This window comes from Haematobia irritans, chromosome 3 (assembly GCF_050003625.1).
Source record: "Haematobia irritans isolate KBUSLIRL chromosome 3, ASM5000362v1, whole genome shotgun sequence".
Taxonomy (NCBI): Eukaryota; Metazoa; Arthropoda; class Insecta; order Diptera; family Muscidae; genus Haematobia; species Haematobia irritans.
This window is the reverse complement of record NC_134399.1, coordinates 108206830-109360262: the sequence shown is the minus strand read 5'-3', so window position 1 is coordinate 109360262 and position 1153433 is coordinate 108206830. Positions and strand designations below refer to the sequence as shown.

Sequence of the window (1153433 nt, the reverse complement as noted above, 5' to 3'; positions counted from 1 at the left end):
GAAATATGCCTTGCATTCACAAGGTCGTGGGTTCGATTCCTGCTTCGACCGAACACCAAAAAGTTTTTCAGCGGTGGATTATCCCACCTCAGTAATGCTGGTGACATTTCTGAGGGTTTCAAAGCTTCTCTAAGTGGTTTCACTGCAATGTGGAACGCCGTTCGGACTCGGCTATAAAAAGGAGGTCCCTTATCATTGAGCTTAACATGGAATCGGGCAGCACTCAGTGATAAGAGAGAAGTTCACCAATGTGGTATCACATTGGACTGAATAGTCTAAGTGAGCCTGATACATCGGGCTGCCACCTAACCTAACTTAAAGAAACTTTTGCCAAAATTTTATATGTTTCGAAAAATGTTATTTCTACACAAAAAATTTTGTCAACATTTTATTTATATAGAAAATTTTTGAAAAATGTTATTTCTAAAGAAACTTTTATCAAAATTTTATATGTTTCGAAAAATTTTATTTCTACACAATATTTTCAAAGAAAATTCTTGCAAAATCGTATATGTATAGAAAATTTTGCCAAACTTTTATTTCTATAGAAAACTTTGCCTAAGTTTTATTTCTATAGAAAATTTTGCCTAAATGTTATTTCTATAGAAAATTTTGTCAAAATTTTATTTCTATAGAAAACGTTGCCTAAATTTTATTTCTATAGAAAATTTTGTCAAAATTTTATTTCTATAGAATATTTTAACAAAATTTTATTTCTATAGAAAATTTTGTCAAAATTTTATTTCTATAGAAAATTTTGTCAAAATTTTATTTCTATAGAAAATTTTGTCAAAATTTTATTTCTATAGAAAATTTTGTCAACATTTTTTTTCTATAGAAAACTTTGCCTAAATTTTATTTCTATAGAAAATTTTGCCTAAATGTTATTTCTATAGAAAATTTTATCAAAATTGTATTTCTAAAGAAAATTTTGTCAAAATTTTGTATATATCGAAAAATTTTATTTCTATACCAAATATTTGAAAAATTTTATTATTAAAGAAAATTCTTGCAAATTCTTTTTTTTTTATAGAACATTTTTCCAAAATTCTATTTTTATTTTAAATTCTTGCAAAATGTTATTTCTATAGAAAATTTTGTCAAAATTTTATTTCTATAGAACAGTTTTGTAAAATTCTATTTTTATTTTAAATTCTTGGAAAATTTTATTTCTTTAGAAAATTTTGTCAAAATTTTATTTCTAAGACAATTTTGTCAAAATTTTATTTCTATAGAAATTTTTGTCAAAATTTTATTTTAATGGGAAATTTTTTTCTAAATTTTATTTCTATAGAAAATTTTGTCAAAATTTTATTTCTATAGAAAATTTTATTTCTATTGAAAATTTTGTCAAAATTTTATTTCTATAGAAAATTTTACCAAAATTTTATTTCTATAGAAAATTTTGTGAAAATGTTATTTCTATAGAAAATTTTGCGAATTTTTTTTTACAGAAAATGTTGTCAAAATTTTATTTCTATAGATAATTTTGACAAAATATTATTTTTAAAATTTTGTCAAAATTGATTTCTATAGAAAATTTTGTCAAAATTTTATTTCTTTTGAAAAATGTGTCAAAATTTTTTTTTTTCTATAGAACATTTTTGCAAAATTTTATTTCTCTACTAAATTCTTGCAAAATTTTATTTCTATAGAACATTTTTGCAAAATTTTTTTTCTCTACTATATTCTTGCAAAATTTTATTTCTATAGAAAATTTTTGCAATTTTTTTTTCAATAAAATATTTTTTGTTAAAAAGTTATTAGAACATTTTGCATCTCAATTGAAGAGGGACATGTTGCAAAATCCATCAAAACATCAAGAATCTATCAAACAGTAAAAATCTTCAATGTTTGGTAAAATTCTACCAACTGTGGCAACAGTGATTTTGAAACAAATTTTTATGTACACTTTATTATGACACTCACTGTATATATATTTTTTATTATTGTGAAATTCTAAGCCCAGAAAGCAATATTTGTGAACATATTAAATGTTTCCCGTTAAAAAGTAACATTATGCTCTTGAAACATATATTCTTTCTATTTTTGGAATAAACGGTGCTTTTACAGGATGTAACAATAATTATATTACGACTTGAAAAACGCAGAGCAGTCAATTCTGAGTGATACACAACCATTTGTTTGCCACTTGTCTTCCGAGAAATCAGTAAAATCCAGCGCCGGAGACGCCGGATCACTCTTTACCACATTAATTCGAACTCTCACATATCGTCTCAAGAAACTGCAGTTTTGAGCACTCAGAACATCGATTTGATGGGTCAACCGTCGTATAGTCCTGACTTGGCACCGAATTCGTTTTATTCCCGTACGTAAAAAATAAAATGGGAAGTCACCGACACTTGAAGAAGCGGTTGATGCATTCAGAATGCATTTTTTGGGGATAAATCAATCAGAGTGGCAAAACTGCTTCGACAATTAATTCAAACGCATGCAAAAGTGTATAGATGTTAATGGGGAATATTTTTAAAAACATTATAGCGATTTTCGATAGTTAATATTTGTTTTTGTTCTCTAATCACGAAATGTAAAAGGCAACCCCCGTACATTTCTTCCAAATCAATTGATTTTTTAACTCAAAAATTAAAATTTCAAATGATGTTTATTGGTCTAAAATTTCGTTTGGGACGAAATAATTATTTTTTTACGTGTAAAGATTTGAAAACATTGGGATATAAATCAGAGATGCTCGTATTTAATATGAAATCTCTTATAGCTGCATAACAATAAATGAGACCCATTAAAAAAACATTGAAAGACTGCACATGGAGTTTTTTTGAGACCCTCCCAGCGTATAGAGAGTTTTAAAATTTTTGCATTCACGAGAGTTTTATCCAATTTTAATATCAAGCATATATCTTATTAACATTGATATTCTGCCTCCCCTTGTTTGTTATCTCATTCCCACTTTGTACATGAACTTACTCGTAGGCATATTGACACTTTTTTATTTGTTTTTATTTTTTCAGTATTCCGTTAATAATTAGCCGGCTTCTAGACGAAACGATAAAGTTGTACTGGTTGAAATTCTACGTGCAGAGTAAACTTTGAAACAAAAATGAATCAGTCACAACCATGATAAAACCATTTTTGTTTGAACTGAGAGCTTTGTTTTAATAATATTTGCATCTTGTTTGAGTGTATGAGTCGGTTCTTTTGTTTCTCTGTTGATATCAGTGATGCCAATGTAGCTATTTTATAGCTGCATCCTCAAAAAAAAAAATCGCCTCTCGAGTTTTTTACAAGTCGAATTTTCCACCTTTTAACTTTTTTTCCAAATTTGGAATAGTAGAGTTCAAAAGTCGATTGGTAGACTTTGTTCAGCATCAAAAGTATATCAGTCGATTTGATTCGATTTTCAAAAAAGATGGGTTGCATTTAAAGGAATACCATGGTGGCCAGCGGTGTGTCGTCGAATTATGGTACAATAATTTTGACAAAATATTTTAATATTTTGAGAAAGTCTTTAACAAACTTATTTGCTAATAGTCTTTTACAAATTTGACAAAATAGATAAGTTCATGCGGAGAGAAAATCTCCATTTTCTAAACATCATAGTCAAGAACACGATTTTCTTGAAATTTAAGAATGTTTTAGTAGCAAAAAGCATATGATTCTATATTACGCTTCCACACGAACACTTTCTAGATAAGAGGTTATCGATCGTGTGAACCATTACAGTCACGGTCGAAACTTGAGACAAAAATAATCTACCAACATTTGGAGAAAATCTTACCAAAAACTACAAAAAAAATATTAATTTGCAAAAATTTATTTCTTCAGAAAGTTTTGTCAAAATTTTATTTCTACAGAACATTTTGTCAAAATGTTTTCTTTTGGAAAATTTTGTCAAAATTGTATTTTATTTTTTGATGACAGCTCATACAATAGTCATTATACTTTGCGCCAATAGTTTCTGCAAAATCGCCTATCAGGCAGCGACCCGTTATAGCAGATATCAGGAGTGATATCTGACGTCTCGAGAACACTAGCATATCTAGTGTGCGATTTAAGTTCAAATAGGGGCATATTTGCTTGATGTCGTTACAACCCTTGCAGTTCTCCCATCGAACATTTGCCATCATAACAGCCTGCTCACGCAGTATGAGCTTGCAGGTAGCCAGGGGCATACCAACAGATTCTAGTTCCCCTGGAATATGTAGGGTAGTCCTTAGCCTCGCCATCTCATCCGCTTCGCAGTTTCCCGGTATATTCCTATGGCCAGGCACCGATATCAGGTGAATATTGTGCTGCTCAGCCATCTCATTGAGAGATTTGCGGCAGTCGATGGCCGTTTTCGAGTTAAGGAACACAGAGTCCAAGGATTTTATTGCAGGTTGACTGTCTGAGTATATATTAATGCCAGCATTTTTTGGAACATTACTTCTCAGCCAATTCGCCAACTCTCTTATTGCTAATATTTCAGCTTGAAAAACACTACAGTGATTAGGTAATCCTTTCGCTATTCGAAGTTCCAGATCTTTAGAATATATTTCTGTAGAAAATTTGGATAGAAAATTTTATATCTATGGGAAATTTTATAAAAAGTTTATTTCTATAGAAAAATTTGTCAAAATTTTATTTCTATAGAAAATTTTGTCAATATTTTATTTCTATTAAAAAATTTGTCAAAATTTTATTTATATGGGAAATTTTGACAAAATTTTATTTCTATAGAAGATTTTGTCAAAATTTTATTTCTATAGAAAATTTTGTCAAGTTTTTATTTCTATAGAAAATATTGTCAAAATTTTATTTCTAACATATAGAAAGTTTTGTCAAAATTCTATTTCTTAGAAAATTTTTTCAAAATTTAATTTTTATTTTTTCAAAAACGTATTTCTATAGAAGATTTTTTCAAATTTTATTTCTATAGGATACTTTGTCAAACTTTTATTTCTATAGAAAATTTTGTCAAAATCGCATTTTCCATAAAGCTCGAAAAATAATTGTATAATTAGATATAATGCATTTGGACGTCAATTGCCTGTTTCGGTATCAGGCTAACATGCACGCTCATAAAAAATCGCTTCTGTAACATATACTCCCAAACATATTTTGCTTCAAGCATATACATTTTTGGGTATTGCCCAAACATTTATATGTTTGATCTCTTCCAATATATAATATGTTTGAAAGCATATTAGTCTAAACAATATATGTTTGGGTAATCTAAGTTCCAAACATTTTGTATTTTTGCATCCAAATTCAATAATGTTGTCTTCCAAAAAACAATATTTTATTATGTGAACATATAATATGTTTGGAAGCGTTTTGCACCCAAAAATATTATATGCTTAAAAAAATTCTCCCAAACAATACTGTGCTCAAAGTTTTATTTATTTATTTATATATTTACAATCATAATGAATTATGAAAATAAACAGGTAACATATGTGCTAACAATATAGGTTTTCGACCTGAATGCTCAAAATTTAGTTTCTGCCTAATTGTATATTCCCTCACATCTTTCTCACTTCCACGATATTTTTTAGTTCTTAGCACCTTTTTCTGTAATACAAACATTGTAGAAGAAATTATTCAATTATATGATTTTTTTATTTTAATTTTACCTTTTGCCGGACGGGGATTCGAACAGCGGACCACACAGTTTGTAAGGATCAAAGAAGTAGCTGATCAATTGCCCAAGGAAAAATAAAATGTTAATTTTGTAATTACAAGCAACAACCACCAACTTAATTCAATATCGCTCCATTTTAAATAGCGCTCCAAGCTAGTAAACACATATATGTTTATAGGCTATTTCTAAATTAATGTATGTTTGCATCCAAGCATATTATAGTTACAAACATTTTATGTCCCAAACATAATATGTTCTAACATATTAACATATATGTCCCAAACATGTTATGCTAGTTTATGAACATTATATGCTTGCACTCAAAAATATTGTGTTTAAAAATTTGTGTTCCAAACATATAATGTTTATAGCCAAACATATGAAAAACAGTCTTTTTCATCCGTGTGAAATATAATAAGCAACGATGAGCCCGTCGTAAAGCTAGGAAAAACACGACTAATGTACGCGTTAGAATTGTTGTTGTATCCTGGAAACCAGTTTCTGTAAATTGTCACATGTTGTAGTTGACTGTAGAAACAATAAGCATTGTTCACCACTTAGGTGAATTCTAACAAATTAGCTTTCTAAAAATAAATTTCGTGTTGTTGCATTACTATGTAACAAAACGCAATAAAAATAAGATTAAGGGACTTGTAAGTTATATGAAAAGATGATGTACAGTGGGAAAAAAGATGATTCAATTTGTAAGAGGAAATTTCCCAAATGTTTTCTCCATAAAGGTGTTAACATAAAGGGCCCAAAATTGAGTTATCTCTCCCAGCCAGATCTATACTAAAGGCTGTGGAAAGGTTCATTCGCCCGAACCGAAACATGTACAGTCCAGGCGTGTATAGATTTGTAAATAATCGAAAAATAATTGTATAATTAGATATAATGCATTTGGACGTCAACTGTTTCGGTATCAGGCTAACATGAAATAAAATCGCATTTCTACAGAAAATTTTGTCAAAATTTTATTTTTATACCCACCACCATAGAATGGTGATGGGGCTATAATAAGTATGTCATTCCGTTTGTAACACATCGAAATATCGATTTCCGACTATATAAAGTAATATATTCTTGATCAGGGAGAAATTCTAAGACGATATAACGATGTCCGTCTGTCTGTCTGTTGTAATCACGCTACAATCTTCAATAATGAAGCAATCGTGCTGAACTTTTGCACAAACTCGTCTTTTGTCTGCAGGCAGGTCAAGTTCGAAGATGGGCTATATCGCTCCAGGTTTTGATATAGTCCCCATATAAACCGACCTCCCGATTTGGGGTCTTGGGCTTATAGAAATCGTAGTTTTTATCCAATTTGCCTGAAATTTGAAATCTAGAAGTATTTTATGACCATAAAGAGGTGTGCCAAAAATGGTGAGTATCGGTCCATGTTTTGGTATAGCCCCCATATAGACCGATCTCCCGATTTTACTTCTTGGGCTTATAGAAACCGCAGTTTTTATTCAATTTACTTGAAATTGGAAATCTAAAAGGTATTGTAGGACCACAAATACGTGTGCCAAAAATTGTGAGTATCGGTCCATGTTTTGGTATGGTCCCCATATAAAACGACCTAACGATTTGGGGTCTTGGGCTTATAGAAATCGTAGTTTTTATCCAATTTGCCTGAAATTTGAAATCTAGAGGTATTTTATGACCATAAAGAGGTGTGCCAAAAATTGTGAGTATAGGTCCATATTTTGGTATAGCCCCCATATAGACCTATATCCCGATTTTACTTCTTTGTCTTATAGAAACCGCAGTTTTTATTCAATTTACCTGAAACTGGAAATCTAGAGGTATTGTAGGACCACAAATACGTGTGCCAAAAATTGTGAGTATCGGTCCATGTTTTGGTATAGCCCCCATATAAAACGACCTCCCGATTTTGGGTCTTGGGCTTATTGAAACCGTAGTTTCTATCCAATTTGTCTGAAATTGGATATCTAGAGGTATTTTAGGACCATAAGAGGTGTGCCGAAAATGGTGAGTATCGGTCCATATTTTGGTATAGCCCCCATATAGACCGATTTTACTTCTTGGGCTTCTAGAATCCGAAGTTTTTATCCTATTTGCCTGAAATTGGAAATCTAGAGGTATTTTCGGGTCATAAAGAGGTGTGCCGAAAACGGTGAGTATCGGTCCATATTTTAGTATAGCCCCCATAAGAACGATCTCCCGATTTAACTCCTTGGGTTTCTAGAAACCGTAGTTTTTATCTGATTTGCCTGAATTTGTAAATATTCTGATATTTTAGGCTCACAAAAACGTGTATCGGATTAAGCTTTTATCGGTCCATTTGATAATGCCTCCATATAGACCGACTTCACTTCTTGACGGTGTAGAAGGCGCACTGATCATGAAAATTGCTTGAAACTCAATGTAAAATTTCCAGATTTTACTTCCACAGATTTAAGATTTCAAATTAAGAGCTTGTTTTATAATTTTCTTGCACACTTACAAGAGATGTTAATGATTCCTCTAAAACTCAAACAAAAATGGTTCTTATAAATCCAGAATCTGATATAGTCCTCATAGATGAAATCTTTAAATTTATCTTCGGGAAGTGTCCTCAAGTCCTCAAGCCCTCCTGAAATTTCAAAGGAAACCCTAATATTTGGTTCATGGTGGTGGGTATTTAAGATTCGGCCCGGCCGAACTTAGTGCTGTATATACTTGTTTCAAAATTTTATTTCTATAGAATACTTTGTCAAACTTTTATTCCTATAGAAAATTTTGTCAAAATTTTATTTCTGTAGACAATTTTGTCATACTTGTATTTCTACAGAAAATCTTGTCAAAATTGTATTTCTACAGAAAATTTTGTCAAAATTGTATTTCTACAGACAATTTTGTCAAAATTTTATTTTTTCAAAAATTTATTTCTATAGAAGATTTTTTCAAATTTTATTTCTATAGAATACATTGTCAAACTTTTATTTCTATAGAAAATTTTGTCAAACTTTTATTTCTATAGAAAATATTGTCTAAATTTTATTTCAAATAAAAGTCTTCACTCCTCAATAACCTTCCTCATAAAATGCAGAAATAATGGAATAATCCCAGATTTCATAAAAAATGCAATGAAAAATATTTACACTATCTTGGAAAATAATCAAAAAACCAAAAATAATTTGCAAACAACATTATTCACATATATAGAACATTTCCAACAAAAAGTCTTAAACATCTTAATAAAACACAAACATAACTTACTTAAGACCCACAACGATGAAGAAAAAAAGCTAAAAACGTTATTAAATCAACGTTTAACTAACGACGAAAGAAACGAACTATGGACAAAAGAGGAGGAAAAAATACAAAAACTAAAAGAAAAATCGAAAGAAATACATAAGGCGAAATTCAAGAAACTGAGTGAAAAACAAAAAACTGATCTCAACATAAAAACAAACGAAAAATGGTTCGTTAACAAAACAAATACAGTTTTCCCTGATGACATAAAATGGATTCTCTCCCTTGGACCAAAATTCGGTCTACCAACAGATAAAGGGGATTTCCCGCTCTTTAAATACATAGCCGATGGGGAAAGTTTGATACAAACTCACACCAACAAGGAACAACAAGAAAGAGCCAGGACAAAATTTGCGACATCATTAGAAAATCATCTCAACAAAATGAACCTGAACGGAAGAGAAAGATTTATTTCAAACACTGTGGAACGAACAAAAAAATTCTTGAAGGCTCATAAGAACATTTTAATCCTAAACGCAGATAAAGGCAACGTAACTGTAGCTATGGAGAAAAAGGATTACAAGGACAGAATGCTGAACATAGTAGGGGATATGATGTCCTACCAAAGATTAAATAAGGACCCAACACAAGTTTTACAAAAGAAAAATAACGAAATAGTTGACGAACTATTCAAAAACAACATCATTTCAGAAGCTGAAAAACGAAGAATGAAGACGGAAGTTGCAATGGCCCCTAGAATTTACGGTGTACCAAAAATACATAAAGAAAATTTCCCATTAAGACCTATATGCTCATCAACCAATGCCCCCTCAGCAGAAATGAGTAAATTTCTGGTAAATATATTAAGAAAACTTACCACAGGGTCTAAATACAATATAAGTGACTCGACACAATTTAGAAATAAAATCAAAGACTTAACTATAAATCCGGATGAAAAACTTATATCTTTTGACGTGGTGTCACTATTCCCAAGCGTACCCGTGGACGTAGCCCTCAGGATTATAGAAGAACGATGGGACGAAATAGAAACACACACAAACATGACAAAGCCCTTATTCATAAAGATATTAAAATTTTGTATAATAGACAACAGGTACTTTAAATTTGACGACAAGATATATAAACAGAAAAAAGGTTTGCCAATGGGATCACCAGCTTCACCAATTATCGCGGATATATTAATGGAGAGACTACTGGACAGCTGTATGCAAAAACTGGAAAAAAGACCAAAGTTCATAACGAAGTATGTAGATGACCGCTTTGCAATTATCAGGGAAACGGAAATAGAAAAAACGCTGGCAACACTCAACAGTTTCCACAATAATATCCGCTTCACTATGGAACTTGAACAAAACCAAAAATTACCATATTTAGATTTACTAATAACCAAGGACGAAGGAAAACTTAAAATGGACTGGTACCAAAAAAACACAGCTTCTGGACGAATTATGAACTACTTCTCAAACCATCCGAAACGTATAATAATAAATACAGCTAAAAATTTGATCCATAGAGTATTATCCATTAGTGACCATCAATTTCAACAAAAAAACAAGAAAAAACTTCAAGATATCTTGGAAAATAATAATTTTCCCTCAAATCTTATAAAAAGTTTAATAGCCGAGTATAAACCATCATCAAAAAAGAGGGACGATGAAAAAGACAAAAAAACATTTAGATCCTTGACATATGTACCAACTATATCAGAAAGGATATCAAAATCCGATATTTTTGATAAAAATCAATACAGCTTGGCACATAAATCCAACAATACGGCGAAAAAATTGTTTAGTAATACAAAAGACCGTATCCCCTTACCCGAAACACCAAATGTAATTTATGAGATTCCGTGTGATGGAAACTCAGAAGAAAATTGCCAAAAAATATACATTGGGACCACCAAAAACAAATTAAAAACAAGGTTATCCGGACACAAAGCTGACATCAAAACACGTAATAACAACAAAATACAAAAAACTGCGTTAGCGACCCACTGTGCAGCAACTAACCACCATCCAAACTTTGATAGAGTTCGTGTGTTACAACGAGAGAGCAACATAAACAAGAGATACACCTTAGAAATGTTACACATAAACAACGTACCAGTGCTGCCGCTAGTGAAAAATTGAGTGAAGTAGATTTTGGAAAAAAGTGGAGTATATTGAATAAAATTGAAGTAGCATACATTTTTGAAAACAAAACAATAGAATTCATTTTATTATACCCTCCACCATAGGATGGGGGTATATTAACTTTGTCATTCCGTCTGTAACACATCGAAATATTGCTCTAAGACCCCATAAAGTATATATATTCTGGGTCGTGGTGAAATTCTGAGTCGATCTGATGTCAGTCCGTCCGTCCGTCCGTCTGTTGAAATCACGCTAACTTCCGAACGAAACAAGCTATCGACTTGAAACTTGGCACAAGTAGTTGTTAATGATGTAGGTCGGATGGTATTACAAATGGGCCATATCGGTCCACTTTTACGTATAGCCCCCATATAAACGGACCACCAAATTTGGCTTGCGGGGACTCTAAGAGAAGCAAATTTCATCAGATCCACCTGAAATTTCAGCATATGATCTCTAACAACCATGCAAAAATTGGTCCGATCCGGCTGAAATTTGGTACATGGTGTAAGTATATGGTCTCTAACAACTATGCAAAAATTGGTACACATCGGTTAATAATTCAATGATTAAAACCGCTATGTTCATCGTAATTAAAGGAATAGGAAAAATAATATGGGGAAAATTTTAAAAATTTGAAGCAGAACAAAAAGTGAAGCAGATTTTTGTAAGAAGGAGTGACGAAGTAAATTTTATGAAAATGAAGCAAAATACTTCGATTGAAGTAGTAGCGGCAGCACTGCAACGTACCAACGACGAGGAGAATAAATTACAAAACAGACACGGACAACATCGCTCACATATACAGACAAATGGTATGCAGAAACAAAACTAGAATATACGACGAGCAATTTGCAGAGCAACATTCAGTGCAATAATGAAACCTGACGAGAGCAGTGATGTTTCGCTGACTCCAATAAGAATAAATGTTGAGTTATTGTAGACGATGTAAGTGAAAAGAATGTTGTATCCACCTACTTTTTATGTTAGCCTAGTACAATGTGTTATGTTGAGATGTTAATTATTTATGTTGTTAATGTATTTAATATAAAAAAAGTTTGTTATCAATAGTTTATACTATTAATTTAATTTATTATAATATACTTATTATAGATACATATTTCCTGAAGAAGCAATTCAAAGAAATTGCGAAATATTGAAAGAAAATAATACATAAATATATACCGATCTCAAGCTCGAAAAAACAGAAGACTTTTATTTGAAAATAAAGATCGAAAAACAACAAAAACATAAAATTTTATTTCTATAGAAAACTTTGTCAAAATTTCATTTCAACAGAAAATTTTGTAAAAATTATATTTCTATAGGAAATTTTGGCAAAATTTTATTTCTATAGAAAATTTTGTCTAAATTTCATTTCAACAGAAAATTTTGTCAAAATTATATTTCTATAGGAAATTTTGTCAAAATTTTATTTCTATAAAAAATTTTTCAAAATTTTATTTCGAGAGAAATTTTGTCAAAATTTAATTTCTACAAAAAATTTTGTCAAAATTTTATTTCTAGAGAAATTTTGTCAAAATTTCATTTCTACAAAAAATTTTGTCAAAATTTCATTTCTACCGAAAATTTTGTCAAAATTGTATTTCTACAGAAAATTTGGTCAAAATTGTATTTCTACAGAAAATTTTGTCAACATTTTATTTCTACAGAAATTTCTGTCAAAATTTTATTACTTAGAAAAATTTTTTAAAATTTTATTTTTATTTTTTAATTTTTATTTCTATAGAACAATTTTTCAAAATTTTGTTTCAATAGAAATGTTTGTCAAACTTTTATTTCTATAGATATTTTTGTCAAAATTTTATTTCTATAGAAAATTTTGTCAAAATTTTATTTCTATTGAAAACGTTGTCAGAATTTTATTTCTACAGAAAATTTTGTCAAAATTTCATTTCTACAGAAAATTTTGTCACAATTTTATTTCTACAGAAAATTTTGTCAACATTTTATTTTTATAGAAAATTTGGTCAACATTTTATTTCTTAGAAAATTTTTTCAAAATTTTATTACTTAGAAAAAATCTTCAAAATTTTATTTTTATTTTTTTAAATTGTTATTTCTATAGAAATCGTCAAATACCCGATGTCGTTGAAATTTTAGACAAACAAAGTTCGTTTCTCATTTGCTTTTCGTTGAAAGGAAGTGTATTTGGAAGAAAATTATATTTTTTTGTGGTAAACGTTTATTCTTTTCCAGGATGTAAAAACAATTTCATAAATACTAACTCAAAAATTTTTTTTCTGGCTAATTGCATTTTCCCTCACATCTTTCCCACTTCCACGAAGTTTTTTAGTTCTTAGCACCTTTTTTTGTAACACAAACAATGTAGAAATTTTTAAAATTTTTTTTTTACCTTTCGCCTGGACGGAGAATCGAACCGCGGACCATGCAATTTGTAAGCCAACACACTATCCACTGAGCCATGTAGCCGTTATTGTCATCAATAGACAATTACCCATATAACTAAGTTATATTTATATAGCATAGTTTGCGGCGCCCACGAGCCGATTAAACAAAGTTTATTTAACAGAAAAATACATTTAGTTGGGCACCGTGGAGCAGTGGTTGCATGCCAAGGGTCGTGGGTTCGATCTCTGCTTCGACCACAGTGTTTTTTTTACATATATTCCAGATATGGTCGGAAGATTCCGAAAAAATGTTCAACATTACATTCTACTATATTAAATTTTTACTATGAACTGTAAAATGTGTCTTATTAAAAACCTAAAGTCAGAAAAGAACAGTGTTTGATATAAACGAAATGGACTGTGTTGTTGTCTCGAAAATAACTTTTTTTTATCGAAAAAATAAAAATTTTGTAACAAACGAATTTTTTTGGTGATAAAAGTGTATACTTTTCGAAGCAATTCAAAAAACTTTAACAAAAGAAAAACGTTCTCGGCACCCGTTTTCCAAACGTTTTTTTTTCTTTGCGTGTGGGTTTAAAGAGTCATCAAATTTTTATTTTACCATATATATGGCGTTGTTGGTCAGATATGAACTCTATTCTATATGTATGAGATATAATTTCCAAATCTGTACGCAGATGAGGGCAAGCAGAGTAAATTGTAAATTAGTTCTTGGGCCTCAAATAAATAGATTTCGAAAATTCCTCACAAAAATCTTCAAATTTTTGGAAACGCTCCATTAAAGCGATTTCTTATCATTAATATTTGTTTTCGATCTCTAATTCCGAAATATAAAAAGCAACCCTCGTACATTTCTTCCCAACCAAGTGCTTTTTTTTACTTCAAAACTGAAAATTCCAAAAATGTTTATTGGTTAAAAATCTCCTTTGAGAGAAAAGAATTATTTGTTTACGTGTAAAAATTTGAACACAATAGGAGACAAATCAGAGATATGCGTGTTTTATACGAAATCTCCTAGAGCTGCACAACCATAAATGAGGCTCATTAAACTAACATTGAAAGGCTGTAGGTGAAGTTTTTTGAGACCCTACCAACGTATACACTGAAAGAAGAGATTTCTTTTCTGAGGAACAAAGTTTTAGACAACAAAATTCTCTTTTGGCGCAAAAGAATTTAATTTACAGGTAAATTAGAGACAATCGTTGAAACGCATATCATAAATTTGAGTTTGTTTTGTCTAAAAGAAACTATTTTATAAGAAAGGGTAATTTCAGATTGAGTAAAATTTCGTTCCTGAGGAAAATATTTTTCTTTGTCTGCAGAGAGTTTTAAAATTTTTGTATTCACGACAGTTTTATCCAATGTTAATATCACGCATATATCTCTTTAACACTAATATAGTTTTGCCTCCCCTTGTTTGTTATCTTACCACCACTTTGTACATGATCTTACTCGTAGGCATATTGACCCTTTTTTATTTATTTTTATTTCAGTATTTGTTGTTATTCAGTTAGTCAACTTCTTGACGATACGATATAGTTGTACTGGTTGAAATTCTTCATGCAGTTACTCTGCTTTGAAACGAAAATGAATCAGTCACATCCATGATAAACTCATTTTTCTTTGAACTGAGAGCTTTATTTAAAAATCTACATTTTGTCTAAAATTAGAACACAGAAAAAATGCAGTCGTTAAACTTACTATAAATTTAACTTATTTATATTGTAAAAAAGTTATTTGTTTGTAGTTAAATTTTATTATTTTTTCGAAAATTTCCCCAGCCAAATGAAATTTTCCTTTTGTTAAGTATGTCTCAAATTTTTTATGTACTAAAAAGTTCAATGACCGTACACATAAGTTCAACATGAACTAAACCAAAAGAAAATTTTCGTACGATTCCACAAATAGTGAAAATGCTATTTTGCGAAACAATGATCTCCAACTAAGAGGCACTTCAATTCTTAAAAGAAATAAAATTTTGACAAAACTTTCTATAGAAATAAAATTTTGACAAAATTTTCTATAGAACTAAAATTTTGACAAAATTTTCTATAGAACTAAAATTTGGACAAAATTTTCTATAGAAATAAAATTTTGACAAAAGTTTCCAGAGAAATAAAATTTTGACAACATTTTCTACAGAAATAAAATCTTGGCAAAATTTTCTATAGAAATAACATTTTGGCAAAATTTTCTATAGAAATAAACTTTTGAAAAAATTATCTATAGAAATAAACTTTTGAAAAAATTATCTATAGAAATAAAATTTTGGCAAAATAAAATTTTGGTAATAGAAATAAAATTTTGGTAATAGATACTATTAATTTTTCTATAGAAATAAAAATTTTCTAAATTTTCTATAGAAATAAAATTTTGACAAAATTTTTTATAGAATACAATTTTGACAAAAATTTCTATAAAAATAAAATTTTGACAAAATTTTCGATAGAAATAAAATTTTTGCAAATTTTTCTATAGATATAGCATTTTGACAAAACTTGCTATAGAAATAAAATTTTGACACAATTTTTTATAGAAATAAAATTTGACAAAATTTTCTATAGAAATAAAATTTTGACAAATTTTTCTATAGAAATAAAATTTGACAAAATTTTCTATAGAAATAAAATTTTGACAAAATTTTCTATAGAAATAAAATTTGACAAAATTTTCTGTAGAAATAAAATTTTGGCAAATTTTTCTATAGATATAACATTTTGACAATGACAAAACTTTCTGTAGAAATAAAATTTGACAAAATTTTCTATAGAAATAAAATTTAGACATATTTTTCTATAGAAATACAATTTGACAAAATTTTCTATAGAAATAAAATTTTGACAAAATTTTCTATAGAAATACAATTTTGACAAAATTTTCTACAGAAATAAAATTTTGGCAAAATTTTCTATAGAAATACAATTTTGAGAACATTTTCAATAGAAATACAATTTTGAGAAAATTTTCTATAGAAATAAAATTTTGACAAAATTTTCTATAGAAATAAAATTTTGACAAACATTTTAATAGAAATAAAATGTTGACAAAATTTTCTACAGAAATAAAATTTTGACAAAATTTTCTATAGAAATAAAATTTTGTCAACATTTTTTATAGAAATAAAATTTTGGCAAAATTTTCTATAGAAAAAAAATTTTGACAAAATTTTCTAAGAAATAAAATTTTGACAAAATTTTCTATAGAAATAAAATTTTGACAAAATTTTCTATAGAAATAAAATATTGGCAAAATTTTTTATAGAAATAAAATTTTGGCAAAATTTTCTGTAGAAATAAAATTTTGGCAAAATTTTCTGTAGAAATAAAATTTTGACAAAACTTGGTATAGAAATAAAATGTTGACAAAACTTTCTATAGAAATAGAATTTGACAAAATTTTCTATAGAAATAAAATTTAGACATATTTTTCTATAGAAATACAATTTGACAAAATTTTCTATAGAAATAAAATTTTGACAAAATTTTCTATAGAAATAAAATTTTGACAAAATTTTCTACAGAAATAAAATTTTGACAAAATTTTCTATAGAAATACAATTTTGAGAACATTTTCAATAGAAATACAATTTTGAGAAAATTTTCTATAAAAATAAAATTTTGAAAAAAAATTCTGTAGAAATAAAATTTTGACAAAATTTCTGTAAAAATAAAATTTTCGATAGAAATAAAATTTTGACAAAATTTTCTATTTTTTCGGAAGGTTCTAGTGTGGTTCACTTTGGGTTTAGTGAACTGTCTGAATTTATTCTGATAATTGGTTGATCGTTTTGCTGCAAGTGGAGGATGCTGATGAGGAATGTGGTAATTCCGAAACGTGCGTCCATCCAACCACCTTGCAGTCTATAGGCTTTGCCCAAATAAATTTGACAAAATTCAAACATGACAAAATATTTTAAAGAAATAAAATTTTGACTAAATTTTCTATAGAAATTTATGTAGAAATAAAATTTTGACAAAATTTTCTATAGAAATAAAATTTTGATAATGGATACTATTAATTTTTGTGATTGGTTTTTGTTTCAATAAAAAAAAATTGTTGAATCAATTAAATGTTTAATTGAATATTTTTTAAAATTCAATTAAGACTTTAATTGGATAAATTTTCGTGAAATTTTTTTCTGTGTATTTTTTATGAATTTTCCGACTATAATTACACGCAGAGAAGAAACATGATTGTCGCAATCATATTCGAAGAGCAATATAATATGATGGGAGCTATTTTTGCGGCAACCATGTAACATTTTCACCTGCAACCATGTTGGCTAAGTGAACATTGTTCTAAGAAAAATAAAATTGTTCTCATCTAAAATGTTATTATATTGATAAAAAGAAGTTTGTTTCCATTAAAAGACAATGGTCACGATCTAACATGTTATGTTATTCGTCAAAAATGTTTTTCTTTCAGTTAAAAGGACATGGTCACAACCTAAAATGTTTTGATCTTTGTGAAAAAATTTTTTTCGTCGTCGAAAAAAGGACGCCACTTGAGAAAAGAAAACACAAAATTGACTTTATTTATTTATAAACTAATTCATTGTTTATTTGTATTTATAATGTCGTGCAAGCAAACGTCACATATTTCTACACACTCTATTTTGGTTCAATTTCAACAATAAGTAATCATTCCATATTTACTTCGTGCCCATCAAATGTACCAACGCATACATCATGTAACTGCAAATAAAAATAAATTATATCATATATCAAAATGTAGAACAAAAAACAGGTACATTTTTTTTCAATTACACTTTCCTTTGTTGTGTTCACATAAAACCACGTGCCACTTCAGAATAAATAAATTAACACAAAACACAGTAATTCCGTATTCTCCGTCCATTCCAAGAAACAATCAACACACGACTGACGCGCAAAATGAAAATCGTGTGTACCTGCTCAATGTTTTTATAAAATTCTTTTCGCTGCAAAAAATTAAAAAATTAAATGGTCACGAAAACAATGTACATGGTCTTCATGTCCATGTAATGGTTCTAGACATGCCGTATACGTAACCTATAAAAATACTTTTTTCTCTGGAAAAATGTAAAAAAACAAGTATATACGGCCGTAAGTTCGGCCAGGCCGAATCTTATGTACCCTCCACCATGGATTGCGTAGAAACTTCTACGAAAGACTGTCATCCACAAATTTCAACTCACATGGTTGTTAAATATCATATGCTACCACCACGTACCAAATTTCAACCAGATCGGATGAATTTTGCTTCTCCAAAAGGCACCGGAAGTCAAATCTGGGGATCGGTTTATATGGGAGCTATATATTATTATGGACTGATAGGAACTAATTCCTGCATGGTTGTCGGATACCCTATACTAACATCATGTACCAAATTTCAACCGAATGGGAAGAATTTTGCTCTTCCAAGGTGCTCCGGAGGTCAAATCTGGGGATCGGTTTATATGGGGCCTATATATAATTATGGACCGATATCGACCAATTTTTGCATGGGTGTTTGAGGCCATATATTAACAACACGTACCAAATTTCAACCGAATCAGACGAATTTTGGTCTTCTAAGAGGCTCCGGAGGTCAAATCTGGTGATCGGTTTATATGGGGGCTATATATAATTATGGACCGATGTGAACCAACTTTTGCATGGTTGTTAGAGACGATATACTAACACCATGTACCAAATTTCAGCTGGATGGGATGGAATTTGCTTCTTTTAGAGGCTCCGCAAGCCAAATCGGGGGATCGGTTTATATAAAGGCTATATATAATTATGGACCGATATGGACCAATTTTTGCATGGTTGTTAGAGACCATATACTAACACCATGTACCAAATTTCAGCCGGATCGGATGAAAATTGTTTCTCTTAGAGGCTCTGCAAGCCAAATCGGGGGATCGGTTTATATGGGGGCTATATATAATTATGAACCGATGTGGACTAATTTTTGCATGGTTGTTAGAGACCATATACTAACACCATGTACCAAATTTCAGCCGGATCGGATGAAATTTGCTTCTCTTAGAGGCCTCGCAAGCCAAATTTGGGGGTCCGTTTATATGGGGGCTATACGAAAAAGTGGACCGATATGGTCCATTTGCAATACCATCCGACCTACATCAATAACAACTACTTGTGCCAAGTTTCAAGTCGATAGCTTGTTTCGTTCGGAAGTTAGCGTGATTTCAACAGACGGACGGACGGACATGCTCAGATCGACTCAGAATTTCACCACGACCCAGAATATATATACTTTATGGGGTCTTAGAGCAATATTTCGATGTGTTACAAACGGAATGACAAAGTTAATATACCCCCCATCCTATGGTGGAGGGTATAAAAATTGAATGGTCATGTACATGATTTTCCCGACCATGTAATAGTCTCAAATTCTATCATTTAAATAATAGAACATGTTTGCGGCATTTGAGAACCATTTAAATGCTTATTGCCAACATATTTTTCTCCGCTCGAAAATTATTTTTACAAAGACAAAACACATGGTTTTCGCGACAATTACCTACTCCAGATAAGCATTAAATGGATGCGGCAACCATGTTCAAACATGTTTTTTCTGTGCGTGTATTTATAGGTGGATTTTTCTTTGGATTTGATTTAAAGATCCCGTGAATATTATGTGTACAGAAACTAATTGTTTCGAAAAAATATTCAATTATATCTATAATTGGAAATATTTTTTGTACATAAAATGTTAATTGGTATAATTAATATTTTTATTAAATATGTACAAACTTTCATCGTTTGCGTAGATGTGTTTATTTATTAATTTAATTAAGCAACTTTATGAGCCCACTTCTGAGAGGTTTCACTATAATAATCTTTTATTAAAATCTTCAAAACCTAACAAAAATAGATTGCTGTTCAATAAATTTTGTATAAACTACGTATGAAATAGAAAGATTTTCCTGGTCCTAAGGACTGCTATCCTTGGTGGAGGGCAGTTTTCATGAGTGAAGTCATTGTGTCATGGTGAAAGTTGAACAACTTGAAAGCCGCCATTTTGATATTTTTGGATTACACAATGAACATAAAAATGCTTTTAATGCTATTCGCAAAAGTGTCATGCACAACACATTCCAATACAACAAGATATAAAATAATTAATTTCAACATGTTACCAAAGAATCTCATTAAAAGGATAACTCCATAAAATTTCAGTTTAAAATGTAAACTCGTTCGCTAACAACATATGTTGAATAACGCTTTCGCTAAATGAGATTTTGAAGAGTTTAAAAAAATGTGGAAAAAGAATGAGAAAATTCAAAAAGTATTGAAAACTTCGATTCTATTTCGACGCAGTTTAATTTTTCAAACAAAGGAATTCTTTGATAATTCGACGCTTCATGGTGTTCGATATATAGCAGAAACGGGAAGACCTATCGGTGAAAAGTATGTAATAATTGAAAGCGATTAAAAATCTTTTTAAGTTAAACGTTACAAAATCGTTAAATTGGGTAGGAGACATTGTAAATAAAATATTGACCCAATATGAAAGATAATGCAAACTAGAAGACCAAAATAAATTTTATTAAAAACAAGTATATATGGCAGTAAGTTCGGCCAGGCTGAATCTTAGTATGTTACCCTCCACCATGGATTGAGTAGAAACTTCTACTAAAGACGGTCAACCACAATTGAATTACTTGGGTTGCGGCCGATGGCAAGGCATCTTAAAACTTCTTAACATCATCTTCTAAATTAGTCCAAAGTTAGTCCATGCGGTATATATATTAGACAAAACAAAGGTCGACTACATGCGTATATATGTTATTCAGTTCTTGACCGGTATATATAGGAAAGTAATAATTACGAATCGATATGAACTTTTGTACGCTAATTATAGAGCCAGAATTGAAATATGGGGGTCGTTGTATACACACAAAAAAATTTTTTTGTGATTCAATCACGAAATTAATTGATCCAATTAATTTTTTAATTGAAATGTCTTCAATCACAGAAATGATAGTATCAATTAAAAAATTAATTGACAGCCAATTAAAAAATTAATTGATCCAATTAAAAAATTAATTGATAATATTAATTTGTGTGATTGATTTTTATTGTGCATACACAGAAAAAAATTTCAGGAAAATTTTTCCAATTAAAATTTTAATGAGTTTTAAAAAATATTCAATCAAAAATTTAATTGATTCAACAAATTTTTTAATTGAAACAAAAATCAATCACAAAAATTAATAGTATCAATTAATTTTTTAATTGGATCAATTAATTTTTTAATTGACCTTCAATTAATTTTTTAATTGATACTATCATTTCTGTGATTGAAGACATTTCAATTAAAAAATTAATTGGATCAATTAATTTCGTGATTGAACCAGAAAAATTTTTTTTTGTGTATGGGGACTATATACAATTATGAACACGAGTCTACAAAAAGCAGATTTTTTACAGTTTGGTAGATTGGTATTATTCTTGATGTTTTGGAAGATTTTGCAAAATATTCCTCTCCAATTAAGAGGTGCTTCATAAATTTTCTATAGAAATACCATTTTGACAAAATTTCCTAAAGAAATAAAATGTTGACAAAATTTTCTATAGAACTAAAATTTTGACAAAATTTTCTATAGAAATTATATTTTGACAAAATTTCCTAAAGAAATAAAATGTTGAGAAAATTTTCTATAGAACTGAAATTTTGACAAAATTTTCTTTAGAAATGAAATTTTGACAAAATTTTCTATAGAAATTATATTTTGACAAAATTTCCTAAAGAAATAAAATGTTGACAAAATTTTCTATAGAAATATAAAATTTTGACAAAATTTTGTACAGAAATATAAAATTTTGACAAAATTTTCTATAGAAATATAAAATGTTGACAAAATTTTCTATAAAAATATATTTTTGACAAATTTGTTTATAGAAATATAACATTTTTACAAATTTTTCTATGGCAATAATATTTTGTTAGATTATATTTGGCTCGAGCCGCATCGTGATTTTTCTGTGATTGGGGATCGGATTATTTGGGGGCTATATATAATATAGATCGATGCGGACCAATTTTGGCATGGTTGTTATCGGCCATACACTAGCGAAATGTACCAAATTTCAACCGGATCGGATGAATTTTGCTCCTTCAAGGGGCTCCGGGCGTCAAATCTGGTGTTCGGTTTATATGAGGGCTATATATAATTATGGACCGATGTGGACCAATTTTTGCTTAGTTGTTCGAGACCACCATGTACCAAATTTCAACCGGATCGGATGAAATTTGCATCTCTTTGAGGCTCCGCAAGCTAAATCTGGGCATCGGTTTATATGGGTGCTATATATAATTATGGACCGATATTGACCAAGTTTGTCGTGGTTGTTAGAGACCATATACTAACACTATTTACCAAATTTCAGCCGGATCGGATTACGGGCCGATGTGGTCCAATTTTTGCTTAGTTGTTCGAGACCATATAATAGTACCATGTACCAAATTTCAACCGGATCGGATGAAATTTGTTTCTCTTTGAGACTCCGCAAGCTAAATGTGGGGATCGGCTTATATGGGGGCTATATATAATTATGGACCGATGTGGACGAATTTTTGAGTGGTTGTTAGAGACCATATACTAGTACCATGTACTAAATTTCAGCCGGATCGAATGAAATGTGCTTCTCTTTGAGGCTCCGCAAGCTAAATTTGGGGATCGGTTTATACACAGAAAAAAAGTGTCTCGTAAAATTAAGAAGATTTTTACAATAATTTATTACAAGAATTTTCCAGAATTTTAGTTCATTTTTCGTATCTTGAACGAAAATTAACTACTCGAAAGGAAATTATACAAATTCTAAGTAGCAATCGTTTAGTTCATGGCCTACAAAATACGATGGAAATTTCCTTAAAAAATTTCTTAACTGGTAGTTAAAAATTCGTTTGTCATGCTATAAAACTACTTGTGAAATGTAAAGTATTTTCTAAATAATAAGTGCAATTTACTATAAGATTTTTTTGTATGAGAAAATATTTTTTTACGAAAAATGAACTTGAAAGTGGATAGCAATTTCTTACTGACTATTCCTATAGTTAATAATTGTTGGTAAAAAATTACACAATGAAATATTTTTAGTTCACATGTAATTAAATTTATAGACATTTTCGTCAAAAATGGTAGATAACATTTCATGAAAATTTTGCAAATTTTAAGTTAAACGTTTCATCGTTCATAAACTGGTGTGCCTTTACGAATATTATTCTTGGAGTAAATTGTCAGCAGATGCGATGAACTAGTGCATAGTACAGAGATCTTTATCGACATAGTGGAATGTGATTAATGTAAAGATGATGTTACTTGAGTTTTCTTGTGTATACATGAGCGTGGGGTTGTTTTTATTTTTGTTCATTTAGTGGCTTGTGTGTGTGTGTTTATTATTCGTTGATGGTTTTTGGCCGGATGAGGTGTTGTTTTCAATAAAGGCACATGTGTTTTTGTTGTTGTAGGAATGTTTTGGCTTTGCTTGGTTTTGTTTGGCATGCTTCAGTTGTATAGTTGGCGTTGGCGTGGGCTGTTGCATCTTTTCAGTAGGTATGCAACAAGGGAATATAAAGGCATGGAATATTTTGGATTTTTGAGTCATATATTGGTGTTTGTTTATTAAACCTTTTAAATGAAAGTTATTAATATTTTATCGGTAGTTTAGAAAAAAGTTATTAAGAATATTTAGTAAAATATGTTGAAATTGAAAGTGTATTGAAATTTTTATTATTCAATGTAAAAAATTAATATTCAATTCCAGATGAATTTGGAAAATTTTTGTAATATCTCAGCGTATAGTTTATTCATAAATTGGTAAGTATTTTTATACCCTTCACCACTACTGTGGTACAGGGTATAATAAGTTTGTGCATTTGTATGTAACGCCAAGAAGGAGTAATCATAGACCAACCTTTTAGTATACGGATCGGCTTAGAATTAAATTCTGAGTCGATTTAGCGATGTCCGTCTGTCTGTCTGTCCGTCTGTCTGTCTGTCTGTTGATGTATTTTTGTGTGCAAAGTACAGCTCGCAGTTTTAGTCCGATTGTCCTAAAATTTGGTATAGGGTCCTTTTTCGGCTCAAAGACGATCCCTATTGATTTTGGAAAAAATCGGTTCAGATTTAGATATAGCTGCCATTTATATTTTTCGCCGATCTGGTCATAATTGGCGTGTATATCAACCGATCTTCCTCAAATTCCGTACATCCGAATATTTTATGGGTCTCGAAAAACTTGCAAAATACCAGCCAAATCGGTTCAGATTTAGATATAGCTCTCATATATAGCTTTCGCCCGATTTACACTCATTTGCCCAAAGAGGCCAATTTTTAACTCCGATTTGGTTGAAATTTTGCACAGGGAGTAGAATTAGCATTGTAACTATGCGTGCCAAATTTGGTTGACATCGGTTCAGATTTGGATATATCTCCCATATATAGCTTTCGCCCGATTTACACTCATATGACCACAGAGGCCAATTTTTAACTCCGATTTAGTTGAAATTTTGCACAGGGAGTAGAATTAGCATTGAAACTATTCGTGCCAAATTTGGTTGAAATCGGTTCAGATTTGGATATATCTCCCATATATAGCTTTCGCCCGATTTACACTCATATGACCACAGAGGCAAATTTTTTGCTCCGATTTAGTTGAAATTTTGCACAGGGAGTAGAATTAGCATTGTAGCTATGCGTGCCAAATTTGGTTGAAATCGGTTCAGATTTAGATATATCTCCCATATATAGCTTTCGCCCGATTTACACTCATATGACCACAGAGGCCAATTTTTAACTCCGATTTAGTTGAAATTTTGCACAGAGAGTATAATTAGCATTGTTGCTATGCGTGCCAAATTTGGTTGAAATCGGTTCAGATTTAGATATAGCTCCCATATATATGTTTTTCTGATTTCGACAAAAATGGTCCAAATACCAACAATTTCCTTGTAAAATCGCCACTGCTTAGTCGCAAAGTTGTAAAAATGACTCTAATTTCCTAAACTTCTAATACATATATATCGAGCGATAAATCATAAATAAACTTTTGCAAAGTTTCCTTAAAATTGCTTCAGATTTAAATGTTTCCCATATTTTTTTACTAACATTGTGTTCCACCCTAGTGCATTAGCCGACTTAAATTTTGAGTCTATAGATTTTGTAGAAGTCTATCAAATTCTTCCAGATCGAGTGATATTTAAATGTATGTATTTGGGACAAACCTTTATATATAGCCCCAAACACATTTGACGGATGTGATATGGTATCGAAAATTTAGGTCTACAAAGTGGTGCAGGGTATAATATAGTCGGCCCCGCCCGAATTTAGACTTTCCTTACTGGTTTTATTATCGGGTTTCCCACAAAATAAGCAAGTAAACCAAAATAATACTGACTTTTTAACTTGGTAGGTGTATATAAATCTTATGGTGTTGTAAAAATAAACTAAACTACAATGTTATAGATGAACTAAAATTTAAGAAAATTATAAACTAGACAAGTTGAAAAAAATCTTAAGGGCTAAATCATGGTCATTATTACTACAGTTTAGTTCATTTTGCAATGGAAAAGGGTTCACTGTTTTTTCAGTGTATGGGGGCTATATATAATTATGGGCCGATGTGGACCAATTTTTGTATGGTTGTTAGCGACCATATACCAACACCATGTACCAAATTTCAACCAGATCGGATGAATTTTGCTCGTCCAAAAGGGGGCTATATGTAATTATGGGCTGATGTGGACCAATTTTTGCTTAGGGTTTCGAGACCATATACTAGTACCATGTACCAAATTTCAACCGGATCGGATGAATTTTGCTCCTCCAAGAGGCTCCGCAGGCTAAATCTGGGGATCGGTTTATATGGGGGCTATATATAATTATGAACCGATGTGGACCAATTTTTGCTTAGTTGTTCGAGACCATATACTAGTACCATGTACCAAATTTCAGCCAGATCGGATGAAATATGGCTCCGCAAGAAAAATCTGGGGATCGGTTTATATGGGGGCTATATGTAATTATGAACCGATGTGAACCAATTTTTGCGTTGTTGTTTACTAACACTATGTACCAAATTTCAGCCAGATCGGATGAAATATGCTTCTCTTAGTGGCTCCGCAAGCAAAATCTGGGCGTCCGTTTATATGGGGGCTATACGTATACAGTGCGCATTTAAGGGTTAATATTTATTACGATACGATTTGGCCTGAAAAACTTTGTCCAATATTTGGTTTGCAAAAAAAGAAAAATAATTGTGTGTATTCTTAAAACTTCTTTCGCAAAGAAATTCTGCGTCTATCTAGTCGTGACCGTCCGTCCGGCCGCCTTTTAAAATCATGCTAACAATCGAACGGAATAAGATCGGCTTACAACTTTACACAAGTAATTGTTATTGATGTACATTGAAAAAATATTACCCTGAAGCCAAAATTTACTCGTCCTCAAAATTCGAGAGCGAATTCTGGCGCCAACTGGGACCGCAATTTCCCTCTGATCCGGCAAAAATTCGCTATGTAATGTAGATATCCGTCCACTTACTGCACACAAAAAAATAATTCTTTCCTCCTAAACGAAATTGTAGACAAACATGTAAGGAAGGAAGTTTGTTTGGAAGAAAAGTGTATACTTTTGTGATAAACGTTGACCATTTTACAGGATACAAAAAACAATTTAATTTTCTGACCAAATCGCATCTAACCTCACCTATTTCTCACTTCAATGAGGTTTATTTAGTTCTTAACACCTTTTTCTGTGATACAAACAAAGTAGAAAAAAATTATTTGATTTTACAAAATTTTACCTTTCACCTAGGCGTAGAATCGAACCGCGGACCATACAATTTGTAAGCCAATACACTGTCCACTGGGCTACGTAGCTGTTATTGTCATCAACAGACGATAATCGCTGCTAGAGCCAACAACACACAAGCAAAGCATATTTATAGAGCATAGTTTTGGGCACCCACGAGCCGATGCAGAGAAACTTTATTTAACAGAAAAGTAACTTTAGTTGGCCACTTTCTTAAAAATAATACTTTTGGAAACGAAAATAAGGTAATTTTACATATGTATATTTCAAAAATATTCGCAAGATTTCGAAAAGTTGTATCGGTATAAAAAGAATGGCGCTTGATATAAACGAAATGAACTGTGATTTTGGAACAAAAAATATTTTTTTATTCCAAAAATAAACATTTGAAACAAAAAAAATTTTTTTTTTGTGATAAAAGCTTCGAAGGAATTCAAAAAACTTTAACAACCAACAACCCAGCAAAAAAAAGATTCCAAAAAAGTAGTTTGGATCCCCAATTTGTGATCCGGAAGTACTACAAACTTGGATCATCTCCAATGAATTTTACATGGGTTTTTCATTGCGGCAAATATTTTATCAGTTGACTCAACTATTTAATATCCATCAAGTAGCAAATTACAATATTTATCTCTGACACCATTTCATTGGTTTCAGGTTTTTGTGGTTTTGCTTAACTGCTATAGGCGCAGTTACAGCTTTGGTGATTATTTCGAGTCTATGGGAGAAATTCCAGACAAATCCGACTATCACAGGTTAGTATATATCGTAATAAATTGCACTTAGCTCACAATTTTTACTCATACCTATAATTTGTATTAATATCACTAATTACCCATATATTACGATACGTATTAAAATCACATGGCAACCATATCTCTGAACACAGAAAAAAAATTTTTTGCCTTTAATCACGAAATTAATAGATCAATCACAGAAATGATAGTATCAATAAACAAACCCAATTAAAATTTTAACTGTTCCAATTAAAAAATTAATTAATTGAAATTAATTGATTAATTTTTGTGATATATTTTTGTTTCGATTTGTTGAACCAATTAAATTTTGGTAATATTTTTTATACCCTCCCCCATAGGATGGGGGGTATATTAATTTTGTCATTCCGTTTGTAACACATCGAAATACTGCTCTAAGACCCCATAAAGTATATATACTCTGGGTCGTGGTGAAATTCTGAGTCGATCTAAGCATGTCCGTCCGTCCGTCTGTTGAAATCACGCTAACTTCCGAACGAAACAAGCTATCGACTTGAAACTTGGCACAAGTAGTTTTTATTGATGTAGGTCGGATGGTATTGCAAATGGACCATATCGGTCCACTTTTACGTATAGCCCCTATATAAAGGGACCCTCAGATTTGGCTTGCGGAACCTCTAAAAAAAGCATATTTCATCCGATCCAGCTGAAATTTGGTACATGGTGTTGGTATATGGTCCCTAAAAACTATGCTAAAATTGGTCCACATCGGTTCATAATTATATATAGCCCCCATATAAACCGATCCCCCGATTTGGCTTGCGGATCCTCAAAGAGAAGCAAATATCATCCGATCCGCCTGAAATTTTGTACATGATGTTGGTATATGGTCTCTAACAACCATGCAAAAATTGGTCCACATCGGTCCATAATTATATATAGCCCCCATATAAACCGATCCCCAGATTTGGCTTGCGGAGCCTCTAAGAGAAGCATATTTCATCCGATCCGGTTGAAAATGGGAAAATGGTGTTAGTATATGGCCTCTAACAACCGTGCCAGAATTGGTCCATATCGGTTCATAATTATATATAGCCCCCCCCATATAAACCGTTCTCCAGATTTGACCTCCAGAGCCTCTTGGAGGAGCAAAATTCATCCGATCCGGTTCAAATTTGGAACGTGGTGTTAGTATATGGCCGCTAATAAAGAATATTTTGTTTGCACCAATCGTGAAAATATATATGCTTGAAGCAAAATATGTTTTGGGTATATGTTACAGAAGCGATTTTTTTGAGGGTACAGTGTACAATAACATCAAGATTTCGAAACACACTTTGGACTCCAAAACAAAATCCTCTAACCGTTTCTAGCCCAAATGCTGCATTTCCTATTCTATGCAAAAGTTTGCTTTTCGATTTCGGAAAAAATTCCCACAAAAATCTCAATTTTCATGGAAATTTCCCACCAAATCCCAAACTCCAAAATTCGGTCCGCATGCACGAAAAATATCCCAAATTTCGGGGAAAGTCCCCAATACTGACAACACTGATTCTACCTTAACCTCAATCACTCCCTATACAGGATTGTTGTTATGTATTGCAAAAAACTTCGGGTTGCCATAATTTATCAACCAATCAATCTGTCTGACAGCTGACAAAATTATTCGAGTGACAGTTCATTTTATTGTTTATATGCTTATAAAAGCATTTTGATCTATTGCATTTAGAAATAAAGTTATTTGGCAATGGAATTCAAGGGTTATAGTGTGATTGCTTATATTTGGCTGGAAAACCTCAAGGGGCTATAGTTAGAGCACTCCATCATTTAAATGTGAATAATTTATTTGTTTATCGTGATGATGGTAGTGTTGCATCGTCGTGATGATGGCAGTGTTGAAACACATATTGAAAAATGAGCTTGAACTAAAGCCAATGAAGTTCCAAAAAGTGCAAGAGCTCAACGATGCACAAACTAGACTAGACTAGACTAGACTAGAAAGAGCCTCAGTTATCGAATTTAGTTTTCTTCGACGAGAAGCCATTCCAAATTGAGCAGTTTGTGATCAAACTAAATGACCGGGACTATGTGCAAAAGAGGTCAGATGAAAATTTACATCTTCGATTGGCAACTGAAACTCAAGCACCGCCGATTTTAATAGTGCGGGCCGCCCTAACATTTCGACCGCAGCCATGGATATTCCAACAAGACTCAGCTGTAAAAGGAGGTACCAGCTGTACAAGGAGGTTAATTTCTACCGCATAATGGCCACCAAAATCTCCGGTTCTCAATCACGGTTGCTACTTGTGCTAAAAATAATCTACCAAGATTTGAAGAAAATTTTACCAAAAATCTACCAAATTTACGCAATTTGATTTTAAAGTTTTTGATCAAAATTTTGTCATTTTTTTAGGGACTTTTGTCAAAATTGTATATCTATAGAAAATTTTGTCAAAACTTTATTTCTATAGAAAATTTTATCAAAATTTTATTTCTATAGAAAATTTTTTCATCATTTTATTTCTGTAGAAAACTTTGTCAAAATTTTATTTCTATGGAAATTTTGTCAACATTATATTATACCCACCAGACATCGAAATGTCGATTTCCGACTATATAAAGTATGTATATTCTTGATCAGGCAGAAATTCTAAGACGATATAAGCATGTCCGTCTGTCTGTCTGTTGTAATCACGCTACAGTCTTCAATAATGGCGTCATAAAATTGTGCACAGATTCGATTTTTTGTTTGCAGGCAGGTCAAGTTCGAAGATGGGCTATATCGGTCCAAGTTTTGATATAGTCCCCATATAAACCGACCTCCCGAATTGGGATATCGGGCTTATAAAAACCCTAGGTTTTCTCCAATTTGCCTGAAATTGGAAATCTAGAGGTATTTTAGGGCCATAAAGAGGTGTGCTGAAAATGGTGCCTATCGCCCCATGTTTTGTTATAGTCCCCATATAGACCGATCTCTCGATTTTACTTCTTTGGCGTCTAAAAACTGTATTTACAATCCGATTTGCCTGAAATTGGAAATCTAAAAGTATTTTGGGACCATAAAGAGGTGTGTCGAAAATGGTCCGTATCGGTCCATGTTTGGGAATAGCCACCATATAGACGATTTCCCGAAACTCTATTTACAATCCGATTTGCCTGAAATTGGAAATTTAAAGTTATTTTGGGACCATAAAGAGGTGTGTCAAAAATGGCCCTTATCGGTCCATGTTGTGGTATAGCCCTCATATAGACCGATCTCCCGATTTTATTTTTTGGGCATCTAGAAACTGCATGTACTAACCGATTTGCCTGAAATTTTAAATCTAGAGGTATTTTATGACCACAAATAGGTGTGTCGAAAATGGGATGAATCGGTCCATGTTTTAGTGTAGCCCCCATATAGACCGATCTCCCAAATTTACTTCTTGGGCTCCTAGAATCCGCAGTTTTTACTCAATTTGTCTGAAATTGGAATTCTAGAGGTATTTGAGGACCATTAAGAGGTGTGTCGAAAGTGGTTAGTATTGGTCCGTGTTTTGGTATAGCCCCCATATAGACCTACCTCCCGAATTTATTCCTTGGGCTGCTAGAAACTGTAGTTTTTATTCACTTTGCATGAAATTGGAAACCTAGATGTATTTTAGGACCACAAATATGTCAGCCGAATATGGTGTGTATCGAGCCATGTTTTGGTATAGCTCCCATATAGGTTAGGTTAGATTAGGTGGCAGCCCGATGTATCAGGCTCACTTGGACTATTCAGTGCTGAGTGCTGCCCGATTCCATGTTAAGCTCAATGACAAGGGACCTCCTTTTTATAACCGAGTCCGAACGGCGTTCAACATTGCAGTGAAACCACTTAGAGAAGCTTTGAAACCCTCAAAAATGTCACCAGCATTACTGAGGTGGGATAATCCACCGCTGAAAAACTTTTTGGTGTTCGGTCGAAGCAGGAATCGAACCCACGACCTTGTGTATGCAAGGCGGGCATGCTAACCATTGCACCACGGTGGCTCCCAGCTCCCATATAGACCGATCTCCCGAATTAAATCCTTGGGCTTTTAGAAACCGTAGTTTTTATCCGATTTGCCCGAAAATCTGTATCGCATTTATTTTGATCGGTCCATTTGGTATGGCGTCGATTTCACTTCTTGAGGGCATAGCAGGCGCACTGATCATACAAATTGCCAGATTTTACTCCTCTTAATCATCTAAATAATGGCAGTAAAAATCTACATATTTAAGATTTCAAATCAAGGCTTTATTTCATCATTTACACAATATGTTTATGGTTTCTCTAAAACTCAAACATAATTGGTTTTTATAAATCCAGAATCTGATCTAGTCTTCATATACAGAATCTTTAAATTTATTTTCGGGAAGCGTACTGGTTGAAGTCATCTGCTTGGGAGAATATCTGTCATCAAACCCCCGGAAATTCTCTATATTATCAAGTAACCTGCTACGACGAAGAATTTTTGGTAGAATTCTACCAACTGTGGCAACCGTGATCTCAATCAATTAGACATTTGCGTCTGCAACATTTTGAAGAATAAGATTGACACTGAAAAATACCAAAGTGCCGATTATCTTAAGACAGCGCTTAGCGAGGATTGGTTCTACTTTCATGCAGCCAGTTGTAGCTTTGTTATGGGTTCTTAAATGTGATGTTATTTCCGATATTTTTGCTTAAAACAAGCGAAAAGTATATACCGCTTTAATTTGCATTACATATCTGGCATCCTGCATTTCTCTTACAAATTTCATAAAATATGTACAATCAATAAAATAGGGTAGGTTTATTTATCCATCCAAATATCAGAGCATATTAACTTTCTTCTTCCATCAACAGGGTGATTTTTTAAGAGCTACAGGGAAATTTTCAAAAACAAAAACACATCAAATTCAGTAAAAGGCATGAGATCTTTACTTAAATCGATAGTATTTATAATTTAATGTTTGCAGATTATTTCATTCAAATGTTGACCCCAACTCCCTTAAATCGTCCATCTACTTAGTCCAATTTTCCAATTTTGTTTATATGTCAGACGATTCCTGGTTAAATTATAGACCAAACTGATGATGTTTGAAAATGAAACAAAATAAGATATGCGCCCCAAAAAATAATAGCTAAAAAGTCACCCTTTTCATATTAGAATAGGTTATAATAATATTACAATCTTTTCACACATTTCCTTAAAACAATATCACTTTGCATTCTTTTGTAATCTAGGCTTGGACACGGATTTCCATAATCAAAATGTGGTTTTCCCAACAACTGTGGTATGTCCCAAAATAGCATACGACGGAAATAAAACGAACGATATAACACTTAATAAATTAGCGTAAGTTTTGTTTGTTTTCGAATCAAATCAAAAGTAAAATCAAAATTAATTAAATTTCTATTCCCATAATGTAGTAACTATGATCCTTCAGCAGCTGATCAAATTAAGCCATTTTTACAATTTTTAACATCTTTATCTATGGAGACATCTGGCCAGTTATACCGCTTTGCAAGCAGCATACAAATGAACGGAGTAAAAGAAAAATCTTTAAGACAATGGGCTTTTTCGGTATAGAATATAACGTACAGCAATGAACAATACCCAGCTCCGAAACGAAAGTTTAGATGATCAGAAAATTTCTTGGATTAGTATTCGATTTAAGACTTCTTTAAGTCCTTTAAGAGTTTTAAGATGAAGAGAATTCCCCATTTCGCATAAAGCTGTTTAAAATATCCAGAGAATTCTCACATATTATTTAACTCGGTAGGTGACAATGGCCTTGAAGTTTTGCCTTGAGCCTTGAGCAGTTTTTGTCTCCTCAGAAAATACCGTAAATCGGGCCCCAAAGTTTGTGAAAGCATTGGTTGACGTTTAATTTGTTTCAGGGTAACTACCTATTACCACATAAATAGGGCAATGAGACCCATCAACTAGAGCTTTGGAAACGATATTTAACTTCAGACCTATAGAGATACAGATCAAAAGCGCCAACGCGATTACATTGAAGATGTTGAGAGAATGGACGGAACTCTGAAACATGATGAACCCTTAAACGATAATAGGCACGGTTGTCACATTTGGTACAATTCTACCAAAAATAGTTGATATTTAACTAATTGATAGATTCGAAGAATTATTGATGCTTTGGTAGATTTTGCAAAAGATTCCTCGCCTTGAAAATTTTTTCTATAGAAATAGAATTTCGAAAAAAGTTCTATAGAAAAAAATTTAAAAATTTTGTATAAAAATAAAATTTTTAAAACATTTTCTATAGAACTAAAATTTTGACAAACTAGAAATAACTTTTGACAAAATTCGCTATTTTAATAAAATTTTGACAAAATTTTTTGTAGAAATAAAATTCTAAAATAATTTTAAAATTTTAATAATTTTTTTAATAATAAAACATTAAAGAAAATTGAAAACATTTTGTATAGAAATAACATTTGGACAAAATATCCTATAGAAATTAAGTTTTGACAAAATTTTCTATAGAAATAAAATTTTGATAAAATTTTCTATAGAAATAATTTTTTACAAAATTTTCAATGGAAATAAAATTTTGACAAAATATCCTATAGAAATAAAATTTGAACAAAATTTTCTATAAAAATAAAATTTTGACAAAATTTTCTATGGGAATCAAATTTTGACAAAATTTTCTATAGAAATCAAATTTTGACAAAATTTTCTATATAAGTAAAATTTCTCTATATAAATAAAATTTTGACAAAATTTTCAATGGAAATAAAATTTTGACAAAATATCCTATATAAATAAAATTTTGACTAAATTTTCTATAGAAATAAAATTTTGATACAATTTTCTATAGAAATAAAATATGGACAAAATTTTATTTCTATAGGATATCCAATGGAAATAAAATTTTGACAAAATATCCTATATAAATAAAATTTTGACTAAATTTTCTATAGAAATAACATTTTGATTAAATTTTCTATAGAAATAAAATGTGGATAAAATTTTATTTTTATTATATTTCATGTTAGCCTGATACCGAAACAGGCAATTGACGTCCAAATGCATTATATCTAATTATACAATTATTTTTCGAGCTTTATGGACAGATATAGATTAAGGAACATGGTTAATAGAGCCATTGAAAAGAAAACGCCAGATACAAATCTATACATGCCTGGACTGTACATGTTTCGGTTCGGGCGAATTAACCTTTCCACAGCCTTTAGTATAGATCTGGCTGGGAGAGATAACTCAATTTTGGGCTCTTTATGCTAACTCCTTATGGAGAAAGCATTTGGGAAATTTCCTCTTACAAATTGAATCATCTTTTCTCCCACTGTACATCATCTATCTTTTCATATAACTTACAAGTCCCTTAATCTTATTTTTATTTCGTTTTGTTACATAGTAATGCAACAACACGAAATTTATTTTTAGAAAGCTAATTTGTTAGAATTCACCTAAGTGGTGAACAGTCGAACAATGCTAATTGTTTCTACAGTCAACTACAACATATGACAATTAACAGAAACTGGTTTCCAGGATACAACAACAATTCTAATTTTTACAAAATCAAATTTTGACAAAATTTTCTATATAAGTAAAATATTGACAAAATTTTCTATATAAATAAAATTTTGACTAAATTCTCTACAGAAATAATATTTTGCCTAAATTTTCTATAGAAATAAAATTTTGACAAAATTTTCTATAGAAATAAAATTTTGACAAAATTTTCTATAGAAATAAAATTTTGACAAAATTTTCTATAGATATTAAATTTTGACAAAATTTTCTATAGAAATAAAATATTGATAAAATTTTCTATAGAAATAAAATTTGGACAAAATTTTCTATAGACATAAAATTTTGACTAAATTTTCTATAGAAATAAAATTTTGATAAAATTTTCTATAGAAATAAAATTTTAACAAAATTTTCTATAGAAATAAAATTTTAACAAAAATTTCTATAGAAAAAACTTTTGACAAAATTTTCTATAGAAATAAAATTTTGACAAAATTTTCTATAGAAATAAAATTTGGACAAAACTTTCTATAGAAATAAAATTTTGACAAAATTTTCTATAGAAATAAAAGTTTGATAACATTTTATATAGACATAAAATTTTGATAAAATTTTCTATAGAAATAAAATTTTGACAAAAATTTTCTATAGAAATAAAATTTTGACAAAATTTTCTATAGAAATAAAATTTAGACAAAATTTACTATGGAAATCAAATTTTGACTAAATTTTCTATAGAAATAAAATTTTGACAAAATTTTCTATAAAATAAAATTTTGATAACATTTTCTATAGAAATAAAATTTTGACAAAATTTACTATGGAAATCAAATTTTGATAACATTTTCTATAGAAATAAAATTTTGACAAAATTTTCTATAGAAATAAAATTTTGACAAAATTTTCTATAGAAATAAAATTTTTATAAAATTTTCTATAGAAATAATATTTTGACAAAATTTACTATGGAAATCAAATTTTGATAACATTTTCTGTAGAAATAAAATTTTGACAAAATTTTCTATAGAAATAAAATTTTGACAAAATTTTCTATAGAAATAAAATTTTTATAAAATTTTCTATAGAAATAATATTTTGACAAAATTTGCTATGGAAATCAAATTTTGACAAAATTTTCTATAGAAATAATATTTTTATAAAATTTTCTATAGAAATAAAATTTTGACAAAATTTTCTATAAAATAAAATTTTGATAACATTTTCTATAGAAATAAAATTTTCCATTTGTTTTGTTTTGTTATTGTTGGTTTTGTTCTTTAAGCATTGTTGTCGTTTTTTTATTTCAGCTTAAAACCATACATTGACTAAACTACAAGAGTAGCTTAACCAACAGAGGAAAAGAATGTTTGTCAAATTTATTTGGGCAAAGCCCTATAGACTGCAAGATGGTTGGATGGACGCACGTTTCGGAATTACCACATTCCTCATCAGCATCCTCTACTTGCAGCAAAACTATCAACCAATTATCAGAATAAATTCAGGCAGTTTATTAAACCCAACAAAAACCACACTTGAACCCTCCGAAAAAAGGTTTTACATTGATAGCCGGCTTATGCCAAATAAATTCGAAACAAACATATCTCTTTTCCTATGCCACTGTGTTTCGAATTTATTTGGCATAAGCCGGCTATCAATGTAAAACCTTTTTTCGGAGGGTTCAAGTGTGGTTTTTGTTGGGTTTAATAAACTGCCTGAATTTATTCTGATAATTGGTTGATAGTTTTGCTGCAAGTAGAGGATGCTGATGAGGAATGTGGTAATTCCGAAACGTGCGTCCATCCAACCATCTTGCAGTCTATAGGGCTTTGCCCAAATAAATTTGACAAACATTCTTTTCCTCTGTTGGTTAAGCTACTCTTGTAGTTTAGTCAATGTATGGTTTTAAGCTGAAATAAAAAAACGACAACAATGCTTAAAGAACAAAACCAACAATAACAAAACAAAACAAATGGAAAAAGAAGAGGAGGCACGCTCAAAATAAACCCAGCCATGTGAATTCAAATCGATGATTTGACAGTGGCATAGGAAAAGAGATATGTTTGTTTCGAATTTATTTGGCATAAGCCGGCTATCAATGTAAAACCTTTTTTCGGAGGGTTCAAGTGTGGTTTTTGTTGGGTTTAATAAACTGCCTGAATTTATTCTGATAATTGGTTGATAGTTTTGCTGCAAGTAGAGGATGCTGATGAGGAATGTGGTAATTCCGAAACGTGCGTCCATCCAACCATCTTGCAGTCTATAGGGCTTTGCCCAAATAAATTTGACAAACATTCTTTTCCTCTGTTGGTTAAGCTACTCTTGTAGTTTAGTCAATGTATGGTTTTAAGCTGAAATAAAAAAACGACAGAAATAAAATTTTGACAAAATTTACTATGCAAATCAATTTTTGATAACATTTTCTATAGAAATAAAAGTTTGACAAAATTTTCTATAGAAATAAAATTTTGACAAAATTTTCTATAGAAATAAAATTTTTTACATTTTCTATAGAAATAAAATTTTGACAAAATTCTCTATAGAAATAAAATTTTTACATTTTCTATAGAAATAAAATTTTGACAAAATGTTCTAATTCATAAATTTTAAAATTACTTACAAAAATATCTTCTCAAAGAAGTTTGATACTTTAACTACCCACGAGGTCCTTTTAATTAAATTTTGTATAACTCGCCTTTTTTCATATTTTTAAGTAAAATAATATTTACTGTTTTTATTTCAATTATTTTAAGAAGAGGATAAGAATTAAAAAAAAAGGCACAAATTATTAATATTTTGTCGAAAAAAATACTAAATCCGTTCTTAAGAAATTGGGAATTTTTGAAAGTATTTGAGGTCAAGGTTTATTTCATGCTATGAATCTGCTTAATCGGTGTCAATTTTGACATGAGGCAGGGAAATCTAGATTTTCTTTTCAATCTAACCTAACCCAATTATATGCATAATGAAAAAAATGTGCATAACTGGTCATTTAATCTAAATTTTCGTTTCGCAATGAAATTGCTTGTACAGATTTTGGGAATTTTTAATCAGAGCCTATTATAATTTCGCAATGCTATAGGTCGTTAGTAAATGTGAAGATATTTTAAATAAATGTAAATATCGTGATGAAGTCATCAATTGTTGTGAAGCCTTTCATCCTATCTATACGGAACATGGTTATTGTTATGCCTTCAATAGTCGATTCAAATCAACCGAGGATGCAGAGTAAGTGATATTAAATTCCAAACAAACGAAGTATTAATAAATAATAAATTCTGTGTTTTTTATTTACTAAATTCTAGTATAAAATCAGGTCCACCCTATGATTTATATGAAACTGATAAGAAATGGGCTTTATTTTTTGTACCCCGTAGAAGTGTGAAGGTAAGTTCCCAACAATCAGCCTCAAGACTTGATTTAAATCCTTTGTCTACATTCAGATCTTTATATTTTCCAATGAGGAATATTTTGGTCAGGATTTTAATCCTCAAATTGAATGGTCCGATAATGAGATTATCGAGATTCGTATCTCTAAGAAGAATACCTATACTACAGATGATGCTCGGCAACTTTCAATAGGGTAAGCGATTTTTAGCGAGATTTTTATGAATTGAAAATTATGTTTTGCTGATTCAATCACGAAATTAATTATTCCAGTTAATTTTTTTTAATTGAAATATCTTTAATCACGAAAATTATAGTAACAATTACAGTTTTAATTGGGCGGGACGGGCGGGTATAACCCTGTACCACATTGTAGATCTACATTTTCGATATCATCTCAAATCCCTCAAATTTTGAGAGTTATATAAAGGCTTAAGTTCCCATATTTTATTTAAATCTGAACCAATTTGTAAGGTAAAATTTTAGTCATTTTTACAAGCTTTCTTTGGCAGTGGCAGTTTTACAAGGAAAACGTGGATATTTTGCCATATTTTCTTAAATTGGAGAAGCAGGTACATACAGATAAGGACTTAGCCTAATTTTGAGCTGATTTTTTTGATCTGAACCGATTTCAATCAAATTTGGCATGTATACTAACATTTTAATTCTACTCCTTGAGCAAGATTTGAAACAAACCAGGGAAAAACTCTAGTTTATGAGGCCAAATATATATATGGGAGCTATATCTAAATCTGAACCAGTTTTTCCTCCAAAATCAATATGGTTCTATTCCGAACAAAAAACATACTTGTGTCAAATTTGTTGATTAGACTAAAACTGCGACCTAGACTTTGATCACCAAAAAATATGTTCACAGACAGACGGACGGACAAGGCTAGATCGACTCACACTGAAAAAAATATTGTCGTGAGGTCAAAGATTTCATGTCTTTAAAATACGAATACAAATTTTGCTTAGCATAGAAGACACATTTCTCTAAAATAAAGTAATTTTCCTTGTCCAAAAGTCGATAAACTTTTCAATGAAGTCGTATTGTCCTTATAATTAAGTGATTTGACTTAAAAATGGGTATCTTAACATGAAAGAAAAAATTTATAGGCTAAGGTCAACTTGACTTTAATAATTCAGAAAAATTCTTTAAATTTAATGAAATTGTCTTTAAATTTGTTGTCTTTTTGCATCTTGACTACAAAGCAAAAAATCGTTCAAATATAGGACATGTTTTTCAAAACTTTATTTTAAAGAAGTTTTTACTTCAAACATAGCATAATTTCTACTGCAAGTCGAGTCTTAATTTGGAAAATAAAGTTGTCGTTAACTCGTTTTTAAAGGACTTTGATAGCATATGAAGAAAAACAGTTGAGAAAGCGAAAAATTAAAATTTGCTTCCTAGAAGCAAGTACACAAAACCTAAATTTGAAAGAGAATTGTGTCTTAAAAGTATCCTTACTTGTATTCTCCGCTTCTTTGGCTCGGAATCAATACCAAATTTTTTAAAGTAAAGACAAAATCTTTGGAACCGAGTATGCTTTTTTTTCAGTGCAGAGACAAATCCTTAGCATTATTTCAAATACACCATGTGTCTATCTCGCAGTTTTGCCAGAAGTACGCGAAATTCCTTACATGTTGGTATTTTTTCTAATATTTTGCGTCTTGTAGGGACGTAGGGGCACAATTTAGGGACTTTTTCCTCAACACAATTTTTAATAATTTTTTACATTTTGGTGGCTCTAGAGGAGAAAATTAGAAGCCGTCAAGCCTTGTGTGGTAACCACGGTTTCCACTCGTGCACAAATTAATCTACCAAAATTTGAAGAACATTTACCACAAAGTTCACCAATGTGGTATCACAATGGACTGAATAGTCTAAGTGAGTGACATCGGGCTGCCACCTAACCTAACCTAACCTACCACAAATCTATCAAACAACTATTTCTATAGAAAATTTAGTTAAAATTTTATTTTTATAGAAAATTTTGTCAAAAATTTTTTTCTATAGAAAATTTCGTCAAAATTTTATTTCTATAGAAATTTTTGACAAAATTTTATTTCCATAGAAAATTTTGTCAACATTTTATTTTTATAGAAATTTAGTCAAAATTTTATTTTTATAGAAAATTTTGACAAAATTTTATTTCTATAGAAAATTTTGTCAAAATTTTATTTCTATAAACAATTTTATCAAAATTTTATTTCTATAAAAAATTTTGTCAAACTTTTATTTCTATAAAAATTTTATTTCTATAGAAAATTGTGTCAAAATTTTATTTCTGTAGAAAATTTTCTCAAAAGTTTATTTGTATAGAAAATTTTGTCAAAATTTTATTTCTATAAACAATTTTCTAAAAATTTTGTTTCTATGGGAAGTTTTCTCAAAATTTTATTTCTATGGGAAGTTTTCTCAAAATTTTATTTTAAAGAAAATTTATTCAAAATTTTATTTCAATAGAATATAAGCTACACTTGTAATTTAGTCAATGTATGGTTTTAAGCTGAAATCAAAAACAACAACAATGATTAAAGAACAAAAACCAACAATAACAAAACAAAACGAATGAAATTTATTCAAAATTTTATTTCAAAGAAAATTTATTCAAAATTTTATTTCAATAGAAAATTTATTCAAAATTTTATTTCTATAGAAAATTTTCTCAAAATTTTATTTCTATAGAATATTTTCTCAAAATTTTCGCAAAACTTTATTTCTATAATTAAAAAAATATTTGGTTACAATAGCAAATTTCAATTAATTATTTAATTAATTCTATTAAAAATTTTAATGTCTTTAATTGAAACCACAATTGATTTCTTTAAAAATTTAAAAAAATCAAATCGTTTTTTAACTGTCCTCAGGGTTTGATTAAAAATTTAATTATATCAATTGATTTTTTAATTTAAAAATGTTTAATCGTTTTTTAATGTTTTCTAGTTTGATTAAAAATTTAATTGTATCGATTATTATACCCTTCACCACTACTGTGGTACAGGGTATAATAAGTTCGTGCATTTGTATGTAACGCCAAGAAATAGTGGTCATAGACCCATCCATTAGTATACCGATCGGCTTAGAATTAAATTCTGAGTCGATTTAGCGATGTCCGTCTGTCTGTCCGTCCGTCCGTCTGTATATGTAATTTTGTGCACAAAGTACAGCTCGCAATTTAAGTCCAATCGTCCTCAAATTTGGCATAGGGCCGTTTCTTGGGACAGAGAGAATCGCTATTGGTTTTGGAAAAAATCGGTTCAGATTTAGATATAGCTGCCATATATATTTATCCCCGATGTGGTCATAGTTAGCGTGTTTATCAACCGATTTTCTTGAAATATCGTACATCCAAATATTTTATGAATCTCGAAAATCTCTCATATATATCTTTCGTCCGATTTAGACTCATATGACCACAGAGGCCAAAGTTTACTACCGATCTTCGTGAAATTTTGCACAGAGGGTAGAATTGATATTCTACCAATGCTTGGTAAATTTGATTGAAATCGGTTCAAATTTCGATACAGCTCCCATATATATCTTTCGTCCAATTTGAACTTATATGGCCACAAAAGCCAGAGTTTTGCCATGATTAGCTTCAAATTTTGCACAAGGAGTACGTTTAATAGTATCGTTAAGTGTTTCAAATCAATATGGTCTCAAAAGCCAGAGTTTTGTCCTGACTTACTTCAAATTTTGCACAAGCAGTACTTTTAACGATACTATTGTATGTGCCAAATATGGTCAAAATCGATTAAGATTTAGATATAGCTCCCATATATATATATTACGTCCGATTTGAACTTATATGACCTCAAAATCCAGGGTTTTGCCGTGATTTGCTTCAAATTTCGGTTCAGATTTAGATATGGCTCCCATATATATCTCCCGTCCGATTTGCACTCATATGACCAGGGGGGCCAAAGTTATACTCCCATTTACGTGAAATTTCCCATAGATAGCAGAATTATTATTCTAACTATGCATGTCAAATTTAGTCAAAATTGGTTCAGATTGTATATACGTACACCATATATACGTACACCAGATTTGGGGAAATAGGGTAGACTGTTTCATATTTTAGACCCATTTTCAATGGGATTTTCTTCCAAATGTCTCGATAGTTTCCTCAGAGAATACAAATACTCTTATTGTCCTATATCTCGAACACATATATGTATCGCCTGAAAAATCATAAAGCTCTTTTGTACAATTGCATTAAAATTTCTCTCGCTTCATATTTCCCATATTTTTTACTAACATTGTGTTTCATCCCAGGGCGTTAGCCGATTTAAATTTTAGAGTTTTTGTAGAAGTACACAAAAATTGTTTCCATTAAAAGTATTTGTATCTGGAAATGCAAATTTTAAGTAGTTGAGATGGTAACACAAATGTTTGTCTACATAGTGGTGTAAGGTATAATATAGTCGGCTCCGCCCGACTTTTGACTTTACTTACTTGTTTTTTTTTAATTGAAACAGTTTATAGCTTCTATCAACCATTACTTGGAAATATTTTGGTGATATTTTTTCTGTGTATGTAGGGATAAAAGTCGAAAAAATTATGAAAAAATTAAAACTTTTTTATTGGAAGTCTATAGGGCTTTGTCCAAATAAATGTTGCCCAAATAAATTCTCTGTTGGTTAAACTACACTTGTAGTTTAGTCAATGCATGGTTTTAAGCTGAAATCAAAAACAACAATAATGATTGAAGAGAAGCCAAAAAATAACAATCAAAACGAATGAAGATAGAAGAAGCACGCTCAAAAACAAACCCAACCAACTACATTCAAATCGATGATTTGAGTTTGGCAAAGGAAAAGAGATATGCTTGCAAATTTGTTTAGGCAGTAGCCGACTATCAAACCTTTCTTTCGGAAGGTTCAAGTGTAGTTCACTTTGGGTTGAGAGAATTACCCGAATTTATTCTGATAATTGATTGATAGTTTTGCTGCAAATAGATGATGCTGATGAGGAATGTGGTAATTCCGAAACAGCTGTACATCCAACCATCTTGCAGTCTATAGGGCTTTGTCCAAATAAATTTGACAAGCATATTTTTATACCCTCCATCATAGGATGGGGGTATATTAACTTTGTCATTCCGTTTGTAACACATCGAAATATTGCTCTAAGACCCCATAAAGTATATATATTCTGGGTCGTGGTGAAATTCTGAGTCGATCTAAGCATGTCCGTCCGTCCGTCTGTTGAAACCACGCTAACTTCCGAACGAAACAAGCTATCGACTTGAAACTTGGCACAAGTCGTTGTTATCGATGTAGGTCGGATGGTATTGAAAATGGGCCATATTGGTCCACTTTTACGTATAGCCCCCATATAAAGGGACCCTCAGATTTGGCTTGTGGAGCCTCTAACAGAAGCATATTTCATCCGATGCGGCTGAAATTTGGTACATGGTGTTGGTATATGGTCTCTAACAACCGTGCAAAAATTGGTCCACACCGATCCCCAGATTTGGCTTGTGGAGCCTCAAAGAGAAGAAAGTTTCATCCGATCCGGCTGAAATTTGGTACATGATGTTGGTATGTGGTCTCTAACAACCATGCAAAACTTGGTCCACATCGGTCAATAATTATATATAGCCCCCATATAAACCGATCCCCAGATTTGGCTTGCGGAGCCTCAAAGAGAAGCAAATTGCATCCGATCCGGCTGAAATTTGGTACATGGTGTTGGTATATGGTCTCTAACAACCGTGCAAAAATTGGTCCACATCGGTCCATAATTATATATAGCGCCCATATAAACCGATCCCCAGGTTTGGGTTCCGGAGCCTCAAAGAGAAGCAAATTTCATCCGATCCGACTGAAATTTGGTGCATGATATTGGTATATGGTCTCTAACAATCATGGAAAAAGTGGTCCACATCGGTTCATAATTATATGTAGCCCCCATATAAACCGATCCACAGATTTGACCTCCGGAGCCTCTTAGAGAAGCAAATTTCATCCAATCCGGTTGTAATTTGGAACATGGTGTTAGTCTATGATCTTTAACAACCGTGCCAGAATTGGTCCATATCGGTCCATAATTATATATAGCCCCCATATAAAACGTTCTCCAGATTTGACCTCCGGAACCTCTTGGAGGAGCAAAATTCATCCGATCCGGTTCAAATTAGGAACGTGGTGTTAGTATATGGTCGCTAACAACCATACCAAAATGGGTCCAATCACACAAAAATTGGTCCATATCGGTTCATAATCATGGTTGCCACTAGAGCCAAAAATAGTCTACCAAAATTTTATTTCTATAGAAAATTTTGTCAAAATTTTATTTCTATAGAAAATTTTGACAAAATTTTATTTCTAGGGACAATTTTGTTAAAATTTTATTCGGTTCATAATAACATTTTCATCATTGTCAAAATTTTATTTCTATAGAAAATTTTGTTCAAATTTTATTCGGTTCATAATCATGGTTGCCACTCAAGCCAAAAATAATCTACCAAGATTTTATTTCTATAGAAAATTTTGTCAAAATTTTATTTCTATAGAAAATTTTGTGAAAATTTTATTTCTATAGAAAATTTTGTTAAAATTTTATTTCTGTAGAAAATTTTGTCAAAATTTTATGTCTACTTTGTCAAACTGAATTATATACGTATTGGAGCGATCTTTTTTGATTTAATATATACCACGTATGGACTTACATACAATTTAGAAGATGGTGTTAGGAGTTTTAAGATACCTTGCCATCGGCAAGCGTTACCGCAACTTAAGTAATTCGATTGTGGATGGCAGTGTTTAGAAGAAGTTTCTACGCAATCCATGATGGAGGGTACATAAGCTTCGGCCTGGCCGAACTTACGGCCGTATATACTTGTTTTTATTATTTTTTAATAAACAAAAATGTCATCCACGTTCTTAATTCAGTAATACTTCTTTTATCATTTTTATTCTCAACCCTATAACAGGCAACGAAAATGCATATTCCATGATGAAGTAAAATTGCAATATTTTCCTGAGGAATACACATTTTCATCATGCATGAAAGAGTGTCGCATGAATAGAGCCATCAAATTATGTAAATGTATGCCTTCAGTTTACAAACCAGTGGGTAAGTTGGGAATTGACCTTTGCAATTTGATTAAATTGATATTTTAATATATTTTTGCAATTATTTTACAGCAAATATACCCATGTGTACCCTAGATCAAATGGAATGTTTGGGTAAATATCAAACGAATATAACCAACATCAGAGAATGCATGCATTGTGAACTCAGCTGTTCCAAAACAGTCTATAACATAGAGAAGCTATCGAAAATGTATTTATCAAATCGATATTTTGACATAAAAATAATTGTAACATTTTCTTATTTATCATTACAGTGTAGAACGTTCCGATGCTATGAGTGGTGATCGTTCTGAAAATTTGGGTGTCCTAGTGGAATTTCTTACATGGCCTATTATTCGTTACAAACGTGAAGTGTTATTCGGTTGGGTTGATCTATTGGTATCATTTGGAGGTATTGCTAGTTTGTTTCTGGGATTTTCCCTTTTGTCAGGAGTGGAAATTATTTACTATTTCACTTTGAGGGCCTGTTGCATGGTCTATAAAAATAGAGTAAGTCTTGTTTTGGATAAAAGTTCAATGGATGGTGTAATCTGGACTATTTTCAATATTAGCAAGAACTTTACGAAATTGAAGAACGTATTAGAAATAAACCCCCACCACCCATTAATATGAATTTGAGTATGAATTCATATAAGGCCCCAATTATGGTTACCGAATCGAAACAATTGCCGGAGGAAACCAAACCACCTAGTTATAATGAAATAGCAGGACCACGACGTAAGGCAGATAAGGTAAATTTTTATAAAGATTCACAGAAAAACGATTACACCAAACAATCTTTAATTAAAATTGTAATTGAATGTGAAAAAAATATATGTAAAAAATTAAAAAAAAAAAAACAAGTAAGGAAAGTGTAAAGTCGGGCGAAGTCGACTTTATTATACCCTACACCACTTTGTAGATCCACTTTTTCGATTCCATATCAAAGCCGTCAATTGTGTTGGATGAAATATACACTCAAAAAAGGTTTACTTGTATGGAAATTTTTTGAAACTTATCTGGCTTTAAATCTAGGATCTATAAACTTAAAATTAGGGTATAGATCTCATTTATCGAATTTTCTATTCTATTTTTCCAATACATTAATAAAGCTATTCACGTACAAACAAATGCCAGTTAAAAAATCCAAATTATTACGGATACTTTGAAGTAAAAAATATTTTCTTCATTCCAAAAAAAAAAAACTTAAACCAAAGATGCTAAATCCTCCATATAAGTCTTAGCCTATATTTGAAGCGTTTTCTTGTTAAAACTAAAGATTCAATATTTCAGTTGATTTAAGGACGGTTTCTTTAAATCAAAAATGCGTTTCTTGACTTTACGGAAAATGTGCCTTAGTTTAAAGATATGTAATTTTAACGAAGGGACGCAAATTTTCAAAATGTGTGTCCTAAATTTAATGAAAAAATTTTTTGAAGCAAAGATTATAATTTTACTTTTAATTAAACTATCATTGTTGTAAAGAAATATGTCCTTATTAGTGTGTAAATTGCTCATCCAAAAATTGAGGTTGCGTAATCTTTACATTTATATCTGAATTGATCTGAACAAAATTTGTTCGACTTCTAAAAAAACCGTAGACTTAAAATTTCAGTCGGCTAATCCCCTGGGGTGGAACACAATGTTACCAAAAACAAGTAAGGAAAGTCTAAAGTCGGGCGGGGCCGACTATATTATACCCTGCACCACTTTGTAGATCTAAATTTTCGATACCATATCACATACGTCAAATGTGTTGGGGCTATATATAAAGGTTTGTCCCAAATACATACATTTAAATATCACTCGATCTGGACAGAATTTGATATACTTCTCAAAATCTATAGACTCAAAATTTAAGTCGACTAATGCACTAGGGTGGAACACAATGTTAGTAAAAAAATTATGGGAAACATTTAAATCTGAAGCAATTCTAAGGAAACTTCGCCAAAGTTTATTTATGATTTATCGCTCGATATATATGTATTAGAAGTTTAGGAAAATTAGAGTCATTTTTACAACTTTTCGACTAAGCAGTGGCGATTTTACAAGGAAAATGTTGGTATTTTGAGCATTTTTGTCGAAATCAGAAAAACATACATATGGGAGCTATATCTAAATCTGAACCGATTTAAACCAAATTTGGCACGCATAGCTACAATGCTAATTCTACTCCCTGTGCAAAATTTCAACTAAATCGGAGTTAAAAATTGGCCTCTGTGGTCATATGAGTGTAAATCGGGCGAAAGCTATATATGGGAAATATATCTAAATCTGAACCGACTTCAACCAAATTTGGCACGCATAGCTACAATGCTAATTCTACTCCCTGTGCAAAATTTCAACTAAATCGGAGTTAAAAATTGGCCTCTGTGGTCATATGAGTGTAAATCGGGCGAAAGCTATATTTGGGAAATATATCTAAATCTGAACCGACTTCAACCAAATTTGGCACGCATAGCTACAATGCTAATTCTACTCCCTGTGCAAAATTTCAACTAAATCGGAGTAAATTGGCCTCTGTGGTCATATGAGTGTAAATCTGGCGAAAGATATATATGGGAGATATATCTAAATCTGAACCGATTTCAATCAAATTTGGCACGCATAGCTCGAATGGTAATTCTACTCCCTGTGCAAAATTTCAACTAAATCGGAGTTAAAAATTGGCCTCTGTGGTCATATGAGTGTAAATCGGGCGAAAGCTATATATGGGAGCTATATCTAAATCTGAACCGATTTCAACCAAATTTGGTACGCATAGCTACAATGCTAATTCTACTCCCTGTGCAAAATTTCAACAAAATCGGAGCAAAAAATTGGCCTCTGTATATATATATATATATATATATATATATATATATATATATATATATATATATATATATATATATATATATATATATATATATATATATATATATATATATATATATATATATATATATATATATATATATATATATATATATATATATATATATATATATATATATATATATATATATATATATATATATATATATATATATATATATATATATATATATATATATATATATATATATATATATATATATATATATATATATATATATATATATATATATATATATATATATATATATATATATATATATATATATATATATATATATATATATATATATATATATATATATATATATATATATATATATATATATATATATATATATAATCTGAACCGATTTCTTCCACAATCAATAGGGTTCTATTCTGAGCCAAAACATATACTTGTGCCAAAGTTCAATTGGATTGGACTAAAACTGCGACCTAGACTTTGATTACAAAAAAGTGTTCACGGACAGACGGACACGGCTATATCGACTCAAGAGCCCACCCTGACACCATGTCACTATCTCGTCACCTTCTGGGTGTTGCAAACATATGCACTAACTTGTAATATCCTGTTCCACAGTGTGGCGCAGGGTATAACAACTGTTATTAATAAATTTTCCTGATTTAAATCAATATTTTTGATTAATTGGCGGCTAAATTTAGCAAAAAATGGTCGGCGGCGCGACTCATTCTATGCTCAGGGACCCACCCTGAGCAATATTGTCAAAGACACCATATTTCTATCTCGTCTCATTCTGGGTGATGCAAACATACGCACTAACTTATAATACCCTGTTCCACAGTGTGGCGCAGGGTATAATTAAAATAAATCTTTGCTTCAAAAATGTTTTTTATGGAAATTAGGGCACAAATTTTAGTAATTTTGCCTCCTTCCGTTGTATGTCTTTGAACTAAGGCTATTTTTCCTTAAAGTAAAGAAATACATGTTTCATTTAAAGAAATCGTCCGTAAATTAACTGAAATATCGAATCTTTAAATTTAAGATAAAAACGCTTCACATATAGGCTAAGACTTATTTTGAGGATTTAGCATCATTGGTTTAAATATTTTTTGGAATTAAGAAGACAGTTTTTACTTAGATGTATTTGTTATAATTAGGATTCTTAAATTGACATTTGTTTGTTCCTGAATATCCCTATCAATATACCGCGAAAAGAGAATGAAAATTGAATAAATGAGATCTGTATCCTAATTCCAATATTATTGATCCTACACGCAAAAAAATAATTCTTTCCTCCCAAACGAAATTTTAGACAAACAAAGTTCGTTTCTCATTTGCTTTTCGTTGAAAGGAAGTGTATTTGGAAGAAAAGTATATACTTTTTGTGATAAACGTTTATTCTTTTCCAGGATGTAAAAACAATTTCATAAAGACTAACTCAAAAAAATTTTGGCTAATTTCATTTTCCCTCACATCTTTCTCACTTCCACGAAGTTTTTTAGTTCTTAGCACCTTTTTCTGTAACACAAACAATGTAGAAGAAATTATGCAATTTTATAATTTTTTTGTAACTTTCGCTTGGACGGAGAATCGAACCGCGGACCATGCAATTTGTAAGCCAACACACTATCCACTGAGCCATGTAGCCGTTATTGTCATCAATAGACAATTATCTATATAAGTTATATGTATAAAGCATAGCTTGCGGCGCCCACGAGCCGATTAAACAAAGTTTATTTAACCGAAAAATACATTTAGTTAGGCACCGTGGAGCAGTGGTTGCTACGTCCAACTTGCATGCCAAGGGTCGTGGGTTCGATCCCTGCTTCCACCAAAGTTTTTTTCTTTACATATATTTCAGATATGGTCGGAAGATTCTGAAAAAATGTTCAACATTACATTCTACTATATTAAAATTTTTACTATGAACTGTAAAATGTGTCTTATTAAAAACCTAAATTTAGAAAAGAACAGTGGTTGATATAAACAAAATGGACTGTGGTGTTGGTTCAAAAATAACTTTTTTTATTGAAAAAATAAAAATTATGTAACAAACGAATTTTTTTTGGTGATAAAAGTGTATACTTTTCGAAGCAATTCAAAAAACTAACAAAAGAAAAACGTTTTCGGTACACGTTTTCCAAACGTTTTTATACCCTCCACCATAGGATGGGGGTATATTAACTTTGTCATTCCGTTTGTAACACATCGAAATATTGCTCTAAGACCCCATAAAGTATATATATTCTGGGTCGTGGTGAAATTCTGAGTCGATCCGAACGAAACAAGCTATCGACTTGAAACTTGGCACAAGTAGTTGTTATTGATGTAGGTCGGATTGTATTGCAAACGGGCCATATAGGTCCACTTTTACGTATAGCCCCCATATAAACGGACCCCCAAATTTGGCTTGCCGATCCTCTAAGAGAAACAAATTTCATCCGATCCGGCTGAAATTTGGTACATGGTGTTGGTATATGGTCCCTAACAACCATGCAAAAATTCGTCCACATCGGTCAATAATTATATATAGCCCCCATATAAATCGATCCCCCGATTTGGCTTGCGGAGCCTCTAAGAGAAGCAAATTTCATCCGATCCAGCTGAAATTTGGTAAATGGTGTTGGTATATGATCTCTAACAACCATGCAAAAATTGGTCCACATTGGTCCATAATTATATATAGCCCCCATATAAACCGATCCCAGATTTGACCTCCGGAGCCTCGTGGAAGAGCAAAATTCAACCGATTCGGTTGAAATTTGGTATGTGGTGTTAATATATGGCCTCAAACACCCATGCAAAAATTGGTCGAAATCGGTCCATAAGTATATATAGCCCCCATATAAACCGATCCACAGATTTGACCTCCGGAGCCCCTTGGAAGAGCAAAATTCGTCAGAAATGTATGCTTACATTTACAAACCGTACATTTCTGGTATTAATTGTATACAATATATGATTTTTAATCACATAATATATATAAACTAAACTAACCCCATTTTCATGAAGCTCTGTTAGTGCTACGTTAGCTAACGAACTTTTAAACCGTGATATCTACATATCTGTCATCTTGCGTATATATGCCATATGCCAGTTAGAAACTTAACTGCTGAAAATTTTCAGTTAAAGTTAACCGGAGAAAAGATACTTCTATTTTTCTTTCTGTTAACTGGCAGTTAAAGCCTAACGGAGCTACATGAAAATGGCCGTAAAAATGAAAATTATTATTTTGTTTATCATTCTCTTTTACAGGATTACTCAACATTTGCTAAATCAATGTATAAAACTCCAAATGTTTTACCAAGTTATGCAGATGCTAGTAATACATCCTGGCAATATGGCTATTATCTACCTTAAATGAATGGTGTACTTTAGAGAAATTATATGGAATATTTTCAACGTAATTAAAATAATATATATTTTTCGATTAATAAAGAATTTGAGAAATAATATGAAAAAATAATATATTAACGTAGAGAAGGAATATGATCACCTCAAAAATATATGTCAGCAGCATAATTATATTTTTTTGGGTTAACATGGAACATTCTTGTCGCAAAATTCTCTTGTTGTTTGCTGGACCAAAATATCCTGGGCAGAACTGCACAGTGGGTCAATGTTTGCTAGTTTGTCTTTGGCGACCAATTCAATTTTGATTTCTGTCAAATATTTGACCGTACCGTTTGTAACCGTAGTGGTAGATAATTACAATTCACAATTTATCTTTACGGACATCGAAAGGTCAACTATACAACAACTATAAGGAAATAGAAAACATGGTGTGTGATATGAAAATTTTGTTCGTGAACAAGCGAAAGTACATTTTCTTCAAAATCACGCTCTCAAAAATAAAATTCGCATTCACTCTAAAATTTAGGCACATGAAAAAAATCACCCTTATGAAAATATTCACGTTAACGATCATATGCATTCTCACCGATTTCAATCATGCTCACGATGTCAATAACCTTGATGGTTTTAATGACGTTCAAGTTTCAATAGCGTGAATCTTGCTTGTGAATCATAGTTTAATTTGCTTGTTTTACTTTGACTCACTAATGGGTCCGTAAATAGTTATGAAAATATTTTACGCTCATGAGTAATTGTAACGAGAACATTTTTTGAATCACAACAAATTTTATATCACGAAAATGATCGTGAATCACACGCAAAAAAATATTTCCTCCCAAACGAAATTTTAGACAAACAAATATCATTTCCAATTTGCTTTTCCCTGTAAGGAAATTATTTTGAAGAAAAGTATATACTTTTTGTGATAAACGTTGATTATTTATTATACCCTCCACCATAGGATGGGGGTATATTAACTTTGTCATTCCGTTTGTAATACATCGAAATATTGCTCTAAGACCCCATAAAGTATATATATTCTGGGTCGTGGTGAAATTCTGAGTCGATCTGAGCATGTCCGTCCGTCTGTTGAAATAACGCTAACTTCCAAACGAAACACGTTAGACTTGAAACTTGGCACAAGTAGTTGTTATTGATGTAGGTCGGATGGTATTGCAAATGGGCCATATCGGTCCACTTTTATGTATAGACCCCATATAAACGGACCCCCAAATTTGGCTTGCATACTCTCTAAGAGAAGCAAATTTCATACGGTCCGGCTGAAATTTGGTACATGGTGTTAGTATATGGTCTCTAACAACCATGCAAAAATTGGTCCACATCGATCCATAATTATATATAGCCCCCATATAAACCGATACCACGATTTGGCTTTCGGAGCCTCTAACAGAAGCAAATTTCATCCGATCCGGCTGAAATTTGGTACATGGTGTAAGTATATGGTCTCTAAGTAATATGCAAAAATTGATCCACATCGGTCCATAATTATATATAGCCCCCTATAAACCGATCCCCCGATTTGGCTTTCGGAGCCTTTAAGAGAAGCAAATTTCATCCGATCCGGCTGAAATTTGGTATATGGTGTTAGTATATGGTCTCTAACAACGATGCAAAAATTTGTCGAAATCGGTCCATAATTATATATAGCCCCCATATAAACCGATCCCCCGATTTGGCTTTCGGAGCCTCTAAGAGAAGCAAATTTCATCCGATCTGGCTGAAATTTGGTACATGGTGTTAGTATATGGTATCTAATGACCATGCAAAAATTGATCCACATCGGTACGTAATTATATATAGCCCCCATATAAACAGATCCCCCGATTTGGCTTGCGGAGACTCTAAGAGAAGCAAATTTCATCCGATCCGGCTGAAATTTGGTACATGGTGTTAGTATATGGTCTCTAATGACCATGCAAAAATTGGTCTACATCGGTCCATAATTATATATAGCCCCCATATAAACCGATCCCCAGATTTGGCTTGCGGAGCCTCTAAGAGAAGAAAATTTCATCCGATCCGGCTGAAATTTGGTACATGGTGTTAGTATATGGTATCTAATGACCATGCAAAAATTGATCCACATCGGTACATAATTATATATAGCTCCATATAAACCGATCGCCAGATTTGACCTCCGGAGCCTCTTGGAAGACCAAAATTCATCTGATTCATTTGAAATTTGGTACGTGGTGTTAATATATGGGCGCAAACACCCATGCAAAAATTGGTCGAAATCGGTCAATAATTATATATAGCCCCCATATAAACCCATCCCCAGATTTGACCTCCGGAGCCCCTTGGAAGAGCAAAATTCATCCGATTCGGCTGAAATTAGGTACGTGATGTTAGTATATGGTATCCAACAACCATGCAGGAATTGGTTCATATCAATCTATAATTATATATAACCCGCATATAAAACGATCCCCAGATTTGACCTCCGGTGCCTTTTGGAGAAGTAAAATTCATCTGATCTGGTTGAAATTTGGTACGTGGTGGTAGTATATGATGTATATCAACCATGTCAAAAGTGGTCCACATCAGTCCATAATCATATATAGCCCCCCATATAGACCGATTCATAGATTTGGTTTTGGAGCCTCTTGGAGGAACAAATTTCACCCGAGTCAGTTGAAATTTGCTACATTGTGCTAGTATATGGCCGTTAACAGCCATGCCTAACTAGGTCCATATCGGTCTATAGTTATATATAGCCCTCAGATAAATCAATCCCCAATCACACAAAAATTGGTCCATATCAAGTTCATAATTGTATATAACCCCCATATAAGAGACCCCCATATTTCAATTCTGACTCCCTACGTGCCGTGCAAAAGTCCATAACGATTCGTAATTATTTGTAGACTTACCTACACATACCTTTTTTGTCTAATATATACCACGTATGGACTAACTCACAATTTAGAAAACGATTTAAGATACCTCAACCTAAGTAAATCGATTGTGGATGACAGTCTTTCGTAGAAGTTTCACCGCTATCCATGGTGGAGGGTACATAAGATTCGGCTTGGCCGAACTTATGGTCATATATACATGTTTTTATGTTAGCGTGGTACCAATGCGGGCTGGTTCAATGTCCAAGTCATTTAAACTACATATTATTACAATATTTATTCGAGCTTATTGGACAGGAAGACTAAGGGAATTGATACTATTAAGTTAATGAAAAGAAAATGTCAGATACCATGCATGGAGATGGACCTTCCCTTTGTCCGACTTTTTTAAAGTACAGTGAATAAACTAAAATTCTCTGTTTCACTTGAGATTAACAAAGAGCATGCGGTGAGGTTATTAAATTAATATGGAGTAACTTATGTGTTCATATTTGGATGGGGAGGGGGTACCACGCCCTTGCCCTACTTTTTGAAAATTGAAACAAAATTATCCTATTTGCTTGAAATTTTCAGGGAAGATTGAAAGGGGTCTTCTAAATAAAGAACGGCTACTTTATTTATCGATATTTGGGCGGGGAGGAGGACCTCCCCTTTGCCAGACTATTTTTAAAGTATAGTGAAAAAACAACTAAAATTCTCCGACTGAAATTTTACGGAGAAACTGCGTGAGGTTATGAAATTTATATTAGGTTCCTGATTTTTTTAATATTTGGTCGGGTAAAAATAAAACGGCATAGGGAGACATCCGATTCTCCTTAAGTACATATAGAGAAACAATTAAACTTTTCCAATTTATTATAAATTTACAGAGGACGTGGGGAGAGGCCATGAAATTAATATTGGATACCTGATTTTGTGATATTCGGACAGGAAGAAAGACCTCCCTTGCCCTGCTTTTTGAAAATAGGGCTTATAATTTGTTTGACATTTTCTGGGACGTCTACACAAGTTACGCTACATCACTTTTTAATATATGGGGAGGGGGAACCTCCTTTAAAACTGAAAAAAAAACTAAAATTCTCAAGTTTTCTTGAAATTTGCAAAGGCCGAGAAATTTACAAAGGCCGTGGGCGAAGGTTATGAAATATGGTGTACATTTTGCTTAGTTATTTGGACAGCGAGGGAATCTTCTCCTTGCTCCACACTTGAAGGAAAGTTTCTAGATTTTCTGGGAAGGTTATGGGTGCTATCCACTTTATTTTATCGGGGAAAGTGGTATCCTTTAAAAAAAAAAGAGCAAAATTAAACCTTCTTCGATCTACTCTACGTGGGAGGAGGTGATTAAATTAATACAAGGTACATGATTTTTCGATATCTGGTTGGGGAAGGGGAATAGTGAAAGAAACATTGTTGATTTACTTGGAATTTATAGGGACCGTTGGGTAGTTTGTGAAATTAATATAGGGTACGTGATTTCCAATATCTGGTCGGGGTGGAATGAAGGTAGGTAGAGGGTTGTCCGTAAATGGGAACTCGGAACATAATTTTATGATTTTTGCACAGGCTTCTGCAAGACTTTTTTAAGTTAAGTAACGTAGAGGGTGCATCACTTTCCTGCATATGTTCGGGAAAGCAGGCTCTAACGTTTAATTAAACAGTTGATGTTGAGGAGAAGGATACATTTTTTTTAGCAAACCACACTTAAAATTCACAAGAAATGTAGAACATTGTCCAACTACTTGAATACGGAACATAATTTAAAAAAAAAATTGGTTGAAAGGGAGGGAACATCCTCTCGTCGACCTTTGTTAAGACGGGCCGTTTTACAACAGCATACATTTTTATACCCACCACCATAAAATGGTGACGGGGGTATAATAAGTTTGTCATTCCGTTTGTAACACATCGAAATATCGATTTCCGACTATATAAAGTATATATATTCTTGATCAGGGAGAAATTCTAAGACGATATAAGCATGTCAGTCTGTCCGTCTGTCTGTCTGTTGTAATCACGCTACAGCCTTCAATAATGGCGCTATCGTCCCGAAATTTGGCACAGATTCGTTTTTTGTTTGCAGGCGGGTCAAGTTCGAAGATGGGCTATATCGGTCCAAGTTTTGATATAGTCCCCATGGAAACCGACCTCCCTATTTGGGGTCTTGGGCCTATAAAAACTTTAGTTTTTATCAGATTTGCCTGAAATTGGAAATCTAAAGGTATTTTGGAACCATAAAGAGGTGTGTCGAAAATGGTCCGTATCGGTCCATGTTTTGGTATAGCCCCCATATAGACCAGTCTCCCGATTTTGCTTCTTGGGCGTCTAGAAACTACATTTACCATCCGATTTGCCTGAAATTGGAAATCTAGAGGTATTTTGGAACCATAAAGAGGTGTGCCAAAAATGGTCCGTATCAGTCCATGTTTTGGTATAGCCCCCATATAGACCGATCTCCCGATTTTGCTTTTTACGCGTCTAGAAACAGTATTTTCTATCCGATTTGTCTGAAATTGAAAATCTTGAGGTATTTTGCGACCACAAAGAGGTGTGTCGAAAATGGTCCGTGTGTAGCCCCCATATAAACCAACCTCCCGCTTTGGAGTCTTGGGCCTATAAAAACCGTAGTTTTTATCCAATTTCCCTGAAATTGGAAATCTAGAGGTATTTTGGAACCATAAAGAAGTGTGTCGAAAATGGTCCGTATCAGTCCATGTTTTGGTATAGCCCCCATATAGACCGATCTCTCGATTTTGCTTCTTGGGCGTCTAGAAACTATATTTACCATCCGATTTGCCTGAAATTGGAAATCTAGAGGTATTTTGAACCATAAAGAGGTTTGTCGAAAATGGTCCGTATCGGTCCATGTTTTGGTATAGCCCCCATATAGACCGATCTCCCAATTTTGCTTCTAGGTCTTCTAGAAACTATATTTACCATCCGATTTGCCTGAAATTGAAAATCTAGAGTTATTTGAGGACCATAAAAAGGTGTGCCGAAAATGGTGAGTATCGGTCCATGTTTTGGTATAGCCCCCATATAGACCGGTCTCCCGATTTTGCTTCTTGGGCTTCTAGAAACTATATGTACCATCCGATTTGCCTGCAATTCTTGAGCTTCTATAAACTTTATTTCTTACCCGATTTGCCAGAAATTCGAAATCGAGATGTCTTTTTAGACCACTAATAAGTGTGCCGAAATTGAGGTATATCGAGGTCCATTTTTTGGTATAACCCCCATATAGACGGATCTTTCGATTTTTACTTCTTGGGCGTATAGAGACTATATTTTTTAACCGATTTGTTTGAAATTGAAAGCCTGGAGGTATTTTAAGATTACAAATATGTGAGTAGCAAATGATACCTATCGGTCCATGTTTTGGTATAGCCCCAATATAAATCAATCTGCCGGCTTTATTTCTTGGGCTTCTAGAATCCGTAGTTTTTATACGATTTGCTGGAAATTAATAATCTATAATGAAATTTTAGACAAACGGAATTTCCTTTTCTTATAAAGTATTTTCGTTTATTCAACGGTTGTCTCTAAAATTTGTGTCAAAAAAACTTTGCTTGTCCTAAATTACTTCTTTCATGGTCATGAAAATTGCTTGAAACAGAAAGTAGAATTTCCAGATTTAACTCATCGGATTTGTTTAAATAATGGCGGAAAAAATCTACAGATTTAAGATTTCAAATCAAGGCGTAATTTCATCATATACACGATATGTTTATAATTCTCTAAAACTCAAAACAATTGGTTCTCATAAATCCAGAATCTGATCTGGTCTTCATAGGTAAAATCTTTAAAGTTTGTCTTCGGGAACTGACTTGCTTGGGAGAAGATTTGTCATCAAACCCCCTACAATTTCTATATATTATCAAGTAACCCACTACGACGAAGACAAAGTAAACTATTATATTTGATTCATGGTGGTGGGTGTTTAAGATTCGGCCAGGCCGAATTTACTGCTTTATATACTTGTTTTATTTCCATTTATTTACAGGGCCAATTTAACGAATTACAATGTACTACTCTAAAAATATTCGCCGTATTTCTGTATATAAACAAAGACCAAGTTGTCCGATTTGTTTGAAAGAGTTCAAATCTTTTAGAATTTGTTTTTAGCTCGAAGGATATGGGTGACTAAGTTAACGCAAAATGTTCCTAAAAGTATGCTTCGGAAAGCGCAGCGAAGCGGGCCGGGTTATGCTAGTACTATTATATTAACTTTTTACTATGAATCTTCAAAAATATGTTCTCCAATGTGACGAAAGTGTCACAAGAATTTTCTGGAATCAAAAGCATTGTAATACATGCAATGAAAATTATCTGTTATATGATTTTATGATAAGAAATTTCCATAATTACTAACAAAAATGTTGTCAGTGTATTATTTTTCATGTAAAGTAAGGATAGAATTATTGGCACAAAATCTCCCTTAAACAAAAATCGTAGTGTACACCAAAAATGAAGCATTACAATCAAGATAAATGTATCTTTTGTCTGTGGCAATTCATGTCGTTTATGTCACACATACCCAGAATTTATTACCAAATTTTTGTTACCTCCTACCACCCCCCAATCAGTTCAACCAATTATTTTGTTAATGTCGAAATATTAAGCAACGATACAAAATGGACACATGGAATTGATTCCATTATAACAGTTACAAAATATCTACCCTGGGAAATACACGTATAATCGGTTAATAATTTTGTGGGTTATCTACCACTATTCGCTCTTGTGTGATACCTTCGCTCAACTCAAAGGATATCAAATGTGGAAAAAGAAAATTCGATTACAACCAATACTCGATATATTGGTAATTTTTCGTCGTAGTTTAATTTATCAAACAAAAGAATTTTTTCAAAATTCAACACTTCACGGTGTGAGATATATTGCGGAATCTGGTCGTCCTGTAGGAGAAAAGTAAGTAGACTTGTAGAAAATGTTAGTCGAGAATAGTGTTTTCAATAACCCTTTTCATAGGCTTCTTTAAGAGGGTTATTGAGATTTTAACATTTTCGATTAAAGCATGAGAAATTAGTAATCACATAAATGTCATGGGGCATATACTTTTGTACGTGGATGGTATGATAAGTACTTAGCCTACAAAAAAAGAACACTCACTGAACTCTCCTTATTTCACACAGGGTAAAATTGCTAATACAAAAAGTACGATTTGAAAAACTACAAATGTACACATATTATATTTTTCCATATATATACATATTTTTATACCCTCCACCATAGGATGGGGGTATATTAACTTTGTCATTCCGTTTGTAACACATCGAAATATTGCTCTAAGACCCCATATATTCTGGGTCGTGGTGAAATTTTGAGTCGATCTGAGCATGTCCGTCCGTCCGTCCGTCCGTCTGTTGAAATCACGCTAACTTCCGAACGAAACAAGCTATGAAACTTGGCACAAGTAGTTGTTATTGATGTAGGTCGGATGGTATTGCAAATGGGCCATATCGGTCCATTTTTACGTATAGCCCCCATATAAACGGACCCCCAAATTTGGCTTGCGATTGCTCTAAGACAAGCAAATTTCATCCGATCCGGCTGAAATTTGGTACATGGTGTTAGTATATAGTCTCTAACAACCATGCAAAAATTGGTCCATATAGGTCCACGTTTACGTATAGCCCCCATATAAACGGACCCCCAAATTTGGCTTGCGATTGCTCTAAGAGAAGCAAATTTCATCCGACCCGGCTGAAATTTGGTATATGGTGTTAGTATATGTTCTCTAATGACCATGCAAAAATTGGTCCATATCGGTCCACTTTTACGTATTGCCCCCATATAAACGGACACCCCAAATTTGGCTTGCGATTGCTCTAAGAGAAGCAAATTTCATCCGACCCGGCTGAAATTTGGTATATGGTATTAGTATATGGGCTCTAACAACCATGCAAAAATTGGTCCACATCGGTCCATAATTATATATAGCCTCCATATAAACCGATCCCCCGATTTGGCTTGCGGAGCCTCTAAGAGAAGCAAATTTCATCCGATCCGGCTGAAATTTGGTACATGGTGTTGGTATATGTTCTCTAATGACCATGCAAAAATTGGTCCACATCGACCCATAATTATATATAGCCCCCATATAAGCCGATCCCCAGATTTGACCTCCGGAGCCTCTTAGACGAGCAAAATGCATCCGATCCGGTTGAAATTTGGTACGTGGTGTTAGTATATGGTGTCCAACAACCATGCAGGAATTGGTCCATATCGGTCCATAATTATATATAGCCCCCATATAAATCGATCCCCAGATTTGGCTTGCGGAGCCTCTAAGAGAAGCAAATTTCATCCGATCCGGTTGAAATTTGGTACGTGGTGTCAGCATATGATATCGGTTCATAATCATGGTTGCCACTCGGGCCAAAAATAATTTACCAAAATTTTATTTCTATAGAAAATTTTGTTAAAATTTTATTTCTATAGAAAATTTTTGTTAAAATTTTATTTCTATAGAAAATCTTGTCAAAATTTTATTTCTATAGAAAATTTAGTCAAAATTTTATTTCTATAGAAAATTTTGTCAAAATTTTATTTCAAACGAAATTTTGTCAAAATTTTATTTCTATAGAACATTTTTCCCAAATTTTACTTCTATAGAAAATGTTTTCAAAATTTTATTTCTATAGAAAATTTTTGTTAAAATTTTATTTCTATAGAAAATCTTGCCAAAATTTTATTTCTATAGAAAATTTAGTCAACATTTTATTTCTATAGAAAATTTTGTTAAAATTTTATTTCTGTAGAAAAGTTTGTTAAAATTTTATTTCTGTAGAAAATTTTATCAAAATTTTCTTTCTATAGAAAATTTTGTGAAAATTTTCTTTCTATAGAAAATTTTGTGAAAATTTTCTTTCTATAGAAAATTTTGTTAAAATTTTATTTCTATAGAAAATTTTGTTAAAATTTTTTTATGTCTATAGAAAGTTTTGGCAAACTGAATTATATACGTATATGATCGATTTTTTTTGATTTAATATAACCACGTATGGGCTTACATACAATTTAGAAGACGGTGTTAGGAGGTTTTAAGATACCTTGCCATGGGCAAGCGTTACCGCAACTTAAGTAATTCGATTGTGGATGGCAGTGTTTAGAAGAAGTTTCTACGCAATCCATGGTGGAGGGTATATAAGCTTCGGCCTGGCCGAACTTACGGCCGTACATATTTGTTATATTTAATTACTAATAATATGTTCCCCTTTTAGGTTTATGTGGTTTTGCTTCACATCAATTGGTGCAGTCACTGCCCTTGTGATTATTATGAGCTTGTGGGAGAAATTCCAGACAAATCCAACAATAACAGGTCAGTGATATATTTGTGGTTTAAATCAATCAATTAACCCTAGCTATAGTGCCATAGCACAATTTAAATATTTTTTGATTTTTTAAACTGATCACAAATTTTATTCCGAGTATAGCTAAGGTTTTAATACTACTCCCTGTAAAAGATTCCACGTAAATCGCAGTAAAAAGTTGATCTCATTGTTTATATGAATCTAAATCGGGCGAAAGATATATATGTGAGAGCTATATTTAAATGTGTACCGATTTCAACGAAATTTAGCACGCTTGATGGTACTATTAATTGTACTCCTTGTACAAAATTTGAAACAGTATCAGTATAAATATTTGGTTTCTGGGGCCATATATAGTGCATATACATATATGGGAGCTACATATAAATCTGAAACGATTTCTCCCAAAATAAATAGGATTATATTATGTGGCAAATTTGAAATCGATTGGTCTAAAACTGTAAATTGGACTTTGATCATAAAAATGTATTCACAGACACACGGAAGAAAATGGTTACCAGGTATGTTAGGTTAGGTTAGGTGGCAGCCCGATGTATCAGGCTCACTTAGACTATTCAGTCCATTGTGATACCACATTGGTGAACTTCTCTCTTATCACTGAGTGCTGCCCGATTCCATGTTAAGCTCAATGACAAGGGACCTCCTTTTTATAGCCGAGTCCGAACGGCATTCCACATTGTGGTGAAACCACTTAGAGAAGTTTTGAAACCCTCAGAAATGTCACCAGCATTACTGAGGTGGGATAATCCACCGCTGAAAAACTTTTTGGTGTTTGGTCGAAGCGGGCATCGAACCCACGACCTTGTGTATGCAAGGCGGGCATGCTAACCATTGCACCACGGTGGCTCCCTACCAGGTATGTTATACCCGTATGAAATGAGCGTATTTTTCCACACTTTTGTATATTTCCCATAGATTTTAAACGGCCAGAAATTGTTTGTGGTGAAACATTTAACATTTCTGCGATATGGACAAAATTTTGCATTTCAACCGGATTGGATGAAATTTGCTTAAACAAGAGATTCCGTAAGCCAAAATATTATGGACCGATAAGGACCAATTTTTGCACTGTTCTTAGATAGTGTATACTAACGTCACGTAACAAATTTCAAATGTATGAAGTGAACTCCTACCAGAAACTCCAGAAGTCACATGTGGGGATCTGTGTATATGAGTCTATGTATAACTATGGATCGATATGGAGCAATTTTTGTATTGTTGTAACATCCAAGAAGATCTGGAAGTCAAATCTGGTGTTCGGTTTAAATTGGGGCTATACCTAAATGTGGTCCCATATGGCTTGTGCTAATTGTTCAATTTGATAGGTTGTTTTGTTCGGTAGTTAGGGTGATTTCAACAGAGCACGGGTATCGCCAGATCGACTTAGTATAGACATACAGTGGCGTGCAGAAATGAGTACATAATTATTTTTTTTTCTTTTCTAAATGAATAAAATAAGCAGTAATAAAGAAACTCAAAATAATTTTATTATACCCTCCACCACAGGAAGGGGGGTATATTAACTTTGTCATTCCGTTTGTAACACATCGAAATATTGCTCTAAGACCCAATAAAGTAAATATATTCTGGATCGTGGTGAAATTCGGAGCCGATCTAAGCATGTTCGTCCGTCTGTTGAAATCACGCTAACTTTCGAACCAAACAAGCTAACGACTTGAAACTTGGCACAAGTAGTTGTCATTGATGTAGGTCGAATGGTATTGCAAATGGGCCATATCGGTTCACTTTTACGTATAGCCCCCATATAAACGGACCCCCAAATTTGGCTTGCAGGGCCTATAAGAGAAGCATATTTCATCCGATCCGACTGAAATTTGGTACATGGTGTTGGTATATGGTCTCTAACAACTATACAAAAATTGGTCCACATCGGTCCATAATTATATATAGCCCCCATATAAACCGATCACCAGATTTGGCTTGCGGAGTCTCCAATAGAAGCAAATTTCATCCAATCCGGTTGAAATTTGGAACATGCTGGTAATATATGATATCTAACAACCGTGCCAGAATTGGTCCATATCGGTCCATAATTATATATAGCCCCCGTTCCCTAGATTTGACCTCCGGAGCCTGTTGGAGGAGCAAAATTCATCCGATCCGGTTCAAATTTGGAACGTGGTGTTAGTATATGGTCTCTAACATCCATGCAAAAATTGGTCCACATCGGTTCACAATTATATATAGCTCCCATATAAACCGATCCCCAGATTTGGCTTGCGGAGCCTCTAAGAGAAGCATATTTGATCCGATGGTCTCTAACAACCGTGCCAGAATTGGTCCATATCGGTCCATAATTATATATAGCCCCATATAAACCGTTCTCCAGATTTGACCTGCGGACCCTGTTGGAGGGGCAAAATTCATCCGATTCGGTACAAATTTGGAACGTGGTGTTAGTATATGGCCGCTAACAACCATACCAAAATTGGTCCATATCGGTCAATAGTTGTATATAGCCGATCTCCAATCACATAAAAATTGTTCCATATTGGTTCATAATCATGGTTGCCACTCGAGCCAAAAATAAACTACCAAAATTTTATTTCTATAGAAAATTTTGCCAAAATTTTATTTCTATATAAAATTTTGTTAAAATTTCATTTCTATAGAAAAGTTTGTGAAAATTTTATTTCTATAGAAAATTTTGTCAAACTGAATTATATACGTATTTAATCGATCTATATCCGATGTAGACCACGTATGGACTTACATACAATTTAGAAGACGGTGTTAGGAGGTTTTAAGATACCTTGCCACCGGAAAGCGTTACCGCAACTTAATTCGATTGTGGATGGTAGTGGTTAGAAGAAGGTTCTACGCAATCCATGGTGGAGGGTACATAAGCTTCGGCCTGGCCGAACTTACGGCCATATATACTTGTTTTCCTTTATTCCTTCTTCAATTCGTCCATAACCCTTTATTTTTTAATACGATATTTATACGTTTTGGCATACTTTCAACCAACTCTTGTATAGTTTCATCTGGTAATGGGTGATACGTTCAAATTTTAGTCTATATAAACTTGACGTATTTCTTTCAATTTTGCATTTAAAAAACCTGAACACCCCTCATTTTGAAGGTGTGTGTGTGTAGAATGTTGCTCCTATTTTGATTTTGGAATTCACTCTTCAGTTGTCAAAATGCCGTCCAAGCAAGAAGAGCAGCGTATCAAAATTTTGCTCGCGTATCGCGAAAATCCGAGCTACTCGCACGCAAAGCTGGCAAAATCGCTAAAAGTTGCTAAATCAACCGTTACAAATGTATGTAAAGTGTTTGGGGAACGTTTGTCGACAGCCAGGAAGTCTGGATCGGGGGAAAATCGAAAACCGGAAGCCGCTGAGACGACAAAGAGAGTTGCCGGTAGTTTCAAGCGAAACCCTAACCTCTCTCTCCGAGATGCCGCAAATAAGCTAGGTGTATCGTCTACAACCGTGCATCGAGCCAAAAAACGAGCCGGACTATCGACTTACAAGAAGGTAGTGACTCCAAATCGCGATGATAAACAAAATACGACGGCCAAAGCGCGATCCCGGAGGCTGTATATGACAATGCTGACGAATTTTGACTGCGTGGTAATGGACGACGGAACCTACGTCAAAGCCGACTACAAGCCGCTTCCGGGACAGGCAAAAGGAAGGGGAAAAGTAGCAGATATTTTCAAGCACATAAAACTGTCAAAGTTCGCAAAGAAATATCTGGTTTGGCAAGCCATCTGTACCTGTGGCTTGAAAAGCAGCATTTTCATAGCTCCCGGGACTGTCAACCAAGAAATTTACGTGAAAGAGTGTTTGAATAAACGTCTGCTGCCTTTCCTGAAGATACACGGTTGTTCCGTACTGTTTTGGCCGGATTTGGCATTTTGCCATTACGGTAAAAAGGTCATGGAGTGGTACGGCGCCAGCAACGTGCAGGTGGTTCCCAAGGACAAGAACCCTCCCAAAACGCCAGAGCTCCGCCCAATTGAGAAATACTGGGCTATTGTCAAGCGGAACCTAAAGAAGACCAAAAAAACTGCTAAGGACGAGCAGCAGTTCAAGGCAAACTGGCTTTCTGCGGCGAAGAAGGTGGACAAGGTGGCTGTACAAAATCTCATGGCAGGTGTCAAGCGTGAAGCCCGGCAATTCGGATTTGGAAACGCGAAAGCCTAACTGAATATTTTCCCTGAATTTTATACTAATTGAACTTGAAAAAAAAAATTAATTTGATTTGTTAAATAAACGATTTCACCGATTTACACGCGTTTTCCCTTGACCAAATTTTGACCGTATCACCCTTCATATTCTGCCACTCAAGCTGTACTCGTTCCCACGAGTCTTCTAATTTTGATGGAGCTGATTTGTACAATCCCAGCCGTCTTCCCACGATCGACCATTAATTCTCAATCGGGTTGAGATCGGGGCTTTGCGCTGGCCAACTCATCACTTGAAATGTTTGCTCACTAAGCCATTTTTTCACCATTTTTGCACTATGCTTCGGATCACCATCCTGTTGAAATACGACTTCATCTTCAGGATAGGCACTCTAGTCAACAAACTGGGGAAGATGAGTCTGCAAAATGGCGAGGTAGTCTTCCTTCTTCATTATACCATCAATTTTCTGCAATGGCCCAATGTGCCACCAAGTGAAGCCATTTATTAAATTATAGTTAATCAAAGTGGAAAATTTACACTGAAAAAAATTACACATTATTAAGGACAATTTTCTTTGAATTAATTTTAAATTGATTTTTTTTCATTCTCCGTTTTTTTTCATTCTCTTTAAAGTAAGACATTTTTAATTTAAACAAGTATATACAGCCGTAAGTTCGGCCAGGCCGAATCTTCTGTACCCTCCACCATGGATTGCGTAGAAACTTCTACGAAAGACTGTCATACACAAATTTCAAGTCACATGGTTGTTAAATATCATATACTACCACCACGTACCAAATTTCAACCAGATCGGATGAATTTTGCTTCTCCAAAAGGCACCGGAGGTCAAATCTGGGGATCGGTTTCTATGGGAGCTATATATTATTATGGACTGAGAGGAACCAATTCCTGCATGGTTGTTGGATACCCTATACTAACATTACGTACCAAATTTCAACCGAATGGGAAGAATTTTGCTCTTCCAAGGTGCTCCTGAGGTCAAATCTGGGGATCGGTTTATATGGGGCCTATATATAATTATGGACCGATATCGACCAATTTTTGCATGGGTGTTTGAGGCCATATATTAACATCACGTACCAAATTTCAACTGAATCAGATGAATTTTGGTCTTCCAAGAGGCTCCGGAGGTCAAATCTGGTGATCGGTTAAATGGGGGCTATATATAATTATGGACCGATATGGACCAATTTTTGCATGTTTGTTAGAGACCATATACTAACACCATGTACCAAATTTCAGCCGGATCGGATGAAATTTGCTTCTCTTAGAGGCTCCGCAAGCCAAATCGGGTGATCGGTTTATATGGGGGCTATATATAATTATGGACCGATGTGAACCAATTTTTGCATGGTTGTTAGAGACCATATACTAACACCATGTACCAAATTTCAGCCGGATCGGGTGAAAATTGTTGCTCTTAGAGGGTCTGCAAGCCAAATCGAGGGATCGGTTTATATGGGGGCTATATATAATTATGGACCGATATGGACCAATTTTTGCATGGTTGTTAGAGACCATATACTAACACCATGTACCAAATTTCAGCCGGATCGGATGAAATTTGCTTCTCTTAGAGGCCTCGCAAGACAAATTTGGGGGTCCGTTTATATGGGGGCTATACGTAAAAGTGGACCGATATGGCCCATTTTCAATACCATCCGACCTACATCAATAACAACTACTTGTGCCAAGTTTCAAGTCGATAGCTTGTTTCGTTCGGAAGTTAGCGTGATTTCAACAGACGGACGGACGGACGGACGGACGGACATGCTCAGATCGACTCAGAATTTCACCACGACCCAGAATATATATACTTTTTGGGGTCTTAGATCAATATTTCGATGTGTTAGCCTCCACCATCCTATGGTGGAGGGTATAAAAATCGTCTTTAAATGAACAGATGTATTGAATCTTTAGATTTCAATTAAAAACGCTTCATATAAACTAAGACTTCCCAGCAATATAAGAGCTTCCAAAAAAGTAGTTTCGATCCCCAATTTGTGATCCGAAAGTAATGCAAACTTGAATCATCTCCAATGAATTTTACATGGGCTTGTCATGGGACGGAAGTACTCCATTTTTGGATCCTTTGCAATGCTTTAGAAGTTGTGCCTTGGAAGTTCATTTGGATGAAGAAATTTAGAAACCTAAAACAATTTTTTCCAATTCCACTTTAGGTTTGGATACCGATTTCCATAATCAAAATGTGGTATTTCCAACAACAGTAGTGTGTCCTGAGATTGCATTCGATCATGACAAATCATTTGATGTGGCTCTCAATAAACTGGCGTAAGATTGTTCGAAACCTTGTGTATGAGTATGGATACCCTAATAAATTCTCATTTTCATTATAGCAATTTTGACTATTCGTTGGCTGGTTATATTGTGCCATTTTTGGAGTTATTACCTTCGTTGTCCTTTGAGACTTTCAATGAGGCTGAAGTCATAGCAAGCTCTGTTGAAATGGATGGTGTTCATGATTTAACCTTACGTGATTGGGCCTTTGCGGTATAGAAAATGTGAACATATTTTATTTAACTATCAAGTAAATTTATATTTTTTTTATTTATTTTGTGTATATAGTCTGTCATCAATTGTGAAGATGTTTTAACTGAATGTAAATACCGCGATGAACCCATCAAATGCTGTGATGCCTTTCAGCCAATCTATACGGAACATGGTTATTGTTTTGGTTTCAATAGTCGTTTCAAATCGACAGAGCAAGCTGAGTAAGTGGTAGTTATTACTCGTACAATACTCAAATTATATGGTTCTAAAATTTTTTTTCAGTGTAAAATCTGGTCCTCCTCATGATTTATATGAAACCGATAAGAAATGGGCTTTGTTTTTTGTACCAAATAGCACAGTGAAGGTTAGTTCGATTTATTCCTCCCAAATTACCAAATTAATGTAAATTTCTTGTTTTGCTTTTGTTTTAGATTTTCATATTATCGAATGAAGAATATTTTGGCCAAGATTTTAATCCTCAAATTGAATGGTCTGAAAATGAGGTAGTCGAAGTTCGTATATCAAAAAAGAACACATATACCACAGATGATGCCCGACAACTTTCTATAGGGTAAGAGATTTTATTTGATGCTAGTATTACAAATTATAGATAAATAAGTGAGAATAAATTGTGTCTTAGAACGGAAGCTAGCGAGATTTCAACAGACGGACGGACATCGCTAATTCGACTCAGAATTTTACCACGACTGAGAATATATATAGGTAAAATTTTGGCTTCTGGGACATTATTGCCACAGTTGGTAGAATTATCCAAAAACTGGTGGATATTGTACGGTTTGGTATATTGGTAAAGTTTTCTAAAGAAATAGAATTTTGACAAAATTTCCTAAAGAACTAGAATTTTGACAACATTTTCTAAAGAAATAAAATTTTGACAAAATTTTCTAAAGAACTAAAATTTTTACAAAATTTTCTAAAGAAATAAAATTTTGACAAATTTTTCTAAAGAAATAAAATTTTGACAAAATTTTGTAAAGAAATGAAATTTTGAAAAAATTTTCTAAAGAAATAAAATATAAAAAAAAAAAATTCTAAAAAAATAAAATTTTGACAAAATTTTCTATAGAAATCAAATTTTGACAAAATTATCTATAGAAAAAATAAAATAGACAAAATTTACTGTAGATATAGAATTTTGACAACATTTTCTAAAGAAATACAATTTTAAGAAAATGTTTTAAGGAAACAAAATTTTCTATATAAATAAAATTTTTCAAAATTTCTATCGAAATACAATTTTTATTGTTGTTTTTGATCTCAGCTTAAAACCATACATTGACTAAACTACAAGTGTAGCTTAACCAACAGAGAAAAAGAATGCTTGTCAAATTTATTTGGGCAAATCCCTATAGACTGCAAGATGGTTGGATGTACAGCTGTTTCGGAATTACCACATTCCTCATCAGCATCCTCTACTTGCAGCAAAACTATCAACCAATTATCAGAATAAATTCAGGCAGTTCATTTAACCCAACAATGAACCACACTTGAACCTCCCGAAAAAGGTTTTACATTGATAGCCGGCTTATGCCGAAATAAATTCGTACAAACATATCTCTTTTCATTTGCCACCGTCAAATCATCGGTGGCAAATAAATTTGACAAACATTCTTTTCAACTGTTGGTTAAGCTACACTTGTAGTTTAGTCAATGTATGGTTTTAAGCTGAAATCAAAAAAAAAACAACAACAATGATTAAAGAACAAAACCAACAATAACAAAACAAAACGAATGAAAGAAATCAAAAGTTGACAAAATTTTCTATAGAAATCAAAAGTTGACAAAATTTTCTATACAAAAAATTTTTCAAAATTTTCTATAGATATAGAATTTTGACAAAATAAAATATTTAAAACAAAATTTAAGGAAATAAAATTATGAAAAATTTCTATACAAAAAAAAAATTACAAAATTTTCTATAGATATAGAATTTTGACGAAATAAAATATTAAAAAAAATTCTAGAGAAATAAAATTTTTACAAAATTTTCTATAGAAAAAAAATTGACAAAATTTTCTATAGATATAAATTTTTGACAAAATTTTCTAAGGAAATAAAATTTTAAGAAAATGTTTTCAGGAAATAAACTTTTTAACAAAATTTTCTATAGAAATAAAATTTTAACAAAATTTTCTATAGAAATAAAGTTTTAACAAAAATTTTTAAAGAAATAAAATTTTGACAACATTTTCTAAAGAAATAAAACTTTGACAAATTTTTCAATAGAAATAAAATTTTCTATAAAAATATAATTTAGAGAAAATTTTCTATAGAAACAAAATTTTGATAAAATTTTCTATAGAAATAGAATTTTGACAAAATTTTCTATGGAAATACAAGTTTGTCAAAAATTTCTATAGAAATTAAATTTTGAGAAAATTTTCTACAGAAATAAAATTTTGATAAAATTTTCTGTAGAAATAAAATTTTGACAAAATTTTCTATAGAAATAAAATGTTGACAAAATTTTCTATAGAAATACAATTTGAGAAAATTTTCGATAAAAGTAATAGTTTGAGAAAATTTTCTATAGAAATAATATTTTGACAATATTTTCTATAGAAATAAATAAAAATAAAATTGTGACAATATTTTCTATAGAAATACAATTTTGAAAAAAACTTTCTATAGAAATAAAATTTTTACAAAATTTTCTATGTACGAATTTATTTCGGCATAAGCCCACTATCAATGTAAAACCTTTTTTCGGAGGGTTCAAGTGTGGTTCATGATCTGGTTTAATGAACTGCCTGAATTTATTCTGATAATTGGTTGATAGTTTTGCTGCAAATAGAGGATGCTGAAGAGGAATGTGGTAATTCCGAAACGTGCGTACATCCAACCATCTTGCAGTCTATAGGGATTTGCCCAAATAAATTTGACAAACATTCTTTTCCTCTGTTGGTTAAGCTAATCTTGTAGTTTAGTCGACGCAATGGTTTTTAAGCTGAGATCAAAACAACAAATATGATTAAAGTCCAAACCAACAATAAAAAAAACAAAAGCAAATAAAATTTTGAAAAAATTTGGTATAGAAACAAAATTTTTTTTTAATTTTGTATAGAAACAAAATTTTAAGAAAAGTTTCTATAAAAAAAAAATTTTGACAAAATTTTCTATAGAAATAAAATTTTGACAAAATTCTAACTAAAGTTTTACAAAATTTTCTATAGAAATAAATTTTTGACACAATTTTCTATAGCAATAAAATTTTGAAGAGAAAAATTTCTAAAGAAATAAATAAATAGCAATCCTTCGATAAAGCCAACTGGTTCAGCCCAGGTCCATGTTTGCCACAGTTTTTAGAATTCTACCAAAAAGGGTAGATTATTTTACTATTTGGTAGATTTTCCAAAATATTTCTCTTCAACCAAGAGGTACTTCATAAAGTTTCTATAGAAATAAAATGTTGCTAAAATTTTCTATGGAAATACAATTTTGACAAAAATTTCTATAGAAATTAAATTTTGACAAAAATTTCTATAGAAATTAAATTTTAAGAAAATTTTCTATAGAAATGAAATTTTAAGAAAATTTTCTACAGAAATAAAATTTTGACAAAATTTTATGTAGAAATACAAGTTTGACAAAATTTTGTATAGAAATAATATTTTCACAAAATTTTCTATAGAAACAAAATTTTGACAAAATTTTCTATAGAAATAAAATTTTGACAAAAATTTCTATAAAATTAAAATTTTGACAAATTTTTTACAAACATTTCTATAGAAATTTTGACAAGAAATACAGAAATAAAATTTTCACAAAATTTTGTAAAGAAATAAAATGTTTACAAAATTTTCTAGATAATTAAAATTTTGTCAACATTTTCTATTGAAATAAAATTTGGACAAAATTTTCTATAAAAATAAAATTTTGACAAAATTTTCTATAGAAATAATATTTTGACAAACTTTTCTATAGAAATAAAATTTTGATAGAAAAAAATTTTTCGATAGAAATAAAATTTTGACAAAAGTTTATATAGAGGTAACATTTTGACAAATTTTTTTATAGAAATAAAATTTTTACAAAATTTTCTATAGAAATAAAATTTTGACAAAATTCTCTATGGAAATAAAATTTTCACAAAATTTTCTATAGAAGAAAAATTTTGACAAAATTTTGCCAAAAACTTTTAAAGATATATAATTTTGAAAAAATTTTCTGTAGAAATAAAATTTTAAAAAATTTCTATAGAAATAAAATTTTGAAAAAAAAATTCTATAGAAAAAAATTGGTAGAATTTTTTATAGAAAAACAAATAAGGAAAGTCTAAAGTCGGGCGGGCCGACTATATTATACCCTGCACCACTTTGTAGATCTAAATTTTCGATAGCATATGATATCCGTCAATTTCAATCAAATTTGGCACACATGACTATATTACTAATTGTACTCCTAGTGCAAAATTTCAGCCAAATTGGGCCAAAACTCTGGCTTCTGGGGCCATATAAGTCCATATCGGGCGAAAGATATATGTGGGAGCTATATCTAAATCTGAACCGATTTCAATCAAATTTTGCACACTTGACTATACTACTAATTGTACTTCTAGTGCAAAATTTCAACAAAATTCGGTCAAAACTCTGGCTTCTGGGGCCATATAAGTCCATATCGGGCGAAAGATATATATGGGAGCTATATCTAAATCTGAACCGATTTCAATCAAATTTTGCATACTTGACTATACGACTAAGTGTTATGTTTGGGCTCCATGAAATAAGCCCCCAAGAAAAAAGGCCCCAAACTGGAAATGAAATAATGCCCCAAATTTTGGGGATTTAGTTCATAAGGAAATAAAGCCTCATTTCGAATATGCAATAAAACCCCACAAGAATGAAATAATGCCCAAAATTTTATGAAATTGGGCCCCATAGGGACTTATTTCATTTTATAAAGTAATATTTATTGCTGTTATAGAGAAAAAAATAAATTTATTCATGAATTTAATAAATATTTCAATATAATATTATATTTTGTAGAAATAAAAAAATTCTCTTTGAAAAATCCAATTTAATAATTGTATGAGAGTAATAAGTTTCAAGTAAAAACTTCCATGGTATCTTCAACGGGTTGGCGGCAGCAAGGACACTTGTAATTGTTTAAAGCTTTTGATAATGCATCCGCCATTAACTTTAAATTGCACTCCGAACAAATTTTCATATGTCTACAAGGTAGCATAACAATGTTTGAAGGTTTCGCGCGAATTTTTTTCAACCTTTCCACTCGAGCACAATCTATTTTTTTCGTAATTCTTTTAAAACCTCTACCAAATTGTTATTTTACTTCGCAATTTTTTTATGTGCTGTAGTTTCGATTATATTAAATTCAAATTAAACAAAAATTAAGATTGTGCTCGAATGTAAAGACTTCAAAAAATCCACACGAGTTTCGTTTTTACATTTGAGAACAATCTAAATCTTTTTTTAATTCTTCTCACATTTAGAATATAAAAACAAAATATTTCATACGTACCAGCAACCAACATTTTGTGTTTTTGGAAAAACTATTTGTATTGCTTGCCTCATAGATTCTTTGTAATCAGTCACCATAATAGAAGGATCCATGTCGAAAATATTGTCCTTGATGTAGCGAAAGAGATCTTCGTATATTTGTTTTGTTTTTCTATCCATAAGAACAAAAAATATTGGAAAAATCTAAAATAATTGGTTAATAATTTGAATGAATATTTAAGTGTATATTAACTTACTTCTTCGAAATATTCAATATATATAACAAGCAATTGTTTGAAACATCCTTTTGGAAAAATTTTAAATGTTGCATCAATTAGAAAGGTCCTTTGCTTCGGTGGAATATTCTCCTTAATTAATTCTATGGTTTTCAGCGATGAAAACAAACAAAACGAATATTTTTCTTCCATAATACATGCTGTGTAAAAAGGCCTTGGCATTGCCTCATCTTTTGTTATTCCAAATGATGTCCACACATTTTCTAAATTAAAAGCCTCAATAACTTGTAGAGCTGTCTTCGGAGAGGTTACAAAGTGCTTACTGACTATATATTGCAACCCTCTTTTGATTTTGGAGAATGCAATATTTTTGGTATCATCTTGAAAACTATTTAATATATTAATAAAAAAAACATATTGCTTTAATATAATTATTTTACATTTCTTACCTATCGCAAGTTTTTTTAAAACAAGATCTTATGCTACTCATTGCTGTCATTTCTTTTCCCAGTGTCTGAGCACTATCTAGGCAATCTGCTTTTATTTTATTTAGTGCCTTCAATTCTTTATAATACTTTTCTTCGTCATCTTGGTTATGTTCCACAAATTTTTGTGCACGGGCACAGTTTCGGACGTTACATTAATTCTAGATTTACACTCTTTTTGTCTACACTCATATTTAGTTACACCTTTGTAAAATGATTTCTTGCGATAAATCATTTTTTCCTCAAATACGTAAAGGAGTTCACTTCCACTTCTTTTTCCCGATAATATTTCGTAATTCATATTGAGTATTTGTTTACTACGCGACGTTTAGAATGAAACTGAATAGTCAATCAATGTTTACAATGAATTGCAAGCATTCATTTAAATACACGGTAGTTGTAACGGTACCAGTCTACGCATTTAGTAAAGTTGTTAGTTTTAACAAAATGAAATAATGCCCCACAAAGAAATCGTTTGGGTTTTCCTTCATCAATGAATTACGGTGTTTTTTCATAATGAAACAACACCCCAAACATAATAATGAAACAACACCCCAAAAAAACCAAACAATACCCCAAATTACGTTGTTTTTGTTTTCAATATAAAGGTTTGGGGCTTTGTTTCATTTCCGTTTTGGGGCCTTATTTCTTGGGGGCTTATTTCATGGAGCCGATATATATGGGAGCTATATCTAAATCTGAAACGATTTCTTCCAAAATCAATAGGGTTCTATTCTGACCCAAATTGGGAACATGTGCCAAATTTGAAGGCGATAGGACTTAAATTGCGACCTAGACTTTGATAACAAAAATGTGTTCAAAGACAGACGGACGGACAGACAGACGGACATGGTTATATCGACTCAGGGACCCACCCTGAGCATTATTGTCAAAGACACCATGTGTCTATCTCGTCTCCTTCTGAGTGTTACAAACATATGCACTAACTTATAATACCCTGTTCCACAGTGTGGCGCAGGGTATAATAAGATTAAGGGACTTGTAAGTTATATGAAAAGATGATGTACAGTGGGAGAAAACATGATTCAATTTGTAAGAGGTAAATTCCCAAATGTTTTCTCCATAAGGAGTTAGCATAAAGGGCCCAAAATTGAGTTATCTCTCCCAGCCAGATCTATACTAAAGGCTGTGGAAAGGTTCATTCGCCGAACCGAAATGGCTCTATTAACATCAATGTCTCTATTAACCATGTTCCTTAATCTATATCTGTCCATAAAGCTAAATTTTCTATACAAGTAAAATTTTGACAAAATTTTGCCAAAAACTTTTAAAGATATATAATTTTGAAAAAATTTTCTATAGAAATAAAATTTTGAATAAAATTTTTATAGAAAAAAATTGGTAAAATTTTCTATAGAAAGAAAAATTGTGGCAAAATTTTCTATAGAAAACAATTTTGAAAAAATTTTCTATAGAAATAAAATTATGACAAAATTTTCTATAGAAATAAAATGTTGACAAAATTTTCTACAGAAATAAAATTTTCACAAAAGTTCTAAAGAAATAAAATTTTGATAAAATTTTCTAAAAATATAAAATTTTCCTAAAATTTGCTATAGAAATAAAAGTTTGCCAAATTTTTCTATAGAAATAAAATTTTGACAAAATTGTCTATAGAAATATAATTTGCCAAAATAAGTTTTTGTTGTTTGGTAAAATTTTCTCCAAATTTTGGCAGATTATTTTTGGCCCGAGTGGCAACCGTGTTCTGGGACCATATAAGTGTATATCGGGCAACAGATATATACGTTAGCACGAAAACATGGCTGATATCGGTCCATCGTTAGATCTACCCAGCAAAAAATGTTCTTTTTGGATCCGGAAGTGGTGCAAAATTGATGCAGAAGCGATGAATTTAACATGGGCTTGTCATAGGACGGAAGCCCTCTATTTCAACAGCCGTTGCACTGAATTTGCATCACTTCTTTAGGTGTTATCCGAATTCAATGTTTTGGATGTAATTTAAAAAAATCTGTGATATTTTGTCAAATAAATAATTTTTATAATTTTGTATAATTTTTAATATATCAAATATTTTCGAAAAATCACAATTTTTTCAGATTGGATTTAGCATTTTTTTCGACAAAATTTAAATGATTTGTACCATTTTATGAACTCTTGCTCTGTTTGAAACAAAAAAGTTAAAATTACCCATTAAAAGTATGAAAAAACCAAGTTAGAAAAAATTTAATTAAAAGAACTTCCTGGGGAGTTAAAATAAAGAACATCATTGGGAGTGCATCTTCCCAAAGTGCTTTTAAAGTTGTGCCTTTGGAAGAACTTCCAAATTTTTTTGTTGGGGTGGTTAATACACGTAATAATAACCTTTTAAAAGTTGCATTTTGTAAATCTGAAACAACCAGGCAGCGTATTGATCATCTTGGTTGTAAATATTTTAATGATCTACCGCTTAATTTAAAAGAGATTGAAAATCTTTCTGCTTTTAAAACTAGTCTGAAAAAATACTTACTAAAACGCATTGATGAGCTCCTGATATAATGTTTGTATTATAAAATATATCAGTTTTATATAATGAATTTTTGTTAAATGATTTGTATTCTTTGATAATATTTATTAGTTAATGAACACATAAACATATGTATATATTACCAAGTCAGTCTCTATAACGTCTAATGGCGCAGAGACGAAGTAGAGCTATGTTTTGTAATTATTTTTCTCAAAAATACTAATAAATACAAAAACAAGTATATACGGCCGTAAGTTCGGCCAGGCCGAAGCTTATGTACCCTCCATCATGGATTGCGTAGAAACGTCTTCTAAACACTGCCATCCACAATCGAATTACTTAAGTTGCGGTAACGATTGCCGATGGCAAGGTATCTTAAAACCTCCAAACACCATCTTCTAAATTGTATGTAAGTCCATACGTGGTATATATTAAATCAAAAAAGATCGATCCAATACGTATATAATTCAGTTTGACAAAGTAGACATAAAATTTTCACAACATTTTCTACAGAAATAAAATTGTAACAAAATTTTCTATAGAAATAAAATTTTCACAAAATTTTCTATAGAAATAAAAATTTTGACAAAATTTTCTATAGAAAGAAAATATTGACAAAAATTTCTACAGAAATAAAATTTTAACAAAATTTTCTATAGAAATAAACTTTTGACAAAATTTTCTATAGAAATAAAATCATGGTAGATTATTTTTGGCTCGAGTGGCAACCATGATTATGAACCGAATAAAATTTGAACAAAATTTTCTATAGAAATAAAATTGTAACAATGATGACAATTTTATTATGAACCATACGTGGTATATATTAAATCAAAAAAGATCGATCCAATACGTATATAATTCAGTTTGACAAAGTAGACATAAAATTTTCACAACATTTTCTACAGAAATAAAATTATAACAAAATTTTCTATAGAAATAAAATTTTCACAAAATTTTCTATAGAAATAAAAATTTTGACAAAATTTTCTATAGAAAGAAAATATTGACAAAAATTTCTACAGAAATAAAATTTTAACAAAATTTTCTATAGAAATAAACTTTTGACAAAATTTTCTATAGAAATAAAATCATGGTAGATTATTTTTGGCTCGAGTGGCAACCATGATTATGAACCGAATAAAATTTGAACAAAATTTTCTATAGAAATAAAATTGTAACAATGATGAAAATTTTATTATGAACCGAATAAAATTTTAACAAAATTTTCTCTAGAAATAAAATTTTGACAAAATTTTCTATAGAAATAAAATTTTGGTAGATTATTTTTGGCTCTAGTAGCAACCATGATTATGAACCGATATGGACCAATTCTGGCACGGTTGTTAAAGATCATATACTAACACCATGTTCCAAATTACAACCGTATTGGATGAAATTTGCTTCTCTTGGAGACTTCGCAAGCCAAATCTGGGGATCGGTTTATATGGGGGCTATATATAATTATGGACCGATGTGGACCAATTTTTGCACGGTTGTTAGAGACCCTATACCAATACCATGTACCAAATTTCAGCCGGATCGGATTCAATTTGCTTCTCTTTGAGGCTTCGCAAGCCAAATCTGGAGATCGGTTTATATGGGGGCTATATATAATTATGAACCGATGTGGACCAATTTTTGCATGATTGTTAGAGACCATATACCAACACCATATACCAAATTTCAGCCGGATCGGATGAAATATGCTTCTCTTAGAGGCTCCACGAGCCAAATCTGGGGATCGGTTTATATGGGGGCTATATAATTATGGACCGATATGGACCAATTTTTGCATGGTTGTAAGAGACCATATACCAATATCATGTACCAAATTTCAGCCGGATCGGATGAAATTTGCTTCTCTTTGAGGCTCCGCAAGCCAAATCTGGGGATCGGTTTATATGGGGACTATATATAATTATGGACCGATGTGGACCCATTTTTGCATGATTGTTAGAGACCATATACCAACACCATGTACCAAATTTCAGCCGGATCGGATGACATTTGCTTCTCTTAGAGGCTCCACAAGCCAAATCTGGGGATCGGTTTATATGGGGGCTATATATAATTAACGACCGATATGGACCAATTTTTGCATGGTTGTTAGAGACCATATACCGACACCATGTACCAATTTTCAGCCGGATCGGATGAAATATGCTTCGGTTAGAGGCTCCTCAAGCCAAATCTGAGGGTCCCTTTATATGGGGGCTATACGTAAAAGTGGACCGATATGGTCCATTTTCAATACCATCCGACCTACATCGATAACAACTACTTGTGCCAAGTTTCAAGTCGGTAGCTTGTTTCGTTCGGAAGTTAGCGTGATTTCAACAGACGGACGGACGGACGGACGGACATGCTTAGATCGACTCAGAATTTCACCACGACCCAGAATATATGGGGTCTTAGAGCAATATTTCGATGTGTTACAAACGGAATGACAAAGTTAATATACCCCCATCCTATGATGGAGGGTATAAAAAATGTGATTGTGAACGACCGTTGTTAGTAGAATTTTGTACGCAATCGATTGTGGTATAGAAAGTACACACGATTCAGATCGGTTGAACTACAGGCTCTATATATTGGCTTTTCATTATTGTCATTAGTTTTAAATGTAATGCAATTTTAAGCAAACCCATATCTTTCGATTTTACAGACAACGCAAATGTATATTTCACGATGAAGTGAAATTGAAATATTTCCCCGAAGAATATACCTTCTCATCATGCATGAAAGAGTGCCGCATGAAAAAGGCAATAAAATTGTGCAAATGTTTGCCACCTTTTTATAAACCAGTGCGTAAGTAGACCATATCCATAAAATTAAAGTCAAACATTAAAAAAAGAATAATAAAAAATCTTTATCGTAGCAAATGTACCCATGTGTGGCCTATCGGAATTGGAATGTCTGAGTAACTATAGAAATAATATAACCAATATCAAGGATTGTATGCAATGTGAACTTAGTTGTTCCAAGACAGTCTATAACATTGAGAAACTTATTAAAAAGTATTGGAAATTATATTTTTCAGAAAGAGAAATCAGAGAGAGAATTTTTATCTTAATCTTACAGTATTGAACGTCCCGATGCTCCGGGTGTATTAGTGGAATTTCTCACTTGGCCTATTATTCGTTACAAACGTGAAGTCTTATTCGGTTGGGTGGATCTATTGGTGTCGTTTGGAGGTATTGCCAGTTTATTTCTGGGTTTCTCCCTATTATCGGGTGTAGAGATTATTTACTATTTTACCTTGAGAGCTTGTTGTATGGTCTATAAAAATCGTGTAAGTTTTTTGAACATTTGAGTTGGAAAATTTGTTTGATGATTTTATTTTTCCTATTTCCAGGAAGAACTTGAAGAAATTGAAAAACGTATTCAAAATGAACCTCCACCACCAATTAATATGACTTTGGGATTGAAATCTTATACTACTCCCATTGTGGTTACCGAGACTGAGCCATTGATCGTTGAGGGAAATTCTTTGGATAACAGTCTAAATGATACAGCTCCAGACTACAGTGACATTGGGGGTAGAAGAAGAAAGCCCGATAAGGTTAGAATTTAAATATTGAATCATTATATATTTCTTAAATTTTTGTATTTTACAGGAATACTCAACATTTACTAAGGCTACAAATAAAAATCCTAAAAAATTACCAAATTATACCGATGCAACAAACACTTCATGGGAATTTGGGCCATATTTACCCTGAATGGCGATGATGGAATTATTAGCAGTATTGGCTTTAAAAAATATCAAAATATAAAGTTTAATATTGGATATATGTGTTAAGATGTGTAGAAATTTTGCGATAAGAACATTCTCAGTATAAAAACTATTTCCAAAGAATTGAATGCGATCTCCTACATACAACAAAAAACAGTGAACCTATCAAAAAACAAGTATATACAGCAGTAAGTTCGGCCGGGCCGAATCTTAAATACCCACCACAATGAAACAAATATTAGGGGTTTCTTTGAAATTTCAGGAGGGCTTGAGGACACTTCGGAAGAAAAAATTAAAGATTTCACCTATGAGGACTATATCAGCTTCTACACCCTCAAGAAGTGAAGTCGGTCTTTATGGAGGCATTACCAAATGGACCGATAAAAACTTAATCCGATACACATTTTTCTGAGCCTCAAATACCAGAATATTTAGAATTTCAAGCAAATCAGATAAAAACTACGGTTTCTATAAACCCAAGGAGTTAAATCTGGAAATCGTTCTTATGGGGGCTATACTTAAATATGGACCGATACTCACCGTTTTCGGCACACCTCTTTATGGCCCGAAAATACCTCTAGATTTCCAATTTCAGGCAAAATGGATAAAAACTTTGGATTCTAGAAGCCCAAGAAGTAAAATCGGGAAATCGGTCTATATGTGGGCCATACCAAAATATGGATCGATACTCATCATTTTCGGCACACCTATTTATGGTCCTAAAATACATCTAGATTTCCAATTTCAGGCAAATTGGATAAAAACTACGGTGTCTATAAGCCCAAGACCCCAAATCGGGAGGTCGGTTTATATGGGCACCGTACCAAAACATGGACCGATGCCCACCATTTTTGGCACACCTCTTTACGGTTCTAAAGTACCTTTTGATTTCCAAATTCAGATAAATTGGATAAAAACTGCGGTTTCTATAAGCCCAAGAAGTAAAATCGGGAGATCGGTCTATATGGGGGCTATACCAAAATATGGACCGATACTCACCATTTTTGGCACACCTCTTTATGGTCATAAAATACCTCTAGATTTCAAATTTCAGGCAAATTGGATAAAAACTACGATTTCTATAAGCCCAAGAAGTAAAATCGGGAGATCGGTCTATATGGGGGCTATACCAAAATATGGATCGATACTCACCATTTTTGGCACACCTCTTTATGGTCATAAACTACCTCTAGATTTCAAATTTCAGGCAAATTGGATAATAACTACGATTTCTATAAGCCCAAGAAGTAAAATCGGGAGATCGGTCTATATGGGGGCTATACCAAAATATGGATCGATACTCACAATTTTTGGCACACGTATTTGTGGTCCTACAATACCTCTAGATTTCCAATTTCAGGCAAATTGGATAAAAACTACGATTTCTATAAGCCCAAGAAGTAAAATCGGGAGATCGGTCTATATGGGGGCTATACCAAAATATGGATCGATATTCACAATTGTGCCAAACACGTATTTGTGGTCCTACAATACCTCTAGATTTCCAATTTCAGGCAAATTGGATAAAAACTACGATTTCTATAAGCCCAAGACCCCAAATCGGGAGGTCGGTTTATATGGGGACTATATCAAAACCTGGACCGATATAGCCAATCTTCGAACTTAACCTGCCTGCAGACAAAAGACGAGTTTGTGCAAAATTTCAGCACGATTGCTTCATTATTGAAGACTGTAGCGTGATTACAACAGACAGACAGACAGACGGACAGACGGACATCGTTATATCGTCTTAGAATTTCTCCCTGATCAAGAATATATATACTTTATATAGTCGGAAATCGATATTTCGATGTGTTACAAACGAAATGACAAACTTATTATACCCCCGTCACCATTCTTGGTGGTGGGTATAATAAAGTTTTGGTTTATTTTAGAAATTTTTAACGAAAATATTTTTCACGAAACAAATAAGTAAATGCCTTTTGTCGAATCAAAGAAAATGCAATGAAATGTACTAGTATAGACAATTTCATATGTTGAAGGGAATATTGCAGTTAAACATTTTTACATTGCCTTTAGTGCTATATGAGCGGTTGTCACAGTTGGTAGAATTATTTATAGAAATAACATTTTGACAAAATTTTCTATAGAAATAAAATTTTAACAAAATTTTCCATAGATATAACATTTTGTCAAAATTCTCTACAGAAATAAAATTTTAAGAAAATTTTTTATAGAAAAAAACATGTTTGACAAAGATTCCTTTAGAAGTAACATTTTGACAAAATTTTCTATAAAAATAAAATTTTGACAAAATTTTCTATAAAAATAAAATTTTGACAAAATTTTCTATAGAAATAAAATTTTCCAATTGATAATTGTTGATAAAAACGAGCTCGAGGTCTGGATGATTAATTTTTATTTATTCAATATTTCGTCTTTTCATTGAAAGACTTCATCGGGAAAATTTTTCTGCGTATACAAATAGAAAAGAAAATATATACACAATACATTTAAATACGTACAAATTACATGTTACATTAAAAACACTCACGAAAAGAACAAAAATAATAAACCAACTGTAGAGTAAATAGCTAACGACGGTGTCTGTTGCATTACTAACGCTTACTCTGCTGCGCTTTGCTTTTTCTAATGAGATTTCTGTAGCTTTGCGCCAAATTGTCAGTGTCTGTCTTATAGTTTATTCGCTTCTGTGTTGGTGTGTTGAGAATGTGCAACATCTCCAGTAATGCCAATTTCATTGACAGAGTAACTTCGCAATAGCACCGAAAACTAATAATACACTACAAAAACTATTTACTAATCTAAAACCAAAAATTGACGACATGGATAAATCCAATTTAATATACGAAATAAAGTGGAGCAATTCTCAACAAAATTTGGAACAATTCTGGCATGAATTTTGAGAAAAAAATAAGGGAAGTCAACCCATGTTCCTAAATACAAGCAAGTATGCAATGACATTCTTTTTTAAACGCATCTGTTGAAGGGGCATTTTTAATATTTGATACAATTAAAAATAAGGTTAGGTTAGGTGGCAGCCCGATGTATCAGGCTCACTTAGACTATTCAGTCCGTTGTGATACCACATTGGTGAACTTCTCTCGTATCACTGCCCGATTCCATGTTAAGCTCAATGTAAAGGGACCTCCTTTTTATAGCCGAGTCCAAACGGCGTTCCACATTGCAGTGCAACCACTTCGAGAAGCTTTGAAACCCTCAGAAATGTCATCAGCATTACTGAGGTGGGATAATCCACCGCTGAAAAACTTTTTGGTGTTCGGTCGAAGCAGGAATCGAACCCGAATTTGTGACAAGTGGTGTAATGATTTTTATTTACTTCAAAAGAAAATTTTTTGCATTAAAAAAAAAAACAATTTTGTCTAAAATTTTGTTCCTCAGAAAAAATCCTCTTGCAGTTTATATATTTGTGTTAAATTTAATTTTTAAAGTGTATCACTACAGGATTTTTAACGAAATTTTACATTCTTAAAATTTTTAGGGGTTTTTAAAAAAGTCTAGACCAAGATTTAGGGGGAAGAATCAAGAATTACCTGGCAACACTGGTGTGTGACAAGGTTTACATAGGAACTACAAAAAAACAAATTAAAAACTCGTTTATCAGGCCACAAATCAGATCTGAAACACCGTTTGCAGAGACCTATGCAAAAAACAGCATTATCAACCAGGGATGGAAAATACAATTTTTAAGAAAGTACAAAAAAGGTATTTTTGAGCGGAAAGGTACTTTTTACAAAAATTTCACTGGAAAATTATTGTCAAGAGACTAAATTTTAAAGAAAATAAAATTTTGACAAAATATTCTATATAAATAAAATTTTGACAAAATTTTCTATAGAAATAAAATTTTGCAAAAATTTTCTATAGAAATAAAATTTTGCAAAAAAATTCTGTAGAAAAAAAAATGTTGCAAAATTTTTTCTATAGAAATAAAATTTTGCAAAAATTTCTAAAGAAATAAAATTTTTACAAAATTTTCAATTGAAAAAAAATTTTGACAACATTTTCTACCGAAATAAAACATCGATAATATAGAATCGCATACTTTTTTCGACTAAAACATTCTTGAAGATAAATAAAATCGTGTTTTTGACTATGTCTTTTACAAAATCGAGATTTTCTTCCCACATGAACATGTCTGTTTTGCCATATTTGTAAAAGACTATTAGCAAATAAGGTTGAGAAAGACTTTCTCAAAATATTAAAATATTTTGTCAAAGATATTCTACACAAAAGGTACTAAATCATTCGCGGGGGTACTACGGTACTGACCGGGGTGAAAAAGTATTGAAAAAACTACTATAGTACTGCATTTTCCATCCCTGTTATCAACCCACTGTGCAGGAGAACACCATCACCCAGATTTGGAGAGAGCGCGTGTGTTACAGTGTGAGAGTAATTACAACAAGAGACTAACACTGGAGATGTTGCACATTCTCAACCAGTGCTGCCGCTACTACTTCAATCGAAGTATTTTGCTTCATTTTCACAAAATTTACTTCGTCACTCCTTCTTCCAAAAATCTGCTTCACTTTTTGTTCTGCTTCAAATTTTTATTTTTTATATGCTTACACCATGTACCAAATTTCAGCCGGATCGAAATAAATTTGGTTCTCTTAGAGGCTTCGCAAGCCAAATCTGGGGATCAGTTTATATGGGGGCTATATATAATTATAGACCGATGTGGACCAATTTTTGCATGGTTGTTAGAGATCACATGCTGAAACCATGTACCAAATTTCAGCCGGATCGGATGAAATTTGCTTCTCTTAGAGGGTCTGCAAGCCAAATTTGGGGGTTCGTTTATATGGGGGCTATACGTAAAAGTGGACCGATATGGCCCATTTGCAATACCATCCGACCTACATCAATAACAACTACTTGTGCCAAGTTTCAAGTCGATAGCTTCTTTCGTTCGGAAGATAGCGTGATTTCAACAGACGGACGGACGGACATGCTCAGATCGACTCAGAATTTCACCACGACCCAGAATATATATACTTTATGGGGTCTTGGAGCAATATTTCGATGTGTTACAAACGGAATGACAAAGTTAATATACCCCCATCCTATGGTGGAGGGTATAATAAAATGAATTCTTATGTTTTGTTTTCAAAAATGTATGCTACTTCAATTTTATGCAATCTACTCCACTTTTTTCCAAAATCTACTTCACTCAATTTTTCACTAGCGGCAGCACTGTTCTCAACACACCAACACAGAAGCGAATAAACTATAAGACAGACACTGATAATTTGGCGCAAAGCTACAGAAATCTCATTAGAAAGAGCAAAGCGCAGCAGAGTAAGCGTTAGTAATGCAACAGACACCGTCGTTAGCTATTTACTCTACAGTTGGTGTATTATTATACTCACCACCATAGAATGGTGACGGGGGTATAATAAGTTTGTCATTCCGTTTGTAACACATCGAAATATCGATTTCCGACTATATAAAGTATATATATTCTCGATCAGAGAGAAATTCTAAGACGATATAACGATGTCCGTCTGTCCGTCTGTCTGTCTGTATGTCTGTTGTAATCACGCTACAGTCTTCAATAATGAAGCAATCGTGCTGAAATTTTGCACAAACTCGTCTTTTGTTTGCAGGAAGGTCAAGTTCGAAGATGGGCTATATCGGTCCATGTTTTGATATAGTCCCCATATAAACCGACCTCCCGATTTGGGGTCTTGGGCTTATAGAAATCGTAGTTTTTATCCAATTTGCCTGAAATTTGAAATCTAGAGGTATTTTATGACCATAAAGAGGTGTGCCAAAAATGGTGAGTATCGGTCCATGTTTTGGTATAGCCCCCATATAGACCGATCTCCCGATTTTACTTCTTGGGCTTATAGAAACCGCAGTTTTTATTCAATTTACCTGAAATTAGAAATCTAGAGGTATTGTAGGACCACAAATACGTGTGCCAAAAATTGTGAGTATCGGCCCATATTTTGGTATAGCCCCCATATAGACCGATCTCCCGATTTTACTTCTTGGGCTTATAGAAACCGCAGTTTTTATTCAATTTACCTGAAATTGGAAATCTAGAGGTATTGTAGGACCACAAATACGTGTGCCGAAAATTGTGAGTATCGGTCGATGTTTTGGTATGGTCCCCACATAAAACGACCTCCCGATTTGGGTTCTTGGGCTTATAGAAACCGTAGTTTTTATTCAATTTGTCTGAAATTGGAAATCTAGAGGTATTTTAGGACCATAAAGAAGTGTGCCGAAAATGGTGAGTATAGGTCCATATTTTGGTATAGCCCCCATATAGACCGATTTCCCGATTTTACTTCTTGGGCTTCTAGAAACCGTAGTTTTTATTTGATTTGCCTGAAATTGTAAATATTCTGGTATTTTAGGCTCACAAAAACGTGTATCGGATTAAGTTTTTATCGGTCCATTTGGTAATGCCTCCATATAGACCGACTTCACTTCTTGAGGGTATAGAAGGTACACTGATCATGAAAATTGCTTGAAACTCAATGTAAAATTTCCAGATTTTACTTCTCTGGTGAAAATCTACAGATTTAAGATTTCAAATCAAGACGTTATTTTATAATTTTCTTGCACACTTACAAGAGAAGTTAATGATTCCTCTAAAACTCAAAAAAAAAAATGGTTCTTATAAATCCAGAATCTGATATAGTCCTCATAGGTGAAATTTTTAAATTTATATTCGGGAAGTGTCCTCAAGTCCTCAAGCCCTCCTGAAATTTCAAAGGAAATCCTAATATTTGGTTCACGGTGGTGGGTATTTAAGATTCGGCCCGGCCGAACTTACTGCTGTATATACTTGTTTTTGTTCTTTTCGTGAGTGTGTTTAATGTAACATGTAATTTGTACGTATTTAAATGTATTGTGTATATATTTTCTTTTCTATTTGTATACGCAGAAAAATTTTCCCGATGAAGTCTTTCAATGAAAAGACGAAATATTGAATAAATAAAAATTAATCATCCAGACCTCGAGCTCGTTTTTATCAACAATTATCAATTGGAAAATCTATATACAGGTCGAATATAATAAAAACATCCATAATATAATAAAATTTTGACAAAATTTTCTATAGAAATAAAATTTTGACAAAATTTTCTATAGAAATAAAATTTTGACAAAATTTTCTATAGAAATAAAATTTTGACAATATAGAAATAAACTTTTGACAAAATTTCTATAGAAATAAAATTTTGACAAAATTTTCTATAGAAATAAAATTTTGACAATATTTTCTATAGAAATAAAATGTTGACAAAATTTTCTACAGAAATAAAATTTTGACAATATTTTCTATAGAAATAAAATTTTGACAAAATTTTCTATAGAAATAAAATTTTGGCAAAATTTTCTATAGAAATAAAATTCGTTTTGTTTTGTTATTGTTGGTTTTGTTCTTTAAGCATTATTGTTGTTTTTTGATTTCGCCTTAAAACCATGCATTGACTAAACTACAAGTGTAGCTTCACCAACAGAGGAAAAGAATGTTTGTCAAATTTATTTGGGCAAAGCCCTATAGACTGCAAGATGGTTGGATGGACGCACGTTTCGGAATTATCAAATTCCTCATCAGCATCCTCCACTTGCAGCAAAACTATCAACCAATTATCAGAATAAATTCAGGCAGTTCATTAAATCCAACAATGAACCACACTTGAACCTTCCGAAAAAAGGTTTTGCGTGATAGCCGGCTTTTTCCAAAATAAATTCGTACAAACATATCTCTTTTCCTACGCCACTGTCAAATCATCATCTAGACGCTCAAGAAATCAAATCGGTAGATAGGGCTATATGGAGGCTAAACTAAACCTTGGACCAATACACACCATTTTCGACACACCTATTTATGGTAATAAAATACCTCAGAAATTGTGCACATTTAAGGTGTGGCTAATTAGATTACTTTGTACCAAATTTGACGATCGTTTCGTAAACAAACGCAATGTGACCCAATTTATGTAAGTCGGGTGATACCTATATATGGGAGCTGTATCTAAATTTGATCAATAGCGTTCGTCCTTGTGCCAAATTTCATCAAAATCGGGTAATAATTGTGATCGGAATCCAAAAAGCACCAAATTGCCATTTTAGTGCTTTTTCAAAAAAAAAGCACCAACTTGGTGCTTTTTGGCGTTTTCATTTAGTGCTTTAGGTGTTTTTATACCCTAAACCACATAGTGGTCAGGGTATAATAAGTTTGATCTGCCAAAAATGTGCCTACCAGAAATATTGATTTTAGACCCCATAAAATATATACCGATCGACTCAGAATCACCTCCTGAGTCGATCTAGCGCTTGGTGTCCGTCCGTCTGTCCATGTATTTGTTGTTCACAGGATTCCGGTCGGAATTATTAACCGATTTTGATGAAATTTGTTACAGGGAGGTTTTTGGGCACAAGGACGAACGCTATTGAATTTGGAAGAAATCGGATCAAATTTAGATATAGCTCCCATATATATGTATCGCCCGATTTTAACAAATGGGGTCACGTTGCACTTTTTTACTAACCGATCGTCGTCAAATTTAGCACAAAATAATCTTCTGAATTACCCTTTAAGTCTGTAAAATTTCATCGAAATCGGTTCAGATTTAGATATAGCTCCCATATATATGTATCGCCCGATTTTGCCAAATTAGGTCATAAAACCCTTATTTATCAACCGATCTTACTCAAAGTTGGCTAAATGTAATATTCTATAGCACTAATTATATGTGCCAAAAATCATCGAAATCGGTTCAGATTTAGCTATAGCTCCCATATATATGTACCGCCCGATTTTTCTAAATTTGGCTATAAAACCCTTATTTATCAACCGATCTTACTCAAGTTTGGCTAAATGTAATTTTCTATAGCACTAACTATATGTGCACAAAAATCATCGAAATCTGTTCAGATTGAGATATAGCTCCCATATATATGTATAGCCCGATTTTCCCAAATTTGGCCATACAACCCTTATTTTGTTATCCGATCTTACTCAAAGTTGGCTAGAGCCAGTCCTCTATAGTACTAACGGTATGTGGAAAATTTCACCGAAATCGCTTCAGATGTAGATATAGCTCCCATATATGTATCGTCCGATTTTGAAAAATTTGCCCCTTATAACCTTATGTTTGACCATAGAGGCCTCATTTCTTAACTGATCTTACTCAAGTTTTGCACAAGGTAACCTTTTGTGGTATTTAATCAAACGCGCAAAATATTATGCAAATTTAGATATAGCTTCCATATATATGCATCGCTCGATTTTCCCAAATTTGGCCATAATACTCTTATTTATTAACCAATGTTACTTAAATTTAAAATTTTGATGTACTAGCCGATCGTATTTATACGTACTTGTAGCTGTTACATAAGAATATTGCTCGATTTTAACAAATTTGGATTTGTTACTCACACTAATTGAGCGATTTTCTCTTTTTTAGTAATGGGCTCAATATTAGTGGCATACTAACTCCGTAGGTGCAATATCAACTACACCCAGTGTTGCTAGAAGTAGGGGAAATTCCCTATATGTAGGTTTTTTTCTAATATTTAACGTCTTGTAGGGACGTAGGGCCACAATGTAGGGACATTTTCACTCAACACGATTTGTAATAATTTTTACATTTTGCTGGCTTTAGAGGAGGAAATTAAAAGCGGCAAGGTTTAATCTTTAACAATGTGTAGTAACAACTGTTACAACTTGTGCCAAAAAAATCTAACAAAATTTGAAGATTATCACAAATCTACCAAACAAAGGTTAGGTTAGGTGGCAGCCCGATGTATCAGGCTCACTTAGACTATTCAGTCCATTGTGATACCACATTGGTGAACTTCTCTCTTATCACTGAGTGCTGCCCTATTCCATGTTTAGCTCAATGACCGGGGACCTCCTTTTTATAACCGAGTCAGAACGGCGTTCAACATTGCAGTGAAACCACTTAGAGAAGCTTTGAAACCCTCAGAAATGTCACCAGCATTACTGAGGTGGGATAATCCACCGCTGAAAAACTTTTTGGTATTTGGTCGAAGCAGGAATCGAACCCACTACCTTGTGTATGCAAGGCGGGCATGCTAACCATTGCACCACGGTGGCTCCAAACAAATATTTCTATAGAAATTTTTGTCAAAACTTTATTCCTGTAGAAAATTTTGTCAACATTTTATTTCTATAGAAAATTTTATCAAAATTGTATTTCAATAGAATTTTTTTTTTCAAAATATATCTATAAAAATTTTTCTCAAAATGTTATTTCTATGGAATTTTTTCTCAAAATTTTATTTCTATAGAATTTATATCAAAATTTTATTTCTATAGAAAAATTTCTCAAAAAAATTTGTTTACAGAAACTTTTTCCAAAATGTTATTCCTATAGAGATTTAACAAAAAAAAAAAAAAATACTATTTTTGGTAGAATTCTACTGTGGCAACAGTGGTCATATACGTTGCATTTTCATGTTTTAAATTTAACGAAAAATATTGTAGGGAAAATTGTTTGGGAATGTATGGGAAAGTAGGGAACTTGTGGGGTAAACCGAACATTTTCCCTGGCAACAATGACTATGACCTATAGTCAGATTGAGACGAAGCACCCATAAACATGTATCCCTTAATTTTCTTAAATATGCAACTGCGGTTGATCTCCCATACCTATATCAATGTAACCCCACAAATGCTTATGATTACTAATTCAGTAAGGGTGGTTTAGGGTATAATATAGTCGGCCCCGCCCGACTTTCTACTTGACTTATTTAATTTTTTAAATTTAATTTGAACAGTATTGAGTTTAATTGACGACAACTTTTCATAAAAAAAGTTCAGATTAGACTGTAAAAAGCTTGAGAAACATAGCTATAATGCCAAATATCGAATTTGATTGTTATGAAGGGTGTATATTATCTTTTTTTTTTAATCAATATTGTTATTTAGGGTATTCTTTTAAAAAGTCCAGCAACAAATTTATGTTGGTATTTTAAAATCTATGAACTGAAAAAAAACCTACATTTAAAGTTCCAACTGCATTTAATTAAATACTTACTTAGAAAACACTAATTATTTGGCGAGTATGTTTGTCATGTGCGTAAATAGTTTTCTATCACAGTTATACAGTCCACAGAAGAAATAAAGTAAAACACAAAACTACAAAAAATATTGTCCATGAAAAATTATCGCAACACACAAAACCAACTAAACGATACAAGAATAAAAAACTAACTGATAGTTACAATTTTGGATGTCAATAAAATAACCTGTTGGGTAAGGAGAGGAAGCGTGTATTAAACGCATGCAACTTATGTTGACGGCAACGGAAACTCTCAGTGTTTGAGAGTGTGTTTTTTTTTTGTTTATCGAAAGAGAACATAAAATTAAACTCTTGTTTTCTCACTCGAAGTTTTGGTTCTTTTTTTGTTCCCCTTTATAACAACCACACACACCATTGTAGATTTATTTTGCCGCTCTTCCATTGTCAACGATGTTGATGCTCTGTTAATATTTCTCTGTTCTTTTGTGTGGTGAACACTGTTAAGCAATGATGAATTGAGTTGAATGGTAGAACACAAGCAATGTATGCTCAAGCTTGTGTGTGTGAAGATATACAAATCTTATTTTATTTTCCTACTACAAGAACAGCTTATGGTTGATGTTGTATTTCTAGTAAATAACGCAAAATTTCGTACTCACCAAAACTACTTCCAAAAAAGTACAGCACTTAAGTGATCTAACAGCTATGTATTGGATAAAATGTATGTAAGCATTTTAAAAACTTTCAACAGTAAACAAACTTACATGTAAATCACCAATTGGGTTTATTCAAATCATTTGGCGAGTATGTTTGTCATGGGAATATTTTTTAACACTGTTATATAGTCCACAGAAGAAATAAAAAACACACACACACAGCACTACAAAAATAGCAAATTTTCACAACACGAACTACACGATACGAGCATAAAAAACGAACTGTTAGTTTAGTTTTTAGATGACAATAAAATAACCTGTTGAGTAGGGAGAGCAGGCGGATACTAAACGCCAGGGATGGAAAATACAATTTTTAAGAAAGTACAAAAAAGTTATTTTTTGAGGGAAAAAGTACTTTTCACCAAAATCAACAAAAATTCCATTGGAAGATTATTGACAAGAGCTCTCTTAGACTGAATTTTAAAGAAAATATAAGTTGAGTTGACCCCAATTTTAAATATTTTTATACCCTCCACCATAGGATGGGGGTATATTAACTTTGTCATTCCGTTTGTAACACATCGAAATGTTGCTCTAAGACCCCATAAAGTATATATTCTGGGTCGTGGTGAAATTCTGAGTCGATCTGAGCATGTCCGTCCGTCCGTCTGTTGAAATCACGCTAACTTCCGAACGAAACAAGCTATCGACGTGAAACTTGGCACAAGTAGTTGTTATTGATGTAGGTCGGATGGTATTGAAAATGGGCCATATCGGTCTACTTTTACGTATAGCCCTCATATAAACGGACCCCCAAATTTGGCTTGCGATTGCTCTAAGAGAAGCAAATTTCATCCGATCCGGCTGAAATTTGGTACATGGTGTTAGTATATGGTCTCTAACATTTATGCAAAAATTGGTCCACATCGGTTTATAATTATATATAGCACCCATATAAACCGATCCCCCGATTTGACCACCGTAGCCTCTAAAAGAAGCAAATTTCATCCGATCCGGCTGAAATTTGGAACATGGTGTTAGTACATGGTCTCTAATGACCATGCAAAAATTGGTCCATATCGGTCCATAATTATATATAGCCCCCATATAAACCGATCACCCGATTGGACTTCCGGAGCCTCTTGGAAGACCAAAATTCATCTGATTCATTTGAAATTTGGTACGCGGTGTTAATATATGGCCTCAAACATCCATGCAAAAATTGGTCGAAATCGGTCTATAATTATATATAGGCCACATATAAACCGATCCCCAGATTTGACCTCCGGAGCCCCTTGGAAGAGCAAAATTCATCCGATTCGGTTGAAATTTGGTACGTGATGTTAGTATATGGTATCCAACAACCATGCAGGAATTGGTTCATATCAACCCCCATATAAACCGATCCCCAGATTTGACCTCCGGTGCCTCTTGAAGAAGCAAAATTCATCCGATCTGGTTGAAATTTGGTACGTGGTGGTAGTATATGATATTTAACAACCATGTCAAAAGTGGTCCATAATCATATATAGCCCCCATATAAACCGATCCCGAGATTTGGTTTTGGAGCCTCTTGGAGGAGCAAATTTCATCCGAGTCAGTTAACTCGGATGAAATTTGCCCTCAGATAAATCGATCCCCAACCACACAAAAATTGGTCCATATCAAGTTCATAATTGTATATAGCCCCCATATAAGCGACCCCCATATTTCAATTCTGGCTCTCTACGTATCGTGCAAAAATCCATATCGATTCGTAACATAATTATTTGTAGACTTAAACCTTATGCTAGTGTTCTCAAGGCGTCAGATAACACTCCTGATATCTGCTATAACGGGTCGCTGTCTGATAGGCGAATTTGCAAAAACTATAGGTGCGAAGTATAATGACTATTGTATGAGGTGTCATGATGCGAAGGAAAAGGAATCAAATTAACACTCTTGTGTGAGTGTCCTGCATTTTGTGTGAGGCTTAAGCGAATTTTAGGAGCATATAGCTTTAGATTACTGGCGGACCTGGAAAACGTTAATTTAAGCAGTCTGCTAATGTTTTTGGAACAATATGGTTGGTTCAACAGAAGAAAATAATCGAGAAGGTTCAGCGGTTAAAACTAGAAGTGCCCATATGTAATAGGTACTTTTAGTTAAATGTGGTATCACAATGAACTGAATAGTCTAAGTGAGCCTGAAATTTAATCGGGCTGCCACTTTAACCTAACCTAACCTAACCTAACCATACCTATAGAAACTTTTTTGGCAAATTTTATTACTATAGTAAATTCTTGCAAAATTTTATTTTTATGCATTTGTTGCAAAATTTTATTTCTATGAAATTTTTTGCAAAATTTTATTTCTATGCAATTTTTTGCAAAATTTTATTTCTATGAAATTATTTGCAAAATTTTATTTCTAAGAAATTTTTTGCAAAATGTAATTTCTATAGAAAATTTTGCTAAAATTTAATTTTTATAGAAAATTTTTATAAAAATTCGGATTTGGAAAGATAATTTAAAAATCAGGTTTTATTTTTCAAAAGTACTTTTGTTTGTTCATGCTATTAATTTACATCTTATTTCTCCCGTGACTTGCTTGGAGTGTCTGATATCTCTAATTTCTGTTGTTATATTTCACTTACAAAAAAAAAATTAATAGATATGAATTCTAGAGTAGTTGTTGAAAAAGAACAATAATATGTTTCCGTCTCATAACCAAATTTTCTTATAGGAGTTTTCTAAATTGCGTAATCAGTTTTTTCATAAAAGTTTTTCTTATATGAAACATGTTTCGTACCAAAATACCACAAAAAGTCATGATGTTACGATAAAAATGTTTTATACACTCAAAAAAAAGTTTACTTGTATCTAAAGATGTTGTCCTTCCTTTAAGTATTTTGGTATTGATTCCTAGCCAAAGATGCGACTTCTTTAAAATAAAGAAATTTTCTACGGACCTCCTTGGCTTTAAATCTAGGATCGATAAAATTAAGATTGGATACAGATCTCATTCATCGAATTTTTATTCTCCGTTTGCGATATATTAATAAAGGTATTCATGTACAAACAAATTCTAGTTTCAAAATCCATATTATGCCAAGTACTTCAAAGTAAAAACTGTTTTCTTAATGCTAAAAAAACTTTAAACCAAAGATGCAAATCCTTAAAATAAGTCTTAGCCTATATTTGAAGCGTTTTTATCTTAAATTTAAAAATTTAATATGTCAGTTGAGTTAAAGTCGATTACTTTAAATTAAAAATGTTTTTCTTTATTTTAAGAAACATTTGCCTTACTTCAAAGATCTGCAACTTCAACAGAGGGACGCAAAATTTCAAGATTTGTGTCCTAAATTTAATGAAAAAAATTTTGAAGCAAGGATTATAAACTTTCTTTTAATTAAAATGTCATTGTTTTAAAGAAATTTTTCCTTAGCATTGCGTAAATTTCGAGTCCGAAAATTTAAGTTGCATAATCTTCCACATTAGGTCAGTGTAGGCGTTGTTTTTTCTTATGTGAAATGTGCATATATCCGTTACCTACAGTATTTCATCAACACATTGTGGAAATCTCAAAAAATGGAATACAATTTAGTTCATTTTTTGGACGAGGTGCTTCATGTTTCTCATAAAACACTTTTTCTGTGTACTTGCTAACTGCACTGAGACAGAAAATTCAATGATGAGTAGTCTACTAAATATAAAATAGTTGAAACATTGATTATATTAAAGAAATGTAACCTAAAATTCAAATTGAATATTCTTTCTTATTGGTCAACTTCATTATTTTCTGTGTTATGCGCTTTACAGACTATCAGTTATTCCGGACGGAATGTCGGTGTTTGTAAAGAATTTACAGTGTGTCGAATCGATACGACTTGTCGGCGATGACTAAATAATCGGTAAATGTGTTATCGATCCCATAAAAATGCAGCAGTATCGATTATGCCTTCGGACTTAACTTATAATGTGCACAATATATGGGATATGTTCGACACGAGCACTGTCGTCCGGAATAACTGATAGTCTGTAAAGCGCAATAGGATATTACATGGGAATCGCACATATTTAAATGAAACTAAAAAGTACTAAAGTTCTTGTTTTGCCATCTCTGACGCAGCAAACACTTAAACTCGAAAAAAACAACAACAACAAAATATGCACATATAACGAGTGAGAAAGAGAAGAGAGAGTGTTTTTGTTATAGTTGCAAACCAAAGACAATTGAGTTTCCGTTTCTATCTACTTGAGTTTAAAATGAGAAGTATCCGTTTCCACTCTTTGCTCAACAGGTTTTGTTTTAGGTATCCATCAACGAAAGCATCAGTTCGGTTGTTGAACTTGCTTCGTCCGGTCGGTTACTTCGTAGTGCGTTTCTTTTCGGGGGAATATAATTATTGTGTCAATTGTATGTTCCATTTATTTATTTGCACAAGTGATCTATAGACAAAACGGTGGTGTAAAGTGATCAGAGAAAGAAAATTGATTTATTCTTTCACACTTTTTTATATGATATGAGGATGTTGAAGATTTATGTATGCGCTTGATAATTGTTCGAGTTTAGCATAGCGAACAATAACTGAAACACAGGTAAGTTTGTATTTTTATATGTGTGTGAATGTTAAGCCTTTTGTATACATGTTTGTTGGTGCCACAGAACGCAAAACTGTATGCATTTGAGTATTGCTCATATAAAGCATAGACCATTATGAGTAATACTCTCTCGTGAGTACTCTTTTTTTATTCTCTGACTCAGTACATGGCCACTTAATTGTACATTGTAGTATTAGTTATAACTTAGTTATATTTGTATAGGATACTCAAGTAAAACATTTTGTATTCATATATCCCCTACGGTTAGTTTTCATGTGCGTATTTCTTTCGAAATACATTTGGTTAAGTGCATTTTTTTTAATGTTGTTGTTATTGTTCTTGTGTTAGTACAAATACAAAGTTCCCGCCAAAAGTGTTGCCTCTCATTCACAATACTAGTAACTCCACTTTATGTTTTCCTTAAAGCTCCAAGTGGAAATAAGTAAGTATTAGTGAGTGTAAAAAAAAGATATCAAGAGCAGAACAATAACAACTTTTAAAGGAGTTTTTTTTTTACTTTGATAATAAAAGAGATAAAGAGTGCAACCCGACAAAGAGAGTACCCAATAGACTCAAATGTGTGAAAAATCTTAAAACTCAAGACTTTTTCAAACATTTTTCAAAGGATTAGTATGAGGATAATATTCAAGTTGAGAAATTGTTGTTGTCATTCTTCCTATAAAACAGTTGACTTTTGTTTTCGGTGTGTCTCAAAAATTGTATGCACTAAACGTGGATATAAATTTCAATGACCACACACAAAAAAATTTTTTTCTGATTCAATCACGAAATTAATTGATCCAATTAATTTTTAATTGAAATGTCTTCAATCACAGAAATGATAGTATCAATTAAAAAATTAATTGAAGGTCAATTAAAAAGTTAATTGATCCAATTAAAAAATTAATTGATACTATTATTTTTGTGATTGATGTTTGCTTCAATTAAAAAATTTTTTGAATCAATTAAATTTTTAATTGAATATTTTTTAAAACTCAATTAAAATTTTAATTGGAAAAATGTTCGTGAAATTTTTTTGTGTGCATACACTTCTCGAAAATAGTACGGCGTAGTTAATAGACAGAAAAAAGTATCACCAACCCAGCAAAAAATTTGGAAGTCCTTCTCAAGGCACAACTTTAAAAGAACATCCAAAAATGCCCTCCCAAAGGTGTTCTTTATTTTAACTGTACTGGAAGTTCATTTGAGTCAATTTTTTTACAACTCACTGTTTTCATATTTTTAATGGGAAAATTATTTTTATACCCTCCACCATAGGATGGTGGTATATTAACTTTGTCATTCCGTTTGTAATACATCGAAATATTGCTCTAAGACCCCATAAAGTATATATATTCTGGGTCGTGGTGAAATTCTGAGTCGATCTGAGCCTGTCCGTCCGTCCGTCTGTTGAAATCACGCCAAATTCCGAACGAAACAAGCTATCGACTTGAAACTTGGCACAAGTAGTTCTTATTGAAGTAGGTCGGATGGTATTGCAAATGGGTCATATCGGTCCACTTTTACGTATAGCCCCCATATAAACCGATCCCCAGATTTGGCTTGCGGAGCCTCTAAGAGAAGAAAAGTTCGTCCGATCCAGTTGAAATTTGGTACATGGTGTTAGTATATGGTCTCTAACAACTACGCAAAAATTGGTCCACATCGGTCAATAACTATATATAGCCCCCATATAAACCGATCCCCAGATTTGGCTTGCGGAGCCTCTAAGACAAGAAAATTTCGTCCGATCCCGTTGAAATTTGGTACATGGTGTTAGTATATGGTCTCTAACAACTATGCAAAAATTGGTCCACATCGGTCAATAATTATATATAGCCCCCATATCAACCGATCCCCCGATTTGGCTTTGGAAATTTGGTACATGATGTTAGTATATGGTCTCTAATGACCATGCAACAATTGGTCGAAATCGGTCAATAATTATATATAGCCCCTAGACTTGACGTAGCCCCACAAAAAATAGTCAAAAGGCGTCAAATCGCATGATCTTGGTGGCCAACTTACCGGTCCATTTCTTGAGATGAATTGTTCTCCGAAGTTTTCCCTCAAAATGGCCATAGAATCGCGAGCTGTGTGGCATGTAGCGCCATCTTCTTGAAACCACATGTCAACCAAGTTCAGTTCTTCCATTTTTGGCAACAAAAAGTTTGTTAGCATCGAACGATAGCGATCGCCATTCACCGTAACGTTGCGTCCAACAGCATCTTTGAAAAAATACGGTCCAATGATCCCACCAGCGTACAAACCACACCAAACAGTGCATTTTTCGGGATGCATGGGCAGTTCTTGAACGGCTTCTGGTTGCTCTTCACTCCAAATGCGGCAATTTTGCTTATTTACGTAGCCATTCAACCAGAAATGAGCCTCATCGTAAAGCGCGAAACACATTTCGAACCGAACACTGATTTTGGTAATAAAATTCAATGATTTGCAAGCGTTGCTCGTTAGTAAGTCTATTCATGATGAAATGTCAAAGCATACTGAGCATCTTTCTCTTTGACACCATGTCTGAAATCCCACGTGATCTGTCAAATACTAATGCATGAAAATCCTAACCTCAAAAGAATCACCCTTTATATAGCCCCCATAATTATATACCGATCCCCAGATTTGACCTCCGGTGCCTTTTGGAGAAGCAAAATTCATCCGATCTGTTTGAAATTTGGTACGTGGTGGTAGTATGTGATATTTAACAACCATACCAAAAGTGGTCCATATCAGTCCATAATCATATATAGCCCCCATATAAACCGATCACGAGATTTGGTTTTGGAGCCTCTTGTAGGAGCAAATATTATCCGAGTCAGTTGAAATTTGGTATATTGTGCTAGTTAACAACCATGCCTAAATAGGTCCATATCTATAGTTATATATAGCCCTCAGATAAATCAATCCCCAAGCACACGAAAATTGGTCCATATCAAGTTCATAATTGTATATAGCCCCCATATAAGCGACCCCCATATTTCAATTCTGGCTCCCTACGTACCGTGCAGAAGTCCATATCGATTCGTAATTATGTGTAGACTTACCTACACATACCTTTTTTGTCTAATATATACCACGTATGGACTAACTCACAATTTAGAAAACGATTTAAGATACCACAACGCAAGTAATTCGATTGTGGATGACAGTCTTTCGTAGAAGTTTCTACGCACACGCAGAGAAGGAATATGATCACGTCAAACATGTTTCAAGAGCAAAATGTTATTTTTGTATGGTGACCATGTAACATGTTTGTCACTAAAATGTTATTTTCTCGTCAAATATAACCTGCTTGCCGAAATCAGATACATGATTTCCGAGAAAATAATATGGTTGCGAAAACCATGTTACATGGTCACCACCCAAAAATAACATTTTGCTCTTAAAACATGTTTGAGGTGATCATATTGCTTCTCTGGGTGCAATCCATGGTGGAGGGTACATAAGATTCGGCCTGGCCGAATTTACTTGTTTTTTGTTTCAAATAGTTTTCTGTTTACAATATGGTTGCCAGATTTCAATAAAAAATTCATCCCAGAAGAAGTTGGAAATCACCAACGAAACGTCGGATGTAAATATGAAATAAAGTCTTGTTATTTGCATATTGAGAGACCTTGAAAGCCCATTTTAGAACAGATCTAAAAATAACCAAAAATAAAGAATAAGAAGGTCGTACCAAAAAAATTAACAACTAGATAAAGAATTAATAAAATGGTACAAATTATTTAAATTTAGCCGAAAAAATGATAAATCCTTTCAGGAAAAATTACGAATTTTTTTAAATATTTGATGACAAACGTTCCAGACAAGCGTTATAATGCATTAAATATCATAAAAAAATTAAAAATTATTTATTTGTCAAAATATCACAAAATTTCTTAATTCACATCAAAAATACTTAACTCATCTCACACCTTAAGAAGTGATGCAAATTCACTGCAGCGGCCGTTGAAATGGTGGACATCCGTCCTATGACAAGCCCATGTTAAATTAATCGCTTCTGTGTCAATTTGGCACCACTTCCGAATCCAAAAAGAACATTTTCACCACTTTTTTGGCGACGTTTTTTTTTACTGGGATCATATTTCCAATTAAAAAAAAATTTTTTTTGACCAAATTGTACAAAATTTTTTATATAAATAATATTAAAAAAAAATCTATAGAAATAAAATTTTGACAAAATTTTCTATAGAAATAAAATTTTGACAATATTTTCTATAGAAATAAAATTTTGACAATATTTTCTATAGAAATAAAATTTTTTAAAAATATTTGTGGAATTCTGCATCACTTATCCTTAAGATTCGATCTATAAAATTGATTGCTGTCATATGGATTATACTTTTATTGTGTTTTGAATTATAATTTATTAGTCGCCCAGTTGCTGTTGGTTTTTGATACCAATTCAGCCTCAAACAATTACACCCAGAGAAGCAATATGATCACCTCAAACATGTTTTAAGAGCAAAATGTTATTTTTGGGTGGTGACCATGTAACATGGTTTTCGCAACCATATTATTTTCTCGGAAATCATGTATCTGATTTCGGCAAGCAGGTTATATTTGACGAGAAAATAACATTTTAGTGACAAACATGTTACATGGTCACCATACAAAAATAACATTTTGCTCTTGAAACATGTTTGACGTGATCATATTTCTTCTCTGCGTGTATCATCTCTCAGTATGTTACAGTCTAAATATGGTAGCTTGTTATCCTTCTCTAACTCCATTGTAAATTGTATTTGACTGTGGAATGAGTTTAATGCTTCAAGAGTACTTTCCACGTTGGTTTTCTTTACTATCGCAAATATGTCGTCCACATATATTGTTATAATGCGAGGTTTCGGTATCTTGCTTAAGGTCACGTCTAATAGCTCTTCCATGATGATGTCAGCAATTATTGGAGATGCTGGAAATCCCATTGGCATTCCTTTCAATTGTTCATATGTCTTATCTTTATATTTGAAGTACCTACTGTATTTGATGCAAAATAGTGCTAGTTCCTTAAAAATATCACGTGGTATTTTTGAATGATTTTTGATTAATTCCCATTTCTTCTCAATCATTGCAATGGTATCAGGATTTCATCATCTGTTAGCCTTACATTCTTAATCTTCGTTTTAAAGTCAATCGCGTCTTTTACTTTGTATTTTGAATCTTTGGTGACGTTCTTTAAGACACTAGATATATATCTGCACATCTTATACGATGGGGCATTGATCGATGAGAAAATTGGTCTCAATGGTGTTCCTTCCTTGTGTACCTTCGGAAGGCCGTAAATCCTTGGGGCTGGATGCTGATTAGGTTTTCTTTATATAATTTTTCCACTAATTTATTATTCTTGGTTTGAAATTTCGATGTTGGATCAATTTTTAACCGCTTGTAACTACACATGTTGTGTATTATCGCATGCATTTTGGATTTGTATTCTTTGCTGTCCATAGCAACGGTTTTTCCACCTTTATCCGCACTTAATATTAAAACATCCTTGTTGTCTTTCAAATATTTCTTCGTCTGAGCCACTGTACCTAGTATAAATTTATCTCGTTTGTTTACGTTTGTCTTGTGTAAATGGTTATCTATCAGTGTTGTGAACTTTGTTCTTGCTATTTCTTGCTCTTCTTTGTCATCTGTAGTTCTCACCAAGTCTTCTCCTTCTGCGATGACTTTCAGTAGAGGAAATTGAGCTCTCGTCAAAGGGAGCGAATATTTCGTGCCTAGTGAGAGAAGCCACTGCCACTAGTGAGAGAAGCCACTGCACATTTGTTGGTATGTGTTTGTTCGTTGTATTTACAAACCATTGCTCGTTGAACTTTATGTTGATCTCTTTGTTGTGCTGTTGTAGTAGATTCTCAAATTTCTTTCTGTGTGTGGTTTTGTTTTTGTTGATTTGACTGTTGAAAAGAGAAAGATCGCTGTCGATAAATAGTTTTAGATCCTCATTGATCAAGAGGTCTCTCAATTGAGTATGTATTGATTTAATTTTCTCACTATTGAGCAAAGACCATTAATAAAGAAGACGTGAGATAAGCTTGCTCTTCCTCTTTTTCTTGAAAAAACAGAGATTAATATCATACATGTTCCATGAGACGTTGCAACTTTTTTTCGGTTTCTCTTTTCATTTTGCATTCGTAACAAAACTTAATTCGCTTATTTTAGCAATTTGTTTAACTCTTAAACGAACAAAAACACTTTGTGAAACATTTTATTAATAATTTAGTGCAACCGACATAGAAATTTGCGTGAAATGTTGGAGAAAATAGCTAAATAAAAATTGTCTGCATCAAACCAGTAAGTTCGGAGCGCTTTTCCAACAAGTATGATATTAATCTCCGTTTTCTATTACTAACACTATCAAAGCCCAATTCACGTCTTCTTTATTAATGGTCTTTGCTATTGAGCTTGATTTGTTTGTGTTTTTCTTGTATTAGAAGCTTCAAAATTTTTAAGTGAAAATTGTAGTTATGATTTGCTAATGTTTTCTCTACATTTGGCGCGATTTCGTTGTTGCTGTCTGTAAATATATCATATATGTGTTTGGTAGTATTGACAATGAAGTTAGGGATAATGTCGCTTTCTCAGCATTTTATCAGAAAAGTTACAGACGATTTTAAGTTAGCTTTCTCTTTGTTATGTCTGGAATACTGTTTGGTGATTTTGTAAGAGTGGGCATTATAATTTCTTTCAATTCTTGTGTAGAAGTCATTCTTGGCGAATATTTGCGGCGTGTCTTCCGCTTGTTTTTTTTTTTTTTAATATTTTTGAGTGTTGTTGAGTTGACCTATTTTATGTTTATTCTCATTATTAATTTTGTTCGGCTTGAGGTCATAGAAACAATCGATTATTGATTTGTTTTCATATTTATTTCCAATATTTCGGTTAGTGCCACTAACCGAAAAATTTTCTATAGAAATAAAATTTTGACAATATTTTCTAAAGGAATACATTTTTGGTAGATTATGTTTGGGGATCGGCTATATATAACTATAGACCGATATGGACCAATTTTGGCATGGTTGTTAGCGGCCATATCTCTGGGATTCCTTCAGAAAACCAACGTACTTTATTTGACATCTTGGACGAATACTATGTTGGAAGTGTTCATAAATGAGTTGGAAATGCGCAAAAAATACATTTGGGTTTCAGTTTACATTGAAAATAAAAAACCGAAAACCGGTTTTTATGATATTGAAAACACCGGTTCTAGCGGTCAACCGAAAATGGGAGTTTATACAAAACAGACAATCGGTGCAAAACGAAAAACCGGTTCACCGGTTTTCACCGACCACTTTTGATCTCTCTATGTCACACTTCTCTTTGATCTGATTCACGTGTAAAGAATGGAGCAATAATTTCTGATATGGAAATATTGTAGCCAAGATGTACAGAAGTAGCTCTAGCGGGTAGAATTAGTATATACAAAATACCGATCTGTGACCATTTTACAAGATTTGTTAAAAGACTGCGGCATTTGTCTTAATGAGACCACAAATGCTGTATGCAGAAAATAAATAAAAAAATTCTCCCTTAAAATCATATTAAATTCTTCATTTATTTTCTTTAAAAGTTTCACAAAACATTGATTGATCTTAAATATTAAGTAAAAAAATTCTTTAAAAAGTTGCCATTAAAACCAAGAACCGCTTAGTGTGACATACTAACTGGTATTGAAGTAATTACAAACCTAAATTAAGTAACCATGGTTTGTTGAAAAAACAAAACAGCAGCTCATGGCCTTATAATGGTCAACTGTGGCAAATATTTGGAATATTTTTTGTGATTTATATATATGTATATTTGATGGTATATTAAGAATAAATATCATTGTGAATAGTTGTAAATATAAATAAAAAGAAAAAAATACAGAGATAGTAGTAACAGATACAGAGGAATTGGAAATTAGAGAGCAAGGCTCCTTCGGATAAAACTTAACAAATGATAATCTTAAGATATAACTACGATTTGATACTTGTAGAAGATATTCAGCTATTCCCACCCCAAAAAAAACCTTGGAGTTGTTTTTGGATTCTTCTTCTTCCATTTAAACTTCATTGGATTGCTCTAGATTTCGTAATTTTTGATACATACTGATGTAATGGCTTTGCAATTGTTTTTGATATTGCAGAACTTTTTCCTTCTCCGTAGACCATTGACGTTTTTCCAATTCAAAATTGACACGCACATCATCCAATTGTTTTCGTAATTTAGCTATTTCTTCAGCATAACCAGCTGATTCCTCGATAAGAGTATCCAATGTTGACTCTTCCAAAGGACAATTTGGTAATTTCGCCAGAGATTTGATATTGATGGCCACATCGGGTAGATTTTGTGAACCATAGACAAAATTTTGTATATCAGCTGACATTTTGGCCAAACGTAATTCACAATTGAGTTTATTTAACTCAAGCTCGCGCGAGTCACTCTCGTCCAGCGGTGGAGAGATTTTCAAACAATTCATTATCACTTCCAAATTGGTATCGTCGAGAACTTTCTCCGCCGCATCTTGTTTCTCCTCAGTGCTCTTGTGATTATCGATACGTTGTTGGGTGTGTTTACGGGTTTTATTGCATATATCCGTAAGATTATCCAATTGCTGTTTCAGTCGTGTATATTTTCCCGATGGTTCCTCACCATATTCATGGAATATGGCCAAATCGGAAAGTTCTTTACGCAATTTGGCCAATTCATTGGTCAAGGCCAATATCACCTGATCTTTGAGTATTATGATCTTATTGAGTTGTTTCAATTCCGTTTGAGTTTCCTTTTGAGACTGGGCTTTTTGTTGCTCCTCCTGTAGCTGTTGTTGGGTCATCTTCTGATTCTCCTGTAGACTTTGGTAGATTTGTGTTTCGGCATTGGTATTTTCATGTTTCAAGTGGACTATAGCATGTTCCTTAAGGGTTAATTCATTCTGGCAATGGGAAATGGGGGAAAAAATTCTCAGTATTGCTTCCAAAAAATATTTTGTGGCCTACTTACAGTTGCCTCTTTAAGCTGTGTCTTGAGTAAAGCTAATTCTCCATTTTTCTCGCACACCTTCCATTCACTCTCCTCCAGTTGGGCTTTGAGTCTTGCTATGGTATTTTGACTCTCTTCAAATTGTTCTTCAATATAAGCTGAACGATCTTTAAGATTTCTTTCGGAATTTTTAATGCTTATGTTATTCGATCTGAAATATGATGATATACAAGAAAGATATACAATATTAGAAAAAAAATTTCTTCAGTCAGGACGATTTTTTTAAATTCTACATCATCAATTAGCTCATTAGAAATTTTCCCGAACAACCTAGCTCGCAGAATCGGATTGTGGTTAATTGTGAAGCTGATTATTATGGTTCCATATGAATTTTAAAATGGTTGAAAAATTAAATGTTATTTTGCTAAAGTTGTTTGTTATCAAAGACACAAACCATCTGGAAAATGTTTCATTTTTCATGTTTAATGCAAATTTTTGCAACAAATTAAACAAATTTCTGCTTTATTTGTTGGCATTTGACTAAAAACACTTTTTGAGAAAAATGTATAAAATTTGTAATATTTACTCCCATTTTTATGTTAGAGCAACTTTTGGTTAAGCTACATCGAAATGACCTTTAGACTTATGGGAGCTAAGAACCTAAACTAAACATTAAAAGTTAAAAGTTCCATGGACGTAGCTCGTCTGTGAGAGACAAAATCAGGGATTGGGTTTATTGAACTCTTGTGTCATTTTTTGAACACATTACGAATGGTATTTCTTTCAAATTTAGGAATGGGTGGTAAGACCCAATTGCGAAGAAAGGTCCAGTTAAATTTTCATGAACATGTGTAGTACCAGCCCCAGTTAAAATTCTATGGGCGTAGCTTATGTCGTAAACAGAGAGACTACAGGAGAAGTTATAGAAAGGGTTTAATGAGTTTTTGCCTTAGTTTTTTTTAACACTTTATGGATATTGATACTTCCACGTGTTTAAACAGATGGTAAGCACGGTTGCAACTAGCGTCAAAAATAATTTACCAAAATTTGAAAAAAATTGTACCAAAAATCTACCAAATTTAAAAACTCTTATTTAGAAGAAAAATATTAATTTCTATAAGAAATTTTGTCAAAATTTTATTTCTTCGCTAGATTTTATCAAAATTTTATTTTGTCAAAATTTTATTTCTTTACAAAATTTTGTCAAAATTTTATTTCTGTAGAAAATTTTGCCAAAATTTTATTTCTATAGAAAATTTTGTCAAAATTTTATTTCTTCAATATCGTAGCTCATTAACATTTCAAAGGGGAGACAAAGTAATTTTTGTTAGAATTTCAATACTGATATTCGCCTACTTATACTGGAAAATTATGTAAAAAATTTTATTTCTGTTGAAAATTATGTCAACATTTTATTTCTTTTGCAAATTTTATCACATTTTTATGTCTATATAAAATTTTGTCAAAATTTTATTTCCATAAAAAATTTTTCAAACTTTTTTTTTCTTCAATATCGTAGCTTACTAATATTTCAAAGGGGGGACAAAGTAATTTTTGTTAGTATTTCAATACTGATATTCGCCTATTTAAACTCGAAAATTATTACAACACTTTATTTCTGTAGAAAATTTTGCCAAAATTTTATTTCTATTGAAAATTTTGCCAAAATTTTATTCCTATAGAAAATTTTGTCAAAATTTTATTTCTATAAAAAATTTTGCAAATTTTAATTCTATAGGTAATTTTGTCTAAATTTTATTTCTATAGAAAATTTTGTCTAAATTTTATTTCTATAGAAAATTTTCTCAAAATTTCATTTCTATAGAAAATTTCTATGTGAAAATTTCATTTCTATAGAAAATTTTGTAAAAATTTTATTTCTATAAAAAATTTTGTCAAAATTTTATTTCTATAGAAAATTTTGTCAAAATTTTATTTCTATAAAAAAACCGCAAAATTTTATTTCTCTAGAAAATTTTGTCAAAATTTAATTTCTATAGAAAAGTTAGACAAAATTTTATTTCTATAGAAAATTTTGTCACAATTTTATTTCTATGTGAAATTTTCATTTCTATAGAAAATTTTGAAAAAATTTTATTTCTATAAAAAATTTTGTCAAAATTTTATTCCTATAGAAAATTTTGTCAAAATTTTATTTCTATAAAACAAAACCGCAAAATTTTATTTCTATAGAAAATTATGTTAAAATTGTATTTCTCTAGAAAATTTTGTCAACATTTTATTTCCATAGAAAATTTTGTCAAAATTTCGTTTCTATAGAAAATTTTGTCAAAATTTTATTTCTAAAGAAAATTTCGCCAAAATTTTATTTCTATAAAAAATTTTGTCAAAATTTTATTTCTATGTCAAAATTTCATTTCTATAGAAAATTTTGTAAAAATTTTATTTCTATAAAAAATTTTGTCAAAATTTTATTCCTATAGAAAATGTTGTCAAAATTTTAAAACGCAAAATTTTATTTCTATAGAAAATTGTGTTAAAATTGTATTTCTCTAGAAAATTTTGTCAACATTTTATTTCCATTGAAAATTTTGTCAAAATTTCATTTCTATAGAAAATTTTGTCAAAATTTTATTTCTAAAGAAAATTTCGCCAAAATTTTATTTCTATAGAAAATTTTGTCAAAATTTTATTTCTATGTCAAAATTTCATTTCTATAGAAAATTTTGTAAAAATTTTATTTCTATAAAAAATTTTGTCAAAATTTTATTCCTATAGAAAATGTTGTCAAAATTTTAAAACGCAAAATTTTATTTCTATAGAAAATTGTGTTAAAATTGTATTTCTCTAGAAAATTTTGTTAACATTTTATTTCTATAGAAAATTTTTTAAAGACTTTATTTCTATAGAAAATTTTGCAAAAATCTTATTTCTATAGAAAATGTTGTCAAAATGTAATTTCTATGTAAAATTTTGTCAAAATTTCATTTCCATGTACAATTTTGTCAAAATTTCATTTCTATGTAAAATTTTGTCAAAATTTCATTTCTATAGAAAATTTTGTAAAATTTTGTCAAAATTTCATTTCCATGTAAAATTTTGTCAAAATTTCATTTCTATAGAAAATTATGTCAAAATTTTATTTCTATAGAAAATTTTGTCAAAATTTTATTTCTATAGAAAATTTTGTCAAAATTTTATTTCTATAGAACATTTGGTCACAATTTTATTTATATAAAAAATGTTGTCAAAATTTTATTCTTAGAGAAAATTTTGTCAAAATTTTATTTCTAAAGAAAATTTCGTCAAAATTTTATTTCTATAGAAAATTTTGTCACAATTTTATTTCTATGTGAAAATTTCATTTCTATAGAAAATTTTGTAAAAATTTTATTTCTATAAAAAATTTTGTCAAAATTTTATTTCTATAGAAAATTTTGTCAAAATTTTATTTCTATAAAAAAACCGCAAAATTTTATTTCTCTAGAAAATTTTGTCAAAATTTAATTTCTATAGAAAATTTAGACAAAATTTTATTTCTATAGAAAATTTTGTCACAATTTTATTTCTATGTGAAATTTTCATTTCTATAGAAAAATTTGAAAAAATTTTATTTCTATAAAAAATTTTGTCAAAATTTTACTCCTATAGAAAATTTTCTCAAAATTTTATTTCTATAAAACAAAACCGCAAAATTTTATTTCTATAGAAAATTATGTTAAAATTATATTTCTCTAGAAAATTTTGTCAACATTTTATTTCCATAGAAAATTTTGTCAAAATTTCATTTCTATAGAAAATTTTGTCAAAATTTTATTTCTAAAGAAAATTTCGCCAAAATTTCATTTCTATAGAAAATTTTGTCAAAATTTTATTTCTAAAGAAAATTTCGTCAAAATTTTATTCCTATAGAAAATGTTGTCAAAATTTTAAAACGCAAAATTTTATTTCTATAGAAAATTGTGTTAAAATTGTATTTCTCTAGAAAATTTTGTTAACATTTTATTTCTATAGAAAATTTTGCAAAAATCTTATTTCTATAGAAAATGTTGTCAAAATGTAATTTCTATGTAAAATTTTGTCAAAATTTCATTTCCATGTACAATTTTGTCAAAATTTCATTTCTATGTAAAATTTTGTCAAAATTTCATTTCTATAGAAAATTTTGTAAAATGTTGTCAAAATTTCATTTCCATGTAAAATTTTGTCAAAATTTCATTTCTATAGAAAATTATGTCAAAATTTTATTTCTATAGAAAATTTTGTCAAAATTTTATTTCTATAGAACATTTTGTCACAATTTTATTTATATAAAAAATGTTGTCAAAATTTTATTCTTAGAGAAAATTTTGTCAAAATTTTATTTCTATAGAAAATTTTGTCAAAATTTTATTTCTATAGAAAATTTTGTCAAAATTTCATTTCTATAGAAAATTTTGTCAAAATTTTATTTCTGTAGAAAATTTCGTCAAAATTTTATTTCTATGTCAAAATTTCATTTCTATAGAAAATTTTGTAAAAATTGTATTTCTATAAAAAATTTTGTCAAAATTTTATTTCTATAAAAAAAAACGCTAAATTTTATTTCTATAGAAAATTGTATTAAAATTGTATTTCTCTAGAAAATTTTGTCAACATTTTATTTCTATGGAAAATTTTATTTCTGTAACAAATTTTGTTTCTTAACAAATTTTGTTAAAATCTTATTTCTATAGAAAATGTTGTCAAAATGTAATTTCTATGTAAAATTTTGTCAAAATTTCATTTCCATGTAAAATTTTGTCAAAATTTCATTTCTATGTAAAATTTTGTCAAAATTTCATTTCTATAGAAAATTTTGTCAAAATTTCATTTCTATGTAAAATTTTGTCAAAATTTAATTTCTATAGAAAATTTTGTCAAAATTTTATTTCTGTAGAAAATTTTGTCAAAATTTTATTTCTATAGAAAATGTTGTCAAAATTTTATTTCAATAGAACATTTTGTCACAATTTTATTTATATAAATAATTTTGTCAAAATTTTATTTCTATAGAAAATTTTGTAAAAATTTCATTTCTATAGAAAATTTTGTCAAAATTTTATTTTTATAGAAAATTTTGTCAAAATTTTATTTCTATAGAAAATGTTGTCAACATTTTATTTCTATAGAACATTTTGTCACAATTTTATTTATATAAAAAATGTTGTCAAAATTTTATTTCTATAGAAAATTTTGTAAAAATTTTATTTCTATAGAAAATTTTGTCAACATTTTTTTTCTATAGAAAATTTTGTCAAAAATTCATTTTTATAGAAAATTTTGTCAAACTTGTATTCTCTACAAAGTTTTATTTCTATAGAATAACAACATTTTGTCAAAATTGTAGTCTTAAAGAAAATTTTGTCAAAACTAACTAACTAACTTGAATACAAATACATTTAAATGGAATGGAATTGTATCTATCTAATTTTGAATTTTCTAAAACTTAACAAGCCTCTAATATCCATTAAGATGTAATAGATTAAAAGAAAATAATGTAATAGGATAAACGAAAAAATAATCTAAAGGTGAGTACTAAGTTCGAGTTTAGACACTAAAGTGAAAACTAAAGCAGTAAAAAAGGCATACAATTATGCATATTTGTTGCAAATTTTATTATATCTTGATGGGGAATAGCCCAAAGCAAATTTTCACAAAGTTTGTATTCCATAAAATGGATTATTAAAGAAAAGTAATCGTGAAAAAATTACGATTTAAGCGGCTAAACTAGAACTTAATACCCACCTTAAACGACAACTCCACTTCCTTTTGTCCCTTCTGTTTTTGGATTATGTGGAATGCAAGCTATCTTTCCACTGACTCTTTCACTATGTTTACCATATAAATACATCTCGTGTTTAATCTATCCCCTGGTGTTATGTTTTGGTTACCCATCATTGGATCATATACTCGCTCGATCATCAAAGTCACTGTGAGAGCCTGAACTCTAAATCATTGTGATTTGCTTCCCTAGTATTCTCATATCGGATCCAAAGTTTCCCGTTTCACCTTAAAATTGTATTATCTCATATCAGATCCAAAGTTTCCCGTTTCACCTTAACGGGCCCTTAGCCCGTTTTTGAACCTAAGTTCACTCATATACTCTTTCGGTAGAGTCTTCACCTATAGACTATGGAACCTATCAATTCTTCATTTTTACCCACATTACTTGAAATTCTCCATAAGTCCTAAAAACGTATCTCATATACTCACTTTAATAATTCATATTCACTTTTCAGCTCGGCCAATTGTTCCCTCAATTTCTGAGTCTGCTCATTGTGCCTTAATTTGTGTTGCTTGAATTGGAATTGTTGCATGGCAACCATTTGCTCCATCTTCTTGATCTTCAGCATATATTCTCGTTGTTGGGCTTCATAGTAGAGTTTCAGACGTTTAGTTTCATTTTCCCAATAGGATTCTTTATCCTATATACCATGGAAAAGGAAAAGAAATATAGAACAAATATTAATTTCGAATTCTCTTCAAGCAATGAAAAATAAAACCTTTTGTACTTTGAAAATTACTTTCTCATTGTGTTCCATGGTCTGACGTAGATACGAAAGCTCCGAATCACGATCCTTTAACGCAGCCTCCAAATCTGAAATACCCGAATCCGAAGGAGATGGTGTCATATCGCATTGATCGCCCGAGGATAGACAATATTTGTTTGTGCCATTGCTACTGGTACTGCTGCAACTGCTACTGGCCATTGGGATACTGTTACTGCTCATGGCCATAGTAAGGCCACTACTACTGTCCGTGGATTTTCTGCAACAAAAACAAAATACCATTTATTATGGGCGAAAGTGTAAGTGCTTCCAGTCCAGAGTGCATCCGAATTGCAACTGAATGGAGGCCATTAGTGTGGAATACTTACATGGTGCCCGTTTGGCTGTTGATATCCGAGTCCGGTGTATGTCGAATAGATTCCATGCTATCGTTGATTTTCAACGATCTGGAACCACGCCGACGTGCCATCAGGCTATTGCAATAATTATTGCTTGAATAACCAACACCACTGCCGCCACCTCCAGCTCCATTCGATCCAGTACTAACCATGCTAGCACCCACTCCGTTTACACCACCAGAGCCAATTAGGCCCATTACGCCGCCGCCACCACCACCATGCCTCAAATCGGTTGTGCCTGAGGAGAAGAATAAAAAATTATATATGACTTGAATAAATGCATACTGGAAAAATTAAAACAAAGTCTAAAACGAAGAAAACAAAAAAGCTATAAGCCCAACAAAATATTAACAATTGAATGGACAAATGTATGATTGCAATTAATTCAGTTAATGTGGTAATGCATTCAGTGTTGTAGAAATGACGAATAGTGATTTCCACATTTTTTTTATTCTTCAAGGAGTTTTCATTAAAACATACACTGATCTACAACAATTGTGACGATTATTGAATGGTTATATAAAACATTGCTGCATAAGAAGCGGATTCGAGCTCGTGAAAAGAAGAACGTACATATGGCGACCATTAGAGCTGCAAAGTTATCGATAGTTTTATTTGTAAAGTACTATCGATATTTATTTTCCGATAATCGTCCGGAGGGCTCTTTGTATAATATCCCTAATTGTGGAAGGGAATTTTCCCCTGACTGCTAGAGCCACATCATCTGCATATGCCACCACTTTTATTCTTCCTTTTTCTAGAGAAAGCAGAAGGTTGTTTATAGCAACATTCCAAAGAAGAGGTGATGGGGAGTGCCTCTGTTCACATACCTTTGTATGTTTGCTTATCCTAGTGGGACTGAAATACGCCGCTTCGTTAGAACTTGGTCTAACGGCCTATGTATTCCTTGGTCAATATTCAATTGATTTAATATCGAGCTCAGATGGATGTTGTTGAATGCCCCTTCGATGTCTAGAAAAGCCGCAATTGTGTATCCATTGACATATAGTGAACTTTTAATAAAGCTGACTAGTTCATGCAAGACCTACCCTTCGAGTAGGCATTTTGTCGTTTCGAGAGAAATCTTCAAACGATGCTAGTTCTAAGATAAATATCTATCATCCTCTCCAGAGTCTTAAGAAGGAATGAGGTATGAAAACGACTTTTGTTTCCCTCCACTTTTCTGGAATATATGCTAAGTTTATAACAGGTTGGCTGATAAGTCCCCGGTCTAACAAAGAAAAACACATTTTTCTTTGTCAAAATTCATAGTTCCCTTCAAGAGCGATAAAGGGTGATACGGTCAAAATTTGGTCAAGGGAAAAAATCAAATTAAATTTCTTTTTCAAGTTCAATTAGTATAAAATTCAGGAAAAATATTCAGTTAGGCTTTCGCTTTTCCAAATCCGAATTGCCGGGCCTCACGCTTGACACCTGCCATCAGATTTTGTACAGCCACCTTGTCCACCTTCTTCGCCGCAGAAAGCCAGTTTGCCTTGAACTGCTGCTCGCCCTTAGCAGTTTTTTGGTCTTCTTTAGGTTCCGCTTGACAATAGCCCAGTATTTCTCAATTGGGCAGAGCTCTGGCGTGTTGGGAGGGTTCTTGTCCTTGGGAACCACCTGCACGTAGTTGGCGGCGTACCACTCCATGGCCTTTTTACCGTAATGGTAAGATGCCAAATCCGGCCAAAACAGTACGGAACAACCGTGTTTCTTCAGGAAAGGCAGCAGACGTTTATTCAAACACTCTTTCAGGTAAATTTCTTGGTTGAAAGTCTCTATGAAAATGCTGCTTTTCAAGCCACAGGTACAGATGGCTTGCCAAACCAGATATTTCTTTGCGAACTTTGACACTTTTATGTGCTTGAAAATATCTGCTACCTTTCCCCTTCCATTTGCCGTATAAATTACCACACAATCAAACTTCGTCAGCATCGTCGTGTACCGCCTCCGGGATCGCGCTTTGGCCGTCGTATTTTGTTTATCATCGCGATTTGGAGTCACTATCTTCTTGTAAGTCGATAGTCCGGCTCGTTTTTTGGCTCGATGCAGGGTTGTAGACGATACACCCAGCTTATTTGCGGCATCTCGGAGAGAGAGGTTAGGATGTCGCTTGAAACTACCGGCAACTCTCTTTGTCGTCTCAGCGGCTTCCGGTTTTCGATTTCCCCCCGATCCAGACTTCCTGGCTGTCGACAAACGTTCCCCAAACACTTTAATTACATTTGTAACCGTTGATTTGGCAAATTTTAGCGATTTTGCCAGCTTTGCGTGCGAGTAGCTCGGATTTTCGCGATACGCGAGCAAAATTTTGATACAGGGTTGTAGACGATACACCCAGCTTATTTGCGGCATCTCGGAGAGAGAGGTTAGGGTTTCGCTTAAAACTACCGGCAACTCTCTTTGTCGTCTCAGCGGCTTCCGGTTTTCGATTTCCCCCCGATCCAGACTTCCTGGCTGTCGACAAACGTCCCCCAAACACTTTAATTACATTTGTTACGGTTGATTTGGCAACTTTTAGCGATTTTTCCAGCTTTGCGTGCGAGTAGCTCGGATTTTCGCGATGCGCGAGCAAAATTTTGATACGCTGCTCTTCTTGCTTGGACGGCATTTTGACAACTGAAGAGTGAATTCCAAAATCAAAATAGGAGCAACATTCTACACACACACCTTCAAAATGAGGGGTGTTCAAGTTTTTTAAATGCAAAATTGAAAGAAATACGTCAAGTTTATATTGGCCAAATTTTGACCGTATCACCCTTTACAACGATTATAACGACCTTCCAATTTTTTGATACCATTTTGGTAGTACTCCTTCGGTTTTGCCTCAAAATAGGCCTCAGTTTCGGCGATCACCTCTTCATTGCAGCCAAATTTATTCCCTGCGAGCATCCTTTTGAGGTCTGAGAACAAGAAAAAGTAGCTGGGGGCCAGATCTGGAGAATACGGTGGGTGGGGAAGCAATTCGAAGCCCGATTCATGTTCATCGTTCTCAATGACTTTTGGCACGGTGCGTTGTCTTGGTGGAACAACACTTTTTGCTTCTTCATATGGGGCCGTTTTGCCGCGATTTCGACCTTCAAACGCTCCAATAACGCCATATAATAGTCACTGTTGATGGTTTTTCCCTTCTCAAGATAATCGATAAAAATTATTCCATGCGCATCCCAAAAAAAAAGAGGCCATTACTTTGCCAGCGGACTGTTGAGTCTTTCCACGCTTCGGAGACGGTTCACCGGTCGCTATCCACTCAGCCGACTGTCGATTGGACTCAGGAGTGTAGTGATGGGGCCATGTTTCATCCATTGTCACATATCGACGGAAAAACTCGGGTGTATTACGAGTTAACAGTTGCAAACACCGCTCAGAATCATCAACACGTTGTTGTTTTTGGTCAAATGTGAGATCGCGCGGCACCCATTTTGCACAGAGCTTCCGCATATCCAAATATTGATGAATGATATGACCAACACGTTCCTTTGATATCTTTAAGGCCTCTGCTATCTCGATCAACTTCATTTTACGGTCATTCAAAATCATTTTGGGGATTTTTTTGATGTTTTCGTCGGTAACCACTTCTTTCGGGCGTCCGCTGGATTGTATTGTTTCAGTCTTTTGAAAAAAGATTCAGGATCAGGAGGTTTACAGGTATCCATGCATGTGCTCTAGGAGACTTAAAACAATCAAAGCAGCCTGCCTACGGGAAATGGATCAACCTCAGAACCGGTACTGGACTAGTCTCTGGTGTGTATGGACCAGTCCCAGTTCTGGTCAAAACGTATGGAAGGGACAGGTCACTTCAACATGGGTTTGTCATTGACGGGGTAAATTTACATTTTAGGACGCGTCTTGGACTCATCCCAAAGGACACGTCCTGGGACAATTTAGCAGGAGTACCCCATAGACAGGTCCTCAAGAACCAGCCTCGGACAAACTCTTAGAAATCTATTTCAATTTGGGCATTCCAATCGAACCCGAAATGAAAAAAAAACTTTTAAAACATGTCGAACATTAGGTTATTCTGATAATTTTATTTCACTAAATGTGAAAATGCTTGGTATTAAAGTCTTAATGGATCTAAGAGTTTAGTATCAAGCGAGTACGGAAATAAATAAATTACGACTATTTAAAACTTGCAACTAACAGGAGCACAGGTACCAATTCTGTGATGGGTCCGTCAATGGCAATTTGCACCAATTTCCCATAGGGCTTAAACCAATCAATAGACCTTTGGTCCTCAAATGCGATTAGTTTAAATTGTGCTTGATATCAAATAGCCTGTTTTGTGTCGAGGATCTGGGTCGGGAAACTTTTCCAACACCTGTGAGTAGACGCCAGACAAAGCATTCTCAATTTCGCCCCACTTGTGCTTTGGGACCATACCGTTCACTGCTCCCCTGTGAACAATAGCCATCACATGACTGTTCTTTGCAACTGAGACAAACGTTCTTTGATTCCTTTTGGAAGATGTCAGTTCATCCGGTGATCGTTCACTTTTCCCAGCTTCAAGAATTCCTTGCGCCCACTTTAAGGAATTGCTTTGCTTGGTCGACAAGGGCTTGGGTTAACTGATCCTAATTTCTCTAGGATAAACAAAGCATTTCTGCGTTCTTTGAATCCCTTTCTTGAGGGATTGTTGTTGTTGTAACAGTTTATTGTGATTTCATCCATTTTTTTGTTATACGCTCTGGTACTTCAGCTTGTGGCCAGATCGAGGAACTCTGCGACTAAGGTGGGGTGCGTCCTGAGTGATCTGGTGGTAAAACGGGTTGTTTTAGCAGGGCAAGAGAAAATATGACGCGTGTGTTGTGGCCCTTGGTTGCAAATTGGACATACGTCTGCTACGCTGCTATCAATCACTGATAAGTAGGAATTGAGGCGGCTACACTTGCATAATCTTAATTGGTCTAAAACTACCCTAGTCTGCCGTGGGAGGTCTCTTTCCTCCGGTGCTATGGGCGGTGGACGGCCTCCGAGAACAGGATTAACCTTGTAGCTTCTCACCGCTTCAGCTCCAGTATCCTCATGAATCCTGTTCAAACCTGCCTGCTGCTTGATCTAGAGGCTCTCTTTTGTAACGCTGGATGTCGCGCTCTAGATGATGTATATCAACCCTTACGTTCCTGGGTGGTAGTTTGGATGATTACTGCGATAACAACCCAAGAGAACTTTGACAACATGTAATTGTGTCTTCGCACAGGGATGATCTTTGTCTCCACATAAAGGTGATCCAGGGGTGTGCTGCGGAGACACCCAGTCGCAGTTCTAAGGCAGCGTTCTGGCAGGTCTGTATGTTATGCCACTGCGTGTCACTGGTCTGCGGCGTCCACACCGTAGCTGCATAGCTTACCACTGACCGGCCAATTACCTTATAAGTAGTTAACAAGGTTTCTTTGTCCGCACCCCAAGTACTGTCGGCAAGTGTCTTGAGGACCTTGTTTCTACCGCGGATCTTATTATATATTGCAGTGGCATGGGCAGATGACCTGAAAAGGCTGTCGAATGTTACCCCGAGTATTTTGGGGCAGTTCACTGTCGGAATTATTTCGCAGATATCCTCGAGATTTCTAGCAGTGAAATAACTGGTAAGATCAGACGTTTAAATGATCGCATATGTCATGAACAATGGGCCCGGATCCCATGATTGTACAGTCGTCCGCATATGATACAATATCGATGCCATCGGGAGGGGGTAGAATCGAGGACAGGTAGAAGTTAAATAGTGCCGGAGATATCACCCCACCCTGGGGAACTCCCTGTTTAACTCTACGGGGTTTTGACTTTTTGTCCCTGAATTCCACGTACGACTGGCGTCCACACATGTAATTAAGAACCCAACGTTCCTGCCGGTAGGGACGTATTCTCGATGTCCTCGAATAATGGGGCATGGTTGACCGTATCGAATGCTTTCGATAGGTCAAGCGTTACGAGGACCGTCCTATGACACGGCTTGGGCTGATTAAGTCCCCTATTGATATGTGTCGAAATGGCATGTAAGGCTGTCGTCGTACTGTGTACCTTACAGAATCCATGTTGATGGTGGGCAGCTGGAAAATTCTCCACAAGGCTGGGGAGGAGTAGTGCCTCAAGTGTCTTGGCTACTGGCGAGAGAAGGGATATCGGTCTGTAAGATTCACCTTTACTCGAATCTTTGCCTGGCTTCAGTAGTGGAATCAACCTTCCCATCTTCCAGACATCGGGTATAATGTGTGATTCCAAGGACAAATTGATGAGTCTGGTCAGATACTCAACTCCCAGTATTCCCAGGTGCTTCAGCATTAGCATTGAAATTTCGTCGCGGCCCAGCGCCTTGGATGGTTTCTTGAGGGATTACCTGCTTTTAATGTCGTTACCTTGGGAAAGGTTAGACTTACCATAGTACCGCAACCAGTCAACCCGTCTACAGTTCGACTAATTGGCCTAACTCTTGGTCATTGCCAAAATTTATAACTTCAGTCGAAACCCGTTCACTGGGTCCTGAAGTTAACAGCCCAGTGGATGACTTTGAATTTCGCTGCATGGTGGGTGGCTTAGTGTACCACCACACTTGAAATTCGTAATAAGTACTTATTACGAGAAAATGAAATTACTCCGATATTTAGAAAAACGTCCGTTCTGTTCGACGGTTGAATATTGAAATTTTGATCTTCCTATAGGGATTTTGGTATTGGTTCCGAGCCAGAGATGGGGCTTCATTGAACCTGTTTCTTAATTCTCTGGGACCTACTACAGTTCATAAACTATTTCAGTGATTACTGGAATCATCTCGCTGATCTTTGGATTTATGTTTATTTGCATTTTTAATTAAGTCTATTATCTAAGTGATATATTAATTGCTCGTTGTCGCTTTAAGTACTCGTAGTTAACCTAACCCATATACATCATTTTCCTCTAACCACCAGTCAAAATGAATTCAACGAATCGATTACTTCATACATGGATAATCCATATGATTTCATTTCATACACATTTACACATGTAATTCTCCATTACCTCTAAAAACCAATAAATGCACAAACAAAATGTGTCATTTCCGGGAAAAGTATAGCAAATATCTATCGAGTACTTACTGCCAAATCTCATATTAGAACCCTGTACCGCAGCCAATGATGGAGTCGAGCCATAACGATCGCCCACTATCATATTGTGGGAATATGTGTTGCTGATGACATGATTATTGGTATTACTGCTATTGCCATTGGTGGTGGAACCACCGCCAATATTGTTGCTATTCACAGATGCCGTTGCTGACTGGGCAGACGTAACAACATCACAATAACGGCTGGGAATTGTATAGTCCGGTTCGAAGGGGATCGGCTTAAAAGCAATAGGGCGTAAAAGATTTGTGGTCTGGAAGAAAAATTCAACAAGAGGGGAATAAATATTGAAATTAAACGGAAGAAAAATAAATACACAAATAACAAAATACCTATAATTGAAATATTTGGCTAATTTATATGGTACGAAGGTGGTTCCAAAATTAGGCTACTACTAACTAAGTTAGAAAAATTTGTCCACATTTTATTTCTATAGATTTTTTTTTCAAAATTTTATTTCTTTAGCACATTCTGTCAAAATTTTATTTCTATAGAAAATTCTGTCAAAATTTTATTTCTATAGAAAATGTTGTCAAAATTTTATTTATATAGAAAATTTTATCAAAATTGTTTTTCTATAGAAAATTTTGTCCAAATTTTATTTCTATAGAAAATTTTGTCAAAATTTTATTTCTATAGAAAATTTTGTCAAATTTTTATTTCTCTAGATAATTTTGTCAAATATTAATTCTATAGAAAATTTTGTCAAAATTTTATTTCTATTCAAAATTTTGTCAATTTTTTTCTATAGAAATGTCAAAATTTTATTTCTATAGAAATGTCAAAATTTTATTTCTCTAGAAAATTTTGTCAAAATTTTATTTCTATAGAAAATTTAGTCAAAATTTTATTTCTATAGAAAATTTTGTCAACATTTTATTTCTATAGAAAAATCGACCAAAAAATTTTTTTCAATAGAAAATTTTGTCAAAATTTTATTTCTATAAACAAATTTTGTCAAAATTTTATTTCTATAGAAAATTTTGTCAACATTTTATTTCTATAGAAAAATCGATCAAAAATTTTATTTCTATAGAAAATTTTGCCCAAGCTTCATTTCTATGGAAAATTTTGTCAAAATTTTATTTTTATGGGAAATTTTTCAAAATTCTATTTCTATAGGAAATTTTGTCAAATTTCTATTTCTATAAAAAATTTTGTCAAAATTTTATTTCTCTAGAAAATTTTGTTAAAATTTTATTTCTATAGAAAATTTAGTCAAAATTTTATTTCTATAGAAAATTTAGTCAAAATTTTATTTCTACAGAAAATTTTGTCAAAATGTTATTTCTATAGAAAATTTTGTCAAACTTTTATTCCTATAGAAAATTTTGTAAAAATTTTATTTCTATAGAAATGTCAAAATTTTATTTCTATAGGAAATTTTGTCCAAACTGTGTTTCTATAGAAAATTTAGTCAAAATTTTAATTCTCTAGAAAATTTCGTCAAATTTTTCTTTCTCTAGAAAATTTTGTCAAATTTTTATTTTTCTAGAAAATTTTGTCAAAATTTTCTTTCTCTAGAAAATTTTGTCAAATTTTTATTGTTCTAGAAAATTTTGTCAAAATTTTATTTCAATAGAAAATTTTGTTAAACTTTATTTCTATAGAAAATTTTGTCAAAAATTTATTTCTATATAAAATTTTGTCAAAATTTTATTTCTATAGAAAATTTTGTAAAAATTTTATTTCTATAGACAATTTTGTCAAAATTTTATTTCTATAGAAAATTTTGTCAAAATGTTATTTCTATAGAAAATTTTGTCAAAACCATATTTCTATAGAAGATTTTATCAAACTTTTAATTCTATAGAAAATTTGATCAAATTTTATTTCTATAAAAAATTTGATCAAAATTTTATTTCTATAGAAGATTTTGTCAAATCCCTAGTTCTATAGAAGCTTTTATCAAACTTGTATTCCTATAGAAAATTTGATTAAAATTTTATTTCAATAGAAAATTTTGTAAAAGTTTTATTCTTATAGAAAATTTTGTCAAAATTTATTTCTATAAAAAATTTTGCAAAATTTTATTTCTATAGAAACTTTTGTAAAAATTTTATTTCTATAGAAAATTTTGTCAAAATTTTATTTCTATAGAAAATTTGGCAAAATTTTATTTCTATAGAAAATTTTGTCAAAATTTTATTTCTATAGAAAATTTTGTCAAAATTTTATTTCTATAGAAAATTTTGTCAACATTTTATTTCTATAGAAAGTCATGTCGAAATTTTATTTCTATAGAAAGTCATGTCGAAATTTTATTTCTATAGAAAATTTTGTCAAAATTATATTACTATAGAAAATTTTGTCAAAATTTTATTTCTATAGAAAATTTTGTCAATATTTTATTTTTATAGAAAATTTTGTCAAAATTTTATTTCTCTAGAAAATTTTGTCCAAAATTTATTTCTATAAAAAATTTTGTCAAAATTTTATTTCTATAGAAAATTTTGTCAAAATGTTATTTCTATAGAAAATTTTGTGAAAATGTTATTTCTATAGAAAATTTTGTAAAAAATTTATTTCTATAGAAAATTTTGCTCAAAATTGTATTTCTATCGAAAACTTTATCAAAATTTTATTTCTATAGAAAATTTTGTAAAAATTTTTATTTTTATAGAAAATTTTGTCTTAATTTTATTTCTATAGAAAATTTTGTCAAACTTTTATTCCTATAGAAAGTTTTGTCAAAATTTTATTTCTATAGAAAATTTTGTCCAAACTTTGTTTCTATAGCAAATTTTGTCAAAATTTTTATTCCCTAGAAAATTTTGTCAAATTTTTCTTTCTCTAGAAAATTTTGTCTAATTTTTATTTCTCCAGAAAATTTTGTCAAAATTTTATTTCTATAGAGAATTTTGTTAAAACTTTATTTCTATAGAAAATTTTGTCCAAATTTTATTTCTCTAGAAAATTTTGTCGAAATTTTATTTCTATAAAAAATTTTGTCTAAATTTTATTTCTATAGAAAATTTTGTCAAAATTATAATACTATACAAAATTTTGTCAAAATTTTATTTCTATAGAAAATTTTGTCAAAATTTTATTTCAATAGAAAATTTTGTCAAAATTTTATTTCTATAGAAAATTTTGTCAAAATTTTCTATTTATAGAAAATGTTGTCAAAATTTTAGTTCTATAGAAAATGTTGTCAAAATTTTATTTCTATAGAAAATTTTGTCGAAATTTTATTTCCATAGAAAAATTTGTTAAGCTGAAATAAAAAAAACAACAAGATTTTATTTCCATAGAAAATTTTGTGAAAATTTTATTTCTCTAAAAATTTTGTCGAAATTTTATTTCTATAGAAAATTTTGTCAAAATTATAATACTATAGAAAATTTGTCAAAATGTTATTTTTATGGAAAATTTTGTCAAAATTTTATTTCTGTAGAAAATTTTGTCAAAATTTTATTTCTATCGAAAACTTTATCAAGATTTCCTTTCTATAGAAAATTCTATCAAAATTTTATTTCTTTAGAAAATATTGTCAAAACTTTATTTCTATAGAAATTTTTGTGAAACTTTTATTTCTATAGAAAATTTTGTCAAAATTTTATTTCTATAGAAAATTTTGTCAAAATTTAATTTCTATAGAAATATCAAAATTTTATTTCTATTCAAAATTTTCAAAATTTTTTCTATAGAAGTGTCAAAATTTTATTTCAATAGAAAATTTTGTCAAAATTTTATTTCTATAGAAAATTTTGTCAAAATGCTATTTTTATAGAAAATTTTGTCAAAATGTTATTTCTATAGAAAATTTTGTCAAAATTTTATTTCTATAGAAAATTTTGTCAAAATTTTATTTCTATAGAAAATTTTGTCAAAATGTTATTTCTATACAAAATTTTGTAAATATTTTATTTTGTCAAAATTGTATTTCTATAGAAATGACACAATTTTATTTCTATAGAAAATTTTGTCCAAAATGTTATTTCTATAGAAAATTTTGTCAACGTTTTATTTCTATAGAAAATTTTGTTAAAATTTTATTTCTATAGAAAATTTTGTGAAAATATTATTTCTATAGAAAATTCTGTCAAAATTTTATTTCTATAGAAAATTTTGTCGACATTTTATTTGTATAGAAAAATTTGTCAAAATTTTGTTTCTATAGAAAATTTTGTCAACATTTTATTTCTATAGAAAATTTTGTCAAAATTTTATATCTATAGAAAATTTTGTTAAAATTTAATTTCTCTAGAAAATTTTGTTAAAATTTTATTTATTTTTGGATAAAACATAATTTATTTGCACAATACAAACAATTTTTGGTTTGGACAAAATCTGAATATATATATATATATATATATATATATATATATATATATATATATATATATATATATATATATATATATATATATATATATATATATATTTGAATCAGAATATGTTTGGGAGTGAGTATATGGGCGTTTTGTTTTGAGATATTTTATTAGCTGACAGTTAAAGCCTAACGTGAAAATGGCCGTAAGTCGATTATTTTTGGGACCACCTTCGTATGTTTTACAAATTGCATATGGAGGAAATTGAAATGTATTGAAATGTTGTAGAGTTTATTAAAATTTATTTTTATCAGTTGAGTTGACTGACAAGAATATGGGCGATGTGATACAGTGAATGGAATACAATAACGCGTGAGTGAAGTGTTGTGACACACCCTGAAAAAATTCGGGACAGACAGGCGGATTCAATCAGACAAGTGTCTACATGGAGATAAAACATGAAATTGTTTTTGGCGTTGCTGTTGTTGTTTTTTTGTTTTTTTTTGTTTTTTCTATGGATATGGTGAATGGATGTGAGAATAAAACTTATTCTAAAGAGCTTTGCTGTTTACCCTTCTATTGAGGAGTTAAAAGAAAAAGAAATCAAATAAAAAGTCACAGATATTGAATATGTGATAAATGGATTTGGTAGCGCCAGAACATCAATCATTCCATGATTTGATGAATATTCACTCATCTTTATGAATAATATTAAAGATTGTCTGAATTTTTTCTTTTCTCTCTGTGATATGTTTATGGGATTTTTACACTAATAATTTTGGTAATGATTCCGAGAAAAAAAGCGGAGAATTCATTCTTTTTTGTCAATTTTTTTTAACGACAACTTAAATTTTCAAATTCAGACTCGAATTCCAGATAAAAATTATGTGTCAAGTAAAAAACGTCTAAAGTGTTGAAATTCATCTCCTAGTTTTGAACGTTTTTTTTGCTTTCTAGTCAAGACTCGTTGACCTCAGTCAAACAAAATGTTCTTTCATATGAAGATACTTTTGGACAAGGAAAAAAAACTTCATATCAGAGAATTGAGTCTTATGTCTTAAGCAAAATTCGCATTCGTAGTTTAAAGACATGAAATTTTTGACCTCACTGCAATTTTTTCAGTGTATAATGATGGGCCGATATGTCCCCTTTTTTCCATGTTACTTTTATTTTCAATCAAATTTTTAATTGTAAATATTTTGGAGATTTTTTATTTTTTAAATAGGTATTTTTCATTAAGATAATAAAAAAATAATTTATTAGTTGGCAACAACAATTAAAATTATCATTATGGTTTCGATAATGTTTCATTATCTCAATTTCAATGTCCTTAATTTCTTTAATCCTTTTACAATCTGTGTACCAACCTGTTGCTCATGATTTTCATCGATGGATTGAATATGTGATAAATCACTGGCACTACGCTGTGGTTGTTGCTGCGATTGAAGTTGTTGTTGATGATGCTTCTGATGAATTTGATGTTGTTGCTATTTAAAAATATAGACCAGAAATTAAAATAATATATTAATAAGAAATAAAAACACACTTATCTGTGAGAAAAGGACACTTAAATATACATTGTCAGTAGAGTGATCTATAAATCATAGATTTTTTTTAATCGAATTTAATTTAGACATGAAGATTTGAATTGAACGTCAATGAAATGAAGCGAATTGAAATGCTCTGATTTGGACTAAATTGAAAAGAATTGAAATTAGTAGATACAATGTGGTTTTTGATTTGATAAAAAATTGAAAGTTGTTCCACAAATATTTCTTTTTCAGAGTATCCCGAGATCTTTTATTAAAGTTTTGCACCTTCGATGAAGCTACGATGAAAATTTTCTATAGAATTAAAATTTTGAATTTCAGAGTATTTCAGAGATTTGAATTGGACGTCAATGAAATGAAGTGAATTGAAATACTTTGATTTGGACTAAATTGAAAAGAATTGAAATGAGTAGATACAATTTGATTTTTGATTTGATAAAAAAATTGAAAGTTGTTCCACAAATATTTCTTTTTCAGAGTATCCCGAGATCTTCTATCTAAGTTTTGCACTTTCGATGAAGCTTTTTCGAAACAAGTCTTAGAAAATAAGCTGTTTGGCCATTTTAAGTCAAAAACTGAATTTTGGATTGTAAATTTTTTTCATTTAATTAGAGCGTCAGTTGAAATTTACTCCTCCAAGAGGCTCCGGAGGTCAAATCTGGGAATCGGTTTATACAGGGGCTCTACCTAAATGTAGTCCGATATGGCCCATTTTACATACTATTCAACTTTCTATATATAAAAATACAATATTATCCAAATTCTCTATAGAAATAAAGTGTTGACAAATGTTTCTATAGAAATAAAATTTAAAAAAAAAATTCTCTATAGACAAAAAATTGAAAAAAATTCTATCGAAATAAAATTTTTAAAAAATTTTTATAAGAAATAAAATTTTGTATAGAAATAAAATTTTGAGAAAATTTGCTATATTTGCTATTTTCTATAGAAATAAAATTTTGACAAAATTTTCTATAGACATAAGATTTTGAGAAAATTTTCTATAGAAATAAAACACAATTTCTATAGAAATAAAATTTTGACAAAATTTTCTATAGAAATAAAATATTGGCAAAATTTTCTATAGGAATAAAATTTTGACAAAATTTTCTATAGAAATAAAATTTTGAGAAAATTTTCTATAGAAATAAAATTTTGAGAAAATTTTCTATAGAAATACAATTTTGACAAAATTTTCTATAGAAATAAAATTTTGAGAAAATTTTCTATAGAAATAAAATTTTGAGAAAATTTTCTATAGAAATAAAATTTTGAGAAAATTTTCTATAGAAATAAAATTTTGAGAAAATTTTCTATAGAAATAAAATTTTGAGAAAATTTTCTATATAAATAAAATTTCCATTCCATTCCATTTGTTTTGTTATTGTTGATTTTGTTCTTCAAGCATTGTTGTTGTTTTTTATTGCAGCTTAAAACCATACATTGACTAAACTACAAGTGTAGCTTAACTAACAGAGGAAAAGAATGTTTGTCAAATTTATTTGGCCAAAGCCCTATAGACTGCAAGATGGACGCACGTTTCGGATTACCACATTCCTCATCAGCATCCTCTACTTGTAGCAAAACTATCAACCAATTATCAGAATAAATTCAGGCAGTTCACTAAACCCATGGTGAACCCCACTTGAACCTTCCGAAAACAGATTTACACGATAGCCGGCTTATGCCGAAATAAATTCGTACAAACATATCTCTTTTCCTTTGCCACCATCAAATCATCGATTTGAGTGCAGTTGGCTGGGTTTATTTTGAGCGTGCTTCCTCTTACTTCATTCGTGTTTTGTTTTTTATTGTTGGTTTGTACTGTAATCATGTTTGTTGCAACCAACTACATTCAAATCGATGATTTGAGTTTGGCAAAGGAAAAGAGATGTGCTTGCAAATTTGTTTAGGCAGTAGCCGACTATCAAACCTTTTTTCGGAAGGTTCAAGTGTGGTTCACTTTGAGTTGAGTGAATTACCCGAATTTATTCTGAGAATCGGTTAATAGTTTTGCTGCAAGTAGAGGATGCTGATAAGGAATGTGGTAATTTGGAAACTGCTGTACATCCAACCATATTGCAGTCTATAGGGCTTTGTCCAAATAAATTTGACAAGCATACTTTTCCTCTGTTGGTTAAGCTACACTTGTAGTTTAGTCAATGCATGGTTTTAAGCTGAGATCAAAAACAACAATAGAAATAAAATGTTGACAAAAAAATGGAAAAAAAATTTAAGAAAATATTCTATAGGAATAAAATTTTAAGAAAATTTTCTATAGAAATAATATCTCGACAAAATTTTCTATAGAAATACAATTTTGGCAAAATTTTCTATAGAAAAAAAATTTTGACAAAATTTTCTATAGAAATAAAAGTTTGACAAAATTATCTATAGAAATAAATTTTGTGAAAATTTTCTATAGAAATAAAATTGTGAGAAAATTGTCTACAAAAATAAAATTTTGAGAAACTTTAGAAATAAAATTGTGACAAAATTTTCTATAGAAATACAATTTTGACAAAATTTTCTATAGAAATACAAGTTTGACAAAATTATCTATGGAAATAAAAGTTTGACACAATTTTCTATAGAAATAAAATTGTAACAAAATTTGCTAAAGAAATAAAATTTGAAAAAATTTTCTATAGAAATGAAATTTTGACAAAATATTCTAAAGAAATAAAATATTTACAAAATTTTCTATAGAAATACAATTTTGACAAAATTTTCTATAGAAATACAATTTTGACAAAATTTTGTATAGAAATAAAATTTTGACAAAATTATCTATGGAAATAAAAGTTTGACACAATTTTCTATAGAAATAAAATTGTGACAAAATGTTCTATAGAAATAAAATTTTGACACAATTTTCTATAGAAATACAATTTTGAGAAAATTTTCTATAGAAATAAAATTTTGGGGAAATTTTCTATAGAAATAAAATTTTGAGAAAATGTTCTATCGGAATAAAAGTTTAAGAATATTTTCTATAGAAATAAAAGTTTGACAAAACTATCAACCAATTATCAGAATAAATTCAGGCAGTTCACTAAACCCAAAAGTAAACCACACTTGAACCTTCCGAAAACAGGTTTCCACAATAGAAGGCTTATGCCGAAATATTTTCGTACAAACATAACTCTTTGCCATTGCCACCGTAAAATCATCGATTTGAGTGCAGTTGGCTGGGTTTATTTTGAGCGTGCTTCCTCTTTTTTCATTCGTTTTGTTTTGTTATTGTTGGTTTTGTTCTTTAATCATTGTTGTTGTTTTTTGATTTCAGCTTAAAACCATGCATTGACTAAACTACAAGTGTAGCTTAACCAACAGAGGAAAAGAATGTTTGTCAAATTTATTTTGGCAAAGCCCTATAGACTGCAACATGGTTGGATGGACGCACTTTTCGGAATTACCACATTCCTCTTCAGCATCCTCTACTTGGAGAAAAACTATCTACCGTGGAAACCTTTTTTTCGGAAGGTTCAAGTGTGGGTTACTTTTGGGTTTGGTGAACTGCCTGAATTTATTCTAATAATTGATTGATAGTTTTGCTGCAAGTAGAGGATGGTGATGAGGAATGTGGTAATTCCGGAACATGCGTCCATCCAACCATCTTGCAGTCTATAGTGCTTTGCCCAAATAAATTTGGCAAACATTCTATTCCTCTGTTGGTTAAGCTACACTTGTAGTTTAGTCAATGCATGGTTTTAAGCTGAAATCAAAAACAACAACAATGATTAAAGAAAAAAACAACAATAACAAAACGAAATAAAATTTTGACAAAATTTTCTATAGAAATACAATTTTGACAATATTTTCTACAGAAATAAAATTTTGACTAAATTTTCTATAGAAATCAAATGTTGACAAAATTTTCTATAGAAATAAAATTTTTACAAAAACGTCTATAGAAATAAAATTTTGAGAAAATTTTCTATAGAATTAAAATTTTAACAAAATTTTCTATAGATATAAACTTTTGACAAAATTTCCTATAGAAATTAAATTTTGACAACATTTTCTACAGAAATAAAATTTTGACAAAATTTTCTATAGAAATAAAATTTTTACAAAAATGTCTAGAAAAATAGAATTTTGACAAAATTTTCTATAGAAATAAAACGTTGACAAAATTTTGAGAAAATGTTCTATAGAAATACAATTTTGACACAATTTTCTATAGAAATAAAATGTTGAAAAAATTCTCTACAGAAATAACATTTTGACAAAATTTTCTACAGAAATAAAATTTTGACAAACTTTTCTATAGAAATAAAATTTTGACAAAATTTTCTATAGAAATAAATTTTGACAAAATTTTCTATAGAAATAAAATTTCGAGAAAAAAATGTCTACAGAAATAAAATTTTGACAAAAATTTGTATAGAAATAAATTTTAACAAAATTTTCTATAGAAATGAAATTTTAACAAAATTTTCTATAGAAATAAAATGTTGAGAAAATTTCCTATAGAAATAAAATTTTGACAAATTTTTCTATAGAAATAAAATTTTGAGAAATTTTTCTATAGAAATAAAATGTTCACAAAATTTTCTATAGAAATAAAATTTTGACAAAATCATCTATAGAAATAAATTTTGACAAAATTTTTTACAGAAATAAAATGTTGACAAAATTTTCTATAGAAATAAAATTTTAACAAAATTTTCTATAGAAATGAAATTTTGAGAAAAAATTCTATAGAAATAAATTTTCGACAAAATTTTCTATAGAAATACAATTTTGACAAAATTTTCTTTAGAAATAAAAGTTTGAAAAAATTTTCTACAGAAATAAGATTTTGACAAAATTTTCTATAGAAATAAAAGTTTTACAAAAATTTCTATAGAAATAAATTTTGAGAAAATTTTCGTTAGAAATAAAATTTTGACAAAATTTTCTATAGAAATAAAATGTTGACAAAATTTTCTATAGAAATAAAATTTTGAGAAAATTTTCTATAGAAATAAAATTTCTATAAAATTTTCTATAGAAATAAAATTTTCTATAAAAATAAAATTTTGAAAAAATTTTCTATAGAAATAAATTTTTGACAAAATTTTCTATAAAAATAAAATTTTGAAAAAATTTTCTATAGAAATAAAATTTTGACAAAATTTTCTATAGAAGTAAAATGTTGAAAAAATTTCTATGGAAATAAAATTTTGACAAACTTCAAAATACGGTTTTTTTCTAAATTGATAATATTTTGGTAAACTTTTTTTGACACGAGTGGTAACCGAGTTTGCTACACAAATACCAAATTGTGTTGTTCTGCTGTTCAGAACAACAAAAGTGTACATAGTTGTTACCATAGTCAAATCCTACAATGTTAAAATAGGCCCCACTTGAAGACGAAGCATAATCCCAAAAAGGAAATTGGTGTTTATTTTTATTTGAATTGTTGGGGTTTATTTTCATAACGTAAACTGACGCCAAAAATAAAATGAAATTACTTCCCAAAAAATATAAAAATTTGGTGTTTTTGTTTTCCATATAGTTTTTTGGGAACTATTTCATTTGGGTTTGGGGCTAATTTTCATAGAGCTGATATTCATAGCACCCAAATTTGCACAACTTTCAAATCGGGAATCCAAACCACTTGTTTGATAGCTCTTGTTTTCATTGGATTGTTACTGGCCCTCTTACCTTTTCTTGTTGTCTCTGGGCTTCCGAGGCAACATGACTTTGCATACGCTGCTGTTGCAGTTGAAAGTTTTGCCTCTGCTGCTGCTGATGTTGCTGGTAATGTGGAGAATGTTGCTGCGATTGTTGTTGTTGCGGTGATTTGATTGGTTTATTATTGCTCGACATAGCTTCCAATTGTTCATTTATATTTAAACGTTCATTACCATCCGTAATACTGTTACGATTTCCACTTCCACATCCATTTAGTGGAGGCGTTCCCATTGTCATATTTGGAGAGGCCAAAGGTGGTTTTCTTCCACCCGATTGTTGTTGATATGTAGGCGTTGTACGCTTTGACAATGGCACCAATGGTGAATATTTTTGACCCATTGCCACAGCAGAAGAGGTATTTGATAGATTGTTGGATGAAGACGAATAGGCAGAAGGAGATGAGGAAGAACAAGTTAATGAAGTTGTCATCATTGGTGGCAATGATTGTAATTGATGGTCATTACCATCATCCATGGATGCATTATGAGAATGTTTATTGGTTTTGCTATTTCCCTTGGTAATCTCAAATATTTGTCTTATGTTATTGAATTTGTTACGTCCCTGCTGGACGAAATCATCTAAATTGCTGTGACTTCCAAATTTATTACGCATACGTTTTTGTTCATTGCGTGATTTTAGAGTTCCTGTGTGTCCTGGTTGTACTGTCGGTAGACCCAGAGTATTTTTCGATATTAATGCATTGGCATTTTCCAAAGAGGCTGATCTAATGTGTCCACGTTTATTGGTCAATTGTGGTGAATTTTGTGTGAAATGTGTTCGATTTGGTGGTGTGGATGATGATGATGATGATGGTGGTGGTATTGCAGGTTGGGGTTTTCTTGTGGGACCTATAGTGGTCGCCATAATTATGAAATTATTTCAAATGTCTTCGGCAATTATCTGGAAGAAAAAAAAAACGGGGATTTCAATTTAAAATGCAATGAAATGTTTAACTGGAATAGATTTGCTTGAATAGTACACAGAATGAAAAATCACTAAAATATTTCTAATTTTTCGAAAAAAAAATCGAAAACAATTCTAAAAAAATTGCGAATTTTTGAAAATAGTTGATGTCAAATTTTTCAGACAAGCAATAGAATTAAAAATCATATGAAATTAAAAATCATATAAAATTATAAAAATTGTTTATTTCGCAAAATATCACAATATTTTTAAACTACATCTAAAACACTGAATTCGGATTACACCTTAAGAAGTGAACCAAATTCTGTGCAACGTCTGTTGAAATTGTGGACATCCGTCCTATAGTATTATGTTAGAAAATGCGGATCAGACAATTAAAAACATTTATAAACAATTAAAATAACATTAAAAAAATCTGTGTCGTTTAACTTTTTCACACCCATGGAAGTTTTTTGTGTTTTTTTTATTATTTGTTGAAATTAAATAGGAAAAATATTTTAAAAATTCTCTCTAAAAATTGTAAGTTAGTCCGTATGGAGTCTATAATACATAAAGAGGTAGATCAAATTTCTATATAAGACTCTTTAGTTATTTATCGATATAAATAAAAGAAGGCTATAAATTATTACGAGACGATATGAGCCAATTTTCACATGGTAATTACAGAGGCTTCGTAATCAAATCTATGGATCGGTTTATATGGGAGCTATATATAAAATTTTCTTAATTTTTGAGAACATTTTCTTTAGAAATACAATTTTGAGAAAATTTTCTATAGAAATACAATTTGGCACAATTTTCTATAGAAATAAAATGTTGACAAAATTCTCTACAGAAATAACATTTTAATAAAATTTTCTACAGAAATAAAATTTTGACAAAATTTTCTATAGAAATAAATTTTGAGAACATTTTCTATAGAAATAAAATTTTGAGAAAATTGTCTACAGAAATAAAATTTTGACAAAATTTTCTATAGAAATAAAATTTTGACAAAATTTTCTATAGAAAAAAAATTTTGACAAAATTTTCTAGAGAAATAAAATATTTACAAAATTTTCTATAGAAATAAAATTTTGACAAAATTTTCGATAGAAATAAAATTTTGACAAAATTTTCTATAGGAATACAATTTTGAGAAAATTTTCTATAGAAATAAAATTTCGACAAAATTTTCTACAGAAATAAAAGTTTGACAAAAATTTTCTATAGAAATAAAATTGTTTATTTCGCAAAATATCACAATATTTTTAAACCACATCTAAAACACTGAATTCGGATTACACCTTAAGAAGTGAACCAAATTCTGTGCAACGTCTGTTGAAATTGTGGACATCCGTCCTATAGTATTATGTTAGAAAATGCGGATCAGACAATTAAAAAAAATGTATAAACAATTAAAATAACATTAAAAAAATCTGTGTCGTTGAACTTTTCCACATCCATGGAAGTTTTTTTTTTTTTATTGTTTGTTGAAATTAAATAGGAAAATATTTTAAAAATTCTTCTCTAAATAGTAAGTTAGTCCGTATGGAGTCTATAATACATAAAGAGGTAGATTAAATTTCTATATAAGCCTCTATAGTTCTTTATCGATATAAATAAAAGAAGACTATAAATTATTACGAGACGATATGAGCCAATTTTCACATGGTAATTACAGAGGCTTCGTAAATCAAATCTATGGATCAGTTTATATGGGAGCTATATATAATTATGAACCGATATAGATCAATTTTTGCATGGGTTCAAAGAGGATATACAAACATCAAATACTAAATTTAAACCGGATCAGAAAAATTTGGCACTTCCAAGAGGCTTCGGTGTTGGTTTATAGGGGGTTTTATACCTACAGCGTTGCCACAACGATATTTTATTTTGGACCCACTTTTTTTGTCACAGAAGGACCAAAACTCCCTCCAGCGGATCAACTTTCCAATTTCAGAGTAAAAATTTTAAAATACTATTAAAAAGGATAAATTTGATCAAATTTATGGAAACGTTGAACTAAATTTGATTTGATCCGGTTTCATTCGGAATTTAGCGTGAATACAACAGACGGGCGGACGGATCGGATTAGATTGACGCAGAATTTCACCACGACCTAGAATATAAATATTTTCGATGTGTTACAACCTGAATGACAAATTTGGAATACCCCCATCCTCTGGTGCTATATAAATAATAAAATTAAAAAGTGAAATCGGTCAATAGTTTTTTTTTTTTTTTTTTTTTTTTTTTTTTTTTTTTTTTTAACTAAAAAACATTAACTTCCAATGAAAATAATCCGATACAAATTAGAAATATAATTGACAACTTGGTCGGAAATAATATGTTTTTATATATACATACTATTCGAAGGTTAAATATTTGTACTCAAATTTAACTATAAAATTTAACTAATTATATAATTATTCTTCGATAAATTTCGTGTTGTTGCATTACTATGTAACAAAACGAAATAAAAATAAGATTAAGGGACTTGTAAGTTATATGAAAAGATGATGTACAGTGGGAGAAAAGATGATTCAATTTGTAAGAGGAAATTTCCCAAATTTTTTCTCCATAAGGAGTTAGCATAAAGGGCCCAAAATTGAGTTATCTCTCCCAGCCAGATCTATACTAAAGGCTGTGGAAAGGTTCATTCGCCCGAACCGAAACATGTACAGTCCAGGCGTGTATAGATTGGCATCTGGCGTTTTCTTTTCAATGGCTCTATTAACCATGTTCCTTAATCTATATCTGTCCATAAAGCTCGAAAAATAATTGTATAATTAGATATAATGCATTTGGACGTCAATTGCCTGTTTCGGTATCAGGCTAACATGAAATATTATAAAATTTAACTATAAAATTTAACTATATATTGGAAAATACAAAAAAAAAACGTGTGTAATAAATTGTATTATTTTCCTATTATTTCTGTGACTTCTAATATCATTTCCATGATTCGGCCAGGCCGAAGCTTATGTACCCTCCACCATGGATTGCGTAGAAACTTTTTCTACACACTGCCATCCACAATCGAATTACTTGAGTTGCGGTAACGCTTGCCGATGGCAAGCTATCTAACACCGTCTTCTAAATTGTAAGTAAGTCTATACGTGGTATATATTATATCAAAAAAGACCGATTAAATACGTATATAATTCAGTTTGACAAAATTTTCTATAGAAATAAAATTTTCACAAAAATTTCTATAGAAATAAAGTTTTGACAAATTTTTCTATAGAAATGAAATTTTAACAAAATTTTCTATAGAAATAAAATTTTTACAAATTTTTCTATAGAAATAAACTTTTGACAAAATTTTCTATAGAAATAAAATTTTGGTAGATTATTTTTGGCTCGAGTGGCAACCATGATTATGAATCGATATGGACCAATTTTGGTATGGTTGTTAGCGGCCATATACACAGAAAAAAATATCACCAAAATATTTCCAATTAAAAAGTTAATTGAACTTGAAAATTTTTTCAATTAATAACTTAATTGATACAATTAACTTTTTAATCATGATAGAAACATTAAGTTAATTAAGTCAATGATTGAAATTTTTAAAATGTTTAATTAAAAAATTAATTGATACAATTACCTTTTTAATCAAATTCGGAAGACTAATTCAGTTAAAAAAAGTGCTGATTTGTTTTTACTTTTTTAATTAAAAATGTATTTCAAACAATCATTTGTTAATCCAAATAAAAACTCTAAGCCAATCTAACTAAGTAATTAAAAATAGTTACCCTTTTTAATTAATAAATTAATTGCGTTTTGCAATCAACATCAATTAAATTTTTAATTGAATCAATTAAAAAATTAATTGAATTCTGCTGGAAAAATCAATTAATTTTTTAATCAAGAATTTTTTCTATGCCCAATTAAAACTGTGATTGATACTATCATTTTCGTGATTGAAGACATTTCAATTAAAAAATTAATTGGATCAATTAATTTGGTGATTGAATCAGAGAAAAAATTTTTTGTGTGTACTAACACCACGTTCCAAATTTGAACTGGATCGGATGAATTTTGCTCCTCCAAGAAGCTCCGGAGGTCAAATCTGGAGAACGGTTTATATGGGGGCTATATATAATTATCGACCGAAATGGGCCAATTCTGGCACGAGATCATATACTTACACCATGTACCACATTTCATCAAGATCGGATGAAATTTTCTTCTCTTAGAGGCTCCGCAAGCCAAATCTGGGGATCGGTTTATATGGGGGCTATATATAATTATTAACCGATGTGGACCAATTTTTGCATGGTTGGTAGAGACCATACACCAACATCATGTACCAAATTTCATCAAGATCGGATGAAATTTGCTTGTCTTTGAGGCTCCGCAAGCCAAATCTGGGGATCGGTTTATATGGGGGCTATATATAATTATGGACCGATGTTCACCAATTTCTGCATGGTTGTTAGAGACCATATATTAACACCATGTACCAAATTTCATCAAGATCGGATGAAATTTGCTTCTCTTTGAGGCTCCGCAAGCCAAATCTGGGGATCGGTTTATATGTATCTATATATAATTATGAACCGATATGGACCAATTTTGGCATGGTTGTTAGAGACCATACACCAAAATCATGTACCAAATTTCAACCGGATCGGATGAAATATGCTTCGGCTAGAGTCTCCGCAAGCCAAATCTGAGGGTCCGTTTATATGGGGGATATACGTAAAAATGGACCGATATGCCCCATTTGCAATCCCATACGACATACATCAACAACTACTTGTGCCAAATTTCAAGTCGATAGCTTGTTTCGTTCGGAAGTTAGCGTGATTTCAACAGACGGACGGACGGATGGACGGACATGCTTAGATCGACTCACCACGACCCAGAATATATATACTTTATGGGGTCTTAGAGCAATATTTCGATGTGTTACAAACGGAATGACAAAGTTAATATACCCCCATCCTATGGTGGAGGGTATAAAAAATATTGGGATAATTACATTCGTGATTAGATCAAATAAACAAATTTTCTGTGTAGCCAGTGTCGCTTGAGACAGACGTTTTAGGTCTGACGAAATTCTTTGCTTATCCTCGAGAAATCAAAATTTGATGGCAGATTTACATGAAATTTATTATTGTTCTTAACCCTTTCACTACCGATGTCCACTGAGAAGGACATTCGAAAAAGACACCAAATTATATTTTCCCAATTAGTTTCGATTTATTTCTCGATGTTATTTTGAATCTAAATAAGCTATAAATATTGTCCATATTGGTGAGGTCTAAAATACATTTTTATAAACTTCTTTAACAATAAACGAAAAATACGAAAATTTGAGACAATTTTTGTACTGTATGTTTCTAGTAAATGCACGGATGAAAAAGACTGTTTTTCATATGTTTGGCTATAAACATTATATGTTTGGAACACAAATTTTTAAACACAATATTTTTGAGTGCAAGCATATAATGTTCATAAACTAGCATAACATGTTTGGGACATATATGTTAATATGTTAGAACATATTATGTTTGGGACATAAAATGTTTGTAAATATAATATGCTTGGATGCAAACATATATTAATTTAGAAATAGCCTATAAACATATATGTGTTTAGTAGCATGGAGCGCTATTTAACAGGGAGCGATATTGAATTAAGTTGGTGGTTGTTGCTTGTTATTACAAAATTAACATTTTATTTTCCCTTGGGCAATTGATCAGCTACTTCTTTGATCCTTACAAACTGTGTGGTCCGCTGTTCGAATCCCCGTCCGGCAAAAGGTAAAATTAAAATAAAAAAAAAATCATAAAATTGAATAATTTCTTCTACAATGTTTGTATTACAGAAAAAGGTGCTAAGAACTAAAAAATCTCGTGGAAGTGAGAAAGATGTGGGGGAATATACAATTAGGCAGAAACAAAATTTTGAGCATTCAGGTCGAAAACCTATGTTGTTAGCACCTATATTACCTGTTTATTTTCATAATTTATTATGATTGTAAATATATAAATAAATACAATTTTGAGCACAATATTGTTTGGGAGAATTTTTTTAAGCTTATAATATTTTTGGGTGCAAAATGCTTCCAAACATATTATATGTTCACATAATAACATATTGTTTTTTGGAAGACAACATTATTGAATTTGGATGCAAAAATACAAAATGTTTGGAACTTAGACTACCCAAACATATATTGTTTAGACCAATATGCTTTCAAACATATTATATATTGGAAGAGATCAAACATATAAATGTTTGGGCAATACCCAAAAATATATATGCTTGAAGCAAAATATGTTTGGGAGTATATGTTACAGAAGCGATTTTTTGTGAGCGTGTGGACATTTATACAAAAACTATAGCTGATACTTTTACGGGTTCTTTTTTAATATTTTTGCTCATACTTTGAAAGATATTATAGGCCAAATAGCGTTTATTTTCGTAAGGCCATTTGGTCACAATTCAAGAATTAAATTTTCAGAACAAGCTCATATAACTCTTGACGTTATTGAGGTAGGTTTCCAAAATGACAATTTGTATTCTACATGCTGTTAGTACAAGTAAAAACAGAAGAAAAATAAAAGTTTTTATCATTAGGTTTATTTCGGTAGTGAAAGGGTTAAGGCGACAGAGTAGTGACACAAAATATTCCAATTCCTGTCTATCTGCATATATACCATAATTTGATTGCAGTTCCTATGACAGCAATGAATAATTCGGTTATGCCATAGATTGTACTTGAACTCAATCATCATGGGATTGAAAGTCACAAATTAAGCGAAAAACATAAAGAAATTTGCTAAACACATCGTTCAATTGTTTGACCCAAATATAAATCTCAAATCATCATCATCATCGTGTCATGTTTTTCTGTTTTCATCCAATATTGGATTTTTATATACATCAATTATAATTACAGTCTCAGAAATAAATTCACCTATTGATGTTGTAGGGATTTTATTTAGTTTGCGGTTTTTAATGTGGTAGAGGATGGCATTAACCAACGAGCACATGGGTTATTTATTGCAATTCAACATTGAATTAAATTTTCTTTAATGAACTGTACAATGTCAAGAGATTTAGCACATTTGTCAGAAGATTTGCAAAAACCAAATCGAAATACACTATATATTACATACATATATGTACGGAGGGAATTTCGACTGGGCCGAATCCTAATTCGCTTCTCAATAACTTCATTGTTATGTGTACTGTGTGGCATATGGCACCGTCTTATTGAAACCACATGCCATGCAAGTCAAGCTCTTGCATTTTGTTCAAAAAAAGTTGGGTATCACATCAAGAAGTCAAATCTAGGAATTTATCTATGGGAACGGAATTTTCGATAAAAAAATTCCCCCTTGTTACAAAGTATTTACGTTAAAAGCAAATAAATCAGATTTTTTGACAAGCGATGCAACGATTTTTATACCCTCCACCATAGGATGGGGGTATATTAACTTTGTCATTCCGTTTGTAACACATCGAAATATTGTTCTAAGACCCCATAAAGTATATATATATTTTGGGTCGTGGTGAAATTCTGAGTCGATCTGAGCATGTCCATCTGTTGAAATCACGCTAACTTCCGAACGAAACAAGCTATCAACTTGAAACTTGGCACAAGTAGTTGTTATTGATGTAGGTCGGATGGTGTTGCAAATGGGCTATATCGGTCCACTTTTACGTATAGCCCCTATATAAAAGGACTCCCAAATTTGACTTGGGATTGCTCTAAGAGAAACAAATTTCATCCGATCCGGCTGAAGTTTGGTACATGGTGTTAGTATATGGTCTCTAACAACCATGCAGAAATTGGTCCATATAGGTTCACTTTTACGTATAGCCCCCATATAAACGGACGCCGCAATTTGGCTTGGGATTGCTCTAAGAGAAGCAAATTTCATCCGATCCGGCTGAAATTTGGTACATGGTGTTAGTATATGGTCTCTAACATCTATGCAAAAATTGGTCCACATCGCTCAATAATTATATATAGCCCCCATATAAAACGATCCCCCGATTTGGCTTGCGGAGCCTGTAAGAGAAGCAAATGTCATCCGATCCGGCTGAAATTTGGTACATGGTGTTAGTATATGGTCTCTAACATCTATGCAAAAATTGGTCCACATCGCTCAATAATTATATATAGCCCCCATATAAAACGATCCCCCGATTTGGCTTGCGGAGCCTGTAAGAGAAGCAAATGTCATCCGATCCGGCTGAAATTTGGTACATGGTGTTAGTATATGGTCTCTAACAACCATGCAAAAATTGGTCCATATCCGTCCATAATTACATATAGCCCCCATATAAACCGATCCCCCGATTTGGCTTGCGGAACCTCTAAGAGAAGCAAATTTCATCCGATCCGGCTGAAATTTGGTTCATGGTGTTAGTATACGGTCTCTAACAACCATGCAAAAATTAGTCCACATCGGTCCATAATTATATATAGCCCCCATATAAACCGATCCCCAGATTTGGCTTGTGGAGCCTCTAAGAGTAGAAAATTTCATCCGATCCGGCTGAAATTTGGTAGATGGTGTTAGTATAGGGTCTCTAACAACCATGCAAAAATTGGTCCACATCGGTCCATAATTATATATAGCCCCCATATAAACCGATCCCCCGATTTGGCTTGCGGATCCTCAAAGAGAAGCAAATTTCATCCGATCCGATTGAAATTTGGTACGTGGTGTTAGTATATTGTCTCTAACAACCATGCCAAAATTGGTGCATATCGGTCCATAATTATATATAGCCCCCATATAAGCCGATCCCCAGATTTGACCACCGGAACCTCTTAGAGGAGCAACATTCATCCGATCCGGATGATATTTGGTACGTGGTGTTAGTTTATGGTCTCTAACAACCATGCAAGAATTGGTCCATATCGGTCCATAATTATATATAGCCCCCATATAAATCGATCCCCAGATTTGTCCTCCGGAGCCTCTTGGAGGAGCAAAATTCATCCGATCCGGTTGAAATTTGCAACGTGGTGTTAGTATATGGCCGCTAATAACCATGCCAAAATTGGTCCATATCGGTCTATAGTTATATATAGCCGATCCCCAATCACACAAAAATTGGTCCATATCGGTTCATAATCATGGTTGCAACTCGAGCCAAAAATAATCTACTAAAATTTTATTTCTATAGAAAATTTTTTTCAAATTTTTATTTCTATAGAAAATTTTGTCAAAATTTTATTTCTATAGAAAATTTTGTCAAAATTTTAGTTCTATAGAAAATTTTGTCAAAATTTTATTTCTATAGAAAATTTTGTTGAAATTTTATTTCTATAGAAAATTTTGTTGAAATTTTATTCGGTTCATAATCATGGTTGCCACTCGAGCCAAATATAATCTACCAAAATTGTATTTCTATAGAAAATTTTGTCAAAATTTTGTTTCTATAGAAAATTTTGTAAAAATTTTATTTCTATAAAAAATTTTGTCAAAATTTTATTTCTATAGAAAATTTTGTCAAAATTTTATTTCTATAGAAATTTTTGTCAAAATTTTATTTCTATAGAAAATTTTGTCAAAATTTTATTTATATAGAAAATTTTGTCAAAATTTTATTTCTATAGAAAATTTTGTCAAAATTTTATTTCTATAGAAAATTTTGTCAAAATTTTATTTCTATAGAAAATTTTGTCAAAATTTTATTTCTATAGAAAATTTTGTCAAAATTTTATTTCTATAGAAAATTTTGTCAAAATTTTATTTCTATAGAAAATTTTGTCAAAATTTTATTTCTATAGAAAATTGTGTCAAAATTTTATTTCTATAGAAAATTTTTTCAAAATTTTATTTCTATAGAAAATTTTGTCAAAATTTTATTTTTATAGAAAATTTTGTCAAAATTTATTTCTATAGAAAATTTTGTCTATATTTATTTCTATAGAAAGTTTTGTCAAAATTTTATTTCTATAGAAATTTTTTTTCCAATTTTACTTCTATAGAAAATGTTGTCAAAATTTTATTTCTATAGAAACTTTAAACTTAATTATATACGTATTTAATCTGCCTTTTTATACCCTCCATCATAGGATGGGGGTATATTAACTTTGTCATTCCGTTTGTAACACATCGAAATATTGCTCTAAGACCCCATAAAGTATATATATTCTGGGTCGTGGTGAAATTCTGAGTCGATCTAAGCATGTCCGTCCGTCCGTCTGTTGAAATCACGCTAACTTCCGAACGAAACAAGCTATCGACATGAAACTTGGCACAAGTAGTTGTTATCGATTTAGGTCGGATGGTATTGAAAATGGGCCATATCGGTCCACTTTTACGTATAGCCCCCATATAAAGGGACCCTCAGATTTGGCTTGTGGAGCCTCTAAGAGAAGCATATTTAATCCGATCCGGCTGAAATTTGGTACATGGTGTTAGTATATGGTCTCTAACAATCAGGCAAAAATTGGTCGACATCGGTCCATAATTATATATAGCCCCCATATAAACCGTTCCCCCAGATTTGGCTTGCGGAGCCTCAAAGAGAACCAAATTTCATCCGATCCGGCTGAAATTTGGTACATGATGTTGGTATATGGTCTCTAACAACCATGCAAAAATTGGTCCACATCGGTCCATAATTATATATAGCCCCCATATAAACCGATCCCCAGATTTGGTTTGTGGAGCCTCTAAGAGAAGCATATTTCATCAGATCCGGCTGAAATTTGGTACAAGGAGTTGGTATATGGTCTCTAACAACCATGCAAAAATTGGTCCATATCGGTCCTTTATTATATATAGCCCCCATATAAACCGATCCCCAGATTTGGATTGTGGAGCCTCTAAGAGAAGCATATTTCGTCCGATCCGGCTGAAATTTGGTACATGGTGTTGGTATATGGTCTCTAACAATCATGCAAAAATTGGTCCACATCGGTCCTTAATTATATATAGCCCCCATATAAACCGATCCCCAGATTTGGCTTGCGAAGCCTCAAAGAGAAGCAAATTGCATCCGATCCGGCTGAAATTTGGTACATGGTATTGTTATATGGTCTCTAACAACCATGCAAAAATTGGTCCATATCGGTCCTTAATTATATATAGCGCCCATATAAACCGATCTCCAGATTTGGCTTGCGAAGCCTCAAAGAGAAGCAAATTGCATCCGATCCGATTGAAATTTGGTACGTGATGTTAGTTTATGGTCTCTAACAACCATGCAAGAATTGGTCCATATCGGTCCATAATTATATATAGCCCCCATATAAATCGATCCCCAGATTTGTCCTCCGGAGCCTCTTGGAGGAGCAAAATTCATCCGATCCGGTTGATATTTGGTACGTGTTTTATGTTTATGGTCTCTAACAACCATGCAAGAATTGGTCCATATCGGTCCATAATTATATATAGCTCCCATATAAATCGATCCCAAGATTTGTCCTCCGGAGCCTCTTGGAGGAGCAAAATTCATCCGATCCGATTTGCAACGTGGTGTTAGTATATGGCCACTAATAACAATGCTCATATCGGTCTATAAAAATTGGTCCATAATCATTCATAATCATGGTTGCCATTCGAGCCAAAAATAATCTACTAAAATTTTATTTCTATAGAAAATTTTTTCAAATTTTTATTTCTATAGAAAATTTTGTCAAAATTTTATTTCTATAGAAAATTTTGTCAAAATGTTATTTCTATAGAAAATTTTGTTAAAATTTTATTCGGTTCATAATCATGGTTGCCACTCGAGCCAAAAATAATCTACCAAAATTTTATTTCTATAAAAAATTTTGTCAAAATTTTATTTCTATAAACAATTTTGTCATAATTTTACTTCTATAGAAAATTTTGTAAAAATTTTGTTTCTATAGAAAATTTTGTCAAAATTTTATTTCTATAGAAAATTTTGTAAAAATTTTATTTCAATAGAAAATTTTGTCAAAATTTTATTTCTATAGACAATTTTGTCAAAATTTTATTTTTGTAGAAAATTTTGTCAACATTTTATTTCTATAGAAAATTTTGTCAAAATTTTATTTCTGTAGAAAATTTTGTCAAAATTTTATTTCTATAGAAAATTTTGTTTCTATAGAAAATTTTGTCAAAATTTTATTTCTATAGAAAATTTTGTAAAAATTTTATTTCTATAGAAAAATTTGTCAAAATTTTATTTCTATAGAAAATTTTGTCAAAATTTTATTTCTATAGAAAATTTTGTCAAAATTTTATTTCTATAGAAAATTTTGTCAAAATTTTATTTCTATAGAAAATTTTGTCAAAATTTTATTTCTATAGAAATTTTTGTCAAAATTTTATTTCTATAGAAATTTTTTTCCCAATTTTACTTCTATAGAAAATGTTGTCAAAATTTTATTTTGTCAAAATTTTATTTCTATAGAAACTTTAAACTTAATTATATACGTATTTAATCTGCCTTTTTTAGCTTAATATATACCACGTATGGACTATGTGCTATATATTACGGTGTTAGGAAGTTTTAAGATACCGTGTCATCGGCAAGTCTTACCGCAACCCAAGTAATTCGATTGTGGATGACAGTCTTTCGTAGAAGTTTCTACGCAATCCATGGTGGAGGGTACATAAGCTTCAGCCTGGCCGAACTTACGGCCGTATATACTTGTTTAATTTAATTTTTGCGAACACTTAAAAGATCAAATCTAAGAATCAGTCTATATTGGTTCTGTATTTGAATATGGATCCATCAGATGGAACATAATTTCGGTACTTTACTCCCAAGCCTATATTCCCAGAATAATTGTTATCATTTTAAAGTATTTTCGGGAGTCATCCATATACAATTAAAAGGACAATCCCCCACATATACAATTATTATGCCATTTTGGAAAATAATATCGTTTCAAATACACTATTTTGCCATATATAATTGTTGAAGTATGGCGGCATTTTGCGAATTTCAGTACTCTGTAATGGTCCTATGATGAGCTATAAGATCACAAACATGATTACAATTATGAATTTACCTCAAACATAAAGAGTTTATGTAGCTTTTAAAACTCCATCATCACCACCAACAACAACACCGTCACCGTCATCATCATCATCATCATCTTCCTTATCACAAACATTACACCAAAGATCAACATTGCATGACAATGAATGGGTACATGGGGATAGATGGATGGTAGAATAATAGCTGCTTATGTCTTGAATGAATTTCTTGCTTTCATCAGATTGTAGATATCTGGGCTTTGTAGTTTTTGCTTTTGTTAGAGATATTCATGGCATCACGTCTTAAATTTGATTCGTTTCACTTCAAATGGAGCGGCTGATGACACTCTGGGTCTAGGTTCGTCCAGTTGGATGACTGAATATATAGTCGTCGTGATGGATAAACAGCGTGTGCCAGAGGCACATTAACCCAATTTTCATAGTGGGTTTATATTTCGATGTAGTTTGAGTTCTATAATTCGGTTTATCTAAGAGTGAGCGTCTTTTTAGTTTGTTTTGGCGTTTTTGTTCATATTTCATGATTTTTGCGGTTTACATATTAGATTTTTATTTCAAGTGTGCAAACTTATGGCAAGAAATTATGGCAAAAAAATTACTTTTGTGGAGGAAATAAATCGTGTCTTTTATGTTTTGTCATGATTTGTCCATGGTTTGATTGCTATTTTATGGTTCGCTTAAGGTTTCGTAGAGTTTTGGTGATATGAAAATACATCATCAAAACAGAAGTTACTCGCGTCTACCTGTTGATTCAGCAGAAGAGCCTAAACTTCCCAGTACAAGCAGATGATGTTAGTGTTTGCAATACAAGTCTATGATTCTGGAATCATGGAACTGAAACTTGAGACGATATTGTTTGGTAGCTTGGTAGAATTCCTGATGTTTTGGCAGATATTCCACTCCAACTAAGAGTTACTTCATTTTTTTATAGAAATAAAATTTTGACATAATTTTCTATAGAAATAAAATTTTGACAAAATTTTCGATAGAAATAAAATTTTTACAAAATTTTTTATAGAAATAAAATTTTGACAAAATTTTCTTTAGAAATAAAATGTTGACAAAATTTTCTAGAGAAATAAAATTTTGACAAACTTTTCTATAGATATAAAAGTTTGACAAAAATTTCGATAGAAATAAATTTTTTACAAAACTTTCGCTAGATATAAAATTTTGACAAAATTTCTATAGAAATCAAACATTTTCCATAGTAATAAAATTTTGACAAAATTTTCTATAGAAATAACACTTTGACGAAATTTTCCATAGAAACAACATTTTGACAAAATTTTCTATAGAAATAAAATTTTGACAAAATTTTTTATAGAAATAAAGTTTTGACAAAATTTTATTCTTAGAAATAAAATTTTGACAAAATTTTATTCTTAGAAATGAAATTTTGACAAAATTTTCTACAGAAACAAAATGTTGACAAAATTTTCTATAGAAATAAAATTTTGACAAAATTTTCTATACAAATAAACTTTTGAGAAAATTTTCTATAGAAATAAAATTTTGACAAAATTTTCTATAGAAATAAAAGTGTGACAAAAATTTCGATAGAAACAAAATTTTGACAAAATGTTCGCTAGATATAAAATTTGGAAAAAATTTCTATAGAAATAAAATTTTGACAAAATTTTCTATAGAAATAAAATTGTGACAGATATTTCTATAGAAATAAAATTTTGACAAAATTTCTATAGAAACAAAATTTTGACAGAATTTTCTATAGAAACAAAATTTTGAGAAAATTTTCTATAGAAATAAAACTTTGACAAAATTTTCTATAGAAATCAAGTTTTGACAAAATTCTATTCGGTATAAATAAAATTTTGACAAAATGTTCTACAGAAATATAATTTTGACAAAATTGTTTTATTGACAAAATTTTCTGTAGAAATAAACTTTTGAGAAAGTTTTCTATAGAAATAAAATTCTGACAAAATTTTCTATAGAAATAAAATTTTGACAAAATTTTCTATATTTGTTGTTTTGATCTTAGCTTTAAAACCATTGTGTTGATTGACTAAACTACAAGAGTAGCTTAACCAACAGAGGAAAAGAATGTTTGTCAAATTAATTTGGGCAAAGCCCGATAGACTGCAAGATGGTTGGATGGACGCACGTTACGGAATTACCACATTCCTCATCAGCATCCTCTATTTGCAGCAAAATTTTCTATAGATATAAAAGTTTGACAAAAAATATATAAAATATGTAAAATTTAGATATAAAATTTGGACAAGATTTCTATAGAAATCAAATTTTGACAAAATTTTCTATAGAAATAAAATTTTGACAAAATTTTCTATAGAAATAAAATTTTGACAAAATGCTCTAAAGAAATATAATTATGACAAAATTTTTTTATTGACAAAATTTTCTATAGAAATAAACTTTTGAGAAAATTTTCTATAGAAATAAAATTTTGGGAAAATGTTCTATAAAAATAAAATTTTGTGAAAATTTCCTATAGAAATAAATTTTTGACAAAAATTTCTATAGAAATAAAATTTTCACAAAATTTTCTATAGAAATAAAGTTTTGGTCGATTTTTCTATAGAAATAAAATTTTGACAAAATTTTCTATAGAAATAAAATTTTCACAAAATTTTCGATAGAAATAAAATTTTGAAAAAAATGTTCTACAGAAATATAGTTGTGACAAGATTTTTTTTTATTGACAAAATTTTCATAGAAATAAAATGTTGACAAAAATTTTTTATAGAAATAAAATTTTGATAAAATTTTCTATAGAAATGACCTTTTGAGCAAATTTTCTATAGAAATACAATTTTTGAGAAAATTTTCTATAAAAATAAAATTTTGACAAAAATTTCTATAGAAATACAATTTTGTATAAAAAAATTTTTGCCAAAATTTTTAATAGAAATAAAATTTTGACAAAATTTTCCACAGAAATAATGTTTTGATCGATTTTTCTATAGAAATAAAATTTTGACAAAATTTTCTATAGAAATTATACAAATTTCGATAGAAATAAAATTTTGACAAAATTTTCGCTAGATATAAAAATTTGGACAAGATTTCTATAGAAATAAAATTTTGACAAAATTTTCTATAGAAATAAAATTTTGACAAAATGTTCTAAAGAAATATAATTTTGACAAAATTTTTTTTGACAAAATTTTCTATAGAAATAAAATTTTGACAAAAATTTTTTATAGAAATAAAATTTTGAGAAAATTTTCTATAGAAATAAAATTTTGGGAAAATTTTCTATAAAAATAAAATATTGAGAAAATTTTCTATAGAAATACAATTTTGACAAAATGTTGTATAAAAAAATTGTTGACAAAGTTTTCAATAGAAATAAAATTTTGACAAAATTTTCCATAGAAATAAAGTTTTGATCGATTTTTCTATAGAAAAAAATTTTTGACAAAATTGTCTATAGAAATAAAATTTTCACAAAATTTTTGATAGAAATAAAATTTTGACAAAATGTTCTACAGGAATATAATTTTGACAAAAATTTTTTTTATTGAAAAAAATTTCATAGGAATTAAATTTTGACAAAAAATTTTTATAGAAATAAAATCTTGACAAAATTTTCTATAGAAATAAACTTTTGACAAAAATTTCTATAGAAATACAATTTTGTATAAAAAATTTTGACAAAATTTTCAATAGAAATAAAATTTGAGAAAATTTTCTATAGAAATAAAGTTTTGATCAATTTTTCTATAGAAATAAAATTTTTATAAAATTTTCTATAGATATAAAATTTTGACAAAATTTTCTATAGAAATAAAAGTGTGACAAAAATTTCGATAGAAATAAAATTTTGACAAAATTTTCGCTAGATATAAAATTTGGACAACATTTCTTTAGAAATCAAATTTTGACAAAATTTTCTATAGAAATAAAGTTTTGACAAAATTCTATTCGATAGAAATAAAATTTTGACAAAATTTTCTATAGAAATAAAATATTGACAAAATTTTCTATAGAAATAAAATTTTGAAAAATTTTCTATAGAAATAAAATTTTGAAAAATTTTCTATAGAAATAAAATGTTGACAAAATTTTCTATAGAAATAAAATTTTGACAAAATTTTCTATAGAAATAAAATTTTGACAAAATTTTTTATAGAAATAAAATTTTGACAAAATTTTCTATAGAAACAAAATTTTGAAAAAAAAAAATTTGTTTAGAAATAAAATTTTCACAAAATTTTCTATAGAAATTAAATTTTGACAAAATGTTCTACAGAAATGTAATTTTGACAAAATTTTTTTATTGACAAAATTTTCTACAGAAATAAAATTTTGACAAAAAATTTTTATAGAAATAAAATTTTGACAACATTTTCTATAGAAATAAACTCTTGAGAAAATTTTCTATAGAAATAAAATTTTGACAAAATTTTGTATAAAAAAAAATGTAACAAAATTTTCCATAGAAATAAAGTTTTGATCGATTTTTCTATAGAAATAAAATTTTAACAAAATTTTCTATAGAAAAAAAATCTTGACAAAATCTTCTATAGAAATTAAATTTTGACAAAATTTTGTATAGAAATAAAATTTTGGTAGATTACTTTTGGCAATATGGATCAATTTTTGTGTGATTGGGGATCGGCAGTATATAACTATAGACCGATATGGACCAATTTGGGTATGGTTGTTAGCGGCCATATACTAGCACAATGTACCAAATTGCAACCGGATCGTATGAATTTTGCTCCTCCAAGAGGCTCCGGAGGATCGGTTTATATGGGTGCTATATATAATTATGGACCGATATCGACCAACTTTTGCATGCTTGTTAGAGCCCACATGCCAAATTTCAACCGGATCGGACGAAATTTGCTTTTTTGAGGCTCCGCAAGCCAAATCTGGGGATCGGTTTATATGGGGGCTATACGTAAAAGTGATCCGATATGGCCCATTTGCATTACCGTCCGACCTAGTTACATCAATAACAACTACTGGTGCCAAGTTTCAAATCGATAGCTTGTTTCGTTCGGAAGTTAGCATGATTTCAACAGACGGACGGACGAACGGACATGCTTAGATCGACTCAGAATTTCACCACGACCCAGAATATATATACTTTATGGGACAATATTTCGATGTGTTACAAACGGAATGACAATGCTAATATACCCCCATACTAAGGTGGAGGGTACAAAAAAGTAAATAATTGACTTTAACCTAATTATAATCCCAAATATAATGAGATCCCTAATTCTCTAGTGAAAAAATAATGCAAAATATTTAACGCTTGTTCCCAGCAAAAAATGGAGCGCTATTTCGGAAGGATTGTAAGGGAGAGAGGCAGTACCAACTGCTAACAAAACAACCGAATCAGCGCTGATTTATGTGGGCGATATCCCGATTTAGAGCAGCTTCTACATAGCGCTGATATAATTGCTCATTTTAATTGTATATTGCTCAGAAGTGATAGATAATCTTGAGTATAGCATTGTTGGCGTGAAGGAAAACAGCACTACTTTTCATGCATCTATACTGCATGAATTGGTTGCAATAACGTAAATGAATGATCATATATTAATTTGATTACTCGTTTACATTTTTGCCACCGATTCATGCAGTGTGGATGCACTGCCTACTTTATTGTATACCAAAAAGCGCAACTAAACTCTTACTGTTGAAGTATTTTTTGCTGGGTTATACCTTGATGAACACACAGTCTTAGTTAAACCTAGATTTGCACAAATTGTTAAGCACTGTCATATCTGCCTTTATGGGGTATGGAGACGGTCGGTGGTCGAAGAAAGATGTCGTCGTAGTAGCTATGAATTTCCTTTTTCCACCAGTCAGCAGCTAATAACCGAAGTGTATGTGAAACATTGTAAGTATTTATTCTTGTATGTGTCGAAATTTAAAGAGTTTATTGTAAATTATAGACTCAACAATGTTGCAAAAATGCGTTTTCGAGTCTAGAGGCCTATCACCAGAAGCAGTCATGCATTTTGGTAGGCCTATATTGTGACCAAGAATGTCTTAGCTAATGTGAATAGTGTTCCTCGTTTCAAACAAAGTACTTAGACTAACCCGTTTTAATGTGGTACCCCTGAGGCAAGAGATGGGATGAGGGGAACTTTCGCAGCTACTGTTATACATTTAAACTATTTTCCATGGAAAATGATATATAATGGTAATATACCAACTTTTGTGTTGTAGTGACTGAGGATGAAGATTTTTCTTTCACCGCCAGTATAAAGATTATTATGATCGACGTTATTCTCTTTGTAAATATCAGTAATATCATACAGGCAGACTGCTTGGCGTGATATCAAGCGTTAAATTTGTGTGAAATTTGCATAGTTTTAACAATGTTGTAGCTGGAAACATAGTTTCTTCTCATCAACTAAATCTATGAATAGTTATATGTCAATTGTAATATACCTTTGGGATATATTATTTAGTTTTTAAATTTGAATTTAATATTAACACTAATTTTAAATTTCATATATATTTTTATACCCTCCATCATAGGATGGGGGTATATTAACTTTGTCATTCCGTTTGTAACACATCGAAATATTGCTCTAAGACCCCATAAAGTATATATATTCTGGGTCGTGGTGAAATTCTGAGTCGATCTAAGCATGTCCGTCCGTCCGTCCGTCCGTCCGTCCGTCCGTCCGTCCGTCCGTCCGTCCGTCCGTCCGTCCGTCCGTCTGTTGAAATCACGCTAACTTCCGAACGAAACAAGCTATCGACTTGAAACTTGGCACAAGTAGTTGTTATCGATGTAGGTCGGATGGTATTGAAAATGGGCCATATCGGTCCACTTTTACGTATAGCCCCCATATAAAGGGACCCTCAGAATTGGCTTGTAGAGCCTCTAACAGAAGCATATTTCGTCCGATCCGGCTGAAATTTGGTATATGGTGTTGGTATATGGTCTCTAACAACCATGCAAAAATTGGTCCATATCGGTCCACTTTTACGTATAGCCCCCATATTAACGGACCCCCAAATTTGGCTTGCGATTGCTCTAAAAGAAGCAAATTTCATCCGATCAGGCTGAAATTTGGTACATGGTGTTGGTATATGGTCTCTAACAACCATGCGAAAACTGGTCCATATCGGTCCACTTTTACGTATAGCCCCCATATAAACGGACCCCCAAATTTGGCTTGCGATTGCTCTAAGAGAAGCAAATTTCATCCGATCCGGCTGAAATTTGGTACATGCTGTTAGTATATGGTCTCTACCAACCATGCAAAAATTGGTCCACATCGGTCCATAATTATATTTAGCCCCCATATAAACCGATCTCCAGATTTGGGTTGCGGAGCCTCAAAGAGAAGCAAATTTCATCCGATCCGCCTGAAATATGGTACATGATATTGGTATATGGTCTCTAACAACCATGCAAAAATTGGTCCACATCGGTTCATAATTATTATAGCCCCCATATAAAACGATCCCCAGATTTGGCTTGCGAAGTCTCCAAGAGAAGCAAATTTCATCCAATCCGGTTGTAATTTGGAACATGGTGTTAGTATATGATCTTTAACAACCGTGCCAGAATTGGTCCATATCGGTCCATAATTATATATAGCCCCCATATAAAGCGTTCTCCAGATTTGACCTCCGGAGCCTCTTGGAGGAGCAAAGTTCATCCGATCCGGTTCAAATTAGGAACATGGTGTTAGTATATGGTCGCTAACAACCATACCAAAATTGGTCCAATCACACAAAAATTGGTCCATATCGGTCCATAATCATGGTTGCCACTAGAGCCAAAAATAATCTACCAAAATTTTTTTCTATAGAAAATTTTGTCAAAATTTTATTTCTATAGAAAATTTTGTCAAAATTTTATTTCTAGAGAAAATTTTGTTAAAGTATTATTCGGTTCATAATAAAATGTTCATCATTGTCAAAATTTTATTTCTATAGAAAATTTTGTCAAAATTTTATTTCTATAGAAAATTTTGTTCAAATTTTATTCGGTTCATAATCATGGTTGCCACTCGAGCCAAAAATAATCTACCAAGATTTTATTTCTACAGAAAATTTTGTCAAAAGTTTATTTCTATAGAAAATTTTGTTAAAATTTTATTTCTGTAGAAATTTTTGTCAAAATTTTCTTTCTACAGAAAATTTTGTTACACAATTTAGAAGATGGTGTTAGGAGGTTTTAAGATGCCTTGCCATCGGCAAGCGTTACCGCAACTTAAGTAATTCGATTGTGGATGGCAGTGTTTAGAAGAAGTTTCTACGCAATCCATGATGGAGGGTACATAAGCTTCGGCCTGGCCGAACTTACGGCCGTATATACTTGTTTAGTTTAATATATACCACGTATGGACTATGTGGTATATATCACGGTGTTAGGAAGTTTTAAGATACCTTGTTTTTCTTACTGATGCTCATTGCTATAAAAAATGTATTCAAAATTTTATTACTATAGAAATATGTTTTTCTATATAAAATTTAGTCAAAATTTTATTTCTATAGAAAATTTAGTCAAAATTTTGTTTCTATAGAATATTTTGCAAAATTTTATTTCTATAGAAAATTTTGCAAAATTTTGTTTGCTACACAATTTTTTTTTTAAATTGTATTTCTATTGATAATTTTTTCAAACTTTTATTTCTATAAAAAATTTAGTCAAAATTTTAGTTACTAGACAACAATTTTTCCAAAATTGTATGCTCACAGATACTCACTGCTAAATCGAAAACTTGTAGAAATGACTCAAATTTTCAAAATTTTCAATGAATGAATCATAAACAATTATAAATATTTCCCAAATATTGCCCGAGATTTGGTAGAAGTCTGATTTGAGATTTTATCAAAATGTAGACCTAAACACAAAGTTGTGCATTGTATATTATAATCGGCCCATCCGACTTTAGACTTTCCTTGCAATTTTATTATACCCACCACCATAGAATGGTGACGGGGGTATAATAAGTTTGTCATTCCGTTTGTAACGCATCGAAATATCGATTTCCGACTATATAAAGTATATATATTCTTGATCAGGGAGAAATTCTAAGACGATATAACGATGTCCGTCTGTCCGTCTGTCTGTCTGTCTGTCTGTCTGTCTGTCTGTCTGTCTGTCTGTTGTAATCACGCTACAGTCTTCAATAATGAAGAAATCGTGCTGAAATTTTGCACAAGCTCGTCTTTTGTCTGCAGGCAGGTCAAGTTCGAAGATGGGCTATATCGGTCCAGGTTTTGATATAGTCCCCATATAAACCGACGTCCCGATTTGGGGTCTTGGGCTTATAGAAATCGTAGTTTTTATCCAATTTGCCTGAAATTTGAAATCTGGAAGTATTTTATGACCATAAAGAGATGTGCCAAAAATGGTGAGTATCGGTCCACGTTTTGGTATAGCCCCCATATAGACCGATCTCCCGATTTTACTTCTAGGGCTTATAGAAACCGAAGTTTTTATTCAATTTACCTGAAATTTGAAATCTAGAGGTATTGTAGGACCACAAATACATGTGCCAAAAATTGTGAGTATAGGTCCATATTTTGGTATAGCCCCCATATAGACCGATCTCCCGATTTTATTTCTTGGGCTTATAGAAAACGCAGTTTTTATTCAATTTACCTGAAATTGGAAATCTAGAGGTATTGTAGGACCACAAATACGTGTGCCAAAAATTGTGAGTATCGGTCCATATTTTGGTATAGCCCCCATATAGACCGATCTCCCGATTTTACTTCTTGGGCTTATAGAAACCGCAGTTTTTATTCAATTTACCTGAAATTGGAAATCTAGAGGTATTGTAGGACCACAAATACGTGTGCCAAAAATTGTGAGTATCGGTCCATATTTTGGTATAGCCCCCATATAGACCGATCTCCCGATTTTACTTCTTGGGCTTATAGAAACCGCAGTTTTTATTCAATTTATCTGAAATTGGAAATCTAGAGGTATTGTAGGACCACAAATACGTGTGCCAAAAATTGTGAGTATCGGTCCATATTTTGGGATAGCCCCCATATAGACCGATCTCCCGATTTGGGGTCTTGGGCTTATAGAAACCGTATTTTTTATCCAATTTTTCTGAAATTGGAAATCTAGAGGTATTTTAGGACCATAAAGAGGTGTGCCGAAAATGGTGAGTATCGATCCATATTTTGGTATAGCCCCCATATAGACCGATTTCCCAATTTTACTTCTTGGGCTTCTAGAATCCGAAGTTTTTATCCTATTTGCCTGAAATTGGAAATCTAGAGGTATTTTCGGGTCACAAAGAGGTGTGCCGAAAATGGTGGGTATCGGTCCATATTTTAGTATAGCCCCCATAAGAACGATCTCCCGATTTAACTTCTTGGGTTTCTAGAAACCGTAGTTTTTATCTGATATGCCTGAAATTGTAAATATTCTGGTATTTTAGGCTTACAAAAACGTGTATCGGATTAAGTTTTTATCGGTCCATTTGGTAATGCCTCCATATAGACCGACTTCACTTCTTGAGGGTGTAGAAGGCGCATAGATCATGAAAATTGCTTGAAACTCAATGTAAAATTTTCAGATTTTACTTCTACAGATTTAAGATTTCAAATCAAGACGTTATTTTATAATTTTCTTGCACACTTACAAGAGATGTTAATGATTCCTCTAAAACTCAAACAAAAATGGTTCTTATAAATCCAGAATCTGATATAGTCCTCATAGGTGAAATCTTTAAATTTATCTGCGGGAAGTGTCCTCAAGTCCTCACGCCCTCCTGAAATTTCAAAGGAAACCCTAATATATGGTTCATGGTGGTGGGTATTTAAGATTCGGCCCGGCCGAACTTACTGCTGTATATACTTGTTTTTTGTTAAGATTGTGTTACGTCCCATAACGTTAGATTTAAATTTTAAGTACATAGATTTTGTAGAAATATATACAATTTTGTCTAAATCGATTCAGATTCAAACTCATGCATATGGGTATATAAACCTTTATATAGCTCGCAACAAATTTAAACGATTTGAGATAGTATCAATAATTTTGGTCCACAAATACATAGACTGTTGGTATCTTCTCATATTATGATGGGTATTTATTTTATTATTTTATTTATTGAACATTGCCCTAAATTTGAAATATAGAGTTCAATTGGCATCTAATGTGAAATTAAGACCTTTTTTTTGCACACATAAATAAATACGATACTTTATATCGATCCACTTACGGTACCCCACAATAGAACTACAAATTAGTGGTATTAAAATGAGATTTAGTTATATTACCCGGAGTCGACTCCGGAGTCGGAGTCGAGGTGATGAAAAATGCTGGAGTCGGCGCCGGAGTCGAGCAAAATTGGCTCGACTCCACAGCCCTGGTGGAGGGTACATAAGATTCGGTCTGGCCGAACTTACGGCCGTATATACTTGTTTTTTCAGTGGAATTTGATTTTATACGATGACCAAAGATGAAAATATTGCGTAAATTTAAATTTATTTCTCAGTGTCAAATACCTAAAATTAAATGTGAAATGGGTTTAATTATATCGTTAGGGTAATTTATCGCCACTTTGGATCGGAATAAATATCAAAATTATTATATTATATAAATTATATTATTAGAGCAATATCCTCGGAACTGAGTATGTTCTTTTTTTTAGTCAAAACTTTATTTGCTTTTCTTGCCACTTACTACGCCAAATTCTAAATATTTCTAATTATACCAATTGATCATCGTCGATGACATGGCCTCATTACCATTATCAAACTTCAGAAGAACATAAATTTCCATTTATATGATTGCTATTCTTCTTCACAAAGAAATGTGTGTTAATCTAAGCGGATTGCATGCACTGGCTGTGGCAAGACATTTTACTACTGGGCGGTCGATATTTTCCAAATACCAGTAAATTTACGCGTTTACGACGGCTTTAAGCTAAATGCAACATCAGACATTCCCAGAGACATTAGCATCTTGTCATTGACAACACATCTCCACATAGTTGTTAGCCTACCTTCATTGTCATATAGAGGCAACAGCTTGTGGTGCAGCATCAACAACCGGCATTTAGTCGGATGAGCTAGTCAGTCACTCAGTTAACCACTGAAAGCCCGTTTCACGACACACATTATGAAAATAAATGGGCGAAATAGGTTGGGGGGAAGGAAAGGTAAACAAACAACCACAACAAAAATTCTTCCTCCTTCTTAGTCTCATCGGGAAATGCCAGCCAGCATCCAATACGGGATAAGACGGTGTAACACTGCATGAAATCAAATGCCATCCCAGAAATGGTTAAATAGCCCACAACAACAAAATAATGATGTCGACAATGGCAGCAGTAATGTTGCTGTTGATGGAGATGATGATTGCCATGATCACACCATCATAGCAGATATAGATGATGGTCTTGTTGTTCTTGCTTAAGAGGTAAAAGCCCATAGCAAAAAAGAAACGACATTCATTCATATGGAAAAGGCAAAGTAAACTGGTCGTTGGTAATTTTTTTTTTTAAATAACACACAACAATATTCCAGACTTTACCAACAACTTGTTGCTGTTGTTGGTGTTGTTGCATACCTCTAACGGATACTAATCAAAGTCATCAAAAGTGTGCCACTGTGTAAATTGTGGCAACATATTTTCAGGTTATTTTGATTCGGCAACAACATATCCTTGGAAGGGAATTTGTAGAGGATAGTTGGAATCTGAGAGATGTTTGGTTTCAACACGTATGTAAGACCGTAAATATATATACCACCATTATTGACTTGCCTCAATAAGTATGCGGAAACATATTCGTTCTTGAGTTGATATTTCCATCATGTTGATAAATTGTAAATTGATTCAATTTTAATTAAATTTAACACGGAAATTAAAATGAAAACGGAAGAAAAACTACACCTTCATAGTGGAAGTACGAAACAATTTTGCAGGAAGTAATTTGATAAGGTAAAGTCGACTAAAGCTTCCAGATGGCTATCCGAAACATTTGAAAGAAGTCAGAAAGCTAAAACATCTATTGTCAATAACATAGAGGTCGTCTACATTAAGTAGTATTGAATACATTTCTATAGAAAATTTTGTTTCTATAGAAATTTTTGTCACAATTTTATTTCTATAGAAAATTTTTGTCACAATTTTATTTCTATCACAAATTTTGTCACAATTTTATTTCCATCAAATATCAAAATTTTATTTCTATAGAAAATTTTGTAAAAATGTGATTTTTATAGAAAATTTTGTCAAAATTTTATTTTTATAGAAAATGTTGTCAACATTTAATTTTTATAGAAAATTTTTTCAAAATTTTATATTTATAAAAAATTTTCTCAAAATTTTATTTCTATCAAAAAATATGTCAAAATTTTTTTCTATAGAAATTTTTGACAAAATTTTTTCTATAGAAATTTGTTTCAAAATTTTGCTTTTATAGAAAATTTTGTCAATATTTTATTTCTATAGAAAATTTTGTAAAAATTTTACTTCTATCACAAATTTTGTCAAAATTATTTCTATAGAAAATATTGTCAAAATTTTGATTCTATAAAAATTTTTCTCAAAATTTTCTTTCTATAGCTAATTTTGTAAATTTTTTTTTTCTATAGGAAATTTTGTCAAACTTTAATTTCTATAGCAAATGTTTTCATTATTTCCATAGAAAATCTTGCTAAAAATTTGCCAAAATTTTATTTCTATAGAAAATTTTGTCAAAATTTTATTTCTGTCGCAAATTTTGCCAAAATTTTATTTCTATCGAAAATTTTGTCAAAATTTTATTTCTATCGACGATTTTGTCAAATTTTTATTTCTATCGAAAATTTTGTCAAAATTTTATTTCTATAGAAATTTTATCAAAATTTTGTTTCTATAGAAAATTTTGTCAAAATTTTATTTCTATAGAAAATTTTGCCAAAATTTTATTTCTGTAGAAAATTTTGTAAAATTTTATTTCTATCACAAATTTTGTCAAAATTATTTCTATAGAAAATGTTGTCAAAATTATTTCTATAGAAAATTTTGTTAAAAATTTATTTCTATAGAAAATTTTGTCAAAATTTTATTTTTATAGCAAATTTTATCAAAATTTTATTTCTATAGTAAAATTTGTCAATTTTGTTTTTTCTATAGCAAATTTTGTCAAACTTTAATTTCTATAGAAAATGTTGTCAACATTTTATTTCTATAAAAAATTTTGTCAAAATTTTATTTCTATAGAAAATTTTGTCAAAACTTTATATCTATAGCAAATTTTGTAAATTTTTTTCAATAGAAAATGTTGTCAAAATTTTATTTCTATAAAAATTTTGTCAAAATTTTATTTCTATAGAAACATTTTCAAAATTTTATTTCTATAGAAAATTTTGTCAAAATTTTATTTCTGTCGCAAATTTTGCCAAAATTTTATTTCTATCGAAAATTTTGTCAAAATTTTATTTCTATCGAAAATTTTGTCAAAATTTTATTTCTATCGAAAATTTTGTCAAAATTTTATTTCTATAGAAAATTTTGCCAAAATTTTATTTCTATAAAAAATTTTGCCAAAATTTTATTTCTATAAAAAATTTTGTCAAAATTTTATTTCTATAGAAAATTTTGTCAAAACTTTATATCTATAGCAAATTTTGTAAATTTTTTTCAATAGAAAATGTTTTCAAAATTTTATTTCTATAAAAATTTTGTCAAAATTTTATTTCTATAGAAACATTTTCAAAATTTTATTTCTATAGAAAATTTTCTCAAAATTTCATTTCTATCGAAAAATATGTCAAAATTTTATATCTATAGAAAGTTTTTCTATAAAAAATTTTGTCAAAATTTTATTTCTATAGAAAATTTTGTCAAAACTTTATATCTATAGAAAATTTTGTCAAAATTTTATTTCTATCGAAAATTTTGTCAAAATTTTATTTCTATAGAAAATTTTGTCAAAATTTTACTTCTATAGAAAATTTTATTTCTATAGAAAATTTTGTCAAAATTTTATTTCTATAGAAAAATTTTCAAAATTTTATTTCTGTAGAAATTTTTTTTCAAAAATTTCATTTCTATCGAAAAATATGTCAAAATTGTATGTCTATAGAAAATTTTGCCAAAATTTTATTTCTATCGAAAATTTTGTAACCATTTCATTCCTATCGAATATTACGTCAAAATTTTATTTCTATAGAAAATTTTGTCAAAATTTTATTTCTATAGAAAATTTTGTCAAAATTTTATTTCTATCGAAAATTTTGTCAAAATTTTATTTCTATCGAAAATTTTGCCAAAATTTTATTTCTATAAAAAATTTTGCCAAAATTTTATTTCTATAAAAAATTTTGTCAAAATTTTATTTCTATAGAAAATTTTGTCAAAACTTTATATCTATAGCAAATTTTGTAAATTTTTTTCAATAGAAAATGTTGTCAAAATTTTATTTCTATAAAAATTTTGTCAAAATTTTATTTCTATAGAAACATTTTCAAAATTTTATTTCTATAGAAAATTTTTTCAAAATTTCATTTCTATCGAAAAATATGTCAAAATTTTATATCTATAGAAAGTTTTTCTATAAAAAATTTTGTCAAAATTTTATTTCTATAGAAAATTTTGTCAAAACTTTATATCTATAGCAAATTTTGTAAATTTTTTTCAATAGAAAATGTTGTCAAAATTTTATTTCTATAAAAATTTTGTCAAAATTTTATTTCTATAGAAACATTTTCAAAATTTTATTTCTATAGAAAATTTTCTCAAAATTTCATTTCTATCGAAAAATATGTCAAAATTTTATATCTATAGAAAGTTTTGCCAAAATTTTAATTCTGTCGAAAATTTTGTAAACATTTCATTTCTATCGAATATTACGTCAAAATTTTATTTCTATAGAAAATTATATAAAAATTTCATTTCTATAGAAAATTATATCAAAATTTTATTTCTATAGAAAATTTTTGTCAAAATTTTATTTCCATAGAAAATTTTGTCATCATTTTATTTGTATAGAAAATGTTGTCAAAATTTTATAGCTATAGAAAATTTTTTCAAAATCATATTGATATAGAACCTTTTAGTTGGAGAAAAATAAATATTATAAAAAATATGATTGAAAGAATTCTACCAAATATGTTACCATGTGCACGCAGAGAAGGAATATGATTACCTCAAACATGTTTCAAGAGCAAAATGTTTTTTTTTTTTGTATGGTGACCATGTAACATGTTTGTCAATAAAATGTTATTTTCTCGTCAAATATAACCTGTTTGCCGAAATCAGATACATGATTTTCGAGAAAATAACATGGTTGCGAAAACCATGTTACATGGTCACCACCCAAAATATAACATTTTGCTCTTAAAACATGTTTGAGGTGATCATAATCCTTCTCTGGGTGTGAATACAAGCCGTTACAGAAAGACATTTCCAAAGATTATTTTTTTCTTTTAAAAAAATTCTTTATTAAAAATATTAGGAAGATTTTAAATCGGAAAATAAAAATTGACTTTTTCAAATAAAAGTGAGAAAAGTTGGTCCTGATTATAAGTTATCTTTTGTCAGTTTTACATACGATCTGTTAATATATAAAATTCAGATGAAGGAAAATAGGAGTTTGCTTTGTCGAGGACTGTATCTTGCTTCTTTCTAGTTTTTGCAATTATAGACATATTCGAAATATTTATACAATGATACTCCTCTCATATTCTACTGTAATACTATTCTCATATTCTACGTATATCTTGTTAGAATTGTATTTCTATAGAAAATTTTTTCAAAATTATATTTCTAATGAAAATTTGGCAAAATTTTATTTCTATAGAAAATTTTGTCAAAATTTTATTTCTATCAAAAATTTTGTTAATATTTTATTCCTATAAAATAATTTTGTCAAAATGTTATTTCTATAGAATTTTTTTTTTGTTATTTCTATTGAAAATTTTGCCAAATAAATTTGACAAACATTCTTTTCCTCTGTTGGTTAAACTACTCTTTTAGTTTAGTCAACGCAATAGTTTTAAAGCTGAGATCAAAACAACAAATAGGATTGAAGCACAAACCAACAATAAAAAACAAAGACGAAAAAAATTATTTCTATAAAAAATTTTGCCAAAATTTTGTTTCTGTAGAAAATTTTGTCAAAATTTTATTTCTATAGAAAATTTTGTCAAAATTTTATTTTTATAGAAAATTTTGTCAAAATTTTATTTCAATAGAAAATTTTATCAAAATTTTATTTCTATAGAAAATTTTATCAAAATTTTATTTCTATAGAATATGTTGTCAAAAATCTTTTTGCTATAAAAATTGAAGTTTGTGAGGAATATTTTGCAAAATCTACCAAAACATCAAGAATTCTACCAATCTACCAAACAGTAAAAAATTTACCATTTTTGGTAGAATTCTACCAACGGTGGTAACAGTGAATGCAAGCCATTATAGAAAGATTAAGTTGATCCTGATTACAAGTTGTATTTTGCTAGCTTTGCATAGGATCTTTTAATATATATGTGAATATTGCTTTGTCGAGGACACTATGACTGTATCTCGCTTCTTTCTAGTGGTTGCAATCATAGTCATAATCGAAACATTCATACACTGATACCTATATTCTACGGTTATCCTAATTCGAAACGGTATTATGTGATTCAGTTTAAGTTGATATTACCATCGGAATGACATCAACAGTAATGACCTTTAATACTGCTCTTACCCCCATCTCCTTATTCGCAATCAAGCAACAATTCAGCAAAGAAAAAAACGCTCCTTTAATATTTCCTGTTTTGCCACACCAAAAAAAGTTTCATTGCCTTCATGCAAAAAATCTAGTTTTTTTTTCAACTGGCATTGTTTCTAATTCACGCTTCATACATAAACTTGCAAATAATTAAATTAAAAAAAAAAAAAAAAAAAAAAACGATTCCATACCATTATGTGGTCAAGTGGTGATTGAATTGCAAAAACTCTTATCTTAAGATGTAATAGTGACCTTATAAAAATATTGAAGTGTAGCAAAAAAAAAAAAAAAAAAAACTAACTGATGTATTTAACTATTTAAGCGTATATTGCTACTTCTTTTTCAAAATATTGATAATGGTTTACAAATTATCAAAATTTTGCATAAATTTACTACTTGTATTCACTGTCGAATGGTAATTTGTTTTGTTATTTGGCAAATTAGTTCGTTTTTGTTTACTACAATTCTGGCACTGTCAACTCTTAAAACTACACCCACTGAAATAATTCAAGATAAAAAATGATTTCAGTTCATAGTCAATGAAATAAAACATTTGAATTCATTAACATTGACACGGTGATCATTAAGCAAAAAAGGAAATAAATGACAGCAATGACAAGAAGAAAATAAAAAAAGCAATTTTTTTTTATAAATTTGTATGTGAAATTGCAAGGTAGAAATCACGCTTTTTATTAAAAACCTAAAATAACTGTTTAATTATATTAATGACAGAGGAATTCCTGCTCCATAAAAACTGCTGAATGATTTATTAATTAATGTGGCTATTTAAATACAAAACCAATTTAATAAAATTGAAGATTTTGGTAATAAGATATTCCATTAATAAAAATGGGAAATATAAAAGTTCTTATACAACCAGAGAAGGAATATGATCACCTCAAACCTATTTCAAGAGCACCATGTTAGTTTTTCACGGCGATCATGAAGCATTTTTGTCACAAAAATATTATTTTCTCGTCAAACATAACGCTGAAATCAGATACATAATTTTAGAGAAAATAATATGGTGTCGACAAATATGGTACATGTTTTCCGTGAAAAGGTAACAATTTGCTCTTGAAAGATGGTTGGGGTGATCATATTCCTTCTCTGCTTGTAAATAGATTTATTATTGTAGTACTAAATTAATCTAAGACAACGGCTTTAAATTAATATATTTTATTGAAATGGTTAGGTTAGGTTAGGTATAGTGGCAACCCGAGATTTCAGGCTCACTTAGACTATTCAGTCCATTGTGATACCCTAGTGGTGAACTTCTCTCTTATCACTGAGAGCTGCCCGATTCTAGGTTAAGCTCAATGATAAAGGACCTCCTTTTTATAGCCGAGTACGAACGGCGTTCCACATTGCAGTGAAACCACTTAGAGAAGCTATGAAACACTCAGAAATGTCACCAGCATACTGAGGTGGAATAATCCACCGCTGAAAAACTTTTTGGTGTTGGTCGAAGCAGGAATCGAACCCACGACCTTGTGTATGCAAGGCGGGCATGCTAACCATTGCCACCAATTATTAGGCTCTCAAATTGTTCTAGCAAAAACACATGCACTTTGCATAACGCAGAAAATGCCGTAGTGCAAACAACGAGTATGTATACAAAGGTACCGTTAGAAATTTACAGATAAACAGGTTTTGTGTTCTAAATGCCTTATAAATCAATTTCGTAGATATGAGTAACGATGTGCATGTGGTTTCGATCGGACATCATGACAACACAGCAAAAACTATTTAGTGTTGTGTAGGGTGACCTATTGACTTTTTAAAATCTCTGTAACTTTTTTGTTTATGAATATAAGTAAATACTTAAAAAGCAAAAGTTTCATATTTTGTTAAGATCTTTATAATGGTTATTAGAAATGGGCGTCATAGGGGTATACGAAGCGAAATAAAATAATTAAAAATCAAATTTGACGTTGGAGTCAAAAATGACCAATGCACGAAATATAGCCCCTGATCAACCACGAACAACGATATGCGTTTCTCTTCGATCGGACTTCAAATGACGGCACAGCACAATAAACTGTATTTCGGGGGGTCGTAGGGTGCACTGAAAAAAAAGTTTTGGTGTTCTGAAATTGTATTCGAATATGTTTCAAAACTGGGGGGTGACCGCATCAACTTTTTTTCCTTTAGGCCGTGACCCTATCTAATATACATTCATTGGAAACAAACTATTACACCAACAAAATGAACTTTTGTTTACAGAAAAAATTTTCTGATTCAATAACGGATTTAATTAATTAACCATAGGATGGGGGGTATATTCACTTTGTCATTCCGTTTGTAATACATCGAAATATTGCTTAAGACCCCATAAAGTATATATTCTGGGTCGTGGCGAAATTCTGAGTCGATCTAAGCATGTCCGTCCGTCTGTTGAAATCACGCTAACTTCCGAACGAAATAAGCTATCGACTTGAAACTTGGCACATGTAGTTGTTATTGATGTAGGTCGAATGGTATTGCAAATGGACCATATCGGTCCACTTTTACGTATAGCCCCCATATAAACCGATCCCCAGATTTGGCTTGTGGAGCCTCTATGAGAAGCAAATTTCAATCCGATCCGCCTGAAATTTGGTACATGGTGTTAGTATATGGTCTCTAACAACCATGCCAGAATTGGTCCATATCGGTCCATAAATATATATAGCCCCCATATAAACCGTTTTCCAGATTTGACCTCCGGAGCCTCTTGGAGGAGCAAAATTCATCCGATCCAAATTTGGAACGTGGAACGTGGTGTTAGTATATGGCCGCTAACAACCATACCCATATTGGTCCATATCGGTCTATAGTTATATATAGCCGATCTCCAATCACACAAAAATTGGTCCATATCGGTTCATAATCATGGTTGCCAGTCGAGCCAAAAATAAGCTACCAAAATTTCTATAGAAAATTTTATCAATATTTTATTTCTTTAGAAAATTTTGTGAAAATTTTATTTCTATAGAAAATTTTATCGACATTTTATTTCTATAGAAAATTTTGTCAAAATTTTATTTCTATAGAAAATTTTTTTAAAATTTTAATTTTATAGAAAATTTTGTCAAAATTTTATTTCTATAGAAAATTTTGTCAAAATTTTATTTTTATAGAAAATATTTCCCATATTGATGTGTTCACCAATGAATTTTTATAAACTTCTTTTATAATAAACTAAAAAATACGAAAACTATTTTTCTATTTTTCTCTGGTAAATGGACATTCATACAAGAATTGTAGCCGATATTTTTCTGGATTCTTTTGGTATTTTTTGAACTAATTGAGATAAGTACTCAAAATTACAATTATTTCTACATGCTGCTAGTACCAGCACAAAGAAAAAATGTAGTTTTTAACATTAGGTTTATTTCGGTAGTAAAAGGGTTAAACGCTAGTTCTGTAACGACTTATGTGCATTATACATAAAAGAGTCCATGGGAAAAAATTGCAAACTTTTTTCTCATTAATTGTAAATTATTATCTACAAAAATAATTAAAACGCTAGAAATAAGAAATTTTTATAAAATTGAAAATGGAACATAAGTTACAAACAGACTCTGTTTTAATTGAAATATGAATTCCACATTTTCAGATGCAGTCAACACGTTTATCAAGGATGTAATTAAGATTCGTGTGGTTCGGAATCAACACCAAACCAAATTTAGGTAAAGACAAAATATTTGAAACTGGGTAAGTTCCCAATTTTTCTTAACTTTTCTGCTTTGTATTGACCATATATATATTTTTGTTGTCACGCACCCGTAAGTATTCATGAGGAGAATTTTCAAATACTTAGACATCTCGTTGAGAGATTGTCTGAATTTATATTTATGCCAACATTGGAACATTACACCATGTTTGCAGTGCGCACACTGAAAAAAAAAATGATGTCGTGAGGCCAAAGATTTCATGTCCTTAAAATACGAATGCAAATTTTGCTTAGCATAGAAAGCGCATTTCTCTAATATAAAGTTTTTTTCCTAGTCCAAAAGTCGATAAACTTTTCAATGAAGTCGTGTTGTCGTTATAATTAAGTGATTTGACTTAAAAATGGGTATCATAACATGAAAGCAAAAAACTTTTGGGCTGAAGTCAACTTGACCTTAATAATTCATAAAAATTAATGAAATTTATATACAGAATTGAATAGTTTTTTTATACCCTGCGCCACACTGTGGAACAGGGTATTATAAGTTAGTGCATATGTTTGCAACACCTAGAAGGAGACGAGATAGAAAAGCTCAGGTTGGGTCTCTGAGTCGATTTAGCCATGTCCGTCCGTCCGTCTCTCTGTGAACACATTTTTGTGATCAAAGTATAGGACGCAGTTTTATCCCAATCGACTTCATATTTGGCACAAGCTTCTGTTTTGGGTCAGAATAGAACCCTATTGATTTTGTAAGAAATCGGTTGAGATTTAGATAAAGCTCCCATATATATCGTTCGCCCGTTTTACACTCATATGACCACAGAGGCCAATTTTTTACTCCGATTTAGTTGAAATTTTGCACAGGCAGTAGAATTAGCATTGTAGCTATGCGTGCCAAATTTGGTTGAAATCGGTTCAGATTTAGATATAGCTCCCATATATATGTTTTTCTGATTTCGACAAAAATGGTCAAAATACCAACATTTTCTTTTTGTGAAATCGCCACTACTTAGTCGAAAAGTTGTAAAAATAACTCTAATTTTCCTAAGCTTCTAATACATATATATCGAGCGATAAATCATAAATAAACTTTTACCTTAAAATTGCTTCAGATTTAAATGTTTCCAATATTTATACCCTGCGCCACACTGTGGAACAGGGTATTATTTGTTACTAACATTGTGGTGGAACCCTAGTGTATTAGCCGGCTTAAATTTTGAATCTATAGATTTTGTAGAAGTCTATCAAATTCTGTCCAGATCGAGTGATATTTAAATGTATGTATTTGGGACAAACCTTTATATATAGCACCCATCACATTTGACGGATGTGCTATGGTATTGAAAATTTAGATCTACAAAGTGGTGCTGGGTATAATATAGTCGGCCCCGTCCGACTTAAGATTTCCTTACTTGTTTTTCTATGATAACGGCTGCCAGAGTTGGTAGAATTCTATAAAAAATGTTTTGTTAGTTCAATTCTTTATTTTTAGTAGATTTTGCAAAATATTCCTTTCCAGCAAGTGGCACTTCACAAATTTCCTCTAGAAATAAAATTTTTACAAAATTTTCTATAGAGATAACATTTTGGCAAAATTGTCTATAGAGGGAAAATTTTGGCAAAATTTTCTATAGAAATAAAATTTTGACATAATTTTCTATAGAGATAAAATTTTGACAAAGTTTTTTATAAAAATAAAATGTTGACAAAAGTTTTTATAGAAATAAAATTTTGACAAAAGTTTTTATAGAAATAAAATTTTGACAAAATGTTCTACAAACATAAAATTTTGGCAAAATTTTCTGTAGAGATAAAATGTTGACAAAATTTGCTATAGAGACAAAATTTTGACAAAATTTTCTATATAGATAAAATTTTCAATATACATAAAATCTTGACAAAATTTCGATAGAGATAAAATTTTGACAACATTTTCCATAGAGATACAATTTAGACAAAATTTTCTATAAATATAAATTTAAAAAAAAATCTCCATAGATAATATTTTGACAAAACTTTCTATAGAAATAAAATTTTGACAAAATTTTCTATAGAGATAAATTTTAACAAATTTCTCCATAGATAAAATTTTGACAAAACTTTGTATAGAGAAAAAATGTTGACAAAATTTTCTATAGAGATAAAATTTTGACAAAATTTTCTATAGAGATACATTTTTGACAAAATTTTCTATAGAAAAAAAATTTAACAAAATGTTCTATAGAAATACAATTTTGACACAATTTTTTTGTAGAAATTAAATTGTGATTTTTTTAGAAATACGCGTATAATTTTGATAAGAAAATTGTGAAAATTTTTCTGTATTAGAAAAGGAAATTTAAAATTAAAGTCACTATTAAAATAAAATAATAAAACATAAGATACAGTTTTTTCGTAATAACCACAAAAACCACAATTAGATAAAATTTTGACAAAATTTTCCATAGAGATACAATTTAGACAAAATTTTCTATAGATATAAATTTTAACAAATTTCTCCATAGATAAAATTTTGACAAAACTTCCTATAGAGATAAAATTTTGACAAAATTTTCTATAGAGATAAATTTTAACAAATTTCTCCATAGATAAAATTTTGACAAAACTTTCTTTAGAGATAAAATTTTGACAAAATTTTCCATAGAGAAATAAAATTTTGACATAATTTTCTAAAGAGATAATATTTTGACAAAATCTTCTATGGAGATAAAATTTTGATAAAATTTGTTATAAAAATAAAATTTTGACAAAAGTTTTTATAGAAATAAAATTTTGACAAAATTTTCTAGATAGCTAAAATTTTGGCAAAATTTTCTATAGGGATAAAATTTTGACAAAATTTTCTCAATAGATAAAATTTTCAATATAGATAAAATTTTGACAAAATTTCGATAGAGAATTTTCCATAGAGATACAATTTAGACAAAATTTTCTATAGATATAAATTTTAACAAAATTCTCCATAGACAACATTTTAACAAAACTTTCTATAGAGATAACATTTCGACAAATCTTTCTATAGAGATAACATTTCGACAAATCTTTCTATAGAGATAAAATTTTGACAAAATTTTCTATAGAGATAAAATTTTGACAAAATTTTCTATAGAGATAAAATTTTGACAAAATTTTCTATAGAGATAAAATTTTGACAAAATTTTCTATAGAGATAAAATTTTGACAAAATTTTCTATAGAGATAAAATTTTGACAAAATTTTCTATAGAGATAAAATTTTGACAAAATTTTCTATAGAAATAAAATTTTAACAAAATTTTCTATAGAAATAAAATTTTAACAAAATTTTTTGTAGAAATAAAATTTTAACAAAATTTTCGATAGAAATAAAATTTTAACAAAATTTTTTGTAGAAATAAAATTTTAACAAAATTTTCTATAGAAATATAATTTTAACAAAATTTTCTATAGAAATATAATTTTAACAAAATGTTCTATAGAAATAATATTTTGACAGAATTTTTTTTTTTGAAATAAAATTTTGACAAAATTTTCTATAGAATAAAAGTTTAATAAAATGTCCTATAGAAATAAAATTTTGACACAATTTTTTTGTAGATATTAAATTGTGATTTTTTTTGTAGAAAAATAAGTAAAAAAGGAAATTTAAAATTAAAGTCAATATTAAAATAAAATAATAAAACATAAGAAACAATTTTTTTCGTAATAACCACAAAAATTTAATTTTTAAATAAAAATTAGAGTTGAATAAGATTTTTTATTCAGTAGTTTGTTGGTAAAATTTTCTTAAAATTTTAGTGGATAATTTTTGGATCGACCGGCAACAAAATTCTCCATAGATAACATTTTGACAAAACTTTCTATAGAGATAAAATTTTGACAAAATTTTCAATAGAGATAAAATTTTGACAAAATTTTCTATAGAGATAAAATTTTGACAAAATTTTCTATAGAGATAAAATTTTGACAAAATTTTGTATAGAGATAAAATTTTGAGAAAATTTTGTATAGAGATAAAATTTTGACAAAATTTTCTATAGAGATAAAATTTTGACAAAATTTTCTATAGAAATAAAATTTTAACAAAATTTTCTATAGAAGTAAAATTTTGACAAAATTTTCTATAGAAATAAAATTTTAACAAAATTTTCTATAGAAATAATATTTTGACAGAAATTTTTTGTAGAAATAAAATTTTAGCAAAATTTTCTAGAAATAATATTTTGACAGAAATTTTTTGTAGAAATAAAATTTTGACAAAATTTTCCATAGAAATAAAATTTTGACACAATTTTTTTGTAGATATTAAATTGTAATTTTTTTTTTGTAGAAATATAATTTTGATAGGAAAATTTTGAAAATTTTTCTGTAGAAAAGGAAATTTAAAATTAAAGTCAATATTAAAGTAAAATAATAAAACATAAGAAACAATTTTTTTCATAATAACCACAAAAATTTGATTTTTAAATAAGAATTAGAGTTGAATAAGGTTTTTTATTCAGTAGTTTGTTGGTAAAATTTTCTTAAAATTTTAGTATGTTATTTTTGTATCGACCGGCAACCGTGATCAATGTGGCACCTTACCCAATGTGGCACCTCTCTTATTTATAATAATCGTTTAGATCTGAAAAAAAGCTTGCTTGGAGATGCGGAAGTGGCTCAGAAGCAATGAATTTTACATGCGCTTGTAATAGGGTGAAAATCGTTTCTTTAAACATCTGTTGCATTGATTTCGAATTAGTTCTTCAGATATAATTCTACTTCAGTATTTCGAAAAAACAAAGATAAAAAACTTTAAAAATTAAAATTTTTAATCGCAATAATCTCAACTTCCGCGTCTGTCGAAAAGTAGATCGGTACACTTTTCAAACATTTTCCATTACTTTATTTGTCGTTGCTATAATTTGTACACAGTCAAATTCAGAAAATTTGTAATATATTGCAAAAATTGGGCAAAACAACGGATTTTTATATATCACGCGAAGTAAAAATTATGGTAAGTTCATCCCTAGAAAAACATTTTTGAATGTACAATAAAAGTAATAAGTTACACGCAAAGAAAAAAAACGTTTGGAGAACGTGTACCGAAAACGTTTTTCTTTTGTTAGAGTTTTTTGAATTGCTTCGAAAATTTTAAACTTTTATCACCAAAAAAAATCGTTTGTTACAAAATTTTTATTTTTTCAATAAAAAAAGTTATTTTTGAAACAACAACACAATCCATTTCGTTTATATCAAACACTGTCCTTTGCTGACTTTAGGTCTTTAATAAGACACATTTTACAGTTCAAAATTTAATATACTACAATGTAATGTTGAACATTTTTTCGGAATCTTCCAAACATATCTGGAATATATGTTAAAAAAAAAAACTTTGGTCGAACCAGGGATCGAACCCACGACCCTTGGCATGCAAGTCGGACGTAGCAACCACTGCTCCACGGTGCCAAACTAAATGTTTGTTTCTGTTAAATAAACTTTGTTTATTCGGTTCGTGGGCGCCGCAAGCTATGCTATATAAATGTAACTTATATGGATATTTATCTATTGATGACCATAACAGGTACATAGCTCAGTGGTTAGTGTGTTGGCTTACACAGTACATGGTCCGCGGTTCGATTCTCCGTCCAGGCGAAAGGTAAAAAAAATTAAAAATTAAATTAATATCTTCTACATTGTTGGTATTACAGGAAAAGGTGTTAAGAACTAAAAAACCTCGTGAATGTGAGAAAGATGTGAGGGAAAATGCAATTAGCAAAAAACAATATTTTTTTTAGTTTGTCCTTATGAAATTGTTTTTACATACTGGAAAAGAACAAACGTTTATCACAAAAAGTATATACTTTTCTTCCAAATACACTTCCTTACAGCGAAAAGCAAATGAGAAACGAACTTTATTTGTCTAAAATTTCGTTTGGGAGGAAAGAATTATTTTTTTGCGTGTAAAAAGAACTGTTTGCTGGGTAGATCGAGCTCCTATATAACGCGATCTCAGTATCATTCTAAAGGCTTATGTTTCATCCTATTCGCTGGAAATTTGTTATGTGACATTGGTATACGATTTCCCAAAAAAAAAGGCACAAGAAAAAATTCTGTACTTTTATAAGATGTCGCTTGTAGTGGCAACCCTGATTGTGTTCGCCAGTCTAAACTCAGTTCATAGAATTAATGAAACTACAATAACGTCGATTGCATGACAGCAGCATAAGATCAGCCAACATTCTTGGCCTTGATCTTCCAAAAAAGTCAATCGTGTTCTATTGCTAGATGTTGTGCTCGTTCATACATTGCATGTTCAATGTAAATTTAGCACTTGGTCTAGCATAATAAGTGGACGGAAACTGTTGATTTGGTTCCCTATCTTAACTTCTTGGTAGTTTTCCTCAATCTTTAGGTTAACTAAAGATTTGTATTCTCACTCTCGGTGGCTTTTGCAAAAAGTCAGAGATATTGTTTTGGAATGGATGCAACTGACAAATGAACTTTTCTAACCATCTGTGTAATTATGTATTTACTTACAATGAGGAAGCATATTTTCTGTTTTGGCCTCTCACGTTATTAGCCATTCATTAAACGCCCGTTTTTTTCCGCCCTCCGAGTTTGTTTCTTCCTCACATAGGTTTTGGTTTGGCTGTTTCTTTCGTTCAATGCAATTTTGTGTTAATAAAGATTTTGTTGTTGAAGTTCATTGTCATGTGATTATAGCATTAAGCATTTTCGTTGTTTATAGTAATCGTAATAGAAAATTGGAACGAATATAACCACAAACAAGAGATTTGAATTTATTACACAATGCAAGTATCTTGGTAAACATATTGGTATTTTCCAAGAACTGTGTTAGAAAAATTTCCAATGCTATCCGTTGCTGTTGCACAACAATAAGTGCTAATTATGCAATTTTCTTATGGACTTTTATGAGAAATAATTTTCTTTTGGTTTGGTTCTTTTGCCCAATTAATTTGACCATAAAATGCCATTGAACTTTTCAATCTGACACAAATATATAGCACAGCTGTTATTCAGCCTAAACCCAGCTATCACGTATACAACAAAGCTTATTTAAATCTGGGTATTGCACTTACCCTTTACAACGTGACAAAGTAAGAACAAATTAAAGCTTAAGATTTAATTATAGGCGTGGAGGAAACTAATTTTATAAAAGTAGCTCTGAAGCGATCTGAAAATGGGTCGGATTATTACCAGGGATTCAACAGTTGGTAGATTTCTACGAAAAATGGTAGATTTTTTTCTGTTTGGATTTTTCTCAATATTCCTCTCCAAATAAGAGGTACATCACAAATTTTCTATAGAAAAAGATTTTGCTAAAAATTTCTATAGAAATAAAATTTTGCTAAAATTTTCTATAGAAATAAAATTTTTAAAAAATTTTCCTATAGAAATAACATTTTGACAAAATTTTCTATAGAAATAAAATTTTTAAAAAATTTTCTATAAAAATAAAATTTTGACAAAATTTTCTATAGAAATAAAATTTGGACAAAATTTCCTGTAAAAAAAATTTTTGAGTAAATTTCCTGAAAAATAAAATTTTGAGAAAATTTTCTATAGAAATAAAATTTTGACAAAATTTTGTATAAAAAAAATATTTTGACAAAATGTTCTATAGAAATAAAATTTTGATAAAACTTTCTATAGAAATCAAATTTGGACAAAATTTTCTATGGAAATAAAATTTTGACAAAATTTTCTATAGAAATAAAATTTGGACAAAATTTTCTATGGAAGTAAAATTTAGACAAAATTTTCTATAGAAATAAAATGTTGAGAAAATTGTCTATAGAAATAAAATTTTGAGAAAATTTTCTATACACTGAAAAAAATATTGTCGTGAGGTCAAAGATTTCATGTCTTTAAAATACGAATACAAATTTTGCTTAGCATAGAAGACGCATTTCTCTAAAATAAAGTTATTTTCCTTGTCCAAAAGTCGATAAACTTTTTAATGAAGTCGTATTGTCCTTATAATTAAGTGATTTGACTTAAAATCGGATATCTTAACATGAAAGAAAAAATTTATAGGCTAAGGTCAACTTGACTTTAATAATTCAGAAAAATTCTTTAAATTTAATGAAATTGTCTTTAAATTTGTTGTCTTTTTGCATCTTGACTACAAAGCAAAAAATCGTTCAAATATAGGACATGTTTTTCAAAACTTTATTTTAAAGAAGTTTTTTACTTCAAACATAGCATAATTTCTACTGGAAGTCGAGTCCTAATTTGGAAAATAAAGTTGCCGTTAACTCGTTTTTAAAGGACTTCGATAGCATATGAAGAAAAAAAGCTGAGAAAGCGAAAAATTAAAATGTGCTTCCTAGAAGCAAGTACACAAAACCTAAATTTAAAAGAGAATTGTGTCTTAAAAGTTTCCTTACTTGTATTCTCCGCTTCTTTGGCTCGGAATCAATACCAAATTTTTTAAAGTAAAGACAAAATCTTTGGAACCGAGTATGCTTTTTTTCAGTGCAGAAATAAAATTTTGATAAAATTTTATATTGAAATGAAATTTTGACAAAATTTTCTATAGAAATAAAGTTTTGGCAAAATTTTGTATAAAAATAAAATTTTGACAAAATTTTCTATAGAAATAAAATTTTGACAAAATTTTCTATATAGCTAAAATTTTGATAAAATTTTCTATAGAAATAAAATTTGGACAAAATTTTCTATGGAAATAAAATTTTGACAAAATTTTCGATAGAAATAAAATGTTAAGAATATTTTCTATAGAAATAAAATTTTGACAACATTTTCGTTAGAAATAAAATGTTGACAACATTTTCTATAAAAAATATTTTTGACAAAATTTTCTATAGTAATAAAATTCGGACAAAATTTTCTATAGGAAAGGAAATTTAAAATTAAAGTCAATATTAAAATAAAATAACAAAACATAAGAAACAGTTTTTTCGTAATAACCACAAAAATGTGATTTTTAAATAAGAGTTAGAGTTGAATAAGATTTTTTAGTTAGTAGTTTGTTGGTAAAAGTTTCTTAAAATTTTAGTAGATTATTTTTGGATCGACCGGCAACCGTGATCAATGTGGCACCTTACCCAATGTGGCATCTCTCTTATTTATAATAATCATTTAGATCTGAAAAAAGCTTGCCTGGAGATGCGGAAGTGGCTCATTTGTCAGTTGCATCCATTCCAAAACAATATCTATAGTAATAAAATTCTGACAAAATTTTCTATAGTAATAAAATTTTGACAAAATTTTCTATAGAAATAAAATTTTGAGAAAGTTTCCAATAGAAATAAAATTTTGAAAACATTTTCTTTAGAAATAAAATTTTGACAACATTTTCTATAAAAAATATTTTTGACAAAATTTTCTATAAAAATAAAATTTTGACAAAAACTTCTTTAGAAATAAAATTTTGCTAAAATTTTCTTTAGAAATAAAATTTGGATTAAATTTTCTATAGAAATAAAATTTGGACTAAATTTTCTATAGAAATAAAATTTTAAAAAATTTTCTATAGAAATACAATTTTGACAAAATTTTGTATAAAAATAAAATTTTGACAAAATTTTCTATGGAAATAAAATTTTGACAAAATTTTCTATAGAAATAAAATTTTCTATAGAAATAAAATTTGGACAAAATTTTCTATGAAAATAAAATTTTGACAAAATTTTCGATACAAATAAAATTTTGAGAAAATTTTCTATAGAAATAAAATTTTGACAACATTTTCTTTAGAAATAAAATTTTGACAAAATTTTCTATAAATAATATTTTTGACAAAATTTTCTATAGAAATAAAATTTTGACAAAATTTTGTATAGTAATAAAATTTTGACAACATTTTCTTTAGAAATAAAATTTTGACAAAATTTTCTATAAAAAATATTTTTGACAAAATTTTCTATAGGGATAACATTTTTAAAAAATTTTCTATAGAGATAAAATTTTGACAAAGTTTTCTATAGAAATAAAATTTTTACAAAATTTTCTATAGAAATAAAATTTTGACAAAATTTTCTATAGAAATAAAATTTTGACAACATTTTCTATAGAAATAAAATTTTGACAAAATTTTCTATAGAAATAACATTTTGACAAAATTTTCTACAGAATTAAAATTTTGACAAAATTTTCGATAGAGATAAAATTTTGACAAAATTTTCGATAGATATAACATTTTGCCAAAATTTCGTATGGAGATAATATTTTGACTAAATTTTCTGTAGAAATAAACTTTTGACAAATTTTCTATTGAAATAAAATTTTGACAAAATTTGTATAGAATTAAAATTTTGATAACATTTTCTACAGAATTGAAATTGTGAGAAAATTTTCTATAGAAATAAAACTTTGACAAAATTTTCCATAGAAATAAAATTTTGACAAAATTTTCTATAGAAATAACATTTTTACAACATTTTCTATAGAATTAAAATTTTGATAAAATTTTCTATAGAAATAAAATTTTGACAAAATTTTCTATGGAAACAATATTTTGACAAAATTTCTTATGGAAATGAACTTTTGAGAAAATTTCCTATGGAAATAAACTTTTGAGAAAATCTCCTATAGAAATGACATTTTGAGAAAATTGCCTATACAAATAAAATTTTGATAAAACTTTCTATAGAAATAAAATTTTGACAAAATTTTCTATAGAAAAACAATTTTGACAAAATTTTCTACACAATTAAAATATTGTCAAAATTTTCTATAAAAATAAAATTTGGACAAAATTTTTTATAGGAATACAATTTTTAGAAATTTTCCTATAGAAATATAATTTTGACAAAACTTTCTATGGAAATAAATTTTTGACCACATTTTCTATAGAAATAAAGTTTTGACACAATTTTCTATAGAAATAAAATTTTACAAAATAATTTTGTTTGTTTTGGTAGATTATTTTTGACTCGATTGATAACCGTGATAATTACACGCATTCAGTTTGTAACACATTGAAATATCAATTGTTGACTATATGAAGTATATTCTTGATCAGGGCAAAATTCTAAGACAACCTAATGACGACCGTTTGTCTGCCTCTTGTAATCACTCTACAGCCTTCAATAACGAAGCTATAGTGCTATAATTTTGTTCAAAGTCATTTGTTTTTTGCAGAGAGGTTAAGTTCAATGAGGAGTCAAATACGTGGGTCCATGTTTTCGATATAGCCCCCATAAAAATTTATCCTCCGAGTTGACATCCAAAAACTGCAAAAGCTCACCGCTGCACAAAAAAGATAGACTGGAAAGAGCCAAGGAGTTGCTTCGAGTGCACGAGAGTGAACAGTGGTTTTCTACACTGAAAAAATATTATCGTGAGGTCAAAGATTTCATGTCTTTAAAATACGAATGTAAATTTTGCTTATCGTAGAAGACGCATTTATCTAATATAAAGCTTTTATACCCACCACCATAGAATGGTGACGGGGGTATAATAAGTTTGTCATTCCGTTTGTAACACATCGAAATATCGATTTCCGACTATATAAAGTATATATATTCTTGATCAGGGAGAAATTCTAAGACGATATAACGATGTCCGTCTGTCCGTCTGTCTGTTGTAATCACGCTACAGTCTTCAATAATGAAGCAATCGTGCTGAAATTTTGCACAAACTCGTCTTTTGTCTGCCGGCAGGTCAAGTTCGAAGATGGGCTATATCGGTCCAGGTTTTGATATAGTCCCCATATAAACCGACCTCCCGATTTGGGCTCTTGGGCTTATAGAAATTGTAGTTTTTATTCAATTTGCCTGAAATTTGAAATCTAGAGGTATTTATGACCATAAAAAGGTGTGCCAAAAATAGTGAGTATCGGTCCATGTTTTGGTATAGCCCCCATATAGACCGATCTCCCGATTTTACTTCTTGGGCTTATAGAAACCGCAGTTTTTATTCAATTTACCTGAAATTGGAAATCTAGAGGTATTGTAGGACCACAAATACGTGTGCCAAAAAAATGTGAGTATCGGTCCATGTTTTGATATGGTCCCCATATAAAACGACCTCCCGATTTGGGGTCTTGGGCTTATAGAAACCGTAGTTTTTATCCAATTTGTCTGAAATTGGAAATCTAGAGGTATTTTAGGACCATAAAAAGTGTGCCGAAAATGGTGAGTATCGGTCCATATTTTGGTATAGCCCCCATATAGACTGATTTCCCGAGTTTACTTCTTGGGCTTCTAGAATCCGAAGTTTTTATCCTATTTGCCTGAAATTGGATATCTAGAGGTATTTTCGGTCATAAAGAGGTGTGCCGAAAACGGTGAGTATAGGTCCATATTTTAGTATAGCCCCATAAGGATGGTATTTTAGGCTCACAAAAACGTGTATCGAATTAAGTTTTTATCGGTCCATTTGGTAATGCCTCCATATAGACCGACTTCACTTCTTGAGGGTGTAGAAGGCGCACTGATCATGAAAATTGCTTGAAACTCAATGTAAAATTTCCAGATTTTACTTATACAGATTTAAGATTTCAAATAATTTTTTTATTTTTTTTATAATTTTCTTGCACACTTACAAGAGATGTTAATGATTCCTCTAAAACTCAAACAAACATGGTTCTTATAAATCCAGAATCTGATATAGTCCTCATAGAAATCTTTAAATTTATCTTCGGAAAGTGTCCTCAATTCCTCAAGCCCTCCTGAAATTTCAAAGGAAACCCTAATATTTGGTTCATGGTGGTGGGTATTTAAGATTCGGCCCGGCCGAACTTAGTGCTGTATATACTTGTTTCCTTGTCCAAAAGTCGATAAACTTTTCAATGAGGTCGTATTGTCCTTATAATTAAGTGATTTAATTTAAAAATGGATATCATAACATGAAAGAAAACATGTTTGGGCTAAGGTCAACTTGACTTTAATAATTTAAAAAAAAATCTTTAAATTTAATGAAATTGTCTTTAAATTTGTTGTCTTTTTGCATCTTGACTACAAAGCAAAAAATCGTTCAAATATAGGACATGTTTTTCAACACTTTATTTTAAAGACGTTGTGTACTTGAAACACAGCATAATTTCTACTAGAAGTCGAGTCGTAATTTGGAAAATAAAGTCGTCGTTAACTTGTTTTTAAAGGACTTTGATAGCATATGAAGAAAAAAAGCAGAAAAAGCGAAAAATTAAAATTTGCTTCCTAGAAGCAAATACACAAAACCCGATTTTAAAAGAGAATTGTGTCTTAAAAGTATCCTTACTTGTATTATCCGCTTCTTTGGCTCGGAATCAATACCAAATTTTTTAAAGTAAAGACAAAATCTTTGGAACCGGGTATGCTTTTTTTTCAGTGTAGGGAGCAAACCATTCCAAGTTGTGCAGTTTAAAAAGATGGGGTTAAAGAGCTCATCTGAAATTTTACAACTTCCATTTGTCACCAGAACTACTGCGTCGCTGAAGGTAATGGTATGGGTCGTCGTAACAACTCGTGTTCATCGACCTTGAGGTCGAAATATATGTAGAGTATTATTGTGAACTTGTCCTAAAGCCGCAGATAGACAAACATTTCTTCCGCAGACCATTATCATTCCAACAGGACGCGTCAGCCAAGAATAGCTTAAAAAAAAGGAGGTTCCTCGTTTCAATTCTATCGGAGATTTTAGATTTCAAATCAAGGCGTTACTTCATCATTTTCTTGCACATTTACACGAGATGTTTATGATTGCTCTAAAACTCAACCAAAATGGTTGTTATAAATCCAGCATCTGATCTAGTCTTCATAGGTAGAATCTTTAAATTTATCTTTGGGAGATCTGTATCCAAATTTTAATTTAATGATCCTAAATTTAAAGTCAGATAGGCCGCTAAAAAATGTCTTTATTTTAAAGAAGCAGCATCTTTGTCTCGGAATCAATACCAAAATCCTTAAGGGAAGATTAAAATCTTTGGATCGAAGTAAACATGTTTTTTGAGTGTATCTTTTGAAGTAGACCAATCTCCCGATTTGACTTCGTGAGAGCATGGAACCGAAATAACTTTTACATAAAATTATTATAAAAAAGTTGTACTTACAAATTAATAAACTACAGCAGAAGTCCACTTTAGATGTAACATGAAGCGGATGCAATAATCTTAACCCCACATTGAAGAGGGAAAACTTCTGACATTAATGTTTCCACTGTAATGCAAGAAATTTCAACCAAAAATAAGTTCAAGTTTAAACTTAAACTAGACTTCCATTAATTGGAAGGAGGTTGTTGGCTAGCTGCTTTTTTATATCTAAAAGAAATGAAAGGAAACAAAAATAAAATAAAAACAAAAAAACATTCATTAATACTTATTTACGAGTACAAAAAATGGGCTATTTTCAAATGACTAAAACAATGTTGCAACTTCTTTTTGTGGGATTGTTTGTTTGATGTTTTTTGTTTTATGTGACTAAATCGAAAATAAAAACCTAACCCTATAATTACTGCCGCTCCTTTTGTTTACGTCTCAGACATAAAGCTTAATATAACAAAACCAAAAAAGGAAGGTGAAGCAATGCCAGCTAATGGCAAAATTTGTATTGTTGGTCTTAGTCTTATGTGGCCTAGTAGGAGGCAGCTGATGTTGTATAAAGGAAGTAATGTGGGAATCACAAACATTATGGGTCATCGAAGTTGTCCTATTGTGTGAGTTGACTTACGAATATACGACATGATGTGTTCATTTGGCAAGCATACATGGAGATTGCAAAATCTATACAAAATTAATCTCAATTTAACAAGAAACTTTTGTAAACTGTAAGTCGATTAAAGGCTTTATACAAACGGTAATTTATAAGGTATATATATTTATAAGGTATATATATTCTTGATCAGGGAAAAATACTAAGATATAAGATATAATGATGTCCGCCTGGCTGCACGGTTTCCATAGCTGGTATAATTCTACCAATATGGTAGATTTTTTACTGTAGATTGATACAACTCTATATTTTTTGGTACACAGAAAAAAAAGTGTATTGTAAATTTAAGGACCATTTTGACTTCCACATAGTTCAACAAATTTACTGTAATATAGTTCATTTTTCGTAACCACAACGAAAATTAACTTAGCTAAAGCAAAACTTATAAAAATTCAGTAAATGTTTTTTAGTTCACTAACTACGAAATGGGAAGGATTTTTCCTTAAATAAATTTACAACACAGTAGTTAATGCATCGTTGATTCTATTATAAAAATACATGGGCAATATAAAAATCTTACTACGAAATGTGGACAATTTACTAAGAAAAAATTTTGTATGGAAAAACATTTTTGTAGTAAAAATTAACTTAACGACATTACCGATTCGTACGATGACTACCTACAGATTATTTCCCTTTTTATTATATGTTGGAGTGTTTTTACTCACATTGAACATTTTAGTTAAAATAGAATAAAAATTAGTTAATATAATCCTTGACAGGTGTATATAATTTTTATAGATTCCTCATAGATTTGGTATATATTTTACCTTAACTTATAGATAGAATTCCAACTAATCAATAAACGTGCTACTGGAAAATGTGAGTGCATCATGCGAGGGAGTTTTTAGAGACATTTTGTGTATATCTCGTATGATTGTGTTTGTTATTGCGTCATTTATGCTGTTGTTGGTTGTTTTGATTCTAGAGACAATGGAATGTTCCTTGTGTGTTGTTGGTATCTTTTGTGGTGAGAGTTGTTTTTTTGCAATAGCAAGATCAGAAAGGGATCGTGTGTGTGTGTGGAGTTGTTTTTCTTTACGGCAGGTATGTATCCCTTACGACTATTTGTGGCTTTGAGTTTTATTGTTGCATTCAGTTATGTAGATGCATTTATGAAGTGCACACGTGGATTTAATTTTGCAAAATTGTACGTGCGGTATTGGTGTTTACTAATGAAAATACATTTATTTCGAAACATTTTAGAAACTGAGAAGTGAATGATGTGTTGTTAGAGGAATCAAAACCGCTTTTTATTGATAAAAAACAAATAACAGATTAAGGAACTGTATATTTCTGTTAATATGTTAGTTTAAAATTAGTGCGGATTTTAAATTGATTTACATAAAATATATACAACATGAGTGGTAATAGGATGATTTATATTTATTCTACATCTGGATCACAGGTTGAGAATCATCAATTTTTTGGAATCTATATTTTTTATGTTACAGCAATTCCTACAGGTGAGTACTAAGTTCGAGTTTAGCCGCTAAATTTTATTAAAAATAAATCACTAAGCAAAGTATAAAATTATACGTCTTCGATACAAATTTAAATATAACTTGATGGAGAATAGCCCAAATCTTATTTATTATTTTTTATAATGGATTATTAAAGAAAACTTATCATGGAAATTGCAATTTTAGCCGCTAAACTCGAACTTAATATCCACCTTAAATAGTAAATGCTATACTGACAAGTGGAAATTATGTCTAATTTTATAATATTTTTTATTTCAAATATATTTTGAGAATAATTTCAATAACGTCCCATTTGTCCATGGATATTATTCCAATAATGTACCTACTGGATGGATTTTTCAATGTGGTAAGTTTTTCTATAAACGGTATTTTGTCCGTTTTTAATAAAACCCAAATTTCAATTTATTAAAAATTATTTTTTTCACTTGCAGGTAGACAGGTCTAGTAATGGTAATTTTTTGAATATTCTTACTGTTTAATACTAATTAAGCTGATATCCTTATTGGCTCTAGGAAATACTCTTGAAAACCGTAAGTTAAAGATCAATATGAACGATAGAATTAATTAATTAATAATATTTTTCTTATATTTCGTATAACTTTGCAATTTCAGATGCTTATAAGCCAAATCCGCCCAACAAAAGTTAGCCAAAATCGATGAAATTGGACAATTCAATTGAATATAGCAACTTATGCCACATATATCTTTCATATGGATAGAAAACATGGAAATTTAAATTAATTAGTTTAGTCCTAATAACATAGAATATTACTCTTTTGAAGAAGCAATTACTAACTACCGACAAGTAAATGCGTCCAACGTACTAATAAAAATATCTCCTTTATTGTATATCATAAGCCATAGTTTTGTGTAATATAATAATAATTTTTTGAAATAAAATACTGGTGGTTATAGAAAATTGACTTGTTTTGTACGAAAAATTTCTTAGTTGTATACAGGCTTGTTGTACCTTTGATTCCTCAATTTCTCTACTTTTTTGAAAATTATACCGACAAACAGTTTATTTCAAACCAATTTCTTAATACAGGTTTCCCAAAAAATTGTTAATTTTTCCGGATAGCAGGAATATTTTGAATAAGTTTAACTACATTCTTCCCACAGCATAGTAATAGTGAACTAAAATACGATGTAATACATGAACTAATTTATAAGAAAATCATGAACTTATCTAGATGAAAAAAATCTTTGGCGCCAAATCATGGTCATTCTTACTATGGGTTAGTTCATTTTTCATAAAAAATAGTAATCTTTTTTTTCGGTGTAGATTTTGATATATTCCTCTCCAATATTCAATAGAAAAAAAATTCTGTAGAAGTTAAATTTAGATAAAAGTTTCTATGGAAATAAAATTTTGACAAAATTTTTTATAGAAATAAAATTTCGACAAAATTTTTTATACAAATAAAATTTTGAAAAAAAATTTTCTATAGAAATAAAATTTTGACAAAATTTTCTATAGAAATACAATTTTGACAAAATTTTCTAAGAAATAAAATTTTGACAAAAATTTTTATAGAAGTAAAATTTTGACAAAAATTTCGATAGAAATATAGTTTTCTATCGAAATAAAATTTTGACAACATTTTCTATGGAAATAAAATTTTGACTAAATTTTCTACAGAAATTAAATTTTTACAAAATTTTCTATAGAAATGAAATTTTGACAAACTTTTCTATAGAAATAAAATTTTGATAAAATATTCTATGGAAATAAATTTTGACAAAATTTTCTATAGAAATAAAATTTTGACAAAATTTTCTATGGAAATAAAATGATGACCAAATTTTCTATAGAAATAAGATTTCGACAAAATTTTCTATGGAAATAAAATTTTGACCAAATTTTCTATAGAAATAAGATTTTGACAAAATTTTCTATAGAAATAAATTTTTAACAAAGAAATATAGTTTTCTGTAGAAATAAAATTTTGACTAAATTTTCTACAGAAATTAAATATTGATAACATTTTCTATAGAAATAAAATTTTGACAAAATTTGCTTTAGAAATAACATTTTGACTACATTTTCTATAGAAATAAAATTTTGACAAAATGTTTACAATATTTTCTATAGAAATAAAATATTGAGAAAATTTTCTCTAGAAATTAAATTTTGACTAAATTTTCTATAGAAATAAAATTTTGACAAAATTTTGTATAAAAATAATGTTTTGACAAAATTTTCTATAAAATTAAAATTGTGACAAAATTTTCTATAGAAATAAAATTTTGACAAAATTTTCTATAGAATAAAATTTCGACAAAAATTTCTATAGGAAAAAAATTTTGGTAAAATTTTTACAATATTTTCTATAGAAATTATTGTCGGTTTTTTCCTTTAATCATTGTTGTTGTTTTTGATTTCAGCTTAAAACCAGGCATTGACTGAACTACAAGTGTAGCTTAACCAAAGAAAAATAAATTATTTCGGCATAAGCCGGCTATCATGTAAAACCTTTTTTTGGAAGGTTCAGGTGTGGCGCACTTTTGGGTTTAGAGAACTGCCTGAATTTATTCTGATAATTGGTTGATAGTTTTGCTGCAAGTAGAGAATGCTGATGAGGAATGTGGTAATTCCGCAACGTGCGTCCATCCAACCATCTTGCAGTCTATAGGGCTTTGCCCAAATAAATTTGACAAACATTCTTTTCCTCTGTTGGTGAAGCTACACTTGTAGTTTAGTCAATGCGTGGTTTTAAGCTGAAATCAAAAACAACAACAATGATTAAAGGAAAAAAACCAAGAATAACAGACCAAAACGAATGAAATAAAATTTTGACAAATTTTTCTATAGAAATAAAATTTTAACAAAATTTTCTATATGTAAAATTCTATATAATAAAATTTTCTATTGAATCAAATTTTGAGAAAATTTTCTATAGAGATAAGATTTTCACAAAATAAAATTTTGACAAAATATTCTACAGAATTAAAATTTTGATAAAATTTTCTATAGAAGTACAATTTTGAAAAAATTTTCTATAGAACTAACATTTTCTATAGACATAAAATGTTGACAAAATTTTCTATAGAAATACAATTTGGACAAAATTTTCTGTAGAACTAAAAAATCTTTAACTTTATTTCCAGTTATTTTATTGTTGATTTAATATAAACTAAAAATTAATTTGAAAATTTTGATTCTATTGTGTTTATTTAATTAATATTCATTGGGATAAGTAATATTTGGCAAAAGAAACAAAAGAAAACCAAATTCAAAAAAGAGAAACTAAAACCATTTTAACTTAAGTTATTTGGAAATTATTACACTGAAAAAAATATTGTCGTGAGGTCAAAGATTTCATGTCTTTAAAATACGAATACAAATTTTGCTTAGCATAGAAGACGCATTTCTCTAAAATAAAGTTATTTTCCTTGTCCAAAAGTCGATAAACTTTTCAATGAAGTCGTATTGTCCTTATAATTAAGTGATTTGATTTAAAAATGGGCATCTTAACATGAAAGAAAAAATTTATAGACTAAGGTCAACTTGACTTTCAGAAAAATTCTTTAAATTTAATGAAATTGTCTTTAAATTTGTTGTCTTTTTGCATCTTGACTACAAAGCAACAAATCGTTCAAATATAGGACATGTTTTTCAAAACTTTATTTTAAAGAATTTTTTACTTCAAACATAGCATAATTTCTACTGGAAGTCGAGTCCTAATTTGGAAAATAAGGTTGCCGTTAACTCGTTTTTAAAGGTCTTTGAGCTGAGAAAGCGAAAAATTAAAATTTGCTTCCTAGAAGCAAGTACACAAAACCCGATTTTAAAAGAGAATTGTGTCTTAAAAGTATCCTTACTTGTATTCTCCGCTTCTTTGGCTCGGAATCAATACCAAATTTTTTAAAGTAAGGACAAAATCTTTGGAACCGAGTATGCTTTTTTTTCAGTGTAGTTAAGAAAAAGTTTTCTTCACATTCATAATTTTTGGTTTACTTATACACAGAAAATTTTACTAAATTTGAATTTTTCACAATTTAGAGATCAGATTGTCCTAACAAATGCGGTTATACCACAAATGAGTCCATTTTGACATTCGTATGGAGCTAAAAACATTTTTGCAATTTCTAACTACAAGTTTTTCTTTAACAACCAAGCAAAAAAATTGGAAGTTGTTGTACAAGGATGTCTTTTTAAGCCCATCCCTGGATATTCCTTCAATTTTTTCTACTTCCGATGAAGTTTTTCTGGACATGTTCAATATTTACTTATTATTTATCACAGTTTAGTTAAAAATTTCTAAAAGTAACCTAAATTTTCGTTATTGGTGGATTCACGGTTTTTTGTTGAGTTTTATAGTTATTTTAATGTTTTCAAGATTGACCTAAATCCCTGTAATAGTAAATTGATATTTGTAAACAATGCAACACTTATTTATTAAACAGCCCAAGTCCTCATTTGTTTATTTGGTGAAGGAAAAGTTTCCGATTAATTCCCCTACATATACAAATGAAACGCACATCTCTTGCCAAATATGCTTAATATAATTAATCACTTTTATCTCGATTTAACAAAAGAAAATCGCAAAACAAAAAAATAAAAACGATTTTTATTCATTAATTATGACCAAATGTGAACTGTGATGCGGGTACCAATTCTGGCCATTGTCACACCGCCCGGTGTGATTCAATCCATTTTTAACACTTTTTGTTTACGGTAGTAAAGTGAAGCTGCTATTCCGGACATCACATTACTACGATTTGGTTTTAAAATTTATTCCTTCACTGGTGGCGATATCATTTCTTTCCAGAGAAATTGTAAGATTTCTTACTTTCTATTGGCAATGGTAACTGGTGGTGTTGTTTGATGCTTGTGGTTTTGGCCCAAAAATAACAAGAAAAGAAATATGCTGGCATTTAAAGTTTACTACTATTAAAAAATATGCTTAATTAATTACACCATGCCTAGTTTTAATAGAAAAAAAAATTGTTAATTTACCACACAATCTTTTGCATTAGATTACAAAATGTAATGCTTAGGCTTTGCTTAAGGCGCTTAACAGGTAATCCCCCAATGCTTATGCGTGTGAATTAAACACTAAATCAGCATTAAGATCAGTCCCCTTCGCAGTTTTCACAGCCTGCTCTTATCAATTTATGAGTGGGTTAGTGAGTAGTTTCCTCTTAACATTCCATGGACAAGAAAAATTGGCAATAATAAATATGCTATGTTGCCTAGAGTTGTCCACTAACAGGAAAAGTGAAGTGAAAGTTTCTTTTTTGAGGAAAATTTTACATATTTCGATATAAGATGGAAAACATTGATTAAACGGGTATTTACCGGTGTAAACGCGATGATGCCATTGGATATTTTTATTTAAATCGTGTTTTCTTTACAAAACCAAGTAGCCATGACAAGTGCACCAATATCACTTGCAACTTAGCTTAGCCAAGAAAAAAATCACAATTTTTTGGATCCGGATGTGTTGCAAGATCATATAACAGGTTGGCTGATAAGTCCCCGGTCTAACAAAGAAAAACACATTTTTTGTAAAAATTCGTTTTTATACCCTCCACCATAGGATGGGGGTATATTAACTTTGTCATTCCGTTTGTAACACATCGAAATATTGCTCTAAGACCCCATAAAGTATATATATTCTGGATCGTGGTGAAATTCTGAGTCGATCTGAGCATGTCCGTCCGTCTGTTGAAATCACGCTAACTTCCGAACGAAACAAGCTATCGACTTGAAACTTGGCACAAGTAGTTGTTATTGATGTAGGTCGGATGGTATTGCAAATGGGCCATATCGGTCCACTTTTACGTATAGCCCCCATATAAACGGACACCCAAATTTGGCTTGCGAGGCCTTTAAGAGAAGCAAATTTCATCCGATCCGGCTGAAATTTGGTACGTGGTGTTAGTGTATGGTCTCTAATAACCATGCATAAATTGGTTTACATCGGTCCATAATTATATATAGCCCCCATATAAACCGATCCCACGATTTGGCTTGCGGAGCCTCTAAGAGAAGCAAATTTCATCCGATCCGGCTGAAATTTGGTACAGGGTGTTAATATATGGTCTCTAACAATCATGCAAAAATTGGTCCACATCGGTCCATAATTATATATAGCCCCCATATAAACCGATCCCCCGATTTGGCTTGCAGAGCCTCTAAGAGAAACAAATTTCATCCGATCCGGCTGAAATTTGGTACATGATGTTCGTATATGGTCTCTAATGACCATGCAAATTGGTGCATATCGGTCCATAATTACATATAGCCCCCATATAAACCGATCACCAGATTTGACCTCTGGAGCCTCTTGGAAGACCAAAATTCATCTGATTCAGTTGAAATTTGGTACGTGATGTTAATATATGTCCTCAAACACCCATGCAAAAATTGGTCGATATTATATATAGGCCCCATAATAATTATATATAGGCCCCATATAAACCGATCCCCAGATTTGACCTCCGGAGCACCTTGGAAGAGCAAAATTCTTCCCATTCGGATGAAATTTGGTACGTGATGTATATGGTATCCAACAACCAGCAGGAATTGGTTCCTATCAGTCCATAATTATATATAGCTCCCATATAAACCGATCGCCAGACTTGACCTACGGTGCCTTTTGGAGAAGCAAAATTCATCCGATCTGGTTGAAATTTGGTACGTGGTTGTAGAATATGATATTTAACAACCATACCAAAAGTGGTCCATAGCAGTCCATAATCATTTATAGCCCCCATATAAACCGATCCCGAGATTTGGTTTTGGAGCCTCTTGGAGGAGCAAATTTCATCCGAGTGAGTTGAAATTTGTGGATGACAGTCTTTCGTAACATAGAAGTTTCTACGCAATCCATGGTGGAGGGTACATAAGATTCGGCCTGGCCGAACTTACGGCCGTATATACTTGTTATTATTCAACAAAGTTCCCTTCAAGAGCGATACAACGATTATAACGACCTTCCAACTTTTTGATACCATTTTGGTAGTACTCCTTCGGTTTTGCCTCAAAATAGGCCTCAGTTTCGGCGATCACCTCTTCATTGCAGCCAAATTTTTTCCCTGCGAGCATCCTTTTGAGTTCTGAGAACAAGAAAAAGTCGCTGGGGGCCAGATCTGGAGAATACGGTGGGTGAGGAAGCAATTCGAAGCCCAATTCATGAATTTTTGCCATCGTTCTCAATGACTTGTGGCACGGTGCGTTGTCTTGGTGGAACAACACTTTTTTCTTCTTCATATGGGGCCGTTTTGCCGCGATTTCGACCTTCAAACGCTCCAATAACGCCATATAATAGTCACTGTTGATGGTTTTTCCCTTCTCAATATAATCGATAAAAATTATTCCATGCGCATCCCAAAAAACAGAGGCCGTTACTTTGCCAGCGGACTTTTGAGTCTTTCCACGCTTCGGAGGTGTTTCACCGGTCGCTGTCCACTCAGCCGACTGTCGATTGGACTCAGGAGTGTAATGATGGAGCCATGTTTCATCCATTGTCACATATCGACGGAAAAACTCGGGTGTATTACGAGTTAACAGCTGCAAACACCTCTCAGAATAATCAACACGTTGTTGTTTTTGGTCAAATGTGAGTTCGCGCGGCACCCATTTTGCACAGAGCTTCCGCATATCCAAATATTGATGCATGATATGACCAACACCTTCCTTTGATATCTTTAAGGCCTCTGCTATCTCGATCAACTTCATTTTATGGTCATTCAAAATCATTTTGTGGACTTTTTTGATGTTTTCGTCGGTAACCACCTCTTTCGGGCGTCCACTGCGTTCGCCGTCCTCCGTGCTCATTTCACCACGCTTGAATTTTGCATACCAATCAATTTTGTTGATTTCTCTGGGGCAGAGTCCGGAAACACATTATCAAGCCAAGTTTTTGCTTCCACCGTATTTTTCCCCTTCAGAAAACAGTATTTTATCAAAACACGAAATTCCTTTTTTCCATTTTTTTTTCACAATAACAAAAGTTGCTTCACAAAAGTAAGTTCGGCCAGGCCGAATTTTATGTACCGTCCACCATGGATTGCGTAGAAAGGTCATCCACAATTAAATTACTTGGGTTGCGGCCGATGGCAAAGCATCTTAAAACTTTTTAACATAATCTTCTAAATTGTAAGTTACTCCATGCGGTATATATACTCGTAGTAGACAAAAGTAAGGTCGATTAAATACGTATATATTTAGTTCTTGACCGGTATACATAGGGAAGAAATAATTACGAACCGATATGAACTTTTGTGCTGTAATTATAGAGCCAGAATTGAAGTATGGGAGTCGCTTTATATGGGGGCTATATAAAATTATGAACACGAGCCTACCAAAAATGGACTATTTTTTTACTGTTTGATAGATTGGTAGAATTCTTGAACTTTTGGGAAGATTTTGCAAAATATTCCTCGCCAACTATGAAATGCTTCATAAATTTTCTATAGAAATAACATTTTGGCAAATTTTTCTACGGAAATAAAATTCTGACAAAATTTTCTATAGAAATAAAATTTTGACAGAATTTTCTATAGAAATAAATTTTTGACAAAATTTTCTATAGAAATTATATTTTGACAAAATTTCCTAAAGACATAAAATGTTGATAAGATGTTCTATAGAAATAAAATTTTGACAAAATTTTCTATAGAAATATAAAATTTTGACAAAATTTTCTATAGAAATAAAAAATTTTGACAAAATTGTCTATGACAATAAAATTTTGTTAGATTATTTTTGGCTCGAGTGGCAATCGTGATTTTTCTGTGATTGGCGATCGGTTTGTTTGGGGCACATAATAAAGATCGATACAGACGAATTATGGCGTAGTTGTTATCGGCCATACACTAGCGAAATGTACCAAATTTCAACCGGATCGGATGAATTTTGCTCCTTTAAGAGGCTGCGGAAGTCAAATTTGGGTATCAATTTATATGGGGGCTATATATAATTATGGACCGATATGAACCATTTTTGCATGATTGTTAGAGACCATATACTAACACCACATACTAAATTTCAATCAGATTGGATGAATTGTGCTTCTCCAAACGGCACCGGAGGTCAAAACTGGGGATCGGTTTATATGGGGGCTATATATAATAAAGATCGATACGAACTAATTTTGGCATGGTTGTTATCGGCCATACACTAGCGAAATGTATTAAATTACAAACGGATCGGATGAATTTTGCTCCTTCAAGAGACTCTGGAGGTCAAATCTGGGTATCAATTTATATGGGGGCTATATATAATTATGAACCGATATGGACCAATTTTTGCATGGTTGCTAGAGACCATATACTAACACCACGTGCTAAGTTTCAACCGCATCGGATGAATATTGCTTCTCTTAGAGGCTCCGCAAGCCAAATCTGGGGATCGGTTTATATAAGCTCTATATATAATTATGGACCGATATGGACCAATACCTGCATGGTTGTTAGAGACCATATGCTAACATCACGTACTAAATTTTAATGAATTTTGCTGCTCCAAAAGGCACCGGAGGTCATCTCTGGGAATCGGTTTATATGGGGGGCTATATATAATTATAGACCGATATAGACCAATTCCTGCATGGTGGTTAGAGACCATATACTAACATCACGTACCAAATTTCAACCGAATCGGATGAATTTTGCTCTTCCAAAGGGCTCCGGAGGTCAAATCTGGGGATCGGTTTATATGGGACCTATATATAATTATTGACCGATGTGGACCAATTTTTGCATGGGTGTTTGAGGCCATATATTAACACCACATACCAATTTTCAACTGAATCATATGAATTTTGGTCTTTCAACAGGCTCCGGAGGTCAAATCTGGGGATCGGTTTATATGGGTGCTATATATAATTATGGAGCAATGTGGACCAATTTTTGCATAGTTGTTAGAGATCATGTGCTTACACCATGTACCAAATTTCAGCTGGATCGGATGAAATTTGCTTCTCTTAGAGGCTCCGCAAACCAAATCTGAGGAGCGGTTTGTATGAGGGCTATATATAATTATGGGCCGATATGGACCATTTTTTGCATAGTTGTTAGAGACCATGTACTTACACCATGTACCAAATTTCAGCCGGATCGGATGAAATTTGCTTCTCTTAGAGGCTCTGCAAGCCTAATATGGGGAACCGTTTATATGGGGGCTATACGTAAAAATGGACCGATATGCCCATTTGCAATACCATCCGCTCAACATCTATAACAACTACTTGTGCCAAGTATCAGGTCGATAGCTTGTTTCGTTCGAAGTTAGCGTGATTTCAACAGACGGACGAGCGGGCATGCTTAGATCGACTCAGAATTTCACCGCGACCCAGAGTAAAGGGTGATATGGTCAAAATTTGGTCAAGGGAAAACGCGTGTAAATCGGTGAAATCGTTTTTTTTTTTTTAAATCAAATTAAATTTCTTTTTCAAGTTCAATTAGTATAAAATTCAGGGAAAATATTCAGTTAGGCTTTCGCTTTTCCAAATCCGAATTGCCGGGCCTCACGCTTGACACCTGCCATCAGATTTTGTACAGCCACCTTGTCCACCTTCTTCGCCGCAGAAAGCCAGTTTGCCTTGAAGTGCTGCTCGTCCTTAGCAGTTTTTTTGGTCTTCTTTAGGTTCCGCTTGACAATAGCCCAGTATTTCTCAATTGGGCGGAGCTCCGGCGTGTTGGGAGGGTTCTTGTCCTTGGGAACCACCTGCACGTTATTGGCGGCGTACCACTCCATGGCCTTTTTACCGTAATGGCAAGATGCCAAATCCGGCCCAAACAGTACGGAACAACCGTGTTTCTTCAGGAAAGGCTGCAGACGTTTATTCAAACACTCTTTCACGTAAATTTCTTGGTTGACAGTCCCGGAAGCTATGAAAATGCTGCTTTTCAAGCACAGGTACATATGGCTTGCCAAACCAGATATTTCTTTGCGAACTTTGACAGTTTTATGTGCTTGAAAATATCTGCTACCTTTCCCCTTCCTTTTGCCGTATAAAACTCCTGTCCCGGAAGCTGCTTGTAGTCGGCTTTGACGTAGGTTTCGTCGTCCATTACCACGCAGTCAAACTTCGTCAGCATCGTCGTGTACAGCCTCCGGGATCGCGCTTTGGCCGTCGTATTTTGTTTATCATCGCGATTTGTAGTCACTACCTTCTTGTAAGTCGATAGTCCGGCTCGATTTTTGGCTCGATGCATGGTTGTAGACGATACACCCAGCTTATTTGCGGCATCTCGGAGAGAGAGTTTAGAGTTTCGCTTGAAACTACCGGCAACTCTCTTTGTCGTCTCAGCGGCTTCCGGTTTTCGATTTCCCCCCGATCCAGACTTCCTGGCTGTCGACAAACGTTCCCCAAACACTTTAATTACATTTGTAACGGTTGATTTGACAACTTTTAGCGATTTTGCCAGCTTTGCGTGCGAGTAGCTCGATACGTTTGATACGTTGCTCTTCTTGCTTGGACGGCATTTTGACAACTGAAGAGTGAATTCCAAAATCAAAATAGGAGCAACATTCTACACACACACACCTTCAAAATGAGGGGTGTTCAGGTTTTTTAAATGCAAAATTGAAAGAAATACGCCAAGTTTATATTGACCAAGTTTTGACCGTATATACTTTATGGGGTCATAGAATAATATTTCGATGTGTTACAAACGGAATGACAAAGTTAATCCTATGGTGGAGGGTATAAAAAATCAAATTATGGCAGACAATTCAAAAAGAAAAATGTTTATAAAAAAAAATTTAAATGATGGGATAAAATTCTTATAATTGAATCTTAGCTTGAACATGACGATTTTTGTCTTTAAATCAAAGATTTTTGAAAGCTAACGTAGACTACTAAGTTCATTATGATACCACAGTTGGATCTCCTTTGTATAGCCGAGTCCGAACGACGTTCCACTTAGGAAGCTTTGAAACATCCAGAAATTTCGCAAGCATTATGGAGAGAAAACTTTTTTGTGGTTGGTCGAAAATTGGTTTGAACTCACGATCCTGTGTATGCAAGGCGGGCATGCTGTCCATTGCACTGCGGTGGCTGCCTAATGGAAATTAGCTTTTCGTCAATGACGGATGTCTTCAGCATAGGAACGCAAATTTCAAAGATCACTATCCTTAATTTAATTAAATAAATTTTTGAAACAAAATGTATAAACTTGGACTATTGTGATAGCTTAGGTTATTTAGGCCTAAATAGCAGAATCATTGACCTCATAATGTCAATCATATGTGATTGAATTTTCTTTTCATTTAATTTTTTAACATTTGTAAAATTTAATTAAATATTTAATTTAATTTCTGTGTAAGACCAAAAGAATTTTAATTGTAGTTTTTATTTTTAATTCTAAATATTGAATTATTGATTTCGTTTATTGTAGTTTCTCTTAATGTAATTTTCAGTTTTTATCGACGAACTCTACTAATTATACTTTATATATACTTTATGGGGTCTTAGAACAATATTTCGATGTATTACAAACGGAATGACAAAGTTAATACTATGGTGGAGGGTATAAAAAAATCCAATTATGGCAGACACTTCAAAAGGAAAAATGTTTATAAAAAAATTTTAAATGATGGGATAAAATTCTTATAATTGAATCTTAGCTTGAACATGACGATTTTTGTCTTTAAATCAAAGATTTTTGAAAGCTAACGTAGACTACTAAGTTCATTATGATACCACAGTTGGATCTCCTTTGTATAGCCGAGTCCGAACGACGTTCCACTTAGGAAGCTTTGAAACATCCAGAAATTTCGCAAGCATTATGGAGAGAAAACTTTTTTGTGGTTGGTCGAAAATTGGTTTGAACTCACGATCCTGTGTATGCAAGGCGGGCATGCTGTCCATTGCACTGCGGTGGCTGCCTAATGGAAATTAGCTTTTCGTCAATGACGGATGTCTTCAGCATAGGAACGCAAATTTCAAAGATCACTATCCTTAATTTAATTAAATAAATTTTTGAAACAAAATGTATAAACTTGGACTATTGTGATAGCTTAGGTTATTTAGGCCTAAATAGCAGAATCATTGACCTCATAATGTCAATCATATGTGATTGAATTTTCTTTTCATTTAATTTTTTAACATTTGTAAAATTTAATTAAATATTTAATTTAATTTCTGTGTAAGACCAAAAGAATTTTAATTGTAGTTTTTATTTTTAATTCTAAATATTGAATTATTGATTTCGTTTATTGTAGTTTCTCTTAATGTAATTTTCAGTTTTTATCGACGAACTCTACTAATTATACTTTCCTGTTGAACCAACTTGATAGTATAAAAACCACTGTTTTTTATTTCTGGTCATCTAAAATATTATTATTAGAACCAATCTTTTATATTTAACCAAGGTCGCTTACTTGATTGCCATATAGATATTTTATTTGCCAAACAAATTTATAACCTTAGCATTTTTATTGCTATAATAATCTAAATTAACTGTGACCTATGTATGTATTTCCATTTTCATCTTAATGATATTTCCGTGCATGTCCAAAAGTGAATAAAATGCTATAATGAATAAATCCATATTTCATGTATGAAAAAAAAGACTTAAGAAACAAACATGTCAAAGGAATATTGTGGGTTAATCGAAAATAAAAAAGACTTAAGAAATAAACTTGTTTACCATTTATACTACACGCGCGCTCACAAACACACACACACATAGATGTGGCATGTTTACAAATTCAACATGGAACATTGTGACATATTAATATGGCAATTGTTATATGCAACTAAGTAAACATATTCCCTGAAATGCAATTAGTTAGTGTCATTATAACAAAATGTTATTTAACTAAAACGGCTCTTTGTTAAAAAAAATAATGTTGCAAAAACTCATAAAAATGTTATGCATCAAAAGTAAATTAAAAATGACAAAATTAAGGGAGCGAAACTTGAGATTAGTTAAACCATATATGTATATGTACAGTTTATGAAGTTACCTTAGTCATGTTTAGTGATTGTAATGATAATCAAAAATTCTACTTTTTAACGTTTTTAAAATCTAAAAATGGACTTTTTAACTTTGGCGATTATGAAAAAGTCGACTTTTGACCTTTTTATGAGATGTTCATTCTTCTAAAGTCATTTAGATTTTGGTCAACATAAAATCTCGACTAATAAATTTGCCAAATTGTTAGTGGCCCTACTTGGGCAAAGTGTGCACTTTCAACATGACAACGAAATAGGTCAAACTACTGATCAGTCAACCGTATTTGTCAAATTTTGGCAGCGTTAAAAAATTGGTCCGTATCGAGTCATTAATATATATAGCCACGACTTTTCTCCAGTCTCCAGGAGGAGCAAATTTCATCATATACAATTTAATTTGGTACCTCTTATGTTTTACTATGTCACAAACCGCAAAATTTTGCAAATTCGTAAACCAGAACTTTGGGTATAGCTACAATATATATTGGTTCATATTTATATACAGGATGGCTGATATGTAATGGAGCAAAGTAAAGAGCTATTTTTTTTTAATTTTATTAATAACTCATCTGTTGCATGAAAGTGGCTATACTGCATTACGACGAAGCGCCGTCTTGAGATAACCGTACCTCTCTAAAATGCCGAAGTAAAAATGAAGCGAGTAACTTCCTTTTAAGCCTTTTTAAAGTTCTGAGTCCTGTTGGTATGGTCGGCGGTGTAAATGTTTATCTGCAGAGAGCAGGTATTTGTTCGGACTCCACGATTGATGAATACGAGTGAGAAGAGACAATCTGCCGTCACGGCGGCCTACACCATTACCATCAGCGGCGCTCGGGTTCCGGAAGCTAATCGAATTTTCAGCTGAACTCTTTGTCAAGTAAACTCGGTCATTTTTAACTTTGTCATTCCGTTTGTAACACATCGAAATATTGCTCTAAGACCCCATAAAGTATATATATTCTGGGTCGTGGTGAAATTCTGAGTCGATCTACGCATGCCCGTCCGTCCGTCTGTTGAAATCGCGCTAACTTTCGAACGAAACAAGCTATCGACTTTAAACTTGGCACAAGTAGTTGTTATTGATGTAGGTCGGATGGTATTGTAAATGGGCCATATCGGTCCACTTTTACGTATAGCCCCATATAAACGGACCCTCAGATTTGGCTTGCGGAGTCTCTAACAGAAGCATATTTCATCTGATCCCGCTTAAATTTGGTACATGGTGTTAGTATATGGTCTCTAACAACCAAGCAAAAATTGGTCCACATAGGTTTATAATTATATATAGCCGCCATATAAACCGATCCCCAGATTTGGTTTACGGAGCCTCAAAGCGAAACACATTTCATCCGATCCGGCTGAAATTTGGTACATGTAGTTGGTATATAGTCTCTAACAACCATGCAAGAATTGGTCCACATAGGTTCATAATTATATATATCCGCCATATAAACCGATCACCAGATTTGGCTTGCGGAGCCTCAAAGCGAAACAAATTTCATCCGATCTGCCTGAAATTTGGTACATGGTGTTGGTATATGGTCTCTAACAACCATGCAAAAATTGGTCCACATCGGTTCATAATTATATATAGCCTCCATATAAACCGATCCCAGATTTGGCTTGCGGAGCCTATAACAGAAGCATATTTCATCCGCTCTGGCTGAAATTTGGTACATGGTGTTAGTATATGGTCTCTAACAACCATGCAAAAATTGGTCCACATAGGTTCATAATTATATATAGCCGCCATATAAACCGATCCCCAGATTTGGTTTACGGAGCCTCAAAGCGAAACACATTTCATCCGATCCGGCTGAAATTTGGTACATGTAGTTGGTATATAGTCTCTAACAACCATGCAAGAATTGGTCCACATAGGTTCATAATTATATATAGCCGCCATATAAACCGATCCCCAGATTTGGCTTGCGGAGCCTCAAAGCGAAACAAATTTCATCCGATCTGCCTGAAATTTGGTACATGGTGTTGGTATATGGTCTCTAACAACCATGCAAAAATTGGTCCACATCGGTTCATAATTATATATAGCCTCCATATAAACCGATCCCAGATTTGGCTTGCGGAGCCTATAACAGAAGCATATTTCATCCGATCTGGCTGAAATTTGGTACATGGTGTTGGTATATAGTCTCTAACAACCATGAAAGAATTGGTCCACATCGGTTCATAATTATATGTAGCCGCCATATAAACCGATCCCCCGATTTGGCTTGCGGAGCCCCTTGGTACGTGAAATTTGGTACGTGGTAAATTTGGTAAAGCGATCCCCAGATTTGACCTCCGGTGCCTTTTGGAGAAGCAAAATTCAACCGATCCGATTGAAACTTAGTACGTGGTGTTAGTATATGGTCTCTTACAACCATGACAGAATTGGTCCATATCGGTCCATAATTATATGTTATAAAGCCCCCATATAAACCGATCCCCAGATTTGACCTCCGGAGCCTGTTGGAGGAGCAAAATTCATCCGATCAGGTTGAAATACATTGGTACATTGCGCTATTATATGGCCGATAACAACCATCCCAAACTTGGTCCAGATCGATCTATAGTTATATATAACCCCGAGATAAACCGATCTCCAATCACAGAAAATTTCGGTTCATACCAAAATTTTATTGGCATAGAAAATTTTGTCAAAATTTTATTTCTATAGAAAATTTTGGCAAAATTTTATTTCTATAGAAAATTTTGGCAAAATTTTATTTCTATAGAAGATTTTGTCAAAATTTTATTTCTATAGAAAATTTTGTCAAAACATAATCTCTATATAAAATTTTGTTAAAAATTTATTTATATATAAAATTTTGTCAAAATTTTATTTCTATACAAATTTTTTCAGAATTTTATTTCTGTAGAAAATTTTGTCAAAATTTTATTTCTATAGAAAATTTATGAAGCACCTCTTAGTTGGAGAGGAATATTTTGCAAATTATTGTAAAACATCAAGAATTCTATCAATCTACCAAATAGCAAAAAATCTGCCATTTTTGGTAGAATCGTGTTCACAATTGTATATAGCCCCCATATATAGCGACCCCCATATTTCATTTCTGGCTTTATAATTACCGTACAAATCTTCAGATCGGTTCGTAATTATTTCTTCCCTATATATACCGGTCAAGGACTGAACATATACGTATTTATCCGGCCTTTGTTTTGCCTAATATATATCCCGCATGGACTAACTGTCAATTTATAAGTTGATGTTAAGAAGTTTTAAGATGCCTTGCCATCGGCCGCAACCCAAATAATTTAATTGTGGATGACCGTCATTAGTAGAAGTTTCTACGCAATCCATGGTACATAAGATTCGGCCTGACCGAACTTACGGCCGTATATACTTGTTTTTATTTGTTTATAAAAAAAAAAACTAAATTCTTACGATTTGCGATTTCGAACATCAGAACATATACTTTATGGGGTCTTAGACCAATATTTCGATGCGCTACAAACGAAATGGAAATGTTAGTATACTTCCTCATATTATGGAGGAGGGTGTAAAGAGAATTTTTTCCAATTTATTAAATTATTAAATTAAAATTAAAATTAAATTTATAAAAGCACTTCTCTCCCTCTCTCTCTTCAAGCCATATTTAAATGAACTAGAGTGTATCATCGTTTTGAATTAACATCTAGTCAAGTTTATGAAGGCTCGTACTTCGTACAAGTTATACTGTTAAACATTTAGTCATTTTAGTGGTATCTCATCTGAACGACCATACCAACAGTCAACGATGATGATGACGACGTAGTCAACGACAAGATTTGTTTGTTGCGTCTATCTAAATAAAGCTCAAAGTACGGATATGCAAGCGTGGGAAAATAAGTGAATGCGAATTAAACGTTTTTGTTTCGCTTGCTGTTTTCTGCTTTTTTTGTATTTGCAATATTTTTGTTCTTCAAAATATTAACAACAAAACCTCCATAAACTTGGCTGGCTGGAAATCTAAATGCAATAGCGCAACTAACAATCAAACCAAAAATTCAAGCACAAAAACAATCTAAACCTTTAAGATACTGGTGGATGCTGTGTGTGTGTGTGTCTGAGGAGAGATGAGACACCGCCAGCAGCATTGAATGTAAGGGAATTATGGCATTGACAACAATATAGTTGATGGTGGCGTATGTTGTATGTATCTACTCTCGTATGGACAGAATTAAAGTTTGTTATGGCCGGCTGTCTGGAGGGTTGACTAACCGAATGCATGGACAATGAAATTCTCGCAACTTCAATGAACATAAAGTCATCTGACGAATACCTTCTTTTTTGTTGGCCGCTGGCAATGAATATGAAACTACATTGAAAACTGCATCAACAGCCACAGAATATTATTACAATTATTATGTTATTGCAGTAAAGATAGAGGGCGAGTAGCAAAAAATGTACTAAAAAGTTGGAAAAAGAAAAAACAAGTATATACGGCCATAAGTTCGGCCAGGCCGAAGCTTCTTCTAAACACTGCCATCCACAATCGAATTACTTAAGTTGCGGTAACGTTTGCCGACGGCAAGGTATCTTAAAACCTCCTAACACCGTCTTCTAAATTGTATGCAAGTCCATATATATTAAATCAAAAAAGATCGATCAAATACGTATGTAATTCAATTTGACACAATTTTCTATAGAAATAAAATTTTCAAAAAAATTTTTATAGAAATACAATTTTGACAAAATTTTCTACAGAAATAAAATTTAAACAAAATTAAAGAGGCTCCGGAGGTCAAATCTGGAGAACGGTTTATATGGGGGCTATATATAATTGTGAACCGATGTGGACCAATTTTTGCAAGGATGTTAGAGACCATATGCTAACACCACGTTCCACATTTGAACCGGATCGGATGAATTTTGCTCCTCCAAGAGGCTCCGGAGGCCAAATCTGGGGTCTTTTATATGGGGGCTATATATAATTATGAACCGATGTGAACCAATTTTTGCATGGTTGTTAGGAACCATATACCAACACCATGTACCAAATTTCAGCAAGATCGGATGAAATTTGCTTCTTTTGAGGCTTCGCAAGCCAAATCTGGGGATCGGTTTATATGGGGGCTATATATAATTATGGACCGATGTGAATCAATTTTTGCATGGTTGTTAGAGACCATGTACCAAATTTCAGCCGGATCGGATGAAATTTGCTTCTATTTGAGGCTCCGCAAGCCAAATCTGGGGATCGGTTTATATGGGGGCTATATATAATTATGGACCGATGTGGACCAATTTTTGCATGGCTGTTAGAGACCATATACCAACACCATGTACCAAATTTCAGCAAGATCGGATGAAATTTGCTTCTCTTTGAGGCTTCGCAAGCCAAATCTAGGGATCGGTTTATATGGGTTCTATATATAATTATGGACGGATGTGAACCAATTTTTGCATGGTTGTTAGAGGCCATATACCAACACCATGTACAAATTTCAGCCGGATCGGATGAAATATGCCTCTGTTAGGGGCTCCACAAGCCAAATCTGAGGGTCCCTTTATATGGGGGCTATACGTAAAAGTGGACCCATATGGCCCATTTGCAATACCATCCGACCTACATCGACTTGAAATTTGTGCCAAGTTTCAAGTCGATAGCTTGGTTTGTTCGGAAGTTAGCGTGATTTCAACAGACGGACGGACGGACGGACATGCTCAGATCGACTCAGAATTTCACCACGACCCAGAATATATATACTTTATGGGGTCTTCGAGCAATATTTCGATGTGTTACAAACGGAATGACAAAGTTAATATACCCCCATCCTATGGTGGAGGGTATAATAAAAAATGTACAACAATTACCTCTAAGAATTTTTTTATACCCTCCACCATAGGATGGTGGATGGTGGTGTCATTCCGTTTGTAACACATCGAAATATTGCTCTAAACCCCATAAAGTATATATATATATATTCTGGGTCGTGGTGAAATTCTGAGTCCATCTAAGCATGTCCGTCTGTTGAAATCGCGCTAACTTCCGAACGAAACAAGCTATCGTCTTGAAACTTGTAGTTGTTATTGATATAGGTCGGATGGTATTGCAAATGGGCCATATCCGTTCACTTTTACGTATAGCCGCCATATAAACGGACCCCCCAGATTTGGCTTGCGGAGCCTCTAAGAGAAGCATATTTTTTAGTACAAATCTTAACCTCCAAAATGCCCCAGGCGCAAAAGTACAACAAATTGAGAAACGAGATATTAGTGGCATTGATGGAACGAGGAATCTCTTTTTATACCCTCCACCATAGGATGAGGGTATATTAACTTTGTCAGTTCGAAATATTGCTCTAAGACCCCATAAAGTATATGTATTCTGGGTCGTGGTGAAATTCTGAGTCGATCTGAGCATGTCCGTCCGTCCGTCCGTCCGTCTGTTGCAATCACGCTAACTTCCGAACGAAACAAGCTATCGACTTGGCACAAGTAGTTGTTATTGATGTAGGTCAGATGGTATTGCAAATGGGCCATATCGGTTCACTTTTACGTATAGCCCCCATATAAACCGATCACCCGATTTGGCTTGCGGAGCCTCAAAAAGAAGCAAATTTCATCCGATCCGGCTGAAATTTGTACATGGTGTTAGTATATGGTCTCTAACAACCATGCCAGAATTGGTCCATATCGGTCCATAGTTATATATAGCCCCCATATAAATCGTACTCCAGATTTGATCTCCGGAGCCCCCTGGAGGAGCAAAGTTCATCCGATCCGGTTCAAATTTGGAACGTGGTGTTAGTATATTGCCGCTAACAACCATACCAAAATTGGTCCATATCGGTCTATAGTTATATATAGCTGATCCCAAATCACACAAAAATTGGTCCACATCGGTTCAGAATCATGGTTGCCACTCGAGCCAAAAATAATCCACCAAAATTTTATTGCCATAGAAAATGTTGTCAAAATTTTATTTCTATAGAAAATGTTGTCAACATTTTATTTCTTTAGAAAATTTTGTCAAAATTTTATTTCTATAGAAAATTTTATCAAGATTTTATTTCTAGAGAAAATTATGTCAAAATATTATTCCTATAGAAATTTTTGTATAAATTTCATTTCTATAGCAAATTTTGTCAAAATTTTATTTCTATAGAAAATTTTGTTAACATTTTTATTTCTATAGAAAATTTTGTCAAAATTTTTTATTTCTATAGAAATTTTTGTTAAAATTTTATATCTATTGAAAATTTTGTCAAAATTTTATTTCTATAGAAAAGTTTTTAAAATATTATTTCTATAGAATTTTTTGTCAAAATTTTATTTCTATAGAAAACTTTGTCTAAATTGTTATTTCTATAGAAAATTTTGTCAAACTTTATTTTTATAGAAAATAGTGTCAAAATGTTATTTCTATAGAAAATTTTGTCTAAATTTTATTTCTATAGAAAATTTTGCCAAAATTTAATTTCTAGAGAAAATTTTGTTAAAATTTTATTTCTATAGAAAATTATGAATTATATATGTATTTAATCGGTTTTTTTAAATTTAATATATATCACGTATGGACTTACTAACAATGTAGAAGACGGTGTTAGGAGGTTGTAAGAAACCTTGCCATCGGCAAGCGTTACTGCAACCCAAGTAATTCGATTGTGGATGACAGTCTTTATAAGAAGTTTCTACGCAATCCATGGTAGAGGGTACAATAGCTTCTGCATGGCCGAACTTACGGCCGTATATACTTGTTTGTTTTTTTCTAAGAAAATGTTTTCTATAAGTTAAATATCGTCTGAATTATCTAAAATTTCTTTACACACAGGAAAAAATATTGACCTAATATGATAGAATATGCATTCTAAACTGTAGGACACAAACTTTACACACAATATGAAGAAAAAGTTCTTTAAAATAAATTTTAATTAAAAGAAAATTCACAAGTTATGATAAATTTTTTTTAATTAAATTTAGGAGGCACGTAAAAGACCCAAACATAACTAAATAAAAACAGTGAACCCACCAGGAAGAAAAGTTTTGCAAAAAATTAATAGAGTAAAATAATAATCCCATAAAATAAATTTAAATTGGCTTTAGTAAAATAAAGGGTTCACTTTTTTGAATGAGATATCACTTGCTGTCAATTTCCGGCGAGGGGCGGGCTTTGGTATTGTTATAGTACAAATCTTACTCTCCAAAATGCCCCCAGCGCAAAAGTACAACACATTGAGAACCGAGATATTGGTGGCATTGATGAAACGAGGAATCTCTTTTTTAAGTCATATTTTTATACCCACCACCAGAGAATGAAGCCGACCCATTTTTGTCAGCGGCGGCTGACACTAATTTTTTGCATCCGGCGGCGGCGGCTTGACGGCTAAGCCGATATAAATTGGTGGATTCGGCGGCGGACAATTATCCATTATAAAATCAATTTGAAATTATCCGAATGCTAATGAGATTATTTGTACAACCAATCTTACAATCACATCTACGTTTCATTCAAATTTTCTGAACTAAATTTGTGGAAAATTGTTATAGCAGCTTGATACTGACGGATTTTGGATGGAAAGTCAAATATGACAAAATGACAAATGACAAAAAATATAACATTTATTAATATTTTTTTCCGATTTAAATTAATATTTTTGATTAATTGGCGGCTAAGTTTGAGTCGGGATGAGTCGACATATTCGGCGGCGGCTTCGGCTGGCAAAAATTGGTCGGCGGCGGCTAAAAACGGCGGCGCGACTCGGCGGCTTCATTCTCTGCCCACCACCATAGAATGGTGATGGGGGTATAATAAGTTTGTCATTCCGTTTGTAACACATCGAAATATCGATTTCCGACCATATAAAGTATATATATTCTTGATCAGGAAGAAATTGTAAGACGATATAAGCATATCCGTCTAGCCGTCTGTCTGTTGTAATCATGTTACAGTCTTCAAAAAATGGCGCTTTCGTCTGAAATTTGGCACAGATTTGTCTTTTGTCTGCACGCAGGCCAAGTTCGAAGATGGGCTATATAGGTCCAAGTTTTGATATAGCCCCCATATAAACGGATCCCCCGATTTGGGGTCTTGAGCTTCTAGAAACCGTAGTTTTTATTCGATTTGCCTAAAATTGGAAATCTAGAGGTTGTTTAGAAGGATAAAATAGAAGATGGACTAAAGCGATTTTCGTGTCCACCACCAAAAACTTTCGAAATATTAAAATCGATATTTCGATGCGATGGTGTTGAGTCCGGCAGAAATGTTTGTCTGTCCAGGGCTTCAATACTGTCTTTAAGACATTTTCTCAATGATATTCGGCATTTATTTTGACCCCATGATCGATGACACTGAGGTAGGCACCATTAACATTTATTTCTTAACAATAGATCAAAATTCTTTTATAAGCTTGTAAACAATAACATGAACTTCACTAGAATAAATCAGCTGTCAGACGAGCTATTTGGAAATGATAACAACTTGTATATGATTGCAATAGACTGCATCCGGCGAATGTGCTCCAAAATTATGGAGACAGTTCCATTGGTATTAGCATAACCACCATCATGTGCTGGCATCACAAGTTTGAGCCCCTCTTTTTCTAAGGTGAGCCAATGACAGTTCATAGCAACATAATCAAGCGATGTAACAAAGATCTAGACTCTTTTATTGCTCGTTTGGATTCTTTTAAATAAAAGAAAAGTCCGTTTAAATTTCGCTCATGAAAAATAAAATTATTCTTTTAGTGTAGATGGAAAAATCACCGTTCCTGCCTCATGGCGGTACATGTTTCCTTAAACATGAACAATAAACCAGACATTTCAAAAGATTATATTCTTACTGGCAGTTATGGTAATGGTGGGGGCTGTGCCATAGAAACTCCAAAGTTCATTTCATGCCACATGATCGTTGAATGCCAGCTATGATTCATACCTAAGTCTGGCTAATGTAAAATCCATTGATGGAGGAATAAAGTTGCAATTCAAGTGTTCTTATATATGGCAGCTGATCTCATCTGGAATATTCGTTGAAAATATTTACTTAAAAAAACATAACAAAAGGATTTCCTTTAGGAAGACAAATATTTACGAATAATATTCCACTCACAAAAAAAGAGAAGAAACCCACAAGAATATAAAAAAAATCTCACATTATTTCACGTCCAATAATTTTGATATTTTGAAGACACAAAATGTTCGTTAACATGGTTTTTTATTTGTTCCCTTTTTTTGTGTTAACTCTTTTGCTGGTATTTTCTTATTGACCATTGGTCATAGTCCATTGGTTTTTGCTAGGGGTCCATTTGGTAGTGATGGTCGTAGTGGGGGTTGACGAAGGTGTTCAGATTGCCGACTGGAGCTGGTGTTCTTGAAAATCATTCATTCATATAACATTCTGACAAAAAACAAAAAAATCTACAACGGGCGGCTACAGCACCCAGCAATCTGAAACAATATGACTTGCAGCGCTATGTAAAAATTGAAATACGAGAGACAATGGCTTTTCTTCAACTTGTTTTTGATTCATGCCATGGAACTGGTTTCCAGCTCACGTTTAGTTCTATTTTTGTTTTTGTTTTGCTAAATTTGCAATTGTTGATCAGCGATGAAGTGATTCCTTCAATATAACTTCAATTGCTTAGGAACAATTGCTTTTTAGAAATTTATTTTTAAAGTACTTCGAAGTAATATGAATTGGTATTCCATGCTCCAGTGGTTATTTGTATCTATAATTAGGTCACTATTTTCATGTGAATAGCTGATATGTGCTCTAAAGGCATTGAAAAAGTGATAGAATTTCTGGGAAATTGTGGGAAATTTGGATAACAAATTAAACACAAAGATTTGCCCCAGCACATCTTGGAAACTGGGTCTTTGATCCTTTTTATGTACAGCGGCCAAGCTAATCATTTAAAATTTAAAGTTTCTGCTCATATATAAATCAAATTTGACTAATTCGGTTTCTTTATGGACCTCTAGATTTCAAATTGCAAGTACAACCGATAAAAATTTAATTAATTTTTTTGAAAAGCCACCACAAAATGATTTATATCCTATAATATAATTGTAACATGATTTCCTATAGAAAATTTCCTCAAAATTTTATTCCTCCCGAAAAATCTCGTCAAAATTTTATTTCTATAGAAAATTTCATCAACATTTTCTTTCTATAGAAAATTTTCTCAAAATTTTATTTCTATAGAAAATTTTCTCAAAACTTTATTTCTATAGAAAATTTTCTAAACATTTTATTTATATAGGAAATTTTATCAAAATGTTATTTCAGTAGAAAATTTTGTCAAAATATTATTTCAATAGAAAATTTTCTCAAAATTATATTTCTATAGAAAATTTTTAAAAATTTTATTTTTTATAAAATTTTGTCAAAATTTTATTTCTACAGAAAATTTTTTCAAAATTTTATTTTTACAGAAAATGTTGTCAAATTTTTATTTCTATAGAAAATGTTGTCAATATTTTAATTCTATAGAAATTTTTATCAAAATTGTATTTTTATAGAAAATTTTTTCAAAATGTTATTTCTATAGAAAATTTTCTCAAAATATTATTTCTATAGAAAATTTTCTCAATCCTTTATTTTATAGAAAATTTTGTCAAAATTTTATTTCTATAGAAAGTTTTTTCAAAATTTTATTACTATAGAAAATTTTGTCACAATTTTATTTCTATAGAAAATTTTGTCAAATTTTTATTTCTATAGAAAATTTTGTCAACATTTTATTTCTATAGAAAATTTTGTCAAAATTTTATTTCTATAGAAAATTTTCTCAAAATATTATTTCTATAGAAAATTTTGTCAAAATTTTATTTCTATAGAAAATTTTCTCAAAATATTATTTCTATAGAAAATTTTGTCAAAATTTTATTTCTATAAAAAATTTTCTCAAAATTTTATTTCTATAGAAAATTTTCTCAAAATTTTATTTCTATAGAAAATTTTCTCAAAATTTTATTTCTATAGAAAATTTTGTCAAAATTTTGTTTCTATAAAAAATTTTCTCAAGATTTTGTTTCTATCGAAATTTTTTTCAAAATTGTATTACTATCGAAAATTTTCTAAAAATTTTATTTTTATAGAAAATTTTGTCAAAATTTCGTTTCTATAGGAAATTTTCTCAAATTTTATTTCTATAGAAAATTTTCTCAAATCTTTTGTGAAAATTGTATTTCTATAGAAAATTTTCTCAAAATTTTGTTTCTATCGAAATTTTTTTCAAAATTTTATTACTATCGAAAATTTTCTCAAAATTTTATTTGTATAGAAAATTTTGTCACAATTTAATTTCTATAGAAAATTTTGTCAAAATTCAATTTCCACACAAAATTTTATTTCCACAGAAAATTTTGTCCAAATATTATTCCTAGTGAAAATTTTCTCTAAATTTTATTTCCACAGAAAATTTTGTCAACATTTTATTTCAATAGAAATTTTTTTCAAAATTTTGTTCCATAAACAAGTTTGCAAAAATTTTATTTCTATAGAACATTTTGTCAAAATTTTATTTCTATAGAAAATTTTGTCAACATTTTATTTCTATAGAAAATTTTCTCAAAATTTTATTTCTATAGAAAATTTTGTCAAAATTTTATTTCTATAAAAAATTTTCTCAAAATTTTATTTCTATAGAAAATTTTCTCAAAATTTTATTTCTATAGAAAATTTTCTCAAAACTTTTGTGAAAATTTTATTTCTATAGAAAATTTTCTCAAAAGTTTATTTCTATCGAAATTTTTTTCAAAATTTTATTACTATCGAAAGTTGTCTCAAAATTTTATTTTTATAGAAAATTTTGTCAAAATTTCGTTTCTATAGGAAATTTTCTCAAATTTTATTTCTATAGGAAATTTTCTCAAAATTTTATTTTTATCGCAAATTTTCTCAAAATTTTATTTCTACGAAAATTTTTTCAACATTTTATTTCTATAGAAATTTTTTCAAAATTTTATTTCTGTAGAAAATTTTGTCAAAATTTTATTTCTGTAGAAAATGTTCTCAAAATTTTATTTCTATAGAAAATTTTGTCAAAGTTTTAGTTCTATAGAAAATTTTGTCAACATTTTATTTCTATAGAAAATTTTTTTCAAAATGTTACTTCTATCGATTTTTTTTCACAATTTTATTTCTATGCAAAATTTTGTCAATATTTTATTACTATCGAAAATTTTCTCAAAATTTTATTTCTATATTTTTTTGTCAAATTTTTATTTCTATAAAGACTTTTCTAAAAATTTTATTTTAATCGAAAATTTACTCAAAATTTTATTTCTATGAAATTTTTTTCAACATTTTATTACTTTCGAAAATATTGTCACCGTTTTATTTCTATAGAAAATTTTGTCGCAGTTTTATTTTTTTAGGAAATTATCTCAAAATTCTATTTCTATAGATCGTTTTGTCAAAATTCTATTTCTACCGCAAATTTTCTCATAATTTTATTTCTATCGAAAATTTTCTCAAAATTTTATTTCTGTAGAAAATTTTCTCAAAAATTTATTTCTATCGAATATTTTTTCAAAATTTTATTTTTATAGAAATTTTTCTCAATTTGTATAGAATGTTTTATTCAAAATTTTGTTCTTCTATATAAAATTTTCTCAAAATTATAGTCACATAGAAAATTATTTCAAAATTGTATTCCTCTATATATTTTTTTCAAAATTTGATTCTTCAAGAAATTTTTTTCAAAATTTTATCTCTACAGAAATATTCTTAAAATATTATTTCTATGAAAAGTGTTCTCTAAATTTTATTTCTATAAAAAATCTAACTTTTTTCTATAAAAAACTGGTCAAAATTTAATGAATAATATTTTAAATAATGTTTTGCAACATCTACCAGAACATCAAGAATTCTACCAATCAACCAAATATTTTTGGTTGATTGGTTGACCAACCGTGGTCGAAATCCGTAAAAACTTATTTGGATACACTCAACTGATATGTCCTGCCCTAACCCAGGCAGAGGCCAGACAATGCTCCTTATGGTTACCACTTGTTCCGATCGATGACGCATGCCATCGTTGATCAATACTTTCACTCTTAAGATGAAGCTAAAAATTGGTTCTTGAACTGTGTCAAAAACGAGTTGTTTTTTCGTTGTGGTATCCGTATGTTACCATATTGGAAAAAGTAGTGCCTGGCAATTTTTATTATTTCGGTTACATTTTTTCGGATTAAATTCTGAAACATTTGGAAAACTTTAGCATTTTTAATTTTCTCTCTTATGCCAATAGCCTTAGTCCTTGTAACAAGGAACTTCCCTATATCAATATTCATGAAGATGAGGTAAAAATCTCTATCAATTAGAAAAAAGCACACTCTGCAAAAATTAACAGGACCTTTCTAGTCGATCTCTTTTTGAAAGGTAGATTCTAGGATAAATTTTTGGTCTTCATACAAATGAGGCATAGTAGTTGCCTTTATAACTAAATTTTCTAGAAAGGTTTCTAAATTTTGTCAACTTGATATTTTGGTTACTCATTTTATTCTTTGCCCCACACACACACATCATTTGTAGTCATTATGACTTTTATTGCTTGCGCTAATGAATTAGCAGAAAACCAGTTGTGTTAACGTTTTGGTGTCAGCTGTTTTAGTTTTAAGGTTAAAAGTGGTGGCAAATCCCTGCCACATTGCAGAAGAATATATATGATCACAAATCACTGGAGCTCTCTAACAAAAAGCTCCCACAGACAAAAAAAGTGATTGCAACTCTTTATTTGGTGGTTGAATAGTTGGATTCCTACATTAGCTGCCTATGCCAATTTGGTGCCAGTTCATTCATTGAGAAAATCTCTGACAAGGAACGTAAACCTTGCATAAGGTGGTAGGTAAAATAACAGCTGCCTGTTAGCCTAGTTAGCTTAAAACCAGTTATAGTGGACTTTAGATGGAGTTTTAGGGATGTCATTAAGGAACTCTAAAGTTGGAGTATGGAATATAATGATTGGGGAACATTAGAGGGCAGGTGACATATTTATAAAGTTCAATCTTAAATATTCGGGGTAAAATATCCGTTGTTTTTATTGGGCCTGGGTGCTAATATTAAGAAAAACAGCCTTTCTAGTTCGAAAGTGATCAGTTCCTTACATACGTTTTGACTAGATTTGGAAAAGGTCCGAAAAAATGATGGGGCTATCATGTATCGGTCCTGGGATTTACCTATTTCCCGTAGGGAATATTAAGGAAATATTTCGTCACAATAAAGAAACGTTAATAAAAAGAAGTATAAATCCATTGTTTTAAATTTTTTTTCTTAAATTTTGGGATTCTTTTCCTTGAGTTGCTTTTGGGGTTAATGGTAAGCCCATATCAAATGGGAAAGGTCAATCCTTAATTTCGAGATTAATCAAATTCATAAATCAAAAATGTCGAAAAATATTAAAATCCTATCTGTTAATGGCATCACTATATATTATGTCTTTCAAATGTTGCAATCGACTTGGCTTAGCGATTCATTTCAATCAACGAAATGTTTAATTTTGATTTTCTCAATCCTAGAAAATATTGACTTCGTGTGTTTTTCTATTTAATTCAGTTTTAAGTTTTGTTTTTCACAAATCCACCAAACCAGACAAATGAATGAGTCCTCAACTGTCATCAACTGTATCTTTGATTTTGTGGTTGTTAGTACAACATAATAAAATGGTAATCGCTGGCCACTCACACATTTCTTGAACATATATTTTTATGATGGCTATGATGGAGCGAGAAAATGTGAAAATCCACTGCATTGAAACTTCAATCGATTTCACATCAAAACAAATTTACCTACACTTTCTGAAGTGACCATGTACGGCTGTCATACAACGACATTTGAAATTACCATTAAATGTTATTTTAATACACATTGACGCCACATTAGTCAATGTCCAAGTGGGGTTTTTGCGAATATAGAACCCAGTTATGAATGGCCACACAAAATAACTGTCTCATGACAAGTGTCACTGCCACTGGAATCTATGCAAAATTTCATTTTGAAATTACTAATGAGTTATGAGGAGAAATGTGATGGAGTACTGCCACCGGTTGTTTAAAATGTGAAAACATGTAAATCCAATTTTCTTCTAAATAAATGACATTAATTAAGTGAAACTGTAGAAGAAGATATAATTATTGGCGGGGCTAGGATTAGAAATCGAAATTCTTAAATTATGAAAGCGTATTTAGCTTAGCATAGAAGACGAATTTCTCCGTTACAAAATTTTCAAAAATTTGATATACTCTTCGATGCAGATGTTTTGTCTTTAGAGCTCTAATTCTATCTAGTCACATGATTTGCAAATATTCCGACTTAGGTGTCAATTTAATATTTTCGACACCAACTTTCAACTTATTAGGTAGTGTTGAATAGGGTCCTTCATAATTTTAGGTCAATTTTCAAAAATAATTCCATGATATTTCGACTTTTTACCCTACGCCACACTGTAGAACAGGGTTTTAATGCTCAGGGTGGGTCCTTCAACACAGTTGCCACTCGAGTCACAAACAATCTACCAAAATTTGGAGAAAATACTACCAAAAAACTACCACACAATAGTTTGCAACATGTTATTTCTATAGAAATTTTTTTCAAAATTTTATTTCTATAGAAAATTTTTTCAAAATTTTATTTCTATAGAAAATTTTTTCAAAATTTTATTTCTACAGAAAATTTTGTCAAAATTTTATTTCTGTAGACAATTTTGTCAAAATTTTATTTCTATAGAAAATTTTGTTAAAATTTTATTTCAATAGCAAATTTTGTTAACATTTTATTTCTTTAGAAAATTTTGTGAATATTTTATTTCTATAGAAAATTTTGTCAAAATTTTATTTCTATAGAAATTTTTTCAAAATTTTATTTCTATAGAAAATTTTGTAAACATTTTATTTCTATAGAAAATTTTCTCAAAATTTTATTTCTATAGACAATTTTCGCAAAATTTTATTTCTCTAGAAAATTTTGTCAAAATTTTATTTCTATAGAAATTTTTGTCACAAATTTTATTCTAATAGAAAATTTTGTAAAAATTTTATTTCTCTAAAAAATTTTGTAAAAATTTTATTTTTATAGAAAATTCTGTCAACATTTTGTTTCATCGAAAATTTTTCCAAAATTTTATTTCTATAGAAAATTTTGTCAAAATTTTATTTCATAGAAAATTTTTTCAAAATTTTATTTCTATAGCAAATTTTGTCAACATTTTATTTCTATAGAAAATTTGTTCAAAATTGTATTTCTATAGCAAATTTTGTCAAAATTTTATTTCATAGAAAATTTTTTCAAAAGTTTGTAAAAATTTTATTTTTATAGAAAATTTTGTCAAAATTTTATTTCTGTAGAAAATTTTGTGAACATTTTATTTTTATAGAAAATTCTGCCACAATAGAAAATTTTGTCAAAATTTTGTTTCTACAGAAAATTTTATTTTTATAGAAAATTTTGTAAAAATTTTATTTTTATAAAAATTTTTGTCAAAATTTTATTTCTATAGAAAATTTTGTCAAAATTTTATTTCCATAGAAAATTTTGTCAAAATTTTATTTCTATAGAAAATGTTGTCAAAATTTTATTTCTATGGAAAATTTTGCTAAAATTTTATTTCTGTAGAAAATTTTATTTTTATAGAAAATTTTGTCAACATTTTATTTCTATAGAACATTTTGTCAAAATTGTATTTCTATTGAAAATTTCTATATTTTCTATACAAAATTTTGTCTATAGAAAATTTTGTCAACATTTTATTTTTATAGAAAATTTTGTCAAAATTTTATTTTTATAGAAAATTTTGTCAAAATGTTGTTTCTACTGAAAATTATGTCAAAATTTTAGTTTTATAGAAAACTTTGTCAAAATTTTAATTCTATAGAAAATTTTGTCGAACTTTTATTACTATGGAAAATTTTGTCCAAATTCCTATAGAAAATTTATTACTATAGAAAATTTAGTCAAAATTTCATTTTCATAGAAACATTTGTCAAAATTTTATTTCTATAGAGAATTTTGTCAAAATTTTATTTCTATAGAATATTTTGTAAAAATTTTATTTCTATAGAAAATTTTGTCAAAATTTTATTTGTATAGAAAAGTTTGTCAAAATTTTATTTGTATAGAAAATTTTGTGAAAATTGTGTTTCTACAGAAAATTTTCTCAAAATTTTATTTTTATAGAGGATTTTGTCCACATTTTATTTCCACCGAAAATTTTGCTGGAATTTTTTCTATACAAAATTTTGTCAAAATTTTATTTCTATAGAAAATTTTCTCAACATTTTATTTTTATAGAAAAATTTATCAACATTTTATTGCTATAGAAAATTTGATCAAATTTTTATTTTGATAGAAAATTCTGCTACAATTTTATTTCTATTGTAAATTTTGTGAGAATTTTATTTCTATAGAAATTTTTGTCAACATTTTATTCCTATAGAAAATTTTGTCAAAATTTTATTTCTATAGAAAATTTTGTCAAACTTTTATTACTATAGAAAATTTTTTCAAAATTTTATTATTTTTAAATTTTCTCAAAATTTAATTTTCATGAAAAATTTTGTCAAAATTGTATTTCTATAGAAAATTTTCTCAACGTTTTATTTCTATAGAAAATTTTGTCAAAATTTTATTTTTATAGAAAATTCTGCCACAATTTTATTTCTATACAATAGAAAATTTTTCAAAATTTTGCTTCTACAGAAAATTTTATTTTTATAGAAAATTTTGTAAAAATTTTATTTTTATAAAAATTTTTGTCAAAATTTTATTTCTATAGAAAATTTTGTCAAAATTTTATTTCCATAGAAAATTTTGTCAAAATTTTATTTCTATAGAAAATGTTGTCAAAATGTTATTTCTATAGAAAATTTTGCTAAAATTTTATTTCTGTAGACAATTTTATTTTTATAGAAAATTTTGTCAACATTTTATTTCTATAGAACATTTTGTCAAAATTGTATTTCTATTGAAAATTTCTATATTTTCTATACAAAATTTTGTCAATGTGTTATTTCTATAGAAAATTTTGTCAACATTTTATTTTTATAGAAAATTTTGTCAAAATTTTAGTTTTATAGAAAATTTTGTCAAAATTTTATTTTTATAGAAAATTTTGTCAAAATGTTGTTTCTACTGAAAATTATGTCAAAATTTTAGTTTTATAGAAAACTTTGTCAAAATTTTAATTCTATAGAAAATTTTGTCGAACTTTTATTACTATGGAAAATTTTGTCCAAATTCCTATAGAAAATTTATTACTATAGAAAATTTAGTCAAAATTTCATTTTCATAGAAACATTTGTCAAAATTTTATTTCTATAGAGAATTTTGTCAAAATTTTATTTCTATAGAATATTTTGTAAAAATTTTATTTCTATAGAAAATTTTGTCAAAATTTTATTTGTATAGAAAAGTTTGTCAAAATTTTATTTGTATAGAAAATTTTGTGAAAATTGTGTTTCTACAGAAAATTTTCTCAAAATTTTATTTTTATAGAGGATTTTGTCAAAATTTTATTTTTATAGAAAATTTTGTCAAAATGTTGTTTCTACTGAAAATTATGTCAAAATTTTAGTTTTATAGAAAACTTTGTCAAAATTTTAATTCTATAGAAAATTTTGTCGAACTTTTATTACTATGGAAAATTTTGTCCAAATTCCTATAGAAAATTTATTACTATAGAAAATTTAGTCAAAATTTCATTTTCATAGAAACATTTGTCAAAATTTTATTTCTATAGAGAATTTTGTCAAAATTTTATTTCTATAGAATATTTTGTAAAAATTTTATTTCTATAGAAAATTTTGTCAAAATTTTATTTGTATAGAAAAGTTTGTCAAAATTTTATTTGTATAGAAAATTTTGTGAAAATTGTGTTTCTACAGAAAATTTTCTCAAAATTTTATTTTTATAGAGGATTTTGTCCACATTTTAGTTCCACCGAAAATTTTGCTGGAATTTTTTCTATACAAAATTTCGTCAAAATTTTATTTCTATAGAAAATTTTCTCAACATTTTATTTTTATAGAAAAATTTATCAACATTTTATTGCTATAGAAAATTTGATCAAATTTTTATTTTGATAGAAAATTCTGCCACAATTTTATTTCTATTGTAAATTTTGTGAGAATTTTATTTCTATAGAAATTTTTGTCAACATTTTATTCCTATAGAAAATTTTGTCAAAATTTTATTTCTATAGAAAATTTTGTCAAACTTTTATTACTATAGAATATTTTGTCAAAATTTTATTATATAGAAAATTTTCTAAAAATTTAATTTTCATGAAAAATTTTGTCAAAATTGTATTTCTATAGAAAATTTTCTCAACGTTATATTTCTATAGAAAATTTTGTCAAAATTTTATTTTTATAGAAAATTCTGCCACAATTTTATTTCTATACAATAGAAAATTTTTCAAAATTTTGCTTCTACAGAAAATTTGATTTTTATAGAAAATTTTGTAAAAATTTTATTTTTATAAAAATTTTTGTCAAAATTTTATTTCTATAGAAAATTTTGTCAAAATTTTATTTCTGTAGAAAACTTTGTGAACATTTTATTTTTATAGAAAATTCTGCCACAATAGAAAATTTTGTCAAAATTTTGTTTCTACAGAAAATTTTATTTTTATCGAAAATTTTGTAAAAATTTTATTTTTATAAAAATTTTTGTCAAAATTTTTATTCTATAGAAAATTTTGTCAAAATTTTATTTCTATAGAAAATTTTGTCAAAATTTTATTTCTATAGAAAATTTTGTCAAAATTTTATTTCTATAGAAAATTTTGTCAAAATTTTATTTCTATAGAAAATTTTGTCAAAATTTTATTTCTATAGAAAATTTTGTCAACATTTTATTTCTATAGAAAATTTTGTCAAAGTTTTATTTCCATAGAAAATTTTGTCAAAATTTTATTTCTATCGAAAATTTTTTCAAATTTTGTTTTTTTTTGTTTTTTTTTTTATAGAAAATTCTGCCACAATTTGATTTGTATAGAATTCTGTCAAAATTTTATTTCTTTTTGTCAAAATGTTATTTCTATAGAAAATTTTCTCAACATTTTGTTTCTATAGAAAATTTTAACAAATTTTTATTTTTATAGAAAATTCTGCCTCAATTTTATTTCTACTGTAAATTTTGTAAAAATTTTATTTCTATAGAAATTTTGGTCAAAATTTTATTTCTATTGTAAATTTTGTAAAAATTTTATTTCTATAGAAATTTTTGTCAAAATTTTATTCCTGTAGAAAATTTTATTTCTTTAGAAAATTTTGTCAAAATTTTACTTCTATAGAAAATTTTGTGAATATTTGATATCTATAGAAAATTTTGTGAATATTTGATATCTATGGAAAATTTTATTTTTATAGAAAATGTGTACAAATTTTATTTTTATGGAAAATTTTGTCCACATTTTTATTTCTAAATTTTTTTGTCAGACATTTATTTCTATATTTTCGTTTTTAATTTTGTCAAAATTTTATGTTTATAGAAAAATTTCTCAAAATTTTATTTCTATAGAAAATTTTCTCAAAATTTTATTTCTATAGAAACTTTTGTCAAAATTTTATTTCTATAGAAAATTTTGTGAATATTTTATATCTATAGAAAATTTTGTGAATATTTTATATCTATGGAAAATTTTGTCAAAATTTTATTTCTATAGAAAATTTTGCCAAAATTTTTTTCTATAGAAAATTTTATTTTTATAGAAAATTTGTACAAATTTTATTTTTATGGAAAGTTTTGTCCACATTTTTATTTCTAATTTTTTTTTTGTCAGACATTTATTTCTATATTTTCTTTTTTAATTTTGTCAAAATTTTATGTTTATAGAAAAATTTCTCAAAATTTTATTTCTATAGAAAATTTTCTCAAAATTTTATTTCTATAGAAACTTTTGTCAAAATTTTATTTCTATAGAAACTTTTTACAAAATGGCATTTCTATAGAAATATTTGTCAAAATTTTATTTCTATTTTTTGGAGGGGAGTACATTGCAATATCTACCAAAACATCAAGAATTCTACCAATCTACCAAGCAGTAAAAAATCTACCATTTTTGGAAGAATTCTATCAACTGTGACAACTGTGACCTTGACTCGATCTATCCATGTCCGTCTGTCTGGGAACACATTGTTGTGACCAAAGTAGGTTTCAGTTCCAGTCCAATCGACTTCAAATGTGGCACAAGTATGTCTTTAGGGTCAGAATAGAACCCTATTGACTTTGGAAGAAATCGGTTCAGATTTATATATAGCTACCATGTATGTAGGTTTCGCCTGATAGGCCTGATTTACGTGAAATTTTGCCTAGGGAGTAGAATAAAAATTCTAAGAGGGTATGCCAAATTTTATTGAAATCGGTTCAGATTTAGATATATAAAAAATGCAGACCTACAAAGTGGTGCTGGGTATATTATAGTCGGCCCCGCCTTGTTAATCACTGTGAAGCATTTGAGGATATATTTTAATCATGTTAAATTGATCATAAGTGAACAACTTATATTCAATACACCGAAAAAGAGTAAACTGTTTTATAGGAGGAATGAACTATCTCTCACTAAAATTGAACTAAATTTTACTCCACATTTTGAGATTTCCACAAAGCGTTGTTAAAACCAGGAAAATTTAATTCCCCGTTGTACTTTTTAACTGCAGTTCTCGAAATTACACCCTCTCATAGAAGAAGAAATTAACTAAAATTAAAGAAGAAAATCGTTGGCGCCAAATCATGACCATTTTAACCATACAGTAGTTCATTCTCATACTCACGTTTATTTCTTAAAATGTTTGAGACATACTTAAAAAAAAACGAAATTTTCATTGGGCTGTGGAAAATTTTGCAAAACATAATAAAATTTTACAATTAATTTTTTTGCAATAAAAATAAGTTTAATTTAGCGTTAGTTGAACTACGGAAAATTTTTTCTGTGTTGTATGACACTTTAGTTTCTTAAATGGTAAAAGCTAATATAAAAATCTCTAATTTTCCCAGATGATTAACTCTTAAGTCGACATTACACATAAACAATCAATTACCTTAATTTATATAATGATTCATAATATCCAAATAATGATGAATGGTTTGCATTAGCCAGGAAATACTGATCTGGAAAATAGAAAAAAGAAACTCAGTTAATTTAAATTTATTTATAATAGAAAATAAATGGGAAGAAAACTAAATGATTTCCTATTGCCTCTCACAAAAATAGACCAGCACTGCAAAGGAAATTGAGTTACAAAATGAAAAACACGTTTTCCTTACTCGATATCCAATCGAATGTAGAAAATTATAGCAATTAAATGAAAACAAAAAAGTAGATTGTCGTGAATAAAAACATTTCAATTAGCCAAAAGAGAAATTTCCACTTTACAACAAATTTAAATGAATTACAAACTAAGAAACGAGAGAAATTAAAGAAATGTTGTTGGCCATCGTTTTCCGTCTTGTCGTTTTGCAGTCACCCAATGGAAATTCAAGTGACCAACTTCGTGGCTCAGATCCGGAACGGTAACATGCAAATTTATTGCAAATTGTCATATAATGTCAGCTGGCTAGCTGTATCCTGAATTTGAGGAAAATCTTGTATTTAAATAAATAAAAAAACACAGATGGAAATATTTAACTGACAAATAAAAACTTCCAAATTGCTACAATTTTCACATTGATTGCAATCTAGCTATGCTACCTACCCACTTAACCACGACCACCACCACCATCCTCATTTCTTGCAAGTGAACAATCATTGGGAAAAAAACTCCCAACATAACCAATTCGGATTGTTTATATGGCACAACATAAGTTTTGAGATATGCAATTAAAGTCTCTCGCATGATAAACGCCACATGGACCATCTACAATTTTTTTATAATTGCCAATAAACTGTCTGACATCTGTGGAGAAGGAAATGATGATGTTGATGATGATGCCACAATCATCCAAGGACGTTTTTTTCTATTTGATGGAAAATAATAAAAGTTTTGTTTAACAACACGATATAATATATTTGTTGGGGGACCATAGTGGGGAAAGGATTACCATGCTGGATTTGTACATAGATGATGATAAGGAGAATCTGATAAATATCAAAGCGTACTTTCAACTATGGTTCATGCTGCACTCAAAAAACTGTGAACCCACCAGATAAAAAAATTTGGTTAATTTTAGAAAAATTTAACTGAACTGTTTGTAAAAAGACATAACAAAACTAAGAAAATTTTGTTCTACAAGTTCAAGTAAATTTATTAGACATAATTATTTTTTTCGCTCGATAAAGAAACATTTCTTGTAATTTGAAGAAAAAATTGGATAAAATCGCAAGAATACACCATGCTATCACGGTTGCCACCGTTGGTAGAATTCTTGATATTTTCGTGGATTTTGCAAAATATTCCGCTCCAACTAAGAGGTTTGGAAAATTTGGACAAAAATTTCTATAGAAATAAATTTTGACAACATTTTCTTTTTTACTTCTATAAAATTTTGATAAATTTTTTATAAAAAAAAACTTTGACATAATTTTCTATACAAATAATATTTTGACAAACTGTTCAATAGAAATAAATTTTGACAAAATTTACAAAAATACAATTTTGACAAAATACAAAATTTTCTACAGAAATAAAATTTTGACCAAATTTTCTATAGAGATAAAATTTAGCAAAATAAGATTTGATTGGTAGTTTTTTTGGAGAAACCAAATTTTGGTAGAGATTTTTTTTTTTTTTGGCTCGTAAGGCAATCGTGCATACTATACGTTTTTGAACTTGAAACTTGTTGCGAAGATATGTCTAAACACACTTTTCATTTGTCAAAAATTTAATTCTATAAAATTTTTTTTTCAAAATTTTATTTCTATAGAAAATTTTTTCAAAATTTATTTCTATGGAAAATTTTTTCAAAATGTTATTTCTATAGAAAATTTGGTCAAAATTCTATTTCTATAGAAAATTTTGTCACAATTTTATTTCTATATAAATTTTTGTCAGACTTTTATTTCTATAGAAAATTTTGTCCAAATTTTATTTCTATAGAAAATATTGTCAAAATTTTATTTCTATAGAAAATTTTGTCACAATTTTATTTCTATATAAATTTTTGCCAGACTTCTATTTCTATAGACATTTTTGTAAACATTTTATTTCTATTGAAATATTCTGAAAATTTGATTGCTATAGAAAATGTTGTCAAAATTTTATTTCTATAGAAAATTTTGTCAAAATTTTATTTCTATAGAAAATTTTGTCACAATTTTATTTCTTTACAAATTTTTGTATATATTTTATTTCTATAGAAAATTTTGTAAAAATTTTAGTTCTATATAAATATTCTGAAAATTTGATTGCTATAGAAAATTTTGTCAAAATTTTATTTCTATAGAAATATTCTGAAAATTTGATTGCTATAGAAAATTTTGTCAAAATTTTATTTCTATAGAAAATTTTGTAAAAATTTTATTTCTATAGAAAATTTTGTCAAAATTTTATTTCTATAGAAAATTCTGTCAAAATTTTATTTCTATAGAAAATTTTGTCAAAATTTTATTTCTATAGAAAATTTTATCACAATTTTATTTCTATAAAAATTTTTGTATATATTTTATTTCTATAGAAAATTTTGTAAAAATTTCATTTCTATAGAAATATTCTGAAAATTTGATTGCTATAGAAAATTTTGTCAAAATTTTATTTCCAAAGAAAATTTGGTCAAAATTTTATTTCTATAGAAAATTTTGTCACAATTTTATTTCTATACAAATTTTTGTCAGACTTTTATTTCTATAGAAAATTTTGTAAAAATTTTATTTCTATAGAAATATTCTGAAAATTTGATTGCTATAGAAAATTTTCTCAAAATTTTATTTCTATGGAAAGTTTTGTCAAAATTTTATTTCTATTGTAGTTAATTTTTGGCTTGTATAGCAACCGTGCATACCACACATTTTTGAACTTGAAACTTGTTGTTAAGATATGTCCAAACACAATATTTTTCTGCTTTCCAATAGGATTAAAGCAATTGTTTTTCTTCATTTGTCAAAATTTTTTTTCTATAGAAATTTTTGTCACAATTTTATTTCTGTAAAAAATTTTGTCTAAAATTTATTTCTATAGAAAATTAAGTCACAATTTTATTTCTGTAGAGAATTTTGTCTATTTTTTCTATAGAAAATTTTGTCAAGAAAGTCTTCAGAAAGTTTTGTCACAATTTTATTTCTCTGGTAGATTATTTTTGGCTCGTGACGCAACCGTGCATACTATAAATTTTTGAGCTTGAAACTTGTTGTGAAGAAATGTCCAAACACAATATTTTTCTGCTTTCCAACAGGATTATATCAACCTTTTTTCTTCATAGAAATTTCTCTCAAAAATTTATTTCTATAGATAAATTTTGTGAAAAATTTATTTCTATAGACAATTTTGTCAAAAATTTATTTCTATAGATAAATTTTGTGAAAAATTTATTTCTATAGAAAATTAAGTCGCAATTTTATTTCTATAGACAATTTTGTCAAAATATTATTTTAATAGAAAATTTTTATTTTAAATAAATAAAAAAAAATTTGTCAAAATTTTATATCCATAGAAAATTTTGTCAATATTTTATTTCTATGGAAATTGTTGTAAACATATTATTTCTATTGAAAATTTTGTCAAAATTTTATTTCCATTGAAATTTTTCTCAAAATTTTATTTCCATAAGAAATTTTTTGAAAATTTTATTTCTATAGAAAATTTTGTCAAAATTTTATTTCTATAGAAAATTTTCTCAAAATTTGATTTTTATAAAAAATTTACTCACAATTTTATTTCTATAGCAAATTTTGTCAAAATTTTATTTCTATAGAAAATTTTGTCAATTTTTTTTTTCTATAGACAATTTTGTTAAAATTTTATTTCTATAGAAAGGTTTGTAAAAATTGTATTATCTGAAGATTTGATTTCTATAGAAAATGTTGTCACAATTTTATTTCTATAGAAACGTTTTGTCAAAAATTTATCTCTATAGAAAATTTGGTCACAATTTTATTTCCATAGAAAATTTTGTCAACATTTTATTTTATATAGAAAATTTTTATTTTAAATAAACAAAATAAATTTTGTCAAAATTTTATTTCCATATAAAATTTTGAATATATTCTATTTCTAGAGAAATTGTTGTCAACATTTTATTTCTATTGAAAATTTTGTCAATATTTTATTTCCATAGAAATTTTTCTCAAAATTTTATTTCTGTGGAAAATTTTCAGAAAATTTGATTTCTATAGAAAATTTTCTGAAAATTTGATTTCGATAGAAAATTTTGACAACATTGTATTTCTATTGATAAATTTTGTCAAAAATTTATTTCTTTAGAAACGTTTTGTCAAAAATTTATTTCTATAGAAAATTTAGTCACAATTTTATTTCTATAGAGAATTTTGTCAATTTTTTTTTTGTAGAAAATTTTGTCAAAATTTTATTTCTATAGAAAGTGATGTCAAAAATTTATTTATATAGAAAATTTAGTCACAATTTTATTTCTATAGAAATTTTTGTCAAAATTTTATTTCGATAGAAATTGTTGTCAAAAATTTATTTCTATAGAAAATTTTGTCAAAATTTTATTTCTATAAACAATTTTGTCAAAATTTTATTTCTATAGAAAATTCTTATTTTAAATAAATAAAATAAATTTTGGTAACATTTTATTTCTATTGAAAATTTTTTCAAAATTTTATTTCCATAGAAATTTTTCTCAAAATTTTATTTCGAAAGAAAATTTTCTGAAAATGTGATTACTATAGAAAATTATAGAAAATTTAGTCACAATTTTATTTCTATAGAAAATTTTGTCAAAATTTAATTTCTATAAAAAATTTTTTCAAAATTGTATTTCTACAGAAAATTTTTATTTTAAATAAATAAAATAAATTTTGTCAAAAGTTTATTTCCATAGAAAATTTTATCAATATTTTATTTCTATAGAAATTGTTGTCAATATTTAATTTCTATTGAAAACGTTTGTCAAAATTTTATTTCCATAGAAATTTTTCTCAAAATTTTATTTCTATAGAAAACTTATATAGAAATTTTTCTCAGCATTTCATTTCTATAGAAAATTTTCTGAAAATTTGACTTCTATAGAAAATTTTCTGAAAATTTTATTTCTATAGCAAATTTTGTCAACATTTTTTTCTATAGAAAATTTTGTCAAAATATTATTTCTATAGAAAATGTTGTCAACATCTTATTTTTATAGAAAATTTGGTCACATTTTTTTTATAGAAAATTTTGTTAAAATTTTATTTCTATGGAAAATTTTGTCAAAATTTTATTTCTATAGAAAATTTTGTCAACATTTTCTTTCTATAGAAAATTTTGTCAAAATTTTATTTCTATACAAAATATTGTCAACATTTTATTTCTATAGAAAATTTTGTCAAAAATTTTTTGTTTTATAGAAAATTTTGTCAAAATTTTATTTCCATAGAAATTTTTTTCAAAATTTTATTTCTATAGAAAACTTCTATAGAAAATTTTCATGAAAATTTGATTTCTATCGAAAATTTTCTGAAAATTTTATAGAAAATTTTGTCAAAATTTTTGTTCTATAGCAAATTTTGTCAAAATTTTATTCCTATAGGAAATTTTGTAAATTTTTTTGTCTATAGAAAATTTTGTCCAAATTTTATTTCTATAGAACGTTTTGTCAAAATTTTATTTCTACGTAAGGTTATTATTGGCTATTGTAGCAACCGTGCATATTATACATTTTTGAACTTGAAACTTGTTGCGAAGATATGCCCAAATAAAATATTTTTCTGCTTTCCAATAGGATTAAAGCAATAATTTTTCTTCATTTGCGTATACTCCACAAACACAGTTTTTCAATCAAATTCCAACATGAATTTATTGTAAACTCATAAATAACAAAAAATGAAATGAAATCAATTTAATTTTCATGAAGAGTTTCAGTTAAGCCAAAAATAGCACCTTCACCAATAAAAAGTGAAAAAAAATACAAAAGTAAGCAAACCATAAATTAAAACTGGGTATGCAAAAAACAACCAAAAATGCATCATATAAGAATCTACCAAGTGAAAGAAACTAACTAAGCTACTCTGCAATGATTCGTTTTTTTCGTTTGTTTTGATGGAAAATTATCCATACACATGCCACAATCTTTTGAAACCAACGAAAAAAAAAAACGCTTTCACTTTTTGTTTCTGTAATCAAAGCCAAGCCAAAGTCCATCTCCTGGTAAATGCTTTAGACAAGGTTCCTTGCCAACAGCCATGATATAGTGCTACATAAAATGCCGCCAATGATGTTACCGAAAGTCAGGCGTAAACCGAACAGACAGACGAACATCTAAATGGACACATGTTAAAAGTTCATGCTGAAAGGAAAGTAAGAATTTCGTCGCTTAAGAAGCTGAGCAGCAAAAAATTTACTTCATTTACTATGCTCTTACTGCTTCAGTGAATTTTGGTGCACAGTGGGAAGAGAAAAACAATCAAAAACTGAACTTTTCCGAAATTTTGCAACTTTTCTATATTGTTTTTTGATGTAGACTTTTAAATATTTGGAAGGGTTATAGCAAGATCTCAGAACAATCGAAATCAAGATCTCAGAACAATTGAAAATTGCCGCAAATTCCCACATCAATAAAATGACTAAACAAAGGAACTTCCAACAATATGTGTTATTTTGAATCACCCTGTATTTTAGTAACTGCCACATTTGAGGCTTTTATTCTTTCACAGCTGATCAATACTAAAAATGGAAAGCATTGCAATTACGACCAACATATAGGGAAATTATAAAGTCGGGAGGGCTGACGAAACCAAACCTTGAAGCAAGGATAGCTTTAAGAAAATCTTTCAAATTGGAGTTTTGGTCAAATTTTTTTCTATAGAAAATTTTGTCAAAATGTTTTTTTCTACAAAATTTTATTCAATTTTTTTTTCCTAGAAATTTTTCTAAAAATTTTATTTCTATAGAAAATTTTGTCAAAATTTATTTCTATAGAAAATTTTGTCAAAATTTATTTCTATAGAAAATTTTGTCAAAATTTTTCTAAAAATTTTACTTGTTTATTTATTTTATTTATTTGTAAAAATTTTCTTTCTATAGAACATTTTGTCAAAATTTTATTTCTATAGAAAATTTTGTCAACATTTTTTTCCTAGAAATTTTTCTCAAAATTTTATTTCTATAGAAAATTTTGTCAAAATTTATTACTACAGAAAATTTTGTAAAAATTTTATTTTTATATAAACTTTTTTTTTAAATATTATTTCTATACAACATTTTGTCAAAATTTTATTTCTATAGAATATGTTGTCAAAATGTTTCTAAAAATTTTACTTGTTTATTTATTTGTAAACATTGTCTTTCTATAGAAAATTTTGTCAAAATTTTATTTCTATAGAAAATTTTGTCAACATCTTTTTTCCTAGAAATTTTTCTAAAAATTTTATTTCTATAGAAAATTTTGTCAAAATTTATTTCTACAGAAAATTTTGTAAAAATTTTATTTCTATATAAACCTTTTTTAAAATATTATTTCCATACAACATTTTCTCAAAATTTTATTTCTATAGAAAATTTTGTCAATTTTTTTTCCATAGAAATTTTTTCTCAAAATTTTATTTCTAAAAAAAATTTTGTCAAAAATTTATTTCTAAAGAAAATTTTGTCAAAATTTTATTTCTAGAGAAAATTTTATCAAAATTATATCTTTATAGACAACTTTGTCAAAATTTTATTTCTATAGAAAGTTTTGTCAAAATTTTATTTCTATAGAAAATGTTCTCAAATTTTTATTTCTATAGATGTTGAAAACATTTGATTTTATTACAATAGATGTCGAAAACATTTGATTGCTATAGAAAATTTTGTCAAAATTTATTTCTACAGAAAATTTTGTAAAAATTTTATTTCTATATAAACTTTTTTTATTTCTACAGAAAATTTCTACAGAAAATTGTGTAAAAATGTTATTTCTATATAAACGTTTTTTTAATATTATTTCTATACAACATTTTGACAAAATTTTATTTCTATAGAAATTTTTGTCAAATTTTTTTTCCATAGAAATTTGTCTCAAAATTTTATTTCTAACGAAAATTTTGTCAAAATTTTTCTAAAAATTTTACTTGTTTATTTATTTTATTTTTTGTAAAAATTTTCTTTCTACAGAAAATTTTGTCAAAACTTTTCTAAAAATTTTACTTGTTTATTTATTTTATTTTTTGTAAAAAATTTCTTTCTATAGAACATTTTGTCAAAATTTTATTTCTACAGAAAATATTGTCAAAATTGTTTTTTCCTATAAATTTATCTAAAAATTTTATTTCTATATAAATTTTTGTCAAAATTTATTTCTATAGAAAATTTTGTCAAAAATTTATTTCTATATTTTTATACCCACCACCATAGAATGGTGACGGGGGTATAATAAGCTTGTCATTCCGTTTGTAACGCATCGAAATATCGATTTCCGACTATATAAAGTATATATATTCTTGATCAGGGAGAAATTGTAAGACGATATAACGATGTCCGTCTGTCCGTCTGTCTGTCTGTCTGTCTGTCTGTCTGTCTGTTGTAATCACGCTACAGTCTTCAATAATGAAGCAATCGCGCTGAAATTTTGCACAAACTCGTCTTTTGTCTGCAGGCAGGTCAAGTTCGAAGATGGGCTATATCGGTCCAGGTTTTGATATAGTCCCCATATAAACCGACATCCCGATTTGGGGTCTTGGGCTTATAGAAATCGTAGTTTTTATCCAATTTGCTTGAAATTAGAAATGTAGAGGTATTTTATGACCATAAAGGGGTGTGCCAAAAATGGTGAGTATCGGTCCATGTTTTGGTATAGCCCCCATATAGACCGATCTCCCGATTTTACTTCTTGGGCTTATAGAAACCGCAGTTTTTATTCAATTTACCTGAAATTGGAAATCTAGAGGTATTGTAAGACCACAAATACGTGTGCCAAAAATTGTGAGTATCGGACAATATTTTGGTATAGCCCCCATATAGACCGATCTCCCCATTTTACTTCTTGGGCTTATAGAAACCGCAGTTTTTATTCAATTTACCTGAAATTGGAAATCTAGAAGTATTGTAGGACCACAAATACGTATGCCAAAAATTGTGAGTATCGGTCCAGGTTTTGGTATGGTCCCCATATAAAAGGACCTCCCGATTTGGGGTCTTTGGCTTATAGAAACCGTAGTTTTTATCCAATTTGTCTGAAATTGGAAATCTAGTGGTATTTTAGGATCATAAAGAGGTGTGCCGAAAATGGTAAGTATCGGTCCATATTTGGTATAGCCCCTATATAGACCGATTTCCCGATTTTAATTCTTGGGCTTCTAGAATCCGAAGTTTTTATCCTATTTGCCTGAAATTGGAAATCTAGTGGTATTTTAGGACCATAAAGAGGTGTGCCGAAAATGGTGAGTATCGGTCCATATTTTGGTATAGCCCCCATATAGACCGATCTCCCGATTTTACTTCTTGGGCTTATAGAAACCGCAGTTTTTATTCAATTTACCTGAAATTGGAAATCTAGAGTTATTGAAGGACCACAAATACGTGTGCCAAAAATTGTGAGTATCGGTCCATGTTTTGGTGAGGTCCCCATATAAAACGACCTCCCGATTTGGGGTCTTGGGCTTATAGAATCCGTAGTTTAAATATAATTTGTCTGAAATTGGAAATTTATAGGTATTTGAAGACCATAAAGGGGTGTGCCAAAAATGGTGAGTATCGGTCCATGTTTTGGTATAGCCCCCATATAGACCGATTTCCCGATTTTACTTCTTGGGCATCTAGAATCCGAAGTTTTTATCCTATTTGCCTGAAATTGGAAATCTAGAGGTATTTTCGGGTCATAAAGAGGTGTGCCGAAAACGGTGAGTATCGGTCCGTATTTTAGTATAGCCCCCATAAGAACGATCTCCCGATTTAAATCCTTGGGTTTCTAAAAACCGTAGTTTTTATCTGATTTGTCTAAAATTGTAAATATTCTCGTATTTAGACCGACTGCACTTCTTGAGGGTGTAGAAGGCGCACTGATCATGAAAATTGCTTGAAATTCAATGTAAAATTTCCAGATTCCTCTAAAACTCAAACAAAAATGGTTATATAAAATCCAGAATCTGATATAGACCTCATAGGTGAAATCTTTAAATTTATCTTCGGAAAGTGTCCTCAAGTCCTCAAGCCCTCCTGAAATTTCAAAGGAAACCCTAATATTTGGTTCATGATGGTGGGTATTTAAGATTCGGCCCGGCCGAACTTAGTGCTGTATATACTTGTTTTTAAATATTATTTCTATACAACATTTTGTCAAAATTTTATTTCTATAGAACATTTTGTCAAAATTTTATTTCTATAGAAAATGTTGTCAAATTTTTTTCCATAGAAATTTGTCTCAAAATTTTATTTCTAACGAAAATTTTGTAAAAATTTTTCTAAAAATGTTACTTGTTTATTTATTTTTTTTTTGTAAAATTTTTCTTTCTATAGAATATTTTGTCAAAATTTTATTTCTACAGAAAATTTTGTCAAAATTTTATTTCTATACAAAATTTTGTCAAAGATTTTCTAAAAATATTACCTGTTTATTTATTTTATTTTTTTTAAAAATGTTCTTTCTATAGAACATTTTGTCAAAATTTTATTTCTACAGAAAATTATTTTTTTTTTTTTTGTAAAAATTTTCTTTCTATAGAACATTTTGTCAACATTTTATTCCTACAGAAAATTTTGTCAAAATTTTATTTCTATAGAAAATTTTGTCAAAATTTGTCTAAAAATTTTACTTGTTTATTTATTTTATTTTTTGTAAAATTTTTCTTTCTATAGAACATTATGTCACAATTTTATTTCTACAGAAAATATTGTCAAAATTGTTTTTGCCTAGAAATTTGTCTAAAAATTTTATTTCTAAGAAAATTTTGTAAAAATTTTACTTGTTTATTTATTTTTTTTTTGTAAAAATTTTCTTTCTACAGAACATTTTGTCAAAATTTTATTTCTACAGAAAATTTTGTCAAAATTTTATTTCTATACAAAATTTTGTCAACATTTTTCTAAAAATTTTACTTGTTTATTTATTTTATTTTTTGTAAAAATTTTCTTTGTATAGAACATTTCGCCAAAATTTTATTTCTACAGAAAATTTTGTCAAAATTTTTTTTTCCTAGAAATTTTTCTAAAAATTTTATTTCTATAGAAAATTTTGTAAAAATTTATTTCTATAGAAAATTTTGTCAAAATTTTATTTCTATTTAAACTTTTGTTAAAATATTATTTCTATACAACATTGTGTCAAAATTTTATTTTTATAGAAAATGTTCTCAAAATTTTTCTAAAAAATTTACTTGTTTATTTATTCGTAAAAATGTTCTTTCTATAGAACATTTTGTCATAATTTTATTTCTATAGAAAATTTTGTCAAAATTTATTTCTACAGAAAATTTTGTAATTTTTTTTTAATATTATTTATATACAACATTTTGTAATTTTTTTTTTAAATATTATTTCTATATAACATTTTGTCAAAATTTTATTTCTATAGAAAATTTTATCAAAATTTTATTTCTATATAAAATTTTATTCGATCTTTCTTTTCTATTAAACAATTATTTTCTATTTAATAATATTTTATTTCTATAGAAAATTTTGTAAAAATTTTATTTCTAGAGAAAATTTTATCAAAATTATATCTTTGTAGACAACTTTGTCAAAATTTTATTTCCATAGAAAATTTTGTTAAAATTTAATGTGTATAGGAAATTAAAAAAAATGTAATTCTATAGAAAATTTGTGAAGCATATCTTATTTGGAAGAAAAAATGTGCAAAATCTACCAAAACATCAAAAATTCTACCAATCTACTAAATTGTATCAAATCTACCATTTGTGGTAGAATTGTACCAATTGTGGCTCATGGGTGACCTTGCCAAAACCAATAATTTTATGGGTGTGGCAAACATATGCACAATCTTATAATACCCGGGTTCAAAAGGTGGTGCAGTGTATATAAAACTTGTGAAATTCTTCATGTTATTTGCAAATTTGCCGCATCTAAGGCTAGGAAAACCCAAAAGAAAACTAAATTAAGACCACTTTTCACCCAGCTTAACACCTATCATCAGTTACAAACTTTTCACAAACCTTTTGTTTCCACAGTGCGAAGAACTTTCTTGTATTTTGTTTTATTAATAAAAAATAACGCCAAAGATAAGGTGCGGAACCTCCAACACAATTTCAAACAACAAAGTATACATCACTGACCGACACAATAACTGAAGTAACTACTAAGCACTCGAATCTATCCATAAAACAGATACACCATTTTATATATCCTAATAAAAATAAAAAATAAAATACTGAAAAGAATGGAAGTAAAGAAGTGAAGTGTTTTTTCAAAGATTTTCAATACTGGTTGTGACTGCTGATTAATGTGTTACCACCAACAACATCAGCATCACCAGTTGCAAACAACTACAGCTCGAGCCTTTCCCAAAAGTTCCAGTAGTGACTGAGTCGTTTACAAACGGCAGCAGCAGCAGCAGCTACATCGACATCATCTACCAAAAGCCATAAAGCCACCGGCTAAGGCAACGCACACACACACACACATATCATTGAATGTAATAAACACGCACGCCACAAATTGTCCCGACATATGACCATACGTCTGTCCGGCCATATCCATTCATATATCGTTTGAACAATTTCTCAAGTGTTGGGCTCTCGATGGATGGATATTTGCCTTAGTATGTCGTGTTTAATAGCCAGCCAGCTGATTGTGACCCACTTTGCATACCACAATCCAAACGCCACAAAACACTTGGAGATTGGTGTGCGTATGCGTGTGGGGACACACTTTCTGTTACATGTTTATAGGTTACCGTCATCATATGTTGCCTTTATGGCTTATCACAACAGTTATATATCATTTGACCAAGTTCTATTCTCTGTGCTTCATGTGCTTCAAAACTTATTCCATTTTATCGTGCTCCTGGCCCGAGGCAAGTCAACTTTAATAGTAAAGGGAATCAGCTGGTAATGAACACACGGATAATCTTCTGACACTTCAAAAACCAAATGTCTATGGCAGACAACAAGATTAGAGGTTTTTGATTTGTATGTGAAAAGGTATTAGAAAATTATCTCACCTCCGAAACAAAAGATTTAAGAAACAAACGTTGTTCTTTATTTTTTGTGACATCTTAAATGATAATCATAGGATGACGAAAAGTAAATATAATTCATATGAAATTTATTATGAAAGAGGGCAATTATATCGATGATCTTAGAACACAAATAATCATTAAAGCAAATAATCACTGAAAATCACCGAAAATTTTCCAATTCAAATTTTAGTTGAATTTTGAAAACACTATCAATTAAAAATTTAATTGGTTGGACTACAACAAAAGTCAATCACAACAATTAATTATATTAATTAATATTCATTGGATCTATTAATTTTTTAATTGTATAAACTAATTTTTTAATGACGTTGGTGATTATTACCATCATTTCTGTGATTGTTGAAAGTTCAATTAAAAATTAATTGGATCAAAAAATATTTTTTCTGTGTAGAAATATTTCTGAAACGCGACTAGGGAATATAATTCGAAAATCTATTTTTCGACCCATTGACTGTTTATCAAAAAAAGTCAAAGAGTGGAAGTAATTTTATAAATCGTCCAATCGACATGTTTTTTTAATAGATCCAAACCGACCAACAACTTTTGCTGTTGGTCCCAATTGACTAATCGAACTTAAAGAAAAATTTCGAGAATCGTGAAAACGCCGTTTAATCGAAAGTCGAAATTCAAAAAAGAAAAGTAATCGCGAATACAAGCATAATATTTGTCGTAGATTTTTTTTAGAATTATGAGTGAAAAGAGCAAATACATTTGAATGAATATCTTCACGGAAAAAATATCACCTCGATTTCCAATTAAAAAGCGGATTGAAGCAAAAATTTTTTTCAATTATTAAATTAATTGATTCAATAAAATTTTCAACCAAGACAGAAACATTACGTTAATTAAGTCAATGATTGAAAATTTTGAAATTTTTAATTAAAAAACAAGTAAGGAAAGTCTAAACTCGGGCGGGGCCGACTATATTATACCCTGCACCACTTTGTAGATCTAAATATTCAATACGTCAAATGTGTTGGGTGCTATATATAAAGGTTTGTCCCAAATACATACATTTAAATATCATTCGATCTGGACAGAATTTGATAGACTTCTCTAAAATCTATAGACTCTAAATTTAAGTCGGCTAATGCACTAGGGTGGAACACAATGTTAGTAGAAAACCAGTAAGGAAAGTCTAAAGTCGGGCGGGGCCGACTATATTATACCCTGCACCACTTTGTAGATCTAAATTTTCGATACCATACAACATCCGTCAAATGTGTTGGGGGCTATATATAAAGGTTTGTCCCAAATACATACATTTAAATATCACTCGATCTGGAAGAATTTGATGGACTTCTACAAAATCTATAGACTCAAAATTTAAGTCGGCTAATGCACTAGGGTGGAACACAATGTTAGTAAAAAAATATGGGAAACGTTTAAATCTGAAGCAATTTTAAGGAAACTTCGAAAAAGTTTCTTTATAATTTATCGCTCGATATATATGTATTAGAAGTTTAGGAAAATTAGAGTCATTTTTACAACTTTTCGACTAAGCAGTGGGGATTTAGCAAGGAAAATGTTGGTATTTTGACCATTTTTGTCGAAATCAGAAAAACATATTAATGGGAGCTATATCTAAATCTGAACCGATTTCAACCAAATTTGACACGCATAGCTATAATGCTAATTCTACTCCCTGTGCAAAATTGCAACTAAATTGGAGCAAAAAATTGGCCTCTGTGGGCAAATGAGTGTAAATCGGGCGAAAACTATATATGGGAGCTATATCTAAATCTGAACCGATTTGGCTGATATTTTGCAAATTTTTCGAGACTCATAAAATATTCGGATGTACGGAATTTGAGGAAGATCGGTTGATATACACGTCAATTATGACCAGACCGGTGAAAAATATATATGGCGGCTATATCTAAATCTGAACCGATTTTTTCCAAAATCAATAGGAATCGTCTTTGAGCCGAAACAGGACCCTATACCAAATTTTAGGACAATCGGACTAAAACTGCGAGCTGTACTTTGCACACAAAAATACACCAACAGACAGACAGACAGACAGACGGACATCGCTAAATCGATTCAGAATTCAATTCTAAGACGATCGGTATACTAAACGATGGGTCTCAGACTTTTCCGTCTTGGCGTTACATACAAATGCACAAACTTATTATACCCTGTACCACAGTAGTGGTGAAGGGTATAATAAATTGATAAAGTTAACTTTTTAATCGAACTTGGAAGACTCAATTTGAAACAAGTATATACGGCCGTAAGTTCGGCCAGGCCGAATCTTATGTACCCTCCACCATGGATTGCGTAGAAACTTCTACGGAACACTGTCATCCACAATCGAATTACTTGGGTTGCGGTAACACTTGTCGATGGCAAGGTATTTTAAAACTTCTTAACGCCGTCTTCTCAATATACAAATAAAATTTTGACAAAATTGTCTATGGAAATAATATTTTGACAAAATTTTCTATAGAAATAAAATCTTGACAAAATTTTGTATAGTAATAAAGTTTTGACAAATTTTTCTATAGCAATAAAATTTTGACAAAATTTTCTATATAAATAAAATTTTGACAAAATTTTCTATAGAAAGAAAATCTTGACAAATGGACCAATATGGACCAATTTTGGCATGGTTGTTAGCGGCCATATACTAGCGCAATGTACCAAATTTCAACCGGATCGGATGAATGTTGTTTCTCCAAGAGCTCTGGTGATCGGTTTATATGGTGGCTACATATAATTATGGACCGATATGGACCAATTCCTGCATAGTAGTTAGAGACAATATACTAACACCATGTACCAAATTTCAACCGAATCGGATGAATTTTGTTCTTCCACGAGGCTCCGGAGGTCAAATCTGCGGATCGGTTTATATGGGGGCTATATATAATTATGGACCGATGTGGACCAATTCCTGCATGGTTGTTAGAGACCACATCCTAACACCATGAATCAAATTTCAGCCGGATAGGATGAAATTTGCTTCTCTTAGAGGCTCCGCAAGCCAAATCTGCGGATCGGTTTATATGGGGGCTATATATAATTATGAACCGATGTGGACCAATTTTTGCACAGTTGTTAGAGACCATGTACCAAATTTCAGCCGGATCGGATGAAATTTGATTCTCGTAGAGGCTCCGCAAGCCAAATCTGGGGATTGGTTTATATGGTGGCTATACGTAAAAGTGGACCGATATGGCCCATTTGCAATACCATCTGACCTACATCAATAACAACTAATTGTGCCAAGTTTCAAGTCGATAGCTTGTTTCGTTCGAAAGTTAGCGTAATGTCAACAGACGGACGGACGGACGGACATGCTTAGATCGACTCAGAATTTCACCACGACCCAGAATATATATACTTTATGGGGTCTTAGAGCAATATTTCGATGTCTTACAAACGGAATGACAAAGTTAATATACCCCCCATCCTATGGTGGAGGGAATAAAAAGTTAAAATATAAAACATAAATAATTGGGTCAAAGAAAGTACAGCAGTCATGGAGTTTTATATTAAACCATGTAACTCAGTGCTAATAGCGAATAGCTAGGTTGAATAAATTTAAATTAATGCTTGCAAATCACTGGTAAAGACTGAACTTAAATACCACGCCATATTTAGGCGTTCCACAGCTTTAGGCCATTATTGCATTGCAAGCAACCATGCTTCCCAGGTCTTCAGAGAGAGAGAAAAAAATGCATTTGAATATCTGTTGATTAATCTTTGGACTTCAATTGATGTTTGGGCCATGCTTTCTTATTTCTATTGCGGTACTTCATTTATTTGCAGCAGTTTCTCTAATGAAGGTCTTGGCCACTTAAAGAAAGTATTGTAACATTTTGCCGCTAGTACCAAATAGCCACAAAAAGGCTTTTTGGATTTTTTACATTGACCTGCCAAAAATATAAAGGAAAGGTAAACCAATTTCAAGGGAAAGCAAAAAAATACTTATGGACTATGTGTTAAAAATATCGAAAAACAAGACAATTTAATGGTATAAAATAAAGGTGAAAATTATGTTTTTATCTCAATTGAAAGAGTAATTTTTCAATACATTAAAATACAGAAAGGACTGTTATCATTGATAAACCAATACAATTTTGAGGATTTGCACAATTCATTCGATTTTTAATATTTTAATAGAATTTTGGATTTGTGGATGGTGATCACAATGCTTTTAATATTAAAAATTTCGATTTTTTAAGATTTTCATGATTTTGAAAACAAAAATTATTTAAATTTTGATCGGTAATTGACACATTTACACATTTTTTCTAATTTGAAAAAGTCGACTTTTTAATCGGTAATTGACACATTTACCTACAGTAGATAACGGATATAATAAAGTCAGAAAAATTAAATCTTATATGCCAGGCCGAAGCTTATTTACCCTCCACCATGGATTGCGTAGAAACTTCTACTAAAGAATATCATGCACAATTAAATTACCTGGGTTGCGGCCGATGGCAAGGCATCTTAATACTTCTTCTAAATTGTAAGTTAGTCCATACGTGGTATATATTTAATTAAAAACAGGCCGGTTAAATACGTATATAATTCAGTTTGACAAATGTTGTTTAGAAATAAAATTTGGACAAAATTTTCTATAGAAATAATATTTTGACAAAATTTTCTATAGAAATAAAATTTTGACATAGTTTTCTATACAAATAAAATTTTGACAAAATTTTCTATAGAAATAAAATTTTGAAAATTTTTTCTACAGGAATAAAATTTAGATAAAATTTTCTATAGAAATAATATTTTGACATAGTTTTCTATACAAATAAAATTTTGACAAAATTTTCTATAGAAATAAAGTTTTGACAAAATGTTTTATAGAAATAAAGTTTTGACAAAATGTTTTATAGAAATAAAATTTTGACAAAATCTTCCATAGAAATAATATTTTGACAAAATTTTCTATAGAAATAAAATTTTGACAAAATTTTCTATAGAAATAAAATTTTGAGAAAATTTTCTATAAAACAAAATTTTGAGAATATTTTCTATAGAAATAAAATTTTGAAAAACTTTTCTACAGAAATAAAATTTTGAAAAACTTTTCTATAGAAATAATATTTTGTCAAAATTTTCTATAGAAATAAAATTTTGACATATTTTTCCATGGAAATAAAATTTTGACAACATTTTCTATTGAAATAATATCTTGACAAAATTTTCTATAGAAATATAATTCTGACATATTTTTCTATAGAAATTAAATTTTGACAAAATTTTCTATAGAAATTAAATTTTGACAAAATTTTCTATAGAAATAAAATTTTGAAAAAATTTTCTATAGAAATAAAATTTTAAGAAAATTTTCTATAAAATAAAATTTTGACAAAATTTTCTATAGAAATAAAATTTTGAGAAAATTTTCTATAGAAATAAAATTTTGACAAAATTTTCTATAGAAATAAAATTTTGACAACATTTTCTATAGAAATAAAATTTTGACAAAACTTTATATAGAAATAATATTTTGACAAAATTTTCTATAGAAATAAAATGTTGACAACATTTCTATAGCAATAAAATGTTGACAAAATTTTCTATAGAAATAAAATTTTAACAAAATTTTCTATAGAAATAACATTTTGACAACATTTTCTAAAGAAATAAAATTTTGACATAGTTTTCTATAGAAATAAAATTTTGACATAGTTTTCTATAGAAATAAAATTTTGACATAGTTTTCTATAGAAATAAGATTTTGGACAAAATTTTCTATAGAAATAAACATTTTGGTAGATTATTTTTGGCTCGAGTGGCAACCATGATTAAGAACCGATATGGACCAATTTTTATGTGATTGGGGAACGGCTATATATAACTATAGGCCGATATGTACCAATTTTGGCATGTTTGTTAGCGGCGATATATTAACGCCACGTTCCAAATTTCAACCGGATCGGATGAATTTTGCTCCTCCAAGAGGGACCTGAGGTCAAATCTGGGGAACGGTTTATATGGGGGCTACATATAATTATGGACCGATATGGACCAATTTATCCATGGTTGTTAGAGTCAACATACTAACACTTCGTACCAAATGTTAACCGATTCCGATGAATTTTGCTCTTCCAAGAGGCTCCGGTGTTCAAATCTGGGGATCGGTTTTTATGGGGATATATATGTAATTATGGACCGATATGAACCAATTTTTTGGCTTGCGGAGTCTCTTAGAGGAGCGAAATTCATCCGATCCGGTTGAAATTTGGTACATGGTGTTGGTACATGGTCTCTAACAACCATGCCAGAATTGGTCCATATCGGGCGATAATTATATATAGGCCTTATATAAACCGATCCCTATATTCGACAACCGGAGTATATATATATATTCTGGGTCATGGTCAGAATTTTATTTCTGTGGAAAATTTTGTCAAAATGTTATTTCTATAGAAAATTTATGAAGCATTTCGTAGTTAGAAAGGAATATTTTGCAAAATCTTCTAAAACATCAAGAATTCTACCAATCTACCAAACAGAAAAAATCTGCCATTTTTTTAGACTCGTGTTCATAATTGTATATATCCCCCATATAAAGCGACCCCCATATTTCAATTGTGGCTCTATACTGCACAAAAGTTCATATCGGTTCGTAATTATTTCTTCGCTATATATACCGGTCAAGAACTGAATATATACGTATTTAATTGAGCTTTCTATTGTCTACTATATGTCCCGCATGGACTAACTTAGAATTTCGAAGATGATGTTAAGAAGTTAAGTGAAGAAGATGGCTTGCCATAGGCCGCAACCCAAGTAATTTAATTGTGGATGACCGTCTTTAGTAGAAGTTTCTACGCAATCCATGGTGGAGGGTACATAAGATTCTACCTGGCCGAACTTACGGCCGTTTAATATAGAGGAACGTTTCATATGAAAAATTTCCCAATATAATATTCTCACAAAATGTCATAACCCCCAAATTTGATAGTTTTTTTTTTTTTTTGAATTGAAAAATATTCCAATTTTGTATGATTTTTGTTTTTGGGCAATTTTTCATATTTATTTTTGGGGCATTCTTCTGTTAGGATTTTTGTAGGTATCCAATTTACTACAAATAAGATGAAAAATTCGGCTACCATGCCCTCAAAAGTCAATTCGGGAGATTGGTCTATAGGGCGGCTCTATCGAAACACGGGCCGATATAGCCCATCTTTGAACTTTACCCGCCTGCAGAAAAAAGTTTTGTTTTTGCAAAATAGCAGCAATTGTATTTTTTTTAATTTGTCTTAAAAATGGCAAAATGTATTAACTTAGCATCATCATCAGTAAAATATTTTTGTTAAAAATTTCTAAAAATGCATTGTCATGGATGCATTGTTTTTTTTTAGAAAGTAAGATTTCTAGAATTTTAATGGAATTTTAATCACGGATTAACATCCTTTTCGCCTGAAGTAAGGGTCGACCTTTAGTTTCTTCACCATTAACAAATTATGAAAAATCGAATTTGGATTTTTAAAAGTATTAAAAAGCCAAATTTCGAAGTCTGTGCCGATTTTTTCAACATCGGAAAAATCGTATCTCAGAAAGTCTACAAATTAAAAAAAACTTAGTTTTTTGATTCTCATTATAAGCACTCGCCTTATGTCATTACTCATTCCGAAATTTGAATGTCAAGTTCAAGATGCTTGTGCCAACGTAATGCCACAAATAAATATTCATCTTCAAATTGAATATTAAAAAAAAATAAAATAAAAGATTTTCATATGATTGTTTTTTTATAATGCTTAAATTATATCGATTTCATTAACGTTTTTTTTTTTTGGATTTACCAAAAATGTCAATTTCCTAAAGAAAAGTCATTCATTTCGTTATCACCCATACGTTTATATAACATTCATGGTTGGGTTACTGTTTTAAGACTCTACTGCAGCTGTGTTGACAAAAGGTTATGCATTAAATTGCATTCTGGTTTGTTTCCAAATAAAATCATTTTTCAAGTTTTTGTTTGAAGATATGGGCTTGCTCCTCTTTCAGAGAGCACTGTGTGACGTCGTAAATCTACCTCAAATGATGATAGTCTACATAATGCACATCTGTTACGCTTTCATAGGAAATAAGTCGTTTTTCGGGCGATCATATGAAGTGTGCAGTGGTACCAAGGCCTGAGTGTTTCTTTGTTATTCCTAAACTTTTGTTATGGAAAGTTATGTTATTATGTCATAGGCTGACTGGTTGGTTAAAAACATTTTGGTTAATGTATTGTGGCTATGTATTATACGAAATTAATCAACTTTTATTGAAATGTTTGATTTGAAGAAGCCATGATTAATATGTCTTGAATTGTGGCAAACAATAAAATGCTGATTATTGTAACTGCAAAAAATATATTTCTATATATTTTCATGAAAAGTGTAGAAATGAAACATTGCAGACATTGATTATTGATTATTTTGCTTATTTATATCACATACTACTATGTAGTACAAGTTATATGTTTAGCGTTACGGCAGTATTGCATCAAAAATTAACCAATGTTGGCAGTTTTCGATGTCGAATGTGGCTGATAGACATTGCAACCAAGTTCAGGTAGCTAACACAGAAAAAAATTTCCGTAGTTAAACTAACTCTAAATTTAATTTACTTTTATTATACCCTCCACCATAGGATGGGGGGTATATTAACTTTGTCATTCCGTTTGTAACACATCGAAATATTGCTCTAAGACCCCATAAGGTATATATATTATGGGTTGTGGCAATACCATTCTAGGTCGAATGGTATTGCAAATGAGTCATATCGGTCCACTTTTACGTATAGCCCCCATATAAACGGACCCCCAAATAAACCGATCCCCAGATTTGACCTCAGGAGCCTCTTAGAGGAGCAAAATTTATCCGATCTGGTTGAAATTTGGTACGTGATGTTAGTATATGGGCTCTAAAAACCATGCAAAAATTGGTCCATATCGGTCCATCTATATATATAAAATTCAAATTATGTTTGTTTATTTGTTTGTTTGTTTGTTTATTTGTATGTTCCGGGTTGGCGCGAAAACGGCTGAACCAATTTACTTGAAACTTTCAGAGATCGTGGGGGGCACTCATGTGCTGAAAATAGGGTACCTCATTTTTTGACATATGGTCGCGGAGAGGAACCTCCCCTTTGTCCGACTTTTTGAAAATTAGACCAAAGTTGACCGATTTGCTTGAAATTTTCATTGAAGGTTGGGGTTGGCATCTAGACAAAGATCCGCTACTTTATATTTCGATATTTGGTGGCGGAGGGGGACCTCCCCTTTGTTCGACTTTTTTTAAAGTACAGTGAAAAAACTAAAATTCTCTAAATTATCTGAGATTTACAGAGAACATGCGGTGAGGTTATGGAATTAATATGGTGTACCTGATGATTTCATATGTGGACGGGGAGGGGGACCTCCCCCTTTCCCTACTTTTTGAAACTTGGAATAAAATTATGCGATTTGCTTGAAATTTTCATTGAATGTTGGGGTTGGCATGTAGACAAAAATCCGCTACATTATTTTTCGATATTTGGTCGGGGAGAGGGACCACCCCTTTGTCCGATTTTTTTTTTCTTTTGAAAGTTCAAACAAAACTAAACTCCCTCGACTGAAATTTTACGGAAAAAATGGGTTATGAAATTTATATCAGGTTCCTGATTTTTTAATAAAAATAAAAGGGCATATGGAGACATCCGCTTCTCTTAAGTACATACAGAGAAACAATTAAACTTTACCGAGTTACTTGAAATTTACAGAGGACTGGGGAGAGATCGTAACCTCCGTCAACCGTAATAGTTGATACCTGATTTTGTGATATTTGGACGGAAGAGAGGCCGCCCCTTTAGGCTTATAATTTGCTTGACATTTTCTGGAACGTTTACAAAAGATACGATACATCACTTTTCGATATTTCCTCTTTCCTCTAAAACTGCAAAAAAAATTTAAGTTTTCTTGAAATTTACAAAAGCAGTGGGGGAAGGTTATGAACGAAGAGGAAACCTTCCTTGCCCCACACTTGAAGGAAAGTTTCAAGAATTTTCAGGGAAGGTTAGGGGTGCTATTCACTACGGTGTTTGTCGATATTGTATCGGGGAAAGTGACGTCCCTTTAAAACAATAGAGCAAAATTTAAACATCGCCGATCTACTTGAAATTTACAGGGAACGTGGGAGGAGGTGATTAAATTTATACATGATTTTTAAATTAGTATATGATTTTTCGATATCTGGTTGGGGAAGGGGAAAATTGAAATAAACTTTGTCGATTTACTTCGATAGAATTTATAGGGACCATTGAGTAGTTACGAAATTAATATAGGGTACGTGATAGTCCGATATCAGGTCGGAGTGGAGCGAAGGTGGGGGAGGGTTCCCTTTTGTCCGTTTTTTTTTCTTAAATTGAAAGTAGAGGGTTGTCCGTAAATGGGAACTAGGTACATAATTTTATGATTTCTGCACAGGCTTCTGCCAGACTTCTTTTTAGTAAAGAACTTAAATTTACATGAAATTGGCAGCCAACGTAGAGGGTGCATCATTTTCCAAGATTTTAGCAAATGTTAATGTGGTCAAATTTATTACTATTTTTGCTTTTTCCGATTTATTGGATGGGAAACAGTAATTCTTTGTATGTTATTATAATATAGTGCTTAATTTTTTAGATATGTTGAGGAGAAGTATACCTTTCCTTGACAAACCACACTTAAAATTCACAAGAAATATAGAAGATTGTCCAACTACTTGAATACAGAACATTATTTAAAAAATTTGGAGGAAAGGGTACACTCTCTCCTTAAGACGAACCGTTTTACATATGCATTCCCGCCGTATTTGTACCTATAAACGAAAAATCAAGTGGTCCGATTTGTTTAAAAGAATTCAAATCTTTTCGAATTTGTTTTCAGCACGAAGGATATAGTTGACTAAGTTAATGCAAAATGTTTCTCCAAATACGCTTCGGAAGGCGCAGCGAAGCGGGCGGGTTACGCTAGTAATTATATATAACCCCCATATAAACCGATCCCCAGATTTGGTTTGCGGATCCTCTAAAAGAAGCAAATTTCATCCGATCCGGCTGAAATTTGGTACATGCTGTTATATGGTATCTAACAATCATGCAAAAATTGGTCCATAATTATATATAGCCCCCATATAAACCGTTCCCCAGATTTTATCTCCGGAGCCTCTTGGAGGAGCAAAATTCATCCGATCCGGTTGAAATTTGCAACGTGGTGTTTTATTTTGTCAAAATTTTATTTCTATAGAAAATGTTGTCAAACGTAATTATATACGTATTTAATCGGCATTTTTATACCCTCCACCATAGGATAGGGGAATATTAACTTTGTCATTCCGTTTGTAACACATAGAAATATTGCTCTAAGACCCCATAAAGTATATATATTCTGGGTAGTGGTGAAATTCTGAGTCTATCTGAGCATGTTCGTCCGTCCGTCTGTTGAAATCACGCTAACGTCGGAACGAAACAAGGTATCGACTTGAAACTTGGCACAAGTAGTTGTTATTGACGTAGGTCGGATGGTATTGAAAATGGGTCATATCGGTCCACTTTTACGTTTAGCCCCCATATAAACGGACGCCCAAATTTGGCTAGCAGGCCTTCTAAGAGAAGCAAATTTCATCCGATCCGGCTGCAATTTGGTACATGATGTTAGTATATGATCTCTAACAACCATGCAAAAATTGATCCACATCGGTCCATAATTATATATAGCCCCCATATAAACCGACCCCACAATTTGGCATTCGGAACCTCTAAGAGAAGGAAATTTCATCCGATCCGGCTAAAATTTGGTACATGGTGTTAGTATATGGTCTTTATCAACCATGCAAAAATTGCTCCACATCGGTCCATAATTATATATAGCCCCCATATAAACCGATCCCCAGATTTGGCTTGCGGAGCCTATGAGAGTAGCATATTTCATCCGATCCGGTTGAAATTTGGTACGTGGTGTAAGTATATGGTCTCTAATATCCATGCAAAAATTGGTCCATATCGGTCCATAATTATATATAGCCCCCATATAAACCGATCCCCAGATTTGGTTTGCGGATATTCTAAAAGAAGCAAATTTCATCGGATCCGGCTGAAATTTGGTACATGGTATTAGTATCTGGTCTCTAACAACCATGCAAAAATTGGTCCATATCGGTCCATAATTATATATAGCCCCCATATAAACCGATTCCCAGATTTGACCTCCGGAGCCTCTTGCAGGAGCAAAATTCATCCGATCCGGCTGAAATTTTGTACGTGGTGTTAGTATATGGTCTCTAATAACCATGCCAAAAATTGGTCCATATCGGTCCATAATTATATATAGCCCCCATATAAACCGATTCCTAGATTTGACATCCGGAGCCTCTTGCAGGAGCAAAATTCATCCGATCCGGTTGAAATTTGGTACGTGGTGTTTGTAAATTGGTCCATATCGGTCCATAATTAGTTGTTCCCAAATCTAAAAAAATTCCTTGCTGGCAAGCGTTTTACCTCAAATGAAGGTGCAATTACAGTTGTAAACCACTATTTTGAAGACCTTGAGGAAAACTATTTTAATCAAGGGATAGAATTGCTAGAAAAGCGTTGGACTAAGTGTATTGAAGTTTCAGGAGATTATATTGAAAAATAAAAAAAATAACTGAAAAACTAACTATTCTCTTTCATTGATAGGCTAAGAAGTTTCCGAACCGCCCTCGTAACTCTAAAATACATGAGTCGTTCGACCAGATAAATCTGAGTTTGTAATATACCATAGAGTCCACACAATCCAGATTTTATTTCCATCTCTCCTACCGATTACTAGCTTTTAGCATTAACTAACTGACTAGGCGCTAGTGATTATCGTATACTAATTAGTTGATTATCATTTCAGTAAACGATTTGAAGTTGAAAATTTTCTGTCACTCAATTATGAACATTAAAAATCACATTGTCGACAAGAGCTAAAATGCGGACTTAAATATTTAAAGTTTTTGTTTGTTATTTCCCATAGTATTTGCATTGCAAACAACTTACTTAATTATCTTATGATTTCGAGCATAAAAGCTCACTTCATGTTACTGCCTATGAAGCGTTACTAAATGAGGCTTTATTTGTAAAATCATCTTTCAATGAATTTTTATGCATGAATGGAATGATTATAGTTTTCACTTCATTTTCTTCAAAAAAAAAAAAAAAAACCATCGCCTCTTTGCCATCTTCGGTCTATCAATGTGGGCAAACATTTCCCCATGCCATATAATGTTACAAATTGTAAAGTCTTTTCCTCAAACAACAAGAAAGAAAACAAAAAACGAAATTACTTCATACATAGCAATTCCCTCTCTTAACAAAAGATACAAATCATCTTTATCATTTGGTAACATAATCTACCATGTGAGGAACTGGCGAATAAGTTAACCATGTCTCGATGTATTTTTCAATCGATCATCAAAATGATTTGCGTAATTTAATTTACAATGTAAGCAAATTCGAATTTAATAATACACTATACAATGAGCTCCGAAATAAAGTGTATGAAGTGGTTTAAAAAATTTATTTCGATTTTTAGGTTTAAGCAGCGATTTATATTCACTTGTGGTGAATTGTTTAATATTTATTTAGTTGAAAACTAACACTGTAAGTTTTATATTTTATAAGAAACGTTAGCGTTGAAAATTTCAACAAAAAAAGTGGCACAAAAAGTGTCATTCATCACAAAAAATTGCAACAAGTAAGTAAAGCAGAAAGTCGGGCGGGGCCGACTATATCATACCCTAAACCATCCTTACTGAATTAGTAATCATAAGCATGTCTGGGGTAACATTGATATAGGTATGGGAGTTGCATATTTAAGAAAATTAAGGGGTACATGTTTATGGGTGCTTTGTCTCAATCTGACTATAGCTCATAGTCAGTGTTGCCAGGGAAAATGTTCGGTTTGCCTACAAGGACAAAAAAGTTCCCTACTTTCCCAAACAATTTTCCCTACAATATTTTTCGTTAAATTTAAACAAATTTTACAAAACAAAAATGATTCTAAGTACTTTATTATCTTACAACATGAAAATGCAACGTATATAACGTAGAAAATAAATTTGGATTACCACCACGGTCGCCACTGTTTTTAGAATTCTACCAAAAATAGTAATTTTCTTTTTTGCTAAATCTCTATAGAAATAAAATTTTGGAAAAAGTTTCTATAAACAATTTTTTTTTTGAGACTTTTTCTATAGAAATAAAATTTTGATAATAAATTCTATAGAAATAAAATTTTGAGGAAAAATTCTATAGAAATAAAATGTTGAGAAAATTTTTTATAAAAATAATATTTTGAAAAAAAAATCTATAGAAATACAATTTTGACAAAATTTTCTATAGAAATAAAATGTTGACAAAATTTTCTACAGGAATAAAGTTTTGACAAAAATTTCTATAGAAATATTTATTTGGTACATTTGTGGTAATCTTCAAATTTTGTTAGATTTCTTGTTTTTAACAAACATTGTTAAAGATCAAGCCTTGCCGGCTTTTAATTTCCTCCTCTAGAGCCATCAAAATGTAAAAATTGTTACAAATTGTGTTGGGTGAAAATGTCCCTACATTGGGGCCCTACGTCCCTACAAGACGCTAAATATTAGAAAAAAACCTACATATAGGGAATTTCCCCTACTTCTTGCAACACTCACAAAACAAACAAAAAATTCTGAATCAATCACGAAATTAATTGATCCAATTAATTTTTTAAATTTACTATTAATTTGTGTGATTGATTTTTATTTCAATTAAAAAATTCGTTGATTCAATTAACTTTTTTAATTGAATATTTTTTAAAACACAATTAAGATTTTAATTGAAACAAGTATATACGGCCGTAAGTTCAGCCAGGCCGAAGCTTATGTACCCTCCATCATGGATTGCGTAGAAACTTCTTCTAAACACTGCCATCCACAATCGAATTACTTAAGTTGCGGTAACGCTTGCCGATGGCAAGGTATCTTAAAACCTCCTAACACCATCTTCTAAATTGTATGTAAGTCCATACGTGGTATATATTAAATCAAAAAAGATCGATCCAATACGTATATAATTCAGTTAGACAAAGTAGACATAAAATTTTGGACAAAATTTTCTACAGAAATAAAATTTTAACAAAATTTTCTATATAAATAAAATTTTCACAAAATTTTCTATAGAAATAAAAACTTTGACAAAATTTTCTATAGAAAGAAAATTTTGACAAAAATTTCTACAGAAATAAAATTTTAACAAAATTTTCTATAGAAATAAACTTTTGACAAAATTTTCTATAGAAATAAAATCTTGGTAGATTATTTTTGGCTCGAGTGGCAACCATGATTATGAACCGAATAAAATTTGAACAAAATTTTCTATAGAAATAAAATTTTGACAAAATTTTCTATAGAAATAAAATTTTGACAATGATGAAAATTTTATTATGAACCGAATAAAATTTTAACAAAATTTTCTCTATAAATAAAATTTTGACAAAATTTCTATAGAAATAAAATTTTGGTAGATTATTTTTGGCTCTAGTGGTAACCATGATTATGAACCGATATGGACCAATTTTTGTGTGATTGGACCAATTTTGGTATGGTTGTTAGCGACCATATACTAACACCACGTTCCTAATTTAAACCGGATCGGATGAATTTTGCTCCTCCAAGAGGCTCCGGAGGTCAAATCTGGAGAACGTTTTATATGAGGGCTATATATAATTATGGACCAATTCTGGCACGGTTGTTAAAGATCATATACTAACACCATGTTCCAAATTACAACCGGATTGGATGAAATTTGCTTCTCTTGGAGATTTCGCAAGCCAAATCTGGGGATCGGTTTATATGGCGGCTATATATAATTATGAACCGATGTGAACCAATTTTTGCATGATTATTAGAGACCATAAAACAATATTATGTACCAAAATTCAGGCGGATAGAATGAAATTTGCTTCTCTTTTAGGCTCCGCAAGCCAAATCTGGGGATCGGTTTATATGGGGGCTATATATATTTATGGACCGATGTGGACCAATTTTTGCATGGTTGTTAGAGACTATATACCAACACCATGTACCAAATTTCAGCGGGATGGGATGAAATATGCTTCTGTTAGAGGCTCCACAAGCCAAATCTGAGGGTCCCTTTATATGGGGGCTATACGTAAAAGTGGACCGATATGGCCCATTTTCAATACCATCCGACCTACATCGATAACAACTACTTGTGCCACGTTTCAAGTCGATAGCTTGTTTCGTTCGGAAGTTAGCGTGATTTCAACAGACGGACGGACGGACGGACATGCTTAGATCGACTCAGAATTTCACCACGAACCAGAATATATATACTTTATGGGGTCTTAGAGCAATATTTCGATGTGTTACAAACGGAATGACAAAGTTAATATACCCCCATCCTATGATGGAGGGTATAAAAATTTTCGTGAAATGTTTTTCTGTGCTGGCTGTAGTTGATATTGCACCTTCGGAGTTAGTATGCCACTAATATTGAGCCCATTATTAAAAAAGAGAAAATCTCTTAATTAGTGTGGGTAATAAATACAAATTTGTAAAAATCGAGCACTATTCTTATGTAAGAGCTACAAGTACGTATAAGTACGATCGGCTAGTATATCAAAATTTGAAATTTGAGTAACATTAGTTAATAAATAAGAGTATTATGGCCAAATTTGGGAAAATCGAGCGATGCATATATATGGAAGCTATATGTAAATCTGAACCAATTTACATAATATTTTGCAGGTTTGATTAATACCACAAAAGGTTACCTTGTGCAAAGTGCAAAGTAAGATCTGTTAAGAAATGAGGCTTCTATAGTCAAACAAAAAGTTCTAAGGGACAATTTTTTCAAAATCGGGCAATACATATATGGGAGCTATATCTAAAGGGTGATTTGTTAAGAGCTTGATAACTTTTTTTAAAAAAAAAAACGCATAAAATTTGCAAAATCTCATCGGTTCTTTATTTGAAACGTTAGATTGGTCCATGACATTTACTTTTTGAAGATAATTTCATTTAAATGTTGACCGCGGCTGCGTCTTAGGTGGTCCATTCGGAAAGTCCAATTTTGGGCAACTTTTTCGAGCATTTCGGCCGGAATAGCCCGAATTTCTTCGGAAATGTTGTCTTCCAAAGCTGGAATAGTTGCTGACTTATTTCTGTAGACTTTAGACTTGACGTAGCCCCACAAAAAATAGTCTAAAGGCGTCAAATCGCATGATCTTGGTGGCCAACTTACCGGTCCATTTCTTGAGATGAATTGTTCTCCGAAGTTTTCCCTCAAAATGGCCATAGAATCGCGAGCTGTGTGGCATGTAGCGCCATCTTGTTGAAACCACATGTCAACCAAGTTCAGTTCTTCCATTTTTGGCAACAAAAAGTTTGTTAGCATCGAACGATAGCGATCGCCATTCACCGTAACGTTGCGTCCAACAGCATCTTTGAAAAAATACGGTCCAATGATTCCACCAGCGTACAAACCACACCAAACAGTGCATTTTTCGGGATGCATGGGCAGTTCTTGAACGGCTTCTGGTTGCTCTTCACTCCAAATGCGGCAATTTTGCTTATTTACGTAGCCATTCAACCAGAAATGAGCCTCATCGCTGAACAAAATTTGTCGATAAAAAAGCGGATTTTCTGCCACTGATTTTGGTAATAAAATTCAATGATTTGCAAGCGTTGCTCGTTAGTAAGTCTATTCATGATGAAATGTCAAAGCATACTGAGCATCTTTCTCTTTGACACCATGTCTGAAATCCCACGTGATCTGTCAAATACTAATGCATGAAAATCCTAACCTCAAAAGAATCACCCTTTACATCTGAACCGATTTCGATGAAATTTTGCACATACCGTTAGTACTATAGAGGACTGGATCTAGCCAACTGTGAGTAAGATCGGATAATAAATAAGGGGTCTATGGCCAAATTTGGGAAAATCGGGCTATACATATATATGGGAGCTATATCTATATCTGAACCGATTTCGATAATTGTTTGCACATATAGTTAGTGCTATAGAAGATTACATTTGGCCAACTTTGAGTACTATCGGTTGATAAATAAAAGTTTTATAGCCAAATTTAGAAAAATCGGGCGGTACACATATATGGGAGCTATAGCTAAATCTGAACCGATTTCGATGATTTTTTGCACATATAGTAAGAACTATAGAAGATTCCATTTAGCCAACTTTGAGTAAGATCAGTTGATAAATAAAGGTTTTGTGGCCAAATTTAGAAAAATCGGGCGGTACATATATATGGGAGCTATAGCTAAATCTGAACCGATTTCGATGATTTTTTGCACATATAGTTAGTACTACAGAATATTACATTTAGCCAACTTTGAGTAAGATCAGTTGATAAATAAAGGTTTTGTGGCCAAATTTGGGAAAATCGGGCGGTACATATATATGGGAGCTATAGCTAAATCTGAACCGATTTCGGTGATTTTTTGCACATATAGTTAGTGCTATAGAAGATTACATTAAGCCAACTTTGATTATGATCAGTTGATAAATAAGGGTTTTATGACCTAATTTGGCAAAATCGGGCGATACATATATATGGGAGCTATATCTAAATCTGAACCGATTTCGATGAAATTTTGAGGTGATTCTGAGTCGATCGGTATATATTTTATGGGGTCTAAAATCAATATTTCTGGTAGGCACATTTTTTGGCAGATCAAACTTATTATACCCTGACCACTATGTGGTTTAGGGTATAAAAACGAAACTGAATTGCGACCTAGACTTTGATCACAAAAATGTGTTCACAGACAGACGGACGGACGGACATGGCTAGATCGACTCAGGGGCGGGCACTAAGCAATATTGCCATAGACACCATATGTCTATCTCGTCTACTTGTGGGTGTTGCAAATATATACACTAACTTATAATACCCTGTTCCACAGTAGTGGTGAAGGGTATAATCAGAGGTCACCATATAAAAAACGGGCTCCAAGATTTGGCTTGCAGAGCCTCTAAGAGAAGCATATTTCATCCGATCTAGCTGAAACTTGGTACATGGTGTTCGTATATGGTCTCAAATTTCATCCGATCTAGCTGAAATTTGGTACATGGTGTTCCTATATGGTCTCTAACAACCATACAAAAATTGATCCACATCGATCCATAATTATATATAGCCCCCATATAAACCGATCCCCAGATTTGGCTTGCGGAGCCTCTAAGAGAAGCAAATTTCATCCGATCCGGTTGAAATTTGGTACGTGGTATTGGTATGTGGTTTCTAACAAACATGCAAAAATTGGTCCACATCGGTCCATAATTATATATAGCCCCCATATAAACTTATCCCCAGATTTGGCTTGCTGAGCCTCTAAGAGAAGCAAATTTTATCCGATCCGGCTGAAATTTGGTACATGGTATTGGTATATGGTCTCTAACAACCATGCAAAAATTGGACCACATCGGTCCATAATTATGTATAGACCCCTTATAAACCAATCCCCAAATTTGGCTTGCGAAGCCTCTAAAAGAAGCAAATTTCATCCGATCCGGCTGAAATTTGGAACATGGTGTTGGTATATAGTCTCTAACAACCATGCAAAAATTTTTCCATATCGGTCCATAATTATATAAAGCCCTTATACACACCGATCCCCATATTTGATCTCCGGAGCCCCATGGAGGAGCGAAATTCATTCGATCCGGTTGAAACTTAGTACGTGGTGGTATATGGTCTCTAACAACCATGCAAAAATTGGTCCATATCGGTTCATAATTATATATAGCCCCCATATAAACCGATCCCCAGGTATGGCTTGCGGAGCCTCTTGAAGGCCACACACTAGCGAAATGTACCGGTTGAAATTTGGTACATTTCGCTAGTGTGTGGCCGATAACAACCATGCCAAAATTGGTCCGTATCGTTCTATATTATATATAGCCCTCTAATAAATCGATCCCCAATCACAGAAAAATCACGATTGCCACTCGAGCTAAAAATTATCTACCAAAATTTGTCAAATTTTTATATTTCTATAGAAAATTTTGTCAACATATTATGTCTTTACGAAATATTGTCAAAATATAATTTCTATAGAAAATTTTGTCAAAATTTTATTTCTGTAGAAAATTTTGTCCGAATTTTATTTTTATAGAAACTTTTGTCCGAATTTTATTTTTATAGAAAATTTATGAAGCATTTCATAGTTGGAGATTATTAGAATTTTGAAAAATCGTCCAAAATATCAAGAATTCTAGCAATCTACCAATTTCAGCAAGTTTCAATTCTGGCTCTATAATTACCGCACAAAAGTTCTTATCGATTATTATTTTTCTCTATATATACCGGTTAAGAACTGAATATATACGAATTTAATCGAACTTTTTTTGTCTAATATATATCCCGCATGGACTAACTTACAATTTAGAAGATGATGTAAAGAAGTTTTAAGATGCCTTGCCATCGGCCGCAACCTAAGTAATTCAATTGTGGATGAAGTTTCTACGCATTCCATGGTGGAGGGTATATAAGATTCGGCATGGCTGAACTTACGGCCGTATATACTTGTTTTTTTTTTTTATTTTGTCAAATTAAAAACAAAAAAATAATCTAGTGAAATGCATTTGAAAACTATTTCAAATTAAATACCTATTCAAACTAAATGCCTATTTTTAAATTTTAACGAAACTATAAAAACTTATTGATTTTTATCATGCAGATTTTGCACCACAACCTTGTACTGGTAAGTCATAACTCACGAAAAAAACCTTTTGGTTAAGCCTAAAACAGTTATCATGTTGTGGCATATCATGGAGCCATGTGGCCATAATTCCGGTGATTATTATTTCTAAATTCCCTCAGGTATAAATGTTCTGCTCTGATGATTCTGTATTATTGAAGAGATTCCTACTTTGATTTTTTCATTTGACCACTGAACATAATGTTAGCAACAATTTTTAATTTCAAATAAAAAAAAAATAAGTAAAGAAATTATTATTGTTATTGCCGCCGCTGTGGTTAATGATAACTGAATGCTTACCTTTCGTTGCTTTGCTTTGGATCTGTCGGATGGTTACGCTTTAAAGAGATATTGCAAAATTATAGGAAAGTTCATAAAATAACAATCATTACAGAAAAATAAAAATGCTAACATAAAAACTCTTAAGAGATAAAAAACCGAAAAGAAAGGAAGACTTAACGCAAAAAAGGAAAACAAAACTTATAACAAAAAAAAAATATATATATATAAGAACGAAAAGTCAAAACTCGCATGTATTCATGCTTAACCACAAAACAAGTTTTAGAGATTATTTTATGATTAAAGTCAAAAGCAAAGACCAACATTGCCTTTTATCTTTATGCCTTCTTCATCCGGATATCGTTGAAGTGAGGTAAAAGTTGTACAACTCTCAAAGATATAAAGGCCAGGGTGATTAAACTTTTTCGCCAAATAATTTCTAAGCATCAGAAATTTCAATATAAGGGGCATATGTTGCGTCAAGCATCAAGTTACATGTTCACCGTCCACAAATAACATTTTGCTCTATGAGATGATTTTATTCCTTTTCTGGGTTTGCCTGCTAGTGCCGCGCCTAGAGAATTCACCCTATAAGCTTTAATTACCATTTAATTTAACCCAAATTAATATAAATTAATTTAAGTTTATTTTACTAAATTTATTCTATATCAATGTCTGATTCACGATTAACTTGTGCACACAAAAAAAAATCTGATTCAATCACGAAATTAATTGATACAATTAAAAAACAAGTAAGGAAAGTCTAAAGTCGGGCGGGGCCGACTATATTATACCCTGCACCACTTTGTACATCTACATTTTCGATACCATATCACATCCGTTAAATGTGTTGGGGGCTATATATAAAGGTTTGTCCCAAATACATACATTAAAATATCACTCGATCTGGACAGAATTTGATAGACCTCTACAAAATCTATAGACTCAAAATTTAAGTCGGCTAATGCACTAGGGTGGAACACAATGTTAGTAAAAAACAAGTAAGGAAAGTCTAAAGTCGGGCGGGGCCGACTATATTATACCCAGCACCACTTTGTAGATCTAAATTTTCGATACCATATCACATCCGTCAAATGTGTTGGGTGCTATATATAAAGGTTTGTCCCAAATACATACATTTAAATATCACTCGATTTGGACAGAATTTGATAGACTTTTACAAAATCTATAGACTCAAAATTTAAGTCGGCTAGTGCACTAAGGTGGAACACAATGTTAGTAAAAAAATATGGGAAACGTTTAAATCTGAAGCAATTTTAAGGGAACTTCGCAAAAGTTTATTTATGATTTATCGCTCGATATATATGTATTAGAAGTTTAGGAAAATAAGAGTCATTTTTACAACTTTTGGACTAAGCAGTGGCGATTTTACAAGGCAAATGTTGGTATTTTGACCATTTTTGTCGAAATCAGAAAAACATATATATGGGAGCTATATCTAAATCTGAACCGATTTCAACCAAATTTGGCACGCATAGCAACAATGCTAATTCTACTCTCTGTGCAAAATTTCAACTAAATCGGAGTTAAAAATTGGCCCTGTGGTCATATGAGTGTAAATCGGGCGAAAGCTATATATGGGAGATATATCCAAATCTGAACCGATTTCAACCAAATTTGGCACGCATAGTTACAATGCTAATTCTACTCCCTGTGCAAAATTTCAACTAAATCGGAGTTAAAAATTGGCCTCTGTGGTCATATGAGTGTAAATCGGGCGAAAGCTATATATGGGAGATATATCTAAATCTGAACCGATTTCAACCAAATTTGGCAAGCATGGCTACAATGCTAATTCTACTCCCTGTGCAAAATTTCAACTAAATCGGTGTTAAAAATTGGCCTCTGTGGTCATATGAGTGTAAATCGGGCGAAATCTATATATGGGAGATATATCCAAATCTTAACCGATTTCAACCAAATTTGGCACGCATAGTTACAATGTTAATTCTACTCCCTATGCAAAATTTCAACTAAATCGGAGCAAAAAATTGGCCTCTGTGGGCAAATGAGTGTAAATCGGGCGAAAGCTATATATGGGAGCTATATCTAAATCTGAACCGATTTGGCTGATATTCTGCAAGTTTTTCGAGACCCATGAAATATTCGGATGTGCGGAATTTGAGGAAGATCGGTTGATATACACGCCAATTATGACCAGATCGGTGAAAAATATATATAGCAGCTATATCGAAATCTGAACCGATTTTTTCCAAAATCAATAGGGACCGTCTTTGAGCCGAAACAGGACCCTATACCAAATTTTAGGACAATCGGACTAAAACTGCGAGCTGTACTTTGCACACAAAAATACATCAACAGATGAACAGACAGACGGACAGACAGACAGACAGACAGACAGACATCGCTAAATCGACTCTGAATTTAATTCTAAGCCGATCCGTATACTAAAAGGTTGGTCTATGATTACTCCTTCTTGGCGTTACATACAAATGCACAAACTTATTATACCCTGTACCACAGTAGTGGTGAAGGGTATAAATATGGGAAACGTTTAAATCTGAAGCAATTTTAAGGAAACTTCGAAAAAGTTTATTTATGATTTATCGCTCGATATATATGTATTATAAGTTTAGGAAAATTAGAGTTATTTTCACAACTTTTCGACTAAGCAGTGGCGATTCTACAAGGAAAATGTTGGTATTTTGACCATTTTTGTCGAAATCAGAAAAACATATATATGGGAGCTATATCTAAATCTGAACCGATTTCAACCAAATTTGACACGCATAGCAACAAAGCTAATTCTACTCCCTGTGCAAAATTTCAACAAAATCGGAGTTAAAAATGTGCCTCTGTGGTCATATGAGTGTAAATCGGGCGAAAGCTATATATGGGAGCTATATCTAAATCTGAACCGATTTCAACCAAATTTGGCACGCATAGCTACAATGCTAATTCTACTCCCTGTGCAAAATTTCAACCAAATTGGGGTAAAACTCTGGCTTCTGGGACAGTATTAGTCCATATCGGGCGAAAGATATATATGGGAGCTATATCTAAATCTGAACCGATTTCAATAAAATTTGGCACACTTGACTATAGTACTAATTGTTCTTCTTGTGCAAAATTTTAAGCAAATTAGGGTAAAGCTCTGGCTTCTGGGGCCATATAAGTCCATATCTGGCGAATTATATATATGGGAGCTATATCTAAATCTGAACCGATTTCTTCCAAAATAAATAGGGATCTATTCTGAGCCAAAACACATACTTGTGCCAAATTTGAAGTCGATTGGACTAAAACTGCGACCTAAACTTTGATTACAAAAATGTGTTCACGGACAGACGGACATGGCTATATCGACTCAGGAGCCCACCCTGAGCATTTTTGCCAAAGACACCATGTGTCTATCTCGTCTCCTTCTGGTTGTTGCAAACATATGCACTAACTTATAATACCCTGTTCCACAGTGTGGAGCAGGGTATAAAAAACCGATCCCCGAACATGCAAAAATTGGTCCACATCGATCCATAATTATATATAGCCCCCATATAAACCGATCTCCATATCGGTTCAAAGCTATATATATAGCCCCCATATGAACCGATCCCCCGATTTGGCTTGCGGAGCCTCTAAGAGAACCAAATTTCATCCGATTCGGCTGAAATTTGGTACTTGGTGTTAGTATATGGTCTCTAACAACAATGCAAAATTGGTCCACATCGGTCCATAATTATATATAGCCCTTATATAAACCGATCCCCATATGTGACCTCCGGAGCCTCTTGGAGGAGCAAATTTCATCCGATCTGGCTAAAATTTGGTACTTGGTGTTAGTATATGGTCTCCAACAAACATGCAAAAATTGGTCCACAACGGTCCATAATTATATATAGCCCCCATATAAACCGATCCCCAGATTTGGTTTGCGGAGCCTCTAAGAAAAGCTAATTTCATCCGATCCGGTTGAAATTTGGTACGAGGTATTAGTATATAGTCCCTAGGTTAGGTTAGGTTAGGTTAGGTGGCAGCCCGATGTATCAAGCTCACTTAGACTATTCAGTCCATTGTGATACCACATTGGTGAACTTCTCTCTTATCACTGAGTGCTGCCCGATTCCATGTTAAGCTCAATGACAAGGGACCTCCTTTTTATAGCCGAGTCCGAACGGCGTTCCACATTGCAGTGAAACCACTTAGAGAAGCTTTGAAACCCTCAGAAATGTCACCAGCATTACTGAGGTGGGATAATCCACCGCTGAAAAACTTTTTGGTGTTCGGTCGAAACAGGAATCGAACCCACGACCTTGTGAATGCAAGGCGGGCATGCTAACCATTGCACCACGGTGGCTCCCTAACAACCATGCCAGATTTGGTCCATATCGGTCCATAATTATATATAGCCCTTATATAAACCGATCCCCAATCACAGAAAAATCACGATTGCCACTCGAGCTAAAACTAATCTACCAACATTTTATTGCCATAGAAAATGTTGTCCAAATTTTATATTTCTAAAGGAAATTTTGTTATTCCTATAGAAAATTTATGAAGCATTTCATAGTTGGAGAGGAATATTCTGCAAAATCTTCCAAAACATTAAGAATTCTACCAAACAGTAAAAATCTGTCATTTTTGGTAGACTCGTGTTCATAATTGTATATAGCCCCACATAAAACGACCCCAAAATTTCTTCTGGCTTTATAATTACCGCACAAAAGTTCATATCGGATCGTAATTATTTCTTCCCTATATATACCGTTCAAGAACTGAATATATACGTATTTAATCGACCTTCCTTTTGTCTACTATATATCCCGCATGAACTAACTTACAATTTAGATGATGATGAAGAAGTTTTAAGATTTCTTGCCATCGGCCGCAACCCAAGTAATTTAATTATGGATGACCGTCTTTAGTAGAAGTTTCTATGCAATCCATGGTGGAGGGTAAATAAGATTCGGCCTGGCCGAACTTACGGCCGTATATACTTGTTTTAATTGAAATGTCTTCAATCAAAGTTGGGCATAAAAAAATAATTGATTAAAAAATTAATTATTCCATTAGCAAATTTCAATTAATTTTTTAATTGATTCAATTAACAAATTTATTGATGTTGATTGCAAAACTCAGTTAATTTTTTAATTATTTTTTAATAACTGACAGTTAATTTTTTCATAACTGACTTACCCCATTTTCATAAAGCTCCGTCAGTGTTCCGTTAACTGACCAACTTTTAAACCATATTATGGTCGAAGCTGTCATCTTGCCTATATATTCCATATGCGAATTAGGAACTTAACTGACGAAAGTTTTTCAGTTAAAGTTAACCGAAGAGAAGATATTTGCAATTTACTTTCTGTTAACTGGCAGTTATAGCCTAACGGAGCTACATGAAAATGGCCGTTAGTGTTTTTAGATTTATTCAAAAAATTGATTGTCTGAAATAAATTAAGTCTTAAGTCTTCCGAGTTTGATAAAAACTCGGAAAAACTATATCAATTATTTTTTTAATTAAAAATTTAAAAATGTTAAATCGTTGACTGAATTAACTTGATGTTTCTATCTTGATTAAAAAGTCAATTGTATCAATTAATTTATTAATTGCAAATATTTTCAACTTCAATCAACTTTTTAATTGGAAATATTTTGATGATATTTTTTGCTGTGTTGTGTTACATTTGTATCACCCTTTTTCGTTAACCAACTTACTAAAATATGTGTCAGAACTTGATTTTTCGCTTAGTTTGTAATCGTCGACATCTTATGCCAAAGTCCTTTTATAGAACTATTGGAAAATAGAGATTCTTTTTTAATTATCACAGTCCATTTATTCTCGACCACAATAATTATTTTCTTTCTTCACCTCCCGCCTCCCTAAATGGTGTAATGTTGTTATTTTCCAAAAGTGTTTTCATAATTCTTTTAAAGTGATTTTTACTCTGCTGTTAATGATTTTTTAAATTGTATTGCTTTTGTTTCTTGGTTTGTTTTTTTTTTTTTTTTGCAACTAATTACTTTTGTGGTTAAGCAATTTTCATTGTTTTTACTTCACAAAGTTTATTGGTCTTTCCTATACAACCTACATATATTTTCCCCGTGGGCCAAAAATTATGTTGACCATAGCAAAAATACGATGTTGTTCATTTTTTGTTTTTTTCCTATTTTGTTTGGTCAAAAACAACTCAAACAACAAAATGTTAATTCTTATCTTTATTGAATCATCTAATTTGTTAGACTTAAACGTCAGGAACACAGACAATTGTGAATTATTGTTATTAAAAAATTCTTTCTAAATTTTGCAGTGTTTAGGAAAAAAACCTGTTTTCTAGATCTACAGATAGCAGAAAAGTGGAACATAAATTCTTACTTCCATTTAAATAAATTTGAACAAAGGTCAAAGTCAGATTAGATAATTAATTGAATTATAACTCTAAAGCAATACTATTGGGCTATAATAGAGAGTTTCATTTAAATTAAGCTATAGTCAATTTAATTTAGTGCACAGAGAAAAAATATACGGAGTAGATAATGGCTACAGTATGTATCAAATTTTCATTACAAACAATATATGATCATCTCGACAAATGTACTACCTCAAACATTAATTTTGAAGAACATTTTTGTCGAAGTTTTTTTTTATTATCATTGTTTTGATTTCACGTTAAAACCATGCGTTGACTAAACCACAAGAGTAGTTTAACCAACATAGCAAATGCATGTTTTTCAAATTTATTTGGGAAAACGGTTTATTTCCACAGAAAATACCGTCCAAACTTCATTTCTGAAAATTCCGTCAACATTTTATTTCTATCAAAAATTGTGTCAAAATTTTGAAAATTTAGTCGAAATTTTATCTTTAAAGAAAATTTCGACATAATTTTATTTCTAAAGAACATTTCGACAAAACATTATTTCCATAGAAAATTTCGACAAAATTTTATTTCTATAGAAAATTTCGAAATTTCATTCCTATAGAAAACTTCGTCGAAATTTTATTTTTATAGATTATTTTGTCAAAATTTTATTGCTATAGAAAATCTTATCAAAATTTTATTTCTATAGAAAATTTTGTCAAATTTTTATTTCTATTGAAAATTTTGTTAAAATTTTATTTCTATAGAAAATTTTGTTAAAATTTTATTTCTATAGAAAATTTTGTCAAATTTTTATTTCTATTGAAAATTTTGTTAAAATTTTAGTTCCATAGAAAATTTTATCAAAATTTTCTTTTCTACGGAAATGTTTATCAAAAGTTTGTTTCTATAGAAACTTTTTTCAAAATTCTATTTCTATAGAAATTTTCGTCGAAATTTCATTTATATAGAAAATTACGTCCAAATTTTATTTTTGTTGACAAATTCGTCGAAATTTTATTTCCATCGAAAATTTTGTCAACATTTTATTTCTATAGAAAATTTTATCAATTTTTTTTCTATGGAAAATTTTGTCAGAATTTTATATCTATGGAAAATTTTCCTAAAATTCTATTTCAACAGAAAATGTCTTCTAAATGTTATTTCTATAGAAAATTTTGTCAAAATTTTATTTCTATAGAAAATTTTATTTCTACAGAAACTTTTGTCAAAATTTTATTTCTACAGAAAATTTTGTCAAAATTTTGTTTCTATAGAAAATTTTGTCAAAATTTTATTTCAATAGAAAATTTCAACTAAATTTTATTTCTATAGAAAATGTTGTCAAAATTTTATTTCTATAAAAAATTTTGTCAAAGTTTCATTTCTATAGAAAGTATTGTCAAAATTTTATTTCTATAGAAAGTATTGTCAAAATATTATCTCTATAGAAAATTTCTTCTAAATTTTTTTTCTATAGAAAATGTTGTCAAATTTTATTTCTATAGAATTTTTATTTCTATAGGCAATTTTGTCAAAATTTTATTTCTATAGAAAATTTTGCAAAATTTTTTTACTATAGAAAATTTTGTCAATATTTTATTTCTATAGAAAATTTTGTCAAAATTTTATTTCAATAAAAAATTTTGTCAAAATTTTATTTCTTAGAAAATTTTGTCAAAAATTTTATTTTTATGGAAAATTTTGCCAAAATTTTATTTCTATAGAAAATTTTGTAAAATTTTTTTCTATAGAAAATTTTGTCAAAATTTTATTTCTATAGAAATTTTTGTCAAAATTTTAATTCTATAGAAAATGTTGTAAAAATTTTATTTCTATAGCAAATTTTGTCAAAATTTTATTTCAATAAAAAATTTCTTCTAAATTTTATTTCTATAGAAAATGTTGTCAAAATTTTATTTCTATAGAAAATTTTGTCACAATTTTATTTCTATAGAAAGTATTGTCTAAATAGTATTTCTATAGAAAATTTTGTCAAAATTTTATTTATAAGAAAATTTTGCCAAAATTTTACTTTTTAGAAAATTATGCCAAACTTTTATTTCTATAGAAAACTGTGTCAGAATTTAATTTCTTTAGAAAATTTTGTCAACATTTTATTTCTATAGAAAGTTGTGTCAAAATTTCATTTCTATAGAAAATTTTGCCAAAATTTTATTTATTAGAAAATTTTGTCAAAATTTTATTTCTATAAAAAATTGTGTCAATATTTTATTTCTTTAGAAAGTATTGTCAAAATTTCATTTCTATAGAAAATTTTGTCAACATTTTATTTATAAGAAAATTTTGCCAAAATTTTATTTATTAGTAAATTTTGCCAAAATTTTATTTCTACAGAAAATGTTGTCAAAATTTTATTTCTATAGAAAATTTTGTCAAAATTTTATTTCAATAGAAAATTTCAACTAAATTTTATTTCTATAGAAAATGTTGTCAAAATTTTATTTCTATAGAAAATTTTGTCAAAGTTTCATTTCTATAGAAAGTATTGTCAAAATTTTATTTCTATAGAAAGTATTGTCAAAATATTATCTCTATAGAAAATTACTTCTAAATTTTATTTCTATAGAAAATGTCAAAATTTTATTTCTATAGAATTTTTATTTCTATAGGCAATTTTGTCAAAATTTTATTTCTATAGAAAAATTTACAAAATTTTATTACTATAGAAAATTTTGTCAATATTTTATTTCTATAGAACATTTTGTCAAAATTTTATTTCAATAAAAAATTTTGTCAAAATTTTATTTCTTAGAAAATTTTGTCAAAAATTTTATTTTTATGGAAAATTTTGCCAAAATTTTATTTCTATAGAAAATTTTGTAAAATTTTTTTCTATAGAAAATTTTGTCAAAATTTTATTTCTATAGAAATTTTTGTCAAAATTTTATTTCTATAGAAAATGTTGTAAAAATTTTATTTCTATAGCAAAATTTTGTCAAAATTTTATTTCAATAGAAAATTTCTTCTAAATTTTATTTCTATAGAAAATGTTGTCAAAATTTCATTTCTATAGAAAATTTTGTCAACATTTTATTTATAAGAAAATTTTGCCAAAATTTTATTTATTAGTAAATTTTGCCAAAATTTTATTTCTACAGAAAATGTTGTCAAAATTTTATTTCTATAGAAAATTTTGTCAAAATTTTATTTCAATAGAAAATTTCAACTAAATTTTATTTCTATAGAAAATGTTGTCAAAATTTTATTTCTATAGAAAATTTTGTCAACGTTTCATTTCTATAGAAAGTATTGTCAAAATTTTATTTCTATAGAAAGTATTGTCAAAATATTATCTCTATAGAAAATTTTGTCAAAATTTTATTTCTATAGGCAATTTTGTCAAAATTTTATTTCTATAGAAAATTTTGTCAAAATTTTATTTCTATAGAAAATTTTGTCAAAATTTTATTTCTATAGGCAATTTTGTCAAAATTTTATTTCTATAGAAAATTTTGTCAAAATTTTATTACTATAGAAAATTTTGTCAATATTTTATTTCTATAGAAAATTTTGTCAAAATTTTATTTCAATAGAAAATTTCAACTAAATTTTATTTCTATAGAAAATGTTGTCAAAGTTTTATTTCTATAGAAAATTTTGTCAAAATTTTATTTCAATAGAAAATTTCAACTAAATTTTATTTCTATAGAAAATGTTGTCAAAATTTTATTTCTATAGAAATTTTTGTCAAAATTTTATTTCTATAGAAAATGTTGTAAAAATTTTATTTCTATAGAAAATTTTGTAAAAATTTTATTTCTATAGAAAATTTTGTCAAAATTTTATTTCAATAGAAAATTTCTTCTAAATTTTATTTCTATAGAAAATGTTGTCAAAATTTTATTTCTATAGAAAATTTTGTCACAATTTTATTTCTATAGGAAGTATTGTCTAAATAGTATTTCTATAGAAAATTTTGTCAACATTTTATTTATAAAAAAATTTTTTTATTTTAATAGAAAATTTTGTCAAAATTTTATTCCTATGGAAAATTTTGTCAAAATTTTATTTCTATAGAAAATTTTGTCAAAATTTAATTTCAATAGAAAATTTTGCCAACATTTTATTTCTATAGCAAATTTTGTCAAAATTTTATTTCTATGGAAAATTTTGTCAAAATTTTATTTCTTTAGAAAATTTTGTCAAAATTTTATTTCTATAGAAAGTTTTGTCAAAATTTTATTTCCATCGAAACTTTTTCAAAATTTTATGTCTATAGAAAATTTATTCTAAGTTTTATTTCCATAGAAAATTTCGTCAACATTTTATTTTCATATAAAATTTCCATAGAAAATTTTGTCAAAATTTTATTTCTATAGAATATTTTGTCAAAATTGTATATCTATAAAAATTCTTTGTCAAAATTTATTTCAATGAAAATTTCGTCGAAATTTTATTTATATGAAATAAAAAAATTGCGTAGAAATTTAATTGCTATAGGACACAACATCAAAATTTTACAGTCAAAGCTAAGCAACTGTCGAAATTTGTTGCGAGTTTCACTTAAATACTAATATACATAAAATTTCTTAAACCATTAAATATATATAGAAAATATTAATCTTAAATAAACTCATCATATGTATCTCCTTTCTTAAATTTCCACCACCAATAAGGATAAAAATAGACTAAACAAAATTATGCAAAACTTTCACGAATTTGGCGACATATGTCCACAAACCTACTTTTTCCCATTGATCACATATAAGTGGTCAGACACAAAATGAAAATTTACACTATATTCTCTAGGCCGATCTACAATAGAAGAAAATAATTCCTGCAATAAGTTTGTCTATCGGCCAAAAACCTGTAACCACACAGATATCAATATCCAAGGCAGAAACTTCACAAGATGCGAAAAAACTTTTTTCTTTTTGAATTTCTTTTTTAAATCCACAGACATTTGAAGCATCTAAGGAAACCGCGCATACTAAAAATAAGGTGTCTTGATGTGAGGACAGACCAATGCAATGACCAGGACGGACTTTATGGAGCATGTGTATGGATGAGAAAATTGTATGTAGGTCCATCCACTGAAAGATATGCGGACGTATTTTATTTTCACCACAGACTTTCAAGGCAAATCAACAATAACGCATTTACGACATTTGAAGGCCACTTGAGAACTCGTCGCTGTGTGCAAAACGAAGAAAAGGTGCTGTTATTTATGCACCATGGTCAAAAAGAGCAATGCAACTTTAGCCACCGGCAACGAGAGAATATTAAAGATGCCACCATCAAGAAGATCAAGAATAGGGAAAATGTACAGGTTTGCCGGATTTTCTGTTTGATTTAATATACATTCCGATGACGGTCCATGACTTCAATCTCATAAAATAAATAATAATAATTTCATAAAATAAAAGTTTCTATAGAGATAAAATTTTGAAAAATTTTTCTATAAAAATAAAATTTTAACAAAATTTTCTATAGAAATAAAATTTTGACAAAATTTTCTATAGAAATAGAAGTTTAACAAAACTTGCTATAGAAACAAAATTTTCTCAGAAATAAAATTTTGACAAAATTTTCTATAGAAATAAATTTTTGGCAAAATTCTCTATAGAAATAAAATTTTGACTAAATTTTCTATAGAAATAAAATTTTGACACAATTTTCTATAGAAATAAAATTTTGACAAAGTTTTCTACAGAAATAAAATTTTGACAAAATTTTTTATACAAATAAAATTTTGACAAAATCTTTTATAGAAATAAAATTTTGACGAAATTTTCTATAGAAATAAAATTTTGACAAAGTTTTCTTCAGAAATAAAATTTTGGCAAAATTTTCTTATAAATAAAATTTTCACACAATTTTCTATGAAACAAAATTTTGACAAATTTTTCTATAAAAATAAAATTTTCTATAGAAATTAAACTTTGGGACAATTTTCTATAGAAATAACATTTTTGGCAAAATCTCCACGAAATAAAATTTAGACAAATTTTTCTATAAAAATAAAATTTTGACAAAGCTTTCTATAGAAATAAAATTTCGACAAAATTTGTAAAGAAATCAAATGTTGACACAATTTTCTATAGAAATAAAATTTTGACTAAATTTTCTATAGAAGTAAAATTTTGACAAAATTTTTTATAGACATAAAATTTTGACAAAATTTTCTATAGAAATAAAATTTTGACAAAATTTTCTATAGAAATAAAATTTTGACAAAATTTTCTATAGAAATAAAATGTTGAGAAAAATTTTTATAAAAATAAAATTTTGACAAAATTTTCAATACAAATAAAATTTTGACAAAATTTTCTATAGAAATAAAATGTAGACAAAATTTTCTATGGAAATAAAATTTTGACAACATTTTTTATAGAAACAAAATTTTGACAAAATTTTCTATAGAAATAAAATTTTGACAAAATTTTCTATAGAAATAAAATTTCGACAAAATTTTGTATAGAAATAAAATTTCGACAAAAGTTTCCATCGAAATAAAATTTTGACAAAATTTTGCAATAGAAATAAAATTTTGCAATAGAAATAAAATTTTGACAATATTTTGCAATAGAAATACAATTTTGACAAAATTTTCTATAGAAATAAAATTTTGACAAAATATAATTTTGACACAATTTTCTATAGAAATAAAATTTCGACAAAATTTTCTATAGAAATAAAATTTTGACAAAATTTTCAATAGAAATAAAATTTTGACAAAATTTTCTATAGAAATAAAGTTTTGACAAAATTTTCTATAGAAATAAAATTTTGACAAAATTTTCTATAGAAATAAAATTTTGACAAAATTTTCTATAGAAATAAAATTTTGACAAAATTTTCTATAGAAATAAAATTTTGACAAAATTTTCTATAGAAATAAAATTTCGACAAAATTTTGCAATAGAAATAAAATGCTGACAAAATTTTCTATAGAAATAAAATTTTGACAAAATTTTGCAATACAAATACAATTTTGACAAAATTTTCTATAGAAATAAAATTTTGACAAAATACAATTTTGACACAATTTTCTATAGAAATAAAATTTTGACAAAATATAATTTTGACAGAATTTTCTATACAAAAAAAAAATTCGACAAAATTTTCTATAGAAATAAAATTTTGGTCAAATTTTCTATAGGAATAAAATTTTGACAAAATTTTCTATAGAAGTAAAATTTTGACAAAATTTTCTATAGAAATAAAATTTTAGCAAAATTTTCTATAGAAATAAAATTTTGACAAAATTTTCTATAGAAATAAAATTTTTACAAAATTTTCTATAGAAATAAAATGTTGACAAAATTTTCTATAAAAATAAAATGTTGACAAAATTTTCTATAAAAATACAATTTTGACAAATTTTTCTATAGAAATAACATTTTGACAAAATTTTCTATAGAAATAAAATTTTGACAAAATTTTCTATAGAAATAAGATTTTAACAAATTTTTCTATACAAATAAAAAAAAAAAAAATTTTCCATAGAAATAAAATTTTGACATAATTTTCTATAGAAATAAAATTTTGACAAAATTTTCTATAGAAATAAGATTTTGACAAATTTTTCTATAAAAATACAATTTTGACAAAATTTTCTATAGAAATAAAATTTTGACAAAATTTTCTATAGAAATAAAATTTTGGCAAAATTTTCTATAGAAATAAACTTTTTACAAAATTTTCTATAGAAATAAAATGTTGACAAAATTTTCTAAAAAATACAATTTTGACAAATTTTTCTATAGAAATAAAATGTTGACAAAATTTTCTAAAAAATACAATTTTGACAAATTTTTCTATAGAAATAAAATTTTGACAAAATTTTCTATAGAAATAAAATTTTGACAAAATTTTCTATAGAAATAAGATTTTGACAAATTTTTCTATACAAATAAAATTTTGACAAAATTTTCTTTAAAAAAAAAAATTGACAAAATTTTCTATAGAAATAAAATTGTGACAAAATTTTCTATAGAAATAAAATGTTGACAAAATTTTCTATAGAAATAAAATGTTGACAAAATTTTCTATAGAAATAAAATTTTGACAACATTTTCTATAGAAATAAATTTTGACAAAATTTTCTATAGAAAAAAATTAGGACAATTTGTCTCTAGAAATAAAATTTTGACAAAATTTTCTATAGAAATAAAAAATTTTCTATAGAAATAAGATTTTGACAAATTTTTCAATACAAATAAAATTTTGACAAAATTTTCATAGAAATAAAATTTTGACAAAATTTTCTGTAGAAATAAAATGTTGACAAAATTTTCTATAGAAATAAAATGTTGACAAAATTTTCTACAAAAATACAATTTTGACAAATTTTTCTATAGAAATAAAATTTTGACAAAATTTTCTATAGAAAAAAAAATTTGACAAAATTTTCTATAGAAATAAAATTTTGACAAAATTTTCCATAGAAATAAAATTTTGACATAATTTTCTATAGAAATAAAATTTTGACAAAATTTTCTATAGAAATAAAATTTTTACAAAATTTTCTATAAAAATACAATTTTGACAAATTTTTCTATAGAAATAACATTTTTACAAAATTTTCTATAGAAATAAAATTTTGACAAAATTTTCTATAGAAATAAGATTTTGACAATTTTTTCTATAGAAATAAAATGTTGACAAAATTTTCTATAGAAATAAAATTTTGACAATTTGTCTCTAGAAATAAAATTTTGACAAAATTTTCTATAGAAATAAAAAATTTTCTATAGAAATAAGATTTTGACAAATTTTTCAATACAAATAAAATTTTGACAAAATTTTTCATAGAAATAAAATTTTGACAAAATTTTCTATAGAAATAAAATGTTGACAAAATTTTTTACAAAAATACAATTTTGACAAATTTTTCTATAGAAATAAAATTTTGACAAAATTTTCTATAGAAAAAAAAATATGACAAAATTTTCTATAGAAATAAAATTTTGACTAAATTTTCCATAGAAATAAAATTTTGACATAATTTTCTATAGAAATAAAATTTTGACAAAATTTTCTATAGAAATAAAATTTTTACAAAATTTTCTATAGAAATAAAATGTTGACAAAATTTTCTATAGAAATAAAATGTTGACAAAATTTTCTATAAAAATACAATTTTGACAAATTTTTCTATAGAAATAACATTTTTACAAAATTTTCTATAGAAATAAAATTTTGACAAAATTTTCTATAGAAAAAAAAATTTGACAAAATTTTCTATAGAAATAAAATTTTGACAAAATTTTCCATAGAAATAAAATTTTGACATAATTTTCTATAGAAATAAAATTTTGACAAAATTTTCTATAGAAATAAAATTTTTACAAAATTTTCTATAGAAATAAAATGTTGACAAAATTTTCTATAGAAATAAAATGTTGACAAAATTTTCTATAAAAATACAATTTTGACAAATTTTTCTATAGAAATAACATTTTTACAAAATTTTCTATAGAAATAAAATTTTGACAAAATTTTCTATAGAAATAAGATTTTGACAATTTTTTCTATACAAATAAAATTTTGACAAAATTTTCCATAGAAATAAAATTTTGACATAATTTTCTATAGAAATAAAATTTTGACAAAATTTTCTATAGAAATAAAATTTTTACAAAATTTTCTATAGAAATAAAATGTTGACAAAATTTTCTATAGAAATAAAATGTTGACAAAATATTCTATAAAAATACAATTTTGACAAATTTTTCTATAGAAATAAAATTTTGCCAAAATTTTCTATAGAAATAAAAAATTGACAAAATTTTCTATAGAAATAAAATTGTGACAACATATTCTATAGAAATAAAATTTTGACAAAATTTTCTATAGAAATAAGATTTTGACAAATTTTTGTCTAAAAATACAATTTTGACAAAATTTTTTATAGAAATAAAATTTTGACAAAATTTTCTATAGAAATAACATTTTGTCAAAATTTTCTATAGAAATAAAATTTTTACAAAATTTTCTATAGAAATAAAATGTTGACACAATTTTCCATAGAAATAAAATTCGGCGGAAATTTTCTATAACCCTAAACTAGAGTAAAATGGTATGGCAACTTTGATTATCGTGTCTGAGAAAACAATGAATGCACCAAACCTGATAACTGGCAAAAATAATAAAATCTGAGCGTTTCAGCCAATTCCACAGTTTTTGCGAGAAAAAAAAAGAAGAAAAACTTTGCCAATGGAAAAAACCAAAATCCCTGGAATTTCTACCTTTTGATGACATCTTCAGTTGTCGTTAACCGCCAACCAAAGAGACATTCAGCCCGATGCAAGACAGCGAAATACGAGTAAGTAGGCCTGTTAACCCATAAATTCTATGCCTCTTTTTCTACGTCTTTCTAACATAGTTTTCCCAACATAGAAATTTGCTGTTCTTTGTTTTTGTTTTTTGCAAAGACTTGATCGGGAGACAGAAAGTCAGTCTGAAGAGTAGGAGAACAAAAAAGAAAAACAAGCAAGAAAGTTATGGGCTCTTAAGATAAATGGTCGTGACACACTGACTGCACTTGACTGTAGAAATGATCGTTTTATTTTTTTTTTTTTGGGTGGAGCTACAGGGTGGAGACCATAATGATAATGACGATGACTTTTGGTGGTCAGTGCTGATAAATCTCTATCGTACAGTGTCAAATTTAGTGACATAAAGATGACATTGGCGATAGCTGGAATTTAGAGCTTCATTATTTTTAATGAATTAACAGAGAATAGACGCAAATAATCATTATACAGTAAAATAGAGATAGCTTCTGCAGGTAGCTTCTTTTGTCGTTAGTTACGATTATTTTTTTAATAAATAAAGATTTTTTAAACACAGTTAAAATGTCATTGATCATGGTCTACCAAAGAGGGAATAAACAGGCACTTGCCTCACTAGCAGTTTAAGATAGCAATCGTAAATTGGCAGCTACACATAACATGTTCATTTATTAAAATTTTTAAAATTTTATTTTATTATTTTGAATTTAACATAATAAATGATTTTTTTCCTGGTGTACCTAGACCAGTAGCAATGCCATTATAAACATGGCCAGGGTCATTGTTGTCTCAACCAAAATCATGATGATGATCATCATCATCATGTTGCGAATGTCATTCTTCAATTCCGGCAACATCTATCCACCAAAGATGTCGTTGCACACACAATAACCTTGAAGCAGGAAATGCGTCTTGAAGAAGGTCAGTGACAAAAGCCATTCAATCAAAATGCTGTACATGTACCCGATGCATAATGATGATGATGATGATTATCATCATCAGCAACAAACGAATAAGGAAAATTCTACTGAAAATGTCTGAAAATGTTCTTTTTCGGTTATTTAGACATGTTTTTGTTCTGATGGAGACGGTGATATTGATGTCTGGTGCCATCTTAAATGTACAAGAGAACAAAAAAAAACACACACACAAACCCCAGTGACAACTTCTGATGAATTTAGATAACTGTGTAATGTGAAAGAAACACATCTGAGTCTTAAAGTTAATTTTGAGATTTAAGGGAAACGACTATTTTTACCACACACGTAGTTAATTCATGATTGAAATATTCAATTCGCCATCAATTAATATTTGAGATATTAAAAAATTAATTAATAGGGGTATGGGGATCACGGTTGCCACTAGTGCCTAAAATAATCTATCACAATTTGTTGTGAGTTAGTCCATACGTGGTAGAGAGCCAGAATTGAAATATGGAGGTCGCTTATATGGGGGCTATATAGAATTATGAACTTGATATGGACCAATTTTTGTGTGATTGGGGATCGATTTATCTGCGAGCTATATATAACTATAGACCGATATGGACCTAGTTAGACATGGTTGTTAACGGCCATATACTAGCACAATGTACCAAATTTCAACTGACTCGGCTGAAATGTGCTCCTCCAAGAGGATCCAAAACCAAATCTCGGGATCGGTTTATATGGGGGCTATATATGATTACGGACTCATATGGACCACTTTTGGCATGGCTGTTAAATAACATATACTACCACCACGTACCAAATTTCAACCAGATCGGATGAATTGTGCTTCTCCAAAAGGCACCAGAGGTCAAATCTGGGGATCGGTTTATATGGGGGCTATATATAATTATGGACTGATGTGAACCATTTCCTGCATGGTTGTTGGATACCATATACTGACATCATGTACCAAATTTCAACCGAATCGGATGAATTTTGCTCTTCCAAGGGGCTCCGGAGATCAAATCTGGGGATTGGTTTATATGGAGGCTATATATAATTATGGACCGATGTGGACCGATGTGGACCGATGTGGACCAATTTTTGCATGGTTGTTAGAGATCATTTGGTGACACCATGTACCAAATTTCAGCCGGATCGGATGAAATTTGCATCTCTTAAAGTCCCCGCAAACCAAATTTGGGGGTCCGTTTATATGGGGGCTATACGTAAAAGTGGACCGATATGGCCCATTTGCAATACCATCTGACCTACATCAATAACAACTACTTGTGCCAAGTTTCAAGTCGATAGCTTGTTTTGTTCCGAAGTTAGCGTGATTTCAACAGACGGACATGCTCAGATCGACTCAGAATTTCACCACGACCCAGAATATATATATTTTATGGGGTCTTAGAGCAATATTTCGATATGTTACAAACGGAATGACAAAGTTAATATACGCCCATCCTATGGAGGAGGGTAGAAACACTTTGGTTTCTATAGAAAATGTTGTTAGCATTTTATTTCTATCGAATATTTTATCAAAATTTTATTTCTATAGAAAAATTTGTCAAAATTTTATTTCTGTAGAAAATTTTGTCAAAATTTTATTTCTATAGACAGTTTTGTCGAAATTTTAGTTCTAGAGAAAATTTTGTCAAAATTTTAGTTCTATTTTCAACAGAATTAAAATTTTATTTCTACAGATAATTTTGTCAAAATTTTATTTATATAGAAAATTTCGTCAAAATGTTATTTCTATAGAAAATTTTGTCAAAATGGTATTTCTATAGAAAATTTTGTCAAAATTTCTATAGAAAATGTTGTCATAATTTTAATTCTATTGAAATTGTCAAAAAAAAAATTAAAATTTTATTTTTACAGAAAATTTTGTCAAAATTTCATTTATATAGAAAATTTCGTCAAAATTGTATTTCTATAGAACATTTTGTTAAGATTTTATTTGTATAGAAAATTTTGTCAAAACTTTATTGCTATAGAAAATTTTGTCAAATTTTATTTCTACAGAAAATTTTGTCAAAATTTTATATATATAAAATTTAATCAAAAATTTATTTCTATGGAAAATTTTGTCAAAATTTTATTTCTACGTGGTATATATTAAATCAAAAAAGACCGATTAAATACGTCTATAATTCAGTTTGACAAAATTTTCTATAGAAATAAAATTTTAACAAAATTTTCTATAGAAATAAAATTTTCACAAAATTTTCTATAGAAATACAATTTTGACAAAGTTTTCTATAAAAATAAAGTTTTGACAAAATTTTCTATAGAAATGAAATTTTAACAAAATTTTCTATCGAAATAAAATTTTAACAAAATTTTCTATAGAAATAAAATTTTGACAAAATTTTCTATAGAAATAAAATTTTGACAAAATTTTCTATAAAAATAAAATTTAGATAGATTATTTTCGACTCTAGTGGCAACCATGATTATAAACCGATGTGGACCAATTTTTTGTGATTGAAGATGGGCTATATATAACTATAGACCGATACCAATTTTGGTATGGTTGTAAGCGGCCATATACTAACACCATGTTCCAAATTTGAACCGGATCGTATGAATTTTGCTCCTCCAAGAGGCTCCGGAGGTCAAATCTGGAGAACGGTTTATATGGGGGCTATATATAATTATGGACCGATATGGACCAATTCTGGCACGGTTGTTAGAGGCCATATACTAACACCCTGTTCCAAATTTCAACCGGATCGGATGAAATTTGCTTCTCTTAGAGGCTCCGCAAGCCAAATCTGGGGATCGGTTTATATGGGGGCTATATATAATTATGGACCGATGTGGACCAATTTTTGTATGGTTGTTAGAGACCATATACCAACACCATGTACCAAATTTCAGCCAGATCGGATGAAATATGATTCTCTTAGAGGCTCCGCAAGCCAAATCTAACACCACGTTCCAAATTTGAACCGGATCGTATGAAATTTGCTCCTCCAAGAGGCTACGGAGGTCAAATCTGGAAAACGGTTTATATGGGGCTATATATAATTATGGACCGATATGGACCAATTCTGGCACGGTTGTTAGAGACCATATACTAACACCATGTTCCAAATTTCAACCGCATCGGATGAAATTTGCTTCTCTTAGAGGCTCCGCAAGCCAAATCTGGGGATCGGTTTATATGGGGGCTATGTTAAATATAATTGTAAAGTGATATGGACCAATTTTTGCATGTATGTAAGAAACCATATACTTACACTACGTTCCACATTTGAACAGGATCGGATAAATTTTGCTCCTCCAAGAGGCTCCGGAGATCAAATCTGGGGAACGGTTTATATGGGGGGTATATATAATTATGGACCGTAATCGACCAATTTTAGCATGTTTTTTAGAGACCATATACCAACACCATGTACCAAATTTCAGCCGGATCGTATGAAATTTGCTTCTCTTTGAGGCTCCGCAAACCAAATCTGGGGATCTGTTTATATGGGGGCTATATATAATTATGGACCGACGTGGACCAATTTTTGCATGGTTGTTAGAGATAATTTGGTGACACCATGTACCAAATTTCAGCCGGATCGGATGATGAATTTTTGTCAACATTTTGTGAAATTGTGAAATTTTTGTCAACATTTTATTTCTATCGAATATTTTATCAAAATTTTATTTCTATAGAAAAATTTGTCATAATTTTATTTCTGTAGAAAATTTTGTCAAAATTTTATTTCTATAGACAGTTTTGTCAAAATTTTATTTCTATAGAAAATTTTGTCAAAATTTTATTTCTATAGAAAATTTTGTCAAAATGGTATTTCTATAGAAAATTTTGTCAAAATTTCTATAGAAAATGTTGTCATAATTTTAATTCTATTGAAAATTTTGTCAAAATGTTATTTGTATACAAAATTTTGTCAAAATTTTATATCTATATAAAATTTTGTAAAATTTTTATTTCTATAATTAAAAATTATCAAAATTTTTTCTATACAAAATTTTGTCAAAATGTTATTTCTATAAACCATTTTATCAAAATTTTATTTCTACAGAAAATTTTGTCAAAATTTTATTTCTATAGAAAATTTTGTCAAAATTTTATTTCTATAGATGATTTTGACAAAATTTTATTTCTATAGAAAATGTTGTCAAAATTTCTATACAAAATTTTGTCAAAATTTTATTTCTATAGAAAATTTCGTCAAAATTTTATTTCTAAAGAAGATTTTGTCAAAATTTTATTTCTGTAGAAAATTTTGTCAAAATTTTATTTCTATCGAAAATTTTGTCAAAATTTTATTTCTGTAGAAAATTTGTCAAAATTTTTGTTCTATAGAAAATTTTGTCAAAATTTTAGTTCTATAGAAAATTTTGTCAAAATTTTATTTCTATAGAATTTTTTTTTTACAATTTTGTTTTCAATTTTGTTTGACAAAATTTTCTATAGAAATAACTTTTTGACAAAATTTTCTATAGAAATAAAATTTTGACAAAATCTTCCTTAGAAATAAAACTTTGACAAAATCTTCCTTAGAAATAAAACTTTGACCAAATCTTCTTTACAAATAAAATTTTGACAAAATGTTCAATTTTTGTCAAAATTTTATTTCTAAAGAAGATTTTGTCAAAGTTTTATTTCTAAGGAAGATTTTGTCAAAATTTTATTTCTATAGAAAATTTTGTCAAAATGTTATTTCTATAGAAAATTTTGTCAAAATGTTATTTCTATGGAAAATGTCAAAATTTTATTCTGTAGAAAATTTTGTCAAAATGTTATTTATACACAAAATGTTGTCAAAATTTTAGTTCTATAGAAAATTTTGTCAAAATTTTATTTATATAGCAATTTTTTTCAAAATTTTATGTCTATAGAAAATTTTGTCAAATTTTTATTTCTATGGACAATTGTATCAACATTTTATTTCTATAGAAAATTTTATCAAAATTTTATTTCTATAGATTTTTTTTTTACAATTTTATATCTATTGAAAATTTTGTCAAAATTTATTTTTTTTAGAAAATTTTGTCAAAATTTTATTTCTATAGGAAATTTTGTCAAAATTATATTTCTATAGAAAATGTTGTTAAAATTTTAGATCCATAGAAAATTTTGTCAAAATTTTCATTTCATAGAAAATTTTCTATAGAAATAAAATTTCATTTTTGAGAAGTGTACGAAAAACTTATTCTGTTTTAATTAGAATTAAACTTAATTGCATGACATTGAAATGTTACTCCCATTTAGTTCATATAATTTTTGGAATAAAGAAAAAATCGTTTGGCTGGGGAAAATTTCTTACAAAAATTTTAAAAATAAAAGTTTATTTTAGCATCAGTTTTACAACTGACTTTTTTCTGTATACGAGCACGATCAAATATTGTTCATAAATTAAACTGTAGGAAATTTGTTTATCTTTCAGAACCACAAGAGAAAAACTGGTATTCTCCAGTATTTTCTGATATATATCAATTTTAATGTAACAATTTTCACCAACTGTGGTACCACAATGGACTGAATGGCCTAACATTGGCTTAGAACCCAATCTAACCTTAAGGTGGTCACATTATTTCCCATAGTCAAAAAAGGCGGAGTTTATTCCTTTCCCTCAATATTATATTGCACTATACACTAAATAGAATATTAATCGAGAATTTCTAGAATTTTTACATTACATTCTTGTGGTTTATTATCTTGTGGGACATTTTTAGAATTATTTTCCACTCCACTAGCTGACTAGGAAAAGCCTTCTCCAATTAATTATAACAGTTATCAGGAAATGTTTAACAATAAATCGCAATAATTGAAACAATTTCAGTAATTTCTTCTCCACCTTTATTTTGTTTTTAAACGAATGAAAACAAACATAAAACTGCAAATGTTTAATGAGGTGGAACAAAATGAACTTATGAAATTGCATTATTTACTAAAGGAAATACATAACTCTATAAATATTTATAAAAAAAGGAAAATAAATGCACAACATCAGCGATATTTTTTTTTTTATGACAGCAACTGTTATTTCGCAAGACCATAAACAGGGTTATAAAAACCAAAGCATACAGTTTAGATTAGATGAAGATTTTGACATACTTCTAGAAATTACATACATTAATTACAAATAAAGATTTTTAAATATATATACCATATATATATAAATGCATTCATTGAAAGAAAAATGTGGTTAGGTATGTAATATATCAAAAAGAAAAAAAAAGTTGTTTATGCATTGTAGTCATGCCTCATTAAAAGGTGTTCATTAAAAGTCACTTGAAACGAGTTGGTAATTGTTAATATTCTTTTTTTTTTTGTTTTTCAAACTAAATGGTTTGCAGTCATCAGCCACCAACATTCTCCTCTTCACATTGACTAGTTAGACCCAGTGCCTCACACCATATATATATTTGTCCGCTTGTGTATGTCTGTCCGTCTTTTATGTTTATGGCTTGAATCGCAAGTGATACTTTTTTTGTGGTTAAGAGGCGATTGTGATTCGCATAAAATTTGTATAAAATCACAATAAATAAATTTTAATAGCACTTAAGTCATATGGTTGAGAGTTGTGAGAAAAAATACCGCAACATTTTACTGATTTTTGTTCGCATTTTAATGGACTCATTTTAATTTTCTATCAAACGTCAACTATCAACGATTATTATTTATATAATAATGAAAAAAAAAATTAAACCCTAATTGATTGTTGATCATTTCAAAGACGAAGACCATTGATGGAGATTTTACAGATCATAGATATCGACTTTCATTGTTAGTGGGAGTTTGTTTATTTGTCTAATTCATCAAAGCGAAAATAAAAACTTTCTTTGTATTCGCAAGGTTTTGTCCAATTGTTTTTGTTTTCTTCTTCTTCTGTAATTTTGCAAATAATTCACATCATTTTTTTGTTTAATGTGATTTTATATCATATAAACCGATTTCTTGAATGAATTTCGAACGTTGATGGAATTTGTAATTGTTGTTTTTTTTTCATTATTTTTGTTTTTCTCTTATTTCATTTTTTTTCTTCTTTAATAAATGCTTTGTGTTATGAAATAAACTGAAAATATGTGCTAAAATAAGCATTTACTTACCTTATAACTCGTTATAAATTTTGTCTTGCTTCTGATTGTAAATTGTTGTGTTCTGAAAAAAAAAATTAAAAACTTATTTCGCAAGCCAACAACAATTTCAGAAAATACAAAAAACACCAAGACTTAAGACCCAAACGTGATTATATGTTATCTCCAAGGGAGAATCACAGAGTAATGTAGGAAAAAAAAACAAAAGACTTAAGCGACAAACTTGAGAGTGTTACAACCAAATTGATATGGCAAATGTCAATGTCTGATGTAATAGCATCTAACCCAACTAAATTTAATGATTACAAAGTTCATCTTTTTTTTTCAACTTAAACCATAAAATGCCATGCTCGAAATTGTCTTAAAAATTACAAAAGCCTAATTAAAAATGTAATTAATAAAAACATCTATATGAGGAAATAAAATTAGGATCAAAGAAGTCATATTATATTTAGCGATCATTAAAAGCTGAAATTATGTGGCTATGACACTGTCTCCCCCCCCTATATAACTGCAAGTCTATACACTGAAAAAAAGTCCGTAGTTAAACCAACGATAATTTAAGCTTATTTTTATTGTAGAAAATTGTCTGCTTGTAGTTAAATTTAATTTTTTTATTTATTATTTCCAAATCCCAATGAAATTTTCCTTTTTAAAATTTTCGTATGATTCCCAAAAATAGTAAAAATGAACTACTGTATGGTTCAAATGGTCATGATTTGGGGCCACTACTTTTTTTTTACTTTTAGTTAATTTTTATACCCACCACCAAAGAATGGTGACGGGGGTATAATAAGTTTGTCATTCCGTTTGTAACACATCGAAATATCGATTTCCGACTATATAAAGTATATATATTTTTGATCAGGAAGAAATCTAAGACGATATAAGCATGTCCGTTTGGCCGCCTCTCTGTCTGTCTGTTGTAATCACGCTACAGTCTTCAATAATGGAACTATCGTCCTGAATTTTGGCACAGAATCGTCTTTTGTCTGCACGCAGGCCAAGCTTGAAGATGGGCTTAATCGGTTCAGGTTTTGATATAGCTCCCATATAATTTGATTCCCCGATTTGGGGTCATGGACTTATAGAAACGGTAGTTTTTATCTAATTTGCCTGAAATTGGAAATCTAGAGATATAGTCCCCATGTTTTGGTATAGCCCCCATATAGACCGACCTCCCAATTTTACTTCTTGGGATTCTAGAATCCGTAGTTTTTATCCAATTTGCCTAAAAATTGGATATCTAGAGGTATTCTAGGACCATAAAGAGGAATGCCGAAAATAGTGAGTATCGGTCCATGTTTCGATATAGCCCCCATATAGACCGACCTCCCGATTTTACTTCTTGGGATTCTAGAATCCGTTTTTATCCAATTTGCCTAAAATTGGAAATCGGAAGGTGTTCTAGGACCATAATAATGTGTACCGAAAATGATGATTATATAGCTCCAATATATATCTTTCGCCCGATATTGATTTAATTGGCCCTAGAGGCTAGAATTGTATCTCCATTTCCTTCAAATTTTGCACAAAGAGTACAATGGATGGTCAATAATAATTTTCGTTAAAATCGGTTCAGTTTTAGATATAGCTTCCATATATATCTTTCGCCCGATTTAGATTCATATAACTACCGGAGACCAAATTTTCATTTCGATTTACTTGAAATATTGCCCTGAGAGTAGAATTAAGATTTTTGTGTATCAAATGTAATTCAAATTGGTTAAGATTTGTCCAAAAGGACTGCATCGGAAGTGGAAAAAAATCATTGGGGGATCCCACGATGCGCTTCAGAAGATATGTTTGTGGACTTGTCCAAAAGGACTGCATCGGAAGTTGAAGAAACTCGATGGGGGATCCTGGGATGGGCTTTAAAAGAAATGTTTGTGGAACAACTTCCAATTCTTTTTGCTGGGATACGTATTTATCGGCCTTTTTTGATATAACATATACAAGGTACGGACTTACTTACAATTTAGAAGACGGTGTTAGGAGGTTTTAAGATACCTTGCCATCGGCAAGCGTTACCGCAACTCAAGTAATTCGATTGTGGATGGCTGTGTTTAGAAGAAGTTTCTACGCAATCCATGGTGGAGGGTACATAAGCTTCGGCCTGGCCGAATTTACTGCCGTATGTACTTGTTATGTTTGCTCACCACTGCAAGGTGATTTTACAAGGATATTGACTAAATTTCACTAAGATATGTGGTCAAATATGGAGTTTGTGGCAATATTTCGAGCCACATCGAGCGACATTTATACAGTCGGAACCTTATCTAAATCTTCTGTGGAAAGTATCGGGGACATTTTTGCTGACGTTGAGCCAGATATAGCTCCCATATATGTACATAATATATGTATATAAGCCAGATTTAGGGAAATATGGTAGAAAAATTTCATATTTTATACACATTTCAACGGAATTTTATTGTAATTGATTTTATTTTACACAGAATTTAAGATTTAAAATTCTATCTAACTGTGTTGACTTTTATCCAAATAGGTTCATGTTTAGAAAACGCGCCATATATTCTTCTGATTTAGGTAAAAATCTGGCTCAACGTCAGCAAAAATGTCCCCGATACTTTCCACAGAAGATTTAGATAAGGTTCCGACTGTATAAATGTCGCTCGATGTGGCTCGAAATATTGCCACAAACTCCATATTTGACCACATATCTTAGTGAAATTTAGTCAATATCCTTGTAAAATCACCTTGCAGTGGTGAGCAAACATAACAAAAACAAAAATTTTCTATAGAAATAAAAAATTTTCTATAGAAATAAGATTTTGACAAATTTTTCAATACAAATAAAATTTTGACAAAATTTTCATAGAAATAAAATTTTGACAAAATTTTCTGTAGAAATAAAATGTTGACAAAATTTTCTATAGAAATAAAATGTTGACAAAATTTTCTACAAAAATACAATTTTGACAAATTTTTCTATAGAAATAAAATTTTGACAAAATTTTCTATAGAAAAAAAAATTTGACAAAATTTTCTATAGAAATAAAATTTTGACAAAATTTTCCATAGAAATAAAATTTTGACATAATTTTCTATAGAAATAAAATTTTGACAAAATTTTCTATAGAAATAAAATTTTTACAAAATTTTCTATAAAAATACAATTTTGACAAATTTTTCTATAGAAATAACATTTTTACAAAATTTTCTATAGAAATAAAATTTTGACAAAATTTTCTATAGAAATAAGATTTTGACAATTTTTTCTATAGAAATAAAATGTTGACAAAATTTTCTATAGAAATAAAATTTTGACAATTTGTCTCTAGAAATAAAATTTTGACAAAATTTTCTATAGAAATAAAAAATTTTCTATAGAAATAAGATTTTGACAAATTTTTCAATACAAATAAAATTTTGACAAAATTTTTCATAGAAATAAAATTTTGACAAAATTTTCTATAGAAATAAAATGTTGACAAAATTTTTTACAAAAATACAATTTTGACAAATTTTTCTATAGAAATAAAATTTTGACAAAATTTTCTATAGAAAAAAAAATATGACAAAATTTTCTATAGAAATAAAATTTTGACTAAATTTTCCATAGAAATAAAATTTTGACATAATTTTCTATAGAAATAAAATTTTGACAAAATTTTCTATAGAAATAAAATTTTTACAAAATTTTCTATAGAAATAAAATGTTGACAAAATTTTCTATAGAAATAAAATGTTGACAAAATTTTCTATAAAAATACAATTTTGACAAATTTTTCTATAGAAATAACATTTTTACAAAATTTTCTATAGAAATAAAATTTTGACAAAATTTTCTATAGAAAAAAAAATTTGACAAAATTTTCTATAGAAATAAAATTTTGACAAAATTTTCCATAGAAATAAAATTTTGACATAATTTTCTATAGAAATAAAATTTTGACAAAATTTTCTATAGAAATAAAATTTTTACAAAATTTTCTATAGAAATAAAATGTTGACAAAATTTTCTATAGAAATAAAATGTTGACAAAATTTTCTATAAAAATACAATTTTGACAAATTTTTCTATAGAAATAACATTTTTACAAAATTTTCTATAGAAATAAAATTTTGACAAAATTTTCTATAGAAATAAGATTTTGACAATTTTTTCTATACAAATAAAATTTTGACAAAATTTTCCATAGAAATAAAATTTTGACATAATTTTCTATAGAAATAAAATTTTGACAAAATTTTCTATAGAAATAAAATTTTTACAAAATTTTCTATAGAAATAAAATGTTGACAAAATTTTCTATAGAAATAAAATGTTGACAAAATATTCTATAAAAATACAATTTTGACAAATTTTTCTATAGAAATAAAATTTTGCCAAAATTTTCTATAGAAATAAAAAATTGACAAAATTTTCTATAGAAATAAAATTGTGACAACATATTCTATAGAAATAAAATTTTGACAAAATTTTCTATAGAAATAAAATTTTGACAAAATTTTCTATAGAAATAACATTTTGTCAAAATTTTCTATAGAAATAAAATTTTTACAAAATTTTCTATAGAAATAAAATGTTGACACAATTTTCCATAGAAATAAAATTCGGCGGAAATTTTCTATAACCCTAAACTAGAGTAAAATGGTATGGCAACTTTGATTATCATGTCTGAGAAAACAATGAATGCACCAAACCTGATAACTGGCAAAAATAATAAAATCTGAGCGTTTCAGCCAATTCCACAGTTTTTGCGAGAAAAAAAAGAAGAAAAACTTTGCCAATGGAAAAAACCAAAATCCCTGGAATTTCTACCTTTTGATGACATCTTCAGTTGTCGTTAACCGCCAACCAAAGAGACATTCAGCCCGATGCAAGACAGCGAAATACGAGTAAGTAGGCCTGTTAACCCATAAATTCTATGCCTCTTTTTCTACGTCTTTCTAACATAGTTTTCCCAACATAGAAATTTGCTGTTCTTTGTTTTTGTTTTTTGCAAAGACTTGATCGGGAGACAGAAAGTCAGTCTGAAGAGTAGGAGAACAAAAAAGAAAAACAAGCAAGAAAGTTATGGGCTCTTAAGATAAATGGTCGTGACACACTGACTGCACTTGACTGTAGAAATGATCGTTTTATTTTTTTTTTTTGGGTGGAGCTACAGGGTGGAGACCATAATGATAATGACGATGACTTTTGGTGGTCAGTGCTGATAAATCTCTATCGTACAGTGTCAAATTTAGTGACATAAAGATGACATTGGCGATAGCTGGAATTTAGAGCTTCATTATTTTTAATGAATTAACAGAGAATAGACGCAAATAATCATTATACAGTAAAATAGAGATAGCTTCTGCAGGTAGCTTCTTTTGTCGTTAGTTACGATTATTTTTTTAATAAATAAAGATTTTTTAAACACAGTTAAAATGTCATTGATCATGGTCTACCAAAGAGGGAATAAACAGGCACTTGCCTCACTAGCAGTTTAAGATAGCAATCGTAAATTGGCAGCTACACATAACATGTTCATTTATTAAAATTTTTAAAATTTTATTTTATTATTTTGAATTTAACATAATAAATGATTTTTTTCCTGGTGTACCTAGACCAGTAGCAATGCCATTATAAACATGGCCAGGGTCATTGTTGTCTCAACCAAAATCATGATGATGATCATCATCATCATGTTGCGAATGTCATTCTTCAATTCCGGCAACATCTATCCACCAAAGATGTCGTTGCACACACAATAACCTTGAAGCAGGAAATGCGTCTTGAAGAAGGTCAGTGACAAAAGCCATTCAATCAAAATGCTGTACATGTACCCGATGCATAATGATGATGATGATGATTATCATCATCAGCAACAAACGAATAAGGAAAATTCTACTGAAAATGTCTGAAAATGTTCTTTTTCGGTTATTTAGACATGTTTTTGTTCTGATGGAGACGGTGATATTGATGTCTGGTGCCATCTTAAATGTACAAGAGAACAAAAAAAAAACACACACACAAACCCCAGTGACAACTTCTGATGAATTTAGATAACTGTGTAATGTGAAAGAAACACATCTGAGTCTTAAAGTTAATTTTGAGATTTAAGGGAAACGACTATTTTTACCACACACGTAGTTAATTCATGATTGAAATATTCAATTCGCCATCAATTAATATTTGAGATATTAAAAAATTAATTAATAGGGGTATGGGGATCACGGTTGCCACTAGTGCCTAAAATAATCTATCACAATTTGTTGTGAGTTAGTCCATACGTGGTAGAGAGCCAGAATTGAAATATGGAGGTCGCTTATATGGGGGCTATATAGAATTATGAACTTGATATGGACCAATTTTTGTGTGATTGGGGATCGATTTATCTGCGAGCTATATATAACTATAGACCGATATGGACCTAGTTAGACATGGTTGTTAACGGCCATATACTAGCACAATGTACCAAATTTCAACTGACTCGGCTGAAATGTGCTCCTCCAAGAGGATCCAAAACCAAATCTCGGGATCGGTTTATATGGGGGCTATATATGATTACGGACTCATATGGACCACTTTTGGCATGGCTGTTAAATAACATATACTACCACCACGTACCAAATTTCAACCAGATCGGATGAATTGTGCTTCTCCAAAAGGCACCAGAGGTCAAATCTGGGGATCGGTTTATATGGGGGCTATATATAATTATGGACTGATGTGAACCATTTCCTGCATGGTTGTTGGATACCATATACTGACATCATGTACCAAATTTCAACCGAATCGGATGAATTTTGCTCTTCCAAGGGGCTCCGGAGATCAAATCTGGGGATTGGTTTATATGGAGGCTATATATAATTATGGACCGATGTGGACCGATGTGGACCGATGTGGACCAATTTTTGCATGGTTGTTAGAGATCATTTGGTGACACCATGTACCAAATTTCAGCCGGATCGGATGAAATTTGCATCTCTTAAAGTCCCCGCAAACCAAATTTGGGGGTCCGTTTATATGGGGGCTATACGTAAAAGTGGACCGATATGGCCCATTTGCAATACCATCTGACCTACATCAATAACAACTACTTGTGCCAAGTTTCAAGTCGATAGCTTGTTTTGTTCCGAAGTTAGCGTGATTTCAACAGACGGACATGCTCAGATCGACTCAGAATTTCACCACGACCCAGAATATATATATTTTATGGGGTCTTAGAGCAATATTTCGATATGTTACAAACGGAATGACAAAGTTAATATACGCCCATCCTATGGAGGAGGGTAGAAACACTTTGGTTTCTATAGAAAATGTTGTTAGCATTTTATTTCTATCGAATATTTTATCAAAATTTTATTTCTATAGAAAAATTTGTCAAAATTTTATTTCTGTAGAAAATTTTGTCAAAATTTTATTTCTATAGACAGTTTTGTCGAAATTTTAGTTCTAGAGAAAATTTTGTCAAAATTTTAGTTCTATTTTCAACAGAATTAAAATTTTATTTCTACAGATAATTTTGTCAAAATTTTATTTATATAGAAAATTTCGTCAAAATGTTATTTCTATAGAAAATTTTGTCAAAATGGTATTTCTATAGAAAATTTTGTCAAAATTTCTATAGAAAATGTTGTCATAATTTTAATTCTATTGAAATTGTCAAAAAAAAAATTAAAATTTTATTTTTACAGAAAATTTTGTCAAAATTTCATTTATATAGAAAATTTCGTCAAAATTGTATTTCTATAGAACATTTTGTTAAGATTTTATTTGTATAGAAAATTTTGTCAAAACTTTATTGCTATAGAAAATTTTGTCAAATTTTATTTCTACAGAAAATTTTGTCAAAATTTTATATATATAAAATTTAATCAAAAATTTATTTCTATGGAAAATTTTGTCAAAATTTTATTTCTACGTGGTATATATTAAATCAAAAAAGACCGATTAAATACGTCTATAATTCAGTTTGACAAAATTTTCTATAGAAATAAAATTTTAACAAAATTTTCTATAGAAATAAAATTTTCACAAAATTTTCTATAGAAATACAATTTTGACAAAGTTTTCTATAAAAATAAAGTTTTGACAAAATTTTCTATAGAAATGAAATTTTAACAAAATTTTCTATCGAAATAAAATTTTAACAAAATTTTCTATAGAAATAAAATTTTGACAAAATTTTCTATAGAAATAAAATTTTGACAAAATTTTCTATAAAAATAAAATTTAGATAGATTATTTTCGACTCTAGTGGCAACCATGATTATAAACCGATGTGGACCAATTTTTTGTGATTGAAGATGGGCTATATATAACTATAGACCGATACCAATTTTGGTATGGTTGTAAGCGGCCATATACTAACACCATGTTCCAAATTTGAACCGGATCGTATGAATTTTGCTCCTCCAAGAGGCTCCGGAGGTCAAATCTGGAGAACGGTTTATATGGGGGCTATATATAATTATGGACCGATATGGACCAATTCTGGCACGGTTGTTAGAGGCCATATACTAACACCCTGTTCCAAATTTCAACCGGATCGGATGAAATTTGCTTCTCTTAGAGGCTCCGCAAGCCAAATCTGGGGATCGGTTTATATGGGGGCTATATATAATTATGGACCGATGTGGACCAATTTTTGTATGGTTGTTAGAGACCATATACCAACACCATGTACCAAATTTCAGCCAGATCGGATGAAATATGATTCTCTTAGAGGCTCCGCAAGCCAAATCTAACACCACGTTCCAAATTTGAACCGGATCGTATGAAATTTGCTCCTCCAAGAGGCTACGGAGGTCAAATCTGGAAAACGGTTTATATGGGGCTATATATAATTATGGACCGATATGGACCAATTCTGGCACGGTTGTTAGAGACCATATACTAACACCATGTTCCAAATTTCAACCGCATCGGATGAAATTTGCTTCTCTTAGAGGCTCCGCAAGCCAAATCTGGGGATCGGTTTATATGGGGGCTATGTTAAATATAATTGTAAAGTGATATGGACCAATTTTTGCATGTATGTAAGAAACCATATACTTACACTACGTTCCACATTTGAACAGGATCGGATAAATTTTGCTCCTCCAAGAGGCTCCGGAGATCAAATCTGGGGAACGGTTTATATGGGGGGTATATATAATTATGGACCGTAATCGACCAATTTTAGCATGTTTTTTAGAGACCATATACCAACACCATGTACCAAATTTCAGCCGGATCGTATGAAATTTGCTTCTCTTTGAGGCTCCGCAAACCAAATCTGGGGATCTGTTTATATGGGGGCTATATATAATTATGGACCGACGTGGACCAATTTTTGCATGGTTGTTAGAGATAATTTGGTGACACCATGTACCAAATTTCAGCCGGATCGGATGATGAATTTTTGTCAACATTTTGTGAAATTGTGAAATTTTTGTCAACATTTTATTTCTATCGAATATTTTATCAAAATTTTATTTCTATAGAAAAATTTGTCATAATTTTATTTCTGTAGAAAATTTTGTCAAAATTTTATTTCTATAGACAGTTTTGTCAAAATTTTATTTCTATAGAAAATTTTGTCAAAATTTTATTTCTATAGAAAATTTTGTCAAAATGGTATTTCTATAGAAAATTTTGTCAAAATTTCTATAGAAAATGTTGTCATAATTTTAATTCTATTGAAAATTTTGTCAAAATGTTATTTGTATACAAAATTTTGTCAAAATTTTATATCTATATAAAATTTTGTAAAATTTTTATTTCTATAATTAAAAATTATCAAAATTTTTTCTATACAAAATTTTGTCAAAATGTTATTTCTATAAACCATTTTATCAAAATTTTATTTCTACAGAAAATTTTGTCAAAATTTTATTTCTATAGAAAATTTTGTCAAAATTTTATTTCTATAGATGATTTTGACAAAATTTTATTTCTATAGAAAATGTTGTCAAAATTTCTATACAAAATTTTGTCAAAATTTTATTTCTATAGAAAATTTCGTCAAAATTTTATTTCTAAAGAAGATTTTGTCAAAATTTTATTTCTGTAGAAAATTTTGTCAAAATTTTATTTCTATCGAAAATTTTGTCAAAATTTTATTTCTGTAGAAAATTTGTCAAAATTTTTGTTCTATAGAAAATTTTGTCAAAATTTTAGTTCTATAGAAAATTTTGTCAAAATTTTATTTCTATAGAATTTTTTTTTTACAATTTTGTTTTCAATTTTGTTTGACAAAATTTTCTATAGAAATAACTTTTTGACAAAATTTTCTATAGAAATAAAATTTTGACAAAATCTTCCTTAGAAATAAAACTTTGACAAAATCTTCCTTAGAAATAAAACTTTGACCAAATCTTCTTTACAAATAAAATTTTGACAAAATGTTCAATTTTTGTCAAAATTTTATTTCTAAAGAAGATTTTGTCAAAGTTTTATTTCTAAGGAAGATTTTGTCAAAATTTTATTTCTATAGAAAATTTTGTCAAAATGTTATTTCTATAGAAAATTTTGTCAAAATGTTATTTCTATGGAAAATGTCAAAATTTTATTCTGTAGAAAATTTTGTCAAAATGTTATTTATACACAAAATGTTGTCAAAATTTTAGTTCTATAGAAAATTTTGTCAAAATTTTATTTATATAGCAATTTTTTTCAAAATTTTATGTCTATAGAAAATTTTGTCAAATTTTTATTTCTATGGACAATTGTATCAACATTTTATTTCTATAGAATATTTTATCAAAATTTTATTTCTATAGATTTTTTTTTTACAATTTTATATCTATTGAAAATTTTGTCAAAATTTATTTTTTTTAGAAAATTTTGTCAAAATTTTATTTCTATAGGAAATTTTGTCAAAATTATATTTCTATAGAAAATGTTGTTAAAATTTTAGATCCATAGAAAATTTTGTCAAAATTTTCATTTCATAGAAAATTTTCTATAGAAATAAAATTTCATTTTTGAGAAGTGTACGAAAAACTTATTCTGTTTTAATTAGAATTAAACTTAATTGCATGACATTGAAATGTTACTCCCATTTAGTTCATATAATTTTTGGAATAAAGAAAAAATCGTTTGGCTGGGGAAAATTTCTTACAAAAATTTTAAAAATAAAAGTTTATTTTAGCATCAGTTTTACAACTGACTTTTTTCTGTATACGAGCACGATCAAATATTGTTCATAAATTAAACTGTAGGAAATTTGTTTATCTTTCAGAACCACAAGAGAAAAACTGGTATTCTCCAGTATTTTCTGATATATATCAATTTTAATGTAACAATTTTCACCAACTGTGGTACCACAATGGACTGAATGGCCTAACATTGGCTTAGAACCCAATCTAACCTTAAGGTGGTCACATTATTTCCCATAGTCAAAAAAGGCGGAGTTTATTCCTTTCCCTCAATATTATATTGCACTATACACTAAATAGAATATTAATCGAGAATTTCTAGAATTTTTACATTACATTCTTGTGGTTTATTATCTTGTGGGACATTTTTAGAATTATTTTCCACTCCACTAGCTGACTAGGAAAAGCCTTCTCCAATTAATTATAACAGTTATCAGGAAATGTTTAACAATAAAACGCAATAATTGAAACAATTTCAGTAATTTCTTCTCCACCTTTATTTTGTTTTTAAACGAATGAAAACAAACATAAAACTGCAAATGTTTAATGAGGTGGAACAAAATGAACTTATGAAATTGCATTATTTACTACAGGAAATACATAATTTTATAAATATTTATAAAAAAAGGAAAATAAATGCACAATATCAGCGATATTTTTTTTATGACAGCAAATGTTATTTCGCAAGACCATAAACAGGGTTATAAAAACCAAAGCATACAGTTTAGATTAGATGAAGATTTTGACATACTTCTGGAAATTACATACATTAATTACAAATACAGATTTTTAAATATATATACCATATATATATAAATGCATTCATTGAAAGAAAAATGTGGTTAGGTATGTAATATATCAAAAAGAAAAAAAAGTTGTTTATGCATTGTAGTCATGCCTCATTAAAAGGTGTTCATTAAAAGTCACTTGAAACGAGTTGGTAATTGTTAATATTCTTTTTTGTTTTTCAAACTAAATGGTTTGCAGTCATCAGCCACCAACATTCTCCTCTTCACATTGACTGTTAGACCCAGTGCCTCACACCATATATATATTTGTCCGCTTGTGTATGTCTGTCCGTCTTTTATGTTTATGGCTTGAATCGCAAGTGATACTTTTTTTGTGGTTAAGAGGCGATTGTGATTCGCATAAAATTTGTATAAAATCACAATAAATAAATTTTAATAGCACTTAAGTCATATGGTTGAGAGTTGTGAGAAAAAATACCGCAACATTTTACTTATTTTTGTTCGCATTTTAATGGACTCATTTTAATTTTCTATCAAACGTCAACTATCAACGATTATTATTTATATAATAATGAAAAAAAAAAATAAATTAAACCCTAATTGATTGTTGATCATTTCAAAGAAAAAAACGAAGACCATTGATGGAGATTTTACAGATCGTGGATATCGACTTTCATTGTTAGTGGGAGTTTGTTTTATTTGTCTAATTCATCAAAGCGAAAATAAAAACTTTCTTTGTATTCGTAGGGTTTTGTCCATTTGTTTTTGTTTTTTTTTTCTTCTTCTTCTGTAATTTTGCAAATAATTCACATCATTTTTTGTTTAAAGTGTTTTTATATCATATAAACCGATTTCTGGAATGAATTTCGAACGTTGATGGAATTTATAATTTTTGTTTTTTTTTCATTATTTTTGTTTTCCTCTTATTTCTTTTTTTTTTCTTCTTTAATAAATGCTTTGTGTTATGAAATAAACTGAAAATATGTGCTAAAATAAGCATTTACTTACCTTATAACTCGTTATAAATTTCGTCTTGCTTCTGATTGTAAATTGTTGTGTTCTGAAAAAAAAAAAACAATTTAAAAAATTTATTTCGCAAGCCAACAACAATTTCAGAAAATACAAAAAAACACCAAGACTTAAGACCCAAACGTGATTATATGTTATCTCCAAGGGAGAATCAGAGAGTAATGTAGAAAAAAAACAAAAGACTTAAGCGACAAACTTGAGAGTGTTACATCCAAATTGATATGGCAAATGTCAATGTCTGATGTAATAGCTACTAACCAAACTAAATTTAATGATTACAAAGTTCATCTTTTTTTCAACTTTAACCATAAAATGTCATGCTCGAAATTGTCTTAAAAATTACAAAAGCCTAATTAAAAATGTATTAATAAAAACATCTATATGAGGAAAAAAATTAGGATCAAAGACGTCATATTATATTTAGCGATCATTAAAAGCTGATATTATGTGGCCATGGCACTGTGTCCGCCCTATGTAACTGGAAGTCTATACACTGAAAAAAAGTCCGTAGTTAAACCAACGATAATTTAAGCTTATTTTTATTGCAAAAATTTTTTTGCATGTAGTTAAATTTAATTTTTTTATTATTATTTTTCTTTATTTATTATTTCCAAATCGCAATGAAATTTTCCTTTTTAAAATGTTCGTACGATTCCCAAAAATAGTATGGTCATGATTTGGGGCCACTGCTTTTTCTTTACTTTTAGTTAATTTTTATACCCACCACAATAGAATGGTGATGGGGGTATAATAAGGTTGTCATTCCATTTGTAACACATCGAAATATCGATTTCCGACTATATAAAATATATATATATATATATATATATATATATATATATATATATATATATATATATATATATATATATATATATATATATATATATATATATATATATATATATATATATATATATATATATATATATATATATATATATATATATATATATATATTCTTGATCAGGGAGAAATTCTAAGACGATATAAGCATGTCCGTCTGTCTGTTGTAATCACGCTACAGCCTTCAATAATGGGAGCCACCGTGGTGCAATGGTTAGCATGCCCGCCTTGCATACACAAGGTCGTGGGTTCGATTCCTGCTTCGACCGAACACCAAGAAATTTTTCAGCAGTGGATTATCCCACCTCAGTAATGCTGGTGACATTTCTGAGGGTTTCAAAGCTTCTCTAAGTGGTTTCACTGCAATGTGGAACGCCGTTCGGACTCGGCTATAAAAAGGAGGTCCCTTGTCATTGAGCTTAACATGGAATCGGGCATCACTCAGTGATAAGAGAGAAGTTCACCAATGGGGTACCACAATGGACTGAATAGTCTAAATGAGTCTGATACATCGGGCTGCCACTATACCTAACCTAACCTAATGGCGCTATCGTCCTGAAATTTGGCACAGATTCGTCGTTTGTTTGCAGGCAGGTCAAGTTCGAAGATGGGCTATATCGGTCCAAGTTTTGATATAGTCTCCATATAAACCGACCTCCCGATTTAGGTCTTGGGCTTATAAAAACTGTAGTTTTTATCCAATTTGCCTGAAATTGGAAATATAGAGGTATTTTAGGACCATCAAAAAGTGTACCGAAAATGATGCCTATCGGTCCATGTTTTGATATAGCACCCATATAGACCGACCTCCCGATTTTACTTCTTGGGCTTTTAGAATACGTAGTTTTTATCTAATTTGCCTAAAATTGGAAATCTGAAGGTGTTATAGGACCATAATAAGGTGTAACGAAAATGGTGGTTATCGGTCCATGTTTTGGTATAGCCCCCATATAGACCAATCTCCCGATTTTACTTCTTGGACTTTTAGAATCCGTAGTTTTTATCCAATTTGCCTAAATATTGGATATCTAGAGGTATTCAAGGACCATAAAGAGGAATGCCGAAAATAGTGAGTATCGGTCCATGTTTTGGTAAACATGGACCGATAAACACTGCCATCCACAATCGAATTACTTGAGTTGCGGTAACGCTTGCCGATTGCAAGGTATCTTAAAACCTCCTAACACCGTCTTCTAAATTGTAAGTAAGTCCGTACTTTGTGTACACGCACAGAAAAACCATGTTTGGACATGGTTGCCGCATCCATTTAATGCTTATCTAGAACATGTAATTGCCGCGAAAAACATGTATTTTGTTTTTGTAAAAATAGTTTTCGAGCGGAGAAAAATGTATGGTGGCAATAAGCATTTGAATGGTTCTCAAATACCGCAGACATGTTCCATCATTTAAATGATAGAATTTGAGACCATTAAATGGTCGGGAAAATCATGTACCTGACCATTCAATTTTTTTTACTTTTTTACAGGGAAAAAAGTATTTTTATAGATTAAGTATAGACATGTCTAGAACCATTACATGACCATAAAGACCATTTACATTTTTTCGTGACCATTTAATTTTTTAACTTGTTTGCAGCGAAAAGAATTTTATAAAAACATTGAGCAGGTACACACGATTTTCATTTTGAGCGTCAGTCGTGTGTTGATTGTTTCTTGGAATGGACGGAGAATACGGATTTACTGTGTTTTGTTTTAATTTATTTATTCAGAAGTGGCACGTGGTTTTATGTGAACACAAAAAAGGAAAGTGTAATTGAAAAAATGTACCTGTTTTTATACCCACCACCATAAAATGGTGATGGGGGTATAATAAGTTTGTCATTCCGTTTGTAACGCATCGAAATATCGATTTCCGACTATATAAAGTATATATATTCTTGATCAGGGAGAAATTCTAAGACGATATAACGATGTCCGTCTGTCCGTCTGTCTGTCTGTCTGTCTGTCTGTCTGTCTGTCTGTTGTAATCACGCTACAGACTTCAATAATGAAGCAATCGTGCTGAAATTTTGCACAAGCTCGTCTTTTGTCTGCAGGCAGGTCAAGTTCGAAGATGGGCTATATCGGTCCAGGTTTTGATATAGTCCCCATATAAACCGACCTCCCGATTTGGGGTCTTGGGCTTATAGAAATCGTAGTTTTTATCCAATTTGCCTGAAATTTGAAATCTGGAGGTATTTTATGACCATAAAGAGATGTGCCAAAAATGGTGAGTATCGGTCCACGTTTTAGTATAGCCCCCATATAGACCGATCTTCCGATTTTACTTCTTGGGCTTATAGAAACGGCAGTTTTTATTCAATTTACCTGAAATTTGAAATCTAGAGGTATTGTAGGACCACAAATACGTGTGCCAAAAATTGTGAGTATCGGTCCATATTTTGGTATAGCCCCCATATAGACCGATCTCCCGATTTTACTTCTTGGGCTTATAGAAACCGCAGTTTTTGTTCAATTTATCCGAAATTGGAAATCTAGAGGTATTGTAGGACCACAAATATGTGTGCCAAAAATTGTGAGTATCGGTCCATATTTTGGTATAGCCCCCATATAGACCGATCTCCCGATTTTACTTCTTGGGCTTATAGAAACCGCAGTTTTTATTCAATTTACCTGAAATTGGAAATCTAGAGGTATTGTAGGACCACAAATACGTGTGCCAAAAATTGTGAGTATCGGTCCATATTATGGTATAGAACCCATATAGACCGATCTCCCGATTTGGGGTCTTGGGCTTATAGAAACCGTAGTTTTTATCCAATTTGTCTGAAATTGGAAATCTAGAGGTATTTTAGGACTATAAAGAGGTGTGCCGAAAATTGTGAGTATCGATCCATATTTTGGTATAGCCCCCATATAGACCGATTCCCCAATTTTACTTCTTGGGCTTCTAGAATCCGAAGTTTTTATCCTATTTGCCTGAAATTGGAAATCTAGAGGTATTTTCGGGTCACAAAGAGGTGTGCCGAAAATGGTGAGTATCGGTCCATATTTTAGTATAGCCCCCATAAGAACGATCTCCCGATTTAACTCCTTGGGTTTCTAGAAACCGTAGTTTTTATCTGATATGCCTGAAATTGTAAATATTCTGGTATTTTAGGCTCACAAAAACGTGTATCGGATTAAGTTTTTATCGGTCCACTTGGTAATGCCTCCATATAGACCGACTTCACTTCTTGAGGGTGTAGAAGGCGCACTGGTCATGAAAATTGCTTGAAACTCAATGTAAAATTTCCAGATTTTACTTCTACAGATTTATGATTTCAAATCAAGACGTTATTTTATAATTTTCTTGCACACTTACAAGAGATGTTAATGATTCCTCTAAACCTCAAACAAAAATGGTTCTTATAAATCCAGAATCTGATATAGTCCTCATAGGTGAAATCTTTAAATTTATCTTCGGGTTGTGTCCTCAAGTCCTCAAGCCCTCCTGAAATTTCAAAGGAAACCCTAATATTTGGTTCATGGTGGTGGGTATTTAAGATTCGGCCCGGCCGAACTTACTGCTGTATATACTTGTTTGTTCTGCATTTTGCTATATGGTATCATTTATTTTTATTTGCAGTTACATGATGTCTGCGTTTGTACATTTGATGGGCTCGATGTAAATATGGAATAATTACTTATTGTTGAAATTGAAATAAAATAGAGTGTATAAAAATATATGATGTTTGCTTGAACGGCATTACGAATACAAATAAACAATGAATTAGTTTATAAGTAAATAAAAACAAACAAATAAAATTAATTTTGTGTTTTCCTTTCTCAAGTGGCGTCCTTTTTTCGACGATGAAAAAATTTTTTTCATAAAGATCAAAACATTTTAGGTTGTGACCATGTTCTTTTAACTAGGAGAAAAACATTTTTAATGAATACCATAACATTTTATATCGTGACCATTGTCTTTTCATTCAAACAAATTTCTTTTTATCAATATAATAACATTTTAGATGAGGACAATTACATTTTTCTTAGAACCATGTTCACTGAGCCAACATGGTTGCAGGTTAAAATGTTACATGGTCGCCGCAAAAATAGCTGCTATCATATTATTTTGCTCTTCGAATATGATTGTGACAATCATGTTTCTTCTCTGCTTGTATATTATATCAAAAAAGACCGATTAAATACGTATATAATTCAGTTTGACAAAATTTTCTATAGATCTAGGGAGCCACCGTGGTGCAATGGTTAGCATGCCCGCCTTGCATACACAAGGTCGTGGGTTCGATTCCTGCTTCGACCGAACACCAAAAAGTTTTTCAACGGTGGATTATCCCACCTCAGTAATGCTGGTGACATTTCTGAGGGTTTCAAAGCTTCTCTAAGTGGTTTCACAGCAATGTGGAACGCCGTTCGGACTCGGCTATAAAAAGGAGGTCCCTTGTCATTGAGCTTAACATGGAATCGGGCAGCACTCAGTGATAAGAGAGAAGTTCACCAATGTGGTATCACAATGGACTGAATAGTCTAAGTGTGCCTGATACATCGGGCTGCCACCTAACCTTACCTTACCTTCTATAGATCTAAAATTTTAACAAAATTTTCTATAGAAATAACATTTTCACAACATTTTCTATAGAAATAAAATTTAGAAAAAATTTTCTATAGAAATAAAGTTTTGACAAAATTTTCTATAGAAATAAAGTTTTGACAAAATTTTCTATAGAAATAAAATTTTTACAAAATTTTCTATAGAAATAAACTTTTGACAAAATTTTCTATAGAAATAAAATTTTGGTAGATTATTTTTGGCTCGAGTGGCAACCATGATTATGAACCGATATGGACCAATTTTGGTATGGTTATTAGCGGTAATATTCCAACACCACGTTCCAAATTTGAACCGGATCGGATGAATTTTGCTCCTCCAAGAAGTTCCGGAGGTCAAATCTGAAGAACGGTTTATATTGGGGCTATATATAATTATCGACCGATATGGACCAATTCTGGCACGGTTGTTAGAGATCATCGGATGAAATTTGCTTCTCTTTGAGGCTCCGCAAGCCAAATCTGGGGATCGGTTTATATGGGGGCTATAAATAATTATGGACCGATGAGGACCAATTTTTGCGTGGTTGTTAGAGACCATATACCAAAATTATGTACCAAATTTCATGGGCTATATCCAAGTTTTGATATAGTCTCCATATAAACCGACCTCCCGATTTAGGTCTTGGGCTTATAAAAACTGTAGTTTTTATCCAATTTGCCTGAAATTGGAAATATAGAGGTATTTTAGGACCATCTCTTTGAGGCTCCGCAAGCCAAATCTGGGGATCGGTTTATATGGGGGCTATAAATAATTATGGACCGATGAGGACCAATTTTTGCGTGGTTGTTAGAGACCATATACCAAAATTCATGTTCCAAATTTCAGCCGGATCGGATGGAATTTGCTTCTCTTTGAGGCTCCGCAAGCCAAATCTGGAGATCGGTTTATATGGGAGCAATATGAAACGATATGGACCAATTTCTGCGTGGTTGTTAGAGACCATATACCAAAATCATGTACCAAATTTCAGCCGGATCGGATGAAATTTGCTTCTCTTTGAGGCTCCGCAAGCCAAAACTGGAGGTCGGTTTATATGGGGGCTATATATAATTATGGACCGATGTGGACCAATTTTTGCATGGTTGTTAGAGACCATATATCAACACCATGTATCAAATTTCAGCCGGATCGGATGAAATATGCTTCTGTTAGAGTCTCCGCAAGCCAAATCTGGAGGTCCGTTTATATGGGGGATATACGTAAAAGTGCACCGATATGGCCCATTTTCAATACCATCCGACCTACATCAATAACAAGTACTTGTGCCAAGTTTCAAGTCGATAGTTTGTTTCGTTCGGCAGTTAACGTGATTTCAACAGACGGACGGACGCACATACTTAGATCGACTCAGAATTTCACCACGACCCAGAATATATATATATATATATATATATATATATATATATATATATATATATATATATATATATATATATATATATATATATATATATATATATATATATATATATATATATATATATATATATATATATATATATATATATATATATATATATATATATATATATATATATATATATATATATATATATATATATATATACTTCATGGGGTCTTAGAGCAATATTGCGATGTGTTATGTGAATGACAAAGTTAATGTTAAAGGATAAATGTCAAATTGCCATATACCTCTAATACATGTGTATCGCCGGATAAATCATAAATGGGCTATTGTGCAATAAATAAAATGACTATCTCTACACGCAAAAAAATAATTCTTTCCTCCCAAACGAAATTTTAGACAAACAAAGTTCGTTTCTCATTTGCTTTTCGCTGTAAGGAAGTGTATTTGGATGAAAAGTATATACTTTTTGTGATAAACGTTTATTCTTTTCCAGGATGTAAAAACAATTTCATAAAGACAAACTCAAAAAAAAAAAAACATTATTTTCTTGCTAGTTGCATTTTCCCTCACATCTTTCTCACATCCACGAGGTTTTTTTAGTTCTTAACAACTTTTCCTGTAATACCAACAATGTAGAAGAAATTATACGATTTTATAAATTTTTAAAATTTGTTTACCTTTTGCCTGGACGGAGAATCGAACCGCGGACCATGCACTTTGTAAGCCAACACACTAACCACTGAGCTATGTACCTGTTATGGTCATCAATAGATAAATATCCATTTAAGTTATATTTATATAGCATAGCTTGCGGCGCCCAGGAACCGAATAAACAAAGTTTATTTAACAGAAACAAACGTTTAGTTTGGCACCGTGGAGCAGTGGTTGCTACGTCCGACTTGCATGCCAAGGGTCGTGGGTTCGATCCCTGCTCCGACCAAAGTTTTTTTTTTGTTTTTTGTTTTACATATATTCCAGATATGTTCGGAATATTCCGAAAAATGTTCAATATTACATTGTAGTATATTAAATTTTGAACTGTAAAATGTGTCTTATTAATGACCTAAAGTCAGAAAAGAACAGTGTTTGATATAAACGAAATGGACTGTTTTGTTGTTTCAAAAATAACATTTTTTTATTGAAAAAATAAAAATTTTGTAACAAACGATTTTTTTTGGTGATAAAAGTTTAAAATTTTCGAAGCAATTCAAAAAACTCTAAGAAAAGAAAAATGTTTTCGGTACACGTTTCTCAAACGTTTTGTTTTTCTTTGCGTGTATATTTCCCATAGTTTTTACTTAATTGTGTTACGTTTCAGGTCGTTAGTCGATTTAAATTTAAAGTCTAGAGATTTTGTAGAAGATTAAAAATTTTTCTCCAAATCGGTTCTTATTTAAATATTTGTATATGAGAATGTAAGCCTTTATAAAGCTCCCAAAAAATTTGAAGGCATTGAGATGGTATCAAAAATTTTGGTGTACATGGTGGTGAAGGACCCGCCTGACAACAATTTTTTTTTTCTAAATTTGTAACTCATTGCACAAAGCAAAAATATTCAAAAAAGTTGATATATATGATTTTGCTTTTTTATTAGCTTCTGGAACAGATCTCACAGTCCATTGTATGCTAAAAATGCTTATGATAAAAATGCTAAGATATTGTACTCTCTCAAGTGATAGATACAAAAAAATATACTGCAGTGACTTAAGTTTCATCGCTATTTAAGAAGACTTGTGCCCGAGAATGTAGGAAGCTTTAATCATATTTAAACACTCTATTAGACTTAACTATCCCACTCATGATATTACATTTAGAAATTAACCATTTTTGGTTATTGTTGTCATAAAACAAATGGATCATAAATTTTTAGGTAAATTCAATGATAAAAAGTGGAAAAACATAAATTGCTACAAAATACTGTAGTGACAAATATGAAAACAAAAGACTTAAGACACATACACATACACATATAGGTGAAGCTACCCATTTATGAATGGGAAAACCCTGTGTTAATAAAATGAAAAATAAAAACAAAAAACTTTTAACCAAAACCCCTACTCCATTTTTACAAATGATACACACACACACACACACACAAACACATGATCATCACAAGATATTCTAAAAATCATAAATGACAAATTGTATAGAAACCATAACTCCCATTGGAATATGGAATTATGTTTTGTAGTTAAATTGCCTATAGAAATGGCAAAACAAGACTATTAAAATATTATAATGCTTACGTTTCGGACAATGACTCGTTATGGACCAACATTTAGTCATTTCATTCATTTTGTCTAGCTCAGCCCAAGAGCAATTTATCATAATTAATAACCATTAATGATATGGAAATTCATAAATGCGATATTGTGAGTTGGTATTGTATAAGGCTATGACAAAATTAGCCAAATGATTTTTAGGCATTTATTTTTCTTTAAATACCAAACAATCTGGCTATTCATCTATCTGACCATTCGTTTATCCACCATTCAAATTAACTGAAAACATATTTAATAACGATTTATATTTTAAATTATTTTATATATTTGTATTTTTTTCTTTCTGTGGTAAGGCGAAGGCATAAAAGAAAACTTGCCTATATCGCTAGATTTGATTGATATTTCTCACAATATTTATCCAGCCTCATTCACACTCCAAGCTATCAATTAAGTGGAACCTATAGTTGAAGCATGACATCTGACTGTGGTAAAAACAAGTTTTATGATTTGCTTACATGTTTTTATAGCCTCCACCACAGGATGGGGGGTATATTAACTTTGATATTCCGTTTGTAACACATCGAAATATTGCTCTTAGACCCCATAAAGTATATATATTCTGGGTCGTGGTGAAACTCTAAGTCGATCTAAGCATGTCCGTCCGTCCGTTAGTCTGTTGAAATCACGCAAACTTCCGAACGAAACAAGCTATCGACTTGAAACTTGGCACAAGTAGTGTTTATTGATGTAGGTCGGATTGTATTGCAAATGGGCCATATCGGTCCACTTTTACGTATAGCCCCCATATAAACGGACCCCCAGTTTTGGCTTGCGGAGCCTCTAAGAGAAGCATATTACATCCGATCTGCCTGAAATTTGGTACATGGTGTTGGTATATGGTCTCTAACAACCTTGCAAAAATTGGTCCACATCGGTCCATAATTATATATAGTCCCATATAAACAGACCCCCAGATTTGGCTTGCGGAGCCTCTAAAAGAAGCATATTTCACCCGATCTAGCTGAATTTGGTAAATGGTGTTAGTATATGGTATCTAACTACCATGCAAAAATTGGTCCACATCGGTCCATAATTATATATAGCCCCCATATAAACAGACCCCCAGATTTGGCTTGCGGAGCCTCTAAAAGAAGCATATTTCATCCGATCTAGCTGAAATTTGGTACATGATGTTGGTATATGGTCTCTAACAACCGTGCAAAAATTGGTCTACATCGGTCCATAATTATATATAGCCCCCATATAAACCGATCCCCAGATTTGGCTTGCGGAGCCTCAAAGAGAAGCAAATTTCATCCGATCCCGCTGAAATTTGGTACATGATGTTGGTATATGGTCTCTAACAACCATGCCAAAATTGGTCCACATCGGTCCATAATTATATATAGCCCCCATATAAACCGATCCCCAGATTTGGCTTGCGGAGTCTCGAAGAGAAGCAAATTTCTTCCGATCCGGCTGAAATTTGATACATGGTCTCTAACAAACATGCAAAAATTGGTCCACATCGGTCCATAATTATATATAGCCCCCATATAAACCGATCCCCAGATTTGGCTTGCGGAGCCTCTAAGAGCCAAAAATAATCTACCAAAATTTTATTGCCATAGAAAATTTTGTCAAAATTTTATTTCTATAGACAATTTTGTCAACATTTTATTTCTTTAGTAAAATTTTTCAGAATTTTATTTCTGTACAAAATTTTGTTAAAATTTTATTTCTATAGAAAATTTATGAAGCACGTCTTAGTTAGAGAGGAATATTTTGCAAAAATTTCGAAAACATCAAGAATTATACCAATCTACCAAACAGTAAAAAATCATTTTTGGTAGAATCGTGTTCATAATTGTAAATAGCCCCCTATATAAAGCGATCCCCATATTTCAATTCTGGCTTTATAATTACCGCACAAGTGTTCATATCGCTTCGCAATTATTTCTTCTCTATATATTGGCCAAGAACTGAATATATACGTATTTATTCGGCCTTTGTTTTGCCTAATATATATCCCGCATGGACTAACTCACAATTTAAAAGATGATGTTAAGAAGTTTTAAGATGCCTTGCCATCGTCCGCAACCGAAGTAATTCAATTGTGTATGACCGTCTTTAGTAGAAGTTTCTACGCAATCCATGGTGGAGGGTACATAAGAGTCGGCCTGGCCGAACTTACAGCCGTATATACTTGTTTTTGTTTTTTTTTTTGCACACACATGCTGGGAAAAATTCAAATATTTATATAGAGGCAGATATGCGATGATCGTAAATTTTGTTTGTTTTTTCTTATCGATAATTTAATGAAATAATCAAATGACAGAAGATGAAATGTAAATTTCCTAATCAAACTAAATAAAAGAAATCTAAATAAAATCAACATTAATTTTATCTCAATGATTAAATGATGTTCGATGAATTTGTTAAATGATCAGTAGGGGGTATTCCTTTCGCAAAATCCATAAATTATCGGGATGTTCTAAATTTTTGGGGTGAATCAAAAAGAAATCATGACAATGGCCTATTTTACTATTTCTACCGAGGTGTTGATGCATACATTATTGAATAGGGTGATATTCTAAAACAATCTCCACACGTACGTCAATCAAATTATGAATCTTTTTTGAAATTCTAAGACGATTTCCAGACTTCTTTTCTATTCAAATTATGATCATTAAAAATTAGTTACAAAGTTAAAAAAAAAAAATCAACGTAGCCCATTTTTATATACCGTAGCGGTAGATTGAAATAATTTTATTGGCTATTTATAAACAGAATCCTCATATATCAATTAAAACTAGAAGTGGCCATATGTAATAGGTACTTTTAGTTAATGTGGTATCACAATGGACTGAATAGTCTAAGTGAGCCTGAATCTTAATCGAGCTGCCACTTTAACCTAACCTAACCTAACCATATATCAATTATCATGAAATGAGACATATGCTTTAATTTTTCTCCCATCTCAATTTTTCTCCATTCTCATATGTTACTAATCACGAAAGGAGATATATGCTTTAATTCATTCCGTTTCACACTGAAAGAAGAGTTTTCTTTTCTGAGGAACGAAATTTTAGACAAGCAGAGTTTTCTTTTGACACTAAAAAAAAATTCTTTAACAGCAAATAAAAAAGACTAAAGATTATCGTTCAATCGCTTATCATAAATTCAGGTTTATTTACTCTTAATGAAAGTACTTTATAAAACAGGAGAATTTCGTTTGTCTGAAATTTCGTTCCTTAGGAAAGTATTTTTTCTTTGATGCAGGTTTCGTAGAGTCCTTCCTTGTGGTCCACAACTTTTTCAATACTATCTTTTGTGTTTGGAGATCAAACACTTTCCTGATCAGCGGGATTAGTCCGTCAAAACTTCTCATGCTCGCCTGTGAGTCTCGTTGCTTTTGCTGGTCAGTTAGCAACTTTGTACCTGCAGCCCCTGATATTTCTTTGAGCAGCATGAAATCAGCAGGTCGGTCGGTGATGAGAATTATGAAAAGATAGCCTGAGAACAAGAGGTTGGTCTATGATGAGATTTATGGGGAGATAGTTTGAACCCAGTGAAATGACATTTTTAACGGTTTTCGGCGTTTCATGAATTTTGAATCTACTTGGCCTTATATTGCCTCCGAAAATAGATTTTTTAAACTAATACATTACAACACATTTTCACTAATCAGGACAAAACAAAATAACAGGCTCTTTAAAAACACTGGACACATGGGTCAATATTACACGGAACGATGCAATATCAAAGCCAGGTCTAACCACTATTCTTATGCTATGGTCACACTGGGCAAATATTTGACAGAAATCTTAAGAGGATCCGTCGCCACAGCGAAACCAGCGGACATTTTTACCTCATATTGGATATATAAAATCATGATAGGATTATTTTTCAAAAACCGTATCCAGATATTTGGAGAAAGGTTCTGGAAAAATGTTTGACAATCATTTTGGTCAAATATTTGCCTTGTGTGACCATAGCCTTAGTGCGTTTCTTATGCAGCTGGTTATATGCATCGCAATGCCTTAAGCTACAAGTTTTCTTTAAAATAATGAAATTTTAATTAAAATAAAGTTTACATTCTTTACTTCAAAAAAATTTTTTTCATTAAATTTAAGACACAAATTTTGTAAGTTGTCGTCCCTCCGTTAAAGTCACATGTCTTTGAACTAAGGCAAATTTTTCCTAAAGTAAATAAACACATTTTTGGTTTAACGAAATAGTCCTTAAATTAACCGAAATATTGAATCTTTAGATTTAAAATAAAAACGCTTCAAATATAGGTAGGCTAAGACTTATTTTGAGGGGTTAGAATCTTTAGTTTAATTTTTTTATACCCTCCACCATAGGTATATAAACTTTGTCATTCCGTTTGTATATTCTGAGTAGTGATGAAATTCTGAGCCGTCCGTTCGTCTGTTGAAATCACGCTAACTTCCGAACGAAACAAGCTATCGACTTGCAACTAATAGTTGTTATTGACGTAGTTCGGATGGTATTGCAAATGGGACATATCGGACCACTTTTACGTATAGTCCCCATATAAACCGACGCTCAGATTGGGCTTGGGGAGCCTCTTGGAGGAGCAAAATTCATCCGATCCGGTTAAAATTTGGTACATGGTGTTAGAATATGGTCTTTAACAACCATGCAAAAATTGGTCTGTATCGGTCCATAATTATATATAGCCCCCATATAAACCGATCCGCAGATTTGGCTTGCGGAGACTCTATTTGACCTCCGGAACCCTTTGGAAGAGCAAAACTAACCCGATCCAGCCTCGACACCGACTCCGGAGTCGACTCAGGGTAATACAACTAAATCTCATTTTAATACCACTAATGTGTAGTTCTATTGTGGGGGGATACCGTAAATGCGAGCTATATAAAGGTTTATATTTCCATATGAATGAATTTGAATCTGAACCGATTTAAGCAAACTTGTATACACTTGTACAAACTCTACGAGTATGTACTTAAAATTTAAATTTAACGTTATGGGACGAAACACAATTTTAGTAAAAAACAAATAAGGAAAGTCTGAAGTTCAACGGGGCCGACTATAATATACTCTGCACAACTTTGTATTTAGATCTACATTTCGATAAAATCTCAAATACTTCAAATTTTGAGAAAATTTGATATAAATAAAATGTTGAGAAAATTTTCTATAGAAATAAAATTTTGACCAAAATATCTATAGAAATAAAAATTTGACACGTTTTTTTATATAAATCAAATTTTGACGAAATTTTCTATCGAATTAATTTTTTGAGAAAATTATCAATAGAAATAAAATTTTGCAAAATTTTCTATAGAAATAAAATGTTTGCAAAATTTTCTATAGAAATAAAATGTTTGCAAAATTTTCTATAGAAATAAAATTTTGTAAAATTTTCTATAGAATTAAATTATGCAAAATTTTCTATAGAAATAAAATTTTGACAAAATTTTCTATACAAATAAAATTTTGACAGAATTTTCTATAGAAATAAAATTTTGAAAAAAAAAACTTTCTATAGAAATAAAATTTTGACAAAATTTTCTATATAGAAATAAAATTTGGCAAAATTTTCTATACAAATAAAATTTTGACAAAATTTTCTATAGAAAAATTTTTTTTGACAAAATATTCTATAGATATAAAATTTTGATAAAATGTTCTATAAAAATAAAATTTTGAAAAAATTTTCTATAGAAATAAAATTTTGACAAAATTTTCTATAGATATCAAATTTTGACAATTTTGACCAAAATATCTATAGAAATAAAATTTTGACAATTTTTTTTCAAAATAAAATTTTGACGAAATTTTCTATAGAAATAAAATTTTGACAGAATTTTCTATAGAAATAACATTTTGACAGAATTTTCTATAGAAATAAAAATTTGACAGAATTTTCTATAGAAATAAAATTTTGAAAAAAAAACTTTCTATAGAAATAAAATTTTCTATAAAAAAAAATTTGACAAAATATTCTATAGCTATAAAATTTTGACAAAATATTCTATAGCTATAAAATTTTGATAAAATTTTCTATAGCTATAAAATTTTGATAAAATTTTCTATAGAAATAAAATGTTAACAACATTTTCTATAGAAATAAAATTTTGACAAAATTTTCTATAGAAATAATTTTTTGTGAAAATTATCAATAGAAATAAAATTTTGCAAAATTTTCTATAGAAATAAAATGTTTGCAAAATTTTCTGTAGAAATAAAATTTTGCAAAATATTCTATAGAATTAAATTTTGCAAAATTTTCTATAGAAATAAAATTTTGACCAAATTTTCTATAGAAATAACATTTTGACAGAATTTTCTATAGAAATAACATTTTTACAGAATTTTCTATTGAAATAAAATTTTGACAGAATTTTCTATAGAAATAAAATTTTGACAAAATTTACGATAGAAATAAAATTGTAGTAGATTATTTTTGGGTCGAGTGGCAACCATGATTATGAACCGAATAAAATTTTAACAAAATTTTCTATAGACATAAAATTTTGACAAAATTTTCTATAGAAATAAAATTTTGAAAAAATTTTCTATAGAAATAAAATTGTAGTAGATTATTTTTGGCTCGCGTGGCAACCATGATTATGAAACGATATGGACCAATTTTTGTGTGATTGGGGATCGGCTATATAACTACAGACCGATATGGACCAATATTAGCGGCCTTATACTAACACCACGTTGCAAATTTCAACCGGATCGAATGAATTTTGCTCCTCCAAGAGGGTCCGGAGGACAAATCTGGGGATCGATTTATATGGGGGCTATATATAATTATGGACCGATATGGACCAATTCTTGCATGATTGTTAGAGACCATAAACTAACACCACGTACCAAATTTCAGCCGGATCGGATGAATTTTGCTCCTCTAAGAGGATCCGGAGGTCAAATCTGGGGATCGGCTTATATGGGTGCTATATATAATTATGGACCGATATGGACCAATTTTGGCATGGTTGTTAGAGACATACTATACTAACACCACGTACCAAGTTTCAATCGGATCGGATGAAATTTGCTTCTCTTAGAGCAATGGCAAGCCAAATTTGGGGGTCCGTTTATATGGGGGCTATACGTAAAAGTGGACCGATATGGCTCATTTGCAATACCACCTGACCTACATCAATAACAACTACTTCTGCCAAGTTTCAAGTCGATAGCTTGTTTCGTTCGGAAGTTAGCGTGATTTCAACAGACGGACATGCTCAGATCGACTCAGAATTTCACCACGACCCAGAATATATATACTTTATGGGGTCTTAGAGCAATATTTCGATGTGTTACAAACGGAATGACAAAGTTAATATACCCCCATTCTATGGTGGAGAGTATAATAAAATGTTTGCAAAATTTTCTATAGAAATAAAATTTTGCAAAATTTTCTATAGAATTAAATTTTGCAAAATTTTCTATAGAAATAAAATTTTGACAAAATTTTCTATAGAAATAAAATTTTGACAAAATTTTCTATAGATTTTGTCAAAATTTTCTATATGTTAGAAAGTCGTATCCAATTGTTTAATATTAATATTTATACCCTTCACCACTACTGTGGTACAGGGTATAATAAGTTTGTGCATTTGTATGTAACGCCAAGAAGGAAAAGTCTGAGACCAATCGTTTAGTATACCGATCGTCTTAGAATTAAATTCTGAGTCGATTTAGCGATGTCCGTCTGTCTGTCTGTCTGTCTGTCTGTCTGTCTGTCTGTCTGTCTGTCTGTCTGTCTGTCCGTCTGTCTGTCTGTCTGTTGATGTATTTTTGTGTGCAAAGTACAGCTCGCAGTTTTAGTCCGATTGTCCTATAATTTGGTATAGGGTCGTGTTTCGGCTCAAAGACGATCCCTATTGATTTTGGAAAAAATCGGTTCAGATTTAGATATAGCTGCCATATATATTTTTCACCGATCTGGTCATAATTGGCGTGTATATCAACCGATCTTCCTCAAATTCCGTACATCCGAATATTTTATGAGTCTCGAAAAACTTGCAAAATATCAGCCAAATCGGTTCAGATTTAGATATAGCTCCCATATATAGCTTTCGGCCGATTTACACTCATTTGCCCACAGAGGCCAATTTTTTGCTCCGATTTAGTTGAAATTTTGCACAGGGAGTAGAATTAGCATTGTAGCTATGCGTGTCAAATTTGGTTGAAATCGGTTCAGATTTAGATATAGCTCCCATATATAGCTTTCGCCCGATTTACACTCAAATGACCACAGAGGCCAATTTTTTGCTCCGATTTAGTTGAAATTTTGCACAAGGAGTAGAATTAGCATTGTAGCTATGCGTGTCAAATTTGGTTGAAATCGGTTCAGATTTAGATATAGCTCCCATATATAGCTTTCGCCCGATTTACACTCAAATGACCACAGAGGCCAATTTTTTGCTCCGATTTAGTTGAAATTTTGCACAGGGGGTAGAATTAGCATTGTAGCTATGCGTGCCAAATTTGGTTGAAATCGGTTCAGATTTAGATATAGCTCCCATATATAGCTTTCGCCCGATTTACACTCATATGACCACAGAGGCCAATTTTTAACTCCGATTTAGTTGAAATTTTGCACAGGGAGTAGAATTAGCATTGTAGCTATGCGTGCCAAATTTGGTTGAAATCGGTTCAGATTTAGATATAGCTCCCATATATATGTTTTTCTGATTTCGACAAAAATGGTCAGAATACCAACATTTTCCTTGTAAAATCGCCACTGCTTAGTCGAAAAGTTGTAAAAATGACTCTAATTTTCCTAAACTTCTAATGCATATCGATATATATAGCGATAAATCATAAATAAACTTTTGCGAAGTTTTCTTAAAATTGCTCCAGATTTAAATGTTTCCCATATTTTTTTACTAACATTGTGTTCCACCCTAGTGCATTAGCCGACTTAAATTTTGAGTCTATAGATTTTGTAGAAGTCTATCAAATTCTGTCCAGATCTAGTGATATTTAAATGTATGTATTTGGGACAAACCTTTATATATAGCCCCAACACATTTGACGGATGTGATATGGTATCAAAAATTTAGATCTACAAAGTGGTGCAGGGTATAATATAGTCGGCCCCGCCCGACTTTAGACTTTCCTTACTTGTTTTTATATTATTTTATTGTTTTTCTTTTTAACTTATTATTTTTGTTTAATATTTTTTATTGCAATTTACTACCTTTTATTTCAAAGAATTTGTATGTATTACGACCTACTCTAATGTTTGGATTTCACATCAAAATTATTATCATTTATTTGCTTTGCTATATATAAAACGATTGTCTGTTGGCTATTATATTCATTTAGAACACTTTGCAACTCTATGTCATTTGTCTCTTTGTTGTCTCTTTGTTGTTACATTGTTCATTGTATGTTAGATGTACATGGTAATGCTGAGGGTAATGCAGCGCATGTAGCTTTTTTATCCACTTTCAATGCAAGTATAACAATTTAAGATAGAGAGCATAAAGAATTCACTTAGAAAATAAAATAAAAAAGATCATAGCAGTCAGTCTGTAATAGAACGCGAATGTAATTAATATATCTGCCTTGCTGCTCATTTCAAGTTAACTAAAAGAAATTAAAAAAAAACTAAAATTATACATGTATTTTTTTTTTTTTCTTTAAATAAACTCGAAACTTAAATTGAATCAAAACTACAAAAACTAAAATATGTGTTTGTGATTTGGTCAAATTTCTCATACATTAAATAATGGTGCCGAAACCCGGGAATATTTTGTAAAGCTTTTGTGTTAACAAGTGAAAGAAATAACAAGTGAAAGAAGTAACAGAAACAGTATTCGCATATGTAATACCAATTTGCCTTTATTTTTTGGAATAAAAAAAAGAAAGCTAAAATCTGCGACAGTAATATAAAAAATAATTTTAATAATTTGGGTGAAAATTACAATATTAAATTATAAAACAGTGGAATAAAAATTTAAACAACTTTTATCTATATTAAAAGAAAAGAACAAAAAAACTTCGTCACAAAACAGGATTAAAAACGAAATGGCGGAACTGCTGCGCGCAATTGAAGACCAACGCTTAATTCTTCAGCGTCTAAATCGATTCATGGCCGAATATGAAAAACTTCCACCGACTTCTAGAACTCGCGGTACATCGCAAACATTTTTAGAAAAAATTGAAGAACTTAACAAAGTATTTGAAAGTAACCACGAGCAAATTTTTGATCATGTACGCGATAGTTCCATGCCGCAAGAAGAAGTTCCATACCTAAAGGAAGATGTATATTTTACATTTTGCAATAATTTCATGGTAGCCAAAGGGAAACTTTTGGATTCGATGTCCGAATTTAATACTACAATTTCACCATCCATACACTCTAGTACATTTCATGCTCCTGCTTCAAGATGTGAGTTTTTTTCAAATGATATCCGTCTACCAAAGGTAGATATCCCCACTTTCTCCGGTAATTATACGGACTGGATATCCTATAGGGACATGTTTGTTTCTTTAATTCACAACAATCAGGGTTTATCGAACGTGCAAAAATTCTACTACCTTCGCAGTTCCTGCAGGGATACTCCGTTGTCCATTGTTAATGAGTATCCGGCTTCGGATGCTAGTTACCAGTTGGCTTGGTCTGCTCTGACTAAAAGGTATCATAATAAGAGGAAGATTACGGACACGATCTTTAGGAGACTTTTTGATATTGCTAGATCTGACGGTTCATGTGATAGTATCAAGAATCTTCTCGACACTACACGAACATGTCTTTCTCTCCTTAGTACTCTTGAGATAAATTGTGACAATTGGGACCCCATTTTGGTTCACATTACTGTATCGAAGTTGGATACTCAGACATGTAAGGAATGGGAACGATCTTTGAATGCTTCGACGGAAATTCCAAAGATAGGGGAACTATTTTTGTTCTTGGAAACAACCTTTCGGACACTTGAGTCTATAAATGACCATGATTTGACCACATCTAGGACGGTTTCTAGATCTGCTTCTTCTTTTAGACCATTGCAGACTAGAAGGGTTCATGTCGTTTCGAACCGAGATGGAAATTGCCCTTGTTGTGGACGAAGACATCTTTTGTATAAATGTTTCCAATTTTCAGCTGCCTCATCGGCAGCGAAACGTGACTTGATTTCATCGAAGGGTATTTGTAGGAATTGTTTGAACGTGGGACATTTTTCTAGGGATTGTCGTTTGCAGACTCGCTGCCACATATGTAATATGCCCCACCATACAATTGTGCATAATGAGTATTCTGGGGACGGCTCTACATTAGACGCTGCAACTGCCACTGGTGATAATTCGGCGGGTGTTTCTACGGACATAACCGAATCACGGGCAAATATTCGTAGTTGCAACATTTCCATATTTAATTCTACGATTATGCCCAATGTGTTACTTGCCACTGTCCGTGTTATCGTCCGAACCCAATATGGGGAATTTAAGTTGCGTGCACTTTTAGATCAGGGTGCTCAGGCTACGTTGATAACGGAGGAGGCCGTTCAGTTATTGGGACTCAGGCGATATCGCACTTACGCTCACATCACTGGAGTAGGGGGTAGCACCGTCATTGTTCGCAACTATGTCCATTTTTGTCTCATATCCCCTTGTGAGAAAGAATTTCGACTTGAGAGCAATGCCTTCGTAATGCCTTCGCTTACATCATATCACCCTGGACCTATGAGTCGGATCGAGTTACCGAACTTAGGGGGCTATCATTTAGCCGATCCACAATTTTATGGTAATGATAAAATTGATTTGCTGATCGGAGGTGATATATACGGTGATATTTTGCTACCGCAGCAGAAGAAATTTGACAAAGGTGTATTCCTTCAATTTTCTCATTTTGGTTGGGTTGTATCTGGGCCAACTGCTGCTTTAGATTATTCCTTTGATGTGAATGTTAATATTTGTTCATTGGATAGTAGATTGAAGTCGTTTTGGGAGCAGGAGGAATTATTGGAGAAAAGGGAGTTTACGCGGGAAGAGAGTTTGTGTGAGGAGTATTTCAAAGCAACATTCAAGAGAGGGGATGATGGGAACTATACTGTGGCATTGCCATTTAGGTGTGAGGTACTGGGGAAACCGCTTCCAGAATTTTGTCATACGGATTTCAGTGCCTTGAGTCGGTTGAAGAATATGGAGACACGTTTTATTAGGGATGTTGGGCTAGCTACTAAGTATAGGGAATTTATGGAGGAGTATGAGAATTTGGGACATATGTCCAGGATTGGTCCATACCCTCAAGCTCTTCGGCCCAACGGCTATTTTTTGCCACACCATGGTGTTCTAAGGGAAAGTAGCTCCACGACTAAACTTCGTGTGGTTTTCGATGGAAGTAGCAAACGGCCACCATTTCCATCTTTGAATGACGAACTTTGCCCTGGACCCGCTCTCCAAAATGATTTGCCAACAATTATCACCCGCTGGCGTAGATTTCGGATTGGTTTTCGCTCTGATATAGAGAAGATGTTTCGACAAATTCGCGTTGTTGATCGGCATCTTCCTTATCAGCAGATTTTGTGGCGAGGGGCGGATTCTAGTATTTATATTTACCAGTTAAATACGGTTACGTATGGCACGTGTTCCGCCCCCTATCTTTCTATTAGGATATTGCAGCAGTTGGCTGAGGATGAATATGACTCGTATCCGGTTGCTTGTGATGTTCTGAAAACGGATACTTACGTCGATGATGTGATATCCGGGGCGGATACCTTGACTGAGGCTTTGGCTTTACATGATCACTTAGTGAAGTTGTTGGCATCGGGTGGGTTTAACCTAAGGAAGTGGACCTCGAACTCGGTGGATCTGATGAACGCTATTCCTGAGGAGTTTAGGGAGAAGAGGGGGGTAGTCGATTTCGATGAAGAGAACTTGGTAAAGGCTCTCGGTTTAGGTTGGAACACTCTTGACGATACATTTGTTTTCAAGGTCGATTTCCAACCTCGAGAGGACGTTACGAAAAGCGACGTTTTGTCTGATGCTGCCCGGTTATATGACCCTTTGGGTTGGCTGGCCCCAGTCACGATCACTGCTAAGGCTACCTTTCAGAAATTGTGGTTGGAAGGCATTGATTGGAAGGATAGCGTTTCAGATAGTATTCGGCGGGAATGGAATAAGTATCTTGGTGAATTGATTCATTTGGAAAAAATTAGAATTCCTCGCTGGCTTGGAACTTTGCGCAACAGCAAATTGGAGTTGCATGGCTTTTGCGATGCCTCGCAAACTGCATTTGCTGCTGTAATATATGCCAAAAGTACAAATGATGGTTACCATGTCGTACGCCTACTACAGTCAAAAACCAAAGTTGCTCCGTTGAAAGTGATATCGATACCCAGATTGGAACTATGTGGAGCTACCCTTCTGGCAAAACTTATGCATAAAGTCAAAAGTCAAATCGATCGCGAAGTTGAAAGGGTATATTACTGGACCGATAGCATCACCGCTTTGTCTTGGATAAGAGGAGAATCTTCAAGGTGGAATGTTTATGTTGGCAATCGTGTGGCAGAAGTTCAACGGTATTCCAATATTTCTGAGTGGTTTTATATATCGACACACGACAATCCAGCAGATTGTGCTTCTCGTGGTATCGCGCCTTTAGAGTTAGTACACCACAAATTGTGGTGGTCTGGTCCGGACTGGTTGTGTCTACCACCCACTGAATGGCCCCAACAACCTGAGCACAACTACGAAACTAATCTTGAGAAAAAAAAGAAAACGTTTGCATCCCATGTGATAACCAAACTTGATTTCCCAGAAATATTGTCCAGATTTTCCTCGTTGACAAAACTGGTGCGTGTTACGGCTTATATATTGCGCTTCGTCAACAATACCAGAACAAAAGAAAATTATAAGCGTAAATATGGATTCCTTTCAACTAGAGAGCTGCATGACGCTTCGAATATCTTAGTCATCCAATCTCAACGAGTGGACTTTTCTGAGGAACTTAATTATATTAAAAAATGTCATCCTTTTCCATCTAGTAACAGACTAGCCCAGCTGTGTCCGTTTGTTGATGAAATCGGAATTCTGAGAGTTGGAGGGCGTTTGCAGAAAGCTAAGTTCGATTATGAATTCAAACACCCGATATTACTATCTAAACACAATCCGCTTTCTATTTTAATCTTTTCAGACGCCCATTTGAAAACGCTACATGGAGGACTTACCCAAATGCAAGCCTACGTCATGAGAAAATACTGGGTAATTTCAGCTCGTAATATTGCGAAACAAGTACAAAGAAAATGTGTAACTTGTTTTAAATACACGGCAAAGGCAGCACAGCAAATTATGGGGGAGCTTCCAACAGTACGCTTGCAACCCTCACGCGCATTTAAGCATAGTGGAGTGGACTATGCCGGCCCTATTACCATCAAACAGTCCACTGCTCGCAATTCAGTAACGACAAAAGGATATATATCTCTATTTATATGTATGGTGACAAAGGCGGTTCACCTAGAGGCAGTTACAAGTATGTCCACTGAGTCGTTCATCGCAGCATTCAGAAGATTCACCTCGCGCCGTGGAATTTGTACGGACTTGTACTCTGACTGCGGTACGAATTTCATTGGCTCAAATAAGGAACTTAAGATTTTGCAACACAGAAGTAAACAATCATTGCCCGAAAATCTCTGCGAGCTTCTTTCAAACAGTGGAACCAAATGGCATTTTATACCACCAGCATCGCCCAACTTCGGTGGATTGTGGGAAGCTGGTGTAAAGTCTACTAAGCATCACTTGAAAAGAACCATGGATAATCGAATTTTAACGTTTGAGGAACTAACCACCCTGTTGGCTCAAATTGAGAGTTGCCTTAATTCACGGCCTTTGTGTCCACTGTCTACTGATCCCAACGATTGTTCTGCCCTTACACCAGGTCATTTTTTAATTGGTGAGCCCCTTCTCACGATACCTGATGAAAATCTTCTAGACTACTCTATAGATCGACTGTCTCGATGGAAAGTTGTTGAAAGATTAAAACAACAGTTCTGGAAACGCTGGGTAGGTGAATATGTGAATCGCCTTCAATCACGCCCAAAGTGGCTCAATCCTCAAACAAACCCTGAATTGGGCGATCTTGTCCTTATATGCGACGAACGGTTGCCCCCCGGTCAATGGCCACTAGCCCGTATTACTGAAGTTCATCCTGGCACAGATGGTAGAGTCCGCGTTGTTTCAGTAATATCTAATGGAAAGACCTATAAGCGCCCCGTATCTAAAATAGCACTTCTTCCTATAAAAGATGAATTTCAATTACCCATTAATTCAACCGATGAGTTGCTGTGAGTAGAGGCATAGCTTGGTGATCTCAAAAAAACCAAATAAAACACCTCAATTCTTCTGCTTACCGTATATCAAGAACAGCTGTTCTTTGTGGGGGGGAATGTTAGAAAGTCGTATCCAATTGTTTAATATTAATATTTTTTATATTATTTTATTGTTTTTCTTTTTAACTTATTATTTTTGTTTAATATTTTTTATTGCAATTTACTACCTTTTATTTCAAAGAATTTGTATGTATTACGACCTACTCTAATGTTTGGATTTCACATCAAAATTATTATCATTTATTTGCTTTGCTATATATAAAACGATTGTCTGTTGGCTATTATATTCATTTAGAACACTTTGCAACTCTATGTCATTTGTCTCTTTGTTGTCTCTTTGTTGTTACATTGTTCATTGTATGTTAGATGTACATGGTAATGCTGAGGGTAATGCAGCGCATGTAGCTTTTTTATCCACTTTCAATGCAAGTATAACAATTTAAGATAGAGAGCATAAAGAATTCACTTAGAAAATAAAATAAAAAAGATCATAGCAGTCAGTCTGTAATAGAACGCGAATGTAATTAATATATCTGCCTTGCTGCTCATTTCAAGTTAACTAAAAGAAATTAAAAAAAAACTAAAATTATACATGTATTTTTTTTTTTTTTTTAAATAAACTCGAAACTTAAATTGAATCAAAACTACAAAAACTAAAATATGTGTTTGTGATTTGGTCAAATTTCTCATACACTATAGAAATACATTTTTGACAAAATTTTCTATAGAAATAAATTTTTGACAAAATTTTCTATAGAAATAAAATTTTGAAAAAAAATTCTATAGAAATAAAATTTTGACAAAATTTTCTATAGAAAAAAAAAAATTGACAAAATATTCCATAAATATAAAATTTTGATAAAATGTTCTATAGAAATAAAATTTTGACAAAAATTTCTATAGAAATAACATTTTGACAAAATTTTCTATTGATATAACATTTTGACAATATTTTCTATAGAAATACATTTTTGAAAAATTTTTCTTTCAATATTCGACATATGTATATGGTCTTAAAATAAAATTAAAAGAAAATAAAATCGAAAAATGAAATTGAAATAAAAATATTTCAAATAAATTGTTATGGTGGTGGGCATTAAAATGGATAGATTCAGCCCATTTGGTAGTCTAACCTTCTAGGAAATATAAAATGATCTCCGTAATTGGAAGTTGCTTTTCATTTACAGTCATACCGTACATTGATCTAATGAATAACGCAATGGAAACTAATTTGCGTAAAAATGTGAAGTGTTTTAAAAAATTTAATTTATCCGGAGTCGGAGTCGAGCAAAATTTTTACGACTCCGACTCCAGCAAAATCTTCAGACTCCGACTCCACAGCCCTGGGGCAAACCCAAGGTTTTCAACTGGCAGATTTATCGTAAAGCTTTCAATTTTTCATGTTTTTCATACTCAAAACTTTTTGATATACGAGCTTTATTTGTATTGTTTACAGAAACTTAAATTTCCTTCAAGCGAGCATCTGAGAACAAGAAAATGTCGTTGGGCCATTCATGACCAGTTTATGGAATTTTTAAGTTTTTAGGGCGTCATAGTTTTATTTAAGCCAAAAAAAAAAACAGTTTTTGGATACTTCCCTTAAGAATTTAAATACACGTTCTATAAAATTAATACTTAGTTGATTAATACTTATGATTACTAATTCTGTAATGGTGGTTTAGGGTATGATATAGTCGGCCCCGCCTGACTTTCTACTTTACTTACTTGTTTTTTTTTAATTTTAACAAAGATGAAACTCTTTTTTATCCGTGGACATATTGTTTTTTTTTAACTTTTTTTTCTGTTTAATGTGTGAAGTCTAGACATTTTGTTCTAAAGCACATAGATACAGACAACATTGTTTTATGGGTACGTAGTACTTCGCAAGGAATACAAAAAAAATCCTTAAACAACGGCTCCTATATATCCCATATACTGACCCCAATTTTTTAAAATTGTAAAAAAAATTATTTTTCCCTACACAGAAAAAAAATATTACCAAAATATTTCCAATTAAAAAGTTGATTGAAGTTGAAGTCAATGATTGACTATTTTCAAATTTTTAATTAAAAAAATAATTGATACAATTAACTTTTTAATCAAACTAGTTAGACTAATGGCCAGTTTCTCATCCTTCCATTAATACTTATCCGGAGGATAGACCACGGGTTAGTAAAATTTTTGCATCATGTTTTATCGACCTAAAATACCTCTATATTTCCAATTTCAGGCAAATTGGACAGAATATACGGTTTTTAAAAGCCCAAGACCCCAAATCGGTGCATGGGATCATGTTTTATCGACACGATAAATAATAACAAGACATTGGGAAACCGACCTTAAGTACATTAAAAAAGTGATGGACATTTTTTAATTTTTTAACTAAAAATTTATTTCAAACAATCATGTTTTTTAATCAAACTAAAAACACTAACCCCCATTTTCATAAAGCTCCGTTAGTTGTACGTTAACTAACCAATTTTTAAACCATATTATGGACGAAGCTGTCATCTTACCTATATATTCCATATGCCAATTACGAACTTAACTGACGAAAGTTTTTCAGTTCAAGTTAACCGAAGAGAAGATATTTGCAATTTACTTTCTGTTAACTGGCAGTTAAAGCCTAACGGAGCTACATGAAAATGGCCGTAAGTCATTTAAGAAAGTAATTGAAAATAGTTACGTTCTTAATTGAGTTTTGGAACAACATTAATTAAATTTTTAATTTAATCAATTCAAATCAATAATTGAAATTTGCTAATGAAATCTATTAATTTTTTAATCAAGAATCTGTGATTGATACTATCATTTTCGTGATTGAAGACATTTCAATTAAAAAATTTATTGGATCAATTAATTTCTTGATTGAATCAGAAAAAAATTTTTGTGAGTAGAAACAGCAATAAATTATTAACATGTGAAATTTCTTTTAATCCAATTTTTTCTCAATGACAAAAGTTTATTCACTTAAAATGGCTTCAATCATAAACTATTGTTCTGACTGTTATCAAATATCTTCTAAATATTAGAGCTAGCTAACATTTATATGGTTTTCATTTTATTACGGTAAGTTCGATTTCTTTTTAGTGATAATATCTTTCGCTGTGAATCGTTCCACTTCCTAGCATAAATGCCAATACAAAAAGTCATAAACTAACATTTTAATGACAACAATTTTTCTTTAAATTAATGCGAGCTATCTTAAGATGTTATTCAATTAAAATTGAATATAAAAAAAAAACTAACCAGCTATAACTCAAAAAAGTATTTTCCCAAGTTAAATTTCCTAAGCCCACACTTTTTACATTAAAGAAAAAAAAAACTAAACATTTCAATGAGTTCAAAAAATGACTTTACATTATTGTAAATAAATGTGATGTCATTTATGAAGTCTAAATTGCTACCAAATTGGAGCATAGTCAAATTCAACAGTTAAATGGATTTTAAATCGTAAATAATCAAAATTCTTTATACCCTAAACCGTTGAGCGTTTTATCTTTGACTTCATATCGTCGTCAATCAGAGATCACAAAATTTCCAATAATCTCTAGCAATATACGGCCTGAAAGAACCAACAACCAACAAAACCAAATGAACCTTAGCCAACAATGACAAAAAAAATATCATACCTAAAACTATAACCATGTAAAACGTGGGAGTATCTCTATGGGCGAATAATCTCAAAAAGTTATGGCAAAAGGAAACCATGGAGTGTTTTTGGAGTGTATGCGTGTTTGTTTGCCCCCTTTTAGCCAAAAGAGAACAGTGGTAGTATGTAGCAAAATATCCAAATTGACAATTTATTCAGATGTAAAACATAAAACATTGTCAGCTAGATACTCAGATAGCAAGTCCGGCATTGATGGTTTAGGCGTCCAAACACATCCAAACTGTTTGTCTGTCCGTCCATCCGTCTTTGCATCTATACGTATGCCTATCTATCTGTTCATGTTACAATCAAATCACTTTGTCATACAGATTTCAGCTGTTACTCCAGCTGACAATAACTTCACCATCGTCAGTTTTTTGGCACCGCAACCACCTCCGCCATCACCATATGACACCCAACACTCACGCGTTTCCTAGAGTTTTTTTTCCATTTTTTTTTTATTTAGAAGAAACCAACGAAACTTATAACACAATCGTTAGAAGACATAGAGAGCTGAGCTGAGTTGAGTTGAAGAAATCAAAAAACCCAAACCATCTAGACCATTGTTGACTTGTAAATTTCCCATTGTCATCAAAATGATTTGACAAAGATTGATGCCGGAAATTGACATTTAATTTGCTTCACAACAAGCTAACAAAATTTCCCTTCTCTTTGTCCCCACCGTTTTGCCATTGTTAGCCCAATGAAATTTGAAAAACTGGCAAATAATAATTGCAAATTGAATAGTTTTATTTATGGATAAATGAATTCGAGTAGTATTGATCAATTCGCGAGTTCATTTCATCATTTTTCCCCTCTCAATTTGTTGATGAACATTGTAATAAGATTTTAAAAATAACTATAATAATATGAAATATTTGTTGATTCATATCAGAAATGTAAAAAAGTAGAAATTGTCATAATGCTCTTAGTACAATTTTCAAACAGAAAGTGCTTCCATTGATGTGAGATGGTACCTCAGACTCAATGTGGCATAGGTGGACAGTGATACCGTTGTGTCACTTCAGTTGCAAACTTGCCACTAACTGTTGACAGTTTTGACAAAATTTTCTATAGAAATAAAATGTTGGGAAAATTTTGTACGGAAATACAATTTTGACAGAATTTTTTATACAAATAAAATTTTGACAAAATTTTCTATAGAAATAAAATTTTGACAAAATTTTCTATAGAAATAAAATTTTGACAAAATTTTCTATAGAAATAAAATTTTGACAAAATTTTCTATAGAAATAAAATTTTGACAAAATTTTCTATAGAAATAAAATTTGGACAAAATTTTCTAGAGAAACAAAATTTTCACAAAATAGAAATAAAATGTTGACAAAATTTGCTATCGAAGAAAAATTTTGACAAAATTTTCTATAGAAACAAATTTTTCTATAGAAATAAAATTTTAACAAAATTTTCTATAGAAATAAAATTTTGACAAAATTTTCTATAGAAATAAAATTTGGACAAAATTTTCTATAGAAATAAAATTTTGACAAAATTTTCTATAGAAATAAAATTTTTACAAAATTTTTAATAGAAATAAAATTTTGACAAAATTTTCTATAGAAATAAAATTTTGACAAAATTTTCTATAGAAATAAAATTTTAACAAAATTTTCTATAGAAATAACATTTTGACAAAATTTTCTATAAAAATAAAATTTTGACAAAATTTTCTATAGAAATAAAATTTTGACAAAATTTTCTATAGAAATAAAATTTGGACAAAATTTTCTAGAGAAACAAAATTTTGACAAAATAGAAATAAAATGTTGACAAAATTTGCTATAGAAAAAAAATTTTGACAAAATTATCTATAGAAAAAAATTTTTCTATAGAAATAAAATTTTAACAAAATTTTCTATAGAAATAAAATTTTAACAAAATTTTCTATAGAAATAAAATTTGGACAAAATTTTCTATAGAAATAAAATTTTGACAAAAATTTCTATAGAAATAAAATTTTGACAAAAATTTCTATAGAAATAAAATTTTGACAAAATCTTTAATAGAAATAAAATTTTGACAAAATTTTCTATAGAAATAAAATTTTGACAAAATTTTCTATAGAAATAAAATTTTGACAAAATTTTCTATAGAAATAAAATTTTAACAAAATTTTCTATAGAAATAAAATTTTGACAAAATTTTCTATAGAAATAAATTTTTGACAAAATTTTCTATAGAAATAAAATTTTGACAAAATTTTCTATAGAAATAAAATTTTGACAAAATATACTATAGAAATAACATTTTGACAAAATTTGCTATAGAAGTAAAATTTAACGAAATTTAAAAAAAAAATAAATTTTGAAAAAATTTTTTAAATAAATAAATTTTGAAAACATTTTCTATAGAAATAAAATTTTGGTAGATTATTTTTGCCGATATGGACCAATTTTTGTGTGATTGGCCATCGGCTATATATAATTATAGACCGATATGGACCAATTTTTGCATGGCTGTTAGCGGCCATATACTAGCGCAATGTACCAAATTTCAACCGAATCGGATGAAATTTGCTCTTCTAAGAGGCTCCGCAAGACAAATCTGAGGATCGGTTTATATGGGGGCTATATATAATTATAGACCGATGTGGACCAATTTTTACATGGCTGCTAGCTGCCATATACTAACACTACGTGCCAAATTTCAACCGGATCGGATGAAATTTGCTCTTCCAAGTGGCTGCGGAGTTCAAATCTGGTTTATATGGGGTCTATATATAATTATGGACCGATATGGACCAATTTTTGCATGGTTGTTAGAGACCACATACTAATACCACGTACCAAATTTCATCCGGATCGGATGAAATTTGCTCTTCCAAGAGGGTCCGGAGGTCAAATCTGGGACTCGGTTTATATGGGGAATCGGTTTATATCGGTAATTATGTACCGATATGGACCAATTCCTGCATGGTTGTTACAGACCATATGCTAATACCATGTACCAAATTTCAGACGGATCGGATGAAATTTGCTTCCCTTAGAGGCTCCGCAAGCCAAATCTGGGGATAAGTTTATATGGGGGTTATATGTAATTATTGACCGATGTGAACAAATTTTTGCATAGTTGTTAGAGGCCATATAGTTACACCATGTTCCAAATTTCAGCCGGATCGGATGAAATTTGCTTCTCTTAGAGGCTCCGCAAGCCAAATCTGGGGATCGGTTTATATGAGGGCTATATATGATTATGGTCCGATGTGGACCAATTTTTGCATGGTTGTGAGAGACCATGCACTAACACCATAGGGAGCCACCGTGGTGCAATGGTTAGCATGCCCGCCTTGCATACACAAGGTCGTGGTTTCGATTCCTGCTTCGACCGAACACCAAAAAGTTTCTCAGCGGTGGATTATCCCACCTCAGTAATGCTGGTGACATTTCTGAGGGTTTCAAAACTTCTCTAAGTGGTTTCACTGCAATGTGGAACGCCGTTCGGACTCGGCTATAAAAAGGAGGTCCCTTGTCATTGAGCTTAACATGGAATCAGGCAGCACTCAGTGATAAGAGAGAAGTTCACCAATGTGGTATCACAATGGATTGAATAGTCTAAGAGAGCCAGATACATCGGGCTGCCACCTAACCTAACCATGTACCGAATTTCATCCGGATCGGATGAATTTTGCTCCTCCAAGAGGCTCAGCAAGCCAAATCAGAGCGTCGGTTTATATGGGGGCTATACGTAAAAGTGGTCCGATATGGCCCATTTGTAATACCATCCGACCTACATCAATAAAAACTACTGGTGCCAAGTTTCAAGTCGATAGCTTGTTTCGTTCGGAAGTTAGCGTGATTTCAACAGACGGACGGACGGATGTGCTTAGATCGACTCAGAATTTCAGTACGACCCAGAATATATACACTTTATGGGGTCTTAGAGCAATATTTCGATGTGTTACAAACGGAATTATGTGTTACAAACCCACCTTAGGATGGGGGGTATTATAGTGACAGCCTGGTATCTAAGACAGTGATACCGTTGAGCCAATTTAGTGGCAAATTTGCCACAAAATGTTGACTGTTTTGAGCCACTTTTTTGTTTTGCTACTATTTCCATTCTTTTTACATGTTTGTGGCACCTTTTTGCAATGTGATGTCACCTATTAAATAATTACTTTTACTTAGGAAGTATGAAAGAGTATTATTGCCAAATTTGTAAATATTGGGCGATACATATATGTGGGATCTATATCTAAAACTGAACCGATTTTGTTTTGGTTGGCATTGCAGAAGATGTCCTTGTGTAAAATCGTTTAATAAATGAGGGCATTATGGTCCAAAATCGGGTAATTACGGCGATTGATTTTATAATTTGTATTAATTTTACCTTTCACCTGGACAGAGAATCGAATCGAAAATTTTTTTTTTCGTTATAAAAGTAAAATTTTCCAAGAAATTCAAAAAACTCTAACAAAAGAAAAATGTTTTGGGTACATGTTTTCCAAACGTTTTTGTTGTATATAAACTAATAATAATAGTTCATTGTGATACTATAGCTCATTCTATGTTTAGCTCAATGACAAAGGTACCTTCTTTCTATATCCGAGTCAAACCACTTGGAGAAGCTTTCAGACACTAACAAATGTCACCAGAATTACTGAGAGATGACAATCCACAGCAAAAAATGTTTGGTGTCTTGGTTATACCTTGTTTTGCTCTTAAAGAATCGGATCTTTCACCACCGCTCTTCTTCGGAAACCGAATGGGGGTGATACCTTCGTTGGCGGCAAGAACCTTAAAGTCTGTCTCAACAACTTCTTCGACACCAAATTGATCGAGAGGTGGATAGAGGTGGTAAAGAGCATCGGAAGAAACACCATTGATTAATTTATTATCATAATTTTTTTTTAACACACCTCAATACATAAAAATAGTTAAATTTATTATCAATTTTAACCAACACCTGCAAGTGTTATAACATAAATGTAGAAAACCCGCTCATTTATTAAACAGGATAATCATAAAACATACAGAAAATGAAAATTCCAGTAGTAATACGGGTCATATGTTACTAGGAAATTTTCGCACAATTACAAATGAAATGAAAATTTTTTCATCATTATTTGTTGTGCTGTTTTTAAAACAACATTACAAAGTTGATGCTAATAAACATCTGAGTTGTTAATGCAAAAAAAAGTATTTTTGGAATATAGGAGAGTACCACACATAACACTCAGATAATTAAATTCGCGTTTTTTCATTACTGACATAAAATTACTTTCCCTGATTTTAGATGTTGTAATTGCTTGCTTAGCACAATGGGGTAGATGAGGAAAATATCGAAGAATAACAGAAAATTATTAATCAAACTACAGAGTAGACATTAAGTACAAATAATATGTCAATATTTTATTTCTATAGAAAATCTTATCGAAATTTTATTTTTGTATTAAATTTTATCAAAATTTTATTTCTATACAAAATTCTGTCAAAATTTTATTTTTATAGAAAATTTTATCAAAATTTTATTTCTATAGAAAATTTTGTCAAAATTTTATTTCTACAGAAAATGTTGTCAAAATTTTATTTCTACACAAAATTTTGTTAAAATTTTATTCCTCTTGTCAACATTTATTTCTGTAGAAAATTTTGTCAAAATTTTATTTCTATAGAAAATTTTGTCAAAATTTCATTTCAATAGAAAATATTGTCAAAATTTAATTTCTATACAAAATATTGTCAATGTTTTATTTCTATAGAAACTTTTGTTAAAATTTTATTTCTATAGAAAGTGTTGTCAAATTTTTATTTTTAAAGAAAATGTTGTCAAAATGTTGTTTCTATAGAAAATTTATTTCTAAAGACAATTTTGTCAAAATTTTATTTCGTTAGGAAATTTTGCCAAAATTTTATTTCTGTAGAAAGTTTTGTCAAAATTTTATTTCTGTAGATAATTTTGTCAAAACTTTTATCTCTTTAGAAAATTTTGTCAAAATCTTATTTCTATAGAAAATTTTGTCAAAATTTTATTTTTGTAGATAATTTCGTCAAAAAGTTATTTCTGTAGATTACTTTTTCAAAATTTGCAACATTTTATTTCTATAGAAAATGTTGCCAAAATTTTATTTTTATAGAATGAAAATTTGTCAAAATGAAAAACTGTCCATCAGTATTTGTTGTGCTGTCTTTAAAACAACATTACAAAGTTGATGCTAATAAACATCTGAGTTGTTAATGCAAAAAAAGTATTTTTGGAATATAGGAGAGTACCACACATAACACTCAGTTAATTACCCAGCAAAACCTAGGTAACCACATCTCATTACAATTGACATTACCAGGAGTAAAGCTGTCATTACACGTTGCATTACATTGCGGCGAGTTATAATGACCAACTTGTAATGACAAAAATAGATACTTCTCGGTAATTTTCGAATTGTTATTCTCAAATTTTTAGGCAGTTGTAGTTAATATTATTATTCACATAATCGAGCACTTACATACAAAATCAAAAAGAATATGTAATGTAACGGTAATTCTGAAGATTTTTTCGTTAAGAATTTTTTATCACAAATATTTCATAATAATTGTGTTTAATGACATTATCATATTATGTTTTAAATAAATGCTTTCTTATACCTCATTCACATTACACTTCCAAAATATGCTTAAACTAAATTTCAAGTGCCATTTGCCTTATAAAAAAAGAGACTTAAAATCCACTTTTAGTAGATTTCGAACCTTATGTGAATTGGCTATTGGATATATTGTATCGTAATTCACGAATCCAACTACCTTAAACAACCTACATTTAGTGTGAAATTAATTTGAGTGTAATCTTATTTAGATTATTTATTAGAAATTTTGTTTATTTATACAATATTCGTTTATATTCAAGTAGTTCTCCTATTAAAGCACCACTCGCCATATTTTGATCCATTGTAATCGGCGATAGAAATCAATATTTTCGAGATTTGGTTTCCTGAGACAATAAGTGGCTATTTTGCAAGTTTTGGTGTATCTACGAATAAGTCATTACATATTAGGTGATTATATGCTTTAAAGGCACTACTTATTTTATGGCCGAAAGTATGCCTGGGAAGAAGTACTTTCCTCCTAGGACAAGCGTATGTAAATGTAATCCGAAGCGATGCCAATTAATAAGTGGTTATTAATTTTTAAATAGGCTTACCTACAAGATTACCGGGTAATGAGAGTTTTTGCTGGGTAAATTCGCTTTTTTCATTACTGACATAAAATTACTTTCCTTGATTTTAGATGTTGTAATTTGTTGCTTAGCACCATCGAGGAAAATATCGAAGAATAACAGAAAATTATTAATCAAATTACAGAATAGACATTAAGCACAAATAAGATTCTATAGAAATTTTATTTCTATAGAATATTTTGTCAAAGTTGTCAAGTTTGTCAAAGTTTGTCAAAGAAAATTTTCGCACACATTTTAAAATTTTCAACATTTTTTTCCGTAGATAATTTTGTCAAAATTTTATGTCTATAGAAAATTTTGCAAAATTCTATTTTTATTGCAAATCTTATCCAAATTTTATTTCTGTAGAAAATTTTCTCAAAATTTTATTTCTATAAAAAATTCTGTCAAAATTTTATTTCTATAGAAAATTTTGTCAAAATTTTATTTTTATAGAAAATTCTATCAACATTTTATTTCTATAGAAAATTTTGTCAAAATTTTATTTCTACAGAAAATTTTGTCAAAATTTTATTTCTATACGAAATTTTGTTAAAATTTTATTTCTAAAGAAAATTTTCGCAAAATTTTATTTCTACAGAAAATTTTGTCAAAATTTTATTTCAAAAGATAATTTTTTCAAGATTTTATTTCTATAGAAAATTTTGTCCAAATTTTATTTCTATAGAAAATTTTGTCAAAAATTTTTTTCTAAAGAGAATTTTTTTAAGATTTTATTTCTATAGAAAATTTTTAAAAAAGATAAAGATAATTTTCGCACAAATTTTATTCCTCTTGTCAACATTTTTTTCTGTAGGAAATTTTGTCAAAATTTTATTTCTATAAAAAATTCTGTCAACATTTTATTTCTATAGAAAATTTTGTCAAAATTTTATTTCTAAAGAGAATTTTTTCAAGATTTTATTTCTATAGAAAATTTTTAAAAAATTTCATTTCTATAGTAAGTTTTGTCAAAATTTTATTTCTATAGAAAATTTTATCAAAATTTTATTTCTATAGAAAATTTAGTCAAAATTTTATTTCTATAGAAAATTATGTCAAACTTTTGTCAATATTTTATTTCTATAGAAAATTTTATTTCGTGTTTTGTTTTTTATTGTGGGTTTGTACTTCAATCATATGTTTTGTTTTGATCTCAGCTTTCAAACCATTGTGTTGACTAAACTACAGAGGAAGAGAATGTTTGTCAAATTTATTTGGACAAAGCCCTATAGACTGCAAGATGGTTGGATGGACACACGTTTCGGAATTACCACGGTCCTCATCAGCATCCTCTACTTACAGCAAAACTATCAACCAATTATCAGAATAAATTCAGGCAGTTCACTAACCCCATGGTCAACCACACTTGCACCTTCCGAAAAAAAAAAGGTTTATGATAACCGGCTTATGCCGAAATAAATTCATATAAACATTTATCTTTTCCTTTGATAAACATTAAATTTGACAAAGATTTTTTCCTCTGTTGATTAAACTACTCTTGTAATTTAGTAAACACAATGGTTTTAAAGCTGAGAAACCACAAATAAAATTTTATTTCTATACAATTTTTTGTCAAAATTTTATTTCTATACAAAATTTTGTTAAAATTTTATTTCTAAAGAAAATTTTCGCAGAAAATTTATTCCTCTTCTCAACATTTTTTTCTGTAGAAAATTTTGTCAAAATTTAATTTCTATAGAAAATTCTGTCAAAATTTTATTTCTATAGAAATTTTTGTCAAAATTTTATTTCTATAGAAAATTTTGTAAAAAATTCATTTCTATAGCAAATTTTGTTAAAATTTTATTTCTATAGAATATTTTATCAAAATTTTATTTCTATAGAAAATATAGTGAACATTTTATTTTTATAACAAATTTCGTCATAGTTTTATTTTTATTGAAAATTTTGTCAAAATTTTATTTCTATAGAAAATTTTGTCAAAATTTTATTTCTATAAAAAATCTGTCAAAATGTTATTTCTATAGAAAATTTTGGCATTTTATTTTTATAGAAAATTTTATCAAATTTTATTTCTATAGAAAATTTTGTCAAAATTTCACTTCTAAAGAAAATTTTTGGAAAAATTATATTCCACTTGTCCAATTTTTTTCTGTAGGTAATCTTGTCAAAATTTTATGTCTATAGAAAATTTTGTCAACATTTTATGTCTATAGAAATTTTTGCCAAAATTTTATTTCTAAAAATTGTATTTTCAAGATTTTATTTCTATAGAAGGTTAGGTTAGGTAAAAATTTCATTTCTATAGAAAATTTTGTCAAAATTTTATTTCTATAGGAATTTTTATCAAAATTTTATTTCTATAGCAAATTTTGTCCAAATTTTATTTCTGTAGATAATTTTGTCAACATTTTATTTCTATAGAAAATTTTGTGAAAATTTTATTTTTATACAAAATGTTGTCAACATTTTATGTCTATAGAAATTTTTGCCAAAATTTTATTTCTAAAAATTGTATTTTCACTATTTTATTTCTATAGAAGGTTAGGTTAGGTCAAAATTTCATTTCTATAGAAAATTTTGTCAAAATTTTATTTCTATAGAAAATTTTATCAAAATGTTATTTCTGTAGATAATTTTGTCAACATTTTATTTCTATAGAAAATTTTGTGAAAATTTTATTTTTATACAAAATGTTGTCAAAATGTTATGTCTATAGAAATTTTTGTCAACATCTTATTTCTATAGAAAATTTAGCCAAAATTTTATTTCTATAGAAAATTTTGTCAAAATTTTATTTCTATAGAAAATTTTGTCAAAGTTTTATTTCAATAGAAAATTTTGTCAAAATTTTATTTCTATAGAAAATTTTGTCAAAATTTTATTTCTATAGAAAATGTTCCCAAAATTTTATTTCTGTAGAAAATTTTGTTAACATTTTACTTCTAAAGAGAATTTTTTCAAAATTTTATTTCTGTAGATAATTTTGTCAAAATTTTATTTCTATAGAAACTTTTGTCAAAATTTTATTTCTATACAAGATTTTGTCAAAATTTTATTTCGATAGAAAATTTTTTCAATTTTTTATACCCACCACCATAGAATGGTGACGGGGGTATAATAAGTTTGTCATTCCGTTTGTAACACATCGAAATATCGATTTCCGACTATATAAAGTATATATATTCTTGATCAGGGAGAAATTCTAAGACGATATAACGATGTCCGTCTGTCCGTCTGTCTGTCTGTCTGTCTGTTGTAATCACGCTACAGTCTTCAATAATGAAGCAATCGTGCTGAAATTTTGCACAAACTCGTCTTTTGTCTGCAGGCAGGTCAAGTTCGAAGATGGGCTATATCGGTCCAGGTTTTGATATAGTCCCCATATAAACCGACCTCCCGATTTGGGGTCTTGGGCTTATAGAAATCGTAGTTTTTATCCAATTTGCCTGAAATTGGAAATCTAGAGGTATTGTAGGACCACAAATACGTGTGCCAAAAATTGTGAGTATCGATCCATATTTTGGTATAGCCCCCATATAGACCGATCTCCCGATTTTACTTCTTGGGCTTATAGAAATCGTAGTTTTTATCCAATTTGCCTGAAATTTGAAATCTAGAGGTATTTTATGACCATAAAGAGGTGTGCCAAAAATGGTGAGTATCGGTCCATATTTTGGTATAGCCCCCATATAGACCGATCTCCCGATTTTACTTCTTGGGCTTATAGAAACCGCAGTTTTTATCCAATTTATCTGAATTTGGAAATCAAAAGGTACTTTAGAACCGTAAAGAGGTGTGCCAAAAATGGTGAGCATCGGTCCATGTTTTGGTATGGTGCCCATATAAACCGACCTCCCGATTTGGGGTCTTGGGCTTATAGAAACCGTAGTTTTTATCCAATTTGCCTGAAATTGGAAATCTAGAGGTATTGTAGGACCACAAATACGTGTGCCAAAAATTGTGAGTATCGATCCATATTTTGGTATAGCCCCCATATAGACCGATCTCCCGATTTTACTTCTTGGGCTTATAGAAATCGTAGTTTTTATCCAATTTATCTGAATTTGGAAATCAAAAGGTACTTTAGAACCGTAAAGAGGTGTGCCAAAAATGGTGAGCATCGGTCCATGTTTTGGTATGGTGCCCATATAAACCGACCTCCCGATTTGGGGTCTTGGGCTTATAGAAACCGTAGTTTTTATCCAATTTGCCTGAAATTGGAAATCTAGAGGTATTGTAGGACCACAAATACGTGTGCCAAAAATTGTGAGTATCGATCCATATTTTGGTATAGCCCCCATATAGACCGATCTCCCGATTTTACTTCTTGGGCTTATAGAAATCGTAGTTTTTATCCAATTTATCTGAATTTGGAAATCAAAAGGTACTTTAGAACCGTAAAGAGGTGTGCCAAAAATTGTGAGCATCGGTCCATGTTTTGGTATGGTGCCCATATAAACCGACCTCCCGATTTGGGGTCTTGGGCTTATAGAAACCGTAGTTTTTATCCAATTTATCTGAATTTGGAAATCAAAAGGTACTTTAGAACCGTAAAGAGGTGTGCCAAAAATTGTGAGCATCGGTCCATGTTTTGGTATGGTGCCCATATAAACCGACCTCCCGATTTGGGGTCTTGGGCTTATAGAAACCGTAGTTTTTATCCAATTTGCCTGAAATTGGAAATCTAGATGTATTTTAGGACCATAAATAGGTGTGCCGAAAATGATGAGTATCGGTCCATATTTTGGTATAGCCCACATATAGACCGATTTCCCGATTTTACTTCTTGGGCTTCTAGAATCCAAAGTTTTCATCCATTTTGCCTGAAATTGGAAATCTAGAGGTATTTTCGGGCCATAAAGAGGTGTGCCGAAAACGGTGAGTATCGGTCCATATTTTAGTATAGCCCCCATAAGAACGATTTCCAGATTTAACTCCTTGGGTTTCTAGAAACCGTAGTTTTTATCTGATTTGCTTGAAATTCTAAATATTTTGGTATTTGAGGCTCAGAAAAACGTGTATCGGATTAAGTTTTTATCGGTCCATTTGGTAATGCCTCCATAAAGACCGACTTCACTTCTTGAGGGTGTAGAAGCTGATATAGTCCTCATAGGTGAAATCTTTAAATTTATCTTCCGGAAGTGTCCTCAAGCCCTCCTGAAATTTCAAAGGAAACCCTAATATTTGGTTCATGGTGGTGGGTATTTAAGATTCGGCCCGGCCGAACTTACTGCTGTATATACTTGTTTTGTAGATAATTTTGTCAAAATGTTATTTTGTAGATAATTTTGTCAAAATTTTATTTCTATAAAAATTTTGTCAAAATGTTATTTCTATAAAAATTTTTTTCAAAATTTTATTTCTATAGAAAATGTTGTCAAAATGTTATTAGTAAAGAGAATTTTTTTAAATTTTATTTCTGTAGATAATTTTGTCAACATTTTATTTCTATAGACAATTTTGTTAAAATTTTATTTCTGTAGAAAATCTTTCTGATACCTGTTGTGCTCCCCATCAGACCACAATGATTCTCAGTTAGGAAAAAGTTTTAAGAATAATTGAGTATAAACTATACCTCTATCCAAGAGGCATACATACAGATCAATTCAAATTTATTAAAAAATGCAATTAAAATTATAATTGAATCATCTACTTTTTTAATTAAAACAGAAGTCAATCACAAAAACGATTTGTATCAACCAATTTTTTAATTTGATCAATTATTTTTTATCGATGTTGATAACTGATACTATCATGCTTGTGATAGAATAAATTTCAACTATTAATTATATCAATTAATTTTGTGATTGGAATGAAAAATATTTTCTTTTTTTTATTATCTTCCAGATTAATTTCTTTATCTTTGTGCCAAAGTAAGTATCAAGCAGCTCTCATTGATATGAGACAGATTTTGGATGTTAGGGTCATTGCATTAGTTCACTGTGGATTTTCTCTCCTTCATATAGTTGCTGATGTGTTTCCATTTCGATTGGCCTCTTACGAAAATGTCTAACATATACCCCTCCAGTTAAGAAATAAACGCCAGCCATACACAAAACTAAATTAGCCAATCCAGTTAAACGCTTGTGGTCGTCCACAATGCTGGGGAAGGCGCTAATAATGATGAGGGGCATTCAAAAATTGTACAAACATTACAAAAATTCACACTGATTTTTTTCTTTTTTTGCTTTCGTTGGTCATTTACGAGTGATTATCTCTACCAATACAAAAATACTTGCTAAAGTAACTCGACTCTTGGACTAACTAACTGACTAAGTGATTGAGTGACGATGGCATGCCCGTGATCTGCACGAGATTTGAAATTGACTTAATCAGCGTAAATTAAATCATTTGGTAGATTCCGCAGACATTGTGACCCCCTTTTTAGAGCTGTCATTTCCTAGTAAACTTCAACGGAGAATTGCCATAGGATTGTTTGGCCCGACGCATACCACCACAAATAACAGAGAAAATTGTAATAATTAGTAGATTTACTAACAGTGGCAACATAAACCGAAATGTCCAACTAATTAAACCAAATTAGTTTTCTACTGTTTGCTTAGAGATCTTTTTGGTAGTATTCGCGGTTATTGACCAGTGCCTCAATGTAATGACTTTTGTGTTTTTGACCACGGGTTCCCTAACAGTTTAAAAACTATTTTGTCATTGAAATTGAGATGGACATTAGAATTGTAGCATTAGGGATTAGTAATGCTATCAAAATAAAATATCCCTCTAAAAATTTGACTAGTTCCGAATCTCTAGAATTGTTAAATCCAAAGTAACTAGAAGTAGTTCCACTCTCGATTATTTTTAATGGCAGAAAACTGGTGAATTTACCATGACTTTATCATTGGAGAAAACCAATTGACCCCTTATGCACTACCAGTAGACGACTCAGGAACTAGTTCAGATCTTTGTCATATTTGCACACTCTAATTTCTAGATCCACAGAACCGACCATGATTCCAGTTATCTTCAGACTAGATATAATTTTGTTAACGTTGTTCTTGAATACGTTTCATCAAAAACCGTACACTTATAACATATTGCCCTTCCTTCCCAAATCCCTTTGACAAAATTTTTATAGAATTAAAATTTTGATAAAATTTTCTATAGAAATAAGACTTTGACAAAATTTTCTATAGAAATAAAATTTTGACAAACTTTTCTATAGAAATAAAATTTTGACAAAATTTTCTATAGAAATAAAATTTTGACAAAACTTTCTATAGAATACTTTACACAAAATTTTTATAGAAACAAAATTTTGACAAAACTTTTATAAAAATAAAATTTTAACAAAATTTTCTATAGAAATAAAATTTTGACAAAACTTTTATATAAATAAAATTTTAACAAAATTTTCTTTAGAAATAAAATTTTGACAAAATTTTCTATAGAAATAAAATTTTGACAAAATTTTCTATAGAAAAAAAAATTTTGACAAAATTTTCTATAGAAAAAAATTTGACAAAATTTTCTATAGAATTCAATTTTGATAAAATTTTCTATAGAAATGAAATTTTGATAAAATTTTCTATAGAAATGAAATTTTGATAAAATTTTCTATAGAAATAAAATTTTGAAATTTCCTATAGAAATAAAATTTTGACAACATTTTTTATAGAAATAAAATTTTGACAAAATTTTCTGTAGAAATCAAATGTTGACAAAATTTTGTATTGAAAGAACATTTCGACACCATTTTCTATAGAAATAAAATTTTTACAAAACTTTTATAAAAATAAAATTTTAACAAAGTTTTCTATAGAAATAAAATTGTGACAAAATTTTCTGGAGAAATAACATTTTGATAAAATTTTCTATAGAAATAAAATTTTGACAAAATTATCTACAGGAATAATATTTTGACAAAATTTTCTATAGAAATAACATTTTGACAAAATTTTTTATAGAAATAAAATTTTGACAAAATTTTCTATAAAACAGACGTAATCACTCTCTACAATTTTTTGATTATTTCCTAAAAATACTTTAATATCCCCGTCGAAGACTAACGATGTTAGTCGAAATATTGGAGAATAAAGTTAACAAGTAATCAAAAATCGTAAAAAGGATTTTTTATTAAAAGGACCTCAAGCCAAAATAATAATAAAATAAAATAAAAATAAAATTTCGATACAACTTTCTGCGAAAATAAAATTTTTTGTGTAGAAATAAAATTTTGACAAAATTTTCTATAGAAATAAAATTTTGACAAAATTTTCTATAGAAATAAAATGTTGACAAAATTTTTGATAGAAAGAAAATTTTGACAAAACTTTTATAAAAATGTTGTCAAAATTTTATTTCTTAAGAAAATTTTGTTAAAATTTTCTATAGAAATAAAGTTTTGACAAAATTTTCTATAGAAATAAAATTTTGACAAAATTTTCTATAGAAATAAAATTTGACAAAATGTTCTATAGAAATAAATTTTTGATAAAATTTCCTATAGAAATAAAATTTTCATAAAATTTTCTATAGAAATAAAATTTTGACAGCATTTTCTATAGAAATAAAATTTTGGCACAATTTTCTATAGAAATAAAATTTTGATAAAATTTTCTGCGAAAATAAATTTTTGACAAAATTTTCTATAGAAATAAAATGTTGACAAAATTTTCTATACAAATAACATTTTGACAAAATTTTGTATAGAAATAAAATTTTGACAAAATTTTCTATAGAATCCTTTAGACAAAATTTTTATAGAAAAACAAATTATAACAAAACTTTTATAAAAATAAAATTTTGACAAAATTTTCTATAGAAATAAAGTTTTGACAAAATTTTCTATAGAAATAAAATTTTGATAAATTTTTCTATAGAAATAAAATGTTGATAAAATTTGCTATAGAAATAAAAATTTGACAAAATTTTTTTATAGAAATAAAATGTTGACAAAATTTTCTTTAAAAATAAAATTTTGATGCAATTTTCTGCGAAAATAAAAATTTTGACAAAATTTTCTATGGAAATAAAATGTTGACAAAATTTTCTATAAAAATAAAATTTTGACAAAATTTTCTATAGAAATAAAATTTTATAATAATAAATTAATGATTTTTTCAAGCTCGAGGTATTTTTTTGAATATTTTATTTATTTTCCCAATATTTGCGATTGTCATATTGAATCGCTTCTTCAGGGGATCTACAATAGATTTTAAGAAATTATATTTCATAAATATATCAATTACATTTCATAAATATCACAGTAACAAAATTCTCTTTTGAAATATAATTTTGACAAAATTTTCTATAGAAATAAAATTTTGACAAAATTTTCTATAGAAATAAATTTTGACAAAATTTTCTATAGAAATAAAATTTTGATAAAATTGTCTATAGAAATAACATTTTTACAAAATTTTCTATAGAAATAAAATTTTGACAAAATTTTCTAAAGAAATAAAATTTGTCACATTTATTTGGGCTAAGCTCTATAGACTGCAAGATGGTTGGATGGACGCAAGGTTCAAGTGTGGTTCACCATGGGTTTAGTGAACTTCCTGAATTTATTCTGATAATTGGTTGATAGTTTTGCTGCAAGTATAGGATGCTGATGAGGAATGTGGTAATTCCGAAACGTGCGTCCATCCAACCATCTTGAGGTCTGTAGGGCTTTGCCCAAATAAATTTGACAAACATACTTTTCCTCTGTTGGTTAAGCTACTCTTGTAGTTTAGTCAACACAATGGTTTTAAAGCTGAGATCAAAACAACAAATATGAGTGAAGTACAAACCCACAATAAAAAACAAAACACGAAATAAAATTTTGACAAAATTTTTATATAGAAATAAAATTTTCTACAGAAATAAAATTTTGACAAAATTTTCTATAGAAATAAAATGTTGAAAATTTTTCTATAGAAACAAAATTTTGACAAAATTTTCTATAGAAATAAAATTTTGACAAAATTTGTTATAAAAATAAAACAAAATTTGTTATAAAAATAAAAATTTGATAAAATTCTCTATAGAAATAATATGTTGACAAAATTTTCTATAGAAATAAAATTTAGACAAAATGTTCTATAGAAATAAAATTTTGACAAAATTTTCTATAAAAATAACAATTTTGACAAAATTCTCTATAGAAATAAAATTTTGACAAAAATTTCTATAAAAATGAAACTTTCTATATCTTCTATTTTTATTATCTTTAAAAGAAATTATTTTCGTGTTAGTAAGTTATCCCTTTTTCATTGATTCTATCCCGACTTGGGCCGGATGGATACCACATTGGTGAACATCTCTAATATCACTGAGTGCTGCCCGATTCCATGTTAAGCTCAATGACTAGGGACCTCCTTTTTATAGCCGAGTCCCAACGGCGTTCCACATTGCAGTGAAACCACTTAGAGAAGCTTTGAAACACTCAGAAATGTCACCAGCAATACTGAGGTAGGATAATCCACAGCTGAAAAAGTTTTTGGTGTACGGTCGAAGCAGGAATCGAACCCACGACCTTGTGTATGCAAGGCGGGCATGCTAACCATTGCACCACGGTGTCTCCTCATAACACATAACATTGCCGTTACAGGTGATGAACACACGTTACAGGAGATGAACACATTGAGTCTTTTCGTTACGTGTAAACCGCTTACCTGTTTTTAGAGCACTCATCTACTGACAACAAAATAATTGGAAGTTCTTTCCACAACTGAAAATATTTATTGTTTCTGATCCGAGTTTGCACTAAACCAGGGCACAAAAGAAAATATTATTATATTTTAAGTTGAAGAGATATAACATAAATTGTTTTTCATCGGCCCCTGTTTTGCACTAAATGCGTGGTGTATCGCAAAGGGGTTTCGTCTGAAATATTTTCCATATATTCACTTTGATATAATATTTCTCCTGACAAAGGGATTTCGTCTAAAATATTTTCCATATATTCACTTTGAGATAACATTTCTCCTGGATATACCGCCTTCCGGGATTCAAATACAAAATTTATAACTCGTCATTATTCTTTAGGGTATTGCACTCCAAAGGAAGTTTTATCACCATACCCTGCATTACATCACTCCTTTGTCTAAATCGTACAATCTAGCATTTTTCCCATCCAATTTGGTCATGACTCAAGCTTATGAAAAACAAATGCCTAACTTAACCCTTTTCTATCTGCAATCTTTGACAAAACTAAGCACAATAATAATTACTAACATTAGAGCAAAAGAAAAATTATTTTCCTGGTTTTCTTCCGGACATGAGGTACGCATTCATTTTCTGATTATCATTGAAGCGAATGGAGCAACAATGAACGAACAATAGCTAGACTCATAATACCAACAAGGACCATTAGTACCTTGCCATCCATTCATTCATAGCTCCCAAAGGAACAGATGAAAATTGCAGTTCAATATTCTTGGGCCATCGAATTGGAAATACGAAAAAGTTACGTGATCGCTTCTTTTGAATTCAATTGAATTTCTGGTTTTCGATCTACGTTTCATTAGGTTTTTTTTTTTTTTGTTTTTGTTCCTCTTCCATAGCAAATGGAAAATTTAAGACAATTTCTGCTTCCTTATGAACCCGTGCTATTTCGTGCCTAGCCTAAAATATATTGGCTTGTCTTTGATCTTTTGGAAGCTATGGTCATAGCCACTAATACCGTCATCATCGTCATCATCATGATGGCATGAATATTGCCGTCTCCATCATCACCATGGCATTGTTTTCGGTATGGTTTCATTATTAAGATAAAATTACGCAGATACTTTAACATTGTCAGAGATGATTTCGTGAATCGTTTGGAGACCACAAGCTAACCAGTAAACAGATGTATGAATGCATAGACGGACAGAGGGACAGACGGTCGCCCATTGGAGTCTTTTTAGTTAAGTAGTTTTTTATTTACCCATTTTCATTTTGAGGTTGGCGTCTTTTCTTCTTTGTTTTTTTTTTTCTCTTCTGTTTAGAGGAATCGTGCCCAAAGTACAAAACAACAACACTATCGAAATTTCTTTAGATGATTGGACAAGAAAACTTTAAGATCTCATATGGGGAGTTCAATTCAATGGTACTCGTACTCATATAAGTTCACTATTTCTTTTCTATCCAATGTTTTTTATAGTACTTAAATAAGAGTTTTTAATATATCGTCTTAAGGGTGATGCACATTAAATATTATGACATTAAGGCGCTTTGAATATGAAGAAGAATCCTAGTCTCAAATTGTAAATGAATCGATTCGAGAATCCAAGTATCAAATAAAATGGATAAACTTCTAAATACTGAAGAATTAAAATCGTAAAACCAGTCCATATGGAGCCCAGAGCACGGTGTCCACTCGTGCCAAAAATTATCTACCAAAATTTAAAGAAAATTTTACAAAAAATCTACCAAATTTAAAAAACTCATATTTTGAACATTTTTTGGTTAGTATAAAAAAAATTTGTTTGTTTATTTCGGCACCTTATTTCAATATCTTCACTATTGTCCATTTGTCAAAATTTTATTTCTATAAGAAATTTTGTCAAAATTTTATTTCTATAGAAAATTTTGTCAAAATTTTATTTCTACAGAAAATTTTGTCAAAAATTTTATTTCTACAGAAAATTTTGTCAAAATTTTATTTCTATACAAATTTTACCAAAAATTTATTTCTCTAATAATTGTTGTCAAAATTTTATTTCTATGGAAAATTTTGTCAAAATTTTATTTCTATAGAAAATTTTTTCAAAATGTTATTTCTATAGAAAATTTTTCCAAAAATTTAATTTCTATAGAAAATTTTTGCAAAATTTTATTTCATTCGTTTTGTTTGTTATTGTTGGTTTCTCTTCAACCATTATTGTTGTTTTTGATTTCAGCTTAAAACCATGCATTGACTAAATTACAAGTGTAGCTTAACCAACAGAGGAAAAGTATGCTTGTCAAATTTATTTTGCCAAAGCCCTATAGACTGCAAGATGGTTGGATGTACAGCTGTTTCGGAAATACCACATTCCTCATCAACATCCTCTACTTGCAGCAAAACTATCAACCAAATTTGTTTAGGCAGTAGCCTACTGTCAAACCTTTTTTCGGAAGGTTCAAGTATAGTTCACTTTGGGTTGAGTGAATTACCCGAATTTATTCTGATAATTGGTTGATAGTTTTGCTGCAAGTAGAGTTTAGTATTGATTGCGAGCCAAAAAAAAAAGCGAAAGAATTGAAATAAAGATACTTTTATGACACAGTAGTCTTTTAAATTTGATTTTTGCATACTTGATTCCAGAAAACAAATTTTAATTTATCAGTTCATTCAGTTTATTTTTTCATGTGCTATCAAAGTCCTAAAAAAAATTATTTAACCCTCTAATGGCCAATACCGCCTTTAGGCGGGCTTCATTAAATAAGGAAGTTTTTAGTAAAACACACCTTAAGACAACAAAAATGGGTAAAATAAAAAAAAAAAAACTTAGGGCGTTTTCGTTTCGCAAAAAAATATGTTGCCTTGGTGTTACACTACTTTTTCCTTCATTGTATTTTCGCCCAAATGATAGTGTCATTCCAAAGTTATTATTAATTCATAACATTTTGAGGGATACAGGATCCAAAATGTATGACAGTGTCCTTCATATGTGGCAATCAATTTCGAGAATGTTGCACCTTTTTTCACAATCGAAATCGCCATTAGTTAAAACTGTTCAAGAGGCTTTGCAGCATATACTGAATTTTACCGTATAAAATTTTCTTTTTTAGTTTTCTTGCTTTTGTGTCGTTAACATTAAATATGTAATCAGCTGTCCAAAAAATTGGGACATTAGAGGGTTAAAGACAACTTAAATTTCCAAATTCATGCTCGATACTTAAAGTTGAATAATAAGTTAAAATAAAATAGTGAAGAACATATTGTATATTTAAACGCTTTTTTGTTTCGCAGTCAATCTACAAAATGTCAACAAACTTAAAGACGATTTCATAAATTTTATTGAATTTTTCAAGCCAAGTCCAAGCATAGCCCAACAATTTTCTTTAATATAAAGATACATAGTTTTAAGTTGGATCACTTTACTTTAAATACGAAACGAAAAATATATCGACTTTTGGACAAGAGATTGGCCCAATCACTCAACTATAGCCGTTTTATTTAGCCGACATCCACAAGATTACTCTACCCGTCACAGGTTTCATATACGCCGTCACAGGTTACATATACGAACTTAATATTCGTACCCTCATAAAAGAAGAAAGTTTTGTTAAAATAAAGAGAACTTATTTTTGAAAAAAAAAATAAAATAAAACTCGTTCAATTAAATTTTGAACAGCTTTATTTTACAGATGAGTATGTGGTAGCTATACTTTACATAACATAATTTATAAATAAAATTGAAGAATACTTTATAGTATAGAATTTATTAAAGAATTTGTTTTACAATTTCAAAACAAAATTCTAATAAATCAAAATTGATCTGCTTGATTTATTAATGAATGTAGAATATCAAAAATTTATCATTGGCAATTAATATAGATTTTTTGTTTTCATATTCAAATATATATGATTAATTTATATTTTATGCAAATTTAAATACAGACCATTCCCTCGGAAATCATAATCATATGGCAATATTTCATAAATTCCTTTTTGGACTATGTATAGGCGTATATTTCAAACATAAAAACAATTACCAATGATAAATATAATTTGTTTTGTGAAACAAAAAATAAATATATTCACAATAGCCTATTATTATGGCCAAAATAAGAGATTGGCACAAAAAAAAAAACCCAAAACAATTGAAATTATTTGCATGTCTAACGAATGACCTTGTTTCTTTCAGATTCAATAGGACCAGGTATTTGTTTATTGAATTTTTTTTGTTGTGGTCTTTATATGCCAATTTTTCTCTATTTTGGTTGGCTAAAAATCTTTTGTAGTTTGGAAGGTGGATTTTTTTCTGTATAGATTTTAAGTCTCTGAATCAATACAAATATGGCAAAACAATGGATAATAAAGAAATGAAAGGTTAGGCGAAATTTCCTTACAAACAACTGAGCTGTGATACAGTTACAATAGAATCAAAGTTTGTTTCTTAAGTCTTTTGTTTCTTGTGGGCCATATTTGTTTTTATTTCTACGCTAAACAAACATTCACCGAAATTTACTTTTTTTCCAAAGATTTGTTTATATTTTCTAGCTTGAATACCTACAACATATGTATGAGAGCGTGTGTGTATTTTTTTTGACTGTTTTAAAATGTAGGTTGATTGAATTTTATAACAGTTTTATAATCCCCTCCTTTATTTCTTTTCATTTTGGGATAATAATTTAATGTTAATTATGCATATCAATGTAAGCATCACCCAACACATGCTAACTAAAACCACCAGCATAAAGTTCTTCCACTACTGCCCATATATCAATCGAAATGGAATATTTATATTTGAAATCTATTATGTCTGAAACGTTCTTAATTCGACCACCATGAACTTGGATATACTACAAAATGTCTTGGCATCTTTTGTAAAATTTTTGCAAAAATAATCTCATTTAATGGATTGAGGTGGCTAAACTTTGCCACACAAAGGTGTGGCATTGTATCTGTGGAATGTTTCTATATCCAAATGATTTGAAATACCACAACAAACCAATAAAATTAATTACACTAAATTGACTTAATAAATATTATAAATAGACATAAAGAAAACTAATTCTTTGTCTTTTACTTTAGAAAAAAATGAAGGGTTGAAAATAAAACAATATCCGCATGTGTTGGGGGTATTTTGATGAACCAGTAAAAACGGGTTTTAGTAAACGGTTAACTGGGTAGCATTCTTCAAGTTTTCTGTTGACAATTCTCAACCACGATTGTCATAGTTGGTAGAATTCTACCAAAAATAGTAGATTCTTTACTGTTTGGTTGAATAGTACACTGAAAAAAATATTGTCGTGAGGTCAAAGATTTCATGTCTTTAAAATACGAATGCAAATTTTACTTAGCATGGAAGACGCATTTCTCTAATATAAAGTTTTTTTCCTTGTCCAAAAGTCGAAAAAGTTTTCAATGAAGTCGTCGTATTGTCCTTATAATTAAGTGATTTCACTTAAAAATGGGTATCATAACATGAAAGAAAAAATGTTTGGGTTAAGGCCAACTTGACTTTAATAATTCAGGAAAATTCTTTAAATCTAATGAAATTGTCTTTAAAATTGTTGTCATTTTGCATCTTAACTACAAAGCAAAAATCATTCAAAAATAGGACATGTTTTTCAACACTTTATTTTAAAGAGGTTTTTGCTTCAGAGCATAATTTCTACTGGAAGTCGAGTCCTAATTTAGAAAATAAAGTTGCCGTTAACTCTTTTTTAAAGGACTTTGATAGCATATGAAGAAAACAAGCTGAAAAGCGAAAATTTAAAATTCGCTTCCTAGAAACAAGTACACAAAACCCAAATTTAAAAGAGACTTGTGTCTTAGCATGATCCTTATTAGTATTCTCCGCTTCTTTGGCTCGGAATCAATACCAAAATTTTTAAAGGAAAGACAAAACCTTTGGAACCGAGCATGCTTTTCTTTCAGTGTAGTATTCTTGACGTTTTGGTAGATTTTGCAAACTATTCCACCTCAACTGGGTTAAGTTAGGTGCCAGCCCGATGTATCAGGCCCACGTAGACTATTCAGTCCATTGTGATACCACAGTGGTGAACTTCTCACTTATCACTGCCAATGACAAGGAACCTCCTTTTAATAGTCGAGTCCGAACAGCATTCCACATTGCAGTGAAACCACTTAAAGAAGCTTTGAAACACTCAGAAATGTCATCAGCATTACAGAGGTGGGATAATCCATCAATGAAAAACTTTTTGGTGTTCGGTCGATAAAATTTGGACAAAATTTTCTATAGGAATAAACTTTTGACAAAATTTTCTGTAAAAATAAAATTTTGGAAAAATTTTCTATGGAAATAAAACTTTGGAAAAATTTTCTATAGAAATAACATTTTGGAAAAATTTTCTATAGAAATAAAATTAAAAAAAAATTGATATAGAAATACAATTTTGATAAAATTTTCTATAGAAATAAAATTTTGACAAAATTTTCTACAGAAATACAAATTTGACTAAATTTTCTATGGAAAAAAATTTTGACAAAATTTTCTATAGAAATAAAATCTTGACAATTTTTTCTATAGAAATAAAATTTTGACAAAATTTTCTGGAGAAATAAAATTTTGACAAAATTTTCTATAGAAATAAATTTTGACAAAATTTTCTATAGAAATAAAATTTTGACAAAATTTCCTATAGAAATAAAATCTTGACAAATTTTTCTATTGAAATAAAATTTTGACAAAATTTTCTATAGAAATAAAATTTTGACAAAATTTTCTATAGAAATAGAATTTTGACAAAATTTCCTATAGAAATAAAATTTTGACAAAATTTCCCATAGAAATAAAATCTTGACAAATTTTTCTATTGAAATAAAATGTTGACAAAATTTTCTATAGAAATAAAATTTTCTATAGAAATAGAATTTTGACAACATTTCCTATAGAAATAAAATTTTGACAAAATTTTCTATAGAAATACAATTTTGACAAAATTTTCTATGGAAATAAAATCTTGACAAAATTTTCTATAGAAATACAATGTTTACAAAATTTTCTATAGAAATTAAATTTTAACAAAATTTTCTATAGGAATAAAATGTTGACAAAATGTTCTATAAGAATAAAATGTTGTCAATATTTTCTATAGAAATAAAATTTTTGACAAAATTTTCTATAGAAATAAAATTTTTACAAAATTTTCCTATAAAAATAAAATATTGACTATGTTTTCTATAAAGTCAATATTTGTACGAATTTGAATTTTTTATTTAGAGCGTGCTTCCTCTTTTTTTCATTCGTTTTGTGTTTTATTGTTGGTTTTGTTCTTTAAGCATTGTTGTTATAAAAAGTTATGACAAAATTTTCTATACAATTTTGATAAAATTTTCTATAGAAATAAAATTTTGAAAAAATTTTCTATAGAAATACAAATTTGACCAATTTTTGTATGGAAAACAATCTTGACAAAATTTTCTATAGAAATAAAATCTTGACAATTTTTTCTATATAAATAAAATTTTGACAAAATTTTCTGGAGAAATAAAATTTTGACAAAATTTTCTATAGAAATAAATTTTGACAAAATTTTCTATAGAAATAAAATTTTGACGAAATTTCCTATAGAAATAAAATCTTGACAAATTTTTCTATTGAAATAAAATTTTGACAAAATTTTCTATAGAAATAAAATTTTGACAAAATTTTCTATAGAAATAGAATTTTGACAAAATTTCCTATAGAAATAAAATTTTGACAAAATTTCCCATAGAAATAAAATCTTGACAAATTTTTCTATTGAAATAAAATGTTGACAAAATTTTCTACAGAAAAAAAATTTTGACAAAATTTTCTATAGAAATAGAATTTTGACAACATTTCCTATAGAAATAAAATTTTGACAAAATTTTCTATAGAAATACAATTTTGACAAAATTTTCTTTGGAAATAAAATCTTGACAAAATTTTCTATAGAAATACAATGTTTACAAAATTTTCTATAGAAATTAACTTTTAACAAAATTTTCTATAGGAATAAAATGTTGACTAAACTTTCTATAGAAATAAAATTTTGACAAAATCTATCTATATCTATAGAAATACAATTTTGACAAAATTTTCCATAGAAATAAAATGTTGACAACATTTTCTATAGAAATACAATGTTGACAAAATTTTCCATAGAAATAAAATTTTGACAAATTTTTCTATAAGAATAAAATGTTGACAATATTTTCTATAGAAATAAAATTTTTACAAAATTTTCCTATAAAAATAAAATATTGACTATGTTTTCTATAAAGTCAATATTTGTACGAATTTTAATTTTTTATTTAGAGCGTGCTTCCTCTTTTTTTCATTCGTTTTGTTTTTTATTGTTGGTTTTGTTCTTTAAGCATTGTTGTTATTTTTTTATTTCAGCTTAAAAAATCAGAAAACGTTTGTTTTCTGATTTTTTCATCACGTGTTAATCACAATTTAAATTTTCACTTTTAAAATAAAGTCTTTAAAGACATTTCTAATTTTTGAATACGTCTTAGCTTTATAGTCAGGTTGCAACAAATCAAATTTGTTAAATTTTAAAAACGCTTTTAAAATAAAGCCTTTAAAGACATTTCTAATTTTTGAATACGTCTTAGCTTTATAGTCAGTTTGCAACAAATCATCGAATTTAATGATGATATCCCTAATATAGATTTTTTGACAAATTGTCCCCAGTTCAATAGAATATTCTTTAAAATCGAATCTCCCAACTCCGAGAAAAAAAAACGCTTTCATTGAAATATTGACTTTTGATCAAAGAAATATGCCTTCTACACTCAACAAAAAATTTGCTTGGATCCAATCTCTTTGGTGTTGCATCGATCCTTTCGAAAAGAAAACCTTTGCAATAGCGAAAGTCGATATTTTAAAATTTTGAATATGTTGAAAATTCACATTTTCTTTTAATTTTTACTACAAGTGAAAAAACCTAATTATGTCTAATAAATTTTCTTGAATTTGTCGAAAAATATTTACTTATTTTTATGACATCGGCGTGATGCCAGCGTTTGTTATACTGTTTAGTTAAAATTTTCTCAAAATATTCAAAGTTTTCTAAAATTAACCGAAATTTTTTTTCCTGGTGGGTTCACTGTTTTTTCTGTGTACCTAACATTTCATATTATAATGATGGTAATTTTTGAATTTAGAACTTCAATCTCCACAGGAAAATATATTTTGTACATTCTGGTTCTTTGTAGGGATTTTCATTGATTTTAGAATTTTTGAAAATTTTGCGAAATCGATATTTCGATTTTTCGACTTTAACGAAACTTGGAAAAATCAACTGTTCGACCTTTTACCTTTTTTAAAGTGTTTAAAACTCGAGTTTCCGACTATATCAATAATCAAATTTTCAAACCGATTTTTTTAAATGTTTGAGCTTCGATTAAACCGTATAATTTTGCAAATTCATATTCATTGTATCTCTGTACACACAGCAAATGCATTATATTTAAAATAAATTTTAAAATAAATGATATCGCGTATAGATATTCTCAGAGTTACCATAGAAATATTTGAATCATATTTCTTTCGGTTTTTCGGCTTTATCCTTAAAAGTCAATTAGTATAGTTTGGCCAACATCAAAAGTCGGTTAATCGAATTTGAATACTACAAGAAGTCGATTCCGAATTTTTGAAAATTTTTTGACAAATCGAATAGTCGATACTTAATTTTTGTATCGGTAGTTTTTTGTATGGAAGCCTATTATTATAATCGATGTTTTATTAGTGAGTCACAAAAATATGGTGTGACATTTAATTTGACCTAATAGATTCTGTTTTTATTTATTCCACATCAAAAAAAAATTTTCTATTTTTACAATATCAATATAAATTTTTATTCCCAAAAAAACGTTGCTGATATTTTCATAAATTTTTGTATAAAATAGAAAATGTGAACTTTAGTATTCTATGATCGATGGAGCTATTATGAAAATATTTCCAAAAATTATAAACACAGATAAAAGAACATAACAACATAAACTTTCTTCCATCAATAAATGTAAACGCTATATTTGCAAAAAAAAAAAAAAAAAAAAAACAAACAAAAAAAGAACTCTTGAAAGGAAATTTTCGTTTTGCTATCATATATCCCCCTATCCCATGAAACGAACATGAAAATTAAGACAAATCAGTAAATGGACTTTTGTTCATGTTCAAAGTTGCTGTGCCAAAGATATGTCAGTCCGTAGAGAAGCCTTAAGGCTAAATATCGAAAAACATGTTTAGATTCCCTCTAAATTTAACATCAAGTTGGTTGGTTTGTTGTTGGTTTCAATTAGATTTTCTTTTTATCTTTTTAGGTTCTTCGTTCGTTTCGATTCGTTTTTTTTTTTTGGTATTTTGGAGTGCCAGGTCCCAATCATTTTATTTGCCTGAGTTTTTGTGGTAAATATTTTCGTATTCGACTCAAGCTATCCTCTTCAATCCACATCAAGTATCACTTAAGTCATTTAAGCGTGAATTGGATAAAATTTGAAAGAAGAAATAATAACGAATAAAAGAACTGAAATGAAGTTTCATTTTCACATTACGAACGAATACAAATAGAAGTTAAGGAGTTTCTTCAACTTTGCTTACAGGTAACAAATTTTATTTCTTTGTTTTCGATTGGCAGCTGGATTACCAAATGGGAATATGAAAAGGTGTGAGTGGGTTTGTTTTGTGGATCCCCACAAACAAATACATACATACAGACATGGTGAATGACATATATTTTGAATTAATTGACACTTTGGATTTCTAACAATTTTAATTAATAAATTCGACCTTACTATGATAAGCAAGGAATCTGGCACTTACTGAGGTTCAGAAGGTATAGCAAAAATCGCGATTTAAGAAAATTAATGTCTAAACTGTATAAGTTTTATGGATGAATTAGTGGCTACCGGTAATAGTTTTTACATTACCCGTATATGATGGCAAATGTTCGATGGGAGAATTGCAAGGGCTGTAACGACACTAAGCAAATATGGCCCCATTTACACTTAAACCGCACACTAGATATGCTAGTGGTCTCGAGACGTCAGATATCACTCCTGATATCTGCTATAACGGGCCGCTGTCTGATAGGCGATTTTGCAAAAACTATAGGCGCTGACAGCTCATACTATTGTATGAGCTGTCATGATGCGGAGGAAAAGGAATCAATTAAACACCTCTTGTGTGTATGTCCTGCATATTGTGTAAAGCGCAAGCAACTTTTAGGAGCATGTAGCTTCAGATTACTGGGGGATCTGGAAAACGTTAACTTAAGCAGTCTGCTAATGTTTTTTTGGAAAAATCTGGTTGGTTCAACAAAGAAAAATAATGAAGAAGGTTCAGCGGTTAAAACTAGAAGTGCCCATATGTAATAGGTACTTTTAGTTAATGTGGTATCACAATGGACTGAATAGTCTAAGTGAGCCTGAATCTTAATCCGGCTGCCACTTTAACCTAATCTAACCTACATTACCCGTAGCATTCAAGTATGTTTGGGAATAATGAATTATCAATAACAATGAATATGAAAACCATTGGCAATGTTATATATATATATATATATATATATATATATATATATATATATATATATATATATATATATATATATATATATATATATATATATATATATATATATATATATATATATATATATATATATATATATATATATATATATATATATATATATATATATATATATATATATATATATATATAAAGGGTGATTCTTTTGAGGTTAGGATTTTCATGCATTAGTATTTGACAGATCACGTGGGATTTCAGACATGGTGTCAAAGAGAAAGATGCTCAGTATGCTTTGACATTTCATCATGAATAGCCGAACGATCTGCCACAACGTCGAATTTTCAGTGAATGGGCCCTAGAAAAGTTGGCAGAAAATCCGCTTTTTTATCGACAAATTTTGTTCAGCGATGAGGCTCATTTCTGGTTGAATGGCTACGTAAATAAGCAAAATTGCCGCATTTGGAGTGAAGAGCAACCAGAAGCCGTTCAAGAACTGCCCATGCATCCCGAAAAATGCACTGTTTGGTGTGGTTTGTACGCTGGTGGAATCATTGGACCGTATTTTGTCAAAGATGCTGTTGGACGCAACGTTACGGTGAATGGCGATCGCTATCGTTCGATGCTAACAAACTTTTTGTTGCCAAAAATGGAAGAACTGAACTTGGTTGACATGTGGTTTCAACAAGATGGCGCTACATGCCACACAGCTCGCGATTCTATGGCCATTTTGAGGGAAAACTTCGGAGAACAATTCATCTCAAGAAATGGACCGGTAAGTTGGCCACCAAGATCATGCGATTTGACGCCTTTAGACTATTTTTTGTGGGGCTACGTCAAGTCTAAAGTCTACAGAAATAAGCCAGCAACTATTCCAGCTTTGGAAGACAACATTTCCGAAGAAATTCGGGCTATTCCGGCCGAAATGCTCGAAAAAGTTGCCCAAAATTGGACTTTCCGAATGGACCACCTAAGACGCAGCCGCGGTCAACATTTAAATGAAATTATCTTCAAAAAGTAAATGTCATGGACCAATCTAACGTTTCAAATAAAGAACCGATGAGATTTTGCAAATTTTATGCGTTTTTTTTTTTAAAAGTTATCAAGCTCTTAACAAATCACCCTTTATATATATATATATATATATATATATATATATATATATATATATATATATATATATATATATATATATATATTCTAACCATGTCCGTCTGTCTGTTGTATTCACGCTACAGCTTTTAATAATGGCGCTATCGTCCTGAAATTTGCCACAGATTCGTGTTTTGTTTGCAGGCAGGTCAAGTTCGATGATGGGCTATATCGGTCCAAGTTTTGATATAGTCCCCATATAAACCGACCTTGGGCTTATAAAAACCGTAGCTTATATCTAACTTTCCTGAAGTTTGAAATCTAGAGGTATTTTAGGACCATCAAAACGTGTACCGAAAATGAAATTTGCCACACATTCGTGTTTTGTTTGCAGGCAGGTCAAGTTGGAAGATGGCCTATATCGGTCCAAGTTTTGATATAGTCCCCATATAAACCGACCTCCCGATTTGGGGCCTTGGGCTTATAAAAACCGTAGCTAAGATCTAATTTTCCTGAAGTTTGAAATCTAGAGGTATTCTAGGACCATCAAAACGTGTACCGAAAATGGTGCTTATCGGTCCATGTTTTGGTGCAGCCCCCATATAGACCGATCTCCCGATATTATTTCTTGGGCGTCTAGAAACTATATTCATAATCCGACTTGCCTGAAATTGAAAATCTAGAGGTATTTTAAGACCACAAATTGGTGTTTCGAAAATGGGGGTATCGGTCCATGTATTTGTATAGCCCTTATATAGACCGATCTCCCGATATTATTTCTTGGGCATCTAGAAACTATATTTATAATCCGATTTGCCTGAAATTGGAAATCTAGAGGTATTTTGGGACCATAAAGAGATGTGTCGAAAATGGTCAGTATCGGTCCATGTTTTGGTATAGCCCCCATATAGACCGATTTCCCGATTTTGCTTCTTGGGCATCTAGAAAGTGTATTTTCTATCCGATTCGCCTCAAATTGAAAATCAAGAGGTATCTTAAGACCACAAATTGGTGTGTTGAAAATGAGGTGTATCGGCCCATATTTTTGTGTAGACCCCATATAGACCGATTTCCCGATTTTACTTCTTGGGCTTCTAGAATTCGTAGTTTTTATCCAATTTGCCAGAAATTAGAAATCTAGACGAATTTTAGGACCATAAAGAGATGTGTCGAAAATGGTCCGCATGGGTCCATGTTTTGGTATAGCCCTCATATAGACTGATCTCCCGATTTTACTTCTTGGTAGAATTCGTAGTTTTTACCCAATTTCAATTTGAATTCTAGAGGTATTTGAGGACCTTTAAGTAAAATTTCCTGATTTTACCCCTCGTAATCATTTAAATAATCATTTAAATAATGATTTCTCCAAAACTCATGAATTTGATTCATGATGGTGGGTATTTAAGATTCGGCCCGGCCGAACTTACTACTGTATGTACTTGTTATACTCTCCACCATAGGAAGGGGGTATATTAACTTTGTCATTCCGTTTGTAACACATCGAAATATTGCTCTAAGACCCCATAAAGTATATATATTCTGGGTCGTGGTGAAATTCTGAGTCGATCTGAGCATGTCCGCCCGTCCGTCCGTCCGTCTGTTGAAATCAGGCTAACTTCCGAACGAAAGAAGCTATCGACTTGAATCTTGGCACAAGTAGTTGTTATTGATGTCGGTCGGATGGTATTGCAAATGAGCCATATCGGTCCACTTTTACGTATAGCTACCATATAAACCGATCCCCAGATTTGGGTTGCGGAGCCTCTAAGAAAAGCAAATTTCATCCGATCCGGCTGAAATTTAGAACATGGTGTTAGTATATGGTCTCTAACAACCATGCACAAATTTGTCCACATCGGTTCATAATTATATATAGCGCCCATATAAACCGATCCCTAGATTTGACCTCCGGAGCCCCTTGGAAGAGCAAATTTCATCCGATTGGTTTGAAATTTGGTATGTGATGTTAGTATATGGTCTCTAACAACCATGCAGGAATTGGTCCATATCGGTCTATAACTATATATAGTCCCCATATAAACCGATCCCCAGATTTAACCTCCGATGCCTTTTGGAGAAGCAACATTCATCCGATCTGATTGAAATTTAGTACGTGGTGTTAGTATATGGTCTCTAACAACTATGCAGGTATTGATCCATATCAGTCCATAATTATTTGGTACATTGTGCTAGTATATGGCCGTTAACAACCATGTATAACTAGGTTCATATCGGTCTATATTTATATATAGCCCACAGATAAATCGATCCCCAATCACACAAAAATTGGTCCATTTCAAGTTCATAATTGTATATAGCCCCCATATAAGCGAACCGCATATTTCAATTCTGACTCTCTAAGTACCGTGCAAAAGTCCATATCGATTCGTAATTATTTGTAGACTTACCCATACATACCCTTTTTGTCTAATATATACCACGTATGGACTAACTTACAATTTAGAAGACGATGTTAAGAACTTTTAGGTATTACCACAACCCAAGTAATTCGATTGTGGATGACAGTCTTTCGTAGAAGTTTCTACACAATCCATGGTGGAGAGTACATAAGATTCGGCCTGGCCGAACTTACTGCCGTATATACATATTTATACCCTTCTCCCCTACTGTGGTACAGGGTATAATAAGTTTGTGCATTTGTATGTAACGCCAAGAAATAGTGGTCATAGACCCATCTTTTAGTATACCGATCGGCTTAGAATTAAATTCTGAGTCGATTTAGCGATGTCCGTCCGTCTGTCTGTCTGTCTGTATATGTAGTTTTGTGCACAAAGTACAGCTCGCAATTTAAGTCCGATCGTCCTCAAATTTGGCATAGGGCCGTTTCTTGGAACAGAGACAATCGCTATTGGTCTTGGAAAAAATCGGTTCAGATTTAGATATAGCTGACATATATATTTATCCCCGATTTGGTCATAGTAAGCGTGTTTATCAACCGATTTTCTTGAAATACGGTACATCCAAATATTTTATGAGTCTCTAAAATCTTGCAAAATATCAGCCAAATCGGTTCCGATTTAGATATAGCTCCCATATATATCTTTCGTCCGATTTAGACTCATATGACCACAGAGGCCAAAGTTTACTACCGATCTTCGTGAAATTTAGCACAGAGGGTAGAATTGTCATTCTTGGTAAATTTGATTGAAATCGGTTCAAATTTAGATATAGCTCCCATATATATCTTTCGTCCGATTTGAACTTATATGGCCACAAAAGCCAGAGTTTTGCCGTGATTTGCTTCAAATGTTGCACAAGGGATACGTTTAATAGTATCGTTAAGTGTGTCAAATTTTGTTAAAATCGGTTCAGATTTAGATATAGCTCCTATATATATCTCTTTCGTCCGATTTGGACTTATATGGCCTCAAAAGCCAGAGTTTTGCCCTGACTTGCTTCAAATTTTGCACAAGGGGTACGTTTAATAGTATCGTTAAGTGTGTCAAATTTTGTTAAAATCGGTTCAGATGTAGATATAGCTCACATATATATCTTTCGCCCGATTTGGACTTATATGGTCCCAAAAGCCAGAGTTTTGCCCTGACTTACTTCAAATTTTGCACAAGCGGTACTTTGAACGATACTATTGTATGTACTAAATATGGTCAAAATCGATTCAGATTTAGATATAGCTCCCTTATATATCTTTCGTCCGATTTGAACTTATATGGCCTCAAAATCCAGGGTTTTGCCGTGATTTGCTTCAAATTTCGCACAAGGAGTACGTTTAGTAGTATTGGTAAATGTGCCAAAATTGGTTCAGATTTAGATATGGCTCCCATATATATCTTCCGTCCGATTTGCATTCATATGACCAGGGGGGCCAAAATTATACTCCCATTTACGTGAAATTTCGCTTAGATAGCAGAATTATTATTCTAACTATATGTTACATGTCCAATTTAGTCAAAATCGGTTCAGATTATATATAGCTCCCATATATACGTACACCAGAGTTGCGGAAATATGGTCGAATGTTATACATTTTAGACCCATTTTCAAAGTTTCCTCCAATTAACTGGATAGCGTTAGCCGATTTAAATTTTAATTCTAGAGATTTTGTAGAAGTAAAAAATTGTCTCCTTTATATAGCTTCCAGCAAATGTGAAGTAGTTGAGATGGTAACACAAATTTTGGCCTACATAGGGGTGAAGGGTATAATATAGTCGGCCCCGCCCGACTTTAGACTTTACTTACTTGTTTTAAATTGAAATTGATTTTTTCTACACTTTCAAATATTTTTTTCGAGAAGCTCGATTCATTTTTAAATTGAAGCAATCAATTATTTATTGTGTTTTTGTTTATATAGATGAAATATTTTTTTTTTTTTAATTTCATAAGAGCTTCTTAGTAATTTTCCGAGTATAATTATTTTTATAATTATTTTGGATTTGAATCAAAATTTAATAAACTAATGAATACTAATTATTTCCGATAAACATTTTCAATTATTTTTTTTTTTTGTATTAATTAAAATGTCAATCCTTTTCCTTTATTGACTTTATTTTTAATTATTATTAAAAATTTATTTGTTTCAGTTAGTTTTTTTGTTGATTACATTTTCAACTTATTAAATGAAAATATTTTGGTGTAGATCTCATTGAATTCTATTGAATATAATTTTATTAAATTCTTCTTATTTATTTTTTTACAATTTTATTTATTTATAATTACTGTTTTTTATTTCATTATTTAAGATTACTGTTATTGTTATTAATTTTTACATTTTCACAAAGTGGTTTTATGACCATTTCAATAAAATTCGGCCTTCATAAAGCTATTGATAGAAACTAGATTTTTATAAAACAAGTAGATTTAACATCTTCTGACACCCCCGTAAAATTATATACTAAACATAATATGGATAGGGTCATGGTAGACGAAAATCGATGACATTTCATTTAATGGATCTAGAGCCAGAGTTCAATAAAGAAATCTTTAACTGGTTATGTTCTTAGCATGCCTTAACAAAAATGTGGTTTTATTTTTAACTTACCCACAAATCTTTATTATAAAATGTAATCCAATTAATTAAAAGAATTCGGAATTTTATTGTTAGTTTTCAGCACTATTTAAGTTTTAATTAATTTGTATCTCTTTTTTTAATTTCGATTTTATTAGGATTATTCAGAAATATTAATTTTTCACTTTACACATTTCATTAATAATGATTACAGACAATTCAATTTCGTTTGAATTTGTTGTATTAATTCATCCAATATTATTATATTAAATTAATCACAAATGTTACTTTTCGATAGTTTTCAAATTTTCAAGTAGACCAGTTTAAAACAAACGAAAAATAATAGACACTCACAAAAATTGTATTAATAAAAAATGTATGGCATAGATTTCAAAAATTTTGAAAATCGTTATTTAATTTCTCAATGAATTAAAAAACACTTCAAACAACTGTTTTGGGATTTTCCTATTGAAGCTCCACGTATCACTGTGTGTGTGTCTTTTGTAGTAGTATTAGTATTAGTAGGAAATCAATTTTGCCGTTAAACGATGATTTTGCACGACTTTATTGCACGACCGCCAACACTTGACTGTCGTAAAAGACCTCAACAATATGCTAACAAAGTCAAGAGCTTTGAACAACTGCGAAAGCAGAGCTGCAGCCGCATATTCACACACACACACACGAACACTAGAGTATGGTAAGACTCTATCATGGTATCCCAAGAAATAAACCACAAAACATTAACCGTGGTAGAATCGACACCATAAACAAGGAGATATTGAGGATGATAGAGAAGCACTGCTGGTTCTGTCGTTTGGGTTAACCAAGTGTTTGACGACCACCAATCGATCGACAAACAGCAAGCAGCACCCATACCAACAACAAAATATCAACTTACAAAACAGGCTCCAAGTAAACGTTGACGATGAAACGACAACGGCAACATAGTCGTCTAAGCCTATGCCAACATTGGAACTGCAAAGTACTAACAAATGCAACAACACAAACTTCACTTGGGGGAGCTTACCTTTTGATTATGACTTACGGTGGTTACAAAGAAAAAAGAGCAAACAAACAAATCAAAACAAAAACAATTCTCTTTAGATACTCTCAAAAGTAACGTAAAATTATTTTTGAAATGCAAAACAGCTGAGAGATGTTGTGAGATGACATGAATGAATAACTGTCTCTAGTTGAGCAAGAGCATTTGAAGTGGTACAAATTTTTGTATGGGGGGGAGGGGGGGCTTTCTCGAAATGTAACCGCATGCAATTGGGGATGCCAGATTGATTTATTGAACACATAATTACTATGGATTTATTACAATTTCTCCTCAAGTTGCTAACACAGAAGAATCTCAAAAAAGTTAACTTTTAAAACTTAAGTTTTAAATTAAGAAAAACAAAATAAGTATATAAGGCCGTAAGTTCGGTCAGGCCGAATCTTATGTACCCTCCACCATGGATTGCGTAGAAACTTCTACGAAAGACTGTCATCCACAATCGAATTACTTGGGTTGTGGTATCTTAAAACTCTTAACATCGTTTTCTAAATTGGGAGTTAGCCCATACGTGGTAGAGAGCCAGAATTGAAATATTAGGTCGCTTATTTGGGGGCTATATACAATTATAAACTTGATATGGACAAATTTTTGTTTGATTGGGGATCGATTTATCTGAGGGCTATATATAACTATAGACCGATATGAACCTAGTTAGGCATGTTTGTTAACGGCCATATACTAGCACAATGTACCAAATTTCAACTGACTCGGATGAAATTTGCTCCTCCAAGAGGCTCCAAAACCAAATCTCGGGATCGGTTTATATGGGGGCTATATATGATTATGGACTGATATGGACCACTTTTGGCATGGCTGTTAAATAAAGGGTGATTCTTTTGAGGTTAGGATTTTCATGCATTAGTATTTGACAGATCACGTGGGATTTCAGACATGGTGTCAAAGAGAAAGATGCTCAGTATGCTTTGACATTTCATCATGAATAGACTTACTAACGAGCAACGCTTGCAAATCATTGAATTTTATTACCAAAATCAGTGTTCGGTTCGAAATGTGTTTCGCGCTTTACGATGAGGCTCATTTCTGGTTGAATGGCTACGTAAATAAGCAAAATTGCCGCATTTGGAGTGAAGAGCAACCAGAAGCCGTTCAAGAACTGCCCATGCATCCCGAAAAATGCACTGTTTGGTGTGGTTTGTACGCTGGTGGAATCATTGGACCGTATTTTTTCAAAGATGCTGTTGGACGCAACGTTACGGTGAATGGCGATCGCTATCGTTCGATGCTAACAAACTTTTTGTTGCCAAAAATGGAAGAACTGAACTTGGTTGACATGTGGTTTCAACAAGATGGCGCTACATGCCACACAGCTCGCGATTCTATGGCCATTTTGAGGGAAAACTTCGGAGAACAATTCATCTCAAGAAATGGACCGGTAAGTTGGCCACCAAGATCATGCGATTTGACGCCTTTAGACTATTTTTTGTGGGGCTACGTCAAGTCTAAAGTCTACAGAAATAAGCCAGCAACTATTCCAGCTTTGGAAGACAACATTTCCGAAGAAATTCGGGCTATTCCGGCCGAAATGCTCGAAAAAGTTGCCCAAAATTGGACTTTCCGAATGGACCACCTAAGACGCAGCCGCGGTCAACATTTAAATGAAATTATCTTCAAAAAGTAAATGTCATGGACCAATCTAACGTTTCAAATAAAGAACCGATGAGATTTTGCAAATTTTATGCGTTTTTTTTTTTTTTTTTAATTATCAAGCTCTTAACAAATCACCCTTTATCATATTCTACCACCACGTACCAAATTTCAACCAGATCGGATGAATTTTGCTTCCCCAAAAGGCAACGGAGGTCAAATCTGGGGATCGGTTTATATGGGGGCTATATATAGTTATGGACTGATATGAACCGATTCCTGCATGGTTGTTGGATACCATATACTAACATCACGTAACAAATTTCAAGCGAATCGGATGAATTTTGCTCTTCCAAGGGACTCTGGAAGTCAAATCTGGGGATCGGTTTATATGGGGGCTATATATAATTATGGACCGATTCGACCAATTTTTGTATGGGTGTTTGAGGTCATATTTTAACACCACGTACCAAATTTCAACTGAATCAGATGAATTTTGGTCTTCCAAGAGGCTCCGGAGGTCAAATCTGGTGATCGGTTTATATGGGGGCTATATATAATTATGGACCGATGGGGACCATTTTATGCATGGTCATTAGAGACCATATACTAACACCATGTACCAAATTTCAGCTGGATCGGATGAAATTTGCTTCTCTTAGAGGCCCCGCAAGCCAAATCGGAGGATCGGTTTATTGGGGGCTATATGTAATTATTGACCGATGTGGACCAATTTTCGCATGGTTGTTAGAGATCATATGGTGACACCATGCAACCAATTTCAGCCGGATCGGATGAAATTTGCTTCTCTTAGAGGACCCGCAAGCCAAATTTGGGGGTCCGTTTTTATGGGGGCTATACGTAAAAGTGGACCACTATGGCCCATTTGCAATACCATCCGACCTACATCAATAACAACTACTTGTGCCAAGTTTCAAGTCGATAGCTTGTTTCGTTCGGAAGTTAGCGTGCTCAGATCGACTCAGAATTTCACCTCAGATCGACTCAGAATTTATGGGGTCTTAGAGCAATATACCCTCCATCCTATGGTGGAGGGTATAAAAAACAAATATATACGGCCGTAAGTTCGGCCAGGCCAAAGCTGGCCCTCCACCATGGATTGCGTAGAAACTTCTTCTAAAGACTGTCATCCACAATCGAACTACTTGGGTTGCGGTAACGCTTGCCGATGGCAAGATATCTTAAAACCTCCTACCACCGTCTTCTAAATTGTAAGTAAGTCCATATATTAAGGCCGATTAAATACGTATATAATTCAGTTTGACAAAATTTTTTATAGAAATACAATTTTGACAAAATTTTTTGTGTAGAAATAAAATTTAGACAAAATTTTCTACTGGAATAAAATTTTGACAAAATTTGCTATAGAAATAAAGTTTTGACAAAATTTTCTATAGAAATAAAATTTTAACAAAATTTTCTGTAGAAATAAAAATTTTAACAAAATTTTCTATAGAAATAAAATTTTAACAAAATTTTCTATAGAAATAAAATTTTAACAAAATTTTCTATAGAAATACAATTTTGGTAGATTATTTTTGGCTCAAGTGGCAACCATTATTATGAACCGATATGGACCAATTTTTGTGTGATTGGGGATCGGCTATATATAACTATAGACCGATATGGACCAATTTTGTATGGTTGTTAGCGGCCATATACTAACACCACGTTCCGAATTTGAACCATATCGTATGAATTTTGCTCCTCCAAGAGGCTCCAAAACCAAATTATATGGGGGCTATATATGATTATGGACTGATATGGACCACTTTTGGCATGGCTGTTAAATATCATATACTACCACCACGCACCAAATTTCAACCAGATCGGATGAATTTTGCTTCCCCAAACGACAACGGAGGTCAAATCTGGGGATCGGTTTATATGGGGGCTATATATTATTATGCACCGATATGGACCATTTTTGGCATGGTTGTCACCAGCCATATACTAACATCACGTTCCAAATTTGAACTGGATCGGATGAATTTTGCTCCTCCAAGAGGCTCCGGAGGTCAAATCTGGAGAACGGTTTATATGGGGGCTATATATAATTATGGATCGATATTGGCATGGTTGTTAGAGACTATATACTAACACCATGTTCCAAATTTCAACCGGATCGGATGAAATTTGCTTCTCTTACAGGCTCCGCAAGCCAAATCTGGGGATCGGTTTATATAGGGGCTAAATATAGTTATGGACCGATGTGGACCAATTTTTGCATGGTTGTTAGAGACCATATACCAACACCATCTCTTTGAGGATCCGCAAGCCAAATCTGGGGATCGGTTTATATGGGGGCTATATATAATTATGGACCGATGTGGACCAATTTTGCATGGTTGTTAGAGAACATATACATCATGTACCAAATTTCAGCCGAATTGAATAACATTTGCTTCTCTTTGAGGCTCCGCAAGCCAAATCTGGGGATCGGGATCTGGGGATAGCATCCGACCTACATCAATAGTAACTACTTGTGCCAAGTTTCAAGTCGATAGCTTGTTTCGTTCGGAAGTTAGCGTGATTTCAACAGACGGACGGACGGACTTGCTCAGATCGACTCAGAATTTCACCACGACCCAGAATATATATACTTTATGGGGTCTTAGAGCAATATAGCAGTATAAAAAACCAGTATATACGGCCGTAAGTTCGGCCAGGCCGAAGCTTATGTACCCTTCACCATGGATTGCGTAGAAACTTCTTCTAAAGACTGTCATCCACAATCCAATTACTTGGGTTGCGGTAACGCTTGCCGATGACAAGGTATCTTAAAATCTCCTGACACCGTCTTCTAAATTGTAAGTAATAGAAATAAAGTTTTGACAAAATTTTCTATTTTAACAATTTTTTTTGTAAAAATAAAAAATTTAACAAATTTTTCTATAGAAATAAAATTTTAACAAAATTTTCTATAGAAATGAAATTTTAACAAAATTTTCTATAGAAATAAAGTTTTGACAAAATTTTCTATAGAAATAAAATTTTAAAATTTATGTGTGATTGGGGATCGGTATGGTTGTTAGCGGCCATATACTAACACCACGTTCCGAATTTAAACCAGATCGGATGAATTTTGCTGCTCCAGGGGGCTCCGGAGGTCAAATCTGGAGAACGGTTTATATGGGGGCAATATATAATTATGGATCGATATTGACCAATTCTGGCATGGTTGTTAGCGGCCATATACTAACACCACGTTCCGAATTTAAACCAGATCGGATGAATTTTGCTGCTCCAGGGGGCTCCGGAGGTCAAATCTGGAGAACGGTTTATATGGGGGCAATATATAATTATGGATCGATATTGACCAATTCTGGCATGGTTGTTAGCGGCCATATACTAACACCACGTTCCGAATTTAAACCAGATCGGATGAATTTTGCTGCTCCAGGGGGCTCCGGAGGTCAAATCTGGAGAACGGTTTATATGGGGGCAATATATAATTATGGATCGATATTGACCAATTCTGGCATGGTTGTTAGAGACTATATACTAACACCATGTTCCAAATTTCAACCGGATCGGATGAAATTTGCTTCTCTTACAGGCTCCGCAAGCCAAATCTGGGGATCGGTTTATATGGGGGCTATATATAATTTTGGAACGATGTGGATCGGATGAATTTTGCTCCTCCAAGCCAAACCTGAGCGTCGGTTTATATGGGGCTATACGTATAAGTGGTCCGATATGGCCTATTTGCGATAGCCCCCATATAGACCGATTTCTCAATTGCTCTGCTTGGACCTCTATGCACCGTAATCTTGATCCGATTTGTCTGAAAGGTAAGCTGAATATGGTGTGTATCGGTTCATGGTTTTTATATCCCCCCATATAGACCCAACTCCCGATTTGACTTCTTGGGTTTCTATACACCGCAATTTTTATGCGATTTGCCTGAAACTGGAGGGTAGAGGTATTTTAGGCCCACAAATAGATGTGCCAAATATGGTGTATATCGGTCCATGTTTTGGTATAGCCACCATATGAACCGATCTCCCGATTTGACTTTTTGGTCTTTTAGAAACCGCAATCTTTACTTTAAGTCCATAAATATGTGTTTGGTATATGGTAGGTATCGGTCCATGTTTTGATATAGCCCCCGTATACTCAGTCTCTCGATTTGAATTCTTGGGCTTCTAGAAACCACAATTTGTATCTGATTTCCTTAAAAATTGAAATCTAGAGGTATTTTAGGACCATGCCGAATACTGTCATTGTTTTGGTGTAGCCCCCATATAGACCGATCTCCCGATTTGACTTCTTGACACCCCAATTTTTATCCGATTTGCCTACTTAGACTATTGTGTAGTATTCTATTCGTAGTATTCGTAGCTCACTAGAATAATGACAAATATGAGAGGTCGTGGGCAGATTGCGGGTAGATTGTAGCACAGGCCCAACTACTTTACGTTGCACCTACTTTGGGTAACGCGGTTGCTGGCCCCATGAAAATGCTATACAAAGTGCAAAGAGTGTGTACTCTCCGTGTGATATTTTCTTCTCGACATCTGGTCCTCGCTATAATCCCTCTATTGGATCTACTGATAACGGAAAGGTCTGAGACATTTAACGAACAGCAGAGAAAAGACGCATAAAAAGGGAAGCTCGCGAAAGAGGAAAGGTAGATAGACCTTCTATTAGCCAAGTCCTTATGGTCGGAATAGACTGGACCATAATGACTTGGCTAATAGAACTCAAGGTGAGATGGATTTCTGCCTATGCCATGGACTTAGTGGCTACGAGAATTTTGACAACTATCTTCATGAATACAAGATGCAGCAGACAGATATATGTGACCCCTGCAACTTTAAGAAAGATGGCGTAAAACGCACACTCCCGAAATTCGTTTTCATGAACGACGCAAGGCAGGAAGAATGGCGGACGAAAGCCTCTTCGACACTGTAACCGTTAAGTTATGTACTGAGGAAAACTGGTGCAAAAATTATACTGCCATAAAGAAAATTCAAAGAGGAAAGATTAATTTTCCAAAATTACCAACGGTGAACCCGTATTACGAAAGTAAATAAACGGGGGAGTAGACAAAGATGATTCTGACAGAAATCAAAAAATTAACCTCATACCGAATCCCGAGTAGGTGGTGGTTCCTGTGTGGTAGTGCGATATCGCTACGTCCAAACAAACATACCTTAAGACATCACATCGGAGATCTTATCTCTTCTTCTCTTATATCCGCTCCCAAGAGGTCTTCTCCAAATACAATGAAGTAATGTTCCATCAAATGCTGGCACTAATATATATTCGGATAGTCAACCTGCAATAAAATCCTTGGACTCTGTGTTCCTTAACTCGAAAACGGCCATCGACTGCCGCAAATCTCTCAACGAGATGGCTGAGCAGTACAATATTCACCTAAAATGGGTGCCTGGCCATAGGAACATACCGGGGAACTGCGAAGCGGATGAGTTGGCGGGCTGGGAACTACCTTACATATTCCAGGGGAACTAGAATCTGGTTGGTTTCGATAGAGTGTAATCCACTACGTTTGGCACATCTGGCGACGACGGCGATAGCTCGCGCAACAGCACAGCCGTTGTTGCAGCTGAGTAAAAACGGCATTTCACATTACAAAAACCACTTATAGAAGCTTTAAAACACACTAAAATATTCCCAATATTACTAAGAGAGAATAATCCATCGCTGAAAACCTTTTTGCTGTTCGGTCGAAACTGGGTTTAAACCCGTGATCCTTTGTATGCAAGGTGAGCATGTTAACCATAGCACAACGGTGGCTCTCAGACTTAAGAAAGACTGCAACATAAAATTTCCCCACAATCAAGCATTTCCAGCCAATCTGGCAATACTTCTGAGAACCAAAGAACTTTTCAAGAGACATTAAAAGACCAAACTCTCCACATTATAAGGTCCCATTAAATTTGTTTACATTTTATAATATTATGTTTGTTTTTCTTCGAATGCTTTGTTTATATTATGGTGTCACCCTCTCCTTTGTTGGTTAAACATTCAGTCATCCATTCATCCATAGGCCAACAAGTGGTAAGTGAGGATTTTATTATTGTCAAACTTGATTCATTTGTTTCTTCTATGAGAGTCAATAGACATCAGCAGATATTCAATTAGGCAGAACTCTCCCACGCTAATGACTTGGATGGATTTAATAGAATTTTCAAGAGAAACGTCTGTACAAACATTTGCTTGGTTTGAGTTTTTTTTTTGTTTTTCCTTCATCGAAGTTTCAAAGATGCCGGACATGATATGCAAACAAGAAGTGTTAGATCTCTCAGAGGTCTTGAATACTAAACATATTCAACCATACAATCAATACTAACATGTGGTCCATAATGAAATGCTGACATGCTCACCACTATCTAAACTACACACCACTCGTTTAAGCTGTAAGATCTTGTCACTGATTTTGTTGTACAATTCAATTCTCAAGATGATTATTTTGTTTTATTAGATTCTGAATCTGATTGAAATCATTTGTGGTAAGATATGAATTCGATATAACAGGTTGGCTGATAAGTCCCCGGTCTAACACATAGATGACGTCGCTAGTATTAAATGCATATTATTTTTATACTAGCGTAACCCGGCCCGCTTTGCTGCGCCTTCCGAAGCGTATTTGTAGCAACATTTTGCGTTAACTTAGTCAACCATATCCTTCGTGCTGAAAACAAATTCGAAATGATTTGAATTCTTTCAAACAAATCGGACTACTTGCTTTTTCGTTTATAGGTACAAATACGGCGGATATGCATATGTAAAACGGTTCGTTTTAAAAAATGTCGGGGAGAGGGTGTACCCTTTCCTCCAAATTTTTTAAATAATGTTCTGTATTCAAGTAGTTGGACAATCTTTTATATTTCTTGTGAATTTTAAGTGTGGTTTGTCAAGAAAAGGTATCCTTCTCCTAAACATATCTGCATATTAAGCACTATATTATAATAACATACAAAGTATTACTGTTTCCCATCCAATAAATCGGAAAAAGCAAAAGTAGAAAAAAATTTTACCACATTAACATTTGCTAAAATGATGCACCCTCTACGTTGGCTGCCAATTTCATGTAAATTTTAGTTCTTTACTAAAAAGAAATCTGGCAGAAGCCTGTGCAAAAATCGTAAAATTATGTAGCGAGTTCCCAATTACGGACAACCCTCTACTTTCAATTTAAGAAAAAACGGACAAAAGGGAACCCTCTCCCCACCTTCGCTCCACTCCGACCTGATATCGGACTATCACGTACCCTATATTAATTTCACAACTACTCAATGGTCCCTATAAATAAAAGTTTATTTAAATTTTCCCCTTCTCCAACCAAATATCGAAAAATCATATACTAAATTAAAAATCATGTATAAATTTAATCACCTCCTCAAACGTTCCCTGTAAATTTCAAGTAGATCGGCGATGTTTAAATTTTGCTCTATTGTTTTAAAGGGACGTCACTTTCCCCGATACAATATGGACAAACACCGTAGTGAATAGCACCCCTAACCTTCCCTGAAAATTCTTGAAACTTTCCTTCAAGTGTGGGGCAAGGAAGGTTGCCTCTTCGTTCATAACCTTCCCCCACTGCCTATGTAAATTTCAAGAAAACTTAAGAATTGTTTTTTGCAGTTTTAGAGGAGGACCTCCTCCCCGACCAAATTCGAAAAGCGTGTCTTTTGTAAACGTCCCAGAAAATGTCAAGCAAAATATAAGCCTAAAGGGGCGGACCAAATATCACAAAATCAGGTATCAACTATTAATATCGTAACCTCTCCCCAGCCCTCTGTAAATTTCAAGTAACTCGGTAAAGTTAAATTGTTTCTCTGTATGTACTTAAGAGAAGCGGATGTCTCCCTATGCCCTTTTAATTTTATTAAAAATCAGGAACCTGATATAAATTTCATAACCTCACCTTTTTTTCCGTAAAATTTCAGTCGGGGAGTTTAGTTTTGTTTTCACTGTATTTTAAAAATAAAGTCGGTAAAAGGGGTGGTCCCCCTCCCCGACCAAATATCGAAAAATAATGTAGCGGATTTTTGTCTAGATGCCAACCCCAACATTCAATGAAAATTTCAAGCAAATCGCATAATTTTGTTCCAAGTTTCAAAAAGTAGGGCAAGGGGGAGGTCCCCCTCTCCGACCACATATGAAATCATCAGGTACCCCATATTAATTCCATAACCGCATCGCATGTTCTCTGTAAATCTCAGATAATTTAGAGAATTTTAGTTGTTTCACTGTACTTTAAAAAAAGTCGAACAAAGGGGATGTCCCCCTCCGCCTCCAAATATCGAAATATAAAGTAGCGGATCTTTGTCTAGATGCCAACCCCAACCTTCAATGAAAATTTCAAGCAAATCGGTCAACTTTGGTCCAATTTTCAAAAAGTCCGACAAAGGGGAGGTCCCCCTCCGCGACCAGGTGTCAAAAAATGAGGTACCCTATTTTCACCACATGAACGCCCCCTACGATCTCCGAAAGTTTGAAGTAAATCGGTTCAACCGTTTCGGAGCCAACTCGGAACATACAAACAAACAATCAAACAAACAAACAAACAAATAAACAAACATAAATTGAATTTTATATATATAGATAGTACCAACCTTCAAATGATTCGTGTCAAAATTTGACGTCTGTAAGTCAATTATTTTGTGAAATAGAGCGTCTTTTGTGAAGCAACTTTTGTTATTGTGAAAAAATTGGAAAAAAAGGAATTTCGTGTTTTGATAAAATACTGTTTTCTGAAGGGGAAAATACGGTGGAAGCAAAAACTTGGCTTGATAATGAATTTTCGGACTCTGCCCGAGGGAAATCAACAATAAGTGATTGGTATGCAAAATTCAAGCGTGGTGAAATGAGGACGGTGAACGCAGTGGACGCCCGAAAGAGGTGGTTACCGACGAAAACATCAAAAAAATCCACAAAATGATTTTGAATGACCGTAAAATGAAGTTGATCGAGATAGCAGAGGCCTTAAAGATATCAAAGGAATGGTTTGGTCATATCATTCATCTATATTTGGATATGCGGAATCTCTGTGCAAAAATGGGTGCCGCGCGAGCTCACATTTGACTAAAAACAACAACGTGTTGATGATTCTGAGCGGTGTTTGCAGCTGTTAACTCATAATACACCAGAGTTTTTCCGTCGATATGTGACAATGGATGAAACATGGCTCCATCCCTACACTCCTGAGTCCAATCGATAGTCGGCTGAGTGGACAGCGACCGGTGAACCGTCTCCGAAGCGTGGAAAGACTCAAAAGTCCGCTGGTAAAGTAATGGCCTCTGTTTTTTGGGATGGTTTTGGGGACTATTATATGGCGTTATTGGAGCGTGTGAATGTCGAAATCGCGGCAAAATATGAAGAAGAAAAAAGTATTGTTCCACCAAGACAACGCACCGTGCCACAAGTCATTGAGGACGATGGCAAAAAATCATGAATTGGGCTTCGAATTGCTTCCCCACCCAGATCTGGCCCCCAGCGACTTTTTCTTGTTCTCAGACCTCAAAAGGATGCTCGCAGGGAAAAAATTTTGCAGCAATGAAGAGGTGATCGTCGAAACTGAAGCCTATTTTGAGCCAAAACCGAAGGAGTACTACCAAAATGGTATCAAAAAATTGGAAGGTCGTTATAATCGTTGTATCGCTCTTGAAGGGAACTATGTTGAATAATAAAAACGAATTTTGACAAAGATAAGTGTTTTTCTTTGTTAGACCGGGGATTTATCAGCCAACCTGTTATGGTCTCTGAAAACCATTCAAAAATTGGTCCACATCGGTCCGTAATTATATATAGCCCCCATATAAACCGATCCCCAGATTTGGCTTGCGGAGCCTCTAAGAGAAGCAAATTTCATCCGATCCGGTTGAAATTTGGTATATAGTGTTAGTATATGATCTCTAACAACCATGAAAAAATTGGTCCACATCGGTCAATAATTATATATAGCCCCCATATAAACCGATCCCCTGATTTGGCTTGCCGAGACTCTAAGAGAAGCAAATTTCATCCGATCCGGCTGAAATTTGGTACATGGTGTTGGTATATGGTCTCTAACAACCATGCAAAAATTGGTCCACATCGGTCCATAATTATATATAGCCCCCATATGAACCGATCCCCCGATTTGGCTTGCGGAACCTCTAAGAGAAGCAAATTTAATCCTATGCGCCTGAAATTTGGTACATGGTGTTGGTATATGGTCTCTAACAACCATGCCAAAATTGGTCCACATCGGTCCATAATTATATATAGCCCCCATATAAACCGATCCCCAGATTTGGCTTGCGGAGCCTCTAAGAGAAGCAAATTTTATCCGATCCGGTTGAAATTTGGTACATGGTGTTGGTATATGGTCTGTAACAACCATGCAGAAATTGGTCCACATCGGTCCATAATTATATATAGCCCCCATATAAACCGATCCCCAGATTTGGCTTGCGGAGCCTCTAAGAGAAGCAAATTTTATCCGATCCGGTTGAAATTTGGTAGATGGTGTCAGCATATGATCTCTAACAACCATGCAAAAATTGGTCCACATCGGTCAATAATTATATATAGCCCCCATATAAACCGATCCCCCGATTTGGCTTGCGGAACCTCTAAGAGAAGCAAATTTAATCCTATGCGCCTGAAATTTGGTACATGGTGTTGGAATATGGTCTCTAGCAACTATGCAAAAATTAGTCCACATCGGTCAATAATTATATATAGCTCCCATATAAACCGATCCCCCGATTTGGCTAGCGGAGCCTCTAAGAGAAGCAAATTTCATCCGACCCGGCTAAAATTTGGTACATGGTGTTAGTATATGGTCTCTAATGACCATGCAAAAATTGGTCCACATCGGTCCATATTTATATATAACCCCCATATAAACCGATCACGAGATTTGACCTCCGGAGCCTCTTGGAAGACCAAAATTCTTCTGATTCAGTTGAAATTTGGTACGTGGCGTTAATATATGGCCTCAAACACCAATGCAAAAATTGGTCGAAATCGGTCCATAATTATATATAGGCCCCATATAAACCTATCCCCAGATTTGACCTCCGGTGCCTTTTGGAGAAGCAAAATTCATCCGATCTGATTGAAATTTAGTACGTGGTGGTAGTATATGATATTTAGCAACCATGCCAAAAGTGGTCCATATCAGTCCACAATCATATATAGCCCCCATATAAACCGATCCCGAGATTTGGTTTTGGAGCCACATGGAGGAGCAAATTTCATCCGAGTCAGTTGAAATTTGGTATATTGTGCATGTTCATAATTGTATATAGCCCGCATATAAGCGACCACCTTTTTCAATTCTATAGAAATACAATTTTGACAAAATTTTCTATAGAAATATAATTTTGACAAAATTTCATTTCTAATAAAATTTCGACAAAATTTTCTATAGAAATAAAATTTTGACAAAATTTTCTATAGAAATAAATTATTGACAAAATTTTCTATAGAAATAAAATTTTGACTAATTTTCGACAAAATTTCATTTCTAATAAAATTTCTACAAAACTTTCTATAGAAATAAAATTTCGACCAAACTTTCAATAGGAACATAATTTTGAAAAAAATTTCTATTGAAATAAAATTTCGAGAAAATTTTCTATTGAAATAAAATTTCGAGAAATTTTTCTATAGAAATAAAAGTTTTACAGAATTTGCTATAGAAATAAAATATTTCCAAAACTAAATTTAATTTCTTTGGAAAAAAAATTTTACAAAAATTTCTAAAGAAATAAAATTCCTACAAAATATTCTACAGAAATAAAATTTTGACAAAATTTTCTATAAATTCAATAATTTTAAAAGTTTTAATTTTCTTGTTAGCTCGTATTATCAAAGTCCATTGTTTACAGAAATAAAATTTTTCTACAGAAAAAAAAAATTTGACAAAATTTTCTATAAATTCAATATTTTTATAAGTTTTAATTTTCGTATTTGGTCTTATTATCAAAGTCCACTATGAGTAAGTCCTCCCTTTTTGTAAATAAATAATTATAATAAAACATTTCTTTCGAAGAAAAAACAGCTTTTCATACTAACCACAAAATGTTGATCAAAAATTTCAAAATAGGATTTTTTTATTTATGGTTCATGTGAGCGGAGCTGTCCTATCGGCCGGCCCTTTTTAAAAACTTGTTTTAATGTTTTTTTCAGGTCATTTTAGAGCAAAATTCAAACACTGATTTTATGATAATTGCAATTGCTTACATTCGGATATGTTCATGATTGGTCTTCATATTGATTTCACCTGTGCTTTGCTTTCTCACAAAATTTGGGATAGATTTTTCGAAATTACTTGCCGATAAGAACCCCGAAGGACAAAGTTTCCCGCCAGCCCATCTTGTGAAACCAAGAACATACACGATTACCAACAACTCCTGTGAATTTATTAATCATCCATCCGGTCAACTTTTCCCAAGCTTCGCAAATTTGTCCTCTTAATAAACGTCATTCTACGAACCTCACTATGACAATTACTATGATATTTAAATTAACTGGAATAAGTAAATACTCAATTAATATTTTATATAAATAGTGCCGCTTTTTCCAAAACACTTTATATAGACGAAAGCACCGATCATCAGAATATAAATGGTCTTCTCAGCTGGGAGTCTTTTTGCATTGGCTGAAGATGTGCATGCCAATGGATCTTTAGTATGCATAAAGTATCACGAATTTATTTTTTTCTTTTCTAATAAAATACAGATCATAAAAATCTCTTATCACTATTAAACATGCTACGCTCATATAGTAATGACAACGATATACTGGCTACTGCTTGCCATTAGAAGATGCTAAAAACAAAATCTGGTAATTGTTTATTTAAAGATTTCAAAGGAACCATCATCCAGAAGGTGTTTTACTCTTCCTGGTATTACGATTTCATTGAATGCCAATGAATGTGGGACCAAATGTTGTATGAAGCATAAATTTGTTAACATCATTTTATTTTTTTATATGACATCCGAAAATAATGATTATAATAATTTTTTTCTTCTGACGTTTTTATTGCTTATATAAATTCAATTTACACAATAATTTTATAATTACATTTTAAGAGTTCATTTACAGGTTATAACTTTTCAACTTAAACATAGTATTTATGGATGAATATTGAATATTTTTGTAGCTAAATATCCAAGAAGAAATAGATTTAAAAAAGCGAAATAATATCAAAATAAAAACTTTCGATGGATTTTAGGAATATATTTACTAACAAAAAATAAAGAGCTGTCCATACGCATTGACTACATGAGACATTGAGAAATAAATGAATTAGTCCAGAATTCTAGAATTCGAATGTTATTATTAAAAATTAAATTCCATATATTAAGAATATGTGTCATAAAATGGGTGTTTTATTTTATAAAAATAACGCTTCTTTCCAAATATTCCAGCTAATATCCAAATTCCCCATTTCTTTTGTAGACCAAAGGAGTTAACAAAACAGCGCCATCTACACTAAGTAGGAAAACTTTCCTTATCTTGATTACTAATGTTTAGTACATTACGGTTACTTAACATAGACTATGTTATTTACATTTATTATCAATATTTATATACGACTTCAAACTGCTAGCTAATGCCTAAAAGTATGCCTTACAATTTTATTTAAAATGTTTGGAATAGAAAAATTCGTTGGTACACAATCTAAAGGTAATAACTTCTAAGACTATAACGGTAAATTCACTGTTAAATATGTATGGGACATCGATTGGTATTTTTATACCCACCACCATAGAATGGTGACGGGGGTATAATAAGTTTGTCATTCCGTTTGTAACACATCGAAATATCGATTTCCGACTATATAAAGTATATATATTCTTGATCAGGGAGAAATTCTAAGACGATATAACGATGTCCGTCTGTCCGTCTGTCTGTCTGTCTGTCTGTCTGTCTGTCTGTCTGTCTGTCTGTCTGTCTGTCTGTTGTAATCACGCTACAGTCTTCAATAATGAAGCAATCGTGCTGAAATTTTGCACAAACTCGTCTTTTGTCTGCAGGCAGGTCAAGTTCGAAGATGGGTTATATCGGTCCAGGTTTTGATATAGTCCCCATATAAACCGACCTCCCGATGTGGGGTCTTGGGCTTATAGAAATCGTAGTTTTTATCCAATTTGCCTGAAATTGGAAATCTAGAGGTATTGTAGGACCACAAATACGTGTGCCAAAAATTGTGAGTATCGATCCATATTTTGGTATAGCCCCCATATAGACCGATCTCCCGATTTTACTTCTTGGGCTTATAGAAATCGTAGTTTTTTTCCAATTTTCCTGAAATTTGAAATTTAGAGGTATTTTATGACCATAAAGAGGTGTGCCAAAAATGATGAGTATCGGTCCATATTTTGGTATAGCCCCCATATAGACCGATCTCCCGATTTTACTTCTTGGGCTTATAGAAACCGCAGTTTTTATCCAATTTATCTGAATTTGGAAATCAAAAGGTACTTTAGAACCGTAAAGAGGTGTGCCAAAAATGGTGAGCATCGGTCCATGTTTTGGTATGGTGCCCATATAAACCGACCTCCCGATTTGGGGTCTTGGGCTTATAGACACCGTAGTTTTTATCCAATTTGCCTGAAATTGGAAATCTAGATGTATTTTAGGATCATAAATAGGTGTGCCGAAAATGATGAGTATCGGTCCATATTTTGGTATAGCCCACATATAGACCGATTTCCCGATTTTACTTCTTGGGCTTCTAGAATCCAAAGTTTTTATCCATTTTGCCTGAAATTGGAAATCTAGAGGTATTTTCGGGCCATAAAGAGGTGTGCCGAAAACGGTGAGTATCGGTCCATATTTTAGTATAGCCCCCATAAGAACGATTTCCAGATTTAACTCCTTGGGTTTCTAGAAACCGTAGTTTTTATCTGATTTGCTTGAAATTCTAAATATTCTGGTATTTGAGGCTCAGAAAAACGTGTATCGGATTAAGTTTTTATCGGTCCATTTGGTAATGCCTCCATAAAGACCGACTTCATTTCTTGAGGGTGTAGAAGCTGATATAGTCCTCATAGGTGAAATCTTTAAATTTATCTTCCGGAAGTGTCCTCAAGCCCTCCTGAAATTTCAAAGGAAACCCTAATATTTGGTTCATGGTGGTGGGTATTTAAGATTCGGCCCGGCCGAACTTACTGCTGTATATACTTGTTTTTCATATAATTATATGACAGGAATTGGGTTAAAACCACGGTTACCACAGTTGGTAGAATTCTACCAGAAATGGTAGTTTATTTTTTACTGTTTGGTAGATTAGTAGAATTTATGATGTTTTGGTATATTTTGCAACTAAGAGGTACTTCATTAATTTTGTATAGAAATAAAATTTTAGCAAAATTTTCTATAGAAATAAAATTTTAGCAAAATTTTCTATAGAAATAAAATTTTAGCAAAATTTTCTATAGAAATTAAATTTTGGTAAAATTTTCTATAAAAATAAAATTTTGGCAAAATTTTCTATAAAAAATAAAATTTTGACAAAATTTTCTATAGAAATAAAATTTTGACAAAATTTTCTATAAAAATAAAATTTTGACAAAATTTTCTATAGAAATAAAATTTTGGTAAAATTTTCTATAGAAATAAAATTTTGGCAACATTTTCTATAGAAATAAAATTTTGGAAAAATTTTCTCTAGAATTTTGACAAAATTTTCTGTAGAAATAAAATTTTTTTAGAAATTGTATTACTTTTTCTATATAAAATAAAATATTGGTAGAATTCATGATGTTTTGGTAAAATATGTAAAAATTCCTCTCCAACTAAGAGGTACTTCATACATTTTTCATAAAAATAAAATTTTGAGAAAGTTTTCTATAGAAATAAAATTTTGAGAAAATTTTTTACAAAAATAAAATTTTCACAAAAATATTTACAGAAACAAGATTTGGACAAAATTTTTTATAGAAATAAAATTTTGAGAAAATTTTCTATAGAAATAAAATGTTGGCAAAATTTTCTACAGAAATAAAATTTTGGCAAAATTTTCTATAGAACTAAAAATTGAAATAAAATATTTTCTGCAGAATAACATTTTGGCACATTTTCTATAAACATAAAATTTTGGCACACTTCTCTATAACAAAATTTTGGCAAAATTTTCTATAGAAATAAAATTTTGGAAAATTTTTCTATAGAATAAAATATTTGCAAAATTTTCTACAGAAATAAAATTTTGGCAAAATTTCCGACAAATAATATAAAAATAAAATTTTAGCAAAATTTTCTATAGAAATAAAATTTTGGCAACATTTTCTATAGAAATAAAATTTTGACAAAATTTTCTGTAGAAATAAAATTTTGGAAAAATTTTCTATAGAATTAAATTTTGGCAAAATTTTCTACAGAAATAAAATTTTGGCAATATTTTCTATAGACATAAAATTTTGGCAAAATTTTCTATAGAACTAAAATTTTGGCAAAATTTTCTACAGAAATAAAATTTTGGCAAAATTTTATTTATAATAAAATATTGTTAAAATTTTCTTTAGAACTAAAATGTGATACAATTTTCTACAGAAATAAAATTTTGATATAATTTTCTATAGAACTAAAATTTTGGCAAAATTTTCTATAGAAATAAAATTTTGGCAAAATTTTCTATAGAAATAAAATTTTGGCAAAATTTTCTATAGAATTAAATTTGATACAATTTTCTACAGAAATAAAATTTTTGGCAAATTTTTTTACAGAAATAAAATTTTGAAAAAAAATTCTATTAAAGTAAAATTTTGACAAAATATTCTATAGAAATAAAATTTTGACAAAATTTTCTATAGCAGTAAAATTTTGACAAAATTTTCTATAGAAATAAAATTTTGACAAAATTTTCTATAGAAATAAAATGTTGACAAAATTTTCTATAGAATAAAAATTTTGGCAAAATTTTCTATAGATATAAAACGTTTTCTGTAGAAATAAAATATTGGCAAAATTTTCTGTGGAATTAAAATTGTAGCAAAATTGTCTATAGAAATAAAATTATGGCAAAATTTTCTATAGAAATAAAATTTTGCATAAATTTTCTATAGAATAAAATGTTACCAAATTTTCTTACAGAAATAAAATTTTGCCAAATTTTCCTACAAAATAAAATTTCGGCAAAATTTTCTATAGAAATAAAATTTTGGCAAAATTTTCTCTATAATAAAATATTGTTAAAATTTTCGATAGAAATAAAATTTTGGCAAAATTTTCTATGGCACTAAAATTTGATACAATTTTCTACAGAAATAAAATTTTTGGTAAAATTTCCTACAGAAATAAAATGTTGATAAAATTTTCTATAGAAATAAAATTTTGGAAAAATTTTCTAAACAATAAAATTTTGCAAAATTTTCTTTAGACATAAAATTTTGGGAAAATTTTCTATAGAACTAAAATTTTGGGAAAATTTTCTATAGAACTAAAATTTTGGCAAAAGTTTCTATAGAAATAAAATTTTGACAAAATTTTCTATAGAAATAAAATTTTGGAAAAAATTTCTATAGAAATAAAATTTTGAGAAAATTTTCTATAGAAATAAAATTTTTAGAAAATTTTCTATAGAAGTGAAATTTTGAGAAAATTTTCTATACAAATAAAATTTTGGGCAAAATTTTCTATAGAAATAAAATTTTGGCAAAATTTTCTACAGAAATAAAATTTTGGCAAAATTTTCTACAGAAATAAAATTTTGGCAAAATTTTCTATAGAATTAAAATTTGATACAATTTTCTATAGAAATAAAATTTTTGGCCAAATTTCCTATAGAAATAAAATTTTGACAAAATTTTCTACAGAAATAAAATTTTTGGCAAAATTTCCTACAGAAATAAAATTTTGATATAATTTTCTATAGAAATAAAATTTTGAGAAAATTTTCTATAGAAGTGAAATTTTGGCAAAAGTTTCCATAGAAATAAAATTTTGAGAAAATTTTCTATAGAAATAAAATTTTGGGCAAAATTTTCTATAGAAATAAAATTTTGGCAAAATTTTCTACAGAAATAACATTTTGGCAAAATTTTCTATAAAATTAAAATTTGATGCAATTTTCTATAGAAATAAAATTTTTGGCCAAATTTCCTATAGAAATAAAATTTTGACAAAATTTTCTACAGAAATAAAATTTTGGAAAAATTTTCTATGGAATAATATTTTGGCAAAATTTTCTACAGTAATAAAATTTTGCCACAATTTTCTATAAACATAAAATTTTGGCAAATTTTCTCTATAATAAAATATGGTAAAAAATTTTGGCAAACTATTTGACAAAATTTTCTATAAAAAAATTGAAAAAATTTTCTATAGAAATAACATTTTTGGCCAAATTTCCTATAGAAGAAAAATTTTGACAAAATTTTCTACAGAAATAAAATTTTGGCACAATTTTCTATAAACATAAAATTTTGGCAAATTTTCTCTATAATAAAATATTGTTAAAATTTTCTATAGAAATAAAATTTTGGCAAAATTTTCTGTAGAAATAAAATTTTGGAAAAATTTTCTATAGAATAAAATATTGGAAAAATTTTCTACAGAAATAAAATTTTGGCAAAAGTTTCTATAGAAATAAAATTTTGGCAAAATTTTCTATAGAATAAAATATTGGCAAAATGTTCTACAGAAATAAAATTTTGGCAAAATTTTCGACAAATAATATAGAAATAAAATTTATAAACATAAAAAATTCTATAAACATAAAATTTTGGCAAATTTTCTCTATAATAAAATATTGTTAAAATTTTCTATAGAACTAAAATTTTCCATAAAACTAAAATTTTGGGCAAAATTTTCTATAGAAATAAAATTTTGGCAACATTTTCTATCGAAATAAAATTTTGACAAAATTTTTTATAGAAATAAAATTTTGGAAAAATGTCCTACAGAATTAAATTTTGGCAAAATTTTCTACACGAATAAATTTTTTGCAAAATTTTCTATAGACATAAAATTTTGGCAAAATTTTTCTATAGAAACAAAAATTTTGGCAAAATTTTCTATAGTAATAAAATTTTGACAACATTTTCTATAGAAATAAAATGTTATCAAAATTTTCTGTAGAACTAAAATGTGATACAATTTTCTACAGAAATAAAATTTTTGGCAAAATTTCCTACAGAAATAAAATTTTGATATAATTTTCTATAGAACTAAAATTGTGGCAAAATTTTCTATAGAAATAAAATTTTGGCAAAATTTTCAATAGAACTAAAATTTGATACAATTTTCTACAGAAATGAAATTTTTGCCAAATTTTTTTACAGAAATAAAATTTTGAAAAAAAATTTTTATTAAAGTAAAATTTTTACAAAATATTCTATAGAAATAAAATTTTGACAAAATTTTCTATAGCAGTGAAATTTTGGCAAAATTTTCTATAGTACTAAAATTTGATTCAATTTTCTACAGAAATAAAATTTTTGGCAAAATTTTTTACAGAAATAAAATTTTGAAAAAATTTCTATTTAAGTAAAATTTTGACAAATTTTTCTATAGAAATAACATTTTTGCAAAATTTTCTATAGACATAAAATTTTGGCAGATTTTTCTATAGAACTAAAATTTTGGCAAAATTTTCTATAGAAATAAAACGTTAGCAAAATTTTCTGTAGAAATAAAATTTTGCAAAAATTTTCTATAGGATAAAATTTTGCTTTCCTACAGAAATAAAATTTTGCCATATTTTCCTACAGAAATAAAATTTTGGCAAAATTTTCTATAGACATAAAATTTGGGCAGATTTTTCTATAGAACTAAAATTTTGGCAAAATTTTCTATAGAAATGAAATATTGGCAAAATTTTTTCTATAATAAAATATTGCTAATATTTTCTATAGAACTAAAATTTTGGCAAAATTTTCTATAGAACTAAAATTTTGGCAAAATTTTCTATAGACATAAAATTTTGGCAAAATTTTCTATGTTATAGAAATAAAATTTTGGCAAAATTTTCTCTATAATAAAATATTGTTAAAATTTTCTATAAAACTAAAATTTTAGCAAAATTTTCTATAGACATAAAATTTTGGCAAAATTTTCTATGAACATGAAATTTTGGTAAATTTTTCTATAGAACTAAAATTTTGGCAAAATTTTCAATAAAACTAAAATTTTGGCAAAATTTTCTCTATAACAAAATATTTGACAAAACTTTCTGTAGAAAAACAAATTGACAAAATTTTCTATAGAAACAAAATTTTGAGAAAATTTTCTATAGAAATAAACTTTTGAGAAAATTTTCTGTAGAAATAAAATTATGCCAAGATTTTATATTTTATAGAAATAAAATTTTGGTAAAATTGTCTGTAGAGATAAAATTTTGGCAAAACTTTCTATAAATATAAAATTTTGGAAAATTTTTCTATAAAAAAAAAATTTTGGCAAAATTTTCAACAGGCAACAAATGTTCTATAAAAATAAAATTTTGAAAAAATTTTCTATAGAAATAAAATTTTCAGAAAATTTTCAATAGAAATAAATAAAATTTTCTATAGAAATAAAATTTTGACAAAATTTTCTATAGAAATAAAATTTTGGCAAAATTTTCTATAGGAATAAAATGTTGGCAAAATTTTCTGTGGAATTAAAATTTTAGCAAAATTGTCTATAGAAATAAAATTATGGCAAAATTTTCTATAGAAACAAAAAATTGGCAGAATTTTCTTTAGAATTTAAAATTTTCTATAGAAAAAAATTTTGACAAAATTTTCTATAGAAACACAATTTTGGAAAAATTTTCTATACAAATAAAATTTTGTTGTTGTTGTTATACCCACCACCATAGAATGGTGACGGGGGTATAATAAGTTTGTCATTCCGTTTGTAACACATCGAAATATCGATTTCCGACTATATAAAGTATATATATTCTTGATCAGGGAGAAATTCTAAGACGATATAACGATGTCCGTCTGTCCGTCTGTCCGTCTGTCTGTCTGTCTGTCTGTCTGTCTGTCTGTCTGTCTGTTGTAATCACGCTACAGTCTTCAATAATGAAGCAATCGTGCTGAAATTTTGCACAAACTCGTCTTTTGTCTGCAGGCAGGTCAAGTTCGAAGATGGGTTATATCGGTCCAGGTTTTGATATAGTCCCCATATAAACCGACCTCCCGATTTGGGGTCTTGGGCTTATAGAAATCGTAGTTTTTATCCAATTTGCCTGAAATTGGAAATCTAGAGGTATTGTAGGACCACAAATACGTGTGAGTATCGATCCATATTTTGGTATAGCCCCCATATAGACCGATCTCCCGATTTTACTTCTTGGGCTTATAGAAATCGTAGTTTTTTTTTCCAATTTGCCTGAAATTTGAAATCTAGAGGTATTTTATGACCATAAAGAGGTGTGCCAAAAATGGTGAGTATCGGTCCATATTTTGGTATAGCCCCCATATAGACCGATCTCCCGATTTTACTTCTTGGGCTTATAGAAATCGTAGTTATTATCCCATTTACCTGAAATTTGAAATCTAGAGGTATTTTATGACCATAAAGAGGAGTGCCAAAAATGATGAGTATCGGTCCATATTTTGGTATAGCCCCCATATAGACCGATCTCCCGATTTTACTTCTTGGGCTTATAGAAACCGCAGTTTTTATCCAATTTATCTGAATTTGGAAATCAAAAGGTACTTTAGAACCGTAAAGAGGTGTGCCAAAAATGGTGAGCATCGGTCCATGTTTTGGTATGGTGCCCATATAAACCGACCTCCCGATTTGGGGACTTGGGCTTATAGACACCGTAGTTTTTATCCAATTTGCCTGAAATTGGAAATCTAGATGTATTTTAGGACCATAAATAGGTGTGCCGAAAATGATGAGTATCGGTCCATATTTTGGTATAGCCCACATATAGACCGATTTCCCGATTTTACTTCTTGGGCTTCTAGAATCCAAAGTTTTTATCCATTTTGCCTGAAATTGGAAATCTAGAGGTATTTTCGGGCCATAAAGAGGTGTGCCGAAAACGGTGAGTATCGGTCCATATTTTAGTATAGCCCCCATAAGAACGATTTCCAGATTTAACTCCTTGGGTTTCTAGAAACCGTAGTTTTTATCTGATTTGCTTGAAATTCTAAATATTCTGGTATTTGAGGCTCAGAAAAACGTGTATCGGATTAAGTTTTTATCGGTCCATTTGGTAATGCCTCCATAAAGACCGACTTCACTTCTTGAGGGTGTAGAAGCTGATATAGTCCTCATAGGTGAAATCTTTAAATTTATCTTCCGGAAGTGTCCTCAAGCCCTCCTGAAATTTCAAAGGAAACCCTAATATTTGGTTCATGGTGGTGGGTATTTAAGATTCGGCCCGGCCGAACTTACTGCTGTATATACTTGTTTTTTTTTTTTCAGTTCATTAAACCCAACAATGAACCACACTTGAATCTTCCGAAAAAAGGTTTTGTATGATAGCCGGTTTATGCCGAAATAAATTCGAAACAAACATATCTCTTTTCCTATGCCACTGTCAAATCATTGTAGTTTAGTCAATGTATGGTTTTAAGCTGCAATAAAAAAACTACAACAATGCTTAAAGAACAAAACCAACAATAACAAAGCAAAACGAATGGAAATTAAAATTTGGCAAAATTTTCTTTAGAAATTAAAATTTTCTATAGAAAAAAATTGTTGTTGTTTTTATTGCAGCTTAAAACCATACATTGACTAAACTACAAGTGTAGCTTAACCAACAGAGGAAAAGAATGTTTGTCAAATTTATTTGGGCAAAGCCCTATAGACTGCAAAATGATTGGATGGACGCACGTTTCGGAATTACTACATTCCTCATCAGCATCCTCTACTTGCAGCAAAACGATTAACCAATTATCAGAATAAATTCAGGTAGTTTATTAAACCCAACAATGAACCACACTTGAACCTCCCAAAAAAGGTTTTGTATGATAGCCGGCTTATGCCGAAATAAATTCAAAACAAACATATCTCTTATCCTATGCCACTATCAAATCATCGATTTGAATTCAGTTGGCTGGGTTTATTTTGAGTGTGCTTCCTCTTCTTTTTCCATTCTTTTTGTTTTGACAAAATTTTCCATAGAAATAAAATATTGACAAAAAATAAAATAAAACTTTGACTAAAATTTCTATTGAAAATATAATCTATAGAAATAAAATTTTGGCAAAATTTTCTATAGAAATAAAATAAAATAAAAATTTGACAAAAAAAAAAGAAATACATTTTTGCAAAATAATAGTTTTTGTTTGGTAGTTTTTGGTAAAATATTCTCCAAATATTAATAGATTATTTTTGTCTCAAGTAGCAAACGTGGATGAAACACACATTTACTCTCTACAGATCAAAAGGATAATGGTGCGTTTTTATGGTAAAAGAACTCTTTGTTATCGATTCTTCTCTGCAGACAATGTATTTTCTAAGCAATTCCCTTAGGAGTGACCAAAGCTACTACTTACTTTATAGAACACCATATTGATCACTCCAACTATTTCTAAATAAAACACAATAGCTTAGAATTTTTCATAATTTTGTAAAACTAAAGCATGCTATTTATTCGAAATTCTATAAACTACAAAAAAAGGTAATAATAAATAATTTTAATAAAATTATTATAATACAAATATATTATCAAAATAAAAATATCACAAACACATTAAATACTGTCAGGCATTAGGTTTTTGCAGACTTGGTCATGGTCATCTAGGTCATAAATACCATGCAAATAATATTTATAAAATTAATTTAAAACTAAAATAATCTAAAGCTAAAGTCTTTAGAAGACTACCAATATCGTAATAAAAAATATCAGCAATTGCAGACCAGATGTAAGAAAATGACACACATATATAGTCTAGTCTAGAAGCGATTAATTTCCAATTTATTTCTATTGACCTCTCGTATGACGGGTATTTCGGCACGTCTAAATAAGAAAACAAAATATAATGGATTATATTATGGAATAAAAAAACGAACTCATCACCACATGCATGACGAAAAAGGGCAACAAAAAAACACCACACAAAAATAAAAACACAACATCTTCTAACATTAATTTGAAATATTTTACAAATATCACTCTTGTCGTCAATTTTTAAAGCATAGCTTATTCAGTGACTCCAGTATAAACTTTTAAAAAATATTAGAAGTTGATTTCACGCTAATCACTCTACCTTCCGAACGAAATTAACTATACGCTTGAAACAACGCACAAGTAGTTGTTATTGATCAAAATGGTATTGCAAATTCGTCATAGCGGACCACTTTTTGGTGTAGCCTCCCTATATAACGACTCCGTGATGTGGCTTGCGGAAACTCTTACAGGAGCAAATTTCATCCGACTCGGTTGAAATTTGGTACATGGTGTTAGTCTATGGCAAAAATTGGTCCATATCGGTCCATTATTATATATAGCCCTCTTATCAATCGATCTCCAGATTTGAACTCCGGCAGGTTAAGTTCGTAGATGGGGTATATCAGTCCAGCTTTTCACATAGCCCCCATACAAACCGATCCCTCGATTTGGGGTCTCGGGCTTCTAGAAACCGTAGATTTTAGTCCAATTGGCCTACAAATGGTTTTGGTTCGGTTTCGGTGAGGTGTACGTCATTGTGATGGATGACATGTGCTACGCAAGGATCGAACAAGAAGTGGAGATGGTGGCCTGGCTTCCATATTACAGCTTTCCCTGTAATATAGACCTATCTCGCTTGTGCTAGACACTAGCAATGGTGTATGAGGGTAGCAGTCAAGTCTGGGGCTGTCGTGTATGGTAGATGTGCTCCAGGTTATAACCCAAAACATTGAGTGGCTGTTGTGTGGGCATAAACGATTGGTGCAAGGAGACTTCAATGCCCACCATTAACTTTGGCATTATCTCCTAGGTAATGATCAGAGAGGCATAGCTTTGGCAAAGCAGATAGATGACTCCATATTTTGCACGGTGAACGAAGAGGTCCCCACGAGAATTATGGGTTATTGTAGCAGTTCGCCAGATATATCATTAGCGTCGCCTGTTGTGATAAATAACGTTTCCTGGCAACCCGTCATTTCATTGGGATCAGACCACCTCCCCATAATTCTCACCATTAACCGACTTTCCAAATTCATACCCTCTTAAAGGCGGACGTTTATTACCCAAAAGCAAGCCAACTAGGAAGGCTTCGGAGAATACACAGATAGTCGCTTCAGCGAGTTCACGTCCCACTCACATGTTCATGTTGCCCAGAGGGTGTTCCCAGACATCATCAACGCAGCAGCTGCTCTCTTCAGACCCACTGGTCAAATCGCCCTAGTGAGGCCCAACTTCCCAGCAGCGGGACTCGCAGACGAGCGTGATGACCACCACCGCAGTAACCTTAGGTTAGGTTAGAGATTAGTAAGATTGTCGACGAACACAAGCGGAACATTAGCTTAGAGCACTGGAAGCAATATAACTTAGGCACAGGAAAAGGTATGTTAAATTGTGGTCAACAGTTAGAGCCCTCTCGAACCACACCACAAGGGATAATAAAGGGTGATTTGTTAAGAGCTTGATAACTTTAAAAAAAAAAACGCATAAAATTTGCAAAATCTCATCGGTTCTTTATTTGAAACGTTAGATTGGTCCATGACATTTACTTTTTGAAGATAATTTCATTTAAATGTTGACCGCGGCTGCGTCTTAGGTGGTCCATTCGGAAAGTCCAATTTTGGGCAACTTTTTCGAGCATTTCGGCCGGAATAGCCCGAATTTCTTCGGTAATGTTGTCTTCCAAAGCTGGAATAGTTGCTGGCTTATTTCTGTAGACTTTAGACTTGACGTAGCCCCACAAAAAATAGTCTAAAGGCGTCAAATCGCATGATCTTGGTGGCCAACTTACCGGTCCATTTCTTGAGATGAATTGTTCTCCGAAGTTTTCCCTCAAAATGGCCATAGAATCGCGAGCTGTGTGGCATGTAGCGCCATCTTGTTGAAACCACATGTCAACCAAGTTCAGTTCTTCCATTTTTGGCAACAAAAAGTTTGTTAGCATCGAACGATAGCGATCGCCATTCACCGTAACGTTGCGTCCAACAGCATCTTTGAAAAAATACGGTCCAATGATTCCACCAGCGTACAAACCACACCAAACAGTGCATTTTTCGGGATGCATGGGCAGTTCTTGAACGGCTTCTGGTTGCTCTTCACTCCAAATGCGGCAATTTTGCTTATTTACGTAGCCATTCAACCAGAAATGAGCCTCATCGCTGAACAAAATTTGTCGATAAAAAAGCGGATTTTCTGCCACTGATTTTGGTAATAAAATTCAATGATTTGCAAGCGTTGCTCGTTAGTAAGTCTATTCATGATGAAATGTCAAAGCATACTGAGCATCTTTCTCTTTGACACCATGTCTGAAATCCCACGTGATCTGTCAAATACTAATGCATGAAAATCCTAACCTCAAAAGAATCACCCTTTAGGATCGCAGTCACCGTTTGCGGCGTAACGGTGACTGATCCGAAAAGATGCGCCAGAATCTTCAACCAATAGTGATAAGGAGAGCCGCTCGTTGCATTCGTGCTCTCTGAGCCGATGATAAACCACAATTTACCATAGCCGAAGTTACACATATCATCAACATCGCGAAAACATCTAAGGCGCTGGCCCCCGACGGAATCTCTAATGCTGGAGCATCTGGGAACACTGGGAGTTCAGTACTTGACCAGACTCCTCAATTTGTCCTTGGAGTCACTCATTATACCCGATATCTGGAAAATGGGTAGGGTGATTCCAATACTAAAGCCAGGCAAATACTCAAGTAAAGGTGAATCGTACAGACCTTCTCTCGCCAGTGGCCAAGAAACTCGAGGAACTACTCCTCCCCAGTCTTGTGGAAAATTTTACGGCTGTTTACCATCAACATGGATTCCAGTCCTATGTGGAATTTAGGGACAAGAAGTCAATACCCCATAGAGTGAAACAGGGAGTTTCCCAAGGTGGAGTGATATCTCCGACGCTGTTTAACCTCTACTATTCTATTCCACCCCCTCCCGACGGCATCGAGATTGTATTATATGAGGACGTTTATAAAATCATGGGCCATTGTTGATGACATATGCGATCGATAGAACGTTACCTCGCTGATCTTACTAGTTATTTCACAGCAAGATATTTGACGATATCTTGACGGCAGCACTTGGGGTGCGGACAAAGAAACCATGTTGTTGTGGATAGGCAACCATAACCCAGAGAAGTAGGGGTTGATCTTAACCTTCTAGAGCACGAGATCCAGCATTACAAAAGAGCCTCTAGATCAGGCAGCATACCAGACAGGTCTGAACAGGATTCATGTGGATACTGTAGCTGAAGCGGCGGGAAACTACAAGGTTAATCCTCGGAACTAGACCACCGCCCATAGCACCGGAGGAGAGAGACCCCAGGTTTGACCTCCGGTGCCTCTTGGAGGGGAAGAATTCATCCGATCCGGTTGAAATTTAGTACGTGGTGTGAGTATATGGTCTCTAATATTCATGCTAAAATTGGCCCATATAGGTCCATAATTATAAATAGCCCCTATATAAGTCAGTTCCAAGATTTGACCTCTAGGAGGAGCAAAATTCATCCGATCTGGTTGAAATTTGGTACGTGGTGTTAGAACAACAATGCTAAAATTGGTCCATATCGGTCCATAATTATATATAGCCCCCATATAAACCGATCTCCAAATTTGAACTCCGGAGTCTTTTGAAGGAGCAAAATTCATCCGATTCGGTTGAAATTTGGTACATTGGCCTAGTATATGGCCGCTAACAAAAATGCCAAATCGATATCGGTCAATAGTTATATATAGCCCCCAGATAAACCGATCCCCAATCACACAAAAATGGCCCATATAGGTTCATAATTGTAAATAGACCCCATATAAAGCGAGTCCCATATTTCACTTTTGGCTCCCTATTTATCGGTTCGTAATTTGTAGACTTCCCAATATGTACCGCTCAAGAACTATATTATATACGTATTTAATCTTTTTATACCCACCACCATAGAATGGTGACGGGGGTATAATAAGTTTGTCATTCCGTTTGTAACAAATCAAAATATCGATTTCCGACTATATAAAGTATATATATTCTTGATCAGGGAGAAGTTCTAAGACGATATAACGATGACCGTTTGTCTGTCTGTCTGTGTGTCTGTTGTAATCACGCTACAGTCTTCAATAATGAAGCAATCGTGCTGAAATTTTGCACAAACTCGTCTTTTGTATGCAGGCAGTTCAAGTTCGAAGATGGGCCATATCGGTCCAAGTTTTGATATAGTCCCCATATAAACCGACCTCCCGATTTGGGGTCTTGGGCTTATAGAAATCGTAGTTTTTATCCAATTTGCCTGAAATTGAAAAGCTAGAGGTACTTGAGAACCATCAAAAGGTGTGCCAAAAATGGGGTGTATCGTTCCATGTTTTGGTATAGCCTCCATATAGACCGATCTCCCGATTTTACATTTTGGGTTTATAGAATCCCTAGTTTATATACAATTTGCCTGAAATTGGAAATTTATAGGTATTTTAGGATCATAAAGAGGTGTGCCACAAATGGTGAGTATCGGTCTATGTTTTGGTATAGCCCCCATATAGACCGATATCCCGATTTTACTTCTTGGGCTTCTAGAATCCGAAGTTTTTATCAAATTTGCCTGAAATTGGAAATCTGGAGGTATTTTCGGGCCATAAAGGGGTGTGTCGAAACCGGTGAGTATCGGTCCATATTTTAGTGTAGCCCCCATAAGAACGATCTCCCGATTTAACTCCTTGGGTTTCTAGAAACCGTAGTTTTTATCCGATTTGCCTGAAATTGTAAATATTCTGGTATTTTTTGGCTCACAAAAACGTGTATCGGATTAAGTTTTTATCGGTCCATTTCGTAATGCCTCCATATAGACCGACTTCACTTCTTGAGGGTATAGAAGGCGCAATGATCATGAAAATTGCTTGAAACTCAATGTAAAATTTCCAGATTTTATTTCTCGGATGAAAATCTACAGATTTAAGATTTCAAATCAAGACGTTATTTTATAATTTTCTTGCACACTTACAAGATATGTTAATGATTCCTCTAACATTATAAATCCAGAATCTGATATAGTCCTCATAGGTGAAATCTTTAAATTTATCTTCGGGAGGTGTCCTCAAGTTCTCAAGCCCTCCTGAAATTTCAAAGGAAACCCTAATATTTGGTTCATGGTGGTGGGTATTTAAGATTCGGTCCGGCCGAACTTACTGCTGTATACACTTGTTTTTCTAATATATATACCACGTATGAACTAACTCATAATTTAGAAGACGATGTTAAAAAGATACCTTTCCATCGGTAAATATTACCACAACCCAAGTAATTCGATGTTGATGACAGTCTATAGTAGAAATTTCTACGCAATCCATGGTGGAGGGTACATAACATTCGGCCTGGCCGAACTTACGACCGTGGTATAATGGTTAGCATGCCCGTCTTGCATACACATGGTCGTGGGTTCAGAACCAGTTTCGACCAAACACCATACAGTTTTTAAGTGGTGGATTATCCCACCTCAGTAATGTTGGTGACATTGCAGAGTGTTTCAAAGATTCTCTAAGTGCTTTCAATGTGGAACGCCATTCGGACTCGGATATAAAAAGGAGGTCCCTTGTCATTGAGCTTAACATCGAATGGGGCAGCACTAACATAGGGCCGTATATATTCGGTTTTTATTCAAAACATTTGAAAACTATAAAATTATTTCCAGTCTATAATTTTCTTCCTAAAGCCGAATTTTCCCTTCTTATATACAAATTTATGATTAAAAGAAACATTTTCCTATAAACAATAGTTTTGTATAACAAAAAAATTTGTGGGTTTCGAGGAATTCGATATACTTTCCTTGTTATGAATACTGGTTAAATATAATTAAACTGCCAACTTTAAAAAGTCCGACGTACAATGCTAAATAACAGGTTGACTGATAAGTCCCCGGTCTGACACATAGATGCATAGAATGCATATTATTTTTATATAGTACCAACATTCAAATGATTCGAGTCAAAATTTGACGTCTGTAAGTCAATTAGTTTGTGAGATAGAGCGTCTTTTGTGATGCAACTTTTGTTATTGTGAAAAAAAATGGAAAAAAGGAATTTCGTGTTTTGATAAAATACTGTTTTCTGAAGGGAAAAAATACGGTGGAAGCAAAAGCTTGATAATGAGTTTCCGGACTCTGCCCCAGGGAAATCATCAATAATTGATTGGTATGCAAAAAATGATTTTGAATGACCGTAAAATGAAGTTGATCGAGATAGCAGAGGCCTTAAAGATATCAAAAGAACGTGTTGGTCATATCATTCATCAATATTTGGATATGCGGAAGCTCTGTGCAAAATGGGTGCCGCGTGAGCTCACATTTGACCAAAAACAACAACGTGGTGATGATTCTGAGCGGTGTTTGCAGCTGTTAACTCGTAATACACCCGAGTTTTTCCGTCGATATGTGACAATGGATGAAACAAGGCTCCATCATTATACTCCTGAGTCCAATCGATAGTCGGCTGAGTGGATAGCGACCGGTGAACCATCTCCGAAGCGTGGAAAGACTCAAAAGTCCGCTGGCAAAATAATGGCCTCTGTTTTTTGGGATGGTTTCGGGGACTATTATATGGCGTTATTGGAGCGTTTGAAGGTCGAAATCGCGGCAAAACGGCCCCATATGAAGAAGAAAAAAGTGTTGTTCCACCAAGACAACGCACCGTGCCATAAGTCATTGAGAACGATGGCAAAAAATCATAAATTGGACTTCGAATTGCTTCCCCATCCACCGTATTCTCCAGATCTGGCCCCAATCGACTTTTTCTTGTTCTCAGACCTCAAAAGGATGCTCGCAGGGAAAAAATTTAGCTGCAATGAAGAGGTGATCGCCGAAACTGAGGCCTATTTTGAGGCTAAACCGAAGGAGTACTACCAAAATGGTATCAAAAAATTGGAAGGTCGTTATAATCGTTATATCGCTCTTGAAGGGAACTATGTTGAATAATAAAAACGAATTTTGACAAAAAATGTGTTTTTCTTTGTTAGACCGGGGACTTATCAGCCAACCTGTTATTAGTTCCCCGTCTCGTGTTATTCATGGCCGAATTAAATGTGAATATATTTTGAATCGAATCCTTGTGAATGTCCCAGTAAGGCTAGCCCGGAACTATCCACTCCGAAAAATTCTTTTTTGTCGGTCAAATTATAAAATTAATGACCCAATACTTCGTTTGTATATTCAATTCACAAAAAAATAAAAACTTCTATTAAATCTATCTGAAAATCACACCACACCTTAACGTTTTTTTTTCAATTACAAGGCATAAAATGTATTTAGGTTTCTTTGACAAAAGCTTTCTATTATTGTAATATTGCGGAATTTTTTACACTACACCAAGCATTAACATTTATCCAACAATTTACACATATTGTTTCGGATTTTACATAAGAGTTAACATTAATATGAGAAAATGTACAAAAGCTTTGCATAGGCAATGTCTTAAAAAAAGCAACTTTAAACCAATTACACGCCCAACACACAATTTTTTTTAGACAATTTACACATAATTAATTTTTGGTACAAAAACATGTCTTTATTGAGAATATATTGTATATAATAGATAGAAAATAGAAGCTTCAAGTTTATTAAAAGAATACAAAAATAAATGCTTATTAAAAAATTATGATTGTTATTGGTACATTAAGTTTCTTTTATAGAGGTAAAGTCCTGTGGGAAATTCGATGTAATCTATGGAAAGTTTGATCCGTGTATATGAAGACACAAACAAATATTTTTGGCTTCAAAAAAAGTTTTTTTGTTTTTTTTTTAATGCAGATTTAAATTTTTGAAATAGATCACAGCAAAAAAAATGTTCACGAAAATTTTTCCAACTAAAGTCTTGAGTTTTAAAAAATATTCAATTAAAAATTTAATTGATTCAACAAATTTTTAATTGAAACAAAAATCAATCACAAAAATTAATAGTATCAATTAATTTTTTTATTGATACTATCATTTCTGTGATTGAAGACATTTCAATTAAAAAATTAAATTTCGGGATTGGATCAGAAAAAAATTTTTTTGTGATAGGAGAAAAAGGCGGGAATAGATTTTTATTGAATTTCCCAAGGAAGATTATCTGTTTCATATTCGAAATGAACTTTTTCGTTGGAATGAAATGTCAAATACAGCTGATTCTTCACTACACACAAAAAAAAAAAAGAAATTTTTTTTTTGTGTGTAGAATGTCAGCTGTTTTGGACATTTGCATTTGTTTGGTATATAAAAAAATTGGTGGTATATTTCTCTTCTATTTCTTTGATTTCCATATTTACCATTAATCAAACGATATTATGGCAATGATTTGATATTTTTGAGATTTTTGTTTTTTCTTTTTAAATTTTCAAACATTAAAAATGTATATGTATATAAAGATAAAATTATCACTTACAAAACTATGGTTGTATACAAATAACACTGATTATGAGGATTCATGGTAATAATATGCTTTCTTCGTTTCATCTAGAAATGTGCATGTGAATGAAATATCGCTTACAATGGTATTTAAATTCAATGAAAAGAGTCATCATTCGAGAGTATGGATTTCCACAACGTGAGTATAAGTGATCGAAATTTTCCCATCAAATACTCACGAACCAATGAAATACTCACATTTGTAAATTCGATCACGAACATTTTTTTTGTGACTTACGACTATTTCCTCTCACATGCACATCTCTAGTTTTTACATCCCTTCTTCCACACACACACACAACAACAACATACAACACTTTATGCTCTCACACATGACGCTGTTTCAAATGTGTTATTTGAAAACAACAACAAAAAAATCCAAGAGAAAAAAATTTACGTTCTGAAAATGGAAATGGTATCCATTAAGAAGACAGCACCATTGATGATCATCAAGGATCCGGCAGCCAAGGCATTACGTTTGCTCTCCTTGAACAAAAGATCCGATCTATCATGCCATTGGTCAATGATCAAAGCTCCTGAGATGACAAACAATACACAGCCAATGATTGAGAATAAACCATTCAAACGTTTCTCTACAACGGAATTGATGACATGTCCTGAAATAATATCAACCCAAAAAAATTTTTGATATTTAGACTACAGCTCGATTAGAGGAGGAAATTACATTACATACCAATCAAAATGACACCACAGATAATGGCAAAACCACCCATGGTACCGCAAACAATCAAGGCATTGCTGGAGAAATTACCACTTGTTTCCCAGAGGACAATACAAACGATGGCAATAACCTGAATGGAAAAAAATAAAATAAAAAAGAAAAAGATTGAAATTAGTTAATGGAATAATTAATGTATATTTAAAGAGATGATTTAATCACAAAATTAATTGACCCCATATCCAATGATAGTACGATCCAATGACAGTATTAATTGCAGACTTATTGAAATATAAAAAAAAAACGAGTAAGGAAAGTCTAAAGTCGGGCGGGGCCGACTATATTATACCCTGCACCACTTTGAAGATCTAAATTTTCGATATCATATCACATCTGTCAAATGTGTTGGGGGGCTATATATAAAGGTTTGTCCCAAATACAGACATTAAAATATCACTCGATCTGGACAGAATTTGATAGACTTCTACAAAATCTATAGACTCAAAATTTAAGTCGGCTAATGCACTAGGGTGGAACACTATTTTAGTAAAAAAAAATGGGAAACATTAAATCTGAAACAATTTTAAGGAAACTTCGCAAAAGTTTATATATGATTTATCGCTCGATATATATGTATTAGAAGTTTAGGAAAATTAGAGTCATTTTTACAACTTTTCGACTAAGCAGTGGCGATTTAACAAGTAAAATGTTGGTATTTTGACCATTTTTGTCGAAATCAGAAAAACATATATATGGGAGCTATATCTAAATCTGAACCGATTTCAATCAAATTTGGCACACATGACTATATTACTAATTGTACTCCTAGTGCAAAATTTCAACCAAATTTGGACAAAACTCTGGCTTCTAGGACCATATAAGTCCATATCGGGCGAAAAATATATATGGAAGCTATATCTAAATCTGAACCGATTTCAATCAAATTTGGCACGCATAGCTACAATGCTAAATCTACTCCCTGTGCACAATTTCAACCAAATTGGGCCAAAACTCTGCCTTTTAGGACCATATTATTCCATATCGGGCGAAAGATATATATGGGAGCTATATCTAAATCCGAACCGATTTCAATCAAATTTTGAACATTTGACTATACTACTAATTGTACTCCTAGTGCAAAATTTCAACCAAATTCGGCCAAAATTCTGGCTTCTGGGGCCATATAAGTCCATATCGGGCGAAAGATATATATTGGAGCTATATCTAAATCTGAACCGATTTCAATCAAATTTTGCACACTTGACTACCCGACTAAGTTTTATGTTTGTACACAATTTCAAGCAAATCGGTATTAAACTCTGGATGCTGGGTCCATATTAGTGCATATCGGACGAAAGATATATATGGGAGCTATATCTAAATCTGAACCGATTTCTTCCAAAATCAATAGGGTTCTATTCTGACCCAAATTAGGAATATGTGCCAAATTTGAAGTCGATTGGACTTAAATTGCGACCTAGACTTTGATCACAAAAATGTGTTCAAAGACAGACGGACGGACGGACGGACAGACGGACAAGGTTATATCGACTCAGGGACCCACCCTGAGCATTATTGCCAAAGACACCATGTGTCTATCTCGTCTCCTTCTGGGTGTTACAAACATATGCACTAACTTATAATACCCTGTTCCACAGTGTGGCGCAGGGTATAATAATTAAAAATTTAATCGATTTCTTCAGAATTTTCCGTTTTAATTATTATTATTATTATCTGAACCATTTAAAATATATTTGGATTCTAACTATATGTTAAAAATATATTAATTATATCCATTACATTCTTTTAATATGATTGTTTTAATATTATAAATAATTCCACTAAATATATAAAACCATTTATTATGGCAATAGTGCCAGCCACATTCAATAAATTCTTATCCTTCGGCAAAGGATAGTTATCAGTCCATTGTTGTATGATAACGGAACCGGAAGCTACAAACAGTACAATGGCAGCAAAATTGAAAAGAATTATCACACGTTTATCCATTACAGCACCATCCAATAAAATACCTAAAGATAGTAGATATTTGAGACAATTTGTTTTAAAATTCTATAGCCGCAAACAAAACAAAAATTACCAATTAACAAGCAAATATTTATAATCATATATCCAGTTAAAGTCCCACAAATCAACATGGCTTGACTGCTGTAACTATGATCCGAGGTACTTTCAATTAGAATAATGCATGTGGCTATGAAAATCTGACATTATAAAATATATACAAATTATTGATAATTGCAAAATTTTTTGATTTTAATTTATTGTAAGATAGTAAAGACTTACATGGACGGACATTGAAAATATAGAAGAGATTTTATTGTAACACAATGCACATAAGACATATAGGGATTTGAAGAAAGAAGAAAAAGGTAACCTAAATAAACAACCACAATCACAAAAAGAGAAATACAAACAAGACGTTGGAAATAAGTTTAGACGACTCAAGAAGATGCTTTAAACGATCCCTAAAACTTTTGGAACCTATCATTTAGCGTAGGCATCAGTTGAAATTAAATGAAAAACTAATTATAGTTTATATATAACTATCTCTCTAAACATATTTTAGTACCCCATGCTTCATTGCTCCCTTCAACATTAACGACTTCAGATTATTTACTTAGATTGCGCCTAAATATAGGCTTCAAAATATAATTTCAATAATAGTTATAATTTTGACTTGTGGACACGGTTGCCACTCGAGCCAAAAATAATCTACCAAAATACTACCAAATAAAAAAAATTGGTTTGGAACAATTTGATCAAATTTTGGTATTTGTTAGGAAAAATGTTTCTTCAAAGTGTCTTATTATTTTATATTAGAACTTTATTTATTAATTTTTGATCACTCCTTATAGCGACAAATTATTTGAATGTAAAAATATCCCTTCAGACTTTGATAGTATGGCCTTAAAAAATTAAAATTTTTTAAGTTATTTATTGAAAATTTAGTCGAAAGTTTTATTTATATCTATAGAAAATTTATATTTCTATTGAAAATTTTGTCAAAATTATATTTCTATAGGAAATTTTCTCAAAATGTTGTTTCTGTAGGAAATTTTGTCAAAATTTTATTTCTATAGAAAATTTTGTCACATTTTATTTCTATCGAAAATTTTGTCAAAATTTTATTTCTATTGAAAATTCTATCAAAATTTTATTTCTACAGGAAATTTAGATAAAATTTATTTTTATAGAAAATTTTGTGAAAATTTAATTTCTATAGAAAATTTTGTGAAAATTTAATTTCTATAGAAAATTTTGTGAAAATTTTATTTATATATCAATTTTTTGTTCTATGGAAATTTCTATAGAAAATTTTGTCAAAATTTCATTTCTATAGAAGATTTTGTCAAAATTTTATTTCTATAGAAAATTTTGTCAAAATTTTATTTCTATAGGAAATTTTGTCAAAATTTTATTTCTATTGAAAATTTTGTCAAAATTTTATTTCTATAGAAAATTTTGTCAAAATTTTATTTCTATTGAAAATTCTATCAAAATTTTATTTCTACAGGAAATTTAGATAAAATTTATTTCTATAGAAAATTTTGTGAAAATTTAATTTCTATAGAAAATTTTGTGAAAATTTTATTTATATATCAAATTTTTGTTCTATGGAAATTTCTATAGAAAATTTTGTGAAAATTTAATTTCTATAGAAAATTTTGGCAAAATTTTATTTCTATAGAAAATTTTGTCAAAATTTTATTTATTTTAGTTTTATGGATTTTTTTTCTATGGAAATGAAAATTTTATTTCTATAGGAAATTTTGTCAAAATTTTATTTCTATAGAAAATTTTGTCACAATTTTATTACTATCGAAAATTTTCTCAAAATTTTATTTATATATCAAATTTTATTTTTATGGAAATATTTTTTTGGAAATAAAAATTTTATTTCTATAGAAAATTTTGTCAAAATTTTATTTCTATAGAAAATTTTTTTCAACATTGTATTTCCATAGGAAATTTTCTCAAAATTTTATTTCTATAGAAAATTTTGTCAAAATTTTATTTCTATAGGAAATTTTCTCAAAATTGTATCTCTATAGAAAATTTTGTCAAAATTTTATTCCTATAGGAAATTTAGTCAAAATTTTATTTCTATAGAAAATTTTGTCAATATTTTATTTCTATAGGAAATTTTGTCAAATTTTTCTTTCTACAGAAAATTTTGTAAAATTTTATTTCTATGGACAATTTTTGTCAAAATTTTATTTTTATGGAAATTTTTGTCAAAATTTTATTTCTATAGGAAATTTTGTCAAAATTTTATTTCTATAGAAAATTTTGCTAAAATTTTATTTCTATAGAAAATTTTGCCAACATTTTATTTCTATAGAACATTTTGCGAAAATTTTATTTCTAAAGAAAATTTTATTTCTATAGAAAAATTTTTCAAAATTTTATTTATATGTCAAATTTTATTTCTGTAGAAAATTTTGTGAAATTTTTATTTCTATAGAAAATTTTGTCAAAATTTTATTTCTATAGAAAATTTTGTAAAAATGTTGTTTATATGTCAAATTTTATTTTTATGGAAATTTTTTCTATGGAAATGAAAATTTTAGTTTTATAGGAAATTTTGTCAAAATTTTATTTCTATAGCACATTATGTCAAAATTTTATTTCTATGGAAAATTTTGTCAAAATTTTATTTCGATAGAAAATTTTGTCAAAATTTTATTTCTATAGGAAATTTTCTCAAAATTTTATTTCTGTAGAAAATTTTGTCAAAATTTTATTTCTATAGGAAATTTTGTCAATTTTTTCTTTCTATAGGAAATTTTGTCAATTTTTTCTTTCTACAGAAAATTTTGTCAAAATATTATTTCTATAGGAAATGTTGTCAAATATTTATTTCTATAGAACATTTTTCAAAATTTTATTTCTATGGAAAATTTTGTCAACATTTTATTTCTATAGGAAATTTTCTCAAAATTTTATTTCTATAGAAAATTTTGTCAAAATTTTATTCCCATAGGAAATTTTGTCAATATTTTATTTCTATAGAAAATTTAGTCAATATTTTATTTCTATAGGAAATTTTGTCAAATTTTTCTTTCTACAAAAAATTTTGTAAAATTTTATTTCTATGGACAATTTTTTCAAAATTTTATTTCTATGAAAATTTTTGTCAAAATTTTATTTTTTGGAAATTTTTGTCAAAATTTTATTTCTATAGAAAATTTTATTTCTATAGAAATTTTATTTCTATAGAAAATTTTATTTCTATAGAAAATTTTGTCAAAATTTTATTTCTATAGAAAATTTTGCCAAAATTTTATTTCTAAAGAAAATTTTATTTCTATAGAAAATTTTGTCAAAATTTTATTTATATATCAGTTTTTATTTCTATGAAGTTTCTATAGAAAATTTTGTGAAATTTTAATTTCTATAGAAAATTTTGTCAAAATTTTATTTCTATAGAAAATTTTGTAAAAAATTTTTTTATATATCAAATTTTATCTTTATGGAAATTTTTTCTATGGAAATGAAAATTTTATTTCTATAGAATATTTTGTCAAAATTTTATTTCTATAGAAAATTTTGTCAAAATTTTATTTCTATAGAAAATATTTTATTTCTATAGAAAATGTTATTTCTATGCAAATTTTATGTCTGTAGAAAATTTTGTCAAAATTTTGTTTATATATCAAATTTTATTTTTATGGAAATTTTATTTCTTGAGGAAATTTTGTCAAAATTTTGTTTATTGAGAAAATTTGCGAAGAACTTCTTAGTGGATAGCTTTTAGAGGGCGACAATATTGCAAGAATTTGATTAGCTTTTGTCCCCAAAATTGAACGCTTTCATCTCCGAAAATCTCAAATTTCAATTAAAATCCCTTAAAAAAATCCCCAAAAATATTTGACAACTTTTATAAAATATGGTTTGTACATGAATACCTTTATTAATATATCGCAAAAAGAGAATGAAAATTCGATGAATGAGATCTGTATGCTAATTTTAATTTTATTGATTCTAAATTTAAAGCCAGAAAGGTCCCTATAACATGTCTTTATTTTAAAAACGCCACATCTTTGGCTCGGAATCAATACCAACATCTTTAAGGGAAGGTCAACATCAATGGATTCTAGTAAACTATTTTTTGAGTGCAACTTGGTCGTATAAAATTTTAATAGTAATAGTTCTTTTTTTCGTTTAAAAGTTAGGGTGATTTCAATAGACTGCCAGAACGGAACAATATTTCAAAGTGTAACAAACAAAATGTATTTTTATAATTCAAATTATGTGCAATATAAAGAGGAACAAAGTGTTTTTATATTTTGGGTATTCATTGTATATTCTGAAGCCTTTTTCTAAAATATGGTGTACACATTTTTAGTTCCCGCTTTGTCTAACATGGAAACCATGCAAATTTCTGAAAATTTCCCTTCAAATCCCACTGCACAAAAAAATTCCCAATACTGGCAACACTGGTCGCCAGCAAAAACGCATTATCGCGTGAAGATAACCATTTTTCATGATTACTTTTCTGTAATAAAACGTTTTAAAGTATTTAAATTGATTTAATTTAATTTATCCGTGAGTTATAGCCAGCACACTTTATGGCCAAATTTATAATTAAAAATAAATTAGAATATAAATAAATTAAGAATATAAAAGCTTTTCAAAGTACTTTTTATATACATTATTACCCAGCGATTCCTTACTTAGTAGCAAAGCAATTTAAAGCCTTTCCGGATTGTTTTAAGTGTTGGAGGTCTTAAGGGAATTTCTAAATAAATAAAATGTGTCACTTTCCCACTAAGACTCCCTAATGCAATTAGTGAACATTGCTATCATGAAGAGTGGATAAAAACCATGCACATTACAGGTGTGATATATACACTTGTTGTCTTATCATCAACAAGTTTAAATCAAAGAGAAGACACTTAAGAGCTATTATGGAATTTTTTAAAAGTGTTTAGAAATATTTTAAGTATACTATATATTTTAAAAGTGATACATTATAAACAGAGAAATTTTCTATAATTATTCTAATCGAAAAATTACTATTGTACGTAATATGAAAATCTTATTTTATCTGAGCCACTTTTAGGAGTATAGCGATAGTTTACATTGTCTTATTAATCTCTTTGGATAGATAACATTTTGAGATACGTAATAGATGCAAAATGCTATTTCGTTCGAAACTTTTCAAAAATAATTTTAATTTGTTTATTTGAAACTTTGGAATGATCAGAGTTGCAAGGTTAATTTTAAACCTTCCTGTTGTTATTCAATTTTACAATAAAAAAATTGAATAATAAAATAAAAATTCAGTTTTTATTTATTTTCCAATCAAGTCAAACTCTTTTAAATCTTCTACATTTGTGGTGAATAAATTGTTGAAAATAAATAATTTAATCATTTCAATTTTTGGTTTAAAGTTATGACGCCTAACATTTATGATATAGGTAACTCTGAAACTGAAAATGCCCTTTCATCAGAAAATCTAACCAAACGTGCAAGAAGCCCTACATTTTGGGAAATCTCATAATCTGGCACCTACTGACACAGTTTCGCTTCACAGTTTCGTCCTCTTGTCTTTTTATTCTATCTGCGATTAATACTGGATATTCAAGCCGTGACGAACTAAAAGAAACCAGAGTACTCGTTTATCCAGGACATGTCGACAAATGTGCAACACTGGCATCAGCTGTTTAAAATCAATCACATAGACCAAGGTTAGGTTAGGTTAGGTGGCAGCCCGATGTATCAGGCTCACTTAGACTATGCAGTCCATTGTGATACCATATTGGTGAACTTCTCTCTTATCACTGAGTGCTGCCCGATTCCATGTTAAGCTCAATGACAAGGGGCCTTCTTTTTATAGCCGAGTCCGAACGGCATTCCACATTGCAGTGAAACCACTTAGAGAAGCTTTGAAACCCTCAGAAATGTCACCAGCATTACTGAAGTGGGATAATCCACCGCTGAAAAACTTTTTGGTGTTCGGTATAGGTATTGATTCCGAGCCAAAGATACGGCTTCTTTAAAATAATGACATTTTTTAGCGACCTATCTGGCCTTGAATCTAGGACCAATAAAATTAAAATTAGGATACAGATCTCATTTATCGAATTTTGTTTCTCTTTTCGTGGTATATTAATAAAGCTATTCACGTACAAACAAATACCGATTTAAAAATCCAAATTATAATGGGTACCTCAAAGTAAAAATTTTTTTTTTTTATTCCAAAAAAGCTTTAAACCAACGATGCTAAATCCTCAAAATAAGTCTCAGCCTATAATTGAAGCGTTTTTATCTTAAATCCAAAGATTCAATGTTTCAGTTAATTTAAGGACAATTCCTTTAAATCAAAAAATTTGTTTCTTTACTTTAAGGTAAATTTGCCTTAGTTGCAAAGACATGCGACCTTAGAGGAGGGACGCAAATTTACTAAATTTATGTCCTAAATTTAATGAAAAAAAAATTTTTTGAAATAAAGATCCTAACCGTAATTTTAAGTAAAATTTCATTATTTTAAAGATATTTGTCGTCAATATTTTGTAAATTACGCATCTTAAAATTTAGGTAGCGTAATCTTTAGTATCAGGTAGCGTAATGTTTAATATAACTTCCGAACGAAACAAGCTATCGACTTGAAACTTGGCACAAGTAGTTGTTATTGATGTAGGTCGGATGGTATGGGCCATATCGGTCCACTTTTACGTATAGCCCCCATATAAACGGACCCCCAAATTTGGCTTGCGGCTCCTCTAAGAGAAGCAAATTTCATCCGATCCGGCTGAAATTTGGTACATGGTGTTAGTATATGGTCTCTAACAACCATGCCAAAATTGGTCCCCATCGGTTCATAATTATATATAGCCCCCATATAAACCGATCCCCCGATTTGGCTTGCGGAGCCTCTAAGAGAAGCACATTTTATCCGATCCGGCTGAAATTTGGTACATGATGTTGGTATATGGTCTCTAACAACCATGCAAAAACTGGTCCACATCGGACCATAATTATATGTAGCCCCCATATAAACCGATCACCAGATTTGACCTCCGGAGTAGAGGTGTGCACGTGAGTAATATTTTTCTCACGCTCACGCACACTCACGACGGAGAATTCTTATTCACACACTCACACACGATATTTTTTGGTAGGACTCACGCTCACGAAAAGAAAATTTGTACTCACGCACACTCACGCACGAAAATCTTTTAAATGTCGTGACTCACGAATAATTTTATGAGTGATTTACCTTTAGAACCTGACTGAAAACATGAGTATGGTTAAAATCGTTTGCGTTATAAAAATCTTACCACCTAGGATGTCACTAAAATTATAAATGAATTCAAATCGTAAGCATTTTATGTTCGTCAGCGGGATTATTTTCGTGAGCGTGTTTTTTCCGAAATTCGTACTCACGCACACTCACGAAGATATTGTTTTCGTGACTCACGCACGACATTTGGTTGGTTAATCACGCTCACGCACACTCACGCCATTGCGGCCAGCGTGACTCACGACTCACGCGTGAGTCACGAACATTTTCGTGAGTCACGACAATTTCGTGTCACGTGCACACCTCTACTCCGGAGCCTCTTGGAAGACCAAAATGCAATCATATGTTAATAATTCCATGAATTAAAATAAAGTTAAATTGGCTTTAGTGAAATAGAGAGTTCACTTTTTTTGAGTGTATGTCAACTCTTTGTACGAGAAAAATCCATTAAATATTTCCTCTAATATATTATTAGAGATCTGGCCTTTGCCTACAATGGGTTAAGCTATTTGTTTTATTTTTTATAACGGCTAAGCTATTTTTTATGGAAAAAATTAGATATTTTAAATAAAGAATTTCAATCCATACATTCTACAATATTTGCATGAATTAGTTTTAGCAATGAAAAGAAATCTACTAAAAACATTTTTGTTTTAATTATTAGCAATTTCAATTTGCCTTCACATTGTAATTATTTCCAGATGCCAGGTAAATTGTTTATATCACATACATGTATTTATTTTCACTTATATACATAATTAATTTTATTAGAAATAAAAACAAATGTTTTCAATATCAATTCGATAAGATGTGTGAAGCAGATGTTTCTAAAATTTAATCACGTATGTACATCAAAAATTCCTGTAAATTAAAGCGTATTACTCATCATCTAGTTTATTCAGATATTCCAGATTAGAATTATGACATCACAAATGTATTAGGGTGGCCAGTAAAGTAGCCAGAGCATGTCATTCGTGTATTGAATGGTATATTATAGTTGAATTTGAAGTAAGTAAATTTTACTTAATTTAATTCAATGACATTTACGGCCATTTTCGTATAGCTCCGTTATGCTTTAACTGCCAGTTAACAGAAAGTAAATTGCAAATGTCTTCTCTTCGGTTAATTTAACAGAAAAATTTTCACCAGTTAATTTCCTAACTGGCCTATGGAATATAAAGGCAAGATGACAGCTTCGTCCGTAATACGGTTTAAAAGTTGGTTAGTTAACGGAACACTAACGGAGCTTTATGAAAATGGGGGTTAATCGAGATTATTTCATTAAATTTAACTTAATTATTTTTTGTTTTCTTTTTAAGGTCAATTTTAATTTTATTTTAAAAATTACATTTAAATATTAAATTGATTAATTTGATTTTATTATTAAATTAATTTTTAATTTCATTTGAAAAATTAATTAAAATATTACAATAAAAGTTATTGAGACAACTTTTAACATCTTCTCAATCATAACTTCAGAATCTAAAACACCGTTTTGGAAGTTCCATATGGGTGCGGCACTAACTAATATTAATCGAATGAACACTCACTGAATACAAAGAGATAATATTGCATTTCAAGCTGAAAGCTTTATCTTTACTTGTATACATTTCAATGTTGGTCTTACTGACCCATGAATTTCTTGGCTGAATTTCAATTTGAAAATTGTGACGAGAATGTTGATTTCAGAAAGGCTATTCATCGATAGGTTTACGTGTTTTGAAATGTTTACGTCTGTTGAAATCACGCTAACTTCCTAAAGAACCAAGCTATCGACTTGAAACTTGGCACAAGTAGTTGTTCTTGATGTAGGTCGGATGGTATTGCACATGGGTCATATTGGATCACTTTTACGTATAGCCCCCATAAAAACCGACCCCCAGATGTTGCTTGCGGAGCCTCAAAGAGAAGCAAATTTCATTCGATCAGGCTGAACTCTGGTACATAGTGTTGGAATAGGGTTTCTAACAACCATGCACAAATTGGTCCACATCGGTCCATAATTATATATAGCCCCTATATAAACCGATCCCCAGATTTGGCTTGCGGAGCCTCAAATAAAAGCAAATTTCATCCTATCCGGCTGAAATTTGGTACATGATATTGGTATATGGTCTCTAATAACCATACGAAAATTGGTCCACATCGGTCCATAATTATATATAGCCCCCATATAAACCGATCCCCAGATTTGGCTAGCGGAGCCTCAAAGAAAAGCAAACTTCATCCGATTCGGCTGAAATTTCGTACATGGTGTTGGTATATAGTCTCTAACAACCATGCCCCCTTATAAACCGATCCCCAGATTTGGCTTGCGGAGCCTCAAAGAGAAGCAAATTTCATTCGATCAGGCTGAACTCTGGTACATAGTGTTGGAATAGGGTCTCTAACAACCATGCAAAAATTGGTCCACATCGGCCCATAATTATATATAGCCCCCATATAAACCGATCCCCAGATTTGGCTTGCGGAGCCTCAAAGAAAAGCAAACTTCATCCGATTCGGCTGAAATTTCGTACATGGTGTTGGTATATAGTCTCTAACAACCATGCCCCCTTATAAACCGATCCCCAGATTTGGCTTGCGGAGCCTCAAATAAAAGCAAATTTCATCCTATCCGGCTGAAATTTGGTACATGATGTTGGTATATGGTCTCTAATAACCATACGAAAATTGGTCCACATCGGTCCATAATTATATATAGCCCCCATATAAACCGATCCCGAGATTTGGCTTGCGGAGCCTCAAATAAAAGCAAATTTCATCCTATCCGGCTGAAATTTGGTACATGATGTTGGTATATGGTCTCTAATAACCATACGAAAATTGGTCCACATCGGTCCATAATTGTATATAGCCCCCATATAAACCGATCCCCAGATTTGGCTTGCGGAGCCTCAAAGAAAAGCAAATTTCATCCGATCCGGCTGAAATTTCGTACATGGTGTTGGTATATAGTCTCTAACAACCATGCAACAATTGGTCCACATCGGTCCATAATTATATATAGCCCCCATATAAACCGATCCCCAGATTTGGCTTGAGGAGCCTCAAATAAAAGCAAATTTCATCCGATCCGGCTGAAATTCGGTACATGATGTTGGTATATGGTCTCTAACAGGGAGCCACCGTGGTGCAATGGTTAGCATGCCCGCCTTGCATACACAAGGTCGTGGGTTCGATTCCTGCTTCGACCGAACACCAAAAAGTTTTTCAGCGGTGGATTATCTCACCTCAGTAATGCTGGTGACATTTCTGAGGGTTTCAAAACTTCTCTAAGTTGTTTCACTGCAATGTGGAACGCCGTTCGGACTCGGCTATAAAAAGGAGGTCCCTTGTCATTGAGCTTAACATGGAATCGGACAGCACTCAGTGATAAGAGAGAAGTTCACCAATGTGGTTCACAATGGACTGAATAGTCTAAGGGACCCTGATACATCGGGCTGCCACCTAACCTAACCTAACCTAACCTAACCTAACCATGGTCTCTAACAACCATGCAACAATTGGTCCACATCGGTCCATAATTATATATAGCCCCCATATAAACCGATCTCCAGATATGGCTTGAGGAGCCTCAAATAAAAGCAAATTTCATCCTATCCGGCTGAAATTTCGTACATGATGTTGGTATATGGTCTCTAACAACCATTCAAAAACTGGTCCACATCGATCCATAATTATATATAGCCCCCATATAAACCGATCCCCAGATTTAGCTTGCGGAGCTTCTAACAGAAGCAAATTTCATCCGATCCGGCTGAAATTTCGTACATGATGTTGGTATATTGTCTCTAACAACCATGCAAAAATTGGTCCATAATTATATATAGCCCCCATATAAACCGATCCACAGATTTGGCTTGCGGAGCCTCAAAGAAAAGCAAATTTCATCCGATCCGGCTGAAATTTCGTACATGGTGTTGGTATATGGTCTCTAACAACCATGTAAAAATTGGTCCACATCGGTCCTTAATTATATATAGCCCCCATATAAACCGATCCCCAGATTTGGCTTGCGGAGCCTCAAATAAAAGCAAATTTCATCCGATCCGGCTGAAATTTGGTACATGATGTTGGTATATGGTCTCTAACAACCATGCAAAAATTGGTCCACATCGGCCCATAATTATATATAGCCCCCATATAAACCGATCCCCAGATTTGACTTGCGGAGCCTCAAAGAAAAGCAAATTTCATCCGACCCGGCTGAAATTTGGTACATGGTGTTGGTATGTGGTCTCTACCAAGCATGCAGAAATTGGTCCACATCGGTCCATAATTATATATAGCCCCCATATAAACCGATCCCCAGATTTGGCTTGAGGAGCCTCAAATAAAAGCAAATTTCATCCGATCCGGCTGAAATTCGGTACATGATGTTGGTATATGGTCTCTAACAGAGAGCCACCGTGGTGCAATGGTTAGCATGCCCGCCTTGCATACACAAGGTCGTGGGTTCGATTCCTGCTTCGACCGAACACCAAAAAGTTTTTCAGCGGTGGATTATCTCACCTCAGTAATGCTGGTGACATTTCTGAGGGTTTCAAAACTTCTCTAAGTGGTTTCACTGCAATGCAGAACGCCGTTCGGACTCGGCTATAAAAAGGAGGTCCCTTGTCATTGAGCTTAACATGGAATCGGGCAGCACTCAGTGATAAAGGAGAAGTTCACCAATGTGGTTCACAATGGACTGAATAGTCTAAGTGAGCCTGATACATCGGGCTGCCACCTAACCTAACCTAACCTAACCATGGTCTCTAACAACCATGCAACAATTGGTCCACATCGGTCCATAATTATACAGTCGAAGCTCTGTTTAACGAACGATATATTGTCAGGCCCTTTCGTTATTTAGAAAAATTCTTTAAATCGAATGGGAATATTAAATGTTAACTTTTAATAAAAATCGTACTTTTTTACCAGATGAGTAAAAATTCATAATCTTTTGACATAATTAAACCACAGAGACACTTAACTTACTTTAAATAATCCTTAAAAACTGATGAACTTGATATCTAGGTTAGGTTAGATTGAAAAGAGGATCCAAGATTCGCTGTCTTATGGGGGCCTATATACACCCATGTCATAATTGGTGTGTCTAACTTCTTAGACGAATTGCCTAATTTGTTTCCAGTCCCCGGTTTCAAGGTGGGCCAGCCATAGTTAGTGTTCATAGTAACATCTTCCTAAAACGTCCTACATACAGCATTACCCTGCTGCTCCTGTCGTATTTCATAGTTTCTCTTCAGTTATAAGACGGAGGTTCCTTGTTATAAGACGGAGGTTCCTTGTTATAAGACGGAGGTACCTTGTTATTGAGCTAAGGGAGCCACCGTGGTGCAATGGTTAGCATGCCCGCCTTGCATACACAAGATCGTTGGTTCGATTCCGGCTTCGACCGGACACCAAAAAGTTTTTCAGCGGTGGATTATCCCACCTCAGTAATGCTGGTGACATTTCTGAGGGTTTCAAAGCTTCTCTAAGTGGTTTCACTGCAATGTGGAACGCCGTTCGGACTAAAAAGGAGGTCCCTTTTCATTGACCTTAACATGGAATCGGCCAGCAGTAAGTGATAAGAGAGAAGTTCACCAATGTGACATCACAATGGACTGAATAATCTAAATGAGTCTGATATATCGGGCTGCCACCTAACCTAACCTTGTTATTGAGCTAAATATAGAATCGGGTAGCACTCATTACTTCACCACCTGTCCAACTGGGAATCCTACGAAATATTACCACTAACTGACCTATCACAGGACTAGTACCAGTGCTCGAGTTTATCGTAGTTTTTAAATTTTCATATAATTTATTGATTTCCATACTCTCTTTATTTTAAAATTTTATTTGATCTAAACATTTACCTATGGGCCAACATAGTCCAAAAGTTTTTTTTCTGGTGCAATTTGGATGATCAAAATAATATCGGTACCTAAGGGTTTGTCCCAGACTGGTTCATGAGGACCTGTCCAGTCCTACTAAGTTCTCCCAGGTCATGTAGTTTGGAATGAGTCCAAGCCGTGGCCTGCAGTGTAAATTTATCCCCATCAATGACAAACCCGTGTTGAAGTGACCAGTCCCTTCCATACGTTTCACACCAGGGAGTAGTCCTGTACCAGTTCTGGTGTACATCTTTTTCCCGTAGCGAAGCTGCCACTCTATCTAACCTAACTTTACCTAGTTACCCGGCCATTGAATATGTGTTTCCGAACATTTTAATGGATTCTAAATATCTTGGGAATGCCGTATTTTGTGGACATTTTCTAAGAACTTAAGCCATTCTCACAATCGTCAAATATTGCTGATTTTGTTGTTGTTTATTTTCTTAAGATTAGAAGCCTGTTCGTTAAATCGAACGTAAATTTTGTTCAACTGTTCGTTATTTAGACCACTCAATGTTAAGAATTTGGACGTTCGTTAAATTGGATTTTCGCTAAATGGGATATTTGTTAAACAGAGCTTCGACTGTATATAGCCCCCATATAAACCGATCCCCAGATTTGACTTGCGAAGCCTCTATGAGCCAAAAATAATCTACCAAAATTTTATTGCCATAGAAAATTTTGTCAAAATTTTATATTTTATAGAAAGTTTTGTAAAAATTTTATTTCTGTAGAAAATGTTGTCAACATTTTATATCTTTAGGAAATTTTGTCAAAATATAATTTCTATACAAAATTTTGTCAAAAAATTTTTTCTATAGAAAATTTTGTCAAAATTTTATTTCTATAGAAAATTTTGTCAGAATTTTATTTCTATAGAAAATTTTATAGTTGGAGAGGAATATTTTGCAAAATCTTCCAAAACATCAAGAATTCTACCAATCCACCAAACATTAATAAATCTACCATTTTTGGTAGATTCGTGTTAATAATTGTATATAGCCCCCATATAAAGCGACCCCCATATTTGAATTCTGGCTTTATAATTACCGCACAAAAGTTCATATCGGTTCGTAATTATTTTTTTCCCTATATACACCGGTCAAGAACTGAATATATACGTATTTAGTCCCGCATGGACTAACTTTCAATTTAGAAGATGATGTTAAGAAGTTTTAAGATACCGCAACCCAAGTATTTCGATTGTGGAAGACAGTCTTTCGTAGAAGTTTCTAAGCAATCCATGGTGGAGGGTACATAAGATTCGGCCTGGCCGAACTTACGGCCGTATACACTTGTTTTTTTTTTATAAATGTCTGTTCAATGTCTTTGTTATTAAATTAAATTATAAGCAAGAATTTATGTCATCGTCTTTATAAATTTGATAAGAAAAAAATTCTTTAAGTTTCGGGGAAGAGATAAATACAAATATTCTAATATTATAAATAGTCCCTATACAACTCTTAGAATAGAGTGTTGTCTATCATAATTAACCACAGTAACTATCATCGACTTTGCTGTATTAAATTTGCTAAAATAAATTGGCGCATTTTCGGCAATCACAATTTATGTGGATTCATAACTTTCGCTTTCATTGCATACACCACTATGGAGATATCTCGTGGGTACTTATGGTTGGTATGTAGATAATTGCTACAATTAGTCAAAAATATGTATTCCTGAATAAAAATAAATTGTCGACATGCGAATTAAAATGTTTATTTATATATTAGTATTGTGACTACAACAAAAAATCATTATCATTATCAATTAAAACAATTTTTAAAATAAAATGCTTTTTTTTTTGTTGTGTCGATAAACCTTAGCGGATATTTTCCAATTAATAATGAGGCTTTGGACATATTTGACATGAAAATATATTTATTTATATTTCACAACAAAATAAATAATTTGTGGTTTCCCACAAACAGGTGAGTGTTGCCGATATAGATACTTCTTTGGAGTTAAAAAATAAGTAAGTTATTATTTGTAAACATTCTGCATTGCGAAGACTACAAGAAATTCAAAAACATTGATTCTGTACACACCCTCAAAAAAAAATGGCTTCTGTAACATATGCCCCAAACACATTTTGCTTCAAGCATATATATTTTCAGGATTGGTCCAAACAAAATATTGTTTGTATTTTTCAAACATATTATGTTTCAACTTTTTGTGTGGATATATTTTTAAGGCGCCAATTGGTTACTTCCATTATTTTACTTTCAGCATACTCTCTAGGTCTCTCTTTCTAAACACATATATGTTTATAGGCTATTTCTATATAAATATATTTTTGCATCCAAGCATATTATATTTACAAACATTTTATGTTCCAAACATAATATGTTTCAAAATATTAACATATATGTCCCAAACATGTTATGCTAGTTTATGAACATTATATGCTTGCACTTAATAATATTGTGTTAAAAATTTGAGTTCCAAACATATAATATTTACACCCAAACATATGAAAAACAGCCTTTTTCGTCCGAGCAGAAAAACTATTTTTTTGTGTTCAATCACCAAGAGAAAATGAATTGATGGCATTAATTTTTAATTAATATTTCTTTAATCGCAGATATTTATAGTATCAATCCCCAAAAGATCCAAGTGAAAAATTAATTGATACAATTAAGTTTTGTGATTGATTTTTATTTTTTTTAATTTAATTGAATATATTTATTTATATATTTTTTAAATTATTGTTGTTTTTGATCTCAGCTTAAAACCATGCATTGACTAAACTACAAGTGTAGCTTAACCAACAGAGGAAAAGTATGCTTGTCAAATTTATTTGGGCAAAGCCCTATAGACTGCAAGATGGTTGGATGTACAGCTGTTTCTGAATTACCACATTCCTCATCAGCATCCTCTACTTCCAGCAAAACTATCAACCAATTATCAGAATAAATTCGGGTAATTCACTCAATTCAAAGTGAACTACACTTGAACCTTCCGCAAAAAGGTTTGATAGTCGGCTAGTGCCTAAACAAATTTTAAATTAAATTTTAATTGAATATTTTTTTTAATTCAATTTTAATTGAATTGACATACAATTATGAACACGAGTCTACCAAAAATGGCAGATTTTTTACTGTTTGGTAGATTGGTGTTTTGAAAGATTTTGCAAAATATTCCCCTCCAACTTTGAAAGGCTTCATATATTTTCTATAGAAATAACATTTTGACAAAAGTTTCTATAGAAATAAAATTCTGACAAAATTTCCTATACACAGAAAAAAATTTCACGAACATTTTTCAATTAAAATCTTAATTGAGTTTTAAAAAATGTTCAATTAAAAATTTAATTGAATCAACAAATTTTTTAATTGAAATAAAAATCAATCACACAAATTAATAGTATCAATTAATTTTTTAATTGGATCAATTAATTTTTTAATTGACTGTCAATTAATTTTTTAATTGATACTATCATTTCTGTGATTGAAGACATTTCAATTAAAAAATTAATTGGATCAATTAATTTCGTGTTTGAATCAGAAAAAAATTTTTTGTGTGTAGAAATAAAATGTTGACAAAATTTTCTATAGAAATACATTTTTGACAAAATTTTGTATAGAAATTATATTTTGACAAAATTTTCTAAAGACATAAAATGTTGACAAATTTTTCTATACAAATATAAAATTTTGACAAAATTTTCTATGGCACTAAAATTTGACAAAATTTTCTATGGCACTAAAATTTTGGTAAATTACTTTTAGCTCTTAGAGGCTGCGCATGCCAAATCTGGGCATCGGTTTATGCGGGGGCTATATATAATTATGGACCGATGTGGACCAATTTTTGCTTGGTTGTTCGAGACCATATAACAGGTTGGCTGATAAGTCCCCGGTCTGACACATAGATGGCGTCGCTAGTATTAAATGCATATTATTTTTATATAGTACCAACCTTCAAATGATTCGTGTCAAAATTTGACGTCTGTAAGTCAATTAGTTTGTGAGATAGAGCGTCTTTTGTGAAGCAACGTTTTTTGTTGTGAAAAAAATGGAAAAAAAGGAATTTCGTGTTTTGATAAAATACTGTTTTCTGAAGGGGAAAAATACGGTGGAAGCAAAAACTTGGCATGATAATGAGTTTCCGGACTCTGCCCCAGGGAAATCAACAATAATTGATTGGTATGCAAAATTCAAGCATGGTGAAATGAGCTCGGAGGACGGTGAACGCAGTGGACGCCCGAAAGAGGTGGTTACCGACGAAAACATCAAAAAATCCACAAAATGATTTTGAATGACCGTAAAATGAAGTTGATCGAGATAGCAGAGGCCTTAAAGATATCAAAGGAACGTGTTGGTCATATCATTCATCAATATTTGGATATGCGGAAGCTCTGTGCCGCGCGAGCTCACATTTGACCAAAAACAACAACATGTTGATGATTCTGAGCGGTGTTTGCAGCTGTTAACTCGATAACCGTCGATATGTGACAATGGATGAAACATGGCTCCATCACTACACTCCTGAGTCCAATCGACAGTCGGCTGAGTGGACAGCGACCGGTGAACCGTCTCCAAAGCGTGGAAAGACTCAAAAGTCCGCTGGCAAAGTAATGGCCTGTGTTTTTTGGGATGCGCATGGAATAATTTTTATCGATTATCTTGAGAAGGGAAAAACCATTAACAGTGACTATATATGGCGTTATTGGAGCGTTTGAAGGTCGAAATCGCGGCAAAACGGTTCCATATGAAGAAGAAAAAAGTGTTGTTCCACCAAGACAACGCACCGTGCCACAAGTCATTGAGAACGATGACAAAAATTCATTAATTTGGGCTTCGAATTGCTTCCCCACCCACCATATTCTCCAGATCTGGCCCCAGCGACTTTTTCTTGTTCTCAGGCCTCAAAAGGATGCTCGATGGGAAAAAAATTGGCTGTAATGAAAAGGTGATCGCCGAAACTGAGGCCTATTTTGAGGCAAAACCGAAGGACTACTACCAAAATGGTATCAACAAATTGGAATGTCGTTATAATCGTTGTATCGCTCTTGAAGGGAACTACGTTGAATAATAAAAACGAATTTTGACAAATAAATGTGTTTTTCTTTGTTAGACCGGGGACATATCAGCCAACCTGTTACCAACACCATATACCAAATTTCGGCCGGATTGGATGTAATTTGCTTTTCTTTGAGGCTCCGCGAGCCAAATCTGGGGGTCCGTTTATATGGGGCTATATGTAAAAGTGATCCGATATGGTCCATTTGCAATATCATCCGACCTACATCAATAACAACTACTTGTGCCAAGTTTCAAGTCGATAGCTTGTTTCGTTCGGAAGTTAGCGTGATTTCAACAGATGGACGGACGGACATGCTTAGATCAACTCAGAATTTTACCACAACCCATAATATATATACTTTATGGGGTCTGAGAGCAATATTTCGATGTGTTACAAACGAAATGGCAAAGTTAATATACTCCCCATCCTATGGTAGAGGGTATAAAAATATTGAAAATTAAACATTTTAATTTCAATTTTAATTTTTTTAATTTTCATTTCCATTGAAGAACTTTCACTTATTGAGCAGGTTTTGCAAATTAATAGAATTTTCAATTTTTTATTGAGTTTAGATGGAAAAAATCTACAAAAATATACGTCGAAAATAATAAAATAAAAACCATGTACAGCATAATTTTTAATAATGTACATGGACTATTTCATAAAAAAATTCTTAGTTTGAAGGAAAAAATTGGAGTTCAAAATGGCAAAAATGTTTCTAGGGCCATACGAAGTTCAATAAGGGCGCATTTTTGGTAAAATTTACAAATTTAGTAAATGTTTTTGCTTCATTTGTGCATAATGTTTTCTATTTATGTTTTTGATAATTTAACTAACCTACACAAAAAATTTAGAAAAGTTATGGAAACTTTCCCAAAACCTAATAATCCCTTGAATTAAAATAAAGTTAATTTGGCTTTAGTGGTCCAAAGGGTTCGCATGTTTTTTTTTTTTAGTGTAAATGATAATAGTATTTCCATTACTTGTAATGTGTCACTCATGACAACTTAAACTTTGTTTAACTTATTCAGTATTCAAACGTATCTCTACCAGAGCTATAGACAACCATGATTCACTTTTCTTACTCCCACCCTGAAACAGTTTTGCTGATATGTGACAACGTGCAACATTGCAAAATTGTCGTAAAATAGATAATAAATAACCACCCTTCATAGCAATATAATTGTGGAACAAAATCACACAAATCCACTTAATCGTTAAATACTGATAAAATTACAATTGCTAATAATACCAATTGTACGAAATAATATAACTTTATCACCTGGTCGTTAGTATAATGGGAATTTAATGTTACACACTAAATTGGCGAAAAGAAGATAATTTAATCTAACAATAAGATAGGATGAAGCGTTTTACTATAGCAAATTTAATGGTCATAAAATAAAAAGACTAATAGAATATTTTTGATACATATAACATAGAAGCATACACTTATAAAAAATGTAAATTCGGTCCTTTGATTAAAAACAAATTAATATTCGAATTTAACAAATGTTGTTCGATTTTATGATTTTTTTTATATTGTCCTGTTACCAAAAAATCGAACTAGACTGAGAAAAAATTTAATTAATTTAAAAGTATTAAATTTAAAGCAAAACATTTTTTTGCTTTAAAATTAATATTCTCTAAACTTAGAACACGAATTTTTGAAATTTAAATTTTTAATAAACTAAAAAAAGAAAAAAAAATACTTTGAAGTATAATTTGAATTTTTAAACGGACATTTATTGACAAAGAAATAGCTTATAAATAGTTAATATATCGCAAAACGAGAAAATTCCATGAGTGATCTGTATTCTAATTTGTATTTTATAGCGCCTAGATTTAAAGCTAACTAGCTCTCTAAAAGATGCCCTTTTTTTAAAGAAGGAACATCTTTGCCACGGAATCAATACCAAAATCCTTATGGAAAGGTCCAGATCTTTGAATTCAAGTACATTTTTTTGTGTGTATATCAAATGTTGTCAACAAATGCATAGATGGGAATACGCTCGGTGGCCACGGTTGCCACAGTTGGTAGAATTCTACCAAAAAAGGTAATTTTTTATTGTTTGTTCGACTGGTAGGGTTCTCGATGTTTTGGTAGATTTTGCAAAATATTTCTCTCCAACTAAGAGGTACTTCACAAATTTTCTATAAAATAAAAATTTAACAAAATTTTTATGGAAATAAAATTTTATTATAATTTTCTATAGAAGTAAAATTTTGACAAAATTTTCTCTAGAAATAACTTTTTATCTGAATAATGCTTTGCTACAATTCATTCTAGAAATAACATTTTCACAAAATTTTCTATACAAATAAAATTTGATAAAATTTTCTATAGAAATAAAATCTTGACAAAATTTTCTATAGGAATAAAACTTTAACAAAATTTTCTATAGGAATAGAATTTTGACAAATTTTTCTATAGAAAAAAAAATGGAAAAAATTTTCTATAGAAATAAAATTTTGACAAAATCTTCTATAAAAGTAAAATTTTGACAAATTTTCTATAAGAATAATATTTTGACAAAATTCTCGAAATTTTGTACAATAATAAAATTTTGACAAAATTTTCTATAGAAATAAAATTTTGACAACATTTTCTATAGAAATAAAATCTTGAGAAATTTTTGTATAGTAATAAAATTTTGACAAAATTTTCTATAGAAATAAAATTTTGGTAGATTATTTTTGGGGATAACTATAGATCGATATGGACCAATTTAGGCATGGTTGTTAGCGACCATATACTAGCACAATGTACCAAATTTCAACCGAATCGGATGAATTTTGCTCTTCCAACGGTCTCCGGAGATCAAATTTGGGGATCGGTTTATATGGGGGCTAATTATAATTATGGACCGATATGAACCAATTCCTGCATGGTTGTGAGCAGCCACATACTTGCGCAATGTACCAAATTTCAACCGAATCGGATGAATTTTGCTCATCCATGACGCTCTGGAGGTCAAATCTGAGGATCGGTTTATATGGGGCTATATAATTATGGACCGATGGGGACCAATTTTTGCATGGTTGTTAGAGACCATATACCAACATCATGTATCAAATTTCAGCCGGGTCGGATGAAATTTGCTTCTCTTTGAGTAACCATGATTATGAACCCATATGGACCAATTTTTGTTTGATTGGAGATCGACTATATATAACTATGACCGATATGGACCAATTTTGGTATGGTTGTTAGCGGCCATATACTAACACCACGTTCCAAATTTGAACCGAATCCGATGAATTTTGCTCCTCCAATAGACTTCGGAGGTCAAATCTGGAGAACGGTTTATATGGGGGCTATATATAATTATGGACCAATGTGGACCAATTTTTGCATGGTTATTAGAGACCATATACCAACATCACGCATCAAATTTCAGCCGGGTCGGATGAAATTTGCTTCACTTTGAGGCTCCGCAAGCCAAATCTGGGGATCGGTTTATATGGGGGCTATATATAATTATGGACCGATGTGGACCAATTTTTGCATGGTTGTTAGAGACCATACACCAACACCATGTTCCAAATTTCAGCAAGATCGGATGAAATTTGCTTCTCTTTGAGGCTTCGCAAGCCAAATCTAGGGATCGGTTTATATGGGGCTATATATAATTATGGACCGATGTGGACCAATTTTTGCATGGTTGTTAGAGACCATATATCAACACCATGTACCATATGCTTCTGTTAGAGGCTCCACAAGCCAAATCTGAGGGTCCCTTTATATGGGGGCTATACGTAAAAGTGGACCGATATGGCCCATTTGCAATACCATCCGACCTACATCAATAACAACTACTTGTGCCAAGATTCAAGTCGATAACTTGTTTCGTTCGGAAGCTAGCGTGATTTCAACAGTCGGACGGACGGACGGACATGCTTAGATCGACTCAAAATTTCACCCCGACCCAGAATATATATACTTTATGGGGTCATAGAGCAATATTTCGATATGTTACAAACGGAATGACAAAGTTAATATACCCCCATCCTATGGTGGAGGGTATAAAAAGAGAATGAGACTTTGCATTTGGTGAAATATGTCGTTTTTCAAAAGAGCTCCACGTTTTTGTCTCAAATTTGTAAAATATGAGAAAAGCCATTGTTTTCCTATAATTCTTTCCAATAATGTTTGGATTGATTACTCATTCATTCAATCAATCAATAATTGTGTCAGCATATCACTTGGTCATTCGATTTCATGAACATTTAGCTCTTTTCGTCCAAATGTCTGGCCTCCAATAAGTCAATCAATTGCCAATTGATAATTCAAACAAAAACGTGCAGAGGTGAAGACGCGAGGATATGTGCATTTACTTATTTACTATGACCATAGACAAGCCAATAATGTATTTGCTATCCATCGCAAAATGTAGGTGTGTCTTGTGTATTTTGAATTAGAATTAAAGAGCAAAGCGTCTAGATGAGTGACATTTAGGGAGAGTGTAAAATTTTAATTGATTAAATGTTTGCAAACAAATAATCATTGGGTAATTTATCATCATTTTTGTTTTTTTTTTTTTTGTGGGAGCCAAGTATCCTGTTGGGTGTCCAGAATTATTAATTAAATTGGTATCGTGGAATTGAATAAATAAACATAGTAAACAAATACAAGGAAAAATATCCTTTAAAAACAAAGAAAAATATTTTGCAAATATTTATGCATTAGACTAGAATAAACTGATGAATTCTATTTAAATTGAATACCAGAGAAATAAAAAAGAACGAAAATGTGAAGTTAAACTGCGTCAGTAGGTGGCAGTTATGAGGAAAGATTCTCTGGTTCTTTTTTCTTAGGTCAGGTTACTTAAATTATCTAAACATATAAAAATATTACCCTATAATATTTCACCTGCTACCTTCTCCCAATTAATTTAATAATTTCAATAAATCATTAAAAACAAAAGTTTACAACCTCATATGGATTTGAAATTAAACATATATCATATACACATGAAAAATCCCATAAATCATTAGATAAAATTCTACAATATACAATTGCCTTGAGGTGGATGGGGAGAGGGCAACCAAATAGGAAACCCCAATAAGAAAAGCTAAAATCAAATATTAACAAAAATTATTTTCGCACAAATGTTAATAATTCAAAAATTATACAATTGTGACATGTGGACAATAAAATATTAACAATAAAATTTTAAGTTTACTTAAATGATAAATCATAAGTACTTCTACCCCCTTAGAAAAGATATATGACTAAGTAGCCCCATAGTTGGTCGATCGTTGTTCTTATCGCCAAATTGAAGTTGTTGGTGTGGTGTTGGATGTGAAATGAAGCGACGCGTTTATGTGCTCATATAATTAGCACCCCGTGAAGGAGAAATTACTGGCGCTTTGTGCTATTGCTATGCATACGACAATATTGGCGATACAATAACAAGAGACGAATAAAATTTATTTAATTTATTATTACAATTCAGATGACAAAGTGAAATACAATGCATGATAATAATGCGCGGAATATATTAATCACTTTTTCATATATTTTATTTGTTAAACAAATTTAATTGGAATATTTAATATTGACATTCACTTGTGAATTTCTATGGAAATGCAATATAAAGCAAATATAGATACGGTTAAAAGTTCAGAAAAGTCGGGTCCTAAGTAGCATCCACCTATGAGAGCATGGAATAAATTTTCAATAGCAGATAGAAACTCATATTGTTAGAATCTATGAAACTCTGGTAATATAAAGACGAACACACCAAATTTCTTCAATTACAAATTTCAAGAAAATAATCTGATTCGGTCGATTTCTTGGCCGAATATCGGCTTCGGGCATAAACTCTTCCTTCCTTACGTAGAACTCTAATGCACAGATTCAATCAATATTCCCAAATGGGAAACTCTATCATCTAATAACTTGTTTAATCCACATTACACTGCCACAATCAACTTTACATGGATTTCAACTGTAATTTGCCTTGTAAATAAGGGACTTCAAATCCACTTTTTAATAGACTTCGAGCCTAATAATGCGTATGAGGTATAAAATTGATCTTAATAAAGGTTTGAATTTTTAACATTTCATGAAAACAACCTTGTCATAATTATGACATTTTGAAAATTCCAAACAAAATTTTCTATAGAAATTACAAAATTTCTATAGAAATAAAATAAAAAAATGTAAATATAGAATCATTGTTATATTTTTGTTAATAACCATTGTGAAAGTAAATATTGTTAAATGTTTAAATTATGATATTTTATAGATAATATTTCGCTGAAGATGATCACCGAAGTTGTATCGAAATACCCGAAATAGCAATATTTCAATAATAAAACAGTGAAAAACAATTACAAAAGCATTTTTCATTTATCATGGCCTCAAGCCAAACGAAAAATCCCAATAATTAAAAAAAAAATTGACAAAATTTTCTACAGAAATAAAATTTTGACAAAATTTTCTATAGAAATAAAATTTTAACACAATTTTCGTTAGAAATAAAATCTTGCAAAAATATTCTGTAGAAATAAAATTTTAACAAAATTTTCTATAGAAATAAAATTTTGACAAAATTTTCTATAGAAATAAAATTTTGATAAAATTTTCTATAGAAATAAAATTTTGACAAAATTTTCTATAGAAATAAAATTTTGCCAAAATTGTCTATAGAAATAAAATTTTGACAAAATTTTCTATAGAAATAAAATTTTGACAAAATTTTCTATAGGAATAAGATTTTGACAAAATTTTCTATAGAAATAAAATCTTGACAAAATATTCTACAGAAATAAAATTTTGACAACATTTTCTATAGAAATAAGATTTTGACAAAATTTTCTATAGACACAATTTTCGTTAGAAATAAAATTTTGCAAAAATATTCTTTAGAAATAAAATTTTAACATTTCTGTAGAAATAAAATTTTGACAAAATTTTCTATAGAAATAAAATGTTGATAATTTTTTTTAGAAATAAAATTTTAACAAAATTTTTTATATAAATAAAATTTCAACAAAATTTTGAGAAAAATTTCCATAGAAATAAAATTTTGACTACATTTTCTATAGAAAAAAAATTTTGACAACATTTTCGATAGAAATAAAATTTTGACAACATTTTTTATGGAAATAAAATTTTGACAACATTTCTTATGGAAATAAAATTTTGACAAAATTGTTTATAGAAATAAAATTTCTACAGCATTTTCCATAGAAATAAAATTTTGAAAAAAATTTCTATAGAAAAAAATGTTGACAAATTTTCTATAGAAATAAAATTTTAACAAAATTTTCTTTAGAAATAAAATATTGAGGAAATATTCTATAGAAATAAACTGTTGACAAAATTTTTTTTTGGAAATAAAATATTGACAAAATTTTGTATAGAAATAAAATTTTAACAAAATTTTCTATAGAAATAAAATTTTGACAAAATTTTATATAGAAATAAATTTTTGACAAAATTTTCTATAGAAATAAAGTTTAACAAAATTTTCTATTGCAATAAAATGTTGACAAAATTTTCTATAGAAATAAAGTTTAACAAAATTTTCTATAGAAATAAAATTTTGACAAAATTTTCTAGAAAAATAAAAATTTGACAAAATTTTCTAGAGAAAGAAAAATTTGACAAAATTTTCTAGAAAAATAAAAATTTGACAAAATTTTCTAGAGAAAGAAAAATTTGACGAAATTTTCTAGAGAATTAAAATTTTGACTAAATTTTCTATAGAAACACAGTTTGGACAAAATTTCTATAGAAATAAAATTTTGACATTTCTATAGAAATAAAATTTTGACAAAATTTTCTATAGGAATAAAATTTTTACAAAATTTTCTATAGAAATAAAATTTTGACAAAATTTTCCATATAAATAAAATTTTAACAAAATTTTCTAGAGAAATAAAATTTTAATCAAATTTTCTATAGGAATACAAGGATTTGACAAAATCTTCTGTAGAAATAAAATTTTGATCAAATTTTCTATAGAAATAAAATTTGATCAAATTTTCTATAGGAATAAAAGTTATATGGTTTTGACAAAATTTTCTAGAAAAATAAAAATTTGACAAAATTTTCTAGAGAAAGAAAAATTTGACGAAATTTTCTAGAGAATTAAAATTTTGACTAAATTTTCTATAGAAACACAGTTTGGACAAAATTTTCTATAGAAACACAGTTTGGACAAAATTTCCTATAGAAATAAAATTTTGACATTTCTATAGAAATAAAATTTTGACAAAATTTTCTATAGGAATAAGAGTTTGACAAAATTTTCTATAGAAATAACATTTTGACAAAATTTTCTATAGAAATAAAATTTTGACAAATTTTTTTATAGAAATAAAATTTTGCAAAATTTTTTATAGAAATAAAATTTTTACAAAATTTTCTATAGAAATAAAATTTTGACAAAATTTTCCATATAAATAAAATTTTAACAAAATTTTCTAGAGAAATAAAATTTTAATCAAATTTTCTATAGGAATACAAGGATTTGACAAAATCTTCTGTAGAAATAAAATTTTGATCAAATTTTCTATAGAAATAAAATTTGATCAAATTTTCTATAGGAATAAAAGTTATATGGTTTTGACAAAATTTTCTATAGAAATAAAATTTTGAAAAAATTTTGCAAAAATATTCTTTAGAAATAAAATTTTAACATTTCTGTAGAAATAAAATTTTGACAAAATTTTCTATAGAAATAAAATGTTGATAATTTTTTTTAGAAATAAAATTTTAACAAAATTTTTTATATAAATAAAATTTCAACAAAATTTTGAGAAAAATTTCCATAGAAATAAAATTTTGACTACATTTTCTATAGAAAAAAAATTTTGACAACATTTTCGATAGAAATAAAATTTTGACAACATTTTTTATGGAAATAAAATTTTGACAACATTTCTTATGGAAATAAAATTTTGACAAAATTGTTTATAGAAATAAAATTTCTACAGCATTTTCCACAGAAATAAAATTTTGAAAAAAATTTCTATAGAAAAAAATGTTGACAAATTTTCTATAGAAATAAAATTTTAACAAAATTTTCTTTAGAAATAAAATATTGAGGAAATATTCTATAGAAATAAACTGTTGACAAAATTTTTTTTGGAAATAAAATATTGACAAAATTTTGTATAGAAATAAAATTTTAACAAAATTTTCTATAGAAATAAAATTTTAACAAAATTTTCTATAGAAATAAGATTTGGACAAAGTTTTCTTTAGAAATAACATTTTGACAAGTATTCAATAGAAATGAAATGTTGACAAAAATTTCTATAGAAATAAAATTATGACAACATTTTCTATAGAAATAAAATGTTGCAAGATATAATTTTTTTGTTTAGTAGTTTTTTGGTAAAATTTTCTCCAGATTTTGGTAAATTATTTATGGCTCGAGTGGCAACCGTGGCCGAACCCACGACAAGGCAAATACTACTACCATAGCCATTCACATTACACTTCCAATTTGCCATAGAAAACCCTTTATTTATTTTAAAATATTGTAAAGAAATTAATTCCTGGGAAAACTGGAGCAAAAAAATAGCAAATTCCCGGGAGAAAACCCCTAGTAACATTACTTATTTGTTTAGAAATAAAATTTTGAGAAAGCCTTCTATAGAAATAAAATTTTGACAAAATTTTCTATAGAAATAAAATTTTGACAAAAATTTTTATGGAAATAAAATTTTGACAAAATTTTTTATGGAATAAAATTTTGACAAAATTTTCTTTAGAAATACAATTTTGACAAAATTTTCTGTAGAAATAAGATTTTGACAAAATTTTCTATAGAAATAAAATTTTAACAAAATTTTCTTTAGAAATAAAATATTGAGAAAATTTTCTATAGAAATAAAATGTTGATAATTTTTTTAGAAATAAAATTTGAACAAAATTTTGAGAAAAATTTCTATAGAAATAAAATTTTGACAAATTTTTTTTTAGAAATAAAATTTTGACAAAATTGTTTATAGAAATAAAATTTCTACAGCATTTTCTATAGAAATAAAATTTTGACAAAAATTTTTATGGAAATAAAATTTTGATACAATTTTTTATAAAAATTAAATTTTCGTTTTGTTTTGTTATTGTTGGTTTTGTTCTTTAATCATTGTTGTTGTTTTCTTGATTTCAGCTCAAAACCATGCATTGACTAAACTACAAGTGTAGCTTAACCAACAGAAGAAAAGAATGTTTGTCAAATTTATTAGGACAAAGCCCTATAAACTGCAAGATGGTTGGATGGACGCACGTTTCGGAATTACCACATTCCTCGTCAGCATCCTCTACTTGCAGCAAAACTATCAACCAATTATCAGAATAAATTCAAAACCAACGATAACAAAACAAAACGAATCAAAGAAGAAGAAGCACGCTCAAAATAAACCCAGCCAACTGCACTCAAATTGATGAGTTGACGGTGGCAAATGAAAAGAGATATGTTTGTACGAATTTATTTCGGCATAAGCCGGTTATCATGTAAAACCTTTTTTCGGAATTTTCAAGTGTGGTTCATTGTTGGGTTTAATGAATTACCCGAATTTATTCTGATAATTGGTTGATAGTTCTGCAGCAAGTAGAGGATGCTTATGAGAAATGTGGTAGATCCGAAACGTGCGTCCATCCAACCATCTTGCAGTCTATAGGGCTTTGCCCAAATAAATTTGACTAACATTCTTGTTGACAAAATATTTATGGAAATAAAATTTTGACAAAATATTTTATTGAAATAAAATTTCGACAGCATTTTTTATAGAAATAAATTTTTAACAAAATTTTCTATAGAAATAAAATTTTGAAAAAAATTTATAGAAATAAAATTTTGACAAAATTCTCTCTAGGAATAAAATTTTGACAACATTTTCTTATAAATACAATTTTGATTAAACGTTCTATAAAAATTAAATGTTGACAAAATTTTCTATAGAAATAAAAATTTGACAAAATTTTTATAGAAATAAAATTTTGACAAAATTTTCTATAGAAATAAAATTTTGATAAAATGTTCTATAGAAATAGAATTTTGACAAAATTTTCTATAAGAATAAAATTTTGACAAAATTCTCTCTTGGGATAAAATTTTGACAACATTTTCTTATAAATACAATTTTTATTAAACGTTCTATAAAAATTAAATGTTGACAAAATTTTCTATAGAAATAAAATTTTAACAACATTTCCGTTAGAAATAAAATTTTGAGAAAATCTTCTATAGAAATAAAATTTGGACAAAAATTCCTATAAAAACAAAATTTTTTTATGGAAATAAAATTTTGACCAAAAATTTTATAGACAAAAAATTTCGACAGCATTTTCTATAGAAATAAAATTTTGACAAAATTTAAAAAAAAAAAAAAAAATTAAATTTTGACAACATTTTCTATATAAATAAAATGTTAACATTTTCTATAGAAAATACATTTTTAACAAATTTTCCATAGAAATAACATTTTGACAAAATTTTTTATAGAAATAAAATTTTGACAAAATATTCTATAGAAATAAAATTTTGACAAAATTTTCTATACAAATAAAATTTTAACAAAATTTTCTATAGAAATAAAATTTTTGACAAAGTTTTCTATAGAAATAACATTTTGGCAAATTTTATGTAGAAACAAAATGTTGACAAGATTTTCGATAAGAATAACATTATTGGCAAAATTTTCTATATCGAAAGAAATTTTTTCAACATTTTATTTCTATAGAAAATTTTGACAAATTTGTGAAATAAAATTTTTGACAAAGTTTTCTATAGAAATAAAATTTTGACAACATTTTCTATAGAAATAAAATTTTGACAAAATTTTCTATAGAAATAAAATATTGATGAAATTTTCTGTTTTGCTGAAATTTTCTATAGGAATTAAATTTTTACAAAATTTTCTATAGATATAAAATTTCGACAAAATTTTCTAAAGAAATACAATTTTGACAAAATTGTCCATAAAAATAAAATTTTGACAAAATTTTCTATAGAAATAAAATTTTGACTTTTGAAATAACTGTCATTTGCCATATAAAACCCTCTATTTATTTTAAAATATTGTAAAGAAAAATTCCTGGGAATTCCCGCAATTGATTCCCGGGAAAGCTGGAGCGAAAAAATAGGAAATTCCCGGGAAAAAACCCCTTGTTACATTAGTTATTTGTTGTAGTGCCATCGTGGCATATAATACCCAAATAAATAATTACAAATTGCAATTTTATTATAGTTTAACAATGTATTATTCACACATTCATATCAACATTCGAAACGTTCGCCGTCTTAAAGAAATTATTTATATCAACTATGATTTGAAGAACTATAATAAAGTATGACTCCATAGCCTAAGCTACGTTTCTAAGGCAATGGATAAAATTATAACGTTCTATATAAACCACAAAAGCCAATGTTGATTTCATTATTGTGCTGACATCATCACCACATCATTACGTACTGCTCACATCGTCAGAGGGAAAAACGATTAACGAGAAAAATAGAGCCTATGACTTCATTATGGAATTAAATTTGGTATTTTCTCAAATTCACACACAACAATTCTATGCCAATTGAAAACATCATTTACGCATCATAAACAAGCGAACAGATACACCAGCATTTTGTTTAACAATTCTAAGTGGCCCTGCCATGCAAACATTTGTATCTAATGGTGATTTTGTTTGGGAAAAAAGTGTTGCCTACAAATGGTACAACATTTTATGTTGTTACCACAATGTTGCCGAAACACCTGCAAAGGCCACACCGTTTGCGTTTGAAAACGAACAAAAATATGTAACACTGATAAAATACAAAAACCAAACAAGTATATACAGCAGTAAATTCGGCCGGGCCGAATCTTAAATACCCACCACCATGAACCAAATATTAGGGTTTCCTTTGAAATTTCAGGAGGGCTTGAGGACACTTCCGGAAGATAAATTTAAAGATTTCACCTATGAGGACTATATCAGCTTCTACACCCTCAAGAAGTGAAGTCGGTCTTTATGGATGCATTACCAAATGGACCGATAAAAACTTAATCCGATACACGTTTTTCTGAGCCTCAAATACCAGAATATTTAGAATTTCAAGCAAATCAGATAAAAACTACGGTTTCTAGAAACCCAAGGAGTTAAATCTGGAAATCGTTCTTATGGGGGCTATACTAAAATATGAACCGATACTCACCGTTTTCGGCACACCTCTTTATGGCCCGAAAATACCTCTAGATTTCCAATTTCAGGCAAAATGGATAAAAACTTTGGATTCTAGAAGCCCAAGAAGTAAAATCGGGAAATCGGTCTATATGTGGGCTATACCAAAATATGGACCGATACTCATCATTTTCGGCACACCTATTTATGGTCCTAAAATACATCTAGATTTCCAATTTCAGGCAAATTGGATAAAAACTACGGTTTCTATAAGCCCAAGACCCCAAATCGGGAGGTCGGTTTATATGGGGACTATATCAAAACCTGGACCGATATAGCCCATCTTCGAACTTGACCTGCCTGCAGACAAAAGACGAGTTTGTGCAAAATTTCAGCACGATTGCTTCATTATTGAAGACTGTAGCGTGATTACAACAGACAGACAGACAGACAGACAGACAGACAGACGGACAGACGGACATCGTTATATCGTCTTAGAATTTCTCCCTGATCAAGAATATATATACTTTATATAGTCGGAAATCGATATTTCGATGTGTTACAAACGGAATGACAAACTTATTATACCCCCGTCACCATTCTATGGTGGTGGGTATAAAAAAACAAGTGGTTTGAAAACAAAATAAAATTCGAGGAAATATTTCGATTGTTGTTAACATATGTCCTCGGGAAATCGAACTATTGACTAAGAGAAGTCTAGAAAGTGTTTTTTTACCAATCGAAATCACTATAAGTAGTTTCGTCACGGAAGATAAAACTTTCATAGGCGATATCATCTTCTTATCGAGTTAGTGTCAAATGTCCCACTATACGATAGTGTCCTCGGGAAATCAAACTAGTGACTAAGAGAAGTCTAAAAAGTTAGTTGATAGTTATTAAAAAAAACTAAAACTGATGACTCATACCCATCCAATCGTAATTTTTTTATTGTTTTTTAATAGCTATGGCTTTTTGGACTACTCTTAACAACTAGTTTGATTGACTGGGGATACTATCGCACAGTGGGATATTAGTTCCCAGTAATTTGATAAGAAATTCATATCGCCTATGAATGTTTTATTTTCCATGGCGAAACTACTTACACATAAAAATAAATCATTTTTGGATTCAATCACGAAATTAATTGATCCAATTAATTTGTAATTGAAATGTCTGCAATCACTGAAATGATAGTATCAATCACCAAAGTCAATTAAAAAAATCAATTGATACTATTAATTTTTGTGATTGATTTTTGTTTTATTTAAAAAATTTGTTGAATCAATTATTTTTTTTAATAGGATATTTTTGAAAATTCAATTAAAATTTTAATTGGAATTTTTTTTTTTTCTGTACGATACACTTTCGATAGCAAATGTTTGCAGGGATCACAGTCGATGATTTTTATAGACAAATTAATAGAAGAATATTAAAACTCATGGGGCTTCTCTTTCTTATTCTGTGCTAGAGTGTTACTTGAGATGTAATTGAGATTAGATTAGTGCTAGCTAGACGCACCCACTTCATTGAAAGCGTTTGTATTCGTTTTGTATTACATACTGGTCATTGCCATATGTGATTGTATTAGGTTGGAACGAAAAAACAAAGTCAACAATTGTGAGTTTTGTGATTTTCTCAATTAGATTAATTTTAAACAGAAAAAATAAAAACTTGAAAGTTTTATTCTTTAATTAACATATCAGTGAGATAGTTTTTATTTTAATGGAAACGTAAAAATTTACACTGACTTTATGAATTTCATTAAAAAGTTCATTGAATCAATTAAGTTTTTAATTGATTAAGTTTTCTACTTAATTGGAAATATTTGTGTGATATTTTTTTTGTGTTCTTACTATTTTTGTGAATCAAACTAAAATTTAATTCTAATTTAAATAATAAATAAAATTGAAAAAATAAAAATAATAAATAGAATACATAGGGTCGTAGTCAGTGGTGCCAGTATTGGCGATTATCCCCAAATTGGGGATATTTTTTCGTGAATGGGTACGAAATTTCTGAGTTGGGGACTTAATCTTTTTTAACAATCTTTTTTAACAAAATTTGATTTCTATAGGAAGTTTTGTCAAAATCCTACTTCTATTGACAATTTTGCCAAAATTTTATTTCTATAGAAAATTTTGTCAAAATTGTATTTCTATATAAAATATATTTTCAAAATTTTATTTCTGTAAAAACTTTTGTCAAAATTGTATTTCTATATAGAAAATTTTTTCAAAATTTTATTTCTATATAGACAATTTTGCCTATATTTTATTTCTACAGAAAATTGTATCAAAATTTTATTTCTATATAGAAAATTTGGTCAAAATTATTTTATATATAGAAATTTTTCTCAAAATTTTATTTCTATATAGAAAATTTTTGAAGTACCTCTTTGAAAAATCAACCAAAACATCAAAAATTCTACCAATCTACCAAACAATAAAAATGTACCATTTCTGGTAGAATTCTACCAACTTTGGCAACGTGTCTACCAACCAATTTTACTACTTGAATATTTAGAAGTAAATTTTCTTTCATAAATACAAGGTGACTCTACTCCCATTCTTGATTTTATTGCAGCTTGCTGGATTTGACAAAATTTTATTTTTTTAATTATTACTGATTTTCTACGGCTCTGCTGTATTTTGCTATATATATATTTTTTTTTTTAACTTGTCAAAAATGAATTGTGGTGAGGAATTTAAATTGGGGATTAAGACACATCATGATTTGGAGACAAGAGCCAGCAAAATACTGGCAACACTGGTCGTAGTTTCGACCTAATTCCAAAATCCTCTCTTCTCAGTCATGCTGGTGACATTTCTGAATGTTTCAAAATTTTTCTAGGTGGTTTCACCGCAATGTGAAAATCCGTTGGGACTCGGCTAGGACTTCGCACTGTCATTAAGCTAAATATAGAATTGGGCAGCACTCAGTAATAAGTGAGAAGTTCACCACTGTGATATCAAAATGGACTGAATAGTCTAATGGGAAAAGAGGTGTAAGACGATATGATATGAAGAACACTGTCATAGATTTTGGACCCTGTGTCCCTCACAATATTATGAGTTAGCAAGAAAATTTGAATGACAATATCTTTTGAGCAAAAATACAAAGAGGGAAAAAGTAATGTAACACCAGGGCAACATATTTTTTGCGAAACAAAAAAACGAACTAAGTGAGCTTGCCACTGTACATAACCTACAATGACCCTAATTGTACGGACATTTAAAAAATCGATTTTTTACTTTAGCTAAAGTCTACTTTATAAATTGCAGCCTTTCGCATTTTTTTAAATTTTTTAAAACATTCGACAGTTTTAAGTTTTGAAAAGTTAACAGTAGACTTTACAATCTTCATATAATTTGAAATTTTAATTTTTCTATTTTTGAAATAAATCGATTTTTGCCCTCATAAAAGAATAGATATAAGCTTCGATTGAACGTCTTTTCGATTTTCGCAAAGGAGAATTTTTCGAATATTTCAAAGTTTGGAAAGTTAATTGTCAACTATTACAAAGTTCAAAAAACTTTCAAAATTAAAATTAATTTTTCAACTATTTTAAAAAATTATTAGAAAATTGTTTACTTCATAAAAACCGACTAAATGGTTTAGCCCACACTTGAATAGTCCATTAGCAGATTTTTCGACTTCCGCAAATGTTACCTTTTTGGCTGTTTCGCAATTAGTATAAAACGAATTTTGTACATGACTAATTTTCGACTTTTGCAAACTATAAAAATCTAGACTTATCGATTATTGGAAAGTCGATAAATCGATCTTAGGTTAGGTGGCAACCCGATGTATCAGGCTCACTTAGACTATTCAGTCCATTGTTATACTACAGTGGTAAACTTCTCTCTTATCACTGAGTGCTGCCCGATTTTATGTTAAGCTCGATGACAAGTGGCCTCCTTTTTATAGCCGAAACCACTGAGAGAAGCTTTGAAACCCTCAGAAATGTCACCAGCTTTTTGGTGTTTGATCGAAACTGAGTTTGAACCCACGACCCTGTGTATGCAAGGCGGGCATGCTGACCATTGCACTAGGGTTTGTTACCATAAAATGTCGATTAATAAAATTTTTCTATAGCAAAAAATTCTATAAAATGTCGATATTTGCAAAGTTCTATATTTTCAAACACTGAAACATCGCTATTGGATTTTTAAAAAGACACTTTTTAAAATTTTTGAAAAAAAAAAAACAAAATTAATATAAAAAGAAATGTTACTTAATATACCGTTTTTGAAGGAATTCAAAATTCGATTACTCCATTTTTATACCCTCCACCATAGGATGGGGGGTATGTAAACTTTGTCATTCCGTTTGTCACACATCGAAATATTGCTCTAAGACCCCATAAAGTATATATATTCTTGGTCGTGGTGAAATTCTGAGTCGATCTGAGAATGTCCGTCCGTCCGTCTGTTGAAATCACGCTTACTTCCGAACGAAACAAGCTATCGACTTGAAACTTGGTACAAGTAGTTGTTATTGATGTAGGTCGGATGGTATTGCAAATGGGCCATATCGGTCCACTTTTACGTATAGCCCCCATATAAACGGACCCCCAAATTTGGCTTGCAGACCCTCTAAGAGAAGCAAATTTCATCCGATCCGGCTGAAATTTGGTTCATGGTGTTAGTATATAGTCTTTAACGACCATGCAAAAACTGGTCCATAATTATATATAGCCCCCATATAAACCGATCCCCCGATTTGGCTTGCGGAGCCTCTAAGAGAAGCAAATTTCATCCGATGCGGCTGAAATTTGGTACATGATGTTAGTATATGGTCTCTAATAACCATGCAAAAATTGGTCCACATCGGTCCATAAGTATATATAGCCCCCCGATCACCAGATTTGACCTCCGGAGCCTCTTGGAAGACCAAAATTCATCTGATTCAGTTGATATTTGGTACGTGGTGTTAATATATGGCCTCAAACACCCATGCAAAAATTGGTCGAAATCGGTCCATAATTATATATAGCCCCCATATAAACCGATCCCCAGATTTGACCTCCGGAGCCCCTTGGAAGAGCAAAGTTCATCCGATTCGGTTGAAATTTGGTACGTGATGTTAGTATATGGTATCCAACAACCATGCAGGAATAGGTTTATATCAGTCCATAATTATATATAGCCCCCATATAAACCGATCCCCAGATTTGACCTCCGGTGCCTTTTGTAGAAGCAAAATTCATCCGATCTGGTTGAAATTTGGTACGTGGTGGTAGTATGTGATATTTAACAACCATACCAAAAGTGGTCCATATCAGTCCATAATCATATATAGCCCCCATATAAACCGATCCCGAGATTTGGTTTTTGAGCCTCTTGGTACATTGTGCTAGTATATGGCCGTTAACAAACATGCCTAACTACACGGATGAAAAAGACTGTTTTTCATATGTTTGGCTATAAACATTATATGTTTGGAACACAAAATATTAAACACAATATTTTTGAGTGCAAGCATATAATGTTCATAAACTATCATAACATGTTTGGGACATATATGTTAATATGTTAGAACATATTATGTTTGGGACATAAAATGTTTGTAAATATAATATGCTTGGATGCAAACATATATTAATTTAGAAATAGCCTATAAACATATATGTGTTTAGTAGCTTGGAGCGCTATTTAACAGGGAGCGATATTGAATTAAGTTGGTGGTTGTTGCTTGTTATTACAAAATTAACATTTTATTTTTCCTTGGGCAATTGATCAGCTACTTCTTTGATCCTTACAAACTGTGTGGTCCGCTGTTCGAATCCCCGTCCGGCAAAAGGTAAAATTAAAATAAAAAAATATCATACAATTGAATAATTTCTTCTACAATGTTTGTATTACAGAAAAAGGTACTAAGAACTAAAAAATCTCGTGGAAGTGAGAAAGATGTGGGGGAATATACAATTGAGCAGAAACAAAATTTTGAGCATTCAGGTCGAAAACCTATGTTGTTAGCACCTATATTACCTGTTTATTTTCATAATTCATTGTGATTGTAAATATATAAATAAATAAATAAAATTTTGAGCACAATATTGTTTGGGAGAATTTTTTTTAAGCATATAATATTTTTGGGTGCAAAATGCTTCCAAACATATTATATGTTCACATAATAACATATTGTTTTTTGGAAGACAACATTATTGAATTTGGATGCAAAAATACAAAATGTTTGGAACTTAGACTACCCAAACATATATTGTTTAGACCAATATGCTTTCAAACATATTATATATTGGAAGAGATCAAACATATAAATGTTTGGGCAATACCCAAAAATGTATATGCTTGAAGCAAACTATGTTTGGGAGTATATGTTACAGAAGCGATTTTTTGTGAGCGTGTACACGGATGAAAAAGACTGTTTTCATATTTTTGGCTATAAACATTATATGTTTGGAACACAAATTTTTAAACACAATATTTTTGAGTGCAAGCATATAATGTTCATAAACTAGCATAACATGTTTGGGACATATATGTTAATATGTTAGAACATATTATGTTTGGGACATAAAATGTTTGTAAATATAATATGCTTGGATGCAAACATATATTAATTTAGAAATAGCCTATAAACATATATGTGTTTAGTAGCTTGGAGCGCTATTTAACAGGGAGCGATATTGAATTAAGTTGGTGGTTGATGCTTGTTATTACAAAATTAACATTTTATTTTTCCTTGGGCAATTGATCAGCTACTTCTTTGATCCTTACAAACTGTGTGGTCCGCTGTTCGAATCCCCGTCCGGCAAAAGGTAAAATTAAAATAAAAAAAATCATACAATTGAATAATTTCTTCTACAATGTTTGTATTACAGGAAAAGGTGCTAAGAACTAAAAAATCTCGTGGAAGTGAGAAAGATGTGGGGGAATATACAATTGGGCAGAAACAAAATTTTGAGCATTCAGGTCGAAAACCTATGTTGTTAGCACCTATATTACCTGTTTATTTTCATAATTCATTATGATTGTAAATATATAAATAAATAAATAAAATTTTGAGCACAATATTGTTTGGGAGAATTTTTTTAAGCATATAATATTTTTGGGTGCAAAATGCTTCCAAACATATTATATGTTCACATAATAACATATTGTTCTTTGGAAGACAACATTATTGAATTTGGATGCAAAAATACAAAATGTTTGGAACTTAGACTACCCAAACATATATTGTTTAGACCAATATGCTTTCAAACACATCATATATTGGAAGAGATCAAACATATAAATGTTTGGGCAATACCCAAAAATGTATATGCTTGAAGCAAAATATGTTTGGGAGTATATGTTACAGAAGCGATTTTTTGTGAGCGTGTAGGTCCCTATCGGTCTATAGTTATATATAGCTCTCAGATAAGTCGATCCCCAATCGCACAAAAATTGGTCCATATCAAGTTCATAATTGTATACAGCACCCTACGTATCGTGCAAAAGTCCATATCGATTCGTAATTATTTGTAGGCTTACCTATACATAACTTTTTTGTCTAATATATACCACGTATGGACTAACTCACATTTTAGAAAACGATTTAATATACCACAACCCAATTAATTCGATTCTGGATGACAGTCTTTCGTAGAAGTTTCTACGCTATCCATGGTGGAGGGTACACTGTTAGAAAAATATGTTTTTAATATGTTCCGATATAAACAAAATGTGTTTCGGGCACGATTTTAAACCACAATATATTTAAGTGCGAACATGTAATGTTCCTAAACTAACACTAAATGTTTGGGACATCTATGTTAATATGTTAGAATATATTATGTTTGGGACATGAATGTTTCAAAAAAATCATATGTGTGAATACAAACATATATAAATTTACAAATTTCGACTAAACATACATATATTGTGATATTTTATTCAAAGCGACAGAGAGAGTATAGAGAGAAATAGAGATGGAAAACGGGAGAGTTGACGAAAGATGTCAATATAAAACAGCAAAAGAGTAAAAAGAGAACAATTTCTGTGAAACCGCTTGTATGTTGTTTCGGAAAACTGTTTTATGATAAAATTTGATATGCTTAAGTCTAAATATTATTTAATTTGAATAAAGAGAATAGGCATTCGGAACCAAGAGAATAGACATTTGAAAAACAAACAGCATATGTTTTCGCCTTGAGAGCAGCATTTTATGTAGGTGTGGACATGTGTTTTGTTTATCATTTTGGCATTATGGGCACAATTTTTTTCTTGGTTCGTTAAAAGATATCAGGGGTCTTCATAAAAATAGCGAAAGGGCACTATACACATTTTAGAGTTGGGACAGTAAAATGAAATAAGGAGGAAATAGTGAAAAATTACACAGTAAAATGTAAAAAAAACAAACTTTAGTTCCTCTTTAGTAGTCCACGAGGAGTTGACGGACACCATCAAATATAAAAGCGGGCATTAAGTTCGAGTTTTACAGCTAAAACAATTTAAAAAGTTTATTTTCTTTAACATGAATTATTAAAGAAAAATAAAAGGAATTTTAGAGCGATGGTGTTAAATGCTAGTAAAAAACTGTTCACTCCTAAATAAATTTATGTTTATATTATGTATGTATGTTTATACTCGACTCCACGTTCTTCTTTTGTTAGAGTTTTTGAATTCCTTCCAAATTTTAAAGTTTTGTCCAAAAACAGTTTTTTATTACAAAATTGTTATTTTTGCAATAAAAAATAATATTTTATCCAAAAATCAGTCAATTTCGTTTATACCAAGCACTGTTACTGACTATAAATCTTTAATAACGCACATTTCGAAGTTTCATTTAAAAAAATTTAATATAGTATAAATATAAATGTTACATGTTAGCCTGATACCGAAGCAGGCAATTGACGTCCAAATGCATTATATCTAATTATACAATTATTTTTCGAGCTTTATGGACAGATATAGATTAAGGAACATGGTTAATAGAGCCATTGAAAAGAAAACGCCAGATACAAATCTATACACGCCTGGACTGTACATGTTTCGGTTCGGGCGAATGAACCTTTCCACAGCCTTTAGTATAGATCTGGCTGGGAGAGATAACTCAATTTTGGGCCCTTTATGCTAATTCCTTATGGAGAAAACATTTGGGAAATTTCCTCTTACAAATTGAATCATCTTTTCTCCCACTGTACATCATCTTTTCATATAACTTTCAAGTCCCTTAATCTTATTTTTATTTAGTTTTGTTACATAGTAATGCAACAACACGAAATTTATTTTTAGAAAGCTAATTTGTTAGAATTCACCTAAGTGGTGAACAGTCGAACAATGCTTATTGTTTCTACAGTCAACTACAACATATGACAATTAACAGAAACTGGTTTCCAGGATACAACAACAATTCTAACGCGTACATTAGTCGTGTTTTTTCCTAGTTTTACGACGGGCTCATCGTTGCTTATTATATTACATGTTAGCCTGATACCGAAGCAGGCAATTGACGTCCAAATGCATTATATCTAATTATACAATTATTTTTCGAGCTTTATGGACAGATATAGATTAAGGAACATGGTTAATAGAGCCATTGAAAAGAAAACGCCAGATACAAATCTATACACGCCTGGACTGTACATGTTTCGGTTCGGGCGAATGAACCTTTCCACAGCCTTTAGTATAGATCTGGCTGGGAGAGATAACTCAATTTTGGGCCCTTTATGCTAATTCCTTATGGAGAAAACATTTGGGAAATTTCCTCTTACAAATTGAATCATCTTTTCTCCCACTGTACATCATCTTTTCATATAACTTTCAAGTCCCTTAATCTTATTTTTATTTAGTTTTGTTACATAGTAATGCAACAACACGAAATTTATTTTTAGAAAGCTAATTTGTTAGAATTCACCTAAGTGGTGAACAGTCGAACAATGCTTATTGTTTCTACAGTCAACTACAACATATGACAATTAACAGAAACTGGTTTCCAGGATACAACAACAATTCTAACGCGTACATTAGTCGTGTTTTTTCCTAGTTTTACGACGGGCTCATCGTTGCTTATTATATTACATGTTAGCCTGATACCGAAGCAGGCAATTGACGTCCAAATGCATTATATCTAATTATACAATTATTTTTCGAGCTTTATGGCCAGCCAGATCTATACTAAAGGCTGTGGAAAGGTTCATTCGCCCGAACCGAAACATGTACAGTCCAGGCGTGTATAGATTTGTATCTGGCGTTTTCTTTTCAATGGCTCTATTAACCATGTTCCTTAATCTATATCTGTCCATAAAGCTCGAAAAATAATTGTATAATTAGATAAATATAAATGTGTAAATTAAAACAAAAAAAAACAAAAAATGTTCGGTCGGAGCAGGGATTGAACCCACGACCCTTTGCATGCAAGGCAGACATGCTAACCACTGCTCCACGTGGCAAACAAATGTATGTTTCTGTTAAATAATGTTATGTTTGCATGGGCTCGTGGGCGCTGCAAACTATGCTATATAAATGTAACTTAAAACGATAATTATCTACTGGTGACTATAACAGCTACGTAGCCCAGTGGATAGTGTGTTGGTTTACAAACTGTATGGTCCTCGGTTCGATTCTCCGTGCAGGCGAAAGGTAAAATTTAAACAATTTATAAAAGTGAATAATTTCTTCAACATTATTTGTATTACAGAAAAAGGTGCCAATAACTAAAAAATTTCGTGGAAGTGAAAATTACGAGTATGTTAGGGAATGAGCACAATCGTGTTTGGGAAAAATTCTTCCAAGCATATAATATTTTTGGCTCAAAATGCTTCCAAACATATAATATGTTCACATAAAACAAACATATTAATGTTTCGGCAGTATGCAATAATATATGTGCTTCCTGCAAAATATGTTTGGAACATATGTTAAAGAAGCGATTTTTTTTGAGGGTGTACATAAGATTCGGCCTGGCCGAACTTACAGTCATATATACTTGTTTCTATTGTTGTCTTATACCTCTCCCGTAATAATTTATTTCTATTTCACAAAAATTATATTAAATCGAACACCATGAATAATTGTAATTCGCAATTGCCTATGATAATTGAATAGACTAGAAATGCTAGGCATTTTCTATTTTATTACTACTACACGATCAAAGAAATTTATGTCATGATTCTAACTTCAATTATTCTTACCCAAAACTAATTTAATTTTAATCGACAATAATTTGTCAATTAATTTTAATGGAAAGATTTCCGAGCAACCGAAAAAAATTATCTATTCACGTGCAATTTATTTAGTAAAAAAATACTTAAAAAAAAACAAAAAATTACGTCATTGATAATAGATGTCTAAGCAAAAAAGAATACTATCGAGCCGCTTTGTTATGGAAGATCCATGACAAAAGGTTGTCTTATATAGCTCAAATTCTGATTAAGGCAACCAAAAAAAAAGAAGAAAAAACCGACAAAACCATTCACCAAGGGAGGGGCAAAGCACAATGAATGAATCTAATGACCAAATAATTTATTAACATTTTTCTCAAGTCTTCCCGTTCAACACATAGCTCACAAATATGGAAGAACTTAATAATAATAAAACAAAAAACAAGTTTTGAACTTTTAGCCGATTTACTTTTGCCACCTAAAAATGGCATGCAAACCACAAAAAAAAAAAACAATTTCAATAGTAAAATGGAAATTAAAAAAAAATCATAAAAATCAAAAAAAAATGCTGTCACTGTATACCTTGGACGGAAGTTCTTTTAAACATCGAGGAACGCTAGAATGTGTGAACCAAAAAAGTAAACAATGCCGGCAATATGACATCATTCATAGCCGTAACACAAATTTGTATTTATGCCATAAAAAAACGACTACAAAAAAAAAATCAAAATAAAACAAAAGAAACCCCAAAATAATTTTCTACGCAGACGCAAAGTTTTTGTATATGCCTATTGCCCTGGGTTATTGTTTGGTTTGGTACGTATACCTACTTTAGTTTTTGGTGGTACCATGAAACGATAGGGAAATGATTATGATTAAGGACCATCATGGTCATGGACAAATTTGAAGGTGAACGCCATAACAAAAACAGTTTTCGGCACTGTTTTTATGTGGAACGCACGTACTTAAGTACTTCAATGAATTTGTCCGTCCACTTCTTATGAGCCGGTTTAAAAACAACTAAAGCGAACCCCTTTTTCGTGCTTGGCATCCATGAGTAGAATAAGAAGAAAATAAAAATTTTGTACAAATGTACACTGCAAGAAAAAAGCTTACCTAGTTGCCAACATTTTGTTTTGTTTGGGTATCGAAATCTTTAAAGACATTTGTCAATGAAGATACGGCTTTTTTTAAAACAAAGAAGCCGATTACACTGAACAAAATATTGACATAATATTAAAATAAGAAATTTACCCAATATAAAGAACAAATTTCTTTAAACTAAAGAAATAATTCCTCTACACGTACGAATGAAATATTTGTGATTTTCTAAAGGTATTTGTGCCTTTAGAAAATCGTTCCAAAATATTGACCTAATATAAAAAATTACATTATTTGAAATTTAAATTTAAATAATTTTAAGAATACATTTCTTAAAAATTAAGACAATTTTTTTTCTACTCGTGCTTCTGAATTGTCTGTAATTTTCTAAACGAATTATAAATACTTTATGGAATTTTATAACATACACTGAACAAAATATCCACCCAATTTTAGGATAACAAATTTACCCAATGTTTAGAACAAATTTCTTAAAAATTAATACACATTTCTTCTACACTGTTAGAAAAATATGTTTTTCATATGTTCCGATATAAACAAAATGTGTTTCGGGCACAATTTTAAAACACAATATATTTAAGTGCAAACATGTAATGTTCCTAAAGTAACACTAAATGTTTGGGACATCTATATTAATATGTTAGAATATATTATGTTTGGGGCATGAATGTTTCATAAAACTCATATGTGTGAATGCAAACATATATACATTTACAAATTTCAACTAAACATACATATGTTGTGATATTTTATTCAAAGCGACAGAGAGAGTATAGAGAATGAAATAGAGATGGAAACCGGAATAGTTGACAAAAGATAACATAACACAGCGAAAGAATCAAAAGACAACAATTTCTGTGAAACCGCTTGTATGTTGTTTCGGAAAACTGTTTTATGATAAGGCCAAAAATTTGATATGCTTAAGTCTAAATATTATTTAATTTGAATAAAGAGAATAGACATTCGGAACCAGGAGAATAGACATTTGAAAAACAAACAGCATATGTTTTCGCCTTGAGAGCAGCATTTTATGTATGTGTGGACATGTGTTTTGTTTATCATTTTGGCATTATGGGCACAATTTTTTTCTTAGTTCGTTAAAAGAAATCAGGGGTCTTCATAAAAATAACGAAAGGGCACTATACTCTTTTTAGAGTTGGGACAGTAATATGAAATAAGGAGGAAATAGTGAAAAATTACACAGTAAAATGTATAAAAACAAAGTTTAGTTCCTCTTTATTAATAAGTAGTCCACGAGGAGTTGACGGACACCTTCAAATATAAAAAATGGTCCTCGGTTCGATTCTCCGTGCAGGCGAAAGGTAAAATTTTAAAAAATTATAAAAGTGAATAATTTCTTCAACATTATTTGTATTACAGAAAAAGGTGCCAAGAACTAAAATATTTCGTGAAAGTGAAAATTACGAGTATGTTAGGCAATGAGCACTATCGTCTTTGGGAAAAATTCTTCCAAGCATATGATATTTTTTTGCTTCCAAACATATAATATGTTCACATAAAACAAACATATTAATGTTCCGGCAGTATCCAATAATATATGTGCTTCCTGCAAAATATGTTTGGAACATATGTTAAAGAAGCGATTTTTTTTTTGAGGGTGTACTCATGCTGATGAAGTCTTAAAGATTTACGAAGGGAATTATTCATAATTTATGGAATTTTTATACACTGAACAAATAAACAACATTACGGATACATTTCTTCAAAATTAAAAATTATTTTATAATTTTTATACCCTCCACCATAGGATGGGGGTATATTAACTTTGTCATTCCGTTTGTAACACATCGAAATATTGCTCTAAGACCCCATAAAGTATATATATTCTGGGTCGTGGTGAAATTCTGAGTCGATCAAAGCATGTCCGTCCGTCCGTCTGTTGAAATCACGCTAACTTCCGAACGAAACAAGCTATCGACTTGAAACTTGGCACCAGTAGTTGTTATTGATGTAGGTCGGATGGTATTGCAAATAGGCCATATCGGTCCACTTTTACGTAAGTCCCCATATAAATGGACCCTCAGATTTGGCTTGCCGAGCCTCTCAGAGAAGCATATTTCATTCGATCCTGCTGAAATTTGGTACATGATATTGGTATATGGTCTCTAACAATCATGCAAAAATTGGTCCTCATCGGTCCATAATTATATATAGCCCCCATATAAACCGATCGCCAGATTTGGCTTACGGAGCCTCTAAGAGAAGCAATTTGATCCGATCCGGTTAAAATTTGGAACATGGTGTAAATATATGATTTCTAACAACCGTGCCAGAATTGGTCCATATCGGCCCATAAACCGTTCTCCACATTGGGCTTGCGGAGCCTCTAAGAAAAGCATATTTCATCCGATCCGATTGAAATTTGGTATGTGGTGTTAGTAAATGGTCCCTAACAACCATGCAAAAATTGGTCCATATCGGTCCATAATTATATATAGCCCCCATATAAATCGATCCCCAGATTTGACCTTCAGAACCTTTTTGAGGAGCAAAATTGAAATTAGGTAGATTGCGCTAGTATATGGCCGCTAACAGCCATGCAAAAATTGATCCATATCGGTCTCTAGTTATACTCGTATATAGCCGATGGCCAATGACACAAAAATTGGTCCATATCGCCAAAAATAATCTACCAACATTTTATTTCTGAAAAGTTTGTTAAAATTTTATTTCTATAGAAAACTTTGTTAAAATTTTATTTTTATAGAAAATTTTGTCAAAATTTTATTTCTATAGAAAACTTTGTCAAAATTTTATTTCTATAGAAAATTTCGTCAACATTTTATTTCTATAGAAAATTTTGTCAAATTTAATTATATACGTATTTAATCGGCCTTTTTTTGTTTAATATATACCCGGTATGGACTAACTTACAATTTAGAAGACGGTGTTAAGAAGTTTTAAGATACCTTGCCATCGGCAAGTGTTACGGCAACCCAAGTAATTCGATTGTGGATGGCAGTCTTTAGTAGAAGTTTCTACGCAATCCATGGTGGAGGGTACATAAGATTCGTCGTGGCCGAACTTATGGCCGTATATACTTGTTGTTTTTCATTAAATTTATGACTCTCATCTTTGAAATTTGTTGAAAACACTTTTGATTGAAAGAAATATAATTTTTAAATTAATTGAATTTTTCTGATACCGAAATATAAAAAATCTTTCCAGATACACTGAAAAAACAGTGAACTCACCCGATGGAAATTAATTTGGTTAATTTTAGAAAATTTAGATTATTTTTAGAAAATTTTTACTAAACAGTATTAGTATCACGCCGATATCACAAAATATATATGTTATCTCTCCTATTCTAGCACTGAAAAAATATTTATATGAAAGATGTGTAATCCTAAATATTACGACAGGTGATTTACGCAATATTAAGAACAAAGACAAAGTTTAATTATACGAAAGTCCACAATCATTGTTTTCATTGTTTTTCGCTTTAGATTTAGAACACGAATTTTTGAAATTTACATCCCTCCGTTAAAGTCATAAGTGTTTGAAGAGAGACAAAATTTCCTTAAAGTTAAGAAAAACATTTTTAATTTAAAAACATAATCTTTAAATTAACGAAGATATCGAATCTTTGTATTTAAGATAAAAAACTTATAATATAGGTTAAGATTTATTTTGATGATTTTGTAATTAAGAAAATATATATATCGAGAAATTAATTAATTAATTTTTGTAATTAAGAAAATATATATCGAGAAAAGAAAATGAAAATTCCATAAAAAAGATTTGCATCGTAATTTTGATTTTATAGAGCCTAGATAGCTGCCTACATTTTTTTTATTTTAAAGAAGGCGCATCATTGGCTCGGTAACAATACCAAAATGCTTGAGTCGGAATCAATACGAAATTCTTGGATCCAAGTAAAGTTTTTGAGTTGAGTGTTCGAATGAATAATTTTTGATTTTTTAGAGGAATTATTAATATTCTAAGGTAATCGTATACACTAAACAAAATATTGACCTACTATACAATATAACGCAAACTTATTGTAGGATATGAAAACATAAAAAAATTCCCCCATTTAAAGGACAAATTTATTCTATTCGAGCTGATGAAATATGAAATATTTCTGATTTTTTGTATATTAAATTTAAACAATATTAACAAAAAAAATTACAAATTAAGACACATTTCTCTTATTATCTCGTGCTGATGGAATATTAAAGACTTTCTTTAATCATTTATGTAACTTTTAGTATTGAACTTATATACAAGATCATAAAAACCTAAATTTAGAATAAAAATTTAAAATTTATATTATTTTGTTTTTCACTAAATTTATGACTCTCATCTTTGATTAAAACCATTAATTATTTAGATAAATATAATCTTTAAATTAATTAAATTTTTCAGTTAAATATTTTTAATTAGAAAAGGGTTTCTATTTAATTAAAATTTTAAATAGCATAATTTTTAATACGATTAAAAAGTTATGTGTGTAAATTAATTTGTTAGTTACTTATGTTTTGAATTTCAACCAATTTTTAATTAAAATTTTGTTGGTGAAATTTTGTCCTCTTCATTGAACATTGTTTTTTTTTTTTTTTTTGAAGCAAAATATCTGCAACTTTTAAAACGAAATGGCAGATTTACTCCTACAACGTCTGTTATTTTTTAATTATACAAAAATATATATTGATTATTATTATGTTAATTATTAAAAAACGAAAATAATGAAGACAAATCCAAAGTGCAACATTGTGATATCAGTAAAGTAAAAGCATATAACCCATTTTGCCGGTAGGCCAATGACTTTAAAGCTACCATAAGTGATAACCTAGGTGAACTTATCTCGTATCAAAAAAAAAATGCTTACTTCTTTGGTATCTCTTACAATGACCAATTTATTTATTGCAAATATATTCGGCTGCTGGAATATGCACAACATTTACATATTGAAAATATGAACACCATCCTATCCGCGACGCAATTTTGAATTTATACTGGGTAAAAATAAATACATTTTTCTGCATAACAAAATACTACACAGAAAAACTAATTTAAATGAAAAATAAACTACCTTGTGCGAAAATTGAACTAAATTGTACTCCAATTGTTTCCACAATTTTTTAACTAAACGAAATTACACTTTTTCATAAAAAAAAATGAAGTAAAAAGAATGAAAACAAGTATATACGGCCGTAAGTTCGGCCAGGCCGAATCTTATGTACCCTCCACCATGGATTGCGTAGAAACTTCTACTAAAGACGGACATCCACAATTAAATTACTCGGGTTGCGGCCGATGGCAAGGCATCTTAAAACTTCTTAACATCATCTTGTAAATTGTAAGTTAGTCCATACGGGATATATATTAAACAAAAGAAAGGTCCAAGAATTCATATATATTCAGTTCTTGACCGGTATATATAGGGAAGAAATAATTACCAACCGATATGAACTTTTGTGCGGTAATTATAGAGCAAGAATTGAAATGGGGGCCATATACAATTATGAACACGAGTCTACCAAAAATGACAGATTTTTTACTAATTGGTAGATTGGTAGAATTTTTTATATTATGGAAGATTTTGCAAAATATTCCTCTCCAACTATGAAATGGTTCATAAATTTTCTATAGAAATAAAATTTTGACAAAATTTTCTACAGAAATAAAATTCTAACAAAATTTTCTATAGAAATAAAATTTTGACAAAATTGTTTTTTATAGAAATAAAATTTTGACAAAATTGTTTTTTATAGAAATAAAATTTTGACAAAATTTCGTAAAGAAATAAAATGTTGACAAAATTTTCTATAGAACTAAAATTTTGACAAAATTTTCTATAGAAATATAAAAATTGGACAACATTTTCTATGGCAATAAAAATTTTGAAAAATTATCTATAGAAATATAAAATTTGGACAACATATTCTATGGCAATAACATTTTGGTAGATTATTTTTGGCTCGAGTAGCAATCGTGATTTTTCTATGATTGGGAATCGGATTATATAAGAGCTATATATAATTATAGATCGATATGGACCAATTCTGGTATGGTTGTTAGAGGCCATATACTAACACCACGTACCAAATTTCAACCGGATCGGATGAAATTTGCTTCTCTTAGAGTCTCCGGAGGTCAAATATGGGGATCGGTTAATATGGGGGCTATATATAATTATGGACCGCTGTGGACCAATTTTTGCATGGTTCTTAGAGACCATATACCAACATCATGTATCAAATTTCAACCGGATCGGATGAAATTTGCTTCTCTTAGAGTCTCCGGAGGTCAAATATGGGGATCGGTTTATATGGGGAGCTATACGTAAAAGTGAACCAATATGGTCCATTTGCAATACCATCCGACCTACGTCAATAACAACTACTTGTGCTAAGTTTTAAGTCGATAGCTTGTTTCGTTCGGAAGTTAGCGTGATTTCAACAGGCGGACGGACGGACGGACATACACTAATAGAAAAAGTTTCGTTATATTAACGAAATGTGTCGTTAAAAGTCATCCAATGAAAACAAAATCGTTAATATAACGAATTTTTTGGTTATTATAACGAATTTTCTGATAATCAACGTAACGTTTCGTATCATTAACGAATATTTTCATTGTCTTAATGAAAATTTTTCGTTACATGAATGAACATTTTTCGTTGGCTGAATTTTAATGAAATTTTCTTTGTGTGTAGGTAGATAGACTCAGAATTTCACCACGACCCAGAATATATATACTTTATGGGGTCTTAGAGCAATATTTCGATGTGTTACAAACGGAATGACAAAGTTAATGGATGGGGGGTATCATCCTATGATGGAGGGTATAAAAATCATTTGTAGTTCATTTTTACTATTTTTGGTATCGTTCGAAAATGTTCTTCTGCCTTAGTGTATATTGAAATTTTTGGGGGTACCGTCACGTACCCACGATTAGTTAATAAAAATTTTTCAGACTTTCTTGAAATAAAGAAAATTGCACAGGGCTGTTAAAAAATTCCAAAACTTAATAAAATTAAACTAATACTAAATAATTTTTTGACAAAAAAAAATAAGTGAAATTTAATTTAGTTTAGTTTAAATTCAGTAATACTATTTTATATTACACTCAAAAAACCAGTGAACACACACTCAAAACGAAGTTTACTTGGCCAAAGATTTTGGCCTTCCCTTAAGGATTTTAGTATTGATTCAGAGCCAAAGATGCGGCTTCTTTAAAATAAGGAAATTTTTTGGATTTAAATGTAGGATCAATAAAACTAAAATTAGGATACAGATCCCCTTTTGTGGAATTTACGCTCAAACACATGCCATTTTACAAATTCAAATTATAGCGGATATTTCAAACTAAAACTTGTTTTCCAAATCCAATTCCAAAAATAAATCATAGCCTATATTTGAAGCGTTTTTATCTTAAATCTACACTGAAAATACATTAAAACCAGAAAAATTTTGGTTTGAAAATTTAGATTATTTTTAGAAAATTTTAACTAAACACTATTACAAAGGCTGACATCACGCCGATATCACAAAAAAGTGTCATACGAAGTTCAAGATGGGCGCATTTGTAGTAAAATTTACAAATTTTAAGAAATAATGAAATATTTTGTGAAATGTACGCATTTAGTAAGTAGGCAAAAAATTATTGGAATAAAGAAAACTTTCTCTAAACATAATAAATTCATGAACTAAAATAAAGTTAAATTGACTTTAGTGAAATAGAGGGTTCACTTTTTTTTTTTTTGGAGTGTACAAATTCAATAGCTCAGTTAATTTAAGGATGATTTCTTTAAATCAAAATTTGTATTTCATCTTTAAGGAAAACATACGACTTTAACGGATAGACGCAAATTTCCAAAAATGTTGTCCTAAATTTAACCCAAAACAATTTTTTTAAGAAAAGATTGTAAACTTTTTTAATTAACATTTAATTATTTTAAAGAAATTTGTCCTTAATGTTGTAAATTAAATTATGCATCGTAAACTTTAGGTAACGTAATTTTTAATATCACGTAAATATTTTTTTTAGTACAAATTTTGGTTAATTTTAGAAAAATTTAACTAAATTGTATTATAAGTGTAGATGCCACGTCGATTTCACAAAAATATATAATTATTTTTTCGACAAATGCAAGAAAATCTATTAGACATAACAATGCCTCTTTTTCATGTCATTGTTTCAAGGAAAGACTTGGAGTTAAAAATTTCAAAAATGTCTTTAGTGATAGAAGAATTTCAAGATGGGCGCATTATTTGTTAAATTTAAAAATGTTATGAAATTATGAACTTTTTTGGGAGAGACACGAATTTAGTAAAACTTTATGCTTCATTTGTGTATAATTGCTTCTATTTTATTTTATTTTTTTTATTGTATTTTATTTTATTTTATTTTATTTTATTGTATTTTTTTTATTGTATTTTATTTTATTTTTTTTTTATTTTATTGTATTTTATTTATTTTATTTTATTTTATTTTATTTTATTTTATTGTATTTTTTTTTTTTGTTTTATTTTATTTTATTTTATTTTATTTTATTTAATTAACGCACGAAAAAAATTATTAAAATCTAACAAACTTTCTCAAAACATAATAATTGCATGAACTGAAATAGAATTAAATTGGCTATAATGCCATATAGAGATCACTTTTTTTAAGTGTAGAAGCATAGCTTTTTGTATAAAAAATTTCCTCTTGCCTAAACATAAAACCGGTTTTTGATTTTGGTTGATTGTTTTAGTAATCGTGAATGTTTTTGTTTTTCATAAAAAAAGGCAAAAACTTTTTCTCATCAGTGTAACAAAAATTTCCTAAGCGTTTTATGTGGTTCATTATGAGAGATATCTTCTTTCCATAAAATAATTTATTTTTTTATTTATCTAAAGGATATCGTTCGTTAGTGATAACTAGATAGGAATGAAAGAAAACACGATGAACATACAATTTCACAACTGGGACAACAATACTACGCATCAAAACATTTTTATTCTATTCAGAATCACAATGACAAGGAGTATACAAAACATAGAAGATTTATATATGTATATGTTGTTCCTTTTATTTTTTTATTATTTAGGCTCATCGTATATTTATTTAAACAAAAAATATATTTTATTTCTTTTTTATTTATCAAATATCATAAGAAAAAAAATTAAACTCACCAATTCGAGGATTTTTAAAAGCACACGATTGTTGAATTGCATTTTGATTTATTATTGTTTTTATTTATTATTATTTTCTAATCTTTAAATTGCCAAAAAGAAATTTGTTTAATGCAAGTAAATCCTCTGGTCTTTTATACCACACACTTTTTATTTGTTTTTGAACAAAGCGCAAAGCGAACCAATCACGAACGTATCCAAGAGCAAACTAAATTTTCTGTGAGTTGCCGTCAGAAAAGCTTAACAATTGTTGCTCTTTAGGTGTGGTAGTGTGTATATGTGTTATCAACATGTTGATGGATATTAGTGAATTCAAATGTACTACTCACAAAATCCCACTGACATTGCCGGTTTCATTTTATACCGGTTAATAACCTCCCAGCAGAAAAATTTGGAAGTTCTTCCAAAGGCACAACTTTAAAAGCACTTCCAGAAGACGCACTCCCAGCGATGTTCTTTATTTTAACTACCCAGGAAGTTCTTTTAATTCAATTTTTTATAACTTAGTTTTTTCATACTTTTAATGGGTAATTTTAACTTTTTTTGTTTCAAATAGGTTAAAAACAGAGTAAGAATTCATAAAATGGTAGAATTTTGTCGAAAAAAATGCTAAATCCGATCTGAAAAAATTGTGAATTTTTGAAAATATTTGAGGTCAAACGTTTCCGAATAGCGTTAAAATCCATTAAAAATTATAAAAATTATTTATTTAACAAAATATCACAGAATTTTCTTAATATACATTCAAAACATTGAATTCGGATCACACCTAAAGAAGTGATGCAAATTCAGTGCAACGGCTGTAGAAATGGAGAACTTCCGTCCTATGACAAGCCCATGTTAAATTCATCGCTTCTGCGTCAATTTTGCACCACTTCCGGATCCAAAAAGAACATTTTCATTACTTTTTTGGCGACGCTTTTTTTGCTGGGCTTTGCAAGGCGCAATTTTCCGCTTGTTCAAAACTCTGAGTGGTATGCCGAACCGAGGCAGTTTTGTATAAAAAAAAGGTTTTGACCACGAATCATTATATTTATCACCATCGGAGATTTTCTTTAGGATGTATTTTAGAATATACTTGTCTTATCAACTTATTTATGTTTATCATCATATACAGATTTTGGTACACTCAAAGATTTTGACCTTCTATTAAGGATTTTGGTATTGATTCCTAGCCAAAGTTCCTGCTTCTTTAAAATGAAGACATGTTTTAGACAAATTCTAGCCTGCATAATTTTAAAAATTGGGATACAAATAAAATTTTCGTTCTTTTTTTGCGACATAACAACAAAGTTATTTAAGTACAAACAAGTATATACGGCCGAATCTTATGTACCCTCCACCATGGATTGCGTAGAAACTTCTACGAAAGACTGTCATTCACAATCGAATTACTTGGGTTGTGGTATCTTAAACCTTCTTAACATTGTTTTCTAAATTGTGAGTTAGTCCATACGTGGTATATATTAGTTATGTATAGTGAAGTCTACTAATAATTACGAATCGATATGGACTTTTTGCACGTCGCTTATATGGGGGCTATATACAATTATGAACTTGATATGGACCAATTTTTGTGTGATTGGGGATCGATTTATCTGAGGGCTATATATAACTATAGACCGATATGGACCTAGTTAGGCATGGCTGTTAACGGCCATATACTAGCACAATGTACCAAATTTCAACTCACTCGGATGAAATTTGCTCCTCCAAGAGGCTCCAAAACCAAATCTCGGGATCGGTTTATATGGGGGCTATATATGATTATGGACTTTTGGCATGGTTGTTAAATATCATATACTACCACCACGTATCAAATTTCAACCAGATCGGATGAATTTTGCTTCTCCAAAAGGCTCCGGAGGTCAAATCTGGGGATCGGTTTATATGGGAGCTATATATAATTATGGACTGATAGGAACCAATTCCTGCATGGTTGTTTGATACCATATACTAACATCACGTACCAAATTTCAACCGAATGGGAAGAATTTTGCTTTTCCAAGGGGCTCCGGAGGTCAAATCTGGGAATCGGTTTATATGGGGCCTACATATAATTATGGACCGATATCGACCAATTTTTGCATGGGAGTTTAAGGCTATATACTGACACCATGTACCAAATTTCAGCCGTATCGGATGAAATTAGCTTCTGTTGGAGGCCTCGCAAGCCAAATTTGGGGGTCCGTTTATATGGGGGCTATACGTAAAAGTGGACCGATATGGCCCATTTGCAATACCATCTGACTTACATCAATAACAACTACTTGTGCCAACTTTCAATTCGATAGCTTGTTTCGTTCGGAAGTTACCGTGATTTCAACAGACGGACGGACGGACATGCTCAGATCGACTCAGAATTTCACCACGACCCAGAATATATATATACTTTATGGGGTCTTAAATATTTCGATGTGTTACAAACGGAATGACAAAGTTAATATACCCCCCATCCTATGGTGGAGGGTATAATAAATACCACTTTGAAAATCCAAATTATAATAGATAACAGGTTGGCTGATAAGTCCCCGGTCTAACAAAGAAAAACACATTTTTTGTCAAAATTCGTTTTTATACCCTCCATCATAGGATGGGGGTATATTAACTTTGTCATTCCGTTTGTAACACATCGAAATATTGCTCTAAGACCCCATAAAGTATATATATTCTGGGTCGTGGTGAAATTCTGAGTCGATCTAAGCATGTCCGTCCGTCCGGCCGTCTGTTGAAATCACGCTAACTTCCGAATGAAACAAGCTATCGACTTGAAACTTGGCACAAGTAGTTGTTATCGATGTAGGTCGGATGGTATTGAAAATGGGCCATATCGGTCCACTTTTACGTATAGCTCCCATATAAACGGACCCCCAAATTTGGCTTGCAATTGTTCTGAGAGAAGCAAATTTCATCCGATCCGGCTGAAATTTGGTACATGGTGTTCATCCGATCCGGCTGAAATTTGGTACATGGTGTTGGTATATGTTCTCTAATGACCATGCACAAATTGGTCCATATCGGTCCATAATTATATATAGCCCCCATACAAATCGATTCCCAGATTTATCCTCCGGAGCCTCTTGGAGGAGCAAAATTCATCCGATCCGGTTGAAATTTGGAACATGGTGTTAGAATGTCGTCTCTAACAAACACGCAAGAATTGATCCATATCGGTCCATAATTATACATAGCCCCCATATAAACCGTTCCTCAGATTTGATCTCCGGAGCCTCTTGGAGGAGCAAAATTCATCCGATCCGGTTGAAATTTGCAACGTGGTGTTAGTATAAGGCCGCTAATATCCATGCCAAAATTGGTCCATATCGGTCTATAGTTATATATAGCCGATCCCCAATCACACAAAAATTGGTCCATATCGGTTCATATTCATGGTTGCCACTCGAGCCAAAAATAATTTACAAAAATTGTATTTTTATGGAAAACATTGTCAAAATGTTATTTCTATAGAAAATTTTGTCAAAACTTTATTTCTATAGAAAATTTTGTCAAAATTTTATTTCTATAGAAATATTTGTCAAAATATTATTTCTATAGAAATTTTTTTCGAAATTTTATTTCTATAGAAATTTTTTTCCAAATTTTACTTCTATAGAAAATGTTGTCAAAATTTTATTTCTATAGAAACTTTAAACTTAATTATATACGTATTTAATCGGCCTTTTTTAGTTTAATATATACTACGTATGGACTACCTTGTAATTTAGAAGACGATGTTAGGAAATTTTTTGAGGTACCTTGCCATCGGCAAGTGTTACCGCAACCCAAGTAATTCGATTGTAGAATTACTTGGGTTGCGCAATCCATGGTGGAGGGTACATAAGCTTCGGCCTGGCCGAACTTACGGCCGTATATACTTGTTTCTTCTTCATATGGGGCCGTTTTGTCGCGATTTCGACCTCCAGACGCTCCAATAACGCCATATAATAGTCACTGTTGATGGTTTTTCCCTTCTCAAGATAATCGATAAAAATTATTCCATGCGCATCCCAAAAAACAGAGGCCATTACTTTGCCAGCGGACTTTTGAGTCTTTCCACGCTACGGAGACGGTTCACCGGTCGCTGTCCTCTCAGCCGACTGTCGATTGGACTCAGGAGTGTAGTGATGGAGCCATGTTTCATCCATTGTCACATATCGACGAAAAAACTCGGGTGTATTACGAGTTAACAGCTGCAAACATCGCTCAGAATCATCAACACGTTGTTGTTTTTGGTCAAATGTGAGCTCGCGCGGCACCAATTTTGCACACAGCTTCCGCATATCCAAATATTGATAAATGATATGACCAACACGTTCCTTTGATATCTTTAAGGCCTCTGCTATCACGATCAACTTCATTTTAGGGTCATTCAAAATCATTTTGTGGATTTTTTGATGTTTTCGTTGGTAACCACCTCTTTCGGGCGTCCACTTCGTTCACCGTCCTCCGTGCTCATTTCACCACGCTTGAAATTTGCATACCTATCAATTGTTTTTGACTTCCCAGGGGCAGATTCCGGAAACTCATTATCAAGCCAAGTTTTTGCTTCCACCGTATTTTTCCCCTTCAGAAAACAGTATTTTATCAAAACACGAAATTCCTTTTTTTCCATTTTTTTCACAAAAGACGCTCTATCTCACAAACTAAATGACTTACAGACGTCAAATTTTGACACGAAGCATTTGAAGGTTGGTACTATATAAAAATAATATGCATTTAATACTAGCGACGCCATCTATGTCTCAGACCGGGGACTTATCAGCCAACCTGTTAGAACGATCTCCCAAATTTACTTCTTGGGTTTCTAGAATCCGTAGTTTTTACCCAATTTGTCTGAAATTGGAATTCTAGAGGTACTGGAGGACCATTAAGAGGTGTGTCGAAAGTGAATATTGGTCCATGTTTTGGTATAGCCCCCATATAGACCTACCTCCCGAATTTAATTCATGGGTTGCTAGAATCTGCACGCAGAGAAGGAATATGATCACCTCAAACATGTTCCAAGAGCAAAATGTTATTTTTGTATGGTGACGATGTAACATGTTTGTCACTAAAATTGTTTTTTCTCGTCAAATATAACCTGCTTGCCGAAATCAGATACATGATTTCAGAGACAATTAGTAATATAGTCATGTGTGCCAAATTTGATTGAAATCGGTTCAGATTTAGATATAGCTCCCATATATATGTTTTTCTGATTTCGACAAAAATGGTCAAAATACCAACATTTTCCTTGTTAAATCGCCACTGCTTAGTCGAAAAGTTGTAAAAATTACTCTAATTTTCCTAAACTTCTAATCCATATATATCGAGCGATAAATCATAAATAAACTCTTGCGAAGTTTACTTAAAATTGCTTCGGATTTAGATGTTTCCCATATTTATACCCTTCACCACTACTGTGGTACAGGGTATAATAAGTTTGTGCATTTGTATGTAACGCCAAGAAGGAAAAGTCTGAGACCCATCGTTTAGTATACCGATCGTCTTAGAATTAAATTCTGAGTCGATTTAGCGATGTCCGTCTGTCTGTCTGTCCGTCTGTCTGTATATGTAATTTTGTGCACAAAGTACAGCTCGCAATTTAAGTCCGATCGTTCTCAAATTTGGCATAGGGCCGTTTCTTGGGACAGAGACAATCGCTAGTGGTTTAGGAAAAAATCGGTTCAGATTTAGATATAGCTGCCATATATATTTATCCCCGATTTGGTCATAGTTAGCGTGTTTATCAACCGATTTTCTTGAAATACCGTACATCCATCTATTTTATCAATCTCGAAAATCTTGCAAAATATTTGCCAAATCGGTTCAGATTTAGTTATAGCTCCCATATATATCTTTCGTCCGATTTAGACTCATATGACCACAGAGGCCAAAGTTTACTACCGATCTTCGTGAAATTTTGCACAGAGGGTAGAATTGACATTCTTGATAAATTTGATTGAAATCGGTTCAAATTTAGATATAGCCCCCGTATATACACACAAAAAATTTTTTTCTGATTCAATCACCAAATTAATTGATCCAATTAATTTTTTAATTGAAATGTCTTCAATCACGAAAATGATAGTATCAATCACAGTTTTAATTGCCCATAGAAAAAATTCTTGATTAAAAAATTAATTGATTTTTTCAGTAAATTTCAATTAATTTTTTAATTGATTCAGTTAAAAATTTAATTGATGTTGATTGCAAAACTCAATTAATTTATTAATTAAAAAAGGTAACTATTTTTAATTACTTTCTGAATTGGCTTAGAGTTTTTATTTGGATTAACAAATGATTGTTTGAAATACATTTTTAATTAAAAATTAAAAAAAAATCAGCACTTTTTTTTAACTGAATTAGTCTTCCGAATTTGATTAAAAAGTTAATTGTATCTATTAATTTTTTAATTAAAAATTTTCAATCATTGACTTAATTAACTTAATGTTTCTATCATGATTAAAAAGTTAGTTGTATCAATTAATTTATTAATTGAAAAAATTTTCAACTTCAATTAACTTTTTAATTGGAAATATTTTGGTGATATTTTTTTCTGTGTATCTTTCGTCCGATTTGAACTTATATGGCCATAAAAGCCAGAGTTTTGCCGTGGTTTGCTTCAAATTTTGCACAAGGGGTACGTTTAATAGTATCGTTAAGTGTGTCAAATTTTGTTAAAATCGGTTCAGATTTAGATATAGCTCACATATATATCTTTCGCCCGATTTGGACTTATATGGTCTCAAAAGCCAGAGTTTTGCCCTGACTTCCTTCAAATTTTGCACAAGCGGTACTTTTAACGATACTATTGTGTGCCAAATATGGTCAAAATCGATTCAGATTTAGATATAGCTCCCATATATATCTTTCGTCCGATTTGAACTTATATGGCCTCAAAATCCAGGGTTTTGCCGTGATTTGCTTCAACTTTCGCACAAGGAGTACGTTTAGTAGTATCGGTAGTTTTGCCAAATTTGGTTGAAATCGGTTCAGATTTAGATATGGGTCCCATATATATCTTCCGTCCGATTTGCACTCATATGACCAGGGGGGGCAAAGTTATACTCCCATTTACGTGAAATTTCGCATAGATAGCAGAATTATTATTCTAACTATACATGTCCAATTTAGTCAAAATTGGTTCAGATTATATATAGCTCCCATATATACGTACACCAGAGTTGGGGAAATATGGTAGACCGTTACACATTTTAGACCCATTTTCAATGGAAGTTTCCTCCAATTAACTGGATAGCGTTAGCCGATTTAAATTTTAATTCTAGAGACTTTGTAGAATTAAAAAAATTTTCTCCTTTATATAGCTTCCAGCAAATGTGAAGTAGTTGAGATGGTAACACAAATTTTGGCCTACATAGGGGTGAAGGGTATAATATAGTCGGCCCCGCCCGACTTTAGACTTTACTTACTTGTTTTTTACTAACATTGTGTTCCACCCTAGTGCATTAGCCGACCTAAATTTTGAGTCCATAGATTTTGTAGAAGTCTATCAAATTCTGTCCAGATCGAATGATATTTAATTGTATGTATTTGGGACAAACCTTTATATATAGCCACCAACACATTTGACGGATGTGATATGGTATCGAAAAGTCGGCCCGCCCGACTTTAGACTTTCCTTACTTGTTTTCATATTAAAGAAAATATTTTCAGTGTTTGTTTATTGATTTATAAAAATTTTCGTTGCAAATAAATATTCCAAATATTAAGTGAATATTAAACACTGTGAAATGAATGATTCATTCGAAATTCTATGATGCATTGGCAAAAACACTCCATCCTCTATAGAAAAAGAAATAGCAGAAGAAGAAAAACATCTAAGATTACTTATAAAGCAGGAAGTGTATAGGGGTTGTAATGCGACAACCATATCATCATCCCAGTACCCCCAATAGATTTATCATAGTTCACGGAAAAGAATCACTCTCCCTTGGTCCTTTTAAGGGTTGTTAACAACATTCTTTTAAAAGAAACAAAATTGTGAGATAAATTATTTTTATTTACTTATTCTTACATACGCACTTAGAAAACCCATCTGCATTGTTGTACATTTAAGAAGGTATAAAAAGAAAAATCTATATACTTAATAATTAATTTTATTATTATTATTATTCGATTTTTGTTTGTTTTGTAATTTGTTTGTGGCAGCATTCATTCATATGTCCATTTTATTTATCACGAAATGTGAATATGGCATCAAATCCAAATAGTATTCCATTAACTATGGACAATGAGGCTTTAATTAAGGCCAAATCTCGTGTTCTTGTACGAAATGAATACTCCCAGGCCTCTATAATGAAAACTCCAGAGGCCACAAATAGGGCACAACCCATGATACTAAAGAAAATATCGATTCTTCGATGAATGTGAGCTCTCATCATTGCGCCTAAAAGTAGACAAAAAATTTAAAATTTTTATAAATTATGGTATCAATCTTATACAGTATTCTTTTGTTTATCTGTTGATGTGGAAAAAACACATATATATATTTTTTGATATTTATTGTTTTCTTTTTTAATTTCCTACATTTTCATTGAATTTTATAGAATATGTGGATGAATTTACTGACCAGCAAAAATTCCTATAACAACCACAATGTATCCGCTAAATGTTCCTGTAGCTAGAAATGATGTTATTATATCTCGATCATCGAAACTGTAGAAGTGCAACACCAGACAAGCTATAGCAAAACCCTGAAATGTAAATAAAAATTAATATTTTTATTAATATTATTATATTATTATACCCACCACCATAGAATGGTGACGGGGGTATAATAAGTTTGTCATTCCGTTTGTAACGCATCGAAATATCGATTTCCGACTATATAAAGTATATATATTCTTGATCAGGGAGAAATTCTAAGACGATATAACGATGTCCGTCTGTCCGTCTGTCTGTCTGTCTGTCTGTCTGTCTGTCTGTCTGTCTGTCTGTCTGTTGTAATCACGCTACAGTCTTCAATAATGAAGCAATCGTGCTGAAATTTTGCACAAACTCGTCTTTTGTCTGCAGGCAGGTCAAGTTCGAAGATGGGCTATATCGGTTCAGGTTTTGATATAGTCCCCATATAAACCGACCTCCCGATTTGGGGTCTTGGGCTTATAGAAACCGTAGTTTTTATCAAATTTGTCTGAAATTGGAAACCTAGAGGTATTTTAGGGCCATAAAGAGGTGTGCCGAAAATGGTGAGTATCGGTCCATATTTTGGTATAGCCCCCATATAGACCGATCTCCCGATTTTACTTCTTGGGCTTATAGAACCCGCAGTTTTTATTCAATTTACCTGAAATTGTAAATCTAGAGGTATTATAGGACCACAAATACGTGTGCCAAAAATTGTGGGTATCGGTCCATGTTTTGGTATGGTCCCCATATAAAACGACCTCCCGATTTGGGGTCTTGGGCTTATAGAAACCGTAGTTTTTATCAAATTTGTCTGAAATTGGAAACCTAGAGGTATTTTAGGGCCATAAAGAGGTGTGCCGAAAATGGTGAGTATCGGTCCATATTTTGGTATAGCCCCCATATAGACCGATTTCCCGAGTTTACTTCTTGGGCTTCTAGAATCCGAAGTTTTTATTCAATTTACCTGAAATTGGAAATCTAGAGGTATTGTAGGACCACAAATACGTGTGCCGAAAACTGTGAGTATCGGTCCATATTTTGGTATAGCCCCCATATAGACCGATCTCCCGATTTTACTTCTTGGGCTTATAGAAACCGCAGTATTTATTCAATTTACCTGAAATTGGGAATCTAGAGGTATTGTAGGACCACAAATACGTGTGCCAAAAATTGTGGGTATCGGTCCATGTTTTGGTATGGTCCCCATATAAAACGACCTCCCGATTTGGGGTCTTGGGCTTATAGAAACCGTAGTTTTTATCAAATTTGTCTGAAATTGGAAACCTAGAGGTATTTTAGGGCCATAAAGAGGTGTGCCGAAAATGGTGAGTATCGGTCCATATTTTGGTATAGCCCCCATATAGACCGATCTCCCGATTTTACTTCTTGGGCTTATAGAACCCGCAGTTTTTATTCAATTTACCTGAAATTGTAAATCTAGAGGTATTATAGGACCACAAATACGTGTGCCAAAAATTGTGTGTATCGGACCATATTTTGGTATAGCCCCCATATAGACCGATCTCCCGATTTTACTTCTTGGGCTTATAGAAACCGCAGTATTTATTCAATTTACCTGAAATTGGGAATCTAGAGGTATTGTAGGACCACAAATACGTGTGCCAAAAATTGTGAGTATCGGTCCATGTTTTGGTATGGTCCCCATATAAAACGACCTCCCGATTTGGGTCTTGGGTTTATAGAAACCGTAGTTTTTATCCAATTTGTCTGAAATTGGAAATCTAGAGGTATTTTAGGACCATAAAGAGGTGTGCCGAAAATGGTGAGTATCGGTCCATATTTTGGTATATCCCCCATATAGACCAATTTCCCGATTTTACTTCTTGGGCTTCTAGAAACCGTAGTTTTTATCTGATTTGCCTGAAATTGTAAATATTCTGGTATTTTAGGCTCACAAAAACGTGCATCGGATTAAGTTTTTATCGGTCCATTTGGTAATGCCTCCATATAGACCGACTTCACTTCTTGAGGGTGTAGAAGGCGCACTGATCATGAAAATTGCTTGAAACTCAATGTAAAATTTCCAGATTTTACTTCTACAGATTTAAGATTTCAAATCAAGACGTTATTTTATAATTTTCTTGCACACTTACAAGAGATGTTAATGATTCCTCTAAAACTCAAACAAAAATGGTTCTTATAAATCCAGAATCTGATATAGTCCTCATAGTTGAAATCTTTAAATTTATCTTCGGGAAGTGTCCTCAAGTCCTCAAGCCCTCCTGAAATTTCAAAGGAAACCCTAATATTTGGTTCATGGTGGTGGGTATTTAAGATTCGGCCCGGCCGAACTTACTGCTGTATATACTTGTTTTTATTTTATTTATTTCTACTGTCACAAACAAGGCAACGAAAATTCATTTAGCCGATTCAACTTTATTTTAGGTCATGAATTTTATATGATTTTGGTAAAATTTTGTTTAAATTTTGCTTACTTTTATTGCACGAATTATATATAAACAAGGAAGGAAAGTCTAAAGACGGGCGGGGCCGACTATATTATACCCTGCACCACTTTGTAGATCCACATTTTCGATACCATAATCCGGTGCTGTATATAAAGGTTTATGTTCCCATATACATATATTTAAATCTGACCAGATCTGGGCAAAATTGTTTTACAAAATGTATAGACTTTAAATTTAAGTCGTCTAATGCCTTAGGATGGAACACAATGTTAGCAAAAAATATAGGACATATTTAAATCTGAACCAATTTTGAAGTGTATTTATGATTTATCGGTCGATAGATAACAGGTTGGCTGATAAGTCCCCGGTCTGACACATAGATGGCGTCGCTAGTATTAAATGCATATTATTTTTATATAGTACCAACCTTTTCGTGTCAAAATTTGACGTCTGTAAGTCAATTAGTTTGTGAGATAGAGTGTCTTTTGCGACGCAACTTTTGTTATTGTGAAAAAAATAGAAAAAAAGGAATTTCGTGTTTTGATAAAATACTGTTTTCTGAAAGGGAAAATACGGTGGAAGCAAAAACTTGGCTTGATAATGAGTTTCCGGACTCTGCCCCAGGGAAATCAACAATAATTGATTGGTATGCAAAATTCAAGCGTGGTGAAAAGAACACGGAGGACGGTGAACGCAGGGACGCCCGAAAGAGGTGGTTACCGACGAAAACATCAAAAAAATTCAAAAAATTATTTTGAATGACCGTAAAATGAAGTTGATCGAGATAGCAGAGGCCTTAAAGATATCAAAGGAACGTGTTGGTCATATCATTCATCAATATTTGGATATGCGGAAGCTCTGTGCAAAATTTGACCAAAAACAACAACGTGTTGATGATTCTGAGCGGTGTTTGCAGCTGTTAACTCGTAATACACCCGAGTTTTTTCCATCGATATGTGACAATGGATGAAATATGGCTCCATCACTACACTCCTGAGTCCAATCGACAGTCGGCTGAGTGGATAGCGACCGGTGAACCGTCTCCGAAGCGTGGAATGACTCAAAAGTCCGCTGGCAAAGTAATGGCCTCTGTTTTTTGGGATGCGCATGGAATAATTTTTATCGATTATCTTGAGAAGGGAAAAACCATCAACAATGACTATTATATGGCGCTATTGGAGCGTTTGAAGGTCGAAATCGCGGCGAAACGGCCCCATATGAAGAAGAAAAAAAGTGTTGTTCCACCAAGACAACGCACCGTGCCACAAGTCATTGAGAACGATGGCAAAACATCATGAATTGGGCTTCGAATTGTTTCCCCACCCAACGTATTCTCCAGATCTGGCCCCAGCGACTTTTTCTTGTTCTCAGACCTCAAAAGGATGCTTGCAGGGAAAAAAATTTGGCTGCAATGAAGAGGTGATCGCCGAAAATGAGGCCTATTTTGAGGCAAAACCGAAGGAGTACTACCAAAATGGTATCAACAAATTGGAAGGTCGTTATAATCGTTGTATCGCTCTTGAAGGGAACTATGTTGAATAATAAAAACGAATTTTGACAAAAAAAATGTATTTTTCTTTGTTAGACCAGGGACTTATCAGCCAACCTGTTATGTATTAGAAATAAAGGAGATTTTTTGCTAGTTTTCGACTTTATTTATAGGAAAATGTGGGTATTTTGGCCATTTTTGCCCAAATCAGAAAATCATATATATAGAAGCTATATCGAAATCTGAACAGATTTCAACCAAATTTGATATGCATAGTTACTATGTTAATTCTGCAAAATTTCACGTAAGTCGGAATACAACTTTGACCTCTGTGGTCATATGACGGAAAATCAGGCGAAAGATATATATGGGAGCTATATCCAGGGCTGTGAAGTCGGAGTCTGAAGATTTTGCTGGAGTCGGAGTCGTAAAAATTTTGCTCGACTCCGACTCCGGATAAACTAAATTTTTTAAAACACTTCACATTTTTATAACTAAACAAGTTTTTACGCAAATTAGTTTCCATTGCGTTATTCATTAGATCAATGTACGGTAAATATGACTGTAAATGAAAAGTAAGTTCCAGTTACGGAGATCATTTTATGCTTCCTAGAATATTACACTAGCGGATGGGCTGAATCGATCCATTTTAATGTCCACCATCATAACAATTTATTTGAAATATTTCAATCGATTTAATTTTTTAATTTTATTTTAAGATCATATACCTATATACATATGTCGAATATTAAAAGAAAATTTTTTCAAAAAATTAATTCTATAGAAAATTTTGTCAAAATTTTATTTCTATAGAAATTTTGTCAAAATTTTATTTCTATAGAAAGTTTTTTCAAAATTTTATTTCTATAGAAAATTTTTTCAAAATTTTATTTCTAAAGAAAATTTTATCAAAATTTCCTCTTTCCTTTCCTCTGTTGGTTCAGCTACACTTGTAGTTTAGTCAATGTATGGTTTTAAGCTGCAATAAAAAACAACAACAATGCTTAAAGAACAAAACCAACAATAACAAAACAAAAAGAATGGAAAATTTTATTTCTATAGAAAATTTTGTCAAAATTTCTTTTCTATAGAAAATTTTGACCAATTTTATTTCTATAGAAAGTTTTTTTCAAAATTTTATTTCTATGGACATTTTTTTCAAAATTTTATTTCTATACTAAGTTTTTTTTCAAAATTTTATTTCTATAGAAAATTTTGTCAAAATTTTATTTCTATAGAAAATTTTGCAAACTTTTATTTTTATAGAAAATTTTGCAAAATTTTATTTCTATATAGAATATTGCAAAATTTTATTTCTATAGAAAATTTTGCAAAATTTTATTTCTCTTGATAATTTTTTCAAAAAATTATTTCTGTAGAAAATTTTCTCAAAATTTTATTTCTCTTGATAGTTTTTTTCAAAAAATTATTTCTGTAGAAAATTTTGTCAAAATTTTATTTCTATACAAAAGTTTGTGTGACTGTGGAGTCGGAGTCTTGGAGTCGGAGTCTGAAGATTTTTTCAAAAATTTATTTCTATAGAAAATTTTGTCAAAATTTTATTTCTATAGAACATTTTTTCAAAATTTTATTTCTAAAGAATATTTTATCAAAATTTTATTTCTATAGAAAATTTCGTCAAAATTTTCTGTCTAAAGAAAATTTTATCAAAATTTTATTTCTATAGAAAATTTTGTCAAAATTTTTTTTCTATAGAAAATTTTGTCAAAATTTTATTTCTATGGACAATTTTTTCAAAATTTTATTCTATACAAAGTTTTTTTCAAAATTTTATTCCTATAGAAAATTTTGTCAAAACTTTATTTCTATAGAAAATTTTGTAAAAATTTTATTTCTATAGAAAATTTTGCAAAGTTTTATTTCTGTAGAAAATTTTGCAAACTTTTATTTTTATAGAAAATTTTGCCAAATTTTATTTCTATATAGAATATTTTTTATTTCTCTTGATAATTTTTTCAAAAAATTATTTCTGTAGAAAATTTTGTCAAAATTTTATTTCTATAGAAAAGTTTGCAAAGTTTGATTTCTATAAAAAATTTTGTCAACGTTTTATTTGATTGATTTGATTTATGTATTTTAAAGACCTGTACAACAAGAATAGTAGATTCTTATAATTAGAGTACCGGAAAGATTATCCGATGTTTGTATAATTACATAGAAAAAAATTTAAAAGTAGTTGGAAAATAATAATACTAATAACATAATTTCGAAGTTAAAAAACAAAAGTTAAAGTGACTAACAAAAAAAGATGAAGCAAACAAAGTAAAGGAAACTTCAGAACTGATTGAATAAGAGCGTATAAGATGTCAATGAAATTAAAGATAATTTAAGTTAACCGACATAGGTACAATCATAAAAAAAAAATAAATAAATAAATATTACAGAAATGAAAATTTTAAAGAGATAGAGATTAACAATTAAACTATATGTTTACTATCATGATTATGAAAATATTAAAAATGGTAGAATACACAACATTCAATAAACAAATTAAAGATTCAAAGACGTTCAGGAGATAGCGAAGTGATTAAACAATTTCGCCTTAAATTTATTGGTGTCACTAACAGTTTGAATATTGATAGGTAGAGAGTTCCAACCTATCAATATTCAAACTGTTAGTGACACCAATAAATTTCTAAAAAAATTGTCAAAATTTTATTTCTATGGAAACTTGCAAACTTTTATTTCTATTGATAATTTTCTCAAATTTTTATTTTGCAAACATTTATTTCTATATAGAATATTGCAAAATTTTATTATGGAAAATTTTGTCAAAATTTTATTTCTATAAAAAAATTTGTCAAAATTTTATTTCTATAGATATTTTGGTCAAAATTTTATTTCTACAGAAAATTTTCTCAAAGTTTTATTTCTATATCAAATTTTCTCAAAATTTGAAGTATTTGAGATTTTATCGAAATGAAGATCTAAACACTAAGTTGTGCAGAGTATATTATAGTCGGCCGTCCAACTTGTGTTTCGTCCCATAACGTTAGATTTAAATTGTAAGTACATAGATTTTGTTTAAGTGTATACGAATTTGTCTAAATCGGTTCAGGTTCAAATTCATGCATATTGGAATACAAATCTTTATATAGCTCGCATTTATGGTTGCAAATTGCAAATTGTACATGTGCCATCTGTGTCATTCCCGAAAGCTCTCGCACTCAGGTTGAAGAGAGCACACCTAGCGCGAAATATCAAACTCATAACTGTCTGCGAATTAGTATCCACCAAATAAGGGGGGAAATCGTAACTCAGATTCGGATAGTGTTCATGGAATTGAGATGCCAATGCCCTGTTCTTGTGTATATCTCTCTACTGCCCTATTACTCATTCGAGTAATCTGTCTTGCAACATTTCTAGTTCTCTATTCCTAGTGTTGAAATCGTTGAAATCAATGTTAAAATCAACGCTTATATCAACCCAACTTTCAGCCCAAAATACAGCCAATTCAATTGCCCTCTCAGCCAATATACGAGGTAATCTTGTGCTAGGCATTGACAAAGTTTTCCTAATATAGGTAAAATGCAATTTTAGGGTTTCCGTAAATAAATAATTTAAATTTGGTGTGTTATCGGGTAAGAAAAGTATCTTCTTGATAAAGAATCTGTAAAGCTTTTCCACTTCCTCGTGTCGACAGAACCCCCAGACTTGTGCTCCATAAAACAAGATGGATTTGGCAGCAGTGTCAAAAATTTTCATTTTCTTCGATAACTTAATACGACCAGTCAATAAATATCGTTGCCAAGTGGAATTTATTGCAATTTTTTCTGTTTGAAGCTTACTTGTGATATGCTTCTTGAATGAAAGGTTTTAAGTGAGGTTTAATCCTAGATAGTTGTATGAACCACATCGGTTCATAATTATATATAGCCCCCATATAAACCGATCCCCAGATTTGGCTTACGGAGCCTCCAAGAGAAGCAAATTTCATCCGATCCGGCTGAAATTTGGTACATGGTGTTAGGATGTGGTCTCTAATAACCATGTAAAAATTTGTCCACATCGGTTCATAATTATATATAGTCCCTATGTAAACCGATCCCCAGATTTGGCATGCGGAGCCTCTAAGAGAACCAAATTTCATCCGATCCGGCTGAAATTTGGTACATGGTGTTAGTATATGGTCTCTAACAACCGTGCAAAAATTGGTCCACATCGGTCCATAATTATATATAGCACCCATATAAACCGATCCCCCTATTTGGCTTGCGGAGCCTCTAAGAGAAGCAAATTTCATCCGATCCGGCTGATTTGGTACATGGTGTTGGTATATGTTCTCTAATGACCATGCAAAAATTGGTCCATATCGGTCCATAATTATATATAGCCCCCATATAAACCGATCCCCCGATTTGGTGTGCGGAGCATCTAAGAAACGAAAATTTCATCCAATCCGGCTGATTTGGTACATGGTGTTGGTATATGTTCTCTAATGACCATGCAAAAATTGGTCCATATCGGTCCATAATTATATATAGCCCCCATATAAATCGATTCCCAGATTTGTCCTCCGGAGCCTCTTGGAGGAGCAAAATTCATCCGATCCGGTTGAAATTTTGAACATGGTGTTAGAATGTCGTCTCTAACAAACACGCAAGAATTGGTCCATATCGATCCATAATTATATATAGTCCCCATATAAACCGTTCCCCAGATTTGATCTCCGGAGCCTCTTGGAGGAGCAAAATTCATCCGATTCGGTTGAAATTTGCAACGTGGTGTTAGTATAAGGCCGCTAATATCCATGCCAAAATTGGTCCATATCGGTCTATAGTTATATATAGCCGATCCCCAATCACACAAAAATTGGTCCATATCGGTTCATATTCCCAACCCGACCCAAAAATAAATTACCAAAATTTTATTTTTATGGAAAACATTGTCAAAATGTTATTTCCATAAAAAAATTTTGTAAAAATTTTATTTCTATAAAAAATTTTGTCAAAATTTTATTTCTATAAAAAATTTTGTCAAAATTTTATTTCTATAGAATTTTTTTTTCAAATTTTATTTCTATAGAAAATTTTTTCCAAATTTTACTTCTATAGAAAATGTTGTCAAAATTTTATTTCTATAGAAACTTTAAATTTAATTATATACGTATTTAATCGGCCTTTTTTAGTTTATTTAGTTTAATATATACTACGTATGGACTACCTTGTAATTTAGAAGACGATGTTAAGAAGTTCTAAGATACCTTGCCATCGGCAAGTGTTACCGCAACCCAAATAATTCGATTGTGGATGACAGTCATCAGTAGAAGTTTCTACGCAATCCATGGTGGAGGGTACATAAGCTTCGGCCTGGCCGAACTTACGGCCGTATATACTTGTTCCATTTAAGCTTAACAAAAAATTAAAACTTATCGCATTCGAGCAAAAAAATTTGGAAGTTGTTCTAAAGCCACAACTTTAAAAACACTTCCAAAAATTACCTCCAAAAATGTTCTTTATTTTATCTACACTGGAAGTTCTTTTAATTAAATTTTTTATAACTCGCTTTTTTCATATTTCTAATGGGTAATTTTCAATTCTTTTGTTTCAAATGGGTTTAAAACAGAGTAAAAGTTAATAAAATGGTACAAATTATTAAAAATTTGTCGAAAATATGCAAAATCCAATCTAGAACAATTGAACGATTTTTTGAAAATATTTGAGGTCAAACGTTTCAGACAAGCGTTAGAATGCATTAAAAATCATAAAAAATTATAAAAATTATCTATTTGGCAAAATATAACAAACTTTTTTAATTCCCATCCAAAACACTGAATTCGAATCACACCTTAAGAAGTGATGTAAATTTAGTGCAAAGGCTGTTGAAATGGTGCACGCAGAGAAGGAATACGATCACCACAACCATGTTCCAAGAGCAAAATGTTACTTTTTCACGGAAAACATGTAGCATGTTTGTCGAAACCATATTCTTTTCTCGGAAATTATGTATCTGATTTCGGAAAGCGTGTTATGTTTGACGAGAAAAAAATATTTTTGCGACAAAAATGCTGCATGATCGCTGTGAAAAAGTAACATGGTGCTCTTGAAATATGTTTCAGGTGATCATGTTCCTTCTCTGGGTGTGGACATCCGTCCTATAACAAGCCCATGTTAAATTCATCGCTTCTGCGCCAATTTTGCGCCACTTCCGGATCCAAAAAGAACATGTTCACTACTTTTTTGGTGACACGTCTTTTGCAAAAGAGCTTCCGTGGAATTGAAAAAGTTAACTGGCACATATTCAAATCTTCGCAGGGGTATAATTTTCAATTTTGTTTTACTTTTTTATATAATTTTATTCGTTTTTCCGACATTTCATAGTCCAATTTTTTTATGACTTTACACAGCCAAAGACTTCCAAATAAACTTCCAAAAGAACTTTGTCGGAAGTGGAAAAAATTGATGGGATGCTTTTTTGCTGAGCATTTACCATAAGATTCGGCCGAGGTTTTGGCGGCATATACTTGCTTTTGATTAAATGATGCTTAACATATAAACTATCTAAAACCAATGTGGTAGCACTGGGGGTAAATGGCCGCGACGATATCTACACCCAGAGAAAGAATATGATCACCTCAAACATGATTTAAGACCAAAATGTTAAGAACCAAATGGTTTTCGCAACCATGTTATTTTCTCGGAAATCATGTATCTGATTTCGGCAAGCAGGTTATATATGACGAGAAAATAACATTTTAGTGACAAACATGTTACATGGTCACCATACAAAAATAACATTTTGCTCTTGAAACATGTTTGAGGTGATCATATTCCTTCTCTGCGTGTATTGACAAAATACAAAAAAAAACTTCCTCGACTACCAAATATTTTTTTTCACTTTCTGGTGTTTCCAAAAATTTCCTATAAACATCTTTGTGGAATTACCAATTCTAAAAATTTCACCACACTTATTCGTCCACCGCGATCTCCATGTGACATTTTGAATGAATTGTGATATCCTGGGCCAATTTTTAAAAATTTTATTATCGTCTTTTGCAGATGGAGGGAAAAAATAAATCGCAATCACTTTATTTAATATCCATATCCTTTCCAACGATTCAGTTCCGATTTTTTTTTATCTCAAATATTCACATATTTTCCCAATTTAAAATATATTTCTTAATCCAATCGGAGAGTAAACACGACAACATTAATTTCCGTAACCAATGTTTTGATCATCATGATCAGTGAACCGCAACTGACAGTTAGGCATTGGCCATGCCATCGGAAAATGTTCAACTTTTTGTTGTATGACCGAATTATGCAAATATTTTCCAAGCAAAATCCATAGAGATTGAGATGAGAGGTAGATCAAGGGGTCAATGATGGTGGTGGAACAGATGTGCCACCAACATGTAATCACAGGCTATTCACTCCCCTCGCTACTCCTACACCTAAGTGGTTACCATCTAGAATTATGGAATTATGAAATTATAAAACGAAAATGAAGCAATTAATTAATTACATGCAGAGCTAAAGGAAATGATCGCTCGTCGTCGCATAATACACTTGAACATGCTGCGTTTCAACTTGAATTTCATATGATTTTTTTTTTTAACAAACCAAAAAATAATCGAAACCCTAATAAAAGGGGAAAAGGGTGGTGGGTGCGTAATTGGCCGGAATCAGATAATTTTTGTGTATGCTACACTAGTGGGAGATAATCCATAAAATATTTCTTTAATACGAATTTTATTTTGTTCTTTCACACAAGCCTGAGAAACCAATATTTCGGAATGAATGCTATAAAGTCGCAACGAATCCAATATACCTTAAATGTCTTCAACTTACATGCCAATTTCGATAGCCAGGAGAGTATGGATGAAAATCCGAAAATTGATCAGTAAGATTGAGGATTAGTTATAGAAATAAATTTTGACAATATTTTCTACAGAAATAAAATTTTTACAAAATTATCTTCAGAAATAAAATTTTGACAAAATTTTCCATAGAAATAACATTTTGACAAAATTTTCTATTGGAATAAAATTTTGCAATTTTTTTTTTTTTTTTTTTTGAGAAATAAAATTTTGAGAAAATTTCCTATTGAAATGAAATTTTAAGAAAATTTTCTATGGAAATAAAATTTTGACAAAATTTTCTACAGATATATATTTTAACAAAATTTTCTGTAGAAATAAAACATTACCAAAACTTTCTATAAAAATTAAAATTAGACAAAATTTTCTATAGAAATAAAGTTTTCACAAAATTTTCAATAGAAACAAAATTTTGAAAAAAAAATCCAATAAAAACAAAATTTTTACAATATTTTCTATGGAAATGAAATGTTAAAAGAATTCTATAGAAATAAAATTATGACAAAATTTCCTATAGAATTAAAATTTTGTCAAAATGTTCAAAAGAAATAAAATGTTCTCTATAGAAATAAAATGTTGAGAAAATTTTCTATAGAAAAAAAATTTTGAGAAAATTTTTTATAAAAATAAAATTTTGACAAAATTTTCAAACGAAATACAATTTTGAGAAAATTTTCTATAGAAATAAAATTTTGAGAAAATTTTCTATGGAAATAGAATTTTGAGAAAATTTTCTATAGAAATAAAATTTTGAGAAAATTTTCTATGGAAATAGAATTTTGAGAAAATTTTCTAAAGAAATAAAATTTTAAGAAAATTTTGTCGAAAAAATCCTAAATCCCATCCGCAAAACTTGCAAATTTATGCAAGTATTTGATGTCAAACGTTTCAAAATTTTCTATAAAAACAAAATGTTGACATAATCTTCCATAGAAATAAAATTTTGACAAAAAAATTTTATAGAAATAAAATTTTTGCAAAATTTCCTATAGAATTAAAATTTTGTCAAAATGTTCAAAAGAAATAAAATGTTCTCTATAAAAATAAAATCTTGAAAAATTTTCTCTAGAAATAAAACTTTGACAAAATTGTCTATAGCAATAAAACTTTCACAAAATTTTCTATACAAATAAAATTTTCTATAGAAATAAAATGTTGAAAAAATTTTCTATAGAAATAAAATTTTGACAAAATTTCCAAAAGAAATAAAATTTTGAGAAAATTTTCTATGGAAATAAAATTTTGAGAAAATATTGTCGAACCAATCCTAAATTCCATCTAGAAAATTTGCGAATTTATATAGAAATAAAATGTTGACAAAATTTTCTATAGAAATAAAATTTTGACAAAATTTTCAGTATAAATAAAATTTTGAGAAAATTTTCTATAGAAATAAAATTTTGACAAAATTTTCTATAGAAATAAAATTTTGACAAAATTTTCTATAGAAATAAAATTTTGACAAAATTTTCTATAGAAATAAAATTTTGACAAAATTTTCTATAGAAATAAATTTTTTACAAAATTATCTATAGAAATAAAATTTTGACAAAATTTTCTCTAGAAATAAAATTTTGAGAAAATTTTCAAAAGAAATACAATTTTGAGAAAATTTTCTATGGAAATAAAATTTTGAGAAAATTTTCTATAGAAATAAAATTTTGTCAAAAAAATCATTAATCCCATCTAGAAAAGTTGCGAATTTATGCAAGTATTTGATGTCAAACTTTTCAAAATTTTCTATAGAAATAAAAATTTGGGATAATTTTCGATAGAAATAAAACTTGGAGAAAATTTTCTATAGAAATAAAATTTTGAGAAACTTTTCTATAGAAAAAAAATTTTTGAGAAAATTTTTTATAAAAATAAAATTTTGACAAAATTTTCAAAAGAAATAAAATTTTGAGAAAATTTTCAAAAGAATTAAAATTTTGAGAAAATTTTCTATGGAAATAAAATGTTGAGAAAAATTTCTATAGAAATAAAATTTTAAGAAAATTTTGTCGAAAAAATCCTAAATCCCATCCGCAAAACTTGCAAATTTATGCAAGTATTTGATGTCAAACATTTCAAAATTTTTTATAGAAATAAATTTTTTACAAAATCTTCCATAGAAATAGAATTTTGACAAACAATTTTTATAGAAATAAAATAGAAATAGAATTTTTACAAAATTTTCTATAGAAAGAAATAAAATTTAAAAAAAAAAAATTTCTATAGAAATACAATTTTGAGAAAAATGTTCTATAGAAATACAATTTTGAGAAAAATGTTCTATAGAAATAAAATTTTGAGAAAATTTTCTATAGAAATAAAATTTTGACAAAATTTTCTACAGAAATAAAATTTTGACAAAATTCTCTGTACAAATAATAAGGCGAGGAATGCAGTCAGCATATATATTGGTTTTCTGAAGCATGTCGTGTAACTCAATTGCAGAATCGTGTTCGTCAACGCATTCGGATATACGCACGCGTAATTCCACCTTAAAACCATTGCCGTATCTAGACATTTTTAACCAGGAGGGCTATAGCGCCCTATCTATACTACAGTAACAATATATAATGGAAAATCATATATACGTTTTCACATTCTATGGGGGGCTAATTTTTTTCTGGAGGGGTCTAAGCCCTCCCCCCAGAGGCCTTACTACGTTTATGCTTAAAACCCATCCTATGGTGGATGGGGTTTATATAATCTATGTGTTGATGTTTAACAAGTAATACGAAAAAGTTTTTTCGACTACTCAATTGTTTTGTTCGCGTCGGGAACAAATGGATAGATGAAAACTATAATTTTTCTGGAATAGGGGATTCCCGAAAATGTTGTTCTCCCTTAATGCTACACACTGCATGACACTGAAACTTAATTTCACAACCTACACTAATGTCGAGTACCATCAATAAAGCAAAATATCCAGAAGCCAAAACGACGAACAATTCCAAAATCCACTTGAAGATGATTTAGTACACCAACCAATGGGGTCTCAATTATTAAGAGTTAATAACCCAGATGTACATCCATAGTATTCATTCATTGCATAGACATATGCCACATATGTAACATACATTGCTCCAATCCAAAAGTGTTTTTATTCTTTTGTCCAAATCTATGGACAAATATTAATTTGATGTTTGTTTTTGAGCTCGGGTAAATGATAATCACTACATAAATGCTAATTTACAATGATGTAAAGAAATCATGCTCTACGCATACTTTTTTTCCATATTTGCAACAAATTTCAAAGAGTTACGCTTCCGAAAAGAAACTAGGCTATGGGAATTTGAGATACAATAGCGAATATCCCAAACAACAAATGATTGTTGTGGCCTTAGCAGGAGAAGGGTGAAACAAACACATTGTTCTTGGAGAATTCCTAATGTGTGTCTATCATGGCCTGAAAAAACATAACCCAATTCTAACAATCATTAATGAATGGAGCAAAATGATGACGATTTACGTAATTAAAGTGCGTTTGAGGAAATCATTAGATATTTGCATAAGACCCTACATGCACTGTAATGTACAAAAGCGCACAGAACTTTTATAGCCATATGATAGTGATAGGAGTATAATCACGGTTATCGCTCGTGCCAAAAATAATCTACCCAATTTGAAGAAAATTTTACCACAAATCTACAAGAAAATCCAAATAAATATTTCTATATTTTGTCAAAATTTTCTTTCTATAGAAAATTTTGTCAAAATGTTATTCCTATAGAAAATCTTGTCAAATTTTTATTTCTATAGAAAATTTTGTCAAAATTTTATTTCTATAGAAAATTTTGTCAAAATTTTATTTCTATAGACAATTTTGACAAAATTTTATTTCTATAGAAAATTTTGTCACAATTTTATTTCTATAGAAAATTTTATCAACATTTTATTTCTATAGAAAATTTGGTCAAATTTTTATTTCTATAAAAAATGTTGTCACAATTTTATTTCTATAGAAAATTTTGTCAAAATTTTATTCCTATCGAAAATCTTGTGAAATTTTTATTTCTATAGAAAATTTTGTCAAAATTTTATTTCTATAGAAAATTTTATCAACATTTTATTTCTATAGAAAATTTTGTCAAAATTTTATTTCTTCAGAAAATTTTGTCAAAATTTTATTTCTATAGAAAATTTTGTCACAATTTTATTTCTATAGAAATTTTTTCAACATTTTATTTCTATAGAAAATTTGGTCAAATTTTTATTTCTATAAAAAATTTTGTCACAATTTTATTTCTATAGGAAATTTTGTCAAAATTTTATTCCTATAGAAAATCTTGTGAAATTTTTATTTCTATAGAAAATTTTGTCAAAATTTTATTTCTATAGAAAATTTTATCAACATTTTATTTCTATAGACAATTTTGTCAAAATTTTATTTCTTCAGAAAATTTTGTCAAAATTTTATTTCTATAGAAATAAAATTTCTTCTATTTCTATAGAAAATTTTGTCAACATTTTATTTCTATGGAAAATTTTGTCAACATTTTATTTCTATAGAATTTTTGTCAAAATTTTATTTCTATAGAAAATCTTTTCAAATGTTTACTTCCATAGAAAATCTTGTCAAAATTTTATTTCTGTAGAAAATTTTTTAAATATTTTATTTCTATAAAAAATTGTCGCAAAATTTTATTTCTATAGAAAATTTTGTCAAAATTGTATTTCTTTAGAAATAAAATTTCTTCTATTTCTATAGAAAATTTTGTCAACATTTTATTTCTATAGAATTTTTTTTTTCAAAATTTTATTTTTATAGAAAATTATGTCAAACTTTTATTTTCATAGAAAATATTGTCAATATTTTATTTCTATAGAAAACGTTGTCAAAATTTTATTTCTATAGCAATTTTTGTCAAATTTTTATTTCTATAAAAAATTTTGTCAAAATTTTATTTCTATAGAAAATTTTGTCAAAATTTTATTTCTATAGAAAATTTTGTCAAAATTTTATTTCTATAGAAAATTTTGTCAAAATTTTATTTCTAAAGAAAATTTTCTCAAATTTTTCTTTTTGTAGAAAATTATGTCAAAATTTTATTTCTATAGAAAATTTTGTCAAAATTTTATTTCTACAAAAAAATTGTGTCAAAATTTTATTTCTAAAAAAAAAATTGTCACAATTTTACTTCTATAGAATCTACCCAATTTGAAAAAAATTGTACCACAAATCTACATGAAAATCCAAATAAATATTTCTATATTTTGTCAAAATTTTATTTCTATAGAAAATTTTGTCAATATTTTATTTCTATAGAAAATTTTGTCAAAATTTTATTTCTATAAAAAATTTTGTGAAAATTTTTTTTCTATAGGAAATTTTGACGAAATTTTATTCCAATAGAAAATCTTATCAAATTTTTATTTCTATAGAAAATTTTGTCAAAATTTTACTTCTGTAGATATCCAAATTTCATTTCTCTAGACAATTTTGTACAAATTTCATTTTTCTAGACAATTTTGTCCAAATTTGTATTTCTATAGACAATTTTGCCCAAATTTTATATCTATAGAAAATTTTCTCAAAATTTTATTTCTTTTGAAAATTTTCTCCAAATTTTATTTTTGTAGAAAATTATGTCAAAATTTTATTTCTATAGAAATTTTTGTCAAAATTTTATTTCTATAGAAAATCTTGCCAAAATTTTATTTCTACAGAAAATCTTGTCAGATTTTTATCTCTATAGAAAATTTTTTCAACATTTTTTTCTATAGAAAATTTTCTGAAAATTCACATTTAATTTTAATTTCCAAATTTGTGTTTCTATAGACAATTTTGTCAAAAGTTTCTTTCTATAGAAAATTTTGTACAAATTTTATTTCTCTAGACAATTTTGTCCAAATTTTGTATCTATAGAAAATTTTCTCAAAATTTTATTTCTATAGAAAATTATGTCAAAATTTTATTTCCTTAGAAAATGTTGTCAAAAATTTTTTTCTATAGAAAATTTTGTCAAAATTTTATTTCTATAGAAAATACTGTCAATATTTTATTTCTATAGAAAATATTGTCAATATTTTATTTTTATAGAAAATTTTCTCAAATTTTTATTTCTATAGAAAATTTTGTCAAAATTTTATTTCTAAAGAAAATTTTGTCAAAATTTTATTTTTGTAGAAAATTTTGTCAAAATTTTACTTCTATAGAATCTACCCAATTTGAAGAAAATTTTACCACAAATCTACAAGAAAATCCAAATAAATATTTCTATATTTTGTCAAAATTTTATTTCTAAAGAAAATTTTGTCAAAATTTTATTCCTATAGAAAATATTGTCAAATTTTTATTTCTGTAGAAAATTTTGTCAAAATTTTATTTCTATAGAAAATTTTGTCAAAATTTTAATTCTGTAGATGTCCGAATTTCATTTCTCTAGACAATTTTGTCCAAATTTCATTTTTCTAGACAAGTTTGTCCAAATTTGTATATTGTATGTATTTGTATATTAAATTTTGTACAAATTTTATTTCTCTAGACAATTTTGTCCAAATTTTATATCTATAGAACATTTTCTCAAAATTTTATTTCTATAGAAAATTTTGTCAACATTTTATTTCTATAGAAATTTAGTCAAAATTTTATTTTTATAGAAAATTATGTCAAAATTTTATTTCCATAGAAAATGTTGTCAAAAATTTTTTTCTATAGAAAATTTTGTCAAAATTTTATTTCTTTAGAAAATACTGTCAATATTTTACTTCTATAGAAAAAATTGTCAATATTTTATTTCTATAGAAATTTTTCTCAAATTTTGTTTCTATAGAAAATTTTGTCAAAATTTTATTTCTATAGAAAATTTTGTCAAAATTTTATTTCTATAGAAGATTTTATCAAAATTTTATTCCTTTAGCAAATCTTGTCAAAATTTTATTTCTATAGAAAATTTTGTCAAAATTTTACTTCTGTAGATGTCCAAATTTCATATCTCTAGACAAATTTGTACAAATTTCATTTTTCTAGGCAATTTTGTCCAAATTTTTATTTCTATAGACAATTTTGTCCAAATTTTATATCTATAGAAAATTTTCTCAAAATTTTATTTCTATAGAAAATTTTCTTAAATTTTATTTCTATAGAAAATTTTGTCAAAATTTTATTTCTATAGAAAATTTTGTCAAAATTTTATTTCTATAGAAAATCTTGTCAAAATTTTATTTCTATAGAAAATTTTCTGAAAATTCACATCTAATTTTATGGACGCGATATGCAACACTTCCAGTATCAGGATAATGAACCACTTGTGGTTTTCCAAATTTGTGTTTCTATAGACAATTTTGTCAAAAGTTTCTTTCTATAGAAAATTTTGTACAAATTTTATTTCTCTAGACAATTTTGTCCAAATTTTGTATCTATAGAAAATTTTCTCAAAATTTTATTTCTATAGAAAATTATGTCAAAATTTTATTTCCTTAGAAAATGTTGTCAAAATTTTTTTTCTATAGAAAATTTTGTCAAAATTTTATTTCTATAGAAAATATTGTCAATATTTTATTTCTATAGAAAATATTGTCAATATTTTATTTTTATAGAAAATTTTCTCAAATTTTTATTTCTATAGAAAATTTTTGTCAAAATTTTATTTCTAAAGAAAATTTTGTCAAAATTTTATTTTTATAGAAAATTTTGTCAAAATTTTACTTCTATAGAATCTACCCAATTTGAAGAAAATTTTACCACAAATCTACAAGAAAATCCAAATAAATATTTCTATATTTTGTCAAAATTTTATTTCTAAAGAAAATTTTGTCAAAATTTTATTCCTATAGAAAATATTGTCAAATTTTTATTTCTGTAGAAAATTTTGTCAAAATTTTATTTCTATAGAAAATTTTGTCAAAATTTTAATTCTGTAGATGTCCGAATTTCATTTCTCTACACAATTTTGTCCAAATTTCATTTTTCTAGACAAGTTTGTCCAAATTTGTATATTGTATGTATTTGTATATTAAATTTTGTACAAATTTTATTTCTCTAGACAATTTTGTCCAAATTTTATATCTATAGAACATTTTCTCAAAATTTTATTTCTATAGAAAATTTTGTCAACATTTTATTTCTATAGAAATTTAGTCAAAATTTTATTTTTATAGAAAATTATGTCAAAATTTTATTTCCATAGAAAATGTTGTCAAAAATTTTTTTCTATAGAAAATTTTGTCAAAATTTTATTTCTTTAGAAAATACTGTCAATATTTTACTTCTATAGAAAAAATTGTCAATATTTTATTTCTATAGAAATTTTTCTCAAATTTTGTTTCTATAGAAAATTTTGTCAAAATTTTATTTCTATAGAAAATTTTGTCAAAATTTTATTTCTATAGAAGATTTTATCAAAATTTTATTCCTTTAGCAAATCTTGTCAAAATTTTATTTCTATAGAAAATTTTGTCAAAATTTTACTTCTGTAGATGTCCAAATTTCATATCTCTAGACAAATTTGTACAAATTTCATTTTTCTAGGCAATTTTGTCCAAATTTTTATTTCTATAGACAATTTTGTCCAAATTTTATATCTATAGAAAATTTTCTCAAAATTTTATTTCTATAGAAAATTTTCTTAAATTTTATTTCTATAGAAAATTTTGTCAAAATTTTATTTCTATAGAAAATTTTGTCAAAATTTTATTTCTATAGAAAATCTTGTCAAAATTTTATTTCTATAGAAAATTTTCTGAAAATTCACATCTAATTTTATGGACGCGATATGCAACACTTCCAGTATCAGGATAATGAACCACCTGTGGTTTTCCAAATTTGTGTTTCTATAGACAATTTTGTCAAAAGTTTCTTTCTATAGAAAATTTTGTACAAATTTTATTTCTCTAGACAATTTTGTCCAAATTTTGTATCTATAGAAAATTTTCTCAAAATTTTATTTCTATAGAAAATTATGTCAAAATTTTATTTCCTTAGAAAATGTTGTCAAAATTTTTTTTCTATAGAAAATTTTGTCAAAATTTTATTTCTATAGAAAATATTGTCAATATTTTATTTCTATAGAAAATATTGTCAATATTTTATTTTTATAGAAAATTTTCTCAAATTTTAATTTCTATAGAAAATTTTTGTCAAAATTTTATTTCTAAAGAAAATTTTGTCAAAATTTTATTTTTATAGAAAATTTTGTCAAAATTTTACTTCTATAGAATCTACCCAATTTGAAGAAAATTTTACCACAAATCTACAAGAAAATCCAAATAAATATTTCTATATTTTGTCAAAATTTTATTTCTAAAGAAAATTTTGTCAAAATTTTATTCCTATAGAAAATATTGTCAAATTTTTATTTCTGTAGAAAATTTTGTCAAAATTTTATTTCTATAGAAAATTTTGTCAAAATTTTAATTCTGTAGATGTCCGAATTTCATTTCTCTAGACAATTTTGTCCAAATTTCATTTTTCTAGACAAGTTTGTCCAAATTTGTATATTGTATGTATTTGTATATTAAATTTTGTACAAATTTTATTTCTCTAGACAATTTTGTCCAAATTTTATATCTATAGAACATTTTCTCAAAATTTTATTTCTATAGAAAATTTTGTCAACATTTTATTTCTATAGAAATTTAGTCAAAATTTTATTTTTATAGAAAATTATGTCAAAATTTTATTTCCATAGAAAATGTTGTCAAAAATTTTTTTCTATAGAAAATTTTGTCAAAATTTTATTTCTTTAGAAAATACTGTCAATATTTTACTTCTATAGAAAAAATTGTCAATATTTTATTTCTATAGAAATTTTTCTCAAATTTTGTTTCTATAGAAAATTTTGTCAAAATTTTATTTCTATAGAAAATTTTGTCAAAATTTTATTTCTATAGAAGATTTTATCAAAATTTTATTCCTTTAGCAAATCTTGTCAAAATTTTATTTCTATAGAAAATTTTGTCAAAATTTTACTTCTGTAGATGTCCAAATTTCATATCTCTAGACAAATTTGTACAAATTTCATTTTTCTAGGCAATTTTGTCCAAATTTTTATTTCTATAGACAATTTTGTCCAAATTTTATATCTATAGAAAATTTTCTCAAAATTTTATTTCTATAGAAAATTTTCTTAAATTTTATTTCTATAGAAAATTTTGTCAAAATTTTATTTCTATAGAAAATTTTGTCAAAATTTTATTTCTATAGAAAATCTTGTCAAAATTTTATTTCTATAGAAAATTTTCTGAAAATTCACATCTAATTTTATGGATGCGATATGCAACACTTCCAGTATCAGGATAATGAACCACTTGTGGTTTTCCTGCCAAATATAAAGCAATCACTCTATCACGCTTGAATCCTACCACGAATAACATTATTTCTGAATGCAATGTATAAAAATACTTGTAAACAATATGTATCACTGGAATAAATCTCTCAGTTCTTGATGTAATTCAAAATATCACCTCTTGTTCGAAACCCCTTCATTTAATTTCTAATACGTGTTTTACGCTGCTTATCTATACGTATTGTAAAAAGCTTTTGTAAAGCTCATGAATGGAAAGCTTATAAATCGAAATCAAAGAAAACTGAGAGCATGTAAATAACTATTGAAGAGCTGCCATATAACAGAATGTATGCCAGACATGTGTAAGTGATTGATGCTAATTCAGTGCAAGGGCCTTTGAACTCGTGGACATCCGTCCTATGACAATCCCAAGTTAAATTCATAGCTTCTGCGCCAATTTTACACCACTTCCGGATCCAAAAAGAACATTTTCACTATTTTTTCGGCGACGGTTTTTATGCTGGGATTTTATGCTTATGGTGTTTGTAGCGAAAATCTATTTAATATTTGCATTAGTTTTCAATCTTTGGTCACGCATCCATCTCTAATTCTTTTTTCTATTATTTCATTCTCTCATAGCTTAGTTGTCGTTGGAAAATCAAAAGCACATTGTATGCAATTTATTCTAATTGTAAAAACAGTCAACTCACAAACATTGTTGAATAAAAAGGCAAAAACTTCAAATTCTATTCATTCAGACAGTTGTTAAAAGATATTGAAGGTTCAATCGCGTATTGTTTCAATCTCGAATTAAATTGAAAAAACTTTTCTCACTTGCGTGAAAACAATGGCAAAGAACGTAATGGATTTATTAAATTTGAACAATGACGTCTTCAGAGCATATCTTTTTTGGTCTGGTGTACTGGTACTGAAAATGTTAATAATGTCAATGTTGACGGGTCTCCAACGTTTTCGGACAAAGGTGAGTGAAAATTTACCCACATACTTGTAAACCATGTTTGGTTAATTGGTTATTACATCATGAAATCTAAACTAAAAGCCGAAGAAAAACTTTGGGGTTTTCCAAAAGAAGAATAATCTCAAATATGTGACATTTGCGAGGTGCAAATAGTTTTTATACCACTCTTGAAACCTGCGATTTATTCTGAAAAAGATAACAAAAAAATTTATATTTGAGTTTATTATATATAATAAAGGGTCAAAGTTTATCACAATGAAATAAAGTTCATATCATCCATGTAGTGTTTCAAGGCAAGCAATTGAACATTCTATAAGATATGCATATAAGTAGTAATTCTACTTTATTATAAAATTGTCGTATTATTATAAAAAAATGCTGTCTGTTTTAAACGATGAAAAGAATTGAATAGTAATAGTTTACGGCCATTTTCATGTAGCTCAGTTAGGCTTTAACTACCAGTTAACGCAAAGTAAATTGCAAATGAGAAGATATTTGCAATTTACTTTGCGATTAATTTTCACTGTAAAACTGTCAGCTGTTAAGTTTCTAACTGGCATACGGGATATATAGGTAAGATGACAGATATGTCCATAGTACCATAACATAGCTCGTTAGTTAGATAACGTACCATTAACGGAGCTTCATGAAAATGGCAGTTAATCGTATGTCTAGTCAATAATTTAGTTAAATATTGAGAGAGTTGTTTTGCGTGACAATTTTTAAAGAGAGGTTTTCACTATCAACTCAACTCACCCCTACCCCACAACGCTTCACTGTAATGGTCATAAACACCGGCAAATGCTTGCAGTAAAGCTTTCGCTCTTTCTTTTTTCACAATCAAATATTTATGAATGTTTACACAGAAAAAAAAATCACAAAAATTTTTCGAATTAATATTTTAATTGACTTTTAAGAAATATTAAATTAAAAATTTAATTGATTCAAAATATTTTTTAATTGAAACAAAAATCAATCACAAACATTAATAGTATCAATTAATTATACCCTTCACCACTACTGTGGTACAGGGTATAATAAGTTTGTGCATTTGCACACTCAAAAAAAGTGAACTCTCTATTTCACTAAAGCCAATTTAACTTTATTTTAGTTAATGGAATTATTATGCTTGGAGAAAGTTTCCTTTACACTAATAATTTTTTGCGTACGTTAGTTTAATTAACTAAAAAACAAGAAAAAAGTATACACAAATTAAGCATAAAGGTTTACTAAATTCGTATTTCTCACATAATAGTTCATTATTTCTTTAAATTTTTAAATTTTACTACAGATGCGTTCATCATGAACTTCATATATCACTAAAGACATTCTTGCTCCAATTTTTTCCTTCAAACTACAAATGTTTCTTTAACAAGTGAAAAAACTTAATTATGTCTAAAAAATTTTCTTGGATTTGCCGAAAAATATTTACTTATTTTTATGACATCGGCGTGATGCCAGCGTTTGTAATACTGTTTAGTTAAAATTTTCTACAAATATTTAAAATTTTCTAAAATTTACCGCAAGTTATCTTCCTGGTGGGTTTACTGTTTTTTCAGTGTATACGCCAAGACGGAAAGTCTGAGACCCATCGTTTAGTATACCGAGCCACCGTGGTGCAATGGTTAGCATGCCCGCCTTGCATACACAAGGTCGTGGGTTCGATTCCTGCTTCGACCAAACACCAAAAAGTTTTTCAGCTGTGGATTATCCCACCTCAGTAATGCTGATGACATTTCTGAGGGTTTCAAAGCTTCGCTAAGTGATTTCACTGCAATGTGGAACGCCGTTCGGACTCGGCTATAAAAAGGAGGTCCCTTGCCTTTGAGCTTAACATGGAATCAGCAGCACTCAGTGATAAGAGAGAAGTTCACCAATGTGGTATCACAATGGACTGAATAGTCCAAGTGAGCCTGATACATCAGGTTGCCACCTAACCTAACCTAGTATACCGATCGTCTTAGAATTAAATTCTGAGTCGATTTAGCGTCTGTCTGTATATATAATTTTGTACAAAGTACAGCTCGCAGTTTAAGTCCGATCGTCCTCAAATTTGGCACAGAGTTTTACTTTGGCTCAAGGATAATCACTATTGATTTTGAAAAAAATCGGTTCAGATTTAGATATAGCTGCCATATATATTTATCACCGATCTAGTCGTAATTGACGTATTTATCAACGTATTTTTCTAAAATTTCGCACAGCCAAATATTTTGGGGCTCTCGTAAAATATGTAAAAAATCAGCCAAATCGGTTCAGATTTAGATATAGCTCCCATATATATCTTTCGTCCGATTTGCACTTATATGGACTCAAAGGCCAGAGTTTTTCCCTAATGTGCTTCAAATTTTGCAAAAGGAGTACATTTAATAGTATCGTTAAGTGTGCCAAAATTTTTTAAAATCGGTTCAGATTTAGATATAGCTCCCATACATATCTTTCGTCCGATTTGCCCCTATAAGGCCTCAAAAGTCAGAGTTTTATCCTGATTTGCTTCAAATTTTGTACAAGGAGTACATTTAATAGCATCGTTAAGTGTGCCGAAATTGGTTAAAATCGGTTCAGATTTAGATATAACTCCCATATCTTTCGTCCGATTTCCACTTTTATTGCCTCAAAAGCCAAAGTTTTGCCCTGATATGCTCCTAATTTTCCACAAGGATTACCTTTAATAGTATCATTAAGTGTGCCAAATTTATTTGAAATCGGTTCAGATTTAGATATAGATCCCATATGGCCAAAATACTCACATTTTACACAAAATTCTATGATGATTTCTCGATGTCGTAATGCCAGACATTCCACATAACAGTTGAGTTTTAAATAAGGCTCCGACTTATGGAAATGTAGCCCGACTTGACCAAATAATAAATACGCAACCCACCGTGGTGCAATGGTTAGCATGCCCGCCTTGCAGACACAAGGTCGTGGGTTCGATTCCTGCTTCGACCGAACACCAAAAAGTTTTTCAGTGGTGGATTATTCCACCTCAGTAATGCTGGTGACATTTCTGAGGGTTTCAAAGCTTCGCTAAGTGATTTCACTGCAATGTGGAATGCCGTTCGGACTCGGCTATAAAAAGGAGGTCCCTTGTCTTTGAGCTTAACATGGAATCGGGCAGCACTCAGTGATAAGAGAGAAGTTCACCAATGTGGTATCACAATGGACTGAATAGTCTAAGTGAGCCTGATACATCGGGCTGCCACCTAACCTAACCTAACCAAACCATCACAACCGACAATTTACCACACATTGACTCTTTTGTACAATTGCATTAAAATTGCTCTAGCTTTATATTTCCCACATTTTTTTACTAACAGTGTGTTTCATCCCAGGGCGTTGGCCGATTTAATTTTTAATTCTAGAGATTTTGTACAAGTACAAAAAATTGCCTCCAAATTGGCTATGATATAAATATTTGTATATGGGAATATAAACCTTCATAATAACTCTCAACTAATTTGAAGGAGTTTAGATGGTAACAAAAATTTGATCTTCACAGTGATGAAGGGTATAATAATTTTTTAAATTCCACCGGGGGCTAAACGTGGGTCTGTTGGCACCATAGCAGAACCCCTTAGCGCACTCAGCCACAAACGCCATTGAATATGAGTCATCAAAACGTCTATTCAATTGTTTGTGACATGAATCTAATATGACATTCTAACTATTTCCTGAGATGTTCTTTATTATTATGAATGAAAAAATAAAAAACGCTGGTTGAAATCTCACCACCGGACATTTTGTTTACTAACTTTGTATATTAACTTTGTCATTCCGTTTGTAACACTAAGACTCCATAAAGTCTGAGCATGTCCATCTGAGCATGTCCGTTCGTCCGTCCGTCTGTTGAAATCACGCTAACTACCGAACGAAACAAGCTATCGACTTGAAAGTTGGCACAAATAGTTGTTATTGATGTAGGTCGGATGGTATTGCAAATGGTCCATATCGGTTCACTTTTACGTATAGCCCCCATATAAACGGACCCCAAAATTTGGCTTGCGATTGCTCTAAGAGAAGCAAATTTCATCTGATCCGGCTGAAATTTGGTACATTGTGTTAGTATATGGTCTCTAACAAACATGCGAAAATTGGTCCACATCGGTCCATAATTAAATATAGCCCCCATATAAACCGATCCCCAGATTTGACCTCCGGAGCCTCTAAGAGAAGCAAATTTTATCCGCAGATTTGACCTCCGGAGCCTCTAAGAGAAGCAAATTTTATCCGATCCGGCTGAAATTTGGTATATGGTGTTAGTATATGAACATGCAAAAATTGGTACACATCGGCCCATAATTATATATAGCCCCCATATAAACCGATCACCAGATTTGACCTCCGGAGCCCCCATATTTGACCTCCGAAGCCTCTTGGAAGACCAAAATTCATCTGATTCAGTTGATATATGGTACGTGGTGTTAATATATAGCCTCAAATACCCACGCAAAAATTGGTCGAAATCGGTCAATAATTATATATAAGCCCCATATAAACCGATCCCCACATTTGTCTTCCGGAGCCCCTTGGAAGAGCAAAATTCATCCGATACGGTTGAAATTTGGTACGTGATGTTAGTATATGGTATCCACCAACCATGCAGGAATTGGTTCATATCAGTCCATAATTTATATAGCACCCATATAAACCGATCCCCAGATTTGACCTCCTGTGCCTTTTGGAGAAGCAAAATTCATCCGATCTGGTTGAAATTTGGTACGTGGTGGTAGTATATGATATATAACAACCATGCCAAAAGTGGTCTATATCAGTCCATAATCATATATAGCCCCCATATAAACCGATCCCGAGATTTGGTTTTGGAGCCTCTTGGAGGAGCAAATATGGCCGTTAACAACCATGCCTAACTAGGTCCATATCGGTCTATAGTTATATATAGCCCTCAGATAAATCGATCCCCAATCACACAAAAATTGGTCCATATCACGTTCATAATTCTATATAGCCCCCATAAAAGCGGCCCCCATATTTCAATTTCCATGTCGATTCGTAATTATTTGTAAACTTACAATTTAGAAAACGATGTTAAGAAGTTTTAAGATACCACAACCCAAGTAATTCGATTGTGGATGACAGCCTTTCGTAGAAGTTTCTACGCAATCCATGGTGGAGGGTACATAAGTTTCGGCCTGGCCGAACTTACGGCCGTATACACTTGTTTATATTATACATCGTTTTTATTTTGTTTTTTTATACCCTCCACCATAGGATGGGGGTATATTAACTTTGTCATTCCGTTTGTAACACATCGAAATATTGCTCTAAGACCCCATAAAGTATATATATTCTGGGTCGTGGTGAAATTCTGAGTCGATCTAAGCATGTCCGTCCGTCCGTCCGTCTGTCCGTCTGTCCGGCTGTCCGTCCGTCTGTGGAAATCACGCTAACTTCCGAACGAAACAAGCTATCGACTTGAAACTTGGCACAAGTAGTTGTTATTGATGTAGGTCGGATGGTATTGAAAATGGGCCATATCGGACCACGTTTACGTATAGCCCCCATATAAACCGATCCCCAAATTTGGCTTGGGGAGCCTCCCGGAGCAGCAAAATTCATCCGATCCGGTTGAAATTTGGTACGTGGTCTTAGTATACGGTCTCTAACAACCATGCAAAAATTGGTCCATATCGGTCCATAATTATATATAGCCCCCATATAAACCGATCCCCAGATTTGACCTCCGGAGCCTCTTGGAGGGGCAAAATTCAACCGATCCGATTGAAATTTGGTACCTGATGTTAGTATATGGTCTCTAACAACCATGCAAAAATTGGTCCATATCGGTCCATAATTATATATAGCCCCCATATAAACCGATCCCCAGATTTGACCTCCGGAGACTTTTGGAGGGGCAAAATTCATCGGATCCGGTTGAAATTTGGTACCTGATGTTAGTATACGGCCTCTAATAACCATGCAAAAATTGGTCCATATCGGTCCATAATTATATATAGCTCCCATATAAACCGATCCCCAGATTTGACCACCGGAGCCTCTTGGAGGAGCAAAATTCTTCCGATCCGGTTGAAATTTAGTACGTGGTCTTAGTATACGGTTTTTAACAACCATGCAAAAATTGGTCCATATCGGTCCATAATTATATATAGCCCCCATATAAACCGATCCCCAGATTTGACCTCCGGAGCCTCTTGGAGGGGCAAAATTCATCCGATCCGGTTGAAATTTGGTACCTGATGTTAGTATACGGCCTCTAACAACCATGCAAAAATTGGTCCATATCGGTTCATAATTATATATAGCTCCCATATAAACCGATCCCCAGATTTGAACTCCGGAGCCTCTTGGAGGAGCAAAATTCATCCGATCCAATTGAAATTTAGTACGTGGTGTTAGTATATAGTCTCTAATAACCATGCAAAAATTGGTCCATATCGGGTCATAATTATATATAGCTCCCATATAAACCGATCCCCAGATTTGACCTCAGGAGCCTCTTGGAGGAGCGAAATTCATCCGATCCAGTTGAAATTTGGTACATGGTGTTAGTATATGGTATCTAACAACCATGCAAAAATTGGTCCATATCGGTCCATAATTATATATAGCAAAAGTCATCCGATGCGGTTGAAATTTGGTACATTTTGTCAATATATGGCCTCTAACAGCCATGTAAAAATTGGTCCATATCGGTCTTTAGTTATATATAGCCGATGACTTATTACACAAAAATTGGCCCATATCGCCAAAAATAATCTACAAAAACTTTATTTCCATAGAAAATTTTGTCAAATTTTATTACTATAGAAAGTTTTGTCAAAATTTCATTTCTATAGAAAGTTTTGTCAAAAGTTTATTTCTATACAAATGTTTGTCAAAATTTTATTTCCATAGAAAATTTTGTCAAAATTTTATTTCTATAGAAAATTTTGTAATCTACCAAAACTTTATTTCCATAGAAAATTTTGTCAAATTTTATTACTATAGAAAGTTTTGTTAAAATTTCATTTCTATAGAAAGTTTTGTCAAAAGTTTATTTCTATAGAAATGTTTGTCAAAATTTTATTTCTATAGAAAATTTTGTAAAAAATTTATTTCTGTAGAAAATTTTGTCAACATTTTATTTCTATACAAAATTTTGTCAAAATTTCATTTCTATACAAAATTTTGTCAACATTTTATTTCTATAGAAATTTTTGTCAATTGTATTGCTATAGAAAATTTTGTCAACATTTTACTTCCATAGAAAATTTTGTCAAAATTTTATTTCTATAGAAAATTTTGTCAAGTTTTTATTTCTATAGAAAATTTTGTCAAATTTTTATTTCTATAGAAAATTTTGTCAAAATTTTATTTCTATAGAAAATTTTGTCAAGGTTTCATTTCTATAGAAAATTTTGTCAAAATTTTATTTCTATAGAAAATTTTGTCAAACTAGATTATATACGTATTTAATCGCCTTTTTTTTGTTTAATATATACCCCGTATGGGCTAACTTACAATTTAGAAGACAGTGTTAAAAAGTTTTACGATACCTTGCCATCGGCAAGTGTTATCGCAACCCAAGTAATTCGATTGTGGATGACAGCCTTTAGTAGAAGTTCCTACGCAATCCATGGTGGAGGGTACATAAGATTCGGCCTGGCCGAACTTACGGCCGTATATACTTGTTTTTTTTTTTGGCATATATTTTTGTATAAATATATTTTTTCCATTAAAAATCAACAAAAAAAATAATTATTATCGTAATTTGCAAAACTTTCTCAAAAGAACTTCTATGGAAGTGAACAAGAAATGTTTGTGGACTTGTCCAAAAGGTCTGTATCGGAAGTGGAAAAAACTTAATGGGGGATTCCGGGATGCGCTTTAAAAGAAATGTTTGTTGAACAACTTCCATTTTTTTGTTTTGCTGCGTATCTACAAAAAACTGCCTTACAGAAAAACTCACATGTTTACATTTTTCTATTAGAAATTCAAAAAAAGTATGTCAGTACAGATAGCTTCTAGAGAAGCGAGAATGACTTGTGTTGCGTACACTATGGCGAGTATATGTATGACAGTGCGAACAGTTCCTCTCACGAATACGTTTTCGTAGTAACGACAATAATAAAAAAACGTAAAACTTTCACTCTAAAAACCAAAAATTGGCTTTCAGAGAGTTGCCAGAATTTTTTTGCTTCTATCCCCAAATTGGGACGCTTTCATACCTAAAAGATTGCGATTTATATTGGGATATATTTTTGACAACAAAAATTGATTGAATTATCTATTGGCATTTAAATTCATGATTGTAAAGCGTTTGTCATGTCAGGTTGTAAGTTTCAATAAGATCAGCATTTCAAAACGGAAAAGCAGGAGATCGGTGACCAATTCGATATTAACCATAATCAGAATACTAATTTATTGTTATAAAGAAATGTTCCCCTCTTAGGCAAATCTCTTTCTAAATGTTCAAGAAGTGAAAATCTATTTATGAATAAAAATTTACTTCTAAATATTCAAAAAATAACATTGGGTGATTGATGATATAAACCTTCATCATCATATCTACATTTATGTGATATACAAAGTGGCTGATATATAAGACATTTTTTTTAATTTTATTGTTCAAAAGCAAAAACGTCGGAAATAACATCAAATTTTAGAACCACTTTAGATTTGTTCGAATTTGCTACCTTTTGCACGAATTATGGCCTTGTTTTATTGAGACATGGATATTATTGAATTTGTCTATAAAATTGTGTATTTGGGGTTATGAGGTTACAAAGTGGTTCCAAACATATTCTATGGCCACATTAAACATACGTCATAATGTTTCGGCAATACCTCCAATTTTTGAGAGATATGATGGAGAAACGATTTTTTATGATTTTTTTTTTTTCAACGAAAAATCCCCAATTGGTAGAAAACGCCGAACGCTGGCAACACTGACCCCTAAAACGCCCAGCCCATTATCAGTATTCATTATAGCTGGCTGTGAGAGAGAACGATAACAAAGCTCAATCACCCGCAGTGTTGCCAGAATTTTTTCTGGCTCTTATCCCCAAATTATGATGTTTTCGTCCCCATTCCCAATATATTTTTGACAAGTTTTTTTCGAAAAAAAAAAAACAAATAAAGCAAAAGGCTCTGCTGTAGAAAATCAGTATTACTTTAAAAATTAAAATGTTGTCAAATCCAGCAAGTTGCAATAAGATCAAGATTTCGAACCACAACACCAAGGGACTGATGATCGTCTTCCAAATGCTGGAGATATGAAAATGGGAGTTCGTTCACTTTGTATTTATGAACGAAAATTTACTTCTAAATATTCAAGTAGTAAACTTGGGTGGTAACACGTTGCCAAATTTGGTAGAATTCTACCAGAAATGGTAGAATTGCCCAGCATAAAAAGAGCTTCCAAAAAAGTAGTTTGGATCCCCAATTTGTGATCCGGAAGTAGTGCAAACTTGGATCATCTCCAATGAATTTTACATGGGCTTGTCATAGGACGGAAGTACTCGATTTTTGGATCCTTTGCATTGCTTTAGAAGTTGTGCCTTGGAAGTTCATTTGGATGAAGAAATTTAAAAAACTAAAAAAAAAAATTTTTTTTTTCCAATTTCACTTTTTATTTTTATCAGTATTTTTTGTTAAACTTTTATTTTCTTATTATCTAATTTTTACAAATTGAAAAACTTCTTCGCTTCCACCGAGGGTTGAACTTGGGTCTGTTGACACCATAACAGAACGCCCTAGCACACTCAGCTACAAACGCCATTGAAAACGGTGCATAAAAACGTCTATTCAAATGTTTGTTATACGAACCTAATATGACACCACGGCATGACATTCTAACTACTTCCTGAGATATTCTTTATTATTATGAAAGAAAAAATATAGAACGCTGGTTCAAATCTCACTAGCGGATTTTTTTTTAATATTTTTCTAAAAAATTATTATTTTATGCTATACATAGTTTTTTTCCATCATATATTTTTGCATAAATATATTTTTTTATACCCTGCTCCACACTGTGGAACAGGGTATTATAAGTTAGTGCATATGTTTTCAACACCCAGAAGGAGACGAGATAGACGCATGGTGTCTTTGACCAAAATGCTCAGGGTGGGCTCTTGAGTCGATATAGCGATGTCCGTCTGTCCGTGAACACATTTTGTAATCAAAGTCTAGGTCGCAGTTTTAGTCCAATCGACTTCAAATTTGGCACAAGTATGTGTTTTGGCTCAGAATAGATCCCTATTGATTTCGGAAGAAATCGGTTCAGATTTTGATATAGCTCCCATATATATATATATATATATATATATATATATATATCTCGCCCGATATGGACTTATATGGCCCCAGAAGCCAGAGTTTTACCCTAATTTGCTTAAAATTTTGCACAAGAAGAACAATTAGTACTATAGTCAATTGTGTCAAATTTTATTGAAATCGGTTCAGATTTAGATATAGCTCCCATATATATCTTTCGCCCGATATGGACTAATACGGTCCCAGAAGCCAGAGTTTTACCCCAATTTGGTTGAAATTTTGCACAGGGAGTAGAATTAGCATTGTAGCTATGCGTGCCAAATTTGGTTGAAATCGGTTCAGATTTAGATACAGCTCCAATATATAGCTTCCGGCCGATTTACACTCATATGACCACAGAGGCCAATTTTTTGCTCCGATTTAGTTGAAATTTTGCACAGGGAGTAGAATTAGCATTGTAGCTATGCGTGCCAAATTTGGTTGTAATCGGTTCAGATTTAGATATATCTCCCATATATAGGTTTCGCCAGATTTTCAACCATATGACCACAGAGGCCAATTTTTTGATCCTATTTAGTTGAAATTTTGCACAGGGAGTAGAATTAGCATTGTAGCTATGCGTGCCAAATTTGGTTGAAATCGGTTCAGATTTAGATATAGCTCCCATATATAGCTTTCGCCCGATTTACACTCATATGACCACAGAGGCCAATTTTTTGGTTCGATTTAGTTGAAGTTTTGCACAGGGAGTAGAATTAGCATTGTAGCGATGCGTGCCAAATATGGTTAAAATCGGTTCAGATTTAGATATAGCTCCCATATATAGCTTTCGCCCGATTTACATTCATATGACCACAGAGGCCAATTTTTTGATCCTATTTAGTTGAAATTTTGCACAGGGAGTAGAATTAGCATTGTAGCTATGCGTGCCAAATTTGGTTGAAATCGGTTCAGATTTAGATATAGCTCCCATATATATGTTTTTCTGATTTCGACAAAAATGGTCAAAATACCAACATTTTCCTTGTAAAAGCGCCACTGCTTAGTCGAAAAGTTGTAAAAATGACTCTAATTTTCCTAAACTTCTAATACATATATATCGAGCGATAAATCATAAATAAACTTTTTCGAAGTTTCCCTAAAATTGCTTCAGATTTAAACGTTTCCCACATTTTTTTACTAACATTCCACCCTAGTGCATTAGCCGACTTAAATTTTGAGTCTATAGATTTTGTAGAAGTCTATCAAATTCTGTCCAGATCGAATGATATTTAAATGTATGTATTTGGGACAAACATTTATATATAGCCCCCAACATATTTGACGGATGTGATATGGTATCGAAAATTTAGATCTACAAAGTGGTGCAGGGTATAATATAGTCGGCCCCGCCCGACTTTAGACTTTCCTCACTTGTTTCCATTAAAAATTAACAAAAAAAATTAAAAATTATCGTAATTCTTAAAAGAACTTCCATGGAAGTGAAAAAGTCAAACGGCACAGGCACGGTGATGATTTTTTGATTTTTTTGTACTTTTTTATTGATTTTCTATTCTTTTTTGCGAGATTTAATTATCTAAAACTTAAAACGGCCTAATTCCGTACTTTCTAAGACTTGTCCAAAAGAATTGCAATGGAAGTGAAAAAAATCTATAGGTGATACTGGGATGCGCTTTAAAAGAAATGTTTATGGACCAACATCCAATTTTTTTGCTGGGTGGTAGATTGGTAGAAATTTTTACATTTTGTTAGATTTGACAAAGAGGTATTTCATAAATTTTCTATAGAAATAAATTGCTGACAAAATTTTCTACATAAAAATAAAATTTTGAGAAAATTTTCTACATAAAAATAAAATTTTGACAAAGTTTTCTACATAAAAATAAAATTTTGACAAAATTTTCTATTGAAATAAATTTTTTAGAAAATTTTCTATAGAAATAACATTTTGAGAAAATGTTCTATATATATATAGAAATAAAATTTTAATAAAATTTTCTATAGAGATAAAATTTTAACAAAATTTTCTATAAAAGTAAATTTTGAGAAAATTTTCTATAGAAATAAAATTTTGACAACATTTTCTATAAAAATAAAATGTTGACAAAATTTTCTATAAAAATAAAATTTTGGCAAAAATTTTCACATAGGAAAACAAATTTACAAAATTTTCTAGATGGGAATAAAATTTTGAGAAAATTTTCTATAGAAATAAAATATTGAGAAATTTTTTCTCTAGAAATAAAATTTTTAATTTGTTAGTTTTTAAAGAGGTATTTCATAAATTTTCTATATAGAAATAAAATTTTGAGAAAATTTTCTACATAAAAATACAATTTTGAGAAAATTTTCTACATAAAAATAAAATTTTGACAAAATTTTCTATAGAAGTAAAATTTTGACAAAATTTTCTACAAAAACAATTTTTTTAGAAAATTTTCTATAAAAATAACATTTTGAGAAAATGTTCTATAGAAATAAAATTTTAACAAAATTTTCTATAGAAATAAAATTTTGACAAAATTTTCTATAGAAATAGCATTTTGACAAAATTTTCTATCGAAATAAAATTTTAACAAAATTTTCTATAGAAATAAAATTTTGACAAAATTTTCTATAGAAATAAAATTTTAACAAAATTTTCTATAGAAATAAAATTTTAACAAAATTTTGTATTGAAATAAATTTTTGAGAAAATTTTCTATAGAAATACAATTTTGACAACATTTTCTAAAATAAAATTTTGACAAAAAATTTCACATAGAAAAAAAAATTACAAAAATTTCTAGATGGGAATAAAATTTTGAGAAAATTTTCTATAGAAATAAAATTTTGAAAAATTTTTCTCTAGAAATAAAATTTTGAGAAAATTTTCTATAGAAATAAAATTTTGTTAAAAAATATTAAATCGATTTCTTGAAAAAGTCCCCAAATTTATGGAAATTCCCCAACAAATCCCCATCTCATAAATTTTGTCCCCATTCACGAAAAAATATCCCCAATTTGGGGAAAGTCCCAATACTGGCAACACTGATCACTCGATCAAATGTTAAACCAACAAAATAAGCATATAAAAAATAAAACTAACAGCGAATCAGTCGATTTTGTAGTGTCAAGAGCATTAGTGTTAAAGCGGCAAAACCGGAGGAAAAACTAATTCCCAAAAAATGGCTGTAGTTGATTTATTAACATTCGATAATGCTGTCTTCAAGGCATACATTTTCTGGAGTGGAGTTTTAGTGCTCAAAATGTTGGCAATGTCTTTATTGACAGCTTCACAACGTTTCAAGACTAAGGTAATATTGATGGGGAAAATCGGGGGCAAAGAACAGCCAAAAGTGTGTGATAATCAAGTGAACACTTTTGAAAAAAAGCATACAATGGCGATTAGCCACATCACTCCATTGAAGTGGTTAATCCAAAGGTCATCGATCGGTACTCTCAAATGGTAGAAATAATCATATACATAACTACAGGTCATACGAGTGTGGTTCGATAAGTAAACTTTAATTTCGGAAAAGTGGCGATTTTTTTTCAACTCGATATACTTGTCAACTTTTTGAACCAGTCTGAACAATATGTTTTCTCGATGATCTCCAAATTTCACTGATATTCGAAGCCTGCGTATGCCTTTCTTAAGTTCAAATCGAAAGAATACGATGAGTGGGGTCAGCAGTTTAAAAAGGGGGAGGGTGGCGATACAACATCGAAAGAACACTGCATTCCTCTTTTACAGAAATATAAATAAGAATATTGCAATTTCGGAGTTACAAAATAAGAACAAAATAAGAAAATCATCCAAACCCATTAGCATATCACAATGGACTGAATAGTCTAAGTGAGCCTGAATCTTAATCGGGCTGCCACTTTAACCTAAACCCATTAGCAAAAATTTAATTTCAAATGTGGAAATGTATTAAAGAGTGAAACTCCGCAAGATTTACGCTTCCAACCACACAAAAAAAATCACGAAAATTTTTCCATTTTTCCAATTAAATTCTTAATTGAGTTCTAAAAAATATTCAATTAAAAATTTAATTGTTTCAAAAATTTTTTTAATTGAAAAAAAATTAATCATTGTTATAATTCGATCAATTAATTTTTAATTGACTTTCAATTAATTTTTTAATTGATACTACAATTCCTGCGATTAAAGACATTTGAATTAAAAAATTAATTGGATCAAATAATTTCGTGATTGAATCAGGAAAAACTGTTTTGCGTGCAACACAAAAATAACATGAAGATTCAGAAAAACAATCTTCTAGAATATAATGAAAGTAAAGTAGTAGGTCGTGGTTAGCATGCCCACCTTGCATACAAAGTGTGATGGGTTCAATCTCAGTTTCAATCAAACAAATTTTCAGCTGTGCTTTCAACGCAATGTGAAATGGAGTTCGGACTCGGTTCCTTGTCATTGAGCTAGCATAGAATCGGACAGCACTCAGTGATAAGTGAGAAGTTCACGACATGTGTTATCACAATGGACGGAATAGTCTAAGTGAGCCCAAAATAACGGGTTGCCACTATATCTAAACCTAAGATACTTAGAAATTCCAGTTAAAGGATTTGAAAGGGAATTAAAAAGTCGGCTGAAATGTCGAAAAATTGTTTTTCTAAATTTTTAAAAAGATGCTCTGATTCCGAGTATTTATTAAAGAAGAACAGGTTGTTAGACGAAGAACCTTTGTGTTCTTAGGCGTGAAACTATTCTGGTCACGATTAAATAACGTTTTGGTTCAATGATTTTGGTTTTCAAAAATTTTGGTTTAAAAAAAAAATTACCTGGATCCAATATATTTTTTAAATCTAGGATCAATAAAATTAGAATTACGATATAGACCTCAGTTGTCGCATTTTCATTCGTGTTTTATTTTCTTCAAGTTTGACAAGGGGGAGATCCTCTTCCCGGCGAAATATTGAAAAAAAAAAGTTTTTCTACAGACCATCCTCAACCTTCCCGGAATATTTCGGGAAACTTCACTTTATTTCACTTATTATGACAAAATGTTCTATAGAAATAAAATTTTGAAAAATTTTTTATAGAAATAAAATGTTGACAAAAATTTCTACAGAAATAAAATGTTGACAAAATTTTCTATAGAAATACAATTTTGACAAAATTTTCTATAGAAATACAATTTTGACAAAATTGTTTACAGAAATAAAATTTTGACAGAATTTTCTATAAAAACAACATTTTAACAAAATTTTCTACAGAAATAAAACGTTGACAACATTTTCTATAGAAATAAAATTTTAACAAACATTTCTATAGAAATAAAATTTTCTATAGAAATACAATTTTTACAAAATTTTCTATAGAAATACAATTTTGACAAAAATGTCTATAGAAATAAATTTTTTACAAAAATTTCTATAGAAATAAAATTTTGACAAAATTTTCTATAAAAATAAAATTTCAACAACAGTTTCCATAGAAATAAAATGTTGACAAATTTTCTATAGAAATAAAATTTTGACAAAATTTTCTATAGAAATAAAATGTTGACAAATTTTTCTATAGAAAGAAAATTTTGACAACATTTTCTATAGAAATGCAATTTTGACAACATTTTCTATAGAAATGTAATTTTGACAAAATTTTTTATAGAAATAAAATGTTGACAAAATTTTCTATATAAATAAAATTTTCACAAAATTTTCTATAGAAATAAAATGTTGACAAATTTTTCTATAGAAAAAAAATTTTGACAAAATTTTCTATAGAAAAAAATTCACAAAATTTTCTATAGAAATAAAATTTTGACAAAATTTTCTATAGAAATAAAATTCTGACAAAATTTTCAATAAAAATTAAATTTTGACAAAATGTTTTACAGAAATAAAATTTTGATAAAATTTTCTATAAAAATAAAATTTTAACAAAATTTGCTATAGAAATAAAATTTTGACAAAAAATTCTATAGAAATCTAATGTTGAGAAAACTTTCTATAGAAATACAATTTTGTTCTATAGAAATGCAGTTTTGACAAAATTTTCTATAGAAATAAAATGTTGACATAATTTTCTATAAAAATAAAATTTTGACAAAATTTTCTATAGAAATGAAATTTTGAAAAAATTTTCTATAGAAATAAAATTTTGACAAAATTTTCTATAGAAATAAAATGTTGACATAATTTTCTATAAAAATAAAATTTTGACAAAATTTTCGATAGAAATAAAATTTTAACAACATTTTCTATAAAAATAAAATTTTGACAAAATTTACTATAGAAATACAGTTTTGATAAAAATTTCTATAGAAATAAAATTTTGACAAAATTTTCTATAGAAATAAAATGTTGACATAATTTTCTATAAAAATAAAATTTTGACAAAACTTTCTATAGAAATACAGTTTTGACAAAAATTTCTATAGAAATAAAATTTTGACAAAATTTTCTATAGAAATAAAATGTTGACATAATTTTCTATAAAAATAAAATTTTGACAAAATTTACTATAGAAAAACAGTTTTGATAAAAATTGCTATAGAAATAAAATATTGATAAAATTTTCTATAAAAATAAAATTTTGACAAAATTTTCTATAGAAATAAAATTTTGACAAAAATTTCTCTAGAAATAAAATTTTGACAAAAAATTCTATAGAAATCTAATGTTGAGAAAATTTTCTATAGAAATACAATTTTGAAAAAAATTTTCTATAGAAATACAATTTTCACAAAATTTTCTAAAGAAATAAGAAATTAGTCAACGCCAACGCAAGCTGAGATCAAAACAACAAATATGATTGAAGTACAAACCAACAATAAAAAACGAAAACAAAAGAAATAAAATTTTGACAAAAATTTCTACAGAAATAAAATTTTGACAAAAATTTCTATAGAAATAAAATTTTTTCAAAAATTTCTATAGAAATAAAATTTTGGAAAAATATTCTATAGAAATAAAATGTTGACAAAAGCTTCTATATAAATAAAATTTTGACACAATTTTCTATAGAAATAAAATTTTGACAAAATTTTCTAATGACATAAGAAATTAGCCAACGCAATGGTTTTAAAGCTGAGATCAAAACAACAAATATGATTGAAGTACAAACCAACAATACAAAACAAAAACGAAAGAAATAAAATTTTGACAAAAATTTCTATAGAAATAAAATTTTGGCAAAAATTTCTATAGAAATAAAATTTTTACAAAATTTTCTATAGAAATAAAATTTTGACAAAATTTTGTATAGAAATACAATTTTTACAAAATTTTCTATAGAAATACAGTTTTGGCAAAAATTGCTATAGAAATAAAATTTTTACAAAAATTTCTATAGAAATACAATTTTGACAAAAATTTCCATTGAAATAACATTTTGACAAAATTGTCTATAGAGATACAATTTTGTCAAAAATTTCTATAGAAATAAAATTTTGACAAATTTTTCTATAAAATAAAATTTTGACACAATTTTCTATATGTTAGAAATAAAATATTGACCAAATTTTCTATACAAATAAAATTTTGACACAATTTTCTATAAAAATACCGTTTTGTCACAAATATGATTGAAGTACAAACCAACAATAAAAAACAAAAACGAAAGAAATAAAATTTTGACAAAAATTTCTATAGAAATAAAATTTTGGCAAAAATTTCTATAGAAATAAAATTTTTACAAAATATTCTATAGAAATAAAATTTTGACAAAATATTCTATAGAAATAAAATTTTGACAAAATATTCTATAGAAATAAAATTTTAACAAAATATTCTATAGAAATAAAATGTTGACAAAATTTTCTATAGAAATAAAATGTTTACAAAATTTTCTATAGAAATAAAATTTTGACAAAATTTTCTATAGAAATAAAATTTTGACAACATTTTGTATAGAAATACAATTTTTACAAAATTTTCTATACAAATACAGTTTTGACAAAAATTTCTATAGAAATAAAGGGTGATACTGTCAAAATTTGGTCAAGGGAAAACGCGTGTAAATCGGTGAAATCGTTTATTTAAAAAATCAAATTAAATTTCTTTTTCAAGTTCAATTAGTATAAAATTCAGGAAAAATATTCAGTTAGGCTTTCGCTTTCCAAATCCGAATTGCCGGGCCTCACGCTTGACACCTGCCATCAGATTTTGTACAGCCACCTTGTCCACCTTCTTCGCCGCAGAAACCCAGCTTGCCTTGAACTGCTGCTCGTCCTTAGCAGTTTTTTGGCCTTCTTTAGGTTCCGCTTGACAATAGCCCAGTATTTCTCAATTGGGCGGAGCTCTGGCGTGTTGGGAGGGTTCTTGTCCTTGGGAACCACCTGCACGTTGTTGGCGGCGTACCACTCCATGGTCTTTTTACCGTAATGGCAAGGTACCAAATCCGGCCAAAACAGTACGGTACAACCGTGTTTCTTCAGGAAAAGCAACAGACGTTTATTCAAACACTCTTTCACGTAAATTTCTTGGTTGACAGTCCCGGAAGCTATGAAAATGCTGTTTTTCAAGCCACAGGTACAGATGGCTTGCCAAACCAGATATTTCTTTGCGTACTTTGACAGTTTTATGTGCTTGAAAATATCTGCTACTTTTCCCCTTCCTTTTGCCGTACAAAACTCCTGTCCCGGAAGCTGCTTGTAGTCGGCTTTGACGTAGGTTTCGTCGTCCATTACCACGCAGTCAAACTTCGTTAGCATCGTCGTGTACAGCCCCCGGGATCGCGCTTTGGCCGTCGTATTTTGTTTATCATCGCGATTTGGAGTCACTACCTTCTTGTAAGTCTATAGTCCGGCTCGTTTTTTGGCTCGATGCACGGTTGTAGACGATACACCCAGCTTATTTGCGGCATCTCGGAGAGAGAGGTTAGGGTTTCGCTTGAAACTACCGGCAACTCTCTTTGTCGTCTCAGCGGCTTCCGGTTTTCGATTTCCCCCGATCCAGACTTCCTGGCTGTCGACAAACGTTCCCCAAACACTTTAATTACATTTGTAACGGTTGATTTGGCAACTTTTAGCGATTTTGCCAGCTTTGCGTGCGAGTAGCTCGGATTTTCGCGATGCGCGAGCAAAATTTTGATACGCTGCTCTTCTTGCATGGACGGCATTTTGACAACAGAATTATCTCCTGAGTCGATCTAGCTCTTGGTGTTCGTCCATTCATGAAGGTGTTTGGTGTTCGCAGGATTCCGGTCGCATTTATTAACCGATTTTGATGAAATTGTGTACAGGGTGTTTTGTAGCACAAGGACTAAAAATCGGATCAGTTTTTCCAAATTCATATACATATATGTATCGCCCGATTTCTACAAATGGTCACATTGCGCTTTTTTACTAACCGATTGCCGAGTCCCCCAATGACTTAATGAAATCAGTAGGAATGTCTCTTCAAAGGACATTCATGTCATTCAGAGTATTCTTACGAGTCCTTGGCAATAATAGGCTTCATTTTTTCTTTCTATACAAACACACGTTTTCCATTATATTCAATTATAGATTATGGAGCTGCCACTTCAACTTAATCATGTCAATTTCATGAAAAAATATGGGTATCCTGCTGGTATGGATCTTTATTCTGTTGCAATATAAAGAACATTGGACAAATTAATATCCAAATGGGAATTTATTTTGGCTTAGAAATTTTAAATGCATAGAAAAATAATTCACGAAAATTTTTCCAATTAAAGCCTTAATTGAGCTTTAAAAAATATTCAATTAAAAATTTTATTGATTCAACAAATTTTTAATTGAAACTAAAAGCAATCATAATAAATAATAGTACCAATTATTTTATAATTGGATCAATTACTTTTTAAATTTACTTTCCATCATTTTTGATTTGATACTATCATTTCTGTGATTGAAGACATTTCAATTAAAAAATTAATAGGATCAATTAATTTCGTGGTTGAATCAGAAAAAAATTTGTGTGTAGGTATCCTTATTCATTGTTTCATAGAATAAGAAGACGAATAGAAGACTTTGTTCTCTTCAATTCTAAATATATTTTTTGTTTTTTTTTTTTTCTTTCAGACCTTTGCCAATCCTGAAGATTGTTTGTCCAAAAAGGATAAGGTAACCTATGACAATCCCAATGTCGAACGTGTTCGCAGGTAGGCATTTTCGAAGAATTTTTGATTTCCATTTCTCTCATAATTATTGTTCATTAATTTCAGAGCTCATCTCAATGATATGGAAAATATTTTACCCTTCTTCATCACTGGATTGTTGTATGTTTTAACCAATCCCTCTGCTTTCTTGGCCATCAATTTGTTCCGCCTGGTTGCTGTTGCTCGTATTCTCCATACAATTGTCTATGCTGTTGTCGTAATTCCACAACCGGCCCGTGCTTTATCCTTCTTTGCAGCTTATTTTGCAACAGCCTATATGGCATTCCAAGTTGTTATGTATGCTTTATAAGTTAATTGATTTATTATTTTGTACATAAATACTTATTTTTTAAAAGTATTTTATAATTATGTAGAACTTTACCAATGGTTGTTGAGAATATAGAGCATAATATATTTTTTGTAATCGAGTCTAACATTTGTAAGGAATAAAATTGGAATATGTTCCGTCGGACCATAACCTACAAAAGAATAACAAATATTTGGAAAAAGTGGCAAATTATTTCTTTAATTATTCGGCCCTAGCGTTTCAATCTGTCAACTTACAGCTCTATAGTAAAGCTTAACATTTTTGAGATATACACTTAAGAAGAGTTTTCTTTTCTGAGGAACAAAATTTTAGACAAGCAAAGTTTTCTTTTGAGACAAAAAAATTTTCTTTCAAAGTAAATTAAAAATTTTAGAGACAATTATTTAATCGCTTATCATAAATTCGGATTAATTTGCTCTAAACGAAAATACTTTAGACAAAAGAGAATTTCGTTTGTCTAAAATTTCGTTGCGGAGAAAAGTAGTTTTTCTTAGGGTGTACGTACACGGTTATCACAGTTGGCAGAATTCTACCAAAAATTATAGACTTTTTACTGTATTTTGTCTAGAAATAAAATTTTGTATACACTCAAAGTGAACTCTCCATTTTAACTAAAGCCAATTTAATTTTATTTTAGTTCATGGATTTATTATGTTTGGAGTTTCCTTTACTCTTATACTTTTTTGCGTACGTTAGTTAAATGGACTAAAAACGGAAAAATTATAACAAATTAAGCATAACAATTTACTAAATTCGTACTACATACAAAATAGTTCATTATTTCTTTAAATTTGTAATGTTTACTACAAATGCGTCCATCATGAACTTCATATGCCACTAAAGACATTCTTGAAATTTTGAACTGCAATTTTATCCTTCTAACTAAAAAATTTTCTTTAACAAGTAAACAAATTTAATTATGTCCAATGCATTTTGATATCGGCGTGATGCCAGCGTTTGCAATATTGTTTAGTTAAAATTTTTTAAAAATTTTACTGTTTTTTCAGTGTAGAATTAGAATTTTTAGAAGTTTAGACTCGTTCTGATTTTAAAGGCCTTTTCAACTATGTATACCCATATGTATACTATATGCCAAATTACTATGGAATTACATCTGGTCTGATCTCAATAAAGACCGAGATCTAATATCTGAGATATCTAAATATCTATAGAATTATATCATATCTATGTATTTCTACTTAGATCTAGAAAGGACAATTTTGATATCTAGTTCCAATTTTTACGTTAGCTGTATAACATGTTTTTGGTCATCTTGATGGCACTTTGGGGACTTGTAGCAAAAAATTATATGTATATCTGAATTTAATTTCTGTCTTTAAGTTTTTTTTATTGGTTGTAAGTTTTCAATTAAAAAAATGAAATTTTGCTAATTTTGAAAGAGTAACGTTATTTTTTTTTTTAATTTTGCAAAACATGAGAATATTTCAATTTTTTTTCCTATTTAGATGTCTTGTTTGTACCTTGAGGACAATCAAGCGATTTTCGATTATTAATATTCGTTTTTTTTTCTCTAATCCAAAAAATAATAAACAGCTGTAACATAACTTAACAGAATCAGTAAATTTTTTAATTGAAGCAATTTCCATTAAAAATTAAAAAAATCCTTTTTATACCCTGCGCCACACTGTGGAACAGGGTATTATAAGTTAGTGCATATGTTTGTAACACCCAGAAGGAGACGAGACAGACACATGGTGTCTTTGGCAATAATGCTCAGGGTGGGTCCCTGAGTCGATATAACCATGTCCGTCTGTCTGTGATCGCCTTCAAATTTGGTACATGTTCCTAATTTGGGTCAGAATAGAACCCTATTGATTTTGGAAGAAATCGGTTCAGATTTAGATATAGCTCCCATATATATCTTTCGCCCGATATGCACTAATATGGACCCAGCAGCCAGAGTTTTATACCGATTTGCTTAAAATGTTGTACAAACATAACACTTAGTCGTACAGTCAAGTGTGCAAAATTTGATTGAAATCGGTTCAGATTTAGATATAGCTCCCATATATATCTTTCGCCCGATATGGACTAACATGGTCCTAAAAGCCAGAGTTTTGCCCCAATTTGGTTGAAATTTTCCACAGGGAGTATATTTAGCATTGTACATATGCGTGCCAAATTTGGTTGAAATCGATTCAGATTAAGATATAGCTCCCATATATATGTTTTTCTGATTTCGACAAAAATGGTCAAAATACCAACATTTTCCTTGTTAAATCGCCACTGCTTAGTCGAAAAGTTGTAAAAATGACTCTAATTTTCCTAAACTTCTTTTAGATTTAGATATAGCTTCCATATATATTTTTCGCCCGATATGGACTTATATAGCCCAGAGGCCAGAGTTTTGGCCCAATTTGGTTGAAATTTTGGACTAGGAGTACAATTAGTAATATAGTCATGTGTGCCAAATTTGGTTGAAATCGGTTCAGATTTAGATATAGCTCCCATATATGTTTTTCTGATTTTGACTAAAATGTTCAAAATACCAACATTTTCCTTGTTAAATTGCCACTGCTTAGTCGAAAAGTTGTAAAAACTACTCTAATTTTCCTTCTAATACATATATATCGAGCGATAAATCATAAATAAACTTTTGCGAAGTTTCCTTAAAATTGCTTCAGATTTAAATGTTTCCCATTTTTTTTACTAAAATTGTGTTCCACCCTAGTGCATTAGCCAACATAAATTTTGAGTCTATAGTTTTGGTAAAAGTCTATCAAATTCTGTCCAAATCGAGTGATATTTAAATGTATGTATTTGGGCCAAACCTTTATATATAGCACCCAACACATTTGGCGGATGTGATATGGTATCGAAAAGTTAGATCTACAAAGTGGTGCAGGGTATAATATAGTCGGCCCCGCCCGACTTTCGACTTTCCTTACTTGTTTTTACTAAAATTGTGTTCCACCCTAGTGCATTAGCCAACTTAAATTTTGAGATTATAGATTTTGTAAAAGTCTATCAAATTCTGTCCAAATCGAGTGATATTTAAATGTATGTATTTGGGACAAACCTTTATAAATAGCACCCAAAACATTTGAAAATTTAGATCTACAAAGTGGTGCAGGGTATAATATGGTCGGCCCGCCCGACTTTAGACTTTCCTTACTTGTTTTTTGCTATTAAAGCCAAAATATAGTTGTTTTTGGTGTATGTGGTACATCGTTTGGAATTTAGATCAATTCGATTGATTTGATTGAATCGAATGGATTTATACATAAGTTTACATATTTTCCCTTCAATTGAATTTAAGTTAAATTTAAATTAAAATTAAATTAATTGATCTTAATTTAATATTCTTATCTTATTTCATTTTATGTAATTGCATTAAACTTAATCTAAACTAAATTGTTTATTAAAAATTATTGTTATATTTAAAATAATAATTGTAACCAACTAGAGTTTATTGATTTCATTTGGAAACTGTGTATTCTTATTAAATTTTCATGTTGAGAGAGCTCACTGTTTGTTCGCAGAGAAGAGTAACAGCAACGAAAAACCGGTATAACAAAGATGAAAATGCCGGGTGAAGAGCGAATTCCACAATTCCTTTCGTATGAGAAGAATATTTACTTGGTAGGTAGGTAGGGACTGAGGTTATAAAATATGCTGATGACTCGGAGACAGTCAGTAGTAATAAAACTCTGAAGTGAGAAGAACATCTTCTGGTAGTGTCGCAAGCGTGTGTATCTGTAAGTTTATAGTTTATGTCGTCGCTGTCAACGTCTCTAATTAGATATCTAGCTAGAATTGTGAAGGGGGCCTTTAATTTACCTGATGAATGTGTATGTGGGGGACAAAGCCTTTGATAAAATAGACAATAACGGCGATATATATATTTTTTTGTATTGCAGTGAAGTAAATATGTAATGTCAAATAAAACACAAAGTGACAACAGTGAAGTAAAAACAACAACTTTAAAAGTATTTTTTATGTATTGAGAAGACAATAATACCGGCACATTTTGCCTCTAGAAGAAAGAATGAAACATGTGTTTTTCACTGGATATTTCTTATGGAACATATTGAGAATGGCTAAATAAATAATTCGATAGGCAGTTTTCTCTGAATGTGCCTATTTACGTATACACAAGTGTTAACCCTCTAATGCCCCATTTTTTTGCCAGCTGAATTATTATTCAATGTTAACGATACAAAAGCTAAACAAGAAAAATTTATATGGTAAAATTCAGTTTATGCTGCAAAGCCTCATGAACAGTTTTAACTAAGTTTTCTTTTTCCCATTTTTGTTATGTTAAGGTGAGTTTTACTAAAAGCTTCCTGATATAATGAAGCCCGCCTAAAGGCGGGATTGGGCATTAATGGGTTAATACTCATTTTTCTTCTCAAGTACAGACGGTGATGAGGACTGCGATTTAGAGATACAATTGCAGAAAAACGTGTTGCCAATTATCAATTTACAAGAGAATTGTGTCTTAAATTTTGTAATTGCTTCAATTCCCCACTTCTTTGGCTCGAAATCAATGCCAAAACCATTAGTGTAAAGACAAAATCTTTGGAAACGGACATGCTTTTTTCAGTGCAGTAGACAATTTTGTCAAAATTTTATTTCTATAGAAAATTTTGTCAAAATTTTATTTCTATAGAAAATTTTGTCAAAATTGTGTCTCTATAGAAAATTATGTCAAAATTTTATTTCTATAGAAAATTTTATATCTATAGAAAATTTTGTCAAAATTGTATTTCTATAGAAAATTTTGTCAAAATTGTATCTCTATAGAAAATTCTGTCAAAATTTTGTCAAAATTTTATTTCTATAGAAAATTTTGTCAAAATTTTATTTCTATAGAAAATTTTGTCAAAATTGTATCTCTATAGAAAGTTTTGTCAAAATTTTATTTCTATATTTCTGTAGAAAATTTTGTCAAAATTTTATTTCTATAGAAAATTTTGTCAAAATTTTATTTCTATAGAAAATTTTGTCAAAATTGTGTCTCTATAGAAAATTATGTCAAAATTTTATTTCTATAGAAAATTTTATATCTATAGAAAATTTTGTCAAAATTGTATTTCTATAGAAAATTTTGTCAAAATTGTATCTCTATAGAAAATTCTGTCAAAATTTTGTCAAAATTTTATTTCTATAGAAAATTTTGTCAAAATTTTATTTCTATAGAAAATTTTGTCAAAATTGTATTTCTATAGAAAATTGTGTCAAAATTGTATATCTATGGAAAATTTTGTCAACATTTTAGTTTTATAGAAAATTTTGTCAAAATTGTATCTCTATAGAAAGTTTTGTCAAAATTTTATTTCTATATTTCTGTAGAAAATTTTGTCAAAATTTTATTTCTATAGAAAATGTTATCAAAATTTTATTTCTACAAAAAATTTTGCCAAAATTGTATTTCTATAGAACATTTTGCCAAAATTTTATTTCTATAGAAAATTTTATCAAAATTTAATTTCAATAGAAAATTTTGTCAAAATTTTATTTCTATAGAAAATATTGTCAAATTTGTATTTCTATAGAAAATTTTGTCAAAATTGTATTTCTATAGAAAATATTGTCAAACTTGCATTTCTATAGAAAATTTTGTCAAAATTGTATTTCTATAGAAAATTTTGCCAAAATTTTATTTTTATAGAAAAATTTTATTTCTGTAGAAAATGTTTTAAAAATTTTATTTCTATAGAAATTTTTTTAAAAACTTTATTTCTTTAGAAAATTTGTTTATAAATTTTATTTCTATATGATAGAAAATTTTGTCAAAAATTTATTTCTACACCCAGAAAAAAGTGACCCCTTCTTTAAGTTAAAATGAACTTACTGTGAAGAAAGTTGAACTTCGTATAGCGCCAAAGACATTTTTATTTGTTTGAACGATGTGATTTTCGTAGAAATTAGGTATAATGCATTCCATATATTAGTTAACATTTTCCTATATTTATTTACCACTATGCTACAGAATGAAAAAAATTAACTGATTTGAATTCATATATGGAATGAGTTTATTAAAATTTTTTCATTCATTTGGACAAATCTTACATATTTGTGGTAAAACTTTTACTTCATAATTAGAACTGCTTACCTTCAATTTTATTTATTATATACAAATTATTATACAATTTTATTTATTTATATAAGCAATTTTATCTTCAATAAAAGACATGTTTTATTAATATATTGAATATATTTATTAAGAATCAACAGCATCGACTGGCCTTGAAATATTAGTTTATTATTCCACTATTTCCAATTTCCATGTAATGTCATCAACTGCAAAACGCATTTTTCTTCTTCTTGTACCTTTCACTTTTAATAAGTTGCTGCGTGACGATTTTGTCCTCCTTTTACAATTTCAATACCTACAAATATAAAAAATCATAAACCATTTTTGTTACAAAAGGTTAGCGTCACTGAATATTACCTGATAATTGAAGATTCCAAAATGAAGACAAATGAAAGGGTTTTTATTCTGCTGGTGTTTTCTTTCTTTATACACCATCACGAACATTGATAGATTTATTTTCAAAAAAACGAACATTTTTCTCACTAATTTAAAATAATAAATCTTTTATATATTTTATTTGTTACTTATTATATTATTTTACCATATTATTTTTTAACAATCTCTCCGTATACCACAACAACGCGATTCCAACTAAAAAACAACCCACGCGCAAACATATCGATTACACCCACGCGCAAACACATCCATTACGATGACAGGTATCGATTACAGGTAGACAATAGAAATATAGGAAAATTTCCTATATTCTAACAAGTGTGTTTCCTTAAGTTTTGAAAGGATTGCATACTTCTTAGTACGAATGAACTAAAATATTTTTCTATGCCAAGTGTTGTTCGTATGTATGAAAAACTTTCTATTATAAAGAAAGTCGCAATTATCATTTTATAAGAAATTTTACTAATTTTGAGGAAACTTGGTTTTAGTTCGGATTTTGTTTATTTTTACGAATGCTTTGTTATCGGTGAATAAAATTTTCTTGTTCAGTAGTAAATTCTTATACCCAGCGAAGAAAACAGTATTAGTAAAATTCCATGCCTTATTCTAGTTAATGAACTATTCCTAACTGCTTACAGTTTAGGATTTTTTTACTGAAACGAGTAAATTTTATTATTTCTCACAAAAATTTACCTTAATGGAAATAAAATGGATAAACTATATTGATGAAGAATTTTTCCTTTAGTTTCGAAGGCACTTTTTTTCTGGGTGTATATAACTTTTTAAAAAAAAAATTTTCAAACATACTTGGAATTAAGAAAAATTAATTGGACTGGGGAAAATGTCTTACAAAATTTTGTCAAAATTTTAACTCTATAGAAAATTTTGTTAAAAATTTTATTTCTATAGAAATTTTTGTCAAAATTTTATTTCTATAGAAATTTTTGTCAAAATTTTATTTCTATAGAAAATTTTGTCAAATTTTTATTTCTATAGAAAATTTTGTCAAATTTGTATTTCTATAGAAAATTTTGTCAAAATTTTATTTCTATTGTAAATTTTGTCAAATTTTTATTTCTATAGAAAATGTTGTCAAAATTTTATTTCTATAGAAAATGTTATAAAAATTTTATTTCTATAAAAAATTTTGCCAAAATTGTATATCTATAGAACATTTTGCCAAAATTTTATTTCAATAGAAAATTTTATCAAAATTTAATTTCAATAGAAAATTTTGTAAAAATTTTATTTCTATAGAAAATTTTGTCAAAATTGTATTTATATAGAAAATTTTGCCAAAATTTTATTTGTATAGAAAATTTTATCAAAATTTAATTTCAATAGAAAATTTTGTCAAAATTTTATTTCTATAGAAAATTTTGTCAATATTTTATTTCTATAGAAAATTTTGTCAAAATTGTACTTCTATAGAAAATTTTATCAAACTTGTATTTCTATGGAGAATTTTATGAAAATTTTATTTCTATAGAAAATTTTGTCAAAATTTTGCCAAAATTGTATTTCAGTAGAAAATGTTGTCAATATTTTATTTCTATAGAAAATGTTATCAAAATTTTATTTATTAGAGAATGTTGTCAAATTTGTATTTCTATAGAAAATTTTGTCAAAATTGTATCTATATAGAAAATTTTGTCAAAATTTTAATTCTATGGAGAATTTTATCAAAATTTTATTTCTATAGAAAATTTTGTCAAAATTGTAATTCTATAGAAAAATGTTCCAAAATTTTATTTCTATAGAAAGTTTTTTCAAAATTTTATTTCTATAGAAAATTTCGTCAAAATTGTAATTCTATAGAAAAATGTTCCAAAATTTTATTTCTATAGAAAGTTTTTCAAAATTTTATTTCTATAGACAACTTTCTAAAAATTTTATTTCTATAGAAAATTTTTTTAAAGCAATTTGTGAAGTACATCTTAGTTGAAGAAAAATGTTTTGAAAAATGTACCAAAACATCAAGAATTCTAGCAATCTAGCAAACAATAAAAAATCTACCATTTTTGGTAGAATTCTACCAATTGTGGCAACCCCACATAAACCGCCACTTTCATTCTATTTTGCTGAAAATTTAAAAATCTAGAAGTGTTTTAGGTCCATAAAGAGCTGGACTAATTTTGGTATATATCGAACCATGTTTTGATATAACCTCCATATAGACCGTTCTCCCTATTTGACATTTGTACATCATATTTTTATCCGATTTTCCTTAAATTGAAAATCTAGTCCGTAAACAGGTGTGCAGAATATGGTGTAATTTAAAATATACACACAAATTTTTTTTTCTGGTTCAATCACGAAATTAATTGATCCAATTAATTTTTTAATTGAAATGTCTTCAATCACAGAAATGATAGTATCAATTAAAAAATTGATCCAATTAAAAAATTAATTGATACTATTAATTTTTGTGATTGATTTTTATTTCAATTAAAAAATTTGTCGAATCAATTAAATTTTTAATTGAATATTTTTTAAAACTCAATTAAAATTTTAATTGAAGAATTTTCGTGAAATTTTTTCTGTGTGCATATGCATCTTTCTCGAAAAGCAAAAGTGAACTAAAAATAAAGAACAATTTTATGCGCCAGATCATCACCATTTTAACCACGCTGTAGTTCAGTCTTACTATTGCGAAGTGTACGAAAAACTTCTGCTTTAGTTGGCATTGAATTTTTGAGATATACTTGTAATTAAGAAAACTTATTTGGACTGGGGAAATTTTTTACAAAATTGTAAAAATAAACTGAAACACCATGCAATAAATATAAGTTAATTTTAGCATACATTTAACAACTGACTTTTTTCTGTGTGTAGGTATTTTTTTTTTTTTTTGAAATATAGCCCCCAACCAATCACAAAAATCCTAATTATGAGCATCTAGATGACGAGTTTCCAGAAATTTAAACTACATCAAATTTCTTCTTAAACTACATCATGTAGCCCCCAACCAATCTCACAAATCCTCAGGCTCCTGTTTTAAATCCGTAAACCGCATATTTGATTCCATCTGCTTCCGTCATGTTGGCAATATAAAATTTTGTTGTTATTTAAACAAGAAGTATTTGAGAATACAATCTCTAAATCTATTTTAGTTCTTACTGGAATCTAATACAAAATTTTATTTAATATTACCACGTGTTTTGATTTCTAAACACTTCGAAATAAGTCGAATTCGAACATTGTCTGTTTTTTGTATGGAAATATAAGATGATATCAGTTTTCAAATATTTTGAGATTTTTCAAGTCATAATCGTATCTTCATTAACGATAACAATAACAACTCTATTCTCAATTTCTAAGGCCCTTACACACCATACATGACAGTGAATTCATTATACAATTTTATTTATTTATATATATATTTTTAATATATAATTATTATTGTTATCAATTTTTTGCGTATACATACAAAGACGAAATAGCGGTTTACTCTAGGAATATTTCAATTAATGTGCAAAACTAAAATATGATAGATTATAAGGTTCACGATGATAAGCATTTTTACGAACAAGCCTCATTCATTTTTTTTTTTGTTTTCCCCAAAACCACGGTCATTGAGGGCTTGCTTGCGCCAGCTGAGAACTGATAATGGTATAGCTTAATGAGATACCATTTAAAAACTATTAGTTTAACATACACTACCCAAGAGGCTTCTTCACTTTGTAAATTCCGTTCTGTTATTATAAAAAATAGTAATTTTTATTCTAATATATTTTATTTATTTTCTGACTTTTTAAAAAAAAAACAATCGTGACTTTTTGTAAATTACGTTTTATTATTATAAAAACTAAAAAAAAAAATATTTTTAATCATTTATTTAATTTTTTTAAAGAAAAAAATTCTATTTATTTTTTTTAAGAAAAACAGTTTCCGTGATTTCTGAAATACGCGCCCATATTATACAAAATGCCTGCCACAAAACCCTATGAAAGACCAAAGGATTTCATTGATCCTGGTAAACCATCAAAATGTACCTGGAAATTGGGTACCAAAGAAAAAACTGTACACACCCAACGTGGAATGTAAGTTGAAGATTGTATTGAAAAAAGAAGATGCGATATTAATTAGATTCTTTTCTTTATGGATTTTCCAGTGCACATCGCCAGAAGATTACTCCAAACATTTTAGAGGTTATTGGATGTACTCCTTTGGTCAAATTGAACCATATACCTCAATCGGAGGGTATCAAATGTGAAATGTGTAAGTAGAATTTTTTGCAATAACGAATACACGGAAAACTATAACCAAAATCTGTTCTATTAAAATCGTATTTGAATCCTCAAAGAGAAGCAAATTTCATCCGATACGGCTACAATTTGGAACATGGTGTAGGTATATGGTCTCTAACATCCGATCCGGTTAAAATTTGGAACGGGGTGTTAGTATATGGCCGCTAGCAACCATACCAAAATTGGTCCATATCGGTCTATAGTTATATATAGCTGATCCCCAATCACACAAAAATTGGTCCATATCGGTTCATAATCATGGTTGCCACTCGAGCCAAACATAATCTACAAAAATTTTGTTTCTATAGAAAAGTTTGTCAAAATTTTATTTCTATAGAAAATTTTGTCAAACTGAATTATATACATATTTAATCGGTCTTTTTTTAGTTTAATATATAATACGTATGGACTTACTTACAATTTAGAAGACGGTGTTAGGAGGTTTTAAGATACCTTGCCATGGGCAGGCGTTACCGCAACCCAAGTAATTGGATTGTGGATGGCAGTGTTTAGAAGAAGTTTCTACGCAATCCATGGTGGAGGGTACATAAGCTTCGGCCTGGCCGAACTTACGGCCGTATATACTTGTTTTAAATCAAAAATGTTTACAGACATTAAATTTTTGTCCTAAATAAAGTAAAAAAAAAAATTGAAGCAAAGATTATAAAATTTATTTTAATTAAAATTTCATTATTTTAAAGAAATTTGTCCTTAATATTTTGTAAATTGCACATCCTGAAATTTAGGTTATGTAAATTTCGTAAAAATAATACATTTGTTTCTATTGCTTAAGAAGATTTCATATTTAAAGGACAAAATTTTTAAAATTATTTTTAGCTATATACGCAGTTAAACACATGAAAATTTTCAACTCAGTTTCAAAATTTCACTCATTTTATGCAAATTTCCAACTCAAATAAAGTTAGACCGGCTATAGAAATGTCCATTGTATTTTTCTGAGGTTATATAAAGGGTGATTTGTTAAGAGCTTGATAACTTTTTTTAAAAAAAACGCATAAAATTTGCAAAATCTCATCGGTTCTTTATTTGAAACGTTAGATTGGTCCATGACATTTACTTTTTGAAGATAATTTCATTTAAATGTTGACCGCGGCTGCGTCTTAGGTGGTCCATTCGGAAAGTCCAATTTTGGGCAACTTTTTCGAGCATTTCGGCCGGAATAGCCCGAATTTCTTCGGAAATGTTGTCTTCCAAAGCTGGAATAGTTGCTGGCTTATTTCTGTAGACTTTAGACTTGACGTAGCCCCACAAAAAATAGTCTAAAGGCGTCAAATCGCATGATCTTGGTGGCCAACTTACCGGTCCATTTCTTGAGATGAATTGTTCTCCGAAGTTTTCCCTCAAAATGGCCATAGAATCGCGAGCTGTGTGGCATGTAGCGCCATCTTGTTGAAACCACATGTCAACCAAGTTCAGTTCTTCCATTTTTGGCAACAAAAAGTTTGTTAGCATCGAACGATAGCGATCGCCATTCACCGTAACGTTGCGTCCAACAGCATCTTTGAAAAAATACGGTCCAATGATTCCACCAGCGTACAAACCAGGGTTGTGGAGTCGAGCTAATTTTGCTCGACTCCGACTCCGACTCCGACTCCAGCATTTTTCATCTGCTCGACTCCGACTCCGACTCCGGAGTCGACTCCGGGTAATATAACTAAATCTTATTTTAGTACCACTAATTTGTAGTTCTATTGTGGGGGTATATATGGGGTATATATATGGATCGATATAAAGTATCGTATTTATTTATGTGTGCAAGAAAGGTCTTAATTTCGCATTTATACCAATTAAACTCTTTATTTCAAATTTAGGGCAATGTTTAATAAATAAAATAATGATATAAATACCCATCATAATATGAGAAGATACCGACAGTATATGTATTTGTGGACGAAAATTATTATTTGAATCTGAATCGATTTAGACAAAATTGTATATACTTCTAGAAAATCTCTGTACCTAAAATTTAAATCTAACGTTATGGGACGTAACACAATTATAGTCGGGCGGGCCGATTGTAACATACTCTGCACAACTTTGTATTTAGATCTACATTTTGATAAAATCTGAAATCAGACTTCTACAAAATCTCGTGCAATATTTGGGAAACATTCATAATTTTTTATATAGCAAAATTTGAGTCACTTTTACCAGTTTTCGACTTAGCAGTGTGTATCAGTAAGAACAAAATTTGAGAAAATTTGCTATATAAATAAAATGTTGACAAATTGTTTTATAGAAATAAAATTTTGAAAAAAATATAAATAGAAATTTTGGAAAAATTTTTGTGTAATAAAAGTTTGCAAAATTTTCTATAGAAACAAAATTTGAACTAAATTCTCTATATAAATAAATGTTTGAGAAAATTTTCTATATAAATAAATTTTTACCAAATTTTCTATAAAAAAAACTATAGTAAACAAATTTTGACAAAATTTTCTATAGAAATAAAATTTTGAAAAAAATATCAATAGAAATTTTTGGAAAATTTTTTGTAGTAAATAAAATTTTGCAAAATTTTCTAAAGAAATAAAATGCTGCAAAATTTTCTATAGAAAGAAAATTTAGACTAAATTTTCTATAAAAATAAAATGTTGACTAAATTTTCTATCGACATAAAGTGTTGTATAAATTTTGTATAAAAAAATCTATAGTAACAAAATTTTGGCACAATTTTCTATAGAAAAAAATTTGAAAAAATTATTAATAGAAATTTTGGAAAATTTCTTGTGTAAATAAAATTTTGCACAATTTTCTATAGAAGCAAAATTTTGGCTAAATTTTCTATAGAAATACATTTTTGACAATTTTCTACATAAAAATATTTTTATACCCACCACCATAGAATGGTGACAGGGGCATAATAAGTTTATCATGTCGAAGATGAGCTAGATCGGTCCAGATTTTGATATAGCTCCCATATCAACCGATCGGCCGATTTGGGGTCTTGGGATTATAAAAACCGTAGTTTTTATCCAATTTGCCAGAAATTGGAAACCTAGAGGTATTCTAGGGCTATAAGGAGGAGTGCTGAAAATGGACCATGTTTTAATATATCGGACCATGTTTTAATATAGCTCCCATATAGACAGAACTCCCGATTTTATTTCTTGAGCTTCTAGAATCCATAGTTTTTACCAATTTGTCTGAAATTGGAAATCTAGAGGTATTATAGGATCATTACAAGGCGTGCCGAAGATGGTCATTATCGGACGAAGTTTTGATATAGCCCCCTTTTAGACCGATGTTACGAGTTTACTTCTTGGACTTCTACAATCCGTAGTTTTTATCCAATTTGCCTGAAATTGGAAATCTGGAGGTATTCTAGGACCATTAAGAGGTGTGCCGAATATATTGTGTATCGGTCCAGTTTTTGATATAGTCCCCTTATAAACCAGCTCTCCGTTTTGGGGTCTATATTCTAGAACTACAATAGATGTGCTGAATACTGTACGTATTCTTCCATTTTTTTGGCGTAGCCCCATTAGTCCGATTGGACCAAAATAGACCCAAAAAAAAATGGAATTTTTCTGCAGAAATAACATTTGGACAAAAATTTCTATAGAAATAAAATTTTAACAAAGTTTTCATAGAAATAAAATTTTAAAAAATTTTTCATAGAAATAAAATTTAAACAAAATTTTGTATAGAAATAAGCTTCTTAAACAATTTTGGGATACAATATTATTCAAAAATTTTGTACAAATTTTAAGAAAAAATAAAATTTTGCAATAACTTTCTATAGAAAAAGATTTCTGCTAAATATGTAATAGAAATAAAATTTTGGCTAAATTTTTTACAGAAATTAAATTTTGGCTAAATTTTCAATAGAATTAAGCTTTGGCTATATTTTCTATAGAAATTAAATTTTGGCTAAATTGAAATTTTGGCTAAAATGAAATCTATTGAAATAAAATTTGGACCAAATTTTCTATAGAAATAAAATATGGACAAAATTTTCGATAGAAATAGAATGAGGTCAAAATTTTATATAGAAATAAAATTTTGAAAAAATTTTCTTTCGAAGAAAAATTTTAGAAAAATTGTAACTTTTAAATTATATTAATTTAAATTAGAAAACTGGTCCCCTGGTACGAATTTTGGAAAAATTTGGTCCAAAATAAAAATTCGTTGTTGCAACGCTGGTAAGGCCTCCATATAGACCGATTTCAGATATTGAGGGTACAGAAGGTGCATTTACCATAAATGTAAATTTGCCAGATATTACTTCTCGTAATCATAAAACAGTTGGTGTACTATAGATTTTAGATTTCAAATCAAGGTATTTTTTCTTAATTTTCTTGCACATTTACAGGATATATTTATGATTCCTTTAAAACTCAAACAAAAATAGTTCTTATAAATCCGGAATCTGATAGGTAAAATCTTTGCATTTATTTTCGGGATGCGAACTGGTTAAACTGATCTGTCATCAAACCCCCATGAAATTTTCTAAGGAAATTAGTATATTTGATTCATGGTGGTGGGTATTTATGATTCGGCCCGGACGAACTTACTGCTGTATATACTTGTTTAGTTTTTATTTTCTATAGAAATAAATGTTGACTTAATTTTCTATAGAAAAAAATATTTCTATAGTAATAATATTTCGAATAATTTTTTTATAGAAATTAAATTTTGACAAAACAGCTTTGACAATTTTTTCTGTCATATGTGTGTAGGTATATAGCCTTAAAATAAAATTAAAAACAATAAATTCGAATTATTGTTCGAATTATTTCAAATAAATTGATATGGGGATTAAAATGGATCGATCCAGCCCATTTGCTAGTCTAACATTCTAGGAAACATAAAATGATAGCCGTAATTGGAAGTTGATTTTCATTTCCAATCATGGTGTACATTGATCGAATGCATAACGCATTGGAAACTAATTTGCGTAAAAACTTTTTTAATTACAAAAATGTGAAGTGTTTTAAAAAATTTGGTTTAGCCGGAGTCGGAGTCGAGCAAAATTTTTACGACTCCGACTCCGACTCCGACTCCAGCCAAATCTTCAGACTCCGACTCCAAGACTCCGACTCCGACTCCGACTCCACAGCCCTGGTACAAACCACACCAAACAGTGCATTTTTCGGGATGCATGGGCAGTTCTTGAACGGCTTCTGGTTGCTCTTCACTCCAAATGCGGCAATTTTGCTTATTTACGTAGCCATTCAACCAGAAATGAACCTCATCGCTGAACAAAATTTGTCGATAAAAAAGCGGATTTTCTGCCAACTTTTCTAGGGCCCATTCACTGAAAATTCGACGTTGTGGCAGATCGTTCGGCTATTCATGATGAAATGTCAAAGCATACTGAGCATCTTTCTCTTTGACACCATGTCTGAAATCCCACGTGATCTGTCAAATACTAATGCATGAAAATCCTAACCTCAAAAGAATCACCCTATACTACAATAAAAAATATTACACAAACATAATGCACATTTTTAATATATTCGAATTTCTCACAAGATAGTTCATAATTTTCTACAATAAGTAAATTCTAAGGGAATTTTAGGTCAATTTTTTTCTTTAAAATATGAAATTTTTTAATCATAAAAACTTTTATTAGCACAAAAAAATATTTATAGATATTTAATACGTTTTCTTAAACATGACTCAAAATATATTGTAAAAGTTAAAATTTTTTTTAAATTAACCTATATATACCTTCCTAGTGGGATCACTTTATTAGGGTGTATAATTGACTAAACACTTTCCTGCTATTTTCTTAAACAAATATTTGTTATATACTTGTAATAATTGACATGTGCCGTGTGAATGATAGCAAGCAAATGCTAATCATACGATATATTCTATATTTAAAAGGTGGGATGGGAAATTGAATCAATGGATAAAATAATTGAATGGAGAATACAGTATAGCTCATTTTGCTAAAGCGGTTATTATATCATTTTCTCGTGTTTGATAAGGGTATTATTGCAGTTTAAAAATTTCTGAGCGTGTACAGACATATCTCCGTAAGAGAAAAGGGATTGTACCCATAACACATAACCTTCATTTGCGATTGGTCAGATTGAGAAAAAAAAAGCAAACGATTTGGCAACTCCGACCTCCTTTTTAGTCATTAGTGGAAAAATCGATTTTCGACTTTTGTATTCTATGTTAATTATTACAATACGACGACCCCTGTCACCAAAAAATTTTTTTCTTGAATTCAAGGATGTTTACTGCCAAAGATGCAGAGTTGCAAAATCTACCAAGAATGGTAGATTTTTTCTATGTTAATAAAATTTTGACAACATTTTTCTGTATTAATAAAATTTTGACAAAATATTCTATAGAAATAAAATTTTCACAAAATTTTCTATATAAATAAAATTTTGACAAAATTTTCTATAGAAATGCAATTTTGACAAAATTTTCTATAGAAATAAAATTTTGAGAAAATTTTCTATAGAAATAAAATTTTGGGAAAATTTTCTATAGAAATAAAATTTTGACAAAATTTTCTATAGAAATAAAATTTTGTCAAAATTTTCTAAAGCAATAAAATTTTGACAAAATTTTCGATAGAAATAAAATTTTGATAGAATTTTCCATAGCAATAAAATTTTTGCAAAATTTTCTATAGAAATAAAATTTTCACAAAATTTTCTATATAAATAAAATTTTGACAAAATTTTCTATAGAAATAAAATTTTTACAAAATTTTCTATAGAAATAAAATGTTGACAAAATTTTCTATAGAAATAAAATTTTGACAAAATTTTCTATTGAAATAAAATTTTGACAAAATATTCTATAAAAAAAATTTTGACAAAATTTTTCTATGTTAATAAAATTTTGACAAAATTTTTCTATATTAATAAAATTTTGACAAAATATTCTATAGAAATAAAATTTTCACAAAATTTTCTATATAAATAAAATTTTGACAAAATTTTCCATAGAAATAAAATTTTGACAAAATTTTCTATTGAAATAAAATTTTGACAAAATTTTCTATAGAATTACAATTTGGCTAAATGTTCTATAGAAATAAAATTTTGACAAAATTTTCTATTGAAATAAAATTTTGACAACATTTTCTATAGAAATAAAATTTTGACAAAATTTTCTATTGAAATAAAATTTTGACAAAATATTCTATAAAAAAAAAATTTGGCAAGATTTTTCTATGTTAATAAAATTTTGACAAAATTTTTCTATGTTAATAAAATTTTGACAAAATTTTTCTATATTAATAAAATTTTGACAAAATATTCTATAGAAATAAAATTTTCACAAAATTTTCTATATAAATAAAATTTCTATAGAAATAAAAGTTTGACAAAATTTATATAGAAATAAAATGTTGACAAAATTTTCTATAGAAATGCAATTTTGACAAAATTTTCTATAGAAATAAAATTTTGAGGAAATTTTCTATAGAATTACAATTTGGCTAAATGTTCTATAGAAATAAAATTTTGACAAAATTTTCTATTGAAATAAAATTTTGACAACATTTTCTATAGAAATAAAATTTTGACAAAATTTTATGTACAAATAAAATTTTGACAAAATTTTCTATAGAAATAAAATTTTGATAGAATTTTCAATAGAAATAAAATTTTGGAAAATTTTCTATAGAAATAAAATTTTGACAAAATTTTCTATTGAAATAAAATTTTGACAAAATATTCTATAAAAAAAAATTTGGCAAGATTTTTCTATGTTAATAAAATTTTGACAAAATTTTTCTATATTAATAAAATTTTGACAAAATATTCTATAGAAATAAAATTTTCACAAAATTTTCTATATAAATAAAATTTCTATAGAAATAAAAGTTTGACAAAATTTATATAGAAATAAAATGTTGACAAAATTTTCTATAGAAATGCAATTTTGACAAAATTTTCTATAGAAATAAAATTTTGAGGAAATTTTCTATAGAATTACAATTTGGCTAAATGTTCTATAGAAATAAATTTTTGACAAAATTTTCTATTGAAATAAAATTTTGACAACATTTTCTATAGAAATAAAATTTTGACAAAATTTTATGTACAAATAAAATTTTGACAAAATTTTCTATAGAAATAAAATTTTGATAGAATTTTCAATAGAAATAAAATTTTGGAAAATTTTCTATAGAAATAAAATTTTGACAAAATTTTCTATAGAAATAAAATTTTGTCAAAATTTTCTAAAGCAATAAAATTTTGACAAAATTTTCGATAGAAATAAAATTTTGATAGAATTTTCCATAGAAATAAAATGTTGACGAAATTTTCTATAGAAATGCAATTTTTGACAAAATTTTCTATAAAAATAAAATTTTGAGAAAATTTTCTATAGAATTACAATTTGGCTAAATGTTCTATTGAAATAGAATTTTGACAAAATTTTCTATAGAAATAAAATTTTGTCAACATTTTCTAAAGCAATAAGATTTTGACAAAATTTTCTATAGAAATTAAATTTTGATAGAATTTTCCATAGAAATAAAATTTTGGCAAAATTTTCTATAGAAATTAAATTTTGGCAAAATTTTCTATAGAAATAAAATTTTGACAAAATTTTCTATAGAAATAAAATTTTGACAAAATTTTGTATAGAAATAAAATGTAGACAAAATTTTCTATAGAAATGCAATTTTGACAAAATTTTCTATGGAAATAAAATTTTGACAAAATATGCTATAAAAATAAAATTTTGACAACATTTTCTATAGAAAAAATTTTGACAAAATTTTCTATTGAAATAAAATTTTGACAAAATATTCTATAAAAAAATTGACAAAATTTTTCTATGTTAATAAAATTTTGACATAATTTTTCTATATTAATAAGATTTTAACAAAATTTTCTATAGAAATAAAATTTTGAGAACATTTTCTATAGAAATAAAATGTTGACAAATTTTTCTAAAGAAATTAAATTTTCTATAGAAATAAAAAAACAGCAAATTCAGGTTTTTTAACACCATCATTGAAATTACCATCTGGTCCAGCGACTTGAAAGCGTTGACATCAATTATGACTTGTCATTGGCTCCAAAAACACAAATCCGACGAAAGGGTTCTCTGATTGCTTAAGGTAAAGTCTTCAATTTGCTCTTCCATGACTTTTCTCTTCGTTGCCACAGTTCATAGTAGGCTCTAAAGTATACTGCGACTGGGCGGTACGCTCTTTCCTTCCAATTTACAATTGGCGTGGCCTATTTCTTGCATATCTCGGCACTTATAAACCCAACTGCTGCCTTACTGCTAGGAATCGTAAAGAGAATCGACTTTACGGGTTTTTCCAAATTTGAAAAGGTCGATTTTCGATTTTTTAAATATATCGAAACGTCGACTTCGACTTTTGCAAAAGTTAACTTTTTGAACATTTGGAAATATCAACTTTCTTGGCATTTCGATCTATTAAAACTTTGAGGCTTTCAGCCAAAAAAAAACTACCTCCTATAAGCCTTTCGATTCAGGTTCGATTAGTCGATTTTGGTCACAATAAAATGTGGATAAGTCAATTTTATTTTATATCCATAATTTATTTGATTCGATGTCCAAAAAAATCAAAAGTCGATTAGTCGAATTTGAAATTTATAAAACTTCAGTTGACTTCTACTTTTTTTTTGGCAAATAGTCGATTGATCGACAAGGTGGTTTTCGAATTTTGTGACCCTACTTACTACATGTAGGTATCACAAATAAGATAGGAAGTCGACTTTTGCAAAAGTCGATTTTTTAATTTTCGACTTTTGCAAATGTCAAAACGATTTTATTAGATTCTCAAACTGACTTTTTGACTCTTTGAAGTCAATTAGTCGAAAAGTTTATTTGCATCGCTACACCCAGAAAAAAGTGACCCCTTCTTTAAGTTAAAATGAACTCATTGTGAAGAAAGTTGAACTTCGTATAGCGCCAAAGACATTTTTATTTGTTTGAACGATGTGATTTTCGTAGAAATTAGGAATAATGCATTCCATATATTAGTTAACATTTTCCTATATTTATATACCACTATACTACAGAATGAAAAAATTTAACTAATTTGAATTCATATATGGAATGATTTTATTGAAATTTTTTCATTCATTTCGACAAATCTTACACATTTGTGGTAAAACTTTTACTTCATAATTAGAACTGCTTACCTTCGTTTTTAAATACAATTTTATTTATTTCTATAAGCAATTTTATCTTCAATAAAAGACATGTTTTATTAATATATTGAATATATTTATTAAGAATCAACAGCATCGAATCTCTTTGAAATATTAGTTTATTATTCCACTATTTCCAATTTCCGTGTGATATTATCAACTGTAAAACGCACTTTTTCTTCTTCTTGTACTTTTCACTTTTAATAAGTTGCTGCCTAACGATTTTGTCCTCCTTTTACAATTTCAATACCTACAAATATAAAAAATCATAAAACATTTTTGTTGCAAGAGGTTAGCGTCACTGAATATTACCTGATAATTGAAGATTCCAAAATGAAGACAAATGAAAGTGTTGTTATTCTGCTGGTGTTTTCTTTCTTTATACACTATCACGAACATTGATAGATTTATTTAAAAAAACGAACATTTTTCTCACTAATTTAAAATAACAAATATTTTATATATTTTATTTGTTATTTATTATATTATTTTACCATATTATTTTTTAACAATCTCTCCGTATACCAAAACAACGCGATTCCAACTAAAAAAACAACCGACGCGCAAATATATCGATTACACCCACGCGCAAACACATCGATTACGATGACAGGTATCGATTACAGGTAGACAATAGAAATTTAGGAAAATTTCCTATATTCTAACAAGTGTGTTTCCTTAAGTTTTGAAAGGATTGCATACTTCTTAGTACGAATGAACTAAAATATTTTTCTATGCCAAGTGTTGTTCGTATGTATGAAAAACTTTCTATTATAAAGGAAGTCGCAATTATCATTTTATATGAAATTTTACTAATTTTGAGGAAACTTGGTTTTAGTTCGGTTTTTGTTTATTTTTACGAATGCTTTGTTATCGGTGAATAAAATTTTCTTTTTCAGTAGTAAATTCTTATACCCAGCGAAGAAAATAGTATGAGTAAAATTCCATGCCTTATTCTAGTTAATGAACTATTCCTAACTGCTTACAGTTTAGGATTTTTTACTGAAACGAGTAAATTTTATTATTTTTCACAAAAATTTACCTTAATGGAAATAAAATGGATAAACTATATTGATGAAAATTTTTTCCTTTAGTTTCGAAGGCACTTTTTTCTGGGTGTAAGGATAAGTTCTTATCCGATTTAATTTAGTACGATTTTCTTCATGGGGGTACTCTATACGCACCTCAACCCAACAAGTATATTTCCGTGTTTATCCCAAACTACGTTATTAAATATTCCAAATGGGCCTAATAGTTTAAATTTTTCCTTTCAGATGCCAAATGTGAATTCCTTAATCCCGGAGGATCGGTCAAAGATCGCATTGGCTACCGTATGGTTCAGGATGCTGAAGATAAGGGTCTCCTTAAACCTGGTTGTACCATCATCGAACCTACATCTGGTAACACCGGTATTGGTTTAGCAATGGCTTGCGCTGTCAAAGGCTATAAATGCCTGATTGTTATGCCGGAGAAAATGTCCAATGAAAAAGTTTCGGCACTACGAGCACTTGGGGCCAAAATCATACGTACACCCACAGAGGCTGCCTATGACTCACCCGAGGGTTTAATTTGTGTAGCACAACGTTTACAAAAAGAGATACCCGATTCCATAGTTTTGGATCAATATCGGAATCCCGGTAACCCCTTGGCTCACTACGATGGTACTGCTGCTGAGATTCTATGGCAATTGGACAATAAAGTCGATATGATTGTATGCACTGCGGGTACGGCAGGAACCATATCCGGTGTAGCTCGTAAAATTAAAGAGGAATTACCCTCTTGCCAAATTGTAGGAGTTGATCCCTATGGTTCCATTTTGGCTCGCCCCGAAAATCTTAATAAATCCGATGTTCAATTCTATGAGGTAGAAGGCATTGGTTATGATTTCATACCCACCGTCATGGATCATTCTGTGGTTGATGTATGGACTAAAATTTGCGATAAGGATTGTTTTCCCATGAGTCGCCGTTTGAATGCTGAGGAAGGTCTACTCTGCGGTGGTTCATCGGGTGGTGCAATGAGTGCTGCATTGAAATTCGCCAAAACCCTCAAGGAGGGTCAACGATGTGTCGTTATTTTACCCGATGGCATTCGTAATTATATGACGAAATTTGTATCGGATAATTGGATGGAAGCACGTGACTTGAAGGAAGTCGTTAATGAACATCAACATTGGTGGTGGAATGTTCCTGTAAGTGATTTGAAATTGAATGTCCCACCTGCGGTTAAATCGAATGTGAAATTCTCCGAAGCCATAGAAGTCATGAAGAAATTCAATTTGAATCAAATTCCAATGTTGGATGAAGATGATGGGTGAGTTAAAAGTATGCACACTCACAGAAAAATTTTCGGTAGACACTCTGACGCCGCGGCAGAATTTGCCTGTGGGTGGCTTAACCCCCACCACCATCTACATACGCCCATAACCCCATATAAACCACATAAACCTATGTCCCGAAAAGATTTGTTGAGTGCTTCTTGATCATTTAATACAGCCCGATTTAATAATTTTACGTGTACATTAGCTAAATGAGATAATAAAATTTTGACAAATTTTTCTATAAAAATAAAAATTTGACAAAATTTTCTATAGAATTAAAAATTTAAAATTTTGACTAATTTTCTATAGAATTAAAATTTTGACACAATTTTCTATAGAAATAAAATGTTGACAGAATTTTCTATAGAAATAAATTTTTTACAAAATTTTCTATTGTAATCAAATTTTGGCAAAATTTTCTATAGAAATAAAATGTTGACAATAATTTGCTAAAAAAATAAAATGTTGACACAATTTTCTATAGTAATAAAATTTTGTCAAAATTTGCTATAGAAATAAAATTTTGAGAAAATTTTCTATAGTAATAAAATTTTGACAAAATTTCCTATAGTAATAAAATTTTGACAAAATTTCCTATAGAAATAAAATTTTGACAAAACTTTCTATAGAAATAAAATTTTGAGAAAATTTTCTATAACTAGATATAAAATTTTGACAGAATTTTCTATAGAAATAAAATTTTGCAACAATTTTCTATGGAAATAAAATTTTGACAAAATTTTCTATAGAATTAAAACTTTAAAATTTTGACAAAATTTTCTATAGAATTAAAATTTTGATTCTATAGAAATAAAAAGTTGACATCATTTTCTATAGAAATAAATTTTTTAAAAATTTTTCGTAATCAAATTTTGGTAAAATTTTCTATAGAAATAAAATGTTAATAATAATTTGCTATAGGAATAAAATTTTGACAAAATTTGCTATAAAAATAAAATTTTCACAAAATTTTCTATAGTAATAAAATTTTGACAATAATTTGCTATAAAAAAATTGACAAAATTTTTAAACCATGATGATTTATTTTATTTATTTATTTATTTATTTATTTATTTATTTATTTATTTAATCAACCAACGCCCTTCTGGACAACATGTTGATAGAAATTCAATCAATAGAGCTCTAGTATTCCAAATAAAAACTTAACCTTATAATTAAAACGAAACTAAAAAAAACTTAAAATTAAAATCCTAACGCACAACCCTTTATACATAGCTAACAAGAAATTAAAACGCATTGAGTTTGAAATTGTCAGTGAGATGATAAATATTTGCATTATAGAGTAGATAAATAATTTAACAAATTCTTTTTAAATGTAAAAGGAGTAATAGAGAAATTTTTAAGGTGGTGAGGTAGCGAGTTCCATAACCTGGCTACACGTACAGAAAACGATCTCTCAAAGACAAGATGGTGAAAATGATCCAACAGCACCTGTGTATTTCTAGTCGTATTCAAAAATGTTATTGACTCCATCAAATACAGAAATAAAATTTTAAGAAAATTTTCAATAGAAATAAAATTTTGCGAAAATTTTCTATAGAAATAAAATTTTGCGAAAATTTTCTTTAGAAATAAAATTTTGATAGAAATAAATTTTTGACAAATTTTTCTAAAGAAATTCAATTTTGACAAAATTTTCCATAGAAATAACATTTTAACAAAATTTTCTATAGAAATAAAATTTTAACAAAATTTTCTACAGAAATAAAATTTTGACAAAATTTTCTATAGAAATAAAATTTTTAGAACATTTTCTATAGAAATATAATTTTGACAAAATTATCTATAGAAATAAAATTTTGACAAAATTTTCTATAGAAATAAAATTTTGACAAAATTTTCTATAGAAATAACATTTTGAGAAAATTTTCTATTGAAATAATATATTGAGAAAATTTTCTATAGAAATAAAATTTTTAAAACATTTTCTATAGAAATAAAATTTTGACAAAATTTTCTATAGAAATAAAATTTTGACAAAATTTTCTATAGAAATAACATTTTGAGAAAATTTTCTATAAAAATAAAATTTTGACAAAATTTTCTATAGAAATAAAATTTTGACAGAAATAAAATTTTGACAAAATTTTCTATAGAAATAAAATGTTGACAAAATTTTCTATAGAAATAAAATTTTGATAGAAATAAAATTTTGACAAATTTTTCTAAAGAAATTCAATTTTGACAAAATTTTCTATAGAAATAAAATTTTAACAAAATTTTTATAGAAATAAAATTTTAACAAAATTTTCTATAGAAATAAAATTTTAACAAAATTTTCTATAGAAATAAAATTTTGACAAAATTTTCTAAAACAATAAAATGTTGACAAAATTTTCTATAGAAATAAAATTTTGAGAAAATTTTCTTACAAATAAAATTTCTAAATAATAACATTTTGAGAAAATTTTCTATAGATATAAAATTTTCTAGAGAAATAAAATTTTGACAACATTTTGTATAGAAATAAAATTTTGACAAAATTGTGTATAGAAATAAATTTTTAAAAAAAATTTCATTTATATTAATATTCCACTCTTCTTCCATTATTCCAGTTCCATATTGGGCACAGTGGGTCAAGAAACATTGATCAATCAAATTGTTAGCATGAATCGTCAACCCAATGATATGGCCTTGAAGGCTATCAACAAACGTGTTATTCGTGTACCATCTACGGCCAATTTAGGAAAATTGGCTCGCATTTTAGAGGTGGATCCTTGTGTGTTGATTGTGGATAAAGAAGGTAAATTACCTTCCATTATTGTTACCAAATTTGTTTTAATTTAAAATTAATTATATATGAATCGCTTTTAGGTGGAAAAGATGTCTTAAAAGGTGCTGCAACTAAAATTGATGTCATGAGCTTTATTGCTGCTGGAAAGCCTGCTCAAAATGGTGTAAATGGTAGCCATTAATGGCTAAATTTGAATATGTCTGCATTTAATGCCTAATGTAGTCTATATATATTTTTTAAAAAATATTGAATTGTGTAATCTTTAATATTTTAGTAAGTTAAATAAAATAATTTTTTAAATTTGCAAAATCTTAATTAGCTTCCAGCTTTATTGGTGTTCCTCACATAGACTCAATCAGCTATGTTCATATATTCGAAATCGAAAATCACAAAATTATCGTTTGGCGATATTACCGTAACCCAAAAACAAATAAACTTAAATGTTATCACTATACATGGTAACAGATACGAGTACATACCACATCCAACTTCAGGTTGTCATAAGACGCTAGTTGATTAATAATAGATTTATTCCAGGGAGCCACATTGGTGCATTTAGCAAAAAATCTACTAAATTTACAAAATCTTATTTTGCATTTTTTTTTTATCAAAATCAAAATTTTATTTCTATAGAAAATTTTGTCAAAATTGTATTTCTATAGAAAATTTTGTAAAAATATTATTTCTATAGAAAATTTTGTCAAAATTTTATTTCTATAGAAAATTTTGTCAAAATTTTATTTCTATAGAAAATTTTGTCAAAATTTTATTTCTATAGAAAATTTTGTCAAAATTTTATTTCTATAGAAAATTTTGTCAAAATTTTATTTCTATAGAAAATTTTGTCAAAATTTTATTTCTATAGAAAATTTTGTCAAAATTTTATTTCTATAGAAAATTTTGTCAAAATTTTATTTCTATAGAAAATTTTGTCAAAATTTTATTTCTATAGAAAATTTTGTCAAAATTTTATTTCTATAGAAAAACAATGACAATCAATCAATCGGAAATTGTTGAAAGGATTGGTTTTTAATCTTCCTGCTAATGAAATCAGGTTATCGGTTCTTTTTGAATTTGCTTTCCCACAAGTTAATGAGCTTCGAGAAGATCTTTAGTAAATTTCCTCCTCCGATTTTCGTTGAACCCCATAAACAATTACCCACAAACGACTTTCTTGAGATCTTTAATTCTTACCTCAGAATATTGTAAAAACAAATCATTAGTTTCTTTTATAAAATATATATTTTTGTGTTTTTATTTTACATTTAGAAGAGCCTGTCTCTGTCATGGAGCTTGCCAATGAAGTTTGTTCTTAATAGTAGTAATCGAAGCAATCATACAATCATGTCTGTTTTAAATTTTCTTAGAAAAGAGAGAGACTAAAATATTCGATGCATAATTTCTATTAAGGTGAGATTCATGATGATACAATTTTTTTTCTTAAGAAATACTGAAATATGTGTAGTAAGAATACTGTCGTAAAAACAATTGGAAATATTCAACAATTTTCATATGAGGATTTCTACATTTAAGTAAACAATAGAGAATTGGAATGGAGGGATTACATGGTTGCGCATAGGTTCTAAACACCACGATTACTCAAATCTTTTACTTTATAAATTCGCACTAGCCAATGTTCCGTTGTATAGGCCTCTTCGAGAACATCCAATTCGAAATCCTTATTGCCAATTTCAGCAGCTCTCACACGATCATAGCCTGGTGGCTTACCACCTTCAGTATACACTTGGCCAAAACGATAATAGCACATTTTATACATAAGACAGTTGAGAAGTGTGGGTGAGCCATCTTTGTCTACACGGAATTCTCCATTACCGGCATAGTAGTCCTTTTCTTTAATATGAGCTCCACGATCAGTACTGCCGCCTATGCGAACCATCCATAGGAACTTGTTGATATCATCTGAGGAATAACCAGTCAAGCCGCCAAATATGACAAGAACATAATCGACATCAAGTTCACGCATAATTTCATAAGCTTTTTCTTCCGACGAAGCCATAGCCTGACCCACTCTGGATATATGGGTATTGTTCCAGGTATTGTTATCCACAAGTATAGTTCGATTAGCCATGGCTGTAATTTGATAACCATAATCCCACCAAGACATTATACGGGCATCCTGAAAATATTTTTAAAAAATGTAAAGTATTTTAGTTGGATATACAACACCCTTAGAAAAATATGTTTGTATTTGATATTTTCAGCTTAGTTGTAGTACTCATTATGTGTCATACTCTTCCTATCAAGAATTTCAAGTATTCATCATATTAAATTAATAAATACTACTAACTATCATCGAAATCTTACCTCTGGAGTATTCATTTGTAACCAGTAATAGGCTTCACGAAAATCATCAAAAATTATCCTTCCTCCATCATGCGAACGAGCACTTAGAACTATGCTGGGTGAAGAATAGGCCTCCGAAGTAACCCAAGTACAGTGGAACGTATAGACAATCAACATCATTGTCACAACTCCAACAAATGCTATGGCCACTTCCTTTTTAACACCGCCACTTTGTTGTTCGATCTTCTTAAATTGCCTCTTGCTTTCTACAGGTTTTGCTGCTGCCGCTGCTGCTTCCATGGATTTGATATACTTGGCCAATAAATGTGATACTGCAATTCCTGACAGTACACACATAACCGGGGCCAAAACTAACATCAAACGGACCATTACACCGGCAAAATAAATACTTGTAACACCATAGAGTATAATGAAGATATTGGCATCGGTTAATTTGACGAAACAAAAGTAGAGGCCAGCGGGAAATAGAAATACCAAAATCTAAAAATAGAGATGAGGTAACTGTTATAAAGCTGAGCTAACAACATGATCATTATAAATAATTATTCAATGGAAAGGAATATGGGATAATGATTGTATTTCCTGCAATTTTTTATGGTCTCAAGTAAATTCACTAAAATGTTTGTTTTAAGTACAAATTCCTATCTATAGAATTATTTATTGGACACCTTCAATCGATTTCAAATAGCTTTTTTTTCTTAAATCGATTAAAAATGTTCTATTGTTATGTTATTGTAAAAAAACAATATGAAGAACATCAATTACCATCGCCAAAAGGTACATTTTGAGTTTAAATTCTGACAAATCGAACAATTCTTCAAGACTAAAATCGGAAGTTTTGTCTGACTATCGAGAATTTACTCTTTACAAAATAATTTTTTAACGGGTTTTATAATGTTTAAAATCGAATAATGAATAAATCAATTTTTGATATTAGTTAATAGTAGATATTAGTCTCGATCGATCAGTAACGACAAAAACAAAGTCTTCTTTGAATTGAAATTTTATTCCAATTAAAATTTTAATTGAATTGAAAAAAATATGACCAAATTTTTCAAATTAAAATTTTAATTGAATTGAAAAAAAATTTGAATTAAAAATTTAATTTGTTCAACAAATGATTGAAATGATACCATAATTTCTGGATCGATTAATTACGTGATTCTTGTCCTCTTTTTTTCTTTTTTGTTTGTTTGATAACAAATCAAAAGGGAAAGAGTGTGGCGATGTCAAAATCTATTTTTCAGTAATGACAAAAGGTGACTTCTCCCAAAACTTGGAAATGTCGAATGTTTGACTTAATAAAAAATGGAATAAAAATGGAAAAAATCTAACTGTAAAAATTGGTGAAAAAGTGGACATTTCCAAATTTTTAAGTCGAAGAGTGGTTCAGTGTTTCAAATGCAGGAGACTGCTGGTGAAATTGAGTGCGGCTGTGTCAAAACACCTTATAGATCAATCGGTAAGTGACATATAATATCAGATTCGAAAATTTAGGAATATGTGATAAATAACAAGTAATGGAGACTATATCAAAAACTCGACCGATATCAATCCCCCATAGTTTATTGGCTGTATAATAAATACAGATTCCAAATTTCCATAATCCAAATGAGAATAAATCTCAAGTCTTCTGTAAGAAAATTCAAAATCGATCTACCTCAGAATGTTTTCGTACTATGTAACCTGATTACGTCAGACAGACGGACTTCGGAAGATTGCTTTAGACTTTTTATTGTGATTGATTTCTAGAGAAAGCTATTCTCTAGAAATCAATCACAACGTCAAAAGTCGACTTGTTGTGAACCAACGTTTCAAGGATTGTGAATCGATTTGTAAAAAAAAATCGTATACTGAGATTGCAATCCCTACAATTGGGAACTTAAATTCGGAGTGGAGAAATAATTTTAAAGTCGAAGTGTTTTTTGTTTAATTTAGAATGCCAAGAATAGGCATCCATTAGTCGACTTTAAGACTAATGTTATGGAAATCAACTTTTTGTCATCTTCTATTCCATGCCTATTTACTTTCAATATTGATGGTTCAACATGGACGAAAATAGCAAATTCGCCTTCGATTGATATTGTCTGTGTAAAATCGTCTGTATAAAATATTGGGAAAGGATAGGACATATCAGAGATCAAAGTGCATGTAATCATTTGGTAGCATTAAGGAGCACTCATTACAGTTTATATCTGTCATCATAAATGAATGTTAAATGTAACTACATAAGATATCAATGATTATTTTTCCTTTTACATTACAATTGTGGACTAACCTGTAAATCGAAATAAAACGAAGACCACGATGTCGGTTGATGTTCTGATACAGATGCAATAATAGGAATATGATTTTTTGCATACGATGGATCCAATAACGAGTAGAAACGTCCTGTCCAAGGTGAAACCTTTCCAGTTATGGTCAATAGAATTCCAACAATAAAGGCAGCTGTCAGAATTGTGGAAACCAATGCCTTGAAAAGTACTTCAAAGTGTTCAGTTGACATTCGAGATCGTAGAAAATCAACAAATGCATGAATTTGGCATAAGCCAAAAACTCCCAAAGCCTGTAATGAGAAGACAGAGAAAAAAAGAATATTAAATTTAACTAGCTCTTGAAGGTATGTATTAAAATTTTTCTATACAAATTTTAAATATACAATTTTTTCCACTTACCAGCATATGTTCGGAACTCTGAATAGGTTGGAATCCTACAAATGATATTTGCATTGATAAAATTGTACCCAAGCAATACAATGTACTGTAGGCAATATAGACACGATGGGAAAAACGACCCGTGCACATTAATGCCAACACGTGGAGGGGTATCAAATTAATAAGGAAAACATAACCACCCCATGACGATACCATATAAAAGTACGCCAGTGCAGACATGGCAGACCAGAAAATGGCACCAGTCTTAACTGCCTTAATCCATAGGTAATAGGTAAGAAGCATGCAAAATATGGCAATGCCTTCATTGTCATAAGAACCAGCTACCGAACGTGATATGTAACCCGGGACGATGGAAATTAGGGCTCCAGCAACCAAGCCAGCTCCAGTACTCTGAAAACATAAAAAACTCAGATAAAAACATGTCTACAGTTAAATATGCGACATTGCAAAAAAAGGGCCTATATCTACTTTAGCACAAGTTGGTTCAAACTATGTTAGGTACACAAAATGTTATGTAAAATTTGTTGTCTGAGAGGCCTATTTTCCGAGTCACGCGTCCGTGAAGATTTAATTAGATTATTTCGATTTGATAACCATGGATATACCCAATATATTGCGGAAAAGAACAAAAAATTTCATACCTGAGGACCGGAAGACCCAGGCACGCATTTTTACCCATTTCCGTTCAAGCAACTTATAATTAAAAAAAAAACCCTTAAGCCCATTTTTGACTCCGACGGAAGGCCGGCCATGCTTATCGAGTTAAGTTTGCGTTAGTCCAAACATTACAAAAATACTAGTTTTCGTCTGGCCAAAATTTTACTTAACATTTTCTCTTTAACAAACAGGCCTCTACAACATGTGGAAAAGTAGATTTGTTTCAAAAACAAAGTTCAGCATAGTTTATGGTACTCATTATGTATCATACCCTTCCTATCAAGAATTTACAATTCATCACATGTTGAGGTTAGATCTTATATATAACAAAAAAATAGTTTTAAAGATTTATGTGAATACTTACATGAATCTCTTTGGTCAAAGCATAAGTAACCAATGTGGTAAGAGATGAGAAAAATGGTGCCAAAAATACGCATACATTTCGTATATCAACCGTGATATTCAATAGCCATAATATTCGATATAAGGCAGCAGAAGTCACCATCAAACCTGGATATATAGTTCCACCTATAATCCGTCCTAGGGGATACCATGCACGATCATCGAACCAGTTATGAAATTTGTAGAAGCCATTTTCTGCCAAAAACCGCGTGGTGCGATAGTTAAAATATGGATCAAATTCATGGATGACACTTTCAAAGCGAAGCACAGAAAATAAACGCGTGGCAAACGCTGTCAGAGACAAAAATCAAATGGAAGAAACGAGTATAAAATTCTGTCAAAGTGGAATGAAATGAAATGAACATGGATTGAAACAAAAGGAACGGAAACGCAAATGCAACTCTCACAAATGAATGACCAGTGTTGCCGTTAATTAGTTGTTTGTGAAAAAGTCCTAAAAACAAGTTAGGTATTTTAGTAATTTTCCAAGATGTAAAATTCGCATTATAGGTGGGTCTATGTTCGGTTTTCGAGTTGAAACCCACTTTATTTTCGCGATAACTTTTCCAGAAATAATCAAAATTATAAATGAAAACAAACATACTCCTGTAAAGTCTTGTAGAAATCTAGAAGAACAAGAATCTGTGCATCAATTGTGTTAATTTACCTACTTTATATCGAATTGTTTTAATAAAGTAACCGCGAAAATTTCAACACGAAAAGCGAACATAGTACTGACCTTATCGCCATAAAATTGCAATTTTTAACGATTACTGTATTATTTATATGTTAATTTTAAAGAAAACTAATCATTTCAAATCTTGCTTTGTATCATTCCTCTTCGAGTTATAATAAAAAAAAGATTTTGTTCTGCTTTTACCGATTTTGTTTAATTTTAGAGGCTAATCTCGAACTTAATACTCACCGTAAGAATGAATTTTACTGTCTTTTCTAAACCTAGCATAATTGTAGGCGATCTAGATTAGCTATTCCACTCTAATACGTTCTACAGACTATAAGTTTTTCCGGACGGAATGTCTGTGATTGAATATTACAGTGTGTCTAATCGATACGAATTCTCGGCGATGACTAAATAATCGGTAAATGTGTTATCGATTCCATAAACATGCAACCGGTTCTAAAGGAGATATCAGCCTAAAGTGTTAGCTACTCCATTTATATCGAGTAGTCTGAGTTATAGGCTGCTTTGTACAAAAACCGGTTACAAAAGGTTTTTATCTATATATCGGTTCAGTAGTTACGCAGGTACTTCCGCCAGGGAAACCATAGCTTTGCATTATTTTCTTAAAGGTGATTACTAAGTTGGAGTTTAGCCACTAAAATCAAAAATAAATCAGTAAGAAAAGTATAAAGTTATACGTCTTTGACGCAAATTTTAATACAACTTGATAATACTGCAAGAATAATATTATAAACGTATATAGAATAATTTGAGTACTTGACTTTATAAATATAATAATAATTACTCAGGATTTGTTATAAGTAATATAAATTATTTGGACTTATAGGCTTTGTATTACGGAAAATTTTTGAAATAAATAAATACATAAATACTCCAACGCAAGTTTTTTTAAGTTTATATTCCTTAAAATGGATTACTAAAGAAAAGTAATCGTGAAAAATTTTAGCTAAACACGACCATAATATCCACCTTAAAGTTGGTATTAATTTCGAAAATAAATCTTTTTTTATTTATTACAACTTGGTGGGGAATGATCCAAAGTCACAAATGAAAGTTTTTTGTTTTTCATTTCAATTACTATTTTAGCGTAATAATGAGAACTTAAATAACAATTTATTTTCCAGAAAATAAACAATTTTTGGATTGCATCATTACCCATCAAGTTATAATAAAGTTTGCAACAAATATTAATAATTTTATTTTGTTTTTGCAGATTTATTTTTGATTTTAACGGCTAAACACGAACTTAGTACCCACCTTAATGCTGATATTTATATTTAACCGTTTTGATGATTGTTAGATTGAAAAATTATATCTGGCAACATTGGCTTTTTATACGACGCACTGAAGTCATTCAGGGAACAAAATTAGAATAACCGTCAGCTGGCTTAAAATGGGCAAGCCAGTAGTCTGAGTTATAGGCTGCTTTGTACAAAAACCGGTTACAAAAAGTTTTTATCTATATATCGGTTCACTAGTTACGCGGGTACTTCCGCCAGGAAAACCATAGCTTTGCATTATTTTCTTAAAGGTGATTACTAAGTTGGAGTTTAGTCACTAAAATCAAAAATAAATCAGTAAGAAAAGTATAAAGTTATCAGAGAATGAAGCCGCCGAGTCGCGCCGCCGATTTTAGCCGCCGCCGACCAGTTTCTTCCAGCCGAAGCCGCCGCCGAATATATCGACTCATCTCGACTCATAATTAGCCGCCAAGTAATCAAAAATATTGATTTAAATCAGAAAAATTTATTAATAATTGTTGTATTTTTTGTTAAAATGTTTAACTTTCAACCCAAAATCCATCAGTATCATGATTCTATAATAGCTTTGCAACCATTTAGCTCAGAAAATGTAAATGAAATGAAAATTTGATTGTAAGTTTGGTTGTACAACTAATCTCATTACCATTCGGATTACCTCAAATCGATTTTATAATGGATAATTGTCCGCCGCCGAATAGACGAATTTATATCGGCTTAGCCATCAAGCCGCCGCCGCCGGAGGCAAAAAATTAGTGTCAGCCGCCGCCGGCAAAAATGGGTCGGCTTCATTCTCTGAAAGTTATACGTCTTTGACGCAAATTTTAATACAACTTGATAATACTGCAAGAATAATATTATAAACGTATATAGAATAATTTGAGTACTTGACTTTATAAATATAATAATAATTACTCAGGATTTGTTATAAGTAATATAAATTATTTGGACTTATAGGCTTTGTATTACGGAAAATTTTTGAAATAAATAAATACATAAATACTCCAACGCAAGTTTTTTTAAGTTTATATTCCTTAAAATGGATTACTAAAGAAAAGTAATCGTGAAAAATTTGAGCTAAACACGACCATAATATCCACCTTAAAGTTGGTATTAATTTCGAAAATAAATCTTTTTTTATTTATTACAACTTGGTGGGGAATGATCCAAAGTCACAAATGAAAGTTTTTTGTTTTTCATTTCAATTACTATTTTAGCGTAATAATGAGAACTTAAATAACTATTTTCCAGAAAATAAACAATTTTTGGATTGCATCATTACCCATCAAGATATAATAAAGTTTGCAACAAATATTAATAATTTTATTTTGTTTTTGCAGATTTATTTTTGATTTTAACGGCTAAACACGAACTTAGTACCCACCTTAATGCTGATATTTATATTTAACCGTTTTGATGATTGTTAGATTGAAAAATTTTATCTGGCAACATTGGCTTTTTATACGACGCACTGAAGTCATTCAGGGAACAAAATTAGAATAACCGTCAGCTGGCTTTTTTTTTTTCTCAACCGGTTTTCTCAACACACACACGCACAACGTCTATCTGCACAAAACATGTTTATACTCACACAAAACTGCGGCTATTATTAAAATAGCCAGCTTTACAAGATGCTCCTGTTTTTCCCATGTCAGTAGGAACGCGGCTTTATGCGTCGGATTAGCAGTTTCAACTGCCATTTTATACACTCACTACACCCACTCAATAAAATCACACCTAATCTTTAACTTTCGACAGAAAAAGACCGGAGACACTTCTTTAAAGCCGGTATCTCAAACTTCCTAATGATTTTGAAATAGCAAGCTTCAAGTTACATATACATTGATTGTATATAAAGTGCTAATGTATATCGTACGTGTATAGCAATTATATCCAAATCTTTATAAACAGAAATCCCGAATTTCTTGAATTGAAGAGTTTTTTATTGAAGGAAGCTGCAAACACAAAACGCCCACTAAGAATTCGAAGTCGAACTGGTAATTGACGGCGTTCATAATTCACACACGGCTACAGTGTTACCAAAGTTACCCTTGGTTTTGCAAAATCTGCAAAAATTATGGCTCAACTGCAGTTTATGGGCCCCTCACCGAATTGCTTAAAATTAATATATGTTGTGTCATTCGGTGAGCTGATTCCAACAAAGTGACCCATACCCGGGGGAAGTACCCGGGTCTTGAGATATAGCCCTCCAAAGGGTCAATAAAAACTTGATATATCTCTTTTGTTTTTTGCCCAATCTAGACAAACTTGGTATCATATGAAAGCTTATTCAATGCACTTTTATACGCAAGAAAATATCTTTTTAATATTTAATTTAGTTTGGGAGATATAAATAAAAAAAGAAAATTTTTACCCTATTTTTTTGTTATTTTCATTATATCTCAAAAAGTCTTCGATGATACCCTAATATTTTTTATACATAGCTTGAAAGCCTAGTTTCTGGCCATTTGATTGATGTACTACATGTCTTTATAGGTCCATTTTTAGCAAAGTTATTGAGCTTTTATTCTGAGTAGAAAAAAAATTGTTTTATTACTGAAATAATTTTTGTATGTTGTAAGTATTAACCCAAGGGGGAAAAGTGGCCGGCCGGACAGAGTCCAAAGTGGGCTAACGTGGACCCAAGGGGGGAGAGTAAATATGTTCTCCCCTTGTGTTTGCGTTAGCCCATTTTGGACTCTGTCCATAGGAGAAAGTCTTAAACCCCGGCCGAAGGCCGGCTACTCTCCCCCCTTGGGACCACGTTAGCCCACTTTGGACTCTGTCCGGCCGGCTACATTTCCCCCCCTTGGGCCTGCGTTAGCCCACTTTGGACTCTGTCCATAGGAGAAAGTCTTAAACCCCGGCCGAAGGCCGGCTACTTTCCCCCCTTGGGTCTGCGTTAGCCCACTTTGGACTCTGTCCATATGAGAAAGCCTTAAACCCCGGCCGAAGGCCGGCTACTCTCCCCCCTTGGGTCCACGTTAGCCCACTTTGGACTCTGTCCATAGGAGAAAGTCTTAAACCCCGGCCGAAGGCCGGCTACTTTCCCCCCTTGGGTCTGCGTTAGCCCACTTTGGACTCTGTCCATAGGAGAAAGTCTTAAACCCCGGCCGAAGGCCGGCTACTCTCCCCCCTTGGGACCACGTTAGCCCACTTTGGACTCTGTCCGGCCGGCTACATTTCCCCCCCTTGGGCCTGCGTTAGCCCACTTTGGACTCTGTCCATAGGAGAAAGTCTTAAACCCCGGCCGAAGGCCGGCTACTTTTCCCCCTTGGGTCTGCGTTAGCCCACTTTGGACTCTGTCCATAGGAGAAAGTCTTAAACCCCGGCCGAAGGCCGGCTACTCTCCCCCTTGGGTCCACGTTAGCCCACTTTGGACTCTGTCCGGCCGGCCACTTTTCCCCCTTGGGTTAATACTTACAACATACAAAAATTATTTCAGTAATAAAACAATTTTTTTTCTACTCAGAATAAAAGCTCAATAACTTTGCTAAAAATGGACCTATAAAGACATGTAGTACATCAATCAAAAGGCCAGAAACTAGGCTTTCAAGCTATGTATAAAAAATATTAGGGTATCATCGAAGACTTTTTGAGATATAATGAAAATAACAAAAAAATAGGGTAAAAATTTTCTTTTTTTATTTATATCTCCCAAACTAAATTAAATATTAAAAAGATATTTTCTTGCGTATAAAAGTGCATTGAATAAGCTTTCATATGATACCAAGTTTGTCTAGATTGGGCAAAAAACAAAAGAGATATATCAAGTTTTTATTGACCCTTTGGAGGGCTATATCTCAAGACCCGGGTACTTCCCCCGGGTATGGGTCACTTTGTTGGAATCAGCTCACCGAATGACACAACATATATTAATTTTAAGTAATTCGGTGAGGGGCCCATAAACTGCAGTTGCTCCAAAATTATTGCTATAATTTCAGTGGATTCAATCAGGCGTTGCCATGCGTTTTATATAAAAATGTTCTTTTATATATAAGTCTTTTCATTCTATTAATTTTTTTGGCAGACAATTTGAAATTATAAATACCGATGCCTTAATAAAGAATTTATCAAAGCAGCGCTTCGACCGCAACGTCGGTTATACCAAAGCTGCAGGCATTGTGCGACATCTATACGGTTGACATTATTGCTTTTAATCACTCTTCTTTAATTTTTAATCAAGTTTGCCAAAAATTATCTAATTTTATTCTGCGTTTATTGATTTTAGTGCCTAAAGGTGGGTATTAAGTTCGAGTTTTTTCACTAAAGTGAAAAATAAATCAATAAAAAAAGGAATAAAATTATACATATTTGTTGTAGATTTTACTATAACTTGAAGGGGAATAGCCCAAAGCAAGTTTACACAAAGTTTGTATTCCTTAAAAAGTATTATTAAAGAAAAGTAATCGTGAAAAAATGGCGATTTTAGCGGCTAAACTTGAACTTAATACTCACCTTAAAGGTGAGTACTAAGTTCGTTTTTAGCCGCTAAATTCAAAACTAACAGCCAAATTCTCATATCCGAAACGAAGGCATTCGTTCGACTAGAAAGCCCAAAACAGCTGAATTTATAAAGGAACATCAGCTGTGTTTGGCATTTCAGTCGAACGAAAGCGTTCGCTTCGGATATGAGAAATTGGCTGTAAATCTGCAAAAAAGAATAAAATTATATCTCCTTGTTGCAAATTTTATTATAACTTGATGGGGAATGATCCAATGCAAAAATTGAACATGTTTATTTTCGCTGAAATAAATTATTGAAGAAAGTAACCGTGAAAAATATGCAAATGTAGCGCCAACTTAAATTTTAAACCCACCTGTAAGTTGAAATGTGTGCAATATTTTCAAGAAAACTCTTGGGAAAACTGCCTAATTGGTATACGTCAGCAATTTTCGCAAGAGTAGCGTATTGGATTAACCCTAACCTTTGTAAACAGCTGAAAATTGAAATCAGCTGTTCATCGAGCAAATGTTTAAAACCTTTTATTCAATGCTTGCGTATGTTGGATTGTTAAATTCCCTTGGTTCTAAGCTTGAGACCAGTGCTGCCGCTAGTGAAAAATTGAGTGAAGTAGATTTTGGAAAAAAGTGGAGTATATTGAATAAAATTGAAGTAGCATACATTTTTGAAAACAAAACAATAGAATTCATTTTATTATACCCTCCACCATAGGATGGGGGTATATAACTTTGACATTCCGTCTGTAACACATCGAAATATTGCTCTAAGACCCCATAAAGTATATATATTCTGGGTCGTGGTGAAATTCTGAGTCGATCTGATGTCAGTCCGTCCGTCCGTCCGTCCGTCTGTTGAAATCACGATAACTTCCGAACGAAACAAGCTATCGACTTGAAACTTGGCACAAGTAGTTGTTAATGATGTAGGTCGGATGGTATTACAAATGGGCCATATCGGTCCACTTTTACGTATAGCCCCCATATAAACGGACCCCCAAATTTGGCTTGCGGGGACTCTAAGAGAAGCAAATTTCATCAGATCCACCTGAAATTTCAGCATATGATCTCTAACAACCATGCAAAAATTGGTCCACATCAGTCCATACCCTGCCAGCATTTCAATGTTCCATTTCATCCTCATCGCTACCACAGACTCGTAAGTGACACTGCAACAATCGCCAACTGTGATAGTATTTTGCCATCACTATTCGCATGAAAGTATTTTGCCATCACTATTGTTACAAGATCCAATTTATATTTTGTGAAACACCAAGCGCAACTGGCTTATTATAATTTATTTCAATGAAAACGAAAATAAAGTGCGGAAAACATAGTTATTACGCTTAAAATTGTGAAAAGTAAATTGGTGAACAATTTTTGACTTTCCAAATGGAATAAAGTGATAGTTTTTCAAATATTTTTCCAGACACGCCGCCTCCATTGGGAATAAAAGTACTGGCTGATAGACGCTACAACATTTAACTTACAACTTGTAACTCAACATCAATCTCTTATTAATGCATAAAAATGTGTTAAATGTGATGTGATAGCCGTATAAATGTTATATTTATGAGAATTTATAAATGTTTCATAAAATTAATAAACTTCTAAACAATCGTGTTTTACTTGACCACAATGATTCTTTTACAACTATCTTAAAATGCACTTTGTCTGATTGTTAGAAGGGGCTCTTATTGGCGTCCTTCTAAATGTATCCAGAAGGGCTCCTAATAATTGCACTCATGCGATACTTTTTTGTAGTAACTTGGCGTGGTACAACTTCTCAATAGTGACGGCGCTTTTCCGAGGAGTTTTGGATATCGTATACGACTGTTTTCGACGTAGTGGGGATTCTCTGAAGCGCCCCCAAATTCAAAAAATGTTGGCAGGGTAATTATATATAGCCCCCATATAAACTGATTCCCCCAATTTGGCTTGCGGAACCTCTAAGAGAACCAAATTTCATCCGATCCGGCTGAAATTTGGTACATGGTGTAAGTATATGGTCTCTAACAACTATGCAAAAATTGGTCCACATCGGTTAATAATTCAATGATTAAAATCGCTATGTTCATCGTAATTAAAGGAATAGGAAAAATAATATGGGGAAAATTTTAAAAATTTGAAGCAGAACAAAAAGTGAAGCAGATTTTTGGAAGAAGGAGTGACGAAGTAAATTTTATGAAAAAGAAGCAAAATACTTCGATTGAAGTAGTAGCGGCAGCACTGCTTGAGACGATGTGGCAACAGCTTTCCCACTGTCGTGACGCTTTGCAGCCTCTCCGTCTAAAGATGCACATACGAAATAAACATAACTATACAAATTTGTTGTTACACTAGTAATTGTTTTGTGGAATAACCGTGAATTTTTTGTGATATTATACCAAAACGAAATAAAGTTTATTTGTGCCCCAGTCAGTGGGACATAAAAACGAAGAGCTAAAACACTAAAAAACTCTAAATACAAAACTTTAAATTGCCATTTGTTGTTGTTGGTTCTTGTTTATTCGAACGTTTTTGCATTGCCTTTAGCGCTATTCTCTGTGAGTGTTGGTAGGTGTTGTTTGAGTGTGTGTGCGATCAAGGAGACAAATGCCTGGATTCCTTTTTTTAGCTAGTGCCAAAAGATTTGCAAATATTTCAACAACACAAATCAACAAAGATGTCATTCAGTGTAACAGGGGTCACATCAGGTCGCAGCAATTATAAAGATATTTATGATTTGCTGGAGCGTTTGTGCAAAAGTTTCGAAGGCGCCAAAAGTAATCGTAGTAAGTATTGTATTAAACTATTGAAAAAGGAAAAATATATTTCATTGGAAAGAATTTTATTGTCATTGTATTATATATTCAATAAACAAAAATCTCAAAAACTTCATCATTTGGAATTTAAACTTTATAGTACATTGCATACTGAGGTTTACGTGTACGAATAACTCGTCTAGAATTTTGTCTCCTGCTGTTAAAACTATTCATCTTTTTTCTCTTCAGGGGATATTTTCCGCAATGCAGCCCAATACATATCAAATTGCCCTTCAGCCTTAGGTTCAACGTTGCCTTATGATGAGTCTTCATTACTATCCAAAATTACTCAGCATCTAAATGCAGCACAGGCTTCCGAAGCAGCACAAATAACTTCGTCATCCAATTCGAAAGGCAGCGGCAAACAGAATAATGCAGCTCTGTTCTTAAATTTAAACGAACAGCTAAAATCAAGCGTAAGTAGGAATTGTCGCAAATAAAGCAGTTATATATAAAAAAATAATGAAAGATGTTGTAGCCCAGGGCTGTGAACCCGTATTCATGTAAATAAAATACACATACTTCGACTCGCCTGCCATAAAAGGCCGGTCCCTTATCATTGAGTGCGGGGTTCCACTAACATACTATCCAGTTTCAGATGATTTGAAACCTCAGTAGTTTTACGCAAAGTTGCGATTCACTATCCCATTCTTTAGCTATAACAGGCAAGTCATTCCCATTGATCTGATCATACCACTGATATTATAAGAACATGTTTTGGGTTTACATGTTATAGGTGCTTATATATATTTTGTGGTATTTTCGGCTTCCATGTGCGTGATTTCAAAAGTGTGGTGGACAGCAAATTGTCTGCCTATGTGATTCCCATCTTCAATTACTGTTTTGTAGAAATCTTCCAAATGTGCAAATCGTTATGATCCTTATACTATTTCTGGTGGTAACCATAATTTTAGGCTTGGTTCCAATTGTTATATCTTCATATCTTGGACCGGGCACATTTATTTTTAAAGTACTGAGGACAAGTACTGCCTACGATCCGAGTCCTCAGCTTTATAGATCCTGCAGCAGTAAAGCGCTATAAATCTTTCTTGTCTGCTTGTCGAAATTCTTTTTCCAGATCGTTCAACGAATTCATTCAAGCACGGGCAGCGGAAAATTAGGTATTTTACGTGTCAGATAATCATTCTCAATTATTCGACTGTTCGAATTGACCTAATACGAGTAAATAGAAGCCAAATAAGCTCGCTTATCCTTAGCATTGCTTAGCTTTTACGAATGCAGACGATGTGAATTTCCCCAGATACAGACTCAAATTCTAAGCCATTACCACGACCATTAGCATTTTGATCCTCATGTGGAAATGCAAACAAAAATTCAATTAGCTCCGTTCATAAGTTCGAAGGCATGTATTTAAATTTGTATATATAGGGCTTGTAGTTAGGAGATAGCACTTTTTTAAATATACTTTTTTTTTTTTGAATTCAGATTTGCTTGATATCCATCATGGATTTTTTTTTTCATTTTGTTCCCCTTCTCTTCAAATATTTCCCAATAATTTCATTATTTTTTTCAGCATTTGGAAACTCATACTCGCAATTCACTCTTAACATTTCTCTACCTTATGGCTGATTCAAAATATACTCCAGAAAATGGATACGACAGCAATACATCGGGTGGATCTGTGCTGCCAAGAACATATTACAGTAATCCAAATGCTTCTTTGCCACCTAACAATACAATGCACGCACTGCGAAGCCATATGCTGACTAAGGCTCAACCAATGATACACTCAGCGCAAGTACCAGCCGGAGGGGTAAATTAAAATTTTTATTAGGACAAAGAACATAAATAAATACTATTTTGTTTTTCATAGGGTTCGATTTCATACAAAGACATGAATAGTAAAATATCGATATTGCGCCAATCCAATTATCAGTCTGGAAATCGTAGTAGTTCCGAAAATGATACAGTCTCATTAGGCACCATGATACCGGCAGCAGCAAGTACCCAATTTCCAATGAGGAATAGCATAGGACATGATATGAATAAAATGTTGGAAGCACAAAGTAATATTAACGACGATATAGTTCAGAATGTCATATATGCTTTCACGGGTATTCAAGGAAAATATTTGAAAAAGGATATCGTTTCCGGTAAATTTAAATTGGATGTCAAAGCAAAAAATCTTAATGTAGTGCAAGCGGGAATGCTATTGCGTTTGGCCGAGTTGGGTTATTACCATGATTTAGTGCAATCATATACGGATGCAAAAAGTGGCCTATGTGCATTGGGTCTAATGGGTCAAGGATTTATATCGGCTTTACGCAACGAATTAACAAAGTATTATGGCATGGTTGCATTACTGCAAGAACAGTTAAACAAACAAAAACAATCGGAAAAGAGTAATTTGCACAATAGTGGGACACCTCGAACGGAACGTTTAACTTTGATGAAAATTCTTGTTTGGTCTGTAGACCCATTGCAAAGATTGCAACTTTTGGCTTCCATAGCTGAAGCATGCCAAGAAAAGAAGGGAGGAGCTTTAGCCTCAACTGTCCATGGTTTTTTGAATAGCGGCAATCCCATGGTGAAGAGTATAGCCAAAGAGCTTCTATTGGCTATATGTGGTCCATTATATCAAATGCTTACCAAATGGTTGCTTGAGGGTGAAATTTGTGATCCCCATGGTGAGTTTTTCATAGAATGTTTGCTCGAAGTTGGTCCCGATAGATTGTGGCATGATAAATATCGGGTACGTTCAACTATGTTACCGAATTTTGTATCTACGGATATGGCTCACAAAATATTGGTGACCGGTAAAAGTATTAATTTTCTCTGTGAAATATGTGAAGACAAGCAACCAGTTAAGGGTAGGGATGAGCTAAGGCAGTGTATAGAAGAAAATGGTAATGATATAAGTTGTTAATTTAATAATTTAAGAAATTAATTAATTATTTTATATTTCAGCTGAGCATATCTTCTCCTCTGTGGCTGATACAAAGCTCCATTCCACAATCGATTCAATATATTTAAACACCTCTAAACGTGTTCTTGATATAGTTATGGGTCCCCATAAATTATTGGAGCACTTACAGGCAATGCGCCGCTATTTACTTTTAGGGCAGGGAGATTTTATCGGCATTTTAATGGAAAATCTAAAGTAAGTATTTTCTCCTCCATGGGGGTAATTTTCCTTAAAAAAAAATGAATTTATACCTTTTATTTAATTTCAGGTGCGAATTGGATAAACCTGCCAAAGAGTTATATTCTTATGATTTGTCTTCCATTATGGATGCTGCAATACGTTCCACCAATGCCCAATATGATGATCCAGAAATTCTTAATCACCTTGATGTAAGATTAATGTCACCATGTGATGGTGATATCGGTTGGGATATTTTATCATTGCAGTATACTGTTAGAGGTCCTCTGGCAACTATGCTTGAGCCATCTATGTGCATTTATCAGGTTTTGTTTAAACCTCTATGGCGTATGAAACATATGGAATTTGTCCTATCTTCGAAGATTTGGAAAGACCAGAAATGCAATTCGAAGGTAAGTACAATGAAAACTAAAAATTATGTACTCTCACAAGAAACGAAGATAATAACAAAAAAAGGAGAACATACTTTACACTGGTAAAGTATGTATAACAATCGATGCAAACAACAAGAGAAGACGATATTATTTCTTAGTTTGACCCATCAAAAAAAAAGTCACATAAAAAACGGTTCAAAAAAAAAAATACAAAAAAACGGTTCAAAAATCACACCAAAAAAACGCATCATAAAAAAAAAACATAATATGGTGGAGGGTATAAAAAACGGTTCAAAAAAATCACCAAAAAACGCACCGAAAAAAATCACGTAAAAAACGGTTCAAAAAATCATACTTTCACTTTCAGAATTCACAGTGGGGAGAAACCATTTACATGTGGAATGTGTTATTGGAATTTTAAAATTTTACAATTGTAAACAATGCAAAACGGCATTTAAAAAAAAGAGAGGACATTTATGTTTGAAATCGTACTAGTTAGTTTTTAAATCATTCTCGAGAAAAAGTATACAAATCTTCAAACTTTCACGAAGCGATGCAAAGGGAACATTGGCGATTAATAGCCTTTACACCGCTTTCTCCTTCTCAACGTTGAAGGGATAAGGCAACATTCTTTGAGGATGTTGATATTGAGTTTAATACAATTCTTCCACTAGAGATATAAAGTTTAAAAATCGTGTTTTCGACTAATCGACTTTTTGGATTCTTCAAACTATATTAATCGAGGTTTGATTTTTTTTTTTGAAAATCGACTGACGATGATCAATACATCGACCTTTAACTAAAAATCCTTTCATTGTAACTCTTGTTATCATTTATTTAAAAAAAAATATCATCATAACTGCCAATAATTTTTATAGCCCATAAAAAGAATCTGTACGTACAGACACACATGACACTTGCATGTGTAAAATTATCCGCGCATCCCAATAATTACTCAAGGCTAAATTGTTTATTCTGAATTTACCTAGCTAATCAAATGGATGGATAAGTCGAAAATCGCCATGTACACAGAAAAAATATCACCAAAATATTTCCAATTAAAAAGTTAATTGAAGTTGAAAATGTTTTCAATTAATAAATTAATTGATACAATTAACTTTTTAATCATGATAGAAACATTAAGTTAATTAAGCCAATGATTGAAAATTTTAAAATTTTTAATTAAAAAATTAATTGATACAATTAACTTTTTAATCAAATTCGGAAGACTAATTCAGTTAAAAAGTGCTGATTTTTTTTTTAATTTTTAATAAAAAATGTATTTCAAACAATCATTTGTTAATCCAAATAAAAACTCTAAGTCAATTCAGAAAGTAATTAAAAATAGTTACCTTTTTTAATTAATAAATTAATTGAGTTTTGCAATCAACATCAATTAAATTTTTAATTGAATCAATTAAAAAATTAATCAATTAATCAATTAATTCTTTAATCAAGAATTTTTTCTATGCCCAATTAAAACTGTGATTGATACTATCATTTTCGTGATTAAAGACATTTCAATTAAAAAATTAATTGGATCAATTAATTTGGTGATTAAATCAGAAAAAAATTTTTTGTGTGTACAGATACACACGTATGTTGAAAATTATCCGCGTCCCAATACTTCCTCGAGCCTAAATTGTTTTCGTTCCAACTTGTAACGTTCTGAAATTTCTTTACTAGTCAAAATATCGCAATATTGTGTACGTGAAACGTATGGATAGATAAGTCGAAAATCGGGTTGGAAAAAATTCGATTAGTTGGTACTTTTGTCAAAAAAGTGGAAAAGCCGAAGTTGACTTTTATATAATCGTAAAATTTGACTAATCGACTTTCAATATAACCGAATTTCAACAAAAAGGTCGACATTGTAAAATCTTAAAATAGTCGAAATTCTACTTTGCAATAATCACTACAAAAAAGACAATTTCATACAAAATCAAGCAAGTACGGCGCGGAGAGTTTTGCTCACTTCTAGATTCGGTTACACGTATGCGAACAACTTGAGATGAATCGGTAAAAAAATCTTAAGATAATTTTGAAATATTGGTTCGTTTTCTATGTATTGTTATCACTTTCCGTATTCGCCGAAATGTATATGGTGGTCAAAATCGATTTTTCATGTTTGTTTAGATCGAATAATCCAAAAGTAAACTGCAGAAAAACAGTTTGTTATTTGACAGAAATCTTTTTATGTCTCCAACGGTATGTTTGGACTAAATCTCCTAAGCACCACAGAGAAATTTAAACTTCGAGCGTCATCTGACAACCCTGGAGGTCAAAACTTTCTGAGAGTAGGTTAGCCCAATGAATATGAGTAAACCGAAGATCTCGTAAAGATCTTAAGTAAATAAATTAATAAAACAATAGCAAGACTATATATTTAGCTATAGCTTAGGAGTCTTCTTATTTGTAGCTCAGTGATATACTGAGCAGCGTTGCCAATTTAGCTTTTTTCCCGCTAGATTTGGCTTTTTTTGAAGACGTTTAGCGGGAAAAAAATGCATTTAGCTTTTAGCTTTTTTCTGGCTTTTTTCATGACCCTTTTAGCTATTTTTGGCTTTTTTATTTTCGACATGTTTCTATTGAAATATGGATAAATCGACGTTTTTATCTAAGCCTTGCTGCAAGTATAAGGGTTTCCACATATTTCAAAGCTCAGTTGAAACATTCAGTCATTATGCGGGGATTTTTGTAGCAAATACACCTTGTTGTAAAGTTTTTTCATTATATACATAAAAGTTATCGTAAACTTTAAATCTACTATTACCATACAAATTTGTTAGATAAACTGTCAGTAAATTATTGGGAATATTATCATTTGACTCGTTTATCCTTTTTATGTTATTATAATATTCTAAAGTCATTACGATATTACTAAATTAAAATAGGAGATGTGAATAGCTTTGTGCACTGAAAAAATATTGTCGTCTCCTTAAAATACGAACGCGAATTTTGGTTATAATAGCATTTGTGAATTTCTTTTATATAAACTGTTTTCCTTGTCCAAAAGACGATAAAGTCGTTTTGTCCTTATAATTAAGTGATTCAACTTAAAAATGGGTATGTTTTCATGAAAGAAGGAAGAATTAATGAAATAGTCTTTAAATGTGAGGAGTTTTTGCATCTTAACCACAAACCAAAATAGCGTTCAAAAATAGAAGATGTTTTTCAACACTTTATTTTAAAAACGTATATATACAATAATTTCTACTTGAAGTCGAGCCTGAATTTGGAAATTTAAGTTGGCGTTAGCACGTTTTTAAAGCACTTTGATAGCTCATGAAGAAAAGGAAAATGTTTTTACTGGGAAATGTAAACTATAGGTATTTTCTACAATTTAAATAAAAGTAATGTATTTCGAATTTTTCACAATTTCAAAACCAAACTAAAATTTTATTTAAAAAAATGACAAATCATTTTTTTACCAAATCCAAAGCATGATTAGATCATTTAATATTTTAAAATAACAAGTAAATAAAATAGAGGTGTTGGGAAGGTAGCTCCCACAAAACGAAGGACTTCCAGTAAAAAATTTGTGATAGTAATCAAAATGTATCGAATACGCAAACAGAGCTAATATGCCTTAGATATTGTTACAGTCTCACAGAAGTGGAATTAAAATGAAAATAATATGCATTGTAAGTGAAAAAAAGCCTTTAAGTTTTTTAAATTTCAATCAAAAATGTGACTTTTGATACAAAAAAATTTAGCTTTTTTTCTAGCTATTTTTTTAGCATTTTTAGCTTTTTTAGCTATTTTTTTTGGGCAAATCTAGCGGTTTTTGGTGAAACAATTCTGGCAACGCTGATACTGAGCATTGTTATAGACTTTTGCAAGGGTTTATTATATTTTGACTTTTTCTAAGGGGAAAATCGGCTTTTGCGATAATTTTTATCGATTGGTCCAATTTTACAAAAGTCAATTTTTTTAATAAATAATCGATTAGTCTACTTTTGTATCTCCAGTTCCCTTATAAGCGATTAGTAAACATTTTAATTATGTCCCTGCTCAGATAGCATTTCGTTCTCTACGTGGAGACACAGAATTTAGCGTATTTACCAATTGCCATTTGGAAAAAAACATACTCCAATTGTGCTTGTAGTCTTTGACCGCGGTATATTGAATCGACTGTAAGGGTCAGAGTTCATCCCATCCTCTGTATCGTTATCTCTATTCCCATAGAAAATTCTTGAAAAACAAAAGAATTGTCGACATTGTTAGCGGAAGGCATCAAATAGTTCCAGTGTTTAACATCAATCAATTTTACTGATTTTCAAAAAAATAGTTTCCTAAAATACCATGGCTATCACCTAATTTTAATTGAAAACTTCGGATGGACCCACATTGTTTTTTTATTCAACACAAAGTTTTTTGTGCAATTTTTCAGGTAGTCTGTGCAGGCATATTCTGGCGCAAGGCAGTCATTAGTTTTCTTTGCTATACTATTTGTTTTGTGGTATATTTTCCATTTAATCATTGGAATATATTGTGACTTCTTCCGTGGGGTTGTGTATTATTGAAACTTAACGTTTTTAAAAAATTCTTGTTATAAAATATCAATACGCCTATTCCTAAAAAATATTTTCCAAAGGAATTTTCTTACAAAAAGTTAATATTAATTTTCGTATAAAATTTTTAAGAACCAAACGAGCATCATTTGATTGTTGTTGTGATTTTTTACTAGAAGTTAATTCTTCGATCTTTAGAATTTTATGATCTTTATTGTGACCTTTTGAACAAACTACATACTTAGGGATAAGATTAGTTGGTAATCTTATCCCAACGTGATTGGTTGTTTGGCTGGCCACAATTATCTATACATTGAACTACGTTAATTTTGTTATCACTATTATATACTCTTTGCAATCAATTGAAAAGTTGGCAATATCAGATTATATATCAAAGTTCAATGTTTGTTTTTTTCGAGTTTTAAGTAAAAAAATACACTTTATTACACATGGAATAAAACAAAAATTTAGCTAAATTCTGTACAACAAACATACACTTTCGCATAGATTTTTGGTAGAGAAAACAACAAGACAAATCATTTATCTTACTTAATTATTATAATTCTAAAATTATATAAAAAATCTAAAGTAATTTGTATTAGTAGGGCGATGGTTGTGTGGTGGGATATTTACAAATTGGCCTTGGCTTGTTGCAACAAGGGAGCCAACTTTTGGGTCAACATGATGTTTCCGGCAATCTTTAGTTTGCCTTTCATGAAAGCAGCTTGGGGATTCAATTTACCCAAACCAATATCAACCATATCGTCATCGGCAACAGTAATGGTGGTATCAACTTTAACACCTTGGGCAGGTCCCTCATAGATTTTAGCATTCTTCAAATCCAAAGCTACAATAGAAAAAAAAAACAAGTGAAAATTACAACTTGATAATTTGCGAAACAACAGAGTCTTCAATATGAAACAGTATATTTCGTCTAGTCATGCTGCTACTGGCTTTTAAGTGTGTGTTTGTTTAGCGAAGTTGTATTTGGCGGAAAACGCCCTTTGTCCCCCAGTTTCAAGTCCATGGACTTTGCAAGATATTCAACATTCATTGTAAGATACTTACTCCATTCTTTGGCAACTTTGCCATCCTTGGTGACTTTGTACAAGAAAACACCATTTACAGCCTTGGCTTTGGCTTCATTGCCCTTAAGGCCATCAATCATTTTTTGGAAAATAGCATCGGAACCAAGAGCCATTTTGTTGCTTTAGATGTTTATAAACTGGAATTGAGTAAAATGTAAATCAATTTAATTGCGGAATATTCAATGGATGTTTATTCTAGTTTTCTTTTTTATCATTAGAAAACATCACGTCGCGGATATTACACATTTATTTATTCTATATTATATATACACTCACGCACACACACACACAAACACTATTAATTCTAATGCTTACACTTTGAATGAAAAATGTTAAATGTGGTTGATTTTGTTGATTCTACGTTTATATGTTAAAGCAGATGGTGCTGTTCACAATACTCGCGTAATGTTATCACACTGTAATGTTAATCATATTGTACTCGCCAGCACTGTTATTGATATCTTGCTCTCTTTGCTTTAGTATATTTTGACGTTTTATATTAGCACTCTTCACTCGTACTGCTAAAACCTATCAATAATCGTATAGAGATTACATTAAAATAACCAGTAAGTTGTAAGATTAGATTACCAAATATAATCATGCAAAGTATGTACTGGTTTGAATATTAAGATTAACCTTTGGCTCTTGTGGAAATTAAGCATCTATATTGAGGACCTCTTTCAATTGCAAGGTTCATTTACATTTTCGTACCTTCAACGCATATTATGCTAAGTCGAAATTATAGGTTTTCGAGAGTCGATTTATTTACAACTTGTAAAAAAAAGAAGCGTTTTAATTTAAAATTGAAATTATGATTTTGTATTCTTCCACTATATATTTACATCGAAATTCTGTTGAAATCCTGCTAATTTACGAACGAAACAAGCTATCGACTTGAAACTTGCCACAAGAAGTTATTGAAGTTGGTCCGATGGCATTGCAAATGGGCAATATAGGACTGCTTTTAGGTATAGCCCCCATAATCCGGAAATCCTTGGAGGTGCGTATTTCATACGATCTGGTTGAAATGTTATATAGGATCTCCAATAATCATGCAAAAATTGGACCATATTGGCTCAAATTTCATTCAATTCGGTGATCATAGTATATGGCCACTAACAATCAGTAAAAATTGGTCCGTGTCTATCCAAATTATTATATCCCCCATATAAACTGATTTGGCATTTTGAACCTTTCTCCCACAAAGAAAAAAAGAAAAACCCTTTAAATATTCTAGATTTTTTATTTTTACAACCCTTAAACAATTTTTTAGCAACACACAAAGAAAATTTTTTCTGATTCAATCACGAAATTAATTGATCCAATTAAATTTTTAATTGTAATGTCTTCAATCATGAAAATTATAGTATTAATCACAGTTTTAATTGGGTATCAAAAATATTTGATTAAAAAATTAATTTATTTGATGTGAAAATTTCAATTAACTCATTAATTGATGTTGAATGCAAAAATCAATTAATTTTTTAATTGATTCAATCAAAAATTTAATTGATGTCGAAACTCAGTTTTTTTCGCTCTTTTTTCACTAAACTTAAATGAAAGGTATTAAGATGACAAATAATCGTGTATAATTAGATCTGTGATAAGTTAAGTGGACCTTTTCCGGCAGAAAAGTATAAACCATTGAAAAATCGTAAGTTTTCTCTTCATGGTCGACCGAAAAATGACAAAGTTATAAGGAATTGAATGATGTCAAGTCATGCAAATATGAGTCACTCACCCACACAATAATGCATTTCTCTGTGGCCGAGAGGCATTTTTGTGTGGGTGAGTTGCTCATAACAGGTTGGCTGATAAGTCCCCGGTCTGACATATATATGGCGTCGCTAGTATTAAGTGCATATTATTTTTATATAGTACCAACCTTCAAATGGATCATGTCAAAATTTGACGTCTGTAAGTCAATTAGTTTGTGAGATAGAGCGTCTTTTGTGAAGAAACTTTTGTTATTGTGAAAAAAAATGGAAAAAAAGGAATTTCGTGTTTTGATAAATACTGTTTTCTGAAGGGAAAAAATACGGTGGAAGCAAAAACTTGGCTTGATAATAAGTTTCCGGAATCTGCCCCTGGGAAATCAACAACAATTGATTGGTATGCAAATTCAAGCGTGGTGAAATGAGCACGGAGGACGGTGAACGAAGTGGACGCCCGAAAGAGGTGGTTACCGACGAAAACATCTGAAAAATCCACAAAATGATTTTGAATGAAGTTGATCGCGATAGCAGAGGCCTTAAAGATATCAAAGGAACGTGTTGGTCATATCATTCATCAATATTTGATGAATGATATGACGAGCTCACATTTGACCAAAAACAACAACGTGTTGATGAGCGGTGTTTGCAGCTGTTAACTCGAGTTTTTCCGTCGATATGTGACAATGGATGAAACATGACTCCATCACTACACTCCGGAGTCCAATCGACAGCCGGCTGAGTGGACAGCGACCGGTGAACCGTCTCCGAAGCGTGGAAAGACTCAAAAGTCCGCTGGCAAAGAATGGCCTCTGTTTTTTGGGATGCGCATGGAATAATTTTTATCGATTATCTTGAGAAGGGAAAAACCATCAACAGTGACTATTACAAGGCGTTATTGGAGCGTTTGAAGGTCGAAATCGCGGCAAAACGGCCCCATATGAAGAAGAAAAAAGTGTTGTTCCATCAAGACAACGCACCGTGCCACAAGTCATTGAGAACGATGGCAAAAATTTATGAATTGGGCTTCGATTTCCTTCCCCACCCACCGTATTCTCCAGATCTGGCCCCATCTACTTTTTCTTGTTCTCAGACCTCAAAAGGATGCTCGCAGGGAAAAAAATTTGGCTGCAATGAAGAGGTGATCGCCGAAACTGAGGCCTATTTTGAGACAAAACCGAAGGAGTCCTACTAAAATGGTATCAAAAAATTGGAAGGTCGTTATAATCGTTGTATCGCTCTTGAAGGGAACTATGTTGAATAATAAAAACGAATTTTGACAATAAAATGTGTTTTTCTTTGTTAGACCGGGGACTTATCAGCCAACCTGTTATATGGGGGCTATACTAAAACATGGCTCGATACACACCATATTTGGCTGACATATTTGTGGTCCTAAAATACCTAGGTTTCCAATCTCATGCAAAATGGATAAAAACTACGGATTCTAGCAGCCCAAGATATAAATTCGGGAGGTAGGTCTATATAGGGGCTATATCAAAACATGGACCAATTCTCACCATTTTCGACACACCTCTTAAAGGTCCTCAAATACCTCTAGAATTCAAATTTCAGACAAATTGGCAAAAAAAACTACGAATTCTACAAACCCAAGAAATAAAATCGGGAAATCAGGCTATACCAAAACATGGACCGATACGGACCATTTTCGACACACCTCTTTATGGTCCCACAATACCTCCAGATTTCTAATTTCTATCAAATTGGATAAAAACTACGGATTCTAGAATCCCAAGAAGTAAAATCGGGAGATCGGTCTATATGGGAGCTACACAAAAACATGGACCGATACACCCCATTTTCGACACATCAATTTGTGGTTCTAAAATACCTCTTGATTTCCAATTTCAGGCAAATAGGATTGTAAATACACTTTCTAGACGCACAAGAAGCAAAATCGGGAAATCGTTTCATATGGGGACTATACCAAAACATGGACCGATACTGACCATTTTCGACACATCTCTTTATGGTCCCAAAATACCTCTAGATTTCCAATTTCAGGCAAATCAGATTGTAAATATAATTTCTAGACGCCCAAGAAGTAAAATCGGGAGATCGGTCTATATGGGGGCTATACCAAATCATGGACCGATACCCCCAGTTTCGACACACCAATTTGTGGTCTTAAAATACGTCTAGATTTTCAATTTCAGGCAAATCGGATAGAAAATACACTTTCTAGACGCCCAAAAGCAAAATCGGGAAATCGGTCCATATAGGGACTATAACAAAACATGGACCGATACACTTTTGATGGTCCTAAAATACCTTTAGATTTCCAATTTGGGAAAATTTGATAAAAACTACGAGTTTTGTAAGCCCAAGACCCCAAGTCGGGAGGTCGGTTTATATGAGGATTATATCAAAACTTGGACCGATATAGCCCATCTTCGAACTTGACCTGCCTGCTAACAAAAAACGAATCTGTGCCAAATTTCAGGACGATAGTGCCATTATTGAAGGCTGTAGCGTGATTATAAGTTTACAACAGAGAGATAGACAGACAGACGGACATGCTTATATCGTCTTAGAATTTCTCCCTCGATGTGTTACAAACGGAATGACAAACTTATTATACCTCCGTCACCATTCTATGGTGGTGGGTATAATGAATGAAAATGAAAGCAGTTTTAAAGAGAAAGAATATGAATTTTCCGTTGAAATAAACAAACGTCGGAGAGAAATACAGAGGTATTAAATTTTTTTTTCATTTGAGACTTACATTTGTCTTTACATCTTAAATATCTAGAGTTTGTAACTTTTATAAGGCTTCTAGAAAAAAAAATGAAAATTAGGTTTCTTTCAGATAAATCATCTATGAAAGGCCTACATCTTCAGAATTACTGTTTTTTTGGGTACATGCTTAATTACGTTCATAATTATACTTAATAATACCATAATTTTTTTCTATTTTATTAAGTCATTAGCAGGCAACTGCATTATATTTTAAGAATAATCATCAAAAATGATCGAAAATTATTTATATAATGCAACGTGTAATGATAATGCAAATTGTAATGAGATGTGGTTAACTAGTTTTTTTCTAGGTATATTTAAATATTTTTGATAATTTTCTTTATCTTTAATTTTATTGAAACCATTCTTTAATATTCCTTATGCTGTATTGAATTTTTTACCATACCTTTCAACAGCCTTTGCGACCCATGGCGGCAGAACTGGACAAAGTTTTGTATCGACTACATCTCTTCACTTCCGAAATGATTCATTTCATACATCAAATGCAATACTATATTCTGTTCGAAGTAATTGAATGTTCCTGGGCTGAATTGCAGGAAAAAGTTCAAAATGCCAAAGCCCTTGATGATATTCTTAATGCCCACGATGAATTTTTAACAACTATTAAATGTGGTGCATTCCTGGATTCCAATTCGGGTGAGTTGTGTCATAATATGGAAACAGTATACGAAGGTATAGTACGCCTTGAAGTGTGGCAAGATAAATTCTATGAATTGTGCTTCCGTGAATTAAATGCCCGCAAAGAATATCAAAAAGATATTTTGGAATCGGAAAAATCGGGTAAATTTGGTATAACAACCGAAAAGAAACTCGAAAGAGATCAAGAAAATAAAATTTTTGAACAAACATTGAGCAGCTACGATAAGTCTTTGGAAAATATTGGAGCAGATTATGAAAAGGCGGTGCGATGCTTTCTGCTTGCCCTTAATTCGAATAATGATCACAATCTACAATTATTCGGTATACGTTTGGACTTTAATGAATACTATAAGAAGAGGGATCAACGTTTGGGAGTTCCATTGACATTTGAACATATGCGTATGAGCAATATATATTTCAACAACAGCAAAAGTTTATTGGGTAGTCGTATAAATTGACAGCATCATATGGATGATGAGGCAAAGTTTACGATGATTTCTCATAAGCCCAATATGATTATGATGATACCTTTCATCGGCGATGGTATTGATGATGGTGATATGAACGTATCAATCGGTTATTGTAAATATTTATTACGTTTTAATCATCAAAAAGAGGCACACTTGTTAAATACTCTTTTTAAAAAATATCGCCATATAAGCTGTGCCAATAGTATTAAGCATAAGCCTTTTAATATAACCTGCATGCAGAGAAACGAGAATACTAAACAAAATTATATTGATAGTAAGAATGCCGTGCCGTATGTTAGAGATTGTGATGATAAACGTGGTCCTTTGGTTTTAAACAAAGTATATGGCTATAGCAAAGTAATGCAAGCATGTTGTCAGATATTGTAAGTACCTAGATCTAAAAAAAACAAGCAAAAAACGAGTGGGCAAATAAGAACAATCAAAATTCATTATATTTACCATAGTGATAATTAAGTATCTAAATCTGTCACTCATAATACTCAAAAAGTCGAATTTTATTAAAAGCTTTAAACAAGAAAAAAAAGACAGCCCCGCCCACAGGAACAGATAATTTTAGCATAATTACGCTTGGTTGATATGTTAAAATAACAATAATGGTATTTCAAAAACTCGTTATGATAAATATTTCAAAAGTTCAATTCACTTCCATAAATCCCTACATAAATCACTTTCATCTCAAAAATAGAGTTATACATTTTGTTTATTCCCAATGCCCCCAAATTTTTCAAGTCCATTAAATACAATTTAATCTTTTTTACTATAATTTGAAACAAAATCTGGAATTTTGTTTTAAGTAATCTGAAACATCTAATCCATTTGTATTGAGCTAATTTTTGTTGTGTTCATGTAGCAGATTTTCTTTTCGAAATCCAACATTTTTGTAAAATTGTTAATTTATTAATTGTCTTAATTAATCGTTGTAATAAAATTTATCCTATCTCTTGCCACCACCCTTTTAAGTATATAATTTGTTATTAATTCTTTTTTTTTTTTAATAAATTAAAATTATATGTAAAATTTAATCTATAAATTCGCACATGTCTTTTAGACAAATATGTTGTATTATTTACTAATGAAATTATTAAATAAAAATATGTATTCTTTTTATTGTGTAACAAAATGTTAGTGGTTTTATTATTTGTTGAAATTTAGAAAAAAAATTGTAAGCCCACTTTGCCGTCCCTTCCGACCGTGAGGTCCTCGTCCCCATAACGTAGGGACAGCGTACACACCATGATCCGGACCATGGCGGTGTGGAGGCTGAGGGATGTAAACAGCTACAGAGAAGGACTCGTCAGCCGGATATATTACATCACAAGACTAAATACTAGCTTATCCACTAAAATTCTGGACTTCATCACATCAATTAAGTTAGTGTCAACTAAATGATATATTGAATTACATTTAATGCTCATGCTACGAATATACTCCACAGAAGCATAATTCGAACGTTGAAAATCAATGAAAAGAACCGAGTAGTTCGTTATCTGTATTCTCTTAGACGATTCGATCATGTATCTGCATCTCCTAAGCATTTTCTGGGGTGTTCATTCTGGCGTTATATTGACATCCGTTCGATAATTCTTTTTTATAATGTTTACAAGCAACAATCACCTTCTTTTTTAGTACATTTGTTCCATTTTACCCGTTCTCGCAGAACAAATCAGCTTATAATTTCGAATGCTATGGGCTACATGAACAAATCATTTCAGACTCGCATAGCCAGACTTTTCAACTGTCTCCCTGATACATTAAAAACATTTTGTTTGAATACGAAAACTTATCGAAACAAATTAATTCAATATTTTCGTGAGATATAATCGAGTAGTTACTCAACTATAAATTCTGGATGTTTGCATTGGGAACTTTCATAAATACTTGTTAGTTTTTTTTTTTCACATATTCTTTTTTGAATTCGAAATTAGTGAAACAGATTGTTTCAATACTTTTGTGAGCCATATTTGAGTATTTACTTTAATTACTGATTGTTTACATTGGGAAATATCTCAAATAAATTTTTTTTGTTTTGTTTTACATAATTTTTAGCTACGATTAAGAATATTTGTTATATTTTTTTTCTTTTCTTTTTTATTCTTCCTTTTATATAAGCAAGTATTCCTATTAACTTACACATGAGAGTTACTTTTTATGTATCTTATTTATTTATACATTTCTAAGTTTAGTGTAAATGTTTACTTAATCTAATTATTGAAAATTTTTTTACACCCTTACGTATTATTGTATATGAATATTGTATGAAGACCTAGAGAGTAGTCCATTGTAATTGCTTTGTTTTGGCCAAATAGGCTTAGAATGCTCTGAATGAATAAATAAAAAAAAAAAGAAACTAGTAATTCCTAGATGCCCTAAAAGGAATATTTATCTTAATCTTAGACATCAATTCCGAGCATGGAATATTACCACTAACTAACCTATACATCCAGTGTTGCCAGTATTTTTCTGGCTCTTGTCCCCAATTGATGATGTTTTCGTCCCCAAAAATCAATTTAAATTTAAATTCCTCACAAAAATACCTTTTTGACAAGTTTTTTGTTTTTGAAAAACAAAAAGAAAAAGGCTATGCTCAAGGCAGATTTAGTAAGGTAGTTTTAGTATTACAAAAACAAAAATGTCAGCCGCCATATTGAAACTTTGATTGTCAGTCAAATTGAATTAAATTTCTCACTTGTTGAACAATATGTTCAACAAGTTGGAAATTTAAAATAGAGAAAATCCGGAAATGATCGATGTATGCTTCGAAATATGATACGGTTTACAAGAATAATTGAAGTAATTCTTACCATCAATTATGAGGATAATTTATTTCGATACTTTTCTGTCATAAATTTAAAGCAAATTGAAAATTCAAAATTTTTGGTATAAAATAATTTTATTTTGAATTTTTATTTGTCACAATTGTCTATTAAACATTGGCGTAGCTAGCAACATTTTCGTAGGGGGTAAAAGCTACGATGTGTGCTCATTGTGAAGATACCTCAAAAAGAGAAAAAATAAATTCTCAATGATATATAATCATTATTTGAAGAAATACTGAATGGTATTTGGTAGGGGGAGATGGAAAACCCATAAAACCTCTTTAGCTACGCCTATGCCTTTAAGCAGATACCGACAATCAAAGTTCTGCTCAAATGAAAAAATTGTAATCATCTGATAGCTTGAAACTACCTTTCTAAATATACCTTGGCTATGCTGTAGAAAATCAGTAATAATTAAAACAAAAATTGTCAAATCCAGCAAGCTGCAATAAGATCAAGATTTCGAGCCACAACCCCAAGAGATCGTCGCGATCGTCCTCCAAATGCTGGAGATATGAAAATGGGAGTTCGGTTACCTTGTATTTATACGCCAAAATTTACTTTTAAATATTCAAGTAGTAAAATTGGGTGGTAGACACGTTGCCAATGTTGGTAGAATTGTACCAGAAGTTGTAGATATTTTATTGTTTTGTAGATGGGTAGAATTTTTGATTGAGAAATTTTAACAAAATTTTCTATAGAAATTAAATTTTGGCAAAATTTTCTATAGAAATAAAATTTTTTATAGAAATAAAATTTTGACAAAATTTTCTATAGAAATAAAATTTTGACAAAATTTTCTATAGAAATAAAATTTTCACAAAATTTTCTGTAGAAATAAAATTTTGACGAAATTTTCTATAGAAATAAACTTCAAAAATGTTGAAATACTGACGATAGAAGAGAATACTAGGAGGAGATATACATTGGAGATGCTAACTATAATAAATACTCCCCCTGAGGAACGCATGAACTTCAAAGCCGACGCAGACCACTGTGCACAGATTTACAGAAATCTAATACAAAATCACAAACACAATTAAGATAATAAATCAGATAGACATGAGCATCGTAAGGAGAAAGTCTATTACTTTGTAAAATGTAAATACAATTAATGTTATATTTTTGTTTCAAAACGTTGTTAAAGTTAATATTGTAAAATATTTAAATTATTACAATTTATAGATAATATCTCGCTGAAGATGATCGCCGATGGTGTATCGAAATATCCGAGAACAGCAATATTTCAATAAAAAGTAATGAAAAACATTAACACCAGCATTTTTTATTAGTCCATGACCTCAAGCCAAACAAATAATCCCAAAATTGTAAATAAAATTTTGACAAAATTTTCTATAGAAATAAAATTTTGACAAAATTTTCTATAGAAATAAAATGTTGACAAAATTTCTATAAGAATAACATTTTGACAAAATTTCTATAAGAATAACATTTTGACAAAATTTTCTATAGAAATAAAATTTTGACAAAATTTTCTATAGAAATAAAATTTTGACAAAATTTTCTGTAGAAGTAAAATTTTGACAAAATTTTCTATAGAAATAAAATTTTGACAAAATTTTCTATAGAAATAAAATTTTGACAATATTTTCTATAGAAATAAAATTTTGACAAAATTTTCTATAGAAATAAAATTTTGACAAAATTTTCTGTAGAAATAAAATTTTGACAAAATTTTCTATAGAAATAAAATTTTGACAAAATTTTCTATAGAAATAAAATTTTGTTACAATAGATTAAACCGATTTCTCGAAAAAATCCCCAAATTTAGGGAAATTCCCCAAGTTCCCAAAACAGAAATTTCGTCCCCATTCACGAAAAAATATCCCCAATTTGGGGGAAAATCCCCAATACTGGCATCACTGTATACATCATCACCACTAACTAAACCAACATCGTCGGTCGGCTCATAAGAGTAGGTAAATGAATCAGCATCAATCTAAAGGTGTAAGGAGGTAGAACAAAATCACTGTTCCAATGAAGATATCTCAAAGCGAACAACAAAAACTGCTTCTGAACCGATTCTATCCTATCAATGATTGTTTAAGAAGTTTTCCTCTGCCTCTTCTCGATTCCTATAACAATAAACATACTATTAGAAATGTCATACAATGAAAGTGGTTGAAGGGAATATACTGCAAGGATTTAAACCATTCTTATGGCCAGTTTCTCATCCTCCGATTAATTTTAACCGGAGGATAGACCTCCGGTTAGTAAAATTTTTGTATGGAATCAGCTGTTTTATCGACACGATAAATATTAAAAAGCCATTGAGAAATTGGCCCTTAAAAGGTTAAAAGGTGACGTCACAGCAGTTAAATCATCGGTCGTGGAACAGGGTATTATAAGTTAGTGCATATGTTTGCAATTCCCGAGATAGACATATGGTGTCTTTGGCAATATTGCTCAGGGCCGGCTCCTGAGTCGATCTAGCCATGTCCGTCCGTGAACTCATTTTTGTAATCAAATTCTAGATCGCAATTTTAGTCCAATCGAATTCAAATTTGGCACAAGTATGTGTTTTGGGTCAGAATAGAAATCTATTGAATTTGGAAGAAATTGGTTCAGTTTTAGATATAGCTCCCATATATATCTCCCGCCCGATATCTCCTAATATGGCCCCAGAAGCCAGAATTTCAAAGTTTGCACAAGGAGTGCAATTGATAGTGTCGTAAAGTGCAATTGATAGTGTTGGTTGAATTCGGTTCAGATTTAGCTCCCATATATATTCAAAGTTTGCACAAGGAGTGCAATTGATAGTGTCGTAAAGTGTGCCAAATTTGGTTGAATTCATTTCAGATTTAGAAAATGGCCACTAAAAATGGAATTTATTATTGATGACAACACAAGCGTTTCATTATAGAGTTATCTGGCATACATTTGCAAGTCCTTGTTAATTCAAAATCGCCCAAGACTCTCATGAGAGGTAAGATTATCTTTATCATCTAGGCACTTGCATTTTATTTTATTTATTAAGTTTTCATAGACATTGGGTTAAATTTTATTTGTATTGCAGCTAAACCCCTATTTTAGATTTCTATTCATACGGAATTCTCTGGCCAGTATAAGACTGGTATTAAATTCGCATTATCGCACTAAAATAGCCATTTTTCACGGTTACTTTTCCTTTCCTTTATAATTAATTTTAAATAAAAAAAAAATTCAATTGTTGCTTTGGATCATTTCCCATCAATTTATAATAAAATTTGCCAAAAATATGTTCATATAATTTTATTCTGCTTTAGGGCCTTTTCGGAAACAATGTTGCGTGCATGTACTGCGCAACACATTCGAGTGTCATTTGTCCCGCAACATGCAGGCGTCAAATATTCTAAAAAGCAACATTATAGCATATGTTGCACAAACCTAGTAAAAAACACACTGTATCATGAAATTTTTCTATTCATATATTATTTTAATTTCATTGAACAATATTGTAATGCTTACTTAAAGGGTTGATCGGCTCATACGAAAGTCATGAAAAAAATACCATCCTCACATTGTTTGACGATATTAGCTCCGTCCGAGAACTCGATAATTTTTGATAATTATCACAAATTTTTACTTTCGTTTACACCAAAAAACCAACAAAAAAAGAGAGCCGGAGAAAGACTACATTTGACAGTTATAAGATAGAGAAATTACAGGTTTTTGCTAGAGATTTTCCCCAGTAAAATCTTGCACACCATGACATATGTTGCCAAGAAGGTTAAATCATAGGCCCATATGATTTCAATTTTTTTATTTCGACAAAATTTTAAGATGTCAAAATCATATGTTTATGGTGATTGCAGCTCTCCAAATGACACTGCATAGCAAATGCATCTCAAACAAACTCGCGCTTTCATAGCTGGAGAATTGTTCAAAGATGACTAGAGTATCTTGATAACATATTCCAGACCCAAAATACCACGCACATCAGTTTTTAAACTGCATCATAAACTGTTTTTGTTAATAGATGGCGAAGATCCATTTCACTGACTTCCATTCTTAACTTTGGTGGGTATTATAGTCTTATTTGTCTCATATCGGCGTTCCTCGGATGAATTATCCACTTCACAATCACTCATAGGTGACGCAATTAAATTTGAACCTTTATTTTTCTCTGATTTGAATTATTTTTTTCAGGACAATAATTGCCACTTTTACCAATACAATAATTGCCACTTTTACCAATGCCATACGATTCTTTTATTAGCTGATTTTGACTTCTTAAAATTGTAAACAACATATTGAAATTTGTTGTTTTTATTATCGTGATTCAACCTCCTTATTCAGCCATGATATTCGGCAACTACAATTGTAAGTTAAAAAATCAGGATTCGTTTATTTTTTTTAATGTTTTAGAAGCTGAAATTTTGAATATGCAAATAGTTACTGCATGCCGTTCGCGTACTTTTCAGCAATTTTAAGCAAAGAGAGTAAAATACATTCTTACTCTCTTGCTAGTTTTTACTGGAAAAGTACGCGAACAGACCTATTGTTTGTCTGTAAATAACATAGCCTTGACGGATTTGAAGAATCATCTAATTGCGGTGTTTTTGCGTTACAAACAACAACAAAAAACACATTTGCAACATCTGATCACTAACAGCTGCGCAACAAAATGAAAGTTGAGCAACAGATACTGCGCAACACTGCATTTCCGAAAAGGCCCCCATTTTCGAAATTAGCGGCTAAACTCGAACTTAATACTCACCTTTATAGATAAAACTAAAATGTTTACTTTTTAAACAGTGTTTTTATTCATTTTTTATATTTGTTCCTATGAATCTCATAAATGTTCAATAACATACAGGTTGTTATTGAATTGGTATGCAATTATTTGATTAATAACTGAATATTAATTAAAACCATTTCAAAATCAATAAGTTCTTAATACAAAAGCAAATAATGTGTTATTGTATTAGATTTGCTACAATTGAATCTACAAAAAAAAATGATACATTAGATATGGGCATATGTGAAGAAACAGATATAAGATCTAACAAAATCTAATGCTTTCTATATTTTTCCATTAGATTCATCTTATTTTTGAGATCTAAATGAATCAACTTTAATTGTAATTAGATATAACAATTTGTCGTATCTGATCCAAATCAAGCAAATTAGTTATTCAAATTTGTTGGGAGGTTCTCAAAGTGTAGAAAATATTCTTTGCAAATATAGTTTATTCAAAAAGCGAATTTCAAAAATTTTTTTTTGTGAAATATGATTTGCTTTTAATGAAAATGTCAATCTTGTATTAATAAAGTATCGATTATTTGAAATGGTTATAATTATTCTTATATGAAATGTGTAACTTAATCAATTGAGAATATATTAACATGAAAATAAAATTTCATATACGATATGAGAGAAGTAACAATAACATATGATTTTTTAAACATTTCAATTGCCATTATAAAGAATTGAAAATATAATATATATAAGCATGTATTTTAAAAATATTGGACGTAATTAGTAGAGATTGATTATTGAATGATACTGCTGGTATTGGTTCTTACTTTTTTTTGCAGTATTACATTTTTATTCTTTATACCAATTGATTTGTATTGTTTTTTTTATTTTATGGATTATATTATTACTGATTATTAAATATAAACTATACAATGTATGATTATATATAAAATATTAATATTTTTTATTTGAATATGCTTTTTTCTTAGGGGTGTTGTGTTTTCTGTTCTCGCTTAGTAATAGAAACTAATTATGTATGCCTTTATGTATATTTGATTTTGTAAATAATTGTTCATAAATTGTTTTACAGTACTTGTTGTGTAGTTTTATTTAAATTTGATTTTTTTTTTTTGTTTGTTTGTACAAATTACTTTTTATATAACAAAAACGAAATTTTTACAATTTTTTCTTTAAGAAAAAATCAAAACGAAACGGAACAAACAGATTCAAAATCGGGGAATTCTTTTCTCTTGTTTTCAGTAAAACTATATGTATGTATATATAAATATTATGTTGAGAACTATAATAAAATACCGAAACAAATTAAATTTTTAATTTCTTCAAAAATGGAATAAAAGGTGTAAATAAATTTAACCTAAAATATTTCTTTACTGGGCGTAGAAATTCCCAATGCTTCCTCGTATTCATTAATGGGTGCCGCCGATGATTTATGGTGACGGCTAGACTTTTTCTTATCTTTATGGTGATGCTCCTTTTTCTCCTTCTTCTTTTTGGAGATAGCCTTAGTAGACGTATCAATGGTGTCATTATTATCATTATTTTGCAACGTTTTCAATTCCTTTGTTGACGAAGACGATTTGTGAGACTTGTGTTTCTTTCGTTTCTCTTGGGTCGTTTCTAATGTGGGAATGATTGAGGCGTTGGTGGTAGAAATTGTATTGGAAATATTTATGGGTTGTTGTAATTCTTCTAGGGAAGTACCCAAGAGATTGGCACTGTTGACTTCGTTATTATTTGCAGCTGTGGTTGATGATTTCGATGATGTCTTTTTATGTGTAGATTTATTATGTCTTTCGTTCTCTTTATCCTTTTCTTTGTCTTTTTTCTTTTCTTTTTTGTGGCTTGTCGATGATGATTTTAATTTTTTCTCTTTTTCTGTTTCTGTGGAATCCTTTTTATTGTTACGATATTTAGGCTCCTCTAAATCCGGTCTATATAAGAGAAATGCAATACAATACAATGAGGGACAATTGATGTATAACCAAAAGAAAAAGTTAGTATTAATAGCAAATAGCCTATAATAGTTTCCAACTCTATTTAATCTTAGATATTTACTTAATATTAAGGTTTAATAATAAGTTCATCCTTTATTGTGGTCAAAAGTGATCAAATCCGGTTGATCGTTTTATCTTCTTACACCGATTGTCGGTTATCGTGAAAATGTCATTTTCGGTGGACCGGTAGAACCGGTGTTTCCGGAGGAAAAAGACCTCCCACGGCAGACTAGGGTAGTTTTAGACCAATTAAGATCAGGTAAGTGTGGCCGCCTCAATTCCTACTTATCAGTGATTGATAGCAGCGTAGCTGACGTATGTCCAATTTGCAACCAAGGACCACACGACACGCGTCATCTTTTCTTTTGCCCTGCTAAACCAACCCGACTTACCACCAGATCACTCTGGACGCACCCCACCTTAGTCGCAGAGTTCCTCGATCTGGCCACAAGCTGAAGTATCAGAGCGTAAAACATAAAAATGGATGAAATCACAATAAACTGTTACAACAACCGGTGTTTTCAAGGCCTCAAGACCTGGCTTTCGGGTTTTACATTTTTATTTTAAAATTGCCAAATTTAGGCAAATCCGGGTATTTTAAAAACTGCATTGAAAATGCTTCCCAATAGGCGCAACATATATTTTATTTAAAAGAAAAAATTGTGTCCAAGTTTTAATCACACTTATTCCCGCAGTCGCCCTCGCTCTCGCCTTCGCTTTTAAGTCGTCTCGTCATTCATTTGGTATTCCTGTAGAGTGGCAACGGCAACGGCGACGACGATTACTTTTTGTACCAATTACAATACTCGGTAATAAAGGTTAGGTTAGGTTATGTGGCAGCCCGATGTATCAGGCTCACTTAGACTATTCAGTCCATTGTGATACCACAGTGGTGAACTTCTCTCTTATCACTGAGTGCTGCCCGATTCCATGTTAAGCTCAATGACAAGGGACCTCCTTTTTATAGCCGAGTCCCAACGGCGTTCCACATTGCAGTGAAACCAATTAGAGAAGCTTTGAAACACTCAGAAATGTCACCAGCATTACTGAGGTGGGATAATCCACCGCTGAAAAACTTTTTGGTGTATTAATAATAGTTACAGCTTTTCTACCATTTAAAGGCCAAAGGCATTAAACTACAAACTATTTCTTCCAACCGGTTTTATATCGTTTGAGTCAGTTTGGCTTATCTAATGGCTGATCTCTAGTTCTTTTTTTATTGTTTTTTGTAATTTTTGAAGATTAGTCACTTTACTTCTTACCAATTTCCATTTTTAAATTTATTTTTCAATTGTTGGATTAATAAAGTCTAAAACACTTCTTCAAAATTTAATCACTAAACTCGTAGCGGCGACAAAAAGCGATACCGATTTTCGTCGATAGCAGAATATATCGACGAACGGAATACCAAAGAGACGGCGAGGGCGACTTCAGGAATAAGGGTAAATATATATTCTAAACAGTTTTTTCGTTGATTTTTTGTGAAAATAAAACTAGATTATCCTTTCAAAACTATGTATTTTTATGAAAACCGATTATATCGGTTATTAGTATCATAAAAACACCGTCCACAGGGGTGGAAAAAGTCCGAGATAACCCGCCTTTCAAGAAACTCATTCTTTTGATCACTTTAATTTATAGAGTAGTATCCTGTTGTTGTTGTATTATTGTTAGTATATTAATGTTAGAAATAAGATAATTGTTTTGAGTAGTATTTAAAATGTGGTTTTAAGTAACTGTATAAGGCCTTTGTAAGGCTTAGTTAACAGGTTGGCTGATAAGTCCCCGGTCTGACACATACATGGCGTCGCTAGTATTAAATGCATATTATTTTTATATTGTACCAACCTTCAAATGATTCGTGTCAAAATTTGACGTCTGTAAGTCAATTAGTTTGTGAGATAGAGCGTCTTTTGTGAAGCAACTTTTGTTATTGTGAAAAAATGGAAAAAAAGAAATTTCGTGTTTTGATAAAATACTGTTTTCTGAAGGGGAAAAAACGGTGGAAGCAAAAACTTGGCTTGATAATGAGTTTCCGGACTCTGCCCCAGGGAAATCAACAATAATTGATTGGTATGCAAAATTCAAGCGTGGTGAAATGAGCACGGAGGACGGTGAACGCAGTGGACGCCCGAAAGAGGTGGTTACCGACGAAAACATCAAAAAAATCCACAAAATGATTTTGAATAACCGTAAAATGAAGTTGATCGAGATAGCAGAGGCCTTAAAGATATCAAAGGAACGTGTTGGTCATATCATTCATTAATATTTGGATATGCGGAAGCTCTGTGCAAAATGTGTTGATGATTCTGAGCGGTGTCTGCAGCTGTTAACTCGTAATACACCCGAGTTTTTCCGTTGATATGTGACAATCACTACACTACTGAGTCCAATCGACAGTCAGCTGAGTGGACAGCGACCGGTGAACCGTCTCCGAAGCGTGGAAAGACTCAAAAATCCGCTGGCAAAGTTTTTTGGGATGCACATGGAATAATTTTTATCGATTAGCTTATATGGCGGTATTGGAGTGTTTGAAGGTCGAAATCGCGGCAAAACGGCCCCATATGAAGAAGAAAAAAGTGTTGTTCCACCAAGACAACGCACCGTGCCACAAGTCATTGCGAACGATGGCAAAAATTCATGAATTGGGCTTCGAATTGCTTCCCCATCCACCGTATTCTCCAGATCTGGCTCCCAGCGACTTTTTCTTGTTCTCAGACCTCAAAAGGATGCTCGCAGGGAAAAAATTTGGCTGTAATGAAGAGGTGATCGCCGAAACTGAGGCCTATTTTGAGGCAAAACCGAAGGAGTACTACCAAGATGGTATCAAAAAATTGGAAGGTCGTTATAATCGTTGTATCGCTCTTGAAGGGAACTATGTTGAATAATAAAAACGAATTTTGACAAAAAAATGTGTTTTTCTTTGTTAGACCCGGTACTTATCAACCAACCTGATACATATGAAAATAAATAAATTAAATTAAATTAAATTAAATTAATTGTTGTCCTAATTATTAATTTCTATATGATGACTATCTACACTCACAGAAATTCTTTAGTAGGGATCGCAGAAAGTCTGCTGAAAAAGGGAAACCAGTCACTGTTTGCTGAAATAGCAAACATTGTCTGCTACTTTTTCAGCACGATTACACTAAAATATGTGTTAGTTTGGCTTAAACAAATAAAAATGTCAACTTTGGAGCTATCCTAACATAATTAAAACAATATTTTATGAATATCTATAGTATTTGCACAAAAAATCTGAATATTTATCAAATTGAGGCATAACAGCAAACAAAATGTTTGGTGGTCGTATTTAGGAGCTTGTAAGTATATTACAGTGCACAAATATACCAAAAACTACTTTTGGTTCTTAAATATGTGTTGGGGGGAAATTTATACCCTAAAAATGTTATAATTTGTTGTTCGTTATACGCTGAAGTACAAAAATAAAAATAGTTAAATTGTAAGGGCCGATGTTGAATGTGAACCACACCTAAATGCCAAGTTTTTTTTCCGAATTTTATTTGACATTTCTCTATTTCAGACTTACTCAATTTGAACCATGGAGAGATACACAATCCAACGTGTTAAAGTTATCCAGACTTATTATGAAAATGGGCGTTCAAATAAAAATGCATATCAAGCACCTTCATCTTCAGTGATGAGGCACATTTTCACCTCAGTGGATTCCTCAATAAACAGAATTGCCGCATTTGGGCGAATGAGAATCCAAGAGTGATTATCGAAAAACCAATGCACCTACAAAGAGTGACTGTTTGGTGCGGTTTATGGGCTGGCGGCATCATCGGGCCGTATGTTTTCCAAAATGAGGCCGGTCAGCCAGTTACTGTGAATGGTGTTCGCTATCGTGAGATCATAACGAACTTTTTATGGCCCGAATTGGAAGATATGGATGTGGACGATATGTGGTTTCAGCAGGACGGTGCCACTTGCCACACAGCTAACGAAACAATGGCTCTTTTGCGCAACAAATTCAATGGCCGTGTTATCTCATGTAATGGCGATGTCAATTGGCCGCCAAGATCATGTGATTTGACACCGTTGGACTTCTTTCTTTGCAGTTATTTGAAAGAAAAGATGTACGTCGATAAGCCAGCAACAATTCAAGAGCTAAAGGATGAGATAAGTCGGCACATTAACGGCATAGAACCTCCATTATGCCTTAGCGTCATAGAAAATTTGGACCATCGGATGAAGGTGTGCCACCGAGGTCGCGGCGCCCATATGGCCGACATTTTGTTCCATACATAATTGATTAATACCAATATATCGTAATAAAATAAAATTATAATAATTTCCTAAATATTTTGTGTTTTATTCAAAATCAACATCGGCCCTTGAAATTTTAACCACCCTTTATAACAGCAGACACCGACTGCTGTTTTTAGCAGACTTTTTGCTATGAGTGTATGTAACCGTATAGGGCCATTTTGGGCTTGGTTGAAAAATGAGTTAAAATAATATAAAAAATATGTTTTATGTTTCAGCAGATATAGTCTAATAAATAATGTTTTAACGTAAAAATTAACTTTTTCAGCAACCTTCTATTGCTTATGACTCAGGCATTTCTTTTGGAATGAAAATATACGTGACGAGCATATATCATTTCTGTCTTAAGATTTCCAATAATTAAAACAGATTATTAAAATCCCAAGATTCTTATAGAAAATAAATAGAAAACATTAACACTTACATATCCAATTCAATATCCAAAGCTCGATGCGGATCATCGGAATCGAACTTTCCATCTTTGTCATCACCATCAGACAATGATACTCCTTCAGGCATATCCAATGTAGTATTGACAATATGCATTGGTTTAGGTTCTGTAATAACATGGAATTATTTAAATTCAAATTTTAGCATTTGGCAAATTTTCGATATCCTTACCATCTTCGGAATCTGAAGTTGTATTGTATGTTGTTTTAGATTTTGATTTTTTGCTCTTTTTCGATTTTTTATGTTTCCTTTTTTCTTTACTGTTTGCTTTCTCTTGCAATAGATACTGATCAGATCGTTTTGTTGCTGTTAACGAAAAAACAAACAAAAAATATTATTAATAAATCTTATCAATAAATACCAATGTGCATTACTTACCTCCTACTTTTAATGGAATGTCCAATGACAACTCCGCAATAGGTATATCATCAATATTATCATATTGATCGGCATTATGTTGAGAATTATTGCTACTCAATGATCTGGCATTCGATGAACCAACATCTGGTGTAGATGGTGATGATTTCAAATAGTGTGGATTATTCGATTGTTCAATCATACGTTGCATGCGTTGACGTTCAATTTGTTCGGGTGTCAGTTCTTCGCTAGGTCTACGTTTATTCTCTTCTAATTGTGCTGTTGCACTTACAAATAGCTCTTCTTTGTCATCGTGCGACGATTCATCACTATCGTCTTCGGGTGGAGGATTAATCCATTCATCTAAATCAAGGCCATCTGGTAGAGGAACTTTACGTTGGGCTTTAGGTGCCACGGGTATAAGATCACCGGCAAACAATAATGCCATTTCCTGGACAATTTCAATTGCCAATGTGGGTATTGTTGAAGATCTAGGCTTTTCAATTGGCTCATCAGAGCTTATAAAGTCAACATTTTGATTGCATTCCTCCATATTGGCTTCGTCAAATTGAGCTTTCAACATATCGATCAATACGCAAGCAGAATTGGCACGTTCTTGAACCTCAATATCATCGGAACTATTAAATTCTTGCAATTTTTCCAATACATGATTACACAACTGCAAAAAAAATTAGTATGTTCACCTTTACATCGTAAAAATATACTGACTTACCCTCACTAAACCTTTGGGATCTTCATTTTCCAGGCAAGTTGTTGCCAATCGTGTAAACAATTTTATAACATTTTGTACAAATACACTTTGTATGTGTCCCGGCACTTGACGAGGGCGCAACAATATATTTAGAGTATGCTCTGCATCCTCTAATTCGCTATTGTGTGATGAATAAATTAGCTTATTTTGGCTCCGTCTAATGCATTTAAAACTTACTTGGAAAATTCACCTACAATCCATGCTGCTGCATATAAAACTTCATACATGGAATTGCTTTGTGATGATATGGAAAATGTATCCAAAAGAGATGTCATCTCTTTTACAGCGAATTGACGCACTACAGGCACTCTTATAGCAACATCTAATAATTGTTCCGCTATTAAACGACCTAAAAAATAATTAATAATAATTTAAGAAATAGCCAACATTAAAAATGAGTATCGGCCATTGGGACAAATGGTAGTTTAAATTGCATCCCAAGTTGACAGCAAACAAAATTTATGTAATTTTGCGAAAAGTCTACTGAAAAGGAAAAGTAGTCACTCCTAAAAAATAAAATAGCAAATTTGGTACACAGAAAAAAAAATATCATCAAAATATTTCCAATTAAAAAGTTGATTGAAGTTGAAAATTTTTTGAATTAACAAATTGATACAATTTACTTTTTAATCAACATAGAAAAAATAATCAACTAAGTCAATGATTGAAAATTTTTACATTTTTAGTTAAAAAATTAATTGATACTCAATTAAAAATTGATGGATTTTTTTTAAATTTTTTATTATAAATTTATTTCAAACAATCAATTTTTTAATCAAACTAAAAACACAATGTAAGAAAGATAAGAAAGTAATTGAAAATAGTCACGTGTTCAATTCAAGAAATTTATTGAGTTTTGCTCAACATCAATTAAATTTTTAAAATTATTTGAAATCAAACCAATTAATTTTTCAATCAAATATTTTTTATGCCCAAATAAAACTGTGATTGATATGTACTTTAAATGTTCACGTAAGCCTTTGACCCACTGTATGGAGTGGTATTACTTATAGCATTCACTGCTAACTCCACAATTTATTGTAATTTGTAATATTTTGTATAGTTTACGGGTCAAATAGATTAAGTTTATAATTTCTGTCTGCAAATAAAATGCATTGCAGAAAAAAGAAAAGTGTTCTCACGTGGGATCCGATTCCTGTCCGTGTTTAGAAAAAAAAATGGATCCCAGCATGATGTACGGTTTTCCTCATTTCTTAGAGAAAAAGAAAATAGCTAAAATTTAAGTAAAATGAAACACCTATGGGCTTTTTATTCAAAAACTTTTAGTTTGTCAATTAATGTCATTTCATAAAATAGTTTCACAGAAAAAAATTTCACGAAAATTTTTCCAATTAAAATTTTAACTGAGTTTTAAAAAATATTCAATTAAAAATTTAATTGATTCAAAAAATTTTTTAATTGAAACAAAAATCAATCACAAAAATTAATAGTATCAATTAATTCTTTAATTGGATCAATTAATTTTTTAATTGACTTTCAATTAATTTTTTTAATGATACTATAATTTCTGTGATTGAAGACATGTCAATTAAAAAATTAATTGGATCAATTAATTTCTTGATTGAATCAGAAATTTTTTTGTATGTAGTTTCACAGAAAAATTTCACGAAAATTTTTCCAATTAAAATTTTACATGAGTTTTAAAAAATATTCATTTTAAAATTTAATTGATTCAACAAATATTTTAATGGAAATAAAAATTAATCACAAAAATTAGTAGTATCAATTATTTTTTTAATTGGATCAATTAATTTTTTAATTGACCTTCAATTATTTTTTTTTGATACTATAATTTCTGTGATTGAAGACATTTCAATTAAAAAATTAATTGGATCAATTAATTTCTTGATTGAATCAGACAATTTTTTTTGTATTTAGTTTCACAGAAAAAATTTCACGAAAAATTTTCCAATTAAAATTTTAACTGAGTTTTCACGAAAATTTTTCCAATTAAAATTTTAGCTGAGTTTTAAAAAATATTCAATTAAAAATTTAATTGATTCAACAAATTTTTTAATTGAAACAAAAATCAATCACAAAAATTAATAGTATCAATTAATTCTTTAATTGGATCAATTAATCTTTTTTAATTGATACTATAATTTCTGTTATTGAAGACATTTCAATTAAAAAAGTAATTGGATCAATAAATTTCTTGATTGAATCATAATTTTTTTTTTATGTAGTTTCACAGAAAAAAATTTCACGAACATTTTTCCAATTAAAATTTTAATTGAGTTTTAAAAAATATTCAATTTAAAATTTAATTGATTCAACAAATATTTTAATGGAAACAAAAATCAATCACAAAAATTAATTAATTAATTTTTTAATTGGATCAATTAAGTTTTTAATTGACCTTCAATTAATTTTTTAATTGATACTATCATTTCTGTGATTGAAGACATGTCAATTAAAAAATGAATTGGATCAATTAATTTCGTGATTGAATCTATTGTTTGTTATACTATTTATTGTTATAAATTAAGTCAATTATTCAAGGAATTGTGTAGTTTTTGGATCATATATGGTCTAGCGACTTGACTCTTTATAAAATAAATAAATAAATATATCCCAGCAAAAACTCTCATTACCCGGTAATCTTTTAGGTAAGCCTATTTAAAAATTAATAACCACTTATTAATTGGCATCGCTTCGGATTACATTTACATACGCATGTCCTAGGAGGGAAGTACTTCTTCCCAGGCATACTTTCGGCCACAAAATAAGTAGTGCATTTAAAGCATATAATCACCTAATATGTAATGACTTATTCGTAGATACACCAGAGCTTGCAGAGCAGCCACTTATTGTCTCAGGCAACCAAATCTCGAAAATATTGATTTTTATCGCCGATTACAATGGATCAAAATATGGCGAGTGGTGCTGTAATAGGAGAACTACTTGAATAGAAACGAATATTGTATAAATAAACAAAAATTCTAATAAATAATCTAAAAAAGATTACACTCAAATTAATTTCACACTTAAAATAGAAATAAATGTAGGTTGTTTAAGGTAGTTGGATTCGTGAATTACGATACAATATATCCAATAGCCAATTCACATAAGGTTCGAAATCTACTAAAAGTGGATTTTAAGTCTCTTTTTTATAAGGCAAATGGCATTTGAAATTTAGTTTAAACGCATTTTGGAAGTGTAATGTGAATGAGGTATAAGAAAGCATTTATTTAAAACATAATATGATAATGTCATTAAACACAATTATTATGAAATATTTGTGATAAAAATTCCTAACGGAAAAATCTTCAGAATTACCGTTACATTACATATTCTTTTTGATTTTTTATGTAAGTGCTCGATTATGTGAATAATTATATTAACTACAACTGCCTAAAAATTTGAGAATAACAATTCGAAAATTACCGAGAAGTATTTATTTTTGTCATTACAAGTTAGTCATTATAACTCGCCGCAATGTAATGCAACGTGTAATGACAGCTTTACTACTGGTAATGTCAATTGTAATGAGATGTGGTTACCTAGTTTTTGCTGGGATATTCTTAAATTCTTTAAACTATCACATATTTATATAATCGAGTCCCAAAAAATTGCAGATTGTGTTTGTTTTCCTATTTTCAGTAGACTCTTTTCAGTTTTGTCTGCTGTTTATACTAACAAATTTCCTTGGGTATACTTTATTAGTTACTTACCATGTTTTGATCCCGCCTCCAATTGTATCAATTCGACCAACACCGTTAAATACCACTCAAAATTGGTCACATAAAGATATGAGCTTTGTGAACAAATTTCAATAACTTTATAAAGTAATTCATCGCGATAGTTTGAACCCTCTGCTCTCTCCATGTGTCCCAATAGGCGTTTAACAATTTCCATTAGATTCTTTTTGGAAACCATGCCATAGAGCAGATCCAGGGCTCTCAGTCTAATTGATTCATCCTTGTCATCCAGGCAAGCTAATATTAAATCTTTATGAGCTTGAACACTTTTGGGATGTGTTTTTAAGATTTTTGACATGGCCAAGAGGCCCAAATATTTCACTGTAAAATGATTTCAAATGATATGATAAAATGCCATACTATATATATATTGTGACCATTGACCGATTGACTTACAATTTTGATCGGAGTCTTCAATTAGGATACGTAATTTTTGTACACAAAGTTGTATGGAGGCACTATGGTTAGGCATACCACTGCTAATACTGATCAAAACCGCTATAACTGTATTGATGCATTCATATAACAAACTCATTGCCGATGTGCTGTAGAGGGAAGAAATTAGGAATACATGACTTATACATTTAATAATTAAATATCAACTACTTTGTAAGATTAACAACCAAAAAATTATATAATAAAGTTTTTTTTTCTCAATTTTAAATGTAACAAAACTTGTACGTAAAAAAGCTACGAAGTGTACGTGAAATTGCTTAAAAATGTTCTATAAAAAAATACGAAATACACAAAATTTATTATTGTTAATATTATAAATATATATTTTTTTAAATTAAAATATTAAAAAAAAAAATAAATCAAAAGCATTTACTTTTCTTGGCATTAGGCATTACAAAAGTCAAACCATACAAAATACGCACACGCATGTTCATTTTCAAAGAAAACATCATCAAACAAAAGATTTTTTAAATTTGCATTTTTTTGTTTTTGTCGTTGTTGTTGTATATTAATTTTTTGAATTGTTGGATTTTGTTCGTTATGAGACATAAACATAAACTTGCCTATGGATAAGATTTGTGAGTGGTTCTATTAATTTCTTTCCTAGCCGGGGTTCTAAAGGAGTTAAAGCGCCAAACTGCAAATGCAAAAAGAGATAAAAAGAAGATAAAAATGATAAAACCAAGCTCGAGATTGAAAACAAATACAATTTTATCATAATACAAAATTACAATGATCTTATTTTATATTTGATTGTCTTGTTGCCTGTGTAGTCGTTCTTTTAATTTAATTTAATAAATAGTTTGGTTTTGTGGAGTTTGGGGCAATGTAATAATGAATATTGTAAAGATTATAATTAAGGAACATTTTGAAAATGTTTGACATTTCTTTGTATATGAAAAAAAACACTATATGAAAAAAATCCAGCAGTAAAATATTTATGGAGAGCTTATAATTATTATAAAATAGACCATCAACGGTTAATTGAAGGATAGTTTAGGTATAGTGACTGCCGGTTATTTTATGCTCAATTAGACTATCCAGTCCATTGTGATACCATAGTTTTGAACTTCTCTCTTATCAATGTCGATTCCATGTTTAGCTCAATGGCAAGGGGCCAAGATTGGAATGGTACGGTCAATTGAAAATTACCTATCCTGACATATAGCGTTACAAGAATTAAAAAACGTATAAATTCTGGATGCTTAGTTTATGAATTATAGCATTTTGATATAAAATACATTTGAAGCGAAAACTTTGATTGATGGCGAGTTTCCGGACTTTTCCATGGGAAATATAAGTTTAGAGCTGGTGACCACCGAAGATTGTGAACGTACCAAAGAAATTATTATCGAGAAAAAATATCACAAAACTACTTTGAATAACCTTTAATTTAAATTTAATCGAATAAGAGTCACTCTATAGATTATATGAAGTACTAATGGCGTTTTCGATTCGCAAAAAATATGTTGCCTTGGTGTTACCCTACTTTTTTCCTCATTGCATTTTCGACCAAATGATAGCGTCATTCCAAAGTTATTGTTAATTCCTAATATTGTGAGAGATACAGGATCCAAAATCTATCACAGTGTCCTTCATATTTTGCTATCAATTTCGAGAATGTTGCACCTTTTTTCCCAATCGAAATCGCTTTTAGAAATTTGCAGAAGAGAAATTATCCTAGATATGAACCAGACCCAAAAATAAATTATTTAATTTTTACCACAGCACAGCGTGCCAAAAATATATTCAAAAAATACTTCCCACCATTAAATGTCATACATTTTACATTTTTGTGCCAAGTTTTGGTGTGTCACTTTTTACTTAATTCCCTTTTGGTGCAATAGTTTTCGGAAATTTTGCTTCCAGATCTCTTGGAATTTACGGATGTGATCAACATAAAATCGAACTAATGCATCCAATACTATAATTTTGAGCACTTTTCTCATGACAAACCGTAGTGTTATGACGCGGTTAATTGTTACGCCTGAAAATAGGCAAGGTGATGCAGTTTCTCTCATGAACTGATAATTTCAAGGATTAATTTTCGATGAAATTGAGATAACATGATTCTTGGGTTTATTTACATCTAAAGGTACTTCGGTTTTCGCGGTTACTTCAAATAGTTCGATTCAAAGCAAATAATTTGAGTCAAACGGTGCCTACTTTTTTATCCAGATTTCGCAAAGGAAATATGAAGTTTTTTATTTATAAGTACACAGAAAAATTTAACGAACATTTTTCCAATTAAAGTTTTAATTGAGTTTTAAAAAATATTCAATTAACAATTTAATTGATTCAACTTTTTTTTTTTAATTGAAACAAAAATCAATCACAAAAATTAATAGTATCAATTTTTTAATTGACTTTTAATTAATTTTTTAATTGATACTATCATTGAAGACATTTCAATTAAAAATTAGTTGGATGAATTAATTTCGTGATTGAAGACAAAAATATTATTTGTGTGTATAATTATTTTTTAAAAAGTAATCGCGAAATAATGTGATTTTTATCTCGCAAATACGAACACAGTACCGGCCTTAATTTGGAAAAAAATCTTCTGCATAATTTCGTTTTTTTTTTTAATTTTATAAAAATAAAAACTGTGCCACTTTTTTACAATTAGTGTGCCGCCTGTTATAGCCACTTATTATAAATTCTCAACGGTAATACTGCACAGGACCTTTTATGATGAAGGATTTAGGAATTATAAAAGCTACGTTCAAGCAATCCTCTGATCGGAGTATAAAATGTAACCTATATTCATGTCATAAAAATGAGAAGCAATAACATTTTTGGTATATTTTCATCTTTTTGAATGCTTTCGTACTCTAAACACATACATATTGGCTGCAAATTGGTTATGTCTTCATATACAGTTTTATTAAGAAGCCATCAGAAGAGAACCAGCATTTTCACAAGAAAATGTTCTCTACCAACGTAAATAATATAATTGACTTGTAGTTTAGAAATCATTAAACATTTTATAATTAAGAATATTTTTATATATCAAAGTTTATGTATATACAGCATAAAATCCTAATTCACTTATTTAAAAATAAACTAAGTGTACTTCGAAGATTCCCTCTGGTTCTTTGTCCAGATAAATTTTAATGACCTTCGAGGCTGAATAAACGACATTATAAACAGTAAAAATCAAAATGTCATTTGAGTCCCTTAGGGAAACGAAAAGCACTGCCAAAAGGACCCTCTACTTTGCCTAGCTGAACCATATAAATGAAGCTATTCGTCTGAAAAGGCAACAGCCAAGCCCTTATGTTGTCCAAGTCGTCAAAAAAGCATTCCAAGCTCCTGCTCTCTTTCCAACCACATAAGGAGTGTTACATCGATGGCGAAGTCCTTCGAATCTGGCTCAACAACTTTTTCGCTACAAGTCTGGCTGATGTTTTTCGAAACGGTATCAACAAAATGTTCGAGAAGTGGAAAGAAGTCGTAATGAGTAACGGAGAATACTGATTAATTTATTATAATAATTATTGTTTTAGTTAAAATAAATCTTTGTACGAAAACCCAAACGGTTACCGGTAAATAAAAGGGCATTGGAAAAGTTTCCCACCTGAGTTGTCAGTTTTCAGGAATTTGGAAAAGCCAATTTTTGCGATTATTTAAAGGTCGACGTACGCGATATGGTAAAATGCCATCGTCCCGAGTTTTTGATTCGATATGTGACTGCCATCGCGTGTATTTTACGTGGAGCAAGGAGGGAGAAATTAATTACATATATAAACAAGGTCGTTTCGCGTTACATTTATGAAACTCGTTATCTTCGTCGTTATATTTTTCTAATCTTAATTATAAAATATTCCGTTAAATTTAATAAAAAAACCGTCATTACTTTGGTTTGGTATCTAGAAAATTTCCCTGCAAACGATGGAAAATTTGATTTGGTTTCGAATGATCTAAGATCTAGCCAATGAAAAAATCCCATCTGCTGAAGATGTTTGGAGCATAATATGGAATATTTCTTTACATCTTATATAGATCGAAAGATAGATTGGATTTCGAATACATGCTATAGTTTATGTTCTGTACAACATGCTATATATAAATCGATTTTTTTATTGTCCAATGGTTTTAGTTTTTTCATCTTTGAACCAATAAAAATTATTAAATTTAAAAAGGGGAATCTGGCCATTTATCATGAAATGAAATACAAAAATACCCATGTACGTATTTGTAGGTCTTAATCCTAACAAGCATATATACGATTTTATATAAAAAAATAAATTCATTGGTATAAATTTCTTTCTGGCTAGTTTCAGTGTTGTTAGAAATTGGATAATATTCTCTTAATGTTTGAGACGTTTCGTGTTGAAAATAAGTGAAAAAAATTAAATTAAATTATTCAAAATTTCAAACTAACTACAATAATTGAAAAACAAGCTCTTTTTCAAAATTATAAATAAATTAATTAAGTAGGACAATAAAAAAGATGTGAAGGCTGCTGGTGTGGTGGTGGAGAAATAAAAATAAAACTGAATGGAAATCATAATTCAACCAAGTTAATTGAAACAATTATAGCTCAAGACTAAGAACCGAACATAAAAAATAAATTCCAATCTTTCCAAAGACACACAATTCAAATTAAGTTTGTATTAAATAAATCGTTGTTAAGAAAGAATTAAAAAAGACTTTGTTAAACCTGGAAATAATTTCAATCAAGGGTTGAGTTAATTTACGCCCCAATGCTGGTTCAATAGTGGTAAGGCTGGCGAACTTTGTTGTTTTGTGGTATACGGAGTTAGGAAAAGTAACCGGGGAGGATAAAATATATAAAAAATAAAATATTCGTATTTTATAAATTGTTTATCATAAGTTATTTTTGTTTTTTTTTTGTAATATAGTATATAGAATTGTGTTCGAAGAGATGAACAAAAAAAAATTAAAGCATTTTAAATGGTCACATCATTGAAGAGACAGACCATCACTACATTCAAAACACTTCAAAACATACGCTCAGGTAAGTTTAGACAAATTAACACAATGGACAATTACAAATAAGAAAATCAAAACGCAAAACTCACCAATTTAATAATTTTAATAAGCATCCAATTATTTGTTGATGTTGTCATTAGTTTAAAAAATACAGGAGCTAAAGGAAGATAATTTTTAGGATTCTTACGTGCTAATTCACAAACAACATTTACGGCAGCAGATTGTACTCCTGCAATAGATAAAAATAAAAATAATCCATTAGTGATAAACTAACAAAACAAATACATTATGAAATAAGTATATAGAAATGGAAATGTTTTATTAAACCTGGATCAGGATCTTCCAATTTCTCTTTAAGTTTTGGAAATGCAGGTTTTAAAGCTTCTGGATAACGTAGAAATACTTTATACATCATAAGGACGGCTTTCATGCGTAAATAGGGTTTGGTCGAGCTCATCTAGAAAAAAGAATGCAATTATCAGTTTTGTTTCCAAAAATAATTGGAATAAAATATAGTAAATAATTTGAATGTTCTTAAATTTCAAAAATGTCAAAAGTCAACTGAAACACATACCAGCGTCATAATATCGTTGGCCAAATCTCTTGACAAGTCAGGCGATATAAAACAGCTAAGACCACTTAACGCCACACCAGCATCATATTGATTTTGTGAATTCAAATCTTTGCGTATCATATTCGTGGTTAACATAAGAAGCTATGGAATAAGAAAGAAATTAAACCGAATTTTATTTTAAAATTTTTAATTTCTCTAATGAAAACTCTATGGTGGAAGTTTGCCACCTACCTCGCTGTCTGGATGAAAACACTGACTGGCTGCCAAATAACCAATACGTTTACAAGTAAATCGTGAAGAGCTCATTACTTCTATGATGTTAAATCCAGCCCATGATATATCATAGCCTAGCATTTGTATCTGTAAAAAGAATGCGAAAATTAAACAAATATAAAAGAACTCAAGTAATCAATTGCTGTAAATGAATAAAGATTGAATTTTGAACAAAAGTGTTGCTTTATTGGGAAAATTAACTACTTCCGGGGAAAATTTTATTTTAATGAATTCAAATTTGCGGCGAAGCATTTGGCGCAATACGAAATAACAACTTAAATAAAATTTACTTTTTTAAATTTGGAATATTTTACAATTTTATTATTTCTTTCGAACCGCCAAAATTTTGCGAAATTGAACTTGATGCCATCCGTTTGGAGTTTTCAAATATCGGTAAAAGTAAAATTACTTTTAAGGTAATTTTTCGCAACACTGTTAAAATTACTTTTAAGGTAATTTTTCCCAACACCGTGCTTGTTGTGGGAAAACTTTTCGGGTTTCCAAAACAAAGCAATTACCATAGAAAAAAATTTGGAAAAATTTTGTTAGATAAAGGATATATCTGCACGGTTGGAAGGGACCGTAAAACAAAATACACACAGACCGCCAATATTGCCTTTGTGGTTATTTTTCAAAAAAGTGAACACTGTGCGAAAACCGTTCGGAGATCCAAAACAAATCTGCTGTCATCGGTCCAGTCAATAATATCCGTGCAACCGATCTGCGATATCTTATCTTCGGCGATATTCTGAAAATGGAATTACTTAAAACTTGTTTTATTCACATTCACAACTGTACATTCGTACATTCGTCTACTTCACATATTTCATAAAATTATTAAAAGAGGTCAACCATTAGCCTTGTATGAGAGCTTTTCATTTAGTAGATCTACGAGAAATCCTCAATTACTCATTCCTCTTGTGAGGAATTCTGTTTACATGAGGTCTTTTGTTGTTAGGATTGCTCGGTGTTGGAATGTGTTACCCTATTCTTTACGCATTTTTTCTCAATGTAGTAATGTCTTTCGAGTGAAATTTTATGAATATTTCAATGCCTGATGTTGAATTTATTTCACTTGACTGGACTATTTATTCTCTGTTCTTTAGTTTTTTTGTCACTGATACGGGGTTATTTACTAGTAATTTATACATTTTTTCCTACTACTTGAATTATTTTCGTGCATTAGATTTGGGAAACCGGTTGTGATGTGTATTTATTTAGTTGTAAGGATCTTAATTTTTAAGTATTTTTACTCTGAAGCCTATGGTAATGATTTGTTACTGTGTAATACACTATGTGGGCCACTAGGCCTTTGTATTATATTGAATGAATAAATAAAAAATAAACTGACTTTGAAAACCCAAGCCTGTAATTGCTATTTTTTTTTATTGAAATATATTTTCTTACTATTTTCTTTTTGTTGGGAAATATGCAATACCCCCATATTATATGTAAGATCGATTGGGTTCGGCTAATGATTATTTTGATTTAGAATTTTGGCACAAATTTCATATCAACCAAAATTACGACAAATAGATTTCCGGGCGAAATTTAAATAAAAATTCTTGCTATTTTTCCGCACAGTAGTAAACACAAAAAAAAATTTCAGATACAATCACAAAATTAATTGATCCAATTAATTTTTTAATTGAAATGTCTTCAATCACGAAAATGATGGTATCAAACACAGTTTTAATTGAGAATCATAAAAATACTTTATTTCATTAGCAAATTAATTGATTCAATTAAAGTTTTTAATTGATGTCGATTGCAATATCCAATTAATTTTTTTTATTAAAAACGAAACTATTTTTAATCGCTATACTTAATTCAATCACTTTCTATAACTATTTTTAATCCTTTTTAGTTTGATTCAAAAATTTATAGTTTCAAAAAAAATTTAATTAAGAATTTAAAAAAAAAAAAATATCCATAATTTTTTAACTGTCTTACTCTTCCGAGATTGATTAAAAAGTTAATTTATCATTTTTTTATTGAAAATTTAAAAATTGCAATCATTGACTTAATTGACATAAAGTTTCTAATTTGATTAAAAAATTAATAGTATCAATTAATTTTTTCATTGAAAAAAAATTTTAATTGGGAATATTTTGGTGATGTTTTTTTCTGTGTATATGCAAGGTAAAAACACTATTCACCGGGTACTGATTGTATCAAAAAATATCTCAAATTTCATTAATATATCGTTTCACATATAATAGAAATCTTTCTCCATTTCTCGACATCTCTATATTTATAAGCCGTATATTGGGTTGATTTAAATTATAGTAAAGTTTCAAGTGAAGTGGTTTTATAGTATATAACTTACATAAGTTAGTTTGGCCACAGCATTACATTTTACATTAATGTTGTCTTGTCGTAATTCCTGTTTAATTTCTTCTATACACTGGGAAATGTATTTAGCCTGAAAGTAAAAAAAAATAACATATTAATAAATAGAAAAAGTTATAATTAAAAAATAGGTTTTACAGTTTCGAAAAATTGTTTGATAAATTCAGTTTAAGGTTTTCCCCAAGTTTTAAAATTCTTTCCCTTTATTTTTTATTCTTTGAAAGATAGAAGATTAATATGAGACGAGTACTATGTAGGCGGTGTAATCGACCGGTCATATATTTTTTTTCGAAAACAAAATAATATCTGACACGACAATAATATCACCAATATTTGCATAATAATTTTTAAATTTGAATTGAATTTTTTAAAACTTTCAAATTATTATTATTGGCGTTAGTGACTGGATACTATTACTCCCGTACTAGCAGCAATTTATGTCAATAGTTGATTAGAATTTTCTTCCACATTGGCGATCCAATCCAAAATAACGAAATTACAAATGATATACACTACCGATAAAATTATGTATCTTTTAATCAAATTACAAAATTAAGAGAGCTATTGAAAGTATTTACGTTTTTAACTAAAATATTATTTTTGGGGTAATTATTTTAATTGTATAGCCGATATATTTTATGACTCTGTAGAAAAAACTGTACATGAGACTTTTGTTTTTATAATATTGAATTTTTGTCCTGTCCAAATTTCTATCACTCGCATTTCATGTGCTGGATTCACAAAGAATGGTTTCTTAGGGCTTATAGGCGATTCAATATCTGGGCTAAAGGGTGATACGGTCAAAATTTGGTCAAGGGAAAACGCGTGTAAATCGGTGAAATCGTTTATTTAAAAAATCAAATTAAATTTCTTTTTCAAGTTCAATTAGTATAAAATTCAGGAAAAATATTCAGTTAGGCTTTATACAGCCACCTTGTCCACCTTCTTTGCCGCAGAAAGCCAGTTTGCCTTGAACTGCTGCTCGTCTTTAGCAGTTTTTTAGTCTTCTTTAGGTTCCGCTTGACAATAGCCCAGTATTTCTCAATTGGGCGGACCTCTGGCGTGTTGGGAGGGTTCTTGTCCTTGGGAACCACCTGCACGTTGTTGGCGGCGTACCACTCCATGGCCTTTTTACCGTAATGGCAAGATGCCAAATCCGGCCAAAACAGTACGGAACAACCGTGTTTCTTCAGGAAAGGCAGCAGACGTTTATTCAAACACTCTTTCACGTAAATTTCTTGGTTGACAGTCCCGGAAGCTATGAAAATGCTGCTTTTCAAGCCACAGGTACAGATGGCTAGCCAAACAGTTTTATGTGCTTGAAAATATCTGCTACCTTTCCCCTTCCTTTTGCCGTATAAAACTCCTGTCCCAGAAGCTGCTTGTAGTCGGCTTTGACGTAGGTTTCGTCGTCCATTACCACGCAGTCAAACTGCGTCAGCATCGTCGGGGATCGCGCTTTGGCCGTCGTATTTTGTTTATCATCGCGATTTGGAGTCACTACCTTCTTGTAAGTCGATAGTCCGGCTCGTTTTTTGGCTCGATGCACGGTTGTAGACGATACACCCAGCTTATTTGCGGCATCTCGGAGAGAGAGGTTAGGGTTTCGCTTGAAACTACCGGTAACTGTCTTTGTCGTCTCAGCGGCTTCCTGGTTTCGATTTCCCCCCCGATCCAGACTTCCTGGCTGTCGACAAACGTTCCCCAAACACTTTAATTACATTTGTAACGGTTGATTTGGCAACTTTCAGCGATTTTGCCAGCTTTGCGTGCGAGTAGCTCGGATTTTCGCGATGCTCGAGCAAAATTTTGATACGCTGCTCTTCTTGCTTGGACGGCATTTTGACAACTGAAGAGTGAATTCCAAAATCAAAATAAAAGCAACATTCTACACACACACACATTCAAAATGAGGGGTGTTTTTTAAATGCAAAATTGAAAGAAATACGTCAAGTTTATATTGACCAAACTTTGACCCTATCAACCTTTATATATAGCCGATATCTGATGACACTATAACTCAAATACAGCACATGAGACTTGATTTTTTAATATTGATTTTTTTTGTCCTCACTAATAGATATTGCTGGCATTTCGTCGGGACAATTCACCAAGAATTGTTTCCCAGATATAGAGTATCCGATATCTATGCTATATATAGTGACGCTACAACTTAAACACTGAACATGAGACTTTTTATTTTGTAATTTTGATATTTTTCCTCTCCATTATCTAGCGCTGGCAATGCACCAATAATGGTCCAATATGGAATATGGGCGATCCAATATCGGGCCTATATAGCCGTTATCTGGTGACGCTATATCTCAAATACTGTACTTGAAACTTTTGAAGTTATTTAAGAATCTTATTTTCGTGCCCATTAGATGTTTGTATTTTTCATTTTACTATCCCAGCAAAAACTCTCATTACCCGGTAATCTTGATTGTAAGCTTATTTAAAAATTAATAACCACTTATTAATTGGCATAGCTCCGGATTACATTTACATACGCATGTCCTAGGAGGAAAGTACTTCTCCCCAGGCATACTTTCGGCCTTGAAATAAGTAGTGCTTTTAGAGCATATAATCACCTAATATGTAATCACTTATTCCTGGATACACCAAAATTGGCAAAATAGCCACTTATTGTCTCAGGCAACCAAATCTCGAAAATATTGGTTTCTATCGCCGATTACAATGGATCAAAATATGGCGAGTAATGCTGTAATAGGAGCACTACTTGAATAGAAACGAATATTGTATAAATAAAAAAAAATCTAATAAATCATCTAAATAAAATTACACGCAAATTAATTTCACACTTAAAATAGAAATAAAAGTAGGTTGTTTAAGGGGGTTGGATTCGTGAATTACGTTATAATATTTATATCGAATAGTCAATTCACATTAGGTTCGAAATCTGCTAAAAATGGATTTGACGTCCCTTTTTTATAAGGCAAATGGCATTTGAAATTGAATGCAGCATTTATTTAAAACATAATATGTTAATGGCATTAATTTAAAGCACAATTATTATGAAATATTTGTGATAAAAATTTCTTAACGGAAAAGTGTTAGAATTACCGTTACATTACATTACAGCCAACAGCATAAAAATTTGAGAATAACAATTCGAAAATTACCGAGAAGTATTTATTTTTGTCATTACAAGTTAGTCATTATAATTCACCACAATGTAATGCAACGTGTAATGACAGCTGTACTCCTGGTAATGCCAATTGTACACAGAAAAAATTTTACGAAAATTTTCCCAATTAATATCTTAATTGAGTTTTAAAAAATATTCAATGAAAAACTTAATTGATTCAACAAATTTTTTAATTGAAATAAAAATCAATCACACAAATTAATAGTATCAATTAAATATTTAATTGGATCAATTAATGTTTTAATTGACTATCAATTCATTTTTTAATTGACTGCCAATTCATTTTTTAATTGATTCTATCATTTCTGTGATTGAAGACATTTCAACTAAAAAAATTAATTGGATCAATTAATTTCGTGATTGAATCAGAAAAATTTTTTTGTGTATAATGAGGCCAGTTTTTGCTGGGATCTTATATCCACTACATCAATTTTCAACGATATAAAACCACGAACGCTTAGTATGTCTTCATATAAATTAATAGGCGGTATTTGCCAGTTTTCCCAACACTAAAATGTCCCTTTCTAATGAAATCTTGTTCTTTTTATTAAAATTAATTTCCGACCCACAAATTTGAATTTTGCTTAACCGAGACACAAACCACGAATTTAACTTGCTCATTTATACTTGGTATAACAATTAGAGCTCGACCGAAACGGTTTTTTTTTTGCCGAAGCCGATGTTTGGCAAAGCCTGAAATTTTTAATTAAAGAAATTTGGTGTGTGTTTAGTTAATTATATATTATATTAACTTTTTAGTATTAAAAATTCAGTAGTTTGGTATTATAATGACAAACACGGATTTATTATCCTTTTTTATGTTTTATTAGTTCTGGATGTTTTGAAAGAGACAACTTCAACACTGGAACAATTCGATATGAAATAAATTATTCAAAAAGCTTCGGCTTCGGTTAACCGGCCTATTGACGCCGAAGGCCGATTCGTAGCCGATTGTCGACTTTTGGCCGAAGCTTCGGGGAAGCTCTAATCACAATGGACTGTATAGCCTAAAAGTAATAACTCTCTACAACTATACTTAAATTTAATCCGACTGAAGTTGTAAAGGTCAATTTTGTTAAGAATTCAGTATCTACTTTTAAAGATTTCTACAGGAATATACCGAAATTAAAAACAATTATTTCATCTTTTGAGAGGACGAGAAAACCAAATTAAAATTTCTGAAGAAGACGACATCCAATTAACCATTTCCAAAATTGACAAACAATTCCATTGATGAAATGCTAAAAGTTCTCAATTTTCGTTTGGAATGTCTAGATGAACAGAAAAAATGCTATCATCTTTTGTAATTTTTTTTTCAGAAAATACACAGAATGTTGAATGTCATGCAAAACGAATTTTTGCGATAAGCTCGTTGCCAAAGTGAAAGCATATTCTTTAAACTATTATATGAAATTAACACGCCGATATGTACATATGCATGCACGATACATTGAATCAGATTATACATTATGATGAAAACACTGGCATGGTCACATATTTTTCATAAGTATGGAATATTTTAAATCTGACTTGACATTTGACAATGCAAGATGCATTGTGAATACATTATTGTGTTCAAAAATGTATGTCTGCGAAAATGAAGATAACGTTAATAGCAATACTACAATTGCCTTTCTACTGAACATAGTTATGTTAATTAAATTAAAATATCTGGAATGAGCTTTCCATTTTTTTTATTTATATCAGACGCATTCGCGTAGCTAACTAAGGTGTCCCTTGGTGCTTAGCCCATCCTGAAAATGCCTATCCCTCCGCATATGATACAATCTCGATACGTGTTATCGGTACAGGTACTTTTAAACGTCGTTTTCTTTATAAAGCTGGGTAGTAGAGCTCGACCGAAGCTGTTTGTTTTTTTTTTTTTTTTTTGCCGAAGCCGATGTTCGGCAAAGCAATACTTGATAAAAATTTATATATTTTTGTACTTTTGATTTAGTATTTTGGTGAAGAAAGACCTTTAGCTATGTAGAATATATAACTATACTAGTTTGACATTCGTCTTGGTCAAATATTTCGTCAGTAAAGCTTACATGTCAGTTGTTTAAATACAAAAACTTTAATATTAGCAATGTTCAGTTCAGGAATAATAGTTAGATATATGAAATAATAGTAAGATTAACATTTTTATTTACGAGCCTAAAATAAAACACATTCTGTCCAAATCGAATCTAATGAAGTTTGTTCAGTTCCAGAACGCAAGAAATAAATTAAATTAAAATTTTTTAATATTTAACGTCAGTTTAAATATCATTCCTTTTTTTTAAGTTCAAATTAATATCATAAAATATTCCAATTAAAAAGTAGATTGGAACTGGAAATGTAATTAAATTAAAAAAAAATATATATAATACCGTTAAGTTTTTAGTGAAATAATTATAATGAAGAAGTCAACAAAGAAACGATTTCGAAATGTTTGGATTATTAACTAAAAGACTAGTTATTCTAATTAACATCTTAAATAAATAATAGAAATATTTCCAAATAAAAATATAATTGAAAATATTTTTCGGAAATACACAAAAATTATCATTAAAATATTAAACAATTTATTAAAACTGAATACGTATTCATTTAAAAAATTGCTGAAAATAAATAAATCTATTAACCAAATTAACTATCGATGTACACTATAGAGGACATTCTACCGAAATGACAGTGACATTTAACTCCCCACTTAGTTGCGTGTATCCTGTTTGGGATATGAGATCAATTCTGATTTAAATTTGACTAGTCACATAGCTCATGTATGTTCTAAAGTTAACTTTACGCTTAGGCGTCTTTACAGTCTCAACGTTGTTATGCCTGAAACAGTCAGATCTAGGCTGGCCCATGCACTGCTTATGCCAAGCTTAAAGTTTACACAGACACTAACTATATTAATTTACGTAAACTTAATATTTGCTTTCACAACATCTTGAGATTTGTATATGGCAGGCATGTTCGTGATAATTATGAAATGTATGCTTCTCGTCTCTTAGGTTGTTCGTTTGACAACTTCTTGCGATTTAGGTGTATTTAATTTTTCTTGTGTTGTCAAGTATGGTCTTCCTTTGTATCTTTTTAATACTATAACTTTCTTGAACTCTAGTAGTAACTGTGGGAGCCAACGTGGTGCAATGTTTAGCATGCCCGCCTTGCATACACAAGGTCGTGGGTTCGATTCCTGCTTCGACCGAACACCAAAAAAGTTTTCCAGCGGTGGATTATCCCACCTCAGTAATGCTGGTGACATTTCTGAGGGTTTCAAAGCTTCTCTAAGTGGTTTCACTGCAAGGTGGAACGCCGTCCGGACTCGGCTATAAAAAGGAGGTCCCTTGTCATTGAGCTTAACATGGAATCGGGCAGCACTCAGTGATAAGAGAGAAGTTCACCAATGTGGTATCACAATGGACTGAATAGTCTAAGTGAGCCTGATACCTAGTAGAAACTGTCATTTCTCCCATGTAGTGCTTGAAGGTTCTTTCTCAGTGCGTGTGGCAAGGTTATGGAATTTACTGCCTCACAATCTAAAAAAATTGTCAGCTAGCCCTTCTTCAATTAAGCGTAAACTCTTATTACATTTCTCGAACATATGACATAGTACTTTGTTGGGATCTGATACTGACAATTTATTTCCTACTGTCTTTACAAATATTAGTTCGAATTTACTTTTTATTAAAAGATTGTGCGATAGGTTAGGTTAAGAGTTAGTTTTAAGCAATTTGCTTTGAATTTCTTAAATCTATCAACATTTAGTCCATAGAGGCGTTGGTTGATTAAATGAATAAATAAATAAAATCTAAAATAACTTTACCATTTAATTAAATAACAATATGAATGAATTTTTTGAAAATGTGTAGAATATATAAGTGCAAACCAAATAGCAAAAATAAGGCAAAAACAAGTATATACAGCATTAAGTTCGGCCGGGCCGAATCTTAAATACCCACCACCATGAACCAAATATTAGGGTTTCCTTTGAAATTTCAGGAGGGCTTGAGGACTTGAGGACACTTCCCGAAGATCAGAGTCTGGATTTATAAGAACCATTTTTGTTTCAGTTTTAGAGGAATAATTAACATCTCTTGTAAGTGTGCAAGAAAATTATAAAATAACGTCTTGATTTGAAATCTTAAATCTGTAGAATTAAAATCTGGAAATTTTACATTGGGTTTCAAGCAATTTTCATGATCAGTGCGCCTTCTACACCCTCAAGAAGTGAAGTCGGTCTATATGGAGGCATTACCATTAATGGACCGATAAAAACTTAATCCGATACACGTTTTTGTGAGCCTAAAATAACAGAATATTTACAATTTCAGGCAAATCAGAACTACAAAATCAAAAACTACGGTTTCTACAAACCCAAGGAGTTAAATCGGGAGATCGTTCTTATGAGGCCTATACTATGACCCGAAAATACCTCTAGATTTCCAATTTCAGGCAAATAGGATAAAAACTTCGGATTCTAGAAGCCCAAGAAGTAAAATCGGGAAATCGGTCTATATGGGGGCTATACCAAAATATGGACCGATACTCACCATTTTCGGCACACCTCTTTATGGTCCTAAAATACCTCTAGATTTCCAATTTCAGACAAATTGGATAAAAACTACGGTTTCTATAAGCCCAAGACCCAAAATAGGGAGGTCGGTTTATATGGGGACTATATCAAAACCTGGACCGATATAGCACATCTTCGAACTTGACCTGCCTGCAGACAAAAGACGAGTTTGTGCAAAATTTCAGCACGATTGCTTCATTATTGAGGACTGTAGCGTGATTACAACAGACAGACAGACGGACATTGTTATATCGTCTTAGAATTTCTCCCTGATCAAGAATATATATACTTTATATAGTCGGAAATCGATATTTCGATGTGTTACAAACGGAATGACAAACTTATTATACCCCCGTCACCATTCTATGGTGGTGGGTATAAAAATATGGCTAAAGGTTCAAATAACATCCACAAATACTTATTCCAGAAAATAAGGATAACTACCATTGGCAATGACAGACATTTTTATTAATTAATGTATTCTTATATAAATCATCCAGTCAGAAAAATCTCTAAGAAGAATTGCTTAAATTGGTAAACAGTAAAGTTGAAGCACCTGAGTGTTATTGGGAGAGAATTCCAAATTCTAGCAACGGACACAATGTACGGTCTCTCAAATGTAGAACAGGAAATTTGAGGTATGTAAACCTGTGGGTTCCTTACAGAATGGGAGAAAATAAATTTCGAGAGTAAATCTGAGGGTAACGATCTCTGAATAGCCTTATAGAAAAAAAAATCAAATTTCGTTTCTTTATTTATTATATAAAAAAAGGTTCTATTCGGGTATTAATTTGGAATCCATTATATTATAAAGGCCAAGGAACATTTGAGACTAGTGCAAATTCCTTCACTTAATTGTGAATGAGGTCGTAAAATATAAATCAAATAGTGATTTAAATTCTCTTTCTCTTCTTTTTTCCTATAACGTTACAGTAGAAAATATTCGTTTGGCCCAAAGGATAGACTTAACCCAGATATGCCGACGGGCCGTTATATTCTGTAGCACACCAACAAGTAGATTAGAAAATGTAAAGCACTGTAAACGCAGAAACCTGAACATAACAGGTGTACTACATGTAGTACGGTCGGCATATCTGGGTTAATTCAGAATATTGCTCGGGATCCTAAAACGTTGCTAAAGACTTTCGATGATTTTTAGAAGTTGATTAATGTCAATATTGATCAGTTTACATAGCAACTTAAACTGAAATAATATGATATTGCCACTTCCAATGCTATTTCAAGATTTAAAAATTTTATGATTTCATTTAATATTGAGTCAATTTGTAATGGAAGTCGTTCATAGATTACTTCTAGAGTCGTAATGTAGAGTAAAATAAGACATCCTTTAAAGGTACGACTTGATATTAACAGCTTTTCGAGCTCATTGTCTAAATCACATTTTGTTGTTGTCAAGTTCAGATATGGCGATAGAACATTGCAATTAAATTCAGTTTTTTTATTAAGTTGTGTCCTTATTGAAAGAAAAATTTTGTTACTTCTATTGAATTAGTAAATCTTTTATTATCTTAAAATACCTGAAATACTAAAGAATTTTAGTAAACTGTGGAAAAGAAAAAAATCACTACATTTATAATAAAAATAAAAATCTGTTTTTTCCCTACGTTTTTAATTTAAGGAAAAAATCTCTACATCTGACATCACTACTCCTTAGATTGGGCCAAGCAAAGCATAATTGGATGGTTTAAACTCAATAGTAGACATCAATTAAAAAACTAGAAACAAGTCCCGCGCAGGGAACATCCCCAATCATTTAGCCCAATAACCCATCGTTGATAGAAGAAAATTGATTTTACCCGTCGGGTCTACCTAATCAAAGTGGTAAATTAAAAAATTAGCGATGACAAAACTATCCCATTTTCCGCCAATGAACTAGAATAGAATTTAATTTGGCGACACGCTGCTTGCCGCCGCGGTATTCCCTTGCGGATTTTGGACTTCCCAAAAGAAATTCACATAAACAAGTGTTCGCCTACCGCCTATTGCTATGGGTATGTTCACACACTTATGGGTAGATGTTTATATACCTCCTGTAATCCAATAATACATTTTTAGTCCGCCTTGAATTCCAAACTTTTTTTAATTACATCTCACTCAAAAATTTTAACAGTACCGCTCATTGTTACACAGCAGCGATTCACTGGTGCATCTCAAAAATTAGTCAACAGCTGTTTTCAGTCGACGAAACAAATTGTGTGGGTGGATGATAAAATGAATAATGGCAAAACTAAAGATTTGAAGTGTTATGGGCTCAATACATGATAATACAAATAAAATATAATTGCTATATACTATTGTACTTACCTCGTTATCCTTATTATTACGTATACCTCGCACCAAATCGGTGAGATTTTTATCAAACATACGCTCAAAATTGCCTTTAACTTTTTTCAAAGCCATCTTTCACTTTTGATTTGCCGAAACCAATCTCGACCACCACTCAAACTATATCAATTACAACTTTTCTTTTATTTTTGTTGTATATATGTGTATGAACATATATGTATTTCTATGCAATTTTTACGGTAATTTCTTCTTTGTCCTCTATATTGTTGGTCAAGAGTACCAACGACAAGTACTATACCAAAAAAAATGTATGGTAGCAAGCAATGCAAAACAGCTTTGATGATGTCGACAGATTTCGATTTCTTTTCAACTTTTTCTTTAAGAATTGATTTTCCCCGTAGTTTGTTCAACAAATTCACTTCTTTTCACTAATTTATGATCTTTTGGAGAATAGATTTTATTTAGTCGAATTTTCGATTTAATTAAGATACAACCGAAATATGTTTATTAATATTCGATTAATATTTTTAACATTTTTCATTTTATATCCTCCCGATGGAAATATGCGAATGTGAGACGGAGACCCAGGGATGGAAAATGCAGTACTATAGTACTTTTTTCAATACTTTTTCACCCTGGTCAGCACCGAGTACCCCCGCGAATGATTTAGTACCTTTGTTTAGACATTTTTGAGCCGATTTCAGATTTATTGTACAATAGTTTTGACAAAATATTTTAATATTTTGAGAAAGTCTTTAACAAACTTATTTTTGCTAAGAGTATTTTAAAAATTTTATTTCTATATAAAATTTTGTCAAAATTTTATTTCTATAGAAATTTTCGCCAAAATATTTCTATAGAATATTTTATCAACAGTTTATTTCTACAGAAAATTTTGTCAAAATTTTATTTCTATAGATTTTTTTTTTCAGATTTATTTTACAATAGTTTTGTTTTTATTTGTATAGAAAATTTTGTAAAAATTTTACTTCTATAGAAAATTTTGTAAAAATTGTATTTCTATAGAAAATTTCGTCAAAATTGTTTATCTATAGAAGATTTTGTCAAACTTTTATTTTTATAGAAAATTTTGTCAAAATTTTATTTCTATAGATTTTTTTTTTCAAATTTATTATACAATAGTTTTGTTTTTATTTGTATAGAAAATTTTGTCAAAATTTTATTTGTATAGAAAATTTTGTAAACATTTTATTTCTATAGAAAATTTTGTCAAAATTTTATTTCTATAGAAAATTTCGTCTAAATTGTGCATCTATGGAAGATTTTATCAAACTTTTATTTCTATAGAAAATTTCGTCAAAATATTATTTCTGTACAAAATTTTATCAAAATTTTATTTCTATAGACAATTTTGTCAAAATTTTATTTGTATAGAAAATTTTGTAAAAATTTTATTTCTATAGAAAATTTTGTCAAAATTTTATTTCTATAGAAATTTTTTTCAGATTTATTTCAGAAAATTTTGTTAAAATTTTATTTCTATAGAAAATTTTATCAACTTTTTATTTCTATAGAAAATTTTGCCAAAATTTTATTTCTATAGAAAATTTTATCAAAATTTAATTTTTATGGAAAATTTTGACAAAATTGTATTTTTAAAGAAAACTTTATCAAAAGCTTATTTCTGTAGAAAATTGTGTAAACATTTTATTTCTATTGAAAATTTTGACAAAATTTTATTTCTATTGAAAATTTTGACAAAATTTTATTTCTATAAAAAAATTCGTCAAAATATTATTTCTATAGAAAATTTTATCAACATTTTATTTTTATAGAAAATTTTGTCAAAATTTTATTTCTATAGAAATTTTTTTCAGATTTATTGTACAATAGTTTTGTTTTTATTTGTATAGAAAATTTTGTCAAAATTTTATTTGTATAGAAAATTTTGTCAAAATTTTATTTGTATAGAAAATTTTGTCAAAATTTTATTTCTATAGAAAATTTCGTCAACATTTTATTTCTATAGAAAATTTTGTCAAAATTTTATTTCTATAGAAAATTTTGTCAAAATTTTATTTCTATAGAAAATTTTATCAAAATTTTATTTCTATAGAAAATTTTGTCAAAATTTTATTTCTATAGAATTTTTTTTCAGATTTATTGTACAATAGTTTTGTTTTTATTTGTATTGAAAATTTTGTCAAAATTTTATTTGTATAGAAAATTTTATTTCTATAGAAAATTTTGTCAACATTTTATTTCTGTAGAAAATCTCGTCAAAATTGTAAATCTATAGAAGATTTTGTCAAACTTTTTTATTTCTATAGAAAATTTTGTAAAAATGTTATTTCTATAGACAATTTTGTCAAAATTTTATTTCTTTAGAAAATTTTGTTAAAATTTTATTTCTATAGAAAATTTTATCAACATTTTATTTATATAGAAAATTTTGTCAAAATTTAATTCCATAGAAAATTTTATCAAAATTTAATTTTTATGGAAAATTTTGATAAATGAAATGAAAAAAATGAAAATTGTATTTTTATTGAAAACTTTCTCAAAAGCTTATTTCTATAGAAAATTGTGTAAAAATTTTATTTCTATAGAAAGTTTTGTAAAAATTTTATTTCTATTTCTCTTCAGAAAATTTATGAAGTACAACTGAGGCAACCGTGATTAGAATACTACAGTAGTCTTTGTAAAAAAGTATTTAAAATTTTATATTCTTTAAAATTGAGTCTGAAGGAGCTCTTGAAAAAAAAAAGATTACAATCTCATAAATACAGTATGTGATTCAAGATGATTAAACAAAATATTTAGTATATCATAAAACGAAGTAAGGATGTACAATATTAATTAGATATAAAAAGAAAAACATAATAAAAAATGAAAGCGAAAATAATTTAACCATAAATATTGCGATAAACAGAAAAAAATTAAACATAATAAAATGTAATGAAATATAACGAACAAATAAAATAAGAAAGTATGAAAATAAATTGCGTTATTCAGCGTTTAAATAATGCTTAATAAGGGCTGTTTTGAGCTGAATTGCGTTGCTTAGGTTTTGTAGCAGGAAGAAAGTTCCATAGACGAGATGTGTTGAGGAAAAATTGCCACTCAGAGACCTGAAGTTGATGTCGCATAGGAATAATCAGTAAACGTTTATTAGTTCCTCCAAATTTCAGTTTGCTGTAGAGGTATTCAGGTCTTTTGGTATATATTATTTTGTGCATTCACAGAAGCGACTTGTTATTCAGATAATCCCCAAACCCAATAATATACAGATTTTTATGACAACCTAAACAACTTTCAAATCTTCTTAGACCGTAAGTATTGTTTTATATGCGACGTTCAGGCGATGTTTGCTTCTAGCGTCGCATCAAGGTATTAATAGTTTTCCAAGTCTTTGTTAAACTTATCCACTCCATCTTTCAGATTTGATTTTTTGCAGTTGAAATAAATTTGCACATCATCAGCATAAATATGAAATTGGTTGAGTTGTTCAATGCTTTCATTCATTCATTTATTTATTTAATCGAGCCCAGTAGGGCCATATTTGATTAATATAGTAATACTACAACGCAATGAGCAGATAGAAAATTATAATAAAAATAATATTTAATAATTCAATTTAAATCTATATAAATTTATGTTCTGATTATATATAAATGATATTTAATAATTATTTATATTAAATATATATAAATTTGTGTTACTGGGAATATATACTTGCCATGAATCCATCATAAATTGTTTATTCAAAGTGATCTAAATATAGATATTTTAATTTATGTTTGGAATGAGAAAAATTTCGCAACGTAAGTGGGAGACTATTCCAATATCTAGACACCCGTACCAGAAAAGGCTTTCGACCAGGATTGTTTCATTATTAGAATTTGTTTTAACATACTTTTTTGGAACTTTTATTATTTGGGGAATTATCCAACGCAACAATTGAAACTTTTTCTTTAAAATAAATTATTATTAAAAAGTATTTTAGCCCGATACGATCTTAATACCGGCCTTAAATTAAGTTTTGATTAATAACTGATATTTACTATTTAGGAATGAAAAAAGTGAGCGCACACGAGATCCGAGTATTTTCCTGATAGACCGTTTTTTTATGAACTAATTTAAAAATTAAATAATAAAGCAAATTGTAAGCTATGTTATCTTCATTTGTTTAAAAAATTAGTAGAGCAAGTAAACCAATGAGCCCATACGAGAACTGAGTATATGAACTAAGTTAAAATTATTTTAACATTCTCATTTATTAGTTTATAAATTATTATTTTTTATTTATTTCATATTCATGTCACTAGACCATATATGACCCTTTTTGCCCTATGGTACGTATAATTTTAGCTCTTCGGAGGGTATAAGTCGGTTTACCAGGCGCAGGATGAACCCACGACACTGTGAATATAAAGCAAATATACCGTGAATGTAAAGCAAAGACACCGTAATGCACCCATTGCATTACGGTGTCTCTCAGATATTCCAAAAGAGCAAAAAATTGTGAAATAAAGTAGATCAAGTTCCATTTTTATCTTTAAAATGCGATTAATAGTCAGCTTTTTGTGAAAAAGCCGATGTTTACATACTGTATGGCGACAGTGGGTGTCTAACTCTGAGTGATTCCACTGTACCAAGAAATGATTACAATAAAACAATTATTCAAAAATTCCGATAGGTAGTAATAATCATTGGTATTTTATTTCATTATTAAATACATATAAAACATAACTTTATAGTTAAGGAAATAAAATAAATTTCGAAAAACTATTTTTTTTTGTGATTTTTCTCAATAATTTCTCATCAGATTTATACTAATCTTAAGAATGTGCATGTGTCGTTCAAAAATAATAATCTATGACCAGAAATGGGAAAAAATTATTTTCTATGAGATATTATATTACTCTAATGAATTTATCCCAAACTATGAAAGAAACAAAAGTAATAACTAATAAACGGGAAAGTGATTCCAATCCTTACGAAACAAATATTACCGTCAAAATAATATACATACATGAACTTACAATAATAGAGTTACATATAGAAAGTTGTTAATTGGTTTTGTCGATTTTTTTAACTTTTGTTAAAATTTAAATATTCCGAAAATAAAAAACAATTAACAAATCAACAACAAGATGATTTTTCAGCTTCGGCTACAACCAAGTTGAAATCATGGCTGTTGGGCCGTGCGAACCCTGTCTTAATGCCATCCCAACCGTCCTCAACTTTATATTCCCCTGAACGAATGCGGGCATAAATTTCTTGAGTAACCATACGAAATGCTTCTTCCACATTCAAGCCAGTTCGGGCTGATGTTTCTACGAAATGCAAACCATGCTTTTTGGCAAATTCCTGAGCCTCTTCAAAGGACACCTCACGCTGGCCACCTGCATTGACCAGATCCAATTTACAACCCACCAATGCAAAAACTGGGCGATGTGGTTCGATATGTCTTTGGGCCTCCATCATCCAGAGTGGTATATGTTCAAAACTTGCATGATTTGATATATCATAAACCAGCAGCACTCCAACTGAATTGCGGTAATATGATTTAGTTATAGAACGGAAACGCTCCTGTCCAGCAGTATCCCATAACTGTAACTTAATTTGAGTACCATCTTTCATTTCGATCAAACGTGCAAAGAAGTCTACACCTACTGTGGGATCGGAAAGCTGTAAGAAAAAGGAATAATAAATTTAATTACCAGACTGCTACGATTTTTAGTGGGTTCTAGCATGACTCCAAATTTGCTTTGCTACAAAGTAAAAAGTTCCCCTGTATTTCTATCGTGTCGACAGAAATGCAAAGAAAATGCAAACAAAGAAAGTACCACTAAAACAATAAGTAAACACATATCAGTATTTGATCCCATTGTTATCACTATCCAAATGCCATATTGGTACGACTGCAATACAAATAGAGTCCACTGTAAGTAATGGACAGACGAATGGAAGATGCTAACATTACATAATTTGGTTCAGATCGTACGCCTTATATGAACATCTCCCTCTCGCATTCAGATCAGAAAAATTACATTTGTTGCTCAAACCCCTCCCACGCCATTACTGCCACCCCGTCTTCTTACCTCTGCAAATTTTCCGTCTGTAAAAAATTTCAATAGCGAAGATTTTCCAACCGTTGAATCTCCTATTAATATCAAACGGAACTGGTAATCAAAAATCGGCTCCACCATGGTTTTTGTATATGCTAAATATCACGAATGTAGCAAGTGTCAATGTACTTTATGCGAAAATGCTGATTATGTTTTATTTATTTGGTGGTCTAGATTTTGTTTTGTTTCCTATGGGTGATTGATTGTTTTGCGTAGTTTTCTTTTGCAGACAAAAAGAAAAAAACAACCACTTTATAATAGGGACATTTTATCTTTAGATAAAACACTGGCACATTCGGGGATTGATTTGTTCTTTAAAATTTACTTTGTTTCCCGTTTCAGGTAAAGAATTTCGAAGGAATCATTTGGAAAATTTCCTTTGGAGAAAAATCTTTTGTCACAATCAATTTAACATTTGGTATTGTTGTTGTTTGACAATCTACCTTCAATCATACCTAACTGAAAAACGTTCCGCGAAAATCTTTGGAGCATTCGCCTATAAATGCGTGTTGCGCATATCTCTACTGAAACCCTTGGACAAACCGGATAATGAAAACAGTCGATAAGGATGTTGTAGAGACATTGTTAGCCGATTTTCGCAATTGATTTTAATGGGAGTAAAATATATATGGAAAAACAATAGAGAAAGGAAATATTAAATGTTAAAACCAGTCAGTTATACATGAGAAACTGCCTTATCGGGATTTACTTAAAGAACTCTATCGTCAAATTGCGTACAAAATTCTATTTTGGGAAGACCGATACAGATTCACTTCGATAACATTAATGTATACCGATAGAGACATATGTTAATTGGTTATTGTCATCAAGAGGAATATAAAAACACACGTGTGGCACAATATGACCGAAGCGGATAAAAAAATTAAATATTTAATAGCAGATACAACTGCCTTTATAAATGCAGTACAATTAAATGTAAGTTTATGAATACATTATATATATTTGTGTTAAAAATATTGGTCTTCAATTAGGATTATGCCGAGAACATACTAACAGTTCCAGATGTTGTACAAGAAGTTCGTAATAAAAGGCAAATTAGACGTTTATGCGTCTTACCCTATGACCTGCAAGTAAGGGAGCCTCGTGCAGATGTTGTCAAGCATTGTGTTGAGTTTGCTAAAAAGACTGGAGACTATGCTTCATTGTCGGGTATTGATATCAAAGTCATTGCCTTGACATATGAGTTGGAGGCTGATAATGTAGGCACAGAACATCTGAGAAAGGAGCCTGTTATGGCACAAGTAATAGCATCTAAGGAGAAGCCAGAAGAACTACAGGATAACACAAAATTGCCGGGATGGTATAATAGCGGTGGTTTTTCAGAATCTGAGGAAGAAGTCGATGACGACAATGACGATTCCGAGTCAAATCCAGAAGATGAGACAAACAAAGATAACGACGACAATATTGATAAAGTAAAACAAGCCATTGAAAAACAACTGGAATCACCCGATGATAAACAAGACGTGCCGGAAGTCACTCCAGAAGAACTGGAAGAACTATTTGAAAAATTGAAATGCGAATCAGCGGAAAATGATGTCAATTGTGATTTGCTAGTTAAAGCACGGAATGAGGATGATAACGATTCTGGTAGTGAAGATTGCAACGAAAGAGAGGATATCGAAAAACCGGACCCGTCCCTGAACAATAATGATGATAACGATGATGGTGGCTCTTGGATTACACCTACCAATATCAAAAAAGTCAAAAAATCTATGGAAGGCAAAACTGAAGTGGATTTTATTCCAGTCGTGGCTTGTATGTCCACGGATTATGCAGTTCAAAATACTCTGAAGCAAATGAATCTGAATATATGCGCTTTAAATGGCCGTGTGATTAAACATTTGCGTACTTACATCTTGCGATGTTATGCCTGCTTCAAGACCACTTCCATTATGACTAAAGTATTTTGTCCCAATTGCGGTAACAAGACATTAAAACGCGTGGCTGTAAGCTTGGATGAAAATGGAAAGCAAGTTATCCACATAAACACCAAACGTCCACTGACAGCAAAGTATAAAAATCAAAGTATTCCCCTTTTCCGTGGGGGCAAACACTCGCGCAATCCAATTTTGTTTGAGGATCAACCAATGCCAAGACAAATGCCTTCCCGTGTAGCGAAAACCAAAACAAATGCTTTGGAAGAAGATTACATAGCGGGTTTTTCTCCATTTGCCATGCGCGATGTTGACTCCAAATCTGCAATGCTTCGTTCCAAGGGCCACGTCAAGGAGTGGGCTCGTAATAACACCTACGAAGAGGACAGACGCCGAAAACACTACAATCGTTTGTATAAGTAGGAGGTTGCATTTTGTATGAAATACAAAATATCATAGTATAATGAAATTTATTTTATTACGAAACTGTAAATAGATAGGAATATATATACATATGCGTTTAATTTCATTTATAACTTGACACAAGTTTCAGTTCCTGGATATTCTGGTAAATTCAATTGATATTTCTCTTTCAAAGCTGGTGGAACAAACCGTCCGCCCAAATAATGGTAGGGACCTTTATATAGATTTGCACAAAGTTTCGGTGCAGTTAATGAGATTAGAAGTTTGGGTTCAAAGTCGCATTCATCAGTTTTACCATTTTCCACATGCCATCCACTTGGTATATCCACACTACAATCAAAAAGTAAATGTTAGCATTTCAACAATGGTTTTTGTTGTTGTAAATTCTAACCTTGCTATTGGAAGTTTGGTGTCTTGCAATACCTTTATTATAGGTTTAAATGTCTCTCTAACTGGTGGCTTAAAACTAAAACCAAATATAGCATCAACGATTAAATCGTAAGTTCCATTTACCACTTCGCTTGGCGGACAAGTATCTACAAACTCTATATTCATAGCCTTACATTGGTGAGTTAAATTTTCATATAGCTTATTTGGTGTAGGCTTTGGATAATAAATTTTTGGTTCATATCCTATCAAGGAAAGATGGCGAGCACATACTAAACCATCACCTCCATTATTACCAGGACCACAACATATCAAAACACGTTTAAATTCTGGTAAAGCGAAACATTTCGCTATAGCATGCGAACAACTTAGACCAGCTAGTTCCATAAGTTGGTCCACGCTAAATTTGTAGTCATTAAACAGCTCCTGGTCAATATTGGTTGCTTCTATCTGATTAAGATACTTCATGTTCTTCCCAGACGTTCTATGAATTTTTGCGGTCTAATAAATAATAAAGATATTTCCAATTGTAATGAAGGGAACAAAGTCTCATTACCTGAAGAATGGAAACAAAACAATAGTTTCTACGAAGAAACCTTTTGAAAATCATATTTTTTTGACAAAATTATCTGAGAATTTATCCGAAATTCTCAATCACATAACTAAATAGAGTATAAAGCGCTAATGTTATATACAGTTGGGATTGCCTAAATGAGAGCATTTTTTGCAGTCGATAATATCGCTCTTGCAAATTCATTAAAGACCCGTATGCACCCCAGTGTACAATTATAAGGAAGAAGCATAAGCCAGTTGATTTCAATTTTTTATTGTAAACAACCAAAAAGAGCAACAGAATTTCATACGATAATTCAATACGACCATAAACCAAGAGCAATTTGTTTTTGTTTTCTTGATTCTACCTTATAGCCCTAGCGGTAGTTTTGTTTGGGTGCCCATAACACAGTTTTGTCATATATTTTTTGTTCGTCGTTTGAGTGCAATTATTAGATGGCTTTTTAAGTAAATTATTATTTATTAAATAATATTTATTTAATAAAACAAACAAAAATCAGTGCTTAAAGCATTGTTATAATGCTTAAAGTTGTGAAAGGTATATTGGCGAAATATTTTTCCTGGAAAAAAACTGAACTGGCAAACATTTGTTACCACAAGAACAATTTATGCATTAAAAATGTACAATTTCACTTCGTATATAAACAGCTGATTCCAGTGCTGCGCAATCATCTTATTGGGCTAATTAGTCACAATAAATAGCTATTGCGAATGGAAGAAAAGTAAATTTATGGAAATTTAACCTAACACTTGCGAGAATTGCACAGATCTTCTGTAGGGAGAACCATTGCAACAGTGTCCTGTATACAAATGTTACATGGAGTACTAAAAGATAATACTCCTTTTGTATTGCTGATGGGTAGCGGAAATGTCGTTTGAGGTCCATGGTATTTATTTGCCCGATAGCACCGTTATCGGGAAACAATTATCGATAGTGTCTGAAAAATAATACTATCGATACTATTAGTATTGATATCGATGGTTTTGCAGCCTAAACTAAAGTTATCTCTGAAAATAAGTGAAATTGTTATTAATTCAACATGTTAATGATCGCTTTGGTCGCAATGATCCCAATGTCTTAGTTCTTTGACTAGGCTGGATTGCAATAGAACCATTGTAAATACTCGTCGCATTACATAAAAGGAAATACGACATAAACAAGTTTTAGACTAGCTGACTATATACATACGCAATGTACAAGCCTGCTGTTAAATGTACATTTTAGGACATTTTTTTAAATCGCAAATAGAGTGTAGAGGTAAAATCCATCAAGGATATATAATTAATAAAATATGAATCAATGTTCAAATGCATCTGGTACCACACATACAACCATAACTGTGTTGGATGATAGCAACAGTTCCATTGGAAGTGCATCCATACTAGAACTAAGCAATGACATCCATGATTTAGATTTGGAACATGACAATGAGTGCGATCATGACACAACAAGCAATACTACGGTATCGCAAAACTCACAATGTTACATCGAAAGAATGCGTCAAAGTAATTTGCCTATTGGGACAAATACAGTAGTACATCGAATCTATTGCTATCGGAAGCGTATATTCATTGAATATGATCATTTGGAGTTAACTTGTTGCGAAGACATATGTATAGAAATAAGCCGGCGTTTGGGAATACTCCCAAACACAAGACTACTCTTTGGCTTGAGAGTATTTGAGGATGGAAAGAATGAGGAATGGTGTTTACCGGGACAACCGTTGCGTCCTGGTATTACGTATTGCTTTCGTATGCGATTCAAGGTCCCACCCTTGGATGGTCAACTTCAATCTATGGATCCAAACGCTTATGAGTATCTATATAACCAAATGCGCTATGATATGGTACATGAATGTATACCTTCAATACGTTATCCTTTGAAAAAGGATAATGTTATGGGTCTGGGAGCCGTTGACATGTATATTGACTCTTTGGAACACAGAGATCCAGTGGATCGCATTGAATCGAATTATAAACGCTACTTACCACGTCCTTTGGTGAGAGCCCATAAAATCTTCATAAAACGTAAAATATGCAGCTCTTTTCGGTTACTATGTCAAAAGAAGATTGAATTGGCAAGAGTGAAATGGAACTATGTTCTGCAGTTAAATAATCTAGCACCTGATTACTTATTAGAGTCATTTGAGGGTATAGTGGATTTTATACCAGGTGACATTTTGACATCAGTTCCTAGTGAGGGTGGAGGTGGTCTTGTGAATCCAACAACGGCAAATGTTTTCATAAAATTGGATTTGTTTGATGCACCTGAGCCGGGATTAAAAGTTGCAAGGAGGACTAGCAAGGATAAGTTGGAGGTGAGTTGTTATTTTATTTTATTTGCAAATCTCTTATTTTGGGGTTCATTTACTAAATAATTGTGGCAATAACTTTTGGTATAAATCTAAATTCGAGGGTTTAACTAGATAGGGCTTCCTTTAAACTTTAGCTTTCATATTACAACTTTCAAACCTTTTCCTCATAATTTCCTCCATCCATTCACCATTTTATGCATATCAATCAGAAGAAGAAAAATTGGCCGAGGGTGTTGAGAAGCGATTCAACAATTCTGCAACATTGTGAATGACAAACCCGTCGCCAATAATTTTTGGCAATGTGATAGTGCCTGATCCGAAAAGTTATGCAAGCCATCGTAGTGCAATGGTTAGCATGCCCGCCTTCCATACACAGGGTCAAACCCAGTTTCGACCAAAGACCAAAAATTTTTCAGCGATGGATTATCCTACCTCAGTAATGCTTGTGACATTTCTGAGTGTTTCAAAGATTCTCTAAAGGGTTTCACTGTATTGTGGAACATCGTTCGGACCCGGCTGTCATTGAGCTTAACATAGAATCGGACAGCAGTAAGTGATAAGAGACAAATTTACCACTGTGTTATCACAATGGACTGAATAGTCTTAAGTGAGCCTGAAATATCTGGCTGCCACTATACCTAACCTATGATATGCATATAACGCAAGACTTCGCGTTGAAAATAGTATAATGAAAATGGTAATCTCTGTAAGGTTGCAGGCATTTTTTACAATCTGTTTATATTGGCGGATGATGTAAAATCCCGAATTTGATCCCGAGAATCTTGGGCAAGTTAGGCGATTGTGACGTTATCGACTATAAGCTTCTGTATTCTATATAAGTTTCCAAACATCCAGTTTTTTTTGGAAGTTTCGGTTTATCCGAAAATCCCAATTCGGAGTTTTTTTTTGCCCAAAACCGATTAAAACTGAAAAATAGAAATCTGTGAAAATAGGTCTTAAACACTCATTTATTCATTCTAAAAAACAAAATGAAGATAAGGATAAATTAATAATCTATTTCTAGTGCAATAAAAAAAAAAATAATAATGCCGTAAAGGTACTCACTTTCCAAGTAATATTTTCGCTTAATTTTTATGAAAATACTCATTTACTGATGATAGATGTTGGACTATACGTCTTCAGTGCATTTTTCTGTACTGAAACAATTTTTTCTTTCCGGATGAGCGAAATTTTATTCAAATTTAGACATTTTCTTTTGACATCAAAAATTTTATTTATTTTCTGTCAAAGAAAGGATTTTACAACAAAGCGGATTTTGTTTGATTACAAATACGTTCGTTTTTTGGTGCAAGACATCCAATTTATGTCTTCAGTTTTATAGAAGAATGAGAAATAGTGGTGTGGGAGTGGTGTAACAAAATATTATTTTGTGGTACTTAGTGAATGTCGTCAGTTGTTTCTCATCTTCAGAACGTCTTTACATATAAAATTTCGACTTTCGGAAGAACCATAAGCCAGAGTAAATAGAACCGAAATTTCAGAAAACCGATGGTAAAACCCCAGTTTTCACGATTAACCGAAAATTTATCGGGTTTCGGTTTGTGTAATTAAACCCGATTGAACCGGTTAACTGGTATCGGTTTTGGACACCCTAATTCCATACAGTGAGGATTCTCGCAACTGTCTCGGTAAAGTTCAAATTATATATTTAACCGCAGATGTCATTCAATATAACTTCATATTCTCCCCATAACTGTCTCATTAGAATTGAAAGACCAATTGTTGTCGATTAGCTCCTTTATTGTTATAATTTTTTTAAATGTTTAATACTTTTCTACATATGCTTTACTTTCAGTGGGTATTTGTGAGTAAATTGGAAAATATATATGCTGTCTATACCCGTGGAGTTAGTCCAAATAATTTGAGTTGCCGTTTAGAAATCACTGGTATGCCAAATGGTTATCGAATAGAATTTGAAACCAAATCTAAATTAGAGGCATTTATTTCATATCTATCCGGTTATATGAGGTAAGTTATTGAATATGAACTTTGAGGAGAATAACATTTGCTAATTCTTTTCTAATTCTAGATTAACGACGAAATGGATGGTGAACCTCTGTCTCCAATACTCTACACCATCTTTAGAAGAATTAATGGCATTGCATTGTCATGGTCCGATAGGGTATGTTCAATGTATTTATTAACTTTCTTAGATGATTATTGAAACTTTAATTCCACAGTAAAGAAAATGCCCATATGGTATTTTAGGTTAATGTGGTATCATAATGGACTACATGTCTTATTGTCCTTGTAATACCGTGCTGCCACTACAACCAATCTTACAGATATAAATAATTAAAATCAAAAGAATATTTTTTATATCTCTATTTATAACATGGTTCTATGTGAAATATTTTATAAAAAGTATATTTTTTGAAATTTTTTTCCATTATTTTCTTTTCTTAATAGTGGCGCTTATTCATTTGCAAAAATACGTGTACAAGGCGATAAATGTGGTAGTTATATTATCCGTCAATGTGAAAAAGAATATGATACATATTATATCGATATCAACACAAAATCGTAAGTAAATGTTTTGTCTTTTGTACATATCTTATTTGTCTCTTATGATTGTTTACTTGTGCATGTGATGCCAAGTATTTATTTGTAGTTAATATGAATATTTACTTTTGAATATTTTTTTGTTTACTTCAATGTTCAATTAATGTATGCTGCAGAACAGTTATCCATTGAGATAGCATATTTCTGGGTAGTCGTAATGTCATCTTAAGTCAATATTTATTATTGGAAATAATACATAATTGATGCTATCATCAAATAATTCCTTTATATATTTATTTAAAATTTTATATTTGCTTGATAAACTCCATCACACAAATAAAAATTATGAATTTCAGAAATTGTGTTAGTATTGCAGTAGAGCAGAAAAGCAAAAAGTCTTTTGAAAGATGGATAACATATATTTGGCAATAAAAGAAAAAGCTTCAGATTAAATAGAATTAGTGAAGAAAGATCGGAAGATCGGAACTATGGCAAATCAACAGACATAATATATGAAAAGCTTCAATGCCAATGTGGTTATTTTCACAATAAATATAAATAAATAAATAAATAAAATTCCCAAGCAGTGCTGCCAGTATTTTTCTGGCTCTTTTCCTCAAATAATGATGTTTCCATCCCCAATTTAAACTTAAATTCCCCAATAGATTTTTGACAAGTTAAAAAAAAAAATAAATAAAGGAGAAGGCTCTGCTGTAAAAAATTAGTAATACTTTAAAAATTAAAATTTTGTCAAATCCATTAAGCTGCAATAAGATAAAGATTTCGAACCACGACATCAAGAGACTGATGATCGTCTTCCAAATGCTGGAGATATGAAAATGGGAGTTCGGTCACCTTGTATTTATGAACGAAAATTTACTTCTAAATATTCAAGTAGTAAAATTGAGTGGTAACACGTTGCCAAAGTTGGTAGAATTCTACCAGAAATGGTAGATTGGTAGAGTTTTTGATGTTTTGGTAGATTTTGCAAAAAGGTACTTTATAAATTTTCTATAGAAATAAACTTCTGACAAAATTTTCTATATAGAAATAAAATTTTGAGAAATATTTCTACATAGAAATAACATTTTGAGAAAATTGTCTACATAGAAATAAAAATTTGAGAAATTTTTCTACATAGAAATAAAATTTTGAGAAAATTTTCTATAGAAATAAATTTTTGACAAAATTTCCTATAGAAATAAAATTTTTAAAAAATTTTCTATAGAAATAAATTTTTTAAAAAATTTTCTATAGAAATAAAATTTTGACAAAATTTCCTATAGAAATAAAATTTTGACAAAATTTCCTATAGAAATAAAATTTTTAAAAAAATTTCTATAGAAATAAAATTTTTAAAAAATTTTCTAAAGAAATAAAATTTTGACAAAATTTTCTATAGAAATAAAATGTTGACAAAATTTTCTATAGAAATAAAATGATATAAAGTAGTCTGTACGTCATTTTTATTCAAAATACAGAAGAGATCATCTACATATTTTGTAATTATTGTTGGTTTGGTTGTCAAGTTTTCCAAATACTGAGAGCAACAGTACCTCCATTTCAATATCGGCGATAATCGATGAGGCTGGTGATCCTATTGGCATTTCTTTTCTTTGTTCATACACCTTATCATCATACACAAAATATCTTGAGTCCTTGAAAAAAAAATGTTGACAAAATTTTCTATAGAAATAAAATTTTGACAACATTTTCTATAGAAATAAAATTTTTACAAAATTTTCTATAGAAATAAAATTTTGGCAAAATTTTCTATAGTAATAAAATTTTTAACAAAATTTTCTGTAGAAATAAAATGTTGACAAAATTTTCTATAGAAATAAAATTTTGACAAAATTTTCTATAGAAATAAAATTTTGACAACATTTTCTATAGAAATAAAATTTTGAGAAAATTTTCTATAGAAATAAAATTTTGAGAAAATTTTCTATAGAAAAAAACTTTGACAAAATTTTCTATAGAAATAAAATTTTGACAAAATTTTCTATAGAAATAAAATTTTGACAAAATTTTCTATAGAAATAAATTTTTAGCAAAATTTTCCATAGAAATACATTTTTTAGAACATTTTCTATAGAAATAAAATTTTGTTTAAAAAGTTTAAATCGATTTCTCAAAAAAATTCCCACAAAAATACCCAAATTTATGGAAATTCCCCAACAAATCTGCAAGTCCCCAACTCAGAAATTTTGTCCCCATTCACGAAAAAATATCCCCAATTTGGGGGAAAATTCCCAATACTGACAACACTGCTCCCAAGGCATATTTAGGAAGGTATTTTCAAGGTATCAGCTGATTACATTTTTTTTCAGAATTGTGATAATCACTATTTATTTATATTTAAATATATTTTATTATTGACATAGGAGTCCCTAAAGGGATTTATGGGTTCGTCACCCAGTACAATACCATACCACGCAATATTTCTTCAAACTATAAATTTATATCCTTGAATATTATGAATTTATTTTTTCTATTACTGAGCACATATAGCTTTCACCGCTTAGGATAACCTTGTTAACAACTCCAATGTTTAACTGGCAATTGTGACAAAACTAAAAATTAAAAATAAAATTATTTTAAATATATAAAAAATTTTTTAAATATTCAATTTGCGTTAAAATGATGATAGAAAAGTGTTAGAAAAATTGTTCTCATAATTGATGGTAGCAATTACTGCAATTATTCTTGCGAACCCACTTAAATTTGCCAGCCCAGTATTTTCTTCGTTAAACCACCGTACTGAAAATTCGTAATAAGTACCTATTACGATGATACTCAAATGAAATGTTCTTAGCATTAAAAACATGTCTGTTAAGCTGGACGGTTAAATCGATGTCCTCATTCCAGAGTACGCTAAGTTGACTTAGCATTTTTTGATGGAGTTCGTTGTTTTTTATTCGGATTTATGTGAATTTAATCCTGTCAAAAGTTCGAATTTATTAGACACTTCTATCAAAATTTATGGTTAATATTGTACATAGCCTGTGACTAAAGTTTTAAAAATTTCCAATCCAAAAAGGGCAAAAAGCTTTGTTCGGTCTAAAGTGTTCTAAGTCATTTTTAGCCACATTCTCTATTATCTCTACTTTGAACTTGTTTCCTGTAAAATTTACTTTTTTGACTTACGGCCATTTTCAGGTAGCTCCGTTAGGCTTTAACTGCCAGTTAACAGAAAGTAAATTGCAAATATCTTCTTTCCGGGAAACTTTAACTGAAAAATTGTCAACACTTAAGTTCCTATGTGGCATATGGAATATACAGGGAAGATGATAGATATGTTCATAGAGCGGTTTACAAGTTCGTTAGCTAACGTAGCATTAACGGAGCTTCATGAAAATGGGGGTTAGAGTACTTGGAGTACTAACTGGAAAAGTTAGCTATGCAGCAATTTTTAGGATACTTTTTGCTATTTTTTTCTGCCTTATCTACTAACAAATTTCTTTGGGTGTTGCATTTTTATTTGTTTTATGATTAAACATTAACATAGGGAGCCTAGACTTATACTAAATTTTATTATACTAAAATTTAAGTTTAAAAAAAATAAAACTTTCAAATAAAATTAAAATATATATTCACATTTGCAAATACACAACACTCTCATATTTACATCTTTAGAATTTGCGAAGGACTACAACCGGATAAATTTAAAACAGAGACTTTTAAAATAACAAAAAAGGTTCTAAATCCAATAGCTAAGACAGTTAAATGGATTCTACATTATAATGGTACAACAGAAGCATTTGATAAATTAAATAATCTGGCAAATTTTATTGAAACTGAGTCGGAGCGTAAAACTCGTATATCTCCGTCAGACAATGACAAGTCACCTCTCCTATTAATATGTTTGCCAAAGAGTGTGCAATCGAAAAAGACTGAAAAGGAATTAAGCGAAGCTGAACTCCAACGTAAACGTGTGCAAATACTGGATTTAGCCAGGGATCTACGATGGTATCACAGTAAGAGAAATTAAATACATATGATTTTTGCATATGAACTTATCAATGTTATTTACTGTTCTCAGATTCTACTCGTGGTTGTGACAATGGTAAAATGTTAAAAGTAAAAGCCGATTGGATACAAGATGGAGGATTTAAAGATGTTACAGTGACACTAAAAGTACTTAAAGATGACCAAGATTTTAAGGTTTGGCGATTTGTAAAATTTCCCTTAGAATGACTTTTTAAAATGAAGCACATTTTTGTTTTATAGGAATTCAGAACATTAGCATCTACTTGGAGTCGTATTCAATCACCTCATATCATAAAAATATTTGGTCTAACTTTAGATCCCCCATTTACTATGGTAATGGAATATTCCAAATTTGGACCCTTAAACGAATTTCTATTACACAATAAAACAAAAGTATCACTGAGTCAATTAATAGACGTGGTTCATGGCTTAGTCAGAGGCATAGTATACTTGGTAAATACAATTACAACGAAACAAAAAATGTAAAACTTAATCTTTTATCGTCCTTTTAGCGAAATCATCGCATAATTCATGCATACATACGATGTTCAAATTTATATGTAACGAAATTTGATACTACCACACAATTGCTTGAGGCAAAACTCTCAGATCCAGGATTTCCACGAGACTATCGGCCAGATGAGTAAGTCAATATTATTATAAAAAAAACACATTCCATTGTCTTTTTTCTGCTCTTGTCGTTGGGTTATCAGGGACACTATTGATCTCGTACAATATGCATTAAAACAAATAGACAGGGAAACATGATTCGATATAAACGTGGGCGATATTAATTTAGGTTTGGAAACTGACGATTTTCGAATTTTTCTATTATAGAAAGGTCTCCTTTTGGCACAGGCATCTTTCCGGTTATCTATACGAACTTTTGTTAGTTGGAGGAGATTTTCCCGCTGCTTTCGTTTTTAGAATCACATCTTCGAATTTTTCTTTAAAAGTGCAAGTTTAGTCTTTGGAAACCTTCAAAAGTAAATTAGTCAATTTTAGCCAACTTCATTTAATTTAATTGGTTTTCAAAAAACTCAAAAATCGCGCAGTCGAATTAGTGGTTTACAAAATGGCGACATAAGGAATAAGGACAATTACAGCATTTTAATTATTTTGTAAAAATCAAATTAATTTTTATCGGAAATTTCAATCGTATTTTTATTTATAAAAACATTAGAATACCTTGGATACCTTTCGAATATCACAACAATTTAAATGCTGCCAAAAAAGACCCCGATGTTGACGTATGGGCATTTGCTACAACTGTGTGGGAAATTTTCTCTCGTGGCAAACCGGTTGGCAATGTAACTACTCCAATGTTAAGACAAAATTACCGAAGAGATGGTAGTATATTACGAATTCCGGACAATTGTCCACAAGAAATGGCTGAAATTATGATGGATGGTTGGAATACCGACCCAGAAAAAACATTTAATCATATGCGAATAATAGAGCACTTGAGTTGTATAAAGGAGTCATTAAATGCAGGATCTGCAAATAAAAATGGTTCAGAAAACAATAGTGGTAACAACCTTGGTAAGAAATAATGCAAAAAACAAAAACTGTAACTATTAGTCATTTTCTTATTTTCTGCTTACTTCAGAGGATGATATTGTGCAGCATAATGGATTTGTAGAGGAAAGCACCACCATTTTCAGCTTTCCTACTAACTTCAATGCAACGAATTCGGTACTGGAAATTCGTAATGGCAAAGTTATATTTAAAAACAAAATTGGCGAAGGCCATTATGGTACAGTACATTTGGGTGAGGTACGCTATAATAGTCCAAATAATGCACGAGAATATGTGGCCATAAAAACTTTAAAATCTGCTCGAGCACCCCAGTTAAGTGATGATTTTATGCGAGAAATCGAAATAATGGAGGTACGTAAAATAAACTAAAATTCTATACTTTCAAACACTGAGGACTAACGACGTTTTTGTTGTTGTTGTTTTGTCTAGAGTCTGGATCATCCAAATATTGTTAAAATAAAACACTGGATACAACGACCATTTTGCATAATTATGGAATATTTAGAGAGTGGTTCATTTTTAGTTTATTTAACTTCGAAAAAACCTAATTTGACAAACCAAATTCTATTGGGATTTGCATTGGATATTGCGAGGGTAAGTGTTAAAAAAATTTACAATAACAAAATGTACATTATGTGCAAATGTATTTAAAATCGTAATAAATTTTGAAAACAAATGCAAATTTATTAAGTGCTAACTAACAACCAAAGTTTTTAACCTAAGATTTTTAAATAAGCAAAAGTCTTAATTGCAGAAAATCAGAGGTTCATATTAAATGAAAAACATTACCTCCTTTTAATAATTAAGAACTGATAAATGTGTCGGAAATAAATGCCAGCAATTTGTTATATGGTCGGCATTTATTTCCGTCAGAAAGATTACATTTGGTTACATTTAAATTAACATTACTATGTATATTACTGAATTTTTGAATAAATAAATAAAAATAGACGAACTTTTTAAACTATTTCTAATTTCATAATTTTTATAGGGTATGGAGTATTTAGCTCGAAAAAACATAATTCACAGAGATTTGGCAGCACGTAATATCTTAGTTGATAGAGACAGTGTGAAAATTTCCGATTTTGGTTTAGCCCAAAGAGCTGATTCAGATGGGTATTATGTGGCACATAGTAGCCGTGAAATACCCATTAAATGGTAGGTTGTGTTTGCTATTTTATTATGCATTTTTAAAATACTGTTCTTTTGTTAACATTAGGTATGCACCAGAAGCCATTAAGAGGGATGCCAAATTTTCATCACAATCGGACGTATGGTCTTATGGAGTTACATTGTTTGAAATGTTTTCGAGAGGTGAAACGCCAAATTTAGATCCTAATATGGAACTAACACAAGAAGAATTTTTATTAAGATTGGATAGAGGAGATCGGTAAGTTATTTTATACTTCAAATCATAGCTTTAAAAACGACGCAGGGAGGATCTTAGACTCCATAACTATTCCAAAGTTCTGAGATCTGATTTCTGGATCTGGTCTGTATGTTTTCTCTGGGCATTGCTTGTCTTTTGTGTATACGGTGGCCCTCAATTGATTACCATTGACTAACAGTTGCCTTATAAGTAGTAAAACGGTTTATCTGCAAACCGGATTAAAATAACACCGATGTGATAACTAGAATCTTAATTTGTTATTTCTATAGAAAATTTTGTCAAAATTTTATTTCTATAGAATATTTTATTAAAATTTTATTTCTATAGAAAATTTTGTCAAAATTTTATTTCTATAGAAAATTTTGTCCAAATTTTATTTCTATAGAAAATATTGTTAACATTTCATTACTATAGAAAATTTTGTAATTTTTTTTTTCTATAGAAAATTTTGTCAAAATTTTATTTCTATAGAAAATTTTACCAAAATATTATTTCTATAGGAATTTCTGTCAAAATTTTATTTCTATAGAAAATTTTGTCAAAATTTTATTTCTATAGAAAATTTTGTCAAAATTTTATTTCTATAGAAAATTTTGTCAAAATTCTATTGCTAGAGAAGATTTTGACAAAATTTTATTTCTACAAAAATTTTTGTCAAAATTTTATTTCTAAAAACATTTTGTCAAAAAATTTAAAATTTTTTCAGACGTTTATTTCTATATTTTAAATCTATAAAATTTTTTTCAAAATTTTATTTCTATAAAAAAATATTTCTATAGAAAATTTTGTCAAAATTTTATTTCTATAGAAAATTTTGTCAAAATTTTATTTCTATAGAAAATTTTGTCAAAATTTTATTTCTATAGAAAATTTTGTCCAAATTTTATTTCTATAGAAAATTTTGTCAAAATTTTATTTCTATAGAAAATTTTGTCCAAATTTTATTTCTATAGAAAATATTGTTAACATTTCATTACTATAGAAAATTTTGTAATTTTTTTTTCTATAGAAAATTTTGTCAAAATTTTATTTCTATAGAAAATTTTACCAAAATATTATTTCTATAGGAATTTCTGTCAAAATTTTATTTCTATAGAAAATTTTGTCAAAATTTTATTGCCAGAGAAGATTTTGACAAAATTTTATTTCTATAAAAAATTTTGTCAAAATTTTATTTCTAAAAACATTTTGTCAAAAAATTTAAAATTTTTTCAGACGTTTATTTCTATATTTTAAATCCATAAAAATTTTTTTCAAAATGTTATTTCTATCAAAAAATTATTTCCATAGAAAATTTTATCAAAATTTCATTACTATAGAAAATTTTGTAAATTTTTTTTTCTATAGAAAATTTTGTCAAAATTTTATTTCTATAGAAAATTTTACCAAAATATTATTTCTATAAGAAATTCTGTCAAAATTTTATTTATTTTATTTTATTTTTATTTTCATCATGTAATTTGAAGCCACTAGCGGCCAATTTATATAAATTACAACGGACTACTAACTATGAATGAAGTACAAATCAAGTTATGACAATGTGAGAACATATGCGTGTATATAATAAATATAAATGTGTATAAAATAGTATAAAAATAAATTAATTAATAAATATAGATATGTATAAAATAGTATAAAAATAAATTAATTAATAATATGAAATAGGACAAAACATTTTAGGTTCCCAATATAATTAAAATAAGACAAAATAAGAAAAGATTATTTACTAAATCAACCACAACAAAGCAACACTACTAACATTTTTTTAATTTTTTATTTCTATAAAAAATTTTGTCAAAATTTTATTTTGACAAGCATCAACCAATCTACCAAACAGTAAACAATTCTTGATACGTTTGCTACGGTTGTCAACATTAGCATATCATTTTTACTCCTTCGGAACTAAACAAAGAGGTTAAGATTTTGTTGTTGCATTCTAATTATGTTAAATATTCACCCCTTATCATTACAAGATCTTAATGATAACTAACCACATATATATTAAGTGAAAAAGTCACGAAATCTAAAAGTTGAATTTATTTTCCTTTTAAATTCTCCAGGTTGCACAAGCCAAATTTATGTCCAGATAATGTGTATGAACGTCTCATGAAACCATGTTGGCATGGTAAACCAAAATTACGGCCAACATTTGGAGAAATAATCGGCATTATACAGTCAATTAGAAACGAAGTCATCAATACTATACCAAAGCCAGATTTTAATAGTATATCCCCGCCTTCATCTCCTTCCTCATTTAACTAACAAAAAAGCATAAATACGTAAGGAAAAAATTCAACAAAGTGCAAAAGAATTTTTATATACATATATCACAAGAAACTTTTATATATGTCTTAAGTAACCTAAACAAAATATTTTTTAATTAATTTTAATATTCACAATTTATTGTCTAAAAAAGTGGGTAACAAAGATTAAAAACTTGATATGGATGGATTCTCACTGTTACATAAGGAAAACAAAAAATACATCTCAATACTTCGAAGTTCTTTACATACTATTTTTATATAAAATTAAATGTAAAAGTACGCTTAGTTTTTCCTTTAATGCAGCAATATCTATGTAATTTTATTAATTTAATTTTTTAATATTGTTTTAATTATAATTTAAGTGCCTTTTTGACAAAAACAAAAAAATTGAAAATTTTGTGTGTAAAGACAAGTAATAACTAAATTATAGTATAATTTTAATCTATGCTTTTAATGTTTGTATATTGATTTTATTTTATACAGATTTGTAAAATATATATTATATTCTCTATAATTTTAGCAATTAAATTTATGTTTCCATTTCTGTACATTTTGTTATATAATATATCCTCATGCGTGTGTGTGTGTGTAAAATTTATATTCCAAATCATTATGAACGATTTCAAGGATGCGTCTAAATTGAGACAAAAAAATAAAACTATAATACAAATTTTATTCCTCAAACGGATTGGTGTCTCTTAACTTCAATCATTAACACAATTAACACAAAAAAGAGTAGGAAATAAACAAATACTTGATCAGCTTGTTGTTGTATGATCTTGCCTTGTAATTTTTAATGATCATAAATGTCGAAATGAGATATAACAAAAACGAAATACAAAATCACATAAAAGGTGTAATAAGTCATTTGGAGTAAAAATCCAGCCATTTTTTAACTTAGTGTATATGGAATATTTTATTTTTTTTTATAATATAACAATTAAATGAAATCAAATTTCGCGCACCACTCTCTACATATATAAAAAATGGACATGAAAAACAAATACTATTGTAATAAATAATTTTTAATGTGTATTTTAAATAGACTGACTTTTATTTTGGCCAATTTGCAACGATATGTTGCAAGTTGCGAACGGAGAAAAAGTTTGCAGTAGTTAGTATTTTCGGGAATGCTTCGATTTTCATGTAGCTCCGTTAGGCTCTGATTGGAGCCACCGTGGTGCAATGTTTAGCATGCCCGCCTTGCATACACAAGGTCGTGGGTTCGATTCCTGCTTCGACCTAACACCAAAAAGTTTTTCAGCGGTGGATTATCCCACCTCAGTAATGCTGGTGACATTTCTGAGTGTTTCAAAGCTTCTCTAAGTGGTTTCACAGCAATGTGGAACACCGTTCGGACTCGGCTATAAAAAGGAGGTCCCTTGTTATCGAGCTTAACATGGAATCGGCCAGCACTCAGTGATAAGAGAGAAGTTCACCAATGTGGTATCACAATGAAATGAATAGTTTAAGTGAGCCTGATACATCGGGCTGCCACCTAACCTAGGCTCTGATTGCCAATATAACTTCTCTCAGATTAACTTTAACCCTTCTGTGCGTGATGAGGTCCCGCTGGACCTTTTTGATTTTTATTCATACATAACTTTATCTTTTATATGAATTTCAGCTTGATGGTTTATTGCTTCTTGTACTGAAGTGTTTTAAGTTGAAAACTTTAAATTTTTATGTGATTGAATCATTAAATCGGTTTTTATAGGTATTTGAAAAAGTTTAGTGCGATTCTGCGTGATGAGGTCCAATGGGACCTATTACTAATTACATTAGTGGTTTTAGCACAGTTTAAAAAGCAGTGTAAAGATATTGCGATTTTCGTATTTGGAACAATTAATAACACTAGCATCCTTTCAGAAAATACCGTTATTTGGAAGAATTTGTCATTTTTGAAGTTTCCATTGGTTTCGTTGCTTGGTAGTACATAATTTTATGTCTTCCGTTGATATATCCAATATAGTGAGAGTAAAAGTGCAAAAAAAGTTATTTGAACTTCATGGAAATCGTTCTCGAAATAAGTTTTTATATTTCTATACATTTTCCAGACCTATCGGCTCCTGGAATTTGGCAAGATGTGCCTCAATTTGGACCAAGTTTGAAACAACCACTGTGCACATAATACTGCGAACGAACGCCACTAAAAAAAATCGTATTGTTTTTCCTTCAAAAATCCAGTTTGTTAAGAACATTCAGCTACAAAAACAATATATTGTTGCTTGGTACGTATAAGGATACTTATAGGTACCACGCCTGCGTCAAACATCAGGGCCACTAGTACACTAATCAAAAATTTTAACATTATCTGTATCTTATTCAAAATTAAATAAAACTCTATATTTACAACCAAATGTTTATATATGCAATTTGTGCGTTATAGAAGAGTCCACCTACAGTAAATGATCGAAAAATATCGTAGGGATAACCTCTCTTTTTATTGTAGGTCCCACGGGACCTCATCACGCTGGTATCGCTTCCAGTGTTATCACATACACAAGGGTTAAAAATTTTCAGCGTTTAAGTTCCTAACTCACATATAGAACATATAGGTAAGATGACAGATATGTCCATAGTACGGTTTAAAAGGCCGTTAGCTAACGCATTACTAACAGAGCTTCATGAAAATGGGTGTAAGTCAAAAATAAATCAAACAATATTATAAAAATATATTTAGTTAGTTTAGTTTTCGAAAAATTTTGCAAAATTGTCGATTTTCTAGTTTCTTTGATGTTTAATTTTTTGATATTTCGCCACAAAACTTTCAAAAATACGTCTTTTTTATCGAATTCGCAATGTACTTCGAGTACATAAGCTTTAATATGAGTACCATATTGCTCATATTGGAAGGGGTAAACATTTTGAAGGGCCTGGGATCTCTCCTTCAGTTAATCGGCCACCTTACGGCAATTATTGTCCTTAAAAATAAAGTTAACTTTAAAATTTATGTTAACAGCCCTTTAACAGAGCTCTGTTAAGTGTTTAACCGAGGAAAAAATAAAGTTAACTTTAAAAAGAGTATTAAGTTAAAATACAAAATCGTCATAGCCAGAATTCGAGATATTTTCACTTTAAGTGGCGATTTAGTTAAATTTAAAAACAAATATGACCATTACGGAGGGTATTGGTTATGCGTGATTAACTTACTTCCACTGCGCTACCAAAGTCCACCATGTGAAAATAGTTGCTGTTGCATAGGAATTTGAAGAGCCCTCTTCACATAAAAGTTAAAAAATGGGAGTTTATTCCTCCTGAGTGAAGATATATTGCATCGAAGTTTCACAAAACGTCTATCAGCCACGTAGTTACCCATCTTTTAAAATAATTAGGAAGGAATGCTGGACGTACTCCTATCCGAGACGATCCCTTTTTGATGTTTAGCCAAAATCAACCCCCATAAATAATAATTTATTATATGTAGTTTTCCAAATCATATCATGTTTGTGTATGAAATGATTGTACTTTACAAATCACACACTGTAAATAAAACGGTTTTATATCGGGTTGTGTGTCAATACAAATAAATAAATAAATAATAAAAACGTTTCTAAATTTCTATATAATGTTATATATTTTACAGTCATTTTTACGGAGCTTCCACAAAAGTTCAACTTCCGAAATTTACTTTAAAACTAAACTATCCTATTTTAACTCTCTGTGTCAGTTCGATCCTTCAGCATTTTTCTTTTTTAGTGCCTCCATTACACCAGCAAAATTAGCAGTTTTCTTTTTTACGGATTTTGGTGTTCCTTGACGGCGCAATTTGTTATTGAGCTGAGTAACATCATCGCTAAAGTCAAAATCATTAGCCTTCATTGGTCTAAATAAACAAAATGTTTTAAGAATTGAATTACATTTGTCACATTTATATTCTTCTTACTCTTGTGGTTCCGTAGTTTCAGCAGATGTTGTTTGTTCTTTGCTACTAGTATTGGAAGCATCTGGCGAGGGTGGTCTTCGGCCTGGGCAATGCCACTCTAACTCTAAAATTGTACCATTCTCGAGCATATTATAATACGATTCCAATTCCTCCGCCGTAGGAAAAATGTCATCATTATCCTTAAATGTGGAATCAACACTGGACGAAACTTCAGAAGACATACCAAAACGGAATAATAACAAATTAACAATAAATAAATGTTTGTTTATACATGTGAAGAGATGACATTTATCGATAAATGCACAATATAAAAGTTACCTTACACCGGCAAACATATCGAACAACAACACATGTCTACCGGTGTCGAAAAAAAGGCGTACAGAAAAAAGCCGGATTAGAAAAACTGACGGCGTCGAAAAAAAATGTACAGAAAAAAGCCGGGTTATGCGCTTTACAGACTATCAGTTATTCCGGACGTAATGTCGGTGTTTGTAAAGAATCTTATAGTGTGTCGGATCGATACGACTTGTCGGCGATGACTAAATAATCGGTAAATGTGTTATCGATCCCATAAACATGCAGCAGTATCGATTATGCCTTCGGACTTAACTTATATTGTGCACAATATATGGGATATGTTCGACACGAGCACTGTCGTCCGGAATAACTGATAGTCTGTAAAGCGCATTAGAAATACTAACGACGTGGAAAAAGCAACAAACGGAGAAAATAAAAAAAATTATAAACACAAGTACGTGGGTGACCGTGTACAATGATGTCATGATGCTGATATCTTTCTATGTTCGACAGTGTTCGTGTCGAACATATCCGATATATTGGCCACATTATGAGTTAAGTCCGAAGATATAATCGATGCTGCGGCATGTTTATGGGCATGCAGCATTATCGATTCTCGATGCATAATGCGCTTTACAGACTATCAGTTATTCCGGACGACAGTGCTCGTGTCGAACATATCCCATATATTGTGCAAATTATAAGTTAAGTCCGACGGCATAATCGATACTGCTGCATGTTTATGGGATCGATAACACATTTACCGATTATTTAGTCATCGCCGACAAGTCGTATCGATCCGACACACTATAAGATTCTTTACAAACACCGGCATTCCGTCCGGAATAACTGATAGTCTGTAAAGCGCATAAGTCGAGATGATCCGACTTATGCGTCGTCCAGACTATAAGTTTCCTCGGACGGAATATCCGTACTTGTAAAGAATCTTACAGTGTGGCCAATTTATACTCATTGTGGGCGATGATTAAATAATCGGTAAATGTGTTATCGATCCCATAAACATGCTGCAATATTGATTTTGCTTTCGGACTTAACTTATAGTGTGGGCAATATATGGTATATGTTCGACACAGGCACTGTTGTCTGGATAAACTTATAATCTGCACGGCGCATGATGCGCTTTACAGGCTATCAGTTATTCCGGACGGAATGTCGGTGTTTGTAAAGAATCTTATGCGCTTTACAGACTATCAGTTATTCCGGACGGAATGTCGGTGTTTGTAAAGAATCTTACAGTGTGTCGGATCGATACGACTTGTCGGCGATGACTAAATAATCGGTAAATGTGTTATCGATCCCATAAACATGCAGCAGTATCGATTATGCCGTCGGACTTAACTTATAATGTGCACAATATATGGGATATGTTCGACACGAGCACTGTCGTCCGGAATAACTGATAGTCTGTAAAGCGCATTACAATGTGTCGGCGATGACTAAATAATCGGTAAATGTGTTATCGATCCCATAAACATGCAGCAGTATCGATTATGCCTTCGGACTTATAATGTGGCAAATATATGGGTTCGAGCACTGTCGTCCGGAATAACTGATAATCTGTAAGGCGCATAATAAGCTGCAGAATCGATTATGGTGTCGACCATTACTTATAGCGTGGCCGATATCTGGGATATGTTCGACAGGAGCACTGTCGTCCGGATAAACTTCTAGTCTGGACGGCGCAATGCCGTTGGTCATCGGAGAAATATTTCGGTTGTTGGGGACATAGTTTTGAAGCCGTCATTATTTTTTCACCGGCTCTTTCATTTATTTCCAGATGTTTTTTTCTTCTTCTTTTTAGACACATTTTGAGGTTATATAAAAGCCTGAAACTTAATACAATAATTGAGTAAAGTTTATAAAATTACTAAATTTCAAATAAAATGGCAGATTTTGATTCAGTCGGATCTTCGTCAGGCGACAGCGAGTTGCAAGAATTTCTTATGATTGAAAAACAGAAGGCACAAGTCAATGCACAGGTATACATCAAACACAATCTCATGTTTTCTTCAATATATTAAAGACGTAACTTTTTTTTATAGATTCACGAATTTAACGAAATTTGTTGGGATAAATGTATAGGAAAACCTGGTTCCAAACTAGACAGTGCCACTGAAACCTGTCTGGCAAATTGTGTGGATCGTTTCATTGATACATCTTTGCTTATAACACAGAGATTTGCTCAGATGCTACAAAAGAACTCTGGCGGAATGTAATATACACATAAACCAAAAACACAAAAAGTACAATAAGAATTCCAACAAGGAATTTTATGGTCAAAGTTTTCATTTAACCCATGTTTCGACCTTATTGACGGCTTTCACATATTACTATAGTCAATAGAAAATTTTTCCTTTAGAAAAAGGTGATTTTTATTCGGATCTGATGGTTTTGTTATTTTCTTAGTTCTATAAAATAAAAATTACTATAAAAACTTAGCTAAAAAGTTTCAATGACTTCCTTAGGTCATATCTAGATCTCCGGATACAAGAAACAAATAGCAAGTATGGAAATAAACCATATACTTTTTATTTTAACTTTTGTCGGCTGAAATACCCTTTGACTTTTTCAGGTTTCTGTATAGATCTACGAGTTTTTGGCGTTCAGTTTCCAACATGTTTCTTGTGTGTTGCGGTAAGTCTTTACGTTTTCCTTTCATAGCTTCTCGAGCAACCTTGCTACCACTGTTGGCCTTCTTGGTACTTGGAGATGACCCAGGGGTCTGATTTTCTTCTGAATTCAGCATTGACTTTAGCAATAAGTTGTTTTTCTTTCCAGGCTAAAATTGAGCTGTATTAAAAAGAAAGAAAGTCTTCATAGCGTATAACACTTACCCTTGGTACTGTCTCATTTTTTTCGGCTTTTCTTGGTAATGTCAGTAGAGCAGGTGGGGCATGTACAATTTCACCAAATTTTACAACATCTCTTTGATACTCTAAGGATTGTTTTTCCTTCTCCAATTGTTTCTCCTTTTCATCTTCTTCAATGGCTTGTTTAATTAGTTCTTTCGCCGTTTTTGGGTCTAATGGCTTAATATCTTTTTGTGGTTTTTTCTTCTTGACTTTTCCTCCTTTGGTTTCTTGTCTCTTCTTCTTCAATAATTCATCAATTTCGTTTGTCGGTTTCTTTTTCATGGATATTGCTCCAGTCCTAGGATCTCTAATAACTTTTACACCATATTTAGCTTCATATTGCGCTTCTTTCAAACTCTCCGAGGTAATTCGATTGACTCTTCTCAAATATTGTATGTCTTCTTCTCCTGGCATTTGTTTTATACTTTTAAATTTGTTTCCATCCCGCTTGTTATCCTTTTTGTGCTTGTCCTCTTTTGGTTTATCTTCAACGCCACTATGAATGCGTTTTAATTTTTTACCAGATTTGACATCCTCTGTTAGTTTTTTAAATTGTTTTAGTTTATATGTAATCTGTTGGTCGTTGTCCTTTGTTGGAGGGCAATTGACTAGCCCTTTCAATCTAAAAAAATACATTCCAAATTAAAATATCGATTTTAACAATCCATTCTGAAATATTTACTTCTTTTCCCTATCCTCCAATTGTTTGAGAGGATCACGCACTCCATGATGTTTCCTGGCTGGTATTTTACGCTTTCTTACCATCTTTAAAGTTAATATAAATTATGAAGCATGGAATTTGTTATTGTTTCAAAATCACGTTCGATATGGTGTGCTAACACGTTGAGTTTTGGTTGTGTCCCTAAATCGATACGTTAATTTAAACACAGGTAAAGCACCGTTCACATTAGAAGATTAACATTTATATTTTATGGGAAGCCATTAATGTAATATAACTGGAACCGCCTGCCATTGAAATCATAAGAGTTTTGTCTTTTTTCTAATTCCCCTTTGGTTTTTAAATAATCTTGTTTACATCCGCTATTGCCGATGGCAAATATTGAGTGCTAGCCCCTGTTCACCAAAGTAGGTCAGCTACATTCTCTGTTTCGGGCAAAGACACTTTGTATGACTAAAAGTGTAATGTGAACGGAGCATTATAATGTGTCCTGCTATTGATGCCTTTTGAACGCCATTAACCCTTATATTATGTTTGGGGTCATCTGATGATGATATGGTATTTTTCATCAGCGCATTTCTTAATGTTGGTATATAATTAAAAGTTCTTACTACTCAGCAAGAATTCACTACATGTCAACAAATTATGCGTTGAGTAGTAAGAACTTTTATTTATATTCCAACAGTAAGAAATGCGCGGATGAAAAATGCGACGTGGGTCATCAAATGACCCCAACATAATATAAGGGTTAAGATAAATGGTTGGCTCCAATATGTGCCCTAGAAGTACACATTTTTTCCGATAACCCCCATATGGGCTGAGCAACCGTTTGGAATTCTTGATCCTCTATCCGTTGATATTCAAAATCTAGAGGCATATTACGTCCACAAATAGGTGTAGCGAAAATAGTGCATATCCGTCCATGTTTGTACATAGCATCACTGGCATATTTAGTGCTATCGATTATTCGATTATCCAATATGTGCCCTAGATGCAGGGATGGAAAATACAATTTTTAAGAAAGTAAAAAAGTACTTTTTTTTTAGCGAAAAAGTACTTTTAACTAAATTTTAACAAAAATTCCATTGGAAGATTATTGTCAAGAGCTCCCTTAAATTGAATTTTAAAGAAAATAAAATTTTGTTTGCCAACTCCTAAATTTTAAATATTTTCTTTTTTTAGTCATATATTCGCTTACAAAGTCTTATATTCTTATATAGTCTTATATTCGCGATTACTGTTGTAATCGCGGCTGCCACAGCTCTACTTTATGGTACTACATAAATTTTCTATGGATAAATAAAAATAAATTTTTGACAAAATTTTCTATAGAAATAAAATTTTCTATAGAAATAAAATGTTGACAAAATTTTCTATAGAAATAAAATTTTTACAAAATTTTCTATAGAAATAAAATTTTGACAAAATTTATATAAAAATAAAATTTTGACAAAATTTTATATAGAAATAAAATGTTGACAAAATTTTCTATTGAAATAAAATTTTGACGAAATTTTCTACAGAATTAAAATTTTGACAAAATTTTCTATAGAAATAAAATTTTGACAAAATTTTCTATAGAAATAAAATTTTGACAAAATTTTCTATAAAAATAAAATTTTGACAAAATTTTCTATAGAAATAAAATGTTGACAAAATTTTCTATAGAAATAAAATGTTGACAACATTTTCTATAGAAATAAAATGTTGACAAAATTTTCTATAGAAATGAAATTTTGCCAAACTTTCCTATAGAAATAAAATTTTGACAAAATTTCCTACAGAAATAAAATTTTGACAAAATTTTCTATAGAAATAAAATTTTGACAAAATTTTCTATAGAAATAGAATGTTGACAAAATTTCCTATAGAAATAAAATTTTGACAAAATCTCCTATAGAAATAAAATTTTGACAATATTTTCTTTATTTTTGCAAAATAAAATTTTTTGTTAAATTTTTCTTCAAATTTTGGTAGATTACTTTTGTGTAAAGTTTCGACATTAATTTTAATGTTTTGCATTATTTTAGAACGCGATCGATAACTTCTTATCTATATAGTGTTCGTGTGGAAGCGTAATATAGAATCACGTGCTTTTTCGACTAAAACACTATTGAAATTTAAGCAAATCGTATTTGTGACTATGGCTTTTACAATATTGAGATTTTCTTCCCGCATGAACTTGTCTGTTTTGCCAAATTTGTAAAAGACTATTAGCAAATTAGTTTGTTAAAGACCTTCTCAAAATATTAAAAATTTTATCAAAACTATAGCTTCACTGTAGCTCTGATATCGACTGAAAAATGTCTACACAAAAGATACTAAATCATTCGCGGGGGTACTGCGGTACTGTCCAGGGTGAAAAAGTATTGAAAAAAGTACTATAGTACTGCATTTTCCATCCCTGCCTAGAAGTACACATTTTTTCCGATAACTGGTTTTTATCGTATTAAGAACTTACAGCGCTAGTTTTTCTTTGAGGTAAAATGGCGACAGTTTTTACTTTTTGCTAGTCGACTGTAATTTTTTTCGCCGATACAAGAAAAAGTACACAAAAGAATTAATTGGACTCAATTATTTCCAATTGTGAGCAATATTCGGAAAAAGTATTTTGAATTCGTACATAGTGGAAGCTGTTTCGATTATCATATAGAAAAAAAAACAAAGACAATTTGCCTGGTGAACGAAGAATACTAAAATACTAAGTGCCCTGAAAGGAATATGTGGAACCAATGGTCCCAATATGCGGGTGTCGTTCAACCGCAACCGCCGCTACCAATGTCTGCAGCGCCACCTCCACCACCAAGTGAGCCAAGCCAGGCAGCTCCACCTCCCCCCGGCGGAGCGACACAAGCTGCTCTAATTGGTCCTGTAGCACCTACAGCCCCGCTTCCAACAGCCCAACCTGCAACAGCAGCAGCAGTACCAAATACTGCCACGAATCCTTACTCTCAATACACTGCGGCTCAGTATGCAGCCTTAACACCAGAACAGCAATACACATTGCAACAACATTGGCAGCAATGGCAAAAATACCAGGAGGAATATGCAAAATGGCATGCTCAATATGGAGAACAGGTTGGTTCCAAGAATATAGAGTATTATTATTATTAAAAAATGTATTTTTGTAGTCATTTCTATTTTCGCTTTCTTAGATTAATTTAAAGTTCATTGAATTAAGAACGAACATCTTTGATAGTTTAATTTTGATATAATACTTTGACAAAAGCATCATTTTCACATACCTTATATCAGTAAAAATTTTAATGTATGAAAAAATAATGGGGTATTTTAAGAAACCTGATTTTTGGTCAATGGTTTCTTAATCATACTGTATTTCAAAGTGATCATCATATAGGAAATTCGATACACATTTTGTGTAATGTCAAAATTTTTAGTAATATTCGTAAATCCTAATGTAAAATTTTGACATTATCTTACCAATTAACCACTACTGTGGTACAGGGTATACAAAGTTTGTACATTTGTATGTAACGTCCCGTACGTGAAGTAGGAAAGTCATCGTTTAGTATATGGATTGTCTTAGAATTAAATTCTGATTTGATTTAGCGTTGTCGTCTGCCTGTTTGTTCGTTCATGTATTTTTGTTTTTGTAGTACAGCTCGTGTTCGAAATTGTGATTTAATTCATCGCATATATTTTTTAGTTTAGGTTTATCAAAAGAGATCTAAATATAGATTTCTTTTGATACACACACATCAAAGTCCTTAAGGATAAACCATCTCATTTTTTTTAAATTTGGTAGAATTTTCCTAAAATGTTCTTGTATTATTTTTTACTTTTTTACTACTTTAATTTTGGAACAAAAATCCATAATATCAGTACCGTACATTTTTTAATACCCAGTGGTGGGATCTGGTGCTGATCATTCAGCGCACACCAGATTGTAGTGACGGAACTTGAATATACAACAATTTTTTTACATATCAACTATCCCGGAAAAACAAAGTAGAGTAGTCAAATACTGAGAGTAAAATTTTTTGAGATGTCATTTTGCTAACGTCACGTTTTCGATATGGGTTTTTACAAGATAGTCGTAATTTAAAGTTTTGAAAAAAGTTTCTATGCACATATACTGAGATGTTCATATCATTTGCAACCACACCGCCTGTTAAAAATAAACTGAAATTATAATGGCAATAATAAAAATTAAACTAAGACTTATAATGGAACTAACGACAAAGACTTTTTGATCAATTATAAAATTATTTAAAAATAAGAGTTTTCACCTGTACAAAACATTTGCAACATATATTTAAAAATAAATGAAGTTTCTGTAAGTTTTAACGATAAATGTTAATAGATGGTTAGGATATCATAAGCCTTGTACAAACATTTAATATCAATTTTTCGTTTTAAAATTTTCCAAAGGTTATTTTATGACGTGACTGAGAAAGGCCAGGCCAGTCCAGCACTCGCAATTGTTCATCGAAAATCCATTGTTTTACGACTTTAGACGAGTGCTGGAGGTCATGATCGCGCTAAATAATCCATGCAGACGGCATTTCCCGGAATTCTTATGGTAATATTACATGGGGCAAAATTTGTTTGTGGACTTCCTACGGCATATTATCCTCGACTCTATGAATCGGACCAATAAATTGTTCAGAAAAACACCCACAGACAGCGTTGCCAATTTAGCTTTTTTCCCGCTAGATTTGGCTTTTTTGAAGACGTTTAGCGGGAAAAAAATGCATTTAGCTTTTAGCTTTTTTTCTGGCTTTTTTTCATGACCCTTTTAGCTATTTTTGGCTTTTTTTATTTTCGACATGTTTCTATTGAAATATGGATAAAACGGCGCTTTTATCTCAGCCTTGCTGCAAGAATAAGGGTTTCCACATATTTCAAAGCTCAGTTGAAACATCAATAAAGATTCCAGCCATTATGCGGGCATTTTTGCAGCAAATACACCTTGTTGTAAAGTTTTTTCATCATATTCATAAAAGTTATCGTAAACTTTAAATCTACTATTACCATACAAATTTGTTAGATAAACTGTCAGTAAATTTTTGGGAATATTAGCATTTGACTCGTTTATCCTTTTTATGTTATTATAATATTCTAAAGTTATTGCGATATTACTAAATTAAAATAGTAGATGTGAATTGCTTTGTGCACTGAAAAAATATTGTCGTGAGGCCAAAGATTTCATCTCCTTAAAATACGAACGCGAATTTTGGTTATAATAGCATTTGTGAATTTCTCTTATATAAACTGTTTTCCTTGTCCAAAAGACGATAAAGTCGTTTTGTCCTTATAATTAATTTGGAAATTTAAGTTGGCGTTAGCACGTTTTTAAAGCACTTTGATAGCTCATGAAGAAAATGAAAATGTTTTTACTGGGAAATGTAAACTGTAGGTATTTTCTACAATTTAAATAAAAGTAATGTATTTCGAATTTCTCACAATTTCAAAACCAAACTAAAATTTTATTTAAAAAAATGACAAATCATTTTTTTTTACCAAATCCAAAGCATGCTTAGATTATTTAATATTTTAAAATAACAAGTAAATAAAATAGAGGTTTTGGGAAGGTAGCTCCCACAAAACGAAGGAAAAAATTTGTGATAGTAATCAAAATGTATCGAATACGCAAACAGAGCTAATATGCCTTAGATATTGTTACAGTCTCACAGAAGGGGAATTAAAATGAAAATAATATGCATTTTAAGTGAAATAAAGCCTTTAAGTTTGTTAAATTTCAATCAAAAATGTGACTTTTGAATCAAAAAAATTTAGCTTTTTTTTCTAGCTATTTTTTTAGCTTTTTTTAGCTATTTTTTTGGGCAAATCTAGCGGTTTTTGGTGAAACAATTCTGGCAACGCTGCCCACAGACTACAATATTGCCTCCCACCATGATTGGAGGGACGTTTTGTATTTCTTGCATTAAGACTTTCCTTTGTGTCTTTGTACTAAATTTCTACCATCCGAACCATGCTCCTCAGGTCATTTAAAATATCTTTACGCGGTAACCTATTTTTCTTGGAAATAAGTTGTTTTTGACTTTTTGTATAATCGCAATCGGACTTCTAAAGCTCTACATCGCTATGGTTGACATAGACTGCTAAATTCAATTTTTGACTTATTTGACTTAATATTTGAGTGAATTGTTGCATAGTTCTTTTGATTATATGATTTTTTGGCGTATTCAATATTTTATAACAGTCCATTCACATTACACAATAAGGATCTGAAAATACCACTCCATAAAGAATACTTTTTAAGTGGAAGCAAAACTATAAAATTCTTATTATGGGAGATATACCTAGATTAAATTCATCGTAGGGCTAGTTGCAAATGTTTCGAACAGTACTCTGACAGGGATGGAAATTGCAGTACTATAGTATTTTTCAATACTTTTTCACCTTGGTCAGTACCGTAGTACCCCCGAGAATGATTTAGTATCTTTTGTGTTTACAGTTTTGAGCCGATATCAGACTTATGGTACAATAGTTTTGACAAAATATTTTAATATTTTGAGAAAGTCTTAATTTAATGAGAAAGTCTTTTAATATTTTGAGAAAGTCTTTACTACTGGTCTTTTACAAAATTTTGTCAAAGTTTTATTTCTATAGAAAATTTTGTCAAAATTTTATTTCTATTGAAAAATTTTTCAAAATTTTATTCTATAGAAAATTGTATCAAAATTTTATTCTATAGAAAATTTATTCAAAATTTTATTTCTATAGAAAATTTTGTCAAAATTTTATTTCTATAGAAGATTTTTCAAAATTGTATTCTATAGAAAATTTGTTCAAAATGGTATTCTATAGAAAATTTGTTCAAAATTTTATTTCTATAGAAAATTTTGTCAAAATTTTATTTATATTTATTTATTTATATTTATTGTGAAAATAACCAAGCCTTTAGGCCAATATAAAATGGTTATAAAAAAGACTACAAAAGTAACTTTAAAAATCTAAAAATTTGACCAAAAATAACAAAATAAAAATTGGAATAAAAACTAACAGTAATAAATTATAAAAGATAAGAACAAAGAATAAAAAAAGATACACTTTTTTTATAAATTAGAAAAAAAAATTAGATAAAAAACTATTTTAGTGATTTAGAAAGCAAAGTGAGAAAAACTACTAAACAATGGATAACAAAGAACTTATTACTACTAAAATATCATTACTACAAAATGTGATTTTTTTTTTTGCAATTTACGTATTTAATTTGTATTATAAATATTTAGTTCTAATAATTAAGCTCTAATAATATTTAGCTCTAATAAAACCTTACTTTATTTATTTATTATTATTCTATTTTTTTTATAATATATTTTTTTTTTATATTTTTTTTTGTTTTTCTTTCTATAGAAAATTTTGTCAAAATTTTATACTACAGAAAATTTGTTCAAAATTTTATTTCTATAGAAAATTTTGTCAAAATTTTATTTCTATAGAAAATTTGTCAAAAGTTTTATTTCTATAGAAAATTTTTGTCAAAATTTTATTCTCTAGAAAATTGTATAAAAATTTTATTTCTATAGAAAATTTTGGTCAAAATTTTATTTCTATAGAAAATTTTGTCAAAATTTTATTTCTATAGAAAATTTTGTCAAAATTTTATTTCTACAGAAAATTTTGTCAAAATTTTATTTCTAAAGAAAATTTTGTCAAAATTTTATTTCTAAAGAAAATGTTGTCAAAATTTTATTTCTATAGAAATATTTGTCAACATTTTATTTCTAAAGACAATTTTTGTCAAAATTTTATTTCTATAGAAAATTTTAATCTCTATAAAATTGTATCAAAATTTTATTTCTATAGCAAATTTTATTCTCTATAAAATTGTATCAAAATTTTATTTCTATAGAAAATTTTGTCAAAATTGTATTCTATAGAAAATTGTGTCAAAACTTTATTCTATAGAAAATTTGTCAAAATTTTATTTCTATAGAAAATTTTGTCAAAATTTTATTTCTATACAAAATTTTTGTCAAAATTTTATTCTCTAGAAAATTGTATTAAAATTTTATTTCTTCTTTCAAAATTTTCTTTCTATAGAAAATTTTGTCAAAATTTTATTCTATAGAAAATTTGTTCAAAATTTTATTTCTATAGAAAATTTTGTCAAAATTTTATTTCTATAGAAAATTTTTGTCAAAATTTTATTTCTATAGAAAATTTTTGTCAAAATTTTATTCTCTGGAAAATTGTATAAAATTTTATTTCTATAGAAAATTTTGTGAAAATTTTATTTCTATAGAAAATTTTGTGAAAATTTTATTTCTGCATTGTTGTTTTTTATTTCAGCTTAAAACCATACATTGACTAAACTACAAGAGTAGTTGGTTAAGCTACTCTTGTAGTTTAGTCAATGTATGGTTTTAAGCTGAAATAAAAAACAACAATGCTTAAAGAACAAAACCAACAATAACAAAACAAAACAAATGGAAAAAGAAGAGGAGGCACGCTCAAAATAAACCCAGCCATGTGAATTCAAATCGATGATTTGACAGTGGCATAGGAAAAGAGATATGTTTGTTTTCGAATTTATTTCGGCATAAGCCGGCTATCAATGTAAAACCTTTTTTCGGAGGGTTCAAGTGTGGTTTTTGTTGGGTTTAATAAACTGCCTGAATTTATTCTGATAATTGGTTGATAGTTTTGCTGCAAGTAGAGGATGCTGATGAGGAATGTGGTAATTCCGAAACGTGCGTCCATCCAACCATCTTGCAGTCTATAGGGCTTTGCCCAAATAAATTTGACAAACATTCTTTTCCTCTGTTGGTTAAGCTACTCTTGTAGTTTAGTCAATGTATGGTTTTAAGCTGAAATAAAAAACAACAATGCTTAAAGAACAAAACCAACAATAACAAAACAAAACAAATGGAAAAAGAAGAGGAGGCACGCTCAAAATAAACCCAGCCATGTGAATTCAAATCGATGATTTGACAGTGGCATAGGAAAAGAGATATGTTTGTTTTCGAATTTATTTCGGCATAAGCCGGCTATCAATGTAAAACCTTTTTTCGGAGGGTTCAAGTGTGGTTTTTGTTGGGTTTAATAAACTGCCTGAATTTATTCTGATAATTGGTTGATAGTTTTGCTGCAAGTAGAGGATGCTGATGAGGAATGTGGTAATTCCGAAACGTGCGTCCATCCAACCATCTTGCAGTCTATAGGGCTTTGCCCAAATAAATTTGACAAACATTCTTTTCCTCTGTTGGTTAAGCTACTCTTGTAGTTTAGTCAATGTATGGTTTTAAGCTGAAATAAAAAACAACAATGCTTAAAGAACAAAACCAACAATAACAAAACAAAACAAAGGGAAAATTTTATTTCTATAGAAAATTTTATCAAAATTTGTATTTCTATAGAAAATTTTGGTCAAAATTTTATTTCTATAGATAATTTTGTCAAAATTTTATTTCTATAGATAATTTTGTCAAAATTTTATTTCTAAAGAAAATTTTGTCAAAATTTTATTTCTATAGAAAATTTTGTCAAAAATTTATTTGTATTCTTTTATTCATAAATTTTTTATTTTTATTATTTTTGGAAAAATTCTACCAACTGTGGCAACCGCGATTACAATACTACGGTAGTCTTTGTAAGGAAAAGAAAATATTTAAAATTGAGGAGTTGACAAACAAAATTTAGTCTAAACGAGCTCTGGACAATAATCTTCCAATGAATTTTTTGTTGAAATGAAGTGAAATGTACTTTTACGCTCAAAAAGATACCGTTTTTGTACTTTCTTAAAAATTGTAGTTTTCATCCCTGATGTGGGAGCTATATTTAAATTTGAATTGATTTGAACCAAATTTGGTGCGCACAGAAAGAATTATACTCCCTGTGCAAAGTTTCACGTAAATCGTAATAAAACTTGGGCCTCCCGTGGTCATATGAATGTAAATCGGGCAAAATAAATAAATGGGAGCTATATCTAAATCTGAACAAATTTATATCAAAGAAAGATTTATATGGGAGCTATATATCAATCTGAACAGATTTGTTCCAAAATCAATAGGCTTCTATTCTGACCCACAATAAATACTTGTTCGGAATTTGATTGGTTGATTGGATTGGAAATTGCGACCTAGACTTTGATTACAAAAATGTGTTCACATGCAGATGGACATGGCTAGAATGACTCTATTATCAGCACCGATTCTAGTAAGATAGATATAGTGACAGACCCTTAGGGTTTTATCACCGGATGCAGTCATATTCAGCTCTACCAAAAGGCAACTAATCAAAAACTTACGTCTAATCGTTTTTTCAGCAACACAACCAATTTGATACATCAAAGAGAATGTTTTTGACAGTGTTTTGCGGTTTGTAACCATAGCTACCTCAATGTTGGATACTTTTTACTAAAAACATTAAATACTTTAATGAAGTAATTATTATTGATTGTATTATCCCCTCTCAGTAATGTTGGTGACATTTCTGAATGTTTCAAAGCTTCTCTATGTGGTTTCACTGAAATGTGGAACCCGTTCGGACTCGTCATTGAACTTAACATAGAATCGGGAAGCATTCAGTGATAAGAGAGGTGTATCGCAATTAGGATGTCCAAATACAGGATTTTTGAAAAGTCATTTTTTCCGAAATTCTTTTTTGTTCAATGATTTTATCGCAAAACTCACTTATTTTTTTAACTGAGGCAGTCAATCATTTATTTATATATAATTTTATAACTTTTAAATGATGTAGTTTTTTGTAACATTCTAAGATTTTAGATAGTATGTTAAAAAAAAAAAACAAACTTTATTTAAGAATATGCTTATCCTTATACACACCAATTATCTCTATATACAATTGTTGATACAAGTCTTTTAACTTTTTACATTTATTTGTAAAATTTACAATTACAGTATAAACGAGAAATGGAAGCTGCGGCAACACCAGCAGTGACCGCTCCAACTGTCGCAAACTATCCAGGATTCGTTGGCCCACTTCCTGCAACGGCAACCGTGCAACCTGATCCCAAAACATCGTTACAATCGGCGAAAATAACAGGACAGCCACAATTGTACAACCAACCACCTCCACAGATTGGACCGGTGAATCAATATTCCACTGTTGCACCAACGGCTCCCTTGCCGCAACAACAGCCTCCACCACCACCCCCATCAACATCACAACCACAAACGGCCCCTTGGCAGACAAATCAATCGTTTTTCAATCAACCACCACCTAATTTTAACTCTCCAAATGCTGGACCAAATAACTATCAAAATATGAACAGTGCGACAGTGAATAAACCCAACCAATGGCCGTCGGGTCCACCACCTTTTGGAAATATACAACCAACAAATGATTCATTCAGAGGTAATGCTGGAGAAAATTTCGACAACAGAGGGCCAAGCGAATGGAACAACAATCGGGGACCCCCCCGTGGACCGGGATCGGGACCTTCGGATGGTCCAGCCAACAATCGGGGAAATCAAAATGATTGGCAACAGGGAGGAGGAGGAGGCGGAGGTGGTCCTCGTAACCCTGGCGATATAGATAATGATTGGCGTACTGGGAATAGAAATCGTGTCGATGATGTCGATAATTGGGACAATCGTAATCGTAGTCGCAGCAATGATCGTGATAGTTGGAAGGGTGGTCCTCCGATGCGCGGAAACGATGACGCCCCTTGGTCTGGAGGAAATCGTGAAAATCGTCCCAATACTTCAAATGATTGGAATAATGGTCCAAATAATAATAATCGCGATTGGGATGATCGTGGTAGAAACAATTCAAACGACTGGAGAGCAGATGGACCCAATAATCAGAGCAATAATAATCGCAATCAAAATTTCAATAATCGCAACAATTTCAATTCCCGAGATGATGAAGATGGAGACATGGACAGAAATCGAGACCGAGATTTTGGAGGCAATAATCGCAATAGATTCAGTGGAGGTTGGAACGACTGTCCCAATGATGACGGCCGAATGCAGAGGCCAAATGATTGGAATGATAATCGTGGCAATAATAGGTCACAAAATAATTGGGGCGACAATTCTAGAGGTCCTTGGTCTGATCGTCCAGGGAATCAAGGTAATAATTGGAACAATGGTCCGGGTAATAATGGTCGTTCCAACTTTGGCCCCAATAATAACCAACCGTTTGGACCTTCTGGAGGTAATAATAATGGTGGTCCTGGACGAGGTGGCGGTGTCCCCGATATAGACGAAGAGAAATTTGATCGTCAATTTAGGCAATGGGAAGAACAGTTTGAAGATTGGAAACGAGCCAATGCCAATCATCCAGACCGAGAAATGTATAAACGTTATGAGCAAGAGTTCGAGAAACAACGTACACGCATAATGGAGAGGCGTGAACAGATGAGACGACGGAAAATGGAGCGAATGGGTCTAGATCCAAATCAGCCGCTTCCAACAACATCTACCGCTGGTGGCGGTAACATGACTGATCACCGTGATGGTAATGAATCTGACAGAGGCACTAGCAGGGACTCGTCTAGAAATCGCGATTTGCCACCTAAAGGTCGCAAAGAGACCAGTGTGGATTCGTCAAAAAAATCGGACGCACCACAGAAAGGGCGCAAAGATTCCACTTCGGAAGGTGATAAAACTAAGGCGGTTGAGAAAGTTGAGGCTAAAGCTGGAGAGAGCCGGGAGGAAGCTGATGACGATGATAAAGCAGGCACTAAAGATTCGGATAACGTAGAATTTCAAGGGGATTCTGAAACTATTGCTCCACACAAATCAAATGCCCCGGTGTCTATTAAATTCAACGTACAAAAAAATGCTCCACTAGGAAAACGAAAATCTCGTTTTGACACAAGTGGTCCTACGCCCAATAAATTGAAAACAAATGAAGTTATTAATTTGGATGATGATGATGATGATGAAGGTGGTGAAAAGGCACCAGAAGACAAAGAAGTCGCCAATGAAAATATAACAGAAATTTTCAAGAAATCAGATGGTATACCCGGCTTGGATTTGGTAGAAGATGGTAATCCATCTATCGAAGCAGATGAAATGAAAGATGCTCCCGTTTCTGGGGTATCTGAAATGAAATCAAATGATCAAGGAAAGATACCATCACTTTTCGATATTAAAATAAATAAACCAGATATGAAGATTGCACCAGCTATTCCCGATATTTCAAAGACTCTTAATGATCCCGAATTTATGAAAAAAATATCGGAGGCTGTAGCTAAGGCTCAAGGTAAAGATGACACACAACAACGACAACAATACCAAATGGATGATATGAGAGATAAAAGTGGACGTCCCTTATCTTATGCTGAATGGCAACATAACAAGCAAACACACCCCGATGAGCGTGATGCACATTTCGATAATGAAAATTCTAACTTTTCAAATGACAACATGGCTGGAGGCAGAAAGTCTGTGACTAAATCGATGATGGACGATGATGTTTCAAATGCTAGTTTTGATCGTAATTCGAAATATGATGGCGATGGTGGTGATCGTTTTATGGGACCGAATGATGAAATTGGGCCAAATAACCAATGGGGTCCAAATAATAACTCGGGTGGTCCCAACAATAACTGGGGACCCAATGATGGAAATTGGCGAAACAATAACAATTTCAATAACAGAGGAGGTCCCAATTGGGGTCCTAATGGTCCTGATGGACCATCGAATAATAATTGGGGAGGTGGTGGGGGACCAAATAACAATTGGGGTCCCAATGGACCTAATAATGGAGGTGGTGGTCCTTTTGGTAATAACAATGGTCCTTGGGGAAATAATGGAGGCTGCGGTCCCAACAATAATAATGGTCCTTGGAATAACAACAACAACAATAATGGACCTTGGGGCAACAATGGCCCTTGGGGTAATAATGGTGGACCCAATAGAGGTCCGAATAATAATAATAATAATTTTGGCCCGAACTTTAGAGGAGGACCCAATAATCGCAATTTTGGCCCCAATGGCCCCAACAACAATGGTCCTTGGAATAACAACAACAATGGACCTTGGGGTAATAATAATAATAATAGACCTTGGGGTAACAACAACAACAACAACAATGGACCTTGGGGTAACAATAACAACGGCCCAAATCGGGGTCCTAATAATAATAATTTTGGTCCCAACTTTAGAGGAGGTCCAAACAATCGTAATTTTGGTCCAAATGGCCCCGACGATTTTAATTGCGGACCCAATAGCCCTAACTTTGGACCTAATGGCCCCAACAACTTCAACAACTTTGGCCCTAATAATAATCGCAATAACTCCAATTTTGGTCCTGACAACCCCAATAACGCAAACTTTGGCCCGAATGGTCCGAGAGGTGGTAACAATCGCAACAACAACAACAACAACAATAACAATAACAGAGGACCTGGACGCAACTTTGATAGTGATGCAGTACCAGATTCCGATGATAATTCCAATTCCGGTCAAACTCCACGCAATATCCACAATCCATTCCGGCGTAATGACAACATTAAAACGCCCTCCCTAGATGGTGGAAGCAGCTGTGGTGGCCGAAATTCACCAAGGCCCAAGATGAAAGGGTGAGTTGTGTATATTTACTTGCATTGATAATGAATTCCAAAAGAATTCACTTTTAAAGAAAATATTCATAGAATTATATATATGCAATTCTGTTCCCCCTGACTATGATAGTTGAAATTTTCGCCCAGGTGTGTGTGTGTGCAATAGAAAGTCGAAGAATGATTTTTTTTCACACTTTGCGTACACACACACACAATCCAATATTTAGCATTATTCCTTTATTAGGAACAGCATTAGTATACTCCGGCCAGTTACCCATTACGAAGGGTTAAAGGCTTGTCCTTCCGCTTTTATTTTGCCTTTGTTTTTGTAATAAAAAAAAAAAACAAAGGTCTCTATCAAAACCATAACCTGTCCCAGGCTTGGTTGAACTGAACTCTGTTTTATTTTTGTAGAATAAAAAAAAAAATAATAATATTATAGTTGTGATTTGTAAATGTTTTCGCACTTTTTGTTGATAGTTAACAATATTGGAATTTATTCCATTTCTTTTTGCTCTCTTTTCATTGTTTGTGGTGTGGTGCTACGTAACTGTAAAACAATATTGTGTCATTACTTGGGGTTTTGTGTGTAGCGGTAACAAAATATTTGACGATAAGAAGAAGAAGAGGAACAGGAAACGTCGTTAATAGGCTGCAAGCATACCACCACCCATTTATAAACCATGCAAGAAAGAAAAAAACAAATACCTTACTAAGAAACAGTTTAAGCTTTTCTCTTCGTTCGCCCCTCCGCCCACATTACATCTCCTTGTATGAATTGTCTCTGATTGAACAATAGAGATCGATCGATCGATTCAATTAATATGCAAATACACACAACAACAAACAAAAAATCTCACTATCCTTTTTACCCATACCAACAAAAAAAAACATTTACAGCTATATGCTGTATATATAAATACATATATATTGAAATAGCAATTATTTAAGGAGATTTATGCATAAACATACATTTTACTTAATGTTTAAGTAAAGATTAATATGAGTTCTCGTTTACTTATAAATCGAAGAATTTTCTCTAAATAAAAAAAGTAATAATATACTTTAATTTTAATCGAAAACTGAAAACTGAAACTTTTGTTCACCATTTTTGTGTTTATTTTATTCCTAGAATAATGCCTTGTGCATATTATAATGTGGCTAGAATATATACACGTCTTTATTCTGCTCATCTATGTTGCTTTTGACGACTCTGAATATATTTCATTCAGTGTTTGGCTAACGATATCATATTTATATTTTTATTTAATTCTATATGAAATCTCCATAAATATGTAAATATCGCTAGCACAATTTCTTAGGAAAAAAAGGAGTCGAGAAAAGCAAACTACTGCTAAAACAGACGGAATAAACGCGTTAAGTAATATATTAATTTTTCGAGATTTTTATTCAAAATAATAATTTATTAATTGTTTATCGGTTCTAAAAAGATTATGGGCAGCCGCGAAGATGAAAAACGCTTTTGTTCTCTTGTGAAATAATTCAAGAAAATAATATCGTATCTTTAGTTTGGGTAGTTTGGAATAATTGCACAATCGGATAGAAAAAATAAGAAGCTGGAAAAATTATACCAATTGTGAACATTTAAAGTGAAATTTTTATAACTAAAGTGCTTGTCAGATCACAAAAGTCGAAAATTAAAAAAAAAAAAAAAAATATTAGAAAAATTCGACTTTTTTAAATAGAATCAACTCGACTATCGACTTACCAGGTATACCGGTATGAAGTGAGCGTCAATATACAAATATCTGGATGTCTCAAACATTTGTTGTGAACTAGCCCTTATTTTTTTGTTTGTTTCCTATAACATCTGTGAAAAATATTTAGTATACATCATTGAACAGACAACATCATATTTTTTCATCTTGTTAGAAATGTCGAATTTTTTTTACCAGAAAGTGATGATTTGCGGAAAGCTTTAATTTTTTGTTTTCATTTGAAGAAAAGTGCCTCGAATGCTTGTCGAGGCATATGGTGATCATGCTCTATCAGAAGCAACATGCAAAATATGATTTCAACGGTAATGATTTTGATGTAAGAAATGAAGAACGTGGAAGACGAGCACAAGAAGCAATGTTAAATGTTGCACAACAAATAATTGCTGACCATTTGAAAGCTATGGGAAAGATCCAAAAATGTGGAAAATGGATGCCACATGAAAAAAAAACGCTTATTTCATGCCAGTATAGCAGGTATACCTGGTATTAATTTTTCGAGATTTTTATTCAAAATAATAATTAATTGTTTATCGGTTCTAAAAAGATTATGGGCAGCCGCGAAGATGAAAACGCTTTTGTTCTGTTGTGAAATAATTCAAACAAAAGGAAAAAAATTATCGTATATTGAGTTTGGGTAGTTTGAAATAAATGTACAGTGGGATAAAAAAAGGTGAAAAATTTCTACCATTTGTGAACATGTAAAGTGAAATTTTTACAACTAAAGTGCTTGTCAGATTACAAAGGTCGAAAAAATAGAAAAAAATCGACTTTTAATTTTTTTGCTAAATAGAGTCTAAGAGTCTAAGTCTAGAGCAAATCGACTTTCGTTTTTTTTTGAAAATCAAGTCCGTTCGATTTATTACGGTGGCAAACATCGACTTTATTGTCTAAAATCAACTAATCAATAATGGAATCGAAATCTACGTATATCGACAAAATCGAATAAGTTCAATGCGATGTAGATTTTCTTTCTGTAAAACGGTTAAGTTTTGTTTTAGTTTAGATTTTTAATTTTTTTTTATTGTAATAACGCATACATTCACGCTCGGAAAGAATCAATAAAGGTCAAGGGCAAGCCATATTTTTATTAATCAAATGTGCAATATAAGAACAATCGATATAGATATTATAAAGAAAGCTGCTAAATTACATTAAAAACTCTGTATTAGAACAAGACAGATATAGTTAGTTATCGATAAATCCACATCAACAAATAAATAAGTCTCGAATAAAATATACGGCATTTTTGGACATTAAAAAAATAAAAGTCAATATTTTTTGAAAAAAGTAACTTTTCCACTTTGGTAAACATGTCAAAAGTCGATAACAGCTTTAAAAGTTCAAGATGCGATTTTTCCCATTTTTGGAAAAAGTTAAAAATTAGAATGGTCGACCTATGCAAAAATCTAAAGAGGATTTTGGACATTTTTAATACGTTTACAATGTCTAGTGCCTATTGGCATATTCATGATATTTGTCATATGGACCATGCGACATTAGGATTTTGTTTGGGACCGATTGCCACAATTAACTTTTGTAAACTTTTGTAAAAACCGAGTGAAAATGCCGTAAAAAACATATAGGGATATCTTTGGAGTGTATACAATGTTGATGAATTCAGAAAAGATACAAAATTAAAAACAAAAAACAATACAAAATAACAAATTAAAAAAAAAAACAAGTAAAAAGAAACCGTTGGAGAAAATTTAAAGGTACATATTAAGGTGGGTATTAAGTTCGAGTTTAGCCGCTAAAATCGCTAAAGTGAGTAAAATAGGCATACAATTATACATATTTGTTGCAAATTTGATTATAACTTGATGGGGAATAGCCCAAAGCAAATTATCACAAAGTTTGTATTCCTTAAAGTGGATTAATTAAGAAAAGTAATCGTGAAAAAAATGGCGATTTTAGCGGCTAAAGTCGAACTTTTAATATCCACCTTTATACAGAAAAAAATTTCACGAAAATTTTCCAACTAAAGTCTTATTTGAGTTCTAAAAAATATTCAATTAAAAATTTAATTAATTCAAGACATTTTTTAATTGAAACAAAAATCAATCACAAAAACTTAATAATATCAATTTATATTAATAATATCAATTTTTTAATTGGATCAATTCATTTTTAATTGACTTTCAATTAATTTTTTAATTGATACTATCATTTCTGTGATTGAAGACATGTCAAATGAAAATTAATTGGATCAATTCATTTCGTGATTGAAGAAAATATTTTTTTGTGTGTAGGAGTAGTGTCAAACGAAATATATTATTTTTCCAATAGATGGAGGTATTTTGCTGTATCCGATGGAGTTAGATGGTGATCGGGTAACGCTAGATGGCTTAAAAAAATTACAATTTGTAGAAAAAAGCCTTTCTGCCAATTTTACTTGAGCGTACGTCAAAAATGGATGCTAGCCAAGAGATAAATACGCTATATTTTATTTTATTTATTTTTTTAACTATATAAACTTTTGAGTGACATTTCGAAACTCCTTCTAAGCGGTTTACCGCAATATGACATGCCGTTAGGACTCGGTCATAGGAAGGAAGTCCCTTGCTATTGAGCTAAACATAGAATCGTGCCGAATACATTGATAAATGTGGTATCACAATGGACTTAACCCTTTCACTACCGAAATAAACCTAATGATAAAAACTTTTATTTTTCTTCTGTTTTTACTTTTACTAACAGCATGTATAACAAAAATTGTCATTTTGAAAACCTCAATTACTTCAAGAGCTATATGAGCTTGTTCTGAAAACTTGATTTTATTTGGCCTATAATATCTTTCAAAGTATGAGAAAAAACATACAGTACAAAAATTGTCTTAAATTTTCGCATTTTTATACCCTGCGCCACACTGTGGAACAGGGTATTATAAGTTAGTGCATATGTTTGCAACACCCAGAAGGAGACGAGATAGACATATGGTGTCTTTGGCAAAAATGCTCAGGGTGGTCTCCTGAGTCGATATAGCCATGCCCGTCTGTCCGTGAACACATTTTTGTGATCAATGTCTAGGTCGCAGTTTTAGTCCAATCGACTTCAAATTTGGCACAAGTATGTATTTTGGCTCAGAATAGAACCCTATTGATTTTTGAAGAAATCGGTTCAGATTTAGATATAGCTCCCATATATATTTCGCCCGATATGGACTTATATGGCCCCAGAGGCCAAAGTTTTACCCCAATTTGGTTGAAATTTTGCACTAGGAGTACAATTATTAGTGTAGTTAAGTGTGCCAAATTTTATTGAAATCGGTTCAGATTTAGATATAGCTCCCATATATATCGTTCGCCCGATTTACACTCATATGGCCACAATGACCAATCTTTTACTCCGATTTAATTGAAATTTTGCACAGGGAGTAGAATTAGCATTGTAGCTATGCGTGCCAAATTTGGTTGAAATCGGTTCAGATTTAGATATAGCTCCCACATATAGCTTTCGCCCGATTTACACTTATATGACCACAGAGGCCAATTTTTTGCTCCGATTTATGTTAGTTGAAATTTTGCACAGGGAGTGTAATTAGCATTGTAGCTATCCGCGCCAAATTTGGTTGAAATCGGTTCAGATTTAGATATATCTCCCATATATAGCTTTCGCCCGATTTACACTCATAAGACCACAGAGGCCAAATTTTAACACCGATTTAGTTGAAATTTTGCACAGGGAGTAGAATTAGCATTGTAGCTATGGGTGCCAAATTTTGTTGAAATCGGTTCAGATTTAGATATAGCTCCCATATATATGTTTTTCTGATTTCGACAAAAATGGTCAAAATATCAACATTTTCCTTGTAAAATCGCCACTGCTTAATCGAAAAGTTGTAAAAATGACTCTAATTTTCCTAAACTTCTAATACATATATATCGAACGATAAATCATAAATAAACATTTGCGAAGTTTCCTCAAAATTTCTTCAGATTTAAACGTTTCCCATATTTTTTTACTAACATTGTGTTCCACCCTAGTGCATTAGCCGACTTAAATTTTGAGTCTATAGATTTTGTAGAAGTCTATCAAATTCTGTCCAGATCGACTGATATTTAAATGTGTGTATTTGGGACAAACCTTTATATATAGCCCCCAACACATTTGACGGATGTGATATGGTATCGAAAATTTAGATCTACAAAGTGGTGCAGGGTATAATATAGCCGGCCCCGCCGGACTTTAGACTTTCCTTACTTGTTCGTTTATTGTTAACGAAGTTTATAAAAATGTATTTTAGACCTCACCAATATGGACAATATTTATAGCTTATTTAGATTAAAGCGTCTACTTTAAAATAACATCGAGAAATAAATCGAAACTGAGTGGGAAAATAGAATTTGGTGTCTTTTTGGTATGTCCTTCTAAGTGGACATCTAAGGTATAGTGCAGCCCTAAAATAACAGGCTGCACTATACCTAACCTTTGTAATCGAATGTGAATATATATTGTGTAGAAAATTTTTCAAACCAGAAGGTTCAATCACGAAATTAATTGATCCAATTCATTTTTACTTGAAATGTCTTCAATCGCAGAAATTGTAGTAACAATTAAAAAAAATAATTGAAAGTCAATTAAAGAATTAATTTATGTAATTAAAAAGTTAATTGATACTATTAATTTTTGTGATTCATTTTGGTTTCAATTAAAAAATTTGTTGAATCAATTAAATTTTTAATTGAATATTTTGTAAAACTTAATTAAGTCTTTAATTGGAAAAATTTTCGTCAAATTTTTTTCTGTGTTTATATCAAAAACAAAATGTTAATGGGGTTTTCTGTGCAAAACTATAGCGCTAACTCTTATAGTTTCCCCCGTTCACAAATTGATACTTTTTACCATTTTATTTTGTTTTATCCCACCGTGCGATGTTACCAAACAGCTGTTTAAGTGAATTTCAAAGTATATTTAAGATCTTAATAGGATATGAAACTCGAAATGAAGATACTTTCCCGAATGAGAATATCGACTATACACATCTTAATATTAGATCAATGATGTATAAACAAATTTAATATACCAAATAAAAAATTTTAGGAACCTGTACAAAACTTTTGAAAATCATGTGAAACACATTATATTCTACATAGAGATCGAACAAGTGTACAATGACTGATCAATCAAATTCTCAGTTGTCTGCACATTTCGAAAATTATAATATAGAACGTGTCATATCCGAAAAAGTATGGCACGTATACGACATGCCGGATATGTCCATATACATAGACCCTGCAATAGTGGCTTGTCTCAACATTTTGAAAACTATAATCTGGTAATGGAAAATAAAATTAGGTCAACATATAAATTACTTTATTTTATGTCCATTTTAAACAATATTTGGAAATGGCCTTTTTTCAACATTTTTGCGAATTCGTACAACCGAACAAGGAGGATAAAATTCTGACCTCTTTGTTCCAAAAGGGCTTAACATGATCATTTCTTTCCAGCAAGTGCTTAAAACACACAATAAAATACCATGTATTTGAGCGTCAAAAATTGGTTGGAGGTCTCGACCTATATTTGCATATAAGGCATGACCCATATTCGAATTTTCAAAAGTTATGGCTATAATGTATTTTAAAATCGTAAATAGCATTAAGGAATACGATCTCTGGAAGATCATGAGTTTACCAAAATATCTATTTATTTTAATGCAAAAAAATTGATTTAAAATATAACTACGAAATTCAAAGGAAACGTCCTGAAAACGTCCTGAAAACGTTTGATGCTATCAATCTTGAGCCAGCTCGCAGCTGAATCTGTTGGGTTGATTTTGAGATAGGCAGTTGGTTTAATGAAGTCTCAGATCGACAATATACAGTCTTTAAAAATACTGCACAGACCAATATGTCCAGGATTAAATGTTTGGAATTGATTATACAAGTTTTGACTCACCAATTAAGATATTTTTATAATTTCATTTAATAGAATTTTTTTGGATTTGAATTTCTTTTCAAAGCTATAATCATGCCCGACAAATTGGAAAAAATGCCAACGGAATGTTGGAACCAGGCTTTACATTAAAAATTTCCTTCTTTGTCCTTCTATTAGAAAAACTCATTTGGATACTATTTCATTTCTGATTGTTTCAAAGCTTCTCTAAGTTGTTTCACCACAATGTGAAAAATGAGGTCCCTTGTCATTAAGCTAAAAATAGAATCGGACATCACTCATTGAAATCACAATGGACTGAATAGTCCTAAGTGAGCCTAAAAAATAACGGGCTGTCACTATACCTACTTACCCTGTGTAGACATTTGGCAGATCATGCTTGGACGTGGTGGAATGAATCGCGAAGAAGACAAACTCAGTAGGTGGCCAAGAAAACTTCAGAATCCTCTAATGATTTTAATTGGCTGTAAATTGCAATTAAACAGCTACTGAAAGCTTATTTGTGTGCTAAGGGAGATAAATTTGAGAAAAATAAACGAGTATATGATTCTGAGTAGTTATTGAGGATTATCACACACAAAAAAATATTTTTTGTTTTCAATTATGAAATTAATTGATCCCATTAAATTTTAATTGACACAAAAATTTAGAAATTAATTGATCCAATTTAAAAAATTAATGGATACTATTAATTTTTGTGATTGATTTTTGTTTCAATTAAAAATTTTGTTGAATCAATTTAATTTTTAATTGAACATTTTTTAAAACTCAATTTGAAAAATTTTAGAGAAATTTTTTTCTGTGCAAGCATTTTTCATCGATATGCACAAAATGAATTGGGGTTCGAATTGCTTCCACCACATCCAACGTATTTTCAAGATCAAATCAACTGCGATTATTTCGAGTTCTCAAATCTCCAAAGAATGGCTGCTAGAAAAAATTTCGGTCAAATGATGGAGAGAAACGTGGGCTAATTTTCAAGCTAGCGACAAATACAAAAATGACATCGAAGAGTTTGAGCTTAACAAAAACCAGTAAAAGCAATTATGTTGAAAAAAGATGGAAATATATATAAAAAAAATAAATAAATATAGTAGATGGGGGACTTTTCTCTGAGCAATTCTTGGGGTTTAGTTGTTAGCTTGAGCACATCTGAATGACAAAAAGTAAACAAATAAATGAAATCCCTAAGGGAAGTGGTTCAACCACAAGATATGGAAAACAATATGCCATGGATTAGTTTGAAAGCTGCTGTCTGGGAACAGGTCCTCCCCTAAATCAATCAGTATAGGTTAATATATAAAGCAGTCTTTGCATGCTGACCTTAGACAAAGTCCTGGTAAATTTGATAGCTGCAGTCCAGGATCTGGTCCTGTTTTAAAATTTACATATAACTGGATGCAATCCCATATATAGATCTAAATCAGATCCAACTATGGGGCTATATGTTATATAGAATTATATATAAGACATTAATTCTAGGTCAGTATTGAGATCTGATCTAATCTAATTCGATATCAATTAGATTTAATCCAATCTGCCTATGTTCAGATCTAATAATATCAAATTAGATCTCACCATTTTTCTTTGGGTTGTTATTGTTGGTTTATCTCTTTTTATGCTGAAATTTCATCAAAATATCGAAATTTGTGACGTTTAAAGTCGTTACTATTGTTGACATTTATCGTTGCAAATTTCGACTTGTTGATAAAATTTCATATAAAAAAGAGATAACTCACATTTCTCTTTTAATTCAAATTTGACTTTTTTGTTAAAGTTTGATTGGTTTTGGTTAGGGTTAGGTTAGGTTATGTGGCAGCCCGATGTATCAGGCTCACTTAGACTATTCAGTCCATTGTGATACCACAGTGGTGAACTTCTCTCTTATCACTGAGTGCTGCCCGATTCCATGTTAAGCTCAATGACAATGGACCTCCTTTTTATAGCCGAGTCCGAACGGCGTTCCACATTCCAGTGAAACCACTTAGAGAAGCTTTGAAACCCTCAGAAATGTCACCAGCATTACTGAGGTGGGATAATCCACCGCTGAAAAACTTTTTGGTGTTCGGTCGTAGCAGGAATCGAACCCACGACCTTGTGTATGCAAGGCGGGCATGCTAACCATTGCACCACGGTGGCTCCCTTTGATTTTGGTTGACTTCGACTTTCCGATGTTTTTGGACTAAAAGTTGATTAGTCGAATAGTCGATCTTCGACTTTTGTATCTCTAATGCTTAACATTATCTGAAATAATATAAATTTTAATATATTTCTAATTTATTTTCCATTTTGAACTAATTAAGAAAATTTTTCAAAGTAAGATATTTAAAAATTATGAAATGATATTTTTTTTATTTATTTATTAATATAACCATAGTTGTTAGTACCTTATAGTTCATATATTTTTCAAAATTTATTATGATTATAGACAAACTTATAAATAAAGTAAAATAAGATTCCTCATATACACGCCTCAGCGCCGAATGGCATAATAGAGGCTATTGATCTCATATAATTAAAAAAAAATTTTTTGAAATTAAAAGTTGATACAATTGTACTAAATTTGCCACATTCCACTTCCCAAAAGTACAATTGCACTACAATGGCCTATTTGGTACAATTCGCCCCAGTCCTAGCAGTAAAACGGGTTACATGGAGTCTATATAATAATTTTGTCGACTATAAATTATGTTGTTCACATCTTTTAGGTACTGACTAAATTACCGTCAAATACAAATTGGTCCTTTTAAAAGCTAGAGTTCGGTGTGTGTTGTCTATGCGTGCCCTAGTATCGACAAAAATTAATTGATATCGAATATCTGATACTAAAAAGTAACGTTATTGAAAATTAAATCCATAATTGTTATTCAAAATATTGAAGACATAGAATATTGACTCTCCACATAGACCATTTTTTCTATAGCCTGAAATGGATTAACAGCATGGCTGATAAGTCCCCGGTCTAACAAAGAAAATTACCTTTTTTTGTCACAATTTGTTTTTATTATTCAACATAGTTCACTTCAAGAGCGATACAACGATTATAACGACCTTCCAATTTTTTGATACCATTTTGGTAGTACTCCATCGGTTTTGCCTCAAAATAGGCCTCAGTTTCGGCGATCATCTCTTCATTGCAGCCAAATTTTTTCCCTGCGAGCATCCTTTTGAGGTCTGAGAACAAGAAAAAAGTCGCTGGGGCCAGATCTGGGGAATGCGATGGGTGGGGAAGCAATTCGAAGCCCAATTCATGAATTTTTGCCATCGTTCTCAATGACTTGTGGCACGGTGCGTTGTCTTGGTGGAACAACACTTTTTTTCTTCTTCATATGGGGACGTTTTGCCGCGATTTCGACCTTCAAACGCTCCAATAACGCCATATAATAGTCACTGTTGATGGTTTTTCCCTTCTCAAGATAATCGATAAAAATTATTCCATGCGCATCCCAAAAACAGAGGCCATTACTTTGCCAGCGGACTTTTGAGTCTTTCCACGCTTCGGAGACGGTTCACCGGTCGCTGTCCACTCAGCCGACTGTCGATTGGACTCAGGAGTGCAGTGATGGAGCCATGTTTCATCCATTGTCACATATCGACGGAAAAACTTGGGTGTATTACGAGTTAACAGCTGCAAACACCGTTCAGAACCATCAACACGTTGTTGTTTTTGGTCAAATGTGAGCTCGCGCGGCACCCATTTTGCACAGAGCATATCCAAATATTGATGAATGATATGACCAACACGTTCCTTTGATATCTTTAAGGCCTCTGCTATCTCGATCAACTTTATTTTACGGTCATTCAAAATCATTTTGTGGATTTGTTTGATGTTTTCGTCGGTAACCACTTCTTTCGGACGTCAACTGCGTTCACCGTCATCCGTGCTCATTTCACCACGCTTGAATTTTGCATACCAATCAATTATTGTAGATTTCCCTGGGGCAGAGTCCGGAAACTCATTATCAAGCCAAGTTTTTGCTTCCATCGTATTTTTTCCCTTCAGAAAACAGTATTTTATCAAAACACGAAATTCCTTTTCTTCCATTTTTTCTGCAATAACAGAAGTTGTTTCACAAAAGACGCTCTATGTCACAAACTAATTGACTTACAGACGTCAAATTTTGACACGAATCATTTGAAGGATGGTATTATATAAAAATAATATGCATTTAATACTAGCGACGCCATCTATATGTCAGACCGGGGACTTATCAGCCAACCTGTTAATAGAAAATAAATTTAGGATCATATGAAGTATTTCCATTGAACATTAGCCTTGATACTGACGTCATGTTGAAACTCAAACTTCCGCCAGATTATCGACCACTCCTAATGTATATGTTTCCAAGAGGAGAAATGTTCACTCAATCAATAAGAAGAATATTTCCAATATTGAAAGTCTGTTGGTTCCTAAAAGCGATATTACAATTAATTTTTGCACCAAAATTTGGCACATATTGTACATAATGCGATATTGGGTTCAAAATCCCAATTTTGTTTGACTGGAATATTTTCTTTTGAAAATATGATGAAGGCATTGACATCCTTCCTGTTAAAAAAGAACATCTAACCCTCATTTTCTTAAATCTCCGTTAGAGTTACGTTACCCAACGAACTTTTAAACCGTTCTATATACATAGTATGTGTCATCTTGCGTATATATTCCATAGGCCAGTTATAAACTTAACTGCTGAAAATTTTTCAGTTAAAGTTAACCGGAGGAAAGATATTTTTTCTCTTTCTGTTAACTTACAACTGTAAAGCCTTACGGAGCTACAAGAAATTGGCCGTAAGAGTAATAATAAATGAAAACTTTTATTTTGGTTTATAAAGTAAAACCTTTCCCTTGGACTAGTATTTTCTTATAAATTAAATGATTCATAGAAGTCCAAGACAACAACAACATGTAACACGAGAAACTTCAACAACATATAATACGAGAAACAAGGTATTGAGATGACGAACAAACTGAGCCGGCAGACGCGGGCTGATGTGTTAAGTTCACTAGAGTCAATCCGATGGTGAAAATCCGTTGCCATGGGATTGTATGGGGCTGTAAACAAATAAATGGCGACGAGACTTGTAGGCATCATAACATTTGGAGCACAGTTAATAATTTTACTTACTCACTTACGACATAGGTCATATTGTTATTTTTTTGTTATTGTGCCAGTTTGGAGTTGTTAAGGTTATTAACCCTACATCGATGTTGGCTATCTTCAGTGCATCCACCCTTAATTCATCATTAGTCATTTGCAATTATTCTCAATTGATGAAAGGGAATGGATGTAGATTAAGTTGTGTCACTATTATCTACTAAAGGCGTTGCCACATATTTGAAAACTCTTTGTTATATTTGTCTTAATTGTGGAATTGTATGATCTTTTAAGAGCCCAGGATGAATATAGTCCATTTAAATCAAGCTACTGAGTTTACTTCTTGACGGAATACAGGGCGTAATTTTAACCCGATTTCATGTAGTGGTGTTTTAGACCCACGGTTCTTATAGAGCACCCATTTATACCCTTATCTGAAGATGATCCAAGTAAATGGACCTGAGTGATCCAAGGTTCCAAATATAAAGGGTGCTTAAAATTTCAAGGATCGATGTTGATTTTGAATAAAACATAAACTATTTAGGAAATTATTGTAATTTTATTTTATTATGATATATTGGTATTACTCAATTATGTATGGAACAAAATATCGGCCAAATGGGCGCCGCGACCTCGGTGGCACACCTTCATCCGATGGTCCAAATTTTCGATGACGCTGAGGCATAATGGAGGTTCTATGCCGTTAATGTGCCGAATTATCTCATCCTTTAGCTCTTGAATTGTTGCTGGCTTATCGACGTACACCTTTTCTTTCAAATAACCCCAAAGAAAAAAGTCCAACGGTGTCAAATCACATGATCTTGGCGGCCAATTGACATCGCCATTACGTGAGATAATACGGCCATTGAATTTGTTTCGCAAAAGAGCCATTGTTTCTTTAGCTGTGTGGCAAGTGGTACCGTCCTGCTGAAACCACATATCGTCCATATCCATATCTTCCAATTCGGGCCATAAAAAGTTCGTTATCATCTCACGATAGTGAACACCATTCACAGTAACTGCCTGACCAGGCCTCATTTTGGAAAAAATACGGCCCGATGATGCCGCCAGCCCATAAACCGCACCAAACAGTGACTCTTTGTGGATGCATTGGTTTTTCGACAATCACTCTTGGATTCCCATTCGCCCAAATGCGGCAATTCTGTTTATTGACGAATCCACTGAGGTGAAAATGTGCCTCATCACTGAAGATGATTTTCTTCGAAAATTGATCATCCACTGTTGCCATTTCTTGGAACCATTTAACACGTTGTTGGATTGTGTATCTCTCCATGGTTCAAATTGAGTAAGTCTGAAATAGAGAAATGTCAAATAAAATTCGGGAAAAATAACTTGGCGCTTAGGTGTGGTTCACATTCAACATCGGCCCTTACAATTTAACCACCCTTTACATAAGTAAGATGGTCCTGAAAATCCATAATTTTCTATAGACCCAATACTAATCTTGCAACCAGTTTTTTTTTTTTTATTTCAATAACAATTACGTCGTCGGATGTATTTACATCCGACGAAGTAACATAAGAGAGTACACTTTAAAAGACTTTTGAAATGGTCAACGTTAAAAAGCCAACTAACCATGAACTCTGTCTTATAAAATGAAACGTTTGGTAAATGTGATGTAGACGATGAGAATTCAAAAATTTTTCTAATACAGTGAAACCTCTGACACTCACGGCCGTCTAAATTTGGTGGAGGTGTCCGCTTTTGAGAGGTTAATTTTAATGTGTTAATATAGCAAACGTCCCCCAACAACTGTCCACATTTGGGTGGTGTCCGGGTTTCAGAGTGTCCAAGTTTGTGAGGTTTTATTGTATTTCAGTTCGTGTATCATTGAAAATGTTAATTCAAATATAGTATTGGAAAAACTATTGAGTATGAAATGAAAAAATAAAATTCTGTATGGAAAATTATGATTAAGTATGTACAGTGAAACCTTCGAAAGGTGGACACTCACAGTCGCCTAAATTTTGTCCATATTTGGGAGGTGTCCACTTATGAGTTAATATAGCAAACGTCCCCAGACAACTATCCACATTTGGGAGGTGTCCGGTTTTCAGAGTGTCCAAGTTTGAGAGGTTTCACTGTATATGAAAATGGACCGAAATCGAACAAATTCCACTCGGTCCGACCATCGGACCAAATTTAAAAAATATTTTTTTTTTGGACCAGTTTTGGTCCGATCAAACCAAAATGGCAATGCTGCTTATGATTTGTCTCCGATTAGTTAAAATTCGATAAATGTGTCATCGACCATATACATTGGCTGTAGTATCGAACACGTCGATAACGCATTTATCGATATTTATATTATCTGAGACGAATCTAAAAGCTTGGGAAAATTATAAACAGAAAATGCAGCCGAAGAAACTGAGACTGACTCAGTTTTTTCCACCGTCGGCGGCGGATTGAAGGCTGAGCTGAAGCAAATATGTATATTCGGCATCGGTCAATTATCTATTTAAAAGTTTAAATTAAATCAAACCGCAATGAGATTAATGGTACAACTAATTTTAAAATAAAATGTACTTTTTATTAATATCGTTTATGGATGATTTTTCCTAAATTATTATAATAACGAGTGTTGAATTGATTGGGCGAAAGATTGAATTTTTGGTAGAAAAAGAGAAAAGTGTTTTTCAGATTTTAAATAATAATTACACTAGTTTACACTGCAAATGTACATTTGATGAGAGGTGACTTTTGGTCGGCTGAATTCGTAAATGAAGGTTAACATTTTAAGATATCCCGTTATTTTTAGTTTTCTGTTCCATAAAAAATTTTGCCCTTCATTTTAGAATTCAGCATATCAAAATACTTAAGAAAAGTCTCCTCTCATCAAGTGAACATGAAAAAAATTTATTTTGTAAACTGGTGTTACTGATTTATTGGTGGCTATATTTCATTTGAGATAAGACGACGCCGGCATCGGCGTTGACTCGTCAAAAATCGCCGGCTGCGGCTAAAATCTTCAGCGCAACTAGGCGGACCCATTCTCTGTTTGTAAGATGCTCTTCAGACACAGATATTTTGAAGGAATAAAAGTGTAGTCGAACGGCGTATTCTATCGAATCCAGAGAATGAAGCCGCCGACTCGCCAATTTTAGCCGCTGCCGACGATTTTTTGCCAATCGACGCCGCGGCCGAATATGTCAACTCATCCCGACTCAAGTTTAGCCGCCAATTAATCAATTTTGTTTTAATCAAAAAAAAAAAAGAAAAAAATTGTCTGCCAACATTTTGGACTTTCCACCCACAATTATTCTATACCAAGTTGCTATAATTTTTCAAAATGCTCGTTGAAAAGATATCAATGAAATGTAAATTTGATTGCTTGATTGGTTGTACAACAAATCTCACAACCGGATAATTTCAATTTGAGATTATATCCACCGCCGAATATACAAATTTATATCAAGCCATCGCCGCCGGAGGCAAAAATTGAATATCAGCCACAGCCAAAAAAATGGGTCGGCTTGCTGCCGAGTTGTGCCACCGACGATGATTTTTGGCCAGCAAACGCCGACACCGATTAAGACGGCTCATCTCGACTGAAATGTCGCCGCCAATCACTCAATATTTGTCCCTAAAAAGCTAATTTTATGGATAATTGACCGACCACGGGCGGCTTTCGGGTCGGCTTCATTCACTCGACTCGACGCTCGGATTCCGCTATTAAAGGGTGGTCCCTTGTCATGGAGTTAAATATAGAACTTGGCAGCACTCATAAGAGCTCTACCGCCTGTGGTGGATAATAGACTGACTTGCCAAGTGTCCATAATGGACTGAGTGCCAAATTAATCTAGCGTATATTCATGAAAGCACTAAACGTATTTCCCTTTTGGAGATGTTTGCTTCAAGATGATACTACAAACAATTGCAACGTTTTTCTATACATGTTTGGCTGATTATGAATTTTTAAATAAACATATACGAATGGAGCCATTTCCCATATGGAAATTAATCTGCAATTAAAGAAAAATCTAAAATAAACATAAACATATTACCCATTAAATGTTCTAACTATTCTTATGCCACAGAATCTTTGGACTGCCCATAATTCAGTTGAGGTCTCTCGTTTTATTATATTAGAATCTTATATAGAGCCAGTGTGTCCCGCTACGAGTGGTGCCAGGGTCACTCCAAAAAAAGGACCATTATTTAGATCTTGTTTTTATATTAAGTTTTATTAAGTTGTGTGTATTTTCGAAAAGACAAAAAAATAAATTAGTTTGGAAAAAAAGGGTTAAACGAAAATGAATTTCTATCCCAATGTGGTTCATAAACAAACAACTACAACACAGAACTGGTGATAATATTGATTACGGTGATTACTTTCGGCCGGTACAAGTAATTGATTATACGAATAATGCAAGTGGCGCCCCAAAAGTTATTGACTATGGACATAGGCATGTGGCTGAGGAAGAATTCAAACCAATGAAGGTAATCAATTACGACCATGCGCCGAAAAACTTTAACAATCGACCAAATAATGCCCAACAAGGGGAGCAACAGGCTCGTCGAGGAAAGAATCGAAGAAATAATAATAATAAACCTCAACAGAAGGGGCAGCAGCAACACAACAATCAACAGAAAAGCAAGACAGCCACACAATCTACAGATCCAAATACCAATAATAAAAAAGTAAGAATAAAAAATTTTAATAAAAATTGAGCAAATTAATTAAAAAATCTATCTTATATATCATTTAAGGAAGCCGATGTTGGAAATGCTAATACAGATAAATCAAAGATAAATCAAAATCAAGAAGAACTGGAAGATATTTCCGATACAGATGAGTAAGTATTCGATAAGCAATGATAGATGGCATAATTTTAATTCTTCTTTTAACACAGAATACCAGATCAAATGGATGAAAATAAAAGATCACAAAGCCCTGCTCCTCCACCTCCACCACTATATAGTTCAAGACATGATGATGATAAAACAACAAATCAAGGCGAATCCTCTTCATCTATATTTCCCTCCACCGCCCAAGCAAACGATAATATAACAAAAATGACCGTAGATCATGTGCAAATGTCCATACCCACTGTGGAAAATAATAATACAATCTCAATTGAAGAAATTCTCTTGCCACCTGGTCGTGAAACTCGACCAAAAAAGATTTGCATAATATTACGAGGACCCCCAGGTAGTGGTAAATCTTATGTGGCTAAATTGATCAAAGACAAAGAAAAGGAAATGAGCGGCAACAATCCTCGTGTTTTAAGCATTGATGACTATTTCCTCATTGAAAATGATTATGAAGAGAAATGTCCAAAAACTGGCAAAAAGGTAGGTGTAGTATTACGATACCATTTCCATTTGTCATGATATGGAGGAAGAATGCTTTGTTTAAATGTTATGGTGATGGAAAAATGGTAATTATATTTATAACGGATTTTAATAGGTGTAATTATATTTATAACGGATTTTAATAGGAGCCTTACTTTGTTTAAATTGAATTACTAGAAGAATTAGGTTAGGTTAGAATGAAAAAAGTAGGTTTGCCTCTTTTCGCAAGAATCGTTTAAATACGTTTTCGACTTGCCGTGCACTCAAATACTATCTTGGCTATTTATTCACCATAATTCTCTTTTCGACAAATTCCCTTTTTCAGACAAGGAATAATTGTAAATAAATAAAAAAATAAAATATTTTTTCCAAGATTCGGGTTTCAAGAAATTTATAAATGGAGAGATTCGAATAGAATGATGAATTTTCAAGAGGGTCACAGCCACGGTTGTCACAGTTGGTAAAATTCTACCAAAAACGGTAGATTTTTTATTGTTTGGTAGATTCGTAGAATTCTTTATCTTTTGGTAGATTTGGAAAATATTTCTATCCAACTAAGAGGTACTTCATAAATTTTCTAAACAAATATTATTGTAATAAAAAATAAAATTTTGACAAATTTTTTTATAGAAATAAAATTTTGAAAAATTTTTCTATAGAAATAAAATTTTGGCAACATTTTCTATAGAAATTAAATTTTTTTCAAAATTTTCTATAGAAATAAAATTTTGACAAAATTTTCCATAGAAATAAAATTTTGACAAAATTTTCTATGGAAATAAAATTTTGACAAAATTTTCTATAGAAATACAATTTTGACAAAATTTTCTATAGAAATAAAATTTTGAGAAAATTTTCTATAGAAATAAAATTTTGACAAAATTTTCTATAGAAATAAAATTTTGACAAAATTTTCTATAGAAATAAAATTTTGACAAAATTTTCCATAGAAATAAAATTTTGACAAAATTTTCTATAGAAATAAAATTTTGACAAAATTTTCTATAGAAATAAAATTTTGACAAAATTTTCTATGGAAATAAAATTTTGACAAAATTTTCTATAGAAATACAATTTTGGCAAAATTTTCTATAGAAATACAATTTTGACGAAATTTTCTATAGAAATAAAATGTTGGCAAAATTTACTATAGAAACTAAACAGTGATAACATTTTCTATAGAAACTAAATGTTGACAAAATTTTCTATAGAAATAAAATTTTGACAAAATTTTCTATAGAAATAAAATTTTGACAAAATTTTCTATAGAAATAAAATTTTGACAAAATTTTCTATAGAAATAAAATTTTGACAAAATTTTCTATAGAAATAAAATTTTCACAAAATTTTCTATAGAAATACAATTGTGACAAAATTTTTTATAGAAATAAAATTTTGACAAAATTTTTTATAGAAATAAAATTTTGACAAAATTTTCTATAGAAATACAATTTTGACAAAATTTTCTATAGAAATAAAATTTTGACAATTTTCTATAGAAATAAAATTTTGACAAAACTTTCTATAGAAATAACATTTTGACAAAATTGTCTATAGAAATAAAATTTTGACAAAATTTTCTATAGAAGCAAAATTTTGACAAATTTTTCTATAGAAATAAAATTTTGACAAATTTTTCTATAGAAATACAATTTTGACAAAATTTTCTATAGAAATACAATTTTGACAAAATTTTCTACAGAAATAAAATTTTGACTAAATTTTCTATAGAAATAAAATTTTGACAAAATTTTCTATAGAAATAAAATTTTGGCAAAATTTACTATAGAAATAAAATTTTGACGAAATTTTCTATAGAAATAAAATTTTGACGAAATTTTCTATAGGAATAAAATTTTGGCAAAATTTACTATAGAAACTAAATATTGATAAAATTTTCTATAGAAACTAAATGTTGACAAAATTTTCTATAGAAATAAAATTTTGACGAAATTTTCTATAGAAATAAAATCTTTGTCATTGTTGGTTTATTTTTCAATCATTTTGTTGTTTTTGATTTCAGCTTAAAACCATGCATTGACTAAACTACAAGTGTAGCTTATCCAACAGAGGAAAAGAATGTTTGTCAAATATATTTGGGCAAAGCCCTATAGACTGCAAGATGGTTGGATGGACGCACGTTTCGGAAAACGAATGAACTGCACTCAAATCGATGATTTGACAGTGGCAAAGGAAAAGAAATATGTTTGTACAAATTTATTTCGACATAGGCCGGCTTTCATAACCCTGTTTTCGGAAGGTTCAAGTGTGGTTCACTTTGGGTTTAGTGAACTGCTTGAATTTATTCAGATAATTGGTTGATAGTTTTGCTGCAAGTAGAGGATGCTGATGATGAATGTGGTAATTCCGAAACGTGTGTCCATCCAACCATCTTGCAGTCTCTAGGGCTTTGCTAAAATAAATTTGACAAACATTAATGCGTGGTTTTAAGCTGAAATTAAAAACAACAAAATTAAATAAAATCTTGACATAATTTTCGATAGAAATAAAATTTTGACAAAATTTTCTATAGAAATAAAATTTTGACAAAATTTTCTATAGAAATAACATTTTGAGAAATAAAATTTTGACAAAATTTTCGATAGAAATAAAATTTTGACAAAATTTTCTATAGAAATAAAGTTTTTACAAAATTTTCTATAGAAATAAAATTTTGACAAACTTTTCTATAGAAATCAAAATTTTGACAACATTTTCTATAGAAATAAAATTTTGACAAAAATTTCTATAGAAATCAAAATTGTGACAAAATTTTCTATAGAAATAACATTTTGACAATTTTTTTGTCTTTATTCACTTTTTATCGTGAAAATGGTTATATTTAGATGTCACAAATATCCCAGCAAATATGCTGAAGGTATTTTTTATATTTTCTTACATACAAATCTGATATTATTTAAAACGCATAACTCCCTAACATATGCGAGACCTGATGTTATCCAACATGAAAATATGTAGGTTAGGAAAATTTCGAAAATGGTTTGAACACCAATAATTCCGTAGCTTTATTATGGTGTATCGTTTCCTCAACTTAGCTCTTTCTCACTTTCATTTTCATTTGCCTTGCAAACAATGTGATGTAAAGACGTTACAAAATTATCAATCCATTTTTCTTTTCACTATAACATGTCTTAATTACTAATGTAATTTAATATTTTAATATTCCCTATCTCTTGGCGTTTTGTTTAATTTATATATTCTATTTAGATTCCCAAAAAGGAAATACTCTATGAATATGACAAAGATATGGAGGCAACATATATGCAATATTTAATTAAATCTTTCAAAAAGACGATTCTTGATAATTTCTATGATTTCATTGTCATTGATTGTAATAATAATTCATTAAGGACCTTGAATGAATTTTATTGCCATGCCAAAGATTCTGGATATGTGGTAAGTAAGCTGTGTAATCTGAATTTGTATATCATCCTGTTGTTGTATTCCATTTTCTTGGATACTCTCAAACCTCTACTCATCAAAAATGAATCAAATAAAAAATGAAATTTCTTCTATTTTTCACATTACAAAACACTTTCAATGCTGTTGTATTTTTGTTTTAATCCTAATGTTTTCCTGTTGTGGATGTCTTGGGTGCATTTTCTTTCGAATAAATGCACTTGGGTGTTGTTTTGTTTTTTCTTTTCTTCTTGTTCTTATTTCTTTACAGCCCTACATAATTGATTTATTCTGTGAATTGGACATTTGTTTGGATAATAATGTGCATGAACGTTCCGAGGCTGATATTAAAGAAATTATCGATACATGGAAGCCCACACCATTTCATTATATAAAACTTGATGTGGCCAGTCTGGTACAAAATGTTGTAGAAATGGAAGATGTTGAGGATATGCCAGTGGTAAATATGTACTTTAATAATGAATAAAGTTTTTGAATTACAGCATATTATACATTAAAATGGCAATTCAATTGCATTGCAGTCATTTTTAGGCAAAACTGCAATACTCAGATACTGAATACTCCGATGAGTATTTATTTTTATACAAAAATATTAATATAGTATCGAACCTTGGTTTATAATACAAATTTATATTTCTCCCCATTATATTATGCATCGATTCTTATGAACATTAGCCATTAAAGCATTGCTGAAGAATCTTTTTAGCTTGATAAGAACAAGAACATATTTAGTTTTAAATATGACCCTTTAATAAGTCTCGCAATGCTGATAATGTTGTAATTACAGAGACTCTAAACTCTAAGGGGGCTTTGTGTAGATCTGATAAAATATCTGCAACCTGTTTATCGTTTCATATCTTTGTAACAGGCTGTGTTTTTACCTTCGCAGGTAAAACATAATAGCTGGCTAATTTTTTGGTATGCACAAATCGAAAGTTTGAGGATTTATTTGAACATATACTAGTCCATGTCCTATTGACCCATCACACCGCTACTGTGGAATTGGGTATTATTATAATTATGAATTTGACAACAATTTAATATATAAATATTTTTTACAAATATCCATAAGAATGATTAGCGTTATTATCCTTTAATATATGAATATAATATATAAGCAAAGTGCAACTGAAACAATATAAACAATTATTGTCTTTTAAATCAAAGGAGATTTACGCTCTTAAACAAAAATGTGGAAAAATATAGTAAAAAAAAATAAAATGTTTATCAAAATGGCTTTTGGTCAATAGTACGAGTAATAAAAGTGTTAATACTAAAAACAAACCAAGATCAAATGAGCAACAAATTTACTCAGTCGAGATATATATTTTTTACACAAGAATGCAAGTACCAAGCCTTCATACATGCAATGAGCAGGTTAATTAAGTAACATCCTGAAGCTGGAACAGGCCAGGAGAAGTGTGACATAGTCGATCAATTTAAGAGCCACCGTGGTGCAAAAGGTTAGCTTAACCGCTTTGCATAATAAGATCCCTGGCTTCAATCCCAAATTCGACCAAAAAGTTTTTCACCGGCGTTTTTTCGTGACATTTATGAATGTATTAATAATAATGTGGAACCTCGTTCGGATTTGGCTATAAAAGAAGGTTTCTTGTCATTGAGCTAAACATGGAATCGGACAGCACTCAGTGATGAGAGAGAAGTTCATCACTGTGGTATCTCTATGGACTAGTCTAATTGGAAAAAAGATGCAACATTCTCTCGGTATTGATTGCAAAATATGAAGGACACTGTCATAGCTTTTGGGTGCATAATTTTGTCCGAAAATACAATAAGGAAAAAAGTGCGAGACGAAAACGTCCTAAGTGAGCCTTAAATAGCGGGCTGCCACAATAACTAACCTAAACTGTACTTGTTCAGGGATTTTGAACTTCCGTTGATATGTCGAAAGGTCATACTCATATATAAAATTGTGCCAAAAATGAATGTAAAATTCTAGCGATTGTTGTTGAAATTTCAAAATTGAAAATTACTGGAAATTTACATGTTTCTGAATGACTTAAAGTTCTACATCTAAAAAAAATTGTTTTTTTCTATGAATTGTATGGGGAAAAATGAACAATTTGGAAAATGATTGGAAAAAAATATTTTCCAAAAATATTCTTCGAATAAAACATTTTCCAAAAATATTCTTCGAATAAAACATTTATATTTTAAGTTTAGAGCGCCTGCAAGGAAACCCAAGCAATCGTACGTTCTAATATAGGAATTTTGGAAATCATTAGGAATACCAATTTTTCTCTAATGATCCTGAAAGCTAACCAAATTTTCTACGCGTTTTTTTTTTTGTCCCAACGTAGGTCAATTTTCTGTTCTAATTTTTTTCGCGATATTGTTCTTTAAAATAAAATAAGGAATTTCGCATTGTTTTTAAGATAAAGAATTTTAAATTTCCGAAATTTCAACAAGAACAACAACGGCGGGACAACACAGTACGACGACAGCCTTACATGCCATTTCGACACATAATAATAGGGGACTTAATCAGCCCAAGCCGTGTCACAGGACGGTCCTCGTGGCGCTTGACCTATCGAAAGCGTTCGATACGGTCAACCATGCCACATTATTCGAGGACATCGAGAACACGTCCCTTCCGGCAGAAACGAAGCGTTGGGTTCTGAATTATATGTGTGGACGCCAGTCGTACGTGGAATTCAGGGACAAGAAGTCAAAACGCCGTAGAGTTAAACAGGGAGTTCCCCAGGGCGGGGTGATACCCCGCACTGTTTAACCTCTACCTGTCCTCGATTCCATCCCCTCCTGACGGCGTCGAGATTGTGTCTTATGCGGACGATTGCACAATCATGGCATCCGGGCCTATTGTTGATGACATTTGCGATCGATTAAATGTCTACCTCGCTGATCTTACCAGTTATTTCACTGCAAGAAATTTGAGGATATCTCCCACCAAATCCCCAGCCACACTATTCACTACATGGACGGCGGAAGTACGCAGGCAGTTGAATGTCAGAGTCGATGGCGAAACAATTCCGACAACAAATTAACCCTAGATTCTCGGGGTCACATTCGACAGCCTTTATAAGTCGTCCGCCCATGCCACTGCAATTTGTGATAAGCTCCGCGGTAGAAACAAGGTCCTCAAGTCGCTTGCCGGCAGCACTTGGGGTGCGGACAAAGAAACTTTGTTAACTACATATAAGGCAATTGGCCGGTCAGTGGTAAACTATGCAGCGCCAGTATGGACACCTCAAACGAGCGATACGCAGTGGAATAACATACAGACCTGTCAGAACGCTGCCCTTAGAACCGCAACAGGATGTCTCCGCAGTACACCCCTGGATCACCTTTATGCGGAGACCAAGATCATCCCAGTGCGTCGACGCAACTACATGTTGTCAAAGCAGTACCTCTTTGGTTGCCATCGAAGTTGTCATCCGAATCACCATCTTGTGGATAGACAACCTCCACCCAGGAATGTAAGGGTTGATCTTCACCTTCTAGAGCCCGAGATCCAGCGTTACAAAAGAGAGCCTCTAGATCAGGCAGCACACCAGACAGGTCTGAACAGGATTCATAAGGATACTGTAGCTGAAGCGGTGAGAAGCAACAAGGTTAATCCTGTTCTCGGAGTAGCACCGCCGCCCATAGCACCGTAGGAGAGAGACCTCCCATGGCAGACAAGGGTAGTTTTGGCCCAACTAAGATCAGGCAAGTGCAGCCGCCTCAATTCATACTTATCAGTGATTGATAGCAGCATAGCTGACGTGTGTCCCATATGTAATCAAGAGCCACATGACACTCGTCACCTTTTTGCTTGCCCAGCTAAGCCTACCCGTCTCACTACCAGATCACTCTGGACACACCCCATCCTTGTCGCAGAGTTCCTTGATCTGGCTACCAGCTGAACTACACAAGCATAGAACATAATTCATCCATTAAAAACTGTTACAACAACAACAACGGCGGGAAATATTTTTATTTGTTTATACAATTTTATATATAACCGACGAACGGTTAAGATATCCAATTCATTGTGTCTCACTTCTTCTGGCGTGATCCTAGCTATTAATTAATTGCTGTCATGAAAAAAGTACTGAACAACATATACACAGTAAAGGATTTTTATATCACTAGTCGACAGTTGATTGTGGCGTTTTTGATAAATAAAAATTAGTGATTGACTTTGTCCGTATGTTTTTGCAATTGTGAAAATTCGAAACTATGAAGTCTTCTCAACATTTTCACTTTTATCCTGACCTCAAAAACTAAGGAGTAGCCTGTTGCATGTACGAAGGGTTTGCACTCGTAACCTTTCGTAAAAAAAAACGATCTTAAGGCGAATATATAATAGAGTAAGGAGTAAAATATTAGACTAAGTTGAACTAAGTTAAAGTTTTATTTTATACTAAGTCGAATCCTATCAGTTTTCAATTAAAAATAATAAAATTATTGAACTTAAAAATTACATTGTGTTTTAAGTAGATATTTTCGAAGAAATTATCTGCTGAAAATTTAAATTTCCTATTGATCTTCACACAAATGGTGACATTCGGACATCATATGGCACAGCGGAGGGCGCATGAAAATACAGTGATCCTGATTGCAAATATTATTACTAATGGATGTCGTTTGCATCTATTTATTTATTATTTTCAATATATAATGGATGTACCATTACAAACTATTTTGCTAAAAGCATGACACTGAAGAATAAATTCCAAAGGCTAAACAATTAAAAACTTGACAGCTATGAATGACCGCAGGAAATAAGCTTGCTGTATGAGTATAACAATTGACGGATAGATTAATTGGCCCTTAAAAACTGGAAGTTACCTTACCTGGGAGTTGCCGTAATCAATTCATTCGGAGTAAGAGAATATTTTTACTGATTTGAAATGTATCGATGTTTGAGGTAAACATTGTGAAGAGTGGACAAATGAAACAGATTCAATTAGGAAGTGTTCCATTAAAAATACCTCAAAGCGAACAATTACGTCTGCACTGATTCTATCCTATCAACAAAAATTTCATATTGAAGATCCCACAGTGTCATACTTCATAATCAAAAGAAAGTCAACTGGGAAGGCTTCAGAGAATACACAGATCGCCACTTCAGTGAGCTCCCGTCCCCCTCTCATGTTCATGTTGCCCAGAGGGTGTTCCGGGTCATCATCAACGCAACAGCCGCTCGCTTCATACCAGCTGGTCGAATTGCCCAAGTGAGGCCCAACTTCCCAGCAGAAGCGGCGGGACTCGCAGACGAGCGTGATGAACGCCGTCGTGCTAACCCTGCTGATCCTAGTATCAGGGAACTGAATCTAGAGATAGTAAGATAGTTGACTAGTACAAGCGGAAAACTTGGTTAGATCACCTGAAGCAATGTAACTTAGGCACAGGAACTGGAAAATTGTGGTCAACAGTGAGAGCCCTCTCGAACCCCACCACAGGGGATGACGGGATCGCAGTCACATTTGGCGACGTGACGGTGACTGATCCGAAAAGATGCGCCAGATTTTTTACCGACAGTTTGTCAGCATCCCGAGAGTGATAGAGCGAAAAGGAGGTCTGCGAGCCGATGACACACCGGAATTTACCACAGCTGAAGTTATCAACAGCGCGAAACCATCCAAGGCGCTGGGCCCCGACGGAATTTCAATGCTAATGCTGGGGATGGTTAGCATGCCCGCCTTGCATACACAAGTTCGTGGGTTAGATTCCTGCCTCGACAGGATTATCCCACCTCAGTAATGCTGGTGACATTTCTGAGGGTTTCAAAGCTTCTCTAAGTGGTTTCACTGTAATGTGGAACGCCGTTCGGACTCGGCTATAAAAAGGAGGTCCCTTGTCATTGAGCTTAACATGGAATCGGGCAGCACTCAGTGATAAGAGAGAAGTTCACCAATGTGGTGTCACAATGGACTGGATAGTCTAAGTGAGCCTGATACATCGGGCTGCCACCTAACCTAACCTAACCTAACCTAATGCTAATGCTGAAGCATCTTATCCTTAGAATCATTCATTATACCTGATGTCTGGAAGATGTGTAGGGTGATTCCACTACTGAAGCCAGGCAAAGACTCGAGTAAAGGTGAATCGTACAGACCGATATCCCTTCTCTCGCCAGTAGCCAAGACACTTGAGGCACTACTCCTTCCCAGCCTTGTATAGAATTTTCCAGCTGCCCACCATCAACATGGATTTCGTAAGGTACATAACACGACGACAGTCTTGCATGCCATTTCAGCACACATCAATATGGGACTCAATCAGCCCAAGCCGTGTCACAGGACGGTCCTCGTGGCACTTGATCTATCGAAGGCATTCGATACGGTCAACCATTCGAGGACACACTATTCGAGGACATCGAGAATACGTCCCTACCGGCAGGAACCAAGCGTTGGGTTCTGAATTGTCTGCGGACGACAGTCGTATGTGGAATTCAGGGACAGGAAGTCAAAACCCCGTAGAGTTAAACAGGGAGTTCCCCAGGGTGGGGTGATATCTCCGACACTGTTTAATATCTACCTGTCCTCGATTCCACCCCCTCCTGACGGCGTCGAGATTGTATCATATGCGGACGATTGTACATTCATGGCACCCGGGCCCATTGTTGATGACATATGCGATCGATTGAACGTCTACCTCGCTGATCTTTACAGTTATTTCACTGCAAGAAATTTGAAGATATCTCCCACCAAACACTATTCACTACATAGACGGCCGAAGTGCGTAGGCAGTTGAATGTATAGAGTCGACGGTGAAATAATTCCGACCACAAATTACCCCAAGATTCTCGGGGTCACATTCGACAGCCTTTTTAAGTCGTCAATGTGGAGCAAATTGCAGCTGGCCGCAGAAATTGTACTGCTACATCTGATGGATTGAAGGATTTTTGAAAACTATATCAAATATTAATATGAGATAAATAAACCGGGAATACCTTCAAGAACACTATTCACTACATGGACGGCCGAAGTGCGTAGGCAGTTGAATGTATAGAGTCGACGGTGAAATAATTCCGACCACAAATTACCCCAAGATTCTCGGGGTCACATTCGACAGCCTTTTTAAGTCGTCAATGTGGAGCAAATTGCAGCTGGCCGCAGAAATTGTACTGCTACATCTGATGGATTGAAGGATTTTTGAAAACTATATCAAATATTAATATGAGATAAATAAACCGGGAATACCTTCAAGAACACTATTCACTACATGGACGGCCGAAGTGCGTAGGCAGTTGAATGTATAGAGTCGACGGTGAAATAATTCCGACCACAAATTACCCCAAAATTCTCGGGGTCACATTCGACAGCCTTTTTAAGTCGTCAATGTGGAGCAAATTGCAGCTGGCCGCAGAAATTGTACTGCTACATCTGATGGATTGAAGGATTTTTGAAAACTATATCAAATATTAATATGAGATAAATAAACCGGGAATACCTTCAAGAAATATTATATATAATTTAGGCTAAGTTATTTTTGTTTAAGAAAACTATTTTTTTTACTCTTTGTTATAGAATTAAGGAAGAAATAAACTTTTTCCTTAAGAACTGGCAAAGAGTAGTAAACATTCACTCATGATGCGTTGAAGGTAGTTTCGTTTGCTTTGAGACGAACGAATTGGGATTTCGATACATGGAAAAATATCTTAAGTTATTTTCGATCGAATGTCCACGAATGTGTTACAAAGGTGTATCTAATAATATTTTAATCAGTTATAAATTTAGTTATAACTAATATATATATCATCTAAATACTATTTCTCTAATACCTATATTTGTGAAATATGTGTAATGGCTAATAAAATGGATATATCGGTATGATTACGAATATCCACATTCGTTTTATTAAACAGAAAAAATATCACCAATTAAAAAGTTGATTGAAGTTGAAAAAATTTTCAATTAATAAATTAATTGATACAATAAACTTTTTAATCAAAGTAGAAACAAAAAGTTAATTACGTCAATTATTTAAATCTATAAAAAATTTTAAAATTTTTTAATTAAAAAATTAATTGTATCAATTAATTTTAAAATTTTTTAATTAAAAAGTTAATTGATACAATTAATTTTTTAATCTAACTCGGAAAACTAAGTCAGTTAAAAAAGGCGACGAAAGTTTGTTTTTAATTTTTAAATAAAAATTTATTTCAGACAATCAATTTTTTAATCAAACTATAAACAAAAAGGCAGATAAAAAAGTAATTCAAATTAGTTATGTTTTTAATTCAAAAATTCAATTCACACATAATTTTTTTTTCTGATTCAATAACGAAATTATTTGATACAATTAATTTTTGAATTGAAATGTCTTCAATCACCGAAATGATAGTATCAATTAAAAAATTAATTGAAAGTCAATTTAAAAAATTAATTGATCCAATTAAAAAATTAATTGATACTATTAATTTTTGAGATTGATTTTTATTTCAACTAAAAAATTTGTTGAATCAATTTAATTTTTAATTGAATATTTAATTGAATTCAATTAAGATTTGAATTTTAAAAAATTTCGGGAAATTTTTTTCTGTGCAGTTTTGCAATCAACATCAATTACATATTTAATTAAATCAAAAAATTAATTGAAATTTTTCAAATCAATTAATTTTTTAATCAAATATTTGTTATGTCCAATTAAAACTTTATATACTATCATTTTCGTGATTGAAGACATTTCAATTCACGAAAATGATCACACTTTTAATTGGACATAAAAAAATAAATTCAATAGTTGATTTTGATTGCAAACTCAATTTTTTAATTACAAACTAACTATTTTCAATTACTTCTTAACTGACACAGTGTCTCTAGGTTGTTTAAAAAATTTATGGTTTCAATTAAATGTTTAATAAAAATTAAAAATTATTTTTTTTTATTGAAAAATTTTTCAACTTCAATTAACTTTTTAATTTGAAATATTTTTTCTAACATTGCCATAATTGACGGAATTTCAATTAAAAATTAATTGTGTATAACAATAATAATGTCTACTTACTCGATTACTGATAGAGATATACTTGATAAATAAAAATGCATTTAATGAGTTTGTAACAATATGTCTATTGAAAGCACTACATTAATAGAATAAAATATGGCAGTGAATAAGCTCTATCTTTTTGAGGTTAATAAATAAATCGGTGAACACAACAAATATACAAGAGAATATGTAGTGTAATTAAGAAATTTCAAAATTGAAATAAAGTTCATATTCCTATAGTTCTTATTCATAATAAATTTGAATTTGTTTAAAACGCCGATCCAAACGAGTACAAAGGGTGTTGATTTATTTTATTTACTATGAATTAGGATAATAAAATTAAAAACCTTATGATCTAGTATGGTTTCTTCTTTAAAGCGTTTACAAATTGTAACGCATATGTAGAGAAACCCTTCGTCCATATAGGAAAGTATCAATGGCCCCAATTACTATGGACAAGATTATATGTGATAATCATAGAAATATAAATAAATTATCCTCTATTGTGCAACATACCATAAATAGTCTTTTTAAATATGACGATAATGCCCGTTCTCAGTGAAAAATTGTGCCAGCTAACCTGCAGCCCAGAAATAATCGATGCAACTATTGATGGCTTAATTTATAAATAATATTTATCATTTTGAATTTTGATATTTAAATTGAATGAAATCATATAGAAAATGAAGCTAAATGAAATATAGCCTAAGAATTTTAACTTATAGGTTACACACCGACATAAATAAATTTGTAAATTTTTTTTATAAAGTAAAACACCATAAATCTTAATCTTTTATTTACTTCCACAGCAATATAAATTCAAATACACATTAATTTACAATGATTTGGCAAAATTCTATTTACAGGATGAGCAAACGGCGGTGACTGAAAATTCCGAAACAGTAACCCAAACGGCGGCAAATGAAACTGAAAAGGAAAAATCATCAGCCGAAGAAAATGATGAAAATGCTAAAGATACCCAAGGGAATGATGGCAAAGACGACCCAGAGGAGGCTGAAGATGATAGCAATGATTCCACAGACAATGTAAGTTATTGTTAAATGGGAAAGGGTATAGTTAATAATGCTATATACCTTTAGATTGTTAAATGCTATTCATTTGAAATATGTACGAGTTTTTTGGTGGAGTGTTATTATTAAATATGAGTAATTCCAAAATAGGTTGAACAAAATTTTCGATAGAAATAAAATTTTGACAAAATTTTCTATAGAATTTTCTACAGAAATAAAAGTTATGTTGCCATATTCTATAGAAATACAAATTTTACAAAAAATTCTATAGAAATAAAATTTTGACAAAATTTTCTATAGAAATAAAATTTTGACAAAATTTTCTATAGAAATAAAATTTTCACAAATTTTTCTATAGAAATAAAATTTTGACCAAATTTTCTATAGAAATAAAATTTTGAGAAAATTTTCTATCGAAAAAAAATTTTGAGAAAATTTTTTATAGAAATAAAATTTTGAGAAAATTTTCTTTTTCTTTTTATAGAAATAAAATTTTGACAACATTTTTTATAGAAATAAAATGTAGACAAAAATTTCTATAGAAATAAAATGTAGACAAAATTTTCTACAGAAATAAAATTTTGACAAAATTTTCTATAAAACTAAAATTTTGACAAAATTTTCTATAGAAATAAAATTTCAACAAAATTTTCTAAAGAAATGAAATTTCAACAAAATTTTCTATAGAAATAAAATTTTGACAAACTTTTCTATAGAAATAAAATTTTGACAAAACTGTCTATAGAAATAAAATTTTGACAAAATTTTCTATAGAAATAAAATTTTGACAAAATTTTCTATAGAAATAAAATTTTGACAAAATTTTCTATAGAAATAAAATTTTGACAAAATTTTCTATAGAAATAAAATTTTGACAAAATTTTCTATAGAAATAAAATTTTGACAAAATTTTCTATAGAAATAAAATTTTGACAAAATTTTCTATAGAAATAAAATTTTGACAAAATTTTCTATAGAAACAAAATTTTGACAAAATTTTCTATAGAAATAAAATTTTGACAAAATTTTCTATAGAAATAAAATTTAGACAAAATTTTCTATAGAAATAAAATCTTGACAAAATTTTCTATAGAAATAAAATTTTGACAAACTTTTCTATAGAAATAAAATTTTGACAAACTTTTCTATAGAAATAAAATTTTGACAAAATTTTCTATAGAAATAAAATTTTGACAAAATTTTCTATAGAAATAAAATTTTGACAAAATTTTCTATAGAAAAAAAATTTTGACAAAATTTTCTATAGAAATAAAATTTTGACAAAATTTTCTATAGAAATAAAATTTTGACAAAATTTTCTATAGAAATAAAATTTTGACAAAATTTTCTATAGAAATAAAATTTTGACAAAATTTTCTATAGAAATAAAATTTTGACAAAATTTTCTATAGAAATAAAATTTTGACAACATTTTCTATAGAAATAAAATTTTGACAAAATTTTCTATAGAAATAAAATTTTGACAAAATTTTCTATAGAAATGAAATTTGACAAAATTTTCTATAGAAATGAAATTTTGACAAAATTTTCTATAGAAATGAAATTTTGACAAAATTTTCTATAGAAATGAAATTTTGACAAAATTTTCTATAGAAATAAAATTTTGACAAAATTTTCTATAGAAATAAAATTTTGGCAAAATTTTCTATAGAAATGAAATTTGACAAAATTTTCTATAGAAATGAAATTTTGAGAAAATTTTCAATAGAAATAAAATTTTGACAAAATTTTCTATAGAAATAAAATTTTGACAAAATTTTCTATAGAAATAAAATTTTCTATAGAAATGAAATGTTCTAAAGAAATAAAATTTTGGCAAAATTTTCTATATAAATAAAATGTTGACAAAATTTTCTATGTTGACAAAATTTTCTATAGAAATAAAATTTTGACAAAATTTTCTATAGAAATAAAATTTTGACAAAATTTTCTATAGAAATAAAATTTTGACAAATGTTTCTATAGAAATGAAATTTTGACAAAATTTTCTATAGAAATGAAATTTTGACAAAATTTTCTATAGAAATGAAATTTTGACAAAATTTTCTATAGAAATGAAATTTTGAGAAAATTTTCTATAGAAATAAAATTTTGAGAAAATTTTCTATAGAAATAAAATTTTGAGAAAATTTTCTATAGAAATAAAATTTTGACAAAATTTTCTATAGAAATAAAATTTTGACAAAATTTTCTATAGAAATAACATTTTGACAAAATTTTCTATAGAAATAAAATTTTCTAAAGAAATAAATTTTGACAACATTTTCTATAGAAATAAAATGTTGACAAAATTTTCTATAGAAATAAATTGTAGACAAAATATTCTATAGAAATAAAATTTTGACAAAAATTTCTATAGGTATAAAATGTAGACAAAATTTTCTATAGAAATAAAATTTTGACAAAATTTTCTATAGAAATAAAATTTTGACAAAATTTTCTATAGAAATAAAATTTTGACAAAATTTTCTATAGAAATAATTTTCTATAGAAATAAAATTTTGACAAAGTTTTCTATAAAAATAACATTTTGACCAAATTTTCTATAGAAATAAAATTTTGACCAAATTTTCTATAGAAATAAAATTTTGACAAAATTTTCTATAGAAATGAAATTTTGACAATTTTTTCTATAGAAATGAAATTTTGACAAAATTTTCTATAGAAATGAAATTTTGACAAAATTTTCTATAGAAATGAAATTTTGACAAAATTTTCTATAGAAATGAAATTTTGACAAAATTTTCTATAGAAATAAAATTTTGACAAAATTTTCTATAGAAATAAAATTTTGACAAAATTTCCTATAGAAATAAAATTTTGACAAAATTTCCTATAGAAATAAAATTTTGACAAAATTTTCTATAGAAAAAAATTTTGACAAAATTTTCTATAGAAATAAAATTTTGACAAAATTTTCTATAGAAATAAAATTTTGACAAAATTTTCTATAGAAATAAAATTTTGACAAAATTTTCTATAGAAATAAAATTTTGACAAAATTTTCTATAGAAATAAAATTTTGACAAAATTTTCTATAGAAATAAAATTTTGACAAAATTTTCTATAGAAATGAAATTTTGAGAAAATTTTCTATAGAAATAAAATTTTGAGAAAATTTTCTATAGAAATAAAATTTTGACAAAATTTTCTATAGAAATAAAATTTTGACAAAATTTTCTATAGAAATAAAATTTAGACAAAATTTTCTATAGAAATAAAATCTTGACAAAATTTTCTATAGAAATAAAATTTTGACAAACTTTTCTATAGAAATAAAATTTTGACAAAATTTTCTATAGAAATAAAATTTTGACAAAATTTCCTATAGAAATAAAATTTTGACAAAATTTTCTATAGAAAAAAATTTTGACAAAATTTTCTATAGAAATAAAATTTTGACAAAATTTTCTATAGAAATAAAATTTTGACAAAATTTTCTATAGAAAAAAAATTTTGACAAAATTTTCTATAGAAATAAAATTTTGACAAAATTTTCTATAGAAATAAAATTTTGACAAAATTTTCTATAGAAATAAAATTTTGACAAAATTTTCTATAGAAATAAAATTTTGACAAAATTTTCTATAGAAATAAAATTTTGACAACATTTTCTATAGAAATAAAATTTTGACAAAATTTTCTATAGAAATAAAATTTTGACAAAATTTTCTATAGAAATGAAATTTTGACAAAATTTTCTATAGAAATGAAATTTTGACAAAATTTTCTATAGAAATGAAATTTTGACAAAATTTTCTATAGAAATGAAATTTTGACAAAATTTTCTATAGAAATGAAATTTTGACAAAATTTTCTATAGAAATAAAATTTTGACAAAATTTTCTATAGAAATAAAATTTTGGCAAAATTTTCTATAGAAATGAAATTTGACAACATTTTCTATAGAAATGAAATTTTGAGAAAATTTTCTATAGAAATAAAATTTTGACAAAATTTTCTTTAGAAATAAAATTTTGACAAAATTTTCTATAGAAATAAAATTTTGACAAAATTTTCTATAGAAATAAAATTTTCTATAGAAATGAAATGTTCTAAAGAAATAAAATTTTGGCAAAATTTTCTATATAAATAAAATGTTGACAAAATTTTCTATGTTGACAAAATTTTCTATAGAAATAAAATTTTGACAAAATTTTCTATAGAAATAAAATCTAGACAAAATTTTCTATAGAAATAAAATTTTGACAAAATTTTATATAGAAATTAAATTGTAGACAAAATTTTCTATAGAAATAAAATTTTGACAAAAATTTCTATAGGAATAAAATGTAGACAAAATTTTCTATAGAAATAAAATTTTGACAAAATTTTCTATAGAAATAAAATTTTGACAAAATTTTCTATAGAAAAAAAAATTGACAAAATTTTCTATAGAAATAAAATTTTGACAAAATTTTCTATAAAAATAACATTTGGACAAAATTTTCTATAGAAATAAAATTTTGACAAAATTTTCTATAGAAATAAAATTTTGACAAAATTTTCTATAAAAAAAATTGACCAAATTTTCTATAGAAATAAAATTTTGACAAAATTTTCTATAGAAATAAAATTTTGACAAATGTTTCTATAGAAATGAAATTTTGACAAAATTTTCTATAGAAATGAAATTTTGACAAAATTTTCTATAGAAATGAAATTTTGACAAAATTTTCTATAGAAATGAAATTTTGAGAAAATTTTCTATGGAAATAAAATTTTGAGAAAATTTTCTATAGAAATAAAATTTTGAGAAAATTTTCTATAGAAATAAAATTTTGACAAAATTTTCTATAGAAATAAAATTTTGACAAAATTTTCTATAGAAATAACATTTTGACAAAATTTTCTATAGAAATAAAATTTTCTAAAGAAATAAATTTTGACAACATTTTCTATAGAAATAAAATGTTGACAAAATTTTCTATGTTGACAAAATTTTCTATAGAAATTAAATTGTAGACAAAATATTCTATAGAAATAAAATTTTGACAAAAATTTCTATAGGAATAAAATGTAGACAAAATTTTCTATAGAAATAAAATTTTGACAAAATTTTCTATAGAAATAAAATTTTGACAAAATTTTCTATAGAAATAATTTTCTATAGAAATAAAATTTTGACAAAGTTTTCTATAAAAATAACATTTTGACCAAATTTTCTATAGAAATAAAATTTTGACCAAATTTTCTATAGAAATAAAATTTTGACAAAATTTTCTATAGAAATGAAATTTTGACAATTTTTTCTATAGAAATGAAATTTTGACAAAATTTTCTATAGAAATGAAATTTTGACAAAATTTTCTATAGAAATGAAATTTTGACAAAATTTTCTATAGAAATGAAATTTTGACAAAATTTTCTATAGAAATGAAATTTTGACAAAATTTTCTATAGAAATGAAATTTTGACAAAATTTTCTATAGAAATGAAATTTTGACAAAATTTTCTATAGAAATAAAATTTTGACAAAATTTTCTATAGAAATAAAATTTTGACAAAATTTTCTATAGAAATAAAATTTTGACAAAATTTTCTATAGAAATAAAATTTTGACAAAATTTTCTATAGAAATAAAATTTTGACAAAATTTTCTATAGAAATAAAATTTTGACAAAATTTTCTATAGAAATAAAATGTTGACAAAATTTTCTATAGAAATAAAATTTTGACAAAATTTTCTATAGAAACAAAATTTCAACAAAATTTTCTATAGAAATAAAATTTTGACAAAATTTTCTATAGAAATGAAATTTTGACAAAATTTTCTATAGAAATGAAATTTTGACAAAATTTTCTATAGAAATAAAATTTTGACAAAATTTTCTATAGAAATAAAATTTTGGCAAAATTTTCTATAGAAATGAAATTTGACAACATTTTCTATAGAAATGAAATTTTGAGAAAATTTTCTATAGAAATAAAATTTTGACAAAATTTTCTTTAGAAATAAAATTTTGACAAAATTTTCTATAGAAATAAAATTTTGACAAAATTTTCTATAGAAATAAAATTTTCTATAGAAATGAAATGTTCTAAAGAAATAAAATTTTGGCAAAATTTTCTATATAAATAAAATGTTGACAAAATTTTCTATGTTGACAAAATTTTCTATAGAAATAAAATTTTGACAAAATTTTCTATAGAAATAAAATCTAGACAAAATTTTCTATAGAAATAAAATTTTGACAAAATTTTATATAGAAATTAAATTGTAGACAAAATTTTCTATAGAAATAAAATTTTGACAAAAATTTCTATAGGAATAAAATGTAGACAAAATTTTCTATAGAAATAAAATTTTGACAAAATTTTCTATAGAAATAAAATTTTGACAAAATTTTCTATAGAAAAAAAAATTGACAAAATTTTCTATAGAAATAAGATTTTGACAAAATTTTCTATAAAAATAACATTTGGACAAAATTTTCTATAGAAATAAAATTTTGACAAAATTTTCTATAGAAATAAAATTTTGACAATTTTTTTCTATAGAAATGAAATTTTGACAAAATTTTCTATAGAAATAAAATTTTGACAAAAATTTCTATAGGAATAAAATGTAGACAACATTTTCTATAGAAATGAAATTTTGAGAAAATTTTCTATAGAAATAAAATTTTGACAAAAATTTCTATAGGAATAAAATGTAGACACAATTTTCTATAGAAATAAAATTTTGACAAAATTTTCTATAGAAATAAAATTTTGACAAAATTTTCTATAAAAAAAAATTGACCAAATTTTCTATAGAAATAAAATTTTGACAAAATTTTCTATAGAAATAAAATTTTGACAAATGTTTCTATAGAAATGAAATTTTGACAAAATTTTCTATAGAAATGAAATTTTGACAAAATTTTCTATAGAAATGAAATTTTGACAAAATTTTCTATAGAAATGAAATTTTGAGAAAATTTTCTATGGAAATAAAATTTTGAGAAAATTTTCTATAGAAATAAAATTTTGAGAAAATTTTCTATAGAAATAAAATTTTGACAAAATTTTCTATAGAAATAAAATTTTGACAAAATTTTCTATAGAAATAACATTTTGACAAAATTTTCTATAGAAATAAAATTTTCTAAAGAAATAAATTTTGACAACATTTTCTATAGAAATAAAATGTTGACAAAATTTTCTATGTTGACAAAATTTTCTATAGAAATTAAATTGTAGACAAAATATTCTATAGAAATAAAATTTTGACAAAAATTTCTATAGGAATAAAATGTAGACAAAATTTTCTATAGAAATAAAATTTTGACAAAATTTTCTATAGAAATAAAATTTTGACAAAATTTTCTATAGAAATAATTTTCTATAGAAATAAAATTTTGACAAAGTTTTCTATAAAAATAACATTTTGACCAAATTTTCTATAGAAATAAAATTTTGACCAAATTTTCTATAGAAATAAAATTTTGACAAAATTTTCTATAGAAATGAAATTTTGACAATTTTTTCTATAGAAATGAAATTTTGACAAAATTTTCTATAGAAATGAAATTTTGACAAAATTTTCTATAGAAATGAAATTTTGACAAAATTTTCTATAGAAATGAAATTTTGACAAAATTTTCTATAGAAATGAAATTTTGACAAAATTTTCTATAGAAATGAAATTTTGACAAAATTTTCTATAGAAATGAAATTTTGACAAAATTTTCTATAGAAATGAAATTTTGACAAAATTTTCTATAGAAATGAAATTTTGACAAAATTTTCTATAGAAATGAAATTTTGACAAAATTTTCTATAGAAATGAAATTTTGACAAAATTTTCTATAGAAATGAAATTTTGACAAAATTTTCTATAGAAATGAAATTTTGACAAAATTTTCTATAGAAATAAAATTTTGACAAAATTTTCTATAGAAATAAAATTTTCTATAGAAATAAAATTTTCTAAAGAAATAAAATTTTGACAAAATTTTCTATAGAAATAAAATTTTGACAAAATTTTCTATAGAAATAAAATTTTGACAAAATTTTCTATAGAAATAAAATTTTGACAAAATTTTCTATAGAAATAAAATTTTGACAAAATTTTCTATAGAAATAAAATGTTGACAAAATTTTCTATAGAAATAAAATTTTGACAAAATTTTCTATAGAAACAAAATTTCAACAAAATTTTCTATAGAAATAAAATTTTGACAAAATTTTCTATAGAAATAAAATTTTGACAAAATTGTCTATAGAAGTAAAATTTTGACAAAATTTTCTAAGAAATAAAATTTTGACAAAATTTTCTATAGAAATAAAATTTTGATTGGTATATTTTTCTCCAAACTTTGGTAGATTATTTTTGCTTTGAGTGGTAACCGTGAATAATGATCGAATTTTTGTAGACTTTAAATATGACTAATCGATTTTTAATGCTGTCCAAAATCAACTGGAAGAAAAGGAGAATAAGATGCAAATATTTCTACGGTCCATGGTTCTAAACGGGATACACTTTATTTTATTCGGTGAATATGAATGTGTAAAATTATCCAGTTTAATCGCAGGTCAAAATGTAAAATGTCGAGAACTTCGACGTTTCCTTCTCTTTCCATCCTATAGTTTGTATGGCTCAGAAACCGCGTTATCGTTGAGAATTTCAAAGAAGTGTCACTCGCAATAAAAGATCGCACAATTAATTTGAAAAAGTGGAACACATTAAAAAATATTAAATACTTTAAATACTTTGTTTCACCTGTTATATTGTGAAGGAAAAAAATGGAGTTAGGAATTGCTAAAATGTCTTTAACCGCATCGCAAAAACATGGAAAAAGTCGGAAAGTAGATTTATGCAATCTTCGAAAGGTTGATCGTTTGTTTTCCTTTTCCTTCCATTCAATAATTTGTACGGCCCGCTGAGAATTACTACCGTTGAGAATTACTAAAAAGTGGCATAAAAAGTGTCACTCGCAATAAAAGGTGGCACACTTTTTCTTAAAAAAGCACAAGTGCATTTATAAGTTTATATATAAGCATTTATATAAGTTTTTCTAAATGGAGTTTCAAATCACATTTTTTAAATCAAATTTAAATTATTCTAACTATCATTTCTCTCCATTTCCTCATAAGTCACCACTTAAAGTTGAAAGTTCAGGATAGTAGCATGAATTTACGTATTACACAAACAATATGTGAAATTTTGACAAAATTTTCTATAGACAAAATTTTGACAAAATTTTCTATAGAAATAAAATTTTGATAAAATTTTCAATAGAAATACAACTTTGACAAAATTTTCTATAGAAATGAAATTTTGAATTTTTCTATAGAAATAAAATTGTGACAAAATTTTCTATAGAAATAAAATTTTGACAAAATTTTCTATAGAAATAAAATTTTGATAAAATTTTCTATAGAAATGAAATTTTGAAAAATTTTTCTATAGAAATAAAATTTTGTCAAAATTTTCTATAGAAATAAAATTTTGTCAAAATTTTCTTTAGGAATAAAATGTTGACAAAATTTTCTTAAGGTATAAGTTTTTAACTATTAAATGTAATTTTCGCGCGGAATCTATTCGTCGAAAATTTTTTAACATTGTTGTGACTCATTGACATCTTTATCAAATATCAAAGTATTCATATTTTGCCCGCAGTCTTATTTTTTTCGGTAAAAAACGAGTTGCAAGCCATTTGAGTGCCCGAACGGCATAGATTTCGTTGAATTCAAGCCTTCGCTTGGCGAACCATTAGCCTGGCATTTGACAACGTTACCAGTATCAACGATTGTATACATGTTTGAAGACGCAAATAATAGTCGGTTGTGATTTAAACTTCACTAACAATAATTTTGTTTTCAAAAAAGTGCATTTGTAAGATGTACCCTTGTGAATATGGCCACTTTTTAAACAAATCTTTGGATTTGATCCGTGTAATTGGAAAAGTAGCCTTCTTGAAGCCACAGACAAAAACCGGTGAATAGCTGTCGAACTCGGATTTTTAATAATTAAATAAATAAACAACATATTTAATGGATATCTTTCATACATATATATATATTTTTTTAAATAATCATTAAATATGTTTTTTATTTTATATATATATATATATATATATCCAGCAATGCGGCTTCTTAAAAAGTAAATGGGAAACTGATACCACAACAGAAAATCTAGGTAAATAAAAAAATTTGTTTGTTATTTGCGAAAATTTTTCAGTCTTAATTCTATTTTAAATATTTGCAGCTCGTTTGGATGGTACCAGCAAACTCAATACAAAACGTAAACAAACCATGGAGGAATACTTACAGATGGATGATTGGCAGCCTATACATAGCAATAGTAAAGGCAAAAAGAGGGTAAGTAAAAACTAATTTAATAGTGTCAAGGGATTTTCCAGTTTGTTGTTATCAATGTTTACGTACACTCAAAGAATATTTAGGTGAATTTTTGAATTTTTAAACTAAATTATATTAAAAACGCCGATATAACAAACATAGGTGGTATATATATATTTTTTTTTTTTCAAAATTGAAGAACATTTATTAGACATAATTAATGTTTTTTTCTTGTTAAAGAAAATTTTGCATTGTGAAGGAAACAATTTAAGCTAGAAATTGCAAAAATGCCTTTAGTGCCATACGAAGTTCAAGATTTACAAATATTAGGAAATAAGTTAACCTTTATCCATAGAACGGTAATGGGGTTGCAATATGATGCTCCGAATATGGTGTGTATCGGTCCATGTTTTGGTATAACTTCCACACACAGAAAAAAATTTCACCAAAATATTTCAAAATATTGAATTTTCAAAAATATTCATTTAAAAATTTAATTGATTCAACAATTGTTTTACTTAAAACAAACATCAATCACAATAATAGTATCAATTAATTTTTTAATTGGATCAATTAAATTTTTTAACAGACTATGATAAAGTATCATTTCGGTGATTGAAGACGTTTAAATTAAAACTTAATTGGATCAATGAATTTATATACATATATAATATATGAGTAATAGGGTATGTCTGACTTTGAGGATACTCTATGCTTTGCGTTCATATACGCCAAAGCATGTTCGTCTTCGTTTAGCACATGCTTTGTTGAGTCGCATCTTAATTATGGTATTGAGGTTTATTCCGGGACCTGGTCATATAACTTGGATCGAATGGAGAGAGTTGTGAAGAAGATCGTCCGATATGTGTTCAATTTACGGGTTCGAGATCATGATCTAGGTAACCAATGTATTCCTGATAACGTAGGGTGTTCCTTCAGGAACTATATTAACTCTCTAATGCCCCAATTTTTTTGCCAGCTGATTAAATTTTCAATGTTAACGACACAAAAGCAAGATAACTAAGCAAGAAAAATGTATACGGTAAAATTCAGCATATGCTGCAAAGCCTCTTGAATAGTTTCAAATAAGTTTTCTTTTTATTTCGCACATTTTTGTTGTCTTAAGGTGTGTTTTATTCCTTATTAAATGAAAGCTTGGGCATTAGAGGGTTAAGATGAAGTCTGTTTTTCACTTTTACAAAATTTTTAAGTATGGGAATCCGGAAGCTTTGACACGTCAATTTGCATTTATTCATTCAACAAGAAATGGACAGATTGATGTCCCTATAATTCTGTCTAACATATACGAAAAATCTTTTTGGTCCGAGTTTTTCGTTTGAGAAATTTACTGCCTTCTGATCTTAAAGTTTTCTCAATTTCTTGTAACGCATATCGAAAGAAACTAATTGACTATTTAAATAATACGAGTACGGTATATTGAAGCATTGCTGTCTGGCACTTATTGGACTTTTTATTCTTTTTTTGTATTAATTATATTATATATATAAACTTGTTAGAATAAAATAATTTCAAGGTATTCAAAGTTATATTTACAATATCTAACATAGCTTTTTATTACAATACATGTTTAATAGGCCTTTAGTGGCTTCCTTTGTATTAATGTCTTAATAAATGAAATCAGATGAAAAATGAAATGAATTTCTTGATTGAATCCAAAAATTATTTTTTTGTGTGGATAATGGGAGTTAAATTTTATAAAAATTAGATTTCAAATCGGATTTTCTTGGATTCTTAGACGAGATGTTTAAGATTCTTCTAAAAGAATGTGATATAGTACCTTTATATTCGGGAAGCGTACCATTTGGAGAGTATCTGTCATCAAGTCTTCCTAGAATTCTATCTATACATTTCATATTCATATTTTATTTGTAATTTTAAAATCCCATCGCCAATTATAACAAAATTAAACAGATTACAATTCAGTCTACTAAAAAATACATAAATTCAAATCAGAATTGAAGAATTCTTAAACTCTTGTTGATATGTATATAGCCCTAAGAATTACAAAACAATTCGCTATATGCTACGACGAAGAGTTTTCGATGAAAACTATTATATTTGAATCATAGTGGTTAGTATTTAAGATTTGGCCCGTCCGAATTTAAGGCCGTATATACTTGCTTCATTTATAAATTTATATTGCTGCCCTTTTTAAGTGTACGAGTATATTAGGTGATTGTTATTGCAAACACATTTTAATACCAAGAGTGGTGGAGTTTTCTCCTTCAATGGGCACTGCCATGTTCTGTATTAAAGTTCAAAGAAAAGATTTATAGTTTACAGAAGAAAATAACGCCAGCTGCTATGTGCTGTGTTTATACAATCGAAAGCTCCGTTAATTCAATAGAGATGTCTTTAAAGCTATTTTATCAATGAGATCAAATATTCAAAAACCAAAAATTTTATAATGAGCATAATACTTAGTCAAGGAAAAAATTAAAATAGCAGTGAGCAGATATAACAGTGAAAAATATCATGTATGTAAGAAAATATATCTCTTAATGAGAGAGTAAGATTGAGATATACGAAGGTATCATTGTGTGTGTGAGATAATTGAGTATCGAGAGCAAGTAGTATATTATAATATTAAAGACAGATCATAACATTAGAAATAACATAAATAGAGTTAATGTAAAGCTTAACATTAAATATAAAACGAAATATGGCTATGACTTATTTCATAGTACTGTTACTCTATGCGAGCTTGAGGAAATCCTGAATATCCATATGAAAACCATTCTTCAACACTTATAAACTAATGTCATATCTCTTTATTCACTATACAGGTTCGATGGGCTGACATTGAAGAGAAACGAGAGCAGGAAAAAATGCGTGCTGTTGGCTTCGTTGTTGGTCAAACTGATTGGAAGCGTATGATGGATCCAAATGCGGCTAAGCGAGCCTTAAATAAAACCAAGTATATTGAACGTGTAAATAAACAGCGTCGCTAAGCTTGATAACACGGCACCACGCAAATTTTTACCACAATCAAATCACACACATTACCCCACATTCTCCAACATCCCTATAGTCGTAGTTTCCAAAAACAAAAAGTGTTATAATTTTCGAAACATTTATAGACAAGAATTTTGGTTAATTTTACTCATTTTTATTTGTTTACATTCTCATTTAGAGAATTTTACTATGTGCTCACTCATAGATCATTCGCAGTTAATCGCGTAATATGACTTTTGAAATGTGATTGAATAAATACAATTCGTATATATCTATATATGAAAAAATAATAAATATTGTGTAAATCTTAAGAATTTAAACATGAGATTACCATCTAAATTTTATTTCAATAAAGTTTGAAATAAATCATACATATATACTTAAATAAATAAATACTGGCTTAAATGGCATAAGTGTTCAATATAATATAAAATTTGTATATTAATTCGATATAACAATGATGACGTAAGTTTTTTTCCTTTTGATTTATATTTAGCAATTTGTTTTGTTTATACAAAATCGAAACTGTAGTAGAATGTACTGACTGTAACTGAGTAGAGTGTCGATTTCTTTTAACGGCTATATACTGATTACAGCGTTAACGGATATCGATAGATTGTCTTAGAAATACATATCGTCCAAAAAATATATGTTTTGAACCCTTCACACAAAAAGAAGAGTTTTCTGAGGAACAAAATTTTATACAAAACTGTTCTATAGGCACCAAAAATCAGTGAGAATGTTCTTTTTGGATCCGGAAGTGGTGCAAAATTGGCGCAGAAGCGATGACTTTAACATGGGCTTGTCATAGGACGGATGTCCAGCATTTCAACAGCCGTTGCACTGACTTTGCATCACTTCTAAATGTGTGATCCGAATTCAGTGTTTTGGATGTGAATTAAAAAAAAATTGTGCTATTTTCCTAAGTAAATAACTTATATAACATTTTAATATATTTTTTTTTTGCTAACGCTTGTCTGAAACGTTTGACTTCGAAAAGAATTTATTAAAAAATGAATTAAAAGAACTTCCTCTGTACTTCAAATAAAGAACATCTTTGGGAGTGCATCTTCTTGAACTGTTTTTAAAATTGTGTCTTTGGAAGAACTTCCAAATTTTTTTGCTGGGAGGCCACAGCATACCAACATTGCCATTCCATTTGTAAGGCTTCCAAAATTGTTTGTGTCAGACCCCATAAAGTATATATTCTACGTCATGCTGAAATTCTGAGTCGATTTAACCATGTCCGTCCATCTGTTAAAACCACGCAATCTTCAGATTGAAGCAAAATATCGGCTTGAAACTTTGCGCAAGTAATCTCGTAAGGGATGTCTTTTATATTTCGGGGTTAGAGAATAAAAATATTTATCTTCGAAATTTTTTCTCAAAATATTCCCCTTATCTTATTTTGCAAAATTTTATTACTATCGAAAATTTTATTTCTTTACAAAAAATTTTCAAAATTTTATTTCTATAGAAAATTTTGCCAAAATTTTATTTCTATAGAAAATATTGTCAAAATTTTATTTCTATAGAAAATTTTGTCAAAATTTTATTTCTATCGAAATTTTCAAAATTTTATTTCTATAGAAAACTTTGTCAAAATTTTATTTCTATAGAAAATTTTGTCAAAATTTTATTTCTATAGAAAATTTTGTCAAAATTTTATTTCTATCGAAAATTTTGTCAAAATTTTATTTCTATAAAAAATTTTGTCAAAATTTAATTTCTATAGAAAATGTTGTCAATTTTATTTCTATAGAAAATTTTTCAAATTTTTATTTCTATAGAAAAATTTTCAAATTTTAATTTCTATAGAAAATTTGTCAAAATTTTATTTCTATAGAAAGTGTTGACAAAATTTTATTTCTATAGAAAATGTTGTCAAAATTTTATCTCTATACAAAATTTTGTCAAAATTTTATTTCTATAGAAAATTTTGTCAAAATTTTATTTCTATACAAAATGTTATTTCTATAGTAAATTTTATCAAAATTTTATTTTATCTCGCGGAATATTTCGGCAAGCTATAACTTTTCAGCAGTATGTCTGCTGTTTCAAAATAGAAGTTTGTTTACGGATTTATCATACTGGGTATGCTTAAATTTAGGACACTAAATTTATAGAAAAATAAGGACATTGTTAAAATAAATGAATTTTAATGAAAATAATATTTAATATCTTTGTTTTAACATTTTTGCTAAATCTTCGGACATTTATCTCTGAAATTTGCTCTTTGCTATAAAAAAGGCTAATGTTTTTTAAATAATGTTTAATTGTTTAAAGAAATACACTTTTGAAGTTAGCTTCACATTAATTAATCATTGGCTTAAAAAAATTTTCAAATATTGGCTAATAGTCATTTTAAGGATTCCGTATTCTTGACGTATTTTTTTTTAATTAAGAAAAAATTTGGTTACATTTGACTTGGAATCAATACTAAAGTCTTTAAGAGTGTACCAGCAAAATAAGGCATAAGATTCGGCCTGGCCAAAAAAATTAACAATATTTTTCCTTAGGTTTAATAAAGAAATATTTCTTTTTATACCCTCCACCATAGGATGGGGGTATATTAACTTTGTCATTCCGTTTGTAACACATCGAAATATTGCTCTAAGACCCCATAAAGTATATATATTCTGGGTCGTGGTGAAATCCTGAGTCGATGTGAGCATGTTCGTCCGTCTGTTGAAATCACGCTAACTTCCGAACGAAACAAGCTATCGTCTTGAAACTTGGCACAAGTGGTTGTTATTGATGTAGGTCCGATGGTATTGCAAATGGGCCATATCGGTCCACTTTTACGTATAGCCCCCATATAAACGGACCCCCAAATTTGGCTTGCGAATCCTCTAAGAGAAGCAAATTTCATCCGATCCGGCTGAAATTTTGTACATGGTGTTAGTATAGGGTCTCTAACAACCATGTAAAAATTGGTCCACATCGGTCCATAATTATATATAGCCCCCATATAAACGGACCCCCAAATTTGGCTTGCCGATCCTCTAAGAGAAGCAAATTTCATCCGATCCGGCTGAAATTTTGTACATGGTGTTAGTATATGGTCTCTAACAACCATGCAAAAATTGGTCCACATCGGTCCATAATTATATATAGCCCCCATATAAACCGATCCCCAGATTTGGCTAGCGGAGCCTCTAAGAGAAGCAAATTTCATCCGATCCGGTTGAAATTAGATACATGGTGTCAGCATATCATCTCTAACAAGCATGCAAAAATTGGTCCAACTCGGTCCATAATTATATATAGCCCCCATATAAACCGATCCCCAGATTTGACCTCCGGAGCCCCTTGGAAGAGCAAAATTCATCCGATTCGGTTGAAATTTGGTACGTGATGTTAGTATATGATATTTAACAACCATGCAAAAAGTGGTCCATATCAGTCCATAATCATATATAGCCCCCATATAAACCGATCCCGAGATTTGGTTTTGGAGCCACTTGGAGGAGCAAATTTCATCCGAGTCAGTTGAAATTAACAACCATGCCTAACTAGGTCCATATCGGTCTATAGTTTTATATAGCCCTCAGATAAATCGATCCCCAATCACACAAAAATTGGTTCATATCAAGTTCATAATTCTATATAGCCCCCATATAAGCGACCCCCATATTTCAATTCTGGCTCTCTACGTACCGTGCAAAAGTCCATGTCGATTCGTAATTATTTGTAGACTTACCTATACATACCTTGTTTGTCTAATATATACCACGTATGGACTACCTCACAATTTAGAAAACGATGTTAAGAAGTTTTATGATAACACAACCCAAGTAATTCGATATGACAGTCTTTCGTAGAAGTTTCTACGCAATCCATGGTGGAGGGTACATAAGATTCGGCCTGGCCGAACTTACGGCCGCATATACTTGTTTTACTTATTCTTATTTTTAATAAATGCCGGCTTTCGCAGCGAAATATTTTAAAATTTTATTTAATATTTGATTTGTTACCAAAAATATGGACTTAGTCACTTTGTAATACCATAACATAGTAATGTAATTCTCTCTCCGTTTCTCTTACTTAGGAAGTCAATGATAGAAATACTGACAGCTTTCTCGTGAGAATAAACAATTTCAAGACAAAAAGAAAACAAAATAAAAGCGTAAACCATTACCTTACACTTACACTAGGCCACAAGAATGTTATGAATGTCAAGGGACAATAACAAAATGGATAAATAAAGAAACCAAAACGCATTTGATACCAACTTCAAATAGAAATTCACCTCAGTCCAAACAAAATGAGCAGGAGAGAGCAACACAATCAAAATAAATGGAATAATGTTAGCAATGACTGGTATTAGTGAGTAGTGATATATTTACTCTCTCGTACACAACACCACACCTAGTCACCTCAAATATGACAATACATCAACGTTAATGGTAAATCTACTCTGAGTAGAGAACACAACACAAACTCTGTTAAGTAATTTCAGTCGAGTGCAAATTGTCAAACATAACGGTCATCAAGCGTAAAACATACGAATAAGTGAGACAACAATACCAATATTACTAACAACTACAACGAGAAGTAGAAAAAAATGAAAAAATCTTAAAGAAAAAAGTGTTACAAAAACACATTTAAATGAAAATAAAATAAAGAAAAAAAAATTGAAAATCCAATTCGAAGAAAAAATAGTTGAAACAATTATCCAAAACACGGTTGTTGTGGTTATAAATGTTGAAAAAACCTAAATGGATAAAATCAAGTTATATCTTCAACTGTCGTTAGTTTTGTAACACGTCGTAAAAGTGAAGTGCAAAATTAGTGTTTATAGGAAAGCAGTGTGTTTTTGTTTAAAATATAAAAAAAAAATAAATATAAATCACTAGGCAGCTTTAAAACGCTAAACACCCAACATAAGCCAAAATTATTTTTTTCCAATTGTTTAGTTTATTTAATAATGGAATCAGTATGTCCAACTCCGTAGTTACATTGTCTTCATTTAATCTATTGTTTCTCACACAAGGTATGTATGTAATAACATCATAATCATCTTTATATATTATCATAATCATGTTGTTTGGCTCCTTTTGCGAAGACAACAAAAGCATTGTTGTTGGTTTTGTTTTATTTGTGTCTGCGTGTGTGTGTTGAGAGTGTCAACTTCATTCGTTGCCCTCTATTTTAGTTGAATTTTACATAACACACAAAAAGTCGGTCCATAATTTTTAAGGATTGTAGAACTTTGTTTTGTGTGATGGCCGTCATTGTGTGGTAGATGGAGATATGGGCAAATTCTTCTTTCTATTCATCCAAAAATATATAACAACAATCGAATAGCAGAAGAACTTCCACCATTGACCCATCACAAAACCAATAGCAAGAGAAAAAAAACCAACGTTGTACAAAAGGCCTTGCCAAAATAACGGCAAAAGCAATAACCTCGTAAGTCGGTTGCATGCAGTTCGTAGAACAAGAACAACTCTTACCCCCTCGACCAAGTCCGATTGTGAAACCAACAACAATGCTAGTGTTCTCAAAATAAAACAAATCAATTTGAACTCTCCCCTCGAAGGAATTCAACTTTATACATTGACTTCACCACAGAAAATTATGAAAATACAACTATTTTTAGCTTATGGCCAGCGTTGCCGGCTTAATATTTTCCCACGACCAGGTGGAAAGTAAGAGTGTGGTAAAGAAAATTGATTTTAAAGTCTTGCAATAAAAAATTAATTAAAAAGAAGATTTTAAATATGTATGTAGTTATATTGACAAGGAATCAATCCGAAGATATTTTTTAATGAATTGGCGGCTACATTTGAGTTGAGTTTAACCATGAGTGCAGCAAAACTTGGGTAAAATATTGACTTTTGGAGTTGATTGAAATCTATTTTAGTTTATTTTTGAAATATAGATTTTTTTAGATTTCGACTTTAGATTTTTGCATTCCTATATATTTCCTTAAGGTATGCAGTTCTAGCGTAATTTGTGCTTTTTGTAAGAAATGAAATGCAATGAAAATTTTGTGAAAATCATTTCTTCTTCATAGAAACACAAAAGGCAAAATTGCCTTATTGGCATGCACAAGGAATTTTCGCAAGAGCTGCATACCAGTCTGTAGTTAAATATCTTTGGTTTCAAGCAAATTTGCAAATTGATTGTGGATGCTCAAGAAGTTAGATCATATTACCGGTAATAAAGGGTGATATTTTGAGAGCTATAGAAAAAATAAAAATTAAAAAAAAAACATAAAATTCAGAAAATACATGAAATCTTTATTTGAAGCCAGAGTACAGTGCATACAATTTAAATTTTGAAGAATACTTCATGCAAATGTTGACTGCAACAAGGAATTTTTGCAAGAGCGGCATACCAGTCTTTGTAGTTAAATACCTTTGATTTCAGGTAAATTTGCAAATTGATTGTGGATGCTGAAGAAGTTAGGTCATAATATCGGTAATAAAGGGTGATATTTTAAGAGCTATAGAAAAAATTTCAATAACAAAAATAAAACATAAAATTCAGAAAATACATGAACTCTTTATTTGAAGCGAGAGTATGGTCCATACAATTTAAATTTTGAAGATTACTTTATGCAAATGTTGACTGAAACATTGCAGTCAAAAGACGATCGAAAAAAAAAATTCTGAGATTCGTGAGTTTGTGAATCGAAATAACGTCCAGATATGTAAACCTGAGAGATAAGTATATGTGGGGAATGCATTAAATATTGTCCGGCGAGAACCGTCAAATTTCTATTTATGTTTCTGGGAAACGATATTTTAGACCAAAAGAGTTTTTATTTATTTTATTTTATTTTATTCATTAAGATGATCAAAAAATAAAATTTGTAGGAGGTCTTCATAAAGATCATAAAGGGTGGTTAAAATTTCAAGGGTCGATGTTGATTTTGAATAAAACACAAACTATTTAGGAAATTATTGTAATTTTATTTTATTATAATATATTGGTATTACTCAATTATGTGTGGCACAAAATATCGGCCAAATGGGCGCCGCGACCTCGGTGGCACACCTTCATCCGATGGTCCAAATTTTCGATGACGCTGAGGCATAATGGAGGTTCTATGCCGTTAATGTGCCGAATTATCTCATCCTTTAGCTCTTGAATTGTTGCTGGCTTATCGACGTACACCTTTTCTTTCAAATAACCCCAAAGAAAAAAGTCCACCGGTGTCAAATCACATGATCTTGGCGGCCAATTGGCATCGCCATTACGTGAGATAACACGGCCATTGAATTTGTTGCGCAAAAGAGCCATTGTTTCGTGGCAAGTGGCACCGTCCTGCTGAAACCACATATCGTCCACATCTTCCAATTCGGGCCATAAAAAGTTCGTTATCATCTCACGATAGCGAACACCATTCACAGTAACTGCTTGACCGGCCTCATTTTGGAAAAAATACGGCCCGATGATGCCGCCATCCCATAAACCGCACCAAACAGTCACTCTTTGTGGGTGCATTGGTTTTTCGATAATCACTCTTGGATTCTCATTCGCCCAAATGCGGCAATTCTGTTTATTGACGAATCCACTGAGGTGAAAATGTGCCTCATCACTGAAGATGATTTTCTTCGAAAATTGATCATCCACTGTTGCCATTTCTTGGAACCATTCTGCCCCAAAAAAAAATTTTTAAAGAAAATAAACTTTTTGAATTGGTACTTTGGATCATCAAGTTATAATAAAATGTGCCAAAAATATATATCCTTAGTTTTTTTAATTTATTTATTTCTTATTTCGGCTTGAGGTCCTTTTCTAATTGGTAATTGTCAATTAACTTTCTTTAGGAACAGGCGAAAACTTTTTTCTTCTTTTTGTTTATGTGTTAAAATTTTAATTTTCCGTCGAAGTCGAAATATTTGAAATATAAATTGTACTATTAATCAAAACTCGTAAAAGGATTTTTTTAAAGACCTCAAGCCGTAATAAGAAATAAATAAACAAAACTATATATTTTTATTCTGCTTTTTTATTTATTTCTTATTTCGGCTTGAGGTCCTTTTCTAATTGGTAATTGTCAATTAACTTTCTATAGGAACAGGCGAAAACTTGTTTCTTCTTTTTGTTTATGTGTTAAAATTTTGTTTTCCCGTCGAAGTATTGGAAATATAAATTTTACAATTAATCAAAACTCGTAAAAGGATTTTTTTAAAGACCTCAAGCCGTAATAAGAAATAAATAAACAAAACTATATAATTTTATTCTGCTTTTACTGACTCATGTTATTGTTGTTGTTGTAACAGTTTTTTTTTTATGTAGTTTCATCCATTTTGTTCTATGCTTATGTAGTTCAACTAGTAGCCAGATCAAGGAACTCTGCGACAAGGATGGGGTGTGTCCAGAGTGATCTGGTGGTGAGACGGGTAGGCTTAGCTGGGCAAGCGAAAAGGTGACGAGTGTCATGTCTTGATTACAGATGGAAAACACGTCAGCTATGCTGCTATAAATCACTGATAAGTAGGAATTGAGGCGGCTGCACTTGCCTACCAAAACTATCCTGGTCAGCCATGGGAGGTCTCTCTCCTCCGGTTCTATGGGCGGTGGTCGGACTCCGAGACCAGGATTAACTTTGTAGCTTCTCATCGCTTCAGCTACATTATCCTCATGTATCCTGTTCAGACCTGTCTGGTATGCTGCCTGATCTCTCTTTTATAATGCTGGATCTCGGGCTCTAGAAGGTGAAGATCAACCCTTACATTCCTGGGTAGAGGTTGTCTATCCACAAGATGGAGATTCGGTTGACAACTTCGATGGCAACCCAAGAGGTACTGCTTTGACAACATGTAATTGTGTCGACGCACTGGGATGATCTTGGTCTCCGCATAAAGGTGATCCACGGGTGTACTGCGGAGACATTCTGTTGTGGTTCTAAGGGCAGCGTTCGGACAGTTCGCTCATTTCTGGTGTCCACACTAGCGCTGCATACTTTACCACTGACCGGCCAATTGCCTTAAATGTAGTTAACAAGTTTTCTTTGTCCGCACCCCAAGTGCTGCCGGCAAGCGACTTGAGGACCTTGTTTCTACCGCGGAGCTTATTGCAAATTGCAGTGGCATGGGCGAACGACTTAAAAAGGCTGTCGAATGTGACCCCAAGAATCTTGGGGTAATTTGTGGTCGGAATTATTTCGCCATCGACTCTAACATTCAACTGCCTGCGTACTTCCGCCGTCCATGTAGTGAATAGTGTGGCTGAGGATTTGGTGGGAGATATCCTCAAATTTCTTGCATTGAAATAACTGGTAAGATCAGCGAGGTAGACGTTCAATCGATGACATATGTCAATCAACAATGGGCCCGGATGCCATGATTGTGCAATCGTCTGCATATGACACAATCTCGACGCCGTCAGGAGGGGGTGGAATCGAGGACAGGTAGAGATTAAATAGTGCCGGAGATATCACCCCACCCTGGGGAACTTCCTGTTTAACTCTACGGGGGTTTGACTTCTTGTCGCTGAATTCCACGTACGACTGGCGTCCGCACATATAATTCAGAACCCAACGCTTCGTTCCTGCCGGTAGGGCAAGTTCCCTTCAAGAGCGATACAACGATTATAACGGCCTTCCCATTTTTTGATACCATTTTGGTAGTACTCCTTTGGTTTTGCCTCAAAATAGGTCTCAGTTTCGGCGATCACCTCTTCATTGCAGCCAAATTTTTTCCCTGCGAGCATCCTTTTTAGGTCTGAGAACAAGAAAAAGTCGCTGGGGGCCAGATCTGGAGAATACGGTGGGTGGGGAAGCAATTCGAAGCCCAATTCATGAATTTTTGCCATCGTTCTCAATGACTTGTGGCACGGTGCGTTGTTTTGGTGGAACAACACTTTTTTCTTCTTCATATGGGGCCGTTTTGCTGCGATTTCGACCTTCGAACGCTCCAATAACTCCATATAATAGTCACTGTTGATGGTTTTTCCCTTCTCAAGATAATCGATAAAAATTATTTCATGCGCATCCCAAAAAACAGAGGCCATTACTTTGCCAGAGGACTTTTGAGTCTTTCCACGCTTCGGAGACGGTTCACCGGTCGCTGTCCACTCAGCCGACTGTCGATTGGACTCAGGAGTGTAGTGATGGAGCCATGTTTCATCCATTGTCACATATCGACGGAAAAACTCGGGTGTATTACGAGTTAACAGCTGCAAACACCGCTCAGAATCATCAACACGTTGTTGTTTTTGGTCAAATGTGATCTCGCGCTGCACCTATTTTGCACAGAGCTTCCGCATATCCAAATATTGATGAAAGATATGACCAACACGTTCCTTTGATATCTTTAAGGTCTCTGCTATCTCGATCAACTTCATTTTACGGTCATTCAAAATCATTATGATGTTTTCGGCGGTAACCACCTCTTTCGGGCGTCCACTGCGTTCACCGTCCTCCGTGCTCATTTCACCACGCTTGAATTTTGCATACTAATCAATTATTGTTGATTTCCCTGGGGCAGAGTCCGGAAACACATTATCAAGCCAAGTTTTTGCTTCCACCGTATTTTTTCCTTTCAGAAAACAGTATTTTATCAAAACACGAAAGTGTTTTTTTCCATTTTTTTCACAATAACAAAAGTTGCTTCACAAAAGACGCTCTATCTCACAAACTAATTGACTTACAGACGTCAAATTTTGACACGAATCATTTGAAGTTTGGTACTATATAAAAATAATATGTATTTAATGTGTCAGACCGGGGACTCATAAGCCAACCTGCTATTCTCGATGTCCTCGAATAGTGTGGCATAGTTGACCCTATCGAATGCCTTCGATAGGTCAAGCGCCACGAGGACCATCCTGCGACACGGCTTGGGCTGATGCAAGGCTGTCGTCGTGCTATGTACCTTACGGAATCCATGTTGATGGCGGGCAGCTGGAAAATTCTCCGCAAGGCTGGGGAGGAGTAGTGCCTCAAGTGTCTTGGCTACTGGTGAGAGAAGGGATATCGATCTGTACGATTCACCTTTACTCGAAACTTTGCCTGGCTTCAGTAGTGGAATTTACTTATTCATGTTTGATTTTAGCGACTAAGCTCGAACTTAGTATCCATCTTTAAGGAATGCTCTATACAGAACGAAGAGTTTTATTTTCTGGGCACAACATTTCAGACTTTAAAAACGAATAGAAGAGTTTAGAGACAATTGTTGAATTACTTATCATTATGCGGTTCTACTTTCTCTAAAAGGAAATACTTCATAAGAAAGGGAAATTTTTTCTTTCTCCGTTAACTATACCCATAATGCTTAGCCCACAAAACCGCACCAAACTGTAATTTATTCTGCATGCATTGGTAGCTTTTGTAATTCTTTTGGCTGATCTTCTCTCCAAAATCGACTATTCAGTTTATGTTCGTACCCATGGCCCACCCATTGGGCCACGAAGGTTGTCTTTTAACATATTTTTTAGGATTAGAGAACAAAAATAAATATAAATCATCGAAAATAGATTTATTGTTCAAATGTTTCAAAATATCCCATATTAAAATCTATACGCATTTGCTCGCGTTTGTACCAATTGTCGAAGCACTTTTGCCACTCTGATTTAGGTATCTCAAAAAATTGCATTCTAAACACATCAACCGCTGCTACAGCTGTCGTACAATGGTTCGCTGTTTATTTTCGGGCTCTTACGCGTTAATCCAGGATTCGTCACCCATCACCATGTCATAGATGTGTTTCGAAGCCCTGCGATCGTATTTTTGATCCAACGCGAACAAACTTTTTAACGGGCAAGGCTTCATGCAATATTTTAATTTTATTTTTTTTTTTAGTTTCGTTTTAATTATAAGGTTAAGTTTTTATTTGGAATACTAGAGCTCTATTGATTGAATTGTATCAACATGTTGTCCAGAAGGGCGTTGGTTGATTAAATAAATAAATAAATAAATATTGAACGTATGCTGGTCCCACTAAGGCCTAAGGTTGTGTCAATCTCATGACACGCCAAATCTTGCAATATCAGTAGGCGCACAGTATCAATGGCTTCCGGAATAACATTAGATTTTGGACCACCACGAAATTCGTCTTGGAGGGAACTACGACCTTGGTTGAATTCACCATACCATCGATAAACACTGGTCCTTGACCGAGTTTCATCGCCAAAATTAGAATAAAGTTCATCGTAAACTTTCTGAGTACGTTTAACCTCAAAAATCTCTAGCTTTACGATAGAGCTGACAGTTGGTAGATTGCAAACTAGAGTTGTCCAATCCTGCTAAATAAAAGGCAACTCTCGTAAAAATTACCCATATTGATTGTCCTTCAAAATTGTACTTTAGATATATGTACAAGAACTTCGAAGCCGCCGTGGTACAGTTAGCATGTCCACCTTGTATACAATGGGTCACGCGCTAAATTCCAGTTTCGACTAAACACCAAAAAGTTTTTCACCGGTGGATTATCCCCTCTCAGTAATGCTGGTGACAGTTCTGAGTGTTTCAAAGCTCTCTAAGTGGTTTCACTGCAATGTGGAACGCCGTTCAGATTCGGTTATGTCATTGAGCTAAACATAGAATCGGGAAGCATTCAGTGATAAGATTGAAGTTCACCACTATGGTAGGGATCTATAAAACGAAAATTGATTAATCGAATATTCGAATTTTGGTATGAAAAAGTAGAAATCGATTATTAACTGAAAAATAATCTCAAAATCGATTTTAGATTTTCATCTAATTTTTAATTTTGGCAATCAATTTCAATTTAAGTTTTCAAATATTTCTAAATTTTGACTATCAAAAATCGATTTTAATGTTTACTCTTTTCATATCAATCGGTTTCAATTGAATTGAAATGTACCTAAATGTAAGGTTACGAACACATATGTCTTAATTTTTATTAATAGACTTCTCTTAACAATAAGAATAAAAATTCCGATTTCCTTCCCTTCAATTTCCTTGAATTTATACGGGTAATGATTTGGGGATGTGGGAAATAAAGAATCATTTAATCACCGTACATGTTAAAAATTTTATATTTAAAAATAAAATATATATTATAAAAATATGTGAAACATTTAAATCTGAAACAATTTTGAGGAATCTTCGCAAGACTTTATTTACGGTTTATCGCTCGATATATATGTATTAGAAGTTTAGGAAAATTAGAGTCATTTTTACAACTTTTCGACTAAGCAGCGGCGATTTTACAAGGAAAATGTTGGTATTTTGACCATTTTTGTCGAAATCAGAAAAACATATATATGGGAGCTATATCCAAATCTGAACCGATTTCAACCAAATTTAACACGCATATCTACAATGCTAATTCTACTCCTTGTGCAAGATTTCAACTAAATTGGAGTTAAAAATTGGCCTCTGTGGTCATATGAGTGTAAATCGGGCGAAAGCTATATATGGGAGATATATCTAAATCTGAACCGATTTCAACCAAATTTGGCACGCATAGCTACAATGCTAATTCTACTCCCTGTGCAAAATTTCAACTAAAGCGGAACAAAAAATTGGCCTCTGTGGTCATATGAGTGTAAATCGGGCGAACGATATATATGGGAGCTATATATAAATCTGAACCGATTTCAATAAAATTTAGAACACTGGACTACACTACTAATTGTACTCCTAGTGCAAAATGTCAACCAAATTGGAGTAAAACTCTGGCTTCTGGGACCGTATTAGTCCATATCGGGCGAAAGATATATATGGGAGCTATATCTAAATCTGAACCGATTTCTTCCAAAATCAATAGAGTCTAATCTGAGCCAAAACACATACTTGTGCTAAATTTGAAGTCGATTGGACTAAAACTGCGACCTAGACTTTGATTAAAAAAATTTGTTCACGGACAGACGGACATGGCTATATCGACTCAGGAGCCCACCCTAAGCATTTTTGCCAAAGACACCATGTGTATATCTCGTCTCCTTCTGGGGCCATATAACTCCATATCGGGCGAAGTATATATATGGGAACTATATCTAAATCTGAACCGATTTCTTCCAAAATCAATAGAGTCTAATCTGAGCCAAAACACATACTTGTGCTAAATTTGAAGTCGATTGGACTAAAACTGCGACCTAGACTTTGATTACAAAAATGTGTTCACGGACAGACGGACATGGCTATATCGACTCAGGAGCCCACCCTAAGCATTTTTGCCAAAGACACCATGTGTATATCTCGTCTCCTTCTGAGTCTTGCAAACATATGCACTAACTTATAATACCCTGTTCCACAGTGTGGCGCAGTGTAGAAAAATATATTAAACAATATATAAAACAAATTAAATATATATTAAATATATTAAACGAATTAAAAAAAATTAACATGTTTGACTTCAACACTCACTTTTGGCATTACCAACAATTGTTGAAAACATTCATAAAAAGACAAATAGATATCATAAAATCGAATATTTTGTCATTATTTCTATGAAATTCGATTACGAAAAACCGAATATTCGAATTTTGATTGGTAAAAATAATCGAAAATCGATTTTTGATTAAAAGTCAATAATCGAAAAATCGATTATTGGTTTGTACTATAGATCCCAACACTGTGGTATCGCAATGTATTGTATAGTCTAAATGAGCCTGAAATATCGGGCTGCCACTAAATTGCTACCAATAATGAACATATGTACTCGCAAAACCTTAATTTCTTTTCTGGGAAACGAGGAAAAATGACAATGAATCTAATTTGGTGTATCTGTTTGAGGTTCGAAAAGAGATGATCTGTAGTAAAAATTGTAGCTATTCATATGAAATAACATCGGTTTCTTATCCCATATTGGCAACACTTCCAATACGTCCTATTGTTGCTATTGCTTTTGTTTGTTGTGATTGGTCTTGTTTGTGGAGTGTATACAAAAACCAAAAGACAATGTATTTGTGTTTGTGTATATACGAGCATTTGAGTGAGTATGGTGTTGTCATTGATGACTTTTTATGAGGTCTTAGTGCTGTGTGTGAATGTGTATGCGCCGTCGATTGCGTGTTCCAAACTTTGTTGACGAAATTTCTTACATAAAGGATATGCCAAAAACAGATGGCTTGCTGGTCTGTCTTGTTTAGTTGTCCGTCGGCCATGTCTGGTATTTTAAATAACATTAGCGTGTATTTTTGTGACATTGATTTCTTTCGTTGGGATTTTCCGGTTTTTATATATATTCTTGTTTTTTTTTTTACTTTTTTTGAGGCAAAACAAGAATGAAATTTGAAGAGTGAGAATCGATAAGTTTTTTGGTCGCGTTTTACACCATATTCCCCTAAAACTACTTTTAATTTGATGATTGAGTCGGTTGGAAATTTTGATTACAGAATGTAGGCATTGTTTATTTACTGGTCCCCTTGAATGGATATAATTATGGTTACAATCATAGGCATAAATTACAAATTTATTTATTTCAGTTATGCTGGTGAGTCTTTCACTTATTGGCATACGGCGTACACACTCGATCATAAAAAAGGATGTCCTTTATTATCATGGAATCGTGCTTCATTACCTAACCTAGACTAATCTATTTTATCATATGTAGTTAAATCTATGATAAATGTAAAAGCAAAATAATTTCAAATATTTCGATACCGCAAAGTGGACTAGGGTGCGTATGGGCCATGTTAGCATTTCTAAATAACACATACGCACCCTGCGACAATATTAACATACAATAGTCGTACAGAAAAATTGTATGAAAGGTCATAAAATTATTACGCTCGTATGCCATAGCCTCGGTTTTCGAAACTTGAAATCGATCTTTTCTAAATCAAGTGCGAATATGGAGATTATTATCCGTCGACTATTTCGCAAGGATTTATTTTTTATAATGTGGAAAATTACACTACTTTACAAAATATTTTTTTCAAGTACATTTGATGAGAGGTGACTTTTTTATGTATTTTATCTGTTGAATTCGAAAATAAAGGTTACATTTTTTATGCAACAGTTTTGGAGATATCCTTATATTTAATTTTTTGGGCTTTTTTCACTTGGCAAATCATATCTCGAGCAAGAAATGCTCGATTATATCGTTGTTAATACTTAAATACAAGGTATTGTGATGACGAACAAATTTGTACAACGTGGATCTGTGAGAAGTTAAGTTGTTCAAAATATATCTTTAAAATAATGCACATACAAAATGGGACTTAAATATATTCACTCAGTTGCTTATAATATTATTCATGTACAATTTGCAAATATTCATCTGCAACTAAGAGGTACTTAATTTTTCTGTAGAAATAAAATTTTGACAAAATTTTCCATAGAAATAAGATTTTGACAAAATTTTCTATAGAAGTAAAATTTTGACAAAATTTTCTATAGAAGTAAAATTTTGACAAAATTTTCTATAGAAATAAAATTTTGACAAAATTTTCTATAGAAATAAAATTTTGACAAAATTTTCTATAGAAATAAAATTTTGACAAAATTTTCTATAAAAATAAAATTTTTACAAAATTTTCTATAAAAATAAAATTTTGACAAAATTTTCTATAGAAATAAAATTTTGACAAAATTTTCTATAGAAATAAAATTTTGACAAAATTTTCTATAGAAATAAAATTTTGACAAAACTTTCTATAGAAATAAAATTTTGACAAAATTTTCTATAGAAATAAAATTTTGGCAAAATTTCCTATAGAAATATTTTTTTTCGTTTTTTATTGCAGCTTAAAACCATACATTGACTAAACTACAAGTGTAGCTTAACCAGAAGAGGAAAATAATGTTTGTCAAATTTATTTGGGCAAAGCCCTATAGACTGCAAGATGGTTGGATGGACGCACGTTTCGGAATTACCACATTCCTCATCAGCATTCTCTACTTGCAGCAAAACTATCAACCAATTATCAGAATAAATTCAGGCAGTTCATTAAACCCAACAACAAACTACACTTGAACCCTCCGAAAAAAAGGTTTTACATTGATAGCCGGCTTATGCCGAAATAAATTCAAAACAAACATATCTCTTCCTCTGCCACTGTCAAATCATCGATTTGAATTCAGTTGAAAATAAAATTTGACAAAATTTTCTATAGAAATAAAATTTTGACAAAATTTTCTATACACACAAAAATTTTTTTTTCTGATTCAATCACCAAATTAATTGATCCAATTAATTTTTTAATTGAAATGTCTTCAATCACGAACATGATAGTATCAATCACAGTTTTAATTGGACATAGAAAAAATTCTTGATTAAAAAATTAATTGATTTTTTCAGCAAATTTCAATTAATTTTTTTATTGATTCAATTAAAAATTTAATTGATGTTGATTGCAAAACTCAATTAATTTATTAAGTAAAAAAGGTAACTATTTTTAATTACTTTCTGAATTGGCTTAGAGTTTTTATTTGGATTAACAAATGATTGTTTGAAATACATTTTTAATTAAAAATTAAAAAAAAAATCAGCGCTTTTTTTTAACTGAATTAGTCTTCCGAATTTGATTAGTTAATTGTATCAATTAATTTTTTAATTAAAAATTTTAAAATTTTCAATCATTGACTTAATTAACTTAATGTTTCTATCATGATTAAAAAGTTAATTGTATCAATTAATTTATTAATTGAAAAAATTTTCAACTTCAATTAACTTTTTAATTGGAAATATTTTGGTGATATTTTTTTCTGTGTAGAAATAAAATTTTGACAAAATTCCCTATAGAAATGAAATTTTCACAAAATTTAGAACATTTTTTTTTCAAAAAAAAAAATCACAAAAACTTGATTAAAAACATAAGATTTTTGTATAAATCTGGTAGATTTTTGGTAACAATTTCTTCAAATTTTGGTAGATTATGTTTGCCACGGTTGGTGGCAACCGTGAATGGAATACGATAGTCCGTCAGTCCGATGGCATGGGGTGTGGCATTTGCTTATGCTGAAAGAAGTAAATAAATGTTTACGTTTAAATACCTTAAATAGGCGAATAGGTGAACGTGCATATTTACATCAACTGGAAAATAAGAATTTTACAATACAACTATATTAAAAATTATTCATAGTACATTAAATATAGCAAAAGAGATTAACTCTAGAAAAATATATAGGTATTTTCGTTTAACTTCGAACTTATTTAATGTAATCTTTATTTTTAGTTTGTCACTTTGGGTTTCAAAAATGCTAGTGTCCAAATTCTCAATATTTGCTTCTGTACACCTTCGGCTAACGCTACTAAAGCCTCTTTAAAATTGCTACTAAAGCCTCTTTAAAATTCGGAATTTTAATGTTTAACAATTGAGTCACCCTCCGGTAAACTCTCAGCGCATTTAACCAACATTCTCCTCAACGGTGTCTTCATACAGAATACCGTTGCAGCTACATTCAAAACCAATTCGAAGTGATTGATTGATGTATGTGTCATATTGTTTACGCGATTCTTACGAGTATACCACATAAGAAGTGACATGCAACTGTTATCTATGACGGCGGACGAACGAATATCCAAGGACTTTTCATTGCAATGTTAAAATTATTTGAGAAATTAATCGAGACGGGTTAATCCTACTTTTTTTGTTGGAAAAACACTAAAAAAGATTTTTGATTTTTGCATTCCTATCACAGGTATTTCGATACACAAAGTGGACCGGGGTGCGTATGAGCTACGTTATTAAATAACACATACGCACCCTGCAACCGTATTGGCATGATTAAACGACATTATTATTATAATTTTTCGAGACAAGAAATTGCTGTTTTTCGACTTTTACAGTTATCGAATAGTCTACTTTAACCACTACTATGGTACCGGATATAATAAATTTTTCCATTTGTATGTAATGCCCAGAAGGAGCGATTTACATGAAATTTTGCATGCCAAAATTTCGTTAAAATCGACTCAGATTTTTATGTTGCTATATATCTCTCGCCAGGGTTTCACCTTGATTTACATCAAATTTTGGACAAAAAGTACAATTGATAGTATTTGGATGAAATCAGTTCCGATTGACATATATGTTATCTTTTGCCCGATTTAGATTCATATGACCAACGAAGGCCAGAGTTCCATTCTGATTTTTTTAAGTAGAATTAACATTTCAGCAATGTGTGCCAAACAGAGATGGTCTGTATCAAACCTTTTGAGGTTTGCGACTGTCGCAAAGTTGTAAACGTCGTAAACGTCACATACGTGTCGTAAATGTAGAAAAAGTAACAAAAGTCGCAAACTCAAAATACTTTAGTCGCGTCAGCTACACCCAGAGAAGGAATATGATCACCTTAAACATGTTTTAAGAGCAAAATGTTATTTTTGGGCGGTGACCATGTAACATGGTTTTCGCAACCATGTTATTTTCTCGGAAATCATGTATCTGATTTCGCCAAGCAGGTTATTTTTGACGAGAAAATTACATTTTGGTGACAAACATGTTACATGGTCACCATACAAAAATAACATTTTGCTCTTGAAACATGTTTGAGGTGATCATAATCCTTCTCTGCATGTAGGCAACAAATTCGATGATATCCTAGACGATGATATGTGCGAAGAGAAGGTTTTAGTCCCCACATTTTCCATATTGCCTTTTGCACGAGTACAGGGTAACCGGGGATTTTCTTGTCCTTTCTTAGCTTTAAGTTCAGTCTCCTGTCCAACAGTATAACCCCAAGGTATTTTGCACACTCACCAACGGGAATTTCGATACCACCTAAGAAAATAGGCTTGACCGTGGGAAAACTTTCACAAATTCTGCAGAAACTCACAGCGAATGCTGTCACACTAAATTAAAAAATGTTCAGGATTTCTTCTATTCAAAATTAGGTTTTCTACGGTAGGTTTACGACTTTTGCGACATACGTATTATTCCGTCGCAAATGTATGTCGCAAAAGTCACAGTTTGTGACAGGCCAACCCTGGTCTAGATTCTAGAATCACAATTATATGTGCTGAATATTTTGTGTATTGGTATATGTTTTTGGCATAGTCCCCATAAGACCGATCTCCCGATTTAACTCCTTGGGTTTCTAGAAATCGTAGTTTATTTTCCGATTTGCCAGAAATTGTAATTGTAATTGGTTAAGCTACACTTGTAGTTTAGTCAATGCATGGCTTTAAGCTGAGATCAAAAACAACAATAACGATTGAAGAGAAGCCAGCAATACCAAAAAAAAAACGAATGAAGATAGAGGAAGCACGCTCAAAAACAAACCCAGCCAACTAAATATAAATCGATGATTTGAGTTTGGCAAAGGAAAAGAGATATGCTTGCAAATTGTTTAGGCAGTAGCCGACTATTTAACCCTTTTTCGGAAGGTTCAAGTGTATTTCACTTTGGGTTGAGTGAATTACCCGAATTTATTCTGATAATTGGTTGATAGTTTTGTTGCAAGTAGAGGATGCTGATGAGGAATGTGGTAATTCCGAAACAGCTGTACATCCAACCATCTTGCAGTCTATAGGGCTTTGCCCAAATAAATTTGACAAGCATACTTTTCCTCTGTTGGTTAAGCTACACTTGTAGTTTAGTCAATGCATGGCTTTAAGCTGAGATCAAAAACAACAATAACGGTATTTTAAACCCACAAAAACATATATATTGGTTTCCATATAGACCGATTTCACTTCTTGAGTGTACAGAAGTTGCACTGATCATGAAAATTGCTTGCAACTGAATGTAAAATTTCCAGATTTTACTTCTCGTAATCAATTATAAATGGGGGTAAAAATCTACAGATTTAAGATTTCAAATCAAGGCGTTATTTCATCATTTTCTTGCACACTTTATGATTCTTCTAAAACTCCAACAAATGGTTCTTATAAATCCAGAATCTGATTTAGTCTTCATAGGTAAAATCTTTAAATTTATACTACTGGTTGATTTGATATGTTTGGGAGAATATCTGTTATCAAAGATTCGGCCCGGCCGAACTTAACAGGTTGGCTGATAAGTCCCCGGTCTAACAAAGAAAAACACATTTTTTTTGTCAAAATTCGTTTTTATTATTCAACATAGCTCCCTTCAAGAGCGATACAACGATTAAAACGACCTTCCAATTTTTTGATACCATTTTGGTAGTACTCCTTCGGTTTTGCCTCAAAATAGGCCTTAGTTTCGGCGATCACCTCTTCATTGGAGCCAAATTTTTTCCCTGCGAGCATCCTCTTGAGGTCTGAGAACAAGAAAAAGTCGCTGGGGGCCAGATCTGGAGAATACGGTGGGTGGGGAAGCAATTCGAAGCCCAATTCATGCATTTTTGCCGTTGTTCTCAATGATTTGTGGCACGGTGAGTTGTCTTGGTGGAACAACACTTTCTTCTTCTTCATATGGGGACGTTTAGCCGCGATTTCGACCTTCAAAAGCTCCAATAATGCCATATAATAGTCACTGTTGATGGTTTTTCCCTTCTCAAGATAATCGATAAAAATTATTCCATGCGCGTCCCAAAAAACAGAGGCTATTACTTTGCCAGCGGACTTTTGAGTCTTTCCACGCTTCGGAGACGGTTCATCAGTCGCTGTCCACTCAGCCGACTGTCGATTGGGCTCAGGAGTGTAGTGATGAAGCCATGTTTCATCCATTGTCACATATCGACGGAAAAACTCGGGTGTATTACGAGTTAACAGCTACAAACACCGCTCAGAATCATCAACACGTTGTTGTTTTTGGTCAAATGTGAGCTCGCGCGGCACCCATTTTGCACAGAGCTTCCGCATATCCAAATATTGATGAATGTATGACCAACACGTTACTTTGATATCTTTAAGGCCTCTGCTATCTCGATCAACTTCATTTTACGGTCATTCAAAATCATTTTGTGGATGTTATTGATGTTTTCGTCGGTAACCACCTCTTTCCACTGCGTTCACCGTCCTCCGTGCTCATTTCACCACGCTTGAATTTTGCATACCAATCAATTATTGTTGATTTCCCTGGGGCAGAGTCCGGAAACTCATTATCAAGCCAAGTTTTTGCTTCCACCGTATTTTTTTTCCTTCAGAAAACAGTATTTTATCAAAACACGAAATTCTTTTTTTCCCATTTTTTTTTCACAATAACAAAAGTTGCTTCACAAAAGACACTCTACCTCACAAACTAATTGACTTACAGACGTCAAATTTTGACACGAATCATTTGAAGGTTGGTACTATATAAAAATAATATGCATTTAATACTAGCGACGCCATCTATGTGTAAGACCGGACTTATCAGCTAACCTGTTACTGCTGTATATCAGAGAACGGCTGCGATCTACCGCAATCGATCAGTGTATTTAGTAAACACCAATATTTGCAATCTTAAAACACTAATTGGTAAAAAAAAATTCAACCACCAATATCCAATGTATGTTAGTATGAGTGTTGGTCTCTCGAAAACACCGTAGTAAAGCAATCACACAAATTGGCTACCCATATCTCAGCAGTTTGGTATTCTCTTATTTGGTACTCTCTCAATTCTCTTGAGCTAATGCCAACTACTGGCAATTGCTGTTGTTGAGTGCAATCACACTTAAGTGCCACACTCGTTTTTTGTTTACCGAGCGTTGTTACGATGTCGATTGGTTTAAGATTGCAAGACACTGCATACGAATATTGTTATATACTAATGGTGTTTTTATTCTAGCATTTGTATAAATGTAAGAGATCGCATGGTAATTGGTGTCTTACTCACTGCCACCGACATTTTGTGGGTAAAATTGCAATACGAAAAAAGCCACCGGTTGCAGTTTTCTGCTGTATATACTTGTTTCACTCTTCTCCAGTTTTCTGGACATGTCGTTATGTTTTCCCTATATGGGGGTCTTAGATCTTTTTGTTTTATTTGTATTTGGTATTATTTTAATTTAATTTAATTATTTTTGGGTGTTTAGACTGGGACTATTCGTTATAAAATAAATTATTACAAAATCTTCGGCTTCGGTTAATCGGCCCCATGGCGCCGACGGTTGTTTCAGACGGCCGATACACACTGTATTTGCAGACTTTCCATGGGAAATGTTGCCCAATTTGGTCAAATTTCAATCAAGAATATACACCCAGAAAAAAATGACCCCTTCTTTAAGTTAAAATGAACTTATTGTGAAGAAAGTTGAACTTCGTATAGCGCCAAAGACATTTTTATTTTTTTGAACGATGTGATTTTCGTTGAAATTAGGTAGAATGCATTCCATATAAAGGGTGATTCTTTTGAGGTTAGGATTTTCATGCATTAGTATTTGACAGATCACGTGGGATTTCAGACATGGTGTCAAAGAGAAAGATGCTCAGTATGCTTTGACATTTCATCATGAATAGACTTACTAACGAGCCACAACGTCGAATTTTCAGTGAATGGGCCCTAGAAAAGTTGGCAGAAAATCCGCTTTTTTATCGACAAATTTTGTTCAGCGATGAGGCTCATTTCTGGTTGAATGGCTACGTAAATAAGCAAAATTGCCGCATTTGGAGTGAAGAGCAACCAGAAGCCGTTCAAGAACTGCCCATGCATCCCGAAAAATGCACTGTTTGGTGTGGTTTGTACGCTGGTGGAATCATTGGACCGTATTTTTTCAAAGATGCTGTTGGACGCAACGTTACGGTGAATGGCGATCGCTATCGTTCGATGCTAACAAACTTTTTGTTGCCAAAAATGGAAGAACTGAACTTGGTTGACATGTGGTTTCAACAAGATGGCGCTACATGCCACACAGCTCGCGATTCTATGGCCATTTTGAGGGAAAACTTCGGAGAACAATTCATCTCAAGAAATGGACCGGTAAGTTGGCCACCAAGATCATGCGATTTGACGCCTTTAGACTATTTTTTGTGGGGCTACGTCAAGTCTAAAGTCTACAGAAATAAGCCAGCAACTATTCCAGCTTTGGAAGACAACATTTCCGAAGAAATTCGGGCTATTCCGGCCGAAATGCTCGAAAAAGTTGCCCAAAATTGGACTTTCCGAATGGACCACCTAAGACGCAGCCGCGGTCAACATTTAAATGAAATTATCTTCAAAAAGTAAATGTCATGGACCAATCTAACGTTTCAAATAAAGAACCGATGAGATTTTGCAAATTTTATGCGTTTTTTTTTTAAAAAAAGTTATCAAGCTCTTAACAAATCACCCTTTATTAGTTAACATTTTCCTATATTTATGTACCACTATACTACAGAAAAAATTAACTGAATTGAATTCATATATGGAATGATTTTTATTGAACTTATTTCATTCATTGGGACAAATCTTACTTATTTGTGGTAAACCTTTTTACTTCAAGCTTAGAACTGCTAACCTTCGTTTTTAAATAAAATTTTATTTATTTATATAGGCAATTTTTTCTTCAATAAAATACACGTTTTATTAATATATTAAATATATTTATTAAGAATCAACAGTATCGACTGGCCTTGAAATATTAGTTTATTATTTCACTATTTCCAATTTCCATGTAATGTCTTGTACCTTTCACTTTTAATAAGTTGCTGCGTAACGATTTTGTCCTCCTTTTACAATTTCAATACCTACAAATATAAGAAATCATAAACCATTTTTTCCCAAAAGGTTAGCGTCACTGAATGTTACCTGTTAATTGAAGATTCCAAAATGAAGACGAGAAAAAAAAGAACATAATTTTTTCTCAATAATTTAAAATAACAAATATTTTATATATTTTATTTGTTATTTATTATATTATTTTACTATATTATTTTTTTTAACAATCCTTCCGTATACCATAACAACGCGATTCCAACTTAAAAACAACCCACGCTCAAACATATCGATTACATCGATGACAGGTATCGATTACAGGTAGATAAAAGAAATATAGGAAAATTTCCTATATTCTAACAAGTGTTTCTCCTTAAGTTTTAAAATGATTGAATACTTCTTAGTACGAATGAACTAAAATATTTTTCTATGCCAAGTGTTCTTTGTATGTATGATAAGCTTTCTATAATAAAGGAAGTCAGAATTATCATTTTATAAGAAATTTTACTAAATTTGAGGAAACTTGGTTTTAGCTCATATTTTGTTTATTTTTACGAATTAAAATTTAGTAAATTCTTATACCCAGCGAAGAAATCAGTATTAGTAAAATTCCATGCCTTATTCTAGTTCATGAACTATTCCTAACTGCTTTCAGTTTAGGATTTTTTTACTGAAGCAAGTAAATTTTATTATTTTAAACAAAAATTTAACTTAATGGAAATAAATTGGTTAAACTAAATTGATGAACATTTTTTCCTTTATTTCCGAAGGCACTTTTTTCTGGGTGTAGAGATCTAGCACAAAATCGATACTGATGAGTAGCAAGAATTGTAAAAATTCCTCAAATTTACCTATACCTCTAATACATACGAATCACCCGATAAATCATAAATGCAATTTTGAATCTACAAAGTGGTACAGCGTTGCCATTTTGGCTTTTCCCCGCTAGATCTAGCTTTAAGCTTTCTTCATGACCCTTTCAGCAGTTTTTAGCTATTTTTATTTTCTATTAAAAAAACTGCGTTTTTATCCAACCCTTACTGCCAGAATAAAGTTTTCAAGATATTTCAAAGTTCAATTCAGACATTAACAATAATTGCCGCCGCTTAGTGGCGCAATTTTGTAGCAAATACACCATAAACTAAAACTAACCAATGTGAATCAAACTTTGTTGCTGTGAATTTGTTGACTCGTTTATAGTGTCGTTATTATGCTATCTTATATATTCTTATCTTATGCAAGAAGATGCAAATAGTTTTGGGTGCGCAAAAATTAAGAAAATAAAGTTTTGTGTTTTAAGAAAATTAAAGTTTCAAAAAATACAATAAAGAATATCGTTAAAAGTTTTCAAATTGATAGGATCAAATGATTGTTATGATTGTTATGCGCTCATACTCAATAAAAAAAATCTGCTAGCTTTTTTGAGTAAATGAATGACTTCCAGTAAAAATTTGAGTCTGTTAGATTTTTTTTTTGTTTTTTAAGAAAATTACAGTTTTAAAAAATTTCAAAAAATACAATAAAGAATATCGTTAAAAGTTTTCAAATTGTTAGGATCAAATAATTGTTATGATTGTTATGCGTTCATACTCAATAAAAAAAGTCTGCTAGCCTTTGTGCGTAAATGAATGACTTCAAGTAAAAATTTGTGATAATTATCAAAAAGCTACTTAAATATTATCGCAGTCTCACAAAAGTTTAATTAAAATTAAAATAATAAATATAATTTAATATACATTTTAAGTGAAATAAAGCTTTTAATTTTTTTATTTCAATAAAAAATGTGATTTTTGGTACTAAAGATTTTTAGCTATTTTTTTTTTTTTTTTTGAGGAAATCTAGCGGTTTTTGGTGAAACAATTATGGCAACGCTACAAGGGTATAATATAGTCGACTCCTCCCAACTTCAGATTTTCCTTACTTAACCCTTATCCTGTACTTAAAAAAATACCGCATATTGTATTAGTGGGTCAAATTTGCCCAATATAAATTTATTCATATAATGTACTAATACACAATACGGATTTTTTATAGGGCTCAGCCAGAGTTTAAACTCCAAATAATACTTTAGAATAAAATTCTTATAAAAAATAAAAGTTAAGAAGTTTCAAGTCGAAATAATGAGCATACACACAGAGAAGGAATATTATCACCTCAAACATGTTTCAAGAGTAAAATATTATTTTTGTATGGTGACCATGTAACATGTTTGTAACTAAAATCTTATTTTCTCCTCAAATATAACCTGCTTGCCGAAATCAGATACATAATTTCCGAGAAAATAACAATGTTGCGAAACCCATGTTACATGGTCACCACCCAAAAATAACATTTTGCTTTTAAAACATGTTTAAGGTGATCATATTCCTTCTCTGGGTGTACAAAAAATATACTACTATAAAATTGGTTTGGGCAATTTTGACCCACTATTACAGGATAAAATTTTACTATAGTATTGAGTCTGTTAGAATTTTTTTCTTTTCCTTTATTATTGTTTTGTTGCCACTGTGCGTCGCCAATGAGAGTATAACTTTGCAGACATGCTGGCGTATAATCAACGTTTTTATGCCATTCTTGTTAAATACAAAAAAAAAAAAAAAAAATTATGTCTATGCTTTTATTAGAACAATCACATGAACACACACAAACAGGCATCACTACCTCGACTGTCGCCACTAAAACCACTAACATTAGCTTTCACTCTCCCACTCTCTCTCTGTCTTTCTTCTCTTAGGTATGTGTAAGAGTGTTTGTGTAGTCTTTGGTGTATTCTTTAAATTAGTTGTTGTTTTGTTCTTTTTAGTTGTTACACTACACTTTTTGTTGTCGTTACTGTTTGTGATGCTGGGCCCTTTTGTTGCTCTTACTGAGTATCACTACGGAAATGAAAGTGAAGGTAATACAATGGAAACTTTATTCCGGTATTTTATGCGGGCATATGCTTCCATTTTGGTGGATTTGAGGACTACTAAAGCTATTTCATTTATATTTTACAATTTACATTTTGTGTGTGTGTTTTTTGCCGCTTTTTTGTGTTTGCTAAAAATAAAATAAGGTACACAAATGAATCATTAATGCTGCCAATGTCAGATTATTATTGTTTGCAACATTATTTGAGTTATGAAAACAAATTACCTTAATTTAATGATAACAAGTCTTGATTACGTCAAAGTGAATTTCAAGAACTGCATAGGAGAAAATGTAATTTGAGAGAATTTGTAAACAATTTGTTAAAGACTTTCAAATGATGGTAAACTTTTGCAAAGGCAAAAAAAACATGCAAAGGTTTGAACGGAGTTTAGTATGTTATACTGATTGTCTTAGAATTAAATTCTGAGTTGTTCAAAGTCTAATCACCTTCAAAAGTGGTGTTGGGGTTGACTTCGGCTTGAAGACAACCCCTCTTGGTGTGTATGTAACATCCCGAGTTGCCTGAGTCCTATAGTTTAATATATCTATAATTCTAAGAATAATTAAATTCTATATATAATTCTAAGAATAATTAAATTCTGAGCCGATTCATCGATGTACGTCTGTTTGTTCATGTATTTTTGTGTGCAGAATACAGTTCGGCCTAGGATCTTACTGCACAAAAAAAAAATCACGAAATTAATTGATCCACATAATTTTTTAATTGAAATGTCTTCAATCACAGAAATGTAGTATCAATTAAAAATTAATTGAAAGTCAATTAAAAAATTAATTAATCCAATTAAAAGATTAATTGATACTATTAACTCTTGTGATTGATTTTTGTTTCAGTTAAAAAATTTGTTGAATCAATTAAAATTTTATTTGAATATTTTTTAAATTCAATTAAAAATTTAATTGGAAAAAAATTCGTGAAATTTTTTTCTGTGTGCGGCCCAACGACTATCCTATCACTTGTTTATCAAGCGATCTTCTTCAAATTTCGTGCATACGAATGCGAGTGTCATAAAATTTCATCCAACACGCTTCAGATTTAGATATAACAGGATGGCTGATAAGTCCCCGGTGTAACAAAGCAAAACACATTTTTTTTTCAAAATTCGTTTTTATTATTCAACATAGTTCCCTTCAAGAGCGATACAACGATTATAACGACCTTCCAATTTTTTTATACCATTTTGGTAGTACTCATTCGGTTTTGCCTCAAAATAGGCCTCGGTTTCGGCGATCACCTCTTCATTGCAGCCAAACTTTTTCCCTGCGAGCATTTTTTTAAAGTCTGAGAACAAGAAAAAGTCGCTGGGAGCCAGATCTGGAGAATACGGTGGGTGGGGAAGCAATTCGAAGCAAAATTCATGAATTTTTGCCATCGTTCTCAATGACTTGTGGCACGGTGCGTTGTCTTGGTGGAACAACACTTTTTTCTTCTTCATGTGGGGCCGTTTTGCCGCGATTTCGTTCTTCAAACGCTCCAATAACGCCATATAATAGTCACTGTCGATGGTTTTTCCCTTCTCAAGATAATCGATAAAAATTATTCCATGCGCATCCCAAAAAACAAAGGTCATTACTTTGCCAGCGGACTTTTGAGTCTTTCCACGCTAGGAGACGGTTCACCGGTCGCTGTCCACTCAGCCGACTGTCGATTGGACTCAGGAGTGTAGTGATGGAGCAATGTTTCATCCATTGTCACATATCGACGGAAAAACTCGGGTATATTACGTGTTAACAGCTGCAAACACCGCTCAGAATCATCAACACGTTGTTGTTTTTGGTCAAATGTGAGCTCGCGCGGCACCCATTTTGCACAGAGCTTCCGCATATCCAAATATTGATGAATGATATGACCAACACTTTCCTTTGATATCTTTAAGGCCTCTGCTATCTCGATCAACTTCATTTTACGGTCATTCAAAATCATTTTGTGGATTTTTTTGATGTTTTCGTCGGTAACCACCTCTTTCGGGCGTCCACTGCGTTCACCGTCCTCCGTGCTCATTTCACCACGCTTGAATTTTGCATACCAATCAATTATTTTTGATTTCCCTGGGCAGAGTTCGGAAACTCATTATGAAGCCAAGTTTTTGCTTCCACCGTAATACATTTTTTCATTTTCTTTTAATTTTTTTTTTAATTTAATTGTTCAGGGAAGGACGGTGAACATGTAACATGTTTTTCCGAAAATAACATTATTCTCTGAGAGGTAATCACCTTTTATTCGTGTGGTCTTCAAACGGCCGACAAAGCTATCATCACTGTACGCAAATGCAATGTATGTCTTGAGATGATCGACCATGTTTTGCCAAACTTACGCTCCAAAATACCCCAAGCGCAAAACTCCAGCAGATTGAGTTACGGAGATGGTGGTGGCCATTGTGTGGTAGAAAGGACGTGAGGAACCTCCTTTTAATCCATTCTTGGTTTCTGCATGGCGTGCGGAGTCCTTTTGGAATGTCCATGTTCTGCGGTTGAAAGGCTACAATACTGACATTTTCCCGATACTATTCGGCATTTATTTCAACCCCAAGGCCGATGAATACGAGCGGGAAACGTCCATCGGCCGTGGACTGAATAGCCTTAGTGAGCCTGAAATTTCGGGCAGCCACCTGATCTAACCTAACCTACCTAGCAATTGTACGAGAAACAAATGATTTATTCACATTTAAATACTGAATGGCTCTAACGACAGCACCTAGGCAAATATCAAGAAAGCACACTATTGCGCTTGAATTCCATTACGAATAACTTTATTTCTGAATGCAATAGATCAGAATTTACACCAGAAGACCGCTGATGGTAATAGTGTAATGGCTGCTGGTCGCTTCCCACACCTACTCTAATAGAACAAATTACGACTGTTAACGTGTATGGTGCAGACAACACAAGTTCGAGTCCCTGTAGCGGAAATCTGTTTTTTTAAATTTTGTTTATGAATTTGTAACCATTATGTTTTCAGATCATAAACGCAGGATGTTGCTTTTGCAACGCATGGTGTCATTTGATCGTTGCCAGATTGACACCGCCTGTTCTCCGTTTGACACCACATGTGTGTTGATTCACTTTCATGAACGGATCGTTTTGAAATGAGCACGCCCTTCGTCATTTTTTCTAGAGTGGTATTTATCGACCAAATAAATACCGAATATTATTGGGAAAATGTGCAAAAGACGGTATTGAAACTCTGTACATGCAAACGTTTCTGTCGCGGATCATAGACATTGTAAAAGGACTCGGCACTATCGCACTCAGCGTGCGTCAACCAAGAATGTCTTAAAAAGGAGGTTCCTCGATTCAATTGTACCGCACAATGGCCACCAAAATTTCCGGATCTCAATCCTATATAATACTAAAGTGTCTATCAACTATACGTGGCGATTCGCCTGCAAAATACCACAAAGACACTTTCATGAAGCGTGGAATGACTTTGTCGACCGTTTGAAGGCCATAATGCATGCCAAAGTAGTTAATTAAAAACAAGTATATACGGCCGTAAGTTCGGCCAGGCCGAAGCTTATGTACTCTCCACCTTGGATTTCGTAGAAACTTCTACTGAAGACTGTCATCTACAATCGAATTACTTGGGTTGCGGTAACACTTGCCGATGACAAGGTATCTTAAAACTTCCTAACATCGTAATATATACCACATAGTCCATACGTAGTCCGATTAAATACGTATATAATTAAGTTTAAAGTTTCTATAGAACTAAAATTTTGACAAAATAAAATTTTGACAAAATAAAATTTTGACAACATTTTCTATATAAGTAAAATTTGGAAAAAATTTTCTATAGAAATAAAATTTGGATAAAATTTTCTATAGAAATAAAATTCTGACAGAATTTTCTATAGAAATAAAATTTTGACAAAATTTTCTATAGAAATAAAATTCTGACAAAATTTTCTATAGAAATAAAATTTTGACAAAATTTTCTATAGAAATAAAATTTTGACAAAATTTTCTATAGAAATAACATTTTGACAATGTTTTCTATAAAAATAAAATTTTGGTAGATTATTTTTGGCTCGAGTGGCAACCATGAGTATGAACCGATAAGGACCAATTTTTGTGTGATTGGAGATCGCCTATATATAACTATAGACCGATATGGATCAATTTTGGCATGTTTATTAGCGGCCTTAAACTAACACCACGTTGCAAATTTCAAGCGGATCGGATGAATTTTGCTCCTCTAAGAGGCTCCGGAGATCAAATCTGGGGATCGGTCTATATGGGGGCTATATATAATTATGGACCGATATGGACCAATTCTTGCGTGTTTGTTGGAGACCATATTCTAACACCACGTTCCAAATTTCAACCGGATCGAATGAATTTTGCTCCTCCAAGAGGCTCCGGAGGACCAATCTGGGGATCGTCTTATATGGGGGCTATATATAATTATGGACCGATATGGACCAATTCTTGCATGGTTGTTAGAGACCATATACAACACCACGTACCCAATTTCAACCGGATGGGATGAATTTTGCTCCTCTAAGTGGCTCCGGAGGTCAAATCTGGGGATCGACTTATATAGGGGCTATATATAATTATGGACCGATATGGACCACTTTTGGCATGGTTGTTGGAGACAATATACTAACACCACGGACCAAATTTCAATCGGATCGGATGACGTTTGCTCCTCTAAGAGGCTCCGGATATCAAATCTGGGGATCGGTTTATATGGGGGCTATATATAATTATGGGCCGATGTGGACCAATTTTTGCATGGTCATTAGAGAACATATACAAACACCATGCACCAAATTTCAGCCGATGTGGACCAATTTTTGCATGGTTATTAGAGACCATATACCAACATCATGTACCAAATTTCAGCCGGATCTGATGAAACTTGCTTCTCTTTGAGGCTCCGCAAGCCAAATCTGGGGATTGGTTTATATGGGGGCTATATATAATTATGGACCGATATGGACCAATTCTTGCGTGTTTGTTGGAGACCATATTCTAACACCATGTTCCAAATTTCAACCGGATCGGATGAAATTTGCTTCTCTTAGAGCAATCGCAAGCCAAATTTGAGGGTCCGTTTATATGGGGGCTATACGTAAAAGTGGACCGATATGGCCCATTTTCAATACCATCCGACCTACATCAATAACAACTACCTGTGCCAAGTTTCAAGTCGATAGCTTGTTTCGTTCGGAAGTTAGCGTGATTTCAACAGACGGACGGACATGCTCAGATCGACTCAGAATTTCACCACGACCCAGAATATATATACTTTATGGGGTCTTAGAGCAATATTTCGATGTGTTACAAACGGAATGACAAAGTTAATATACCCCCATCCTATGGTGGAGGGTATAAAAAATCAAAACATTACATATCAGCCACCTTGTGATACTTCAGCCATAATACTTGGGTTGTGTTTTATAATCTAATCTAAAATCGCATTATTGTGTTTTTTTTTTTTCAAAATATTTTCCAGTAAGATCTACACACTTTTGCAAGCGTTTGAACCAATGGTCGAAGCACTTTTGCCACTTTGACCGAAATATCTCCAAAAAATGCATTCGGAACGCATCAATCGCTTCATTAGCGTAAAGACAAAACCTTTGGCGGACATGCCTTTTTTCCGGTGTGCTATAATAACACCCTTAGACTGGAAGACTCGGATGTACTTTCATTGCTACCACAATAATCTGTCCAACAGTTGTGTTGAATCCTTTTCAGTTCTTATCTATATTCTCCCAAATTTACCTGCAGGATTTTTTTAAGAAAAAACTTTTTTCTGTTGCGTACTTATGTCTACAGCTCATACGTACAGAAGGTTCCCAACCACTGTTTCTCTGCAATTTTATATTCCTCACAAAGGTAATCGTTTTGGTCCTTAACATAAATTCACTTTAAATATTCTACGTGAATTTAATGGCAAACAAACGCCATATAATTCGTCGTTTATCCTTGGTTACCATGAGTATGGCTGATTTGTTTTACAAGGTTTTCCCAGGTTTTCCTTTGATTTTTGTTTTTCAATTGCTGCATGTTTGCGCATATTTCTCGCCTATGAAAAACTCGTTGAATAATCGATCGATAAATCACTACATATTGCATGAGGAGTTCCTTGGTGGTGCTGCTGCTAGTGCTGCCATTGCCTCCATAACCATAGCTCTTATCTGAATTTTTGCAAAGCATTCGATGAATTTTGCATTCATATGTTTTCGATTTGCATTTAAATAAGGTTTAAAATCCTTGGATTTGAATCGAATCTGAAGGCATTGTATAATGGATGAAATCGTGTTCGAAGTGCATAGTTTGTTGTTGATGGAAACTGCTAATATTGTTTGCTCAATACCTGGTGTGAATTTTGTGGGTGCCGTTTGCATACGCATGCATGCGTATGTTAAAAATGGTCTATGAAGTAATCCTCATATTTTGGAAACACTTTATAATTTCGATGCATATTAAACTGAAAAGAAATCTCCTTCTATGGTACATATTCATTTACATGTGTGTGTATGTGTGTGTTTTTGTTATTTATAAGCATTTAATTTTTTTCTTGAGCTAATAGTAATTTACAAAAAATCTCAAAGTGTAACTGTACCGAAGCTTATAATATAGATACATCATGTATATATATTATCAGACTCTCTTCCAGATATCCAAGTTCTTAATAAACATTATAACTACAACTTAAAATTCCTTTAAGCCAATAGCTTTAGTTGCTAACGTTTATTTATTGTAATTTTTATTTATAATAAATATGTAAATAAAATACACAAAAAAAAGTAAACTGTTTTATAGTAAAAAATGAATTACGTCGTGTGAAAATTGAACTAAATTATACTGCATATTTTGAGATTTCCACAAAGTGTTGTTAAAACTAGGAATGTCCTATTGTAGTTTTTAACTGCTGTTCATGAAATTACATCCTCTCATAGAAGAAAACTGAACTAAAAGTAAAGAAAAAAATCATTGGCGCCAAATCATGACCTTTTTAACCATACTGTAGTTCATTCTTATTATTTTTGGGAATCGTGCGAACATTTTCGTTTGCTGTAGTTCATATTGAACTCACAGTAAGCAAAACAAAACAAGTTGTACACCTATTAATTTAAAGTAAATTGTGAAACGACATGAAAAATATGAACTAAATATATATGTATATATAAACTTGTACACTAAAAATAAATAAAAACAAGTAAAGAAAGTCTAAAGTCGGACGGGGTCGACTATATTATACCCTGCACCACTTTGTAGATCTAAATTTTCGGTACCATATCACATCCGTCAAATGTGTTGGGGGCTATATATAAAGGTTTGTCCCAAATACATATATTTAAATATCACTCGATCTGGACAGAATGTGATAGACTTCTACAAAATCTATAGATTCAAAATTTAAGTCGGCTAATGCACTAGGGTGGAACACAATGTTAGTAAAAAAATATGGTAAACATTTAAATCTGAAGCAATTTTAAGGAAAGTTCGCAAAAGTTTATTTATGATTTATCGCTCGATATATATATGAATTAGAAGTTTAGGAAAATTACATTCATTTTTACAACTTTTCGACTAAGCAGTGGTGATATTACAAGGAAAATTTTGGTATTTTGACCATTTTTGTCGAAATCAGAAAAACATATATATGGGAGCTATATCTAAATCTGAACCGATTTCAATCAAATTTGGCACACATGACTATATTACTAATTGTACTCCTAGTGCAAAATTTGGCACACATAACTATACTACCAATTGTACTCCTTGTGCAAAATTTCAGGCTAATCGGGATAAAACTCTGGTTTCTGGGTCCATATAAGTGCATAGCGGGCGAAAGATATATATGGGAGCTATATCTAAATCTGAATCGATTTCAACCAAATATGGCACGCATAGCTACAAAGCTAAATCTACTCCCTGTGCAAAATTCAACCAAATTGGGCCAAAACTCTGGCTTTTAGGACCATATTAGTCCATATCGGGCGAAAGATATATATGGGAGCTATATCTAAATCTGAACTGATTTCAATCAAATTTTGCACACTTGACTATAGGACTAAGTGTAATGTTTGTACAAAATTTCAAGCAAATCGGTATAAAACTCTGGCTGATGGGTCCATATTAGTGCATATCGGGCGAAATATATATATGGGAGCTATATCTAAATCTGAACCGATTTCTTCCAAAATCAATAGGGTTCTATTCTGACCCAAATTAGGAACATGTGCCAAATTTGAAGGTGATTGGACTTAAAAAGCGACCTAGACTTTGATCACAAAAATGTGTTCACAGACAGACGGACATGGTTATATCGACTCAGGGACCCACCCTGAGAATTATTGCCAAAGACACCATGTGTCTATCTCGTCTCCTTCTCGGTGTTACAAACATATGCACTAACTTATAATACCCTGTTCCACAGTGTGGCGCAGGGTATAAATATGGTAAACATTTAAATCTGAAGCAATTTTAAGGAAACTTCGCAAAAGTTTATTTATGATTTATCGGTCGATATATATGAATTAGAAGTTTAGGAAAATTAGATTCATTTTTACAACTTTTCGATTAAGCAGTGACGATTTTACAAGGAAAATGTTGGTATTTTGACCATTTTTGTCGAAGTCAGAAAAACATATATATGGGAGCTATATCTAAATCTGAACCGATTTCAATCAAATTTGGCACACATGACTATATTACTAATTGTACTCCTAGTGCAAAATTTCAACTAAATCGGAGTTAAAAATTGGCCTCTGTGGTCATATGAGTGTAAATCGGGCGAAAGCTATATATGGGAGATATATCTAAATCTGAACTGATTTCAACCAAATTTGGCACGCATAGCTACAATGCTAATTCTACTCCCTGTGCAAAATTTCAACTAAATCGGAGCAAAAAATTGGTCATATGAGTGCAAATCGGGCGAAAGCTATATATGGGAGCTATATCTAAATCTGAACCGATTTCAACCAAATTTGGCACGCATAGCTACAATGCTAATTCTACTCCCTGTGCAAAATTTCAATTAAATCGGAGTAAAAGATTGGCCACTGTGGTCATATGAGTGTAAATCGGGCGAACGATATATATGGGAGCTATATCTAAATCTGAACCGATTTCAATAAAATTTGGCACACTTGACTATAGTACTAATTATTCTTCTTGTGCAAAATTTTAAGCAAATTTGGGTAAAACTCTGGCTTCTGGGGCCATATAAGTCCATATCGGGCGAAATATATATATGGGAGCTATATCTAAATCTGAACCGATTTCTTCCAAAATCAATAGGGTTCTATTCTGAGCCAAAACACATACTTGTGCCAAATTTTGGAATAAAACTGTGACCTAGACTTTGATTACAAAAATGTGTTCACGGACAGACGGACATGGCTATATCGACTCAGGAGCCCACCCTGAGCATTTTTGCCAAAGACACCATGTGTCTATCTCGTCTCCTTCTGGGTGTTGCACACATATGCACTAACTTATAATACCCTGTTCCACAGTGTGTATATTTCAGTATATTTAAATTATCTATTTTGTGTATATTTTCTTCAAGAAATATGAGGCTTCCAACGGTATTTGCATGCCGTCACATTCCCACCAACGTTGTAAGCAGAATGTGTAATAATTCGTTTTTTCTACATATATATTTACTTCATATTTTTCATGGGGTTCCACAATGTATTTCAAGTTGATTGGTGTACAACTTTTTTGCTGACTGTATTTGTACGTTCATTGTACTTTATACCCACATTTAGTTCAGGCAATATTGAAGATATCGAATACAATAATAAAATTTGTCTACCAACAAATATTTTTTTGCAATAAAAATAAGTTAACTACGGAAGTTTTTTTCGGTGTAAATAAGTTACTTTTATTATTTTGTTTTTCAGTCGTTTTTGTGTCAAAATGCAATTATAATGATTGTCGTTGTTGCCTTTTATATTTCGGCATTCGGCAACCCTCGTGTTGCAATCCACCAACCGTCATCTCTATCGTAAATCTTGATATTTTTGAGGTTATACGTCCTCAGAACGTTTTTACATACGAGCTCTATTTGTGTTGTTCACAGTAACTTAAAGATTCATTTCGCCTGGAAAATGGAATTAAATCGTGAACATTTTCATACGTTTATTTTCGACGTAAATTAACTTAATAACAGAGCTTCGATGAACTTAATTCAATTTTTGTCGATGAAGCTCCGTCAAGGACCAGTGTTTATCGATGGTACGGCGAAATCAACCGAGGTCGTAGTTCAGGCCAAGACGAATTTCGTGAAGGTTGTCAAAAATCAGTTCTTGTTCCTGGAACCATTGATGCTGTGCGCCAACTGATATTGCAAGGTCACCATCCCAGAAAAAAAGAGCTTCCAAAAAAGTAGTTTGGATCCCCAATCTGTAATCTGTGAAGTTGTTTAAACAAATTAAAGTAGAAAATGGTTCTAAAAAAACTTCTACTGCACAAATTCTTATATTGTGAAAAACTACGTATTTTACGAAGTTTTTGACAAAAACTACGTATTTTACGAAGGTTTACAACGTTTTTGACGAAGACATTTTTGATTATTAAATTTGTTTTTGTTCTCTAATCTCGAAACCCCCCTCATATTCATAATTATGTATAGCAATTCTCCCAATCACCATAATTTACTTACAATTTAAATCTCGAAAAATTTCATGTAATATCAGGGATTCTCAAAAATGTCTATAATTTGAGAATTTCTCTCATGCACAGAAAAAACTGAAGCAAAATAAAAATCAATTATTGGCATAATTGAATGAAAAAATTATATCAAATACGATTTTTATTAAGTCAAACATGAAAATAATTGGTTGAATGAAAAACTGGCAAAAATATCAAAATTCACTGGTAATTGAATTCACAACACATCAATTACTATGTTCAATTGGACCAAGTATAAAAGTTATTGATTTAAGTATAATGCGTAATTGCCTGATAAAACTATTTATGATGTTGCTACGTAACGAAAAATAAATTAATACAAACAATAAAATGTCATTTATTGTTATTATTAAGAATCTTCTTAAGAAAATGGTCGAATTTACCGCAAATAAACCGTGGTATCGGTACCGCGATTCGAAATGTTAACATTTACAACATTTTTGGCGCACCATATTGTATTTTTATCGCAGGTAAGTACCTTTATCTAAATACCAGTTTTTTTGGTCAAGCGCGTTTTTTGGAAACTACACTGAAAGAATTCTCTTCGTAAAAATGAAAATTTTCATTGTGAGTCTAACCTGTGACGTGTTGGTAGAATTCTTTCTCTCTCTCAAGCACATTCAAGAAATACTCATGTACGTTCACGCAAACAGAACTTTTAAAGACGATTAACGGTTCACAACAATTTTTAGACTCACGAGAATTTTCGTGACTTCGACTATTAGTCGGGATCACGACGAAAGTATCACAGCACAAACTTTTTAGTATGGAAAGTTAATTTAATATATTTAGTACATATTTCTACGTTCGTAAAATTTTTAAAATTCGCTGAAAACTTTAATAAAATATGTAAATGATTTCTTTCGTTGTATAAACTTACACACATCCTGAACTGGGTCGTTTAAAAACTTGCGAATAAGCTTTGGAATATATATACAATTACATTCTTTCTATTTTGTTTTTGCAATTAGTTCGTGTACACGTCAAATTGTCCTATTAATGGATATAAGCCGACTGTCAAAAATATGTGGCCTAGAGGAAAATGTGTTTACTTCGAAAACGGGGATTTCGAGGATTTCTTCCCAGCAACAGAAGGTAAAATCATGTAAAACTTTGAAATATTTTCGAAACTTTGAAATGAATAGATGTTTGTATTACAGAAGAGCAGGATGCCTAAACAAATCGCATATAAATGAGGAAGATTTGGGAAATTCCAGCAGGTGGTACAGATAATTCAAAAACTTTGTGAGTTAGCCTGTTAAATACGTCGTTTATAATGAATATTCTATATTTTTATACCAAACATGTACTTCGCTGTATTTTCAATTATACATATTTTCAGAATTTCTTTTTTATAATAAAATGAATAAAATTTTTTTCAGAGTGTATTTGTATAATTTTCTTAAATTAATATAGATTATATAGTACAACGATTGTATTGATTAACATCGTAATAAACACAATTACGATAGTAATTGTATAGGTTACACAATTCTATAAACATTGTACTCAGTTCAATTACGACTGTAATTGAAAACACTATATACTTCAAATACTAATGTATTTGGATTGAGTACTATGTCATTTGAATATTTTGACAAATTCCAATTACATTTATACTCAACGCAAATATTACTTCATTAGAAAATAGTTTTATGACAACCTTACAATTTGGGTAATTGGATTTACAATTTTCGTCATAAGCTGAAAATCAAATACAAAAATAATTGAATTCACAATTTTTGCATTTGATTCAATTATTCACTTTTTTCTGTGTGACATACCTAACTGTGACCTTTTGGTGTTGTTGTTGTTGGTAGTATATAGTTATGTTGTTGTTGGTAGTATATAGTTATGGTTCATTGGGCTACAACAACTGTGTTATGTTGATTTGAGTTAACATTTCACCCGACTTTAGATTGTTTCAGTTCATTACAACCAGCTCACTCTCTCTCTCTCTCTCTCTCCATGTTTTCCCCCATATGGTAATAACTTCCATTTTGGTCTAGCGGTTTTTTTCCATGGTGTGTATGTGGTGTTTTTGACCTTTTGCTTTAAATTACGTCTTATTACGTTTGGCTTTTATATTTGTATACATCCTCTTCAATCGTCATTTGCTAAGAGTAACCGGATAAATTAAGGTACACTCATGGAAGCCTCTTTTGAGTATAAACGCTTGTAATTTCTTTAGAAAAACATACATAAACATTGGAAAAGTGTTTCGCAATAGTGTTTTAAGGGTTACCAAATAAATTATATTTTAAACAAGGTATATTGAGAAGGAGAATTGATGATGAAAATGATGTTGAGTACAAAATCAAAACGAACCTGCTCGACTTTGAAATGGGCGCTACATTATCACAGACTTTCATTTTCACCAATTACATGTTTTATTTGGATCCAAAGGCTTTAATCCCTTAAAGTCCCTTAAGGATTTTGGTATTGATGGCGAACCAAAGATGAAGTTTCATTAAAATGGAGACAATTTTTAGGAAGCTATCTAGCTTTCAATCTAAGATTAAAGTTAGAATACTTATCTCATTTATCTGTATTTGTCATATATTAATATCGTAATGTTATTGACGTATAAATTTGGTAAATGTCAGTTTAAAATCGAAATATTAATAAATACTTCAAAGTTATCTTTCATCCAAAGATTTACTATGTTATAGTGATTTCGATTGCCTACTTTACACATTTCCCCTCATAAATTGAAAATTTTTGTTCGATTGTAAGAACAAAAGTGCAACCCATTTTGCTCTGTAGGTATTCTACGGACTACGGATAGACTTATACTAGTGAATTTATTAAAATAATATTATAAATGTTTTGCGTCGCCATCTTGTTTAAAAATTACTTGCTCCTCAGGGTAAGCGCAAACCTCCACAAATTTGGGCAAATTATCAAGATAGTGAAAAAATGCTCTATATTGTACGAGTATTTATTGAAAACTCTACTAGTTTTACATCTCTCATTCGCAACTTCAATCTATTCTTGGTTTGCGTGAACCATAATGTCCATCCAAGCAAAGGTGTCAAGTGCTTTGGGCTAAAAATAGTCAGTTTTTAAAATATTTTTCGTCAAAATCGCCAGTTCGTCACATAAAATTCGTCAAAAGATCGTCAGTCATAAAACAACAACGTTTTAGGAGCAAATTGAACTTTTTTTCTTTAACAGCCATTTTCATGTGTCTCAAATTACCAGTTAACAGAAAGTAAATTGCAAATATATTTTTTTCCGGTTAACTTTAACTGACAAATTTTCAGCATTTATGGAATATATGACAGATATGACTACCGAAGCACTAATGTAGCTTCATTAAAACAGTTTATGGACAAAAAATATTTTGTAAAGTTTACGTATCAAAGATGTTCAGAATATTAGTTTTATTTATATAGGCTGCTTTGAAAATGCTGTCTACATTGGAGACGAATGTGGCTGAGAGCTAGCTAGATACAAATTGTCATAGTATTGAGATTAAAAAATGTTTGTTTATATTACAACTTATGAAAAATCGTCAACTTAACAGGTTGGCTGATAAGTCCACGGTCTAACAAAGAAAAACACATTTTTTTGACAAAATTCGTTTTTATTATTCAACATAGTTTCCTTCAAGAGCGGTGCAACGATTATAACGACCCTCCAATTTTTTGATACCATTTTGGTAGTACTCCTTCAGTTTTGCCTCAAAATAGGCCTCAGTTCCGGCGATCACCTCTTCATTGCAGCCAAATTTTTTCCCTGCGAGCATCCTTTTGAGGTCTGAGAACTAGAAAAAGTCGCTGGGAGCCAGATCTGGAGAATACGGTGGGTGGGGAAGCAATTCGAAGCCCAATTCATGAATTTTTGCCATCGTTCTCAATGACTTGTGGCACGGTGCTTTGTCTTGGTGGAACAACACTTTTTTATTTTTCATATGGGGCCGTTTTGCCGCGATTTTGACCTTCAAACGCTCCAATAACGCCATATAATAGTCACTGTTGATGGTTTTTCCCTTCTCAAGATAATCGAGAAAAATTATTCCATGCGCATCCCAAAAAACAGAGGCCATTACTTTCCCGGGGAACTTTGGGTCTTTCCACGATTCGGAGACGGTTCATCGGTCGCTGTCCACTCAGTCGACTGTCGATTGGACTCAGGAGTGTAGTGATGGAGTCAAATCGTCATAGGCCAAATTTACCATCAAAAATCATCAGAGTCGGCAACGCTGCATACAAGGGAACCACCGTGGTGCAATGGTTAGCATGCCCGCCTTGCATACACAAGGTCGTGGATTCGATTGTTGCTTCGACCGAACACCAAAAAGTTTTTCAGCGGTGGATTATCCCACCTCAGTAATGCTGATGAGATTTCTGAGGGTTTCAAAGCTTCTCTAAGTGGATTCACTGCAATGTGGAACGCCATTCGAACTTGGCTATAGAAAGCAGGTCCCATGTCATTGAGCTTAACATGGAATCGGACAGCACTCAGTGATAACAGAGAAGTTCACCACTGTGGTATCACAATGTACTGAATAGTCTAAGTGAGCCTGACCTAACCTAATGTCCATCCAAGCTTTATTTACATCAGTGAAAAGCGTGCACAGTTAGAATGTAAATTCTACTCCCTATGCAAAATTTCAAGTAAATCGGAGTAAGAAATTTGCCTCTGTGGTCATATTAGTGTAAATCAGGCGAAAGATATATGTATATGGGAGCTATATCCAAAGCTGAACGGACCAAATTTAGCATACAGAGTTAAAATGTTAATCATACTCCCTGTGCAAAATTTCAAGTAAATCGGAGAAAAACTATGGTCTCAGTGGGCATATGAGTGTATGGGAGCTATATCCAAATCTGGGCCGATGTCAACCAAATTCTTCACGGATAGTTGGAATGTTAATTCTACTCCCTGTGCAAAATTTCATGTAAAGCGGAGAAAAACTATAGCCTCTGTGGTCATATGAGTGTAAATCGGGCGGAAGATTTATATGAGAGCTATATCTAAACCTAAACCGATTTAAATGTCAAATCTATTCCCTGTGCAAAAATTCACATAAATCCGAGTAAAACTCGTATTTCTGCAGTCATATAAGTGCATATCGGGCGAAAGATATATATGGGAGCTATACCTTAATCTTTCAAAATCAATAGGGTTCCATTCTGACCCAAAACACATACTTGTGCCAAATTGGACTAAGTCGAGCTAGACTTTGATCACAAAAATGTGTTTACAAACAGACGAACATGGCTAGATCAACTTAGGGCTCCACCCTTATCATAATTGCCAAAGACACCATGTTCCTATCTCGTCTCCTTCTGGGTGTTGCAAACATATGCACTAACTTATGAACTTTCTCTTAATTAAAATTTCTTTATTAAAAAAAATAAATTAAATTAACAGTGTGTAAATTGCATCTCTTCAAGCTTGCCTGAAGTAATAAAATAGAATAGCAAAATTTCTATACCCTGTACCAACCAATTTCAGGCAATCCACTTTACTCAACTTGTCTAAAATAATGGCAAACAGAAACTTCTACGACTTTTGTTTTCCTTCATTCTTTTCTTTTGAGCAAAAGAGCAATACTGAAATATAAAAATTAATTTCTTTATAATCCAAAACTATTTTTAATATTGCAGAAAATTTTCTCTGACACGTAATGTGGTAACATCTTGCAATCTGGATTCAATTGTTATTTTCAATTTGTGAACAAATGGCCTTCGATTATTACAATGGAAATTTGGAATTTATTTCCTTGGTTCCGTTCTATTGCATTTCGTATATTTACACAGCATTTGCTTCATTTAATTTAAAGAAGAAGACAATGACTACATGAATTCGAAAAGTTCTTTTGCCAGTTTCTTTTATGGAGAGGAGACACAAGTTTGCTTGAAGCATTCAATTTACTGAGATTTTAACAAAAACATGAATGCATTCCCAAAGCATAGTCTCTTTCTAAGTTTGATGTTGAAGACACTAAATGCTTTTAGCAATATGCTACCTATTAATAGTGACTTATATTATCTGGAAGTTTTACATTCTTTGGGTAATAGCTAATTAAGCTCTTATTTTTATCTACCACAATAGGCATTCAACACTCAAAAAAATTTTAATTTCATTGTCTTTTTGCCATTTACTAATAAATCTATTCATCTGCAAATAAATGTCAGTTTAAAAATCCAAGCTATAACAGATACTTCGCAGTGAAAAATACTTATTTAATTTCCTAAAATAAAACTTTAATGCCTATATTTGAAGCTTTGCTTAATCCAAAAAATTCAATATTTCAGTTAATATAAATATTATTTCTTTCTTCACAGTAAATTTGCCTTCTTTTCAAGACATACGACTTTAACTGTGGGAAACAAATTTAAAATCTTAAATTAAAAAAAAAAAACAAATAAAGCAAACATTAATGAATAATTTTTTAACTAGATTTTTTCTTTAAATAAATTATTATTCGAGCTTTATGGACAAAGAAGATTAAGCAAATTGATCAATAGTGTTATTGAAAAGAAAACGCCTAATCTACACCGAAAATTACAATGGACTGAATAGTCTAAGTGAGCCTGAAACTTAATCGGAAATTTAACCTAACCTAACCTACACCGAAAAAATCCGTAGTTAAATTAACGCTAAACTCAATTTATTTTTATTGCAAAAAAAAAATATTTCGAAAAAAATAATGAAACTTAGCTATAAAAGTTTTATTATTTTTTTGAAATTTTCCACAACCCAATGAAATTTTCCACTTAAAGAAGCTTTGTCACCAGCAGCACTGAAGAGGTGATAACATAATCCGCCGCTGAAAAACTTTTTTGCTATTTGGTCAAAACTGGTGTTGAATCCATGACCCTTTGAATGCAAGCCGGGTCATTGCACCACGGTGGCTCCCACGTAAGATGTACGACGTATTCCCATTTATAAAAATGCTTCAAAATTTAGCAACTCCCTTTGCGATCGACTTAAGTCACAAACGAGTGAAACGATCACAGGAGCTTTGTATAGAGCATTGCGCGATAAACACTCGCAATATTTGGAAAGGCACGACAAGGTGATTTTGCGGCAAGCAAACGTTCCGACACATGTTTCTAAACCGCTAAAAACTTATTTGGAAACACTTAAATGATAACTCCTATCCCAGCCTGCCTTTTGTTTGAGCGGCAGATGTCAACACTAGGGTTGTTGACATCTGCCTAAGTTTGAAGTTATAGGTACTTAGAACGTTTGACATTGGAGAGCTTTTTGTGTTGTTTACAGCAACTTAAGTGTCATCTCGGCCAAAAAATTTAATAAAATCGTCAACATTTTCGTGGGATTATGTTTTACAAATTTCGACGTAGATTAACTCAACAGTCGATGAACTTGATTCAATTTTTGGCGTTGGTGTCTCCGTCAAGGACCAGTGTTTATCGCAAACTGATATTGCAAGATCGTCATGTGAACTATCGTGAAATTGAGACAATCTTAGGCATTAGTGGGACCAGCATACATTCAATATTGCATGAACATTGGACCGTCAAAAAATTTGTTCGCATTGGATCATCCACACATTTGGTCAATCACTCAAAAAGGCTCGTGTCAATTGGTCGAAGGAAATGCTCCAAAAATACTATCACGGCGCTTCCAAACACTTCTATGACATCGTGACATGTGATGAATCATGGATTTACGCATAGGCGTCCGAAAGTAAACAGCAATCGACTGTTCTACACCTGTAGAAGCGGACGATGAGTTGAGAATGAATGTTTTGGAGATACCTCAATCAGATCGGCGAAAATGCTTCGACAATTGATTCAAGTCTATAGATCTAAATGGGGAATATTTTGAAAAACAATAAAGCGATATTCGATGATTAATTTGTTTGTGTTCTCTAAGCCCGAAATATAAGAGGAGGCGGTATGAAAATGGGCCCCAGGAAAATAAGTCCCAAAACCCATAAAACAAGAAATGTGGGGCGACGCTTCATAATGAATATGAGCCCCAACAAATTGTAATAGAAGCATGAAAATCGACCCAAAAAAAATTTGGGGCTCATTTTCACTTTTGAATTTTTGGGACCTTATGAAAATGAATCCTTTCTTAAAAGAAGTTTTAAGAAAATATTAAATATATGGCATTGAATAGGAATGTTTGGTAATCAAGTCAGCCCATTTTGGACTCTATCCTTAGGAGAATTTTCCGATACAATGTTATTCGGAACAAAAGTGTGCATAGTTAGTTGCCACCATTGTCAAATTACAGAATGCAAAAAAGGTCCCACATGAAACCGAAATACAATCCCAACAACGAAATTGGGGCTTATTTTCATTTGAATTATTAGGAGTTATTTTCACAATGCAAACGGGCTTTAAAACTAAAATGACCTTTAAATGAAGTACATGGAAAACAAAAATTTACATAGAAAACAACAACACCAAATTTTTGTGTTTTTTCAAGAGTAATTCATTTAATTTTTAGCCCCATTTGCATTACGGAAATAAACCTCAATTCTCCTTTCCTATTTTCGGATTCTGGGATTTGGCAATGGTGGCAACTATACGCACTTTTGTTGTTTTGAATTGTATTATATTCTATTAGATTTAGTTTTTTAGTTTGCGGTCTTGGGCCGGAGTTTAAGATTTTCTCCTATGGAATGGGCTAACGCGAGTAACATTTTTTTCTTAAAACTTCATATTTTGTCCATCATTTTCACGGTCAAAAGTGAATAGATAAGGTGACATGAGACGGGAAAAAACTAGATCATCTTTCAAAGTAAACTAAACTAACCTACCTATAAAGTGTCTTAGAAGCACGGTTGTTACTCGTGCCAAAAATAATCTACTAAAATTTGAACAACATTTTGTCAAAATTTTATTTCTATAGAAAATTTTGTCAAAAATTTATTTCTATAGAAAATTTTTTTTCAACATTTTCTTTCTATAGACAATTTTGTCAAAATTTTATTTCTACAGAAAATTTTGTCAAAATTTTATGTCTAAAGAAATTTTTGTCAAAATTTTATTTCAATAGAAAATTTTGTCAAAATTTTATTTCTATAGATAATTTTGTCAAAATTTTATTTCTATAGAAAATTTTGTCAAAATTTTATTTCTATAGAAAATTTTGTCAAAATTTTATTTCTATAGAATTTTTCTTTTTCAAAATTTTATTTCTATAGACAATTTTGTCAAAATTTTATTTCTATAGAAAAATTTGTCAAAATTTTATTTCTATAGAAAATTTTGTCAAAATTTTATTTCTATAGAAAATGTTGTCAAAATTTTATTTCTATAGACAATTTTGTCAAAATTTAAAGAAATCTATAGAAATTTTTTGTCAATATTTTATTTCTATGGACATATTTTGTCAAAATTTTATTTCTATAGAAAATTTTGCCAAATTTATTTTTATAGAAATTTTTTCAAAATTTATTTCAATAGAAAATTTTGTGAAAATTTTTTGCTATAGAATTTTTTTTTCAAAAGTGTATTTCAAAAAAAAAAAAAAAAACAAAAAAAATTAAGTACATTTTAGTTGGAGAGGAATATTTTGCAAAATCTACCAATTTATAAAAAATTCTACCAAACTGTAAAAAACTACCGTTTTTGGTAGAATTCTACCAAATGTGGCAACCGTGCTTAGAAGGCAGGGAATATTCAAGTCAATAAGACCGCTTTCCTTCTCTTTTTGTCCTGACGTAGCGTAAACTGAATGATATTCTATTTCAAATATTCCAATGTTTATACCCTTCACCACTACTGTGGTACAGGGTATAATAAGTTTGTGCATTTGTATGTAACGCCAAGAAGGAAAAGTCTGAGACCCATTGTTTAGTATACCGATCGTCTTAGAATTACATTCTGAGTCGATTTAGCGATGTCCGTCTGTCTGTCTGGCTGTCTGTCTGTCTGGCCGTCCGTCTGTCTGTCTGTTCATGTATTTTTGTGCGCAAAGTACAGGTCGCAGTTTAAGTCCGATCGTCCTCATATTTGGCACAGCGTCGTTTTTTGGGACAAAGACAATCGCTATTGATTTTGGAAAAAATCGGTTCAGATTTAGATATAGCTGCCATATATATATCCCCGATCTGGTCATAATTGACGTGTTTATCAACCGATGTTCTTCAAATTCAGTACATCCGAATATTTTATAAGTCTCGAAAAACTTGCAAAATATCAGCCAAATCGGTTCAGATTTAGATATAGCTCCCATATATAGCTTTCGTCCGATTTAGACTTATATGACCACAGAGGCCAAAGTTTACTACCGATCTTCGTGAAATTTTGCACAGAGGGTAGAATTGACATTCTACCAATGCTTGGTAAATTTGATTGAAATCGGTTCAAATTTAGATATAGCTTCCATATATATCTTTCGTCCGATTTGCACTTATATGGCCTCAAAAGCCAGAGTTTTGCCGTGATTTAGTGCAAATTTTGCACAAGGAGTACGTTTAATAGTATCGGTAAGTGTACCAAATTTGGTTGAAATCGGTTCAGATTTAGATATAGCTCCCATATATATCTTTCGTCCGATTTGAACTTATATGGCCTCAAAAGCCAGAGTTTTGCGGTGATTTAGCTCAAATTTTGCACAAGGAGTACGTTTAATAGTATCGGTAAGTGTACCAAATTGGGTTGAAATCGGTTCAGATTTAGATAGAGCTCCCATATATATCTTTCGCCCGATTTGGACTTATATGGCCTCAAAAGCCATGACTTGCTTCAACTTTTGCACAAGGAGTACGTTTAACAGTATCGGTAAGTGTGCCAAATTTGGTTGAAATCGGTTCAGATTTAGATATAGCTCCCATATATATATTTCGCCCGATTTACACTCAAATGACCACGGGGGCCAGAGTTATACTCCCATTAACGTGAAATTTTGCAGAGATAGCAGAATTATTATTCTAACTATGCATGTCAAATTTAGTCGAAATCGGTTCAGATTATATATAGCTCCCATATTTTAGACCCATTTTCAATGGGATTTTCCTCCAATATATATATTTAATATATTTAATATATAAGAATATATTTAATATATAAGAATATATTTAATATATTTAAGTGTGTCAAGTTTGATCTAATTTGGTTCAGAATTAGATAAAGCCTCCATATATTCGTTCTCCTGGTTTATACAAATATGGCCAAATTCCTACACTTTCCACAAAATTCTGTGATGATTTCCCCATATCTTAGTCATAGCCTGTACAAAAAAGTCTGGCATTACGACTTTCCACAGAACGGTTGAGTTTTAAATAAGGCTCCAAGTCGCCCGACTTGACCAAATAATATATCAGAACCCACACTTGACCACATATCTTGGCAAGATCTAACCAATATCCTTGTAAAATCATCACTACTGAGGAGCATAAATTGTAAATGTTACTCAAATTGCCCTATATCTCGTATACATAAGTATCGCCTGGTAAATCATAAATGCTCTTTTGTACAATTGCATTAAAATTTCTCTCGCTTCATATTTCCCATTTTTATACCCTGCGCCACACTGTGGAACAGGGTATTATAAGCTAGTGCATATGTTTGTAACACCCAGAAGGAGACGAGATAGATAATGCTCAGGGTGGGTCCCTGAGTCGATATAACCATGTCCGTCTGTCCGTTTGTCCGTCCGTCTGTCTGTGAACACATTTTTGTGATCAAAGTCTAGGTCGCAATTTAAGTCCAATCGCCCTAAAAATTTGGCACATGTTCCTAATTTGGGTCAGAATAGAATCCTATTGATTTTGGAAGAAATCGGTTCAGATTTAGATATAGCTCCCATATATATCTTTCGCCCGATATGCACTAATATGGACCCAGCACCCAGAGTTTTATACAAACATAACACTTAGTCGTATAGTCAAGTGTGCAAAATTTGATTGAAATCGGTTCAGATTTAGATATAGCTCCCATATATATCTTTCACCCGATATGGACTTATATGGCCCCAGAAGCCAGATATTTGGCCGAATTTGGTTGAAATTTTGCACTAGGAGTACAATTAGTAGCATAGTCAAGTGTGCAAAATTTGATTGAAATCGGTTCAGATTTTGATATAGCTCCCATATATATATTTTGCCCGATATGGACTAATATGGTCCTAAAAGCCAGAGTTTTGGCCCAATTTGGTTGAAATTTTGCACAGGTAGTAGATTTCGCATTGTAGCTATGCGTGCCAAATTTGGTTGAAATCGATTCAGATTTAGATATAGCTGCCATATATATCTTTCGGCCGATATGCACTTATATGGACCCAGAAGCCAGAGTTTTGGCCCAATTTGGTTGAAATTTTGCACTCGGAGTACAATTAGTAATATAGTCATGTGTGCCATATATAGCTCCCATATATATGCTTTTCTGTTTTCGACAAAAATGGTCAAAATACCAACATTTTCCTTGTTGAATCGCCACTGCTTAGTCGAAAAGTTGTAAAAACGACTCTAATTTTCCTAAACATTTAATACATTTATAACGAGCGATAAATCATAAATAAAGTTTCGCGAAGTTTCCTTAAAATTGCTTCAGATTTAAATGTTTCCCATATTTTTTTACTAAAATTGTGTTCCACCCTAGAACATTGGCCAACTTAAATTTTGAGTCCATAGATTTTGGAAAAGTCTATCAAATTCTGTCCAGATCAAGAGATATTTAAATGTATGTATTTGGAACAAACCTTTATATATAGCACCCAACACATTTGTCGGATGTGATATGGTATCGAAAATTTAGATCTACAAAGTGGTGCAGAGTATAATATAGTCGGCCCCGCCCGACTTTAGACTTTCCTTACTTGTTTCCTATAGATTTTTTTTTTCAAAATTGTATTTCTATAAAAAAAAGAATTAAGTACATCTTAGTTGGAAGGGAATATTTTTTTGCAAAATCAAACAATTTATCAAAAATTCTACCAAACAGTAGGTTAGGTTAGGTTAGGTTAGGTTAAAGTGGCAGCCCGATTAAGTTTCAGGCACACTTAGACTATTCAGTCCATTGTGATACCACATTTAACTAAAAGTACCTATTACATATGGGCACTTCTAGTTTTAACCACTGAACATTCTCTATTAGTTTCTTTTCTTGAACCAACCAGATTGTCCCAAAAACATTAATAGACTGCTGAAGTTAATGTTTTTCAGGTCCGCCAGTAATCTAAAGCTATATGCCCCTAAAATTCGCTTACGCCTTACACAAAATGCAGGACACAAGAAGTTTTTAATTGATTCCTTTTCCTCCGCATCATGACTGCCCATACAGTAGTCATTATACTTCGCACCAATAGTTTTTGCAAATTCGCCTATCAGGCAGTGTTGCCAGGTTGGGGGTTTTCCCCCCCAAATTTAGGAGTTTTTTATACGCTTAGGGGGATTTTTAGGGGTAACATTTATTTGGGGGGATTTTTGGGGGTAAAAAAATATCTTAGATCTTATAAAGTGGAGCAATTCTCAAGAAAATTTGGAACAATTCTGGCGTGAATTTTGAAAAAAAAATTAAGGAAGTCAACCCATGTTCCTAAATACAAGCAAGTATGCAATGACATTCTTTTTTAAACGCATCTGTTGAAGGGGCATTTTTAATATTTGATACAATTAAACACAAGGTTAGGTTAGGTTAGGTGGCAGCCCGATGTATCAATGTAAAGGGACCTAATTTTTATAGCCGAGTCCGAACGGCGTTCCACATTGCAGTGCAACCACCTAGAGAAGCTTTGAAACCCTCAGAAATGTCATCAGCATTACTGAGGTGGGATAATCCACCGCTGAAAAACTTTTTGGTGTTCGGTCGAAGCAGGAATCGAACGTGAATTTGTGACAAGTGGTGTAATGATATTATCTAATGATTTTTTTTTTACTTCAAAAGAAAATTTTTAGCATAAAAAAACTTATTTTGTCTAAAATTTCGTTCCTCAGAAAAAATCTTCTTTCAGTAAGGTAGTTCCTGGCCTTGCTAACTCATATGCTTCGCAGTTCCCCGGTATGTTCCTATGGCCAGGCACCCATATTAGGTGAATATTGTATTGTCAGCCATCTCGTTGAGAGATTTGCGGCAGTCGATGGCCGTTTTCGAGCTAAGGAACACAGAGTCCAAGGATTTTATTGCAGGTTGACTGTCTGAGTATATATTAATACCAACATTTTTTGGAACATTACTTCTCAGCCAATTCGCCACCTCTCTTATTGCTAATATTTCAGCCTGAAAACACTACAGTGATTAGGTAATCTTTTCGCTATTCGAAGTTCCAGATCTTTAGAATATACTCCGAAACCCATTTGCCCATCCAATTTGGAGCCATCAATGTAGAAATCTATATATTGTTTATTCCCCGGGGTCTGTGTACACCACGCCTCACTGTTGGGAATTAGAGTTTCAAACTTTTTGTCGAAATGTGGTTTCGCCAGAGTGTAATCCACTACGTTAGGCACATCTGGCATTATTTTGAGGACCGAACTGTGACCGTAAATTTTATCCGACCACAGCGATAGCTCGCGCAACCGCACAGACGTTGTTGCAGCTGACTTTACCTAGCAGTAAAAAAAACTACCATCTTTGGCAACTGCGCTTTCCTTCTCTTTTTGTCCTGACTTAGCGTAAACTGAATGATATTCTATTTCAAAAATTCCAATGTTTTTTTTTTTTTTTTTTTTTTCAAATTTCAACTCGTGTTTCATAACTAAATCCCTGGAAATTGATATTCAACCATCAAGCAAACCAATCGCTGAGTTCACTAGCCAACTACGAAAACTTCTGCAATTATAGTCCTTGTTTCTGTTGCTCCTTCGTTGCTTCAGTTCACTGTTGGTTTACCATTAAATGACCATAAAAGAACTACAAAACCAAATAATGGCAACTATTGGTTGGGGGTTCTTTTTGTCTTAGCCTTGTGTTCGAGCAAATTGAAATGGGGACACGGTCGACTGAGGCAATGAAGGGTTAGTAAATAGGTGGTGATGGAAATATGGGCCATAAGAATGTGACTTAAAGTAAATGGCTAAAATTGAAAGAATGTCATATTCTTTGAATGCCCCTCCCCCCAACCCCATCATTGTTTGATGATGGTATAGGAAAACTAATAACACTAAAATCCTGTGATAAGAAAGATTCCTCTGAGGAGTTTACTTAAAAACTATATAAAAGAAGGTCATATTGTTTTGAAGAGGAAAGTCTCTCGACAATGGCCATAGACATAATGATGTCGTTTGGATATTTATCAGATAATGGAAAAAGCGATGGGGAATCAGAACAAAAAAGTAAACAAAACTTTTATAAAATCTGTAACCAAAGTAGATAATTAAACCTCTCTGTTTATAGCATAGTCCCTGTTGATAGAGATTATTTATAGGTACACTGAACAAAATAGGGCGTTAATAAAAAATATTATCTGCAATTTAGGAAACAAAACGAAAATTTCAATTAAAAAAATATTGTAATCTTTGTAGCAAAGCAAATTTTCATTCCATTTAGAATACTCGTCTTGACGTTTTCTTCCTTGAAAGTGATATGTCCTTGAAGTAAATTAAAATTTCCCTAATATGCTAATAATTATTTCAATCAAAGGTAATAATTATTTTTTTTGGTGTAGGAGAAATTCCCAAATCCTGCCATCCATATTACTTTACTTTTTTGTTGTTGTTTTGATTTCAGCTTAAAACTATGCGTTATATAAACTACAAGAGTAGCTTAACCAACAGAGGAAAAGTATATTTGTGAAGATGATTGGAAGGACGGCCATTTCGGAATTACCACATTTCTCATAAGCATCCTCTACTTGCAGCAAAACTATCAACAAAAAAAGGTTTTCGATAGTCGTTCATTTTACGTTCGTGATAGCCGGCTTTCAACGAGTGTTCCCTTTTATATTTCGAGATTAGAGAACAAAAACAAATAGTAATCCTCGAAAATTGCTCTATTTTTTTAATATTCCTCAGTAATATTAATACACGTTTGCATGCGTTTGAACCAATTGTCGAAGCACTTTTGCCACTCTGATTGAGGTATCTCCAAAGCATGCATTCTGAATGACACAACTGCTCCTTCAGGTGTTGAAATTGAATGATCAAAAATTCAGAGCTCGCATTGTCGTTGTGAAGAGTGATCGGTCTTCGAATTGTCGTGATTTCTTGAAAGACAACTGGGAAGCAAATGGTTGTGTGCTACTCAGAATTGACTATTCTTTTTGTCTTTATACTAATGATTTTGGTATTGATTCCGAGCGGAGAATTGAAGTAAGGATACTTTTAAAACAAAATTTTCTATAGTAATTAAATTTTGACAAAATTTTCTATAGCGATAAAATTTTGACAAAATTGTATATAGCTACAAAATTTTCTATAGCTATAAAATTTTGACAAAATGTTCTATAGCTATAAAATTTTGACAAAATTTTTCTATAGCTATAACATTTTGACAAAATTTTCTATAGCAATAAAATTTTGGCAGAATTTTCTGTTTTTTTTCACAGTAAGTATTAAATGTCCAAATCAATTGTTTCTAGAGCAATACAATTTTGACAAAATTTTCTATAGCGATAAAATTTTGACAAAATTTTCTATAGTAATAACATTTTGACAAAATTTTCTATAGTAATCAAATTTTGACAAAATTTTCTATAGCGATAAAATATTGACAAAATTATCTATAGCTATAAAATTTTGACAAAATTTGTTTTGTGCGATGTGGTGTTTTTGGAGACTTTGTCATTACCAGTATTGGTAATGACAACATGCACTCGATTTTGCTCCGCACTTTATATGGGAGCTATACCTAAATCTGAACCGTTTTCTTCCAAAATCAAATAGAGTTATATTCTGACCCAAAACACATACTTGTGCCAAATTTGAATCAATCAATCGCACTAAAACTGCGACCTAGACTTCACACAACAATGTCTTCACAGACAGACAGACATACGGACAACTCAGGGGCCGATCCTGAGTGTTATTGCAAAAGACACCATGTGGTTATTTCGTCTGCTTCTGGGTGTTGCAAACATATACACTAACTAATAATATCCTGTTCGACAGTGTGGTGTAGGGTATAAAAAGCTATTTTAGCTATTTCTATAAAAACAATACTGATAAAGGGTGTCTTTTAAGTTTTTATACCCTCCACCATAGGATGGGAGCCAACGTGGTGCAATGGTTAGCATGTTCGGCTTGCATACACAAGGTCGTGGGTTCGATTCCTGCTTCGACCGAACGCCAAAAAGTTTTTCAGCAGTGGATTATCCCACCTCAGTAATGATGGTGACATTTCTAAGGGTTTCAAAGCTTCTCTAAGTGGTTTCACTGCAATGTGGAACGCCGTTCGGACTCGGCTATAAAAAGGAGGTCCCTTGTCATTGAGCTTAACATGGAATCGGGCAACACTCAGTGATAAGAGAGAAGTTCACCAATGTGGTATCACAATGGACTGAATAGTCTAAGTGAGCCTGATACATCGGGATGCCACCTAACCTAACCTAACCTAATAGGATGGGGGTATATTAACTTTGTCATTCCGTTTTTAACACATCGAAATATTGCTCTAAGACCCCATAAAGTATATATATTCTGGGTCGTGGTGAAATTCTGAGTCGATCTGAGCATGTCCGTCCGTCCGTCTGTTGAAATCACGCTAACTTCCGAACGAAACAAGCTATCGACTTGAAACTTGGCATAAGTAGTTGCTATTGATGTAGGTCGGATGGTATTGAAAATGGGCCATTTTTACGTATAGCCCCCATATAAACTTTAGAGAAACAAATTTCATCCGATCCGGTTGAAATTTGGTACGTGGTGTTAGCATATGGTCTGCAAAAATCATGCAAAAATTGCTATCGGTCCATAATTATATATAGCCCCCATATAAACCGATCCCCAGATTTGACCTCCGGAGCCTCGTGGAAGAGCAAAATTCATCCGATCTGGTTGAAATTTGGTACGTGGTGGTAGTATATGATATATAACAACCATGCCAATAGGGGTCCATATCAGTTCATAGTCATATATAGCCGCCATATAAACCGATCACGAGATTTGGTTTTGGAGCCTCTTGGTACATTGTGCTAGTATATGGCCGTGAACAACCATGCCTAACTAGGTCCATATCAGTCCTCCGGAGCCCCTTGGAAGAGCAAAATTCATCCGATCTGGTTGAAATTTGGTACGTGGTGTTAGTATATGTTCTCTAATAACCATGCAAAAATTGCTTCATATCGGTCCATAATTATATATAGCCCCCATATAAACCGATTCCCAGATTTGACCTCCGGGCTTAGTGCCCATATACTAACACAACTATGTAAAAATTAGTCCATATCGGTTCATAATTATATATAGGCTCCATATAAACCGATCCCCAGATTTGACCTCCGTAGCCTTATAGAGGAGCAAAGTTCATCCCATCTGGTTAAAATTTGGTACGTGGTGTTAGTATATGGTCTCTAATAACCATGCAAAAATTGCTTCATATCGGTCCATAATTATATATAGCCCCCATATAAACCGATCCCCAGATTTGGTTTGCGGATCCTCTAAGAGCAGCAAATTTCATCCGATACGGCTGAAATGGTATTAGTATATGGTCTCTAACAACCATACAAAAATTGCTTCATATCGTTCAATAATTATATATATATATAGCCTCCATATAAACCGATTCCCAGATTTGACCTCCGGAGCCTCTGGGAAGAGCAAATTTCATCGGATTCAGTTGAAATATTGTATGTTGTGATAGTATATGGGTAGTAACAACCGTGTAAAAATTAGTCCATATTGGTTCATAATTATATATAGCCCCCATATAAACCGATCCCCAGCTTTGACCTCCGGAGCCTCTTGGAGGAACAAAATTCATCCCATCTGGTTGAAATTTGGCCTCTAACATCCATGCAAAAATTGGTCCATATCCGTTCATAATTGTATATAGCCCCCATATAAACAGATTCCCGGATTTGACCACCGGAGCCTCTGGGACGAGCAAATTTCATCGGATTCAGTTGAAATTTTGTATGTTGTGTTAGTATATGGGCACTAACAACCGTGTAAAAATTAGTCCATATCGGTTCATAATTATATATATAGCCCCGATATAAACCGATCCCCAGCTTTGACCTCCGGAGCCTCTTGGAGGAGCAAATTTCATCCGATCCGGTTGAAATTTGGTACGTGGTGTTATATGGTATCTAATAACCATGCAAAAAATGCTTCATATCGGTCCATAATTATATATAGCCCCCATATTTCACTTCTGGCTCTCTAATTACCACGCAACAGTTCATATCGGTGCGTAATTATTTAGAGACTCTCCTATATATACCGATCAAGAACTGAATTATATACGTATTTAATCGGCCTTCTTTTTATATACCCCCTAATAGACTAACTTACAATTTAGAGGACGATGTTAATCGACAAGTGTTACCGCAACCCAAGTAATTCGATTGTGGATGACAGTCTTTAGTAGGAGTTTCTACGCAATCCATGGTGGAGGCTACATAAGCTTCGGCCTGCCCGAACTTACGGCCATATATAATTGCCTTTTATACAAATAATTTGCAATTTCAGTCTAGATTTTTTTCCCCAATTTTTCATTGTTTTATCATTTCGAGTTTTATAGTGTTTTGCAGGAAAAATTGTTTTATGTTCACTCAGAGAAGGACTATGATCACCTCAAACATGTTTTAAGAGCAACATGTTATTTTTGGGTGGTGACCATGTAACATGGTTTTCGCAACCATGTTATTTTCTCGGAAATCATGTATCTGATTTCGGCAAGCAGGTTATATTTCACGAGAAAATAACATTTTAGTGACAAACATGTTACATGGTCATCATACAAAAATAACATTTTGCTCTTGAAACAGGTTTGATGTGATCATATTCCTTCTCTGCGTGTTGTTAACCCTCTAATATCCAATCCCGCCTTTAGGCGGGCTTCGTTAAGTCATGAAGCTTTTAGTAAAACACGCCTTATAAAACGTCACACGAAAACTATCCACTTTGAGGAGGTGTGCGCTTTTCGGAATGTCCAAGCTTGAGAGGTTTCACTGTATATAAATCCTGTATCTTTTTTTTTGTGTTCTCAATATGACCTACTTATTTGGAAAACACATTATTTGGATGACTTAGTTGGGTTCAGAAACAAATTGGACAGCTTTAAATAACTACATTTGGAAAACAAAGACCCCTTCGGAGGAGAGGGTTAAGGAGGAGGACCTATGTTAAAATTGTTATTGTAGTTGTTGTTAGTTCTCTTCACATATCCTCAATATTTATGAAAAGAAAAACTTAACAACAATAGGCCACAAGTGTTTCCCTTAAGACAAATGTCCTTTGCTTGGATCTTCCTTATGTATGTGTCCATGTCCTTCGTGTCGTACCTTCACTTAGATTTCTTTTGTATATGGGAGTTGTTTTTTTCGCCTTCTTCTCCTGCAGAATCGTTCGGCAGGCATGTTTTTCGATGAACAAAGTCTATAAAAATGTATGCAGGATTTTTGTTTTTGGTTATATCAACAGACAGGTGGTGGTGGCCTTTCTATAGACACATTGAGATAGATGGTTGCAATGGATGAATGCTTGATTTGGTCATGAATAAAAGTGAAGAGATATCCTTTTAATGTCAAGGTCATTATTCAAAAGTGTTTGTGTTTGTTTATTCTGCTGTTGCTTTTGGCCATTTTGGTTTTTGTTTCTTTGGAATTTTTCAAAATATTCTTATATTTTACTGAGAGTTAGAGCTGACGGTTTGGTGGGTAATGTAAAAGGGGTGACGTGGTTGGGCGATGAGTGATACTTGGGTGACTAAAACGTATTTTGTGTTTGGGTGACCGTGTCACACTCGAAAAACATTCCTTTGAGTGTTGGTTTTCACAGAATCAAGTGTTGTTTGTGTACACCAAGAGTTTTTGCAAGGCCTTATCATCCATTAAATGGATGACTTCAATGACTGTGTTTTTGTAACCTACTCGTTTAGTTTACACAACTAACATCAATGTTAATGATATGGCATTCACAGTTGTTGTGAACAAATCTTCTCTCATATTTCCAAAGGACTAAATTATATTTTATGTGATAAGTGAATTGGATTTTAATGATATGTTATTCAAGATTGCTATTAAGAAATAAATAGTATATTGTGCGAGGGTTGTATCAAAAGTGGTTGCCCTCTTGGTGGTGGTAGTTAGGAAAAACAAATATATACGGCCGTAAGTTCGGCCAGGCCGAATCTTATGTACCCTCCACCATGGATTGCGTAAAAATTTCTACGAAAGACTGTCATCCACAATCGAATTACTTGGGTTGTAATATCTTAAAACTTCTTAACATCGTTTTCTAAATTGTGAGTTAGTCCATATGTGGTATATATTAGACAAAAAAGGTATGTATAGGTAAGTCTACAAATAATTACGAATCGACATGGACTTTTGCACGGTACGTAGAGAGCGAGAAGGGAGCAACGTGGTACAATGGTCAGCATGCCCGCCTTGCATACACAAGGTCGTGGGTTCGATTCCTGCTTCGACCGAACACCAAAAAGTTTTTCAGCGGTGGATTATCCCACCTCAGTAATGCTGGTGAAATTTCTGAGGGTTTCAAAGCTTCACTAAGTGGTTTCACTGCAATGTGGAACGCTGTTCGGACTCGGCAATAAAAAGGAGGTCCCTTGTCATTGAGCTTAACATGGAATCGGGCAGCACTCAGTGATAAGAGAGAAGTTCACCAATGTGGAATCCCAATGGACTGAATAGTCTAAGTGAGCCTGATACATCGGGCTGCCACATAACCTAACCTAACCTAGAGAGTCAGAATTGAAATATGGGGGTGGCTTATATGGGGGCTATATACAATTATGAACTTGATATGGACCAATTTTTGTGTGATTGGGGATCGATTTATCTGAGGGCTATATATATAACTACGAAATTTGATATTATGTTCTGAAATAAACTTAAATAAATAAAAAAAAAAAAACTATAGACCGATATGGACCTAGTTAGGCATGGTTGTTAACGGCCATATACTAGCACAATGTACCAAAGTTCAACTGACTCGGATGAAGTTTGCTCCTCCAAGAGGCTCCAAAACCAAATCTCGGGATCTGTTTATATGGGGGCTATATATGATTATGGACTGATATGGACCACTTTTGGCATGGTTGTTAAATATCATATACTACCACCACGTACCAAATTTCAACCAGAACGAATGAATTTAGCTTCTCCAAAAGGCACCAGAGGTCAAGTCTGGGGATCGGTTTATATGGGGGCTATATATAATTATAGACTGATATGAACCAATTTCTGCATGGTGTTTAAATATCATATACTACCACCACGTACCAAATTTCAACCAAATCGGATGAATTTTGTTCTTCCAAGGGGCTCCGGAGGTCAAATCTGGGGATCGGTTTATATGGGGCCTATATATAATTATTGACCGATTTCGAGCAATTTTTGCATGGGTGTTTGAGGTCATATATTAACACCACGCCCAAATTTCAACTGAATCAGATGAATTTTGGTCTTCCAAGAGGCTCCGGAGGTCAAATCTGGTGATCGGTTTATATGGGGGCTATATATGATTATGGACTGATATGGACCACTTTTGGAATGGTTGTTAAATATCATATACTACCACCACGTACCAAATTTCAACCAGATCGGATGAATTTTGATTCTCCAAAAGGCACCAGAGGTCAAGTCTGGGGATTGGTTTATATGGGGGCTATATTTAATTATGGAATGATACGAACCAATTTCTGCATGATTGTTGGATACCATATACTAACATCACTTCCAAATTTCAACCGAATCGGATGAATTTTGCTCTTCCAAGGGGCTCCGGAGGTCAAATCTGGGGATCGGTTTATATGGGGCCTATATATAATTATTGACCGATTTCGACCAATTTTTGCATGGGTGTTTGAGGCCATATATTAACACCACATACCGAATTTCAACTGAATCAGATGAATTTGGGTCTTCCAAGAGGCTCCGGAAGTCAAATCTGGTGATCGGTTTATATGGGGGCTATATGTAATTATGGACCGATGTGGACCAATTTTTGCATGGTTGTTAGAGACCATATACTAACACCACGTACCAAATTTCAACCGGATCGGATGAATTTTGCTCCTCTAAGAGGCTCCGGAGGTCAAATCAGGGGATCGGCTTATATGGGGGCTATATAAAGGGTGATACGGTAAAAATTTGGTCAAGGGAAAACGCGTGTAAATCGGTGAAATCGTTTATTTAAAAAATCAAATTAAATTTCTTTTTCAAGTTCAATTAGTATAAAATTCAGGAAAAATATTCAGTTAGGCTTTCGCTTTTCCAAATCCGAATTGCCGGGCCTCACGCTCGACACCTGCCATCACACCTTGTCCACCTTCTTCGCCGCAGAAAGCCAGTTTGCTGCTCGTCCTTAGCAGTTTTTTTGGTTTTCTTTAGGTTCCGCTGGACAATAGCCTAGTATTTCTCAATTGGGCGGAGCTCTGGCAAGTTGGGAGGGTTCTTGTCCTTGGGAACCACCTGCACGTTGTTGGCGGCGTACCAATCCATGGCCTTTTTACGGTAATGGCAAGATGCCAAATCCGGCCAAAACAGTACGGAACAACCGTGTTTCTTCAGGAAAGGCAGCAGACGTTTATTCAAACACTCTTTCACGTAAATTTCTTGGTTGACAGTCCCGGAAGCTATGAAAATGCTGCTTTTCAAGCCACAGGTACAGATGGCTTGCCAAACCAGATATTTCTTTGCGAACTTTGACAGTTTTATGTGCTTGAAAATATCTGCTACCTTTCCCCTTCCTTTTGCCGTATAAAACTCCTGTCCCGGAAGCTGCTTGTAGTCGGCTTTGACGTAGGTTTCGTCGTCCATTACCACGCAGTCAAACTTCGTCAGCATCGTCGTGTACAGCCTCCGGGATCGCGCTTTGGTCGTCGTATTTTGTTTATCATCGCGATTTGGAGTCACTACCTTCTTGTAAGTCGATAGTCCGGCTCGTTTTTTGGCTCGATGCACGGTTGTAGACGATACACCCAGCGTATTTGCGGCATCTCGGAGAGAGAGGTTAGGGTTTCGCTTGAAACTACCGGCAATTCTTTTTGTCGACTCAGCGGCTTTCGTTTTTCGATTTCCCCCCAATCCAGACTTCCTGGCTGTCGACAAACGTTCCCAAAACACTTTAATTACATTTGTAACGGTTGATTTGGCAACTTTTAGCGATTTTGCCAGCTTTGCGTGCGAGTAGCTCGGATTTTCGCGATGCGCGAGCAAAATTTTGATACGCTGCTCTTCTTGCTTGGACGGCATTTTGACAACTGAAGAGTGAATTCCAAAATCAAAATAGAAGCAACATTCTACACACACACACACCTTCAAAATGAGGGTCGATGTGGACCAATTTTTTCATGGTCATTAGAGAACATATAGCAACACCATGTACCAAATTTCAGCCGGATCGGATGAAATTTGCTTCTCTTAGCGGCTCCGCAAGCCAAATCGGGGGATCGGTTTATATGAGGGCTATATATAATTATGGACCGATGTGGACAAATTTTTGCATGCTTGTTAGAGACCATATACGAACACCATGTAACGATTTTCAGCCGGATCGGATGAAATTTGTTTCGCTTAGAGGCTCCACAAGCCAAATCTGGGGATCGGTTTATATGGGGGCTATATGTAATTATGGACCGATGTGGACCAATTTTTGCATGGTTGTTAGAGACCATATACGAACACCATGTAACAAATTTCAGCCGGATCGGATGAAATTTGTTTCTCTTAGAGCAATTGCAATCCAAATTTGGGGGTCCGTTTATATGGGGGCTATACGTAAAAGTGGACCGATATGGTCCATATACAATACCGTCCGACCTACATCAATAACAACTCCTTGTGCCAAGTTTCAAATCGATAGCTTGTTTCGTTCGGAAGTTAGCGTGATTTCAACAGACGGACGGACGGACGTACGGACATGCTCAGATCGACTCAGAATTTCACCACGACCTAGAATATATATATATACTTTATGGGGTCTTAGAGCAATATTTCGATGTGTTACAAACGGAATGACAAAGTTAATATACCCCCATCCTATGGTGGAGGGTATAGAAAAGTTGATATACTCGTATGCACACTCAACATAGGAAATTTGAAAGCCACCAAGGATATGGTCTTAAACACGAGAAATTTAGGGTTCTTTGCAGGACAACACATGACTAGTTTTGACTTTGCAGGATTTACATAAAAACTCTTTCCATCGCACGTTTTTCAGTATTTCTTCTATAAATATAAAAAATCGTATTAAATATATAGATATACCTTTCATAACCTTAAAACCTTTACTAAAAAACAATCCAGGTTTTATTATCTTTACCTCAATCTCATAGCCTATTAAGTAAGTTCTTCCAGGCGTCTGCTATATAGGGTTGCGCAGATTACGATGGACGAACTAGTATTTTTTCTATGCTCTACTCTAGGGACACAGCAAATGACAGTGATGAAAAGTACTCACTCGTAATGTTCATCTTTTGTTCATCAACCCAGCAAAGATCTTTAAAGTTTAGCAATTTGAACACATCAGTGGTTATGATGTGGTAATGTTCTTGAAATAACTTGTCGTAGTTATTAGCTGATCCATAATTTTAATACAAAGTTGTGACTGGCTGAATGCTCTCCTATTGTTTTAGTCAAGTGGCAGTTGCTGTGGCATTTGCATTTTCATTCATCTTTACTGGCACATAATGGCCTTAGTCTTTCAGCGTAGTCTATTGTGGTATGCTATATTGTCTCGGGGAATTATTGTCCCTGATCAGAGTGAGCAAGTATGCATATTATGAAAAGACAATGGCAATCGCTTGCATTTCTAGCGGGTGTCATGCATTAAGATATGTCAAATGAAAAAATACATTGGGGTATTCCGGGTAGGTTAGGTTTAGTGTTTTTTTAATTTGTCTGTAACTTTCCAAATATTGTGGCCGTTTATCACGCAAAGCTCGGCTTAAACGCATCGATTGAGTTCGATATAAAGTACCGGTGATCATTTCGCTCGGTTGCATAGTAACAGGTTGGCTGATAAGTCCCTGGTCTAACAAAGAAAAACACATTTTTTTTGTCAAAATTCGTTTTTATTATTCAACATAGTTCCCTTCAAGAGCGATGCAACGATTATAACGATACCATTTTGGTTGTACTCCTTCGTTTTTGCCTCAAAATAGGCCTCATTTTCGGCGATCACCTCTTCATTGCAGCCAAATTTTTTCACTGCGAGCATCCTTTTGAGGTCTGAGAACAGGAAAAAGTCGCTGGGGGCAGATCTGGAGAATACGGTGGGTGGGGAAGCAATTCGAAGCCCAATTCATGAATTTTTGCCATCGTTCTCAATGACTTGTGGCACGGTGCGTTGTCTTGGTGGAACAACACTTTTTATACCCTGCGCCACACTGTGGAACAGGGTATTATAAGTTAGTGCATATGTTTGCAACACCCAGAAGAAGGCGAGATAGACACATGGTGTCTTTGGCAAAAATGCTCAGGGTGGGCTCTTGAGCCGATATAGCGATGCCCGTCTGTCCGTGAACACATTTTTGTAATCAAAGTCTAGATCGCAGTTTTAATCCAATCGACTTCAAATTTGGCACAAGTATGTGTTTTGGCTCAAAATAGATCCCTATTGATTTTGGAAGAAATCGGTTCAGATTTAGATATAGCTCCCATATATATATTTCGCCCGATATGGACTTATATGGCCCCAGAAGCCAGAGTCTTACCCTAATTTGTTTAAAATTTTGCACAAGAAGAACAATTAGTACTATAGTCAAGTGTGCCAAATTTTATTGAAATCGGTTCACCGATTTACACCCATATGACCACAGAGGACAATTTCTTCAATTGTGTTCCACCCTAATGCATTAGCCGACTTAAATTTTAAGTCTATAGATTTTGTAGAAAAATGACAATTTTATAAGCAATTGAATGATGTGAAATCATTCAAATATGAGCCACTGACCCACACAAAAATGCATTTCTCTGTGGCCGAGAGAAATTTTTGTGTGGGTGATTGGCTCATATTTGCATGATTTGCCATCGGATTTGTTCACTCAATTTGCTTATAACTTTGTCATTTTTCAGTCGTTTTTCTACCTACCAACTTTATAATCGGACATTTTTTTTCAATTTTTTAAATTTTTTTCGAATTCAGCAGCTCAAAATACATAAGAAAAGTTGGTTTTCATCAAGTGTACATGAATTTTTTTTTGTAAACTAGTGTTATTATAGTAAAGGAAACTTTCTTCAAACATAATAATTCCATGAACTGAAATAAAGTTAAATTGGCTTTAGTGAAATAGAGGGTTCATTTTTTTTTTTTGAGTATAGGACAGACTTGGGCTCATTCCCGAGGACATGTCCCAGGACATTTGGGACAATTTCCTAAGGACTTATTTTATTTTGAGCGTCCGTATCGAAAGGAAACACTTTTGGAATATGTTGAAAAATAAATTAATCTAATAATTGTATTTCAGTAAATGTGTAGATCCAATATGATATTAAGAGACTATAGAAATTACACCCACAGAAGGAATATTATCACCTCAAAAATGTTTATAAAATTGGAAGCACCTAATTCAGTCCATACTGTAGGTACTACTATTCGGCAGTGCTTCTAACTCGAGATATATTGTGTTTAGTGAAAAAAGAGCGAAAATTTAAAAATAACGGGATATCTCAAAAACTGTTCAATAAAAAATGTTTAAACATTTTTTTCGAATTCAGCAGCTCAAAATACATAAGAAAATTTGATTTTCATCAAGTGTACATTTTGAGTGTAAACTAGTGTAATTTTTTGTGTACGTTATTTAAATAAAAACAAGTATATAAAGCAGTAAATTCGGCCGGGCCGAATTTTAAATACCCACCACCATGAATCAAGTATAATAGTTTACTATGAAAACTCTTCGTCGTAGAGGGTTTCTTGATAATATATAGAATTGTAGGGGGTTTGATGACAAATCTTCTCCCAAACGAGCCAGCTCCCGAAGACAAACTTTAAAGATTCTACCTATGAAGGCCAGATAAGATTCTGGATTTATGAGAACCAATTTTTTTTTGAGTTTTAGAGAAAATATAAACAAATCGTGTATATGTTGAAATTACGCCTTGACTTAAAATCTTAAATCTGTAGATTTTTCCGCATTTATTTAAATACGATGAGTAAAATCTGGAACTTTTACTTTCAGTTTGAAGCAATTTTCATGATCAGTGCGCCTGCTATACCCTGAAAGAGGTGTTTTCTTTTTTGAGAAAGCAAAGTTTTCTTTTGACACAAATTTTAGAGACAATCGTTGAATAAACGAAAACACTTTATAAGAAAAAGACATTTCGTTTGTCTAAAATTTTATTATAAATTACTAATTTCCAGCAAATCGGATAAAAACTAAGGATTCTAGAAGCCCAATAAATAAAGCCGGGAGATCGGTGTATATGGGGGCTATACCAAAACATGGACCGATAGGCACCATTTGCTACTCACATATTTGTGATCTTAAAATACCTCCAGATTTTCAATTTCAAATAAATCGGCCAGATATAGTCTCTAGACGCCCAAGAAGTAAAACTCGAGAGATCAGTCTATATAGGGGTTATACCAAAAAATGGACCGATATACCTCAATTTCGGCACTCTTATTTGTGGTCTAACAATCCCTCTAGATTTCGAATTTCAGGCAAATCATGTAATAAATACAGTTTATTGTAGCTCAAGAATTTCAGGCAAAGCGGATGTTAAATATAGTTTCTAGAAGCCCAAGAAGCAAAATGGGAGATCGGTCTATATGGGGGCTATACCAAAAAATGGACCGATGGGCACCATTTTCGGCACACCTTTTTATGGTCCCAAAAGAACTCTACATTTTCAATTTCAGAAAAATCGGATAGAAAATATAGTTTCTAGAATCCCAAGATCAGTCTCTATGGGGGCTATATCAAAACATGGACCGATGAGCACCATTTTCGGCACACCTTTTTATGGTCCTCAAATACCTCTAGATTTCCAATTTCAGGCAAATCGGATGGTAAATATAGTTTCTAGAAGCCCTAAAAGCAAAATCGGGATATCGGTCTATATGGGGGCTATACAAAAACATGGACCGATGAGAACCATTTTCGGCACACCTTTTTATGGTCCTCAAATACCTCTATATTTTCAATTTCAGGCAAATTGGATAAAAACTACAGGGTTTGTAGGCCCAAGACTCCAAATCGGGAGGTTGGTTTATATGGGGGCTATATCAAAACATGGACCTATGCGGACCATTTTCGACACACCTCTTTATAGTCCCGCAATACCTCTAGATTTCCAATTTCAGTCAAATCGGATGGTAAATATAGTTTCTAGACGCCCAAGAAGCAAAATCGGGAGATCGGTCTATATGGGGGCTGTATCAAAACATGGACCGATGAGAACCATTTTCGGCACACCTTTTTATGGTCCTCAAATACCTCTATATTTTCAATTACAGGCAAATTGGATAAAAACTACGGGTTTTATAGGCCCAAGACTCCAAATCGGGAGGTTGGTTTATATGGGGGCTATATCAAAACATGAACCTATGCGGACCATTTTCGACACACCTCTTTATGGTCCCAAAATACCTCTAGATTTCCAATTTGAGGCAAATCTGGTAAAAACTACAGTTTTTATAGGCCCAAGACCCCAAATCGGGAGGTCGGTTTATATGGGGGCTATATCAAAACTTGGACCGATATAGCCCATCTTCGAACTTGACCTGCCTGCAAACAAAAAACTAATCTGTGCCAAATTTCGGGACGATAGCGCCATTATTGAAGGCTGTAGCGTGATTACAACAGACAGACAGACAGACAGACAGACAGACAGACAGACAGACAGACAGACGGACAGACGGACATGCTTATATCGTCTTAGAATTTCTCCCTGATCAAGAATATATATACTTTATATAGTCGGAAATCGATATTTCGATGTGTTACAAACGGAATGACAAACTTATTATACCCCCGTCACCATTTTATGGTGGTGGGTATAAAAACTGGAAACAATTATACAAAAATGAAGCATAAAAATTTACGAAATTCTTACTTCTCACAAAATAGTTCATTATTTCTTTAAATTTTTACTACAAATGCGCCCATCTTGAACTTCGTACGGCACTAATGACATTCTTTCAATTTTTAACTCCAATTTTTTACTTTAAACTACAAAATTTTATTTAAGTGAAAAAAATAATTATAACAAAAAAATGTTCTTCAATTTGTCGAAGAATATTTACTTATTTTTGTGATATTGGCGTGATGTCAGCGTTTGTAATACTGTTTAGTTAAAATTTTCTAAAAATAATTAAAATTTTCTAAAATTAAAATTTTTCTTCCTGGTAGCGTAAAGAGTAAATTTACTTCGTCAATGAAAAAGTCTTTGTAAAGTGTGCGTGGTTTCCAGGACTGGTTGGTCAGGACTGGTTCATACACACCAGGGACTAATCCTGTACTGGTCCTGTGGTTAATTAATTTCCCGTAAGCACTTTAATACAGCAATAAATCGAAATATATTTTTAGAGGTTTAGAGTGGGTGAATTCACCTTATCATAAGCAATTCAATAATGATTCGCTTCTAGCCGCTAATAATATACAGTTATAACTTGTGTCAGGACTTAACAATGATTCCTTCGAATATATTAGTAGCGTTCTTTTCCTTATTTAATTCATTTAAGTATCTCACCTCTCTTAAAACAATAGTCTTAGTAAGAGTATAAATAATTCATTTAGCCATTTGTTTCGTCTCACACTAATTTACATTGTATTCGCTCATTCACCCACACCAACACCCATGGCCCATGGTATCCTGTTATGAGCTCATAACAACTATTACACCACCATAGACTTATGGCCTACTATAATATAAACGAGCTAAAAGATATATATATATATATATGCATATAGCTATACAATAGCTATATGCAAATATCCGCTATGTTTGCATTGGTGTCACTGCAAGGATATGTTTTGGTTGATTCAACTGAATAGTGAAAAAATGGCGAGGGGGCAGGTGAAAAATGTTTATTTTTAGTTATATCTCTACTTACTATGTACACATTAGAATAACATTAAAATTAAAATTTGTTTAATTTTCTGCACTATTCGATTGATATATTTGAGCTTTTCGAAAATAGTAAAATAAATAGTTTTCACATGTTTCAATCTCTGGCTTTCTGTTTAAATCAAATGCCGATTTATGTTTTCTGACTTTCTTTTCATTGTTGGAAGTAAATTTAATTAAAGGTGCCTAATTATCAAACCTTACACTTATGCAAAACTAATTCAAGGCATAGTAAATTAAAGTGGTACTAAATCTGCTTAATTCTTCTCAGCACAAGATACTATCTTATAAGGAAGTAAATTTAATTAAAGGTGCCAAATTATCAAACCTTACACTTATGCGAAACTAATTCATGGAATAATAAATTAAAGTGATACTAAATCTGCTTAATTCTTCTCAGCACAAGATTATATCTTATAAGTGACAGTGCTTGTTATAAGTTGTGATACAGAATGTAATTTAGTCACAATCAGAAAGAATATAAAATTGATAAAGAATATAAGTACAAGACAAAAAAAAACAAGTATATACAGCAGTAAGTTCGGCCGGGCCGAATCTTGAATACCCACCACCATGAACCAAATATTAGGGTTTCCTTTGAAATTTCAGGAGGGCTTGAGGACACTTCCCGAGGATAAATTTAAAAATTTCACCTATGAGGACTATATCAGATTTTGGATTTATAAGAACCCTCTTTTGTTTGAGTTTTAGAGGAATCATTAACATCTCTTGTAAGTGTGCAAGAAAATTATAAAATAACGTCTTGATTTGAAATCTTAAATCTGTAGTTTTGCACCCGAGAAGTAAAATCTGGAAATTTTACATTGAGTTTCAAGCAATTTTCATGATCAGTGCGCTTCTATACCCTCAAAAAGTGAAGTCGGTCTATATGGAGTTTTTATCGGTCCAAAAGGACCGATAAAAACTTAATCCGATACACGTTTTTGTGAGACTAAAATACCAGAATATTTACAATTTCAAGCAAATCGGATAAAAACTACGGTTTCTAGAAACCCAAGGAGTTAAATCGGGAGATCGTTCTTATGGGGGCTATACTAAAATATGGACCGATATTCACCGTTTTCGGACACCTCTTTATGGCCCGAAAATACCTCTAGATTTCCAATTTCAGGCAAATAGGATAAAAACTCCGGATTCTAGAAGCCCAAGAAGTAAAATCGGGATATCGGGCTATATGGGGGCTATACCAAAACATGGAACGAAAATGCCGAAAATGGTCCGTTTTTCGGCACACCTTTTGATGGTCCTCAAGTACCTCTAGATTTTCAATTTCAGGCAAATTGGATAAAAACTACGGTTTCTATAAGCCCAAGACCCCAAATCGGGAGGTCGGTTTATATGGGGACCATACCAAAACATGGACCGATGCTCACCATTTTTGGCACACCTCTTTACGGTTCTAAAGTACTTCTCGATATCCAATTTCAGGTAAATTGGATAACAACTGCGGTTTCTATAAGCCCAAGAAGTAAAATCGGGAGATCGGTCTATATGGGGGCTATACCAAAATATGAACCGATACTCACAATTTTTGGCACACGTATTTGTGGTCCTACAATACCTCTAGATTTCCAATTTCAAGTAAATTGAATAAAAACTGCGGTTTCTATAAGCCCAAGAAGTAAAATCGGGAGATCGGTCTATATGGGGGCTATACCAAAACATGAACCGATACTCACAATTTTTGGCACACCTCTTTATGGTCATAAAATACCTCAAGATTTAAAATTTCAGGCAAATTGGATAAAAACTACGATTTCTATAAGCCCAAGACCCCAAATCGGGAGGTCGGTTTATATGGGGACTATATCAAAACCTGGACCGATATAGACCATCTTCGAACTTGACCTGCCTGCAGACAAAAGACGAGTTTGTGCAAAATTTCAGCACGATTGCTTCATTATTAAAGACTGTAGCGTGATTACAACAGACAGACGGACAGACGGACAGACGGACAGACAGACAGACAGACAGACAGACAGACAGACAGACGGACATCGTTATATCGTCTTAGAATTTCTCCCTGATCAAGAATATATATACTTTATATAGTCGGAAATCGATATTTCGATGTGTTACAAACGGAATGACAAACTTATACCCCCGTCACCATTCTATGGTGGTGGGTATAAAAACAAGTAAGGAAAGTCTAAAGTCGGACGGGGCCGACTATATTATACCCTGCACCACTTTGTAGATCTAAATTTTCGATACCATATCACATCCGTCAAATGTGTTGGGGGCTATATATAAAGGTTTGTCCCAAATACATACATTTAAATATCACTCGATCTGGACAGAATTTGATAGACTTCTACAAAATGTAGAGACTCAAAAATTAAGTCGGCTAATGCACTAGGGTGGCACACAATGTTAGTAAAAAAATGTGGGAAACATTTAAATCTGAAGCAATTGTCAGGAAACTTCGCAAAAGTTTATTTATGATTTATCGCTCGATATATATGTATTAGAAGTTTAGGAAAATTAGAGTCATTTTTACAACTTTTCGACTAAGCAGTGGCGATTTTACAAGGAAAATGTTGGAATTTTGACCCTTTTTGTCGAAATCAGAAAAACATAACATATATATGGGAGCTATATCTAAATCTGAACCGATTTCAACCAAATTTGGCACGCATAGCTACAATGCTAATTCTACTCCCTTTGCAAAATTTCAACTAAATCGGAGCAAAAAATTGGCCTCTGTGGTCATATGAGTGTAAATCGGCCGAAAGCTATATATTGGAGCTATATCTAAATCTGAACCGATTTCAGCCAAATTTGGCACGCATAGCTACAATGGTAATTCTACTCCCTGTGCAAAATTTCAACTAAAATCGGTGCAAAAAATTGGCCTCTGTGGTCATATGAGTGTAAATCGGGCGAAAGCTATATATGGAAGCTATATCAAAATCTGAACCGATTTCAACCAAAGTTGGCACGCATAGATACAATGCTAATTCTACTCCCTTTGCAAAATTTCAACTAAATCGGAGCAAAAAATTGGCCTCTGTGGTCATATGAGTGTAAATCGGCCGAAAGCTATATATTGGAGCTATATCTAAATCTGAACCGATTTCAACCAAATTTGGCACGCATAGCTACAATGGTAATTCTACCCCCTGTGCAAAATTTCAACCAAATTGGGGTAAAATTCTGGCTTCTGGGACCGTATTAGTCCATATCGGGCGAAAGATATATATGGGAGCTACATCTAAATCTGAACCGATTTCTTCCAAAATCAATAGAGTTCTATTCTGAGCCAAAGCACATACTTGTGTCAAATTTGAAGTCGATTGGACTAAAACTGCGACCTAGACTTTGATTACATAAATGTGTTCACGGACAGACGGACATGGCTATATCGACTCAGGAGCCCACCTGAGCTTTTTTGCCAAAGACACCATGTGTCTATCTCGTCTCCTTCTGGGTGTTGCAAACATATGCACTAACTTATAATACCCACATAACATCCACAGTGTGGCGCAGGGTATAAAAATAAAAAAAAAACAGTGTGGCGCAGGGTATAAAAACAATTTTGTTTACTGAGGGTTTAAGATATTATTTAATTTTATTATGACTATTTTAGTATTACTAATTGTCTTCAAAATCGATAAAATACTAATAAAAAATGTTTTCTTATTTTCAGGTAAGCTTATTGAGATCGTAAAGTTAACGTTTACGAGTTTGTCCGGTGAGTAAAGGATGAATACTTTTATTATAGTTTTCGTATATTCCAGAAATAAAGTGAAACAAGTATATACAGCAGTAAGTTCGGCCGGTCCGAATCTTAAATACCCACCGCAATGAATCCAATATAATAGTTTACTTTGAAAACTCTTCGTCATAGCGGGTTACATGATAATATATAAAATTTCAGGGGGTTTGATGACAAATATTCTCCAAAGCAAATCAATTCAAGCAGTACGCTTCCCGAAGATAAATTTAAAGATTCTACCTATGAAGACTAGATCAGATTCTGGATTTATAAGAACCAATTTTATTTGACTTTTAGAGAAATCATAAACATATCGTGTAAATAAAATAAAGCCTTGATTTGAAATCTTAAATCTGTAGATTTTTTCTACGGGGAGTAAAATGTGGAAATTTTACTTTCAGCTTCAAGCAATTTTTATGATCAGTGGAAAATTTTAGACAGGCAAAGTTTTCTTTTGACACAAATTTTAGAGACAATCGTTGAATAGTTTATCAAAAATTCCGATTAATTTGCTCTCAACGAAAATACTTTGTACGAAAGAGGAATTTCGTTTGCCTAAAATTTCATTCCGGAGGAAAATATTTTTTTGATGCCTTACCAGTAAAATTAGTAACTGGCCTATATAGGGGCTATACCAAACACACCTCTTAACGGTCCCCAAATAACTCTAGATTTCCAATTTCACACAAATTGGGTAAAAACTACGAATTCTAGAAGCCCAAGATATAAAGTCGGGAGATCGGTCTATATGGGGCCTATACCAAAACATGGACCGATACACTCCAATTTCGGCACACCTCTTAACGGTCCTCAAATAACTCAAGATTTCCAATTTCAAGCAAATTGGATAAAAACTACGGATTCTAAAAGCCCAAGAAGTAAAGTCGCGAGATCAGTCTATAATGGGGCTACACCAATACATGGACCGATAAACCCCATCTGTGACACACCTATTTGTGATCTTAGAATACCTCTAGATTTTCAAGCAAAACGGATAGAAAATATAGTTTCTAGACTCCCAAAAAGTAAAATATGGATGTCGGCCTATAGGGGGGCTATACCAAAACATGGACCAATACACCAATTTCGGCACACCCATTTGTGGTCATAAAATACTTCTAGATTTCAAATTTCAGACAAATCGAATAGTAAATAGAGTTTCTAGAAGCCCAAGAAACAAAATCTGGAGATCGGTCTATATGGGGGCTATATCAATACATGGACCGATGCGGACCATTTTCGACACTCCTCCTTATGGTTCTAAAGTACCTCTAGATTTTCAATTTAAGGAAAATCGGATAGAATATATAGTTTATAGACGCCCAAGAAGTAAAATCGGGAGATCGGACTATATGGGGGCTATACCAAAACGTGGACCGATACGAACCATTTTCGACACACCTCGTTATGGTCCCAAAATACCTCTAGATTTCCAATTTCAAGCAAATCGGATAGAAAATATAGTTTCTAGACGCCCAAGAAGTAAAGTCGGGAGATCAGTCTATAGGGGGGCTACACCAAAATATGGGCCGATACACCCTATTTGCGACACATCTATTTGTGATTTTAGAATACCTCTAGATTTTCAATTTCAAGCAAATCGGATAAAAAATATAGTTTCTAGACGCCCAAGAATTAAAATCAGTAGATCGGTCTACGAGTATATGGGGGCTATACCAAAACATGGATCGATACACCAATTTCGGCACACCTATTTGTGGTCATAAAATACTTCTAGATTTCAAATTTCAGACAAATCGGATAGTAAATAGAGTTTCTAGAAGCCTAAGAAATAAAATCTGGAGATCGGTCTATATGGGGTCTATACCAAACCATGGACCTATACGAACTATTTTCGACACACCTCTTAATGATCCTAAGATACCTCTAGATTTCCAATTTCAGGCAAATCGGTTAGAAAATATAGTTTCTAGGCGCCCAAGAAGTAAAATCGGGAGATCGGTCTATATGGGGGCTATACCAAAACATGGACCGATAGGCACCATTTTCGACACACCTTTTTATGGTCCTGAAATACCTCTAGATTTCCAATTTCAGGCAAATTGGATGAAAACTACGGTTTTTGTAAGCCCAAGACCCCAAATCGGGAGGTCGGTTTATATGGGGACTATATCTGAACTTGGACCGATATAGCCCATCTTCGGACTTGACCTGCCTGCAAACAAAAAACGAATCTGTGCCAAATTTCAGGACGATAGCGCCATTATTGAAAGCTGTAGCGTGATTACAACAGACAGACAGAGGGACATGCATATATCGTCTTAGAATTTCTCCACGTTTCAAGAACATATTGGTATTTTTACGGGGAGCATGGAAAATGTTGCAAATATTTGTTGTTTTTCGGCAAACATAAACATTTTTACCAAAATAAGACATGTTATATGCTCCCATTGAATAAGTAACGTTATGATTTTGGGAAATTCCCATCCACAATTAGAGATATTGTACGGAGAGTCCTTCTAATGACTGAGAAATGGGTGAAGAAGGATGGTCTAGGGGCAAATCCTGCAAAGGCAGAACTGATCATGTTCTGCAAAGATCGCAAAACTCCCACGGTTAGGCCCATTTCCAATGCTATATGGTGTTGTTGTGTGCACTGAAAAAAATATTAACCTAATATGGAAGATTATGCAACTTAAATTTTAGGAATCGAAATTTACCCAAAAGTTAAGGAAAAAATTCTTTAAAATAATAATATTTTAATTAAATGAAAGTTTATAATCCTTGCTTCAAAAATTTGTTTCATTAAATTTAGGACACAAATCTTGGAAATTTCCGTCTCTCCGCTGAAGTTGTAGATCTTTGAAGTAAGGCAAATTTTCCTTAAAATAAAGAAAAACATTTTTAATTTAAAGAAATCGTCTTTAACTCAATTGACATATTGCATTTTGAAATTTAAGATAAAATCGCTTAAAATATAGGCTAAGACTTATTTTAAGGATTTGCATCTTTGATTTAAAGTTGTTTTTTAACATTAAGAAAACTGTTTTTACCTGTCATAATTTGGATTTTAAATTGGAATTTGTTTGTACATAAATACCTTTATTAATATATCGCAAAAAGAGGATAAAAATTCAATGAATGAGATCTGTATCTAATTTTAATTTTATTTATCCTAGATTTAAAGCCTGGGAGGTCCGTCAAAGATGTCTTTATTTTAAAGAAGCCGCATCTTTGGCTCGGAATCAATACCAAAATCCTTAAGCGAAGGTCAAAATCTTTGGATCCAAGTAAACTTTTTTGAGTGTAGTGGCCGGCACTTCAGCAATCGACAAGTTTACATAAAGTGCATTCAGCGCATTCAGTAAGACAGGAACAGATTCCCTTAATGCCATGCTGCATCTATTGCCTTTAGACATATTGCCAGCAACAACGGCTGTACGGTTGCGTGAGCTATCGCTGTGGTCGACAAAAACGCACGGTCACAGTTCGGTCCTCAAAATAATGCCAGATGTACCAAACGTATTGGACTACTCTCTGTCGAACCCGCTTTTCGACAAAAAGCTTGATACTAAAATTCCCAACAATGCGGCGTGGAGCACACATGTCCCTGGGTATAAACATTATATAGATTTCTACACCGATGGCTCCAAATCGGATGGACAATTGGGTTTCGGAGTATATTCTAAAGACCTGGAACTTGGAATAGCGAAAAGATTAACTAGTCACTGTAGTATTTTTCAGGCTGAAATATTAGCAATATAATAGTTGGCAAATTGGCTAAGAAGTAATGTCCCAAAAAATGTTGGCATTATACTCAGACAGTCAACAAGCAATAAAATCCTTGGATTTTGTTTTCTTTAACTCGAAGACGACCATTGACTGCCGCAAATCTCCCAATGAGATGGCTGAGCAGTACAATATACACCTGATCAACGGAATATACAGGGGAACAGCAAAGCGGATGAGTTAGCAAGGCTAGGATTTACGTTAAATATTCCAAGAGAACTAGAATATGTTGGCATGCCACTGTCTACCTGCAAGCTCATACTGCTTGAGAAGGCGGTTATGATAGCGAATGTCCGATAGGAGAATTGCAAGGATTGCAACGACACTAAACATATGTTATATGGGTCCGTCTGACCTTAAAACGGACACTAGAAACGTGTTTTCAAGACGTCAGATATCTATCATGAGAACTGCTATAAGGGGTCACTGCCTGATAGGCGTGTTGGCCAAAACTATAATGACTTGTGCATGAGCTGTCATGGTGCGGAGGAAGAGGAATCAATTAGATACCTCTTGTGTGAATGCCCTGCATTTTGTGCAAGACGTAAACGAATTTTAGGAGCATTAACAGGTTGGCTGATAAGTCCTCGGTTTATCAAAGAAAAACACATTTTTTGTCAAAATTCGTTTTTAATATTCAATATAGTTCCCTTCAAAAGCGATACAACGATTCAAGGCCGTATTCAGGGGGGGGGATGAGGGGGATCAACCCCCCCCCCCCGAAATGAATGAATATTTTTATATAAATAAATATATATTTTTAGCTGCATAGAAAAATCTTTTCGAAGATGTTGAAGAAAAGCTGGAGGTTTTATTTTGAAAAACGCTTACCTATAAAACTTGCACAAATCATAGAATACTAGTTGAAAAGTCCGTCAAACGACGGTCGAAAATAACAAATTGTTTTTGTTTTCGCACCACAAATTTCATTTTTGGAAAATGTATTTCTGCTTTTTATGTGTGTTTGTTGTTCTTTTTGTGAACATGACTCGCTTTGTTTGGCCATAGAACAACAACGAAACAGCCAAACACACATGTGTAAATTAAATGGCGCAAAACCTGCGAAAAGAACCTGCCTAATTTAGCGATGGAAGCAATAAAGTGATATTTCCAAACGTGCATATTCTTTTAAAAATTTTGGTCACTTTGCCAGTTACTCAGGGATGGAAAATACAATTTTTAGGAAAGTACAAAAAAGGTATTTTTTGATCGGAAATGTACTTTTTACTAAATTTCAACAAAAATTTCACTGGAATATTATTGTCAAGAGACTGAATTTTAAAGAAAATAACATTTTGACAAAATTTTTTATATAAATAAAATTTTGCAAAAATTTTCTAAAGAAATAAAATTTTGCAAAAAAAATTCTATAGAAAAAAAAATTTTGCAAAATTTTTTCTATAGAAATAAAATTTTGCAAAAATTTCCTATAGAAATAAATCTTTTACAAAATTTTCAATTGAAATAAAATTTTGACATTTTCTATAAAAATAAAATTTTGCAAAAATTCTATATAGAAATACAATTTTGACAACATTTTCTACCGAAATAAAAAATCGATAATGTAGAATCGCATTCGTTTTTCGACTAAAACATTTTTGAAGTTCAATAAAATCCTGTTTTTGACTATGTCTTTTACGAAATAGATTTTTTTCCCACATGGTCTGTTTTGCCATATTTGTAATTTCTCAAAATATTATAATATTTTGTCAAAGCTATTGTACACACAAAAAAATTTTTTTCTGATTCAATCACGAAATTAATTGATCCAATTAATTTTTTAATTGAAATGTCTTCAATCACAGAAATGATAGTATCAATTAAAAACTTAATTGACAGTCAATTAAAAAATTAATTGATCCAATTAAAAAATTAATTGATACTATTAATTTGTGTGATTGATTTTTATTTCAATTAAAAAATTTGTTGATTCAATTAAATTTTTAATTGAATATTTTTTAAAACTCAATTAAGATTTTAATTGGAAAAATTTTCGTGAATTTTTTTTTCTGTGTACCATAAATCTGATATCGACTCAAAAATGTCTACACAAAAGGTACTAAATCATTCGCGGAGGTACTATGGTACTGACCGGGGTGAAAAGGTTTGAAAAAAGTACTATAGAACTGCATTTTCCATCCCTGCAGTTACTACGTGCTCATCCGAACGTTCATTTTCAACAATGAAGAGATTAAAGACGTATCTTAGAAATTCGACTAGCGAGAGTAGACTCAAAGGATTGGCATTAATGTCGGTTCATCGCCGAATAAATGTGCCGACTGAAGAAGTCATTCATTTATTTACTGCCCAAAAAGCCCGTCGGCTCAATTTAATATTATAACAAGTATATACAGCAGTAAGTTCGGCCGGGCCGAATCTTAAATACCCACCACCACACCGAAAGAATTTTCTTCGTAAAAAGAACGAAAAATTTCGTTAAAAGTACGAAATGTGTCATTGTTTTACAACCAAAGAAACTTTTCATTAAAAGTACGAAATATTTCGTACTTTTTACGAAGAAAAGTTCTTCCAAAATTTTCGTACTTTGTAAGAAAAAAATTCGTACTTTTTATGAAGAATCTTCGTACTTTTTATGAAACAATTTCGTTCTTTTTATGAAAATGTTTCGTACTTTTTATGAAAAATTTTCATAGTTTTTATGAAAAATGTTCGTACTTTTTATGAAAAACTTTCGTACTTTTTTCTGAAAAATGTTCGAACTTTTAGAAAAAAAAATTATAGTCAAAAGTGCATTTGGTTGTAGTTGCAAGTGTGAAAAATGACATCACTACTTTACATCTTAAGTTTTTGCATAATTTTTAGTTTTATTGCTTCACTTTTATTCATAGCGCGTATCACCCAAATGAGAAGTAGCATAGACTTGCATAAAAAATAGAATAAAGGAATACACTCAAGCACATTATAAAAGACAATTTAAAGCCGCGAACGGAAATTTTACAACTTCAATAAAACTCCTTCGTTATTTCAAAGAAAATGTTTCGTACTTTTTATGAAGAAATTTTAACGCAGAATGTTTCGTAAAATATTCGTGAAAACTTCTTCACAAAATTCATGAAATATGAAGAAAGTTTCGTTAAAAGTACGAACTTTTTACGAAGAAAAGTTAATGTAGAATGTTTCGTAGAAGTTTCGTATATTCGTAAAATGTTCTTCGTAAAATTTATGAAAATGAATGAAAATTTCGTTATTTTAATGAAGAATTCAGGAAGAATAGTTAATGAAGAGTTCTTCGTAAAATTAACGAAGAGAATTCTTTCGGTGCATGAACCAAATATTAGGGTTTCCTTTGAAATTTCAGGAGGACTTGAGGACACTTCCCGAAGATAAATTTAAAGATTTCACCTATGAGGTCTATATCAGATTCTGGATTTATAAGAACCATTTTTATTTGAGTTTTAGAGGAATCATTAACATCTCTTGTAAGTGTGCAAGAAAATTATAAAATAACGTCTTGATTTGAAATCTTAAATCTGTAGAAGTAAAATCTGGAAATTTTACATTGAGTTTCAAGCAATTTTCATGATCAGTGCGCCTTCTACACCTTCAAAAAGTGAAGTCTATATGGAGGCATGGACCGATAAAAACTTAATCCGATACACGTTTTTGTGAGCCTAAAATACCATAATATTTACAATTTCAGGCAAATCAGATAAAAACTACGGTTTCTAGAAACCCAAGGAGTTAAATCGGGAGATCGTTCTTATGGGGGCTATACTAAAATATGGAACGATACTCACCGTTTTCGGCACACCTCTTTATGACCCGAAAATACCTCTAGATTTCCAATTTCAGACAAATTAGATAAAAACTACGGTTTCTATAAGCCCAAGACCCCAAATCGGGAGGTCGTTTAATATGGGGACCATACCAAAACATGGACCGATACTCACAATTTTTGGCACACGTATTTGTGGTCTTACAATACCTCTAGATTTCCAACTTCCGGTAAATTTAATAAAAACTGCGGTTTCTATAAGCCCAAGAAGTAAAATCGGCAGATCGGTCTATATGGGGGCTATACCAAAATATGGACCGATACTCACCATTTTTGGCACACCTCTTTATAGTCCTAAAATAACTCTAGATTTCCCATTTCAGACAAATTGGATAAAAATTACGGTTTCTATAAGCCCAAGACCCCAAATCGGGAGGTCGTTTTATATGGGGACCATACCAAAACATGGACCGATACTCACAATTTTTGGCACAAGTATTTGTGGTCCTACAATACCTCTAGATTTCCAATTTCAGGTAAATTGAATAAAAACTGCGGTTTCTATAAGCCCAAGAAGTAAAATCGGAAGATCGGTCTATATGGGGGCTATACCAAAACATGGACCGATACACACCATTTTTGGCACACCTCTTTATGGTCATAAGATACCTCTAGATTTCAAATTTCAGGCAAATTGGATAAAAACTACGATTTCTATAAGCCCAAGACCCCAAATCGGGAGGTCGGTTTATATGGGGACTATATCAAAACCTGGACCGATATAGCCCATCTTCGAACTTGACCTGCCTGCAGACAAAAGACGAGTTTGTGCTAAATTTCAGCACGATTGCTTCATTAGTGAATACTGTAGCGTGATTACAACAGACAGACAGACGGACATCGTTATATCGTCTTAGAATTTCTCCCTGATCAATAATATATATACTTTATATAGTCGGAAATCGATATTTCGATGTGTTTGTAACACATGACAAACTTATTATACCCCCATCACCATTATATGGTGGTGGGTATAAAAATATTGTATGCATACCTATGCATAATTAAAATTTTCTACACATGAGATTATATGAATATTTTTTTTTAAAGTTGAACCCCCCCCGAATTAAAATCCTGGCTACGGCCTTGCAACGATTATAACTTCCAATTTTTTGATACCATTTTGGTAGTACTCCTTCAGTTTTGCCTCAAAATAGGCCTCAGTTTCGGCGATCACCTCTTCATTGCAGCCAAATTTTTTCCCTGCGAGCATCCTTTTGAGGTCTAAGAACAAGAAAAAGTCGCTGGGGGCCAGATCTGGAGAATACGGTGGGTGGGGAAGCAATTCGAAGCCCAATTCATGAATTTTTGCCATCGTTCTCAATGACTTGTGGCACGGTGCGTTGTCTTGGTGAAACAACACTTTTTTCTTCTTCATATGGGGCCGTTGTGCCGCGATTTCGACCTTCAAACGCTCCAATAACGCCATATAATAGTCACCTTCTCAAGATAATCGATAAAAATTATTCCATGCGCATCGCAAAAAACAGAGGCCATTACTTTGCCAGCAGACTTTTGAGTCTTTCCACGCTTCGGAGACGGTTCACCGTCTCGATTGGACTCAGGACTGTAGTGATGGAGCCATGTTTCATCCATTGTCACATATCTCGGGTGTATTACGAGTTAACAGCTGCAAACACCGCTCAGAATCATCAACACGTTGTTGTTTTTGGTCAAATGTGAGCTCGCGCGGCACCCATTTTGCACAGAGCTTCCTCATATCCAAATATTGATGAATGATATGATCAACACGTTCCTTTGATATCTTTAAGGCCTCTGCTATCTCGATCAACTTCATTTTATGGTCATTCAAAATCATTTTGATGTGCGTGAAGATAAATTGTAAATTTAACTAGTCGAGACACAAACCAGGTAGTTTTTGCCTGCGCACCTAATGGGTTAATTACAATTTGGGGAGATAAAATATTTAATGAAATTCAGCACTTTCCAACATATTTGCACAAAATATTTTGGTATTAAACGAATTATCTTGACAAGTACTATAAATGCAAGTGGTTGTCATGTTCGAAAGCGTCCCATAAATGTTAGTTTTGCAGCTATATTTTAAAAGTCAGTTTGTCCAACTTGAAATAAAGTTAAACTACGCCCACTGTGCAATACCTGCTCTAGATTTTTTGGTATCAAATGAAAGCTCTTGATGAGTACTATAAATCCAAGTTGTTGTTATATTCGAAAGCATCATAAAAATATCGATTTTTATCAAAAAGAAAATTACTTTTTTAGAATTTCAAAAAAAGTGCACATTGGCCCACTGTGCAACACCTGCTCTACAGTGTTTGGTATCAAATGAAAACTCTTGATGAGTACTATAAATGCAAGTGGTTTTTATTTTCGAAAGTTTCCCAAAAAAAATTGTTTTAAGCAAAAGTAAAATTAATTTGCGAAATTTTAGAAAATATCGCACCAGCGCCCACTGTGCAAAACCTGCTCTAGATTTTTTGGTATCAAATGAAAGCTCTTGACGAGTACTATAAACGCAAGTGGTTATCATGTTCGAAAGCATCATAGAAATATCGATTTTTATCAAAAATATAATTAATATGTCAGAATTTAAAATATAGTGCACGCATTTCAGTTTTATTTCAAATTGTGGCGATTAAATTTAAAAAAAAAAAAATTAACAAAAACCTACATTTCTGGGATGTTTTAGAAAATAAAAACTACTTGCATTTGTAGTACTCGTCAAGAGCTTTCATTTGATACCAACAAATCTAGAGCATGTTTTGCACAGTGGGCGCTGGTGCGATATTTTCTAAAATTTCGCAAATTAATTTTACTTTTGCTTAAAACAATTTTTTTGGGAAACTTTCGAAAATAAAAACCACTTGCATTTATAGTACTCATCAAGAGTTTTCATTTGATACCAAACACTGTAGAGCATGTGTTGCACAGTGGGCCAATGTGCACTTTTTTGAAATTCTAAAAAAGTAATTTTCTTTTTGATAAAAATCGATATTTTTATGATGCTTTCGAATATAACAACAACTTGGATTTATAGTACTCATCAAGAGCTTTCATTTGATACCAAAAAATCTAGAGCAGGTATTGCACAGTGGGCGTAGTTTAACTTTATTTCAAGTTGGACAAACTAGCTTTTAAAATATAGCTGCAAAACTAACATTTATGGGACGCTTTCGAACATGACAACCACTTGCATTTATAGTACTTGTCAAGATAATTCGTTTAATACCAAAATATTTTGTGCAAATATGTTGGAAAGTGCTGAATTTCATTAAATATTTTTTCTCCCCAAATTGTAATTAACCCATTAGGTGCGCAGGCAAAAACTACCTGGTTTGTGTCTCGACTAGTTAAATTTACAATTTATCTTCACGCACATTCATTTTGTGGATTTTTTTGATGTTATCGTCGGTAACCACCTCTTTCGGGCTTCCACTGCGTTCACCGTCCTCCGTGCTCATTTCACCACGCTGGAATTTTGCATACCAATCAATTATTGTTGATTTCCCTGGGGCAGAGTCCGGAAACTCATTATCAAGCCAAGTTTTTGCTTCCACCGTATTTTTTCCCTTCAGAAAACAGTATTTTATCAAAACACGAAATTCCTCTCTATCTCACAAACTAATTGACTTACAGACGTCAAATTTTGACCCGAATCATTTGAAGGTTGGTACTATATAAAAATAATATGCATTTAATACTAGCGACGCCATCTATGTGTCAGACCGGGGACTTATCAGCCAACCTGTTATTTTCGATGTCCTCGAAGAGTCTGGCATGGTTGACCGTATCGAATGCCTTCGATAGGTCTAGCGTCACGAGGACCGTCCTATGACACGGCTTTGGCTGATTGTGTCCTCTATTAATGTATGTTGAAATGACATGCAAAGCCGTTGTCGTACTGTGGAATTTATGGCATCCTTGTTGATGGTAGACAGCTGGAAAATTCTCCACAAGGCTGGATAGGAGTAGTGCCTCAAGTGTCTTGGCTACTGGCGAGAGAAGGAATATCGGTCTGTACGATTCACCTTTACTAGAGTCTTTGTCTGGCCTCAGTAGTGGAATAACCCTATCTATTTTCCAGACACCGGGTGTCCGGTCAAGTACTCAACTCCCTGTGTTCCTAGAAGCTTCAGCATTAGCATAGAAAATACGACGGGGCCCAGCGTCTTGGATGGTTTCGCGCTGTTGATGGCATTCGTAACATCGGCAATGGTACATTGTGGTGTATCATCGGCTCGGAAACCACGTATGCGACATGCGACTCTCTTTTTTAGCTCTATCACTATCGGGATGCTCGACAAACTGTTGGTTGAAAAATCTAGGACATCAGTTACCATCAAGCCGCCAAAGGTTACTAAAATTCCATCATCTCTTGTAGCGGTCTTCGAGAGGGCTCTGACTGTTGACCACAACTTACCGGTTCCTGTGCCTAGGTTACATTGCTTCAGGTGCTCTAATTATGTGTTCCGCTTGCACTCGTCATTCATCACACTCGTCCGCGAGTCTCTTCGCTTCTGCTGAGAAGTTGAGCCTCACATGGATAATTCGATCAGCGGGTTTGAAGCTAGCGATTGCTTCGTTGATGGGAGGGGCCGTTAACTCACTGAAGCGGCGATCTGTGTATTCTCTGACATCGCTGATTGACCATAAACTCGGTTGACGTAACCAAACTGTATTCTCCACGTACAACAATGGGCAGCCTATTCTATTAATGTATATACTTCGAACAATAAAAATGTCACTGCTCACTTCGACGTTTTAATTATGGAAATGGATGCGAATAAAGTGCAAAAATGAAAAAACAATGAAAATATATATTTTTGTTTTTTATTTAATGAAATTATTGAAACAATGCTCTGTTGAAAGCTTTCTTGTTTAATTGCAATAAAAATTTTAAAGAGCATATACATATGGTTAAATAATCGATGATGGTATTGCTTTCATTGTGCAGATTAATTGAAATGCTATTGTTGCTGCCGGAATTCTATTATTTCATTGACTTGGAAAATAAAGTTTTGCCCATTTTATTGTTTTACCATTGAGTTCGCAATTCTATTTGAATAGCTGTTGCTATTGGCAAAGTCTAAATCAATATAATATCCAAAATTCGTTTTATTCCCTATGTAGCTTGAGTATTGAATAGCCTTTCCTTGAAAATTTTCCATTCACAATTGAAGTTCTGTATAATTCATGTCAATATCAAAAGTTTGCGAAAAGATAACAAATCATGAGACTAAACTACAACCGCGAAGCACTCATTTATGACGGGGAAAATATTCAATTTTGCCATTGCAAATTACTTGTTAGTTTACATTTATCTATAAAAATAGACATCCTATGATGCAATACCACTACAATTGGTAGAATTCTACCAAAAAATGGTAGATTTTTTACTGTTTGGTAGAATTCTTTATGTATTATAGGCATAAAATTTTGACAAAATTTTCTATAGAAATAAAATGTTGACAAAATTTTGCATAGAAATAAAATTTTGACAAAATTTTCTATAGAAATAAAAATTTGACAAAATGTTCTATAGAAATAAAATTTTGACAACATTTTCCATAGATGTAAATTTTGACAATATTTTCTATAGAAATAAAATTTTGACAAAATTTTCTATAGAAATAACATTTTGACAAAATTTTCCATAAAAATAAAATTTTGACAAAATTTTCTATAGAAATAAAATTTTGACAAAATTTTCTACAGAAATAAAATTTTTACAAAATTTTCTATAGAAATAAAATTCTGACAAAATTTTCTACAGAAATAAAGTTTTGACAAAATTTTCTATAGAAATAAAATTTTGACAAAATTTTCTACAGAAATAAAGTTTTGACAAAATTTTCTATAGAAATAATATTTTGACAAAATTTTCTATAGAAATACAATTTTGACAAAATTTTCTATAGAACTAAAATTTTGGCAAAATTTTCTACAGCAATACAATTTTGACCTAATATTGACAAAATTTTCTATAGAAATAAAATTTTGACAAAATATTCCATGGAAATAAAATGTTGACAAATTTTCTATAGAAATAAAGATTTGACAAAATCTTCTATAGAAATAAAATTTTGACGAAATTTTCTATAGAAATAAAATTGAGTCAAAATTTTCTAAAGAAATAAAATGTTGACAAAATTTACTATAGAAATAAAATTTTTACAAGATTTTCTATAGAAATAAATGTTTGACAAAACTTTCTATAGAAATACAATGTTCACAAAATTTTCTTTAGAAATAAAATGTTGACAAAATTTTCTATAGAAATAAAATTTTGACAAAAATGTCTATATAAATAAAATTTTGACAAAATTTTCTATAGAAATAAAATGTTTACAAAATTTTCTATAGAAATAAAATTTTCACTTAATTTTCTTTATAAATAAAATGTTGGCAAAATTTTTTGTAGAAATAAAATGTTCACAAAATTTTCTTTAGGAATAAAATGTTGACAAAATTTTATTGGGAAAAATATAAATATGACAAAATTTTTTGTAGAAATAAAATTTTCACAAAATTTTCTATAAAAATAAAATTTTGGCAAAATGTTTGTATAGAAATAAAATGTTGACAAAATTTTCTTTAGGAATAAAATGTTGACAAAATTTTATTGGGAAAAATAGAAATATGACAAAATTTTTTGTAGAAATAAAATTTTCACAAAATTTGCTATATAAATAAAATTTTGACAAAATTTTCTATAGAAATAAAATTGAGGCAAAATTTTCTAAGAAATAAAATGTTGACAAAATTTACTATAGAAATAAAATTTTAACAAAATTTACTATAGAAATAAAATTTTAACAAAATTTTCTATAGAAATAAAATTTAGACAAAATTTTCTATAGAAATAAAATTTTCACATAATTTTCTTTAGAAATAAAATGTTGACAAAATTTTCTATATAAGTAAAATTTTGACAAAATTTTATATAGAAATAAAATGTTGACAAAATCTTCTATAGAAATAAAATTTTGACAAAATTTTCTACAGAAATAAAGTTTTGACAAAAATTTTCTATAGAAATAAAGTTTTGACAAAATTTTCTATAGAAATACAATTTTGACCTAATATTGAGAAAAATTTCTATAGAAATACAATTTGGAAAAATTTTCTATAGAAATAAAATCTTGAGAAAATTTTATATAGAAATTAAGTTTTTACAAAATTTTCTATAGAAATAAAATTTTGACAAAATTTTCTATAGAAATGAAATTTTGACAAAATCTTCTATAGAAATAAAATTTTAACAAAATATTCCATAGAAATAAAATTTTGACAAAATTTTCTATAGAAATAAAGTTTTGACGAAATCTTCTATAGAAATAAAATTTTGACAAAATTTTCTATAGAAATAAAATTTTGACAAAATTTTCTAAAGAAATAAAATGTTGACAAAATTTGCTATAGAAATAAAATGTTGACAAAATTTTCTATAGAAATAAATTTTTTACAAAATTTTCTATAGAAATAAAATTTTCACATAATTTTCTATAGAAATAAAGTTTTGACAAAATCTTCTATAGAAATAAAATTTTTACAAAATTTTCTATAGAAATAAAATTGAGACAACATTTTTTAAAGAAATAAAATGTTGACAAAATTTACTATAGAATTAAAATTTTGACAAAATTTTCTATAGAAATAAATTTTTGACAAAATTTTCTATAGAAATAAAATTTTCACATAATTTTCTGTAGAAATAAAATTATGACAAAATTTTTTGTAGAAATACAATGTTCACAAAATTTTCTTTAGAAATAAAATGTTGACAAAATTTTATTGGGAAAAAAAGAAATATCACAAAATTTTTTATAGAAATAAAATTTTGACAAATGTTTCTATAGAAATAAATTTTTGGCAAAATGTTTGTATGGAAATAAAATGTTGACAAAAATTTCTATATAAATAAAATTATGACAAAATTTTCTATATATAAAATTATGACAAAATTTTCTATAGAAATAAAATTTTGACAAAACTTTCTATAGAAATAAAATTTTGACAAAATTTTCTATAGAAGTAAAATTTTGACAAAATTTTCTGTTGAAATATTAAATTATGACAAAATTTTCTATAGAAATATGAAATTTTGACAAAATTTTTCATGGAATTCCATTGTTGGACGATTTTTGGACGAAGAAGATTTACCATACACAAAATAATTAGTTAAGATATATGGAGTACTGTGTCGAGTTTGCTGGAACTCGATGCACAGTCAATGTGAATAGTTATAACATTTGCTTATTGTTTTGTTGAAAATAGATTGCAAATAAATGAATAAAATGAAAAAAAAAATTGCAAAATAAGATTTTTTGTTTGGTAGTTTTTTGGTAAAATGTTCCCCCAAATTTTGGTATATTATTTTTGGCTCGAGTGGCAACCGTGACTACTACACCAATAATTCACAATGGCTACTGCTGAATGTATGTTTATTCTCCCATCTGTAAAAATGTCGCTCTCCACTTCGACATTTTAATAATGAGAATGGAGGCAAAAAAATATGCTGATGAAAAGGCGTTGAAAATATTTGTTATTTATTTAATGAAATTATTAAAATAATGCTCTGTTGAAAGCCTCCATGTTAAGTGGCGTTAATTTAAATGAAAATTTTAAAAAGCGCATACATATATGGGTAAAAAAACGATGATGGTATTGCTTTTATTGTGCCGATTAATTGAAATGCAATTGTTGCAGCCAGATTCCTGTTGTTTTATTGACTGGCAAAATATTTTTTTGTACATTTTATTGCTTTACCATTGATTTCGCAATTCTAGTTGAATAGCTGTTGCTATTGGCAAACTCTATATGAATATAATATTCAAAAGTTTCTTTTTTTTACTTTTTTCACTTTGTAGTTTGAGTATTGTATATTTTTTCCTTGAAAACTTTCCATCCACAATTGAAGTTTTTTATAATTCATATTCATATTAAAAGTTTGCTAAAAGGTAACAAATTGGGCAAAATGAAAAATCCGTTGCACGGTTCCGTGTTTTGTTATAGGTTCATATATAGAAGTCTGCAAAGTGTACACGTCTGACAAGGATTTAAATTTTTAGAAATGTGGACAGTATTCATGAGAAAAATACGTATTGCTAAAAAAACGTATTCACACGAATTAATTTCACCAATATTTTTCCAAATTATTATAAAATTTTAATTGAATTAAAAAAAAAAATAATTAAAAAATTTATAAATGACTTCGACCACTTTAGACCGTACAAAGCTTTTTGCCCTTTTTGGATTGGACATTTTTATAACTTTAGTCACAGGCTACGTACAATATTAATCATAACTTTTGATAAAAGTATCCAATAAATTCGAACTTTTGACAGGATACAATTCATATCAATCCGAATAAAAAACAACGAACTTCATCAAAAAATGTTTAATTTACTTATAAGTATAAATATGAAATAAATACATAAAAATTTGAATTTTTCAAGGATTTTCATCGACATTTTTATGTTATTGGGAGTGGTCACGAATTGAGGTCGTTTTCGCTGTAGGACTCATATTTAAGAAGTTATGGCCAAAATAAAATTTTCATATAAAAATGTGAATTTTTCAAGGATTTTCATCGAAATTGTAATTTTTTGGAGGTGGCCATAAATTGAGGTCCTTTTCGCTCTAGGACGCATATTTAATGAGTTATGGCCAAAGTAAGTTTTTCATATAAAAAATTGCATTTTTCGACGATTTTCATATAAAAATTTGAATTTTTCAAGGATTTTCATATAAAATTTTGATATTTTGGAGGTGGTTGCGAATTGAGGTTCTTTTCTCTCCAGGACGCATATTTTTAAGTTTTTCATATAAAAATTTGAATTTTTCGAGGATTTTTCATCGAAATTTTTATGTTATTGGGGATGATCATGAATTGAGGTCCTTTTCGCTCTAGGACACATATTTAAGGAGTTATGGCCAAAATAAGTTTTTCATATAAAAAATTGAATTTTCGAGGATTTTTCATTGAAATTTTGATTTTTTGGAGGTGGTCACGAATTGAGGTTCTTTTCGCTCTAGGACGCATATTTAAGAAGTTATGCCCAAAATAAAATTTTCATATACAAATTTTAATTTTTCAAGGATTTTCATATAAAATTTTGATGTTTTGGGGGTGCTCACGAATTGAGGTCCTTTTCGCTCTAGGACGCATATTTAAGGGGTTATGGCCAAAGTAAGTTTTTCATATAAAAATTTTTATTTTTCAAGGATTTTCATAAAAAATTTTGATATTTTCGAGGTGGTCACGAATTGAGGTCCTTTTCGCTCTAGGACGCATATTTAAGGAGTTATGGCCGAAATAAGTTTTTCATATAAAAATTTGAATTTTTCGAGGATTTTTCATCGAAATTTTGATTTTTTGGTAGTGGTCACGAATTGAGGTCCTTTTCGCTCTAGGACACACATTAAGTATTTGTGGCCAAAAAAAAATTCGTATAAAAATTTGAATTTTTCAATGATTTTCATTGAGATTTTGATTTTTTGGGGGTGGTCACGAATTGAGGTCCTTTTCGATCTAGAACGCATATTTAAAGAGTTATGGCCAAATAAGTTTTTCATATAAAAATTGAATTTTTCGAGGATTTTCATCGAAATTTTGATTTTTTGGGAGTGGTTACGAATTGAGGTCCTTTTCGCTCTAGGACACATATTTAAGGATTTGTGGCCATAATAAGTTTTTCATATAAAAATCGGAATTTTCAAGGATTATCATCGAGATTTAGATTTTTTGGGGATGGTCACGAATTCAGGTCCTTTTCGCCCTAGGACGCATATTTAAGGGATTATGACCAAAGTAAGTTTTTCATATAAAAATTTGAATTTTTCAAGATAAAATTTTCATATAAAAATTTTAATTTTTCAAGGATTTTCATATAAAATTTTGATGTTTTGGGGGTGCTCACGAATTGAGGTCCTTTTCGCTCTAGGACGCATATTTAAGGGGTTATGGCCAAAGTAAGTTTTTCATATAAAAATTTGTATTTTTCAAGGATTTTCATAAAAATTTTGATATTTTCGAGGTGGTCACGAATTGAGGTCCTTTTCGCTCTAGGACGCATATTTAAGGAGTTGATTTTCATTGAGATTTTGTTTTTTTCGGGGTGGTCACGAATTGAGGTCCTTTTCGATCTAGAACGCATATTTAAAGAGTTATGGCCAAATAAGTTTTTCATATAAAAAATTGAATTTTTCGAGGATTTTCATCGAAATTTTGATTTTTTGGGAGTGGTTACGAATTGAGATCCTTTTCGCTCTAGGACACATATTTAAGGATTTGTGGCCATAATAAGTTTTTCATATAAAAATCGGAATTTTCAAGGATTATCATCGAGATTTAGATTTTTTGGGGATGGTCACGAATTCAGGTCCTTTTCGCCCTAGGACGCATATTTAAGGGATTATGACCAAAGTAAGTTTTTCATATAAAAATTTGAATTTTTCAAGGATTTTCATCGAAATTTTTATGTTATTGGGGATGGTCACGAATTGAGGTCCTTTTCGCTCTAGGACACATATTTAAGGAGTTGTGGCCACGAGGTGGTCACGAATTGACGTCCTTCTCGCTCTAGGATGCATATTTAAGGAGTTATGGCCAAAATAAGTTAAAGAGTTATGGCCAAATAAGTTTTTCATATAAAAAATTGAATTTTTCGAGGATTTTCATCGAAGTTTTGAATTTTTGGGAGTGGTTACGAATTGAGGTCCTTTTCGCTCTAGGACGCATATTTAAAGAGTTATGGCCAAAATAAAATTTTCATATAAAAATTTTAAATTTTCAAGGATTTCCATATAAAATTTTGATATTGTGGAGGTGGTCACGAATTGAGGTCTTTTTCGCTCTAGGACGCATATTTAAGGAGTTGTGGCCATAATAATTTTTTTATATAAAAATTTAAATTTTTCGAGGATTTTTCATCGAAATTTTGGTGTTATTCGGGATGGTCACGAATTGTGGTCCTTTTCGCTCTACAACACATATTTAAGGAGTTATGGCCAAATAAGTTTTTCATATAAAAAATTGAATTTTTCGAGGATTTTCATCGAAATTTTGATTTTTTGGGAGTGGTTACGAATTGAGGTCCTTTTCGCTCTAGGACACATATTTAATGATTTGTGACCATAATAAGTTGTTCATATAAAAATTTGAATTTTCAAGGATTATCGTCGAGATTTAGATTTTTTGGGGGTGGTCACGAATTGAGGTCCTTTTCGCTCTAGGACGCATATTTAAGGGGTTATTACCAAAGTAAGTTTTTGATATAAAAATTTGAATTTTTCAAGAATTTTCATGTAAAATTTTGATATTTTGGAGGTGGTCACGAATTGAGGTCCTTTTCGCTCTTCCTTTAAGGATTTTCGTATTGATTCCGAGCCAAAGATGCGGCTTCTTTAAAATAAAGGCATTTTTTAGTGACCTATCTCGCTTTAAATCTAGGATAATAACATTGAAATTAGGTTACAGATATCATTTGTAGAATTTTCATTCTCTTTTCGCTATTCACGCACAAACAAATCCCCAGTTTAAAAATTCAAATTATAACGAATACTTCAAAGTAAAAAATGTTTTCTTAATTCCAAAAAAAGCTTCAAATGAAAGATACAAAATCCTCAATATAAGTCTTAGCCTACATTTGAAGCGTTTTTATCTTAAAACAAAAGATTCATTCAACTTAAAAATGATTTCTTTAAATCAAATTTGTTTCCTTAGTTTATGGAAAATTTGCCTTAGTTCACTGACATACGGCTTTAATGAAGGGACGCGAATTTCAAAAATTTGTATCCTAATTTTAATAAAAAAATGTTTTTTGAAGCAAAGATTATAAACTTTATTTTAATTAAAATTTCATTATTTTAAAGAAATTTGTTCTTAATATTTTGGAATTCACGCTCACGCCAATTCACGAAATGAAAAGTCATACTCGCGCACGCTCACAGATGAACAACGTTTATGCCTCACGCTTTCGCATGATACACGACAATTTTCGTACTTCACGACAAATCTCGTGATTCACAAATATTTTCGGAACACGATAATTATCGTGGCTCAATAAAATTCTCGTAATTCACGAAATTCCTCGTGACTAATCACTCTATTGAAATCTTAAGCGTGATTAAATAAGTAAAAGTGATTAAAATCGGTGAGCTTGAATTTAATCGTAAACGTGAATTTATTCGTGATTGTGACTTTTTGTGTCTCTGTTTTACCGTGAGTGTGAATTTTATCGTGATCGTGAATTTTATCTTGAGGGTGAGTTGGATCGTGAGTGTGAGTTGGATCGTGAAAGTGAGTTTTTATCGGGAGCATGATTTCGGAGAAATTTTACTCTCTCACATTCACGAACACAATTTGATTGTTACACACGCTCACGTGCCACACATTTTTGTTTAGTCCCGTTCACGCACATTCACGAGATTTCGTTTAAATTTCATTCACGGCTTCGTGTGAATCACGCGTGACTCACGAAAATGTTTTTTTTTATCCCATGTCAATTTAACTGGCGGTATAAAAAAAAAACCAAAGTATTATAAAGCGCCAATATTCGTGCTAATCCACTAGTATGTTGCCAAGAAGGTCTATCTCTATGGCTTCCTCCTTTTTACGATTCCTTCCAAATTCCCCCCCTGCACTGCAGATATGATTTCCACATCATCGCCGCATTTCTCGTCACTGGGACATCCCAATCGAAGTTCAAAATTTGTTCCAAATCATTGTTTTTCAAACCTTTTTTCTCTAGGTCTTATGCCCAAAAATATGTAATTTTACTACCACAATTGCCCAAAGTTGCCCACAGGCAACTATTCAATTTTAAAAATTTCTCATCTGTTGTTTTTTTGCAATTCTAAAATTTGACTTCCAGAAATATTTTATTTGACATGTACTACAACAGATTTAATAAAAACTTTCAACATTTTAGTTGAATTTTTTAAAAAAAGTCACATGTATAAAAACCTCTTTTTAAATTCGTAAATATTTTTTTCTTGAGGCACGTGCGTATTAATGAGAAAAATATTGCTAATTGACAACCAAATTAGCTGATTTTTCATTCAACTTGAAGAAAACACTTGTAGCTTTCGATACCGTTACAGTTTTACGAACAAAACCAACGCTGTCAGCGGGTCTCAAAACACAAAAAGTTGCCGACAGACAACTTTATGGTCGAAAGGGTTAAGTAAAAATAAAAAAATCCGAGATTTTTCGGATTGTGATTGTCGCTGTAATAGGTTATGACAATAGACCTTCCTCTAAATTAATCGGAGAGCCTTTTTAATAGTAAGTCATTTTACCTAACATAAATTACGTTTGCAATTTAATTTTTTCAATACATTTTGATAATTAGTTTCTTATTTACGCAAAAAAAAAATTAAGGTGAACTTTTCCAAGAAATGAAAAAACAAAAAACTGTTGTAATGTGTATATTGAGAAATCACACTGATCAGCATAATTAAATCAAACAAAGCCCTTTCTGCTCATATCAAAAACTCCATTTCTACCAGCATATTTACCAGCAAAATTATTTTATGCCACCATCGAACATATGTTCCCTGTCAACAGAAGCCCATTTTGTATATGAAAGTGCCTTATCAGTTGGGTAACAATCGCTTGTGGTCACATTTAATATTCCATGGCAAAGGGGGAAGCCTTATTTAATGGCACATTATGATTATGAAATATCCATTAGCACACAAACGGTTTCTGCAAACTCTGCCCACTCTTTCCCAAATTGTTCACTATAGGAGAATGTCCTGAAAAAGTATAATTTCCGTTTTGTTGAAAATGGTGTTGGTACCATCACCATGTTTTGATCACAAACGCTCATTTGGTTATCGGGCCTGTGTAGATAGGGAAGTGGTGAAGGGTGATAGGTAGTTAGCTAGACTTGAGTTCTCCATTTGAGTGGTTCGTTGCTCGTATTTTGTTCAATGAGCAATAACAAGAATATCGAAGTCAACATTTCCAAAACTATAATAAAGGTTTTCATTCGTTGTTTTGTTTGGTTCGGTATGATGGCAGTGCGTTTTTGCAAATAGAGTAGAGTTTTGTGGGTCATTTATACGGGGCTGACGTCAGATTTGCTAGCGATAAACAATGTGGGAGAAAATGTTTAAAATGTGGATCCTTAGATTATGATAGGTTAGTTTATATTTCTAGCTCGTGGCATTTCATTCTCACATGGACAATTCTGCTCATTGTGATACCAAATTAACTGAAAATATATATTTTTATTATTATAGCGTTTCAAGCCAAATTGATTTTTTTTTCAAATCAAACGAAACCTTTTGCAAACCGAAAGAAATGTTTTTTTTTTTTTAAATGAAATTGTGTGGTACTGTTGTAACGACGGCTTTTCCCGACCTTGGCTGGGGTAATACTCTCGGGCACGTCACTGAAATTTATTCTAGGAACTGAGATTGTTTTATGTTACAATGGTAAGCTTTAATTGGTGAAGATGGTTGTGTCAGTTTACTTTGCGGTTAAGACGGGGGGAGATCTCTTGATGTGGAGAGGGCGAGACCTAACGGTCCTCACTTGTGTAAATTTTACTCGGCAACTAGCGGCTTCTCAAAGCAGTGGTTGTGATGTTGGAGGCTACGGGAGATGTGAACAGTACTCCTGGGATCGGCGGTGTGGATCTTCGACGGGGTGAGATGGAGGGTCACGAAGAACAGTACTCTGGGGATCCTCGGCGGCGTTAGGCGGGAGAACTCGATGGTGTGGAAAAGTGGGGTTTTGGTCAACGTGTGGATCTTCGACGGGGTGAGAGGGAGGGTCACGGTGAACATCGGATGTCGGTCAAAGTTTGGGTATTTGGGCGTGGCTGAGGTGGTCGCACATCTGTAACTATGGAGTAGGAGGAAACGTTGAAGTAGAGGAACACGTGGCTAGATTGGTCGCACACCTTTAACTGTGTAATAGGAAATGATGAGGGGAAAGAGGACGCGTAACTAGAGTGATTGCACACCTCTAGCTGTGGAATAGAAAAGGATGAGGGGAAAAGAGAACGCGAGTGACTAGAGTGATCGTAATGTAGGAACACGTGACTAGAGTGACCTCTATCTAAGGAATAGGGGCAAATGGGGAAACATAAGAACGCGTGACTAGAGTGATCGCACACCTCTATCTAGGAAAGGATGAAGACAAGTAGGAACACGTGGCTAGAGTGATCGCACACCTCTATCTAGGAAGGGATGAAGACAAGTAGGAACACGTGGCTAGAGTGATCGCACACCTCTAGTTGAGGAATAGGAAAGAAGGAGGAAAATGGAGGAACACGTGGCTAGGGGCAAATGGGGAAACATAAGAACACGTGACTAGAGTGATCGCACACCTCTATCTAGGAAAGGATGAAGACAAGTAGGAACACGTGGCTAGAGTGATCGCACACCTCTATCTAGGAAAGGATGAAGACAAGTAGGAACACGTGGCTAGAGTGATCGCACACCTCTATCTAGGAAGGGATGAAGACAAGTAGGAACACGTGGCTAGAGTGATCGCACACCTCTAGTTGAGGAATAGGAAAGAAGGAGGAAAATGGAGGAACACGTGGCTAGAGTGCACACCTCTATCTGAGGAATTGGAATGGATGATGAAAAGTAAGAACACATGTCTAGAGTAATCGCTAGAGGTGTGCACGATGTGAGTGTACGTGAGTCACGAAAATAATATCGTCGTAAGTGTGCGTGAGTAACGAATTTCTGTAAAACACGCTCACGAAAATAATCCCGCTTACGAACATAAAATGCTTACGAGTTGAATTTATTTATAATTTTAGTGACTTCCTAGGTGTTAAGAGTTTTATAACGCTCTCGATATATTTTTCGTGAGTCACGACATTTAAAAGATTTTCGTGCGTGAGAACAAATTTTTTCGTGAACGTGCGTGAGCGTGAGTCCATCAAAAGATATCGTGTGTGTGTGTGCATGAATAATATTTCTCCGCCGTGAGTGTGCATGAGCGTGAGCAAAATATTACTCACGTGCACACCTCTAGTGGTCGCACACCTCTAGCTGAATTATTTACCTTACCTTTCATTTCCCTCTCCAATATTCTATAATTTCAAAATATATTTACTGAGATGTTCACTTACCTCGTTGGTGTTACCCCCTGGACTGCTGCTGACCGACCCAGATCCAGATCTCACACACTGCATGCTTTTATAGTTAATTTAAAGATTATTTCTTTAAATCTAAAATGTTTTTCTTTACTTTAAGGCAAACTGGCCAAAGTTCAAAGACATGTGACTTTGACAGAGGGTCATGATTTTCAATGATTGGTGTCCTAAACTTAAAGAAAGAAATTTTTAAATTAAAGATTATAAACTTTCTTTTAATTAAAATTTCTATATTTTAAAGAAGTTTGTTCTTAATATTGTGTAAATTGTGTGACCTAAAATGTAGGTTTCGGTCAATATTTTTTCAGTAAGGAGTTGTCTCACTGGTACAAAAGCGGCCAGAATTTAGTTTTCTCCGATGAAAAGCCATTCCAAAGAAATTGAGGGGTTACTTCCCAGAAAAAAATGGAGCACTATTTTAGCAGGATTGTAAGGAAAAGAGGCAGAACCAAGTACTTACAAAACAACCGAATCCCGATTTAGAGCAGCTTCTACATAGCGCTGCTATAATTGCTCATTGCAATAGCATTATTGCTCAGAAGTGATATATAATCTTGAGTATAGCATTGTGGGTGTGACGGAAGACAGCACTACCTATCATGCATCAATACTGCATGAATTGGTTGCAATAACGTAAACGAATGATCATAGACTAGTTGGATACTCGTATACATTATTGCCACCGATTCATGCACTGTGGATGCACTGCCTACTTTATTGTATACTAGAGGTCAGCTGATGGTGGGTATTTAAGATTCCACCCGGGTGAACTTTTGGTCGCATATACTTGCTTTAAATGTTAGCAGATCTTCCACCTTCTAATATTTTATAAAATTCCTACCCATTAGTGTTACGTTTGTTTTTTGGAAATGTCCACCACTGTGCTATATTGGTATCCTTTGCATTTTGGTTGAAAGTTTTCATTCTGCTGGTCTTATTATTACCAATGACGACTTCCCGTTTACGTATTTATGAAAGAGGCCAAAGGCCAACCATCTCACGTCACTGCAATGAGTCGTGGCTATTGTGAGAAATGTGTGACGCAGGCCGGTTTCGTATTGCAGATTACATCAGTAATTCTTATATTGTTAATTTTTGAATTGAACCTAAATGAAACAGCATAAAAAATGTAATTTTAAGGGCATACCACACGCAGCAAAACAAAAAATGCATATCATGATGTTTCGTGGTATAATTGACATATAGTACTATTCTATGTCACACGTTCTAAACTGATGCTTTCTAAATTCGCAAAAATTTGGAATATATATGCAATGTCATTATTTTCTTCTTTCTTCTACGAAAATATTGTATTTGGCACATCGTTTGCAATTAAGTTATTTGTTTTCTTTAAACGAAGTTTCCTTAAATGCTTTACACACTGGAATATGAGCCTTATACACAAAAGGTTGTTTGTTCAATCCCAGTCAGCCGAACTTTAAAAGGTTTTTCTTCAGTGGGTTATATACTGATGATAATGTTGAAGACATTTTTGTGATTTACAAAAGCTCCTGGTTTGTGAAAAGTGTGACTCGTTGGTATTTTTTAGCCGATTTACTTAAACATTTTCTTGAAACGCAAAAGGAGATCTTATTTGCTTGAAACAGAGACTTTGTTAAACACAAAACTGCATGTTTTTAATTGCTCCACGGTAGGTTAGGTTAGGTTAAGTTGAAGTGGCAGCCCGATTTATTGTTTCAGGTTCACTTAGACTATGCAATCCATTGTGATACCACATTAACTAAAGTTACCTATTTCATATAGGCACTTCTAGTTTTAACCGCTGAACCTACTACTACATATTATGTTATTGAACCATCCAAATTCTTCCTAAAACATTAGAAAACTGCTTAAGTTGACAGGTCAGACAGCAATCTAAAGCTGTATGCTACTAAAATTCGCTTACGCCTACACAAAATGCAGGACATTCACACAAGAGATGTCTAATTGATTCCTTTTCGTCCGCATCACGACAACTCATAGGTTAGGTTATAGAGGATGACACCAAATCTATAGAAAGGAAAAATGGAGTAACTTGTTTCTTTCCTCTTCACAGTTGTTCTTTCCTCTTCGTCGTCTATTTTCCTCTGCCAGGGTTGGTCACATCTCCTTTGCGTTCTTGGAAAAGAAAAACGGTTCTCTAGGTCTTCTATCCAGAAGCCTTGATAAAGGCGAGTATATCCTTTAAATTGCAGTCCCGTACCTCAGTAATATCCTGAAATGAAAAGGAGCCCAGTATCTTGTTTCTTCTAAACGATTATGTCGGACACTGGCACAGAAAGTGGTAAGAGTCTTCTGTAACCTCCGGGGCAAGGCACCATCTACAAATATCATCGGTCATTAAGCCAATTCTTAGCATGTACTTCCCAAGTGTGTTGTGTCCTGTTATGATGCATATTAACGGCCTCAAATTTTCTCTATACGTCGTCATTATAAGTTCTGAGTTTCTACCACTTTTGTCGTTCCATATCAGTTTGGTCTGCCCGCAACCCACAGAGGAAGTCCATCGTTCCTTCCACAAATCATTGTATTTGACATTGACCCTGTAAGTAAATAAAGTTAGCGGTGGAAAACGTCCGTGACGATGTTATCCATGCCGCGAGCACCTTCTTTAGCCAGTACATCTGCCTTCTCATTGCCCCATATTCCATAATGTCCAAGTACCCAGCACAGAGTTATATTATGCTGTTCAGCGAGAACTCTGAGTTCTGTACGACAGCGTCTGACTACTTTCGACGTTATGTTCGTGTTATCTAAGGCCTACATTGCTGCCTGACTGTCGACGAAAAAGCAGATATCGCTCCTGAATATCGGCCTCGTCAAAAGGAGCTCCGCAGCTTTGGCAATAGCAAATACCTCCGCCTGAAAGATGCTGCATGTGGTGTCCATTCCATATGATTCCTAGGTCCTCGCAGTAGATACCACTGCCCGTGCCTTTCGATGCGCCCTTATAAATGTTCAGATCTCCAAACACTAACATCAGAGATGATCTTTATCAAACTTTTTTAGGTTTGCGACTGTCGCAAAGTTGCAATCGCCGTAAACGTCACATACGCGTCGTAAGTGTAGAAAAAGTAACAAACGTAACAAATTCAAAATATTTCAGTCGCGTCAGCTGGGCAGCGAATTCGATGATATCCAAGATGATGATATGTTCGAAGATGTTCCAATTCTCAGAAATGTTCACAAAATTATTAAAAAAAAAGTTGACTAGAGAATAGACTTATTTCAATGGGTGACTTCAACAAAAAATCGATGGTGCGGTAAACGTGACGATCTATACTGCTGCTTAGAGAGAATTTTATAAATTCACTTTTTGGCTTATTTCGATACTAATTAAAAATTGTTAAAACTCGAGCTAGTCATTCGATCATGCAACAGAAGCTTTGATGAACATAGTGGACCACGCACACCCAGAATAGTTTGAAGTTCGGAATGAGATATCTAAAACTAGTTGAGTTTTCAGTAAATACAATATTACAGCATATTGAATCCCTTTATCGGGGAGCCAAACAAAATTAAATTTAAAAATGTTCATAATTTCTTTTATTTGAAATTAGGTTTTCTACATTAGGTTTACGACTTTTGCGACATACGTATTACATCATTGTAAATGTATGTCGCAAAAATCAGAGTTTTTGAAAGGCCAACACTGACTAACATATCTAGTTTGTGTTTTAAGTTTAGATGGGTCCATATTTGCTTGGTGTTCTTGCAACCCTTACAATTCTCCCATCGGACATCATAACAGCCTTCTCACGCAGTAAGAGCTTGCAGGTAGCCAAAGGCATACGGACAGATTCTAGTTCCCCTGAAATATGTAAGATACTTCCTAGCCTTGGATCCACCGTGGTGCAATGGTTTGCATGCCCGCCTTGCATACACAAGGTCGTGGGTTCGATTCCTGCTTCGAACGAACACCAAAAAGTTTTTCAGCGGTGGATTATCTCACCTCAGTAATGAATCGGGCAGCACTCAATGATAAGAGAGAAGTTCACCACTGTGGTACCACAATGGACTGCATATTCTAAGTAAGCGTGATACATCGGGCTGCCACCTAACCTAACCTAGTTCCTAGCCTTGCTAACTAATCCGCTTCGCAGGTATGTTCCTATGGTCAGGCACCCACATTAGGTGAATATTGTACTGCTCAGCCATTTCGTTGAGAGATTTGCGGCAGTCGATGGTCGTTTTCGAGTTAAGGAACACAGAGTCCAAGGATTTGGTTGCAGGTTGACTGTCTGAGTATATACTAATGCCAACATTTGTTGGAACATTACTTCTCAGCCAATTCACCACCTCTCTTATTGCTAAAAAACCTGAAAAACACTACAGTGATTAGGTAATCTCTTCGCTATTCGAAGTTCCAGGTCTTTAGAATATACTACGAAACTAACTTGTCTATCTAATTTGGAGCCATCAGTGTAGAAATCTATTTAACGTTTATTCCCCGGGGTCTGTGTGCACCACGCATCACTGTAGGGAATTAGAGTTTCAATTTTTTTGTGGTTTCACCAGAGTGTAATCACTACGTTTGGCACATATGGCATTATTTTGAGGACCGAACTGTGACCGTACCTTTTTTCCGACCACAGCGACAGCTCGAGCAACTGCACAGCCGTTGTTGCTGCTGACTGTTTGGCTAATATGTCTAAAGGTAATAGATTCAGCATGACATTAATGGAATCTGTTGCTGTCTTACTGAATGCCCCTGAAATACACAAGCACGCCATACGCTGAACTTTATCTAAACCTGTCGGTTGCTGAAGTGCCGGCCAGCAGACTACAACACCATATAGCATTATAGGTCCAACCACTGTCGTATATAGCCAATGCACAATTTTCGGTTTTAGTACTCACTTTTTCCCTATTGCCTTTTTGCACGAGTACAACGCTACCGTAGCTTTTCTCGCCTTTTCTTAAATATTAAGCTTAAAGTTCAGCTTCCTATCCAAAATAACGCCAAGGTATTTTGCACACTCACCAAAGGGAATTTCAGTACCCCCTAAGGAAATGGGCCTAACCGTGGGAGTTTTGCGATCTTTGCAGTACATGACTAGTTCTGTCTTTGCTGGATTTACACCAAGACCATTATCTTTCGCCCATTTCTCAGTCATCCGGAGAGCTCTCTGTATAATATCTCTGATTGTGGATGGGAAACTTCCCCTGACTGCTAGAGCCACATCATCTGCGTTATGCCACAACTTTTATCCTTTCTTTTTCTAGTGAAACAAGAAGGTTGTTTATAGCAATACTCCAAAGAATAGGTGATAGAACTCCTTCTTGGGGAGTGCCTCTATACACATACCTTTGTATGTTTGCTTGTCCTAGTGTGGCTGAAATACGCCTCTTCGTTAGAAGTTGGTCTGACAGCCTATGTATACCTTGATCAACATTCAGAGTTGTCAGTCCATTTAATATCGAACTCGTATGGACGTTATTGAATGCTCCTTTGATGTCTAGAAAAGCCACAAGAGTGTATACATTGACAGAAAGTCAGCTTTCAATAAAGCTGACTAGTTCATGCAATGCGGTCACAGCCTGCCCTTCGAGTAAGCATATTGTCCTTTCGAGAGCAGTCATCAATCGATGGTGGTTCTAAGATAAATATATATCATCCTCTCCAGAGTCTTAAGAGGGAATAAGCTGATTGGTCAGAAATCCTTCGCATTCGAGAGAGAGGCTGTTCCCGCTTTAGGTATGAAAACGACTTTTGTTTCCCTCCACTTTCCTGGAATATATGCTAAGTTGATACATCCTTTGTATATGTCACCGACAATCACGACATAATTTTGTCAATCACTGCTTGTAACTCCGCCGGAGTAATTCCATCAGATCCGGGGAAAATGAATGGTCCAAAACTATTTAAAGCCCCTTTTATTTTATATTCCGATACAATTTCCTCTATAGGAAATAACTGCTGAGCCTCTGTAGCACCGTCAGAACATGGTTCAACCGTCTGATTTCCAGGAAAATGTGTGTCCAATAGTACCTCAAGCGTCTCCTCACTGGACGTTGTTCAATTGCTCTCCATTGTTTTAATGAAACCTGGAACGGAGTTAGTGGATGCTGGTACCTTCCGTAGCCTGGAAGCCTAAATATGCTTTTAACATGGAATATCACCGTCGTTGATATTTCGCTGATAATAAATTCTGTACCTAAAACTATTATGAAGGGCACTTTAGCCATTATCCACTGGAGATAACGTATGTTAAGTGCATCAGGTTGTCTTAGGGTGGTCTCTTTTATCAGTGCCTTGTGTGTCGTTGTGTTTTATGATATTATTTCCTAAGAAGACCCTAATAAAACGCAGAGGCATATATTTGTTTAGGATAGCGATAAGACTATGGGGTTAGCATGTGGCAACTATGTGTTGCCTCTAGACTAGATTTATGATTTGCATTATTCTAGATGTAAGTTTTTATTAGATAAAGAATTTAGTATTAATTTGGAATCCAAGCAGAAAAGTAGGTTTTTTGATTTGAGATTTCAAATGGAGCTCATTGCAATTGTTGTCAATGACAATTAATTGTACAATACTGCTACAGTCATCATTCCAAGAGTTGTACTGAGCCCTTCTCAGATCTCGCTTATAGCCTCTCAGATTAATCTTGTAAGCGTCCCAATCCTCCGGATCCCGGGGGGAAAGTCCCCCTGATAAAGAGCTTACTGCAGAATTTTCTCATATTATTTAAGTCCGTAGACCACCATGGCTTTGAGTGAGATGTTGAAGTGCAGTGCTTATATTTGTCTTTGGTATTTCTGGTATCATCTTATTGGACTTATACCTATTCCAATCAGCTTTCCTCACACGTTAACTATAATTTTCGCATTTTAATGGTTTGCTCTAGTTGACCTGTGACTGTGGACTATTTTAGATTTTCAACTGTAGTAATTGCGCCACCGTGGTGCAATGGTTAGCATGCCCGCCTTGCATACACAAGGTCGTGGGTTCGATTCCTGCTTCGACCGAACACCAACAAGTTTTTTAGCGGTGATTATCCCACCTCAGTAATGCTGGTGACATTTCTGAGGATTTCCAAGCTTCTCTAAGTGGTTTCACTGCAATTTGGAACGCCGTTTGGACTCGGCTATAAAAAGCAGGTCCCTTGTCATTGAGCTTAACATGGAATCGGGCAGCACACAGTGATAAGAGAGAAGTTCACCAATGTGGTATCACAATGGACTGAATAGTCTAAGTGAGCCTGATACATCTGGCCGCCACCTAACCTAACCTAACCTAATTGCGCCTCATTCATCTTGAAGTAATTCTGATTGTGTTATGAGGCAATCATAAATACTTTGGTAAAAGGTGATACGGTCATAATTTGGTCAAGGGAAAACGCGTGTAAATCGGTGAAATCGTTTATTTAAAAAATCAAATTAAATTTCTTTTTCAAGTTCAATTAGTATAAAATTCAGGAAAAATATTCAGTTAGGCTTTCGCTTTTCCAAATCCGAATTGCCGGGCCTCACGCTTGACACCTGAAATCAGATTTTGTACAGCCACCTTGTGCACCTTCTTCGCCGCAGAAAGCCAGTTTGCCTTGAACTGCTGCTCGTCCTTAGCAGTTTTGTTGGTCTTCTTTAGGTTCCGCTTGACAATAGCCCAGTATTTCTCACTTGGGCGGAGCTCTGGCGTGTTGGGAGGGTTCTTGTCCTTGGGAACCACCTGCACGTTGTTGGCATCGTACCACTTCATGGCCTTTTTACCGTAATGGCAAGATGCCAAATCCGGCCAAAACAGTACGGAACAACCGTGTTTCTTCAGGAAAGGCAGCAGACGTTTATTCAAACACTCTTTCACGTAAATTTCTTGGTTGACAGTCCCGGAAGCTATGAAAATGCTGCTTTTCAAGCCACAGGTACAGATGGCTTGCCAAACCAGATATTTCTTTGCGAACTTTGACAGTTTTATGTGCTTGAAAATATCTGCTACCTTTCCCCTTCCTTTTGCCGTATAAAACTCCTGTCCCGGAAGCTGCTTGTAGTCGGCTTTGACGTAGGTTTCGTCGTCCATTACCACGCAGTCAAACTTCGTCAGCATCGTCGTGTACAGCCTCCGGGATCGCGCTTTGGCCGTCGTATTTTGTTTATCATCGCGATTTGGAGTCACTACCTTCTTGTAAGTCGATAGTCCGGTTCGTTTTTTGGCTCGATGCACGGTTGTAGACGATGCACCCAGCTTATTTGCGGCATCTCGGAGAGAGAGGTTAGAGTTTCGCTTGAAACTACCGGCTACTCTCTTTGTCGTCTCAGCGGCTTCCAGTTTTCGATTTCCCCCCGATCCAGACTTCCTGGCTGTCGACAAACGTTCCCCAAACACTTTAATTACATTTGTAACGGTTGATTTGGCAACTTTTAGCGATTTTGCCAGTTTTGCGTGCGAGTAGCTCTGATTTTCGCGATGCGCGAGCAAAATTTAGATACGCTGCTCTTCTTGCTTGGACGGCATTTTGACAACTGAAGAGTGAATTCCAAAATCAAAATAGGAGCAACATTCTACACACACAAACATTCAAAATGAGGGGTGTTCAGGTTTTTTAAATGCAAAATTGAAAGAAATACTTCAAGTTTATATTGACCAAATTTTGACCGTATCACCCTTTAATCAACCAAGTAAAACAAAAAAGCGTAAGTATTTGTACGGTGTACAAATGACCGCCCTTGATTTAATCTATAACTCATTTTTGTGCTATGAGTCCACTTACCTTTTGATATATTTCTCATTGAAGATAATATGTCAACACAAGTCATAGATTCACCTTGCACATGAAATATAACTCATCCACAACACTTATCTCTGAAAGAACTCATCCTCAAAAAAAAAGAGAACATCATTAGCTTTCCGTATAATAAAACGTACCAATATGCGATGAAAATGTATTTTTCTTCATTTCTAGAAGACCTTCGACTATCTACTACCACCATCCATAGTTTTATCATAGAACTCTCCGTTTGTACTTATGGATGTACTCGTATTGCGATTATATGAACAGCACTTTTATTTGTATCTTGGGATTTCGGCGGGGAGAGGGGAAAACTAGCTGGTCGGTCGGTATATCCTTGTCATGTCCCATATAAAATGGGTGGGAGCAAAACTTTAGTTGTACTTGGGGATCACTTTTTCTTGGCTTCGAAACACGTAAGTGTTTCTGTGGCCACTTTAATAAATTGATTTCACGTTTCTAGCTAACAGAAAAATGAAGCCGTAGCAAATAAAAATACAAACTTTTTCCTTTCGACTGACTTGCAATGATAATAAATTAATAATAATAATAATCTTTCGCTTTATGTTGGAGTTTTGTGGTTACGTTGATGTGAAGCCATCGACATTCTTGAAATTTTTCGTAATTGATATTAGTTTAACTTTTTTGGCAAAGTTTTTAGGAGTTTTTTTTATATATAGTTGAGCACTTTTAGTGTTCGTCACTAATGTTTCTGTACTCTCCACTATAGTTGGCATAAATCAATGGTCTCAGAGAAAAGACACGCCGTTCATTTAGGTAGCATGGTTTGTCTGATTATAGATAAGCTAGGCGATTTGTATGAGGGTTGCATTTTTATAGTTAGTATCTGGTATTAGAATCGGTTAAAGGACACGAAATTACTTCAAATGCAAGTTATATGTGAGTACTTGTATAGTTGAACTGTTAGACAAAAATTCAGTCAGGTTGCAATCGATGCAATTAAACTGCAGGCTAAAGCATCAGCGAAATCTCTGTGAAAAATGTTTTGTACTACCTATGTGATTCAAGGGAGCCACCGTGGTGCAATGGTTAGCATGCCCGCCTTGCATACACAAGGTCGTGGGTTCGATTCTTGCTACGACCGAACACTAAAAAGTTTTTCAGCGGTGGATTATCTCATTTTCTGAGGGTTTCAAAGCTTCTCTAAGTGGTTTCACTGGAATGTGGAACGCCGTTCGGTCTCGGCTATAAAATGGAGGTCCCTTGTCATTGAGCTTAACATGGAATCGGGCAGCACTCAGTGATAAGAAAGAAGTTCACCACTGTGGTATCACAATGGACTGAATAGTCTAAGTGAGCCTGATACATCGGGCTGCCACCTAACCTAACCTAACCTATCAGCCTAGATAAATATATTTTTTTTTAATATTCACTTTTATTACAACTGAGTTTAACTTATCTAGTAATTTATAGATAATTTAAAATATACTACTAGTAAGTTAAGCTAGTATTAAAATATATAGTTGAGAAATAGTACATTAACTACACTCTAATTTAAGTTAATTTCATTAGCTGACTAAGTCCATTGGTGTAGTTCGTTTGATTCTTCTTCCAATTGAATAACAGGTGAAGATTTCGTTTAGTTCAGAATTTGAATGATGCTGAAGCTTGGTGGCGTGTATTCTTGCATGGAGAGAGATTTCATCTGCTATAGTTCGCACTCCTAAATCACTATGTAAATCACTGTTTGCGTTAACAATAGTACGTAATATCAAGTTTTGAGTCTTCTGTATGGTATCTATTGCTTTCTTTGCAGTACAGCCCCGCAGCTGGATACCATAACTCCATATTGGTTTTATTACTTGGTTGTATATAAGCGTTTTATTTTTCAATGATATCCTGTTTTCGACAAACATCCAGTACAATATTCAGTCAATTGTAGTTTGAGTTCTTTATTCTTTTTCTTCACGTGTTCCTTCCATCTTATTTTAGCGTCCAGTGTCATGTCCAAGTATTTAGCGGTGTTTGCGAATGGAACTATTGAACCATTAAGATACAATAGAATACATTTGGTGTCTTTGTTAGAAAATACTATAGATTTGTTTTCATTTATGTTCATCCTCCATTTATTTATCCAATACATGATAGTGGATAGAACGTGTTGGATCCTTTTGGTAGCTTCCATCAGCAAACGTTGTAATTGTTGCTTCAGGTAGATTTGTAATGTCCCTAGTATATAGGAGATACAGAACTGGCCCTAGGATACTTCCCTGTGGCAAACCTGCTTTTATTGGACGAAGTGAGGAGTGTACGTAAAGCAGTTTCTTTACTGCAATATGTGGTAGATTTTAGAATATCTTGCCAGTTATCAAATTATAACCGGGGGTGCTTAGTGCTTAAGTCTTTTGCAATTATATTTTTTAGCTCTTTGAGCTTATCTGGTTCGATTGGAAGACTGTCATTTCTTTCAATTTTAACTCTGGGCTTAAATATATTTTGGAAATGGTCAGCAAATAGCTCTACTATGTCCTCGGCTTTCCGGATCAAACATCCACTATCGTTTCTAATTGGAGGAATTTTGGGCGAAGCGTGGTTAAATTGTTTAGTTGCTTTCCATAAGTTATAGTTAGTGGTTTTGGTTGCTGATAAATTTCCTAGATACAAAGACATGTCTTTATTCTTAGATAAATATGAGTGGTATAAAGTATTATGCACTAAAGAATAATATAACCTCTGTTGTTGTTGACTAGAAACAAAACATTATGTAATCGTTCGCCAATTGGGTGAATTCTGCAATATCTCTAAAAATAGATTTCGGTTTGTTGCTGCATTAATAACTAACCGAACAAACCAAAATCGAAAAATAAGATTAAGGGATTGTAGTTATATGAGAGGATGAGGCACACTTGTGGTGAAAAAAATGGTTCAATTTGGGAAGAATAATTCTCGTATGTAATTTTCGTAAGAAATTAACATATAAGACCCAAATTTAATCATCTCACCCGGCCAGATCTAACTAGAGACTATGGAAATGTGCCAACAGTGAAACATATTGGCATTTTCATCTGGCATTTTCTTTTCAATAACTTACAAATGCCAATTCCTTAATCTTTATGTCCAATAAGCTCGCATTAAAATTTAAATGATAATATTGCCTAATTTTAGTGATTAAATTACAGGTCAGTGATTTAATTATTGGTCAATGATTGCACTGTAATTCAAAGCATCTGCAATTGAAATATTACTTGTATTTATACTGCAGTAACAGAATTTCTGGTTGAATTTTCAGAGATGATATTAGCTTCATAGCTCATAAAATGGTTACACATGCAAAGTACCTTGTTAGTTCTTCTACGGTTGAACTGCAAACCGAAATCTATGCGAAAAACCTGCAGGCTCAAAGCTCTGTGATATAAATACGGTCGAAACTTAAGTGTCTAACCTGCATGCGAATATGACAGTGTTTCAACCCCAGATAAAAGTCTTAGTGATTGAACCACTGGCAGAAATCTAAGTGGTACAATGTAACATAATGTACGAGAGAAGTAAATATGTAATCTGAACAGCAGGCGGAGAAGGTTAGGTTGGGTTAGGTTAGGTGGCAGCCCGATGTATCAGGCTCACTTAGACTATTCAGTCCATTGTGATACCACATTAGTGAACTTCTCTCTTATCACTGAGTGCTGCCCGATTCCATGTTAAGCTCAATAACAAGGGATCTCCTTTTTATAGCCTAGTCCGAACGGCGTTCGGCGTTAGTGAACCACTTAAAGAAGATTTGAAACCCTCAGAAATGTCACCAGCATTGCTGATGTGGTATAATCCGCCGCAGAAAAACTTGTTGGTGTTCGGTCGAAGCAGGAATCGAACCCACGACCTTGTGTATGCAAGGCGGGCATGCTAACCATTGCATCACGGTGGTTCCCAGGAACTTCTGATTAAAATCTTGGTGTTTGAACTAGGACCGAAATATTAGTGGTACAAATTTCTGACTGAAATATCAGTGCTATAATGTCAGAGGAAAATAGCATTGTACGAGGGCACCATACGTTTGAAACTGTTACCGTTCTGCACTAAACTGCAAATTTATTTATTTATCCTGCACAACAAGACTTACGACTTATATTTACTGTACAGGAATTTTGGTTAAAAGGTATTTCCACTTCGTAATTTAGTGAAAAGTCACGTTAGGTTTAAATAAATAAAGAAAAGCAAAAAAAAAAAAAATAGAAAATACAATTAAAGAATTAAGAGAAAATATTATAATTTAACCCTAGGATAGACCAATTTGGCCAGACCAAATTTGACTTTGAGCGCTTAGTGATGGGAAGCTTATCGCCTATCCTAGGCTTAAAAGAAAACAATAGACAAAAATAATTATAAAGTTAATGTATTAATTTAAGGCAAAATGAAAAGAAAATATAGCATATGCTGTTAATTAGTTTGATAATAGATTTGAATAATGAGGAAATAACCAGAGATGGTCTGTATCAAACTTTTTTAGGTTTGCGACTGTCGCAAAGTTGTAAACGTCGTAAACGTCACATACGCGTCGTAAATGTAGAAAAAGTAACAAAAGTCGCAAACTCAAAATACTTTAGTTGCGTCAGCTAGGCAGCGAATTCGATGATATCCAAGACGATGGTATATGCGAAGAAGTTTCAATTCTTAGGAATGTCCACAATTTTCGGTTTTAAGGTAGAACTACATACCATGCGTTCAATGCGTCCGATGATTGAAGAGTTGAAATTTCTCTTTGAAATCAAAAGTTCCAATAGTCTGCCGCAAACAGAAAAAAATCAACCCTTCCATCAACGCACGGATTGACGCATGGTGTGTAATTCAACCTTTAGTCTCCACATTTTCCCTATTGCATTTTGCAAGAGTACCGTGGATTTCCTCAACCTTTCTTTGCTTTAAGTTCAGTCTCCTGTCCAATATAACCCCAAGGTATTTTGCACACTCACCAACGGGAATTTCGATACCACCTAAGAAAATAGGATTGACCGTGGGAACACTTTCACAAATTTCTGCAGAAACTCACAGCGAATGCTGTCAAACTAAATTAAAAAATGTTCAGGATTTCTTCTATTCAAAATTAGGTTTTATACAGTAGGTTTACGACTTTTGCGACATACGTATTATACCGTCGCAAAAGTATGTCGCAAAAGTCACAGTTTGTGACAAGCCATCCCTGGAAATAACATGTTTTTTGAATGTGTTGCTGTTTCGTTGTATGTTATGAGGGAGTACATTCCAGATACTTATCGCATGTGTGAAGAAGTTGAAACCGCAAAGGAACTAATTTCTTACCCCTTTTAGATATCGCGAAGCGAAGCCTCTCATATAAGTACCTAGGTTCACGCGTATAAATAACTCTATTGAGAAAGAAGAGTTGTCGGAGCGCCTCAATCCATAAACGTATCTCACGATATTATTGTAAACGACATTCAACTTCCGTCTGCTTCCGGCATCGCAACTCGAAAATAGTTCACTTCCATACAACAATCCTGGCAAGACATAACTCTTTGCTAAGATAACTCTTGTCTTGAGCGGAGTAAAGCGTTGTGTGTGCCATAAGGTTCTTAATTTTGCATATGCCTGACCAACAATGTAGTTTATGTGATCCCCCCAAGACAATTTGCCATTCAATACTACAGCAAGATTCTTGGCCGTGGAAACAATATCCACCTGTTGTCCGTTAATCTTAACCTAAATGTCGTTAGGAACCTGAATACCGCGTCCATTGTCACTAGTCATTTAGAGTTTCTTGGATTGAGAAGTAATCCATTTCTTGTAGCCCAATTGTTCACAGAAAGGAGGTCGTCATTGATCTTGTCTGCTCATATATATTTGTAAGTCATCAGCGTACATATGTAACCTGCTATATCTCAAAACATGTGGCAAATCATTTATATATAGAGAAAAAAGGAGAGGACCAAGATTTGAGCCCTGCGGTACGCCTCTTGAAACAATTAGGGGATCCGAAGTACCAATACCCGCGTATACCGACTATTTCCTGTCAACGAGATAGGAATGCAGAAGACGTACCGAACTGGCCGAAAAATTAAATAAGTTCCTTAGCTTCAGACATAAAAGGGAATGATCCATCGAATCAAACGCCTTCGAATGGTCCAGCAGCACCAGAAAATTAACTTTTACCTCATCCTGATCAGATCTTAAAGCCTCACACACATCAGCCACAGCACTTATGCAGCTGTGGCCCGAACGAAAACCCGATTGCCTCGAGCATAAAAGGGAATATCGATTCCGAAATTCTTGCATTTGCCCATTCAAAAGTCTCTCGAACACCGAAAAAAAAGGGAAGCAGTGATATTGGCCGAAACTCTGATTCACCCTTAGGTATGGGTATGACCTTAGCATGTTTCCAAAGACTGGGGAAAGTACTCCTTGTCAAAATAGAATTGAAAGCGTGGGTGACATAGGGCAAGATCAGTGGCAACAAAATTCTCACAAAATTTGGGATCTATATAGTCGTATCCCATCGAATCCGACTTCACCTGAGTGAAGGCACGAAGAATATCATATTGTGTCACGCTGCTAAACTCGAATGAGTTCGAGTCATCCAAAGCCCATGAGTGCATAGACAAGTCGCTGTAAAATTCCGTGTCAACTGAAACAAATGGCAAATTCACAAATGCATCGTTCAAAATATTTGGGTCCATGTGACACTCCTTTCTATAACATTTACCTATGCCAATATCCCTAATGACCCTCCAGGTATCTTTCGTTCCCAAGGCGAACCGAAATCGGTTCGAAAAATATGCCGATTTAGCCTGCTTTATCAGAGAATTGACATGTCTTCTCGCCTCCCGCAACTCATCATGAACCGTCGCAGTCCTAAATCGTTTCCATCTTGAGTAGAGAAAATCTCTAGCATTAATGACTTGTTTTATATCATTCGTAAACCACGGATGAGACCTTGGTCTCGTAAGTTTTAACGGGGACACACAAGTCATATAAATATATTATATTATTCTGATGAAAAGTGATTTGTTCATCGACATTATCCATCACATATATCTGAGACCAGTCGATGAGATCAAACTGAAAGTAGAGGTTTCCGCATCTGTACATCATACGATAAAAAATTAGGTCATGTTTGGAAAAGGTAGAGGCAGATATGTGATCATACAAAATAACATAATAGATGTCGCTCACAAAGAATATGTCTAACAGCGTTCCACCCGAAGACGTATGGTGAGTGGGGACCGTTGTGTTCGTAGGATATAATCCCAATGACAACATTTCGTCCGACAGTCTATTCTCGGTCAATATATTAGAATTAAAATCAGCAGTGATGATGATATTACTGTACCGAACCGTAAGTGCCTGCATGGCAGCGAGAAAACTATCAATCATAACATCATTACGAGGCCTATATACACATGCAACAAAAACTTTACCTCCAGGAGACTTAATCTCAATTGATATTATCTCAATAGCGTCATCCCGAGTTGACTGAGCACAAAAACGTGATACCAATTTATCCCTTACATAGATTGCCACCCCGCCTCCTCTCCGCTTCCTATAGTTCCTATAAATAACGTATCCTGATAATCTTACAAGACTATCAGGTATTGAATCCGACAGGCATGTCTCAGATATGCATACTATATCTATGTTAGAGTCCTCAAAAATGAAGCGAAACCCGTCGATCTTATTCCGCAACTCTCAATTGAACTGAAGAACCTAATCTCAATGGTACAATGTATAACATATCTCAAAGCAAATGAATTACGTGTGTACGAGTGCACCAACGAAATAAGAGATTACAGACCGAAATCTTAGGCTTTGAAATCTAGGCTTAAAACTCCGGAGTACAATTTACGATATTATGTATAACCTCTGCAAAACTTTTTCACAAAATATCTGAAAACAATAGGTGCACAGAAACTGTCGCAAAATTGTAAGCGTCGTAAATGTAGACTCCGAAGGCCGATTCGTGGCCGATAATCGATTTATGGCCCAATGCCGAAGTCGATTCTTCGGTCGAGCTCTAAAAGGAATACTGTACAATTATGAGTTGAACTAGAATCGTTTGGTTTGTTGATTGCTGAATTGCAACCACCAACCTAATTCATTGGTCCAATGAGTTGTTAACTCAAACAATAATATCAATCACCGCATAAGCTAACAATTTAATTGATTTAACTCAATTTATTGTAATCCATTTTGATTAATTGTGTGAAATCCCTTCTAACTACTATATAATATAGCCAATGCACAAGTTTTGGTTTTACACATGACCAATTGCTTTTCTATTCTATTCATTTGATTACAGTAAGTAGAACCTCCTGCAGTTTTCTAAAAGTATTATTACCATGTTCATTATACCCACCACCATAGAATGGTGACGGGGGTATAATAAGTTTGTCATTCCGTTTGTAACGCATCGAAATATCGATTTCCGACTATATAAAGTATATATATTCTTGATCAGGGAGAAATTCTAAGACGATATAACGATGTCCGTCTGTCCGTCTGTCTGTCTGTCTGTCTGTCTGTCTGTTGTAATCACGCTACAGTCTTCAATAATGAAGCAATCGTGCTGAAATTTTGCACAAGCTCGTCTTTTGTCTGCAGGCAGGTCAAGTTCGAAGATGGGCTATATCGGTCCAGGTTTTGATATAGTCCCCATATAAACCGACCTCCCGATTTGGGATCTTGGGCTTATAGAAATCGTAGTTTTTATCCAATTTGCCTGAAATTTGAAATCTGGAGGTATTTTATGACCATAAAGAGATGTGCCAAAAATGGTGAGTATCGGTCCACGTTTTGGTATAGCCCCCATATAGACCGATCTCCCGATTTTACTTCTAGGGCTTATAGAAACCGAAGTTTTTATTCAATTTACCTGAAATTTGAAATCTAGAGGTATTGTAGGACCACAAATACATGTGCCAAAAATTGTGAGTATCGGTCCATATTTTGGTATAGCCCCCATATAGACCGATCTCCCGATTTTACTTCTTGGGCTTATAGAAACCGCAGTTTTTATTCAATTTACCTGAAATTGGAAATCTAGAGGTATTGTAGGACCACAAATACGTGTGCCAAAAATTGTGAGTATCGGTCCATATTTTGGTATAGCTCCCATATAGACCGATCTCCCGATTTTACTTCTTGGGCTTATAGAAACCGCAGTTTTTATTCAATTTATCTGAAATTGGAAATCTAGAGGTATTGTAGGACCACAAATACGTGTGCCAAAAATTGTGAGTATCGGTCCATATTTTGGGATAGCCCCCATATAGACCGATCTCCCGATTTGGGGTCTTGGGCTTATAGAAACCGTATTTTTTATCCAATTTGTCTGAAATTGGAAATCTAGAGGTATTTTAGGACCATAAAGAGGTGTGCCGAAAATGGTGAGTATCGATCCATATTTTGGTATAGCCCCCATATAGACCGATTTCCCAATTTTACTTCTTGGGCTTCTAGAATCCGAAGTTTTTATCCTATTTGCCTGAAATTGGAAATCTAGAGGTATTTTCGGGTCACAAAGAGGTGTGCCGAAAATGGTGGGTATCGGTCCATATTTTAGTATAGCCCCCATAAGAACGATCTCCCGATTTAACTCCTTGGGTTTCTAGAAACCGTAGTTTTTATCTGATATGCCTGAAATTGTAAATATTCTGGTATTTTAGGCTCACAAAAACGTGTATCGGATTAAGTTTTTATCGGTCCATTTGGTAATGCCTCCATATAGACCGACTTCACTTCTTGAGGGTGTAGAAGGCGCACTGATCATGAAAATTGCTTGAAACTCAATGTAAAATTTCCAGATTTTACTTCTACAGATTTAAGATTTCAAATCAAGACGTTATTTTATAATTTTCTTGCACACTTACAAGAGATGTTAATGATTCCTCTAAACCTCAAACAAAAATGGTTCTTATAAATCCAGAATCTGATATAGTCCTCATAAGTGAAATCTTTAAATTTATCTTCGGGATGTGTCCTCAAGTCCTCAAGCCCTCCTGAAATTTCAAAGGAAACCCTAATATATGGTTCATGGTGGTGGGTATTTAAGATTCGGCCCGGCCGAACTTACTGCTGTATATACTTGTTTTACATTTATAATTCATAATGACGTTTTATATTTGAAATTTTTAGCTAAACTTTTCATATAAAATGTATGAGTTTCAGCGTTATTCTTTAAACTTATGGACAATATGCAAAATATTTCCCTTATTTTAAACCATTAAATATAGTAAACTGTCCGTTTCCATCCTATATTCTTTCACCTTCGACTGACGCTCTTTTTAAACTATTCCACCACACGTTGGTTGGGTTTCACTGAGTTTTGTATGTAACAGTGTTACCATTAGGTTTCGAAATATTTGCAAGGAGAATATCTTTTGGGTATGCGAAATTGACAATCTTTAAATTAAACTGAATCAAGCTAAATTATATCAGTTTCACTTAAAATGAAACCTTTTTTAAACCAAATGAAACTCTTTTCAAGGTAAATGAAACCTTTTTCAAATAAAATCTATACTTTTTCAATTAAAATTAAACCTTTTACTATTCAAAGTAGCCTTTATTAAATTCGAATGAAACTGTATAGAATATACGGAGCTTGCCTTTTATATTATGGGATTAGATTTTTCTTAAGAACTTAACAGATAAGACCCAAATTCATCATCACATCCCCCAGATCTTACTAAAGACTATGAAAATGTGTATTATGGCTTGTAAGATAAGTATCTGGCATTTTTATACTCTGCGCCACACTGTGGAACAGGTTATTATAAGTTAGTGCATATGTTTGCAACACCCAGAAGGAGACGAGATAGACACATGGTGTCTTTGGCAAAAATGCTCAGGGTGGGCTCCTGAGACGATATAGCCATGTCCGTCTGTCCGTGAACACATTTTTGTAATCAAAGTCTAGGTCGCAGTTTTAGTCCAATCGACTTCAAATTTGGCACAAGTATGTGTTTTGGCTCAGAATATAACCCTATTGATTGTGGACTTATATGGCCCCAAAAGCCAGAGTTTTACCCTAATTTGCTTAAAATTGTGCACAAGAAGAACATGTAGTACTATAGTCAAGTGTGCCAAATTTTATTGAAATCGGTTCAGATTTAGATATAGCTCCCATATATATCTTTCGCCCGATATAGACTAATACAGTCCCCGAAGCCAGAGTGTTACCCCAATTTGGTTGCAATTTTGCACTAGGAGTACAATTTGTAGTGTAGTCAAGTGTGGTAAATTTTATTGAAATCGGTTCAGATTTAGATATAGCTCCCATATATATCGTTCGCCCGATTTACACTCATATGAACACAGTGGCCAATCTTTTACTCCGATTTAGTTGAAATTTTGCACAGGGAGTAAAATTAGGATTGTAGCTATGCGTGCCAAATTTGTTTGAAATCGGTTCAGAGTTAGATATATCTCCCATATATAGCTTTCGTCCGATTTACACTCATATGACCACAGAGGCCAATTTTTTGCTCCGATTTAGTTGAAATTTTGCCCAGGGAGTAGAATTAGCATTGTAGCTACACTGAAAAAAATATTGTCGTGAGGTCAAAGATTTCATGTCTTTAAAATACGAATGCATAGAAGACACATTTCTCTAGTATAAAGTTTTTTTTCCTTGACCAAAGGTCGATAAACTTTTCAATGAAGTCGTATTGTCCTTATAATTAAGTGATTTGATTTAAAAATGGATATCATAACATGAAAGAAAAAATGTTTGGGCTAAGGTCAACTTAACTTTAATAATTTAGAAAAATCTTTAAATTTAATGAAATTGTCTTTAAATTTGTTGTCTTTTTTGCATCTTGACTACAAAACAAAAAATCGTTCAAATATAGGACATGTTTTTCAACACTTTATTTTAAAGACGTTTTTTACTTGAAACACAGCATAATTTCTACTAGAAGTCGAGTCTTAATTTGGAAAATAAAGTCGTCGTTAACTTGTTTTTAAAGGACTTTGACAGCATATGAAGAAAAAAAGCTGAAAAAGCGAAATATTAAAATTTGCTTCCTAGAAGCAAGTACACAAAACCCGATTTTAAAAGAGAATTGTGTCTTAAAAGTATCCTTACTTGTATTCTCCGCTTCTTTGGCTCGGAATCAATACCAAATTTTTTAAAGTAAAGACAAAATCTTTGGAACCGGGTATGCTTTTTTTTCAGTGTATGCGTGCCAAATTTGGTTGAAATCGGTTCAGATTTAGCTCCCATATATATGTTTTTTGATTTCGACAAAAAATGGTCAAAATACTAACATTTTCCTTGTAAAATCGCCACTGCTTAGTCGGAAAGTTGTAAAAATGACTCTAATTTTCCTAAACTTCTAGTACATATATATCGAGCGATAAATCATAAATAAACTTTTGCGAAGTTTCCTTAAAATTGCTTCAGATTTAAATGTTTCCCATATTTATTTACTAACATTGTGTTCCACCTTAGTGCATTAGCCGACTTAAATTTTGAGTCTATAGATTTTGTAGAATTCTATCAAATTCTGTCCAGATCGAGTAATGTTTAAATGTATGTATTTGGGACAAACCTTTATATATAACCCCCACACGGATGTGATATGGTATCGAAAATTTAGATCTACAAAGTGGTGCAGGTTATAATATAGTCGGCCCCGCCCGACTTTAGACTTTTCTTACTTGTTTTAAATAGCTTAATAATACCAATTAATCTTCATCTCCAATAAGCTCGTATTAGAATTGTAATGATTGTATCAAATGGTATATTTTACAAATGCGCAATTTTTTTGGAATGGATTCAGCATTTTCTTCGTCAAAATTTAAATAATTTGTACCATTCCTACCTGTGTATACTAAAAAAAAGTTTACTTGGATCCAAAGATTTTGACCTTCCATTAAGAATTTTGGTATTGATTCCGATCCTAAGATGCGGCTTCTTTAAAATAAAGAAATTTTTTAGCGACCTATCTGGCTTTAAACCTAGGACCAATAAAATTAAAATTAGGATACAGATCTCATTTATCAAATTTTCATTCTCCTAATAAAGGTACACACAAAAAAATAACTGCAAATAAATATTAACAACTTTATTTGTATGTAGAATCTGCTTATGCTCAACAAATTTGTCTATTGAACATGAGGCATTTGTTGTTGAAATGTGTTTGTAGATGCTTCACAGAGGAAATAATAGAAATATTCTGAATTTTCAACAAATTGCTTTGTTGCGAAAATAGTTGAATGCTATCGATATGAAAACAAAAACAAAAATACAAGACTGGTTACGCGCACATCGCTGAGAATATGTACGAAAGCTATATTTATATATTTTATATATTATTTGTATATTTTTCAATATGGTAGTTTCTTAAACGTAACGTTCAACAACAAATATTTTGTACTGTTGGATGCTCAACAAATTACTTATAAATTATGTTATTGAGAACACAAATTATTTGTTGTCTTCTGATGGTAACGATTGCTAACAACTTTTTTGTAATAATGGTTATTAAAAGTACAAATTAGTTTGTTGCAGGAAAATTAACAAATTTTGTTATTGGTTTTCCAACAAAAGTTATTGGTTCTCAAACTTATTTTTATCTGTGTACTCACGTACAAACAAATGCCAGTTTAAAAATCCAAATTATAACGGATATTTCAAAGTAAACAAGTGTATACGGCCGTATGTTCGGCCAGGCCGAATCTTATGTACCCTCCACCATGGATTACGTAGAAACTTCTACGAAAGACTGTCATCCACAATCGAATTACTTGGGTTGTGGTATCTTATATATACCACGTATACCATACGTGGTATATATTAGACAAAAAAAACTTATGTATAGGTAAGTCTACAAATAAATACGAATCGACATGGACTTTTGCACCGTACGTAGAGAGCCAGAATATAAATATGGGGGCCGCTTATATGGGGGCTATATAGAATGATGAACTTGATATGGACCACTTTTTGTGTGATTGGAAATCGATTTATCTGAGGGATATATATAACTATAGACCGATATGGACCTAGTTACGCATAGTTTTTAACGACCATATACTAGCACAATGTACCAAATTTCAACTCACTCGGATGAAATTTGCTCCTCCAAGTGGCTCCAAAACCAAATCTCGGGATCGGTTTATATGGGGGCTATATATCATTATGGACTGATATGGACCACTTTTGGCATGGTTGTTAAATATCATATACGATCACCACGTACCAAAATTTCAAGCAGATCGGATGAATTTTGCTTCTCCAAAAGGCACCGGAGGTCAAATCTGGGGATCGGTTTATATGGGAGCTATATATAATTCTGGGCTGATAGGAACCAATTCTTGCACGGTTGTTGGATACCATATATTAACATCACGTACCAAATTTCAACCGAATGGGAAGAATTTTGCTCTTCCAAGGGGTTCTGGAGGTCAAATCTGGGGATCGGTTTATATGGGGCCTATATATAATTATGGACCGATACCGACCAATTTTTACATGGGAGTTTGAGGCCATATATTAACACCACGTACCAAATTTCAACTGAATCAGATGAATTTTGGTCTTCCAAGAGGCTCCGGAGGTCAAATCTGGTGATCGGTTTATATGGGGGCTATATATAATTATGGACCGATGTGGACCAATTTTTGCATGGTTGTTAGAGACCATTTACTAACACCATGTACCAAATTTCAGCCGGATCGGATGAAATTTGCTTCTCTTAGAGGCCTCGCAAGCCAAATCGGGGGATCGGTTTATATGGGGGCTATATATAATTATGGACCGATGGGGACCAATTTTTGCATGGTTGTTAGAGACCATATACTAACACCATGTACTGAATTTCAGCCGGATTGGATGAAATTTGCTTCTCTTAGAGGCCTCGCAAGCCAAATCGGGGGATCGGTTTATATGGGGCTATATATAATTATGGACCGATGTGGACCAATTTTTGCATGGTTGTTAGAGACCATATACCAACACCATGTACCAAATTTCAGCCGGATCGGATGAAATTTGCTTCTCTTAGAGGCCTCGCAAGCTAAATTTGGGGGTCCGTTTATATGGGGGCTATACGTAAAAGTGGACCGATATGGCCCATTTTCAATACCATCCGACCTACATCAATAACAACTACTTGTGTCAAGTTTCAAGTCGATAGCTTGTTTCGTTCGGAAGTTAGCGTGATTTCAACAGACGGACGGACGGACATGCTCAGATCGACTCAGAATTTCACCACGACCCAGAATATATATATACTTTATGGTGTCTTAGAGCAATATTTCGATGTGTTACAAACGGAATGACAAAGTTAATATACCCCCCATCCTATGGTGGAGGGTATAAAAATGTTTTCTTAATTCCAAAAAAAAAAAAACTTTAAACCAAAGACGCTAAATCCTCAAAATAAGTCTTAGCCTATATTTGAAGCGTTTTTATCTTAAATCTAAAGTTTCAATATTTCAGTTAATTTAAGGAAAATTTCTTTAAATCAAAAATGTGTTTCTTTACTTTAAGGAAAATTAGCCTTAGTTCAAAGACATGCGACTTTAACGGACACACCACGGACGGACCACAGTGGTGAACTTCTCGCTTATCACTGAGTGCTATGTTAAGCTCAATGACAAGGGACCTCCTTTTTATAGCCGATTCCGAACGGGGTTCCACATTGCAGTGAAACCAATTTGAGATGTTTTGACAGCCCAAATTCATTGCTTCTGAGCCAAATTGCGGATCCAAAATTGTCATTGCTTTTTTTGCTGGGATAGTAAAAGAAAACATGCCTATTGTAATTTTTCGTATTGTTTAGGAAAATTTCATATTTGGAGGGAAAAATTTGTAGATAAAAATTGTTAAAATTTCTTTTGCGTAATATGAAGTTCAAGACCGACAATTTGACTAAATGTATTCAATATAGAAAATTATGAACACAATCTAAGTAAAATTTACACATTTTAGAAAATTATTAACTATTTTATATGAATTTCGAATTAAAATAAATTGTGTACATAATTTGTATAAAACTTTTTTCGCATTGTTAGTTCATGTCATTAATGTAAAAAAAAAACAAGTAAATACAGTAGTAAGTTCGGCCGGGCCGAATTAAATACACACCACCATGAATCAAATATAATAATAGTTTCCTTTGAAAATTTCAGGGGGTTTGATGACAGATATTTTCCCAAGCAGATCATTGCGCCTTCTATACCTTCAATAAGTGAAATCGGTCTATATGGGGGCCTTACCAAATGGGCCGATAAAACTAAATCATATACACTTTGTTATGGGTCTAAAATGCCCATCTTTTTATTTTCCTAGAATACTTCTAGATTTCCAATTGGGTAAAAACTTCGGATTCTAGAAGCCCAAGAAGTAAAATCGGGAGCTCGGCCTATATGGAGGCTATATCAAAACATCGACCGATAATCACCATTTTCGGCACATCTCTTTATTTTCCTAGAATACCTCTGATTTCCAATTACAACCAAATGGGGTAAAAAAACGGATTCGAGAAGCCCAAGAAGTAAAATCGGGAGATCGGTCTATATGGGGGCTGTATCAAAACATGGACCTATACTCACCATTTTAGACACACCTCTTTAAGGTCCTAGAATACTTCTAGATTTCCGGTTTGAAGCAAATTGAGTAGAAATTACGGATTCTAGAAGAGCAAGTGGTAAACTCGGGAGATCGGTCTATATGGTGGCACACGTCTTTAGGGTCCTATAGTACCTCTAGGTTTCAAATTTCAGGTAAATTGGATTAAAACTACGGATTATAGAAGCCCAAGAACTAAAATCGTGAGATCGGTCTATGAGGGGGCTATATCAAAACATGGACCGATACACCCCATTTTCGGCACACCTTTTTATGGTCCTAGAATACCTCTAAATTTTTAATTTCAGGCAAATCGGATAGAAAATACTTTTTACAATTTCAGTCAAATTGGATAAAAACTAAAGTTTTTATAAGCCCAAGACCCCAAATCGGGAGGTCGGTTTATATGGAGACTATATCGAAACTTGGACCGACATAGTCCATCTTCGAACTTGACCTGCCTGCAAACAAAAGGCGAATCTGTGCCAAATTTCAGGACGATAGCTCCATTATTGAAGGCTGTACCGTGATTACAACAGACAGACAGACGGACCGACGGACATGCTAATATCGTCTTAGAATTTCTACCTGATCAAGAATATATATACTTTATATAGTCGGAAATCGATATTTCGATGTGTTAGAAACGGAACGACAAACTTATTATACCCCTGTCACCATTCTATGATGGTGGGTATAAAAATAAGGATTTTTTTCATGAACTAATATAAACTTAAATCAGCAGTAGATCCAATAAAAAAAAACCTTGCCCAATGGCAACACTGATCTGTGGCTTACTCTCTAATTCTTGTTGTTGCGCTCTAATTTAGTTCAATGTGTAGAGGAAAGTTACCTGAATAAAAGCGCAAATTATTCATTTCCCTCGAGTTGGATGTGGGTTGATCCATACACCCTCAAAAAAAACGCTTCTTTAACATATGTTCCAAACATATTTTGCAGGAAGCACATATATTATTGGATACTGCCGAAACAATAATATATTTGTTTTATGTGAACATATTATATCTTTGGAAGCATTTTGAGCCCAAAAATATTATATGCTTGGAAGAATTTTTTCCCAAAGACGATTGTGCTCATTCCCTCACTTACTCGTAATTTTCACTTCCACGAAATATTTTAGTTCTTGGCACATTTTTCTGTAATACAAATAATTTTGAAGAAATTATTCACTTTTATAAATTTTTTAAATTTTACCTCCCGTCTGCACGGAGAATCGAACCGAGGACCACACAGTTTGTAAGCCAACACACTATCCACTGGGCTACGTAGCTGTTATAGTCACCAGCAAATAATTATCGTTATAAGTTACATTTATATAGCATAGTTTGCAGCGCCCATGAGCCCATGCAAACATAACATTATTTAACAGAAACATACATTTGTTTGCCACGTGGAGCAGTGGTTAGCATGTCTGCCTTGTATACAAAGGGTCGTGGGTTCAATCCCTGCTCCGACCGAACACTTTTTTTAATTTAACTTTAAAACTTTGAAATGTGGGTTATTAAAGATTTATAGTCAGTAACACTGCTTGATATAAACGAAATTGACTGATTTTTGGATAAAATATTATTTTTTTAAAGCAAAAAAAAAAACAATTTTGTAACAAAAAACTGTTTTTGGTACAAAACTTTAAAATTTGGTATTCAAAAACTCTAACAAAAGAAGAACGTGGAGTCGAGTATAAACATACATAAGTAATTTTATAATATAAACATAAATTTATTTAGGCGTGAACAGTTTTTTACTAGCATTTAACACCATCGCTCTAAAATGCCTTTTATTTTTCGTTAATAATTCATTTTAAAGAAAATAAACTTTTTAAATGGTTTTAGCTGCAAAACTCGAACTTAATGCCCGCTTTTATATTTGAAGGTGTCCGTCAACTCCTCGTGGACTACTTATTAATAAAGAGGAACTAAACTTTGCTTTTATATATTTTACTGTGTAATTTTTCACTGTTTCCTCTTTATTTCATTTTACTGTCCCAACTCTAAAAAGAGTATAGTGACCTTTTGTTATTTTTATGAAGACCCCTGATTTCTTTTAACGAACCAAGAAAAAAATTGTGCCCATAATGCCATAATAATAAACAAAACACATGTCCACACATGCATAAAATGCTGCTCTCAAGGCGAAAACATATGCTGTTTGTTTTTCAAATGTCTATTCTCTTGGTTCCGAATGTCCATTCTCTTTATTCAAATTAAATAATATTTAGACTTAAGCATATCACATTTTTGGCCTTATCATAAAACAGTTTTCCGAAACAACATAAAACATTCTTTCGCTGTGTTATGTTGATATCTTTTGTCAACTCTCCCAGTTCCCATCTCTATTTCTTTCTCTATACTCTCTCTGTCGCTTTGAATAAAATATCACAACATATGTATGTTTAGTCGAAATTTGTAAATTTATATATGTTTGCATTCACACATATGATTTTTATGAAACATTCATGCCCCAAACATAATATATTCTAACATATTAACATAGATGTCCCAAATATTTAGTGTTAGTTTAGGAACATTACATGTTTGCACTTAAATATATTGTGTTTTAAAATTGTGCCTGAAACACATTTTGTTTATATCGGAACATATGAAAAACATATTTTTCTAAGAGTGTATGCATTCAAAACCCCTCTTTCACCTATTGTTGATGCTGCAAAACACTTTCGGAAATCCCAATAACAACCATACCACCCTACCCAGTGGTATTGTATGTGGCTAAACAAAAACATTTTGCTAATTTCAAACAACAACAACAGCAACAATGATAATAAACATGTAAATAGAATGGAGGAGGTCTTCGTGTTACATGAGTATATGTGTGATTTTGTGGTTGTGCGGTAAATGTGTGTCGCACAATACGGCAATGGTTGAGTTATTGCGGTGTATTTTTCATAATAAAATGTCATACTCAAATGTTTTATAAATATTAAAATTACATGTTATAAATTAATTGGTATGTACTATGCATTTGACATGTGAATCCCAAAAAGTGCATGTCCATATTGGTTTCATTAAAGTGTTAAGAGGTAGATGTGAGTATAATGAATCCATATAATTTGATTAAATATTACTTTGAGATTTCAATTCAAAGGATTTTGATTATGTCATTTGTTCTATTTTAATTTGTTAAATATGAATGATGTTTTTAATTTCATGAAAACCACAAAAAAAAACAAACTTTCATACTTCAATAATTTTCACATAATAACTACACTCAAAAAAGTGAACCCTCTATTTTACTAAAGCCAATTTAACTTTATTTTAGTTAATGGAATTATTATGTTTGGAAAAGTTTACTCTAACAATTTTTTGCGTACGTTAGTTAAATGAAATAAAAAAAAGAAAAAATTAAACAAAAATGGGGTATAAAGTTGAACTAAGTTTGTGTCTCCCGCAAAATAGTTCAGAATTTCTTAAAATTTGTAAATTTTACCAATAATGCGCCCATTATGAACTTCGTACACCGAAAAAAGAGTGAACTGCTTTATAGGAAGAATGAACTACATCGCACGAAAATTGAACTAAATCTTACTCCACATTTTGAGATTTCCACAAAGCGTTGTTAAAACCAGGAAAATTTAATGCCCTGTTGTACTTTTTAACTGCAATTCACGAAATTACATCCTCTCATAGAAGAAACAAGTAAGTAAAGTCTAAAGTCGGGCGGAGCCGACTATATTATACTCTTCACCACTATGTAGACAAGCATTTGTGTTACCATCTCAACTACTTAAAATTTGCTGGGGGCTATATAAAAGTTTGCATTTCCAGATACAAATACTTTTAATGGAAACAATTTTTTGTACTTCTACAAAAACTCTAGAATTAAAATTTAAATCGGCTAACGCCCTGGGATGAAACACAATGTTAGTAAAAAATATGGGAAATATGAAGCGAGAGAAATTTTAATGCAATTGTACAAAAGAGATTTATGATTTTTCAGGCGATAAGCTGAGTACTATGTTCAGTTTTCAAGCTGAAAACCAGCTTGTTTTCACGGTTACTTTTTTTAATTAATTAATATAGAAATATAAAATTATTGCAATCAATTCCTTGGATCTTTTCCTTCCATTATTTGGTAAGACTTGATCAAAATATAATCATCTTCATACATATTTTTGTAATTTTAGTATAGTGTTTTGGTGAAAAACCCGAACATAGTACTCACCTATACATATGTATTCGAGATATAGGACAATTAGAGTAATATTTACAATTTTTGCTACTCAGCAGTGACGATTTTACAAGGATATTGGTTAGCTTTGTACTCGTGCAACTGTAGCTTTGTACTCGTGCAAACAGGCAATAGGAAAAAAGTGGGGACTAAAACCAAAAATTGTGCATTGGCTATACATGGCAGTGGTTAGACCTATAATGCTATATGGTGTTGTAGTCTGGTGGCCGGCACTTCAGAAACCGACTTGTTTAGATAAAGTTCAGCGTATGGCGTGTTTGTGTATTTCAGGAGCATTCAGCAAGACAGGAACAAATTCCCTTAATGTCATGCTGCATCTATTGCCTTTAGACATTTTGGCCAAACAGTCAGCTGCAACAACAGCTGTGCGGTTGCGCGAGCTATCGCTGTGGTCGGAAAAGGGTTACGGTCACAGTTCTGTCCTCAAAATAATGCCAGATGTGCCTAACGTAGTGGATTACACTTTGGCGAGTCCACTTTTCGGCAAAAAGTTTGAGACTCTAATCCCCAACAGTGAGGCGTGGTGCACACAGACCCCGGGGAATAAAGAATATATAGATTTCTACACTGATGGCTCCAAATTGGATGGACAAGTGGGGTTCGGAGTATATTCTAATGATCTGGAACTTCGAATAGCGAAAAGATTACCTAATCACTGTAGTGTTTTCCAGGCTGAAATATTAGCAATAAGAGAGGTGGCGAATTGGCTGAGAAGTAATGTTCCAAAAAATGTGGGCATTAATATATACTCAGACAGTCAACCTGCAATAAAATCCTTGGACTCTGTGTTCCTCAACTCGAAAACGGCCATCGATTGCCGCAAATCTCTCAATGAGATGGCTGAGCAGTACAATATTCACCTAATATGGGTGCCTGGCCATAGGAACATAGCGGGGAACTGCGAAGCGGATGAGTTGGCAAGGCTAGGGACTACCTTACATATTCCAGGGGAACTAGAATTTGTTGGTATGCCCCTAGCTACCTGCAAGCTCATGCTGCGTGAGAAGGTTGTTATGATGGCAAATGTTCGATGGGAGAATTGCAAGGGTTGTAACGACACCAAGCAAATATGGCCCCATTTCAACTTAAACCGCACACTAGATATGCTAATGTTCTCGAGACGTCAGATATCACTCCTGATATCTGCTATAACGGGTCGCTGCCTGATAGGAGATTTTGCAAAAACTATTGGCGCGAAGTATAATGACTATTGTATGAACTGTCATGATGCGGAGGAAAAAGAATCAATTAAACACCTCTTGTGCGAGTGTCCTGCATTTTGTGTAAAGCGCAAGCAACTTTTAGGAGCATATAGCTTCAGATTACTGGCGGATCTGGAAAACGTTAACTTAAGCAGTCTGCTAATATTTTTGGAACAATCTGGTTGGTTCAACAAAGAAAAATAATCAAGAAGGTTCAGCGGTTAAAACTAGAAGTGCCCATATGTAACAGGTACTTTTAGTTAATGTGGTATCACAATGGACTGAATAGTCTAAGTGAGCCTGAATCTTAATCGGGCTGCCACTTTAACCTAACCTAACCTAGATCTCGCCAAGATATGTAGTCAAGTGTGGATTGTGATATATTATTTGGTCTGAACCAATAGTGACTAAATTTGAAATGCATAGTTAGAATAATAATTCTGCTATCTATGCGAAATTTCACGTAAATGGGAGTATAACTTTGGCCCACCTAGTCATATGAGTGCAAATCGGACGGGAGATATATATGGGAGCCATATCTAAATCTGAACCGATTTCAACAAAATTTGCCACAATTACCTATACTACTAAACGTACTCCTTGTGCGAAATTTTTAGCAAATCACGGCAAGACCCTGATTTTGAGGCCATATAAGTTCAAATCGGACAAAATATATATATGGGAGCTATATCTAAATCTAAATCGATTTTGACCATATTTGGCACATACAATAGTATCGTTAAAAGTACCGCTTGTGCAAAATTTGAAGTAAGTCAGGGCAAAACTCTGGCTTTTGAGACCATATGAGTGCAAATCGGGCGAAAGATATATATGTGAGCTATATCTAAATCTGAACCGATTTTAACAAAATTTGACACACTTAACGATACTATTAAACGTACCCCTTGTGCAAAATTTGAAGCAAATCACGGCAAAACTGTGGCTTTTGTCGCCATATAAGTTCAAATCGGACGAAAGCTATATATGTGAGCTATATCTAAATTTGAACCGATTTCAATCAAATTTACCAAGCATTGGTAGAATGTCAATACTACTCTCTGTGCAAAATTTCACGAAGATCGGTACTAAACTTTGGCCTCTGTGGTCATATGAGCCTAAATCGGACGAAATATATATATGGGAGCTATATCTAAATCTGAACCGATTGGGCTGATATTTTGCAATATTTTCGAGATTCTCTGTCCCAAGAAACGGCCCTATGCCAAATTTGAGGACGATCGGACTTAAATTGCGAGCTGTACTTTGTGCACAAAATTACATATACAGACAGACGGACGGACAGACAGACGGACATCGCTAAATCGACTCAGAATTTAATTCTAAGCCGATCGGTATACTAAAAGATGGGTCTATGACCACTATTTCTTGGCGTTACATACAAATACACAAACTTATTATACCCTGTACCACAGTAGTGGTGAAGGGTATAAAAATTAACTAAAAGTAAAGAAGAAAATCATTGGCACCAAATCCTCACCATTTTAACCATACAGTAGTTCATTCTTACTATTATTGGGAATCGTACGAAAATCTTCGTTTGCTTTAGTTCATATTGAACTTATGTGTACGGTCATTGAACTTTATAACCACGTTTAGTTCATAACATTTTTGAGACATACTTAAAAAAGTAAGATTTCATTAAGCTGTAGAAAATTTCGAAAAAAATAATAAAATTTAAGTACTAACAAATAATTTTTTTTTCCAATAAAAATAAGTTAAATTTAGCGTTAGTTTAATTACGGAAATTTTTTTCTGTATATGGCACTAAAGACATTCTTGCAATTTTGAACTCCAATTTTTCCTTCAAACTACAACATTTTCTTTATGAAGTGAAAAAAAAAATAATTATATTTATTATTATATCTGATAAATATTCTTGAATTTCTCGAAAAATTTTTACTGATTTTTGTGCCATCGCACTATGGGGCAAATTACCGGATTCTGCGGTAAAAAGTCAATTTTTCGATAGTTTAAATTGGAAAAAGTGATAACGTTATTCTATTTCGGATATCCCAGTAGCTCGAAATAAAAAATATTATAAACATATGGCAACTCATTTCTTTTAAAACAAGCTGGCAAAGTTGGTTGTTTTTAGATTGTTTACATTTTTAATCTCTAGTCAAAAAAAAAACAGATTGTAGAAAATTTGCTGTAAAAATAAACTAATAAAATAATGCAAAATAGTACTACATGCACGTTAAATAATATAAAAAATATTAAAAATTCGTATGTGTTTGTGAGAAAAGAAATTTGTTGTGTTAAAGTGGTAAGTTTTTGTTTTATAATTTTCATGTAATGTTTGTGTTTCGTGGAATGGTACTTTCTGTATTCACGTGTATTCACCGACATCAAAAACGTCAGTGTTTCTAAAATAAAAAAAATTGAACTCGTAACATTTTGACTGCAAAACTGTCGGAATTCCTTTGGTGTCGTATTCCAAATTTTCAAGGATGCAAAGTAAGCCTGCGTGGCATCAATATTAAAAAAAAACATGTAATATTTTCGCTAGAGCCAAACAAAAAGGGAAGAAACACAAATAGCAGATGCGTCCCATTGGCTGTTTTGCTATAAATGTATAAATAAATGTTATAATAAAGACTTGATCATGTAAAGAAGGACTCGAGGATTCACAGAATAAGGGATCTTTTCAATAGAGCCAACTTTGTGTGCAATTTGAAGCAAAATAAGGCGAAACTCTGGCCTCTGGGACCAATAAAGTGTATATAAGGTGAACGATATGAAATGAACGATATGAACGATATTATATGAAAGCTATATCTAAATCTGGACGATTCCACCAAATTTGGCATATATTGCTAGAATGTTAATTCTGCTCCCTGTGCAAAATTTTACGTAAATCGGATTAAAACTTTGTACTCTGTGGTTACATTTGTGTAAATCGGACAAAGCATATATATGGGAGCTATATCTAAATCTGAAGCGATTTCAATCAAATTTAGCACACTTGAAAATATTATTAATTCTGCCCTTTGTGCAAAATTTGAAGAAAATCGGGGTAAAACTATGGCTTCTTGGGTCTTATATAAAGTAAAGAACACACATTTTTGATTTAAAGAAATTGTCCTTAAATTAGCTGAAAAGAGAATGAAAAGTTGATAAATGAGATCTGTATCCTAATTTTAATTTTATTGGTCCTAGATTTAAAGCCAGATAGGTCGCTAAAAAATTTCTTTATTTTAAAGAAGTCACATCTTTGGCTCGGAATCAATAACAAAATCCTTAAAGAAGGTCAAAATCTTTGGATCCAAGTAAACTTTTTTTGAGTGTAGGAAGAAGTTATTATCCCAAGATTCTCGGGATCACATTCGACAGCCTTTTCAAGTTGTCTGCTCATGCAAAGAAAAAAAGTAAACTGTTTTATAGCAAGAATGAACTTTATAGCAAGAATGAATGCGAAAATTTAAAAAAAATCTATTCCACATTTTAAGATTTTCAAAAAGCATTGTTAAAATCTGGAAAATTTAATGCCCTGGTGCACTTTTCAGCTGCACTTCACGAAATTACACCTTCTCATAGAAGAAAAAATTAACTAAAAGTAAAGACAAAAATCGTTGGCACTTTTCACAACACAGTAGTTAATTTTTACTATTTTTGGAAATCGTACGAAAATGCTCTTCTGCTTTAGTTCATATTGAACTTATATACCCACTTTTAGTTCATAAAAATACTTCAAAAAATAAAAATTTCATTGGTCCGTGGAAAAATTTACAAAAAACTAGAAACAAATAATTTTTTTTGTAATAAAAATAAGTTTAATAATTTGTCGTTATATAACTTAGCTATAGGTCGACTAATAATTCCAGTTGCTGTACGTACATCCGCAACGCGTACTTTCGAATCAGCCCCAAAATACGTTTTTATGATTCTTCCCAAGAACCATTCGCACGGTGGCGGTAGATCATTCATTACAACCACTAAATCATCTACTTTTAAGTTCAATGAAGGAGATTTCCATTTGTACCTTTTGTGCATGGTTTTTATACCCTCCACCATAGGATGGGGGGGGGGGGTATATTAACTTTGTCATTCCGTTTGTAACACATCGAAATATTGCTCTAAGACCCCATAAAGTATATATATTCTGGGTCGTGGTGAAATTCTAAGTCGATCTGAGCATGTCTGTCCGTCCGTCTGTTGAAATCACGCTAACTTCCGAACGAAACAAGCTATCGACTTGAAACATGGCACAAGTAGTTGTTATTGATGTAGGTCGGATGGTATTGCAAATGGGCCATATCGGTCCACTTTTACGTATAGTCCCCATATAAACGGACCCCCAAATTTGGCTTGCGAGGCCTCTAAGAGAAGCAAATTTCATCCGATCCGGCTGAAATTTGGTACATGGTGTTAGTATATGGCCTCTGACAACCATGCAAAAATTGGTCCACATCGGTCAATAATTCTATATAGCCCCCATATAAACCGATCCCCCGATTTGGTTTGCGAGGCCTCTAAGAGAAGCAAATTTCATCCGATCCGGCTGAAATTTGGTACATGAAGTTAGTATATGGCCTCTAACAACCATGCAAAAATTGGTCCACATCGGTTTATAATTATATATAGCCCCCATATAAACCGATCCCCCGATTTGGCTTGCGGAGCCTCTAAGAGAAGCAAATTTCATCCGATCCGGCTGAAATTTGGTACATGGTGTTAGTATATGGTCTCTAACAACCATGGAAAAATTGGTCCACATCGGTCCATATATATATATATATATATATATATATATATATATATATATATATATATATATATATATATATATATATATATATATATATATATATATATATATATATATATATATATATATATATATATATATATATATATATATATATATATATATATATATATATATATATATATATATATATATATATATATAGCCCCCATATAAACCGGTCGCCAGATTTGACCTCCGGAGCCTCTTGGAAGACCAAAATTCATCTGATTCAGTTGAAATTTGGTACGTGGTGTTAATATATGGCCTCAAATTCCCATGCAAAAATTGGTCGAAATCGGTCCATAATTATATATAGGACCCATATAAACTGATCCCCAGATTTGACCCTTGGAAGAGCAAACTTCTTCCCATTCGGTTGAAATTTGGTTCGTGATGTTAGTATATGGTATCCAACAACTATGCAGGAATTAGTTCCTATCAGCCCATAATTATATATAGCTTCCATATAAACCGATCCCCAGATTTGACCTCCGGTGCCTTTTGGAGAAGCAAAATTCATCCGATCTGCTTGAAATTTGGTACGTGGTGATCGTATATGATATTTAACAACCATGCCAAAAGTGGTCCATATCAGTCCATAGTCATATATAGCCCCCATATAAACCGATCCCGAGATTTGGTTTTGGAGCCTCTTGGAGGAGCGAATTTCATCCGAGTGAGTTGAAATTTGGTACATTGTGCTAGTATATAGTCGTTAACAACCATGCCTAACGAGGTCCATATCGGTCTATAGTTATATATATCACTCAGATAAATCGATTTCCAATCACACAAAAATTGGTCCATATCAAGTTCATAATTGTATATAGCCCCTATATAAGTGACCTCCATATTTCAATTCTGGCTCTCTACGTACCGTGCAAAAGTCCATATCGATTCGTAATTATTTGTAGACTTAACTACACATAACTTTTTTGTCTAATATATACCACCTATGGACTAACTCACAATTTGGAAAACGATGTTAAGAAGTTTTAAGATACCACAACCCAAGTATTTCGATTGTGGATCACAGTCCTTTGTAGAAGTTTCTACGCAATCCATGGTGGAGTAAGTTCGGCCTTGCCGAACTTACGGCCGTATATACTTGTTAAATATTCTTCCTTACATCTGAGAGCAAATTGATGGTGAAGAGCCTTTAATTTAATCCACTTGTTTATCATGGATATTTTTGGAGATATGGGCTCTGGAAGAGCGAGCAAAGAAGAACCTCTCAAAAAGTGGCCAGGAGTTAAGGCTGTGATATCAGAGGGATCTTCTGTCATGGCTGAAATGGGCCGAGAGTTTAATACCCCTTCTATTCGAACTAGAATAGTAGAGAGCATTTGCTTATAACTGCCGCTTCCCATAGACGTCCCATATGGGGTGCATGTGGTGGTATAAATTTCCACTCGAAACCTTGATGTAGATACGTTTGGGAAGGTACTTTTAGTTAATGTGGTATCACAATGGACCGAATAGTCTAAGTGAGCCTGAAACTTAATCGGGCTGCCACTTTAAACTAACTTCACATTCTTGACGTTTGCCTCTAATGTGTTTATTTGTTTTTAAAGATTGTTTTTTGCGTCCAAAGAGAACAACTTTTGTTTCGTTTCCCAGAAAAGAAATCTCTTCCTTAAGTATACAAAAATTTTGAAAATCTTGCACACAGTTCGCGAAAAATTATTTTGACTGATGAAGCTCATTTCCAACACGTTGCACGCGGCAAGGAACATAGTTGTCATGCTCACATTTGAAGAGCAGGATATTGGACCGTTTTTGCGGTGACACCATGTACAATAGCCACCACAACCATGTCCACCTAGTGAAAGTTAATAAAAGACGTGCTGCATATTTAAGATGTTATGATCCCGATGAAAATATTGTTATTCTTTCTCCGAAACATTGTACCACCGTGGTGCTGATTAGCATCCCCGCTTTGCATACCAAGGATAATGGGTTTCACCCCAGTTTCGAGCAAACACCAAAAAAAATTTTCAACCGTGGATTATGCCCTTTCAGTTTAACCCCAATGTGTAAAGCCGTTCGGACGAGGCCAGCACTCAGTGATAAGAAAAGAGTGAAGTTCACATTGGTTGTATCACAATGGACTAAATAGTCTAAGTGAGTCTGAAATATCGGGCTAAATTTTCTCCGAAACAAACTTTAAGACCAACGAAGTTTTCTTCTATTAATAAATTGTTTCTTTAAAGAAAATATTATTTAGAAAAAGAATGCAAAAAAGGCTTCAAACAATTATCTGTGAAAGAGAATTTAATTCAAGTATGTTTCGAACATTTGTGTTTGTTGAATAATAAAGAAAATTTAAAACAAATTAACACACACGTACTTTATTCTTGGTTTATCCATAACACTATTGCAAACAAGTTTGTACGTATTTTAAGAATATAAATTCTCAAAATATACTTTCCGGCAAAAGCATCTGTTGAAAGTTATATATAAGCTAAATAAGCTCATTATCTAAAGATATTAAAGTGCAGCTTATTAATTCCAGAAAAGATAAATGAGCTTAGTTCTTTGCGAAAATGTTATGCATTGAACCATATCCAATGTCTTGGCATGTCTTGAGCAAAAACGAATAGCCACAATAAACCCCTTTTGTGGCTATTTAGATATATAATCAGTGTTCCACATGATCTTGGTGTGCATCTTGCTGTCTTCTACATTACAAGGCAAAAAAAATGCAAAATTTGTCCAAACCATTTGTGACGATTGAAATTGCACATTTTATTCCTTTGCCATGCAATGTCATGCCAAAAAGGACAAATGAACGACTGATGGTAGTATACTAAATTGTCACTTCCTCAGTGGACTATCCCTCAAGGGAGGAGGAAACAATAAGTGATTAATGTTTGTTTGCTTTTGAGTAGAAATATTCAGTTCACTTTATGTTTTTTAAGTACAACCGGATTTGCGAGAGGAAAAATCAAATTGTCTTCGGTTATAAAAAACTAGGTTTTTCACGAAGGCAACCTAGCAATTGTATTGATACAGTCTTGTTGTTGGAATGATGAGAATAAATTTCAAAACGCAAAAGAAAATAAATGGAGGGTATTTCAACGATCTACATCCACTTTGAGGAAGCAACCTAATTATACATATAAAATTATATATTTAAAGTGAACCCACACTCATAGAAAAAATCATGAACGGCTTGCACGTTTCAAAACGATCTGTTCATGAAAGTGAATCAACATAAATGTTTCATTTAATAAGGAAAATTTCCTATTTTTAAGGATAAAATTTGATTTAGAAATTGCAAAAATGTTTTTAGCTCCATACAAAGTTCAAGCCCAAAATAACGGATCAAACGGTATTTTAAAATCAGGTGAAAAGAGGCGTCAATTTTTTTTGGGTCGATATTTATTCTTCAAATGCATTTTGTTGGGGCTTATTTTACATGGGGTCCATATTCATTCGGAAGCTTCGTTCCACATTCACAAGGTAGCTTTTCAGATCCCTAGAGATGAGAGGCAGATGGCTGCCCGGAGGAGAGGAAGTCTAATTGAATCTCGATCTCTTCTGAAGGCGAACCTGGTTAGCTTGGTTTCAGATAGTGCCTTTTCACAAGTCACATGGTTTTAATGGCCTACCTCATATCACTCAAATGAGGAGGAGGTGTTACTTCACCCATGCTGTAATAAAATGACAAACAGTGGCAACCCTTAGACCAATAATTTGCAACGCTTTGATATATCTCCTCGCTAGCACGGTTGTCAGAGTTGGTGAAATTCTACCAAAAATGGTAAATTTTTTATTGTTTGGTAGATTCGTAGAATTCTTTATGTTTTGGTAGATTTTGAGGAGCAATAATCTTTTGAACAATTTTCTATAAAATAAAATTTTGACAACATTTTCTAAAGAAATAAAATTTTGACAAAATTATATATAGAAATAAATTTTTACCAAAATTTTCTATAGAAATAAAGTTTTGAAAAAAATTTCTATAGAAATAAAATATTGACAAAAATTTCTACAGAAATAAAATTTTCTGATTATTAGTTTTGTTCGGCTTCAGGTAATAGAAACAAGCGATTATTGATTTGTTTTAATATTTCGGTTAGTGCCACTAACCATCTTCTGGGCTTCTGGAAAATAGGTCGACAATACTCAAATATACGTAAGAAATAAAATTTTGACAAAATTTTCTATAGCAATAAAATTTAAAAAAAATTTCTATAGCAATAATATTTTGACAAAATTTTCTATAGAAATAATATTTTGACAAAATTTTCTATAGCAATAATATTTTGACAAAATTTTCTATAGATATACAAATTTGAGAAAATGTACTATCGAAATAAAATTTTGACAAAATTTTCTATAGAAATAACGTTTTGACAAAATTTTCTATAAAAATAAAATTTTGACAAAATTTTCTATAGAAATAACGTTTTGACAAAATTTTCTATAAAAATAAAATTTTGACAAAATTTTCTATAGAAATAAAATTTTGATAAAATTTTCTACAGAAATAAAATTTTGACAAAATTTTCTATAAAAATAAAATTTTGACAAAATTTTCTAAAGAAATAAAACTTTGACAAAATATTCTATAGCAATAAAATTTTCACACAATTTTTTTTATAGAAATAAAATTTTGACAAAATTTTCTATAGAAATAAATTGTTGACAAAATTTTGTATAGAAATAAAATTTTTTAAAAATTTTCTATAGAAACAAAATGTTGGCAAAATTTTCTATAGAAATAAAAATTTGACAAAATTTTTTATAGAAATAAAATTTTGCCAAAATTTTCTATAGAAATAAATTTTTGACAAAATTTTCTATAGAAACAAAATTTTGACAAAATTTTCTATAGAAATAAAATTTTGACAAAATTTTTTATAGAAATAAAATTTAGACAAAATTTACTATGGAAATCAAATTTTGACTAAATTTTCTATAGAAATAAAATTTTGACAAAATTTTCTATAGAAATAAAATTTTGACAAAAATTTTCTATAGAAATAAAATTTTTACAAAAACTTTCTATAGAAATAAAATTTTGACAAAAATTTTGTATAGAAATAACATTTTGACACAATTCTCTATAGAAGTAAAATTTTGACAAAATTTTTTATAGAAATAAAATGTTGACAAAATTTTCTATAGAAATAAAATTTTGACAATTTTTTTTATATAAATAAAATTTTGACAAAATTTTCTACAGAAATAAAATTTTGAAAATATTTGCTATAGAAATGAAATTTTTACAAAATGTTCTATAGATAAAATGTCATAGGTTATATTGGAATTTATTAAATTTCGTCAGTGTTGCGTTAATTGCACATTTCGTTATCTCTGAAATCTACATAACCTCATTAATGTCCCATTGACCCATTTGTACAAAAATTGTAATCATGTAGGACATCATCGGTCAAGTAGATCAATATCATTTAATCCCCGCCATGTCCATTTCATTCTTAATCTCTATTGGCCTAATATGCCTCATTTTGTGGTAGTACCATCTTGATGTCTTACTCATTCCTACAAGCAGAATAAATTTGAACCGAAGCTGAAAAATCGGTCATCCGTTCGAATAATAAATTCGTTGGTATTAGTGTCTACGATATTCGTTGTGCACTGCCTTATGTCTGTCTTTTGATTTACGACGACATTGATTGGTGCTATCATCGAAAAATGTTGGTACACCCATCATATATCCTTCATTTATAACCAAGCTGACGTTTGGCGCACATCTCACATCAAACATTCCCAACAATTATCAAGAACATCAGTGAACTAATTGATAAATTGCGTTTGTGTGATGGGATGGAGTGATAGTTGAGGGTGCCGGCTAAAAGGCAGCATAGAAGGAAATGTCATCTCATCGTAGCATTTTATGGTGCAACACTAATGAACAAGGGGACGAATAATGCTGCATATGCAGATGTGTGTTGTCTCTATATCAATGTGTGTATTTCCGGTGGTTATCGATCTATGAGATATGCAGTTAAGAGAAAGAGGAATTCAATTTTGTAACTAAAACATTTGCAAAGCCATTGGCTTACATATCAATTAGATATTGGGGTCGAAAAAAAAAAAACACATTTAAATAAAAAGTTTCTAACTCTTATTCTAAGTTCTCAATGGCGATGTATTCAAACCCATATTTGCCTATTTCAATAGGGTGTTGCGGTCTAGTGATTTATGTAGATTTAATTCTTTGTGGCACGTATTGTGAAAATTTATGGGCATACAATAAATTAAAGAAATACAGAATTAGTAAGTTGACATTATTTTTTCAAAAAACTAAATCGAAAATAAAATAACCAATAAAATATAACAAATCATTCATCATGTTAAGTGATTTGGAAAAATTTTAAATTAAAAAATCTTGATTCAAAAGATTTATTTGTCCGTGTATATTATTTGCAAAATAGTACAAAATGAATTCACTTATAAACTGAATCTATGTTTAAACTAAAAATGCTATTATGTTGCAATACATACTATTACCATAAAAAATAAAATAAAAATTCAGAATAATTGAAAGAAAAAATATCAAAATAATAAATAAATTGAAAAAAAATTTAAATACGCTCTCAAATAATGAAATGAGCTTAAAATATTAAAAATTTTAAATTACAAATCAGTAACTCTCACCCAGCAAGAAACAAAAATAATTAAAATAGCGTCGCCAAAAAAGTAGTGAAAATGTTTTTTTTTATTGATCCGTAAGTGGTGCAAAATTGGCGCAGAAGCGTTGAATTTAACACGGGCTTGTCATAGGACGAATGTCCACAATTTTCACAGCTGTTGCACTTAATCTGCATCGCTTTTTATGGTGTGATCCGGATTTAGTGTTTCGGATGTGTTTTAAAAAACTTTGTGATATTTTCCTAATAAATAATTTTATAATGTCTTTTTATTTTTAAGGCATTCTGACAACGGTTGCTACACATAGTAGCAGATTTATTACTATTTGGTGGATAGGTAGAATTCTCGATGTTTTTGGTAGATTTTGCAAAATATTCTTCTCCAACAATTTTCTATAGATATAAAATTTTGACAACATTTCCTGTAAAAATAAAATTTTGATAAAATTTTCTATAGAAATAAAACTTTGACAAAATTTTCTATCGAAGTAAAATTTTGACAAAATTTTCTATAGAACTAAAATTTTAACGCTTTCTATAGAAATAAAATTTTTGGAAAATTTTCGATAGAAATAAAATTTCGACAAAATTTTCTATAGAAATAAAATTTTAACAAAATTTTCTATAGAAATAAAACTTTGACACAATTTTCTATAGCAACAAAATTTTGACAAAATTTTCTATATTAATAAAATTTTCTATAGAAATAAAATTTCGTTATTGTTGTTTTTGATCTCAGCTTAAAGCCATGCATTGACTAAACTACAAGTGTAGCTTAACCAACAGAGGAAAAGTATGCTTGTCAAATTTATTTGGGCAAAGCCCTATAGACTGCAAGATGGTTGGATGTACAGCTGTTTCGGAATTACCACATTCCTCATCAGCATCCTCTACTTGCAGCAAAACTATCAACCAATTATCAGAATAAATTCGGGTAATTCACTCAACCCAAAGTGAAATACACTTGAACCTTCCGAAAAAGGGTTTAATAGTCGGCTACTGCCTAAACAACTTTGCACGCATATCTCTTTTCCTTTTCCAAACTCAAATCATCGATTTGTATTTAGTTGGCTGGGTTTGTTTTTGAGCGTGCTTCCTCTATCTTCATTCGTTTTGTTTGTTATTGTTGGTTTCTCTTCAATCGTTATTGTTGTTTTTGATCTCAGCTTAAAGCCATGCATTGACTAAACTACAACTGTAGCTTAACCAACAGAGGAAGAAAATTTCGACAAAATTTTCGATAGAAATAAAATTTTGACAAAATCTTCTATAGAAATAAAATTTAGACAAAATTTTCTGTAAAAATAAAATTTTGATAAAATTTTCTATAGAAATAAAACTTGACAAAATTTTCTATCGAAGTAAAATTTTGACAAAATTTTCTAAAGAACTAAAATTTTGACAAAAGTTTCCATAGAAGTAAAATTTTGACGCTTTCTATAGAAATAAAATTTTTGGAAAATTTTCGATAGAAATAAAATTTCGACAAAATTTTGTATAGAAATAAAATTTTAACAAAATTTTCTATAGAAATAAAATTTTGACACAATTTTCTATAGCAACAAAATTTTGACAAAATTTTCTATAGAAATAAAATTTCGACAAAATTTTCGATAGAAATAAAATTTTGACAAAATTTTCTATAGAAATAAAATTTTGGCAAAATTTTCTATAGAAATAAAATTTTGACAAAACTTTCTATAGAAATAAAATTAAATTTTGACAAAATTTCCTACAGAAATAAAATTTCGACAAAATTTTGTATTAAAATAAAAGTTTAAGTTTTCTATAGAAATAAAATTTTTACAAAATTTACCATAGATATAAAATGTTGACAAAATATTTTATAGAAATAAATTTTGATAAAATTTTCTATAGAAATAAGATTTCGTCAAAATTTTGTATTAAAATAAAAGTTTAACAAGGTTTTCTACAGAAATAAAATTTTTACAAAATTTTACATAGATTAATAAAATAAAATTAAATGTTGACAAAATTTTCTATAGAAATAAAATTTCAACAAAATTTTGTATTAAAATAAAAGTTCAACAAGGTTTTCTATAGAAATAAAATTTTTACAAAATCTTCCATAGATATAAAATTTTGACAAAATTTTTTATAGAAATAAAATTTTGACAACATTTTCTATTGAAATAAAATTTTGACAAAATGTTTCTATAGAAATAAAATTTTGACAAAATTTTCTATAGATATAAAATTTTGACAAAATTTCCTAATGAAATCAAATTTTGACAAATTTTTCTATAGAAGTAAAATTTTGACAAAATTTTCTATAGAAATAAAATTTCGACAAAACTTTCTATAGAAATAAAATTTCGACAAAGTTTCTGTAAAAATAAAATTTTCTATTAAAATAAAATTTTTACAAGGTTTTCTATAGAAATAAAATTTTGAGAAAATTGTCTATTATAATAAAGTTTTGAGTTTTTCTATAGTAATAAAGTTTTGACAAAATTTTGTATAGAAATAAAATTTTGATAAAACTTTCTATAGAAATAAAATGTTTACATTTTTTATAGAAATAAAATTTTGACACAATTTTCTATAGAAACAAAATTTTGACACAATTTTCTCTAGAAATAAAATTTTGACAAAATTTTCTATAGAAATAAAATTTTGACACAATTTTCTATAAATATAAAATTTTGAAAAAGTTTTCTATAGAAATAATATTATTTAGGACCAGAGGTATGGACAGACGGACAGGTAAAATCGTGTTCTGGTTAAGGTTTTTTTTGTAATTAACAAACCTTTCATTACTTTAAGTATATCTAAATCTCAAATTTTTAATTTTATATAGCTTATATTTAAAACAAGTATGTACGGCAGTAAGTTCGGCCAGGCCGAATCTTATGTGCCCTCCACCATGGATTGCGTAGAAACTTCTACGAAAGACTGTCATCCACAATCGAATTAATTGGGTTGTGGTATCTGAAAACTCCTTAACATCGTTTTCTAAATTGTTAGTTAGTCCATACTTGGTATATATTAGACAAAAAAGTATGTATAAGTCTACAAATAATTAAGTCTAAAATAATTGCGAATCGGTATGGACTTTTGCACGGTACGTAGAGAGCCAGAATTGAAATATGGGGTCGCTTATATGTGGGCTATATACAATTATGTACTTGATATGGACCAATTTTTGTGTTATTGGAAATCGATTTATCTGAGGGATATATATAACTATAGACCGATATGGACCTCGTTAGGCATGGTTGTTAACGACTATATACTAGCACAATGTACCAAATTTCAACTGACTCGGATGAAATTTGCTCCTCCAAGTGGCTCCAAAACCAAATCTCGCGATCGGTTTATATAGCGGCTATATATGATTATGGACTGATATGGACCACTTTTGGCATGGTTGTTATATATCATATACTACCACCACGTATCAAATTTCAACCAGATCGGATGAATTTTGCTTCTCCGAAAGGCACCGGGGGTCAAACCTGGGGATCGGTTTATATGGAAGCTATATATAATTATGGGCCGATGTGGACCAATTCTTGCATGTTTGTTAGATACCATATAGCAACACCATGTACCAAATTTCAGCCGGATCGGATGAAATTTGCTTCTCTTAGATGCTCCGCAAGCCAAATCTGGGGATCGGTTTATATGGGGGCTACATATAATTATTGACCGATGTGGACCAATTTTTACATGGTTGTTAGAGATCATATGCTGACACCATGTACCAAATTTCAACCAGATCGGATGAAATTTGCTTCTCTTAGAGGCTGCGCAAGCCAAATCTGGGGATCGGTTTATATGGGGGCTATATATAATTATAGACCGATGTGGACCAATTTTCGCATAGTTGTTAGAGACCATATACCAACACCATGTACCAAATTTCAGCCTGATCGGATGAAATTTGCTTCTCTTAGAGGCTCCGCAAGCCAAATCTGGGGATCGATTTATATGGGGGCTATATATAATTATGGACCGATGTGGACCAATTTCTGCATGGTTGTTAGAGATCATATGCTGACACCATGTACCAAATTTCAACCGGATCGGATGAAATTTGCTTCTCTTAGAGGCTGCGCAAGCCAAATCTGGGGATCGGTTTATATGGGGGCTATATATAATTATGGACCGATGTGGACCAATTTTCGCATAGTTGTTAGAGACCATATACCAACACCATGTACCAAATTTCAACCGGATCGGCTGAAATCCTCTTAGAGGATCGGCAAGCCAAATTTGGGGGTCCTATACGTAAAAGTGGACGGGGGCTATACGTAAAAGTGGACCGATATGACCCATTTGCAATACCATCCGACCTACATCAATAACAACTACTTGTGCCAAGTTTCAAGTCGATAGCGTGTTTCGTTCGAAAGTTAACGTGATTTCAACAGACGGACGGACGGACGGACGTGCTCAGATTGACTCAGAATTTCATAACTAGATAACCAAATGTCTGTATTTTATAGAAGTCGCCTCTTTGGCTCGCAATCAATACAAAAATCCTTAAGGGAAGGTCTAAATAATGCAATCCGAGTAAGCTCTGTTGAATGTGGTCTTCTTTTATAGAGCACCTCCACAAACACAAATTATTTTGGCTTATGTAGACTATCACATTATCAGCTCCGTCAGCTTACGTCTTTAGATATTTTCACTCTTGAAATATTTTTAAATTTCATTGTTGGCAAATTTAATATGATGCCTTAGCTTTCTTATCTTACTTATGTAACTTCTTGAAAACCAAATTCTATGCATTTCACACATCAGCAGATTTTCCATTCCATTCATAGTCGTGCCATTTCATAATTCTTTTGATGTTCTTTTGTGTATATATTGTGTTTTAACATAACAAAAAAAAAAAAGAGAATAAGACATTTAACTTCTTTTCCTTAGGGCTATCAAATTTTGCTTTGATTTTAAGTTTCAAAAAAATATTTGAATAGGTTCATATTGAGTGAATGGGCAAAGCGAAATGCTGTGAAGGAGGATTTGTGGATATTGAAAAGCAAACGAATACATTTGCTGTGGAATAATTTGAATTCATTTGTATTCATATGTTCATTGATTTACTATTATGTAAATGTGATAGATGTTTAATAGAGTGGGTACACTTTTGAATGTGTGACAGAAGGGTTTAGCTAATATAAGATTTAGATATATGGATAAGGTTAGAAGCCATGGTAATGAAATCGTTACCATGGCCGTCTTGTATCAGTGGGGGTCCTGGGTTCAATCTGAGACCCTCTAAATGAAAAGAAAATGATGATGAAGTTAAATGGGGTAGTCTAATATACGAGCGGAATCCCTTTAGTACAGAGCCTCGTCGCCAGGGGTAAGATAAAGTAAGGAAAGTAAATTATATTAAAGGGCTGCTGCCGAAATGTCAGTAAAATTTGTTTCATTTGTTTTGTTACTGATTTTAAAAAGATGGAAAAAATTCTTATTCTAATTTTTGGAAGGTAAAACGCGCAGCAATATCAGAAATCGTTTCAATGTTGTTTCATCATTTATGCAAGTCGGCTTTTGATACTAGGGCTACCACAAATACACACGATCCCATATTGGCAGCAGTTGTTATAGAAATAAAATTTTGACATAATTTTCTTTAGAAATAAAATGCTGATACAATTTTCTACGTAACTAAAATTTTGACAAAACTTTCTATAGAAATAAAATTTTGGCAAAATTTTCTACAGAAACAAAATTTTGACACAAATTTTTCTAGAGATATAATTTTCACAAAATTTTCTATAGATGTAAAATTTTCACAAAATTTTCTATAGAAGTAAAATTTTGTGGAAATAAAATTTAAACACAATATTCTATAGAAATAAAATTTTATCAAATTTTTCTATAGGAAAAAAATTTGATAAATTTTTCTGTAGAAAAAAATTGACAAAATTTTCTATAGAAACAAAACTTTGACAAAATTTTCTATAGAAATAGAATTTTCACAAAATTTTCTATAGAAATAAAATTTTCACAAAATTTTCTAGGAATAAAATTTTGACAAAATTTTTTTTTTTTTTAATAAAATTTTGACACAATTTTCTATAGAAATAAAATTTTGACAACATTTTCTATAGAAATAAAATTTTGACAAAATTTTCTATAGAAATAAAATTTTGACACAATTTTCTATAGAAATAAAATTTTGACACAATTTTCTATAGAAACAAAATTGTGTCTTCTTTTGTGACATCGTGGCAAAACGGCCCCATATGAAGAAGAAAAAAGTGTTGTTCCACCAAGACAACGCACCGTACCACAAGTCATTGAGAACGATTGCAAAAATTCATGAATTGTGCGTCGAATTGCTTCCCCACCCACCGTATTCTCCAGATCTGGCCCCAGCGACCTCTCTTGTTCTCAGACCTCAAAAGGATGCTCGCAGGGAAAAAATTTGGCTGCAATGAAGAGGTGATCGCCGAAACTGAGGCATATTTTGAGGCAAAACCGAAGGAGTACTACCAAAATGGTATCAAAAAATTGGAAGGTCGTTATAATCGTTGTATCGCTCTTGAAGGAAACTATGTTGAATAATAAAAACGAATTTTGACAAAAACAAGTAAGGAAAGTCTAAAGTCGGGCGGAGCCGACCATATTATACCCTGCACCACTTTGTAGATCTAAATTGTCGATACCATATCACATCCGTCAAATGTGTTGGGTGCTATATATAAAGGTTTGTCTCAAATACATACATTTAAATATCAAATTTCTATAGAAACAAAATTGTGTCTTCTTTTGTGACAAATTTGCACCTTTTTGGAAGCGATGACACTTTTGCGTCACTAAATACCATACTTTTTATACTTTTATGCCACCTTTTTGATGTGTTGTGCAACTTTTTTTTTATTGGATTTATTTTTTAACGTAACATTTTTTACACTTTGTCCCGGGCCCCATTAAAACTATGGATATGATCGTGGCGCTAAAATATAATCGGACTTAAAAATTCAATACTAATTATTTAGCGATTTTTCCTCCCTTACCATAATGTTTTTAAGCCGACACTTATACCGCGGGAAAATATGAAAAGTTTATAGTAAATTGATTGTTAGGTTGAATTGTTATTTTTACCGAATTCTACGAAATTAAGTTTGTTGCATTTAAAACATTACAACGCTATTTAAAAAAAGAAAAAAAGTTTTTCCGGAAATTCGTAGTACTTCAAAATTGAAAATCAAATTTTGACTAAAAATTCACAAAACTACAAATTGGAAGTTAAATAACATTTACCAAAGATGAAAGTAATGTTGGTAAAAACACTGTATAGTGTACAAATATCTCTATTATCTCCTAAAATCTAATTGTCTATTTGTACATAAAAACTTGGTTTAACACGCACTGTAAGTTAAGATAAACCACTATTAAAAAAAAAAAAACACACACAATTATATACAATAAAAAATTATATACAATAACGAATCAAGAAGATTTATTCTACTTTGTAATTCCTAGAAAATAGTTCAGAATTTCCTACTATTTGTAAATCTGGCCGAAAATGCGTCTATCACTTTGAATGTCGCTAAAACCATTTGTGAAATGGTGAACTCCTTTCATTTCCCTACAAACAGCGACATTTTTTATACCCTCCACCATAGGATGGGGGTATATTAACATTGTCATTCCGTTTGTAACACATAGAAATATTGCTCTAAGACCCATTAAAGTATATATGTTTTGGGTCGTAGTGAAATTCTGAGTCGATCTCGTATTGATTTAATTTTTATTTTTACCATTACACCAAATACCCAGAAAGTAAAAAAAGTCCTCCAGAACCAATCAAGTTTTCTTTTATTTATTTTGAAGTTTTTGTTTTTGCAGATATATTTGAAACAAAAACTTTCATACATTAAATTTTGTTTGAGTTAAAACCATTAACATATTTGTTTGTTTCGTACTTTATGTGTTTTTCTTTTTGGTATATTTCGCTAAAAGCACGTACATTTATTGCATTCTGATAATGTTGGTGATATGCTATCACACAAATGTTACCAATTTCAAAAGAACGAAAACCAAACAAACACATCCACACATAAGCATATATCTTCAAGATACGACAAAATGACAAATATTCTATTAAGTTCATCACATACATACATATCCACATAAATATTGAATTGAATATAAATGTGAGAAATTCTCTCACCATTCAAGATCCATTCTATTACTTTGTGTAATTTTCTACGATAATGTGTTTTTACACACGCATAATATCTTGAAATTCTAGGAAACACATTAATTAAGGGTTCTATATCATAACAAAATATTTTCCGTTGGAATCAGTAAATTTGTCAATTGACATTCTCATGAGTTTTTTCTTTGGTTTGCATCATTTATGATTGCGTCTTTTATTGTCAGGGGGCTGTACAATATTGCGTATACGTTATGCTGAGCTAACTCATGGTGGCATGAATCATACGCCACAATGGTGTTTGGAGTACATATAGTGTGAGACAAAACATATAGACGAACTTACACATACATAATTCAATGGGTAGCTAATAACTAAGAAAACTCATTGACAAAATTTCATAAGAAATAAAATTTTGTCAACATTTTATGTCTAATAAAATTTCTATAGAAATAAAATTTTGACAAAATTTTCTATAGAAATAAAATTTTGACAAAATTTTCTATAGAAATAAAATTTTTACAAAATTTTTTATAGAAATAAAATTTTGTCAAATTTTTTATAGAAATAAAATTTTGATAAATTTTATATAGAAATAAAATTTTGACAAAATTTTCTAAAGAAATAAAATTTTGACAAAATTTTCTATAAAAATAAAATTTTGACAAAATTTTCTATAAAAATAATATTTTGACAAAATTGTCTATAGAAATAAAATTTTGACAAAATTTTATTTCTTATAAAAAAAATTCTATAGAAATAAAATTTTGACAAAATTTTCTATAGAAATAAAATTTTGACAAAATTTTCTATAGAAATATAATTTTGACAAAATTTTCTATAGAAATAAAATTTTTTCGTTTTGTTTGTTATTGTTGGCTTCTCTTCAATCGTTATTGTTGTTTTTGATCTCAGCTTAAAGCCATGCATTGACTAAACTACAGGTGTAGCTTAACCACCAGAGGAAAAGTATGCTTGTCAAATTTATTTGGGCAAAGCCCTATAGACTGCAAGATGGTTGGTTAAGCTACACTTGTAGTTTAGTCAATGCATGGTTTTAAGCTGAAATCAAAAAACAACAACAATGCTTAAAGAACAAAACCAACAATAACAAAACAAAACGGATGAGAAAAAGAGGGAGCACGCTCCAAATTAACCCAGCCAACCGCACACAAATTGATGATTTGACAGTGGCATAGGAAAAGAGATATGTTTGTACGAATTTATTTCGGTATAAGCCGGCTATCATGCAAAACCTCTTTTCGGAAAGTTCAAGTGTGGTTCATTGTTGGGTTTAATGAACTGACTGAATTTATTCTGATAATTGGTTGATAGTTTTGCTGCAAGTAGAGGATGCTGATGAGGAATGTGGTAATTCCGAAACGTGCGTCCATCCAACCATCTTGCAGTCTATAGGGCTTTGCCCAAATAAATTTGACAAACATTATTTTCCTCTGTTGGTTAAGCTACACTTGTAGTTTAGTCAATGCATGGTTTTAAGCTGAAATAAAAAAAAACAACAATGCTTAAAGAACAAAACCAACAATAACAAAACAAAACGAATGAAATAAAATTTTGACAAATGTTTCTATAGAAATAAAATTTTGACAAAATTTTCTATAGAAATAAAATTTTGACAAAATTTTCTATAGAAATAAAATTTTGACAAAATTTTCTATAGAAATAAAATTTTGACAAAATTTTCTATAGAAATAAAATTTTGACAAAATTTTCTATAGAAATAAAATGTTGACAAAATTTTCTACAAAAATAAAATTTTGACAAAATTTTATATAGAAATAAAATTATGACAAAATTTTCTACAGAAATAAAATTTTGACAATATTTTCTACAGAAATAAAGTTTTGTTGTTGTTTTTTGATTTCAGCTTAAAACCATTTTCTAGAAAATTTTGTCAGTGTCAAAATTTTATTTATATAGAAAGTTTTGTCAAACATTTATTTCTCTAGAAATTTTTTGCAACAAAATTTTATTTTTGTTGTGTCAACATTTTATTTATATAGAAAATTTTGTCAAACATTTATTTCTATAGAAATTTTTGGCAACAAAATTTTATTTCTATAGAAAATTTTATCAATATTTTATTTCTATAGAAAATTTTTGTCAAAATTTTATTTCTATAGATTTTTTTTGTCAAAATTGTTATTGTTATTACTTTTTGTAGGCCTAACTTATTTTGAGAAATATATAATTATAACCTTTTCCAAGCGTTTTGTTTTTTTTTTCTTTGCATGAAGTCGAGTATAAATATTAATATTTTTCCATCGAATCCTAAAGTTATTAACGGGATCGTGACAATATCCTCTAATCGGGCCATCTGGACTTTGTTCATCAATCTGTAAAAAAACATTTCTATAAACAAATATTATAATATTTAACTTTAATTTAAATGTTTTCCCATTTTCATACGCAAAGATATCCCCCTCCCTGTATTTCCCTTTGTTGATGAAGTATTGCACCCTATAACTCACAAAATCGTAATTATCTTACACAATTCCATTGGTATCGAGTTGTCACTTTTAAAGCATGTAACCAAATATAAAACGAGTCGTAAAATGTATCTCATTTGCAAAAGACATTAATACAGAGATACTTCCACTCCCACTATCAATTCCTATCTTCATCTCTCTCTCTCCCTCTCGTCTAACCTTAAAAATGTATATTCGTCCTTTATACGACTAGGCGTTTAGGCAATCAATCAAAATGGCCTAATGAAAACATGCACTAAAATTTGCCAAAGCTATGAAGTACCTTAAAAAAAAGCCCAATACCAAAATGTCCTTGTTAACATTTTCCATTAGCACGCCCCCACAATGGGAGAAAAAGAACATGCGGTTGTGGTATGAGTCTCAATCGGTATTAGCATAAATTCTCAGAGAATGTGAAAGTAGCCTGGAAGGATATTGGCCAGTGAACTGTGAGATGTGCTTACCCGAATGCGTGCGGTTTTTAAATGAAAAATGGTCAAAGGAAAGGTCTCGCATTAACACCACATTGTTGGCATATAAATGAAACTCAAACATACACATCCACATGCCCTCAAGGGCTAGTACAACACTGACACTTCAATAGGGCCATATGCACATGAAACAAAGTCGTTAAATTTAAATACGAAATGGAATAAAAACATCCTCCCAGCTACTGGGATATTAATGTCCTGAAAGGCGACTCACAAAAGGCAATGCTTTCTCCTGGTGATGATACTCTACTGAGGGTAGATCGTAACGGAGGCAAAAAATTGAAATTTATTACAGCAATTTTTTACTCGCCTGATATAGAGATACATGAAATGTCTATGCAAATATGCTTTTCTCATCTGATGTCCATTTGCACTCACACAATATTCTAGGGTATGAATTTTTATGGGCTTCGAAGGCACCAAGCTGGTCAATTTATGTTAAATTGCAAGCAATGTGCAACAAATGTGATTTGGGAAATTGGAAATGTAGAAATGGAAATATTGGAGAAATTATGTATTGAACGAAAATTGCGTATTACTAAAGACATAAAGGGTGTTTTTCTGAGAGCCAAGAAAAATTTTATTTTACTTGTCATTTAAAATTTAAATATTATTTCGGGCATAGGGCCACCAAGACTATTTTGCACAAAGATCATTCTGGAGGTCCAATTGTCGACCACAAGTATTTGAGAGGTATTTCAGCAATGACACGTTGAATATTGGTTTCCAAACCTACAGGTATCCCAACAAAAAGTAATCGAGTGACGTCAAATCGCACGAATGCGGAAGCCAATTCAACGGCCCATTTCTCGAAATAATGTTGTCGTTGAAAGGTTCTTTCAAAAAGTTCATTGTTTCGCCCGCAGTATGACAAGTGGCAACATCCTGTTGAAACCACATTTCGTTTACAACCATTTCTTGAAGTTTTGACAACAAATTGATCATGCATCTGTATCGATTTGCTTTCACGGTAACGCGCCGACCTTCCAATGATACCACATGTCCATAGACCGCACCGAACAGTATGTTGCATTTATCGGGATGCATTGGTAATTCTGAATGGATATGTCAATAATTGTTTGTTGACATATCCATTCAACCTGAAATTCGCCTCATCACTGAAGAGAATTTTTTGGTACAAAAAGCGAATCTTCGTCTATGAAATTTAGCGACCAATTACTGAATTTACGGCGCATATGATGATACGATTTCTAAGCGTTGTTCTCGAGTTAATCTATTCATGAACATGACTGAGTAAGGAGGTCTCTTTAAAATCTCAAAACAGCTGTCAGACAACAGAGTGATTCATATTAAAAAAAAAAACAAGTATATAGGGCCGCCAGTTCGGCCAGGCCGAATCTTATGTACCCTGGAAGCCAACGTGGTGCAATGGTTACCATGCCCGCCTTGCATACGCAAGGTCGTGGGTTCGATTCCTGCTTCGACCGAACACCAAAAAGTTTTTCAGCGGTAGATTATCCCACGTCAGTAATGCTGGTGACATTACTGAAGGTTTCAAAGCTTCTCTAAGTGGTTTCATTGCAATGTGGAACGCCGTTCGGACTCGGCTATAAAAAAGAGGTCCGTTGTCATTGAGCATAACATGGAATCGGGCAGCACTCAGTGATAAGAGAGATGTTCACCAATGTGGTATCACAATGGACTGAGTAGTCTAAGTGAGCCTGATACATCGGGCTTCCACCTAACCTAACCTATGTACCCTCCACCATGGCTTGCATAGAAATTTCTATCTTAAAACTTCTTAACACCGTCTTCTCAATTGTAAGTTAGTCTATACCGGGTATATATCAAACAAAAAAAGGCCGGTTAAATACGTATATAATTCAGTTTGACAAAATTTTCTATAGAAATGCAATTTTGACGAAATTTTCTATAGAAATAAAATTTTGACGAAATTTTCTATAGAAATAAAGTTTTGACAAAATTTTCTATAGAAATAAAATTTTGACAAAATTTTCTATAGAAATAAAATTTTGGTAGATTATGTTTGGCAATATGGACCAATTTTTGTGTGATTGGGGATTGGCTATATATAACTATAGACCGATATGTATTTTTGACAAAATTTTCTATAAAAAACAAAAATTTTGACAAAATTTTCTATAGAAATACAATTTTGACGAGAAACAAAATTTTGACAAAATTTTGTACAGAAGTAAAATTTTGACAGAATTGTCTATAGAAATAAAATTTTGATAAAATTTTCTATAGAAATAAAATTTTCACAAAATTTTCTATAGAAATAAAATTTTGACAAAATGTTCTATAGAAATAAAATTTTGACAAAATTGTCCATAGAAATAAAATTTTGACAAAATTTTCGATAGAAATAAAATTTTGACACAATTTTGACTAGCTCAATGTACCAAATTTCAACCGAATTGGATGAATTTGCTCCTCCAAGAGGTTGCGGAGTTCAAATCTAGAGATCGCTTTTTATGGGGGCTATATATAATTATGTACCGATATGAACCAATTTGTGCATGATTGTTAGAGACCATATACTAATACCACGTACTAAATTTCAACCCGATCGGATTAAATTTGCTTCTCCAAGAGGCTCCGCAAGCCAAATCTGGGGGGTCGGTTTATATGGGGGCTATACGTAAAAGTGGTCCAATATGGCCCATTTGCAATAGCATCCGACCTACATCAATAACAACTACTTGTGCCAAGTTTCAAGTCGATAGCTTGTTTCGTTCGGAAGTTAGCGTGAGCCCGATACATCGGGCTGCCACCTAACCTAGCGTGATTTCAACAGACGGAAGGACGGACGAACATGCTTAGATCGACTCAGAATTTCACCACGACCCAGAATATATACACTTTATCGGGTCTTGGAGCAATATTTCGATGTGTTACAGCCCGATGTATCAGGCTAACTTAGACTATTCAGTCCATTGTGATACCACATTGGTGAACTTCTCTCTTATCACTGAGTGCTGCCCGATTCCATGTTAAGCTCAATGGCAAGGCACCTCCTTTTTATAGCCAAGTCCGAACAGCGTTCCACATTCCAGTGAAACCAGTTAGAGAAGCTTTGAAACCCTCAGAAATGTCACCATCATTACTGAGGTGGGATAATCCACTGCTGAAAAACTTTTTGGTGTTCGGTCGAAGCAGGAATCGAACCCACGACCTTGTGTATGCAAGGCGGGCATGCTAACCATTGCACCACGGTGGGTCCCATCCTATGGTGGAGGGTATAAAAACTTAAAAGACACCCTTTATCAGTATTGTTTTTATAGAAAATAGCTCAAATAGCTTTTTATAGCCTGCACCACACTGTGGAACAGGGTATTATAAGTTAGTGCATATGTTTGCAACACCCAGAAGCAGACGAAATAACCACATGGTGTCTTTTGCAATAACACTTAGGATCGGACGCTGAGTTGTCCGTCTGTCTGTCTGTGAACTCATTGTTGTGTGAAGTCTAGGTCGCAATTTTAGTCCAATTGATTGATTCAAATTTGGCACAAGTATGTGTTTTGGGTCAGAATATAACTCTATTTGGTATTGGAAGAAAGCGGTTCAGATTTAGGTGTAGCTCCCATATAAAGTACGGAGCAGAACCGAGTGCATGTTTTCACTTTTTGCAATCTTTATTAAATAGAAAATGTCTAGTACGGCCCACAGAGATTGGTTCGTTGATGGCTGGAAATAAGTTAAATGGTCGGATGAAAAAAAAAATATATATATATAAACCGTTTTTAATCTGATGCAATAGAACATTACTGGTAACGACGTCCGCACAATACTGGTAATCCCGTGTAAAAATTGGAGGATCCAATCCTATCTAATAATTGGATCTAATTGGATCTGTTCAGATATTAGTTCAGACATAATTAGATATGCACAGATATGCTATATATGATGCTAGATCTGGTTAGATATAATTGCAGATCTCATCATATATAGTATAATATCTAATTATATCTGGCATATCTAATAATATATGCTTGGATAGGACCATATATAGCACTATATCTAATAAGATATGGTAGATATAACATCATATCTGAATATATATGGGATTAAATACGGTCCAAAATATAATTGAAAACAATCATGAACAAGTTAAAAAGAAATTTGAAATATACGTCTAAAAAACTATTCGAGATATATACACAAAGTTACAGATGAGAAAAACATCTTTTGTTTATTTAACGGACTTACATAATACATTTTAAAGTATTTACAAACATGTTTTTCGAGTTTCAGGTGGTTGAGCTCCTTCACGTCAAATAGTTTTAACAATCTAAAGCAGTCAGTTTTGGAAATGGATATAATATGATCAGCGCCAGTTTTTAAATGTTTTTCGGATACTGCTGGTTGACGGATACTGCTGGTTGACGTCAAAAAGTGTAATAAAAATAAATTGTTGAAAATGCGTCGTTCCCATTTATTAGTATTTGTCGTTCCCATGCGTTTGGAGTATAATTAACCTTTCATCCAAAGCATTATTTAGTATCCAAAGTAGATTGCAAAATTAATTTTTATTTTGAAATATACTCATATAAAAAGACTGCTGTTAATAGCAAACACTGACTGCTGTTTTTTCGGTAAACAAAAAAGTTTTGTTTTAGCAGTTTTTCTGCTAAAGTAGCAAACAATCTGTTGGTTTGGAATAACAGACGTACTGCCCCAAAGTTAGTAGTTTGCTTAAATAATAGAACTTCAAACATTCAAAAACATTTAGTAGATTTTGATTATGCAATAACATTTCTGAGCAAGTCGCCCTTTTTAATATATGTCCCACTCGGACATCACCAAACAGTCGTACCTTGAGGATGGGGCTTCTCAACAATACCTTCTTGGTTTTCTAAGCAATTTTGCTTATTGACGCAGGCACCGATGTGGATGGAGCCTCATTAGTCAAGATGATTTTAATATTTATATTGTAAATTTAATTTAATGCGTTTTACTGCTATTAATTGCGTAAATTGTACTTGTTAAGTTTCAAATAACAAAAGTTTCTTCTTTTTACATCTATGATACGTTCTAATAAATGGGTTCTATACATTATATACAAATTATGGGTTTTTATGCGTTGAAAGATCTCGAAAGATATAATTGTATCAAATAATATACAATTATATCTAATTAGATCTGATTAGATGTGTCTCATTTTTGAGATCTGATCAGATCCAATTTCATAGCATTTAGATCTGACCAGATATAACCATTTTTCGGATCAGCTCAGATCTGACCATGTCGTGGCTCAGATCTAATCATATCAAATCAGATCCCTCAATTTTTACACGGGATGACAAAGTCTCCAAAAACACCACATCGCACAAAACAAATTTTGTCAAATTTTGTCATAGATAATTTTGTCAATATTTTATCGCTATAGAAAATTTTGTCAACATTTTATAGCTATAGAAAATTTTGTAGATGTAGACAAAATTTTATCGCTATAGAATATTTTGTCAAAATTTTATAACTATAGAAAATTTTGTCAAAATTTTATTTCTATAGAAAATTTTGTCAACATTTTATCGCTATTGAAAATTTTGTCAAAATTTCATAGCTATAGAAAATTTTGTCAAAATTTTATAGCTATAGACAATTTTGTCAAAATTTTATCGTTATAGAAAATATTGTCAAAATTTTCTATCAAAATAATATATTTTATTAGCTGTGAGTAAAAATAGGTTTTATTACCTGTCAGTGGCACAGCAAATATCTATAGAAAATTTTGTCAAAATTGTATTGCTAACATAATACTTACTGTGAAAAACAACAGAAAATTCTGCCAAAATTTTATTGCTATAGAAAATTTTGTCAAAATTTTATTGCTATAGAAAATTTTGTCAAAATTTTATAGCTATAGAAACTTCTGCCAAAATTTTATTGCTATAGAAAATTCTGCAAAAATTTTATTGCTATAGAAAAATTTATTTATAGCTATAGACAATTTTGTCAAAATTTTATCTCTGTAGAAAATTGTTGTCAAAATTTTATTGCTATAGAAAATTTTTGTCTAAATTTTATTTCTATAAAAAAAAATTAGCCTATTCGAATAAATCTAAACTGATTCCAATTATTTATGTTATTTCCAACACTATTTGGTTTAGAGCCATAAAATTAAATTTGTTACTATTAGATTAGTATAATTTTCTTCTGTGTAGATTAATTCATTTTTAATATCAACTCGCAGCAAGACAGCAAGAGCCTGTATCCACTTGGGATTATTCAATTTACTATTGCACAACATATGAAAACATTAATTTACATTGCAAATGCATTCTGCTTTCACTAATGCATTCATTTATTTGAAATTCATTCGAAATGTGGTCATTTTGGTAAACCAATAAATTATGATTACATGTGAGCATTCTGTGGTTTTCTATTTTTGCTGCTCAACTTTCGATTGTGGTTTCCTAATGTTATTACATAATTTATTTCAATTCCCTACTGATATTCCAAAAATATGCAATTGTTGTTTTTATAACTAACCAATTTTGTTTATTATTTTCTATTTGCAGGTATTTTTTGGAAAGTTGGTAACTATAAAGTATTTTCAGCCGTATACGTTAATCAAAATTAATGATCAATATAGATGCATTTTATTAATGCATATATACTCGTACATACATCTCTATTTAATATAGTAATATAAATTTGATAAAATGTTGACAAAATTTTCTATAGTAATAAAATTTTGACAAAATTTTCTGTAGCAATAAAATTTTGACAAAATTTTCTGTAGCAATAAAATTTTGAAAATAAAAAGGAAACGATTGTTTTTGGACATTTAATACTTACTATTTATGCTATACAAAATTCTGCTAAAATTTTATTGCTATAGAAAATTTTGTCAATATTTTATTGCTATAGAAAATTTTGGCAAAATTTCATTGCTATAGAAAATTTTGTCAAAATTTTATTTCTAAAGAAATTCTTATTAAAATTTTATTGCTATAGACATTTTTATTAAAATTTTACTGCTATAAAAAATTTTTGTAAAAAATTCATTTTTACAAAAAAATTTGTAGAAAATTGTCAAAATGTTATAGCTGTAGAAAATTGTTGTCAAAATTTTATTGCTATAGAAAATTTTTGTCTAAATTTTATTTCTATAAAAAAAATAGCCTATTCGAATAAATCTAAACTGATTCCAACTATTTATGTTATTTCCAACACTATTTGGTTTACAGCAATAAAATTAAATTTGTTGACAAAATTTTCTATAGCAATAAAATTATGACAAAATTTTCTATAGCAATAAAATATTACAAAATTTTCTACAGCAATAAAATTATGACAAAGTTTTCAATATAAATAAAATTTTGACAAAGTTTTCAATAAAACTGACAACATTTTCTAGAAATTTTTCTATAAAAATAAATTTTTTGCAAATTTTTTTTATAGCAGTAAAATTTTAATAAAATTGTCTATAGCAATAAAATTTTGACAAAATTTTCTATAGAAATGAAATTTTGCCAAAATTTTCTATAGCAATAAACTTTTGACAAAATTTTCTATAGCAATAAACTTTTGACAAAATTTTCTATAGCAATAAAATTTTGACAAAATTTTATATAGCACTTCAATTTTGACAAAATTTTATATAGCAATTAAATTTTGACAAAATTTTCTACAGCAATAAAATTTGTACAAAATTTTCTACAGCAATAAAATTTTGACAAAATTTTCTATAGCAATAAAATTGTGACAAAATTTTCTATAGCAATAAAATTTTGACAAAATATTATATAGCAATAAAATTTTGACAAAATTTTATATAGCAATAAAATTTTGACAAAATTTTATATAGCAATAAAATATTGACAAAATTTTATATAGCAATAAAATTTTGACAAATTTTTCTATAACATTACAATTTTTACATAATTTTCTATAGCAATAAAATTATGATAAAATGTTATATAACAATAAAATTTTGATAAAACTTTGTCTAGAAATAAAATTTTGACAAAATTTTCTATAGAAATAAAATTTTGATTAGATTTGCTATAGAAAAAATTTTGCCAAAATTTTCTATAGAAAAAATTTTGACAAAATTTTCTATAGCAATAAAATTTTGACAAAATTTTCTATAGCAATAAAATTTTGACAAAATTTTCTATAGCAATAAAATTTTGACAAATTTTTCTATAACATTACAATTTTTACAAAATTGTCTATAGCAATAAAATTATGATAAAATGTTATATAACAATAAAATTTTGATAAAACTTTTGTCTAGAAATAAAATTTTGACAAAATTTTCTATAGAAATAAAATTTTAACAAAATTTTCTATAGAAATAAACTTTTGATTAGATTTGCTGTAGAAAAAATTTTGACAAAATTTTCTATAGAAAAAATTTTGACAAATTTTCTATAGCAATAAAATTTTGACAAAATTTTCTATAGCAATAAAATTTTGACAAAATTTTATATAGCAATAAAATTTTGACAAAATTTTCTATTGCAATAAAATTGTGACAAAATTTTATATAACAATAAAATTTTGACAAAATTTTCTATAGCAATAAAATTGTGACAAAATTTTCTATAGCAATAAAATTTTGATAAAATTTTCTATAGCAATAAAATTTTGACAACATTTTCTATAGCATAAAAATTTTGACAAAATTTTCTATAGCAATAAAGTTTTGACAAAATTTTCTATTGCAATAAAAGTTTGACAAAATTTTTTATAGCAATAAAATTTCGATAAAATTTTCTATAGCAATAAAAGTTTGAGAAAATTAAAATTTTAACAAAATTTTCTATAACAACAAAAATTTCTATAGCAAAAAAAAAATTTGGACAAAACTTTCTATAGAAATGAAACTTTGACAAAATTTTCAATAAATTTTTTACAAAATTTTCTATAGCAATAAAATTATGATAAAATTTTATATAACAATAAAACTTTCTATAGAAACAAAATTTTGACAAAATTTTCTATAGAAATAAAATTTTTATTAGATTTTCTATAGAAATAAAATTTTGACAAAATTTTCTATAGAAATAAAATTTTTATTAGATTTTCTATAGAAATAAAATTTTACAAAATTTTCTATAGAAAAAATTTTGACAAAATTTTGCATAACAACAATATTTTGACAAAATTTACTATAGAAATAAAATTTTGGTAGATTATTTATGGTGGCACGAGTGCACACAGAGAAGGAATATGATCACCCCAACCATGTTTCAAAATGTTACTTTTTAACGGAAAACATGTAACATGTTTGCCGAAACCATGTTATTTTCTCGATAATTATATATCTGATTTAGGAAAGCATGTTATGCTTGACGAGGAAAGAAATTTTTTGCGACAAAAATGTTACATAGTCGCCGTGAAAAAGTAACATGGTGCTCTTGAAACATGTTTGAAGTGATCATATTACTCTGGGTGTGGCAACCGTGGTTAACAGTCGCCTTTGCACAGTGCACCCCCAATGGAGTTGCCATACCATCGTCTAACGAATATTTTTTGACTATTCATGGCTAAAGAAAAACGAAAGCCGTTCATGAAACCGTGAACATTCTGTTATAATTTTTAGTGAACGTTTCCGTTTCATTTTGTTACAGTCCGTTGGAATGTAATTTTTATACCCTTCACCACTACTGTGGTACAGGGTATAATAAGTTTGTGCATTTGTATGTAACGCCAAGAAGGAGTAATCATAGACCAACCTTTTTGTATACGGATCGGCTTAGAATTAAATTCTGAGTCGATTTAGCGATGTCCGTCTGTCTGTCTGTCTGTCTGTCCGTCTGTCTGTTGATGTATTTTTGTGTGCAAAGTACAGCTCGCAGTTTTAGTCCGATTGTCCTAAAATTTGGTATAGGATCCTGTTTCGGCTCAAAGACGATCCCTATTGATTTTGGAAAAAATCGGTTCAGATTTAGATATAGCTGCTATATATATTTTTCACCGATCTGGTCATAATTGGCGTGTATATCAACCGATCTTCCTCAAATTCCGTACATCCGAATATTTTATGGGTCTCGAAAAACTTGCAAAATATCAGCCAAATCGGTTCAGATTTAGATATATCTCCCATATATAGCTTTCGCCCGATTTACACTCATTTGCCCACAGAGACCAATTTTTAACTCCGATTTAGTTGAAATTTTGCACAGGGAGTAGAATTAGCATTGTAACTATGCGTGCCAAATTTGGGTGAAATCGGTTCAGATTTGGATATATCTCCCATATATAGCTTTCGCCCGATTTACACTCATATGACCACAGAGGCCAATTTTTTGCTCCGATTTAGTTGAAATTTTGCACAGGGAGTAGAATTAGCATTGTAGCTATGCGTGCCAAATTTGGTAAAAATCTGTTCAGATTTAGATATAGCTCCCATATATATGTTTTTCTGATTTCGACAAAAATGGTCAAAATACCAACATTTTGCATGTAAAATCGCCACTGCTTAGTCGAAAAGTTGTAAAAATGACTCTAATTTTCCTAAACTTCTAATACATATATATCGAGCGATAAATCATAAATAAACTTTTGCGAAGTTTCCTTAAAATTGCTTCAGATTTAAATGTTTCCCATATTTTTTTACTAACATTGACGGATGTGATATGGTATCGAAAATTTAGATCTACAAAGTTGTGCAGGGTATAATATAGTCGGCCCCGCCCGACTTTAGACTTTCCTTACTTGTTTCTATTAGTGTAGTAGCTATTTGCGATAGTCCCATTCATATATGGCGAGTTTAATTTTTTAATCAACTATTCTTACAATTCGCGTGTATTGGTTCTCATTCATATTTCCGCCTTTCCCAACGGGGTCATTCGAAACTTTTTCGAAGCTTTTGCAGAACACGCGAAACATTATAAATCAACTGATTTTTCATATCCTTCGTCAGGGGCATACTATGAACTATAAAATAAAACACGCAAAGCAAAATGTTCACCAAACGAATTTTTATTGTATTGACTTGTTTACGTAGAACAACTTAACTAAATAAGTCAACAATCAGAAAGAATATTGGCAAACCCAAAATAAATAGTGGCAAATAAACTTGAAATCGAATGGACAGAAAAGAACAAAGCAAGCATTGGGCAGGATACAAAAGAAATTTTACCTTGACTTGGGACGAAATCCAACGATTGGTGAATATTGCGTGCGTTAATGCAATAAGTTTTCATTTTACCATAAATCCTTTTTCTTTTTTTGTTCTCTCCTTCGATCAATGGAACATGAACGGAAGGAACTCAACAGTCCCCTGAATGATTGTAGAGCATGACATGAAGGAATAATGCTTTTTACGAATCATAATGAATACGTCAACCAAACTCACCAATACACTTAGAAAAATTTGTTCCAATATTATTTCTAATATTTTATTCGGGTAATTTTCAGATTATGGTAGCATTATAGAAAGGGTGTAATTGCAAGAAATCATATAAGTATGATTTTTTGTAAGGAATGTAGATTTGGTTGAAACTTCTCTTAAAGTTTCGGTTTGTCTGCTTAAGAAGAACGGAAGTATAGGAGGGTAGTCCTATACAGGGTGGCTATAGTTTTCTTTTATGTTTTATTTTATTGTTAAAAAGCACAAATATCGATAGTAAAATTGGCTATCTTTGGCACAAAATATGGCTCTCAAATGTCCGACAAAGCCATCACATGCTGAACGAAAGTGAGTCTGTGGTATTTTGACTCATCCCCGGCGATGCGCCATTTTGAAATCATCGATACTTAGGCCTTATTACTCTTCATGGATTGAGATCCAGAGATTTTGGTAGGCATTGAATTGGAGAAATATAGCAAGGAACCTCCTTTTTAAGCCATTCATACACCCTCAAAAAAATCCTTTCTCTAACATATGTTCCAAACATATTTTGCAGGAAGCACATATATTATTGGATACTGCCGAAACATTAATATATTTGTTTTGTGTGATCACATATTATATGTTTGGAAGCATTTTGAGCCCAAAAATGGTATATGCTTGGAAGATTTTTCCCCAAAGAAGTTTGTGCTCATTCCCTCACATAATTTTCACTTCCACGAAATTTTTTAGTTCTTGGCACCTTTTTCTGTAAGACAAATAATGTTGAATAAATTATTCAATTTTATAAATTTTTTAAATTTTACCTTTCGCCTGGACGGAGTATCGAACCGAGGACTATACAGTTTGTAAGCCAACACACATCCACATATTTTCCACCGTTGTTGTTTTTTTTAATTTCCTTTGCCTGAATATTTTGACTTACTCCTCGCAAATGTCTATTCTCTTGGTTCCGAATGTTTATTCTCTTTACTCCGAATGCTCATTCTAATATTCAAATTAAATAATATTTAGACTAAAGCATATCAAATTTTTGGCCTTATCATAAAACTGTTTTCCGAAACAACATACAAGCGGTTTCACAGAAATTGCTCTCTTTTGATTCTCTCGCTGTGTTATGTTGATATCTTTAGTCAACCATCCCGGTTTCTATCTCTATTTCTTTCTCTATACTCTCTCTCTCTCTGTCGCTCTCTGAATAGAATATCACAACATATATATGTTTACTCGAAATTTGTAAATTTATATATGTTTACATTCATACATATTATGTTTATGAAACATGCATGCCCCAAACATAATATATTCTAACATATTAACATATGTGTCCCAAACAATCAGGGTTAGTTTAGAAACATTACATGTTTACACTTAAATATATTGTGTTTAAAAATTGTGCCCGAAACACATTTTGTTTATATCGGAACATATGAAAAATATATTTTTCTAACAGTGTAGCTGATGCATGCTGAGCAGTGTTGCCAATTTGGTGCTTTTAGCACCAAATTTAGTGCTTTTTGATTTCTAAAAAAACACCAAATTGCCTTTTTGGTGCCTTTTCAAAAAAAGCACCAACTTGGTGCTTTCTGGCATTTTCATTTAGTGCTTTGGGTGCTTTTTTTATTTTGAACAGTATTAAGTTTAATTGATACAAAAATTTTGATTAGACTTTCAAGAGCCGAAGAAACTCAAATTTATTGCCAAATATAGAATTTGATTGTTTTAAAGTTGGTATTGATTATTTTTTAGTTAATATTGTTATTTAGGGTATTCTGTAGGAAAGTCGAGCGATGAGTGTCGAATTTTTGAATTTGCTAAAGATGTCATTAAAAATGTTTGTATTAAATTCACAAAAGCACGTACAACTGAAATAAGCAATAGACTCCTTCCATATATTAATATTTTGAAAGTTGAAAAACATCACTGATCAAAATGAATTGGACGAAAGCATTAAAACTGATCAAAGTGTATACTTGAATAGCGGTTCATAATGGTGAGTACTAAGTTCGAGTTTTGCCGCTAAAGTGAAAACTATATCAGTAAAAAAGGCATAAAACTATGCATATTTGCTGCAAATTTTATTATAACTTGATGGGGAATAGCCAAAAGCAAATTTTTACAAAGTTTGTAGTCCTTAAAATGAATTATTAAAGAAAAGTAATTGTGAAAAAATGACTATTTTAGCAGCTAAACTCGATCTTACCTTAACTTCTTAAAATTCAATTCACAAAAATTCTATAATACATCTTCGGAAGTTTTTTTTTGTGTTTTTGTTTTTTTTTTTTTTAGTAGAGCATTTAATTTTCGATTTTGTGGTGGAAGGTGGTATGTTAGAACTTATAATATATTTTTGGTGCTTTTTGGCCTTGGGGAGTTGGCAACACTAATGCTGAGTGAGAGTCCATGATCTACGGCCACAACGTTTGTCTGTTCGGCGATTCAATATTGTCTTTTAGTACACTTAATATTCGGCATTTGTTTTGATTCCGAGCTGCCATTACGGCAGTCCACACGATTAGAGCTGGCGGCGCTTGAGTGTGAGTGAAGATATAACTTTTTGGTTTTGCCTCTTTGGACAAAGAGACTCGTTCATTTTATTTGTTCACAAGCAGCTCAATCTGGAATACCTTTCTATCGGAGGAAATCAAATTCGGCAACTTGCCACTTTTGTGCAAATGAAGCCATTTTTTGGATCTTTACAGTCCAATTTTTTTGTGCATCGGAGAGCCCTTCAAGTTTTTAGAACTAGAATGGCTCACATTTTTCAATATGTGTTGCATTCGTTCTCACTATAGTTTAACTCACGAGCAAGTTTTCTACCACGGAAGCGTGAATTTTGATCAAATCTGACCTTCACTTTTCAAATCATTTCTGGTGCTATCACCTTTTTATAGCCACCACCATAGAATGGTGATGGGGGTATAATAAGATTATCATCAGAATCGTCTTTGGTCTGCACGCAGGCCAAGTTCGACGGCGGGCTAACTTATAATACCCTGTTCCCACATCAACCGATCACCCGATTTGGGGCCTTGGGCTTATAGAAACCATAGTTTTTATCCAAATTGCATGAAATTGGAAATCTAGAGGTATTCTAGGACCACAAAAAGGTGTGCCGAAACCATGTTTTGATGTAGCCCCCATAAAACCGATCCCCCGATTTGGGGCCTTGGCCTTATAGAAACCGTAGTTTTCATCCAATTTGCCTGAAATTGGATATCTAGAAGTATTCTAGGACCATGAAGAGGGGTGCCGAAAATAGTGCATATCAGACCATATTTTGATATAGTCCCCATATAGACAGATCTCCCGATTTTACTCCTTGGGCTTCTAAAATCCGTAGTTTTTATCCAATTTGCTTGAAATTGGAAATTTAGAAGTATTCCAGGACCATGAAGAGGTGTGCCGCAAATGGTGAGCATCGGTCCATGTTTTTGTATAGCTCCCACATATAGACCGATCTTCCGATTTTACTTCGTGGGCTTCTAGAATCCGTAATTTTTATCCAATTGGCCTGAAATTGGAAATCTAGAGGTATTCTAGGCTCGTAAAGAGGTGTGCCGAAAATAGTGAGTATCGGTCTATGTTTTAATATAGCCCCCATATAGACCGATCTCCCGATTTTACTTCTGGTCTTCTAGAATCCATATTTTTATACCCTGCGCCACACTGTGGAACAGGGTATTATAAGTTAGTGCATGTGTTTGCAACACCCAGAAGGAGACGAGATAGACACATGGTGTCTTTGGCAAAAATGATCAGTGTGGGCTCCTGAGTCGATATAGCCATGTCCGTCTGTCCGTGAACACATTTTTGTAATCAAAGTCGCAGTTTTAGTCCAATCGGCTTCAAATTTGGCACAAGTATGTGTTTTGGCTCAGAATAGAACCCTATTGATCGGTTCAGATTTAGATATAGCTCCCATATATATATTTCGCCCGATATGGACTTATATGGCCCCAGAAGCCAGAGTTTTACCCTAATTTGCTTAACATTGCTTCAGATTTAAATGTTTCCCATATTTTTTTACTAGCATTGTGTTCCACCCTAGTGCATTAGCCGACTTAAATTTTGAGTCTATAGATTTTGTAGAAGTCTATCAAATTCTGTCCAGTTCGAGTGATATAGGGTATAATATAGTCGACCCCGCCCAACTTTAGACTTTCCTTACTTGTTTTTTTATACAATTTGCCTTAAATTGGAAATCTAGAGGTATTCTAGGACCATAAAAAGGTGTGTTGAATATATTGTGTATCGGTACAGTTTTTTGATATAGCTCCTATATAAATCGATCCCCCGATTTGGGGTTGGACTTATACAAATCGTAGTGTTCATCCAATTTGCCTGAAATTGGAAATCTAGAGGAATTCTAGGACCTTAAAAAGGTGTGTCGAAAATAGTGCTTATCGGACCATGTTTTCATATAGCCCCCATATAGACCGGTCTCCCGATTTTACTTCTTGGGCTTCTAGAATCCGTAGTTTTTACCCAATATGCCTGATGCGAATTTCAATCAAATCTGACCTTCACTTTTCAAATCATTTCACCTTTTTATACCCACCACCATAGGATGGTGATGGGGTATAATAAGTTTATCATTCCGTTTGTAACACATAGAAGGGAGCCACCGTGGTGCAATGGTTAGCATGCCCGCCTTGCATACACAAGGTCGTGGGTTCGATTCCTTCTTCGACCGAACACCAAAAAGTTTTCAGCGGTGGATTATCCCACCTCAGTAATGCTGGTGACATTTCTGAGGGTTTCAAAACTTCTCTAAATGGTTTCACTGCAATGTGGAACGCCGTTCGGACTCGGTTATAAAAAGGAGGTCCCTTGTCATTGAGCTTAACATGGAATTGGGCAGCACTCAGTGATAAGAGAGAAGTTCACCAATGTGGTATCACAATGGACTGAATAGTCTAAGTGAGCCTGATACATCGGGCTGCCACCTAACCTAACCTAACCTAACACATAGAAATATCGATTTCTGACTATATAAATTCTTGATCAGGGAGAAATTCTAAGACAATCTGTCAGTCTGCTTGTCCGTCTGTCAGTCTGCCTGTCTGTCTGTTTGTTTGTATGTCTGTCTGTCTGTCTGTTTGTCCGTCTGTTGTATGCATGCAGGCCAAGTTCGAAGTTGGGCTATATCGATCCAATTTGCATGAAATTGGAAATCTAGAGGTACTCTAGGATCATAAAGAGGTGTACCGAAAATGGTGAGTACCGGTCCATGTTTTGATATAAAAAAATAAATATATATATATACCAATCTCCCGATTTTACTTCTTGGGCTTCTATAATCCGTAGTTTTTATCCAATTTGTCTGATATTGGATATCTAGAAGTATTCTAGGACCATAAAGAGGTGTGTGTATTGGTAGAGGTATTGTGTATCGGTACAGTTTTTGATATAGCCCCCTTATAAACCGGCCCTCCGATTTGGGGTCTAAATTCTAGAACCACAATTATATGTGTTGAATATTGTGTGTATCCCTCCATGTTTTTGGTATAGGCCCCATTAGACCGATCTCCCGATCTAACTCCTAGGATTTCTAGAAATTTTAGTTTTTATTTGATTTGCCACAATTTAAAAATATACTGGTATTTTGGACCCACAAAAAAGTGTATAATCATATATCACATATAATAGTTTTTATCGGTCCATTTGGTAAGGCCTCCATATAGACCGATTTCAGATCTTAAGGGTATAGAAGGCGTGCTGACAATGAAAATTGCTTGAAACTGAAAGTAAAATTTCCAGATTTCTCTTCTAATAATATGAATAATGGCGCTAAAAATCTACAGAATTTAGATTTCAGATCAAGACTTTATTTCATAATTTTCTTGTACACTTACACGAGATGGTTTATGATTCTACTAAAACTCAAACAAAAATAGTTCTTATAAATCCTGCTTGGATTTATAAGAACTATCTGCTTGGGAGAATATCTGTTATCAAAGCCCTCTGAAATTCTATATATTTGTATACACAGAAAAAATATCAACAAAATATTTCCAATTAAAAAGTTAATTGAAGTTGAAAATTTTTTCAATTAATTGATACAATTAACTTTTCAATCAAGATAGAAAGATTAAGTTAATTAATGATTGAAAATTTAAAAATTTTTAATTAAAAAACAAGTATATACGGCCGTAAGTTCGGCCAGGCCGAATCTTATGTACCCTTCACCATAGATTGCGTAGAAACTTCTACGAAAGACTGTCATCCACAAATTTCAACTCACTTGGATGAAATTTGTTCCTCCAAGAGGCTCCAAAACCAAATCTCGGGATCGGTTTATATGGGGGCTATAAATGATTATGGACTGATATGGACTACTTTTGGCATGGTTGTTAAATATCATATACTACCACAACGTACCAAATTTCAACCAGATCGGATGAATTTTGCTTCTCCAAAAGGCACCGGAGGTCAAATCTGGCGATCGGTTTATAGCTCCCATATAAACCGATATAATAGCTCCCATATAAACCGATATAATTATGGACTGATAGGAACCAATTCCTGCATGGTTGTTGGATACCATATACTAACATCACGTACCAAATTTCAACCGAATGGGAGGAATTTTGCTCTTCCAAGATGCTCCGGAGGTCAAATCTGGGGATCGGTTTATATGGGGCCTATATATAATTATGGACCGATATCGACCAATTTTTGCATGGGTGTTTGAGGACATATATTAACAGCAAGTACCAAATTTCAACTGAATCAGATGAATTTTGGTCTTCCAAGAGGCTCCGGAGGTCAAATCTGGTGATCGGTTTATATGGGCGCTATATATAATTATGGACCGATATGGACCAATTTTTGCATGGTCATTAGAGACCATATACTAACATCATGTACCAAATTTCAGCCGGATCGGATGAAATTTGCTTCTCTTAGAGAATCCGCAAGCTAAATCGGGGGATCGATTTATATGGGGGCTATACGTAAAAGTGGACCGATATGGCCCATTTGCAATACCATCCGACCTACATCAATAAAAACTACTTGTGCCAAGTTTCAAGTCACGCTAACTTCGTTCGGAAGTTAGCGTGATTTCAACAGACGGACGGACGGACATGCTCAGATCGACTCAGAAATTCACCACGACCAAGAATATATATACTTTATGGGGTCTTAGATCATCTTAGATACCCATCCTATGGTGCATGGTATAATTAATTGATACAATTAATTTTTTAATCGAATTCGGAAGACTAACGGCCATTTTCATGTAGCTCCGTTAGGCTTTAACTGCCAGTTAACAGAAAATTAACTTTCCGGTTAACATTAACTGAAAAAATTTCAGCAGTTAAATTCTTAACTGGCATAACATATGGAATATATAGGCAAGGTGACAGATATTTCCATAGTGCGGTTTAAAAGTTCGTTAGCTAACGTAGCACTAACGGAGCTTCATGAAAATGGGGGTGTCAGTTAACAATACTCGTAGTGATGAACATTTTTTTAATTTTTACTTAAAAATTTATTTCAAAAATGTTAATCAAACCAAAAACTCTAAGCCATTTCACAAAGTAATTGAAAATTACCTTTTTTAATTAAAACATTAATTGAGTTATGCAATCGACATCAATTAAATTTTTAGTTGAATCAATTAAAAAATTAATTGGAATTTGCTAATGAAATCAATTAATTTTTGAATCAAGTATTTTTTTTATGCCCAATTAAAACAGTGATTTTTGTAATTGAAGACATTTCAATTAAAAAATTAATTGGATCAATTAATTTCGTGATTGAATCAGAATTTTTGTTTGTTTATTTAATACTAAAATTTTACCAAATGGTACAAACATTACCAAACGAACGTATTTACCTAAAAACTTTAAATAAAACAAGTAAGGAAAGTCTAAAGTCGGGCGGGGCCGACTATATTATACCCTGCACCACTCTGTAGATCTAAATTTTCGATACCATATCACATCCGTCAAATGTGTTGGTGGCTATATATAAAGGTTTGTCCCAAATACATACATTTACGTATCACTCGATCTGGACAGAATTTGATAGACTTCTACAAATTTATAGACTCAAAATGTAAGTCTGCTAATGCACTAGGATGGAACACAATGTTAGTAAAAAATATGGGAAACATTTAAATCTGAAGCAATTTTAGGAAACTTCGCAAAAATTCATTTATGATTTATCACTCAATATATATGTATTAGAAGTTTAGGAAAATTAGAGTCATTTTTACAACTTTTCGACTAAGAAGTGGCGATTTTACAAGGAAAATATTGGTATTTTGACCATTTTTGTCGAAATCAGAAAAACATATATATGGGAGCTATATCTAAATCAGAACCGATTCCAACCAAATTTGGCACGCATAGCAACAATGCTAATTCTACTCCCTGTGAAAAATTTCAACAAAATCGGAGTTAAAAATTGGCCTCTGTGGTCATATGAGTGTAAATCGGGCGAAAGCTATATATGGGAGCTATATCTAAATCTGAACCGATTTCAACCAAATTTGGCACGCATAGCAACAATGCTAATTCTACTCCCTGTCAAAATTTCAACTAAATCGGAGTTAAAAATTGGCCTCTGTGGTCATATGAGTGTAAATCGGGCGAAAGCTATATATGGGAGCTATATCTAAATCTGAACCGATTTCAACCAAATTTGGCACGCATAACTACAATGCTAATTCTACTCCCTGTGCAAAATTTCAACCAAATTGGAGTAAAACTCTGGCTTCTGGGACCGTATTAGTCCATATCGGGCGAAAGATATATATGGGAGCTATATCTAAATCTGAACCGATTTCAACTAAATTTGGCACGCATAGCTACAATACTAATTCTACTCCCTGTGCAAAATTTCAACCAAATTGGAGTAAAACTCTGGCTTCTGGGACCGTATTAGTCCATATCGGGCGAAAGATATATATGGGAGCTATATCTAAATCTGAACCGATTTCAATAAAATTTTGCACATTTGACTATACTACCAATTGTACTCCTAGTGCAAAATTTCAACCAAATTGGGGTAATACTCAGGCTTCTAGAGCCGTATAAGTGTATATCGGGCGAAAGATATATATGGGAGCTATATCTAAATCTGAACCGATTTCTTCCAAAATCAATAGGGTTCTATTTTGACCCAAAACACATACTTGTGCCAAATTCGAAGTCGATTGGGCTTAAATTACTACCTAATCCCTTGGTTACAAACATGTGTTCACGGACAGACGGACAGACGGACATGGCTATATCGACTCAGGAGCCCACCCTAAGCATTTTTGTCAAAGACACCATGTGTCTATCTCGTATCCTTCTGGGTGTTGCAAACATATGCACTAACTTATAATATCCTGTTCCACAGTGTGGCGCAGGGTATAAAAAGCTCATTTATTTTTTAAAAATTTTAATAATTTAATTTTTTAATTTATTTCTAAAACATAGATATATTTCACGGTGTATATTCCCATGTCAAAGTAAATAAATGTTTAAATATAGCTTCATTCCTATGGTGGTTTAGTTAGATAAAATATCTGAACTAAAAACAACAACAAATCGAAAATCAAATCATTTCTGGTGCTATCACCTTTTTATAGCCACCACCATAGAATGGTGATGGGGGTATAATAAGATTATCATCAGAATCGTCTTTGGTCTGCACGCAGGCCAAGTTCGACGGCGGGCTAACTTATAATACCCTGTTCCCACATCAACCGATCACCCGATTTGGGGCCTTGGGCTTATAGAAACCATAGTTTTTATCCAAATTGCATGAAATTGGAAATCTAGAGGTATTCTAGGACCACAAAAAGGTGTGCCGAAACCATGTTTTGATGTAGCCCCCATAAAACCGATCCCCCGATTTGGGGCCTTGGCCTTATAGAAACCGTAGTTTTCATCCAATTTGCCTGAAATTGGATATCTAGAAGTATTCTAGGACCATGAAGAGGGGTGCCGAAAATAGTGCATATCAGACCATATTTTGATATAGTCCCCATATAGACAGATCTCCCGATTTTACTCCTTGGGCTTCTAAAATCCGTAGTTTTTATCCAATTTGCTTGAAATTGGAAATTTAGAAGTATTCCAGGACCATGAAGAGGTGTGCCGCAAATGGTGAGCATCGGTCCATGTTTTTGTATAGCTCCCACATATAGACCGATCTTCCGATTTTACTTCGTGGGCTTCTAGAATCCGTAATTTTTATCCAATTGGCCTGAAATTGGAAATCTAGAGGTATTCTAGGCTCGTAAAGAGGTGTGCCGAAAATAGTGAGTATCGGTCTATGTTTTAATATAGCCCCCATATAGACCGATCTCCCGATTTTACTTCTGGTCTTCTAGAATCCATATTTTTATACCCTGCGCCACACTGTGGAACAGGGTATTATAAGTTAGTGCATGTGTTTGCAACACCCAGAAGGAGACGAGATAGACACATGGTGTCTTTGGCAAAAATGATCAGTGTGGGCTCCTGAGTCGATATAGCCATGTCCGTCTGTCCGTGAACACATTTTTGTAATCAAAGTCGCAGTTTTAGTCCAATCGGCTTCAAATTTGGCACAAGTATGTGTTTTGGCTCAGAATAGAACCCTATTGATCGGTTCAGATTTAGATATAGCTCCCATATATATATTTCGCCCGATATGGACTTATATGGCCCCAGAAGCCAGAGTTTTACCCTAATTTGCTTAACATTGCTTCAGATTTAAATGTTTCCCATATTTTTTTACTAGCATTGTGTTCCACCCTAGTGCATTAGCCGACTTAAATTTTGAGTCTATAGATTTTGTAGAAGTCTATCAAATTCTGTCCAGTTCGAGTGATATAGGGTATAATATAGTCGACCCCGCCCAACTTTAGACTTTCCTTACTTGTTTTTTTATACAATTTGCCTTAAATTGGAAATCTAGAGGTATTCTAGGACCATAAAAAGGTGTGTTGAATATATTGTGTATCGGTACAGTTTTTTGATATAGCTCCTATATAAATCGATCCCCCGATTTGGGGTTGGACTTATACAAATCGTAGTGTTCATCCAATTTGCCTGAAATTGGAAATCTAGAGGAATTCTAGGACCTTAAAAAGGTGTGTCGAAAATAGTGCTTATCGGACCATGTTTTCATATAGCCCCCATATAGACCGGTCTCCCGATTTTACTTCTTGGGCTTCTAGAATCCGTAGTTTTTACCCAATATGCCTGATGCGAATTTCAATCAAATCTGACCTTCACTTTTCAAATCATTTCACCTTTTTATACCCACCACCATAGGATGGTGATGGGGTATAATAAGTTTATCATTCCGTTTGTAACACATAGAAGGGAGCCACCGTGGTGCAATGGTTAGCATGCCCGCCTTGCATACACAAGGTCGTGGGTTCGATTCCTTCTTCGACCGAACACCAAAAAGTTTTCAGCGGTGGATTATCCCACCTCAGTAATGCTGGTGACATTTCTGAGGGTTTCAAAACTTCTCTAAATGGTTTCACTGCAATGTGGAACGCCGTTCGGACTCGGTTATAAAAAGGAGGTCCCTTGTCATTGAGCTTAACATGGAATTGGGCAGCACTCAGTGATAAGAGAGAAGTTCACCAATGTGGTATCACAATGGACTGAATAGTCTAAGTGAGCCTGATACATCGGGCTGCCACCTAACCTAACCTAACCTAACACATAGAAATATCGATTTCTGACTATATAAATTCTTGATCAGGGAGAAATTCTAAGACAATCTGTCAGTCTGCTTGTCCGTCTGTCAGTCTGCCTGTCTGTCTGTTTGTTTGTATGTCTGTCTGTCTGTCTGTTTGTCCGTCTGTTGTATGCATGCAGGCCAAGTTCGAAGTTGGGCTATATCGATCCAATTTGCATGAAATTGGAAATCTAGAGGTACTCTAGGATCATAAAGAGGTGTACCGAAAATGGTGAGTACCGGTCCATGTTTTGATATAAAAAAATAAATATATATATATACCAATCTCCCGATTTTACTTCTTGGGCTTCTATAATCCGTAGTTTTTATCCAATTTGTCTGATATTGGATATCTAGAAGTATTCTAGGACCATAAAGAGGTGTGTGTATTGGTAGAGGTATTGTGTATCGGTACAGTTTTTGATATAGCCCCCTTATAAACCGGCCCTCCGATTTGGGGTCTAAATTCTAGAACCACAATTATATGTGTTGAATATTGTGTGTATCCCTCCATGTTTTTGGTATAGGCCCCATTAGACCGATCTCCCGATCTAACTCCTAGGATTTCTAGAAATTTTAGTTTTTATTTGATTTGCCACAATTTAAAAATATACTGGTATTTTGGACCCACAAAAAAGTGTATAATCATATATCACATATAATAGTTTTTATCGGTCCATTTGGTAAGGCCTCCATATAGACCGATTTCAGATCTTAAGGGTATAGAAGGCGTGCTGACAATGAAAATTGCTTGAAACTGAAAGTAAAATTTCCAGATTTCTCTTCTAATAATATGAATAATGGCGCTAAAAATCTACAGAATTTAGATTTCAGATCAAGACTTTATTTCATAATTTTCTTGTACACTTACACGAGATGGTTTATGATTCTACTAAAACTCAAACAAAAATAGTTCTTATAAATCCTGCTTGGATTTATAAGAACTATCTGCTTGGGAGAATATCTGTTATCAAAGCCCTCTGAAATTCTATATATTTGTATACACAGAAAAAATATCAACAAAATATTTCCAATTAAAAAGTTAATTGAAGTTGAAAATTTTTTCAATTAATTGATACAATTAACTTTTCAATCAAGATAGAAAGATTAAGTTAATTAATGATTGAAAATTTAAAAATTTTTAATTAAAAAACAAGTATATACGGCCGTAAGTTCGGCCAGGCCGAATCTTATGTACCCTTCACCATAGATTGCGTAGAAACTTCTACGAAAGACTGTCATCCACAAATTTCAACTCACTTGGATGAAATTTGTTCCTCCAAGAGGCTCCAAAACCAAATCTCGGGATCGGTTTATATGGGGGCTATAAATGATTATGGACTGATATGGACTACTTTTGGCATGGTTGTTAAATATCATATACTACCACAACGTACCAAATTTCAACCAGATCGGATGAATTTTGCTTCTCCAAAAGGCACCGGAGGTCAAATCTGGCGATCGGTTTATAGCTCCCATATAAACCGATATAATAGCTCCCATATAAACCGATATAATTATGGACTGATAGGAACCAATTCCTGCATGGTTGTTGGATACCATATACTAACATCACGTACCAAATTTCAACCGAATGGGAGGAATTTTGCTCTTCCAAGATGCTCCGGAGGTCAAATCTGGGGATCGGTTTATATGGGGCCTATATATAATTATGGACCGATATCGACCAATTTTTGCATGGGTGTTTGAGGACATATATTAACAGCAAGTACCAAATTTCAACTGAATCAGATGAATTTTGGTCTTCCAAGAGGCTCCGGAGGTCAAATCTGGTGATCGGTTTATATGGGCGCTATATATAATTATGGACCGATATGGACCAATTTTTGCATGGTCATTAGAGACCATATACTAACATCATGTACCAAATTTCAGCCGGATCGGATGAAATTTGCTTCTCTTAGAGAATCCGCAAGCTAAATCGGGGGATCGATTTATATGGGGGCTATACGTAAAAGTGGACCGATATGGCCCATTTGCAATACCATCCGACCTACATCAATAAAAACTACTTGTGCCAAGTTTCAAGTCACGCTAACTTCGTTCGGAAGTTAGCGTGATTTCAACAGACGGACGGACGGACATGCTCAGATCGACTCAGAAATTCACCACGACCAAGAATATATATACTTTATGGGGTCTTAGATCATCTTAGATACCCATCCTATGGTGCATGGTATAATTAATTGATACAATTAATTTTTTAATCGAATTCGGAAGACTAACGGCCATTTTCATGTAGCTCCGTTAGGCTTTAACTGCCAGTTAACAGAAAATTAACTTTCCGGTTAACATTAACTGAAAAAATTTCAGCAGTTAAATTCTTAACTGGCATAACATATGGAATATATAGGCAAGGTGACAGATATTTCCATAGTGCGGTTTAAAAGTTCGTTAGCTAACGTAGCACTAACGGAGCTTCATGAAAATGGGGGTGTCAGTTAACAATACTCGTAGTGATGAACATTTTTTTAATTTTTACTTAAAAATTTATTTCAAAAATGTTAATCAAACCAAAAACTCTAAGCCATTTCACAAAGTAATTGAAAATTACCTTTTTTAATTAAAACATTAATTGAGTTATGCAATCGACATCAATTAAATTTTTAGTTGAATCAATTAAAAAATTAATTGGAATTTGCTAATGAAATCAATTAATTTTTGAATCAAGTATTTTTTTTATGCCCAATTAAAACAGTGATTTTTGTAATTGAAGACATTTCAATTAAAAAATTAATTGGATCAATTAATTTCGTGATTGAATCAGAATTTTTGTTTGTTTATTTAATACTAAAATTTTACCAAATGGTACAAACATTACCAAACGAACGTATTTACCTAAAAACTTTAAATAAAACAAGTAAGGAAAGTCTAAAGTCGGGCGGGGCCGACTATATTATACCCTGCACCACTCTGTAGATCTAAATTTTCGATACCATATCACATCCGTCAAATGTGTTGGTGGCTATATATAAAGGTTTGTCCCAAATACATACATTTACGTATCACTCGATCTGGACAGAATTTGATAGACTTCTACAAATTTATAGACTCAAAATGTAAGTCTGCTAATGCACTAGGATGGAACACAATGTTAGTAAAAAATATGGGAAACATTTAAATCTGAAGCAATTTTAGGAAACTTCGCAAAAATTCATTTATGATTTATCACTCAATATATATGTATTAGAAGTTTAGGAAAATTAGAGTCATTTTTACAACTTTTCGACTAAGAAGTGGCGATTTTACAAGGAAAATATTGGTATTTTGACCATTTTTGTCGAAATCAGAAAAACATATATATGGGAGCTATATCTAAATCAGAACCGATTCCAACCAAATTTGGCACGCATAGCAACAATGCTAATTCTACTCCCTGTGAAAAATTTCAACAAAATCGGAGTTAAAAATTGGCCTCTGTGGTCATATGAGTGTAAATCGGGCGAAAGCTATATATGGGAGCTATATCTAAATCTGAACCGATTTCAACCAAATTTGGCACGCATAGCAACAATGCTAATTCTACTCCCTGTGCAAAATTTCAACTAAATCGGAGTTAAAAATTGGCCTCTGTGGTCATATGAGTGTAAATCGGGCGAAAGCTATATATGGGAGCTATATCTAAATCTGAACCGATTTCAACCAAATTTGGCACGCATAACTACAATGCTAATTCTACTCCCTGTGCAAAATTTCAACCAAATTGGAGTAAAACTCTGGCTTCTGGGACCGTATTAGTCCATATCGGGCGAAAGATATATATGGGAGCTATATCTAAATCTGAACCGATTTCAACTAAATTTGGCACGCATAGCTACAATACTAATTCTACTCCCTGTGCAAAATTTCAACCAAATTGGAGTAAAACTCTGGCTTCTGGGACCGTATTAGTCCATATCGGGCGAAAGATATATATGGGAGCTATATCTAAATCTGAACCGATTTCAATAAAATTTTGCACATTTGACTATACTACCAATTGTACTCCTAGTGCAAAATTTCAACCAAATTGGGGTAATACTCAGGCTTCTAGAGCCGTATAAGTGTATATCGGGCGAAAGATATATATGGGAGCTATATCTAAATCTGAACCGATTTCTTCCAAAATCAATAGGGTTCTATTTTGACCCAAAACACATACTTGTGCCAAATTCGAAGTCGATTGGGCTTAAATTACTACCTAATCCCTTGGTTACAAACATGTGTTCACGGACAGACGGACAGACGGACATGGCTATATCGACTCAGGAGCCCACCCTAAGCATTTTTGTCAAAGACACCATGTGTCTATCTCGTATCCTTCTGGGTGTTGCAAACATATGCACTAACTTATAATATCCTGTTCCACAGTGTGGCGCAGGGTATAAAAAGCTCATTTATTTTTTAAAAATTTTAATAATTTAATTTTTTAATTTATTTCTAAAACATAGATATATTTCACGGTGTATATTCCCATGTCAAAGTAAATAAATGTTTAAATATAGCTTCATTCCTATGGTGGTTTAGTTAGATAAAATATCTGAACTAAAAACAACAACAAATCGAAAACTATTACAAAAACCTATGAAATAAAGGATAGTTTTTATAGACATAAACGAAATGAAGAAGGAGAAAAGAGAATGAGAAATAAAATTTCATTTTCTTTTACTACAGTTCAGTTATCAGCCTTCCGGCAGAAAAAAGAGGTGGTAACTTTTCACTTACCTTGGTCAATGTTTGGCTATTGAGCTCATAGAAATCGTAGGCCGTAAATTTAATGGGATTTTGTCTAATTTGCAAAATGAAATCGTCTACTAGTGGTGATTTCATCAGCGATGATCTCAGTTTCATTAGAAGTCTATAAAGACACATAAGAAAGAAAAGAAAAAGAAATAAAAATTAAACAACAAAATATGGAAATTGATTTGTTAATAACATTAGGGTCAAACAGATGAAAAATTGTGTGAGTATAAAAACATGTCATGGAGAATTGTGGCATGAATGATAATTGAAATGAGTACAGAGAAAAAAAAACACGGCTTGTTCAATTTTTTAGGTGTAGTAATAAGAAATCCATTATTTTTCTAAAATATGGAGTTATTCATACCAGGGCTGTGGAGTCGGAGTCGGAGTCTTGGAGTCGGAGTCTGAAGATTTGGCTGGAGTCGGAGTCGGAGTCGTAAAAATTTTGCTCGACTCCGACTCCGGCTAAACCAAATTTTTTAAAACACTTCACATTTTTGTAACTAAAAAAGTTTTTACGCAAATTAGTTTCCAATGCGTTATGCATTCGATCAATGTACACCACGATTGGAAATAAAAATCAACTTCCAATTACGGCTATCATTTTATGTTTCCTAGAATGTTAGACTAGCAAATGGGCTGGATCGATCCATTTTAATCCCCATATCAATTTATTTGAAATAATTCGAATTTATTGTTTTTAATTTTATTTTAAGGCTATATACCTACACACATATGACAGAAAAAATTGTCAAAGCTGTTTTTTATAGAAAATTTTGTCACTATTGTATTTATATGGAATGTTTTGTCAAAATTTAATTTCTATAAAAAAATTATTCGAAATATTATTACTATAGAAAATTTTTTTCCTATAGAAAATTAAGCCAACATTTATTTCTATAGAAAATAAAAAATATAACAAGTATATACAGCAGTATGTTCGTTCGGGCCAAATCATAAATACCCACCACCATGAATCAAATATACTAATTTCCTTAGAACATTTCATGGGGGTTTGATGACAGATCAGTTTAACCAGTTCGCATCCCGAAAATAAATGCAAAGATTTTACCTATCAGATTCCGGATTTATAAGAACTATTTTTGTTTGAGTTTTAAAGGAATCATAAACATATCCTGTAAATGTGCAAGAAAATTAAGAAAAAATACCTTGATTTGAAATCTAAAATCTATAGTACACCAACTGTTTTATGATTACGAGAAGTAATATCTGGCAAATTTACATTTATGGTAAATGCACCTTCTGTACCCTCAATATCTGAAATCGGTCTATATGGAGGCCTTACCAGCGTTGCAACAACGAGTTTTTATTTTGGACCAAATTTTTCCAAAATTCGTACCAGGGGACCAGTTTTCTAATTTAAATTAAAATAATTTAAAAGTTACAATTTTTCTAAAATTTTTCTTCGAAAGAAAATTTTTTCAAAATTTTATTTCTATATAAAATGTTGACCTCATTCTATTTCTATCGAAAATTTTGTCCATGTTTTATTTCTATAGAAAATTTGGTCCAAATTTTATTTCAATAGATTTCATTTTAAACAAAATTTCAATTTAGCCAAAATTTAATTTCTATAGAAAATGTAGCCAAAGTATAATTCTATTGATAAAAGGATTCGAAACAGGATCATGACTGCTGTAGTGACACACATTGTTTGAGTTCTGTTTTATTTTTAAAAAAATATAGACATTTTATTAATGCAGACTTTTTAATATCTATACCAGAAGACACAATACATTTCATAATATTATGCCCTCTAAAACAAAAAGACGAAATAAGTGATTTGAGAGAATGATAAAATAAAGTGCAAAAAGAAAACTGAATGCGATTTTGACTGCAGTGTGAATAAAGAGAATAATATACAACAAAGATTATAGAGACAATAACATCATTATCTCCCGGAATTTACACTCTCTTATACTGAACTCGTAAGAATTTAATCAGTTAGTAGTTGTTATTGTGCTTTGCTCTTGACTCTGCAAGTAACTGTTCCCTCGTATTCACCAATTGACATTAACAAGAAAAGCAAAAATAAATTTTTGATTTTTGTTCTACACTCGCTGGAATTTCTTCTTTTGATATGGCTCAGTGCGGCATTTGCAATAATAAAGCTCAAGGAGCAAATGTAATTAATTGTGGATCTTGCAACCTCAAGTTTCATACAGCATGTGTTTCTTCTACAAATTCCATGCTTACAGACGCAATGTTAAAGCTCATGAAAAACAGTAAAAGCGGAGTTCTTTTCAAATGCACCTCTTGTTTGGACAACCTGCCATTGCGTGAGACTCGTTCTTCTGAGGCTACCAACTTGTGCTCCAAAATCAATGAACTGGAAGTTTGTATTAAAAATCTCTCGAAAATTGTGTCAGAGGATGTCGTTCCCCAATTGAAAGATATTAAAGAAGAGATGGTCCGCTGTGTAGCAAAAACTAAAGAGACAGAAGTCTATGTTAAATCAAAAATATATCAATTAGAGGTGGAAAACAATAGCCTAAGAAGGCAGATAAATAGAGGAGATATTATCGTTAGTGGTTTTCCTAGCGATTTGTCCTCGGAATCATTATACAATGCCATAATAAAAATTGGAGAAGTCTTGGATATTCCGGTGCAGCATTGCGACATTAATATTTGCACTTATGTCAATCGCAAGAAGAAAGTTATGGTTAAATTCAATAATATTTACAAACGTGATGCTCTTTTTAAGAAATATATGGCGAGTCGAAGTTTGAAACTATGTCAAATACTTAATAACGACATTGAAAGCCGTGTTTTTATTAATGACAATCTCACTCCTCTTGCTACCAAGATGAACTTTATGTGTCGTACTTTAATGAAGAAACATAAAATCAAAAAGTTTTCACTCATGAATAGGAACATTCCTGAAGTCAAGCTGGTATTTAATGATGATTCTGTCAAAATTGTTCGTGCTGGAGAACTAGAAGCTATTTTAAAAGAAATGGGTGCGGAATCAGTAAATAATTCATAGAAGTAGTAATATCTTGTTTGCATTATTTCCTTTATCTTCTAAATCCTTTTTGTTCTGATTTTTTAATTAAAAAATGTGTATAATTCGTATATAGTATCCAATTTTCAAATATTACAAAATATTATTAATGCATTAAGGAATTTTGAAATACTTTCTATTGTCATGAATGGATAATTTTTAAAATTAGAATCCATATATCTTTTATCGTAATATACATTATATTTGAATAGCTATTACACGAAATTAGATTTGAATTCTAAATATTAGGAATGAATTTGTTAATGATTATTCAAAATAAAATTAGTTTTAATCTTAGAATAGTACACAATTTATTAACACGAATAGGGACAAGATATTTAAACACAGATTATGGCTAGTAATATAGGCTCGTCCATCATTAGCAAGGATGCTATAGATAGTCTTGGACTAGACCCTTGCAATCTCAATGTTATCCATTTTAATGCACAAAGTATTGTGCCTGGACCGAGTTCAACTAAAATAGAAGAGATAAGAGCTGTATTTGCGGGAAAAGTTTTCGATATCATTGCTATATCTGAATCATGGTTGAAGGAGTTCGTGCCGAATTCAGTGGTAAATATTTCGGGATACCGTTTATTTAGAATGGATAGGTTAGACGGTCGTGGAGGCGGCGTTTGCATGTATGTTAGAGAGACATTGCGTTCGAAAGTTGTTTATGAGATCAAGAATGATTGTGTATCGGAGAGAATTTTTATTGAGATAAATTTTAACTCTAAACATAAAGTGCTTGTTGGAGTGATATATCTTCCTTATGGTGGAATTAGAAGCTGTTGGGACGTCGTAGGTGAGCTTTGTTCTAAGTATAGTTCTGTAATTGTGGTTGGCGATTTCAATATTAATCTTTTCGCTGGTGGTGGAGAATTGAGAGATCTTTGTTCGCAATATGGTCTACATATTCTACACAATTGTTTGCCAACACATTTTAATTTTCGGACGGACAGATGTTCCCTTATTGACTATTATTTGGTTAATGATTGGAATATGGTAGCTTCGCAAGGCCAATTTATGTTTCCAGCACTGAATTCCCACCATGCTGCTGTTTATATTTCGTGCACTGTAGAGAAAACAGAATCACTTCGTAGGATAGAGATACGGGACTATTCTGCTATGGATTTGAATAGTTGTCTGTTAGATTTAGATGCCTCGGATTTTGGGGAAATATATTATACAAATGACCCTGATATCCAGATTGCATGTTTTAATGAGATTTTACTTAGAGTGTTCGATACACATGTTCCAAAAAGGAAAATAGTTTTAACAGGTCGTATTGATTGGTATTTTTGTGCTGCTATTAATTCAGCTAGACAGCTGAGGGATTTTGCTTATAGGGCTTACGTTGAATGTCGCAACGATTCCAACTGGAAAACATTTTGCAGATACCGAAATCGGCTTAAGAGGATCATCCGTAGAGAAAGGGCTAGACATTTCCGCAATTTTTTTACTAGTTGTTCGGCTAGGGATATGTGGATGGAACTCCGCAAACTTGGGTATACAGGTGGTAATCGTGGGGGGTATGACATTGATCCAGATGGGTGTAACGATCATTTTGTGTTGCCGCAGATATCTAGTCCTCCCACGATGGACTTTGAGACGGCATTTGCTGAAATGCATGATGGATACACGCTTCGTAACACTGACGTTACAGAAATTTGGGCCGCAATATGTGGAATAAAAACAAATGCTGTTGGCTGTGATGACATTCACCTTAAATTTGTCAAAATGATTTTTCCGTCGATTGCAAGCCACTTGGTCCACATATACAATACTATAATGACGACTTCGTGCTTTCCGGAAGTTTGGAAACGTGCAAGGGTAATCCCGGTACCGAAAGTTAGTTCTCCGAATTCATACTCTGATTTTCGTCCTATCAGCATTCTCCCTGCTTTATCTAAGGTGTTAGAGATCATCATTAACGATCAGATATCTGCTCATATACGAGAGAGAAACTTGCTTTCTCCATACCAGTCTGGTTTTCGAAGAGGACACAGCACAACGACTTTAATGTTAAGTGTAACCGATTCCATTCGAGAAGAGTTAGACAGGAGAAGATGTGTGGCTGTTGTTAGTCTTGATCTTACTCGTGCATTTGATTCTATAAGTCATGAGATTTTGCTCAATAAACTATATCGGAATTTCGGATTTTCCAAGAGCTTATGTCGACTGATTAAAAGTTTCATTTGTGAAAGGACTCAGTATGTTCAGGTTAATGGGACAAACTCAAGATTGAGGATGATATACAGAGGGGTTCCCCAAGGCTCAATTTTAGGACCAATGTTTTTTTCATTATATATAAATGACATATTTACTTCATTAACATTTATGGGAGCACATTTATATGCAGATGATTTGATGGTTTTTGCGGCTTTCTCTCCGGATAGGGTGGAAAACTTTATGAGGAGGGTGAATGAGGAGCTTTCTGGACTAGACAACTGGTGTTCTTCTAATTTTATACAGATAAATGCCACAAAATCTAAATCAATAACTTTTAACTATTCCGGGCACGGAAATTTGTATTTTTCACTAGGTGATTTAGATATTGTAAATGTTCATTCAATGAAAATTTTGGGATTCTATATCGATGCTGATTTGAAGTTTGATTGTCATGTTAACAGGCTAATGGCTAGAATATCCTTTTTGTTACGGAGAATATATACGACTGCTTCTGTGTTACCCTTCAATGTCCGATGGAAAGTAGGGATGACGATATTATTACCACATATCTTGTATGGGCTTGAAATATTGTCCGGTGCATCCCAAGGGAGTTTGGACAGATTAAAGGTTTGTTTTAATCGAATTGTTCGTTTCGTATTCAATTTGGATTACCGTCAACATGTTACGCCTTACACGATACAATTTCTTGGCTGCTCTTTCCAGAAATTTATCGATCTTAGAGTTATCCAATTGTTGTACAGAACCATAAAGTTCGATAGTCCTCAGTATTTGAGCTCTAAATTTGCTTTTTGCAATTCTGTTAGAACTTCTGCCCTTGTTATGCCTCTGTTCCGATCACTGGTCATGCAGCGATCTTTTCAGGTAAGGGCTGTAAAGCTTTGGAATTCGCTTGTTCCATATGAGCTTCGAAATTTCTCTTTGTCATGTGGCGGATTCAAAGAAACAATTCTATCTAAGCTTTGATATAATTGAACTCTTTTGGCTCACATTTGGTCATCCTTGTCTTTGGAAATAAGCAATATTTTACCAATTAAAACATTTTGTCTTTATTCGTGTTAAAAGTTGTTATAATATTCACATTATTTTTTTTAAGATTTTTCTTTAGTTAAGTTAGTTTAGTGTCATTTGTAGTACTTGTAATCATTTAGGCCCGGTGGGGCTTCTGGATTATAAATAAATAAATGAAATGAAAAAAAAATGAAAAAATATTTTTATGTAGAAAATTTTGTCAAAAATTTATTTCTATAGAAAATTTAGCCAAAATTTTGCTTCTATAGAAAATTGTGCAAAATTTTATTTACACAAAAAATTTTCCAAAATTTCTATTAATAATTTTTTCAAATTTTTTTCCATAGAAAATTGTGCCAAAATTTTGTTACTATAGATTTTTTTTATACAAAATTTATACAACATTTTATGTCGATAGAAAATTTTGTCAACATTTTATTTTTATAGAAAATGTAGTCTAAATTTTCTTTCTATAGAAAATTTTGCAGCATTTTATTTCTTTAGAAAATTTTATTTACTACACAAAAAATTTTCCAAAAATTTCTATTGATATTTTTTTCAAAATTTTATTTCTATAGAAAATTTTGTCAAAATTTGTTTACTATAGTCTTTTTATAGAAAATTTGGTAAAAATTTATTTATATAGAAAATTTTCTCAAACATTTATTTATATAGAGAATTTAGTTCAAATTTTGTTGCTATAGAAAATTTTGCAAACTTTTATTTACTACACAAAAATTTTTCCAAAATTTCTATTTATATTTTTTTCCAAAAATTTATTTCTATAAAACAATTTGTCAAAATTTTATTTATGTAGCAAATTTTCTCAATTTTTTTTCTTACTGATACTCACTGCTAAGTCGAAAACTGGTAAAAGTGACTCAAATTTTGCTATATAAAAAATTATGAATGTTTCCCAAATATTGCACGAGATTTTGTAGAAGTCTGATTTCAGATTTTATCAAAATGTTGATCTAAATACAAAGTTGTGCAGAGTATGTTACAATCGGCCCGCCCGACTTTAGACTTTCTTTGCATTTTTATTTTTTGCTATAATTGTGTTACGTCCCATAACGTTAGATTTAAATTTTAGGTACAGAGATTTTCTAGAAGTATATACAATTTTGTCTAAATCGATTCAGATTCAAATTCATGCATATGGGAATATAACCCTTTATAATAATTTTCGTCCACAAATACATATACTGTCGGTATCTTCTCATATTTTGATGGGTATTTATATCATTATTTTATTTATTAAACATTGCCCTAAATTTGAAATAAAGAGTTTAATTGGTATAAATGCGAAATAAAGACCTTTCTTGCACACATAAATAAATACGATACTTTATATCGATCCATATATATACCCCATATATATCCCCTCAATAGAACTACAAATTAGTGGTACTAAAATGAGATTTAGTTATATTACCCGGAGTCGACTCCGGAGTCGGAGTCGGAGTCGAGCTGATGAAAAATGCTGGAGTCGGAGTCGGAGTCGAGCAAAATTGGCTCGACTCCACAGCCCTGATTCATACACTGAAAAAAAAATTTACCTAATATGGAAGATTATGCAACTTCAAATTTAGGACTCGAAATTTACGCAATGCTAAGGACAAAATTCTTTAAAATAATGACATTTTATTTAAAAGAATGTTTATAATCCTTGCTTCAAAAATTTTTTTCATTAAATTTAGGACTCAAATCTTGAAATTTTGCGTCACTCTGTTGAAGTTGTAGATCTTTGAAGTAAGGCATATGTTCCTTAAAATAAAGGAAAACATTTTTAATTTAAAGAAATCGTCTTTAACTCAACTGACATATTGAATTTTTAAATTTAAGATAAAAACGCTTCAAATATAGGCTAAGACTCATTTTAAGGATTAGCATCTTTGGTTTAAAGTTTTTTTAGCATTAAGAAAACAGTTTTTACTTTGAAGTACTTGGCATAATTTGGATTTTGAAACTGGAATTTGTTTGTACATGAATACCTTTATTAATATATCGCAAACAGAGAATAAAAATTCAATGAATGAGATCTGTAGCCAATTTTAATTTTATCGATCCTAGATTTAAAGCCAGGGAGGTCCGTAAAAAATGTATTTATTTTAAAGAAGCCGCATCTTTGGCTCGGAATCAATACCAAAATCCTTAAAGAAAGGTCAAAATCTTGGGAACCAAGTAAACTTTTTTTGAGTGTGTGTATTTCGAATTATAAAAGAGGGAATCTGATAGATGAGGTTTTCTGTCATTGTTCTGCTCTCGGATATAGAAAAAATGCTTGCTGAGAAGAAATTTTCGTCGACAGAAGAAAGGGTGCTGACTGCAACTGAGATTGATTGACTCAAGGATTGGAATCTAATCCATATGGCGTCAATGTTTGATAAAAATGTCAACTGGATCGGATGAGGCTCCAGTAGTTAAAACCAAGAATTGGTTAGGGGGGTTGTACCGACCCAATAGAGCCCACTTGCAATACCATATTACTAGAGGTGTGCACGTGAGTAATAGTTTACTCACGCACACTCACGACTGAAAAATCATACTCACGCACGATATTTTTTGGTAGGACTCACACCCCCTCACGAAAAGAAAATTTGTACTCACGCACGAAAACGTTGTGACTCACGAACAATTTTATGATTGATTTACCTTACCGAAGTGTTGAATTTAACTCTTAAGCGTTTTATGTTGGTGATCAGGAATAATAATGATCAGGAATATTTTCGTGAGTGTAAATCGTGACTCACGAACAATTTTATGATTGATTTACCTTACCGAAGTGTTGAATTTAACTCTTAAGCGTTTTATGTTGGTGATCAGGAATATTTTCGTGAGTGTAATTCGTGACTCACGAACAATTTTATGATTGATTTACCTTACCGAAGTGTTGAATTTAACTCTTAAGCGTTTTATGTTGGTGATCAGGAATAATAATGATCAGGAATATTTTCGTGAGTGTAATTCGTGACTCACGAACAATTTTATGATTGATTTACCTTACCGAAGTGTTGAATTTAACTCTTAAGCGTTTTATGTTGGTGATCAGGAATAATAATGATCAGGAATATCTTCGTGTGTGTAATTCGTTACTCACGCACACTCACGAAGATATTATTTTCTTGACTCACGCTCACGCACGACATTTTGGTTTGTTAATCGCGCTTACGCACACTCACGTTTTTGTCATTAGCGTGACCCACGACTCACGCACGAATCACGAAAATTTTCGTGAGTCACGACAATTTCGTGTCACGTGCATACCTCTAGTATAAAACTGGAGATTTCCACAAACAATCATGTAAAAATTTCCCATGACACTTCAAAACATTATTTGTTCTACTCCACGAAAAACGATAAAACTCTTCAAAATTTCCCAAAAAAGTACACACAAAAAACCATCAAAATAACTACGAAATAGAAACATTTAGCAAATTATATTTGTATATAGTTAAACTACTATCCTTGAGTATTAGAACTAATACTTACATATTTTTTTATAAAAATATTTAATTAAACAAGTATATCCGGCCGTAAGTTCGGCCAAGGCGAATCTTATGTACCCTCCACCATGGATTGCATAGAAACTTGTACTAAAGACTGTTATCCACAATCAAATTACTTGGGTTGCGGTAGCACTTGCCGATGGCAAGGTATCTTAAAACACCGTCTTCTCAATTGTAAGTTAGTCCATACGGGGTATATATTAAACAAACAAAAGGCCGATTAAATACGTAAATAATTCAGTTTGACAAAATTTTCTACAGAAATAAAATGTTGAAAAAATTTTCTATAGAAATAAAATTTTGACAAAATTTTCTATAGCAATAAAATTTTGACAACATTTTCTATAGCAATAAAATTTCGACACGATATTTTTCGTGAGTCGTGAGCACGCAGAGAAAAAACATGATGTCACAATCATATTCGAAGAGCAAAATAATATGATAGGAGCTATTTTTGCGGCGACTAAGTAACATTTTCACCCGCAACCATGTTGGCTCAGTGAACATGGTTCTGAGAAAAATAAAATTGTCCTCATCTAAAATGTTATTATATTGATAAAAAGTATTTTGTTTCCATTAAAAGACAATGGTCAAAAGCGTTTTTCTTCCAGGTAAAAGAACATGGTCAAAACCTAAAATACTTTAATCTTTATGGAAAAAAGGACGCCACTTGAGAAAACACAAAATTAACTTAATTTATTTGTTTTTATTTATTTATAAACGAATTCATTGTTTATTTGTATTTATAATGTCGTGCAAGCAAATATCACATATTTTTACACACTCTATTTTGGTTCAATTTCAAAATGAAAATCGTGTGTATCTGCTCAATGTTTTTATAAAATTATTTTCGCTGCAAAAAAAAATTACAAAATTAAATGGTACCGAAAACAATGTACATGGTCTTTATCGCGATGTAATGGTTCTAGATATGTCTATACGTAACCTATAAAAAAATACTTTTTTCTCTGCAAAAAAGTAAAAAAGTATATGATTTTCCGACCATGTAATGGTCTCAAATTCGTTCATTTAAATAATAGAACATGTTTGCGGCATTTGAGAACCATTTAAATGCTTATTGCCAACATATATTTTTCTCAAAGACAAAATACATGGTTTTCGCAACAATTACATACTCTAGATAAGCATTAAATGGATGCGGCAACCATGTCCAAACATGTTTTTTCTGTGCGTGCGAGAGATGCCGAAAGGCGATTTTTGGCAACGATTTTTGAAAGGCAAAAATAGTAAAAGCAGTAACCCAGTGGTAAAAAACGTCATTAACAAATCGATTACATCCCACCGATTTTATGGAGACAACTACTCCACTTCTCCGATAAATTTTCCGTATTACTTTTAAGATTTTGTAAATATTGTTAATATTATTGTAAACTTATTCAAGGGATGCTGAAATAAATTTGTCATTACAATGCGATGAAGACTGTAGAGTAGAGGGGGCGAAACTTCACGCACACTCACGAGTTAAATTTTTACTCACACGTGCACTCACGTTATCGTGCATTATTTTCTAATACACCCTGTTCTGATTTACGAATTCGAAAAAAGCAAAATTTTGAATTGTCAATAACTCGTCAACCGATACGTCTTTAGATTTGAAATTTTTTACAAATCAAATTCCCTATCGATAGGAACAGTTTGCGAAAATTTCGTATTATATATTGCAGCGGTTCGGAAAATAAAGACTGGGAAAATTTTTGAGTTTTGGGAATTCGTAAACCAAACAGGGGGTGGGGAAGGGGGGTGTTGATAAAAGTATCAAACTATGTATAGTAAAATATTGTTCGCCGACTAAATAAATATTGGTTTTTCAAATAAAGGGTGATACGGTCAAAATTTGGTCAAGGGAAAACGCGTGTAAATCGGTGAAATCGTTTATTTAAAAAATCAAATTAAATTTATTTTTCAAGTTCAATTAGTATAAAATTCAGGAAAAATATTCAGTTAGGCTTTCGCTTTTCCAAATCCGAATTGCCGGGCCTCACGCTTGACACCTGCCATCAGATTTTGTACAGCCACCTTGTCCACCTTCTTCGACGCAGAAAGCCAGTTTGCCTTGAACTGCTGCTCGTCCTTAGCAGTTTTTTTGGTCTTCTTTAGGTTCCGCTTGACAATAGCCCAGTATTTTTCAATTGGGCGGAGTTCTGGCGTGTTGGGAGGGTCTTGTCCTTGGGAACCACCTGCACGTTGTTGGCGGCGTACCACTCCATGGCCTTTTTACCGTAATGGCAAGATGCCAAATCCGGCCAAAACAGTACGGAACAACCGAGTTTCTTCAGGAAATGCAGCAGACGTTTATTCAAACACTCTTTCGCGTAAATTTCTTGGTTGACCGTCCAGGAAGCTATGAAAATGCTGCTTTTCAAGCCACAGGTACAGATGGCTTGCCAAACCAGATATTTCTTTGCGAACTTGGACAGTTTTATGTGCTTGAAAATATCTGCTACCTTTCCCCTTCCTTTTGCCGTATAAAACTCCTGTCCCGGAAGCTGCTTGTAGTCGGCTTTGACGTAGGTTTCGTCGTCCATTACCACGCAGTCAAACTTCGTCAGCATCGTCGTGTACAGCCTCCGGGATCGCGCTTTGGCCGTCGTATTTTGTTTATCATCGCGATTTGGAGTCACTACCTTCTTGTAAGTCGATAGTCCGGCTCGTTTTTTGGCTCGATGCACGGTTGTAGACGGTACACCCAGCTTATTTGCGGCATCTCGGAGAGAGAGGTTAGGGTTTCGCTTGAAACTACCGGCAACTCTCTTTGTCGTCTCAGCGGCTTCCGGTTTTCGATTTCCCCCCGATCCAGACTTCCTGGCTGTCGACAAACGTTCCCCAAACACTTTAATTACATTTGTCACGGTTGATTTGGCAACTTTTAGCGATTTTGCCAGCTTTGCGTGCGAGTAGCTCGGATTTTCGCGATGCGCGAGCAAAATTTTGATACGCTGCTCTTCTTGCTTGGACGGCATATTGACAACTGAAGAGTGAATTCTAAAATCAAAATAAGAGCAACATTCTACACACACACACCTTCAAAATGAGGGGTGTTCAGGTTGTTTAAATGCAAAATTGAAAGAAATACGTCAAGTTTATACTGACCACATTTTGACCGTATCACCGTTTAATGGTGATTTTGCAGAACGGAATAAATTTTTCACTCACGACATATATTTTTATTCCCATTCACGAGAGGTGCTTCGAATTTTGTTCACTATCACGTGATTCACGCTTTCCACGCGCACTCCTCTGCTGCAGTATTCTCTATCACTGGCACTCGAAAGAACGGCAGGAAATGGATGATTTTTTTATTGATGTAAAAATATGCATGTGAAAAATATGCATGCATAAAAAACAAGTATAAACGGCCCTAAGTTCGGCCAGGCCGAATCTTATGTACCCTCCACCATGGATTGCGTAGAAACGTCTACTGAAGACTGTCATCCACAATCGAATTACTTAGGTTGTGGTATTTTAAATCGTTTTCTAAATTGTGAGTTAGTCCATACGTGGTATACATTAGACAAAAAAAAAAATATGTGTAGGTAAGTCTACAAATAATTACGAATCGATATGGACTTTTGCCAGAATTGAATATGGGGGTCGCTTATATGGGGGCTATATACAATTATTGATATGGACCAATTTTTGTGTGATTGGGAATCGATTTATCTCAGGGCTATATATAACTATAGACCGATATGGACCTAGTTAGGCATGGTTGTTAACGGCCATATACTAGCACAATGTACCAAATTTCAACTGACTCGGATGAAATTTGCTCCTCCAAGTGGCTCCGAAACCAAATCTCGGGATCGGTTTATATGGGGGCTATATATGATTATGGACTGATATGGACCACTTTTGGCATGGTTGTTAAATATCATATACTACCACCACGTACAAAATTTCAACCAGATCGGATGAAAGTTGCTTCTCCAAAAGGCACTGGAGGTCAAATCTGGGGATCGGTTTATATGGGTGCTATATATAATTATGGACTGATATGAACCAATTCCTGCATGGTTGTTGGATACCATATACTAACATCACGTACCAAATTTCAACCGAATCGGATGAATTTTGCTCTTCCAAGGGGCACCGGAGGTCAAATCTGGGGATCGGTTTATATGGAGGCTATATATAACTATGGACCGATTTCGACCAATTTTTTCATGGGAGTTTGAGGCCATATATTAACACCACATACCAAATTTCAACTGAATCAGATGAATTTTGGTCTTCCAAGAGGCTCCGGAAGTCAAATCTGGTGATCGGTTTATATGGGGGCTATATATAATTATGGACCGACGTGGACCAATTTTTGCATGGTTGTTGGAGACCATATACTAACACCATGTACCAAATTTCAGCCGGATCGGATGAATTTTGCTTCTCTTAGAGCAATCGCAAGCCAAATTTGAGGATACGTTTATATGGGGGCTATACGAAAAAGTGGACCGATATGGCCCATTTGCAATACCATCCGACCTACATCAATAACAACTACGTGTGCCAAGTTTCAAGTCGATAGCTTGTTTCGTTCGGAAGTTAGCGTGATTTCAACAGACGGACGGACATGCTCAGATCGACTCAGAATTTCACCACGACCCAGAATATATATACTTTATGGGGTCTTAAAGCAATATTTCGATGTGTTACAAACGGAATGACAAAGTTAATATACCCCCCATCCTATGGTGGAGAGTATAACAACGAAAATCGAAACAAAAACCCTTCCTAATTACAAACATCTTACGCAGTAAGAGAGAGTCGTAAGCACTAGGTACACTACAATGCAACAGCTAGATTACTATGTAGTAGCTTTCATTTGTTCAAAATCTATGGGCATTACTTTCTGTGCGACTTTTCAATGCTAAGTATAAGTAGTACCAATTTCAACTCAATTTTAATTTACATAGAACGTACTTACTTAATCTTCCAAGTTTCCCAAGAACATAATCGATTGTTTGGTAATTGATTTGAATTTTTACCACTGCACGGGCGAAAAAGACTGTTTTTCATATGTTTGGGTGTAAAAATTATATGTTTGGAACTCAAATTTGTAAACACAATATTTTTAAGTGCAAGCATATAATGTTCATAAACTAGCATAACATGTTTGGGACATATGTGTTAATATGTTAGAACATATTATGTTTGGGACAAAAAATGGTTGTAAATATAATATGCTTGGATGCATTAATATATGTTAATTTAGAAATAGACTAAAAACATATATGTGTTTAGAAGGAGCGACATAAAATGTGTGCTGGAAGTAAAATCATGAAAATAACAAATTGGCGCATTAAAACTATATATACACAAAGAAAATTCAATTAAACATTGGAAAAATACTGTGTGTGAATATAAACAAGTATAAATTCCAAATTTGTAGTAAACATATATATGTTGTGATATAAGACCGCCAAAAATTGTATATGCTTAAGTAAAAAGATTAAAATGAGTATTCGGAGGGAAAATTCATTCGGAACCAAGAGAAAAGACATTTGAAAAAAAAGAGCATGAGTTTTGTTTATCATTTTCGCATTACGGGCACCTTTTTTGTTTCGTCAAAACAAATCGGAACGAACACGACAATATATTTTCAGTGTACTCTTTTTAGAGTTGTGACAGTAAAATGAAAACATTGGGAAACAGTGAAAAATTAAACAGTAAGATCTATAAAAACAAAAATTAGTTCCTCTTTATTAATGAGTAATCCAAGAATCCGTCAATTCTTCGAAAATAAAAGCAGGCATTGAGTTCGAGTTTTGCCGCTAAAATTATTTCTCATTTTAACGGCAAAACTCGAATCGGTAAACCCAGAATAACATTATAACTTTTTTAGGCAAATTGTATTATAACTTGGAGGGGCATGATCCCAAGCAACAATTGAATAAGTTTATTTTCTTTAGAATAAATTATTAAAGAAAGCAAATAATTGTTCACACCTAAATAAATTTATGTCTTGGTTGTAAAATTATTGTTTAGAATTTAAATATAATGTGCTTTTGAATGGTTATCGTTAACTTTAGGATTCGATGGAAAAATATTTATATATATACACTCGACTTCACATTCTTCCTTTGTAAGAGTTTTTGAATTTCTTCGAAAATTTCAAACTTGTATAGTAAACCCTTTTTGTTACAAAATTTTTTATTTTTGCAATAAAAAATAATGTATGATTTGAACTCAGACCATTTCGTTTATATCAAGCACTGTTGTTTTCTGACTTTAAGTCTTTTATAAGACACACTTTACAGTTTCGTAGTAAAAATTTAATATAGTAGTATGTAATGTTGAACACCTTTTCGGGATATTCCGAACGTATCTGGAATATACGTAAAAAAATATATGTAAAAAAAATAAAAAAAATGGCGTCGGTCGAAGCAGGGATCGAACCCAGGACCTTTGGCATGCAAGGCGGACGTACCAACCACTGATCCACGCCGCCAACAAATGTATGTTTAACAATGTTATGTTTGCATCGGCTCGTGGGCGCCGCAAGCTATGCTATATAAATATGACTTATAACGATAATTATCTCTTGATGACCATAACACGTAGCTCAGTGGTTAGTGTGCTGGCTTACAAACCGTGTGGTCCGCTGTTCGAATCCCCGTCCGGCAAAAGGTAAAATTTAAAAAATTATAAAATTTAATAATTTCTTCTACAATGTTTGTATTACAGAAAAAGGTGCTATGAACTTAAAAACTCGTGGAAGTGAGAAAAATGTGAGGGAATACATAATTAGGCAGAAAAAAAATTTGAGCACAATCTTCTATGGGAGAATATTCTTCTAAGCATATAATATTTTTGGGTTCAAAATGTTTCCAAACATATTATATGTTCACATAATAACATATAGTTTTTTGGAAGACAACATTATTGAATTTGGATGGAAAAATACATAATGTTTGGAACTTAGACTACTCAAACATATTATATTGTTTAGACCAATATGCTTTCAAACATATATATATTGGAAGAAATCAAATATATAAATGTTTGGGCAATACCCAAAAATGTATATGCTTAAAGCCAAATGTGTTTGGGAGTATATGTTACAGAAGCGATTTTTTTTTGAGGATGTGGGAATATCAACAACATTCCCTCTAATTAACACATAATAGACAAGAATTATGTGATGACTGATAATAATTTCGTTCTACTTTTAATACAAATTTCAATTGCAACAAATTGATTTACTTGGCTCTCTAAAAAATTTTCAATTTCCCACAATCAATCAACCTAGCAAACAAATGATCCTTATATCACAAAGAAAAAATACAAAATACACAAAAATATCCAATTCATTGCTTCCAAAAAGGATACACACAAAAATAGAAATACGTGGAAGAGGAATTTGCATTCGATTTTTTTTCCCATTGAAATTGCCTTTCATAAATCCTCACGATGTTGACTGCATGCAAATATTGTTTGTCTTTAATGGTGTCATTAGTGGAGACAATCGTAATAAATCATAATTCACAGGATCTATCCTCCGGTGTCCCTTGGCAATTTTGTCCATCATAATTTTATTGAATTTCGTTTATTTGTTGAATTCGAAATGCAATTTGGCAAACAAAAAAAATTTGGTCTATAAGGAAATTGTTTATCCTCTGGGCCAATAGATTAGGATCTTCTTCAAATGTTAACAATTTCAATGCTGAATTCATCAATGAGGAAAATCGGAATCTAATCAAAGGGAAATCAAGGAAAATAATTAACATCTATGGACACCATCTATGTCATCAAATATTGAACATCAGTGTTCAATAATCTTATATCCAGTGGCTATAGGCCTTAATGCTCTGATGATTTAGTTCAAAAGATGATTAAGTTTAATATTCATAGCTTCATAAAGAGAATATATGTATTTAAGCTGATTAACTCATCGCAATCCGTAGGGAATTGTAATATGAAATTGTTTAATTGCTACACTGAAAAAATATTTACGTGATATTAAAGATTACGCAACCTAAATTTTAGGATGCGAAATTTACAAAATATTAAGGACAATTTTCTTTAAAATAATGAAATTTTAATTAAAATAAAGTTTATAATCTTTCCTCCAAAAAATTTTGTCATTAAATTTAGGACACAAATTTTGTAAATTTTCGTCCCTCCGTTCAAGTCGCATGTCTTTGAACTAAGGATAATTTTCTTTGAAGTAAAGAAACACATTTTTAATTTAAATAAATTGTCCTTAAATTATCTGAAATTATTGAAACTTTAGATTTAAGATAAAAACGCTTCAAATATAGGCTAAGACTTATTTTGAGGATTTAGCATCTTTGGTTCAAAATTTTTTTTTGTAATAAGAATTTTTTTACTTTGAAGTATCCGTTATAATTTGGATCTTTAAACTGGCATTTGTTTGTACGTGATTACCTTTATCAATAAACCACAAAAATGCAAATTTAATAAATGAGATCTGTATCCTAATTTTAATATTATTGGTCCTAGATTTAAAGTCAGATAGGTCGCTAAAAAATATCTTTAGGGAAGATCAAAATCTTTGCATCCAAGTAAACTTTTTTTTGAATGTACTATGTAAGGTATCTAATATCAGGGTATCGGATTCAATTACAAAACATGAAATCCACAGTGAAAAAATTGGTATTTATGCTTAATCTGAAACCTGCCCAGCAACTTAAGGAAGTATATACACTCAAAAAAAAGTTTACTTGACCTTCCCTTAAGGATTTGGGTATTGATTCCGAGCCAAAGATGCTCGGAACGACACATTTCGTTATATTAACGAAATGTGTCGTTAAAAGTCAGCCAATGAAACAAATTCGTTAATACAACGAAATTTTTCGTTATTACCACGAATTTTCTGGTAATCAACGTAACGTTTCGTACCATTAACGAATATTTTCATTGTATTAATGAAAATGTTTCGTTATATCAATGAAAATTTTTCATTGGCTGTATTTTAATGAAATTTTCTTTGTGTGTATAAATCTAAGACCAATAAAATTCAAATTAGGATACAGATATCATTTATCAAATTGTCATTCTCTTTTCGCGGTTTATTAATAAAGATACTCACGTACAAACAAATGCCAGTTTAAAAATCCAAATTATAACGGATACTTCAAAGTAAAAAATGTTTTCTTAATTCCCAAAAAAAAACTTTAAACCAAAGACGCTAAATCCTCAAAATAGGTCTTAGCGTTTTTATCTTAAAGCCCAAAGCCTTTTTATCTTAAATCCAAAGTTTCAATATTTCAGTTAATTTAAGGACAATTTCTTTAAATCAAAAATGTGTTTCTTGACTTTAAGGAAAATTAGCCTTAGTTCAAAGCAGGGCTGTGGAGTCGAGCCAATTTTGCTCGACTCCGACTCCGACTCCAGCATTTTTCATCAGCTCGACTCCGACTCCGACTCCGACTCCGGAGTCGACTCCGGGTAATATAACTAAATCTCATTTTAATACCACTAATTTGTAGTTCTATTGTGGGGGTACCGTAAGTGGACGATATAAAGTATCGTGTTTATTTATGTGTGCCAAAAAAGATCTTAATTTCACATTAGATGCCAATTGAATTCTATATTTCAAATTTATGGCAATGTTTAAAAAATAAAATAATGATATAAATACCCATCATAATATGAGAATATACCAACAGTATATGTATTTGTGGACCAAAATTATTGATACTATTTCAAATCCTTTAAATTTGTTGCGAGCTATATAAAGGATTATATTTCCATATGCATGAATTTGAATCTGAAGACAAAATTGTATAACTTCTACAAAATCTATGTACTTAAAATTTAAATCTAACGTTATGGGACGTAACACAATTTTAACGAAAAATAAAAATGCAAGGAAAGTCTAAAGTCGGGCGGGCCGATTATAATATACTCTGCACAACTTTGTATTTAGATCTACATTTTGATAAAATCTCAAATCAGACTTCTACAAAACTCGGGCAATATTTGGGAAATATTTATAATTGTATAGACAATTTCGCAAAAATGCATTTATGATTCATTCATTGAAAAATTTGAAAATTTGAGCCATTTCTACAAGCTTTCGACTTAGCAGCACTTTTTCCAAAATTGTATGCTCACTGAATACAATTTTGGAAAAATTTTTGTCTAGTAAATAAAATTTTGCAAAATTTTATATAGAAATAAAATTTTGGAAAATTTTTTACAGTAACAAAATTTTGACTAAATTTTCTATAGAAATAAAATTTTGGCAACATTTTCTATAGAAATCAAATTTTGACCAAATATATAGAAATACAATTTTGAATAAAATTTTTGTAGAAATAGAATTAGGCAAAATTTTTTATAGAAAAAAAGTTTGAAAAAATTATCAATAGAAATACAATTTTAAAAAAAATTGTGTAGCAAACAAAATTTTGCAAAATTTTCTATAGAAATAAAATTTTGCAAAATATTCTATATAAACAACATTTTGACTAAATTTTCTATAGAAGTAAAATTTTGACTAAATTTTATATAGAAAAAAATATTTCTATATTAATAAAATTTTGAATACATTTTTATAGCAGTGAGTATCAGTGAGCATCAGTAAGAAAAAAAATTGAGAAAATTTGCTATAGAAATAAAATTTGACAATTTTTTCTTATAGAAATAAAATTTTGAAAAAATTATCAATAAAAATACAATTTTAGAAAAATTTTTGTGTAGTAAATAAAATTCTGCAAAATATTCTACAGAAACAAAATTTTGACTAAATTTTCTATAGAATGTTGACCAAATTTTCTGTAGAAATAAAATTTTGACCAAATTTTCTAATAAAAAAATCTATTACTATAAAATTTTGGCAAAATTTTCTATAGAAATACAATTTTGACTAAATTTTCTATAGAAATAAAATTTTGACTAAATTTTCTATAGAAAACAAGTAAGGAAAGTCTAAAGTCGGGCGGGGCCGACTATATTATACCCTGCACCACTTTGTAGATCTAAATTTTCGATACCATATCACATCCGCCAAATGTGTTGGGGGCTATATATAAAAGTTTGTCCCAAATACATACATTTAACAAGTAAGGAAAGTCTAAAATTTTAAGGAAACTTCGCAATAGTTTATTTATAATTTATCGCTCGATATATATGTATTAGAAGTTTAGGAAAATTAGAGCCATTTTTACAACTTTTCGACTAAGCAGTGGCGATTTAACAAGGAAAATGTTGGCTTCTGGGACCGTATTAGTCCATATCGGGCGAAAGATATATATGGGAGCTATATCTAAATCTGAACCGATTTCAATAAAATTTGGCACACTTGACTATAGTACTAATTGTTCTTCTTGTGCAAAATTTTAAGCAAATAAGGGTAAAACTCTGGCTTCTGGGGCCATATACGTCCATATCGGTCGAAATATATATATGGGAGCTATATCTAAATCTGAACCGATTTCTTCCAAAATCAATAGGGATCTATTCTGAGCCAAAACACATACTTGTACCAAATTTGAAGTCGATTGGACTAAAACTGCAACCTAGACTTTGATTACAAAAATGTGTTCACGGACAGACGGACATCGCTATACCGACTCAAGAGCCCACCCTGAGCATTTTTGCCAAAGACACTATGTATCTATCTCGTCTCCTTCTGGGTGTTGCAAACATATGCACTAACTTATAATACCCTGTTCCACAGTGTGGAGCAGGGTATAAAAATATTTCTATAGTAATAAAATTTTGAATAAAATTTTTATAGAATTAAAATTTTGACAAAATTTGCTATAGAAATAAAATTTTGACAAAACTTTTTATAGAAATAACATTTTGACAAAATTTTCTATAAAAACAACTTTGAAAAAATTTTCTGCCAATATTCCACATATGTATATTGCCTTAAAATAAAATATAAATAATATCGATTATTCGAAACATTTCAAATAAATTGATATGGGCATTAAAATGGATCGATCCAGCCCATCTGCTAGTCAAACATTCTAGGAAACATAAAAAGATAGCCGAAATTGGAAGTTGATTTTCATTTACAATCATGCTGTACATTGATCGAATGAATAACGCAATGGAAACTAATTTGCGTAAAAACTTGCTTAGTTACAAATATGTGAAGTGTTTTAAAAAATTTGGTTTAGCCGGAGTCGGAGTCGAGCAAAATTTTTACGACTCCGACTCCAGCAAAATCTTCAGACTCCGACTCCAAGACTCCGACTCCGACTCCGACTCCACAGCCCTGGTTCAAAGACATGTAACTCTAACAGAGGTACGCAAATTTACAAAATTTGTGTCCTAAATTTAATGAAAAAAATTTTTTTGTTGAAGCAAAGATTATAAACTTTATTTTAATTAAAATTTCATTATTTTAAAGAAATTTGTCCTATTTATAAATTTTGTAAATTTCGCATCCTAAAATTTTGGTTGCGTAATCTTTAATATAACATAAATATTTTTTTTCAGTGCAAGGTCTTATATTCGACCGGGCAGAATCTTAAATACCCACTACCACCAAACAAATATATAAATGTTTCCTTTAAAAACTTTTCATAGCCGGTAGGCTTACTTGGAAATGTATAAAGAAATTCAGGTGGATTTGATGACATAAAGGGTGATACGGTCAAAATTTGGTCAATATAAACTTGTCGTATTTCTTTCAATTTTGATTTTGGAATTCACTCTTCAGTTGTCAAAATGCCGTCCAAGCAAGAAGAGCAGCGTATCAAAATTCTGCTCGCGCATCGCGAAAATCCGAGATACTCGCACGCAAAGCTGGCAAAATCGCTAAAAGTTGCCAAATCAACCGTTACAAATGTAATTAAAGTGTTTGGGGAACGTTTGTCGACAGCCAGGAAGTCTGGATCGGGGGAAATCGAAAACCGGAAGCCGCTGAGACGACAAAGAGAGTTGCCGGTAGTTTCAAGCGAAACCCTAACCTCTCTCTCCGAGATGCCGCAAATAAGCTGGGTGTATCGTCTACAACCGTGCATCGAGCCAAAAAACGAGCCGGACTATCGACTTACAAGAAGGTAGTGACTCCAAATCGCGATGATAAGCAAAATACGACGGCCAAAGTGCGATCCCGGAGGCTGTACACGACGATGCTGACGAAGTTTGACTGCGTGGTAATGGACGACGAAACCTACGTCAAAGCCGACTACAAGCAGCTTCCGGGACAGGAGTTTTATACGGCAAAAGGAAGGGGAAAGGTAGCAGATATTTTCAAGCACATAAAACTGTCAAAGTTTGCAAAGAAATATCTGGTTTGACAAGCCATCTGTACCTGTGGCTTGAAAAGCAGCATTTTCATAGCTTCCGGGACTGTCAACCAAGAAATTTACGTGAAAGAGTGTTTGAATAAACGTCTGCTGCCTTTCCTGAAGAAACACGGTTGTTTCGTACTGTTTTGGCCGGATTTGGCATCTTGCCATTACGGTAAAAAGGCCATGGAGTGGTACGCCGCCAACAACGTGCAGGTGGTTCCCAAGGACAAGAACCCTCCCAACACGCCAGAGCTCCGCCCAATTGAGAAATACTGGGCTATTGTCAAGCGGAACCTAAAGAAGACCAAAAAAACTGCTAAGGACGAGCAGCAGTTCAAGGCAAACTGGCTTTCTGCGGCGAAGAAGGTGGACAAGGTGGCTGTACAAAGTCTGATGGCAGGTGTCAAGCGTGAGGCCCGGCAATTCGGATTTGGAAAAGCGAAAGCCTAACTGAATATTTTTCCTGAATTTTATACTAATTGAACTTGAAAAAGAAATTTAATTTGGTTTTTTAAAAAAACGATTTCACCGATTTACACGCGTTTTCCCTTGACCAAATTTTGACCGTATCACCCTTTATGTGAAATCAAGTTCGTTTATTTAAAATGTCATTCGTATTGAACAAATTATTGTATCAGCACCATATTAATATCAACACTCCCTCTAATTACAATAGACAAGAATTATGTGATGATTGATAATAATTTCTTTCTAATTTTAATACAAATTTCAATTGCAACAAATTGATTTACTTGGCTCTCTAATAAATGTTCAATTTCCTACAATCAATCAACCTAGCAACAAATGACTCTTATATCCAATTCAATGCTTCCAAAAAGGATACACACAAAAATAGAAATACGTGGAATAGGAATTTGCATTCAATTTTTTGCCATTGAAATTGCCTTTCATAAATCCCCACGATGTTGACTGCATGCAAATATTGTTTGTCTTTAATGATGTCATTAGTGGAGACAATCGTAATAAATCATAACTCACAGGATCTATCCTCCGGTGTCCCTTGGCAATTTTGTCCATCATAATTTTATTGATTTTCGTTTATTTGTTGAATTCGAAATGCAATTTGGCAAACAAAAAAAGATTTGGTCTATAAGGAAATTGTATATCCTCTGGGCCAATAGATTAGGATCTTCTTCAAATGTTAACAATTTCAATGCTGAATTCATCAAAAAGTAAAATTGGAATCTAATCAAAGGGAAATCAAGGAAAATAATTAACATCTATGGACACCATCTATGTCATCAAATATTGAACATCAGTGTTCAATAATCTTTTACCCAGTGGCTATAGGCCTCAATGCTCTGATGATTTAGTTCAAAAGATGATTAAGTTTAATATTCATAGCTTCATAAAGAGAATATATGTATTTAAGCTGATTAACTCATCGCAATCCGTAGGGAATTGTAATATGAAATTGTTTAATTAATTGCTACTTTGTAAGGTTTCTAACCGGGTTTGCGGTTAACCCGAAACCCATAGTGACAAAATTGGCATTTATGGTTAATCTGAAACCCAGCCCAGCAAAAAAAGCATTGTCAAAAAAGTAGTGAAAATGTTCTTTTTGGATCCGGAAGTAGTGCAAAAATGGCGAAAAGGTTATGAATTTAACATGGACCTATCGTATGATGGATATCCACCATTTCAACAGCCATTGCACTGAATTTGCATCACTTCTTAAGGTTCGATCCGAATTCTGTGTTTTGGATGTGAATTCAAAAATTTTGTGATATTTGCCAAATAAATAATTTTTCTAATTTTTAATAACTTTTAATGGATTCTAACGCTTATCTAAAACGTTCGACCTCAAATATTTTCAGAAATAAAAGAATTTACTTAATCAAGTATATACACTAAAAAAAAGTTTACTTGGATCCAAAGATTTTGACCTTCCCTTAAGGATTTGGGTATTGATTCCGAGCCAAAGATGCGGCTTCTTTCGAATAAAGAAATTTAGAGACCTACACTATTAGAAAAAGTTTCGTTATAGTAACAAAAAAGTTTCGTTATATTAACGAAATGTGTCGTTAAAAGTCAGCCAATGAAACAAATTCGTTAATACAACGAAATTTTTCGTTATTACAACGAATTTTCTATTAATCAACGTAACGTTTTGTATCAATGAAAATTTTTCATTGACTGAATTTTAATGAAATTTTCTTTGTGTGTATAAATCTAGGACCAATAAAATTCAAATTAGGATACAGATATCATTTATCAATTTGTCATTCTCTTTTCGCGGTTTATTAATAAAGATACTCACGTACAAACAAATGGCAGTGTTCACGTTAAAAGTGAACGTGATACCCTAAAAAATATTTAAATTGAAATCCCTACAATAATAAGAAAAAATCCCATAGAATTGTTTTGTTATCGATTGGATACGTACATATGCCATTACACTAAATGTCATGAGTTTTCGCCGTAAATCACATCAGAATTACGATTTCCGCTTAGGTTTAGAAACTCTCTGGGTATTTCCATTAATACCTTTCTACTGGTAAGACTTGATCTCGCTGAATAAATCCAAAATTGTAACACCAATCCTAATTCACCTGATTCTCCTTCTTTCATTTTTGGCCATATGGTCATTGGGATCATATTCTCATTGTTTTCTTGGAGAAACATCAAAACCATCAGTCCATCAAAACTCTTTCCGTGTGCTCTACATTCTCCACCGGTAAATCTCCCTTTTTCAATCTGGTTGCAGTCTGAGACGCAAACATTAGTGGTCCTTCGAACCGGATCCCTGCAAATACGTGGAAGGAGATAGACTAATTGGTTCCTATTCAACTAGTTCCAACTCATCATCCCGAGAAAATAACAGGTTGGTGTTGTATTGTTTTCTATGTTCTAGTTATTCGTAGTTGAAGTGTTTGAAAGTGAGCATCATTTAAAATTAAGTCGCATGTGTGGTTATACAAATCTTAAAATCACGTGAGAAATTTACATATTTGGAAAATTGAAATAATAAACTGGGAAACCATTAAAATATTTATAATACCAGAAGGAAATGATAATCCCATAAATACTATAGGAGTGTTTCTGTGGAGACTGTATGATTTACGATCGAGAGATATAATATATACCCGTTTGCAGACGCTTGTTATAATATTTTTAAAATAGCCTTCTAAAGCTACGTCCTAAATATTGTAGGTGAGTTGGTGCTATTTTCCCAAAGTGGTGATTAATAAAAGAGATCCCAATGGTTTATACTGAAAGGCCCTTATGCGGTGCGCCTTCAGTTTGATGAACACATGCATATTAATGCGCAGCAGTCAATGTGAAAAATTCCTAACATTGTGCTCTGTGGCTCTTTCTTTTACAGCTTATGCATGTTTTTGTTTTTCATTTTACAGCATTACTTGTTATACATCGAGTATCACATATTTACATTTAATATACAAAATAACATTTCATATCCCATTCTCATTCGTCCCATTAACTATCCCCCAGTCCCCCATTCTTTTGTATTTCCATCGTTTGCTGGATTATTTTCGATTACTCACTAACGACATCATTCTGTTTTCACTCATTCCCCAATTATAAATATCACTCAAGAGTAGCGCTCGGGATTCCAAAGTTTACTCTCTTTCTTGTTTTGCTTCGATTCATCTGAGACGGAAGATTATAAGGGATTTGTACCATAGGGGTACGTTCCAACAATTGAATGTTAAGATTAATTTGGTTGACCGATGCTTTTGAGACTTTCGTATTGTGTGATATTTTTTTTTATATTGGTGTTGAATTAATCACTTGCCGTACACGGGGAGAAGAGGTCCGTAGATAAACTGATGCCAAATTTAAAAATTATTAGATTTTAGTGTAAGTCCAATATTTTTTGGTTTTCCACAAGTCCAATATAATTTTTATTTTCCCGCATAATTCTCAAATTTTTTATGAACTGAACGTGTATTTAAAATTCACTGAACATCCAGCGAAGTTTATTATAAACTAAGGAAAAAATTCCATACGATTTCTAAAAAATATGAGGAGTGAACTACTGCACGATTAAATGATTTTGATCTTGTGTCAACGATTTTTTCCTTTACTTTAAATTATTTTTTTTTTTATTTCATGACAACGTGTCAATTTTTTCCTTGTTTTAACGGCGCATTGTGAAAGGCTTAAAGAGTGGAATACGACCTATTTTAATTTTCGTATGAGGCAGCTCATTTTTTTTTTCTCCATAGAACAGTTTATCTTTGTGTTTTCTGTGCTGTAAGTCCTAATAGTACCTATTCATCGTTTCACTTGGTGGCTCACGCCAATGAGACCAGTTCTACGTACATTTTGGGTACAAATTTGAACATACGTCCCAGTTGAATGAAGGTACCTTCACTATAGTCCAATCTCACGTCCATGACAGAAGCCCTCCTCTGTGATACACAAACACACATATATTTTATTTCTGTTCAGCAATTCCTTATTCTTCTGCTCTCGATTGGATGTTGGTTTTACATATATTTTTGTTTGCGTCACCTAGATTCTTTTCAACGGATTTCTCAGTATCATATGCGTATCTCTGAGCTACGTTTATGCTTACACTTCTGAGCATAACTATAGGGTCACTTTACTAAATACGTACATATATTATAACGACACACGATAATAATATTATTGGGGGACATTACAAGAAGTCTCAATTGTGGACGTTGTGAATATTTTCTAATTTGTCCATATATATAATATTTTTTTTTGCATACCTAATACTGCATTTTGAATAGGGTGCTCTTAATGAGTGTCCCGATTTCTCAGTGGAGCTGAGTTCTTGAACTGTCAACTTTTCCTTATTATAATTTCGTTGACCCTTTACTGTCTCGGACGAAAATGTCATTGGAGAGGTACATACGGTTTTCGGATAGGCTTGTCGAATTCGAGGCTAGCCTCAGTGACAAGAAGAACCCCTTGACTTCTCGCTATGTTATCGAGACATATAAGGAGGAAGTCAAAGATATTTGGGCGGATATAAGATCCGCATATGATCAATGTCTTCAGGATTTGGGGCAAGAGGAAGATGAGAACGATGGGGACAAAAAGGATGAAGATGAAGCATCCGAAATAGAAACAGTCAAATCCAAGTTTAAGAGTGCATTTGCCACTTACTGTCGATGCTCTGAAAGATTAGGTTCACTGCTTAATGATATGTCCTTATCCAATTACTCGACTGTGCCCAATAAGGCTCAAGGTTTCACGCTGCCTCCATGCGAAATTCCGACTTTTCATGGGGATTACGCCTCCTGGCCTACCTTCCGGGACATGTTTAGGGCGGTCTGCATAGATAATCCGAGACTCAGCGCCGTCGAAAAGCTCTTCCATCTTAATCAGAGAACGAAAGGTGAGCCAAATGACATCGTTCGAAGACTTCCCTTAACGGATCAAAATTTTGCAGTGGCGTGGAGAAATCTTTGTTCTCGATACGAGAATAAACGTGTCCTAGTCAATGCTCAATTAAAGATCCTTTTTGGCCTTTCTCCCATACAGGCTGAATCGGGGGCATCGCTCAAACGCTTACAAAGGGATATCAATGCTTGCATTTCTATGTTGAAACTCTATGATATCGATGTTGATAGTTGGGGCCCTATTTTTGTTCACATATGCTCTGCTCGTCTACCAGATGTTACGCTCACATTGTGGGAACAAACGTTGGAAGACAAAACCGTTATTCCAGAATGGTCTTCCTTGGATTCTTTCCTCACGAATAGACATAGGACATTGGAGTCCGTGTCAGAAATCCGCACGAAAGGCCCCAGCACTTCTAACCCTAATTCTGGTGATAAAACGAATACCAAACCCAGGAATGTTAAGGCCTTTCAACATCAAGTTAATGCACCCAAATGTCGATTATGTCCCACTGAAGAACATTTCCTTCGCAAATGTCCGAAATTTTTGGCGATGAGCGTTAACCAAAGATTCTCCGAGGTCAAACGATCCAATCTTTGCCTCAACTGTTTTTCCAAAGTGCACACTTCGAAGAATTGTACTAGCAAGAACTGTTGCTTAAAATGTCACAAACGGCACAACACATTGCTTCATAGGGAACAATTGCCGGTGACTGCCGAAACTAATTTGAATACCACTTCCACTGCCGATTCCTCTCTACGCCAATTTCCGTCTACTTCGTCCAATTTACAGTCCACGGGCATGGGAGGTGGTGTAATCCAAACTTGTTTTGCAAGTCATTCGAGAGGCGTCCTTTTGGGGACTGCTCTCGTCAAAATCAATCATAGTGGTTTAGAATACGTCGCGAGGGCATTGATCGATTCCGGCTCCCAAGGTACCTTTATCTCGGAGCGATTATTCAATACTCTCAGATTACCCTTTCAGCGAACGAGTGCAACCATTTCGGGTTTAAATGATTCTGTCTCAGCTGCCGTTCATAAAGAATGCAGCTTCAGGCTAAGCTCTATGGTGAGGGACGACTTTGAGATTTCTACTTCCGCGTTAGTTGTGCCGCATCTATCGGGAAGTCTTCCATCTGTTACATTTGACCCTAATGCCCTTCTAAATATGCCACGAATTACTTTGGCTGATCCTCGTTTCTACGACAGTTCAAGAATCGACCTTCTCATTGGAGGTGATTTACTTCCGGTCATAATGCTGTCCGGGGTTAGACAGCAAATATGTGGATCTTTACTTGCGCAAGAAACAGTCTTTGGGTGGATCTTAACTGGTCCAATCCCTTTTGAGTCCAAGACGTCAATACCTAAAGTCGTGTCCTACTACTGTGAAATCTCATTGGATAAAGAGATTTCACGATTTTGGGAGGTGGAAGATCTTCCACAGAAGACGTTCTTCTCCCAAGCTGATAAAATTTGTGAGAATTTATACGCTTCTACGACTACGAGAAATAAGGATGGTCGATATGTTGTATCTCTTCCTTTCAAGGAGGAATTTTTGCAGGATATGAATTTAGGCCAATCTAGGAATATAGCCATGGCGCAATTCATTCGGAACGAAGCTCGTCTCTTGAGGGACCCGAGTTTTAAATCCGAATATGACGATGTCCTTGAGGAATATAGACTTTTACACCATATGTCCGAAGTACCTTGTCCAAATGGGTTGAACAACCCAGTTCATTACTATCTACCCCATCATGCCGTTGTGCGACCTGAAAGCACGACGACTAAAGTTAGGGTTGTTTTTAATGCTTCTTCACCCTCCTCCGATGGTAGAAGCCTCAACGACATTTTATACACAGGTCCTGTACTCCAAAAGGATCTTGTAGTTCTGATACTTAGGTGGCGATTTTTTTTTTTTTTTTTTTTTGGTCCTTCGAACCGGATTGGATAAAGAGATTTCACGATTTTGGGAGGTGGAAGATCTTCCACAGAAGACGTTCTTCTCCCAAGCTGATAAAATTTGTGAGAATTTATACGCTTCTACGACTACGAGAAATAAGGATGGTCGATATGTTGTATCTCTTCCTTTCAAGGAGGAATTTTTGCAGGATATGAATTTAGGCCAATCTAGGAATATAGCCATGGCGCAATTCATTCGGAACGAAGCTCGTCTCTTGAGGGACCCGAGTTTTAAATCCGAATATGACGATGTCCTTGAGGAATATAGACTTTTACACCATATGTCCGAAGTACCTTGTCCAAATGGGTTGAACAACCCAGTTCATTACTATCTACCCCATCATGCCGTTGTGCGACCTGAAAGCACGACGACTAAAGTTAGGGTTGTTTTTAATGCTTCTTCACCCTCCTCCGATGGTAGAAGCCTCAACGACATTTTATACACAGGTCCTGTACTCCAAAAGGATCTTGTAGTTCTGATACTTAGGTGGCGATTTTTTCGATACGTCTTCAATGGAGACATAACGAAAATGTATCGCCAGATACTGGTAAAACCCGAGCACAGAACATTTCAAAGAATCCTACATCGTCGTGATCCTAAAGGGAAAATTATTGATTACCAGCTCGATACGGTGACATTTGGGGTCAATTGCGCACCATATCTGGCTATACGGACCATCATGCAATTGGCTGATGATGTCCAAAGTTGCTATCCATTAGCGTCAGATATACTCAGAAACTCCATGTATGTAGATGACGCTTTAGCCGGTGGCCATTCTATTGCAACTGCGGTTGAATGCAGGAATCAACTCATTGAGGCATTACAATCTGCTGGATTTTCAATGAAAAAGTGGACGTCAAATTCCAAAAGAATCCTTTCTGATCTTCCGAAAGATCAGCTTTTGAATGAAGATTTTTTGGAATTTGATGATCGCAGCACCGCTAAGACGCTTGGGGTTCGTTGGAATGCCTCGTCCGATTTATTCTACTTTTCAGTCTCTCCTATCTCCGACGACGGTCTTTATACGAAGAGAAGGGTTCTTTCTCATATAGCCAAATTGTTCGATCCAGCGGGATGGCTTGCGCCCACAATTGTTATTGCCAAGATTATTATGCAGTCCATTTGGGCTGAAGGTACGAAATGGGACGAAAATATATCACCTCAGTCCCTATGTAATTGGAGAAAATTCCTAGAGGCATATTCATCTATTAATTCTATAGCAGTGCCGAGGTGGTTAGACTACTCTCCAGGCTGCGAAGTCCAATTCCACGGATTTAGTGATGCCTCCGAGAAGGCTTATGCAGCAGCCCTTTATGTTAGAATAAAAGGGAAGACATCTACTTCCGTCCATCTGATTTGCTGCAAGACTAAAGTGGCCCCTTTAAAACCCTTTCAATACCTAGACTTGAGCTCTGCGGTGCAACTTTACTTACTGAAATGATCGACCATATCATTCCACAATTACGGATTCATTATTACACAATTTTTTGTTGGACAGATTCCACTATTGTGCTATCGTGGTTGGCCAAACCTCCTTGTTTCTGGTCCACATTTGTAGCGAACCGAGTTTCTAAGATTACGCAGGTTGTTAATCCGTCAAATTGGTTCCACGTGAGGTCCGAAAATAATCCCGCGGACTTGGCTAGCCGTGGAGTGTATCCGAATGACCTTCACAATAATCAGTTGTGGTGGCATGGACCACCATGGCTTGCCAATCCTGAATACACCTGGCCTAGACTCGACGATATGACTCATGAGTCTATTGACCTCGAAAGGAAGTATATAAAGGTTCATTTCTCCTATTATTCAGATTTTGAGGACGTCCTAGATCGATTTTCCTCCTTCCCAAAATCAGTTCGAGTAGTTGCGTACATGTATCGGTTCTTTTATAATACTCATCCAAAGTATCGATCGAATTTCACTAAACAATCCAGCAATATATCCTCGGCTGAAATTTTACAGGTGCAAAAGAATATCCTAATAATGACGCAGAAGGCTTACTTTCCGAATGAATATTTAGCACTTTCCGCAAAGAAGGGGATATCATCTTCCAGTCCCATTCTAAGTCTGAATCCATTTATTGATGAAGAAGGGATTATGAGAGTTTGCGGGAGGCTCGCATCATCCCCGGCGCTCTCCTACAACGAGAGACATCCGTCTATCCTTCCGTATAATTGCCAGCTATCTCGTCTGCTTGTTAGGTTTACGCATGAAATCTCTATTCACGGCGGAAATCAACTTGTCCATAGGCTACTTCGTTTACAATTTTGGATTATAAAAGTTAAGAATTTGATAAAGACGACGATAAATAAATGCAAGGCTTGTATTCTGTATAAGCAAAGATGCCAGAGACAAATGATGTCAGCCTTACCTCCAGAGAGGTCCGAACTTTCTAGACCTTTTACTCATACCGGTTTAGACTTCACTGGACCTTTTGACCTTAAGAATTTTTCTGGGCGCGGGTGTCGTGTTACGAAAGGTTACGTGTGCGTATTCATCTGCTTCGCAACGAAGGCTATTCACCTTGAGGCTACCACAGATCTATCCACTAACACTTTTCTGGCAGCTTTCAGCCGATTTGTGTCAAGACGAGGTTGTCCACTCCACCTCCACTCTGACAATGGCACCAACTTTGTTGGTGCTTCCAAAATCCTTGCAAGGGAATTCCTCCTCGCGTCCCAACAGGCCATTGAAACGAACTATGGTGTTCATAATATTACATGGCACTTTATCCCGCCTGGAGCTCCACACATGGGAGGGCTCTGGGAAGCTGGGGTAAAGAGTTTTAAATCGCACTTCCGAAAGGTTGCAGGGAATACAAAACATACCTTTGAGGAATTTCAAACTTTGCTTTCAAAGATTGAGTCATGTTTAAATTCCCGTCCGTTGTGTCCCATATCCCAAGATCCATCGGATCTGTCGGCATTAACTCCGGGCCATTTCCTTATAGGTACTCCAATATTGGCCCCTATCGATCCAAAAATTGAGGATTCACCCATACATCTTGTAAATCGGTGGCAAAAATTAAAAATTATCCATCAACATTTCTGTATTCGGTGGAAAGACGAATACTTGAAAGAATTGCATAAACGCCACAAATGGAAAAGCCCTACTGAGAGCATAAAGGAAGGCACAATGGTCGTTGTAAAGGACGAAAATTTACCTCCTAATTGTTGGCGAATGGGACGAGTTTCTAAAGTTCATCCAGGTTCTGATGGTCGAGTACGCGTGGTTGATGTCACCACAGCAAAGGGACCTATAACTAGGCCGATTACAAAATTGGTTGTACTTCCTACTGAATCCCTATCCTAAATCCTATGTTGTACGAACAAATAGAATTTCCTCTTATTAATATTAAATTTAATGAAAAGTACAATCCCTCTTAGATTAACATGCGTGACAACACCGCAAAGGACCAACATAAAAATCGGCAAGCCAAATATGTCTGCAGGCTATGTAGACAAACCCATCCACTCCGGAAATGTAAGCGGTTTCTAGAACTGAATTCGGTAAAACGCCAGCAACTAGTGAGGAAGTACGGCTATTGTCGCAACTGTCTTGCCCACTCACACTCACAGGGCACATGTTTCACCACCACCGGTTGTAAATACTGCCAACTGCAACATCATAGTCTGCTTCATGTTCATCGCAGAATCCAAGAATCGGGTGCAGAATCCAATAGGCCAAAATCCTCACAAAGGGGAAAAAGCAGAATCCGCAAATCCCACTCACAAAGTCCAAATCCAAGTCCAAAGCCACAGCCCAGTTCAAAGCCAGCTCCTAATTCCTACAAGTCCAAAATGCATCCGTCGGATATAAAAAAAGCCTCTTCCAGCGCTACTTTATCGTCCATTCTGAGGCAGAACACTATCCTACTCCTCCCGACTGTAGTTGTCAAAATCGAAGGTAGCAAAGGAATGTGTAAAGTCCGGGGTCTTTTAGATTCAAGCTCAAGGCATAACTACATATCATCAAAAACGGTCAATAATCTACGCCTCGCTACATTCACTTTAAATGGGGAATCTATATGCCTAACCACATTGATCTCGGTGCATGATACAGAAATAAAAATTAATGCTACACTATGCGTGAAAAATAAAATCACACTGCAAACTCCAAGCTCATCACTGTCATCATCTATCCAACGTAAGTTTTCTAATATCTTACTAGCCGATGAAAAATTCTTCGAATCTGCAAATGTTGACCTGATTTTGGGTACAGATATATATTCTAGAATAATAAAAGAAGGTATCTTGAGTTACTCCGGTTTACCTACAGCCCAAAATACCTTATATGGGTGGGTAATCTACGGTAACTGTTCCATCTGAGCACACCTTAACATGCACTTTAATACTTACCCCTCACTATAAACACTCATAACTAGGACATAAATTACAGAGTAAACCACCTTGTTACAATTTATATCTATATATATATATCCATCTAAAGATAATATAGTACAATTAAGGCTGAATTTCTTTTCTTGAATTATCTATTACCTAAATTTCCTTACTTTAAATATGTTAAGAAAATGAATTAAATTTTATCAGAAAACGAATTTTGATGTGAAAAAAAAAACACTAAAACTCTTTGCAGGGTCACTGCAAGGGGGGCGGAAAATGTTCACGTTAAAAGTGAACGTGATACCCTAAAAAATATTTAAATTGAAATCCCTACAATAATAAGAAAAAATCCCATAGAATTGTTTTGTTATCGATTGGATACGTACATATGCCATTACACTAAATGTCATGAGTTTTCGCCGTAAATCACATCAGAATTACGATTTCCGCTTAGGTTTAGAAACTCTCTGGGTATTTCCATTAATACCTTTCTACTGGTAAGACTTGATCTCGCTGAATAAATCCAAAATTGTAACACCAATCCTAATTCACCTGATTCTCCTTCTTTCATTTTTGGCCATATGGTCATTGGGATCATATTCTCATTGTTTTCTTGGAGAAACATCAAAACCATCAGTCCATCAAAACTCTTTCCGTGTGCTCTACATTCTCCACCGGTAAATCTCCCTTTTTCAATCTGGTTGCAGTCTGAGACGCAAACAGGCAGTTTAAAAATCCAAATTATAACGGATACTTCAAAGTAAAAAATGTTTTCTTAATTCCCAAAAAAAAACTTTAAACCAAAGACGCTATATCCTCAAAATAGGTCTTAGCGTTTTTATCTTAAATCTAAAGCCTTTTTTATCTTAAATCCAAAGTTTCAATATTTCAGTTGATTTAAGGACAATTTCTTTAAATCTAAAATGTGTTTCTTGACTTTAAGGAAAATTAGCCTTAGTTGAAAGACATGGGACTTTAACGGAGGTACGCAAATTTACAAAATTTGTGTCCCAAATTCAATGAAAAAAAAAAAATTTTTTGAAGCAAAGATTATAAACTTTATTTTAATTAAAATTTCATTATTTTAAAGAAATTTGTCCTTAATATTTTGTAAATTTCGTATTCTAAAATTTAGATTGCGTATTCTTTAATATCACAAACATATTTTTTTCAGACTAAGGTCTTATATTCGACCGGGCAGAATCTTAAATACCCACTACCACCAAATAAATATATAAATTTTTCCTTTAAAAACTTTTCATCGTAGCGAATTACTTGGAAATATAAAGAAATTCAGGTGGATTTGATAATATATACTCTTTCAAGCAGATCGATTCAAATGGTACTCTTCCCAAAGTTAAATTTAAAGTGTCTACTTGTAGTCTGCATCAGATTCTGGATTTACACGCAAAAAAATAATTCTTTCCTCCCAAACGAAATTTTAGACAAACAAAGTTCGTTTCTCATTTGTTTTCGCTGTAAGGAAGTGTATTTGGAAGAAAAGTATATACTTTTTGTGATAAACGTTTATTCTTTTCCAGGATGTAAAAACAATTTCATAAAGACTAACTCAAAAAAAATTTTTTCTGGCTAATTGCATTTTCCCTCACATCTTTCTCACTTCCACGAAGATTTTTAGTTCTTAGCACCTTTTTCTGTAATACAAACAATGTAGAAGAAATTATACGATTTTATAAATTTTTAAAATTTTTTACCTTTCGCCTGGACGGAGAATCGAACCGCGGACCATGCACTTTGTAAGCCAACACACTAACCACTGAGCTATGTACCTGTTATGGCCATCAAGAGATAAATATCCATATAAGTTATATTTATATAGCATAGCTTGCGGCGCCCACGAACCTAATAAACAAAGTTTATTTAACAGAAACAAACATTTAGTTTGGCACCGTGGAGCAGTGGTTGCTACGTCTGACTCTCATGCCAAGGGTCGTGGGTTCGATCCCTGCTTCGACCAAAGTTTTTTTTTTTTTTTTTTTTACATACATTCTATATATATTCGGAAGATTCCGAAAAAAATGTTCAACATTACATTGTACTATATTAAATTTTGAACTGTAAAATGTGTGTTATTAAAGACCAAAAGTCAGAAAAGAAGAGTGTTTGATATAAACGAAATGGACTCTGTTGTTGTTTCAAAAATAACTTTTTTTATTGAAAAAATAAAAACTTTGTAACAAACGAATTTTTTTGGTGATAAAAGTTTAAAATTTTCGAAGCAATTCAAAAAACTCTAACAAAAGAAAAACGTTTTCGGTACACGTTTTCCAAACGTTTTTTTTCTTTGCGTGTATAAAAAACGGTTTTGTTTACGATTTAGGGGACATTTAAACATCTCGTGCGTGCAAGCAAATACCATGAAGACGATTTTCTAGTGTAGTCCACTTCTGACCTTGCGCCTTCTATCACCACAAGAAGTAAAATCTGGGGTCGCTGTATATGAGGATTATATCAACTCGACTTAAAATACGTCAAGATTTATAATTTGAACCAAATCGGATAAAAATTGCGTTATCCCAGAAGCCCAAGAAATTAAATTGGGAGAACGATCAATATGGGGGCTATACCAAAACATGCACCCGTACTCACCATATTTATGCTATTATTGACCTGCAGTACCTCTAGATTTCCAATTTCGCTTTATATGGGGGCTATATCAAAACATCTTCGAACTTGATTTGCTTGTAGACAAAAAATGAATATATACCAAATTTCAGGACGATTGCTTCATTATTGAATGATGTGGCGTGATTACAATGGACAGACGGGTATGGTTATATCGTCATATAATTTCTCCTTGATCAGGAATATATACATATACTTTATATAGTCGTAAATGCATATTTGGATGTGTTACAAACGGTATGACAAACTTCCCAGCCAAGAAAGAGGATACAAAAAAGTAGGTTGGATCCCCAATTTGCGATCCGGAAGTAGGTTAAGTTAGATATAGTGGCAGCTCGATATTTCACCCTCACTTAGACTATTCAGTCCATAGTGATGAACTTCTCTCTTCTCACTGAGTGCTGTCCGATTCTATGTTAAGCTCAATAACAAGGGACCTTCTTTTTATAGCCGAGTCCGAACAGCGTTCCACATTGCAGTGAAACCAATTAGAGAAGCTTTGAGACACTCAGAAATGTCACTAGCATTACTGAGGTGGAATAATCCACCGTTGAAAACTTTGGTCGAAACTGGGTTTAACCCACGACCCTGTGTATGCAAGGCGGGCATGCTAGCCATTACACCACGGTGGCTTCCAAGTAGTGCATGCTTGGATCATCTCCAATGAATTTTACATGGGCTTGTCATAAGACGGATGTACTACACTTTTGGATCCTTTGCATTGCTTTAGAAGTTGTGCCTTGGAAATTCATTTGAGTGAAGAAATAAAAAAAAAACAACAACACAAACTTTTTTTCACCATTTTCACTTTTCACTTTATCAATATTTAAACCTTTCACCACTACTATGGTACAGGGTATAATAAGTTTGTGCATTTGTATGTAACGCTAAGAAGGACCGGTCTTAGACCCATCTTTCAGTATACCGATCGTCTTAGAATTAAATTCTGAGTCGATTTAGCGATGTCCGTCTGTCTGTCTGTTCATGTATTTTTGTGTGCAAAGTACAGCTCACAGCTTATGTCCGATCATCCTCAAATTTGGCACAGGGTCTTTTTTCGGTTGAAAGACGATCCCTATTGATTTTGAAAATCGGTTCAGAATTATATATACACCCTCACAAAAAATCGCTTCTGTAACATATACTCCCAAACATATTTTGCTTCAAGCATATACATTTTTGGGTATTGCCCAAACATATATATGTTTGATCTCTACCAATATATAATATGTTTGAAAGCATATTGGTCTAAACAATACATGTTTGGGTAGTCTAAGTTCCAAACATTTTGTATTTTTGCATCCAAATTTAATAATGTTTTCTTCCAAAAAAAATATGTTATTATGTGACCATATAATATGTTTGGAAGAATTTTGCACCCAAAAATATTATATGCTTAAAAAAAAATTCTCCCAAACAATATTGTGCTCAAAATTTTATTTATTTATTTATATATTTACAATCATAATGAATTATGAAAATAAACAGGTAATATAGGTGCTAACAACATAGGTTTTCGACCTGAATGCTCAAAATTTTGTTTCTGCCCAATTGTATATTCCCCGACATCTTTTTCACTTCCACGAGATTTTTTAGTTCTTAGCACCTTTTTTTGTAATACAAACATTGTAGAAGAAATTATTCAATTTTATGATTTTTTTTTATTTTAATTTTACCTTTTGCCGGACGGGGATTCGAACAGCGGACCACACAGTTTGTAAGGATCAAAGAAGTAGCTGATCAATTGCCCAAGGAAAAATAAAATGTTAATTTTGTAATAACAAGCAACAACCACCAACTTAATTCAATATCGCTCCCTGTTAAATAGCGCTCCAAGCTACTAAACACATATATGTTTATAGGCTATTTCTAAATTAATATATGTTTGCATCCAAGCATATTATATTTACAAACATTTTATGTCCCAAAATTAATATGTTCTAACGTATTAACATATATGTCCCAAACATGTTATGCTAGTTTATGAACATTATATGCTTGCACTCAAAAATATTGTGTTTAAAAATTTGTGTTCCAAACATATAATGTTTATAGCCAAACATATGAAAAACAGCCTTTTTCATCCGTGTAGCTGCCATATATATTTATAACCGATGTGGTAATAAATGACGTAGTTATCAACCGATCTGCTTCTAATTTCGTATAATCGAATGTTTTGTGAGTCTCGTAAATTTTGCAGAATATCAGTCAAATCGGTTCAGATTTAGATATAGCTCCCATATATAGCTTTCGCACGATATACACTCCTTTAGCCCCAGAGGCCAAAGGTTTACTCCGAGTTACGTGAAATTTTGCACAGGGAGTAAGGTTAACTTTATAAATATGCATAATATTTATGAAATCGGTTCAGATTTAGATATAGCTCCCATATATATCTGTCGTTCGATTTATAGTCATATGACCACTGTAGGTCAAAATTTCACTCCGATTTACTTAAAATTGTACACAGGGAATGGAATCAACATTTTTACTATGCATGCCAAATTTAGTTAAAATCGGTTCAGATTTAGATATAGCTGCCATATATATCTTTCGTCCTATACGCACTTATATGACCCCAGAAGTCAAAATTTCACTCTGATTTACTTGAAGTTTTGCACAGAGAGTAGAACTAACATTCTTGCCAAATTTGGTCAAAATCGGTTCAGATTTAGATATAACTCCCATATATATCTTCCGCCCGACTTACATTCATATGACCACACACAAATTTTTTTTTTCTGATTCAATCACCAAATTAATTGATCCAATTAATTTTTTAATTGAAATGTCTTCAATCACGAAAATGATAGTATCAATCACAGTTTTAATTGGGCATAGAAAAAATTCTTGATTAAAAAATTAATTGATTTTTTTCAGCAAATTTCAATTAATTTTTTAATTGATTCAATTAAAAATTTAATTGATGTTGATTGCAAAACTCAATTAATTTATTAATTAAAAAAGGTAACTATTTTTAATTACTTTCTGAATTGGCTTAGAGTTTTTATTTGGATTAACAAATGATTGTTTGAAATACATTTTTAATTAAAAATTTAAAACAAATCAGCACTTTTTTTAACTGAATTAGTCTTCCGAATTAGATTAAAAAGTTAATTGTATCAATTAATTTTTTAATTACAAATTTTAAAATTTTCAATCATCGACTTAATTAACTTAATGTTTCTATAATGATTAAAAAGTTTATTGTATCAATTAATTTATTAATTAAAAAATTTTTCAACTTCAATTAACTTTTTAATTGGAAATATTTTGGTGATATTTTTTCTGTGCATGGAGACCAAAGTTTCATTTCGAAAATTTTGAAGTTTTGCACTGAGAGTGTAATTTAAATGTGTGCCAAATTTTATCAATATTTGTACATGGGAATATAAACCTTTATATAGCTCCCAAAAAATTTGAAAATGTTAAGATGGTATCAAAAATTTTGGTATATATAGTGGTGAAGGGTATAATATAGTCGGCCCCGCCCGACTTTCGACTTTCCTTACTTGTTTTTGTTATAAATTTATTTTCTTATTATTTTATTTTTACAATTTGAAACACTTTTTTGCTTTCATCGGGCTTGAATCTGAGTTTGTTGGCATCACAATAGAACGACTTAGCACACTAAGCCACAAACGCCATTGAACAAGATGCATCAAATCAAATGTTTTTGATATGATCGTAATATAACACCAAGGGATAACATTCTAATTACTTTCTGAGACTTTATTTATTGTTATGAATGAAAACATACGCTGGTTCAAATCTCAGCTGCGATGATTTTTTATCAAATATTTTTCCCAATTACGTACTTAAGACTAGTCCAAAAGGACCGCATCGGAAGTCCTTTGGGGCATAACGGATGCCCTCTAAAAGAAATGTTTGTAGAACAACTTCCAATTTTTATTGCTGGGTTGGGTATAAAAATACTATCACACTCAAAGTACAACATGAATTATTATTATTATTATCCTTAGTATTATATAAAATCTTCAAGCCAACAAAAATAACGATAAATCGTATAAAGGAATAGTGCCAGCTAACATTGAAATGCCATGCAACGTACACACAAAAATTTTTTTTTCTGATTCAATCACGAAATTAATTGATCCAATTAATTTTTAATTGAAATGTCTTCAATCACAGAAATGATAGTAACAATTAAAAAATTAATTGAAGGTCAATTAAAAAGTTAATTGATCCAATTAAAAAATTAATTGATACTATTATTTTTGTGATTGAGTTTTGTTTCAATTAAAAAATTTGTTGAATCAATTAAATTTTTAATTGAATATTTTTTAAAACTCAATTAAAATTTTAATTGGAAAAATTTTCGTGAAATTTTTTTTGTGTGTAGGGTTAATTTCCCTGGGATCTCGACAAATGATTGTATTCGAAATAATGTGGAAAACCACATTTGTATTAGCAAATGATCTCGGGTAAACAATTCAATTAAATTAAATCAAGTCACATTAATATATTATTTAGTAAAACTAAATTAAATTGAATTAAAAACTACACTAAATTTAAGGTATTTTTTTAAATTAAATCAAAGGTAAATTAATTTAAAATAAATTGATAATTTATAATTTAGATAATTTAATTTAAATAAAATTATAATTTAATGTTCTCCACTCTTACATTGCTCATTTATTTACTTTTCAATTAACTACTGATTGACATTGATTTCTATTTCAATTTCAATGTTTTGTTTTTATATCCTCTAAAAGAATAATTGGTATATGTCTGAGAGTGTATATAATAGCCGACCATCTAACATAGAATGGGCGGAGTTTATTCGTATAATGATACGCCATGGATAACCCCATATTAACTTGTCTTTCGTTTTATTTTTCCTTTCTATCTTTCAGTGCTAACTGTATTGACATCAACTATCAAATACAACGAATACGTGACCGACAAAGGTGAAAATATTTCAATACCATGTATTGCCGATGGTAACATAATGTGGGTCAAAGAGAATGGCAGCAACAACAACACAATAATACAGGTACACAAATATTGAAATAAAATATTCATGCTAATATTTATGCTTATTCGTTTTTTCATAAATGTTGACTTATTGTAGTGACATATGCGTTTTATACAATGGCATACAAGGGAATAAAAGCTTTTAGCCATGAAGTTCTGGAAGGGGAAACTTTGGATTTAATTGGAGTTAGGAGTTAATTAGTCCTGACCAAGAATCTATATTGAACAGACAAAATGAAAACAAATCAGCCCTTCCAAACGCAGTTGCCACGGCTTTGACAAATTTTTCTAAAGAAATAAAATGTTGACAATATTTTCTATAGAAATAAAATTTTGACAAAATTGTCTATAGGAATAAAATTATGACAAAATTTTCTATATAACTAAAATTCGACAAAATTTTCTATAGAAATAAAATTTGATAAAATTTTCTATAGAAAAAAAATTTTGATACAATTTTCTACAGAAAAAAAAATCGGTAAAATTATCTATAAAAATAAAATTTTGGTAAAATTTTCTAAAGAAAAAAAAAATGTTCTACAACGACAAAATTAGGCAAACTTTTCTTAGAAATAAAATTTTGACAAAATTTACTACGGAAATCAAATTTTCTGTGCGAATAAAATTTTTATAAATTTTTCTATAGAAATAAAATTTTGACAAAATTTTCTATAGAAATAAAATGTTGACAAAAAAATAAAATGTTGACAAAAAAAAATAAGTAAAGTCTAAAGTCGGGCGGAGCCGACTATATTATCCCCTCACCAATATGTAGACAAACATGTGTGTTACCATCTCAACTACTTAAAATTTGCTGGGAGCTATATAAAAGTTTGCATTTCCAGATACAAATACTTTTAATGGAAACAATTTTTTGTACTTCTACAAAAACTCTAGAATTAAAATTTAAATCGGCTAACGCCCTGCACCCTCAAAAAAAAATCGCTTCTTTAACATATGTTCCAAACATATTTTGCAGGAAGCACATATATTATTGGATACTGCCGAAATATTAATATGTTTGTTTTATGTGAACATATTATATGTTTGGAAGCATTTTGAGCCCAAAAATAGTATATGCTTGGAAGAATTTTTCACAAAGACGATTGTGCTCATTCCCTAGCATACTCGTAATTTTCACTTCCACGAAATTTTTTAGTTCTTGTCACCTTTTTCTGTAATACAAATAATGTTGAAGAAATTATTCACTTTTATAAATTTTTTAAATTTTACCTTTCGCCTGCACGGAGAATCGAACCGAGGACCATACAGTTTGTAAGCCAACACACTATCCACTGGGCTATGTAGCTGTTATAGTCACCAGTAAATAATTATCGTTATAAGTTACATTTATATAGCATAGTTTGCAGCGCCCACGAGCCTATGCAAACATAACAATATTTAACAGAAACATACATTTGTTTGCCACGTGGAGCAGTGGTTAGCATGTCTGCCTTGCATGCAAAGGGTTGTGGGTTCAATTCCTGCTCCGACCGAACACTTTTCTTTATACCCACCACCATAGGATGGGGGGTATATTAACTTTGTCATTCCGTTTGTAACACATCGAAATATTGCTCTAAGACCCCATAAAGTATATATATTCTGGGTCGTGGTGAAATCCTGAGTCGATCTGAGCATGTCCGTCCGTCCGTCTGTTGAAATCACGCTAACTTCCGAAGGAAACAAGCTATCGACTTGAAACTTGGGTCAAGTAATTGTTATTGATGTAGGTCGGATGGTATTGCAAATGGGCCATATCGGTCCACTTTTACGTATAGCCCCCATATAAACGGACCCCAAAATTTGGCTTGCGAGGCCTCTAAGAGAAGCAAATTTCATCCGATCCGGCTGAAATTTGGTACATGGTGTAAGTATATGGTCTCTAACAACCATGCAAAAATTGGTCCACATCGGTCCATAATTATATATAGCCCCCATATAAACCGATCCCCCGATTTGGCTTGCGAGGCCCCTAAGAGAAGCAAATTTCATCCGATCCGGCTGAAATTTGGTACATGGTGTTAGTATATGGTCTCTAACAACCATGCAAAAATTGGTCGACATCGGTCCATAATTATATATAGCCCCCATATAAACCGATCCCCTGATTTGGCTTGCGAGGCCTCTAAGAGAAGCAAATTTCATCCGATCCGTCTGAAATTTGGTACATGGTGTAAGTCTATGGTCTATAACAACCATGCAAAAATTGGTCCACATCGGCCCATAGTTATATATAGCCCCCATATAAACCGATCCCCCGATTTGGCTTGCGAGGCCCCTAAGAGAAGCAAATTTCATCCGATCCGGCTGAAATTTGGTACGTGATGTTAGTATATGGTCTCTAACAACCATGCAAAAATTGGTCCACATCGGTTCATAATTATATATAGCCCCCATATAAACCGATCACCAGATTTGACCTCCGGAACCTCTTGGAAGACCAAAATTCATCTGATTCAGTTGAAATTTGGTACGTGGTGTTAATATATGGCCTCAAACTCCCATGCAAAAATTGGCCGATATCGGTCCATAATTATATATAGGCCCCATATAAACCGATCCCCAGATTTGACTTCCAGAGCCCCTTGGAAGAGCAAAATTCTTCCCATTCGGTTGGAATTTGGTACGTGATGTTAGTATATGGTATTCAACAACCATGCAGAAATTGGTTCCTATCAGTCCATAATTATATATAGCTCCCATATAAACCGATGCCCAGATTTGACCTCCGGTGCCTTTTGGAGAAGCAAAATTCATCCGATCTGCTTGAAATTTGGTACGTGGTGGTAGTATATGATATTTAACAACCATGTCAAAAGTGGTCAATATCAGTCCATAATCGTATAATCCGAGTGAGTTGAAATTTGGTACATTGTGCTAGTATATGGTCGTTAACAACCATGCTTAACTAGGTCCATATCGGTCTATAGTTATATATGACCCTCAGATAAATCGATCCCCAATCACACAAAAATTGGTCCATATCAAGTTCATAATTGTATATGGCCTCCATATAAGCGACCCCCATATTTCAATTCTGGCTCTCTACGTACAAAAAGTCCATATCGATTCGTAATTATTTGTAGACTTAACTATACATAACTTTTTTGTCTAATATATACCACGTATGGACTAAATTACAACTTAGAAAACGATGTTAAGAAGTTTTAAGATACCACAACCCAAGTAATTCGATTGTGGACGATAGTCTTTCGTAGAAGTTTCTACGCAATCCATGGTGGTGGGTACATAAGATTCGGCCTGGCCGAACTTGCGGCCGTATATACTTGTTTTTCACTATTTCCTCCTTATTTTATTTTACTGTCCCAACTTTAAAAAGAGTATAGTGCCCTTTCGTTATTTTTATGAAGACCCTTGATTTCTTTTAACGAACCAAGAAAAAAATTGTGCCCATAATGCCAAAATGATAAACAAAACACATGTCCACACATACATAAAATGCTGCTCTCAAGGCGAAAACATATGCTGTTTGTTTTTCAAATGTATATTCTCTTGATTCCGAATGTCTATTCTCTTTATTCAAATTAAATAATTTTTAGACTTAAGCATATCAAATGTTTGGCCTTATCATAAAACAGTTTTCCGAAACAACATACAAGCGGTTTCACAGAAATTGTTCTCTTTTGATTCTTTCGCTGTGTTATGTTGATATCTTTCGTCAACTCTCCCGGTTTCCATCTCTATTTCTTTCTCTATACTCTCTCTCTCTCTGTCGCTCTCTGAATGAAATATCACAACATATATATGTTTACTCGAAATTTGTAAATTTATATATGTTTACATTCACACATATTATTTTTATGAAACATTCATGCCCCAAACATAATAAATTCTAACATATTAACATATGTGTCCCAAACATTTAGTGTTAGTTTAGTAACATTACATGTTTGCTCTTAAATATATTGTGATTAAAAATTGTGTTTATATCGGAACATATGAAAAACATATTTTTCTAACAGTGTAGGATATGGCTAAGATATGGGGAAATAATCACAGAATTTTGTGTAAAGTGTGAGAATTTTGGCCATATTTGTATTCTCTGAGGAAACTATCCAGTCAATTGGAGGAAAATCCCATTGAAAATGGGTCTAAAATATGAAACAGTCTACCATATTTTCCCAACTCTGGTGTACGTATATATGGGAGCTATATACAATCTGAACCAATTTTGACTAAATTTGACATGCATAGTTAGTATAATAATTCTGCTATCTATGCGAAATTTCACGTAAATGGGAGTATAACTTTGGCCCCCCTGGTCATATGAGTGCAAATCGGACGGGAGATATATATGGTAGCCATACCAAAATCTGAACCGATTTCAACCAAATTTGCCACAATTACCTATACTGCTAAACATACTCCTTGTGCGAAATTTGAAGCAAATCACGGCAAACCCCTGGATTTTTTCGAAATATATATATGGGAGCTACATCTAAATCTGAATCGATTTTGACCATATTTGGCACATACAATAGTACCGTTAAAAGCACCGCTTGTGCAAAATTTGAAGTAAGTCAGGGCAAAACTCTGGCTTTTGAAACCATATAAGTCAATACTACCCTCTGTGCAAAATTTCACGAAGATCGGTAGTAAACTTTGGCCTCTGTGGTCATATGAGTCTAAATCGGACGAAAGATATATATATGGGAGCTATATCTAAATCTGAACCGATTTGGCTGATATTTTGCAAGATTTTCGAGATTCATAAAATATTTGGATGTACTGTATTTCAAGAAAATCGGTTAATAAACACGCTAACTATGACCACATCGGGGATAAATATATATGGCAGCTATATCTAAATCTGAACCGATTTTTTCCAAAACCAATAGCGATTGTCTCTGTACCAAGAAACGGCCCTATTCCAAATTTGAGGACGATCGGACTTAAATTGCGAGCTGTACTTTGTGCACAAAATTACATATACAGACAAACGGACGGACAGACAGACAGACGGACATCGCTAAATCGACTCAGAATTTAATTCTAAGCCGATCGATATACTAAAAGATGGGTCTACGACCACTATTTCTTGGCGTTACATACAAATGCACAAACTTATTATACCCTTTACCACAGTAGTGGTGAAGGGTATAAATATAGGAAACATTTAAATATAAACCAATTTTGAGGCAACTTCGCAAAAGTGTATTTATGATTTATCGGTCGATAGATGTGTAATAGAGTTATAGGAAAATTTGAGTCATTTTGATAAGTTTTCGACTTAGCAGTGGCGATTTGATAAGGAAAATGTAGGTATTTCGGCCAGTTTTGCCTAAATAGGAAAAACATATATATGGAATCTATATCGAAATCTGAACCGATTGCAATCAAATTTCACATGCATAGTTACTATGTTGAATCTACTCCCTGTGCAAAATTTCACGTAAATCGGATAACAACTTTGACCTCTGTGGTCATATGACCGAAAATCGGGCGAAAGATATATATGGGAGCTTTATCAAAATCTGAACCGATTTCAACTAAATTTTGCACAATTCTACTACCTGTGCAAAGTTTCAAGTTCAATTCTACTCCCTTTGCAAAATTTCACGTAAATCAGAGTAGCACTTTTGCCTCTGTGGGCATATTAGTCCAAATCGGGCGAATGATATATGGGAGCTATATCTAAATCTGAACCGACTTCAACTAAATTTTGCACAATTGACGATACTATAAAACGTGCTCCTTGTGCAAAATTTCAAGCAACTCAGGGCAAAACTCTGGCTTTTGAGGCCATATAAATCCAAATCGGACGAAAGATATATATGGGAGCTATATCTAAATCGGAACCGATTTTAAGCAAATTAAGCACACTTAACGATACTACTAAACGTACTTGTTGTGCAAAATTTGAAGCCAATCAGGGCAAAACTCTGGCTTTTGAGGCCATATAAATCCAAATCGGACGAAAGATATATATGGGAGCTATATCTAAATCGGAACCGATTTTAAGCAAATTAAGCACACTTAACGATACTATTAAACGTACTTGTTGTGCAAAATTTGAAGCAAATCAGGGGAAAACTCTGGCTTTTGGGGCCATATAAGTCCAAATCGGTCGAAAGATATATATGGGAGCTATATCTAAATCTGAACCGATTTCAACTAAATTTGTACAAACTTTTAATCAAATCAGGCCAAAACTCTGGCTTTTGAAGCCATATAAGTCAAAATCGGACGAAAGATATATAGGGGAGCTATATCTAAATCTGAACCGATTTCAACTAAATTTGGCACAATTAACGATACTATTAAACGTACTCGTTGTGCAAAATTTGAAGCAAATCAGGGCAAAACTCTCGCTTTTGGGGCCATATAAGTCCAAATCGGACGAAAGATATATTTGGGAGCTATATATAAATCGGAACCGATTTAGCAGATATTTGGCAGTTGTTACGGGACTCAGAATTTAATTCTAAGCCGATCGGTATACTAAAAGATGGGTCTATGACAATTATTTCTTGGCGTTACACACAAATGCACAAACTTATACCCTGTACCACAGTAGTGGTGAAGGGTATAAAAACACACAAAAAAGACATTTTTTTCATTGACCTAATTTTCCGATTTGGATTCAAAATTAAAATTAAAATTTTCATTCGTCGACCTAATGGACTTACTCCCATTTTCATGAAGCTTCGTTAGTGCTTCGTTAGCTAACGAACTTTTAAATCGCACTATGTACATATATGTCATCTTGTCTATGTATTCCATATACCAGTTAGGAACTTAATTGCTGAAAATTTTTCAGTTAAAGTTAACCGAAAAGAAGATATTTGCAAATTACTTTCTGTTAACTGGCAGTTAAACTAACGGAGCTACATGAAAATGACTGTTAATATTTCTAGTTTGTTTAAAGGTTAATTGTATCAATTATTTTTTTTTCAGCTTCAATTAACTTTTTAAATGGAAATATTTTGATGATATTTTTTTTGTGTATGTCTAGTTTTGGGCTCCTAATTGCGGGAGCTGCTGCATGGTTGTTACAGACAATATACTAACTCTACGTACCAAATTTCAACAGGATCGGATGAAACTTTCTCCTCCAAGAGGCTTCGCAAGTCACATCTGGGGATCGTTTTATTTCGGGACAATAGATATATAATTTTGGACCGATATGGACGAATCTTTGCATGGTGGTTACAGGCCATAGACTAACAATATGTACCACATTTCAACTGGATCGGATGAAATTTGCAATACCATCCGACCTCAATCAATAACAACTAAAGGGTGATACGGTCACAATTCGGTCAATATAAACTTGACGTATTTCTTTCAATTTTGCATTTAAAAAACCTGAACACCCCTCATTTTGAAGGTGTGTGTGTGCAGAATGTTGCTCCTATTTTGATTTTGGAATTCACTCTTCAGTTGTCAAAATTCCGTCCAAGCAAGAAGAGCAGCGTATCAAAATTTTGCTCGCGCATTGCGAAAATCCGAGCTACTCGCACGCAAAGCTGGCAAAATCGGTAAAAGTTGCCAAATCAACCGTTACAAATGTAATTAAAGTGTTTGGGGAACGTTTGTCGACAGCCAGAAAGTCTGGATCTGGGCGAAATCGAAAACCGGAAGCCGCTGAGACGACAAAGAGAGTTGCCGGTAGTTTCAAGCGAAACCCTAACCTCTCTCTCCGAGATGCTGCAAATAAGCTGGGTGTATCGTCTACAACCGTGCATCGAGCCAAAAAACGAGCCGGACTATCGACTTACAAGAAGGTAGTGACTCCAAATCGCGATGATAAACAAAATACGACGGCCAAAGCGCGATCCCGGAGGCTGTGCACGACGATGCTGACGAAGTTTGACTGCGTGGTAATGGACGACGAAACCTACGTCAAAGCCGACTACAAGCAGCTTCCGGGACAGGAGTTTTATACGGCAAAAGGAAGGGGAAAGGTAGCAGATATTTTCAAGCACATAAAACTATCAAAGTTCGCAAAGAAATATCTGGTTTGGCAAGCCATCTCTACCTGTGGCTTGAAAAGCAGCATTTTCATAGCTTCCGGGACTGTCAACCAAGAAATTTACGTGAAAGAGAGTTTGAATAAACGTCTGCTGCCTTTCCTGAAGAAACACGGTTGTTCCGTACTGTTTTGGCCGGATTTGGCATCTTGCCATTACGGTAAAAAGGCCATGGAGTGGTACGCCGCCAACAACGTGCAGGTGGTTCCCAAGGACAAGAACCCTCCCAACACGCCAGAGCTCCGCCCAATTGAGAAATACTGGGCTATTGTCAAGCGGAACCTAAAGAAGCCCAAAAAACTGCTAAGGACGAGCAGCAGTTCAAAACAAACTGGCTTTCTGCGATGAAGAAGGTGGACAAGGTGGCTGTGTCAAGCGTGAGGCCCGGCAATTCGGATTTGGAAAAGCGAAATCCTAACTGAATATTTTTCCTGAATTTTATACTAATTGAACTTGAAAAAGAAATTTAATTTGATTTTTTAAATAAACGATTTCACCGATTTACACGCGTTTTCCCTTGGCCAAATTTTGACCGTATCACCCTTTACTTGTACCAAGTTTCAAGTCGATAGCTTGTTTCGTTTGGAAGTAAGCGTGATTTCAACAGACGGACGGACATCGCTCAGAATGGCTTAAATAGGAAGTTCCTCTTTTAATTTCTACTGTACAATGGTTATCAAAATCTCCTGATCTTATTCCATTATACTTCTGCGCCTGAGGCATTTTGTAGAATAAGGTTGGAACTAAAAAATGCCAAAGTTTCGCTTTGTCGGCTGTTTGAAGGACATAATTCGAGGGACAGGTAGCCAATTTGAACTGATTCTGACGAGGAGCCCGTTGTAAAACGCTTCAATTTGGGAAGAATAGTTCTCGTATGTAATTTTCATAAGAAATTAACATATAAGACCCGAATTTAATCATCTCACCTGCCCAGATCTTACCAGAGACTATGGAAATGTGTATAGGCCAACATTGAATCATATGTATAGTCAGGCTTGTGAGATTGGTATCTGTCGTTATCTTTTCAATAACATGATAATACGAATTCCTTAATCTTCATGTTCAATAGGCTCGCATTAGAATTGTAATTGATTTAGTCAAAAAACCAACTTGCATTGATATCAGGCTAACATAAAATTGAAAAATAATTGTTTTATTATGAAACTGAAATGGGGGATATAAATAAATCAAAGACAAAGAATAATATTAATTTAGCTCTTTCTCAAATTTCATTAGCACCACATATTGTAATTCCGAATAATCTTCATATCAATTTTTTTTTGCCTGTCTTCTCTTCTCTTCTAATTAAGCCAATTCCTTTTGTCATGCAGTTCACTTGCAAATAAATGAAATCGATTGACTTCCATTTCATTGTGGCTTTCATCTCTTTCTTTTCGTTCTATTTTGCAGACGGGTAAATATTTAATCCTTACAAACGTTTCGGCATCCGATAGAGGAGTATATATTTGTTTTGCCGCTGTAACACCACGTAAAAGCTTACCTAGCAGCCCAAGTAAAAGTGATGACCATGAGTCGTCCGTTGAGCTTCACAGCGGACACAAAGAAGAAAAAAGTCAAGATGAAGAAGTGACAAAAAACGATGAAGCGACAGTGATGACTATGGGTGAGCCTGTCGAAGAGAAAACCAAAAATGCTTCAACTACCTCAATGCTTCCAATGCCTAAGGATGATACAAGCAGTGTATCATCACAATCGTCATCCACATCCTCCACCATTACGAAAACAGTTAGTGAAGCCACCAATTCCGACTTATCATCATCATTGCCTGTATCAGCTTCAGCAGCCAACAATAGTAGCACAAATAAAACAGAGACACTAGCAACAAGTGTCAGTTCTTCAAATAACTTCGTTAACACCACCAAAGCCTCCAGCAATAGCAGTAGTAGCAACACAACTTCCAGCAGCAGCAGTAGTAGTAGCCTTAGTGATAGCAATACATCTATCCAATATATAACTACCACCACCACCATGACCACCACCTCTCCCACCTCATCATCCTCACTGCTTCCTCATTCCGGTGAGGTGGCCATTGGCGAGGAGCGGAATGATGATGATGATGTAATACAAGAATTTCAAGCATTTCAAAAAATCAATCTTACCGTTCGTACCCCACCTGGCCCCGTTTCACAGTTGTATTTTAAGGCCTCAACAATTTTGGGTTTCCTTGTGTGGCGTTTCAATAAAACCAATTCCGGTGGCTATCCGGTACGTAGTTTTACAGCGGAATTCCGTAATGTTTCCTACGATACACCGCCTTATAACAGTAGTTTCGAACATCAATGGAGCAGAATGGATCCCATAAATATAGCGCCGAATGTGGTAAGTACATGGGTGGAGACTGAGGGGATATATGCATTTTTCCAACTATGGTGAATTCGAGAATGGGGATATTAGCAAAATCAGATTGTATTTCCACTTGGTCAAAATGAATAATGTGTGAACCTTGAAACATATCTTCACTTAGTGCTCTATTAGCAGCAAGCTAAAGGAGGTGTCTTTTGCGACAAAATAATCAAATTTTGACTTTTTGCACTCACAACCAAGTTTACCATTTTCTATGTAAGACAAGGAAATAAAGATTTTCGACTGTTATTTTTTATCAGATAGAAATTGTGAGACTATATAACGATGTCCCTCTATCTATCGAAATAACGCTACTTAGGGAGCCATCGTGGTGCAATGGTTAGCATGCCCGCCTTGCATACACAGGGTCGTGGATTCCAACCCAGTTTCGAGCAAACACCAAAAAGTTTTTCAGCGGTGGATTATCCAACCTCAGTAATGCTGGTGACATTTCTGAGTGTTTTAAAGCTTCTCTAAATGGTTTCACTGCAATGTGGAACGCCGTTCGAACTCGGCTATAAAAAGGAGCTTAACATGGAATCGGGCAGCACTCAGTGATAAGAGAGAGGTTCACCACTGTGATATCACAATGTACTGAATAGTCAAAGTGAGCCTGAAATGTCGGTCTGCAACTGTATCTAACCTAACCTAACGCTACATTCTTCAGAAAAGTAGCCACTTATATGTTTTTTTTATCGAAGTCATAAACATTATTTCCGAGAAAATAATATGATTGCCAGAAACATGTTACATGTTCCCCATCCAAAGATAACATTTTGTCTCTTAAAACATTTTGATATATCGCTCACAAAACCGATCTCCCGATTTTATTGTTGCGTTTCTACGAGTATTGCCCTTTATATTTCGCGATTGGACACACAGTTGCCACAGTTCGTAAAATTCTACCAAAAATTTTAGATTTTTTACTTTTTGGTAGATTGGTAGAATTCTGGATGTTTTGGTAGATTTTCAGAACATTCCTCTCCAACCATGAGGTAATTTAATTTCATATATTAATAAAATGTTGACCGAAATTTCTATAGAAATACAATTTTGGCCAAATTTTCTATAGAAATAAAATTTTGGGAAATTTATCTATATAAATAAAATTTTGACAAATTTTTCTATAGAAATAAAATTTGGAGAAAATTTTCTATAGAAATAAAATTTTGACAAATTTTTCTATGGAAATAAAATTTGGAGAAAATTTTTTTTACAAATAAAATTTTCAGAAAAATTTCTATAGAAATAAAATTTTGAGAAAAATTTCTATGGCAATAAAGTTTTGACAAAACTTTCTATAGCAATAAATTTTTAAGAAAATTTTATAAAAAAATAAAATTTTGACAAAATTTTCTATAGAAATAAAATTTTCACAAAATTTTCTATAGAAATAAAATTTTCACAAAATTTTCTATAGAAATAAAATTTTGACAAAATTTTCTATAAAAATAAAATTTTGACAAAATTTTCTATAAAAATAAAATTTTCACAATGTTCTCTATAAAATTAAAATTTTGAAAAAAATTTCTATAGAATGGCACTTTTAAAAAAAAAAAAAAATTATATAAATAAAAATTTATATAGTAATAAAATTTTCACAACATTTTCTATAGAAGTAAAATTTTGACAAAATTTTCTATAGAAATAAACTTGTATAGAAATAAAAATTTTTTCATTCGTTTTGTTTTGTTATTGTTGGTTTTGTTCTTTAAGCATTTTGCTGTTTTTTTTTTATTTCAGCTTAAAACCATGAATTGACTAAACTACAAGTGTAGCTTAACCAACAGAGGAAAATAATGTTTGTCAAATTTATTTGGGCAAAGCCCTATAGACTGCAAGATGGTTGGATGGACGTTTCGGAATTACCACATTCCTCATCAGCATCCTCTACTTGCAGCAAAACTATCAACCAATTATCAGAATAAATTCAGGCAGTTCATTAAATCCAACAATGAACCTTCCGAAAAAAGGTTTTGCATGATAGCCAGCTTATGCCAAAACTTTGATAGAACTTTCTATAGAAATAAATTAAATTTTGACAAAAATTTCTATAGAAATATAATTTCGACAAAATTTTGCATTAAAATAAAAGTTCAACAAGGTTTTCTATAGATATAAAATTTTAAAAAATCTCCCATAGATATAAAATTTTGACAAAATTTTTTTATAGAAATAAATTTTGATAAAATTTTCTATAGAAATAAAATTTTGAAAAATTTTTCTAGAGAAATAAAATTTTGACAAAATTTTCTATAGGAATAAAATTATGACAAAATTTTCTATAGATATTTTGACAACATTTTCTATTGAAATAAAATTTTGACAATTTTTTCTACAGAAATAAAATTTTGTATAGAAATAAAATTTTGAAAAATTTTTCTAGAGAAATACAATTTTGACAAAATTTTCTATAGGAATAAAATTTTGATAAAATTTTTGATAGAAATAAAATTTTAACAAAATTTTATATAGAAATAACATTTTGACAAAATTTACTATAGAAATAAAATTTTGACACAATTTTCTATAGTACTAAAATTTTGACAAAATTTTCTATAGAAATAAAATTTTGACAATATTTTCTATAGAAATAAAATTTTGACAAAAATAAATTTTTAAGAAAGTTTTCTAAAGAAATAAAATTTTACAAAATTTTCTATAGAAATAAATTTTTCACAAAATTTTCTATAGAAATAAAATTTTGTCAAAATTTTTTATTGAAATAAAATTTTGACAAAATTTTCTATAAAAATAAAATTTTCACAATATTTTCTATAGAATTAAAATTTTGAAAAATGTAAATAAAATTTTGAAAAAAGGCACTTTTCAAAAAAATTTTATATAGTAATAAAAATTTTACAACATTTTCTATAGAAGTAAAATTTTGATAAAATTTTCTATAGAAATAAACTTGTATAGAAATAAAAAATTTTCCATTCGTTTTGTTTTGTTATTCTTGGTTTTGTTCTTTGTTGGATAAGCTACACTTGTAGTTTAGTCAACGCATGGGTTTAAGCTGAAATCAAAAACAACAACGAAAAAAAATGTTGACAAAATTTTCTATAGAAAAAAAATTGACAAAATTTTCTATAGAAATAAAAATTTGACAAAATTTTCTGTAGCAATAAAATATTGGCTAAATTTTCTATAGAAATAAAATTTTATGAAAATTTTCTATAGAAATAAAATTTTGTATAGGCATAACATTTTCACAATGTTTTCTATAAAATTAAAATTTTGAAAAATATAAATAAAATTTTGAGAAGATTTTCTATAGAAATTTACTTTTCTAAAAATTTTTTATAGAAATAAAATTTTATACAATAATAAAATTTTCACAAAATTTTCTATAGAAGTAAAAATTTTACAAAATTTTCGATAGAAATAAAGTTTTGAAAAAAAAAATCTATAGAAATAAAATTTTGTATAGACATAAAATGTTCACAATGTTTTCTATAAAATTAAAATTTTGAAAAATATAAATAACATTTTGAGAACATTTTCTATAGAATTGCACTTTTCAAAAAAAATTTTATAGAAGTAAAATTTTATATAGTAATAAAATTTTCACAACATTTTCTATAGAAGTAAAAATTTCACAAAATTTTCTATAGAAATAAACTTTTGAAAAAATTCTATAGAAATAAAAGTTTTGACAAAATTTTCCATAGAAATAAAGTTTTGAAAAATAAAATTCTATAGAAATAAAATTTAAAAAAAAATTCTATAGAAATAAAATTTTGTATAGAAATTTTCTATATATTCAATTAAAAATTTAATTGATTCAACAAATTATTTAATTGAAACAAAAATCAATTACAAAAATTAATAGTATCAATTAATTTGTTAATTGGATCAACTAAGTTTTAATTAACTTTTAATTAATTGATACTATCATTTCATTCTGTTATTGAAGGCATTTCAATTAAAAAATTAATTGGATCAATTAATTTCGTAATTGAATTATAATTTTTTTGTGTGCAGTAATGCTAGTGACATTTCTTAGTGTTTCAAGCTCTCTAAGTGGTTTCACTGCAATGTGGAACACCCTTCGGACTCGGCTAAAAAAGGAGATCACTTGTCATTGAGTTTAACATGGAATTGGGCAGCACTCTGTGATAAGAGAAAAGTTCACCACTGTGGTTTCACAATGGACTGAATAGTCTAAGTTAGCCTGATACGTCGGGCTGCCACCTAACCCATTTGTAACCAAAAAAGGTAAAATTACCTATTAAAAATGTGAAAATGAGAGTTGTAAAAAATTGAAGTAAAAGAACTTCCTGTGTAGTTGAAAAATAACATCTTTGGAAGGACATTTTAGGAAGTGCTTTTAAAGTTGTGTAAAGTTGGTACAATTTTTTTTCCTGGGTATCTTTTTACGGCCGGATAAAAATTACCTTTGGCTAAGCACCCATACACACAAAAAAAATTTTTTCTGATTCAATCACGAAATTCAATTAATTTTTTAATTGCAATGTCTTCAATCACAGAAATGATAGTATCAATTAAAAAATTAATTGAAGGTCAATTAAAAAATTAATTGATCCAATTAAAAAATTAATTGATACTATTAATTTTTGTGATTGATTTTTGTTTCAATTAAAAAATTTGTTGATTCAATTAAATGTTTAATTGAATATTTTTTAAAACTCAATTAAAATTTTAATTGGAAAATTTTTCGTGAAATTTTTTTCTGTGTATTAAGCAGGGCTGTGGAGTCGGAGTCGGAGTCTTGGAGTCGGAGTCTGAAGATTTGGCTGGAGTCGGAGTCGGAGTCGGAGTCGTAAAAATTTTGCTCGACTCCGACTCCGGCTAAACCAAATTTTTTAAAACACTTCACATTTTTGTAACTAAAAAAGTTTTTACGCAAATTAGTTTCCAATGCGTTATGCATTCGATCAATGTACACCATGATTGGAAATGAAAATCAACTTCCAATTACGGCTATCATTTTATGTTTCCTAGAATGTTAGACTAGCAAATGGGCTGGATCGATCCATTTGAATCCCCATATCAATTTATTTGAAATAATTCGAACAATAATTCGAATTTATTGTTTTTAATTTTATTTTAAGGCTATATACCTACACACATATGACAGAAAAAATTGTCAAAACTGTTTTTTATAGAAAATTTTGTCACTATTGTATTTGTATGGAATGTTTTGTCAAAATTTAATTTCTATAAAAAAATTATTCGAAATATTATTACTATAGAAATAGTTTTTCTATAGAAAACTATGTCAACATTTATTTCTATAGAAAATAAAAAATAAAACAAGTACATACAGCAATAAGTTCGTCCGGGCCGAATCATAAATATCCACCACCATGAATGAAATATACTAATTTCCTTAGAAAATTTCATGGGGGTTTGATGACAGATCAGTTTAACCAGTTCGCATCCCGAAAATAAATGCAAAGATTTTACCTATCAGATTCCGGATTTATAAGAACTATTTTTGTTTGAGTTTTAAAGGAATCATAAACATATCCTGTAAATGTGCAAGAAAATTAAGAAAAAATACCTTGATTTGAAATCTAAAATCTATAGTACACCAACTGTTTTATGATTACGAGAAGTAATATCTGGCAAATTTAGATTTATGGTAAATGCACCTTCTGTACCCTCAATATCTGAAATCGGTCTATATGGAGGCCTTACCAGCGTTGCAACAACGAATTTTTATTTTGGACCAAATTTTTCCAAAATTCGTACCAGGGGACCAGTTTTCTAATTTAAATTAATATAATTTAAAAGTTACAATTTTTCTAAAATTTTCCTTCGAAAGAAAATTTTTTCAAAATTTTATTTCTATATAAAATTTTGACCTCATTCTATTTCTATCGAAAATTTTGTCCATATTTTATTTCTATAGAAAATTTGGTCCAAATTTTATTTCAATAGATTTCATTTTAGCCAAAATTTCAATTTAGCCAAAATTTAATTTCTATAGAAAATGTAGCCAAAGTTTAATTCTATTGAAAATTTAGCCAAAATTTAATTTCTGTAAAAAATTTAGCCAAAATTTTATTTCTATTACATATTTAGCAGAAATCTTTTTCTATAGAAAGTTATCGCAAAATTTTATTTTTTCTTAAAATTTGTACAAAATTTTTGCATAATATTGTATCCCAAAATTTTTTAAGTAGCTTATTTCTATACAAAATTTTGTTAAAATTTTATTTCTATGAAAAATTTGTTAAAATTTTATTTCTATGAAAATTTTGTTAAAATTTTATTTCTATAGAAATTTTTGTCCAAATGTTATTTCTGCAGAAAAATTCCATTTGGTCTGACCATCGGACCAACTTCAATAATTTTTTGGGTCTATTTTGGTCCAATCGGACTAATGGGGCTACGCCAAAAACATGGAAGGATACGTACAGTATTCAGCCCATCTATTGTAGTTCTAGTATATAGACCCCAAAACGGAGGGCCGGTTTATAAGGGGACTATATCAAAAACTGGACCGATACACAATATATTCGGCACACCTCTTAATGGTCCTAGAATACCTCCAGATTTTCAATTTCAGGCAAATTGGATAAAAACTACGGATTGTAGAAGTCCAAGAAGTAAACTCGTAACATCGGTCTAAAAGGGGGCTATATCAAAACTTCGTCCGATAATGACCATCTTCGGCACGCCTTGTAATGGTCCTATAATACCTCTAGATTTCCAATTTCAGACAAATTGGATAAAAACTACGGATACTAGAAGCTCAAGAAATAAAATCGGGAGTTCTGTCTATATGGGAGCTATATTAAAACAGGGTCCGATAATCACCATTTTCAGCACTCCTCCTTATAGCCCTAGAATACCTCTAGGTTTCCAATTTCTGGCAAATTGGATAAAAACTACGGTTTTTATAAGCCCAAGACCCCAAATCGGGCGATCGGTTGATATGGGAGCTATATCAAAACCTGGACGGATCTAGCTCATCTTCGACATGACAAACTATTATACCCCTGTCACCATTCTATGGTGGTGGGTATAAAAATATTTTTATGTAGAAAATTTTGTCAAAAATTTTTTTTTCTATAGAAAATTTAGCCAAAATTTTGCTTCTATAGAAAATTGTGCAAAATTTTATTTACACAAAAAATTTTCCAAAATTTCTATTAATAATTTTTTCAATTTTTTTTCTATAGAAAATTGTGCCAAAATTTTGTTACTATAGATTTTTTTTATACAAAATTTATACAACATTTTATGTCGATAGAAAATTTAGTCAACATTTTATTTTTATAGAAAATTTAGTCTAAATTTTCTTTCTATAGAAAATTTTGCAGCATTTTATTTCTTTAGAAAATTTTGCAAAATTTTATTTACTACACAAAAAATTTTCCAAAAATTTCTATTGATATTTTTTTCAAAATTTTATTTCTATAGAAAATTTTGTCAAAATTTGTTTACTATAGTTTTTATACCCACCACCATAGAATGGTGACGGGGGTATAATAAGTTTGTCATTCCGTTTGTAACGCATCGAAATATCAATTTCCGACTATATAAAGTATATATATTCTTGATCAGGGAGAAATTCTAAGACGATATAACGATGTCCGTCTGTCCGTCTGTCTGTCTGTCTGTCTGTCTGTCTGTCTGTCTGTCTGTTGTAATCACGCTACAGTCTTCAATAATGAAGCAATCGCGCTGAAATTTTGCACAAACTCGTCTTTTGTCTGCAGGCAGGTCAAGTTCGAAGATGGGCTATATCGGTCCAGGTTTTGATATAGTCCCCATATAAACCGACCTCCCGATTTGGGGTCTTGGGCTTATAGAAATCGTAGTTTTTATCCAATTTGCCTGAAATTAGAAATGTAGAGGTATTTTATGACCATAAAGGGGTGTGCCAAAAATGGTGAGTATCGGTCCATGTTTTGGTATAGCCCCCATATAGACCGATCTCCCGATTTTACTTCTTGGGCTTATAGAAACCGCAGTTTTTATTCAATTTACCTGAAATTGGAAATCTAGAGGTATTGTAAGACCACAAATACGTGTGCCAAAAATTGTGAGTATCGGAAAATATTTTGGTATAGCCCCCATATAGACCGATCTCCCGATTTTACTTCTTGGGCTTATAGAAACCGCAGTTTTTATTCAATTTACCTGAAATTGGAAATCTAGAAGTATTGTAGGACCACAAATACGTATGCCAAAAATTGTGAGTATCGGTCCATGTTTTGGTATGGTCCCCATATAAAAGGACCTCCCGATTTGGGGTCTTGAGCTTATAGAAACCGTAGTTTTTATCCAATTTGTCTGAAATTGGAAATCTAGTGGTATTTTAGGATCATAAAGAGGTGTGCCGAAAATGGTAAGTATCGGTCAATATTTGGTATAGCCCCCATATAGACCGATTTCCCGATTTTAATTCTTGGGCTTCTAGAATCCGAAGTTTTTATCCTATTTGCCTGAAATTGGAAATCTAGTGGTATTTTAGGACCATAAAGAGGTGTGCCGAAAATGGTGAGTATCGGTCCATATTTTGGTATAGCCCCCATTTAGACCGATCTCCCGATTTTACTTCTTGGGCTTATAGAAACCGCAGTTTTTATTCAATTTACCTGAAATTGGAAATCTAGAGGTATTGTAGGACCACAAATACGTGTGCCAAAAATTGTGAGTATCGGTCCATGTTTTGGTATGGTCCCCATATAAAACGACCTCCCGATTTGGGGTCTTCGGCTTATAGAATCCGTAGTTTAAATACAGTTTGTCTGAAATTGGAAATTTATAGGTATTTGAGGACCATAAAGAGGTGTGCCACAAATGGTGAGTATCGGCCCATGTTTTGGTATAGCCCCCATATAGACCGATATCCCGATTTTACTTCTTGGGTTTCTAGAATCCGTAGTTTTTATGCGATTTGCCTGAAATTGTAAATATTATTTTAGGCTCCCAAAAACGTGTATCGGATTAAGTTTTTATCGGTCCTTTTGGTAATGCCTCCATATAGACCTACTTCATTTCTTGAGGGTATAGAAGGCGCACTGATCATGAAAATTGCTTGAAACTCAATGTAAAATTTTCAGATTTCAGATACTTCTCGGGTGAAAATCTACAGATTTAAGATTTCAAAGCAAGACGTTATTTTATAATTTTCTTGCACACTTACAAGAGATGTTAATGATTCCTCTAAAACTCAAACAAAAATGGTTCTTATAAATCCAGAATCTGATATAGTCCTCATAGGTGAAATCTTTAAATTTATCTTCGGGAAGTGTCCTCAAGTCCTCAATCCCTCCTGAAATTTCAAAGGAAACCCTAATATTTGGTTCATGGTGGTGGGTATTTAAGATTCGGCCCGGCCGAACTTAGTGCTGTATATACTTGTTTTATAGAAAATTTGGTAAAAATTTATTTATATAGAAAAATGTCTCAAACATTTATTTATATAGAGAATTTAGTTCAAATTTTGTTTCTATAGAAAATTTTGCAAACTTTTATTTACTACACAAAAATTTTTCCAAAATTTCTATTTATATTTTTTTCAAAATTTTATTTCTATAAAACAATTTGTCAACATTTTATTTATATAGCAAAATATCTCAAATTTTTTTCTTACTGATACTCACTGCTAAGTCGAAAACTGGTAAAAGTGACTCAAATTTTGCTATATAAAAAATTATGAATGTTTCCCAAATATTGCACGAGATTTTGTAGAAGTCTGATTTCAGATTTTATCAAAATGTAGATCTAAATACAAAGTTGTGCAGAGTATGTTACAATCGGCCCGCCCGACTTTAGACTTTCTTTGCATTTTTATTTTTTGCTATAATTGTGTTACGTCCCATAACGTTAGATTTAAATTTTAGGTACAGAGATTTTCTAGAAGTATATACAATTTTGTCTAAATCAGATTCAAATTCATGCATATGGGAATATAACCCTTTATAATAATTTTCGTCCACAAATACATATACTGTCGGTATCTTCTCATATTATGATGGGTATTTATATCATTATTTTATTTATTAAACATTGCCCTAAATTTGAAATAAAGAGTTTAATTGGTATAAATGCGAAATTAAGACCTTTCTTGACACAAAAATAAATACGATACTTTATATCGATCCATATATATATCCCATATATACCCCCTCAATAGAACTACAAATTAGTGGTACTAAAATGAGATTTAGTTATATTACCCGGAGTCGACTCCGGAGTCGGAGTCGGAGTCGAGCTGATGAAAAATGCTGGAGTCGGAGTCGGAGTCGGAGTCGAGCAAAATTGGCTCGACTCCACAGACCTGGTATTAAGTAAATATTCAAATATTCAGTCATTTCGTTAAAGACTTGCTGCAGTCGAGGAACTTAGAGTTAAGGATTTTATTTCAGGGTGTCATATATATTTCAATCAAATCATGGCCGTCCTTTTGTCCGTTAGTTGAGATATCATTAACTAAATATCTTATGATAACAATGGGACACCGAGTAAAGTTGTTTTGAGAATTGCAATTTTCACAACAACCAAACTCAAAACTAAAAAAACATTTTGCGTAATGCTAAGCTGTTACCCTAACTACGACATGAGTATTGCGATTGTGCATAGTGTTTCCCTTTAGCAGACTACAATCCATGGTGGGGGGATAAATTCGATTCGGCCACAAGGAACATCATTCTTATTGCCTTAAATCGATATAAATAACCTACGCAATGTAAACCATAAGCCAAGAATCTACTTGACCAAGACTTTTTTTTATATTTTGATTTCATCAAAGACACAAATATTAGATCAACATTAGGCTACATTCTGATTTTATTGAACTGATTGACGTCCATGGTAAATGTTTATGATGTTTGCCAAAGACTTGACCCAAAATCTAAGTGAAGCATAAAATTCATTTGACTTGAATTATTTTGATTAAATTTTCTTTTGGTCATGGATTATGGGCTTTGTTAATGTGTCAATTGCCAAATGCCAGCACACCCTCATTCAAGTGTCAACAAAGGAAATAATAATGAAACATTGTCTGTCTGGTGACATTTTCATTCTGGACAAAAATTCCAAGTTCACAATCAATTTGAAGTGTGGGAAGAAGTACATTCGTTGTCTGCATACTAGGGTGTCATAAAATTATTAAAATAAAAAAATTGGAAAACTGCAAAAAAAAAAATTAAGTAAACTGCAATTGTTACAAGACTGACCTAATGAGATCTCTAATCTCCATATATTTAAAATTAACGTGTAAGGGATAAATACGAAAACTACAAGACCGATATTTATATGTATGGGCCTATGGGCCTTGACGAATGATTCTAAGTAGTTTTAAGTTTGTCCGATAAATGGCCCATTTTTTTAGTTTCTTGGCACTCAGTATATCAAGTTTCGTGCCCATAAAACATCATTTTCGGGAAGTTAGCATTTACTTTCTTAATTTTGGAGAGAAATGCGACTGTATCGTGCCAATTACTCTCGAAAGATTTTTCGGAGTAAGTTTTTTTTTTTTAATTTTCAAGTGCGAGAAGTGGTTTGTGCGTTTCAGAAGTAGTAATTTTGAAGTTGAAGACAAATAACGTCTAGGACAATCGGATAAGATTGAAGATACTGAAATGATGGCATTACTCAATGAGAATTCGTGTCGAAACGCCATAAAAGTTTATATAAAAGTTCGAAGTTACTTGCCAAGCCATTTCCCACCGATTGAAACTATGGGGAACTATATAAAGTCTAGAAAAATTGGTATCGTACAAAGTGAATCCGAGGGACATCGAAATGATATTTTTCACTTGCTTCAAATGCAACATAGATAAGGTTTTTGGCATCGCATCGTTACTGATGATGAAAAGTGGAACCAAGGGAAAACATCATATGGGTAACGCATCACCATCAACAAAAAAAAACCGAATATCCATGGAATCAGCTTATACGTTAATCTTATTTGAAAACACCCAAATGGGAAGTCCTATCCCATCCGTCGTGTAGCCCATGCATTGCTCCTTCTGATTACCACTAGTTCTATAGGAAATTTTGTTAAAATGTTACATCCATAGAATATTTAGTCAAAATTTTATTGCAATAGATAATTTTTGTTTAAATTTTGCCAAAATAAAATTTTTCTTAAAATTTTATTTCTATAACAAATTTTGTCAAAATGTTATTTCTATGGGAAATTTTGTCAAAATTTTATTTCTAGAGAAATTTTTGTAAAAATTTTATTTTTAAAAAAGTTCTATGAAAATTTTATTTCTATAGAAAAATTTGTCAAAATTTTATTTCCATAGAGATTTTTTTTCAAATATTATCTCTATAAAAATTTTGTCAAAAATTTATTTTTAGAGAAAATTCTATCAAAATTTTATTTCTATAGAAAATTTTGTCAAAATTTTAATTCTAGAGAAAATTTTGTCTAAATTTTAATTCTATTGAAAATTTTGTCAACATTTTATTTCCATAGAAAATTTTGTCAAAATTTTATTTCTAGAGAATTTTTTTTTCAACATTTTATTTCTATAGAAAATTTTGTCAAAATATTATTTCTATAGAAAATTTTGTCATAATTTTATTTCTATAGAAAATTTTGTCAAAATTTTATTTCTATAGAAAATTTTGTCAAAATTTTATTTCTATAGAAAATTTTGTCACAATTTTATTACTATTGAAAATTTTGTCATCATTTTATTTCTATTTCTATATGCCACTTATGAATAAATAAATTAACACAAAACACAGCAACAAAAAAATTTACATGGTTTTTATTACATGGTCATAATTACATAATGGTTCTAGATATATCTACGTAGCTGATAAAAAAAATACTTTTTCCCCTGCAAGTAAAATAATTGAATGGCCATATACATGATTTTCCTGACCATGAAATGGTATCAAATTCTAGGTTCATTGGTGTCTTTTTGGGGAGCCACCTTGGTGCAATGGTTATAATGCCCGCCTTGCATGCGTAGGGCCGTGGGATTAACCCCCAGTTTCGACCGAACACTAAAAAAGTGTTTCAGCGGTGGATTATCCCCTCTCACTAATGCTGGTGACATTTCTGAGTGTTTCAAAGCTTCTCTAAGTGGTTTCACCGGAATACCGTTCGGATACGGCTATAAAAAGTAAGTCCTTGTCATTGAGCTTAAAATAAAACCGGGTAGCACTGAATGATAAGAGAGAAGTTCACCACTGTGGTAACACAATGGACTGAATAGTCTAAGTGAACCTGAAACTAGCAGTTTAAAATTTAAATTTTGGACAATAAAAAGCCGTAAAGAATAAAAAAAATCAACAAAACATGAAAAACTTAATGAAAATAAAACTAAAAATTTCACCTCCTCGGAGATTTGAATCTGTGTCTGTTGACGTTTTTCACTTCCATCGAAGTTCATTATGGTCTTGAAAATTGCTTGAAATTTCAATTTCTTATTGGTTTTAAATGGATTTTTTTTTACAAAACTATACGCCAAAAATAACCAAATAAAAATGATGTACAACCCAAAAATAATTTTTAAAAAATATTTTATAAAAAAAGTTCCCGCTGGTGAGATTTGAACCTGTGTTCTTTTTTTCCATTCATACTAATAAAGAACATCTTGAGAAGTAGTTAGCATGTTATGTCTTGATATTATATTACACAAAAAAATCAATGAATTTTCTTGTCAATACAATTAAAATTATGTTTAAGTTTGAGCTAATAACGTAATTTGTAATTACAATTACGATTTTAGTAATATTTGGTCACATTAGCAACCAATTTTGTTATATCAACAAAAATTTAGTTTAACTTAAAAATTTTCTTTAACAACAATTTATTGTTAGTTCAAAAATTATAATATTATTTTGCGTGTACGATCAAACCACAAACATTTGTATTGTCGTTTCGACACTTTGTGTTCAAAGGCATTTATGGCTGATTGTGCTAAGATGATTTGTAATGGTGCTAGCGACCCAGGTTCAATTCCCGGTCGGAGCGAAAAAATTGTTCACATTGTAAAAATTAGATAATTAGAGTATAAAAAGAGTAATAAAAAATATTTATGAAAATTAAAGTAAATTGGCGAAAAAATCGTTTATTTAGGTTTTTGTTTTTAATTTCATCATCCCAATGAACTTTTACGGCACAACTTCTAAAGCAATTCAAAGGATCCACAAACGAGACGATCTAAGTTTGCACTACTTCTGGATCACAAGTTGGGGATCAAAACTACTTTTTTGGAAGCTTTTGTTTTTTGCTGTGTATGTATTGATGTGTTTACATCCTGTAAAAGAGGCCAACATTTATCATAACAATTATATACGGCCGTAAGTTCGGCCAGGCCGAATCTTATGTACCCTCCACCATGAATTGTGTAGAAACTTCTACGAAAGACTGGCATCCACAATCGAATTACTTGAGTTGCGGTAATACTTGCCGATTGCAAGGTATCTTAAAACTTCTTAACACCGTCTTCTAAATTGTAAGTCCATACGGGGTATACATTAAACAAAAAAGGCCAATTAAATACGTATATAATTCAGTTTGACGAAATTTTCTATAGAAATAAAATTTTGACAAAATTTTCTATAGAAATAAAATTTTGACAAAATTTTCTATAGAAATAAAATTTTTACAAAGTTTTCTACAGAAATAAAATTTTGTCAAAATTTTCTACAGAAATAAAATTTTGTCAAAATTTTCTATAGAAATAAAATTTTGACAAAATTTTCTATAGAAATAAAATTTTGACACAATTTTCTATAGAAATAAAAATTTGACACAATTTTCTATAGAAATAAAATTTTGACAAAATTTTCTATAGAAATAAAATTTTTACAAAGTTTTCAACAGAAATAAAATTTTGTCAAAATATTCTATAGAAATAAAATTTTGACAAAATTTTCTATAGAAATAAAATTTTGACAAAATTTTCTATAGAAATAAAATTTTGACAAAATTTTCTATATTTTCTATAGAAATAAAATTTTGACAAAATTTGACAAAATTTTCTATATTTTCTATAGAAATAAAATTTTGACAAAATTTTCCATACAAAGTTTTCTACAGAAATAAAGATTTGTCAAAATATTCTATAGAAATAAAATTTTGACAAAATTTTCTATATTTTCTATAGAAATAAAATTTTGACAAAATTTGACAAAATTTTCTATATTTTCTATAGAAATAAAATTTTGACAAGATTTTCCATAGAAATACAATTTTGACAAAATTTTCTATAGAAATAAAATTTTGACACAATTTCCTATAGAAATAAAATCTTGACAGAATTTTGTATAGAAATAAAATTTTGACACAATTTTCTATAGGAATAAAATTTTTACAAAGTTTTCTACAGAAATAAAATTTTGTCAAAATTTTCTATAGAAATAAATTTTTTTCAAAATATTCTATAGAAATAAAATTTGGACAAAATTTTCTATATTTTCTATAGAAATTAAATTTTGACAAAATTTTCTACAGAAATAAAATTTTGACAAAATTTTTTATAGAAATAAAATTTTGACAAAATTTTCCATAGAAATAAAATTTTGACAAAATTTTGTATAGAAATAAAATCTTGACAAAATTTGGTATAGAAATAAAATTTTGACACAATTTTCTATAGTAATAAAACTTATACAAATTTTTCTATAGAAATAAAATGTTGATAGATTATTTTTTTGGCGATATAGACCAATTTTTGTGTGATTGGGGATCGGTTATACATAACTATAGACCGATATGAATATGAATGAATTTTGCTCCTCCAAGAAGCTCCAGAGGTCAAATCTGGGTATCGGTTTAAATGGAGGTTATATATAATTATGGACAAATATGGACCAATTTTTGCATGCTTGTTAGCGATCATATATTAACAACACGAACCACATTTCAACCGGATCGGGTGAATTTTGCTCCTCCAAGATGCTCCGGAGTTCAAATCTGGGGGGTAGGTTTATATGGGCGCTATATATAATTATGGACCGATATGGACCAATTTGAGCATGGTTGTTAGATACCATATACTTACAGCTCGTACTAAATTTCAACCGGATCAGATGAATTTTGCTCCTCCAAGAGGCTCCGGAGTTCAAATCTGGGGGTCGGTTTATATGGGGGCAATATATAATTATGAACCGACATCGACCAATTTTTGCATGGTTGTTAGAGACCATATACTAACACGATGTACCAAATTTCATCCGGTTCGAATGAAATTAGTTTCTCTTAGAGGATCCGCAAGCCAAATCTGGGGGTCCGTCCATATGGCCCATTGCAATACCATCCGACCTACATCAATAACAACTACTTGTACCAAGTTTCAAGTCGATAGCTTGTGTGGTTCGGAAGTTAGCGTGATTTCAACAGACGGACGGACGTACATACTTAGATTGACTCTGAATTTCACCACGACCCAGAATATATACACTGAAAAAACAGTGAACCCACCAGGAAGAAAACTTTTTGTTAATTCTAGAAAATTTTGAATATTTTTAGAAAATTTATTACAAACGCTGGCATCACGCCGATATCACAAAAATAAGTAAATATTTTTCGACAAATTCAAGAAAATTTATTAGATATTATTAAGTTTTTTTCACATGTTAAGGAAAATTTTGAAGTTTGAAGGAAAAACTTGGAGTTCAAAATTGCAAGAATGTCTTTAGTGACATACGAAGTTCATGATGAAAACATTTCACGTAAAATTTACAAATTTAAAGAAATAGTGAACTTTGTTGTGAGAAATACGATTTTAGTAAATCTTTATGCTTAATTTATGTATAATTTTTTAGTTAATTTTACTAGCGTACGCAAAAAATTATTAAAGTAAAGGAAATTTTCTCCAAACATAACAGTTCCACGAACTAAAATAAAGTTACATTGGCTTTAGTGAAAGAGAGAGTTCAATTTGTTTTGAGTGTATACTTTATGGGGTCTTAGAATAATATTTCGATGTGTTACAAACGGAATGACAAAGTTATGGTGGAGGGTATAAAAATAATTTACTTTTCTTCAAACGATTTGTTTTTTACCACGAAACGGATTTTCCAAACGATGGTCGTTGGTCTAAAATTTCGTTTGAGGGAAAGTATACATTCCCTCATACGAAACAAATATATTTGTTTTTACATGTACCTTAAATATATTCCCGTGATTTTCTCCAAATACCCATCCACCCTAATGTTGTCGGTCTCAGTTAATGATTATAGCTAATATTGACTTTACCTGCCACAAAAAAAAACTCTCATGAGACAATATTGTCTACGCCTCATAGTATATCAATAGCTCATTAAATAAAAATCAAATTCGTTTTCACTACAATGGAGATGAGGCTACAGAAATTTCCTGGTGAAAAGCTAAATTGAATGAAAATCAAGAAACCACCTCCCATTATAAATTACACAGTCAATAATAACAACGGATATTTACAAAAACAACACCGCCCCCTCTTCGAATTCACCAATGTTGGCAAGTGCTAGTGAATGACAAAATGTAATGGAACTCAATTCCATAGCGTGTAATACTCTGTATACCAACCATTAAATTGTATTAATCTATAATTAACCAGATTTACTCAACATTAGCTGCTCTGTTTATTCTTCTCTTACTTGTGTGTGTTTTTTTTATTTTTCATTTCCGTTTCCGACCCTGTCTCATTTTCATCAACGATGTGCGAAACCACCAATGTTTCTACAGCGACAAATGGAAGTTTATCGTCTGGAGCCTAACACCACATACGAATTTCGCATGTGGGCCAATAATCACTTGGGAAGTGGTGAAGTTGTTACCACAAATGTAACAACATTACCGGAAACGAAAGAAGAAGGTACGTATCACAGGATATATAAGTTTTGAGCGTGTGTGTGTGCGTATGTGTGTTTATGTGTTCGTATATGTTTATGTTATCTTTGGTTAATGTTTCTTTGGTTGTAAGGATTTATTTTTTGGTTTGTTCTCTTTTTGGTAGCAGGAGTATACTTTAGTCTCAAGTATTTTATTGAAAAGAGTTTGTCTTTTTTTTAATATTTTATTCGTATGTTGAATAGATAGAGATAATTTGTTTGTCATTTTAATTGCCGGGATTAGTAACAGTCAAGTGAAAAGAGGAATCAGAAGTTCCACTTAATTTAAAAGTGTCAACTAGGATAATGAAAAATTATTACAAATTCTATTAGATGATTATATTTTTATGCTATGCGGTCTTAAACTGGTAACTTCTTAAGTAGTTGATCCGAATAGTGCTTACCCTCATGGCAAGATTGTGAAACGAAAAATTCTTTAAGCCCGTTTGGACGTCCGTGTGCTTGGCTGCACTCATACAAAAATTTCCTTGGATTCAAAGAGTTTGATCTTTCCTTAAGGGTTTTGATATTTATGCCGTGCCAAAGATGTGACTTCCTTAAAATACAGAATTTGTTTTAGGTGTCTTTAAAGCCAAACTTAAAAAAGTATTGAGAAGGTAGTCAGATTGGCTGATGCAATTAATTTTTAATCAAATTAAAATAAAACGTCAGTTAAGAAAACGGTTGAAAATTACTTTTCATATTAGCCTGATATCGAAACAAGCAATCCACGCCCAAATACATGATTTAATTTTTTTAATTATCATTCGAGCTTTATGGACACAGAAGATTAAGGAACTTGTTCAATAAAACGAAAACACCAGATACAAATCTATATGCACTGAAAAAAATATTGTCGTGAGGTCAAAGATTTCATGTCTTTAAAATACTAATGCAAATTTTGCTTAGCATAGAAGACACATTTCTTTAATATAAAGATTTTTTCCTTGTCCAAAAGTCGATAAACTTCTCAGTGTAGTCGTATTGTCCTTATAATTAAGTGATTTCACTTAAAAATTGGTATCATTACATGAACGAAAACATGTTTGGGCTAAAGTCAACTTGACTTTAATAATTCAGAAAAATTCTTTAAATTTAATGAAATTGTCTTTAAATTTGTTGTCCTTTCGCATGTTGACTACAAAGCAAAAAAATCGTTCAAATATAGAACATGTTTTTCAACACTTTATTTTAAAGAAGTTTTTTACTTGAAACATAGCATAATTTCTACTGGAAGTCAAGTCTTAATTTAGAAAATAAAGTTGTCTTTAACACGGTTTTAAATTGACCTTTCGACGATTTATGTTCAATGGTTCAAGCCCTGATCGAATCGAAAAAGTTTTTAATAAGTCGATATCAAATTTTTGAGCGAATTTCTAGCATTAAGGAAACTCAAAACTTTTTCGGGGCTCTAATGGAGCCAATTCAATCATATATTTCGGAGGAAAAAGTGTAAACTTTGCGATATGATCCATTCACTGCGAATTTGCCCAGCTTTCAGACAACTCTCTGTGGCAGAACGAATAGAATTTGTATTTAAAAACAAATTTTGCAACAATTGCTTATCGCCTTGGTACGTGAAAAAATAATGTAAAAGTAAAAATAGGTGTACTGAATGCACCACACCCTGCTTCATTTAAAAAAGGCCAAATCGCCATCAAATAGTACCACAATCACTTAGACAGCAATGGTGGCTCACGACCTACCTAATATGACCCCTCAAATCATGCAAGAGTCGAACCCATCGACTGAAAATTTTTAATTTTAAATTTTTAATATCTGATTCAGTGTGAGATCTGAATAGAATCAACTGAAAGCATCTATTTTCCGGGTAAATTAAAATTTGGCGGTACATTTTTTGCACATCGCCGCTGAAAACGTATCAATAAGTTCTCCAGTATAGAAGTATTGACATCAAATCAGCTTGCAAAGACCGGTGTTAGTTCTGACGGACCCATTGAAAACTACGCGAACTTTGGTGGTCTTACTATCGGGACGTAACACCGCACGGTGCGGCAAATATAACAAACAATATTTCCCGTTTTGTCTCTCTTCGGCTGAAAGTGTTTCCTGCATGTGGTCTAAAGTGATATAGTCAGACAGCATCTTCCCAGCAAAAAAAAAAAAATTGGAAGTTGTTCCACAAACATTTCTTTTAAAGCCTATCCCAAAATTTTGGACAAGTCCACAAACATTTCTTATAAAGCGCATCGTGGGATCCCCCAATGATTTTTTCCACTTCCGATGCAGTTCTTTTGGACAAATGCACAAATATTTTTTCTAAAGCTAATCTTGGGATCCCCCATGATTTTTTTCTACTTCCGATGCAGAAAGAACGCAATAAGGCTATTTTAAGTGCAAATTTTGTACAATAAAATTTTACAAAAAATAGAAAACTAATAAAAACATAAAAACGAAAATTAATAAAAAAGTAAATAAAAATTAAATTAAAAAAAAAAGATTTTTAATGGAAAAATATATTTATACGAAAATATATGCCGAAAATAAAAACGATGCCTAACATAAAAAAATATTTTTTTAGAAAAATATTTTATAAAAAATTGCCGCTGGTGAGATTTGAACCTGTGTTTCTTATTTGTTCGTTCATACTAATAAAGAACATCTCGAGAAGCAATTAGAATGTTATTCCTTGGTGCCGTATTACGATCATATCACAAACATTTGAATTGACCTTTCGACGATTTATGTTCAATAGCGTTTGTGGCTGAGTGTGCTAAGGCGTTCTATTATGGTGCCAGCGAACCCAGGTTCAACCCCTGGTCGGAGCGAAAAAATTTTTCAAATTGTAAAAAAACTATGGATGAAAAAAAGTGAAATTGGTTGAAAAACCTTTCGCTTTTTAAATTTCTTCATTCAAATTAACTTCCACAACTTCTAAAGCAATACAAAGGATCCAAAAAGGGAGTACTTCCGTCCTATGACAAGCCCATGTAAAATTCACTGGAGATAATCCAAATTTGCACTACTTCCGGATCACAGATTGGGATTCCAAACTACTTTTTTGGAATCTCTTTTTTTGCTGGGTTTCTATATTCATTAGAGAGGTCGGTCTGTTTTGAAAGTGATTTTTCTATTCGGATATATTGTTGTAGTGCAATTATTCTCGAAGGACCTAGTGAAAGTGTGGTATTGAATTCTTTTTTAAACGGCAGGCGAACCGTGTATCGTCCATCAGGTCCCCTGAGAGCAAGGCCGTAGCTAGGATTTTAATTCGGGGGGGGGGTTCAACTTTAAAAAAAAATATTCATATAATCTCATGTGTAGAAAATTTATTTATGCATAGGTATGTATACAATATTTTTATAATATTAAATTGAACCGACGGGCTTTTTGGGCAGCAAATAAATCAATGACTTCTTCAGTCGGCACATTTATTCGGCGATAAACCGACATTAATGCAAATCCTTTGAGTCTACTCTCGCTAGTCGAATTTCTAAGATACGTCTTTAATCTCTTCATTGTTGAAAATGAGCGTTCGGATGAGCACGTACCCAGCAAAAAAATTTGGAAGTTCTTCCAAAGGCACAACTTTAAAAGCACTTCCAGAAGATGCACTCCCAATGATGTTCTTTATTTTAACTACCCAGGAAGTTCTTTCATTTCAATTTTTTATAACTTGGTTTTTCCATACTTTTAATGGGTAATTTTAACTTTTTTTGTTTCAAATAGGTTAAAAACAGAGTAAGAATGCATAAAATGGTACAAATCATTTAAATTTTGTCGAAAAAAATGCTAAATCCAATCTTAAAAAATTGTGATTTTTTGAAAATATTTGAGGTCAAACGGTTCCGACAAGCGTTAAAATCCATTAAAAATTATAAAAAATTATTTATTTGCCAAAATATCACGGAATTTTTTAATTTACATCCAAAACATTGAATTCGGATCACACCTAAAGAAGTGATGCAAATTCAGTGCAACGGCTGTTGAAATGGAGGACTTCCGTTCTATGTCAAGCCCATGTTAAATTCATCGCTTCTGCGTCAATTTTGCACCACTTCCGGATCCAAAAAGAACATTTTCATTGCTTTTTTGGCGACGCTTTTTTTGCTGGGTAGTAACTGCAGGGATGGAAAATGCAGTACTATAGTACTTTTTCAAAACTTTTTCACCCCGGTCAGTACCGTAGTACACCCGCGAATGATTTAGTACCTTTTGTGTAGACATTTTTGAGTCGATATCAGATTTATGGTACAATAGTTTTGACAAAATATTTTAATATTTTGAGAAAGTCTTTATCAACCTTATTTGCTAATAGTCTTTTACAAATATGACAAAACAGACATGTTCATGTGGGAAGAAAATCTCGATTTTGTAAAAGACATAGTCAAACACAGGATTTTATTGAACTTGAAGAATGTTTTAGTCGAAAAAAGAATGCGATTCTATATTATCGATTTTTTATTTCGGTAGAAAATGTTGTCAAAATTTTATTTCTATATAGAATTTTTGCAAAATTTTATTTTTATAGAAATTTTGACAAAATTTTATTTCAATTGAAAATTTTGTAAAAATTTTATTTCTACAGGAAATTTTTGCAAAATTTTATTTCTATAGAAAAAAATTTGCAAAATTTTTTTTCTATAGATTTTTTTTGCAAAATTTTATTTCTATCGAAAATTTTTGCAAAATTTTATTTATATAGAAAAATTTGTCAAAATTTTATTTTCTTTAAATTTCAGTCTCTTGACAATAATCTTCCAGTGAAATTTTTGTTGAAATTTAGTAAAAAGTACATTTCCGCTCAAAAATACCTTTTTTGTACTTTCTTAAAAATTGTATTTTCCATCCCTGAGTAACTGGCAAAGTGACCAAAATTTTTAAAAGAATATGCACGTTTGGAAATATCTCTTTATTGCTTCCATCGCTGAATTAGGCAGGTTCTTTTTTTTGCAAATTTTTATTTCTATATATTTTTGCAAAATTTTATTTCTATAGAAAAAATTTTGCAAAATTTTTTTTCTATAGAATTTTTTTTGCAAAATTTTATTTCTATAGAAAATTTTTGCAAAATTTTATTTATATAGAAAATTTTGTCAAAATTTTATTTTCTTTAAATTTCAGTCTCTTGACAATAATCTTCCAGTGAATTTTTTGTTGAAATTTAGTAAAAAGTACCTTTCCGCTCAAAAAATACCTTTTTTGTACTTTCTTAAAAATTGGATTTTCCATCCCTGAGTAACTGGCAAAGTGACCAAAATTTTTAAAAGAATATGCACGTTTGGAAATATCTCTTTATTGCACTCTCCAAGTGCTTCCATCGCTGAATTAGGCAGGTTCTTTTCGCAGGTTTTGCGCCATTTCATTTACACATGTGTGTTTGGCTGTTTCGTTGTTGTTGCAATGGCCAAACAAAGCGAGTCATGTTCACAAAAAGAACAACAAACACACATAAAAAGCAGAAATACATTTTCCAAAAATGAAATTTGTGGTGCGAGAACAAAAATAATTTGTTTTTTTTTTCGACCGTCGTTTGACGGGCTTTTCAACTAGTATTCTATGATTTATACAAGTTTTATAGGTAAGCGTTTTTCAAAATAAAACCTCCAGCTTTTCTTCAACATCTTCGATAAAATTTTTCTATGCAGCTAAAAATATATATTTATTTATATAAAAATATTCATTCATTTCGGGGGGGGTTTGATCCCCCTCATCCCCCCCCCTGAATACGGCCTTGCCTGAGAGTAGTGCGTTTATAATATTCTGCACAATAAATATCCTATTCAGATACTTTTGTAACGCTAGGAATTTCTTCTACTTCCCAAAATTTACGTAGTAGGCCAGTAAAGGCCACATTTTCCGGTGCAAATTTTCCGATTAAAATTTGTTTCCTACACACAAAAAAATTTCACGAAAATTTTTCCAATTAAAATTTTAATTGAGTTTTAAAACAAATTCAATTAAAAATTTAATTGATTCAACAAATTTTTTAATTGAAACAAAAATCAATCACAAAAATAATAGTATCAATTAATTTTTTAATTGGATCAATTAACTTTTTAATTGACCTTCAATTAATTTTTTAATTGATACTATCATTTCTGTGATTGAAGACATTTCAATTAAAAATTAATTGGATCAATTAATTTCGTGATTGAAGCAGAAATTTTTTTTGTGTGTAGAAGCAAGTACACAAAACCCAAATTTAAAGGAGAATTTTGTCTTAATAGTATCCTTACTTGTATTCTCCGCTTCTTTGGCTCGGAATCAATACCAAAGTTTTTAAAGTAAAGACAAAATCTTTGGAACTCGACATGCTTTTTTTCAGTGTGTAACAGGTTGGCTGATAAGTCCCCGGTCTAACAAAGAAAAACACATTTTTTGTCAAAATTTGTTTTTATTATTCAACATAGTTCCCTTCAAGAGCGATACAACGATTATAACGACCTTCCAATTTTTTGATACCATTTTGATAGTACTCCTTCGGTTTTGCCTCAAAATAGGCCTCAGTTTCGGCGATCACCTCTCCATTGCAGCCAAATTTTTTCCCTGCGAGCATCCTTTTGAGGTCTGAGAACAAGAAAAAGTCGCTGGGGACCAGATCTGGAGAATACGGTGGGTGGGGAAGCAATTCGAAGCCCAATTCATGAATTTATGCCATCGTTCTCAATGACTTGTGGCACGGTGCGTTGTCTTGGTAGAACAACACTTTTTTCTTCTTCATATGGGGTCTTTTTGCCGCGATTCAAACGCTCCAATAACGCCATATAATAGTTGCTGTTGCTGGTTTTTCCCTTCTTAAGATAATCGATAAAAATTATTCCATGCGCATCCCAAAAAACAGAGACCATTACTTTGCCAGCGGACTTTTGAGTCTTTCCATGATTCGGAAACGGTTCACCGGTCGCTGTCCACTCATCCGACTGTCGATTGGACTCAGGAGTGTAGTGATGGGGCCACGTTTCATCGATTGTCACATATCGACGGAAAAACTCGGGTGTATTACGAATTAACATCTGCAAACACCGCTCAGAATCATCAACACGTTTTTGATCAAATGTGAGCTCGCGCGGCACCCATTTTGCACAGAGCTTCCGCAAATCCAAATATTGATGAATGATATGACCAACACGTTCCTTTGCTATCTTTAAGGCCTATGCTATCTCGATCAACTTCATTTTACGGTCATTCAAAATCATTTTGTGAATTTTTTTGATGTTTTCGTCGGTAACCACCTCTTTCGGGCGTCCACTGCGTTCAACGTCCTCCGTGCTTATTTCACCACGCTTGAATTTTGCATACCAATCAATTATTGTTGATTTCCCTGGGGACAGAGTCCGGAAACTCATTATCAAGCCAAGTTTTTGCTTCCACCGTATTTTTTCCCTTCAGAAAACAGTATTTTATCAAAACAAGAAAATCCTTTTTTCCATTTTTTCACAATAACAAAAGTTGCTTCAGAAAAGACGCTCTATCTCACAAACTAATTGACTTACAGACGTCACATTTTGACACGAATCATTTGAAGGTTGGTACTATATAACAAGTATATACGGCCGTAAGTTCGGCCAGGCCGAAGCTTATGTACCCTCCACCATGGATTGCGTAGAAACTTCTACTGAAGACTGTCATCCACAATCGAATTACTTGGGTTGCGGTAACACTTGCCGATGGCAAGGTATCTTAAAACTTCCTGCCACCGTCTTCTAAATTACAAGGTAGTCCATACGTGGTATATATTAAACTAAAAAAGGCCGATTAAATAAGTATATAATTAACTTTAAAGTTTCTATAGAAATAAAATTTTGACAAAATAAAATGTTGACAACATTTTCTATAGAAGTAAAATATGGACAAAATTTTCTATAAAAATAAAATTTGGAAAAAATTTTCTATAAAAATAAAATTTGGAAAAAATTTTCTATAGAAATAAAATTTTGACAAAATTTTCTATAGAAATAAAATTTTGACAAAATTTTCTATAGAAGTAAAATTTTGACAAAATTTTCTATAGAAATAAAATTTTGACAAAATTTTCTATAGAAATAAAATTTTGACAAAATTTTCTATAGAAATGACATTTTGACAATGTTTTCTATAAAAATAAAATTTTGGTAGATTATTTTTGGCTCGAGTGGCAACCATGATTATGAACCGATATGGACCAATTTTTGTGTGATTGAGGATCGGCTTTGTATAACTATAGACCGATATGGACCAATTTTGGCATGGCTATTAAATAGCGGCCTTATACTAACACCACGTTGCAAATTTCAACCGGATCGGATGAATTTTGCTCCTCCAAGAGGCTCCGGAGATCAAATCCGGGGATCGGTTTATATGGGGGCTATATATAATTATGAACCGATATGGACCAATTCTTGCGTGTTTGTTAGAGACCACATTCTAACACCATGTTCCAAATTTCAACCGGATCGGATGAATTTTGCTCCTCCAAGAGGCTCCTTAGGACAAATCTGGGGATCGATTTATATGGGGGCTATATATAATTATGGACCGATATGGACCAATTCCTGCATGGTTGTTAGAGACCATATACTAACACCACGTACCTAATTTCAACCGGTTCGGATGAATTTTGCTCCTCTAAGAGGCTCCGGAAGTCAAATCTGGGGATCGGCTTATATGGGGGCTATATATAATTATGGACCGATATGGACCACTTTTGGCATGGTTGTTAGAGACCATATACTAACACCACGTACCTAATTTCAACCGGTTCGGATGAATTTTGCTCCTCTAAGAGGCTCCGGAAGTCAAATCTGGGGATCGGCTTATATGGGGGCTATATATAATTATGGACCGATATGGACCACTTTTGGCATGGTTGTTAGAGACCATATACTAACACCACGTACCTAATTTCAACCGGATCGGATGAATTTTGCTCCTCCAAGAGGCTCCGGAAGTCAAATCTGGGGATCGGCTTATATGGGGGCTATATATAATTATGGACCGATATGGACCACTTTTGGCATGGTTGTTAGAGACAATATACTAACACCATGTACCAAATTTCAATCGCATCGGATGACTTTTGCTCCTCTAAGAGCTCCGGAGGTCAAATCTGGGGATCGGTTTATATGGGGCTATATATAATTATGGACCGATGTGGACCAATTTTTGCATGGTTGTTAGAGACCATATACTAACACTATGTACCAAATTTCAGCCGGATCGGATGAAATTTGCTTCTCTTAGAGCAATCGCAAGCCAAGTTTGGGGGTCCGTTTATATGGGGGCTATACGTAAAAGTGGACCGATATGGCCCATTTGCAATACCATCCGACCTACATCAATACCAACTACTTGTGCCAAGTTTCAAGTCGAAAGCTTGTTTCGTTAGGAAGTTAGCATGATTTTAACAGACGGACGGACGGACATGCTCAGATCGACTGAGAATTTCACCACGACCCAGAATATATATACTTTATGGGGTCTTAGAGCAATATTTCGATGTGTTACAAACGGAATAACAAAGTTAATATACCCCGATCCTATGGTGGAGGGTATAAAAATAATATGCATTTAACACTAGCGACGCCAGTGTCAGACCGGGGACTTATCAGCCAACCTGTTATTATGTTTGGAGAAAGTTTCCTCTACTCTAATAATTTTTTGTTTACGTTAGTTAAATTAACTAAAACCGAAGGAAAAAAATGTACACAAATGAAGGATAAAGATTAACTAAATTCGTGTCTTCCACAAAATAGTTCAATATTTCTTTAAATTTGTAAATTTTACTACAAATGCGTTCATCATGAACTTCGTATGTCACTAAAGACATTCTTGCAATTTTGAACTCCAATTTTTTCCTTCAAACTACAAAATTTTCTTTAACAAGTGAAAAAAAAAACTTAATTATGTCCAATAAATTTTCTTGAATTTGTCGAAAAATATTTACTTATTTTTATGACATCGGCGTGATGCCAGCGTTTGTTATACTGTTTAGTTAAAATTTTCTAAAAATATTCAAAATTTTCTAAAATTAACCGAAATTTTTACTTCCTGGCGGGTTCACTGTTTTTTCAGTGCAGGACCCGTTCTCACCCGTTTATAGCGATTGACACTTTTAGAGCCACTTTTTAAAACCCTAATTACAACTACTAGAACCAAATTTAAGTTAGGGGTTTTCTTGCGGAAAATAACGTGATTTCAACAGACGGACGGACATCGCTAGATCAATGCTTTACACGAAGTTAGTTCACTCCCCATTTTATGGTGGTATAAAAGTTAAAAAAAAAACATTAATGTTGTTTCGATGTTTAGAGTAATACAAGTAACGTAATGATTTAGCAAGTAAATAGGATATATGTGTATGGAAAACTATTTTGTAATTATAGAGTAAAATTGAGGAAGTATTTGTTTTTTTTTTTATTTTGTTGTTATTCTATTATATTAAAATAATTAATAATCGTTATAAATGTGTAATTCTACTATATATTAATTACTGTTATCTTATATCCTATATATCTCTTTTCTTTCTCTTTTTTTACTTTTCCATTTTTTGAATCATCCTCTCATATTCCAACATTAAATAAATGGTCCAATTTATAATTTTCACTCACTAAATCCATTTCCTTCTTTAATATTGCAAAACCTAAATCCCAAAAATACAAATAAATCTTTCCAAATGGGTAATTTTATTGGATGGTATTTATTTAGATTTAATACGCCTTATACAACCCGATTTAGATAATTTTGATCCACGTATTTGGATTGTTGCTGTCAGTATAGTACTTGGAACATTTGTGATATTAGCTATTGGATTATGTATAGTTCTAACCAGAGAGTGCTATCAATCATCTCAAGCGGGTACAGACCTAAATTCTAATTGTGTCAATGCTAGCTTACAAAATGTTATCAATATGCCATCGAAGAAACATCACCAACAGCAACGGCAGTTGCAATTACCGCCGCCAACAAAAACCCCATATCAACTGCAATTGCAACCTTATCACATACCATATAAGATGGAAAATCAAAGAAGCTTTTCCCTCCAATCCTCTAATCCGGCAGATAATTGCATTAATCAAATATTCAATCAATCATTTGGCAACAATAATAGTCGCATGGGACAAAGTAGTAGCACTATATGTTATAATAATCATCATCATATTGTTGTTATTGTAGATGTTGTTGATGATAATGATGGCAACAGAGATGGAGATGGGGATGGAGATGAGGTTGATAATTTTGATGATGCTGCATCAGCAATAACTGCTGATGCTGTTGATACAAATACCGATGAAGATGGTGATCATCATCATCATCATCGTACTGCTATTGCAGCTGCTGGTGATGTTGGTGATGCTGATTCTGTTAATGTTGCTAATGCTTAAATTCTAATAATAAAAAACAAAATACAAAAAAAAAACAATATTATCACAAATAATTATTGCTGTTGCTATATATGTTAATGTCGTTGTTGTTGTTGTTAATATTAATGTGTTACTGTTGCCTTCTCAGCTTCTTTTCTAAGTTTGCTTTTCATTTCATTACTATTACTGTTCGTCTTTTTTCCTTTTCCCCTATTTTCTTACACTGTCTTTTTGTGACTGTCTTGAATTTTTTTTTTTTTTGTGTTTTTCCCCCATCTTAAGTTCTTCAATATGTAAAAAAACAAAATTAATGGCAACATTTTATGTTAATATGTGTATTCACATAAATATGTCTTTGTGTACATTTTTGTGTGTTTGTAAAGCTTTACATATTTAAGCTAAATTAATTAAAAAAAAATTACTAAAATATTTTATTTTTTAAAATTAACAAAAAGAAATATTAGTTATGTTCCTTTACTTTATTTGTGGTAGAAATCAGAGAACTGCAACCGGTGGTTTTTTTTCTTATTGCAATCTTACCCACAAAATGTCGGTGGCAGTGAGTAAGACACCAATTACCATGCGATCTTTTACATTGATACAAATGCGAGAATAAAAACACCATTAGTATATAACAATGTTCGTATGCAGTGTCTTGCAATCTTAAACCAATCGACATTGTAACAACGCTCGGTAAATAAAAAACTAGTGTGGCACTTAAGTGTGATTGCACTCAATAACAACAATTACCAGCAATTGGCATTAGCTCAAGAGAATTAAGAGAGATAAGAGAAAACCAAAATGCTGAGATATGGGTAACCAATTTGTGTGATTGCTTTACTACGGTGTTTTCGAGAGACCAACACTCATACTAACAAACACCGACAGTCGTCGGTTGCATTGGATATTGGTGGTTGAATTTTTTTACCAATTGGTCCCAGCGGGAAATGGAAGCGACGTGGAATCGATGATGGAAGTGCTGTCCGGGTAGCTATAAGGCCTGGGCGCTGCATTACGTGTTCATTTCAAAATAACATTGGATTGGATTGGAGACCAAGGCCTTGCCTCTCGCTTCTATTCGTATGCCTTCTAGAGGTGGTGTCGTCGATGCCATGTTATCAGGCCTTCATACTAAGTACAAAAATCATGCCTTCCAAAGAAGGCCTTCAAACAGGCCTGGCCAGGAAGGCGTAAAAGAAAGCGTGTAAAAATAAATATTTTGAAGGCAAGGTTGTCTATGAACTGAACATTTGCCCTCATACATTTTACGTTCGAATTTAATTTGACTTACTTTTCCTATACAGTTTATCTTCTTTTTTTGATTTTAATATTTACCTCAAGTGTATTTTTATTTTTCTGCTCCGTCGGGATTTGAACCGGGGTCCTCGTTATTGGTAGTCCTACACTCATCCACTGGCCTACGACACATTTATGTGATGTGGGCGCCAAAAGGTGAACTTAAGCTACACGTGAGGTCATTCCGCGTTCCCTTCTGTTGGAAGTGAACGTATAATGGGTATCGGATCTTTTATATGTTACAGAGAATGACTTCTAGAAGGCCAAAGTTAGGAGTAACTAGACATAAGCAAATTTATAGCTTGGCAGCCAACAAATAATGAGTATGGGATCATTGGTGGGTTCGAACAGATTCTACTATAGGCAAAGTTATAGATTTTTGTTATTATTAATTTAATTATTAATTATTTAGAAAGATTTATGTTTATTTATTTAACCGCACTATAAAAATAAGTAAATACGACCGGAATGTCAGGCAGGCCGAGTCTTATGGACCATCCACCATGTATTACGAAGAAAGTTCTACTAAAGACAAGGTATCTTAAAACCTCTTAACATTGCCTTAATGTACATGGAGGTAGATTAAATACCTATATAAGCTAAATCAGTTCTTGATCGGTTAACATAAAAATTTACAATTTCGATTGGATCGTATGAAATATGCCCCTGCAGAAGCGCAGGAAACCAAATATGGAATTTGCTTAGGCAGATAGCCTCTACTTGCTAGTGCCCGTATAAATAAGTTTATTGTAATTTGTAATTATAATAAATTAAATAATAAATAAATAATGTAAATTGCTTTTTATGGAGGCTATATATATCTTTGGAACGATATGGGCCACTTTTGCATCGTTGTTAGAGGCCAGTTACTAACACCACGTACCACATTTCAACTGGATCGAATGAATTTTTCATCTCCAGAAAGCGCAGGAAATAAAATCGGGGGATCGGTGATAAAATTGTCTCCTCCAAGAGGATCGTGGGCTACACCTAAATGTGGTCCGATATAGCTCATTTGCAATACCATCCGACCTACATAAATAGTAGCTACTTGTACAAAGTATCCTGTCGCACAGTGGGGTATTTGACCCCCAAACTGGTATTAATTCAAGGGAACAACCGATTTACATGAAATTTGGCAAAACGTTTGCTCTTGTTAATAGTAGTATCTCTGTCAATTTTCAAAGAGATCGTGTCAGGTATATATATAGTGTCAGGTATATATCGTCCGATTTGAGTTTATATCCCTATTACTCAGCCAATTTTTTGAAATTTTGAACAAACTTTTTTTTTGAGTGGCAAGCACTTTTACTATATTCAGTTCAAACGTGATCGGAGTTATATATACCTACCCATATGTACAGGGTGGCTGATATGTAATGCAACAAGTGCTATACTTTTTATTTTTTTTTAAATTTTATTTTTCAAAAACAAGGGAGAACAAACTATAGTGACCATGTAGAGATAAAACTGCACATATACAAACAAAAAATAATTGAAAAAGTTCATAATCTTAAATTAAAATCTATTTTATTTAAATTTAGTACACGAATCTTTGAAATGATCGTGCCTATATCAAAGTTATAGGACTTTAATGTAAGGCCGATTTCACTTAATATAAAGAAGAAAAAAATGATTTAAGTGAATAATCTTTTAATTAACTGTGATATTGAACCCTTGTATTAAAGATAAAAAAACTTCAAAATAGGCTAATACTTATTTGGAGAATTTTGCATTTTTGGTTAAATATTTATTTGAAAATCCGAAAACATTTCTTGCATTAAAATGTATTTTTTATTCGAAATTTATTTATAGCTGTATACCTGTGTTGATATATCGCAAAAAGTGAACGAAAATTCAATAAATGAGACCTGTATCCTAGCTTTAAATTCACAGAGCCTAGATCTAGAGCTAGTTAACTTCCAAAAAGTGACTTTATATTAAAAAAAAAAACAATATTTCAGATTCAATAACGAAATCCTTAAGGAAAGTTCAAAAGATTTGAAGTCAAATAAATTATTCTGTGTGTATGTTCTCACAACAACATTACAAAACTGTAATATAACAACAACAAATAATATATGTTAGAAGACAAATAGAAAAATAGCACGATCAAAACAAACGTATAAAGTAACTAGAACTAAAATCAACAACTATATCTAAATATAAATCATCTTGCGAAATAACAGCAAATTCTAATTTTGAGGCAAAACCGTGTCCTGTTAAAAATGTTGATACAAATGTTTGTTTGATGATTATATAAAAAAACTGAATTTTCATTCTTATAACAACAATGTAGGTCCTTCTTTTTCGAATTCCCAAAGAAGGCACAGAATAATGTTTGCGGGCATTTTTTAGAAAGGAAGTGCAAGGCATTTTAGCATGCATGATAGGAGAAGGCATATGGGAAGGTGTTAAGGATCCCAAAATCATGGGTTAAGAAGGCATGATTTTTGCGGTACTTCGCAATTTTCCCGCTGGGCGTGTTTCAAGATTGCAAATATTGGTGTTTACTAGATCGCAGCCGTTCTCTGGTAGAAATAGAAAATGTAAAGAATTGTTCTCTGAAGACAAAAGTACGAGTCCTGAGAAATACTCGTAGTAAAAACTCCATGACTATTAAATATAATATTTTCTGTGTTGCTTTAAACAAGCAATTTTGTAAAACATATGATCACAAAAGTATGCAAATAGTTTGTATCGATGCACAGTGGTTCCAAATCGTTTTTTTTTTTTTTTTTCTTGGAAATAATTCTGCAACTTTATAAGGGATAAAGATATCAACATAATTTTGTATGAAATCTGAGGTGTTTTCCTTTAAATATAAAAGTTTCTTAGCCGGATAGAACTTGTAAAACTCTATGAAAAAGTTTCTAAATTAAAGCAAAATAAAATTAAAATTAATAAAACTTCGAAAAAGTGATTAGCCTACGGAGTTTTCCATTTCATCGACTTCCACATCGAATTATCTTTTAATTTCTACAAAAAAAATTCAGTAGTTAAGCTAACGTTAAATTTAACTTATTTTTATTGGAAAAAATTTATTTGCTTGTAGTTAAATTTTATTATTTTTATCGAAATTTTCCACAGCTTAATGAAATCTTACTTTTTTTAAGTATGTCTCAAAAATTTTATAAACTAAACGCGAGTATAAAGTTCAATGACCGTACACATAAGTTCAATATGAACTAACGCAAAAAAAGATTTTCGTACGATTCCCAAAAATAGTAAGAATGAACTACTGTATGGTTAAAATGGTCACGATTTGGCGCCAATGATTTTCTTCTTTACTTTTAGTTAATTTGTTCTTGTATGAGATGATGTAATTTCGTGAACTGTAGTTAAAAAGTACAACAGGGCATTAAAATTTCCTGGTTTTAACAACGCTTTGTGGAAATCTCAAAATGTGGAGTAAAATTTAGTTCAATTTTCGTGCGAGATAGTTCATTCTTCCTATAAAACAGTTCACTTTTTTTTCGGTGTAGGTCTAGGCTATTATGTTCTGCCTCTTTTGCAGTTGATGCTATAAATGAGAGAAGTTTGTCCTTTGCAGTGTTTTCAGAACACTGAAAAAACTGAAAATTAAATATTTTATTATTATTATTTTTTTTTAAATTGCGTATATGTTGGTTCAATTTAATTTTTGCTTTACTTAGAAAATCGAGTTTTGTTTTTAATAATAATTGGTAATCTGCGATATCCTTTTGTTGCTCGTTCTTTTCGTCGACTTCAGATTAATCATAATCTTCTCTCCTGGAGCGTTTAAAAAAATTGTGTAATTTTTGATTTTTTGTACAATTTCTTTTTCAAACGATTTCAAAATGATTGTTTACGCTTTAGAATATCCATAAAATTGTTGATCTACCAATTTTTGAATCACTTTTCACTTTACGATACATACATTCAACCTAAAATAGTGCGTGCTCTCCGTAAACTGTAGAATTACCCTGCAAATACGGTACTTTTTCACAGTAAATGAAACAAATGTGCATTAAAACTGGACAGTAAATAATTAAAAAAGTTCCTGCGAACTTTTAAAATAATTTAGAGTTTACGCTTTTTTTTTAAAAAAACTGCGAAAAAACGCATTTTTATGAAAATCTTCGGCGACTTTGTGAATTCGTTCGGCGGCTTATTTTAAGCCGTTTCCAGTTGTCAAAATCTCGGCGACGGCTGCTCGTAAATATCGTCGGCGACTCGCCGAAGCCGGCTTGAAATCGGCTTTTTCTAGTAAACATTAGAAACCAGTAGTAGGTAAAGGAACATAACTAATATATAAATGTATTCCGAAAGTGCACAGTGTTAACAAAAAATTCAATTTCAACTCAATTTCTTCATTCCTTTACACAGAATGTAGGGATGGAAAAGTCCGAAAAAAAATTAATTTATCTACTTATTAATTTGAAAAGGAATATTATTTCTACAGAAAATTTTGTCAAAATTTTATTTCTATAGGAAATTTTGTCAAAATTTTATTTCTATAGAAAATTTTGCCAAAATTTTGTTTCTATAGCAATTTTTGCAAAAATTTTGTTTCTATAGAAAATTTTCTAAAAATTTTATTTCTATAGAAAATTTTGTCAAAATTTTATTTCTATAGAAAATTTTGCCGAAATTTTATTTCTATAGAAAATATTGTCAAAATTTTATTTCTATAGAAAATTTTGTCAAAATTTTATTTCTATAGAAAATTTTGTCAAAATTTTATTTCTATAGAAAATTTTGTCAAAATTTTATTTCTATAGGAAATTTTGTCAAAATTTTATTTCTATAGAAAATTTTGCCGAAATTTTATTTCTATAGAAAATATTGTCAAAATTTTATTTCTATAGAAAATTTTGTCAAAATTTTATTTCTATAGAAAATTTTGTCAAAATTTTATTTCTATAGAAAATTTTGCCGAAATTTTATTTCTATAGAAAATTTTCTCAAAATTTTATTTCTATAGAAAATTTTGGCAAAATTTTATTTCTATAGAAAATTTTGGCAAAATTTTATTTCCATAGAAAATTTTTTCAAAATTTTATTTCTACAGAATATTTTGTCAAAATTCTATTTCTATAGAAAATTTTGTCTAAATTTTGTTTCTGTAGAAAATTTTGTCAAAATTTTATTTCTATAGAACATTTTTTCAAAATTTTATTTCTACAGAATATTTTGTCAAAATTCTATTTCTATAGAAAATTTTGGCAAAATTTTATTTCTATAGAAAATTTCTTCAAAATTTCTTCAAATTTTGACAAAATTTTCTACAGAAATAAAACTTTCTATAGAAATAAAATTTTGACAAAATTTTCTATAGAAATAGAATTTGGCAAAATATTCTGTGGAAATAAAATTTTGAAAAAATTTTCTATAGAAATAAAATTTTGGAAATAAAATTTTATTTCTATAGAAAGTTGATGATCCTCTTAGTTGGAGAGGTATATTTTGCAAAATCTACAAACACATCAAGAATTCTACCAATCTAATTCTACCAATAGAAGCCTAATTACATATTTTATGAGTTCGTTTAAATACCGTGCAAATTCTGCGGAATACATTTCTCAATGGTTTCGTGAACAAGTTCCATGTAAATATAAATATTCTGAATGTTTTCTCAATTTGAATTACGAATATATACCATTAAAATATTTAGCTCATTCTTATATAAATTAGTTTAAATTATTAGAATTAATAAGTATAACTGCCAACATTTTGATTTTTTTTTAATGCAACAACAATAGACAATAGTTATAATGTTAAAGTTTACATAAAAAATACTAACGTAGGCAGAAGTTGATAAAAAAAAATATAGATTAATTTAAAATAGAACATATCTTAGATTTAATATAAGTGATTAAGTGATACTAATTACTTAGCTAACTAACACATTTAGGGAAATATTTATAGCACTCCAAAATTCTAGCACTCCCATATTCGTCTTATGAATAACCAGTTTACAAACTTTTAACAATATACGACCAAATGGACAAAACATGTCTCTAAATTAAATGAATTTCACATAAACAGCATTTATAATTACTTACAAATAATAGAATGAATTTACAAACTCTTTAGCATAATTAAATATTTATCTAACCTATGCAGAGATTTTATAGTACATGCAAACAGTAGTTTTTCCTAATAAGCTTCATATAGGAAACAATCAATTTTATTTATTAGATTTGGAAACCAAACTTAAAGGACTTCAATTTATAAAGTTAAATTTATGAAGTACTAAATGAATTTAAGTTAAATTGAATTTATATAAGTTATTTAAAAAACGATATATATAAAAAGTAACATAGAACTAAAATAAATTAAATAAAACTTAAATTAAATATCAAAATTCAAACTTAAATTAAAATTTATATCAACAATAAATTTAAAACTTTAACCATAATGAACAAATATTGGGCCAATATAAAAATTTTGAACCTACATTTTAGCACATAAAATTTATACAATAATAAGGGACAACTTTTTTAGTAAAGAAATTTTAATAAATCAAGAAATAGTTTATAACAATTGGTTTAAATTGGATTGTCATTCAATTTGAGTTATTTATTTTTAATATTTAACTACTGTGCTGGTGGTAGATTTTATCCTATTTTATTGTTTTTATACCCTGCGCCACACTGTGGAAGTGGATATTATAAGTTAGTGCATATATTTGCAACACCCAGAAGGAGACGAGACACATGGTGTCTTTGGCAATATTGGTCAGAGCCGTTCCCTGAGTCGAAATAGCCATGTCCGTCTGTATGTGAATACATTTTTGTAATCAAGATCTAGGTCGTACAGTGAAGGAAGAGTTTTCTTTTCTGTAAAAGCATACACAAAAATTTAGGGACAATCGTTGTCTCATTTCTCATAAATTCGGGTTTTATAAGTTAGTGCATATGTTTGGAGAACCCAGAAGGAGACGAGATAGACACATGGTGTCTTTGGCAAAAATGCTTAGGGTGGGCTCCTGAGTCGATATAGCCATGTCCGTCTGTCCGTGAACACATTTTTGTAATCAAAGTCTAGGTCGCAATTTTAGTCCAATCGAATTCAACTTTGCCACAAGTTTCTGTTTTGGGTCAGAATAGAACCCTATTGAGTTTGAAATCGGTTCAGATTTAGATATAGCTCCCATATATATCTTTCGCCCGATATGCAGTAATATGACCCTACACACAAAAAATAGTTTTTGTCTTCAATCACGAAATTAATTGATCCAATGTCTTCTATCACAGAAATGGAATTATCAATCACCAAATTCAATTAAAAAATTAATTAATAAAACTAATTTTTGTGATTGATTTTTGGTTTCAATTAAAAAATTTGTTGAATCAATTAAATTTTTAATTGAATATTTTTAAAACTCAAGTAAAATTTTAATTGGAAAATTTTTCGTGATAGTTTTTTTTTTGTAGAAACTAGAGTTTTAGCCTGATTTGCTTTAATTTTGTACAAGCAGTGAAATTAGTAGTATCGTCAGGTGTACTAAGTTTTGAATCGGTTAAGATTTAGATATAGCTCCCATATATACAGTGCTACACATAAATATCGGCACAGGACTTCATTATACCCTAAACCACATATGTTAGTATCTACAAAAAAATGTGCCTACCACAAATATTGATTTTTAGGCCCCATATGCTGCTATCAAACAAACAGCAATGCCCACCAAGTACTAAATGTACCAAAAAAAAACTAAAAAAAACGAACTACCTGTGCCAATAATTTTGTTCCTTAAAAAATGTGCCTTTTTTTAATTTTATATAATTTAAATATTTAAAATATCTAAAATAAATATTGATCTAGATGCTTAATGCAGTTGCAATCCAAATTATTTTTATACCCTGCTCCACACTGTGGAACAGGGTATTATAAGTTAGTCCATATGTTTGCAACACCCAGAAGGAGACGACATAGACACATGGTGTCTTTGGCAAAAATGCTCAGGGTGGGCTCTTGAGTCGATATTGCAATGTCCGTCTGTCCGTGAACACATTTTTGTAATCAAAGTCTAGGTCGCAGTTTTAGTCCAATCGACTTCAAATTTGGCACAAGTATGTTTTTGCGCAGAATAGATCCCTATTGATTTTGGAAGAAATCGGTTCAGATTTAGATATAGCTCCCATATATATATTTCGCCCGATATGGACTTATATGGCCCCAGAAGCCAGAGTTTTACCCTAATTTACTTTAAATTTTGCACAAGAAGAACAATTAGTACTATAGTCAAGTGTGCCAAATTTTATTGAAATCGGTTCAGATTTAGATATAGCTCCCATATATATCTTTCGCCCGATATGGACTAATACGGTCCCAGAAGCCAGTGTTTTATCCCCATTTGGTTGAAATTTTGCACAAGGAGTAGAATTAGCATTGTAGCTATGCGTGCCAAATTTGGTTGAAATCGGTTCAGATTTAGATATTGCTCCCATATATAGCTTTCGTCCGATTTACACTCATATGACCACAGAGGCAAAGTTTTTGCTCCGATTTAGTTGAAATTTTGCACAGAGAGTAGAATTAGAATTGTAGCTATGCGTGCCAAATTTGGTTGAAATCGGTTCAGATTTAGATATATCTCCCATATATAGCTTTCGCCCGATTTACACTCATATGACCACAGAGGCCAATTTTTAACTCCGATTTAGTTGAAATTTTGCACAGGGAGTAGAATTAGCATTGTTGCTATGCGTGCCAAATTTGGTCGAAATCGGTTCAGATTTAGATATAGCTCCCATATATATGTTTTTCTGATTTCGACAAAAATGGTCAAAATACCAACATTTCCCTTGTAAAATCGCCACTGCTTAGTCGAAAAGTTGTAAAAATGACTCTAATTTTCCTAAACTTCTTATACATATATATCAAGCGATAAATCATAAATAAACTTTTTTGAAGTTTTCTTAAAATTGCTTCAGATTTAAACGTTTCCCATATTTTTTTACTAACATTGTGTTCCACCCTAGTGCATTAGCCGACTTAAATTTTGAGTCTATAGATTTTGTAGAAGTCTATCAAATTCTGTCCAGATCGAGTGATATTTAAATGTATGTATTTGGGACAAACCTTTATATATAGCCCCCAACACATTCGACGGAAGTGATATGGTATCGAAAATTTAGATCTACAAAGTGGTGAAGGGTATAATATAGTCGGCCCCGCCCGACTTTAGACTTCCCTTACTTGTTTCTCTTTGTAAAAATTCTCCTCGTAACAGAGTAAGGGATTTCTTCTCTGAGAAACGAAATTTTAGACAAACAAAGATATGTGCTAAATTTCAAAACTATGCAGCATTATTTGTAATTTCGGCAGACGAAAATCGTTAAATCTTAAAATTTGGTCCAAAGTCGTTACTTCTATGTGTAGCAAGCATAATGACAAACTTATTATGATCCCATTCCATTGTGGTGGATATAACAATTAAATCTATATATAAATTAAAATTACAATTATATTAAAATTAAAAGGAAAAGCTTTAGATATAAAGTTAATATTAAATATGTCTAGATTTTTATTTAACTAGAATACACTATACAACGACAAAAGTTACACTAGGGAATATAAAATTTCATCCAGATATATAAATCTTATTTCTTATATATTCTCGATTCTGGATGATTTGTTACATAGTAGTAAACAATCAGTGACAATCAGTTGAGACCTACTTTACACACAGTTAAAAGGTGCATGCAAATATTGGGACCTGCTACAATACACATACACAAAAAAATATATTCTACATTTGTAAAATATAAATTACAAAATACCTGCAATTTATTGTCAATATATTTGTAAATATGTCTTGATTACTAATAAGTAGAGATCTATTTTACAATACTTATAGATAAATAACTCCATAGATAATTAGTATTCTGTTCAAATGTTTGTTCAAAAGTTCGCTGTTAATAATTTTTATTTCAGTTTTGCAAAGATTAATAAAATTTAAAGAAAAAAAAAAACGCTTAAAAAATTGAAAAATTACCAAACAAAAAAAACTTGCTCTATGTGTTCTGAATTGAATTGAGTTGTTGTGTTTTTGATATCGTTCATTGTATTGATGAAATTACACACACAAAAATTTTTATGTCAACATATTTCTCTTTCTCTCTCTCTCTTTTCTCTGTATCACCTGTTTTCTGTTTTACTCTCAACCATTAATATATAAAACAAAAACCTCTCTCTCTCACTCCTGGGAACTTTATGTCATCGCTGTTGCTTATATTGCCGCCATTTGCTTATGATTGTGGTGTTATTCGTTTGTTCAAACGTTTCGTTAACACTTAACTGACAACAAACATAAAAAAACATAAAATTAAAACAAAAATTCCCATCACTTTGTTCTTATATTCCTTGACGCATTTCATTATGATCACAAAACCTCTGGTCGCAAATTATTTTCATTATCCATTCGCCTAACCCCCAACCTCCCCAATACTCTCACCATCCATCATCGTTATCGTCATCATCATCATTGCTATGTTCTCATTATCTCTTTAGAATTTGAAAATGGCTGGGATAGCATCGAATTGATACCGAATATCATTCTGAATCCTGGTTTCTCTGAAACGGATGATGGTCAATCGCCACCAATAACGGCCATACCTCTGCCGACATTCTCACGCACCATTGTATTTGGCGATGACAGTGATAGCTGTGAATCGGAATCGGATCATGAGCCTCGCATGGAGAAATTCAAACGTAAGTTATCGGTATTCTTTACAGATCCCACCATTAAGCGTATTTGAGAGTACAAAATGGCTACTACGACAACCATTGATTTTATCACAAGCAAATTGTTGTTATTAATTTAGTAAATTGTTAATTACATTGTTTTTACATCTTATTTTAAGTACATACACATAAACAAACAATTAAACCAACTACCATAGAAAGAAAACTCTATTTATAGAATTTTTTTCTAAGGAATTTTTAATGCAAGCAAAATAAATGAAATGGATTGTAAAAACCACCCCCACTACCCCTCCCTTACAAAAGTACCCAACAATAAATTTAGCATTAATATAAAAATTATCAAAATGAAATGTGCTTATGGTTATAAAATTGTTATAAACAAGTGAAATAAAAACAAAAAATTGCAAACGAAAAAAAGAAAACAACAACTTACCAAAAGAATAATCTTAAGTATATTTGTTATAATTCCAAAACGAGCTTTTGTTACAAAAATACAATAAAAAAATAATAATTCCCATAAGTGTATACATCAAAATGGGCATACGATTTTGAGATATTTTTTAAAAGAAATATTTTAATTTTTTTCTTTGTTAGCCTCAAATTCAATTAATTTTCTGAAACAGACGACCAGAAACGAAAACATTATTTCAATCCTTGAATCTACTATATAAGGCAAAATGTATGTTCCATTTTAACCACAAATATTTTGCTGACATGAAGTGTTACCAAGTTCACATTGATATAGCTGTTAAACTAGAAATGACAGCTACATGCTATTTGTTTTATTTACAGCTAATTATATTGTTGACCAGCCACAAAATTTCAATTGCGTTAGAATTTTTGTTAACTGGCTATTGTTGGTGAGCCTAAACATCTAAAGTGAAAAAAATGTTCACAACATTATAATGATACACAGATAAAAATAATTTAAGAACCAATAACTTTTGTTGGAAAACCAACGACAAAGTTTCTTAATTTTCCTGCAACAAATTTAATAACCATTATTACAAATAAGTTGCTAGCAAGGTTTACCAACAGAAGACAACAAATAATTTGTGTTCTCAACAACCTAATTTGTAAGAAATTGGTTGGTTGGAGAATCAAACATTACAAATTATTTGTTATTGAACGTTACGTTTAAGCCTCGACAAATATTTTGGGATTTTAATGAAAAAAAAATTGTAAATACATATGTTGTTGAATAGAGGTCTGCACAATTCCATTTGTAAATGCAGAGTACACGTGTACTTGCTACATGAGTACATCTATTTGAGAGAGTCGCAAAACAATTGGTACACATTTTGATGAACACCAAAAACCACGAGTAACTTCTTGTTGCTACTCTTATTTCTTCACTACCAACAAACACATATTCCTCTTTCTCTCTTATTGAAGTGTACTCAGAGTGATCACGTCGAGTATGTTGCGAGAACAAAACTTCATAGAGTACTCCATGTACCACGTGCAGTTTCAGAAATACAAAAAAACAGTTACTCTACACAATATATGTTTTCGGTTTGTTATAAAGAACGGCAAACGTTAAGGTAAGTGTGTGACATACATAAATACATGAAATATGTGACATACATAGATACCTATGATTAATAATAATGGAAAGTTTTGCTTCGCACATAACTGAGAAATACTTGTGGTACCACGTGAAGTGAAAAGAATCCATGTTGTACTTTTTCTCAAGTACTTACATTTTTATTGTTCCTTTTCTTCGGAACACATATTGTTTCGGATAAGTACTTGGTGGTATTTGACAAGCAAGTGTTCTCTTCACTTCACTACTTGCGCTCTGAGAGAAAGACAGAGTATGTACTATATTCGACAGCGAATTGCATACATGTAGTGAAAAGTTATTCGATGCAGACCACTATTGTTGAACGTCTATACCTGCAACAAATTTATTGGTGTATTGATCAGAGATGGTCCGAACAGCAATTTGGGTTTTCTACTGTCAAAAAGTTGTAAACGTCATATACCTGTATAAAACGTAAAAAACGTAGTAAATATCAAAAACTCTTACAGAATCCATAGATTTGATTTCAAAAACTATTTTAAATATCATAAGGCATACAAATCTCATATTGAAATATTTTAGAATTTTTTTAATAATAATATTTTGAAATTGTTACTCAAAAGCTATTTGAAGGTATGTGAAAAATGTCTGAATGCAACGCGTTTTCCAATTGCTGAAACCGTAAAAATTGTTGTAACAAAAATCGGATTTAGGTACAACGTGTGGCCATACAAAACAAAACAACTACACCGCTTACTGAACCCGATTTTAATACGATTATGTGAAATCCAACTGGCAGTATTATGCCTATATTCTCCTACTATCACCCATGTTCCGATATCAACTTCAATTCCACTTCCACTACTCACGTCAAATCCACGAACGTGATAATTTGGTATTCTTAATTCCACGTTTATTTTTGAACTTTTCTCTAACCAGCTAGATTGCACAAATCACCCAAAAATTCACTAAGGCGGAAATCAAAATAAGTGGAAACTATAGACTTATTATAATTTATTATTTTATTTAATTAAAATTGAAGCAGTTTTAATAAAACTCATGTATTATATATAAAACATCTCAAATTTTTTACGCGAGTACATTTTTAACCGGAAATACACTCATCTTGGACATAATTCAACTTTCACCAAGACTTTTGCAAGTGAATTGATTTCACGAAAATTCCGGTGAAAGTGGATTGTAGGACACGAAAATCGTGGAATTGATTCACATTCACCTGGAAGTGGATTTGGGAACATGGGCATATATGTTTCTATAAGAAGAAGACACTCTCAAATAAATTTTCAACAACTAAGTATTTTACGAAGGTTTACGACGTTTTTGACGTATGGTAAAATACGTCATAAATGTATGTCAAATACCTTACAGTTTACGACAGACTATCTCTGGTATTGATAAAAAATGTGAGTTAGTATTCATTTTCAGTAAGGGAGAGCGAAAACCTCATACGTCTCTCAGACGTAAATTAGCTGTCTAGGTTATATATTTCCTGTAAACTTCAAGCAAATCGGAGTAGTTTAGATTTTGCCCAATTGTTTTAAAAAAGGGACGTTCCTTCCCCGATCAAATATCAAAAAAAATAGGCATGTTTTTATTCAGATACAACTTTAAACTGAAATTTCAAGAAAATAAAGGAACTTATCTCCAAGTTTCAAAATGTCGGGTAAGAGGAGGTGCCGTGCCACTCCCCAAAAAAAATAAAGTAACGGGTCTCTGTCTAGACGTCACCTTAATCTTCCCTAACAACTTAAAGTATATCGGAGAACTTTGGTCCAACTTTCTAAAGGCGGAGAAGGAGGAGATCTCCCGAGCAAATATTAAGTAAATTGGAGGTCTATTTTTTCACTGCACTTTAAAAAAAATCGACAAGTAAACCCGACAAAATATCGAAAAATAAAGTGGCGGATCTTTGTCTACACACAAAAAAAATTCCGATTCAATCACGAAATTCATTGATCCAATTAATATTTTAATTGAAATTTCTACAATCACAGAAATGATAGTATTAATTAAAAAATTTATTGAAGGTCAATTAAAAATTAATTGATCCAATTAAATATTAATTGATACTATTAATTTTTGTGATTGGTTTTTGTTTCAATTAAACAATTTGTTGAATCAATTAAATTGAATAATTTTTAAAAATCAATTAAAATTTTAATTGGAAAAATTTTTGTGAAATTTTTTTCTGTGTAGATGCCAACCCCAACCGGAAAATTTCAAGCAAGTCGGAGAACTTTGGTAAAATTTTCAAATAGTCGGACAAGGGGAGGTCTTCCTCCCCGATCAGATATCAAAAAATGAGGTACATGGACCGAACCACTCCATATTCGCTACACCTACTTGCGAGCCGAAAATATCTCTAAATTTTGAATTTCCTGCAAATCGGATAAAAATTGCAATGTCTCGAAGACAAATCGGGAGATCGGTCTCTTTGGGGGGTATATCAAAATCGATTGATACACTTCATATTCGGCTTAGTTATGTGTGGACACAAAATACCTCTTGATTTTGAATTTCTGGCAAATTGCATAAACCAAAACATGAATCGATACACACCATATTCGGCGTACTTACACTGACAAAAATATTGACCTACTATGGTAGATTATGCAACTTAAATTTTAGGACTCGAAATTTACGCAATGCTAAGGACAAAATTCTTTAAAATAATGACATTTTAATTAAAAGAAAGTTTCTAATCCTTGCTTCCAATTTTTTTTTTTCAATAAATTTAGGACACAAATCTTGAAATTTTGCGTCCCTCTGTTGAAGTTGTAGAACTTTTAAGTAAGGCAAATATTCCTTAAAATAAAGAAAAACATTTTTTATTTAAATAAATCGTCTTTTACTCAACGGACATATTGAATTTTTAAATTTAAGATAAAAATGCTTCAAATATAGGCTAAGACTTATTTTAAGGATTTGCATCTTTGGTTTAAAGTTTTTTTTAAGCATTAAGAAAACAGTTTTTACTTTGAAGTACTTGGCATAATTTGGATTTTGAAACTGGAATTTGTTTGTAGATGAATACCTTTATTAATATATCGCAAACAGAGAATAAAAATTCGATGAATGAGATCGGTATCCAATTTTAATTTTATCGATCCTAGATTTAAAGCCAGGGAGGTCCCTAAAAAGTCTTTATTTTAAAAAAGCCGCATCTTTGGCTCGGAATCAATACCAAAATCCTTAAAGGGAGGTCAAAATCTTTGGATCCAAGTAAACTTTTTTTTTTTTGAGTGTATACGTAGACACAAAATATCTCCAGATTTGTAATTTCAGGTAAACCGGATAAAAATTGCGGTGTCTAGAATCCCAAGAAGCCAAATTGGAAGATCGGGCTATATGGGGGCACCACCAAACCGTAGACCGATACACACCACGTTCGGGCACTTATTTATGAACCCAAAATACCTCCAGATTTTCAATTTCAAGCAAATCGGATAAAAACTACGGTTTCTAGAAGCCCAAGAAGTAAATCGGGCGATCGGTCTATATGGGGGCTATACCAAAACATGGACCGACCGAATCACACCATTTTCGACACACCTATTTGTGGTCCTAAAATACCTCTAGATTTCCAGTTTCAGGCAAATCGAAAAACTACGGTATCCAGAAGCCCAAGATACCAAATCATACAAACGGAATGACAATCTTATTTTATCCCAATCACCCTTCTATGGTGATAGGGTATAAAAATACACAGTTTCGGCGCATTTGGACGTGGCTCATCAAATTCCACTACATTGAAACACTTCACACTAATATTTGGAAGTAGCCATGAAAGGCGAAATATCAATGTACCCAGTTCTTCGATTCCACTTCTCGATTGAAAAAGTAGCAATAGCCGCCCTACGGGAAATGGATCAACCCTAGGACCGGTGCAGGGTTAGTCCCTGGTGTATATGGACCAGTAACAGTTCTGGTACAAGCGTATGGAATGGACCGGTCACATTAACGTGTGTTTGTCATTGGCCGGGAAAATTTACACCTTAGGACACGACTTGGACTCATCCCAAAGGACATATCCTGGAACAACTTAGTAGGACTATCCCATAGACAACTGCTCATGAAACAGTCTGGGAAACTTTTAGGACCCTGTTTCCATCCGTATCGCACCACAAAGAAATATGTTGAATAACAAATAATTCGGATAATTGTATTGTAGTAAAAATGTGGATTCAAAAAGTTTTTAATATCAATTGAGTATAAAAATTATATGACAAGTAAAAATGTTGTTAAACTGGAGCACTAGTACCAGTCCTGTAATGGGTCCATTAGTTGCAATTTGCACTAATTTCCCGAAGGCCGTTGAAAAATAAGCCATACGAAGCGTCAAGGGTGCAGCTTCCACATGTGGTTAAAAATAGACAATAACTGTTTATACACCAACGAGATGTGCGATAGCCTTGCATTATGCGGTGCCTTAGTGCTTATCGTACAACGATGGTATAATTTTCGTTTTCAATTTGGTTGTAAGTAATATATGCTAAATTTGTTGACTAACTCAAATCTTCCTATGAATTCTTTGATTCCCAAAACTTCGAACTAAGCTGTCAGTATAAAAACAAGTAGTTCTCAAAAAAATACGATTGTCCCATGTTTAGTTTTTGGTCTGACACACAATTTTATTAGCTTGTACACTTTAATTTCAAACAGTTTCGACTCAAAAGAAGCGAATTTACCAAAACAAAAAACACCCACACACAGAACCCAATACTATTGTCATCATCCTACATAATAATTATTTTCGAATATTTGTTGCTTTTCAATTTAAATAGAACAAAACAAACAACACTGCCAATTATTTTCGAGATTTCATTCAATATCGAATGAATGCTGGCCTGGCATACACACACCCCCTACAAAGCTAATTTCTATTCTATTGAATCACAATTGCATTATAAATAAGAAAAATTAGCCTTTTTTCATTATAAGTTCTAGCTTAATACACCGTAGACTATTTATAATAAAACTAATAATACGAAAAATTAGTTATTGTGTTACTTAAATGAAATGATGATGAAATGCATACCAAAATAAATTTAATACTACCTTATTGTATATTATGGAAAATGCAGATATAAATAAATATTTATAAATTATTGCTGTGATAACATTATCAATTGACGAAAGACATACAAATAAACATTCTTACATTGATATTTATTCGAAAATATTTATCGATATAATGATGCTAGAAAATCGAAAAATGCTGAACTCTATTAATTTATGTTTTTAATTATTTTTTTATTTATCTTTGCGATTTTTTTTATTGTGTTTATATCGTTTGGCGAGAGATAAAATTGAGTCTTAAAATATTCTCCCCACCTTTTTTTGTATTTCTATAGAAAATTGTGTCAAAATTTTATTTCTATAGAAAATTTTGTCAAAATTTTAGTTCTATAGAAATTTTTGTCAAAATTTTATTTCTATAGAAAATTTTGTCAAAATTTTATTTCTATAGAAAATTTTGTCAAAATTTTATTTCTATGGAAAATTTTGTCAAACTTTTATATCTAGAGAAAATTTTGTCAAAATTTTATATCTATAAAATTTTTTCAAAATATTATTTCTATAGAAAATTTTGTCAACATTTTATATCTATAAAAATTTTGTCAAAATTTTATTTCTATAGAAAATTTTTTTAAAAATGTTATTTCTATAGAAAATTTTGTCAACATTTTATATCTATAACAATTTTGTCAAAATTTTATTTCTATAGAAAATTTTTTAAAAATGTTATTTCTATACAAAATTTTTTAAAAATGTTATTTCTATACAAAATTTTTTAAAAATTTTATTTCTATAGAAAATTTTGTCAAAATTTTATATCTATAAAAATTTTGTCAAAATTTTATTTCTATAGACAATTTTGTCAAAATTTTATATCTATAAAAATTTTGTCAAAATTTTATATCTATAGAAAATTTTGTCAAAATTTTATTTTTATAGAAAATTTTGTCAAAATTTTATTTCTATAGAAAGTTAAAAAAAAAAAATATTTCTATAGAAAACTTTGTCAAAATTTTATTGCTATAGAAAATTTTGTCAAAATTTTATTTCTATAGAAAATTTTGTCAAAATTTTATTTCTATAGAAAATTTTGTCAAAATTTTATTTCTATAGAAAATTTTGTCAAAATTTTATTTCTATAGAAAATTTTGTCAAAATTTTATTTCTATAGAAAATGTTGTCAAAATTTTATTTCTATCGAAAATTTTTTCAAAATTTTATTTCTAAGAAAATTTAAAAAAAAAAATTATTTCTATAGAAAACTTTGTCAAAATTTTATTTCTATAGGAAATTTTGTAAAAATTGTATTTCTATAGGAAATTTTGTAAAAATTTTATTTCTATAGAAAATTTTGTCAAAATTTTATTTCGATACAAAATTTTGTCAAAATTTTATTTCTATAGAAAACTTTGTCAAAATTTTATTTCTATAGGAAATTTTGTAAAAATTTTATTTCTATAGAAAATTTTGTAAAAATTTTATTTCTATAGAAAATTTTGTCAAAATTTTATTTCTATAGAAAATTTTGTCAAAATTTTATTTCTATGGAAAATTTTGTCAAAATTTTATTTCTATGGAAAATTTTGTCAAAATTTTATTTCTATAGAAAATTTTATTTCTATAGAAATGAAAAATGAATGAATTCACCATACAACATTCAACAAACACTGGTCCCTGACGGAGCTTCATCGCCAAAAATTGTATTAAGTCCATCGATGTACTGTTGTTGAGTTAATCCACGTGGAAAGTTGTAAGAAAAATAATCGTACGATTTAATTCCATTTTTGGGGGAGATGATTTTTTTTTGAGCGTTGTGAAATTCTATGACAATTTCAAAATCTGAGTATGTATAACCTCAACAATATCAAGCTTTACGATAGATCTGACAGTTGGTAGATTGAAACACTAGGGTTGCCTAATCCCGAAATATAAAAGGCAACACTCGTGTCTGAAATGGCTTACCTCGTATCTGAAATGGCTAACCTAAGAACCCGCTGACTAAATAAATCTTCCTCGGGTGTAACTGGACAACGGAAAAAAGTCTTTAAGGACATCTGATCTGTATGGACGATTTTGACCCCACTATGGCTACATCAAGTTATAGATATATAAGCTTATAGTGCCCAGATTTCTTCCACTAAACGTTATTAACGATTATTTTCATTGTCTGAATGAACATGTTTCGTTATACAAATGAAGTTTTCATTGGCTCAATTTTAATGGACTGGTTTTTTGTGTATAGCGCATCCCCATGAGGGTCTGAAATAACCGCTTCCGTCACCATAAGTACCTTCTCATTTTATCTAGTCCATGATGTCCTTCCATCTGTTTATTTGACAATCGCATAATGCAATTCAGATTGGGAGGTAAAATCGGGAAATAGGTCTATTTAGGAGATGTATCGAAAAAGTATAAAGCAAATGTAGGGCCTAAAATAACCATAGACTAGGTTAGGTATAGTGACAGCCCGATATTTCAGGCTCACTTAGACCATTGTTATACCACAGTGTTGAACTTCTCTCTTATTACTGAATGCTGCCCGATTCCTTTTTATTGCCGAGTCCGAATGGTGTTCCACATTCATCTGTTTGTTTGACAATTGCATAATGCAGTTCAGATTGGGAGGTAAAATCGTGAAATAGGTCTATTTAGGAGATATATCGAAAAAGTATAAATATAAATATCTAGGGCCTAAAATAACCATAGACTGGGTTAGGTTAGGTATAGTGGCAGCCCCATATTTCAGGCTCACTTAGACCATTGTTATACCACAGTGGTAACCTTCTCTCTTATCACTGAGTGCTGCCCGATTCCTTTTTATTGCCGAGTCCGAACGGTGTTCCACATTGCACCAAAAAAAAATGTTTCTGATTCAGTTGATCCAATTAATTTTTTAATTGATATGTCTTCAATCACAGAAATGATGGAATCAATTAAAAAATAATTGATACTATTAATTTGTGTGATTGGTTTTTATTTCCATTAAAAAATGTTTGAATCAATTAAATTTTTATTTGTCAAATTTTTAATTGAATATTTTTTAAAATTTTTGTAAAATTTTTTTCTGCGTAGAGAAGCTTGAAACACTCAGAAATATCACCAGCATTACTGCACACAAAAAAAATCTGATTCAATCACGAAATTAATTAATCCAATTAATTTTTTAATTGATATGTCTTCTATCACAGAAATGATAGTATCAATTAAAAAATTAATTGATCCAATTAAAAAATTAATTGATATTATTAATTTTTGTGATTGATTTTTGTTTCAATTAAAAAATTTTTTGAATCAATGAAATTTTTAATAGAATATTTTTTAAAACTCAATTATGACTATAAGTGGAAAAAATTTCGTGTATTTTTATGTTTCTGTGTGAGGTGTTTGCTCGAAACTGGGTTTAAAACCACGACCCTGTGTATGCAAGGCAGGCATACTAACCATTGCACCGCGGTGGCTCTCAAAATAACCATAGATTCCAAACTTCAGTAAATCGCCTGAAAATTTCAGTTCTTGGTTTTATGTGATCTTTTTTTATGTGGTATATTAGGTATTGTATATATTCTCTTGACTCAATATATCGATAGCCTCTAAAATTTATTAATTTATAATTTTTATATTTTAATTTCTAACTAACAATAATTTTTATTTCATTTTCATTTTTTATTTTTACTTCAATTTTCTTCCTATATTTAAGGTACACACACAATGAAGCCTAAATTATTTTAATTTTTCATTAAAGTGTGCTACAATGATTACGAAACCAACCAGATCTTAATCACCAAATACAATAAATATATGAATAAATAAAATAAACTATAAATAAATTGTCATAAAAACCATATAAACATAAAAAATAGACATAAAAATATACTTTATACATTGCATACAAAATTTACATACATTTAATCGTATGATGTATAAATTAAAAAAAAAAATAATAAAAATGAATACGCAATAATAAAAAGTAAATAAAAATTGCTTCCACAGCCAGATGTATTAAAATATTTTGCAGCCAAATCAATATTCCCCAATCACTACAAACGTTAAAGAAAAATAACGCATTCAAAATCCCAACGTTTAGACACATTTTTGAAATCAAAACGCAAACCAATTAACTAAACTACTCTATACCAAAACAAAAATAAATATAATAATAATAATAACACCTGTGTATATTGTAAAAAAAATTGTAAGAAATGTTCAATAATGATTTGTAATTCTATGAGATTTTATGAATTTATTATTTGCTATCATTGATACTTAGCCTACATATTTTAATGTAACATTTTAAGATGGCCGATGTAATAATATAAAAATAAATCAATAAAGACTGTAGTTGTTTTAGTTTGTAATAAACACATATTTCGGTATTTATATGTTGTACGAAAATAATATAAATTAATTGATTTATTTATTTATTTTATTTTTTTTAATTTATTAAGCATATCCACTAAATTTAACCACGAATAAGGACAAATTTCTTTAATGATAATAAAGTTTATTAATTTTCTTTTAAAATTTTATTTCTTTAAATTTAGGACACAATGGAAAATATACATGAAAATTGGAAAATCGTTTGCTGAATATTGTGGGTAGATTAAAATCGACCATCCACATAGTCGTTAATGTACAGACAAAATAGTTTTTGTTTCTAACACGAAATAAAATATTTTAGTAATTAATTAAATATTTTATCAATTATTTTATTAATTATTTATTTCAATCACAGAATTGATAATATCAATCAACGAACCCGAATGAAAACTGCGGTTTCCATTCCCTCAAGAAGTCAAATCCGTTTATATGAGGGATATATACAAATATGGAGCGATATATAAAACATTTACAACAGTTCTTTATCACTTAAAATACCTCTGGAATACGAATTTCAAACAAACCGAATGAAAATCACGGTTGTTATGCTCTCAGGAAAGGAAATGGGTGGATCGGTTTATATGGTTTATATCGGTCTATATCGAAACATGGGTCGACTATTGCCACCCGAGCCCAAAATAATCTACCAAAATTTGGGAAAATTCTACCAAAAATTACCAAACAAACAAATCTTATTTTGCAAAACTTTCTTAAGAAATAAAATTTTGATAAAACTTTCTATAGAAATAAAATTTTGACAAAATTCTATAGAGATATAATTTTGACAAAATTCTATAGCGATACAATTTTGACAAAATATTCTATAGAAATAAAATGTTGACAAAATTTTCTATAGAAATAAAATGTTGACAAAATTTTCTATAGAAATAAACTTTTGACAAAATTTTCTATAGAGATAAAATTTTGACAAAATATTCTATATAAATAAAATTTTTCCAAAATTTTTTTTCTATAGAATATTTTGTCAAAATTTTATCTCTAGAGAAGTTTGTCAAATCTCTAGTAAAGTTTGTCAAAATTTTCTATAAAAATAAAATAATGACAAAAATTTCTACAGATATAAAATTTTGACAAAATTTGTTCTAGAAAAAAAAATATGACAAAATTTTCTACAAAAATAAAATTCTGACAAAATTTTCTACAAAAATACAATTCTGACAAAAATTTCTATAGAAACAAAATGTTGAACAATTTTTCTATAAAAATGTTTACAGAATTTTCTATAGAAATAAAAAATTGACAGAATTTTCTAAAGAAATAAAAAAATTGACAAAATTTTCTACAGAAATAAAATTTTGCCAAAATTGTCTATAAAATAAAATTTTGATAAAATTTCCTATAGAAATAAAATTTTTCCAAAATTTTCTATAAAAATATAATCTTGACAAAATTTTCTAGAAAAATAAAATTTTGACAAAATTTTCTATAGATATTAAAATTTGGCAAAATTTTCTATAGAAAACAATGTTGACCGAATGTTCTTAAGAAATAAAATTTTAATAAAATTTTCTGTAGAAATAAAATTTTGACAAAATTTTCTATAGAAAAAAAATTTAATTATTAATTTTGTTCGGCTTGAGGTCATAGAAACAATTGATTATTGATTTGTTTTAATATTTATTTCCAATATCTCAGTTAGTGCCACTAACCATCACTAACGGAAATATTTGAAATAAATATTAAAACAAATCAATAATCGATTGTTCCTATGACCTCAAGTCGAACAAAATTAATAATCAGAATAGTCATAAAATAGGTCAACAATACACAAAAATACGAAATAAAATTTTGACAAAATTTTCTATAGAAATAAAATTTTGACAAAATTTTCTATAGAAATAAAATTTTACAAAATTGTATATAGAAATAAAATTTTGACAAAATTTTATATAAAAATAAAATTTTGACAAAATTTTCTATAGATATAACATTTTAACAAATTTTTCTATACATATAAAATTTTTACAAAATTTTCTAAAAAAATAAAATTTTGACAAAATTTTCTATAGAAATAAAACATTGACAAATTTTTCTATAGGAATAACAAACTGACCAAATTTTCTGTAGAAATAAAATGTTGAAAAAAAAATCAATAATCGATTGTTCTTATGACCTCAAGTCGAACAAAATTAATAATCAGAATAGTCATAAAATAGGTCAACAATACACAAAAATACGAAATAACATTTTGACAAAATTTTCTATAGAAATAAAATTTTGACAAAATTTTCTATAGAAATAAAATTTTGACAAAATTTTCTATAGAAATAAAATTTTGACAAAATTTTCTATAGAAATAAAATTTTGACAAAATTTTCTATAGAAATAAAATTTTGACAAAATTTTCTATAGAAATAAAATTTTGATAAAATTTTCTATTGAAATAATATTTTTTATAAAATTTTCTATAGAAATAAAATTTTGACAAAATTTTCTATAGAAATAAAATTTTGACAAAATTTTCTATAGACATAAAATTTTCTACAGAAATACAATTTTGACAAAATTTTGCTTAGAAATAAAATTTTGACAAAATTTTCTTTAGAAATAAAATTTGGACAACATTTTCTATATAAGTGAAATTTTAACAAAATTTTCTATAGAAATTAAATTTTGACAAAATTTTCGATAGAAACAAAATTTAGGCAAAATTTTCGATATGTCGACCACGTCTATATATAGCCCATCTTCGAACTTGACCTGCTTGCAGATAAAAAACTAAGAATTTTTTCAAATAAAATGAAGGCTGTAGCGTGATTACAACAGACGGATAGCCAGACAGGCGGACGGACGAATAAAAAATATATATTTATTATATTTATATTTATTATTTATTTATATCCGATTTTTCTAAAATTCAATTAAAATTTTAATTGAAAAAATATAACTCATCACCGATTTAAAGATAATTTATTTATTTAATTATATAATTTAAGTTTTTTATCCAAAAACATTTTATCACATAAATTAGTCCATCAATCAAAAGATTTTAATTGAGTCAAATAAATTTTTTTGTATATCGACGACAGCGATACATTACTATTTCCGTAATTGGCATATTTTCAATTAAATGATAATTGAATCAACGCCTCTCTATAAGAAGGAGCCCCGCCCCCTTGTCCTTGAGCTTAACATGGAATCGAATATCACTAATTGATATCAGTTCGGCATTGATTAAAGTTCGGCACCTGCGATATCACAATGGAGTCCAATCGGACTTCCTCTATACCGGTTATTCAAAAACCGGTTTTCGTTATTAAAAACTTTTTTACAATCCCGTTTCGGGTTTTGTAAGTGTCCGGCGTCGGCTTTCTTTATTCTAAACTAAGAAAATTTCGATATACAATTTTTACGTCATTAATAAATTCCATATTTGCTAAAATAATTTTAGATGATTTTGTATAATTTTAGTTTTTATATTAGTTATTAAACAAATAAGTAATTGTTATTATTTATGTAAAATTGTTCTCTTATTTTACCCTTTATTAAATTAAAAATTCTTTTTCATCGTACAACCTCTGTAAATACTTGAAACAGCCTTTGCATAAAAAAATTGTTGACAAAATATACAAAACTAAAAATAAAAAAAAAAAAAACAAAACTATAAGCATAGAGTGCACTTAGTTTATTGAAATTGTTAATTTTTGAGTTAATTTTTTAGCAAACAACAAAAAAAATATTGGGGGGGAAAACTCCCCAAAAATAAATGAGAAATTTAAACTACACGCTGAATTATAAATTAAAATCCTCCAATATGAAAAGCATTGTACTATGTAATTACATACATATGTCATTTGTTTATAAAACAAATATTTAAAGCTTATAAGCTTTTTGTAAAATGCAATAATAAAAACGAAAGAATAAGACGAAAAAAAAAACAAATACAATTAAAATAAATTTATACAAAAAACCCTGCATTGCAATGGAAGTTTTACTTTAGTGGTGGGAGTGTAGAACCAAGGTAAGTACTATATATATTTAATTATTTTTATATAATTTTTAATAAAGAATATTTAATAGAAGCTATAAGATCAGCGTTCACGGTTACCACACTTGGGAAAAATTCTACCAAAAATGGTAGATATTCTTTGACAACATTTTCTATTGAAATAAATAATTTTGACAAAATTTTCTATAGAAATAAAATGTTGACAAAATTTTCTATAGAATTAAAATTTTTACAATATTTTCTATAGAAATAAAAATTTGGCAAAATTTTCTATAGAAATTAAATTTTGACAAATTTAAATTTTGATAAAATTTTTGTCAAAATTTTCTATAGAAATATAATTTTGACAAAATTTTCTATAGAAATAAAATGTTGACAAAATATTCTATAGAAATAAAATTTTGACAAATTTTTCTACAGAAATAAAATTTTGACAAAATTTTCTATAGAACTAAAATTTTGACAAAATTTTCTATAGAAATACAATTTTGACAAAATTTCCTATAGAAATACAATTTTGACAAAATTTTCTATAGAAATATTCTATTCTATAGAATAGAAAATTTTGACAAAATTTTCTATGGAAATAAAACTTTATTCTGATTATTAAAAAAATTAAAATAAAATTTTGACAAAATTTTCTATAGAAATACAATTTTGACATTATTTTCTATAGGAATAAAATTTTGACAAATTATCTATAGAAATAAAATTTTGACAAAATTTTGTATAGAAATAAAATTTTGACAAAATTTTCTATAGAAATAAAATTTTTACAAAATTTTTTATAAAAACAAAAATTTGCAAAATTTTCTATAATAATTAAATTTTGACAAAATATTTTATAGAAATAAAATTTTGACAAAATATTATATAGAAAAAAAATTTTCACAAAATATTTTGTAGAAATATAATTTTGACAAAATTTTCTATAGAAATAAAATTTTGACAAAATTTCCTATAGAAATACAATTATGACAAATCTTCCATACAAATAAAATTTTGACAAAATTTTCTATAGAAATAAAATTTTGACAAAATATTCTATAGAAACAAAATTTTGACAAAATTTCCTATAGAAATACAATTTTGACAAAATTTTCTATAGAAATATTCTATTCTATAGAAATAAAATTTTGACAAAAAATGTCTATACAATTAAAATTTTGGCAGAATATTCTATAGAAATTAAATTTTGACAAAATATTCAATAAAAATAAAATTTTCACAAAATATTCTATAGAAATTAAATTTTGACAAAATATTCAATAAAAATAAAATTTTCACAAAATATTCTATAGAAATAAAATTTTGACAAAATTTTCTATAGAAATAAAATTTTCACAAAATATTCTATAGAAATAAAATTTTGACAAAATTTTCTACAGAAATAAACTTATGACAAAATCTTCTATACAAATAAAATTTTGACAAAATTTTCTATAGAAATAAAATTTTGACAAAAATTTCTATACAATTAAAATTTTGACAAAATATTCTATAGAAATAAAATTTTGACAAAATATTCAATAGAAATAAAATTTTGACAAAATATATTATAGAAATAAAATTTTGACAAAATAGAAATAAAATTTTGACAAAATATTCTATAGAAATAAAATTTTTACAAAATATTCTATAGAAATAAAATTTTGACAAAATTTTCTACAGAAATAAAATTATGACAAAATCTTCTGTACAAATAAAATTTTGACAAAATTTTCTATAGAAATAAAATTTTGACAAAAATTTCTATACAATTAAAATTTTGACAAAATATTCTATAGATATAAAATTTTGACAAAATATTCTATAAAAATAAAATTTTATATAGAAATAAAATGTTAACAAAATTTTCTATTGAAATAAAATTTTAACAAAATTTTCTATAGAAATAAAATTTTGATAATATTTTCTATAGAAATAAAATGTTTACAATTTTTTCTATAGAAATAAAATTTTGACAATATTTTCTATAGAAATAAAATTTTGACAAAATTTTCTATAGATAAAGGGTGATTTGTTAAGAGCTTGATAACTTAAAAAAAAAAACGCATAAAATTTGCAAAATCTCATCGGTTCTTTATTTGAAACGTTAGATTGGTCCATGACATTTACTTTTTGAAGATAATTTCATTTAAATGTTGACCGCGGCTGCGTCTTAGGTGGTCCATTCGGAAAGTCCAATTTTGGGCAACTTTTTCGAGCATTTCGGCCGGAATAGCCCGAATTTCTTCGGAAATGTTGTCTTCCAAAGCTGGAATAGTTGCTGGCTTATTTCTGTAGACTTTAGACTTGACGTAGCCCCACAAAAAATAGTCTAAAGGCGTCAAATCGCATGATCTTGGTGGCCAACTTACCGGTCCATTTCTTGAGATGAATTGTTCTCCGAAGTTTTCCCTCAAAATGGCCATAGAATCGCGAGCTGTGTGGCATGTAGCGCCATCTTGTTGAAACCACATGTCAACCAAGTTCAGTTCTTCCATTTTTGGCAACAAAAAGTTTGTTAGCATCGAACGATAGCGATCGCCATTCACCGTAACGTTGCGTCCAACAGCATCTTTGAAAAAATACGGTCCAATGATTCCACCAGCGTACAAACCACACCAAACAGTGCATTTTTCGGGATGCATGGGCAGTTCTTGAACGGCTTCTGGTTGCTCTTCACTCCAAATGCGGCAATTTTGCTTATTTACGTAGCCATTCAACCAGAAATGAGCCTCATCGCTGAACAAAATTTGTCGATAAAAAAGCGGATTTTCTGCCAACTTTTCTAGGGCCCATTCACTGAAAATTCGACGTTGTGGCAGATCGTTCGTCTATTCATGATGAAATGTCAAAGCATACTGAGCATCTTTCTCTTTGACACCATGTCTGAAATCCCACGTGATCTGTCAAATACTAATGCATGAAAATCCTAACCTCAAAAGAATCACCCTTTATAATATTTTGACAAAATTTTCTATAGAAATAAAATTTTGACAAAATTTTGTCCACATTTGTGGACTGTACAGAAAATTTTTGGTTTAATAAAAAATGTTACTGGTCTGAAATGAATCTGTATTTTAAATATCAGAATCGAATAAAAATAGTATTTGTGTACTTAATGAGCTAAATAAATACATGGTTTGTTTTTTCAACCTTGAGATCTTTTTTTAATGGATATTTTTAATGGATAATTTTAATTTTTTTTTTAATGGATAATTTTAACTATTTTGTTTCAAAATGTTAAAAACAGAGGAAGAATTATTAAAATGGTACAAATTACATAAATTTTGCCGAAAAAATGCCAAATCCATTTTACTAAAAGCTTCCCGTATTAATGAAGACCCGGCTTGGCCATTAGATAGTTAACCCTTTCAGCATGTAGAATAAAAATTGTAATTCTAAGGACCTACCTCAATTACTTCACGAGCTATATGAGTTTATTCTGAAAACTTCATTCTTGAATTGTGACCAAATAGCTCTATGAAAATAAGAGCTATTCTACCTATTATATCTTTCGAAGTGTGAGAAAAAATACAAAAAAGAATCCGAAAAAATATTAGCTATAGTTTTTATACGAATGTCTATTTACTAAAGACATACAGTAGAAAAATGTACTCAAAATGTCGTATTTTTCATAAAGAAGTTTATAAAAATTAATTTTAGTGCTCACCGATATGGAAAATATTTTTAGCTTATTTAGATTAAAGTCTCTACTTTAAAATAACATCGAGAATTAAATCGAAACTAAGTGGGGAAATAGAGTTTGGTGTCGTTTTCGAATGACCTCCTAGGTGGACATCGGTTGTGAAAGGGTTAATAATGTACTACATTACAAAATGAAAAATGAAAAATTAAAAATCTCAATACAACACATTTTACCAGGCGAACAGAACAATTAGGAAGAGTGTGTCTACTAGACACAACCAACATCCACTTACATACATATATATTTTGTAACAGTGTTGCCATGTAATTTTTTAACCTACCCCACAAATATTAACTGAATTAAATAATCTAATCTTTCAATCGTAGGTATTAAATTTTGATACCCATAATTAAAATGCTTTCAGCTGTAGAATTTAGCATAGAATTTCTTATCTATATCGAACATTGAATATCCCCTTTCAAGAAAAGCATTTGAAAAGGGTAGCACAAACCCCAACCTGGCAACACTGACGCACACAAACACAATTTCTCTCTGCCCTTCTCTTGTTAAGTTATTGTAACATATGAAAGTGGTAATTGTGTCCACCTAATGGTTATGTTCGCCTGGTAGAAGATGCTGTATTCAAATGTATTAATTTTTTCATTCATGTTTACTGAAAAATTGAGGCCAAAGAAAAATTTTGAAACAGGGTAAGCTGTTTTCATTCAGTGTTTTGTAATGCATATTAATGTATAATCAGATTAATATTGGCTTGTTTGTGTTATTAATTTAATTTATTTAAAATAAATTTATTGTTTTTATTTTTATTTACTGCAAAAATATAAATTAGGTAATAATAGTTTAAAAAACTGCAACAAACGAAAAACAGTTTGTTGCTACACCCATTTCCAAAACGTTTAATTTGTTTTGTCGTATTTATAAAAGCAATTTCCCCCCTTTAAGCTGAGTACTGTGTTCAGTTTTCAAGTTGAAAAACAGCGTGTTTTCACGGTTACTTTTTTAAATTAGTTAAATTATAAATATAAAATGGTTCACAATCAATTCCTTAGATCTTTTCCATTCATTATTTCACAAGACTTCATAAAAATATAATCTTCGTCATATAGATTTTTGTACTTTTAATTTAGTGTTTTGGTGAAAAATACGAACATAGTACTCACCTTTAGGAAAGAAATCAAATTTCCCTCCCTTCCATCTACCTGGAATATATGATAAGTTGAAAGCGCCATGTGATCGACAATCACGGGATAATTCGCTTGGTCACTATATGCATTTCCGAATACCTTTAGTTTCGACTTTTGTATCCCTAGTTTTGTATCTTTTTGTATCCATCTACCACAGAGTTAACTAACATGTATTAAAGAAAAAATTATTCCAACACAATAATATCGTTTATAAATTGCATTTTTATTTCAATAATTAATTTCACCTAAAAATAATTTTTGTTTCACATATCTATATACTTGTATTTTTTTTTCTTTATTATACAATACATATATGTGTAAATTACCATTTTTTTAGTTCTTAATTTATTTTTTTGTATCACTCAATTGTTTTTATATCGAATTTTCAAACAAATAATAATTATTTGCTTGTAGTCTATAATCAAAGGTGAAATGATAGGTAAAAGTATTTATGTTTAAAGATTTTTCATTTTCTTCATAAGTAGCATTGTATAAAAAAGAGATGCACATGAAAAAGGGAATGATTTCTTATTAATATACCAAAAACAAAAATAATAACTAAATGCCTAGTAAAAGTCTTTGTAAAATTAAAAATGAAAAAAAAAACAATGTCTTAAAATGTTTAAAAAGAAGCAGATTTGTTCTGTGTTTAAAACACTACTACTCTACTATACATACTTATAATTAAATTTCAGTTTTCGTTTCTTTTCATTTTATAATAGTTCACATACAAATAAAAAACACAATAGTATTCTTAAAATCTAAATTGGCATAGGTTTGATATTTGTTTCTTAATATAATTTACAGCAAAATTAGAAGAATACAACTTAATTAGTGTAACCAAACAAAAAAAAGCGAAGAAATTTGTAAAACATCTCCACTACATCCACATATTTTTAATAAACTTCATATGTATGTTTATGTTTACATCTAATAACCATGATCAAAATTTATTTTTTTTTTTATTTTTTGTAAAATTTTCTATTAGTCATTTTCCAATATTAGTTATTAATATAGTTTGTATATATTGCTATTTGTTTTGCTTTTCTGATTTCATCATTCACAAAATAAATTCAATATAGGTTGGATGGATGGGCGCATAATTTGGTTTTTATTGTTTTATTTTGGTTTAAGCGATTATTAATTTCCTTTTCTAGATTTATTGAAAGCGTATAGTGAATATTTTAATATACAGTGTTGAACGAAATATATAGCGAGGTTGGATTAAAAAAAATCCGATATTTTTCCAATATTTTTCTAACAGTCAATTTTTGATTTTAATATAATTGTATTAGCTCTTTATTGAAGTAATGAATAAGTGATATTATTATATGTAATTTAGAAAAAAAAAAACAAATTATCCAGTTCCAAAGATTTTATCATTACTTTCATAGATATTTTTCCATAGAAATAAATTTTTGACAAAATTTTCTATAGAAATAAAATTTTGAAAAATGTTTCTATAGAAATAAAATTTGGGCAAAAGTTTTTATAGAAATAAAATTTTGACAAAATTTTTTATAGAAATAAAATGTTGACAAAATTTTCTATAGAAATAAAATTTGTCTATTAAATAAAAAAAATAAATAAAATAAATCAAAATGAAATAGATTTATTTGTTTGATACTACTTAATTTATATCGGTATTAGTTCCAAATCATAGAAGCGAGGAAATTCGCTAAAGATTTTCTTTTTTTATGTAAAAATAAATTTTCAAGTCGAATCCTAACTCTAATACAAGCAATAAAAAGTACCGACTTCCTTATTTAATTTAATGTTGTTCAATTTAAGTTAAAATAGTTCCTCTAATTTAAATTATTTATATAAAAATCTTTTATGTAAATATTATTCGCTTTAATTTAATTTAATTTAATTTAATTTAATTTAATTTAATTTAATTTAATTTAATTTAATTTAATTTAATTTAATTTAATTTAATTTAATTTAATTTAATTTAATTTAATTTAATTTAATTTAATTTAATTTAATTTAATTTAATTTAATTTAATTTAATTTAATTTAATTTAATTTAATTTAATTTAATTTAATTTAATTTAATTTAATTTAATTTAATTTAATTTAATTTAATTTAATTTAATTTAATTTAATTTAATTTAATTTAATTTAATTTAATTTAATTTAATTTAATTTAATTTAATTTAATTTAATTTAATTTAATTTAATTTAATTTAATTTAATTTAATTTAATTTAATTTAATTTAATTTAATTTAATTTAATTTAATTTAATTTAATTTAATTTAATTTAATTTAATTTAATTTAATTTAATTTAATTTAATTTAATTTAATTTAATTTAATTTAATTTAATTTAATTTAATTTAATTTAATTTAATTTAATTTAATTTAATTTAATTTAATTTAATTTAATTTAATTTAATTTAATTTAATTTAATTTAATTTAATTTAATTTAATTTAATTTAATTTAATTTAATTTAATTTAATTTAATTTAATTTAATTTAATTTAATTTAATTTAATTTAATTTAATTTAATTTAATTTAATTTAATTTAATTTAATTTAATTTAATTTAATTTAATTTAATTTAATTTAATTTAATTTAATTTAATTTAATTTAATTTAATTTAATTTAATTTAATTTAATTTAATTTAATTTAATTTAATTTAATTTAATTTAATTTAATTTAATTTAATTTAATTTAATTTAATTTAATTTAATTTAATTTAATTTAATTTAATTTAATTTAATTTAATTTAATTTAATTTAATTTAATTTAATTTAATTTAATTTAATTTAATTTAATTTAATTTAATTTAATTTAATTTAATTTAATTTAATTTAATTTAATTTAATTTAATTTAATTTAATTTAATTTAATTTAATTTAATTTAATTTAATTTAATTTAATTTAATTTAATTTAATTTAATTTAATTTAATTTAATTTAATTTAATTTAATTTAATTTAATTTAATTTAATTTAATTTAATTTAATTTAATTTAATTTAATTTAATTTAATTTAATTTAATTTAATTTAATTTAATTTAATTTAATTTAATTTAATTTAATTTAATTTAATTTAATTTAATTTAATTTAATTTAATTTAATTTAATTTAATTTAATTTAATTTAATTTAATTTAATTTAATTTAATTTAATTTAATTTAATTTAATTTAATTTAATTTAATTTAATTTAATTTAATTCTAATTTAATTTATAGTTGATATAGATTTAATATATATTTAATTTTGATTAAATTTTATTTACTCTTGATTTCATTTATACACGCAGCGAAGGAATATGATCACCACAAACATGTTTCAAGAGCAAAATGTTATTTTTGTATGGTGACCATGTAACATGTTTGTCACTAAAATGTTATTTTCTCGTCAAATATAACCTGCTTGCAGAAATCAGATACATAATTTTGGAGAAAAGAACATGGTTGCGAAAACCATGTTAAATGGTCACCACCCAAAAATAACATTTTTCTCTTAAAACATGTTTGAGGTGATCATATTCCTTCTCTGGGTGTATTTAGATTAAGATTTACATTTAGTTTTATTTTTAAATTTAGATTTAAATTTTATTTAATTTGAAATTAATTTATATTTTTATTTATTGTTAATTTAGCTTTAATCTAATTTCATTCACATTTTATTTAATGTAATTTACATTTATTTAATTTATTTCAATGTATTTTTCCACATTCCAGATATTTCATTCGACACTGTAGACCAATTAATATTATTTTTTAGTTTTTCGTGTTGCAATTGACAGACAGTTTGGTTATAATTTTTTTGTATATAAAGATGAAACATTGCGATTATCCGTTAGTTTTGCTTATAAACTATTTTTAGTTGCACTCTTTTTCTTATTGTTTTTGTTAATGGATTGATTAGTAGCATAGCATATAACTGGGTTGCATTTGAAATGACTACGTAATTAATTAAATATTTGCAAAGTGAGGTTTTACTAGAATTTATTTTTTTAGAATTTATTTTATTTTATTAGAATTTAACTAGAAGTTGGATTATTGATTAGCTCCATTACAAATGCCCAAATGTTCAAGTTGCTAATAAAATTTGCGATACTATGGTATCTACAAATCGTTGAATGGTACCATACTATTTAATGCAAATATTCAATTAATTATGTATATTTCAATTTAAGCAAAGTGTTTAATAAGTTGTCTTTTTGTATACATAAATATAGAGATTTATGTATATTTACATATAATATGTTATATGTATAGGATAGTAAGTTTTACATATGCTTTTCGGGCATTTTATTGTATTTCAAGTTGATTTGTACACTTTGTGAGAACATTTTGATAATGGCATAATAATCGTTGGTAAATACTTTTAAAAAGCTCGGTATATTCTTAACAGCTAATTCTGAACAAAATTGAGGATATTTACGATAAGCAGGTTGCACATCATCCCATATGGATAGTAAATCACATTCATCACTGAGAGAGAAAAAATAGGAAAAACAGAAACACAATTAATAACAAAATTTGTTAATAAAAATCAAGTATATGCTTATGTAAATATGTAGATTCCCCCAGGTCTAATCTTAAATACTCATCACCAGGACTCAAAAATAATTGTTTCCTTTATAACATATAGAATTTCAGGTGGAGGGGACTAAATCATATTCTTACTTTATTACAACCATTTTTGTTTGATTCTAAGCCGACTAGAAAATACCATGAAATATCGTCTTTCATATGATTTGAAATCTAATTTTTGTAAATTTTTGCCGAAAATTTGTCTAATTTAATATAGAAATAATGAATGTTTGAATTAATTTGAAAAAAGTAAAAAAAATAAAATACAATCTTGACAAAGTTGTTTTTCTATAGAACAATATTTTCTATAGAAATAAATTTTTGACAAAATTTTCTATAGAAATAAAATTTCGAAAAAATTTTCTATAGAAATAAAATTTTAACAAAATTTTCTATAAAAATAAAATTTTGACAAAATTTTCGATAGAAATAAAATTTTGACAAAATTTTCGATGGAAATAAAATTTTGACAAAATTTTCGATAGAAATAAAATTTTGACAAAATGTTCGATAGAAATAAAATTTTGACAAAATTTTCGATAGAAATAAAATTTTGACAAAATTTTCGATACGAATACAAATTTGACAAAATTTTCTATAGAAATAAAATTTTGATACAATTTTCTATAGAAATAAAATTTTGATAAAATTTTCTATAGAAAAAATGTTGACAAAATTTTCTATAAAAAGCATTTTTGACAACATTTTCTATAGAAATAAAATTTTGACAAAATTTTCTAAAGAAATAAACTTTTGTACAGAAATATAATTTTGACAAAATTTTCTATAAAAAAATTTTTGACAACATTTTCTATGGAAATAAAATTTTGACAAAATTTTCTATAGAAATAAAATTTTGACAAAATTTTCTATAGAAATATAATTTTGACAAAATTTTCTAGAGAAATAAAATTTTGACAAAATTTTCTATAGAAATAATACATGTTTGAATTAATTTGAAAAAAGTAAAAAAAAATAAAATACAATTTTGACAAATTTGTTTTTCTATAGAACAATAATATTTTCTATAGAAATAAATTTTTGACAAAATTTTCTATAGAAATAAAATGTTGACAAAATTTTCTATAGAAATATAATTTTGACAAAATTTTCTAGAGAAATAAAATTTTGACAAAATTTTCTATAGAAATAATAAATGTTTGAATTAATTTGAAAAAAAAAATAAAATACAATTTTGACAAATTAGTTTTTCTATAGAACAATAATATTTTCTATAGAAATAAATTTTTGACAAAATTTTCCATAGAAATAAAATTTTGACAACATTTTCTATAGAAATAAAATTTTGATAAAATTTTCTATAGAAATAAAATTTTGACAAAATGTTCTATAGAAATATAATTTTGACACAATTTTATAGAGAAATAAAATTTTGACAAAATTTTCTATAGAAATAAAATTTTGACAAAATTTTCTATAGAAATAAAATGTTGACAAAATTTTCTATAGAAATATAATTTTGACAAAATTTTCTAGAGAAATAAAATTTTGACAAAATTTTCTATAGAAATTAAAATTTGGAAAAATTTTCTATAGAAATAAAATTTTGACAAACATGAAATTTTGACAGAATTTTCTATAGAAATAAAAAATTTACAGAATTTTCTATAGAAATAAAAAATTGACAAAATTTTCTAAAGAAATAAAATTTTATAAAATAAATAGGGCTTTGCCCAAATAAATTTGACAAACATTATTTTCCTCTGTTGGTTAAGCTACACTTGTAGTTTAGTCAATGTATGGTTTTAAGCTGCAATAAAATACAACAACAATGCTTAAAAAACAAAACCAACAATAACAAAACAAAACAAATGGAAAAAGAAGAGGAGGCACGCTCAAAATAAACCCAGCTATGTGAATTCCAATCGATGATTTGACAGTGGCATAGGAAAAGAGATATGTTTGTTTCGAATTTATTTCGGCATAAGCCGGCTATCAATGTAAAACCTTTTTTCGGAGGGTTCAAGTGTGGTTTTTGTTGGGTTTAATAAACTGCCTGAATTTATTCTGATAATTGGTTGATAGTTTTGCTGCAAGTAGAGGATGCTGATGAGGAATGTGGTAATTCCGAAACGTGCGTCCATCCAACCATCTTGCAGTCTATAGGGCTTTGCCCAAATAAATTTGACAAACATTCTTTTCCTCTGTTGGTTAAGCTACACTTGTAGTTTAGTCAATGTATGGTTTTAAGCTGCAATAAAAAACAACAGAAATAAAATTTTGACAAAATTTTCTATTGAAATAAAATTTTCGGTTTGTTTTGTTATTGTTGGTTTCTTTCTTTAATCATTGTTGTTGTTTTTGATTTCAGCTTAAAACCATGCATTGACTAAACTACAAGTGTAGCTTAACCAACAGAGGAAAAGAATGTTTGTCAAATTTATTTGGGCAAAGCCCTATAGACTGCAAGATGGTTAGTTTAGGTTAGGTTAGGTGGCAGCCCGATGTATCGGGCTCACTTAGACTATTCAGTCCATTGTGATACCACATTGGTGAACTTCTCTCTTATCACTGAGTGCTGCCCGATTCCATGTTAAGCTCAATGACAAGGGACCTCCTTTTTATAGACGAGTCCGAACGGCGTTCCACATTGCAGTGAAACCACTTAGAGAAGCTTTGAAACCCTCAGAAATGTCACCAGCATTACTGAGTTGGTATAATCCACCGCTGAAAAACTTTTTGGTGTTCGGTCGAAGCAGGAATCGAACCCACGACCTTGTGTATGCAACAAAGGCCTGCACAAGCCTATTCGAAGTAATCGATGTTCTAGTGAAGGCAATACACTCCACGAATACTTCGATTAATGAATAAAACAAAACCACTGTAAAGTGATTACAGTGTCAAGCATTACAGAGCCATCATATAAAAATAAAATTTTGACAAAATTTTTTATAGAAATAAGATTTTGAAAAATTTTTCTATAGAAATAATATTGTGACAAGATTTTCTACAGAAATATAATTTTGACAAACATAACATTTTGACAAAATTTTCTACAGAAATAAAATTTTGACAACATTTCCTATAAAAATAAAATTTTGACAATATTTCCTATAGAAATAAGATTTTGACAAAATTTTCTATAGAAATAATATTTGACAAAATTTTCTACAGAAATATAATTTTGAAAAACATCAAATTTTGACAGAATTTTCTATAGAAATAAAATTTTGACAACAGTTCCTATAAAAATAAAATTTTGACAACATTTCCTATAGAAATAAGATTTTGACAAAATTTTCTATAGAAATAATATTGTGACAAAATTTTCTACAGAAATATAATTTTGACAAACATAAAATTTTGACAGAATTTTCTATAGAAATAAAATTTTGACAACATTTCCTATAAAAATAAAACTTTGACAATATTTCCTAGAGAAATAAGATTTTGACAAAATTTTCTATAGAAATAATATTGTGACAAAATTTTCTATAGAAATAAAATTTTGACAAAATTTTCTATAGAAATAAAATTTTGACAACATTTTCCATAGAAATAAAATTTTGACAAAATTTTCTATAGAAATAAAATTTTGACAAAATTTTCAATAGAAATACAATTTTGATAAAATTTTCTATAGAAATAAAATTTTGACATTTTCTATAGAAGTAAAAGTTGACAAATTTTTCTATAGAAATAGATTTTGTTAAATTAGATTTTTGGTTTTGAAACATTTTGGTAAAATTTTCTTCAAATTTTGGTAGATTATTTTTGGTATAACTATCAATCGAGGTATAGATGCTCAAGAAACCAAACAAAATGTTCTATAGAAATAAAATTTTGACAAAATTTTCTATAGAAATAAAATTTTGACAAAATTTTCTATAGAAATAAAATTTTGACAAAATTTTCTATAGAAATAGATTTTGTAAAATCAGATTTTTGGCTTGGAACCTTTTTGGTAAAATTTTCTCCAAATTTTGGTATATTATTTTTGGTATAACTATCAACCGAGGTGTAGATGCTCAAGAAGCCATACCGGTGTGTGGTTTTATATGGGACTGTATCATAACCTGGACCTTGTCCAGTTTGTAGACAAAAATTTGAGCAAAATTTCAGAATATATAGGGTTATCAGGGTATCACTCATAATATTAAAAATATAAAAAATCTATAATATTTTTACCTTATGTGATTTTCACAATCATTCACAGTTATAATTAAATACTGGATTTTCAATTGGGAACATTGATTGTAAATATCTGAGGACTGCTGACGACTAAAAATACTATATACATGTTCGGTACGTTCACTGGAATGGTAAATATATAATATCAATTAGAAAACGGTGAGTCAATAATGCAGATTTTTCACTTACCTAATTTGTTTCATTTCTAAATGAGCATGATTAACAATCGGTCGTCTTGTTGATAAATGCACTGTGCCGATGATATCAATGGGTCCTATAAAAATATTTTAAACATATCATAGTACGAATATTTTAGCAATTAGGCTATCTGAGATTGTATATACCTGCAAATACTGCATCTTTTTCTGTATTCATTTTGATCCATTCTAACATTGTATCCAAATCATCGTGACCCAATTTGTTTGTAGAAGGATAATATTCTTCTTGAATATTCTATATTCAGAACAAAATATTAAAAGTGTAAAATTACATAAATGAATTGAAATTATTGTATGCGTAGATGGGACATCTAATTAATATCCCTTAATTCAGTACAATTCTCTGCCAAAGTAAAACAAACTCTAATCAACAGCAATAATATGAAAAATGTTCTGCATTCAGAATGAAAATGTCATTCTAACTTAAAAAGCGTAGCAGAGCTAACGATATAGCGAGACCTAAAGTTATATGTACATGTTTGGTAGTTCAGGTTTGATTTTCAGCTGGAAGTCGCTATAAAATCATGGAATGTAGAAAACTTCAAAAACTACTGAAAAATGGGGAGTCAATTGAATAGATAACCGAATTACGGTTACTCGGCTTTGAGTACGTTTATAAAAATTCGATATTCGATACAGTTTACACTCGTACAGGTCTGCAAACAATAGCAGTCGGTGTCTTTTGTTAGAAATTTTGTAATTATTGGTCTAGCGAACAACAATTCGTAAAATTTTAAGATTTAAAATTCATGAGCGGGAAAATATAATAGGTCATCTCTGAATCGGGAATGTTTCATGCTTTAAATAGCAATGTTTTCTTCTTAAGGCCTTCATGTATCATGACGTATCGTACCAAATTTCAACCGGATCAGACGAAATTTGTTTTTGTAGCCGGAAATATATACATCTCTGACATAATTCAGCATTCACTATGACTTAGCTAGTGTACCGAAAATTACTGTGAATATAGAGAGTAGAACCCCAAGATTATGGAATTGATGAATGTGAATCCTGGTTCCTGGTTCCTGGTTGTGGAAATGTGAACATGTGCAATTGATTTTCTTGTGTTAAGATAACCCATATTTTACCATTTTTTTATATAAGACAACCTAAAACATGTCTTAAAATTTAAAGAATTGCGGCAAATTTTTTTCTATTTCAGCTAACCATGACTGTTTGACCCTTTTCATCAAACCAATTTCCTTTTTTAGCACTTTTTCTTGGGGTGTAGTAAAATATGACAAAAGGAAATTATAAATCAACTCACCTTTATTCCTGGATTAACAACACTCGTCAAAAAGACCAACAAATACGCTGTCCAAAATATACGACGATTCTTATTAGACATAAACGAGGAACATATCGTTGAACCAAGAACACAACCTTGTGTAAAGCAAAGGAAAAATAATTTCCTTATACTTAGACCCATTAATGTGAATACGGCCATTTGTAGGAAACTGTAGATGTAATGAAGACTGCGATAATTGCATGTATTCTCATCATCGTCATAATCAGTGTCTGACGAATCGTTAACATCCTTTGTCAATGGTTGACGTGACGCCTTGGAAGCTGTTGATTTTTTACCATTAAGGGACGGATTTTCTTTTTCTTCCGAATTTGTATTTGTGATGTTTGGCGAAGTTGAGTCTGTGGCATTGTCATCGTTCTCCTCCTTGCGGTTATTTGTGGATTTATGATTGTTTTCATGTCTTTTATTATTACGATTATCAGATTCAGGATCATCGGAATTATCGTTATTGCCATGATGACCCTCCCCATCATTTTCGATTTTCTTCTCTTGCTGCTGTTCACGTTGTTCGTGAATTTGTTCTTTTAGTTTATTAATGTCATTTAAAAATTCTGAACGTTCATCGGTTTTGTCTTTTTTATGTTTTGTCTTCTCTTTTTTATAACGCTCATAGTCATAATCACATTTGGCCAGTATCTCAAAACATTCGTTAAGCCTGGCTTCGGTTTCCTTTTTCGACATATCTGACATACTGATGTGATTCTCTTCAAGAAAATCTTCTAGCACATAATTCTTGGCCCTTTCGATAGCCTCGGTGTTGGGTTCTTTAACTTCAGTAGATTTTCGCCATTTACGAAAGAATCTAGCCATTATGACCACACCATAGAGACAATAGGGTTTAACCACAAGATTTTTGATAAAGCCCCACAATTCATACCAATGCATGCGTTCATATTCAGGATTGCAGGCAGCCAGACTTGTGACAAAATTAACTTTGGCCTGCAATACCCAATGTATGATGAGATCTCGATACAGGCCGTAGGTATTTTCCAAAGGCTTGGCCAAACCAAACATTTCCAGAATATCCATAATGGTACTCTGGGAGCATAATGATATCAATATACCTAGGGGTATGGTTTTAAATAGAAATTCCGCTGTGTTTTCTGTAATGCCAGATGCCGAAGAAGAAAGCGAAAACTCCCCGCTTGCCATTTCCTTTTGTCGATTTAAAGGTTTCTTCAATAATCGAAAGGCTGTTATCATAGAGAGTCCCACAAGAGGACCCAATTGCCAACCAAATAAATATCTATGATTGCCAAATGAATAGTAATAGGCCAGGAAATTTGACATAAGTTGGGATAACACATAGTCCATGGTGAATAAGCCTACCACTCGATCTGGTACATCGGTAATGGACCATGGTAACATTAGTATTAGAATTTGACTAGCGAATATTATGGCAGAAAATTGCCAACACAATAAACTCACAGTGGTCAAGTATATCAACTTCAAAGACTAAAAAAATGATAAAATAAATAGACAAAGAAACATATGTTAAAGGCCGGGTTATGTCACACATACGCGCATCACTACTCACAGTCAGCACAGACATCCTGTACTTTTTGGTCTCTGTCACCCGATGTATGCATATGCAAAGATAAAACATTTGCACAAATATTGCTGGAAATGCAAAATTCTCTCGGGCCATTGGCCTCTCATAGATTTTCGAGGCGAAGCTATGAAACATTATGTAGGACACAACAGCATAAATGCCACCAAAGATATTGCGGCTCAATAGAAGCCCATACATGTAAATTATAAGAACGGTAATGCCACCCAGTAGCCAAACACATTCAAAGTAGAATTGTAAAGCCTGTCCTTCACAGCGACCATGTTCAAGCGTCAGACGTATGTCATCCGAGCGCCAACAGCTTAATAAAGATAAAATACCCAATCTGCTGTTGGAGCGTAATAAATGATAAAGAAATCTGAAACAAAGCATAACATATTAAAAATAACGTAGCTAATGGGGCGAATATGAGGCCAATTAAAAAGACCTTTTTATACTTTCGATATCTGATAAATAAAAAAAAAACACAAAACAACAACAAATACATAAACTCATATGTTTGCTATCTTATGTAGATTAAATTACAACCTACAAACATACTTTTACTTACCCTATTGTTATCTCAGGCAATACATGAAATCTGCTTAATACATTGACGCTATGCGGATACTCAATGGTTGTAACATTCATTAGCTGTTTACAGCCCGTCCAAAAATCTGGAGCTTCAGTTAGGGTCTTATAAAAGCTATGATACAAAGCATCCTCACGCCGAAATAATGACTCTCGTTCCAATTGTGTTAAGTGGGCCATATTGGTACGATTCTCGAACAAATAACGAACATGATGGACATACAGGAAAAAGAAACCTGTACCTGTATGGAAAAACAAAATATAGTCGTTTGAATGTACCCCATCTAGTGTTCCATAAAACTTACCTATTAACGACTGTGCTAACATTAACACCAATTTTGTTTCTTTCATATTGTCCCTTCCTTTCGTTTTCTTATGTTTGAGGTTGTTTACCCTTGACTTCTGTGCTTGATGAGTGTGGTTAGTTTAAGGCCACAATCCAATGCATGAATTTTTGTCTTTTTTATATATAGTACTTATTTCCTATTGTGTTTATTTACTCATTGTGCTATTTGTCGTTTGTCTTCACCCAATTTATTGTGGGGAATTTTAATAAAAATAAATTAATAACTACTTTCCGGTATAACTTTTGCGAAACTCTGACATCTGACATTTAACAGCTGCTTTAATAAGTGTTGACAACACAGTGTATGTTAAGAAAACGTAAAAAACGTAAGGCATGAGGGCAATACAAAAAACGTATGGTATTGTAAGTTCGGTAACGGTGCTCCCATGTTTATTTTAATAATTTACACAATATCTTTAGTTCGCTGGTCTTGTATACTTAGCTTCGATGCTTTGCACATTGGACTTTCCCTGCCAACATTTTTTGAATTTGGGGGCGCTTCTGAGAATCCCCACTACGTCGAAAACAATCATATACGACATCAAAAACTCGTCGGAAAAGCGCCGTCACTATTGAGAAGTTGTTCCACGCCAAGTTACTACGAAAAAGTTTCTCATCAGTGCAATTATTAGGTGCCTATTTAGATCAATTTCGAAGGACACCAATAAGAACCCCTGCAAACTATCGGAAAAAGTACATTTTAAGATAATTGTAGAAGAATCATTGTGGTCAAGTAAAACACGATTGTGTAGATGTTTATTGATTTGATTATACATTTACAATTTCTTATAAATATAACATTTTTCGGTTTATCTCATCACATTTAACATAATTTTTTGCATTAATAAAAGAATGATGTTGAGTTTTAAGTAGCAAGTTACATATTGCATCGTCTATCAGCCAGTTTGGTTATTTTCGATGGAGACAGCGTGCCTGGAAAAATATTTGAAAAACGATCACTTTATTCTATTTGGAAAGTCGAACATTGTTCACCATATACCTTTCACAATTTTAAGCGTAATATCTATGTTTTCAGAACTTCATTTTCGCTTTTATTTAAATAAAATATAACAAGCTGGTTGCGCTTGGCGTTTCACAAAAAATAAAATGGCTCTTCTAACAGTAGTGATGGCAAAATACTTTCATGTACATTTTGTACTTTTTGATATGCTTCCCCCATCACAGTTCGCGATGGTTGTGCTAGCGATGTGGTAGCGATGAGGATGAAATGGAACTTTGAAATGCTGGCAGGGTTGTAGGCTCTGACATCGGTGACACATGTAGATTTTCTCTTTAAAAATATTGGTTTATTATGAAGATCCAGCCCTCGAACCATTTCGTATAGAATTCAATAATTTCGAAATCACATCTACCGTTTCAGTGCACGTATTCGTAGAAACAATATCCTCAAATAGTTTGCCGCAATTATTTGGGTTGATTTTCACATTCTAGAGCGCGTCAGACAGTATCCCTGCCAACATTTTTTGAATTTGGGGGCGCTTCTGAGAATCCCCAGTACGTCGAAAACAATCATATACGATATCAAAAACTCGTCGGAAAAGCGCCGTCACTATTGAGAAGTTGTACCACGCCAAGTTACTACAAAAAGGTTTCGCATGAGTGCAATTATTAGGTGCCTTTATAGATCAATTTAGAACGACGCCAATAAGAGACCCTCCAAACAATCAGAAAAAGCACATTTTAAGATAGTGGTAAAAGAATCATTGTGGTCGAGTAAAACACGTTTGTTTAGATATTTAATAATTTGATTAATTATTTACAAATTCTTAAAAATATAACATTTATACCACTATCACATCACATTTAACATAATTTTTTGCATTAATGATGAGGTAGAGTTACAAGTAGCGAGTTACATGTTGCAGCGTCTATCAGCCAGTGTTTTTATTCGATGGAGGCAGCGTCTCTGTAAAATATTTGAAAAACAATCACTTTATTCCATTTGGGAAATCAAAAATTGTTCACCAATATACCTTTCACAATTTTAAGCGTAAAATCTATGTTTTCAGAACTTTATTGTCGTTTTTATTTAAATAAAATATAACAAGCTGGTTGCGCTTGGCGTTTCACAAAAAATAAAATGGCTTTTGTAAAAGTAGTGATGGCAAAATACATGTATGAAGTACATTTTGTACTTTATGATATGCTGCCCCCCATCACAGTAGGATGGTTGTAGTGACATTTACGAGTCTGTGGTAGCGATGAAGATGAAATGGAACTTTGAAATGCTGGCAGGGAACATACCCATACCCGGTGTATATTCCAAATTAGGCGGGTTCACATTCTAAAATTGAGGTGCTTTTGAGGAAAACTTGTGTTTTGAACTTGATTTTTTATATGGGGAAAACGACGCGTTTTGAAATGCTTATAGAGGGAAAACATTTCAAACCCCAAAACATGCTTGGTGAGAACGCCGTATTAGGTCTGAATATTCTTTTATCTTCAAATAACTCAACAAATAACTAGATATTACATTGTTTTATTTTACTCCAATATTAAATATTGAAAAATCATGCTATATTTAACATCAAAAACACTCGGAAACAATAAAAGAGGAAATTTATTGCGGAAAAAATGATTCGCCTATCGCTATTGATATTCGCTTACCGACATTCGCCATGGTTGTGCGGTATTTGAAACCAAGTTTTGCCACATTAAGTCACCGCACGTAGTAAATTAAGTAACAGCATATTTTGTTTCATACATAGAAGGAAGAAGAAGACGAAAACAAACATATTTCCATGGATTAGAAGCTATGAAAGAGTTTTGTCCACACAAAATTAGCATTACGAGCATAATTTTTTAAAATCTTACGAGTACTAATATTAAACTGGTAGTTCCCGCTTTGACAAAACTTCAAATATGTGTGTGGTCATAGATCTGGATGTTGTGTGCCTAATATGTTTGCATCACTCTGAAGAAATGCACAGCATATTTTCAAACGACGGCGATGGTGATTCTGATGGTATACAAATTGCCCAAAAAATTACAACTTTATCAAAGTTGAAAGTGGAAGCAGATGACGAAAATTTGCCTGACAAAATATGTGATGATTGTTTCAAGGACCTGACGGCAGCATGGAGGTTTCACAAAAATTGTCAAACCGCAATGGCAGTATTTAAAAGTATACTCAATCCATTTGTAAAATCAATGCGTGGATCTCAAAACGAAGACACGAAAAGAAGACATGCAGAAGATCAAGCAGAAAGTGAAGAAAAGGCAAATGTCTCTGTTATTGAATTGGATGGTGGAAGTGTTCACACTGAAGATACAGAAGAAATCTTGGAAGAGCATAGAGACCTAGAAGTCATCGCTTCGGAAGGTGAAAGCATTATCCAAACGGGTAAAATTGGTGAAGATGATACCGAAGACTGCAATTCTACTACTGAAACTGCAGAGGATGATTTAGAAATGGTCGAATTCTATGTAAGTGATGATGGTGGTTTACATGAACTCACTCAAGGAGAATATCTTCAAAATAAAGCAACATCGTCAATAACTCAGAAAAAGCTGGATATGAATACATCGCAATCATCTTTAAGGAAAAAACCTGAACCAGAATCATCAGCGACCGAGCCTACAAAGGCCAATGTGGAAAGCATAAAGTTGAGTAAAACACCTAAAACTTTCGCCAAAACTAATACGAGAAGTCAAGAGAAGATAAAAAATCAATCTATATCGAAACTAAATGTAAAAGACCAATATACTGAAGAAGAACATAATCATCATCAAAAAATAGAAAAACCCATTGTACAATCGGCACGAAAACGTAAAACTCCGGCGGCTGGCAATGTCAAACCAAGGCCACCAAAAATATGTGAAATTTGTGGGAATTCATATCGTTTCCAGCATGCTCTCAATGCACACATGAGACGTCATTATCAAGACAAACCATTCCCTTGCGAAATGTGCGAAAAAGCCTTTGTCTCGAATGTAGAACTTCGCCGTCATATGCGAGTCCATACTGGACTCAAACCCTACGCTTGTCAATATTGCGATAGACGTTTTTCCGATTTCGGATCTCGTATCAAACACGAACGAACCCACACAGGCGAACGCCCTTACGCCTGTACCACTTGTGGTAAATCATTTGCATATCCTCATGTCCTCTCAGTTCATTTGCGAACCCACACGGGCGAAAAGAAATTTCGATGTGAATATTGTTCGAAGGGTTTCACGAAAAAGGCATATTTGCTATCGCATATAGAACAACATCATAGTTTCGCTAAGGAAGGTGTCACATATGAAACGACATTGGATAATGATGAAGGTGGCGATGCCATTTTGGAGGATAATAATGATATGCATGAAATGAAAGATGTGAAGTTTGACGATTGCGTATTTACATCAGAATATGGCGGCGAAACACATGAAATAATACAGGAAGAATGCGATGATGATGAAATATCACATGATGATGGTAGCGATAAGAAAATCGTGGTCCAACAATCACTCCTGCGTCCAAAGATAGAAAGTGGCAATCGCTCGGATTCTGATGTTCAAGAGGTAGAAATCCATCTTGACGAGTATACATTAAGAGTACGTTAGGTCTATGATTTTAATCTGCCCATTATTGTTGTTATACTGGATGAAGTGTGTCTTGTAAATAAAGTGGTAATGAAACAAAACTATGATCCTTGTTAAATCGTTGGGAGTCGACTGACTAGACGAACGGAAGCGTTCGTTTCAGATATGAGAAATTGGCTATTAGAAACACTTTTTGTTATAAGATACTGCGCTCACCGCGACCTAACTTATTTTAGGAATATTTTGGGCTACATTAGTCAACCTTATTCATCGCAGAATATTATGGAGTTTTAGCTTCTTGAAAATTATGTGCACATTTTGTCATTATCGCCTTTTTAGGTTCTTTTGTACAAAATATAATGCATCGCACAATATCAAATTGAGACATTTTCAGCATTGCCGACAAACGAGAGTGCTCCGATTGCCCTTCAAAGCTGTTAAAATTGAATATTTTCATTGTTTTTATCCAAATAAATGTATTGCACAGAAATAGGGGACACACAAGAATGTTATTAATATTTTATTATTTTTATACCCTCCTTTACTCGTAGTAAAAAGTAGCAAAAAAGAGAATTTTTGAAAATCCTCACAGAGTTTTAAATTTGTTAAATGTACAGGAACGAAAATATAGTAAAAATGCCAAATAAAAACAAAAGAAGTATTGTGATTTGAATATTTTTTAAAACATGGAAGCAGGTAAGTTAAATACTTTTATATCGGAATTATTTTGACAAATGACAGATTTTTTTGCAGGTAACTTTGAAATCCTTATTGCGATGGAAAGATTGGATTTTCTCTATATGCAATGTGCAGTAAGCAAATGTGGATAGAAGCTCCAATAAAATTGTTGCTGGAAAAGCTAGAGGAGCATTCTCCCAATGCTGGGAAAATAATTTATTTACGAAATAAAAGGGAGCTATGATTTTGACTGTATTATTAATAGTACTCCTTGTGCAAAATTTGAAATCAAAATAAAGCTCTGTCTTCTAGGACATATAAGTACAGTAATAGCGCATATTATCTGTATCTTATATGGGGTGTTTACCATGTCAATGTCAATTATAAGACGATATAATGATGTCCGTCTGTCTGGTCGGTTCATAATTGCGCGTTTGCCAACTAAAACTAAATTTCATACATCCGAGATGCCCAACTTCCAACGTCAATAGGCCAGCCCGTGAACCCACTAGGGACCTACAAACCCAGATTTGGAATTTTCTCTCTTCGAGGAGCAAAATTTATCTGATCCGGTTGAAATGTGTTTCGTGATGTCAAAATATGGCCTCTAACTATTGGTCCATATCGGTCCATAAGTATATGTACCCCCATACAAACCGATCCCCAGATTCGGTTGAAATTTGGTACGTGATGTCGATAACATATATGGATTCTATCCACCATGCCAAAATTGGCTTATATTGGTCCATAAATATATATAGCCTTCATATATACCAATCTCCAGATATGGATTGTGGAGCCTCTTGGAGATGTAAATATCATCCGATACGGTTGACATTTTGGACATGATATTAATATATGGCTTCTAACCATCATGCAAAAATTGTTATATCCGTGATTTAATCTACGCTGCCAGACAATCTCAATGAAGTCCAATGAAGTCCAGAGTTCCTATTTAGGAGGTATCACTACATTTCCTAGAACGTTTATGTAATTCGGAGAACTTTCCGTTTTCAAATAGTTTAGTTTATTCACCATTCTTAAAGAAAAGTCGGGAAATGGGGAGGTCCCTCTCCCCGTTCGAATATTGAAAAATAAAGTAGAGGATCTTTGTCTATAGGTTACATTTAACCTTTGTGAGAACTTATGTCCAATTTTCTAAAAAATAGGGACCCCCATATTAATTTCATAATTGCATAACCCCACGTCCTCTGTAAATTGCAAGTAAATCGGAGAAGTTTAGTTTTTTAATGTACTAAAAAAAAGACGGGCAAAAGTGCAGTCCCTCTACCCGACCAAATTTCGTAAAATAAAGTAGCTGATCTTTGTGTAGATGCTACCCCCAACCTTCAAATTTCAAGAAAATTGGAGAACTTAAGTCCAATTTTCAAAAAGACAGCCAAGGGGTAGGTTCCCTTCCCCGACCAGATATCAAAAAATGAGGTACCCTATTTTCACAACATGATCATCCTCTATTTTCTTTGAGAATTTAAAGTAAATGGGTTCAGCCGCCTCTGGATATAAGCAATTCGGAGAACTTATGCCCAATTTAAAAACAAAATCGGGCATGGGGAAAGCTCTCTTCCCTGTCCAAATATTAAAAAACTCATGTACCCCATATTAATTTCATAATCCGCACCGCACGTCCTCAAGTAAATTTCAAGTAAATCAGGTTTTTTTAACTGAACTCAAGAAAAAGTCGGGTAAAGGAGAGGTTCCCCGACCAAATAGCGAAAAATAAAGCAGCGGATTTTTGTCTAGAGGCCACGCCTAACGTTCAAGCAAATCGGAGAACTTAAGTTCAATTTGGGAGTCACCGTGGTGCAAGGTTAGCATGCCCGCCTTGCATACACAAGGTCGTGGTTTCGATTCCTGCTTCGACCGAACACCAACAAGTTTTTTTCAGCGTTGGATTATCCCACCTCTGTAATGCTAGTGACATTTCTGAGTGTTTCAAAGCTTCTCTAAGTGTTTTCACTGCAATCTGAAACGCCGTTCGGACTCGGCTCTAAAAAGGAGGTCCCTTGTCATTGAGCCTAACATGGAATCGGGCAGCATTCAGTGATAAGAGGGAAGTTCACCGATGTGGTATCACAATGGACTGAATAGTCTAAGTGAGCCTGATACATCGGGCTGCCACCTAACCTAAGTCCAATTTGGGAGTCACCGTGGTGCAAGGTTAGCATGCCCGCCTTGCACACAAGGTCGTGGGTTCGATTCCTGCTTCGACCGAACACCATAAAGTTTTTTTCAGCGGTGGATTATCCCACCTCAGTAATGCTAGTGACATTTCTGAGTTTTTCAAAGCTTCTCTAAGTGGTTTCACTGCAATCTGAAACTCCGTTTGGACTCGGCTCTAAAAAGGAGGTCCCTAACATGGAATCGGGCAGCATTCAGTGATAAGAGGGAAGTTCACCGATGTGGTATCACAATGGACTGAATAGTCTAGGTGAGCCTGATACATCGGGCTGCCTCCTAACCTAACCTAAGTCCAATATTCAAAAATTTGGCCAAAGTCTCGCTCCCCGACCAGAAAAAAATGAAGTACCCTATTTTCACTACATGATCAAATTCCACGTTCTCTGAAAATTTCAAGTAAATCGATTCAGCCGTTTCGGAGCTTACCCGGGAGAGGGTAGCTCCCCGTCTTACCTCACCCCCCTTGGCTAGGCCAATGAATGAGCCCATTTTGAACTTCGAATGGCGCTAAAGCCACTTTTAGCAGTTTCGAACTCCAATTTATTCCTTCTAAAGGTGGGTAATAAGTTCGAGTTCGGTTTACTTTAAGTGAAGGTAATAAATTAATAAAAAACCGACTGCTGTTTTTGAATAAGAGTGATTTTACTACTAAGGTGAGTATTAAGTTCGATTTTAGCCTCTAAAGTGAAAACTAAATCAGTAAAAAGGCATAAAATTATACATATTTGTTGCAAATGTTATTATAACTTGATGGGGAATAGCCCAAAGCAAATTTTCACAAAGTTTGTACTGGATGGATTTTAAAGAAAAGTAATCGTGAAAAAAATTACGATTTTAGCGGCTACACTCGAACTTAATACCCACCTTTACAGCAAATTCGTCCACATAAAAGTATAGCAATGCATTTACTATAAATTAGCTTTTGAATAAATTAAATACAATGTATTATTTAGTTTTATCGTTTATTTAATTTAATTTGTAACATTTCTAAAAATTCCATTTTGCTTGAATGCCACCACCAAAATCATTGCGATTATGATCAAAGTTTCGGCTACCCTGAGCATAAGCATCTATGGTTCCTCGACCATCTGAGCTAGTAAATAAATTGTGATTGTATTGAATCGTTGCTTCACGACCTTGTTGTTGATCTTGACCATACTCAATGTTGACACTTCCATGTTGGGGAGATCGCACTTGACGTAACAATGGTGCTGAATCAAATTCTTCGGCCCAGATTTCATCCCATTCAATTGGGTTAGATGATACTAGGATAAGGCAAGTTGATAAGAGGACAAACGAAAATTTTAAACTGGACATTTTGCTCTTTTTATGATATAAATTCTGGTTTTGTTTTCTCCCAAATAACAATATTGAATGGTATAATATGGATTGAATTGAAATCATTTATATTGATTGCTATTCACTTTGTTTTTATTTTGGGATTCACCCTCCCCCACTGATAAGTATAGGATCTTTAAAAAATATACATATTTTTGGTTTTTAAATATTTGTTGAAATATTTCAGGGGATTTACAGTATTCCCGGAAGCATTTAGCTGTATTTCCCCCAATGCATTTTTGGTGATTTTTGGGATGATGATGGAAATTCGTTCAAAATTTAGCCCTAGAAAGGGGATTTTTGCCAATATAAAAGAGCTTTGGCTGCAATATGTTTTCTAAACAAATCTTTATTTAAAAATATTCCAGTTATTTATTTAATATTTATATTTTATTTTTATTTATTTAATATCTCAATAATTGTCGAAGAGTTCTCTAAGCATGATATACACTATACTACTATGTATCCATACTAAAAAAATATGACAATTTATGATGATAAATGACAAATAATATGACAAATTTAGATTATATACCTAAATTGTTTACGCAATATAAAATTTCTTTGTAATAAATACATTTTAATGAATCTATGCAGATTGGTACAATTCATGATGTTTTGTCACATTTCGCAAATTATTTCAAAATTTTCTATATAAATAATATTTTGATACAATTTTCTATAGAAATAAAATTTTGGCAAACATTTTCTATAGAAATAAAATTTTGGCAAACATTTTCTATAGAAATAAAATTTTGACAAAATTTTCTATAGAAATAAAATTTTCACAAAATTTTCTATAGAAATAAAATTTTGACAAAATTTTCTATAGAAATAAAATTTTCATAAAATTTTCTATAGAAATAAAATTTTGACAAAATTTTCTATAGAAATAAAATTTTGATACAATTCTCTATAAAAATAAAATTTTCTATAGAGATAAAATGTTGACAAAATTTTCTATAGAAATAAAATTTTGGCAAAATTTTCTATAGAAATACAACTTACACAAAATGTTCTAGAGAAATAAAATTTTGACAAAATTTTCTATAGAAATACAATTATACAAAATGCTCTATAGAAATAAAATTTTGACAAAATTTTCTATAAAAATAAAATTTTTACAAAATTTTCTATAGAAATTAAATTTTGAAAATATTTTCTATAGAAATAAAATTTTGACAAAATTTTTTATAGAAATAAAATTTTGGCAAACATTTTCTATAGAAATTAAATTTTGACAAAATTTTCTATAGAAATAAAATTTTCACAAAATTTTCTATAGAAATAAAATTTTCACAAAATTTTCTATAGAAATAAAATTTTCACAAAATTTTCTATAGAAATAACATTTTGACAAAATTTGGAATAGAAATAAAATTTTGACAAAATTTTTTATAGAAATAAAATTTGGACAAAATGTTTTCTATAGAAATAAAATTTTTATATTTCATGTTAGCCTGATACCGAAACAGGCAATTGACGTCCAAATGCATTATATGAAAGGTTCATTCGCCCGAACCGAAACATGCACAGTCCAGGCGTGTATAGATTTGTATCTGGCGTTTTCTTTTCAATGGCTCTATTAACCATGTTCCTTAATCTATCTGTCCATTAAGCTCGAAAAATAATTGTATAATTAGAAATAAAATTTTGGCAAACATTTTCTATAGAAATAAAATTTTAACAAAATTTTCTATAGAAATAAACTTTTCACAAAATTTTCTATAGAAATAAAATTTTGACAAAATTTTCTATAGAGATACAATTTACACAAAATGTTCTATAGAAATAAAATTTTGACAAAATTTTCTATAGAAATAAAATTTTGACAAAATTTTCTATAGAAATAAAATTTTGATACAATTCTCTATAAAAATAAAATTTTCTATAGAGATAAAATGTTGACAAAATTTTCTATAGAAATAAAATTTTGGCAAAATTTTCTATAGAAATACAATTTACACAAAATGTTCTAGAGAAATAAAATTTTGACAAAATTTTCTATAGAAATACAATTATACAAAATGTTCTATAGAAATAAAATTTTTACAAAATTTTCTATAGAAATTAAATTTTGAAAATATTTTCTATAGAAATAAAATTTTGACAAAATTTTCTATAGAAATAAAATTTTGGCAAACATTTTCTATAGAAATAAAATTTTGACAAAATTTTCTATAGAAATAAAATTTTCACAAAATTTTCTATAGAAATAAAATTTGGACAAAATTTTCTATAGAAATAAAATTTTGACAAAATTTTTTATAGAAATAAAATTTGGAAAAAATATTTTCTATAGAAATAAAATTTGGACAAAATGTTTTCTATAGAAATAAAATTTTTATATTTCATGTTAGCCTGATACCGAAACAGGCAATTGACGTCCAAATGCATTATATGAAAGGTTCATTCGCCCGAACCGAAACATGTACAGTCCAGGCGTGTATAGATTTGTATCTGGCGTTTTCTTTTCAATGGCTCTATTAACCATGTTCCTTAATCTATCTGTCCATAAAGCTCGAAAAATAATTGTATAATTAGATATAATGCATTTGGACGTCAATTGCCTGTTTCGGTATCAGGCTAACATGAAATATAATAAGCAACGATGAGCCCGTCGTAAAACTAGGAAAAACACGACTAATGTACGCGTTAGAATTGTTGTTGTATCCTGGAAACCAGTTTCTGTAAGTTGTCACATGTTGTTGTAGTTGACTGTAGAAACAATAAGCATTGTTCCACTGTTCACCACTTAGGTGAATTCTAACAAATTAGCTTTCCAAGAATAAATTTCGTGTTGTTGCATTACTATGTAACAAAACGAAATAAAAATAAGATTAAGGGACTTGTAAGTTATATGAAAAGATGATGTACAGTGGGAGAAAAGATGATTCAATTTGTAAGAGGTAAATTCCCAAATGTTTTCTCCATAAGGATTTAGCATAAAGGGCCTAAAATTGAGTTATCTCTCCCAGCCAGATCTATACTAAAGTCTGTGGAAAGGTTCATTCGCCCGAACCGAAACATGTACAGTCCCGGCGTGTATAGATTTGTATCTGGCGTTTTCTTTTCAATGGCTCTATTAACCATGTTCCTTAATCTATCTGTCCATAAAGCTCGAAAAATAATTGTATAATTAGAAATAAAATTTTGACAAAATTTTCTATAGAAATAAAATGTTAACAACATTTTCTATAGAAATAAAATTTTGACAAAATTTAGACATAAAATATTGACAAATTTTTCTATAGAAAGTTGGCCAAATCTAACTTTCTAGAGTACATATTATACGTGCAAAAAATCATCGAAATCGGTTCAGATTTAGCTATAGCTCCCATATATATGTATCGCCCGATTTTTACAAATATGGCCATAATATTTTTATACCCACCACCATAGAATGGTGACGGGGGTATAATAAGTTTGTCATTCCGTTTGTAACACATCGAAATATCGATTTCCGACTATATAAAGTATATATATTCTTGATCAGGGAGAAATTCTAAGACGATATAACGATGTCCGTCTGTCCGTCTGTCTGTCTGTCTGTCTGTTGTAATCACGCTACAGTCTTCAATAATGAAGCAATCGTGCTGAAATTTTGCACAAACTCGTCTTTTGTCTGCAGGCAGGTCAAGTTCGAAGATGGGCTATATCGGTCCAGGTTTTGATATAGTCCCCATATAAACCGACCTCCCGATTTGGGGTCTTGGGCTTATAGAAATCGTAGTTTTTATCCAATTTGCCTGAAATTTGAAATCTAGAGATATTTTATGACCATAAAGAGGTGTGCCAAAAATGGTGCGTATCGGTCCATGTTTTGGTATAGCCCCCATAAGACCGATCTCCCGATTTTACTTCTTGGGCTTATAGAAACCGCAGTTTTTATTCAATTTACCTGAAATCGGAAATCTAGAGGTATTGTAGGACCACATATACGTGTGCCAAAAATTGTGAGTATCGGTCCATATTTTGGTATAGCCCCCATATAGACCGATCTCCCGATTTTACTTCTTGGGCTTATAGTAACCGCAGTTTTTATTCAATTTACCTGAAATTGGAAATCTAGAAGTATTGTAGGACCACAAATACGTGTGCCAAAAATTGTGAGTATCGGTCCATATTTTGGTATAGCCGCCATATAGACCGATTTCCCGATTTCACTTCTTGGGCTTCTAGAAACCGAAGTTTTTATCCTGTTTGCCTGAAATTTGAAATCTAGAGGTATTTTCGGGTCATAAGGAGGTGTGCCGAAAACGGTGAGTATCGTTCCATATTTTAGTATAGCCCCCATAAGAACGATCTCCCGATTTAACTCCTTGGGTTTCTAGAAACCGTAGTTTTTATCTGATTTGCCTGAAATTGTAAATATTATGGTATTTTAGGCTCACAAAAACGTGTATCGGATTAAGTTTTTATCGGTCCATTTGGTAATGCCTCCATAAAGACCGACTTCACTTCTTGAGGGTGTAGAAGGCACACGGATCATGAAAATTGCTTGAAACTCAATGTAAAATTTCCTGATTTTACTTCTACGGATTTAAGATTTCAAATCAAGACGTTATTTTATAATTTTCTTGCACACTTACAAGAGATGTTAATGATTCCTCTAAAACTCAAACAAAAATAGTTCTTATAAATCCAGAATCTGATATAGTCCTCATAGGTGAAATCTTTAAATTTATCTTCGGGAAGTGTCCTCAAGTCCTCAAGCCCTCCTGAAATTTCAAAGGAAACCCTAATATTTGGTTCATGGTGGTGGGTATTTAAGAGTCGGCCCGGCCGAACTTAGTGCTGTATATACTTGTTTTATTTAATATGGACATTAGACTTTATAGAAAATATGGTATTTTATAGGATGACCTGTTGGCTTAGAAAAATATTTTTTCAGGCTGAATTAGTATATGTGTTTTCGACAGGAAATGGAAAATGTATACTGTAAAATCAGATGGTGTGGATCTTTAATGCAAGTAAATTGCCAAACTGTTTTGACACATTTCTAAATCCGATTTCTTTCAGTGTTCTTGTTAATGCTCTAAAAGAAGATATTTCCTTTAGGGAGATCCCCTTAAAATCATCCATAATACATTACTCAAATAATAAAATTTTCACATCTGTTCAGATCATAACGTTATCACCAAAAACCCTCATAATACCGATAAGAGTGTGATTCCCATGAAAGATGAAATAGACTATATAAGAGTTTTAGTAGGGGATAAAGCAGTCAGTCACAAAGCTTTCCAACCAACGAATAAATACTTTTGCAAAAGAAAATCCATCTTCAAGAATATATTATAAAATGTTGTCATTAAAGTTTGTCCTTTTTATGGCATCGTGTGTTATCATGGTTGCTTCCTCTCCTGTACAGATTTTGGAGGAATCTAATCTTATTTATGGTATTCCTGGAGAAATAGAAATAGTTCCCTTATCACGTCATGTTCGATCTCCTCAACATGGTAGCGTACAGATAGACTACACCAAAGATCAACGTGGACGTGAAGCTTCGGTTCAATACAATCACAATTTGTATACCAGTAAGAATGGCCGTGGTTCCATAGATGCCTATGCCCAAGGTAGCCGAAACTTTGATCATAATCGTAATAATTTTGGTGGTGGTATCCAAGGAAAATGGAGATTTTGAATGCTTTCTTGAGGTGATAGTATTTAAGAGGACTTGCTATAAGGCGCCTTTTAAATGTACATACTCGTATAAAATAATAAAAATAGGAAAAAGTTTACACTCAATAAAATTAAAAAAAAATCCTATTTAATTTTTGTTATTTCTGCAAGTTATACATATGTATGTATATGATGGTTGGTCGTTAACGAAACACGAAAAACCAATTTTTGGATGGGTTAAATTGAAAAAAAAAAACAAGTAAGTAAAGTAGAAAGTCGGGCGGGGCCGACTATATCATACCCTAAACCACCATTACAGAATTAGTAATCATAAGCATTTGTGGGGTAACATATAGGTCTGGGAGATAAACCGCAGTTACATATTTAAGAAAATTAAGGGGTACATATCTATGGGAGCTTTATGTCAATCTGACTATAGCTCATAGTCAATGTTGCCAGGGAAAATGTTCGGTTTACCCTACAAGTACAAAAAAAGTTCCCTACTTTCCCATACATTCCCAAACAATTTTCCCTACTATATTTTTCGTTAAATTTAAAAAATTTTACAAAACAACAAGAATATACAGAACTAAGTTCGGCCGGGCCGAATCTTAAATACCCACCACCATGAACCAAATATTAGGGTTTCCTTTGAAATTTAAGGAGGGCTTGAGGACACTTCCCGAAGATAAATTTAAAGATTTCACCTATGAGGACTATATCAGATTCTGGATTTATAAGAACCATTTTTGTTTGAGTTTTAGAGGAATCATTAACATCTCTTGTAAGTGTGCAAGAAAATTATAAAATAACGTCTTGATTTGAAATCTTAAATCTGTAGAAGTAAAATCTGGAAATTTTACATTGAGTTTCAAGCAATTTTCATGATCAGTGCGCCTTCTATACCCTCAAGAAGTGAAGTCGGTCTATATGGAGGCATTACCAAATGGACCGATAAAAACTTAATCCGATACACGTTTTTGTGAGCCTAAAATACCAAAATATTTACAATTTCAGGCAAATCAGATAAAAATTACGGTTTCTAGAAACCCAAGGAGTTAAATCGGGAGATAGTTTTTATGGGGGCTATACTAAACTATGGACCGATACTCACCGTTTTCGGCAACCTCTTTATCGTCATAAAATACCTCTAGATTTCCAATTTCAGGCAAATTGGATAAAAACTACAGATTTTAGACGGCCAAGAAGCAAAAACTGGAGATCGCTCTATATGGGGCTATACCAAAACATGGACCGATACTCGCCATTTTCGGCACACCTCTTTTTGGCCGCTACTCACAATTTTTGGCACACGTATTTGTGGTCCTACAATACCTCTAGATTTCCAATTTCAGGTAAATTGAATAAAAACTGCGGTTTCTATAAGCCCAAGAAGTAAAATCGGGAGATCGGTCTATATGGGGGCTATACCAAAACATGGACCGATACCCACCATTTTTGGCATACCTCGTTATGGTCATAAAATACCTCTAGATTTCAAATTTCAGGCAAATTTGATAAAAACTACGATTTCTATAAGCCCAAGACCCCAAATCGGGAGGTCGGTTTATATGGGGACTATATCAAAACCTGGACCGATATAGCCCATCTTCGAACTTGACCTGCCTGCAGACAAAAGACGAGTTTGTGCAAAATTTTAGCACGATTGCTTCATTATTGAAGACTGTAGCGTGATTACAACAGACAGACAGACAGACGGACAGACGGACATCGTTATATCGTCTTAGAATTTCTCCCTTATCAAGAATATATATACTTTATATAGTCGGAAATCGATATTTCGATGTGTTACAAACGGAATGACAAACTTATTATACCCCCGTCACCATTCTATGGTGGTGGGTATAAAAATGGTTCTAAGTACTTCATTATCTTAAAACATGAATATGCAACGTATATAACTTAGAATATAAATTTGTATTACCACCACGGTTGCCACAGTTGGTAGAATTCTACCCAAATTAGTAACCTTGTTTGTTAAATCTCTATAAAAAAAAATTTTTGGAAAAAGTTTCTATAAACAAAATTTTTGTGAGGTAATTTTTTCTATAGAAATAAAATTTCGACAATAAATTCTATAGAAATAAAATTTTGAGAAAAAATTCCACAGGAATAAAATTTTGAGAAAATTTTTTATATAAATAATATTTTGAAAAAAAAAATTCTATAGAAATACAATTTTGACAAAATGTTCTATAGAAATAAAATGTTGACAAAATTTTCTACAGGAATAAAGTTAACCACACATTATTAAAGATCAAGCCTTGTCGGCTTCTAATTTCCTCCTCTAGAGCCACCAAAATGTAAAAATTATTACAAATTATGTTGAGTGAAAATGTCCTACATTGTGGCCCTACGTCCCTACAAGACGCTAAATATTAGAAAAACCCTACATATAGGGAATTTCCCCTACTTCTAGCAACACTGGCTGTGTGGATATTGCGCCTACGGAGTTAGTATGCCACTAATATTGAGCCCATTATTAAAAAAGAGAAAATCGTTAAATTAGTGTGGGTAATAAATACAAATTTCTAAAAATCGAGCAATATTCTTATGTACTTGTAGCTCACAAGTACGTATAAGTACGATCGGCTAGTACATCAAAATTTGAAATTTGAGTAACATTGGTTAATAAATAAGAGTATTATGGCCAAATTTGGGAAAATAGAGCGATGCATATATATGGAAGCTATATCTAAATTTGAACCAAATTGCATAATATTTTGCGGGTTTGATTAATACCACAAAAGGTTACCTCGTGCAAGATTTGAGTAAGATCAGTTAAGAAATGAGGCCTGTATGGTCAAACATAAGGTTCTCAGGGGCGAATTTTTCAAAATCGGGTGATACATATATGGGAGCTATATCTACATCTGAATCGATTTCGATGAAATTTTGCACATATAGTTAGTACTATAGAGGACTAAATCTAGCAAACTTTTAGTAAGATCGGTTAATAAATAAGGGTTCTATGGCCAAATTTGGGAAAATCGGGCTATACATATATATGGGAGCTATATCTAAATCTGAACCGATTTCGATGATTTTTTGCACATATAGTAAGTGCTATAGAAGACTACATTTAGCCAAATTTGGGTCAGATCGGTTGATAAATAAGGGTTTTATGGCCAAATTTACAAAAATCGGACGGTACCTATATATAGGAGCTATATCTAAATCTGAACCGATTTCGATGATTTTTGCACATGTAGTAAGTGCTATAGAAGACTACATTTTGCCAAATTTGGGTGAGATAGGTTGATAAATAAGGGTTTTGTGGCCAAATTTGGGAAAATCGGGCGATACATATATATGGGAGCTATATCTAAATCTGAACCGATTTCGATGATTTTTTGCACATGTAGTAAGTGCTATAGAAGACTACATTTAGCCAAATTTGGGTGAGATAGGTTGATAAATAAGGGTTTTGTGGCCAAATTTGGGAAAATCTGGCGATACATATATATGGGAGCTATATCTAAATCTGAACCGATTTGGATGACATTTTGCAGACTTGAAGGGCGATGGAAAAGATTACTTTTCGCCAAATTTGGTGACGATGCGTTTGCAAAAACGCGCAACGTGACGCCATTTGTCGAAATCGGGCGAAACATATATATGGGAGCTATATCTAAATTTGATCCGATTTCTTCCAAATTCAATAGCGTTCGTCCTTGTGCCCAAAAAACTCCCTGTACCAAATTTCATCAAAATCGGTTAATAATTGCGACCGGAATCCTGTGAACAACAAATACATGGACAGACGGACGGACGGACGGACACCAAGCGCTAGATCGAGGTGATTCTGAGTCGATCGGTATATATTTTATGGGGTCTAAAATCAATATTTCTGGTAGGCACATTTTTTGGCCGATCAAACTTATTATACCCAAACCACTATGTGGTTTAGGGTATAATATATATATATATATATATATATATATATATATATATATATATATATATATATATATATATATATATATATATATATATATATATATATATATATATATATATATATATATATATATATATATATATATAAACAAGAATAAGAAAAATTATGTACTATTGTTTAAGAAAATTGCATATTTTCAAGAAAAAATAGAGTTCAAGATGTTTAAAGCTTCTTTATTGCTATACAAAGTTTAATACAGGCACCGTTTAAGCAAAATTTACTCATTTTAGAAATTTATGAATTATGTTATGAGAATTTTGTACAATTGTGTACTTGATTTCATGCCATTAGAGCAAGCAAAAAACTGATTAAAATAAGGGAAATTTTCTCACATTTGACACTATTATAATTATAACTAAACTCAATTAAATTTCATGATCAAAATTTACACAGGTACATAACTTTTGACTTTTTTTGAGGGTAGATTCGGCAATATCCTTTTATGGTCACATTGCTCGGAAATCAATCTTTCATTCAATCGATTTTTTTTTTGTAAAAAAATCGAAGTCGAAACTTCAAATTTAATTAATTTCCTTTTTCTTATGTTTTTTTAACATTTTCCCGATTTCCCAACATTTTAGGTTAGGTTAGGTTAGGTGGCAGCCCGATGTATCAGGCTCACTTAGACTATTCAGTCCATTGTGATACCACATTGGTGAACTTCTCTCTTATTACTGAGTGCTGCCCGATTCCATGTTAAGCTCAATGACAAGAGACCTCCTTTTTATAGCCGAGCCCGAACGGCCTTCCACATTGCAGTGAAACCACTTAGAGAGCTTTGAAACCCTCAGAAATGTCACCAGCATTACTGAGGTGGGATAATCCACCGCTGAAAAACTTTTTGGTGTTAGGTCGAAGCAGGAATCGAACCCACGACCTTGTGTATGCAAGGCGGGCATGCTAACCATTGCACCACGGTGGCTCTTCCCAACATTTTAAAATGTCAAAAATATTCGAAAAGTGCAAAAGTCGACTTTTTCAAGCTTATCACTTTGAATAAGTAAAAAAAAAACTTGATAGTGCCCAATTTGACAAATGGAATTTGAAGAACAAAACTGAATAGTAAATTTTGAATAGGAAAGGGAAAGGTTAGATTTAGTGACCCGATATTTCAGGATAACTTAGACTATTCAGTCCATTGTGATACTACAGTGGTGAACTTTTCTCTTCTCACTGGGTGCTGTCTGTCTCCATGTTAAGCTCAAAGATAAGGGACCTCCCTTTTATGGCCGATTCCAAACGCCTTGAAATTGCAATCTAATTGTGGTCCGAAAATGCCTCTACATTTCCAATTTCAGGCAAATCGGTTAAAACTACGATTTCTAGAAGCTCAAGAAGTCAAATCGAGAGATCGGTCTATATGGGGGCTATACCAAAACATGGACCGATACACACCATTTTCGGCACACCTATTTGGGTTACTAAAATACCTATAGATTTCCAATTTCAGGCAAATTTGATAAAAAAAAATTACGGTTTCTAGTAGGGCTGTGGAGTCGAGCCAATTTTGCTTGACTCCGACTCCAGTATTTTTCATCAGCTCGACTCCGACTCCGGGTAATATAACTAATTTGTAGATCTATTGTGGGGGTACCGTAAGTGGATCGATATAAAGTATCGTATTTATTTATGTGTGCAAAAAAGATGTTAATTTCACATTAGATGCCAATTGAACACTATATTTCAAATTTAGGGCAATGTTTAATAAATAAAATTATGATACAAATACCCATCATAATATGAGAAGATACACCCTCAAAAAAAATCGCTTCTTTAACATATGTTCCAAACATATTTTGCAGGAAGCACATATATTATTGGATACTGGCGAAACATTAATATGTTTGTTTTATGTGAACATATTATATGTTTGGAAGCATTTTGAGCCCAAAAATATTATATGCTTGGAAGAATTTTTCCCAAAGACGATTGTGCTCATTGCCTAACATACTTGTAATTTTCGCTTCCACGAAATATTTTAGATCTTGGCACCTTTTTCTGTAATACAAATAATGTTGAAGAAATTATTCACTTTTATATATTTTTTAAATTTTACCTTTCGCCTGCACGGAGAATCGAACCGAGAACCATACAGTTTGTAAGCCAACACACTATCCACTGGGCTACGTAGCTGTTATGGTCACCAGCAGATAATTATCGTTATAAGTTACATTTATATAGCATAGTTTGCAGCGCCCACGAGCCCATGCAAACATAACATTGTTTAACAGAAACATACATTTGTTTGCCACGTGGAGCAGTGGTTAGCATGTCTGCCTTGCATGCAAAGGGTCGTGGGTTCAATCCCTGCTCCGACCGAACACTTTTCTTTTTTTTTTAATTTACACATTTATATTTATACTATATGAAATTTTTATAATGAAACTTCGAAATGTGGGTTATTAAAGATTTATAGTCAGTAACAGTGCTTGATATAAACGAAATTGATAAAATATTATGTTTTTATTGCAAAAATAACAATTTTGTAACAAAAAACTGTTTTTGATACAAAACTTTAAAATTTGTAAGGAATTCAAAGAAGAACGTGGAGTCGAGTATAAACATACATATATAATTTTATAATATAAACATACATTTATTTAGGCGTGAACAGTTTTTTACTAGCATTTAACACCATCGCTCTAAAATACCTTTTATTTTTCTTTAAAAATTCATAAATAAAAAATTCATAAAAATAAACTTTTTAAATTGTTTTAGCTGCAAAACTCGAACTTAATGTCCGCTTTTATATTTGAAGGTGTCCGTCAACTCCTCGTGGACTACTTATTAATAAAGAGGAACTAAACTTTGTTTTTATACATTTTACTGTGTAATTTTTCACTATTTCCTCCTTATTTCATTTTACTGTCCCAACTCTAAAAAGAGTATAGTGCCCTTTCGTTATTTCTATGAAGACCCCTGATTTCTTTTAACGAACCAAGGAAAAAATTGTGCCCATAATGCCAAAATGATAAACAACACATGTCCACACATACATAAAATGCTGCTCTCAAGGTGAAAACATATGCTGTTTGTTTTTCACATGTCTATTCTCTTGGTTCCGAATGTCTATTCTTTTTATTCAAATTAAATAATATTTAGACTTAAGCATATCAAATTTTTTGGCCTTATCATGAAACAGTTTTCCGAAACAACATACAAGCGGTTTCACAGAAATTGTTCTCTTTTGATTCTTTCACTGTGTTATGTTGATATCTTTCGTCAACTCTCCCGGTTTCCATCTCTATTTCTTTCTCTATACTCTCTCTCTGTCGCTTTGAATAAAATATCACAACATATGTATGTTTAGTCGAAATTTGTAAATTATATATGTTTGCATTCACACATATGATTTTTATGAAACATTCATGTCCCAAACATAATATATTCTAACATATTAACATAGATGTCCCAAACATTTAGTGTTAGTTTAGGAACATTACATGTTTGCACTTAAATATATTGTGTTTTAAAATTGTGCCCGAAACACATTTTGTTTATATCGGAACATATGAAAAACATATTTTTCTAAGAGTGTACCAACAGTATATGTATTTGTGGACCAAAATTATTGATACTATCTCAAATCCTTTAAATTTGTTGCGAGCTATATAAAGGTTTATATTCCCATATGCATGAAATTGAATCTGAATCGATTTAGACAAAATTGTATATACTTCTACAAAATCTATGTACTTTAAATTTAAATCTAACGTTATGGGACGTAACACAATTTTAACAAAAAATAAAAATGCAAGGAAAGTCTAATGTCGGGCGGGCCGATTATAATATACTCTGCACAACTTTGTATTTAGATCTACATTTTGATAAAATCTCAAATCAGACTTCTACAAAATCTCGGGCAATATTTGGGATATATTGTTTAGACAATTTCGCAAAAATGCATTTATGATTCATTCATTGAAAAATTTGAAAATTTGAGTCATTTTCGACTTAGCAGTGAGCATACAATTTTGGAAAAATTTTTATCTACACTGTTAGAAAAATATGTTTTTCATATGTTCCGATATAAACAAAATGTGTTTCGGGCACGATTTTAAACCACAATATATTTAAGTGCGAACATGTAATGTTCCTAAACTAACACTAAATGTTTGGGACATCTATGTTAATATGTTAGAATATATTATGTTTGGGGCATGAATGTTTCATAAAAATCATATGTGTGAATACAAACATATATAAATTTACAAATTTCGACTAAACATACATATGTTGTGATATTTTATTCAAAGCGACAGAGAGAGTATAGAGAGAAATAGAGATGGAAACCGGGAGAGTTGACGAAAGATATCAATATAACACAGCAAAAGAGTCAAAAGAGAACAATTTCTGTGAAACCGCTTGTATGTTGTTTCGGAAAACTGTATTATGATAAGGCCAAACATTTGATATGCTTAAGTCTAAATATTATTTAATTTGAATAAAGAGAATGGACATTCGAAACCAAGAGAATAGACATTTGAAAAACAAACAGCATATGTTTTCGCCTTGAGAGCAGCATTTTATGTATGTGTGGATATGTGCTTTGTTTATCATTTTGGCATTATGGGCACAATTTTTTTCTTGGTTCGTTAAAAGAAATCAGGGGTCTTCATAAAAATAGCGAAAGGGCATTATACACTTTTTAGAGTTGGGACAGTAAAATGAAATAAGGAGGAAATAGTGAAAAATTACACAGTAAAATGTAAAAAAAAAACAAACTTTAGTTCCTCTTTAGTAGTCCACGAGGAGTTGACGGACACCATCAAATATAAAAGCGGGCATTAAGTTCGAGTTTTACAGCTAAAACAATTTAAAAAGTTTATTTTCTTTAAAATGAATTATTAAAGAAAAATAAAAGGAATTTTAGAGCGATGGTGTTAAATGCTAGTAAAAAACTGTTCACTCCTAAATAAATGTATGTTTATATTATAAAATTATGTATGTATGTTTATACTCGACTCCACGTTCTTCTTTTGTTAGTTTTTTAATTCCTTCCAAATTTTAAAGTTTTGTCCAAAAACAGTTTTTTATTACAATATTGTTATTTTTGCAATAAAAAATAATATTTTATCCAAAAATCAGTCAATTTCGTTTATATCAAGCACTGTTACTGACTATAAATCTTTAATAACGCACATTTCGAAGTTTCATTAAAAAAAATTAATATAGTATAAATATAAATGTGTAAATTAAAAAAAAAAAAAAAAAAAACAAAAAAAAATGTTCGGTCGGAGCAGGGATTGAACCCACGACCCTTTGCATACAAGGCAGACATGCTAACCACTGCTCCACGTGGCAAACAAATGTATGTTTCTGTTAAATAATGTAATGTTTGCATGGGCTCGTGGGCGCTGCAAACTATGCTATATAAATGTAACTTAAAACGATAATTATCTACTGGTGACTATAACAGCTACGTAGCCCAGTGGATAGTGCGTTGGCTTACAAACTGTATGGTCCTCGGTTCGATTCTCCGTGCAGGCGAAAGGTAAAATTTAAAAAATTTATAAAAGTGAATAATTTCTTCAACATTATTTGTATTACAGAAAAAGGTGCCAATAACTAAAAAATTTGAAAATTACGAGTATGTTAGGGAATGAGCACAATCGTGTTTGGGAAAAATTCTTCCAAGCATATAATATTTTTGGCTCAAAATGCTTCCAAACATATAATATGTTCACATAAAACAAACATATTAATGTTTCGGCAGTATGCAATAATATATGTGCTTCCTGCAAAATATGTTTGGAACATATGTTAAAGAAGCGATTTTTTTTGAGGGTGTAGTAAATAAAATTTTGACTAAATTTTCTATAGAAATAAAATTTTGGCAAAATTTTCTATAGAAATCAAATTTTGACCAAACATATAGAAATGCAATTTTGAATAAAATTTTTATAGAAATAAAAGTTTGAAAAAATTATCAATAGAAATACAATTAAAAACAAAAAAAGTTTTACCAAACAAAATTTTGAAAAATTTTCTATAGAAATAAAATTTTGCAAATTTTTATATAGAAATAAAATTTTCTATAGAAATAAAATTTTGCAAAATATTCTATAGAAACAAAATTTTGACTAAATTTTCTATAGAAATAAAATTTTGACTATATTTTATATAGAAAAAAATATTTCTATAGTAATAAAATTGTGAATACATTTTTTATAGCAGTGAGTATCAGTGAGCATCAGTAAGAAAAACAAGTATATACAGCAGTAAGTTCGGCCGGGCCGAATCTTAAATACCCACCACCATGAACCAAATATTAGGGGTTCCTTTGAAATTTCAGGAGGACTTGAGGACACTTCCCGAAGATAAATGTAAAGATTTCACCTATGAGGACTATATCAGATTCTGGATTTATAAGAACCATTTTTGTTTGAGTTTTAGAGGAATCATTAACATCTCTTGTAAGTGTGCAAGAAAATTATAAAATAAAATTTGAAATCTTAAATCTGTAGAAGTAAAATCTGGAAATTTTACATTGCGTTTCAAGCAATTTTCATGATAAGTGCGCTTTCTACACCCTCAAGAAGTGAAGTCTGTCTATATGGAGGCATTACCAAATGGACCGATAAAAACTTAATCCGATACACGTTTTTGTGAGCCTAAAATACAAGAATATTTACAATTTAAGGCAAATCAGATAAAAACTACGGTTTCTAGAAACCCAAGGAGTTAAATCGGGAGATCGTTCTTATGGGGGCTATACTAAAATATGGACCGATACTCACCGTTTTCGGCATACCTCTTTATGACCCGAAAATACCTCTAGATTTCCAATTTCAGGCAAATAGCATAAAAACTTCGGATTCTAGAAGCCTTAGAAGTAAAATCGGGAAATCGGTCTATATGGAGGCTATACGAAAATATGGACCGATACTCACCATTTTCGGCACACCTCTTTATGGTCCTAAAATACCTCTAGATTTCCAATTTCAGACAAATTGGATAAAAACTACGGTTTCTATAAGCCCAAACCCCAAATCGGGAGGTCGTTTTATATGGGGACCATACCAAAACATGGACCGATACTCACAATTTTTGGCACACATAATTGTGGTCCTAAAATACCTCTAGATTTCCAATTTCAGGCAAATAAGATAAAAACTTCGGATTCTAGAAGCCCAAGAAGTAAAATCGGGAAATCGGTCTGTATGGGGGCTATACCAAAATATGCACCGATACTCACCATTTTCGGCACACCTCTTTATGGTCCTAAAATACCTCTAGATTTCCAATTTCAGACAAATTGGATAAAAACTACGGTTTCTATAAGCCCAAACCCCAAATCGGGAGGTCGTTTTATATGGGGACCATACCAAAACATGGACCGATACTCACAATTTTTGGCACACGTATTTGTGGTCCTACAATACCTCTAGATTTCCAATTTCAGGTAAATTGAATAAAAACTGCGGTTTCTATAAGCCCAAGAAGTAAAATCGGGAGATAGGTCTATATGGGGGCTATACCAAAATATGGACCGATACTCACAATTTTTGGCACACGTATTTTTGGTCCTACAATACCTCTAGATTTCCAATTTCAGGTAAATTGAATAAAAACTGCGGTTTCTATAAGCCCAAGAAGTAAAATCGGGAGATCGGTCTATATGGGGGCTATACCAAAACATGGACCGATACTCACTATTTTTGGCACACCTCTTTATGGTCATAAAATACCTCTAGATTTCAAATTTCAGGCAAATTGGATAAAAACTACGATTTCTATAAGCCCAAGACCCCAAATCAGGAGGTCGGTTTATATGGGGACTATATCAAAACCTGGACCGATATAGCCCATCTTCGAACTTGACCTGCCTGCAGACAAAGGACGAGTTTGTGCAAAATTTCAGCACGATTGCTTCATTATTGAAGACTGTAGCGTGATTACAACAGACAGACAGACAGACGGACATCGTTATATCGTCTTAGAATTTCTCCCTGATCAAGAATATATATACTTTATATAGTCGGAAATCGATATTTCGATGTGTTACAAACGGAATGACAAACTTATTATACCCCCGTCACCATTCTATGGTGGTGGGTATAAAAATTTGAGAAAATTTGCTATAGAAATAAAATTTGACAATTTTTTCTTATAGAAATAAAATTTTGAAAAAATTATCAATAAAAATACAATTTTAGAAATTTTGGTGTAGTAAATAAAATTCTGCAAAATATTCTACAGAAACAAAATTTTGATAAATTTTCTATAGAAATAAAATTTTGACAAAATTTTCTATAGAAATAAAATTTTGAAAAAATTATCAATGAAAATACAATTTTAGAAAAAATTTTGGTGTAGTAAATAAAATTCTGCAAAATATTCTACAGAAACAAAATTTTGACTAAGTTTTCTATAGAAATAAAATTTTGACAAAATTTTCTAAGAAAAAAATTTATTACTATAAAATTTTTGCAAAATTTTCTATAGAAATAAAATTTTGACCAAATTTTCTAATAAAAAAATCTATTACTATAAAATTTTCTAAACTTAAATTTTTATAGAAATAAAATTATCAATAGAAATAAAATGTTGAAAAAATTTTTGTGTAACAAACAAAATTTTGCAAAATTTTCTATAGAAATAAAATTTTGCAAAATATTCTATAGAAATAAAATTTTGCTTAATTTTCTATAGAAAAAAAATATTTCTATAGTAATAAAATTTTGAATAAATTTTTTATAGAAATAAAATTTTGACAAAATTTGCTATAGAAATAAAATTTTGACAAAACTTTCTATAGAAATAACATTTTGACAAAATTTTCTATAAAAAAACAACTTTGAAAAAATTGTCTGTCAATATTCCACATATGTATATGAACTTAAAATAAAATTAAAAAAAAAATAATTTCGATTGTTCGAAATATTTCAAATAAATTGATATGGGCATTAAAATGGATCGATCCAGCCCATCTGCTAGTCTAACATTCTAGGAAACATAAAAAGATAGCCGTAATTGGAAGTTGATTTGCTTTTACAATCATGCTGTATAACGCAATGGAAACTAATTTGCGTAAAAACTTGCTTAGTTACAAAAATGTGAAGTGTTATAAAAAATTTGGTTTAGTCGGAGTTGAAGTCGAGCAAAATTTTTACGACTCCGACTCCAGCAAAATCTTCAGACTCCGACTCTAAGACTCCGACTCCGGCTCCACACCCCTGGTTTCTAGAAGTCCAAGATCCCAAATCGGAGGGGTCGGTTTATATGGTCCCAAACAACCCATCTTCGAACTTGAAAAGCAGATTTATCGAGTTTTGTCGTACACAAAATTTACTACGAAATTCAAAAGACAATTTATTAAAATGATGAAAGTCGCTATTTTTTTGAAAAAGTTAATTTTTTGACTATTCCCAAATTTGTAAACACCGAAATTTTACAAATAGGAAATAGTCGACTTTTGGAAAAAAGTAGATTTTCGGCAACTTATCTAAATTTTGAAAAAGTGAAAAAATTTAATTATAGAATTTTATATTTAATAGTTCGATAAGTAAGAGGTTATCGACAAAATAAAAAATCGATTTTGAATTGGGAGGTGAATGCAAAGTAAATCATTTAATCAAAAAAAGTTTGAAATTCTCCTAAAAGTGAGGTGTGGTGCACACAGACCTCGGGGAATAAACGTTATACAGATTTCAAAACCGATGGCTCCAAATTTGATGGACAATTGCTTGTCGGAGTATATTCAAATCTATCAACGTGATGGCTGAGCAGTATTCACCTAAAGGGTGATACGGTCAAAATTTGGTCAATATAAACTTGACGTATTTCTTTCAATTTTGCATTTAAAAAACCTGAACACCCCTAATTTTGAAGGTGTGTGTGTGTAGAATGTTGCTCCTATTTTGATTTTGGAATTCACTCTTCAGTTGTCAAAATGCCGTCCAAGCAAGAAGAGCAGCGTATCAAAATTTTGCTCGCGCATCGCGAAAATCCCAGCTACTCGCACGCAAAGCTGGCAAAATCGTTAAAAGTTGTCAAATCAACCGTTACAAATGTAATTAAAGTGTTTGGGGAACGTTTGTCGACAGCCAGGAAGTCTGGATCGGGGGGAAATCGAAAACCGGAAGCAGCTGAGACGACAAAAAAAGTGGCGGGTAGTTTCAAGCGAAACGGGAGCCACCGTGGTGCAATGGTTAGCATGCCCGCTTGCATACGCAAGGTCGTGGGTTCGATTCCTGCTTCGACCGAACACCAAAAAGTTTTTCAGCGGTGGATTATCTCACCTCAGTAATGCTGGTGACATTTCTGAGGGTTTCAAAGCTTCTCTAAGTGGTTTCACTGTAATGTAGAACGCCGTTCGGACTCGGCTATAAAAAGGAGGTCCCTTGTCATTGAGCTTAACATGGAATCGGGCAGCACTCAGTGATAAGAGAGAAGTTCACCAATGTGGTATGACAATGGACTGAATAGTCTAAGTGAGCCTGATACATCGGGCTGCCACCTAACCTAACCTAACCTCTCTCTCCGAGATGCCGCAAATAAGTTGGGTGTATCGTCTACAACCGTGCATCGAGCCAAAAAAACGAGCCGGACTATCGACTTACAAGAAGGTAGTGACTCCAAATCGCGATGATAAACAAAATACGATGGCCAAAGCGCGATCCCGGCGGCTGTACACGACGATGCTGACGAAGTTTGACTGCGTGGTAATGGACGACGAAACCTACGTCAAAGCCGACTACAAGCAGCTTCCGGGACAGGAGTTTTATAAGGCAAAAGGAAGGGGAAAGGTAGCAGATATTTTCAAGCGCATAAAACAGTCAAAGTTCGCAAAGAAATATCTGGTTTGGCAAGCCATCTGTACCTGTGGCTTGAAAAGCAGCATTTTCATAGCTTCCTGGACTGTCAACCAAGAAATTTACGTGAAAGAGTATTTGAATAAACGTCTGCTGCCTTTCCTTAAGAAACACGGTTGTTCCGTACTGTTTTGGCCGGATTTGGCATCTTGCCATTACGGTAAAAATGCCATGGAGTGGTACGCCGCCAACAACGTGCAGGTGGTTCCCAAGGACAAGAACCCTCCCAACACGTCAGAGCTCCGCCCAATTGAGAAATACTGGGCTATTGTCAAGCGGAACCTAAAGAAGACCAAAAAAACTGCTAAGGACGAGCAGCAGTTCAAGGCAAACTGGCTTTCTGCGGCGAAGAAGGTGGACAAGGTGGCTGTACAAAATCTGATGGCAGGTGTCAAGCGTTAGGCCCGGCAATTCGGATTTGGAAAAGCGAAAGCCTAACTGAATATTTTTCCTGAATTTTATACTAATTGAACTTGAAAAAGAAATTTAATTGGATTTTTTAAATAAACGATTTCATCGATTTACACGCGTTTTCCCTTGACCACATTTTGACCGTATCACCCTTTATGGGGGCTATATACAATTATGAGCTTGATATGGACCAATTTTTGTGTGATTGGAAATCGATTTATCTGAGGGATATATATAACTATAGACCGATATGGACCTAGTTAGGCATGGTTGTTAACGGCCATATACTAGCACAATGTACAAAATTTCAACTCACTCGGATGAAATTTGCTCCTCCAAGAGGATCCAAAACCAAATCTCGGGATCGGTTTATATGGGGCTATATATGATTATGGACTGATATGGACCACTTTTGGCATGGTTGTTAAATATCATATACTATCACCACGTACCAAATTTCAAGCAGATCGGATGAATTTTGCTTCTCCAAAAGGCACCGGAGGTCAAATCTGGGGATCGGTTTATATGGGAACTATATATAATTATGGACTGATAGGAACCAATTCCTGCATGGTTGTTGGATACCATATACTAACATCACGTACCAAATTTCAACCGAATGGGAAGAATTTTGCTCTTCCAACGGGCTCTGGGAGTCAAATCTGGGGATCGGTTTATATGGGGCCTATATATAAGTATGGACCGATACCGACCAATATTTGCATGGGAGTTTGAGGCCATATATTAACACCACGTACCAAATTTCAACTGAATCAGATGAATTTTGGTCTTCCAAGAGGATCCGAAGGTCAAATCTGGTGATCGGTTTATATATAATTATGGACCGATGTGGACCAATTTTTGCATGGTTGTTAGAGACCCTATACTAACACCATTTACCAAATTTCAGCCGGATCGGATGAAATTTGCTTCTCTTAGAGGCCTCGCAAGGCAAATCGGGGGATCGGTTTATATGGGGGCTATATATAATTATGGACCGATGTGGACCAATTTTTGCATGGTTGTTAGAGATCATATGCTGACACCATGTACCAAATTTCAGCCGGATCGGATGAAATTTGCTTCTCTTAGAGGATCGGCAAGCCAAATTTGGGGGTCCGTTTATATGGGGGCTATACGTAAAAGTGGACCGATATGGCCCATTTGCAATACCATCCGACCTACATCAATAACAACTACTTGTGTCAAGTTTCAAGTCGATAGCTTGTTTCGTTCGGAAGTTAGCGTGATTTCAACAGACGGACGGACGGACGGACGGACGGACATGCTCATATCGACTCAGAATTTCACCACGACCCAGAATATACAGTCTGTCAAGAAAGTCTTTTGACATTGCCAACTATTTCAAATCCAAAAAAAAAAATTGAAATATTATATATTTTATTAAATTTTTAATTCTGTGTACGTATGTATACTTTGCAAAATACATAATAAAATATTATTTTAAAATTTCATTATATTTAATTTTGGAACAAAACATAATTTTGATCCCATTGTCAAAACACTTTGTTGACAAACTGTATATACTTTATGGGGTCTTAGAGCAATATTTCGATATGTTACAAACGGAATGACAAAGTTAATATACCCCCCATCCTATGGTGGAGGGTATAAAAATAATTAACAACAAGCACTATAGGTATTCCACTGATCGTTTATACGAAGAAACTGGATATGAAAATCTTACGGAAAATCACACACAGCTATTTCACAAAAATTTGAGTTGTACTTATCAACTGATAAGAGAATGTAAGGAATTATCCTAGAAATATTTATGGAAAAAGAAAATCATCAAATAGGAAACAGGCTGTTTAAGAATGATTACCACATTTGGTAACTATGCTATAAACTCAAACGTTTCCAAAATATTTGAATTACATCTATTAACTATCAAATAAAGGGTTTTCCTATTTTCCCTTTAAGATTTTTCTTTAGAAAACAATAAATTTAATACAATATTCTATGTTTATTCGCTGTAATATAAATCCATAAAATCTCGTAACTTTGTACATATGATTTGAAATTCAATGTAAATAAAGACGATGTTAAAAAACGTCGACTTTTTCATATTTGTAAAAGTCGACTTTCGAATTTTTAAAAAAGTTAACAACTATTCCCAAATTTATAAACAACGAAATTTTAAGTGTACGAAAATGTCGACTTTTGGAAAAAGTAGACTTTCGACAACTAAATTTTGAAAAAGTGAAAAAAAAATTAATTATCGAATTTTCATAGTGCTCAAAAATTCGACATGAAAGATCTTATCGACGACATAAAAAATCGAGTAATGTAATGTAGATATTTTAATACTGCTACTTATTAAAATACTGAAAGTCGCAATGTCAAAAATCAATTTTGCAAGAGACCCAGAAATTTAAATCGATACGGGGTTTTGCAATGAGTTTACATTAAGGTTTTTGCTATTATTAGCAAAGTTTTATTGATCCCATCGATAAAGCATTGCTTGCAAAATTTTTAAATATGGTGATTTATCCTCTGATACCTCTGTGAATAAAAATCAAAATTTGTATTAATTATTTTTTTTATTATGGTTATGGTTTATATACAAAAGAGAACGCACATATACACAGTCTTAAATACCTAAGTTATCACATTAATTTATATATACAAACAAAAAAATTTATTCATTGTAAAATGGAATTTATTATATTGAAAAAAAAAAAGAAATCAAATAACAATTAAATCAAGATTTTCTATTTTTTAATTAATTTTTGTAAAAAAAATAAAAAATTAATTTGAAGACATCGAATTGAAATAATAATTTTTTATAGTATTAATTAATTTATTTTGTTAAATATCATGGTTGAAGCATAATTATCTGTCTACATAACAAAATTATTTGATTTATAATAAAAATAACTAATTTTAAAATTTTAACAAGTATTTAAGAACATCTACTAATGTCTTGATAATAATTTAATTAATTGACAAAGTGTGTATTTGAGTTTTGAATTTTGCTCTAAAATTTTACCAATAACAGACATAGATTATGACCTAAAGTATTTTTTTTTTTAAGTTTTCACTTAAATGCAAATTTATTCTAAGGAAAACTCTATTAATATTGGAAATTGTTATTTTTTTAATATAGATAATATATAAGTATGCTTATTAAAAATAATGAATATGTCTTTTTTTTTTTGCAAAAAATGAAGAATATATTTGGTATGTTGTGATCGTTTGTGGTTGCTACATTAAAATAAGTATATAAGTATATAAATTTATTAGTTATTAGATGTGGAATTGTGATGTTTTATTTTTGTATATACGTCAATTCAAGGCATCCATGAGCACCATAACATTGAAGGCTTTGATTTGATAAAATTATAAAAATTAAAATCTAATGAGTAAAGCTTTATTTTGGGGGAGGGGCGATGTTTTTTTTTTTTTAGATTTCAAGCACATTCCTACTGAAGGCTTCACACATACAATTAATAATAAATAATTTTAACAATATACAATCTGGAGTTATAATAAAACAAAATAATCGCTATAAAATTTTATTAACTACAATACACTTTAAAAAATAATAATAATTAGCTTAAAGCAAACGTTCATTTGTGTGAAAAATTCGATCGTAGTTTTCTATTAATGCTTTGGCTAGAGAATTCATTCGTCCAATATCGTAAGTTTTATCCTCGTTTAGGGCAAATAATGAAGGACCCCAGACAATGGCTAAATTGGAAGCGTTCATGCGATTGGAGGCACTACAGGCTGCAACACTAAAATGCAAGAAAAAAATATATAATATTTTAATGAAAATATTTGTTTGGCTTTTTTATAAAAAAATAGAAGAAATATCGCGATTTAAATTATAAATTCCATGCATCAAAAATGCTTAAGATATTAAGAAACAAAAAATCCTAAAACAGTAAAAGAAAATCTAATTCTGATATATAAAACATCCTGATTTACTTGAAATGAAAATTTTACATGTTTTAGAAAATATTGAAAAAATAGCAAAATTTTATTTTTTGAATGGAAATCGAACAACAAATAAAAACAAACAAAAAATTAATGAAATCAGAGATACGATCTCTTGTTACAAGTCCTTAAATACCACAAAGTTGGCCAAGAAGGTAAAAATTTGTATATGTTTTACAAACTTCTGAGAAAATAACGTTACTTTTTTAAAATTAACAAAATTTAATTTTTTGAATTGAATATTAACAACAATACAAATCAAAATAAAACATGTATATACGGCCGTAAGTTCGGACAGGCCGAATCTTATGTACCCTCCACCATGGATTGTGTACACGGATGAAAAAGACTGTTTTTCATATGTTTGGCTATAAACATTATATGTTTGGAACACAAATTTTTAAACACAATATTTTTGAGTGCAAGCATATAATGTTCATAAGCTAGCATAACATGTTTGGGACATATATGTTAATATGTTAGAACATATTATGTTTGGGACATAAAATGTTTGTAAATATAATATGCTTGGATGCAAACATATATTAATTTAGAAATAGACTATAAACATATATGTGTTTAGTAGCTTGGAGCGCTATTTAACAGGGAGCGATATTGAATTAAATTGGTGGTTGTTGCTTGTTATTACAAAATTAACATTTTATTTTTCCTTGGGCAATTGATTAGCTACTTCTTTAATCCTTACAAACTGTGTGGTCCGCTGTTAGAATCCCCGTCCGGCAAAAGGTAAAATTAAAATAAAAAAAATCATACAATTGAATAATTTCTTCTACAATGTTTGTATTACAGAAAAAGGTGCTAAGAACTAAAAAATCTCGTGGAAGTGAGAAAGATGTGGGGGAATATACAATTGGGCAGAAACAAAATTTTGAGCATTCAGGTCGAAAACCTATGTTGTTAGCACCTATATTACCTGTTTATTTTCATAATTCATTATGATTGTAAATATATAAATAAATAAATAAAATGTTGAGCACAATATTGTTTGGGAGAATTTTTTTAAGCATATAATATTTTTGGGTGCAAAATGCTTCCAAACATATTATATGTTCACATAATAACATATTGTTTTTTGGAAGACAACATTATTGAATTTGGATGCAAAAATACAAAATGTTTGGAACTTAGACTACCCAAACATATATTGTTTAGACCAATATGCTTTCAAACATATTATATATTGGAAGAGATCAAACATATAAATGTTTGGGCAATACCCAAAAATGTATATGCTTGAAGCAAAATATGTTTGGGAGTATATGTTACAGAAGCGATTTTTTGTGAGCGTGCGAACGTATATATATATATATATATATATATATATATATATATATATATATATATATATATATATATATATATATATATATATATATATATATATATATATATATATATATATATATATATATATATATATATATATATATATATATATATATATATATATATATATATATATATATATATATATATATATATATATATATATATATATATATATATATATATATAGCCCCCATGTTAGTAAAAAATATGGGAAACATTTAAATCTGAAGCAATTTTAAGGAAACTTCGCAAAAGTTTATTTATGATTTATCGCTCGGTACACACTCACAAAAAATCGCTTCTGTAACATATACTCCCAAACATATTTTGCTTCAAGCATATACATTTTTGGCTATTGCCCAAACATTTATATGTTTGATCTCTTCCAATATATAATATGTTTGAAAGCATATTGGTCTAAACAATATATGTTTGGGTAGTCAATTTCCAAACATTTTGTATTTTTGCATCCAAATTCAATAATGTTGTCTTCCAAAAAACAATATGTTATTATGTGAACATATAATATGTTTGGAAGCATTTTGCACCCAAAAATATTATATGCTTAAACAATATTGTGCTCAAAATTTTATTTATTTATTTATAGATTTACAATCATAATGAGTTATGAAAATAAACAGGTAATATAGGTGCTACTAACAACATAGGTTTTCGACCTGAATGCTCAAAATTTTGTTTCTGCCCAATTGTATATTCCCCCACATCTTTCTCACTTCCACGAGATTTTTTAGTTCTTAGCACCTTTTTCTGTAATACAAACATTGTAGAAGAAATTATTCAATTGTATGATTTTTTTTTATTTTAATTTTACCTTTTGCCGGACGGGGATTCGAACAGCGGACCACACAGTTTGTAAGGATCAAAGAAGAAGCTGATCAATTACCCAAGGAAAACTAAAATGTTAATTTTGTAATAACAAGCAACAACCACCAACTTAATTCAATATCGCTCCCTGTTAAATAGCGCTCCACGCTACTAAACACATATATGTTTATAGGCTATTTCTAAATTAATATATGTTTGCATCCAAGCATATTATATTTAAAAACATTTTATGTCCCAAACATAATATGTTCTAACATATTAACATATATGTCCCAAACATGTTATGCTAGTTTATGAACATTATATGCTTGCACTCAAAAATATTGTGTTTAAAAATGTGTGTTCCAAACATATAATGTTTATAGCCAAACATATGAAAAACAGTCTTTTTCATCCGTGTATATATGTATTAGAAGTTTAGGAAAATTAGAGTAATTTTTATAACTTTTCGACTAAGCAGTCGCGATTTTACAAGAAAAATGTTGGTATTTTGACAATTTTTGTCGAAATCAGAAAAACATATATATTGGAGCTATATCTAAATCTGAACAGATTTCAACCAAATTTGGCACACATAGCTACAATGCTAATTCTACTCCCTGTGCAAAATTTCAATTAAGTCGGAGTAAAAGATTGGCCACTGTGGTCATATGAGTCTAAATCGGGCGAACGATATATATGGGAGCTATATCTAAATCTGAACCGATTCAATAAAATTTGGTACACTACTAATTGTACTCCCAGTGCGAAATTTCAATCAAATTGGGGTAAAACTCTGGCTTCTGGAACCGTATTAGTCCATATCGGGCGAAAGCTATATAGGGGAGCTATATCTAAATCTCAACCGATTTCAATCAAATTTTGTACACTTAACTGCACTACTAATTGTACTTCTAGTGAAAAATTTCAAACAAATTGGGCCAAAACTCTGGCTTCTAGGACCATATTAGTCCATATCGGGCGAAAGATATATATGGGAGCTATATCTAAATCTGAATCGATTTCAACCAAATTTGGGGCGCATAACTACAATGGTAAATCTACTGTGTAAAATTTCAACCAAATTGGGCCAAAACTCTGGCTGTTGGGACCATATTAGTCCATATCGGGCGAAAGATATATATGAGAGCTATATCTAAATCTGAACCGATTTCAATCAAATTTTGCACACTTGACTTTACTACTAATTGTACTCCTAGTGCAAAATTTCAACCAAATTCGGCCAAAAATCTGGCTTCTGGGGCCATATAAGTCCATATCGGGCGAAAGATATATATGGGAGCTATATCGAAATCTGAACCGATTCCAATCAAATTTTGCACACTTGACTATACGACTAAGTGTTATGTTTGTACAAAATTTCAAGCAAATCGGTATAAAACTCTGGCTGCTGAGTCCATATTAGTGCATATCGGGCGAAAGATATATATGGGAGCTATATCTAAATCTGAACCGATTTCGTCCAAAATCAATAGGGTTCTGTTCTGACTCAAATTAGGAACATGTGCCAAATTTGAAGGCGATTGGACTTAAATTGCGACCTAAACTTTGATCACAAAAATGTGTTCACAGACAGACGGACGGACGGACGGAGGGACGGACAGACGGACATGGTTATATCGACTCAGGGACCCACCCTGAGCATTATTGCCAAAGACACCATGTGTCTATCTCGTCTCCTTCTGGGTGTTACAAACATATGCACTATCTTATAATACCCTGTTCCACAATGTGGCGCAGTGTATAAAAAAGTTATGTATAGGTAAGTCTACAAATAATTACGAATCGAAATGAAAATTGAAATATGGGGGTCGCTTATATGGGGGCTATATAGAATTATGAACTTGATATGGACCAATTTTTGTGTGATTGGGGATCGATTTATCTGAGGGCTATATATAACTATAGACCGATATGGACCTAGTTAGTCATGGTTGTTAACGGTAATATACTAGCACAATGTACCAAATTTCAACTCACTAGGATGAAATTTGCTCCTCCAAGAGGTTCCAAAACCAAATCTCGGGATCGGTTTATATGGGGCTATATATGATTATAGACTGATATGGACAACTTTTGGCATGGTTGTTAAATATCATATACTGTCACCACGTACCAAATTTCAATCAGATCGGATGAATTTTGCTTCTCCAAAAGGCACAGGAGGTCAAATCTGGGGATCGGTTTATATGGGGTCTATATATAATTATGGACTGATATGAACCAATTCCTGCATGGTTGGTGGATACCATATACTAACATCACGTACCAAATTTCAACCGTATCGGATGAATTTTGTGCTTCCAAAGGGCTCCGGAGGTCAAATCTGGGGATCGGTTTATATGGGGCCTATATGTAATTATTGACCGATTTAGACCAATTTTTGCATGGGTGTTTGAGGCCATATATTAACACCACGTACCAAATATCAACTGAATCAGATGAATTTTGGTCTTCCAAGAGGCTCCGGAGGTAAAATCTGGGGATCGGTTTATATGGGGGCTATGTATAATTATGGACCGATGTGGACCAATTCTTGCATGGTTCTTAGAGACCATATACTAACACCATATACCAAATTTCGGATGAAATTTGCTTCTCTTAGAGGCTCCGCAAGCCAAATCGGGGGATCGGTTTATATGGAGGCTATACATAATTATGGACTGATATGAACCAATTCCTGCATGGTTGGTGGATACCATATACTAACATCACGTACCAAATTTCAACCGTATCGTATGAATTTTGTGCTTCCAAGGGGCTCCGGAGGTCAAACCTGGGGATCGGTTTATATGGGGCCTATAACAGGTTGGCTGATAAGTCCCCGGTCTGACACATAGATGGCGTCGCTAGTATTAAATGCATATTATTTTTATATAGTACAAACCTTCAAATGATTCGTGTCAAAATTTGACGTCTGTAAGTCAATTAGTTTGTGAGATAGAGCGTCTTTTGAGAAGCAACTTTTGTTATTGTGAAACAAATGGGAAAAAAAGAAATTTCGTGTTTTGATAAAATACTGTTTACTGAAGGGAAAAAATACGGTTGAAGCAAAAACTTGGCTTGATAATGAGTTTCCGGACTCTGCACCAGGGAAATCAACAATAATTGATTGGTATGCAAAATTCAAGCGTGGTGAAATGAGCACGGAGGACGGTGAACGCAGTGGACGCCCGAAAGAGGTGGTTACCGACGAAAACATCAAAAAAATCCACAAAATGATTTTGAATGACCGTAAAATTAAGTTGATCGAGATAGCAGAGGCCTTAAAGTTATCAAAGGAACGTGTTGGTCATATCATTCATCAAAATTTGGATATGCGGAAGCTCTGTGCAAAATGGGTGCCGCGCGAGCTCACATTTGACCAAAAACAACAACGTGTTGATGATTCTGAGCGATGTTTGCAGCTGTTAACTCGTAATACACCCGAGTTTTTCCGTCGATATGTGACAATGGATGAAACATGGCTCCATCATTATACTCCTGAGTCCAATCGACAGTCGGCTGAGTGGACAGCGACCGGTGAACCGTCTCCGAAGCGTGGAAAGACTCAAAAGTCCGCTGGCAAAGTAATGGCCTTTGTTTTTTGGGATGCGCATGGAATAATTTTTATCGATTATCTTGAGAAGGGAAAAACCATCAACATCAATGAAGGTCGAAATCGCGGCAAAACGGCCTCATATGAAGAAGAAAAAAGTGTTGTTCCACCAAGACAACGCACCGTGCCACAAGTCATTGAGAACGATGGCAAAAATTAATGAATTGGGCTTCGAATTGCTTCCCCACCCACCGTATTCTCCAGATCTGGCCCCCAGAGACTTTTTCTTGTTCTCAGACCTCAAAAGGATGCTCGCAGGGAAAAAATTTGGCTGCAATGAAGAGGTGATCGCCGAAACTGAGGCCTATTTTGAGGCAAAACCGAAGGAGTACTACGAAAATGGTATCAAAAAATTGGAAGGTCGTTATAATCGTTGTATCGCTCTTGAAGGGAACTATGTTGAATAATAAAAACTAATTTTTACACAAAAATGTGTTTTTCTTTGTTAGGCCGGGGACTTATCAGCCAATCTGTTAGCTCTCATATATATGTATCGCCCGATTTTTCCAAATATGGTCATAAAACCTTATTAACCGATCTTACTCAAACTTGGCTCAGTCTAATCTTTTATAGCACTAACAATATATGCAAAAAATCATCGAAATCTGTTCAGATTTAGTTATAGCGTCCATATATATGTAACACCCGATTTTGCCAAATTTGGCCGTAAAACTCTTATTTATCAACCGATTGTACTCAAATTTGACTAAATGTAATCTTCTATAGCACTAACTGTATGTGCAAAATTTCATCGAAATCGGTTCAGATTTAGATATAGCTCCCATGTATATGTATCGCCCGATTTTGCCAAATTTCGCCCTAATAATCTTATTTTTGACCATAGAGGCATCATTTATTAACTGATCGTACTCAAATTTTGCACAAGGTAACCGTCTGTGGCATCAATCATACCTGCAAAATATTATACAAATTGGTTCATATTTCGATATAGCTCCCATATATATGCATCGCTCGATTTTCCCAAATTTGGCCATAATACTCTGATTATTAATCAATGTTACTCAAATTTCAAGTTTTGATATACTAGTCGATCGTATTTGGATTTACATGTAGCTCTTACAAAATTATATTGACCGATTTTTACCAATTTGGATTTATTACCCACAACTAATTGAGCGATTTCCTGTTTTTTTAATAATGGACTCAATATTAGTAGCATACTAACTCTGTAGGTGCAAAATCAACTATAGCTCCGAACATTTCTGCTTAGGTTGTGGCAAGACTCCCATAAACATATACCCTTTTATGTTCTTAAATGTGAAAATGCGGTTTATCACCCAAACCTATACCATTGATACCCCACAAACAATGTCTACGAATCCAGTAGGGATGGTTTAGGGTATGATATAGTCGACCCCGCCCGAATTTCTACTTTACTCACTTGTTTTAATTTAAACTTTTTATACCCTCCACCATAGGATGGGGGTATATTAACTTTGTCATTCCGGTTGTAACACATCGAAATATTGCTCTAAGACCCCATAAAGTATATATATATTCTGGGTCGTGGTGAAATTCTGAGTCGATCTGAGCATGTCCGTCCGTCTGTTGAAATCACGCTAACTTCCGAACGAAACAAGCTATCGACTTGAAACTTGGCACAAGTAGTTGTTATTGATGTAGGTCGGATGGTATTGCAAATGGGCCATATCGGTCCACTTTTACGTATAGCCCCCATATAAACGGAACCCCAAATTTGGCTTGCAGACCATCTAAGAGAAGCAAATTTCATCCGATCCGGCTGAAATTTGGTACATGGTGTTAGTATATGATCTCTAACAACCATGCAAAAAGTGGTCCACATCGGTCCATAATTATATATAGCCGCCATATAAAACGATCCCACGATTTGGCTTTCGGAGCCTCTAAGAGAAGCAAATTTCATCCGATCCGGCTGAAATTTGGTACATGGTGTTAGTATATGGTCTCTTATGACCATGCAAAAATTTATCGAAATCCATAATTATATATCCTATCCCCACATTTGACCACCGGAGCCCCTTGGAAGAGAAAAATTTATCCGATTCGGTTGAAATTTGGTCCGTGATGTTAGTAAATGGTATCCAACAACCATGCCAAAAGTAGTCCATATCAGTCCATAATCATATATAGCACCCATATAAACCGATCCCGAGATTTGGTTTTGGATCCTCTTGGAGGAGCAAATTTCATCCCCTTGGAAGAGAAAAATTTATCCGATTCGGTTGAAATTTGGTCCGTGATGTTAGTAAATGGTATCCAACAACCATGCCAAAAGTAGTCCATAATCATATATAGCACCCATATAAACCGATCCCGAGATTTGGTTTTGGATCCTCTTGGAGGAGCAAATTTCATCCGAGTTAATTGAAATTTGTGCTAGTATATAGCCGTTAATAACCATGCCTAACTAGGTCCATATCGGTCTATAGTTATATATAGTCCTCAGATAAATCGATCCCCAATCACACAAAAATTGGTGCATATCAAGTTCATAATTGTATATAGCCCCAATATAAGCGACCCCCATATTTCAATTCTGGGTCTCTACGTACCGTCCATATCGATTCGTAATAATTTGTAGACTTACCTATACATACCTTTTTTGTCTAGTATATACCACGTATGGACTAACTCCCAATTTAGAAAACGATGTTAAGAAGTTTTAAGATACCACAACCCAAATAATTCGATTGTGGATGACAGCCTTTCGTAGAAGTTTCTACGCAATCCATGGTGGAGGGTACATAAGATTCGCCCTGGCCGAACTTACGGCCGTATATACTTGTTTCTATTAGTTTTGCTCCTCCCCTCTATACAATCTGATATTTTTGATCCTTTTGTATGGAAGAAGAAGTGGCCCGATCGGTACCAAACTTTGAATTTTTCTCAGTTTTGACCATTAATAAAGTTACGTCTTCCTACGATGTCTTTTTCTATTTTTTGTCCATTCGTTATATGGTATCGAAGCACTGTGCAGTGGATCTCAAGTTGACCTAAGAATTATTTCTTATGCGAATATGGTAATTTTTAAGAGCGAATCTCTTAAAAACCTCCAATCGAAACTTTATCAAATCGCTTTCGTATTTTGAGGAAAATAAGTTTTTGTGCTTACGACAATATTTTCTCAGTGTATAATCGGAAATCGTTATTTTGAAATAAATCGAATACAATACTTACTTTGTTAAATGCTTCACTAGAAATGCCAGTGTTGATCTATTCGGTTCTGGCATATCATTGATCGCTATTCGAAATGTATCGATACCTTCTTGATTTTTGAGTAAATCTCGTGCCAAACGATTGTACGTTTCCTGTGGTATCAATGGTTGGGGTAGATCGCGAAAGAATTGTTTCAACAGACTGGTTATAGTGTGAATATCATCGGCGGCTATTAATTTCGGATCGTAAATATAGGATTTGGTTAGTTTTTGCTTAAGTTCATCTATGGTGAATTTATTGCCACAGGCTCGATATAAACCATCCTGGACAATACGATCTTTACGCTCGATATACTCAATGGAATCGGCTACAAAACGTGGGACATTTGGACAAGTAGTACGATTGAGTTCTAATTGATCGAGTGGAGCACCAAAAATGGGATTTTTCGGCTTGAGACCATCTTCCAAGTAGAGACTTGTCGTTTGGGATTTACGGAAGGCTTTCTTTTCACTTTTCGGTGAACTTTTGGTATTGCTAAAAGAAAAGGAATTCATTGAATGCGTTTGCATAATGGTTACGATACGGTCACACTGGGCAAATATTTGACAGAAATCGAAAAATAATTAGTCGCCACAGTCAAACCAGCAAACCTTTTTACGTAGCTCATATAGGATATATTCACGATAAGAGTATTTTCCAAAAAACGGTATGCAGACATTTCGGAAGTACTCTTGGAAAAAAGTTTGACACTCATTTTGGGCAAATATTTGTCTAGTGTGACCATACCCTTATTCGATTTTGTTAGTACACCCAAAGAAAAAATACTTTCCTCCGGAACGAAATTTTCGACAAACGAAATTCCCCTTTCATAAAGAAAATCTTTAAGAACAAATAAACTCGAACTTAGAATAAGCGATTCAACGATTATCTCTAATTTTTTTATTTACTGTTAAAGAAACTTTTTTAGCGTCAAAAGAAAACTTTGATTGTCTAAAATTTCGTTCCTCAGAGCAGAAAACTCTTCTTTCAGTGTAGATATCATTAATTACTTACAGATTTAAGATTCCTCGTTGCACTGAAAAGAGAATTAAGAAGAAAGAAAAAATTAATAATTAGAGTACACAGAAAAAAATTCCCAATATATTTCCATTTAAAAAGTGTTTCAACCAACTTTCAAACGTAATCTATTAAACGATTAGCTGCTACAATTAAAATTTTAATCAAATTAAAAAATAAAGCCAGTCAAGAAAATTATTGAAAATTTTTACTTAAAGGGTGATACGGTCAAAATTTGGTCAAGGGAAAACGCGTGTAAATCGGTGAAATCGTTTATTTAAAAAATCAAATTAAATTTCTTTTTCAAGTTCAATTAGTACAAAATTCGGGAAAAATATTCAGTTAGGCTTTCGCTTTTCCAAATCCGAATTGCCGGGCCTCACACTTGACACCTGCCATCAGATTTTGTACAGCCACCTTGTCCACCTTCTTCGCCGCAGAAAGCCAGTTTGCCTTGAACTGCTGCTCGTCCTTAGCAGTTTGTTTGGTCTTCTTTACGTTCCGCTTGACAATAGCCCAGTATTTCTCAATTGGGCGGAGCTCTGGCGTGTTGGGAGGGTTCTTGTCCTTGGGAACTACCTGCACGTTGTTGGCGGCGTACCACTCCATGGCCTTTTTACCGTAATGGCAAGATGCCAAATCCGGCCAAAACAGTACGGAACAACCGTGTTTCTTCAGGAAAGGCAGCAGACGTTTATTCAAACACTCTTTCACGTAAATTTCTTGGTTGACAGTCCCGGAAGCTATGAAAATGCTGCTTTTCAAGCCACAGGTACAGATGGCTTGCCAAACCAGATATTTCTTTGCGAACTTTGACAGTTTTATTGTGCTTGAAAATATCTGCTACCTTTCCCCTTCCTTTCGCCGTATAAAAACTCCTGTCCCGGAAGCTGCTTGTAGTCGGCTTTGACGTAGGTTTCGTCGTCCATTACCACGCAGTCAAACTTCGTCAGCATCGTCGTGTACAGCCTCCGGGATTGCGCTTTGCCCGTCGTATTTTATTTATCATCGCGATTTGGAGTCACTACCTTCTTGTAAGTCGATAGACCGGCTCGTTTTTTGGCTCGATGCACGGTTGTAGACAATACACCCAGCTTATTTGCGGCATGTCGGAGAGAGAGGTTAGGGTTTTGCTTGAAACTACCGGCAACTCTCTTTGTCGTCTCAGCGGCTTCCGGTTTTCGATTTCCCCCCGATCCAGACTTCCTGGCTGTCGACAAACGTTCCCCAAACACTTTAATTACATTTGTAACGGTTGATTTGGCAACTTTTAGCGATTTTGCCAGCTTTGCGTGCGAATAGCTCGGATTTTCGCGATGCGCGAGCAAAATTTTGATACGCTGCTCTTCTTGCTTGGACGGCATTTTGACGACTGAAGAGTGAATTCCAAAATCAAAATAGGAGCAACATTCTACACACACACACCTTCAAAATGAGGGATGTTCAGTTTTTTAAATGCAAAATTGAAAGAAATACGTCAAGTTTATATTGACCAAATTTTGACCGTATCACCCTTTATTCAATTAAAACATTAATTATTAATTTAAAATTAAATTTAACTTAACTATTTCCAAATAAAAATATAATTGGAAATGTATACTAAAACAATTACTACCATTAAAACTACAATGAAAATAATTAGTTTCTATGAACATTAAATTTTGTTTCTATATTCATTAAATTCAAATCTAAATCCAACTATAACTATAACCAGAAAATATTAACTCTTATAAAATTACAAGAAAATTTTTTCATCTAAATGTAAAATAATAATAAACAAATAAATAATAATCCGGTAAATAAATAATTGCCTCAATTCAAAAATAATTAATGATTGTGACCAAAATCAATTAGATTTTTAATAGAACAAATTAAGAAAATTAATTGAAAATGCCGAAGAAATCAATAAATTTTTTAAACAAGTATAGGGTGGTTAAATTGTAAGGCCGATGTTGAATGTGAACCACACCTAAACGCCAAGTTTTTTCCGAATTTTATTTGACATTTCTGTATTTCAGACTTACTCAATTTGAACCATGGAGAGATACACAATCCAACAACGTGTTAAATGGTTCCAAGAAATGGCAACAGTGGATGATCAATTTTCGAAGAAAATCATCTTCAGTGATGAGGCACATTTTCACCTCAGTGGATTTGTCAATAAACAGAATTGCCGCATTTGGGCGAATGAGAATCCAAGAGTGATTGTCGAAAAACCAATGCACCCACAAAGAGTGACTGTTTGATGCGGTTTATGGGCTGGCGGTATCATCGGGCCGTATTTTTTCCAAAATGAGGCCGGTCAGGGAGTTACTGTGAATGGTGTTCGCTATCGTGAGATGATAACGAACTTTTTATGGCCCGAATTGGAAGATATGGATGTGGACGATATGTGGTTTCAGCAGGACGGTGCCACTTGCCACACAGCTAACGAAACAATGGCTCTTTTGCGCAACAAATTCAATGGCCGTGTTATCTCACGTAATGGCGATGTCAATTGGCCGCCAAGATCATGTGATTTGACACCGTTGGACTTTTTTCTTTGGGGTTATTTGAAAGAAAAGGTGTACGTCGATAAGCCAGCAACAATTCAAGAGCTAAAGGATGAGATAATTCGGTACATTAACGGCGTAGAATCTCCATTATGCCTCAGCGTCATCGAAAATTTGGACCATCGGATGAAGGTGTGCCACCGAGGTCGCGGCGCCCATTTGGCCGATATTTTGTTCCATACATAATTGAGTAATACTAATATATCATAATAAAATAAAATTACAATAATTTCCTAAATAGTTTGTGTTTTATTCAAAATCAACATCGGCCCTTGAAATTTTAACCACCCTTTACAGGGTGGTTAAGTTAATATACCCCTCCACCATAGGATAGGGGTATATTAACTTTGTCATTCCGTTTGTGACACATCGAAATATTGTTCTAAGACCCCATAAGGTATATATATTCTGGGTCGTGGTGAAATTCTGAGTCGATCTAAGCATGTCCGTCCGTCCGTCTGTTGAAATCACGCTAACTTCCGAACGAAAAAAGCTATCGACTTAAAACTTGGCATAAGTAGTTGTTATTGATGTAGGTAGGATGGTATTGCAAATGGGCCATATTGCAACACTTTTACGTATAGCCCTCATATAAACCGACCCCCCGATTCGGCTTTCGGAGCCGAATCAACCATGCAAAAATTGGTCCATATCGGTTCATAATTATATATATATATATATATATATATATATATATATATATATATATATATATATATATATATATATATATATATATATATATATATATATATATATATATATATATATATATATATATATATATATATATATATATATGTATATATATATACATATATATATATATATATATATATATATATATATATATATATATATATATATATATATATATATATATATATATATATATATATATATATATATATATATATATATATATATATATATATATATATATATATATATATATATATATATATATATATATATATATATATATATATATATATATATATATATATATATATATATATATATATATATATATATATATATATATATATTTATATATATATATATATATATATATATATATATATATATATATATATATATATATATATATATATATATATATATATATATATATATATATATATATATATATATATATATATATATATATATATATATATATATATATATATATATATATATATATCCCCTATATAAACCGATCCCCAGATTTGGCTTGCGGAGCCTCTTAGAAGACCAAAATTCATCTGATTCAGTTGAGATTTGGTAGTGATTGTTAATATATGGCCTCAAACACCCATGCAAAAATTGGTCGATATCGGTCCATAATTATATATAGGCCCCATATAAACCGATCGCCAGATTTGACCTCCGGAGCACCTTGGAAGAGCAAAATTCTTCTCATTTGGTTGAAATTTGGTACGTGAGAAGCAAAATTCATCCGATCTGGTTGAAATTTGGTACGTGGTGGTAGCATATGATATTTAACAACCATGTGAGTTGACATTTGTGGATGACAGTCTTTCTAGAAGTTTCTACGCAATCCATGGTGGAGGGTACATAAGATTCGGCCGTATATACTTGTTTCTGTGTGAATTGGATTGATGTGTGGAACAAATATAGACAAATCTTACACATTGTTCATAAACCTTTTACTTCAAAATTAGAACTGCTTACTTATATTTTTAAAAACAGTTTCAAAATTTTCACATTTTCTTTAATAGTAAAAAATTGATTGTTTAGTAAGATATTAGTTGTATTTATTAAGAATCATACCAACATCTATTTATTTTATTAATACACTAAATCTAATAAAATATATTACAAAATTAAATAAATTTCCAAGTTATAGTACCTTTACTCAATTATATAAATTAATTTTTGAAACTCCTACCCTTCAGTTTTAATAACGATTTTGTCCTTATTTTACGATTTCAATGCCTACAAATATAAGAAGATCATAAAACATTTTTTTTCACAATAGATTAGAGTCACTGAATGTTACCTCAAGATCCCACAATGCAGAAAAATTAATGGAGTTGCTATTCTGCTAATGTTTTCTTTAAATCATGCTGCACAGAAAAAAATTTCACGAACATTTTTCCAATAAAAATCTTAATTGAGTTATAAAAAATATTCAATTAAAAATTTAATTGATTCAACAATTTTTTTAATTGAAACATAAATCAATCACAAAAATTAATAGTATCAAATAATTTTTTAATTGGATCAATTAATTTTAAATTGACTTCCAATTAATTTTTTAATTGATACTATAATTTCTGTGATTGAAGACATTTCAATTAAAAAATTAATTGAATCAATTAATTTCGTGATTGAATCAGAAAAAAATTTGTTTGTGTGTGGTGTTTATTTACCACCACGAACTGATACTGACACACTCTTTGCAATAGCTTCCAAATAAAAACCAAAAAATAACTCATTAATTTAAACAAACAATATGTAATATATAATTGTATTTTCCAAATTATAACCACACAAAATTATTTTTTCACAATTCTAGATTATTCTCGATCTCCAGTATACCATAAAAAAACCGTTGGTTACAGGTAGACAAAAAATACAGGAAAATTTTCCTATAATTATACCTTTCTCCACTACTGTGGTACAGGGTATAATAAGTTTGTGCATTTGTATGTAACGCCAAGAAGGAAAAGTCGGAGACCCATCGTTTAGTATACCGATCGTCTTAGAATTAAATTCTGAGTCGATTTAGCGATGTCCGTCTGTTCATGTATTTTTGTGCGCAAAGTACAGGTCGCACTTTAAGTCTGATCGTCTTCAAATTTGGCATAGAGTCGTTTTTTGGAACAAGGATGATCGCTATTGATTTTGGAAAAAATCGGTTCAGATTTCTATATAGCTGTCATATATATTTATCACCGATCTGGTCATAATTGGCGTGTTTATCGACCGATGTTCTTCAAATTCAGTCATCCGAATATTTTATGAGTCTCGGAAAACTTGCAAAATATCAGCCAAATATAGCTCCCATATATAGCTTTCGCCCGATTTACACTCCTATGACGCCAGAGGCCAAATGTTTACTCCGAGTTACGTGAAATTTTGCACAGGGAGTAGAATTAACATTATAAATATGCGTACCGAATTTAGTTGAAATTGGTTCGGATATGGCCCCAGAGGTCGAAATTTCACACCGATTTACTTGAAGTATTGTACAGAGAATAGGACTAACATACTTGCAACACATGCCAAATTTGGTTGAAATCGGTTCAGATTTAGATATAACTCCCATATATATATCTTTCGCCCGATTTAGATCATATGACCACGGAGGCCAAAGTTTCATTTCGATAATTTTGAAGTTTTGCACTGAGCGTTCAATTAAAATTTTAGCAATGTGTGCCAAATTTTATCAAAGTCGGCTCAGAATTAGACAAAGCCCCTATATATATGTTCTTCCGATTTTAGCAAATATGGCCAAAATACTCACATTTTCCTTGTAAAATCGTCACTGTTAAGTCGAATACTCGCAAAAATGATTCAAAATTACCTATACTCTAATTAGTATATATCGACCTATAAATCATAAATGCAGATTTGCTAAATTTTATCCAATTTAAATATTTCCGATATTTTTTACTGACATTGTGGCCCGTCCCGGCCATCAACCAATTTAAATTTTAAGTCCAGACATTTTGTGAAAATTTTGTTCAAATCGGTTCATATTTAAATATTTGTATATGGGGAATATAAACCTTTATATAGTTCCTAACAAATTTGAGGGTGTTAAGATGGGTATCAAAAATATTGATATATATAGTGGTGAAGGGTATAATATAGTCGGCCCCGCCCGACTTTAGACTTTCCTTACTTGTTTAAAAATAAAATGTGTTTCCTTAAGTTTTGAAAGAAAATTTAATTGGATCCAAAGATTTTGACCTCCCTTAAGAATTTTGGTATTGATTCCGAGCATTAAATCTAGCATCAATAAAATTAAAAATTAGGATACATATCTCATTTACGAATTTTCATTCTCTTTTCGTGGTATATTTATGCTAAATTCAAATTATAATGGATACTTCAAAGTAAACAAGTATATACGGCCGTAAGTTCGGCCAGGCCGAAGCTTATGTACCCTCCACCATGGATTGCGTAGAAATTTCTTCTAAACACTGCCATCCACAATCGAATTACTTAAGTTGCGGTAACGCTTGCCGATGGCAAGGTATCTTAAAACCTCCTAACACGTATTCTAAATTGTAGGTCATACGTGCACCCTCAAAAAAATCGCCTCTCTAACATATGTTCCAAACATATTTTGCAGGAAGCACATATATTATTGGATACTGCCGAAACATTAATATGTTGTTTTATGTGAACATATTCTATTTGTGGAAGCATTTTGAGCCAAAAATATTATATGCTTGGAAGAATTTTCCCCAAAGAAGATTGTGCTCATTCCCTAACATAATTTTCACTTCCACGAAATTTTTTAGTTCTTGGCACCTTTTTCTGTAATACAAATAATAATGTTGAAGAAATTATTCAATTTTATAATTTTTTTAAATTTTACCTTTCGCCTGGACGGAGAATCGAACCGAGGACCATACAGTTTGTAAGCCAACACACTACCACTGAGCTACGTAGCTGCCATAGTCACCAGAAGACAATTATTGTTATAAGTTACATTTATATAGCATAGTTTGCAGCGCCCACGAGCCCATGCAAACATAACATTATTTAATAGAAACATACATGTGTTGGCAACGTGGAGCAGTGGTTAGCATGTCTGCCGTATATGCAAAGGGTCGTGGGTTCAATCCCTGCTCCAACCAAACACCAATTGTTTTTTTTTTTAATTTACACATTTATATTTATACTATATTAACTTTTTATAATGAAACTTCGAAATGTGGGTTATTAAAGATTTACAGTCACAAAAGAACAGGGCTTGATATAAACGAAATGGACTGAGCTTTTGGATAAAATATTATTTTTTATTGCAAAAATAACAGTTTTGTAATAAAAAACTGGTTTTGGTATAAAAGTTTGAAATTTTGGAAGGAATCCAAAAACTCTAATAAAGGAAGAACGTGGGGTCGAGTATAAACATACATAAATAATTTTATAATATACACAAACTAAATAATATTTAGACTTAAATTAAATAATATTTAGACTTAAGCATATAAAATTTTTGGCCTTATCATAAAGCAGTTTCCGAAACAACATATAAGCGGTTTCACAGAAATTGCTCTCTTTCGATTCTCTCGCTGTGTTAATTTGATATCTTTCGTCAACCCTCCCGGTTTTTATCTCTATTTCTTTCTCTATACTCTCTCTCTCTCTCTCTCTCTGTCGCTCTCTGAATAAAATATCACAACATATATATGTTTACTCGAAATTTGTAAATTTATATATGTTTACATTCACACATATAATTTTTATGAAACATGCATGCCCCAAACATAATATATTCTAACATATTAACATATGTGTTCCAAACATTTAGTGTTAGTTTGAGAACATCATTAAATATATTGTGTTTAAAAATTGTGCCCGAAACACATTTTGTTTATATCGAAACATATGAAAAACATATTTTTCTAACAGTGTGGTATATATTAAATCAAAAGAGATCGATCAAATACGTATATAATTCAGTTTGACAAAATTTTCTATAGACATAAAATTTTGACAAAATTTTCTATAGAAATAAAATTTTAACAAAATTTCCTATAGAAATAAAATTTTCAAAAAATTTTCTATAGAAATAAAATTTTAACAAAATTTTCTATGGAAATAAAATTTTCTATAGAAATAAAATTTTGACAAGATTTTCTATAGAAATAAAATGTTGACAAAATTTTCTATAGAAATAAAATTTTAACAAAATTTTCTATAGAAATAAAATTGTGGTAGATTATTTTTGGCTCGAGTGGCAACCATAAAATTTTAACAAAATTTTCTATAGAAATAAAATTTTAACAAAATTTTCTATAGAAATATAATTTTGACAAAATTTACTATAGAACTAAAATTTTGACAAAATTTTCTATATAAAAAAAATTTGGGTAGATTATTTTTGGCTCGAGTGACAACCATGATTATGAACCGAATAAAATTTTAACAAAATTTTCTATAGAAATAAAATTTTGACAAAATTTTCTATAGAAATAAAATTTTGGTAGATTATTTTTGGCTCGAGTCGCAACCATGATTATGAACCGATATGGACCAATTCGGGTGTGATTGGAGATCGGCTATATATAACTATAGACCGATATGGACCAATTTTGGTATGGTTGTTAGCGGCCATATACTAACACCACGTTCCAAATTCGAAACGGATCGGACGAATTTTGCTCCTCCAAGAGGCTCCGGAGGTCAAATCTGGTTTATATGGGGGCTATATATAATTATGGACCGATGTGGACCAATTTTTGCATGATTATTAGAGACCATATACCAACATCATGTACCAAATTCCAGCCGGATCGGATGAAATTTGCTTGTCTTTGAGGCTACGCAAGTCAAATCTGGGGATCGGTTTATATGGGGGCTATATATAATTATGGACCGATGTAGACCAATTTTTGCATAGTTGTTAGAGACCATATACCAACATCATGTACCAAATTTCAGCCGGATCGGATGAAATATGCTTCTGTTAGAGGCTCCACAAGCCAAATCTGAAGGTCCCTTTATATGGGGACTATACGTAAAAGTGAACCGATATGGCCCAATTGCAATACCATCTGACCTACATCAATAACAACTACTTGTGCCAAGTTTCAAGTCGATAGCTTGTTTCGTTCGGAAGTTAGCGTGATTTCAACAGACGGACATGCTTAGATCGACTCAGAATTTCACCACGACCCAGAATATATATACTTTATGGGGTCTTAGAGCAATATTTCGATGTGTTACAAACGGAATGACAAAGTTAATATACCCCCATCCTATGGTGGAGGGTATAAAAATGTTTTCTTAATTCCAAAAAAAAAATTTTTAAACCAAAGATTCTTTCTCTTCAAAACAAGTCTTAGCCTATATTTGAAGCGTTTTTGGCATAAATCTAAAGATTCAATATTTCAGATTTTTCAAATCAAAAATGTATTTCTTTACTTTAAGCAAATTTTTCCTTAGTTCAAAGACCGACCCCACCCGACTTTAGACTTACTTCTTTGTCAATATTTCAGATTTTTGAAATCAAAAATATATTTGTTTACTTTAAGCAAATTTTTCCTTAGTTCAAAGACCGACCCCGCCCGACTTTAGACTTACTTGTTTTGTTCTATTAAAGTCCTTTAAAAATGTGTTAACGATAACTTAAATTTCCTAATTCAGACTTGACTTCAATTAGAAATTACGCTGTTTCAAGTAAAAAAGTTTTTGAAATGAAGTTTTGAAAAACATTTCCTATTTTTGTGCGCTCTTTTACTTTGTAGTGAAGATACAAAGAGTCAACAAACTTAATGATGATTTCCTTAAATTTAAAGGATTTTTCAAATTAATTTAAACCAAGTTGACCTTAGTGAAACAACATTTTCTTGCGTGTAAAGATACCCGTCTGAGGTTGAATCACTTAACATAAAGACAAAACGACTTCATTTGGACAAGGAAAAAACTTTAAAGCGGGAAAAAGCGTTTTCTATATACTACGAAAAATTCGCAGTTCATATGTTAAGGACATGAAATCTTTGGCCTCACTGCAATATTTTTTTCAGTGTATTCTGATAGTTGATAACCATGACGTGACACATCCACGCCCATTTTACATATATAAAATGGCAGGTAAACTTAATTTAGCTCATCTTACTTTTCTCTACGTAAATGCTCATTTCGTTTTCGTTTATGATTGCCAAGTGAATTTCAAATTGATATAGAAAATTATGTATATATTGCGGCGTATAGATTTCGTTGTAATTTTTATTTGTAAAATCGCATAAATGTTCGTTATATTTCGTTTTTCGTTTCGTTTATCACTTTTATAAAAAAAATGCCGAATTAAAAATTCATATCGTTTTAATTATATTCTCATCCAATCGAAGAAATATACGAGGAACGGAAGAATTCTTTACAATGAATCCATTTATTAGCGATTTATAATGATGACTAAATGATTAAATGTGGAAGTATGGCGTTTGCCTCCAACGAATGCGTAGGGAAATCTATATCTCCCATCAGTCGGAGACTCCGAGACCATCTTCATTCTCATCATCATCATCATCGTAGGCATTTTCATTATGATTAATATAATAATTGCAATTTTATTTGAACTTCAACACTCAATCAATGGTGATAATAGTCACCAGTAGTCTGTAGAAATATCGTTTGCGTATGTCTATGAAATGCGTAGTCATATCGACGTTATTTTTTGCTTTGTTTTGTGCAAATTATTAAAAAAAAAGAATAAAAATTTGCATGCATTTATGAAGTTTACTTAGCGGTCTGTGGATGCCGACTGAGTCATCTGGATGGTGGTGGATTCTTTTTTTTTTTACAACCGCCATAAGATAGAGGCTATAATAAGTTTGCCATTGCCTGTGTACTCACAAAGTTATATATTTCCAACCATATAAGGTAAATATATGTTCTTAATCAGAATAATTTTTTTCACGATCTAACTGTGTCCATCTGTTATTGTAATCATACTAAAATCTCCAAATCCAGATAATAAAAATAGCATCAATCACAGAATTAACCCTTCGACTGTTGACGAGGGGAAAATTTTCTATAGAAATAAAATTTTGACAAAGATTTCTATAATAATAAAATTTTGATTAAATTTTCAATAAAAAAAAAACTTATGAAAAACAATTTTTCTTGACAAAATTTCCTATGGAAACAAAATTTTTAAAAATTTTTCAATAGAATATAATTTTGACAAAATTATTGAAATTGAAATATGAAATTATGAAATATGAAATTATGACAAAATTTTCTGTAGAAATATGTAATTTTGAAAAACTTTTCTATTGAAATATGAAATTATAACAAAATTTTCTATAGAAATATGAAATTTTGACAAAATTTTCTATAGAAATAAAATTTTGACAACATTATCTATAGAAATAAAATTTTGACAAAATTGTCTATAGAAATAAAATGTTGACAAAATTGTCTATAGAAATAAAATTTTGACAACATTTTCTATAGAAATAAAAAAATGGACAAATTTTTCTAAAGGAAAAAATTTTTAAAAATTTTCTATAGAAATAAAATTTTTAAAAATTTTTCTATAGAATATAATTTTGACAAAATTTTCTGTAGAAATATGTAATTTTGACAAAATTTTCTATTGAAATATGAAATTTTTAAAAAATTTTCTATAGAAATAAAATTTTGACCAAATTTTGTATAGAAATCAATTTTGACATTTTAACAAAAGTTTCTACAGAAAAAAAAAATAAAATTTTAAAATAATTTTTTATAAATAAAATTTTGATAAAATTTTGTTTAGAAATAAACTTTTGACAACATTTTTACAGAAATAAAATTTTCTATAGAAATAAAAGTTTGACAAAATTTTCTGTACAAATAAAATTATGAAAAAATCTTCTACAGAAATAAAATTTTGACAAATTTTCTATAAAATAAAAATTTTTACATAATTTTCTATAGAAATAAAATTTTGACAAAATTTTCTATAGAAATATGAGAATTTGCCAAATTTTCTATTTTACAAAATTTTCTCTAGAAACGAAACGTTGACAAAATTTTCTATAGAAATAAAATTTTAAAACATTTTCTATAAAAATAAAACTTTGATGGAATTTTCTATAAAATAAAATTTTGACAAAATTTTCTATAGAAATAACACTTTGACAAAATTTTCTATAGAAACAAAATTGTCACAAAATTTTGTATAGAAACAAAATTTTGACAAAAATTTAACAAAATTTTCTATAGAAACAAAATTTTGACAAAATTTTCTATAGAACTAAAATTTTGAAAAAAATTTCTATTGAAATAAAATTTTTATAAAATTTTCGCAAAATTTTCTATTGAAATAAAATTTTGACAAAATTTTCTAAAAAATAAAATTTTTAAAAAACTTTCTACAGAAATATTATTTTGACAAAGTTTTCTAAATAAATAAAATTTTGAGAAAATTTTTTATAAATAAAATTTTGATAAAATTTTCTTTAGAAATAAACTTTTGACGATATTTACTACAGAAATATGAAAATTTGCCAATCTTTTTATAGAGATATGAACAGTAACAAAGTTTTCTAAATAAATAAAATTTTGAGAAAATTTTTTATAAATAAAATTTTGATAAAATTTTCTTTAGAAATAAACTTTTGACGATATTTTCTACAGAAATATGAAAATTTGCCAATCTTTTTATAGAGATATGAACAGTTTACAAAATTTTCTCTAGAAACGAAACGTTGACAAAATTTTCTATAGAAATAAAGTTTTGAAAAAATTTTCTATAAAAATAAAACTTTGATGGAATTTTCTATAAAATAAAATTTTTACAATATTTTCTTTTAGAAATAAAATTTTGACAAAATTTTCTATAGTTTTGACAAAACTTTCTATAAAAGTAAAATGTCAAAATTTTCTATAGAACTAAAACTTTAACAAAATTTTGACACAATTTTCTATAGAAATAAAATTTTGACAAAACTTTCTTTAGAAATAAATCTTCGACAAAATTTTCTATAGAATTAAAATTTTGACAAAACCTTCTATAGAAATAAAATTTTGACAAAATTTTCTATTGAAATAAATTTTTGATACAATTTTCGAAAAATTTTCTATAGAAATAAAATTTTCGCAAAATTTTCTATAGAAATAAAATTTTAACAAAATTTTCTAATAAATAAAATTTTTAAAAAACTTTCTACAGAAATATTATTTTGACAAAGTTTTCCAAATAAATAAAATTTTGAGAAAATTTTTTATAAATAAAATTATGATAAACTTTTCATTAGAAATAAACTTTTGACGATATTTTCTACAGAAATATGAAAATTTGCCAATCTTTTTATAGAGGTATGAACAGTTTACAAAATTTTCTCTAGAAACGAAACGTTGACAAAATTTTCTATAGAAATAAAATTTTGAAAAAATTTACTATAAAAATAAAACTTTGATGGAATTTTCTATAAAATAAAATTTTTACAAAATTTTCTTTAGAAATAAAATTTTAACAAAATTTTCTATAGAAACAAAATTTTGACAAAATTTTCTATAGGAAAAAAAAAATTGACAACGTTTTGTATAGAAACAAAATTGTGACAAAATTTTCTATAGAAACAAAATTTTGACAAAATTTTCTATAGAAACAAAATTTTGACAAAACTTTCTATAGAAATAAAATTTTGTCAAAATTTTCTATAGAACTAAAATTTTAACAAAATTTTCTTTAGAAATAAAATTTTGACAAAATTTTCTATAGAAATAATACTTTGACAACTATAGAAAATATAAATAAAAATTTTGACAAAATGACCTAAAGAAATAAAATTTTTGACAAAAATTTCTATAGAAACAAAATTTTGACAAAATTTTCTATAGAAATATGAAAAGTGAAAATTTTCCATAGAAATATAAATTTTTACAAAATTTTCTATAGAAATAAAATTTTGACAAAATTTTATATAGATACAAAATTTTATACAGAAACAAATTTTTTTCAAAATTTTCGATAGAACTAAAATTGTGACAAAATTTTCTATAGAAATAAAATTTTCGACAAATTTGTCTATAGGAATAACATTTTGGACAAATTTGTGTATAGGAATAAATTTTCTCTAGAAACGAAACGTTGACAAAATTTTCTATAGAAATAAAATTTTAAAACATTTTCTATAAAAATAAAACTTTGATGGAATTTTCTATAAAATAAAATTTTGACAAAATTTTCTATAGAAATAACACTTTGACAAAATTTTCTATAGAAACAAAATTGTCACAAAATTTTGTATAGAAACAAAATTTTGACAAAAATTTAACAAAATTTTCTATAGAAACAAAATTTTGACAAAATTTTCTATAGAACTAAAATTTTGAAAAAAATTTCTATTGAAATAAAATTTTTATAAAATTTTCGCAAAATTTTCTATTGAAATAAAATTTTGACAAAATTTTCTAAAAAATAAAATTTTTAAAAAACTTTCTACAGAAATATTATTTTGACAAAGTTTTCTAAATAAATAAAATTTTGAGAAAATTTTTTATAAATAAAATTTTGATAAAATTTTCTTTAGAAATAAACTTTTGACGATATTTACTACAGAAATATGAAAATTTGCCAATCTTTTTATAGAGATATGAACAGTAACAAAGTTTTCTAAATAAATAAAATTTTGAGAAAATTTTTTATAAATAAAATTTTGATAAAATTTTCTTTAGAAATAAACTTTTGACGATATTTTCTACAGAAATATGAAAATTTGCCAATCTTTTTATAGAGATATGAACAGTTTACAAAATTTTCTCTAGAAACGAAACGTTGACAAAATTTTCTATAGAAATAAAGTTTTGAAAAAATTTTCTATAAAAATAAAACTTTGATGGAATTTTCTATAAAATAAAATTTTTACAATATTTTCTTTTAGAAATAAAATTTTGACAAAATTTTCTATAGTTTTGACAAAACTTTCTATAAAAGTAAAATGTCAAAATTTTCTATAGAACTAAAACTTTAACAAAATTTTGACACAATTTTCTATAGAAATAAAATTTTGACAAAACTTTCTTTAGAAATAAATCTTCGACAAAATTTTCTATAGAATTAAAATTTTGACAAAACCTTCTATAGAAATAAAATTTTGACAAAATTTTCTATTGAAATAAATTTTTGATACAATTTTCGAAAAATTTTCTATAGAAATAAAATTTTCGCAAAATTTTCTATAGAAATAAAATTTTAACAAAATTTTCTAATAAATAAAATTTTTAAAAAACTTTCTACAGAAATATTATTTTGACAAAGTTTTCCAAATAAATAAAATTTTGAGAAAATTTTTTATAAATAAAATTATGATAAACTTTTCATTAGAAATAAACTTTTGACGATATTTTCTACAGAAATATGAAAATTTGCCAATCTTTTTATAGAGGTATGAACAGTTTACAAAATTTTCTCTAGAAACGAAACGTTGACAAAATTTTCTATAGAAATAAAATTTTGAAAAAATTTACTATAAAAATAAAACTTTGATGGAATTTTCTATAAAATAAAATTTTTACAAAATTTTCTTTAGAAATAAAATTTTAACAAAATTTTCTATAGAAACAAAATTTTGACAAAATTTTCTATAGGAAAAAAAAAATTGACAACGTTTTGTATAGAAACAAAATTGTGACAAAATTTTCTATAGAAACAAAATTTTGACAAAATTTTCTATAGAAACAAAATTTTGACAAAACTTTCTATAGAAATAAAATTTTGTCAAAATTTTCTATAGAACTAAAATTTTAACAAAATTTTCTTTAGAAATAAAATTTTGACAAAATTTTCTATAGAAATAATACTTTGACAACTATAGAAAATATAAATAAAAATTTTGACAAAATGACCTAAAGAAATAAAATTTTTGACAAAAATTTCTATAGAAACAAAATTTTGACAAAATTTTCTATAGAAATATGAAAAGTGAAAATTTTCCATAGAAATATAAATTTTTACAAAATTTTCTATAGAAATAAAATTTTGACAAAATTTTATATAGATACAAAATTTTATACAGAAACAAATTTTTTTCAAAATTTTCGATAGAACTAAAATTGTGACAAAATTTTCTATAGAAATAAAATTTTCGACAAATTTGTCTATAGGAATAACATTTTGGACAAATTTGTGTATAGGAATAACATTTTAGACAAAATTTTCAATAGAAATAATATGTTGACAAAATTTTGACAAAATTTTTTATAGAAATACAATTTTTGACAAAATTTTCTACAGAAATAAAATTTTGCCAAAGTTGTATATAGAAATAAAATGTCGACAACATTTTCTATAGAATAAAATTTTGACAAAATTTTCTATAGAATAAAATTTTGACAAAATTTTCTATAGAAATAAAATTTTGCTAAATTTTTTGTAGAAATAAAAAAATTGCCAAAGTTTCTATATAAATAAAATTTTTGAAAAAAAATTTATACAAATAAATTTTTTGAAAAAAAAATCTATATAAAGAAAGTTTTTGACAAAAATTTCCGTAGAAGTTTGTTGACTTTTTGTATCTAGACTACCGAGCTTAAAAATAAACTTAAAAAATGGGACTTGTTTTTATCGCATTATTTAAAAGACGTTATTTACTTGAAACCTAGCTTAATATCTACATGAAATCGAGACGGGACTTGGAAATTAAAATTTGGTTCCTACATTCAAATACACAATACTCAAATTTAAAAGCGAATTGTGTCCTAAAGGTAACCTTACTTCTATTTTTCGCTGTTTTGGCTCGGAATCAATACCAAAATCATTAATGCAAAGACAAAATCTTTGGAACCGGACAAGCTTTTTGGTCCAGTCTATAATGTAAGCTTGTGAACTAGGATTTCCTATAAGGTTATTTAAGGACCAGACAATATCACAGTAGCGTACCCTTAAGATTTACCAATGCCTAATTTTGTGAGCATTCATTCAGTAATCTTCAGATTGAATTAATAAATACTACAAAACAAACAATATTATTTTTGTTTTGGTTTAATGCCCCACACATTGTTTATGTTTGTTTTTTCTTCCTTTTTTCTTAAAATTGTTTTTTTTTTTAATCTTCTGTCACTGTATGACTTACTGACTATTGATTAAAATTCTCCTAATGAATGAGCTTAAATTGCGATTGATGCCCATAAATATGGCAAATGGGCGGATTTCTAGAGAATCGATGAATACAGGGAAAGAGAAAAAAACAATGACAGTCAATTGCCATTAATCGTTACCAATTATTGCTTTGTTGTTGTTGCCATTTATGACAGCCATATTTGATTTGAAATTTATGCAAAATAAAATTCTACTACGTTGCCACTTTATTTCACATTTGTTTTCTCATAGTTTTCTTTATGACATATGGAAGGTTTTGAAAAGGGAAATTTCCAACCAGTTGTTGGAAAATTTATGTGAATATTCCTTTATAACAACAAAACTGAGTTATTGCAGAAAATATTTTGTGCGAATATTCTGGCACGATATCCAGTGGTGTTTATTATAGGAAAATATTAATATTTATTTTAAGGGTTTTTGATCTTTATGATTAATAAATTATGTTAAATTACAGTAAGGTGATAGGTGCAAGTTTTATGGAAAACTTAATGGAGAATTTATTTATATAAAAACCCCCAAAGGTAGGTTTCTATCAGCTTTACTACAGAATGTTGTTAGAGACCATTGCTCTCCTTATAACAAGAAAAGATAAAAGTGTTGGCATACGTAGATGACTGCAAAATGGGCGAGGTGGAATGATCTAGGAAAAACACCCGCAAAAACGAAATAAACTTTCGACGAAAGTTTCTATAGAAATAAAAAATTGAAACATAAAATTTTCACAAAATTTTCTATAGAAATAAAATATTGACAAAATTTTCTAAAGAAATAAAAATTCGACAAAATTTTCTATAGAAATAAAATTTTCACAACTTTTGTGGCAAAATTTCTTATGGCAATAAAATTTTTACAACAATTTCTATAGAAATAATTTATACAATTTCTAAAGAAATAAAATTTTGACAACATTTTCTATAGAAATAAAATTTTGACAAAAGTTTCTATAGAAATAAAATTTTTACAAAATGTTCTAAAAAATAAAATTTTGACAAAATTTTCTATAGACATAAAACTTTGACAAAATTTTCTATAGAAAAAAATTTTGACAAAATTTTCTATAGAAATAAAATTTTGGCAAAATTTTCTATAAAAATAAAATTTTGGCTAAATCTTCTATAAAAATACAATTTTGACAAAATTTTCTATACAAAATTTTGACAAAGTTTTCTATAGAAATAAAATTGTGACAACCTGTTCTCAAAAATAAAACTTTGACAAAATTTTCTATAGAAATAAATTTTGAAAAAAATTTCTATAGAAGACAAATTTCACAAAATTTTCTATAGAATACAAATTTGATCAAATTTTCTATAGAAAAAAAATTGATAAAATTTCTTTAGAAATAAAATTTTGACAAAATTTTCTATAGAAATAAAATTTTGACAATATTTTCTATAAAAATAAAATTTTGACAAAGTTTTCTATAGAAATAAAATTTTGACAAATTTTTTTATAGAATTAAAATTTTGACAAAATTTCCTATAGAAATAAATTTTGACAAAATTTTCTATAGAACACAAATTTAACAAAATTTTCTTAGAACACAAATTTGATAAAATTTTCTATAGAAAAAAATTGATACAATTTCTATAGAAATAAAATTTTGACAAAATTTCTATAGAAATAAAATTTTTACAAAAGTTTCACTAGAAATAAAATTTTTATAAAATTTTCTATAGAAATAAAATTTCGAATAATTTTCTAAAGCAATAAAATTTTTTCAAAATTTTCTATAGACATAAAATGTTGACAAAATTTTCTTTAGAAATATAATTTTGCCAAAATTTCGTATGGAAATAAATTTTTGGCAAAAAACAAATTTAACAAAATTTTCTATAGAAATAAAATTTTGACAAAAGTTTCTATAGAAATAAAATTTGTACAAAAATTTCTATAGAAATAAAATTTCGACAAAATGTTCTAAAAAATAAAACTTTGATAAAATAGAAATAAATTTTGAAAAAATTTTATATAGAACACAAGTTTGACAAAATTTTCTATAAAACACAAATTTGACAAAATTTTCTATAGAAATAAAATGTCATTGTTGTTTCTTTTTTTTTTTTTTTTTTTTTTTTTTTTTTTTGATCTCAGCTTAAAGCCATGCATTGACTAAACTACAAGTGTAGCTTAACCAACAGAGGAAAAGTATGCTTGTCAAATTTATTTGGGCAAAGCCCTATAGACTGCAAGATGGTTGGATGTACAGCTGTTTCGGAATTACCACATTCCTCATCAGCATCCTCTACTTGCAGCAAAACTATCAACCAATTATCAGTATCTGATAATTGGTTGATAGTTTTGCTGCAAGTAGAGGATGCTGATGAGGAATGTGGTAATTCCGAAACAGCTGTACATCCAACCATCTTGCAGTCTATAGGGCTTTGCCCAAATAAATTTGACAAGCATACTTTTCCTCTGTTGGTTAAGCTACACTTGTAGTTTAGTCAATGCATGGCTTTAAGCTGAGATCAAAAAAAAGAAACAACAATAACGATTGAAGAGAAGCCAACAATAACAAACAAAACGAATGAAAATAAAATGTCGACAATATTTTCTATAAAAATAAAATGTTGACAAAATTTTCTATAGAAATAAAATTTTGACAAAATTTTCTATATAATTAAAATTTTGACAAAAATTTTGTATAGAAAAAATTGATAAAATTTCTATAGAAATAAAATTTTGACAAAATTTCTATAGAAATAAATTTTTTACAAAAGTTTCCATAGAAATAAAATTTTTAAAAAATTTTCTATAGAAATAAAATTTCGACAAAATGTTCTAAAGAAATAAAATTTTGACAAAATTTTCTATAGACATAAAATTTTGACAAAATTTTCTTTAGAAATATAATTTTGCCAAAATTTCGTATGGAAATAAAATTTTGACAAAATTTTCTTTATAAATATTTGATAAGATTTTCATGATAGCCGGCTTATGCCGAAATAAATTCGAAACAAACATATCTATTTTCCTATGCCACTGTCAAATCAGCGATTTGAGTGCAGTTGGCTGGGTTTATTTTGAGCGTCTTTTTTGGTTAAGCTACACTTGTAGTTTAGTCAATGTATGGTTTTAAGCTGAAATCAAAAAACATCAATAATGCTTAAAGAACAAAACCAACAATAACAAAACAAAACGAATGAAATAAAATTTTGACAAAATTTTTTATAGAAATAAAATTTTTACAAATAGCTCCTATATAAACCGATCCCCAGATTTTACTTATTGAGCTGAGAGATAATCAAATTTCATTTGATCCGCCAAATATTTGGTACCGGGTGGTTAAATTGTAAGGGCCGATGTTGAATGTGAACCACACCTAACGCCAAGTTTTTTTCCGAATTTTATTTGACATTTCTCTATTTCAGACTTACTCATGTCGTGAATGGGCAGAATGGTTCCAAGAAATGGCAACAGTGGATGATCAATTTTCGAAGAAAATCATCTTCAGTGATGAGGCACATTTTCACCTCACTGGATTCGTCAATAAACAGAATTGCCGCATTTGGGCGAATGAGAATCCAAGAGTGATTGTCGAAAAACCAATGCACCCACAAAGAGTGACTGTTTGGTGCGGTTTATGGGCTGGCGGCATCATCGGGCCGTATTTTTTCCAAAATGAGGCCGGTCTGGTCTTCGCTATCGTGAGATGATAACGAACCTTTTATGGCCCGAATTGGAAGATATGAATGTGGAGGACGGTGCCACTTGCCACACAGCTAACGAAACAATGGCTCTTTTGCGCAACAAATTCAATGGCCGTGTTCACTCACGTAATGGCGATGTCAATTGGCCGCCAAGATCATGTGATTTGACACCGTTGGACTTTTTTCTTTGGGGTTATTTGAAAGAAAGGGTGTACGTCGATAAGCCAGCAACAATTCAAGAGCTAAAGAATGAGATAATTCGGCACATTAACGATAGAATCTCCATTATGCCTCAGCGTCATCGAAAATTTGGACCATCGGATGAAGGTGTTCCACCGAGGTCGCGGCGCCCATTTGGCCGATATTGTGTTCCATACATAATTGAGTAATACCAATATATCATAATAAAATGAAATTACAATAATTTCCTAAATAGTTTGTGTTTTATTCAAAATCAACATCGGCCCTTGACATTTTAACCACCCTTACTAATCCCTCAGAATGTTAATAATGTGAATAAGTTTGAAGATACCTTGCCATTGGTAATTGTTGCCACAACTCACTTAATGTCATTGTGGATGACAGCCTTTAGTGGAATTTCTACGCAATCCATGGTGGAGAGTTCGTAAGATTTCGCCTGACGGAACTTACAGCCTTAATTTGGTTTTCAAACTGACGTTTATTTCTGCGTGAAGAGCTTTGTTAATAAATTGCAAAAAGAGAATGAAAATTCGATAAAAGGGATCTGTGTACCCTAATTTTAAGCAATGAAAATGTTCTTTTTGAATCCGGAAGTGGTGCAAAATTGGGTCAGAGGAAATTTTTACTATTAATTGGTAGATAGATAGAATTGGTAGATTCTCTGGTTAGGACTTATTTCAGGCCATGCTAAATGTTTCTATTAGTCCACTTCTGGATATAGCGGGGGTTCTAACCTTTTAGTAATTTAATTAAATTAAATTTAAAAAATAAATTAAAATTTTAAAATAAATTAAATTTCGTTTAATCTAAATTATCTTAGTCTTTAATGACCAATGTAATATTTAAGTTTACGTTTTCAGATTTGTTTAAATTGAATTATTTGAACTAATTCTTCTTAATTTAATTATTATAGTGCATTCTATTCATATAACAACGCTTGTAATACCATAACAACAAAATGGCATATCACAGCAAAAAATTTTACCCACGATTAAATTTATAGGTCAACTTATAAACAAGAATCACTTACATTTACTACGCACACGTTCCGTTATAGTTTTCTTATCATCTAAAGGTAAATCCAAAATATTATCGGTCGAATGGCTTTTATAAATTTTTTTCATGAATTTCTGAGGTTCAGCATCTTCTTTGATCTCTTTTGCACGAAGGATTTCTGCCTCGGATACAATCTGAAATGATAAAATGAAGACAGTAAGACAATTAGTTGTATTGCTTAAATGATGACGTGAGGTGGAATTCATAAAAAATGCTACTTTAAATTTTAAAGAATTATTATTGAGTACATTGTTCATTTGTTGACACTTTGTAATTATCAACTGTCGCTGATAGCAAATTTACACTTAATTTCCATTTTGTTTATACACATACTGTAAATGTTTAATAAAAGTTTCACTCAATATGTACATTAAAGAATTTCACAAACGTAGATACCGCTCCCTGACATTCGATTGCTCGTCATACCTCAATAATTTTCTCTCTCTATCTCTATTACACTATGTAACAAATATAAAGAATCTATAATTATACAATACATAAGTCGTGGGAAGCTCGGCTCCTAAGCATAAGCGTGAGAGACCACTGGGTGTTAGGGCTAAGCCCCCTCCAAAAAAAATTAATGTTGGTCAAAATCTATTAATCGACTTTTTATAGTGAGCAACATCCACTAATCGAATTTTAACGGAAAATCGAAAATACGAATATGTATTGAAAGGGGAATATGATGCAGCTCTTTGTTTGTTGAAACTGTACAAAAAAGTTGAAAATCACGACGTCAAATATCGCAATAAGTGGAATATTCAGAAATTTAAAAAATGTAGGAAAGTCAATATTTGTAAAAGTCGACATTTTGCTCAGGGGCTGGCCCTGAGCACGTTTGCCACTTGTGCCAAAAATATTCTACCAAAATTTGAGAAAACAAAAATCTATCAAATTTAAAAAATTTGTCAAAATCTTATTTCTTTAGAAAATTTTGTCAAATTTTTATACCCTCCACCATAGGATGGGGGTTATATTAACTTTGTCATTCCGTTTGTAACACATCGAAATATTGCTCTAAGACCCCATAAAGTATATATATTCTGGGTCGTGGTGAAATTCTGAGTCGATCTGAGCATGTCCGTCCGTCTGTTGAAATCACGCTAACTTCCGAACGAAACAAGCTATCGACTTGAAACTTGGCACAAGTAGTTGTTATTGATGTAGGTCGGATGCTATTGCAAATGGGTCATATCGGTCCACTTTTACGTATAGCCCCATATAAACGGACCCCCAAATTTGGTTTGCGAGGCTTCTAAGAGAAGCAAATTTCATCCGATCCGGCTGAAATTTGGTACATGGTGTTAGTACATGGTCTCTAAAAACCATGCAAAAATTGGTCGTAATCGGTTCATAATTATATATAGCCCCCATATAAACCGATCCCCCGATTTGGCTTGCGAGGCCTCTAAGAGAAGCAAATTTCATCCGATCCGGCTGAAATTTGGTACATGGTGTTAGTATATGGTCTCTAATAACCATGCAAAAATTGGTCCACATCGGTTCATAATTATATATAGCCCCCATATAAACCGATCCCCCGATTTGGCTTGCGAGGCCTCTAAGAGAAGCAAATTTCATCCGATCCGGCTGAAATTTGGTACATGGTGTTAGTATATGGTCTCTAACAACCATGCAAAAATTGGTCCACATCAGTCCATAATTATATATAGCCCCCATATAAACCGATCATCAGATTTGACCTCCGGAGCCTCTTGGAAGACCAAAAACCATCTGATTCAGTTGAAATTTGGTACGTGGTGTTAATATATGGCCTCAAACTCCCATGCAAAAATTGGTCGGTATCGGTCCATAATTATACATAGCCCCCATATAAACCGATCTCCAGATTTGAACTCCAGAGCCCCTTGGAAGAGCAAAATTCTTCCCATTCGGTTGAAATTTGGTACGTGATGTTAGTATATGGTATCCAACCATGCAGGAATTGGTTCCTATCAGCCCATAATTATATATAGCTCCCATATAAACCGATCCCCAGATTTGACCTCCGGTGCCTTTTGGGGAAGCAAAATTCATCCGAGCTGCTTGAAATTTGGTACGTGGTGATCGTATATGATATTTAACAACCATGCCAAAAGTGGTCCATATCAGTCCATAATCATATATATCCCCATATAAACCGATCCCGAGATTTGGTTTTGGAGCCTCTTGGAGGAGCAAATTTCATCCGAGTGAGTTGAAATTTGGTATATTGTGCTAGTATATGGTCGTTAACAACCATGCCTAACTAGGTCCATATCTGTCTATAGTTATATATATCCCTCAGATAAATCGATTTCCAATCACACAAAAATTGGTCCATATCAAGTACATAATTGTATATAGCCCCCATATAAGCGACCCCCATATTTCAATTCTGGCTCTCTACGTGCCATGCAAAAAGTCCATATCGATTCGTAATTATTTGTAGACTTAACTATACATAACTTTTTTGTCTAATGTATACCACGTATGGACTAACTCACAATTTAGAAAACGATGTTAAGAAGTTTTAAGATACCTCAACCCAAGTAATTCGATTGTGGATTACAGTCTTTCGTAGAAGTTTCTACGCAATCCATGGTGGAGGGGACATAAGATTCGGCCTGGCCGAACTTACGGCTGTATATATTTGTTTTTCTTTATAAAATTTTGTCAAAATTTTATTTCTATAGAAAATTTTGTCAAAATTTCATTTCTTTAGAAAATTTCGTCAAAATTTTATTTCTTTAGAAAATTTTGTCAAAATGTTATTTCTTTAGAAAATGTTGTAAAAAATTTTATTTCTATAGACAATTTTGTAAAAAATTTTATTTCTTTAGAAAATTTTGTCAAAATTTTATTTCTTTAGAAAATTTTGTAAACAATATTATTTCTATAGAAAATTTTGTCAAAATTTTATTTCTATAGAAAATTTTGTCAACATTTTATTTCTATAGAAAATTTTGTTAAAATTTTATTTCTATTGAAAATTTTTTTAAAATGTCTATAGAAAATTTTGTCAAAATTTTATTTCTATAGAAACTATTGTCAAAATTTTATTTCTATAGAAACTATTGTCAAAATTTTATTTCTATAGAAAATTTTGTCAAAATTTTATTTCTATAGAAAATTTTGTCAAAATTTTATTTCTATAGAAAATTTTGTCAAAAATTTCATTTCTATTGAAAATTTTGTTAAACATTTCATTTCTATTGAAAATTTTGTTAAAATGTCTATAGAAAATTTTGTCAAAATTTTCTTTCTATAGAAACTTTTGACAAAATTTTACTTCTATAGAAAATTTTGTCAAAATTTTATTTCTACGGAAAATTTTGTCAAAATTTTAGTTTTATAGAAATTTTTGTCAAAATTTAATTTTTATAGAAAATTTTGTCAAAATTTTATCTCTATAAAATTTTTTGTAAAAATTGTATTGCTATAGAAAATTTTGTCAACATTTTATTTCTATAGAAAATTTTTTTCAAAAATTTTATTTCTATAGAAGTCTTGTCAACAAGTTCTATGTTTTCGAGCTTGAGATCTAGAACTTTCATTTAAAAGTTAAGACCGAAAAAACACAAAAACACATAAACTTTTGTCAAAAGTTTCGAAGTACGTCTTAATTGGAGAGGAATATTTTGCAAAATCTACCAATAAATCAAGAACTCTACCAAATATGGCAACCGTGTATACAGCATTTTCGTTTCATTCATTAAATATCATTTTGTTGCATAGTGTTATACTTGCAATCAATATAGGTAATGAGTAAATAAATGCATTATAGAGATGAGACTTTTAGATTGTAATTTCATACGACGTTTGTGGAGTTAAGAAATTTATGGACTGAAAAAATGGCTTGAAAAGGAAGATTACACTAAAAAAAGAGTGTATAATCTAACTGTTAATAGCCAATTCCTTCTATTTCTAATGGAGAAACAACACTCACTCATAGTAAATGTCAACAACATATAGTTCAAAACTCAACTGTAGTACAATTTTTATGTACACAAAATGTTCATATGATTTATCAAAATTGAAAATATTAAGTCTTCCGGTTAGGTACGGTACCATTTGGAATATTGCGTTAGAAAAAATGTTTTTGTACAATTGTTTTATCATGTTGGTCACAGTATTTCGTTGTTAAATATCTCCATGAACTGTCAATGCATTACGAGAAAATAAATCTTTTGAGACATACTTAAGACAAAAATTTTTAAAATTTAACAAATATATGTTTTGAAATGAAAGCGAGTTTATTTTAGCTAAATAACAACGACGACGGTGTTGGTTTTTCATTGTATATTTTGTTTTTAAATTTTTTAGTTTTCAACAGCATTTCATAATGTACGAATTGTACCAAATCGTCCAATCTCTTGTCCATCTCTGAGAAATAGGGGTTTGAACTCGTGATGAGGCAACGAGAGACGTTCGTTTCTCTTAGCCACTCCTTTTCTCTTCATGTTGTTGTTTTTTTTTTTTTTGATATGTCATGACATATCACGTATCTTTAAGAAAATTATATTGAATTTGAAAAGCTATGCCAAATAAAGGTTTGTATATTCAGTTTTGTTTGTTTGTTTAATTTATCTGTTGTTTCACTTTAAATGGATGTCTGATAAGATTCCACAATTGATGGGTAATTGTCATTTATTTTCGAGGGTTGGTTACACAATGCAGTTAACCAGAAGAAATAAACGTACGAAATTTTTTCCCTCGCTCCATCGGAGAAGTACGTCGCAAATGAGAGATTTATCTAATTTCGATATTTGTAAAATATATAGGTAATTACTGAGGCGATTAGTACTATTTTTATACCCACCACCATAAAATGGTGACGGGGGTATAATAAGTTTGTCATTCCGTTTATAACACATCGAAATATCGATTTTCGACTATATAAAGTATATATATTCTTGATCAGGGAGAAATTCTAAGACGATATAAGCATGTCCGTCTGTCCGTCTGTCTGTCTGTCTGTCTGTTGTAATCACGCTACAGCCTTCAATAATGGCGCTATCGTCCCCAAATTTGGCACAGATTAGTTTTTTGTTTGCAGGCAGGTCAAGTTCGAAGATGGGCTATATCGGTCCAAGTTTTGATATAGTCCCCATATAAATCGACCTCCCGATTTGGGGTCTTGGGCCTATAAAAACCGTAGTTTTTATCAGATTTGCCTGAAATTGGAAATCCAGAGGTATTTTGGGACCATAAAGAGGTGTGTCGAAAATGGTCCGTATCGGTCCATGTTTTGGTATAGCCCCCATATAGACCGATCTACCGATTTTGCTTCTTAGGCGACTAGAAACAGTATTTTCTATTCTATTTGTCTGAAATTGAAAATCTAGAGGTATTTTGGGACCATAAGGAGGTGTGACGAAAATCGTTCGTATCGGTCCATGTTTTGATATAGCCCCCATAGAGACCGATCTCCCGATTTTGCTTCTTGGGCGTCTAGAAATTATATTTACCATCCGATTTGCCTGAAATTGGAAATCTAGAGGTATTGTGGGACTATAAAGAGGTGTGTCGAAAATGGTCCGTATCGGTCCATGTTTTGGTATATCCCCCATATAGACCGATCTCCCGATTTTGCTTCTTGCGCGTCTAGAAACAGTATTTTCTATCCGATTTGTATGAAATTGAAAATCTAGAGGTATTTTGGGACCATAAAGAGGTGAGTCGAAAATGTTCCGTATCGGTCCATGTTTTGATATAGCCCCCATATAGACCGATCTCCCGATTTGGAGTCTTGGGCCTATAAAAACCGTAGTTTTTATCCAATTTGCCTGAAATTGGAAATATAGAGGTATTTGAGGACCATAAAAAGTGTGCCGAATATAGTGCCCATCGGTCCATGTTTTGGTATAGCCCCCATATAGACCGATATCCCGATTTTGCTTCTAGAAACTATATTTACAATATGATTTGCCTGAAATTGGAAATCTAGAGGTATTTGAGGACCATAAAAAGGTGTGCCGAAAATGGTGCTCATCGGTCCATGTTTTGATATAGGCCCCATAGAGACTGATCTCCCGATTTTTCTTCTTGGGCTTCTAGAAACTATATTTTCTATCCGATTTTCCTGAAATTGAAAATCTAGAGTTCTTTTGGGACTATAAAAAGGTGTGCCGAAAATTGTGTCCATCGGTCCATTTTTTGGTATAGCCCCCATATAGACCGATCTCCCGATTTTGCTTCTTGGGCTTCTAGAAACAATATTTACCATCCGCTTTGTCTGAAATTCTTGAGCTTCTATAAACTGTATTTATTACCCGATTTGCCTGAAATTCGAAATCTAGAGGTATCTTTAGACCAGAAATAAGGGTGCCGTAATTGAGGTATAGCGGTTCATTTTTTGGTATAACCCCCATATAGACTGATCTCTCGATTTTTACTTCTTGGGCGTCTTGAGACTATGTTTTTTTAGCCGATTTGTTTGAAATTCTGGAGGTATTTTAAGATCACAAATATGTGAGTAGCAAATGGTACCTATCGGTCCATGTTTTGGTATAGCCCCCATATACACCCATCTCCCGGCTTTATTTCTTGGACTTCTAGAATCCGTAGTTTTTATCCGATTTGCTGGAAATTAGTAATTTATAATGAAATTTTAGACAAACGAAATTTCCTTTTCTTATAAAGTATTTTCGTTTATTCAACTCTAAAATTCTCTAAAATAGCAGGAAAATTGCTTCAAACTGAAAGTAAAATTTCCAGATTTTACTCTACAGATTTAAGATTTCAAATCAAGGCGTAATTTAATCATATACACGATATGTTTATAATTTCTAATAATAATAATTTCTCAAAAACTCAAACAAAATTGGTTCTCATAAATCTAGAATCTTATCTGGTCTTCATAGGTAGAATCTTTAAAGTTTGTCTTCGGGAGCTGACTGCCTTGGGAGAAGATTTGTCATCAAACCCCCTACAATTCTATATATTATCAAGTAACCCAATACGACGAAGAGTTTTCAAAGTAAACTATTATATTTGATTCATGGTGGTGGGTATTTAAAATTCGGCCCGGCCGAATTTACTACTGTATATACTTGTTTTGTACTAGGTTAGGATAGGTGGCAGCCCGATGTATCAGGCTCACTTAGACTATTCAGTCCATTGTGATACCACATTGGTAAACTTCTCTTTTTTTGTACTAATTTCTAGTAAAATGTCAAAGAATAAAATGTACAAAATTCGCAGCAACCGGGTGATTTAAAATACAACCTCCTTGTTGGTAACCCCTGCATTTAATTAAACTGTTAGTGGCCTCACCTTTAGTTTTTCTTTGGTGGTTTAAAATAAATCCTAAAATGTTTCCAATTAAAAATTTGATTGAGGTTGAAAACGTAATCAATTAAAAACTTAACCGATACTGGTAATTTGTTAAAGAAATTAAAAAATAAAGAGAGTTACGAAAATGAACGAAACTTTTACGTTTTTAGTTGTAATATTAATTATCTCCATTAACGGAGTGTCTCAATGAAAAATTTAAATGAGTTTTGCGATAAAAAATCAGTAAAATTTTAATTGAATCAATTAAAACAATAATTTAAACCAAGTACATAGTTTACTTCCAATTAATTCTGTGATTGATACTATCACTCGTAATTGAGAGCCACTGTGGTGCAATGGTTAGCATGCCCGCCTTGCATACACAAGGTCGTGGGTTCGATTCCTGCTTCGACCAACACCAAAAAGTTTTTCAGCGGTGGATTATCCCACCTCTGCAATACTGGTGACATTTCTGAGGGTTTCAAAGCTTCTCTAAGTGGTTTCACTACAATGTGGAACGCCGTTCGGACTCGGCTATAAAAAGGAGGTCCCTTGACATTGAGCTTAACATGGAATCGGGCAGTACTCAGTGATAAGAGAGAAGTTCACCAATGTTGTATCACAATGGACTGAATAGTCTAAGTGAGCCTGATACGTCGGACTGCCACCTAACCTAACCATCATTCGTAATTGAAGAAATTCCAACTAACAGGATCGTGATTCGTGATTGAATCAGAAAAAATGGGTTTTGTTTATATTTAATCATTTGATCCTTTTGCACTTAAAAAAATGAACCCACCAAGAAAGAAAATTTAAGTTAAATAAAAAAATTAAAGCAAAAAAAATTTGACAAAATTTTCTATAGAAATAAAATTTTGACAACATTTTCTATACAAACAAAATATTTGACAAGATTTTCTATACAAATAAAATTTTTGACACAGTTTTCTATACAAATAACACTTTTTGATAAAATATTGACAAAACTTTCTATAGAAATAAAATTTTGACAAAATTTTCTACACAAATAAAATTTTGACAAAATTTTCTATAGTAATTAAAATTTGACAAAATTTTCTATAGAAATAAAAAATAGAACTACCAAAAATTTTGACAAGATTTTCTACAGAAATAAAATGTTTGTCAAAATTTTCTATAGAAATAAAATTTTGAAAAAAACTTTTCTATAAAATTTTGACAAAATTACCTATAGAAATAAAATTTTGACAAAATTTTCTATAGAAATAAAATTTTGGCAAAATTTTCTACAGAAATAAAATTTTGACAAAATTTTCTATAGAAATAAAATTTTGACAAAATTTTCTATAGAAATAAAATTTTGACAAAATTTTCTATAGAAATAAAATGTTGACAAAATTTTCTATAGAAATAAAATTTTGATAAAATTTTCTATACAAATAAAATTTTTGACGAGATTTTCTGTACAATTAAAAATTTTGACAAAATTTTCTGTACAATTGAAAATTTTGACAAAATTTTCTGTACAAATAAATATATACAAAATTTTCAATAGAAATAAAATTTTGACAAAATTTTCTATACAAATAAAATATTTGACAAAATTTTCTATACAAATAAAATTTTCTATACAAATAAAATTTTGATAAAATTTTCTATAAAATTTTGACAACATTTTCTATAGAAATTAAATTTTGACAAAATTTTCTATAGAAATAAAATTCTATAGAAATAAAATTTTGACAAAATTTTCTATAGAAATAAAATTCTATAGAAATAAAATTTTAACAAAATTTTCTATAGAAATCAAATTTTGAGCCTATTTTCTAGAAGTAGCATGTTTCTTAAAATCCATCTTAAAATTCTATATATTTTAAAGTAATCAGCTACGACGAGGGAAAATCAGAGGAAACTATTATATTTGAGTCATGGTGGTGGGTAATTGACATTCGGTCTGGCCGAACTTGTTGCTGTATATACTTGTTTTAGTTCATACACAAAAAATTATTGAAATAAAAAATTATTTTCCCACATTGACTAAATTTTAACTGAAACCTACTCATTTCTATGAACTGTAATACAGTTTAATTGGCTCTAGGGCTCTACGCAATTTTTTGTGTGTAGGGATTTCATATATATATTTTTTTCATATAAATAAATTGAAGCAAAGATATTAATAAATAATTAGAGGAGTCCCCTATGCGAACGTACGTATCTGTTTTTAATGAGAATTCGATAGACGATTGCACGATGTTTGTTCTGGTATGCTCTTTATGGCCATAGTCTGAAAGTTTCACTAGACGTCTGCTTTTGAACATTCTGTTTTAGCACACTTCACATTATTTAACAATTATTGTACGATTACTCGCCGACACATATACAAAAATATATTATATATGAATGAATTTTTTTTGTATTACTAACTCGATACGAATGGTGGGGATAGCCAAATATGTATTGTATTTTTGTAGAAATTAAAAAATATATATTTTGTATATAGTAAATACTAAAAAATATAAATAAAACAAAAACGTAAAATAAACAAGTTTGTTTTGTTAAACAATTAGATATACGTGGCTCTGGATAATGTGTAGAAACATTTAACAAACATAGCTACTTAAAGTCTTATTTGATATCTTAATTGAAGAAGAACATTTTTTGCTATTAGACCTACACTCAAAAAAAAAAAATTACTTGGATCCAAAGATTTTGACCTTCCCTTAAGGATTTTTGTATTGATTCCGAGCCAAAGATGCGACTTCTTTAAAATAAAAACATTTTTTAGCGACCTATGTGGCTTTAGGATAAATAAAATTGAAATTAGGATAGAGATTTTACTCTCTCTTTTCGCGGAATATAATATATAAACATATAAAATATTATTATTTTATTTTGTGATTTTTGTAAATTGTTTAAAATTTAATTTTTGATTTCTAAAGAAACCAACCATTGGCATACAGTAGCTATTTACAAGTTTTCCATAGAAATATGGTTACAATATTGTTTTCAACATATGTTACCTCCGAATATAAACACATGTGACCATGTTCGGAAGTATGTACGTAGAAATTTGAATTGCTGGTGAAGTTACCCGCTGTCATTTTTTTGTAGTTGTCATATAGTTTTTGTTTGTTATGATTTTACTGACAGTGTGTAATTGATTCGACCATGAACATTTAATTAAATGGAGATTGAACTTTGGTGGTGTCGTTTAGTTCAATGTTAAAACTAAAAGTATTTTTTGCAGTATTTTTTTATCTTAGATGAAGAAGTTGTCAATTTGCTATGTGTTTTCATACTTACAGAAAAAATTGTTACCGAAACGCATGCTCACAAAACACATATTTTATGCTCCTATCTTTGAACTTGACCTGGTGCCAAAAATAACAAAAAACCGTTGGTAAATTTCCCGAAGAGAGCGTCATTATTGAAGACTTAGCGTGTTTACAACAAACAGACAGGCAGACATGGTTGGGTCACTGGCACGGTTGCCATAGTTGGTAGAATTCTTTCGACCTAAGAAATAAAATTTTGACAAATTTTTCTATAGAAATAAAATTTTGACAAAATTTTCTATAGAAATAAAATTTTGACAAAATTTTCTATATAATTTTGACCAAATTGTCTATAGAAATAAACTTTTGAAAAATTCTTCTATAGAAATACAATTTTGACAAAATTGTCTATAGAAATAAAATTTTGACAAAATTTTCGATAGAAATAAAATTTTGACAAAATTTTCGATAGAAATAAAAATTTGGCAAAATTTTCTATAGAAATAAAATTTTGACGAAATTTTCTATAGAAATAAAATGTTGACGATATTTTCCATAGAAATAAAATGTTGACGAAATTTTCCATAGAAATAAAATTTTGACAAAATTTTCTATAGAAATAAAAATTTTGACAAAATTTTCTATAGAAATTAAAATTTGGACAACATTTTCTATAGAAATGAAATTTTGACAAATTTTTCTATAGAAATAAAATTTTGACAAAATCATCTATAGAAATAAAATTTTGACAAAATTGTCTATAGAAATAAAATTTTGAAAAAAATTTCCATAGGAATAAAATTTTGACAAAATTTTCCATAGAAATAAAATTTTCCATAGAAATGAAATTTTGATAAAATTTTCTATAGAAATAAAATTTTGACAAAATTTTCTATAGAAATTAAATTTTGACAAAATTTTCTATAGAAATAAAATTTTGACAAAATTGTCTATAGAAATAAAATTTTGACAAAATTTTCCATAGAAATAAAATTTTGACAAAATTTTCCATACAAATAAAATGTTGACACAATTTTCCATAGAAATGAAATTTTGACAAAATTTTCTATAGAAATAAGATGTTGACACAATTTTCTATAGAAATAAAATTTTGACAAAATTGTCTTAGAAATAAAATGTTGACAAAATTTTCTATAGAAATAAAATTTTGACAAAATTGTCTATAGAAATAAAATTTTGACAAAATTTTCTATAGAAATAAAATTTTGATAAAAATTTTTATACAAGTAAAATTTTGACAAAATTTTCTATAGAAATAAAATATTGACAAAATTTTCTATAGAAATAAAAATTCTATAGAAATAAAAATAAAATTTTAACAAAATGTTTTATAGAAATAAAATTTTGACAAAATTTTCTATAGAAATAAAATGTTGACAAAACTTTCTATAGAAATAAAATATTGACAAAATTTTCTATAGAAATAAAATATTAACAAAATTTTCTATAGAAATAAAATTTTGACAAAATTTTCTATAGAAATAAAATTTTGACAAAATTTTCTATAGAAATAAAATTTTGACAAAATATTCTATAGAAATTAAGTTTTTGACAAAATTTTCTATAGAAATTTTGTTTTTCTGTTGTTTGGTAGAATTTTCTCCAAATTTTGGTAGATTATTTAGGCTCGAGTGTCAACCGTGGTCGCTGGTCAATCTGTACATACACCCAGAAGGGTGCACTGCGGGAGCCACCGTGGTGCAATGGTTAGCATGCGCGCCAGCGCTGGATTATCCCCTCTCAGTAATGTTGGTGACATTTTAATGAATTTCGTTTGCCTAAAATTTTGTTCCGGAGGTATAGCTACCTTGTATAACAAAAAACTAATTTTAGTTTGTTAGTTGAAATATTTAAATATTTTCTCAACAACAGATAGAACGGCTGATAAAATGTAATGAATTATCCTCCGATTAAGTATTAATCGTAAGATGAGAAACCACCTATTAAAATATTAATTATTGAAATTATTTTTGTATAATATGAAACATCTAGTTTCATTTCTACATGTTACGTAGCAGATATTTTTATTCAAAGAATACCGCATTTGATAAAAATGGATTTAAAAGGAATTTTGTCTTGAAACATTTTGTGATTAGAAAGTCGAATTTTGTCATTTAAAAAAAGACAGACTCTTGTCTTTTTAAAATACTATCTTTCATTTATTTCGTTATCAAAATTCACATATGGTACATGTGCCTTTCGGAAGAAAAAAAAAATCCCCTTTTTTCCAGTAGTGGTGTTATCATGTATCTCGTCATCCAAACGTAAATATTGTGTTCATTGCACCACAAACCGAAAAGAAATCATAATATTGAATTGGAAACAGGGAGTAATTTTTGTTTATATGTTCTGTAGATAGATTTCTCTTGGCAACGTTTTTGTTTATAAACAATATTTACTTATAATGTGATAAATATTGACATTCATTATCAATTCCATATTTTCTTCGTTAAATATTTAATTAATTTTCTTCAGAAAGAAAGCCAATATTTTGTAGCAAACAAAGTGAGATTTTTTTTATTTTTCCTGAAATAAACAATTAATTTGGTCGAATAGTCGAAAATTCATATTTGGTGGAAAATACAGTATCCGAATTCGGAATTCGTATACCTCCTAAAAATGCTTAAAGTATTCAATCAAAATTTCTTTCGGTTTTATTATTGTTAACGGAAAAAATAAACTTATATTTCTTAAACAAAAAATGATATAAGAAAAATGCCAAATAGAGAAAAAACAAATGTACAGAAAAATCGCTGCAGTTATTATTACAAAAATTTGTTTTGTTTGTAGTTAAGTTTTATTATTTTTTCGAAATTTTTAATACCTTATGAAATCTTGTTTTCTTTAAGTATGTCTCAAACATTTTATGAACTAAACGTAGGCATATAGTTCGGTACACATAACTTCAATATGAAGTAAAGCATAAGGAAATTTTCGTACGATTTCCAAAAATAATTAAAATGAACTAGTATGCACCAAAAGAAATTTGTTAGTAGGGACAGCAGAAAAGTCTGCTAAAACAGCAGAAAGTCTGCTGAAAAAGGGACAGCAGTCACTGTTTGCTGAAATAGCAAACATTTCCTGCTATTTTTGAAGCTCGATTACTCTAAAACGTGTTTTATTTTGGCTAAAACAAATAAAAATGTCAACTTAGGAGCTATCCTAACATAATTGAAACAATATTTTATGAATATCTATAGTATGTGACCAAAAATCTGAATATTTATCGAATTGAGGCATAACAGCAAACAAAATGTTTGCTGATCGTATTTCGGAGCTTGTAAGCATATTACACTGCAAAAATATACCAAAAACTACTTTTGGTTCTTAAATATGCTTTGGGGAAAAATTTATAACCTAAAAATTTTATAACTTGTTGTTCATTTGGCCCTGAAGTACAAAAATATAACAGCAGACATCGACTGCTGTTTTTAGCAGACTTTTTTCTATGAGTGGGGTTAAAATGGTGCTGATTTGGTGCCAATGATTTATTTCTTTAATTTTAGTTAATTTTTTCTTCTATGTGAGGGTGTTATTGGTTGTTAGAAATTAAAAAATCTATGGTAATATTAAAGAATTGAATAAATTGTAGTTCAATTTTCACAGGTAGTTCGAGGTAATTCATTCTTCCAATGAAAAAGTTCACTTTTTTGTGCATATAGATCCCAAATTTCGGAAGCAATTTAATTGACTGAAATCCCATATGAGGACTAGTCCCTGGTATGCACCAGACCCAGTTCTGGTCGAAATATATGGACGTACTATGGACCACTTTCTAGACAGGTACCCATGAACAAGTCTTGGAGCACCAGATTCGGTCGCTCAGAAAATATTGCACTGAAAATAAGTATTCACCTAATATGAAAACTCATGCAACCTAAATTTTGGAACACACAATTTACACAATACCAAGGAAAATTGTTTTTAAATAAAGAAGTTTTAATGAAGAGAACATTTATAATATTTGCATTAATTTTATTTTTATTTAGCACACGAATTTTTGTAATTCGCACTCATACGTTAGATTCATATGTATTTGAAGTAGGGGTACTTTTCGTTAAAATAAAGAAATAATTTTTAAATTAACAGAAACGTTGAATATTTGAATTAAAAATAACAAGTATATACGGCCGTAAGTTCGGCCAGGCCGAATATTGTGTACCCTCCACCATGGATTGCGTAGAAACTTCTACAAAGGACTGTCATCCACAATCGAATTATTTGGGTTGTGGTATCTTAAAACTTCTTAAAATCGTTTTCTAAATTGTGAGTTAGTCCATGGTCCACGTGGTATATATTAGACAAAAAAGGTATGTATAGGTAAGTCTACAAATAATTACGAATCGATATGGACTTTAGCACGGTACGTAGAGAGCCAGAATTGAAATATGGGGTCGCTTATATGGGGGCTATATACAATTATGAACTTGATATGGACCAATTTTTTGTGTGATTGGGGATCGATTTATCTGATGGCTATATATAACTATAGACCGATATGGACCTAGTTAGGCATGATTGTTAGCGGCCATATACTAGCTCAATGTACCAAATTTCAACTGACTCGGATGAAATTTGCTCCTCCAAGTGGCTCCAAAACCAAATCTCGGGACCGGTTTATATGAGGGCTATATATGATTATGGACTGATATGGACCACTTTTGGCATGGTTGTTAAATATCATATACTACCATCACGTACCTAATTTCAACCAGGTTGGATGAATTTTACTTCTCCAAAAGACACCGGAGGTCAAATCTGGGTACCGGTTTATATGGGGGCTATATATAATTATAGACTGATATGAACCAATTCCTGTATGGTTGGTGGATACCATATACTAACATCACGTACCAAATTTCAACCGAATCGGATGAATTTTGCTCTTCTAAGGGGCTCCGTATCGGTTTATATGGGGGGATTGGTTTATATGGGGCCTATATATAACTATGGACCGATACCGACCAATTTTTGCATGGAAGTTTGAGGCTATATAGTAACACCACGTACCAAATTTCAACTGAATCAGATGAATTTTGGTCTTCCAAGAGGCTCCGGAGGTCAAATCGGGTTTATATGGGGGCTATATATAATTATGGACCGATGTGGACCAATTTTTGCATGGTTGTTAGAGACCATATACTAACACCATGTACCAAATTTCAGCCGGATCGGATGAAATTTGCTTCTCTTAGAGGCCTCGCAAGCCAAATGGGGGGATCGGTTTATATGGGGGCTATATATAATTATGAACCGATTACGACCAATTTTTGCATGGTTGTTAGGAATCATATGCTGACACTATGTACCAAATTTCAGCCCGATCGGATGAAATTTGCTTCTCTTAGAGGCTCCGCAAGCCAAATCGGAAGATCGGTTTATATGGGGGCTACATATACTTTTTTGACCGATGTGGACCTATTTTTTCATGGTTGTTACAGACCATATACTAACACCATGTACCAAATTTCAGCCGGATCGGATGAAATTGGCTTCTCTTAGAGGATACGCAAGCCAAATTTGGGGGTCCGTTTTATGGGGGCTATACGTAAAAGTGGACCGATATGGCCAATTTGCAATACCATCCGACCTACATCAATAACAACTACTTGTGACAAATTTCAAGTCGATAGCTTGTTTCGTTGGGAATTTAGCGTGATTTCAACAGACGGACGGACATGCTCAGATCGACTCAGAATTTCACCACGACCCAGAATATATATACTTTATGGGGTCTTAGAGCAATATTTCGATGTGTTACAAACGGAATGACAAAGTTAATATACCCCCACCCTATGGTGGAGGGTATAAAAAGGCCTTAAATATAGGCTAAGATTTATTTTGATGATCTTGCATTTTTGGTTTAGTTCTATTTGAAATTAAGAAAACATTTATTACATTTTATGGATATCTCAAACAAAAATGGAGTACAATTAAATTCAATTTTCACACGAAGTAGTTAAAACAATTCACATTTTTTTGTTTCTGTACACTACACTGAAAAAATATTGTCAATGAGTTAATGTCCTTAAAATACGAATGCGATTTTGCTTAGCATAGAAAACGGGGTTTCTTTATCCAAAAGTCGATAATCTTTTCTATGAAGTCATTTTGTCCTTATAATTAAGTGATTTGACTTAAAAAGATGTAACTTTACTTGAAAGAAAATTTTGTTTGACTAAGATCATTTTGGTTTTAATAATTTTAATTTTCTTAAAAATTAATTAATTCTCGGACGAAATGAATGAGAGTGAAGACAAAATCTTTGGAACATTTGAAATGCTTTTTTTTTTCAGTGTATGCTTGAACATTGGAAGTAGGTTCTACTCTACTTGATGCGTTCATCGGAAACTTTTATTTGGACTCAAAAACAATTCTTTTCGAAAAGTTATAGCCGTAGTTCGTACTTTTTGCAAGATCCAATCCGATTTTGTTTATGAACCTCGATGTAACTTATCAGACATAAATAATTTCCGAGAAAATAATATGGTTACGCTAAACATATTATCTGGTCCCCGGCCAAAAATAACATTATGCTCTTGAAATATGTTTGAGGTGATCGTATTTCTCTCTGGGTGTATATGGCCCATTGCACAGCGTTACCTTTGAGAATTTCTGAACAGTGGCACAAAAAGTGTCACTCGCTATAAAAGGTGAGACACTAGTTTAAATAGAAAAAGTATCAATTAAACGCATTTATATCATTGTTTTATGTAGAATACTGAAGTAACGTTTCCAATGTAAATCCTCACTACACAATCACTTTATTTTTATTTCATTGAAAACCATTCCTTCAAATTTAATATTCAGAAGATGCCCAATGATGCCTATAGGCTAAAAAAATACCTAAAAGTGGTTACTTTTGACTGAGATGATTCTGTGGATGAGGAAAATTAAGAAGAGGAGGTAAAAACTGTAAATTTGAAACACATCATCGAAGAAACGCTAAAAAATGTGCTTGATAGTGGCGAAAATATAAAAGATAGAGAAACTAATTTGCCAATAAAAATGACAGAATAGGTATACAATAGATGATGGAGAAAATTGATTTGCAAAGTTTGAGGTGCACGAGTCAAGAGTTTACAGATTGTAATACCACTTGGAAAAGCGAATGAAGTGAAACAACCAATCGAATATTTCTTACATTTCTTTACAAACTATGCCACACTGGTTATCCACGCTGAAAATGTAATAAAAGCAACTTATATTTGTGCAGAATCCACAACAAATTGTTTTATATCTTTTCATACTTGAATTTCAATAAAAACTTTATAAAAAAAATATTTTCTTAAAATTTACCGCTACTGTCCAATGTTGCCTATAGGCAACATTCTGTAACTGACGAACCAGGATACCAAGGGCTTTGACTTTTTTTATCAGTTTAACTCATAAACAATTTTTAGACCCGTGTAATTTAATTCGGGCATGAGAGGGTTAATCCGTTTTATCTATACTCGTATACACACAAACAAATTTCACGAAAATTTTTCCAATTAAAATTTTAATTGAGTTTTAAAAAATATTCAATTAAAAATTTAATTGATTCAACAAATTTTTTAATTGAAACAAAAATCAATAATAGTATCAATTAATTTTTTAATTGGATCAATTAACTTTTTAATTGACCTTCAATTAATTTTTTAATTGATACTATCATTTCTGTGATCGAAGACATTTCAATTAAAAATTAATTGGATCAATTAATTTCGTGATTGAATCAGAAAAAAATTTTTTTGTGTGTATATAGTAAAATTTCCTTGCATAATTTTAGAAGACACTCATGTCCACTGAGAATACTATGGTAAAAAGAGAAAATTGCTTATAAATGTAGTATTTGACTCATAAATTCGTCGAAGACACCGATTTGAAATTTTTTAAAAATTATAGAAAAAAGGAGCGGTGGGAACTAATTAGATCAAGTGGAAGTTAGTCATTATTAAATTGTTTTCACATCCTGTACGTTTATCACAAAAATCCTATTATTTTTTCTCAACAACTTTTTGCGCCACACTGTGGAACAGGGTATTATAAGTTAGTGCATATGTTTGTAACACCCAGAAGGAGACGAGGTGGACACATGGTGTCTTTGGCAATAATGTTCAGGGTGGGTCCCTGAGTCGATATAACCATGTCTGTCTGTCCGTCCGTCTGTCTGTGAACACATTATTGTGATCAAAGTCTAGGTCGCAATTTAAGTCCAATCGCCTTCAAATTTGGCAAATATTTCTAATTTGGGTCAGAATAGAACCCTATTGATTCTGGAAGAAATCGGTTCAGATTTAGATATAGCTCCCATATATATATTTCGCCCGATATGCACTAATATGGACCCAGCAGCCGGAGTTTTATACCGATTTGCTTGAAATTTTGTACAAACATAACACTTAGTCGTATAGTCAAGTGTGCAAAATTTGATTGAAATCGGTTCAGATTTAGATATAGCTCCCATATATATCTTTCGCCCGATATGGACTAATATGATCTTAAAAGCCAGAAATTTGGCCTAATTTGATTGAAATTGTGCACAGGGAGTAGATTTGGCATTGTAGCTATGCGTGCCAAATTTGGTTGAAATCGATTCAGATTTAGATATAGCTCCCATATATATCTTTCGCCCGATATGGACTAATATGGTCCCAGAAGACAGAGTTTTACCCCAATTTGGTTGAAATTTTGCACAGGGAGTAGAATTAGCATTGTAGCTATGCGTGCCAAATTTGGTTGAAATCGGTTCAGATTTAGATATAGCTCCCATATATATGTTTTTCTGATTTCGACAAAAATGGTCAAAATACCAAAATTTTCCTCGCCACTGCTTTGTTGAAAAGTTGTAAAAATTACTCTAATTTTCCTAAACTTCTAATACATATATATCGAGCGATAAATCATAAATAAACTTTTGCGAAGTTTCCTTAAAATTGCTTCAGATTTTCCCATATTTTTTTACTAAAATTGTGTTCCACCCTAGTGCATTAGCCAACTTAAATTTTGAGTCTATAGATTTTGTAAAAGTCTATCAAATTCTGTCCAAATCGAGTGATATTTAAATGTATGTATTTCGGACAAATCTTTATATATAGCACCCAAAACATTTGACGGATGTGATATGTATCGAAAATTTAGATCTACAAAGTGGTGCAGGCTATAATATAGTCGGCCGCGCCCGACTTTAGATTTTCCTTACTTGTTTTATATTGCCTTATATACTCCATATAGGTTATTTTCAGTTAATTTTTTTTTTATAAAAAGTTGCATTTATTGTGAGACATTAACAAGAAAATTATTTCGGTACACCCCAAACCAATATAGAGGTTAGGAGCAAATGTGATATAAGCCAATAGATTTGCATTCATTGCACGTTTATTGCCGCTTTGTGCTAAGGTAATGTCACACATTGTTAAGCAAAATAAATCAAATGTTTTCTTTTGAATACCAAGGCCTACCACATATGTCGAACAACAAATCGTACAGTCTAATTTAATTGCGCACTGAGCAATGTTCACTAACCAAGCGTAAGTAAAGTTCATTGAATACGAGTCACTATTAGTTGGAAAAAGTTTGGTTGGAAAAAGTTTTCAATCCTCATACTGATCTAGTGTGATATGAAAGTATAATCAAAGATCACATATATAAACTATAATTATATCTAAACAAGTGAAATCAATGAATTTCAGTTTTTTTTCGCAAAATAATTCAAATTATCTCATTGTTTAAATAGTCACTTGGATAATGGTGCACAGTAGTAATTTGTAATTATTTTTAAAAAGCTATTCATCATTTGTAGAAACATGATTCAAGTGTGAAATGATCGGCAAATGTCCGTATGTGGTTTCAAATGGTTGTATTTCATTTCTCATATGTTTGCAGCTTCAGGGAATTAATCATTTTTCCATTGAATTAAAACGAATTGCCACTGTGTGTATTGGATTGCGGATTTATTGATTTGTAATAAAAAAAACAGACAGATGAAAAAGTTGAAGAGCTAAAGATCAAATGAAGATCTACTAATCATGTTTGTAAAGCTTTGGCCAAGTAGTGGCCACCATCGGTGTATTGTATCAGCTACTTCAGTGATGGCTATTAATTATATTAACACCACACATCTCTTAGCGATATGCGTACAGAATGTTGATGGTATCTTTCAAGACTCACTTATTTGAGATGTGTGTGAGCGCAAGCGCGCGGTGCAAATTGTTGACAAATAGCCGTTATTTCATCCGGCTACGCATGCGCATATACTGCAGTCACTATAAATGGCGATTTACAAGATACTCGTGTTGGTTGAATCAGCAAACATGCATCAATTTCTCAATTCTCCTGGTTGATTTTTAGAGTAATTAAATATCGTGTAGCAAAAAACCGATTCAATCGGGTTTCAAGAGAAATTTTCAATACTTTTCCTCCATGTTCCAATCATCGCTATCATAATTCACTATATTTTCGTTTTCAGATATTGTTTTAACTCTAATTAAAAGAAAGTTCACAATCTATGATTTAACATTTTGTTGTCATTAACTTTAGGACACATATCATTGACATTTGAAACCTCTGTTAAAAGTGATGTGTCTTTGAAGTAAAGTAAATTTTCCTTAAATTGGCTATAAAAATCGTTGTATTTTTTTCAGGGGATACACATTTTAACTACAGATCCGAATTCCGAAGATCAGTATATTACGGTTTCTATATTGCAGCACTAGACATAAAACATATGTCACAATGAAAGTATTGTTGCCTTCGCATATTTAGAAACCGATTTGTATGAGCCATTTTCCATAATATAAATTTATGATTAGGGATCGTAAACAAAATCAATAAGTCGACTGTCTGAGTTTTCAACATTTTTAAAATATTGAAAAATATTGATCTTCGGTTTTTTTTTTCAAAATTGCAGATACTCTCAGAGTTATACTAAAAGTATTTGCATCATACTTCCCTTTGAAGAAAGTAACAGGTTGGCTGATAAGTCCCCGGTCTAACAAAGAAAAACACATTTTTTGTCAAAATTCGTTTTTATTATTCAACATAGTTCCTTTCAAGAGCGATATAACGATTATAACGACCTTCCAATTTTTTGATACCATTTTGGTAGGCCTCAGTTTCGGCGATCACCTCTTCATTGCAGCCAAATTTTCTCCCTGCGAGCGTCCCTTTGAGGTCTGAGAACAAGAAAAAGTCGCTGGGGACCAGAATCTGGAAGCAATTCATGAATTTTTGCCATCGTTCTCAATGACTTGTGGCACGGTGCATTGTCTTGGTTGAACAACACTTTTTTCTTCTTCATATGGGGCCTTTTTGCCGCGATTTCGACCTTCAAACGCTCCAATAACGCCATATAATAGTCACTGTTGATGCTTTTTCCCTTCTCAAGATAATCGATAAAAATTATTCCATGCGCATTCCAAAAAACAGAGGCTATTACTTTGCCAGCGGAGTCTTTCCACGCTTCGGAGACGGTTCACCGGTCGCTGTCAACTCAGCCGACTGTCGATTGGACTCAGGAGTGTAGTGATGGAGCCATGTTTCATCCATTTTCCCATATCGACGGAAAAACTCGGGTGTATTACGAGTTAACAGCTGCAAACACCGCTCAGAAACATCAACACGTTGTAGTTTTTGGTCAAATGTGAGCTCGCGCTGCACCCATTTTGCACAGAGCTTCCGCATATCCAAATATTGATGAATGATATGACCAACACGTTCCTTTGATATCTTTAAGGCGTCTGCTATCTCGGTCAACTTCATTTTACGGTCATTCAAAATCATTTTGTGGATTTTGTTGATGTTTTCGTCGGTAACCACCTCTTTCAGGCGTCCACTGCGTTCACCGTCCTCCGTGCTCATTTCACCACACTTGAATTTTGCATACCAATCAATTATTGTTGATTTCCCTGGGGCAGAGTCCGGAAACTCATTATCAAGCCAAGTTTTTGCTTCCACCGCATTTTTTCCCTTCAGAAAACAGTATTTTATCAAAACACGAAATTCCTTTTTTTCCGTTTTTTTCACAATAACAAAAGTTGCTTCGCAAAAGACGCTCTATCTCACAAACTAATTGACTTACAGACGTCAAATTTTGACACGAATCATTTGAAGGTTGGTACTATATAAAAATAAAATGCATTTAATACTAGCGACGCCATCTATTTGTCAGACCGGGGACTTATCAGCCAACCTGTTAGAAAGGACTTTCTCTAATAAAGGGGAAACTTAAAACTCGGCAGAAAGTGGCTGGGCACATTCTTTTAACAAAATAAAATGGAGAAGTCATCCCTAATGACTCTTTGGTAGGCAGGCGGATTTCAGAGAGTAGAAATCTACTATAAATCCTATCGAGCAATGTAGGAAATGATTACCCATAGCGGGGAGAAAGAATCAAAGCGAGACCAAGTTCAGTTTTTAAAATGTAGTTTATTTTAGAGTTGGGTAGTTCCGGAGCGAACTAGCTCTTTGGAACTATTCCGTGGCTGGAACTAAATGAACTGGATTCGATACCTTTACTCTTTCAGCTCCTCAGTTTCTTATATTCATTTCGTTGTGTACTCATTCCATTTCTTTCGCTCTTTCAACAGCTCTCACTTAAATTGAAGTTGCCGGATCCTTAATGAAGATATCGAAAGTGTTTCAACCTAAATATCCATACCAACATGCTTTACAAAAATTATGTAAATCAGCAAAACCTGTACAATTCGGAAGAATATTTTACGCAATAGAAACATATCATAAACAAAAAGCGAACTCTTTTGGTCTAAAGTCAGCAAAAAAATTTTTACATACATAGTAACTTTTGATTTTCTCAATGAAAAAAATGTAAACACGATATATTTAAAATAAATGTAGATCTTTGTATTAGTATTGATCTCTGAAAATTTGTCTACAGAGTTATACCATTAGTCCCAAAATCTTTATTATACAAACTAATGTTCAAGAAATTTGATTAAATTCTTGTGAACTTTTATGTTTTACTTAAATTTAGTGTTCATGCGTTTTATTTTCTTGCGGAACTAAAAGTAAATGTCAATATATGGAATTCTTTAAGCACTTTCCTTATCCGGATCCAAAAGGAACTGTGGAACTAAATGATGGAACTAGTTCATTTTTAGGAGCGGATCTGAAAAGACCGATCACTTTAGTGAGCCGGGATCGCCCAACTCTAGTTTATTTTACCATCCTTAGAGCGAAGTCTTCGGCTGACGTTGACACAAAGGGAAGTGACATTTTGTATTTTATTTTAGAAACTTCGCATTGTTTGCAAAATTGACAGGTACAATACTACCAAATGTATGTTTTATGTTATGTTTTAAATTTAGTACTTAAGGGAGCCACCGCGGTGCAATGATTAGCATGCCCGAATTGCTTACACAAGGTCGTGGATTGGATTCCTGCTTCGACCTTACACCAAAAAGTGGGATAATCCACCGCTGAACGATTATCCCACCCCAGTAATGGTGGTGACATTTCTGAGGGTTTCAAAGCTTCCCTAAGTGGTTCCACTGCAATGTGGAACGCCGTTCGGACTCGGCTATAAAAGGAGGTCCCTTGTCATTGAGCTTAACATGGAATCGGGCAGCACTCAGTGATAAGAGAGAAGTTCACCAAAGTGGTATCACAATGGACTGAATAGTCTAAATGAGCCTGATATATAGGGCTGCCATCTAAGGTAACCTATTTAAGCTTAAATACATCGTGTTATACATTATTTCTCAACAAGGTCCCAGCAAAATAACTTGCAGAATTTTCAGCAGCTTTGTAAAGGAAGAAAAGTCAAGCTGCACTTACTCTTGCAAGGAATTCATCGATGAATTTATATAGAGAAATGTCCCACTTAAATGCGCTTTTTCTATGTATGAATTTCAACGCTTGCAGAAGCACAAAATATGGATGTGGAGAGCATGAAATCGTAACTTGCCACATAGTTCATAAGAAGTCGTGATAAAATACACAAACAACTCTTCTTTACAAGAGTGCAACCTTGTAAGCGTGAGACAAAGCACCCGGCTGAAATCTGGTACATGGTGTTGGTATATAGTCTCTAACAACCATGCAAAAATTGGTCCATATCGGTTCATAATTATATATAGCCCTTATATAAACCGATCACCAGATTTGACCTCCGGAGCCTCTTGGAAGAGCCAAATTCATCCGATCTGGTTAAAACTTAGTACGTGGTGTTAGTTTGTGGTCTCTAACAACCATGCAAAAATTGGTCATATCGGTTCATAATTATATACAGCCCCATATAAACCGATCCCCAGAATTGACCTCCAGAGCCTCTTTGAGGAGCAAAATTCATTCGATCCGATTGAAATTTGACACATGGTGTTAGTATATGGTCTCTAACAACCATGCAAAAATTGGTCGATACCGGTCCATAATTATATATAGCTCCCATATAAACCGATCCCCAGATTTGACCTCCGGAGCCTCTTAGAGGAGCAAAATTCATTCGATCCGATTAAAATTTGACACATGGTGTTAGTATATGGTGTCTAACAACCATGCAAAAATTGGTCGATATCGGTCCATAATTATATAGCCCCCATATAAACCGATCCCCAGATTTGATTTCCGGAGCCTCTTGGAGGAGCAAAATTCATACGATCCGGTTGAAATTTGGTACGTGGTGTTAGTATATGGTCTCTAACAACCATGCAAAAATTGGTCGATATCGGTCCATAATTATATAGCCCCCATATAAACCGATCGCCAGATTTGACGTCCGGAACCTCTTAGAGGAGCAAAGTTCATCCGATCTGGTTGAAATTTTGTACATGGTGTAAGTATATGGTCTCTAACAACCATGCAAAAATTGGTCGATACCGGTCCATAATTATATATAGCCCCCATATAAACCGATCCCCAGATTTGACCTCCAGAGCCGCTTGGAGGAACAAAATTCATTCGATCCGATTGAAATTTGGTACGTGGTATTAGTATATGGTATCTAACAACCATGACAAAAATTTGTCCATATAGAACAATAATTACCCAGCAAAAAAAAAATTGGAAGTTCTTCCAAAGGCACAACTTTAAAATCGCTTCCAGAGGATGCACTCCCAATGATGTTCTTTATTTTAATTACCCAGAAAGTTCTTTTCATTCAATTTTTTATATCATGCATTTTTCATACTTTTAATGGGCAATTTTTTATTTATTTTTTTTTGTTTTGTTTCAAATAGATTAAAAACGGAGTAAGAATTCATAAAATGGTACAAATTATTTAATTTTTTTTTTAAAAAAAATTCTAAATCCAATCTGAAAAAATTGTGAATTTTTGAAAATATTTGAGGTCAAACGTTTCAGACAAGCGTTAGAATCCATTAAAAATTATAAACTGTTATAAAAATTATTTATTTAAAAAAATATCACAGAATTTTTTAATTTACATCCAAAACATTGAATTCGGATCAAACCTAAAGAAGTGATGCAAATTCAGTGCAACGGCTGTTGAAATGGAGGACTTCCGTCCTATAACAAGCCCATGTTAAATTCATCGCTTCTGCGTCAATTTTGCACCACTTCGGGATCCAAAAAGAACATTTTCATTACATTTTTGGCGACGCTTTTTTTGCTGGGTATATATAGCAATTTCTTAGCCTTTTAGATGTTTGAGTCAGCCCTTCAGACAATTACACTACTCTATATTAATTCATATGTTTTCCCTTCTTCCAGTTGAACAAGAACCTTGACGCACCACTAAGATGGACTTTCCACACCCGAAATTAAAAATCGCTACATCTCTACTCGTTACGGATTGTCTCGTATATGAGTGCATTTATAAATCCCATTTTGGTCATTTCCATCCAAGTGCAAACTCTTACTCATTCGTTTCACAGAAAATCCAGGTAAAATATTTCGCGAATTTTTTTTTTTCCATGCACTGAAGTGCATAACACAAAAGGAAATGTCCATGATATAAAGAAGATACAAATATTCCATACAACTTGGCTAAGACATAGGATGAGAAGGAGGAGAAGACATTTTAACACTAACCACAAGGTTGCAAATGGTATAGCTGTCGGAGTCGACATGAAAGTGAGTTACAGTAACAATGCTTCAACAGATTAAGATCTTAGATCAAATAATAATGAAGACAAAGAATTTGAAGAAAATGAGGAATATATGAAAAGGACCACGCCTACGATCCAAGAACCGAATTATCAAATTGGACAAGTGACTTCATAACATAAGTGATCGACATGATAAACTCTCTGAATGATTTGAGAAGACAAGGTTCAATTTTCATGTCTCTTCTTAATCGATTTAGAAGTTATATATGACAAACTTCGTATGTCCTTGCGTTTATTCAAATTTAAATGCTTAAGCAAAATGTAGCGCAACATCTTTACCTGCTATGCATCCTACTAATATGAACCGTGCTACTTATGTGAAGAATATTTATTGCCTACATTTTAGGTGAAGCGATGCATCGCTGGAAATCCCCAATGATGGAAGAGGTTAGCGAACCTTTAAGCCAAAACTTTTCAATGAAACGGAGAGCGAGTGAATTTCACCACAACCTCCCCATCATAATCATGCTAAGTAGTAAATATGAAATGATTGTATGTGATAATTAAATATGGTATGATAGTATGTTTTTTTGTATTTTTTTCTTGTCTTGCATTCATAACATCATCATCATCATCACTTTTCCAAATGAGTCAATTTGCGTTGGTTGCAAACACACTTATATGGGAATAATCTATGAAGACAAACTCCTAGAGTCATATAAGCGAAGATAATGCATTTGGCCGAGTATCATAAATGTGGTTTCCTTATACACAATATGAACTTGCACATTAATTTGGCATCTAAATAAGGGTATTGAATTATTTGTACAAAAATTTATAAGAACATTTATACAATAATGCATTTAACTTGAAATGGAGTGACTAGCTAGCTAACATGCAGGAAACTATAAATTTTTGATTTGATTTTTATTGATACGCGTTAAAATAGCGACAATATTTATGAAATGATCTCATTGTTCTTTGCATTGAGAAGAAACCAGAATCCTGATTTCTTTCTTTTGTAACCAATTTTGCTATACAATGTATTTTGCTATAATGAAAGTAATCCAGATTTAACAATGTTTCATAACATAATCGAATATGAAAAAAAAACTCTAGGATATGTCGCTTAATTTCATAATTTTTGTCAAAATTTTATTTCCATTGAAAATTTTGTCAAAATTTTATTTCTATAGAAAATTTTGTCTAAATTTTATTTCTATAGAAAATTTCGTTAAAATTTTATTTCTATATAAAATTTTGTCAAAATTTTATTTCTACAGACAATGTTGTCGAAATGTTAATTCTATAGAAAATGTTATCGAAATGTTATTTCTACAGAAAATTTTGTAAAAAAAATTATTTCTATAGAAAATTTTGTAAAAATTTTGTTTCTATAGAAAAATTTGTCAAAATTTTGATTCTATAGATAAATGTATTGTTATTGAAAATTTTGTCAAAATTTTATTTCAATAGAAAATGTTGTCAAAAGTTTATTTCTAAAGAACATTTTGTCAAAATTTCTATAGAAAAATTGGTCACAATTTTTTTTTGAATAGAAACATTTGTCACAATTTTTTTTGTATAGAAAATTTTGTCAAAATTTTATTTCTAAAGAAATTTTATCAATATTTTATTTCTATAGAAAATTTTGTCAATATTTTATTTCTATAGAAAATTTTGTCAAATTCGATTTACAAAAAAAAATTTTGTTACAGCTTAAAAATCCAAATTATGAAAAAAAAAACTTTAAACCAAAAATGACAATTCCTTCATATAAGTCTTAGCTTATATTTAAAGATTTTTTATATTTACTCCAAAGATACAATACATCAGTTAATTTAAAGATTATTTCTTTAATTCAAAAATGGTTGTCTTCACTTTAAGAGAAATTTGCCTTGATTTAAAGACATGCGACTTTGATAGAGGGAGGCGAATTTCATAGATTCGTAGCCTAAGCTTAAAGAAGGAAATTTTTTAATCAAAGATTATAAACTTTTTTAATTCAAATTTCTTTATTTTAAAGAAATTTGTCCTTAATATTGTGTAAATTGTGTGACCTAAAATGTAGGCTGCATAAACTTTCATATTCGGGCAATATTTTATTTCAATTTTACTTCTATAGAAAATTTTGTAAAAATTTTATTTCTATAGAAAATTGTGTCACAATTTTATTTCTATAGAAAATTTTGTCAAAATTTTGTTTTGACAAATTTTTATTTCTGTCGAAAATTTTGCCAAAATTTTATTTCTATAGAAAATTTTGTCAAGATTTTATTTCTATAGAGAAATTTGTCAAAATTTTATTTATATAGAAAATGTCGCCACAATTTTATTTCTATAGAAAATGTTGTTAAAATTTTATTTCCATAGAAAAATTTGTCAAAATTTTATTTCTGTAGGAAAGTTTGACAAAATTTTATTTCTATTGAACATTTTGTCAAAAATATTTTATTTCAATTTTACTTCTATAGAAAATTTTGTAAAAATTGTATTTCTATAGAAAAATTTGTCACAATTTTTTTTTGTATAGAAACTTCTATCAAAATTTTATTTCTTAAGAAAATTGTATCAATATTTTATTTCTATAGAAAATTTTGTCAAGATTTTATTCTTACAGAAAATCTTATCAAATTCTATTTACAAAGAAAATTTTGTTTCAGCTTAAAAATCAAAATTATGAAAAAAAAAACTTTAAACCAAAAATATCTTTACTCCAAAGATACAATATAGTAGTTAATTTAAAGATTATTTCTTTAATTCAAAAATGGTTGTCTTTACTTTAAGAGAAATTTGCCTTGCTTTAAAGACATGCGACTTTGATAGAGGGAGGCGAATTTCAAAGATTCGTAGCCTAAGCTTAAAGAAGGAAATTTTTTAATCAATGATTATAAACTTTTTTAATTCAAATTTCTTTATTTTAAAGAAATTTGTCTTTAATATTGTGTAAATTGTGTGACCTAAAATGTTGGTTGCATAATCTTTCATAGTGGGTCAATATTTTTTGCAGTGTATAGATTATTTCTATGTTATTATTTCTATTAACAATTTTGTTAAAAATTTATTTTTATACAAAACTTTGTCAAAATTATATTTTGTCAAAATTTTATTTTTATAGAAAATTTTGTCAAAATTTTATTTTTATAGAAAATTATGTCAAAATTTTATTTCTATAGAACATTTTGTCAAAATTTTATTTCTATAGAAAATTTTATCAAAATTTTATTTCTATAGAAAATTATGTCAAAATTTTATTTCTATAAAAAAACATTTTGTCAAAATTTTATTTCTATAGGAAATTCTGCCAAAATTTTATTTCTATAGAAAATGCTGTCAAAATTTTATTTCTATAGGAAATTCTGCCAAAATTTTAGAGTTTTTTTTATTTCTTATTTCTTTATTTCTATAGAAAATATTGTCAAACTTTTATTTCTATAGAAAATTTTATCAAAATTTTATTTCTATAGGAAACTTTGTCAAAATTTTATTTCTATAAAAACATTTTGTCAAAATGTAATTTCTGTAGGAAATTTTGACAAAATTTTATTTTTATGTTAAATTTTGTCAAAATTTTATTTTTATGTTAAATTTTGTCAAAATTTTATTTTTATGGAAAATTTTGTCAACATTTTTTTCTATAGAAAATTTTGTAAAATTTTTGTTCTATAGAAAATTTTTGCAAAATTTTATTTCTATAGAAAATTTTGTCAAAATTTTTTTTCTATTATTTCTATGAAAATTTTTTCAAATCGTTTTTCTCTAATACTTCACGGAGTCGAAAATTTTGTCAAAATTTTATTTCTATAGAAAATTTTGTCAAAAGTTTCATTTCTATAGAAAATTTTATTTATATAGAATATCTTGTCAAAATTTTATTTCTATAGAAAAAAATTTTGTCGAAAATTTTATTTGTATAGCAAATTTTGTCAAAATTTTATTTCTATAGAAAATTTTGTTAAAATTTTATTTCTATAAGAAATTCTGTCAAAATTTTATTTCTATAGAAAATTTTGCCAAAATTTTATTTCTATAGAAATTTTTGTCAAAATTTTATTTCTATAGAAAATTTTATCAAAACTTTATTTCTATAGAAAATTTTGTCAATATTTTATTTCTATAAAAAACATTTTGTCAAAATTTTTGTTCTATAGAAAAGAACATTTTGTCAAAATTTTATTCTGTGGAAAAATTTTTCAAAAATTATATCTATAGAAAATTTTGTCAAAATTTTATTCTGTGGAAAATTTTGTCAAAAATTAAAATTTTGTCAAAAATTTTATTCTGTAGAAAATTTTGTCAAAAATTTTATCTATATAAAAAATTTTATTTCTATGAAAAAAACATTTTGTTAAAATGTTATTTCTATAGAAACTTTTGTCAAAATTTTATTTCTATAGAAAATTTTGTCAAAATTTTATTTCTGTAGAAAATTTTGTAAAATTTTTTCTATAGATTTTTTTTTTTTCAAAATTGTATTTCTATAGAAAATTTTGTCAACTATTTTTTTCTGTACAAAGTGGGTCAATATTTTTTGCAGTGTATAGATTATTTCTATGTCATTATTTCTATTAACAATTTTGTTAAAAATTTATTTTTATACAAAACTTTGTCAAAATTGTATTTTATCAAAATTTTATTTATATAGTAAATGTTGTCAAAATTTTATTTTTATAGAAAATTATGTCAAAATTTTATTTCTATAGAAAATTTTGTCAAAATTTTATTTCTATAGAAAATTTTTGTCAAAATTCTATTTCTATAGAAAATTTTGTCGAAAATTTTATTTCTATAGAAAATTTTGTTAAAATTTTATTTTTATAGAAAATTTTGTCAAAATTTTATTTCTATAGAAAATTTTGTCAAAAATTTCATTTCTATAGGAAATTCTGCCAAAATTTTATTTCTATAGAAAATGTTGTCAAAATTTTATTTCTATAGAAAATTTTGTCAAAATTTTATTTCTATAGAAAATTTTATCAAAATTTTATTTCTACAGAAAATGTTGTCAAAATTTTATTTCTATAAAAAAACATTTTGTCAAAATTTTATTTCTATAAAAAAAACATTTTGTCAAAATTTTATTTCTATAGAAAATTTTATCAAAATTTTATTTCTATAGAAAATTATGTCAAAATTTTATTTCTATAAAAAAACATTTTGTCAAAATTTTATTTCTATAGGAAATTCTGCCAAAATTTTATTTCTATAGAAAATGTTTTCAAAATTTTATTTCTATAGGAAATTCTGCCAAAATTTTAGAGTTTTTTTATTTCTTATTTCTTTATTTCTATAGAAAATATTGTCAAACTTTTATATCTATAGAAAATTTTATTTCTATAAAACCATTTTGTCAAAATGTTATTTCTGTAGGAAATTTTGACAAAATTTTATTTTTATGTTAAATTTTGTCAAAATTTTATTTTTATGTTAAATTTTGTCAAAATTTTATTTTTATGGAAAATTTTGTCAACATTTTTTTCTATAGAAAAGTTTGTCAAATTTTTGTTCTATAGAAAATTTTTGCAAAATTTTATTTCTATAGAAAATTTTGTCAAAATTTTATTTCTATAGAAAATGTTGTCAAAATTTTTTTTCTATTATTTCTATGGAAATTTTTTCAAATCGTTTTTCTCTAATACTTCACGGAGTCGAAAATTTTGTCAAAATTTTATTTCTATCGAAAATTTTGTCAAAAGTTTCATTTCTATAGAAAATTTTATTTATATAGAATATCTTGTCAAAATTTTATTTCTATAGAAAAAAATTTTGTCGAAAATTTTATTTGTATAGCAAATTTTGTCAAAATTTTATTTCTATAGAAAATTTTGTTAAAATTTCATTTCTATAAGAAATTCTGTCAAAATTTTATTTCTATAGAAAATTTTGCCAAAATTTTATTTCTATAGAAATTTTTGTCAAAATTTTATTTCTATAGACAATTTTATCAAAACTTTATTTCTATAGAAAATTTTGTCAATATTTTATTTCTATAAAAAACATTTTGTCAAAATTTTTGTTCTATAGAAAAGAACATTTTGTCAAAATTTTATTCTGTGGAAAAATTTTTCAAAAATTATATCTATAGAAAATTTTGTCAAAATTTTATTCTGTGGAAAATTTTGTCAAAAATTAAAATTTTGTCAAAAATTTTATCTATATAAAAAATTTTATTTCTATGAAAAAAACATTTTGTTAAAATGTTATTTCTATAGAAACTTTTGTCAAAATTTTATTTCTATAGAAAATTTTGTCAAAATTTTATTTCTGTAGAAAATTTTGTAAAATTTTTTCTATAGATTTTTTTTTTCAAAATTGTATTTCTATAGAGAATTTTGTCAACTATTTTTTTCTGTACAAAGTGGGTCAATATTTTTTGCAGTGTATAGATTATTTCTATGTCATTATTTCTATTAACAATTTTGTTAAAAATTTATTTTTATACAAAACTTTGTCAAGATTGTATTTTATCAAAATTTTATTTATATAGTAAATGTTGTCAAAATTTTATTTTTATAGAAAATTATGTCAAAATTTTATTTCTATAGAAAATTTTGTCAAAATTTTATTTCTATAGAAAATTTTTGTCAAAATTCTATTTCTATAGAAAATTTTGTCGAAAATTTTATTTCTATAGAAAATTTTGTTAAAATTTTATTTTTATAGAAAATTTTGTCAAAATTTTATTTCTATAGAAAATTTTGTCAAAAATTTCATTTCTATAGGAAATTCTGCCAAAATTTTATTTCTATAGAAAATGTTGTCAAAATTTTATTTCTATAGAAAATTTTGTCAAAATTTTATTTCTATAGAAAATTTTATCAAAATTTTATTTCTACAGAAAATGTTGTCAAAATTTTATTTCTATAAAAAAACATTTTGTCAAAATTTTATTTCTATAAAAAAAACATTTTGTCAAAATTTTATTTCTATAGAAAATTTTATCAAAATTTTATTTCTATAGAAAATTATGTCAAAATTTTATTTCTATAAAAAAACATTTTGTCAAAATTTTATTTCTATAGGAAATTCTGCCAAAATTTTATTTCTATAGAAAATGTTTTCAAAATTTTATTTCTATAGGAAATTCTGCCAAAATTTTAGAGTTTTTTTATTTCTTATTTCTTTATTTCTATAGAAAATATTGTCAAACTTTTATATCTATAGAAAATTTTATTTCTATAAAACCATTTTGTCAAAATGTTATTTCTGTAGGAAATTTTGACAAAATTTTATTTTTATGTTAAATTTTGTCAAAATTTTATTTTTATGTTAAATTTTGTCAAAATTTTATTTTTATGGAAAATTTTGTCAACATTTTTTTCTATAGAAAAGTTTGTCAAATTTTTGTTCTATAGAAAATTTTTGCAAAATTTTATTTCTATAGAAAATTTTGTCAAAATTTTATTTCTATAGAAAATGTTGTCAAAATTTTTTTTCTATTATTTCTATGGAAATTTTTTCAAATCGTTTTTCTCTAATACTTCACGGAGTCGAAAATTTTGTCAAAATTTTATTTCTATCGAAAATTTTGTCAAAAGTTTCATTTCTATAGAAAATTTTATTTATATAGAATATCTTGTCAAAATTTTATTTCTATAGAAAAAAATTTTGTCGAAAATTTTATTTGTATAGCAAATTTTGTCAAAATTTTATTTCTATAGAAAATTTTGTTAAAATTTCATTTCTATAAGAAATTCTGTCAAAATTTTATTTCTATAGAAAATTTTGCCAAAATTTTATTTCTATAGAAATTTTTGTCAAAATTTTATTTCTATAGACAATTTTATCAAAACTTTATTTCTATAGAAAATTTTGTCAATATTTTATTTCTATAAAAAACATTTTGTCAAAATTTTTGTTCTATAGAAAAGAACATTTTGTCAAAATTTTATTCTGTGGAAAAATTTTTCAAAAATTATATCTATAGAAAATTTTGTCAAAATTTTATTCTGTGGAAAATTTTGTCAAAAATTAAAATTTTGTCAAAAATTTTATCTATATAAAAAATTTTATTTCTATGAAAAAAACATTTTGTTAAAATGTTATTTCTATAGAAACTTTTGTCAAAATTTTATTTCTATAGAAAATTTTGTCAAAATTTTATTTCTGTAGAAAATTTTGTAAAATTTTTTCTATAGATTTTTTTTTTCAAAATTGTATTTCTATAGAGAATTTTGTCAACTATTTTTTTCTGTACAAAGTGGGTCAATATTTTTTGCAGTGTATAGATTATTTCTATGTCATTATTTCTATTAACAATTTTGTTAAAAATTTATTTTTATACAAAACTTTGTCAAGATTGTATTTTATCAAAATTTTATTTATATAGTAAATGTTGTCAAAATTTTATTTTTATAGAAAATTATGTCAAAATTTTATTTCTATAGAAAATTTTGTCAAAATTTTATTTCTATAGAAAATTTTTGTCAAAATTCTATTTCTATAGAAAATTTTGTCGAAAATTTTATTTCTATAGAAAATTTTGTTAAAATTTTATTTTTATAGAAAATTTTGTCAAAATTTTATTTCTATAGAAAATTTTGTCAAAAATTTCATTTCTATAGGAAATTCTGCCAAAATTTTATTTCTATAGAAAATGTTGTCAAAATTTTATTTCTATAGAAAATTTTGTCAAAATTTTATTTCTATAGAAAATTTTATCAAAATTTTATTTCTACAGAAAATGTTGTCAAAATTTTATTTCTATAAAAAAACATTTTGTCAAAATTTTATTTCTATAAAAAAAACATTTTGTCAAAATTTTATTTCTATAGAAAATTTTATCAAAATTTTATTTCTATAGAAAATTATGTCAAAATTTTATTTCTATAAAAAAACATTTTGTCAAAATTTTATTTCTATAGGAAATTCTGCCAAAATTTTATTTCTATAGAAAATGTTTTCAAAATTTTATTTCTATAGGAAATTCTGCCAAAATTTTAGAGTTTTTTTATTTCTTATTTCTTTATTTCTATAGAAAATATTGTCAAACTTTTATTTCTATAGAAAATTTTATTTCTATAAAACCATTTTGTCAAAATGTTATTTTTGTAGGAAATTTTGACAAAATTTTATTTTTATGTTAAATTTTGTCAAAATTTTATTTTTATGTTAAATTTTGTCAAAATTTTATTTTTATGGAAAATTTTGTCAACATTTTTTTCTATAGAAAAGTTTGTCAAATTTTTGTTCTATAGAAAATTTTTGCAAAATTTTATTTCTATAGAAAATTTTGTCAAAATTTTATTTCTATAGAAAATGTTGTCAAAATTTTTTTTCTATTATTTCTATGGAAATTTTTTCAAATCGTTTTTCTCTAATACTTCACGGAGTCGAAAATTTTGTCAAAATTTTATTTCTATCGAAAATTTTGTCAAAAGTTTCATTTCTATAGAAAATTTTATTTATATAGAATATCTTGTCAAAATTTTATTTCTATAGAAAAAAATTTTGTCGAAAATTTTATTTGTATAGCAAATTTTGTCAAAATTTTATTTCTTTAGAAAATTTTGTTAAAATTTTATTTCTATAAGAAATTCTGTCAAAATTTTATTTCTATAGAAAATTTTGCCAAAATTTTATTTCTATAGAAATTTTTGTCAAAATTTTATTTCTATAGACAATTTTATCAAAACTTTATTTCTATAGAAAATTTTGTCAATATTTTATTTCTATAAAAAACATTTTGTCAAAATTTTTGTTCTATAGAAAAGAACATTTTGTCAAAATTTTATTCTGTGGAAAAATTTTTCAAAAATTATATCTATAGAAAATTTTGTCAAAATTTTATTCTGTGGAAAATTTTGTCAAAAATTAAAATTTTGTCAAAAATTTTATTCTGTAGAAAATTTTGTCAAAAATTTTATCTATATAAAAAATTTTATTTCTATGAAAAAAACATTTTGTTAAAATGTTATTTCTATAGAAACTTTTGTCAAAATTTTATTTCTATAGAAAATTTTTTCAAAATTTTATTTCTGTAGAAAATTTTGTAAAATTTTTTCTATAGATTTTTTTTTTCAAAATTGTATTTCTATAGAAAATTTTGTCAACTATTTTTTTCTGTACAAAGTGGGTCAATATTTTTTGCAGTGTATAGATTATTTCTATGTCATTATTTCTATTAACAATTTTGTTAAAAATTTATTTTTATACAAAACTTTGTCAAAATTGTATTTTATCAAAATTTTATTTATATAGTAAATGTTGTCAAAATTTTATTTTTATAGAAAATTATGTCAAAATTTTATTTCTATAGAAAATTTTGTCAAAATTTTATTTCTATAGAAAATTTTGTCAAAATTCTATTTCTATAGAAAATTTTGTCGAAAATTTTATTTCTATAGAAAATTTTGTTAAAATTTTATTTTTATAGAAAATTTTGTCAAAATTTTATTTCTATAGAAAATTTTGTCAAAAATTTCATTTCTATAGGAAATTCTGCCAAAATTTTATTTCTATAGAAAATGTTGTCAAAATTTTATTTCTATAGAAAATTTTGTCAAAATTTTATTTCTATAGAAAATTTTATCAAAATTTTATTTCTACAGAAAATGTTGTCAAAATTTTATTTCTATAAAAAAACATTTTGTCAAAATTTTATTTCTATAAAAAAAACATTTTGTCAAAATTTTGCTTTCTATAGAAAATTTTATCAAAATTTTATTTCTATAGAAAATTATGTCAAAATTTTATTTCTATAAAAAACATTTTGTCAAAATTTTATTTCTATAGGAAATTCTGCCAAAATTTTATTTCTATAGAAAATGTTTTCAAAATTTTATTTCTATAGGAAATTCTGCCAAAATTTTAGAGTTTTTTTATTTCTTATTTCTTTATTTCTATAGAAAATATTGTCAAACTTTTATTTCTATAGAAAATTTTATTTCTATAGGAAACTTTGTCAAAATTTTATTTCTATAAAACCATTTTGTCAAAATGTTATTTCTGTAGGAAATTTTGACAAAATTTTATTTTTATGTTAAATTTTGTCAAAATTTTATTTTTATGTTAAATTTTGTCAAAATTTTATTTTTATGGAAAATTTTGTCAACATTTTTTTCTATAGAAAAGTTTGTCAAATTTTTGTTCTATAGAAAATTTTTGCAAAATTTTATTTCTATAGAAAATTTTGTCAAAATTTTATTTCTATAGAAAATGTTGTCAAAATTTTTTTTCTATTATTTCTATGGAAATTTTTTCAAATCGTTTTTCTCTAATACTTCACGGAGTCGAAAATTTTGTCAAAATTTTATTTCTATCGAAAATTTTGTCAAAAGTTTCATTTCTATAGAAAATTTTATTTATATAGAATATCTTGTCAAAATTTTATTTCTATAGAAAAAAATTTTGTCGAAAATTTTATTTGTATAGCAAATTTTGTCAAAATTTTATTTCTATAGAAAATTTTGTTAAAATTTTATTTCTATAAGAAATTCTGTCAAAATTTTATTTCTATAGAAAATTTTGCCAAAATTTTATTTCTATAGAAATTTTTGTCAAAATTTTATTTCTATAGACAATTTTATCAAAACTTTATTTCTATAGAAAATTTTGTCAATATTTTATTTCTATAAAAAACATTTTGTCAAAATTTTTGTTCTATAGAAAAGAACATTTTGTCAAAATTTTATTCTGTGGAAAAATTTTTCAAAAATTATATCTATAGAAAATTTTGTCAAAATTTTATTCTGTGGAAAATTTTGTCAAAAATTAAAATTTTGTCAAAAATTTTATTCTGTAGAAAATTTTGTCAAAAATTTTATCTATATAAAAAATTTTATTTCTATGAAAAAAACATTTTGTTAAAATGTTATTTCTATAGAAACTTTTGTCAAAATTTTATTTCTATAGAAAATTTTTTCAAAATTTTATTTCTGTAGAAAATTTTGTAAAATTTTTTCTATAGATTTTTTTTTTTCAAAATTGTATTTCTATAGAAAATTTTGTCAACTATTTTTTTCTGTACAAAGTGGGTCAATATTTTTTGCAGTGTATAGATTATTTCTATGTCATTATTTCTATTAACAATTTTGTTAAAAATTTATTTTTATACAAAACTTTGTCAAAATTGTATTTTATCAAAATTTTATTTATATAGTAAATGTTGTCAAAATTTTATTTTTATAGAAAATTATGTCAAAATTTTATTTCTATAGAAAATTTTGTCAAAATTTTATTTCTATAGAAAATTTTGTCAAAATTCTATTTCTATAGAAAATTTTGTCGAAAATTTTATTTCTATAGAAAATTTTGTTAAAATTTTATTTTTATAGAAAATTTTGTCAAAATTTTATTTCTATAGAAAATTTTGTCAAAAATTTCATTTCTATAGGATATTCTGCCAAAATTTTATTTCTATAGAAAATGTTGTCAAAATTTTATTTCTATAGAAAATTTTGTCAAAATTTTATTTCTATAGAAAATTTTATCAAAATTTTATTTCTACAGAAAATGTTGTCAAAATTTTATTTCTATAAAAAAACATTTTGTCAAAATTTTATTTCTATAAAAAAACCATTTTGTCAAAATTTTGCTTTCTATAGAAAATTTTATCAAAATTTTATTTCTATAGAAAATTATGTCAAAATTTTATTTCTATAAAAAAACATTTTGTCAAAATTTTATTTCTATAGGAAATTCTGCCAAAATTTTATTTCTATAGAAAATGTTTTCAAAATTTTATTTCTATAGGAAATTCTGCCAAAATTTTAGAGTTTTTTTATTTCTTATTTCTTTATTTCTATAGAAAATATTGTCAAACTTTTATTTCTATAGAAAATTTTATTTCTATAGGAAACTTTGTCAAAATTTTATTTCTATAAAACCATTTTGTCAAAATGTTATTTCTGTAGGAAATTTTGACAAAATTTTATTTTTATGTTAAATTTTGTCAAAATTTTATTTTTATGTTAAATTTTGTCAAAATTTTATTTTTATGGAAAATTTTGTCAACATTTTTTTCTATAGAAAAGTTTGTCAAATTTTTGTTCTATAGAAAATTTTTGCAAAATTTTATTTCTATAGAAAATTTTGTCAAAATTTTATTTCTATAGAAAATGTTGTCAAAATTTTTTTTCTATTATTTCTATGGAAATTTTTTCAAATCGTTTTTCTCTAATACTTCACGGAGTCGAAAATTTTGTCAAAATTTTATTTCTATAGAAAATTTTGTCAGAAGTTTCATTTCTATAGAAAATTTTATTTATATAGAAAATCTTGTCAAAATTTTATTTCTATAGAAAAAAATTTTGTCGAAAATTTTATTTGTATAGCAAATTTTGTCAAAATTTTATTTCTATAGAAAATTTTGTTAAAATTTTATTTCTATAAGAAATTCTGTCAAAATTTTATTTCTATAGAAAATTTTGCCAAAATTTTATTTCCATAGAAATTTTTGTCAAAATTTTATTTCTATAGAAAATTTTATCAAAACTTTATTTCTATAGAAAATTTTGTCAAAATTTTATTTCTATCAAAAACATTTTGTCAAAATTTTTGTTCTATAGAAAAGAACATTTTGTCAAAATTTTATTCTGTGGAAAAATTTTTCAAAAATTATATCTATAGAAAATTTTGTCAAAATTTTATTCTGAGGAAAATTTTGTCAAAAATTATATCTATAGAAAATTTTGTCAAAAATTTTATCTATAGAAAATTTTGTGAAAATTTTATTTATATAAAAAAATTTATTTCTATGAAAAAAACATTTTGTTAAAATGTTATTTCTATAGAAACTTTTGTCAAAATTTTATTTCTATAGAAAATTTTGTCAAAATTTTATTTCGGTATTTTGTAAAATTTTTTCTATAGAATTTTTTTTTTTTTTTTCAAAATTGTATTTCTATAGAAAATTTTGTCAACTATTTTTTTCTGTACAAAATTTTGTAAAAATTTTATTTGTACAGAAAATTTTTTCAAATTTTTTTTCTATAGAAAATTTTGTCAAATGTTTATCTATAGAAAATTTTTGTAAAATTTTATTTCTATAGAAAATTTTGTCAAAAATTTGTTTCTATTATATCTATAGAAAATATTGTCAAATCGTTTTTCTCAAATACTTCACGGAGTCGTTCTCCTGTCACACAGAGATTAACTCCGATTAACAGTTAATAGGTTATAAAAATTAATTTAAAAGAAAATTGTAAAACTACCCTTTGTATGATATAAAAATCCGTAATGCTTTCTCTATACACCATAGATAATAATATCGTATAATATTGTAGGCGACTAAAATATCGTAAAACAAAATCAAATAGACTGCATACGATTACTTATAACCAATTTCTATTGTCTTCCTTTTTGGTTTTCTCCTCCTCTCGTTATAAGCTGCAAACATGGAGATTCAATAAAATTTCAATGTCAAGACAACTTGAGAATTCCCCTCGTGTTGAGTGGCAAATGCCCATGTTTGAACAGAAATATTTTTAATGTATAAACTTCCTGATTTTTTACTATTTTTTGTTTCAAATCACCTAAGCGTAACGGCTAAGCTTTGTCTTCTATTAACTTGTTTATTGTTTTAATTTTTTTTGTTTAGTTATAGCAAATCGTACAAAGTGTCTTTTTGAATCACTTTGACGAAGAAAAAGTAAATAGACGATTTGATATAAATTTAACTTTTGGCTTGCATTGATTGGGGTGTACTGAAATTATTTATTAAGTTAGTATAATTTATATTCGCTTAAAGGAAATGATGAGAAATTAGATTTATTTACAATAAAATCGAAAATAATTAAAATAAAATAAAAAATTATTTTAATTTTTTTAATCGAAAATCTCAATGTTTTAGAGGGCATAGCCATCCATAGAAAATTCCTAGCTCCGCCAATGTTTGTCAGATACACTTATTGCTCCGAATGAAATTAGTTTTGATGTTTCTGTTTGTCTTGCCATAGAATAGCTCTGTTTTCATACACATAGGTGCAATACATGGTTGATTGGACTTGTAAAGCAAAATGAGATAAAAGTGCATTTAATTTGGAACACGTAATATAAGTTTTTACAACAATTATCGGTATATTATGAGGAGGGGAATGGAAAAATGTAAAAAAAAACAATGTACCAATAAAATAAATATGAGAGTAATGCATCTGAATGAATTTCATTTAATGGCAAACATTTATGGCCAATAAAAGTTACGAAAAACGTGACAAATCTTACGTTTACTTCCCTCATTCGAGAGTGGGTCAAATGGTATGACATTTCATGGGGCAGAAACCCCAAAATCCTACAAAGTTCTACACGTAATTATCGTAGTGGAAACAAATGTGGTGAAACCATACGCATACATGAAAAAAATCATTTGGCTGTAATTTATGACGAAACTTCACAAACAATTCATTTGTTTTTTCTTCGACATCATAAGAAATGGGTTAAATACCCTCTCCCGATCGATGTTCATTAAACATTGTAGTCGTAAGATCATGTGAAAGTGTTAGGCATTCGACTTCTAGAGCTGTCACACACACTCGTCATTGTGGTTCAATTATCAATAAAATTCTGTAAATGACTAAATGATTTTTACGTTTTATAAATGGAATTCGTATAGAACTCAATTGGCATGAATGCACAATTCATAAATTTATCCAATGATAAATAATTTGGATATATCTGTGGTTCTATCAGATTTGATATTTAGAGAATGAAGACGGCGAGAAGCGGGTTCCTCTCCTACTAAGAAGTACTTCAATTTCCTATAGAAATAAAATTTTTAAAAAATTTTCTATATAGAATAAATTTTGACAATTTTTTTTATATAAATAAAATTTTTACAAAATTTTCTATATAAATAAAATTTTGACAAAAGTTTCTATAGAAATAAACTTTTGACAAAGATTCCCATAGAAATAAAATTTTAACAAAATTTTCTATGGAAATAAATTTTGACAAAATTTTCTATAGAAATAAAATTTCGACAAAATTGTCTATAGAAATAAAATTTTGAAAAAATGTTTTATAGAAATAAAAATTTGATAAAATTTTGATAAAATTTTCTATAGAAATTAAATTTTGACAAAATTTTCTATAGAAATAAAATTTTGATAAAAATTTTTATAGAAATAAAATATTGAGAAAATTTTCTATAGAAATAAAATTTTGACAAAATTTTCTATAGAAATAAAATTGTGATAAAATGTTCTATAGAAATAAATTTTTGACAAACTTTTCTATAGAAATAAAACTTTGACAAAATTTTCTAAAGAAATAAAATTTTGACAAAATTTTCTATAGAAATAAGATTTTGACAAACTTTTCTATAGAAATAAAATTTTGACAAAATTTTCTATAGACATAAAATTTCGACAAAATTGTCTATAGAAATAAAATTTTGATAAAATTTTCTATAGAAATAAAAGTTTGACAAAATTTTCTGAAGAAATAAAATTTTGACAAAATTTTCTATAGAAATAAAATTTTGATAAAATTTTGACAAAATTTTCTATAGAAATAAAATTTTGATAAAATTTTGACAAAATTTTCTATAGAAATAAAATTTTGATAAAATTTTCTATAGAAATAAAATTTTGACAAAATTTTCTAAAGAAATAAAATTTTGACAAAATTTTCTATAGAAATAAAACTTTGACAAAATTTTCTAAAGAAATAAAATTTTGACAAATTTTTTTAAATATAAACTTTTGATAAAATTTTCTATAGAAATAAAATTTTTACAAAATTTTTTATAGAAATAAAATTTCGACAAAATTGTCCATAGAAATAAAATTTTGATAAAATTTTCTATAGAAATAAAATTTTGATAAAATTTTCTATAGAAATAAAAATTTGACAAAATTTTCTACAGAAATAAAATTTTGACAAAATTTTCTAAAGAAATAAAATTTTGACAAAATTTTCTATAGAAATAATATTTTGACAAAATTTTCTAAAGAAATACATTTTTGACAAACTTTTCTATAGAAATAAAACTTTGACAAAATTTTCTAAAGAAATAAAATTTTGACAAAATTTTCTATAGAAATAAAATGTTGACAAAATTTTCTATAGAAATAAAATTTTGACAAAATTTTCTATAGAAATAAAATTTCGACAAAATTGTCTATAGAAATAAAATTTTGATAAAATTCTCTATAGAAATAAAAGTTTGACAAAATTTTCTGAAGAAATAAAATTTTGACAAAATTTTCTATAGAAATAAAATTTTGATAAAATTTTGACAAAATTTTCTATAGAAGTAAAATTTTGACAAAATTTTCTATAGAAATAACATTTTGAAAAAATTTTCTATAGAAATAAAATTTTCACAATATTTTCTATAGATATAAACTTTTGATAAAATTTTCTATAGAAATAAAACTTTGACAAAATTTTCTAAAGAAATAAAATTTTGACAAAATTTTCTAAAGAAATACAATTTTGACAATAGATATAAAATTGTGACAAAATTTTCTAAAGAAATAAAATTTTTGACAAAATTTTCTATAGAAATAAAATTTTGACAAAATTTTCTAAAGAAATAAAATTTTGACAATATTTTCTATAGATATAAAATTGTGACAAAATTTTCTAAAGAAATAAAATTTTTGACAAGATTTTCTATAGAAATAAAACTTTGACAAAATTTTCTAAAGAAATAAAATTTTGACAAAATTTTCTAAAGAAATAAAATTTTGACAAAATTTTGTATTAAATAAAATTTTGACAAAATTTTGTATCAAATAAAATTTTGACAAAATTTTCTACTAAATAACATTTTGGCAAAATTTTCGATAGAAATAAAATGTTGAGAAATTTTTCTTTAGAAATAAAATGTTGACAAAATTTTCTATAGAAATAAAATGTTGAGAAAATTTTCTGTAGAAATAAAATTTTGACAAAATTTTCTATAGACATAAAATTTTGACACCATTTTCTATAGAAAATTTGACAAACTTTTCTACAGAAATAAGATTTTGACAAACTTTTCAAAAGATAAAATTTTCTATAGAAATAAAATTCTGACAAAATTTTCCATAGAAATAAAATTTTGACAAAATTTTCTATAGAAATAAGATTTTGACAAACTTTTCAATAGATAAAATTGTAATGAAATTTTCTATAGAAATAAAATTCTGACAGATATAAAATGCTGACAAAAGTTTGTATAGAAATAAAATGTTTAGAAAATTTTCTATAGAAATAAAATTTTGACAAAATTTTCTATAGAAATAAAATTTTGATAAAATTTTCTATAGAAATAAAATTTTGATACAATTTTCTATAGAATTAAAATTTTTAGAAAATTTTTGATAGAAATAAAATTTTTAGAAAATTTTCTATAGAAATAAAATTTTGACAAAATTTTCCATAGAAATATAATGTTGACAAAATTTTCTATAGAAATAAAATTTTGATAAAATTTTCTATAGAAATAAAATTCTGACAAAATTTTCTATAGAAATAAAATGTTGAGAAAATTTTCTATAGAAATAAAATTTTGACAAAGTTTTCTATAGAAATAAAATTTTCTATAGAAATAAAATTCTGACAAAATTTTCTATAGAAATAATCTTTTGACAAAATTTTCTAAAGAAATACATTTTTGACAAAATTTTCTAAAGAAATACATTTTTGACAAACTTTTCTATAGAAATAAAACTTTGACAAAATTTTCTAAAGAAATAAAATTTTGACAAAATTTTCTAAAGAAATAAGATTTTGACAAACTTTTCTATAGAAATAAAATTTTGACAAAATTTTCTATAGAAATAAAATTTTGATAAAATTTTCTATAGAAATAAAAGTTTGACAAAATTTTCTGAAGAAATAAAATTTTGACAAAATTTTCTATAGAAATAAAATTTTGATAAAATTTTGACAAAATTTTCTATAGAAATAAAATTTTCACAATATTTTCTATAGATATAAACTTTTGACAAAATTCTAAAGAAATAAAATTTTGACAAATTTTTCTAAAGAAATACAATTTTGACAACATTTTCTATAGATATAAAATTGTGACAAAATTTTCTAAGGAAATAAAATTTTTGACAAAATTTTCTATAGAAATAAAACTTTGACAAAATTTTCTAAAGAAATAAAATTTTGACAATATTTTCTATAGATATAAAATTGTGACAAAATTTTCTAAAGAAATAAAATTTTTAGAAAATTTTCTATAGAAATAAAATTTTGACAAAATTTTCTATAGAAATATAATGTTGACAAAATTTTCTATAGAAATAAAATTTTGATAAAATTTTCTATAGAAATAAAATTCTGACAAAATTTTCTATAGAAATAAAATTTTGACAAAATTTTCTATAGAAATAACATTTTGAAAAAATTTTCTATAGAAATAAAATTTTCACAATATTTTCTATAGATATAAACTTGTGATAAAATTTTCTATAGAAATAAAACTTTGACAAAATTTTCTAAAGAAATAAAATTTTGACAAAATTTTCTAAAGAAATACAATTTTGACAATATTTTCTATAGATATAAAATTGTGACAAAATTTTCTAAAGAAATAAAATTTTTGACAAAATTTTCTATAGAAATAAAACTTTGACAAAATTTTCTGAAGAAATAAAATTTTGACAAAATTTTGTATAGAAATAAAATTTTGATAAAATTTTGACAAAATTTTCTATAGAAATAAAATTTTGATAAAATTTTGACAAAATTTTCTATAGAAATAAAATTTTGATAAAATTTTCTATAGAAATAAAATTTTGACAAAATTTTCTAAAGAAATAAAATTTTGACAAAATTTTCTATAGAAATAAAACTTTGACAAAATTTTCTAAAGAAATAAAATTTTGACAAATTTTTTTAAATATAAACTTTTGATAAAATTTTCTATAGAAATAAAATTTTTACAAAATTTTTTATAGAAATAAAATTTCGACAAAATTGTCCATAGAAATAAAATTTTGATAAAATTTTCTATAGAAATAAAATTTTGATAAAATTTTCTATAGAAATAAAAATTTGACAAAATTTTCTACAGAAATAAAATTTTGACAAAATTTTCTAAAGAAATAAAAGTTTGACAAAATTTTCTATAGAAATAATATTTTGACAAAATTTTCTAAAGAAATACATTTTTGACAAACTTTTCTATAGAAATAAAACTTTGACAAAATTTTCTAAAGAAATAAAATTTTGACAAAATTTTCTATAGAAATAAAATGTTGACAAAATTTTCTATAGAAATAAAATTTTGACAAAATTTTCTATAGAAATAAAATTTCGACAAAATTGTCTATAGAAATAAAATTTTGATAAAATTCTCTATAGAAATAAAAGTTTGACAAAATTTTCTGAAGAAATAAAATTTTGACAAAATTTTCTATAGAAATAAAATTTTGATAAAATTTTGACAAAATTTTCTATAGAAGTAAAATTTTGACAAAATTTTCTATAGAAATAACATTTTGAAAAAATTTTCTATAGAAATAAAATTTTCACAATATTTTCTATAGATATAAACTTTTGATAAAATTTTCTATAGAAATAAAACTTTGACAAAATTTTCTAAAGAAATAAAATTTTGACAAAATTTTCTAAAGAAATACAATTTTGACAATAGATATAAAATTGTGACAAAATTTTCTAAAGAAATAAAATTTTTGACAAAATTTTCTATAGAAATAAAATTTTGACAAAATTTTCTAAAGAAATAAAATTTTGACAATATTTTCTATAGATATAAAATTGTGACAAAATTTTCTAAAGAAATAAAATTTTTGACAAGATTTTCAATAGAAATAAAACTTTGACAAAATTTTCTAAAGAAATAAAATTTTGACAAAATTTTCTAAAGAAATAAAATTTTGACAAAATTTTGTATTAAATAAAATTTTGACAAAATTTTGTATTAAATAAAATTTTGACAAAATTTTCTACTAAATAACATTTTGGCAAAATTTTCGATAGAAATAAAATGTTGAGAAATTTTTCTTTAGAAATAAAATGTTGACAAAATTTTCTATAGAAATAAAATGTTGAGAAAATTTTCTGTAGAAATAAAATTTTGACAAAATTTTCTATAGACATAAAATTTTGACACCATTTTCTATAGAAAATTTGACAAACTTTTCTACAGAAATAAGATTTTGACAAACTTTTCAAAAGATAAAATTTTCTATAGAAATAAAATTCTGACAAAATTTTCCATAGAAATAAAATTTTGACAAAATTTTCTATAGAAATAAGATTTTGACAAACTTTCCAATAGATAAAATTGTAATGAAATTTTCTATAGAAATAAAATTCTGACAGATATAAAATGCTGACAAAAGTTTGTATAGAAATAAAATGTTTAGAAAATTTTCTATAGAAATAAAATTTTGACAAAATTTTCTATAGAAATAAAATTTTGATAAAATTTTCTATAGAAATAAAATTTTGATACAATTTTCTATAGAATTAAAATTTTTAGAAAATTTTTGATAGAAATAAAATTTTTAGAAAATTTTCTATAGAAATAAAATTTTGACAAAATTTTCCATAGAAATATAATGTTGACAAAATTTTCTATAGAAATAAAATTTTGATAAAATTTTCTATAGAAATAAAATTCTGACAAAATTTTCTATAGAAATAAAATGTTGAGAAAATTTTCTATAGAAATAAAATTTTGACAAAGTTTTCTATAGAAATAAAATTTTCTATAGAAATAAAATTCTGACAAAATTTTCTATAGAAATAAAATTTTAACAAAATTTTCTATAGAAATAATATTTTGACAAAATTTTCTAAAGAAATACATTTTTGACAAACTTTTCTATAGAAATAAAACTTTGACAAAATTTTCTAAAGAAATAAAATTTTGACAAAATTTTCTAAAGAAATAAGATTTTGACAAACTTTTCTATAGAAATAAAATTTTGACAAAATTTTCTATAGAAATAAAATTTCGCCAAAATTGTCTATAGAAATAAAATTTTGATAAAATTTTCTATAGAAATAAAAGTTTGACAAAATTTTCTGAAGAAATAAAATTTTGACAAAATTTTCTATAGAAATAAAATTTTGACAAAATTTTCTATAGAAATAAAATTTTCACAATATTTTCTATAGATATAAACTTTTGATAAAATTCTAAAGAAATAAAATTTTGACAAATTTTTCTAAAGAAATACAATTTTGACAATATTTTCTATAGATATAAAATTGTGACAAAATTTTCTAAGGAAATAAAATTTTTGACAAAATTTTCTATAGAAATAAAACTTTGACAAAATTTTCTAAAGAAATAAAATTTTGACAATATTTTCTATAGATATAAAATTGTGACAAAATTTTCTAAAGAAATAAAATTTTTAGAAAATTTTCTATAGAAATAAAATTTTGACAAAATTTTCTATAGAAATATAATGTTGACAAAATTTTCTATAGAAATAAAATTTTGATAAAATTTTCTATAGAAATAAAATTCTGACAAAATTTTCTATAGAAATAAAATTTTGACAAAATTTTCTATAGAAATAACATTTTGAAAAAATTTTCTATAGAAATAAAATTTTCACAATATTTTCTATAGATATAAACTTTTGATAAAATTTTCTATAGAAATAAATCTTTGACAAAATTTTCTAAAGAAATAAAATTTTGACAAAATTTTCTAAAGAAATACAATTTTGACAATATTTTCTATAGATATAAAATTGTGACAAAATTTTCTAAAGAAATAAAATTTTTGACAAAATTTTCTATAGAAATAAAACTTTGACAAAATTTTCTAAAGAAATAAAATTTTGACAATATTTTCTATAGATATAAAATTGTGACAAAATTTTCTAAAGAAATAAAATTTTTGACAAGATTTTCTATAGAAATAAAACTTTGACAAAATTTTCTAAAGAAATAAAATTTTGACAAAATTTTCTAAAGAAATAAAATTTTGACAAAATTTTGTATCAAATAAAATTTTGACAAAATTTTGTATTAAATAAAATTTTGACAAAATTTTCTACTAAATAACATTTTGGCAAAATTTTCGATAGAAATAAAATGTTGAGAAATTTTTCTTTAGAAATAAAATGTTGACAAAATTTTCTATAGACAAAAAGGTTGAGAAAATTTTCTGTAGAAATAAAATTTTGACAAAATTTTCTATAGACATAAAATTTTGACACCATTTTCTATAGAAAATTTGACAAACTTTTCTACAGAAATAAGATTTTGACAAACTTTTCAAAAGATAAAATTTTCTATAGAAATAAAATTCTGACAAAATTTTCCATAGAAATAAAACTTTGACAAAATTTTCTATAGAAATAAGATTGTGACAAACTTTTCAATAGATAAAATTGTAATGAAATTTTCTATAGAAATAAAATTCTGACAGATATAAAATGCTGACAAAAGTTTGTATAGAAATAAAATGTTTAGAAAATTTTCTATAGAAATAAAATTTTGACAAAATTTTTTATAGAAATAAAATTTTGACAAAATTTTCTATAGAAATAAAATATTGATACAATTTTCTATAGAATTAAAATTTTTAGAAAATTTTTGATAGAAATAAAATTTTTAGAAAATTTTCCATAGAAATATAATGTTGACAAAATTTTCTATAGAAATAAAATTTTGATAAAATTTTCTATAGAAATAAAATTCTGACAAAATTTTCTATAGAAATAAAATGTTGAGAAAATTTTCTATAGAAATAAAATTTTGACAAAGTTTTCTATAGAAATAAAATTTTCTATAGAAATAAAATTTTAACAAAATTTTCTATAGAAATAATCTTTTGACAAAATTTTCTAAAGAAATACATTTTTGACAAACTTTTCTATAGAAATAAAACTTTGACAAAATTTTCTAAAGAAATAAAATTTTGACAAAATTTTCTAAAGAAATAAGATTTTGACAAACTTTTCTATAGAAATAAAATTTTGACAAAATTTTCTATAGAAATAAAATTTCGACAAAATTGTCTATAGAAATAAAATTTTGATAAAATTTTCTATAGAAATAAAAGTTTGACAAAATTTTCTGAAGAAATAAAATTTTGACAAAATTTTCTATAGAAATAAAATTTTGATAAAATTTTGACAAAATTTTCTATAGAAATAACATTTTGAAAAAATTTTCTATAGAAATAAAATTTTCACAATATTTTCTATAGATATAAACTTTTGATAAAATTCTAAAGAAATAAAATTTTGACAAATTTTTCTAAAGAAATACAATTTTGACAAACTTTTCAAAAGATAAAATTTTCTATAGAAATAAAATTCTGACAAAATTTTCCATAGAAATAAAATTTTGACAAAATTTTCTATAGAAATAAGATTGTGACAAACTTTTCAATAGATAAAATTGTAATGAAATTTTCTATAGAAATAAAATTCTGACAGATATAAAATGCTGACAAAAGTTTGTATAGAAATAAAATGTTTAGAAAATTTTCTATAGAAATAAAATTTTGACAAAATTTTCTATAGAAATAAAATTTTGATAAAATTTTCTATAGAAATAAAATTTTGATACAATTTTCTATAGAATTAAAATTTTTAGAAAATTTTTGATAGAAATAAAATTTTTAGAAAATTTTCTATAGAAATAAAATTTTGACAAAATTTTCCATAGAAATATAATGTTGACAAAATTTTCTATAGAAATAAAATTTTGATAAAATTTTCTATAGAAATAAAATTCTGACAAAATTTTCTATAGAAATAAAATGTTGAGAAAATTTTCTATAGAAATAAAATTTTGACAAAGTTTTCTATAGAAATAAAATTTTCTATAGAAATAAAATTCTGACAAAATTTTCTATAGAAATAAAACTTTGACAAAATTTTCTAAAGAAATAAAATTTTGACAATATTTTCTATAGATATAAAATTGTGACAAAATTTTCTAAAGAAATAAAATTTTTGACAAGATTTTCTATAGAAATAAAACTTTGACAAAATTTTCTAAAGAAATAAAATTTTGACAAAATTTTCTAAAGAAATAAAATTTTGACAAAATTTTGTATCAAATAAAATTTTGACAAAATTTTGTATTAAATAAAATTTTGACAAAATTTTCTACTAAATAACATTTTGGCAAAATTTTCGATAGAAATAAAATGTTGAGAAATTTTTCTTTAGAAATAAAATGTTGACAAAATTTTCTATAGAAAAAAAGGTTGAGAACATTTTCTGTAGAAATAAAATTTTGACAAAATTTTCTATAGACATAAAATTTTGACACCATTTTCTATAGAAAATTTGACAAACTTTTCTACAGAAATAAGATTTTGACAAACTTTTCAAAAGATAAAATTTTCTATAGAAATAAAATTCTGACAAAATTTTCCATAGAAATAAAATTTTGACAAAATTTTCTATAGAAATAAGATTGTGACAAACTTTTCAATAGATAAAATTGTAATGAAATTTTCTATAGAAATAAAATTCTGACAGATATAAAATGCTGACAAAAGTTTGTATAGAAATAAAATGTTTAGAAAATTTTCTATAGAAATAAAATTTTGACAAAATTTTTTATAGAAATAAAATTTTGATAAAATTTTCTATAGAAATAAAATATTGATACAATTTTCTATAGAATTAAAATTTTTAGAAAATTTTTGATAGAAATAAAATTTTTAGAAAATTTTCCATAGAAATATAATGTTGACAAAATTTTCTATAGAAATAAAATTTTGATAAAATTTTCTATAGAAATAAAATTCTGACAAAATTTTCTATAGAAATAAAATGTTGAGAAAATTTTCTATAGAAATAAAATTTTGACAAAGTTTTCTATAGAAATAAAATTTTCTATAGAAATAAAATTTTAACAAAATTTTCTATAGAAATAATCTTTTGACAAAATTTTCTAAAGAAATACATTTTTGACAAACTTTTCTATAGAAATAAAACTTTGACAAAATTTTCTAAAGAAATAAAATTTTGACAAAATTTTCTAAAGAAATAAGATTTTGACAAACTTTCTATAGAAATAAAATTTTGACAAAATTTTCTATGGAAATAAAATTTCGACAAAATTGTCTATAGAAATAAAATTTTGATAAAATTTTCTATAGAAATAAAAGTTTGACAAAATTTTCTGAAGAAATAAAATTTTGACAAAATTTTCTATAGAAATAAAATTTTGATAAAATTTTGACAAAATTTTCTATAGAAATAACATTTTGAAAAAATTTTCTATAGAAATAAAATTTTCACAATATTTTCTATAGATATAAACTTTTGATAAAATTCTAAAGAAATAAAATTTTGACAAATTTTTCTAAAGAAATACAATTTTGACAAACTTTTCAAAAGATAAAATTTTCTATAGAAATAAAATTCTGACAAAATTTTCCATAGAAATAAAATTTTGACAAAATTTTCTATAGAAATAAGATTGTGACAAACTTTTCAATAGATAAAATTGTAATGAAATTTTCTATAGAAATAAAATTCTGACAGATATAAAATGCTGACAAAAGTTTGTATAGAAATAAAATGTTTAGAAAATTTTCTATAGAAATAAAATTTTGACAAAATTTTCTATAGAAATAAAATTTTGATAAAATTTTCTATAGAAATAAAATTTTGATACAATTTTCTATAGAATTAAAATTTTTAGAAAATTTTTGATAGAAATAAAATTTTTAGAAAATTTTCTATAGAAATAAAATTTTGACAAAATTTTCCATAGAAATATAATGTTGACAAAATTTTCTATAGAAATAAAATTTTGATAAAATTTTCTATAGAAATAAAATTCTGACAAAATTTTCTATAGAAATAAAATGTTGAGAAAATTTTCTATAGAAATAAAATTTTGACAAAGTTTTCTATAGAAATAAAATTTTCTATAGAAATAAAATTCTGACAAAATTTTCTATAGAAATAAAATTTTAACAAAATTTTCTATAGAAATAATATTTTGACAAAATTTTCTAAAGAAATACATTTTTGACAAACTTTTCTATAGAAATAAAACTTTGACAAAATTTTCTAAAGAAATAAAATTTTGACAAAATTTTCTAAAGAAATAAGATTTTGACAAACTTTTCTATAGAAATAAAATTTTGACAAAATTTTCTATAGAAATAAAATTTCGACAAAATTGTCTATAGAAATAAAATTTTGATAAAATTTTCTATAGAAATAAAAGTTTGACAAAATTTTCTGAAGAAATAAAATTTTGACAAATTTTCTATAGAAATAAAATTTTGATAAAATTTTGACAAAATTTTCTATAGAAATAACATTTTGAAAAAATTTTCTATAGAAATAAAATTTTCACAATATTTTCTATAGATACAAACTTTTGATAAAATTCTAAAGAAATAAAACTTTGACAAAATTTTCTAAAGAAATAAAATTTAGACAATATTTGCTATAGATATAAAATTGTGACAAAATTTTCTATAGAAATAAAATTTTTAGAAAATTTTCTATAGAAATAAAATTTTGACAAAATTTTCTATAGAAATATAATGTTGACAAAATTTTCTATAGAAATAAAATTTTGATACAATTTTCTATAGAAATAAAATTCTGACAAAATTTTCTATAGAAATAAAATGTTGAGAAAATTTTCTATAGAAATAAAATTTTGACAAAGTTTTCTATAGAAATAAAATTTTCTATAGAAATAAAATTCTGACAAAATTTTCTATAGAAATAAAATTTTGACAAAATTTTCTATAGTAATAAAATTTTGATAAAATTTTCTATAGAAAGAAAATTTAGACAAAATTTTCTATAGAAAGAAAATTTTGAAAAAAAAAATTTATAGAAATAAAGTTTTGACAAAATGGCTTAAATATTTCCTTGCATTATTTACACCGGAAAATGGATCTCAATCAGTTGGATTTTTGCTCCTGGGGCATTTTGGAGAGTAAGGTAGGCACTAAAAGATACCAAAGTGTCGATAATCTCAAGACGGCGCCTCACCAGGAATGAGCCAAAATACCGCAGATCCACTATCGTGAAGAGTTTGATGGCTTTGTGGACCGTTTGAAGGCCACAAATCGTGCCAATAATAGCTAATTCAAAGAAATCGTAACTGACTATAAAATGTGATGACATTTTCGATATTTGTGGCTTTTGAACCATAAATAAAAAACAAAAATTGAATAATATTGCGCTTTACTTTGTTTCATTGCATACACACAAAAAATATTTTTCTGATTCAATCACGAAATTAATTGATTCAATTAATTTTTTAATTGAAATGTCTTCAATCACAGAAATGATAGTATCAATTAAACAATTGACATACAATTAAAAAAATTATTGATCCAATTAAAAAATTGATAGTATTAATTTGTGTGATTGATTTTTATGTAAAAAAAAAATTTTTTTGAATCAATTAAGTTTTTAATTGAATATTTTTTAAAACTCAATTAAGATTTTAATTGGAAACATTTTCGTGATTTTTTTTTTTGTGTATCAGTCTGTCTTTTTCACTATATCTTTATATGGACAAATTCAATAACAAATTCGTATTTAATATCGAAATCAAATTCGGAAATGGGAAAGTTAATTTCGTTTAATTTAGTTTGAATAAATTTATTATATTTTTATTGGGAGCTTGATATCGAAACAAATAAATAATTATTAATAATATATATTATATTCAAGCTTTGTTGGATAAAGAATGAATAGAAAATGTAACATTAAAAAAAGGTTAACCCACCAGGAAAAACCAAAATTTGATTCAATAACGAAATAAATTTTATTTTTTGGAAAATACGAATTTAGTCAATTGTTATGGGTTTTGAATTGTTTCCCACTTTTTTAGTTCATGTAATCGTCGTACATAATAATTGATTATAGTCAAGGAAACTTTCTCATATAGGAGAAATTTTAACTACATTATAATAAATTCCACGAACTAAAATAGAATTAAATTGGCTTTAAGGTTCAAGTTGTTTTGAGTGTTCTTTTGATCTTTCGAAAATCTATCGCTACAAAAGAATCACCCTTTTCTCAATTAAATGTAGAAAAAATGTCATTAGCCAAAATTAAAAGAAGAAAAACAAAAGAAACAAAAACAACTTCGACCAAAGACAAAGAGTAATTTTGTATCCACTGAAGAAAGAAAAAAAAAAGCTCTAAAAACAGACCCGCCAACTGCTGACAAACCAAGTAGAAAACAGACAATAGATCATAAAATTTAAAAACTTCCCATAATAGTTAATTTTTGGACCCATTGCAGAAAAAAACCAAAACAAAAAGTGGCAGGCCATATCAAATCATAGCCCATCTATAGCGATCCACATAGTCCATGTGATGAAATGAAAATATGCTAAATTTCGAAAACAAACAAAACCCATAAAAATTACAATAAAATAACACTCACCATATCTTCTTCATCCTCCATGTAATTTACATTTAATAACAATTGTTTCCATGCCAGTACAGACAAATCGTTGGAGGTTGGAAGTGAGGCTGGATCTGCAACAACAACAACCGCAGGGTCACAGCTATTAGCATTTTGCAGTACTTTCGCCGGCTCTGGGATGATATCACTTTCACTGTTGCACTGTTTAGGGGAATTGTTGTTGGGCCCATGCACAAGATTGCGTTGAACAGGAACCGGAGATTGTTTGGGGTACGATATGAGTGAAGGTGTGGGCGATTTACCAAGGCCACTATCATTGATGTTGTCATGATGATGATGTTGATTGTTGCCAAATATGGATGTGGTCATATCATTATGGATTAATGGCTTTTTGGCAAAATATTTCGATGAATGTATACGATCGTAATCATAGATTATTGCACAAAGATTTGCATCCGTAAGACTATAGAAAATTCCCACATTTCGAAAGAGATGATGCATTAGACTAGAACTGGCAGTGGAAGCCAAAGTTACGGTACTACTGGCAAAATCTGTTATGGTACTACCACTTAGGGAACTTGAGCCCAATGAACTATTTTTACTACTATTCGAACGTATAGTACCATTGGGATCGTTATGTAGGCTACCACCTATGGATTCTGTACGTCTAACCGAAGCAGGAGTTGAAGGACCAAGTTTGGTGGTAAAAACAAATTCTTCATCAGGTTCCCATTCACTATGATCCTCCTCTTCATCCTGGATAAAAATTTCTGGAGCTGGTATAGTCGACGTCATGGTGTCTTTAGAATTTTGTTCAGCTTGTAATTCTTTGAGTGTATAATAATCTTCATCGGTTTTAAAACGTTCTTGAGCTTCTCCAACAGTTTTAAATTTCCAAATAGGTTGATAAATACTTTCTGTGTCTTCTATATTGTTACAAGGTTTAGCACATATTTTGGTATCTTGGATTACTTTAGGGTTTTGAGATTCTAAATAATCTGGATTTTCTTCTTTTAAGGTTTTTGGTATCGAAGGTGGACTTAATTTATTTCTTTGTAAAGGTAAGGGAGGTAATTGTTCCGTGGATGGTGATAATTTGGTATTGGGATTACGTTTTGGAACCTCTGGAGGTTTTTTCATTTTTTTGTTATTATTATTATTATTAAATTCACTGATATTTTTTCTCACTGCATTTGTTTCACTTAATTTCGTATTTATTGTCTTCACTTCATTGCCTCCAATCTGACAATCACATGAGTCACTGCTATTATTTGTATTAATTTTGCCGTTGTCGACGTCGTTATTATTATTACTATTCGTCAATTCACCGCTACCGCTGGCCGCTTTGATTTTAATGCGGCCGTATATATTCCCGTTTGTTTTCATCAAGTCAAGCTTCAAATCAACACTGTTAGCCTCATTCGTAGATGGCGAATGATTAAGCGGTGGCAGTAATGTAGCTGAAGTAGTTGTCACCGTCAACGCCGCCGTCGACGTCGTTGTCATTGCTTCTTCATTCGTGATTTGGTTTTGAGATGACTCTGGTAGGCTTCGTATTGTTGGTTTGATTTCGTTATTTTTACTCTGAATATATGCGAGAAAACGTTGGTATTTTCTCATTAACTGACCATGTGTTGTATGTTTGTATTTCTCACCATTGCGAGAGATATACCATAGCAAGAAAACAAACAAAATCTTCTCTTTGGGGGTGTAATAGATTACGGCTGTATTTAGACTAGATGATAACTGAAGATCATTGATAAGATGTAGGAAATCAACTGTGGGTATTGTGGCCCGGAAACAATATTGAGTCAATATTGTTTCATCCTCATTTTTGGATGGTAGAACAAATGGTTGCAATACTCCTTTTTCACCATCCGTAAATTGTTTACCATTGTCCAATTGTTCATGAGTATAAATAATATTGTTTATATCTAGGGTTTGAGATTCTTCAATTGTTTCCGTTTCCTTATTATTGTCGGTCTTTAATTGTTGTTCCCTTTCTTGTCTAAGCAAAGCTTCAAATGCTCGTAATATATTACCTTCATGTATGCCACTGCGTTTAATTGTCGTCGCCGTTTCAGTCTCTGTTTTGGGCTCTGTATTTTCGCTCTCTTTCTCTGTTTTAGTAGAGAAGTAGTCTTTAACGGTATTCAACTCGCGTTTATTTTGTTTTGAACTTGGTTTTAGAATACTCTCATCTATACTCTCACGAGAACTACTATTACTCCCATTTTGTTTATTTTCCATACATTTCTCTTCGGACAAAACCATCAATGAATTGTTACTTTGGTCATTTGGCAAATTGTCATGCTCATTTAAACGCAGGTACATACCTTGACGTTTGACTTTATTATGATTAGAGATGGCTTGACGTAAGGGTATATCAACAACAGTCGTTTGAGAAAGAGAAGCCGGGGTGTTGTTGTTTTGACTATTGCCATTGACACCTGCTGAGGCTGCCATAATGTTGTTATTATTGTTTGCCATATTTTCATTATTTGCCAAACGTTGTGATTGTTGCTGTTTCACTTGTTTGTTTACCAAATGTATTTTAAATTCTTCAACCATTTGTTGATATGGATCTTCGTAGGCAAGTAAAGTAGGTGGGCAAAATTGTTGTTCACCTTCTCTGGAATCTCCCAAAGAATCTCTTCGTATAACAGTATGACGTCTTAATGTCACTATTTCCGTTGAATCCGGATCTATTGTGAAATCTTCTTCTTGTTTACACTTCTCCCTTATTAACTGGGCATCGGTTGTGTTATCTAAATGAAAAACCGTAGTAGCATTGTGCGTCTTGACCAAGTTAGTTTGTTTTATTGAATTTGACAAAATATTTTCTTTATTAGTCACTCGTTCGTTTGGCGCCACCTTATTTTTACATGGGTTGGGATTTATTGGTAGTAATTTTTTTGCCGGTATACTTTTGGGATAGCACAGGCAATCGCATTCTTCATCATTAGCATTTAAGATACAAGTATTGACACAATGACTGAGGGAAATATTAACATTGAATTCATGACGCAAAGCTGACATCCATTGGCAAACACTATTATTCAAGTAAACCGATTGTAAGATATCCGTTGATGACGCACTAGTTGTTACAGTTAGGGAAGAGCATGTAGATTCTGCTAGATTTTTTGATGGTGTTATACCCGAATTGGATCTTAAAAATCTGGCTTTGGATATTCTACGTTTTTTCCCTACACCTTGATCGTTCTGCGTTAAGCTTTGGGTGGATAGGAAATCTTCTTGGGATTTTACCAAATCCAAATCTCTAGGTTTCAGACGGCCATAAATATGCTGATCACTACAACTGGTGGCACTTCTTTTTAATTCACATATACGTTGTAAATCAAAAGATTCTTTGGTATGAAAAACTTGGTCGTAACCATCAACGTTATGAACTATTTCCAAGGGTTTACGGGTCGTCGGATTCGCTGTCTTGGGTTTTCTCAAAGTTTCCCAAAAACTAGCTAATTTTTTAGGTTTACCCGATTTACTAAACGATAATGATTTCGAAATTTTCACTTTTTTCTTTTTTTCATTAATCAGGCAATCTTCACTTCCACTACCGTTTTTTAAAACACTTTTAAGATTTCCCTGTTTTTCGGTTAATTCTATTTGGATTTCCTCAAAGGAACTCTCTATTTCTTTATTTTTTCGACACTGACAATCCTCTTCATTACCACTATAGAATTGTGAACATAATTCACAAATATTTTCGTAGATATTATTCGAACTTTCGGCAGGTGAAGCATTTATGCTATGCACCCCATTTACAATGCACTCACAAAAGCTACACAATGGCCCACGGGCTGTAAATACACCGTAATTGCAACCGCGACACAAATTTTCATAGATATTGTCACGTGGACCCACTAAAGCGGTGCGGAAGTATTTTTGCAATAACACTTTTTTATCTAGGTTCCGCTTAAAACCGTAATTTTCATAATCGGGTATGTGTTGTTGTTGTTTATCGTAATCTCGTTGTATGTCGTCGCGTAATGTGTGAGAGGAAATGGTGTCGCGACCGTTTAATGCGTTCGTTGTTTGGTGTACGAAACGTTGTACATCAATAAATGGGGCGCTCTTCATGGTTTCAGAGTCAAGCGTAAAATTTGTGGGGCTCATGGTGGTAGTGTTGTTGTTGTTGCTGTTGTTATTCGAAAGGGGAATGAAATTCTCATAAAGAGCAACGCCAGTAGCCATTGTGGTTGTTGTTGTCGTTGGTGATCGTTTATTTTCATATTTCATGGTATTGTGGTTGTTATTGTTGCCTTCTCTGGCGTTATTGTAGTTGTGATATTGGTAGTGGTTATTTGAGTACTTTGTTGTCGTTCTTGTTGTTGTGGCAGTTGTATCTTCTTGACTCATGTTTTTGACTTGTTGCTACTTTTATTGTGGTTGTTATTATTTATCTGGCATTTATTGTTGAGTTGTGGTAGTATTGTTGAGTTTTGGTTTTTTTTCTCATTTGTACTCTCACGCAACAGTTAATATTATTGTTATTTTTTCTCTCTTCTTCATTCTCTTCTTTAAGTGTTTGTTTTGTTTTTCTATTGAAACTTATGGTTTTTATTATGATTTATTAAATGATTTGAAATTCTCCCCGTTTTGTTTTTAATTATACACAAAAGTCTTTTCTCCATCTTCTCATTTTTCAACTAATAAAGTTTATATTATTATTTTTTTATAAACCTGATTAATTGTGTATGTGTGTGTATCTGTAAAATTGTACAAGCGTTCTCTTATTACTATGAGGAATAGAACCATATGCCAATTTGATGGTTATGCAGCTATTGTAGCTTTATCTTGGAGGCTATGGACTTTTAATTGATCATTGTTGTCTTCGTTTTTCTTTTTGGTTTTTATTTTGTTTACCCTGAATTTATGTGTGTGTGTGAGTGTCATTAAAAAGCCAAAAAAATAGGGGGTACTGCACCATGGGATGAATTTGGTGAATATTGTTTTCTCTTCTTTTCTTCAAAATGAAATTTTGTACAAATCATGTTAGTTTTGCTTTTTTTCAGGGTAAAAAAAACCGAATAGACTCAAACATCGGAAAAATTTTATTAAACTCTATTACAGATGCCTATATCACAAAAATAAGTCGACCCTCACTGCAGTCGGTCCTACATACAGGGGTCGACACAAGTAATACAACAAGGGCTGCAAAATTGGTTCACTTAAAAAATCAATTGATACAAATTATTTTTGTGATTGACTTTTGTTTCAATTAAAAATTGAACCAATTGAATTTTTAATTGAATGTTTTTTAAAATTCAATCAAAATTTTAATTTTAAAAATTTTGGTGGTAAATTTTCTGTGTAAAGAAGCATAGTAGTTTACGAAAATAAATTTGCAAGAAAAGAGGTTATCTTCAATTTAAGGTGTGATGCAAATTCAGTGTTTTGGATGTGAATTAATACATTTTGTGATATTTTGACAAATAATAATTTTTGTGTGGGACGTTTGACATTAAATATTTTTAAAAAATTCACTATTTTTAACCTTTATATTTAACCTATTTGAAACAAAAAATTTAAATTTCGTATTAAAAATATGAAAAACAAGTAAGTAAAGTAGAAAGTCGTGCGGGGCCGACTATATCATACCCTAAACCACCCCCCACTGAATTAGTAAACATAAGCATTTGTGGGGTAACATATAGGTCTGGGAGATAAACCGCAGTTGCATATTTAAGAAAATTGAGGGGTACATGTCTATGGGTGCTTTGTGTCAATTTGACTATAGCTCATAGTCAATGTTGCCAGGGAAAATGTTCGGTTTACCCTACAAGGACAAAAAAAGTTCCCTACTTTCCCATACATTCCCAAACAATTTTCCCTACTATATTTTTCGTTAAATTTAAAAAATTTTACAAAACAAAAATGGTTCGAAGTACTTTATTATCTTAAAATATGAATACGCAACGCACTCATTGTTAAAGATCAAGCCTTGCCGGCTTCTAATTTCCTCCTCTAGAGCCACCAAAATGTAAAAATTATTACAAATTGTGTTGAGTGAAAATGTCCTACATTGCGGCCCTACGTCCCTACAAGAAGCTAAATATTAGAAAACCCCTACATATAGGGAATTTCCCCTACTTCTAGCAACACTGGCTGTGTGGATATTGCGCCTACGGAGTTAGTATGCCACTAATATTGAGCCCATTATTAAAAAAGAGAAAATCGTTAAATTAGTGTGGGTAATAAATACAAATTTCTAAAAATCGAGCAATATTCTTATGTACTTGTAGCTCACAAGTACGTATAAGTACGATCGGCTAGTACATCAAAATTTGAAATTTGAGTAAGATTGGTTAATAAATAAGAGTACTATGGCCAAATTTGGGAAAATCGAGCGATGCATATTTATGGAAGCTATATCTAAATCTGAACCAATTTGCATAATATTTTGCTGGTTTGATTAATACCACAAAAGGTTACCTTGTGCAAGATTTGAGTAAGATCAGTTAAGAAATGAGGCCAGTATGGTCAAACATAAGGTTATTAGGGGCGAATTTTTCAAAATCGGGTGATACATATATGGGAGCTATATCTACATCAACCGATTTCGATGAAATTTTGCACATATAGTTAGTACTATAGAGGACTGGATCTAGCCAACTTTTAGTAAGATCGGTTAATAAATAAGGGTTCTATGGCAAAATTTTGGAAAATCGGGCTATACATATATATGGGAGCTATAGCTAAAACTGAATCGATTTCGATGATTTTTTGCACATATAGTTAGTGCTATAGAAGACTACATTTAGCCAAATTTGAGTAAGATCGGTTGATAAATAAGGGTTTTACGGCCAAATTTAGAAAAATCGGGCGGTACATATATATGGGAGCTATAGCTAAATCTGAACCGATTTCGATGATTTTTTTCACATATAGTTAGTGCTATAGAAGACTACATTTAGCCAAATTTGAATAAGATCGGTTGATAAATAAGGGTTTTATAGCCAAATTTAGAAAAATCGGGCGATACATATATATGAGAGCTATATCTAAATCTGAACCGATTTGGATGAAATTTTGCAGACTTGAAGGGCGATGGAAAAGATTACCTTTTGCCAAATTTGGTGACGATCCGTTTGAAAAAAAGCGCAACGTGACCCCATTTGTCGAAATCGGACGATACATATATATGGGAGCTATATCTAAATTTGATCCGATTTCTTCCAAATTCAATAGCGTTCGTCCTTGTGCCCAAAAAACTCCCTGTACCAAATTTCATCAAAATCGGTTAATAATTGCGACCGGAATCCTGTGAACAACAAATACATGGACAGACGGACGGACGGACACCAAGCGCTAGATCGACTCAGGAGGTGATTCTGAGTCGATCGGTATATATTTTATGGGGTCTAAAATCAATATTTCTGGTAGGCACATTTTTTGGCTGATCAAACTTATTATATCCTGACCACTATGTGGTTTAGGGTATAAAAAACCAGTTTTAAAAAAATTGACTCAAATGAACTTCCTGCGCAGTTAAAATAAAGAACATCTTTGGGAGGAAATTATTGGAAGTGCTTTTAAAGTTGTGTCTTTAGAAGGACTTCCAAATTTTTTTTGCAGGGTTGTGCATAATTCGTTATCCTGTTTTATTTAAGTCAAGGAAACTTTCTCAAAACATAATAATTCCATTAAAAAAATAGTGATAAATTGATGTTAGTGTCCCTGAGGGTTCACTCTTTTTGAGAAATTAAATTAAAATTAATTTTTTTATAAACTTATTGAATTGTTCTCTAGATCCATCTCATTCTCATTTTTTATGTACATTTGATGAGATGTGACTTTTCTTATGTATTTTGATCTGCTGAAGTCAATTATTCGTCATCTCAATTCCTTTCATTTAAGTACCAAAACTAAAAATAACGGGATATCTCAAAAACTGTTCCATAAAAAAATTTTGAAAATTTTTTTCGAATTCAGCAGATCAAACTACATAAGGAAAGTAACCTCTCATCAAATGTACGTTTTCAGTGTAAACTAGTGTTATTCATACACGGACGAAAAAGACTGTTTTTCATATGTTTGTTTGTTTGTTGTATGTTTTCATATGTTTGGGTGTAAAACTTATATGATTGCAACTCAAATTTTTTAACAAAATATTTTTAAGTGTAAGCATATAATGTTCATAAACTAGCATAACATGTTTGGGACATATATGTTAATATGTTAGAACATATCATGTTTGGGAGATAAAATGTTTGTAAATATAATATGCTTAGATGCAAACATATATTAATTTGGAAATAGCCTATAAACATATATGTGTTTAGAAAGAGAGACTTAGAAAGTATGCTGCAAGTAAAATAATGGAAGTAAGCAATTGGCGCTTTAAAAATATATCCACACAAAGAACATATTATGTTTGGGACATAAAATGTTTGTAAATATAATATGCTTAGATGCAAACATATATTAAGTTGGGAATAGCATATAAACATATATGTGTTTAGAAAGGGAGACTTAGAGAGTATGCTGCAAGTAAAATAATGAAGGTGACCAATTGTCGCCTTAAAAATATATCCACACAAAGAAAATTTCATTTGTCCCCAACGAACTTTGTTTGGGCCTAAAGAAATAATTTTAACAACAAAAGTAAACTTTAGTTTAGATTCATTTTTACTTTTATCTGCTAAACTTGAACTCACCTTCGCTGTCGCGAGAAGCATTGCGAAATATTCTTCAGAAAACTAAATGCTAAATCTGGTAGAAGTTGTGCCGACTAGGTGTCACTTAATGATTTTCGCAAAAATTTGAAACCTGCGAGTCTATGTTATAAGCCTCAAATTTACTGGATATGGATATAGCAGATTCTATTCTAGCCCAGCAAAAAAAAGCGTCGCCAAAAAAATTGTGAAAATGTTCTTTTTGGATCCGGAAGTGGTGCAAAATTGGCGCAGAAGCGATGAATTTAACACGGGCTTGTCATAGAACCGACCATTTCAAATGATCCGAATTCAGTGTTTCGGATATAAATTAAAAAAAATTTGCAATAATTTGCCAAATAAATAATTTTTATAATTTTTTATGATTTTTAAAGCATCGTACCGCTTGTCTGAAACGCTTGACATCAAATATTTTCAAAAATTAGCAATTTTTCTAGAATGGATTTAGCATTTTTTTGAAAAAAAAAAATAATAATTTGTACTATTTTATTAATAATATGAAAAAAACGAGTTACAAAAAAATGGAATTAAAAAAAATTCCTGAGTAGTTAAAATAAATAACATCTTTGGGAGGATATTTTTATACCCTGCGCCACACTTTGGAACAGGGTGCCAAATTTTATTGAAATCGGTTCAGATTTAGATATAGCTCCCATATATATCGTTCACCCGATTTACACTCATATGACCTCAGTGGCCAATCTTTTACTCCGATTTAATTGAAATTTTGCACAGGGAGTAGAATTAGCATTGTAGATATGCGTGCCAAATGTGGTTGAAATCGGTTCAGATATAGATATATCTCCCATATATACACGCAGAGAAGGAATATGATCACCTCAAACATGTTTCAAGAGCAAAATGTTATTTTTGTATGGTGACCATGTAACATGTTTGCCACTAAAATGTTATTTTCTCGTCAAATATAACCTGCTTGCCGAAATCAGATACATGATTTCCGAGAAAATAACATGGTTGCGAAAACCATGTTACATGGTCACCACCCAAAAATAACATTTTGCTCTTAAAACATGTTTGAGGTGATCATATTCCTTCTCTGGGTGTAGCTTTCGCCCGATTTACGCTCATATGACCACAGAGGCCAATTTTTAACTACGATTTAGTTGAAACTTTGCACAGGGAGTAGAATTGCTATAGTAGCTATGCGTGCCAAATTTGGTTGAAATCGGTTCAGATTTAGATATAGCTCCCATATATATGTTTTTCTGATTTCGACAAAAATGGTCAAAATACCAAAATTTTTCTTGTAAAATCGCCACTGCTTAGTCGAAAAGTTGTAAAAATGACTCTAATTTTCCTAAACTTCTAATACATATATATAGAGCGATAAATCATAAATAAACTTTTGCTAAGTTTCCTTAAAATTGCTTCAGATTTAAATGTTTCCCATATGTTTTTACTAACATTGTGTTCCACCCTAGTGCATTAGCCGACTTAAATTTTGAGTCTATAGATTTTGTAGAAGTCTATCAAATTCTGTCCAGATCGAGTGATATTAAATGTATGTATTTGGGACAAACCTTTATATATAGCCCCCAACACATTTGACGGATGTGATATGGTATCGAAAATTTAGATCTACAAAGTGGTGCAGGGTATAATATAGTTGGCCCCGCCCGACTTTAGACTTTCCTTACTTGTTTTTTATAAAAATGTTACTTTTTGTACGATTTTTTCAAAATTTCCAATAAACTCCTTAGTCCTCACAAAGCTGAGGATAGTATGATTTTGTGTTTTAACTATGTACCTTTTACCATACCAAGTTATCATTCCTGCCACTAGAAGCTTTTATTTTCTTGTGCAATATCGATTTAGTTCATGGTTTATTTGCTTGTTATCATCCGATGGTGCATGTAGCAATGCATTTTTAATTCACAAGGCTAAAGATCTTGCTTAAGGAATGTCCCAATACGTTTTTCAATGCTTCAGAAGTTTATGCCTTCCTTTTGTTTTCTGATATCAGATTGCTTGAGCTGTTGTGTTATGGTTGGTTTTTGCAAGAGGGTGCTTTTTTTTAAAGTCATTTTGTTTAATGACTCATCTCACATAAATGCCTACGGGTCGCTCTCGGTTCAAAGTAATTTCGTAATTACATATGTATGAGGAAATCAACAAATTACAGAAACAAGAGATACGAACGATATTTGAGTCTTTGACACCAACTATAGCAATAATAGTGATAGGCTCTGGCATTTTATTAAGCTTGGATAAATCTATTCTAGGAAACTTGTCTATTCAAATCGGTTTTTGTAGATCAACAACAATTAATTAAACTTAACAGGTGTTATTATCACCCTTGCACTCACTCCTCTCTGTTTCATTGATCAATTCAATTTTCTTTTCACACACAATTATCTTCTTGGCGAGACATAAGCAATTTGAATCTATTCACTCTCTCTCTTTCTCTTCACCCATCAAACTCTGTATTAATCGAATTGTGATGGGGGGTTGGGAGTTGTTTGTTTACTTTTTAAGACTCAAAACAAATCTAGACGACTACGTGTTATACATGGGAAAATAGCAACAAGTTTTAGAGCAACAGGTTGTTGTAATGTATTCACAAATGTGTTGTTCACGGACAGGTTGATCTTCAAAGCGAACAAAACAAAAACATATCAATCAAATTCTGTCTCTATCTCCAAAAAAAGTACTCACTATGTTTTGCGACTGTTTGGGATGTAAATAATTAAAAATATTAAAAAAAATACTCATGGAAACTAGCATGAAATTTAAAATTTATTTAGTGGAAAATATGGAGCCATTTACTTAATGGACCATAAATAAATTAGATACGACCATGGGGAAACCCATTCAGAGAGTCGTTAAATATAGCAGGCAAATCGTTGAGATTTACTTATTGTCATGAAGCGAACATTTACTCTGGATTACAAAGATTTTAGTTTTTATTCATAATAAACGTAATTGGTTTTCATACACTTGAAAAAATATTTACTTAATAACAATGGTTATAGTGGAAAATATTTTTTGTTTTTACTTCAAGGGAAGGCTAAACATTTTTGTGTGTTTCAATAAAGTTAGGATACATATGAGCATATATGAGGAACTTTTCTCTCTCTCTCTCTCTAATTCCATAGTGATATCAATTTATAGAGGAGTCCCTTTTTATAAAAGAGCCCGAAAGGCAATAACGTATAAGGGTGGCATTAAATCTGGATCTGCTAAGATCGAGATTATGGCGTATACATCCCGTGGGTCGGGTGCTGTGTCCCATGTTATACTACTAACACCCCTCTAAATTCATACTATGAAGACGAACTTTCGGGACGCAGAAGACGCTCTCTTCATATACCAATTGATTAAGGAAATAAACTTGGAGTTTCACCTTTTTTGACAAAGGTAGTTTTGGTACAGTGGCAGCAGTGTTGCCAGTATTGGAGATTTTCTCCCAAATTGGGAATATTTTTTCGTAGTTGGGGACGAAATGTTTGTGTTGGTGATTTGGTGGGAAATTTTCATAAATTTGGGATTTTTTGGGGTTTCAGTATAAAAAATCGGGGTTACATTAAATTCTGTTTATTTTTACATTATTAAAGAAGAATCACAGGGTATTTTAAAAATATATGTACATTGCTCCCCTCTATCCATCGCATACAATAGGGTGCAAATGAAGGTTTAGGACTAGAAACGGACACATGATTTTATTGTGGGCACCCACACTCAAAAAAAAGTGAACCCTATATTTCACTAAAGCTGATTTAATTATATTTTAGTTCGTCGAGTTATTGCGTTTTAAGAAGGTTTTCATGATCTTAATAATTTTTTGTGTAAGCTAGTTAATGTAACTAAACCGGAGATAAACATTATTCTCAAATGAAGTATAAAGATTAACTAAATTCGTGTAAATTTTTTCAATACATAAGGAACTTCGTATGGTACTAAAGACATTTTTGCAATTTTGAACTCCAATTTCTTTCTTAAAACTTCGAAATTTTCTTTAACAAGTGAAAAAATGAATTATGTCTAATAAATTTTATGGAATTTGTCGAAAATTTTTTACTTATTTTTGTGAAAACAGCGTATCATCTGCGTTTCTTTTTTCTAAAATTAATTTATTTTTTTCTAAATTAATTTAAATTATTATTATTTTCAGTGCAAGGGCTAATTTATAATTTTACTCAGCTTTTCTAAAGACATACTTTTACAATTGCGAAATCATTTCGTGAGGGACCCTCATCAGTGTTCATCGCTGATTTGGACAATATATTCCATAAATATAGAAATGATGACGGTTGCAAACTCGTGCCAAAAATAATCTACCCAAGTTTGAAGAAAATTTTACCAAAATTTAAAATATCGTATTTTTATCAAAATTTTATTTCTCTAGAAAATTTTGTCAAAATTTTATTTCTATACGAAATTTGGTCAAAATTTAAATCTATAGAAAATTCAAGAATTCTACCAATCCACCAAACATTAAAAACATTAAAAACAGAAAAATACTGAAATCTGGAATTCCCAATTCTATTTTTAGCTCAATGACAATGGACCTAATATTTATAGCCGAGTCCAAACAGCGTTCCACATTGCAGAACAAGTTTTGAAACACTCAGAAATGTCACCAACAATTCTAAAGGAGGAAATCAACACAAAAAACAAAACAAATGAAGAAAAAGGAAACATGCTCAAAACAAACCAAGGCAAATGCACTCATATCGATGATTTAAATTTGGCAAAAGGAAGGGAGCCACCGTGGTGCAATGGTTAGCATGCCCGCCTTGCATACACAAGGTCGTGGGTTCGATTCCTGCTACAAACGAACACCAAAAAGTTTTTCAGCGGTGGATTATCGCACCTCAGTAATGCTGGTGACATTTCTCAGGGCTTCAAAGCTTCTCTAAGTGGTTTCACTGGCAAAAGGAAATGTTGCAGTGAATTGATTAAGGCAAAGTCGACTATCAAAAAATCTTTTTTCAAGAGATTCGAGTGTAATTCGCATTGGGTTACTGAATTATCCGAATTTATTATGATAAATGGTTTATAATTTTGCTGCTAGTAGAGGATGCTGATGAGGAATGTGGGAGTTCCGAAGCGAGTCTAAAGGGCTTTGCCCTAATCATTTTCTCAAACATCTTTTCCTCTGGTAAACTACTGTTTAGTTTAGTCAACTGTAAGCTTTTAAACTGAAATCAAAACAATAACGATTGAAGAAGAAACCAAAAATAACAAAACAAAACAATTTTTTTTCACAGAATCATAATTAATTTGTTGAGTAGGGAAGAAAGTGAAGTGAGTCTCAAACCATTGTAAAAGATATGAAAATATTTCAGTTACCTTTCGCGCTATGGAGATTGGTGCGTGAAGTTTTTTTTTTTTTTTTAAACCAGCAATAAGAGCGATGAAACGACAAGGAAAGCCTAGGGTCACATCCAAGCCAAAGGCACCCTTCAGCCAAAGTTTAAGATCACCTCAACAGCATCTATGTAACTAAGGCTCTCGGCATGATGAAATTTGTTTGTTGATGTTGAAACCCTTGGATTTTCCGTAAGTAACTGACCATACTCATCACGTCCCTGAAATCATTTAGTATACCCGACGTATGTAAGTGTGAATCGTACATGCCGATCTCCCTCCTCTCACCAGGTGCCCCGGCAAGTGCGCCCAGAGAAGGAATATGATCAACTCAAATATGTTTTAAGAGCAAAAATTTTTTTTTTGGACGGGGAACATGTAACATGTTTGTCGTAAAAATGTTATTTTCTCGAAAAATATGTATCTGATTTCGGCAACCATGTACAGTTGTGCTCAAAATAATAGTAGTGCTGTGCTGAATTTTTTTTTCTGCTTCTTCTATTCCTTCCACTAAAGGTTTATTTTATCTTTGTTTTTTACTATATCATTGTTTGGAGTGTGCATAATAAAAAAATACCGTTGGTTTAACTTCTGATGCTATTGTTGTTGTAAAAAAATCGACATAAGAAGAATCCCTTTGCAAGCTCCAAAACAAATAAAAGGGTTATAAGCTAGCTTACAAACAATTAAAAGACGAAAATAATTTAGCTGTCCATAGTCCAAGAAAAGTCACTCTCCTTTCAAAAAAAAACATGTATCGAAAAGAATAAAGTATGCCCAAGAGGATTTCCATTGGTCAGTACAGAAATGGAGGAACATTCCCCAGTACAGAAATGGAGGAACATTGGATGGATGAGTCAAAAATGGTGCTTTATGATTGAAGAGGATCCCGTCTATATGTTCGGCAACCTAAAAACACTGAGTACAGTACCAATTTTACGACAAAAACTGTAAATCACGATGGTACTTTAATTTATTTGCTACTACTATTATTTTGAGCGCAGCTGTATATGTTTGCCGAGAAAAGAATATTCAATAGAACAAGGAACTTAAAATAAAATTTTGTCTTAAATGTATCCTTACTTCAATTCTCCGCTTCTTTGGCTCGGAATCAATACCAAAATCATTACTGTAAAGAAAAAATCTTTTGAACTGGGTATGATTTTTTTCTGTGCACAGTCATTCTCTTCACTATATAGATGGCAGAAGTGCTTGCAAAAAATTACGTTGATCATAAACGTTTGTCTTTCAATCGATTTGGTATTGATTCTGAATTCTGATGAGACCACGGGACCTGTATCCTAGATACAGATCTCAATTCTCGTATTTTCCAGTGAATTTTTGACAGACAAATTTGAGATTACAAAATAAAAAATAAGCTTAAGTTAAGGATGGAACATCTTTTAAAATAAATTGCAGTCTGTCTTCGAAACCAAATCAGATTTTATTAGAAAATTCAAATTTCAAATACGAGTACGTTTTGTAATTTTAATTGTGGATTACTCATCTTTATTGTGTTTTTTTAGCATATATTGTCGATTTTTACTGTGGATTGAATTCACTGGACTGTCTGTTTTGCCTTTTAATTGAGAACAAAATTATGTTATCTTCTTAAATATAATAACATCTCACATAACAACCTTTTTAGCACTAAGTTCACTGGACGAACATGGTTGCACTGAAATTATTACATGGTCGCCACAAAATAGCTCCAATCATATTATTTTGCTTTTCTAAATTGGTGTTTCTTCTCTGAGTGCAAAAATCCATATACAGAAATTAGAAATTATAAGGGGCCTATATGGGCAATTTTTAAGATCCTGACGAATCCTAAGTCACACTACTTCGCAACTTGGTTAAAGCTGGATCCAAGAGAGACATCTTCTACATATTATTTCACTTCATCTTAAAATTTCTGTATTTTTTTACTCTGTTTAAGATGTTCACTCTCTCATTCACATACAATTTTATGGCTATATTTTATTTGTAATTGAAAAATAATTTTAATGATAATGAGATTATAAAAAAAAAAAACAAAATTTATTTACACAATGACACAAAGCCGTACCACAAAATCTAAAGAAAAAATCTTTGATTTGTCAACACACTTAAAATGAAATGAATGAATAATCCATTCTATTATCAGCCAGACTGTAAAGACCTATTTTGAGTGAGCACAGACAATGGTTTGGACCATAACACCACCAAGGGTCTCGACGATCAGAAATAATCTGACGATTAATTAAAAATTGAAATGAATAAAACCATTAAACACGCACACAAATACACACACACACACTCATCTATGAGTATAGATTTGAGTCCACCGAAATCATAATTTGATTGACAATTTCATTTAAAAAATAACACAAAAAAGATTTTTGTATGGTAGTCGTGTTATTTTTTTCAAAATTTGTTTATATATTCCACCCTGGGATGGAGTGTATAATAAGTGTGTCATATCATTTGGAACATAGAGAAATATGTGCTTGCTACACTCAAAAAAAGTTATCGAAAGATTTTGACCTTCTCTTAAGGATTTTGGTATTGATTTAGACCCAAATATTCGGTTTTTCTAATAAAAACAGTTTTTAGAAAATGTATGGTTTTCATTTTCTTTTTGTCATTTATTAATAAAGTTTTCCATGTACAAATAAATGTCAGTTTAAAAAATCCAAATTATACACTGAAAAAAATATTGACCTAATATGGAAGATTATGCAACTTAAATTTTAGGACTCAAAATTTACGCAATGCTAACGACAAAATTCGTTGAAACAATGTCATTTTAATTAAAAGAAAGTTTATAATCCTTGCTTCAAAAATTATTTTCATTAAATTTAGGACACAAATCTTGAAATTTTGCGTCTCTCTGCTGAAGTTGTAGATGTTTGAAAAAAGGCAAATTTTCCTTAAAATAAAGAAAAACATTTTTAATTTAAAGAAATCGTCTGTAACTCAACTGACATATTGAATTTTTAAATTTAAGATAAAAACGCTTCAAATATAGGCTAAGACTTATTTTAAGGATTTCCATCTTTGGTTTAAAGTTGTTTTAGCATTAAGAAAACTGTGTTTAGTTTGAAGTAACATACCTGGCATAATTTGGATTTTGAAATTGGAATTTGTTTATACATAAATACCTTTATTAATATAACGCAAAACGAAAATAAAAACTCGATGAATGAGTTCTGTATCCAATTTTAATTTTATTGATCCTAGATTTAAAGCCAGGGAGGTCCGTAAAACAGGTCTTTATTTTAAAGAAGCCGCATCTTTGGCTCGGAATCAATACCCAAATCCTTAAGGGAAGGTCAAAATCTTTGTATCCAAGGAAACTTTTTGTTTTAGTGTAACAGATATTTCAAAGTAAAAATTTTTTTCTTATTTTCAAAAAAATACTTTAAACCAAAAATGGAAAATCGTTAATATAAGTCTTAACCTATCTTTGAATGTTTTCATCTTTAATCCAAAGATTAAATATCTCAGTTAATTTATAGATTATTTCTTTAAATCAAAAATGTATTTCCTTACTTTAAAGAAAATGTGTCTTACTTGTGACTTTAACGGAGGGACGCGAAATTTAAAGATTCGTGTCCTAAACTTAAAAAAGGAAATTTTTTAATCAAAGATTATAAGCTTTCTTTTAATTAAATTATCTTTATTTTAAAGAATATTGTGTGAATTGCGTGACCTAAAATTTAGGTTGCATAATCTTTCATATTAGGTCAATATTTTTTCAGTGTGCCGTATTAAGTATATATGTACCTATACTCTTAATATACGAGAACTCGACGTGTGATCTTACTAACAATTATCGTTTATAATGTTAATACTTTTGTACTTTTTGTGTAAAAAAGGTGATGCATTGCGATCAAATGCGACTTGTTTCTCAAATCGTTTCCATATCCTCATAAAATTTGGTATGACTAAGCTTTTTGGTACAAAGACTAGTAGTAAGAATCAAACAATAGATTCCTTCAGAAGTTGGCCATTTTTCACTTAAGGTATTCGACGGACACCATCTGGAAAATTTGTAATTAAATACAAGCAAAAAATTAAAACGTTTGGAAAAGGGGTGTAGCAAACATTGCAGTTGTTTGTATCTCTTTTTTATAACAAAAAACTAAAAACATTTAAAACGACAATCTAGCGGGAAATTGGGCCCAACGCCTACTTTCCCGCTCTCCTGGGGGTCACATCCCCATTACGTAGGGATAGCGTACACACCGGATATTCCGGAATATGACGAGGTCGAATCAGAGGTTTGTAACCAGCTGTAGAGAAAGGGACTCATCAGGCGGTTACAAAGACCACAAAAATCGATATTCACCAGATACATCTAGATATTTATATATGTTATCATTCTATGTTCAATTACACAATTACTAATGTGAGTATCAATATGTTTATATAGTGGATTAAAATCAATACATATTCTTCGGATAGGCTCAAACAACACGTAATTGGAACGTTGACACTCAATGAAGAGGAATCAATAATTTCTAGGTCTACAAGGGAAAGTTAATCCCAATCATGGATACTACTTCAGCGCAGGAAGCTTCCCCACTCAAAATCCTATAGAATGTCATAAATATCAACTCACCCTTCGACTCCTAAGAGTCGACAATCTAATCAACATCAATCTTGTTGTATAAGGAGGCTGAAGAAAATTTTGTCAAAATTTTATTTCTATAGACATTTTTTTCAAAATTTTATTTCTGTAAAAAATTTTGTCAAAATTTTATTTCTATAGAAAATTTTACTCCCATAGAAGGTTTTATCAAAATTTTATTCCTATAGAAGATTTTATTCCTGTAAAGATTTTATCAAAATTTTATTCCTATAGCAATTTTTTTCAAAATTTTATTTCTATAGAAAATGTTGTCAAACTTTTATTACTACAGAAAATTTTGTCAACATTTTATTAATCTAAAATTTTTTTTCAAAATTTTATTTTTGTAGAAAATTGTGACAAAATTTTATTTTTATAGAAAATTTTGTCAACATTTTATTTCTTTAGAAAATTTTGTCAAAAATTTATTTCTATAGAAAATTTTGTCAACAATTTTATATCTATAGCAAATTTTATCAAAATTTTATTCCTATAGTAATTTTGTTCAAAATTTTATTTCTATAGAAAATTTTGTCAAAATTTTATTACTCTAAACATTTTTTTTAAATTTTATTTCTGTAGACAATTATGACAAAATTTTATTTCTACAGAAAGTTTTGTAAAAAGTTTTATTGCTATTGAAATTTTTATTAATATAATTTTTTTTTTGAAAATTTTAATTCTATAACAATTTTTTCACAATTGTAGAAAATATAAAATTTTATTTCTGTAGATAATTTTGTCAAAATTTTATTTCTATAGAAAATTTTGTCAAAATTTTATTTCTACACTTTAATTTTTTTCAAAATTTTATTTCTGTAGCAAATTATGACAAGATTTTATTTCTATAGAAAATTTTGTCAACATTTTAAAAATATAGAATATAGAATTTTATTGCTATTGAAAATTGTATTACTATAAAAATTTTATTGCTATACAATTTTTTTCAAAATTGTATTTCAATAGAAAATTTGTCAAAATGTTATTTGTGTAGAAAATTATGACAAAATTTTATTTCTATAGAAAATTTTATCAACATTTTATTCCTATAGAAAATTTTATCAACATTTTATTCCTATAGAAAATTTTGTCAAAATGTTATTTTTATAGAAAATTTTGTCAAAATTTTATTTCTATAGAAAATTTTATCAACATTTTATTCCTATAGAAAATTTTGTCAAAATTTTATTTCTATAGAAAATTTTGTCAAAGTTTTATTCCTATAGAATATTTTATTAAAACTTTATTCCCAGAGAATATTTTTCAACATTTTATTTATATAGAAAATTTTGTCAAAATTTTATTTTCATAGAATATTTTGTCAAAATTTTATTTCTGTAGAAAGTTTTGTCAAAATTTCACTTCTATAGAAAATTTTGCCAAAAACTTTTATTTATAGAAAAAAAATTGTCATAGTTTTATTCCCATAGAAGGTTTAACAAAATTTTATTCCTACAGAATATTTTGTCAAAATTTTATTTCTATAGAATTTTGTCAAATCTTATTTCTATAGAAAATTTAGAATTTTATTTCTATAGATAATTTTCTCTAAATTTTATTTATTATTATTTTGCAAAATTTTATTTCTCTAGAAAATTTTGTCAAAAATTTTATTTCTATAGAAATTTTGTCAAAATTTTATTTCTATAGAAAATGTTGTCAAAATGTTATTTCTATTGAAAATTTTGTCAAAATTTTATTTCTATAGAAATTTTTTTCAAAATTTTATTTTTATAGATAATTTTGTCAAAATTTTATTTCTATAGAAAATTTTATCAACATTTTATTCCTATAGAAAATTTTATCAACATTTTATTCCTATAGAAAATTTTGTCAAAATGTTATTTTTATAGAAAATTTTGTCAAAGTTATATTTCTAAAGAAAATTTTGTCAAAATTTTATTTCTATAGAAAATTTTGTCAAAATTTTATTTTTATAGAAAATTTTGTCAAAATTTAATTTCTATAGAAAATTTTATCAACATTTTATTCCTATAGAAAATTTTGTCAAAATTTTATTTCTATAGAAAATTTTGTCAAAGTTTTATTTCTAAAGATAATTTTGTCAAAATTTTATTTCTATAGAAAATTTTGTAAAAATTTTATTTGTTGTTTTTTTTTATCTCAGCTTAAAGCCATGCATTGACTAAACTACAAGTGTAGCTTAACCAACAGAGGAAAAGTATGCTTGTCAAATTTATTTGGGCAAAACCCTATAGACTGCAAGATGGTTGGATGTACAGCTGTTTCGGAATTACCACATTCCTCATCATTTTCGGGAGGTTCAAGGTAGTTCACGTTGGGTTGAGTGAATTACCCGAATTTATTCTGATAATTGGTTGATAGTTTTGCTGCAAGTAGAGGATGCTGATGAGGAATGTGGTAATTCCGAAACAGCTGTACATCCAACCATCTTGCAGTCTATAGGGCTTTGCCCAAATAAATTTGACAAGCATACTTTTCCTTTGTTGGTTAAGCTACACTTGTAGTTTAGTCAATGCATGGCTTTAAGCTGAGATAAAAAAAACAACAATAACGATTGAAGAGAAGCCAACAATAACAAACAAAACGAAAAAAATTTATTTCTATAGAAACTTGTGTAAAAATTTTGTTTCTATTGTAAATTTTGTCAAAATTGTATTTCTAAAGAAAATTTTGTCAAAATTGTATTTCTTAAGAAAATTTTGTCAAAATTGTATTTCTTTAGAAAATTTTGTCAAAATTTTATTCCCAGAGAATATTTTATAAAAATTTTATTCCCATAGAATATTTTATCAACATTTTATTCCTATAGAACATTTTGTGAAAATTTTATTTCTTTAGAAAATTTTGTCAAAATTTTAGTTCTATAGAAAATTTTGTAAAAATTTAATTTATATAGAAAATTTAGTCAAAATTTTATTACTCTAAACCTTTTTTAAAATTTTATCTGTAGAAAATTATGACAAAATTTTCATTCGCGAAGTAAATTCCAATAGATTCTTAATACTCGAATCTATTGCGTTAAAAGAAAAGCGAAGTAAATTCCAATAGATTCTAAAAGTAAAGCGAAGTAAATTCCAATAGATTCTAAATACTCGAATCTATTGCTTTAAAAGAAAAGTTCGTTTGTCGAAAATTTCGTTCCACAGAAAAGAAAGCCCTTCTTTCAGTTTGCAAATTAAAATTTCAATTGGATTAAAAGAAAATAATTTAATAAATAAATGATTCAATCGAAACAAAATTAATTCACAAAATTTAATTGTATCAATTAATTTATTAATTGGGTCAATAAAATTTTTAATTGAAGTTGGTGGCTTATATTATCATTTCTGTGATTGAAGAAATTTCAATTAAAAATTTATTGTACTACGAACGAAGGAATCCTTTGGTGAATTTTGTAGAAGATTTTCAGAACAATATCCATGGTGGAGGGTATATATGCTTCGACTTAGCTGAATTCAATTCCATTCCTCATTGTTTTAATAAGGCCTTGGGTGATATTTTTTATTGTTAATTTTTTGTTTCGATTTGGTTTTTGATTGATAAAAATAATTTGAATTTTTTTTGTTACTCAAAAGCTTATTTTGAAAACAAACAAAAACAGACGCACACACATAGAGATACACACACACGCGTTTATACGAAACACACCTTTTGACGTATGTCAAAATTAAAAAATAAAACAAAAACACCCGCTATTACTTTGTAACAGAGCGATGTAAATTTTTTTTATTTACTTCGATCCACTGAGACTTTCCATCAGTAACTGAATTTAACCAGAATACGAAACTAGCCGATAAGTTATTTAAATTTCAACACGTATCCACACATCCAGCAGACCGTTAATATGGATGTTTGCATTCATTGGCGATATTGTTGTAATTGCATAGTTTTTTTGATTGGTTTTCTGTTTTTTAATAACTCAATCATTTAAAGTGAACTCTCTCTCCCACTCTTTCTCTCTTTTTTACATTTCACAAGAGAGGTGATATAAAGCCAAGTTGAAAATTATAAAATCATTAATTAATTTCATGTTTCATAAATTATTTTAATTTTTTTTATTAAATTCTTCTCCGGGCTTGATCCCCTAGAGTCCACTTAAAAGATATAAACACAAGGCATGGCACCCCCGATTAATAAGTTCGGCTCCGGTTATTGTTGTCGCTAAGCTTTCGACGCGTTTAGTTTGCAAATTGAAAAACAACTGAACAAGTCTCAAGATGCAAAACACTTTCTAGCTGCGCGCGTACTTAAAGAATGTTTATTTATTTTGTTTTTTTTTTTTACATTGTGTACATGACAAGAACAACAACAACAACACCGTTCTATCAATGAGACGGACAAACGAACAGAGGGATGTATAACAGATAGACAGACAAAATGTACATATTTTCGCGTTTTCAACTATCACCGCTTCGACGGCGATGGCTTTAAATTAATCCTCCCTCCAACAAGTAGAACTTTATCTGACACTGACGTTTAAGCGTGCTCGGTTTGTGTCGTGAAGCGTTACTTACGTTGACTCCCTGAACAGCGCTGCCACCACACAAATGGTGATTTGTGACGACGACCGACGCCCATTTGTAATTGTAGTGGTAATTGGGATTGGGTGGTTGGTTGTATGTAAACAATTGTCGTTCATTGTGGTGGCGTCGTGTACTCCATGTTTGAAATGATTGTGCTTCAGATGAACTTAGTAAATTGTACATATGTACCTACGGTCTTCTTTACTGATATACAGTGGGACTAATATGGTGTTAGTACACTTGGGGGTTATGTTTCATAGGGCAAGCCAGTGTTGCCAGAAGTACGGGAAATTTCCTAAACGTAGGTTTTTTCTAATATTTAGCGTCTTGTAGGGACGTAGGGGACTTTTACACTCAACACAATTTTTAATAATTTTTACGTTTTGGTGGCTCTAGAGGAGGAAAATTAGCAGCCGACAAGGCTTGATCTTTAACCCTTTCACTACCGATGTCTACTACAGAGGACATTTGAAAACGACTCCAAACTCTAACTCCCCACATAGTTTCATGTTATTTCTCGATGATATTTTAAAGCAGAGGCTCTTATCTAAATACGCTATAAATATATACCATATTGCTGGACACTAAAATGTATTTTCATTACATTTCTGGACAATAAACGAAAAATATACAATTTTGAGACAATTTTTTTTTTACTGTACGTCTCTAGTAAATGGATATTCATGTATAAACTATAGCCTATATTATTTCAGATTCTTTTATGATTTTTTTTTCCAACACTTCAACAGATATTATTTACAGGCCAAATAGACTTTAGTTTCGTATGACCATTTGGTTACAATATAATAAATAATTGAGGTAGGCCTTCTAAATTGCAATATTTTTTCTACATGCCGTTAGTACAAGTAGAAACAGAGAAATAAAGAAAGTTTTTAACATTAGGTTTTATTCGGTAGTGTGGTAACATCGAGCCAAAACAAAATTTAAATCAAAATTTCATTTCTATAGAAAATGTTCTCAACATTTTATTTCTATAGAATTTTTTCCAAAATTTTATTTCTATGGAAAAATTTTTCAAAATATTTTTTATAGAAACTTTTTCCAAAATTTTATTTTTATAGAGATTTGATCTAAGTGGTTTCACTGCAATGTGGAACGACGTTCGGACTTGGCTATAAAAGGAGGTCCCTTGTCATTGAGCTTAACATGAAATCAGTGATAAGAGAGAAGTTCACCAATGTGGAATCACAATGGACTGAATGGTCTAAGCTGCCTAACCTTGAGAGAAGGTCAAAATCTTTGGATCCAAGTACACTTTTTTAGTGTAGGTAGGAGGCCGCATTTGTCACCCGATCGATCAATATTCGTCATGTGACGTAAGAATCCGTCCTCTATGTACCAAAATTTGACTTGAGAAATAGTAAGGTACAAAAGTTCCAAAAGGGTTTCATTGCAAGTGACCAATTTGTTACGTTCCATTATAGCTAACCTAATTTATTGTCACGTTACATATTTTTTAAATCCCACTGTACGATATGTAGTCACACATTTAACTCTTTCTAAATGTTTTTCTTGCCTCAATAGATCATCTCAATGACATTAAATTAAAAATATTTTTCATTTGCTTTGCCATTAAAAGTTGATGGTTATAGCATACATTCGAAAGTGCTTTGCCCGCCCATTATTAAAAATTATGGCGAGATTGGTATGATGGAAATTAAAATTTTTAATAAGGCCTCACGCACGATCAGAAGAACATTGGAGATTCACATACATTCTGTGGTTCTCAACTTCCAGGGACACTCACTATTTACATGTGATTTCGAAAACACCCCCAAATGTATGGATATTCTCCATAAATTCACAAAAAAAGTGGTCTCCATCCACGAAATGTATCCCCAATATGGGGGAAATCTCCAATACTGCGGACTGGGAACGTGCCAGTGACTACTATTTTCCTCACACACGATGTTCTTGGTAGGCTTCACGCATAATGTCGTGACTGACGACAACTCTGCAGTGTAGCCAGTATTTTTTTTATAGCCTTTGGTTCCCTAAAAATCCCCAAATTTAAATTAAAATTCCTCACAAAAATCCCCAAACAAATTGTTGACCAGTTTTTCTGGAGAAAAATGAATAGGCTCTTCGGTAGAAAATCAGTAATAATTTAAAAATTTAATAGATTGCGAGCTGCAATAAGATCAAGATTTCGAATACGAGTTTTGCCACCATGAAATGAATTAACTTCTAAATACTCAAGTAATAACCCAGCAAAAAAAAATTGGAAGTACTTCTATAGGCACAACTTTAAAAGCATTCCAAAAATGTTCTCCCAAAGATATTCTTTATTATACCCTCCACCATAGGATGGGGCTATATTATCATTGTTATTCCGTTTGCACCACATCGAAATATTGCTCTAAGATCCCATAAAGATCTGAGTCAAGCTAAGCATGTCCGTACGTACGATGATGTAGGTCGAATGGTATTGCAAATGGGCCATATTGGTCCACTTTTACGTATAGCCCCCATATAAAGGGACCACCAGATTTGGCTTGCGGAGCCTCTAAGAGAAGCATATTTCATCCGATCTAGCTGAAATTTGGTACATGGTGTTAGTATATGGTCTCTAACAACCGTGCAAAAATTGTTCCATATCGGCCCATAATTATATATAGTCCCCATATAAACCGATCCCGAGATTTGGCTTACGGAGCCTCTAAAAGAAGCTAATTTCATCCGATCCGGCTGAAATTTGGTACATGGTAGAAGTATATGGTATCTAAAAACCAAGCAAAAATTGATCCACTTCGGTCCATAATTATATAAAGTGCCCATATAAACCGATCTCCAGATTTGACCTCCGGAGCTTTTTGGAGGAGCAAATTTCATCCGATCGGGTTGAAATTTGGTACGTGGTGTTAGTATACAGTATTTAACAACCTTGCCAAAATTGGTCCATATCGGTCGATAATCATATATAGCTATAAACCGATCCCCAGATTTGGTTGGAAGCCTCTTGTCATGTCATCCGATTCAGTTGAAATTTTGCGTTTTTTGTAACTATATGGACACTAACAACCATGCAAAAATTAGTCACTATCGGTTCATAATCATATATAGTATTACCATAATCCAAGTAATTCGATTGTGGATGACAGTCTTTAGTAAAAGTTTCTACGCAATCCATGGTGAAGGGTACATATGATTCGGCCCGGCCGAACTTACGACCGTATATACTTGTTTTAACTACTCAGGAAGTACTTTTAATTAAATTTTTTATAACTCGCTTTATTTATATTTTTATACCCACCACCATAGAATGGTGGCGGGGGTATAATAAGTTTGTCATTCCGTTTGTAATCGAAATATCGATTTCCGACTATATAAAGTATATATTCTTGATCAGGGAGTCCGTCTGCCCGTCTGTGTCTCTGTTGTAATCACGCTACAGTCTTCAATAATGGAGCTATCATCCTGAAATTTGGCACAGAATCATCTTTTGTCTGCAGACAGGTCAAGTTCGAAGATGGGCTATATCGGTCCAAGTTTTAATATAGTCCCCATATAAACCTATCACCCGATTTGGGTTCTTTGGCTTCTAGAAACCGTAGTTTTTATTCGATTTGCCTAAAATTGGAAATTTAGAGGTATTTTAAGACAACAAATGGGTGTGCCGAAAATTGAATGAATCGGTCTATGTTTTGGTATATCCCTCATATAAACCAACCCCCCTAATTTGGGTCTTGGGCTTCTAGAAACCTTTTTTTTCTATCCGGGGTGTATCGGTCCGTGTTTTGATATAGCCCCCATATAGACCGATCTCCCGATTTTACTTCTTGGGCTTCTAGAATCTGTAGTTTTAGTCAAATTGACCTGAAATTTGAAATCTAGAGGTACTCTAGGTACCCTAAAAACGTGTGCCGAAAATGGTGAGTACTGGTCCATGTTTTGATATAGCCACCATATAGACCGATCTCCCGGTCTATAATCCAATTAATCCAATTGACCTGAAATTTGAAATCTAGAGGTACTCTACGTACCCCAAAGACGTGTGCCGAAAATGGTTGTTATGGGTCCATGTTTTGATATAGCCACCATATAGACCGATCTCCCGATTTTACTTCTTGGGCTTCTAGAATCTGTAGTTTTAACCAATTGACCTGCAATTTGAAATCTAGAGATACTCTAGGTACCCTAAAGACGTGTGCCGAAAATGGTAAGTACCGGTCCATGTTTTGATATAGCCACCATATAGACCGATCTCCCGATTTTATTTCTTGGTCTTCTAGAATCCGTAATATTAACCCAATTTGCCTCAAATCGGAAATCTAGAGGTATTCTACGACCTTAAGGAGGTGTGCCGAAAATGGTGAGTATCGGTCCATGTTTTGATATAGCCCCCATATAGACCGATCTCCCGATTTTACTTCTTGGGCTTCTAGAATCCGTAGTTTTCATCCAATTTGCTTGAAATTTTAAATCTAGAGATATTCTAGGACCATAAAGGCGTGTGTCGAAAATTGTGAGTACCGGTCTATGTTTTGATATAGCTCCAATATAGACCGATCTCCCGATTTTATTTCTTGGGATTCTAGAATCCGTAGTTTTTACCCAATTTGCCTGAAATTGGAAATCTAAAGGTATTATAGGAAAATAAAGAGATTTGCGGAAAATGGTGATTATCGGACCATGTTTCGATATAGGCCCCCATATAGACCGATCTCCAGATTTACTTCTTGGGCTTGTAGAATCAGTTGTTTTTATCCAATTTGCCTGAAATTGGAAATCTAGAGGTATTCTAGTACCATAAAGGGTTGTGTCGAATATATTGAGTATCGGTACAGTTTTTGATATAGCCCCCTTATAAACCGGCCCTTCGATTTGGGGTCTAGATTCTAGAACTACAATTAAATGTGCTGAATACTGTGTGTATCTTTCCATGTTTTGGTATAGCCCCCATTACACCGAACTCCCGATTTAACTTCTAGGTTTTCTAGAAATTGTAATTTTTATCCGATTTGCCACAAATTGAAAATATACTGGCATTTTAGACCCATAATAAAGTGTATATGATTTAGTTTTATCGGCCCATTTGGTAAGGCCTCCATATCGACCGACTTCACTTATTGAGGGTATAGAAGGCACTGATCATGAAAATTGCTTGAAACTGAATTCCAGATTTTACTTCTCGTAGTCATTTAAATAATTGGGATGAAAATCCACAGATTATAGATTACAAATCAAGGCGTTATTTCATCATTTTCTTGCACACTTATAAGAGATGTTTATGATTCCTCTAAAACTCAAACAAAAAATGGTTCTTATAAATTCAGAATCTGATCTAGTCTTCATAGGTAAAATCTTTACATTTATCTGTGGGAAGCGTACTGGTTGAACTGATCTGCTTGGGAAAATATCTATCATCAAAACCCCCTGAAATTTTCAAAGGAAACTATTATATTTGATTCATGGTGGTGGCTATTTAAAATTCGGCCCGGCCGAACTTACTACTGTATATACTTGTTAAAGGGTAATCTTAACTTTTTTTGTTTCAAAAATGTTAAAAACAGAGTAAGAGTAATAAAATGGTACAAATTATTGAAATTTTGTCGAAAAAAATGCTAAATCCATCTAGAAAAATTACGAATTTTTGAAAATATTTGTGGTCACGCTTTTCAGACAAGCGTTAGAGTTCATTAGAAATCTTAAAATATTTTAACAAATTTTTATTTATCAAAATATCATAGTTTTTTTTAATACACATCCAAAACACTGAATTCGTATCACACCTTAACAAGTAATGTATATTCAGTGCAACGGCTGTTGAAATAGTGGACATCCGTCCTATGACAAGCCCATGTTAAATTCATCGCTTCTGCGTCAATTTTGCACCACTTTCGGATCCAAAAAGATCATTTGCACTAAGTTTTTGTCGACGCTTTTTTTACTGGGAATATCTTTATCGTTTCCATGTATATGATATATATTGTCCAAATCAGTGATGATGGGCAAGAGTCCTCGTTCTAGCGAAATGATTTCACAAATGCCTTAATCAAGCTGAGTAAAATTATACAATAACGATTGGGTCCCAATAAAATCCTGTGTCCGTTTATAGTGCTGTGCTTCTTTCTTAGTTATATAGAAAAAAAAAACAGAATTCCTATAAACTTGACTTACTATACTGAGCCGAAAAAAATCACAAATCTATTGAAATACCCCACTAAATCCCCAATTAAAACAATTCGTCTCCAACCACGAAAAAATTTCCCCAATTTGGTAGAAAATTGCCAATACTGGCAACACAGTATACATCAGAGAACGGCTGCGATCTACCGCAACCGACCAGTGTATTTAGTAAACACCAACATTTGCAATCTTAAAACACCAATTGGTAAAAAAAATTTCAACCACCAATATCCAATGCAACCGACGACTGTCGGTGTTTGTTAGTATGAGTGTTGGTCTCCCACAGGGATGGAAAATGCAGTACTATAGTACTTTTTTCAATACTTTTTCACCCCGGTCAGTACCGTAGTACCCCCGCGAAGGATTTAGTACCTTTTGTGTAGACATTTTTGAGTCGATATCAGATTTATGGTACAATGGCTTTGACAAAATATTTTAATATTTTGAGAAAGTCTTTATCAACCTTATTTGCTAATAGTCTTTTACAAATATAGCAAAACAGACATGTTCATGTGGGAAGAAAATCTCGATTTTGTAAAAGACATAGTCAAAAACAGGATTTTATTGATCTTCAAGAATGTTTTAGTCGAAAAAAGAATGCGATTCTATATTATCGATTTTTTATTTCGGTAGAAAATGTTGTAAAAATGTTATTTCTATATAGAATTTTTGCAAAATTTTATTTTTATAGAAAATTTTGTCAAAATTTTATTTCAATTGAACATTTTGTAAAAATTTTATTTCTATAGGAAATGTTTGCAAAATTTTATTTCTATAGAAAAAAGTTTGCAAAATTTTATTTCTATAGAAAATTTTTGCAAAATCTTATTTATATAGAAAATTTTGTCAAAATTTTATTTTCTTTAAAATTCAGTATCTTGACAATAATCTTCCAGTGAAATTTTTGTTGAAATTTAGTAAAAAGTACCTTTCCGCTCAAAAAATACCTTTTTTGTACTTTCTTAAAAATTGTATTTTCCATCCCTGGTCTCCCATAGTAAAGCAATCACACCAATTGGTTACCCATATCTCAGCAGTTTGGTATTCTCTTATTTGGTACTCTCTCAATTCTCTTGAGCTAATGCCAACTGCTAGTAATTGTTGTTGTTGAGTGCAATCACACTTAAGTGCCAACCTCGTTTTTTGTTTACCGAGCGTTGTTACGATGTCGATTGGTTTAAGATTGCAAGACACTGCATACGAACATTGTTATATACTATTGGTGTTTTTATTCTCGCATTTGTATCAATGTAAAAGATCGCATGGTAATTGGTGTCTTACTCACTGCCACCGACATTTTGTGGGTAAGATTGCGATACGAAAAAAAGCCACCGGTTGCAGTTCTCTGGTATACATGCTCGTTATCAGCGTTGCCACAATGAATTTTTATTTTGAACCAACATTTTTCCACAACTGGACCAAAATTCGTACCAGCGGACCATTTTTCCAAATTAAATTAATATCATTTAACAGTTAAAAATTTTCCAAATTTTTACTTCGATCGAAAATTTTGTCAAAATTTTATTTCTATAGAAAATATTGTCAAAATTTTATTTCTATAGAAAAATTTTTCAACATTTTATTTCTATTAAAAATTTTGTCAAAATTTTATTTCCATAAAAAAATTTTCTGAAAATTTTATTTCTATAGAAAATTTTGTCAAAATTTTATTTTATTAGAAAATGTTGTCAAAATTTTATATCTATAGAAAAATTTCATCAACATTTTATTTCTATAAAAAATGTCGTCAAAATTTTATTTCTATAAAAAATTTTGTAAAAATTTTATTTCTATGGAAAATTTTGCCAAAATTTTAAAAAAATTTTTATTTCTATAGAAAATTTTTAAAAAATTAACGATTTGATGAATACGGACCAAAAGCAACCAAATTCCATTTGGTTCGACCATCGCACCAAATTTAAAAATTAATAATTTTTTGGACCAATTTTGGTCCGATCGGATCAAAATGGCAACCCTGCTCGTGATACTCCCCCTTCCAGAAACACTCATGATCTCCATGTAGGTTAGGTTAGGCGGCAGCCCGATGTATCAGGCTCACTTAGACTATTCAGTCCATTGTGATACCACATTGGTGAACTTCTCTCTTATCACTGAGTGCTGTCCGATTCCATGTTAAGCTCAATGACAAGGGACCTGCTTTTTATAGCCGAGTCCGAACGGCGTTCCACATTGCAGTGAAACCACTTAGAGAAGCTTTGAAACCCTCAGAAATGTCACCAGCATTACTGAGGTGGGATAATCCACCGCTGAAAAACTTTTTGGTGTTCGGTCGAAGCAGGAATCGAACCCACGACCTTGTGTATGCAAGGCGGGCATGCTAACCATTGCACCACGGTGGCTCCCATGTATATACTTCAGATGAATATTTGCAGAGAATGAGGATGAGAACAATTCCAGAGATTTTTCAAAATTTTTCATTGCAGCACTTTACGATAAACGATACATGGTTGCGAGGAAATTTTTATGCCAAGAGCGTTAATATATATATATATATATATATATATATATATATATATATATATATATATATATATATATATATATATATATATATATATATATATATATATATATATATATATATATATATATATATATATATATATATATATATATATATATATATATATATATATATATATATATATATATATATATATATATATATATGTATATATATATATATATATTTATATATATATATATATATATATATATATATATATATATATATATATATATATATATATATATATATATATATATATATATATATATATATATATATATATATATATATATATATATATATATATTTTTTTTTTTTTTTTAATTATTCAATAAATTGCACACCGTAAGCTTCTGACCTTTTAACACCAAAGTTAGCATAAATTATTTCAATTTATTTTTAAAATTTTCATCACTTTTCTCAAACACACACTCTGATTATGTTATGCTAACAAATGAAATATTCTATTACGACTTGTTCATATTTTCCATTTCACTCAATTAGCTATCGTGAATTATGTGTTTTTCACATTTTCTTATATCATTCCAACAAAATCTATTGGATGCTCGAACACCATGTTCTCCACATTTTCTTCATAGCTTTTGTGGGTTCTATATGAAGACCCCGAAATAAGACAAGATCTCTAAAATACTCGCGTATATCTCGCACACATTTTACCCAGGCACCAAAAAAAAAAATGCTACGGGTCCATATACGGAGGCAAACCAATTTGTAGCATTTGCCGCCGTTAGCTTATGTCAGTCAACTAAACAAACAACCCTCATCATCAACCGAATTGATCAGAGAAACTGACTTTATGCTGCCATGTCCATAAGGCACCATAGTCAGACACTTTGTTGCATCAATTCTACCCTCCTGCTCCATCATCTAATCGACTCCAACGTTCCAACGGCAATCGAACAATATTCTTCATTCGTTTAGTTTCGATTTCATTGGCCAAGTTGAAGCTCTAAATGCAGCTTCGGTGGCAGAGATAATTTGCTGCTGCTGCCATCATCGTATGGCTGCAGCGTCTCTGAAGCTCTGGCGTTTTGTAGTTTTTCTTTATTAACCAATTAATATTTAATTGTAGAAATTTATGGAAAGTTAGTTAATTTAAATGAACAACAATTATTGTGAGCTTGGTTGCTCTATGATCAACTATGGCCAATCTCCACATGGGGTTCATTCTGAGTTATGGATTGATAGTGAAAAATTGGATATACTATGAAGTGCCTTGGGCACGTGTCTGCAACCCTAAAATTGAGAATTTATGCAGGTATTATGTTCATAAAATTGATGGAGTGTGCTTTAAATTTTAGATCAATTGAAGACGTTTTACGGTTTATTGATTCTAGATTTGAAGCTACATAGGTCCCTAAAAAATGTCTTAAATATATGGAAACCACATCTTTGGCTCGGAATCAATACCAAAATCCTTAAGGAAAGGAAGGAATATTCGCTTTAAATATTCAGGGCGCCATATTGGTTTTTGTAGTCTCGACCATTGCAGGTTGGCAGTATCACACAGTATGAACTAGAAAAATGCCTATAGATTCTACATTTTCAAATCATACGATCTTTCGGATGCTATCACGAGTCACCCGTAATAGGTAATAATCTCCTTGATGTGAAGTTTGTGGCAGTCTACTCGTATGTACACAAAAAATATTTTTCCAACTAATAAGTTGATTGAAGCTGAAGACATTTTCAAAAAAAAAAAGAATAATTAACAAATTATTTTTTTAATCAAACTCGGAAAACTAAGTCAATTAAAAAACAAGTAAGGAAAGTCTAAAGTCGGGCGGGGCCGACTATATTATACCCTGCACCACTTTGTAGATCTAAATTTTCGATACCATATCACATCCGTCAAATGTGTTGGGTGCTATATATAAAGGTTTGTCCCAATATATTATATTATCGAAATATTGCTCTAAGACCCCATAAAGTATGTATATTCTGGGTCGTGCTGAAATTCTAAGTCGATCTAAGCATGTCCGTCCGTCCGTCCGTCTGTTGAAATCACGCTAACTTCCGAACGAAACAAGCTATCGACTTGAAACTTGGCACAAGAAGTTGTTATTGATGTAGGTCGGATGGTAATGAAAATGGGCCATTTCGGACCACTTTTACGTATAGCCCCCATATAAAGCGATCCGGATGAAATCATCCGATCCGGATGAAATTTGGTACATGGTGTTTGTATATGGTCTCTCACAGCCATGCAAAAATTGGTCCAAATCGGTCTATAATTATATATAGCCCCCATATAAACCGATCCCCAGATTTGGCTTGCGGAGCCTCCAAGAGAACGCAAATTTTATCCGATCCGGCTGAAATTTGGTACATAGTGCTAGTATATTGTCTTTAACAAACATGCAAAAATTGGTCGTCATCGCTCCATAATTATATATAGCCCCCATATAAACCGATCCCCAGATTTGGCTTGCGGAGCCTCTAAGAGAAGCAAATTTCATTTAATCCGGATTAAATTTGGTACATGGTGTAAGTACATGGTCTCTAACAACCATGCACAAATTGGTCCATATCGGTCCATAATTACATACAGGTTAGGTTAGGTTATGTGGCAGCCCGATGTATCAGGCTCACTTAGACTGTTCAGTCCATTTTGATACCACAGTGGTGAACATCTCTCTTATCACTGAGTGCTGCCCGATTCCATGTTAAGCTCAATGACAAGGGACCTCCTTTTTATAGCCGAGTCCGAACGGCGTTCCACATTCCACATAATTATATATAGCCGATCCCCAATCACATAAAAATTGGTCCATATCGGTTCATAATCATAGTTGCCACTCGAGCCAAAAATAATCCACCAAAATTTTATTTCTATAGAAAATTTCAATAGAAAATTTTGTCAAAATTTTATTTCTATTAAAAATTTTGTCAAAATGTTATTTCTATAAATAATTTTGTCAAAATTTTTGTGAAAAAAATATTGTCGTGAGGTCAAAGATTTCATGTCTTTAAAATACGAATACAAATTTTGCTTAGCATAGAAGACGCATTTCTCTAAAATAAAGTTATTTTCCTTGTCCAAAAGTCGATAAACTTTTCAATGAAGTCGTATTGTCCTTATAATTAAGCGATTTGACTTAAAAATGGGTATCTTAACATGCAAGAAACAAGTAAGGAAAGTCTAAAGTCGGGCGGGGCCGACTATATATTATACCCTGCACCACTTTATAGATCTAAATTTTCGATACCATATCACATCTGTCAAATGCTATATATAAAGGTTTGTCCCAAATACATACATCACTCGATTTGGACAGAATTTGATAGACTTTTACAAAATCTATAGACTCAAAATTTAAGTCGGCTAATGGACTAGGGTGGAACACAATGTTAGTAAAAAAATATGGGAAACATTTAAATCTGAAGCAATCTTAAGGAAACTTCGCAAAAGTTTATTTATGATTTATCGCTCGATATATATGTATTAGAAGTTTAAGAAAATTAGAGTCATTTTTTCAACTATTCGACTAAGCAGTGGCGATTTTACAAGGAAAATGTTGGTATTTTGACCATTTTTGGTCGAAATCAGAAAAACATATACACCCTCACAAAAAATAGCTTCTGTAACATATACTCCCAAACATATTTTGCTTCAAGCATATACATTTTTGGGTATTGCCCAAACATTTATATGTTTGATCTCTTCCAATATATAATATGTTTGAAAGCATATTGGTCTAAACAATATATGTTTGGGTAGTCTAAGTTCCAAACATTTTGTATTTTTGCATCCAAATTCAATAATGTTGTCTTCCAAAAAACAATATGTTATTATGTGAACATATAATATGTTTGGAAGCATTTTGCACCCAAAAATATTATATGCTTAAATTCTCCCAAACAATATTGTGCTCAAAATTTTATTTATTTATTTATATATATACAATCATAATGAATTACGAAAATAAACAGGTAATATAGCTGCTAACAACATAGGTTTTCGACCTGAATGCTCAAAATTTTGTTTCTGCCTAATTGTATATTCCCCCACATCTTTCTCACTTCCACGAGATTTTTTAGTTCTTAGCACCTTTTTCTGTAATACAAACATTGTAGAAGAAATTATTCAATTTTATGATTTTTTTATTTTAATTTTACCTTTTGCCGGACGTGGATTCGAACAGCGGACCACACAGTTTGTAAGGATCAAAGAAGTAGCTGATCAATTGCCCAAGGAAAAATAAAATGTTAATTTTGTAATAACAAGCAACAACCACCAACTTAATTCAATATCGCTCCCTGTTAAATAGCGCTCAAAGCTACTAAACACATATATGTTTATAGGCTATTTCTAAATTAATATATGTTTGCATCCAAGCATATTATATTTACAAACATTTTATGTCCCAAACATAATATGTTCTAACATATTAACATATATGTCCCAAACATGTGATGCTAGTTTATGAACATTATAGGCTTGCACTCAAAAATATTGTGTTTAAAAATTTGTGTTCCAAACATATAATGTTTATAGCCAAACATATGAAAAACAGTCTTTTTCATCCGTGTATATGGGAGCTATATCTAAATCTGAACCGATTTCAACCAAATTTGGCACGCATAGCAACAATGCTAATTCTACTCCCTGTGCAAAATTTCAACCAAATCGGAGCAAAAAATTAGACTCTGTGGTCATATGAGTGTAAATCGGGCGAAAGCTATATATGGGAGCTATATCTAAATCTGAACCGATTTCAACCAAATTTGGCACGCATAGCTACAATGCTCATTCTACTCCCTGTGCAAAATTTCAATTAAATCGGAGTAAAAGATTGGCCTCTGTGGTCATATGAGTTTAAATCGGCCAAAAGCTATATATGGGAGCTATATATAAATCTGAACCGATTTGAACCAAATTTGGCACGCATAGCTTAATGCTAATTCCCTGTGCAAAATTTCAACTAAATCGGAGCAAAAATTGGCCTCTGTGGACAAAGGAGTGTAAATCGGGCGAAAGCTATATATGGGAGCTATATCTAAATCTGAACCGATTTGGATGATATTTTGCAAGTTTTTCGAGACTCATAAAATATTGGGATTTTCGGAATTTGAGGAAGATCGGTTGATATACACGCCAATTATGACCAGTTCGGTGAAAAATATATATGGCAGCTATATCTAAATCTGAACTGATTTTTTCCAAAATCAATCCCTATTGATCGCCTTTGAGCCGAAACAGGACCCCATACCAAATTTTAGGACAATCGGACTAAAACTGCGAGCTGTACTTTGCACACAAAAATACATCAACAGACAGACAGACAGACGGACATCGCTAAATCGACTCAGGATTTAATTCTAAGACGGTCGGTATACTAAACGATGGGTCTCAGACTTTCCCTTCTTGGCGTTACATACAAATGCACAAACTTATTATACCCTGTACCACAGTAGTGGTGAAGGGTATACAAATTTATAGGCTAAGGTCAACTTGACTTTAATAATTCAGAAAAATTCTTTAAATTTAATGAAATTGTCTTTAAATTTGTTGTCTTTTTGCATCTTGACTACAAAGCAAAAAATCGTTCAAATATAGGACATGTTTTTCAAAACTTTATTTTAAAGAAGTTTTCTACTTCAAACATATAGCATAATTTCTACTGGAAGTCGAGTCCTAATTTGGAAAATAAAGTTGCCGTTAACTCGTTTTTAAAGGACTTTGATAGCATATGAAGAAAAAAAGTTGCGAAAGCGAAAAATAAAAATTAGAAGCAAGTACACAAAACCTAAATTTAAAAGAGAATTGTGTCTTAAAAGTATCCTTCTTTGGCTCGGAATCAATACCAAATTTTTTAAAGTAAAGACAAAATCTTTGGAACCGAGTATGGTTTTTTTCAGTGTAGAAAATTTTGTCAAAATTTTATTTCTATAAAAAATTTTGTGAAACTTAATTATATACGTATTAAATCGGCCTTTTTTACTTTAATATATACCACGTATGGACTACCTTGCAATTTAGAAGGCGGTGTTAGGAATTTTAAGATACCTTGCCACCGGCAAGTGTTACCGCAACCCAAGTAATTCGATTGTGGATGACAGTCTTCAGTAGAAGTTTTTACGCAATCCATGGTGGAGGGTACATAAGCTTCGGCCTGGCCGAACTTACGACCGTATGTACTTGTTTTTACTACTCAGGAAGTTATTTTGATAAAATTTTTTTTATAACTCGTTTTATTCAAAAATTTTTGTGTGTACCAGCGCCCATTTTCACGCAGCTCCGCCGTTAAGCTTTAACTGCCAGTGAACAGAAAGTAAATTACAAATATCTTTTCTCCGTTTATCTTACACTGAAAAAATGTCAAGAGTTATATTCCCAATTGGCATATGGTATATGTAGGTAAGATGTCGGATATGTTTATAGTATAGTTCAGCAGTTCGTTAGTTAACTTTGCCCTAAGCGAGCTTCATGAAAATGGGGATAAGTCAGCTAAGAATCCTTGAAATTTGTGTCCCTCGATAAAGTATGTCTTTGAGGTAAGGTAAATTTTTCTTAAACTAAAGAAACCCATTTTTAATTTATTTACGTTTTTTTTTTTGAGCCTCTGCTTTCAGCAATTTTTATTCAATTTAGCACAAATTGGTAACCGGGTCGCCTTTTAGACCAATATGGATATATAATATGGTAAATGATTTTTGATATAGCCCTCTTATAAACCGACTTAAAAAATTCACTGTTTAATTTTACCATCATACCCCTCGCTTTCAATCTATAATTGTAACAATTATTTACTCTAGTATATATTCTGGAGATTTGAGTAATTTGAATTCTGAGAAGAAACGCCATAGATGCGGTCGGTACCATATTTACTAATATTTCTCATCTCACCATATATAAGACTCATTTTTTACTACAAATAAGCCCTTTACAGTTAAGCTAAAAATAGTTGGTATGAAAAACCAAATCAAAGAGTCCAAAACCTCAAAGTCCTTACAAACAAACGCCTACCGTACCTAATCTAACTTAAGTACGTTTCACTTTCCTGCAGATGTTTCATTAAATTACTCTTTTGTTTTGTTGATTCTGCGAGTGTAGACATGAAATCTGAATAAAACACATCATCATTAAAATATAAAAATAAGTGTTATCGCACCCAAAATACGACATTTCGTATTATTTTTACTTCTTTTGTATTTATTCAAGGTTTATAAAAGTGAATGTGATATTTCATATTCGATAAAAAAAAAAAACAATTTTTTTTATATATAACTACAATCGCATACCATACATTCATATATGGAATTGAACATAAAATAATGTTGTTAATGACTAAATTATTATTTATGTAGATTGTGTTAAATGTCATAAAAATTGCTTATGATTGACACATCATGTTAATTATGCAAATTGCAAACATCAAATGTATTGGTTGTATACAATAAGTCTAACTTTGTCTATATGTTCCCAAAAAAAATATATATATTTCTAACGATGTTTTTTGCTAGAATTTTTTAATTTTTAAGAAAAAAAAATTTTTTTTGACACACAAATTTAGAAATATAATTTTGAGAAAATTTTCTGTAGAAATAAAACTTTGACACAATTTTCTTTAGAAATAAATTCTTCTATAGAAACAAAATTTTGACAACATTTTCTATAGAAATAAAATTTTGACAAAATTTCCTATAGTAATAAAGTTTTGACAACATTTTCTGTAGTAATAAAATTTTGACAATATTTTCTATAAAAAAAAAAATTTTAAAAAAAATTTCGAAATAAAATTTAAAAAAAATTCTATAGCAATAAAATTTTGGTAAAAGTTTCGATAGAAATAAAATTTTGAAAAAAAATCTATAAAAAATCGACAAAATTTTCCAAGAAATGCAATTTTGATAAAATTTTCTATAGAAATAAAATTTTGACAACATTTTCCAAGAAATACAATTTTGATAAAATTGTCTATAGAAATAAAATTTTGACAAAATTTTCTATAGAAATATAATTTTGACAAAATTTTCTATAGAAATTAAAATTTGACAAAATTCTCTATAGAAATAACATTTTGACAAACTCTTCTATAGAAATAAAATTTCGACAATGTTTTCTATAGAAATAAAATTTTGACAACATTTTCTATAAAAATAAAATTTTGACAAAATTTCCTATAGTAATAAAGTTTTGACAACATTTTCTGTAATAATAAAATTTTGACAATATTTTCTATAAAAAAAAATTAAAAAAAAAAATTCGAAATAAAATTTTGAATAAAATTCTATAGCAATAAAATTTTGGTAAAAGTTTCGATAGAAATAAAATTTTGAAAAAAAAATATAAAAAATTCGACAAAATTTTCCAAGAAATACAATTTTGATAAAATTATCTATAGAAATAAAATTTTGACAAAATTTTCCAAGAAATAAAATTTTAATAAAATTGTCTACAGAAATAAAATTTTGACAAAATCTATAACGAGTATATAAAATTCAAAGTATGTTTGTTTGTATGTTCCGGGTAGGCTCGGAAACGGCTGAACCGATTTACGTGAAACTTTCAGAGATCGTAGGGGACGCTCATGTGGTGAAAATAGAATACCTCATTTTTTGACACCTGGTCGCGGAGGGGAACCTCCCCTTTGTCGGACTTTTTGAATATTGGACCAAAGTTGAAAGATTTGCTTGAAATTTTAATTGAAAGTTGAGGTTGGCATCTAGACAACGATCCGCTACTTTATATTTCGATATTTGGTGGCGGAGGGGGACCTCCCCTTTGTTGGACTTTTTGTTAAAGTACAGTGAAAAAAAATAAAATTCTCTAATTTATCTAATTTGACAAAAATAAATAGAAATAAAATTTTGACAAAATTTTCTATGGAAATAAAATTTTGAAAAAAAAAAATCTAAAGAAATACAATTTTGACAAAATGTTCAATAGAAATAAAATTTTGACAAAATCTTCTATAGAAATAAAATTTTGACAAAATTTTCTATAGAAAAAAAATTGACAAAAGTTTCGATAGAAATAAAATTTTGACAAAATTTTCGAGAGAAATAAAAATTTGACAAATATTTCGATAGAACTAAAATTTTGACAAAATTTTCTATAGAATTTATTATTTCTATAGAAATAAAATTTTGATAAAATTTTTATACGAATAAAATTTTGTATAGAAATTCTATAAGAAATTTTATCTAAATTTTATTTTATTATTTATTTTACAAAATTTTATTACTATAGAAAATCTTGTCAAAATTTTATTTCTATAGACAATTTGATTAAAATTTTATTTCTATAGAAAATTTGTAAAAAATTTTATTTCTATAGAAAATTTGTAAAAAATTTTACTTCTATTTAAAATTTTGTCAAAATTTTATTTCTTTAGAAAATTTTGCCAAAATTTTATTTCTAGAGAAATTTTTGTCAAAATTTTATTTCTATAGAAAATTGTTTCAAAATTTTATTTCTATAGAAAATTTGTAAAAACTTTTACTTCTATTTAAAATTTTATCAAAATTTTATTTCCATAGACAATTTTGACAAAATTTTATTTCTATAGGCAATTTTGTCAAAACTTTTTTTCCATATACAATTTTGACAACATTGTATATCTAAAGAAAATTTATTTCTATAGAAATGTTTGTCAAAATTGTATTTCTATAGGCAATTTTATCAAAACTTTATTTCCATAGACAATTTTGACAAAATTGTATTTCTAAGTTTTGTCAAAATTTTATTTTTATAGAAAATATTGTCAAAATGTTATTTCTACAGAAAATTTTGTCAACATTTTATTTGCTATAAACGATTTTATCAAAAATTTATTTCCATAGAAAATTTGGACATAATTTTATTTCTATAGAAAATTTTGTCAAAATTTTATTACCATAGATTATTTGTAAAAAATTTTACTTCTATTTAAAATTTTGTCAAAATTTTATTTCTATAGAAATCTTTGTCAAAGTTTTATTTCTATAGAAAATTTTTATCAAAATGTTATTTCTATAGAAAATTTTGTCAAAATTTGTTTTCTATAGAAAATTTTGTCAAAATTTTTATAGAAATAAAATTTTGTCAAAATATTTATAGACATAAAATTTTGACAAAATTTGTTATAGAAATACAATTTTGACAACATTTTCTATAGAAATAAAATTTTGATAAAATATTTTATAGTAATAAAATTTTGACAAAATTTTCTATTCAATTTATATGTGAATTAATTTTATTTTCAGCACGATATAGCATACCATCATTTTTTATTATTAATCATAAAAAATACTATATGCAATATATTAAAATTTTATCTATATGTATATGTAATTGATTTGAGTATTTGTGCAAACAAAAATTGTGTCCTCTTTAGTAATTCCCTTTATCACATACTGTGGCGTTATTTGCTATTGTGCCACTATGCTAGCATTTATAAAGTTTTTGGCGCCATAGCTCGTTAGATTACGTTCATATCAAAAGCTATTCGTTTTAATATTTGTCCATACAGGCCATATAGTCCGTGTATCTCGTAAACATATGGACAAATTTCTATGAATTAATGTCTTATGTCCGTTTTTGCTGAAAAGCCTCAATGGCATTGCAGTTGAATTTTATCTTGAATTCAATTTACTTGAAACTATAGAGCTTCTGCTTTTTTCCGAGCAATTGTTGCATGCCTTATGGTATTGTGTCTGGTCGATCAAAAAATTATTTTTAATTAATTTGGTTCAAAGATCACAGACTTTTGTTGTGTTGAGAATTCAGCAACGACAAACTGAACATTTCAATGAAGTATGGAAATGCAAAATTATAAATTCCGCAGTGGATGGGAATGGTGTACGTTTTGCGAATCGATTCGAAGTTCACGGACAACAAATGTCTTAAAAAAAGGATGAAAACACATTTCTCACGTTAAAAATCTGAAAATCTCTCATATCCCGTACAAATTTTATTGAGATTATCATACGGCTTTATTGAAATTGTACTTCAGTTTCGTCAACGGTTTCGTGAATATTTTTCAGTTTCGTCAATATTTTTTCAAGTACTGAAAAAATATTTCGTAGGGCCAAAACATAACTAGTAACCTACCACCACAAATTATCCCATTATGTCTGCGGTATTTATTTTTTTTTTTTATTGGATGACAAATTCATAAGATCCCCAAAGTTGACTTTTTTCTGCTGTTTCTTCGATAATTTATGGCAAGCCTCTTGAATGAATTTTTCTCTCCTTTTGGGTGTTTGAGTGCAAAAATAAACCACCAATTTGACGATTATTGAATGCTGGTTTAAAATAATGAAATGAAATAAAATGGCCGTGTTAATTGGGTCACTTCCGTTTTTGTGTGGCCTGCTTACTCTGAGGGGCTTTGTCTTTTGGTCATGAGTTCACTATCAACACAAATATGGAATGATGGGAAGACATGCATCTGTGGCCATTGCATTTTCATGATTCAGAAAAAAAAATAGTCATCTATCTTATCCATAATTTTAATTCTGGCTCATCCAATACGACCTCTTTCGTAAATTCCTAAATGGGTTATGAGCTCTGACCAAAGTAATTATTTCATTGTCTAAATGAAAATTTACTATAATTTTTATAATTTTCCTTCCAGAACTTTGAGTTCTGTTTTTTATTCCCTAGTAAAAGAAAACGAATTATATTCAAATAGGATTGTTATCTTTCGAGCTTAAATGGTTCAATTGTATTACAACATGGCTTTTGAACATGCTATACAAAAATTTGCAGTGGAGTGTAGTAGTGAAAATCACCCGATACATGCACGGAACAAATGTTGACTAAAATGAAAGATTATCCAACCTAAATTTTAGGTTGCGCCAGGACAAATTGTTTTAAAGTAATGCAATTTTACTACAATATTTATTCATGATTATTGGACAAGAAGATAAAGGGAATTGATAGAAAGTACCATATACCAATTCTACAAGCCTGACTATACATGCACTGAAAAAAATATATTAAAAATTACGCAACCTAAATTTTAGGATGTGAAATTTACAAAATATTAAGGACAAATTTCTTTAAAATAATAAAATTTGAATTAAAATAAAGTTTATAATCTGTGCTTAAAAAATGTTTTTATACCCGTCACCACTACTGTGGTACAGGGTATAATAAGTTTGTGCATTTGTATGTAACGCCAAGAAGGAGTAATCATAGACCAACCTTTTAGTATACGGATCGGCTTAGAATTAAATTATGAGTCGATTTAGCGATGTCCGTCTGTCTGTCTGTCTGTCTGTCTGTCTGTCCGTCTGTCTGTCTGTTGATGTATTTTTGTGTGCAAAGTACAGCTCGCAGTTTTAGTCCGATTGTCTTAAAATTTGGTATAGGGTCCTGTTTCGACTCAAAGACGATCCCTATTGATTTTGGAAAAAATCGGTTCAGATTTAGATATAGCTGCCATATATATTTTTCACCGATCTGGTCATAATTGGCGTGTATATCAACCGATCTTCCTCAAATTCCGTACATCCGAATATTTTATGAGTCTCGAAAAACTTGAAAAATATCAGCCAAATCGGTTCAGATTTAGATATAGCTCCCATATATAGCTTTCGCCCGATTTACACTCATTTGCCCACAGAGGCCAATTTTTTGCTCCGATTTAGTTGAAATTTTGCATAGGGAGTAGAATTAGCATTGTAGCTAGGCGTGCCAAATTTGGTTGAGATCGGTTCAGATTTAGATATAGCTCCCATATATAGCTTTCGCCCGATTTACACTCATATGACCACAGAGGCCAATGTTTTGCTCCGATTTAGTTGAAATTTTGCACAGGGAGTAGAATTAGCATTGTAGCTATGCGTGCCAAATTTGGTTGAAATCGGTTCAGATTTAGATATATCTCCCATATATAGCTTTCGCCCGATTTACTCTCATATGACCGTAGAGGCCAATTTTTAACTCCGATTTAGTTGAAATTTTACACAGGGAGTAGAATTAACATTGTAGCTATGCGTGCCAAATTTGGTTGAAATAGGTTCAGATTTAGATATAGCTCCCACATATAGCTTTCGCCCGATTTACACTCATATGACCACAGAGGCCAATTTTTTGGTTCGATTTAGTTGAAGTTTTGCACAGGGAGTAGAATTAGCATTGTAGCTTTGCGTGCCAAATTTGGTTGAAATCGGTTTAGATTTAGATATAGCTCCCATATATATGTTTTTCTGATTTCGACAAAAATGGTCAAAATACCAACATTTTCCTTGTAAAATCGCCACTGCTTTGTGGAAAAGTGGTAAAAATGACTCTAATTTTCCTAAACTTCTAATACATATATATCGAGCGATAAATCATAAATA

General features: G+C 31.0%; 29 protein-coding genes, 2 long non-coding RNA genes and 2 other non-coding genes across 50 annotated transcripts in view; 15 read left to right on the top strand and 18 right to left on the bottom strand.

Moving 5' to 3' along the window:
* Positions 1 to 3086, bottom strand: part of LOC142229992 (uncharacterized) — an 11315-nt gene extending 8229 nt beyond the window's left edge. The window contains exon 1 of the mRNA XM_075300598.1: positions 2947 to 3086. Coding sequence (XP_075156713.1) covers positions 2947 to 2956 — 10 coding nt within the window. The 5' untranslated portion in view covers positions 2957 to 3086. The remainder of the gene's footprint in view (positions 1 to 2946) is intronic.
* Positions 3087 to 3412: 326 nt separating this feature from the next.
* LOC142231138 (uncharacterized) lies at positions 3413 to 11899 on the top strand. The gene is made up of 3 exons (XM_075301757.1): positions 3413 to 3443; positions 8774 to 10673; positions 11815 to 11899. The coding sequence occupies exons 1-3, from the start codon at positions 3413 to 3415 to the stop codon at positions 11897 to 11899; spliced, it is 2016 nt and encodes a 671-aa protein (XP_075157872.1).
* An 8644-nt stretch (positions 11900 to 20543) lies between these two features.
* On the top strand, positions 20544 to 52143 carry LOC142229245 (sodium channel protein Nach-like). The gene is made up of 12 exons (XM_075299784.1): positions 20544 to 20749; positions 27814 to 27911; positions 33106 to 33217; positions 33292 to 33445; positions 38466 to 38611; positions 38689 to 38770; positions 38827 to 38966; positions 45718 to 45860; positions 45932 to 46070; positions 46135 to 46369; positions 46432 to 46611; positions 51957 to 52143. The coding sequence occupies exons 1-12, from the start codon at positions 20598 to 20600 to the stop codon at positions 52059 to 52061; spliced, it is 1686 nt and encodes a 561-aa protein (XP_075155899.1). The 5' UTR covers positions 20544 to 20597; the 3' UTR covers positions 52062 to 52143.
* Positions 52144 to 59708: 7565 nt separating this feature from the next.
* Positions 59709 to 81524, top strand: LOC142231137 (sodium channel protein Nach-like). The gene is made up of 12 exons (XM_075301756.1): positions 59709 to 59860; positions 62176 to 62273; positions 68642 to 68753; positions 68819 to 68972; positions 69048 to 69193; positions 69255 to 69336; positions 69404 to 69543; positions 80327 to 80469; positions 80540 to 80678; positions 80743 to 80953; positions 81017 to 81223; positions 81279 to 81524. The coding sequence occupies exons 1-12, from the start codon at positions 59709 to 59711 to the stop codon at positions 81381 to 81383; spliced, it is 1689 nt and encodes a 562-aa protein (XP_075157871.1). The 3' UTR covers positions 81384 to 81524.
* Positions 81525 to 105196: 23672 nt separating this feature from the next.
* LOC142229417 (uncharacterized) lies at positions 105197 to 355891 on the bottom strand. Of its 10 annotated transcripts, XM_075299974.1 has the most exons (14): positions 355353 to 355891; positions 291975 to 292026; positions 279136 to 279187; positions 254542 to 254579; positions 220331 to 220400; positions 181283 to 181489; positions 132093 to 133022; positions 126255 to 126374; positions 120587 to 120866; positions 113487 to 113754; positions 113113 to 113377; positions 112823 to 113034; positions 106649 to 106838; positions 105197 to 106580 (listed from the first exon to the last, which is right to left on the bottom strand). In XM_075299974.1, exons 7-14 carry the CDS (start codon positions 132984 to 132986, stop codon positions 105711 to 105713), a joined length of 3099 nt encoding a protein of 1032 aa, XP_075156089.1. In that variant the 5' UTR covers positions 132987 to 133022; positions 181283 to 181489; positions 220331 to 220400; positions 254542 to 254579; positions 279136 to 279187; positions 291975 to 292026; positions 355353 to 355891; the 3' UTR covers positions 105197 to 105710. The 10 variants fall into 10 exon arrangements, with proteins under 10 accessions (XP_075156089.1, XP_075156088.1, XP_075156095.1 ...); XM_075299973.1 differs by lacking the exon at positions 254542 to 254579; XM_075299980.1 differs by lacking the exon at positions 254542 to 254579 and having other exon boundaries at positions 113122 to 113377.
* On the top strand, positions 183855 to 184277 carry LOC142232410 (uncharacterized). The gene is made up of 2 exons (XR_012721118.1): positions 183855 to 183954; positions 184037 to 184277. It is a non-coding gene; the product is annotated as an uncharacterized LOC142232410 (long non-coding RNA).
* Positions 311055 to 320440, top strand: LOC142231136 (uncharacterized). Its single transcript, XM_075301755.1, has 2 exons — positions 311055 to 316306; positions 320107 to 320440. Exons 1-2 carry the CDS (start codon positions 311055 to 311057, stop codon positions 320438 to 320440), a joined length of 5586 nt encoding a protein of 1861 aa, XP_075157870.1.
* A 25594-nt stretch (positions 355892 to 381485) lies between the features above and the next one.
* Positions 381486 to 446055, bottom strand: LOC142228329 (protein snakeskin-like). The gene is made up of 4 exons (XM_075298723.1): positions 445852 to 446055; positions 391164 to 391281; positions 390867 to 391086; positions 381486 to 381895 (listed from the first exon to the last, which is right to left on the bottom strand). The coding sequence occupies exons 1-4, from the start codon at positions 445891 to 445893 to the stop codon at positions 381832 to 381834; spliced, it is 444 nt and encodes a 147-aa protein (XP_075154838.1). The 5' UTR covers positions 445894 to 446055; the 3' UTR covers positions 381486 to 381831.
* LOC142228934 (uncharacterized) lies at positions 392854 to 393467 on the bottom strand. The gene is made up of 3 exons (XM_075299454.1): positions 393456 to 393467; positions 393250 to 393373; positions 392854 to 393181 (listed from the first exon to the last, which is right to left on the bottom strand). Exons 1-3 carry the CDS (start codon positions 393465 to 393467, stop codon positions 392955 to 392957), a joined length of 363 nt encoding a protein of 120 aa, XP_075155569.1. The 3' UTR covers positions 392854 to 392954.
* Positions 446056 to 453832: 7777 nt separating the features above from the next.
* Positions 453833 to 465629, bottom strand: LOC142229176 (uncharacterized). Its single transcript, XM_075299711.1, has 3 exons — positions 465306 to 465629; positions 454424 to 454547; positions 453833 to 454240 (listed from the first exon to the last, which is right to left on the bottom strand). The coding sequence occupies exons 1-3, from the start codon at positions 465357 to 465359 to the stop codon at positions 454023 to 454025; spliced, it is 396 nt and encodes a 131-aa protein (XP_075155826.1). The 5' UTR covers positions 465360 to 465629; the 3' UTR covers positions 453833 to 454022.
* An 11531-nt stretch (positions 465630 to 477160) lies between these two features.
* Positions 477161 to 498241, top strand: Mgstl (Microsomal glutathione S-transferase-like). Of its 2 annotated transcripts, none has more exons than XM_075302247.1 (3): positions 477161 to 477439; positions 497668 to 497747; positions 497811 to 498241. In XM_075302247.1, exons 1-3 carry the CDS (start codon positions 477305 to 477307, stop codon positions 498052 to 498054), a joined length of 459 nt encoding a protein of 152 aa, XP_075158362.1. In that variant the 5' UTR covers positions 477161 to 477304; the 3' UTR covers positions 498055 to 498241. The 2 variants fall into 2 exon arrangements, with proteins under 2 accessions (XP_075158362.1, XP_075158363.1); XM_075302248.1 differs by lacking the exon at positions 477161 to 477439 and adding an exon at positions 490766 to 490971.
* A 3462-nt stretch (positions 498242 to 501703) lies between these two features.
* On the top strand, positions 501704 to 524308 carry Cbs (Cystathionine beta-synthase). Of its 4 annotated transcripts, none has more exons than XM_075302243.1 (6): positions 501704 to 501791; positions 508410 to 508572; positions 508644 to 508750; positions 520193 to 521231; positions 523815 to 524002; positions 524074 to 524308. In XM_075302243.1, the coding sequence occupies exons 2-6, from the start codon at positions 508457 to 508459 to the stop codon at positions 524172 to 524174; spliced, it is 1551 nt and encodes a 516-aa protein (XP_075158358.1). In that variant the 5' UTR covers positions 501704 to 501791; positions 508410 to 508456; the 3' UTR covers positions 524175 to 524308. The 4 variants fall into 4 exon arrangements, with proteins under 4 accessions (XP_075158358.1, XP_075158361.1, XP_075158360.1 ...); XM_075302246.1 differs by having other exon boundaries at positions 501774 to 501791; positions 508418 to 508572; XM_075302245.1 differs by lacking the exon at positions 501704 to 501791 and adding an exon at positions 508101 to 508212.
* On the bottom strand, positions 504234 to 504720 carry LOC142232354 (uncharacterized). Its single transcript, XR_012721102.1, has 2 exons — positions 504491 to 504720; positions 504234 to 504428 (listed from the first exon to the last, which is right to left on the bottom strand). It is a non-coding gene; the product is annotated as an uncharacterized LOC142232354 (long non-coding RNA).
* Positions 524309 to 525216: 908 nt separating the features above from the next.
* On the bottom strand, positions 525217 to 533999 carry Stt3A (catalytic subunit 3A of the oligosaccharyltransferase complex). Its single transcript, XM_075300688.1, has 6 exons — positions 533606 to 533999; positions 530015 to 530343; positions 528994 to 529383; positions 528597 to 528884; positions 526319 to 526798; positions 525217 to 526130 (listed from the first exon to the last, which is right to left on the bottom strand). Exons 1-6 carry the CDS (start codon positions 533712 to 533714, stop codon positions 525576 to 525578), a joined length of 2151 nt encoding a protein of 716 aa, XP_075156803.1. The 5' UTR covers positions 533715 to 533999; the 3' UTR covers positions 525217 to 525575.
* LOC142232460 (small nucleolar RNA Me28S-U3344) lies at positions 526205 to 526284 on the bottom strand. Its single transcript, XR_012721140.1, has one exon. It is a non-coding gene; the product is annotated as a small nucleolar RNA Me28S-U3344 (small nucleolar RNA).
* On the bottom strand, positions 529877 to 529958 carry LOC142232461 (small nucleolar RNA Me28S-U3344). The gene has a single exon (XR_012721141.1). It is a non-coding gene; the product is annotated as a small nucleolar RNA Me28S-U3344 (small nucleolar RNA).
* A 4733-nt stretch (positions 534000 to 538732) lies between the features above and the next one.
* Positions 538733 to 554200, top strand: Grip91 (gamma-tubulin complex component 3). Its single transcript, XM_075300686.1, has 8 exons — positions 538733 to 539031; positions 539093 to 539249; positions 539469 to 539695; positions 540814 to 541053; positions 541114 to 542146; positions 542208 to 542400; positions 542474 to 542795; positions 553268 to 554200. Exons 2-8 carry the CDS (start codon positions 539141 to 539143, stop codon positions 553967 to 553969), a joined length of 2826 nt encoding a protein of 941 aa, XP_075156801.1. The 5' UTR covers positions 538733 to 539031; positions 539093 to 539140; the 3' UTR covers positions 553970 to 554200.
* Positions 547696 to 548713, bottom strand: LOC142230057 (peroxisomal multifunctional enzyme type 2). Its single transcript, XM_075300687.1, has 3 exons — positions 548695 to 548713; positions 548360 to 548516; positions 547696 to 548138 (listed from the first exon to the last, which is right to left on the bottom strand). The coding sequence occupies exons 2-3, from the start codon at positions 548490 to 548492 to the stop codon at positions 547921 to 547923; spliced, it is 351 nt and encodes a 116-aa protein (XP_075156802.1). The 5' UTR covers positions 548493 to 548516; positions 548695 to 548713; the 3' UTR covers positions 547696 to 547920.
* A 7360-nt stretch (positions 554201 to 561560) lies between the features above and the next one.
* Positions 561561 to 592354, bottom strand: g (adaptor-related protein complex 3, delta 1 subunit-like garnet). Of its 2 annotated transcripts, none has more exons than XM_075298813.1 (15): positions 591801 to 592354; positions 581720 to 581815; positions 579349 to 579477; positions 579118 to 579258; positions 578871 to 579000; positions 578633 to 578772; positions 578251 to 578324; positions 573525 to 573673; positions 573102 to 573449; positions 569584 to 569755; positions 569368 to 569524; positions 568656 to 569313; positions 568449 to 568583; positions 568252 to 568384; positions 561561 to 563471 (listed from the first exon to the last, which is right to left on the bottom strand). In XM_075298813.1, the coding sequence occupies exons 1-15, from the start codon at positions 591894 to 591896 to the stop codon at positions 562895 to 562897; spliced, it is 3135 nt and encodes a 1044-aa protein (XP_075154928.1). In that variant the 5' UTR covers positions 591897 to 592354; the 3' UTR covers positions 561561 to 562894. The 2 variants fall into 2 exon arrangements, with proteins under 2 accessions (XP_075154928.1, XP_075154927.1); XM_075298812.1 differs by lacking the exon at positions 578251 to 578324 and adding an exon at positions 574148 to 574221 and having other exon boundaries at positions 591801 to 592353.
* A 4079-nt stretch (positions 592355 to 596433) lies between these two features.
* On the bottom strand, positions 596434 to 598328 carry Rab39 (RAS oncogene family member Rab39). The gene is made up of 2 exons (XM_075302933.1): positions 597851 to 598328; positions 596434 to 597437 (listed from the first exon to the last, which is right to left on the bottom strand). Exons 1-2 carry the CDS (start codon positions 597956 to 597958, stop codon positions 596889 to 596891), a joined length of 657 nt encoding a protein of 218 aa, XP_075159048.1. The 5' UTR covers positions 597959 to 598328; the 3' UTR covers positions 596434 to 596888.
* A 287-nt stretch (positions 598329 to 598615) lies between these two features.
* Positions 598616 to 600286, top strand: LOC142232206 (RNA-binding protein NOB1). Its single transcript, XM_075302931.1, has 2 exons — positions 598616 to 598813; positions 598870 to 600286. Exons 1-2 carry the CDS (start codon positions 598739 to 598741, stop codon positions 600196 to 600198), a joined length of 1404 nt encoding a protein of 467 aa, XP_075159046.1. The 5' UTR covers positions 598616 to 598738; the 3' UTR covers positions 600199 to 600286.
* Positions 600229 to 601277, bottom strand: Naxe (NAD(P)HX epimerase). Its single transcript, XM_075302932.1, has 3 exons — positions 601142 to 601277; positions 600590 to 601086; positions 600229 to 600528 (listed from the first exon to the last, which is right to left on the bottom strand). Exons 1-3 carry the CDS (start codon positions 601193 to 601195, stop codon positions 600306 to 600308), a joined length of 774 nt encoding a protein of 257 aa, XP_075159047.1. The 5' UTR covers positions 601196 to 601277; the 3' UTR covers positions 600229 to 600305.
* An 848-nt stretch (positions 601278 to 602125) lies between these two features.
* hop (tyrosine-protein kinase hopscotch) lies at positions 602126 to 616224 on the top strand. Its single transcript, XM_075299025.1, has 14 exons — positions 602126 to 603476; positions 605290 to 605462; positions 605524 to 605616; positions 605904 to 606017; positions 609636 to 609976; positions 610042 to 610163; positions 610230 to 610442; positions 610502 to 610632; positions 611173 to 611531; positions 611599 to 611879; positions 611958 to 612122; positions 612520 to 612686; positions 612748 to 612918; positions 614979 to 616224. Exons 1-14 carry the CDS (start codon positions 602451 to 602453, stop codon positions 615178 to 615180), a joined length of 3558 nt encoding a protein of 1185 aa, XP_075155140.1. The 5' UTR covers positions 602126 to 602450; the 3' UTR covers positions 615181 to 616224.
* Positions 616225 to 618732: 2508 nt separating this feature from the next.
* Positions 618733 to 619361, bottom strand: Pa1 (PTIP binding protein Pa1). The gene is made up of 2 exons (XM_075299360.1): positions 619069 to 619361; positions 618733 to 619008 (listed from the first exon to the last, which is right to left on the bottom strand). Exons 1-2 carry the CDS (start codon positions 619287 to 619289, stop codon positions 618849 to 618851), a joined length of 381 nt encoding a protein of 126 aa, XP_075155475.1. The 5' UTR covers positions 619290 to 619361; the 3' UTR covers positions 618733 to 618848.
* A 1815-nt stretch (positions 619362 to 621176) lies between these two features.
* Tim8 (translocase of inner membrane 8) lies at positions 621177 to 621832 on the top strand. Its single transcript, XM_075299763.1, has 2 exons — positions 621177 to 621365; positions 621429 to 621832. Exons 1-2 carry the CDS (start codon positions 621270 to 621272, stop codon positions 621600 to 621602), a joined length of 270 nt encoding a protein of 89 aa, XP_075155878.1. The 5' UTR covers positions 621177 to 621269; the 3' UTR covers positions 621603 to 621832.
* LOC142229221 (uncharacterized) lies at positions 621734 to 623079 on the bottom strand. The gene is made up of 3 exons (XM_075299762.1): positions 622921 to 623079; positions 622221 to 622860; positions 621734 to 622165 (listed from the first exon to the last, which is right to left on the bottom strand). The coding sequence occupies exons 1-3, from the start codon at positions 623001 to 623003 to the stop codon at positions 621920 to 621922; spliced, it is 969 nt and encodes a 322-aa protein (XP_075155877.1). The 5' UTR covers positions 623004 to 623079; the 3' UTR covers positions 621734 to 621919.
* Positions 623080 to 625378: 2299 nt separating this feature from the next.
* Positions 625379 to 682583, top strand: ZAP3. Its single transcript, XM_075299718.1, has 11 exons — positions 625379 to 625995; positions 633771 to 637405; positions 654440 to 654779; positions 654849 to 654934; positions 654992 to 655433; positions 658662 to 658850; positions 659125 to 659313; positions 668702 to 668881; positions 678959 to 679013; positions 679083 to 679195; positions 681982 to 682583. Exons 1-11 carry the CDS (start codon positions 625639 to 625641, stop codon positions 682144 to 682146), a joined length of 5751 nt encoding a protein of 1916 aa, XP_075155833.1. The 5' UTR covers positions 625379 to 625638; the 3' UTR covers positions 682147 to 682583.
* Positions 682584 to 686236: 3653 nt separating this feature from the next.
* On the top strand, positions 686237 to 965426 carry LOC142229180 (uncharacterized). Of its 4 annotated transcripts, XM_075299716.1 has the most exons (6): positions 686237 to 687146; positions 902672 to 902811; positions 912200 to 913129; positions 930783 to 930912; positions 954013 to 954213; positions 964470 to 965424. In XM_075299716.1, exons 1-6 carry the CDS (start codon positions 687092 to 687094, stop codon positions 964499 to 964501), a joined length of 1488 nt encoding a protein of 495 aa, XP_075155831.1. In that variant the 5' UTR covers positions 686237 to 687091; the 3' UTR covers positions 964502 to 965424. The 4 variants fall into 4 exon arrangements, with proteins under 4 accessions (XP_075155831.1, XP_075155832.1, XP_075155830.1 ...); XM_075299717.1 differs by lacking the exon at positions 954013 to 954213 and having other exon boundaries at positions 964470 to 965426; XM_075299715.1 differs by lacking the exon at positions 964470 to 965424 and having other exon boundaries at positions 686238 to 687146; positions 954013 to 954481.
* Positions 965427 to 978199: 12773 nt separating this feature from the next.
* Positions 978200 to 986936, bottom strand: LOC142229746 (C-mannosyltransferase dpy-19 homolog). Its single transcript, XM_075300314.1, has 8 exons — positions 986637 to 986936; positions 986312 to 986573; positions 985729 to 986119; positions 984150 to 985646; positions 983009 to 983117; positions 982854 to 982938; positions 982662 to 982787; positions 978200 to 978410 (listed from the first exon to the last, which is right to left on the bottom strand). Exons 1-8 carry the CDS (start codon positions 986680 to 986682, stop codon positions 978206 to 978208), a joined length of 2721 nt encoding a protein of 906 aa, XP_075156429.1. The 5' UTR covers positions 986683 to 986936; the 3' UTR covers positions 978200 to 978205.
* Positions 986937 to 989419: 2483 nt separating this feature from the next.
* Positions 989420 to 991326, top strand: LOC142229719 (uncharacterized). The gene has a single exon (XM_075300290.1). It carries the CDS (start codon positions 989561 to 989563, stop codon positions 991244 to 991246), a length of 1686 nt encoding a protein of 561 aa, XP_075156405.1. The 5' UTR covers positions 989420 to 989560; the 3' UTR covers positions 991247 to 991326.
* Positions 991327 to 995047: 3721 nt separating this feature from the next.
* Positions 995048 to 995490, bottom strand: LOC142229501 (uncharacterized). The gene has a single exon (XM_075300065.1). It carries the CDS (start codon positions 995417 to 995419, stop codon positions 995090 to 995092), a length of 330 nt encoding a protein of 109 aa, XP_075156180.1. The 5' UTR covers positions 995420 to 995490; the 3' UTR covers positions 995048 to 995089.
* Positions 995491 to 1000658: 5168 nt separating this feature from the next.
* On the top strand, positions 1000659 to 1001209 carry LOC142228762 (uncharacterized). Its single transcript, XM_075299272.1, has one exon. The coding sequence runs from the start codon at positions 1000743 to 1000745 to the stop codon at positions 1001082 to 1001084; it is 342 nt and encodes a 113-aa protein (XP_075155387.1). The 5' UTR covers positions 1000659 to 1000742; the 3' UTR covers positions 1001085 to 1001209.
* Positions 1001210 to 1019774: 18565 nt separating this feature from the next.
* Positions 1019775 to 1131113, bottom strand: RhoGAP18B (Rho GTPase activating protein at 18B). Its single transcript, XM_075303257.1, has 6 exons — positions 1130580 to 1131113; positions 1108320 to 1112971; positions 1052481 to 1052640; positions 1030242 to 1030263; positions 1029210 to 1029722; positions 1019775 to 1020033 (listed from the first exon to the last, which is right to left on the bottom strand). Exons 2-6 carry the CDS (start codon positions 1112679 to 1112681, stop codon positions 1019853 to 1019855), a joined length of 5238 nt encoding a protein of 1745 aa, XP_075159372.1. The 5' UTR covers positions 1112682 to 1112971; positions 1130580 to 1131113; the 3' UTR covers positions 1019775 to 1019852.
* Between the last annotated feature and the right edge of the window lie 22320 nt (positions 1131114 to 1153433).

What these genes read in the sequence shown, in the direction of transcription:
- LOC142231138 (XM_075301757.1), top strand. Translation starts at nt 3,413, where the DNA reads ATGGTGGCCAGCGGTGTGTCGTCGAATTATG. An exon ending in CGGTGTGTCGTCGAATTATG is followed by an intron (nt 3,444 to 8,773) that starts GTACAATAATTT and finishes TCACATATATAG; the next exon opens with AACATTTCCAACAAAAAGTC. An exon ending in AATGTAATTTATGAGATTCC is followed by an intron (nt 10,674 to 11,814) that starts GTGTGATGGAAA and finishes AGCAATTTGCAG; the next exon opens with AGCAACATTCAGTGCAATAA.
- LOC142229245 (XM_075299784.1), top strand. Translation starts at nt 20,598, where the DNA reads ATGTGGAAAAAGAATGAGAAAATTCAAAAAGTATTGAAAACTTCGATT. An exon ending in AAATCAACCGAGGATGCAGA is followed by an intron (nt 38,612 to 38,688) that starts GTAAGTGATATT and finishes ACTAAATTCTAG; the next exon opens with TATAAAATCAGGTCCACCCT. An exon ending in ATAGAGAAGCTATCGAAAAT is followed by an intron (nt 46,071 to 46,134) that starts GTATTTATCAAA and finishes TTATCATTACAG; the next exon opens with TGTAGAACGTTCCGATGCTA.
- LOC142231137 (XM_075301756.1), top strand. Translation starts at nt 59,709, where the DNA reads ATGTGGAAAAAGAAAATTCGATTACAACCAATACTCGATATATTGGTA. An exon ending in TACGTGATTGGGCCTTTGCG is followed by an intron (nt 68,973 to 69,047) that starts GTATAGAAAATG and finishes TTGTGTATATAG; the next exon opens with TCTGTCATCAATTGTGAAGA. An exon ending in AAATCGACAGAGCAAGCTGA is followed by an intron (nt 69,194 to 69,254) that starts GTAAGTGGTAGT and finishes ATTTTTTTTCAG; the next exon opens with TGTAAAATCTGGTCCTCCTC.
- LOC142229417 (XM_075299974.1), bottom strand. Translation starts at nt 132,986, where the DNA reads ATGGCGACCACTATAGGTCCCACAAGAAAACCCCAACCTGCAATACCA. An exon ending in ATGAAAATCATGAGCAACAG is followed by an intron (nt 120,867 to 126,254) that starts GTTGGTACACAG and finishes TTTTTCTTCCAG; the next exon opens with ACCACAAATCTTTTACGCCC. An exon ending in CACAGCTTAAAGAGGCAACT is followed by an intron (nt 106,581 to 106,648) that starts GTAAGTAGGCCA and finishes TCCCATTGCCAG; the next exon opens with AATGAATTAACCCTTAAGGA.
- LOC142231136 (XM_075301755.1), top strand. Translation starts at nt 311,055, where the DNA reads ATGGCGGAACTGCTGCGCGCAATTGAAGACCAACGCTTAATTCTTCAG. An exon ending in AATTCAACCGATGAGTTGCT is followed by an intron (nt 316,307 to 320,106) that starts GTGAGTAGAGGC and finishes GCCCCCTTTTAG; the next exon opens with CCAAAAGAGAACAGTGGTAG.
- LOC142228934 (XM_075299454.1), bottom strand. An exon ending in AAATATTTGCTTGTTAATTG is followed by an intron (nt 393,182 to 393,249) that starts GTAATTTTTGTT and finishes TACTATCTTTAG; the next exon opens with GTATTTTATTGGATGGTGCT.
- LOC142228329 (XM_075298723.1), bottom strand. Translation starts at nt 445,893, where the DNA reads ATGCAATTCAACAATCGTGTGCTTTTAAAAATCCTCGAATTG. An exon ending in TTTTAAAAATCCTCGAATTG is followed by an intron (nt 391,282 to 445,851) that starts GTGAGTTTAATT and finishes TTTTCCATTCAG; the next exon opens with GTTATTGCCATCGTTTGTAT. An exon ending in CTGTGGTGTCATTTTGATTG is followed by an intron (nt 391,087 to 391,163) that starts GTATGTAATGTA and finishes ATATTATTTCAG; the next exon opens with GACATGTCATCAATTCCGTT.
- LOC142229176 (XM_075299711.1), bottom strand. Translation starts at nt 465,359, where the DNA reads ATGTCACATGGAGATCGCGGTGGACGAATAAGTGTGGTGAAATTTTTA. An exon ending in TGGTGAAATTTTTAGAATTG is followed by an intron (nt 454,548 to 465,305) that starts GTAATTCCACAA and finishes TTTACATTTCAG; the next exon opens with GGTTTTGCTATAGCTTGTCT. An exon ending in TGTTATAGGAATTTTTGCTG is followed by an intron (nt 454,241 to 454,423) that starts GTCAGTAAATTC and finishes GTCTACTTTTAG; the next exon opens with GCGCAATGATGAGAGCTCAC.
- Mgstl (XM_075302247.1), top strand. Translation starts at nt 477,305, where the DNA reads ATGGCAAAGAACGTAATGGATTTATTAAATTTGAACAATGACGTCTTC. An exon ending in TCCAACGTTTTCGGACAAAG is followed by an intron (nt 477,440 to 497,667) that starts GTGAGTGAAAAT and finishes TTTTTCTTTCAG; the next exon opens with ACCTTTGCCAATCCTGAAGA. An exon ending in AATGTCGAACGTGTTCGCAG is followed by an intron (nt 497,748 to 497,810) that starts GTAGGCATTTTC and finishes CATTAATTTCAG; the next exon opens with AGCTCATCTCAATGATATGG.
- Cbs (XM_075302243.1), top strand. Translation starts at nt 508,457, where the DNA reads ATGCCTGCCACAAAACCCTATGAAAGACCAAAGGATTTCATTGATCCT. An exon ending in GGGTATCAAATGTGAAATGT is followed by an intron (nt 508,751 to 520,192) that starts GTAAGTAGAATT and finishes TTTTCCTTTCAG; the next exon opens with ATGCCAAATGTGAATTCCTT. An exon ending in ATGTTGGATGAAGATGATGG is followed by an intron (nt 521,232 to 523,814) that starts GTGAGTTAAAAG and finishes CCATTATTCCAG; the next exon opens with TTCCATATTGGGCACAGTGG.
- Stt3A (XM_075300688.1), bottom strand. Translation starts at nt 533,714, where the DNA reads ATGGCAGTTGAAACTGCTAATCCGACGCATAAAGCCGCGTTCCTACTG. An exon ending in CGTTTTATTTCGATTTACAG is followed by an intron (nt 526,799 to 528,596) that starts GTTAGTCCACAA and finishes CTCTATTTTTAG; the next exon opens with ATTTTGGTATTTCTATTTCC. An exon ending in TACAAATGAATACTCCAGAG is followed by an intron (nt 526,131 to 526,318) that starts GTAAGATTTCGA and finishes AAATATTTTCAG; the next exon opens with GATGCCCGTATAATGTCTTG.
- Grip91 (XM_075300686.1), top strand. Translation starts at nt 539,141, where the DNA reads ATGTCATTCAGTGTAACAGGGGTCACATCAGGTCGCAGCAATTATAAA. An exon ending in AGGCGCCAAAAGTAATCGTA is followed by an intron (nt 539,250 to 539,468) that starts GTAAGTATTGTA and finishes TTTTCTCTTCAG; the next exon opens with GGGATATTTTCCGCAATGCA. An exon ending in ATTTTAATGGAAAATCTAAA is followed by an intron (nt 542,401 to 542,473) that starts GTAAGTATTTTC and finishes ATTTAATTTCAG; the next exon opens with GTGCGAATTGGATAAACCTG.
- LOC142230057 (XM_075300687.1), bottom strand. Translation starts at nt 548,492, where the DNA reads ATGGCTCTTGGTTCCGATGCTATTTTCCAAAAAATGATTGATGGCCTT. An exon ending in CAAAGTTGCCAAAGAATGGA is followed by an intron (nt 548,139 to 548,359) that starts GTAAGTATCTTA and finishes TTTCTATTGTAG; the next exon opens with CTTTGGATTTGAAGAATGCT.
- g (XM_075298813.1), bottom strand. Translation starts at nt 591,896, where the DNA reads ATGGCTTTGAAAAAAGTTAAAGGCAATTTTGAGCGTATGTTTGATAAA. An exon ending in GGAGGCGGGATCAAAACATG is followed by an intron (nt 569,756 to 573,101) that starts GTAAGTAACTAA and finishes ATTATTTTTTAG; the next exon opens with GTCGTTTAATAGCGGAACAA. An exon ending in ATTGTAGGTGAATTTTCCAA is followed by an intron (nt 569,525 to 569,583) that starts GTAAGTTTTAAA and finishes ATCACACAATAG; the next exon opens with CGAATTAGAGGATGCAGAGC.
- Rab39 (XM_075302933.1), bottom strand. Translation starts at nt 597,958, where the DNA reads ATGGTGGAGCCGATTTTTGATTACCAGTTCCGTTTGATATTAATAGGA. An exon ending in CAGACGGAAAATTTGCAGAG is followed by an intron (nt 597,438 to 597,850) that starts GTAAGAAGACGG and finishes TTTTTCTTACAG; the next exon opens with CTTTCCGATCCCACAGTAGG.
- LOC142232206 (XM_075302931.1), top strand. Translation starts at nt 598,739, where the DNA reads ATGACCGAAGCGGATAAAAAAATTAAATATTTAATAGCAGATACAACT. An exon ending in TAAATGCAGTACAATTAAAT is followed by an intron (nt 598,814 to 598,869) that starts GTAAGTTTATGA and finishes GTCTTCAATTAG; the next exon opens with GATTATGCCGAGAACATACT.
- Naxe (XM_075302932.1), bottom strand. Translation starts at nt 601,195, where the DNA reads ATGATTTTCAAAAGGTTTCTTCGTAGAAACTATTGTTTTGTTTCCATT. An exon ending in GTTTTGTTTCCATTCTTCAG is followed by an intron (nt 601,087 to 601,141) that starts GTAATGAGACTT and finishes ATTATTTATTAG; the next exon opens with ACCGCAAAAATTCATAGAAC. An exon ending in ACCAAACTTCCAATAGCAAG is followed by an intron (nt 600,529 to 600,589) that starts GTTAGAATTTAC and finishes TTTTGATTGTAG; the next exon opens with TGTGGATATACCAAGTGGAT.
- hop (XM_075299025.1), top strand. Translation starts at nt 602,451, where the DNA reads ATGAATCAATGTTCAAATGCATCTGGTACCACACATACAACCATAACT. An exon ending in TCAGAGGCATAGTATACTTG is followed by an intron (nt 610,443 to 610,501) that starts GTAAATACAATT and finishes TCGTCCTTTTAG; the next exon opens with CGAAATCATCGCATAATTCA. An exon ending in CGTGAAATACCCATTAAATG is followed by an intron (nt 612,687 to 612,747) that starts GTAGGTTGTGTT and finishes TGTTAACATTAG; the next exon opens with GTATGCACCAGAAGCCATTA.
- Pa1 (XM_075299360.1), bottom strand. Translation starts at nt 619,289, where the DNA reads ATGTCTTCTGAAGTTTCGTCCAGTGTTGATTCCACATTTAAGGATAAT. An exon ending in GAAACTACGGAACCACAAGA is followed by an intron (nt 619,009 to 619,068) that starts GTAAGAAGAATA and finishes TTGTTTATTTAG; the next exon opens with ACCAATGAAGGCTAATGATT.
- Tim8 (XM_075299763.1), top strand. Translation starts at nt 621,270, where the DNA reads ATGGCAGATTTTGATTCAGTCGGATCTTCGTCAGGCGACAGCGAGTTG. An exon ending in AGGCACAAGTCAATGCACAG is followed by an intron (nt 621,366 to 621,428) that starts GTATACATCAAA and finishes TTTTTTTTATAG; the next exon opens with ATTCACGAATTTAACGAAAT.
- LOC142229221 (XM_075299762.1), bottom strand. Translation starts at nt 623,003, where the DNA reads ATGGTAAGAAAGCGTAAAATACCAGCCAGGAAACATCATGGAGTGCGT. An exon ending in TTGGAGGATAGGGAAAAGAA is followed by an intron (nt 622,861 to 622,920) that starts GTAAATATTTCA and finishes GTATTTTTTTAG; the next exon opens with ATTGAAAGGGCTAGTCAATT. An exon ending in AAAATGAGACAGTACCAAGG is followed by an intron (nt 622,166 to 622,220) that starts GTAAGTGTTATA and finishes GCTCAATTTTAG; the next exon opens with CCTGGAAAGAAAAACAACTT.
- ZAP3 (XM_075299718.1), top strand. Translation starts at nt 625,639, where the DNA reads ATGTGGAACCAATGGTCCCAATATGCGGGTGTCGTTCAACCGCAACCG. An exon ending in ATGTTGAGGATATGCCAGTG is followed by an intron (nt 659,314 to 668,701) that starts GTAAATATGTAC and finishes TTCTATTTACAG; the next exon opens with GATGAGCAAACGGCGGTGAC. An exon ending in TACCACAACAGAAAATCTAG is followed by an intron (nt 679,014 to 679,082) that starts GTAAATAAAAAA and finishes AAATATTTGCAG; the next exon opens with CTCGTTTGGATGGTACCAGC.
- LOC142229180 (XM_075299714.1), top strand. Translation starts at nt 687,092, where the DNA reads ATGTCCAACTCCGTAGTTACATTGTCTTCATTTAATCTATTGTTTCTC. An exon ending in TCTATTGTTTCTCACACAAG is followed by an intron (nt 687,147 to 902,671) that starts GTATGTATGTAA and finishes TCTATCTTTCAG; the next exon opens with TGCTAACTGTATTGACATCA. An exon ending in ACAACAACACAATAATACAG is followed by an intron (nt 902,812 to 912,199) that starts GTACACAAATAT and finishes TCTATTTTGCAG; the next exon opens with ACGGGTAAATATTTAATCCT.
- LOC142229746 (XM_075300314.1), bottom strand. Translation starts at nt 986,682, where the DNA reads ATGAAAGAAACAAAATTGGTGTTAATGTTAGCACAGTCGTTAATAG. An exon ending in AAAAGATGCAGTATTTGCAG is followed by an intron (nt 982,939 to 983,008) that starts GTATATACAATC and finishes ATATTTTTATAG; the next exon opens with GACCCATTGATATCATCGGC. An exon ending in TTAGAAATGAAACAAATTAG is followed by an intron (nt 982,788 to 982,853) that starts GTAAGTGAAAAA and finishes TTACCATTCCAG; the next exon opens with TGAACGTACCGAACATGTAT.
- LOC142229719 (XM_075300290.1), top strand. Translation starts at nt 989,561, where the DNA reads ATGTGTGTGGTCATAGATCTGGATGTTGTGTGCCTAATATGTTTGCAT.
- LOC142229501 (XM_075300065.1), bottom strand. Translation starts at nt 995,419, where the DNA reads ATGTCCAGTTTAAAATTTTCGTTTGTCCTCTTATCAACTTGCCTTATC.
- LOC142228762 (XM_075299272.1), top strand. Translation starts at nt 1,000,743, where the DNA reads ATGTTGTCATTAAAGTTTGTCCTTTTTATGGCATCGTGTGTTATCATG.
- RhoGAP18B (XM_075303257.1), bottom strand. Translation starts at nt 1,112,681, where the DNA reads ATGAGTCAAGAAGATACAACTGCCACAACAACAAGAACGACAACAAAG. An exon ending in TGGAGGATGAAGAAGATATG is followed by an intron (nt 1,052,641 to 1,108,319) that starts GTGAGTGTTATT and finishes TTATCATTTCAG; the next exon opens with ATTGTATCCGAGGCAGAAAT. An exon ending in CTAGTGAAGCATTTAACAAA is followed by an intron (nt 1,020,034 to 1,029,209) that starts GTAAGTATTGTA and finishes CTTGCATTTTAG; the next exon opens with TGTTGCAGCCTGTAGTGCCT.